General features: G+C 44.9%; 1 protein-coding gene across 8 annotated transcripts; it reads left to right on the top strand.

Moving 5' to 3' along the window:
- Window positions 1-220,636: 220,636 nt before the first annotated feature.
- Window positions 220,637-793,045, top strand: CADM1 (cell adhesion molecule 1). Of its 8 annotated transcripts, XM_069224940.1 has the most exons (12): window positions 220,637-220,751; window positions 645,739-645,780; window positions 679,968-680,111; window positions 683,954-684,106; window positions 689,757-689,894; window positions 698,257-698,415; window positions 723,590-723,686; window positions 731,283-731,455; window positions 737,247-737,324; window positions 754,600-754,632; window positions 778,913-779,041; window positions 786,154-793,045. In XM_069224940.1, the coding sequence occupies exons 1-12, from the start codon at window positions 220,682-220,684 to the stop codon at window positions 786,270-786,272; spliced, it is 1,335 nt and encodes a 444-aa protein (XP_069081041.1). In that variant the 5' UTR covers window positions 220,637-220,681; the 3' UTR covers window positions 786,273-793,045. The 8 variants fall into 8 exon arrangements, with proteins under 8 accessions (XP_069081041.1, XP_069081045.1, XP_069081042.1 ...); XM_069224944.1 differs by lacking the exon at window positions 737,247-737,324; XM_069224941.1 differs by lacking the exon at window positions 754,600-754,632.
- The last annotated feature ends 360,388 nt before the right edge of the window (window positions 793,046-1,153,433 follow it).

The following is a 1,153,433-nucleotide window of genomic DNA, read 5'->3' as shown; positions in this document are numbered from 1 at the left end:
AGTGCTACCCCAATCACACCGCCAGCCAAGCGGCACCCCAAGCACACCGCCAGCCAAGCACCACCCCAAGCACACAGCCAGCCAAGCCCCACCCCAAGCACCCCACGCACACCACCAGCCAAGCGCCACCCCACGCACACCGCCAGCCAAGCACCACCCACACACACCGCCAGCCAAGCGCCACCCCACGCACCCTGTTATCACGTGTCTTCCTTGATTCTAGTTTCTGTGGTTGTACTGCCTGGACAGTCCTTTTTAGTTGTAGTATTTTTCTGTTGTTACTTACCAGGGCCTGTGAATCTCCAAAAAGATTGTCTTTGTTCTGGTTATACTGTAGTTATGTTTTACTCTTTGCTTCTTCCTTTGCCAGAAGCCAGGATATTACCTTTACATACTTCTTTTAGCCTCCACGGCCTGCTTCTGAACTGACTGGGCTCTCTGTATAGAATGAGGTGGTGGGACTTTGAGGTCTCCCTGCTCCTAGTCAAGAATGGATGTACTCTTTCTCTGGCATGTGTGCTTGCCCATTTGCAGTTCTGGAGCAAGTTACTTTTTGTGTACCCTGCTACTGTCTGTGCAAGAATTCATGGTTTACTATGTTTGGGTGGTTGGAATCAGCTGCTTTTACCCTTCAATGTTATTAGGGTACAGGCGCATGGCAATAGTTGTTGCTATGGTGGTATTTTTCTTCTTTCTCAAGATTGGATGATTTACTTTTTTTATCTTTGCCAATATATGTAACGCACAACTGGTATTCGGTGTTACATTGATTCGGGAATGTGTTTTTACTCTTGGCTGCCTTGGCTAGAGAGAAATTTTGACCACTTTGGTTATCCTCATCTCATAGAATAAGGAATGGGACAAGGAAGTGGTTAACAAAAGAATAGTTGGATTCATTTTGGGTAATATCCCTTACTCATAAAACTTTATTTCGGCATCCAGTGCCATAAAAGTCACATAGCACCACATTAAATAATAAATTAAAGTTCATAAAATAAATTTGGCTAAAAGAAATAAAAAAATAATAATGGACAAAATGCTGTACAATAAAAGAGGAATATGGCAAAACATAGTTCCGAGGTACAGTATTGGGGCAGAAATATACATGTAAAACTGCGGGGACATAGAGCTAGGCAGTCTTAGTCAGTTTCCTTCTAATGTTCCACATTCCTCTGAGAAATTTGGCAACTGCAATGGCAATGGGAAGACTGGAGTCTAATTTTAAAATTCTCATGGCTGCAGCGTGAACTTGGGTCCCAAGCCGTTTGCAGGTTGCCGTGAGCCATTTCCTTTGTAGGGAAGCGTAGGATGGGCATGCAAAGAGGATGTGGGCAGTTGACTCCTGGGGCAGGTTGCAGCAGGGGCATAACTTGTTGCTAGGGGCCTTATTCTGCCATCTGCTGGTAAAGGTTTTGAGAGGAAGGGAACCAAATCTGAATTGCATATAGAGCTTCCTATCGGTCGGGTCTAGGATGCTGTCCAGGTAAGGTTCTAGCAACCAGGTAGACTTGAAGTCCAGAAACTCACTAGTTAGTTGCCCTAATGAGAGCAAGCGAGATGTAGACTGGGTTACTCACTCCCAGGAGCAGGACTTCACTCTTTCTTTGGTTGGTGGTGGCCCTTTGTGTGAAGAGTTCCATGAGTCTCCCATCCCAATGGCAATCAAAGCTGACTTAACTGAATGGATCCACTGGATCTTATTGGAGGTGTCCAAAGAACAAACTTCCCAAAATGCGCTGGAATAGGAGGAAAGTTCAGGAGTTGCCATGATTCTCCACCAAAACAACAGCGGTCTGAAACAGATTATAGCAGCTAGTGGTTTACGGGCCAGATTCAAGTGCAAAGGAAAAAGCGGGGTACTTGGGGGGCAGGGAGGTGAGCTTTCTCATGAACATGTTCTCAATACGGGTGAGCTCCTTTACAGCCTCAAAGCCCCAGAGTTCGGCCCTGTAAAGTGCTGCACTAACAGACTTCATGTTATAAATCTGGAGAGCAGCAGCTATTGGTTGTGTAGTTGATGTATGGTGCATCCTTAGAAGGACGCCCACTAGCTGGCTGAATTTTAGTGATGTGAAGTTGATTTGGGCTTTCCAGGACATTGAGCCTGATAGTTTGATCCCCCGGTATTCAAAGGTGTTAACTATTTCTAATTTAGACCCACCTAGGGAAAGGTTACCCCTATATAACCTGTGAGGGTTAATGACCATGAACTTGGTTTTAGAGATGTTTATTTCTAAGCCTCTCTTGGAGCAGAAATCATCAAATCGGTTCAGCGACGATTTCGAGGCCCATCAGGGTTTTGGATACTATCAGGGTGTCATCTGCGAACAAAATTGTTGCTATCTTTTTGTTGCCTAAGGCTGGTGCATCAGAGGGCTGCAAGGTTTAGGTGTTGGATGACCTGATTCAAATAAAGGGAGGAGAGAGTTGGAGCTAGTACACAGCCCTGCCGAATGCCCCTGTCTACTTTGATCGGATCGGTGAAATCGCCTTGGTTCCCCCAGTGTATTTTTGCATAGTTGGCCTTGTGTAGTCAAATTGTTGAGGTCAGGAGCCCTAGGAGCATACCCATCTCATGAGGACCTCCCAGAGTTTACATTAAGGGACCAAATCGAATGCAGATTTAAGGTCTATGAAGGCTATGTAGAGGCTCCCCTTCCCAATAACTACAACCTTCCAATACAAAAGCAGAAACCTGAACACCTGATGTATGGTGCTTGTTTTGGACCTGAAGCCAGCCTGGAATGGTGATAGGATGTCATTCTCAGAAATCCAATCTTGGATTTTCGATGTAGGGCACGACAGAATACCTTTTGCACTGTATCGATAAGGCTTATGGGCCTGTAGTTGGCGGGTGGGGACCTATTGCCTTTTTTGTAAATGGGTATTACCTCTGCACCCCTCCAGGACTCAGGAATGGGGGCTCCCCTAACAAATGCATTGGATAAGAGAAGGATGTACTCAGCCCATTTGTCAGTGTTATGAAGAAAAAGGTCACCAGGAATGCCATCAGGTCCAGCGGCTTTCAGTCGACCTATGTTTATTGCATCTCGCAAATCCCCCAAGATGAACAAACCATCCCCATGGGTAGTGTTCGGCTGGGGTGGAAGTAAAGGGACAGAGAGTGTTGTGAATTGGCTTTCGACATTATAAAGAGAGTTAAAGTGTTGGAACCAGTCTGAGGGCAGGATATTATTGCCAATTGCAGGGACTCCCTTTTGGCTTCTTTTGCTTACCATAAGCCAAAAGGATCTGGAATCCCTGTATTCACAAGCAACCTTCAAGAGTCTCCATCTTTCCTCCGCCAAGTCCTTCCTGGCCTTGTTCTGCATCTGAATGTACAGGTTCCGCAGAGTCCTAACTTGTGCGACATCCTTTTGTTTGATTGCACTGATTAGATTTGTTCGTACCATCCAGCAGTCTCAATTGTACCATTTATCTCCCTCACGGGGAGGACTACTACCGGTGTTGTGGGCAGCTGGCAAAGATAATAGGTGTTCCAATCTTTTGAAAAACTCGATGTGCACATCGATTAGAGAGGAACAGTTTCCCACTTATTCTCCCATTGTGGATATCAATGCTATGCAATGTGTCAGGTCTAAATCGATGAAAGAGAGAATGTCATCTCGCAGGATCACCTTGCTCCATCTAAGTCGCCATCTGCTGTTCTCAGCCTGGACCACCTTGGCTACTTTGGCAGTGGTTGTTGCAATGGGTGCCCTACCCCACAGTGGCTCTAAACTAAGACACAGTGGATTGTGGTCACTGTCCTTTTGGGTCCGGACTACCATGTCATCTACCAAGTGCCAGTATCTAAGGTCCATCAATATATAGTCGATGCGACTCGTTGAATTGTGGGCAGCATGCTTGTCAGATTTGGTTCTTCCATTTACAGCCCTCAGGCCTTGGCTGAGGGTCAAGGCATTTAGTTGCAGGGCGGCTGAGTGCCACTTCTTGCTGGGGGAGCGCCAGCCTAGGTATGTGTCATATGTTATCTTCTTCCTTGAAATTGCCCATGTGATCCAGAAGGAGGGGTTTGAAGGTGGTATTGAAGTCCCCTGCTACAAAGAGGGCATGATTGGAAGATCTTTCAGCCAATTGGGTCTCTAGAGACTGCAAGGTGACAGAGTGGTTGGGCCCCCTTGTCCCCCTGGCATAAATGTTGAAAATGTCAGTGACAGTGGCCCCTGTTCCCTTGAGACTGATACCAAGAACGTCAGGGCTGTCGGTGGGTATCAGTTTCACTATGCACTGTAGTGTGATTTTCACCCAATGGATGGCCCGCCTTGCTGGGAACGGCGGGTATGTGGTAGGTTGCGTAGCCAGGTTTGTGGGCAGGTTCGATTAGCCAGGTCTCCTGAAAGATACATATGTCGTAGTGGTCGATAAGGGTGTTCCAGTGAGGCAACTGTAGTTTGGATTTGATACCTGCCACATTCCAGGAGACAATCTTTACTTTCCAACCAGTGGTCATGAATTTGGATGATGGGAGCGGGTTTACCGGGAGATCTAGGGTGGCTAGTGCAACAACATTGAGGGAAGCGATGGGGACCATCCTATTTCTCTGGTCGGGGATGTCCGCTGGGTGGCTGACAGTGCGGAGACAATTGTTAGAGCTTGTACTGCTATCAGGTCTATCGTAGGCATCCTGCGTCTCGGGCTCTGTTGGTCAATCTATCTTTGAACAGACAGTGGCATTATCTAAAGCCACTTGGGAGGGTGGCGCACAAAATGGGGTGGGTGACACAAGCTTGAACTGTATAGTGAACCCGTCCAGGGGGTTAGTTATTTAGTCTAGGGCTACTAAGTCATAGGCTAGCTGCCCGTTTTCTAGAAGAAGCTTGATGCAGTCAGAAGGTGAGACCTGTGCCATCTGGCCCTAAGAATATCTTTCCTAATTACTGAGAGGCATCCACTACTGTGTCGAATCCAGTGGGTGACTTTGTTAATCAAGGAGTCTTCCCCTTCCCTATCCATTACTCAAACTCCCTCTTACTTTTCCAAGTACTTGCATTCCCACACTCCCACTTGAGAGTGGTTCATCTGCAATTCTGTGATATACATTGTATGGTGCAGGATGAGGCTTGGCCAGTCCTTCCCGTTAGTGAGTTACATTGATCGGCAGCCTGTGCAATTGATGAGGAGTAATGCACATGTTTTCAAAGTTTTAGGGAGCTTGCCAAGCAATGCCTGCCCTGAGGGAATGGACTATACTCTTCACGGGGAGAGAAAATCTAAGTAAGGAAGATTACCAGTAAGTAATTACCCTTTTGCCTGCTAAACAGCACCACATTTAATAGTACATGGTGTTCTTCAGAATCTGTGCCCTAAATACATCCCTAAGTGGCGTTTGCTGCATTTTCTTGAATCAATATGGGAGGGAGAAGACCCCTCCAGGTCACCGGGCAATCAGGAAGGCCCACTATTCTAAGTCTGTTACTGGCAATCACTGATCTTGAGAAAACCCGTTTTTAAACAAAGAAATGTCCCCTGCATGGCTCTGTAGCCTTGAATTCACTGTAGTGAGAACCTCTACCCCTGCACACCCGATGGTGATGGGTGTGCACTAGAGACTTTTTGTGGGATAGATACCCAGAGCCAGGCACCCTTTAAAGAGCCTGCCCGCTGTAAGCTCACTGGGCTGCAACGGACTGACGATTGTGTTACTGTTCACTCAGAACACACATCCCAAAAGGGGATCTTTCGTTATTCGACTTTCCATGCTTGAACTGGACTAAACTCTTGAGGGGCGTGGAAGGGGTAGACCTGTTTCCATGGGAAGGAGAGGGGAGAGCAATTTGAGGGCAAACCATTGTACCATCCCTCCATTAACTGTTCTTTAGGCAACCTCAGGGGCAGTGCCTTCCAGCGGCGCACCAGTAAACCAACGCAGAGTGCCTTTCTGAATGTTATCTATAGTATTGTTTTATGTATGTAGAAGTAAAGTACTTTTTCTTTTAAGCAATACCACTGACTGAATCTTGATTTATTTATTGCTGTTAGATTGTTTATTGAGTTTTGACTTCCTATCACCACACTACATCCCTGAGTAAGCCTCGGGCTGCTCCGCTCATCTACCCTGAGGATCTAGTGCAAACACTTGAGTTCTGGGTGCCCAGCTTTGGGTTCAATGATGAGGTTAAGCCACAGGTCATCAGTGGTAAAAGGCTCTGACTCTCACAACGTCAGCCCAGTAACCCCTGTCTGCCCATGCTCTGCTCCTTACAAATAATATTCCGCCTTCTGTGTGGCATGGCACCTGGGTAGCATTGACTTGAGAAGTATTTTTGCTGATTAATAAATAAATTACAGTAAGGCAGACAAATTGTGCGGGCAGGATACTAGAAACGGAAAGTGTCAGTGTTTTTTTCTTGATTATTAATAAACCCTGCCGACAAATCTTTTAAATAAATCGGGGACTCGCCAGAAGCTCGCTGAGTGATAATTCACTTTTAGCTTAAGTGAAAGACTTGCATCTCATCTGGGGCTTCATGTGTTCAAAGGAAAATGGGAAACAGCGTTAGCAACAGGAGCTTTAGTGTCCTGTTCAAGAATGATTGTGCGAAATACCTCCAACCTGTCCCGAGTCAACTACGATGCTGCTCGTTTGCCATCTTCCAGAGACCGACAGCAGCATGCATCTGAGATGAATTCAGAAGCAAAAGCAAATAAATAGATACAGCAAGAAACATAAAAATGTGCTGTCCGGGGCGAGAAAAGGAGGCAGAGAAAGAAAAAACAGATAAGTGTGGGGCCAGTGTTTCTCACAGCATTGCAAATCTGCTCTATGGCGTAACCACGATAATTTAACTAGCAAGGAATGTAATTTACTCAGAATACAAATCCTTATTCGGGCTTTCATCAGTGAGGTGTAGATTGAATTACAAAGACCTTGGTTTGTGCGATGTAGCGCAAATGTCTATATTGTCCTTCTTTTGTGTCAATAGGGGAGTTTTAACTCTGGTGTTCTGTGGCTACCTTATTAACGGACTCAAAAGCAATAGTCAAGTACATCCCTTAGCAGGCATTAAAATGCCAATCAAAATGAAGCAAAGAAATCTCTTTTGTTTATGCGATTTTTTCTGCTCCCCTAGAGCCAGAACGCCCCCTTGCATACATTATGCCTGGCACAGGCATAATGTGGCACAAGGGGTTACAAAGTGGCTCAGTGCAAGCAATGTGCCACTTTGTTAATATGTTTTGGCATTTTTTGGCCTTCCAATGCCACATTAGCATTAAAAAATTACGCTAATGTGGGGTTGAAATGGCGCTAGGCCCTCTTAAATCTGGGCCTAACAATTCACCAGAGGCAGTAACACTCACCCGTCCAACTATTGCTTTTACTGTGAAAAATAAAAAATGCTTTGTTCTCCACAAATCTAAATACTACACATGAAAATAGAAATGGACATAGAAATACAGTATGCAGACTTTGCACGTTAAACAGACCTCTTCCTATGGGCTTGGGTAAAGGGTTATTTATCAGAAGCATTAATTCAAGGCTTATAGGAGTGGTTTGAGTCAATACATTGGCCTTCGTCAGCAGGGCGACCTTGGAGACCTTAAACTGGGATACATTAGTGCGGTGTGGCAAAAGATCCTACACTCAGCCAGGTCAGTAAGGTGAAGCTGGAGTCCACTCACTGGACTCCATTTGAGAAGTGTAACTAGAGTCGCTCGATTCAGCGTACGTGGATAGCACATCTCCTATGCCGTTTCTAGTTATAGAGACCAAGAAACACAATGGTGATGGTCATTTTTAGGCACAAACCCCACTCGTGCTGCTACAGAGGACTTTGAAGTAACTTTTAATCGTCTTCAAGCTCTTTGCTCGAACATTGGCGGGTCACATTTCTGGTGGTGATGCAGCTTCAGTTGCATGTGCCAAAATCACCCACGTTACATGTGTTAGCAACCTTAGACTATAAGAGGTCCCAGAACTAGACGGGCAACCAAAATCAACCCCAGCAAAAATGGTCAGACAAGATCTACACTGAAGAATGCTGTGACTTGAAGAGGACCAAGTGGGCCTGGTGGGAGTCATGGCACTCAGTCCTCATGTCAATATAGCACTACGCCAGCAATGCACTTGGAAAATTCCAAAGTATCAGAATGGTTAGTCGCACCTTGAAAGGAATCCTTCACTACCTCCATCAGACCCTCAGATATTGCGAAAACAGACCAAAACACATATGGTCCATTGGTAAATATTAAGATGTGAAGTGTGAGGGATGCTTGCCAATTCACAAGACACTAGCATTGCACCAAGAAAAGGCAGCCACACACAGGGTCATGCAGGTAGAATTGCTACAAATCCACATCAGCGAATGCAGCAATTGCACCTACTGCAAACATTCATTCCACTCGGAGTCGTCTGGCTGATTCCCTCTCTAACCAGCACATCTATTTCATCTCTCCCTATCCCCTACAACCAGTAATTACTGTGAAGAACTTTTAATTTAATTTAGCATATGATGTTATTATTGAATTGTTTTTGCACCGGCGCATTCCACGCGCCTGTCTGTCTTTGGAGACTAGCTGGAAATTGCAGTGTTGGTTCGAGGAGATGTCATATGTACTTCAGCAATTTTAAATAAATGCCAACTGTGAACTGTCTCCGACGAGGGAATAAGACGCACAACTTGCCCAATTAAACACCCTCTTCTTCAAGATTCCATCATCTCTTTTATCTTTTCAACACGTACAGCGGAAGAGAACTTGAATGAAAATGAGAGCTATTGCTTGTGGGGCAAGTCAGCGTGGGCGGCATTGAGGAACCCCACAGGACAATGACTCGTGCTTTTCGTTGTAACACTGCTATATCATATGTTATGCCCACACAGGGTTAGAAGAACCAGTTTGCCAGTGCCTGGCACGGTTTGAATTTGTGAAGGCGGAAAACCTGTGTTTAAGGATAGCTGTGCATTGCTACATTGTTTTATGATCTGACGCATAATTCTTCAAACATTACTGTTCTGAGAATCTAAAAAAAAAAAATTACATTGTCCACGTGCTTTTATTCTCCCAACAGCAGAGGGCGATGGTGAAGGCTTAAGACCATAGAGCAGCGTGGTTATCATTAGTGCGTCACATGCAGTGACACGAGGGCATATGGTGTGAAGGCAGCTGCACTCCTTTCATATCTGTGTTTTACTACCCAACCGTAGTGTGAAGAGCCCAATTTCCTTCTTCCATTGGGGTCAATGGAGAGAACTTTGTTTCACTGCTCAGAAAGTGAGAGGCACTAGCATAAAACAAAGGCCGAACTAAGGGCCAGATGTATGAAATTTCTATTTACAAAAAGTGGTTGCAAATTTCCAAAAAAATGTTGAGAACTGACCTTTTGTAAGCCAACGATTCACAAAATTCTGAAAAGTAGTAGGTCACAATACGACATACCTTGTCAATATTCATGAGTTAGTTTGCGAATTTCAACTCAATACGATGTAATGTCATTACAGGGATGGTGGCCGGCTAGGGTCAACCAGGTCTGTGATCACAATTAAATTAAGTAAACCTTTTTTTCTAAATACAACACTATTTCCTTAAAGGAAACTGACATGCATTTAATAAGAAAATGTATCTATTTCAAAGTTTGTTTAAGAGTTGGAAGTGGTCCATTGGACCACTGCTTACATCCGAACTAACCTTTTCTTTATATTCGCAAAGGGCAAAGGGTCGCTTTAGGGCCGAGTTCCGTTTATGAATGTATTACCAGCCCAACGTTAACTTTTCAATGTTTTGCACCTTACTTTCAGTCCCCAAAAAAATGATACATACTGTAATGAATCACTGTTTGGAAAAGGAGACACAAAACACGCACTTTCCAAGCAGCGATTCTTTGTCTTTCTAAACACATTTTGCAATTCAATAACATGATAATGGAGCATAAAATGGGTGTGGCACATTAAAAAGCCATTTTGTGATTGCAGGGCTTATGATTGTGCAATTTTCAGGCTTTGTAACTGCGAATTGGCATTAAACATCGGGCCCTAGTTGTGTTTTAGTGATTAAAAAAAAGTCTTGGATTGCATTTATTGCAATAAACAATTGTCAGTTTGCCAACAGCTATCAAAAGTGTAATTTTAAAACATTCTCACTCAAAATATATATTTTTTAATTGCTAAGACAATGTTGTATACTCATGTTTCACAACAGCATCTCTATCCTCAATATACTAAATTACCCTTTGATTTTTCAAGGTCATATTTTGTAACTCTCACACCTAGTTCATCATTAGAAATGGACCAATAAACTTTAATAGAAGGCTTTCCTATTGTGCCACCAAGCCACCCATCTTGGAGATGAACCCAGGCAACTGGACAAGACGTTTACCCTGGTTGAGTCCTAACATCAGCCACCTCTTAATGACACTGAAGTACACAGCAAAAGTCTGGTACGTCTGCTGCCAACTGGCCCCTTGCACATGCAGCCTCTTGAGCCCACACCTTGGGGAAAATAATGCCAATATGTGTCACATATCATATGAAAGTGAGTCTAGACCAGGATCAATGCCACTAATGAGCCTACACATCAAAGGAAGTGCCACAGTTGGCAACAAGTGCTCAGATGTAGCTACATCTCTGTGAAAAAACTATTCATCCTGTTATGCAGTTCCTACTTTGATAAATGGACTACATGATCAGGATGGCAACACTGCAGAGGGTGGGAGACTGTGTGCAACCCACACCATTAGCAGCTGTTGGCCTAACTCCTGGATAGCTCGTAGTGCCACACCCAAACCTTCGAACCCACAGGTAAGTGGTGGTTATGGCAACATGAACATGACACTCTGACTCCAAAGTGAAGCAGTGATAACCGATTTGACCCCTTTCACTCAGTTACTCATGCATGCCAAGACGACACACAAAGATGTGAGATATGCTTTCAATACCGTTATTGAAACAAACACAATCTAGTATAAAAGGCACACGCTGATATAATTAGGCAGATTAAATAAAGCAAGGCAATCAACATTATGGTCAGGGTCACTGGAAATATGTTACAGGAGAGGGCCTAATTATGCAGCAGAGTTCATTAAATTATGCAGCAAGAAAAGGCAAATTATGCTGCTTATGCAGTACCTTTTGTATTAATATTACGTCGCTATTTTATAATTTTTAATCTTGGTAATACTCTATAGGTATTGGTTGCACCTGAGTAGTACCAGTTTAGCACTCAAGTATAGCAATAAGCAACAGAATATGACCAGTCCAGCTTTGCAAAGGGCCTTTCACAGCCAGGCATCACATGTTGTCACATTGTTTGTAACTTTAGAACCGTATAAACTACATACATTGTTTTGTGGTTCAAATCTGAAGATTATGCAGCAGATGATGAATTATGTGGCAAATGCGGCAAAACTATACTTATGCAAACAGTGCCTGGGCTGCACAATTCCATAATTCCAGTGGGCCTCATTATGATCAGGGTAAAGGGGATAAACAACCCCATTTAGAGATTTAGAGATTCTAGAGATTCCTACCTAACTTTATGTCTACGTCTGTGAGCATAGTATTTGTAACCCTTTACCTGGCATGATCTAAAGGATCCGCAATAGCCCAAACCTGCCATGTAGATGGCAATTCTCTTGTGAAGCTGGAAGCTCAGCACCAGTAAAACTGCCTGTCATGCAGTACACATCCCAGGATGGTCATGACCGGAATGCTCTCTGTCCACATTGGGTCAGTATGTAGTTTATATAACAACCCATGCCACGTTCGGACCACAGTTCCAATGAAATGCTGTGTCTTGAAGATAGAAGATGGCCCCAGTACTGACAACACTATTAGCAGATTGTGTGCCACATTTCACAGCCTTGAACAAAGAGTACTGATTATATGTAGTGCAAAGGCTGATTAAAGGAGCAGTATATTCCTTTCTTTCCTAAAGTAAAGAAACTGATAAAAATTGTAAAAGCCATCTCTAAAAAACAGTCTTGCTAACATGAAAAGAATGTGTATAAAAATGTGAATGAAACACTAGCCATAAAACTAAGTTTAAACAGGGATACCCAACCTGGGAATTGAAAGGGTCCTCACAACAGCCTCCACATGCCAGTAATGGAGTGCAGATGTTAAAAACTTCTAAGAAAGAGTAAAAGTAAAATATTCTAGAATGATTCTAAAAATGTCCATGCCAACAAACAAAGCATGCCGAAAAAAGGTGGCCAAATTAAGTTCACAATTTTTAAAACAGGACCAAATTAAAAGTCATCTGAGTATTGCATAAGGTCATGAAACACATCAGTCGAGGTGGAGACCCGAAAGGGCCCCACATATGCAGATGATATCATCACCAAAGCCTCATTCAAAAGGTCAAAGGAACAAAGGGCAAAGGAACAAATATGATCCAAGGTCTCAGCTGCAGCTGAGAAGGCAGCATTCCGTTTCTCTCCCAAATAAAAGACTTCTGGAGCCATAGGATCTTTATACATGTAAGGTGGCTCATAGAAGGCATCATAAAGAAACCATATTCTTGTAGGACAGCTCCTGGAAAACCCTCAACAGGAACATCAGCAGATTCATATCCCTAGAAAGTACCTGTCATGGAACAAGGCATACTTACAGTGCACTCTTGAAGGGCATTACATGCAACGAAAAGCAGGCTGCACACAACAAAATACTGGCTGAAAGGACAGTGACCAGTCTCTGTTCAGTTCCTCCAACAATAATAGTCCAAAATACTGCATCATGCAAACACAACACAGTTGAGTCGGTGGTAGCTCCATCACTCTTTGGCTTTGATATGGGCATCCACTGTGGAGCAAAGAGGAATAGCAAAATATCATCAATTAAAGCCAATACCAGCAATATGCCTCAAAAACACTCGGAAATAGAAAGTGGATGGCTGATGGTATGATTATAAAGACAGTGTGGAATGTACTTACAAAACCAGACCCTATTGCCTTAAACAAATGTACAACCTCTGCGGTGTTGGAAGCATTAAAACTGTGATTTACCAGTTCATCGAATTACCTTAGAAAGTTGTTTTTTTAGGAAGGATTGTATCTCTGCTGATAACCTTGCTAATTATGGGCCCTAGGTTTCTATGGTTTATGCAAGTGCCACGTGTTTTTGAAATAATGGTGCTTTCCTGATCGTTTGTTGAAGTTGACATTGAAAGTAACAATGCAAGGCCACAAATCTGCTACTTTAATCTCATGCACAGGAGGAAATAAGACAATTCCACAGCAGGTCACTATTTGAGAAACAGAAATCACGTATGGGACACCTGCTCTCAATCCCACAACAGCCTTGATCACTCAGAATCAAGTAACTTCCATTTGAAAGTAAGTGAAACACTAGGCAAATCAAAGGGGTAGGAATTCCCTTCAAGTAGCAGCCTAAGATAGCCGTCGACACATTACATATGCTGTGCAGTGCCGCATGTTTACAAATCATTGAATGGCTTACAGAAGTTTCCCAGTCACTACCAATAAGAAAAACATCCTTTTCTCCACTCATGCACTTGTAATCGAAAGGCAGTTTCCCCACTTCATGGATAAAGCTCTCCCCTAAACTTCCAAACCTATCCACTAGAAAATGTTTGAACCATGAAGTGAATTGAAAGGTCGATATCAGTGGGAATATCACTCCATGTACTAACCACACTGACAGTGTTTCAGACACTGTAAAAGGCAACTTTTCTAACTTCTCTCTGTTGAGCATGGTATATGTGGCATTTTTAGCCACCATTATCTGTCGTTTCCTTGTTAGGTTAAATGGTGCAAATAACTCTTTCAAGTTTACATGCTTCCAAAGAATGCAGTTCAATTTTAGAACCTGCAAAGTCCAACTCAACTGCATAATGGACACAAGCTGACTCTGTCCATGTTGTAAAAGTGACACACCATTTTATATAAATTCTGTTGCAGATGGCACAATGCTGTTTCATGTGTAAATGTGAGTGGACAATGTGTTCATACCATTATCAACAATGGTTAAAGCTTTCTCTATATTTGCCAGATCCCTTTGCCTAAAACGAGCATCAGCTTCCATTTGTGAAAGCTCCCATGTTTCATGATAGGTTGCATACAGGACTTTTTTTTAGCCTTGTTTCTAAGACCTAACAAGAAATCTTGAAAATCTATGCCCTCACAGAGGAGAGAGAGATGTTTTTTAACAGCTGTCAAAGTGAAGTGTTGCAACCATTGCTGACATAATTTACCCACGCTAAATATGGTGACTACACCTGCATGTTGTGTATTGACATAACAAGGGTCTGGTCTGCTCACTTTAAAACCCTATGTAGAATTAATAAAACATGCATAACAACAGTTTGTGTCCACTAGCCACAATAACCACCCGTTGGGACCTGAACACGTAGAATTAAATGTACCATTTCTTACCATACCATTGAGCTGATTTTCTGTAAAATTCGCACCACTCTGCCAATTTTCAAATGTTGCTTTCGAGGGAATACTGGGCACATACATATTTTTTACTTTTGCTTTACCAGGACAATTTGTTTGTTGAACAGTAGCATTCAGAAAAACCATTTGTAATGTTATTAAACATGCTTTAAATAATGCATGTATGCCCTGTACCTGCCAATCTTTCATTCCCCAGACTGATTGTAAATCATTGTTTTCTTCCAGTATTCATAGCCCTGAATAGGCAATTAGGAAACAAATGAATTCTAATGCTATTAACTTAGTGTTGGTCAGCAAAGTTTTCCTTGCTTTTGTTGCTAGCAATTTGAAATTATATAACTCCGGATCCATAGCATCATGCCCAGAAAAACTTGTGAATTTTGTATAACTATGTTTTGGAACTTCCCACAGGTGGAGTTGGACAATGTCCCCATTGTGAATAATTAAAAACTGTATGTAGGGTACTTTCTCTGTGTAGGTAATGGTGTCCATAATAATGTTAACAGAACATTTTGCCATAGTTTGCAGAGTTCATGTACATATCCTCAGTTTTAAATCAAGTATAATATTCACGTTCAGAGAACATTGAATAAACAGTTTTTATGTCCCAGTCATCAGACACAATACCAGTTATAATGATATAATTCATAGAAATGTTGGAAACATATGGAATTTGAATAGTTTCAAAAGAGCCAAAAATATCATGTAGAACGTAACCCAAACAATCCCACAAGGAACTTGAACAGCAGAAATGTTCACAAGTGACAAAGCCTGTTCTCACTTTGTGGGAAGACAAATAAGGCTTTGAATCCTCGTCTACCAGTTCAACAGCAGCACGCTCAGGAAGATATGCCTATATATAAGCAAAAGGAAGATAATGACATATCCAATCCACAGGAAGAAAGCAAGCAATGCTAGTGTATCCCACAGGTAAGACCATGGACAGATCAAATAAGTGTGATTAAGCAAGGTGAAAAACTTACATATACCCTGAACAGAAGGGGTAGTTGAAGTTGAAGAAAAGTCATCTATATCAACAAAGTATCCAGAAGCAGTCTGTGCAAACACAGGAGCCTGGGCAGACAAAAAAGAACTGGTAGACGTCTGTCATGATGGTGCATCATAAACAACTCTCTTGAGATGTAATGGACAACTGTAGGTTTATTTCTGGGATATTTCTTGTGTATGTAGCCAGAACTGGAATCAACAAAACTTCATTCTCTGCCCTCCCCAGCCTAGGTGAAACAATGTCAGTGTTATTTAATGCTTGAAGAGGTACCTCCTGTATGGAAGTGAGATGGGATATGAAACTACCCAGAAATCCTCTAGGTCTACTGTGCAGGATTGGCCACATGCTGAAATTTTACTTGATCAATATAAACAAAACATTTGTCTTTACAACTAGCAAGCGGTGGTAGAATCACAGTTCAGGTACCCTGTATCTCAAGAACTGGCACTGGTGCTCGGTATGATGGGCTGAACTCCCCTTTTCACAGCAAACATTTCATAAACCAGATCTCCAACTTTTGGAATCCAGCCTGTAGATGTTGGTGAATCTCTCATTCTCAAAGTGGCAGCGTATGTGGTAGAACGTTCATCCCAGAACTGCTGTAATTCCTCTAAGACAGGGAGACATTAATTTATGTCAAAGGAGTTTCTGCCACCACTGCACCAAGACCATCAAGATCGGGTGCGTCCATCAGAGTGCCAAACAGGACTTCATATGGGGTATGGTCTCCCAAACATCTGATAGGCAGATTATTAAAGCTCTCTGGACCGCAAATATGTGATGGGTCTAACTATGACCTGAGCCTAATACTCTAGCTGTTAAATATTGCCTTAAGTCTCAGTTTTTTCATTCCCATGGTATCCCTGTAAGCCATAGAGGCAAAAGTGGGGCCTTGATCCGAATGGAATGCAGCAACTGCATATGTACTGATAAAGACTTGCAAGTCTTTAATACCACTGCAAGTGTCAGCCGATCATTGCAGCCACACTGAATGGAATATGGAGCAAGACTCTACTGCTAGTACAATGTATTCACATGCACCATCAGAGTTTAAGGGACCACAATGGTCCAGGTACACACAGTGCATAGGCTTGTTGGACACTAACAGGGGTGTCTCTGGTGTGCGTTGATAGTGGAACCTTTCATTTGTTGGCAGATGGCCCAACTAAGGGCATACTGCTTCATCTATTTGCATACACCATGGTACCAGTAGCATTTTTGTAACAGTGAAATAGTAGCTGCCACACCAGCATGGGCAGAAGCAGCACCCTCATGAGCTGCTTAAATTAATTCTAGCCTACAATCTTGGTTGGGAATAACACGATTGCCCACTCCTGGAATTGTTACATAATGAATGTTTTGGGCACTTAACTGGTAGGAAAGTTTTCCTGGCAACTAATTTCTCATCATCCACCCTCATATGAGAACAAGTTATTGCAGCCACAGCTGCAGTAACAACATCTGATTTGGCCCCTTCATTCCCCAATGAATTCCCTACAATATGCAATCTGACACATTGATGGCCCAATATGTGTATTACATGAGCCTCTGGCAGTTTGTCTTTACACTCTGCCACCTTCCCCCAGGAGCATTTTATGCTTGATGGTGTTTCCTTTGGAGTCTCTGAATCCATTTGGGCACAAGTAATGCAAATTTTCATTTGAAGACTGGACAGAAGAATACAAATCACACATGGTCAGTGTGGGGATTTCAGGATTCATAAGTTCCAGCACTAAAATCAATATTTTCTGTTCAGCAAGTTCTGCGGTACAATTTCCAAGGGACTGTGTGAAGGATTGTTCTGGGTGGAATTCTCCATCCCTCATAACAGCTGTGCAAGCCATGGAGAATTGATGTTTGGGACCTACAGTAGATTGAGCTCAACCATCAGTGTAAATAATATATTTTTACTGATCTAGAGGCATGACCTTGGTAGGCATTGGCTCTCCACCCATGTGAGGATGCAAAGATACTGCTCGTAAATGCCCTGTGTGAATACCGAAAGTCATAAACTTAGACTTTTAATCTAAGTTTAGACCATAAGTCTAAGTTTACCTTTGTGAATCGGGCCCCTTGAGTTCGTGACATGGGGTCAAACACATAATCTACATCAGTGGCAGTCAAGGAAGTGGTCCATTGTATACATCGTGGATGTAAGGCTTTTGCATTTGAAATGCTAGCCTTCATGACTGACTCTAAGGCACCTCGGGCATATTTACACTCAATTTATGCCAAATTTGTGTCATTTTTTTAATGCAAATGTGGCGCAAAACTCCCTATTTATATTTTGATGCTAGACACGTCTAACGTCAAAATATTGGAGTTTGCACCATTTTTTAGATGCGTTAACCTACCTTGTGTCAATGAGATGCAAGGTAGGCGTTTCCATGTAAAAATGGTGCTAACCCCATAGTCGCATATTTATCCCCCGTGCTAAAATGACGCACGGGTGTGAGGAGGGGCCTAAATAATGGTGCAAAGCTTGTTTTGCACCATTATTTAACACCTGGGTCAGACCAGGTATTAGGGGACCTGTGGACCCATCTCCATGGTTAAACACCACCATGGAATGGGTCCACAGGTGCCCTCCTCAAGCCCCAGGAACACCCCCACCCACACCAGAGGGACACCAGTGGAAGGGGGCCCCATCCCAGGTAAGTAGGGTAAGTACAGGTAAGTATTTTCTTTTATTAAAGTGCATGGCACGGGGTGCAATGGCCATGCCCAGGAGACCCTTGCCCCCTGTGCTGGTCATTGGGATGGTGGGCATGACTCCTGTCTTTTCTAAGACAGGAGTCATGTGGTATGGATGGTTTTGCATCAGAAAATGACGCTAGGCAGGATAGAGGCATTTTTTTTGCCTCTAACCAGCCTAACGTCATTTTTTGGTGCATTACCCCCTTCTCCCATACTGCAACCCCTACCCGGCTATCATCATTTTCTTTTACACTATCCCACCCTTTGGGCCGGATTATGCCATTCCATAAATTTGGCGCCCGGCTGGCGTCCTGGAATTACATAAGCCGGCGCTATGCTTTTTGATGCAAAACGGCACAAACGCAGTTTTCCGTCAAAAGGTATAAATATGGGCCTTACTGTGGTTATGACAATGATTTGTTTCCCTGGGCCAGTGGTCTCTCCTTGATGAAAGCCATCTGACCTGCACTTAGTATTTTTTCAGTGGATGCAAAACGCATTTTAGCATTGGAATGTAAATGTGATTTATTTGCAATAGGGACTGTCATCCCCATTACATGTGACATAGGTAAAGCCAATAGCACCCGGAATTATCCGGATTACCACGTTTGTTTTGTTTTCACCTTTATAAGTGTTTTGCTTCATGCATGTCAGTCTGTAATGATCTGAGTATTTGTGTATGTTGTGTTGTCCAATGTTTGTTTCAAAAATCTGGATGTATTAAATCATAAAGTGGTTTTATGCACTGCAAATAAATGTGGTATTCATGTTCTGCCCAAGTTAAAGAATTCTAACAAGGATAGCAGTTTTTTAATGGTATTTGATGGTTGTATTTGTGCACACTACTCAAGGAAGTGTGTTGCCATACTCTTCCCCCCACTTAAAAGCTTATATCCAAAAAAACAGGACACTAAGGAATGCTGCTGCTTCCCCTTTTATATTTCTTAAAATGATTGAGAATACTGTGGCAAAGTAGCCCATTAATTTAATCTTGAAATCAAGGGCCGGGGCAGCCCTCTATTTATTTTTAATTTGTTTTAACACATCCAGTAAGACCGAAGGTAATGGTGTACAATGTGTTATGATGTAAACTGCACCAAAAACTGTGCACCAAGAAGCACAGTCATCTATTGAGCGTATCATCCCAAGTGGCAAGCACATTATGAGGACTGGATGTTTATCCTGGGGTCACGTATGGGGAAACACTGCTTCCAGCTGATTAATTTTTTAGGCAATCCAAAACAGGATTTCTTCCCGTTTGGTGGGAGCTTTACCCATAATTGCATTATTAGTCACTGGATCAATCCCCAGTGTAATCAATTGTTGTTGGATAGCTAGAGCAGCCATCGGTGTTACGGTATTCAATGTTTGCATTATAAACTGCATTAAACCTCTAAGTAGGCTTACTAAATTATTGTACAATGGGCGTAGATCTGCTGCCTGTACATGTCATACATTTGGATAAGGGATATAGACAGCTAGGACTGGCCATGTAAGGCCTTCATTGCTGGGGGGACCCAATCTAACGTGTGCAGTTACGTGTGGGAGGGCACCTTGAAACCAGTTTTGATGTTCTTGGTGTGATAATGAGATTTCTAGTTAATTGTATTCTCTGAATTGTGCTGGTGGGATAGCCACAGTGTATGTGTGAAATGTATTTGCATTGGCATTGACTGAAGGAAAGTTGACCCAAAAAAACAAAAATCAGATTTGTAACCACTGTGCGCCTCAACCACAAATGTTATATCTCCATCCCCACTGGGTAGCCAATTGACAAGTAAATGGTGTATGACCGCATGTCTACAATTTACTTGAATAACTACTGTAGGAAAGTACCATCTTGCCTGGCATGTTACCCCCTTATTTCACTGTATATATGTTGGTTTAGTCTATGTGTCACTGGGACCCTGCCAGGCAGGGCCCCAGTGCTCTTAAGTATGTGCCCTGTATGTGTTCCCTGTGTGATGCCTAACTGTCTCACTGAGGCTCTGCTAACCAGAACCTCAGTGGTTGTGCTCTCTCTGCTTTCAAAATTTGTCACTAACAGGCTAGTGACTAAATTTACCAATTCACATTGGCATACTGGTACACCCATATAATTCCCTTGTATATGGTACTGAGGTACCCAGGGTATCGGGGTTCCAGGAGATCCCTGTGGGCTGTAGCATTTCTTTTGCCACCAATAGGGAGCTCTGACAATTCTTACACAGGCCTACCACTGCAGCCTGAGTGAAATAATGCCCACATTATTTCACAGCCATTTTTCACTGCACATAAGTAACTTATAAGTCACCTATATGTCTAACCTTCACTTAGTGAAGGTTGGGTGCCAAGTTACTTAGTGTGTGGGCACCCTGGCACTAGCCAAGGTGCCCCCACATTGTTCAGGGAAAATTCCCCGGACGTTGTGAGTGCGGGGACACCATTACACACGTGCACTATACATAGGTCACTACCTATGTATAGCGTCACAATGGTAACTCCGAACATGGCCATGTAACATGTCTAAGATCATGGAATTGTCCCCCCACTACCATTCTGGTATTGGGGGGACAATTCCATGATGCCCCGGGTCTCTAGCACAGTACCCGGGTACTGCAAAACTGCCTTTCCGGGGTCTCAACTGCAGCTGCTGCTGCTGCCAACCCCTCAGACAGGATTCTGCCCTCCTGGGGTCCGGGCAGCCCTGACCCAGGAAGGCAGAACAAAGGATTTCCCCTGAGAGAGGGTGTTACACCCTCTCCCTTTGGAAATAGGTGTGAAGGGCTGAGGAGGAGGAGTCTCCCCCAGCCTCTGGAAATGCTTTGATGGGCACAGATGGTGCCCATCTCTGCATAAGCCAGTCTACACCGGTTCAGGGATCCCCCAGCCCTGCTCTGGCGCGAAACTGGACAAAGGAAAGTGGAGTGACCACTCCCCTGACCAGTACCTCCCAGGGGAGGTGCCCAGAGCTCCTCCAGTGTGTCCCAGACCTCTGCCATCTTGGAAACAGAGGTGTTGGGGGCACACTGGACTGCTCTGAGTGGCCAGTGCCAGCAGGTGACGTCAGAGGCTCCTTCTGATAGGCTCTTACCTCTCTTGGTAGCCAATCCTCCTTCCTTGGTAGCCAAACCTCCTTTTCTGGCTATTTAGGGTCTCTGCTTTGGGGAATTCTTCAGATAACGAATGTAAGAGCTCACCAGAGTTCCTCTGCATCTCCCTCTTCAACTTCTACCAAAGGATCGACCGCTGACTGCTCAGGACGCCTGCAAAACCACAACAAAGTAGCAAGACGACTACCAGCAACAGTGTAGCGCCTAATCCTGCCGGCTTTCCCGACTGTTTCCTGGTGGTGCATGCTCTGGGGGTAGCCTGCCTTCACCCTGCACCAGAAGCTCCGAAGAAATCTCCAGTGGGTCGATGGAATCTTCCCCCTGCTATCGCTGCCACCAATGTAGGAGGCTGGCCTGGCTTGTAGTGGGTACCAGAGGTACTTACACCTTGTGCCAGGTCCAGTTATCCCTTATTAGTGTAGAAGAGGTGTAAGTACCTTTGGTACCCACTAGAGGCCAGGCCAGCCTCCTACAACTACTGGATTCCACATTTGTAAAACAGAAATCAGAGATTTGAAACACCAAGTGGGCTATTATTTTAAGGGTTCAGGCTTGAACAACCACATTTTGTAAAACAGAAATCAGAGATCTGAAACACCAAGTGGGCTATCATTTTAAGGGTTCATGCTTGAACAACCTACACACTAATATAGGTGCTCCTTATCTAGCTGAGGAGGATTTTTCCCTAATATTGTGGACATCTCCTTATAAAGGTGAATATGGCATCTTAGGCATACAAGAGAGAACTACTCTGGAGATCCATTAAATAAGTTCCTGACCTTGATACATTGGTGACGCCATGTTATGGGGTTCCTGCTTTAGTAATAGGACTGTGTGTTTAGGACTGCAGCACTGCCAAGTGTGGGAGACTGAGTGCAACCCACACCCTTCGTAGCTGTCGGCCTAACACCTGGCTAGGTCACAGTGCCTCACAAAACCTCTGAATCCATAGGGGTAAGGGGTGATTATGTAAACCTTACCATGACACTCCAACTCCCCAGGAGAGGCATGGAAACAGATCTTGCCCTTTCGTTCAATTACTCAAGCATGCCTAGGCGAGACACAAAGATGTGAGATAAGTTTTAAATACATTTATTGAAACAATCACAATCTAGTATAAAAGGCATGTACTGTAATAATTAAGCAGATGAAACAAAGCAAGGTAATCAACATTACAATCAGAGTAAAGGAAATAAACAACCCCACCATGGTCTATGTGGTTCTAGATGGTCTAGAGATTCTAGAGATCCCTACCTAGCCCAATGTCTACATCTGAAAGTACAATGGTTGTAACCCTATGGCTGGCCCAATATAAGGGTTCAGTCCCAGTCCCATATCAGGAATTGACCTGTCGTGTAGATGGCAATCCTCTTGAGAAGCTGGAAGTTCAGCACCTGCAAAACCTGCAGTACTCATCCTAGGATGGCCGTAACCAGAATGCCCTCTAAACTCCTTGGATCAGTGTGCAGTTTACATAATAACCCATGCCACCCTGGGATCACAGTTCATATGAAACGCTGTGTCTTGCAGATAAAAACTGCCTCCTGGAATGCAAACACAAGTTAGCAGATTGTGTGCCTCATTTAACAGCCTTGGACAAAGAGTACCGATTATATGTAGTGCAAAGGCTGTTTTATGAGCAGCGTGTTCCTTGCTTTCGTAGAATAAAGCAACTAATAAAATGTGTAAAGCCATCGCTAAAAAGCAGTCTTGCTAACATGAATAAAATGTGTATAAACACGTGAATGAAACACAAATCATAAAGTTAAGCTAAAACAGGGGTGCCAAACCAGGTACTAAAAGTGTCCTCAGAACAATCCCTCAGGCAGCAGTGAAGAACACATCTCAACCACACTGCCCTCAGAAATTCAGCCATAAACATTTCTTATTTCTTCACAGAGTTGTTCAATGCCTTGTTAGAATGACTGTCTCTTCATACTCTGCTTGGGATAATCTTGGACCATGCTATAACTGTCCAAGCACCTTGAATGTTTGTCAAGAAATAACTTTCTTCAGTAATTCATTGAGGCCCCTGCATCCTAACTCCAACATGCATCTTCTTCCTATGTGTAAAATAATCAGTTCTGAAGACAAGTCTCCTGTTATTGAATCCAAGGGCCTAAATTAGAGTGTGGTGAACATGGCCCTGCCACAAATGTGGAGGTACCCAGTCTGTCACACCAACAGCATGCCCATTCTGTTTACGGTTGGGCAGACTGTCATGTTTCCATTATTGTTGTCTTCACTTGTGCTAACCAGAGGCAACCTCACACAAACGGTCCAATGTCTTAGGGCCATCCTTATAAGTACATCAGACTGTCCACCCTATTGGAGCAGACTGTCTGATGTCCTTTTTTACTTTGGGACTTCCAGGAAAAGCCTGGCAGTTCTGACAAGAATTTTCTTTTTTTTAAATGACCTACCGTAGCTTGAGAGAAAACTCCCAGGGTGTTTTTGTTTTACAAAACCAAACTTCCACGTTAGGAGTTAATTTTTATAAAATGTAACTATAATTAGCATGTACCAAATAAAAGGTAAACTGGTAAAAAAAATTCAAACACCACACAAACCAACTAATAAAATTAAACTTTAAACAAAGTAACCAATAGAAACAATTTACTAATTACATTACAACTATTAAAGAGCACAAAACAAGTTTGATTTCACAATACAATCCAATACATTTCTAAAGCACGCAGCCACCTAAAAAAAAAGTGTCCCGCGCTAGCGGAAAGGAATGTCACATTGTCAAGTATGTGGACGAGAATTAAGACTTTTATGGAACAGGAACAAAAAGAAACGTTTCTAAACCTTTTCTAAAACCATTTCAGAAGAACAACTTTTCAGGGCAAAAGGCAATTCATTCCAAAGACCGGCTGTCAGATATGCAAACAAACAGACTCCTCTTGTGGACTTATATATCGAGGAGTTTGGAACAGTTTGAAGTTGTTAGAACGCAGAAAATAGGCCTGCCAAGGACAACTTGAACCAGTGCCTAAGATAAAGGGGTCCCCTTTGATTTAAAATTCTAAAGGCAAAGATGAGGGCCTTGAACTGGATCCTATTGTTGATTGGGAGCCAATGAAGTTGTCGACGATGGCTTGATATTAAAACCCAAAGAGGAATTTTAAGGATCAAGTGGGCCGCCACATTTTGAATGGTATGAAGATGCTGGGTCAAAAGACTTGGAAGGCTGAGTTACAAACTGTTTGAGTAGTCAGTTTGGAACTAATTAAAGCATGCTCAATAGTTTTCGTATGCTCCACAGGAATAAGATAAAACATATGTCGCAAGGATCTCAAAATAAGGAAACAGGAGCTGGACAATGCTTTAAATTGTGACTCAAAGGTGAGCTCAGCGCCAAATTTGAACGCAAGACTCCTTACTTCCAGGGATGAACAAGGAGGAGGTCCCATCTCTGATGACCACCAAAGGCAAGGATCTGGATGGGATTTAGTACCAGAAAAAGAATCTCTGTTGTGTCTGAGTTCAGTTTTATAAAACTGGTATTCATCTAGTACATACAGGTTTAAGACATAACTTAAAGGAACTCAATGAGGAAGGGTCCTGTTCATGAAAGGCCATGAAAAGATGGGTATCATTGGCATATGAAACTAGATTCTCTCCAAGGGGCTCAACAACACTGGCCAAAGGTAACATATATATATTAAAAACAGCAGGGCTGAGATCCGAGCCCTGTGGAACTCTACAAACGAAAGGCTCACAGCGGAGGTAAATGCGGGGAGAAACACAGCCTGAGTTTGATTACAGATAAAAGATTTAAACCATAGCAAGATGTGACCAGTAATACCCAACCTTTCTAGTCTCTCAAGCAAAAGGTTACAGGAAGAATGCCAAATTCTCACAAGAAAGGCACTGTGCCGGATCCCAAACAGAATAAACTAAGATTCAAAGTACAAGAAAAATATAATCAACTTGAAAAAGTAAGTAATGTAAACACACATTACTAACTAATATCAAATGTTTAAATTTAAACTAAAAAGCATCCATTAATATAATATTCTTTGTTTATATTTCTCTAACATAGGAAACAGCAATAAAGAAAAGACACAGAAGAGAACACCAAAAGAAAAACACCACCTTTCCAAATTACAATGTTTGAACATTTTGTAAATATAATTAAGTATTAAACAACACAAAATCGTGTAAGTATTAAAAATAAAATTAATATAAATGTAGCTCTGAAATTAAACAAAACTATTTTTGAAACATTTAATCATAACAAACATTTTATTATTTTTTTCCTTATTTCTGGCTGATTTCTGTGAAAAGCTTCTCATTTCATCTGAATACAGTTTTGTGGGATATAAAAACCAATCGATCCATATTTTACAGGAGCTTTTATCAGCCTGCCTGAGATTGATCAATGGATGTGCCTCTCTCCTCCTCCCTCTAATTCAATAGTCTGCCCATTATTCCTTCACTTTCTTACTATTACGAGGGCTTATCTAACTTGAAGACTTCATCTACCAAGGTCAGACAATCATACTAGATGTTTCCAGCATATGCTTGCTGAGATCTCGAGCTGAGGGTCTGCAGCAAAGAGAACGAAATAAAAGCTTGCCTTCACTCTCGGCATCAGGATTTGGAAGATAGCATCACTAACTTACTTTCAATAACTTTGAAGCTCTGGACAGCTCACAAATGGATGGACATTTGTGCTGACCTCCCCACACTTCCAACATCTTGGAATGCTCTCCTAGGCCATTCGCCTCTGGTTTCACTGTGTCCACTAAATCCTGTGCAGAGTGTAGAAGTAGTTTCTGTTTGATAGTGTACATTTTACAGTCAAGTACAGAAAATTGAATGGTACTTGAGATAATTTGTTGTACCTCAGCTTTGAGGAATATTCATTCCACTCATGTTCTGGTATCACCTTGTGTAGATCCTCAGCATTCTTCAGTTCCCAATGCCAAACTGCCATTTCTTAAGGGAGGAGATTAGGATCCTGCAGTCTCTCCTCATACTCCCACTGACCTTTCCCCATCCACAATTAGTTCTCAACCATGATTATAACTGAAAATACTTGAATCTTGATATCCCATCCTCTGTCAGCGTTCAGACTGAATTCCATGAGATAAAGTAGACGCCATCTCAAACCTGTCCGAATGCAAACGTTTTATTTTTAATAGGCAAAAATCAATTGCCTATCCTTCAACATAGCAAAAATAAGGAAAACCTGAAGAAACAATGACCTAATATAAGATAAAAGGAAAGGATGTATGTATACTATGTAATACATTGTAATGCATGTTTAAATATTAATATTATTTACATTTTCTTTTAAAATTGATCAATACAGCCCTTTACAATTTACAGGTATAATGGCAGAAAGAGCCACTTACACCATCTCTCACAATAATCACAATAATAGAAATAGAGGTTAGGAATGTTTTGTAAGACCTTAGATAAGCAAGCATTAGTTTCCAAGACCCTACATAAACAATTTAAAACAATATGTTACCAAATGTTCCTGAGAACAGTACAGGACAACTCCTAGGTTTCCCAGATTTAAAAAGTCACTTAACATATACCAGAAAGTCTACAACTTAAATTCCTCCTGCTCCTAAAAGATTCCAAGTTAACTATTCTACATAATCTAACTACTACATAGTGAAGAACTATTACTCATGTGCAATAACACTAACAGTGACAGGAGAATAATACACTACACTACAGAAAATATCCTACTAAGACTAAGCCAAAGCCAGATGTGGATGATGGATGTAACATTTACATCATACCTCCCATGAGTCACACAAATGTATGCCATACATGATAAATATCACAAAACAAACATACTTTTAATGTACACACTTATTCCTAATAAGCTAAGTGCTACACATTATGAATCACTAACTCATATCAATCAAAAAACTAATAGCTACTTCCCAGAACACTATCACTCATTTCAAACAAGCAACAATAAGCACAATATTGACAATCTACCTCCAGATAGGCTGTTACTATAAATTTAGCCACAGTATTAAGAAACACCTCCAAAAATCTAATAAGTGTAAAGTACTCAACAAATGCCCAATTTGCCTACATAAAAAAATAGCCCTAGCATATGTGCCAGTCACAGCAGCAGCTATCCACTACAACCTTCTCATAGAGCCTACCTATTATCAAACACAGGAAGACAACCTAAGGCCGCTATTGGATTATTATGAAGATACTTGGATTTGCAGAGTCCACAGATCCACACATATGCCAACCCAAGAATAAAATACCCTGATAGAACGCATATGACAGCACCATGCCTCAACATGGCAAAACAAACAGCGGAGTAGAAGAATGGCACAATGCCTTCCAAGCCATATTAGGCTGAAGCCACCATACCCTCTATCAACTCCTAGAATTTATTTAAAAAAGAGGAAAGGAGCCACCAACATGATAATAAAGATCAATTTATTTTCCAAGTGAAACCTAAAATATCCAAACAAAGAAATTAAAGGTATGAAATTCTACAATAGCAAAGGTCTACCCTAACTAGAATCCTTAGCAAGAGCACTAACATAAATCATAATATTCCAACCACAAACAAAAAACAACTGCACATCCAAAACATACCAAGCACATTTATGTATAAATATTATTTAAAAAGTTTTACTATTCAGTTTTAACTACATATAATTTTATAAACAAAATATATTCTGACTTATAAGTAGAAATAAATTAAAAGTATGTTAATACATAAAATAATACATATTAAAAACCAACACATACCATCACATAAAAGCTAAACACCTACTACCAATTACCAAAAACACACAGAATGCATAACATTTAACTAATTACAATAAAATATACAAATGCATAACAAATAAACGTTTCCCATCCTTAAAAGTGACAGAAATATAAGTTACAGTGCTTTAGCTCATCTTCAATGAGTCCAAAACAACCATTTGCAAATAAAATTAAATTAAATGCAAAAACGCAAAAATTAAACATACAAAACATTTCCACACTGAAAAAGCATAGGGTCTTGTTACGAGTCTGGTAGATCAAGGACCACCAACCTCACGATGGTGATCAGATCGCCTCACTCAAGGCGGTCCGACCGCTGTTACCGCCAAGAACATGGTTCCCAATGGGCTGAGTTTGATCGGACATGGTTAGCCCAGCGGCGCTGAACTCAGCGTCGCAGTGCTGATCACGACTCTTGAGTCCTCCAACCTTTCCATGGCGGGGACCCAATGGAAATATATTATCTAATCACAGGATTTATTGGTATATTTTAGGTATAAGTGTGTTTACAAAACCTTTAACAACTTAATTACATGTATTTGTTAATTCAATATGGTTACAAAATATATTAAACAAACTACAGCATGTTGAAAAGTAGAAGGCATACATTAAATGTTCTGTTAAAAAAACAGTAAAATATGTATGAAAAGTGTAAAAGCAAGTGTATAAATGTGTGGTAAATGCACTATTTATTAAACAAATTGTCATTAAAATTCTACTGATAAAAAAGTATTCACAAAAAAAGTAAAGCTGTGTAAAAAAATAAAAATATGTAAACATAAAAATGATTCTAAAAAACAATGTGTATTTATTTATATGTCAAAATGTGCAACACCTACACCCCTTTCAATATTAAAGGACTTACACATGTAATCTAAAAGTATTTATTACTCCCATTCCAATTTATGCTACATTTCACAAAACAATCTAAGGTACACTGAGGAAGGTGCTCAACACTTAAGGGGTCAAATTCACTATTCCCACTCCAATCTAAACTACATTGGGAAAGATGTTGATGGACTTTGAAAGGGTTAGATTTAATATTCCCACTCCAATCTAAGCTACATTAGGGAAGGTGTTAAAAATTAGAATGGTTAGATTTTCTATTCCCAATCTAATGTAAACTACATTTGTGAAAACATCACACTTTAATGGTAACTATATATATACACACACACACACACACACACACACACACACACACATAGAAATATATGTATAGTCTTAAAATTTGTGGTCACTGTAAAGCTTGCATATATAGTGGCAACGTTGAGCAAATTATATTAGCCAATATACACAAACAGTGGGGGGTTATCAAGTATATCTCCTGCAATACTATAATGTGGTATATGCCATTGTCTGCCCTTATGAAAGTGGTATATATTAGATCTACCACTTTTCCCACAAAAAAGCATATCCTTGAGCACTGGTCATCAATAACGAATAATGACACTACCTATAGTAAGGCTAAACATTTTAATGAGCAACATGCTGGTGACTGAAAACTGGCAAAATATTTTGGTTTGGACACAACACCCAAAAGCCCAACTGGAAGCAATAGTTTAATGACTCTGAGGAGGTTGGAGTCCCGATTGATTTTAGAGACAGGCAGTATGACCCCTTCAGGTCTGAATACGGATGAGGAGTTATTTGTTGATTTATGATAGCAGGGGTTAATTAATCTGCCAAGGTTTCTCCCTAGTTGGGAGTTAGAATAGGGAATTGAATTGCTGTAGTTTGTTTTGCAGAAATCATTAGGTTTTTAGAATTTATTTTTATCAGTTTCAATGTTATTGTTTTCACTTTTCATTCCTCTTGTTTCAGATGAGTTTGGACTACATCTCTAGGAGGAATATAATCAAAGATAGGTCAAGCAACATGGTTTCTTATGAGATAATTGCAACACAGAAAAGTGTTTTCCTGCATATAGTGATGGTGAATATTTCTGTTATGGTTCTACTATTGCATATTTGTGATAGGGGATTACCTATGACAAAATGAAATATTGTGGAAAGTTGTTTGAACAAGGGGATAGTGAGTTATGGTCACTGACATTTTGATTGGCACCGCAAACATTGATGTACTATGTGAATCACTTATTATCATGCATATGCAATCTCAGCAATCTCAGTGCTGTATATGCAAGGACTCGGGCTATTGCAGAAACAATTGTTGGAGAATTAAACTGAGCAATCTCAGGACACAGGCTACTGCAGCCACAATTGATTGATGGAGGTTCACACTGAGGAACATCATGAAACATACTGATAAATTTCCAGGGCACTACTGCAACCTATAAATTACATCTGCCATGCTTAGGCAGTATCCTACTGTTTGTAGCCCTTGCTATGCAGTAAGATAATTTTCAGATTGGGCTATTTTAGCCAATAATCATGGTACATTTTGTTGTTTTAATCATACCAATGCAATATATCAGCAGCCAAATTGAGGGAATGCATAACATGTTTTGTCATATTGTAGCAACATATAAATCTTTTACTGAATCAAAGCTGTCCCTGAGTATATTGAAAGGAATGACCAAGTTCAGCATGACCTTTATGATCTAGGTACACATAATTAACGCACTAATGAATTAATGAATAACGATGTCAATTAGGAATGAAAAGTTATCTATTTTTTTTTATTAATGCACTATTGTTTTGAATTGCTCCTCACGATTTCTCCATTTTAATCATTTTGTGTTTGGGCACATCATTATTAATAATAGGCAAAAGCCTTTTGTTTCTGTCTCTCACTTTCGTAGTTCTTTAAATAATGACCAATAGATCCTACAGGTCATGTGATCAAGACTCAAGACCGGAGATCGTTCAACAGAAACTGTCAGTAAAAACTGATTAAGTGATCCCAACGGTGTGGCTCGTCTGTTCTAACTGGAGTGGAGTGCTGATTGGAGTGGAGTAAAATATAGTCACTTACAAAAATGAATGTTACAGGAACATTATAGTTAGGCTCACATTTTAATCGTCCAAAAACATAGAAATTCGCCTGTACAGTCAATGTTATCTCAAGTAACTATAACATGTGCGCTAAGGAAACTATAATTCTAGCCCCAGCCATGCACAGTTTTTTTGTCAAACATTTTACTGCAAATATTACATTGTCAATATCAATGATGTTATAAAAGATGCCACGAGTGCCATAATTTGTTGGGTAATTAGCAGAGCATGGCGAGGGTGCGAGTTATAGTTACCTTAAGGCCTGAGTTATAGTTACTTGAGATAACTCTAACTATAAAAGGTGAACTTCTATGGTTTTGTATGTTTAAAATGTGAGCCTAACTATAACATCCCTGCAATCTTTGTTTTTTCAGTGAATGTCTATGTTATTTTTAGCATAATTTTCATTGCTATATGTGAATCCACCCACTGCTGAGAATGTGAGAGGTTGCGAGAGAGAGTTCCTTAGTTTCTTGTAAACTATTGAACAGAATTACACCAAAAAAAACGAAAGTGCAATCTTTGTACCAAAGCCTAGCTTTCTGCCAAATTTGGTGTACTTCTGTCCAGTGGTTTAGACTGTAGCCTTGTTCATAAGACCTGCGGGAATTACCATGGGAAACACAATTTTTGACCCCTCCTTTTTCTCAGCCCCCACTTGATAAATCACCCCAAAACTTTCCAGCACAACAAGAATCACCGGAGCACTTTTTTTGGAAAGTTTTGTGACGATTCGCCAAACTGTGCCAACGATATACACAAGTCAAAAAATAACATGGTCCTAACTATAACTACCTAGTGGTGACCGACACTAGGTAATTAATATATATATATATATATATATATATATATATATATATATATATAGCTAGATAGATATATAAATGTATTTTTTTTCACAACTGGAGTGGAGTAATATATATATATAATAATATAATAATATATATATAATAATGTATATATATATATATATATATATATGTATATATATATATATATATATATATATATGTAAATAACACCCTGAACTGTTCAAAGCTGTAATACTGTGCCTGGAGTGGTGAAAGGCTTTTGTCATTTTACAGCTTGGCAGGGATGGCACTGGGCCAATCCTGTGCTTGAAGGTTTTGCTGTACAAATGGGAAAAGACTTTGGCCCTGATTTATACTTTTTGGTGCTAAACTGCACTAATGCAGTTTTGCACCAAAACGTTTAGCACCGGCTTGCACCATTTCTGTGCACCAGCCAGGCACCATATTTATGGAATGGTGCAAGCCGGTGCAAAGGGTAGGCTAGCGTAAAAAAACAATGACGTTAGTCGGGTGGAGCTGGCGGTATGGAAGAAGGGGGTTTTGCACCCAAAAAATGACGTTAGGCAGGTTAGAGTAAAAAAATAAATACTAACCTGCCTAGAGTCATTTTCTGATGCAAAACCATCCATACCACTTAGAAAAGACAGGAGTCATGACCACCACCCCAATGGCCAGCACAGGGGGCCAGGGTCCCCTGGGCATGGCCATTGCACCCAGTGCCATGTAGGGGGGCCCATTTCAGGGCCCCCAATGACACTTTAAAAAGTACCTGTACTTGCCTATACTTACCTGGAATGGTGTCCCCCATCCTCCGCTGTCCCTCTGGTGTAGGTGGGGGTGTCCCTGGGGCCTGGGGAGGGCACCAGTGGGCTTATTCGATGGTGTTCCACCATGGAAATAGGCCCACAGGTCCCCTAATGCCTGCCCTGACCCAGGTGTTAAACAATAGTGCAAACCAAGCTTTGCACCATTTTTTGACCCCTCCTTCCCCCGTGCATGGTATTTACACGGGAGGATAAATAAGGCACTAGGGGCCAGACGTAGCAAAAGGTTTTTCCCATTCTGTGTCAATGGGAAAATGTGTTCGTACATATGGCCCTAGGGCCTTAGAGTCATTTTTTGCATGGGAACGCCTACTTTGACGCAAAGTAGACTTCCACATCAAAAAATGACTTTAACTCCATAAATTTGGCACTAGACAGGTCTAGCGCCAAAGTATAAATATGGAGTTAGTTTTGCACCGAATTTGCTTAAAATAATGATGCAAATTCGGTGCAAAACATGTATAACTATGCCCCTTTGTTGCTTACTAGCTCGGTGTGTAGGGCTCTTTACCAATGCTATGCTTAAAAACTTTGCTAGAAAAACAGATATTTGAGGTAAGCAAATCTAGAGTGTTGCTGGTGTTGCAGGGTGTTCCTTACTGGAACTGCTCTCCACCTAAACCTGAGAACTCCCAGAGTTCTCTCTTCTGTTATATATATATATATATATATATATATATATATATATATATATATATATATATATATATATTCACTTAAAAAAACAAAGTTTACAGGGACGTTATAGTTAGGATTTCAATTTACTGGCACAAAACCATAGACATTCAGCAGTTACAGTTATGGTTAGCTCAATCAACTATAGCTCGTGCCATAAGATAACCATCACTCACACCCCTCCAGGCACAGTTTTCTTCTTAATAATTTTCCTTCACATGTTATATTGATATTATCGATGAGGTTATCAAAGATGTCAGGAGTGATGTAATATATGGGGGAATTAGCAGTTCATACCCAGGGCACTGTTTAAGTCCTCAGTAATACCAAATGGGCCATTTACATTGACTTTTACAAAACCTCAAACCTTTGCTTTTTCTGCCCCTTGATAGCATGACAATGTCTTTAATCATGCTTATTTAAACTTCAAAAGTGAGGATCCGCATCAACAAGTCAGAAATATTAGACAGATGCAACAATTGAAAATGGTCAATTTTTGACCTTCCTGTGGCGTTTCAGTAGTCCGCAAGTACTAGATTTTCATCAGTAATCTGATGTTTTTGATTGTATTCAAAATGACTCTAAAATGTTGTTTAAATTGTGCCCTCAGATACATATAACTAGCCAACCCACTATTACTACCCAACTCCGCGCCAGGCATGGCCTTTGGCCATGCACAGCGAGGGTTGGCTGCAGGACCTGCTGGTCTCTGAGTGGGTTTGTGAGTATGTGCATCAGTACCTCAGTGGGTTTGTCAGTGGCTGAATGGGTCTGTGAGTGGGTGCATGAGTCTCTGAGTGGATGTGTGAGTGGATGCATGACTCTTTGAGAAGATCTGTGAGTGGATGCATGACTGTCTTTGTGGATCCCTGAGTAGGTATGTGATTCCCTGAGTGTGTCATAATTGCTCTTGTGAGTGTCTGAGTGGGTCTGTGAATGGGTGCGTGAGGGCCTGAGTGGGTATGTGAGCGTCTGAGTGGGTCTGTGAGTGGGTCTTTGAGGGTCTGAGTGTGTCTGTGAGTTGGTGTGTGTGTCTGAGTGGGCCTGGGAGTGGGTGCATGAGTGTCTGAGTAGGTATGTGAGTGGGTACCTGAGTCTCTGAGTGAATCTGTGAGTGAGTCATAGGTTTCTGAGTGGGTCTGTGAGTGAGTGAGTGCATGAGTCTCTGAGTGGGTCTGTGAAGTGAGTGCATCAGCCTGAGTGGATTTATGAGTGGGTGCATGAATGTCTGAGAGGGTCTGTGAGTGGATGCGCAAATGTCTGATTGGGTCTGTGAGTGGGTACATGAGTGTCTGAGTACATCTATGAGTGAGTACATGAGGCTGTGAGTGGGTGCATGAGTTTCTAATTGAGTGTCTGAGTGTATCTGTGAGTAGGTATGTGAGCATCTGTGTGGGTGTGTCCGTAGCTGTCTGAGTGACTCGGCCACAAAGGAATCTCACTGGCCCTTTTAACGAACAACAGTCCACAGTTTTGCACAGAAAATCTACCCAAATGGAGTTCTTTCTGACTTGATGCCCCCCCTTAATTTGAATAAATTGTCCCTACGGAGGCAGCGGTCCCCAGGGCTGCGGGGGGAGGCGTGCGGGCCTCCCACATTAATTTCATATTTAACCCGGGTAGCTGGCGGTCCCCTAGGGCTGTGGGGGAGGACATACAGGCCTCCCACATTACAAAATACTGTTTTGCCCTGATGAGATGATGGTCCCCGGGGCTGTGGTGGAGGTCGTACTAGCCTCCCCCATTACAAATTACTGTTTTGCCCCAGGGAGGGGGTGGCCCCTGGGGCTGTGGGGAGACCTTATGGGTGTCCCCCATTACGAATGACTGTTTTGCTCCGGGGAGGTAGTGGTCACCACTAGGTGGTTCTAGTTAGGGCCATGTTTCCATAGAAAAGCTTTTTTTGACTTCCTTGTATCTTTGGCACAGTTTCACAAATCTTCATGAAATTTTCCAAAAAGTGTTGCAGTGATTCTTGTTGCGCACAGAACGTTTCGGGTTGATCCGTCAAGCGGGGGCCGGTAAAAAAGGGGCTAAAAAAAACTGCGCTTTTCCCATGTTAATTTCCATAGGATTCTTTAGACACATCTACAGCACGAACCACTGGACAGAATTACACAAAATTTGCCAGAAAGCTAGCTGTTACTATGTAGATTACGCTTTTTGAGAATTTTAGGGAAATTCAAATTTGTATATCTCTTGGCGCGAAGTATTTGTGAACAAAAATGAGCCTGTGCAGGGAAATGCACAGCCCTGATTGGCTGCCAACACTTCAAACCAGGAAGGGAAGTGTTGCCAGCAATCTTGGGCCTCGGCTTGAGCTGAGTCCCAGGAAAAAAAAAAAAGTAAATAAATAGAAAAGGGGCCAGGGTTGAGTCACCCTGACCCCTTAGCACCGGTGGGTGGGGGGGTCCCAGAGGGTCACCCCAAGATCAAAAAAACATTTTTTACATTGTTTTTGCTGCGAGTTCAGGATATTCGCAAACTTGCGGCAACATTTTATTTTTTCAAAAAACAAGCTTGGGCTCCCCGCCTTGGTGGGCCAGGTCCCTAGAGCATTAAAAATAGAGTGAGGGGAGGCTCTTGCCCCGCCCACAACTCCAGGGACCACCACCTCCCCAGAGCTTCCATTTTTTTATATGCATAAGGCCTGTGTCTCCTTCTCTGCCCTGGGAACCAGCACCTCCCCAGGGCTTTCATTTTTAAGTAAGCATGCCCCACCCCCAGAATTCAGGACCAACACCCTCGGGCATTAATAAAAGTATATGCGGGGCCACGGCCCCCCGCTGCCCTGGGGACTGTCACAGCACCAGGGCTTTCCTTTTAAAATATGCAAGGGAGCCCATGGTCCTCCGCTGCCCCGGGAACCACCAACTCCCAGGGCAAATATTTAAACTTTAGGAACCTCAAATCCTGGGATCCACCACCCCCAGGGACTATTCTCGTTGGAGGGTGGTCCTCTCATGGAGCCACTGATGGCCCTGGAGACCGCCACCCCCAGAGCCGGCACCTGCTATGTCCTGGGGTGCCCATCCCTGGGACATAGCTGTTCGCTGTGGCTTGGCTGCAGCCAAGCCCAGAAAACACTCAGCTGTTTCACAGTTGGACCTTTAAGCAGGTCCCACTGTCAAACAGCAGACCTTTCATCTCTGCCACAGGGGACAGAGATGAAATGCTTCAGCAAGCACAGAGCTGCTGTCAAAGCAGCTCTGTGCTTGCTGAAGCAATGGCACTGCAGGGGAAGCCTTAAGGCTTCCCCTGCAGTGGCACCTAGCCCATAATGCCATTTCATTATAAATATATATATATATATATATATTTTTATTTTTTTAATCAAACAAATATGTAGGGACCACTGGAGAGACCTTGAGGGCTCCCTCGGGATCCCAGAAAGACCATAAAGGGCTAAAAAAAAAAAAAAAAAAAAAAAAAGCTCAGTGTGAAGGTCTGTGACCTTCACACTGAGTTACGGGGGGGTTTGTTTAAAAAAAAACAAAAAATGTCGTTCACCTGAACTCATTGCCTTTTTTTTAAAATTACTTTTTTTTTATTTGTATAAAAAAATATGCAATTATTATTTTATATTGGATAAAAATATCTCATTCTAAGTATATCAGACATCAAAGCATAAATAGCTCTATCTCCCTCTCACTTTCTTTCTCTCTGTCTCTCTTTCAATCAATTATCCCACTCACATACCCACTCAGACCCTTATACACCCACTCACAGACCCACTCAGACATTCCTGCACCCACTCACAGACCCACTCTGATACTCTCAGATCCATTCAGACCTTCAGGCACTCATAAACAGCTCAGTCAGACCCTAAAGCACCCACTCAGTTACGCACCCACTCACAGACCCATTGATACCCTGATGCACCAACTCAAAACCCCATGTACATACTGATGCACCCACTAAAACACTGATGTATGGACTCTCACACCCACTCTTACCCCCGATTCAGCCTCTCACACCTATTCTTACACCCAGAGGGACCACATATAATTTCCACTGTGCATGCACAAAGGGCTGTGCACAGCATCACATTTGGTAGTTAGGGGGGGTAGGCCGCAGGGACTGGCTACAGGCCACCCCTTGTGGGCAACCCTTACTGCAGACAGGAGAAGGCTGTGCACGGTGCAAGTTGGGGTGCTTATAGGGGTTTGGCCTCAGGGCCTGGTCTGTGCCCAACCGCCACTGAACACAGTCAAAATCTGTGTGCTGAGGTGGTTTGATTCACGTATAGCAATGAAAATTACTATACGTTAAAAGACCATATAAATTCACTGAAAAAAAACAAAGGCTACTGGGACGTTATAGTTCGGTTCTGAATTTACTCGTACAAAACCATAGAAATTCAGCAGCTATAGTGAAAGCTCTTGCAAGTAACTAAAACTTGTGCCCTATGGTAACTATAACTCACGCCTTCGCCATGCACAGCTAATTACTCCACATGTTATATCATTGATGACATATTCTATGCCATCTTTCAAATTCCCACTGCAACATTTGCAATAAAATTATTGATGAGACAACTGTGCATGGCAAGGGTGCGAGTTATAGTTACCTTAGGGTGTGAGTTTTAGTTATAAAGCGCACATTAACTTGCATGTTCTGGAGTGCATGTGATATTTCCGTGGGACAAGAGGATTTGGTGTAACCAGTAATTACTCACAGGGTACCCGACCCGCACATGCATCACAATTGCTGAGGCCCAAGAGACGTAACATATAAATATATATGTGTATATGTCTGTAATTTACGTTAACCAAATATACTTTATGATAACTTTTAAAAACTCACTTCTTTATATGAAATATATATAAAAAATATATAAAATAAATATATATATAAAAATATATTTTATGTGAAGTAAAATATGCAAAAATGTATAAATTGTACAAAATCACTAGAATTTACATTTACACCTTTTTCATAAATAGAAACAAATTATAACATATTATATATATAACATATATAACAAAGAAACATAAAATGATTATTGGATAAACAAGGAAATACCTAATAGTATTTTCATTTCTTACCAATAAGAAGCAGAATTTAAATACAATTTCTATCCATTATAAAAGAATGTAAAAAATAACTGTTCAAGCATATCATTTTAATTCATTAAAATGTACTAAATTACATGTAAAAATATTAATAAAAAATGTACTTTTATTGTTTCTAGAATATATTATAACAAAAATATTTAAATATAATTATTTTATACATTAAGGAATACAAATTATTTTAAATAGAAGCAATATTATAATAAATCTAATCTTTTAAGAATAATATTTACATTATACTTAAAACCATTACATGTTTTTAAATCATACAATTCTTCAATATCATATTTTTAAAACTTCACAGCCTTTTTCCATATAAAACCCATATCCCACTACCAGAAGCAAATTAATACATTAAAAACACATTAACAACCTATATTAATATATACACATTTTAACTATATTAGACATTTTATTTATTCTACATTACTTACATCTACAAAAAAAACAAAAAAACTTTAAAAAAGTAAAACATTGTTTAAAAAACTACTCATACAATTCCCCAAGAAGACAAATATCCCACTCCAAAAGCATTAAAAACGCCTATTACACTTCAATTCCATTCAATTTAACTTTATTCGGCCAAGTTAAAAAGCCATAAAAGCAGTGACAGCATATTACGATAAATACCAATGAATATACATAATAAATAAACACATATGTTACAATACCAAAAATTACATATAAAATTCAGAATTGCAAATCTTCAAAAATCCGATACCAGATCTGATAACATATCTATTTCTCAATTTTAAAGTGTACATTTCCTTTTGATGCATAGAGCAACTAGCAAATAATTTAAAACCGCTGAACAGATTTTCTCGGATGACTATCGCTGTAGGTAGAACAACTCATCTGTATGAGATAAAAAACCTTTGTTCAAAAGATTAGGGTTCACAAATCTACATCTAGGTGAGTGCTATAAGGGACAAAACAACAGAAAATGCGTTGTTGATTGCTCTGTTACCCCATCACATAGACACAGTGGGAGAATTGCATGCCATGCTTTCACCACCTGGAAGGCAAACAAATGATGAACTAGGTTCAACTTTAAATGGGTAAGATAAAACTTATGTGGATGCTTCACTGCCCATGTTAGGTAGGGCTCTAGGATAGATAATGTGGTTACATGCGCATGTCTTATTACCGAATACTTGTCTAACACACTTACAATCCTAGGTTCTTCACGGTATGACAAGTAAGAATCAATCACCCCCACCTTACAACGTGATGTAACCAATTCTGAATTTTCAAATAGATGCCCACAACCAATTCTGTAGAACACCTTTTCTGTGTATGTGAGCCATGGGATTAATGCCCTATTGTCCAATCTGAGGCAATCTACCAGGACTTGTCTGGAGAAGGTAGTCTGCGGCGTGCTCCTGATTTTTACCCAAAGGAGCAAGGGGACCAATGCAACATGATCTTCGATGTGACCTTCTTGTAGTTCCATATGGGTAATAAAGCTAGAGGTGGTCCTGGGAATGGCTAAAAGCCTATAAAAAAAACTATTTTCGACAATCTGAAGATTCCTTACCCCAGAATAACCCCATACCCTCACACCATAGGTACCCATGGCTATGCATTTGCTCTTATACAACCGAAGTCCTGTATCAGCTTTTGCACTCATTTTCTAAAAAATCTAAATATGGCTTCACCTGTTATCCTCATTTGTGTGCTCTCAGTGCCACTAACTTGTCCCATTTCCCCTTTAGATCAAATAAAATGCCTAAATAATTAAACATCTGAGTTTTTTCAATTCGTATCCCCCACCCCAAGTTAAAAACCCCATGCTTGTGCTTCCCAGGACCATATGACATTACAAAGGACTTTTGATCATTTACCTTTAACTTGAGACCAGACATAAAATCAAAAAACCCATCCAAGAGTTTTTGGAAACCAACAGCTGTGCGTGCCAATAAAACCGCATATAACAATACTGGGACCAGCTGATTACCAACCCTAAGGACATTGGGACAGATGTATCAAAGATCGGTTTTGCATTTCTTAAATAGCGAATTTTAAGAAATCGCTATTTAAGAAATGCAAAATGGGATTTATGAAATTTGCGATTCTGTAATAGCGATTTCTTAAAATTCGCAATCGCTATTACTGAATGGCAATTAGAGAATGGGACTCCATTTATCCCTATGGGCCTACTGGCCCATAGGTGCAAATGGTTTTGCATTTCCCAATTTGCGAATTCCACTTAGGAATTCACAAATTAGGTAATGCAAACCCCAGGGTGCTGGGAGCCTAAGGCCCCCTCTGATGCACCCCAAAAAAATATTTGCGGACATGTGAAGCACACACATGCCCTAGGGGCATGTGTGTGCTAGATGTCATTTTTAAAAATGCATTTATAAAGCATTTTTTCAAATTGCGCATGATTACCACCGAATTGGATTTGGTGGTAATTGCATTTCCTAAATGCCCAATTCGCATTTAGGAAATGCTTGATACATGTGCTTTGGAAATCGCAAATAGGAATTCCCTATTTGCGATTTCCGATTTAGAGAATCGCAATTCGCGATTCTCTAAATGGGGTCACAATTTTAAGGAATCGATATTTTAGCGATTCTTTAAAATTGCACTGCGAATATCTTTCATACATCTTAAAAGGCATTTTTGCATTTGCAAACGGCCGAATTTTGAGATTCACACCGTTTGCAAATGCAAAAAAGTTTGGTACATGTGGCCCACTGTCTGTGCAGCCAATTAAAGCTTTATCTAGGGCATTTAAATAAAATAAAAAAAGAAAAGGTGCTAATATACAACTTTTTCTAACACCCCTAGCTACATTGGTCGGGGCGTACAGTCACCATTGTGGAAGTAACGCACTCTAGTGGTAATGTCCTGATGGATCCCATGTACTAGATCAAGTAATTTATTATCTATACCTGCTCGTTCCATCATATCCCATAGGGCCTCCCTGTCAACCATATCGAATATGCAGGAGAGGTCCATAAAGGCCAGATGTAAGCCCCGGTGTTTGGCCATCACATACTTCCCCAAAATAAGGGTAGGGTTAAGGGCTTGTTCCACCATCCCCAGTCTAAGGCAGACACCATATTGCAAGGGGCTAAAAAAACAATATTCCTTTGCCCAAACTTCTAATTTATCGCGTATTACCCTACCCAGGATCTTCAGCGAAGAATTGATTAATGAATTTGGGAGGTAGGACGTGGGCAAGTTTCAATCCCCTTTTTTGAAGATGGAGAGTATAATTGATAGTTTCTAAGAGGGAATTGGACCAGCCTTATTTGAAGCCCTCAGGACATTTGTAACCTGTGGGGGCCCAGAGGTCTATATCTGATTTAAACGTGTCAACTGGAAAACCGTCAGGGCCTGGTGCCTTGCCTGGGGTTGCCCCTTTTATCGCATCAGAGACTGAAGCTAAGTCCACGAGGTCTGCCACCCAACAGTCCTCCCATACTTGCTTCCGGATCTCCCTGATACCAAAATTCCCTGTTTTCTGAACTAAATACTCCTGTAATATGATCAATTCAGTCTGGTTCTGAAATATGACAAACAATCTCACTTGATTTACTGACTGCAAAAAGGGCTATTTACAGTATTCCAAAACAACCTGTTATCCTTTAACTCAACAACTTTGCATAAATCTTCCCATGCTCTTGTTCTGAGTTCTGCCTTAATCAGTGTGAGGACCTTTTTGTACCTAGCTCATGCTAATCTAACCCTTTCCATATCTCAGGGAGTGCTGTTAGTAGCTTCCTTTAATGCCAAGAATGAATGGGGCAACTAATTAGTTTTTTTTCATAGTTAGCCCAATCAACATTGCCTCCAAAAGTTCCTCTAAAATGTGAAGTGGGGAGGAATTAAAATAATTAAAGTACAAATTAACTAAAAAAACACTTGGCTGGGCTGATAAACATAGCTTTCAAATGTGATAACAGGGCCTCAACTCTAAAGCTTTCACTTTTAGTGAGCCAATAAAATTTGTTATAAAAACCGCTAATCCCCCCCTTAGGCCTCCCAGCAACACAGGGAATAGCACTTGAACAGTATAATCTAAATCCGTTTAAGGATATACTTTCCAAAGCCCATGTTTCCTGACAACAATAGATGTCATATTTCCCTATAGAAGACAGCCAATTCTCATCATTTAGCTTATCATGAATCCACACGATATTCCAAGATAAAAAGGTAAAACCCTGACTCCTCTTGCTTGGTATTGATATATTCAAGGTATCAGGGGAACAGTCGTGACCCTGGTTTCTCTTACCAGCTGTTAATAAGCTTGGATTGTCACTTGGACACATTTGAGGAGAAATGAGAAGGTCATATAAAACAATACCTGTATCTGGGTTGCTATTCAGCACAGCAGGGATATCAGATGAGCACATTAAGGGGGGGGTGCGGCCGAAACACATTGGCCCAACTCATTATCTTGTCTGTTATATGTCCCACACTTCCCCTCACAAAGGAGTCAATCATTGGCATCTAAGTCACTCAATAATGAAAAGCGATTTGTCAATAAAGGCCCAAAAACCTGCTGGCTGCCTTGGGGGCTAGAATATAGGCCGGTCCTCACTCTTACTCTGGGCGGAACTGGCTGCAGGTGTCTATAAAAAAAAACAGCTGGAGGATCAACGTACGCTCAGATTTTATCATACCTGGCCTTGCTCGTAACACAATTTCCCAAACTAACAAAGGTATGCAGAAATTTATTATCACCATGTCTCCTTGGTAGGTTTTCTTTAGCGGGCCAACTTCACCCACCCGCCTTACATATAAGATCTCATCAGCCATATTGCACTGGTGGTCTATCCTTTGCTTTAACCAAAAAACTACTTTTATTTTTTAAAGATGCCATTCACTCATCCTGGCCTGGTGATAATTGGGGAACGTTTGCCATTATAATAAGATGTGGACACGAGGCTGGGGGGAGATTAATAACAACAAGCTGGTTAACATTGCTGCTATTAGACTCCTTTCGGTCACTCTTATATTAACTCATAATAGTTAAATATTATTGGAAATTTTTTACTTACATCTATATTACTTACACCAATACATCTCACAACAATATTAACACCTGAAGACAGTGTTTTCGATGTCATTATTGGGTGATTGAATAAATCTTTATTTGATTATTTGACATAATCATAAAAGATATAGCAAAAACATAAAATCTCATTAAAAATTACAATAAAGAAGAATCACATGTTAACAATACATATATAAAAATGTAAAAGGCGCACACCAACATCTTCCACCAACAAAGATCCCACAAAAGGTTCAATACATAAAAAGCCACATAAACACAGGATGCACATTTAATAGTAACCCACTATCCATTTCCCAACTCAAGTACAATCCTACAAAGGTCGTAATGGGATACTAAGCATTCATAATCTTATTCCAGTATAGCGCTCCTTTCAAATATGAGGAAACAACAAATGTTGTGACTTGATCTAATAATAACTTTAGGTACAAAAAATGCTGGCTGCAATTGGTGAAAGCCTCTTGATTTAAAAAAAGGAATTAAATATTTATACTGTAAAGAAATCGTAAAATTTACAAAACATCATCAAGTGCTCCAGGGTCTGATAAGAACAACCATCACAGGGGCAAACCTCAAACTTTTTTGGATCAAACTGTCCAAGTGGAAAGCAATTCAATATGCAAATGGGCCCCGGCCTGCATTTAGTTAACAGTGATCCCTCTCATGGGTGACTCACAAAAAGAAGTTAAGGCTCGATCCTACGACTGTTTATATAGATAAAATAGACTTTGTGGTTGGTCTCAAAATTGCCTCTGTCTCCCTTCATTTATTAAAGTGCTTAAGTAACTGCTCCTTTACTGATTTTCTATCCCCTTTACTAAGGAGATGCAGTTTAAAAAATAGATCCGGACTGCCGAGGGCCCTCATCACTGTCTTGAAATATAATTCAGCCATGGTATTTTACGGCCATACGTACAATCCAGACAGTCCTCAATCACATCTCTAATAAACACTGTATGCTCTCCATACTAGATTGAAATCCAGAGTAATACTGGGGCTACCCTTACAGGGCCCCCTGCATAATCAAGGCCTCGTGAATAAATAAAGATGAGGAATTCGGGGGAAGCCCCAACAGCCATCTGCGAAAATTATCCTCCTCCAGTTGGATCGCCTTACAATTTCAGTACCTCCAGATAGTGGACCCATACAAAAGGATCAAGAAACATTTCTTTTTGAAGACTTGCAAAAGAGAGGCAATAGGCCTGTTTCCTATTCTCTTAGAGAATCAGAAATGTCTGCCACAAGCCAAGGGAAAACAGGAGCATCACTTAGGTATACAGGTCATCCAAATATTTAGGTGATCAAATGAGAGCCCAAAGTAAGGAATCTCCGGCACTCTTATGACCTTATTCCCTTTAACAGTGATAACTATGGTTTTGGAGAATTTCATGCCACACACCATATAGTGTGTTTTACTACTGTTCACCTCCAAGTACAGCTGATCCATATAATTTACAAAGAGGTCAACAAGTAGCTTAAACCCATTTGCCGTGCAGGCCGGGAGTACGGCATCATCCGCATAGAGCAAAGAAGGCAAACGGGTCAACTTTACGCTTGGTAGATCTTTCCCATGAGTGACCAGATAGCTATTCAGACCATTTATGTACTGTAGAAAAAGAAGTGGAGCTAACACACACCCCTGCCTAACTCCTAGTAGAAGAGCAAACAAATCGGTAAATTCACCACTTGAACATATCTTACTGAAGCATTCACATCCAAGTGCTGAGCCCTTAAAATATTAACCAGGGAATCAGATAATCCGAGCACCCTCAAATTATTCCATAGTTTCGACCTGTTCACCCAGTCAGAGGCACTGCTTAAGTCCATCAATGCATGAAACAAGGACCCCCTGCTTAGCAGTCACATATTTCCCAATTCAAATATTTAAGTTCAGGCACTGTTACATTGTGGCTTTACCCTCCCTAAACCCGTTTTCACCAGACACAAAATATTATGGGATTAGGCCCAAGTTTAGACATGCTCCAGGACAATACATCTCGCTACCTTCACAACTGAACTAAGCAGGGAAATTGGCCTATAGCATACTGGGTCTTGTCTATTTCCTTTTTTAAACACAAGAACTATTACTGCGGCTTTCCATGATGAGGTGATCGCTACCTGCACCGCAGCATTGAGTACATTTGTTAACATGGGGGCCCAGAAGTCAATATGTGTTTTATCGAGGTCCATAGGGATCCCATCCGGCGCAGCTTTATGGGAGGGACTTGACCGAATGGCCCTATGAGCCTCTTCTAGATTAAACCTGATCTCTAATGGAAACAGATAGCCCACCTCATTCTCTACCTGCGTAACATCAGGATCTAATTTGTAGACCTATTTAAAATAGGACACCCAATGGTCTGGCCTAATAGGGGAACCTATATCATCTGGGGCAGCCAAGGTAGGCTGTCTGCCATTCACAATGGCCCAAAGGCCTCTGGAATCCCGGGAGACACAAGTAGATAATAATCATTCCTAGGAAGCCTCCTTACGTTCAGCCTTTCGCTTCTTCACAGTTAATTTATCGGTCTTCCTTGCCTCAGTAATGGCCAGATATGACCATCTCCATCTACATGCTTTATCAAACCCGCCTTGCAGGATCACTGACCTCCGGCTTGATAGGTCTCTCAGAATACCATTGATCGACCCAGCCAATTGGGTATGGGCCTCCAACGTTACAGCAGGAAGTATGTTTTCCACAAATAAATCCTCAAAAAGATTACAATTCTTTTTAACAATAGACTCAAATAAAGTTGCGATTGAATGATTGTGCCACTTCACCCTTATCCCTTTGTCTTTAACCCTTAAGTCAGTTGACCCCAAAACATAATTCCTACTGCCTATAGTTGGAATAGTAGCTTTTATTTCTATGGGACCGTGATCACTAAAAACGAAATAGTGTACCACCCCCAGACTCATGAAGTTCACAAGCGTTCTGGAAATTAACGCATCATCAATTGCCATCCCTTTACCTCTCCCCACAAATGTATGCACTATCCTAGATCAATATACCCCACTACACATCACATTGTGAAGAGCAGCGCATCCAAAGGGTTTAGATAATTCCCACTCCCTTTGATCCATTTCTGGCCAGCAGGGTGGAGAATCCTCCATAATAAAGTGGTTGTGACCAATATCAGGCATACCCAACTTAGCATTAAAATCTCCAGCCAATATTGCATTAACAGTCTTAAAATAAGCAAGCAACCTAGGCTCCAAAATTGAAATAGCGTGTAACAGGACATCAGTCTGACACCCTAGTTCCCAGGCAGCATTATAAAAATTCACCACAAAAAAATGCATATCACGGGACGACACCACCCATAGCACTTAAATCCCTGTATGGTTAATAGGAATGGGTACAACCTTCAATTGTTTTGAAATACGTTTACAAAGGTTTTTGTAGCCATCCCATACTACTGGATCCTGTGTCCACGTCGCCTGCAATATTAAAACATCAAACTGAGTAGCGATGTTAAGCCATTCTGGGTCATTGATTTTATCCCTTATACCCGCCACATTTCAACTAAGCGTGCTAGGAGCTACTTTACTGCTGTATTCAATAGCAACTAGTTTTGCTCGCCCTACATTAGATTTGGAGCAGAGAGTCTAGCCTTGCTAATTCTTGAATAGAGGACATAGGGTTGAAGTCAATTGTTCTAGTCTAAACCTTCAAGTGGTGAAAACATATTAGCTGTAGATACTTCAAACTGAGTTAAAGCATTTGGTCTCACAGCAGCTGGACCTGTCAAATAAGCCTGCAAAAATTGATAAAAATACACAAGCGGGAAATTACAGATTCCCCAAAGGGTGTAGGGACAAAGCCTTGTAACACTCGCCAAATTAGGTGACCTGGAATTTATCACCACACAATCTCCAGAGAGATTTTTAGCCGCAGAACCAACCCAATCAACTCTTCTGACATACAGAACGTTGTTAAAATCTACGGTATTGAATTCAATATTATTGCATAGCCAATGGCAGACTTTGTTCTTCAGTTTTGAGGTTGATTCTTTCTCGCCTTCGATGAACTGAGGTATTCCCACCAAGGTGGTAACATAAGGGCAGCAAGCAGGGGGGAGGTTCAAAGCGGACTGCCCAATACTTGTTTTTGCCTCCTCCTCCTTGCTATACGACCATCCCCAACAGTGGCATTTATATTATTTTCCAGCCTTCCCGTTCCCATTGTGGCCTTTGGTGTTCGCTTCTCAGGAGGGCCTTGTGCCAGCCCCGGTGTATCCTTAGCTAAAGGCAATTGTTCATTCACTCTGGAGTGAAATCTTGAGGCAAGGAACTGCTATTGGGATAATTTTTCTGGTTCCTATGGTTAGGGCCCACACCTGTTCCAAAATTTGTAGCATTTTTAGGTCCTATTATCTTGAACAAGCCAGATATGACCATCTCCAATGAAGAGATCCTCTCCAGTATAGGGTTTAACACACTGCAGAATTGTATCTTTAAGCCTAATAAATATGTGATCCCAATCTACATTTTCCCCCAACCATTTTCTCAATAGTATAAGGTAGAACTTGGCTACTAGGAGAGCAAGTTTTGCGTTTTAAGACACCATGCGCCTGCTTGTTTTGGTGCTTCCTTTTGGCCACTGAGGTACAGGTACTGGTTTCAAAAGGCTCTTGTGCCCCTTTGCCTTCCTCCTTCAGGCAGTCCGGACTTCCCAATGGGGCGATATAGGCAGGAGGGTATCCTCCCCATCAGTTAGGCTTTGACAATCTGTGGGCAAATCTGAAGTATGCCAAAGTTTTATATGAGAACTCGGTTCCTCCCCTGCTTCCAGGGAAAGCCTCCACTCTGCTAAATCAATTTTCCTGGTTATTACCCCCACTGCCCGGGCCTGGAAAGACTCTAAAGTCGAACCTTAGAAGTACCACTTAGAGGTCCGACAGTGGAATATTTCTTACTTATTATCTTCCATGTGCCCATATTCCAAATACTTAATTTCCCAATCCCCAGTGATAATAATCAAAACACGCTGATTTTATTGACTGAACACAAACAAGTGCCAGTCATTCCAGCACGGTCCCGTCTTTCCCTGTTTCAAACTATATCAATCAATGGTTTGTCCACACTCCAAAAACAGCTAGTTACTTATTGCTTGAAGCAGATGTTAGGGCTACCTCTGGGCTCTGATGGGCACAGACAGGCCCACTCTTGGCCCGGTGTTCGCCCGGGCCACGCCCAGACACGTCCTGTGCATGTCCCGTGCTGCAGGGGGAGAGGCAGCACTATATAGTGCCATTTTAGGCACCTCCCCTTGTCAGTAGCTGCTGCCGCTTTGTGTGCAGCAAAGGGGCATGGGACACCCAGTCCCACCAGGGCTGGGCAGAAGAGCCGCTGTCCAGGTGATCCCGCACTGCAGTGGGAGAGGCAGCGCAATATAGAACGGGGTTAGGCACTTCAGCCTGTCAGCAGCTGTGGCCCTCTTGTGTGCAACAAAGGGATCTGGGACACCGAGTCTCACCAGGACAGGGCGGAAAAAAAGCAGTCCATGTGATCCCCTGTCACTATCTAAATGCAATGATGTAATGGTAAGATGATATTTTCAACTCAATATTTTGGTCATACACCCTCATGTGCATGCTCTAATTCAGGGGCAAGGGTGACGGGAACCAAAAACCTCTAACCTTTTTCTTTCTAGCATGTTTGTCTAGTTGGCACAAGAATAATTTTTGACTCATTCACACGAGAGATCATGAGACACGTGTCAGATTTCACTCTTCCAAGTAGTAAGTTGGTATAAGTACACTGCTTGGGGGCCCAAGATTGCTGTAACATTGCATGTGTGTGCAAGTTGCAATATAACTTTTCTATGCTACTTGAACTGAAAATGATTTTTCCATTTCTTTGCTGCTCTACATTAGCAGTAGCTGGAGCTACTAGGTGGAAATTTCCTCTAGAAAAATATTGCTACGGCTTTGTTTTCTGCATTAAAGGAGTTCTGAAAGTAATATGTTCTAATGCTTCTGAAAGCTCTATATGACAGCATTGTGTTTGGTTAGTTGTGACAGGGATCCCATCATTGCCATGAAAACTACGGAAAAAGGTAGATATGCTTGTTATAACCAGGGAACGGGTGCGAGAGAAACCAGATGTAGGAGGACTTGCAGTCTGTTACAGTTGTAACTGAGGACTCTCTGGTCCACAGCAGGTATATAGAGTGCTTGGCATGTCTTGGGCAATAGCTAGCATTGCATGAATCTTTTTATTGTTTATTAATAGTAACAGAACATAACATTACAGTAATGTCATTGCTTATAGCAGAATAGCCCAGTAGTCACATATCTTGTGAGGCACATGAGATTCACAATGGGTGGTATAGTGAACAGCAACTAGTACGAAGAACTGTTGTGTTGGCTACCAGAACATGTGGACTACATACTACAACCAGTAGTGTCTGTGGAGGCTTTAGCATTGATGACTTGTGCATTAATTGGTTAACTACATTAAAGTATCCAGTAACTATATTGCTCCGCTAGATGACAGTGAGGACTATGGATTTGTGTGTAAATGCAAATTCTAGGGCAATGTGAAGCAAAACAGTAAAATACAAAAACAGAAGAATTCAATGGAGTAAGGAGCCCAAAACAAGCAATTCAATGGCCCCGTATGCAAGGAGTTCCCCTGCAGGATTACAGGAATGTCCATACATAAAGTGATTAGCTCGTGTCTAAATGTACATTGCCACCACTGAACCAATCCGGATCCTTGTGTTACAGTGCAGTAAGTAAGCAAACTGCCAATGACACTTTCAACACATTGAAAGAAGACTATGGCTGCTGGGCTGCTGTGGGTTATTGAGTTGCCGCAATGAGGTCAGTGTCTGCCTCTGGATTACACAAAGATGTCAACATCGCCTCCCAGCCATCAGAGAGGGGATATTTACGTAGGCCAAGTGTGTCCTCTCGCCTCAGTGCCACTCCTTCAGCCTCTGCCCATGTCAGGAAGGAGTGTTTCCAGGCCATCACAGTTGGTGGTTCTGCAGCTTTCCATCTCCGGGTTATCAACCGTTTGGCTGTTAAAAGCCCAAGGTCTAGGAATCTGGCGGTAGCCTTGCAGTCTGTGCTTCTAGGAAATAGGCCTAACACGCAAGCTTCCCATGAGTGTGGGAGAGAGCGTGACGTGCATGTCGACAAACATGCCACGACAGCGTCCCAGTAATTATGTATGAGGGGGCTAGACCAAATCATGTAGAGGACATCCACATTTATGTGTTTGCAACCGGGGCCGGCTGCGTCAGTGTGGCAGAAATATCTGTTAATGCGGGCCGTGGTAAGATATGCTCTATGAATAATATAGAATTTGATGAGTCAGAATCTGAAGTTGCGAGGGATAGTTGTATGGCTGGACAGGACTGATCTCCACTGTGCATCTGTGAAGGGAATGCCAGAGTCCCCCTCCCATGCAGCACACTGTGATCATGTTGTGTGTGAGTTTGAAGCGAGTCTGTGAACCATCTAACCAGATGCCTGCCCTGCCCCATAACCTGCACATATTGTATTAGTAAATTAAATAAGTTGGAGGCACGATTGACAGGTCCCCCCACCTGCTTGATAATGACCTCAACAATGAATTATATAACAGGAACTGTCCCATCAGGAGACCCGTTTCAGCCACCAGTGTAGGAAATAATTCCTCAATATGCCATGGCCAGAGCTCAATGGCAGACGTGACTCCAGGGCCACGAGGTGTCCCCAGCAGCGGCAAAGCCGGGGCAAATGGGATGGCCCCTTTCGTGAGATGTAGGTACCTGCAGTAACATCGATGGGAGACATTAAGTAAGAGCTCCTCAGGTGGTGCCGAGTGTGTGAGTGGGTGGAAAAGGTGTGTTAGTTGCGCAAGTGTCCAGGGCTTGGAGGTGGTCGCCATATCGGAAAGATGAAGTTCAGCTAGCCATCGGGACACCCACTGAAGTTGCGAAGACAGATAGTAATGTTCCAGGTTCGGCGCTGAGAGGCCACCGTGCTCCAAAGGTAAGTAGAGTTTCTTCAATGCTACTCTGCAGCAACCCTTATTCCACATAAATTTGCATAATCTGGGCTCCAGTTCCCTAAAAAACTAACTGGGATATAGTATGGGAGATTAGAGAAATAGTATAATAATCGCAGTAGCACAATCATCTTCAGGAGGGCAACCCGGCCTGCAACCGAAAGCGGCAGCGATTGCCAGAAGGTCATTTGGGAGCGGATGGATGCCACTGCCCTTCCAAGATTTCCATCGTATAGATCCTCCTTCCAATGATATATTTGGATGCCTAAATATTGGAACGTCCGTGGCTGCCAAGGGACATCAACGCCAGAAAGGCACAGCTCCGGTTTCAGAAGCTCCGGGTCGAAGGGGAAAAGGCATGATCTCACCCAGTTGACACGCAGGCCCGAGGGAGAGTTGCAAAGCACTGCAGAATAATCTCAGTCACCAAAAGGATATTATCAATGTCTCTGAAGTACAACAGGAGGTCATCGGCATATAGTGATACGGTATGTAAACCGTCACCCAACGCAATACTCCAGTGCAGACCCCTGCTGCGAAGCTCCATGGCCAGTGGCTCCATTGCTAGGGAGAACAGCAACGGGGAAAGGGGGCAGCCCTGTCTCGTGCCCCTGTGCACTCCATCTGGGTCCGAGATGTTCCCACCTATGTTGATCCGAATCCTACGGCAGGTATATAAAAGTTTTACCATTTGCAAGAAATGTGGGCCAATGCCAAATTGCCGTAAAGATTCAAAAAGATACACCCACTCCAGTGAGTCAAAGGACTTTTCCAAGTCAAGGACCAGGCACCCCGCTCGCGGCATGTCTCGTGTTGAGTATCGCATGTTATGGAAATAGGCACCTGATATTATGAGAAGTATCTCGCGCGGGTACGAATCCATTTTGATCAGTGTGAACCAGGTTAAAAACCAGGGGTGCCAAGCGTGTCGCCAGAGCCTTTGCTAGAATTTTATAATAAATATTGAGCATCGCCAGTGGTCTATAAGAGCCAAGTTCTGATGGGTCCCTGCCAGGCTAAGGGAGCAATACCAACAGTGCCTCTCTTTGTGATACTGACAGAGGTGCCCCTTGTATAGATTCCTCGTATAAACGAAGGAGGTGAGGCAAAAGGGTGGCAGAGAAGGTTTTGTAGAAGTCAGCCGGGAGGCCATCCGGACCATGGGTTCTGCCTGTAGATAGGGCATGAATAATGCCTTGGATCTCAGAAAGCATCAGCGGCTCCTCCAGTTCCGGCGTCCGTTAAGCAGGGCAGGGTGATTGACGAGAAAAAATCTTCACAGGCTTGCTGGTTCAGCGGTCCAGTAGAGCTGTAGAGTGTGCTGTAGTATTGTGTAAACTCAGAATGGATCTCCGAGGGAGTGTGAAGTACACTCCCGGTCAGTGAGCGAAGCTCCACAACCGGACCCTGGTCCTACTCCCGCCAGGTCAGCCAGGCTAAAAGCCTGTCCGACTTCTCAGCAGAAGCATGTGTGCGCGCTGAGTGGGAAGCATAGTTTAAGCAGCGTAGCCTCTCTAAAAGGGATATATGCTCAACCCGGGCTGATGATAATTGCGCCATCCCTGTAGGGTTTTGAGTAGCATCCTGCTCAAGTTGCAACAAAGTCCGTTCCACCTTAGTGAGAGCACTTTCAATAGAGCGTTGCAGATTCCACTGCATACCCATGCAATGGCCCCTAACGAAGACCTTAAATGCATCCTACTCAATCAAACCGGAGGATGCCATGCCTGTGTTATGTTCAAAGTATTCGGGGATCGCTCCATCCAATGACGCTGTAAATGCTGTGTCCTCCAGGAGCTCAGGTCAGAGCCTCCAGGTAGGGATACTTGAGGGAGAGATGTCCCATCCCAGTCGCAGGAGTTGTGGGTTGTGATCTGAATGTGTGCAACCTAAATAGTCTGTATCCAACACTGCAGGATCGAAATTAGTTGTGCATAGAAGTCTATCAAGATGAACATGCAAGTGATGCAGGGCGGAGTAGTATGAGTAGACTCTGCCGGTAGCGTTACGGTGGTGCCAAATATCTAGCAGACACCAATTCTGGAGCCAGGCGTTCAGTGCACGTGCAGCAACCACAGTAGGTGCTGTGGGCAACAGAGGGAAGGATTGGTCTGAATCAGGATCCAGCACACTATTCACTTCCCCCCCCCAATAACCAAGGGTAGCCACTCCATCTCAGAAGCTGACTGGACAGGGAGTGGAGGAAGGAGGCTTGATCCGAGTTTGGTGCGTATATGAAGCCCAGCACCAGGGCTTGGCCCGCAAGTCGCCTCCGCACCAAGGCAGAGCACCCCTGCTCATCAACAATTTGATCCTCTGCCACAAAGGTGATGCCCGGCCTAATCCAAACTAAAGCACCTCTGGCGTAGTAAGAGTAACCTGTCACGTAGAGCTGTCCCCTCCATCGCCACTGCAAGCGAGGAACCTCGGGCCGTGCCAGATGTGTTTCTTGCAAGAAAGCTATGTGTATCGAGTGTCTTTTAAGATATGAGTATATGGAATATCGGCACACAGGTGTGTGTTTAATGCGCACATTCCATGTAAAAGCGGAGTAGGAGTTCATGGTGGGTCATGGTAATAATAGCGACTAAACAGCTGGGTGTCACGTATGTGATAAGTTGTATTGACAACAGCGGGGCTGCGGCAAATCGGCAGGCTGAGAAGTTCCAGACTCCATTCTAAAACTAACAAAAAAAATACCATTAGAGCAGAGGGACAACTGGTATCTGCCCAACCTGAGCAACCCGTAGAGTCAACAAAACAGGTATGAACAACAGGTCTCCACTATTAGGAGAGTGGGGTGGGCAAGGTAAGTTATAGGTGATCGTAAGATAGAGCAGGCTCCCCAGGTAATATGAATGTAGGGGGACCAATGGAGGTGAAACGAGTAAATGTATGAGGGGTACAGAAGTGCAAAGCACCCCACAGGGAGCCACCACTGGCGCCCTGGGATGTCAAGGACCGTTTCATAGCAGTCAGAGTCTCCGTCGGGTCATGGAGTTGGTAGCACAGGTACCACTCCCATCTATAGAAACTGCAGCAATTGAGGGGAGAACAATCTCCCAATGATACCGTCCGGGAGTGATAGCAGCAGGCAAAGGTCAATGTAAAGATGTTAGAGCAGATCATCTGCCATCTGGGGTGTCACCCCCAGGTGCGCCGGGGATCCCATCTAGGATGAGTTCTCAAGAAAGGAAGGTTCCTCACTGTTGGACTGTGAGAGTTCTGTCTCCGCTTCTGAAACAACTGGGAATACATTAATAGTCGCTGCCGACTGCAACGCGCATCGACGCTCCTGTATGATCTGCTCTAGATCGGGGACATGCTTCACCTTCCTCGGGGTGCCTGTTCGATTTCTGCTTTTTTGTCTCTTGCGGGAGCGTCGGTCCTGCGTTATTGATGGCTCAGTTTCTGGGTCCCGTCCGCTGATGCGACCAGTAGATTCTAGCCACTCCCATGCTGACTCTGGTGTGGTAAAAAAGTGGGACTTGTTCTCTGCTGTTATACGAAGTTTGGCTGGGAAGAGGAGGGAGGACGTGAGGTTAAGGGCTCAGAGCATACATTTTAAAGGCAGATATGAGGCGCCTTTCCTTTGTACAGCCAGCATATAATCGGGAAACAGCATGACTTGGGCATTGTCCACTCGGATTGGGGGCAACGACCTGACCACTCAGAGGATAATGTCTCTGTCTGCATAGAGAAATAGATGGAGCAGAAAGGGACGTGGTCCATTCCCAGTGGCCACGCCCTGATAGGGACCCTATGCGCACGCTCCACCGAGAAGAAAAACGTCAAAGATCCCTCCGGCACTAGCCCCCGAAGCCAGGATTCAGAGTAGGCGACCACATCCAGGCCCTCCATGCCCTCCGGGAGGCCTATGACCTGAATGTTGTTCCTCCTGGTGCGGCCCTCAGCATCCTCAACACGGTATTCCAGCTCGCCAATTCGGGTCAGAGCGTCCTGCAGCAAAGACTCCAGCCAAGATGTCGTGGGCGCCAGCTCACCAAGCCTGTCCTCGAGTGTGCATGTTCTGTCTGCCAGCTTGCGGTGGTCCGCATGCAGCAAGGTAAGGTCGCTGGTCACCTTATCTATTTTGCCCTCCAGAGGTGCGCAGGCCTGTTCCAAAGAAGCGCCTATGCGCTCCACTGCTGCCAACACAGCATCCAACTTCTGACTATCCTGATGTAGCACTTCCGATGAGGGCTTTACGCCAGTTCTGGAGAGGAGGCGGCCAGAGCCCGCCGTGCTTGTATCAAGAAAATTATGTGTGCTGTTACAGGGCGTCACTGTAGGCATGCGCCATGTTACAGCAAACACGGGCAGGGGGGCCGCCTGCACGCGCTGTCTGAAGGGAGGACGCGGCAGCAGCCCCCTCCTCTGCCTCGACCACGCCACAAGATAGGTCAAACCGCACACAGATCCGTAGGAGGCAGGCAAGGCGACCAGTCAACACAGCACATCTGGGTGACTCCAAGCAGAAGTAAATCGTCTGTTCTCTGATCCACGAAACAACAGTAGGCAGCCAGGAGATCAACCAGGAGCCCTGCCCATGCAGGGCACAGCCATCAACAGGGTCGGGCGCCGGTGCGTGGGCGACAAGCGCAGGAGCAAGACAGGCCCGCTTGCATGTGCATCAAAGACAATGAGGCGCAGCAGCATGAGCAGCCTGTCTGCTCAAAACGGCACTGTCCCAAAGGGCGTCTGCTCCAGGTGTCCGTGGCGCGAGACAGCTCCAGCACTCGCCGTCAGCACCACCGCCACCGCCGATGCCCACCTAAATACAGCCGCTTCCACAGGCCACGCGTGGCCGCGGCTCACTCCTCCAGCCGGGTCCGGTCCTCCTGTCTTCACCAGGGAGGCCGCCGCCGGCAGCCCCACACGCGGCGTGACAGCTCCGACAGGGCTCCCGGCCTCCCTCACTGTCACAGTTGGAGTCGCTGACGTGCCCGAGGTTCCGCTCAATGGGATGCATGGTGGGCGGCGGTCATCAGCCCCCCGTGCCGTTATTTGGGCGGCTAAACCAGGGATGAACTGCGCCTGCCATCTTGGCTCGCTAGCCACGCCCCACCTTGGCAATAGCTAGCATAACAATATATTCCAGCAACACTGGTGATGTTTCTAGATTTGATAATGAACGTATAATGACCAACGGTCAGGTGTCTATATTTTCTACAGTTTGACAGCGTTAATAATCGCCTACTTATCTATTATGGTGATATTTCAGATATTTATCATTTAAATTAGATTAGCACATACTAAACACTAACAATTATAAATACCAAAATTTGTGTGTGTACTGATTCTACGGTTTCAGGTAGGAGCCCCTTATCTATGCAATGCAAGAGTCAGACCTCGTATGTCAGGTCTGTTCGACTCTAAACACTGTCCTAAGCATAATATAAGGAAGGAGCAGAAAATACCTGTCCACAGTTTAAATGTTTGTACACTGAGGAGGCAACACAATGTCCTCCCTTTCATCGTCATCATTACTGTACACTTAGGCCCATATTTATACTTTTTGTGCGCCGCATTTGCGTAATTTTTTTACGTAAAAGCAGCGCAAACTTACAAACTACAATTATATTTTGTATGTTTGTGCCGCTTTTGCATCAAAAAATGACGCAAATGCAGAGCAAAAAAAGTATAAATGTGGGCCTTAGTACACCCAAAGTAACGTCAAAAGGAGGTTCAGTAAAATTTAACAAGGACCTCCTTATGAAGCTAAACCTCAAAATAAAAGCCACTGAAGTCGGATGGTATCTTGCTAATATTCAAAAGAAAAATCTGTGCACGTGGATGATAGGACTTGCTGTGTGACGTGATCAATGGGAGCCTAATTCACAAGAAGCAGGACAATAACTCTAAATAACGTTCTAAAATCCGTGTCCTCAAGGTACTGGACGCAACATTCAAGTATAAATATACGTGCATCATCTGTAATGAGATACCCTTGACAGTTCAACCAATCCTCACAATAGTGGCACAAAAAGCCATGAAAGGCCTTTAAGGCAATCTTCAACTGCACCAGGAAGTTTGTATGCAGCTAATGCAGATCAATTGAAAAGTAAGTTGTAGACTGAAAGAGAGGCACATATCTCCACAGTTGTGTAGCAGGGTTCTACACTAGCTTGAGTTTACAAGGCAACCACTACACATGAGGCATTCTCACAGTGAAGTCCTTCCACATTAAATACCGGTTGAGAAAGAGTTGTTTTCAGCATGGCTGCCTTTTTACTTTCCTGATAGCTCCTGGATTCTGTTCCTCCTTGATTGCCTACATCACTAACCTCTTGTGCTGGATGACCTCCAATGCCTTACTATGATGATTAATTTAATTGCGAGAAGTTATCTGCATAAAGCCCAAAAAAGAAGTTGAGTGCATTATTTATCTCAACACATTGATGATGAGTGGCATCTTCCAGAGATTTCAGCACTTTAACTAATTCGATGGCAACATTGTATTTTTGTTTTTTCGTTGCAGAACGGTTTCCCAGTCAAATGAATCCACTATAAGAATAGAAGAGTTTCTGTTTTTTTACATGACCTTCAGTGTGACATTTTATGCATAACGATAACTCATTCATATTCGGTTGAACAACCAGTCATTTGTTGTTGTTTTCAACATCCTTAGTTAAATTCTGGGCCAATGCATGTTTCACACTCACTATTCATCGGCAGCCTCTGCAAATGTCAATGGGGGGCTGAAGTGGGGCACAAAGGGGACAGGGGAAACAACTAATGAAAAAAGTAAAGAAAAAACACATACCTTTCCCACCAATCCCACCGCTGATGACTCCTGCTGCCTCGTTCATTGCTCCTCTTCTTCTAGTGTCCCAGCATTCACAGGGACACGAGCATAGGCTCCACAGCAATCCAGGTTCTGCTTTCATGCTAAACCTAACATGAAAGCAGGATTGGTCTGAGCATCTTGGACTGCCGCTCAGGCAAAACCCAGGGGTCTGTGCCATTTCTCCAGCCAGACTGTGTACACAGCCGGGTTGGAGAAACCTAAGTGCACGTGTGTGTATGGCCAGCCTAAGACTGCCGGCCAAACACACACGGGCACTTAGGTGCTCTCTCTCCTCATCCCCTTCCCACCTCCCAAGGCCCAGTCCCACCCCTCCCTGCACTGCTGGCTGAGCTATTGTTTTATTTTTCATCTCCTGGCTCTTGGCCAGGGCGGCGACGCCCCTCCGCCATTGTGGAGGAGGTGCCCCTGTCACTATTGGGAAACTCTTCTGAGAGCCTTTTCAAGGTCACATTGTTATATTATTAAACACATTTCATTTTGTTAAGCATTGTTGTTAGTGTGGAATGTTTTCTAATAGTGGGCATGAACGTGTATGCTCCTTGGTATAGGTAAGATGCTGGCCATTAGAGTCACTCAATGAGTACATGGACATGACTCTGAACATAGGTACATTTAGGAGGTCACTAGTATTTTCCGACTGAGATACTGAAGCCATGAGCTAACACAGCCCTGCGCATATCTGCCCCAGCTCATTCCACATCTACCATTCCCTCTTAACCTTTTATAAGTTCAGCACTGGTGAAGCCTAATGAAGAAAGTGTAATATGTATGAGTTGTGAAGCAATGCCTTTGCACTATTCTGAGGCTGAAATGTCCCACTTGGGAAGAAAGCCAAACAACTACTTCAAAGGAAATGAGGCCCACTAGCTTTGAGACCTACCCTCAGTGGTACATAGGACATTTCGCACACAGAAGCTGACAGTTAGAGGAGACTCAGAAGGTCCGATGTGCTATAAGGCTGTGGTAGCATCTAACTCCGATTATTAGTGCTACTGCTAAGACATTGTTTGTTGTGATCAACTGAACATTGTCAATCAATAACAGTATGGCAAAGATCCCTACCGATTCTCAGATATTCTGCTGAATTGTGTGTCGAACATGGCACAATGGCAAATTCAGCCTGCTGGTCCTTCTTTATTAAGCATCAAAGGTATCCCAGAAATCTAGATGTAATTGAAATGTGACAAATCAACCCCAAGTCTGTGTTCAAATGAAAGAGTTCTACTCTAATGATTAAGAATAACAACTGGTGTGTAAGAATCATGGGGGAGCTTGGTTAATGATAACTGCTATATATATGTATGATTCTCCAAATATATAAACTATGACCGATACCTGTTGGCATAATTCATACTTAGAGTGGAACATTTCATATTTTGGGTACAAAGGGGCTTATCTTGGAGGTAGGGTAGTCTTAGGGCCTCATTATGACTTTGGTGGTCTTTCCAGAAGACCGCCGCGATGGCAGCCACCAAAAGACCCCCATGTTGGCGGTAATACGACGACCTCATTATGACTCACACCGTGAAGATCGCCAAAAAAAAGCCACAAATCCGACACCACCAGCACTGCCAGCCTGACAAAATTCCACCCACCAAATTACAACCAACAAATCACCACATGGGATCTTTCTTGGCAAAAAATCATTGGTGGTGCGAAGCGTCGAGCTCCAAACCCACTACTTTCAGAACACAACACCACACCGGTTTGAATATCCCACACCGGACACACATACACACACCAGACACATCTACTCACTGCACTAAATAACAAACCCCAACACAACCCACAATCCTTTGCTACAAAATCGATTTTTACATCACAAGCAGGCAAATACACTCATGTAGCACCATTACACCATAGGCACAGATGCACATCTCACCCAGCACTAAGAATACAACTGCACTACCAACACAAAACACAAATAACAAGCACACACACACACACACACCACAAGTGCTTATCACTCACTATGCACCACCCACACCCCATCAATCACCCTACACTGCATCCTTACACACACAACATCCCCCCACCCTCAACACAACCACTACCATGTCCCCACAATAGCACCCACGGTTCACAGATGACGAGTTGAGGGTCATGGTAGATGAAATCATCAGGGTAGAGCCACAACTGTTTAGAGCACAGGTCCAGCAAACCTCTATAGCCAGAAAGATACAGTTGTGGCCGAGAATAGTCAACAGGTTCAACTCAGTAGGCAGTAGGCAGCCATCCAAGCACAAGGGAGGACATCAGGAAGAGGTGGAACGACCTTAGGAGGAAAATGCGTTCCATGGCATCACAACACCAGATCGCCGTGCACAAGTCTGGCGGGGGCCCCCATCTCCTCCCCCACAGATCACATCGTGGAGAAGGTCTTGGACGAACTGCATCCCGAGGGCCTGACTGGAATACCTGGTGGACTGGACTTTGGTAAGTACACACAACTTCCATGTCACACAATTGTCGTGTTCCACATGCTTCCTCACCACCCAAATACTTCCCAATGTACTGCATGTCTCACTACACATTCCACCTATCCACCCAATGTCTCTCTTGTGAATGCCACACCTCCACCCAGCCCAACTGCCCATGCAGCCCTTGGCAAAGGCACGGGTAGCATTGGCAAATACTTTTGCTACGACTCCCACAATGCACTAGCCCATCTACATGAATACCTTGTAGTGTAGCCATACTTATATTTCTTAGAACATTGGTGTGTTAGTTATAAAAACACTTCCTAGTCCTGATACACGAAAGAGGGAGATTCCGACCAGGAACCCACAACTAGAAGCTGACTGCCCTGTTGCAGATGCTGATCCCGATCGCAGGCCTTTGCTCAGGTATGAGGGTCGATGTCCTCCCGGGGGAACCTGAAAGACAGGCTTAGAGCTTAACATGCTGTGCTCAAAATAGAACTTAGGTGAGAGAACGTAATCTAGTTGCATTATGATAGCGTTATTCTTATGTTTCACTCTCCTCGTTACTATTTCAATCCTACTGTGTTGTATGGTTCTGGTTATTGCGGCTCAAGCCTTGTTATCTAAAATGCAGTCGTTTTATTAAACCAATCTTTAAAACTCAAACTGCCTTTGTCATTTATATATGAGACCACACTGTTTATGAGAGAACTGGTTGGGATCTGAGTGACCACGACTTCCCTGGGAAGCACTAAGATGTCATGCGCTCGGCTGCCCAATTGTCTCTTCCCTTTGGGAGAGATGAGGCACTGCTAGTTAGCCGGAGCTCAACCCGGATTTGGGGTGACAAGGGTCCTCCGCCGTGGGTTAGACTTAGTCCCCCACACTGCGAACGATCTTGTCGCCCAAAAATCCAGTAGTCTCATTAGGATAATGAGAGCCGAAGCGACATGGCACCGCCAACGTTTGGTCTGGCTCTAATTTTTGGGTCCACCAGTCTCTCTTGGTCTCATATATGATAATGATCCCTCAGTTCCATTAACGGAGACGTGCGTGGCACTGAGGACTTCCACCACCGCGATATAGGTAACCCTAGATATAGCGGATGGTTGTTCAAGCTTGAACCTTAAAAGGAAAGACCCCGTATTGGTGTGCCCTCTCTGAACCAGTGCTGTTTTTCTAATGGCGAATCCCCAGGTAATACAAATAGCTCTTAATATGAGACAGCTGCTCACAGCACATTTGCTTGCACATGGTCTTACGATCCAGGGTGGTCCAGTCATGTTTGTGGTGGCCGCCTATGCAGCCTATAGAACAGAACTTTTCTACTCCTGGGTCACATTCCCAGCAGTTGATGGGAATACAAATGCATTTCACACATATACGGTTGCGAACGCGCCTGGCCAGTACAGGGCGTACGCATACCTAGAGATACCTCTATCTTATCAAGAACATAATAATTGGCTTGATGGCGCCCTACCCCATACTATATTTCCAGTAAGGTTAGGTCCACTGAGTAATGATGGTCCGACCTGGCCTTTATTGGCCACATATACACCACATCCTGTGGTTGCAAATATGCCGGTGACTGAAGTTCGTCGTTTATATACAGACTTAACAGCTACATATAGACACTGTGGCAGGCGGTCTCACGAGCGTATCAAGCAGAGGCAAAAGACTAGGGTTCTTTATGTGTGATATTTTATTCTCTCTTTATTCACAGGTTATTCTCTTATTCATTGTTTGAAGGGGTTTGGGTAAGTCTTGGGGTTTCTGCTTTCCTCTCTTCCTTTCTTTTCTCTCCTGGGTTTCCTCGTTCCCTGGGCTCTTCCGGTCTGTGAGAGGATGTGGTCGTCTCCCTCGAATCCCGGCAGAAATGAAAATTAACAGAAAAGGAACAGATAAGTATTTCGGAGGTACTGGGTGGGGTCTTGTGCTCGTGAGGGGAGAAGGGAGCAAGCGGGAAAGTTCGTAAGGGAATGATCAGTGGTGGGGTTTAGGGTTCCTGGGATCCACAACGTGCCTGGTTCCCTTCGTGCCCCTTCCCTTGTCTCTTACTCACCCTCCCCGCCCTTCCTCCCACTTCCCTGGTGCCTTTCCCCGTGCCCGAGACTCCCCGTGACCCTTCCTGTCCCTAGGAGGGACCGTACCTTGTCAAGCCACGACCCTCCGGGGTTGTGGCGGCTTTCTCGTTTCTCCGACGTCGCTTGCTTCCCCGGTTCTCGCGTCTCGGCGCCTCTCCTGTGGACCTCCTCCTGGTTCCTCGCCGGGGCTGCCAAAGGTTCTGTCCTCTTCTCTCCTTCCTGGTTTCTGGTCGTGCTCCTCTCTTCTCTTCTCTGGTTGTCCGTCGCGCGCCTCTCTTGCGGATCCGCCCCCTTCTTCAATCCCCTTGACCGGAAGTCGTCAATGCTGTAACGACGTGGCGTCTCCCCGTTGCCAGGGGAACGCCGCGCCGTTTCCGTGGAGTCAGCCGAAAGATGGCGGATACGAGGTGAGTTAGACGCGGTCTCCGGGACCCGTCTACAATCCCCTACCCTTGATCGGGGCTGTTCGAGGTCCAAAGAAGGAGGAAACCGGGAGAGGTAGTCGGCAGGGCCTTGCAGGGAACCAGGGATATGGCGAACCTGGAACATAAAGGGTTGCAGTTCTAGGAACCATCTCAAGATTCTGGAGTTGGAGTCTTTGTGAGAGGCAAGCCAGGTGAGAGGGGCATGGTCAGTGAACAAAACGAAGGACCTACCCAAAAGATAATACTGTAAGGATTCCACAGCCCACTTAATGGCGAGACATTCTTTTTCGATCGTAGGGTAATGGGTCTCTCGTGGAAACAGCTTCCTACTTAGAAAAACTACCGGGTGGTCAAAACCCTCGTCGTCGGGCTGTGTGAGTACGGCTCCGAGACCTACGTCCGATGCATCAGTATACAAGTGAAAAGTGTTGAAGAAATCGGGGCACTTTAGAATCGGGTCTGAGATAAGGGACTGTTTCAATCGTTCAAAGCTACTCTGTTGGGAGTCGGTAAATGGAGCCAATTTTGTGGGGTTCCGTTTGGTCAGGAGGTCAGTCAGAGGGGCAGCAATGGTGGAATAATTGGGGATAAATAGGCGGTAGTATCCTACTAAGCCTAGGAATGACCGTTATTCTTTCTTTGTTTTAGGTTTAGCTGTTTGTAATATGGCTTCAACTTTATTTTGTTGTGGTTGTAGAGTGCCACTTCCTATGATATAACCCAGATAGGAGATTTCAGTGTTTCCTAGTAAACACTTCTTAGGGTTGGCAGTTAAACCGGCTTCCGTTAAGGCGGAGAAGACCGTATCTAGATGTTTTAAGTGATCTTGCCAGGTTTCGCTAAAAATGACTATGTCATCTAGGTAGGCGGCTGTAAAAGCCTGGAAGGGTTTTAAGATTCGATCCATCAGACGCTGGAAAGTCGCGGGAGCGCCGTGAAGACCAAAAGGTAAAACCGTAAATTGGTAAAGGCCGGAAGAGGTTGAAAAGGCTGTCTTTTCCTTGGCATCGGGGTGGAGGGGTATTTGCCAATATCCCTTGGTTAAGTCCAGGGTGGATAAATAACAAGCTTTTCCTAATTTCTCTAAGATGTCATCCACTCTGGGGATAGGGTATGTGTCAAAAAGGGAAACCTCATTAAGCTTGCGAAAGTCAATGCAAAATCTTATTGATCCGTCTGGTTTAGGAACCAACACTACGGGAGAATTCCAGGGACTATTGGAGGGTTCAATAACCCCTAAGTCTAACATAGCCTCGACTTCGGCTTCAATGATAGGTCTTCGTGCCTCAGGGATGCGATAAGGACGAAGACGTACTACGTGTCCTATAGGAGTGTTAATGTGATGATAGGTTAATGAAGTTCTTCCTGGTGTTTTGGAGAAAAAATGGGGATGTTGCTCGATTAGGGTGTCTAATTGTTTTTTTTTAGTATCAGTCAGCTTTTAATTAATACTGGGTTTTTCTTCTGGATGTGTTATCCTTATAGGACATATTTCTAGTTCTCGTTCTTTGGTATAAGAGACCAAACATCCGATACGCGTCTGGTCTTTAGTTTCTTCTGCAGACTTCCATTGTTTTAACAAGTTTATGTGGTAAATTTGGGTTTTCCTTGGGTTGGTACTCATCTCTAATAGATAGGTAACAGGGGAGACTGATCTAATGATCCTATAGGGTCCCTGCCATTTAGCAATCAGCTTATGGTCAGATGTAGGTCGCATAATGAGGACCTGTTCATTAGGGAGAAAGGAACGTATTTTGCTTCCCTTGTCATAGTGTGATTTTTGTTGATTCTGAGCCGTGACTAAATGACTATGAACGTCTTCCCAGAGGGTTTGTAACTGACTTCTAAGTTGATGGATATAGTCCATCAGGGGTTTCCCTTCTTCCTGTTCTTCCTCCCATGTCTCGGCAGCCATATCCAGGAGACTGCGAGGCTGCCTCCCGAAAACCAATTCAAAGGGACTATGTCCCGTAGAGGACTGTTCGTGGGTTCTTATCGCATATAGGACCAAGGGAAGCTTCTGATCCCAGTTGCGACCGGATTCATCCACGGTTTTCCTTAACAGTGTCTTTATTGTATGGTTATATCGTTCCACCAGCCCATCTGTCTGTGGGTGATAGACCGAGGTGCGTAGCTGGGTGATCCCCAATAATTGACATACCTGTTTCATGAGTTTTGACATAAAGGGTGTACCTTGATCAGTCAAGATTTCCTGGGGAAAACCTATTCGGGTAAAGATTGTTATCATGGCTTGGGCTATTGTTTTAGTGGTCATGCTGGAGAGGGGTATGGCTTCTGGGTATCTAGTCGCATAGTCAACCATGACTAAGATGTAGGTGTGTCCTTTAGAAGAGGGAAGGAGGGGTCCTACCAGGTCCATGCCCACCCGTTTAAAAGGGATATCAATGATGGGTAAAGGGTATAATGGTGCTTTCCTGGGCATTCCTGGTTCAGTTAATTGCATCTAGGGCATTGGGAACCGTACCTGCGTATCTGAGCATATACTCCTGGCCAGTAGAATTTTCGCATCAGATATTCTTCCGTTTTTTCCCGACCATAATGGCCTCCCCTGGGTTGATTATGGGCTAAAAACAGTACATGAGCTCGAAATGGTTCTGGAACTACTAATTGTTGCTTGGTTTCCCCGTTTACCGTTCTAGTTATTCGGTATAGGAGGTGTTTCTTGAAAATAAGGACCCACCTCATTAGTGATCTCTGTTTTTGCCGAGCTCCAGGCATGGGAAAGGGTGGGATCTTCTCTCTGGCTGTTTGGGAAGGAGATGGGCCTGCTACTAATCTCTGCTACTAGTTGGGGAATATCCTTTGTCTTTCGGGTTTCCTGATACTGTCTTTTCTCCTGTCTTTTCTCGTTTCGTGTAAGTTTCTTTCGGTGCGGTGGTATTTCTATGGGGACGTTGGAAAAAGGGGCTTCGGTCCACCACTCGGGAGTCTCAGCGGATCCACGGATTTGATCTAATAGGTCATAGAATCGGTTATAATCAGTCCCGATAATACAGTCCTCGATTAGTCGATCCATAACCCCTATCGGAACCATGTCCTGAAAGGGACCCCATCCTATCTGAACCGTGGTGAGGGGATAAGTTCCTTTGTCTCCATGTATACAACATATGGATACCCAGTGATTAGTGACTGAGGTATCCCCAGAGATTAGATCCTTCCGGATCACAGATTGGCTGCATCCTGAATCAATTAGTGCCGAAATGACCTGTCCATTTATGGTGATCAGTTATCTAAATTTCTCATTCCCTTTTCCTGTACATAGAACTCTACGTCGTGTGACCCCAATTTCCATGGGTTCCGGTCCTTCGGATTTCCGGGGACATATTCTGGCAATATGTCCCCATTCTCCACAGTGGAAACATTGTGGGGACTGTATAGGGTGATGTTCTGCGGGTTTAGGGAACCGCATTTCTTCGGGGAAATACCTGGGAACTGGTTTTGGTGGAGGGACGGGTTTTTTTTGGAAAGGTCTCGGGCCACGGGTTTAAGTTCTGTGGAGCGATGGAAAGCACAAGCCAAATCAATAGCAATCTCAGTGTCCACCTTTGGATGTTGTCGGATCCAATTCTTAGTACTCAGGGGCAGGGAATCCAAATACTGTTCTAAAGTAATTGTTTTGATGACATCCTCCCGGGTTGTTCCTATGGGTCCCAACCATTTTATAGCCAAGTCTTTCACCCTAAAGTAGAAGGAGTGAGGATCCTCATTCGTACTCCATTTTATTTTTCTAAATCGTAAACGATAATATTCCGTATCATGCCCGACTCGCCCCAGGATACTTTTTTTTATCTCTTTATAGGGGGTAGAACCATCAGGGTTTGCGGATTGGTAGGCAGCCTGCAGGAGTCCCGTAAGCAAGGGGGCCACATACTGACCCCAGCGGTCCTCTGGCCATTGAGCAGATGAGGCTACCCTCTCAAAATTCGTAAAAAATGAGTCTGGGTCCTCCCCTTGTTGGTACTTCTGGAGGACCGAACTGGGAACGTTTGGATGTACCTTACTGGTCGCGATCGTATCGGTTAACTTTTGGAATGCAGTCTCGTGTACTAGTTGGTTATTGGCTAGGATTGTAGCCTGACTTTTTAAAGCTGATTGTAAGGCCTCCCGGTCTTCCTTGGCCTCTCTTTGGTGTGCTTCCCACACCAACTGTAAATGCCTCTGTCCTTCTGCAAGTTGTTTTATCATATCCTCAAGGGATGGAGCTTCACTCATGATTGAACGCTCGTAAGACCACCTGAGGACTAGATCCCACTTCTGACACCACTGTGGCAGGCGGTCTCACGAGCGTATCAAGCAGAGGCAAAAGACTGGGGTTCTTTATGTGTGATATTTTATTCTCTCTTTATTCACAGGTTATTCTCTTAATCATTGTTTGAAGGGGTTTGGGTAAGTCTTGGGGTTTCTGCTTTCCTCTCTTCCTTTCTTTTCTCTCCTGGGTTTCCTCGTTCCCTGGGCTCTTCCGGTCTGTGAGAGGATGTGGTCGTCTCCCTCGAATCCCGGCAGAAATGAAAATTAACAGAAAAGGAACAGATATGTATTTCGGAGGTACTGGGTGGGGTCTTGTGCTCGTGAGGGGAGAAGGCAGCAAGCGGGAAAGTTCGTGAGGGAATGATCAGTGGTGGGGTTTAGGGTTCCTGGGGTCCACAACGTGCCTGGTTCCCTTCGTGCCCCTTCCCTTGTCTCTTACTCACCCTCCCCGCCCTTCCTCCCACTTCCCTGGTGCCTTTCCCCGTGCCTGAGACTCCCCGTGACCCTTCCTGTCCCTAGGAGGGACCGTACCTTGTCAAGCCACGACCCTCCGGGGTCGTGGCAGCTTTCTCGTTTCTCCGACGTCGCTTGCTTCCCCGGTTCTCGCGTCTCGGCGCCTCTCCTGTGGACCTCCTCCTGGTTCCTCGCCGGGGCTGCCAAAGGTTCTGTCCTCTTCTCTCCTTCCTGGTTTCTCATCATGCTCCTCTCTTCTCTTCTCTGGTTGTCTGTCGCGCGCCTCTCTTGCGGATCCGCCCCCTTCTTCAATCCCCTTGACCGGAAGTCGTCGATGCTGTAACGACGTGGCGTCTCCCCGTTGCCAGGGGAACGCCGCGCCGTTTCCGTGGAGTCAGCCGAAAGATGGCGGATACGAGGTGAGTTAGACGCGGTCTCCGGGACCCGTCTACAGACGCTTAGTACAATTTGTGATGCAGACACTAAATACAAACCCAGCGCGTTCTGCTCCAGCACAACAACATGCAGTAGCTCCAGGTATAAACCCGGCGACTGTACACTCTATCATGGGTAAAGTTCCAGCAAAACGGGAGGAGACTCCATTTTGGCTGGCACAGAAAATTAATACGCTGGAGGCGGTATTTCCCCATACGGGACCTCAGGACAAACATAGAATATTAACTATGTGTTTACCATTTGGCATGGTTCCCACAGTGGAACATTGTAATACATGGGGCACGGTGTTTGCCGCGCTCTACACAACGGCACAAGGTACACCGACATTAGCGAACTTACCGGAAGTGCTTAAACAAATTCAGGATGAATACGGGGCTGCCCCAGCCTTAGATTTAGGAATGCAACTGATGGGCAACTTTGCCACGGTTTCTTCAATAATACTAAGTAATCTTAAAGGGGAGGCAGTTGCACTTGCGGTGCGTATGCGTCTTCGTGATGTCCCACAACTAGATCAGGAGCGGGAACTGCCTAAAATAATAGCAGAAATATATTCCAGTATTGGTCGAGATAGCCTAGGGGCTAGACCGCAAAAAACACAGTTTCGGGAAAAGTTAGTAAAGACAATGCTAAACAACAACCTGAGGGTAATAAGAAGCGCTGTGAGAAAAAACAACAGACAGCTAAAAAAGAAAGGGGAGAATCTCCGCGTACGGAGACCCCGCAAACTAGGTATAATCTCAGAAATAGGGATAATTTAAAAACGCCTGATAGATATCAATACACTGATACAGCCCAATCTCGTTCCTTTCAGGACTCATCAGAAAAGAGAAATGAGAGAGGTGGGCGGTCAGAGCGGAGAACAGAGTACGTGAAACCAAGACAGGAATCACAACGCTCTTCGGAGGTTTCTCTCAAGAAGGAAGAGAAACCGATACAACAGAAACAACAGTTTAAAAAGAAAAAGGTGGCGGCAGTCTCAGTTAGACATGCCTCACAGGAAGAGAGTTCTCTTGAAGAACAAGACTTGGGCACTAGCACTGCTAGACAGCGCGGCAGAGGTCACAATAGTTCACCGGAATCTTCTAGAGCATCTGGAGGAGAAAGCAACTGATGACTTCATACAAGTTGAAACAGCAGATATGCGTGTCTCTGAACCCGATAGGGTGTATACATTGACTTTACAATTGGAAGGAGACATTGAACGCACTATAAACGCGATCTTTTGGGATCGTGTAGTCAAGATATATGACATTTTGCTGGCTGAGCAGGATTGGTCGCCTGACTTTGTTCGCACTTGCCCAGTTGGGGAGGAGGTTATTAAACCCTCGTTCTCACCACTTGTTCCAGGGGAACTCGCTGAGTCCTATTGCATCAAATGGGCTCTAGCACAAGCACCTGCCTTATATAGAAATCACGTAGGGTGGGATAGGGATTCTCCATATCATGTAATACCGATTAAAGGTGAACCTCAGCCACAACCGCAGTATCCCATAAAACATGAAGCAAGGGCACCGCTGAGGGAAATACTTACACAACTAGAATACCAGGGAGTAATTGAACCCTGTGTCTCACCGATGAATAATCCCTTATTTCCTGTAGCTAAACCGGACCATTCATATAGAATAGTCTTAGACTACGGACATTTGAACGGACATACACGTACATATGCTATACAAAATTCACATAGCACCGCATTGATGAATAACATTGTGCGGAAAAAATACAAAACAACTTTAGACATCTCGAATGGTTTCTTCTGCCAGAATATAGCACCCGAAAGCAGGGATTTGACAAGCTTTAGCGCGTTAGGCTACCAGAAAAACATTCTGTCGTTTACCTCAGGGGTATAAGAATAGCCCGGGACTGTTTGCGGCTCGTGTGACTGCAATTTTACACGAGTTGGACCCTGAAGCATTGTCATATGTAGATGATATATATCTCAGGGATGACCAGTTACTACAACATTTAAGACGGGTAGCCCTCATTGTTGTAGGGTTTTCCAAAATTGGCTACAATTGTAACTTCAAAAAATCTAAAATTGCCTTCCTTAGTGTCATATTCCTGGGATATGAGCTGTCGAATGAAGTTAAGAGCCAGGCGCCACAATTTTTAGAAAAATGTGCACAATTTCAACCACCTAATACGATTAAGAAACTCCAATCATTGTTGTGCTTTCTAAATGATGGCAGAACATACATTCCTGATTATGCTACACGCATAAAACCTTTCCACAAATTAATCCGTCCTGATTTTTCAAGCAAATTTTGGACGATTGAACATGCACATACTCTTCAGGAGTTACAGACAGACCTCCTTGCTGCAAAACATTTACATACACGGGACAATAAGACGCATTTGGTCATCAGGGTGATAGCTGGGGCCATTGGGTTTACGTATGTCACATTTAATGAAGGTGAGACAGTCCCGATTGGATACAAGTCCCACTTGTATTCGGCTGCTGAACAACGATTCGCACCAACAGAGAAAATTCTCACTGCAGTACAGATGGCTGTTATTAAGGAACGACCTCTTGCCCAGGGTAAACGCATAATAGTCGTTTCCATTATTCCGGCCCTGGAGGCCGTTACAAAAGCGAGCGTTCCTAACGCAAAGGCACTACACCCGCGATGGATACAATGGGCTACGTCTTTACCAGCCACTGATGTAGATTACATTTTTGACCCAAAATTACAAACTCAGGAATTTCTGCAATATGAAGTCGAATATCCAGTTCCCGCTGACACGTTGCCTATTGATCAATATCAAGTAGTCATGTACACCGATGGCTCCGCGCAACGGCGGTGGGGACAAAACACCAATATTCTGCTGCATGTGCTGTAGTGAGTGGCCATATGGAGGGGGAAGAATTCAGCCCCCAACATACTTATACACAAACATTAGGGGATTGTACAGCACAATTGGCTGAGCTGAAAGCTCTACTGATGGCATTAGAACATACGAATCCGACACAGTTCACACTGATTGTTTGTGATTCGTATTATTGTGTCCAGTCTTTTAATGAATACCTACATTACTGGCGCTTGAATGGGTTCAGAGATTCAAAGGGTAACACCATAAAACACAGACTGCTGTGGGGGAAGGTAGCGGACCTGAAGGAGACGCTACCCAAAGTCCATGTTGTACATACTCTTGGACACCAGCGCGTTGGAATACACGTTGCTGGGAATACTTTGGCTGATGAAGCCGCCAAGTCGGCAGTGGCAGTTGCCACTGTGGCCGCAGTGACTCGTTCGAGTTCCAAACCAGACACAGAGATTCTGGCTGCCATAAAAGCAACGGTTGACGGCACGCCTTTTCCTAAAGGATTTCCTAATAAATATCAATACTTCATGGGAAGTATGCTCAATGCTGAGGTTAAAATACCTAGTGTGGGCATATGCGAGATCCCCAATAAAGTTGTAAGACCACAATTGATTAATACAGCGCATGAGGGAGTGGCATCTGCACATGCTGGCGTGGCCGCCACAATTTCGCTATTACAGGCCCATTACTGGTGGCCCGGTCTTTATAAAGAGACTAAGCAGTATGTCCTTTGTTGTGACATCTGTCAACAAATCAAAGTTTCAACAGCTAAGCGCCCGCCGCAGACACCCCTCTTAATATCTAACAGACCATTACAATGTGTGTATTTGGATCATTGCGGTCCACTCACACCGGATAGTGCCTACAAATATATACTAGTCGCTGTTGATTCTTGCTCCAGATTTGTGTGGGTGTGGCCACAGCGCTCGCCTGATGCTCGAACTGTTATTAAAGATTTACGTATCTTTGTCGGTACATATGCGGTTGCGCCATTCCATTCGGACCGGGGCCCTGCTTTTCCCTCAAGGGCATTCAGGGACACCATGGCTTCGTTGGGGGTCCAGCTCCAGTTCCCGTCTCCATTTCATCCCGAGGGAAATTCTGTCGTGGAGCAATTAAATCGCGATTTAAAGCAATCCTTAACAGCCAGAGTATTAGGTACGGGTCGTAGTTGGCTAACCCACCTGTATGGAGTTCAGAGAGCACTGAATAACCTGCCTAGAAGGTCCCTGGGGGCTCGTGCTTCATATGAGTGCCTGTTCGGAACACGAATGTTTGTTCCGGATCTTGATGGTCCTGGTGTGGAGGCGGCGGAAACGCCCTTTGACATAAATGATTGTGTCACTGTTTTGCAGGAATTACAACAGTTCCGTGAAGATAACTCTTCTAAAAGTGCTGCCTCCACAGGAATTAAGGATGTGCCAGTAACACCTACTGGTTGGATTTACAGAGTCGGGGATCTTGTGCGTGAAAAGGTCGCAGTGAAAAAAGAATTTGGCCCTTCTTATCGAGCACCTGTCCCTGTGTTGGAAATACACGGGACGGGAACTGTTGTTTTACCACCGTTGCCGGGGGGCAAAGAAAATTGCTTTGTTTCTATTGATAATGTCAGGTTACAACATGTGGCCGATTCTGCACAGCAGACCAAGAGGAACGTCCAGTAGTTCCCGAATCCCTCTCACTACTGGGGAAGATGTTCCGCTTCAAGTTATCTATACCAACACTGCTGCCTCGCCAAGCTTCGGGAGGGTGGACGATGATCTCGCTTTAGTTCCACTGACAACAAATAACTTAGAAACATTTGATCGAGTCACCATGACTACTGATGTGGCGAGTGGTGCTACCTACAGTGTGCCACCGCGAGAAACACCAACTCCTCCATTGAATACGACGACACCTTTTGCACGAACTGTCTCTGGATACTTTGCCAACAACAACGATGGTCTATCGGACTCGTTTGCCTCTTCTACTACTGACCCAGGTCCACGTAAGCTGATGTCTTGACTTAAAGATACGTATTTTGTTTTCCGTTGAACTATCTGAGGCTCTTATTGACTATGTCAGCATTCTTTCTTTGGATAGGGTTTGTTATTACCTTTTTTCTGTTGATACATGGTCATTTTCTTCCTGAGAGATCAGCGGTTGAACAGGTGGAGGAGGTGTTGAAGCCACATTTTTCATCACATAAGGTTCGAAGGGACTTGTCCTTTGTGAACATTTCTGCGGTGCCAATTCCTGATGGAGTTTGAACGGCTAAGCGCCCGCCGCAGACACCCCTCTTAATATCTAACAGACCATTACAATGTGTGTATTTGGATCATTGCGGTCCACTCACACCGGATAGTGCATACAAATATATACTAGTCGCTATTGATTCTTGCTCAAGATTTGTGTGGGTGTGGCCACAGCGCTCGGCTGACGCTTGAACTGTTATTAAAGATTTACATATCTTTGTCGGTACATATGCAGTTGCGGCATTCCATTCGGACCGGGGCCCTGTTTTTCCCGCAAGGGCATTCAGGGACACCATGGCTTCGTTGGGGGTCCAGCTCCAGTTCTAGTCTCCATTTCATCCCGAGGGAAATTCTGTCGTGGAGAAATTAAATCGCGATTTAAAGCAATCCTTAACACCCAGAGTATTAGGTACGGGTCGTAGTTGGCTAACCCACCTGTATGGAGTTAAGAGAGCACTGAATAACCTGCCTAGAAGGTCCCTGGGGGGTCGTACTTCATATGAGTGCCTGTTCGGAACACAAATGTTTGTTCCGGATCTTGATGGTCCTGGTGTGGAGGCGGCGGAAACGCCCTTTGACATAAATGATCGTGTCACTGTTTTGCAGGAATTACAACAGTTCCGTGAAGATAACTCTTCTAAAAGTGCTGCCTCCACAGGAATTAAGGATGTGCCAGTAACACCTACTGGTTGGATTCCCAGAGTCGGGGATCTTGTGCGTGAAAAGGTTGCAGTGAAAAAAGAATTTGGCCCTTCTTATCGAGCACCTGTCCCTGTGTTGGGAATACACGGGACGAGAACTGTTGTTTTACCACCGTTGCCGGGGGGCAAAAAAATTGCTTTGTTTCTATTGATAATGTCAAGTTACAACATGTGGCCAATTCTGCACAGCAGACCAAGAGGAACGTCCAGTAGTTCCCGAATCCCTCTCACTACTGGGGAAGATGTTCCGCTTCAAGTTATCTATACCAACACTGTTGCCTCTCCAAGCTTGGGGAGGGTGGACGATGATCTCGCTTTAGTTCCACTGACAACAATTAACTTAGAAACATTTGATTGAGTCACCATGACTACTGATGTGGCGAGTGATGCTATCTACAGTGAGCCACCGCAAGAAACACCAACTCCTCCATTGAATACGACGACAGCTTTTGCACGAACTGTCTCTGGATACTTTGCCAACAACAACGATGGTCTATCGGACTTGTTTGCCTCTTCTACTACTGACCCAGGTCCACGTAAGCTGATATCTTGGCTTAAAGATACATATTTTGTTTTCCGTTGAACTATCTGTGGCTCTTATTGACTATGTCAGCATTCTTTCTTTGGATAGGGTTTGTTATTACCTTTTTTCTGTTGATACATGGTCATTTTCTTCCTGAGAGATCAGCGGTTGAACAGGTGGAGGAGGTGTTGAAGCCACATTTTTCATCACATAAGGTTCAAAGGGACTGGTCCTTTGTGAACATTTCTGCGGTGCCAATTCTTGATGGGATTGTGTGGGATAAAGTAATGTTTGATATATACGGTCCCATTGAGAGAATTCAAATACCGTATGTCCTAAAGTTATCTATGAATGATATTGTCATACCAGGCATTGTATCTGATGATTAGGATGTGAAGGCAGTTGATTCTATGATGACTGAATTACAATACTATACTGTCTATGAAAATGAAGATGTTTACCAGTTTAAAGAGAATTATGGTGACATGTTTTGTTATGATTATTATGGGCACCATTTTATACATAAAGCAAGTAGTCCAAAAACAATATTTGGCTATACGCAATGGGAGCATTGCCCAACTCCCCCGCAAGGGAGTTCCAAAACTTATTATGACAAATTTCTGTATTTTTCTGGGCATAATCAAATGAATGCTAAGTCATATTATTTTAAGTTAACTCCGTCTAAAGATCAGCAAATGTTGTTGACTACTACGAAATTCATATATTCAGATTCTTTTGTTTCCCGACTGTCGATTGAAGGTTATGAATATTGGTCAAATAATGTTGATTTGAAAAGTGTTTGGGGAACAAAACATTGGCAGACAAAGGGTAGAGAAACATTGTTTAGAGCATGTCTCATTCCCATCCAAATGATTTTCTTAAATGAAACAGTACAACAGACTAGCTGTTTGGGCTTAGCAACAATTAGAGAATTGAACGTGCCTAGAATACCAGTCCCGGCAAAAATTAATAACTGGCAGAAATACATAAATGCCACTTTTGGTGAACTTACAGACTGGGTCCAGAATGGTACATTTAACACTTCATTGACACGTCCGGGAGGGTGGTTATTGTGGCCTATAGACAGCAATAGATGTCATCAACATTTTGTCACCTCCTCAGGGGGTTTCAGGGCGAATCGGGCAGACCCTCGCTATATATCACCAGAACATGCTGAAATTATTACTACATATAGTGTGGGTAAATTGTGCCAACAGTGGTTAACATCATCCTCACTAGATGCAGTTAAGACACATCTCACTCTCCTGTCTAATAACACTGACTTGCAAGACTTTTTGTCAGGCCCGAAGACACCACGTAGGAAGCGTTTCTTGTACGAAGTGTACAATGAAATATGGAAACTTTCCCAGCAGGAGGCTGCAGCCCGGTTAAGGCAGATAGATCAGGAAAATTTGAAAAAGGCATTAGCTGTTGTGGATAATGGAATTCACACCTTGTCCGACCGAATATATACGATTAACAACATTGTTTCTTCTGCTATAGACATTATACGATCTGATATGTCTTCTTTATATCATGGACAAAGTCAGACCAGGTCCATTATGCAGTTGGGTTGGACGCTTCAGACATTGAAGGCGGGTCACGTTCCGTGGCAGCACATCAGTACCAGGGAGATTTTTTTTTCCTTTAATTTAACGCAACAACAACAACTAATGGCTAAGAAGGAGGCGACTTATGTCATGCTCAACATTGAAAAATTTGAAAGATTGCCTTTTACCGTGGCCGAAATACCGTCTGCAGAGTGGTTGATACACGGGGTTATTAATCTGCCTATTTCTACGTTACAATTCACATCTTGTTTGAAACATGCTCCGGGAGGCAGATATGAAAAGCTGGGAGATAGTTACATCCATGAGGTGTGGGAGCTTCCCTTCTTGTACAAATGCCTCAATGGCATGAAAGAAGTCTTTCTTAGCGGTAGTGAATGTGAGACTTCAGTCAGCCATTCGATGATTTGTAAGCAGCTGTCCTTGCATGGGGCATGTAATGCCTCGGTTGCAAATTTGGCTTGCTATCTGAAGGGAGTTCCAGTCCCCTTGAATAATCACACGTTCCAGGTGCTTTCAAACGGCAGCTACGTCCTCCTCAATAGTGAAGACTGTTGTGGTATGCGGGCCGGAATAGTTTACGTTGTTTCGGTCACTAAGGTCGTTACTTGCTGCTTGAATGTGTTGTTTCCCCCCACTAAATTAAGGGAGGTAGTGGATATTTGGCCTCATATTGCTACTTCCAAGGTCAATTTTGAAGAGTTAAGTAGACTAAAGGCTTTATTGTTTTAGAAGCATGTGGCCCTTACATCTGCACGCGAGACCTACGCACTTCAGGTGGCAAGGTCGTCAGCAGAAATACAGTCCCTGTTAAATACAAACTTTCCGAGCCACTTTGGTGAACTCGTGGGACGTATATTTAATGCGTCCAGCACAGCTGGATTAGCACATTTTTTCAAAGCCGTTGGTGTTGGTTTCGTTCATACCTTCTCTTCCATATTTAGTTTGATACCTTCGGCTATTCATTCGATTTTCGGAAGCATTTTTGGGGGATTTTCGATAACTTTGGCTTTATTAGCTGGCATTTTGCTGTTGCTGTTGTTTTTCCGCAATGGCTGTCCCGCCGCAACAAGGACGAATGTGGGTGCTCCCATCAGCGCAGCTGTGTCGTGAACGCATGATGCAGCACTTTGGAGCAACACTCCTGGAACATTTGGGGGGTGACTGGTCTCTGTCATTCCGACCAGTTTTGGATTGTGTGCAGCCCGTGTTTCGGTGCCGTTGGTGCTCTTTTGAACATGCACTAGTCGTCTGTTTCTCACAGCAACGCCCCCCAGTGGTTGATGCTGCCTCGTTGATGTTCCCAATGAGGGCTCATTCCTAGACATGCGCGCTGCGGCTGCGTTTGCTTCGTGAGGCTGATTACGAGTTACCCTTCCTGGAGGAAGTTGATATTAACTTGTTCACGGACTGTGTCCGGGATGCCGCCTTGGTTGATTCTGGGGCTTTGGAACACACCTGCTCCTTGATAGTCTTTGGCGTGGATTTTCTGGTTTTGTCATCTGCCGAAGTGGAGAATCTCCTGCTTTCCATGACCACTAATTGACTTGGATCATCTAAATTGACACTCTTACATGAATTTGGCTCTTGCCGCATGCTTATTTTTAAATTGAGGACTGGTGTACCTTGGTGTCCTCATAACTTGTTGAAATTCTATAGAGTTTTAATTATTTTTAGCTTAGGGCATTTTTAGCTCCGGCTTAAACCACTTTCTACCGACAAGGGGAGGGTGTAGTGTAGCCATATTTTAATGTAGCCTTTGCACGTTTGCTTAAAGTATTAGACCTCTGTGCACTTTGTCCTAGATGCATTTTACTTAGCCTCGCACTGTTATTTTACAAGAACCAGTTTCACAGTCTTGTTTTATTTTCTTCTATCACACTGTTTAGCTTACTTCAGCACTGAAGTTCTCAAACAATACATTCCTGCTCGCTCTGTGCTTCAGTCAAGGATACAGTCTGGTACATTGCCGATAGACGTGGTAGAAGTTTAGTCTCTAGGGTTCGTAGAAAGTACACATTCTTACGTAGGGACGTTTCTTAGAACATTGGTGTGTTAGTTATAAAAACACTTCCTAGTCCTGATACACGTAAGAGGGAGATTCCGACCAGGAACCCACAACTAGACGCTGACTGCCCTGTTGCAGATGCTGATCCCGATCGCAGGCCTTTGCTCTGGTATGAGGGTCGATGTCCTCCTCGGGGAACCTGAAAGGCAGGCTTAGAGCTTAACATGCTGTGCTCAAAATAGAACTTCAGAGAGAGAACCTAATCTAGTTGCATTATGATAGCGTTATTCTTATGTTTCACTCTCCTCGTTACTATTTCAATCCTACTGTGTTGTATGGTTCTAGTTATTGCGGCTCACGCCTTGTTATCTAAAATGCAGTTGTTTCATTAAACCAATCTTTAAAACTCAAACTGCCTTTGTCATTTAGATATGAGACCACACTGTGTATGAGAGAACTGGTTGGGATCTGAGTGACCACAACTTCCCTGGGAAGCACTAAGATGTCATGCGCTCGGCTGCCCAATTGTCTCTTCCCTTTGGGAGAGATGAGGCACTGCTAGTTAGCCGGAGCTCAACCCGGATTTGGGGTGACAAGGGTCCTCCGCCGTGGGTTAGACTTAGTCCCCCACACTGCAAACGATCTTGTCGCCCAAAAATCCAGTAGTCTCATTAGGATAATGAGAGCCTACGCGACAACCTGGAATGTGCACATCACATCCCTTGCATGTATGACTATTGGAATAGCTATACCAACTAGATGGTATGACTGAAGGCAGCTACATGGCAATGACAGCAATGCAATGGCATTGCACAGTGGCAAACAAGGCTAAACACAGCTACAGCACTGTGACTAATCCGATTGGCCCCTAATCAGGATCCACGACCCAGAAAGTGACCCGCCATGGTATGGGATGTAAGATGGCAGACTCCATGGACATGCACAACATGCACAGACAGGACAATTAACCTTGCATACTCACATACCCTCCTCACACTCGGAAACCATGCTGCAATGTCCAGCCATTTTCCCCTCACAACTACCAAGCCTGAATAGTCACTAGCTAACAGTGCAGAACAGTCATGTGAACTATCAAACAGTACCAGTACCCATCCACACAGCCAGAGTTACTAAACCTGAATGACACCAACCTAAAAGGAGTATGGAGACACATGTCACAGACCACTATCTGTAATTGTTGTTGCAGGAATTCATGTCAAGCCACTGTATGCATCTGATAAAGAGACAACCAAAAACACCTTCAAAATGTAACTCCCTCTCTCACTCCATTCACAGGTACCCCTGAAAGTGCCATCATGGAGAAGATACCAGAGACTGCCAGCCAACCTCAAGATGAAGGCCCCAGTGAGGACAACGCGCCCAAATGTCTGGACACTGATGACCTACCTAGCCCATCTGGGACACCTGGTCAGTCTACGACTCCCAGCCTCATCCTGCCCACATCAATCCCCCTCAACTCTGTGGCTTCTTTATCACAGCCAACCCCTCATCCCCAAACCTGGGTCCCAAGGACAGATCAAACTATTGTGTGCCCCACAGTACAGGGACCTGAGTCGACTCCTCACACTCTTGTCTTACAAACTCTGGGAGTGGGTACACTGTGCCAGGGGCACAGGCACAAGGGGCAGGGGGCCTGGGAGGGAAGCTGTGGGCCAGAGGATTGGGCCCTCAAGGTACTCAAAAGACCAGGAAACCATCTCCCAACTCCTGGGAGCATACCAACAATCCTAGGACAGGATTGGCCAGATTATCACCATACTAGGGGGAAACCAAAGACTGCAGAGGGAATACTACCATGAGGTCATACAGCAGTGGCAGGTCCACAATGCCACCATGGCCACCATTGCAGGGGTGCTGAGGGATATCACCACCACCCTACATGTTTCCTCCACCCAACAGCAGGCCCCATCCACTTGCAACCTAACATCTGAGCCACCTACATCAGCGGCAGCTAGTGGAATGGAGCCCCTGCCAGGAGAACCACAGCCCTCAGACAACCCTCCCTCTGTAGTTGAAGAACCCCCCGTAAACGTGGATGTCCATCCAGATATCCAGCTGGAGCAGATGCCAAGACAACACCCACTGCCAGGAAGTGACCCTCATCTGATTTGTCTCCCTGGTGTGCCACCGAGACACCCTGTTGACTGTTCAATAACATAACTCTATCTTACCATTGGCACATGGACACTGGACCTGTGCAACCAACATCTGTACCACCTACTCTGATGATTCCATCTACCATGACCTCACTCATCACATATTGGACAATGTATGCACCATTTGTTTTTTGTCACAAATTCATTATATGCACAATAAACACCCATGGAACATAGCTACGCTACATGTCTTTTCATTGCAACATCAACAAAAGTCATGATTGCTAAATGTGATATGGTTATGCACCGCTACATCCAACACTCACTAGAATGGACAGCAGAGGGAGTCATCCTCAGCAGGAGACAAAGTACACCAGATATGTCCCAGAACAGATGTCAGACAGTCTAAAATCTTGTGCCACACAAGAGTATAGTCCGTATTCCAACCTGCAAAGAGACAATTACAGAGAGCAGCATCAGGATGAAAGGCATGGAACCACACAAGGCTCACAGGCAGCACATAGATGTCATGCCCAGTGTAGAATACCTCCAAAGCAGGGGCCCCCAAAGATTACCTATACATTACCAGTCACAGAGTATTCATCATAAATCACTGTAGCTGCCATCTGTCATGTACAGCCCTCAATTTTTAAAATCAGTCAGCAACGGCCAGTGACTATGAATGCCTCAAGCCATAGCTAGCAGAGATACACATTTCATTACCACAGTCAGTGGGTGGAATGACTTGAGCAAAGGAGAATGCAGCTAACATAGTACAATACTGGTCTGGAAATTAGAGATGTGAATCTAGGAAACTTTAGTGAGAACACTTGTTAGACTTTAGACACTTTTACTGTATACCTTACATTCAATCAGTCTGCTCCTCCACCACACACATAGGGATTGGACCACATTACACCCCCACTGATGAGTCAACTCAGGAGGGCTATCGTCAGCAAATCATGTGGATATACAACAATTGCGATCCCACACTCACCATACTTGTATGTCACTGGAAGTACTGATTGACGAGCTCAGTCTTAGAGTCAGCTGCACCTTCCTCCTCTGCCTCCTCATCACTTGCCATGTCAGCATTACCAGCCACTGGTCCAGCTGCCTCACCCTTATCAGCTAGCAATGGTATCTGATGCCTCAGGGCTTGATTGTGGAGCATACAGTAGGCTACTATTATCTGGCATAACTTTTGTCGTGAGTAGAGAAGGGTACCTCCAGATAGGTCCAGGAACCTGAATCTGGCCTTCAGGAGACCAAATGTTCTTTTGATTACACACGTTGTCCTCCCGTTTGCCTCACTGAAACGGACTTCCCCATCCAGGGGCAGGGTACCACACTGGTGTCAACAGCCATGAAAGGTTAGGATATCAAGAGTCACACGTGTGAAGAAATGTTGGACCAGTGAAATTACAGATACAGCGACAGAGAAGAAAGTGATGACAGGTGCCATAACAGTGAAACACCTTCAGATGCATACATACCAAGGAGCCAGGCCCTCTCTGTGTGCAGTTGTGCCATCATGTGTGGGACATTGCTGTTCTTCAAAATGAATGAGTCATGCACAGATCCTGGAAACTTGCCTGTGATCTGTGAGATGTACTGGTCTGCCAGACACACAACCTGAACATTTATGGAGTGTTAGTTCTTCCTGTTCCTATACACCTGTTCATTGGCACTGGGAGGGGCCAGGGCTATATGGGTGCCATCAATGGCCCCTAGCACATGAGGGATGTGTGCCATATCATAAAGTTCTGCCTTCACATAGGCCACATCTGCATGTTGGGGGAGCCTGATGTAGCTGTCCAGGTGTTTCAACAATGCACACTGTATTTCCTTCAACACAAGACTGACCATAGGCTGTGACATCCCTGCTGTCAAGCCCACTGCATTCTTAAAGGAGCCTGTGGCAAGAAAGTGTAACACTGACAGGACTTGTACTGTGGGAGGGATGCAATAGGGATTGCGTATAGCTGGTAAGAGATCAGGCTCCAACTAGGTACATAGATCAATGATGGTCTGATGATTCACACAATAGGTCTGAATTATATGCCTGTCCTCCATGGTTGCAAGGTCAACTACTGGACGGTACACTGGTGGTTGTCTCAATCTCCTCATGGCAGGATATCTAGGTAGAGAGGAGAGAATTTACATTGGGAAAAGCACTTCACACATGTAAGCAAAACATGTCAAAATAGCACACACCTAACACTGTATGACATGGGTAGCATTGCTGACATATACCATAATGTGCATGCTGAAACACTTTGAACACCCGCCATGCAGCACAGTGGTGAACCTGTAAGTCGTATAGGACATATGTAACATGTCTAATTTATCATATGTGTCATACTAAGCTGTCCTGCACTGATCATTACAATAGTAATCGGATAGACCAATATCGTGGCACCACCTGTGTGCCTCTGAGTATCTAAGCAAGCCCATCAACAGATATACTGCCACATCACATCACTGTGTCATGCATGTCACATTTCTTTGCACTACCATAATGGCACAACATAGGGTAACTCCCCAATTTGGCTGAATATGTGTATGGCGCTCTTATATTGCCATATCAATCCATGATATGTGCATAAAATGGCAGCCGCCTGTCCTGCAGCACTGGACAGTTGGAAGTGACCTAAGTCCGCCGACATATGTCGCCAAGGCAGTAGGCGATCGCAACCGCGGTGCAACTTGTCATTGGTTAACATTGATGCCTATGGGTGACTGGGGCCAATGGCGATGACCACCGGCAGTGAGGGTGCAGTGAGCACCGGCAGCTTTACTCACTTGACTCCTGACACTGTTGCTAGCAAGCCCTCCATGAGCTGCTGTGTACTGTCTCTGGGAGCCATCATGCCACATCCTGCAGGTTATAAGGCCCCAGCCTTCACCCTAGAAAAGCTGGAGAAGCTTGTGGAAGGGGTCCTACCCCATATGGACAGCTATATGGGGCCCCAGAGGTGTAGGAGAGCTCAATGCCACAGTCACGTGTGATAGGGGTGTGTGTGACGGTGAATTGTGTAAATGTACCGGAGAGGGAGTATATGCAGAGGGCATTAAGTGAAGCTGTGTGGGCAGAGAGGACGGGTAGGTGTGGGCACTTGGTGAGTCAGATGTGTATAGGCCATTCCTGTTGATGTGGTGCCAGTGTACATGACTTTCTCCTTTTGCCTGTGTCATTGATGCAGGTGAACGTCCATCAGAAGAAAGGGATCTGGCCTGCCATCGCCAAGCAAGTGCGGACCCTGGGGGTACACATCTGGCGGAGCACCCATTGTCGCAAGCGGTGGGAGGACCTGAGACGATGGGCCCTGAAGACCGCGGAGGCCCTGCGGGGGCTGTCCTCTCGATGAAAGATGGGTGCCCGTCGGACCCTGATCCCCCTAATGGCCCGCATTTTGTCGGTGGCCACCCTGAGGTGGATGGACTTTTGAGGGCAGCACAACAGCCACAAGGGGGTGAGTACTGACTGTCTCCTGGGACTTGGCTCGGGTTGAATGGGATTAGTTGCCTCTCTGTAGCTTATGTGGCAATGTAGTCAATGCTACATTCATGTAGACTTGGGGGAAATGGGTAGTAACCACCCGGCCTGAGTATAAGTTGTAGACGTGTTTTGATGGTTTGCTGTCAGTGGATGTACATCTCCCATATCAAGACATCTCCATGTCTGCATTGTGGATATAGTCTAATTACATTGGCACATGTGTTACTTCATCCTGCCTTTACTATGGATGTGGGCTTGTGTATCACCCTACCACCTGAGTATGACCTGCTCCATCCATCAGCATTTGGGCATTTGTAGCTCCACGGTGTCAGTCCACTCCCATCTGTATAGCACACCTGTAGGTGCAACTGTTTGACTCATCTGTTATCACTGGGACTATATGCATCAAGTACTGGTAATGGTATTGACTCCATGTGAGGCAGCCATTTCATTTCCACCACAGATACGGCCTGCATAGGAATGGACTAATGGCTTCATAGTTGTATCCCCATATATTGGTCATCTGCCATCTATGGGGTATGTGAAGGTAGCTAAATTAGGATATATCGAAATGTATCTTTGATTTGGTTTGATTGCAATTAGCATGCATTTCTAAGTGCTAAACTTGTGAAGATGGGACCTTGAACCCAGTGGGATAGTACTAGAGGTGGTAAGAGCCTAAGCAGACCATGTCATTGTCAATACGTTGTGTACATGCCGTGTATGCCAATGCCGTAGTAATCGCAGTGCAACATAGCTGATTTGCTGCTTACATCATGTATCAATGGTTACTGGCCTAGCTGAAGTGGGTGATTAGGACAGGATTGGGTATTGTATGACTTATGAGATGTTGATGTGAATTTAATGTTGTGTTTCCTCTCCTGAGGCTGCCCTATATAGTAGTGGGATGTGCCGTCAGTGCAGAGACGGTGTTGTAGCTCCATGTGTCCATAAGGCTTACATGTATTTACTGTCTGAGATGTGTGTTGTCTGGATTTAGGTACAGGGATTCACAAATCTGGAATGGTGTGAGTGAGGGTGGTGTTATCATGTTGTGAAGTCCTACTGGTGAAACTGCATGTGTTGTAGTATTGTATGTGGACCATGATGTCATATGTGTGTTCCTGAGGTTCATCAGTTGTGTCACCGCACTTACTGATTGTGTATGGATGTGTAATATGTCCAATATGGGCCATTGTAGATGCACTTAGATGTATGATTAGTTGTGATATATATGTGTTTGGTGTATGCAGATCCTCCTCTGTGACTGGACCAGACTGATCACATGCCTGTACCCCAGACTTGTATTTTACACATCAGATGTCACCTGTATGGGTGTCTGACGTGTAGTGGCTTAATCAGTTCTTTGATCTATATTGGCATTACTGTGCAGAGTGTTAGGTCAGCCACGTAATATGACAGGCAGATGCAGTGTGGTGTGTGAGTGGAGTAGTATTCACTGTCATGGATATTTAACTAAGGACATGGACTGGCATGGACTGATCAGCTGCTGTAACTGTACAAGCCTGATGTGTTTGTTTCAGTCAACTGTACTTCCAATTGGTGATAGGAATATGGAGAGGTATGATGTGAAATCAGAGCAACATTTGTACTTTATCCAGGGCATGATGTTCATGCAGACATGACTATGGTGGTGATCATGTGGATGACTCCAGCTGGTCTGACTTACTTGGATGTAGATGTAGGTGTGATGGTTGGCATATAGGGGTGGGTAGTGGTGACATGTTGTGACATAATGTAGGATATGAATATTGAGACCTGAGATAGCCGAGCCAGAATATGTATTGTCACAGATGGGCATGTTTACATGTGTGTATGTGAGGTATATGTTAACCCTCTCCCTCCCTATCTCTCTCAATCCCTCCCTGTCTCTCTCTATTTGTGTGCATCAGCATCGGCACGCAGAGGAGAAGGGGCACAGGAGAGTGGGGATGCTGCAGGCCACGGGACCCAGAGTGCTGCTACCAGCGACAGCGAGGGACACAGTGGCACGGAGGGTGAGGGGAGTGCCTCGGGAGAGACCGGATCTTCCACCTCATCTTCAAAATCCTCCTTCAGTGGACACTCCCTGCTGGTGGCGGTCCCTTCTGGGACCACACCAGCACCGCCCCTTACTACTACCGCCCTCCCTGTAGCTTCCCACCCAGTTGCCCGTGCCCGCTCACCCAAGAGGGTGGGCCTCACCTTCGCCACAGGCACCTCTGCTCCTGCACCAGTCAATCCTGCTGCTCTCAGTGAGGAGGCTATTGACCTCTTGAGGGGATCTCTGTGGGTCAGTCGACCATCATGAATGCCAGCCAGGGACTGGCAGCTCAAGTCCATCAGAGCAATGCTCCACACTGATGGCAGCCAGTCACCCTTTGTCTACTGTCCCCCCTCCACCTATCTCTTCCCAATCCCAAACCCCTCTTTCCAAGCCCAGCCAAAGCAGAAAGACACACAAGCATGCACCCACCTCAACAGTCAAGGGTACCACAGACAAACACAAGCACCACAAGACCCCTCACTGGCATGCACACAAACAACACCCACCTGCAGACACACCAACATCCACTACCTGCACTGACTCCCCCACAACCCCCTCCTTCACAGATACTACACTAGAAGCAACCACACCAACATTCACTGATCCAGCCACAACTCCTATCTTACCCACAGTCACCAAAATATCAGACCAACAGACATCCACCCCAGTCCCCACATCCTCAGACACCACAACCACCGACACACCTACCTGCAGCACATCTTCTAAACCTGCAGACACCACCCCAACAGACGCTCGCCCATCCAGCATAGCATCTACCGGCACCTCCACCTCCTCCTTCCAAGACATATCAACACCCGCAATCACCCACCCTAAGACACCCAGCACCCACAAGCATTACTCACACGCACTTGCACCCAGGACATTCACACCAACACCTCCTACAACCACTCCCTCTACCTCCAATCCCAAACCCTTTTGCCATGACCAACCTGTGTGTCTAAGAAGCATTTCCTCTCTGTGTTCTCCCTGTCCCCTACTCCTCTCCTGCCCTGTGATACCCCTAAATGGTCTGTGTTCCTCCCCAAGTCCAGCTCTTCCACCTCCAAGACCTTCCCTGCCCCCTGCTAGTACCCATGCCCCTCCCCCTGCCAAGAGGTTGAGCCCACCCAAGTATTCCAAGCCCTCCCATAAGGCTCGCCCTAAGCCCCCCAAGTCCAAAAAAACCCTCCCAAACCCAAACCCAAACCCTCCCTTCACTCCCCGGCAATCCCTGAGGTGCCTGTCTTCCCCCTTGATGCCCCTACCCTGTGGAAGTCATAGAGCATATTTATATTTTATTATAACTGGCCCAACCTGTTGTTGGATTCAATGGTAACATACTTGTGCTGCCTTTCTTTCTACGCGGCTGTTTTGTATTTGGCGGCTTTGGTTTGCTTGTGTGTTACAAGTGTGTGTGTGTTGGTTGTTCTTGCTGTTGGTTGTTGCCCTGCCATTTCTTCCACTGTGATGGCTATGTATTGTGTGTAGGATATGTTTGTGTTTGGTACATGCATGTGTGTTAATAAAATGGGTATTGTTTGTGTTGACATGTGTAATAGTGGAGTTGTGTGCCCTTGTGTGGTTGTTGTGTGTGCGTCCACATGTGTGGTGATGAATATGTCAGATGTGTTGTGTTAGCATGGTTTGACCAATGCTTTGCTGTATGACTGTGTGATTGTGTATGTTGGTTGTCAGGTGTTGTTACGTGCTGTTGTATGTATGTAGTGTCATGTGGAGGTGTGTTATGAATTAGCTTGCCAAAGCATTGGTGTAGTTGCAGTTGTGGTGTTTCTGTGTGAATCGGTGCAGTTGTGTATTGTTGTGTTAGACTGTGCCGGTGCTGTGTGTTTGCGAGTTGGTATGTGTATAGCTTGTGTGTGTTGGCCGTTGTTAGAAATAGGGTTTCTGGTTGGCAGTCAGTTTGCACTCTGTCCAAGCAGGAACCCTCACTCTAGCCAGGGCAATAGAGATACACACTTATATAACTCCTGCTTACCCCCTTGGTAGGTTGGCACAAGCAGTCAGGCTTATCTCAAAGGCAATGTGTAAAGTATTTGTACCACCACACACACTAATACAGTGAAAACACTACAAAACTGACACCATACCAGTTTAGAAAAATAGGTATTATTTATCTAAATCAAACAAGACCAAAATGACAAAAACCAGAGTCTTACTCCATTGAAAACAATGGAAAAGTTGATTTTACACAAAGTACCTAGTTTGCATCAAAAATAAAGCCGCATGGGTGAGCATGCATCGGAAAAGTCAGCGATGCATCGATTCCTTACTCGCAATTGAGGCCGTGCGTTGTTTCTTCTCTGGTTGGGTAGGCGATGCGTAGTTTTTCTCCTTCACAAGAGAGCGATGCGTTGATTTCCGGTCAGGGCACCTCGGTTCCGAGCCGGTTCACGATAACTTTGACGTCCAGCGACGATGCTTGTGAAATCCGGTTGCACGATGTTGGAAAACCATGCTGTGTGGGGTTTGCCTCTTTCTCAGCAGTTGCAAGTGGGTGTTGCGTTGTTTCTCCAGCCACAATGCATCGATCTCCCTGCCACGATGCAGGTGGAGTGTCACTTTCAGCCACAAAGCTGATGGTGCGTCGTTTATCAGCCGTGTTGTAGATGGTGCATTGAAAAGTTCCCCAAACAGGGTTCTGTGCGTGGATTTCAGCTCTTGTTCTGCCAACTTCACCTTTCAAGGGCCCAGGAACTGGATAGGGCACCACTTAGCAGGGAAGGAGTCTCAACAGAGAGTCCAGGTGCTAGCAGGGGAAGTCTTTGATGGCCCTGAGACTTCAAAAAAGGAGGCAAGCTCAGTTCAGTCCCTTGACGATTCTTCTCAAGTAGGGATGCACAACAAAGTCCAGTCTTTGACCCCTTTCACTGGAAGAAGAAGCAGTGGGCAAACTTCAAAGGAAAGTCTCTGTTGTTCAAAAGATCCTGCTTTGCCCAGGCCTGGCCCCAGACACACACCAGGGGGTTGGAGACTGCATTGTGTGAGGTCAGGCACAGCCAATTCAGGTGTAGATAACCACTCCTCCCTCCACTCTAGCCCAGAAGGCTGATCAGGATATGCAGGCTACACCCCACCTCCCTTTGCAGCACTGTTTAGAGGGAATTCAAAACAGCCCAACTGTCATTCTGACCCAGACATGGAATGCACAAGCAGGCATAATCACAGAACAGTTTAAGCAAGAAAATGCCCACTTTCTACAATTGGCATTTTCAAACAAACAATCTAAAAATCAACTTTACCAAAAGTTGTATTTTTACATTGTGAGTCCAGAGACCCCAAACTCCAAATCCCTATCTGCTCTTAAAGCTAAACTGCACTCTAAGGTAAGTTAAAGGCAGCCCCCATGTTAACCTGTGAGAGAGATAGGCCTTCCAATAGTGAAAACCAAATTTAGCAGTATTTCACTGTTAGGATGTGTATAACACATCAGTACATGTCCCACCTTTAACATAGCAAAAACAACAAGTGATGGACGGAATGCTGAACATTGTCAAACATTCACCCCCAGTACAGTGATCTGGGCCTAAATCCATAGTTTTTTTGCTGCCCATGCCATTCCAGTTTGGACCCAGCCATATGCAAATCAGTCTTGACCCTGTTCCCCATGGGAACAGTCCAGCCCGAACTGCTAGGCCAGGTCTTCCCTGGACTGGAAACAAGCATCCTGGGACCAGTTTCGGGGTTTCACCCCTCATCAGCCAGGCTAGCTTGAATCCAGTTGCATGGGAAGCACGGGACCCACGTCTGGGCATACCCTTCCCACTTAGGGCGACAAAGCAAAAACAACAAGTGATGGACGGAATGCTGAACATTGTCAAACACTCACCCCCAGTCATAGATCTGGGTTTAATCCATCGTTCTTTTGCTCACCATGCCATTCCAGTTTGGACCCAGCCATATGCAAATCAGTCTTGACCCTGTTCCTCATGGGAACAGTCCAGACCGAACTGCCAAGCCAGGTCCTCACTGGACCGGAAACAAGCATCCTGGGACCGGTTTCGGGGTTTCACCCCTCATCAGCCAGGCTAGCTTGAATCCAGTGGCATGGGAAGCACGGGACCCACGTCTGGGCATACCCTTCCCACTTAGGGCGACAAAACAAAAACAACAAGTGATGGACGGAATGCTGAACATTGTCACACATTAACCCCTAGTACAGTGATCTGGCGTCTGGGCATACCCTTCCCACTTAGGGCGACAAAGCAAAAACAACAAGTGATGGACGGAACGCTGAACATTGTCAAACATTCACCCCCAGTACAGTGATCTGGGCCTAAATCCATCGTTTTTTTGCTGCCCATGCCATTCCAGTTTGGACCCAGCCATATGCAAATCAGTCTTGACCCTGTTCCCCATGGGAACAGTCCAGCCCGAACTGCTAGGCCAGGTCATCCCAGGACTGGAAACAAGCATCCTGGGACCGGTTTCGGGGTTTCACCCCTCATCAGCCAGGCTAGCCTGAATCCAGTGGCATGGGAAGCACGGGACCCACTTCTGGGCATACTCTTCCCACTTAGGGCGACAAAGCAAAAACAACAAGTGATGGACGGAATGCTGAACATTGTCAAACATTCACCCCCAGTACAGTGATCTGGGCCTAAATCCATTGTTTTTTTGCTGCCCATGCCATTCCAGTTTGGACCCAGCCATATGCAAATCAGTCTTGACCCTGTTCCCCATGGGAACAGTCCAGCCCGAACTGCTAGGCCAGGTCTTCCCTGGACTGGAAACAAGCATGCTGGGACCAGTTTCGGGGTTTGGCGGTGTGTAGCCTCATAATATATCCGGTGGAAACATAGGGGGTGATTCCGACCCTGGCGGTAAAAACCGCCAGGGCCGGGGTCCGCGGGAGCACCGCCAACAGGCTGGCGGTGCTCCTTTGGGCATTCTGACCGCGGCGGTACAGCCGCGGCCAGAAACGGAAAGTCGGCGGTGTACCGCCGACTTTCCGCTGCCCATGGGAATCCTCCATGGCGCGCAGCTTGCTGCGCCGCCATGGGGATTCCGACCCCCATACCGCCATCCTGTTCCTGGCGGTTTCGGCCGCCAGGAACAGGATGGCGGTATGGGGTGTCGTGGGGCCCCTGGGGGCCCCTGCAGTGCCCATGCCAATGGCATGGGCACTGCAGGGGCCCCCGTAACAGGGCCCCACTTTGAATTTCAGTGTCTGCTTAGCAGACACTGAAATTCGCGACGGGTGCTACTGCACCCGTCGCACCCCTTCCACTCCGCCGGCTCCATTCGGAGCCGGCTTCATCGTGGAAGGGTGTTTCCCACTGGGCTGGCGGGCGGCCTTTTGGCGGTCGCCCGCCAGCCCAGTGGGAAACCCAGAATGACCGCCGCGGTCTTTTGACTGCAGTACGGTCTTCTGGCGGTTCCCGCTTGGCGGGCAGCTCCCGCCGCCCGCCAATGCTGGAATGACCCCCATAGTGTCCGCCAGCCTAAAGGTAGCTACTGTCGACCGTGGCGGCATGACCACCCTGGCAGTACTGGCAGTAGTTTGGCTGTCTTCTGTTGGGAAGACCGCCATGGTCATAATTTGGTGGTCTTCTCTGCCGGCCCATTGGCGGTATGACCGCCCCCACCAACATGGTGGTCCTGGTAACGCCAAACTCATAACGACCCCCTTAGTCAATTAGGGATTAACTACTTCAATGTCATCTCTCTGTGTGCTACTGTTAGCTACAAATTGAATTTAGGAACAACACCATCAATTTGAATGTTATTTTGTCTTTAAGAGTTCAGTATCCAGACCAGATAGCAGTATCACAGATATACCTCACTCCTTCTTGAAAATATTGTTTGTAATCAGGTGCCAATTGTATTAGTCGAGCACTATGTCAATCTGAAAATGCCACATTGGTTTGTTGTTCACTACTAACCTGTCAGCTTAGAACTGCGTATACCCAACTATACCACACTTGTTTCTTAATTATCTGCAGACTGTTAGACCAGCACTATGTATACCTCATGATGCCATATTTACACTTCAGTCAACTCTAATTGTCAGCAGACCGCCATGTCTATCAAATTGATGTCACACTGATTTGCCATTAATTTCCAAACTATGAGTGTAGTGCCAATTTTACACAACATGCACATTAGTCAAGCACATACTCCCCCTTTGGGACATCTTGGTGATGTGTAACAGATGTATATTGTTACCCAACTTAATGATACTCATTTCATTAACTCCCAGAAGAATGAAATACTTATGGGAAAGTGGTGCAGTGCAGCTCATCAAGTCATCTTGCTGTGCCCGAGAAAGGGCACGGATGCACCGTATTTAACCCCTCGGGTGCCTCAGACGTAACGGTCCCGTCCTGAGCAGCACCGCTCGGGTGCCCAGGACGTAACCGTTACGTCCAAGTAGGGACCCTCGGGGGAAGCGCTAGCACTCCCCCGGGGGCCTCGCATTCCCCTCCCCTGGGCACGGATGGAAGGGGAATCGCTTCCCCTGCTACCCCCGACCCCCTCTGTGGCAATCGCGCACTGACCTCATGAGATACCTACCCCTCCCCGCTGGAAGCTGAGCTTCCAGCACGGACCGGAGGAGAAATGCATAAGTATTTCTCCTCCAATCACGTGGAGGGGCCAAGAGAGGCATCAAAGGAAAGGAAAGGCCTTTCCTTTCCTTTGATGTCTCAATCTGTATTTCTGCTGCCCGATCGCGATGCGATTGGGCAGCAGAAATGCCACTAGACACCAGGGAATTTTTTTTTTTACTAGGCCTGGCAGAAACCACTAGACACTAGTGATTTTTTTATTTTTATTTCTATTTATTCATAAGGAGAGCAAAATATTTTTAGGCCTTTTCCAACACCCCCCCCCCCCGGGGGCAGATTGGCCTATTATAATTATTAGACCAATCTGTCCCCGGGGGGGCAGAAACCCTAGACACCAGAGATATTTTTTTTTATGTTTACTTTATTTTGTTTATATATGGGAAGCGACCTCTTAGGCAAGGGTCACTCCCCTGGGGGTCAATTTTTATTTAAGCCATTTCTGCCCCCCCTTGGGGGCAGCTCGGCCTACTTTTATTATGCCAATCTGCCCCCAAGGGGGGCAGACACCACTAGACACCAGGGATTTTTTTTGTCAGTTTCACGTGAGAGGAGCGTCCTCTTAGGCAAGGGTCCCTCCCCTGGTGGGGCAAATTTGTTGTAGGCCATTTCTGCCTCCCTTGGGGGCATATCGGCTTTTTGTAATTAGGCCGATCTGCCCCCGGGGGGAGGACCCTAGACACCAGGGATTTTTTATTTTTATTTTATTTTAGTATATGTGGGAAGCGACCCCTTAGGCAAGGGTCGCTCTCCTGGGGGACAAACTGTCTTTAGGCCATTTCTGCCCCCCTTAGGGGCAGGTCAGACTATTTTTATTAGACCCCAAGGGGGGCAGAAACCACTAGACACCAGGGATTATTTTTTTTTTGCGTCAATTTCACGCAGGGGGAGCGACCCCTTAGGCAAGGGTCGTTCCCCGGGGGGGGGGGCAATTTATTTTAGGCCATTTCTGCTCCCCTTGGGGGCAGATCGGCCTATTTCTATTGGGGCGATCTCCCCCTGGGGGGGCAGAAATGATTTAGGCACCAGGGATTGGTGTGTGTGTATGTGTGTGTTTTGTTTGGGGGGGCAGACCCTTGGGCAAGGGTCGCTCCCCATAGGGGCACATTACTGTTGGCCATACCCCCACCCTCACCATGGGGGCACATTATCGTTGGCCATACCCCCACTGCCTATTTTTAGAAGGCCCATCCGAAAACCCACCAGAGGCCAGGGAATATTTTTTTTTTAAGTAAGAGGGTGGGGGTATGGCCATACCCTCACCCCAAATAAATAGGGCCAAAGTTGTTCTGCCCACCAGTGGGCAGATGGGGCAATTACCCCTGATCCACACCCCGGAGGGGCAGTAAGTCTACTATATGCCAGGGAATTTAAAAAAAAACAAATTGTGGGGTGGTGGCTACCAACCAGTATGGGCCTGGTTATCCCGCCACCCCAACTGAAGGGGGTAACAGTCTTTCAGCTCTACCCCTGCACATTAAAACATCTTTTACCACAGCAAGCAAGAGGACATTTGATTATTTTGGGTTTTGGTTTGACATTTGGGCCATGAGAGCTTGGCTCTCAAAATCGTCCCACTTGGAATGGTGAGGGCTGCACTTTTTGGACTTTGGGACGCTTCCATGTAGAAAAATCCACAAGACCTAGACACATCTGAAGACTAAACATCTGGGTGATTCCTGGGTGGTGTGCTTCACAGGTGCCCTGCACCATTTTCTTACCCACAATGCCCTGCAAACCCCCAACTTTGATGGAAATCACACATTTTTCCCAAATGTTTGTGATGGAACCTTCCGGAATCTGCAGGAATCCACAAAGTTCCTACCACCCAGCATTGTCTCATCTAAACTGATAAAAATTCTGCCACACTTGTCAGCCTAAAAATATTTTTTTTCAAACTGCCCTTTTGGACCTGCTTTGGTCCCCCCTCAATTTCGACATGTTTTTGGCTCTTCCCTGTCACAGGGACTTGGCCCACCTACACAAGTGAGGTATCATTTTTACCAGGAGACTGAGGGAAACATTGGGTGGTAGGAAATTTGTCCCGGTGTGGTGATCCCACACAGAAATGTGGGGAAAATGTGATTTTTTTTGCTAAATTTGAGGGTTTCTGAGGATTATGGGTAAGAAAACATTGGGGGATCCACGCAAGTCACACCTCTCTGGATTCCCTTGGGTGTCTAGTTTTCAGAAATGTTTGGGTTTGGTAGGTTTCCCTATATGGCTGCTGAGCCCAGGACCAAAAACGTAGGTCTCCACCCCGCAAAAACAAGTAGTTTAGTATTTGATAATTTTTATGTGTCCACATATTCCTGTCATGAACACTAGGCCTACCCACACAAGTGGGGTACCATTTTTATCAGGCGACTTTTGGGTGGAAGGAAATTTGTGGCTCCTCTCATATTACAGAACTTTCTGTCACCGAAATGTGAGGAAAATTTGATTTTTGGCCACATTTTGAGGTTTGCAAAGGATTCTGGGAAACAGAACCTGTTGACAGCCCCCCCAAGTCACCCCATCTTGGATTCCCCTAGGTGTCTAGTTTTCTAAAATGCACAGGTTTGGTAGGTTTTCCAGGGTGCCGGCTGAGCTAAAGGCCAAAATCCACAGATAGGCACTTTCCAAAAAACACATCAGTTTTCTTTGGGAAAATGTGATGTGTCCATGTTGCTTGTCCTGTCGTGGGCATTAGGCCTACCCACGCAAGTGAGGTACCATTTTTATCGGGAGACTTGGGGGAACACAGAATAGCAGAACAAGTGTTATTGCCCCTTCTGTTTCTCTACATTTGCTCCTTCCAAATGTAAGATAGTGTGCAAAAAAGACATCTATTTGAGAAATGCCCTGTAATTCACATGCTAGTATGGGGACCCCAGAATTCAAAGATGTGCAAATAACCACTGCTTCTAAACACCTTATCTTGTGCCCATTTTGGAAATACAAAGGTTTTCATGATACCTATTTTTCCACTCTTTATATTTCACCAAATGAATTGCTGTATACCTGGTATAGAATGAAAACCCATTGCAAGGTGCAGTTCATTTATTGGCTCTGGGTACCTAGGGTACTTGATGAACCTACAAGCCCTATATATCCCCACATTCAGAAGAGTCAAGCAGACGTAAAAGTATATTGTTTTCAAAAATCTGATATCGTAGTAAAAAGTTACAGAGTAAAACGTGAAGAAAAGCGCCTGTTTTTTTCACCTCATTTCAATATTTTTTTATTTCATCTGTTATTTTCTGTAGGAAACCCTTGTAGGATCTACACAAATGACCCCTTGCTGAATTCAGAATTTTGTCTACGTTTCAGAAATGTTTCGCTTTCCGGGATCCAGCACTGATTTTAGACCCATTTCTGTCACTAACTGGAAGGAGGCTAAAAGCACACAAAAAATAGTAAAAATGGGGTATGTGCCAGTAAAATGCCAAACTTGTGTTGAAAAATGCAGTTTTCTGATTCAAGTCTGCCTGTTCCTGAAAGCGGAGAAGCTGGTGATTTTAGCACCGCAAACCCTTTGTTGATGCCATTTTCAGGGGAAAAAAAACACAAGCCTTCTTCTGCAGCCCTCTATTCCCATTTTTTTTTCATGAAATTTTAGCTGTATTTTGGCTAATTTCTTGGTCTCCTTCAGGGGAACCCACACACTCTGGGTACCTCTAGAATCCCTGGTATTTTGGAGAAAAAAAAAGGACACAAATTTAGCGTGGGTAGCTTATGTGGACAAAAAGTTATGAGGGTCTAAGCGCGAACTGCTCCAAATTGCCCAAAAAAAGGCTTGGCACCTGAGGAGGAAAAGGCCTGGCAGTGAAGGGGTTAAGGCAATACAGTGCATTTCTGTTCTTTCCCCTTGCCTGCCGCACAATGGGCTGCCTAGTACCAACGCAGGCATCCTGGCACCATGCTGCAAGGGTGCCTGCCTTGCATGCAGAATTTTTTTTATGCTGAAAGGTGCACCTTCCTACACAAAAACAATCGTGGACTGCATATTCCTTTTTCTATGTGTGCTGCATAAAAAGAGGAAAAAACAAGGATAAATAAAGTTATTTCTCCTTGTTATGCCTCCCCTTGGAAGGCGTAAGATTATGGCGCATACCCACATTTACAAGTTTTTGTAAATCTAGGGATGGATCAAAATCCATGGGAGTCATGTGGGAACACCCATGCAACGCGTGAGTAACCCAACGCAGAGATTTGCGCTGTGCTGCATTACACCAGATCTTTGAAGTCACTCAGAGGGGCTTCAAAAATATGATTTAAGATTTGAATCGCTCTTTCACCACGTTGAGCGGTGCAAGAGCGACACAAACCGGGTTATAAATATTGTCCCACGTGTACCTGACGAAGTCACACTCGTTCCTCAATCACCACAAAACTATTAACATAGCACTGAAGTGACCTTGCTGTAACACACCAGAATCACCACCACCCTGCCAGCATAGCAGTATGCCTACTTGATGATGCCGCACTGGTCCTTCAAGCACCGTCAGCAAGGCACCGCGTCTATCTGTCGGTACCGCAATGGGTCTTGGGTCACCAAACAACTGCGAATGCTAATCGCTTCCTGTCTGCCCCTCATGAACATGTGCTGAATAACCCTTCTATATTCTGTTGCTATTTGTTGGTGGATAAGCTGCAGAAACGGCTCAGCAAGGAAGGTCTAATCACAGCTCCTCTTTGCATCACCCTCTTTTCAGACGACTGTCGCATGCCCCCCACCCCCACCGCACGCCTATTCTGCAAAAGTTGTGCCCTTTGCACCCTGTTTGACGGATCTGAAACATGAGGGTCCTTCAATTGGATTTATGGCAATTGAAAGGCAAGCAATTTTAATCTTAACGGGCTGCTGCCACATCCTTACTCTGGGAGAGCGGCATCAATTTAAATTTAAAGAAAATTAGATTACTGGGTCAAACCATTCCACAGCGGGTTGTGTCATCAGTGGGGTCCTATTTTTCACATTACATTTTGTTAAGTGCCAAATTAGCATTACATGTTTTATCGCTCCATGGTCCGGTGCTGGCAGAAAAAAAGGATGAATACATTGTTGCTTGGCTTTCAGTTCCAAAAAACCTTTAAATAAATACTTCTAGTATATGCACAAAGGGGGTTTCATTGTGACCCAGGGATTTCTATGCTACTAAAAGTCCTTGCATCATAGAGGCCTGCTTGCTACTGGTGCCGTTCACAATGAGCTGAAATAATTGAGTATATCAACCTTATTAAAAAGAAAAACCTCTTCGGTCCCTATGAATACATAAAAAAACATATCCACTATTTGGTCACTTTGAACGTAACCTATCTGGGCAAACCTTTTAGGGAAGCATGTGTTCATTTGCCTTCCAGGCTACTTGGAGATGCTTATAAAACCCTTGTCAGGGAGGGTTCAGGCAGCAGTGTTCGACAGACTATTTATAAAAGCTGGTGAGAATGTCTTTTTTATGCAATATATTGTATTGTGGTTGCATTTACGTAGCACCTCATAGGTATAACGAGGCACTGATGCGTTTTTGCAGTCTGGTACCACGCTATCTTGTGACAGTGCTATAAATGGAAGAGTGTCTGCCTGTGATATTTCCTATCTGTGTAGCGCTTTGATATCAAGTCTGAGGGCCAGAATAGTGCTATTATCATGTTTTGTAGCTACGTCTGTGGGTGAACTTGACGATAAAACGGAAAGAAAATGATTAAATATTAGATGGTGGTGTATGGATGTGTAGACAGTGTGTGCATGCAGAGGGCAGGCCTGTTTGGGGTGCGTTATGTTAGTGTGCTGTGTGCATGCACGGTTAAGAATGCCCAAGCCATACCGCTGCAACAGGTAGCTGCGCCTACTCATTGCTGTAGGAGAAAGGTAGGAGGGATGAGGTCACGCAGAGGCATACCTGGCATTTTTGCAGTCCTCTGTATTGTACAGTTTAAACAGTATTGACTATGGGCCTATGGGCATGCCACTAGGTGAATAGATGCTACCCTTGGGTTCAGCAGCGCATCAACTCTAACATATGCTCTGGAGTACACCCAGAAGCAGTAAAGGTGTAAACAAAATTTATGGACATTATGTAACCAGCCATACGTCCACTCAAAAGCCACAGGGAGAAACCCCTAGGAACGAGTATTATAAAAAAAATAGCCAGGGCATATGTTCAGATGTAAATCCCGTTACTGAAAGAGAGCAACCGGAAATGGGCATTACAAAGCCGAAAAAGCGCTTCAATGTCTCCCCAGGGGCTTTAAGCGCCATATAAATGCATTTACAATTAAAGTTATGAATTAGCCATGTTATATGCTTAGATGAATGGACACAGTGTTAGCAGATGAGAAGCCCACAGGAATGGATACTTCATAACCAATCCTGACATTTTTTTTCTGGAGTAAATCCAGGAGACGAAGTGAGCAGCCTGTGGCAATGGTCACTGTGCAGACATAATGTATGTGCTGAGGTGATGCCCAGGAGGGTGAGGAGCTATAGAAGGCAAGTTCGGACCCCACACATATTCTGATTTGCAGGTAAACCCAGGAGGGGTAAAAGTGTGTGCCAAGACAATCACATAAATCTATGTAACTATCCAACACTACATACGTGAATACTGATTCAGGGTCCAAGAACATCCAGGAATGCCTGACTCAATTGTGTCGAATAATGTACGTTTCTATTGATAACTTTAGCACACCCTTTTTGATGTCAGGGCAATGTAAGTCTCCCTCGTTGAGGTAATGTAGGTTGTAAACTAAAAAAGACTACAGGTCAGACCTTACCGGAACTAGTCCTCTGCAAGGGATTTGAAGTAGGTGATGTACTGCTCCTGCGTATCTGATTTGTCTCTCTTGAGAGACTTAAGGCGTAATAAATTCTCCCTGCCCTGGAACTGATCAAGGGAATGCGGGTGCCTGTGTGCTTTCACGTCAATTAGTTGGCACAGATACCCCGGTACCTTAGGGACACCTGTGCTGTTATATTCTTATTCACTAAGTCTCCACGATTTACCAAACAATTTGGTACACTTCACTCAGTAGAGCAGTGATTCCCAACCAGTGGTCTGAGGACCCCTGGGGGTCCAAGAAGCCTCCTCAGGGGGTCCGTGACTACTCAGAAAATTAAATAATATTAACAGATTAGGTCCACCAGCTTACAGTAAGAACTCAGTGTTGGGGTCGCCGGATTCCAATAATGATTCAGTGGGGTCCCCGGGTTGCAGTAATGATAAAGTGGGGGTCCACAGATGTCAAAAGGTTGGGAACCACTGCAGTAGAGGATTATTTTTCTAGAGGTCACACCAGATGGTTGATGTCCTGCATAGCTGAGATCTCCTTTTCTATACAGCATCCTCACACAGGGGTTTATTTCAGCACAGAGCTTACAGCAAGTTGACATCTTCCCTCAGGGCGTATGACGTACCTTAAGTAGTGATAGGAGCCAAGTCACTTGCACAGCTCCTTAGTCACCAGGCACCTGGTCTGATGACTGCAAGGGGTCAGGGCAGTAATCGCCTGGCAGCAGGTGGGTCCTCTTTTGTCAAGCAGTCTATAGCTGTCCATGTAGACATCATGCCAGGCTGCCCTCACCTTGGAAGGAAAGCAGTGGTTAGGGGCCCTGGCTCTGGAGCACAAGTGATTCTCGCCCACATGCCATGTCATTCCTGGTACTGATCAATGAGAATCCTCACACTCTGATCTCGGATTCCAGCGCAGATGTGGAGTCCAGTGAGCCATTCCTGCAGCTGGTTTTAGGCAGTTCCTGACAATTTGAATGAGATGAACTGATCAGGCTGGCTAAAGTATTTCTCAATGAAACTGACCAGGAAGAGGGGATGGAGATGAGTGTTCCCTGATAGGGGTATCTGAAGGAGAGTACCCGGTTAGTGGAACCAGATTAGGCTGGGGTGCCAGTGAATCCTTCCTATCTCCCATTTTCATGGTTTGAGTCCCATGGCTGGGTCATGATTACTGGAATACATACCCTTTAAAGGCTACCCAAAATGACTACAGCCTTTCTTCTCTGCACCTGACCCAGACATGATGAAGCAGAAAAATAAACTTTCCATTTGGTTTCACTGCATTGACCTCATGTTTAAGCCTATCTGGTCTCATCTCACCTGACTTGGTGTCATGACTTCGAGAGGTAGGTAGCCGCTGTCCTGTGTGGCCAGCATGCAGGGCTCTGTTGGCTCCATTGCCATAATCCATGTGATAGGAGCCACATTCCTATTGAGAAAGTCTGTTTCCTTGAGGGAAGGTGATGGATATTTAGCAACATTACTTGATCTACAAATACAGGTGAAGAGCGTAATGAGGCAGGGCAGGCAGGCGAACACATATGCTGAAAAAAAAAAATTGTTACATTTATCTGCTGGCCATGTTGGGAAGGGTTGAAAAGCTAAGATCCTGAGTGCACTCATTTGGGAGGAAGAGGAATGGTTGGGCAGAGCAACAATGGGTCTGATAGTGAAACAAGAATGAGGTTTCTAGGCACTCGTGGTACCCTGGGAAGGAACAGTAGATTGCTTCTGCACTGTATTTTTTATTGCAGAAAAAGCTGTCTCCAGGAAAGAGAAAGACAAAGGGAAGATAAAAGAGAAAGAGAAAGATAAAAGAGGAAGAGAAAGAGAAAAGAGAAAGAGAAGGGAAGGAAAACTTCACGACTCACACAAAAGGCCATACTTTAGACCTTTTTTTTAGTAATATCCCTAATCTTACCTTCTCCTCCTCTCTACCTCTACCCTGGACCGATCACTATTTAGTGTCACTTACGTTTCCCTATGATGCTCCTAGAGAGACACAGCCCAGGTGCACCACAATGGGTCGTGCTTGGTCGAAGTTGGTACCTAGCACTTGGCATATGGCACTCTGTGCTTCTCCCTTAGCCAGTGACCATGCCTCCATTAATACGGTGGACCTGTTTAACAAATGGATTTCTACCTCTTTAAACTCAGTTTTGCCTTGCAAACTGAGGGTGCAAAAACCTGCTCATAAGTCTAGTCCCTGGTTTTCGTCTTCACTATTGGACCTTAGAAAGAACTGTAAAAAATTGGAGAGAATTTGGAGAAAAGATTATAATCCTTCTGCTAAAGAAGCCTATAGATCAGCTATTAGATCTTACCATCATAATATTAAGACAACACAAGCTCTATATTACAGCAGTAGAATAGAGAACTCGTCCACTACTCAGAAAGAAATTTTTCAGATCTTTAAGGAGCTCACTATATCCCCTATACCGCCCTCCCCGGTGGAAGCTTCTTTTATGCATAGTAATGTATTAGCGGCTCACTTTCAAGACAAGATTAACAAGATATACTCCGGTTTTCCTCCATCTCCCTCTCAGAATAATCTCATGGGGCAGGAGATGAATTCTCCTACGGGTATGACCCAGTTAACCAATTTTTCCCCCCTCACAGGTACTCTGATTGGGAATTTTCTTGCTAATATCAAATCGGGTTCTCCCTTGGACCCGGCCCCTCCTTCTATTCTTTTGAAGGCAGCAGATATTGTTGTTGGTCCTTTGACAGAAATACTTAATAATTCCTTATCCGCTGGTATTCTTCCCAGTTCCCTCAAACATGCAATCATAAAGCCTCTCTTAAAAAAAACCTAAGCTGGATCCCTCTGTCTTGGATAATTATTGACCCATTGCCCTTCTTCCTATATTGGCAAAAATTCTGGAGAAGCACGTGAACCTGCAATTGACCAGGCATCTTGAGAGCCACGATCATTTACATCCTTCTCAAATGGGTTTCAGAACCCATCACAGTACAGAATCGGCACTCCTTACTGTAACTGAATCTGCTTGGCAACTTCTAGATCAAGGTGGTCATGCTGCTATTATCCTCCTTGATCTTAGTGCAGCATTTGACACTGTCGATCATACTCTTCTCCTTGATAGACTTTCCAAGATAGGGTTAGGAGGTCCAGCCCTTGCCTGGCTCTCCTCCTTCCTCACGGGAAGATCCTTTCAAGTCTTGGATCGCTCTTTTTTGTCTGACGTCAGGTCTCTATCTTGTGGAGTCCCGCAGGGTTCATCTTTAAGCCCCACCTTGTTTAACATCTATCTGTCATCCTTGGCCACAGTAGTCGCTCCTTATAACCTCTCTATGGTCACTTATGTTGATGACACGCAATTGGTGGTTTCCCTCTCTAGTAGTAGGGACTCCCACTCTGCCAACCTGGCCGACTTCATGAAAGATATTGGGGACTGGATGACCCTCTCGAAACTGAAATTTAATGACAGCAAATCAGAGATTAGGATTATAGGTAATGGCGCCCCTACCGCCCCTCTGGCTATGTACTCTGAGGCTTTTAACAGCCTGCCTCCTCCAATAACACAAGTAAAAAGCCTCGGCTTTCTGCTTGACCGACGCTTAACTATGGAGCCACAAGCTAAAAGAATCTCCTCAATCTGCTTCGGCTTAATTAGAAGTGTCAGGAAGATTCTTGGACTTCTGCCATTCGCTGCCAGAAGAATTCTTGTTCAAGCCCTAGTTCTCTCCCGCCTGGACTACGGGAACTCTCTATATCTTAGTTCTCCAGATTATGTAATAAAGAGGCTGCAGGTTACGCAGAACACGGCAGCTAGACTTCTCATGAATACCACAAGGCATCTTTCCGCTAAACCAGCACTTGCAGCTCTTCATTGGCTCCTGATTAAGCAGCACATTCAGTTTAAAGCTCTGTGTCTTGTTCACAGAGCCTTACACAATGAGGGTCCCCTTTCCCTTAGAAAACAGATCTTTCTTTACTCTCCCCTTAGACCTCTTAGATCTCATTCCTCTCGACAGGTTTACATCCCTTCGGTCAAGAGATCATGGGGAGGTCATTCGTTCTCCATCAGGGCTGCTCGGCTCTGGAATGCCCTGCCCTTTGAATGCCGTAAGGAATACTCTAAACTTCTCTTTAGGAGGAAGTTGAAAACCATTCTCTTTCCCAGTTAATCTGCTTCCCCTGGCTCTTCCCACATTCATGGTGTACTTTCACGCTGGGATGCCCCTGGGTAGCAATGCGCTCTACAAATCTATAAACTAAACCAAACTAAACTAAAAGGAGCGCAAAAATGGGGGCGGAGATGTCTCCTCTCATTATTCATGGATACAGCTCCCAATTTAGAGATTAATCTGATAGTATCCAGACAGGAGTTGGGGGGCATAAGGAATCAGATCACATAAGAGAAATTATGGGGAACAGGTTATGAATTAGATTATGTCAACGTCCAATGATCCAAAAATAGTAAGGTAGTTGAGACCCTAGTGAATATTGCAAAGATACTTCAGGTAATTTGCACCCAAGTAAGATAGAGAGAAAAGGGGCCTCCTTGATATTACAATTGATCCTGCTAATGATATACACACATTATAGGTCTCTGTTCAGAGAACCAGGTGTAGGAGCCTGAGGGTGAAGCAAGTGAAATGGTACAGGTGCAATCAATGGAATGCATTCATAATTCTGCCCTGAACATGTAAGCAGTGATCGTCACAGTAGCCACCTTATTATCCATAGCTGCAGGGACTTCAGCAATACTGTGGCTTGCAAATAGGTGGCTATTGTTTAGGGGGCATCAGGGTCAAAATAGCTCCTCACATCCTTTGAGGTCACAGCAGCAGCCAGTATTGAAATAAGTATTGGCTTCTCGAGTGGCTGATCCCTCACTAGTGCCCAACAGCAATGCAGTTCCAGCCAACGATGCAAAAGGCTCGTCTGAAGAATGTCGAAACACAGGGCAGATCATTGATAATGCTTGTATGAGTAAGGCTAGAGAAAGTAACAGGGAGCACAAGAGTAAGAAGGAAACTAGCCAAGATCGAGACAAGGGATGTAGGGAGTCAAGAGGTTTTTACACCAGAAATTAAAGAGGCAATCCAGAGGTTAACTTTGCTTTAGCCAGGTCCTAGAGTGGGGAAGTTGAATCTAAAGATAACAAAGGATAAAGATTCCAATACTGAGAAGAGGCCCACTGTATATGAGAACATTACCAACTATCTACTCAATTTTCATGTAGATCACGCTGTAATAGAGGAAAACCTGAGCTAGTTATAGAGCTGGTGTATTATGCTAATAAGATCTCAAAGTGCAAAACAGTTTGTGAGGGTGCCGTTTATTTTTATTTTGGTCATGATTTTAGATGGTCAAAGGTAGAAGTTCCGGAAATTAGATGTAATCAAACAGAGGTAACTGTTTTGTTGAAACAGTAATAAAGTTGAAATGCAAAACATTAAATATCCCAAACTGAATTAGTAAAAATAGAATAAAATAGATTAACCAAAAAGTCAACAGAATTACAAAAATCCAATAAGATAGCCAGACATATGAATTTTTAAACGTTTTGAGTGGGAATAACACCAAGAAGTACAAAGTGCCAATGATAGTAAATAATTACATTAGACAAGAACTTAAGCTCAATTTGATGCCATCCACGATGAAGCTCAGGGGAGATACACCAATCGGCTTCATCCTGCTCAAAGATTTTACCTTCTAACTTTAGACCTTTAAGTTCCAGTCCACCGCCGGTGTACATTCCTAAAGCCCCTGGGTCCTCAGGCCAGGCACAAGTTGTGATTAGAGGGCAAACATCAAGGTCCAGGTCCAGGTCCAGTTGTCTCTGGGCAGCTAGCATTTGCAGGTAAAGGAATCTTGTAGCTTGTTGTGGCCTGTAGCTTTAACAGGTCCACGGTATGACCTTTGGACCTTGCACTTCTTTGACCTGGGTAGATAAGAGAGGAAGTCCAGCCCTTAACAGGGGTTGTACGACGGAACACCGACTTTCAAAACAACTAGTGCCTTAACAACGAGGTCGGAACACCGACCTCGTTCTTACTACTAATGATTTTACCACAAATGCCTTAACAACGATATTTTGTTGTAAAGGCATTCCTGATAAAAGCATTACTAATAGGCACTATTCACCCTACATCCCTCACCCCACCCCCCCCAACCCCACGCCAAAACCTATAACCCCCTGACCCCCCACCCCCTCCCCAAACAACCTGATGACTGAAAAAAGTCAAAAAGTGTGCAATCCTTAAAGAGGGATTACACTGGTATGTACTAAATATTAAGAAAAGCTTTTAATTATTTAACAATAAAAGTACAAGTGGCAGATTTGTGCTGGCACCACAGACCCATGAGTATCCATCATCAGAGGAAGAAGCTAAAGGCCAGCTCAGCATGTACTGGCATCTCTCTGCTAAAGTTTGTTTGCTGGCCATTGAATTACAGTTCTGGAGATCATCTCTCAAGTAATACATGAGGTTGACCCGTCTCCCCAACCTGAATGAGGAATGAAACCTTAGGGAGAGTGCGGGTGTATAAAAGGCCAGCTTTTAGCATTCCCCAAAGTTGGACATTTCTAGGCATCATGTGAGGGGAACTGGAGGAAACGTGAACTATCAGCAAGAGGATCAAATAAGGAACTGTATTATATATGGACTCGCAACCCAAAAGCACAAACCTAGGGGCTTTCAAAAGAGGCAGCCCTTCATAAACACTGATAACCGGGAACGACTAAGGAGGAAGGAGGGGAAGGGAAGGTAGAACTGGCTACTATAGAAAGGGTTTGGCATAGCTCCCAGTGTGTTGCAAGCCTCCACGCACAGACCACGAAGGGAGCATGTCAGAATGAATGTGGGGTGTACACTACACAATAGAAACCTTGCTCCTGTGTCTGAGGCCAAAAAAGGACAGTAAGGGGCGCTATGAGCTGAAAACGTACCACAGGCAGCACAGTGCAACACAGTTCAACACAGCAGTAGGAGCCAAGGCCCGTCCTCTCACATTAATTATTCACAATGCTAGGCCTCCAGGAAGCCAAATTGTTTGTTGAACATGACTGCAAGCAAACTGCGGGAGCAGCACGTCTTCACAGCACACACCAGACACAGAAAGAAGCCAATCCAAGAGCCCATAAAATAAAATGGAACTTACAAGTACCGTATCCAGCTACAGGGCATCTTTCAGCGTCCATTACTGTGACTAACTAAAGAGCAGCACCAGCACTGCATCTCGATGCACAGCTACACTCTACTATATCTAGATTCAGAGCAGCTGCCAGCATCCGGTACTGTGTCTGAATAAAGAATACCAGCCAGGACAGGGTCAACATAAAGAGCAGCTGACACCATCCATCGCTCACCATCTTCAGGAAGAACCTCAAGACGTGGCTCTTCAGATGAGGCTCCACAGCTTTACAAAAAAAAACTGATTGATTAATCCAGTACCGGGTAAAACTACAAACGAGCGCTTAGTACGTATCTACCTACAAGGCACAGGTTAACATCCAGTACCTTTTCTAGATTCTGAGCTGCACCTTGTATAATGTCTTGATACAGAGTAGTAATCACCATCCAGTGCTGTATCTCGATAAAGAGTAGCCACCAATACTGCATGCTGGGTCAGACCGGGACAAAAAATAGTATGTGCTCAGCCCTGAGGGTGAGGTGTGTTGCATCCGGGTCAGGGATCAGGGGTATAATGGCCGGGTGGCTAACCACAATATGGGGCAGCATCCAGCAATGTGTCTAGATCCCGCGTAGCACTCGTTACTGTGTCTGCAGAGAGAGCACCAGGCCACCTTTGGTACTATGTCTGAATCAGAGAGAGGCAAAAACGATTTCTGGATGAAGTGGCGGTATGTTTTTTTTTCTCTCTCTGCATCTCTGCAAGGCTCGCAAAGCCTCGTGTTTTTCTACAGACGTAATCTCCCACATACAGTAAGGAGTAAGAGAGATGAATTTGATAAAAGCAGCCAAACGTCGTTTCTTAGTTTTCATTGCCCAGCTTTGAGTGAATATTTTCAGTTGCCACGTTGCTGCTGCCAGGCTGTTGTGCTGAACCTGGTAAAACCTCCACAAACGAGTAAAGAGAGAGCGCGTTGGAAAGCAGGTATTGCGCACACCACTCTCCACACATAAAATACTGAGACATAATTAACTAACAATGGCACTGGAGGTGCACGTGAGCGCGGGTGGGCTTGCTTGGAGGCGGCCCGTGAATATCCCACAGCTAAAACCTGACAGCGCTAAAGCTTTGATCAGCGCAGACGCGAGTCTGGAACCTGCTGAACTGAGATCAATGAGGGATGATTTGATGTGGTTGGAAGGTGTTATACAGCACCGAGCCTCCCCCGTGGCTCGTGTTTACACTCGTTACGCAAGACTTTTATACTGAGAGTTGGTCTCCCTCTGCGGTATCGAATCTCTCATTAGGTTTACTTTCATTTATTGTCATTTGTACAGAAAGAAGCCCCGTGTCTGGGGTAGCGTTGCGCACAGAGTAACGGGGAGGTAATGACGGGGCTCATCATTGTAAGTAGTTAATGGATGCTGCAATGGGAGTTACATACTTCCCACAGGCATTACGCGCCACTACCAGACCTGCGGTTACCACGACGCCTCGCCCAGGCCAGAGAAAAAAATCAACAATGGGGATTAACTCAATCCTGCTTCTAGAGGACCTATCGCTTAATGTCTGGGTTTTTACAGCAAAAAGAACAGTAGGCTTCTATTGTATGCTCCCAGCACCTAACTCTTTCAACAAACACATACTTTTATCTTTCAATTGCCTTGCTTTGTATTTGTATTATTCTGCAATGATGCTTCCTTTTTAGGTCGAGTGCTAAAGCGCTCTGACATGTAATCTATCTGTGGGCTTTTAAGCACGCCCATCAGTATCACTCGTTCAGGGCCTTGCTTTTCAAAAACCCTTTGTTATCCTTTGTAAATGCTTTACGTTTGGCCTTCCTTGGGGTAGTTTTGTTACCGCCTTGGCCATCAATCCTATTATATGGATAATTGCACAATTGCCAATACGTTTGACTGTGAGCAAACTTCTTTTTCTTTTTGTGTCTCTCCTTCGTGCTCATGGCGGCCGGGGCACTTGGAATCAGCTCACTTATGTCAACTGTTTTACTTTTCATCTTCAATTTATGTGGCAAGAAAAGTCCAATTAGGAATTTACAAAGCTAATCACTCTAACTCGAACAAACGCAAGACCCATTGCGTTGAAATTGCTTGTTGTATGTGTTTCCTCCACATCTCTATGCCTACAAGTGTTGCCTACAGTAATTATTCCACGTATCACATTGTTCCTTCTACCTCTCTCAAAGAACCAGGCACCCTGATTCTGTCACTTGGGACCTGATTTAGGTGTTGGCGGAGGGGAATACTCCGTCACTAACGTGACGCATTTCCCATCCACCTTATTATGATCCCCTGATATCCTATGACATCTTATGGAGTTCGTAATAAGGAGAACGGGATATCCATCACGTTTGTGATGGAGCATTCGCTCCGCCAAGATCTAAATCAGGCTCTTTGTCGAGTGTGTCAGCCAATTCCATTGAAGCTTTGCAGTCACTGCAGGGATGGTAGGAAAAGTGAGATCGTGACATGGGGTCTCACAACTCCAAACACTTAGCCACAGGGAAAATGTCTGTTATGTTACCTGAATTTGCATGCCACTTCTCTACCATTTCCATGGACCAGTAGTGCTTTCAAAATCTAGATATCGTCTATGGTCCTAGAATTCTTGTTGGTCAGAATAAAAGTGTCTGTGAAAATTGCACCTGGAAGTGTTTTTCACAATGCTTGGACATGAATCTCACTGAGAAGTGACTGGTAGGGAAAGAATAGGTTGCAGTACTGTTAAATGGCAGAATATACTCAATAACGATTTGCTACATCCTTGTATGGATGTGTGTACTGAAGGATGTTGTAATTTGTTTTGTTGTACTGTGGTGTGCTGTTGCTCAATTTAGGATGGGGGTTCAGTTGGAAGCATCTTCACTGCATCTCTGGCTTGCATGACATGACCATATGGTACATTTAAGCCAGTTCCTTCTGAATGGCTGATATGTAGATTGGTGAAAGAATGTGGATCTGCTAATGAGTTTGCAGCACATAACTGTATTATTTTAATGTTGTGTGAACATGAAGGGGGCAGGTGGTATGTTACATGTATTTGTTGGTAATTTGTGATGTATGTAAAGTAATATACATTTATTTTATGTGTCATCATGTAGGAAAGTACCATCTTGCCTGGCATGTTACCCCCATATTTCACTGTATATATGTTGTTTTAGTGTATGTGTCACTGGGACCCTGCCAGCCAGGGCCCCAGTGCTCATAAGAGTGCCCTGTATGTGTTCCCTGTGTGATGACTAACTGTCTCACTGAGGCTCTGCTAACCAGAACCTCAGTGGCTATGCTCTCTCTGCTTTCCAAATTGTCACTAACAGGCTAGTGACCAATTTCACCAATTCACATTGGCATACTGTGACACCCTCATAATTCCCTAGTACATGGTACTGAGGTACCCAGGGTATTGGGGTTCCAGGAGATCCCTATGGGCTGCAGCATTTCTTTTGCCACCCATAGGGAGCTCTAACAATTCTAACACAGGCCTGCCACTGCAGCCTGAGTGAAATAACGTCCACGTTATTTCACAGCCATTTACCACTGCACTTAAGTAACTTATAAGTCACCTATATGTCTAACCTTTACCTGGTAAACGTTGGGTGCTAAGTTACTTAGTGTGTGGGCACCCTGGCACTGGCCAAGGTGCCCCCACATCGTTCAGGGCAAATTCCCCGGACTTTGTGAGTGCGGGGACACCATTTCACACGTGCACTATACATAGGTCACTACCTATGTGTAGCTTCACAATGGTAACTCCGAACATGGCCATGTAACATGTCTAAGATCATGGAATTGTCACCCCAATGCCATTCTGGCATTGGGGAGACAATTCCATGATCCCCCGAGTCTCTAGCACAGACCCGGGTACTGCCAACCTACCTTTCCCGGGGTTTCACTGCAGCTGCTGCTGCTGCCAACCCCTCAGACAGGTTTCTGCCCTCCTGGGGTCCAGCCAGGCTTGGCCCAGGAAAGCAGAACAAAGGACTTCCTCAGAGAGAGGGTGTTACACCCTCTCCCTTTGGAAAAAGGTGTCAGGGCTGGGGAAGGAGTAGCCTCCCGAGCCTCTGGAAATGCTTTGATGGGCACAGATGGTGCCCATCTCTGCATAAGCCAGTCTACACTGGTTCAGGGATCCTCCAGCCCTGCTCTGGCGCGAAACTGGACAAAGGAAAGGGGAGTGACCACTCCCCTGACCTGCACCTCCCAGTGTGCTCCAGACCTCTGCCATCTTGGAAACAGAGGTGCTGCTGGCACACTGGACTGCTCTGAGTGGCCAGTGCCAGCAGGTGACGTCTGAGACTCCTTCTTATAGGCTCTTACCTGTGTTGCTAGCCTATCCTCCTTCCTAGGTAGCCAAACCTCCTTTTCTGGCTATTTAGGGTCTCTGCTTTGGGGAATTCTTTAGATACCGAATGCAAGAGCTCACCAGAGTTCCTCTGCATCTCTCTCTTCACCTTCTGCCAAAGGATCGACCGCTGACTGCTCAGGATGCCTGCAAAACCGCCACAAAGTAGCAAAGACGACTACTGCAACCTTGTATCGCTTCACCTGCCGCCTTCTTGACTGTTTCCTGGTGGTGCATGCTCTAGGGGTAGCCTGCCTCCTTCTTGCACCAGGAGCTCTGAAGAAATCTCCTGTGGGTCGACGGAATCTTCCCCCTGCAACCGCAGGCAACAAAAGACTGCATCACCGGTCCTCTGGGTCCCCTCTCAGCACGACGAGCGTGGTCCCTGGAACTCAGCGACTCTGTCCAAGTGACTACCACAGTCCAGTGACTCTTCAGTCCAAGTTTGGTGGAGGTAAGTCCTTGCCTCCCCACGCTAGACTGCATTGCTGGGTACCGCGTGATTTGCAGCTACTTCGGCTCCTGTGCACTCTTCCAGGATTTCCTTCGTGCACAGCCAAGCCTGGGTCCCCGACACTCTAACCTGTAGTGCACAACCTTCTGAGTTGTCCTCCGGTGTCGTGGGACTCCCTTTTGTGTCTTCGGGTGAGTACCGGTTCACTCCTCTTCCAAGTGCCTGTTCCAGTACTTCTGCGGGTGCTGCCTGCTTCTGTGAGGGCTCTCTGACTTGCTTGGCACCCCTTCTGTTTCCTCATCCAAGTGGCGACATCCTGGTCCCTCCTGGGCCACAGCAGCATCCAAAAACCCTAACCATGACCCTTGCAGCTAGCAAGGCTTGTTTGCGGTCTTTCTGCATGGGAACACCTCTGCAAGCTTCTTCACAACGTGGGACATCCATCCTCCAAAGAGGAAGTTTCTAGCCCTCTTCGTTCTTGCAGAATCTACAGCTTCTACCATCCGGTGGCAGCTTCTTTACACCCTCAGCTGGCATTTCCTGGGCATCTGCCCACTCTCGACATTGTTGCGACTCTTGGACTTGGTCCCCTTGTTTCACAGGTACTCAGGTCCGGAAATCCACTTTGGTTGCTTTGCTGGTGTTGGTTTTCCTTGCAGAAACCCCCTATCACGACTTCTGTGCTCTATGGGGGTTATAGGTGCACTTTACACCTACTTTTCAGGGTCTTGGGGTGGGCTATTTTTCTAACCCTCACTGTTTTCTTACAGTCCCAGCGACCCTCTACAAGCTCACATAGGTTTGGGGTCGATTCGTGGTTCGCATTCCACTTTTGGAGTATATGGTTTGTGTTGCCCCAATACCTATGTGCTCCTATTGCAATCTATTGTAACTTTACACTGCTTGCATTACTTCCTTTTGCTATTACTGCATAATTTTGGTATTGTGTACATATATCCTGTGTATATTTGGCATCCTCATACTGAGGGTACTCACTGAGATACTTTTGGCATATTTTCATAAAAATAAAGTACCTTTATTTTTAGTATATCTGTGTATTGTGTTTTCTTATGATATTGTGCATATGACACCAGTGGTATAGTAGGAGCTTTGCATGTCTCCTAGTTCAGCCTAAGCTGCTCTGCTATAGCTACCTTCTATCAGCCTAAGCTGCTAGAAACACCTCTTCTACACTAATAAGGGATAACTGGACCTGTTACAGAGTGTAAGTACCCCTTGGTACCCACTACAAGCCAGGCCAGCCTCCTACACATCACATATCCAGTTGCTTGGCTTAGAGCTGTGCTGTGTGCATGATAGTGCCAAGGGTTGTAGCTAATGTGTAGTGCTGGAGTAAGGTTGTATTATGAATGTAAGTTGAAATGGACGAATTGTTAAGGTGGCACTAGTTGTCCAGCGATGTGGCTTCCTTAAAGCCTTTCAGGGATGGTGCCTGATGTGTGCTGTTGGTAGAGGCATATATATAAGCAACGTTAGTTAGAGTCTCAGCTTCAATAGCAAAAGTCAGGTATGCATCCTTTATCGAGATATAAGCCACGGGGAGGCTAGGCCTAGAGCCTACTAACACTCCCTTGCATTACCACATTCTCTCAGCCACACTAGCCCTTTCAAGTACCAGGTCACTCTGGCAGGTTATTGAAACATGCAAAGCAGAACGTAGATTGGACAAGTTAGGGCCTAATTTAGAGTTTAGCAGATAGGGTACTCAGCCACAAAATAATGGAGTACCCTGTCTCTCAAACCCAAGGTCCACCAGTTCTGCTGTGAGTTGAGTGGACCATCATCTTTACAGTGACAGTGACCTTGTTGGCTCTGGAATAAGAAAGTTTATTCCAATGGACCAATGGAGTTGTCAAATGTCAGGCTATGACTTCTGACAAATTGCTGCTTATTCTTTTCACATGGGATTGGTGTCTACTTTTCTTTTTCTGACTGCAAAGTGAGAGGAGTTTTTAAAGTGAATTATGTAACAGTCTTGCTGGAGTACAGGGAAATTGAAAGGAAAGGCAGTATGATGTCTTTTGTGCAACACAAAACAAAATGTTTGTACCGGTAAACGGACTGATTTCATTCAGCAGTTAGGAAAGCAAAAATGAAGCTCATTTTATTGTAATTCTGAAGCGTGGTGGAAAAAGAGATTTTAATAGGCTCAGAACAAATCAAGATACTTTATTTGGTAATGCACAAATGATAAATATTCACATAAACCAGATTTCCACACATGTGTACTATATATCCTTTATTAGTGAAATGTTATGTCTCTGTAAATTTAGTAGCTATTTCACGGGAAAATGTGCTGTCTGTCAAGGACAATGCGCTACCACATGATGCTTTAGTTACATTCAGAAATCACACTTTGTCATATCCATTAAAGGTCAGTAGATAGGTCTTAAGCTCAAACCCCAGCAACATCAACTGTGCCTTCAGTCCTTCCTTGAGAAACTAAGTATCATTAATTTAGATAATAGTAACGCCTACTATTTATAATCCATAGAAACGACCAAAGAAGGATCTATAAAAATCGCATTACTTTTTTACAAATCATTCTAATATTTTCAAAAAATATTAGGAAACAAGCTAAAAATGTTCTTTTACATATGTGTGTATGCATGTGCGTGTATTTGTGTTTGTTAGCTATTGACATTGCACTATGCTTTCACCTTCATCCTAACCCAACAAGACTGTCATTAATTTCACGTCACACAAGACTATTGCTTTCTAGATAAATGTAAACATAGATCTGTGGTTCGAAGAATCAGCAGTAGCTTGTAGCTTTAGTCTGTAATGTGAAATTGTTCCCTATAATCTGCAAACTTGTCATGGTCTGAACAATTATACTAAGTGCTGCAAATATAATCTAGCCAAAATACCTCATAATTTCCTGTTGTCATACTGAACTCCCTCCAGATGACCGAGGGATGCCGCAGCACCTGCCTCACCCCTACTTCCAGCACCACCACTCTATTTGACTGTGGAATTTGAGTTCATGTTATTTGGGAGTCGTGGAAAGAGAATGCAAACAAAAAAAGACTTGAGAGGTGTATAGGAATAGTGAAGAAAGTAGAACATAGGTCAACAACCTTAAACCATGTGCAGAGGATGGGATATATGACAGGCTAGTAGCACAATGGGAAAACTTCAGCAGCATTAATGGCTCCCAGATCCTGTACAAAATGATTATTTATTTCTTGATGGGGACAAAGGAATATAGATGCTAACAATGGGGGCCAGAACCTTTTGCTTGAACAGAACAGCAACAAACTGGCGGATTCCTACATCTGCTTCAGTATTGGATATTGTGAGATGCAGTTACTCTTGTTCATTGGGTTTTCATTGGGCCAAACCTGATCTTGACAGGGTGGTGGATAAACAATAGTCTACATCACTAGCGTGCTAAGACCACAAAGAGCTGAGAACTTAGGCCTAAGCATTAGCCATGATTTTAGGTGAGACATGTACAGTTTCATGAACATCTACTATGTTCTCCTACTTGTCTTTGGTTTCTTCTGTAACATGATATCATTAGTCATTTGGACGAATAGGTGTGAGGGTGTGGTGTATTGGGGTGTACTTTTGTATTCTATCCTTCATTCAGCTAATGTGGTTTCTCAGTTTCTCTTGTGTGTTTGAGATCCCCGAATCTGAGATTCCTGGTGTTTGGAGGTTTTCACATTCCAGTTTAAGATGGCCAACGAGTACACTAGGGTTGGTGTATGTTTAGGATCCTTTAATCCTTTTTTAAAGTTATGTTAGCACTCCATTTCAAAGGTATCTTCATCTGGAAAGGACTTGTTTTTGATCCTATTAGTGCACCTTGCCTAGTTCTTTATAAATGGGAGTTCCTTTGGGAAGGGTCCTAATTTTGATTCTTCAGCTCATATTTTCCTTACGACACACTCACTCACATTGCAAGGAAAACATATCACTAGTTTATGCATTTTGTTACTGCTCATCTCCATGGAGAATCAGGGGGAGGAGAAAGAGAGGGGAAATGGGTGTCTGATAGCTCTTCCCTGCCAGCTACCTAGGAGGATGCACCCCTTGGATATTGTAAAATCTCAGATCACAGCCAGCTGAGGCTTGCAGATATTCAAGAGTGGCTGAACCAATTTACCTCTATCAACTCATGCATCTAGTAGGTCTGCACTAGAACATACGCAATCATTGCCATCTCTTCAGTCTTCCTGCTATAATAACCTGTGTAGCTTCTTCCCCAGCCGCCAATGACTACACCACACATTGAACTGTAAATCATACATTTTTATTCCTCTGCATGTACCTGTGAATTCCAGCATTCTAAAACAAGCTATCATTACATTTTAATTTAGCAATTACATCACACTGATACAGAGTCCCCTGGGAGCCAGAAAGGTGCCGTTCTAAATCATGAAAGACACACAACCTAGATTTCAGTCACATCTCTAAGGGGCTTCCTCATGGCTGCCCAACCATTAAATCCCATTGACACCTTCTAAAACAACTCTAATTGTACTTAAAGTAACATAAATAACCTAATGAGTAATCAGTAAATACAAGCTCACTTTTAAAATACATTTTGATAGACAGTCTGAACTGATTGATAAGATGAACACCAGGGACTGTATTACCTATTGCACCCACGTTTGCCCCTCCCAGGGCACCTTGGTATTACAGAAGGGGCCACAGACACTTGTGCAGCCCCTTCTGTAATACTGATAGTGCTGCCACACATGTAGCACCAGTGATGTCTTCAGAGGGAGTTCCCTCATAAGCATGGGGGTGTGGCCTCATGAAAATGAGGGACTTACTTTGTCTCTGTGACTGCACTGTATTATGGAAGCGGGCGCAGAGTTAAACATGACCCTATGTGGAGCAATGACAGTGCCCCAGAAAAAGGCGATTCACTATCAGTGAGCCTCCTTAAGGCACCCGTCTGCGGGGGTGAAAGAGGGTCCAATGAACCCCCCCAAGCATCGCTCAATAGGCAGGTGCAGTCATGCACCGCACCTGACTGCAGGGGGAAAGTGTAGGTGGCAAGGGAAATATGGTACGGTTTGAAAGCAGGCACTTCATATTTCAGTAAATGCGCTGTCACCAGGGCAATACGAATTTGCAGCTGCCCTGAGAGCAAGTGCATTTATCATCACACAGTGCCCTGCCCCGGTTTTCATCAGGGCGCACCTTTCGAACCATATGCCACAGCGCAAATAGGGACAGTGCACCTTATGTATAATACAGGCCTAGGTTGCCCTCCTCTCAAGCTCCCCACAGAATAATCTGCAATCTTATCTCAGTACTTGGAGTTGTCAATTGGAGGACCAGTCGAATTTCAGTCAGTGCAACTGCCCAGTGCAGGTGATTCCCGGCCGAGATTTCCATGGGAAAAAAGTTAGTCTCAAATTTCAGTTGTCTCTGAAAGTGTTTATCAATAAAAAATTAATAGTTTGTGAATCAGATAGATTGCAAGCAAGTACATCCCCCATGCATGCAATAGACCATGGCTCTGCAACATTCGGCAGAGCCCCAGTATATAACCTAAGACACACACAATTGTTACAAAAGTCCCACCAAGTGGGCAAGCAAGTGTCTAGTTGTGCTCCTGAGAATTAGTAGATGTGCTTCACCAGTACTAAAAATATAAACAGTTTCACTGAGTAAGCTAGTTAAAGTTTTGCATTTTGTGTGCCAGGACATGAATATGGGGTTATTTGTTAATACCAAGTTAGCATGAGCAAGAGAACATGGCGGAGACATTTACAATAGAAATATGCAAAAAGAAAGTGAATGGCTATTGTTCACAGCAATTAGGTTTTTTGCACTGTTTATTTTGGGCAAAATGAAGCCTGGCATTCCTCCTGAACAGGAGGATGCCTTCTGCACTAAAATAATGATTTATAAATTTTGGTGCAAAACTGCACTAACGTAGTTTTGCACCAAAAAGTTTAGCACCGGCTTGCACCATTTCTGTGTACCAGCCGGGCACCATCTTTATGGAATGGAGCGTTAAAAAAATTACGTTAGTTGGGTGGGGCTGGCTCTAACCTACCTAGAGTCATTTTCTGACGCAAAACCATCCATACCATATGACTCCTATTTTATAAAAGACAGGAGTCATGCCCACCACCCCAATGGCCATGCCCAGGGGACCATGGTCCCCTGGGCATGGCCATTGCACCAAGTGCCATGTAGGGGGCCCATTTCAGGGCCCCCAATGGCACTTCCCAAAAAAGATAATACTTACCTATACTTACCTGGGATGGGGTCCCCCATCCTCCGTTGTCCCTCTGTTGTGGGTGGGGGTGTCCCTGGGGCCTGGGGAGGGCACCTGTGGACTTATTCCATGGTGTTCCACCATGGAAATAGGCCCAGGGGTCCCCTAACGCTTGCTCTGACCCAGGCGTTAAAAAATGGTGCAAAGCAAGCTTTGCACCATTTTTTGACCCCTCTTTCCCCTGTGCGGGGTTTGTGCACGGGAGGATAACTAAGGCGCTAAGGCCTTAGAGTCATTTTTTGTACAAGAATGCCTACTTTGCATCTCATTGATGCAAAGTAGGTTTCTGCATCCAAAAATGACTTTAATTTGATACATTTGGTGCTAAACAGGTCTAGCACCAAAGTTTAAATATGGAGCTAGTTTTGCACCGAATTTGCATTAAAAAAATGACGCAAATTCAGGGCAAAACCAGTATAAATATGCCCTAAAATGCCAGATTTCCATTTTTCTTAATATTTCCGAAATTCCATGTAATAACGCCAAAGAAAATTACACGAATTTCTCACACCAATTCATACAAGTAGAAGATATCAGCACATGCCGTAACCCAAATGTCTTCCCTGACAAGGAAGCAGTCACGGATGTGGAGGTGTGTGTGAAACAAATGGCCTGCATTGTTATAATGCAGAACTTGCTGTCGGAGCCTGATCATAGATCGTGTCATGCCGGCTGTTTCCTAGATAAATTTGCACAGAAGCTTATGAATGCCCAGTCTAATATTAAAAGACATGGAGAAAGCATGAAAAAATGATTTCCATATTATATGAAATGCTTGGTTGAAAATACAATAAACGATTTCATAAATGTATGAGTCTAGTAGGACCTTTTGCTCCCCACGAGTCACACGGGGCTTTATCGTAGCCACCAGAAACGTGTGAAGCCATTTATCATATTTCATTTTGGCCATGTCACATCTGATTTCTACACCTCTCTGTCAATATGTCCCCTGTATACAACTCCATTAAGGAGGAAAACTATGGCATTAACCCTCATTTCGTGGTTCGCTGCAGCTGTTGTCATTCATTTTAATTTAATTTTTTGACTTTGAGTGCAGAAAGATTATGAGAAGTTGTAATTCTGAGTGGATGTACCAGTTTGGAGACAAAACATACACATTCCCTGTGCTGGAGAAGGTGGACAGTATTGAGATTCGAAGTCTGGGTGCAAATTAATGAAATAATGTCTGTTATAACTCGCTGTTGTTTACCGAGTATATCAGGAAAGATATTAGACAAAGGCATGTCACACAACCAAAGCCCACAGCACATACCTGATGATATTAGAGCCCATATTTGTGAAATAACGGACGACATCCCTAACGCCTCCTAGCACCAGAACCCACCACACACAAACAATGGCATCCATAAACCACAACACGTGTTAGAGGCAGAGTGCCATAGGGGTGATTTTAGCACCACAAAATGATGATGGACGGAGTGCCGAACAATGTAAACACTGACCCCCTGTCACAGATCTGGGTTTAATCCATCGTCCTTTTGCTCACCATGCCACCCCAGGTGGAATCCAACCATATGCAAATCAGTCTTGACCCTGTTCCTCATGGGAACAGTCCAGCCCAAACTGCCAAGCCAGGTCCTCCCTGGACGGGAAACAAGCATCCTGGGACCAGTTTCGGGGAATCATCCTTCATCAGCCAAGCTAGCTTGAATCCAGTGGCACAGTGAGCACGGGACCCACGTCTGGGCATACCCTTCCCACTTGGGGCAACTTTAGCAACACAAAAGGATGATGGACAGAGTACTTAACAATAAAAACACACACCCCAGTCACAGATCTAGATTTAATCCATCATTCTTTTGCTCACCATGCCACCCCAGTTTGAACACAGCCAAATGAAAATCAGTCTTGACCCTGTTCCTCATGGGAACAGTCCAGCCCGAACTGCCAGGCCAGGTTCTTCCTGGACCGGAAACAAGCATCCTGGGACTGGTTTCAGGGTATCACCCTTCATCAGCCAGGCTAGCTTGAATCCAGTGGCACAGTGAGCACGGGCCCATATCTGGATCTGGCTTGGCAGTTTGGGTTGGACTGCTCCCATAGGGAACAGGGTCAACACTGATTTGCATATAGCTGGGTCTGAACTGGGGTGACGTGGCAAGCAAAATAAAGATGAATTAAACCCAGATCTGTGACTGGGGGTGAGTGTTTGAAAAGTTTCAACACTCTGTTCATCATTTTATTTTGTGATATTGCTGTGTGTGCCCTGAGTGGCTAGGGTATGGCCAGAGATGTGTCCTTGGCTTGCTGCGCCACTGAATTCAAGTTAACCTGGATGATGGAGGGTGATGTTCTGAAACCGGTCCCAAGATGCTTTAATTCTGTCCAGGGATGACCTGGCTTGGCAGTTTGGGCTGGACTGTTTCCCATAGGGAACAGGGTCAAGACTGATTTGTATATAGCTGGTCTTAACTGGGATGATGTGGCAAGCAACATAATGATGGATTAAACCCAGATCTGTGACTGGGGGTGAGTGTTTGAAAAGTTTCAACACTTCGTCCATCATTTTATTTTGTGATATTGCCATAGGCAGGATGATGACATGATCAAACAGTCCCCCAGCCAGGAGAACCCTTTTGCTCAAGTAATTAAAACATTACTCCCCCCCTTTCCATAGCACATTATTACACACCTGGGGGAGGGAGTAATCAATACACAGCCTTTGCTGCAACACCCTTTTAAATAGACAATGACATCAAATGACGCTTGCCTGCCCATCATCCTTCTCTTCTGTAGAACTGATCACTCACCGTCATGCCTCAGCACCCAACAACACACAGATGTGAAAATCAACCCCAGTTTTAGAGAATAAGGCCCAGATTTAAAAGGGTCCAGTGCCTCCTTGTGCCACATTACTGTCATTTTTATGACTCTAATGTGGCCAAACGAGGCCATAGTCGCCGCCCATATTTACAAAGCGGCACAATGCAAGCATTGCGCCACTTTTTAACCACTTGCACCACATTAGGCCTGCACCAGGCATAATGTATGCATGGGGGGTGTTCCCCTGTGAGGGGCACCGCAAAAATGGCAGAGTGGAATCTAAAAGATTCCACTGCGCCATTTTTAGTGCCTACTTTTAACACCTGCACACAAAGCAGGCAATAAAAGGGGGCATATCATTGTTTTCAATTAGGCCCTATGTACTCTGCAGGATTAGCTCCAAACGTTTGGTGCTAATCCTGCACAGTACATCAATAGCGTTAAAACCTTTCACACTATTGACCCCACCCTGCTCCATGGTGCACCATATATTAAATACGGTGCACACATGGTGGCGGTAGAAGGGCGCTATGGAGCGCAAGAAAAGTGGCGCTGCATTAGACACAGCGCCACTTTTCTTAAATAAGTTTTCTCTGACTACACTTATAACCCCAAAACATTCACACAGGTCTGCAATCGTAACAAAACAGACACTTTCTACAACATGCCCTGCTGCACCCCTGATACCCCATAGTTTTGTTTTGATCACAGAGCAGCACCTCAGATCCACACCATTATTTCAATCCCACCTACACACAGTCATACTCATACAGAACAGAAGAGACAAAGGGCCTCATTCACAAGGAACTGGAGCATTGGCAGTTTCCTTGCATCACCCTGCGCCCCCTAATGACACCTTGGTAGCGCTGTATTTATAGTACAGTGCACCATGGTGCTCATTAAGAAAACTGTGTTTTTTCACACAGGTGTGGCACTTTGCTGTACTAGCGTTGAATATTTTGACACTGGTCCAGCAAAGCTCAGGGAGGCCCATTGAAATGAGCCTAGTGTCAGTTTAAAATGACACTAGAATGGCGCAGTGAAATCTTGTAGATTTCGCTGCACACTTTTTCTGGGCCTCCCTGCGGGAGAACAGATTCCATGCATACATTATACCTGGTGCAGGTACAATGTGGCGGAAAGGTTTACAAACTGACGCAGTGGTGATATTGCACCTGTTTGTAAATACGGCCCTGGGTGGGGGACTGGTTTGCACCTTTAGCCGCAAGGGGCTTGTAATTGAGCCCCAAACACTTTACACTATCAATTGCACAACACATCGCCACAGTCATACAACTGGCAAAGTGCTACCAAATCAACACCACAAACCATACTGACATAAAAAACACACACAATAAATCTAGAGTAGACATCCTGCACACAGGTTTATACAAAAGGGCATCATATGACCCTGTTTTGTATTGGATGCATACACAGAAAACATTATGTTGTGGCCAAGCAATGGACATCCACCCTCCCAATCCAGACAGAAAACAAAAAAACTTAGATGCGTATTCAGACAGATAAATAAACACAATGATCTTTCCTAGATCAGACTCATAATACTTTCAAACAAACCTAAACAACCCGTTCCTAAACTAACCTGTGAACAAACTCTGCTAACTAAACACGGTAACACACCAAGAAACAGCATTGATTGGCAAACAATGGCCTTCACAGTTCTACCCGAGATGGCGCCCAGACTAAAAAGCGCAACTGTACTAGAAAATGATCGAAATTGCTACTCACTTCAACAAAATAACATAAACAGGATCTATCACAGAGGACCAAACTAGAGTTCATGACATCCCTACATTGCACCCTTCATCAGAACATGCTGTACGGAAAATGATGACATCACCAATCTTATTCCTTATCCGAGAACAAATTACACAGGGGATGCCTTCTTTAAATCTACAATAAATTAGAGCATACATCGCATGGATGATGACATCATTGAACACCACTCTATTAAGAGCATACCTCATATACAAGATCACATCACTATGCCCATCAAAGTGCATATCACAAGATGATGACATCACTAAACTTGCAATGCATAAGGCCAGCCCATCAAACAAATCATGAAAGTGCCTTACAGGGGCAGCATTTATGCACGATTCCCCTGCAGATAATATTGTACAGCCCGGTTTTCAAGGAGCATGTATAACAAATGCAGCCATAGGAAAGGCTGGCTCAAGAGTGAGGGAATAAACAGCAGCTACTCAGGATGCTCCTAGCAGGGATTATCAGACTGCGCCTAGCAGCAGCAAAATGACGCTATGCCCATGGTGGCAAAAACATGGCACTAATCATGGAATAATCTAAGCTTCTTTTATTTCCTGGCGTCAATGCAAGCTACTCTGATGGTAATAAAGAGTAATAGCGTGAACACCAACTGTGTATTCTATTGCAGTGTAGCATTTATATAGTGATTTATATCCTTCCATGGGGTGCCGAAGTACATTATCGAACAGCTAGCATGCTGCACCGTGTGGAAGTGTGTGGTTGGCAGAGTGTTGCATTTGTTTCTTATGAGAAAATGTTTTGGTTTTGTGCAGGAACGACAAGAGAAGTGCTCTTACCTTGTGTTAGGGGGAAATGCTAGGGTTTTGGATGCAGGAAAAGGCGTGAGTGATAGATGCACAAAGGGACGAGGAAAGGGGAAACAGGTGAAAGAAGCATGGATCTACCAGGATGGTCTCTAGTATGAATAGTCTACTTTCCAGGTAGAAAGTCTCAACATGCGGCCTTCCATACAGCACTAACATAACCAGAGGTGCAGCAAGATGCTGTGTGCATGTACTAAAAAAAGAGGGTATTCGTAGAAGGCGCAGTAAACCATACAGCAACATGCGCAAGGCAGATATGCTGTCAAATGATTAAAGAGATTCTGGAAGGGCAAGAATGGAAGTTTGTGACATGAGCAGTTGCCAAGCAAATTCTTAGAGGTGGGAATAATGCATAGGGCTGTATAAATACTCCTCATGAATGATGAAGGAAAGCAGAGTAGCAAAAAAGGCTGAAAACTTGGTCAGAAACTACAGAATTCTCGATGTGACCAGATTTCATCTACTCCTAATAGGCAGAAGGATATCGAAATTTCAGGCAAGGGTGAGTGCCCTATGGTTCTCTGACTCTCCTGAAGGCTCCCAACACCATATGCACCATAAACAAGCGAGCCCCCAAAGTACTTGATATGTTGCTACCTGATAGCACAAGGATAGATAGGCCTGCTTCATGTTACACTTCTGTCCTCAGACCTCTGTGGTATCACCAAAACTCTTCTATGATCCCAGATACCATTGTTATTTCTGGTCTACATAGAGATACACCATCTTGACCTTCTAGAATTTCCTCCCAGACAAGTTCTACTATTTGATAGAGACTTCTAGTTGCAGATTCTTTACCTTAGAATTTCCCCAGGCGTCAGACTGCATCCGGAGATTTTTCTTTGAGCAGTACCCCTACGCCCAGTCAGGTGGCGTTGGTCAAAAACCCCGGGTGTCGTTGGCATCGTGGTTGTGGTGATGATGTTGTGGTTGAATAGGTGCCACCAGACCCAGTGATGTTAGTTCTTTTCTTTCTGTGACAGTCTACGTGCAGATCCGGAGACGAGCTACCTCTAGTCATTCTTTGACTAACTGCGACACTTTTGACAAATACTTTTTTGACGAGTTTTGGATGTGTCGAGGTGTGTCCCATGAGACCAGTTTTAAATCCTGTGACTCCTGTCACCGAATGATGTAGTTGGCGGATCCGCATCTTGTCTGCCTTTGGTGTCTGGAGCGCAACCACAACCTGAAGTCGTGCTCCAAGTGTTGGGCCATGAACCAAAGGCTTTCAGGCAGCGGCCCCTAAAGCTCATGACGACCTGGCACTCAACTCTGTGGTGCTCCCGGTCTCATTTGAGAGGAAGTTCAGGAGACCAACCTGAGAGTCAACACCACTCTTCTTCAGCCAAGGCATCGGGACGATTGAGTCACAAAAAAAAGAAGTTGAAGAAGGCCAAATGTCCTTCGCCTTCACTCCATCGCTCCAACGATGCGACACGGGAAGAGCATCAACACTCTGGTCCTCTGCCTTCGGGGCCTGCGTCTGGGTCAGCTCCGTGCCTCCCTGACTTTCCGGGAGCCAGTGCCACCCCTGCCAAGCTTAAAGAGTCCTATGAAGCCATGCGCCTCATCTTTGGGCAGACCGCCCCACCCTCGGCACCTTCGGGCCCAGGAGAGTTGGTGAAGGCCACCTCGGGTTCCAAGTCAGAGGCTTCGGCCCTGGCTCTGGGGAGCACCTCCTGATCCATTCTTGGATCCGTCCCGACGCCAGTTGTGCCAACATGACCTTCCCCAGCATCGGAATATCCCTTGATGCTCCGAATGTCAGTTGGGCATACAATCAACATCGATCCTATACTTATTCCAGGCGACCCGCAGCCGGATCGGTGTCACTTGACACCAATTCCATTTTCTATGGGCTCTCCTGGGCCCAGGGCAGATCCAGACCATTCTTTTTATGGGTATGGATATGGGCATAGTGTAGAGGGGTCGCTGACCCTTTAGAATACTAGCTTGACCCTTACATAGACTGGGTTCAGGATTTGGGCGATGCTCGCGGACTAGATACCTCTCCTGATGCTGGCATGCTTTCTCTCCCTACCGTGTCTATGGAGGAGGGAACTTCATACTCCATGGTGGTAAGAAGGGTTGCTGAGGTTTTGGACCTTGAGCTTCTTTCTGTGGAGGTCTGGACCAACCTCCTGACCGAGGTGCTTCAGCCTGGGGCTTCCAATTCAGAACCATTCTTTCCCTATAATAAAGCCCTTATGGACGTCCTGCTGGGTTCCTGGTCCAAGCCCAGCACAGCGGCTCCTGTGAATAGGACGGTTGACCACCGCCACTGACCTGCACCGACTGACCCAAAATTCCTAACCCAACATCCTACGCCTGATAGCCTTGTTAACCAGGCTTCTTCATTATCTGGCGTATTCTCTTCTGCTCTCCTGGATAGGGAATCAAAAAGGCTGGTTAACTTTCGGAGGAAAATGTTTTCTTCCGTCAGTCTAGCACTGCGGTCTGTGAGCACTGCATGCCTTTTGGGCCGATATTCCCATACTTTCTGGGATACGGTCACACAAGTGCTGCCTCAAGTCCCGGAGGAGGCCTGGGCAGTTCTCTCCCAAGCTGTGACGGACAGGAGAGAGGCAGCAAAGTTCATGATTCATTGTGGACTGGATACAACTGATTCACTAGGTAGAACGGTTGCATCGAAAGTGGCCTTGAGGTGCCATGTCTGGCTGAGGATGTCTGACCTTTCGGGGGATGTCCAGCAATCTTTAATGGACATGCCCTTTGACAGGACCCATCTCTTCAGAGACAAAGTGGAGTCAGTGCTCAAGCGCTTTAAGGATTGCCGGGCTACGACTCTGTCCCTTGGCCTCGTAGCTGCTCCTCGTCCCCCACAGTCTGCTTTTAGCCCCTTTCGTGGCTACGGACTGGGCACCCAAATGCATTCATTTCTACCCACCCACTGACCCGCGCATGCTTCACAGCCACTGCATGGCGCGGGATCCCACATGCTCATGGATCAGGGAGCCAGAGGTCCACCCAGTCCACCCCTGCCCCATACTCTTCCTCCAAGCCTCCGAGCCTTCCTAGTCCATTGCAACATCCGGGACCAGGTGGCAGCAGGATCCGCCATCACCTGCCCCACTGGGAATCCATCACCAAAGACAGGTGTGTGTTGCAAAACTTCCAAAAGAGCTATTCCCTCCCCTTCAAAACTTCCCCTCTGGCCATGCAACCATCATTCAGTCATCTGTCAGAGGATCATTTGGCACTTCTCTGCCAGGAAGTCACGGCTCTCTTGGCGAACGGAGCCATAGAGAGGGTCCCTGCACCAGAAGTAGGTTGTGGTTGTTATTCCCGCTACTTTCTGGTGCTTAAAAAGGACAAGGGCCTTCACCCTAACTTAGATCTCCGGTCCCGCAATCTCTTCCTTAAGAAGGAGAAGTTCAAAATGGTAACTCTAGCTCCGGTCCTTTCTGCCCTGGACCCTGGAGACTGGATGGTAGCGTTAAACTTGCAGGACACCTATCTCCATATTCCCATCCTGCCAGCCCACAGACGTTGCTTGCAATTCGTGGTTGGTCACAAGCACTTTCAGTTCATCGTGCTCCCCTTCAGCCTTACCAGCACCCCTCGGGTTTTTCACAAAAGTGATGGTAGTGGTTGCAGCTCATCTGTGCAGGTTAGGGGTTTCAGTCTTCCCCTACCTTGACCACTGGCTGTTGAAGGAGAACTTGCCCTAGGCTGTTGTCTCTCACCTCCAGACTACGGCGAACCTCCTGCATTTGCTGGGGTTCATTATAAACGTGCCACAGTCACTCCTGACTTCCTCTCAGATGCTCCCTTTCATCTGAGCTGTTCTGGACACAGTGCAGTTTCGGGCTTATCCTCCAAGAAAGCGAGTCCAGGATATTTGGACTATGATCCCGATGTTTCAGGCTCTATCCTGGATTTCAGTGAGAATGTCTCAGAGGCTGCCGGGCCTCATGCCTCCTTCATTCTGCTGATCCAACATGCCAGATGGCATATGCAAGCTCTGCAGTGGGACATGAAGTTCCACTCGGCGCAGCATCAGGGGAATCTCCCCAACATGGTCCATATCTCGTAGAGGACTGAACTAGATCTGCAGTGGTGGCTATCAAATCCAGATTGGGTCAACAGCAGATCTCTGTCTCCCTTCCCCAACCTGATCTTACAGTAGTGACAGATGCGTCACTCCTGCGACTGGGTGGCCACTTGGGAGAGGCGGAGATCAAAGGCCTCTGGTCCTTTTGGACCTCCGGATGATCCAGCTTGAATTGAAAGCATTTCTTCCCTCTCTCAAAGGGAAAGAGGTGCAGGTGTTCACGACAACACCACCATCATGTGGTACTGCAACAAGTAGGGCGGAGTGGGGTCGTAGACCCTTTGTCAAGAGGCTTTTTGCCTCTGGACATACCTGGAACGCCAGGGCATTTCAATGGTGGTTCAACATCTGGCAGGCTCTCTGATCGCCAGAGCAGACAAACTCTGCCATTGATGCATAGCTGATCATGAATGCCATCTCCATGTGGAGGTGGTGCAAGGTCTCTTCCAGCAGTGGGAGAGGCATGGTTAAATTTGTTCACTTCCGCAGAGAACATGCAATGTCAGCTGTTTTGCGCATTGGCGTTTCCAAAGCGGTACTCGCTTGGTGATGCTTTTCAGTGTGAGTGGAGCTCAGGCCTCCTTTACGCCTTCACGCCAATACAAATTCTGCACAGAGTTCTGAAGAAGATCAGGCAAGATTGGGCCTAAGTAACCTGGTGCTCCAGACTGGGCACAAAGAGTCTGGTATCCCGAGCTATTGAGCATGGCCGTCGATCCTCCGATCATACTCCCCCTTTGGGAGGATCTTCTGTCACAGCACCAGGCAACGGTCCTTTATCCGAACCTGTCCAGTGGCCCCCTACTTGTTTTGAGATTGAGCTGCGGCACTTGACAGTTTGCGACCTTCCGCCCGAAGTCTGTGATGTTATCTTGGCAGCCAGGCATCCTTCCACCAAAACAGAATACGCCTGTTGTTGGAACAAATTTGCGGCATGTTGTATCAACAAGTCTGTTGATCCCGTTTCTTCACCTCTCTGAGAGGTTCTCCTCTTCATTCTCGCTCTTGCCCTGCAGAGCTCTGCTCTTGGCACCCTCAAGGGGTATTGGTCTGCCATCTCTGCCTTTTTAAGGCTGCCAGACCAACCTTTCCTATTCAAGTCTCCCACTGTAAGGAGGTTTCTTAAAGGACTCACCCACATGTTTCCTCATACCGCATTCATAATGCCACAGTGAGATTTGAACGTGGTCCTCACATATCTCATGTGTGCTCCTTTTGAACCACTCCACAACTATCCTCTGTGGCTCTTGACTCTTAAAACTGCTTTCTTGATTGCCATCACCTCTGCTCACAGAGTGAGTGAGCTACAGGCTCTCTCTTCGAAGCCACCATTTCTGGTTGTCCACCCTGACAAAGTGGTGCTTCATACTAGGGCTTCCTTCCTTCCCAAAGTGGTGACACCTTTTTATGTAGGCCAATCAATCACCCTACCTACTTTTTACGCACCCCCCACATCCCTCTCATGAATAGGAGAGACTCAACTTCCTGGATCCAAAAAGAGCGTAGGCGTTCTACCTAGATCATACCAAAGATTTCCGGGTGGATGATCAACTCTTTGTGGGTTATGTGGGTGCGAAGAATTGAAGGGTGGTGCAGAAGAGACCATCTTGTGATGGGTAGTCCTCTGTATCAAATTGTGCTACAATTGGTGAAAAAGCAACCCCCTGAGGGATTGCAGGCTCATTGTACCAGAGCAACTGCTGCTACCACAGCGTTAGCACGCAGAATAACAGTCTTGGATATCTGCTAGGCAGCAACGTAGGCATCCTTGCACATGTTCACTAAACATTACTGCCAGGATATTTAGGTCAGCAGAGACAGCTACTTCAGCTGTTCGGTTCTGCGGGACTTCTTGGTGTGATCTTAGTTTGCAGCCCGCCACCAGGGATGGTATTGCTCAGGTATCTATTCTAAGGTAAGGAATTTGCAACTAGAAGTCTCTTTTAGATGTAAAAGTTACTTACCTTCGGTAACGATATATCTAGTGGAGACATATTCTAGTTGCAGATTCCTTACCGCCCCTCCCACCCTCCCCGCTCTGCAAACAGATTTCTAGGGACAGGAACTTCTCTTTAAGGGCCCTAGTTTTGGCACACTATTCTCAGTGTTCTTCATGGCTCTGCGCTACTGATGTGAAAATTTGTGAAAAGAAACTGATGTCAGCACACCAGGGTGGTGCCTATGTACGACCACAACATCATCACAGCGGCCACGACAGCCGCGGAGTCGACCGATGCCACCTGATGGCATGCAGAGGTACTACTCAAAGAAGAATCTCCGGATCCAGTCTGACACCTGTGGGAATTTCTATGGTAAGGAATCTGCAACTAGAATATGTCTCTACCAGATGTATCCTTACCGAAGGTAAGTAACTTGTACTTCATTACTAGAAGGGACTAACGTTTCAGGGTCAACGTAAGACAGTGTTGTGAAAGGGTTCTTAACCTGCTCCCATTGTCTCAGCTAGGTCAGCAGCATGCACAGCTTTGATGTGTTTTCTCCTTTTGTTATTTTTAGCCCAAGTATTCTCTGATATGTGAGTCTTACAAAATAAACTTTATATATATGTATTTCTATTCCAAACTCCTCTGCCAGGTTCTTCCAGTTCACTGTCCACCCCACTATCAACTATGCTCTCACCTTTAGCAAGAGGGATTTGATCCAAAATAATAGTGCCGAACACTAAAAAGTTCTAGAAAACTCCAATTCAGCCTCTTCAAATGGCAGCTCCTACCAGCAAAGTGTGTTTGTTGGACACTGCAGATCGTGCCTGGCCTTGGGGAGAAAAACGTCTTTCCTCACTTGTAGTACTGTATTTTATTGCAGCATTTATATAGTGTTTCATAGCTCAATCTTGGGGTTTCAAAATGTGTAACTGAATTATGCTACACCATAGGAAACAGTGTGGTTGCCAAAGTGTGGTCATTGATGATACACAGGTCTTGCAGGTAAAGTGTAAAGACAACAAAGCAATTTTTACTCAGGTCAAAGAGGTCTTTAGTTAGAGCGCAAAGACAGAAAAGCTTTAGCTCAGCTCACACATCTTGATCAGCAGCAACACAACAAACACAAAATCATCAAAGGCTAACAAGCAAACACACCAATAAACCAAGGGGCATATTTAGAAGCCCTGTTGCGCAGGGAAAGGGCAGAAAAGCACCGTATTTACAAGATATGCTGCATTTCTGTCCTTTCCCACTGCGCTGGCACACAAAATGCTTCCTAGCACTAATGCAGGCACCCTTGCACCATGGTGCAAGGGTGTCTGTGTTATCAGCAAGATTGTTTGTGTGCAGGAAGGAACACCATCCTGCACAAAAACAATTCAGAGAGGGATTTTCCTCTTTTGCACATGGAAAGAGGAAACAACGAGGAGAAATAGAGATATTGGCCCCTGGGGAGGTGCACAGTTTTGATGCGTTCACAGTTTTACAGATTCTTGTAAATCTGGGACTGCATCAAATCTCTTCGGTGTTGCATGGGAATACCCAACATGAAGCCCATGGTATGCCTCCCTGATGCAGTAAGGCAACACAGTGACTTGCTCTGTGCTACCCTACACCCTATGTACAAGGCCGTCAAAAGACATGTAAAGTGATAGTGTAGATATGGGTCTGCACTATTCACCGCCGGTGTGTCACAAAAAGTGATGCACTGGTGGTGGATAGGGCTTGTAAATAAGCCACCAACTGTCCCTCTCGCCGAACATGTGCTGTTTGAAATGCATCATTGCAAAATTCTCTTCCATACAGAGCACAGAAAGAGAACAGGCTGCCACAATGCAAGCTTCCTTCACTTACAGCAAGAAGCGCATAGATAGGAGGTATGCACATCTTCCACACCAGTTGCAACAATAGTACAAGATAGCGGTAAACAGGAAAACACAAAAAAGGTAAAAAGACAGCAGCAGGAATTCAATTGAAAGCTGCATTGGAAACAAAATGTATCTATTGCCTAGTGGTGGTTTCCACTAGGTAATATTTAGTATATGTATGTGTGTACTATTTATAGTATCATATATAAATATATATAAACATTATTATATATATATATATATATATATATATATATATGTGTGTGTGTATATATATCTATCTATATACACTATATATAGTATAATATGTAGAATATATATATATATAATATGTAGAATATATATATATATATATATATATTAGTACATAGGTATAGGTTTCCATAGAAAGAGTACTTTTTAGTTTGCTAATAATGTTGGCTTGGTTTGATGAATCTTCACAAAACTTTCCTGAAAAAAAAGTTAATCTACCTCAGCTTCTTCTTGGAATGTTTCGGGGTGATCCATCAAGTGTGGGCCAAGAAGAAATGAGGGTCCCAAAATGTAAAATCCCTATGCATTTTCCTGGACTTCTTTAGATGAGGCTACAGCCAAAACTGCTGAACGGAATTACACCACATTCGTCAGGCAGCTAGATTTTGGTTCGCAGATTGTACTTTTTGTGCTTGTGTGTTAATCCATCCAGTAGGCTTTGCGAAATTAAGGCATACAAATAATTGTATATCTGCCTTGTTGGGTCCGCGAGAGTCTTGAGAGACTCTTGTGAAAGCAGCAATTTAAAAATAGATCATTCTGATTGGCCCAGGGTGCTTTATTTTCCTTGGGCCATCTTGCTTTCACAGGGAGGCAGGTTCCCATGGGAGCAAGAGCTCTGATTGGATGCCAGCAACATGAGAAAAATTATAAGATGGATCAGAAAAAAATGGCATTTATATAGCTTTTGCCTCAGGGAACCCACCACTGGGGCTGAATTCATAAAGGGGTGGGTGGCTGCGTCGCCCCCTCCCCCAGCCTCCAAAGGCCCAGGGGAAATTACCCGGGAAGCTCGTCATTGGGGCTGAGATATGTTTATATAGGGAGGTGAAGACTTCAGGTCCCCCTCCCCAAGCCTCCAAAGGCCCTGGAGAGCCCACCTATGGGGCTGAAATTGTACAAAATGTGTCCGCTCCCTTTAATAAAAATAACAGCCCTGGGGGATGGGGGCCTCAGGAACTAATAAGGCTCAGGGAGAGGGGCCATGTGACCTCTCTCCACCTTATTTAAAAAGAAAGGTGCTGGGGGATGGTGTCCTCATGGAGGGGGGCCAAGTGACCCTCTTCCCCATAGTAAAAAAGGCATCTGGAATGGGGTTCCCAGGGCCTAATAAGGCTTGGGGCGGGAGACCACACAGTCCCCTTCCCCTTTACCCCTTTAAAATAAATAAAGCCCTGAGGGATGGAGTCTCCAGGGTCTAATGAAGTTCAGAGAGGGGACCATGCGCCGCCCCCCCCCCCTTTAAAAAAGGCACAGGGATGGGGTCCCCAGGGCCACGACCTGTGGCCAATCTCCAGCCAAACACAGTCAAAGTCCATGTGCAGTGTGGGGTTGGCTGCCTTTGGGGGATGAGGAAACATGGCCTGTCCCCTGGCCAGGCCTTATTGGCCAGCCACCCACCATGCACAACCAAAGGCTGTGCACAGCATGGGGTTGGCTGCATGTGGGGTGTTGGATGCATGGCCTGAGCACAGAACAGGCCCTGTAGCCAACCTCTATCTTGCATGACTGAAGGCCCTGCACAGTGTGGGGTTGGCTGCCTTTACGGGGTTGGCCACAGGTCCTGGCCGAAGACCAGTCCTTGTGGCCAACCCCCCATAGCACATGACAGAAGGCCTTGCGTAGGGTGGATTGGTTGCATATGAGATGTTGACAGCAGGGCCTGCCCACAGACCAGTCTCTACAGCCAACCCCCTGCCATGCACAGCCAAAGGCCATGCACAGCAGAGGGTTGTATTTACATATCATAATTAAAGATTACTTCACTTTTTTAAAAAAACATCAACCCCGGAACCCAGCTGAAGCCTTTAGTGTGTAGGGTTGTCTACCTTTATGAAGAGGCTGGGAAAAGGGCTTGGCAGCATGGCAGGCCTTGTTGCCAAACCCCTGTGCCCCCCACTGCACACAACCGAAGGCTGTGTGCAGCGTGTGGTTGGCTGCATGCAGGGGGCTGGCTGCAGAGCTGACCACAGGCCAGAACTTGCAGCCAACCCACTGACCATCATGGTCAAAGGCCTGTGCAGCAGGGGATTGTTTTTATGTATCATGATTAATCATTACTTTACGCAAAAACAAAAACCTAGAAATTTGCTGAAAAAAACAAAGATTAAAGTAACATTATAGTTGAGTAAATCTGTATGTGACAACATTAACATTCTGAACTAAAAAAATGCAGAAATTCACCAGTTATAGTTAGCTGAGCTAACTATGAATTGCACCAAGCACTGCTTGTGACCTCATATATAACATCACTCATCACATGTTCTATGGCATAATTTATGACATCACTCATGTCATCTCCAATGATATCATTTATGACATCACTGATGACATTATCCTATGAATGTGTTAGTTTGTTTCATAGTTGACAGTGGCGGTAACTAACGCATTACTTTTCTACCTAATTCTACTGTTCAAAATGTTAATGCTATCACTGACAAATTCACCTAACTATAACGTAACTTGAATCTTTGTTTTTCAGTGAATATATATAAAAACATAGGTTAAAGTGCTATTATGCTATTATGGTTAGCAGGCGCAGCTCCTCCGTTAGAGCGGAGAAGCATCACCCCCCCCTCCACCAGCAGTAGAAGCTGCAACCTTTCAGAATGAAAGGATAATAAACTATGTTTATTGTCCTTTCGTTCTGAAAGGGGAGGGCCATGGGGTGACTAGCAGTGAGGAGGGTGCACAGAACCCCGCCTCAGAGCGCATGTGTGTTTTTCCGGTCGTCTAAGGCCAGCCAAACCCACATGTGCAGTAGGCTGTGTTGCAGGGCTGGAGTGAGCCTGCACAGGCTACACACACCTGCTCTGAGAAGCGTCAAGATTGGTGCAGGGCAGGCTGGGAGGCTGTGTCTGCAGCGATGATGAAAAGGAGAGCAGTGCAGTGCATGTCGGCGGATAAGGTAAGTTTTAACATTTTTTTAATTTATTAAATGTACCCCCGCTCTCCCCCTCGCGCCACACCCGCCCTGCCCCTTTTTAGCGCTGCAAGCCACAACTGATAGTTAGGTGAATATCTCAGTGACAACATAAACATTTTGAACTCAAAATACAACAGGAATATACCAGTTACAGTTAGCAGAGTTAACTATAATTTGCGCCCCTGCCATGCACTGCTTATGACCTCACATATTACATCACTCCTGACATCTCAAAATACATCATTGATGGCATCCCTGATGACATCAGCTGATCTTCTTTTGGATACATTGTAGTATAAATGACTTTGGCATTAAAGGTCACAGAGTAAGAACAAAATAGATAATAATAATAGAAAACATCATTAATGTTATCATATGTACAAAACTAATGTGCTAATGATCATACTACGTTAATCCTTCATACTTTGGTGAAAACTCTACAGATGTGCCATCTTCTGAAGCAAATCAAGCACATGTACATAGGTTAGTTTTTGGTGCACACAGTCTTCTATATCATGTGGAAATTGTCATGCTGAGATGATTCTGTCTGATAACTCAAGGCTGCTTACAATACTTAGTATGTAGTATGTAGAATCCTTGTCCTGTGAGAAACTTTTTTCTGCAAAACCAAAAAACCTGTGTGGAACATACTGGACACAAGTTGTACACTGTCACCTGACACAGAGTTATATTCAATACAAAGGTGTATAATGTGTTAAGTGCTTCTATACACCAATGGTACATTAACAGCACATGCATTTTTTTAGCAATTGCACACATTAGCTGGATAAAGGATGTGCCACACATTAGCTGGAAAAAGGCTGTACAAAATTAGGTAGAGAAGTAATATGGTAGTTACCCACCACTATGTAAACTATAAAACAAACACACTCATTGGATGATGGCATGAGTGATGTAATTAATGATGTTATTTGAAGTGTTATCAGTGATGTCATATTTCATTTAATGAGTGATGTAATATGTGATGTCATAAGCAGTGTATGTCGGGGGAATAAGTGATAGTTAGCTTTGCTAACTATAACTGGTGTATTTCTGTGGTATTTTTTAGGTCAAAACATTATACCTGTCACTCATATAGTCACTTAACAACGTTACTTTAACCTTTGTCTTTTTCAGTTAATAAGCTACTGGTGGTCGGCAGTAGTTAGCTACAGTTAGGACCATGTTTCCATGGGGAAAGCGTTTTTTGACTTGCCTATATCTTTGGCACCTTTTGATGAATTCTCAAGCAATTTTCCCCCAAAAAATTGTTGTGGTGATTCTTGCTGTGCATAGAAAGTTTTGAGGTGATCCGTCAAGTGGAGGCCGAGAAAAAGGGGGCTCATAAAACGTTGCGTTTCCCATGTTAATTTCCATAGGATACTTCAACCAGGAAGTGTTGGCAGCTATCTTGGGACTCGGTTTGACCCAAGTCCCCGAAAAAAAAGTAATAATACAATAAAAGGGGCCAGGGTAGGGACACCCTAACTCCTTAGCATTGGTGGGGGGGGGGCACCAGAGGGACCCCCTCTCCCCCAGGCCAAAAATACATTTTTTAAATTATTTTTTTGCAGCAAATTCACGAGATACAAGGAAAAAAAATGAAGGAAAAAAAACCTACCCAGAGCTCTCAGTTTTTAATATGTGGGGGGGCCTGCGGCCCTCAACCGGCCCTGGGAACTGCCACCTCCCCAGGTCTTTCATTTTGTATATGCAGGGGTCTGCCCCCCTCGCTGCCCTGGGAACTGCCACCTCCCCAGGTCTTTCATCTTTGTATATGCAGGGGTCTGCCCCCCTCGCTGCCCTGGGGACAGCCAGCTCCCCAGGGCTTTCTTTTATAAAAATGCCAGTGGGCCCATGGCCCCTACGCTGCCCCTGGGACTGACACCTCCCCAGGGCTTTCCTTTTTATGTATGCGGGGGGCATGCCCCCGCACCCTGAAGACCACAGCCCTCTGGGGCAAATCTTTTTTTTTTTTTTAAAGGGGGTTCCTATGGGACCCCCTCACCCCGGAGACCGCCCCCCCCCAGGGCTTCTATATAGATATATGCGGGGGCCCATGGCCCCTCCACTCCCTGGGGACCACCACCTGCGGGGCAAATAGAAGACAATGGAAAAGGGGTCCGTTTCAGACCCCCTATCAGCCCAGGGGAACACCACCCCTGGGGCTATCTTCATGTTGGGGCCGCACAGAGTCACTGATGGCCCTGGGGACCGCTACCGCCAGAGCTGGCTCCTGCTATGTCCCGGGGGTGCCTACCCCAGGACACAGCTGTTTGCGGTGGCTTGGCTGCAGCTCTGCACCTGCAGCCAAACCACAGCAAGCACTTCGGGTTTTCACAGTGGGACTTTTATAGCAGGTCCTGCTGTGAAAACCCGAAGTTTCATCTCTCTCTCCTGTACGCATGCAGGGGGCAGAGATTAAATGCTTCAGCAAGCATGGAGCTGCTGCTCAAAGCAGCACAATGCTTGCTGAAGCAATGGAACTACAGGGGAAGTCTTAGGGGCTTCCCCTGCAGTGCAAGGTAGCCAGTATGGGCATATTATTATAATTAAAATAAAATGTTAAAATATGGAAGGATCGCAAAGGAGCCCTAAGTGCTACCTCGCAGTCCCAGAAAGTTCATAAAAGCTAAAAAAAAATAAAAAAATCCATCCCATATCTCGGTGTAAAGGTTGCAGACCTTCACACTGAGCTTTGGGGGTTTGAGTCCAGCAGAACTCATTTACATTTAAAAAAAACAACATTATTTTATTTAAATAAATAAATGTTTTTATTTTAAATTGAACACAAATATCGAATTCTAACTATATAAGATATTAAAGCGGGGCGTGAGTTATAGTTACCATAGGGCACGAGTTATAGTTACTTGAAGTAGCTCTAACTATAAGTGCTAAATTTCTATGGATTTGTACGCTTGAAATGTGAGCATAACTATAACGACCCTCTATACTTTGTTTTTTTCAGTGAATATATATATATAGATATATATATATATATCTATATATATATGTGTGTGTGTGTATATATATATGTGTGTGTGTATATATATCTATGTGTGTGTGTGTATATATATCTATATATATATATATATATATATAGATATATATATATATATATATATAGATATATATAGATATATTGCCTACTGGAGACCGACAGTAGGATGTTATAGTTAGGACCATCTTTCCATAGAAAAATATTTTTTTTACTTGCCTATATATTTGGCGTCGTTTCACAGATGTTCACAGATGTTCACAAAACTTTACAAAAAGAGTGTGCCCATGATTCTTGTTGTGCTTGCGAAGTTTCGGGGTGATCTGTCCAGCGGGTGCTGAGGAAAAGGGGAGTGGGTCAAAAAACGTGCATTTCCCATATTTATTCCCCTAGAAGTTTTGAACACGACTATAGCCCGGACCACTGGATGGAATTATACCAAATTTGGCAGAAAGCTAGATATTGTTCCACAGATTGTGCTTTTGGTTATTTGGTATATATTTTTTTCAGTAGTTTACAAGAAATTTAAGAAAATACTAATTTGTATATCTGTGCTCACCCATAATTCACAAATATTCAAAAATGCATGCATGAATAGAAACGCTGTAATTGGCTGGCTACAACCTGAACACAATGTTTCAGCCACCATTTTAAGGTCCCAGGACACGGATTCCGGGGTTAAAAACAAATTGAAAAGTAGCATAAGGGGTCAGAGTTGAGGTACCCTGACCCCAGGGGAGTTTCAGGGTCAAATAATGGGTTTAAAATTATTTTATTTTCACCATGTGTGATATTTGTGAATATTCACAAATATTAGTGAATAGCTGCGAATAAGCAAAAACATTTTAAAAAAACATTCACAGACTCATTCATACACAAATTAATTCAGTCATAAATGCACCCAAAGACTCATGCGCCCACTCACTAACCCACTCAGACACTCATGCACCCACTCAGACCCACTCATAGACTTACACACCCTCTTTCAGACCCACTAAGACACTCATGCAACCACTCACAGATCCACTCACAGAGACAGGCCCTGTGGCCAACTCTGGCCATGCACGGTGGTGGTTAGATTAACGTATAGTTATTAAAATGACTCTATGTTAAAACAAATCATAGAAATGTACTAAAAAAAACAAAGGTTACAAGGATGTTATAGTTAGGTTCTGAATTTACTTGTACAAAACCATAGAAATTCAGCGAGGGCACGAGTTGTAGCTACCGCACGGCCTCCCCCCAGGCCAAGGGACTGCCACTTTCCCGGGGCATTCATGTAATTGTATGCGGGGGCCACGCTGCCCCCCCCCCCCACAGCACCAGGGACCATTACCTCCCTGGGACAAACATTAAAAAAAGAAAAGGGGATTCATTTTGGACCCCCACAGCTCCAGGAACCACCACCTCCCTGGGATTATTTACTTTGGAGGGGGTCTGTGAGGTCCCCATTGAGAAGTTACAGGTGGCCCTGGTGATCACCACCCCCCAGGGCCAGCTCCTGATATGTTCCAGGGTGCCCACCTCATGGACATAGCTGTTTGCTGTGGCTTGGCAGCAGCTTTGACTGCTGCTGCCAAGTCAGAGCAAACACTCTGCTGGCAGTGAGGGAGAGCTGTCAAATAGCTCTCCCTCGTTGTGAGCAGTGGTTTCCTCTGTTTCCCTGCTTGCAGAGATGCAGGCAGAGAGACAGAGGAAACATTGTTCTCACAGAGAGGGAGCAATGCTGTCTCCCGCAGGAGGTGGGGAGCCAGCTGGGACTGTACGGATTTTCACGCCCCCCCTCACGGTTACCAGCATTGTGACTGGGTACCCTGGGGGGCACCCAGGTCACATGGTGAGGCCCTGGGGTTTAGGGTCCCCAGGGCCAAGATTAGCCCTGGGGATGGGGCCATACAGGTTAGAGCCCCTGGGGTTGAGATCAGCCCAGGAAGGGGGGACGTGCGGCCTACCTCCTCCCAAAAAATTTAATGTTGAGGCTGGACCCTGGGGAATGGGGTCGTGGGGCTGTGATCAGCCTGGGGTGGGGGTTTGGTTGTTATAGGTCTTGGTTGAAGGGCCTGGCCACAAGCCAGGCCCTGTGACCAACCCCCCACTCTGCATGGCTAAAGGCCGTGCGCAGCGCAGGTTTGGGGAGTTATAGGACCTGGCCGCAGGGACTAGCTGCATGCAGGGTAGGGTTGTTATAGGGGTTGGCCACACAGCCTGGGCACAGGCCAGGTTTTGCGGCCAACCACCACCATGCATAGTTTTCTTATAAATAATTTTATTGCACATTTTGCAGTGATATTATTGAAGATGCCAAAGGAGATGTCATTAATGATACAACATGTGAAGTAATTAGCTGTGCATGGCGAAGGCACGAGTTACAGTTACCTTAGGGCACGAGTTACAGTTACTTGAAATAACTGCTGAATTTCTGTGGTTCTGGACAAGTAAATTCAGAACCCAACTCTAACATCCTGGTAACCTTTGTCTTTTTCAGTGAATTTCTATGTTTTTTTTAACATAAAGTCCTTTTAATTGCTATATGTTAATCGAACCACCGCCGCACATGGCCTTTGGCTGTACCCAGTGGAGTTTGGCCACAGCGTCTGTCTCTGTCAGTGGATCTGTGAGTGAGTGCGTGAGTGTCTGACTAGGTCTGAAAGTGGGTGTGTGAGTTTATGAGTGGGCCTAAGTGGGTGCATGGGTGTCTGACTGGGTGGTGAGTCAGGGCATGAGTCTCTGAGTGCATGTATGAATGAATAAATTAGTGTATGAATGAGTCTGAATTTTTTTACACTTTTTTTGCATATCCTCAAATATCCTTGAATATTCTCAAATATTATAGGATATTCTCCAATATTCGTGAATATCATGCATGGTGAAGAAAAATCATTTTAAACCCATAACTTGACCCTCAAGCCAGTGACGGATGCCACTGAACGGGGGTGGCGGGGTGGGGTGTTAAAAAAATGTAATAAAAAAATGCCTTCTCCTTTGGGAGATGTGTTCATCTCTCCTCCATACTCGTCCTCTTCCCGGCAGCACACAGACTCCTGCACTCCCCTCAGCCAATCACAACGTTGCTGCCACTAGCATGACAGCAGCATTGTGATTTGTGTGAGCGGCCTGCTTCGATGCTCACACAGGGAGTTGGAGCCTGTGCACTTTTTCCTCCCGGTGTGCAGTACAGCTGGTGGAGAAATGTAAAGTGCCCATGTCTGTTTGGCCGGCCCAACACCGCTGGCCAAACAGACATGTGCACTTACGATGCACATTCCACTCCTCCTCCAGCACTCATCCAGACCAGCCCCACCCTGCTTTAACCTGGCTCCAAATGTAAAATAAACTAAAATGACATTGCGCTATTACCATTTTATTTGTCCTTTTACTGAATTCAGTGGGGCTATGCTACTCCGCCTTAACAGAGGAGCTGCTGCTGCCTCAAACACCCGTATACCACACCCCGGGGGTCAAGGTACCTCCACTCTGGTCCCTTATCATTTCCCTATAACATATCATTTCTATTTTAGCCCAGGGCACCCTCTCCCATAACATAAAATGGCAACCACAACTTTCTAGTCAGATTGTGGCCAGCCAATTCCAGCGCTTCCATTCATGGGTGCATTTGCGAGAATTTGCGAATTGCGAACATTTGGGATTTATTCTCGACCAGAGATATATATATTTGGACTTTCCTTAATTTCTCATACAATACTGAATGGATTTACCCAAAGCATAATCTGCATACCAACAATTAGCATTTTGCTAAATCTGGTGCAATTCCGTCCAGTGGTTCGGGCTGTAGTTGTGTCTAAAGGTCCTATGGGAATTAACATGGGAAACGCAATTTTTTTTACCCCCTCCCCTTTTTCTCATCCCTCAATTGACGGATCACCCTGAAACTTTCCATACACAACAAGAATCACAAGGGCACTTTTTTGGGAAAACTTCGTGAAGATTCGCCAATAGGGCCAAAGATATAGGCAAGTCAATATATCTATCTATCTATCTGTCTATCTATCTATATGTATATATATATATATCTATATATATAGATATATATATAGATATATATTCACTAAAAAACAAAGATGACAGGGAAGTTATAGATCAGATTTTACAAAACTAAAACCACAGAACTTCAGCAGTTATACTTACAGTTATCTCAAGTAACTATAACTCATGCTCTAAGTTAACTATTAACCGCGTCCCGCCATATATTTAAATGTGGAGGGGGGCATGCAACCACCATCCAGGCCGATTTCAGCCCCAGGGACACCATCTCTCAGGGCCCGACAATATTGTAAAGGAGGCATGCATCCAGCCCCCTTCCCAGGCCAATTTGACCCCAGGGAACCCATCCTCAGGGTCCTCTGCCTTTTTTAAATGTTGAGGGGGTATGCAGCCCTCTCCAAAGGCCAATTATGGCCCTGGGAACCCTATCTCTTGGGGCCTGGCCTTCTCCTTGGACCGAATTTGCCCCAGGTACCCTTTCCCTGGGGTAAAACCAATTACTTAAGAGGGAGGGGGGCCTGGCCAATAAAGGGCGGGTGCCCTGGAGCACATCCAGGGAACTCAGCATATTCTTGTTGAGGGCTGTGGGGACTGTGGACGGGAGTTCCAAGGCCCCTGCCTCAAAGAGGAGCCGACATTGCTCCTGCCCACAGGGAGCGGCTAACAATGCTGCACCCTCTGCTGGGAGCAATATTATCATCCGTTTACCTGTCCACTTCAGTGCAGATGAAAAGTCTGCTACAAGCAGTAGGAATATTTCGCATGCTCAGCTTTGAAATTGCTCCCACCAAGCAAGAGCAAACACAGGTTTCCTTGCCCACATAATTGTGGGTTTGGAAACCACAATGTCCCGGGGGAGGGCACCCCGGACACAGCGGGAGCTAAGCCTGGTTTATGGGGTCACCAGGACCAGTAATAGCTCCAGGAGGGGGCCGCTCAGCCTGCCTCTCCATTTAATGCATGACTGGGCCCTGTGGGATTGGGTCCCTGGCACAAAACAGGGCCCAGGGAGGGGGCCCCTCATCCCCTTTTTTATAAGGCTCAGGCCCCACGGGATGGGGTCCACAGGGCCAAAATCAGCCCTGCAGGCAGGTCTTGCGGCCCGCTCTTCATTTCCATAATTGCCTAGGACCCAGGGATGGAGTGCCCAGAGCTGATCAGCCTGTAGAGGGGGGCCATGTGCCCCACCCTCCCCTATAATATAGCAAAATCACTTGCCCCCCGGACCTGTTTCACCCGGGGGAGCCAAGAAAAAGAAAGTGCAGGTAACCACGCTTGTCTTTGTTTTTAAATACTGCGGACCATCTGCGGCAGGTCCTCTGCAAAATAAAAAAAAACATTTTTGGCCCCTGTTGGCAGCCAGTAAGATCTCAGCACCAGATCGGGAGGGTTCACGGATCCTTCACCTCCCTATATATACAAATTCGGATTTTCTTTAATTTCTCTAAAACTATTGAACAAATTTACACTATATCCCAAAAAGGTAGCTTTACTCACCAGGACCTAGATTTCTGCCAAATTTGGTGTAATTCCGTCTAGTGGTTTCTGTGCTATCACTGTTGAATGAATTGGGAGGAAGGGTTTGGGAGCCCCCCTTTTTCTTGGCCCAACCTTGACGAATCACCCTGAAACTTTCCAGACAGCAGCTCACATGAGCAACAGAGTTATTTAGAAATTTTTGTGAAGATTCGTCAACCCCCGCTAAAGAAAATGCTTTTTCTATAGCAACTAGGTCCTAACTACAACTGCCTACCACCATTAGGTAAACTACATGTGTATATATATATATCTATATATATATAGATATATATATCAAAACAAATCCCTTTCAGGGTTAGAGTGCCGCATAAATTATGCAAAAAAGAATAGAGAACTCTGGGTAGTTCCCAAGTTTAGGTGGAGAGCAGCTCTAGTAGGGAGCACCCTGCAACACCAGCGACACTCTAGATTTGCTCACCTCAAATGTCTGTTTATCTAGCAACGTTTTTAAGCATTGGATCAGCACAGTGCTATCCACGCCGAGCTAGATAGTGACAAAGTCTTTTGCCATTTGTACAGCAAAGTCTTTAAGCATAGGTTTGACACAGTGTCAACCTTGCCGAGCTGTAAAATAACAAAAGCCATTTACCACTCCAGGCACAGTATTACAGCTTTGGACTGGTAAAATACCATCCAAGCCAACCTGGAATGAGTAAAAGCAACCCCTGACACGTGTTTCGCTCTCATTAGAGCTCATCAGAGAGGTTTAGCTTTGTCCAGACACAAGGGAGCACCCAGTATAAGTCAAAACAAATCCCTTTCAGGGTTAGAGTGCCGCATAAATTATGCAAAAAAGAATAGAGAACTCTGGGTAGTTCCCAAGTTTAGGTGGAGAGCAGTTCTAGTAGGGAGCACCCTGCAACACCAGCGACACTCTAGATTTGCTCACCTCAAATGTCTGTTTATCTAGCAAAGTTTTTAAGCATTGGATCAGCACAGTGCTATCCACGCCGAGCTAGATAGTGACAAAGTCTTTTGCCATTTGTACAGCAAAGTCTTTAAGCATAGGTTTGACACAGTGTCAACCTTGCCGAGCTGTAAAATAACAAAAGCCATTTACCACTCCAGGCACAGTATTACAGCTTTGGACTGGTAAAATACCATCCAAGCCAACCTGGAATGAGTAAAAGCAACCCCTGACACGTGTTTCGCTCTCACTAGAGCTCATCAGAGAGGTTTAGCTTTGTCCAGACACAAGGGAGCACCCAGTATAAGTCAAAACAAATCCCTTTCAGGGTTAGAGTGCCGCGTAAATTATGCAAAAAAGAATAGAGAACTCTGGGTAGTTCCCAAGTTTTGTCGCGTGCTGCGGCGCGAGCCGAATGTTCGGCACAAGCCGGGCGTTCGGCTGGGGCCGCACAGCGCGTTTCTAAAACGCGGCGCCCCCCCAGCCTTTCATGCACTTTTCGAGGCCCCAGGCATTGCATGGGGCCTCGCTCTATCGTTTTCCACCGCCTTGCTGGGGTCTCCTGACCCCCCTTACCTGTTCTTCTTTCTTCCTTCTTGTCCTCTTTCTTTTCTTCTTTCTGGGGTCTTTTTGTTGTACTTTTTTTATGTCTTCTTCCCTTCCCAGGTTACCTTTCTCTTCCCAGCATTCATTGTTCCCTATTCTCTATGGTTTCTATTCTGTTTTGTTCTATGTACCTCTCCCTGTCTAATATGGTGTCCTTTTACTTCCTGTGGGTCACTTCCTGTCTTTTGGTATATAAGGGCTGTGTTTTCTTCATTTCCTTGCGCTGCAACACTTTCTGCTCAGTTAGTGTCTTCGCTCCTGATTTCCTCCCCTTTTGGTTCTGGATTTCAGCATTCTGTGTTTCCTGACCTTTGCTCCTTTTGGATTCCTGTTTGTTTGTTCTTGTTTTTTCCAGGAATCTTCCTTTTGGAGGTTTTTCCCCTTTTCCTAAGGGTTTTTTTCCCTCTGGCGCTATTTTCTGAAGGGCACGGTCTGTTCTTGGTGTCTCCATTGCCTACAGCACCGTGGCTACCAGAAAGAGTCGCCCCTTTTTGGGCCAAAGTCGAACATTGAAGATCCACGCCACCAGATCTGCAAATTCCAGGCGCAAGCAGCACGTGAGTCGTGACAGATTGTAGCGCCCAACCATTCCGACGTCCTCAAACACCATGGATGACTCAGTGGCGGCTGCTGCAGATCCGGAACAATCTCTTTTGACCACGATTCAGCAACAAGCTCAGGAATTGCAACAACTACGCAATTAAAATGCTGCGTTACGACAGGCTTTGGCTCTCCGCACCAGTGATGTTCCAACTATCTCCGCTTCCACCCCTTGTTTCTCTGGTGAACCAACCAAGCTTCGCGAGTTCCTGGATGCATTAACAGTGTACTTCGCCTTCCGACCTACCCAATTCTCCCACGACAGGACCAAGGTGGGTTATCTTATCAGTGCCTTATCTGGTCCAGCCTTGGCCTGGGCAACCCCGATGGTGTCCTCCAACGACCCGGTATTGTCGGACTATTCCACCTTTGTGAGTCGCTTCAAACAGATGTTTAGCCGTCCTGGATTGGAAGCCTCTGCTGAAGAAGCCCTATGTGACATCCAACAAGGCTCGCAAGACGTCCTGCAATATATAACCCATTTTTGTCAGCTGGCGGCAGAGACCACTTGGGTGGAACGTACTTTGGTAACTTTATTTCGTAGAGGACTCAAAGAAGAAATAAAGGATGAACTAGTACATTCTACCAGAGCAGAAGAGCTTCGTGGCCTGATGGATCAAGCACTGTCCATCGAATATCGTCTTCAGGAACGGAGATCGGAAAAGAAAAGGAGTAGAGGGTTTTCCCAGCCAAGTAGCTCACGAGCTTGCCTACAGCGTTCCGAGGAACCTCGCACTCCTGCTAGAGACATCGAAGGGGAACCCATGCAGGTGGATACTACCCGAGGTCCGCTCTCTGCTAGTGAACGAGAAGACAGACGCAAGAGAGGGTTGTGCCTGTACTGTGGTTCTGCTGGTCACATGCTTCGTACCTGTCCTGTACGTCCGCCCAGGCCTTCGGGAAACGCCACCTCCCGTCCTCTGTAAGAAGGGAGGGGACGGGATCTACAGCTCTACCTTCCATCAGCTCCTTTAATGACAATACAACCGCCTTGTTCATTTTTCCTGTCCTGTTACAACTTCCTGACGGTCGTCAAGAAAAGACTATGGCATTACTAGATTGTGGTGCTAGTGGTATATACATGGACAAGACGTGGGCTGCTGCTCACCAAGTTCCTACACAAGCAAAAGAAGTACCCGAACAGGTACACACCGTGGATGGATCCTTGATATCCTCGGGTCCTGTAGACACCACTACCCTGATGTTAAGTCTACAGGTGGGAAACCATCAAGAACACATTTCCTTCGATCTTATCACGTCCCCCAACCATACCATCATTCTTGGAATTCCGTGGTTCATCAGACATAACCCGTATATAAATTGGGTAACCCGGACAGTTTCTTTGTCTTCGCAATTTTGTCATGAGAACTGTTTTACTTCCGACAAGTATTGGTCTCCGAAAAGATCCTTAGATACTGAAGGTGCCACTGGTATGTCCATTAATACGGTCCAAGGGGTCCCAGACCACTATTTGGAGTTTCAGGATGTTTTCCAAAAACCGTCGAAACCTGTGCTACCTCCACATCGAGAATATGATTGTGCTATTCCATTTGAACCCGGCACAATTGTTCCTTTTGGGAGGGTGTACTCTCTCACGGAACCCGAAAGGGAAGTTCTAAAAGAGTATCTGGACGAAAATATACAGAGTGGTCTTATTGTTCCATCACCGTCTCCGGCTGGGGCTCCTCTCTTTTTTGTGCCCAAGAAGACAAAGGATCTTCGTCCTTGCCTGGATTTTCGAGGTCTGAATAAAATAACAATTAAAGATCGTTATCCTTTGCCTCTCATCAGGGACATACTAGAAGCTATCAGAGGGGCTCAACGTTTTACTAAATTAGATTTACGAGGAGCTTACCACCTTTTACGCATAAAAGAAGGCGACGAATGGAAGACAGCTTTCAGGACTCCATTTGGCCATTTTGAATATAGGGTTATGCCGTTTGGCCTCACTAACGCCCCCGCAATCTTCCAGAGATTTATGGACTCAGTGTTTTCAGACCTTCTGAATCAGACAGTCGTGATCTACCTAGATGATATTCTTATTTATTCTAGAAATCCTGAACTCCATTCTTCCCATGTGAAACAAGTTCTTCAAAGACTTCGTGCTCATCAACTATTTTGCGAACCAGAAAAATGTGAGTTCGACATGACGGAAGTCAAATATCTGGGCTATCATTTAAGTCCCACTGGCATAGCTATGGATCAAGAAAAGGTACAAGCTATCCTAGAGTGGCCTTCTCCTTCTTCCATAAAAGAAACACAATGTTTCCTAGGGTTAGCAAACTTCTATCGACAATTCATTCTAGACTTTGCCAGACTGACTAGCCACATAACTCACACCTTAAAAAAGGAAAATTTAAAGAAAGGGTTTGTCTGGACTGAGGCGGCTGAAGCAGCCTTTCAAGAATTAAAGAGAGTCTTCACCCAAGCCCCCATCTTGAGACATCCAGATACCACCAAACAATTTATAGTCGTTACTGATGCTTCTGAGAGAGCCATCGGAGCTGTCTTACTCCAACGACAAGAGGATGATGGTCTTGAACATCCTGTTTTCTACTTGTCTCATATCCTTTCCACAGCTGAACAACACTATTCTGTACTGGAAAGGGAATTATTGGCTCTGAAAACAGCCTGCCTTGAGTGGAGACAGTTTCTGATGGGTTCCAAGGAAGCATTTGAGGTGAGGACAGACCACCGTAACCTACAATGTTTACGAAATTTTGTATGCCAGAATAGTCGTCAGGCCCGCTGGGCCTTTTTCTTCAGTCAGTACGATTTTTTTATCACATATATTCCTGGATCTCAAAACATTCTGGCTGATGCTTTGTCTCGCCGATATCCAGAGTGTACTCCTTCCTCATCTCAGTATCTTCTGGAACCCCGTAAGATCATTGGAGTGGCTCAGTCTTTCCTGGAAGAAGTACAACTGGAATACGCCAACCTATCGGACCACGACATTGAAGAACTAAGACCATTAATACATAAGAAACAAGGATATTTTTATTATCAAAACCTGATATTCCTCCCCACTAACAAGGTGCAAGAAAAGGCATTACAAATGTGCCATGATTCACCTGTAGCTGGTCATAGAGGCATCAAGGCCACACAAGAACTTCTTTCACGATTTTTCTGGTGGCCTACCTGGAAGCTGGATGTGGAAAGATACGTTCAGGCCTGTCCCATATGTGCCCAAATCAAGATACCCCATACCAGACCGGCAGGATTACTACAGCCTTTGCCTGTTCCACCAGCCCCATGGCATACCATCTCTACTGATTTTATGTGTTCACTCCCACCATCAGCAGGAAACCGGGTCATCATGGTCACGGTGGATTCTTTCACGAAGACGGCTCATTTCACTGCCCTGAAAAGGCTACCCACTTCTCAAGAACTAAGTCAAATATTCATTGATCATATCTTCCGTCTCCATGGACTTCCACATACCATAATATCTGATAGAGGACCTCAGTACATTTCCCGATTTTGGAGGCATTTTTGTAAAACACTAAATATTAATAGAGCCCTGTCTTCAGGATTCCATCCTCAGACCAACGGCCAGACCGAGCGTCTGAACCAAGGACTAGAGCAATATCTTCGATGCTTTTGCAATTCTACCCAAAGTAACTGGAACACTTACCTCTCTATAGCAGAATTTTCCTACAATAACTCAGTCCATAGTGCCTCCAAGGTCACTCCCTTTTTCTGTTCATATGGTTTTCATCCTACCTCTTTTCCTACTTCTCCACAATCCAACTCTCCTCTACCCGCTATTACCTATTTCTCCAAACGCCTTCTCCAAATCCATAGACTAATTCGATCTAATTTGTTACATACCAAGAGATATATGAAGAAGGCTGCTGACAAGAGACGTGCTACCAATCCAGACTATCATCCGCAAGATAAAGTCTGGCTCTCCTCCAAATTCTTACCCTCACGTCTTTCTCAAAATAAGTTCACACCTCGTTACTATGGGCCTTTCCGCATTCTTCAGTTGGTCAATCCTGTCACTGTCCGTCTTCACTTACCTCATACATGGAAGATTCATACGGTCTTTCATGTTTCTCAGCTTAAACCTTATGTGCCTGACCCTTACTCACGTCAGTTTCCTTGTCCACCTCCTGTACTCGTGGATGATGTTCCTGAATATGAAGTACAGGAAATTTGTGACTCTCGTCTTTTTCACAAACGCCTTCAGTATCTGATTCATTGGAAGGGTTATCCTCTCAGTGAATGCTCTTGGGAAGATGCATCTTCTGTTCACGCTCCTCGCCTGATTCAACGCTTTCACCGTTTATTTCCTCTCAAACCTGGCCCTTCGGGAGGGGGACCTACTGTCGCGCCGCGTGGTGCGGCGTGAGCCGAATGTTCGGCACAAGCCGGGCGTTCGGCTGGGGCCGCACAGCGCATTTCTAAAACGCGGCGCCCCCCCAGCCTTTCATGCACTTTTTGAGGCCCCAGGCATTGCATGGGGCCTCGCTCTATCGTTTTCCACCGCCTTGCTGGGGTCTCCTGACCCCCCTTACCTGTTCTTCTTTCTTCCTTCTTGTCCTCTTTCTTTTCTTCTTTCTGGGGTCTTTTTGTTGTACTTTTTTTATGTCTTCTTCCCTTCCCAGGTTACCTTTCTCTTCCCAGCATTCATTGTTCCCTATTCTCTATGGTTTCTATTCTGTTTTGTTCTATGTACCTCTCCCTGTCTAATATGGTGTCCTTTTACTTCCTGTGGGTCACTTCCTGTCTTTTGGTATATAAAAGCTGTGTTTTCTTCATTTCCTTGCGCTGCAACACTTTCTGCTCAGTTAGTGTCTTCGCTCCTGATTTCCTCCCCTTTTGGTTCTGGATTTCAGCATTCTGTGTTTCCTGACCTTTGCTCCTTTTGGATTCCTGTTTGTTTGTTCTTGTTTTTTCCAGGAATCTTCCTTTTGGAGGTTTTTCCCCTTTTCCTAAGGGTTTTTTTCCCTCTGGCGCTATTTTCTGAAGGGCACGGTCTGTTCTTGGCGTCTCCAGTGGCTACCAGAAAGAGTCGCCCCTTTTTGGGCCAAAGTCGAACATTGAAGATCCACGCCACCAGATCTGCAAATTCCAGACGCAAGCAGCACGTGAGTCGTGACAAGTTTAGGTGGAGAGCAGCTCTAGTAGGGAGCACCCTGCAACACCAGCGACACTCTAGATTTGCTCACCTCAAATGTCTGTTTATCTAGCAAAGTTTTTAAGCATTGGATCAGCACAGTGCTATCCACGCCGAGCTAGATAGTGACAAAGTCTTTTGCCATTTGTACAGCAAAGTCTTTAAGCATAGGTTTGACACAGTGTCAACCTTGCCGAGCTGTAAAATAACAAAAGCCATTTACCACTCCAGGCACAGTATTACAGCTTTGGACTGGTAAAATACCATCCAAGCCAAACTGGAATGAGCAAAAAGCAACCCCTGACACGTGTTTCGCTCTCATTAGAGCTCATCAGAGAGGTTTAGCTTTGTCCAGACACAAGGGAGCACCCAGTATAAGTCAAAACAAATCCCTTTCAGGGTTAGAGTGCCGCATAAATTATGCAAAAAAGAATAGAGAACTCTGGGTAGTTCCCAAGTTTAGGTGGAGAGCAGCTCTAGTAGGGAGCACCCTGCAACACCAGCGACACTCTAGATTTGCTCACCTCAAATGTCTGTTTATCTAGCAAAGTTTTTAAGCATTGGATCAGCACAGTGCTATCCACGCCGAGCTAGATAGTGACAAAGTCTTTTGCCATTTGTACAGCAAAGTCTTTAAGCATAGGTTTGACACAGTGTCAACCTTGCCGAGCTGTAAAATAACAAAAGCCATTTACCACTCCAGGCACAGTATTACAGCTTTGGACTGGTAAAATACCATCCAAGCCAACCTGGAATGAGTAAAAGCAACCCCTGACACGTGTTTCGCTCTCATTAGAGCTCATCAGAGAGGTTTAGCTTTGTCCAGACACAAGGGAGCACCCAGTATAAGTCAAAACAAATCCCTTTCAGGGTTAGAGTGCCGCATAAATTATGCAAAAAAGAATAGAGAACTCTGGGTAGTTCCCAAGTTTAGGTGGAGAGCAGCTCTAGTAGGGAGCACCCTGCAACACCAGCGACACTCTAGATTTGCTCACCTCAAATGTCTGTTTATCTAGCAAAGTTTTTAAGCATTGGATCAGCACAGTGCTATCCACGCCGAGCTAGATAGTGACAAAGTCTTTAAGCATAGGTTTGACACAGTGTCAACCTTGCCGAGCTGTAAAATAACAAAAGCCATTTACCACTCCAGGCACAGTATTACAGCTTTGGACTGGTAAAATACCATCCAAGCCAACCTGGAATGAGTAAAAGCAACCCCTGACACGTGTTTCGCTCTCATTAGAGCTCATCAGAGAGGTTTAGTTTTGTCCAGACACAAGGGAGCACCCAGTATAAGTCAAAACAAATCCCTTTCAGGGTTAGAGTGCCGCATAAATTATGCAAAAAAGAATAGAGAACTCTGGGTAGTTCCCAAGTTTAGGTGGAGAGCAGCTCTAGTAGGGAGCACCCTGCTCCCTACTAGAGCTGCTTTCCACCTAAACTTGGGAACTACCCAGAGTTCTCTATTCTTTTTTGCATAGATATATATATATAGATATATATATATATTTACACAAAACCACAACACAGGCTTTTTCTGGACCAAGAGCTAGTTTTCTGCCATATTTGGTGTAAATCTGTCCAGTGGTTTTGTCGAAGTAAGCCTCAGCAAGGCCTACTAGTGCAAGGGGTTTTCCCTTCTCTGCACAAAGTCCACAGACCATATAGGAGGAAGTTGGCACAGAAACTGAAATAAAATACAAAGTTTATTAAACCTCATGAGGTGGTACTACAGTTCAAACAGCACTCTTCGGTAATGTTTGAAGTAGCACACTGAACTAAGAGAGCATGGTCCTTTTATACCCACGCAGGGGCTAAAAGAAAGTGGTACAATTATAGTAGCAAGACTTACATACATATAAGGTCATATGGAAATGCACAGTCAACAGGTAGGAGGGGCTAACAGTTTTCAAGGACTAGTTGACACATTACTGTCTGTTACTGATAACTAACAGCTGCAGATCTTACTGGGCATGTGCGAAAGTGGAAGATGCTAAATATAACTTGTCACTAGGCAGATTTTCAAGAGTACTTAACAGAAAGGTAGGACAGAGCACATGGCGAGCACATGGCAGAGAAAATGGCTGCCATGAATACAAAATGGATTCCGCGAAATGTTCACAATAGTTGCTAAATACAAGATGTCTTCTGCTAATGCTTAATCTAATCGCTACTGATTTACAACAGTTTGGCCGCTATTCCTGGTCAAAATCCCTCTGGAAATTAACGTTTTGGGACCTCCCTCTTTTCTCGGCTCCCGCACACGGATCACCCGAAACTTTCCATACTGCAGATGAATTTTTTTTTAAATACAAACTCAGTCCTAACTATAACTATCTAGTGGCGAGACCACTAGGTAATATATATATATATATATATATATATATATATATATATATATACACACACACACATATATATATTACCTGCTACTGGTGGTTGCCAGTAGGTAGTTACAGTTTTACAGTTAGGACCTAGTTTCTAGTTGCCTATATCTTTTGCACAGTTTGACAAATCTTCTCGAAATTTTACAAAATAAAATTTGCCCAAAGATTTTGTTGCTCATGGAAATTTTCGGGATGATTCGTCATGCGGGGGCCGAGAAAAAGGAGGGTGGGTTAAAAAAAGTGCTTTTCCCTTGTTAATTCCCATAGACTCTTTAGAAACAGCTGCAGCCCGAACCGCTGGACTGAATTACACTAAGTTTGATAAAAAGGTAGTTTTTGGTCTGCAGATGCTGCTTTTTTTAATTTGGTGTGAATCCGTTGAGACGTTTTTGAGATATTAAAGGAAAAATAAATTTGATTATCTAGAGCCACAGATCCAGGGAGATCTCCTGCTGAGATAGGCTGCAAACACTAAGTAAGAAGTGTTGGGATCCATTTTGGGACTCGGCTTGCTTCAGCTGAGTCCCAAACAAAAAGTTAAGAAAAAAGAAAAGGGGGCAGGACTTATTTGCCCTACCCCCTCAAGCCTTGGTCCAGGGCTTTCCCTTGGGCCCTCCCCCCCAAAGGATAAAAAGCATTTTTTTTTAAATACAGAAGAAATCTGTGGCTAGATTCGCTGTTTTTTAAAAAGATAAAATGCAGTCTCCTGACTGAATTCTTCTGCCCTTGGGTGGTCTAGGTCTTAGGAACCTTGCAGGCTCATAAAAGGAGAGGGTGCACAGGCCCCCCTACTAAGGATTTTAGTAGCCCTCAGGACCACCAGCAACACCTCAGAGCAAGATAATATTAAAATAATAGAGGTGGTCCTGTGGACCCCTCTGCATCCCAGGGATCACCATCTCCACAGGGAAATGAATATATGAAGTAAGCAGGGGGGCTGTGCAGGCCCCCCTGGCCCCTAGGGATAGCCACCACCCTGGGGCAAAACATCAAGTATGCTGGGGTGCCACAGGCGCTCCCCCACACCCTGGGGACCACCACTTCCCTGGGGCAACACATTTAAAAATTAATAGGGGGGGGGTTCTGTAGACCCCCCTGGGCCTGGGGACCACCACCTCCCTGGGCTACAAAATGAAATTAGGAGGAGGTCCGCAGTGGATCCCCATCCCCAGGAACCACCAACTCCCATGATGAAATTTAAAAGATGAAGGGGGGCCCTCATGGAGCCATAAATGGCCCTGGGGACCACAACCCCCAGGTTCAACTCCTTCTATCTCCTGTGGTGCCCACTCTCAGAAGGTAGCTGTTTGCTTTTGCTTGGAAGGAGCTGACAGCTCCCGCAAAGCTAAAGCAAACATAACTCCACTGTCAGCAAGCAGGAGCTTTAATAATGCTCTCACTTTCTGAAAGAAGAGTTTTCATCTCTTACTCTGCCCGCTAACATGCAGGCAGGGAAAGAGGTGATTACATTGCTCCCACAAGCAGGGAGCTGCTATGTAAAGCAGAGTCACCTCTGGCATACTGGAAAAGCTGTTCGACTGGCACTCAATAGGTTGATTGTTCAAATCCTGGGATCTCATGGCAGTGTGTCAGTTTATTTACTTGTGTTTTGAATGTTGAACACTCCTAGTGACAGAACATTTAAGTTGTTTTCCAATCACTATCTTTGGTTTGAATGACATAGAGATGTCTGGACAGTGCATAGTAGGGAGTCACATGTGACCTAGTTGTTAAGGTCTCATACCCTCACACATAGGGTTAAGGGTTCCAACCTAGGGCTGACAGTTGTTATTTCTCAGCTTTAAATTATTTTCAACGTCAAATATTTAAGGTACATACCGAAAGGTGATCTCACTCTTTGTACTTGTCAAATGCATTTTTTTCTGTTTGTCAGAATATTTCTCATTCTAAGTAGCACAGGGTTGGGTAGTTATAGCAGGTTAGCCGCAGGGCCGGCCAGAGGCCAGGCCCTACGGCCAATCCCCCCCGAGCACAGCCAAAGGCCATGCGCAGCGGTGGTTGGATTAATGTTACTTTATGTTACACAAAAAATACAAATACACTGAAAAAGACAAAGATTACAGGGACGTTGTAGTTAGGAAATAGAATTAAAACACATAGAAATTCACTTAAACAACCAAAGATCACAGGGATGTTATGGTTAGGCCACATTTTAATTGTACAAAACCATAGAAATTCACCTGTTACAGTTACAGGTACTTCAAGTTACTATAAATTAAGCCCTAAGGTAACTAGAAAAGAACTATAAAAAATAAATGTGTTCATCTGAGCCTAAGCACAGATCTTGTGGTGAGATCTGATTGTCTGTCAGTACTTCAACCAGAAAGTGATATGGCAGCCATCTTGGGACCAAAATGCATGGTAGCACCCCATTGAAATGCATTGTAGTGAATGGCAGGTTTTGGGGGTCACAAAAAGAAGAATGTATAAAGGGTAATGAGAGATTTTAGTTATAAAATATTAATCAATCGTTGCTAATGTGATTTTACCCTTCGAAAAAGCCATCTGCTGGGATTTCATGAAACAAGTTTCAGAGAAAACTGTTTTCTCATGATTTTCCCATAGAGGTTATGGAAGGTACTCCAGAAGCTAAAATGAGAGCATATTTTCTGTAAACTCAGATTATCTTTCTTAGCGATATGAGAATGAAGTCTGACATTCTCAGTAAAACATGCACTTCCAAAATGCGCAGCTTGTCAGTTTATTCCCTTGTCTTCTATTGCAGCCTCCCAGAGTGTTCTAAAAAACAACTAGAGGGCTAACTGTCTTACTTATGACAAAAGTGTGGCACACCTGAAGCCATATTGATTGAATAAAACTGGTAAAACCTAAAACATTTAATTTAGAAAGGAGCAAAATGAGGGGTTCCATATTGTCATAGAAATTATGGTTAGTGCTGTAGAAAGAAAAATTAGGACACATTTTAAGTGAATTTACAAATATCTTCTATTGCATTAAACCATTCTGACATTTAGACTGAAACATGCACTTTCATCAACAGCAGCAGACTGTCAGTTAACTCCCTGGTGATCAGCAGTTTACTGCAGTGTTCTAATGAGCAACTAGAATGCTAACATTCTGAATTTATGAAATCAAAGTGGAAAACTGAAAGCATTTTTTTACTGAGGATACTGCTGTAAATGAGGAGATTAGGGAGCTTCATAACAAATAAGTCTCCCAAGAAGGCCACCAGAGAAAAAAGAGCCCAACTGTAGCCCAAGTATTGCCCAACGACAAAAGAGTACAAAACAGTTAATTTTTTTTTTAATTTTTTTTTGCAGTTTTATATTGCACAGACTTTACCCAAAGGTACCGGAGTGCTTCACATTAGCATCAGTTACATGACACAAGGACAAACTCCTTTTCGGCTTTCTTGTCCAGATTCACAAGATGTTGAGCTGATGCCGAAACTCAAACCTGGTTCCCCAGCTGCAAAGTCTATAGCTCTGGCAGTAACACCACCTTCTCCCCCCTAGTGTAACACATAATTTAATGATCAACTGGATTTTAAAAAATCAAGGTAGCAAACCATTTAAAAGTACTTTGTCGCTATTTGGGAACTCAGAAAATATGTCCTCATTTTAGTTTTTTTTGGGGCACTAACCATAATTTCAATGGGAATAAGACCCTCTCATTTTTATAATTGTTAAAGAAAATGCTTTAGGTATTACAGTTTTGATTTTATCAGGTGTGCCATTCTTTTGTAATAAATATAGAATATTAGCAATCAAGTTGTTCAAGAGAATACTGTGGGGAGAGGCAGATGTCAGCGGACACGGAGTTGGATAATTGAGGGTGGGAAGGAGGATGCAGAGGCAACAAGTTGGCTACGCTGGGCAGGTGGGAGGGACAGTGGCAGCACAACTGACCATGGAGAGCAGGGGAAAGGGGGTCAGAAGCAACAAACCAACCATGCTGGACATGGCTGTGGCAAAATAACAGACCATTGAGGGCAGAAGGAAGTGGCAATGGCAGTACAACCATACATACCAAAAAACCTGATTGAGGCAGAAGACACCTGATGTTTTTGAGCCCAAAAGGGCTTTATCTGTCTCCTGACAAAAATCTCCTCTTTTTCAGTGTAAGTCAATGGGGAAAATCAATTCCCTGTATTTTTTTCAAACCTCCCCTCTTACCAAGTTCAAAATGTTGACAGGTATGGTACATTGGATCACTGAGGGCAGGAGGAATGGGAAGGGACAATGACTCGGATAACAGAGGGCAGGAGGGAAATGGGCAGGAGCACCAAACTGACCTAACAGGGCAGGTGTTGGGGTTGCAGCAGAATAATACACCATGCAGGGCAAGCAGGATGGCAGTGCAGCACAACGAACCATGGAAAGCAATAGGAAGGGGACAGGGCCATGCACATGGACAACAGAGAGCAGAGGGGAAAGAGGCCAGGGCAGCAAACTGACCATAGTGGACAGACAGGAGGGACAGTAGCAGCATAACGGACCATGCAGGGCAGTTGGGAGGGGGCAGGGGCATGGCAACGAACCAGGCAAGGCAGGAGGGAGGGAATAGGGGCCTGCACATGGAAAACTGAGGGCAGGGGGGCAGGGGGGCAAGGGTGCAGGGATGGAGCAGCTAGCTCACCATGGAGGGCAGGTGGGATGAGCACTAGAAGCACAACACACCATGGAGGGTAACAGTGAGACTATAACGGCATACAAACAGACAATGGTGGAAAGATGGGAGGGAGTCAGGGGCAGCATGCTGACCTCTCAGGGCAAGTGGGAGGGGCTGTGGCTGCACAGAAAGCCAGGCATGGCAAGCGAGAGGATTAGTGGCAGCACAATGCCCATGGTGGGTGTTGTAAAGTGTGCCCCTTTTTGTATGGTCACCCCCCACTTGTTGCTATCAGATGCTGTTGTTTTGACCTGTCAGTGTACTGAGGCCTGCTAACCAGGCCCCAGTGCCAATGCTCTTTCCCTTAAATTGTATGTTGAATTGCATAGGCCAGTTGGCAAGGACCTGACCACCCCTGTAAGTCCCTTGTAAATAGTACCCATGGCAAAGGTGGTAAAGGGGGTCACCAGGGATGCAGCACTGATTGTGCCACCCTGGATAACCACAGTAAAAAAAGAGACTGCTCAGCTGCCATGTCAGCCTGCAGAAGCAGCCTGCTGCTGGAGTGAGACACCAGGTGCAGCCAGAGTCCCTGTTACTGCCCCTGGACAGGTCAGTCTCTCCTAAGGCAGACCCTCTATTGCCCAGGAGACAGGGTGCGCTGTCCCATGAGTGAGGACATATGTGCAGGAGCACATATGCCCCTGTGCTGGCATTTAAAACGCAATGCTCGCCCGAGTAACCAACGGTACATTGGATAAAATGGGCTGGCATCTGACCACTCCTCAGATGTCCAGTTCTGCAATAGCCCAGCCGAATCCTGTAGTGTTTAGTATCAAACACTGTGCTTATTAACCCTGAACGTGATGCCCATCTTTAGAATTTAAAATCAAATGCCCAAGTGGCACCCTTAGAGGGTGCCCACCAAGTTATTGAGTCCTGAGCCTCTGCCACCACAGACAAGAGTCTGATCTCCTGCTAATGGTGCTAGCACATTAGCAGGACAAAAGACAAAGGCCTTGAGCAGGAAGGTGGTTACACCTCCTCCTTCTCAGACTGGCTAGTGAGAAAGACATCAGGGCGGTGAGCCTCAAAGGCTCCCCCCCGTTTGATGTGTAAGTACCTGTTCCCCCAGTGAAGGACAAAGCCCTCTCCTCCCTTCCCAGCGAGGCAGGCAGGACATTAGCTATGCAGGAGACGTGCATCTCCAAAAGACTAGCCCCACCTTTAAGATGGTCTAGGAGGTCTGCACAGCCGAGGGAAGGTTCTGACATCTTGTCAGTCCCTAAGAATAGTGGGTTCTGGGTGGAAAAGGGATGCACTCCCACAAGAAGTCATCACTTCATGGGCAGATTAGCCGCAGGGGCTACTAGCCCATTGGCCACTGTCCCTCACACCCTTAAATGTCCCCTAAACCAGGATTTAATGGGCTCCCCTAGCACCACAACACAGATCTTAACTGGAAAAGAAGGACAAAGAGACGTCTGCACCGACAACAGGGCCTGGACTCCAGCCCGAGCACGAAGAGAGGACACAAAGTGACCTCAGGGGACCGGTACTGGAACTGAGTGCCCGACGTGTGCCCTAGGTGAGACTCAGTGGTCCCAGCAAGAGGGATCCCTGTGGACACTGAGAATCGAAGGAAGGCTCCCCTGACTGGTGGTTCCAGTTCCCTGTAACTTGTAGGAGTAAAGGCAGGCTGAGATCAAAGAACTGTGACCCAACAGGCTCTGCGTGCTTCAGCCTAAAGAAACTTGGTGCCCTGCATCTAAAGTGTGGGAGTAAGGCCATGCCAAGTTTCAAGCCTCTACTCCCCGCCAAACGACCTCCAGGCACCAAAAAGCCCATGGAACATCCTTGCAGCTGCCAAGGCTTGTCTTTTGCCAGCCTGGAAACTGACAGACACACAACATTCACTGACTCCAGAGTACTCCCACAGCATAGAGCATAATGTAACCAGCGACTCCTCTCCTGTGGGTATGCAGCCTGAAGGAAGTGACTTTGACTGGAGCAGCAAAGCATCTTTGGCATGACCAGCCCCGTGATTGACGGCTAGAAGTGACCTCTGCACCCGGAGACACTGGACAAGGTGGTGAAGATACAACTGTCGATTCCTGTTCTTGGCCCCACTAAAACTTCTACATCCAAAGGGTAGAGGGGGTGTCCACGCCCAAGTCCAGTTTTGCAACAGAGTTACCTCTGCAACATGACTCCCTGAGCAAGGTAACCCAAATCAGACTGTTGAATCTAGGTCTAGATCCCCGCAGAACTTAAGTTATTTTCTGTGTTGGTATTGCGAAATGCTTTACACATGTTCCTCTAAATAGCCTGACTGCTCTGTGCCACACCACCAGGACTGAGCTATGGTTTACTGAGAGTTAATCTGAGGTCCATTACTGGGTATTGGGTTGGTATTCCTTGGTAAGGCTACCTAGTCATACCATATACTAACTTCACCTTGCTACCGTGGGCAAGAGGGAGTGGGCGGGGCATGCCCAAAGGACCACGAATGTCAGCAGGGATGGGTAGGGGCTGGACAGAGACAGGAGAGGGCAGGAGAAGGACCTTCACAACAGATCACGTGGGGTAGGCAGGGGGAGCTGTTACAGCACAACAGAGCACGGAGAGCACAAGGGGGTGTCAGCAAAATGGACCATGGAGGACAGGAGGGAGGTAAAAGGGGCATTGAACTCGGACAGACAGGGTGGAGGTGGCAGGGACAGGCTGAAGTCATCTGACCATGCTAGGTAGGTGGGAGGGGCAGTGGCAGCACAACAGCACAATCAGGGCCTCATTTACAAGGTCATTGCACCACCATTGCAGCATTTTTGTTTTTTTACACAGTGGTGGCACTAAGCAGTGCTTTTCACTGCTCAAAATTAACAAACTGACTAATTGGGTCCAATGCGTTTGTTTGTAAACCCTTGCATCTCATTACACCTGCACCAGGTATAATGTATGCAAGGTATGCATTCACATGCAAAAAACCAAGCAGAACTGACGCAGTGAAATTTACAGCATTCCACTGCGTCATTCTGCGACTTCACTACGTCACAATTTTAACACCTGCTCAGAGCAGGTGTTAAACTGACGCAGAGCTTTTGTCAATGGGAGTCTTCCTTGCATTACTGGAGTAACATCATTTTTTTTATGCTAGTTCAGCAACGCGTCAGTTTAGCGCCACATAATTTCTGACGCATTCGTGAAAACGTGCGCCATAGAGCTCTGTATAGTAAACACAGCAGATCCATGGCACCGTTAGGAAATCATTGGGCAGCTCAAGAAATCTGACTTATCGGGCCGATGAGTCAGTTTCTTGTAAATGAGGTCCTCAGAGTAGATAGGAGGGGCAGTGGCAGATCCATGGAACGTGGTGTGCAAAAAGGAGGGAGCAGGGGCAAGCACACAGACATCGGAGGAGAGGGGGAAGGTGGGTAGGGGCAGCAAGCTCAGCACAGAGACTAAGTAGGAGGACAATTATGGGGCATAGAATTGAGCAATGGAGGGAAGGAGTGGGCAGACACATAAAGCTTAATGTAGGGCAATGGAAGCACATCAGATCATGCAGGGCAGGAGGGAGGGGGCTGGTGCATGAACAGAGGGTGTGGAAAGAGGAGGATAGGACAGCAAGCTAACTGTTCAGGGCAGGCGTGAAGGGCAGTGGCAGAACAACAGCCACACAGGGCTGTAATGAGGAAGCAGGGGCATGGATTTGTACAATGGGTGTCAAGTATGTGAGGGAGCAGGAGAAGCAAGCTTGGGTGGGGGCAGCACAATGCCAGGCCAGGCCCTGGATCCAACTTCTCACCCCCTACTGTGCATTGTGATGGGCGTTTTACTTAATGTTAAATAAAACAAACTAAAAATTCACTGAAAAAACAAAGGTTACATAGATGTTATAGTTAGGAAATGGAAATTTTTTTAAACTTTGAAATTCACTAAAAAAACGAAAGTTACAGAGACATTATACTTAGGTTCAGATTTTACACCCACAAAACCATATAAATTCAGCTGTTCTAGTTAGAGTTATTTCAAGTAAACATAACTTATGCCCTAAGGTAAGTATAACTTGGGCTCTCACCATGCACTGCTAATTACACCATATGTTATACATCACTCATGACATATTCTATGACATCATTGATAATATCACTATGACATTTGCAGTAAAATTATTGATGAGAAAACTGTGCATTGCGAGGGTGCGAGTTATAGTTACCTTAGGGCATGAGTTATAATTACTTAAAGTAACTCTAGCTATAAGAGCTGAATTCTATGGTTTTGTGCATGTAAAATCTGAACCTAACTATAATGTTCCTGTAACCTTAGGTTCTTTTATTCCATATGTACATGGGAAACTTCATATGCATACCAAAGTTCTTGGGCACACATTTTTGGGAAAATGTTGTCAAAAGGTGCCAAAGATATGGGCAAGCAAAAAAATGATTTTTCCAATGGAAACTAGGTCCTAAATATATATATGTACTGGCAATGGTGAAAATCACAGCAGATCTGCAAATTTCGTTGTGATTTGTTTTTTTTAAAGTGCGGTCTCCCACACTTGCTTTTTGTTTGCACCCAGGTCGGCCAGGTCCTGTGAGCATTGCCAAAATATATCAGGAAGTGCAGGCTCTCCTCCTAGTGCTAATCAGAGCCCTGAGGACCACCACCTCTTCGGGGCACTGCGTATTATGTATGCAGGGGGCCCGCATGGCACAGCCGTGTCCGGGGACTGCCCCCTCCCTGTTGCCATCATTTGTTATGTATGCGCCCAGGGATGCCACCTCCCTGTTCAAATGGTCTTTAATGTATATGGCGGGGGCCATCCACCCCTCTATAGCCTGGGGACGGCCCCCTTGACAGGTCAATGAATATAATGTATGGGGTCTGTGCAGCCCCCCTGCCATGGGGACCCTCACCTCCCTGGGGCTCACATAACTTAAAGTCCAGGGATCCGTCACAGACTCCTGGTCCCAGAGACCACCACCTCCCCAGGGCAAACCTGTATGAAGGAGGGGGGCCGTGCGGCCTCCCTCACAGAACCATATATGGCCCTGGAGACTGCCACCACCTAGGGCTGGCTCCTGCTACCTCTCGAGTTGCCCAATCTCTGGAGGTAGCTGTTTGCTTTTGGTTGGCGGGAGCTAACAGTTCCCGCCAAGCAAAAGCAAACCTAACTCTGCTTTTAGCAAGCAAGAGCTCTCAAACAGCTCTCGCTTGCTGAAAGCGGAGTTTTCATCTTTTTCCCTGTACGCAAATATGCTTGCAAGGAAAGAGATTAAAACATTGCTCCCACAAGCAAGGACCTGCTACTTAAAGCAGACCCCTGCTTACGGGAGCCATGCCAGCTCGTGCAGAAGACAGGAGCCGACTGGGACTGTGAGGCCTTCAGGCTCCCCCTTAGTCCCCATCTAATGCAAGTGTGTTTTCTCTGGAGCTCCACCAAGTAAAGTTACCGGAAGAAGATGCACAAGGAAAAATCACATTGACAAAGTTACAGATTCCCAGGGTCACTGAAGACATTTCCTCTACGTTTTTTATAAAGCTGTAGTGAAGGAGATGCACTATACATTTAGCCAAAGAGGTAGCGCTTATGAATTAGCAAGTGCAAAGTATTCCAGCTGGGTACACTTTTTGCACAAAATGGTGGCTCTTCCTGGATAATCATGCATAGCAGTATTCATTCTGGCACAATACTAATTTCACAGAAATTAAATTTTAATGGGAAGCACTTAGAGATATAAACAAAGCAGGTACTCAAGTTGAAACACCTTTTCTGTAAAGTACTAATCATCCAACTTTCTTGCGCATGGTGAGGACAAAGAAAGTGTTTTCTCTCTGTATTTTTTCTCTGTACCTAGAAACGTTATCTGTAAACCTTGATGGAGGTGTTTTCATCCCTGCGTTTTTTGAGCGCAATATCTCATGCAGAGACTGTAACAAGTGGGTTCATTTTTGTCAACAACTGCTGAGACCCAAACCCTGTGGCTAACCCGTGCCACACATGGCCGAAGGCTGTGCATGGGTAGTTATAGGGGGTTGGATGTAAGGCCTGGCCGCAGGACATGTGCAGCGGTGGTTGGATTAACTCAGAGTAATCAGTTTAAAAAATCATAGAAATTCACTGAAAAAAACAAAGGCTACAGGGACGTTATAGTTAGGAAATAGAATTTAAAAAGCCATAGAAATTTACTTAAAAAACAAATGATTACAGGGACGTTATAATTAGTTTCTGAATTTACTCATACAAAAACATAGAAATTCACCAGTTATAGTTATAGTTACCTTAAGTAAATATAACTCGTGCCCTAAATTAACTATAATTCACGCCCTTGCCAAGCACTGCTAATTACCCCAAAATTACGGCACTCATGACATCTTTGATAACAGCATTAATAATATCAATGTAAAATCTGCAGTAAACTTTTTAAGGTAAAACTGTGCATGGCCGGGGCACAAGTTACAGTTACCTTAGTTCACAAGTTATAGTTACTTGAGATAACTATAGCTATAGCTGGTGAATTTCTATGTTTTGTATGATTAAATTCAGAACCATACTATAACGTCCCTATGGTTTTTTAAGTGAATTTATGTATATGTATATGTATATATATATATATGTATATATATATATATATATATAATACCTACTGGCAATAGGTAGTTATAGTTAGGACCTGCTTTCCAGAGGAAAAGCATTTATTGTTTCGCCTATAACTTTGGTGCAGTTTGACAAATCTTCATGAAATTTCCAAAACTAGTTATTCACATTATAGTTAGGTGTGATAAAAAGATCTGTTACCGTTTAAGAAAAACCTTAGAAATTAATTGAAAAAAACAAAGGTTAAAGTAATGCCCTCCTCTCCGAGCTTTAAAAAGCCATAGTGTCCCCATCCCCAAGAGACATATCTCTTTAAAAGGAGAGGAGGCCATGTGGCCCCTTCCCCGAACCGCATTAGACCCTGGGGACCCCATTGCCCAGGGGCTTATGAATTTTCAAGGGAAGGGAGGCCAACTTCCCCCTCTCTGACCCTCACCAGGCCCTGGGGACCCCATCTTCCAAGGACTTTTATTTAAGGGGAGAGCCGCGGGGTCCACCACCTCAAGCCATTATTGGCCCCAGGATCCAACCCAAGGCCAAAATTTACAAAAACGGGAAGGGGCTGCTTTCACCCCTTCGCAGGGTCTCTTAATGCCCTGGGGACCCCATCTCCAAGTGTCATATTTTTTATTTATTAAAGGGTAAGAAGTGGCTTCTTACCCCGAGCCTTATTAGGCTCCATGGGAACCCCATCCCACAGGGCCTTTTTTAATGGAAGGGGAGGAGACCACGTAACTCCCCTTTAATGAACCTTATTAGGCCCTGGGGAACCCATCCTGAGAGCCTTATTTTTTTCTTGAAGGGAAGGAGTGCCATGTGACCCACCTTCCCAAGCCTTTATTGGCCCTGTGAACCCTATTCCCCAGGGCCATTTTTTTTTAGTAAAGCGGAGGGAGGCCATGTGGTCCCCCAGCCTGGGACCTATTAGGCCCCAGGGACTCCATCAGCCAGGGCTGCTTTTTTAATGAAAGGTGGGGGGCTGTGTGGCCCTCTCCCCAAGCTTGTTAGGCCCTAGGAACCCTACCCGCCCAAGGCTATTACTAAAAATAAAGGACACACACACCCCCTCCTCAAGCCGTTATAAACCTTGGGGACCCCACCCCCTGGCCTATATTACTTAAAGGTGGGCGCACTGGTGCTCACCAAGGGCACCCACATATGTTGATTTTGGAGGCAGCAAGGGAGCCGCAAGGCCCAGCAGTCCCAGACAGTTCCCTGCATGCTGCAAGAGTGGCATTGCTCCCACCTCCAGAAAGCAATAACTTTTTTTGTTCTCTCCAGGCAGAAGAAATATTTGTATCTGTTTCCCTGGCCACACTGGTAGCAGGGGTGGTACAAAGCATTCTTTTTGGGCGAGGGGTGCATGTTCGCCCCCTTCTGAGCCTCTAAGAGACACCGGGGACCCCATCCACCTGGGCAGTCATGACAAGTAAGGGGATAGGGCTGCACGGCCCCCCTCCTGAACCTCAATAGGACAGGTACCCAATACACATCTAGCAAAGAAGTATCATGGGCAAATGCAATGCAAACTTCTTTCACAGAAACCTGGTACAGCATAAACAGACACATATCAAACTACACAGCAAAACATAAACAATGCAGTAAAGATGGCAATAGCACAATATATCCATACACAGAATGTTTATTGCTTGAACAGCAGCAGTGTACATTACACAGAAATGCATGAGATATACATACATTAATAGCATTAGATAACATTTATATGCACATATAAAATAAAAATGCCAACATGGAAACTTCCCTCACATTGAACCAGTACAGAAAAGGCAGCCGTAATACAAACCTTCCTCATATGCTATAGGTGGGATGTCAGCAGCACACGATGCACAGAAGAAAACACCAGAGTAGAAGAGCAGGGACAGTAATGCCAGCTTCCCTCACACAGAAGAAGCACAGCATGAACAGCAGCAGTGGAAGCTTCCGTCACACAGGACGGGTGAAGCTTGGACAGCAGCAGTGTAGGATACACACAAAGACCCAAGAGGAGCAGCAATGGCAGCAGTAGCTCAAACTTCCATCACTCAGAACAGGCACCGCTTTAACAGCAGCAGTGCAACATTCCTTCACACAGGATGTGTGAAGCGTGGGCAGTAGCAGGTCAAGCTTCCTTCACAAAAATATGGGTGAAGTGTGGGCAGCAGCAGTGCAGGAAAGACAAAGAGCAGCAGCACTGGCAGCAGTAGCTCAAGCTTCTGTCACTCCGAACAGATACATCTTGAACAGCAGCAGTGAAAGCTTCCTTCACACAGGACAGGTGAAGCTTGGACAGCAGCAGTGTAGGATACACAAAGACCCAAGAGGAGCAGCAATGGCAGCAGTAGCTCAAACTTCCATCACTCAGAACAGGCACCGCTTTAACAGCAGCAGTGCAAGCTTCCTTCACACAGGACAATTGAAGCATGGGTCGAAGCAGTGCAGGATACACAAAGACCCAAGAGGAGCAGCACAAGTAGCAGGAGCTCAAGTTTCTATCACTGAGAACAGACACAGCTTGAACAGCAGCAGTGCAAGCTTCCTTTACCCATCTTGTGTGACGTGTGAGCAGCAGTAGTACAAGCTTCCTTCACACAAGCCAGGTGAAGCGTAGGCAGCAGCAGTGCAAGCTTCCTTTACACAAGACAGATGAAGCGTGGACAGCAGCAGTGCAAGCTTCCTTCACACAAGCCAGGTGAAGCGTGGGCAGCAGCAGTGCAAGCTTCCTTCACACAAGACGGATGAAGCGTGGGCAGCAGCAGTGCAAGCTTCCTTCACACAGCACGGGTGAAGTGTGGGCAGCAGCAGTGCCAGCTTCCTGTCACACAAGACGGATGAAGCGTGGGTAGCAGCAGTGCAAGCTTTCTTCACACAGGACGGGTGACACTTAGGCAACAGCAGTGCAGGATACACAAAGCCCACGAGAAGCAGCCCTGGCAGCAGGAGCTCAAGCTTCCATCACTCAGTGGAGACACAGCTTGAAAAGCAGCAGTGCAAGCTTCATTCACACAGGACAATTGAAGCATGGGCAGAAGCAGTGCAAGATACACAAAGACCCAAGAGGAGCAGCACAAGTAGCAGGAGCTCAAGTTTCTATCACTGAGAACAGACACAGCTTGAACAGCAGCAGTGCAAGCTTCCTTTACCCATCTTGTGTGACGTGTGAGCAGCAGTAGTACAAGCTTCCTTCACACAAGCCAGGTGACGCGTGGGCAGCAGCAGAGCAGCAGAGCAAGCTTCCTTTACACAAGACAGATGAAGCGTGGGCAGCAGCAGTGCAAGCTTCCTTCACACAAGCCACGTGAAGCGTGGGCAGCAGCAGCGCAAGCTACCTTCACACAGGACGGGTGAAGCGTGGGCAGCAGCAGTGCCAGCTTCCTTCAAACAAGACGGATGAAGCGTGGGTAGCAGCAGTGCAAGCTTTCTTCACACAGGACGGGTGACACTTAGGCAACAGCAGTGCAGGATACACAAAGACCCACGAGAAGCAGCCCTGGCAGCAGGAGCCCAAGCTTCCAGCACTCAGTGGAGACCCAGCTTGAACAGCAGCAGTGCAAGCTTCCTTCACATAGGACAATTGAAGCATGGGCAGAAGCAGTGCAAGATACACAAAGACCCAAGAGGAGCAGCACAAGTAGCAGGAGCTTAAGTTTCTATCACTGAGAACAGACACAGCTTGAACAGCAGCAGTGCAAGCTTCCTTTACCCATCTTGTGTGACGTGTGAGCAGCAGTAGTACAAGCTTCCTTCACACAAGCCAGGTGAAGAGTGGGCAGCAGCAGTGCAAGCTTCCTTTACACAAGACGGATGAAGTGTGGGCAGCAGCAGTGCAAGCTTCCTTCACACAAGCCAGGTGAAGCGTGGGCAGCAGCAGTGCAAGCTTCCTTCACACAAGACGGGTGAAGCTTGGGCAGTAGTAGTGCAAGATTCCTTCACACAGGACAATTGAAGCATGGGCAGAAGCAGTGCAGGATACAAAAAGACCCGAGAGGAGCAGCTCAAGTAGCAGGAGCTCAAGTTTCTGTCACTGAGAATAGACACAGCTTGAACAGCAGCAGTGGAAGCTTCCTTTACCCATCCTGTGTGACGTGTGAGCAGCAGCAGTACAAGCTTCCTTCACACAAGCCAGGTGAAGCGTGGGCAGCAGCAGTGCAAGCTTCCTTCACACAAGCCAGGTGAAGCGTGGGCAGCAGCAGTGCAAGCTTCCTTTACACAAGACGGATGAAGCGTGGGCAGCAGCAGTGCAAGTTTCCTTCACACAAGACGGATAAAGCGTGGGTAGCAGCAGTGCAAGCTTTCTTCACACAGGACAGGTAACACTTGGGCAACAGCAGTGCAGGATACACAAAGACTCAACAGAAGCAGCCCTGGCTGCAGGAGCTCAAGCTTCCATCACTCAGTGGAGACACAGCTTGAATAGCAGCAGTGCAAACTACCTTCACACAAGACGGGTGAAGCTTGGGCAGTAGTAGTGCAAGATTCCTTCACACAGGCCAGGTGACGCATGGGCAGCAACAGTGCAAGCTACCTTCACACAGCTGGGTGAAGTGTGGGCGGTAGCAGCAGTGCAAGTATCCTTCATACAGGACTGGTGAAGCGTAGGCTACAGCAGTGCAAGCTTCCTTCACACAGGACAGGTGAAACATGGGCAGCATCAATGCAAGCTTCCTTCACACAAGACAGGTGAAGCATAGGCAGCAGCAGTGCAAGACCCAAGAGGAGCAGCACTGGCAACAGGAGCTCAGGCTTCCATCACTCAGAACAGATACAGCTTCAACAGCAGCAGTGCAAGCTTCCTTCACTCAGGACAGGTTAAGCATTGGCAGCACCAGTGCAGGATACACAGAAATACCCAAGAGGATCAGGAGTGGCAGCAGGAGATCAAACTTCCACCACTCAAAATGGGCACAACATGAAGAGAAACAGTGCAAGCTTCCTTCACTCAGGACAGGTTAAGCATTGCCAGCACCAGTGCAGGATACACAGAAATACCCAAAAGGATCAGGAGAGGCAGCAGGAGATCAAACTTCCACCACTCAAAATGGGCACAACATGACGAGAAACAGTGCAAGCTTCCTTCACAGAGGACAGGTGAAGCCTGGCCAGAAGCAATGCAAGCTTGCTTCACACAAGATGGGTGAAGCTTGGGCAGCAGCAGTTCAAGCGTCCTTCACAAAAGATGGGTAAAGTGTGGGCAGAAAAAGTGCAACTGTCCTTCACACAAGACAGGTGAAGCTTCTGCAGCAGAAGTGCAAGCTTCCTTCACACAGGATGGGTGATACATGGGCAGCAATAGTGCAGGCTTCCTTCTCACAGGACATACGCAGCTAATAAAGTAGCAAAAAAAGATGTACAGAAACATGTAAAATGCTCAGTCACTAAGGCAGCTGTGCAAGATACACAGAAACGCACAAGAGGTACAACTAGGACAGTACTACTGCTATCGTTCTGCGCACAGAAAAAAAGACCTCACAGACAGCTCGTGCAGAAGAACACGCTTTGCTCCCACAAAAGACGCACATTAAGGGCCAGAAGTTTCAGACCTGTTGTTCTTTGAAGTCGTTCCCTGCTTCTGTTTGTTTTACTCCTCAGTGGTTTTACTGCCCCTTATTTGAAATGAAAGCAAAAATCCCCAAAAGCTCAATTTATTTAGCGGTGAGGGAATACATTTTTTTTGTGTAAAATCAAGTGATTACCGTTGAAGTCTGGGAGGCCTGCTGCATATTTTACGCTTCTGTATATGGTTTCTGTATTTTTCATCTGGGTAGGATCAATTTATAAACTGCTTTCTCCCCAGAGCACCAGAACATATATAGTATTTCGCCACTCACTGTTCTTGCGCGCTCTCGAGACTCTTGTGACACTCCAGCTATGATTTTGCCACGAACTCCCATCATGCTCTCACCGAGATCTAGCCACTCTCTCACTGTGCTCTCACTGAGTCCTCGCATGCTTTGTCCACAGGTCCCCTCGTGGTTTTACCACCTTCTCACTGTGGTCTCACGTGTGACGTAACACCGGCCCCTACAGCCCCTGTAGCACAGCGTGGCCCCACAAACCTCCAGATGGCGCCATTTGGCCCAAGGCCAATGAATGCCTGTGAGATATGAGAGGGAGTTTCGAAGAAAGGGAGTGACAGGTAGAGAGTCAAAGCAGATGTGAGCGAAGACGGAGAGAAGGTAGACTGGAGGGGTGAAGGTGTGTTGTGGCTCTGGTGTGGGAAAGAATGATTCAAACTTCGTTCAAGCAGAGGAATTAATTAGAATGTAGAGTGAAAAAAAACAAGAAGAGAAAGGTTTTAATTACTTTACAGAAACCGTTTGAAACTTCATTTAAAAAATGAAGTAAGAAATGGGTGGTGCTTAATTTATGCTGGTGGTTGCAGGAAACGGCCTTTACTAAGCAGCTGGAGCCACACAGACCGTAACCATGCAAGCGATATAACGATTGCCCTGAACCACTTATGTGCCTGAACCATGAAAATGCGGGGTTAAGGCACCATGCATATGCCAGGTTGAAGCATACAGTGGGGAGAGGAACACAGCGGCCAGGTAAGTGGGGATGGGGGGACGTATTAACTACAGGGGGAGTTTTAACGACAGAGTGAGGTCAGAGGGGGGGAAGGGCCACTTTCTGGGGGGTCAAGGTTTTTTTATTTTTAAGGGGTCAGTGTTAGGGCTCAGGGTAGGAAGGGGCCAGGGTAGTTTTTAGGGCAGGGTGGGGCTGGAGGGCTGAGGGCGGTGGGAAGGGGCAGTTTTAGGTCTTAGGGCAGGTGGGGGGTCAGGGTACTTTAGGAGGGGAAGGTTTTCGGTCTCAGGGTGGCGAGGGTCTGTGGCCAGGTTTTGGGGGGGTTGACATTTTTCAGGGTGGGGTAATGTTTTAGGGATTAGGGCAGGTGGGGGGTGGAGGGGTCGTTTTTTTTAAGGCCCAGTGTATTGGGGGGGGGGGGGTCAGGGTATTTTTTGTTTTTTTTGTTTTTTGCAGGGGCAGGGTTTTAGGGCTTAGGGTGTGGAGGGGGTTAGGCTTTGGTCTGGGGGGATGGAGTTTTTTAGGGGTGGGGGTAGTTTTAGGCCTCAGGGCAGGTGGGGGTCAGGGGACTGTTTTAAGTTAATAGGGAGGGTTGTATGGTTAAACCACACATGTGTTTATCACACATACCTTTACTAGCCATGCTTTTACAACAAAAATCGTAGTAAAGGCATGCGTGGTAAAGACGCTGTCATAGTTCCAACCGTGTTGTTCAGCCATGCGTGGTTCAGTCATACAACCAGCAGTTGCAGGTGTTGGTCACTGGCACAAATAATTTGGGACCAGGACTTATTTCTAAATATTAGACGTTGGCAGTAAAGGGGGGAAAAGAGTGAAAAGAAAGATAGGCACACAGTAGTGAAGAGTGCATGGATTAAAAAATAACCTGTAAAATCGAGATAAAGATTCAGGAAGTGTGGAGTATTGGAAGAAAAGTGCATGAAATAGAGTCAAGACTAAGCAGCCTTGAAAATTGTCAGGAAAAAGATTCTGCAGCCCCGGTGACACTTTCCTTACAAAAGCTTTGGCCCAGGCATCTCTTTACGATATATAATGCAATCTTGATAGGATGATAGTGGAGGTCCTACTGGCGGCCTGTAGAGCAGCGATTCACGGACATTCACTGAGGAATGAGTCCTGTCTTGATAAAAATGAGCGACGCAGCATCCCTGAAAGCCACACAGTCCTGATGTGCAGCATCTGAAAAGGACTGGGAGTGCAGTGAAATCGATTATTTGGTCTGATCTGGCCATTCGGCTTCTCACAAGCACAGGCATCTCTTATGTTATCAACCACAAAGAGTGTGATGGGTGCTTTACAGCCAGAACTAAATAATATGGACTCTCAACTTGGCTCAGTTAAATTAAACCATTTGTATTGAATTAGTAGATTACAACAAATTGCAAAATAAAACTTTACAAAAGGAAGCATATCAGCCAGTGCAATGTAGATCTGTAACCTCCATGGGCAAAAAGTAGCCCAACACAGTGTGCAGCGTGTACACACAAATAATTTCGTGAGGTGCTCTCGGGTACAGAGATCTCTGGTTTCTTAAATTGGTTGTAAATAGCTCAATATGGTTTTGAATTTGTATTTGCTGTTTTGGGTACTATGGTTATAACAGGACTAACAAACCTACAATTACCAGAATATAGGGGTGTAGCTACCACTTGAGCTAAGGGGCCTATTGAAACCTAATAATTACTGTATTCTACTAGTTGTAATACCCCCCAACAGCATTCAAAAGTGTAATTTCCCTTGCTTGCACCAGGGGCCCTGGCATCCTTGATAGATACTGCCAGAATGCACAGAATTGGTTGGGACTACGTGAATAATCCATGCGAGGGTTTGCAAAACTTGACATTTTAAGAAGTAAAATACACAGTTTCCAACCCGCAGCATGTCAGGTATAATGCAGTCAGCCATTTTCGCTTTTTAATCAATTGCAATTTGCATTCTGGGACTTGTAGTTTTAATTAGCCAATTTACGTGTCTTGGAGTACCCAGTAGAGCGCTGGGTGAGCACTTCAGGAATCTTAAATTAAGTGAAACGGTACAAGAAGGATAGCTTCTTACTGACAATGAATCGCCAGCTTCGGAGCGAGAGCCTATGTGCTGCCCAAAGGCAAGTTTTATCCACTGTTTTCTACATATTGACTGAACACCTTTCTTTCTCTCTGCTCATTGAGCTGTGAAGGCCAAGTGGCCGCGAGGTCCCTTCAATACACCAACTCATTATTACAGTTTAAGAGATATGTTTATTTTCAGCCTGCTGCTTTGAGTGCACCTAGTGCTGGGAACTTCTCTTTGATTGACAGCCTTGAGGACCGCAGACCCTGGCAGCGCGCGCACAGAAGTGCAGCTAGAAGCTCAGTAATGGCAGCTCGGCGGTTCACGCGCCTCTGGCGTCCTATGAAGATGTCTCTTCAAGGTGTGAGGTGCTTGGTGGGGGCGCTGCTCGCACTGTCTTTCACCCGAACTCCGTTGATGTGCCTGTCGTCTTATGCGCCAATTAGTGCCTGGTTTATGGATCACTACACGGGAACTCCTGGAAATTGAAGGGGCCATCCATCTCCTCACAGAGGCGATCGAATGGACCAATGCCTGTGGACAGGGTGCGCAACTTCCGAAAAGTCTGCCGGGAACTAGCCCCCACTTTGATATTCACAAAGAGGTTACTCCGTGGACAAAGTACAGGCCTTGAATTTTACCAACTGAAGACACTATTTGCACCACTTTACAAATATCCAGAGTTTCTCCATATGTAAACAAATATATATTTATGAGAGGAAATAGACAACAATTTTGAATATGCTTTCCGTTAAAAGCCAGATGTAGTACAACAGTCCTCCCTCCTATTGTCAACTAAAGTGACGTCACGGTAGTTACAGCACTCCTCCACAGCTCACTGTGTTTCATGACACCCTCATGGCTAGTTCTCTCTGTTTTTTTTTAATGTTTTGATGCAACGATGTGAAAGAAAACATAGTCACTCTGGATAGCCCAAAGAAGTCTATTATGCGTTTTATGCAAAACTAACCAACAAACATTTAAGATCGTCCATTTGCCATTTTCATTCGACCAAAGCATCTGCTGCGATCAGTTGGAGGGTGTAATGCTAAAATCAATACATTTTGGTGCTACCTTTATACATTTTTACTAAACGCAAGTGAGTGTAAGTGAGATAAAAACGAAGATAACAGTTTTCTACAGCAAAGGTTTAGACTTCACAAATTTCTACAATCCTTGCTACACTTTGCAAGCTTCAGAACAAAGATGCAATTACTAGAATCATTCAGGTGAAATATGCAGTGTTGAACAATGGATGACAAAACAAAGCTTTATTTAAAATTTAGCTACTTGTGCAATAAGATGATGTTTTATTGGGCCTCAAGCAGGTAGAAACATGAATTGGTATATGATTAATGAAATGTGACAATACACGTTAAGGCACATATAGTAATTTTGGTGGACGGAGTATGAACTGTCGGCATAGAAGAATACTTTACTCCCCTCATGAGGAGAATACTCTGCCCATCAAATTCTGAGATGTCCACTGGCCTAGTGGACATCAATTGTATTTCTAGAAACCGCCATCAAGGCAGTTCCTGTAAATGATATAGCAGTTTGATGATGGCTCCATCAACATAACAGAGCTGTACGTCAAAGTTTCAACTTTTTTTTTCAAAAACAAAATACCAAAGCTGGAATGTCTAAATGAGGCCCTAAGTCGCATATGCAAGTAAATTGACTTTCTCAACCCCTTTGTTCCCCTAAGGCATAATCCCTGCAGCTACTCAATGGCATATAAACAGATTTTTTTCAGTTTTCATTTCTTCATTTTAATATTCTTTATCATCATGATAAAATGTACTAAAAGAATAATCACGGAAAATGCCTTTAGTACTGAAAGCACGTTGAGTGAGGCCCATAATCAATGTAATTAGCACATATAAAGCTAATATGACCAGAATAACCAAGATCACAACTTCGAACACCTGAATATCCCTGACAACCGAGATTGCATGTCACTCAAAGTAATTTTAGATCTCATAGTCATTTTAGATCTCATATAATTGCTTCACATTATCCTTAACGTGACCCATCTGCTTGTGTACTCTAAGGGTTGTGTTGGGAAAGTCTGAACAAAAATCAGAGCCTTTTATTTCATCAATCCCCCCCTTCCCTTTGGCTACTAGGAGTTATTATACGGCCATTCTGTTCTGCAACTGCATAGTCTTTTAGGGATCTAACTGATCTCATACCAAACCCATGGGAATAGCAGTGGCATTGGCTACTTCTAGTATGTGAACATTATGTTTAGCATCTATGGTGGCCTGTCCTACACTACAGTTGGGAAAAAGGATGGAGAAGAATTTATTCATTTTGGAGATCTCACAGGGCCTCCTAGCCCTGCCTTTACAGACAGTGAACTCTGGAATGTAAGGATTATGTAGCCAGAGAAAGAGACCTTAGCCCAGGCTTTTATCCTGCAGATGAAATGAGGACATTCTTCTTGAGGGTGACACTTGCAAAACACCACACCAGTGGAAACATGGTATTCATAGAGGAGGTGATTTGAAAAGTATAGTCGCCATAACAATATAACCTTCACTCTGGCTCACAAATACACTCTGGTTTCCTGCTTTGAGATGTTCACAAATCAACCTCCTTTCTGAAAGGGCAAGATAAATACAATCAAGGACAAAAGTAACGAGAAGCAGACAGTAAGTAACATTATTTAATATCCAGACAATCTGGCAGTGCAAAGGTGTTGGGTTTGGTAGTGAGAAGAAGAAAGGCAACAACAGCAGTGAGCAAAGCAACAACCAGCGTAGTGCTCAGTGCACTGTTTGATTGACAGAAGGGGGTTCAGAGGGGAGACATGACAGGAACCCAGCCACAACTCTGTTCCATGATGCTGAATAATCAGCAACAGGCTCCTTCTGATCCCCATGGTCTTGGAGAAGAACTCAGAGGCCAATATCATTGTGTTAAGGGCAATACAAAGCAAAGCATTTACCTTGATTGAGGAGCTCCAAAGCAGATGCTAATTCATGTTTTATTCGCACAAATGCATTTTATGCCTCCTCAGATCACAGCAAGGTTTCAGGGTGTCTTTTCTGGCATAGCCTTGCAGGGGATTCATCATAGTGGCATACACCGAGAATTATTGTCTGCAGTACCTGTCCATACCCAAGAAAGGTAATTCCATGGGAGATTGTCAATGGATGGGGCAACATATGAATAGCTTCAATAAGTTCAGGTGACAGGTGGCACTCACCGGCTAAGATTACATCACCAGGGTAGCACACTTGTGGGAGGGAAAAATATAGTTTCTCTTTCAAAATCAAAGGGCAAGATGAGCATTATCAGGTCCATAAACACCAAGGGGATTGATAAAGATGGCAAACACAGATCATCAACATACTGCACAAATCTGCAGAAAACCAAAGTGTCCAAATCTTTAGTTAAATCTTGAGAAAAGATTTACAGAGACTCTGTAAATCCTTGTGGGAGCCTCCACCACAAAGGTTGGGAACCTCCGGAGGAGAACGCAAGGGATAGCTGACTGTTTTTATATTCAGAGATGGAGAAAAAGGCAAAACAATGTTCCTCCAGAGTAAACCATTTTGCGCTTGTGGGGATGCAAGAAAGGATGCTGGCAATCTTGGACACCACATGGAATGTAAAGATAACCACATTACTGATGGCGAATACATATTGTTCAAACATAAACCCGTCGGTCTTTTACCTTCGTTAATAGGTAAGATCAGGGTATTGCATCTACTATAACTTGGTACCAGAACCCCCTGTCTAATGAGAGCTGCAATTACAGGACAAATCTCTGCTCCTACCACACGTCTGAGGGAATACCAAGGGATTTAAGGCAGCTTCTTTTATGAGTTTGTCTTGATCTTCAGAGGTTCCAGTGAGGCAATAAATCTCACATGATTGGCTCACATTCTCACTGAGCTATACCCTTGTCCCCCCGGAGAAATCTCTCCCTTCTTTAAACAATTTGTTTACTGGAGAAACATCTCCCTTAACTTCTGGCAGCTGAGTTTGTCATGTTAAGTCCAGTCCAGAATGTCCCTGTTCTCTTGCAAGATAATTCCTGGCACACAGTGCACACATTTCTATAAATAATACAAAAAGACTCAGGACAGTGCAAAAAAGTATACTGTGTGTTTAATGCAAAAATAGCCAGCAAGCATTCAAATTAAACAAATATTCTGTTGAGTTGTTGTCCTTTCAACAAACCAGAACCGGACCCTTGATGATTTGTAGGATGTAATGCTAAAATACATATACTGTGTTGCTATATTTATTCATTTTTACTCAATGCAAGTGAAAAGAAGCAGGAATACCTTATACAAAAGAAACCATCAGATAGGCACTAATGAGCAGGTGCCAGGCTCTTCTTGTAGGAATAGTGTGAGAAGATATTAGAAGATAGCAACAGTTTTCTCAAGCAAAAGGCTGACCACTAATTTCTATATTCCACTTTGTTGTGCCAACTTCAGAATAAGTCTCGGGTTACTACAATGATTCTGCTGAAATGTGCAGTGTACAACATGGAATAACAAAAGAGGCTTCCTTTAAAATACATGCAAGGGCCTCAACAGGTATAAATAAGTAATAGCATATGATTTACACATTAAGGAACATATGGACAGGGCATTTGTAGAGTATATGTGCAAGCATCAAGGCCCACGAGAAATTCACTTTTCTAATGATAATAGTGAGATATTCCTGACTATTGGGTTCCAATTATTATGCATAATGTTTTTTTTCCCTTTTATGCTTTATACATAGTAATTGCTTGTATAATATTTGTTTGTAAATAAAATGTTGCAGGGCAGATTTACTAACTTTTCACGCAGCTCAGCAAGCTGCTGTGCTGCATTGCATGACAGGGAGAGAGTACTAAGATACAGAGCTGCTTTCCTCTCTCCTAGTGTTGGCATACTTTAGGTTGCCATGCACTAGTGCCCACATCCTTGCACCATAATGCAGAGTGTGCATGATGTCAAGCAAAGGTTTCCTGGTGAAAAGGTAGCTTTCAGCAAAAAACACTGTGCTTAGACATTGTTTAACAGTTTATATATGTGTTGTATGGTGGAGCATGTATGCAGATTCAAAACGTTTTAAGAACTAAAAACATTTCTTGAAGTTATGGGCAGCTTCAAAGAGACATTCTATATTTTGTCACATAGCTCTGTTTGACAATGTTAGTAGATAGTGTTTTGCATGGATGGTTGCACAGGAATGCCCATGTACCAGCTATGGTACTTTCCCTTGCTGCAAAGCAGTGTGAGTGCAATGTTGCATTTCTTTATGGTTACTTTCCAGTGAAACGAAGGTTTTGCACTCAGAAAGTAAATCTCAATTAACCATATTTGCTCTGGTTTCCATAAATTTTCTGATGCAAACTAAGCACACATTGTTACTAAATATGCCCGGTTCTGTAAACTTGTCCAAGTGTATGTTGGCATTAGCTGTGTTCACTGATTGCATAAGAAACTGTGTAAAACACACATTGAACCAATATCTAGCTTGACATTTCTACGCAAGTGCACATCATGTGCAATTTTCACACGGGTGAGAGCCAGGAATTATTTTGTGATAATGTATGTAATTTTCACTAAAAGCATGCTGGTTATGAATGCGAATAATGAAGCCCGCACCGACTCATGAAGTGGCTTACCCCAATAGACATGGCCTGGGACACACGATTAGAACAATTTCAGACACATGGGAGTGACAGTGATTGATGCTACTTAAGCGAAGTGCTGATGATTTAACTTTTGAGTGTTGCTTAGATTTGTGTGTTGTCCCCTTTTACAAATTAGACAGTACAAGTAGACTGTGCAGTTGTGGCTCGCTGCACTCTGAAGGGGCAGTTGCAGCACGTGGGGGGGAAGGGGCATTGCGGGAACCTTTAATTAAAAAAAAAAAATAAACATACCTGCGCTGTTTCCGCGGCGCCACTCCTCTTTTCCTCATCATTCCATGCAGAGGCGCCCAGCCTGCCCTGAGGCCACTCCTGACGCTGCCCAGAGCAACATTACGATTGGCTGGGAGCTCCCAGCCAGACTGCTCCCAGCCAGACTGGGAGCCTGTGCCTGCTCCCTCCAGCCCACCAACACAGTGCCAGGCTGGAGAGAGCACAGTGCGCATGTGTATTTGGTCTGCCAGAGACGACCGGACAAACACACATGCACACTGAGGGGAGTGCAGAGTGCGCTCCCCTCATCTTTGTAATGGCCCTGCTTCTTTCACAATGAAAGGATAATAAACATAGTTTATTATCCTTTCGTTGTACAAGGTTTGCAGTGGCTGCTGCTGACGGGGGCAATGCTGCTCTGCCATAGTGAAGGAGCCGCCCCTGAGACTGTGTGATGAATTCTACTCTATTTAATATTACCCACCTCGTATATATTATGTACCTCTAATCATGGGTACGCCTTTATTCATCAGAGGTGTCAGGCTCAAACAGGGGGGTAGGGGTAACTTTCAATTTCATGGACATGTCGATCCTGAAATTATTGTATTCGTCGAGTAAGCTTATATGTTGTCCTGAAGTGATTTCTGTGGAACACATGAAGTCTTATCTACTTAAATATTGAAACAGATGGTTGTGTCCCTAGTGACACATGGAAGGACTATAGTATTGTAAATATCTGTCCATGTGCTATAGCAAAATTAATATAATACGTTTAATACAATGACACGTCTTACTTCTTGCTTTGCTTGTCCATGCAGTCAGCTCAGGAATGTGGGGTGACAGGAAGGCAGGGGCTGAAGGGACCACATACAATTTAAAAGTGAATATTGGTAAGAACCAGCAAGGGACTTTTTCACCATCGGTGCGCTAAGTGATATTACGGGCACCCAATCTTTGCACCCTTGCCTGCAAAGCAAGTCCATTGTAAATATTTGCCTGTGACATTGCAGCAAACGCCCTTGGGATAAAAAATGTGCTACTGACAAGATGATTGAAAATATTGGTTATTTGCTTTGATGCTATTTGCTTAAAAGCAGTTACATTTTATGACCTTTTTTCTTGAAGCTTTTTCTCCTGTAATTTTGAATAGTAAGTTACGACTCCTGTTACATTAAAAGGTCTTTCCACAGTAAAAGAAAGCACTGATTACTAACTTGGACAGTGTTGGGCAGATTCATTGTTTAGATTTATGAAAACAACCATTAAGCTTTCTATTTACGATTATGCTCAAAAACATGAATTTCTCTTAATATAAATGCAAGGTTCTCCGAGATTTGTCACACTTAGATAGTTTACTGTGTGTATGGCAGGAATAGACCTTGCATCGGAAAAATATGCATGACACAAAACTCACACATTTCTGTAAATTTCACAGATTCAAAATTTTGCACAATTCAGTGAGAGAGTGACTCAAAAAGAAAACATCTTGTGGGAAGTCCACTTGTAGTAATGAGGTTTGCCCTCATGTTTAAGTTCCAGATCAGATACAGTAAAACATGTTCGATAACATTTCTCTTAATTTTTGCATTGCCAAGTCTTGATCACTTGCCAGCCTTTTGTAGTTAACTGTCAGTTGCCCTAAATTGAGTCAGATGGGAAATACTATGGTCAAGGGATCTCAGACACTTACAGGCTTCCTCCTAGTTTTGACTCTAGGTTGGAGCAAATGTGCTTGCTATGGTTTGTCAAAAGGGTAGGAGTAGGATGAGACTGCTCCTTGGAAAGCAGTAAGAACAAGATGCTTTTTTATGTTAGACTAGGGATTGGAAATGTGAGGAGCTCATCATCTGGATAACCTAAACGTCTCTTGCCTAGGTCACAATGAAACAGAAAATAGGGTCTAACAGAGTTTCATATGAAAAGAACGAGAACGCTCCTGCCAATCCTCTACTCAAAGCAGACTGTGATCATCACAGCCTCACCACCTCAAACCCCTCTCTTGCCATTGCCACCTCTTCACATCAGTGCTGATGGTGGCATGCTCCTCATCCCCAACTCTTCAGGCTTGAGGAAAGTTTGGCAAAAAGTTGTTCCGGGGTACTGCACCACTTGTGGTTGATCATGTGCCAGTCAGGTCTAGGAAGCAGCTTTGTTCAGTTGAGTGCACACTACCATTATTTGCCGTACCTTCCTTCAGTACCCAAGGGTGCAACGTCCACACCAAGGCTCTACTGCATGTGTCTAGTAGCAGAGCGCACCCACATAACATGTGCAATACTCCTCCAGTAAGCCGGAAATGTGTGAACCACTCCTTTAAGGCGCCAGCTGCTGCTCAGGGTCCTGTAGTCCACCAAGCTCCCCAGGCTGCAGTAGATATCACTTTCACAACTGCCTTTGACCAGCGACTGATTCGATTTTTCCAAGACAGTTGAATACTTGTCTGAGTGATGGCCGAGGACATGCTCTGCTTCACAGTTGGGTATGCATACGTTCGCAGGCTCTTGACTTTAATAGTAGCCTCAAAAGATACCAGTAAAACTAGCCTTCCAACAGTAATCAATGGAGGCCATTCACCTGTGGAGGCTGTAAGCCGACTGCCACTAGGCTTTCAGTATATACAAAGAGCTTTCTTAGAAGTAGGTGGTGGATAGGGGGAGCTGTCAAAAACTAGCAACAGTCCTTCTGGCTACCACTTGAATTCCCCACCACATTTAGAGTGTAGGTGATGGTAGTTTCCATTGCTGACTCCACCATCAAAAAACTCCTAAGTGTGCCTGATGCACGAGAATGGTCTTAGAGAGGCCCCCCCTATTTAAGGCACAGCATCAGACACCATTCCCATCAGCTTTTCACCTCTCCGAGTCTTCTGTGTAACCCATTGTTGTCCAAGGCAAGAAAAATTCAAAATGTCACCCTTGTGCTAGCAGAAATCTTCCTTTGTTTGGGGAACCTTGGTTTTATTTTTTATGAAGACACACTCCAGTAGCTGGGTTCTGTCTTCATAAAAACCAAATGCTGATAGGCCCACTATGGCAGCACATTAGATGGACCTGTCATTACAATTGTTTTCAACCCAAAATGGCTCTTGCAATGAATCTGGAGTGGCTTTAGGGAGCAGGGCAGTTCTATCATCAGAAAAGTCCAAATGCAGTAGGCCGGCCATGACTGAGATGGCAACTGCACTCTTTCCCAGTTGGCTTACTGAAGTCCAAATATTTAAGACCTGCAGCCTTCGTGGCTGCCTCGCTCATACCTTCCTCTCTATTTCACGCGCAAGAAAGCGTTAAGGAGCCCCCCACAGCCTCCTGGGGTGCAGTTCAGAATTTGCAATTTGCATCTTGTAACCACTTGGTCATTCCGCTGCAAGATCATCCATCATGGTTTGTTTTAGCTGTTGTGATAGCCTATTTATTATGCAAATGGCTCTTCCTGGCTGGCATTATTCTACATTCTATGAATACGAAAATTATTATCAAGCTTCGTGGCTAATGGTGGCCGTTCCCCCCATCTGACGCCTGAGCAGCGGTGGGTCACTGCGCACAGTGTTTCACGAGGCAGAATAAAATCACTAATTAAAAGTAGACAAGCTTCGTCGTTCGGTAATAATCGCACACAGACAAACTGAGCTTGTGGTGACAGTTGTTAAGGCTGCAGTGGAGAAGGGAAGAGAAAAATGCAGCGGAGTCGGCGCTCGCATGCTGGTGTGTGGTGTGCAGTAATTACGAGGTTTGCACTTCTTTGAAGCAACGAGCTGCAATCACGACCTGCTCAGGGTGTGTTAACAGGCGACGATACGCAAACAAAACGACCTACAGCCGTGGCGATTAAGGTGCTATTGTTCTGTAGAGTCGCTCCTGTGTAATTTATTTGACTTCCTGTTCTTGTACCTGCTGCCTTAGACATTGAACAATCCCGTTAATCACTCAGTGCTTAATTTTTTTCTGAGCCTGGCATTTACAACGCGAAAAAGACACGTATGAAAGAGAAACACGGGAAGCGACACTAAGGGAGAAAGCAGAAAGCTGCAAGAGTGAGCTGAAGGGGCAGGGAGTGGCTGTAAACAGATTAAAGAGGCCGAGGTGGCTCTAGGCCTCAGTATTCTGTGCTCGCGCATTTAACTGCAGCAGCCCCATGTTTCAGAGGAGACCTTTGGGCACCGCCACTTTGAATTTACAATTTGCCAATACCCCTAAATCCCAAGTGTTCTAATGAGATTTCCAGTTTTATAATGATTTCTCCTGTGGCTAGCCTTCATTATCTCTCACCCACATCTTGAATACACGATGGGATCAAAACCTGATTCAGCATTGCTGGTTACCAGGGTCTGACTGGCTGGTTCTAACCAGTGCTTTAAATGGTCCGGTACTGAGTACCAGCACTTTTTTATTTTGAGCAGGAGAATACCGGCACATCTCAAGAAAAACGTAATACTTTTAATTGGAGAGTACCGGCACTTCTCAGAAACAAGCAGGTACTCTGGCACAGAGTACCTGCACTTTATTTTTTCCATTTCAAGCACTGGTTCTAACCAATGTTCCCTGTAAGGCGAGCGCGCACCTTTCCTTCCCCCGTCGCGCAGGCCCCTTTGGCAAGTGCGCACGGTGCAACGTTCTTGCAACGTCGCTCCCTGCATCATGCACAGCAAATGTGACAAGACAACAACAAGACGTAAAGGCACCTTCATTGCTCATTTACCGTCTGAATGGACAGAACACTTTTTTTTGTCCGCTTGCCAGAACGAGCCAGTAGGCCTAAAAATGTCTCACCCTTATTAATCCGATTAGTCATAGCGAGTGGCTGAGCAGATAACTTGAGGCCTCTACTTCAAGTTCCGATCTGTAACATCAACAGAGCACAAAACAGTGTAGAGGCTAATGCCAAAGATCTTGGCTAGTTATGCGCTGCGCGCGCGTGAATGGTCAATTTCTTGGCGCACGTATCCTTGGCTGCAGCGCACAGAGACCGCACACTGCCGCACACAGTGGAAAAAAATTAGAGGGAACATTGGTTCTAACCCTGCAGTAGGAGCTGAACGCATCTAGAGTGCCCTCTAAAAGGAGAGGCTGCTTTGTGGAGTTAAACATTCTAAACCAGCACAGAGGTTGTAGAGTTGTGGGCCTTTGAAAGATCTGTTCATATAGAGCCCTTGCTAAACTCCAGTTGTGACTACAAGGGACTGGGACACCTACCACAATCATCCTGGGTGACTGCAAAGAGACAGCATTGCACCACACACTGCCCTGCAGCAGGTTGGAATTTCCTTGAATAAATGTTGAAGAAGAGTGAAGGTAGGTGCCTTTAAGTAAAGCAGGACAGCTCCGAAAAAAACAGGGGAGAAACTTTTCACTAATGTTTTAAGAGTGCTTTGGGCTTCAGTAGAACCCGTTTGGTCTCTCTACACAGAGAATCCTAATTTTAAAGACAAAGGACCAGATGCATGACATTTTTTAGCTGTCCCAAACGGTCCGATTTGCAGATTTCGGCCGTTTACGACTGCTTAAAAGCATTTCTGTACATACAAAGTCCTTAAATGTGATTCAGTAACCTATTACCGAATCACAAATAAGCTTGCAAGTTGGTTTTAGGAAGGGGATGTTCAGGGCATCCCTTTCTAATACCGAATTCACTGGTATGTGTGAATGTTTTGCGACCAAAATGCGATCGCAAAACATTCACATTTTACTGACTCCTTAAAGGGGGTGGTGACCCATTTGCTAATGGAAAGGGGTGCCCAAAGGGCCCCTTCCGCTTTGTGAATGTGGGTGAAAAAGTTTTTTAGGAGTAGGTAGGGTCCTACATGGACCACTGCATACTCTTAAAAAATGAAAAGAAAACTTTTCAGTTTATTTTTTGAAACACATCCCATTTTCGTTTGAGGAAAACAAGCTGCATTAAAAAAATTGCTTTAGTGAAAAAGCAGTCATAGACATGGTGGTCTGCTGACCCCAGCAGGCCACCATTCCTGTGATTCTTGCGATTCACAATGGGTGGCAAAGCGAGACCTAATTCATGAATATTAATAAGGTAGATCTATTTGCAACCCAATAAGACTCACCCAGTGTGTCAAACACATATTGGTGCGTGGGTGTTTGCGATTTCCTAATTGCAAATCACAAAAATTCACACTTAGAAAATCGCAAACAGATTTGTTCATACATCTGGCTCATAGGGGGTCATTCTGACCCCGGCCGGGCCAGGGTCGGCGGGAGCACCGCCGACAGGCTGGCGGTGCCCCGCAGGGCATTCTGACCGCGGCGGTTCGGCCGCGGTCAGAAGAGGCAAACCGGCGGTCTCCAGCCGGTTTACCGCTGCCCTTAGAATCCCCCATGGCGGCGCAGCTTGCTGCGCCGCCATGGGGGATTCTGACACCCCCTACCGCCATCCTGTTCCTGGCGGTTCGCCCGCCAGGAACAGGATGGCGGTAGGGGGTGCCGCGGGGCCCCTGGGGGCCCCTGCCGTGCCCATGCCAATGGCATGGGCACGGCAGGGGCCCCCGTAAGAGGGCCCCGCAAAGTATTTCAGTGTCTTCTAAGCAGACACTGAAATACGCGACGGGTGCAACTGCACCCGTCGCACCCCTGCAACTCCGCCGGCTCAATTCTGAGCCGGCGTCCTCGTTGCAGGGGCATTTCCTCTGGGCCGGCGGGCGCTCTCTTGGAGAGCGCCCGCCGGCCCAGAGGAAATGTCTAAATGGCCGCCACGGTCTTTTGACCGCGGTGCGGTCATTCAGCGGTCAGGCCCATAGCCTCTAGGCTAAAAATCAATGATAGAAATGTTCTTGTCATAGAATCCGGAGACCGCCAGCAAGCCCTCACCCCAACACCAGCTATACGCAGACCGACAAACTTATTTGTTGGAAGAAGTTTTATTACAAATTTTTTCATGATATTTTACTACAAAACTAAATCATAAATCACTTCAAGTAAACTTCAGTCATATTTACAAAACATAGATCACATCCATGAGATACAATTCGGTAACCATAAATCATTTACTTATGACAGGATCCCTTCCTGTCCCGAACCACCATTGGACCACACAAGTGCACGGTACCTCACCTGTAACCCTAGGAGGGGCAGTTGCCTTGACTACACCGTTCCTTGTCCACACGCTCAGGGTTATGCCCCCTCCTCCAAACACCAATCTGCCTAGGGGTGTAACGGGGCGGCCAGGAGCGGGAGCCCCATGGCCCCCCAGCGATCTGGGCTCTCTTACCCCTTAATCTGGTGTGTACATCCGCAGGTTGGCTCAGGCCTTCAGGATCCTATCTCTAGTGTTCTCCCGGGGCCCCAGCCTTGGGGACCGCTCTGTTGCTTCTGGTTACTTTAATACCTCACTTTCTGCCACAAGGGCGACCAGGGCCCCAAAGGTCCTTCGCACTCCCCACCCGCAAAAAAGCTGTGAGCGAAAAACCACATGTTGGAAATGAACTGGTCATTACCGGCGTCAGACAAGTGCACCATATCCTTGTGAAACATGCTAGGGCCTTTCAAAAGTCCGTGCGGAATGTTCCATAAGCGCCCCGGGCCTGGGCATAGTTTGGCCATTTCTGCTTTGAGTCGATGCACCAAGACATTAATTGTTCTTGATTTAAATCCTGAGCCCTACTTGCGGTGAGGCACCATGTGAGACCAAGCAATGGCCTTGTTCGGGTATTGTTTTGCCAACTTCGTGATTTCCATAAATATAATTTCTCTCAGTGCCTTGCGGCCCATGCACACTAAATCTTTGCCTCCTAGGTGAATAATGATGAGATCCGGGAACTGGAGTCCCTCGAATCTTCTGACCAACGTGACGAGCTGTTGAAGTTGTGCAATTCCCATTCCGCCAACCCAGCACCATCGGAAAGCCACGCCTTGGCCCACCGCCGGATTCGGCTCACGGGGCTGTTGCACCCTGTAGGCCGCCCGTCAAACAAACAAATGCCCCAAGACCCATACTACATGTGGGGCCATTGAACTGAAATGAAAGAAAAATTGCATGAGGAGACCATACTTAAGTAACCAGCTTAACGAGGAATTATTGCCAGACCAATTCAGGCCTGATGTACCGTTTATAACAATTAGATGACCAGCGACCAATGCACTTCACCTCGGTCACTGGCAACCCAGCGCTGGCTGCTAACGTAGCTGCCCCAATCTGAAAAGAATGGGGGGAGTATCCCGGTGGGTCCATCCCCACTGCCCTAAGCGATACCTTGAAAACCTCAGAGAATTGGTAGCGCGAAAGACATTCCCTGTTAGTGTGAATAAACAATGCGGTAGACTCTGCCGGCCGCCGGACAGACAGGTAGGCTCTTACCAGTTTCACCGGGCAAAGGGGGGACCCATTAGCTGTGCTGAGTGTGATGTGAGCTCCTTCTTTAAGCTGGTCCGTTTTAGACTTACACAGCACTATTGTCAAAAACTCTGGACTGACCAGCACGTCTCCCCGCTGCAGCCCCCCTGCATGATCGCTCCTGGAAGAGCCCACTAGTTCCCCGATGCGAAATGCACCATAGAAGGCTACCGCGAATGCTGCCGCAAATAGAGCTAACTCAACCTGAGAGGAACACACCACGGGGGGACTGCGCAGAAGGTTCTCTAATAATACTGCTGTTATCTGGCGCCTTGAGTCTGTCTTAGCAATGTCCCCCTTTGCCCAACCGGCTACTGCCCGCTTAATGATAAGGGTGTTTAGCTGAGACTCCATGTTCCTGAGTCTAGCGAAAAAACGGATCACGGGCAGGTAAGCTTTTGCACAAGAAACTGGTCTACCCCGTCCCTCAAATGCTGAAAAAAGGCACATATAGCCGATTCTGAAAACAAGACTGACATTTTTTGTGCCTTCAAGAACAGCCTGTACTGGTGAAAAGCTTTCTCGTATGCCCCTTTGGTACGCGCTGCCAGAGATGTTGCTATTAAGACTGGGAGGGCGGGACACCAATCTCCCACAGAGATGCTGGGAACTCCATCATCTTCTCTGCTGCCTGAGGGTGATACCGCAGAAAGTCCTGCATCAACGAGTGAGATAGGGCATCAGCGGCATTGTTATATATCCCCAGGACATGCTTAACACAAAATGTAATGTTGCACTTTAAGCAGGTTAAAATCAAGTGTGTAAGGAGGCGGAGTACCAATCGGCATTTAGCCCTTTGTCTATTGATGGCCTCCACCACCACAGCCATGTTGTCGGACCAGAAGATTAATGACCTATCCTTAAATTTCTCAGCCCAGATGTGACCGCGACAATAATAGGGAAGAGTTCCAAAAAGGCTATATTCTTTGTAAAGCCCTTGTTAACCCAGTCCTTTGGCCAATCCGCCCTGCACCATGATGGCCCCAAAATTGCACCAAAACCCATGCTGCGTCCATATATATAACCCCAGAGTGGGGCTGGAAACCGCTGGGTGAGGCCAGATTACTGCCCGTTAAAGTCCTGCAAAAAAACCTCCCACAATTTTAAGTCATCCCTGACTTCAACAGACAACCGGGTGTGATGGTGCTTCTCGGACAACCCAGCCAATGATCTAGCAACGGACCTTAAGAAAGGGGGAGCCATGGGAATAATTCATAGAGCGAAATTCAGCTGCCCCACCAGAACCTGCAACTGTTGCAGGGTGACTTTTTTCTGAGATAACACAACTTTAATGGAATCCTTGAATACCCGCAGCTTATCCCTAGGCAGGCGACACTGCCCTGCCACAGAGTCAATCTCAATCCCTAGGAAAGTAATGCAAGTGGCGGTCCCTTCTGTTTTGTCAAGAGCCAGTGGAACCCCAAAGTCCTTCAACATCGCGGTCAAGGCCTGTAGAGCCCACCCGCATTTCCCCAATCTAGGCAGGCCCAATACCAAAAAATCATCCAAATAATGTATGGCATCCAGGTGCCCGGTGCGATTTGAGAAGATCCACTGCAGGAAGATGCTAAATGCTCAAAAAAGCTGCATGACACACTACAACCCATGGGCATGCACTTATCATGGAAGTACCCTCCCTGGAATTGGAAACCTAGTAGATGGTAATCTTCAGGATGAACCGGGAGAAGTCTGAAGGCTGATTCTATGTCAGTTTTTGCTAAGAAAGCACCCTGGCCCAAGGCCCTCAATTTTTCCAAGGCCTTGTCAACAGTCGCATAGCGGACCAAGCAAAGCTGGGGATTGATAGCCTCATTCACCGATGCTCCCCAAGGAGCAGACAAATTATGAATTAGTCTGAACTGTCCGGGTTCCTTTTTCGGCACAACCCCCAAAGGAGAACAAACAAAACCATTTAAAGGCGGGTAAGGGAAAGGGCCTGCCAATCTGCCCAAGGTACGTTCTTTTGATGACTTTCTTGGCACCACTCCTGGGTTCTGTAATGCGGATACCAAATTCCTGCAATGGTCAACTGGAGGTACATTAGTGGCAGGGATTCTAAAACCAAAGGAAATACCATGTGCTAGTAATTCTGAAGACCCTTTCACAGGATAAGCCTGTAACCATGGGAGCAGAGCGTCAATCTTAATGGGAGATGGCAAAGGTGATTCAATTACTGGGCTTATTTCCATCTCTGCCTTTCTCTTTGGATTTTTTGATGCACTTAAACTCTGGGTGAGAGAGATGCCCGCAAAAGGAACAGTTGTGTCTGAATTTGCAAGACCCAGCGGGGTCGCAAACATGTCTTCCTATTGAATGCCCAGCATGACCCTTTCTTCTCGCTTGAGTATTGTGAACAAAAGGTCTGTCTCCCAGGTAATTTGTTGTTTATGCATTCTAACCAGACGTTTACCTCCGTCTGGCCCCACCCAATAGATGGGTCTTCTACCTTTGCCCAACAGAAATCCCTGTCATATTCCAACCAGGAAGTACCTCCATAAATGTGGTGTGCCTTCAATATTTTGTTTGAATAGCAAATCATGGCAATACCCAAATCAGGTTTGTTTTCCAGCATCACTGACATAAATACATTAAACCGAACAACCAATTAGTAATGTTCTCCTCCATCCGGGGTTTTTTGTCCCCAGATGAAGACACTTTAACTTATTTGTCTTTGCTCTCTACCTCCCTCCTTTTTGCCCTGATCAGAGAAATAATGTTGACAAATTCCCCTTTCCAAATCTTTTCTTCTACTTCGGCACTTACATGTGCCGCAAGCTTACCTGGTCTTGACAGCAGTGCGTCGATGCCTGACCCCTCCGTTGATGAATTATCTTTTGCTGGAGCATTGTTAATCTCATTCAACCTATTTTTATCTAATGGGGTAGCACGAGTCACAGCGCCTGGTGCCGGAGTGACACTCAGGCTACCGGTTGCCGCCTGCAATGGAATAACACTACGTGCCGTTGACAACGCATCTAGCTGGCGTTTCAGCTCTGCTACTGAATTCTGCAAAGAATCATTCAAATTCCAAGGAGTTGTAGGCAGCGGAGGGTTACTAGCTGGGACATTAATAGTTGCTAGTAACCTAGAGACCTCCAACTAGACTTGCGTGGTTGGGTCCTGCGCCTGCGTGGCCTGTGTGGGTACCTGAGGTGTAGGGATACCAAGGGTAGTGCAGCTGACGCTGGAATCATTGGCAGGGGTGATGGTGGGACCACTGGCCCCACTGAAGGCGCAGACAGAGAGGCCAATGATTTACGTATATCGGCTAGGACACCAGCTACCCCTTGTCCTGGTGTCGTGATCGCACCCTCACCCCCCCACATGATGTTCAGACGCCGTGCTCGAGGAGTGAACCAAAGTCTTGGGCATAGAAGACTGCTCAGGGGGAGTAACCACTGTAGGAGAGGATTGTGGGGCTGGAGCCCTCCCTTTATTCCTGCGCTTTACTGGGGGAAACGCAGCGCGTGGAGCTACATGGGACAACCTAGGACCACTACTACTAGTCCCATTGACATCATTATCAGAAGCTGCATCGCTACTGTCTGAATCATCATTGCCTAATTTTCACGAGAACCATCTTCAAAAGCTGGAATAATTCTGGGTCCCTCCCCTTTCTTTTTCCTGCACTAGCCTTGTTGGACGGCATGGCTAAGAAAATTATAAACGCCTACACCACAGCGCAGATTAATATATATATATATATATTTTAACAACTAGTTATCCCAGGCTAGCACAGAAAGCCCTGCAAAAAAGTGTCCTTTATTACACACAAGCAGTTGGCGGAGACACTGAAGACACCTCACTAAACTATAACAACGTATACAAAAGTCATTAGTACTGTTCCTGTAATTAAAACAGTAACCTTTTACAAAGTTAATCATCCAACATTATGCACATGAGATCAAAACCCATGTAAAGGTTGCATTACAAAAGCAAGAAACCAGGATAAAATTAATGTGGCCCAACCTCTGAACAAATAATAGCAGCAACAACTAATGCACCAGTAGTGACACAGTTGTTATGATTGCACAACTTCTAAACCATTCATTTGTTATAACAAAATTGGAGCCCTTTAATTTGTTTGACTTAATATTATATTACCCAACCCAGCGCATCAAGGAAAGAAGGGGGAACAACAATTTAAATAAATCAGCACGCTACAATACGTAGCCTACGCTTGGTAAACTGGTGGCAAAATTACTTGAGGTGCTACTGCCCTCAGCAGAAAAGGAAATAAAGAAACTGTGATGTTCAATGGACTATCAAACCCGGCGCAAAGCTGGGTTAAGCAAGAACACGCACACAATAACTTAAAAAACAGAACCAAACCGGTATCCGCACTGAGCCACCAGCCCCTGCTCCCCACTTACGCGCAGCTACCAGCTAGAACCTGCTCTCTGGCTCCTCTGATGATGGGATCCAGGACACCAACTGCACGCCGCCACACAAAGACGGACGGAAACCTGCTCTCCGGCTAAAAAGTTTTGCTCTCCGACTCCACTGACGATGGGCTCCAGGACACCAACTGCGCGCCGCCGCACAAAGACCGCCGGGAACCTAGAACTGTGCCAGCCCAGCTGCTGCGCTACACGAAGAGAAGGCCGAGCCTTCCTGGAGGGGCGCTTAAGTAGCCCCCCACCAGCACGCATGGCTGGAACCGGCCGGCGGCTGACTCAGCCGCAACGTTCCAAAAACCTCTAGACTTCCGTCCCCACACCTCACAAGGCATGGGGGCGGAAGTTGCAGGCCAGCCCAAAGCACAACTAGTGCGAAGGGGTTCTTGGGCCTCGGCGGCCCCGTCTCCTAAGGGGCCGTACCCTCCCATCTTGGGGGGCGCTTTTCCCAAGGCAGTAGCCTTTGCTTGTATCTTGTGCAAATTCAGTCGTTGGCTTGTATCTCCAATGGGCCTCACAGTGTGTTATTTGCAGAAAGCCTTAAATATGTGGCAATAGGCCAGTATTAATTGCTAGTTCTGTACATTTAACCCCTCAGGTGCCTGGAACGAGGTGGTTACGTCCGCTGCTGTGGCGCTGAGGCACCAGGGACGTAACCACCTCGTCCTGCTATGGGCTCTCAGGGGGAGCGGCCTGGCACCCCCATCCCGTGGACAGGGATGAAAGGGGAATCACTTCACCTTCCACCCCCGACCCCAGCACCTCCCATGGCGTCTGATGATGTCAGCATGTGTCGAAAAATTTCGACACGTTTTTGGCTCTTCCATGTCACAGGCACTTGGCCCACTTACACAAGTGAGGTATAATTTTTACAGGAAAACTGAGGGGAATATTGGGTGGTAGGAAATTTGTCCCGGTGCGGTGATCTCACACAGAAATGTGGGAAACATTAGATTTTTTAGCTAAATGTGAGGTTTGCTGAGGATTCTGGGTAAGAAAACATTGGGGGATCCACGCAAGTCACACCTCCCTGGACTTCCTCAGGTATCTAGTTTTCAGAAATGTCTGGGTTTGGTAGGTTTCCCTAGATGGCTGCTGAGCCCAGGACAAAAAACGCAGGTGCCCCCCCCTTCAAAAAACAGGTCGTTTTGTATTTGATAATTTTGATGTGTCCAGATTGTGTTTTGGGGCATTCCCTTTCACGGGCACTAGGCCTACCCACACAAATGAGGTACCATTGTTATCAGGAGACTTGGGGGAACGCTGGGTGGAAGGAAATTCGTGGCTCCTCTCAGATTACAGAACTTTCTGTCACCAAAATGTGAGGAAAAAGTGTTTTTTTGGCCAAATTGTGAGGTTTGCAAAGTATTCTGGGTAACATAACCTACTGAGAGCCCCACAAGTCACCCCATCCTGGATTCCCCTAGGTGTCTAGTTTTAACAAATGCACAGGTTTGGTAGGTTTCCCTAGGTGCTGGCTGAGCTAGAGGCCAAAATCCACTTCTTGGCACTTTGCAAAAAACAGCTCTGTTTTCTTTGGGAAAATGTGAAGTGTCCATGTTGTGTTTTGGGGCATTTCCTGTCGCGAGCACTAGGCCTACCCACACAAGTAAGGTACCATCTTTATCAGGAGACTTGGGGGAACGCTGGGTGGAAGGACATTTGTGGCTCCTCTCAGATTCCAGAACTTTCTGTCACCAAAATGTAAGGAAAAAGTGTTTTTTTGGCCAAATTGTGAGGTTTGCAAAGGATTCTGGGTAACAGAACCAGGTGAGAGCCCCACAAGTCATCTTGGATTCCCCTAGGTGTCTAGTTTTAAAAAATGCACAGATTTAGTAGGTTTCCTTCGGTGCCGGCTGAGCTAGAGGCCAAAATCCACAGCTAGGCACTTTCTAAAAAAACAGCTCTGTTTTCCTTGGGAAAATGTGATGTGTCCATGTTCGGTTTTGGGGCATTTCCTGTCACGGGCGCTAGGCCTACCCACACAAGTGAGGTACCATTTTTATCAGGAGACTTGGGAGAACGCTGAGTGGAAGGATATTTGTGGCTCCTCTCAAATTCCAGAACTTTCTGTCACCAAAATGTGAGGAAAAGGTGTTTTTTTTGCCAAATTTTGAGGTTTACAAAGGATTCTGGGTAACAGAACCTGGTGAGAGCCCCACAAGTGACCCCATCTTGGATTCCCCTAGGTGTCTAGTTTTCACAAATGCACAGGTTTGGTAGGTTTCCTTAGGTGCCGGCTGAGCTAGAGGCCAAAATCCACAACTAGGCACTTTCCTGTCACAGGCGCTAGGCCTACCCATACATGTGAGATACCATTTTTTATCGGGAGACTAGGGGGAACGCTGGGTGGAAGGAAATTTGTTGCTCCTCTCAGATTCCAGATCTTTCTGTCACCAAAATGTGAGGAAAAAGTGTTTTTTGGGCCAAATTGTGAGGTTTACAAAGGATTCTGGGTAACAGACCGTGGTGAGAGCCCCACAAGTGACCCCATCTTGGATTCCCCTAGGTGTCTAGTTTTCACAAATGCACAGGTTTGGTAGGTTTCCTTAGGTGCCGGCTGAGCTAGAGGCCAAATCCCACAGCTAGGCACTTTCTAAAAAACACGTCAGATTTCAATCTAAAAATGTGATGTTGTTGCGCCGCGTGGTGCGGCGCGAGCCGAGCATTCGGCTCGCGCCGCGCAGCGCGTTCTCAGGACGCGGCGCGCCCCGAGTCTTCTTTGTACAGCGCGAGGCCCCAGATATTATTTTGGGCCTCGCTCTGCCTTCTGTGGTGTCCCTGTTCTCCCCTGACCCCTCCTTACCTGTTTCTTTTTCTTTCTTCTTCTTCTTTTTCTTCTTTACTTTTTCGAGGCATTTTCTGTCCTTTCTTTATGTCTTTCCCCCTTCCCATGTTACCTTTTTCTTCCCAGCATTCCTTGGTCCCTATTTTCTATGGTTCCTGTTCTATTCTATCCTATGTACTTTTTCCCTATCTAAAATGGTGTCTTTTTACTTCCTGTTGGTCACTTCCTGTTTCTTGGTATATAAGGGCTCTGTTTTCTCCCTTTCCTTGCGCTGCATCACTTTCTGCTCAGATTGTGTCTTCGCTCCTGATTCTTAGCCTTCGGTTCTGAATCTTTTCAATTTTGCATTTACCTGCATTTTGTTCCTGTTTGATTCCTGGTTTTGTTTTCGTTTCAGGAATCCATTTTTTGGAGGTTTTTTCCCCTTTATTGGGGTTTTTTCCCTCTGGCACTAATTCTAAAGGGCACGGTCTGTTCTTGGCGTTTCCACTGCCTGCAGCACCGTGGCTACTAGAAAGAGTCGCCCCTTTCTGGGCCAAAGCCGAACCCTCAAGACCTACGCCACTAGATCTGCGGTTTCCAGGCGCCAGCAGCACGTGAGTCGTGACAGAATGCAGCGCCAAACCATTCCGACATCTTCTGATACTATGGATGACACAGTGGCGGCGGCTGCAGATCCTGATTCATCTTTTTTGACTACTATTCAACAACAAGCTCAGGAATTGCAACAATTGCGCAACGAGAATGCGGTCTTACGACAGGCTTTGGCCCTCCGCAGTGGCGATGTTCCGACTATCTCCGCCTCAACGCCTCGCTTCTCTGGTGAACCAACTAAACTGCGTGAATTCCTGGATGCATTAACGGTTTACTTCGCCTTCAGACCTAGCCAATTCTCTCATGACAGGACAAAGGTGGGATATCTTATTAGTGCATTATCCGGTCCTGCCTTGGCCTGGGCAACCCCGATGGTGTCATCCAACGATCCAGTATTGTCGGACTATTCTGCCTCCGTGACCCGCTTCAAACAGATGTTTAGTCGCCCAGGATTGGAAGCCTCGGCAGAGGAAGCATTATGTGATATCCAGCAAGGTTCCCAGGATGTCCTCCGATATATTACACGTTTCCGTCAATTAGCGGCAGAGACCACTTGGGTGGAGCGTACCCTGGTAACTTTGTTTCGCAGAGGACTTAAGGAAGAAATTAAGGATGAATTAGTACATTCCACCAGAGTTGAAGATCTTCGTGGCCTCATGGATCAAGCACTTTCCATCGAGTATCGTCTCCAAGAACGACGAATGGAGAAGAGAAGGAGTAGAGGAGCGTCTCAGCCAAGCTCTTCACGGATGTATCCACCTCATCCTGAGGAATCTCGTCCTCCTGCTAAAGATATAGAAGGGGAACCCATGCAAGTGGATACTGCTCGAGGGCCACTCTCTGCTAGTGAGAAGGAAGACAGACGGAAGAAGGGATTGTGCCTCTACTGTGGTTCTGCTGGTCACCTGCTTCGTACATGTCCTGTACGTCCACCTAGACCCTTGGGAAACGCCACCTCCCGTCCTCTGTAAGAAGGGAGGGGACGGGATCATCGGCTATGCCTTCTATCAGCTCATTCAACGACAATACAACTTACTTGTTTGTGTTACCAGTCATATTACAACTACCTGATGGCCGCCAAGAAAGAACTATGGCATTATTGGATTGTGGTGCTAGTGGTATATACATGGATAAGACATGGGCCACTAATCTGCAAATTCCCACTCAACCCAAAGACATTCCTGAACAAGTACACACCGTGGATGGATCTTTAATATCCTCAGGTCCAGTCGATACTACGACCTTGATGTTAAATTTACAGTTTGGTAATCATCAAGAACACCTCTCTTTTGATCTCATTTCATCTCCCAACCATACCATTATTCTCGGAATTCCATGGTTTACTAGACATAACCCATATGTGAACTGGGTAACCCGGACAATTTCTTTATCCTCACAGTTTTGTCAAGAAAATTGCTTTGCTTCCGATAAATATTGGTCACCAAACAGATTAACACCTATGAAGAGTACTACGGAGTATTCCATCAACACTGTCCAAGGGGTTCCTGAACATTATTTAGAGTTCCAAGACGTGTTTCAAAAACCATCCAGACCTGTATTACCTCCACATCGAGAGTACGATTGTGCTATTCCTTTGGAACCTGGAACAGTCGTTCCCTTTGGGAGGATGTATTCTCTCACGGAACCTGAAAGGGAAGTTCTTAAGGAGTATCTGGAGGAAAATGTACAGGGTGGTCTCATTGTTCCATCATCTTCTCCAGCAGGGGCTCCTCTCTTTTTTGTACCTAAGAAGACCAAAGATCTTCGTCCTTGCATAGACTTTCGAGGCCTAAACAAGATAACTATAAAGGATCGTTATCCTTTGCCCCTCATTAAGGATATTTTAGAGGCAGTCAGAGGGGCTCAACGTTTTACCAAGTTGGATCTTCGGGGAGCTTACCACCTTTTACGTATAAAAGAAGGAGACGAGTGGAAAACAGCATTCAGGACACCGTTCGGTCATTTTGAATATAAAGTCATGCCCTTTGGTCTTACGAACGCTCCTGCTATATTTCAAAGGTTTATGGACTCAATATTTTCCGATCTCTTGAACCAGACACTCGTAATCTACTTGGACGACATCCTTATTTTTTCCAGACACCCCGAACTCCATTCTTCTCATGTGAAACAAGTCCTTCACAGACTCCGAGCACATCAACTATTCTGCAAACCCGAAAAGTGTGAGTTCGATAAGACGGAAGTCAAATATCTGGGTTATCATTTAAGTTCCACCGGCATAGCTATGGACCTAGAAAAGGTACAAGCAATTCTAGAGTGGCCTTCTCCCTCTTCTATCAAAGAAACACAATGTTTCCTAGGATTAGCAAATTTTTACCGACAGTTCATTCAAGACTTTGCTAAACAGACCAGCCATATAACCCATACCTTAAAGAAGGAAAATCTAAAACAGGGGTTTGTCTGGACCAAGGCGGCTGAAACAGCTTTTCAAGAATTAAAGAAGGCATTCACTCAAGCTCCCATCTTGAGACATCCAGATACCAATAAACAGTTTATCGTAGTTACCGATGCTTCCGAAAAAGCTATTGGAGCAGTCTTGCTTCAACTTCAAGAAGATGATGGTCTTGAACATCCTGTTTTCTATTTGCCCCATATTCTCTCTTCAGCTGAACAACATTACTCTGTACTAGAAAGAGAGTTGTTAGCTCTGAAGACAGCCTGCATCGAATGGAGACAGTTTCTGATGGGATCCAAGGAGCCTTTCGAGGCGAGAACAGATCACCGTAATCTGCAATGTCTACGTAATTTTGTATGCCAAAATAGTCGCCAGGCGCGTTGGGCCTTTTTCTTTAGTCAGTATGACTTTTACATCACCTATATTCCTGGATCTCAAAACATTCTGGCTGATGCTCTGTCTCGACGCTATCCAGATTGTACTCCTTCCCCATCTCAGTTTCTACTGGAGCCTAGTAAGATCATTGGAGTTGCTCAATCTTTTCTGGATGAGGTACAACTGGAGTATTCCAGCCTGTCTAATAGCGAAATAGAGAAATTAAGAACCTTTTTATGCAAGAAAGAAGGATTCTTTTTTCATCAGAAGCTGTTATTCCTCCCTACTAACAGAGTGCGAGACAAAGCATTACAGATGTGCCCTGATTCACCGGTTGCTGGACATAGAGGTATTAAGGCCACACAAGAACTTCTTTCGCGATCTTTCTGGTGGCCTACCTGGAAATCAGATGTCGAAAGATATGTTCAGGCTTGTCCCATATGTGCCCAAGTCAAGATTCCCCGTAGCAGACCTGCAGGATTACTACAGCCTTTGCCAGTTTGACCAACGCCATGGCATACTATTTCCACTGACTTTATGTGTTCACTTCCGCCATCAGCTGGAAACCAGGTTATCATGGTCACTGTTGATTCTTTCACTAAGATGGCCCACTTTACTGCTCTAAAGAAATTACCAACATCCCAAGAATTGAGCCAGATATTTATCGACCATATTTTCCGTCTCCATGGACTTCCACATACCATTGTGTCTGACAGGGGTCCCCAGTATATTTCCCGGTTTTGGAAAATTTTTTGCAAGACACTGAATATCAATATAGCACTATCATCCGGTTTCCATCCTCAGACCAATGGACAAACTGAGCGTTTGAATCAAGGACTAGAACAATACCTTCGTTGTTTTTGTAATTCCACCCAAAGCAACTGGAACACTTATCTTCCTATTGCTGAATATTCCTACAACAATTCTGTCCATAGTGCCTCCAAGGTCACTCCCTTTTTCTGTTCCTATGGCTATCATCCAACCTCTTTTCCTACTGCTCCTCAATCTACCTCTCCTCTGCCTGCCATTACATCTTTTTCCAAACGTCTCCTGCAACTCCATAAGCTCATTAGATCTAATTTATTGCACACTAAGAGGTATATGAAGAAGATCGCTGATAAGAAACGTGGACCCACTCCTGATTATCACCCTCAGGATAAAGTCTGGCTTTCTTCCAAATTCTTGCCCTCTCGTCTTTCTCTGAATAAGTTCACGCCTCGCTATTATGGGCCTTTTCGTATTCTTCAGTTGCTCAATCCTGTCACTGTTTGTCTTCGCTTGCCTCATACTTGGAAAATTCATCCGGTCTTTCATGTATCCCAACTCAAACCTTATGTCCCTGATCCTTTCTCTCGTCAGTTTCCTTGTCCTCCTCCTGTGTTGGTGAATGATGTCCCTGAATATGAGGTTCAAGAAATTTGTGACTCTCGCCTTTTTCACCGGCGTCTTCAGTATTTGATTCACTGGAAGGGTTATCCTCTTAGTGAATGCTCTTGGGAAGATGCTTCTTCTGTTCACGCCCCTCTTTTGATTTCTCGTTTTCATCGTTTGTTTCCCTTCAAACCTGGACCTTCGGGGGGGGGACCTACTGTTGCGCCGCGTGGTGCGGCGCGAGCCGAGCATTCGGCTCGCGCCGCGCAGCGCGTTCTCAGGACGCGGCGCGCCCCGAGTCTTCTTTGTACAGCGCGAGGCCCCAGATATTATTTTGGGCCTCGCTCTGCCTTCTGTGGTGTCCCTGTTCTCCCCTGACCCCTCCTTACCTGTTTCTTTTTCTTTCTTCTTCTTCTTTTTCTTCTTTACTTTTTCGAGGCATTTTCTGTCCTTTCTTTATGTCTTTCCCCCTTCCCATGTTACCTTTTTCTTCCCAGCATTCCTTGGTCCCTATTTTCTATGGTTCCTGTTCTATTCTATCCTATGTACTTTTTCCCTATCTAAAATGGTGTCTTTTTACTTCCTGTTGGTCACTTCCTGTTTCTTGGTATATAAGGGCTCTGTTTTCTCCCTTTCCTTGCGCTGCATCACTTTCTGCTCAGATTGTGTCTTCGCTCCTGATTCTTAGCCTTCGGTTCTGAATCTTTTCAATTTTGCATTTACCTGCATTTTGTTCCTGTTTGATTCCTGGTTTTGTTTTCGTTTCAGGAATCCATTTTTTGGAGGTTTTTTCCCCTTTATTGGGGTTTTTTCCCTCTGGCACTAATTCTAAAGGGCACGGTCTGTTCTTGGCGTTTCCACTGCCTGCAGCACCGTGGCTACTAGAAAGAGTCGCCCCTTTCTGGGCCAAAGCCGAACCCTCAAGACCTACGCCACTAGATCTGCGGTTTCCAGGCGCCAGCAGCACGTGAGTCGTGACAGATGTGTCCATGTTGAATTTCCTGTTGTGAGCATTAGGCCTACCCAGGAGACTTGGGGGAACACAGAATAGTAGAACAGGTTTTATTGCCCTTGTCTTTCTCTACATTTTGTCCTTCAAAATGTAAGACAGTGTGTAAAAAAGACTTCTATTTGAGAAATGCCCTGTAATTCACATGCTATATGGGCATCAGAGATGTGCATATAACCACTGCTTCTCAACATCTTATCTTGTGCCCATTTTGGAAATACAAAGGTTTTCTTGATACCTATTTTTCACTCTTTATATTTCAGCAAATGAATTGCTGTAAACCCGGTATAGAATGAAAACCCATTTATTGGCTTTGGGTACCTAGGGTTCTTGATGAACCTATAAGCCCTATATAGCCCCACAACCAGAAGAGTCCAGCAGACATAACGGTATATTGCTTTAAAAAATCTGACGTCGCAGGAAAAAGTTACAGAGTAAAACGTGGAGAAAAATGTCTGTTTATTTTCACCTAAATTTGAATATTTGTTTATTTCAGCGGTTATTTTCTGTTGGAAAACCTTCTAGGATCTACACAAATGACCCCTTTCTAAATTCAAAATGTTGTCTAATTTTCAGAAATGTTTTGCTTTCTGGGATCTAGCATTGGTTTCACAGCCATTTCTGTCACTAACTGGAAAGAGGCTAAAAGTACAAAAAATACTAAAAATGGGGTATGTCCAGGTAAAATTCCAAAATTGTGTTGAAAAGTGTGGTTTTCTGATTCAAGTCTGCCTGGTCCTGAAAGCTGGGAAGCTGGGGATTTCTTGCACTGCAAACCCTTTGTTGATGCCATTTTCAGGGAAAAAACACAAGCCTTCTTCTGCAGCCCTTTTTTCCAAAGAAACAATTAACACCATTTTTGCTTTATTTTGGCAAATTTCTTGGTCCCCTTCAGGGGAACCCACCAACTCTCAGTACCTCTAGAATCCCTAGGATGTTGGAAATAAAAGACGCAAATTTGGCGTGGGAAGCTTATATGGACAAAATGTTATGAGGGCCTAGGTGCAAACTGCTCCAAATAGCCAAAAAAAGGCCTGGCACCTTAGGGGGAAAAGGCCTGGCAGCAAAGGGGTTAAAAAACACACTACACTTGGCACTCAAAATTAAAGTGTTCTTGATGTATTTAAAACAAATATTATACCACCAAAGAAGAGGTATTTCAAACTTTCTTTACAATGAATAGAATTTAGAGCAGCACCACTTAGGAATAGATATATGCTTATCAGAATTCTAGTAATAGAAATAGGATGATATAAATAGCAACAAAACATACATTTTCTACTGCAAAGTGTTTATTGTGCAGATTTCCAATTTATATTTCATTCTAAACCGTGCCTGATGATAAATAATGCTAGTACATTGGAACTGACAGAAGCCATTTGAGATACATGTTTGACAGACAGTAGCTACAGTTGAAACTCATTTAATTGACATTTATTTAATATGAATGTTTATAATATAACCCTGTTCCTTAGTAACAATAATTTGACTTCTTATGCTTTCATAAAAATATGGAGTAAATGTTCTGTAATTTTTATTCCCTAACAAATGTACTGTAGCATGATGTTTTAATAAAAATAAGCAATGGTAAAGCCAATAGGTCTCAAGTAGGAGAGCTATTGACTTTGGCAATAAATTGTAGCTCTGTTGTGCAGCACTCGGATACTGAGGAGCAAGGATAACAAATATTTTTTTAAAGTGCTATGATGCAGTCTGCACTAATGTGCTTTTTTATCTGAAAAAAGTGAAAAACTGCATCATAGCGCTTTTTAAAATTGTTATTTGGTATGTGCTTCCCCATCCCCTCGACTTTCCTCTCCCTGCACGTGGATAATTATCTCCTGCCCCCCCTCCCTCCCATGGGGCAGTGGTTTGGGTGCAAGGAAACACGGTGGGAGAGAAGGGCATGGGTGGGAGGACAGGAAGAGGAACTGAGGAAGCAAACCAACAACAGAGAGTGGATTGGGAGTATTAGTGCAGGTAAGCAGACAATGGAAGGTCGATAGGAGAGGCCAGTGCAAGTAGATGGACAATGGATGATGAGTGGGAAGGTTTAGGGCAAACACACAGACAATGAATGGGCAGCTTGGACAAGCACAAAGACAACAGTGGGTGGGCAGGAAGGCCTAAGGCAAGCACACAGACAACAGTGGGTGGGAGGGGTCAGTTCTGGGGCAACCACATGGTCAATGGAGGGTGGTCTGGAGGAGCTGAGGCAGCCACATCCAGTGGAGGGTGGGCGGTAGTGGTTGGGGCAAGCACATGGACAATGGAGGGTAGGCAGGAGGGGATTAGGGGAGGTATGCAGAACACACAGGCTGGGCAGGAGATGAATGTTGGAGAAACACAGTGGAGAGATGTACATGAGGAGACAGCTGGAAAACACACTCACTCGCATAGATTGTTTAACTAAAAAGAAAAATGTAGCACCTGAAAAAGCAAGCAGTGGAAGGATACGGTGATGTGTCCATACTCCAGTGGAGGGACAGACTCAGGAAGAGGAAGGAAGGCATAAAGAAGCTCATGAACTCAAAACAAGCTAATGAAAGTGACAATTAAGCCAACCAATGGTAAATAATTGGCTGGCTGTAAGCCCACACTAGGGTAACAAACTGCTTTGCAACAGACAGCCAATGTTTTAGGGCAGTGCAATTCATTTTCAATTAAGGCTCAGTTATGAGTATATTTTAAGGACATGTCTAATAAGATTGCCCTGTTTGATTCTTCTAAGATTAACGGTATACATACGTGTAATTGTCAAAATGGTGCACGTTTTCTTGAAAGGCACTCGAGACTTGTTTTAACCATGGAGTTAGAGTTGTGAGGAGAACATCTGTTATCTTGAAGTGGCCTTCAGATATTTACTGACCTAAAAGTTAAAAGTGCTTGCTATTTAAAACCCGCAGTTTGTTGTGAATTGCTTGATATCCTGAAAAATGGAGGGCTATTGTATGCAAATGGTAAATTCTTGTGGGGATGATTTAGGACTTTTTAAAAATGTATATATCAGTATTTATCTCTTGTTGTTTTAAACTCTTTAAAATCTTTAAATAATACCAAATGTAACAGTGTACAGCCCCCCCCCCTCTGAATAAAAACTGGCACTGGGGTGGGTCTCGAGAGACTCTTTGAGGCTTGGGGAGGGAAGCTGCACACCCAACTCTCCAAAATTAAAAAATCAGCCCAGGTGAATATGTCCCTGTGGCCTTTCAATGCCTTGGGATGGGGGCGGGGTGCATGCCTCTATCCATTTTAAAATACATCTCAGTTTCAGGGGCTGGGTCTCTGGGGTATTAAAGTGCTTGGGGAGGGGACATGCCACCATACCCCCCAAAAATAAACTGAGGACCCAAGAGAGATGGGCCCCCCAAGGCCTAAAAATGATCTAGGGAGGAGGGCCGTATGCCCCCTCACCGTAAAAAAATGGTGGCTCTGAGATATGGGGTCTCCAGCAATTTAAAGAGGTTTCAGAGAGTGGCTGCATGCCCATCCCATTAATTATTTCATCAAACTCGGCGGATGAGGTCCCTTGAGGCCTTTAGGATGGTTCGGGGATGGGCACCGCTCACCCACCTGTAAAAAAAGGCAACCGTGACCAAAGTCATAAGCAAAACAAAAGATGCTTTTTCTGTGGTCCATTACCCTCGAAATTTGGGGTCTCAGTGGTTCTAGGGGTATGTTTTATAATCCAGGTTGGTCAAAGTCATTTAGGCCTCATTCTTTCCATTTGGGAGCATTGTCACAGTACAATTTCTTTCATGGAGAGCTCCGACGGGAGATCACTGTTAGCTGGGGCACACCCACCCTAACAGTGTGTTCCTGCATGGCCCAGTGAGCAGAGAGGGCTTTGTCTCTGCCCCAGCCCAATTAGTGTGGGTGCTCTTCTCACTAAGTGCTGGCCACAAGTACGTAGTGTGAGCAGCAGCATTAGTGAAGAGGATGCTACTGGGGCGTTGTGGTGCTTGAGGTATTGGCAGTCTTGTGGCTTCGATTCTCCCAAAGGTCCAGTTCCAAATATCTGTCTAGCAAGATAAGTGACCAACACAGGTAGTGGTGGTGATGCACTTGTGCTGGTGCAGTCCTTTTGTGATGTGATTTCTTGATCATTGCTCAACCTCAAACAATGATCAACTTTCCTAAGCCTCTCTTCTTCATGGCCTGAGATGCTTGGCAACAGAACTCACTCATTTTAGTTCCCCCATTCTCTCCAATTTGGTGCCTATGCTGAGGACATGCTGAGGCCCTCAGCACAGAAGGACAGGCTCCACAATGTCATAGAAGTGGCATCAATTCATTTTGCCTGTGCTACCTTACTCTTTCTTTTAAAAGAAGCATCTTCCTCAATCATGGGCATATTTAGCACTCCACCTTAGCCGTGGGTCTGCTCCTTCCTTCTAAGCAGAGTCCAGGCAGCCTCAGCTGGCAGATTCATATATTTCCCAGGTTACTAGTTGCAAACCAGGACGAAGGGGTTTGGCAGTAGTGTAAAAAACTCTGGCGGTTCAAGAATTCTCCTGGACTCCACATGTGTGGGACACCAGACTTCTGATCATAAAATCTTGGCACACCTACTGGATATTTCTGTCTGCTCTTTATACACAAGTTATTGACAGACTATATGTATCTCAGCAGTCCAGTCTTATGATTCGATGACTGAATGTGGGCGGTTCTGCGCTTTTATTACATTGAACGAAACTGATCCAGCCATGGTCTTTATCCAAAGTGCGAGCATGATGGTGAAGGGAGCTGGAGCAGGACACCTCCAGGCAGCAGAAATCAATAGGTCTGGGAAAATATATCTTAAATCCAAACAGAATCTGTGCTTCTCTCACAAAACTGTTCAGTCTGCCCCTATGCAGTGCCTTCTGGAAGGTCTGAGGAGAGGCTTTCAGTTCATATCTGCTGTCTGGGCTCTACCCACCTTTATATCTTAGGTACCACATGTATTTTGTATCACACAAAATAAGAAACAGTGTGGCTATTTTCATATCCACCACAGACACTCAGCTCATTGCTTCCATATGCTGGCAACACACACAAACACACACAGGGAGACACACACACACACAGCATCCATGGCCCACAATTTTATTTGTTTTTTTAGTTTTTGTATGCCATGGTCATACATGGGAGAGAAGAACAGAAACAAAAAATTGTATATTATAATCAAAACAGGAGAAACTGTATGAATTAATCCTAACAGGAAACAGATGCACACACAGGTGAAAAGGAGTAAACTCTTGTGATCAGTTATCCTTGTCTACACTATGTACTAAGAGATGAGATTCAATGGGACGTTCAGTTAAGCAGTAGCCAGTAAGTGGCTCTTGAGGCTGGATTTGAATAGTGTGAAGTAGGGGACAATGTGTAATTTAGTTTGTAAAGAGTTAAAGATCTGTGTTTCTGAATTGTATGTGATTAGCTTTGACAGACTGGGCAATCTGTTTTCAGAAATAAGCAAGAGACATTTGAGTATTGGTGAGTTAAGATACTGTGTATCAACAGGGATTCACCTACAGATGCACAGTAAAAGGTAAAAGGATGGGGCCAATGTGGAGCCCCGCATCGCACAAAAAGGTGTGGGAGTGACTTGGTGAAATAGGTTCAAGAGGTGGCTCCATAATCATCTCAGAACAATGTCTTGTATGCTCGTGCACTCAATAGAAGAGATTGAGGAGAATGTCATGTTTATTTGGTTAATTTGGTGAGGGTAGGTTAGTTAACAGTTGGAGGCATGCATTTCCCTTGTAAAAAGGGTTGACAGTAGTCATCCTCAATCTCGACTGGGCTTGGATTTGGTGCTGTGATGGGCTTTATATCCTGATTGAAAGGGCCCTAGAATTAGGTTGTCCTCGTTGTACTGATTGATTGTAATAACTACACATTTTTCAAGTAGTTTGGCATGTGATGTCTGTGAAATTGTCTCTTTAGTCAGGGTCAGAATCTTTCTTCTTTAAAAGACGTCACCCATGTCCAGTTTTAAAAGGGTCAAGAACAACGCCATTTGGCCAGAGGCATTAAGGTGTTTAGCCTAAGAGATCTGAGGACACTCATTGATCCTTGGTCATATATGTAGGTATCCAATTACTGGTGTATTGGCTTGCCTTATCTTAGGGGTGGATTTCTCAATGTTCACTTGAGTGATTGAATCAAAGATGTACCACGTGGCTAAAATGTTTCTGAGTGAGGATTGACAGTCTTTAATTTTTATTGGGGCTGGAGTCAATCTCTTTCGTTATTAGGGTAATTTTGTTGGAAACATTGTTCTTCATATCTGGACTCATCGAGCTGAAGGAGTAGAAGTCTGTAGTTTGAGTTTTTTAATGGCTATTTAGGACAATTCCTGGCAAAATTCACTTTGCTTCTAAGGAAAGTGCATGTAGCTTGAATCAGGATCTTTTTTCATATATGCATCTAGTGGCCTTAAGTTAATTGATGAGGATGACCTCCGATGGTTGTTTCTTCACTTTACGCTCAACTTATCACAAAGTATTCCTTCGAGTGTTTACTTTGCAGGAGTACCAGTGGGAGGTCGATCTAGCAGTGACAGTGAAGTCTAGAATACTTGTCAGATTCTGCTTGTGTCCTTCAATGAGTAGGTTGAGACATCTTCTGAGAGACGTAGTAGAATTTAAAGAAGCAGCCTTGTTCTTGAAAGCTCAAGATCTATGTTTCTAAGGTAACTAGAGTTTTTTATTTTTGTTCACTTGTTGTGAAGCAGTGGTTTTGAGGAGTGCACTGAAGAATGAATAAGAGAAGCATCGTGCTCCAGCGAGTCCACCGGGAGTTGGTCTGTTGTCTGTATGTTTCCCTTTCTGGCAATGATGAGATCAACGATTAATCTGTTAAAATGCCTATGAGACTTCCATTGATGGAAGGAACTGCTGACATATAGGAACGCTTTTGATTGAGTGCTGGTCTTGATGCCTGTAAGAGCACAGATTTTATATATCACAGTTTGCATTAACATTTACAGTCTGATTTTTATACCCGCTTAAAGAGCACTAAAACATACTGCACATTTATACAAATTTTAAATGCACTGTCATGTTCTGTTGTCCTGTGTTGTACATTGCACATGTTAGCTCGACTAGCCTACTAAGCATTCCCTCGTTCTGGATTTGGCACAATGAAGCAAAAACTGCAGAAATTAGTGAAATCCGCCATTTTACTCAAGAAAGTTGTACCTAACTCTCAAGGTTTACGAGCTTCTCCCCACTACAAGAGCTTGAAACCTGCGCCTTAGCACCTATCTACTGTTTCTATTCAACACGTTTTTGTTCCATAAGTTTCAATTGAACAAAAATGCATAAACGTGGCACATAAATTCATGGATTTAGGGCTGTATGCTCCAATTTAACAGAGGAACGAAACGGTGATAGGTTGATTTGGTGTTTTGGCCTTTGCTAGTTTGATGCTTGCAGCGTAACTTTGCATTTAACATGTGTTAGACGTTTAAGAGTGTGATTGAAGTCACCAATAAAAACGTAATTATGACAGGTTTCAGCCATCAATGTGATACATTATCAACAAGTGTATTTTTCTTCCCTGGAAGATGGGAGATGACGATCTTTCTATTCTGTAGGCCAGTATAGTGAGGATGCTGGAATTGAAGCATTTGATAAGGTGCAAATATTATGTTTTGATGATGCTACTGTTAATGTGATATTTGTATGTAAAAGGACAATCTATCCTTGTGTAGTGTGCAATGTCCATCATGGAGTAAGGTATCAATCATAGGTTGCGATTCTGAATTTAACCAAGATCTGATGAAAACAAGGTGGTCCAGATTTTTCCACCTTGTAATTTAGTTGAATAGTTGTGAGTGGTGTAAGAGAACCTTTGATTTCCACCGTGTAAATCCTGTGCATTTAAATAGTCATTGCTTGTCAATATTAAAGTTCTCTCATTGGTTTTAAGCTCAGTAGTTTGTGTGTACAGATCAGCAAAAAAACTATAGCGCATTCCCTTTCCTTGAGTCCCCCGCAGTCTTCTTCAGTTGCTGTGGTCGTTGTCTCGCTGGCAGCAGGAAAGAAACTAGAAACAATGGGGACAATATCTGCACCCTTACAGAGCATGAAGTGCATAAGTGCACAGGAGGTGAAGGCTCTGAGCAGAGTGCATGAGAGCCTGTCTTGTGTCGGGAAGCAACTGTTTGCGTATCATCCTACTGACACAGCTGACATGGACTGCCGTCCAGAAAGCCTAAAGAGCTATCATGATCCGAATTTGTTTATTCTACCCGGGTGAGCTGATCACTTACATATGAAAGTGCATCACAACTCTCACATTTCAGGTGGTACTCAATGTCCCTACTTTCGTCACCCTCTTTGGACACTGCTGAGTCCCAAAGACCTCCACCGCAATGCTAATTTCTGTGCCAGTTAAATTTCCAGCCAAGTTACTGATTAAGCAATAGGCAGTGGATGGCAGTTTTGGATTTGGGAAGTAATATTATAAATCCACCAGACAGCTAAATGGGTTTCACCTTTCATTATGAACACATTTGAAAACTGCACTGCCAAAATTAGCCGTGTATTAATCCTACTTAAAATGGCTGCTTGTGTGAATCATATGGCAGAGATGAGTATGAAAGACAGTGGTATACCTACGGATACTTGCACAGGTGCTGCACTTTGCAAAAGACAGAATTAGAATGCACATGGATGTAGAAACATAGAGTTGTTCTACAAAAAACAGAGACATAGATTACTAAGAATATAAAAGAATAGCCGTCCTTGGGATTTAACAAAAAGTGGCATCAGCTTAGCTTGCATTCTCACCACTAAGAATGATGAGGAAGATTTTGATGAGTTTTGGAAGAATTTCACAAATGTAGCAAGTGTGTCTATGCCAGCATGCAAGAGCGGTAGGCCAGGGACTGTGTAAACTGCCTTCCAGCTCAATTCAGAAAGTTGTGTATAAAGTGCTGTTGTCATTAGTAGTAGTAGGGGGGGGGAGAAGGAGGAGGAGGAGTATACACTGGCCACTTCACATTTCTTTTCACTCAACTATGGACATGATTTAGGTATTGGCGAAATTGGCGAAATTGATTACTCCATCACAAATGTGACAGATATCCCGTCCGCCGTACATCGATCCTATGATACCCTATGGAGCTCGTAATAGGGCAGAAAGGATATCCGTCACGTTTGTGATTAAGTATTCCCTCTGCCAAGACCAAAATCAGGTCCTGTGTTTTTTAACACATACTGCTTTTCCTAGCCTATTCATTCAAGTGTCTATAACCCATTACCTCTAGTCTTCAATATACCATCATAGCTCTGCCCAGACCCTTACATCTCTTCCCGCGCTCTTGACCTAGAGATACTCCACATCTCACCACCTCACTCAAAATCTGCCTGTACCTTATTGCCCTTGCCCATACCTTCACCCATGTACAGTGACCAATACCTAACACCATAAGATCTGTATCCTGCCTACTCATCCTCTAGCATGAGTACCTCTACCCCATCTACACCCTAGCATCTTCTAACCTATATTTTTGTACCTCAAACCTTGCTTATGGCCCAGGATGGGGGTCCCACTGCTTACACCTTGCCTATTCCATAATAACCATAACTCAGTACATCAACCACTGCCTGTAACCTTAACTCTGCCTGAACCCTTTTAGCACAACACCTGCCTATACTCTAATAATATAACTACCCGTACCCAGACCCAATTTCTGTTCCCTTGGCTATAGCCTAATATTCCGAGAATTGCCTATATCTTGGCACCATTGCCCTTACCTATGTCCCAGTCCTGTGATTCCTTCCTATGACCCAAACTATATTCATCGTACACATTTCGTTAATCCTGAATGCTTATCTCGTTGCTTGTTTTCCTGCCCCTTTTTGCTTTAATATGGGCTTCGTCAGAATCCAAGCCCACCCAGGCCCCTGCAGCATCCTCTTTATTGCTGGTCCTGCCACTACTTACCAGTGGCCACTACCAGGACTTGTGAGAAGTACACTCACACTGATTGGGCCGAGGCAACGCCCTCTCCACTTAGTGGACTGTGCAGGAATACACTGTCAGGGTGGGGGTGCCCCAACTTACGGTGATGCCAGCCCAGTGACCAGCCCCAGAACTCTCTATGAGAGAAAACGTACTGTGAGGTTGCCCCAGAATGGGAAGGGCAGGCCTTTATTTGTCTGTTTGTTTGTGGTTCATGCAAAGTGTTTTAATTACTTTGGAAATTCACCAAAATATAATGTCACCAGTTCGGGACAGTCGGGTGGGTGTTCTTCATTTTGAGTTTCTTTGAAGCGAGATACAGCGCTTTTGTTTTGTTTCTCACCACAGCTCACGATTCAGGCAATTTGGTTATACAATTTGGCACTCTTTTCCACTCTGCACATTTGCTCAAAAATCTGTCACACTGGTGCCCCTCAGTGAAGGAGAAGCTTGCTGCGAAAAATCTGGTGTACATTGTAACACCCACTGATAAGCCCTGGTGATACTTTTACACTCCCATTGACTTTAAACATTGAAAGAGACGATCTTTTGATTTAAAAAAAACATGCTGGCTAAGACGTTGTGGTGATACATTGAGGGACTCTGGTCGTACATCTGACTCAGAGTAGTGATACACTGTCACAGTTCACATTGTCCCAGCCAAAGATGGAGTGAAACAGTAATGCACCCTGGATTTACTAAGGAATTGGTTCATAAGATACATTGTCCAACGAACTCCGGGGTACACTGTCAAGAAGTAGGGATACACTGTCACACCTCAGACAATGCCTCAGAAGACACGCCTTTGCACTGACTGGTGGACAGTATTCATTCAGCTTTAGGGACTAAGGACCTTTTTCCGCTAAGCTATTTGTGGTTTAAGAGAAACTCAGGTGGGGAAATAGCACCTTTCACGATGCTAATAAGTAAAGACTCAGAAATGTAAGCGTAGGTGACTGTTTAAGACGTTTTTAAAACAACGTCACAACAGAAAACAGTCATAGACAGGAGTAAATCTGGGGTCACCGTGGGAAAGTTGATGGAGCACAGCCAAAACATAGTCGAGGGTAGACCATGGGGTTTCTACACTAGAAATAATAATTTATGCTCACAGAAACAAGATATAAACAAAGTGAATAAGTGCAAATGCGCCCACACGTTATATTTTAGCAAGTGTGAATGTAGACTTGCGGATGAGGTTTCCTCAACAGACAGCTTTTAATAGCTTACAGTGGGCCTAGAGTCAGCCTGCTGCTTACAGTTGGTTCGTTTTCTTGTTGCTCTCATTTGCTTGCTTCTTCTTCGCCAGGTTTCATACGTTTTCCTGTGTTTGGACTCCTGGAGGCATAGATTATTTGTCATTCTTTTGAGTAGCTGACTTGTATCTATCCACTATTCACATTCAGTGAACTACAGTGTTCTTTCTTCTTCAAGCACTCAATAAAAGAGCATATGCTCTCCCTCAAATGTTGCTTCTCCACCTCATATACCCTGCCTGCTCCCATAGCACATCCATCATTTCCCCCACCCAAGCTTTTTAATTTTTTTCTTATCTCCCCACCTCAACGCCCTCCGATTCTTCTCCACTCCTTTCCTCCGATCCACCCGCGTTGACCTCCCCCCTATACAGACCCCTCCCCCACATAGTCCTCTGTTGCTCCTCCATCCTTTCCATTCCGACACAAACATTTTTTTGTGCCAAATTTTTATGGGGGAATCCCTGAAGCTGCCATTTGTCATTAGTGGCTGGCCGAAGACTGCTTTCATGCAAGTATTTTTTTTTTATTTACTGCTCCAAATGGACTCCGCTATCTGGGAACAGTAAGTAAAAATATCTTTTTTTTTTTTAAATGGCACCCATCTCAGTTTGTGTGCTTGTCCATGAATGGTGATGCATGCGAGTGCATATGAGGCATGGGCAAGCATATGGAATGATGCAGCCTTCATGAGCATCCCGATGCGTATGCGTGCATACATGCTTTTGCATCATCACGGCTTTTTTTGTTGATGCTATACAGCATCTACAGAAAGCATTGGTAAACCTAACATGTCAAAACGGTGAGACGTGTTGGCTTTGTCAGTGTTCCTTTTTCATATATGCTTATGTGGATGATACCCCCAAAATATTATCGATCTTAAAAAGCTGCAGATTTCCGTAAGTATCCTTGGATTTTTTTTCCATTTTCGGAAAATTGAAATTCTTGGAAAGCATACCGTTAAACCTATTGATGTAAATTTCTAACTTTCTTTTGGAAGTTTAGGGATTCAGGTGAATAAATAAGATACTCGGTGTTAAACTGTGGCCATCCTCGAGAGGATGTGGTGATAACGAGGAAACGAAAACATAAGAAGACACCTTCCCTAGAATCAATTTAACATAACTTTAAAAGCAGAACAAAAGAAACAAACTAGTTGTTTCAAGAAGAAAATGATTTATAGCAAGTATTTAAACATTTTAGAATGAACAAGCTGCATATATTATATTGCCGTTTTTTCATAAAAGAGAGGCAACAGTAATCATGCTATTTGTAATGATAGTAGTGAAATGAGAGTGTAAACAGTCACCAAAAGAGTGACAAGATGGCTAGTGCTCATGTCCAAATGTATTGGGACAAAGTGCCTTGTGCCTAGACTTGCTTCCCTCCTCACTGTCAGGGGGCCCACACACATCACAAATGACAATGTCATCAAATGTAATCCCCAGCATCTCCTTGGGCTCAGTGATAGGGTTAATAGTCACATGACATTGTCACTTCAGGACTTCAACAGTCTTCTCCATTCTGCTTTTATCCACTTTCATTCATCCTATTTTCAAAGGTTCTAGATTGGGTTCTTGCAGCCAGAAGTTATCTACCTCTTCCAAGTCATATTGGTGTATCTTCTCAGCCATCCCTGATCGCCTCTTGGCCGGAGCAGAGGCAAGAGTAAAATATTTGCTTCTCTTTCTCAACCAATCCTGTCCTAAGCCTGAGGAATTTTTGGGGGGTGGCCTGGACCTGCACTCCCTTTTACCATTCTTGCTTCCATGAGTAAGCAAAGAGGTAATAGTCTTCTAGACTAACATAGTGGAGTCTAGAATGTTCACTGCACTAGTGAGGTCCTTCCAGAACATAGGTAGGCTTCTTAAGGTCCTTTGTTGCACTTTCGAATGTGTTCCTGTACTTTGAACAGCTGAAAAGGAAGTGGAAGAGCTTTAATTGTCTGAAGGGTCCCTGCTGCTAAGATTCTTGTGCTGTTTCGTTGTGAGTCATCCTTTGCCAATGTGCTACAGTTGTTGGTGCCCAGCACAGCATCAACGCAGTGAGCAGTGTCTTGGGAAGCATTGTCCCACAACTTCCAGGACCACACAGGTGTGTGGGGGGATAGATCACTCCCCAAGACCCTGACTGTGCTGGAATATGCATCAGTTCTCACCTCAGTCCTCAGTTTAACAGTGTTACCCTTCTCATTCACCACAGCCATTTGCTCAAAAGGTATAGTGATACTTGGTGATACAGAGTTGCATCACTCATTCATTTGATAGTGATTGACAAGCTCTGGTGATAGACAGTGAGATTACTAAATCACCTTAACAATTCTGTGCAGCGGGCATTTATCTGACCAGTGCTCCCTCGGTCATCATCAGTCCCAAAGGAGTAATCTCAGGCATGTATTTGGCATCCATCTGCCCTCCTCCCCCCCTACCCCCCTTTAATTCCACCTGCTTGTCTTTAGATATCAGTCTCTCTGGCATCCCTTAGCCCCTCCCAAAAAAAGTTAGGTTTTGACAGATTGTTTCAAGAGTTCACTGGGGTTATCTCTGTTTCTATCAGGTATGCCCTTTGATTCATGCAAACCACCTAATCCCCCATCACATTTCCTCAGATACAGCCTTCTTGAATTTTTCTTAAACTCCTCAATTTTTTGGTATAATTTTTAATCGACATTTTGGTATACATTGCAGAATGAAACCAGCAAACAGCTACATATCCATTACACCGTAGACTCTACCACGCCCCTCCTCCCTGGTTCTACTACAGCAGGTGTTTATGAATATTTATGGGGAAGAAACCAGGTGAAAGTAGGCAAAGTAGTGGGAGACACTCCACTGGGGCCCCAACCCAATATGGGCATCACAGTCACACACACACCCTAGGCACCTGCATCATGCATCCAGATAAATACCCTATGTCTCCTCCTACCCTCTAATAGAAGCAATAGAAGCAATGATCCCATCGACCACATGTCTACTTGCCTAAGGTGGCCTAGCATTAGGGGGCTCAAGTAGGTCTGCAAGCATGGCGGCCCAGACCTGTAAGTCATCCGCTAGTTTGTTATCTCTCTGACAATAGACTCCTCCACTTGGAAAAGACTTTTCCCCAATTCTGTCTATCTATCTGAAAACCTGAAGATCAAGCACATTCCCTTTAGCTCTCCACAACAGCCCTCTCCATCCACTGTGCATAACAGGTTATTCCCGGCCACCTTGGATTCTCATCTCACTCACGTATCCACTGGTTTCCCGAGGGATTAGGCTTTGTCGTTATCCTTTGGATTTAGTCATGTTCCTTCAGGTTCAGAACATATACCCAAGAATCAGGATTTTTCAAGTCTCCCTTAGCACATTCTGATTTTGTCACAATGTTTAAATTTCCTCATATTCGTATTTTACAGTTTGGTCTGTCCAATTTCACTCATGTTTCCACAACATTCCATTCTTTTTGTTTTGTCGGGGTCCTACTGTTTCACATCTGTCAAGTTTCCCGTATCCATGCAAGACTAGCTGTTCCAGGCTAGATTTTACATTGTATTCTGGGATGGATTTATAATGGAATCAATAAGACTAAAAATCCCAGAATGCAAAGAAAATACCTCTATCAACCTAGCTAGTCAAACATGAACTTAGGAATCATGACATGGTTGTGTATTTTCATTGACTCAGGAGCTCTAAGTCAGTCTTTGTATTTTCAAGGCTCTTCCTTTTTTAAGTTGTCTGAGGTCCATCAGATTGTATCTATTTTTTTTTTTTTTAGATACACAAGTGTTTTTGGATCCTATCTCCCATTCCGCTTCTTGTTTACTTGAGCCATTTTGGGCTTTTCCAAGCCTTCTGTGGCTTTCTTAGTGACCCCAAGATTTGAAAGGCTCGAGTTGGTGTGTCACCCAGCCTCTTTTGCTTTATCGGGTTTTCTCAAAACCACTTATAAACTTTCAGACTCCACTGAGCTTTCTGAGTCTCTCTTAATTTGTTAGGAATATGTTTAGGTTTTAAAAGCCATGCACATACTCCTAAGGATTCTACAGTACTGCATGGGATTTGCACAGGCCAGTTATGATTTGCTCTCTTTTCCTCAGACTTTCTCAGGTACTCTGCATCCTTTGTGACTGTTAGTGCCTACTAGCATGTTTTCAAGTCCTCCTGTTAGCACTACATCCTATGGCTTTGCTATTGGGCATCCATAGAATCTCGAGGGCTCCTCCTTTCAGTTCCTGAGTCAAAATGGCCACTGTTGGAATTGGTGCTTTCTGCAGGGTCATCCCCAGACTGTTTGCCTTTTTCCTCTTCTTTTAATGAATTTGTTTTTGCTGGCTCTAAGACTCTGGCCACTTTACCACTGCTAACCAGTACTAAAGTGCACATACTCTCTGTTTAAAACATGGTAACATTGGCTTATCCACAATTGTCATATTTAATTTACATGTATGCTCCTAGTAAAGTGCACTATGGGTGCCCAGGGCCCGTAAATTAATTCCTACTAGTGGGCCTGCAGCACTGATTGTGCCCTCCACTACAGTAGCATTTTAAACATGTCTCAGGCCTGCCACTGCAGAGCCTGAGTGTGAGGTTTTAAGCTACCATTTTGACCTGGCATATGCAACAACTTGCCAGGCCCAAACCTTCCTTTTTAGTTAGCCACAAGGGCAGGGTGCAGTGCATTTTAAAAAATTGGACATGTATATTTAAGTTTAACATGTCCAGGTAGTGAAAAACGGCTACATTTGTTTTTCACCATTGGAAGGCGTATCTCTCTTATAGGATAACTTTGTGATTATCTTAAAGCACCTTCTAGGTGTAACTACCAATTGGGAAATGATTGAAATGTGGAGTTTGGTGTCTCTGGACTCACAATTTTAAATCACAACTTATGGGGAAGTCGGATTTTAAATTATAAGACTGAAAATCCCGCTTTTAGAAAGTTGTCATTTTCTTATGGTAGCCATTCTGTGCCTCTGCCTGCCTCTGAATACATTTCTGGGTTGGTGACAACTGGGCTCTGCGCATTCTCTCTAGACAGCCACACACAATGAAAGATTAGGTGTGACATGATGGGTCTTAATAAGCCATTAACTGGCTTGACGGGGGGATCTTAGCACTGCCACACTTAAACATGAATAGACTTGTCCTGTCCACCCACAATAGGGATTAACAACTCTGTATTTTCACTCTAGCCAGCTTGGAGCCAGGACAGGGGAGGCAGGGCAAGGTACATTTCAAAGGCCTGCCTCTGGATACTTCTCCCATCTTTCAGAACCAGGGCACCAAAGTATAAATACTGGATGCCAAACCCCACCAAATCAGATTCTACTGGAACCAAGGACACTCTGCCTGGAGGAAGGACTGCTATGCTACCAGGAGGGACTGCCACTCTGCAGCTGCACTGCTGTGTTGGCCTACTGCTGTTGTAGGAGGGACTGCCACTTTGTTGTGTGCTCTTATGTGTTGACCTGCTGCCTGCTGCATCTGTCCTGCAGTGAGAAGGACTGGAGTTGTTTCTATATCCTTGCAGCCAAGAATCTCCAAGGGCTTGCTGGCTTGGCCCCTGTTCCTTTGCAGTCTCAGGGACATCAACCACTCCCTGCAACTCACCTGCTACAGTATGAGGTCTCTGCCATTGGTGAGTCAACCCTGCCAAGCGGTGCCACCCCAGTGCTGGACCCTTGGAAATGGACCTAATGTGCTCTGCCTTCGGTGGTTGTCATCAGAACCACTGCGAAGAAAAGAAAAGCGACACGAAGCCCCACAAAGATTGCCACTCAGCTTCTCTGAACTGATGCCGGATGGCGATTTAAGGTACTGTGTTCAGCGGGCCCAGGTGGGTGCCTGCTCTACATCGTGGTGCACCTGAATTTGTGACTTTAGCCCGGTCTAGAAAGACCAGATAATCACTGTTGGCAATTCGCACTTCCATGTGCTATTTTCACCTAAATCTTTACAATTGCATACCTCAGGAAGTACTAATTGGATTTTTGTTGCTAAATTCTTCTTTTAATCACATAAATATTCTCTATTTTTCTAAACTGGTGTACAGTCTTTTTGTGGTGTCTTTCACTGTGTTACTGTAGTTTATGTGTTGCACACATAATTTACACATTGCCTTTTAAGTTAAACCTGACTGCTCTGTGCCAAGCTACCAGGGGTGAGCACAGGTTAAGTTAGGGTGTGTATCTGACTTACCCTGAGTAGGACTGTGCTCCCTACTTGGATAGGGTGCAAACCTCTGCCAACTAGAGACCCAACTTTTAACAGCCACCAAGAAAGATGCATCTTTATGAGGCTCCTAAGGTCCAGGATGCAGACATGTGAATATCATTTAGCCTGCACAACCATTCACCCCTTTTTCATGCAGTTCTAAATGCCTTGCTGGCTGTACTTACCTTGGCCTCCCTCTTTACCACCCCAGGACAAACATCAACTGGATTCCTACCCTTCCACCTATCAATTGCTAGATAAGCTGGCCTCTCAGCATCCTCAGCCCTGGGGCAAGCCTGATGCCCTTAAGGACCTGTTTGTTCTGCTGAATGTGATGCGCACTAGTAGGTACAATTTGAAGCTGATGGCAGGTAACTCCCTACACATCAGTGCTGCAGGGTCTGAGGTGCCCCACAGAAAGACACACAGTGGTAGCTCCGAACATATGGGACCCTGCATGTGCTCTGACTGATAAGCATACAAGACCCTTCTCCTCAATATACTCTCCATCCTCTGTCTCCATAATAACTGAAGTGGGACTCTCTCGTCCATAAAGGAAAATATCTTGCCATTCTCTGTACATGGCAATGCAGAAAGGACTCGTGCAACTGGAGAAATTGTCATGTTTGCAGAATAACTTTTTACAAAACAAGTCTTAATAACCATGGAAACACCAAGGGACTTTATATCACTGTAGGTGGGTGCAATCTGCCTTACAACTACCCTTGTTTGGTGACTCAGCTCCCCCAAGTCTCTTTGACCAACCCACTAATGTGTTCCCTTTCAAAGTCTTCTATCAAAACTTCGAAGGTGACCCACTGAGATTTCATATCTCTCTTAAGCCACTTCTCCATATCAGGAATCAACAAATTTATGATCACAAACCTCCCGCCCTTGAAACTATCAAAATATGTGATGAAAAACTTAGAATACAAAAGTTCCAAAGAATCCCTGGAAAATCTTTTCACTGGCCAATACCACTGCACTTAGGAAGGAATGCTCAAATATGACCTCCCTTTCACTCATGACTACAACTTATGGGTAACCACCCTACAAAAGAAATTGGATATCACTTCAGAAACTAACATCCCCATCAATTGTAAGCCTAAATACACACCCTCTGATAACAAAAAAATCACAGTGGTTCTGGTTGCATTCTGACCCATTCTCAGAGACTGAGCTAATGGATACTATAACCAAAGTTCAACCGTAAGACCATCTTTTCAAATCTATTCTGGCTCTATCAGCAAAGATTTCACCAAACTGTGTCTATTGTAGTGGTCCACATTAATAATGTTTTTCCTTGAGCAAGGCGTTTTCCCAGATTGCATTAAAAAAAACAGTCAAATGTTTCCATGCTCAAACAAATATCACTGGATGCCAACGTCTTGAACAACTTCTTACCTGTCTCCACCCTTTCTTTCTTATGAAAGGTGAAAGAAACTGCATTGCTTCCCAACATTTGTTTCACATCCATGCAAACTATTTCAGAGACAACTTCCAATCAGACTTCAGACAGGGTTACACCATAGTGACTGCCCTTCTGCAAATCGATGCTGGCCCAATCAGCATCTTGGGGCCCGACAACTCCTGTCCACTTGTGCTTCTTCATCTCTCTGCTACCTTTGATACAGTTAGCCACTCCAGCCTCCATCAACACCACAAAAGAACCTATGGACAATGAGGTGGTAGTCATGAACTGGTTCACCTCCTATTTGTCAAACCAATCACAAATAGTGAAAATATTGAGCTCTTTTTCCAATAAAGTCAGTTTAAAAAAAGACTGGATCCTTTCATCATCTCTTGTGCAACTTATATCTAGAACAAGGTGAGATTCTCAGTAGCTCTGGGATTTTATTATCATGCGTATACTGATCATATCCAGATCTACCTGAAGATCTCATTCCCTGATGACATCCTTTCGTCCAGCACCTTTACTAGAAACCCAGTGGGTCAAGCTTAACTCTCCTAAAAACAGAATTCATTTTAATCTCTCTGCTTTCTGGTAACAAGTGGATTGAATCCTTCGCTACTGTGGTTTGCAAACTGGCCATTGCAGAGAAAGCCAAGTCTCTAGACTTTATCCTCATTAGTCAACTTAACCTTCAGAGAAAAACCTTTGCCTAGGCCAAGAGTGCACAATTCCTACTAAGGACAGTTCATCCCAGTGCAAGGCAGAATATAAAATATGTAGTCTAGGCACAGGTTGTTTCCACACTGGACTATGACAATTTGTATCTCTCCAGAATTTCAAAAACTTGTTCCATCCTCCTCAGAGCAGTTGTGCAAGCAACAGCTCATTTTGTTACGGTGCACAAGAAATGTTACCACATGAAACCCATCCTACTAACACTTCAGTGGCTCCAGAGGTGGCACCTCGACAACTGCGGAGGGGCGTCGCCCACCCAACCGGCTAAGAGCCAGAAGATGAAAAATAAAATGTTAGCTTGCTATTGTTTTATTTTCCATCTGCTGGCTCAGCCAGCAATGCAAGGAAGGGTGGGGCTGTGCCTAAGGCAGGTGGGGGGTGGGAGAGAGGAGGAGGAGAGAGTGCACCTAAGTGTGCATGTGTGTTTGGACAGCCATCTGATGCCACCCAAACACACATGCACACTTCTGTTTCGCCAGTGTAGCTGTGTTTAACATCCGGGCTGGAGAAAATGCACAGACCTTAGGGCTGTGTCTGACAGGAAGTCCAAGTCACTCAGACCAATCCTGACCCTGCGTTCATGCTAGATGTAGCATGAAAACAGCACCAGGATTGCTGGGGGAGCCTGTGCTGATATCTCCCAGTGAATGCTAGGACACCAGAATAGGAGTGAGGCAGCAGCGACAACAACAGTAAGTGTTTTTTTTTATTTTGTTTCTCCAGTCCCTGTTGCACTCCCCCCCCACTACACCAGACACAAACATGCATCCTTTGACATTTCCGGTGACCGACGCTAAATGGCTCCCCATTGAACTAGAGCTCAATTAAAACTGCATCTTTCACACAGTGCAATCACTGGTGCTCAGTGGAATTTGAGAAATGCAGAATCTCTTCCCCAGAGCCTGCCACAATCAAGCAAGATCATTATATGGACCAATCCTTTAATGAAAGTGCAACAAGGATTTAGAACTCCCTTCCTCCGACCCAATGTACGGCCCTCTGTCAGTCCGCCTTTAAAAAGCAACTCAAAATCGTACTTCTTGTAAGACACTCTTAGCAACCCTGTTATGTTTCTCAAGTCCAGGAATGATGTGCTGATCCATGTTTTTTTTTTTTTTTAAGTCTAGGAATTGTAGTCTTGTTTATGCCATTATAAAACAGGACGACAAGTTCCAGAATTCAAAGGGAAAAAACCTGGCCTAGAGAAGCACATCACGCATGGATCTAGGAAACTTGGCATCCACGATTAACGTTATAATGTCCCTTCCTGGTAAGTAAAACACTTGAGCTAAGTTTTAACACTTTTTTTATCGTTTCACTTAAATATATGTTCTTGAAAAACTGTTCCAATCCTGCCTCTCATAAATACCCCTGGGCCAAGCTAGTATCATAGAAACTTGCAAATAAGGTCAAGGCAGCTATCTAGTGGTTCTTCAATAACTCCCGCCAGCTTTCCAAGTCCATCATGTATTGTGGGGTCTGCAGTCCTGAATTTATGATGTGAGAAACAAGACTAAAATCCCCGTTCAAACATAGACGAGGGAATCACCACCACTGCCCCCTCCCTCCCCCCCAAAAAAGCGCTACTGCTGCCCTCTGATCAAAAACGGTTTCCCTCCTTACATTTGTGTACTCCGGTAGCATTAAGCACCTCCCAGTTCCCTCCTTACGTCACTAGCAGTGGCAGGTAAGGGAGCGCGGGCAGGTGGGCTTCCCTAAACGCATGCCCACCCGCTCCTCATTAAAACCCTCCCTTCGCTGCAGTGTTGCGAGAAGACGAGCCCCTAAGCCCCGCCCCCTTCAATCTCGGAAACGCTCCTCCCAGACGACCCCGCCCCCTCACTTCGTTTTACCCACCTCAGGCAACAGGCCACGCCCCTTCTCAACTGATTACCCTTCCGTCACTAGAATCCCCGCCCTCCGGCCGTCCCCGATCTGGACTCCTCGGGCCTCGCGACAGGGAGTGGGCGTAGTCCTTCACAGGTGGCTCCGCCCCATCATATGCCGACCATCAGCGCTGGCCCCGCCCACCACCGTCACAGTGTACACAGAGAGGCGCGCCCCTCGTGTCCTTCTCCTGCCAGCGGGCCCCGCCCCCTCATGCGTCCCTCGCGCCCCGCTGACCGCGCCCCGCCCCCTCCTGGCTCTGCCCGCCCCCTCGCATCTCATTACCCGCCGCTGGCTGGCTCCCTCCCCGCCGCCCTCAGTCTGCCTCTGGAGTCCGACATGGCGACACCGACGCCGCGCTCTGCCTCCCGCCTGCTGCTGCTCTGCTGCGCCGCCGTGCTCTCTCAAGGTAAGCGGGGCTGGGGAGAGGCGTCCCCGAGCCGTGGAAAGCCGCAGAACTGCAGGGAAACGGGAGCTGCCGACAGAAATCACGCGGGGGTAGCGGGGAGAGCTCCCGCTCTTCTGGAGATGAGGTGGGGAGCCCGATCCCTACAGGCTCCGTCCCGCAGCACATTCCTGCAGGGACACTTTACTTCTTCTTTAGGAGGACAGGGATGGTGGCGGTTTTGCCGGCTGTGACGATGCATGCTCTGCTGGGCGCCCCCACCCCGTGCCTGCAGTGCATACTTGTTCCAGTGCCTGCAGTGCGCTCAGCGTGCCTTCTGCTCCGGTACCCACCTCCCGTGTTTGTACGGGGAGCTCTATCCACCTGCCCTGATGTTTGCTGTCCGGTTTGTTTATATAGTGTGTGCCAGGTGCCTCCCTGCTTCCATTTCTGTGCCTGTTGTTGAGGCACAATCCTAACCCGGATCAGGCTCAGCCTGCCTACTTTTAGGGTGCCCATGTTCCCTCCTGCCCTGATTGACCCCCTGTGGTTGCTGTCCCATTGCCCATGTTAGAACCCCACTGTGTGTTCGGCACCTTCTTCACTGTTGTAGGCGCTCGCTACGCCTGTAGTAGTGATGCCTAGAGTAAGCTTGCTTCAAGCCCCCTCGCTGCTTGTGAGGCGGGTGTCTCCACATGCTTGCTGTGCCATCTTAATGCACGAGGGCTTATCCTATGCATCTTGTACTGACCCACCTCCCCTGTGGTGCTGTACCGAGACATCTGCCCCTCTGCATTGGACGATTCTCTTCTCACTGACTTAAGGACAGTGATGGGCCCCCTGAGTCTTCAATATCTCGCAGATATCTTTGGGCCTCTGAAGCACCCCCTACGACTTACATTCAATTCACTCTGCTAGAACGATCGTATGTTCTGAGCAGCTCTCCAGAATCGCCTTGCCCCGCAATGTGCCTGTCGCGATATCGCTCTCCCTGCTGCGCAGAAACTCTCTGTGTGTTCTGCTCGGAGACTCACCTCGTTTTAGGTGCCCTGGTCCTCCCTCGCATCGCAAACGATTCGTGCCGGACCTGCCCACTTCAAAATACAGATGAGTTGGTCCCCCTCCCCCCCACCCCCTCCCACTCCCTTTCCACTAGTGGTGCTGGGTGCCCCTTCAACTATGAACTAGATAATCTGAGCCTAGCCCCTGGGAACTACTTATGTGCACCCCATTGCGTAACCTACCGCCTTGTGTGCTCTGTGCCCCCCCCCCCCAATACTACTATTATACTAATATGCTAGGTCTTCGCCCCCTCCCTTCAAAAAAAAAAAACTACTGATGTATTATGGGGTGGTGCAAGCCGCCCAAGCCCTCCGAGTGACTGATATGATGGGTTACCGTTTTAAAACTACCGGTACCTCGATATTCCCCCTTGTTTACATTGCTCCTTCTCGTTACTGCTCTCCTGACGTCATCACGAATGTTGTCTCCTTAGGAGATTCGTTTCGGCTGCAAGCAGTTGTCTTTAACCCTCCTCTCTTATTGAATCATCATGTTTGGGCGGGGGTGCAGTGGGATGGACCTGATTCTGGTGGATTAAACCTGTCTGTGGGAGGAGGGGGGTGCTGTTTTTAGTCTGATGTACTTATTAACCCTTCACGTGTCATTGTTGACGTCAGTAGTATATTTGCCATTGCTTTTTTTATGGTGTGTTTTTTTGGGGGGATTGTCACTTGAGTCAGTTTAACTGTCTTTGGTCGAATGTACTCATTGCTCCGTTGGAGGTCCGTGCAGGCTACACTCCAGGGGTGAGGTGGTTACACAGGTCGTTGCGATGCACACTGCAGCTTTTAACCCTTCATGGTGCACATGGTATTTCACATTCGGTGTGGTTTTATGCTGGGACTCTTCCTCGGATCATGCCTCCGAGTAATGTTTTCCGGAAAGGGGACAGGGTCTGTGCCGCGATAATAGGCCCTATTTCTCTTCTTTCATGGAAGTCTTGAGAGACCAAGCTCTTAAATTGCCCCCTCCTCCTGTCCTGTCATTGCAGATGGTTTGACCCCGCTACCTCCCCCTGGCCTTGTATTGTGAGTCTGCTATCCATGTGTGTGTCATGGGGCCTCCGTGTATTGTCATTCAGCCCGCTCCAGCATCGCGACCCTCTTCTAAATGGAGAGGAGGATGGGGTCGGAAGAGGGGATTGACTACAAGTCCGAGAGTTGATTGAAGGGGGGCTTTTTTTCCTCCTTTGCTAAGAGCCATGATTCAACTTTGGTGAACGTTGGGGGGGGGGTCGTCTCCTTGTGGAAGACATTTGTTTCGTCTTACTGCGTGGTTTGCTCGGGTTATCATTCACTAATCGGGGAGGGGTAATCTATGACACAGTGTACCTGTGGTGTCCAACTGGAGGTCCAAGTAGAGCATGTTCAAATTGCAGAACACGTAGGTCGGTAGGAGAGGTTAGGTTTTCTTCCAAGATAAACGTGGACCATTGCTGTGGCTTCCACGGGCGACTGGAGCCCCGGTGCCACTGCACTTGCTACACCATTGTTTGCTACTTCCCTTAGGGGGACCTCCGTGTAGTGGGGTTACACATCTGCTTCTAGAAATGCATGCCTGGGGATGTGTCCGCGGAGTAAAGATCTCCGATAGATGACTGAGTTGGAAGGTGCGGGGTATATATCATTATCAAATGTCGAATATCGTTGGTTCCGAGTACCTACTGCTGTTTCAGATCTGTGTTCGGTTCTGCTGGGAAACTAGTGTATCAGATGTGTGTGTGCGCTGATGTTAGCTCTCTGTCCATGACTAAGTGACAGCTTTGAGAGTTAGCGCCCCCCTTCAACTCAGGACTACCCCTCCCACCTTCCCCCTTAACTAAGGACTGTTAACCAGGCGGAGTATACCCGTTATTGTCACGTGCGCCTGTTATTAGCAGAGGTTGCTGGGTGATTGTTTGATTCGATGCGGTTTGTTAAACCCCCTATCTTTCGACGATAACACTTGTACTTTTTCAAGTTTACACAGCATCCGACAAATACGCCACTTTCTCCCCGGGCCCCGCCTGGCCCTCACTGCCTTCAATGTGTAGCACCCACTCCATTTGAATCCTTCTGTCTTCCTGAGCGCCTCGGTGCTCATTTTGCTCTCACGGGGTTTCTCTGCACCCCCACCCCGTCCTCGTCACCGTGCTTCCTTATGCAAAGCATCCCTCAATCCTTGCTCGATGTTGCCTGTTCTCCGTGATGTACTTTCCATCCCCAGGTTCTCAGCTGCCCTCTTTTCGTTGTCCACTTGTTCTCTGGGCTGATCTCTCTGCCCCCTCCCCCTGTATCTCGGCCGCCGCCGTTCATGGGCGAGTTCAGGCTGCTCTCTCTCGCCCCAGGCTCCATGCTGTCCTCCTGTGCGCCTTAAAGTCTGCTCCCCCTCCACATGCACCAGCGGATCGTATGTGCTCCCTGGTCATCACTGCGCTCTTGTATCCCCCAAGACTGTCCCCACTCTCCGACCCCAGCCCCCACAAGGCACTCTCCGGTAAATCAGGATATAGATTATCAGTATTATCAAGGTTGAGTACTCCTCCCTGGGCCCCCAGCTGTCATACGCGTTCCTCCTAAATCACGGTCTCTCTGTGCCCACGCACTCCCCTCTGTTCTTGAATCAGGCATAGATAATGCCCGGGGGGGAGGGGGGGATGGGGGGGGCACCTCCCCTCTGCAATCTTTGAGCCACACATTCTCACTACTTAACGCCGTTATTCACCGGCTAATTGTCCTGCCTCAGCAGTACTGCCTGTTGCATGCCGTAGCAGAGGGGGCTGTTCAACGATGTAGAGTATCCCCCACTCCAAGCCTGTGCCACGGGACACGTTATCCCTGGACGCGTTCACAACCCGATTACATTGTGCATCCTGTATGTAATGGTTCTCGATCTACCGACTTGGGAAGGTTGGACGGCTGATTTGCCCATGCCAGGGTTCGAACTCGAGTCGGCTGAACAGAATACTGGTGTGCAGTTGTCAGGTCTACTTCCCCCGCGCCCTCCCCTCCAAAACATGTTACTCGCATTGTCGTGTGTGTGTGGAGGTTACAACGGGTTTGTTTTCTCGCTCTCACATTTCCCATTAGAGAGGGGTTTGGGCGAAGGGTGTCCAATGGCCCTTCCATGCCAGGGGTGATGCCCCGCTCCACCAGGCACTCGGCACTTACAGGTGGGCTCAGATTCCCTCTCCCAGGTTTGTCGTGATTCCGCCGAGCTGTCAGTGGGCCTCGGTTCTTCTCGTGTGCTGTGCCGATCCCTCCCACATTCAGGGCGGACACGCACTGCCCGGTGTGCCCCAGCTTATTCTTCGGTGACCACGGCCTGCGAGCCTCCATCCACGACGAGTCCGTTTAAATCGAAATCCGAGCCGGGGCGCGCCCTGAAACGTGCAGCATTCTGCGAGGTGCGCAAACCAGTGGGCGCCAAGCACACGAGCAAGCCTTAGCTAAGCCAGTCGTTCTGGCCTTTTTGTGTCGAAAAGCTTTTTCTAAGCGCTAGTAAGACACAAAGGCCTTGACAAAGCTGGCTGTTCCCCTGCGGGAACACGTAGTGGGCAGTACATGGAGTCTCCGCCCCTCGTGAAAGGGTATAGAGTGCAAGGTGTGTTGCCCCTTGCAGACAGCGCAGGCAGAAGTGATAAGAGCGTCCCTCACATGGAAGATGCAGAACAGGCTACGCTGTCATTTTAATGTTTCGCATTTTTATCAGCCTTTGTCGGCGTTAAGCGTTAACCACTTGTACCTGCAAAAAGAGGTTGTGGCAGTAAAGTGTATGCTCGGCTACAGCTCTGGAAGCAGCAGTGCAAGCTTCCCTCCCTCAGAGCAGACCGAGGTGGCAATTGTAGGAGCAGGCAGGGGCTTTACAGGGGAGACACCAAAAGGGGCGTGGCTTTCTGTTATTGCATCTAGATACATAACACAACTACTGACCTGCAGCTAAACATGCCAGGACCATTGGCTTTCTATGATAAACGAGTAACAATGATTTTGTTGTAAATAATATAGAAAATGTTTCGGTTCTCAAATCGTGAGACTGAACTGAAACATTGCTGAGGCCTGTGGAAAGAGTTGTGGTCTTAGGTGTCCTAATCACTCCAGTTTTGTTTACTCTTGTTAGACAAGCGTGCTTTTTTTTTTTCTTTATACACCTCCCCCATCTGCATCTCACACCTCATCTCTTTCAACTTCAGCACTCTCTCTTCACTCTCTCCATTTCCGTCACTTCGCCGCCCTCGCACAGGTACCTGTAAGCACGGCAGTTACTTTTACTTCCGACGCCTTGTCAATATTTTGACAACTGTGCACCTTCTTCACACACATTTGCATAGTTTCACAATTACAACTGGAATATCCGACCATTGCTCTGTGCGATCTGCAGAGAGGCCAAGGACTGGAGGAGCATGTGTTCGGAGCGCCTTTTTTCACACACTGACTGCCGCTGTGACAATGAAACTGACACCGTCCTAGCCACATTTCCACAGCAAGCATGGTCCCTTATAAACACTTGGAGGCGACTCGGTTCAGAGTGTGCACTAATCAATAGATGCATCACTGTTGGTGTACGGTGCTGCTGTTTAAGCGGTGTGTAGACCGGTTGTAGGCAGCTGCTGCGTGGAGTTGGACCCAGTGTAAGTCTATCACATAGCTGCAGCAGCGTTTGGGGTATTAATACTCGCGCATAAGTTGTCTTTGCGTGGCGAGGGTGCACATCGTGTATACACTCGGGTTTCATTTTCTTCCGCACGCTGGTGGGAGCGAGGGTTTCGCATGGTTTATAGACCCAGTGTGAGCTGCTTGTACAAAGTGTAGAGGGGCTGTATATGCTGTTCCCACCCTGGTGTGAAGCTGTGAATGCAGAGCCGCTTCGGTGCATGTTGTGCGTCCTCTGGTCCCACATTGTCACTGCACAGCCACGTATTCTGCTTTACTGGTTGCCATGGCAGCAGCTCGGGATTTTTTTTCCTCACCCTGGCAGTGGTTATTCATCACGAGTTAAGTTAACATAATCCATGATTTTGCTTTTTTTCCCGTTAGACTTCCTAGCTTTTTGCTGTTGCCTTTTCACAACTGTTTTTCATATATTTTTGTTATCCTACCTGACTGTTTCCTCTCCATGTGTATATTTTATCACCTAGCGGTGAACACTTAGTTAATTTTAATAGCCTACATTTTACTGCAGTGTGGCTTGAAAGTCTTTTCTGAAGATCTGTAAAGGAGCAACCCTTTGAAACTCCGAAGCACCGAGCGACCATCCATGAGCCTTGGATACTGATACCGATGGTGGTCTAGACTGGAGAATCAGAACCAGCACAGGACACCAATTCAACTAAGGCTTAGCTCTGGTTGTTCTTGTTTTGGGTCCCATCATGTTCTGGACTGACCTTGATTGTGGGTTCTCCTTGGTGCTGGCTGTGGCTCTAGTTTGGATTGTGGCTGGCCTCCAGTTGTAACATCTTTGCCGTGGCCCCTGCAGAGTTCTTTGTGGAGGTTCTGTTCAGGCATTACCGAGTCCTCAGTTTCCACTCTAGGTTTTGGTTCTGACATTAAGCTGTTACCTTGTTTGATCTAGGTTTGGTGTCTTGGATGTAGTTATGACGAGCTCTGGCTATGAATCCTGATAATCAGTAGCCCTGATTCACGGGGTGATATCTAGCCTAGCATCTTAATCTGACCTGGCCTAGAATGGTGCTTTTATGTATTCAGACAGGCTTCAGTTCTGACATGTTCAGGCTGTGGTCTCGGTTCGAATTCGATTAAATGTTTGAATTATGTTGCAGCATGTTTTGGTCGCTCGCAGTTTGTTGTTCTTTTTTTCGACTGTGGTTCCTGAGCTGGCTACTGGCCTGGCCTCCATTTCCAAGCCGTGGTCCCTGCTTCATGATTGCATTAGATCTCCGATTTAATGAGACCCGGACTTTGCTTCCTTTTTGGCTTGTGCCCTTACTTCTGCATCTACTTCCATACTGGATTGTGTGTTAACTGGTCTCTGGTGTTTATTTTTTCATAGCTCTCCATGTCTCGAGTTCTGCTTTGAGTTCTTCCTTTTGCTTGGTTATGATTGGCTTCAGTCTCTTGATGACTCAGTGTAGGTCTTTTACCTTGCCTTAAGTTGTGACGAAGGTTGGCTTTAGAGTCTGGTTGGCCCTCTATTTGATTCCAGTTACTTGCTTCATAACCAACCTTTGTTTAGATTTGTTCATGTGCCTTCTTACATGTCTTAGGCTGCATGCATACACCTTAGGCTTCAGTATGAGTTACAGGCTCACCCCCTGTCTTGACCTGTGTTACCTTTTGGAATTTCTTTGAGGGAAAAGCCAAGCACCAAAAGTAAACCTTGCTCTTAGGGCCCTGTTGACTACCTTCAGTTCCTGTACTTTGACACTCTGCAGCACAGCACACGCTTTAAGGGGCTGTGGATGGTGCAGGCTTTCGGAACTCCTCATTGACAATGTAACTAGCTCATTAGTGCTATTTGCTAATGACAGAAAAGTCTGGCTCTATTCCACACTCTGTCACAAAAACCTCAGCAGCACTGTTTTGATCTTGGCTCATGCAGGTGTTTTACACGGACCACGGATGCACTGATAAGTTGGGACACAAGTTCATGCTTGGGGCATTACAGGTTCCGCCATTACTTGTTGCATCTGTTCTTGCTGTTCCAAGAAGACAGAGGCAGTGGTGAGAGTGGATGGGACAGTGAGGAGAATGGCCTCATTGCGGTGCTGCACCAGGCATCCAAAACTAAACCTTTGCAGGGCTTCCTGAGAATCTTAGGCTATGCTGATGACCTGTGAACCAACACTGCTCATTTTCATATATATCTGAGCATTGTGAGGCTGTGCTTGACTTTTGAGGCAGTGCCTTTGTATTACAACTCTACACCGGGCACGTAACAATATTTTGGGCTTTCAAATAGTACCTGGCTATATGAAAGGTGGACCTGTGGATCTGAAGCTGCACTGGGGCATATAAACCTGTGCTTGGGCATGTGAAGACTGAGCCAAGGCATTTCATTGTATGCCTGATGATAACTGGCCTACCTAACTTGTTCAAAGACCAGGGTTTTGATTAGGCCTTGGCAAACTTTTAATTGTGCCGACCAAATTTTATGATATAGCAGAATGTCTTTCTCAAACCTTTTCTGTTTCACAACGTGGAGTCTCAGATATATATTTTTTTCTTTCAAAGCTGATGTGTCTTACACAAAGTTACTGGCGGGGAAAAAAACAAATGTCTCACCTTGAGGTACTAGTGGAACTGATATGGATCTGAAAATGAAACATCATCGAAATAATGCACAACAGAAATCACTTTACTTCTCTGTACCACATGATATTAGTACCCGATACAAAAAACGATAATCTGCTACTGTCCCAGTTATGTGTAGCACCTTCTTTATGTCAGATTTTGGCTTTGTGGTCTGTCAGTTAGGTCCCATACACATAATAGTGCAGTTTGCCCAATACCTCGTGTTTGAGAGAATTCTGCTGCAACAAAAACGTTCTCTGCAAAGATCTTGGTTGCTCCTAAGAGATGGGATTTATATTACAGCATATCTAAAATAACAAAAAAAAATGCATGGCTTTATGATGGCCGTGCTTGGGAGTAAGATTGCCTGGGCATACAGCAAGTGTGCCACTGGCTGGTTGCAGCAGCATCCCACCATATGGTGTATCACTCATTAATATAAGATGGACATGAACATAGAAGCAGTTTGCTGTGATAGGCCTGTGTAAAATTAAAACTATGTTCAGAAAGTTCCTGGAAGTTACTTGGTTTGAAATTCTCAACATTTATGCTTAAGTGATTTTGCATATATTTTTCCCACTGAAAAGTGATTTGTTCAGAAAATATTTCACTTATGTACATTTTGTGGTCTGGCCAGTCTTCTGCCGGAACCTTGGGTGGCTTTTTTGCACAATGTATGCCCTCAGGTGAAGAAAACCTAACAAAGTAAAGACAATATGAGTTTTGCTGTAACAGAATAATTTTGAGAAATGCCATGTTGAAAAATTCAGCAATTTTGCACATGCTTAGTTTTGTGTTATGTGAATAATATTGCTTTTCTAGTGTTGTGTTTTTTTTCTCAATAATATTTTTCTCTGTTATCGCATAGAATTACTGTCTGTCTGCTAGTGAAAATATGGTATGATGTCACTTTCACCTAAGTTGTTATAAAGTAGTAGGAGCATGTGGGTGATTTACCTTAATACCACTGACATCGTGGTGAATCAGAGCTATTTTCAACTTTTGGAACGGAGTATGTTCAGGTCAAATCTCGTGTTCTGTTCAACCGTTAGTATTATTCTGGTCTGGGCTAGTTGTGGTTTCTACCCAGTCCAGGCTCTGTTTCTCTTTAACCCTCTACTTACACCTCAGGTTCCCGTTCATACTTTCAGGAATAGGGCCATTTTTCTTTCTTGCATGATGGCGCAGGGCACCATGCTAGGCCAGTGGCTCACATCCACCAAATGTGGGATCTGCCTGTAGGATATCGTTTATTATGGACCTCCATTGACACCCAGACATTACTATGTTTAATATCAATTCTAGGACTCCTTTGGTTGGTCTTGGAGCATGGATGCAAAAGGAATATACGCTGTCGTGGCCCTTCATCCGAACACTCTGATGGAATAAGATTCTGCCCCTTTCCTTGTCCGTCAATGCTCTGTTGTCTACTTCTGTTCTGTTCTCTCTCCTCTTTTTAGTGTCTCTCAGTCACTAGTGTGGGGAGAACTGTTTGTCCAGAATCCCAGGATTCGTGTCGAGTAGAAGTTGCTCTGTATCCAAAGTAATTTTTGATAAGGTTTCTCTATTTTTGAGAGCTGAATTTCCTGATTATACGCCTTTTTTCTGATACTCAGATAATCCTCAAACCACGAGCTGCATATTTCAAGCCTTCAGCATATTGCAGCGCTTGGGCACAGCTTTTGAGGTCGATGCACCGTTAGCTTTCACAACCTAAAAAACCTGTCTTTTCTTCTAGTTGTTTTTCGTAGCACCTGTCCTGTAGTGTGTTGTTTCACGTCGTGGCAGTAGAGCCACAGGCACGGTGCCCCTCCCTCTATAAAATGCAAAACTTAAAACAAAAGTGATCCCCCAGCGCAGTGGTCCTGTGCCGCAGAGTGACCAGAAGGACTTTGAATGTGACTGTTAGCCTCATGTACTGGTGGATGCTCTAACTTCCTGAGATTCAGTTCTGGTACCCACCCTCCCCCTCCTGCCCATTGGTTGCAGTGCTCATGGTGAAATGGGTTGGGGTGGAGTCATTGGGGTCCCGTCACTCCTCTTACACGAGCCTCTTTATATTAGCAGGGAGTCCCTGCAAACACAGAGGGCTCACTTACTTCCACGGGACAGGCAGCCATTATCTCTTAGGGACCCCAGTGGAAGAATGTGCCCATTGAGGAGTACTCTCACAATTAACAATTCCAAATAAAAGAAGGGGGGGGACTCGTGGCCAGGGCCGGGCGCAGCTCCACAAGGCTTCATTCATGTGTGTGCTCTACGGGGCATGAGCAGTGCTGCTCCCGCCCTCTGGGCGAAAGGACAAGAGCTGTTGGCAAAGAAATAGTAGGACCCCACTGTGAACTGGAAATGTTACATTTAGTAGCTGCTTAGGATAGAGCTGTGTTTGCTCAAAGCAGTGCATCCTTTTATTGAATGCCTTAGTTCCATTGCCTGTCGTGTTCATGGCTTGCTATATGCGCTCACCGCTTGGCCATGTGTGTATATGCGCTCACCGCTTGGCCATGTGTGTTCTACTTACTTGGATGACGGATAGCAACATGGACCTGCCATTTTCTAGCCAAACACTGGACCACGTCTGCAGGAGTAGATACACAGTGGAGTATTCTTTGGGCCTTTGCTGGACCGCATCCTTTGTCGTGACGTGCTGTAGGTACGATTAGCAAGTATGGCTGCGGCGAGCTCTAGATACCGAGGTGCCCAAAACAGGCTTTCATGTGGCGTGCTGTACTTACATGCAGCTCGCACTGCAAGTGCGTACTCTGTGCACTGAAGCCTGGACTGCGGCCACAACAATGGACCATTGTACGTGTGCGCAGGATGCTTGACCACAAGTATGGCTCGTGCATGCTGTATGCACAAAGAAGCCATCAATATTGAACAGTTTAGTTCCATGCCATTTGAGTAATGTGATTCGGCTGTGTTATCCACATAATTATAGATTTGCAACATTTGCCATCTTATCCGTCATTTGCTGCCTAGTTTACAAACTTTCACGAAAAAATAGTTTCTAGCTCAAACGGATCAGAAGTTACCACAAACATCAATATGTGTTTCTGCGCAGTGGAAGGCCCCCACAAAGGTCGCCTTATAGGTCTGTTTGGGTGTGAAAGACATACTAATGAGGTGAGACCTTTTCTAAGACAGTGTTAGCATGAGTAAATAAAAATGACAAAGTAATGGAGTAGTATTATCACAAAATGTGCCAAATGACATTGTATAATTTCCCATCCTTGCAGCATAATATGTTCCTCTCCTGCCGCATGATTCCCGGGGCCCTGAATAGTTCAGATCGCGTGCAAGGCTAGTGTAAGCAATGGAAACGATATCCTGGACCCAATATGTCTGAGTTGTGCTGCTCTGGCATTGGAGTCCAGACCACATATAGCTGTTTCATGTTGAGCTCACACGAGCCTGGACTGCAGGTACGGCGTGGCCTCCTCTTCTTAAACTGAAGCCTTGCAAAGCGTGCGAGTCCTCCATTGCACACCTGTTATTTGGATTGATCTACCTGTACGCTCCAGTCCAGGAGTGTCAATTCATACATTTCAGACTAGCTGACCAGGTATCCCATTGCGTTAAGTACACTGCACAGATGAATGTTTGAATAACCCGATAGGGTCAGCTCATCATTTCACCGTTTGTCTTACAGAATGAGTGTTACTTAAGTGAGCGACAGGAGGTCCGTGTTTTGATATGTATTTGAACCGTGATTGCCGACAAAAGACCCGCTGTTCGTTGCTATGCACTTTTTTGAATGCCACCGTTGTCTACATTATCAGTACTTGAAGGACTTTGGGTTGGTACGTTGCTCATTATCGGTTGGCTGTCTTGTCAGTCTTGTTTGCTTTTTTCTTATTTGATAGTGTTTCCTACTCTTCTCGTGTTTGTCCCTTACATGGAACATAACTTTTTTTTTTGTACTATCCTTTTGGTTAGATGGCTTGTAGCATTTAACAGCTGTCATTCAGGACTCCATGGGAGTGCCTGTGTTTCCACGCACTCCCACATGTGTTGCTTCCCCCCCCCTCCCGCTGTCCATAGTATTTGGCCCATCTCTTCCCATCTAGCGTACATTTTTTGCTACTATAGTTTTTATTTTTTTGTTCAACGCCCCCAAACTCTTCCTTTGAACACACCGCTCTCTTCTTGTCCTTGTTGTTCTGGGACAGTGATGTGTAGCTGCTCAATGTTTCTTGCACGACTTTTAAAATGCCTAGTTTTTTAAAAACTTTACAATAGATCACAACCGCTACAATTTGCTGCTGTGCTTTACAATGCTTATACACCAGCTTGGAACAGTAAATCTGAATGCCAGTAGAAGCATTCTCGCTTATGTCATTGTGGCGGGGCAGTTTTTTTTTTTTAAGCCGCTGCTCTGTATTGTCAAAGCCAAAGGCTGGCAAATCTTACAAAGTGAAGGTGAGACATCTTGGCTTTGCCAATATTTGTTTGTGAAACATCAATTTAGTTTCCTGTGCAATCGCAAAATGGATGTTTTTATGTAGGCACATTTAAGTTAAAGTTTGAACTCGCTGCTTTTTGGGTATCACCTACCAGAGACCACATGCTGTCTGGTTGTGAAATCTTGTTGTGGGCTTACCAAAAGGTTAATAGTGGGCTTACAGCCTGGCCATTGCTTATCATTGTTTAGGTTTCTTTCAGCTTTCTTTTGCTTGCTTTGTTTTTTCAATGGCTTGTCTTGTCATTCTGCTTCAGTATAGCCTCTTTACCACCCTTTTGATTGGATGGCTTCTGCCTTCTCCTTGCTTGCAATAAAAGGATTACTTTTCCCTTTTGCTTTCAGCACTCCATGAAAGTGCATGAGTATTCTAGCTCTCTCCCACATGTGCTACTTTAATGCCTCCCCCTGTTTCTTTCCTCCTTGTGACGACCCCCTCCAACTCACTACTCTTTGCCCCCCACCACCCGCTATACTTTTGATCCTGCCCCATCCCTCATGGCACTGGACATTTCATTTTTTTGTATGATCCGATGCAAGTGGCATGCACTATCTTTGATCTGTCAACTAACTATAGAATAATGTGATTGGTAACTGGGGTCATGTCATTGCTTCTTTTTTGAAAAATGTTTTGCATATTCACTGAATTAACAAAAACGAGGACTATTTGCTTTGTCGGTACTTGATTAAATTGTGGGTTTTATTTTGTATATTGTGGTTGTAATATTTTAATGCTTGTTATGCTTTAGTGATGTCTTAGTTTGTGACTGCTGTTAAGACCTACAAATGTAGTTGTGTTTTTTTACCCTTTTGGATCTCAATCGTCACAGAGCTTCATATCACACTAGCACTTTATAGAAAGTCATTGATAACAGCACAAGTGGGCAGAGACTAAGTAGCAGCGTTCTAACGTTTACGGCCAGAATTGGGTAAAAAGGTTTAGAAAAAAACATTAATAAAAGTTATGGTGTTGCATGGTGGTGAGCTTGCAGTGGAAATGTTGTGCAAACTGGAATCCTTGAATTACAGTCAAGTTATATAAAACTAAGGGAAAGTCTAGAAAGATCGTAATCTATCTGTAAGAATATGGCTGACAAATTGTATAATGCAAATATATTCAGTAAATTGAACTGAGAGCTTAGAATGGAAGCCAAACGAGTGACCAGAGACTGGAATGATGTGGTCATTGTGCCCCAGGGTTAACACTTCACACAGTCTGCTTCCTGTTCGCCACCCTAGTTCCACACCTTAGAAGCTGCAGACTACAGTCAACAGGAGAGGCTATTGGTGGTTTGAAGAACTGTAGCTGTCAATACTAGAAAGGAGTGTTGCTGGGGCAAATGATTTTGTGGGTGCGGTGGGGGTTGGGGCGAGGGAGAGTGAGGATGTTTTGAAGCAGGCACAAGTGTCTGGAAGTACTTTTGGTAATGGTCTGTTTCCTTAGAAGTAAAGCAATGTAAATGAGCTTCAAAAGATTGATCAGAGGGCAGTCATTTTCCGAGAGTAGTTCTTTGTTGAACAATTGCTATTGGTTGATATGTATTTGAGTGACTTCATCCATCTGAGATCTTGATGTCAGGCTGTCAATGAATTAAAATCTTACAGCTTTCCGCAACTACATTACACTGCTAATATTTTTATTTTGTTAGCTATTTATGGGGCTGTCACCACTATCATGCCTCTATCCTTTAGTCCCATTGCCTCCAAGTGCCGCCCCCCAACTCGGCCGTGTCCATCTCTTCGGCACACCCTTTCCACTTCGTTTCATCCTTTTGTCACTCCTTTGCTCCTTATTTTCATCTTTTGGCAAGCCATTTTGCAGCTTTGTTCCTTCATGCCATGCCCCTCCATCCCCTTTCTTCAGGATCAGTCTTTACCCTGCCCCATCATCCGAGCTTCTCCGCCTACCACTAACCCTCAATCCTTGTTGCTCTTTCGTTCGGTTCCAACCCCCTTCCTGACTGATTCCTTTATATCATGCTTCATTCGCCCCAGCTGCTTCTCTCCCCAGCCCACATTGCTACTTTGTACTTGGCCTCATTCTTCTCTCTTTTTTTTTTTTTCCCCCTCCTGTCAGTACCTTTTTCTGACTCATTCATATATCTTATGCTTCACTCACTCTTCTTCCCACCTGCTTCTCTGCATCATCGTCATCTCCCTGGCCCCAGCGGCGCCTGACAGCACTGTGGCAGCTCTCGGCAGTGTAGCACCCTATTCTTGTTGGTTATGTAGTGGTTCTTTAGGAGCCCCACCCCAGCCAGTTAGGGCACCGCAACAGACACTCTTACATGAGGTGTGGAGTCCGACCCCGAGTGACGTGTCCCCCCCCCCCCCCCCTTTTTATTTTTGTATCCCTTGGTTGAGCCTGGCTCTCTGGTGAGTGTGACGCAACAGGGACAGCCTTAAGAGCCAAGTAGCTTGCTATAATTCAGACCATGTACTTGGCGTCACTCTTCACTTCTACCCCTCTTTGCTCATCTTGTCACCCCCCCCTCCTTTTTATTCTTATGCTTCATTAGCAGTCTTTCTCCACCCAGCCATTCATTCAACCACATACTTGGTATTGTGCGTTTCCTCCATACATTGTTATTCAGTTGATTATTATTATTATTATTATTATTATTTTTTCTGCCCCTGTCCCTCCATGGATTTCTGCTCCCCAGCATCAGGTTCTTCCAAGACCCACCCTCCCACTTTGTACTTGGACTCTCGTTCCTCCCCCCCCAGTTTAATTCTCTCTGCTCGTACATGCAATACGTCTAACATTCATGCTTCTCTAGTTCTTTCAAAAAGGAAAATTACAAACCCAACGATTAATTGTAAAGAGAAGGAAACGAAATAATCATAACTACTACAGACAACACTTTCTGAACAATATTTCACGCCTCATTTGCTACATACAATTGCCAATGCAAAACGGCTCCATTCCTTTCCTAATATGTTAAACCAAGCTTCTGGGGGAAATGCATTTGCAACATAAATAGAAATATATTAGCTTGATTTTCAAAAACATCTTCTGTGTAAATGGGATCCCCAGTGGGGAATTGGAGCACGTGATGTAGCTGTGCGTGCACTGAAAGAGCGCAAGTTGCTTGTTCTTGCCAAGACGAGGCCAAATATTCTGTTTCTTGTCACTGTTTGGGGGGATTAGTTGCACTTTCATGTAAAGCTGTTCTCTTTATTCAGTATGTTGTACTCTGCTCCATACAAACTGATGCTTCCGAATGAACCTAAATAGTAGGACATTTTGTCTCCTCTAACAATGTGATTGGTATAATAGAGTTCAAGGCTCTACTTTGAGTTGTGGGTGGTAATTTGCTTGTTTCTCTTTTGGGTTGGAAGTGCATTAAACCCAGTGAATTGGCTCGGCGGTTAATAAGACCATGAAGACAAAGTGTGGCGGAGGACTGGTGTAACTTCCTTTAGTAGGTCTCTGATTTGGGCTAGTCTTCCAATGTCCCTCTGGGGTTGACAGCTTGCTCTTGGTGACAGCAGGTCCGGTTTCTTTGTAGGGAATTGTCTGATTGTATTTGGAGTAGTTTATGGGAGGGGGCTCGTGTTAAATGTGACACGCCCTATTGGTTGGTTTTCTGTGAGGTGTGATGTCCTTAGAATCTTCTTGGGAGGGGTGATGTGCAGAAGGTGCTCTGAGCAGTCACTCGTTAGGCTGTTGTGAGGAGAATCTTCAGGGCATCTTTTGGGAGGAATATGATGTGTGGAGAATTTTGAAAGAGGCTCTGAGCGGGATTAGATGTGGCAAGACTCCTGTGAGATGTAGTCCTCCTGTTGTCTACCTCTACTTGTGTATCCTGGGAGTCCCTACCCCGCTGCATTATTGCAGTCACATATAGGTAATGGGAAATCCCTGCTGCATTGTGCGTCTGATCTGAGCACTTGCGGCACTTTCTGGGTCTGAAACTAGGAGTGACAGACTTATTTTGATTTTCAAGCTTCTGAGGCCTTTGTAGTAACCTGCTAGTGTTTTTTTTATAAAGTGGAGCAAAGCTGTCTTTTTCAGGTTAACCCTTCTGCTTCCAATTACTGTCCTGGAGCTCGGAGTAATTTTCTGATCATGTTAGGTGTGGCATTGTAATGAATGCTACTGTGTAGGAGGTGAGTGATGTGCATCTTCCTTTCACCTTGACCCCTCTCCTCCACAGACAAGTTTGCACCTTGGTTGTCCTGTGCATTTATATCTGCGATTGTGACGTGGCTTCTCCTTCTAAATGGAAATGTTCATTCCCATTCAGCCACTCCCCCAGTGACGTAGACACCGCTATCTGTGAAGCAATACATTTCAGCCAAATAAAGGCAGTTGCTCAAATGTCCTGATTACTGAAGAGGTAAGGTGGAGGGAGTGCCCCAGTAGAAAGGAGCAGAGCTCGAGGTTGTTAATGTCTCACATAAGGGTACTCTCACTGATTAGTAAAGGGAAACTTCAAACATGGCTGAAAGGAAAGTTCTGGGATTATTGATCTTAATAACGATACTCGACATTGCGGATACGTGTTCTGGCAGAGCGAGCAGCGTTAATATTATTGTGAATCCTGGACTGTGGAAATAGAAGAAGGCTTTAGGCAACTAGATATGTGCCAACTCATTTTTTGAATATAGCTTGGCAGCAGATCTGCATATTTTATTGTTGTCAATTGTTTAAAATTGACATGGAGTTGGCTTTGGCTGCACCCAGAGGAGCATTATTCTCCAATCTCATGCTATCGTCTATTTGGTGCATCATTCCACTTTTCAGAAAAGGCTTCCATTGGAATGCATGAGGGACTATTTTACAGTTGGAAATACATTTAATAATCTTACTTTTTTCTTTTCTTTGTTTCCTATGTGGATTCGGTGAAGAAAGTAGTAGTTCAGCTACTTTTCCCAGCATTGCAAATCCGGTGGGGATTGGATTAAAGTGCTACACATTTTGTTTGCCTGCAACGCATGCAAACAGCATTTGTAAGTGCCTGTGTGTCAAATGTTTTAAAGCCTGGCCTGTTGGCTTCCCAATGTTTGTTTAAAAAGTGAGATGCCTTACTTTACGTACTTTCCCCATCTTAAAGGGGAATTTGCACTGGTGAGGAAAATTCTATCTTCTAACTGCGAGGACACTTTTATTAGGAGGGGCATTTGATGCTACATCAGATTTTTCACACTGGTGAGAAACCGTTTATTAATCTGAATGTGATGAGCAACAGGGTGATCTACCACGTCAGAAATCTAATCAGATTAAAGCAAACATGTTCTAAATCAGGCAATGCTTTCTCGAAAAGATGAAAACTGATAATGCGTCAGACAAGTTTCGGTAGAGAAATGAATAAGGGACCTCATCCGCTCATGCTTATCACTGTGTAATCATATGTTGCATTATACCAGAAACACACAATAGACAGAACTAGTAGCATCATCAAGTGTGCAGCACATCTCTAGGCAGTCAGTAACTAATGATTGCTAGCACACTTTCAAGATCTGTAGGTATAAAGAAAGTGACCTTGAATCAAACTAGTGCACATTTGAAATGTAACCATGTTGAAAGTTGCAACAAGAGATCAATTGGTCAGGACGAGCTTCACTCCTACAAATGGGACTTTATCAAACATTATTACACAGTAATGTCATTTAAAAACCATATCCAGTTTCTGTCCTCTCTGAAAGATATCACTTGTGGTGCTTAATAGTCGATGTCTAGTAAATCAATTTCCAGTTCTATACTAGGTAATTTAATTGGTAAGTCGAGGTGGTTTGAAGTGTGTCCAGTAGTTATTAAAACATGTAACGTTAAAGATTTAGTTATGCCACTGGAATTATTCCCCTCAGTGGATTTAATTGAACGGTATCATAAGATGGGTAGTAGCGTGTAGTTTGCCCATGGTAAGACAATCTCCAAGCCGTATAGCTGACTAAGCGTTTCAAATCAATGCACACGGTGTGTTTACCACATAATGGCTACAATGCCTGCAATCATAAGGTACCAGAAGCTCCACCGTGTAAAACTGTACATCTATGCTGAATGCATCAAATGGCAATGCACTTTTGCACATACTGCTAAACATCTCTCCATAACAGAATATAGTCACTTCACCATGTTATTCATTGCTAAACAACGTTCTAATTCATTTTAACTTCTGGGTATACTAGCCAGCATTGTTTCCTACGAAACAATACAAAACACAACCAGATAAGGAGATCAACACAACTCCAATAAACCAAGATCCCAGACCTGCCAAAGGATACCCATGTTCTGAAAGTGCTTAGCATGTCAGACTTGCTAGAGTGTAGCTGTGACGATAACCCTCTAGACTAGTTGGGCCGCTGTATTCTGCCATTATTGAGGAGTTAGTGTAAGTGGTGATGTTTGTGTAGAATCTGAGGTGTAGTAGGAGATGCCTTGTTCGGCTATTGTCTAGCAGGTTCTTGCAGTCGTGGACTGAGCTTTATCCCTTCAAACACAGAGAAGCCTACTAACCCAAGATAAGGTCTGCTCGCTCTGGGTGATGATTGTTTGAACTTGTATCGCCCCCCCCCCCCCCTTTTGCTCGCCCAACTACCCCTGCAAAGAATGCAGGATAAAGAGCGAATATTGAATTGGAGACCTCTTAGTTTTAAAAGATGCAGGGGATTCGGCTTTAGGTGATTATTTCATTTTGTGCACTGTTGATGTTTTCATATAATTCGGAAAGAATGCAGTAAGGGAATGATGGAGGCTTCAATCCCAAAATGTTATGGTTTACTTAGAAGACATCTCAACCCTGAAGCGACCCCATCAAAGTTAGTAAGCCGTTGTTTGCCCTTAACTGTAGCCGCTTTATGTAAAGCAGCCTGGACATAGGTTATTTCTTAAAGTAAACGAGTGAACACATTTTCGAGTTAAAAGATGGTCATTCCACAGTCGGACACCAAGATAGGAAACTACTTCTGTCTCTCCCTCTAAATCAAATGTACCTAAAGCCGTCCATGATTGAAGGGTGTGCACAGAGCGACAGTCTTGGAATATAGGGCCATGGCTGGAAAGGTGTGCTCTGCGGAAACATACTGTACAACAGAGGCATTTGATATGGAGTGCTTGCAGCGAGTGAACATGTAGTGTCCATAAAGCTGCAGAGGGTGTTGCATCCTAGGTAATTTCAAAAGAATGCCATAGTCCACAGACTCCTCTGCAAGTGGCCTAATTGAGGAAATCATCCAGCAAGGCCTTACTGATTTAATCCAGTCTTGATCGACAAATGCTAGTATTTAATCTACTTTTTGGATGTAGATATTTGAGCAGCTGTCTAACTAATGGTTTGTGGACCAGCATGTCTAAACCTATGGTGCATTACCTAGGCACAATAACGGGTGGCTGTCCACTAGGACGGGAATTCCTTACCTTACCAAGAGTTGGGAAAGATTTCACTGGCCCCCTCCCCACCCATTAGACGGAAAAGGTAAGTAAACGAAGGAACTATGCTTAAAGCTGAAAGCCTTTGAACGGCGAACCAGACCTTCTATCGGAAGGTAACTGTATGCAGAAGTTCTGTGTTAGTTAAATGTTCCTTTTAAGTAGAATGGCGTTTGAGTAATAGAGCCTCGCTGCAGTGTACTCCTGCAACGAATAATCAATAACTGCGTGGATCTTGCATTATCGAATTAAAAGCAGTACTTTTGAGGAGGTATTTCTCAATGAGAGGCATCAATTACATGGAGAGGGAACGATTTCCCGCCAACCATTGGAAGCAGCACAAACTCAGTACTGTACAAATATGTAATTCCTTTCAGCAAGACCTTTAAAGGGTGTTAACCGCAGCTGTCCTCCTCGTTATAGTGCCACCATCTGAATGTGAGTAGGTGATTGCTTCTCCAAACCCAGTGGAAGAGGAAACTAAATCAGGTTTATTTTTCTTGATGTGGTCCTAGAACGGCCACAGTGGCTTACTGTATTATTGTTTTATGAATTTTTGCGGATATTGTGCTCGCTTTCAACGGTCAGCAAACAGCAGCATGGGTGGCCGCTCACTGAATAGCAGAGAGGCGATCAGAGGTAAGATCCCCACTGACCAGCGAACAGGAGAGCAGCGGTGGCCTTCACGACTAGCCGAGAGGACAGCAAAGGTGTCACCGATACCTCACTGAAAGGCAGACTAAGGTGGCAGCCCCCACTGACCAACAGTGGAGGAAGGGTATGGCCATCTGCTGACCACGAAGGACCCACATGCCGCCCCACCTTCCACTGTGCATCAGATGAGTAAAGTTGCCCCCCTCTGTTACCAAGCAAAGAAATAAGGCGCTCACCCCGCTATCTAGCTGAGGGCAAAACACTTAGAATGAAGTGCCCTTTCTGAGCAATGAGCCATAGATGAAAAACTCTCCCATCTACTCTGGTCTTGTGTGACTGCGCCCTTTCGTGGTGTTCTGAAGCTAAGCTGCTGAAGGAAGCACAAACGAGCAGTGCACAGGGGACAGTAAAGGAGGTGTTATGAGGCTTAAGCTGTGTGGCAAATCAGCACAGAGATGGCAGCATGACCAGAGGGGAACCCGGAGACCGCATAGGTGAACAAGTACATCTCGCTGTTAACGTGTGAGTCTTACACCGTGAATTGCAGTCTGTCTCACTGTCGGTTTCAATTCTTGAAGCACAGTCTCATTCATTTGGTGTAAATCCCTCACATCACAGCTTTACTCTTTTGCTACAAGTTCCACTTGCTGACTCGCATACTGCCCTTGAGTGTACAGATCATGCTTAGGAGCAGGGGCTCCCTCGTTGACTTTGATTTCTGCAGAGGCCTTGACTTCACCTGTTGACTAAAGTGGTGGAGCAACAGAAAGGTTAATAAACTTCAGCTTCGAGAGGGCAAGGCAAAACTGTGTAATTTTCTTTCAGTGAATATGTTCAACCACACCTTATAGCGACCTCTTTCAGAGATGAGATCCTGACTAGAGAGAGATTGGGTGTGGGGTGTTTCAGAGAGGTGGGGATATGTAGTCATCAAGTGCCAGCACAATATGGTAGGTGCCGAATGCAAGAAAGGACAGCCTGCAGAGGGCTGTAGTGTATTGAGGGAACAGATAGGTAGAGGCAGTGGAATAGAAAGGACTAAATAAATACAATTTAGCTGCTGACAGAACATGCACAAACGGGTGTGTTTTGAAAAAGGCATCCAAGTGGAATATGTGGGTTGTGGGGGGAGATGAAGTACAGGAATAGTGATCCAGATAAAAGAGTGTAATTTCTGTTAGTGTTGTAATCATTGTGCTGGCATCGTCAATAATAAGGATAACAAGCCTCCTGTTTCCTGGGTATAAAAATAACAAATGGTGCCAAAGAGTCCACCATGCTAGTTTCTTGGAACCATGAGACAACAAGAAGCGGAGTCACTGGCAAGCTGTGTAAGCAGGATGGTTGCCGATGCTTGTGAGGTACACGCTGATGCTAACAAAGTTGTTTTGGTCTTCCCACATAAAAATCAGACAAAATAATAAAAATAATATGCATCTTGTGGGTTAATTTGAGAATTTTAACAATTTTAGAAGGGTTTGTGCAACCCAAAGTCCTGCAAAATCCTCTTTACATCAAGGCTGTTTATTGGTTTTAATTAATGTCCAGCATCACCTCACTGCTTTCTAAACTCCACCTCTTCATTATTCAACACTGTTCTACCGCCGCAACTGGTAGTGATAACTTTAACTTCCTGGCCAAATGAGCTTGTCTATGGATTATGGGGTGGTTTACTCCGTTTCTGCTTTTTGAGATGTTTCTGGTACAGTAGTCGGCAGAGAGAAGAAAAACACAGTCATTAAGACATGACTGTGCCAGGTCATAGAGATTGTCAAAGATCTTCTACAGATAGGATTCACTGAGGACCTGCACAGGTCCTTTACTTGAACTTGAGGGTGGGAGTTGTGGACAAAGAACCTTCATTAGTGACCCAAATAAGGCTGATTTTGGTCTTTGCACCCCCTTAACTGTTTACAAGAGGTGACGCTCTACACACGAATTGCAGTCCTTTTTATTTTGATGTTTTTGTTGTGGCAGGTAGTTCCATTTTGGACTCTGTGGAGCATCAAATGATACAGTCCCACACAGTTTCAGGTTTTAGTGGATACAGATTTTGGCTGTGCCAGTCCTGAGTTCGACCGAGAAGGAAAATAGAGTTGTCTTTCACCAGAATAGAATCTGATGAAGGGGATCACTAAGTTAAGGTGATCGAGGCGTGATGTTCAGATCATGGGGGTTTTGTTCGCTCACTGCTGGAGTCCAGTCATCCATTGTTCCTCAATGCTCATTTTGGGAATTAGGGTCACAGTCCTAATTCTTAATCCTTATCTGAACCGTTTTCAGCCCTTTCCCTAACAGTAGGGCTGCTTGGTTGTAACACATCCCCAGCCACTTTTCTTTGAGCTGCAATTTAGCAGCAGACAGTCTTGCCTTTGCTCGAGTTAGAGCTATTCCCGTTTTAAACTCCCATCCAGACTTTTCTTGCCACATAAACTAATAAAAAGTAAAACAGTTTTGCATAAGCGAGTCCACAGCCCCAATTTAGCGTGACAGAGACAAACAGAAGGAAACAGAAGTTTGCTTGCAGTGAAACTATTGGGAAAAATGCAATGATCAATTTAACTGGCAAAAGTGCAATTAGCCTTGTAACAGGGTCATGTCATGCAAAGCGCATGACTACTGCCCAGTGAGATTGCGCTGCCTGCGGAATAAAGAGAAAAAGTAGTCCAGAAACCATACGGAAAACATGGAGCCTCGTATGTTTTCAGTAGTTGGTCGTTCCGCTCGAGGACTAAAAACCGGGAAAGGCATGGCGTGTGCATGCCTTTCACTAATGAAATCAAGCGAATTGTAAAATGCAAGCCCACGAACCAGCCAAACCAATGGGCATGGTGACATGGGTGTGGTTAAAAGCCACAGAGATTACACCAGGGACAGAGCACTTTGCGCTCGACCCTAAACATTATGTGTGTAAAGAAAAATGGAGCCAATAACCAGAAATCTGTCTCATACAAGTAAAATCTCCTGCAGAGGACAAAATGAGATGAAGGAAAATAATTTCAAGAAAATAGTGGCAGGTATAATTTTCTGAATTATGTACATGTGAGCACCCTATGTGTTTTAGGCCTACCTTGACAGTGCATGTGTCTGCAATACCCGTTTTTTTAAAACATATACATGGAGGGGGCATTTTTCCTCCTCCTCTAGTAGTATACCTTACACAGCTCACGCCTTTCGCGGTTTCTTGTAGAATGCTACTTTTCTATTGAGTGCTTGCATTGCAAAGCATAATGGACTATTTTACATCTCAAAGTACATTTACTTGTTGCATTCATTTCTTGATCTCATAGAAGCTTTGTAAACAGAAAGAAAACCGCTTTTCCCACAGCAGCCATCTTTTTAAATGTTTTAACTTGGACTCGAAATTCAAGCTAGACCTACTGACTGTCATTGCTCGTTTCGCTAAGTATATCGACACTGACCTGTTATGCAGCAGACAATTTCATGCAGAATATTTCCAGTAAGACCATTTGTGTGTTTTTTGTCAAATCATTTTTCATTGTGATTTATTTTCTTGAGTTTTTCCTCCGTCCAAAAATAAAGAAAAAGCACTGGGGACCCTTCCAAATGTGTTAATGTTCAGATGGAAGTGCTTTAAATAAGCAGAGTATTTCACTTTTGAGCCTGCTACATTAACTCGGTATTATCTCCTGACACTTTGACTGTCTTCCCCGTTCTGGAGGCCTGGCTGGATTGGTTGCTTGTAAATTTAACATGGCTGCCCACCCGCTTCAATTAATTGTGAATTTTTGAGCAGTGGCAAGTGAAGTCTCGGTGGGCGTGGGCTTCTTGAAAGGCCGCGGAGTGGGTGCGCCGAAGGCGGAAGGATTTGTGCCTCCGGGTGGCGCGTGCTCCCATTCAAAGAGGCAAAACCAGCCTTGACTCAGCAGGTAATGCTTCTAAAAGTAGGTCACAATCAATGCATCACACACTACAAAAAGCGCAGTTTGTTTCTGCTGTTGCGTTGTTTAATAGGCTATTAGACCTCCTGAGATAGCGGGAAGTGTTGCCTTAAAATGCATTAACCTATTTGCAGCGGGCTGAGTAATAGCAGTGTTTATAATAATAATAATAAAATGCTAAATAATGTTTTGGTAAAACTGGAAGGAAACGCATGAATGCTGGAAACCAGCAGCTGTTTAAGTAAATAAATCTTAGAATATAAGGGCTCAAAGGTGGAAGTGGTGACTTGCTTTTTATCTGTCCTTAATTTGCTTGCCTCGGTGACATTTGGGATTTATTTTATCTTGCCTCGGTAAAAGGGTCTGGCGGCCACAAATACAATTGTTGACATTATTTCTAATCTTAAGGAGTAGGTGGTGTTGTGTGGAGTTGATGGCTCTTTTTGGAGTGTTTTTGTCTTCATTTAGTCAAATTATTGATTGAGGAGAGCAGTACCTGCATTTCAAACACATTTGAAATATTCATAGTGAATGTATATAAAGGTCAAGTTTGATATAATTTCCAGAGTAGCAGATTAATGCTCCCCCAAAAAAGCTTCAAATCAGAGATGAGTAAAAAAAACATTTTGGGGTTGTATTTTTTTCGGTGCAAAGGGAGCAACTTCAAAATTCTCTACCCTTGAAACAAAAGTAAGCACTGCAAACCTAATAGATCTTTCCTTTGAACGGTTTAAGTCGACCTTTTGCCTTTGCTTATTCTTAACAAAATCTGGCTTTAGCATGATAATGTATGTAGCATGAGGCCATTTTGTTTTTTGACCGCAGCATGGGATAGACTGAAACACGTCTCACTACACATACATGTGTATTCAGCATAATGGGGCTTCAATTTGGGATTTTTTTTTTTTAAATACAGTAGTACAAGATTTAGATGCACAACTTGGAGCAGTCAATCAAATCAAAATTAAGCAGAAGGTAAGAAATCAGATGCACAGTTTGGGGGCAGCATGAGGGCAGCAATGGAGAGGCTCAATAGGTCACAAAAAAGGGTGAGGGAGAGGGGTGGGAGAAACACTATAACAGTGTGGGGCCAGTGATGTGAAAAAGAAAACATCACACATGAGAGAGCAGACAAACACTTGGTGTCAGTCCGCGTGCTGAAAGTAAAAGAAATAAAAGTATTTTCTGACTATAAGCAGTGGAAGGGTGCAAATCGTCCAGTCTGTAGGTTGGCAAAAAGGCTATGGGTCAGGGAAGTGGCAAACATGAAAAGAGGTAGGAAAGCAATTGAATAAAGAACGAGCAAATAAGATTGACTGAAAAGCGAGAAAAACAATGTACTGATCCACTGCACCTACTAGTATTGTACGTAATAAGTCTTTTATCAAACGATGGGTCAAGCTGTCTGTAGCAGAGACCTAAAAAGGCTTGGCAAATAAAGAGTGCATAAAAGAATATAGTGAGCACAGCTTATGTTGTTGAATCGAAGGCATTTCCTTAAGAAGTAATTAATTTATTCCAACAACTAAAAACTGTTGGTCCTTTTGGAGATTATTAACCTGACAGTCAAAGGATCTAATGGTGCTGTTACATCATGTTACAGGTTGATGGGCAAAGTTCAATAGAATACATATACTTATAGCTCCAGATTGATGATACTGGTCTGAAAGACACTGGTCATGGAAACACAATCTTTGCTCATTTTTTGTTTTGTGTGCCAGAGCCATTAGCAAATTCCCTCTGACATTTTTTTGATGCAATGCATTTTAATAATGGCTCTGAGTTAAGTAGATTGATAAAAAAAGCAATACAAACTTTGGTTTATTGTCCTTGTCGCTCACATTATAAACTGTGACTCCCATAGGAAATCGCATGACGCTGGGTTAGGTAATGAATTGTTAGAAGTGCTTTGTATACCTAGCCTCTTGAATATTCTTTGTAAAGTAGCATTGTAAAGATGCATAAATTGAGAGGTAATTCATACACTCTGTTGGCAGGATATCTATATCCTATAACTAGAATATCAGGGATCTTTTACCAAAAGTAATTGTGCAAAATGCTATTGCAAAGAGACTGAAATGCAGTTGGGGATGGGGCAGAGATAGACAGCTGGCCTGATATGCTAAGCTATCTTCTGAGGTCTACCTTCACTACAGAAATTCTAGCCGGTTCTATTTTTTCCCCTTCAATTTCCATAAAGGCCAGCATTAACATATCATACAAGTTTTGGCTCCAAGTGTCCACTAAGAGGGACAACGCATCACATAATGGAATTTAAAATAACCAAGTCACCTCTTTCCTCCTAGACAAACGCAGAGAATCCATCTGAACCCAAGACATCCTCTGCAGCTGTGCACCACCCCCCCAAGGATCATCCCTCAGCTCCACCCTGTTCAACACATACATGAATCCCACGCTGACATAGTCAGAATCCACAGACTCCACATCCTATCCTCCGCAGATAACACACAACTCATCCTTTCAGTCATTGAAGACTTCGCCAAAACTAGAGCAAACTTCAGCAACACCATGATCCTTTGCATCACCCTCAACCGCAAATTCACCATGAAGCACCAAATTAACAGAGTTGTCTTCTCTTGCTTCTACCCTCTCCGCATGCTCAGATGAATCTTTAGATGGTTTGCCGTCAGCACCATAAAGACTGTCACCCAGTCCCTCGTCACTAGCCAGCTACACTACAGCAATGCGCTCTACCTCCACCTCAAGAGACTCAAGACCATGCAGAATGCAGCAGCCAGGCTCATCGTCAAGCTTCCCAAACAAACCTACATCATCCCACCTCAAGAACCTCTACTGGCTCTGCATCCAGAGAAGATGCCACTTCAAGCTTCTGACAACCAACACATTCCTTCCCCTTAGAACCAATACTTTTTGAGTGCCAGAAACACCAAAATCATGTTTGAATATTTATATATGTTCAATGACGATTTTTTTTACCTGTGTGTCAAAAAGAATCTGTCAAATTTAATTCTGGAAATATTTTAAATTGAGTAATCCCAGACCTGAGCTCAGTTCTGGTTCATCACTGATGACACTGCGCAAGTAGTGCAGTTCCACTTATAACTTAATATTATGATAGTTAAGGCACATTTTGATATGGTATTTATCATTTAAGGACATCTTGAAAAGGTGCCCAAATTCTAACACTGTGGCAAACGTATTGTGGTGGTTTATTTTTTATTTTATTTTTTATAACTGTTATCGAGTTTTGTTCCATAAGGGATTAAACTGTGACAAGCTGAAGTAATAAAGAAACGTAAATATTTTAAGAGCCATCAATAATAGTGTTTTTTTTTTTTTTTTCTTCCCTAAACTTTGTTTGGATGCATTTAGATACTGTGGCTAAATGCACAGCCCAACATCGTATTAAGTGTTGCTTCACTCCCACCTATCTGGAAAAGGGCAATTGAACATAAGGACTTAAAATTGCTGGGTCCATTAGATTGGACTTTTGCATCACCTTGTTTGAGTGTACTTTGAGGGGAAAAAATAGGTTGATGTGGTTTGTGCCCTAGCAACTACTTGCAACTTGGTCAATAAGTTTTTCTATAATTGAGTAGCTAATTGGATACCCCTCGGTAAAAAAATTGTGTGTATATTTTTATATATATATATATATATATATATATATATATATATATATATATATTATACACACACATACATAGTGAATTTAACAGGGCTTTTTAAATATGTCCTCAAAATGTGGGTCTTGTGACGTCGCCCCGCTTTCTTGTGGCATAATAATGAATTTAGGGTGCTTTATTAGTGACTTTTTTCTTTTCTAGCACTGTGGTCTAATGTAAGACATATCTGATGGCTGACATGACGAGTGGTTTTCATGCCAATTCCTATTAACTTGGCATCTTATTTCTTTCTGTTCTCCTCTCTTCAAGTGAGCGCAATGGCAGAGAAGAATCACTCATCTTAAATAGTTTTGAGTGACAGGTTAATACGACTCTATAGCTCTACGTCCTGGGCTCTGTCCACACTAACTGCCTTAAACTTGATTTAAAGTTATTCAATATTCTGGAAATCTTTTCATAATCTGTTCTCAAAGAATAATATACGCATTTCCAGCTGGCGTTTTTTTGGTCCCTACCCAGTTTATGTATGCTTATTGATGTGCTAACATGGATTTATATCGTAGCTGGTTGGAGGGCTGGTTGGCAGGTTATCAGCCAGTCACAATGCTGGACTGGATGAACCAGCAGTTTTGCATTTTTCTCCACTGGAATTGTTTGAGTGGGCTGGAGGCATAAGGGGAAGATTATTATTTACTGCATAATCCGTTTAGGTTTCTAAAACTAGGGCTAGCTTTATCCTGTACAATGGGGGCTGTATGTGTCATATTTTGTTTCAGTAGGTTAAGTAACTCTTTAGGTGGACCTTGTCTTGCTACCCAGAACAATCAATTTTTTTTGTAAAGTATTCGATTGCAAATTGAGTGTTCTTGGTGTCGTTGTTTTTCAACTCGTTCTTATGCACCCAAATTGCTGAGTTAATTCACATGGTATTAATTTAACAGTTCTTCTGTCAATCTAAGTTTATTAGACACAAGGAAAACGAAAACTTCATGTAGGTTAATGACTGCCCTGCACTCCTCTGCTGCTGCCAAAAAAAAAAGAAAATAAATTATCTAGTTACCTAAGGCACTTTAATCGCTCTACAATGTTTTATTTGCCCCTGAAGATTCACACTCGGGTAGCTGGATAAATAACGAAAATGATCACAGCTGAGTGGAGGGCAAGCACTTTTTAAATGTGGAAGCCCTCAACATAGATATCTGTCGGTCTGTCCTTAGTTATATTTAGGATTAACTTTTCCCATAGACAAAGCGTTTTTTGTATTGCTAATAATTGTGGCGCCATTTGACAAACTTGACAATTTTCAAAACTAGTACGTTAGGCAGTTCAGCTGCTCTCTGGAAAGTTTTGGGGATGATTCCTCAAGCGAGAGCTGAGAGGGGGGGGGGGGGGGGGCAGGGGTCCCAAAACCCTTTTACCCCCTGCCATGTCTATGGGAATTTTGTATTTTTTTCAACACAACTACAGCCTGAATCACCGAACAAATTTGCACCAATTTTTGGCAGAAAGCTCGATCCAGAAAGATCTCTTTATTACTTGGTGCAAATCTGTTTACTAGTTTCAAAGTAATTAAATGAAAAAAATACATAGGCTTATAGAGATGCGGATCCTTCACGGATCCGATGCCCAGTGGGGAAAAAAACCTCACACACCATACCCCCAGCCCAGCTGTGCGTGGTGGTGATTGTATTAATATATGGTGTTTTATGTATTACTTTAAATAAAACAAGACATATATAAATTCACTGAAAAATACAAAGATTATAGGGACATTATAGTTGAGTTCTCTTTTAATCCACAAAAACATAGTCATTCAGTGGTTATACTTAGTTTCTTCAGTTAAGTATAATTAAAACTCATGCCATTAAGTAACTTTAGGACACTAGGTTTAGTTTGATAACATAAGCACAACTATAACTGCTTAATTTCTATAGTTTTGTGTGGGGAAAACGTGACCCTAACTATACCATCCCAGTAACCTTTGTTTTTTTCAGTAGGTAGAAAAAGTGACCATTCCCATTTTAATGCCCATGGGGTTAAAAAAAAAAATATATATATGTATGAACAGATTTACACCCTATTTGGCATGAAAGTAGAGTAGTATTCACAGAACTGCCTTTGCTTGGTTTGGTGTAAATTTGTTCAGGGTTTTTCGGGAAATTAGCATTATAAAATGGATGTGGTCGGGCTCAAAATGAGTCGAGCTGTGAATCAAGGTGGAGGTTTTTGGAGCTCTAGTCTGGCTCTGCTGAATATCTTGACAAAAACATGTTAAATATTCAAATTGGGTTGGATGAGGGAGCTGCGTAGATGCAGATGATGGGTTTGCCATCCACAGCATAGCTTTCAATGTTTGGGAACCCACAGCAATGAGTCTTAAATCCTTGTTAGACATCTCATGAGATTTGTGGACCCTGGGATGTGAACAGCTCAGGATATCCATCATGGGTACAAAAGTGTAATTGTTCGTGTACCCCTCCCCCCTCCCCCCCACCCCCTCCCTCTTTCCAAGACAGTGACTTTGAATCATTAACATTTATATTTTTTTAGGAGTGGTCCTGATCAAAGTCCAAGTTCTGAGACCCAACACTAGCTATGCACAGCAGGGGGTGGGTAGCCCACACAGGTGTGGGCATTGTGTAATTTTGCATATGATACATGGAGAAAAAAAAACTGAAAAGTGTGGGAAGGTTAAATCATGTTATTGTTAGTTTGGCATGTAGCACCTTAATGTGGGTTTAAAAAAAAATAAATTCTCACTTTAGAAACTGGAGTTAAAATGCAGTTCTAATTAAAATATAAAAACCAGTAAAGTTCACATGTTTTGGTTAGTCTAACTTGTTGCACAGCCATGCATATGTAAATCTTCATTATAACCAGGTATATGCTTCCTAAACTATGAATGTAAGATACATATAAGAAGTCAAGCATGAACGGTAATTGGCATTGCTGTGCACTGCATTTTGGGGGAGTTGCCAGTTTCCTATCACTTAGCTCCGTCATCATCTCAAAGGTTCTTTCCAACAGAGCAAGCAAAAAAGGGAATTTCCTTGAAGTATTATTCAACTGCTTCAGTCTTGTGGAGCTAGTCGGCAGAGTATCAACTTATTAAAGCTCTTTCAGAAAGAGTGCATCAAATTATTTTGTGTATTAAATCGTGAGGAACATTTTGAATCACTTTTTTTTTAGTAAAGCTTGCAGATGCATTGACCGAGCTACCAGGAATTTATATGCCGATTTAATGTTTTGCTCCATCTACAAACTGGCTGACTTTTTTTTTTTTGCCCCCTAATGAGCCTGGAAACTCCCTCCCTAGATCTTGGAAGTGAAACACATTCTGTACAAGCGACTAAATAGTGTATAAAATGTACACAGACATTTTTTATATTTATTTGTATTGGGTTTCAACATATAACAATACACAGAAAAGCAAATGACCCCGTACATCTTATTGAAGAGCATTGGGTGGGGTGAGAACTGACGAAAAGGAACGGTGAGAAGGGAGGGTAGCAGATTTACAGATCAATACTTGATACCATAGTAGCAATAAGGCACATCACACATATAGTGTGATTGGATCCTGGCAAACTTTTGTAGAACTTCGACCTCCTGGGAGGGGCAGTCTTTGGTTGGGTGTAGAGGTGGCAGGAATAGTAGGCCCATATGGCATCTGTCTTGTTGGCATACTCAGTATTCAGGTCGCTGGTGGCAAGGCAGTGTGGTAGAATCGGGGGGGAGGGGGGTGGGAAGAGTGTGGCCCTCCTCTGAGGGCTTGGGGGCATCCCTCTGGCACATGAACGATAAAAACTTCTCCCAGATGTCCCTAGGATGAGTGAACCAGCATATGTTCCCAATACGTGGATAGTTGGGCCTGTCGGTATGTGACGTCCGGTAGCCAGACCTCATATTGGGAAGCGGGCGCTGGCCCCAGTGCGTGACAACACGTAGTTTGGCCAAAAGTAGGAGCGTGGCAGTGAGTCGACGGTCCTGAGCAAGACCATCTTTAATTAACCCAGGAGGCCGATCAGGGGGGAGCTCAGCGATGCATGGTCTGTGATGGAGTGCATGTGGTAGAAGACCCCCCCCCCCCCCCCCCCCCCCTAAAACCTCACCACCCTGGGGCAAGTACACTGAAAATTTAACACAGTCAGGTCTGCCAGCTTCCACACTGCCGCCATGTGACACTATTTCATGGCTACACACTGAAGGGGCGCAAGCACACTGCGAGCTGGAAACCCTTGCATAGAAGGGGTTTCAGCTCTGATCTGAATATTCTAAACAGTTCTTTCTAACGAAACCCTCCTCAGGACATTTTAGGTGGTGCTAGATGATTATCTTGTTGCTGTGGGTCGTTGTGATAGTTGGGACTGTTTTGAATGATCAAGTTGTCCCAAGCCCCAACTACAATGCACCACCTGTTTGCCAAGCAAATGCCCCATTCTCCTTGTACCCCCAGACTTTGAAAATATTGTTAGAGTGGCTGGCCTACATTCTATAGGTGGAAGGTGTTAAACTAATAGATATGGTTTTTCAGTGAGCTACAATGAGAGCAAATGTTAATGAAAATAAAGAATATCCAAGATGGAATATACAAAAACAAGGGAATGGCTTCAGATTAACTAACCAAAGTCACAAGGGTTTAAAACAAAAACGTTTCGAATTAGGAAGCGTTTTAGCTCTAGGAGCGGGTAAATCCTGGGATATAGAACCATTACTTTGCCATCTAATGTACTAAGGTGATACGGTTCTGCGTGTTAATAAGCAGTTTTTGAGTTCTGAAGAGGCTTTATCATATTTTACACTTTTGCTGCAGGATGTCTTTAAAATGAGTGTTCCTGAAGTTAAGTGTTGCAGGACACCCTAGTCACTTTCATTCTTTACCTTCAAATTAAGCTTTAAAAACATGCTTACCTGTATATTTAGTTTTTTGTTAATTTTAGTGGTGAGCCAGTAAACAGGAGCCCAGTGCTGCTGTTGATCCGGGGACCAAATGCGGGCTGTGTTTTCAGTATCACTGGGTTAGAGTAAGCAAATAATTGTGTGTTTTACCTGGACTTATTATGAACTTACAGTGGGCTTACAGCCTGACCATTGCTTACCATTGGTCTTTCACTCTCATTTACTTGCCGATTTAAAGACTTGCCTTCCTCTTCCTTGTCCATTCTCTGTGGCGCAGTCTCTTTAAGATCAATTTGATTGCCTGACCTGTATCCTAACCTTGCTCCCATTTAAGGAACGAACTTTTTTTTAAATCATTTTCATTCAGCACTCCTTGAGAGTGCATGTATTTGTGTTTTTTCTCATTCTCTTACTTGTGTGCTGCTTCCTCACTTCAAACACTGTCCTACTGCTCCGTGTGCCCCTTTCACCTCCAGCTTATGTGTAAAAGCATAGCAACATGTTTGTTTCTACTTGAGTATGGCCAGTGCTTGATTTGTAAATGAATGAATACTGGTGTTTAAAGCTCTCCTCCGGTGGTGCTATTAAAAATGTGCTTGTAGTATACCAAGGTTGCATCTTTAATCCACTATGAAACACTGCTGCCCCTTCATCTCATGCTTGCGGGTCGGTGCTTTTAATTTTATCTGGTGCATTTTACATATATTTAATGTAAGCAGAAGCTGTGGAATACAAATGCTGGGGGAGGAAGGGCCATCTGTTGCACCCACTAAGCTGGTGCAGAAGTTGTAATTAGCATGTTAAACAATACTTTGCCCACAAACATAGACAAAGCCAACAGCAGGGCACTTGCTTTCTAAAGACACAACTTATTGGGTTTGCCAGTGCTTGTTTTTATTATGGTTCTGATTTGCTTTTCCGGTTTCTGGATTGCTTCAACCACATTCAAAGTAACAAAGAATTGAGAACATCATTGGGTCATGAAAAAGAAGCATGTGAAATATACTGATCTCAAAGTAACTTTTAATCCTGAATGTTCCTGGTAATTCTTTTCACTTGGAATGTGTTGTGAGCTGAAACTAGCTGTAGCTAGTTCTCGGTTTGACTAAAAATGCTGAATGATGTTAATTTATCCAAGGGAAAATTAATTGAAGTAAACCCCTAAATTTTGAAAGCCGCTAAGAAATGTTTGTGTTTTGTTAACAAAACCGCAATAAAAGAAAAATGTAAATCTGTCCGATGTGATTTATGCAAACGTGATTTGACATTTCCTAACCCCTGATGCTGGCCCTTCTCCACAGTTTTCGTTTAGCTTTTGTGAAGACCTTTTGTATACAAAAGTGGGATTTTGGTCAGCCATCTTGGTTGCTATTGGGTGACTTTATTGTCCATTTTGCTTATTATTTATTTATTATAATTATTTCATGGTATTCTTCCTTATCCTTGTTGGTGTTCCACCCGTGGATCATTACTCCTTTGCATTGTTTCTGATTGGATGACACGTATCCTTCCTTCGCTGACATGTGGGAACTACTTTATTAATTATTATTTTTTTAGCACTGCTTGGGAAGCATAATTTTCTTTACTCTCTCAACCACTATTCATTTATTTTAAATCATGGCAAGTGAAGCAATCAATAACAAAGCCAATAGTTTTGGAATTATCTTAAAAAGAGATACCTGCTGGCTTTATATTCTTCGCAGTAAGAACTCTGACCTGGCTAAGAATGATTAAATATAATGCCCCTTGGAATATTAGTTGGCCTTTCTAGCAGGTCAGTGATTGGTCATGTAACAAATTCGTTATCTCCCTTCCAGCATCAAAAATCTAAAACTTTACATATGTATGCATCCATATTTACTGTCCATGACATGTCCTGCCCTTTAGATTACTTTTAACAATTTCATGTAAATAATCTGTTAATCAAGTCATAGTCTATCCTTTTCCTTCAATTTGCCTAGAATTTAAGTGTACTTTTACAATTATTGATTGAGAGTAACAGTAAGATATGTTAAATCTGCATAACTGGTTCCTAGCCTTGTGATATCCTTTCCGTTTTGTATTTATTTATTAATTAATGTCATCCTACAAGTGTGGGTTTTCCTTGTCGAGACACTGTCATTGTTGACAAAAGTTTGCATATTACACTGTTGGTAGCCAGCACATTTGCATAAACCCAATTGGCACTCTCAACACTGTATTATTTACATATGCTCTTCTTGCTTTAAGCTGTACACCGTGGTGCAGGAGTTGGACTGTTACGTTTGTCTTTATAGGCATAAGCAAAAACCACTAAAGATATGTTGGTGTCTGTATATCTATGTAATAATATATAATGTTCAGTAACTCTAATACTTGAAAAGGTTAATTGATGCTTACATTGCAAAATTTAAATGTTTAAAGCCTCGTTTCGCCGCTACTGTGCAATCTTCCTACTTCCCAAACTGCATCTATTCTTTTAACCGCTCTGAAACTGTGTGGGTTTTTTTTTTTTTTTGTTTTTTTTTTTTAATAAATTGCTGTTCAAAGGATTATTTTACTTTTACTGTCTGTGAATTGTAAAAAAAAAAAAAAGTTTTTTTGTGAAGTGAGTATACTAATTGGCATTTAGATAACCTCTTGTTATGCCTGTGGTGACACTTTTCAATGACTTGATTCAAATCTCAGCTTTGCTCATTTGTTTCATATTTAAACTAATGCATAAGTATTCCTGGTCACGTTTAACAATACAAATACTTAAGTACTCTACAATGTGGGCATGTCTTTGTGAAAGGAAAAAAACGAATAAAATATGAATATTTATTGTAGTCTCACAAATGGTGGTTGGATGTGGGTCCTGGACCAATATTTCCTTTTGTACTGCTCTCAATGCAAGCTATCTGGTTGCAAGAGACCTATTACGTGTATACCAATAATTTATAACTGCATACTTGTCACCCATTGCTTACCATTGGTTGGCTTTTGGTCACTCATTAGCTTTCCTCTTATTCAATAGATTTCCTTCTTCCCACATTAGCCACCTTAAGGTTTGCCCTCCCTTTGTACATAGACTCTTTACAATCTCTTTGATTAGCTGTTTTGAATTTCCAGTGCTTCCCTTTTTAGATAACTTTTTTTTCTTTTTGGTTAAGTACTCCATGAGAGTGCACATGTTTTCGATCTCTCTCCCTTATGGGCTCCCTTCCCGTCCACCCCTGCCAAGTGCTGTATCTTGCGCACTCACACTTGCTGTTTGCTCTCCCTCAGCCCCCATGCTCTGTGTTCTTCTTGTCCTTGTATTTCTCCTTGCCCCTCTTTCTGCTCTCTTCATTGTGTGCTGCTTTTTCCCCTCCTCCCCACCTGCTCCGCTGGTTTTTTGTTTTTTTGTTTAAAGTTTTTGTGCATTCTTCGTTTTTGATTTACGGATATAAGTGTCATCGATCTTATTGGATTTACTTTTTTTCCCCAAAAATGGACAGCTTTGCTAACGGGTATTGGTAAAGTCAATAGCCCCCAAAGGTGTGACACTGGTTTTGACAATGCTTTTTTTCTGCATCTAGTGAGAGATGATCGGGCAGCGCAGCATTAACTTGCTTTCTCTTATCTAAGGATGTATTGAAGTATTAATCCTTTATCAGTGGCTGCTGGCAGCTTTATGAGGGAGGGAGGGAGGGGGCGGGCAGGAAGCACACACACACATTCTTTCACACACGCATGCACATTCTTTCACACACAGACACGCATGCACATCTATTAACACTCATACCATTCAAACATGCACGCACGCACCAAACATTCATTTTAAAACATCATACACACTCATTCTTTACATCCATTAACAACACTAATAACACTCAAACATGCACGCGCGCACCAAACATTCAATTTAAAACATCACACACACACACACACACACACACACACACACACACACACACACACACACACACACACACACACACACACACACACACACACACACACACACACACACACACACACACACACACACACACACACACACACACACACACACACACACACACACACACACACACACACACACACACACTTACCTTCAGCCTCCAGGTCCCAGTAGGGTTGGGACTGCTGCCTTCACTGGGCAGCCAATGAGGGAAGGCAGCAGTCCCAGCCTCGTCACAGAGTGGGATGGGGGTCAGTGAGACTGCTGACCCCACCCCGCTCTGTGACGAAGTGTCACTGATTTACACTCGCCCTGGGCGCTTCAGGGCTTAAACCTGAAGCACCCAGGGCGAGTGTCAATGGGTGACGTTTTCCTCGTCACCCAGGGGCGGGCCTCGAGGCACCTTTGCTGAGCCGAGGAAGTCACGCCCATAGGCGATGTGACCTCCTCATCCCAGCAAAGTTCAGCTCAGGCAGCCAGGAGTCTGCGCAAATCGCGCATGTCTGCTCCTGGCTGCCTGAGCAGAACATGAGTGTCTGTGAGGCTGACTTTTGTTCAGCCTGACAGACACTCTTCATGAAGAGCAAAAGGTGGGGGGGGCTCCGCCCTAAAGGACGGGCCGACACTGTCCTTTATTCTGAATCTATATCAAGTTTCAGTTTTGCTAGTTTGTCTTAAATCGGAGTCTTACATCTGGGGAGACATTTAGAAGTTTGGGACGACTGAGAGCCAAGAATTGAAGCTTTGTAGCGGCATTGCCCCCACTGGAAGAAGTATTAAACATACATTGGCAAATCCAGAAGATTTGGGCCGCATTTTGAGTCCTTACTAATCGGTTAAGGCCTGCTGCAGTGAAAAAAACACTGTAAAATGCATCTGTTACTGATTTAGTGTATTTTTAGAAGTAAATTGGTCTCCCCTGCTTTGTAATGCAAGCACTTCGTAGAAGGCGGAAGTATACAGAACGGAGCCTAAGCCAGCTTTCTTTATATTCAGTTTTCGTGGATTTAAAAAAATGGTAACAGTAGGCAGGCAGCTGCTATGTCTAGCCCGACCTAAATATTCCATGTCATGTTGGGGTCCTAGCCTGCTCAAATATGAAAACGTGGTTGATTACGAACTTATTGTTCGGTCTGAGACTAATGTGCTCTGGCTCATTTAAGAAGTGAGCTAAATTGAACCTAAATACTCTGTGTACCAGCGGAGGTGATTATCAGTCTATGCGCGCTCCAGTTCGTCACCGGCCCTGCGCAAAGATAGTTCACGAGCTGCTAAATGTGCTCATTGCCTGTTGGGACAAGTATCTGTACACACCCTCGTCGCATTCAGTATGTTTGTAAAGGGAAAAAGTCAAAGTTTTTAATGTATTAAGCAACAGTAGAGGTAAATCGCAGGTACAACAATTATTTGCAACTCTGTAATTTATATTTAAAACGAAATACGATCAGATGCTCCTAGAGTGGAGTTAAAAAGGATAGTGAAAAAACTTCTAACTAAAAATCTCATGACTTCAATGCAGTTTATCGCCCCCTCAAAAAAAGAAACAAGCATTTGTAAAGCTTAATATCTCACAACGTTTGTATTGCCACAGTCGTTTGGCTATGCTGTACATAACTGGCATAAAGCTATAATTTTACAGGTACATGCATGCCCCATTATGCAGGTGAGCTTACAAAATTGCGTGGGCACTTCTTAAAAAAGCTTCAGATGGGGGCAGGCAGCAGCAACAGGGAGCAGTAGGGTGAAGGGGGGAAAATCAGCACTTGGATATGCGCACATGCAAGAAAGCAACATAGAGAAGAACATAAAGGTGAGCACAACACAGAGCAGACGAGAAGCACACACACCAGAGAGTACCATGGAATGAGGCCGAAGGTGAGAGGAAAGCACATAAGGAAGACAGTTGGAAAGCACATACTCTTGAGTTCTTAACCGAGAAAGAAAAACAATTCCTTAAAAAGAAGCAGTGGAAGGACACAAGTAATGAGTCTTTGCTACATGGGAGGCACAAACACAAGAATAGGAATCAAAGCCCACAGAAGGTAACAAATATCAAGTGTTGACAAAGCCAGTAGGTTTTGCCTGTGCTACTTCTAATGGCTTTGTCAAAGTTTTTAGACGTATTGTTCAGCAGTGTGTCTGCTGTGCACCTTGGTTTAAAGTTAAAACAGAAAAGGCGACCTTGGCTTTTTAGGTTACAGCCTACTAGACAGCGCAGCTTTTTGGTTTGCTAAAGGCATCTTGGGGACTTTCAGAAAGTTGACCTAGGACTGTAACTCACACTTTCTGACTTTCCATTTGCTGGCTCTGTTTGTTTTAGGCTTGCTAGGTTCAATTCGCCCCTCCTGTTGCCTAAACCATGTTTTCTGTATCCTTCCACGAACTCCGTTTCTCTAAACAAGCCTTTAAATTGTGTTCTTATCTTGCCACATTTGCTGTGCATTTAAAGGGCGAGGTAAAGTGTCAGGTGCTGTCTTCCTTTGGCGCTTGTCTACTTTTCTTTCTCTAACTTCAAAGTGAAAGTATTTGTGACAGGTTTGCTGGATCGTACAGAACAACATGTAAATTAAATGTGTAAGTATTTCAGAATATATCAGAATTATGAATGTGCAAACGAAGCCCATTTTTTCGTTATTTCTGAAGTGTGTTGGACACACATACTTTAATATGATCAAAACAACTCATGCCACTAGGTGATGCAATGTCCACACATTTTAATTTGTGCACTGCATAGTTCTATCAGTAAAACGTGTATGTCTGTGCAAATGCAATGGTAATTTCAGTTGAAGACATGTTATGACAGTGTGCTACCACACCATAAACACTCCACGCCACACCACTTTACTCTGCACTACTGAATACCACTGCACTCTACACTGCACCACTCCACTTTATACCACTCTATGCCACTGCACTACATGCCACTTCAAGCTACACCTCTCTACTCTACCATGTCCCATTGTACTCTGTGCCAATACACTTTGTCACTTTACTCTACACAACTGCACACTTCACCACTTTACTCTACACCACTGTACTCTTCGTCACTGCACTCTGCACCATTCCAGTTTGGGTCACACCAATCCACTGTACGCACTGTACTCTATGCCACTGCACTGTATGCCAATACACTCTACGCCAATGTATTTACTCAGTAACATTCAACTCTGTATCCCTGCACTCTACACTAATCCTCTGTATGCCACTCTAATCTACACTGCATCACTGTACTCTATGCCACTGCTCTCTATGCCACTCTACACCACTGCACTCTGATACTCTACTCTGAAACACCACTCTCTGCCACTGCACTCACTGCCACTGCACTCATCCACTGAACTCTACTCTGCACTCTAAGCACCTGCACCCTGTGCCACGCAACTCTTTTTTGCTACTTCCCTCGGCATCATCCAACTCCGTGCCACTCTATGCCACTCTGCACTTGTGCACTCTGTGCGGCTGCATTCTATGATGCTATATTGTACACCACTGAACTCGGTGCCAGTGCACCCTGCAACACTCTATGCCAATGCAATCTACACCAGTCCATAGTGCGCAACTCCACACTATGCCACTCCAATGCACAACACTCTCTGCCACTCTACAGCACTCTACTCCACTCTCCGCCGTTCCACTCTACGACTTTCACCCCACTATCCTCTGTGCCACTATGGCCAAATAGGAGGTAGCAAAGAAGAGTGACAAGCCAATAAATGGTAAGCCGTGGGCGGGCTGCATGCCCCTTATTGTACACAATAGTGGCTCACAAGTGAGTGCATGTGCTAGTGCAGGCTCAACCTTAAACAAGTATTTGCAATGCCATAGGTCTCAGATTTACTTGAGTTGAAGCTCTGACGTTATAAATGCATAACTGGACTTTTTTGCCACATAAATTGATCAACCCTGTTGCAAATAGTCTGGTCCTTTTTTCTACATAATTCCAGTGGCCCTGCATATCACTAAAGGGCAATAGGCCTACTGAAATATTTTTTCAAACAAGGCCATTAATACACAAACTACTCCTGGGTTCAAAACAAAGGTTCTATCCATAAATGAGCTTAAAAATACACTGAATGGTGGGATGGGTTATTATTTTGGGGTACCCACTAACCTAGTGTGGGGACCCAGAGATGATCTAGACAGAACACGTTGTAGTGAATGTTCTGAAGGTGGTCACATTGTCCTAGGAACCCCACCATCTGAGTTATGAACAAAAATGTTTTATAAAAGGAATACCCTGGAAAGCATTATGGGGTGAGTTTCAAGTGCTACGACTATTGTAGTATGTTGACTGTAATGCTCACAACAGCCCGTAGAGGACACCACAATACAAATAGCATTTCCAAGACACATAGGCCCTCATTCTGAGTCTGGCGGGCGGCGGAGGCCGCCCGCCAGACTTCCCCCCTCCGAAATACCGCTCCGCGGTCGAAAGACCGCGGAGGGTATTCCGAGTTTTCCCCTGGGCTGGCGGGCGGTCTTCGCAAGACCGCCCGCCAGCCCAGGGGAAAACTCCCTTCCCACGATGACGCCGGCTCGTAATAGAGCCGGCGGAGTGGGAAGGTGCGACGGGTGCAGTTGCACCCGTCGCGTATTTCAGTGTCTGCTTTGCAGACACTGAAATACTTCTAGGGGCCCTCTTACGGGGGCCCCTGCCGTGCCCATGCCATAGGCATGGGCACGGCAGGGGCCCCCAGGGGCCCCGCGACTCCCCCTCCCGCCATCCGGTTCCCGGCGGGAGAACCGCCAGGAACTGGATGGCGGGAGGGGGAGTCGGAATCCTCCATGGCTGCGGAGCGCGCTCCGCAGCCATGGAGGATTCCTACGAGCGGCGGAAAGTCAGCGGGAGACCGCTGGCTTTCCGCGTCTGACCGCGGCTAAACCGCCGCGGTCAGAATGCTCGTAGGAGCACCGCCAGCCTGTTGGCGGTGCTCCCGTGGTCGGTGGCCCTGGCGGCCACCGACCGCCAGGGTCGGAATGACCCGCATAGTCATGTAACCATATAGTTAGCCCCCAGCGGGCAAAACCACATGAAAACAAAATGACAAAGTAATGCATAAAACCATGTATTTAGCCCCTGCAGGACATAATGAATTACACATTTTCAGGACTAGCAGGCCTACTGCAATGATATTACAAACAAGGCCTTTAAAACACAAACTACTTTCGGCTATAAAACAAAAGTTCCAACCATGAGAGGTTAAAAGGACACTGAATGGCTGGAGCGGTTCCCACTAACCTACCGTGGGGACCCAGAGATGATCTAGACAGTGTGTGTCGTGCTGAACGTTTTGGTGGAGGTCCCTTTGTCCTAGGACAACCACAGGCTGGGTTATGAATGAAAATGTTTTGAAAAATAATGCTTGCAAAGCATTATGGGGTGAGTTTCCCCCAAGTGCAGTGAATATTGTAATATTGGCTCTCCTGCTGTGCCAGGGTAACAGCTTTGATTTCGGTGTTTTTATTTAGGTTTTTTAAAAGCTATGGAGCATGAAGGGGAGAGGCAAAAGTAAAATTGAAATGACTCCGGTTAGGTAACCGTGTGAACAATGTGACAAGCGTTCCAATACTGCCCGTGGAGTTCGCACGGTTCCTACTCTAGTGCCATGGCTGCCACAGAGCATGAAGGAGGGAGACAAAAGCGTATTGGCAATTGTGCACTAATCCATGTAATAGGGTCAGTCTGTAAGGCATAACAAAAGATCCTCAAGGTGGGACAAATGTAAAGCATCTGTGTAATAAGGTCATTCTGCAAGACATAACAAGAGATCCTCAAGGCGGGGCAAACGTAAAATATTTACCAATGACATCAAGGGATTGTTGAATGGCAGGTCCAGAATAGATTACAAGAGGTCAAAAAGCAGCGCTTGTGCACTGCTATGCTCAACCCAAACAGGAAGCAAATGAGTGGCAATAGACAATAGTAAGCAACACCAAGCTGTAAAACTACTTCATGCTGACCATTGGTCCTTTTATAGGATAGACTTAATAAAGAATTTTGAGTTCTGGTGGAGTTAAGGATGGCTGCAGTATGGACAACTTTGTGATCTGCCATTGTTAGGTTTGGCATTAACCATAACCTTTGATTTTTCTAAAATTATACAATATCCTTATTTATAGTGGCTTTCAGCCAGCCCTCTTCACCCATAGGTTTGGTATTATGTCATTAACATCTCTCTTCTGCTCACTACAGCTTTGAACACAGGTCAGTGAATCCGCCCACTTCAGTTAGGGGCTCAAGTGACTGCATAATACTTTTTTACAAGGTGTTCATCAAACAACAAACTAGTTCCCTTAAATACCAGTGATTATTATGTCAATATGTGCTTTTTAGAACTTAATAAAAAAAAAAAAACATTTTATTTGTTTTGCTTTTAACCATTTTTAATGAGTTGAAGAATGCCTGGTAGCTCCCCTAACAGAGCTTTTTTTTTTTTTTTTTTTTTTTTTTTTTTTTTACACACTGAAGCCATGACGAAACACTACATGTTGACAATGCTAAAAAGTTGGCAGCCAGACCTATTGGCTTTGCCAGTGCTTTTTCCCCTACTGTTGCCACGTTTTTCTTTTTCTGTAGTGGATCTCTAGAAAAAAGACTATTTAAAACAATTTATGTATACTTTAAAATATAAAGATGGTCTTGGAGATTATTTAGGAGAGTAGCTACTTCTCTTTTCACCACTGGTTCGGAGTCATGTGGGTATCCAAGGCTTGAAGATGCTGACTGACTTAAGTAGTTTTCCCACCTTGCCCATCACCTGCTCCCTCAGCAGCAAATACAGGGCTGTTCAGAAGCTAAATTAGAAATAGGGATGTGGTAAGTGGGGATCTTCCTGTTATGCTATGGAGTCCAACACTGTGTGATGTCACTTAAAAAACTGTTGAGATTCTTGTGTCTCATCAAAGTTGTATTTCCACAAACCATGAGCGTTTCTTTGAAAATGTATCTTTTGGGTGCAGCTCCCAAGACGCATGAAGACTTGCCCCTGGACAGCACGAGCATCTTTTGGTAGAAGTTGAATTTTCACTTTGACACTGTGGCGCTCTGGCCTCGTCCTCTTTCCTTTTACACTTAACTTTTGGATGTTTCACTATTGTCTTTTTTTACTCCGCTGGACCAGGTGGTCCAACATAGTTGCTCAGCTTTTATGTGGCTGCCTCGAAGTCCGAACTATACACGTGTTTCATTGAGAGCAAACTTTCCGATTTTATCTTTAGTTAACAGCGTACATTAAGTATGTCTCGCCGTCGACGCCTCCGAGCTCCCCATATTCACAGAGCGAGGGGGGTCGGAGACCTCCTGTGTGTACATTGTTCCTCATTTGAGTTGTAAATAATTGTAATTCAATTTCAGTGCTGCTTTACTAATGAGTTTTGTGTGAACCCCAAAGGTGCCACATTCGGTAACTTGCTCTCCGGGTGGAAACGCTCCGTATTAATATTCATGCGATTCCAGCTCTGTGTAATAAAGATGACCCTGAGGGACCCTAATACGCAAATGAGGATTACTTAGCCAGACTCCGCCCCATCTTATTGATGTGCTTTCGACTTCCACTGTGCTGAAGGGCTAGCTGCACGTCTTCTCTCTCCCACATCCTGTTACCTCCCAAGGAAAAGATAACGCAGTTAATTGCTAAATTAATTTTAGTGCGTTCAAGGCCCCGAAGTTAGGTGAATTTGTAGAGAATGGTCTAAGCCATGTAGCCACTGCACTTGTTTGTCAACCAGAAATACAGCAATAGAGAATATATAGGCAAAGTTCGAGGTAAGCTTAGTATTTCCTATCGAATCTGGTTAGGTGATTTAAAAAAAAAAAAAAAGTTTTTATTGAATTAACCTTGTTTAATTAGTCGGATGATATTTGTGTTTCTAGAGGAGATGTGTGTGTGTGTTTTTTTTTTTTTTTTTTTTTTTTTTTTTTTTTTTTTTTTTTTTTAAACTTATTTTTATTTTTTTATATATATACGTTTTCTCTTTTATGGTTCCTAGTAGCATTCATGATTTGAATACTCTTATTCGTTGAAGTTTCTCTTTCAAGTGGGTAGGAGTAACTTGAATCTTTGTGAGTGGTGCATGGCATTATGAAGAGTATTATAGTTCTGGGAGGGAGACAGTGAGGTATTTAATTCTAGAGGGTCGTATGGTCTAATATCTTACAATCGTTGACAATCGGGTTAGTGCAGGGAGGATGGCATTGAAACTTGAGCACACGGTGTTTCACTAAGCATTTAATAGCCTGTGAACACTCTGAGGGATGCATAGTATTGAGCCTTTTCTCGAATTGATTGGAGGGGTGTACTGAAGCCTTCTGTTGTAGTTCTGGCCTTGCTGACCCAACCCCATCAAGAGAACTGTTGTCCAGTGTCCTAAACTGATGAAATAAGGGCTGTTTTGTACATTAAACTTAAACCAGAACTGAACTAAATATATCTCCTTATAGCTATGGTTGGTGAGCAGGTGAAACGGGAGGAGCTCACTACACCCCAGTTGTGCCTCTGGGTGTTTTTTTTTTTTTTTTTTAAACTGCTCATCTGTGAGTCAAAGGCACCATTCTTGTTACGCTTGCTTTGGGCCCATATCACCGCACGGTACCTCTCCACTGTCGATGTTTATAGAACATGGTGCAGAGAAGGGATTGATAAACACTGCCCTAACCCAGCCGTGACTATAAATTGCTCTAAAATAAATCCGGTTCACGGTCCTTCATGTGTGATAATCAAGTAGTCACAGGCCATTGGGATGTGATTTCTAGGATGTTGCCGACATCCTTGAACGCACGCGTGTTGTCCAGGATAGCTGCGCTGAGGGCCGTGTCTCAACTGGATAGCTGCGCTGAGGGCCGTGTCGCAACTGGACCGGTTATTCTGCCAATAGCTTGGTCTGCAGTTGAATCCTGTGATGGAGAAGGAGGGCACCGAAGCTTCTGACAATCGCTACCGCTTCTCGTAAATAGAAGTGCTGTATACTTGGTAAATTTTTTAGTAAGTTTTAAAGCTCTTACTTCGTTTAAACAATGTTTGTTTTTGTTCAATCACTGTATATTTCGTATGTGCTGGTCTGTGCAGGTTTTAGAAGCTATCCTTGTATTTGTCTCTGTTCCTGAAGGTCGTAGGTCTCATGGGAATAATTTTACTGTAGAGTAATCGACTCTTCCGTTCTAGAGGGCCACGGTGTGCAAGTTGAAGATGGGGATATTTATATAGACCCAAAGTCTGCCACAAAGGCTACTTCACCCTGTGAGGCATTTGTTTTAGTAGTTTTAAGGAATGAGTTGATTGTTCCTTCCTCCCTTAGTTTCTGGGTTTGACTCACTTAACATTTTCGAAAAATAATTTTATCTCTCATTAGGCTCAACACCATCTATTACTAAGTCCCCAGCCGAATAATTGATAGTCTTATGTTTTTTCTTTGTAAATACTGAGTTCTTTAATACCAGATTTGGGTCCTGGTGACTGATTTTGCTTAATACACAAGCACATCCCATTATTACCATACCCCACACCACAGTGATCTCAAGAACACCCTCCCCCATTAACCTTCACAAACATAGCATCATCCAACTTCATAAACACCCTATTTACAGATACCGCGGATTCAAATGACATATCTCCCTCACTAAACTCTGTGACCCTCCGACCCCCACCACACACCCCGCATGTCATTCTGGATCTCTCAAACCCCCCCCCCCCCCCACTACATGCCAATCTGACCCCCTTCACCAGCTAGCCTCTATGTATGGGACCTTTCTGCCAACTTGGTTAGCCAGTTACTTGCTGCTGGGTACCCCAACCTCGCTGGCACCAACTCGTTCATGCACTACCCTCCTCTGCATCTTGTTATGCAGTAGCCACTCCTTCCCTGTGTGATGACCCACAATCCTCTTCCCCAACACCTCTTCATACCGCATACTATTACTTCCATTCCCCATATTTCTTCACACCACCACCTTTGTAAAATACACTACACAATCTATGCCCCATCAGAGCCTTTGCATGCTCCCGGCCTCAACGTATCACCACCTATCCATATGACCACAAATGCTACACTGCACAAAATTACTGTCCACCGCACGGTTTAACTGTAAAGGCATCCTTGATAATGATTTGATCTATTCCTGCTGGAATACGGGCAATCATGATGGAGCTTCCTCTATTAGGTTAAATGTCCTTTTAAGATTTGTTCTACTTGTAAGCCTCAAAGGGTGGGTCATTTGACCTTGACTAACCCAGTTCCGGTCGTGCTCACCCAAAGCAAAGGCAACAGCACTTTGTAATGCTATTTTACTACGTCAATTCACTAGTGGAAGCTTTCATAATACAGCTGGTTTATCATTTTTTGTGTTTTTGTACCCTAACATGGTGCCATTGCGGCATGCTGTACATTTCTGCTTTGATTGCTTTGGCCATCGATGGGTTAAGCATTAGCCTAAAAGACTGTAGAAGGATTTCAAGTGCAAGATGCTCACCTCCCCTGGGACCAGTGTGGAGCTCCAAGCCAAGGGAACTGTAATAAAGCCACTCACGCTAAATGCTTCTGACAACAAAATCCATCAACGCAAGCGAACAATATTTACAGCAAAATCATGCAAATACGACAAGCTGTCCCTGTCTACGTGCTAATAAACTGTGGACAAGACGCGATTGGAGACGAAGGCTAGGGGAAGGAATCGATCTGCTCCACTTGCCTGTACTCCTGGGAGAAGCGGCCGGTGCACTGTGCGCAGTGCTGGTGCAATATTATAAATATTAAACATGCCTGCATATTGCATAACCTGCATCAGGAACAGCTGCCGAGCAGACCGATCGACACTGCAGACTCTGTATAATCGAAGCAACAATGCTATCCCCTTCTCTGGCGTTTTGATTTTTGTAGGTGTGATGGGGTGATTATCCCCATTCATAAGCCCAAAACAATGCTCGAATTGTTGTTTAAGCTGCAAGTAATAGATCTGTGCTAAGTTTACCCTTGTTCTTAGCGTTGTGCTGTTCCCAGCACAGCTGATGTTTTCGTTTCCCAGTTCTTCTGTCTTCTGTTATGGAGTCTATACTAGAGTTCACCTGCTTTGGCATCGATTGTTGAAGGTTTGGGTCCGAAACCACTGCTTTAGACCAGAAACATGGTTGGCCCGTTGGGGGCATGTTGCACCGTGGTCTTTGCTTTGCAGACATTTAAAAGAGATTGCCTGTCTACCTTACGGTATATTGATAGTGCAGTCCATGCCTGCTGTCCAGTTGGGTGCCAGTGTTGGGCTTTAGACATGGCTGGAACGTAATTAGTTTGACTTTCATGTTAGTGCCTCGTTTGGCTTTCCAGCAAATTATGTGCTTTGCGCCACCATCCTTTGTTCAGGACATGGCTTTAAATATAAGAGTTGAAATATAACGAAGATCTCATGGCAGGTAACACAGCCATCTCATGGAATGATGACAATTTGAAGCGGAGACCACATGAGTCAACTCTGCACTTATGTCTGCACTCTGCTAACAATATTTTACAAGCATATTCTGCATAAATTCTGTTAACCTGCAGATCTTGTTCTTTGCTGGTGACTTGTAAAAAAAAAAAAAAGAAAGTCCTGTCACTGAAAGTCTCTCTTGTTTGAATTATTCGTCTTTCCTTGTGTTCTCAATATCCACTTTGAGTTCCACCTTATTGTTTTCAGTCTTTGGTCATTGTCAGCACGTCAGGAAGCACCGGATAACCAAACTATTCATTGTAGGAGAGTTTGAGAGTGAGGGTTCAACTTCCATAATCTTCAGACACTGAAGAGTGCGTATGGCCTTTAGCCTGATTAAGTGACCTCTAGAACTACACATCTACTAAATAAACATTTCACACAGGACACACTTGCTGTGCCTGACCTTGCGAAGTGTGTATAAAAACAATGAGGGTCGGCATCAGGGAAGACTGTACAGCTGAGGGGAGACTCAACCGAAACATATTCGAGGGCACGTGGATCGAAGTTGTTGGGACCTCGGAGCACATCGACAAAGCAACTTGGGGGTCATAGTCTAAGGACCTGGAAGCACATGTGCACAAGCTGTAAGGAACTGGTGAGCACCTGGATGGACAGTGAGGAACGTGAGGCTAGTGAATGCAGTGTGGAGCGCAGGTGGCACATGAATGGACTGTATGAAGAGCTTGGAGCACCACAACACGTAACATGAAGAGTTGGCAGGGCATGTAGTGAAGAGGCTCGAACACATGGCTGGAGCTGGCAGTATGGGGACTGCCAATCTTGGGGAGGTGGTGTACCAAGCATGGCAATCATGGACTGTGAATCGAAGCTCCTCAGTCGCCACTCCAAAGAGCCTAGCTCAGCACTTCCTGTCCACATACCTCTACTAATAACCCATCTTCCTTGAGCTCTGAAAACTCCTTTTCTTCTCAGATTCCCTTGTTCCACCTCTTCCCACCATGTTTCCTTCCAGTGCTGTTTTTGCTGCAACTTTGGTGCAGTTGTACCTCTGATCTGTTAATATTAATCGGATACTTGTTTGCTGGGGCGTACCAGTATGGGTGCTCAAAAAGCCCTATTAGGTGAACCCCAAAGCTTGGCTTCAAAGGCTGCATAGTTGCTGTTAAAGAATCGACTGACTCCCTGCAGCCATAATTCCACAACTTATGACATATGGCATCAGCCTCTAGGAAATCAACAGTAATTCTGGACATTAAAACATAATTGTTGTTTGATAAAGGAATAACCTTCCATGTACCCCGACTTATTTGAGTGTATGATTTACTAGATTTACTATGAGGTACAGCAGTGTTCTGTTCTGATTACACAGCAATTGTTTGTGGTTTTTGTAAAGCTTAAACCTTTCTTCTGAGTTGATCCTTAAATGAAATACGTGCCATCGGTCTACATCAAATTTGTTGTTTCAAGTCTGTTCCTTTTAAACACGCTATGCCAGTTCTGCTTCTCTGACAACACTACTTGCTGCTTCCTGCTTACAAGATGCTAGCTGTGAATTAAACAATGTTCACCTGACATAGTTATTGGTCCAAAGTTTTGGTTACTCCTGTCTAATCTGCCGCCCATACGTAAATCTTGTGAGCCCTGTCAATGGATAGGACAGGAGGGTGATTGTCTACCTCATGTCAGCTTGAAACTTGTGTTCTTGCAGAGTAACTACAAAGGTACTCTGTGAGGGTGGAGCTGCATCTGAATACAACCTGGCATCCTTGCCACTACCTTGCAGAGCTGGTGCATGGGTAAATTGTGAGCAATGTAGTGCGTCTGACAGCCTTCTGCAGTTGGTATCCCTGCATTGCAAAGTAGATGAGCAACAAAACTCTTCCCACAAAAGACCAGAACAAATGGGGTAAGCATTTTCCAACCACCCGCTTCCATGCAAGGTAACGCTATCCTCATCTGAAATTGCACGACGCCCCTCATCAGGCCATGAAGTGCGATAGAGAGGCTCCAATACAACACGGTATCTGGGCAGTCAAGTACCTGATGACTTCCTGACAAAATAGCTTCACCCCTGCAGAGTTGGTTCATTTTTGTTTTAATTGTGTTACCCTGGGGTCAGAAAAGTAGAACACTATCCATTGTGTAGAATGGTAACATGGTTCCAATTAATGCACGCTCAACTTTGTATGGGCACACGGCGTGCAGAAGAGAATACCATGTGTAAAACCAACCACCAGTCGCACGCCAAAATATTATTAACTAATGTCCGTGGTCGTCCTTGTAGTAATGTGTACGTGTTTTTAAACTGTCGTATTTTCAGTTACCTCCCTTTTACCTCTAGGACATCGCCCTTATTGTGCTTTTGTCTGAGCCTGGCTTTGTGCTGTAAACTTAATAACAAGGTGTCACTTTTATATGCGATATCTCACTCAGTTTAATCTTCTAATGTGTCATACTATTTTTGTCTGTGTCTTTGAGAGCGTGGTGCTCAAAGCTTTTAAGTGAATGTTGGACAAGAAAAGCAACAAATAAGCAGGATTCTCTTTTCTTAATAAATAAAAAAAATAGTTTCAAAGCAATTCTCAATGGCTTTTGCTCTGCGTAACTGGTGTTCCACTTAAACGTTCCCCAAGGACGACCCTTTTGACCCTGCATCTTGGTCCTTGCCTGTGAACAGGCATCCCATAAATGCTGGTGCTCTGCCAGGACGACTCATCATTGTGAAGGAAGCTGTTGTTAGGTCGAGTGTAAGCATTTGACCTCTTGTATATGTTTTAAGTATACTTATACTGTGAGTTCAAAGCAATTTCATTTGTTGGTTCCAGTGTCATTTAAAAGTCTGTGCTTGCTAGTGGTCATTTCTGCCTCTTTGTCCTGCCTTTTTCTCTTTGGGAGCAGGGACCCACTACTGTATAATTATGCTATGTCCTGTTTATCTCTTCTGTAGGGGACTTTTTTTTAGTTTTTGCCTGTTCATCGTACGCTGTGGGTGTGTTCCAGAGCAGCCACGCTTCCTCAGGCAAGCCCCCTCCCCTGTCCACCCCCCTGAACCCTTCCCCCCCCCCCCCCCCCAGCTCTCTCTGCAAACATTAAACCAAAAGCAGAGGGGGGCTTTTCCAGGGCCAGCTCACCCTCATTTATCTTGCCTCCCACACTTGGCTTGGCATGATAAAGAGGTAATGTTCCTGAAAAAGTCAACAGAATTGCAGCTAGTGAAAGGAGATTAAATCTCAACCTTTGACATTGGGGATCTGTAAACATGGTGTCCACCTTACCCATCCACAGGGTAGTAATGCCATGCAGCACAACCAGGGCCCCAACAAGGCCACCCTGGGAAAGGACGGACCCCTGCATCGCATCAGCCCCCTGGGATGTCTCTGAAGTCCTGATATGATCAGCATTTATGCAGAGTGCCTGGAAGTGCCGAAGGGCGTGTTGTGAGAGTGAGACATGTGTGCCTCTGAGCATCCTGACTTATCTCCCCAGGAATGCATGCTTTGTCAGGAGGCAGCACCCAGATTGTCTCTAATCCACATAGCTGCTACTTGAGTCTGTGTAGACCAAAGAGAGAGTGCTCTTTGCAAAGAGCAGGCCCTCCTCTTGTGAGATGACCACAAGGGCTGCTGCTCCATATGTCCATATACAGACATAAAGTGAGGCCAAGACCAAAATAAAATCAGGTGAGAACAACTGAGCAGATTTGTCAGGTAGTTGGCCAACTTGACTTACGAGATGGGGCATTGCATAGCTTTAAGATGCTTATAAACATGTATTTAAAATTCAGATAATACATATTTATCCTTCTTAATATTTGAGAAGTTCTGTAAGAAAGTAAATACATATATTTTCCTACTCTTGGCCAAGCTTCCCCATTACCACATTTACCTCATAGAAATCCAATACTTTACTGCTATTAAAAAACTGATTCTGTCCTCTGGGGCACTTATGGCCGGAGTCCAGAGTTGAATCCTAACGGACACAGACCTGAAGCACGGGGGCTGTCTGCTTTCCATACGGTGAAGATAAACCAGTCTTCAAACAAACTAGTACAGTTTGCGAGTAAAAAAAAATGGATGAACTTTTATTAATGTGATATTTTAATCCCCTTCCCCGAGGCATAGATTCACACTTGCCTCACACTCCAGGCGGCCTCGTTTCAGTGTAGACTTTGCCACAGTGAAGCTTGTACTGTGAAGGGGACATGGTCAGAAGAATGCTTAATTTGTGCTTGTTGTTTCTGGTGTGGAGCACCAGCACTTATTTTTGATTACCGTCATTTATTTTTCTGCCTCAAGCATTTCCTGCGAGCAAAAGACACAAATGGGAAAGACGGAGGTAGAGAAAAATGAAATGGGGTCACAATAGGAGAAAGGAGAAAGTGGAAAGAGTGAACTGAAGGGGCAGGTAGTGACTGTAAATGGATTGAAGATGCTCGAGATGGCTTCAGGATTACGCTGCCTCAGTATTCTGTGTTCGCACATTTGATTACAGCAACCGCATGTTTAAGAGGAGGGCTTTGGGCACGGCACATTTTTATTTACAAATTAAGCACTGCGTCGGAGTCCTCTTACACTAGCAGAGCCCTTCAGACTGTTGCCACTTTATATCTGATGGAATTGATTGACATGTGCATTCTTCCTCTACGCTTTAAGTCCCAACAGCTCTGTGAGTATTGTGACTCTTTTGTCTTGGAAGAAACCGTGCAGGATTTCTTTTCTTTACTGTTTGGGTCAGTGTTTCGTTTTGTTTCCTTTGTTTGTTTGTGATCGTGGTGAGTGTGTGTTTTTTTTTTTTATATATATATTTTTTTTATAAACCTTGTTATGGTTTGTTTTAGACCAGAATGCGCGATCATTACATGGAAAATATGAGACTTAAGATGTCAGACTCCAATCCCTTGTCAGACTCAAATCCCTTACCAACACCATATGGTTGCAGGCGTCCCAGAGTAGAAGCCAGAATAACAGCTTAAAAACAATACCTATTTCCAAACCAGTGAGATAGGCGAGGAGGACGGGTGCGATTCAATGAAATACTTGCTAGATCTCAACTGATGGGTTCATAAAATTGCTGTGCACGAGGTTCTACCACTGACTACCAGCACATGTACCTGATACACTGACTGATGGTGGAAATAAAACCATGACAAGGCACTGACCTCTCACTGTTCATTTTCAGATAGCTGGAAGAGCCAGGATGGGATTACATGTTTGGCTCTGCTGCCTGAACTGTCGGGGATATTCTCTGAGAATGCCTGGGTTTGTGAGGAGGGATGGGATGGGATGGGATGTGGAGAGCTCTGAACAGTGAGAGGCCACTTATTATTCCCGGGCCGGCTCATGTTTGAGTCATACAGCTTTGATTCCCTGTTTTAACTTTGTGTGCCAGTGATTATTCTCCTCTGTCCAAGAGGAAGTTACCTGAAATGTTGGTATTTGAATAGAAGAATATAGCTTTTGCAGCACAGACCTTCATGTGGAGTAAAAGATGACATTAAACGCGTTTTAATTTTATTGCACTTAATTGTGTTTAGAAGGCATTAACCTTAAACCGTAAAGGAATCCTATGTCCGGCAAGCAACACTTATTTAGTTACATCCAGTATCTTGTAATTCATCTAGTCTCTCCCTCTCCCTCTTCCTCTTCCTCTCCTCGCCGGCCCTCACAACATCCACACACCTGCATAACTTATCTCCTTTACCGGGGCCATAAATCTTTTCAGGCTGTTGTTGAAATAGGAGACAAGAACACTTGCAAAACTTTTCATTCTGTTGGCCTTGTCTTTCAGCATCAGGTTTTGTATGCCTAACAATCATGGGCACAGCTTGCATATTTGAACAGCATTGAATAGGGACACAAAGAAATCTGCTTTTCACTCATCCCTCAACAGGACAGCATGTTTTCGGTTTGAAAGCTACTCTTCTGCTTATTTCAGCCTCACACTTTCCATCTTTTTGCAGCATGTATTTACTGCTTCTGCCTTTGCTGTATCTGCTTTATGTAGGGGAAGCTTGCACTGCTGCCTGTAATGTATGTGAGGGAAGCTTGCATTATACCTTCTGTGTGAGGGAGCATGCACTGCTTCCTGTACTGTATCGGCTGTCTGTGAGGTAAGCATGCACTGCAGGTGTCTGTGCTGTATCTGCTGTCTGTGAGGGAAGCTGCATTATACCTTCTGTGTAAGGGAAGCTTGCATTGTGCCTTCTCTGTGAGGGGAGCTAGCATTGTGCCTTCTCTGTGAGGGGAGCTAGCATTGTGCCTTATCTGTGAGGGAAGCTTGCGCTGCTGCTTTGTTGTATCTGTTCCTTGTGTAAGGGAAGTTTGCATTGTACATTCTCTGATAGGGAAGCTTGCATTGCTGTTGTGCATTATCTGCTGTGTGTGAAGGAAGCTTGCATTGCACCTTCTGTGTGAGGGAAGCGTCCACTAGTTCCTAAATAAATTACCTATCCCTCTTTCTTTTTCAAGTTTATTTAAATGCATAGTTAATTAAAACCATTACATCATACGTGCTCACACCAATTATTGAATTTAAACATATAAATTCCATAAAACTATCAGTTCTTCAATTTTCATTTAATACTATAAATTATTATTAGTTGTCATCACTAGTTGTTGAACGTTGTGGTGATATCTGCATAAGTATTTCAGTTGTGTGCATTGCGTTCCCACTTCTCTCATCTTGTATTAAAACTCTGCGTGTCTTGTAAGATAACTTTAAATTAAAAAAAAAAACGTTTTTTATTTCGTTCTTCCTTAAAAAAAAAAAAAAAAAAAATGCTTGCATATTAAAGTTGTAAAAATATACATAAATAAGTTGGTACTCGGAAAATGAAAATACCTCCATGGATTCTGAACAGAGGAAACTTTAGGATTGCATCATCTTCATCTTATAGGCCAGCCACATATGTTATGTTTAAAATGATTGGTGGATATATGATCATTTTTTAACTATCAAATGCATAAACTTTATAAATCTGGCCTTTGGGGTATAGTCAGAAGGTTTAAAACAAGCTATCACCGCTTCTCTGCAGGAGTGTATTCCCCTCTGATTTAAAAGCTGTTTTTAGTAAAGTCTTTTGCTCATTCAGCAGACCATTACATATACAGATCAAATGGTTAATGTCTTCCACTCCACACCTGCAGTCTCTACACTGGACGTTTGCTGCCATACATTCCCATGGGGGTAAGTGTGCCCCTTCAGGAATAAGTCCAAAGTGGTGTTTGATGAAAAGATCCTTATTTGCTTTTGACCTCCCAGCCTCCAGGTACGGCTGGCATTTCAAAATTTTGCACTCATTGATAACCATCCATGAGTGCGACCTAGTTGCTAACAGGCTCTTATCCATAAGTACTGATCTTTTTTTTTCTTCTATTTGGTTTAGGATCTTTTTAAAGGTGCTGTAGGAAAGATTTGAATCCCATAGTTCCCGTACCCCCAAGTCTTCTAGAGCCTGAACTGAATACTGTTGAGATTTGGCTGTTGGATTCTAGCTAATCTCCTTCCAGAGAGCCTGGCAAAGATGATTTCCCTTTGTTAATTGTAGATGTTTCCATGTTTTAATGTAGTTGCATTTCCTAGCTATATTTTGGTTTAAGTACCCAAACTCCAGCCTAATTTGAGCATGCAAAGCGTATCTTGGTAGTTGGAATAGAGACCTAAATACTCTTCCAATTATTCCATTTAGAATGGCTGCATCTTGTCCTCGCAGTGCTTCACTACCGTACCCTATAGATGAATTTAGTTTTTCCGCCATAACTGGTAATAGGGGGCGATGGCTAGGACCATTTAGAGACTTTTTTTCAAAGCGCCAAAAGCAAACAGTAGTGCGTTTCCTTTCCTATGTAAATCCTGCTTCTGAGGGAGAAAGGAACCCCGTTTATCAAATAGTACACCCAGGTATCTATAATGGTTTACTTGTTCTAATACTCCCACTTGTGTTACCATTTATCAGCTCTAGAAGTTTTTTTTACTGACTTCCATCACTTTGTTTTTTTTCCAATTGATTTCCATTCCATTCTGCTCAGTGTATTCAATTACATTTGCAATAAGCAGATATAAACCTACTTTAGTTTGGCTTAATAGTACTACATCATCAGCATAAACAGATTGGAAATTGACATATCTCCAGCCTTAGGCGAATGCGCATTTACCTTATTGAGCTTAAGGGTTAATTCTGATTTTTAAAAAAAGATTAAGAAGGTACGGGGCCAATACGCACCCCTTTCTCAGTCCTTGTTTTGTTTTAATTTTTCTTTAAAGGAAAGAACCATCCCCTATTTTAACTCTAATCCATGTATCTGTATGTAGCTGCTAATTAGCCTTTAATAATTTCTCTGGTATGCCCCAGGCAGCTAGCTTTTCCCATAGAAGACTTCACTGTACCAAATCAAATGCTGATTTGAAGTCTACAAAACACTGATGCACAGGTTGAATTTTTTTTTTTTTTGCATTTGCCAATGACAATGGAAAGAGTTAAGATTTTTGTAGACGTTCAGGGGCCCTTTGCAAAGCCAGTATGATTAGGGGGAATTATATTGTTTTCAGTAGCCCAGGTGCAGAGATGCTCCAATAATATACCAGCATAGTATTTTGCCTCTACGTCCGTTAGCGTAATCAGTCGATAATTTTCAGGATGAAATTTGCTACCTCCTTTAATTATTGGATGAATTATGGCACCCCTCCAAGAGTTTGAAATACTTCCCACTTCTATACAATCGTTATATATCGAAACCAATTTTTCTCCCCAAAAGTCTGGGTTTATTTTAAATTTGGGATCCCATTTGGGCCCGGGGCCCCTGAACTTCTACTGCTCTTTCAGTTGACTACCTCAGACATCGAGAAGACTAAATATGCAGATTCATTTTTGCCAGTTGGGGGAATTAGTGTTCTTTCTGAGCATTGTTTGCTTGTCCTCACATCTTCATTTTTTTCATCATGTCCACCGAAATTCAGCCCATAAAGACTCTGAGATATTAGAACTGGTTATAGTCGTTGGGGCCTTATTCAATTTATTAACCATTCTCTAGAAATCCTGTGAATTTGATTTTTTTACTGAGGAATAGTGCCTTTGCCCAAAAGTCATGAGTTCTCCATGTTGTGGTTCAATATTTATTTTTGATATGAATTGTTGATGTTTTTTAGGTCATCCTTAATATGACAATCCGTTGGTTTTTTCTTATATAGCCTTAGAAGACTTTTCCGTTGCCCTCATAATTTGATCATGTATGCTGACATTTTTATCAGCTTTTTTTTATTTTTCCTCGCCCCTGATCTTGGTGGGTTTTTTGTCGTGTCTATAAGAAGACCAACTGCGAATTTATCCAGAAAAGTTGACCATATGATTAATGGGTCACAAAATATATCATTATGGCATTGTTCAAATATCGCAGTTGAGATGTTACCAATCGACTCCATTGATTCGTCATTCCATCGAAGTTTCTTATAGTTCGAGGTAGTAACATCACTAGGTGCAGTAGGAGCAGGATTAAATCTAGGAAAGCCACAACCAATCTCGAGACATTGTTGACCATGGTCACTCTTTTCTGTCTTTATAATGTAATACTTAGTGATTAAAGGAAATGGGGACAAGGAGGCCACGGTGTAATAGTGTTGCTTGGGTTCCAGTGGCATAACGTTTGACTGGCGGCGGAGTGTCTTGTGGAAACTTCCAATTTAGGAGTCTAAGTCCGAGGCTCTCAAGGACTTTTACTAAGCTTAGTGCCTTTGTATCCGGTTTAGCTAGCTCTAAGTCCCCCAGGGACTGTTGCGGCACTGCCGCTCTTGCAGCATAATGTGGGCATACCTCTTTCTTTCTATTTATTCTATGCAGCTCTCGCCCATATATAATCACTATGCCACATAGATCCACTAAACAAATACACTCAGTAACACACAATTCCACACTGCACAAGTAACAATTAAAATACAAACTATGAATTTCCACTCCACAACACATACAACCCACTGCACTCCAAACCAAATCACATAAATAAAAGATCTTGTCATTTACAATGCCAATAGCAATAACTCTTACAAATGCGAGACCTATGGCATTGCAAATGCTTGTTTTTTTTTAGGCGGCACCGGCATCCACATGGTGTACGCTGAAGCAGGCGGGAATGTGTCCCTCGCCAGCTCCTGGACCAGAATATTTACAGTCCAGTTTGTGTCTTGAAAGTTCCTCTATTGAACCAGGGCTGCCATTCTGTTCTCAACCACCGAAGGGGACTCTATGTCCCTCCCCAGCCCGGCTGCTTTTGATGTGGAAGGAACTCGTCCTGCTGGGAAATGCCAAGGCTGTCTTTTGTGTTTGTGGATATCTTGGCAGCGACTGGCAGTATAATACCAAGACAGCCTGGGGCGGTGTGGTTGTGCTTGAATATTCAAAGATTGTCGTTCTTGTTCCAAAAAGAGTGTTCAAGCCGAAGTAAAACAATAGCGTGTCAGACTTTTTTTTTCAGCCACTCTTCAATGGAGCTCCTGGTCTGAAGGCCACTTACCAAAAACGCTAAGTGGAGAAATACTTCCTACCCTCAGAGTGAACTCAAAAGGAAGCCTTTCCCACTTGCCAGCGCATATGCTCCATCATTTTGTAATTATTTTCTCCCACACGGGATCACACCCATAAAGGCTGTTGGGAGGGGCAGTGTAGATGTCGATTACTTTCAAGAGTGACCCAGCATCCTCAAGGGTTGATCTGCACAGGAGAAAACCCTGAGGCACCCACCAGGAGGAGGAGCGGGGTACATTTACAATCCTAGTTTGAGAGTTTCTGCTGCACACTGTTTTAATGTCACTTGAATGGTTCTCTTTCTATAAAATGTGTGGCAAGTATTCGTAAAACTTATTTTACTAGTAATATTGCACATAAATGCACAGATGTTTAACATAACTTTACAGGAGTTATGTAGATTATCCACCAAAGAGAATTTGTGATTAATAAGTTGCATGTGCTGTACTATATGGAAAAAGAGGGAGAGCAGATGGGTGAATGGGAAGAGTGCATGAGAATAAAAGTTTCTTCCACAGACCTTCTTGGGTATATGCAGGCATCCCTGGCCCTACCACCCTAATCCAGACTTCTGCTCTGCTGAATTGGAATTCATAATAGTAACACACTGCACGTTATAACATCCATCTTGTGCCAAATAAGACGACAGCCTCAAAAATCCATATGTCTGTCATTACAACAGTTAGGCTGACCTCTACTATCTGAGGAATGGATGCAGCACATGAAATTTGTGTGAGCTGTGTATCCAGGAGAGAAATTAAGGTACTGAAACAAAGTATGTCTGTTTCATGGAAATAGGATGGCCATTTGTGTGCATGAAAATGATTCTTTCAACACACACTTTGTTTGTACTTTAGTGACATGGCCAGACACACAATACTTTGTGTGCACTTTGTTTTAGGTGACAATTTTAATGCAGCATGTCTTGATGCAGTTCATTTGTACGAGTAAGGCCATAATTTAGGTCTACAATGGCCGGTGGGTAGGCTGAAATCCAGCTCTAGCATCTTGGAGTGTATGGTGGTCTCATCAATTAGGTGATTAATGTAATTAATTCTCTCTAGTAATACATGGAAGACTTTCTGAATGGATCGAAATGTAACTCTGCACCTGTTTTCTTTGCGTGCTCTGAAATTATACGTAAATTTAGGTCAGAGTGGAATAGGCTAATCTAGGTTTCTAGATCTGTGGCGAGCTCCTGGTTGGATGACACCAATTAAGCATTCTGGGGCCCTAGGATTGAAGTCGTGGTTGGATGACACTAATTCAGGTGCCTGTATGTTTGAAAATGGCCCTCTCTCAAGGGTCACAAAGCAAAAACAACAAGTGATGGACGGAATGCTGAACATTGTCAAACATTCACCCCCAGTACAGTGATCTGGGCCTAAATCCATCGTTTTTTTGCTGCCCATGCCATTCCAGTTTGGACCCAGCCATATGCAAATCAGTCTTGACCCTGTTCCCCATGGGAACAGTCCAGCCCGAACTGCTAGGCCAGGTCTTCCCTGGACTGGAAACAAGCATCCTGGGACCGGTTTCGGGGTTTCACCCCTCATCAGCCAGGCTAGCTTGAATCCAGTGGCATGGGAAGCACGGGACCCACGTCTGGGCATACCCTTCCCACTTAGGGTGACAAAGCAAAAACAACAAGTGATGGACGGAATGCTGAACATTGTCAAACATTCACCCCCAGTACAGTGATCTGGGCCTAAATCCATCGTTTTTTTGCTGCCCATGCCATTCCAGTTTGGACCCAGCCATATGCTCAAGGGTCACCCCAAACCTTTTGCCTTCCTCAATTTCTGACCTCGTTGTTGCTGGCTTTAGGACTCAGTGTACATTACCAATGCTAAACAGTGCTAAAGTGCTCTCTTCCCTAAAACATAGTAGCATTGGCTCATGCCCAATTGACATAATTCATTTGCTTATAACTCCCTAGTAAAGTTCACTACATGTGACCAGGACTTGTAAATTGAAGGCTACTAGCGGGTCTGCAGCACTTATTGTGCCCCCCACAGCAGTAGTCCCTTAACCATGTCTCAATCCTGTCATTGCAGACCATGTCTGAAGTTTATCCTGCCGCTTCGACCTAGCAAGATAAACCTCTGGCCAAACCTAAACCTTCCCTTTTTTATGCAGATGTCAGCCCTAAGGTAGGCCCTATGTGACACAGTGGACAAGGTGCAATGTATTTACAAGGTAGGGCATGTACCTTTTAAGTTTTACATGTCCTTGTAGTGAAAAACTCCCAAATTCATTTTTCACTATGACCAGGCCTATCTCTCCCATTAGGATATCATTGGGACTTCCTTATTAGACCTTATGGGAATTAAACTTAATCAGCAAGAGAGGTGTGTGTCAAGTTTGGTGTCTCTGGGCCCCTAACTTACTGTGAAGTCTGCTTTTAAATTGCAGTTCTGAAAAAGCCACTTTCAGAAAGTTGGTGTTTTCTTACTTTAGCCATTTGGTGCCTACTGGCTGTCTCCATTACATCCTTGGGTGGGGTGACAGCAGGGCTTGTGCAATCTCTCTGGACTGCAGCACACAAAGGGAGCTTAGGTGTGACTGATAAGCCATCAACATCCCGATTGGCCATTCTGGGCAGGATGGGTTGGGGGGGGGGGGGAGGGGGGGCGGGTAGGGACTGACACACCTGAAATGGCAGTGTCCTGCCCCAGACAAGGAGTTGCATACTCCCCTTTAGTGCAGGGCATCTGTGCACTTCAAAGACTACTTTGAAGTCTCCCTCACTTTAAAGGCACAGCTGAGTATAAGTACTGGACTTCTGACACCACCAACTCCGTACACTTCTGGGCCTGTGGATTCTCTGCCAGGAAGAAGGACTGCGGTGCTGCTGAAAGGACTGTCACTCTGCTGGACTTCTACTTTGCTGTGCCTGCCCTGCTGCTCTTCTTGCCTGGGAGTGTGGACGACTGGACCTGCATCTCTACACCCCTGAATCAGAGAGACTTAGGCTTGCTGGCTTGCCTCCTGTTCTGAAATCTCAGAGACATCGGACTTCCCTCAACCATGCTACAGCTTCTGGACTCTGCCAACTGTGAGTCCTGCCCTGCCAAGTGGTGCCAAACTTATCCTGGGCCTTTTGGCAGTGGGTTCTTCATCTGTTTCTGCAAAAATCAAGGCATTGCTGTCATTGCACCAGCCAGAACTGTTGCTTTAACCCTCGATGCCGACGCATCGCCACTACTTGTTGAGGACAAATGTATTTCATTGCTTGATGTGCGGCTCAATGAAGATGCTTCGCCTTCATCACAAAGGGGTTCGCCGACTGTTTCTTGGGGACATTGCATCATCGGCTGCACAGCTTGATCATGACACATCTCCGTGGATCAAAATCAATGCATGTCCTTCATCCGTAGGTATCGGTCCAATGCGTAGCCGCCTCTTCTTGCATCAGATCCTCTACGTCCAAGCATTCCTCCATCCAAGGTACTTTTTCAGCAGGACAATTTTGGACCTTGTTTCTGACCTGCGCTCCATTGCGCTCGGTCTGACTTTTCAGATCGCACCAGTCAGGTGTGACCAGATAAGCCCGGATTGGCGTGGCTACTGCTTTATACTTCTAAGCACTATTTTGCATTTTAATCTTTAGAAATTCATAGATCAACTTCTACTAATTGGATTTGTGTTTGTTTTTGTCTTGTTTTATTCATTAAATTAAGTTCTGTTTTTGTAAGCTGGTGTAAATTGTTTTTGTGAGACGTTTGCACTGTTTTAATGTTTGAGGTGTTGCACAAGTACTTTACACATCACATCTTAAGCCAGACTGCTCTGTGCTAAGCTACTAGAGTGAGCAGAGGTTAACCTTTAGTGTGCACCTGACTTACCCAGACTAGGATTGTGATTCCTGCTTGGACATGTTGCATACCTATTCCAATCAGAAGCCCAATTTCTAGCAATGTAGAACTGATATCTAGTTTATGGATGGATCTAACCCAGGTTCCTGGTTTATATAAGTGTGGGTTCCTGGTTGGGTTAAAGTGATTAAAAATTGCAGGGTATATGCTCCTGGTTTGATGAAGTAGCCCTTTCTAGATGTGACCTCCTGGATGATGTAATCCATATTTTTTCTGTCCTATACTTTTGAGCTCTTTTCTGTATGAATCAAATCCTAGGTATTGATCGAGGATCTCCTGGATGAATGAAACTAACCCAGGTACCTGTGTTCTAGATTTGTCATCATTGACTGAGTGGAGCTAATACGGGTTCCAGGGCTTTATATATGCAGTCATTGTACGGATGCAACTAATCCATTTTGCTGCATTCTTGATCTGTGATCTCCTGAAAGTGGATGATGCTAATGCAGAATCCTGAGTGGCCTCCCCATATGAGAATATTCTCGGTTTGAACAACTAGGTCAGTATTTAGAAACATATCTTCTAGGTTCTAGCTATCTGTACTCGAGTGGTGCTTTATCGTCTTGCTGCTCTCTTAGCCTTCAAACTGCGGTTCGTTGACCCCCGAGATATGGTATGGACCATGTGTGTGGGTGGTCTGTGCTCCCTCTGAGCAACCCCAGTTCCACTGCTGCCAGCTGGCATGTTTCTTCATTTAAATATTGGGGTGATGTGCAACTGCTTTCCTCGTTTTTTTGGTATGAAGAGATTTTTAAGTCTACACTATTTTAAATATATTTTACAAGAGGGGCAGCTGTTTAATGAGCACTTGTTAATTGAGGGCTTGGTTGCAGGACTCGTCTCCCTGCGCCCGCGCGCTCTGCCAGTCAGTGGGCAGACATGCTTCTCACGCTCAGCATCATTAGTCATGTTTTTTCCATTCTTCGTGAGGTTCTGCTGCAGTGCGCTGAGAGAGGGTGCTTATGAATAAGAAAAAACAGGCGAAGCCGTGAGTGGAACTGTTCTCATCTTCCGTGTCTTGGAGTTTTGCCAGCCCTGAGGTCCCGATCATCGGCTGTCCTTTGATAAGAGATGTGAATTGTTTTATGTAATGGACTGGGTGTCTGTAAGGTCACAGAGGGGTAGTACTGCTGTTCCTAGCCTGCTAGGCCCGATCGCTACTGTAGGTTACATGATATGTAAAATCTTAGGAAGCTCGGCTCCCCGAGCTTTGAATTTGGAGATTTGTAAACCAGTTATCCAATTATTGCATGATTATGTGCAACGTTATACTGCTATGAAGCCTTTGACTGTTAAACATCTGTGAAACCAAAGTGAATGTTTTGCAGATGGCAGCCCGAGGTTCAGTTTTGTTGCGATATCTTAGTAGCCTAAGGGGGTAGTTCTGTTGTTCTATAGAATGCTTCATTCCTGCGATATTTTAGTAGCCATAAGAGCATTTCTGCAGTCCTACACTAAGATCTTTGTAACTTGAAGGGTAGCTCTGCTATCATAAAGCAAAATATTGGTTACCAGAGGGTTAATTCCCCCGTTATGCAGTAAGAATTCCATAAACCGAAGGGTGGTTCTGCTCTTCTATAATAAAATCTGCACTATATTAAATCGAGGTTTGGTAACCCGAAGGGTGTTGCTGCTGTTATAGCGTAAAATGATGACCCTAGCAATAATTTTGTTGAAATGCAATCGGAGGTCTATAACTCGAAGGGTAGATCTGCCTTTCTACAGTGCAAATTCCACAATCTAAGGGGTAGCTCTGCTGTCCTCCAGTAGGAGTTCTGTAACACGAGGAGTTGTTCTGCAAGAAGACCTGTAAACCGAGGCATAGTGCTGCTGTCTGGCTAATGATTCTCATGTGAAATGACTGCCCTGGATGATCTGGTCAACTCGAGTATGACATTCTAGTTTTCATAACTTATTTTTAAGTTTGGCGTGCTACTACGCATCGTACACCGTATGTAACAGTGATCAAGTTACCAAGTTATAAGAGTGACTTGCTCTGGTGTGTTTTACCCCAATCCAAACCCCATAATGAGACTGGAGTCTTGTGGTTGGCTCATCACCCGTCCTGCAGCCGGGCTATGAAGAGAAGCGTAAGCTTTGCCCTAACCTAGGCATGGATGCTCAATAGTAGTGACCATCCTTGATAAACGGAAAGACCTGTTCTCTGCAGCCAGGCTGATGTGCAAAGATGAGGATGCCAATTGACTTAGCCAGTTTGGCTTTTAAGGGTTTCTGCCCATAGCTGAGTCTGAGTGGTTCAATTTCAAGTGTGGTCAGATTCCATTGAAAGACCAGCATCAAGAGTCACCTCTTGACTTATAAAAAAGGATTTAACAGTTGCATGTTTGAAAAGGTATTAACCCCATGAACTCTGCCCTCTCTAGACACATAAACCATTTTAATGTTGCTCTATACAGTATTTTTTTTTTTTTTTTTTTTTTTTTTTTTTTTTTTTATATAACCTTGGGCCGATTCGAGGGGAAAATGTCTCTACAGTTCAAAGGCAATCCATTCTACTTTCTTTGTTGGTATGTCATAAAACGTTTGGATGTAAGTTGCTCTCCGATGTTCAGTTTTCAGAAGAAATGCTAGAAAGTGAATTTCATAAGCTTTTGGTGAAATTTACGAAATAAAGCTTAGCCATTGACCCTGGCAAGCAAGACCATGTTTAAAACGTGCTACAAAATAAAACTGACCCTGCTGGTCCTGTGTCTTCTTACTAATGTCCTGTTTTCATTAAAAATCTCTTCCTCTCAGGATGGGCTGATGGCCTCTGCCTACCTAGTGTACATTGTTTGGCAAGAATTGTGGGTGATGACTACCAGAGGCACATCAAATTAGGGCAGCGACCCCACAGTTTCTTTAAAAAATACATAAATAAATAATCCTTATTTTTTTAACGTTTCCTCTCGTCCAACTCCACCGGCAATGTATTATTGCTCTTGGGCAGAGCCTTCTTTATGCCTAAACTTAGTTAAATCTGCCCCTTGCATACATTTGTAGCTCATTATTGGGAAACATCTTGCATGCAGAGTTATCGTCTCTTTATCCCTGGGCCTCTAATATTAATTGTATGTAGCAGAACTACTAGGAATTTGTAAGGTGTTCAGAAAATATGATTTTTGTTATTTAGGGTTTCAGAGATCCCTTCACCCGTGTGTCGTTTGTTATGTTCATTGCAGGGTAATTTTTATTCTAATTAAACACGTCAAAAATAAAAAGGGTGTGCAGATATTGTTCTCTGCAGGTTTCGTATAATTATTTCAGAATTAATGATTTTCATGCAAATATGGCACGATAAAACGTGCGTAGGTCGCAAAAAACCAAACGTCTTCAGACCCTCCCAATATTAAAGTCTCCTCTGGCCTTCACACACTGACGTTCAGAGCAAACTGTTAAGTCATTTGTCCTTCAAAAAGCTCCTCTCCTAGCAGCCATAAATGCCCTCCTTATATCCAAAGGAATCGTGAGGGGCTGGGAATCAGTCTCAGAAGTTGGCCTTTATGCGTCTCCCTCTGAAAAGCAAATGGCTTCCTGCTCGTGCCCCAGGCAGAACTTGTTCGCAACATTTGCCTCGTTAATCTTCAGTATAGTGTGAGCTCCTTTCCAACATGATCTTTGATTCTTACTTCCAGTTCCCCAGACATAGCAAGGTTTATTTTTTTCTCTGTACGTTTCTGGAATTTGTTTGACGCATAAGTGTCTTCTCTGAGTCAAATGCCTTTTGAAAGAAGCTGTTCCTATCTCATTAAAATATATTGAGGTGATCAGCTCGTTCGATGAGTAAAAGTATACAATAAAACAAGCACTGAGAAAGCCATAAGGTCTTGCCTATGGGAGTTATTGACTTTGCCAATGGTTTGCAGCGGTAATGAACTTTTTAAAATGGAAAAACAGGGTAGTGTGGGTTGGGGGAAGACGCAACACAGAGGGAGGCAGAATGGGTTGGTGATGCAAGATGAAAATTGAGGGCAAGCAGTAGGGGCTAGAGAAAGCAAGATGACACCGGAGGTGAGGGGGAGGGGCTGGGGAAGCAAGAACAGCAAGGGAAAAAGGATTGGTAAGCAGTGGGGGGGGGAGCTCTAAGTCATTGTAATATAACATTCTGTCTCACAACAGACACAGGATGTGTGCTGTGGTAGGCAAGACCTAAAAACATGGCTTGACGCAAAATAAACTTGCTCAAAATGCATCCTGGCCACGGTCTTGCACATTCCACCACTGCTAATATCAGGGATGTTTACCTTAAACTGCCTGATAACCCCAAAATATTCGTCATCGTGTAGAGTATTGGGATAGGTTAGCTTATTTACAGAGTAAACATGTGCAGTCTGGACTAGGCTCCTTCCAGAAATCCTCCACTTCTTCTCTTCCGCTATTAAGTAGGATCTGTTCGAAATTGACAGTGGCAGGTAAAAAGGCTTTGCTTGCCAAGAAAACAGTGACTCATTTCTGTCGTGTTATTTGTCAACAGAAGCAATATGGCTGGTCAAAATCCTTTTTAAGCCTCGGTGCCCATCTCCTGCCATGGTAGCTGGACACCCTCGCAGGCCTAACTTTCATTTTACAAGTACACACACACACCACACACACACACTCCAGTGTGGTTTGAGCTGGGACACCCCCCCCTAATCGCAGTTTTCGTGGGATACCGTGTAGTGATGCCAATGGTTCCCTCTGAAGTTAACCAGGCTAGTATTAGTGTTTTGAAAGCCAGATATGTTCAGATGTCGGCTGCTTTAGTGGAGAATGGGAAGAGAAAGAGTGTCATCGCTGGCACAGGCCTTAGACCTATGCCCAATACTTCCCAATTGGACATGGTTGCTACTGCGGAGCTCTACATGTATATTAAGTGAAGGTCCCTAAATCAGCTGCTTACGAAATAGGATGCTCTAGCGCTCCTTTTGTTTTATTTCAACAGTAGGAGTAATGTGGCTGCGAGAGCTCGGCATCATTATCTGCATGGCCCATGCCTTGAAAAACAGCGGGTATTGTGCAGCAGATGCCCAGCCATGGCAGCAAATCCTCCTTCTACCTCAGTCAACTTAAGGCTTGAGAACAGGAAAGTGTGCGTGCGTGCTTGCACCATTATGGTTTCTCACGTAGTCTGGTCTTTTTAGGCAATATATTTAAATATGCTCCAAGCCACGTATCATTCATATTCACGTCCTGTGCAAAATAAATATTAATTGCATGCTGTTTGGTCCTAAGTATGTACCACAAGGTTTCTTAGGGTTGATAGTCTGGGTGCACATTTGACTCTTTATTTAACGTTCTGCCTTCACTTTAACTTGTTTAAGGATATTTTCGATGCGCTGTAACTTTATATATATATGCACAATGGAGAAGTGTAGTAAATCGATCACACTACTGCAGGATGAAAAGAGACAATCTGCAGTTCCACAGGTTAATTTTCTGATCGCTCACATTTTGAGAGCTGATATCAGGGAGCCGTACCTGGAGCCAAACACCATGCACCCAATATGAGGAATCTGCAGGCCTATATAGATCAATTACAGAAACCCAAGCCTCGTCTTTTCCAGATGGTAAATTCGGATCGGTACTAATAACGTGGTTAAACTATGCCTTGAAGTGGAGTGCAGATCCTACGCTGCGGCTTTAAATGTTAATAGAATACCAGGTTTCTCATGGAGAGATTGAGGTACAAAACAGTTGTCTGGGTTTAATGTTTGTGTGAGCTTTCTTCATATTTCCTGCGTGTGTTTCTTTTTTTTGTTGTAGCCAAATGCCTCATCTCGAGTTAACCTTTTTTTCCTTCCTACTTATTTCAGCTGGACTCCCCGTTGCATGAGCTCGTTAACAAAGCCATCCCACCCCTAGTATTTGCCCTTATGTTTGCGCAGTTCTGGGTTCCAGTCTGTCTTCGCCCTACTTTATCCTGTCCATCATTTCCAAGCTGGCAAGTAAGCTGAAAAAAGACTGACTTGGACTTGCCATTGGATTGGCTAAACCAATCATGAAAGTTTTTTTCCATATGAAAGCAACCCTTCCCTGTCAACACATTTCTTTGTACACAACACTGAGTCCATCCCTACAGCCCATCTTATCCCAAAGAAGGTCTGGATCAAAGTCCAACTTTGCTCCATATTTTCTGCTCTTCTTTAGAACATGGCCTGGGCTCTCACCCTTCTGTGGAGCATCCTTGTACACTAGCACAGATGTCACTAAATGGTCTGTTGTAATTTCGTATTGAAAATGTAGTGATCTCTATATAAATTAGCAATAATCATTTTTGATGTGGTTGTCTTTAATAGCCCGCTCAACATCAGCAATTTCGTGTGAGGGCGTGTTTGGACATCCGATGGAACCACACCATTAACCTACTGCTGCTCTGGATAGCTGAAACATTCTTGTTTGGCACATATCTGTTAAGACGAGGCTGCAAGGAGTAAATTGCCAAGCTGGCAGCCACATTGTGATATGTCAACCCATCAAATTGTTTGCTGCCATGTGCACTTCCACCAACATAGACATCTTGGCACTATGGAGCTATAGAGTGGAACAAGCATTTACAATGCAGTAGGTCTCACATTTGCACGAGTTACAGCTATTGGCATTGTATAGTCATAACTGGATTTTTCTTGCCCCATAACCCTGCCTCATAATTTCATCTTGTCCTGCCATATAATTCCAGTGGCCCTGCATATAACTAACGCACTTCCATTTACCTTCTGCTTATATCTGCAGCAAAAAGGCAAAATGTTGCCATTTAGCATTCTAATTTAAATCTGCCATGCTAATTCCAATAGAATACCACTTTCACCACCCCACCATCAGAGTTGCTGGCTGGCTACCGCAGTTCCTGCAAAAAAGACACAAGACAGCCACACAGGAGAAATAAACTAGAAGGGTCACAAACGTATCAGGAGTGTTCAAACAGTCAGTGTACTAAGGATTTTAAGTTGGTCTGTATTATGGTCATAAGTGTAATAAGGAGAGATTATTTGAAACATATACAATCGTCATATAAACCTTTCTCAGAAAAGAACTTTTGGCATTAGACTGTAGTGCTCTAAACAGCCCCTAGAGGGCACCATAAGAAAAATATAATTTGTAAGAAACATGGTCATGTAATCATATTGTTAGCCCCTAGAGGACATAACTCCATGAAAAAAAAACAGAGAAGGTAATGCAATGTAATTATATACTTAGCCCCTAAAGGACATTTTCAGGGCTAGCAAGCTTACTGCAATAATATTTCAAACAAGGCCTTTAAAATAAAACTAATCCTAGCTGTAAAACAAATGTTCTAGCCATGAAAAAGCTTAAAAGACATTGAATGGTGGAGAGGGTTATTATGTTGTACTCCCCACTAACATAGTGTAGAGACCCAGTGATGATGTAGACAGAAAGAGCACATTGTGGTCAATGTTTTGAAGGTGGTCCCATTGTCCTAGGACCACCACAGGCTGAGTAATGAGCAAAAATGTTTTGTAAATGAAATGCCCTGCAAAGCATTATGGGACAAGTTTGCGTGCCACAAATATTTTAAAGTGTTGCTATGACTTTAATGCTTAGAACTGCCCCTAGAGGACACCAGAAAGAAAATAGCATTTGTGAAAAACATGGTCCTGTAACTATATAGTTAGTCCCTATGGGGCATGACCACACATAAAGAAAATGGCAATAAATAATGCAGAGAAACCATATGTGTAGCCCCTACAGAGCACAGTGCATTACATATTTTCGGGGGCAACAGGCCTATAGCAATTACATTACAAACTAGGCCCTTAAAATACAAACTATTACCAGCTGGAAAACAAAAGTTCCAGCTATGAGAATGCTTAAAAAGACTTTAAATAGTGGGAGAAGTTATTATTTTGGGGTCCCCTCTAAAATAGTGTGGGGACCCAGAGATGACTTAGACTGAAAGACTGTGTCGTGCTGAACGTTTTGGTGGTGTTTCCATTGACCTAGGACCATTACAGGTTGAGTTATGGGCAAAAATGTTATGAAAAAGAATACTTGCAAAGAATTATTGGTTGAGTTTTCCTGAGTGCAGTGAATATTATAGTATTGGCTCTCCTGCTGTGCCCGGAGAGCTGCTTTTGCTTTGAAGATTTCTGCTTTACATGAAGCATTTACCAATTTCAAGTGTTTTAAGGGGAGAGCCACAAGAAATTACTTTGATTGGGTAACTGTGAACAATATAACTAGCGCTTCAATACTGACGATTGAGTTCATGCTGTTGTGCCTGTTTGTGATGTGAGCGCTATGGCTGCCATGCAGCACAAAGGGAAGAGACAAAAAAAACAAAAAACGTTTGTCCAAGCTGAAGTATATTGGCAATCGTGCAATAATCCATGTAACAGGGGCAGTCTGCAAGGCAGGACAAGAACAGCCTCAAGGCGGGACAAACATAAAGAAATGACCAGTGACAAAGTGATTTTTGAAAGGCAAGCCCACGAACGAGTGAAAGTGAAAGTGAGGGGGGTGACATGGACATGCTTAAAGTCGCAATACTTACAACCGGTCCGAGTGCTTGTGCGCTCGACCTAAAAAGGAATAACAGTACAAGACCAATAAATAAAGCCTAGTCAAAAAAAGGTTTTTTTTTTTTTTGTTTGTTTTTTTTAAATACTTTTATTACAAGAATGTTGTATGGGTGTCACAGATAGCCTGTGAATAATGTGCTAGACATTTAACTTCTACATAGTCTGATACTCAACCACATTTCATGAATTTGTGGACACAAGTAGGCCATGCTTTTGTGGATCCTATTTCAGTATCAAAACTGTGCACCAATGCTCGCGCAGACTAGTTTAGAGTGTCAGCCTGATTTGACCTTGACCGGATGCACCATGCTTTCTTTGGTGGTTAATTTGTAAAAACAAAAATAAGTGCTATGGCCCAACTGTTCTCTCAGAAAGACAATTGGCTCAAGCTGCCAGCTCCAGTGCTTACTACTCACAATTACACTGATACAAGTTTGACATTTTGCCCTATTCCAGGTCAACTCCAGTTCTAAGATTGGACTAAAAACTAGTTTGTGTTTAAGTATATGAAACTGTGGAACACTTTGTTGGTCTTGAACAGTCAGACAGCGCCACCATGCAGTAGATGGTCATAATGCCTTTCCTGTGCCTGTAAATAAGTGCTGGTGCCAAGCACTGGTAAACACAGGCACAAATTAAGCACTGCTATGCTTGGGTCTCTTGTTGCCTCCTTGTATTTTTCTTATATTCAGAATACAATCAAATTTTTTAAAATGCAGCATAACCTGAAGGAATAGGGCCTCCTGAGCCACACATTGACTAATCCTGTGAACCCAAACCCTGGCAAATGAGCAACAAATGTTAAACAGGCCTAATGTACGTGTATTTTTTTTATATTATTATTATTATTATTATTATTATTGATGTTGTTGTGTATTATTATTTTTTTTTTTTTTACAGGACCATTCTAGTTAGGCTTGCATTTTAAACATACAAAACCTTAGAATTTCACCTGTTATGGTTATAGTTATCTCAAATAACTATCACTCGTATCCTAAGGTAACTATAACTGTAACTCGCACCCCCGCCATACACAGTTTTTATATGAATAATTTCACAGTGAATATTGCAGTGATATAATCAATTATGTTATAAAAGATGTTTTGAGTGCTGTAATATCGGTGGTAATTAGTGCATGGTGAGGGTACGCGTTAGAATTCCCTCAGGGCACGAGCTATGGTTCCTTGAAATAACTAACAGGCGAATTTCTATAGGTTTGTACGTTTAAAATGTGAGAGTAACTATAATGTCCCTGTTACCTTTGTTGTTTTCAGCAAATTTCTATGGTTTGTGATTTTCTTTTCTTTTTTTATTATTTTTCTTCTTTTTTAACGTACTTTTAGTTACTATATGTTAGCCAACCACTGCCGCACACCCTCTGGCCGTGCACAGTAGGGGTTGGACGCAGGGCCTGGCCTACTGCCAGCCCACTAAAACAATCTAATCCCGTGCCATGCACAGCACAGAAGGGTTGGCCGCAGGGCCTGTGGCCAGCCCCCTATAACCACCCACCCCACGTCACGCATGGTTTTTGGCTGTGCACTACTGGAGTTGGCCACTGGGTCTGCCTTTTGCAGTCTGCTACAGGGTTTGGCTATAGGGTCTGGCCTGCTTTTTTGTTTCATGGAGATGTGATCATATTCCTGTTCATGAAGTACGCGTCTCCAAAAATGGTGGGAAACGTGTTTGGGAGGTCCTTTTAGTAAGCTGTCCATCTTCCCTGGAAAAAGGTTAAAACAATACAGGTCTCAGCAGCAGGTGACGAGAGAACACACACACATCAGTTACCACATAAGATTTTGCTCTAAAAAAAAAAAAACAAGGATGCAAACACTTCCCTCAAGGTTTACTCATAACTTTTAAAAGTGGAAATGCAGATAAAACCCACTTGCTTTGCCATGCGAACAAAGATAGGATGATTAGCACTTTACAGAGGTGGAGCTTCATCTTGGGCACCTGCTTTTTTTCTATTTGTAAATGTTTCCCATTGAGGCTTATTTTCTGTGAAATGAACTTCATGACTGAATGAATCCAGCCCTGATATTTATTTAAGAAGAGGCTAGCGTTTTCAGCAGAATGACTATCCCACTGGAGTACTTTCTGCTGGCTAATTAGTAAATGCTATCTCATGGGTAAGTGTATAGTGCATTGCCTGTACTACAGCTGCCTAAAGGACGCCAGAGTGATGTCTCCAGTTTCCTTGTGTGTTTTTAACTTTTGCCAATGTGGTTGTTTATCATGCATCTCCATCGGATAACTTTACAAGGTGGAACTGCAGAGAAAACGCTCTTGTGTGATTTGTGCTTTACAGAAATAAGTACTTCTTTGTACATAGAAGGGACCGCAGGGGGGGTCTCAAGCCCCCCCCAGCTGGCTCCCAGGCACAGTTGAAGTGTTGGCAGCCAATAAGATCTCTCCACGAGATCAGGAGGATTTACGCAGTGTTCTCCCCCTCTAGATATACAAATTTGGTGTTCCTCTTTATCTTCAAAACTACTGAATGGATTTACACCACATATTAAAAAAGGGTGATCTCCTGACCAAAATCTCCCATTCTGCCAAATCTGGAATTATTCCGCCTAGCGATTCGGGCTGCAGGCGTGTCTAAAGAGTCTATAGGAATTAATATGAGAAGCGCACTTTTTTAGATCCCCCTCCCTCCTTTTCTTGGTCTCTTCTCGGTGGATAGCTCCAAAACTTTTGATGCATAACAAACCCTTGGGCACACTTTTTTGTGGAAAATTTCAAGAACATTCATCAAACGTTGCCAGAGATATAGCCAAGTCAAAAAATGTCCTTTTCAATGGAAGCTAGGTTCTAACTATAATTACCTACTGGTGACCGCCAGTAAGGGGGGGGGGAGAAGAGAGAGAATGTGTGTGTGTGTGTGTGTGTGTGTGTGTGTGTGTATATGTGTGTGTGTGTATGTGTATATATATATATATATATATATATATATATATATATATGTGTGTGTGTGTGTGTATGTATATATATATAATTACAGAATATTATTTAGAATTTGCTGCAGTAGTCTGGCATGTGAACCTTGCCTATAATTTCATAAAGCTTCATCTGTAAATTATGGATTCCGGGGTGTTAAGAATTTTATATACCCGTAAATACACCATACATTGAAGCAGTAAACAATTAAATCACGGGTTGCCCTATTTTGATTACATCTGTACCTTTCTAAAAAAAAAGTCTGTTTTGACTAGTTAAAACGTTTAATTTGGGTTGAGATGGCCCATGCGTCCCTCTGAGTTAAAATATATCAGCTGTCACTCGTACGAAGCCTAGCTCCTTTAATTCCATGCATCACATTACACATGGAATGAATGATTCCCAGGCCGAGAGGAATCCCAAGTCAGAGTTTAAGACTGAAGTAACTATTCTAATGTCTGTATAGTGTTTGTGGTTGCAGTGTTGCATTTCCAAACGCTGTAAATAGGAGATGCTGTTGGTTTCCATGTATCTTGTACTCGCTGTATCAACCTTGGCGGAATGAAAGGCTGAGTCGACTTATGTTTTAGAACATGTTATTTGCGTGTTTCCATATATCACAGGTCTCATCAGCTGAATTTTGATGGATCGGGGAGAAGTGGGTGCAGTGTTTAAGGTGCTGTTTGGAATGCAGCATTCTTGGATTCTAATCACAGTTTTTCCAAACGACAAACTGACAATATCATGAACAAGTCATGTTATCTCCCTGTGTGTTAATTCTAATATTTTTTTTAAAAGAAATCTGAGTACTTAAGATGTGTGAGAAGAGCTATAGTAAATGTGGGCATTTGGACTGAACATACTTGGCAGGAGGGTCTACTAGTTTGGAACGTTGTAGCACTCTTTTCGTACTTCTAGAGTTAAGAGGGTAAACAACAGGGGGTGGGGTAGATTACCCGCTTCCACCCGCTTTAATTGAGAAAACTGTTAATTGTTCTCGATCTGGTAAACAACTTTTACTGCTATCTTACTAAACCTAATTGCCTTTTCCTAAGGAAAACAAAGATTACAAATACTGCTTTTAAAATGGTGATATGTAATGATTCTCAAATGCTAGTCCTTATTTGTACAGATCGATTTTATACATGATTATTTTAAAAACAGTTTCTTCGTGTAATAATGACGTAAAAAGCCAATTACAGATATTTTTGCCACGCTACTCCTGATTTGCATGCATCAGTCACACCTCTTAAACTTCAGATTACTTAAAGCAGGCTAAATGGCTATGTTGGTTTCAAAGAAGGGAAGCACACTGCCTACACTCCAGCAACAAAGTATGACCCCAATGCATCATGGTAAATGCAGTCGAATTCATAGTCCATTCAAAAAGTAATAGTCTTTCACCTCCGTAGGTGCAACAAGTGCTGTATATCCCTGTACACGTGTTTCTGGGTAAAGCCCATCATCAGCAGGTAGCAGCATGGTATAGGGGCTTGCTTGAAATGGCTGTGTTGGTTAAACAGTCACTCTTGGCATCTGCTGTGGTCTGTAAGTCATGATCCTGAATTCTTTTAGGATGCTTTCAGACTTATCATTCTGTGGTCACTAAATCGAGGACCATTGAAATGGCTGATGGCAACACCTTACTAACCAGTGATATTTGGTGCAGCACTCTTGAGTTTGCAACTACTCATCATTTTATAGCGTTCATCTGCCTTAACAACTTTGCTCGGTTGTAATTTTGCTGTACACTTCTAACGGAAGGCCACTAAGTAAATTTGCAAACATAAAACAAATACACTTGTATCAAAAACAAGGTGGGTAGAATATTTTTATTTTCCCATATCCCTTTTTTACTAGAAGATGTCTGCTAGCCTGGTTCTGCCTCGCTAACTTATGCTGGTTCCGCCTATTTTTGGATTCCATCTTAATCCGGAATCCTACATTACGAGGCTGCTGGGTCACTGTTGCATTCTTGCAGTTGGCTGCAGGTATGGTGGGATGGCAGAGCATGAGCACAGCACCAGCTTCATGATCATTATTTTTTCCGCTTTTGGTTGTAATTAGAAGGAATGTTCAAGTACATCTTTTATCTGTCAAGGTTTCTTACTGTTTCCCAAACAGTTGGCTTTACCCTTTATTGGTGCTTAATTTGAGCCGATGTTTGTAATTGCTCAGCATTGGTCCTTAGTTCTCTACACTTGCACTTACGCAACTCCACCACATGGTGGCGCTGCTTGCTTAGCTGGGAGGTGAGCCACTCAAGAGTATTTAATGCTTCATTATGCAATAAAAATGTGTAATATCAGCCATCGAAGCTAGTCTTACAGCTTTGGGAGGCCTGTAAAAGACTGAGTTGTCATGCTTGTAGGGGTGGAATGTTAGATGTGTTGGTATGGTCATTGGTAGTACTGGCGGGGGTGATGATTGGTGCAAGCTGCAGCGGCCTCCTGGGCAGGGCCCTGGCTCCCATTTTTTCACAAACTAAGCACTGCGCTTATTATTTTGTACACCGTGCTAGTCTAACTGCCAGAGGAGTTTGGTGCTCCACACAGTTAAAACAAGACCACCGTGTCTAATATGGCTTCATATATTACATGTTTAAGTGAACACTGAAAGATGGCTGCCGGCTGACAGCAGCCTCAATGTATTTCTAGGTCCCTAATTTGCTGCCCTCTCCTATTTCTATTCCGTTATGTGGTGCTGCTTGGGGGGAGTTGTCAGCAACAGTAGCAAAGTAAGATTGTGACCAGTTTCTAATAAATATCTGGGTGTGAATTAGTTTAAAAAAATGTTCCCAGTAATTACATTTTAAATCCATTTTAGAGTTACATGGAGGAAGTTTTGTTTTAACTTCCATTTCGTCACTCGCAATGAATGTAGACTTTAAGAGCAGAGCCTCGTTCAGACTTTAATTTAGTTGCCATATTTTTCAAAGCAAGAGCCAAATAAGGTAAACGTATTGCTCAACTGTTTTCTATTTTTTTTTTTTTTTTTTTTTTTGGCCTAAGCAGTTCTCCCCACAGCAAATGTTTGCAGAAGCATTGGCACTGTGCAAATCACTTTTGAAATCTTTTGGGTGAAGGTTCCATACTCATTCTGACAAAGCCAGTGCCAGGACACTGACTAAATCAATGCCTGAAGAAAGGTTTATTTCACTTTGCTCCACACACTTTCTCGCCTCCTGTCCAAGGACCAATAGAATCCTTCAAGTCCCTTCCTAGGAAAGGGGACACTTTACAGTGAGGGGCTTGACACTGTGGCTCGCCTTTACCTCATGCACCAAGTACCAATCCCAGTTGCCTCTACCAACAGGAAGTGCCAATCTTGCCCTTCGGAGAAGTTTGTAAAGCAGGGCAGGAAGAGCAAGGGATGCCCTGAAGAACACCATATAGATCGCCGTATTCTAGCCGGCCATCCGCTGCCAAAGCACGGCTAGGGTGTGAGCTCCTTATTCCAAATGACTAAATTACAGCTCATCTCCGCTATTATTCATGGCTTTCTCGCAATGAAATATGCCCCTCTTGTTTTGTAAAATGTGAACATTCTTAAACATTAAGATGAAAAGCAGATTTCAATTGCAAGTCCTGTTCTGTGTGTATTAAACCCAATTTGTTTTCACTCTGTCCCATTCCTTCTCCCCTAGAATAAAAACATTATACCCCGTATTGCCCACCACAATTTCTATTTCTTCACTCCATGTACCATTTGCCCCCTCCTATCTTTCTTTACCATTAACCTCTACTTGTTTCTCACTTGTCTCTCTATTGATTTCACAGGTCTCATAATGAGGTTTTGTTTTATTTTTCTTCTTTGCAGAGGCTGACATTTAAATGCTATCTCTTTGCCACCCTTCTGTGTCCCCTCGAACCTGGCACATCCAACATGTCCCAGACCCTTCAGACGTCTCATTTAAGGTGACATAATTTGAATGGTCATGGAGTCCGAGCGTAGAGATGAACTTGGCTGCAAATGTTGTTCAGCATATGTCTAGGTCACCACTCTATTAAAACTCTTTCCCCGGATGATGTTGAGCTGGGCAAAATGGCATCTGATTTGTTAAACTCTTGAACTTCCGAGGGAGATGTGATAATGGAGAATAAACAGGAACCTTACACTGAGGTTTAACCTACAGCTCTGTCCTTTACCTGCAATGGCTGGAGAAGCAGGGACATGCTGAGTGAGGCTTTCATTCTGACATGGAGGAGTTTGGTCAGCTCTCAGCTGTGGCACCTTCCGCGAGCTCCAAATTTAGACATATGCCCATGGGCTTTCCATCCTTGAAGTGCAGTGAATACTGAGTCATGACAACATATGCTGTGCTTCATCACTATCATCGCATGTAGGATAAAATGTCATGGGAAGCACGAGTGTTTGGTTTGTGGGTGTTAGGGTTTTGTGCATACTCATTAACTGGTATACACTTTTGCAGGCTACATCTTCATGACATACCAGGTGTGGTGTATAGAATGCACTAATGCCTTCTGTGTTAAGTGGTTCTTCCCACCACTTGATTCTCAGTTTGCAAAGGGTTTCAGAAACATGTTCCAGTGCACACTATCAGGGCCATATCCAAGGCTAGAGTCTTGTGGTGACTGGGACTGGAGGTCAGGCCAGGTCAGCGGAGTGGCCTTTGAGTACTGTTGATGGAATTGGATACTTGGGATTATTCATCAAGGTAAACCTATCACTGGCTTGGATTGAGCCTATGATACCACAAGGTTCGTATAATATTATTCAATAGCTGGATCTAGACAAAGGCACTCATCAGTGATTGGAGCTGCAAAAATGACGTACACATCCACACCGCACTTGCTAGGTTGCTTTGCCTTGTATAGTTTCTGTCACACATTTTGTGCCATAAACAGCTGCAGTCCCGGTATGTAGGTGACCGACCAGTGTTTTGATTTATTTGGGAGTAGGTCTATTGACAGTTAAAAAAGAGCCCCTAATAAGCTACTTGACGTCCATTTATATTGGTGTTTAAAGTTAACTTTTGCGTTCTGTTATTGCCTAATCTTGACACTCTTAATACCACGGGCAACATTGTCCACTTTGTGAGTAGCCAGGTTTGGGTGCCTTACTCACATTGCTTGTGTAATTAAATGTTTCTACTCCCCCAGGCCTCACATGTTGCCTCTTTTAACATGTATAGTAGCGCCGTCAAAATATTTGTGCTTTCAGCCAGTTTGTATTTTTAATGACGGCGAGTGCTTACCAGCTGCCCAACAATAACGATTTACAAAGACTATTGTAAAAGAAAACAAGCTATGAAAAAGCCAAAAGTCTGAGAGCCAACACCAGACATCTTGGTTTTGCCAAAACTTGGTATTTTTTGGTTTATGATTCATAATGCTGCACTAATGGGCTGGCACTTTAGTGTTTGTTTTGTCCCCCACACTGTGGCATATACAGGGAGTGCAGAATTATTAGGCAAGTTGTATTTTTGAGGATTAATTTTATTATTGAACAACCATGTTCTCAATGAACCCAAAAAACTCATTAATATCAAAGCTGAAATTTTTGGAAGTAGTTTTTAGTTTGTTTTTAGTTTTAGCTATGTTAGGGGGATATCTGTGTGTGCAGGTGACTATTACTGTGCATAATTATTAGGCAACTTAACAAAAAAAAATATATACCCATTTCAATTATTTATTATTACCAGTGAAACCAATATAACATCTCAACATTCACAAATATACATTTCTGACATTCAAAAACAAAACAAAAACAAATCAGTGACCAATATAGCCACCTTTCTTTGCAAGGACACTCAAAAGCCTGCCATCCATGGATTCTGTCAGTGTTTTGATCTGTTCACCATCAACATTGCGTGCAGCAGCAACCACAGCCTCCCAGACACTGTTCAGAGAGGTGTACTGTTTCCCTCCTTGTAAATCTCACATTTGATGATGGACCACAGGTTCTCAATGGGGTTCAGATCAGGTGAACAAGGAGGCCATGTCATTAGATTTCCTTCTTTTATACCCTTTCTTGCCAACCACGCTGTGGAGTACTTGGACGCGTGTGATGGAGCATTGTCCTGCATGAAAATCATGTTTTCTTGAAGGATGCAGACTTCTTCCTGTACCACTGCTTGAAGAAGGTGTCTTCCAGGAACTGGCAGTAGGACTGGGAGTTGAGCTTGACTCCATCCTCAACCCGAAAAGGCCCCACAAGCTCATCTTTGATGATACCAGCCCAAACCAGTACTCCACCTCCACCTTGCTGGCGTCTGAGTCGGACTGGAGCTCTCTGCCCTTTACCAATCCAGCCACGGGCCCATCCATCTGGCCCATCAAGACTCACTCATTTCATCAGTCCATAAAACCTTAGAAAAATCAGTCTTGAGATATTTCTTGGCCCAGTCTTGACGTTTCAGCTTGTGTGTCTTGTTCAGTGGTGGTCGTCTTTCAGCCTTTCTTACCTTGGCCATGTCTCTGAGTATTGCACACCTTGTGCTTTTGGGCACTCCAGTGATGTTGCAGCTCTGAAATATGGCCAAACTGGTGGCAAGTGGCATCGTGGCAGCTGCACGCTTGACTTTTCTCAGTTCATGGGCAGTTATTTTGCGCCTTGGTTTTTCCACACGCTTCTTGCGACCCTGTTGACTATTTTGAATGAACCGCTTGATTGTTCGATGATCACGCTTCAGAAGCTTTGCAATTTTAAGAGTGCTGCATCCCTCTGCAAGATATCTCACTATTTTTGACTTTTCTGAGCCTGTCAAGTCCTTCTTTTGACCCATTTTGCCAAAGGAAAGGAAGTTGCCTAATAATTATGCACACCTGATATAGGGTGTTGATGTCATTAGACCACACCCCTTCTCATTACAGAGATGCACATCACCTAATATGCTTAATTGGTAGTAGGCTTTCGAGCCTATACAGCTTGGAGTAAGACAACATGCATAAAGAGGATGATGTGGTCAAAATACTCATTTGCCTAATAATTCTGCACTCCCTGTAGATATACTGTCTTTCTCTCTCTGCCTTTGTAATGTTCACTCTGGTCACTTGGCTCTTACGCAGTGTTGCTTCTTTTGTTTGTGGTGCAGTTTCACAATTGATCAACCGGACTCATTTAAGCAGCTCAATAGGTTTGTGTAATGTAGAGTGCCCCCTTTGTATCCGTCCCTTGTTTCATGCGAGACGTCAAGCTGACGTAGCCCGAGGTCTCCGTAAGGTGAAGGCAGAGCTGGCCTGCGTTAACGCATCTGGCTGCCTGTGCTTCTTTCGTTCAGGTTGCCACATGAAGTTCAGCACGGTGGGGCACTCGCACGGCCACGGCCTGCTGGAGCCTGCCGCGCAGGAGCGAAGGCTTGGTTTGTTTGACGTTGTATTGGGTGCGTGACCTTTTGTGCTGTGAGCCTTCAGTAAATACCAGCGAGCTGCTGGCGCTCGCCTCTCCGGAGTACAGTCTCTGCGCGCCGGTGTCAGCCGAGCACAGCTGGGATTCTGTTGCAAGGAAAAGCTTAAACCGATTTTTAACAGGAAGAGAAGGCTGCCTGGCGATACCTGTCCAGGCCTATGTCATTCTTGAAATTGAGAAGCCGACATTACGAATGTTCGGCATGTTTGCCATCCCAGGGTACTTTAGGCGGGATGTACGTCTGGATGCGCAGGCTGTCTGAAGTCTGCTCTTCTCCCCAGTGGCATTGCTTTGTTTATAGGTTCTGATGCAGGTTTCCAAGCGATAGTCCCTCCTGTGCCGGCAGAATGTGTTCACAAGTGCATGTTTGACACCTCTGAGCAATGCCGCAAGCATACACTCCCATTCGAGCGCCGAGGTGGCGGATAACTAGTCAGATGTTTTAAAATGAGGGTTGTCATGTTTGCGGCATCCCCTGGTTCTGTCGCAAACAGCTCATCCATGAAACGCATAGCTGACTGCAGGGATGCATTCTGATGTAGTTTAGAATACACGCAGTGTTGTCCCTCTGGATATACTAAGCTTGGCCAGGTCAGAATGGACACTGCACAGCCCTTTACACTGCAACCAGTCAGTCCTAGCATGGTCCAAAACATGCACTCTGCACATCCGTTTGTATCGCAAACACTAGTTGTGGTCTTGATTGACTACATGTTAACTAAGTGGACTAGCACCTGCGAATTCATCTTTTTAAGGAAATCCCAGATCTTGGTCGGTATTCCTACTGACATTGCCTGGTCTAGCAAGCCCTGTCTCCTATGTACAAGGTGTATGGGTGCCTGCTGATGCAACAGCTATGCATCGATTTCTGTCTCATTGGGGTGTAAATGTAGATATGTATAATTTACCTGCTTTTGATATGTGATGGTCATGAAATCGTGTGTTCATTCAGTATTTGCCAGATCTGTTTTATTAGATTTTTTAAAATGTATTAGATGGCAAACCATTTTCAGACATGAAAGGGTCCTGTGGTTACTATTGTGCTTGCAAAATGGTGATATTGTGTAAGAACACCTAAAACCTCCCACCTATCTGCAGATGTTGTCTTCATGGAACACTTGGGTTGGTCCGTGGGGAATGACCTCTGTGATACTGAAGCACTGTGGTACCCTAAAGAGTGCTAATGGTCTGGAAGTGTCATTTGCAAGTGGCAGATTTCAGACCCTTGTTTCTTTATTTTGTAACGTATGTTTAGATTGCAGAATTCTGGGATATAATGTTTTTTTCAATCACTTGCACTTGTGAAAAGGCCTAATGCACGTGAAGTCTACATCCAGTTCAGCATTGTAGAACTTCATCCAATCTGTTGAACAACCAATTTAACTTTGGAAGGATTTACCGAACTTGAGTTTTAATACTGGTTCCTGGTTTCAGTTCGATTGGCTCCATATTTTAGATCTGCTTATGGCCCTGTGATTCTTGCTTCTGTGTATGGTCACTAGTTTCTGCCTCACCTGCCTGTGTTCTTCACTAGCTGCTAGTGCGCACACTGCCACTATAGTTTATAGTCCAGTTGACTAACCGTTGTATCACACTTGTAAGTCCTTATACATGTTCCCTTTCCTTGCTTTAATGCGGATAATCTGGAAATACAGAAAAACACAAACCATAACTGGCTTGCCGAAGGATAGGCACAGTCTCCTCAAACGGGCCCTTATGGGATGCAAGTAGTATCGGGAGCTGGGGAGGGGCAGGTTGTATGCCCCTGTGTGTGGCTCTGAATACCACATTATAATTCTGTTTTTGTGTGAAAATGTTTCAGAGGGAGCCCTGTGTTGCGCATGTGTGTCCCTGCAGGGGTCTGTATGCCTACACGAATCTGTGTCTGCGAAAATTGTGCAGGGCAAACACTATTTTATTTTACAGAAGAGTGCTGATTTTTGTATTTTCTTGCTGTATGTTTGCATGTTTTTTTTTTTTTTTTTTTTTTTTTTTTTTTTTGTTACAATTATGGCATTTGTATGTCATCTTCAAGGATGTGAAGCCACTTAGCACAAGGAGGTGAACCCGAGTCATGGTTTGCACCTCCAATAAGTGGTAAATTTCAGCATAATATGGTGGCTCGCCCAGAAAGAAGCTTAAATAGCAAAGAAATTCATAAGTGTTGACCCTTTAACGCCCATCTGACTACTTTTAAAACATGAATATCTTATGGATTATTGGACATGTTTACATCAAACCTTCAAAAGCATAATTTCTGAGTAAAGTATAGCTATCCAGCATTGTGAAGTACATCTGTTAAAATTCGGCTGTAGGTGCAAGTAAAGTTTCCAATATGAGCTAAAATGCTAAAACCTAACCTTTTTAACCCCACTCTCCTCACAGCCCCATTTATAGCTCCACTCCTCCCCCCCCCCCCCCCCACCCAAAAAAAAGGAACGGAAATCATTAAATGAGGTAACAGACCTGACTAAGCTGGAGATTTGCCACATTACACTCCAATCCGCCCTCAAGGTCAGAGGAGTTGTAGGCATATCAAAGAGTCCTTTTCAATTGAAAGTACTCATGAACTATAACTGAACGCTTTTTTGTTCCACTGTGTAACATATATCTGATTGTAATGTGCAGTCCACTAGTTTCTCTCGTTTTCCTTGGGGAATCGTATGCTTCTGTATGCAAAGGACCTGGTCTGAGTGAGTGAAGATTTCACGTCTGCATGTGTATACCTGCTCTGATTGATGAAAGCATACACTTTTTACGTGTCCTTGACATGTTAGTGGCTCTACGTCACTGTGCCTTTAACTCCATTGTTGTCTCCCTGGTGTATGAAGCTTGCACATCTGCATCTGTTTCTGAGCGAGGGAAGCTTGCATTTTTGCTCATGTTGGAGCTGTTCTCAGTGAGGAAACTAAGAGAAGTGTACACCTTTTCATATATATTACCTGTACTGAGTGAAGTGAAGCTTGCACTTTGGCATGTCCAGGATAAGTTCTGAGCTTGTCTACGCACTATACCGTTGACTCCATTGGTGTGTCGAGCTTGCATACTGCATGTTTTTAGTCAGTGAAGGAAGCTTACACCTATTATTTATATGCTAGATCAGTTCAGAGTGAGTGACGCATGCACGTCTATACTTGGTTTGAGGTTGGAAGGTTTCCACTGCTGAATGTGTTACATGTTTCTGAGTGATAGAGGTTTGCACCTCTGCATGTCCGGGGTATGATCTTAGTGTGGGAAGCTTGACGTTTGCATGTGCAGGATCTGTTGAGTGAGGGAAGCATTCTACTCCGACACAGTAGGAGTAAGTGAAGCTTGCACTTCTGCACGTATGATCTGAAGGAAACTTGTGCTTCTGCATGTCATGGATATGTTCTGAGTAAGGGAACTTTTACTATTGGGTCTGAAAGGCCTTTTCTTAATAAGGGGAGCTTGTGCCTTTGCATGTGATAGACCTGTTCTGTTTGAGTGACGGTTGCTCTTCTGTTTGTGTGTACCTGGGCACAGTCTGGAAAACGTGCATTTCTGAATGTTTTCGACCCGTTCTGAGTGATGGAAACTTTAATGTTTGCATGTCTTTAATATTTTCAAAGTTCTTTGTGCCTCTGGCGATATTGGCGTGTCAGACTCGTTGATGGTGCACATGTTCAGATCACTCAGTGTGTGTCAGAGCGAGTCAGTGTGGACAGATGCTTGTGTCTGGGTGTGACTGACTACATCCCTTTGGCTTCCACGGTCATCAAGTCAATGAATGGGGACATGTTCATGTCCCTCAGTATGTCCCTGAGTGTGCGTTTTTGTGGCCGTTTACAAACACGTCCCTTAATGTGACACTGTATCTTTAACTCCATTGGTGTATAACTGAGTCAATTGTACTGAGCCATATACAGATCCTTTGGCGAGTCCCTATTTGGTGTCAGTGTAAAATTACCGGTTATGTTTGAAGATACTCCTGTCCGAATGGAGGGCATTTCTGCCATTCAATATAGCGTCCTTTCCAGCTAGTCACATTTGAGAAAAACATTCAAATCCGATTTATGGAAGACTAAATGCTAGATAAATACAAAACTGTTAACTCTTTCAAGCCTGAATGGCATATTTTTTTAAACACCAGCACCTCTTAAACTACTGAAATGAATTTTGTGCATATCTGCTCAGTTTGTGCTCTGGACACAAGCAAAATTTTCTCTGGTAACTAAAATGGTATATCACTTCTTTCTTTACCCACCCTCAACCTCTTAACGTTTATTTTTCCCCCGTGCCGATCTGCATCAAAATAAGAAAGCTGAACCTTAGCTGCCTAAGCTAACTGTTGGCCATATTTTGTGAAAGTTGTGTGCAAAAACCTTTACAGTAGAAAGTGTGTTTGAACCATAGATACCGTGTGGTACCATGCACTGTGTAATATTTATATTAAAATGTGTATTTTATTTCCTATCTGCTTAACTTTATATCACATTGATTCAGCATCACTTTGGTGGGCCTACTGTCTCTAACCTTGGCCTATATCATCATCTCTGTAGCAATGTTGCTTTATTTTTTTATTTTTTTATCTCTGTGCAGGTGGTTCTGATTGCCTGTTGCCATAGTGGTGGTCCTCATTGCCTGGCTTCCGATCAGTTTTCCCCTTTGTCAGCCCCTGTATGAATAGTCTTAATTGGCCATCTCTGTGACAGTGATTCAAGTTGCCTGACTCTCTACTGATGGTCCTTGTCTTCCCTCTCTGTATTAATTTCCTTTGTTGCCCTTTTTAGGTGTTGCCTACTAGACATAGCATGCATTGTTTTGTTGTGAGGCCTATTGTGGTCTTACCAGGAACATACAGATGCTTAGAGTCCGTTGATTGCTTACCTTGGTTGGCTTGCCACTGTCATTTCCCTGCTCATCAATCTTGTGTTTATCCCTCCCAGGCAGCTTAGGGCCATATGTATGAACGCATTTTCCCATAGACACAAAATGGGTAAAACCCTTTGATACATCTGGCCCTTCGCCTCTCTACCATCATCTTTGATTGGCTGGCTGCTAAGCTTTTGTTGCTTACTTTTCAAGTATTACTTATTTCTTTTGAGTAAAGCACTCCATGGGGAGTGCGTGTATTTCCAGCTGTCTACCTTGTGTACCTCTCTCCCTCTTCACTGTTTGTTGTTCTTTGTCTCCCATTTGCTTCTCACTACCCCCTCCATTTTACTCTTGCCCTCATGTACTTCCCTCTCCAGTTGCTTTCTTGGCTTGCCCATTTCACTTTGCTCGCTTTCACCTGTTTGCTCCCCCCACACTCCACATTGCTTTCTATCTACGTCATCTGAGTCCCCCACGTTGCTTACTATTCTCTACCCACTCCTTTCTATATTCCTTCTGCCCCCTTTTTGCTTCATTCCCACATGTTGCTTCTTATCTTGTCTTGCTTGTGTGTTGCTTACAGCATCCATGTTGCTTGTGTGCATAGATACAAAATGATGCAGCCATCTCATCAAAGACTTCTCTTTTTCTTTAGCCATGCTCCACAGCATCCCAGATGCTGTGCACCATTGCCAGTGTTTTGTTTGTTGGGTTTTTTTGTTTGTTTTTTTAAGCAAAGCCACTGGGTCCCAAAGTCAAAATCTATTAGCTTTGCCAATGCTTTTTGTATTTGTAATCCTCATTGCACTTCTCTTTGTTGGCGGTGTTCATTGCCCTTCTCTGTAGAAGTGGCCCTGGCCCTCGATTGTAGTCTTAATTTTGGTGGTGATTGTTGCCCACCGCTCTATTAATGGTCTTCATTCCTCCTCTTTTATTGGTAGTCCTCTTAGCACTTTAATGGTCCATTGTTGCAAGTTCCTGAGCTGACAACTTTGTTGTCAGTATCTCTATCAGTGGTCCTCTTTTCATGTCTGTTTACTGGTTGGTGTAATGCGTTTGGAGAGTTGTAGGGGTGTACAATTGATTGTCATTGGTGGATCTGGTCTAATACAATCACTTCTCACCATTATGAGGTCTCACCTGCAGACTACCTCGAGTTGTCTACTTACAGTGAGTATGTCAGCCCATTTACTTTACACTGGTTAGCTTCCTTGTCAATTTCCCTTGCTTAATTCTTAATCAATTACTTTTCTCTTCTTGTGTTGTCCCTCACCTGGGTAGCTGCTGTATATTCTTCCACATCTCCATATTGAGAACGACTTTTTTTTTCTTTCTTGCAGCACTCCATGCAAGTGCATGTTTTCTTGCTGCTTCCTGACTGCTGGCACCATTTCCTGCCGTCTGTGTTGCCCTACTCTTCCCCCAGCTCATCTATTGCTTCACCCGTCCCTCCCATTCAGATTGCTGTTTATTTTTTGTTTGTTAGGTTAAGCACAGCAACGCACAAGTGCTGCTCTTCTCAACGTGTTAAAATCTATTCTGTGGTCTTTAACCACGGCCATCTCGCGCCCATCACTTTCATTCGTTCGTGGTCCTGCCTTTCAAAAACCCTTGATGTCGTTGGTAAATGCTTTACATCAGTGTTGTCCAACCTTTTTACCGCCGCGGACCGGTAAATGTTTGATAATTTTTCCGTGGCCCGCTTGTCCCATTGTGTGACGAGCGGGCCACGGAAAAAGTATCAAACATTTACCACCCGCCACAGTGGGGCGGCCCGGTGCCGATTGATCCACGGACCGGTCCGCGGCCCTGGGGTTGGGGAACACTGCTTTACATTACGCCTTGGAAACTGACCGTGTTACATGAACTATTGCATAATCTGGACAGTACCTTAGTGTGGCACATTACTTTTTCTTTTGCCTTTCCTCTTCGCTCATGGCAGTATTTTGTTTCTTTGTCTTCCTTGATTTCGGGTATCTTGCTGCTTATATTTGCGATGTCTGTTGGGGTTTTAATACTTTTTTTGCTGTTTTATGTAGAGCGAACTCGACACAAAGGTATTGGAGCGCTTTTTTTATTTTTTATTTTAATTGCAGTTTTATATAACACAAACTTTATACAAAGGTATTACAGGGCTTTACCTGAGAAGCAGTTACATTACACAAGAAGACATTCATTTTTGGAAGCAAGGAGGAGATTAAGTGATTTGCCCAGAATCACTGGATGGTGAGCTGGCGCTGAGATTCAACCATGTTCCCCAGCTCTAAAGTCTGCAGCTCTGGCCCTTACGCCACATCCTCTCCCCTAGCGTTGTTTGTCTGGTGCGTGTTGAGGCAGTTTGGCAATAGCTCGTTTTTGTTTTGTTTAGCACTTGGTAATGCAGGTTCTGCCATTTCATGGTGCTGCAGAGCAGGTACCATACTTAACTAAATCACTATAATTAATTTGCATTGACCTTGCAGAGTTAGAGTTGAAAAGCTATGTCAGGATTGTAATCTGTGACATTCTCGTTTTGTCAAAACCTCTGCAGTAGGTGCATTAATCAACTGACTTGATTAGAGCTTAACACTAGGCAGTAGCATGTGCTCTTGATAACCTCTGGAGGGTCACAAACCAAGCACATAGGTTTCCAAAATGGTGGAAAAGGAGTTGAAACTCCAGACCCAAGCACTTCATGGCCTCGAGCTTGATCGCAAAAAATATCTAGCCTTTGGATATAAATTGTCTCTTCAAATAAAGTTCAGTTAGTGGGAACTTGATACAAAGGTATTACAGTGCTTAACGTGAGCACCAGTTATGTTACACAAAAACACATTTTTGGTAGCAAGGGGAGAAAAAGTGATTTGCCCGGAATTATAGGATGTTGAGCCGGTGCAGAGACTCAAACTGTTCCCCAGCTCAGAGGTTGGCAGCTCTGGCCCTTGTGCCACATCGTCTCTCCTGGGGTTCTTTGTTTGGTGCATGTTGGGGCAGTCTGGGAATAGCTAGTTTAAAAAAAAAATATATATATATATATATTTTTTTTTTTATATAGAGCTTGGTAATACAGGTTTTGCCATTTCATAGTTCTACAAAGCAGGTGTCATTCTTAACAAAATAGCTATAATTGATTTGCAATTAAGCTGCCTCTTCTGTCTTTTTCCCTGCTTACAGTCAATATTTTTAAAATTTAGGCTGGTATTGCCAATGGACAGGAATAATGTCTTTAAATGTTTAATACACAGAAATATATGGCTGTCCCCTTTTTTTTTTTTTTGCTCCTTACTGCTTTGACACCCTCATTTTCCTGGTAAAATGCCATGAAGGTGCCTCTTTGTGGCTTTTTTGGTGCTATAAAAGTACAAATGCACCATCAGTTTTCATATCGCTCTCTGTGTGTGTGTGTGTGTGTGTGTGTGTGTATATATGTGTGTGTGTGTATATATATATATATATATATATATATATATATATAGTTGTGCATGTGATGTTTAGCATTGGCAGGCAATGCATATAGGTCGAACTTGCATGACATACTGCCTTTGTTGCTACTTGAATTAGCATTCTTACTGAAGGTGAAATTCCATCCTGATCTTGCTCAGTTTTGAACCTGGACGCTCGCAGGTTTAAGTACATCCATTTGATATATCTTTATGTTATTAAGCAGAGCTATCTGTCCTGTTCATCACATTCTGATCACCAAACAGAATTTTAAACCTAATTACTAGAGCTTATGTTTGTCTCATGTCCGTCCTCTCCGGATCCTTACCGGATCTCGTTAATGTAATCGCGTTAGGGTTTGTAACATCTCCAGTAAGCGGATGCTGAGACCGGTTGTAGCTTTTATCTTTGTTTTTCTCAGTTACCTAATTAAGGGGACACTGGCTGTGTTTGTGATAGTATCTGCGGTGAATTGTTTGCTTATTGTGGTGGTAGCAATGTTATTTAATATGTCTGCATAAATTCCACACGCAGCAACTTAATGGGGTTTAATTATTGCTGAAACTGACAGCATGGAAGGTTGTGGTGTTTGGAAGCGGGCTATGCTGATAGTAGTGTGCCGGGCTCCGAGGCAGGAGCATACCACCTTCACCCTTACTCCACCGCAAGGCACCTTTTAGAACCGGAATCGGCAAAATTCAACATAAAACTTCGAAATATTGTACAAGGCGATGAAAAGGGTACTTCCATCCTACCCAGCTCTCGCTGGTTTGTTGCCATGAATGCCTTGCATTCGTAGAAGGGCTAGCAGATTATTCTGTTTTTTATGTGTCCTCACCCAAGAGAAACCACTTGTGACACCGGAATATCAAGTTTCACGGAAGTCGGGCACCCTACCCGATCAGCCTCCCCTATCCTTTCTATAAAATCATTGGTATGGGAGCTGCAAAGCAGAGCAAATGTCACTCCCAAAAATCATAGTTTTCTGAAACTTTATGTAACACCCAGAGTAAGTCTGGAGGGATCATTAAGGGGTGATCAATGGATGTGCCCACCTTTTCCTCCAAGAGCGTAAATTATGGGTCACTGCTGCAACCTTGGGTCCGGCCTTGTTGGGGGGAGCCTGCACTGCCCCCACCTCACATTGGCCCTTGTATACACTAGGCACTGCAGGAGAGGAGCGGCAGCAGCACACAAGCTCGGAAGCCGGTTCTCTTCTAAAATTGTGAAGATTAATCAGAGAAGGGCTATGACAGTGGCGTTAAAGCATATGAAGGTAGGTGTGAAAAGCAGATGTTGTACTCTTTGGAAGCTATTTTCTCAGGAACACAGCACCTGTAAGCGAGTAGGGACATTGTAACAACGTGCCAAAAAATCTTTTTTTTATTAAATTGAAACAAAAGTTTTATAATAGCGTAATCTTGGCCCAAATACATCTGAGCACTTCACATGAGCACCAGATAACATTACACAAGGTATGGGAAGTCTGGTCCTGAGATTTTAGTTTGGGTGAAGATACAATAGTGAAGTGGATGCAGAATTGCAGTGCTTGGCTTAAAGCTGCATTCAGTACTTGTCGTAGGTGCCAGTACTACTTATCCCCCATCAAGGTTGTTAATTTACAAGTTTGTTTGAATGCAGATCCTTCTCATTGTCGGAATTGATTGACGTTTTTTGGGGACAAACTGCACGGGTTATACTGACTTTCAGGAGCGTCTGTTCTCGATTGCGCTAACTGTTTCATTGCTTATTCCCTTTCATTGAGACTATTTCATATACATATATAATTTCAAGATTTCTCCAAGCTTCCTCTGTGCCACGGAGAGACAGCGTCTGGATTAAACGGCTTGAGTGAAACCTTGTCATGACTGGGAAATCTCCTTTGGGGTCTATGGACTGGGTTCCATGCGTGCCTCCCGCTCAAGGTCCATCAAAGGCCAGGGCCTCAGTGTTTTTCTCTCAGGAGTATGTGAACTCTCCCTTCGCTTAGTTTGCAGTAGAGGTTCCACGGGTGATTGTATAATTTGATTGACTGTCCACAGGAGATTAACTATTTTTTTGATGGGCCAGTTCCATTGTACTAGAGGTCCTACAGAGAACTTTGGCACAGTACCCACTGGGCTCTTTACCCAGACTCTGCTGCTTCCCATCCTTATTGTTTGATTATTTGAGTCATGCATGTGTACCATACCGTAGTTTATGGACTTTGACCTCATTATCATTTAATACCACTAACAACTTGTTATACTGTTAAAACCAACCATTTGAAGGGTTTCTTTGATTTTAAATCAAGAACAGTCCAAAATGGTCTATAAAACATAACCGTAAAACACAAGGGTATCTAGTAGTGTTAATCCCTTCCATCTCCTTGGCTTTCAGCAACGCAACAAACAAATTCTCTGGGCTGTTGCATGAAGATTTGGCCAAGCTCTATAAGTTTGTATTATGTACGTTTGTAAACCACATTTCCACCATTTGTCTGATCTCACTGCACTTTCAGAATCACGCTGAGGTTTCTGGTGACAGCGGGAAAGGGGTTGGTTGGCAGTGTGGTTGGTTGTGTTTCAAATTTTTCAAAGGGAAGACAAGTTGAACAGTGTCAAGCAAGGTTGGAGTTGGATTGTCGAGTTTGTGTTGATTTTACTGAATAGTGACAGACAACCTCATAATTTGCATTTGTGCTGTAACATTTAAAATAATGTAATGCTTCTGGGAAGCTCTGTCTCGGTGGCTTGAACAACTCCCCTTAAGAGACCAATCTAGGGAAATACTTTCACTGTTGTCTGTATGGGTGGTTTATGTAGCTTTCAACAATTTCATGGAGAAAAAGCAACACGAACACCACTGCAAAATCATTACTATGTATTTTAAAGTTTTGTTTTCAGTGGCATTAGCGCTGCCCCAAGATAGAATAAAATACTAATCGCCACATGAATGGAGCATAAAAATGTAAATTGTTAATAGATAGAAGTGCAGTTGAAAGCTAAAAAGCAAAGACCCCAAAAGACAGGGAAAGACGCATTTTCTGAAACAGTGTAGATTTGTTGAAACCATTAACTGCTATCTGAAGCTTGATGAGTTTTGTGTGGTCATCAGAAGTTCCCTTTTTTGGGGGGGATGAGAGTTGCCCACAAATGAGGTGGAGGGGGAAGGTCACTTCACTGGTGTGTTTGTTCTTTTCCCCCACCCCCTGAATGAGTGGCTTGTCACTTACAAACTAAAATAGACTTTGTGTTGAGTGGTATTTTCATGCAGTGTTTTGTTTCTTTGTTTCTCGATTGTGTGAACTGCCCCCTATTTACTTTCATTCTTGAAGATTAATGTGTTACATTGGTGGTTACAACGCTGGCCTGTTGCTTGGGGCGAGAGGAATACAGACTTGCCATTCTTTATCTGAGCTGTACCCTAGACTAGAAAACCTTTCATTCACTTGTGTTGGTAAACCTAGTCGCCTTAAAAACACCCATGCTCACCGTTTGGTAGTATGGCTTTAAAGTTTGTGAAGGTTGTGGAAGGAGGTTGCAGGACTTTGGAATGAAGGAGCTACCGTTGAAAGGAGGATTGCTTATTGAGGACCTGAGCATTTTAATACTATAATTACTTCTAAAAATACAGTAATTTGTGCGGTATCAAAAAGTCTACTGGTCTTCAAAAGAATACTTAAGTTTTACAATAAGTTACACATGTAGCTGTTAAAGATTGTCTGCTGTGAAAGCCTTTCAGTGGGGCAATGTGGATGTTCTTGGAACACAGCTTTTTACTGGTACAGTTACCCCGTAAACAAGTCATCCATGGCAAATCCAGATTTGCATACACGTTGGCACCTGGTTGGTTTTAGGCACGGTTTTCTGGTCTGAGAGTGGGCTGGTGGCACCCGGTTCCAGCACTAATGGGGCTTTCATGCTGGGTCCTGTTGTGTCTCCTAGTCCTGTTTTAACCTGTGGACTTGAATCTTGAGAGGGCTTCCTGTGCCTGGAGAGAAAGTTCCAACTTGAAGTGGTGTTTTCTCATAGTTATTGAAAGTTGTGCCAGAAGTAGGGAAAAGTTAAAATGACAACTTTTTTGTTTACTTGGTTTTGGTGTCTCAGAGGCTGTACTGTGGGATGGAAACCTGGGGTGCCCCTGGTAATCTGTGCCTTTGGTGTATATAGTCAGCTTTTGCATGCCACTAGCTCTTCACGTTTTGAACCTCTCCATACAAGAGGGGCAAAATAATAGGCAGATGTCCCTCAACTCTGAAGCGGTCTGAATCCTAACACTGCTGGACTGAGCCTGCTAGTAGAAGGGTAAGCTACTGTTAAAGCAACTGACCACAGTGTTAGCTTGGAGGACAGGCTGCCAGGCCACTTGCCCTTGATACACCAGAGGGTGGGGAGATGTGCACTGGAGACACGAGGGATTACCCAGTCGCCCCTATTTCTCAAGGTGGGTTGTTTTGACCTGGTTTAATCTTACAGCCCTTTGCCCATTGGTTAGTTTTTCAGGACTGTTTGCAAATATTCTTAGTTCCAAAAAGGACATGTTATTCCCCATTGGATTTAAAAAGGTTGTTGGATAGTTCAATTTAAAACGAATCCAATCCAGAGTTTCTCAGAAATGGACACACTACTTTAGAGAAGCTGGTGGCCAAAACGGGAACTACACTCACCCCTGGTTCTTAATCTCCACTGTTTCTCTTTTAAACTTTGTCTTGGAATCTGATGCCTGTAAATACTCTTTCACAAATAGTTATTTCACTTGAGAGTCAAATTTCAGCAGATATGGGTTACACCTCAGTTGAGGGTAAGTATCTTTTCAAATCTTCCCCTGCAATATCTGCTGGGAAAACAGAATGCACACCATAGGATTCAAATCAGAAACAAATGCACATTGCAAGCTCTCCTTAGTACTTTCTGCTGCCTTTTTTGTGGAGCCCCATTATATTTGCAAAATGAGTGCATTTGTTCTGAATTAAAACACTCCGCTATGTTTTTCAGGATTTTCGCAAAAAAGACTAAATGCTATATATATAGTCAAACTGCAATTTTATTTTCTTGTACAAGTCAAAATAGTCCTCACGTACTGTACCACACAATAGATTGAGTCTTTTTCCATCAAAGAAGGGGTACATATGCAATTCTCTAAAGCTATTGCCACACTTAAAAACACATGTCCTCCAGAATTGTGAGCGACAATAAAAATTCAGGGTTGCTGAATGTCGCATATCTTATATTTAACTCAAATTCCAGAATTAGTTGTATTTATAAACAGTACCTAGGTAAAGTTGACCATTGCAACAGTGATCCCTTTTGAGCACTATCGCCATGTTGAATGCTCACTTCATTTAATCTCAGGACGTATTTCAGTATTCGTAGTTGGAACAGATTTCTTACCATTTCATTATTCTAAGCGTTTGAGTTTGGTTGTGGAGTGAGAATCTTATAATAAGCTTGATAAGTTCACTGTGTCTCTGGAGTGTTAGAAGGTGCTGTGTCAATTGTATTGTCTATTTTACTTCACCCTATAGTTAATTTCATGTAGGTAGGATTGCAATGGCCTATTGAGCAATCTGACAGCACCAAGAGGTCTGGTCTCCCAGATGAGTGTATGGTCTGTTTTTGCCTGTTTGGGGGGCAGTTTGATAGTCTGCTGTGCTTGTCATACTGTTAATTTCTCTGATTTTACCACAAAAATTGCCTGCAGCAACCACAACTGCATGATGTCTACCATACCTTGGAAAATACCGATACAGCGTGTGTTTACGTTTAAAACTGCCCTGTTTTGTAAATGTGGGGCCACTTTTTTAGCTCTTTGATTAGCTAACTGAGGACACTTTTAATTTGGTGCCCATACCTCTTCTCTGCTCCAGTCCGACCCTGCATGTAGGATTATCAACCATTTTGTAAAATGGAAACTCCTCGGCCTCTGAGAACGTGGCTGTGCACCAAAAGGTGAAATACGGTCAGGCAACCATGAAGATCGCTTTTGAAGATGCAAATGTGTGAAATGGCCCCTGGGAACACCAGCCAACCTGGCATCCATGCTGCTGCTGTTTTCACCGATGCCTTTGCGGGCTCGGCTGAGGCGGCCTTGCAGGGGTCATTTCCGATTATGACTGTGCTACAAAAACAGTTTTGCAGGCCTGACCTTCAGTGCAAGATGGAAAGTAATTTCGCGTCCGGTAGGGGGCCGTGGAGATAACTGCGCCTTATTGTCTTTGGCACCGGGGAAGCTGACCAGCGTGGGCAGACAAGCCTTTCCATCAGGAGATACAGAACAGCCGAGAAGCGTGCATTGCTTGCAAGACCGATTATTACCTTCTGGTGCCCAAATGCTTTGCTGACCGTGTTAGGCAGGCCAGCCATGTCATAGAAACTGCTGCTTCCAATCATCGCGCTCCTCTGGGCATCGCCCGCTTAAACTTTTGTCCTCTCCTCCTATTCAGGGTCTCGCGATTTCAGATGCTTCTCCACCACGCGTGGCTGGGAGCTAGTCTGTGACTCAACCTGTGCTTGGCTCTTCAGTAAGCCCTCTTTACCTGAAAAACATGCAGCTTCTGTTTGACACCGCTCGGCAGTGCTCACCCCACACCCCAGTTAAATGTGGTAAAAACCTACTTTAAATAATGTTTTTTTTTAATCTATTTTTTTGGTATGCCCGAACATCCGGTTCCATGTTTTAGGCGTGTAATGCTGTAGCTTACTGACTCTTGGTATCTGGTTGAGGCTTACTGATCTGTTATCCCCCCCACAACACCACAGTTAAATGTGGTAAAAACCTACTTTAAATGAGGCTAACTTCGATCGAGTGTAGAGAGGGCTAATGGGCCTTTTTATGAATACATTGGTCTTATGGCAATCTTGAATAAAGTAGCATCTGTAGAAGGTTCTTTGATCGAGAAAGTACATACGGGGTTGTATGTTTATTCACCAAACATTTGAGCTGTGGATTTGTCGACCAACATGTCCTCTCATACTGACTCATACTGCGACTCCCACCAGTTATGTAAAACTCTGGATGAAACCGGATCTGGTGCTGTTTCTGTGTTCATCGCTCTGTATATATGTTTACCAGCATCATTTTTGAAGATATATACCTAGTAATTTCGTGGTGTGCTCCTAAAGTACCATCTTCAAGTGCCCTGCTATATGAGGAAGACCGAGGCTGTAGCGAAACGTAATGCATGTTAATCTATACTTTTTTGTGTGCATTTAACAAAAGATCAGTGCTTTCCAGCTTTCCATGGTTGACATATTTGTTTCACGGAATGCCACACAGAGTCCAGTGGCTTATTAATGTGACCAGTATGCAATGATTTCCTCAAGATATCGTTTGGCTGAACCTTTGAACACAACGGCAAACACCTTTCAGGTCTTGAAGACCGCTTAAGCAATGTCGCATGCCTCATGTTTAGAGAGTAACATTTAATAAATAGCATTACATCAAAGTGACAAATTCAGTAAGGGGAACCGGAATGAATAGCGCCAAGAAGCACAAGTAGTCGATGGTTGCAGTAAACCGGCACATAGGGTGCAGTTTGATGCTGGATCACATAGTGGATATCCCAACCTGGTCTGTCCTGGTCAAATATTTGCCCTTTTGACTTTAATCCTTTAATTCCCAATCCACAACAGAAGTACACTTCTAAAGCCCCCAGGATCTCAAAGGTGGTATTTAGAGACTCGCAGGTTGTCGGGCAGGGGCCAACAGTAATGTAAAGTCCAGATCTAGTTGCCACTGGTCCAAAGGACAGTTGCAGGAAAGGCTTCTTGTAGCTTATTGCATCCCTGTAGCTTGAACTGTCCTCTTTGTCCTGTGTTTTAAAGAGAGGACATCCAAACCTTCAGGGCTCCTCTTAGATCACAGACCCGAGGTTGAGTGATCTTCTGTTTTTCTGCAAGTCCAGGAAGTGTTCTGAAGGGGGTGCCTGGAGGTGCCTCATTTATGCCTGACACTGGCTACTGGGTGGAAATAACTTCTGGACACACCCTTACCAAAGACATACAAGTTCCTGGGGCCACACCATCCTCTTTGGGCATTTTCAAGCTAGCAAAAGTGTTTGGCCACACTACACTTGTGCACAGAGGGTGGAGGGTGTGTTTGGGACGTGCACTATGGTAATCCTAGTGTCCTCCCACATCTAACACTATATTCGAGTTTGAGGCAGGCAGAGTAACAACAGTAAAGCCAGAGACATAAGTCTGGTAGGACAAAAGCAGAGTCCTTCACCAACCAGTCTGTGGATCTGCAAGAACTGCCTTGGCATTCTGTACTCTCCCTCCAAGTGTGCTCCAATGGTTATATGCTGACTAGAAGGCAGGGCTCAGGTAGGTCAGAAGCAGAGTCCTTCATCAAACAGACAGGGGATTCACAAAAATTGTCCTGGCATCCTGTTCTTGTGCCTTTGAAGTGTGCCCCAAATTTTTCCTTCAAACCAACAAGACCGGTCAAGCAGGATTTAACACCCAGGAAGGATTTGACACTATTGTCAAAAAGGATGCCCACAGCTCCCACCATGCATATTCTGTGGGCTTCAGATGCAACATCTGTCCCTTCAGGTCAGCCCATTTTTTTTAATGCGGTTTGGCATTTCACAGATTCATGGCTAATTACTGTCTGGGCAAAGCTGGAGAGCAAATGCAAATTACCCTCCATGAACTTCAGGCAACAAAAATGTAACATTCTAAAAGTTACTTTTCCTGGGCATTTATAAATAGACTTACACTGAATTGGATTTTTATTAACTTTTAAAAATAGTTGTTTCATAATTTTTTTTTTTCTAGCTGGGGCCATTGTTGAGGTACAGTATCCGCATTTTAACATATACTCTGGTTTTCTACATAAGACTGCACAGTGCAAAATAGATCTTGGGTGCTAGACACTGCAAGGACATTTTAACATTAAATGTGAGCATGCTCTACTTTTAAATATCAGTCACATTGCCTTCTGGATTGCAAGACCTACAAAAAGATGACTAAACCATATTGTATTGAAAAGGGAGTTTTTAACCTGTCAAATAGGTTTACTTTGACGGGTTGAGCTGCAGTTTTTACACTGCTAGGATAGTAGGCCTGAAGCCATGTTTGCTCTGCCAGTGTAGTGGGTGTCACAGTAGGTGCTGCTAACTACTATTGAAATGTAACTTACAGGCCCTGGGTACATATTGTACCATATACTAGGGACTAATAGAGAGGTAAAGTATGCCAATAAGGATTATTCCAATTCAACAAAGTTTGAGATAGGGAGCACAGGCACTTTACTACTCATTAGCTGGGATGAAGTGCACAGAGTTTTACAGCCAGGAAAAGGCTACAAATCCAAGGTGACCATGCAGACTACTATCAGACCACTATGCAGTGGCTGCTCAACTCTTTGCTATTCAGAGGAAGATATTGAGATCCTATGTGTTCCGAGCAGTTTCATGTGCAAATTCTCTCAATCAAGCCTCAGAAAGTGATTCCCAAAAATGTGTCTTGGAGGTAGGGTGTCTTTCACACTTTGAGAACACCATAAAGAGTGTGAGACAAAGGCAGAGAATTGAAGATTTAAAGAAAGTATTCCCTGATACTAATCGCTTATATCAAAATCTGTCTCCTTGAGTTTACGCTCTCTGGGTCTTGTAGGACACTACAGCTGTGTTGCATTTCAGACTGGTGCTCAATCTCAAGAGGGAGGACCTATATAGCACACTGGCAGAAAGGGATGACTTTCGCATTATTACTATTTTCAATGTATTTCTGAATGAACATTGAGTGCTAGCATGTCAAGGATGCATTTGAGCACTACGTGGACAGTACAGGAATAAGAAGTGTCTTGTTTTGACAGGGTCCCATATGACACACAATACAGCCTTCTCTGAATGTCTATTTTGGGCTAACTAGGGGGAGTCTTATCCTGGATGGCTTATGTTCCTGGTGAGGAAGGACCTGGCCTGCAAGTTTGGGCTCAACTGTCCCAGTTGGAGCAGTATCAAGACTGATTGTCAAATGACTGAGTCCCAACTTAGGTGAAATGGTGTGAAAAATATCAGTGGACTGGAATTCGGCCCCAAGTGATTACTAGTGGTTAAGATTAATCAACCAATATATCCATCACTATTTGTATACTTCAGTTTAATCTTTTAGAGAAGTCTGTACTTTTGGTAGGAATAAACCATGCATTTTTGAGAGGGGCTTGGTACCTTCTACAGCAGGTTCCTGGCAAGGAATATATATAGTAGGGTGGCGAAATAGTTATTGTTCTAACAATGTGAGTTCAGATTTTGAAGATTGGCTTTGGATGATGATTTCTGCTTCCAGAAAGAGCTGCAACTATTTGGATTAGGTACCCACGATGGTTCTTTAATATTTCTGTCTGGTCCGCCCAGAACTAGGGTTTTGCAGATTTATTGTACAAGCATCCTCCAATGGAAATCCTGAGTGTCAGGACACAAGTTAATTTCTGTTTTTGTTTGCCATATTGCATATTTTTTTATTTATTTTTACATGAGATTTGGTTGTATCACAAAATGTGCCATGGGAACTGTGAAAGTGAACCTACCATAGATGCATGCTCAGCATTAGCATTCATTGCATGACTTTAGAAATTGTATGGACATGGTGTCTTGCATACCTATTTGTACACCAGGGCATATCATGTAATCTAGTTCATGCAGACCATTATCTGAAAAACATACATATAATGCCAATAATTCTCACAAGAATTATGCATGTTATGAACAAACAAATCCATAATTACATGCACCCTAGCCCAGAACCGCAAGGGACCAATCTGTGAATTTCATCCCATCACACTTAGGCTAAATTTCTATCTTCTGTTGTGAAAACCTGCTCCTATGCACTTATATTTCTGGATCTTTGAACTGAAATGAGGTCTGAGATGTGGAATAAGTGTTTCGGACCACAAACTTCCAGTTCATGCAAGGCCTTTTGGGGTCCATTAAGGAATATTTCCTGCAGAGAATTCCTTGAAAATCCACCTCTTATTCATGAATCTTTGTGCTTTTAATTGTCATGCTCCTTCATTTTCGGAGCTTGGGTGGGACAGGATGCCCATTAGAGAGGCATTTGAGCGATATAAGTTGCAGTGCGTTCAACCGCTAATCGATTACCTCCAAGCACAGGTGCATCTCTATGGTAAGGACTTGTGCTCATAGGAGACGGGGATGTTTGCATTTAAGTTGTAACTCTTCACAATATTGTTGTCAGGTACGATTTGCAAACAATCCGTTTTAGCTTTTCTGGACTCCTTCATTGGCACCACTTGACTGCTGTTCCATGAGCTGAAGTTATCGCAGGTCATAAGAGAACAACCAAAAGGAATGTACTAAAAATGTGCTTTTCCAAATGGGTATTATGCAGTAGTCTCTTGACTGGGGTTAGCCCCCTGAACCAGTTACCTATCCCTGGGTTCTCCCATGGCATGATCTGCACTGCCTTCCTAAACCTCTCCTGGCCAATTTTAACAGGAGATGTAATGCAATGCCCCTTGCCACTCTGCCACACAGTGCTCACTGCCCCCCCCCCCCTCCGGTTTTTTCCTCCTGTTCGAGACTGGTTGTCAAACTACTCTGACAAAGGACAGGTTAGCTGATTCACACTCCACAATAGATCTTTTTGCATGTGTTCTTAGGACCCATCCTGACTGCCTGCAAACGTGCTGTAGACCACTGGTGGATTTCTCACATCATTCAGCCCTGAAAAGAGGATCCTCTGATTCTGGACTCTGTTTTAGAGTGAATTCTCAAGAGCTTATTAGAGAGGAAATGTTGATACCCCTTGTATCTTAGCACCTTCTGACTACTTATAGGAAAATCCAGTGTTGGTTTGCAATTTCACTATGTACGGCAATAATGACAATTTTCTGTGTGTGGTCGTGTATTGGGGGAGCAAGATCCTTGCTTCAGGGTACTAGCAGATTGCAGTTTCTAGGTGCTCTTCTTTTTTAAATTTTTCATTAACCACTTTTTTTATGAATTGGGTGGTCTCTGTAAATCAGCTCTCCCACACCTTAATTTTGAATTAATTGGAAGAGGCCATCATATTCTCTGATTTCATTGATCCGTGTTGAAAAAATACTTCAACTCCCAAACCCATTTTAACTTTTCTAGAATTTTACTTGGAGACCAGACTGTACCTGATGCTGCTGGGACGGTGATGTCATTGTCCAAAATACAAGTTCATGTTACCTTCGGCCATGTCTTGAATAAACTTTATTTAATTACCTCCTGAGAGGGCAGCTGTCTGTCGTTATCTAGGGTGACTCAAAGTTGACTGCAGTTGGGTCATCAGTATTTCAGCAGCTGGTCAGCAAATTAGATCTTGCCGCCCACCAGAGTGTACAGGCATGACCTCTTTTGTGATGCTCTCTTACAATGTCTGTATTAAACCCCCCACCCCGAACTCTTTTGCCACAGTACATCTTATTCTGGAGCTAGTTTGCCTTGTTGAATGCTAATGAGTAACCCGCGAGCTTCTTTGATGACAAATCGTGTCCCTTTCTTGGGTTAATGAGTGTGGCCTGATGGAAATGGTGTCGTTGGCAGGGTCGAATGGATTCTCTTCGTAGGTTGTGGCGGTCTCTTCTGGGCACTGATGCGGGAAGTGGCTTGTAGGCCCCAAGTAAAAGAGGGCGATTGTTCCATGGCTGAGAAGGGAGTTGCTAATGAGAACCTGGCACCATGCATGCGGCGAGGAGCCACCAGAAATCTTAAGAGTTGAACAGTCTGTCACACTCCATCCTACGCTTGTAGACAAATGGGAAATCTCACTTGTGCTCGAAACCTAAAAATGTAAAACTTGATATACATGGTCTGCCTTTGAATTGGCACCCCATGTTTTTTAGTCTGGCCTCGCCAGCCAAAGAATGTGTGAATTAAAGATATACATGTAATTCTAATTCAAACCCTACTTAGCTTAATGCTGCTGTGTCACTCAGTACAGGCAGGCCTTGATGTTGCATTGGAACAATACTGCACAGCGGTGCCTCGCATTACGATCAGCTTCCATTGATTGTGCCTATTTCCCATAGCAGCCCTGGCTGACCACACATTGAACTGACTTCTTCTGAAACCCAAGGAGCAGCACCTGCCCTGTGCGGATGCCAAAATTACTTTGTAGTACTATTCACTACATAAAGAGCCCTTCCTTCAAAAATGTTCATTTTTTCTTTTTGTTGCAGATTACTGTTTATTTTTAAAGCAGTTGTCTGTTCTATTTCAGCAGCTCACTATAAACAGCAGCACGTTACAAACACTAGTATTTGCAAAAGACCGTCTAGGTACCTGCTGTCTACATCAGTCTTCAGCCTTTCTGAACTTGAGTCTGTTCAGGTTCAATGGCCGTTTTTTCAAGAACGGTGATAGTTGAGTAAGTTGTGGTCCGTGTGTGAATGAATGAGATGTGTGGGAGTCCACATCAAACTTAAGCTATGTCTGTTTTTTGGAATTTGCACCAAATCTCGTATGAGAGCTCCGATCAACAGACCCTAAACATAGGACCTATTAACCCAACAGAAGCCTTAATCCAACTACTTGTGTTAAAAATGCAAAGTACCAATTTTATGGTGCATGTTACATGGAAATAAAATGGCAAAGTGTGGGAAATGTGAATGTAGCTGAAATTGGTATAGTGTAAAATGAAAATTAATGGTTGGGCTGGTGGAGGGGAAAATATTTTCTTGACAGCTGTGAGTAAGCAGGGGTGACCTATGGAAGGGCTAGCACCTGGTGCTTGAAGAAATGCCCGTTTGCTGGTGGTAATGCTGGAGACAAACTCTGTTTTAAGTGATTAAAACAGGATCTGTTGTTCAGTGTTTAGCCCAGAGGTTTCTGGGACTGTAAATTTGTCTCTTATTTGGTGCTAACGCTGCACTGTCAAGGGCCTACTTGTTTCATTGCGCAGAACCTGTATTTTTTGTGTTGGAGCACTTTAAAGATTTAATAAGTGAAGCAATGCCATAGCAAGATCCTATGTTTGTGTGTTGGGTTCCTTCGCCTTCTGTTTGACTCTTGCATTGAGTGAAATTGTGAGATGTGAAGGCAGTTTTGACATCCTTTTGTTGGAACAAGAATCTTTTATATGTAGCCAAGTAATAGGATCAAGGACCTGGAAGCCAGTAACCTTAGTGTGGATGAGGATGAGCACCAAATCTTCTGTCCAAGCAGGGTCTCTTGAGAGGTAGAATTTCATTTGACAAATGATACCCTGTGCAAGAAACCCTTTGTCCACGCGAGACTACAGATTCCTGCCACAGATTCTCAAAAATGAATACTTTGTTTAGAAAACCTTCTAAAAGTCCATGAGCTTGAACTGCACAGATGTTAAGAAGCTCTACTGCCTGTGTTCTAATCCTCTTTGTTGAGAATGCAGGTGTAGACCCATAACCCCCTTGGGGAACCAGGGTCAGATACGCTTATCAAATACTTGTTCTAGAAAGGTATCAATTAAGCCGATTCGGTGAATCCTGGTACATTTAATAAAACATAATTAATAAAACCGCAAATGGCAAATCTTGAAAAATGTTCCTAATGAGCACTGTAGACTACAAATACATTGAGTCAGCTTTAAAGAATCAGTTGATTAAAAATGTTAACTGTTTAGTGTCAAACAAGAGAACCATGGTGCAAAGGAGGAAAGAACAAGCTGAAAGTGATAAAGCAAAAAGAGAATGAGAACAGAGTTTTAAAAAATATACAAAGTTCATGATGGCCAAGAAAATGTATTTTTGGAGATTCTGTACAAACAATCTCCTTATAGAACTTAAAGCCATATTTGCCGACAAGGTTCCCGCCTGTAGTCATTTCAAGGTCATCATCAGGCCAAAGTGAGTAAGGTATGAGCACAAACTATATTAGTATTTTCAACAGAATGAATAAAACGAAGACGATTGAATCTCGAATCGAAAAGCTAAATCACAAGGGACATGTAAGCACCTACATATATGGGTTGGAAAAAATCCAAGTGCAAGGTCTGGGACAAATTAAGTGGTGACCTTAGGAGTTGGCATGAGCCAGAGAAACAGCAATGTGCTCTATTTATTTGGCTGAATTGTAACTCCTGCATATGGCATAAAGGGGCATCTCTCTGGTTGTTAACTAAGATGATTGAATCTCGCAATGGGCATAAGAGCCTCAGATTAATACTGTAGTCATCAAGGACCCTCTATTCCTCATTACCTCATCACTCTTTTTAGGTGGATGTTTTCTGGGCCCTGGCTGATGGAAGTATGTTGTTAGGTTGTTTCCATCTTTGATTTCCCCCTTCTGACCTATCAAAGCAAAAATACATCCGTTGGAATACTGGTATCTTTTTGTGGGGTTCTGCAGTGATTGAAACCAAGGTTATATATGTTTAATGCGTTTCCCTATAGCCTTGACTAGAGTGGTGTGCTTTTTTTCCCTTCAGTGCCCCATCATGCCTGCAGTCTTGCGTATCTTCACCTTTTGCTTTACATACCAAACCAAAGATGAAGTTGCACATTTGCTCCTGGTCTTCGGCTGAGTACTAAGTGCCTATCCCTTTAAAATTGCTTTGACTAAACCTATATATCAATCAAACTATACTGACTGCAGTGTTTCATTTTCATAGACAGAAAATGCTTTTCTTGAGTGAAAAGTCTATTTTACACATTGCAAGCCTTTGCTTCTAGCTCCTATTGACTCTTTGCATGTGTATACCCATGTTCTCTTGACCCATTGCCAGGGCCACTGCAATTAGGATTGCTGCATTTTCCCCATAATTATAGATTTGCTGTATTTGCCACATAATCCATCATCAGATGCATAACTCACAGATTTAACAAATAAATTGTTTCCAGCTCAAACCGTTCAAAAGTTAAAAAAAAAAAAAAATGTAGCAACAGGTGCCTGTAGAATAATTACACCATCATGCCCCTCGTGGCTCTTTTTCCACAAGAGGACTATTAACCCTTTTACATGTTGTTCCTCAAACATTCCTGATGCGCTGCTGTTGTGTGATCTTGAGCATGGTATAAAATATGGGATTCTTGCATGAAGTACAGGGGCAAGACGCGGGCCTAGTCCGACATCTGTTGTGCCAATGTTAGCACCTCCCTGCACTCTAGGAGATCTCGTGCAGTCATTTCCAGGACCTTTCAACACCACGTCTGGCAAACTCTGTCCTGCTGATGGTTGAGATCTGTCTCGGGGCTTACAGCTTTATTTGGTCTCTCAGTTCTTGCGGTTGAGGTCTGACCTTCCTGCTACTTAAGTAGTTTAGTTTTGGGCCAGAAGTCGAGAGAGAATAGTGAGCCTGGAAATGTCCCCGACTTGCTGCACGAGTAATATTCGAAAGACGCACCCACTTTGTAATCTGTGGCGTTTAATGGAAGTTTTTGCTCTTTAGCTTTTTCCTGATGGCAAAGTCTGTTAATTACCTTCTAGCTCGTGTGAAACAACGAATTAGCTGCAAATGCATAAGCTTTCCCGACGCAGAGACACAGATATGTTGCTCTACTAGTCTTCTTCCCGGCTGTACCTCCCCACTTCCGGCCTGGTGTCGTTTAATGGAGGTTCACACTGCACACTTTCTTTAAGTGATTGTGTGCTACGCCTTCTGTGAGGTAATTGTCTGTTGTTACAGCCCATCAGTGAGTGCAGTGTGCCAAGAAGGTTCTTGTATGTATACGTTGATGCACACGCGGAGAGACATGGAAACTTCTGAGGCGGTGCTTGTGAGTGAGTCCAGGCGACACTCGCCTGCCACCTCTTGTAACCGGTCGAGCATCACGTGCAACGCAGGCACTCACGGCCCCCTTGTTCTCGCGGGGTCTGGGTCTCGGGGGGCGAGCACGTGGACTTCTGTGCAGCCCGCATTCGATGTTCTGGCCTATGAGAAGCCTTCACGTTTTTCCTCCTTAATTTCATGCAAATGTAAACATTCAGAACAGTGTGTGTGATCGTATTTATGACCTAGCCGTGTTGAGGCTTCTTGTTACATTTATAGGCATGTTGTTGGCACTGGAAGCCTTGGTGCCCTCCGGGTAGGCCGCCTGAAGATTTCGGTATAAGGCCTAGCGGGCCCAGTGCCTAGCGGGTGGGGGGGGGTGCTTCTCCAAGCCCTGCGGGGGTCTCCCAGGAATCATACATGGCCCGGTGTGATTACAGTATCACTCTTCCTCTGAACCCTTCCCCGAACAGTGCCGCACTGGCCTTGCGGGCAGTCTGGCACTGCCAGTTAGACCAGATTGAGTGTGTGGGCTTTTTTTTTTTTTTTTTTTTTTTTTTTCCCTCTTTCTCATTACGCCCCACGAGATCATGAAAAAAACAACATAGCCCACAAACCGGTCCTTTCAAGCCGGCTGTGCCAGACTGCCCGAAACACTAGTTCAACACTCTTCTCAAATTAATGTAAGTGTGAAAATCCCCGCATACAAAGCAACACAGCACCAATATTTTTTTATCGCCCTGGTTACTGTTTTATGGTACACTGTCCTTTGGTATGTCTACTTTTTTATCTTCTGTTTGAACCCCTCCGTGTTTACAGATAGTCTCATTTTCTGTACAATTATGTGAAGTCGAAAAGACACTGCTGGAATTCACGATTAAAAGCAATGTATTTGGTATTTTTTCCCAGTTAATTAGCTAAGGGCACAAGGTAAGTTATGAAGAGACCAAGGCCTGTTTTAAAATGTGTCCATCTGTCATGAGAGATATAATATATTATGTTTCTGGAAACTCCCCAATCCTCTTGTGGGAACATGCTGCAAATATATTGTGTAATCTTGTCTGCCAAAGCGAGGCGAAAGGTGAAAGTGTTTTCTACTATACACTTGCAGTAACATTCCTTTCTCATTTGAGGGGACTTTTTATTTTGATCCTTGTAGCCTTGTTCAGGTACTTTTTAGTTGCAAAGCTTCTATTTGATTAGATAGCTTGCGCGGTCATGGCATGGCTTGTTTGACAAAGCTCTCCGTGTGTGAAGCAAGCTCATTGATTTGGTTCAGTCTGAATCCTGATTCCTGGCGCCCGACACAGAATTGAAGTGAAGGACCGAAGCCTTGTAATTCTTGGCACTTCTGCTGTAGGCCATGCAGGGACACCCTTGAAAGAATTGAGGTTAGAAATGGACGGTCCTCCACATGGTACTAGCGGGGAAGGGGTGGGCAGGGCTGGACAAGTCTTATTTCACTGGGCATTTTCCATGGTGGGCTGGAGCCCTTGGGCCTGGTTCTGTAAGCCCGGGGCCACCCCTGGTGATGCTGCCATTTCCCCAAGCTGCAGAGGATAGTTGCATCAGCCTGGCGAAGGTGTAGATAGTGAGAGAGTGGGAGAAAGAGAAAGAAAATGAATGAAAAGATAGGGCAAGTAGACTCAGGGAGCGGGGCTGGTTTAAATGTTTTCCCGAGGGCTGCTCTTGGTTCCCTAGTCAGGACCTGGGGGTGGAGTTGGAAGCCTAATTGTGATGCTGTGATTGTGTTTGGGATTTATACCCACATTGGCCCATCATCTGGTGGCGGTCGACTGTGCTCTTCTGAAGGCTTTGCCAAAGAGCTGTGCCTTGAAAATTATTTTTCATCTTCGCATGTCTCTGGCGGCCATTAATCAGAGCTTGAAAAGCGCAGTTCAAATGTTGCAGTTTTTAGCTTGTGGGATGCGCAAGCTGAGTTTTTTTTCTTGCGGTGCAGTAGATTGAAGAACCCTGGAGCTGACTAGCCCTTTTGGCTTTCATGGTATTATTGGAAACCCAAATCTAGCACTTTTCATCACCTTCGCCTCATATCCACCCCGCTTCAAGTACTTTAAGGTATTTTATTGGGTGTACTACAGACTATGTACATTTCCACTTGGGATGAATTTACACACAATCTATGCAATCAGGATAACTTTAAAATATAACTTGGATTCGATCCTCATTGACCTACTTTACACACCTGCACTAAGCACATAAGCACCATCACCAAATGTCTGTTCATGGTTTGATCGAGGGCTGTGGACACATGTTAAATCCAAAAGTATAAGCTGGGCTTCACAATTGTCCAACCCCTCGTTATGTTTTTTTAAACCCTAGGAATCGGCAATCTAATGCAGTTCTGCCCGCTGTGACTATGCTTTTGTGCATAGTTCTCGAGGTTCATTGTACAAATGGCTAAAGGCGAATGTTAGCTGTGTGTATCTAGACCCTTGCAAAGAGTACCAGTGCTAAAGCGCTCACTCCACTTCAGCTGACTGTCCCTGATGGTAGTGGGTGATGTTCTATGATAGTTGCATCTGGTTAGTGGAGCCCTTTCTGGTGATGTGTTTAATGTCTGGGTTGAATATAGTGTTGCTCTGCAGGTGCACTGATTCCCACCCCAGCAGAGTGTGTAGAAACTTGCCGACCCATACCTTGGGAGAAAATGGCGTTTTGCTGGGATTATCTGCTTCCTGGTGATAACCTTTTCGTTTCAGAAAGATCATAAGACGGAGAAGACAGTTTCTTTGTTCCTTGTTTAAACTGCATCTGTAATTTGCTTCATGACCTGCCTTTCACTTTGGCTGCTGGCTTTGGCAGCAGGCATTGTGACATCAGAACTCTACTGTAATAACCTATTACAGTTGAGCAAATACATAATTTCATTATTACAGGAGATTAGAGACTTCACAACTCACCTGCAATATTGAAATGGGGCACGAACTTCTATACAGGGATTGCAGGCTCCAATGCATTAGAAATACACTGTGCAAAAGGGCTTCACCCATCTACGGATCCAAAATGCATCCAGGATCTGGCATAACAAATCATGCTAGGATTGCACAGCAAACATAGATACTCAAAATCAATTTAGGAGTGTTACAGCTGCAGACTAAATGCTAATCTGCGTGCCCAGACTTGTAATAAAACTGTGTTTTGTTTGGTAGAAAGCTTGTAATTGATCAGCCATGGAGCATGCAGAAGGATGCCGATAGAAAACAGAGTTTAGAAGTCTTCCCCTCTGCTCTGCGATGGTCTGTCAAACCCCTTTCAGGGGGCATACCACAGACTGGGGCAGAGGGCTACTGGGCCTCTACCCTGGTGCTTGTGGTCTTAAGATATTGGTGTCTAGGGATCCACTCTGTGGCTCTGCAAACTGAGCCAAATACAATCCTTTACACACGTTACTCCTAGGATAGCAATGGTGAGCAGTCACAGGCTTCTCAGGAAAGTGTTCAGAATTCAACGGCCTGTCAAAATACACACAAAACACAATGCCCAGCCCGCTTTTGTTTTTGTAATGAAAATGAAAGCACTTTAATCCCACAACAGAACTAAACACTACAAAATCCAAATAAACGTTTTACAGGGTGTGGTTGTAAGTTGTTCTTCAGCAGTGAGGCATTACACACTTCTTCCTGGTTACTGCACACCCTGCTGCTATGGTTGTGATACCATTATTAATATTGCCAGTACGCTATGGGTTGAGGCAACGATTGGGCTGTCATTCAGATAAAACTTTTCTTGTGAGTTAAATGAGCAAATAAATGTAAACAACATTTTCTGTTAGTTTTTAAAAAGCCTTAAGGGGGGGCAGCAGATTTGCTTGCATACTTCACGCTGTCCTCTCTAGGTGCAGGCTACGGCCAGCAGTTTACCTGCTGGTTGTCTGTTTGCTCAGCCATCACAAGAAAGTGCAGTGGCTTCCTTGCTCTGTGGCTTCTCAGGACAGATTTTGAGAGATGGGCCTGTGCAGCATAAGTCGAAGTGCTGCAACCCTCTGGGGTTGGTTGCAGACTGATGCTCAGCTTATGACAGGTCCGGTGCTGGGGTGGATCAAGGCTTCCCACTTTGGTAGTGACCCGATCTTTTGCTCATCAGCATTTACAGAACTGGTCATTCGAGCATGTAGCAGGTTGCTGGCACAAAGGATGAAACACTCTGGTACAGTCTTGTTACAGCTAAAGTAGGAACTGCATAAAGAAAACGTGAGGGACTCCTTCACCACATGGGTCACCCCAGGATCTCTGTTTTAAGGTCGGCTGCATCCACAGTTGATTCCGACACACAAACAAGATGGTCTCTCCTTCTGTGCAGTATCTCCTCCTACAGTGCCCTCCTTCCCTCTCACACCAGGCAAACAGGCTTCCAGCTTTTTAGGCACATCTCATCTCTTCCAGCAGAATGTCTTGACTTCAGGTGATATCCCCTCACCTAGGGAACTGGGTATTAGGCGAACACCAACCCTAGGTGCACAGCAGCTTCTTAAATACTCAGTGGAGTACTCCAATCCTTGATCAAATGGAACATGGGACTGGAACAAAGTGTAGTGGTTTGAATCCCACTTTTGTTATAAATCTGTTAGTTTTTCACTGATAAAAGAACATTAGCAAATGAGATTGAGAAGTGTTCCAGGCCATTGCTAAATGTAATATCAGTCCCAAAAATAGGTAAATAAATGCAAGTGATATCTCTGGCCTCGTTTTATCAGCCAAAAGGGGAAGTAGAATAAATGGGTTCAACACCAACAGGGGACCACAGAAGAAAGCGCGGGGGCGGTCCCTGCTTTAGTGTTAATGTGCTAGAGGTTTTGGTTTGCAAGCAGTGATGGAGTGGAACTTTTCTATTACTTTGATGAGGGGAAAAAGAGGGTCTTGGTTAGTGCTGTGTGATGCTGGCGGGTATGAATGGGAATGCTTCACATGCTGTCATTCTGCCTTCATATTCGTTAGGGCAAGCATTGCCCCCCCCCCTTTCTTCCCTGTGCAAGAGAAGGGTTCCAGTAATGTTCTGTGAGTGACTGACAAAGAGGAAAACTCAGCCTCCATCCCCAAAGAGCTGCAGGGTACGGAGCTATTGAGTCATGAAGCAACACAATTCAAGCCTCGCCATGCAGTCTGAGCGGTTGCTGTGCCTGTAAATTTACGTTCTGAGAAGATTATTGTGTAAGTCATCTTTTCCATGGCAAGCACTTGCCACATTTTGTTGAACCATAGAGCTGCAACAGGGCTCTTTCTTTTTCTAGAAGAGTGAGATAAGTTATTAATCCTTTTGAGGCTAAGTATGTTTTGTCCTACCAGGCCTTCAAACGTCATCCGTTGGCGTACGGCCTCCTGGGCATTTGTGAAGTGCAGTGTGCAGTGTTGCAGTTGACCGCATTGAAGTCTGGAATTTTCGTGGATATGATGTTCCTGTTCGCACTGCTCAAAATGTGTAGTGGAGCCATCTTCGGCAAGATCTTGCAGTGCTAGACAGCCTCGGTCAGTCCAGCTGGTGAAGGACCTTGAGGTCAAGGCCCTGAGTAAATTTAGGATTTTGAGCAATCTGTGCGTTTGGGGTTGGAAAGGTCATAAGGTCGTTTTTTTTTTTTTTTTTTAGTGACGAGGTTGTCCCATATGCCCTGGATCGGTCTTGTGGATGCGCTGAGTAGGGAAGCCAAGTGAGATCCCATAGTGGGTGGCATGTGACCTATCGGTACCTATGGAACCAGTGTCTCACTTGCTTTCACTGTCCCCTTTGAGATGAATTGCAGGGGAGCCACCAAGTATTCCGGGAGTTTCGGACATGCTAGGCTCACCCTCGGGCCCTGTGAAGAATGAGAAGGTTGTGCGATGTGTGCAGTTGTTTCCCATTCCACGCAAGCTTTCATTTTCATTTGTAGATTAGTAATGTCTGTGATGGGAATGGGTATAGGGGGTGATTGGAAGAGGTACAATGGTCTGGGTAGGATGTTCATTTTAATGACATTAATCCTTCCCAGCAATGATAGAAATATCGGTCTCCATCTCCTCATCATTTAGGCTTTATGATATGAAGCCCGATCTAACCGAGACAAATCTTCTAAGTGGACATTAATCTGGAGGCCTAGGTGCCCTATCAATTCTGAAGCCCATTGCAATTCCGCATGTGCTCTGAGTTCTGGTATGTCCCATGGGCTAACTGAGATTGAGCACGCACAATTTCTTTCTTTATTTTAAATCCAGATGTTTTCAAATTGGTCTAGTGCCGTCATTAGTGATGGTAGGGAGTCAGGGGGATTGGTAAGCATGAAAAGAATATAGTCTGCTTTCCCTGGAGCTGGGGTGATTCTGGCCCACATGAAGAATTATTACAATTCCCTTAATGCCATCTTTGGGCCCCAACCTACCCCTGGTGCGCTTCCTAGCCCCAAGGAGGTGAGAGGTATCCTACCTGACTCCACGTTAGCGGGTTTGCCCTCTGTATCCAGTAGACCCTCTGGATATGTACTTGAATCCGTACCGGCTCTGGTACACAGGGTTCCCACCTGCGATGCTGGAGTTCGATCAATTTGATGCCGAGCCGACTACCCTATCCAGTGCGTCGGATGCGGCACTGATTATGGTGCCCGACTCCGATACTGTCCCTCCTCCTTCTCATCATTTACTTCCCATGTTTCCTTTGGGGGAACAGGCTTTTGTCTGTGAAGGAGAGGAGCTGGTGTTTGGTAATCCTGCGGGCGAGACTCTGCAGGCTCATCTGGAGGGTACTTGGCTGACGGAATTGGGGAGGCTAGTGGCCTTGAGACCTCGCTGGCTTCACACCTCCTTTCCCCTCCCCAGGCCTTCGACTGAGGTGAGCTCTTCTTTTGCCGACGTGTTGAAGAGGGCAGCTGTAGTCCTTGACTTTCCTGTCCTTGACTTTCCTGTCCTTGACTTTCCTGTCCTTGACTTTCCTGTCCTTGACTTTCCTGTCCTTGACTTTCCTGTCCTTGACTTTCCTGTCCTTGACTTTCCTGTCCTTGACTTTCGACGGAGGTGAGCTCTTCTGTTGCCAAGGTGTTGAAGAGGGTAGCTGTGGTCCTAGACCTGCAGCTCCCCTCTGTAGAGTGACTACTGGCCACCTCGGTAACAGTACTTCACCAGGGCCAAATGTGCATAGAGCATGTGCTTCCATAAAGTGTGGCTGAATTTGTTCTTTTATTAGGGGCCTGGGCTAAGCCTGCTTCGACGGCCCCTGTGGACCGATCCATGGCCCATAGACACTGGTGTACCCCTCGAGAGCCGGCTTGTCTTTTCTGGCCCCTGACTCTGCCATAGCCTCTTCTGACCTCTGTGTCTTCCCAAATGTTCCTCTGGAAGGGAAGTCCAGATGGCTGGAAACTTGTGGGCGATATATTTTATCCTCAACCAGCTCGGCCCTGCGGTCAATAAACCCCTCTTGTATTCTGGGCTGTCTTTCCCATGCATTGTGGGATTCAGTGGCACGCCTGCTACCTTCGCTTCTGGAGGAGACCCAGAGCGAACTCGCGCAGATAATCCAGGATGGGCAAGAGGCAGCTAGGTTTGTCATAAGGTGTGTATGGATACCACATACTCAGTTGGCTGAGCCATGGCTCAATCTGTAGTGCTGCGCAGTCATGCCTGGCTATGCCAAACTGGGTTTTTGGAGACTTTCCAATCCACCTTGGTACACATGTCCTTTGATGGCACTTGCTTGTTCGGCACTCATGTCGATTCTGGGTAACAGGGACAGCCAGGGTGGAAAAGATTCTGAATAAGTCTTTTCTATGACATTACAGATGGACCCATTCCAGTGGATTCCTATACTTTCTGTTTTGCCAACTTTCAGCTCCCTTTTTTCATTCAATCTGAACCATCCACCTTCTGGTGGCACCTGGTGTGGTGTTCCTGCCTCCGCAGGTATTCTATTTTTCTCTGTTACTGACAGCTTTTTGTTGTATGCGGTGTGGGTGATGTATATCCTATGTGACTCTAGGTGGGTTTAACACCGGTTGACAATGGGGTTTTTCTTTTTCTCAGAAGACTGGCTTCATGCTCAAGAGATGGTACTGGTATCATGTGTACCCTGCTCTGTGTAGGGCATTTTCTGTATGCTTCATATGAGTTAATAAATATCTTGTGTTAATCTTCATATCCCTTATAGGGAACTTCTCTTTTGTCTCCCTGAGAACTTTTGTGCATGGCCTTTAAAGTGCACATTTGACTTTTTATAGCATTGGCAAAGTCTTATGCCTCTGGTTGGGCGGGATTTCCAGGACAAGGCTTCGAATCCTGCCTAGGCTGATAGATTCACCTGTGGTGGCAAAATAGCTACCATTTTGATTGTGTTGTTTATCTCTGCTATTAATAGTGAAGCATTCTTTATGCTTCCCTTTCTAGTTTTGTTCTTCTCATGTGAGACCCTTCTTTTTCCTATGTGGAATACTGGGGCAAGTGATACCGCCATTCCACATACGTTCATCTTGCTTTTATTTTTTTAGAGAGCGCTTTCTTGCTATGCTCCAGCATAATGGGCTCTTGCTGCTGGTATATTCGTCACCAGTAGTTCATGGCCTTCTTCTGTCTGTGCAAGTCATGCTCACAGCCTTTTTCTCTTATGCTGCTGGGTCCTGCTATCATTACACTACTTCTTCACAAGGAGGTGTGTAGTACTTTCTTATCGCTTAGAGGTAAGGTGATGTCCTTTAGCTGCTACAGGCTCTTCTAAGGCAAGAGGCCTCACTCATCCAGGGCCTCCTGATTTTTAAATTTTATTCTTAAGACACTGCTATGTGGTCATGTTCTGTAATGATTGCTGTTTTCCATCTATGGTGGATACCTGGTTGTTTTTGCATGTTCTTTGAACATTATGGTTCCATCTTGTGCTGGGATTGTTGTGAGGGGATTGGTTTCTCCTTTCGGACACAGTCTTCCTCTGCGGTTCCTTTCACTCTATCCCCTGGGAGTCCTAATATTATACCCCTTGGGGGGTAGTTATAGTTCTTCTGCATTATTATTAAGGTTCCTCAATTCATGAGGGTATATTCTCTTTTGTTGTGTTTCTCACTCCCTTTGGGAGATACCTATGTACTTTGGGATACTGAAGGCAGTAGACGTGCTTTGACTTTGACTTCCGGTGGTTTAATGTTCTCAATTTCCTGTAGGGACCTTATTTCCTATAGTGAGCAATTGCTGTTTTCGTTTTATAGGTTGCAACTCCTTTTGTTCGTAGCTAAGCTAGGTTTCTCACCTGCTGTCTTCTTTTAAGCTTTTTGTTATCAGTGACCTGATAGACTTGTCAGTCTCTTTGCATTAGTGTACATGCTATGATAGTCTTCTTTGACTGAGGTGTGTGTTATGTCCTCCACACTTATCTTTCTCTTGTAACAGTTATGTCTTGCTGATTGCTCAGCTTGGACTTCATGCATTTCTAAGACACCTTTGTAGTGTTGGCTTCTGTCTTGGCCTCCATCTAATTATATCTATTTTCCTTTGCTGTTACATTGACAATTTATTTTCGTTCCTCCTGCATGCATTCTACTTTTTAGATATCCTAAAGGCCTCTCTGGCAGTTATTCCTTGGGACAATTGTCTATTCCAATAGTTGTGTTGTGATCTTCGCCATATTCTATTGCAGCATTGTTCATTGCTTCTTCTTCGTAAATGGGTTCTTGGTTTCCCCTCTATGCTTTTAGAGAGCAGCTTGGCTAATATGTTTCTATGGCAAACAGCCATAGCTCAGTGGCTTTTCCTGTTGACTGTACCTCCCCCCCCACCCCCCTATATGTTCTGGTTGAACATGAGTATCATCCCACCTTTGGGGAAGGTGTTTTTGTGTTTATATTGTCTGTTGTCTACGGACACATTTTGTCCTGCTGTCACTAACTATCCCAATGATTTTCAGTGCCTTTAATTTTAACTGCCTGTGGTCCCTTCTACAGTTCTTATGGTGGAGTATGTTTTTACTTACCTCTTCTTTCGAGTCAAGCTTGATCTAGTCAATGACTTTTCACAGGATTTGTCACTTGCAATAAAATCTGCTGCTTCTTGCCCAAGGAGCAACTCTCGAGGGTTTGTGTGTTCATTCTAGTAGCGTTAGATCCTCGACCACTGCATTAGAATGCAGCTTACTGGTCTTGGATATATACCTGGCAGCAACGTGAGTTTTCGTGCACACGTCTACCTACATTGCTGTCTACTCAGTCAGGTATTTGCCCTTTTGGACCTTTAAGGACTTACTTGTCTGAAACCGGTCCGCAGACCCTCCTCCAGGGATAGTATTGCTGTGGTATTTAATTCTAAATTAAGTAATCTGCGACTAGATATCTCTATCAGATGAACAATTACTTGCCTTCTGTAACGCCTTGTTTTGTAGAGACAAGTTCTAGCTGCAGATTACTTACTTACCTACCTACCTACTCAACCATCCTCCCCTCTCTGCCGACTGATTTCTAGAAACAGGGAGGTCATTTTCAGGGGAAGCTCTACAAACTAATTTCTCTTTTTATCTCAAAGATCCCTTCTTGGCATCAAGGTGCCTTTATTAGGGCTCATAATTGATTGAGACCTATTTCTTTTTGGCGCACTGTTTCTATAGGAGGTTTCTATAAGTGGCTCTACGTTTTGGCACGGAAAACGGTCACTGATGTCAGTGCGATGGGCAGGGGAATTGATGGACTCTGTCGACATCACATCCGGAGGACAATGTTGCTATGGAGTTGTACAGTGCCCTCTACCAACGCAAAGAGCTACTGCTGGAAAAAAATTCCAGATGAAGTCTGGTGTCTGGGGAAGAATTCTTAGGTAAGAAATCTGCGGCTAGACCCTGTCTCTTCCAGATAAGGAGCTACCAAAGGTAAGTCACTTGTTCTTCTGTCTTTGAGTCACTGCTAGGGGCTCTACCACTAGGGCAAACAGGACTGGGAGAACAGGCATCCATGCCGTTCTCCCCCTGAGTCTAATTAGGTCGGTGCATCTCCCATTAACCCAGACAACCATTGTTGGGGTAGGGTACGCTGCCATGAATTTATTGAGCATTGAACATTTATATGAACATTTATCTTTCATGTTTGGACCTTTCTGGATCTTTGTAAGAACTGCTTCCAAAAAAGTCTAACTAACTCAGTTGAACACTTCTTCAGCATCCAGGGATATCAGCAGGGGTGGGATGTTGGTTTTGTGTGCCTTCTCTGAGATTGGTAAGTCACCTGATATGGTCTATTTCTTGCTGGGGATTTTCCATTTGAGAGTAGTTTGAGCACATGTCTAATTTTCATCTCCTTTTTAAGGACTTCAATTCTTTCCTGATGAAAGCGATCAATTGGGGACCGGTCACATGCCTCTATATATGCTAGTATCTCTTCCTGTTTGTCAGGGCCATGCTGTATATGGGGTCTGGTAGAAGGTGTCAAAGACTACTCTTTTCCACAACTCCTCCTTCGTGTAGGTGCTCTCCGAGCTTTGTATTTGTGGGTTGTGTCTTAAACCTGGGTAGTCTGATAATAAGAGCTTGGACGGACATACTGGATCTCCCCTGTCATACAACCTCTGAACCATGGCCAGGAGTGCTCACTCTGTGTGGTTGATTGTGTGTTTTTAATTGGCGTTGAAGGATAGCGACCTTATGTTTGGAGAGTCTGGAAGGAGTTTTCTCATCTAACCTTTCAAGTTCCTTGATTTTTTTTTTTTTTTTTATGAGTGTGTTTCGACAATGTGTGCCTCCCTGGCTTGGTCAATCTCTAGAGTAATCAGGGCAGCCAACTGTGTCTTGGCTATTATTCGTAAAGTATTATGTTATGAATCTCACTTTTATGTGCTTTCACCGGACAGGTGATTTCCATCCTGTTCTGGTTGTTTCTCTTTCAAATTTAATTTCTTGGCTGCTCTCCTGACAAAGCCTTTGTGAAAGTAATGTCTCCAACAGCAGGAAGCAGTTGGGCTGGCTCCAAACAGGGCTATCCTAAACACTGGGGACAACAGATTGCTAGCTGTCATCAGCTTTCCTGAAGCAGTAATCCAAGACCTACAAAGGGGAAGGCCTTGTCTAGAAACGTCTTCATCTTTCACAAAAGAAAACTACCATCACATCCCTCACCTCTTCCATTCACCAGATAACTAGTCACCAGTCCTTGGCTAAAAAGACCCTTGTGGAATTTTTAAAGGTAACCCTGTCCCCATTCGCCTCACTCCTTTTGAGTCTCCTCCAACTTTCCGCATGAATGCAAGCAATGCACATTCTCTGCCTGGGGAAGGTATATTTACCTTCCATTTTTATGCCATGCTAAATCAAAGGGTATTCTAAGTAGATTGCATGGGCCCCAATACTAACTCGTACAGTCTTACTACAGTAATTGTGCTAAACATACACTGCACACTCAAACACAGCATACACATGGAATATAAATGCAAGGTTCTGTGTTTCATATAAAAGTGGAACTTCACATACTAGTGGTTGGTGGCAGTCTGGGCCTCTACATATGTAAAATAGCATGACACCAGTGCCACGATAAGGCAGGATACCAGTTGCCCATGCAGTCTGGCACGCGGGGCAGGGATGCACCCCGGTTTATCTGGTAGAGGACTTTCATGTCCCAACAGTCTGCTTCACAGTTGTCTCTGGAGTTGGAGTGTTCCAATCACTTTGATCCTATCTACACTCTTATAGCTCAGTTTGTACAACCCTCTCCTTTATCCATCACCCCAATTTTTCAAGTGAAGCTTGTGCCCCTGTATCCTCTTTAGAATCCTAGCTCAGACACTCATCGGTTTTACCTTTGGAAGATGATGCACTGACTTATAGTTGAGCAGTTGACTACTCATTGGAAGAAACAATGAAGCCTGTGTTGCATTTTGCGATAGAAGTGGACTCCAAGTACAGCTTGAAAGGTATAGCATGAAGTTTATCATGGTTTGTAGCTTGAAGTGTGTGTTTGTGGTGGAAGCTGCGAGACTTTGTGATGTTCTACCACTCACAACATCTGAGTCTGTTTACAAAAAGGCAGATTTTCTAGTCCAGTTACACAGCATTTAGTCCACAGTTCCTGCACATGGGGGACGTGGTTGTTCCTCCCTTTGAATTTGAAACCTACAGACCCCAGGACATCAGTAGGGATCAAAGGAAGCTTGGCTCTGAATTCCAAGGGTGGGGTGGTGAAAGCATATGGTGAGAAAGCTACCTACCGCGGGCACTCTGATCCTGGCCCCGTTGTTATTAGGAGGGGCTTTGGGCAACCTGCCTCTATGTAATCTTTCAGCTAGCCTCCAACTTGTAGTTTTGTAAAGTCAGCTGAAAAACCACTCCGGCAAATGCGGATTTTGAGGTGCCATTTACAGCAGTTGGTGAAATTTACATATCGATTGTTCCTAGCTTTAGTCTGCAAATCAACTCACTCTAATCTTTCTAGATCCCAGTATTCACATTCTGTAGAACTGCGGCATAAAATATGTAGAAAAGGAAGAAAGCTTGTGGTTTGTTTCTAAATGTTGGTGCTTCAGGTTTTCTTAGTGTGCTTTCTGTGCCTTCAACTTTAAAATAACGGAACATACATACTATACTAACTCCATGTTGCTTTTCTTGTGGATAGTTTATATGATCTGACTTGAAGTAAGCGCCTCAGTTAGTGCTTCTTAATTGGTGCCGTAGTTGTACTGAGCGGTCCACTATGCATTGAACGTAGCACATGCGTCTCTAAACTTGATGACCGGCAATGTGCAGTTTAAAAAAAAAAAAAAAAAAACACTAAGGGCTTATTTTACAGCACTTTCTGCCAGCAGTTCAGTTGTGTGTAGCTGGTAGTGGTGGCTGTTGCACATCATAAAAGTGACTATATAGTTCGAAACATTCATGTGTAATCCACATTGCCCCGCTGTACTCCTGATCAGCTTGGCTTTTCTTCAGACTGTGATATTTCCAGTAGACTAATTTCTAGATTCCACATGCAGTGAAGATCTCTTCTACCTTGTCACCATGGCAGTCAAACCCCAAATCATTGGTTCATTTACACACGTTCTTCATCTGCACTGGGTGCTGACCTGCTCACTGTGGGACATGCATGCTTTTTGGACTATTGGTTATCTTTGGGACCACAGTGTTCTCTAAGATGGATAACACACCAACACAGCATTGACATGCCTTATTAAATCCTGTGTCTACAGTGGGATGAGTGATGGATATATGTCCATAGTAGGTCCAACTTCATAAAGTATGTCCTAAACTGAGACTTGGCCCAATCTGGTCTGCAGTAGGTAATACTGGACATACATGACTATTTTGTAGCCATTGGATTTTCTCCCAGCGTATCTACTTCTTCCCCATTGTAGCTAGTCTATGACCACCAAAGGTTCCTATTATTTTTGGGTTCTAGAACAGGAGCAATGACATGGCCGTAGGAAGTCCATGAACGGTTGCATAGGCAGCTTGGCTGGCCTCCGACTGAATTTTTTTTTAAGGAGAAGAAAATCCCTTTGATCTTGGTGACTTGTGTTGCGTTCAAGGTTCCACAAAGCATCAAGCCACAGTCACCTTAAGCTGTGTAGAACTTGACATCTTTTTATTTCCAGTGATGATATTTTAAAAAGTCTGTTCTTTTTCCTGCTTCGCATCCTTTTAACTGCTCTTTCCATTCCCTCCTGACACTCTGGTGTCTCTCTCCATTGCTGTTCCTTTCAGTATAGTGTTCAGACACATGAAGGAAGAATAGGATTGCAGCTGATCTTTTGTTCTCACAGTTGGAGTAGCCTTGTGATCTGAACTGTCCCCCTTTGATGATGAGCAGTGCCTTTTCTTGGTGTTGGCAATTCCTTCATGCAGTGACTGCAACCAACACCTAGGTTCCATCAGTGCCTGCATGCACTCCATTTTGGTCCTTTTGACAACTAAAGGTGTTGTGTTACGTTTTGCACTTCTACCAGTACTTTTTTCACATTGCAGTTACAAATTGTGGTAATAGCACTAAATAAAAAACTATGAAAAGTGACTTTTTGATTATTGCAGACACTCTCTCCTTTGAACGCCAGAATCTGGCGTGGTAGCAAACTTGGTGGCTGATGGAGTAGACCTTCAAAGCAAACCTGCTACATTTCTATAAGTGAAAATGTCTTTAATCTACTCCCGATATGTAGCACCACCTGCAACCTGAATGTTTGGTAGCCTTAGTCGCTGCTCTTGATGAGTTTGATCTTTAACCATGTTTGTAGCTGATGGGTCCTTTGGTTTAAATTCCTTTTGGCTGCAGTGAAGACCTGAAGTTTAAGAACTCATTACAATGCAAAAGCACAATAAGGTGGCTTTAAATACTGTGAAGTGTTCTAAAAGGTGTATCTAAAATGTAAAAAAAAAATCACTACAGTACGGTTTAGGATGCTGTGGGTAAAGACCAGTGTAGTACTGATGAAGACTGAATTCAGTTATCCAAAATTTCCGACTTCTGCTTCTGATGAATCCCTTCTGGTTTTAGGATGTACACGCTGCACGACCGGTCTCTGCCTGAGGTATTGTTTTCCAGAACTGGGTATAAACTCCTACTGTAGAACTACTGTATATCTGTCTACCCTATACATAAGAACTTCTGAATTTTCGTCTGGTCTCTGGAGGAAAGCAAAGTGATGTCTACACTGTTAATATGTTGATATTTAGCCACTGCATGCTGTAACTCTATATTATTCATGCCGTGTAGGAACCCTTCAATATAGTCCATTCTGTTGACATGGTAATTTCTATTTACCTGAAAATGACTGGTTAAGGAAACCTACACGATGCATAGAACTACAGTTGTTTCTTGATTTTCTCGAAGTGATGTTTTTAACTGCAAGTAATTAAATTGATGAAATACAAATGGTAATTTCTGAGCTAGAGTGATGGATGCAAAATGGACAAGAGCATCAGGGGCCCCCGTGCTCTGTTCCTAGTGCTCTCCTCGACTCCAGTGTTTGATGTAGAATGAAAAGTGGCCTCTCTTCATGCATGCTTGGCTTCACATGGGGGATTAGACCGGTGGGGGATGATGTGCTTACAATGTCTAGGGATTTGGGCTCCAGCAATAAGACAGTGATAGAGTGTACCCATGTGTAGTACAACGAACACAAAAAAAAATTGCATAGAATGAATGTGGAAGTGAGTGGCTGGAGCACAATAAACACAACTCTGAAGTCAAATTAATAAAGGAGTAATAAATAAGGAAACTACAGAAAATGTTGAAGGGTTTTGACTGTGTAAAGAAAAATCACTTTAAAATATTGCATGTGGTAATTGTTCATTGTATGGTTAAAATATGTGAATAATCAGACACTGTATTCAGTATCATTAATTGCAGTGCTTTATTTTTAACTTTTGATTTCAGAATTGTTTATACATTAAGGATTAGAACCACAGTTTATGGAAAGAAAACTTATTCAGGTTGTTAGAAATCGGGTTTCTGGTTGGCTAGGGTATGCACCTAAGCCAGGCAGAACCTTCCCACTCTAGTTGGGGCAAGGGAGTTACATATCTAACATAACCCCTGCTCACCCCCTTTGTAGCTTGGCACAAGTAGTCAGGCCAACACATGTGACGCACTATCCCCACCACAAAGGAAACACAACACCAAGTTATATAAAAATAAACTGTATTGTACACAACATTGTTTATCAACTTCAAAGGCAGAACAGGGTATAAGAAGAAGACCCAAAACCCCAGACTTTTGGAATCTTTCTGGAATCAAGAGGAACAGCTGCCAAGGTGAAGAGCTGGAGGAGGAGTACTGTCCCTTTTCTATGTTGCTTTGCTGGATTGGCCTGCAGTTGCTGCTTCTGCCTTAAAAGAGTCCAAAGGGTGAACTTTGCTGTGTGTCCTGCTTTAGAAAGTTCTCCAAGGGCTTGGAGTAGAGCTTGCCTCCTGTTAGAACCCTCGACCTACAGCATGGAGAACTGTGTGTTTTGCGCTGGCCTGCACCGTGACCTGTGGGCCCTGCATTCTGGCATCGCCTGCTTACACCTCAGCCTGGGCATCCCTGACGATGCCGCTGCTGCCCGCACCATGGCCTGTGTACACCGCTTATGAGGAGCACGAAGCACCGTCCCGCCCCACACCGCAGGCCCGTTCCACCGATGCCAGCACCATCAACTCTAGTGTCGTCTGCACTGCTGACCCACACCGCTGACTTGGGCCTACTGACGACTGCGCTTCAGCAACGACGACGCTGCCTGTATCGTGACCTGGTGACGCCGCATGTCGCACCGCCCTGCTTCACACTGCAGCCCTGGTCTCACTGATGCCGCTGGATGACCGTCACTGAACCGCTGCCTGCGCCGTGACCTGTGGGCCTTGCACATCGCACCGCAGCCCCAACGCCGTCCACACCAGTGCACCGGACTTCATCAGCCCGGAGTTCGATTCGCAATGCAGGTGACTTCCAGGGCCCGACGACTCCCACACCGACTCCGGAACCGACACCGTGACTCCAGGCACACTGCTCTACGGAACTCACCACGAGGATCATGACGGCCTTAAAATCCAAGGTACTGTTTGCAGGTCTTCACGACACTGAATCTGAGCTGCGATGCCACAGCCTGGCATGAACGGTTTGTTGAACATGATGCCGTGATAGCCCCAGGTGGAGCTATTGACTCCAAGGAACTGTATTTTTAAGTTAAATCTTCTAAAACTCATATCTTTAGCATTGTATGTCAGATTTTTATCGTTTTGGTCTTCTTTTACACAGATAAATATTGGCTGTTTTTCTCAAACTGGTGTGGTGTCCTTTTCTAGTGTATTTATTGTGTGTTATGTGCAAATGCTTTACACATTGCTTCTGAGATAAGCCTGACTGCTCGTGCCAAGCTACCAAGGGGGTGATCAGGAGTTATCCTGACTAGAGTGAGGGTCCCTACTTGGACAAGGTACAAACCGTCTGCCAACTAGAGACCCCATTGTTGACTTTACGCTGACCTTGAGTAAGACAACCTTTAGTGGCTTCATAAGGTGTCCAAGATGGAATGGGGTTTTGACTGGGGAACCAGGGATACAGGAAAACCCAAATAAGAGCTAAGATATTTTATTTCTTTTTTTTGTGTGCAAGCGCCTTGTTAGTGGTGCTGATACTAGCAGTTGGCTTCACAGTCCACATCTGGAAAGAACACTGGGTCTTCCAAAATGATTTTGAAACTTTAGTACGCAATTTGGATAAGAATGTATCTCAATGATGGTCTTTAGCTCTGTAGCAGCGCATTGGCCACTTGCAGTTCTCCTCTGCTCAGCCCTATAGATTCAGAATGTTGGTTTCTGGCCAATGTCAGCAGACAGTGGAGAACAGACTGCTGTAGAACACATTTTTCTTGGCACCTTGGTGTGCCAGACATAAACTGCATTAAACTCTGGCTTCTGATATTCCACTGATCTTCCATCCATCTTACCGAGTGAGGTAACTCTGATAAACTTGTTCTCACGTTTGAAGAGGGCTGTGATTCTCAGATGCTTTAATAGGCAATTCCTTGTTAGTGATTTTCTTTGATTTCCTATTAAAATATCTTTATTGTGATTGGCCAAGCAGAAAGTGCATGACATTTTCACAAGATGTGCTTCAGGGTTGTATACAGCCAGAGCAACTAACAGCAATCTGCTCCGGCCAGAAGAAGTGGGTATGAGCTTGGAAACCCACGGTCGGCAATCTCCTTACCAAGAAAAAAATATATATACTTTTCATCAGGGGGGGGGGGGGGGGGGAGAGACACACACACACACACACACACACACACACACACACACACACACACACACACACACACACACACACACACACACACACACACACACACACACACACACACACACACACACACACACACACACACACACACACACACACACACACACACACACACACACACACACACACACACACACACACACACACACACACACACACACACACACACACACACACACACACACACACACACACACACACACACACACACACACACACACACACACACACACACACACACACACACACACACACACACACACACACACACACACACACACACACACACACACACACACACACACACACACACACACACACACACTTTTCTTGGCAGCAAGCACACTGCTTCATGTGACCAGTGTCCTGCAAGCCACCTCTTGCATCAAATACATACAACTTTCTGGGCTTTTATGGATTTGTTTTGCGGAGACCTAGCTAGAGAGCAATGTGGTGTTACACAAATGAGAACCTAGCAACTGGAGACAGGATCGGTTGCAACGAGGCAGAATTTTCGAGGTTTCAGATTCCTGTTGTATAGAGATGCCGTGCCCTCAGAAGGGGAGAGGAGTCAGAATGTTCAAAACTGCAGGAGGTTTCACATGGTTCTGTTGATATGTGTTTGAGAACCTGGGAGCATAGATGGGAACAGGTGTGTCTTCTGTTTTTCTATTTTATCTGTTTCTTGTGCGGTGACTCGGGATTTTATTGTGGTGCTGGTCTCTGGTGGGAATTACTTATTTGGCAAGGTATTGTAGGTTTCTGCCTCTAAAGGCCATCAGTTTTGGAGGAATATTGTCTTTGATGTGGCTTCCGGTCCAGCCATGTTAAGGACCTAGGTCCCCTAGTTTACCCACTGCAACTGCAGAACCCTCATTTGGCATCTTTTAATAAGATGTATTAGTAAACGTAAACAAGGAGCTGTACCAGGCCTAGCTGCACTGCAGCAGCACGCGGCTTTGGGCCTGGCCGCGCGCCAAGAACGCTTTACGCACTTCCAGCACGCGATCCATCCTGGGTGAAAGCGAAATATACATCTGTTAAGGGCGCACGGGTTGTTCTGACTGCGGCAGGGATATGTTTGCGCAAAACCTCGTCAATTTGTCCTAGTTATCAATTTCACAAATGTATATGTGTTGAGACCCCTGTTCATTTATTTCCCGAGTAACGATTGCCTGCAGCAAGATTTGCAAGTTAATTACGCAGATGTGTATTGCGAGTAAATTGAAGCATTACACGAAGATGGATTCTGACAAATGGGGAGCGAGGATGGCCCGAGGGCAGCCGCATGTGTATGCAAAAAAAGCATTGGCTGGAAACAACTCCTAGATTCTTGTGCAATTCTGGTTACTTATTAACTCGTGTTTTTCTTGTTTTGCATAAGCAGTAAGGATTGCCGTGGCTGAGAAACTTGAAATTATTAGCATACATTTCCAGCGCTTTAAACATTCCATCTAGGGTATCCAGGCTTTTAGGACAAATAAATGATAAATTAAATGGTCGACAGACTGTGTGTCCCCCCCCCCCCCCCCCCCGAATTATTATTCTCTGTCCTTTAACTTTAAATATGGTTAATGCCTTTGCAGAAGGACACACAGGCGTTTTGGCGATACCGGATTTCATGGCAAATGTTTGATGTTAATGCAATGCTGCATGGCCTGTCCCTCTTCTGGTACTATCTGGTGTGCCACATAATGGCAAACCAAGTGAGATGTCCTTTCCAGTATCTAAACAACATTTGCAATTTTCTCCTCCATGATTAATGAGCCAAACCTTTAGTATGTCAGGACAGGCTTAATATAGTTACAATATAGTGTGCTGTGATTGTATACAAACAGAAACGTAGACTTGTTAATTCATAACCCCAGTTTTTTTTTTGTACTTTGGGACTTGTAGTCCCGATTTACAAGTGAGTTAAATAAGACTACAGGTCTCCGATTTCTAATAAGAAAAATATGGGACTGGATTAACTAGTCATACAGGAACCTAGGATTCTTTGTAGCTGTGGCTGATGCAGCTCAGTTAGTATTGGTAAAAAGCCTCGTGGTCGGAACCGGAGACCTCCCCAGTTAGGTTGTCTTTCTCATCGTAGAACGGCAAAGGGTTGCTCAGTGGCCCTGCTTATTCAGTCCTTGTCCCCTCTGTTAAATCTGTCATAACCAGCAGCAGATTTCACATTGGTAACTGGTAACTTTGCTTTTGGTGGCATGGATATCTACTCCGACGGAACTGGATTGACATCTGGTCGTGGTGCGCCTTAACCCCTTGAACATGCCTGCTATTTGAGCTGAAGATTGATCATTGGAGACCGGTTTCTGGTTGTAACCGATTACGGCGTCCAGCCTATTTCAGGCAGTTAAAATACATTTTCTGTCTGTCCTTTCCTGTGTAAATGACACTGGGTAGAACTTTGCTTCTCACACATTGTTCTGCCCCTGCTTCTAGGACCCTGCCCTCGCATCTCCAATTGCACTTGGGTGCCGGAGTAAACCAGGATACAGAGTCCTGCTGCAGCTCGTGCCTCTCTTATCCGTGCTCATCCTGCTGTGACTTCGCTCTTTCATTTTTTTTCTCTCCATCGCACATCTCTGAGTGGGCCACTACTGCCTCCATTCCCAATTGTTGCCCCCTGTGGCTGGCTTCATTGTTCCTGCCTGGAATCAGGGACATTTTGTAAATTTTCCCATATTCCACCTGCTAGTAAGGCCCACTACCCCTCTTCTGTTTTTGTTAATTTGTCCTGCTCATTTCTTGTATTTTCCAACACATGCCTACTTGGAAGCAGAGCAAGCTTGTACATCTTCTGGAGGCAGGCGCTAGCTTGCTACACCCTCTTCTCCCTCTGCTGCCCTCCCCATCCATTCCCCTCATGCAGCTGTCTAGCCACACCAGTGTCCAGCTCAGTAATTGTTGGAGATGACTGTAAGAGCCAGTGTTGTAGCCCAAGTTACATATTCTGAAGCAGCTGGGTTTTCTAGGTTCAGTGTGCACTACAAACACTGCCTCCCCATCCCTAACCATAGGGCCTGCAGCCATACCAGCAGTGCCTGTGTATCCAATGCAGTGTCATGGTGGGCCCTAATGGAAGCAAGAAAAAAAGACCCCCATCATCTAGTTTGGTAGTAAAAAAAAAAAAGAAACTAACCTACAACTATATTTGTGGCGCTCTAAGCCCCTCTAACTCCTGGGTCCGTGTGCCACCGCACCTGCTGCATGATTGATAGCTTGGCCTATGTTGACCTGCTCCCAGAAGCTTTCACACTGATTGGCTCTATCGTCTAGTTCGTGCGTTCGTCACTTACTAATTATTATTAATTATTGCCCTCTGCTAAGCTTAGGTGTCCTGCCCTGAGTCAAAGGTAAGCATTGGTCTTTATGTAATGCAGCATATGTGCTGCAAAGCTGTTTTGTCAGTAAGCACGCATTTGCCTCAGAAGTGAACACATTCCCATGGCCTAGCTCTTAATTTCTCTTTATCACATTTTTGTTGAACACAAAAGTAGTCCAAAACGGTAGCTTATGCCCCAATTAGAAGTCTTGCTTGGCTGTAGAACCCGGGCATTCGAGAGGGTGTAAATAATGTTATGTCTCTTTTAATAATTTGTGTTCAGCACCTTGGGGTGTCATGGGGCCGACTAGCAGATGTTCATTGTTCTATTTTACTCATACCGACGGCTGTGCATGGTGAATCTTCAACAAGGAGCCAAAAACTCCTCCTAAAGGCTCTGTATGTTCATTGCATTACCATGCCAGTTGCTTGTGCAACACTTGCTGGATTATCATGTGAAGCAGAGATGAGTTGGAGTAAGGGAATGGTTGTTGCATGGCCAGGCTTGTGCACAAGGAAAGGAGAAATTGAGTATTTGTGCTGAAGATTCTGTGCTAGGGGATGAAGTCAACCTATAGTTAGATTTCACCAATCCACCACTCTGGCAATCAATGTCCTGTTGGAAGCTGTCAACTATGTGGCACATGAGGGTGCTTTCAGGCAAGTGCTTAACACCACTCCACCATTAGCGCCACAAGGCTCTACCATTTTTGGTCAGTCACTATACAAGCCCAAAAAAACATGCTTGTGGAATTTGTTATCACTGCCTCTTCTTTTATGGTGGATCCACGCACATCTGAGGTGTGGAACTGGGTGGAGCTTTGTTAGGAGCTTTTTGAAAAAATGTCTTTTAAAGCTTCCAGGTGAAATGTTGATTTTGAAGCACTTTCTCAGAAGGTTGTGGTGGACACACACCAGCTCTTGTTAATGTTTTCTAGATGCTTGCACCAAAATATTTTGAGTTAGAAAGTGACCTTTTGCCAAAAATCACTCGCTATTTCACTATGGGAAAACATATTAGATAACAAGGCATGACTTACCCTCAGTCGGCTTGCTTGAGGTGGCTGTATTGACATGTTTGTTGGTATCTCATGAACAATTTTGCTATAATTTTCAGGGTGCACAAGGACAGCTTCTCACTTTGTTTCAAGTGGGCACTTCTGACACCGACTTATGTGTTGAATCCTTGAACCATTGCCCTTTTTGCTGCAGAATGCCCAAATTCTAAAATAATTTTTTCAGTGTTAATTCCATTTAACATACTCCCATAGAATTACAGGAAGTTTGAGAGCTAATTAAATTTGGCAGCACCTAAACCACCTTGAACTTTGTAATCCACCAATCTTAGTCATTAAAACCCCTGTTGTAATCAACAGAGCTATTACAATAACTAACGTGTTGCTTGTCTGCTAAAATCCTCGAAATATGGTGACAGTCCCCAGTTTGCTGTGGGGCAATGCCAGTAGCAGAAGGTGCACCACATAAATATTCATACCAAAACTTTTTTGTTTTAATGTTTTTCCAGACTCTCCCACTATTTCTTCTCCTGTGCTACAGTAACTTGGGTTTCATCCTTTTCTCTTACATACCTGAACTTGCGCTCTCCGTGGCCAGACACATTCTTATTTGTAATATGGATCACATTCAGACATTACTCAGTATACTAAAATGGGCTTCTATGGGCTTAGGACCAGCAATTTTCTCACTGCATGAAATTGCAGCTTTTTCAGTGATTTTTCAAGCTTTCATGCCCCCAGGCACTCTAAACAAAGGCCTCTTCGGTTTCTAAGTCCCTGTTACTTCTCCGTTCTGCAGGCAGTATTTGTGCCTGTTCCACACTCTTTAGTCTGTAGTAATATTGTGGACCTGAAACGAGTGCCTGCTCAGGACTCTAGTTTGAATTACGGATAATATTAGAAGGAACATCTTCTAAGAAGGGTATGAAAGAGATGTTATGGTATGTGAATTGTGTGTAGCGTTTAATACTTCTTGTATGGCCCTGTAGCTTTTTCAAAATCTGAGTGCCCTTTAATTTCTTGTGGACTGGTGATGGTGATAGCTTGACATGGTATCTGGTTGTGTTTCGTAATGTTTGGTTGTGATTCATATTGGATAGTGGACGATATTGTTGGGCTGGACTAGTTATTTGCTTACTGAAAGATTGTATCAGATGGTGGCTGAGAAGTTCTTATTGTGGGTAGAACATTTTGTTCAATGTCCTCTTGGCATAATCCTTCTACCAGTCGTGCATGCAAATCATGCCATCTCTGCAGCAAAATGCCCCTGATCCTTCATACAGGACCATTTGGCCCTGCTCCATGGACATAATTACTTCACTGGCCACCGTGATAATCCCCTTCTGTAGGTCAGTGAGTGGAGATCGACTGTCCTGGTGGGTGCAAGTATTGTTGGGTCACTTAAAGTGATCTGAACCTACATTGTGAGGCTAAAATGAACTGTTGGTTGCACCTGCTGCCATCGTCCTTGAAGATGTGTGGTGATGTCCTTTTTAATGGCAGGAGATCAAGGGTAAAAACCTCCCTTGTAGAACCTTTATGTTGAATTTGTGTTTTTCCTATATTGCCTGAAGGTGCTTTTTATGGCTTAGGTTTCAGCCTCATTGCTTTGGATGCTGGATTCCTTTAGGTGCTGCTCAAGAAGAGCAACGGGGAGAGAAGACCTCCCATATTAAGTTAATGAAATCATGCTTAGATGCTGAACTGACAAGCTGATTTTCTAAAAAATGTTGCATTAGCAATAAGTTCTATAAAGAGACGGTTTCAATCAAGGGCATTGGGCATTTTCCATCAACTAGTCCTGCAGCATGCAAGCGGCTAGAGACTGTCGTGCTGTATCAAGGCTCTGTACGGATGTGATAGATCTACTTATGTTGTCTATGAAGAACTGATGTGCTTCTTGCACGTGTCCTGCTGGCCTATTGTGCTTAGCTAGCACTTGTCTTGCCAATTGTGTGTGCCTTAATGGCGTGATTTCCAGAGCTGTAGTTCTGTTGAAGATATGCTTGTCTTATGGTTGTCATTTTATGTAAATCTGCGGGTCCATTTCATAAGTGTATTAAATGAAAGGACGTTAATAGCCGAGGTTGTCGATAGGCACTACGTGGTTCTATTTGGTTGCGTTTCATGGCTCCAGGGCTGGAGGCCTCATCCCTTGGATCTGGGTGCCACGTTTCCTCCTTTGTAAAAGTCCGAAGCTCACCCTTCCCAGAATCTGGGAAACATATTCCCTGCGAGTGCCGGTCCAGTGCCGCAGCCCGCCCGTCCGCCCAGGGCGTGGTTACGACGTTGCTTCTTGGCTCTCAGTCTAACGCCTCAGGTCGTCGCCTCTGAATGCGGTTGCCACGTTCGCCATTCCTAGCCGCAGCTTTTATGCTTCTGGAGTCGCGGACTCCATCGATTGGCGACTGTGCTTGGCGCCTGCGCGGCCCCTGCCTCGTGCTCTGCGGTCTGAGGGGATCTCGGCACAGATGTCCGCTCCGAGGAATGAATATTGTGCATCCAATCTGGCCTCCCCCGGCTCCCGCCTCTTGCCGATGGATTGCGCTGTTCGAAAAGCTTCCTGAACTGCTTAGTAAACACGGCAGCTCGTGCAGCTGGAGCTGGACACGCGCCAGCATCGAATGCATCGCCTCCTGGCCAGGCCTGCCTGCAAGCACTCCTGGAAATGAGAAGGGCGGTCCATGTTTGTCAGAAAGGCACGCATTTGTGGCGCTCACTGGGCAGCTGGGGTCTGACGTGTGCGACGTGTGCACTGTCTGCCAGGCTGCAGGCACTGCAACCTCCGGGGCAGATTTGGCAAAGCCGATAGAAGGCGGGATGGAAATTATGAGTAGGGAGCACCCAGGATGGTCTTAGATGTGAAAAACGTGCATTTGGTGGGTAAAGGCTGATATGACCAATGTTTGAACTGTTTTACTGATTGCCGCTGTGAAAACCTGGTCTGATCACTATTAGTAGTGTGACCTATGGACAGAACTACTCGAATTGAAGGGGAATGGGTACATTGTGCTTAAGGTTGAGCTAAATCATTTCCAAAGAAAAGACAAATAATGGTGTACATTGTATGGCCGTTTTACCTTACTCTGCCATTTTAACATGGCTGACGAGGAGCTTTTCCAGCTCGATACACATTACAAGGGTTTCTTAAAACGTTTTTTCATATACTTAACCTGATCACATTGAAAATATTATTCCCTGTGAATAGCATTTTTGTCTTGAAATGAAGCACAAGAACATTAATTCATTAAGCGTGTCAGTTTTTAAATTCCAGAATAGAATAGTTTGTGCAAAGCCTTCAGAGCTGCACTGGAAAGAAAACCGGTCTTTATGTGCTCATTTCCTGCAGCAGAAGGCAAGCCAGTTTAATTCTGTGTATTCCATTAGCGTTTTAGCAATGGGTAGGGGTCCTGCTCCGTGTCTTCCCAGTGGACGCCCAGAAGCTCCGCTTTCAAAACATCCTTGCAGAACACTTCGATGACAAATAAGCAATTATTATGCCCATCCTGCTTGAATTATTAAAACATAGAGAATGTTCATGCTGCAGACAAGCCATTCCCCATGTGGGCAGTTGGGGGCGTAAGCACTAAATGGGCAAATGCTTAATTAGCATTAGTTTAATGCTTGAATACAACAGTCAGCAGCTGAAAGACAGCCAGCTAACCTTTGTGAAATGTTAGTCACTTTTTTAGTAAGATTTCATTTCCTTGAGTGACAGGTGAATGCTTTTATAATCCGCGAATGATGCAGTATCGGTGTTAATATGTGGCCAGGGTGGTAACTGTCACAGCTGTGCACGTTTTTCCAGTTCACCTCTCTCTGGGTCTTCCACATCTCTCCACTAGATACATTAACCACTGAGGTATCTCACATTGGAGCCACTGCACTAGAGATTACTCATCTCATTAACACTGAGCTTTCTGCTCCGAATTGTTAACTGTGACATGGAAGTTACACAAAAATCTCCAACAGATGCATCGCGTTCACCGAGTCATTTTCTACAAATGACTTGCATATCATATGCAGATCTCTGAAGCAGCTGTTAAATTGATCTCTCAGATAATTTGTATATTTGTATATTTGATTATTTCTTACATTTTTCTTATTTCCTTTGTTTTCAGGACCTAGATGCTTTCTATGCTTGCTTTCTTTATTACTACCTCGTTTTTATCCTTTTTCTGCCTCTTTTTAATTTTTCTACTATTATCCCTCTCTTTTGCGGTTTCAGCTTGTTTTTCTTATTTTCTTTTTTTCTCGTTCTCCACCTCTGTGTCCCCAGTGTGTCCTGTCAGTCACAATTAAGCAACACTTCTGTGGGTCCTTTGTAGTCGAGCTCACAATCGCCTTCTGATCTGTTATCTTTCTGTAAGCTTTAAACCACACCCATCTCTTTTACTCGTTCCTGGGCTTGCCTTTCAAAAATCCCTTGATATCATTGGTAAATGCTTTACGTTTGTCCTGCGTTGGGGCGGTTTTGTAACCGCCTTGCAGACTGACCCTGTAATATGGATTATTGTCCGATTGGCAATATGTTTTACTTTGGGCAAACTCTTTTTTTTTTTTTGTTTTTTTTTTGTCTGTCCTTAATGCTTCAAAGCAGCATGGCCGCCACAGAGCATGAAGGAGAGACAAAAGAAACAATGCGAGGTTACTGGTAGTCATACGAAGTGCTCAAATACTGCTGATCGAGATTGCGCTGTCTAAAACTTCAAAGTGCCATGACACTTTGAAGTTTTAGACAGCGCAAACTCGATCAGCAGTATTTGAGCACTTCGTATGACTACCAGTAACCTCGCATTGTTTCTTTTGTCTCTCCTTCATGCTCTGTGGCGGCCATGCTGCTTTGTAGATTCATAGAGTGCAAACTTGATTCTAGATTTACCTGTGAATGATAGATACTAGTCTGAGGTTTGGAAGCATGAAAAGCTGAGTCTGCTCCACTCGTGACCTCTGCTTTGCACACACTTTTCAGCAAGTGCTCTCTAGCTTGCCCGCTGTAATGTTTGTGCTCACAGCTTGTGTGGATTTGTGTGTTTTTTTTTTTTTTGTTTTGTTTCTGTGTTTATAGATGAAGTAGTTGGGGCAGAGAGCATGAGCTTCAATAAGTTGATTGTACGGATGGGTGATATATTTGAGTCGGTTTGGTTTATTTGTATGCTATATTTGCTATCCTTGTGTCTGTAGGTGTTAGTCTACCAGCACCAGTTAACACCAACTGCTAAATTGCATGGGTTGTGAATTAAATTGTAATATAGGAAAATTACATTGGGTCTTTTAGGATAAGAAGCTGAAAGTACCATGTATCTTGAATCAGTGTGTGCCTTCACATGTCAGATGTGGCACGAATTGTGAACCGACCTAGGCTACTCAGCAGTTAGGTGCATTATATGATGTTCTTTGTAACCTGTACCTCGGATTATAGTGACAATTTGAGTGGCTAGTGGTCGCCCATGCTGTGTGGCCCAGTGTACAGAGAAGAGAGATGGTTTTGTTGTTAGCTAAGGCCTGGACTGTCCTCTGAGGTTCTTTGGCTGTGTTCCGCATGGTGGGCACCTCGCTCTGATCACATTGCTTCAAGGCGCACACTGACATGCTAGTAAGATTCATCCTGGCTATAGCGGCGGATCAGTGTAAAGGGCTGTGACTAATGTCACGCTGTCTGATGTTTGGCTTTAACTCAGTGCAACCTCCGACCACTTCCTCCACATGGTTCTGGAAAGCCACATCCACCATGTCTTGGCTCCTGATTGTATGTTGTAATTGGCAATATTGCATTACCGACCTCCTGAGTACATAGTACATAATGGTTGCAAGAAAGTACTTGAAAGTCACATATGAGTGCCCTCACGGAATGCATGCACGGGAAGGAGGCCAGTAGGCTGATGTTGTTAATTATCTCTTTAGCTCATGATTTTACCCTGTATTGCATGTAACCCACCCCCGAATTCCTTTTTTGCCTCGTTGGTATCACCCGGTTTGGTTTCAGGATGTTGGTGGGAGACAGAGGGTTCCAGAATGTTTGTAACTGTGGGTGTGCCCTTCACAGAGGCCTCTGCCTGTATTTTGTTTAGTACAGACCTTTGACTTGAATGTTAACCCCTCCGGTCATAGATATTTGCTTTAATTGCTTGGTAGCTTTTTGATGGGAAAGGAGCCTAAATAACTGTTAATAATTTGTATATGTGTGGATTTATACATATACATATTTATGGATGGTAGTGAAAATAAGCGTGGCCAGATGACGATGTTTAGCGCATCTGTACTAATAAACCTTATATTCCCATATTTATTACCAGGCGCGGCCCGTCCTTTAGGGTGGAGGGGCCATGCCCCCCCCCTCCTTTTGCCCGTCATGAAGAGTGTCTATTAGGCTGAACAAAGGTCAGCCTGAATGACACTCTTCATGTTCAGGTTAGGCAGCCAGGAGCAGACGTGTGATTTGCGCAGACTCCTGGCTGCCTGAGCTGAACCTTGCTGGGCAGAGGAGGTCACAGCTCCTATGGGCGTGACCTCAGCAAAGGTGCCTCGAGGCCCTCACCTAGGTGACTAGGAAAGCGTCGCCCATTGACTTCGACCTGGGTGCTCCAGGTTTAAGCCCTGAAGCACCCAGGGCGAGTGTCAATAAATGACACTTCATCACAGAATGGGGTGGGTTCAGCAATCTCACTGACCCCATGCCACTCTGTGATGAGGCTGGGACTGCTGCCCTCACTCATTGGCTGACCTAAGGTCAGCCAGCGAGTGTAGGCAGCAGTCCCAACCCTCCTGGGACCTCCCGAGTTTGAAGGTAAGTGTGTGTGTGTGTGTGTGTGTGTGATCTTTTAAAATTAATGTTTGGTGCATGTGTGCATGTTTGAATGTTATGAGTGCTGTTAATGGATGTGTGTGTAAGAATGTGTGCTTCCCGCCCCCCTCCCTCCTAAAGCTGCCGTCCGCACTGTTTATTACCACAGCGCAACCGTCGCTTCCCAGTTTCACTACAGGACAGCGACATTGAGATGAGGTAACACTGTCTGCAGCCTCTCAAGTTCACTGTTGTGATTACAATTGTTAAAGGAGGGAAGGGGCATCGTCAACTCCCGAGGCTTCACCACTCTTGTGTCGTGGCCTCTCCTCACTCTCAACAATAGTAATAAATAGCATATTCCACTTTGCATGCCTGCACATACACCTCAGGGTATACGTAACAGGTTACAGTGTAATATTATCATCAAGGGGTTGTGGAGACACCATAAATCACACTGCCTTCGGCCATGTGGTTTGTAAATGTCACCAGAACCTGGAGCTGGGACTATAGGGCCATACCACACGTTATTAGTTTTGTATGTACTTTATATTCGATGTTTATTTTGGGGTAGTTTTTTCTAAGCACTTTTTTTTCCAATTGCAGCTTTAACTTACTGCTATTAGATTACTTAACTTTACTTTTCATGATTACAATTTTTTGAGAAAATAAAGGAAAAATGGTGTGGCCTAAAGCATGTATGCACTTCTGTTGCTGCAGATTTTACCTCATAATTATGGATTTGCTGTTCCACATATTTTGGCCTTCCATGCTGCACAAGCCTAGTAGGCCTTACGTTGGTAAAGCTCTCCAGAGTGTTTGGGGACTGTCACGACATAATAACAAAAATACCTCTAAAGCAGAAGTTCACCAAAGTCTTGGGTCGCATGATGCTAAAATAACAGGCGTTTGTTTTATCGACATCAGAAGCATGAATGGCTGAGTGGACCCACCAGGGCTCCACAGTGATGAAACACAGATCCCTGAAATGGATATATTAGTTCAGTGAGCCTCTGACTCAGTGACGACTATGTCATATTTCAAAGGCAATTGTGAAACTTTTTCGATATTTCACAGTTCCATGTTGTTAGAAATGGGGCCTATAGTTGGCAGTCGGTTTGCACCCTGTCCAATTAGGGACCCTCACTCTAGTCAGGAAAAGGGAGATACCCTCTAAGATAACCCCTGCTCACCCCCTTGGTAGCTTGGCACAAGCAGTTCGGCTTTTCTCAGAAACAATGTGTAAAGCATACACCGTAATAAGTGAAAACACTACAAATGGACACCACACCAGTTTTAGAAAAATAGCCAATATTTATCTATACAAAACAAGACCAAATATGATAAAAATCCAGCATACAGTAATAAAAATATGAATTCTGCAAGTTTTACTCAAAAAATACAGTTCCTTAAGGTTGATGGCTCCAACCGGGGCTATAATGGCGTTGTGATCAACAGAACCAACAGTACAGGCCGGAGTCGGTGCAGGAGTCGTCTGGCCCTTGAGGTCACACTCATTGCGGTTCGAACTTCAGGCTGATGAAGTCGGGTGCGCCAGCATGGGTGGTGTTGGGGCTGCGGTGCGAATCGGGACGATGCGATGTGCGGTGCCCATAGGTCACGGTGCAGGCAGCGGCTTGGTGACGGCATCCAGCGGCGTCTGTGAGACCAGGGCTGTGGTCTGAAGTGGGGTGGTGTGACGTGCGGTGTCCACAGTGCAGGCAGCGGCGTCATCGTTGCTGAGGTGCTGTCGTCGGTAGGCACAAGCCAGCGGTGCGGGACGGTGCTTCGTGACCCTCAGGAGCGGTGTCCACAGGCCATGCTGCAGACTGGATGCCTGTTGACGACACAGGAGTCGATGGTGCTGGTGTCGGTGGACCGGGGCTGCGGTGCGGGATGGTGCTTTGTGTACCTCACAAGCCGTGTCCACAGGCCACGGTGCAGGCAGCGGCACCAGTGTCAGCAGGAGCGGTGGCGTCGGGGATGCCCGGGCTGCGGTGTGAGCAGGTGATGCCACTGTGCGGGGCCCACAGGTCGCGGTGCAAGCGGAGGTTTGGTGAAGTCATCCGATGATGGCGTCTGGGAGAGCAGGGTCACGGTGCGAAGCGGGGCAATGCGACTGTGTGGCGTCGGCAGGTCACGTGCAGGCCAGCAGCGTCGTTGGCGGCGTCGCAGTGGTTTCTCCTCTTGAACAGCACAAAACACACTGTTCTCCGTGTTGCAGGTCAAGGAAACTAAAGTCTTTGGTGTCTCTGAGACTTATAACAAGAGGCAAGCTCTACTCCAAGGCCTTGGAGAATTTTCTCTAGCAAGACACACATCAAAGTTCACCCTTTGCACTCTTTTCAGGCAGAAGTAGCAAGTGCAGGCCAGTCCAGCAAAGCAGCACAGCAAAGGGACAGTACTCCTCCTTCAGCTCTTCTCCTTGCAGGGGTTCCTCTTGATTCCAGAAAGACTCTAAAAGTCATGGGTTTTGGTCTTATTACACCCAGTTCTGCCTTTGAAGTTGGCAAACTGCATAGCAAAGTCTGAAGTGTTTGCAAGATCCTTCCTTGGCCAGGCCGTCCCCAGACACTCGCCAGGGGGTCAGAGATGGCATTGTGTGAGGGCAGGCACAGTCCTTTCAGGTGTGAGTGACCACTTCTCCCCTCCAGCACAGATGGCTAATCAAGATATGCAAGCTACACCCCAGCCCCCTTTTTGTTACTGTCTAGAGGAGAGGTGTGAACAGCCCAAAGGTCAAACTGACCCAGACAGGGAATCCACAAACAGGCAGAGTCACAGAATGGATTAAGCAAGAAAATGCCTACTTTCTAAAAGTGGCATTTTCAAACTAACAATCTAAAAACCAACTTCACTAAAATATGTATTTTTAAATTGTGAGCCCCAAGACCATAAACTCCACATTTTTATCTGCTCTCAAAGAGAATCTGCGATTTAAGGATATTTAAAGACAGCCCCCATGTTAACCTATGAGAGCGAGAGGCATTGCAGAGTGAAAACTGAATTTGGCAGTATTTCACTATTAGGACATATAAAACACACTAGTATATGTCCTACCTTAGGCATACACTGCACCCTGCCCATGGGGCTACCTAGGGCCTAACTTGTAGTAAAAGGGGAAGGTTGAGGCCTGGCAAGTGGGTACAATTGCCAAGTAAAATTGGCAGTTTAAAACTGCACACACAGACACTGCAATGGCAGTTCTGAGTCATGTTTACAGGCTACTAATGTGGATCGCACAACCAGTGCTGCTGGCCCACTAGTAGCATTTGATTCACAGGCCGTGGCACCTCTAGGGCACATTACTAGGGACTTACTAGTAAATCAAATATGCCAATTATGGATAAACCAATCCACAGTACAATTTATATGGGGAGCACTTGCACTTTAACACTGATTAACAGTGGTAAAGTGCACAGAGAAAATAAACCAGCAAAAACAGAGTCCAAAACCAGGAGGTCAGAAGTCAAAAAGACAGGGGAGACACGCTAAAAAGCTGCCAGGTCTAACACATACGAAATATAGGTTTTCATGCCACTGCAGTTTGTGCAATTAAAACGCCCTATCATATAAAAATTCCATGTATATTTAGACATGTACAGTGCTTACTGACAGAATTTTTCTGCTTCATTGTGTTTTGAGCGCCAGTTTTACTTTACATCAATATTCAGCTTGCCTTTTAGTTATATGCAGGGCCACTGGAATTATGTGGCAAGAAAAGTCCAGTTATGTATTTACAACGCCAGTAGCTCTAGCTCAAGCAAATGTGAAACCTATTGCATTACAAATGATTGTTGCTGTCTAGAAGACATTAGTTTAAACATATCAACTTCCGGAAGATTCAACTTCAAAATCACGTTTGTAACTTCAAAAAAATCAAGTTTAACTCCATTTAATTACGTTAGACTCCCCAGTTTAGTTTGGAATTTTCATATACCATGAAAGGGGATGGGAGTCGCAGGATATACCCATGCCAACTCTTCTGCCTTTGGAAAGGATATGTTCCAGTCCAAAAGTGCTTGATGTCATGTTAAAGTATGGCTTTTTCTATTGACTACAATTAATGTGTTTGTGAAAATTGAGTTTAAAAAAAAAAAAAAACATAATTCCATGTTCGTGTGTTTTTATTTTTATTTTTTCAATTTTTTTTATTAACAATAACCGTCTCCTAGTTGCAAAGCACCCGAGATCCAGTGTGCACGGTATGCAAAATGAATTCATTCATTGAGGTGCCTGTACTTATGGTCTGTGGTTATCAGTCAGGCCCGAGGTGCAGTTAAGTCAGTGTGTGCATGCTGAGAGTGTTTTCGCTAGTCCTTGGTACTTGTTGGGGTCACAACAGTAAATCGTCTTTGGTATCCAGTTAGTGCTAAAGTACAGTGGGCTTCCTTGTGTGTTATGTCGCTTCCTGTCAGACCCTCTTATCACTAATATGGGGACTTTGTTGCTGCTAAGACCTGAAGCTCTGAGGTCCACGTATAAGTAATTGGGTCTAGTCAGTAAGTGTACTGTAACAAGGTCGCTGTGTTTAATGTAGTTTCAAGGCAGACCGTGACCTCGGGAGAGGCAGCTTCAAAGCAGTGGGCTTTAAGTCTTGCTTAACACAGTGCCTGTGCTGTTTTTTGCAAGACCTCTGTTGCCTGCTAGTGGGCTTAAAGGACGCCCATTGCTTATTTCTAGTTGGCTTCAACGTCATTCATTTGCTTGCTTTTAATTGTCAGTTTACTTAGTCTATCCTTTCTCTTGTGTTTGTCTCTCCTCTGGAGCGTGGACTCATAACTGTTGTATTAATACATTTTTAAGATACACTTTTTTCTTTTGTTTAAGCACTCCACAAGGATGCATGTCTGTTCTGGCTGTCTCCCACATGTACTTCTTCTCACTCTGTTTTCACAGATTAACTTTCAGCCCACCTTCCAATGTCCATTTGCTTCCCCATAACTCTCCCGCCCACCCTCCATTGTCAGTGTGCTTCCCTCATTCACCTTCCACCCAGCCTCCATTGCCTGTGTGCTTCTCCAGCCCCTTCCGACCCGTCTCGTAGCTATGCATTTCCACAGCCCCTGCTGCTCTCCTTGCATGGTCTGTGTGCTTGCTACAGACCTTCACACTGACCCTCTGTTGTCCATATGACCTGCATCCCCTCTTGCCTGGCCTCTCGCCTGGCCTCTCGCCCCATTCCTCTCCCTCTGTTGCCTCATTGCCCAACCCACTTACCTGGTTTATTTTAGGTTTTTTTTAAAGCACATTAGCGTTGTCCAAGTCATTACGCTTTTTATAAATTAGTTTCAGACAATCTGCACAGCAGCCGTGCTGCACTACAGCATGGCTACAAATAATTACCAAAGCCAGTATTTCACATAGGCAGCCATTGTTAGCTTTGCCAACGCTTGTTTCAGCTTTGAAAAATCTTGCAATTCTCTTGTTTGCATTTGATTATTGCTACTTATCGTCACTTCTGTGACCACAAGTTATTGTGGCTTTGCATAACCCTTGCGTCTTAGAGCATGTATCAGAAATATCCATTATTTTACCCGCTCTTCTATTGTCTCATTCAGTTTTATATCTCATGTTTACATTTATATGCACGACTTGCAGTGGTGTGTGAAGTCTTGCCATTGGGGGTTCTGTGGTGCTGATTCCTTAGTTTCATGCTTACCTGGGTATGGTGGGTTGTTTCAAGGCGCTGAGTTGCCAATAAGACTGCTGGAATCTTATTACCAAGTTGCTGCCTCTGATTGTGGAGCTTCATGTCAAGTATTCTGCTTAATTGTGTGCACATTGCCATTTTTTCTGGTAAATACCATGTATTGGTTTACATGGCATGCAGTGCATGCCTTGCACTGCATGTTCAGTGCTTGGAATGCTGGAAAATTACGCCTGGAGTGCCGGTTACTAAAGGGAGTGTGAGCCATCTGCCTCATTTGTATTCAGTTTTAGAACTTATTCTTGAAACTATTGTTTGATGTTGTCCTAACTGGATTTCTCTCCTTTCTTGTTTTAGGTAAGTGGACCTTTTCATTTGAAATGTCTGGTTTTGGAGAGTATTTTATCGTGACCCACAGAATGAGGAATGCTATGAATGGCAACAACTAAGAATGGTAACATCTGAATTATTTACTGTTTCGGCACTCCCTTAAATTTAATTAACATGTATAGTTAACATGGGTGTTTGTAGGCATCCATGACTGTCAAAGACCCAAAAGTAACCGGTCCTACCAAGGATCCCCTTTGCTATTCAGGTCGTTTGTCTCAGTGTCCTTTAAAAATCCATTCATGCTAGTGGTCCGTCCTTCTTTGGGAGCAGGGATACTGTATAAATAAGCTTTGTCGTAATTTTTCCTGCTCCGGTGAGTCAATGTGCTTACAATGCTGTGCTCGGGGCACTGCACATGCACCCTACTGCTTCATCCATAGCACCTAAAACAAACGCACTTCCCCATGCCAAATTCTTGCTTGTCCCGCCACCCAATCAACCTCCTCCCGCTTTCTCTTGTTAACTCCTGTGCCACTGTGGTCTCTTGCTGATACCCCCTTGTTTTGCTTCACCTCTTCACTCTCATGATGGTGTATTTCTCCCTCTTCCTTGTTTTCGGGCATCTTGTTGTTTATTTGCAATGGTTGCGTTTTTTTTTTTTTTTTTTGCAGTTTTATGTAGCGCATACTCGACACAAAGGTATTGGAGTGCTTATTATTTTTGTGCAGTTTTATGTAGCGCAAACTCAACACAAAGGAGTTAGAGCACTTTACGTGAACACCGGTTACATTACACAAGATCATTCATTTTTGGTAGCAGGGGGAGATTAAGTGATTTTCCCAGAATCACAGAATGTTGAGCTGGCGCCGAGATTTGAACTGTGTTCCCCAGCTCGAACGTTGGCAGGTCTGGCCCTCGCGCCACATTCTCTCCCCTAGGCTCTTTGTCTGGTATGTGTTGGCAGTCTGGGAAGGACTTTTTTTTATTTTTATTTTTCTATGTATGTATAGCACTTGGTAATACAGGTTCTGCCATTTCATAGCGCTGCAAAGCAGGTGCCATTCTTAAAATCTCTATAATTCATTTGCATCGACCTTGCAGAGATAAAGAGGCAAAAAATCTGTCAGGATTGTATTGTGACCCTATTACTCTGTCACTACCTCTGCAGTGGTTGCATTAACCAACTGACTAAAGCAGAGTTTAATACTAGGCAATAGCACATGCTCTTGATAACCTCCAGAGGGTCACCAACCAAGCAGATCTGTTAGTTCTAGGCAAGATGATGGCAAAAGGTGTTGTCTCCAAAATGGTGGGAAAGGAGTTGTGACTCCAGACCCAAGCACTTTACGGCCTCAAGCTTGATTACAAAAAAGATCTAGCCCTTGGATGTAATTTAGGGCTTTTCAAATAGAGTTCAGGTAGTAGAAGCAGCCATTTTCCTAACCCTGTAGAACAAAGAAGTTGACACAAGGGTGCCACAGTGAGAGGAGCAACGTATCATATGACACAAAAGTGGAGCAAACTCCATCACTTCCTCCCAGAATTTACTGGTGTCATGGCTTTGACAGTCCCCTCACAGCTTTTGCGACTGTGCAGATGTCACCTCTGGAAGAGCTGCCTGAAACAGCGCTCAAATAGCACTCCTTCCTGTTTGAAGATGCACCACCCTGAATACCCACCCCCCTGCAGTCGCTGTCAGACACATATCGCTTCCCCGTCGCCCTCTGGACCCCTGTGTATAATAATCCATGCATTGTCTGTCACGGTCCAGTAATGTTTAACCTGCTTTCCTTACTTCCAGCCTCAGGCTTCATGTAACCACTCCACTAAGTTCCTATGCATCATTTGATGTAAACGCTATGCATTATTTCCGATTGCTGTGGTTACCAAGAACATGGGAAATCAATGTCCAGAAAATATCTTTTCGACCTTATCAAGTGGCCCTTTTCTCACTCCTGCTTCCACTGGTGTTCCCCTCAGTGCTTCACAATTCCTCCCCTTGTCTATAAAAATATATGTGTTTGTGTTGTATGGGTACACACACCAAGGACTACATCTCAAGGTCAGTCCTGGACAGTAACAGTTAAGACTCCATGGGCAGGAAATGTTTATGCAGGAGAACTGTAATTTCACAAACTGTGGCCACTGGGACCAGCCACTGCTTGCACTTATGTAACCCAAATGTGACGCTGTGACTGAAGTCTTTTTTTTTGTATAAGACATCAAACTGGCAGGATCCATGCCAGGCTTTCAGGGTAACCACTGTGTAAATAAGTTCCATATATCTTATGGATCTGTAATTTATCTTATGTGGGTATCAAGAAACTCTGACATGGTTTTGAACCTACCTTGGATTCCCAAAACAAACATACATTTGAATACTTTTCGTACCCTAAAAAAAGCAAATTAATGACTCCTGTAGGAGCTATCGTCCAAACCCAGGCTTTCCACTCTGCTCCAAGTGGTCCAGATGACAAGGCCAATACTTCATATTTTGAGTAGACACCCCAACAGAGATAATTCTGACTTCCAAACCATCAGCCAGTGCACAATTCTATGCACTGGAAAGGCACCGTCGAGGCCCAGGAGGTTCAGATACACTTATCTGTTCTATAGAGTCTAGTCCTGAGCCGAAGGCTGTCATAAGACTGCTAAGCCAAGGCAATGCTTTAAATGAATACTGAGTACCAGCCCTTCTGTATTTCCATTTGAAACACTGACACGAGTTCACAGATGTTGCACCTCTGAAATCTATCCTGTCAGCCCATCTACCACTGAAGCTGTGTTTCATCAATCTGCACACATTCGAAGCCTTCTGTTCAGTTAAGTTGCCTCTTCTGTTATTCTCTTTGTATGCAGTCAATGATTTCATACGTTAGGCTGGTATTGCCAATGTAGAGGAATAATTCCTTTTAAGTATCCTACACAGAAATATATGGCTGCCCCCTTTTCTTTGCTCCTAACTCATTTGACCCCTCCATTCTCCAGGTTTAATGCCACAAAGGTGCCTCTTTGTGGCTTGTTTGGCATTACAAAAGTTTAGGTAAATACACCACTAGAAAGGGTTGCATCTGTAGGGTATCGCAGCCAGTCTGTAGGAATGAGGCAAAAACACTCCCAAGGTGGCTGCCTTGTTGTGTCCTCTTTCGTGCAGCGACAGGACTGGGAGGGTTGCTGTGGCACCTGGCATACATCTACTACACTTCACACTAAAACACATAGGTAACAGACATTGTCATTTACAATGGCAATAGATCTAACTCTCACAAATCTGAGACCTATTGCATTGCAAATGCTTGTTGAAATAGTTATCCCTGATGTGGTCACATCCTGATCCACAGCATTTTGAAGTATGGAATACCTAGGAAAAGCAATCTGATTAAACCATAGACTTTATGTTCTGTAATATGTCCTTGTGACTATCTGAATAGGCAGACCATATGTTCATGTGTTTTGTAGTGTACAGTGGTGATTTGGTAACTTACAGGTGGGGGCACACAATCATTTTCAGCAATCCATAGGCGTGCACACAAGACATCCATTCACAAGCACACACTGGGGAACAAGCTCATACCCATCCATTCATGAGCAGAAATGCATACAACACTCACACCTGCCGATTCCCAAGCTCATACATGCACACACTTGGGCTCTCCCATTCATATCAGACATGCAAAATACACATCTATTCATACATGCATACACCCAAATATTCAATAGGGCATTTACTGGGCCGCAGGGTGGGAGAAGATGCCTGAAAGCCCATGAGAAGCTGGAGCGTTTGGGAGGGAAAGCAGGAAATGGAAGAATCTGCCACCTCCTCTCATTGGCTAACCTTGTCATGGGCTAGTAAATGAAAGAAGGGTCTTCAGTTACTTGTCACAGTCTACGGTGAAGTCAGGGAGACCTATGATCTCACTGCACTGTGACGAGGAAAGGAAAGTGATGAGACATCACTGATAGATAGCCAGCCCTGGGCACTTCAGGGCTTAAACCTGAAGTGCCCCGTGTTGACTCTAATTAGTGACACTCCACCTCGTCATGAGGGGGAGGATCCTCGCAGGGCTTTGCTGGGCTGATGTTACTTCCCTCAGGGCTGTGAAGTTTTCAGCCCCACAAAACTTGTCTGAGGCTGAGAGGCACCTGTTCATTAGCAAATGTAAAGTGCCAGCTGTCTGATCCTGACATGGTGAGTGTCTGTCAGGCTGACCATTTCTTGAATTTAACACACACATCATGCTTTGAAAAGAGGGTTGGGGGCAGCATCCCAGCGCAGTAGTGGTAGACCACTTCTGGTAGGGTGGTCCTCTAAATCATCATTTGATCAGAAAAAATAATTCTATTGTAGTCCTGAGAGTACTTGTGTGGTCACACATTGGATTTGGTGTATTGCAGGGTGGGATACCAGTGAAAATCTGCCTGCTCAAACCTTTGATTTACTGTATTACATTTGGACTTCATATTAAAAATTAAAAAACAAAAAAAACTGAGTTTTTTCAGCACAGTGCTCGCAGGAATAAAATTATTGGACAGATATTATATGATCTGTGCTTTACGAAACTAGGGGGTTCTGAATGCCGCAGCTTTGTTGGAACTTGGATTCATTGTATTGCACAATGGGGCTCCAGCAAGTAGTGTTCAGGTCAGGCTATGTATTGTGTTTCACATCCGGACCCACCTCACAGCAGTTCCGTGGCGGGACCTTGTATTCCCTGCATGTTAGAAGGGTGCTTCTGTGACTAGCTGTCTGGTCAGACATTGTTTTTCCCCTGTTTTGCAGTAAGGTGGTCTAGTAAGTAGCCCTCCAATCAGACCTTGGATTTCCTGAGTTGCAGTAAGGTGTTCCTGTCAGTAGCCGTCTGGTCAAAGCTTGGTTCATCTATATTGCTATAGTGCCGTAGCAGCATCTAATACCCAGTCCCTGAATTTTCCTGAACTACTCTTATGTGCGCTTTTCTGTACAGTGACAAACACTAGCCTTATTATAAATAGGACGATATGCACTAAATTAACCCCAGCTTAATGCTCGGTCTTGGAGATATTCTCTGCATAGGTGAATGACCTGCCTGGAGCACAAACATCTTCCTCCACAGAGCCTTACCAGAACGGTTCCTGTGACTGCGATGATAAACTGTGCGACGAATATATGGATTTTGATGTGATTCCATACAAGTAACTATATTCTGTCCCTTTTTTTCCAGCCTGTTTGCTTGTGTTTACCAACAATGGTGTGTTGGAATAAAATACATCTTGATATATTTGTAGTTATGAGTTTGAGGGCTACCGCTGTGAGAGGACTAAAGGTGTCATGTTACCCAATGTCATATTTAGTTTGTAGATGTGCACCCGGAGGCATGGGCCTGCTTGCTACTTCTGTGCTGTTTACTTGTCTGTACCCAAGAGAGAACAGTCCAACACCATTGCATGGAAAGAACATTGTCACCCATCAGGTCTTTATTTGTTGCCTTGTCCCCGATATACAGGTGCGTTATTCACTAAAGCGAAGATCCTCCACATGGGGAGCTGTAGTCTGGTACGTAAGCGTCATTGACACCAAACATCCCTTAGGCATGACGACCTACATGGGCAGCATCTAAAGCTCTAGAAATGTATATTCGCATCATCCACGTAATAAACGTGTTATTCTGAGTTCCTCAAGAGAATCTCATCACACAAAGCTGCATTTTACAGCTAAGAGAACAATACTTGAAGCTAACCCTTGTGACTGGCTGTAGGCCTGTGCACATGCAATTCATTGTAATGCTTGAGTGAAGGCAAACCATTTATATTCATAGTGTTGCCACTAGCTACAGGTAATTTTTGTGTGTGTGATCTATAGTTACCCCAAAAAAGGGTGTGATTTCAGACATTTTTTTATTACTTTCAAGAAGGCCTTGGGTTTTACCATGCACAGCAACGAATTTTACAAAATGAGGCCTTGGACATAACCAGATTAGTCTCCCTTAACTTTAAGAAGTTGGTATGGGCTTCTTTTTCCAGATCGCAGCAAAACTTTTTTTTGTCTCGTAATAAATAGCTAGTGCATAGGTGGTGAACAGTTACAAATAATGCAACCGAGTTTGAGACTGTATATTGTAGATATAAGCTCGCCGCATCTAAGATGGTGGTCTGCCTGTACTGATTATAGTTTTAAGCAGGGGCGTAGAAGACAATACATTTCTTGGGTAGACAGTAACAGCCTTGAAGACTTGTCAATTGACCCTATACAAATCTCCCATTGTTTGCGAAATGCAGGCTCTAATAAATGTATAAAATCATAGAGTTTGGACGTGAAATGGGGAGAGAAAGGAAGGCATGTTACCACAGTTTGAAATAATGTTATTTTTATTTACATTCACAATGTATTTAAGCCAAATATGAAACAACATGTTGATTAAACTTGCATCTTCATGCACTAAGCAAATATAGTTAGGAGTGAAAAAAGGAACAACAAACCCCTTGTGTCCCGCACTGTTCATGACCCTCGCCTCATGCAAATAGAAACCGCACTGGCGATATCAAAGCGTTCAATAAAATAATTGTAAACATTAGTTCTAATAACACTTATACTCCTCTGTGCGCTCTTGGGCAGCTCAGCTCCACATCAGTAAAAACCGGGATCATTTACAATGAAGCTCTTGCTGTTACAAGCTATATAGTACATGGGATTCTGTGATCCCTCTATAAACGTCAGTCATTCATTTCTATATAATCGGCTACTTTGCTGCATCAAGTCACCCATCATAAAGAAAATACATCAGAACTAGATTATTTTAAAGTTATTACAGACAAGTTCTGACATCACAAAGCCTTCTGCCAGAGCCAATAGCCAAGTTGAAGGGAAGGGCAGGGCAGGTCAGGTCATGGAACATAATTAATGCAGTTTAACGAATTGAATATTGTTTTTTTTTTCTTCTGCTCTATTTTAATAGCTTACAATGACAGAAGCTAGGCACTAAGGTTTTAAATGGTTTGTGGGAAAGTTGATGGTGTGACCATGTATTATAGGCAGTAACCCCTGGCATAGATAAGGATATTGCAAGTTATCTCAGAATTCTATACTTTATAAACAATCATTGGCAAAGCCAATAGGTCTCCCCTATGCAGAGCTATTGGCTTTGCCAATGTTTTAACCATGTTGTAAAGTGGCATGGCTACTGTTCAGTATGACTAAGTTAAAGCTGTAAAAGAAATGATATGTCATAGAGAATCATTGATTGGTGTTGCATAGAGTGCCATGGACAGAGTAGAGTGTGGTAGCATGGAGTAGAGTGTCATAGAGTGGATATGCATAAAGAAGAGTAGAGTGGCTTAGAGTAAAGTAACGTGGCGTAGAGAGTTGAATAGTGGTGTTGAACACAGTACATTGTCGTTAAGTGGAGTGGCGTAGAGTGGAGTATACAAGATTGAAGTGACCTAGAGTGCTGTAGAGTGGCATAGAGTGGAGTAGTGTATCATAGAGTAGAGTAAAATGTCATGACGTGGTGGAGTAAAGTGTCCTAGAGTGGCACAGAGTGGTCTAGAGTTTAACGGAGTAGAGTGTCAGAGTGGAGTATCATGGAGCGTGAAGTTGTAGAGTGAAGTGTCATAGAGTGGTCTGGAGTGAAGTGGCACACACAACAGTGCTGCAGAGTAGATTGGCATAGATTGCATTTGCTTTTAGTAAAGTGGTGTAGAGTGCACTGGTTTAGATTCAGGTGCCCTAGCAAAGAGTAGCGAGTTTGCAGAGTGGAGTGTCAAACCATAGATTGCAGTTGCGCAGAGTGCTGTCATAGGGTGATGTACATGATAGAGTGGAGTGGTGCAAGATAGAGTGGCATACAGTGCAGTAGAGTGGAATAGAATTGAGCAGTGCAGAGTGGTGCGGCGTTGCATAATGTGAAGTTGCAGTAGCATAGAGTAGATGATTTCAGAGTAGAGTGAAGTCCCCTAGACTGGAGTGGTTTAGAGAAGATTACCGTGACAAAGGGTTTAGTGGTGCAGAGTAGAGTGCAGTGAGTCAAAGTACAGTGGCAAAGAGTGCAGAGTAGAGTGGCATAGAGTTCAGTGGTAGAGAGGGCCATATAATAGAGTTGTGTAGAGGACATTGGCGTAGACTGCAGTGGTGCAGAGTAAAGTGGCATAATGAGCAGTGACAGAGTGCATTGGTTTTGAGTAAAGTGGTTAAGAGTGCATTGGTATAGAGTTCAATGGTGTAATGTGCATTGGTTAGATTAGCGTAGAGTGCAGTGGCATAGCCTAGAGTGGCAAGGAGTGGGGTGGTACAGTGTAGATTGCAATGGTGTAGAGTGCAGTGCTGTAGAGTAGATTTTTTCAGAGTTGAGGGAAGTGGTGTGGAGTGATGCAGAGTAGAATGGAGTGGCATAGAGTAGACTGCTGCAGATTAGAGTATCATAGAGTTCATCGGCATAGAGTGAACTGGCGTGGAGTGGTATAGAGTAGAGTACATTAACGCAGAGTACAGTGGCAGAGAGTGCAGTGTTGTGAATTGGAGGTGGCGTAGAGTGGAGTGGTGCAGGGTGGGGTGGCCTAGACTGGCGTGGGTAGAGTACATTGGTATAGAGTAGAGTAAAGAGGTGCAGATCGAAGTGGTGCAGAGTAGATTACAGTGGCATGGAGTGGTGCAGAGTGGAGTGACGTAAAGTGGAGTATGCATAATGTGGTAGAACACTGCCATTACACAACACAACTTCAGTGAAAATGGCCAATACATTTGCACAGACATGCAGCTTTACTGTTAAAAGTATAAAGCACACAAATGTTAATGTGTGGGAATGTAATTACCTAGTATATTGATTTGTTTTGATCACATTAAAATATTAGTTTCCACCACACTTATATTCATTAATATCTGCACATTCCATTTACAGACATTTGACATTTACATTTTGTTGTGTGATAGAAAAAACAGCATCCTAAAGCCTTCCTTCAGCACACCTCCAGTAGCCAGCATGATTTTCATATAAGTCCTCTCACTTTGAAGCCAGAGAAAGAAAGATAGGCTCTATCTCCCCATGGAGCTTGGTGTCTATCATTTGAACGTGGTCTTTGAATGCACAGTAAGTGAGACAAGATAACTCCATTTAAAGGCCTGTTTACAGAAATTGAACACTGGTAGAAGGATACAGTAAACAAGATACTCCATGGGAGGGACAAACTCAAGCTAGGCATCCTAAAACAAATACAGCTAGCAAATAGAAGTCAAGCAAATGTGAGTTACAAACCACAATGCCAAAGGTAAGTAATGAGAGGAATACATTCCCAGGGAAGCTTTCCAAATGTCTCCTAAATGTCTTTACAAAGCAGACAGATGCGCTGTCAGGTAGGCTTAGACATAATGAACTCAGCCTTGTTTCTCTATATGGTTATGGAACTCCTCTGTGACTTGCAATAACCTTATAATGTATGGCAGGAGTACTTTATCCCTTATATTAAGAACGGTGTACTGAAAGCTGTAACCTCATGCAAAACTGGGTGAACCTGCACACTGAATCTCCATACCCCCATCTATAACCCGGACCTGTGCACTGTGCCACCCCTACTTCATTTGGAGGGGTGCTGTGAAATGGCACATTAATGATGAGCAAATTATGATACATGTCAGAAGATTAGCTAAGAGATCTTGTCCTCTGTAGCACTGATACAAATATCTGTGGAATTCCCACTTCCTTTTTTGAGACATAAAGATATATGAGGTCTGCTATGTACCTTTTTATTTCACATAGGTGAAGATGAGGATGTTAAACCATCGACCTCCTCTGGCCTAACCCACTCATCAGAGCAAGGATTATATGCCCATGAAATAAATGCTGCCACAACTCTGAAATCTGACAGACTGGAGTGTAATTGTCCATCTAACCACTGCAACAGCCAAACTGTCTTGCTATTTAGGGCCTTTTACACAAGCTTTTATGGGCATGGACTGCACTCCCTGTATATTCCTGTAATAATATGAAATGTGTGCAGATTTATGCAAATGCATTGATACAAACACTATATTGCTCATGCCTTGGTTGGCTTTCACCAGGGTCACTGGAATTATGTGATTGTGTGCTGCACTATTTTTTGCATAATTATGGATTTGCCGCGTTTGCCACAAAATGCATCAGCTGCTGCATAATCTGCAGACTTAACCAAAAAAATTGTTTCTAGCACAAACGGTTCTAAAGTTAATAAAAGTGCACCAACACATGTTGGTGCACAGTGAAAGGCCCCTTTGCAAACGTTGACTGCTAACCTTTCTTATGATTGTATATTTAGGTGTTAAACTTATACTAATGAGGTGCAGCCTAAGCCCAGGGAGTGTTAACAAATGTAACAAGCATTTGCAATGCAATGGGTCTTGTGTTTGCGTGAGTTAGAGCTAATAGCGTTGTAAACTCCTAACTGGACTTTTCCTGCCACATAAACTGAACATGAAAAGTAAAACAGTTTCATGTAAGCGTGCCCACGGTCGCCATTAGTGTGGATACACAGAAAAGGAAACAGAAGTTTGCTCGCAGTCAAACCTATCGGCAAAAGTGCAATTATCTATGTAACTGGCAAAATTGCAATTATCTATGTAATAGGGTCGATGTAATTCAAAGCGCTCGACTAGTGCGAAGCGAGATCACGCTGACTACGAAATAAATGGAAAAAGTAGTCCAGAAACCAAACGGATAACACTGAGCCTCATATGTTTTCAGTAGTTGGCCGGAGCGCTCGACAAGAGCTAAACACTGGAAAAGGCATGACCTATGCATACCTTTCACTAATCAAGTCAAACAAATTTTAAAAGGCAAGCCTATGAACCAACCAAACTGATGGGCGTGGTTACAGGCCCTTTAGAGAGATAACAGGGACCGATCACTTTGGGTGCTCGACCCTAAAAATGACAAAATAATGGAATACCTTTACAAAATGTGTTCCATTATGCCACATAATTTTCCTCTCCTTGCTGCATACTGTAGCCAACTCAGGGCACAAGTCCTAAAAAAAAAAAAAAAAAAGGAAGGGGGGGGGAGGGGGGGACTTACCAAGTTAGGGAGTATGCAAGTGACATCACATCACAGCACATGACATCATGGCATATGACACTGTACTTGGCATCACAACCCATGACTTCACAGGAAGTGGCATCACCTCAGACATATATTTAGAATTTCTGTCACAGCTACATTTGAGTGTACTGTGAGATTTGACAAGTGAGATTTTGCTTTGGGATTGTGCCAAAGAAGTTATGCAACCCTGACACAAAATCTGGGCCTCGATTTATACATTCATTTTTTAGAAGCTCTGCCACAAAGAAATTGGCATAAACGTGAAATCTGACAGTAAATCAGTTCTGCTTAATCAGTTACAAAATCTGCATTTCAAAGTGTCTTGTGGGTTCAAGGCACCTGCTGAAGAGATCTTTGTGTCCCCAGTATATCTTAGGGAATAATAATAATGTTGATGTAAAGTGCTTGGGCACCCTACATTGGGATGAGTAGCTCTATAAAAGCAAAATAGTGGTATTTAAATTATTTGTGTAAATACTGAGGCAGACCAACACATCAGATATTATTACAATGCATGCACATCTCTTATAGGCAGGGCCTGAACACAGTGAAAGACATGTCTCTCTTAGGTACCTGTGAAGTGATAGCAAGCTGTATGCCTTTGTTTCCTCCTTTGCAGCTAGGCATGAGGCTCCAGAAAGCTTCTAGCTAGAATAATCAAACAAAAGGAGGCCTGATGGGCCCTTAAGTTCAGGCTTTGTCCTGGGCCAGCAGGAAAATAAAATCAGAAAGCCCCCTCCCCCTCTCTAGTGCTGGTCAGAACGAATGAAAGCGCTTCTTAAAGTGTCCAGATACAATGGGACAAATTTGCCATATTTTACTGTGGTCCAACTTCTTGGCAGGATTAACAGCGTGTACCCCTGACTTGTGCCCTGCAAATACTGTATTTGATATAGTCTCTTTTCTATTCTGCAGGCGTCAGGCTGAGTGAGTCTCCGTTCACTCTTTAGATCTAACTCATTGTCCTGCAGGGCTCATCTTCAAGGCGGCAGGTGGGGGTGGGGCTGAGGATGGCAAAATGCAGAAAGCAATCAACACAATTTTCTCCTCCTCTCTCCCTTTGTTCTCAACGGTACATAATGGGGGTGGCTGTAAACAGGGCAAGCAAAAGGGCAGAGGGTGCAGGTGGCCCTCTGTCTCACCTTCATTCCGTGACCATCAGATTGGTGACTGATAACTGGAGGCAGGTCAGTGGTTGAAGTGCAGGGCCATTATAAGTAGTGTTATTGCGCGCTCAGGGCCCTGCAAATCATTCTTTTCTCCCTTTGCTTCCCCCCCCTCCACTGTGTCCCTTACACTACAAAATCTGGGGTGGATAGATCTCCTGTGTCCCCCACACTTCCTTCACCCATGGTTTTAAGTTGTGATGTAGGGGAATGAGTTTGAAGCATGAAGTTCATTGCAGCTTGGGGGATAGAAATGCAGGGACTGTAGGCACGCAGGTAGGATGTGATGGTTGACTGGGCGCGGTGTTGCTCCCCTAGATGGCATGATATTCAGAGATTCTTACCAGTTGACCCTCAAGTGGATGTGTGCTCATTGGCTGAAAGCGTTCATTGAAGAAATTGTATTTTAACGTTAAGGCTTTTCCATACATGGCCCGTAACGAGTTATCGCCGGGTAAAATGCTGTGACTAACTGTAGAGTTGTCTTCCTAGGCAAAGTGCATATTTGCCCCCAATTTCAGTAGCTGATTGATTTAGTTTGTAGAGTGGGAGAGTGGGATGAACTCCATTTAAAAGCAGTGAAGCCTGTGCCCATTAGCAGTTTAATGTCCACGCTTGCAGATCCCTAAATGACCCCCTCCTCCCCCACCCCACGGTACTAATGAAGTTGCCAATTTGCATTTTAGCCATTTTCGCACGGTATCTGAAAACATGTAAACAAGGGTTGGCAGCTCACTTCCTCACTAATTGTTGCCTTCACTTCCGTCCTGCGGGTGGAGGGTTTGCAGCCGGGGCCAATTGCCCTGTGGCCTAATACTTTGGCTCACAGCAGTAGATGAGCTGAACACTTGAGGCTCACAATACAACTAGCAAAACCAGCCCTGGAATATGGTACGATTCCTTTCATAGGAAAGGCCTGGCAAAGCAGCTTTGAAGCCTCTGCCTCCTCCGTGCAGTTTTTTAATCAAGTGTATCACTTTCACTATTTTGCATAAATGTATACTATAGATGCAGAGTTTAATATGCTACTTATTGGGTCATGGTGCTCCACACTCAACAGTGGTAATAAATAGCCAACTTCAGTTTGTGTCTGCATATATGGTTTTATGTCTTAGTATTATTTCACGTGCATTCGTTTTGTGTAAAGGGCCTTATCCAAAACCAGGTTGCAAGCGGTTACAGTTGCAACAAAATAATATTAAAGATGCCTTTATTAGAGATGAGTTGTTTCCATGTCTAAAATAATTGTAACATCTGATGTTGCAACCAGCAAACAAGATCTTTCACAGGGGAAAATCTCTGCACTACAGCAATAAACTGGAATTTGATCTTTGCACTGTAGTAATAAATCTGATTGTGTGTTTATTAGTTAGGGTTACACTAAATAACATGTTATTGGGAAACATTTATTTTAAGTGCCATAGAATGCATGGGGGGGGGTAATAATACAATTACATTTTTATTTTTTTTAAACTTGCCTGCACGCAGGCCGCGCCGCTCCTCTGTCTCTGCTAGAGCCGGCTGCAGGCACAGGCTACCAGCCTGCCCTGAGGCCAATCTTTACGCTGGTCAGAGCAGCATCAGGATTGGCTGGGAGCGCCCAGCCAGGGCGCTCTCAAGCAGATTGGGTGCCTGTTCAGGCTCTCTCCAGCCTGGCAAGAAGGCCGGGCAAACACACATGCGCTTTGAGGGGCAGTGCTGAGCACTCCTCCTCACACTCCGGACCCCCGTGGCCCCTCCCCTTTAGAAGAAAACAATAATAAACTAAGTTTATTATCGATTCCTTTTAGAGGTTTTGCAATTGCTGCTGCTGGCGGGGTGTGATGCTACTCTGCCCTAACGGATGAGCCGCCCCTGCCTAGAAGCCCTGACAGTATCCGTGCTCTCCAGAGCGATTTGGGGGCAGTCAATATGATACAGTCCATATTCCATAAGAAACTGTGGTATAAAAACCCAAATGTAACTAGAAATGTAGGAACTTTGCAACTGCCGTTAGTGCAATAAAAGCGCCAAAACATTTCATGTATATATTTATGCTATGGCACTGACCATAAATATGGCCCATTATGACATGGTTTAGAGCAACTATACTAATAAATGCACTCCACACTTTTATTACTACAGTGCAAAGGTCATAGTCAAGGTTATCACCACACTTCAGAAAGGAGCATGAGAAAAACACCATTTACTGCCTCCCAAAGTACATGTGGCAATTACTTTACGCTCCTACTCTCCTAATAGTCCGGAGGTTTCTTTAATGTGATCTTTAGTATGCTGCACAAATGTAACTCCTTCCATTCTGGTTATGGCTAAATACATTTTTGTTAAAACAGATACACTTGAGGAAATACCATGGTAAACACTAAATAGGCAGATTTGCAAAGTATAATGCACTATTTTCAGTTGTTGAAGGAAAGGTTGGCATTATCACTCACTCGAGGCTTCACCTCTTGATTCCTGCCCCTTGTCTCACCACTCATGATAATAAATAGCATAGTGCACTCTACACTCTACACATGTGCATATCAACTACACATCACATGCACACATTTGCTGTGGCATGCTGCACAAATTGTTTTGTTTACTTACTCAATCAATCAATCAATCAATAGACAAAGGCGAGACCATCGCGCTCATCCTCCTAGACCTCTCCGCAGCCTTTGACACCGTCTGCCACCACACACGCCTCCACAACATAGGAATTCGCCACAAAGCCTTAGACTGGCTCACCTCCTTCCTCATCGACCGGACCCAGAGAGTCCGCCTTCCACCCTTCCACTCCAACACTACCAAGATCACCTGTGGAGTCTCCCAAGTGTCCTCCCTCAGCCCCACACTCTTAAACATCTACATGATCCCCCTAGCCAACATCCTCCGAGCACATGTAATCACTATCCTCTACTATGCAGATGACACCCAACTCATCTTCTCCCTCACCCGCAACCCCACCACCGCCAAAACCAACCTACACGTCGCTCTCCTCGACACCGCCAACTGGATGACCACTAACCACCTCAAGCTCAACTCAAACAAAACCGAGATCATCATCTTCGGCCCCAACAAAACCACATGGGACGACTCCTGGTGGCCCACCGCCCTAGGCCCCGCAAACCACGTACGCAACCTCGGCATCATCCTTGACCCCTCCCTCTCCATGACACAACAAATCAATGCTCTAACCTCCTCCTGCTTCCACACACTACGCACTATAAAAAAATAAAATAAAAAAAAATCCTTCAAATGGATTCCCCCAGAAACCAGAAAGACAGTCACCCACGCACTCATCAGCAGCAGACTGGACTACGGTAAAGCCCTCTATGCCGGCACCACACTCAAACGCAAACTCCAGAGAATCCAGAACACAGCCGCATGCCTCGTCCTTGGCCTCCCCCGCCATCTCACCACACCTCAAATCCCTTCATTGGCTCCCCATAGAAAAGAGAATCACATTCAAGATCCTCACCCACGCACACAAATCCCTCCACAACACCGGCCCAACCTACCTCAACGAAAGAGTTAACTTTCGCACTCCCACACGCAACCTCCGATCAGCCGACCTCGCCCTAGCCACAGTTCCCCGCATCCAACGCACCACCACAGGAGGCAGGTCTTTCTCCTACCTCGCCCCCAAAACCTGGAACTCCCTCCCCACCGACCTTCGCAAAACCAAAGACCTCCTGGTCTTCAGAAAGAACCTCAAGACATGGTTGTTCGATCAGTGACCCCCCCCCCCCCCCCCCGAGCCCCCCAAGCGCCTTGAGACCCTTACAGGTGAGTAGCACAGTCTACACATTTTTTTGATTGATTGATTGAAACTTGAATAGTAATGGATGATGTAAATTGGGTCTAATGGGAACTGGATGTCTGTCTGTGTGTGTGTGTGTGTGTGTGTGTGTGTCTGTGTCCGTGTGTGTCCGTGTGTGTCCGTGTGTCAATAAATATTAAAATGACTTGGGGCCAAATGTACCAACGAATTTTCCCATTGACACAGAATGGGTAAAACCCTTTGCTACATCTGGCCCTAGACCACTCAAGACTTATTTATGGCATTTTCTGTTTGAAAATGCAATAAATAAAAAATATAATTTCTAGAGATGATGGAGGTGAATGAGCTCAGTTGTCGTTATGGTCCAAGGTGTGATTTTTCTTCCACTGAAGGTGGGGTATATCATTGGTGCTACCAGTTGGGATGTGTGGGCCTACTTGTTACTGGGGAGAGTGGGCCAGTGTGGACAATGCACTACTTCCATTATATTCACTTACCTTTATGGTGCCACCATACAAGGCAATAAGAGGTCAACAGATTGTGATAAACAGGTAGCATAACCTTGTCGGGGGAAGGGGAGCACTCAAAGTCAAACCCTCATTTTACTTGGTATGCTTCAAAACCTTGCTCTGGGGCTCCTCTAGCAAATATTACATTCCAGCCTGGATAGGACACTTAGTTTAGTGTTGGGGAGCAGGTGCTGGAAAAGTGCCCCCCCAACATGGGGGGAGCGCGACCCCTTAGGGGTCGGGGATGCCGGGCCAATCCCTCGCACTAGTTGTGCGCAGGCTGGCCGAGGCTTCTGCTCTCACGCCTCGCGAGACGTGGGAGCGGAAATACCTCTTAGGAGGAATGTCGGGCCGACCTGCGGGCCGAACCGGTCTGGGGCGCTGCAAGCCAGTGGGGGGCTTAAAAGCACCCCCCACTGAAGGCTCGACCTTCTTCTTGTTGGCACGGCGGCCTGGACGTTCGGGCATCATCTTGACCCACCCACCCTCACCTTAGATTAGGCGGAAGAAGAGAGACTAAAGTAACCTGAAGCAACAGAGGGGACCCCAAGGGTGGGGCCCCGGTATAACAGAGATAGGATCCTGAAGTCCTGGACTCAACCTGCGGATGGACACACCAGATTGGGGGTAGGGAGCCCAGATTACTGGGGTGGTCACGGGGCTCATGCCCTGGGCCGCCCCGGTACACCCCTTGGCTGATTGGTGTTTGGAGAGGGGGCGGAACCCTGAACATGGGTGCAAGGAACAGAGGAAGCAGGGGTACCGCCCCCCTATGGATACAGGTGACGACCAGTCCCTGTGTGGTCCAAAGGAGGTTCAGGACAGGAAGGGATCCTGTCAAAAATTGTATGGTTACAAAAATGTAAAATATATATATATCCGTGTAGATTTTGGATGTGCAGTGATAAGGATTAATAGAGTAATTTGCATAAGATGTTTTGCATGATTTTAATGTTGATTAATGATATTTTGATCTTAAACAAAAGTATTTAAATAAATACTTCTTCCAACGAATTAATTGTCTTGTCGGTGGTGTATGACCTGTGTTGGGGGAAAAGGCCTGCTGGCGCCTTCCGAGTCCTATTGGGAGTTGGCCTATGACATATGAATGCTGCAGCGGAGAGCCAAGAGGTAAAGATTGCAGTGGAAAAGTGAAGGGACAGAAATAAATGTGTAAGGAAGAGCAATAGATGCTGAGACGATAGACTGACATTTAAATGTAAGAGATGCAGAAAAGACCGATGTAGGGGAGAGATGCGTGTGATGGAAAGAAAGAGCATGAGAATGGCGGTGGCATGCTTTAGTGGTATGATGCGGAAAAGAAAAACTTGAAGGATAACATAATTGAAAATATTGAAGAACCTGCTCTATAGCCTGCACAAGATTGATCGTGCAGGCCCCACTAAATATTTGTTTTCCACCGGCCCCGCGAAAGTCTGTGACCGCACCGCGCATGGTGGCCCTATTGAATTGTCTGTAACATGGCTTCCTTGTAGTTTGCTGGGTTTATTTTAAAAGCTGAGAGTCCGTGCCTCTCCAAGCCCCAGTGGATCAGTAAAAGGGGCAGTTCATTTGTGTTTTTCCTCACGTCGCATGTTTCCAGGGGAGTCTGCTGGAGCTAAATTTATTTTCATCATAAAATCGAGCGTCTCGGCAATAAAAATTCAGGGCTAGAACATCTTAAAGCAGTTACTTTTGTTTCTTTTTGATGCCTTTTCTCCGCACCTCACCTGCTTCCGCAGAGTACATTTTCCCCTCTGGAGCTGCCTTGGAAGTGAGGCTGTTGCCGGAGAGCGCTGCTATCAAAGCGTCTTAGTTTTTCCTGTTTAGCCTCCAGAAATGCATAGGAGATGGAACGGAACAGCAGTACGCCGCGTGCTGATTGGGCGTACTGTTGTGCAGGCGTCTCTGGAGTTACTTGCAGAAGTGACTGCTGTGGCACAGCCCTCTGTAGTAGCTTCAGGGGAAGGTTTACCTTGAACGACTCCGAGGTACTCGGCGGTAGCTTGCATTACCCATGTGCAGTGATCATTCCTGCCAGGGTACTTCCCGAGAGACCATCTTCAAGGACCACAGTGACCCCAAAGCATTAACATGCAGTGAGTTTTTAATATCCCTGGACCTTTATGGCATAGTGACAGAGTGGAGCCCCTCGTCGCGGTTTCCACTGTATTCTTTGACCTTCTGGAAACGCCTGCACTTGCATAGTTTTCACTCTCCTCCAGTTCTTCAACTCTGCAGCTTTCCTTCCATTTATTGCTTGTTCAATTGACTCGATTTCCTACAACTTTCTTGTCTCTTCCTCAGTACCATTCTTTTCCTCTGTTAACCAACCTATTCTTATTAAGCAATATCTGTGGATTACTGCAGAAAAAGTAGGTTTTCTCCCATTGCCACATTTGAAAAAGAGAACCTCGAAAGGTTTTTTTTGTGGAAATCAACCAACCTTGTGACACAACAGAAGAGTTTTGGAGTGGTTCTGTGTGCTGCTCCCAAACACTTGCACAGAGAAAGATGCAAGTTGCATGGAACTGAATCTGTCACCCTGTTGGATCATGTTGGAACGTAGTTGTTTTTAGATCATGTGCCTCTGGCACTTCATGGCAGTCGTTTTCTCAACAAGAACTTCTTTGCAGCTTCCCAAGTAGACGATCAAGAAGCTGAATGCAAGATGTGTATCAGTCTTATCTTCCAGAAGTTTGCTTGGATGTTGTTGTTTTTTTTTTTTTTTTTATGTATTTATTTATTTTAAACTGGCTTCTGCTTTTAATTTGATAAATGGTGTTTCGTCTAATTCATAGAATCTCTTTTCCATTGAGTCAATTAAGGGCATGCCCCCCCTTCATTAGTTATGTTGCTGTTGAGCTTTTGACTGGGGTATATATTGTTTGGATGAAGGATTGTATTAAAGAAGGCATTTCGACATAGTTCAACTTCAAAAGTCATTGGATTCTATTGGTGTTGCTCAATGCTGGGCACATACATTGGCTGTAACACAAACTAAACAGTCTTGGCTCCCTTCAGAATACCTTGCTATGCTCCATGCTGCCCTAAAAGAGTGCATCCTAAAATGCTTCTCTGGTTAGCTCAAATTCTCCACCTTGACCACCACCTTGACAGGTGTTCTTCCCTGGGGCATAGAAGATAAACATGCTCCCTGGGCTGTATCTACTTGTGACTTCATGTGTGAGCTAACTGACTGCTCTGTTGGAGAAGACAATAACCGCTGCCTGCATCTTTGAAGCCCTAATAAAGTCACTGGGCCGTGCATGAGGTGGAGTTTTGTCTCGAACAGTGACAGCTCTCAGCATCACCAGGTGATCTCTAACTTGGAAGGAGAGACATTGGCTCTGGTGCCCCTGGACTTGGAAGAATTTGGCCCTACTCCAGAAACCCCTATTTAAGTGATCATTAAGCCTTTTGATAGAGGCGGAAACTTTCTGATTTGAGGCCAGACTCCCCTCTAGGAAACATTCCAGATGAATCCCTAAGAGTTGCAGGAGATTTTAAGAATGCTGGCTTTTTCTCCATTTCTGGCGCTCTTTATTGTGATTCTGTATCAACTTTATTCTTTAGAACTGTAGGCAAGTGATGAAATAAAACTGGCTTACCCATTTCCAGAACTCAAGAGTGCATGGATCTTATTCATGCGGCATGAGGCAAAGAATTGCCTGGAACCCTCCCTGGTGGAGGTGTACCTGCATTAAGGATCTCTAGCGGCTTCGCACAGCATATAATACCCTGCGGCAAATTCTGAGACCAATATTTGCATTTATCGTTCATAAAACAGGCAGATCTACATCCAGGTACTGACAGTGTTTACATCAATTGGTCTAAGAGGACTGTAGCGGTGGAAAAAATGTCACACATGATACATCGGTAGCAACCGCTTCTGATAACCAGGTCTGATGGTCCAGAGGACTCCGAAGTCACATCCTAGTGCTGGATCGAATAGCAATGATGGATATCGGCTTTGCTTTTTCGTTCAGAGTCAGGGCCTTGTATCACATATGTTAATTATTTAAAACATAACGATATATGCCAAATCTGATTTTGCATTTTTTAGTATTTGTAGATACCCTAAAAATGTCATTGAATTTAAGAAGGGTTTTCACTTGAAGATGAAAATCAAGTCCTGGTAATTATTTAAGAATGGAATAATTGATTTAATCTGTGTATTCAGGCTGACCTGCCCTCCTAACATGCCATTTTCTATTTTAAAACAGTAGTTCTCCTGCTGCAGACCCTCGTGGGAGAAGTCCCACGGAAATCAGTGTTTATTTGGCTATGCAGCAAGAAAATTGGGCCACACTGTATTAACGGTGTAGAGACGTCTAGAGGATTTATAGACCAGCCTGGTTATGATCCCCATTAAGCTACTTAGTTGATTTCATTTCTAATTTTCTGTTGGACAGTGTCACCTGTCGATTAATTGGTTCTAGGCCCAGCTGCAAAGCCCATTTGTTTGGTTCACTGACTTGGTCACCCAATCAAGAGATACACATAACAATATTTATTTTAAGATGCTTGTGGTTTCAACATTGTCTTTCTTTAGAAATGATGTGTGCACTTTTCTAAAAGGCTTCAACTTGCACTTGTCCTCAACCAGCACAGTGTCTCCCCTCTAGCACCTCCCCATGTCCCTGTGGGTTTCTTCGTTTAATCCCTAAATGCAAGCTCCTTTGAACTTAAGAGGTAAACAATTTGTAATCAATTAAGTCAACTTGCTTTCATGTTCTTGTTCCTTATTTTTAGTCTCATTAATTCACTGTATTCATAGTGAAAATATCTAAAGGTGCATCCGGATCCTGGTGCGACATCAGGTGGTGCTAGAGGGAAGACTCCTAGGATCAGAAGGTGACACTCCACACGCACACCATCGATATTTGAAACAGGCCTACCAAATGTTAATGAATAGCAGTGCATGGATACCTTTATTTAAACATATACCCAAAAGTGACACCGAACTTTTGTCGTGGTCTCATATGAGCATGTTTATTTTTTCTTAGAAATGTTATTTAATTCTGGCAAATCGTGCTTCTAAATTACTGTTAATTGGCTCAGTAGTGTGCAAACGCTACTGTATGACAATTTGGAAAACTACATTTTGGGCTTCCAGTTTTTTTCCGTTTTGTCCCGTGGTTAGAGAAACAGCTTGTAATAGACTGGCATCGTATAACTTCAAAAGCCTTTATTTGAAAGGAACATTTTAGGGTTTTCATGTCCAGTTTTTGTAGAGCATTAGCCTCGCTAGGGTTTCATGATGAAAAGGAGTGATTGGAAGGAAAGTGGGGACTGTTGGAGCCCTGAATGTGGAGACGTGTTGAAGGTAGTCACATGCGTTTGGTTGATTATGAGCAGGAAGGGCAGTTTTTCTCAGAACTTCCTTGGTCTTCAAATGGTCCTGCACCATGGTGGAGATGACCGCTCATATTTTGACATGTTACTCTATGAAGACATTTGCTGATGAGGTCAGTAATGGGTCATTTCACAATGCTGTCCCTTGACACCCTCTTCAAATTCTTTAGCTAATGTAACAAGGTCTATTGACCCTCTCCTGTCCATCCCAGTCTTTTTTTTCCTCATATCAAGCTGCTTCCTTTTCCAGATTGCTTTCAAACACTTTATTTCTCCATTTACTAGTTCAAGACAGGCATTTGCCATCTTGAAACAATAAATTAAAATGAAAAAACACTGCAATATTATGACACATGTATTGCTGTTTGTATATGCCTGTTATGTATCCGCACCAAACATTTTTTCTTCTTTTTTGTTGACTGTTAAACAAAATAAAAATGCCGCTGCAGCATCATGACGCATAAGAGCACGCACATGCATATACATCATCACACTGGGACCAGCAAATTAAATGTTGCTGATGTTCAGTATTCGTTACAAGCATTAACAAAGCACAATGGTCAGCTAACACCTTGTAAAGGCAAGACCTCATGGCTTTGCTGATGCTTGTTTTGTGTAGTGGGCTTCATACCACAATCCTGCTGTCAGCTGCTGCAAATAAAAAGTTAAAAGTCAATTTAATGGTACTCTGTAAAGCAGCTTTGGAAGGATGATAGGCTGATTTTGCTTTGCCAGAATTTGAATGTAGTCAGTGAGCACATATGTCACTGAGTGAGAATCTATACCGAGCCACCTTGCCAGCGGGTAGACATGATATTGTTAACCGTGCTGCTGTTTTTATTTTTATATTCAACTTTTTTTTTAATCCTGTCAAAAAACATTAGTATGGAGGACGAGGGACAACTGTGGAGTTTTTTTAGACTGTGATGAGGTTCCAGCTGCCTACAAGATCCGGGTCAGAGCGACAGATGGCCGACTGTGTGCAAGTGCGGCGAAGTACTGCATAGAATGAAGGGACAAATCAACCAGTCTCATATGATGCCAAAAATCATTGTCTCCATGACAACTAGGTGGTCTAAATCTCAAACTAATCGGGTGAGGCGACCAGTAGATTGATTGAGGCCCACAAGACGATGTTAGCTCTGCGGACGTAGCAGGCATGTAGTGTAAGTGACTGTGGAATTGAAGCACGCCTATGCACATTACTTGTACGAAGGTTTTGTTGTCTGTCTGGTCCACATTTAGTGTTCAGCTTGATCGTTCCTTAAGGATGTTCCTAATGTGAGTTGAAATTTTAGATTTACTTATTTAGCCGACCATATTTTCTACTGTATGGACTGTTACTCAGTCATACTGAGCAGGATGTTTTTTGGTAGATGTATTTCTTGGAGGAATGGTTGAAAGTCTTGGATTAGGGATCCAGAGTTTTCTCTTGGTTTTTACTACTGTGACTGCTTAATATAGCGGTAGGATGCTTTCACCTGTGTCTTGGTTGTGGTAGGGTAGATCTGACCTCTGGGGCTTACTGGGGGTAGCTGAATAGAAAGCACATGGGTAATTCCCTCCTGAGTGTGGTTCGGTAGTGTGGGACTCGGTGATGTTTTGATTGAGCTCCCTTTGGATGCACCTAGGTGTGCCTCTCCTAGGTGTTGTATAAAAGACTGAACCTCTTGACTCGCCTGTGTTTGTTAGTGTTGAATGCATGTCCGTTGCTTTCTCCTGAGTTCACTGGAGTGGAATGGTCCTCTTTGATGCTGCCTTAAGTGTGGTGGTATATAATGGCTTTCATGAGTACCCTAGGTGTTAAGGTCTAGAATTGGCCTCATAAAGCCAGCCAGATGTGCTTCGGTAGGATTATAGGCTTTTAACGCTTGTAGGTGAAGTAAGAAGTGATGGGACTCTTCCGTGTCCAGAGTATGTGTTAGTGGAATGGGCCAACATGACTATTTGTGGGATGGTAGAGGGATGGGCCTTGACATGTCTCTTCCACATGAACCAGAGTGAGATGGGCCTCTTGGCATTCTCCTGTATACAAGAGAGTAGAATGTACCTCTGACTCCTGTGTGTGCTAGAATACGCCGTTGTGTCTGTTTGCTGTGTTAAGAAGCTCATTTGTCTTCCCTGGCTGTGGTGAATAGAATGGGCCCCTGACTGTGGACTCATGGGTATGCTGGAGTTGGATAGCGTCTGACTCTCCTGGGTGTGGTAGAGCACATATGTCCTTTGTGACCCTGGGTATGCTAGGCTTGGACGGGCCTCTGTGACTCTTGGGGATCTGCTAGAGTTAGCGGGCACCTGTTCTTCCACGTGTGGTCAGACATTGGCCTCTCTAGCTGTTCTTACAGTAAGATCAGCTTCCATCAGTCCTTTCTTTCTAACTGCAAGAATGTCTTGCCCAGCACAATAAATTCTGCAATTGCTTGTATCAGGAATGAGTATGGGGGGTGGACAAATGTTTAGTCTCTAGAGGTGAACGAGTTTTTCAGGGCACAATGGAAAGGTGTCTAGAAATTAATGTCAAGTGCATCTGTAGGTCATCCAGGAGGCTGCACCACACCAGCCTGCCTTCTTAATCTTAGGAGCCATCAGAAGGGTCTGGTGTGCTGGCAGTAGACCTGGTAATGGCAAGTAGTGTTGCCGCTAGTTGTACAAGCTGAGCTGATGCTTTTGATAGCATGGTGAGACAAGCGCAGAGCTTTGAAATAAATCAGCACTCACTGGGTGGCAGGGTAAAACTCCAGTGCCAGTGTGTCATGTGACACGTTGAGTGGCTATGTGGGAATGCGTGTTTTGAGTCGCAGTGTTACTTCCAATGGGCATTTCACTGCCTGTGCCCGTCAGCAGGTTGGAATGGGGCAGCAGAGGTTTCGGGGGCTGGAGGGGACGTTACCACCCCTGTACAAAAAAGAAATGCAATCACGGCAATCAGTGTTGAGAGTGAGAGCCGGTGTTCGCTACACGGTGAACTGCATGCACATCAGCTATGTGTATTTGTGCCCTTCAGTGCTGTATAGCACCGATTATCACTATAGTGCTATGCGGAAGAGCGCTAAATCTTCGTATTGAGCACACTCAGTTTGGCAGGACTTAAATACTCCGTCCAGAATCCTCAGCCACTCCCTCTACCACAGATGACCCTTATGCTGACTTTGCGGAGCAGGGTGGTGCGCCCCCGCACCCTCTCTGACTGACAACCCCCCGTACCCCCAGCATTACACTTCCCTATTCAGACCCATGAGGGCTTTGCCGTGGGAGGGTAACAATGCTCCCGCCGAGGTAGCCTCTGCCGTGTAGCTCCCTGAAGGTGAGATGTTCCATAGATAGTGACTTTGCAGACCAGGGTCACCCACCTGCCCCCCCCCCTTTATCTTCCTACAGGTGATATTTGCTTCCTTGCAGATCACGGTCTCGCTTTCCCACCCCATGAGAAGCCCCATGCTGCGCAGGGCAGCTGCCATACCTCATTTGTAAATGTAGGGCTTCGTTTCAGCTATCCTCCGCTCCCTTGGGATTTTACTGCGTTCCTGTGACACTGAAACACAGCGGATGACAGCAATGTTCCTTCACGCCTCGTTTCACTCATTTTTGCTGATGAACGCGACTCGGGCAGAAAAATGGCTGAGCGCTAGCCTGCAGTCAAAGTTACGTCCCTCTCTTTGTGCGGAACACAATTGGGAGCAGAACAGTGTTTTATTTGTGTGCGTTCTTTCTCGTAAGCCATGCGCCTAATTGTCCTCCATCATTGCAGGCCGGTGCCAGTAGGTTAATGGCTTCGGGACACTGATGGTCATTGATTGCTCGCTCCCGTTTGCAGACCGCAGTCGGTTCGTGAAGCCCTCGAGTAGAACTTTGTGCTGGTTGTTGTTGCCTTTGCTTGGCCCCTGCTTCCCACCGATGGTCACGCCATGGAGTTTGTGCGTGCAGGCGAAGCCTCACATAGCAGAATATTGTCCGGCTCCGGTAGAGTGACACGGGGGAGGGGGAGGGCCTGATTTGGGTTTAGTGAAGGGCAGGCACGGGGGGCGAGGGGGTCCTATGAGCACCTCGCCCCCATCACCAAAATCCTAATCGCATTATATGCTAACTCATCTACCAGATAAGTGCCCTCCTCTGAGACACCTGCCTGATATAACCATTCAGTTTGTACCCAATACCCCTTTGTAATCGACTCTTCTTTTATGTCTCTTTCTCACCCTTGGCTACAACCATATTGCAGCCCCGCCCAGCAGCCACCTCGTGATATTTTATTGCAAAGTGCTCCCGGGCATGTTATTTCCTCATTGTGTCCTTCTACAAAGGCCGCATTCAGTCTTTCTCTCCGGAAATCCTGCGAAGGAAACCTCAAGCACTGATGGTATTTCTGTCTTATTAAAAATATATATTCTCAGGAAATCTGATCCTTTTTTCAGAAAACCTTTGAATATTTGCAAATTATTCTCACACTATCATTCCTGGAAAGGGTGGGGGGGGGGGGGGGGTTCAAAAGCCAAAAGTTGGTAAAAAAATGGTAGTGTTACAGCCTTGTGATGATCAGTACAAAATTCCTTTGAGAAAAAGTTGTGCTCAACCCAGGGCCTGGAGGTGCAACCGGTGCAGCTGCACCTGGCGCTGACTTTGAGAGGCACTATTTAAAAATAATTACTGGTACTTCCTTGCGCAGCAGTTTCAGGCAACAAATAATAATGTAAAAACTCCGGTGTTTAATCTTACTTAATTTCATAACATTCAAATTGCAGTTGCTTCCCGATCATTTTTAAGCCCATTCTCCTTGCCGTTTTTCATCTTCCCAACCTCGTTTACCATATCCGATTTCTGCTCCAGTGAAGCTCTTGAAATTAATATTTTAACTCTGTCTCAAATTTGTAAAATTTTAGTAGCCAGGTGGTGAGATCATTTTCTTCTCTGGTATACAGTATTTAGGTTTCTGGCTTTATATAAACATTGATTAGGTATATCGTTCAACACTTTTAGGATTTGTTACACACATTTGTTATGTTTCATGTCTTTCAGATTATAAACACACATCTCAGGCATAGTTCCCCATTTTACAGTTTGTTCAGTCAGTTCTTATTAAATGCTTCACATTTTCTTCACAGTGTAATGTGACATGATTTTTTTCTCGATTTCCTCAGACTGCAAGTCTTTCTAGGGACATTTGAGTAAGGAGTGTATATTCTGCTCTGCCTCAGGAGTTAAAGCATCTGGCTTTTTTTGGAAATGCCTAGAGCTTTTGTGTTTTAAGCAAGCTCGCTCATGTTCATTTTCCTAGTTGCTTTTTATTTTGATAAAAGTAGCCTGACTAAGGCCCTCATTATGAGTTTGGTGGTCATGAGACCGGCAAACTCACGGTGGCGGTCCAACCGCCGTGGTCCCGGTGGTAAAGACCACCGTATTAGGAGTTGTGCAGTTTGGCCGAAGCCAAACTGCTAGAACACCGCCAGTCACACCAATCTGGTCGGACCGCCGCGGCCTGCAGTGAGCTCCTCCGGGTTGGCGGCTGGCCTAAGCCTGCCAGCCGTATTAGGAGGCAGCACACCGCCAGGATTTTCGCAGCAGTAACTCTGCCACAAAAACCCTGGTGGTAACGCACCTGGTGACAGGAATCCCCGTTCCAGTTGCCGGCACGTGCATGCACCCCCACTCACTTGCAAACCCCCCTCCACCCAACCGTACATATTGTTACAAACAACCCCACCCGCTCTCACATTGACATACACTCCTCCACTCACACATACGCACCCTCGCAATCGTGCACAACCCTGCCCCCTTTGCACTCATGCACATCCCCACCCCTCCACGCATGCGTATATTCACACACTCCTCCCTCCGCATACATGAACACTCCCCCCTCATCCGCACACTTGCACACATACACCCCCACTCGCATGCATCCCAATACACACACCTACTCACTCGCACCCCAACGCCCCCCTCTGCATGCATGCAGACACACACCCTCAACCATACACATTTCCAGACAACCCCCCTCGCTCGCTTACAAACATGCACTCAGACACCCGCACTCAGACAGACACCCCCATCCCTCTGCATACAAACACACTTGCACCCCGACACCCCCCTCCACCCCCCTCCCCTCTGCTTCCATTTGGTCACACACACCCATCTACCATGCACATATACACACGCACTCATGCACACCCATACTGCCACACATACACTCACACACCATGCACACAACACCCTCTACCCACTTTTGGACGGTCCACCTACCTGCCTCGGCGAGGCGGTCGTCCAGGAGGGGATGGATCACTGCACTGCCGGTCAGGAAACCACAGCGGAAATCCGACTTGAATCGTAATATGGCAATCTTCGGACCACCAACACTGGCAGTCTTCTGGCACCCGTGGCTTCTGCAGTTTTGTGAAAAGACCGCTGAAGTTGCAATGAGGGCATAATTGTTGTTGTGTATCATCTATTATTTCCTCGTTTATTTCCAATATGTACTTGTAGAATGTAATAGTAACCTTTGATTCATATTAGTGATTTGATGGTGATTTTACTCCGAGGGTTCCATGTGGTCACACTCCTAAACATCTTCCAGCCTCGGTATTCCCATCTGGCCCCATCCCAGGATTACCTTGAGCTGTGCCACTTGGTCCAACCATCTACCCATCCAAAGAGTGTTTTCAAGTGTTACTCTGAGATCCCACCTTGTCCAGCATAGTGCTGCCCATTAAGCCTGGAATACTAGTCTGGTGATCTCCACGAGTTCCGGACAGTGCTTAATTTCAGCAGGTGGTTTCCTGTGCTCAGCACCCACATGTAATTGTCAGCATCGGCATTGACGAAAGTCTGCCACATGATGCCAATGTTTGTCTTATTTAGAGATGAGCACAACAACAGATGTTTATTAAGACAATATCCATTAAAATTGACTAAAACGTGCAGCCCAAATCATTCCTATTCATTTGGGGGCCCAGAATAGTCTGTCTGAATGGTCACGCTTTTGTGAGTGTGATGGTTAGTAGTTGTTTTGCTGCTGTCATTAGCAGTGATGGAAGGGAAGTGGGTGGTGCAAGCTACAGTGGCCTCCTGACGATGGCACTGGCACTTGTTTGTTTATTTTTTTTTAAATACATATTAAGTTCTGGATCCTTGGGGACAGGTGTCCCATATAGTAAGCCCAGAATGCTATCCAGACCAATCAGCGAGACCACCCTGAAAGCGGGGACTCCATCCTCCATGCAGCCATTCATTCATCTCTAAGTTATGTGTAGTCCAGGGTGATATTAGCCATTGCCAGACCGCCGTTGAATGCGGACATCACACATTTGCTAAATAATATTTTGGGGGCACTTATTAGCCTGTTTTAACTTATATGCTTTGGTAGTAAGGGTTGGGAACCAATGATGTGGGATAGAAAAGGGGTAATGTCTGGAGGATGTACAACATGTGTGGGAGAGCCATCATCCTAAATAGAGCTGCTCTACCCATCAAGTCAAGTGGTAATTTGGTCTACCTGTCCAAGTCCTCCTAACTCTATTAGTTTAAGTCTTATCACACTTTGATCATCTTAATTTAGGTCAGGGTTTGACAGTGCATTTGTCAAACAGACCTATTGCTTACAATCTACATGGAGGGGACTTTGAGTCTGTCCCTTCCTTGGCTTTCTCCAGACTACCACTTTCAAAAATGCTGAAACAAAAACACACTTGAATTGACTGATTTGTGTTCCGTTCCATATCCCAGAAGTTGGGAGCTGCTTTCTGAAGGTTATGTTCAATGTTCTTCCTACAGGCTTTTGGATTGAGATGTCAGAAGGTGAGGGGGGTGTCTAGATCATATTTTGAAAACCAGTCAGAAATGTTTATTTCCGATGGGACTCCATAAAACATAGAAAAAATAAATCTAAGAATACAATTAATACAGCATAATAGAAATTGGTATACATCAATCCTTTGAAACAAAGTAAAAAAGCAAAATCATCAACATTAGAATACATTTCATAGTTAAAACAATATAATGAAAACCGGAATTTAAAAGTCGACCCTCAAGCGTTTCCTACATGCACACACAACAAAATAACCTATTAGACAAAAGACCAGAAGAGTGATAATGTCTGAGTAGAAAACTCTCATGGCAAGCAGCAATTGGCAAAAGCCTAAACTAAGGCCTATGCGTCAGATCTGTTTGTCTGTTGACGGTAGCTTGGGCAGAAGAATAGAGCATGCTCAATATTTTCAGTGGCAGATTGATGACACATCACAGATGTTAATTTAGACAGGAGCATGTTCCCATCTAGCTGTGGCGCTTTTTATTCTCAGCATGCCAAATCGAAATTTCATGGACAGTATTTTGCATATCATGGTTGTGTTTCATCCATGTATTCTTCAAAGGCAGGCAACAACTTCTATTCTAGAAATGTATTAATTAAGATCCCATTTGCAGAGTGGTTGTGCCAGCGCCCACAGTGTAGTTCCAGAATACATTTTTATGAAGGCCCATCATAACCAAGGCAATGGAGTGGGGATCTGACCACATATTGTTGAAACCTAATGCGCCCAACCAGAAGCAAACATTTCACAACCAAGGCAGGGAAGCCACTTTGTTTTGGGTTACAATCTCCTGCAAGCCCTCCCTGTACTTGACAGGTTCCTCTGTTGAATGCAATTTCGTCCACAGCAGAAGCATCCTTAAAGCTGCAAGATGTTAGTTCTTTTGAGTGGGGTCTCGAGGAGCAGGGGCAGCAATGGTATACTACATGGTAGGTTAAATGGAAAGAGTACAAAGTCATTTTCATGTACTAAAAAGGCATTTACTTTGCTATGACCCCATATCTGGGCTCTGCAAAAGGCAGCAGATGGTGCCTTGGCTTTATAAACCTCTAGTGCTGGTCAGACTGCCTAGAGGTTGCTGTTTGATTTTTTTAATTTTTTTTTTTAATTGCAGCATCCCTGTAGGAAAGAATTGCTCTGCTTTTCTAGATGTGAGAATTTAACTGCAGTCTGAAATTAATCTTAATAGCAAGGTAATCGGCTTTGTCAAGAAGAGTATCCCCCCCCGCCCACTCTTTCCCTTTAAGGATCTATGTGGTCTAATTGCCATATATTGGTCTTTTCCGGGTTAATGTCAAGCCCCTTGTGTTCACAGCACATTTAAAATGTGGCCTGCAGGTTCTCAAATCCCTTTGGGGTTCTCGATAGTAACAATGTGTCATCAGCGAAGAGTAGGGCAAGACCAGGAATGGCATTTAATTAAGGTGAATCATGAATACAGTTGTTAAGAACATCAGCGGCATTATTGATGAAAAGAGAGCAGGTTGCAGAACGCATCCCTTATGCGCTGCTCTGCGAACAGAGATACGGCCTGTAAGCTCTGTCTGCCCCACTGCACTTGTGCATAGATGTTAGGTATCCTGATTATGATTGGGAACAGAGGGCAGGACACCATGGACCTGAGAGATTCTTAAAGGTGACATCTTGAGACAAGGTTGAATGCTGCTCTTTGCAATATATAAATGATCTGTCATCAGCCTATTATATATCCAAAGGATTAAAGATAACCTAAACGCTTGCTCAACTATACTGACTTTGGCAGCAAAGGCAGCCTGAAAGGTGATAGTACCCTACACTCTTGCATCCATTCCTCAAGCTTATTCAATATCTGTATACAGAACATCTTTTAAAGGTTATCCAACAAAATAATAGATCTGTATTAAGAAGGCAGACCCCCTGACCCCCTTTTTATAAATTTGGATAATTTTGTCCCCTTGGCCAGTGGCTAGAATATCTGCTTCTGCAGATGTGGCGTTGGAGAGAAGATTAATATAAGGAATCTTTACTGCAGCATCGGAGAGGTACAGTCCTCTGGGATCTTATCAGGAGCTATCCTAACCTATTTTTACAGAGTCAATAGCCACCTGGGGGGTCAATAAGAGTAAAATGGATGTTATCTGTTACAGGGAATATCCAAAAGGGAGCATTAGTAGCCAAGTCGCTATGCAACATGTTCTTAAATGAATCTGAGCAAGTGTATAGGTTCTTAAATTGTTTGACCCATGTAGATGGTTGAGTATAATGATCAGTGTTAGTGTACCCGCTGCGCAACCGTGAGCCATTACATGCCAGATTGTAGACCTATATCTTTGTTTTGAATTGATGCCTCATGAGATCAGTCCAGTTGGCCTCATCCGTGTTCTGTTTACTTAGATGGAGGATTTTAGTGTAATAATCCCTTGCAGTGCATTTTGCAGTTGGAATTCGGTATTTTATTGCTGAAATCAGCCAATTTATCTTTACGGCAGTCCCTTGAAAACCAAGGGAGATTGCCCAATGTTTTTTGGGGCCTAAGGTCTTGAAGTCCATTTAAAAAAATAAATGAATAACTAAGTAAAAAATCTTTCATCAACTGAACAATGAGCAATGATTCTCAGTGTTTGGAATTTCATGGGACAAAAGATGAATATAGGGAACGAACACTCAACATAAAGAATTATGAATTTTGCCAGGGTCTCGTTATTTGCTGATAATCTAGACCATTTAATAGACCTACGAATATTTTCTACTTGGGTTCATCGTTATGTGGGCCGCTATGTGAAAAGGAAAATGCAATTAAAGATTTACTTATACTAAGATGTACTGCATTATGGTCCCTGTCCGTTCTGGGTTCTGCTGCACAATCAACCCCTTTATCCCATAATGCTATATTTAGCATAAAATAATCAATTCTGCTTTTGCGAGTTCCTCTCAAAGGCGCACAATCTGACTTTATCAGAGTGTGATCTATCATAGCTGCTACATAATCCATGAGTCAATGTTAACGAGGCAAGCTGAACAGCACTCACTGTATAAGGTGATATCCAGTCCCGTTCACACCATACTTCTTTTTGGACTAAATTGTTGGAACCATTTTTTTATGCAAAGTATATTTTGGGATTGAAGGCTAGTTGCTAATTGGGCAACTCTAATCTGTGAATTACAAGCAAATCACTCTCTGGAAAGTGCTATAAATCAGGGGATTTTGTGGATGTGTCACTATATGACTGTTACGGTTAAGAGTATGATGTGGTTCATGCATGATTACGTTTTATGAAAATGTGGGATTTTGCAAAGCCAAATTTGTGAGGAGAAAGTAGGTTTTGTGTTTATTTTATTTATAATGATCAATTAACAGATTTTTGCAGTTTACCTATAAGCAACGTTTAACAATGACATCACGAATATGCAAAATAAAAGGAAGACCTCGATGTTTTAGGTGCCAGTGTCACCAGTTCCCTTTTAGTGCCCCCAGAAACATTGCCCACTGCGATCCTCTCCTGTCATCACTGGGTACAGAAAGAAACATTTATTTCCAGAGTACTGTTAGCACCTTCTCTGGACACTGGATACACCAGCTCTAAAGTAGGTTTTATCTGTTGTCAATCGGCTTTCAAGGTACTTTAAATTTATGCTGGTTTGTTGATTTGTTTAGTGTGTTTAACCTTAAAACGTTAATTTCCCTTCTTCTGTGCGCTTAAGAATGGGGATTTAGTGTCTAGAATTTGGAGCGGCCTAAAAATCTTGGCAGAAGAAGGAAATTAGTAAGGTGGAAGCTGTGTTCTTCAAAATCTGCATACTGAATATATATTGTGTGATGTCTCTTCCTTGGGAGGCCTGGGACCTGTCTCTCCAATTGTAGTCAGTCCCACTTATTTTACCTGTGGTCTGTTATGCCTGGAGTTCAGTGATGTGGCCTGTTCATAGTCGCCTGAAGTTACACTTCTTTGCATTTTGCAGGAGCATGTGGTCGGATTAGGACTGCATACGGTGTTTAACACCAGTGTGAGCTGATTGGAAATATAGCAGCTGGTTGACTTCAGCAAAATCTGTTTTAACAGCGTATGAGCGAATGCTTGCATGGGATAGTCCATGAGCATAAGGCCTGTTTAGGGGAGTTGTGATACCCACAGATTGATGATAGAATAGTGTGTTGAGTAGGCTTGTCCGTTGATTGCATTCATGGCAAGGACTGAGAACCGACTCACCACCTATTTACATTTGCCACTCAGGTTATCAAAATGCTTTGCTAGTCATCTTCTGGGATAGGCATATGTGTGAGATGGCATGAAGGTTAGTAGTGTTCCAGGCTTTATGTGAAACCTTGGAAAGTAATAAATGTACACAGCGGGGAATATATTAGATGAAGCAGGTGTGCTAATACTTTATTGCAGCCATGGTTTAAGGTCCGTTTCAGAGTCTTTGGCACTTCAGTAGGGATCCTTGTAAATTAGCCACCATCGTTTTTTGCCCATCAAGAGGGCGTAGACTTGATCCGGGGATCTATAGATATGCTTTCAACACTACAGAAAGGGGGAGGCATTTGTACTGAGGTGAGCGTATTCAACTGGTAATCCTGACACCACAGGGAGGGACAGTAGAGCACAGACAAACGTAGACTGTGAGTGGGTGGAGAATAGAGAAACATAGTTGGGGAAACAGTGACACAGGGAAGGTGCAGCAACACGAACAGTGTTGGTGTGGAAGACAGACAAACTTATACAAAGGGCAGCAGAAAACGGTGGCTATGAGTGATTAAGTGTGAGGGAGTACAGACAATGGTGGCGAGCTGACAAACATGGACATCTCAGTGGTATGATATGCACACTGAGGGAAAGACATGCACGAGGATGGGAGGGACAAAGTTGACAATGAAGGCTGGAGAAATGTGGTTGCCAGGGGACAGGACAATGGTGGATATTTAGAGAGCTGTGGACAGTGGGCTCTGGAACTCTTAGCGGAGTGTGAGGGAAAACTTGTGAGTTTGTGTTTGTCCTCACATACTATGCTCCCAGTCCTGAGTACCAAGGGGTACTTGCACCTTGCACCAGGCCCAGTTATCCCTTATTAGTGTATAGGGTGTCTAGCAGCTTAGGCTGATAGATAATGGTAGCTTAGCAGAGCAGCTTAGGCTGAACTAGGAGACGTGTGAAGCTACTACAGTACCACTTAGTGTCATATGCACAATATCATAAGAAAACACAATACACAGTTATACTAAAAATAAAGGTACTTTATTTTTATGACAATATGCCAAAGTATCTTAGAGTGTACCCTCAGTGAGAGGATAGGAAATATACACAAGATATATATACACAATAGCAAAAATATGCAGTATAGTCTTAGAAAACAGTGCAAACAATGTATAGTTACAATAGGATGTAATGGGGAAACATAGGGATAGGGGCAACACAAACCATATACTCCAGAAGTGGAATGCGAACCACGAATGGACCCCAAACCTATGTGACCTTGTAGAGGGTCGCTGGGACTATTAGAAAATAGTGAGAGTTAGAAAAATAACCCTCCCCAAGACCCTGAAAAGTGAGTGCAAAGTGCACTAAAGTTCCCCTAAGGACAAAATAGTCGTGTTAGAGGGAGAATGCAAGGAAAACACAAATCAGCAATGCAACAACGATGGATTCCTGTCTGAAGGTACCTGTGGAACAAGGGGACCAAGTCCAAAAGTCACAAGCAGCTCGGAGATGGGCAGATGCCCAAGAAATGCCAGCGGTTGGTGCAAAGAAGCTCTTACTAGGCTGAAGAACTGTGAGTACTGCAGGAACGACAAGGGCTAGAGACTTCCCCTTTGGAGGATGGATCCCCCACGCCTTGGAGAGTCGTGCAGAAGTGTTTTCCCGCCGGATGGACGCCAACAAGCCTTGCTACACGCAAATCGTGCGTTTGGCGTTTTTGGACGCTGCTGGGGCCCAGGAGGGACCAGGAGGTCGCAAATTGGACCTGCAGAGAGAGGGGACGTCGAGCAAGACAAAGAGCCCTCACTGAAGCAGGTAGCACCCGGAGAAGTGCCAGAAACAGGCACTACGAGGATGCGTGAAACGGTGCTCGCCGAAGTTGCACAAAGGAGTCCCACGTCGCCGGAGACCAACTTAGAAAGTCGTGCAATGCAGGTTAGAGTGCCGTGGACCCAGGCTTGGCTGTGCACACAGGATTTCCGCCGGAAGTGCACAGGGGCCGGAGAAGCTTGCAAAGTCGCGGTTCCCAGCAATGCAGCCCAGCGAGGTGAGGCAAGGACTTACCTCCACCAAACTTGGGCTGAAGAGTCACTGGACTGTGGGGGTCACTTGGACGGTGTCGCTGGATTCGAGGGACCTCGCTCGTCGTGCTGAGAGGAGACCCAAGGGACCGGAGATGCAGCTTTTTGGTGCCTGCGGTTGCAGGGGGAAGATTCCGTCGACCCACGGGAGATTTCTTCGGAGCTTCTGGTGCAGAGAGGAGGCAGGCTACCCCCACAGCATGCACAAGCAGGAAAACAGTCGAGAAGGCGGCAGGATCAGCGTTACAGAGTTGCAGTAGTCGTCTTTGCTACTATGTTGCAGGTTTGCAGGCTTCCAGCGCGGTCAGCGGTCGATTCCTTATCAGAAGGTGAAGAGGGAGATGCAGAGGAACTCGGCTGAGCTCATGCATTCGTTATCTAAAGTTTCCCCAGAGACAGAGACCCTAAATAGCCAGAAAAGAGGGTTTGGCTACCTAGGAGAGAGGAAAGGCTACTAACACCTGAAGGAGCCTATCACAAGGAGTCTCTGACGTCACCTGGTGGCACTGGCCACTCAGAGCAGTCCAGTGTGCCAGCAGCACCTCTGTTTCCAAGATGGCAGAGGTCTGGAGCACACTGGAGGAGCTCTGGACACCTCCCAGGGGAGGTGCAGGTCAGGGGAGTGGTCACTCCCCTTTCCTTTGACCAGTTTCGCGCCAGAGCAGGGGCTAAGGGGTCCCTGAACCGGTGTAGACTGGCTTATGCAGAATTGGGCACCTCTGTGCCCAACAAAGCATTTCCAGAGGCTGGGGGAGGCTACTCCTCCCCTGCCTTCACACCATTTTCCAAAGGGAGAGGGTGTTACACCCTCTCTCAGAGGAAGTTCTTTGTTCTGCCATCCTGGGCCAGGCCTGGCTGGACCCCAGGAGGGCAGATGCCTGTCTGAGGGGTTGGCAGCAGCAGCAGCTGCAGAGAAACCCCAGGAAGGGCAGTTTGGCAGTACCAGGGTCTGTGCTACAGACCACTGGGATCATGGAATTGTACCAACAATGCCAGGATGGCATAGAGGGGGCAATTCCATGATCATAGACATGTTACATGGCCATATTCGGAGTTACCATGGTGAAGCTACATATAGGTAGTGACCTATATGTAGTGCACGCGTGTAATGGTGTCCCCGCACTCACAAAGTTCAGTGAATTGGCTCTGAACAATGTGGGGGCACCTTGGCTAGTGCCAGGGTGCCCTCACACTAAGTAACTTTGCACCTAACCTTTACCAGGTAAAGGTTAGACATATAGGTGACTTATAAGTTACTTAAGTGCAGTGTAAAATGGCTGTGAAATAACGTGGACGTTATTTCACTCAGGCTGCAGTGGCAGGCCTGTGTAAGAATTGTCAGAGCTCCCTATGGGTGGCAAAAGAAATGCTGCAGCCCATAGGGATCTCCTGGAACCCCAATACCCTGGGTACCTCAGTACCATATACTAGGGGATTATAAGGGTGTTCCAGTAAGCCAATGTAAATTGGTAAAAATGGTCACTAGCCTGTCAGTGACAATTTGGAAAGAAATGAGAGAGCATAACCACTGAGGTTCTGATCAGCAGAGCCTCAGTGAGACAGTTAGTCACTACACAGGTAACACATACAGGCACACTTATGAGCACTGGGGCCCTGGGTTACCAGGGTCCCAGTGACACATACAACTAAAACAACATATATACAGTGAAAAATGGGGGTAACATGCCAGGCAAGATGGTACTTTCCTACAACTGGGTAAATGGACCAACTGGGAGGGCTGGTGGGATCATTTGTGGGATCTCGTGTCACCATCACCTGGGTCTGGAGTACTGTCTATCTGGTAAATCTGAGCTACATGTAGACTAAACATTGCTATAAATGATTTCTGGCATTTTTTTAAAACCACATGCTATGCGTAAGCATAACTTTACTGAATTGCTACTATCTTCCTCCCGTAGATGGGTCGAGTGATGGAATGTAGTTTTCGGCACAAGCTTTTTTTGATTTGAAAGGTGATTTGTGTTGGTGTGCAGAGTTACAAATGCTGCTTCCGTCCTGGCCACTGAAGAAACTGATAAAGGATAAATTGCACAAAAGACCCCAAGCGGAATTCAATCTTGTCTATAGAATCATAATTTCTTTAAAGAAGTACATAGTAACGTAGTTCGGTGTATTAAGGGTCTGCTGCAGAGAAATGTGTACATTAGTTTTTAAATGATTATTATAACAAAGCTTCCTCCAAAACGAGGTCATAATCTAGACTTCTAGAGCATATGCAACGGACACCATAAAGAAAGCAATGTTGTTGGTACGTCCCTTGTTTCCTCTGGGTCATTTGTTTTATAATTTAATAATTATTTAAAGGGTTAGTGAATGATTTACCTGATCTTGCTCGTGTGCACATTAACATTTGCCCTAAATCACTGAAATGTCTATCGATAACTTCAATAGTAATTCATCTGCTTGTGAACCTCTCATCTGAAATCTTAAACACAAACGATGAATGAAACAATCTAATGTTTTACAAGGCCTGCACATTTAAAGAATAATATTTTTGAACTAATAACAACAATCTGTATTAAAGTGTATGATCTTTGTTGGATGTGTTCAAGGAGTTCGTTTCTGTCGATTAATCTGTACGTGAATATCTTCATCTGACTTCATTCTTTTAAAGCTGCTTTCTTGCATTTGCTCCTTCATTTTGTTTCTGGTTAATACTCCGTATATTGTAGGTGGTAGTCAGTGGATTTCAGGTATATGTCAAGTTGAAACTCATGTAAAGAGTATTTTAATGTTTACACTTAATCTTGAATAAATATTCGCTATATGTCTCGGCTGTTTGTAAGGTATTGGGTATTTGTCGGCTGTAGGTCAGTGTTGAAGCTCACTTGAAGTGTATATTGATGTCTGCATTTATTGGATATATTTCAGGTTTATAGAACTCTAGTATATTTCACATGTAAGGTGACATGTATATTCATTATTGGGTGTGTTTCAAGTGTCTGTTAATGTTTAGGCACTCCTTTAATTGAGGTGTGTGTTGATATGCTGAATAATGTGTATTTTTCATACACTAGTGGATGTGTTTCAGATGTATGTTGTTTGTGCACACTACCCGGTATGTTTCATGGGGAGTGTAATGCTGATATTCACTAGTGGTAATGGTTTAAATATATGTTAATGTTTAGACACGAAGATATATTTTAAGTTGATGTGTAAACTGTGTTTTAATATATTTCAGGCGTTGGTTTATGTTTACAATTTCTCACGGTATATTTCCGTTATATGAGAATATTCAGCCTTTCTATTGGCTACATTTCATTACTAATTTGAAGCTTAATAATGAGTCTATTTCAGTTGTTTTGCTCGTGCATATTGGGGTATGAAGGAACATTAATGCTTTCTCTCACAATTCGGATGACTTTCTAGTTATATTGAATACTTGCACTAGCTTATACCCAATCCAATGCTTGTTTTATTTCAGCTTTGCACAGTAACAAGAATATTCCTTTTAAACATGTCATTTTTATTAGGTATGAAAACACCCGTACACTGCCATACTCAGTAACTGCTCATACATTCACCAAAATCTGTGGTTCTGAGTAATATACGTCACTTCCAATTTCTTTCTATTTTATCCCCCAAAATTTCCTTCCATCTCCCCGACCCCCACTCACCTTGGTGAGTGAACTCATTGCATACATAGTACGATAAAGGTAACCAAAAATAGAATCCTCTCATTGAAATACAAGCAAGACCCTCAGAAATCATCACGCGCCTGGGGGTCTGCTACCGTCTTCTGTTGGCGAGGGTTTGAATCTATGCTGTATAAATAAACTTCATTGGTAAAGGGATAAATTCAGATTTCTGGACTACAGGGACAGTATGCCACAAGTATGCCTGGTCTTTGTAAATACTTTGTTATCGAATACACTGTTTAGGGTACAGTATCATCTGTACTAAGTATATTTAAGCAACTATTTAAGATGTTTGTGTCGTCTTTGGATATGTGCAAGTGTATGTTCATCGTTTCTTACTATTAGCGCTTGCTGAGGTATTGCAACGCACCAAGAGCTCCAAAACAAAACTTTGGAGAACAATGTGCAGTTCAAAAATTAAGAGAGACTGTAAAGCATTCAAGGGCCTGGGGAGCCTGAACCTGCCTCTTAAACAGATATTTAAGTTTGTCTGAGATTAAAATTACATTAACTTCCATGTGGTGGTTACAGTTTCCATGGTCTTGCCTTCCTTCATAGACCTTAAATCGTTGCTGGATGTTTGTATACCCTGTGCGCCATTTCTCCTGTATATTCTCTACATTGGTTTTTATTATTACTCTTCGGTGTACAACCAAAAAACAACTGGATGGACATTTTCGCCCCTTCCAGGGCAAGAAGAACTTTACTGTTTGTGTGGTAGATTGTGGCCCTCGGAAGTTGCAGGGACTGCGGGCGAGTGGTTAGACTATTTAGAAGTGCGTTTCTGCTCAGTCAGTTAGTGGGGTATATGTGCCACACTAGTTTCTGAATATCTATCTTCTCAGGTCATAGTAATTACAGGGTAAAACTGTAGAATGCTGGGCTACTGGTGTGTGGTTAAATAATGGCTCCTTTTAAGTCAGTGTGTTGGCATGGTAGACCTTCGCTTTCGAACACAACTGAACACATTTCTGCCATATCAGCGGGTTTGCCTGGTTCCCTTTACTTGTAGCCAGCTGGTACGCTCTCAGTGGGACCGGAGATGGATGACCTTTCTTGGCTTTCTGTTCTCATGATTCACCAACTTTATTTAACCACTGCTCTAAACAATGTTGAGAATGCAGGGTACACCTGTGTGCTATAAGCGCACTCCTGGGCTCCCCCCACAAGCACTTACGTCTCCCACCACATAAGCTGATTGTGGGTGCTCTGCTAATCCTTGCTCCAAAACATTGACTGTTTACCACTTGTCATAATTACTATCGAAAATACGCTGGTTCAAGTAACTATTAAGAGTGTTTTCTGTGGTTTTTATTAAAATGAACGTATTAAGTGAGATTTTTTTTTTATGAGCTACTGTTCCCAATGCCATTATTAGTACCTAAACCAAAGAGTTTGTTGTGGAAGCATGAGACAAGACTCTGTGTGCACCTAGAGGCGTTACACACTAATAAATAATAATGGGAGTAAATTCTACAAAAATAGATATTTGGATCGATTAACGACTTTCAACTAGTGCTTTTAGCCCGAATCAGTGCCCTTGCTGCCTTTTGGGCAGTTGAAAAGTTGTGGTGTTGGTGAAAAAGGAATGCCTTGCAACACCAAGCATTTCTTGTGCTGGGCGGTAATGGTAGTCTCTGATCCTGCACAAAGGTGGCTCCCAATCCATCACCACAAGCCTAGGTCTGCGGTGCGTTACCTGGTTTACACCCGCAAAGAAAGATGGATGATTCCTCCCCGGTCTACCCACCGCCTTGTCCGCCACATTCACCACCAGAGAGAAAGTTTCAATTACGTCTGCAGCAACGACCCTTCTGGCCAATCGATCTTTGTTTATCAGGGCCAAACTCCATAGCTGTCTAACCTGCGCGAGGGGCTCAGGTATTTTTTTTCCCTTTGCAGTTTTAGAAGTATTGAGTTTTATCCAGGAGTTTTCCACAGCACCTCGCAGTTCTCTCAAGAATAGTTTACCAAGTGACACGTTGATGAATATCTTTCCAAGTATTGGAGCTGCCTTAGAGGAAACCAATATGTGTGTGCTTGAGAGACACTAATGAAATGTCCCTGGATGCTAATGGGGCATTGCCTCCAGTTGTTAAGGCATATAGGTTCCAGTTACTTTTGAGATTGTCTTTACTTTTGGGAGTGAATACTTTGGCCTTCTCTCAGGATGTGCAAAACTGTAGTATTTTGTTGTGAAATTTCTCAAAATGTCATGAAAATTATACATTTATAGAAAAATTGTGGCTTGCCAGTATATATCTTACCTTTTTCCCCAGAAGCATACACCTCTCTTTAAAAAAAAATCTTGTATGATACTGGCAGGAGACCGGAGCAAAACAGCCCCTTGCTGGTTGTCTCCTGAGGCCTTGTTTTATCTATGTGAGAAACTTTACTAACCCAGACAGTTAGTCTGCAACAACTGTGTTGGAATTTATGAACGATGTAAACTTGTTTTTAGAACAATATTTTCATTTAAGGTAGTTAGCCCCATAGCTTTCTCTGATAATCCTGTCTGTTAAAGCAGTATTTGGTGAAGTGGGATTTTTGGATTCCCAGAATGAGTTTCCCTTTATCTGAATATTTAAATTCGCTGGTGTTTCTGCTCAACTCTTCGTACATTCAGATTGCACTCTTAGATTCTGATTTAACTACTTGCACTGAAGACATTTTCTTCTGTAACCGGTTCTGACGCAGCCATTCTAGTCACCTGAAAGACAGCTGCGGCCACTGCAAATCTCAAGGGGAGGGGCAGGTGGGGGAATAAATAAATTACAAAAAAGGAAAACGTACCTGTTCTTGCTGCTGCCTCGGTCCTCTCCTGATAGTGTTGGTGTCCCAACAGTCCCTGGGACACCAGCACAGGCTTTCTATGCAATCCTGACACTGCTCTCATGCTATCCCTAGCAAGAGAGCAGTGCCAGGATTGGTCTTAGCAACCTGGTCTGCCACTCACAGTGCACTGGGGTCTGTGCAGTTTCTCCGACCGGGCTGTGCAACACAGCTGGGTTGGAGAAACCTAACTGCGCATGTCTGATTGGCCAGCCTAAGACGGCCGGCCAAACTAACTAGCACATTTGAGTGCAACCACTCCACTCCTCCTCCCCCCACTCCCATGGCCCAGCCCCTTCTCCTGCAAATGCTGGCTGAGCCGGCGGCTGGAAAATAAAACCGTAAAATATTGTTTTTTTTTCAGCTGCTGGCGCAGCCAGTGAGGCGACACTCATTCATGGCAAAGGAGCCGCCCCTGCTGAAAGTGTTGGAGTGGGCGAGTATGGCTTCTGAGCGGAAGGCCCCTGAAGGGAGTTCTTGGACATCTAGCTACATTGTTAGGGCAGCGAGTCAAGCTGACTGCTCTGGGAAAGGCTGAGGTGAGGTCAGTCCACGGACTTTTTGGGTGAAGTGGTGCTAGTGTTTACAGCATTCCTTAAATAAATGTTCCCCTCTGTTGTTGACAACCACTCTGGGAGCACATTTTTCTCCCACGCATTTCTGGCTCGGCATGGGGGTTCGTGGGGGTGCTGCTTGGACTGGCGCCCGGTCCTAGTCTGTAACAAACTATGAATCCCACTTGCCAAAGTTCTGTGACCTAAACAAGTAGGATTTTACAAGTTTGAAAAACATTAATTAGCATTATTTTGACATCAATTGAATAACGTCGCATGACTTTTGGCCTGAAAAAGAAATTAGATCTCTTTACAAGAGCCCCCGATGATGGCAGTTGTTGCTTTTGTCACAGATGACATAAAAAGAAATGTCAAGGCATAAATAAGTCACCTTTGAGCAAAGCATCTCATCAGACAAGTGTAGTGTGGTGATGTTAGTTCCAGAACACATTTATGAAAGATGGCTCGATCTGTGAGTGCACTCTGCAAGGTTCTCTTTGTAATCAGCCAGTGAAAGTGCACTTAGAAAATGTATTAAAAGTGGGGAAAAATGCCAGGATGGACCAAGGTTTTGACATAAGCACATCTATGTTTGAAAAAAAAAAATGCAAGATTTGTTTCCCATTTTTAAAGAATCAACCCATTCTCCAGGCTAACTTCATAGTGCACTTATCGTAAGTCAGCACCTTACAATTAATGCCCTGGATAGAGGTTGTTTAAGCATTATTGCCCTCTACTTAGTTTTTAATAGGGATTATTTAGTAAGCATACTCACTCCAGGTTTGTACCTTCTACACTTGTGTTGGCAAAGAATGTTTTTGATGCACTCTGCGTGCAAGGTGCTGACTTCTGGTGCACTCTTCCTGGTGCCCTTACTCTGGCTAGATACCACTTTCACAAGTTTTTCAGTTCAAGAAAAATAATTTGCACCTGGAGTGTTTATTGCATTGGCTCAAAAATAGACTTTAATTCCCGGAAGTGAAATCCTGACTGCGGAATAGTGGCAGGAGCTGTGAAGAGAAATAAATGCGTTCTCTTAATCTGTAGTATTTTATCCAGCTCCCTAAAACAGTTCCATAATGTTAAAGTTACTCCACGCTGCTATGTTTTTTTCTTTTTTTTGTGTAGTTGTTTATTTTTATTAATGACTCCTCTCTGATGCAGTTATGAAGTGTGTGCACTTTAGTGGTACTCTTAGTAGGAAAGGGCTCCCCGAATACGCGCTTAATTGGAAGAGGTATGATTCGTGCGTGAATTTGACTGCGACAGTTATTCTCTCAGCTACAAAAGGTGCGCAATATACCAGCTCCTCCATGCAGTTTCTATGCTCGCGCGCTAAATATTCCCAGCGCAGTGGATGTGGCGCACATCCACTTTCACAGTTCCCGGACATTTTCTGTTTCCAGCAAGCCACACCTGATAAAAAAAAAAAGTCAAATAGCATAAGCAGACGGATATTATGTGAAACCTACAAACTGGACTTTTCACACGATTATGCATCATTTAATAACGCTAGCACAGCCCTGTTAAGGGCCATTTAGTATCTCCTCCTTACCTTTAGCATCACATGCTCCTATCAACCCTTTGACCTTCTCGTGCTTTCTCCAGAGTGCGTTGAGAAGCTGTTGCAGGCACCGCCGCAGCCTCCTATTGGCTGAGACCTTTGCACAGTCTCCGTTCTGGTATTCCAGGTGACTCAATAACCGGAGGAGTTCCTTTTAGTAGCCCTAACCCCGTTGCTAGGCTCCTCTGTTTCTCTCCTGTACTGTCCATCCACATGAATGCTAATGGAGGTAAGTCTTGCTAGGAGCGCCTCCCCCAAAGCTATGTTGACTGGGTGAGCGCACACTGTGCAATCCGTGCACCATTTTTCCTGATTAATTTGAGTGTCTGAGGAGCAAGCTCCTGTCTATGGTTGAATTCATATCATAAAATGTCCTTAATATGCCATCATGACCTGCCACAACCCCCTATAACTTGATTTCATGAACCTTCTTATCGGTCGGTGCTTTGTCATTTCTGGTCACTTAAAACGTCTGAAATTTGCATCGGTATCTTTCTGTAGATAACTATGCTGTGCACATTCAAACCCCGGTCTATTGCAAGGATGCGTTCCGCCTAGGTGCGCATATGTGCCCGTAAGGCATTTTTTCTTGGTTTTTTTTCACTTTGTGACTCATCTGCTGTCTGGGCTTTCATCGCTTGCTTTAGAACATGGAAACTGGCAGTGCAGATGAGTAGGTAAATACTTGAACAGGGATGGAGGAAATGCTGGGGATGCAATGAATAGGATAGGGACCATGACTTCTCGCTAGAAGCCTTAGGATTCTACGATTAAAAACAGTGTCTAACCTCCCAGCTGCTTAGAGCTGCTAGCAGCTGTTTCTACAACGTCCCCAGGAGAAGGCATGAGCGTGCCGTGGAAGGATTGCATATTAGTGGTTTATATTGGGGAGTATGTAATTCAGAGGTGGCTAGTAGGTATTACTTAACAGTGTCCGGTCACTGGAGACCACATAGCTTGACAGTGGTGGCTCATGACTGTTGAACATGGCTTGGAAGTCCTGGCCTATGGCCAACGTGAAGACCTTCACATGGTGAAACCAATCCGGTCTAGATTTCAAAGTTGTCCTAGAAGTCTATGTTGACAGGGATGGCTTAAGAATGAGCTGGAGCTTTGCGACCTACGCTTATGAAAAGTGAAATGGCGGATTAAAGCCAGGATAGCTAGTGACCACTGCATGTGGCTGAACACTGGTGCGCGATACCTGGGGAATAAGGCTTGTGGGTGTGGTGCGTCATCAGTCACATGTCTCAATGGCTGACGAGGGAGCATGGCTTGTCAGTAGTGAATAATGACCAGTTAGCATCATCTGGTGGCTGATGACAGGGGCTGTATGGCATGCCAGTCGTGGCGTCTTGCCAGGCGGTATAGCATGTCTGTGGCGACTCATGACCATGGGAGTATGCCATGGCAGTGGTGGCTTATGATAGGGTGGGTGGTGGGACGAGGCAATGATGGACTTTGCTCAGAGGGTAGCCAGTGGACGTCCCCGCTCCACCCCAGTAAAAGAACCTGCATTGAAATGAACATGCACTTTTGGCGAAAGTTGTCTGGCAGCGGATTGCTTTGCCCAAGTATTATCACCGAGCTCCAAAATCGATGGCTATCTGACAGGCAGAATTAATGCCAATAAGACAAACTGTTTCTATAATGCACCCAAGCTTCGTTCATTGCTTTTCGAGAAACCTTATCCAGGCCCCTCAATTGTCTGTTATTGCGCTTTCGCCTCACGTGGTGCTAGAGCACGGTGGCGCAGCTTGGGGCTGCCGGGGGATGCTGTGCCTAGTTATTTTGTTACGCTATTTGCACTTGCTGTGTTTAATTCCGTATTAAGGCTCGCCCTCGTGCGCTAGTGCCCGGGACGGACACGCCCCTATAATGGCAGGGCCGCTTTCTTAAATTACAGGTGTCGTTGGTGGCGGTTTCTGCTCGTCTAAACCTGCACAAAACATGTATTATGATGCACTTTAATTGGAGAAAACTCTCGTGTTTCAGACATTTTGACTTTTTGCCCGAGGGGTGGGGGTGGTTAGCGGGGAATTCAGTCTCGTATGTACGGGAGGACGGAGGTATGCTGGCAGCGCATAGACTGAACCTTGCATTTTTTTCGCATGCTAAGATCAAAATATAATTACTGCTTTCAAATAATGCAATGTAGCTGAGCTGGAGTGATTTCAAAAGAATGGCCTGCAGCCTGTGGCCCCAGCACTACCATTGGTGGAGTGTGGGAAGCGAGGGGGGTGGGGTGTTGGGGTCGCCACTGATTTACAACGGTGCTTGAGCACAAACTAGATTCCCTTGGCAACGAATCCAGGCCTTGTTTGCACCACCCCGGGCCTACTTTGGAAAGTGGTTTGTGCTCAAACTTTGCCACAATGAAATGTCGATCACCTCAAATTTGAGCTGCTGGACGGAGGGCATCAAAGTTACAATCGAGGATTCACTTGCTTTTTTTTTGTTTTTGTTTTTTTTAATTAGAAAATCTAAGTATACTCACAAGATTTCATATTTCTAACCAGAAATAATACAAAATAAAATAAAACGGTACTATCCACCTAGAAACGTGAACACAGAACTAACACGGAAAAATAGCTCAATCAGCAAACTACACATTCCTGATGTTTGAAAAACCTAAAAACATATTCTCGCAAAAACCTGCCAAAAACAGTTGGTTTCAATAATTAAATATGACAACACAATCTTGGTACACATTCCTGCCAGCCACCTTGCGCCCATCAAAGCAGTATTCCATGCAGCGGCACGATTAATCTTGGACATAAATAAATGTAACCACATTACTCCAAATCTACACAGCCTCCATTGACTTTCACTGGAGCTCCGCATATAGTTCAAAATAGACTGATTAACTCACAAAACCATCCACCAGAGAAGACGACTATCTAGAGATTCGGTGGTGGATACAGACCACAAACACAGTACCATAAATTGCACCCACATTTCAAAACCAGGCAGAACATATACTTCACTAGAGCAGTACCAAGATCATGGAACTCTCTACCATCCTACCTGTGATGAATACTAGACCTGCTTTCTTTCAGAAGGGGCTTAGCGATATTCCTGTTCGGAAGAGTATGCTGAAACAACCTCTCCCGCATGTTCTCTCCCTTAATTAATATTTGGTGTCTCCCACTTTTTGCCCTCAACATAAGTATTAGCTCGACCCCTCTCCTGAGCACGACGATATCACTGCTGTTCATGTTTAGTTCACAGATCTTTTGTATGGTTTGGTAATATTGTAAAGGACACTAACGCTGAGAGGTGCAGTTACCCTATGTAATGATTCCAAAGTAAATAAATGGGCATCTAATGGTGGCTAAGCCAAGCTAGAAGGTCATTAAAAGCTCTGTTCAGTAGACGCCACCTCATTGGCACATTTCCGTAACCGCTGCATGGTCTTTAGCACTCCCTGAGGAGCAAAAGCTTGAGGGTTGGCCCCCACAACCTCTTTCCCATTCACAAGCAAACTAAAAAGGGAGTAATGTTGTTACTACATAAATACTAATACAATAACTACTCACCCAGGACTCCATCCACTGAAACCACATCCCACTCCATCTCGAGCCGAGACAGTATTCCTGAAGTCCTGTCCTGGCCAGACCGTAGCATAAACCTATGGACTGCTGATACCTTGTCCACTAAACTCTACTGTGGCCCCCGTCCATTCTCCGCGTCCTGGTGCTAACTGCAAGCAGACAGCATCCTTCTCGGCACCGCCCTTTCCTGTGGTCAGCAGTACCCCTGGAATTTACGGACGGAAGACCGAGAGAGTTGCAGTGACTGACTTCCTTACTAACGCAGCCCCGTACCTCTGCATCCCTCCGAAGAGGATGAGCAGCTGCATAACACACTTTATAAAACATGTGAAATTGTGACCGTTTAACCAGAAACAGCTGAAAGACCTTGCAAATCAAGCCTGGAAGGCTTTATTGAAGGCACGTGCCAATGCAAGCGCGAGACCGAAAGAACTGCGTACCTTGCATTCCACCACACATGTACTTCACCTGGCAGGAATGTGGTCGACTGTCTGTGCAGACATCTCACTCCAGAAAGTGTAAAAGCCGTTCTAACGAAATATGCTGCGAAACACCTCTGCTTTGGTAAATGCAGACGGGGTTACTCAATACTTTATTCAGTGAAACATTTGGTGCCGGCTAGTTCCCCACACTGCAATTTCTTCACTACAGTACACCCCTAAAGGGCCGCTAGCGTGAAGTACAGCTCTGGGCATTGTCGGAGGGTGGCCGTGGTCAAGGCCGTAGATGGACAGAACTGGAACCGTGGCATTTTTCGGAGGAACGGAAGGAACGGAATGGAATGAAAATGATGTGAGGTCAGTTAGGTACGTTTTTTCAGAAAAAAATAAATAAATCTGAACTGTTTTAAAGAAGGGGCTGACAGGAAGTTGGAATTGATTGTGAGGGGAGGAAAAAAAAGCGTAAGCACATTTGCTAGGACTGACTGAGAGCTAATTCAACTAAGAAAACTTCAGTGATTGTGCAGTTATGGCCGCGGGTCTATAGAATTCCAGCTTTAGTGAAACCAAGGAGTTGTAAAGGTATGTTGGGTGCCATAGATCACGGAATGGACAGATGTATGACTAAATGGGGCGTGGCTTGTGCTTGTGTTGGGGTGGTTGGTTGCTTTTGTGTTGTATGTACAGGTGCTCGGTTTTATGTTGTGGGTGTGTGAGGGTGGGTGCACGTGTCTGTGTTAGTGTGTGGTGGGTGCTTTGCTGTGGGTATGTATGGGTGGGTGCTGGCTCATGTGTGTTGTATGGGTGCTTGCTTGTGTATGTAGTTGCATGCTTCTATGTGTTGTCTATGTGTGGGTGGATACTTGCTTCTGTGTGGGCGTGTGCTCTAATCTGCATGGTGGGTATGTGGATGGAAGCTTGTTGCTTGTGGGTATGTATGGGTGGGTGCTGGCTCATGTTTGTTGTATGGGTGCTTGCTTGTGTATGTAGTTGCTTGCTTGTGTATGTAGTTGCTTGCTTCTGTGTGTTGTGTATGTGTGGGTGGATACTTCTGTGTGGGCATGTGCTCTAATCTGCATGGTGGATATGTGGATGGGAGCTTGTTCATGTGTGTTGTGGCCATGTGTTTTTTTCTTTAAATGCTCACTTCTGATTGTTTTTACTTTTGTGTTGTGTGTGGATGAGTGTTCATTTGTGTGTTGCAGGTATGTGTGGTTGGGTCCTCACTTCTGTGTTTTGTGTGGGTGCTTGCTTGTGTGTGCACAGTTCTAAGTGTTGTGAGTGAATGATCACATTGTCATGTTTGGGTGGGTGCTTGTGTGTGGTTGGGTGTGTTCTCACCTCTACGTATTGTGGTTATGTAGGTGGGTGCTCACTTATTTGTTGTGGGGTATTTGTGGTGTGTCAGTGCTTGCAGATGTAAGTGTGCATTTGTGTGTGCAGGTGGGTGCTGGCTTCTGTCTTATTAGTGTGTTTGTGCTCGCAATTGGTTGCTAGTTTCTGAGAGTGCATGCAGAGCTTCTGGATTTTACACTTTTATCTGCATATCCATAGGCCTTGACCCTAGTAAATTACAGGCATTATTTGGGTTGTACTATTAAAACCTCACTGCTACTCATTGATGTGAGTCACGCCCAATGTACAAAAAAATGGTATTTTGCCTTGCATTGAGGTCCCTGACAAGTCAGGGCAGATTTTCAGTAAATATTGCAGAGACCAAGTGCAGGCATTGGACTCTATAACAAGTCTGATAACCAGAGTGTCCGTCAGCCTTCCATCTAAGTATAGGGCCACAAAGGCTGCGTTTTCCCTATCTTTTCGTTATTATAACCAGCTTTGTGTGTAGCATCAGTAGCGCGAAATACAAACTCATGTAAGTGTAGTTAGTCTATTGAAGTTTTATATAACCCAAGGATCTGGTCAGGGGAAGAATTTAGCACTGAGGTGACTGATCAGTTGTGTAGAGGTAAAGAGAGGATGGGGGTACACGACTCATGATGTCTTGATATGGTGGAGGTACTACTTTTAATCAATCGTAGGAAGGTATTGCTGGCTTTCATAGAGCACCCACTTGCAATAGTATCCGGTTGGTATTCCTTTTTTTACAAAAGCTCGTAAATCCTGCTCCAAATAACACTGGATGTCTCACTGTAAACAAGCTTTAGTGATCAAATTTTGCCACAAGGAAGATCCCAAAAATATCACATACGTGTCAACTATACAGAATTATGTGGTACACTGCAGCTTTTCAGACAGTCCTGCTGACGGTGGATTTAAGTGCCTCAGTCTACCGCTTGCCTGTACTGCAGGAGAGCAGGGTTTAAGAAATATCAACATGCCCTTGGTTACAGCAAACAATAAAGCATTGAATTGAGAAACCAAACATGCGCTGTCCCAGCTAATAATCCATCACCAGCAAACGTACAGGAGGGCCTGTGGAGTGTTTCATTGTCAGTGACCTCTTGTCAGGCACTCTACGGTGTAACATCACAGCCATTGGCGTTATGCAGGAGGATGGGCCCTTCCTGCAAAACATAGTTAGGGGCCCATGAGACTCCATAAATCTAATATCCTTAGGATTTAGATTAAATGCCCCTCCCGAAAGGCGGTGTCTTCCTGCTGGCTTCTTTAGAAGAAATAAAAATATATCTTTATTTTTACACCCCCTCCAAATCCTAACCACCATCCCCCGTGTCCCTTATGGTGGGATTCCAGAGGGACCACCTAAGGGCCAAAATAGAAATAAATCGCACTGCAGTACTTCCACGAGGCTGCCCCGTATTGCTCTGCACAGCTCTTCTGTGTGGTCCTGCAAAGTACTGCTGGACTGTGCAAGTGCTAAGAAATGAACCTTACACTGTCCTTCAGAAGTAGGGCAGTACCGCAGATAAATATATATTTTTTAAAAGAATACAAAAATGGAGACTGTGGAGTGGGCTGATGGTGGGAGTTTGGCCAGCTATGAGAGGTAGGCGGCCCATGGGGATTTCGACTCTATAGTGTAGAATTTAGAGGTAAATTCCCACTTAGATGTACTTTTTCTCACTGGTGTTGTAAGCATGGCCCTAAGGTTGTATGCAACTGTACTTCTCTCAGAAAAGTATGTAGGGTATCTTACTAAACTACTGAGTGTTTGCAGTCTATTGGGCCTAGAAGAGAGAGTCTCTAGATGCTGAACTGTCATTTCCTGTGATCGATCAGGTTTTAGACCTGAAAACTCCCACCTCTTTTTGGCGATAGACTGTGGGCAAGCATATCACCTGTTTCCATGAGTAATGAGCGAGTACCTAAAACCACTACTGCTCTGATGGATGGTAGTCCGGAACCGTGACCTTGAGTTGGCAGAGGTGGTTCTGCTGAGTTAATTTTTCTATCCAGCCGCAGTCGTAAACTATCATTTTATTAAAGCGCCCTGCCGCTTGCAGCGTCAGCACTATCCGTTTATGAGATTCATCTTATAGCAGCTCGGTGAAGTAGTCTGCTGACCCCGTCACGGTTTCGAGGAATTATTTGTGAGCCGTGATTTACTCTAGTGCGCTGCCTTTCGCTATTTTACTGGAATCATTTATGTGCCTCTTGCACGGGTCATACCTCAATGTTGCCCAATTCTTGTGACAAGCCACGTGTAGGGGGGCCTCTTCACGAATCTGGAACGATCCTTTGGTGCATTGAAATTTACATGCAGATGTTTAGTTCGTATGAGCGCATTTTTCCCTTTTAGGTGAACGTTAAAATCGATTACTTTGTTCTCGATCAGTCCTGTCTTATCGCGGGAGAGTTTTGAATGGATGAATGAAAGAAAGGCAGGCGCATAATGAGGCCTATTCCCTACAAAAGACAAAATGCGTGTTTCTCATTGAAAACCATGGGTGGCCCCATACAAGCCTTCACGGTTTACACAGATTTTTAACTCTAACTTTGAACAACCACCAACTGGAAGAGGTCATTGGTCTATTCTTGAAAAATGAGCAGCTGCCTTTACGAAGATAGCTCCTTTACTTCACTGCCCTACAGAGAGTGGGTGGGAGTAGGGTATTGCTTCCTTTTTGCTTTCTCTATAACTTGCCTCTAATTTAAAGTCTGGTTCGATTTCCCAATCCTGGATGATTTAAGTTTGTTTGTAACCCAATTCTGACACGTTTGTTTCCTCTCTTTTAAGCATTAGTAACAAATTGTGCCGACTTTTTGCAGCTCCAGTGAAATTTTGTGAACCGATCTATAAACTATCAAGTCAGTTTGCAAAATCACTATTTGGAGTGGGTTGCAGTTCGACTTGCATCATAACTGTTCATGGTGTAGTTCAGAGATTAGATGTCGTCATATGGAAGGTGTCCTCCTAGGTTCAGCAGATTACCATGTCTGTAATCTGCTGACCCCTTCCCCTTTGCGACTGGGTCACCACCTTCTTTGAGTAGTTTGTAACCTATTAGTGCTTTGTGACAGAAATTGTAGTTGCAAACTATTGATACAGCACAGCGAACTGCAATTTGGAAACAACGCCCTTCCACGTTGCAACTCATTTTACAGTTGGGTAACCTCTTACTGAATCACAAAATGAGTTTTTAATACATTTTAAAAGAATTATTTAGCAATTGCAAACCCTTGATTTAAGAAATCTCAAGCTTTGTGACCGAGAAATGGTTGTGAATATCTGTCCCTAAGTTATTTGTGGCAGTCTTCCACCACCAGATAAGCCATCCAGTGGGAATTTGGAGATTTTGGTCATGTGTACACTTGGGAGCAGAAAACATTTACCCTAGTGCTGGATGTTGATTTCGTGCTTGTCACTTGTTCTAGAAAAGCAAAGTTTTTGTAATGGTTAGTTCTTTTTTCTGGTATGAGTAAACTGCACCGAGTTAAAATAACGTAACCAGCTGATTTGAGTAGGTGGCATTGTTTTTTTGTTTATTTTTATTGAGGAATAAATGGAGGATCATTTTCAAGGGAGTCAGCTATTTGGTAACCCAAGTTAATACCTTACCAAAGCGATGTGAGGAGGTCAAGACTGGATGGTATACGCATGAGCCCATATAGAGGTGTGTGGAGGTCTTGCCATAACAAAAGAATAATTCAGATTTTTCTCTGTAAAAAGCCCCTCTTGATGAACATCTGTGTCCATATCTCTAATACTGCAAAACACAGGCTTACAGCCACAAAAATGATGGCTATGATTGCACCAGTAGGAAAGGAGACTGCCTTTTTCTGATAGGCACATCAAGTATTATCGAACTGCAGCATTCACCTAAAAGTGACTCGCAAACAGGGACTCGTTGTAGCACATTGGGTTAGAATTGTAAACAAATCATATGGTGATTTAAACATAATGATCAGCACAATCTGTATCAAAGCTTAATTAACTAGGTAATAATAGCCACGTTCTTTTAACAATCTCTTTAGTTTTTCTGATCGCAGATCAACAGAGCGATCAGTGGGTAAGTTAATTCAGAGAGATAAAAGGATGGCCAGAGAAGAGTCTCTCATATCGACCTGAATAGATGCGATCAAGACTTGGTCTCCGTGATCGAACACAGCTAAGTAAATTCCAACAACAAGTTTAGCAGACAGTGGTACTGTCCAAAACATTCAAGACTGTTCACAGTGAAGATTCCGAGTCTTTCTAAATGACCTTCACATGTCACACAGTACATCCCAACAAGTCTGTAGTGTAGAATCCATACCAGAATCTCGCCAGTGATACAATTATAATTTTATTCTCATTCATCAGTCTGGATGCAATATTTCACATTTTGCTTAACAGATGGTCACATTGGACGTTAATATATTTGCATCTCTGCAGCACTGAACAAACGTGCAGTTGCTGAACTTGAATTTTTTTAGATGGGAACTAAAGTTCTTGCAAATAAATCAAGATATTTGTAGAAAATGTACATTGCCTAAAGTAGGTCTTCCTTCTTAGATAACTTGACTAATGTTTAGGTCAGGTGTATGAAAGACATATTATTATGGGTTTAACAAGAACATTCAGGGGCTTACAGCCAGTCTGTTGTTTACTATTTGTTGGATTCACTATCATTTGCCTGCTGTTTATTCGTGTCCAAGCTTGTCAGTTTTGTGTTTTTACCTCCCATGGAGCATAGCATCCTGACCTTCCCTTTCATTGGCTGACTTCTATGCTTCAATTGCTTACTTTTAGAGAACTACGTTCTCCTTTTTGTTTAAGCACCCTGAGTCTTCATGTGTTTCCCAGCGATTCCCCCCCCTGCTGAATATTGAGGGCAGTATATCGTTGGACTCTAAATATTGTAAAGAGAATAATAAAAGACAAAATATCATAAGTATATATGGATTTATCTAATCCCATATAAATGTACTATGAAAGTATATACTTGTGTACATATGTGTTTGTGTGTGTGTGTGTATATATGTATGTTCAATGGCATGTGTAGCTGCAGATACACATGCTATGCATATCCCGCCATCTAGTGTTGGGCTCGGAGTGTTACAGGTTGTTTTTCTTCGAAGAAGTCTTTTCGAGTCACAAGATCGAGGGACTCCTCCCCTTTCGGCTCCATTGCGCATGGGCGTCAACTCCATCTTAGATTGTTTTCTTTCCACCATCTGGTTCGGACGTGTTCCTCTTCGCTCCGTGTTTCGGTTCGGAAACTTAGTTAGATATCGGAAAATTTGATGGTATTGTTTGCGTTCGGTATCGGGTTAGTCAACGCAGATCTACACCGAATCAAGAAAAAGCGCCGGTGGCCCTTCGGGGCTTCGATTCCCCAGCGGGGCCTGGTCGGCCCGACCACGTGCGTCTTCAAGGCTAATGGAACGGACCCCATTCCGCTTCTGCCCCGAATGCCATAACAAGTATCCTTACACAGATCAACATTTGGTCTGTAATTTGTGTTTGTCTCCCGAACACAAGGAGGATACGTGCGAGGCCTGTCGGGCGTTTCGGTCGAAGAAAACGCTAAGGGACCGGAGAGCAAGAAGGTTTCAAATGGCGTCGGCGCAGTCAGGACACCACGACATCGAGGAAGAAGAGACTTTCTCCATTGCTGACTCGGAAGAGGCCGAAACAGAGCAGACGCCGAAAACCGTGAGTAAAACAGCCCCGGCCAAAACTCACGTAAAAATCATGAAGGCCCAGGGGACGCCACCGCTGGCAGGCCATGGCTTAACCCGTAAAATCGGTGACCGTCCATCGGCACCGAAAAAGGGCACACATGTGTTTTGAAGTCATCCAACTCCGGTCGAGATATGGGCACAGAACATACTCGGCACCGGGACCCTAGTTCCAAGCAGTCTCGACATCGAGATACCGGCACCGAGATGAGTCGGCACCGAGAGATCGGAACACCGAAACTCAAAAAAGTGGCTTCGGAGCTGAAAAAGACTGCTGAAAAGGTTTCGATACTGAAACATTCGGCTTCGGAGCCGAAAACAAGCTCCTACACCGAGGAACAAGGCCTTTCAGCACAAATGCAAGGCCATAAATTCGGGCAAGAGCTAGAAGCAGGGGAGCCAGATTATACACAGAGAAGGCTCCATATTCAAAAGGATACAGGGAAAATTAGAACTCTCCCTCCTATAAGGATGAAAAGGAAACTTGCTTTCCAAGATAAAGATAAACAACCACAGGCAAAGGTGGCAAAACAAGTAACTCTGCCACCATCACCACAACACTCACCGCAACCATCACCAATTGCAACCCCACCTATGATGCAGCCTCCAACGCACACAGGGATGAGCCAAGATGACCCGGATGCATGGTATCTTTATGATGCGCCTGTATCAGATAATAGTCCCGACTGTTACCCAGCAAGACCATCACCACCTGAAGACAGTACTGCTTACACACAGGTGGTGTCCAGAGCAACTGCTTTTCACAATGTGACACTGCACGCTGAACCGATTGAAGATGACTTTTTATTTAATACTCTGGTGTCAACACATAGTCAGTACCAGAGTTTACCAATGTTACCAGGAATGTTGAAACACGCAAAGCAAGTATTTCAAGAGCCTGTAAAAGGCAGGGCCATCACACCTAGGGTGGAGAAAAAGTACAAGCCTCCCCCTACAGACCCTGTGTACATCACGCAGCAACTGACACCTGACTCAGTAGTAGTAGGCGCAGCACGTAAAAGGGCGAATTCACACACACCTGGAAATGCACCACCACCACCCGACAAGGAAAGCCGAAAGTTCGATGCAGCGGGGAAAAGAGTTGCAGCACAAGCAGCCAATTCACAGGCTTTGCTATCAAGAAATGACAGAGCTCATTGGGATGAAATGCAACACTTTATAGAACATCTGCCCAAAGAGTTCCAAAAGCGTGCACAACAAGTGGTGGAAGAAGGCCAAAGTATCTCGAATAACCAGACACGATTGGCAGTGGATGCAGCAGACACAGCTGCAAGGACTGTAAATACAGCGGTCACTATTCGGAGACACGCATGGCTACGCACCTCAGGATTCAAGCCCGAAATCCAACAGGCTGTGCTTAATATGCCTTTTAATGGACAGCAGTTATTTGGGCTGGAAGTGGACACTGCTATCGAGAAGCTAAAAAAGGACACAGATACGGCCAAGGCCATGGGCGCGCTCTACTCCCCACAGAGCAGAGGCACGTTTAGGAAGACACAATTTAGAGGGGGGTTTTGGGGCCAACCCACAGAACCCTCAACCTCACAAACCAGACCCACATACCAGAGCCAGTATCAGAGAGGAGGCTTTCGGGGACAATACAGAGGTGGACAGTTCCCTAAAACTAGAGTAAAGTTCCAAAGTCCTAAGACCCCTCAAAATAAACAGTGACTTCAGTGTCACAAATCCCCAGCACATAACACCAGTGGGGGGGAAGACTAACAGATTTTTACCAAAACTGGGAGGAAATAACAGACTTGTGGGTCCTAGCCATTATCCAACATGGTTATTGCATAGAATTCCTACAATTACCACCAAATGTGCCTCCAAGAACACACAACATGTCCAAACAACACATGGATCTATTACAGCTAGAGGTCCAAGCGTTGTTGCAAAAAGATGCAATAGAACTAGTACCCAATCAGCAGAAAGGAAAGGGTGTTTACTCCCTGTACTTTCTCATACCCCAAAAAGACAAAACTCTAAGACCCATCTTAGATCTCAGAACACTAAATCTTTACATCAAATCAGATCACTTTCACATGGTGACACTTCAAGACGTAATCCCCTTGCTCAAACAACAAGACTACATGACAACATTTGATCTCAAGGATGCGTATTTCCATATACCCATACATCCTTCGCACAGAAAATACTTAAGGTTTGTAATCCAAGGGGTACATTACCAATTCAAAGTGTTGCCATTCGGGGTAACAACAGCGCCAAGAGTCTTTACAAAATGCCTTGCTGTAGTGGCAGCCCATATCAGAAGACAGCACATACATATATTCCCGTATCTGGACGATTGGTTAATCAAAACCAATACGCAAGAACGGTGTTCTCAACACACAAAATACGTCATAGAAACCCTTCACAATCTAGGGTTCTCACTGAACTACCAAAAATCACACTTACAGCCGTGTCAAATACAACAGTACTTGGGAGCAACAATCAACACAAAAAAAGGAATTGCCACTCCAAGTCCACAAAGGGTACAAACATTCCAAAACGTAATGCAGGGCATGCACCCAAACCAAAGGGTCCAGGTAAAATTAGTGATGAAACTACTAGGCATGATGTCCTCATGCATAGCCATTGTCCCAAACGCAAGATTACACATGCAGCCCTTACAACGGTGCCTAGCAACACAATGGTCACAAGCACAGGGTCAACTTCAAGATCTAGTGTTGATAGACCGCCAAACATACACCTCGCTTCAATGGTGGAATACTATAAATTTAAACCAAGGGCGGCCTTTCCAAGACCCAGTGCCTCAATACGGGATCACAACAGATGCTTCCCTGGTAGGGTGGGGAGCACACCTCAACCAACACAGCATCCAGGGACAATGGGACACTCAACAGAACAACGTCATATAAATCAGTTAGAACTACTAGCAGTGTTTCTAGCGTTGAAAGCATTTCAACCAATAATAGCCCACAAACACATTCTTGTCAAAACAGACAACATGACAACAATGTATTACCTCAACAAACAGGGAGGGACGCACTCAACACAGTTGTGTCTCTTAGCACAGAGGATTTGGCATTGGGCGATTCGCAACCACATTCGCCTAATAGCGCAATACATACCAGGAATTCAAAACCAGTTAGCCGACAATCTCAGTCGGGATCACCAACAGATCCACGAATGAGAAATTCATCCCCAGATACTACAAACTTACTTCCAAAGATGGGGAACACCGCAAATAGACCTATTCGCAACAGAAGAAAACGCAAAATGCCAAAACTTCGCATCCAGGTACCCACAGCCTCACTCCCAAGGTAATGTGTTATGGATGAGTTGGTCAGGGATATTTGCATACGCTTTTCCACCTCTCCTACTCCTTCCGTATCTGGTAAACAAACTGAGTCAAAACAAACTCAAACTAATACTAATAGCACCAACTTGGGCACGACAACCTTGGTACACAACACTACTAGACCTGTCAGTAGTGCCTCCTATCAAACTGCCAAACAGACCAGATCTGTTAACTCAACACAAACAACAGATCAGACACCCAAATCCAGCATCGCTCAGTCTAGCAATTTGGCTCCTGAAATCTTAGAATTCGGACATCTAGACCTTACACAAGAATGCATGAAGGTCATCAAACAGGCTAGGAAACCTACTACAAGACATTGCTACACGCGTCTGCAAAAAACATTGTAAGCTACCTACTACACTTACAGAAGTCCAAGTTCGCTATCTCATCCATTAAAATACATCTCACAGCAATTTCGGCTTATCTGCAAATTACACATTCTACTTCACTATTCAGAATCCCAGTCATAAAAGCATTTATGGAGGGTCTGAAAAGGATTATTCCACCAAGAACACCACCAGTTCCTTCGTGGAACCTCAATATCGTATTAACACGACTCTTGGGTCCACCATTTGAACCCATGCACTCTTGTGAGATACAATACTTAACGTGGAAAGTAGCCTTCCTAATAGCTATCACATCTCCCAGAAGAGTAAGTGAAATACAAGCCTTTACCATACAAGAACCTTTTATACAGATACACAAACATAAAGTAGTTCTATGCGCAAATCCCAAATTCCTGCCAAAAGTCATATCGCCGTTCCACTTAAATCAAACAGTGGAACTCCCACTGTTCTTCCCAGAACCAGATTCTGTAGCTGAGAGAGCATTACATACATTAGACATAAAAAGAGCACTAATGTACTACATTCATAGAACCAAATAAATTCTCAAAACAAAACAATTGTTTGTAGCTTTCCAAAAACCTCATACAGGGAATCCAATATCAAAACAAGGCATTGCCAGATGGATAGTTAAATGTATTCAAACCTGTTATATGAAAGCGAAAAGAGAACTGCCTATTACACCAAAGGCACATTCCACTAGAAAGAAAGGTGCCACCATGGCCTTTCTAGGAAACATACCAATGACAGAAATCTGTAAGGCAGCCACATGGTCTATGCCTCATACATTTACTAAACATTACTGCGTGGATGTGTTAACAACACAACAAGCCACAGTAGGACAAGCAGTATTAAGAACATTATTTCAAACAACTTCAACTCCTACAGGCTATACCACCGCTTTTGGGGAGATAACTGCTTACTAGTCTATGCACAGCATGTGTATCTGCAGCTACAGATGCCATTGAACGGAAAATTTCACTTACCCAGTGTACATCTGTTCGTGGCATGAGACGCTGCAGATTCACATGCGCCCTCCCACCTCCCCGGGAGCCTGTAGCCATTTGAGTTGATAAAAATAAACTTGTACATTTGTAAACTTGTAAATATAACACTTTTTATCACATTATGTACATACATACTTACTCCATTGCATGGACACTATTACCATATACACAACTCCTACCTCACCCTCTACGGGGAAAACAATCTAAGATGGAGTCGACGCCCTTGCGCAATGGAGCCGAAAGGGGAGGAGTCCCTCGATCTCGTGACTCGAAAAGACTTCTTAGAAGAAAAACAACTTGTAACACTCTGAGCCCAACACTAGATGGCGGGATATGCATAGCATGTGAATCTGCAGCGTCTCATGCCACGAACAGATGTACACTGGGTAAGTGACATTTTCCATATAAATATATGTGTGTGTGTAGATTTGAGAATAGCAACTCTATACTCTGTGATAGGCACTTACGTTTTGATAGTTTGTCCATAATATGAGTGCTGTACCATATTCATGTGCTCTGTATTCCAAGTACAATCACCTGTCACTTTTTTTCCCCCTCCTCCCAGGGTTCATGTCTCTTTCTGTCATGTTGGTTTGTTGCTTCTCCCCTGTCTGCCGTATTGCCTTTCCCAAACTGCTCTAGCAAACCGGTTTTGCACTGTTTTATTAAAACAGTGCATTTGCCCTCCTTGCTTGTATTTACTGATCCACCTCAGAATAGTAAATTAAAAGAACAAAAATAATTTTGTATGCACACATATGTGTAGTGAATGCATTCATGTCTATAAAATGACGAGACTGCCTGCCATATTTTTGTGCTTTTTGTTAAAAAATTGTTTTTAATAGCAATGCTACACTGGGACTGCGATACTGTACGACATCTTCACAAAGATTGGTCTTATGGGCGAGACCTTTGACTTTTGACTTTGCCAATGCTTGTTAAACAGCTGCATTCAACTGGCAGCTATTTGCTATTTAGGATCTTTCCCTCTATTCACACGTATACAAGAGGTTATTCTGCTTATATATTCCGGCTCTGATATTACAAGGTGAAAAAAAATTCCTAATTCTGGATTGTTTTTTCTGAATCACATGTTTATCATTGTGGTGCTGGTGTTGCTTGCAGGAATATGCCGCTCTTTTATGGGTAGAAAGTATGAGCAAAACGTTTGGTAGTGTAGGTAAGGGTATCCAGAACTAGAATTTCATTGTGAGATTCTTGTTCGGGCCTTTTGAGTCAAGCATTAGACATGGTAACATGACTTAGAATTTGGACTAGGGGCCCTGTCACAAAGCTGATGGGCCACTGGAGACAGTTGTGAGCCGGTTTGGACCAGTCCAGGGTAGCGGCCAACGGTGGCCGCATTGCTTGGATTTTCATGGGCTTTACCCGCAGGTGGCAGCTCTTAGTTGCCTGAGTGGCAAACAGGGTCACCAGGGCAGTCGGTGGGGGTGACCCCGCAAGTTTAAAAAGGGGCAATCTCACCTTTTTGTCACCTTACTTCCTGGCTGCCCTCGACAACCTTCGACTTGCTCCTTCCTTGACTCCAACCTAAGAGCTTCAGGCACATGACTACAGCCAGTGTGTGTATCATCGGTCATTCCTTTCCGAGGCAGGCAAAATCAACGTTCACCCAGAGTCAGTTTTGCAGGCAAGCAGCAGACGTGGGTCTTCATTCTCGGTGGACAGGTACTGGAGAATCTCCCCTTGGATTGTTTATACGCCTGCTAGTTGAGCCGCCTCCACATCGGTGGCAATGATTTGGTAACCTTTGGCAGAAGGACCCTATTTGAGAGCTTAGTGGTTGAAATCTCTTGATCTGCTAGGAGATGTCCAAGCTCTGTCATTACAGGATCCCTCATTATTCCGAGAGTAGTTTGGAAAGTGTGCCTCCCTTCATAAGGCCTCAATGAATCTGTCAGATGTTGGAGTAGCTGGATGAAATTGTTCCTTAACATGTCATGGTTGATAATTTCCCATGGTTGCCTCCTGGGGGCAGGGAGGCATGCTTCTAAAAGTGTAGGGTTCATTTGTCAGCCTGGGGCCACAAGTTATTGGTAAAGAACGTGGTGGCCTTCGGCATGCAGCATTTCTCTCAACACTAGGCAGTGGAGCAAGGTGGAGTCCAGGTCAGTTGGGGAGCCGACGAGGCTTGTGGCAGAGGAAGAGCCATGTTTGGCCACAAAACAGGTGGAAAGCCTTGTCATCCGGAATATAAGAGCAGGCAATTTCAAGCTGGAATTGTTTTTTAAGACGTTGGCCCAAGTAGGGGCAGGGGTACTGTGGTCTCTAGTGAAGGGCTGGTGGCATCCGCTACAGTGATTGTCATAGCCTTACAGAGAACTCCATCACATGTCCCTGGAAATACTGGGGGGGATGGTGGTTGTGTCAGGGGACCAAGGAATGGCCTGGTTGCCCAGACAAATCTCCCCTTGGGTTCCAGGGGGATCACTCTGTTGGGTTGGCTCTGGCATGGTTGTTTTAGGGGACCGGCTTTCATGCTGGCCCAAGCTTCCTCTATTTTGAGGAAGCAGGTGGATTCGCCTTGTAAAGGGCAACTTATGGGGGGACCCATGGGAAGTTTTCTCTCAGTCGATTGAATTGACTGACCCCAAAAGGGACCTGAGGCGTGGCCAGTCAAGACTCTGACATCTTTGAGAAATGTGAGAATGTGGTAGGAGATTATCATGTATTAGTTCTGTCCAAGCCATCTTACACAATGCTGTACATATTGTAAAATAATACAGTTTTTTTTTGTTATGTCGTGTTTATGATGTGTAATAAATATGGCCAGAGAATTATAGACATCCTTTAGCGCAAGCATAGCAGTGACTGCTGGGTCATTTTTGCCGGATCAGCTTTATGGTTTATCAAGGGTAATGGCTGTTTGGATTGGGATATGACTGGTCTCAATTCGGTCCCTCATCTGTAATGCTGGACTCCACTCTGAGACAACAAAGTTGCTTTATTCATTTTTTTATTAGCATCTCATTCAGCCTGCAAGTGAAACAAGCCTACAATACTTTTTCAGAATTTTATAGATTTTTATTTTTTATTTCACTGCAGGGCATTGGCTAACTCTATTAGATTAGCTTATTTGGATCCATGTTAATCTTGTTGACATTGCATTTAGTGTGGCACAGTACATTTAGCGTCAAATTGTATTAAATCTAATAAAGTGTAAGGCACAATGAAGGTGTACTGGATAAGTAACCACCTCTTTGAGGCCTATTTAACTTATTATGTCATGTAGGTTTTGTTCCAGGCAGTTATGGCTGCAGTTTTGATCGCTTTAACTTTTGCCTTCTCCACAGCTTGCAGGAAACACTGTTCATATATTTTATGTTGGTTGGAAAATATTGATAGTGTTATGTCACAGAAAGGGAAGATCTTGCCATGTAGTCACCCCTACGGGGAGGGGATGGCTACAAGTGGTTGTCTCTTTTTTAAGGTGTGGAGGACATGGCTTGTTATTCCACCACTCTAGTGTTTGGTCACTCTGTATGTCTGTTAGTATCAAAACCTCTGCACATGAGCTATTGACAGCAATGTCCATGATGCACCCTGGGTAATTCTCAATGTTTCCAGGCTTCTTGAGAGCATAGACTTTTTCTAAAGCAATTAACCAATAGTCAGTTTTCTGTACTATTCTGCCCTTCTGTGCCCAAAAGTACAATTTTTATTTTCAGCAATATGGATTTGGTTCTTTGCGACATCTGCCAGCAGGCTTCTAGGCGTCATGTGCTGCAGATGCCTGAAGCAACACACTGGAAAGTTGGCAGAATCTATGGCAGGAGCTTTGCTGGAACCCGGTCGGCATTTATATTAAAGAACTGGCAAGTGTTGAATGCAGAAGTAAATTGAAGGCTATAATCTTGGAAATGCTCTTGAATCTTAGCAATTAGGCTTTCCCATATATTACTTGGGTGATCACAGACTGCAGCACTGCTTTGTGGTCTGTAGATAGTCATGGAACAATATATTCCTGACCTACGCTTTGAAACATGATGGTCCAGCAGCATTTAGTAAGATGCAGACTTGGGCGAGATGATCCCAGAGATGGTTGGCCTGCCTGCCTGCCTGCCCTACTGCAGAAGCACAGATGAGCCAAGCCTCAGAGTGTGCATTCTGCTGACTCTGCCAAGCGCCGCGTTCAAGTCAAGGCAAATAAGATGCTCACTTCATTGTGCGTCTGAATTATATAGTTTGCCTCTATTGTCTTAACTCCAGCTCTTTTGCTGCTGAATCTCTTCTACTGAGTCAACTGAGCTTCGGTGCTGCTTACTTGAATGAAATCCAGCGCGGCCAGCCAGACACAGACATACGTCGTTTTTAATAAGAATATTACATATTCTATTGTATGGTACATGTGCATATCCAAGCCAGAATAGCGCCAGTCATTTCAGGGAGCCAGATATATAATTACCTTGCCGCGGAAAAGAAAGGAGTTAATCCACCGTTCTGCTGCGTTGTCTCGCCGATTATATTTTAAGTTTCATGGTTAGCTGTGAGATCGGCGTAATAGCATCTCTCCATGCGCTCAGATGAGAATATAATTAACATATGATGCTTACCTTTTAGTGTGTGGCGTTGAGGGAAGGACTGCAGTAAGGCGTTAGTTTCATCTAAGAGAGCAGCTCATGTCATCACTGGTGGAAGGGCTATGTGAAGAGAATGGTGTATCTTGGCTCAGAGGTTATACGCTTTCTTCAGAAGATCACAAGCTTTAAGGTTGGACATATCTATTAAAACTGGAAAGGTAAAGCATGGCTCGTAGCGTTGAGAGGCACATTATGCAAGGGCTTGTCATGGCTAACGCAGAATGACCGAATGGCCATCTTGTAGATTTGCAATTGGGCTGTGTGCATACCTGTGTGATGGGTTTTATGACCGGATGTTTTTGTCAACTTGAATGCAGAGTGACACTGTCTTCCTGCTCTCCCTTTAGGATGTCCCGGTGTGCGCGCGCGCTCTCTCACTCTCTCTCTCTCTCTCTCAATCTCTCTCTCGCTCTCCTGGTTTGGCCACTCCACTGCCAGTGGAGTCAAGTGGCAGCTGAAGTCTGGTGCCTGAGAAATCCTTTTCAAATGGCACTGGAGATCAGGATCCCTTTCAGAGTTTCAATTGCACTTTCTGTGATGAAGTAAAGTAGTTGAGAGCTGTACTAGTCATCCACCACCCCCTCAAACTTTGTGTTTGTTTTCTAGATTTGCGCATGTAGAACCTTTGCCAGGTTTCTTGGTTCTTTCCTGAAGCACCTTGAGAGTCTCACCTCACGCCCTAGGAGCCTCTAGGTTGAAGTTGAGGCAGCAGCCATTGGTTGCATGCATTGATGCCACCCACAGCTGCAGCAGAATGTCCATTCATTGATCCCGCAGAAGGGCTGCATAGGTAACGCATAAAACATGGGTTCAATTTTTTATTCCACTGAAAGTTGCTGAGGCACTTAGGTGATTCATTCTTTTGTTTCAGGGTCTGGGTGACTGTTGGAGGCCTGCATCTGCTTTCAGCTTTTTGTCACAGTGGCGACCTAGCTCCACGTTCTTCACGTTTTCTACATATCTGAGCAAGTGGCAATTTCAATCTGAGGAATGTCACTCAAATAAGCAGGGGCGGCTCCTCCGTTGGGGCAGAGGAGCGTCACCCTCCCGACAGCAGCGGCAACTGCAAAAACTTTACCAGAAAATAATAATAATATGAGTTTATTATCATTTTCTGGCAAAGGGGCAGGGCCACAGGGGTGATGAGCAGTGAGGGGGAGTGCACAGCACTCCCTCTCACTGGGCATGCATGTATGGCCCGCTGTCTCAGGCCAGCCAAACACACATGTGCAGTAGGCTCTCGCCAGCTCAGCAACACAGTTGCCGGGCTGGAGAGATCCTGCACAGGCTCCCAGTCTGCCTGTAAGCGCCTGGGCTGGGCTCTCCAAGCCAATCCTGACGCTGCTGTGAGCAGCATCAAGATTGGCCACAGAGCAGGCTGGGGGGGGAGCCTGTGCCTGCAGCCTGCGACGGAGGAGAGAAGCAGTAGCAGGTGAAGGTGAGTGGTTGGTTTAAAAAAAAAAAAAAAAAATGTAAATGAATGTTTATTCTCCCTTCCCTTTCCTCGCCCCGTGAGCCGCTACTGCAAATAAGTGGCATTATCTACGGATAACCCCAGCAGACTGCTTGTACAACTCCACCTTTATTTATGTTCTAGTCCTCGGCCTTTCATGACACCCACCTTGCTCACCCCGACCTCGTGGCACTCCCAAGTTTCCTGTCCGCTCCACCACAGTCACACGCAAAGTTCTGCAGGTCAGCCAAGGATCGTAAAAATGAAAATTGACTTGAAAGGACAATTCTGACATGGTCAATTAATAATTAAAGCGGTTTTCTAATGAGCTGTGCAATTACCTGTGTGTCCCAGGAGCTGGTGGTTTATGGTATTATTGCAGCGTGCCCTTTCTCTTCACGGCGTGTGGCATTTGTAATTTAAAGACGGCCAGACATTATAAAGTGACAGCACTTGCATTAACCTTGTCAAAAGTTTACTAATGACACACGGCTGTTAAGGACTCGGTTGTCAAATGTAAGATGAGACTGAGGCGGGGGCTACCTCCGCCTCTACAGACAGTTATGTCTGCCATTGTGCTCCACTGCGGTGTGCCTGGTCACGGCTAGACTAATGCCCACAACATCCAAATGGAATCTTAGCTACTGCTGAAGTACGTCTCGGAATATAATGAGACCTGATTCCTGCATTATTATCTACTTATCTCAAGTCCCATGTGTAGTCCTTTTTTATGACTGGGATTAATTTCATGGTTATTAGTTTAGGAAATCCAGGCCACGGCCAGAAAATGTCTCGCCACCTAAACATAGGGGTAACGAGAATGACATAGCATACCCTTTGGCTCATGATGACATCACAGGACGTGCAACCTTTCACTCGCGTGGCACAGAATTTTGTGTTTCTTTTATACAACATCTGTGGAAAACTTGGAAATCCATTGTGTTAATAATCCAATTGTTCCAAGACACAGGAGATTATTCACGAAATAAAAGCTAAAGGCATATTTACTTCTAAAAGGGCAGTGTTCAGATTAGTTATCACATGGGTTGCAAATAGTAAAGCAGTAACAACCCATAACTTATGCGGGTGTTGTTTAGGGCATTCGTCTCTATCCTGGTCCGTGGTATGCATGGCACTGCTTGACTTGCCTAGGTGGCTGTGTCACTCTCAGGCCAGCATTAGACTTTTGTAGGACTTGGTCTCAAACTTGGTGGTTTTCCTCAAAAATGTAGGTTTAAACCGGAGCAATTCTTGTTTGCCTCTTTGACTGTAGTCACCACTGAATTGCAGTTACAATTGAGCTTGCTGCATCTCCCTGACCCCGTCACCAGCATTGAGTTAAAATGGAGCAAGGCCCCTTCTGCCTCTTTTAGCCAAGCCCTTTTAATTTTACTAAAACAATATAAATGATGCTCTTGCAGGGGCTTTCAGCCAGTCGTCTTTATTATCCATTGGTGCGTTGCTGTCAGTCATATGTTTGTGCCCTCTACAGCATGGATCTTTGGTCCAGCCTACTTCAGACATCCGCTAATTTCACTATGAGTGAATCTGCTCTTTCGGAAGGAGCACATCTGCACCCAGAGTAACTTCTTTTGTGTCCGAGACTGATGTACCATTGTGCAGTTTTTGAGGCTTTGGTGTGTTTGCCTTGAGCCAGTGTTTTAAGGCTGGTCAGGCTTCACAACAATATTACGGTACAAAAACGACAAAACAAGCATTGCCAAAGCCAAAAGACAATGCCAGTCCCATTAACATGGACAATGCTTGTTGCTTTTTTGTTGCCCCACTAATATGCACTGATCTGGAAATGCATAGATAAGAATACCCTCCCCCACCCACCCCTGTCAAGATTTTCTGCCGAGATATTGCTGCTGCAGTAGTGGGCTGCTTAAGGTTTCAACAAACCTCCCAACGCCAGTAATCCACCACGTGAAGTTCCAGTAGAATGACAGTAGCACATTGTTAGCAAAGGTGCAGAACAAAAGGCAGACCCATAACATTATTCAAATGCACCCTGGACAAAGTGGTTGACCCTTAAATAAAAATCCTCCTGCTATCCAGTAGACGTACCAAAATCCTGCCTAACTCAGAGTTCTTTTGTTCGCACATGAATCACGAAGCCGAGAAAAGGAAGAAATTGCATGCAGTGCATGACGGGACGGGAAGGGGATGGAGGAGCCAGCGGAAAATAAACCTGCCTGGGATCGTAATTCACATGGTCCAACTTTGATTCTTAAGCCTCATTGATTGGGATGGGAAAGTAAATTAAATCAGAAACTAATGCGAATATAATCTAATATTGTAACGGCGAATGTTCCTCTGCAGGGCTGCGGCGCAGTTTTACGTGTCCCCCAGCTTTGCACTTGGGCTAGTCGCTCTCTCCAGCTGTTGATGATTGAAAGGCACTTTGTAAATTACTCTTTTTAATTTGCCTTCAGATCTGTGTTTCTTTCCCACTAATAACGCGTGTTTCTGAAGTTTTGCTGTACTGATAGACTAGTCTGTGGCTCACTAGTCCCAACACACTGCTTGCACAGTTAGGGTCGCTCCTCATATAAAAACCACCCCTTGATTGGCCGTTTTATTCTTTAAAAAATAGGCGTGCTATTCCCTGTATTTCCAGTTAAAATATCCTCACGTTCAAATTTCCAGCTATCCGACCTATACAATGTTTCACGGTCACCAACTCCCTTCGAACCCAGTGTACAAATTGTAATGTACCGAACAAGACACCTTGACTCATCTGCCGTGCTCTGATTTTCATTTCTGGTCATCAGGTAACTTCAAACCCTTCACTGCAAACATCTCATGTGAAATAGATTTGCATTTTGTATTCTGTTCATTTGTAGCCATTTGCCAGAGGTCACCTTGGTGCTGCAGAGTCAATTCATCTTAGATGTCTAATATTTGAGCTAAAAGGAGCTTTTCACAACTTTACCAAAAGCCAGATGGTTTTCGTCTCGTCTTCAGGTGCTAGGAAGTAAATAACATAAGGACGTGGTCAGCACCAAAAAGTCACTTGCAGTTTATATTTTGGGGCAAACCATAAATAAGAGGCATTCAGAAGGAAACCAGATTGGCTCAATAAGAGCAAAAGCGTAAAGCTCACCTGCTCTGAAGAAGAGGAATGGGGTGGAGGGATGGCCGCGCAAAGAGCAAAATACATAATTCCAACATATACTAAAGTTACTGTCAACCAGAGTAGGCAACGGTGGGCTCAAGAACTGCGGTCAAGGTTTGCATCCATGCGTCAATAACACTGCAGCATTTTCAACATGCTCCACACTTTATCGGGCAGTTGTGGTGCATCGAAATAACTTTAGGTGGCAGAAACAAAGGTATGAACCAAATGAGCATGGAAGGGGAGTGGAATGGAAGAGAATATCTAATTCCATGGCCACTGGATGCGGGCACTTGTACTTTGAGGCCAAAGGTCTATATTGAAATTCTGTGGCATTTCATTCGGGTTTGGGATCCTTGTCCATATGTCTGATCTAAATTGCTAGATCTTTCTCATGTTAATCTGGTGATGTGCGCTTTTTACCCCTACAAAGAATAATTTTATTAAAAAAAGAGAATATCTTTCTAACCTGTATCAGTTGGAAAAACTCAATTTTAATACTGAGTTAAAAAAAAATATATATATTCTGTTAGGGGACTATGTAAATCATGAGCCTATTCCCGAGGGCAACAGTGCTTTAGATAGCAATAGGATACGTAATCAGTCCATAAGGATACACAGATATATGCTGTAGGGCTACAATGAGAATTCGGGGCAATAAATGTGTACCGATATAGAAGGTGTCCGATACAGCATCACAATGAGGTGAATTGAGTTAATTGATACTCTAGGATGGCAGCAAGTGAGTTTCATGAATTGCACCAATAAAGGAGCAATCCTGAGATACAAATGGAAGTTGTTCCACAGCCTAGGCCCATCGGGAGAGGGCTTGGTTTGGATAGGTTGTTGTACCCAGTTTGTTTTATTACTTTCAAGGTGGTACAGCCAGATTGATGTGTCCAAGACGTCCACCAACCAATGATTACCAAAGCTTCACATGTGTGCTCAGTTTTAAGAAGTTTATCTGCTGAGTAAAAGTCTATGGTCACTGGCTTCGGCCTACTCTTTCTCCAGAATATGATTTCACCAGCATGACGGAAACACTAAAAGGAGACCCTGCTCTTTACAGCTCATGGCTTTTGAAGCTCCACCTTAGCGCAATAGTCAAAGCAGCCCTACTGATTACTCAGGCATCACTTTTATGAACTGCTGGTCAGTGACCGTCTCTTAAAGTATGCTCATCTGTATGGTTTCACATAGTTACTGCTTCTCCTGTACGTGCAGAAAACCACTCATGCATAGATAAGCGTGTGCTTTGGATCTGGTTCCCACTGGATAAATGGATAATTACACAGCCACATTTGGCACAGAGTGCAGAGGAAGTCCAGGTATGCCAATCAGGAAACCCCAGTGCCAGCTCGAGGGGCACCAGGGATGGGAAAAGAACATTGTGACTCATGTTCGTCATTGTTCCCATAGGGTGGACAGCGCACGACTGAAGAGGCAGTGGAGCAGAGCCAACCCACAACAAATTAGCATGTGAAATTGTAGTTCTCCTGATTTGGGCTGCTTCTTAATTGTGTTAATTGGACCCTAATTAGCTGAAGGAAGGGTGATGCCAAGGTTCAATTTGGCAACCAGTCTGAATTCCCTTGCCTCCTAGAGGTTGGTCGTCCCAGCACAGGGTGGTGACATTGGTATAGAAAACTTTTCTCATGCAGTATTTGGGCTTCTGCTGCCTTTAAGAACTTGTGTGGATTTTACTTTGAGGCTTAAGGAAAAAAGATTGCCATATACTTTTCAGAGTCTGGAAATAGCTTACTATTTGCTATTGTTTCCCCATTCTCCCTAATGTCATATACCTCCCGTCAGTGCAGTATTCATGATATTCACCAGTGGCACATACTTTCTATCAACACCATCAACAAGGTATCTATAAACATTGTTCCTTAGTTGATGATCAGGCCTACCACCTTTTCTGTACACGTTCTACTGATTGCACATGCCTTCCAAGGGCACCATTGGTATAGTCTTCAATGGCATATACCTTCCATTTGCGCCAATTTCATGGTCAACTTTATGATGGTATACTTATCTTTGCCACATGACTTTGAACTGCACCATGTATAGGATATTCTAATTGATGGTGCATGCCTTCTGTTGGCACCAGGCACATGGTATACACTTTAATCGATGAGCCGAGCTGCTGGCTGACTACGGATCTGTGCTAGAGATTTTGGTCCTAACCCTGCCAGAGGAAATGCAGCTACCTTTAAGAAAGAGGCCAAATTACTGTGCAGGGTGCTGGAAGAGGATGCAGTCCATAAAAAGAAAATCACATCTGTGCAGGAAGGACATAAAATTGAGAACACCCAAGTCTTGGGGGCCAGGAAGACCACTAGAAGGTGATCTGGTGGCTGGAGGCAACAGCAGAGAAGACAAATGAGGGCACCAGCTTCAAAAATTACTTGTCAGGGCCTTGTTACTTTGGCACTTGGAGTGTTTGACTGCGTTTACGAGTTGATGAAAATTGTTTGGCAACCAGTGTCAGACCAAGTATGATCCAGCAACATTTTGTTGCTCAGTTGTGACTTGTTGATAATGTTTAAATGTATTAAGGCGACCTGAAGGTTGGTTTAGGCAGGACCTTAGATTAAAGTTTCATTAGTTTAAAGAAAAATAAAAAAATATAAAATATATATATACACATACACACTAAGGAAGCATCGTTTTGACTCTTCTCTTGCTGATTTCGTCCACCACGCTAAGCATCCTGTCTCTTGTAGGTTCTTTTATACAGTATTTCTCCCTTTCTCACTATGTTCCAATCCTTCTCTTCTTTCCTCTATTTTCTGCTTTTCTGTCTCTTGCTCACTGTCAAAGTCTGATGCCTAAACATACATCTCGGTCCCCAAAAATGAGTGAGGAGGCCCTGCGCCTGCAATCACCAGCAGAAAGCAAGCACTCATTCCAACTGATCTAATGTGTGCACCTTAAATGCAATTGTTAGAAGAGATGACTACTCTTGAGAAGGAGGGGTAAATTCCAGAACTGAAACTTGTCAGCATAAGTCACTTGGGGTCAGTATGTTAGGTTCTTTTTCCCTCGTGTCTCACTTCTCGCTTTTCCAAATTATGGAGAAATAAAATGTAATGTCCTTGTTGCTCAAGACACTGCATGGGCTTATTTTATTTGTACGATCCTATTCTGTGAAAGTTTAACCGCCGCTGGTCGCGAGAGGCCCCTGTGTACTGCTGGTACATTGACAGTGCTTTTAGGGAGGTAGTTTAGGGAATGCATGCGTCTTGAAGGTCTTACTCCTGCTTTTGCTGTTGACTACCTGCCGCCATTCTTTGAAATATGGTCTCCCCACGTAGTTGCAGTTTACTGCCTTATTTATCTACTTTACCCTGGGACTGATGCACGCAAGTATTCTCTCCTGGCCGTCGAAGCGGCGCCTTTATGGCAGGAGAGTAGTAATAACATTCGGGAGCGTTTGCGAGAGCCAAGAGCATTCATTTCACTTCTCTTTCCTGTAAAACTTCATGTCGTGGGACATAACTGCTATTAATATCATGGCCTCGTGTTTGCAAGTTATTTCTGTGAAGCTGTTTGAGAAGCGTGCCTCGGCCTGTGCTTCTCTTCTTTGTGAAGTAATTGTACGCCATACCACCATGAAGCGTAAAAGGCCATTTTTTTTAGGATAGGGTTGCAGAACATTTAGTCAACCTGAAACATTAACACAGCGTCAAAACCTGCGGGGGAGCGTCGCCCCCCAGCCCCCCACACTGATGTGCAGTAAGCATCACAAATAAAATGTTAATACTATTATTTTATTAACATTTTATTTTTGACACTTTGTGCCAGCAAACAGAGGGCAGGGCTGGGTCAGTGCGTCACGGCAGCCAATGTCTGGCAGCAGTGAGGAGTGGCCCCTTCATTTTGAAGTTCACATGTAGGTTTGGCCGGCTCTGTAGCTTCGGCCAAACAGGCATGCGCGATTCAAACATTTCTAACCCGGCTGTCTTGGACAGCTGGGTTGGAGAGCAGGCACAGGTGTACAGTGCCTTTTGGAGCGTGGAGCCAGCCCACTCCAGCCAACCAGGATGCTTTTTTCATGCTGCTTAATAGCATGAAAACAGCGCCTTGATTGGATGTGAGAATTGGCTGTGGGCTTCACGCTCAGGGGACGTGCTGCAGAACACAGAGTAAGGTAAGTGTTTTTTTATATTTATATTGTTCTGTATGTTATCTGTACATTGTGTGTGTTTTGTGTATGTTGTGTGTAGTTTTGTGTGTGTTTTTTTTTTTTAGCTCCTCCAGTTTAATTTGCTACCAACTGGCTCTGGTCAAAACATCTTAATACCTCATCCCGTTCGTCATGCAACAGTTCTCACTTAGTACCACACTTTCATCCCAATGGCCCTCTACCTTACCTCATTCTTTCCCCCCTTCACTCACTGACCTCTTTCCTTCCCCAATCTCTCTCTCTCTTCCCGTACTAAACATCCTCTAGTGAATCCTCCTTGACCTATTCCAAGAATCCATCACATCATCTTCCTTGGCCTGTGTTCCCCTCATCTCCCCTTGCAGGATTGATATGCCTGCATCTGACTCTACACTCCCCCCCCCCCCCCGCGACTCTCCACTCCCCCACACCCTCTACTACTGCCATTGAGGAAACCCCCATAGGGCATTTCATTCCCTCTCTGCTGCATTGCCCGGAAGCTTCAAAGGTACACTCCTTTGCATCAAATTCTCTCATTCCCTAGTTAGCTGATCACATCCCTAATTTCCATCATATCATGTGTTTCCAAACTGTGAAAGCTGTACTCCATCATTCCTAAATAGAAACTGCTCCTCCTCCCTGATTTCCCCCATAAACTATCACCTTAATGTCCTCGAACATGCAAAATACCCTCATCCCTCTGTTGAGCTTCCTCCTGGCTGTGTCAATGGCTGCATGTTTAATTGCTCCTCTCCACTGTTGCCTGGGCACAAACGCAGTCCATAGCAGACATGTCTCCGCAAAATTCCTTTTGATCAACTGCAGGTCCTGTTGCATGTGTTGCAACAATGTAAGCCCAGACAAATACACCAGATCATTTTCTCCCAAGTGCACCAGAAGCATGTCTGGGGAACGCCTCTGCAGAACCAATTTTGCTAGAAAATTAAACAAATTACTCCAGAGCATCACACCCCTACCCCCACAATAGCACCTCAGGCCTGCAATTGGGCAATCCCAGGCTCAGTCTATAAATCTCCTGATCTGCATACTTAACCATCCAATGCGCAAAAGAGTGTCCAACTATCCAAGTCCCCACCTTACTCCTCACAGCACCGCTCACACACCCTACGGGAAAAATGAATGTGTTAGTAACAGACATGCTCCCCACCCACCTTCTTGACAAATCCCCTATTTCTGCATTTAGCGCTCACAAAACTCAGATCTCCACCTGCCGATTCTCCTAATCTGGTTCAAGTCCCACCCCAGGCATGCCTCTGCTGTTGCTTCCCCAATCCTAAAAGACTAAGTCCCAAAGGCAGCTGGATCTTGTCCCAGTTTGCCCAGTGCTCCACACAGCACTGACAGCAGTTGAAAAGAAGTAACCTTGTCCCGCCTTTGTGACACAAAATTGCCTCCCCCCTGTGCCATGGCCAGATTTGGAATATGCTCCACTCAGCTCTAGGGTATACCTCCCACTTATCACTCCCTGCCTGGTCAGTCTTGGATCTCCTCAGCCGTATCCCGAATCGGCCCTGCACCAAACGTATTTCACTATGCCGTGCAGACCCTAGAAATTCAGACACCCTGAATGTACCAAAGAACATCCATATCATGCACACATTAAAGATAGTCTCTTCAAACTTGTCACAGTCTGGCAAAATGGCCATGATATCATGCAACAAATCATATTTTATGGCCTACCGTAAAGTTTATCGCACCTCCACTCCTCCTCCCTACCCCACCCTTTCAGAATATTTGCCAAAATTCAAAGTTCTTGCTGGGTCAACACCCCAGAACAACCTCCCATAGAAAGAAACTCCAGCCAACTTGCCCGCAGTAGTAGTGGGTGATAAATATTTGTCAATTAATGTAAAAACTAAACATATCACTCTACCTTTCCTGTCACTGTGATCCTGTGTCCTCAGCCTCTGTGTCCTTCCTTAAAACTCTCAAATTCGGTTCAGGCCAGCTGGTAGCATCTCCACGTGGATTTTGCTAAAGGCCTCTGTACCAGCCCAATCACTCTCAGCCCCCTGCCCCTCCCCCCAGCCCAAATGCCTGCAGGTACTAGTGTCTTGTCTTCCGATTCCAGTGCCAGGCTGCAGAAACAATGCCACTGTGGACAAGATAATGAATCTTATGTGTCCCTGTTCACCCCTGGCATGTGCTTTGCCCTGAAAACAATGTCAATCTCAGACAGCCTAGTGTAAACCGTCTCAACAAATGCAGCGCTCTCACATCCTGAGCCTTCTGTCGGTTTATTAAGTCCACTACTGTCATGTTATCAACATTGAACATCACTGTCCTGTTAGCCAGTTCACTACCTCACACTAATAGGGTCACCAACAGTGGAAAAAAATCCAAAAAGACAATGCTCTTCCCTTGCTGCAGCCGATGCGTTGGCCACTATTCTGCCCACCACATCCCATTCCATCCTATAACAGGCCAAAATCATGTGCAACTTCCAAATCAGAGACAATCTGCACCTGCCACACAGTGTTATCCCTCAGAAACAACATTGGTACACTATTGAAATCTGCCAGAAAAGTCCTCCAGGTACAAAGATCCGCATGCACAGTCGAAGAAACTCACTCTCTCTGATTGGGGGGGGTAACACCGCCCCAGATATCACCATGCCCAACCTCCTGCAAAAAGTCCTTTCACACTTCACGACCATGCATGTGAAATTCAAAACCCCCAGCAACTTATACGAATTTCTCAACTCCAGTCTAATTTTTCCAATCACCTTTTTAAAAAAACTGCTGTATCTCCCGCACTTTCTCATAGGGCAATCTCGCTACCAATGATTCTTTGTCCAGTTCAGTACCCAGAAACGTAAACACCATGCTGGGGCCTTCCATCTTTTCTGGAGCTAGAGGCACTCCAGTTTTTTCTATCAAGAGTACAAAATATCGCAGAGCCCTGTGACACTCCTCTACCCCTGCCTGCCTGCAAATAGAAAAACACCCAGATAAAGCAACACCTTCTGGTGCCCACTTCTCTTTGTAAAGACACACTGCAGAAAGTACTGAAAGCACATGGGATGACTCATCCCATTGGCATAACTGTCCTCACAGATGATGCCTCCTAATTGCATGCCCAATAATGGAAAGTCATTCAGATGTATGGGCAACAACCGAAAAGCTGACTTGATATTGCATTTTGCGAGCTGTGCACCTCTGCCACACAACCTCACCACATTAATTGCATTATCCACTGATGTGTACAACAGTTTTGTATCTTCCATGGCAATGGAATTGTTCATCAAGACCTCTGGCCATGACAAGTGAGCCATGGGAGCACAGCCTCAACCCTGACAGATGTAGGAGCCCTTTGACCCAACCAGACCCTGATTTCCCCTCCCTCTGGATACTGCCCACTGTTTTGCAGGGCTGGCCATGTGAAGCACTGCTTAATAGGGTGCTCCTCCCCCCCCCCCCCCCCCCCCCCCCCTCGGAACACTCATGCTTAAAGTTCCTACATGCTACCACATTAGGCCCTGTACTTTTTGGCACATATCCCACCCCCTATGGGAAGTAGGACATAATCGAAAAAGCAGGTACGTGACTGGAATGCTACTAGTTGTATTAGTGGCTGTTGGCCGCATCAGTGACATCTACTGTACTCCTAAGTCCGAATCCAACGCCCCCATGCCACCTAACACCTCAGTGGCTTGACTGGGTTAATACTGACTCTATCCCTGAAATCCTCGTCATAGCTCGGCCACATGTAGCTCCCAAAATACCTTCCTAATAACATCCATATATTTTAATAGCGCAGTGCTCTTTCTTTGTTTCTCGCAATAAATGGTGGCATAAGTTAAAAAGGCCAACGTCCAATTTTCCACGTCAGTGGGCACCCTGGTTTGCCTTGCCAGCTCCCACTCTTCTTCCTTAAACCCTCTTCTAAACCTGAATGTCCCTGTGTAATAACTGGAAAACATCCATATACTCATGTTCCCAAAACCTGTTCTTTCTCTTCTCAGATATGTGCAACCCCACTGGCATTGCCAAGCCCACGTATGGGAGTCTCTTTATGTGCCTTCTCCATGCTCTCATCCCTCCCATACCACCTGTCTCTATGTCCTCCGTCTTGTCCCTCAACTTGTCCCCCTGTATATTTTTGTCTTTACCGCTGTCCGGTACCTTGAGCGCAGCCTGCACCGGCTGTGTTTCCTTTGCCTTCTCCCCTGCTCCCTCAATTACATCCTCCCAAACCCCCAGTGACTTGCAGGCCTTTGAACCTGACCCCATTTCTGTGGCTTCCCATACTGACCACCATTCTTTATTATGCGTCAAGCGGCTCATGTCACACCAGGCCTGGTCCAAAAAGCCAGACCTGAGAAGATCGGAATGCCCTGTTGCACCAATAGTACCCAGGGCCACCTGTGCTGCATCATGATCCTCCATATCAAATACCTGCAGCGTGCTCTTCTTTGTTTTACTCCTCCCCCCCCGGTGGTGAACAGAGTCAGAAAGAGGCTGCCAAGCCCTTCCTGATTCCTTAAATACTAGACCTAACTCCTTCCTCTTCCCCTTAATCCCGCCTATCCCGAGTCCTGGCATAACCCATTCACAAATATCCACGGGGAGACTGTCTGCACCTGTCATTCCCCCTCAGGGCCCTTCATTACACGCAATACCTCCCATTCTTTACGTGCAGCGCCTCCATCCAAGTGTAAAGACTGGAGAAAGATGTATGTAATGAGAGTGCTCTAATGGGAATAATGTACGGCCATGAGCAGACCACCCATAAGCCTCATCTCATCCATCTCTACTAATGTTAGCTGTATCCAGTGCTTAATTTGAGCCGTGTTGCAGGTGGGGCCCACTGGCACTCACTTTTGGGGATCTTTACTTATAGTACCTAAGCAGACTTTTGTCCCAGATCACTAGACCGAAAATCAGATAAGTGGGAAAGGAGAAAAAAGAGAAATACAGGAAACAGTGACAAAGGGAGGACACAGGGATGACAAAAAACCTGCAGGAGTGAGATAAAGGGGCAGCAGGAAATTGTCCTGTGGTGGACTAAAGAGGCATGACGTGGAGTCAAGACCTCGCCACCGTATGTGTCGGAGCACAATTTCTTGCTCCTGCACTTCTTGTATAACTAATGAAACACTGGCTATATTGGGGGGGACATGTTAAATAAATGGAGGAATGGAATGCTTCTGAGGAAAGCTTTTAATTTTAGTTTGTTGATATTTGAGAATCTTCTGCTATGACCTTTGAACAACAAGATTAGTTAGGAGTTGTTAAAGCTATATTTTGAGCCACACAACTATTCTTCAGGTGCCTTAACATTGGCAGTAGGCTTCCAAACCCTGGATGCATCACATGGGCAAGACAGTGCTTATACCTTTCAGAGTCTTCTGTGTTCCACTTCTGAACTATGATTTTCTGTCCATGGAAAACTGTCACCACTCATGGCAGGAAAGAAAAGGTTTGTCGGAAAGGAACCTCATACATTGGGCTTCTTGCCTATGGAGCCGGAGGGTCTTCCCAGTTGTCCCATTAATTTGGCTTCACAATTTTTTTATGAATGGCTGGTAGACTCTGGGTTTATTTTGTGGCCTATGTGGGAAGGATTTTGGTTTTGTGCCTGAGGTTTATAGAGGCAACTTACAAGTTTTGAGGGAAACTTGTTGCTGTGCATGAGCAAGGAATAGAGCAAAGCAAATTAAAGAAGCTGTGATTACAGATATGTATCATTGTTTAGGCGGTTGAGTTAAATGGTTACCCTGATTGGTGTAAAGTGTGGCTTGACAGTCAGACCTTTGTGGGACAAGGGTGTCATCGTGAGTGAGAGTCTACCATTGTTGAACAGAGATCTTGCTATCTCATTTGGTTCTGAGTGTTGCATGCTTTAGTTGTTTGGTTTTGTTAAACATAGTTTTTTAAGATGAACATAATCTCTCCCAAAGCTCGGCATGTGCTGACTTTTAACTTAGAAAGAAAAGTCTGACTAGACTCTCCAGCCTCAAAAAAGCGAGTGAACAATTGGTGGAAAATAGGCGCACTGTTTTTAATTTATGCCACTAACTTTTTACAACGACCATCTTAATTACTAGGCCCATTACACAGATTAAAAACATTGAATAGCCAACGTTTTAAGACATTGAAGATGGCATCAGTCATCAAGAGCCCTTTCTGATTTTGACTAAAGTATTGTTGAAACGCCTATCCTGATGGTGCTGTTGTCACTGTTTTTGGGTCTGACATGATTAGTGTCCTTCCACCTTCCCTCTTCTGTTCAAACGAGCCCTCAAAGCCCACCTCCTTTCTCTTAAAACAGTTACTAGACGTTCCATTTCCCCTGCTTCTGTTTTTCCTCACCTTGCAGGCTTCCAACTATGAGCCCCACATGGCTTGTCATGCCTAGCCTCATTTGCCACTGTCCCGTTAGCATCTAAATCTCTGTAAATGTGGAATACATGTATGTGAAAAACTAAGTCTTCTCTCACATACGAACCTTCACATACATCTACTCATTAGTTTGTAACCACCCTATCTGTCAATGTCTTTCAACAGTCTGGATGATGTGTTTAGCACATGGATGGTAGATAAAAACGAAGTTTATTAGGACACTAAAACATTCTAAAACATTAAAAAAATACAACTGTTACTTTAAAATATCAACTTAAAACCCACTGAATGTAGTTCTTTAACCTAGGGTCAGGTAACTGGGCCTGGCAGGGAAAGACCATGTCCTGGCTCAAAATATTTAATCAAGCTGATGGAAGGCTTCTCCCTCAAATAAGCCCGGTCCTGAGAACCATCAACCTTTCCACAGATTCTCTCAGAGATGGTTTACTGGGAAAAGGGGGTGGGGGGGGGGGGGGGAGGGAGGGGAGGGAGGGGGGTGGAACCAGGTTCCAGTTGTACCACAAGGAGAATGCATTTTTATAAAAATCTGTTATCCTGTTTCTTGCTTCCTTTACCCCCCCCCCTTCTTTCACTGCCAAAGATTTCTTCCCAACATAATCTAGACACCTCTGAGGCTTCACTATTAATTGATTACATATTGAAAAATCTCAGTACACTGGAGTTCACCAACAGGTTCCAGGAAACCAGATTAATTTATCTCCTTATGCCGTAAGCCATGGTTCCAGGTGACAGCGATAACAGGCTCCAGAGGCAGACCCTTCCATTGGATCCAATCAAAAGAGCGGTCCATTGCAAGTACCTCTGATCCGTACAATCCCAGAGGGGGTGTTTTACCTTCATAACCCTTCATTTGGGTTATAAGGGCCAAGCCCCCATACCTAGTGTTGCAGCTGACCAGACAACCAGCTTGCAGCATGGAACTCTGCTTGACGCTCCCCATATGGGCCTTCCATTTTATGTTCTGTTGAAGGACAGCCCTAGAAACTTACAATTTATCACTGCCACCGCCTGAGAGGAGAGGTACCATTTTACGTTATTCGCTTTTTCCTCCAAAGATCAGCACCTTGATTTTTGTTCCAGATTCATTTTCAATGAATTCTGCTTACTATACACCTTGAGGGAGTCCAATTTTCTTTGCAGAAAGGAGTGCAATCCAGCAGACCCAAATCATCTGCATATACCAGACAAGGGTCATGCTTTTTCCCAACCCTGGAGGAAAATTAGTTTGCTAGATCTATGGCTGAATTGGGATCCTTTTTGATAATCTACCAGACTTATCAAGCTCAAACTGTGCCCAGTCATCCATATGGAATACTTCTAATGTAATAAGAGGTCAATCCGGAGCTCCCATGAGTCGAGTTATCCCCCTAGGAGTTCCTTGTCTAATGTGTCAAAGGCTGTACAGAAATCAATAGAACAACAAAATAGCCTTTGATTCACTTCCAGGGCTTTTCAAATGATGGCCCAGAGAGCATAACAATGGTCTATGGTTGAGTGACCCTCCCGAAATCCTCCTTGCTCAGTTAGTATGATCTTATGCACATGTATGAGTAAGGTTCGAAATGTCAGCAAGTCAACCACAATGACTTCTCATGTTTAGGAGATATTATTGTGAATTGTGGTCCTGTTTAAATCTATTTTTACAAAGTAATAAATCTCAACTGGGAGTATGCTACAGTGTAAATGAAGAAAAGGACCATTAATATCCATCTACATGCCTACGGCCCATTGTGGATCCCTTCCCATAGTAGGTAAACACTTTCTTAACATGAATAGCAATCCTGTCATGTAAGTAATTGATTTTCATGACAAAACCTAAGCAAAATCACAGAATAATATATAACCTGAAGGCCGCTGTGCTTGACGTGGGTCTTTTGGCAGCCTAAGTCATACCTCTCAGATATACTGAGGCATAACAATCCTGCTTAACTCTTTGTGAGGGTCTCTGTGGTGACGATGAACTGTTTTTTGTTTGTTTTTAGGAGTACTTCACCACATCAACTGTAGTCAAAACCTTTTAATAATGCTAATAGTGCATGCAAAAAAAGCAAATTATGACTGATGATTGGCAGGCATAGTAAGCTGTTGCTTATTGCTAGGAATGTCATGGAACTGAAAATAATTAGATCTGTTGATTGTTGAGGGATAGCTATACCTTTGCAGCTTGGCATGTAGATGATGAGCTTCAGGACATCTTTTAATCAATCAAAGAAAGCTTTATTTCGGCAAAGTGCCTTAAAAGCACAGCGCACACACAAAGTAAATACATACAACACACAAATAAACATTAGTAAAAATTCTGAAACGTTAAAATCGTCCTTACGGTAGTAAACACTAGGTCGTCTACATCATGTGTCATAAGATCGAATAGAAAATCGCTGAAAACACGCATGATAATTTACAATAGCAGTAAACACAACCGGTAATGGGAAAAGTGAAGATTAGCAAAAGTAGCAAGCAGATTCATTCAAAGCAATATAGACTATTAATGCTAAAAGCAATGGCAGCATGCACAAGCCATGATAGGCAACGTAGGGAGTTATGGTATTGTGCAAAAACAGCGAGCGAACACATTAAAAACAAAATAAATTTTGGATACTAACAACGACTCGGCCATAGTCTGACAACTTAGTTCATTCCACTCACGTTGAAACAGTCAACAGTAATGGGAGCCACATATTCCCTGACAGGAGCATGCTGACCAACAGAGGGAGAACAAAAATCTACTCCCAGAGGCCACAGTTGTTTTGTAAAACAGCAATGCCATACATTCCACTCCCATTGCCTAATAACCCACATCTTTCCTGAATTTTGCAACATAGTAAGCAAGGAAAGGGCTAGGCAGGGGTCTTCAAACTGGGGGGGGGGGGACCTTGGGGGGCCTCAAGTGAAGGGGGGTCACCAAACTCTGGCCAAAAGAAATATTATACAGATAACATGCATTTGTTTTAAGCAGAAGCCTGTTGTTACAGTTTTAAAAAGGTAACAGTACTTAACTGCAATGTTTAAATAGGTTTAGACCTATTTAAACATTGCCATCTTTCTAAAATAATTGTTAAAAATTCTGAGGGGGGGCCCAATGATTTTTATTTTTCAACTAGGGGGGCATGGCATTAAAAAGTTTGAAGACCACTGGGCTAGAGTCTGTTCACAAATTCCTCTGCGCAGACAGGTTTAATCCACCTTAAACGAGGGCTTTCATATGCACAGCAGGCAAATAGTACATGGGCAACAGATTCTTTGGCAGACTTGCAGCCTGGGCATAAGGTCTATGTAATGGGGTTTGAAGCCTAACTGGCCATAAAGGACCTCAAGAGGAGATTGCCATGTCTGAACTGAAAACACAGCTTACTGTCTCTTGGTTTGGAAATAGTCTAGATAGGGTCCCAGAGCACTAACAGACTTATAATCTAAAAACGAGTTCACCAGACGCCTTCTGTCACAGGAGGCTATTTTATTTAGTGCAACACATAACCAGTAATATTTCTTCAATTTCGCCCTTGATGGAGTTGATTCCAACGAATCTGTATTCCATACAGCTTGCAGGCCAAAGAAGTGAGCAACTTCTTAATATTACTAAACCACAATACCTCGTGAGAGGTGTCCCTTATGACTACCTCCTGAAATGCTTCAGCATACATGGCTACTTCTCATGTGGACATCAGCCTCCTCCAATAAAGCAAGGGACAATGCCTGGCCTTATCCCGAATAGATTGCCAACCTGTGTCAAATTTCAAGGGTGAAAGTGGGGTACTAGCTGGCGGACAAGGTTTCTTAGAAATGTATGCTCTAACCTTGTCAGTTCATTAATACATGAAAGCCCCCAAAGCTCTGCCCCATATAGTACTGACCCCACGGCCTTCAAATTGTAAATCTGCATAGAGACTGCTACTTGTTTACTTATAACAGCTTTATGCTCATGCAGCAAAGCACCAGCAATTTGCCTGTGCTTAATTCCTATTTTATCGACATGGGGTTGCCATGACCTATTTTCTGCCAGCTTAATACCAACGTTGTCAAAGGTGTCAACTCTATCAAGAATATCACCTCCAAGAAGAAGCCTCCCCCTAAAGGACTTGTGCAGGTTAGTGGCCATGAAGTTCGTCCTAGTGGCATTAATCACTAGCTCACTTAGGTTACAAAAGTCCTGAAATCTATTCAGTAGGAGCCGGATGCCTACAGGTGTTTTGGCTACCAATAAAGTATTGTCCCCAAAAAGAAGTTTTGATATTTTGTGCTTGCCAATTGATGGAGCGCCTGCTAGGGGTATAGAAAGAAAATTGACTACATCATTTGAAAACCATGAAAATAGAGTGTGGGATAACACACATCCCTGCCTGACACCTTTATCTGTTTTTATTGGGTCAGCTTATAGGCCCTGCTCACCCTACCAAATAACTGCCTGATTTCCTTCATGCAAACAAATGATTGCAGAAAGGATAATGCCCTTCATTCCCATGTCTTGTAATACGTAACAAAATTTATGGCACAAGACCAGGTCTGAGGCGGATAATAAACACCACATATAAGCTACCCTTTCCTAATAGCACAGTTTTCCAATATAAAAGCATAAACCTGAAGACCTGATCTATGGCACTTGTCCTAGACCTTTATCCTGCCTGGTAGGGTGTTCAAATATTATAATCTTCAATCCACTCTTGGACCTTGGCCAACACAGCCAGGCTAAATACTTTATGTACCACATTGATTGAACTCCTCGTCCTGTAGTTACAGGGGGAGTCACTTGCCCCTTTCTTATAAATAGGTACTACCTCCGTAAGCTTCCAGGAGGCTGGAATAGGCTCGCCTTTGGTAATACAGTTTGCCAGCACTAAGATGCATTTTGCCCATTTCTCTGTATCATATTGAAATAAATCTCTGGGACACCATTTGGACCCGTGGCTTTACTGTCCATAATATTGTCAATGGAAGAGTTAATCTCACTCAAGGCAAACATATCCTGATGACTGGAGGGGAGATTGGTAGTTGTAGAGCAGAAGGCTCTATCAATGAGTAATCTGAATAAAGAGTTTTAAAGTGGTTAACCCACATAGCTGGACAGATTGCCTTATCCGGATGGGGTGCTACCTCACAGCCCCCTCTGCTGACCAAAGCCCAGAATTTAAGAGTCATTCTTTATATAGGCATCTTTTAGGTCTTGCCACCTCTTTTCCTCCCATGTTCTCCTAGTCTGTATATGGACTTGCTTATAGGCTGCCCTAAGTTTGCTTATACTGCCCAAATACTTTAAGATTAATAGTCTTTACCAACTCGGTCCAGTCTTCCTACAACTCTTATTGTACCAGTTGGCATGGTTATGTGGCTGCTTTTTCAAGCTCACTACCGGGACCATGAAGTGCTGCCTAATGTGCTCAGAAAGAGCTGAATGAATACTAGTAACCACAGACAATCTACAGCGCTGAGCGCCAACCCACCCATCTCACAAGTAGCAGTTATCAACTCACCATTTAACCTTGCAAGTAGGTCAATTTTTGGGGCTACCTGATGCCATTTTAGGCAGCTCCTGTTATTCGTATGAAAAACTTTTTAACTGGAGCTATGTTTAGCTGTGGGATAAACCATATTTCCTCTTCCTCTGCCGTGAGGTTGGTATCCACACTATCTAAAGGCTTAAAGGTAGGGTTGAAGTCCCCAGTCTATACTCTACTTTTGACTCTAATGCTTAGAATGTCTTGGCTATATAACAGCAGTAATTTGGCGGTACAATTGAGTAAAGTTTCAAACCAAATCAACAAGAAACCCCCTGCTGGCCTCCCTTTAGAACTGGAAATAGCAGGACTAAAGAAAGTTAGATAGCCAGCACGATAAATAGGTTCAATAGACCAAGTTTGAACCGGCTGGTGGCCTGCCCGTGGCTGGAGGTGAGGAGGCCTAATTGATGGCTTAATGGATGGCATTGATTTGTAAAAGAAGCCCAAAGGCAGGGGGATAATCCAGACCCCCTCCCCGTATCTGCATGTCATCACTGAGTAGCTTATGAACTATCGGTGGGTTTTTAAAGTTAACAATTATGCAGTACCCCAGGCAATCTACTCGACCTGGACCAATCCACCCTACCCTCTGCATAAATAGTGTGCTGTGGGCTAATTTTGTCTGTTAATTTTTTTTTTTCTACCAAGTGAGTGCAGGCATTTGTTAACAAGTTCCTTGTGAGTTTCTTTCTGGCCTACCTGCAACTTTGGGACTCCCGACAAAACAACATAGAGGCATGTAGCTGGGGGCACATTTATAACGGGGGGACTTGTTGATTTGGGCAGTACCAACAAACTTGCTTGCCCCATTACGACCTCCCTTCAGGGATACTTGGTTCCCTCTGGAGCCTCCTTCTGCTGGAATGGACAGATCGGCCATAGGTAATGATGGGGGAGCAACCAGAGGGGGCCTTTGATTAGCCTTGATGTGGGCAGGGTGCTCAAGAAATGATATGGGGAGACTGGCTACAGCTCCTGAATCAGCACCTTGTGCAGCCTGACGAGACTGAGGTTGTGTATCTGTAGTAGTTTTAAGCACTTGTTCAATCTTGGCAAGATGTTCCGATAGTGGAGCGAGTTACTGAGGATCTCCCTGACTCTGTGCACTACCTAATTCACTAGATAAACCATCCAGCCTGGTTGAGGCCCAAGATCTTTCCCAACAGGGTCGAACAGCTCCACATCCACTATAGGCTTTGATTTAATTAGGTCCTTACCATTAGTTTGCTGGGGTTTATTCCGCTGTACCCTCCTCTGCCTTTTCACATTTTGTTTGCCCTCTCGAGGGAGAAGCCTCGTGTATAGGGTTAAAAGTTGAATCCGGAACTCCATTTAACACGCTGGATGAAGCCTCAGGAATGTTGTTGACAGCCGGTGGATCGAGCTGGCTAGCAAATCTGGCTTCGTGGCCACTGCAGCTTCCAAGGACAGCCTCCTCTCAGATAGTTATATCTCAGTTGAGACAACCCCTAACACTTGTTGCAACATCCAATCTATTGAAGTTGGGTTGGGGGCGGGGTAGCTACCTGAGGTCCACCTGTGCACTTCAGTTTGCCCAAGAGTTCTTCACTAGGCCCTGTGCCAGGCATTGGAAACAAGGCAAATGGCAGTTCATAAACACGCCAGTGGAATACTTGCAAAATGGATAAAACACAACTCAAGAATATACACACACTCGCCTTTGCTCTGGCAACGTTAGAGGGGTGCCCCAGACTCGTCTGCTCACGGATGGGTGGAGTCATGCCCACCCTTGGCCCGCACTGCGGGAGTGCCAGTGCGCACTTCAGCGCGGTATTACGGATTGGCCCCACCACCTTGCAGGTCGATTGAGTGCCCCCTGGCACGAATGACCGTACTACTTAGAGTCCTAAGTTGACAGTGCTAGTAGTGCTGCAGTTGTTGAAACCCCCCCCCACCACCACCACCACCACCGGAGCTCTGGTGCACTTTTAATGTTCAGAGAGTGGGGGTAGATTTTATGTTGGTCGGGCATGTAGTCCAGTGAAATTCAAGGGGGCTCACTGCTAAATCACTCTGCAAGCCATGCTGGCTGCAGAAATGTTCAGCTTGTAACCTGTAGATCGCGCATTCTGAAAAGGTGTGCAGTGCAGCAGGCAGTCATTCAGGTAGATGAAAGACGTATACTGGTCAACCCCTTGCCTCTCGACCACGATTGCTCGGCATGCGAAAGCTCTTACATGAAAACAAATGATCTTTCAGATCATTTGTTTTCATGTAAAAGCTGTGATATTACGTTACAAGCAGAAGAGGGCACCACCAGATGTATTGTGCACGTGTGAGCTGAGGGCTGTTGCAGACCGGCTCTCCCAAACACAATACATATCTGACATGCTGCACTAGTGTCAGGCAGTGGAGTTGTAGGGCTTGTTAATCGCACACCATCTTGCCCTGTCAGAAGCTGGAATAGAGAAAAAAGGTCTAACTTAGTGCTGCAGCCTTGTTCCGGCTTCTGATTGGGTGGAAGCTCGTATCCCTGCCTCTAGTATGCTGCAGATGGACGAGAGAGTCCGGAATCATGGGATTGTCCTACAGACACAGAGCGTGTATGCTCACATCAAAGACTGCCCCAGATACGTTTTTGTGTTTAGTACCGCGTGTGTGTGTTTATCTGTGTGATGGGGCGTGCATTTGTATGGCGGACAGTGCCTGCGAATGGGTGTATGTATGTTTGGTTGTGTGCCTGAGCATGTGTTTAAGTGTATGCGTGTCCCTGTGGTTTGTAAGTTTGTGATTTCAAGTTTGTGAAATAAAGTCAAGGCCCGAGCCTGGGTGCTGTTGAGGGCCTTTGGGCTTCTAGGCATTTGTTGGTGCAAGCCCTGCCCCACTACTCCAAAATCCCAACAGCCACCACTGCTGTGAACATCCTGCTGATTAATGCCACTGTCCGAATTAAAGTCTAATTATAAGGACTTGAACCCCGCTTTCCACATTGGATTCAAACCTAATAATTGTTACTCCAAATGATACATTTGCTGAAATTGGTTGTGCGTGTAAATTGACAGGTCTGTGAACAACTGTTACTTTTCTCAAACGTTTGGCAGTTGGAGTAATGTCATTCTGTGCCTGTTGAATGGACTTTCATATCACATGAAATGAACTTTGACTTCCAGAGGATCAGTGTGGGAAAATATTTAGGCGTCCTGGGCTCAGGCTGTATGAATCAATACTCTTCACTGCTGTTGCCTGGAAAGTTACCCTTGCTGTGGGACCTAAAACTGAGCACCAAGTACACCCCCTTTTAACACTGGCTCTTCATTTCCTCAGGAAGTGAAGCCACTACTTCAGTTTACAAAAAGAAAGAACGTTATTGCCATTCCTAAAAAGAATGTAATCAGTCTGTGTAATCTAAATAGATTATTCTTCTGGGATACTGATGGAGAACATTACTGATGATACTCTGTGGGACAGTGTGTAGCCATAAAATTAAATTGTCCATGGCTGTGCAAGGGGGGGTCCAAGTGCCACTGTTTGGGTAAGCTATTGCAGTTCAGGTTATTCTCAATTTTATTCTGTGCAGTGTTGCACTACTTTTATGTCCTTGATTAAATAAAGAGTTTGTGTTGGCCTTGCTGGTGGCTCTTTTTCGTTTGCTGGCCCTGCTGCTCTGGGTGCCTGTTGTGAATGACCCCCTAAGCAAGGCTTTCTTTCTCTCGTCTTAGCCTGCCCGTCTTCAGTTACAGACCAGGGTATATGCATGCTTTCAGCAAGGTGACCATCAACAGTGTTGGTACCACCAGATGAACTACTGTGCAAGTCACACTGGTCAGGATCTAATGAGTCTTGTTCCTGGGGATTCTTCATCTGGCCCTCCCACAAGACTCTCACCCAAAAGAGCTAGGATCCCGCGCACAGTTGAGAAGTTTTTGACCTCATTCTTAGCTCAGTTCAGTTCTGATGCAGCTGTATACAGTTGTCTTTGAGTGGCCCACGCCTCTAGGCACTAAATTTCAATAGTAGGGAGGGGGGGGGGGGGGTTGTCCTCTTCTGAAAGACTCCTTGACAGAGAATGCCTCCTTGGGACAACCCATACTGATGGTGCTGTCTGGTCACCTGGTTCTCGCTTGTCTTGAGTTATGAAGGTCCTTCCCTGGTTGCAGCATCCACCACCCTAGCCACCTTCAATGTTCTTGCCCCGCCATCCCAAGGTCAGCTCTTCTACAGTCGGTTGGCTCAGCTGCAGTTTTTCCAGGCAGGTAATTAAGTCTTCCCAGGTTTTAGTCCTGAACCTGGCAACAGGAGTTGGTGATAGATACCCCAACTATGGATCATAGTTTCTGATCACCACTATTGTGGAGACCCTGGGATCCTGGTAGGAAAGTAACCTTGGCACCCTCACTGATAGCTCCTGCCCCATCTTTATATTCATGTTGAAGCGAGTCAGTGTGTTGTCCAACAGTTCAGGTCTGTTATTGCTTCTGAGTAGCCCGATCTTTTGCTGTTTCCACTGCCCCGCTATTGTCTTTGTCCCATGTGTGAGTAGGAAGGTGTGGGGAGCAGGAAGGCTCCTCTGAAGGGCTTCCCAATATTAGAGGTCCAAGGTAGGCTGCCCAGCTTAACTTCGAGAGGATGGGGGTATCCCATCTAGCAAACAATGTGGGGATGGAGGTATCCCATTCAGAGAACAATTGCCCAGGGAAGGGTGGATTGAAACCCCTAGCTTCAAGAGACCCTCTTTCTCCTTTCTTTAATAATTCTTTGTCTGACCCACTAGAAATGAAGCTCAGAATGTCCTGGAAGAGTCCTTGACTTCATATTTGGGGCCTCTTCAACACTTCATCTTAGTAATCACTGGACTGTAGTACACAAATGGAACCTAGTGTGGCAACCTCCACATGTCATCATGCTCCACATGAAACCTTTATTCACAAGTAATGTCCATGCTCACACCACCAATGTCCCTCAAGAAGGAGGGAAAGGACTCCGTTAAAGAGGACTGGAAGAACACATGTATAAACATTGGAGAGGCCTGTAAGCTGTTCTAGCAGGTGACAGGAAAAAAGGCCTGCCCTGCCACTGCCATCTGTACTACTGCCGCTGTCAGTGAGCTGATACTAGTGAAGCTCATCCTAAGCAGGGCACACAGCATGTGCTCTTCTGACCAGATCCCTGATCTGGGTCTCGATCCAGGTTGAAGAAATATACCTCAAGTTCAAATGCATGACTGTCCTGTGTACTTGTGCATGGGCCGAAAAACTACAGCTAGCCAAGATGAATCTGATGCGAGGGTGCATACTCTCCAGAACCATGAAGGGGACCTTTCTCTAGCCCAACAATGTGCCATTGTACCCTTATTTTAAGTTATGGCTGAAGAAAACCTGTGGCACTACATATCTCAAATATGTTTTGATCATAGGAGATGTTTTTTCGTTTCTGGAATGAAGTTATGCATTTTTTCCTTAAGTTCTTTTTCTATTAGTGATTGTCCAGGCCACGAGGATGTACACTTTTTAAACATTTTTTTGCGATTTATAACACCCCTTGTAGGCAATATTCTCAGTACTTTAGCCTTTTCAGTACGATGCACTTTCTAATTCACATTCGTAATACTTCAGGAGTTGTCTATGCATGATAACCGTGCAACATGTTGTATGTCTGCGGGCCTTGCGGTTCTCTGGGTTTTAAGGACAAATATCATATTGCCTCTTAAATACAGTGTTAGAATCTATTGTTTGTGTGGTGTGTGACTACTGCTGATGCAGTCTGGTATCATGGCTCTGTTTTCCCGTTGTGTAAAAGTTCTACAATTGGTAGATGCCTAGATGGAGATATTCCTGTTAGTTTGGTGTCGCGCAAAAGGGACAGATGAGTGCTCGAATTGCATTGTGGTGGGCTTTACACTGTGTAAATGTGTGGTTGTCACGTAAGTGTGTTAACTTGTTTAGATATTCTTCTTATCACCTTAATGAAGGCAAGAGAATGGACATGCAAGTACTTTAATTGTGCATCTGTTTTTTTTTTCTCCATTCATACAGTAGCAACTTATGGGCTTAAATGTGCTCCCTTCGCTGGACAACACAACAAGCCGCAGTCAACTGTGGACATCTTTAGGACAATAAACCCTTCCACTTAAACCACACTAGAAACCCTCGCTGTCCCATAAAACACACACGAGCAGTGTGCTGTCTGGTAACAAATGTGCTACAGCACCACCTCGAGTATAAATGCAGCCAGGACACAATGCATTGGTCAGTGACTGCACCCTATGGATCTTAAAACATCCAAAATCATGTTTATGTAGGGAATCCCATGGGAGGGGCTGTGGTTCCGCTGAGGTAAAACTCTTGTCTTCTGCACCCATCAGTTATTCTAGGTTTTGCCTAGAACATTTCAGTGGGACAATTAGGAAGATAGGCCTGTGACGTAAAGTGATAGGTGGTGGGGTAGATGTACCTGAGAGTGAAAAAGGACTCTTAATTTGTCCATTACTAAATTTGTAAAAAAAAAAAAAAAATGCTAATGCCTAAGGTATTGCACCTTGCACTTGCATCTGGACCTGTCACTGCTGCCAAATGCCAGAATTAATTGTGTCCTGCTTAACAGCACACTTATCTAAATTTGACAATTTGGGCAATTCCAGAGTACCTAAAACCGATAAGAATGGCCTGAAGGTATTGTTAATTGTTTATGGACTCTGCTCAAAAATAGACCGCTCCACAGTATGGTAGACTGTCTTAAATAAGTACCCGTGTTAAGAGTTGAGTGCCAGTCCTAAACACTGGCAGAAATTAAGCACTGGCTTTGTCATGATGTGATGTTCGTAAAGGAGATGCATGTTTAGCCCTTTTTTAAATGAGAGCAGGGTTGGATGATTGCAACAGAATTGGGGTGTTGTGCCTTACCCTGAGTGCACAAATGGAGAACGCCTGTTGCCTACTTTTTTTTCGTGTGAACTTGATCTCCAGCCTATTGGTGTCCTAGCTGCAGGTGTACGGAGAGCTACCATGGGTTGTAATCTTGTCAGACAGAGGGTGTGATAGCGTTTAAGCTTCACAAGCCCCAGGCATACAGCATCTGATTCTGCTCAGCCCAGCACGAAGAACTCCTTTTCAGGTACCGGGCTGTGGAGAGCCCGGAAGGGAATGTGCCATGCCACCAGATTTTCAGGATTTTTCGTTAACAAAACACGCTTTATAAACCTGCGCATGTTTAATCCTTAGCAAATCACAAAGCGTGGCTGTTACTTCCCTGGATGCTGGTGAATTACATTTTAGCTGCAGTTTGTTCAAGCCTAGGGCTGAGATTACTGCGTAGGTAGAAATACCGCAGACCGTTGCCTAGTGATATCCAGTAGGACGCTTGGGGCCTCCGCGCACGAGCAGAGAATGATCCCCTGTCAGCGGCAGCTTTCCACTGTGATTGTGGCACAAACTCTCATGTATCCTTCTTTTTGTTGAGCTTCAGAGCTTATATCTTCCTCGTACATTGATGACGAGAGAAGTCCCACCTTTGATGTGCCACTTGGTGAAAGATGGGTGAGGAGACTTTAGGGCCCACGAATCCCCGTGCAAGAGCTATGGCTGGACTACTACTCAGTTAATACGGACTTGTTATTGCTTAATTGCAATCTTGTGGCGAGTTTGGGACTCAGGCACTAGACATTGTTTGCAGTGAGGAGCAGGAGTACTTGTTCTTTTGTGTTTCTGTTGCTGTAGATTGTACCTTTTTTAGTTAGACAAATTTAACGTTAAAAGTGTTTTACCATTGGTCATTTTGTTTTATGTAGTTGAATACTTTCCACTCACTAAGCTGAGGGCTCGATCTGAAGGAGAAGAGAACTACATCATGCTGATAAACCATAAATAAGTTCCATAATATATGGAAATGTTGAACCTCGCCCTTAAATCTGTCTTTAGACCAAAATATTGATTTCATGTACACCTGGCCTTGGATCTGCACCTTTCACTGGTGGCATTTAAGTATCACGGTGGATACTCCAAAATGGAAGTGGAGTAAGACATAAAAGATAGACTGGGAGCAGTTGATTTATTATAATAATTACGCAATGGAAAAAAATGGTAAACATTGCAGCATTGGCCTCAACGGGAGAGTGATTCTTAAAAGCACTGGGAGGGTTTGCCGGTCAGCCACCCTGCACAAACTCTGTGAGGTACAGAAGTTACACTTTGTGGCAGCAATCCCTTGCTGTGCTCTGGAGGGCGTTGACTGTAGGATCAAAGATTTTGACTTGTCAAGTCCCAGATACCCGTGAAGAGCTGAAGATAAATGTGTTGCTGCTGCTTTTGGATGTTGTTCAGTAAGTGCTAGATGAGGCCAGGTTTGATGCACTTTACTTTATTTTGACCCCTGAAGAGGAGGAAAACTTCCCTTTGAAATATCTAGGATGGTTGTATGATTCAACCACGCATGCCGGAACCACGACTGCGTCATTTCTAGGGATGCCTTTAGGATGCATGCCTTTACCACATATGCCTTTACAACAAATTTTGTTGTAAAAGCATGCTTAGTATAGGCATATTTGGAAGCAGCATGTGTGGTTGTGTCATACAGCCCCCCGCACTTTACCTAAAAAAAAAAAAAAAAAAAAAAAACTACCCCTTCCCACCTGCCCTGAGGCCCAAAGCTACCCTTACCAGTGAAATGCCCTTCCCCTCAAAACCCTAGCTCCTGTTTCAATTAAAAACGTCCCTGACCCCTGCGCCCTAAAACCTCCCCCACCCCAAAAAACTAAACACCCCCACCTGCTCTGAGCTCTAAACCCCTCCATCACCCCTAATAACTAAACTAGCCTGACCCCACCACCCGCCCTAAGCCCTAAAAAGTAAACTCCCCGACCCCCCACCTGGCCCCTAAAAAATTTACTACCCTGACAACCCCCCACCCATCCGAAGCCCTAAAAACTTCCCCACCCCTAATAACTAAACTGCCCCAACCCCCACCCACCCTAAGCCCTAAAAAGCACTACCCTGATGCCTCACTTCTTTAAAAAAAAAAATAGACATTACCCTATCTCTCCCCACCTGTCCTGAGCCCTAAAACCTTCCTAACCCCTAATAAGTAAACAACCTGACCCTCCCACACACCAAAAGCCCTAAAAAAAAACCACCCTGACTCTCCCCACCCCCACCCCGCCGCTAACAAACTACCCCCACCGACCCTAAATCCGCCCCACCACTACAAACCACTCCGATACCATGCCCCAGCTCACTTACCCCACCGCGTCCTCTCCCGATCCTCCTTTCCTCTGTGCCCTTCTCCTGCCCTTCCTTACATCTTCCCCACCCCTAAAAAATAAACAACCCACCCCTAAAAAGTAAACTACCCTGACCCCACCACCTTAAGCCCTAAACAATAAACTTCCCCAACCCCTTCACCCAACCTAAGTCCTAAATCCACCCCTACCCTTAAAAACTACCCCCAAACCCTTCCCAGTCCCACTTACCTCACTGTAAGGTAAGACCATTCTCTGCCTTTTTCTTTTCCTTAACCATGCATGCGTCGTTAAGGCAGTCATTTAGCCAAGCGTTGTTCCTCTTACGTGTGAAACATCTGCGTTGAGGACGTTTCTTGTCTAGGACTCTCGTATGTGGAATATTCCAAAGTTGAACAACTTTTTAACAGGCTGTTGCATGTTCTAAATGAAAAAATGCCTCAAGTTATTGGGCATAATAAGAAATTGACATGGCAGGCATGATTATGTGTTTGTTGATAATATTTTCTGGGACTTAACCAATTGTATCTTCTTCTTCTCAAAATGATAACCCATGTGCCACCTTCGATGGTTTAGGTCTAAAGTATGCCACTGGAAGGCATCATCTGTGAAAGAAGAGTAAACTGATACATCCCGGTTAGAGTATACACAAGGCTTGCAATACACAAGGCCCACAACTGTATCCTCTTCCACATCCTAATGTGTCTGAGAACCTGATAGTTGGGGCTGTTTAGTCTGTCTGTCTCTTCTTAGAAGGTTTTGCCCAGCTGGTGTTTTTGTAGTTTTCTTTTCTTGGCTGATTGTTAAAGGAATACATTTGTTGATGGGGAGCATGAACGTCCGCTTCACCTACTAGATCCCTGTAGGCGTTTACAAGCCGAAACAAGAGGGAGTATTCAGGTGTATCCTTTGGCAGCGCGTTTGGTAGTAACCACATTTCTCTTTTTGAACGTGGCTATCCATTTGTTTCCAGATTCCATGGTCTACTGTTTGCTGCTGATACTTCTTTTCCCTTGGACTGCAGCTAGTTTTTGAAACAGACTAGTGGGCTAATCTATGTCCATGTGAAAAATGGAAGCAAGATTACTTCCTTTGAAAGAGGTGATCGTTTTGGGATGCCCGTGAAGATGCTATGATTATCTCCCCCACTTTCCTGCTTTGGAAATGGGACGGTCGGTTATTAGGTTTGAGGTAATAGTTTCTATTTATCTTTGAGATTCCCTTGAAGGGGGCCGGTTTAATCGCTGGCTTATAACAGATAGTGTTGTCTATAAGGTGTGAAAGGTCTATTCTGTGGTATTGGAGTGGGTAATACCTTCCTTCTGTACTTAAAGTAGGAGCTTGATTTGTATACCTAGAAAACTGGAAAAGTGGGATTCAAGTTCAGTAAAAAGAAAATCACTCTAAAAAGACTACTTAATTATATTAAAACACATCAAATGAGCACAGTCTGCCCTTGGCTTATCCCTCGCTGCTCTAGTTAGTTTGGCAGTAATGAGTTTATCTACGTCATACCAGTGAATTACCAGATTTAGAATCTGCTGTAAACAATAGAGGCTTCCTAAGTAAGCCATGCATTAAAGCATCTTAATGTGCATGAATAACTGTCTTTGAAAAGAAAATCGGTATTAATTGTCAACATCTGTGCTCCATAAAAACTCACTTGAGGGTATTAATGCTTTTCTCCCTTAAAAACCAGATTAAATATTTCTAAGACCCCAAACTAAAGTAGAATCTTTCGGCATCATCTCATGAAGAGGCTTTTGGAGTCTGGGCTATATCAGACTGCGGGCCCCCTTCTATTGAGGTGTGAGCTGCAGAACACCTAGAACCCTGGTGCACCAGCCTTCTGGCAGCAACTTTCAAACATAAGTTTCAAACAACTTGGACTTGGGAACATACAGCCGTAGGCTGCGAACAGATTGTTGGCATGCATGCCTAATGAGATGCAAATGAAAAGCTTGTGTGACTCCTGGCAGTCACCAGAAGAGATTACTACCTGGAATTGAAAACGAGGAGATTAAATGCTGCTCTGTTAATATGTTCAACAACACTGTGCTTGACACGAACTACACTCTTCACGACTCTATCCCCAGTGCCCCGCCTGCTCATCGCACCCCCTCACCCCCCCCAAAAAGAGTCTTGGCGTATTCCCACCTTACCATAAAAACGCTAGCTTGCGGCAGACGCAGGCAGTGTTTACTGCTGTTGCAAATCTTCGATAACGATTTCATAAAATTGGGATATGATTTTGAATGTTGCATTTTAATGAAATGAGTCCATTTTGGAAGACGTTGCGGCGTCCCATAAAAAGCACTGACGCACTGGGGTCTCCCCCACGCTAGTGTGACACTGTTTGCGTGCCATGGAGAGAAATGACGTTGAGGTTGGGGATGGCGATGGAGGAATATGGGGCATCCGTCACGGTGTAAACCCTGCTCTTGACTCGGTAAAGTCTTGAGGATGAGTAGACCATCGTCTTCATGAGTCTGAGGTCATCCGATTCACTAACTTCATTGTAAACTGCCTTGACGTTACATGTATGTGGGGCAACACTTGCTGCTGCAGGTCCACTTCCTATTTCATTTACTCGTCTTGTGTTTCTTGCAGGCTGGACTGCTTTGTAACCCTCTTCCCCCCCCTTTCCTGTTTCCCAGTCAATGATAGAAGGGCTTTGGGGTCCCTCACCGGCAATGATACTGTGCCTACCCATTTGGAAGTGGGACCTCTTTCTGTGCAGGCAGTAGTGGTGATGCTCAGATTACGGTCCGGTCCCTTGCTTTTAGAATGTGTTTGGCTTGTGAGAATGCTCAATATCATCTGTGAGATTAAGTCAAAGCTGCAGGGAGTGATGTAATGAAAAATGATGGGATTCCCTGTAGAATGTGATGTGATGTCCCATATCTCCTGGATATTTATTGGCCTTCGCCTGAATAGAGCCCTCCCTGAAGGCTTCGGGACCCCCTTGTGGCACATGAGATTCAGTGGCCTGCATCAGCCCCCCCAGCTGCTGCAGCTACATGTGGACACATGGTTGGTATTCACGTTAGTTCCTATTGGTTTCCATCCGGGCACGTCTAGGTGCCAAGAATTAGCCACATTGTGTTACTGGCCCTGATGCCTCAGTTTGTGCTATGTCTCTTGGTACCTGCTTGGGGTTTTTTGTGGAAGGGGGAGACACTTGTTGCCTGCTTCCCGCCCGTCTGCTTCGTGCCCCTTCACTCTTTGGTGCCTACTGTATGTGTCCTCTGCTGAATGGCATAGGCCCACCTCATATTAGACTTCGCTCTTGGCACCTGCTGTGTACCCTGTTGTTCTTGCTAGGTGCTTTTTTACCTTTCCTGCTGATATCTAGAGTGCATGCACCTTGGCATCTGCGGGATCCCCACCTTGTACCTTCCAGGCCCGGCTTGCTAGCCGCCACCCGAATTCCGCATCTGCCAAAATGCCCGGTTATTGTAATGGCCTTGCGGCTACAACTGCTGACTCTGGGTCTGGGAAATAGGCGTCGGCTCAACATCCTGTGATTCTGGGCAAATTACTTACTTTCCCCGAACCTTAAAGAAATATGAAACACATCCGGTGCTCAGATAAACCGCTTTAGTGACCTCTGGTGCAGTTCAGGCTATTTAAAACCGCAAAAATAAATACAAAATCCCAGTCTCACACTAAGCTGAAAGGGCAGCAAAATTACCTAAAATACCAACGATTGAAATGTTGCAGGCAGGGAAACCCCACACGTCTATTTACTACCGGTCTTGAAAACAATGTTATTGCCTCACCCATCAAGTCGGTGAGCCAGGAAGCGCATGGAGGGGCTTCAAATTGCGACCCTCCTGGTGAAGTACTCGAAACCATATAATGAGATTAAAATGCGGCACAGAGTAGGGATGCACAACAAATGCCATTTGGGGCACTCGGACCCCTGTTCCTGAACGAGGTCACACCCATCTCTGTTTTACGTGGTCCATCAGTGTGTTAGTGCTTCGTGCCCGCGATGGCACTGCCAACCGAGAGGACGTGAGCTCCTTTATAGAGCGGCGTACTGCAGATGTGGAGTGAGAGTTCACTCTGTGTGGCTTCGTTTTCAGTGCACAGTGTTATATTGTTTTTTCCCTTCTTTTTTTGCTAGAGTTTTTACTGTGAAATTGAGTTGGTTTCCCAAGTTTCTCACTAGTGAAACTTTAGACGAAGTGCTCCTTTAATGCTCAGGGGTGTGGAATTGATTAAAATATCTACTTGTCCACGGGACAGGTTGCTTCTCAAATCTACTTGTCCTGTAAAAAGATCTACTTGTCCCTTTGGTGCCATGTAGTGTGGCGCCAAATTATGGCAGCAATCTCATTATGTAAGAGCTCTGATAATAGCCTCTCTGATTATGCCAGGGCTACTACCATAGTAGGGCTTGAATACTTGCAATTTCAATCCCTACTGTAGCAATTTCCTTATTTTTCCACCTTTGTACAGATCTGCATACTGGGGCTGGAGGAAGCAGTAAGCAATAGTTCCAGGGCCGGAATGCCTTTGAGTCTGCATACCTTCTAACCTGCATGTTTTAAAGATCTTCACCAGCTTCTCTCTAATATTTTCCCATAATAAGAAAGGTTGGACATTTACTCCTGACAATGGCAGAATTGGAACTTCTTCCAGGGTTGGGAAGAAAGTGGCTGGAGGGAAAATGAACTTGCAAATGCTCAATAGATTTTCACATGAGCAAATCTACACATGCGTATTTACCCATGCTAAAATACAGTTCACAAATATTTTATAGGGGTACGACATATACCATGGGTGCACTTTTGTGACTTTCTTTAAGAATTTGGGGCCACATGTAGGTAGGTTCATATTTGCGACCTGCAAATTGCGAGTCGCAAATCCGAATGTAGGATGGTGTCCCTGACACAATCTGTGATTCGCAAGGGCTTCGCAAATGCACACCTCATAAATAATCATGAGGTGGGTCGCAATTTGCGACCCCCTTGCGAATGGCGGCCTCACAGGGATGGTGGCCTGCTGGAGACAGCAGACCACCATGTCTGTGACTGCTTTTCAATAAAGCAGTTTTTTTTTTTTTTTTGTAATGCAGCCCGTTTTCCTTAAAGGAAAACGAGATGCATTACAAAAACGAAAAATTAAACGTTTTCGTTTCATTTTTTCAGAGCAGGCAGTGGTCCTGCGGACCACTGCCTGCTCTGAAAAAATGTTTACAGTGACATTCACAATGGTGAAAGTGTTAGCACCCATTTGAAATGGGTTCAAACTGCCATTGGTTTGCGCCCGCGTTCGCAAAACAATCCTACATTGCACTGCGAGTCGCAATTAGGAAGGGAACACCCCTTCCAAATTGAGAGTCGCAAACCCGTTTTGCGATTCGGTAACCAGGTTACCGAATCGCAAAACTAGGTTTGTGCATCGCAATTTGCTTTTTGCACGTCGCAAACAGCGAAAGTCGCTGTTTGCGACATGCAAAAAGCTACCTACATGTGGGTCTTGGTCCCTAATTAGGTCTGGTATTAAAGACATTTTGTTTTTATTAAACTTCTATTTCTCTCTCTTTCGGCTGGCTTTACTGTGAGTGATCGCATTCTTCTCTTCCACAAGGAGCATATTGGCACACAAAGTAGTTGTGTTCAGTGTCAGGAACTACAGTGGCAATCAGTGACTTAACGAAACTGGAGGGTGCCCCTTTGCAAAGAACATGGAGGAGCCCCCTCTCCAGACTCACTCAGGGCAGGTGCTGTGCTGAAGGGGCCCCCTGGAGGGCGGCTGCGGGGCCTTTGTTATGCCACTGGTGGCAACGTGTGCTTTTAGAGTTCAAAAATGTTTTTTTTTTTTTTTTTTGCCAGTGTTTGTTACAATGTTGAGGGCCTGGTAGCTCCCACAACAATAAAGTGTTACAAAAGCCATGTCAAAACAAGACACGCATTGATGAAACTAAAAGACTTATAAAAATATGTCAGATCAGTTGGCTTTGTCAGTGTTTGTTTATTTTCATGCTTCCCATAATCGTGTTGAAAATGGTTACACTGATTTTCCATTAGAAATAGTTTGGGGAAATACTAGCATGCATCAAAACATTTTACTAAATGACACCTCATTTGCATCTAATCAGAGAGCATTCTGGGAGCATTATACTTAGCCTCATAGCCTAAAAGGTGCGGCTCAATGCTGCAAATATCGATGGGGCCAGAAAGGCCTTCATCTTTCTGAGGCTGACAACGTGAGCCCCCAGAGTCGGATACTAGTCGTGCCCATTCTTTAGAGCTGCTTTAAGCACTACCTGTCGTTTTCTCTTTGATTAAGCACTACCTCTGGCACAAAACAGGTCATACTAAAAACATTTTATCCGGTATAATATGTCGGTGTATGAGCACCTGATATCAAATATAGAGCAGCTGAACTGGACTTGTTTATCCACAGATTCTGATGGTTTTGAATGTTATGTATGTTGTGTTGGTGATTTAAGTGGCCAGGTTGATGTTATTTACCTCTTTCTTTGGTAGCTAAGTGTTTTTTAAAACCTACTCCTCGCTGCCGATATGAATTCCTGGATGTGCAAGGTATTGTGGCCTCTTCCCTAGTGGAGACTGTGGGGTTACAGCAACCGTTCAGTTCGGTGTGTTGGGGGTACGATTTTAGAGAATATCAAAGTATCTTGGCAGGAACAATCACGGAGAACAGTCGACGAACAATAATGATTTAGTTGCATTTCTCGGTCCATGAAGACCGGTCACTGAGCACCAAACAGACCACAGTTTGGGTGCAGGAGATTGTACCCATGCTCAACACAGCAAGCGCAGAATAATAATCACGCACGTTTTTATTTAAATATGGGGTTATTATGGTACATCAATTACTGACCTCGAGGGTGGATGGATGAGTTGGCCTCTGCAGGGTCAAAACGTGCGGCCAACGCATCACAGAGAATGACGGCTGTTTTAACTCGCTGAGCCATCTTGCTGGCTGTGATGAAGAAGTGGTTAGTGAGTTTATAGTAAAGGTTCCATCACTGCAACTCTTTCGATCTCTGGCCTTTATTTCATTGAGAACTACCTAAAGTGTAAACATGTTCCTCCCTCTGTAGCGACTCCCAGGAGGAGAACCAACTGTTTTCATGTGGTGTTACCTAGGAAACCAGAAGGGATAATGTTGGCTGCAGCATCCGTTCAGCACAGTCATCCTACTTGTAATCTTCTATCTACATATAATAGTATTGTGAAAAAACAAGGGCATAAAGGTATTCTGAATTTCTCACAAAACGTTCGGGCTTTGAATTCTAGTAGCAGGATCGCCCATGAATCAGTTGTGATTAGGGGCCGGGTGGGGGGCACCCCCCCGTGCGTTTGACACATCTCCGCACTGCTGATTGTGTATGAAACTTGAAGACTTTAGGCACAATTAATCTGAAACCAGATTTAACAACGCATACTTGAAGATCCATTGTTTGTCTGTGTATAAACCGTTCAATCTGGTTCACTTTACGTGCATACTATTGTAGACTAAATGTTTATTGGGAAGGAGTAAAGTAAGTGGTTGTGTCATATTTCACGCCTGTTGAATTCATATTCATTATAAATGTATCTTTATTGATTGGAATGTATTCACGCTGGTAATCGCCACTTGTGCTTGTTGATACCTCTCTGGCTCCCATTTAATGGACTGTCTTGTCACATAACCTTCGCTCAAACCTCAGACCTGTTGAGGGGTTCAGTGCGTAATGGTGGCGTCCCCTGGGTCCCAGTGGTTGACTGAAGGTGACGCCCTGGTTGAGGGAGGCGTGTGGACTGTGGTTGGTTCAGTTTGGACGTGGGTCTCCGGAGTTCCAAAGTGGTGGACTGTTCTTTGTAACCTTATCAGTGCACTTTACCCCCCATGCACTTCCCTGTGGTGTCTGATCTTTGGGGCCATGGAGTCAGTGATGGGAGAAAATCGTTAGCAAAGCCTTAAGAGACAGGTTTGCATCCCCGGCTTCGTCCTAGCACAGGTAGCGAATAAGCTGATGTGCGACTAGAGGGTGGAAGGAGTCCGTGCAAAATTGACTTTTAACCTGCTCTTCTGTGCTTTAATTTTTTCAATCTTCTTCCATACGTAAATAGAGGATTGAAGGTTTCTCTGTCAGCTCAGATCTACAGGGGTGTCTCTCTGTTCCCTGAATAGAAGCGTAACGATGTTATTTCAAGTAGTCCGGGCACCTTACACGTAGATCCCTCGAGCCTTTGAGTTCTAAGGACGCTTCCCAGCACATGAACGCACCGCTTTGCTTATTTTCTGTTGTCTGCCCCACAGCGCCTAGGTAACTGTCAAAGATGCAAATTAAAAACATACACAGTCTCTGGAGCGATTGTATAAATGCTCGACATCCTCCTTTGGGAGTTAACACATTTTTGGTTGTTTAGTTAGGTTTAAAAAAAATATATATATACCAATGTCTTGAGTACATATGCAGAGACCTTGCAGGGGCTTGTGGGCCATGGGCTGTTAACCACGTGGGACTGTGCGGCGAACAAACAGAATCCAAGTGAAGGCAAAGGCACTTGCGTGCTGTTCTATCCTCCCGCCGGTAATAGCCTTCCTTGTCCTGGAGTTTCTGACATTTTGCTGCACTTTGCTTGGCCGCCTGCTTGTCCTGCTCTACAGCCTCCGAGCTGTTGACTTCCTTACATTGGGTCCTTTCAGTGAAGGAGGAGACTTAAGGTGGAAGTTGGGTGGATGGATGTGGGGAGAAGCATGGTGAAGGTTAAGGGAGAGGGGTGGGAGATACTGAATGCGGGGTGTGGGATGGTGGAAAAGGGTGAGGTGAGGTAAAGGAGGGATGGAAGAGTGAGTGAAGGGTGAAAGAGGAGTGGGGTATAGAAGACGATAGGAAGGACAGAAGAGGCAGTAGGTTGCGAGCACCATGTTGGAGCATAGAAGAGGGAGGATGCAGGATGCAGGAGGTATGGAAGAGATGCTACAGCTAGAGAGAATTCACTGCTACGGGACTCTACTGCAGTAGAGTAGCCCCTGCCTCAGGAGTCTTCTATTAGAGAGTATTCACTACCATACGAGTCTATAGCTAAAGAATGTACGCTGCTAGGTGAGTGTACAGCTAGAGAGTATTCACTGCCTCAGGAGTCTACAGATAGAAAGTATTTACTGCCTCAGAAATCTACAGCTAGATAGTATTCACTGCCTAAGGGCCTAAAGCTACAGAGCATTCACTGCCTCAGGGGTCTACAGGTAGAGAGTATTCACTGCCTTGGGACTCTACAGGTAGAGAGTATTGACTGCCTCTGGATGCTACAGCTAGAGTATTCACTGCTTCTGGAGTGTACAGCTAGAGACTATTCACTGCCTCAAGAGTCTAGAGCTAGTGAGTATTCACTGATCCAGGAATCTGACTAGGGAGTATTTAGTGCTGCAGGAGTCTACAGCTGGAGAGTATTCACTGCTAGAGAAGTCTGCTACTAGAGTGTACACTGCCACAGGCATCTACAGCTAGAGAGCATTCACTGTCTCGGGACTTTTCAAACAGAGAGCATTGACTGCTGCAGGAGTCTACAGCTAGAGAGTATTCACTGCCTCCGTGTCTACAGCTAGAGAGCATTCACTGCCTCTGGAATCTACAGTTAGAAAGTGTTCACTGCCTCGGGAGTATACACCTAGAAAATATTCACTGCCTAAGGATCTACAGCTAGAATGTATTCAATTCCATAGGAGCATACAGCTAGAGAGTATTTACTGTCTCAGGTGTCTACAGCTAGAGAGTATTCACTGCTATGGGAGTCTGCAGCTGGACAGTGTGCACAGCCTTAGGAGTCTACAGCTAGATAGTACTCACTGCCTCAGGAGCCTACAGCCAGAGAGTATTCACTGCCTCAGGAGCTTACAGCCAGAGATTATTCACTGCCTCAGGAGCCTACAGCTAGAGAGTATTCACTGCCTCAGGAGCCTACAGCTAGAGAGTATTCACTGCTATGGGAGTCTGCTGCTACAGAGTATTCACTCCTACGGGAGTCTACAGCTGGAGAGCATTCACGGCCTGAGAAGTTTACAGCTAGATAGTTTTCACTGCTGCATGACCATACAGCTAGAACGTATTTACTGTCACAGTAGTCTACGGATAGAGAGTATTTACTGCCTCAGGAGTCTACAGCCAGAGAGCTTTCAACTCCACAGGAGTCTATAGCTAGAGTATTCACTGCTATGGGTGTGTACAGCTGGAGAGCATTCACTGCTTCCGGAGTCTACAGCTGGAGAGTATTCACTGCTATGGAAGTGTACAGCTAGAGGGCATTCAATTCCACTGTGTCCTACAGCTAGAGATTATTCACTGCTGAGGGACTCTACAGCTAGAGATAATTCAGTGCCACAGGAGTCTACAGCTAGATAGTAGTCACTGCTGCACAAGCCTACAAATAGAGAGTATACACTGCCTAAGGACTTTACAGCTAGCGAGTATTCACAGCCTCAAGGACTACAGCTAGAGAACATTCACTTCTACAAGAGTCTACAGCTAGAGAGTATTCACTGCTATGGGAGTCTACAGCTGGAGAGTATTTAGTGCTGCTGGATTCTACAGCTAGAGTATTTACTGCCTCAGGAGTCTACAGATCGAGAGTATTCAATGGCAGAGGAGTCTACAGCTGGAGAGTATTCACTTTTGTGGGAGTCTGCTGATAGAGTGTTCACTCCTATGGGAGTCTACAGCTGGAGAGTAATTCACTGCCTGAGAAGTTTACAGCTAGATACTATTTACTGCTGCATGACCATACAGCTAGAACATATTCACTGCCACAGTAGTCGACGGATAGAGAGTATTTACTGCCTCAGAATCTACAGCCAGAGAGCATTCATTGACACAGGAGTCTACAGCTAGAGTATTCATTGCTAAGGGAGTCTACAGATGGAGAGTATTTAGTGCCTCAGGAGCCTACAGCTAGAGAGTATTCACTGCCTTAGTGTCTAAAGCTAGAGGGTGTTCACTGCCTCTGGAATCTACAGGAGAGTATTGACTACCTCGGGATGCTACAGCTAGTGAGTATTCACTGATACAGGAATCTGCGGCTAGATAGTATTTAGTACTGCAGGAGTTTACAGCTAGAGAGTATTCGCTGCCTCAGGAGTCTACAGCTACAACATATTCACTGCCTCAGGAAAATACAGCTAGAGAGCATTCACTGCCACAGAAGTCTACAACTAGAGAGTGTTCACTGCTCTGGGAGTCCGCAGCTAGCAAGTATTCACTGCTATGGGAGTCTGCAGCTAGATAGTATTCAGTGCCATGGGGGTCTATAGCTAGAGAGTATTCACTGCCTTGTTAGTCTCCTGCTAGGCTATTCGATGTCTCTGGATTCTACAGCTGGAGAGTATTCACTGCTATGGGAGTCTGCAGCTAGATAGTATTCAATGCCATGAGAGTCTACAGCTAGAGAGTATTTACGGTCTTGAGAGTGTACAGCTAGAGTATTTATTTCCTCAGTAGTCTCCAGCTATGTTATTCATTGCCTCTGGAGTCTACAGCTAGAGAGTATTTGGTTGTGCAGGAGTCTAGAGCTAGAGAGTGTTCACTGCCACGGGAGTCTACAGCTAGAGAGTATTCAATGCCACAGTAGTCTGCAGCTACAGAGCATTCACTGTCTCGGGAGCCTACAACTAAAGAGTATTCATTGCTATGAGAGTGTACAGCTAGAGAGTATTTACTGCCTCAGGACTCTACAGCTAGAGAGCTTTCAGTGCCTCATGAGTCTACAGCTAGAGAATATTCACTGTCTCGTATACATCGAGAAAATATTCAATGCCACTGGAGTCTACAGCTAGAGTATTCACTGTCTCGTATACATCGAGAAAATATTCAATGTCACAGGAGTCTACAGCTAGAGAGTATTCACTGCCCCGGGAGTCTACAGCTAGAGAGTATTCACTGCCCCGGGAGTCTACAGCTAGAGAGTATTCACTGCCCCGGGAGTCTACAGCTAGAGAGTATTCACTGCCCCGGGAGTCTAGAGCTGGAGAGTATTCACTGCCTCGGGAGTCTAGAGCTGGAGAGTATTCACTGCCTCGGGAGTCTAGAGCTGGAGAGTATTCACTGCCTCGGGAGTCCACAGCTGGAGAGTATTCACTGCCTCGGGAGTCCAGAGCTGGAGAGTATTCACTGCCTCGGGAGTCCACAGCTGGAGAGTATTCACTGCCTCGGGAGTCCAGAGCTGGAGAGTATTCACTGCCTCGGGAGTCCAGAGCTGGAGAGTATTCACTGCCTCGGGAGTCCAGAGCTGGAGAGTATTCACTGCCTCGGGAGTCCAGAGCTGGAGAGTATTCACTGCCTCGGGAGTCCAGAGCTGGAGAGTATTCACTGCCTCGGGAGTCCAGAGCTGGAGAGTATTCACTGCCTCGGGAGTCCAGAGCTGGAGAGTATTCACTGCCTCGGGAGTATGGCTGGTTAGTAGTCCGTACCAGAGAAGTCCACAAGTATAGAGTATTGAATGCCCCTGAAGTGTATCTGGAGCACACTCTATTTTAAAATCAATGTAACCAGTTTATGAAGGTTAATCACAGGACGCCTACACAACAAAAGTCTGCTATGAAGCTTGCTGTCTGTGCCAGATTTATTCGGCTAGGAGAGGGGCTAATAATGATGCCCATATCCTGGAAACAAAGCAAAAGGTGTTGAGTCCCTCATGAAGTAATAACGCAGCAAGATGCATTGCTCTCAACCAGAGTGAACACTTGGAAGTGTACCAGACTTCACAAAACCCGAATCGCATGGTGTGAGATCCTTAAATATTAATGAAAATGCTGGCCTCGAAGAGGCAGTTTGTGACAATTTTGGAAATCTCTCAGACGATTGGCAGCTTATGACTCTGTCTTCTAACTCCCTGCATACATATTCATTTTTTTTCCCCTCCCTGACTGGTTCGTTCAGAAGATGTGCCTCGGTCAGCCAACTGGATTTTTTCTTCTTTTTTTAAATTGTCCTGTATGATGTGGTGCTCCACATTGGCCAGTGAATGCCTACTGGGTGCAACAGTGCCAAGTGCTGAGACCACGAGCCTGGCCTGGACATAAATTAACAATCTGTTTTTGTAGACTTATCGAACTGTGCAACCCGCCTCAGCTGCAGATGGCACCTACAGTCAAGAAGCTGGTTAGGAGGCCCGTGTCCTAGGAAGGGAGAGCCCGACAATGGCTATTCCTTGTTCCACATACTGACCGATCTTGATGTGGTTTGAAGTGCGGGGTGGGGGGTCGGGGGGTGGGGGGGGGTGAGCGAAGAGACGAAGTGCCTATAAATACAGTGTGCTATTTTGGGAAATTGTGGTGGCAGAAGACTCGATGACCTCTCTGGTGTTGCTACACCCAGGCCTTCAAATTGAAATAGTCTAGTTTGTGCACACAGGATAATTAGATTGTATTTGTTGTCTCTCCCTCTCTCCTGGGCTTAAGCGTCATTTTCAGCTCAGTTCTAGTGTCTGTGCTATAAAGGGAAATGCTATTTCAAGTTCGCGTTTTCACACCTGACACGGAAGGAGAAAACTGCTTACAATTTTCGAGTTGAGTTGCTGATTAACAGCCCAGTCTATCCTGTGAAAAACAGGGGGTCGTCTTCCCTCTCATTTGCACCTTCACTGCATGCCGTCTTTGCAGAAGCTGCAGGGGCAACAGTCTACCTGTGCTTTTTCTGTTACTGGAAACAGTTGCAGATGAACAGAATAGGTTGTAAATAAAAATATTTACTGGTTGTGTAGAGCTGTGCAGTCCTTTAATATGTATCAGAGCATTTGAATGTTGGGATCTCCATTGAAAACACTGGAAGGCTCCTGGCTTCCAATGGCCGGTAGAAGCCTGGAGCTCTGACATTACAATGTTGTCCTCAGGGAGCCCGCGGCGATTTTAATCCTCCTTGTTTTATTTATATCATTGTTTTATTTATTAGAACATTCTGCCCCCTAGTGGTGGAATTTTCTAGTTGCCTTATAGCCCTGAGTAGGGGGCTATACCTGCATTAAAGTCTCACTTCCTTGCTAAAGTTAACGCTGGAGCGGGCCTTTAATGGCCGGTATAGCTGCCTACGAGGAATGAGGAAAGTAAGTGCCAGTCCCTAAAATTGAGTGCTGATGGTCCCCTCCTGCAATCACCAGCTCAAAATTAAGCACTGGCATAGATATCAAAAGGCTTATCATTTGAAACCTCAAAAATATGTTTTATACATTTTTGATTGATTAGGTAATTCTACTACTATGATCTTCAGTATAACACTTTCTAGACTCGTCCCTCTTCTATTCCTCCTTGGCTCACCCAAACCTCATTTTACCACTATGATCTCCCAAATAACCCTTTCTAAATTCTTCCCTCATGTATCCCTCCTTTGACCCATCCAAGATCTCTTTTTACTACTATGATTTCCATAATCCCTTTCTAGAATCTACCCCTCCATCTTTCCTTCTAATTATCCCGAACCTCTTGTTACCATTATGATCACTCATATAACACTTTCTATACTTGTCCTTCATCTATCCATCCATTAGCCCATTCAATCCAACTAACTGACTTGCATATCAAACACTCAAATTAACTCACCACTAATCCTCATTGGGTTCTGGAGTAGCGCGCTACTCACTGAAAAGTGCTTGAACACCTCATCAGGGGTAGTCTGTGCTATAGAAATACAATTGCAACTTTGTGGAATGAAAGTCTCTGTTCTGCTGTGATTTAAAGCTGACATACCGGGGTTTATGGTCAAGTTTCTGACTGAATTCACTACTGAGTCTACTGTGGTTGTCTCCATAGTTGCATATACAACTCCATGTGGGTCCACTCAATTTTTAATTTCTGAGGTTCATCAAGGTGGGTCCATTGGTTAGAGTAAGAACTATTTATAAATATCAGATAGATCTTCTAAGACACCCCTCAGGGTGACCATCTGCTCTCCTAATACTCGCATTGCGTTGTGTAACACACAGATACCTGCAGCTGGTGGCCAATGCCTTCGGGCAATCTTACTTTCTGTTCATCCTGAAATGGTAGTTTGGCAGTTGACCACTAGACTATATGTTTTGCGCAAGCAGATACTGAGAATACTTGTGTAGCGTGCATACAGCCCCTCAAGTCACTTCCAGGTTGTGTAGAGTGGGTTCAAAGGGAATTAAAAGTAGCTGGAGTTTCTTGAAGGACAGTTGGTTGGCTTTGTTCGAGATGGTTACCTCTGGTGCCCATGATCACACAAATAGCATATTCCACACTTCTCGGCGCACCATGCTCTTTTGGTTGTTCTTATTTCAGAGGGATTTGGGGTTCCACTGTGGATTCCTGCCAAGGGAGTGTTCGGGATAGTGCTGTGTCCTGAAGGTATTTTGGGGAAGGTATGGCATGTTTTAGTCTGTAGTTTTTTACCTTTACAGGGGCCTCAAGTTGCGAATGTGGCTTTCTGAGAAAAAAACAGAGTTTTCCACAGCAGATGGAGAATTGGTATAGAGGCCTGCCAAATTGAATTTAGAGCCCATATCAAATTTCAATCCGTGGCTGAGTGTGGCTGTGTCTTTGTAAACTAATTGAGTAGTGACTTTGGGCCTACGACTGTGACCATTTTTTCTGTATCAGCCTGACCCTCGGTTTGATGTTGCTTGAGTCGTACACAATTTAGTGCCTGGCAAGGAGGAGAGAACGGATGGCTTTAGCCCAGATGTGCTCATTTGTCTTACCCCTCCTGCCCATTTTGACCTTCAGGTGGACCTCAGATAGAAAAGATAAAGGATGTCTTTCTTCTCTGGGCTTGAAAGAAGGCCTAGTACCCGAGTCCCATTTCAGCCCAGTTTCCTTTGTTCTGTGCCATATTCTCATCCCTTCCTTATCAAACTGCACCTTTCACAGGCTCACTCACCAACTCATCCTCTCCTCTACCTCATTACTCATTTCAGTCATGTTCTCCTCTGCTACGCTTTGATGTGCTTCTCAGAGGATAAACTGCGGCTTGTTCTACAATGCCCATTTCTATGCCTTGTTCCTTGCCACCCCGGTGAACTCCACAGAGCATATACCATGTCTGTGTGCATTATGTGAAGTGCTATAGATTACCCCTCTGCCACTCTTGACAGGACTCCGGAGAACATGCTAAAATTGACTGGACAGCACCTTCCTGGGTAGCACTCTCCACCTTATGGAGCTTTGCGTGCTTTTTTCAATACTGGACAGCTGTATGGTACTGACCACTGCAAAGATGGCACAGATCCACATGTGCGATTGTGTATTTTCCCACTTTTCTTCCACATTGTCCATCGCTACATGCTTGCTCTGACGTGATCTGAGCAATCTTTGCCATGTACGCCCTGCACCAAAACTCTTCTAGGGTATGCGCCACTGTACCCATAGATGACTATCTTCATGTCAGCATCTAACATTAGTGCTTAGGCCTTGGGTCTTTCCCTCCTCATTCCTTCAGTATAAAGGCGCAGCAGCAAATCGGGGTAAGCCCACAGTTGTTCCTCGTGCATAAGATCAACTCACTATCCTAGTCTTATAAGGCACCCCTAGCCACCTTAACTTGGTCTTCACATGTTCCCTAAAGTTGCACAGAATTTTCCAAACCAAGTGGAAGGCTCTGTCAAACCTGATGTCCCTCCACAAGCCTCGAGCAGAGTTGGTCTCGAGAGAAAATGCCAATCCAAAAACCAAGAGGTTACCTTGAGTGACTTAAACGGAGGTTGTTTATGGGTTTCTCTAGAGAAAAGAGGAGCCGCCATTCACCTGCTGAGAACCTGTGGGTGACAGTAATAGTTCTACTTTCTAGGGCCAGCGGCATTCGCCTGATGCTGAAGCAATTCTCATAGTGAGGTCAAATGAAGCAACTTTATCATTTATTGTATGTATTTCTGTGCTGTATAGCGTGAGTGAGACCCAGTAAGTATCAGAGTGCATCATACGAGAACAGTTTTGTACATAAGAACATTCGTTTTACATGTCCATTTATATTTCATAGCATACAATAAATAGTTGTTTGTTTCTGTTACAAATAAAAATGTCCACCTTTGTCTCAAACACCGTGTGAAGCACGCGATGCTGTAAAAAGTATGTTTATGAAGATTGCACTGCAGCTGCCGTACTTTACCAGTTCTGTGTGTGAGGAAAGGTGGCAATGGCGCTGCCCTTCTTTAGAAGTGCGTGAAATTGGCACTGTTCAGCTGTCCCAGTTTTGAGGTAGGGAAGCTTGCAGAGCGGCTCATCTGCTGTGGGCAGGAGATTTTTTTTTTTTTTCGTTTTTTGTTGTAATACAGGGCGAATTGTGCCTGAAGCGTGTACTGCTGCTGCTCGGCTGCGCCGGTCCAGTATGTGAAGCTTGCACGGCTGATATACATGTGCGTGCGGAGAGCGGGAAGCTTGCACGGCTGATGTACGTGCGCGTGCGGAGAGGGGAAGCTTGCACTGCTGACGTACTGTGCCCGCGGAGAGCGGGAAATTTCCACGGCCGATGTACATGTGCGTGCAGAGAGGGAAGCTTGCACTAAGGCGCGTGCGGGGGAAAGCTCCTACGACTGACGTGCGCGTGCCCCGGGAAGGAGGGGGGCGGTTTCACGGCGGACGTACGTGTGCGTGGGGTGAGCGGGAAGCTTGCACTGATGTGCGTGCGGAGAGGGAATCTTGCACGGATGTGCGTGCGGGGGGGGGGGGGGGGGGAGGTGGAGGGGAGGACTTCCGCAGCTGACGTACGTGTGCGTGGGGTGAGAGGAAAGCTTTGCACTGCAGATCTGCCCTTTCGCCGGGTCCGCGTGGAGCTTGCGCTGTTTTGTTGGGGCGAAGCTACCACTGCTCTTTGCAAACAACCACTTTTCAGGTGCTAAAAATTTGCGCAAAACAGCAAATGTCGAACTCGTCCAAAAGCAACAACTTACAATCAAGACGGGCTCCTTTCATGGAAGTTTTAGATGAACACTCTCCTCTGCTTTCCTGCTGCCTTTGCTCCAAACCATTCGTGTCTGTCAGCGCTCCTGAAATGTCATGATGTAATTATATTAACAGACGCTGCGTGCATTTTATTTTGGGCGATATTAACCTTTTTCAACAAAGGGAATGTTAATGAAGACTCGCGGCACCGCTAATGGGCTCTAATTTTTCTTGTTAGAAAAGCGGCTTGATTTACTTAACATTTTTGTGTTTTTTTTTTCGCCTCGCGACTAATTGCCAAGAGAATGCAGCTTTCCACAGCCTCCGATGAATCATTTAAAGTTTTAAAATACAAACATGCAGGTGCCTTTGGCGAGGATAGGGGGTGAAAGGTGTTTCCCTTGTTTTGCTGCCTTCAACAAGCATTTTAAAGGCCAGTGTGCATTAATTGACTGAAAGGTGTTGCTAAATGAATCCATTATTCAGTTTTTGAAATTGTGATTTTTTTTTTTTTCCGACCCCCCCCCCCCCCCCCCCCACCCCCCCCCTCTCTCTAGTGGTGGACTGTAGACCCATACCCTGCCTCTCCACTTCTTTTGGACCGAGCACGCGATACATATGTTACTGATCTGAAAACACAGAGCAGTCTCTTGGGTTTGTCCCTTGACGTATTTCTCCGACAGCCTTCCACCCCATTGTTCTGGTGACCAGGCTATAAGAATACAATCAAGCTTTGGCAAAACCAATAGTTCTAGCCTTTAGAACCTATCAGCCTTGCCTTTTGCTAATGCTGTACAGCATGACCACAAAGGAAAAAAGAAAAAAAAATTAGATGACCCTACCGCCAGAGCCATATCTTTTTGTGGACATGTGCATGCATGATGACGCGCAAGTGATGTAAGCACATTATTTTTTATTTACAGATCTGAGAGGGATAGGTAACTAAAAAAAAAAATGAAGCACAAGAGCTTTTTATTAATTAGGAGGTACCTGCAGCAAAAGGGCAACATATTAGAATAAATAATTTGGACTGTGTGGGTTAAGGGGGAAAGAGGAGCTGGTCGGAGGAGAGGATGGGGTTGTTAAAGTTAATTATAATACGTGTGGGTGAGAAGGTAAAAAAACCGCACACAAGAAAGGGAACACCACGGGCACAGGAGAAACCAACAACCGAGAAGAGGGACTAACACAAGATGCACAAGCTGGGCCAGGAAAGCCATGTGAAATAAGAAGAAAGCAAATGAGTGACAAAGACAAGGAGTGGTAAGCAATGGTCCGGCTGTGAGCTCTTGTATGGTTCATAGTAAACCTAAAATAGGTGTTTCACAACCAGACTGCTTGTTCTTGCAGGTGGGCTCAATCTAAAAGTGGAGACATCCTCAAGCCTGCTCAGATGCATGAGCAAAGGTCTGTCTCATATCCAGACATGCGGCCCTAACTCATACTGCCTAGATGAGACTAGAACTATTAGAACAAATGACCAACGGAACTTAGCTGAATCAAGAAATTGTTTTTATTGAAAACAATCTTTAAAGTAAGCCCTGATAAATCTAAAGTTTCTGCATTCACACTGAGGTAAACATATACCGACTAAGTATGGTTTATGGATTTTAACCAAGGATTAAAAACAAAGTATGAGCTACCCTTGCTTTCATAATTTCCTCAACCCGAGTGATAGGATTTAATTAATGAGTTGAACCAGTTGTTCAACTTGGTAACGGTTTTCCTGTTACATAGTACACCAGTCAATGACTAGGGCAACAGTTCTTACATTCCAGATCACACTCAAGCAAATAGGCAATGAGGAACAGACCTAAGGATTGGTGAGGAGCAAACTGCTTATAAAAGTCTAAAGGCATAAAGAGCATGGTGTTAATTGTTATCTTAGTTTGTAGAAGGACTGAGAATGAATAGGCAGAGCCGAATTTGTTCAGTATGTGCACGTTTAGCTTGAAATGGTACTTTTACAACCTGGAAAATAAGTGTGTGGGTTTTGTGCTCCAATAGTCTAGGCCAGTCTTATCACCTGACCTGTCCTGCTGACAGTTATTTCACGCTCTCTCCCACATGAGTTTGTTACAGCCAGTACAGGTTGACACGGACTAATAGCGGGGAAATGTCTTTGAATGCATCTTGTCTGTGTGCTTGTATGTTAGTGATAATGTGTTTAAAGGTATCTTTGAAATCCCTCAATTATTATCAGTGGTTTTTACTAAAATGGTCTAGAAATACAGCATTTGCTGCTCAGTTCCACTAAGATGTCTTAAACTCCCAAGCATAATTGAATTTTTTTAAATTAAATTTTAATCTTATTTACCGACCAGAGGGGCTTCCTGAACACCATTTGACAAACATTTGTTGAAAATTCCCATGTTCTTGGCTCACTGTTCTTTAGAAGTTGCAGATTTCTACTAGTTATCAAAGTAGTTGCAAAGTTAGAATAATACTTTAAAAAATACTGCTCAATTTGTTACAGTGTTTTACATCTAGGTATATTGTGACATACATTATAAGGTATGAGGTCCCGGGACAAGAAAACACCTCTTTCTAATTTCGATACACCCTTTTTATGCTATGGTTGTTCATTAAGGCCATGCCACCCCAAAACACCTACTCTTGGCTATAAGCTTTGTGATAGGGTATCATGACGGGACCTCACTTGTTGGAGTAGTAGACTACTTCGCCTATGGTTGGTGTATGACAATAATACCTAATTTTTTTAGTTATCATTTTTCCAGACACAACCACTAGATGGTAGAATAATGCATATCACGTGAATCCAGGGTAGCCTCTAGATGTAAAACTGTTACAGGTAAGTAACTAGTTTCTGAGTGCAAGGAAACATAGAGCTACTGGACCGACCTCTCGGAAATGCGTCACGGGGAGCCAGCATCTCGTGTGCGTGGTGATTCTCTTCTTTTTATTTTTTTTAAGCACAGTAACCTACTCCTTGTGAAGAAATGGCATTTTTATCCTCAAATTGAGCGAATTAAGTTATTGCCCTTTCACGGAATTGTCTTGCTTGAATGGCACTCCCATTGCTGTAAATATCATCCGTACATTTTAAATTGGCCCGTAATGGGGCTGAAAGGTGCTCGCGCACTCAAAGATGGGCAGCGGTCTTGCACTCGACCCTGGACGCCTGGCATTTCCTTGAGTTGTCAGGCCTCTCGAGCGCCTCTGATGTGAGTTTTCTCTTCAGCCTTAACTGCGCTTGCGACCCATAGACTTTTTTTTAATAGTCCTCTTAGTTCCATTCATACTGCGAACAAAAGCTCTGCGCGCGGCGGCTAAGAATACCCCTTTTGGTAGTTCTGTGCCCCGGGGACCTTTCAGCGGCTGATAGCAGGATTTGAGCTGCTATTGTGCACACGCTGCGCAGATGAAGGTTAATGGGACACTGTCGGCCCCCTATCGGCCGTCGTTGGATGCTGAAGTGGAAGGCTGACAGAGCTCCCGACCGAGAAGCCACTTCTGTTGGACATTTTAAGAGCACGATATCATCTCTCTTTAAATATGGACTTTATACGTGGCACGGTGCTGTGTTTCCACTCCAGTGACGCCTTCGGTGTCTACCAGTGGGGGGTTTAGAGTCTGGATGTAGTGTTGGAGAGAAAAAAAAAAAACTTCTATTTTAGTGAAGATAAAGTAAGCAATCAGGGTGCAGGTGATAAGTCCTCCTCGGTCGACGCGTCAAACTTTTCGTTGATTAGCCCTTGAGGACTCTGGTTCCGGCGCGCGTCTATCCCCTTCAGATAGCTCAGCTGTGATTGAGGCAAATGATTTTTGTACATGCAAAAAAGCTAGGTCATTATGTTGATTCGAGCCATATGTAATGTCATTCCACATCTATTTTTAAAGACCGCTCGGTAACCTTGATTAGCTAAACGGCTTCTTCCAGCAGAACCCTGCGCCGTGGCGCGCTACGAGTTTATCAGCAGTGATGAGGCGGGACTGGGGTGCCTGCTTTCCGCCCTCGCTGAGTGGGTTGGTTAAAAAGTTGGACTGCTTGAGTTTTGTGCCTATGTTCTCTGCTGCGGTTATGCCTAGCCCTTGTAGATTAGTAGTGTGAAGTCATGGACGTCATTTAGGGGTCGTGAGGGGGTCGCAGCTGGCACTGTCTTTGCGACCCCTGGCTTCAGAGGTGGTAAACGCAGTGCCAGAAACACAGTGACAGCAGGTCGTTATGGACGTTGGTTTAAATATTCACTGTTAGTGTAATATAAAATGGAGTACAATTAGCTGGATTAGATCCTCCCTCACAGCTGAGGTAAGCAAAAAAATGCTTTTAAATGTATGTTGTGTACATGCTTGAGTGAGAGTTTGTTTAGATGAGCGAGTGTGTAAGTGTGAATGTGTGTGCCAAGACCTGGAACGCACTCCCAACCTCACTACGCCAGACCCAGGACCTCCTCACCTTCAGGAGACTCCTCAAGACATGGCTCTTCGAACGATAGCAGCACCCCCCCCCCCCCCCTAGCGCCTCGAAACCCTAACGGGTACATAGCAGGCTTTATAAATTATTGATTGATTGATTGTGAGTGGAATTAAAGGTCAAAATGGGCACCTGACGTCACTTCCTCTACACCTGGCATTTTCTCTATGGAAAAGTGGGTGGGAAGCAGCAGTGAATTCTGAAAATGGTTTTTGATGAGTTAGGCGAGATGATCTTTCACACCAGAAATGTAGTACCAGCTCAGCTAAGATGGACAGAAAGCAGCATGAAAATCCAGCTGCTGAAAAATGGTAAATCGGTTGTGATTTAGTGCAAAACCTTCCAGAAAGTGAGCAAAATTGGGATAGCAAAGAAATGGTAATGGTTAGTCATGAAATACTTATGGATAAAGGACACTTCTGCAAACATTACAGGCAGTGCTTAATTTGTGCTTGTTATTTCCGGTGCGGAGCACCAGCACTTATTTTTCAGGGTCGGTGCTTATTCTTCTGCCTCAAGCATTTACTGCGAGCAAAAGACACATATGGGAAGGACGGAGGAAGGAAAAACGAAAAAGTGTCACAAAGGGAGCGAGCAGAAAGCTGAAAGAGTGAGCTGAAGGGGCAGGGAGTGGCTGTAAATGGATTGATGAGGATTACGCTGCCTCAGTATCCGTGTTCCCACATTTAATTGCAGCAGCCGCATGCTTAAGAGGAGGGCTTTGGGCACCGGCACGTTTTTATTTACAAATTAAGCAGTGGTCACAGGTCACCAGTAGAGTCTCGAAACATGGGCAGTCCAAAAACCACCTGGAACCAGGGGCAATCAGACACGCTTAAAATAGTGGTTCCTTGTGGGGTAATCAGTTATATACACATCCATGGCAATTATTCAGAAGAAAATAAGAAATTACAGCAATTGTAAAGATTTCTTTATCGTACTCTTCGTTTGTATAAATGCTTCTGACTGAAGCAGTGCAAGCAGCAGCAGAACACTTTTATTCCATTGCCTGCTTTGTACTACACACAATACATTTGTTCATGTTTAATTGTGTGTTCACTTGAGCACTGACCTGAAGTTATATATGCTGTTGTAAATCTCCAGTGTCTTATGTCATCACTGATTGCCTTTGAATAACTGCCATTCATGTTATTTTTATATTTGATTACCAGACACAGAACCATTGTTACATTTGGGTCGGAGGTGGCCAGGCACGTTTTTGGTAGGAGGAAGCAGCAAACTGGCTGCCATGCACAGACCCATAATGATCAGAGTCAACCAGGTGCCAAATGGCAATTGACTTGATATTCTTTTTTTACTTGTCCCTCGTTGAGGTGTTCCTAGAACTATCCTTGTGGGTGGGCAAAAACATAAGACTGACACTATTTAAACAATCAAATTTTCTAAGCATATGCAATACAAATTAAGTTCAAAACCAGCCAGTGGCTTACGTGTGCTTATCCATTGCCCATGCTGTGTGCAGTGGCGGCAGAAGCAAAATACCAATCACAATTTACCAGACCAAATAATGATGAGGAATGATTCAGAAACCTCTCTCTATGCATGTATTTTTCCATTCATTTTTATTGACTAAATGAGGTTTACTATACAGCTAAATTGCATGCAGAAAAGTAAAAAAACAACAACAAAAAAACAGTACCTGTTGGCGCCTGCAGCTAGTGGAAGGAGACTGGCTACATACGGGAAGCTGCACTTAGTCCATGCTCCACAGCAGGGACACAGACCGAGCCCCAGGATGAACCCGGAAGTGAAGGGGAGGCGATAACCAATAAGAACCAAACAAACACAAATGGCATGGAAGCCAGCCAATGGCGAGTAATGTCTTTAGTTTAATAAAAAAAAAAATTGCAAGCACAGCCCTTCTGTGCAGGTAGAAACAAAAAATGGCAGGAGCCAAGAGACCTCATCCTAGCAAGACTGTCTTATCTTCCACCTAGATTTGCTAGCTCCAAACATGAGGTAATTCCACATTTTGGGGAAACCCAGATTGAAACTTCTTGTAATTATAGTTGTATTTATATAGCATGTACTACTACTGATGAGGCGTTGAAGTGCCTTTCGGTGAGTAGCCTGTATTCCAGAACTCAAAGGATTAGTGGTGGATTAATATAGGGCATTATAAGTTGTGTATTTGAAGGGTGGACATGTGAATGCTAGTTGGATTGAATAGGATAAAGTAGGAAAAGAGGAGGGAGTTCGCATTAGATGAGGTTTGGGATGAGTCAAAGGAGGGATATAGGAGGGAAAAGTCTTCTAACAGTTATTTTCGGGGACATAGTAGTAAAATATTAAGTTTTGGGTGAGGCAGGGAGGGGTAGAGCAGGGAAGATCTAGAAAGGATTATATGAAATATCATAGTAGGAGAATGAGGTTTGGGGTGAGTGAAGATACTTTTTTGGTGGTAGTAGTCTTACTACAATAGCCACAAACAGTTAGGAGCGCACCTGCCTGACATCCCAGCAATTAATCTGCCCCATTGCATCATGGTAGATGTAGTATCTTCAAAAAACGAACTCCATTAATTTTTAAATATTTCACCTTTAAGTAGGTACAGCCTTTACTGTGCATCTCTGGACACATGTGTTTCTGGGTTAGTCCCTTCTTCAGCAGAGAACATATTTGCGGGGTGCTGGGAATGCTGCCATAAATCACCCGGTTTCAGTACCTCTTCCCTGGCCTGCTGGTGCCTGCTCCAGAGCTCGTCAGCCCAATGGCTCAAGGGAGCCTTTAAAGTCACAAACAGTTAGGAGCGCACCTGCCTGACATCCCAGCAATTAATCTGCCCCATTGCATCATGGTAGATGTAGTATCTTCAAAAAACGAACTCCATTAATTTTTAAATATTTCACCTTTAAGTAGGTACAGCCTTTACTGTGCATCTCTGGACACATGTGTTTCTGGGTTAGTCCCTTCTTCAGCAGAGAACATATTTGCGGGGTGCTGGGAATGCTGCCATAAATCACCCGGTTTCAGTACCTCTTCCCTGGCCTGCTGGTGCCTTCCCAGCACCCCACAAATATGTTCTCTGCTGAAGAAGGGACTAACCCAGAAACACATGTGTCCAGAGATGCACAGTAAAGGCTGTACCTACTTAAAGGTGAAATATTTAAAAATTAATGGAGTTCGTTTTTTGAAGATACTACATCTACCATGATGCAATGGGGCAGATTAATTGCTGGGATGTCAGGCAGGTGCGCTCCTAACTGTTTGTGACTTTAAAGGCTCCCTTGAGCTACTGGGCTGACGAGCTCTGGAGCAGGCACCAGCATGCCAGGAAAGAGGTACTGAAACCGGGTGATTTATGGCAGCATTCCCAGCACCCCACAAATATTTTCTCTGCTGAAGAAGGGACTAACCCAGAAACACATGTGTCCAGAGATGCACAGTAAAGGCTGTACCTACTTAAAGGTGAAATATTTAAACATTAATGGAGTTCGTTTTTTGAAGATACTACATCTACCATGATGCAATGGGGCAGATTAATTGCTGGGATGTCAGGCAGGTGCGCTCCTAACTGTTTGTGACTTTAAAGGCTCCCTTGAGCTACTGGGCTGACGAGCTCTGGAGCAGGCACCAGCATGCCAGGAAAGAGGTACTGAAACCGGGTGATTTATGGCAGCATTCCCAGCACCCCACAAATATGTTCTCTGCTGAAGAAGGGACTAACCCAGAAACACATGTGTCCAGAGATGCACAGTAAAGGCTGTACCTACTTAACCCCTTCGCTGCCAGGCCTTTTCCCCCTCCTGTGCCGAGCCTTTTTTTGGCTATTTGGAGCAGTTCGCGCTTAGGCCCTCATAACTTTTTGTTCACATAAGCTACCCATGCCAAATTTGCGTCCTTTTTTTCCAACATCCTAGGGATTCTAGAGGTACCCAGACTTTGTGGGTTCCCCAGAAGGAGGCCAAGAAATTAGCCAAAAAACAGTGAAAATTTCATTTTTTTAAAAAAATTTGGAAAAATGGGCTGCAGAAGAAGGCTTGTGGTTTTTTCCCTGAAAAGGGCATCAACAAAGGGTTTGCGGTGATAAAATCACCAGCTTCCCAGCTTTCAGGAACAGGCAGACTTGAATCAGAAAACCCAATTTTTCAACCCAATTTTGGCATTTTACTGGGACATACCCCATTTTTACGATTTTTTTGTGCTTTCAGCCTCCTTCCAGTCAGTGACAGAAATGGGCATGAAACCAACGCTGGATCCCATAAACCGCAACATTTCTGAAAAGTAGACAAAATTCTGAATTCAGCAAGGGGTAATTTGTGTAGATCCTACAAGGGTTTCCTACAGAAAATAGCAACTGAAAAAGAAAAATATTGAAATTGAGGTGAAAAAAACATCAATTTTTCTCTAAGTTTTACTCTGTAACTTTTTCCTGCAATGTCAGATTTTCGAAAGCAATATACCGTTACGTCTGCTGGACTCTTCTGGTTGCGGGGATATATAGGGCTTGTAGGTTCATCAAGAACTCTAGGTACCCAGAGCCAATAAATGACCTGCACCCTGCAGTGGGTTTTCATTCTATGCCGGGTATACAGCAATTCATTTGCTGAAATATAAAGAGTAAAAAATAGCTATCAAGAAAACCTTTGTATTTCCAAAATGGGCACAAGATAAGGTGTTGAGAAGCAGTGGTTATTTGCACATCTCTGAATTCCGGGCTGCCCATACTAGCATGTGAATTACCGGGCATTTCTCAAATAGACGTCTTTTTTACACACTGTCTTACATTTGGAAGGGAAAAATGTAGAGAAAGACAAGGGGCAATAACACTTGTTTTGCTATTCTATGTTCCCCCAAGTCTCCCGATAAAAATGATACCTCACTTGTGTGGGTAGGCCTAGCGCCCGCGACAGGAAACGCACCAAAGCGCAACGTGGACACATCACAGAAAACAGACCTGTTTTTAGCAAAGTGCCTACCTGTAGATTTTGGCCTCTAGCTCAGCCGCCACCTAGGGAAACCTACCAAACCTGTGCATTTCTGAAAACTAGAGACCTAGGGGAATCCAAGATGGGGTGATTTGTGTGGCTCGGACCAGGTTCTGTTACCCAGAATCCTTTGCAAACCTCAAAATTTGGCTAAAAAAAACACATGTTCCTCACATTTCTGTGGCAGAAAGTTCTGGAATCTGAGAGGAGCCACAAATTTCCTTCCACCCAGCGTTCCCCCACGTCTCCCGATAAAAATGATACCTCACTTGTGTGGGTAGGCCTAGCGCCCGCGACTGGAAACACCCCAAAGCGCAATGTGGACACATCACAGAAAACAGACCTGTTTTTAGCAAAGTGCCTACCTGTAGATTTTGGCCTCTAGCTCAGCCGCCACCTAGGGAAACCTACCAAACCTGTGCATTTCTGAAAACTAGAGACCTAGGGGAATCCAAGATGGGGTGATTTGTGTGGCTCGGACCAGGTTCTGTTACCCAGAATCCTTTGCAAAGCTCAAAAATTGGCTAAAAAAACACATGTTCCTCACATTTCTGTGGCAGAAAGTGCTGGAATCTGAGAGGAGCCACAAATGTCCTTCCACCCAGCGTTCCCCCACGTCTCCCGATAAAAATGATACCTCACATGTGTGGGTAGGCCTAGCGCCCGCGACAGGAAACGCCCCAAAGCGCAACGTGGACACATCACAGAAAACAGACCTGTTTTTAGCAAAGTGCCTACCTGTAGATTTTGGCCTCTAGCTCAGCCGCCACCTAGGGAAACCTACCAAACCTGTGCATTTCTGAAAACTAGAGACCTAGGGGAATCCAAGATGGGGTGATTTGTGTGGCTCGGACCAGGTTCTGTTACCCAGAATCCTTTGCAAAGCTCAAAAATTGGCTAAAAAAACACATGTTCCTCACATTTCTGTGGCAGAAAGTTCTGGAATCTGAGAGGAGCCACAAATTTCCTTCCACCCAGCGTTCCCCCACGTCTCCCGATAAAAATGATACCTCACTTGTGTGGGTAGGCCTAGCGCCCGCGACTGGAAACACCCCAAAGCGCAATGTGGACACATCACAGAAAACAGACCTGTTTTTAGCAAAGTGCCTACCTGTAGATTTTGGCCTCTAGCTCAGCCGCCACCTAGGGAAACCTACCAAACCTGTGCATTTCTGAAAACTAGAGACCTAGGGGAATCCAAGATGGGGTGATTTGTGTGGCTCGGACCAGGTTCTGTTACCCAGAATCCTTTGCAAAGCTCAAAAATTGGCTAAAAAAACACATGTTCCTCACATTTCTGTGGCAGAAAGTGCTGGAATCTGAGAGGAGCCACAAATGTCCTTCCACCCAGCGTTCCCCCACGTCTCCCGATAAAAATGATACCTCACATGTGTGGGTAGGCCTAGCGCCCGCGACAGGAAACGCCCCAAAGCGCAACGTGGACACATCACAGAAAACAGACCTGTTTTTAGCAAAGTGCCTACCTGTAGATTTTGGCCTCTAGCTCAGCCGCCACCTAGGGAAACCTACCAAACCTGTGCATTTCTGAAAACTAGAGACCTAGGGGAATCCAAGATGGGGTGATTTGTGTGGCTCGGACCAGGTTCTGTTACCCAGAATCCTTTGCAAAGCTCAAAAATTGGCTAAAAAAACACATGTTCCTCACATTTCTGTGGCAGAAAGTTCTGGAATCTGAGAGGAGCCACAAATTTCCTTCCACCCAGCGTTCCCCCACGTCTCCCGATAAAAATGATACCTCACTTGTGTGGGTAGGCCTAGCGCCCGCGACAGGAAACGCCCCAAAGCGCAACGTGGACACATCACAGAAAACAGATCTGTTTTTAGCAAAGTGCCTACCTGTAGATTTTGGCCTCTAGCTCAGCCGCCACCTAGGGAAACCTACCAAACCTGTGCATTTCTGAAAACTAGAGACCTAGGGGAATCCAAGGAGGGGTGACTGGCGGGGCTCGGACCAGGTTCTGTTACCCAGAATCCTTTGCAAACCTCATATTTTGGCTAAAAAAACGCATTTTCCTCACATTTGAGTGACAGAAAGTTCTGGAATCTGAGAGGAGCCACAAATTTCCTTCCACCCAGCGTTCCCCCAAGTCTCCCGATAAAAATGATACCTCACTTGCGTGGGTAGGCCTAGCGCCCGCGACAGGAAACGCCCCAAAGCGCAACGTGGACACCACCAAAATTTTGGAATAAAACAGAGGTGTTTTTTGCGAAGTGACTACCTGCAGATTTTGGCCTCTAGCTCAGCCGGCACCTAGGGAAACCTACCAAACCTGTACATTTCTGAAAACTAGAGACCTAGGGGAATCCAAGGAGGGGTGACTGGCGGGGCTCGGACCAGGTTCTGTTACCCAGAATCCTTAGCAAAGCTCAAAAATTGGCTAAAAAAACACATGTTCCTCACATTTCTGTGGCAGAAAGTTCTGGAATCTGAGAGGAGCCACAAATTTCCTTCCACCCAGCGTTCCCCCACGTCTCCCGATAAAAATGATACCTCACTTGTGTGGGTAGGCCTAGCGCCCGCGACAGGAAACGCCCCAAAGCGCAACGTGGACACATCACAGAAAACAGACCTGTTTTTAGCAAAGTGCCTACCTGTAGATTTTGGCCTCTAGCTCAGCCGCCACCTAGGGAAACCTACCAAACCTGTGCATTTCTGAAAACTAGAGACCTAGGGGAATCCAAGGAGGGGTGACTGGCGGGGCTCGGACCAGGTTCTGTTACCCAGAATCCTTTGCAAAGCTCAAAAATTGGCTAAAAAAACACATGTTCCTCACATTTCTGTGGCAGAAAGTTCTGGAATCTGGGAGGAGCCACAAATTTCCTTCCACCCAGCGTTCCCCCAAGTCTCCCGATAAAAATGATACCTCACTTGCGTGGGTAGGCCTAGCGCCCGCGACAGGAAACGCCCCAAAGCGCAACGTGGACACCACCAAAATTTTGGAAGAAAACAGACCTGTTTTTAGCGAAGTGCCTACCTGTAGATTTTGGCCTGTAGCTCAGCCGCCACCTAGGGAAACCTACCAAACCTGTGCATTTCTGAAAACTAGAGACCTAGGGGAATCCAAGGAGGGGTGACTGGCGGGGCTCGGACCAGGTTCTGTTACCCAGAATCCTTTGCAAAGCTCAAAAATTGGCTAAAAAAACACATGTTCCTCACATTTCTGTGGCAGAAAGTTCTGGAATCTGAGAGGAGCCACAAATTTCCTTCCACCCAGCGTTCCCCCACGTCTCCCGATAAAAATGATACCTCACTTGTGTGGGTAGGCCTAGCGCCCGCGACAGGAAACGCCCCAAAGCGCAACGTGGACACATCACAGAAAACAGACCTGTTTTTAGCAAAGTGCCTACCTGTAGATTTTGGCCTGTAGCTCAGCCGCCACCTAGGGAAACCTACCAAACCTGTGCATTTCTGAAAACTAGAGACCTAGGGGAATCCAAGGAGGGGTGACTGGCGGGGCTCGGACCAGGTTCTGTTACCCAGAATCCTTTGCAAAGCTCAAAAATTGGCTAAAAAAACACATGTTCCTCACATTTCTGTGGCAGAAAGTTCTGGAATCTGGGAGGAGCCACAAATTTCCTTCCACCCAGCGTTCCCCCAAGTCTCCCGATAAAAATGATACCTCACTTGCGTGGGTAGGCCTAGCGCCCGCGACAGGAAACGCCCCAAAGCGCAACGTGGACACCACCAAAATTTTGGAAGAAAACAGACCTGTTTTTAGCGAAGTGCCTACCTGTAGATTTTGGCCTGTAGCTCAGCCGCCACCTAGGGAAACCTACCAAACCTGTGCATTTCTGAAAACTAGAGACCTAGGGGAATCCAAGGAGGGGTGACTGGCGGGGCTCGGACCAGGTTCTGTTACCCAGAATCCTTTGCAAAGCTCAAAAATTGGCCAAAAAAACACATGTTCCTCACATTTCTGTGGCAGAAAGTTCTGGAATCTGAGAGGAGCCACAAATTTCCTTCCCCCAGCGTTCCCCCACGTCTCCCGATAAAAATGATACCTCACTTGTGTGGGTAGGCCTAGCGCCCGCGACAGGAAACGCCCCAAAGCGCAACGTGGACACATCACAGAAAACAGACCTGTTTTTAGCAAAGTGCCTACCTGTAGATTTTGGCCTGTAGCTCAGCCGCCACCTAGGGAAACCTACCAAACCTGTGCATTTCTGAAAACTAGAGACCTAGGGGAATCCAAGGAGGGGTGACTGGCGGGGCTCGGACCAGGTTCTGTTACCCAGAATCCTTTGCAAAGCTCAAAAATTGGCTAAAAAAACACATGTTCCTCACATTTCTGTGGCAGAAAGTTCTGGAATCTGGGAGGAGCCACAAATTTCCTTCCACCCAGCGTTCCCCCAAGTCTCCCGATAAAAATGATACCTCACTTGCGTGGGTAGGCCTAGCGCCCGCGACAGGAAACGCCCCAAAGCGCAACGTGGACACCACCAAAATTTTGGAAGAAAACAGACCTGTTTTTAGCGAAGTGCCTACCTGTAGATTTTGGCCTGTAGCTCAGCCGCCACCTAGGGAAACCTACCAAACCTGTGCATTTCTGAAAACTAGAGACCTAGGGGAATCCAAGGAGGGGTGACTGGCGGGGCTCGGACCAGGTTCTGTTACCCAGAATCCTTTGCAAAGCTCAAAAATTGGCTAAAAAAACACATGTTCCTCACATTTCTGTGGCAGAAAGTTCTGGAATCTGAGAGGAGCCACAAATTTCCTTCCACCCAGCGTTCCCCCACGTCTCCCGATAAAAATGATACCTCACTTGTGTGGGTAGGCCTAGCGCCCGCGACAGGAAACGCCCCAAAGCGCAACGTGGACACATCACAGAAAACAGACCTGTTTTTAGCAAAGTGCCTACCTGTAGATTTTGGCCTGTAGCTCAGCCGCCACCTAGGGAAACCTACCAAACCTGTGCATTTCTGAAAACTAGAGACCTAGGGGAATCCAAGGAGGGGTGACTGGCGGGGCTCGGACCAGGTTCTGTTACCCAGAATCCTTTGCAAAGCTCAAAAATTGGCTAAAAAAACACATGTTCCTCACATTTCTGTGGCAGAAAGTTCTGGAATCTGGGAGGAGCCACAAATTTCCTTCCACCCAGCGTTCCCCCAAGTCTCCCGATAAAAATGATACCTCACTTGCGTGGGTAGGCCTAGCGCCCGCGACAGGAAACGCCCCAAAGCGCAACGTGGACACCACCAAAATTTTGGAAGAAAACAGACCTGTTTTTAGCGAAGTGCCTACCTGTAGATTTTGGCCTGTAGCTCAGCCGCCACCTAGGGAAACCTACCAAACCTGTGCATTTCTGAAAACTAGAGACCTAGGGGAATCCAAGCAGGGGTGACTGGCGGGGCTCGGACCAGGTTCTGTTACCCAGAATCCTTTGCAAAGCTCAAAAATTGGCTAAAAAAACACATGTTCCTCACATTTCTGTGGCAGAAAGTTCTGGAATCTGAGAGGAGCCACAAATTTGATTCCACCCAGCGTTCCCCCACGTCTCCCGATAAAAATGATACCTCACTTGTGTGGGTAGGCCTAGCGCCCGCGACAGGAAACGCCCCAAAGCGCAACGTGGACACATCACAGAAAACAGACCTGTTTTTAGCAAAGTGCCTACCTGTAGATTTTGGCCTGTAGCTCAGCCGCCACCTAGGGAAACCTACCAAACCTGTGCATTTCTGAAAACTAGAGACCTAGGGGAATCCAAGGAGGGGTGACTGGCGGGGCTCGGACCAGGTTCTGTTACCCAGAATCCTTTGCAAAGCTCAAAAATTGGCTAAAAAAACACATGTTCCTCACATTTCTGTGGCAGAAAGTTCTGGAATCTGGGAGGAGCCACAAATTTCCTTCCACCCAGCGTTCCCCCAAGTCTCCCGATAAAAATGATACCTCACTTGCGTGGGTAGGCCTAGCGCCCACGACAGGAAACGCCCCAAAGCGCAACGTGGACACCACCAAAATTTTGGAAGAAAACAGACCTGTTTTTAGCGAAGTGCCTACCTGTAGATTTTGGCCTGTAGCTCAGCCGCCACCTAGGGAAACCTACCAAACCTGTGCATTTCTGAAAACTAGAGACCTAGGGGAATCCAAGGAGGGGTGACTGGCGGGGCTCGGACCAGGTTCTGTTACCCAGAATCCTTTGCAAAGCTCAAAAATTGGCTAAAAAAACACATGTTCCTCACATTTCTGTGGCAGAAAGTTCTGGAATCTGAGAGGAGCCACAAATTTCCTTCCACCCAGCGTTCCCCCACGTCTCCTGATAAAAATGATACCTCACTTGTGTGGGTAGGCCTAGCGCCCGCGACAGGAAACGCCCCAAAGCGCAACGTGGACACATCACAGAAAACAGACCTGTTTTTAGCAAAGTGCCTACCTGTAGATTTTGGCCTGTAGCTCAGCCGCCACCTAGGGAAACCTACCAAACCTGTGCATTTCTGAAAACTAGAGACCTAGGGGAATCCAAGGAGGGGTGACTGGCGGGGCTCGGACCAGGTTCTGTTACCCAGAATCCTTTGCAAAGCTCAAAAATTGGCTAAAAAAACACATGTTCCTCACATTTCTGTGGCAGAAAGTTCTGGAATCTGAGAGGAGCCACAAATTTGATTCCACCCAGCGTTCCCCCACGTCTCCCGATAAAAATGATACCTCACTTGTGTGGGTAGGCCTAGCGCCCGCGACAGGAAACGCCCCAAAGCGCAACGTGGACACATCACATTTTTTCATTGAAAACAGTGCCTACCTGTAGTTTTTGGCCTGTAGCTCAGCCAGCACCTAGGGAAACCTACCAAACCTGTGCATTTCTGAAAACTAGAGACCTAGGGGAATCCAAGATGGGGTGACTTGAGGGGCTCTGACCAGGTTCTGTTACCCAGAATCCTTTCCAAACCTCAAATATTGGCTAAAAAAACGCATTTTTCACACATTTCGGTGACAGAAAGTTCTGGAATCTGAGTGGAGCCACAAATTTCCTTCCACCCAGCGTTCCCCCAAGTCTCCCGATAAAAATGATACCTCAGTTGTGTGGGTGGGCCAGGTGCCTCCAACAGAATAAGGCCCAAAACTTGTAGAGATACAGGGGATAGTACTGCGAGTTTATAAGGACATATTCTTTTATACATCTTTAGACTGACTCTGCTTTGGGGACCCACATACGTGAGGTGTCATTTTATTTGGGAGACTGAGGGGAACACTGGGGAGTAGGAATTTTGTGCTGGAGTGGTGATCGTACGAAGAAAAGTCCGGAAAATATGCTTTTTTTAAGCACATTTTGAGGTTTACAGAGGAGTCTGGGTAAGAAAATGTTGGGGGATCCACGCAAGCCACTCCTCCCTAGACTCCTTGGGGTGTCTAGTTTAAAAAAATGTCTGGGTTTGGTAGGTTTCCCTAGATGAAGGCCGCACACAGGACCAAAAACATAGGTGCCCTCTCCCCCCCCAAACACAGGTAGTTTTGTAATATATCGTTTTGATGTGCCCACATACGTCCGTGATGTGCCAAACACTAAAATTTTGAAAAGAAACACACTTAGGTTATGTGAAAAAGACCCCTCACCCACCAACCAAGTTGGTGGCATGCTTCATCATCGGGGTCCCACCTGAGGCACCTAGCGTGTCATAGGTGTGCTGCGACGCCTGATTACAGCGGAGCAGGTTTGGTCATTTTTACCACACATACTGGTTGGATTTGGCACGAGGGTGAGTGATGGTTCAGTGGATCAAATTTTACTAACAAGAGCTTTCACAAAAATGAAAAGCACTGTTAGTAACTGAAAGGCAAAAAACTGAACCAATGACTCACAGCTCGTGAGCTGTAAAGCCGCGACAAGGCACCAACCGCTTTACAGTCCATTCACACAACTTTCATACATGACACACACAAGGCCATTCACACCGCCAGCCACGGGCCCAGCACATTACAACACTCACATTGACAGACAGCGCCACTCAAGGGCCCATCACTTACATACGCCCACATGCCTGATACAACAATCACACCAGCTGATGGGAGTGTGTGGACTGGTGTTTGGCTTGCAGTGTGTTGCAGTAGCCAACATCAAGTCAATATGTACAGTCTCAGCCAAGCCCCACTCCACACACAATGGCATCATATTTTTTTTTTTTTTTAACAGAGGAACCCCTAACTAAGTAGAAAGAATTACAAAACAACAAACACAAAAGCTCTAACTAACAACATGACAGAAATGCTAACCATGAAACTAAACACATGAAAATACAAAACAGACATGAGTTTACACTCATGGTTGTTCCCAGAAATTCTTCTGGGTGTGGTAATTCTTAAAACAAGCACCGACACACAGCCCAGGCTTTGAAGGACAATCTGGGCAGTACATTCGAGACTCCCTCCGGATACCTCTTCGAAAACACACTCTACATTTCTTAGCTGGAAAGTCTTTTTTGGGTGTGGGAGGAATGTGCTCAGCAAAGTGGCGATCTTTCAATCTAGCCACATCCTCCACCACTGCTTCTCTAGGAACTCTGGCCTGTTCCACCACAATAAGGCTCTCTATCACTGACTCCTGAAATTTCACAAATGTCATCTTTGAGTCTGGAGACCTATCCCTAAACACAATAAAAGCATTGAAGGTTGCTAAGTGGAAGAGGTGAAGTGCTAACTTCTTATACCAAACATAAGACTTACGAATAGCAGTATAAGGTTCCAACCTCTGGTCAACTCTATCTACACCTCCCATGTGCTTATTATAATCTAAAATGCACACAGGTTTGCGCACTTCAGCAACCTGGCCCCAAACAGTCACAGGGGAAGTACTCTCATCATGGATGGTACTTAGCATGTAGACATCCCTCTTGTCTGAAAATTTCAAAGCTAGCAGCTCCTCGTTCTGCAAGGCACAGCACTGTCCCCTCTCAAGTTTTTTACAGACAAGCTCCCTTGGATAGCCTTTCCGGTTAGAACGGATTGTGCCACAAGCAACTGTGTCCACTCTAAACAATTCCTTGAACAACTGCACACCAGTGTAGAAGTTATCTACATACAAATGGTGACCTTTGTTGAACAGTCGTCTACCAAGATCCCACACTATTTTCTCAGTAACTCCAAAAGTGGGAGGACAACCAGGGGGGTCAATATTGGAATCCCTACCAGTGTACACACGGAAACTATACACATATCCTGTCCTACTTTCAGACAGCATATACAATTTAATTCCATATCGTGCCCTTTTGCTAGGAATGTACTGCCTAAAAACCAAACGACCCTTGAAGAGGACCAAAGACTCGTCCACACTTATCTCTTTGCCTGGAACATAGACCTCCGAAAACCGATCTACAAAATGATCAAGGACAGGCCTAATCTTAAAAAGACGGTCAGAATCTGGGTGATCTCGTGGCAAGGCTAATGCATTGTCAACAAAATGCAGCATCCTAAGAAGAAGCAAATACCGATTACGACTCATGGTAGCTGGAAATATAGCTGTTGCCATCAAGGGACTAGTAGACCAATAAGAAGCCAGTGACGGCTTCCTTATCAACCCCATCAAAAAAGTCAAACCCAAAAACTTTTTTAGCTCCTCCAAATTTGTGGGAATCCACTGGGCAGCTCTAGAGTGTGGCCTAAGTCTAGCAGCGTTGTCCCTCAAATGCTGCTCCGCATACAAATTAGTCTGCTCAACAATCTCTTCCAAAAACACATCATCCATGAATAACTCAAAGAAATTGATAGGCATAAAGTTCTCTGTATTGGCGTTACACCCCGGGAGACCAGTAAAGGCAGGCAACTCTGGCTGCTCCATGTTTGGGGCAACCCAGACATCAGGTCTTCTAACGGGAAACCTTTCAGCCCCAGGTTGCTGCACTATTGGCACATCAATGTCCTCCTCTAAAACAGAACCTTCATCTGCACTGAGTGTGGCTTCATCATCAGAAGATTCCCCTCCAACAGAAACATCACTGCCAGAATCTCTGACTTCCTCCTCTGCCTCAGATGCAGAGTCCGTCTCATAGTCATGATCAGACTGTGACTCAAAAAGCATACCAACCACCTGCTGAGCGGTCATCCTGCGGCTAGCCATGATCTCTCCTGCTAAAATTAACTGGACAAATTCACCACCAACAACCAGCACTGTGTAAGACAAGTAACAAAGTGTAGCTTTGTTAGTAAGAGTTACAAACTCAAAAACTATACCGCTCACTTGCCTGAAAAAGCTTGATTCACCAGCAACTACACAGCAATCACCAATGATATCCCACTAAAAAGAAAGAAAGAAAGGCAAATTAGAAATAAGACACAACAAATATCATTGTGCACAAACCTAAGGACAATTTCACACACAATCCTGCATTTAGTACACCCCCTACAAACATGTCATTCATGCATGGCAACAATACTCCTTTGGAGTAAATTGTTTTTACTTACCTAAAACATGCAACTGTGCAAACTGCAGGTCAACCACCGCCAAAACCGCAAGGAGCCACAGCAAATAAAGCAAAAGCTTTGAACTAGAACAAAAAGGAGGAAATTTTTTTTTATCACAAATGCAAAGACTTCTTCAGTTGACAAACACCCCACCATCAAACATTTTAGAAATTGGTGCCTAAGTGGATTCTGTCATAGGGGCAGATGGGCCTACTAAAAAAATAGGCCTGTCTGCCCCAAGGAAGCCAGAAAATACCTTTAGTACTGTGTCCCCATGGAGAGCGACCCTTGCCAAAGGGGACAGCCCTCAAACAAAAAAAAACAAAAAAAACACACACAACACTATCCCTGGTGCCTAAGTGGCTTCTGCCCCCTTGGGGGCAGGTGGGCCTAAGAAAATAGGCCCATCTGCCCCCAGGGGGTGTAGAAATGGCCAACAGGTCAATGCCCCCCTTGGGGGGGCGCCCCGTGACCAAGGGGACGCCCCCCCACAAAAATAAACACATAAAAAAAAATCCCTGGCGTTCTAGTGGTTTCTGCCCCCCTTGGGGGCAGATCAGCCTAAAAATAATAGGCTGATCTGTCTCCAAGGGGTGCAGAAATGGCCTGGGTACATGTGCCCCCAAAGTGGGGGGCGACCCTTGCCCAAGCCCCCCCCCCATCCACTAACACACACACACACACACACACTATCCCTGGTGTCTACGTGGCTTCTGCCCCCCTTGGGGGCAGGTGGGTCTAGAAAAATAGGCCCATCTGCCCCCAGGGGGGGCAGAAATGGCCAACAGGTCAATGCCCCCCTTGGGGGGGCGCCCCGTGCCCAAGGGGACGCCCCCCCACAAAAATAAACACATAAAAAAAAATCCCTGGTGTTCTAGTGGTTTCTGCCCCCCTTGGGGGCAGATCAGCCTAAAAATAATAGGCTGATCTGTCTCCAAGGGGTGCAGAAATGGCCTGGGTACATGTGCCCCCAAAGTGGGGGGCGACCCTTGCCCAAACCCCCCCCCATCCACTAACACACACACACACACACACTATCCCTGGTGTCTACGTGGCTTCTGCCCCCCTTGGGGGCAGGTGGGTCTAGAAAAATAGGCCCATCTGCCCCCAGGGGGGGCAGAAATGGCCAACAGGTCAATGCCCCCCTTGGGGGGGCGCCCCGTGCCCGAGGGGACGCCCCCCCACAAAAATAAACACATAAAAAAAAATCCCTGGCGTTCTAGTGGTTTCTGCCCCCCTTGGGGGCAGATCAGCCTAAAAATAATAGGCTGATCTGTCTCCAAGGGGTGCAGAAATGGCCTGGGTACATGTGCCCCCAAAGTGGGGGGCGACCCTTGCCCAAGCCCCCCCCCATCCACTAACACACACACACACACACACTATCCCTGGTGTCTACGTGGCTTCTGCCCCCCTTGGGGGCAGGTGGGTCTAGAAAAATAGGCCCATCTGCCCCCAGGGGGGGCAGAAATGGCCAACAGGTCAATGCCCCCCTTGGGGGGGCGCCCCGTGCCCAAGGGGACGCCCCCCCACAAAAATAAACACATAAAAAAAAAACCCTGGCGTTCTAGTGGTTTCTGCCCCCCTTGGGGGCAGATCAGCCTAAAAATAATAGGCTGATCTGTCTCCAAGGGGTGCAGAAATGGCCTGGGTACATGTGCCCCCAAAGTGGGGGGCGACCCTTGCCCAAGCCCCCCCCCATCCACTAACACACACACACACACACACACTATCCCTGGTGTCTACGTGGCTTCTGCCCCCCTTGGGGGCAGGTGGGTCTAGAAAAATAGGCCCATCTGCCCCCAGGGGGGGCAGAAATGGCCAACAGGTCAATGCCCCCCTTGGGGGGGCGCCCCGTGCCCGAGCGGACGCCCCCCCACAAAAATAAACACATAAAAAAAAATCCCTGGCGTTCTAGTGGTTTCTGCCCCCCTTGGGGGCAGATCAGCCTAAAAATAATAGGCTGATCTGTCTCCAAGGGGTGCAGAAATGGCCTGGGTACATGTGCCCCCAAAGTGGGGGGCGACCCTTGCCCAAGCCCCCCCCCATCCACTAACACACACACACACACACACTATCCCTGGTGTCTACGTGGCTTCTGCCCCCCTTGGGGGCAGGTGGGTCTAGAAAAATAGGCCCATCTGCCCCCAGGGGGGGCAGAAATGGCCAACAGGTCAATGCCCCCCTTGGGGGGGCGCCCCGTGCCCAAGGGGACGCCCCCCCACAAAAATAAACACATAAAAAAAAAACCCTGGCGTTCTAGTGGTTTCTGCCCCCCTTGGGGGCAGATCAGCCTAAAAATAATAGGCTGATCTGTCTCCAAGGGGTGCAGAAATGGCCTGGGTACATGTGCCCCCAAAGTGGGGGGCGACCCTTGCCCAAGCCCCCCCCCCATCCACTAACACACACACACACACACACTATCCCTGGTGTCTACGTGGCTTCTGCCCCCCTTGGGGGCAGGTGGGTCTAGAAAAATAGGCCCATCTGCCCCCAGGGGGGGCAGAAATGGCCAACAGGTCAATGCCCCCCTTGGGGGGGCGCCCCGTGCCCAAGGGGACACCCCCCCACAAAAATAAACACATAAAAAAAAATCCCTGGCGTTCTAGTGGTTTCTGCCCCCCTTGGGGGCAGATCAGCCTAAAAATAATAGGCTGATCTGTCTCCAAGGGGTGCAGAAATGGCCTGGGTACATGTGCCCCCAAAGTGGGGGGCGACCCTTGCCCAAGCCCCCCCCCCATCCACTAACACACACACACACTATCCCTGGTGTCTACGTGGCTTCTGCCCCCCTTGGGGGCAGGTGGGTCTAGAAAAATAGGCCCATCTGCCCCCAGGGGGGGCAGAAATGGCCAACAGGTCAATGCCCCCCTTGGGGGGGCGCCCCGTGCCCATGGGGACGCCCCCCCACAAAAATAAACACATAAAAAAACATCCCTGGCGTTCTAGTGGTTTCTGCCCCCCTTGGGGCAGATCAACCTAAAAATAATAGGCTGATCTGCCCTCAAGGGGGGCAGAAATGGCCCTAAAAGACATGCCCCCCAAAGGGGAGCGACCCTTGCCCAAGGGGGCGCCCCCCCATCCACTACACACACAATCCCTGGTGCCTAAGTGGCTTCTGCCCCCCTTGGGGGCAGATGGACCTAAAAAAAATAGGCCGATCTGCCCCCAAGGGGGGCAGAAATGGCCAACAGTTCTCTGCCCCCTTGGGGGGGGCGCCCCTTGCCCAAGGGGGCACCCCCTCCCAACATACCTGCACAGAAAATATAATTCCCTGGTGATCCAGTGGTTTCTGCCCCCCTTGGGGGCAGATCCGCCTAAAAAGTAGGCCAATCTGCCCCCAAGGGGGGCAGAAATGGCCGTAACTAATTGCCCCCACAAGGGGAGCGACCCTTGCCCAAGGGGCCGCTCCCCGCCAGCAAGAAACACGAGCAAACAACAACAAAAAAAAATCCCTGGTGTCTAGTGGGCATTCCTGCTGCCCGATCGCAATGCGATCGGGCAGCAGGAATGCTCAAAGAGACACCGGGGGAAAGGAAAAGCCTTTCCTTTCCCCCGGTGCCTCTTTAGCCCAAACCCCCCACCCACCGGGAAGAGGAACTCACCTCTTTCCTCGTCGCCGCACAGGAAGCAAATGGCTTCCTGTGCTGCGAAATCCCCATAATGAAGTCAGCGCGCGATCGCGCGCTGACGTCATTATGGGGGGGTGGGGGGGTCGGGGGTGGAAGGGGAAGGGCTTCCCCTTCCATCCCTGACTTTGGGGGGGTGGGGGGAAGCACACAGAGGGAGCGAGAGCGCTCCCTCTGGGCTGTGTGCCGAGGACGTAGTGGTTACGTCCTCGGCACAGCAGCACTGTGCCGCGGGACGTAACCACTACGTCCGCGGCACAGAAGGGGTTAAAGGTGAAATATTTAAAAATTAATGGAGTTCGTTTTTTGAAGATACTACATCTACCATGATGCAATGGGGCAGATTAATTGCTGGGATGTCAGGCAGGTGCGCTCCTAACTGTTTGTTACTACAATAGCATTTTATAGATCTTTTCAAAGCATCTGTGGCAAACAGTGCAGCCAGTGGAAATAAATCGAGGCAGCATCCCAGTTACAGAAATTCGAAAACTTGATTTATTTAGGGAACACTGGTTTAAAAGAGAAGAAACAGCCATTGTCCTCTGCTACAGTTGCAAAGCAAGTTTTATCCTGTGTGGTTGTTTCCCATGCTCATCACAAAAGATGCATTTGGCTAGTTTGCAAGCTAGAAGTGAATACCATATCCCAACGTGTATATTCCCTAAGCAAGTGCATTTCTTGATCTCTGTAGTCAAGCTTGGAAACAGGTACAAAATATGCAACAGAGGGCAACCTTAAATAGACCCCTGTCTATCTGCATTAATATTAATATTAATTACGAAAGTTTTGCCTTCTTCCCCATGTTTTTCCAAATCTGTGTTGTTCGTGTGCATATTGCACCATCCAGCACTGCGTACATCATTTGTTTTTAAAGTAATATATAGTCCAGTGATGTCCAACGTAGTTCCAGGAGGGCCAGATCCGTACCAGTTTTTCAGAACATCCACAGAAGATAAACCTAACTTAATTGATTTAAGTGGGTATAAAATACACTGCTTATTCAGTAAGTTGGGCATGTATCCAGCACCCTGATCCCTAGCCATTCCGCGAAGTGTGTCCCACTGTTATGAACATAGGCGATGTGGCAAGCAGTAGTCTTGTTTGCAGGAAAGGCAGTCTGGCACCATTTGCCTCACCTCAGTGTACCTGGGCAGAGTGCAAAAGAGGCGACAGATTAAATACTGCAAAAGATAGAAGACCTCGGATCGGAGGCTGTTCAGACTGCCTTCTGATTCTGTTGTGCAAGTGGAACCAGGTCCTTGGCTGTTCAGCCATTTCTGCTGCCTCGTCTTCTCTCCAGTCTTCGAGTCCCCCTGGGGTGTTTTGTAGTTTTATTCTTTTGCACTGGCCCGTGAAGATGTTTTCCCCAGTTCAGGCTCATGAGTGATGTTTTTGTCAGTCGGCTGCACGGCTCATCAGTTGTTTGTGGTAGAACAGGCCGTGCCATCCGCCTGATGGATTCGCGCAATGGAGATTCATTAGGAGGCTGTGCTTGGCACTGGCGGCTCTTAATTGAAGCAACAATGAGTAATGGGCTCGCTGCTTATACCTTTAATTTGATTGTACATTGGGTTGATTGTGACTTACTGGAGAGGCGGCAAATTGCTTGCCCTGTGCTGGAGGGTCCGTATCCCACTAATGTTTTCTTGGGGAGAGGGAGGTGCTGGGCTTGCCGTTTCTGTGTAACTGTGGTGAAGCAGGTGGGTACTTAAGTGCTTAATGCTGTACTGGTGGGGCATTCAGAGGATGTCAATATGGGGATTTAGGTGGTTAATGCTCTGCAGGTGGAACCACAGGTGCTGTACTTCTTTTGGGCGGGGTCCTCTGGCGGCTGGTCCCCTTTGCAGGCGGGGTCCTCTGGCGGCTGGTCCCCTTTGCAGGCGGGGTCCTCTGGCGGCTGGTCCCCTTTGCAGGCGGGGTCCTCTGGCGGCTGGCCCTCTTTGCAGGCGGGGTCCTCTGGCGGCTGGCCCCCTTTGCAGGCGGGGTCCTCTGGCGGCTGGCCCCCTTTGCAGGCGGGGTCCTCTGGCGGCTGGCCCCCTTTGCAGGCGGGGTCCTCTGGCGGCTGGCCCCCTTTGCAGGCGGGGTCCTCTGGCGGCTGGCCCCCTTTGCAGGCGGGGTCCTCTGGCGGCTGGCCCCCCTTGCAGGCGGGGTCCTCTGGCGGCTGGCCCCCCTTGCAGGCGGGGTCCTCTGGCGGCTGGCCCCCCTTGCAGGCGGGGTCCTCTGGCGGCTGGCCCCCCTTGCAGGCGGGGTCCTCTGGCGGCTGGCCCCCCTTGCAGGCGGGGTCCTCTGGCGGCTGGCCCCCCTTGCAGGCGGGGTCCTCTGGCGGTTGTCCCCCTTGCAGGCGGGGTCCTCTGGCGGCTGGCCCCCTTGCAGGTGGGGTCCTCGGGGTGGCTGGCCCCTGGCAGGTGGGGGCCACCAGCACCATGCTGGTAGGTTCCTTGTACAGGATAAGGAAGCTCGGGCGCCATGCACCTCGGTGGAAATAAAGGCAATTTATTACTGGATTAACCACCCTGGGACCACATGTACCAGAATAAGTAGGCGTGCTGTCAGTGCAGTAATTTATAGCGCTAGACATATCCAGTGATAAGTTTACAAACTACTGTGACAATTAACCCACAAAAGTTAAGTGGCTGCTATCCTAGCCAGGACATTCGTCTAACTGGTACTTGTTTAAGGCTCTGCCCTGGGTGATTTTTTTTATTTTTTTTATTTGTTCTTCATGTTCTGCTCAAGTTCGGCTGTTGCTTTACTGTTGGGTTCTGGTGCATTTATAGTTTTCTTATTCCTGTGTCTGTTTTCACTTTTCACTAGACTATCAGAGTAAATCTCTTTAAATTAAATACGTCGGGACATTGAATACCAAGCTCACCCAGTATATCAATTTGCCAGCTGCATTATTCTAAATCAGTGGCTCTTAACCTCTTACTTCAGTGGAATCCCACTTAATCATTACGGGAATCGGGGGACCCTTACTAAATCATTATTGGAATCCAGGGAACCTCCGCCCCCCCCCCCTCCACACTGGAAACTTGGGACCTCGGTTTAAGCAATTTGAATAATTTAATCTCAAAACAATACAAACAAATAGAGAAATACACATTCATCAAACAAATCCACCAATACACAAATTATTAAATATTTTACTAATTCATAAATATGAAAAACAACATTTTCAATTTAATGTGAAGGTTGGAGCTTTTGTAACTAACCGAGGTCACTCATTGTCCATACTACTTTGTTTGATGCATTCCCACTGCTCCTATAAATCAATCGGAGTAAAACAACTCACATTTACCTAACTGTTTTTTTTTATTTAAACTGTATATGTTGCTTCTTTATTTGCATACACTTTATTATTCTGTTAATCTTATTTAGTTTTCTGAGCAGTCATGGACCACCTGAGTAGGTGTCCATGGAGCACATGTTAAGAACCACTGGACTAAAGATCTCTGGATGTATTTATCGCTGAGAGACAGCCGCCCTCCCCCCAGTACAGTGTTTTATCCTGTCACTCCATCAGCGCTGCAGCTCTGTAACACTTACAAATCCCACAGGGGGCCTAAGTAATCAACACTGTTGAGGGATGACCACTACTAAAGAGTATTTTTTTATTCTCTTTGCTAACCAAAGTGAGTGAGCAGAGATTCACGCTCAGGACCACAACTTCACAGTCTCAGATCTGAAAACCCAGTGCAGTAACCAGCTATGCAGAACATAATCATAAGAAATACTATAAAGGAACCTGTTCAAAGCCACCAGCATACCGAATACCATAAAAGTTTGGGTCTATCTCTCACACTTCATCCACCACACTGCTGCGTCCCATAACACGATAACTGTGCCTGGTGGTCCTCACTCGTGTCATGGAAACACTTCCCACTAACGATCAAAAGAAAGACAACATTGCACCACTACATACCTACACGGTGTAGCATGCTATCGATATAGGCAAGCTCTTCCGCAACCCATATAGAGGTGACAAGCGCTACATAAATGCTGCAGTACGGTACAATACAAAGATGTGAAGTTACTAGAGGGGCCTGGTAGCACAACAAGGAATAGGCCACCAACCCCATATTTAGCAGTGAGTTGTAACCAGAATAAACTGTCCTTTGGCAGTAGGACATACACTCGAGCTGGATACAAGCAAATGTTCTGCTTGGCTGAGCGTTTGGGAGCAAAGGCATCAGTAAGGTGCAACAGTACCAGGCCCACTGCAACCGTGTCAGTAGTTCAGTACCGAAGAAACAAGCAGCATCATTTCCTTGCATGGATCAGAGCACTTGACACCCTTGCTCACTGCTTAATATAATAAGCTGTAAAATAATAAGTGCAGCGCCCACAGCTTTTCTTAGAAGCCAACCACCTGTACTGCCAGAGGACGGGGAGCCGAAGGCAAAGTCAACGTAGACTTGATTCCATCTTATTCCTTTTTAATCTACCACCAGACGCTTCCTACCTCGATTTTGCACTTGAGGGTTCTTTTTCAACACGGTTTCTCCCCCTTTCACTATTTTTCAGTCTTACTCTTCCTCCTCCTTTCCTGTTCCCCCTTCTTTCCTTGGTCTTGTGTGTTTCTTATCTTGCTGTGGATCACGATCTGCTGAGGAAAAATGAGGGGAAATGAGCAGCAGTCTCTATGCTAGGTGGGCCCTACCAGCAACCACTGGCTAAAATGTAGTACTGACTTAACTACATCACTGCAAGCGCTGCCGCTTTGGTCACGTGACATAACAAGCCTGGCCTACTGCTGAGCATCCTGATCCACCCCACTGCCTATTCATATGCATTTCACAACTTCACTCTGCATTTCATGGGTTTTACAGGCAGTTGCACCTGTTCGTGGCAAGTTTAGCAAATCTTGGTACTATGGTTCACAAACCCTTCTCAAACGGTTCCAGTCTTTGTCAAATTCACATTAACCATAACATATTTTTCTTTTTTTATGGCTAGCCTTGTCTCGGACTGACTTCCTTTTAAACCTATCAATCGGAAAGTCTAATTTCCTATTATGCATTCTGACCTTTAGCAGTACATTCTGGCTGTCTTTGTTTTTTTTCACTCGTCCAAGCCTCACTTACATAGAGGGTCCTTCCGCTACCAGACTGTACAGATATAATTAGCTTTGGCTTAACAGCAGAGTTCTCTGCATGACACATGGTTACAGTTTTTTTTCATTTACATATAGGATCGACCCAGAGGTGTATTACTCTCCTACTTCATGCTTTTGGCTGTTTTGTGACTCAATCCACCTTCAAAGAAATGCTCACAATAAAAAGCATGTGGAACTATCTTCTGAAAAGAAAACTCGTTCTTCTATGAAAAAGCATTTTTTTTGGTGACGTCCTCCCCACACCCACACAATTGGCAAAGCCAGTAGGGGAGGCCTTCATGTCATAAACAGCAAGTGTGAACGAAGAAACAGAATTATGGATTCTTGGTTTATGTGCGTTGGCACATTGGTCATCGGCGACCCATCCATCTGCTAAAGTTGTTACTAAGAATACAGTTCTGTATTCTTGTTGGTAACTTATGCCACTAAAATGCTTGTGCTCGACTTGTTAGAGTAGGTGGGAGCTAAAAGTAATTGCTATAAAGAAACCAGGCCTAATGGCCGTATTTTCATGCTCTGTTGGAGTTTGCTCGTATCGCTTTTAATGCCTTTAAATCCTGTTCGCGCAGTGCGGCTGCATCCCACACCGCACGGGCAGGGGCCACAGCCTTTTAGCGCAGGCAGGCCCCCCTTTCAATAACCATCATTCGTGAGTGCCGCCAAACTGACAGGCAGCACTAAATGTGCCCATTTACTTACCAGGCGAAAGAGAGCTGCAGAGCGCGCTCACTAATTTGTATTCTGGATGCAAATCCAAAATGAGTTACCAAGATTTTGCAAATGGATTTTTAAATGCGCAGAAGATCACTGCTTGACACCAGCGTTAATATTTATAAGCTGCTCCAAAAAAACAGATTTAATGCAATATTTGTATAATTAAATGGTATATGGAATTTAGGATTTAATGGAGAGTTTTGGTTCTATGTATGTGATTTGTACAGCCGCATCAAATACTTTTTGTTTTGCTTTTAATATCCGAACCTAGTTAAGCCGACATGGCTTGTCTTGAAAACTTGTTCAGGAACATGCTCCTGTTATCCCAGCACGAAGATACCCCGAGGGCCAAAATGTCATTGTGCTGGTTGGGTAAATTCTTCTCGACAGCGATGGAAGATGCAGTTTTTTCCTTCAGTAGGTGTTATTTAGTTATTTATACATGCTTGGCGCTGGGCCTCTCACGCAGCCTTTCACATCATATTAAGAAAAACACAAATTCCGATTGATAGGAATTGTCAGCGGCTGCTGCCTTCTTCCTAGAGTGTGTATTTCTAGACTTACCTTCACCCTGGATCTTGGCAAGTGAAATTCATGGGAAATCTTCACAGCGTCGAGGAAGAGGATCATCTCTACTCTAAGAGCAGTAGTTTTCTAAGAGGGCTGGGTATTGAGGCAGGTGATTGGTTTGAAGCGCCTGTTACATATCGCTGCCAATAGGAGGCGAGCATGCTTCCAAGGTGTGTAAATCTGTCCTTCATTACTATAAATAACGCATTGACAACAATGTCTACAGAGGATGAGCAGTTCCCTATGTTCCAATTTATGGATGTTATATTGAATAGTTGACATTTGCTTTTAAATATTTGCAGAGGGCATTTTCTAATTAATACTCACTGAACTGATCAAATGCACTGTTCTGCCAATAGTGAATGAATAAGAAATACAATCTTAATACTGGTGAATACGTGAAAAATGTTCTCAAGTCTCATTAGTGTAAGGACAGCTGGATACATTTATACTTGATATATTAGTGATTTTTAGGTCGAGCTTTCAAGCGCTTTGTCCGGTTGAAAGTAATGTGAGCTTTTAACCACGCCCATCACTTTCATTCATTCCTGGGTTTGCCTTTCAAAAATCACTTTGTTATTGGGTAAATGCTTTGTTTGTCATGCCTTCCCTGTTACATGAATTTTTGCACAATTGCAGATATACATCGGCGAAAACATTTTTTTTCCCTTTACCCTTCGTGCTGCATAGCGGCCATGGCACTCACAGCACGAACCGGCACAACAGCGTGAACTCGATCAGCGATATTGGATCACTGGTAATATTGTTGACAGTTACCTAACCAGAGTCATCTCTTGTGGCTATCTGCTTAAAACAGAAATCCTCAAAGTGGAAGTAGCTCTCCGGGCACAGCAGGAGAGCTGATACTACAATGTTCACTGCACTGGGGAAACCCTCCCCGTAATTCTTTGCAGGCCATTACTTTTACAAAACATTTTTGCTCCTAATTCAGCCTGTGGTGATCACACAACTGCCTGTGGTTCCTTGACCTAGGTGCACAGCTATGAGATGACGTCCTTTGCCCAGGTTAGCAGTGAGTTGTATGGTCCTTTGCCAGGGGTGGCAGGGACACTGGCAAGCAATGTTGAACTGTATGTAAACTCTGGCTCCCACCCCAGACATAAGATACTTCGCCATAGCTGGATATTTAAAAAATTTTCCCCTCTTTTCAGCTGGCATTCTGGGGCATCTGGTTATATTTTCTAAGTTGCTAGTGCTGACCTCCACATACTAAAATGCAGAGGTAAGCGGGATAATGAGGAGCAGCTCTAGCCACAACAGATGTGACAACTGGAGTATTCTGCTGACAGTGTAATCAGATACCCGTCTGCGCCCGTCCGCGCCTGGACCGCGCCCAGCGCCACACCCCCTGGCCCTTGCGCCCCCCGCATCCGCTACTCGATCAACGAACTCCGCGCCTTCAACCCCGGCCCCTCCACTGAATGCTACCGGGCATCCCCGAAGCACACTAAAGGACCTTTTTCCTGCCGTACCTGCAACTTCTCCTGCATCAGAACGACCAATCCAACTACGAAAACATCCAACCCCAACCACCTGAACTGCATCCTCATCGACACCCGCTCCGCACGGAAACACGCCATCGAGCTCTGGGATTTGCTCGACACCACTGCTCCTGACGTGGCTTTCCTGACCGAAACCTGGTGGAACGACTCCTCGTCTCCGGACATCGCCATCGCCATACCGGACGGATACAAAATCACCAGACGAGATCGAACCAACGGAATCGGCGGCGGAATAGCCATCGCTCACAAAGCTACCCTCAAAATCCACACCCACTCGGACGACACCCTCAGGACAGCCGAACACCTCCACTTCCAGATCCACACGGACCCCAACACGACCCTCAGAGGAACCCTCATTTACCGCCCTCCAGGACCAAGACCCCCCTTCAACGACACCATCGCCGACCTTGCAAGCACCCACGCCCTCGCTTCCCCGGATTACATCCTCCTGGGAGATCTGAACTACCATCTGGAAAATGCCAACGACGTCAACACCGCGTCACTGACCTCCAACCTCCTCAACCTCGGTCTCCGCCAGCTAGTCAACACACCTACCCACATCGCCGGACACACCCTTGACCCCCTCTTCACCTCTAGCAACCACATTTCCTTCAGCCACACCTCCGAACTCCACTGGACTGACCATCACTGTGTCCATTTCACCTATAAGAAAACCACAGAGCAACACCGCATCCAGCTACCTCCCCACCGCCGCTGGGGCAAAATCACCCAAGAACAACTGACCAACACCCTCGTCAACAACCTTCCACTCGACGCAATCGACCCGAGCACAGCCGCCATCAACCTCCATCAATGGATCCTCGACTGCGCCAACACCCTTGCCCCTCTCAAGAAACCCACCACCACCCAAGGAAAGAGAAAACCAGCCTGGTTCACAGACGATCTCACCACCTCCAAAAGCAACTGCCAGAAACTCAAAAAGAAATGGATCCAAGAACGCACACCCGACAACCTCGCCGCCCTCAAAAACGCCAACCGCGAACACCACCAACGGATCCGCACCGCCAAGCGCGCCCACTTCACCGAACGCATCAACAACAACGCCCACGACTGCAAAGAACTATTCGGCATCGTGAAGGAACTCTCCAATCCGAAAGCCAACTCCAACGACATCCCGCCCTCCCAGAAACTCTGCGACGACCTCTCCACCTTCTTCCACCAGAAAATCACCACCATCCACGACAGCTTCATCACCGGTCCACCGCCAGACCCCACCCCCGACGTCTCCTCCCGCGACTGCCGCCTCACCACCTGGACCCACGTGGACGAGGCAGAAACCATAACAACCATGAACACCATCCACTCAGGCTCCCCCACGGACCCCTGCCCCCACCATGTTTTCAACTCAGCAAACGCCACCATCGCCCCCGAACTCCGCAAGATCAACCTCTCCTTCACTTCTGCCACCTTCCCGGACAGCTGGAAACACGCAGAAATCCAACCCCTCCTCAAAAAACCCAAGGCTGACCCCAACGACCTCAAAAACTTCCGTCCGATCTCTCTCCTCCCTTTTCCAGCGAAAGTCATCGAGAAGATCGTCAACACTCGGCTCACCCACTTCCTCGAAGACAATTCCATCCTGGACCCCTCACAATCCGGATTCAGACGAAACCACAGCACTGAGACCGCCCTCCTCGCCGCCACAGATGACATCAGACATCAAATGGACAACGGCGAAACCTCAGCCCTCATCCTCCTCGACCTATCAGCCGCTTTTGACACCGTCTGCCACCGCACCCTACTGACCCGCCTCCAGGAAGCCGGCATCCAAGATAAAGCCCTCCACTGGATCTCATCCTTCCTCTCCGACAGAACGCAGAGAGTCCGTCTCTCCCCTTTCCGCTCCAAAGCCACCAACCTCATCTGCGGCGTCCCCCAAGGATCCTCCCTCAGCCCCACGTTGTTCAACATCTACATGGCCCCCCTCGCTCAACTGGCCCGCCAACATCATCTCAGCATCATCTCCTACGCCGACGATACCCAGCTCGTCCTCTCCCTGACCAAAGACCCGCTCACCGCCAAAACAAACCTCCACGAGGGACTAAAATCTATCGCCGATTGGATGAACAACAGTCGCCTGAAACTCAACTCCGACAAGACGGAAGTCCTCATCCTCGGACGCACTCCCTCGGCCTGGAACGACTCATGGTGGCCCTCCGTCCTCGGACCCCCACCCACCCCTGCCAGCCACGCAAGAAACCTCGGCTTCATCCTGGACTCCGCCCTCACCATGTCCAAACAGGTCAGCGCCGTCTCCTCCTCCTGTTTCAACACCCTCCGAATGCTCCGCAGAATTTTCAAGTGGATTCCAACAAACCAGAAAGACGGTGACCCAGGCCCTCGTCAGCAGCAGACTTGACTACGGCAACGCACTCTACACAGGCATCCCAACCAAAGACATCAAACGCCTCCAACGTATCCAAAATGCCTCCGCCCGACTGATCCTCAACATACCCCGCCGAAGTCACATCTCCCCTCACCTAAAGGAACTCCACTGGCTCCCGGTAGACAAGAGGATCACCTTCAAACTCCTGACCCACGCTCACAAGGCACTTCACAACACCGGACCCTCCTACCTCAACACCAGACTTCACTTCTACACCCCAACATGTCAACTCCGATCCGCCAACCTCGCCCTCGCCATCGTACCCCGAATCCAGCGCAAGACATCCGGCGGCAGATCCTTCTCCTTCCTCGCCGCCAAGACCTGGAACTCCCTCCCCACATCCCTTCGCCAGACCCAGGACCTCCTCGCATTCAGAAGGCTCCTCAAGACCTGGCTCTTCGACCGATAAACCAGCAGCGCCCCCCTCCCTCCTCCCCCCCCCCCCCCCCCCCCCCCTCAGCGCCTCGAAACCCTGACGGGTACATAGCGCGCTTTATAAATACTATGATTGATTGATTGATTGATTGATTGATTGATTGATTGGGAAATTGTTGTATTTTGGCGAACTATGACCAAGCCTTGAAGTGGGTGTTATCGCTGTAAACTGTGTACAGTAGTGGCCTCCACACTGAACACCTAGCTATATTCATATGTGCTGTGTGGGTTTCCTGTTTCGAACCACAAAAGCGGGGGCTGGGGGTGGTGGACCACAGACCACAGCAGGACTAACAAATGTGAGAAGTTAGATTGTGTTAGTAAGAGTATGGGGCCAGCTAAAGGTATTTTCTTTGATTTACAGGGGGAATTTAACTCAGTACCTGTCTTGTTCAATTAGGTCTTCCGCCGAAGGGCGAGGCCTGACAACGCCACTTATTGTTCACCAAGCATTGGCATATCAAATAGGGCTGGCCCATACATATTGTTTTGTAACATTTCTGTAGCACTTTTCTACTGTTCGATGGGTTCCCAAAGCACTTTGCAGTAGACTGAGGAAGAAGCTACTCCATTTGTTGTATATGATTGAGAGAAGGTGTTGGGTGAGGAGTTAATTGTGTGGTGTTTTGACATCATGTGTTGTGACCCAGAGATGTGCTCCAAAAGTAATGCATCAGCATCATACGTATGACGCCAACAGAATTTTAGGTATAGATTTACATTCAGAAAGGTGTTCAGTAGTCTTTAACTTGGTGAAACAATATTCTGGGGAAAGACCGGCCTTTATTTTCAGCATTCTAGATGTTTGCTTATGAGAATTCTTTGTTGTAGTTTTTTTGTTGCAGATCAGAAAGGTGAATACAAATAGAGAGCTGCCAGCACAGCCATATTGGTTTTCAAATTCGTTAATCCAGCCCTGTGGATCACCCAATGTGCGATAGAGCTATTTGTAACATATTCTTCTTGCACCTGGTAACAAGTGTAGTACTTTAGGAGCAGGGATTATAGTCTGCCTACTAAAACTAATTCTTTTTCAGATTGCTGCGTTCTGAACTTGTCGAAGTTTGCCGAAGCTTGCCTATTCGTTTTTTGGTATACCAATGTAACAGGCATTTGCATAGCAAAGGCTAGAGGATAGAAGTGCTACTGATCCCCGTATTATGTGCGATTATCGAAGGTTGGGGATGGCACGTTGAAGTGTTCTCATTGTAAAGAAAGCATCGGTTTCCTTTTAAACTTGGTTTTCAAATGAAAGGTGGGATCCAGGATTGCTCCATTGTTTGACCTCCTTGCAAGTAGTTTTTGGCAGACCTGGTTCTGGGTGCCAGGATCATAGAGGGTGTAGAGCTGCCAAGCTCCGCAGGTGACAATTTCAATTTGTATTGAGAGCAGTTTGAGATGGTCCTTTAACATCCATTTGTGTACTAACAAATATAAGATCCACGGATAACTATCTTGCCTTCAGATGACTACTCAAGAGGTGGCTCTTTCCTTCATAACTACCATATTCAAGCAGCAATGGACTGCATATGCCTGTGTTGATATACATTTGTATTCTGATTGTGTATACTATGTATAGTTCTTTAAAAATATATCATTACTATTTCATCATAATAAATAATACACATACTCTTTAAGCCGGTTTAACAAATGTATATTTACTCCTGTGTGTGTGTGTATATATATATATATATATATATATATATATATATATATATATATATATATATATATATATATATATAAATAAATAAATATTTATACACATGTATGTGTGTATACATATATATGTGTATATTATTCTATGCTTAACATGTTCATAGGTCATTGCATAGTTTTTAGATAAGTTGTTATATTAGATACTTATGAATACCTGCTTTCGTTTTTATATCACAATGATCAAATGTTTTATTATCATAAGCATTTTGCTATTAAAAAATTTAGAAAGATAAATGAATTTTGGAAAAGTACACTTCAAATATTAAAATCTTGAAAGTCTGTGTTTATACAATACTACTTTTCTTCTCATATTATACCCATTATTATATTCCTTGCACATATATTCCCTTAGTATGTATTTACATTTCTATTACTCTACCCCTACCGTACTAGAGAAAAATTAAATAAAAATAAATAAAATATATAAATAAAATTCAAATTATAATAAAAAATAATTATAAAGAAATATAAATATATATATGTATAATAAAATACAAATATAAATGTACAATCTTCTAGCTTTACTGTCTCCCCGTCACCCTATGTCTCTATCAATCTATACTCCATCTCACTTTGCTCATCCCAAACCCATTCTACTGCTTTCTAATCCAAAATAACCCTGCCTAAGCTTGTCCCTCCTCTACCGCATCTAGCTCACGCCAAACCTCAGTTTACTACCATGATCTCCCAAAGAACCTTTCTAAATTCTCCCACATTTATCTCACCTTTGACTCATCCAAAACCCCTCATGCTACTATCGTCTCCCTAACACTTCCGCAGACTCTTCCCTCCTCTTACCTCTTCATTACTCATCCCAAGCCTCATCCTATTACTATAAACTCCCAATTAACACTTCTGGATTCTTCCCTCCTCTATCCCTACATTACTCTAATCAATCTAACAAACTAGCATAACCTCTGCTCAAATTAACTCCTAATAATACTAATTTTGTACTCCTATTTGCCTAAACTAATCCACCACTAATTCCGCTGGGGTTCCGGAGTAGTGTGCTACTCGCCAAAAAGCGATTCAACGCCTCGCCAACTTGTTACAACTACAATTACTGCCACAAGGCAGTTGACAGTTTGAGAGATTGGTAAGTTCAACAGTTATCCATGTTTTAGCATGGGTTGGGGTATCATTTGCAGAGGTGTAATGGGTGAGTTTAAATGTTTTTGACAGTCTGACAGTGGTGCCCGATTATGTTAAAAAGGCAGTGGTGCAGCCCTAAGAAATGCCTATGTTACGAATGAATGGTGCACATTTGTAGGGTGTTAATCTGATTGTAAGTACTCTGTGCAATTTTGTATTTTATATAGCTGATTATGGTTCCTTGAATTTGTCCTGTGTCTTTTAAACTCTGCAAAAACAATTTCTGGTCCAATGTGTCAAATAGTGCTAACTGGTCTATATGGATTTATGCTGCAACTCCATTCCAGTCTTTGGTATTCTTAAGGGTGTCTGAATCTTGTCTGTCTGTCAGAGAGGAGTTTGTTGTGTTCAGTTCTATGAAGGTGCAGATCTGAGAAAAGTCTGCATTTTCAGTTAGTTTCCCTAGGAAGGGATAGTTGTTTGTAGTTTGTGGGTCAGAGTTACCAACTCCCTGCTTCTGTAATATGGATTTAATGTTGGATGTTATCACTTGAGTTGAGCTCTCCCATAGATTGAGATGTGCTGATGATAGCTCCAGCTGGTGTGGTAGAGGTTTCTTCAAAAATGCTCTTACATATGTTTGGAAGAGAACGGTCTACTGGAGATTCTGGTATGCCTATAGTTTTAGTAGGCAATTGGTTTGTCTGAATTTTGTGATAAAGTTTCTACCATGGAGTTTTGGAGGTCCCTGGTGTGTACCTCACCAGAATAAGGTACATGCTGGGTTAGGGAAGTATTTGAGAATTTTAAGGAGTTGTTTCCTTGAGCATGACACTCCTGAAATTTGATGCAAGAAATTATATCAGAAGTTTGGTAGATTGTGTACTATCATTCTGGCTGCATGTTGTCTCTGTTTTCTCTCAAGACTTCTAGTTCTCTTGCCATACCTTTACATCTATATCTAGCCATTCTGTTTCTGTAGATGTGTGGGATTCTGTGGGTAAATAACAGGTAATTTATTTTGTCTACTGTATGTTTAGTTCACACTTCTTCCATTTCCTGTTCATCGCATAGACAGCAGTACCAGTTGATGATGATTTTGATTTGAAGAAACTAAGGATAAAGTGGATGACATGGCGATAGCTTAAGCTTATTGGTTGTTACCCATGACTGACTTTTTAGTGAAAATGGCATTGGCAGTATGGGCTACTTAAATATGTGGGTCCTGTGAGCAGCTTATGCAGGTCCAATGGTTCACGATTAGCATTGATCCTTGTTATATGATGAAGTGCTGTTGACATTCACACCAGCACATATGAGTTCATATGTACAATCGCTGATATTGCTTCAGTTATACAAAGAGAAACAAAAGTGAGGGGTGGGGATTGCTTGAATTAATCTCGCCCACTGATAATCTGAGCTGCAATCCAGTACATTGTTTATGCCCACCATGCCACTTTAGATAGCAACGAGGCATATGCAAATCAGCCTTGGTCCTGCTACAGTAGGAACAGTTCACTGAGAACTGGCAGGTCAGGTCCCCGCTGAACAGGACTATAAGCAACCCCCAGGGTAATTCCGGTCTTTTTGGGACTCATCCATAAGGTACAGCTGAGTCCTATGTCACAGTAAGCAGGGAACTCTTGTCTGGGCACACACACGTGTGATGTAGTGCCCTAACTGGCCAAGGTTATGCCTATTATATTCTAAATGAGGGACAGGGAGATTAATGGTCCAGTGCACAGCCTCCCATATATGATCCTCACAAATATAAATACACTGTTCCAAAAAGAAAGAAAAAATAGAAGAACACAGGGCAATCCTATTGCTAGAAGCAAAAGCCCTCACACATCCTATTGGATGTCACGCTTCATCATCGGGCATGCTCCTCGTCAGACCAGCGCTGTAATGTCTGACGGGCACCCCATCAAGGGGGCTCTTTGCCGGAGATCTTTTCTCAATGTCTCTGTGCCGTGGTAAGAGGACAATGCCCACCTACAGGCACACTAAGGATAGGAGAGCAGAAAAAGGATAAAATTGGCTCAAAACCTAATACACCACCAGAAATGTATTGATCGAGGAAGGGTTAAGGCCAAAGTTCTAAAAAAAAGGAGAGGGGTCTCAGGGGTCCGTGTGGATCCAATGATGCATTAATGCAAGAACACTGCCCCGGGTAGGTCCTGTGTGGGGAACTGGCAGCACAGATTGATTGCTCCTATCTCCCGGCATGTGGATTCCTATGGAGGTGGATCCAGAATGTGGGACGGTCGATCTTTGCAGTAGACTAGCCTGTTGTGCAGTTTATCTTAGTGAGTGACCAGTAGATTGACAGTTCAAGACATATTGAGGTCTATATGTGTAGTTAAGGAGAAGTGTTCAATGTTATGGTCCTGGAAGCATTATTGGATCCACACGGACCCCTGAGACGCGAAACATGTTGACCCATTTAATAGGGGTGTAAGGTAGCTTCCTACTCCCTTAATTGAGAGAGTGAATGAGCATTATCTCAATTCTCACTCTCCTTTTTGTTTGAACTTTGCCCTTAACCCTTCCTCAATCAATATATTTGTTGTGGTGTTAGGTTTTGAGCCAATTTTATCCTTTTTCTGCTCTCCTATCCTTAATGTGCCTGTGGGTGGGCATTGTCCTCTTACCACGGCACAGAGACATTGAGAAAAGATCTCCGGCAAAGAGCCCCCTCGATGGGGTGCCCGTCAGACATTGCAGCGCCGGTCTGACGTGGAGTACGCCCGATGATGAATCATGACCTCCATAGGATGTGTGAGGGCTTTTGCTTCTATCAATAGGATTGCCCTGTGTCCTTCTATTTTTTCTTTCTTTTTGGAACAGTATATTTATATTTGCAAGGTTATGCCTAGACATGGGCCCCTTGCTCCCTGAGCCACAGAATCAAGGCTATACCTCACTTATAAGGCCTATCAGGGCAGAAACCATTATGGGGTTGAGTGGTCCTTTCTACAGATGACCTCATGTGGCAGTTCAGGCCTAATTGTTCCAATGAGGAGCAGTGTCCGTACTGATCTGCATGAAGTTGGTGAAAATCGATGTGCTGCAATGCCACCTCTGGCCTTCTACTTTTGTTTTTAGAGAATGTTTATCTACTGAGCCAGGTACTCATGAGGAATCGCTTTATGCAATATGGATGCTGGATCAACAAGCCGGTGATGAAGAGCAGCTCAGGACTGGGATCAGCTGGAAGGTCCTACATATGTTTTCATATTTTATGTGATCTGGCATTAAGTAGCATGCCTCATAGTTGGATGGTGAAGGGCCGGTTCCATGATCTTTTGGCTTATGTTGACGGCTGCTCATGTTGATGAGATAGACATAGTTGAGGTTGTGATTTATCTGCCCATTAGCTTTGCCAGTGTGGTCAGTAGCAGGTGACCGTGTACATGGTGAACAGCGGGGCATAGCAAAGGCAGGATCACACACGGCCTGTGAGCACTCTGATGGGTTGATCTGCTTGGAAGCTGAGGCAAGGGCTGCAGAAGAAGGGAGGGGGCCATCGGGCACACTCAGTCCAGTGGCTTCTCTCAACTGGTGCTGAGACAGTGTCAGTGTCTGAGGACCAGCCACGTACTGGAGCAAGGACAAAAAGACCTGAAAAAAACTCGGATTGCACGTGAACAGCATGAAAATACGTCATAAAATATTAAATATCTGATGACTGACGGTTTTACGCCTAAAGTATGGTCAGCCGTGCATCCCAGTGTAAGTTTAAATTCTCGTTAAACTGCCGAGTGACCAAAACGTAATTGGTTTTGTCAGGGCTATACATACATTACCATATGGAGCCTAAATCAACCTTGCCCTCAATCCCGAAGGTAAATCCGAATTTGTTGTGGGCTGGAACCATTTGATTGTTTTTTTTTCTAAGACTCGAGGCCTCTGCGGATGCCGGCAGCTCTTTCCAGCTCAGCGGGTGTACTACAGAACGCTCAGCAGGGCCATCAGCAGAAGTGGCGGGATGGAAAGAGTGTGAAGAAAAGAGAGAGGAAGGACACGGGACGGAGAGAGATCAGTGAGAGGGCAAAGAGGAGAAAGAGGCGAGAGAAAAATCGATGGAGAGAAAAGGAAAGAGAGGGGTGGAAAGGAACGCTGCAGGTTTGGGAGTTTTTGCCGTGGCTGCGTTTGGGTGACATTCGGCCCTGGTGCGTCCCAGGACTGCACTCTTGAACCACCGGACTCGTCAGCCCAAGCTGCCACCCCTAGTGCACACAGTGGCCGCCCATTACTATGGTTGCCACCTTACTCAGAGTAAAATATCTGCTCTTTACATTGCTTTAAGGCTCTGGAAGGACGAGAACACGGTAATTAACGTTTACGTTTCTATAAAGTCCCCTGATTATTATTTTTTCTAAAGGCCTTCCTGCCTCTACTTTCCGTAAATGTAGTTTAGTAATCCTTTTTAGACAACTGTAAAATACCTGCAATTCATTTTCAGCTTGTGTATATTGCTTCAAATGTACCTAAACTTTGGGGGAGAGGGGGTAAAAAAGGAGTTGTTTATTTTAAGCGGTTTTAGCACGAAATTACATTTAGGCCGGTAAAGAGCCTGGTCAGGTGGCAGCCACGTTCATTAGTGGTTCCCTGTGGAGTGGACACTCCAGGAAGGGACTCACCCGGCGCCATCATGAAAGAGTCCTTGTAAGCTTGTCAGCAACGGGTGGTCGCTCTAAACCAGACGAGTGAAGTTGTATAGTAAACATGTTAATAGTAGCAATATAGTTGACTATTATAATATTTAATGTATAATCAGTATTGTAACATTATTTGAGCCCATCAGAAATGGCAGGTATAGACCAGGGTTCTCAAGAGTGTAGCTTGTGAACTACTGGTAGCTTTCCAGCTACCTGTAAGTAGCTCACTTGGGTGCAGTCCTCTTAAGCTAAACCGCCTTTGCCTGGCTGAATTAACATGTACGTACCAAAATTGAAAAGCGTCAATTTGGTACGAATATGTAGGTATTTTCAGAATTCATAAGCTGATGTTTGGAGAAACATGGTTGAGTTTCCAAAATATATTTAAAGCTGATATTAGTGATAACATTCAAAAGGTGTTGAGAAGACTAAAATGAACTTGGTGCTAGGAGCCTGCAGCTATGGCTTTGCAGAGGCATGCGCATTAACAAGGCATTTTTAAGTTACTGCTGGGCAGGTGTCTGGTGCACTGGGGCCATGACTTTTAGTAGTCTTGCAAATGGTGGTTACTAATAAAATGTTTGATGTGGCTTCTACTACAGCTCTAAAATTAACAATAGCTCTTATTACAGAAAAGGTGGGGGCCTGCTTATAGACTGTCGCTTGTCTTGAAACCCTTTGCGAAGGCAAGGGTGTGCAGGGCGTTTACAGGGCAGTAACTGGTACTATTGACTGACTGCAGCGTCAGTAGAACAATTATTAGTACATGAGCACCAGCAGGCTCACCCCAGTGGCCCTGATCGTGTCATCTTTCTGTTGTAAGTCCCATCAAGCTCTGTGCCTATAATCATATTTCGGTATTTAGTTTTACCCATGAGAATCGGAATACTGACAGCGTTGCTCTTTCACATCTCGCCACACACCCACTCTTTCCTCAAAATTGCACTGGGTTCTGCAGTGTAAATAATATTTTATCTGATTGCCAGAAAGCGCCGCAAGAGCTTTGACACTTTTTTCCAGCTTTAGATCCAATTTTCTTTCAGCGAGATACTTGCTATTAGTTTGGCAGTTACTTTTAGTATCCTGCAGCAATATCATCCCTTCCCTGGAAAACCCTTCATGCTCATGATTTGTCCACTTGTGCACTGAAACGTTCTGTGTGGTCTCAGCAGTTGCTGTTCCTGGGCCCAGGCATAACAAGGAGCCCATTTACCTATTGAGTCGGCCAATGGGTGCTCAGCGCTGCGTGCTGGACACTTTCAAAGGAAATTTGTTGTTCTAACAAGTCTTCTCCTGGCTATGGCACATGGCGTTTCTCTGATCCTTGTGCAATCGCTCTGTCTCCTGCGGAGAGATAATATAAATTTGCACCAGTGCATGACATTTGTACACTGACACTTGATTAGTGTGAACAATGTTGCACAAATTGACCAGTGCAAACAGCGCATTCTGTTGTTGCAGGTGCACTTTCAGCACTGTGAATGATTTACAATGAATGGCCGAGGCACTTGAAGAACAAGCCACTCCTATCACTATTGTCAAAGTAAAGTTATCTAGATTGCGTCAGACCTAGGAAAGCAGCCATGGCACATCCTCCTTACGAGAAAAATACTTTTCTTTCAACACTCTATATAATCTGGTCCAGCACTATTGGAATGTATCACGTTATACTTATGTATTCAGTTATACTGATTGAGGAACACAAGTTATCATGTTTCCTTAATGTAGTCTTCAGAAAAGAGTGTCCCAGGGAACCAAAGGTCTCTTCATAAATTGTCCCTTATTGATCGATTCATTTCCAAGCCTGTTTCTCTGTAGCTTTTAGCACTGGCCCATTGGTGCATTTATTGCCTTCCAATGATGCTGGCGTGTCTAATCCGACCAGTCTGTGTCTGGGTAACATGACTGTAATAAAAAGTGCACAGAGCATCCGTTTAGAGGATTAATGGCTTACTAAGTTAACATTGCTGGGAAAACTCACGGTGATGGTTTTCCGTTTTCACGTATCGTCCTAGACCTGTACCTTCACAGGTACTGAGCATGTATGACCTTGTTATACCTTGCTGGGTGCTCTACCAGAAAGACCAGGCATGAACAGAAGCTGTTTGTGTGTGCTCTTTTGTGAAGCATCCGCAGGTTCCTGCATTCCAGATCAGCTCACCTCTTATTTACTTTCCTGATGTTTGTCTGTTCATGTATAGAAAACAGCTGTCGGGTGCTTGCCTAGCAGCAAACTACAGTGATCTTGTGGAGGACTGACTCCCTTGAGATGATGGTGGGATTTGGAGGAGGAATGAGGGCATTAGCAGTAATAGGGTGCACATTAGGAGTTGGATGAAGCAGTCATTCAGGGCAGTGTGTCTTGGGCACCAAATTGGGTTCTGATTTAGTACCATGCAACCAAGACACCATGTTTCTAACTCTGGATTTACATTCGACAATCAACTGTATTCTGGGAGTTGTAGTCCCGATTGGTTCTGCTTTCAGTAAATCAGTTAGTCTAATGCACCCGAGGACAATGGGGTCTTGCAGAAAAGCCGATGACTGGAAACGTCCGTGTTCTGACAATATAAAACAATGTGATGACTCAAGCTCTTTGATTTGGCCCTGACAGAATAGTCTGTGTATTTTGTTAATTCTCTGCTTTTCCCAGAAAATACTGCTACCAAGGCTGAATTGATGTGGTTGCATTCAGTGGTCCGTTACAGCGGAGGAGCGTCGCCCTACTGCTGGAGCCAGCAGATGCAATTGCAAGCATGAAAAATAATATGATGATAAATCAATTTTATGATCATTTTACTTTTCATCATGGAGTCCGAGCCGAGTCATGAGGGCGGGCCCTCCTGATGACAGCAGCAAGTATGGAGTAAGAGTGGTGGGCACTGCAAGTGTGCATGCTGGTTTGGTCGGCTGTATTATGACAGCCAAACTGACATGCACGTTTGGTCGGCTGTATTATGACAGCCAAACTGACATGCACACTGCGATTTCTGCAGACTCCAACACCAGCTGTGTTGCACAGCTGGGTGGAGAAAGGCAGGCACAGGCTCCCAGTCCCTGTGAGAGGGCAAAACCAACCCGCTCAGACCAATCCCTGGTGCTTCGCTCATGCTGGGTAATACTATTACCAGCATGACAGCAGTGTTTGGATTGGCACAGGGGAGTCTGGAAACCTGTGCCACCACATTTCGCTAGCAGCAGCCGCCACTGGTTGCGTTATCACACAGCTTCCTGTAATGTGCTCCACTTACTTATTTCCAGGAAAGAGCGACCTTACACTCTTCACTCAGCTTTTGCATAGCAGATGGTGCATTGGCACACCTTCTTACAGTCTTCCCTACTGTCAGCCGTTGAGTAGATGAGTTGTATGAGTTGAGTAGATTGAGATACTTTTCAGCCTCGCCTTGGTGATGTGGCTTGTAGCTTGGCCGGATTGCCTTGGGATATCTGTCAGTGGCTTCCAGTTGGACTGTGAGAGATGGATGACCAGGTCTGCCCCTTCGGTTCCTCTGTTCCTTTGAGGTGCAGCTGGCCAATTATGAGAAGCTACAAGAAGGACTGACAGTGCATGATCCTGACCTTACCCCCACGTTCACCAAACCTGTGACTATCTGTGATGGATCTAATAGAAGAAATATGGCTTGTTGTCTGGCTGGTATTTGAAGGTGTCCTAGACTGTGACTAGGTACGAATTTGCACTCATTAAAGGCACTGCCAAAATTGTATGTTATGCACCCATCTACTGGCTAGCAAATAGGCGCTAGGGCAGTGCCTAATAGGGCACACAAGTCTAATTATTTTCAGTGTTATATGCATTGATATACAAGTAAGGTCTAGGTCACAATTGAAAACTAGTCCTCTCACCTTTGGGTCAAAAGCTTCTAGGGCTAGGGGAATGTTCAACTTTGGGTACACTTACTCAGGTGTTCTAGATGATTTGCATGTACGTTTTTTCAGGAGAGCCTTTGTGATGCCTAGAAGCATTCCACCACATATGTCTGTGCACGACCATTGGCCAGCTGTTACCATGGATATATTTTGCTCATAGAACCAAATGCTTTTGATAGTGCTAATGTTCATTCAGTTTGTTTTCCTGAACTTGCATTCCTATACCATTATACCTATCTCGATCTGGTCAACTGTAATCGTTGTTGACTTGTGCTAGCAATGGGTTAGTGTGTTAATGCTTCATCAGTGTCAGACAGTGTGCTGTGAAAAGGGCACTCTGTATCCCTGACTGACTCCTTTGTTAGATTTTTACCACATCACCGTGGCTGCTTGAGCCCTGGTCATGCTGGAAAGGTTTTTATGTGGTAATAAGACACGTGGATGAATTTGAGAAGGTTTGAGTCACTAGCCTTTGTGTGTCCTCTCCAGTCTACAAAATACTCAAATTGACTCATTGTACAGAAAATATCTGCACCCGTGGACTGCTCGGATGCAGTGTGTTGAAGCAGTGCATCACCCGAATACCTCCATATTGGTGGTGTTAGTAGGTCAAGGTAGTCTAGTACCTACTCACTTTGAAAGCACCAGACCATCCATTTTGATCCAAGCGATTTGTCAAAGATCTACAAACTTTCAGTTGTACTACAGGCTATTCTGGTGATTTCTATGGCACTTTCTATAGTTGACGGGGGAAGAGAGGCATCCTTAGTGTTTTGAATGTTCACCTGATTTAAAACATTCATTCTTTTCATTTTCAGTGTGGTGCTTCTTAGTAAATTCGATGCATAGACATTTTGATGCTATTTCTTCTCTAGTATAGACAGCTCTACCACTCATGAGGCGAAAAGCCCATCATCTGGGTGGGACACACCTCTGAGAGTGGCACTTTTTCCTTACTCTGCCCCGAAGGTGGAAATTCAGCTTAACACTGGGTGTCTTCATGGTCCTCTTGGGCTGTGGATTCACGTGGGAGTGTTCATCTCTCTCCACCCAACCTTCCAAAAGCCACTCCCTCCCAAGCTTATGTGCCTGTGTGCTGATCTCACCCTTCTGTGATAGGCAAGGATGCTTCACCTTGACCTCTGGGGAAGGTCAGAAACCACATTGGGCATTGGTGGGGGGCAGGGGCAGCGGAGCGGGGGGTAGGGTGGGGGCGTGACCTCTGAGGTGTTGAGGCACCAGCCCCTGTGTGGGCACCATTATGTACTTGGTGTGCGTCCACTGTGCCTGCTACTTATTACAGGCTGCTGTATTTGGTAGACGTTGTCTGAAGGCCATCGTACGTTCTTCAGAGGCATACCATTTCTCCAATCTCTTCTCTGTCCGTTTATTCTGACTGCAACACGAAGCTCCATCAATTGAGTTGTACCTGCCCACCTCAAGGTAAATTCGGATTGCAGGAGGTTGTTTGCTGACACCTGGTAAAAAAAAAATATTGTGCTCACAGACATGGAGTGCATCTTGCTGCTCCTCTGTAGGTCGAGAGGGACCCAATTAGAGGTTTAACATGGAATATGAGTGTAGCTCATGTATTCATTAGGCAGCGGTTGCCTCTTCCTCTTCCCTTGGGTCGTGCCACTGGCACAGTCACCTTTTATGCTCTTAAAATAGACCTGTGGCCCAAGGGACACGAGAGGCCGTGTCTTGATTCGATGAATAATGTCCACTACTTTTCTTGCTGCAATTTGATTGATTCAGAGAACTTGAGCAAGGAAATCTTTGACAGACAAGGTCAGGGAATTACACTTCTCTCGACAACATGTATAAAGCTTTCGCCCTCTTTCTCATTTTAACCAGTCCACTATTTTTATTTTTATTAATGTCAACCCCACCCTTTCTTTAGCAAAAGAGCTTCATGTGTCTACTTGAGTTGTCATGGAAATGTCACCTGCATGGTTCTGGAGAGAGTGCACCTGTACTCTGTTATACTGTGAGGAAAATCATAGTATGTCTTTGCAAGTTTTTGACTTTTGCTTCAGTGAACACATATGCGTAGCTGGCCGCCATGTATTGGTGTGAGACCCTAAATTGGTTGTACTGAGGTTTGGAGTGATGCACTAAGAGCACGCAATTTTAATGACTACTGACCTCTCACTGAACGGAGAAACAATAACAGCATGTGGTTACAGCAGAAGGGACAGGTCCCTTTTGCCTGTCACCTTTAAGGGCAAGATGCTTACTGGTCTATGCTACTAAAATGTCTCAGAAGACCCCTGACTGGGGTCCTTCACTCCAGCCGAGTATGAAGAGTGTTCTCCATACATGAAGTAGGGTGACAAGGGAGCATGTGCTGTGATTTTCTGCTGGGGGGGGGGGAATCCATTTTGGGTTTTGTGTGTGTGGGTGGTAGACAAAGTGGAGATTAAAGATGAGCCTATTCAGAGAGATGTGATTTGGAGGCTGGCCTTGGAACCTTTGAATTGAGCCACGGTCTAGGGAATGGATGATGTAATACAGTTAATCTGAAGTGTAGAAGTACTCCCTGGCCATTTCGTCCTCATTCCTCAGGGGCTGCTGTAGACATTGTTTCTGTACTTCTGTAGTGAGAATGTATTTTCCTCATTTGTGTCTTTGTTTCCACCTCCCAGACTCTCCAATCCCAGCAACTGTGCCTTCCGATTATGCTAGAAAAAGGACAATGGCTGTGATGGCCTCAGTAAAACAGCCCATCACCTCGAAAACTGAAAGTACCGTAAAAGCAAGTGGGTCTTCACAGTCCATATATGCATCAGTTAGCCTTTGATAAAATACTGGGTAGAAACCTGAATCAGTCTTCGAGGGAGTTCACAGTAACAACTATACAGTACTCTTTCGTGGCTGGAACAAATGTTGAGGCAAGAACATGCTAAAAGCACCGTAGCTTTCCTGGTGAAGGAACTGATGGGTTGGCTGAATCACTCAGAGGGTCATCTGTCTTGTAGATTCAGCAGCCTGGGAACCTAGCTAGTGACTTGGGCAAAGCAAGGTACTTGGCTGAACTCTGTTGGAAATGCAGCCCGATTCTGGCTTGATGGAGAAAGCCAGTTAATGTGCAAGTGGGTGCAAGGAGTATATCTCTGCAGGAGGAAGGAACAGATCGCAGCTCAGGGGCTGTCTGAGGAAGCAGTGCAGAGGGACTAAGGTAGCATCTCTACATAACGGAGGTTCAAGACAATCATCACCATCTTTATGAAGAACTGTGATGAAAATCCTGTATGCCTCTGTTAGAAATGGAGTCTTTAGTTGGCAGTAGTTTGCACCCTAAGTAGGGACCCTCGCACTAGTCAGAGTAAATGAGTCCTACAGCTGAAATAAGCCCTGCTCACCCCTTGGTAGCTTGGCTCAAGCAGTCAGGCTCATCTTGGAAGCAATGTGTAAAGCATTTGTATACCCACACACAATAATGCAGTGAAAACACTCCAACAGGACTCCACACCAGTTTAGAAAAATAGTCAATATTTATCTGAGTAAAACAAGACCAAAACGACAAAAAATCCAACATGCAGAAGTCAAAATATTGATTTTTAAAAGTTTAAGCAAGCCTTAATCCATTGGAATCAATGGATGTAGCTCTTTAGCACAATCTACCTGGGCTGCATCAAATACAGACGATGCAGGCCACAGGGCAGGTCAGGTGCTGGAACAGCAAAGTAGTGCGTTGATTCTTTCCTAACAGGTGAGACGATCCATCGGTTGCTTACTGACAGGGAGGGTGATGCGTCGATTCTTTCCTCACAGGAAAGGCGATGCATCTATTTTTGGACATGCAGCCTCGGCTCCTTACTGATGTGTGGGGTCAATTGAAAAAATTGGTGACCCAGGGATGATGCACTGAAAATCCACACACGCTGTTGGTCCTAAGTTGTGAAGGAGGCATTGCGGCAGTTCTGCAGCAGCAGAGCATGCACTGCATATATTTTGCAGTAGTGAAGTAGGTGGTGTGATGGACCCTTCCAGCGATAAATCGATTTTCAGCAGCGCTGGGAGTCAATGCATGGATTTTCTCTTTAAGAATACCAGAACACACTTCCAAGGACCCAGGAACTGGATTTGGCACCACTTGACAAGTCAGGACTCTCAGCAAAAGAGCCCCGGGCGCTGGCAGGTGAAGTCTTTGGTCCTGAGACTTCTTAACAGGAGGCAAGCTCAGTTCAAGCCCTTGGAGAACCTTGAAAAGCAGCATGTAGAAAGCAAAGTCCAGTCCAGGACAGAAGCAGCAGCCCAGCACAACATAGCAACAGGTAGAGTGGCAGTCCCTCCTACAACATCCAGCTCTTCTACCTGGCAAAATGTCCTCAGCCCAGAAGTGTTCTAACTATGTGATTTCAGAGGTCCAGTATTTATACCCATTTCTGTCTTTGAAGTAGGCAAACTTCAAAAAGAAGTGTTTGTAGTGAACAAGACCTTGCTCTCAGACACACTTCTTTGTAGGAGGATGGGTACAGCCCTATTCAAGTGCAAGTGTCAGCTCCTTCCTACCACTCTAGTTCAGGAAGACCCATCAGCCTGGTGATGGGCCATCAGGATATGCAGGGCACACCACAGCTCCCTTTGTGTGACTCTCTAGAGTGATTCTACAAACAGCCCAACTGTCATCCTGACCCAGACGGGTATTCAGCAGACAGGCAGAGGTACAGAATGGTTAAGCAAGAAAATGCCCATTTTCTAAAAGTGGCATTTTCAAACTTACAATTCGAAAACCAACTTCACCTAAACATGTATTTTTAAATTGTCAATTCAGAGACCCCAAACTCCATATCTCTATCTGCTCCCAATGGGAAATTACACTTAAAAGATATTTCAAGGCAATTCCCATGTTACTCTATGGGAGAGCGACGTCTTGCAATAGTGAAAGACAAAATTAGCAGTATTTCACTATTAGGACATGTACTACACACCAGTACATGTCCTACCTTTTACATACACTGCACCCTGCCCATGGGAGGTGCCTTTGGCCTATTTTAGGGGTGACTTACATGTAGTAAAATGGAAGGTTTGGGCCTGTGAAGTGGGTATACCCGCCAGGTCGAAATGGCAGCTTAAAACTGCCCACACGGACACTGCAGTGCTGGGTCTGAGGTATTTTTACAGGGCTACTTCTGTGGGTGGCACAATCAGTGCTGCAGGCTCACTAGTAGCATTTGATTTACAGGCCCTGGGTGCACATAGTGCTCTTTAATAGGGACTTAATAGTAAATCAGATGTGTCAATCATGGAGAAACCACTCACCAATACCATTAAGAAAGACGGCATATGCACTTAATCACTGATTAGCAGTGATAGTCACCAGGGTCCTAAGTCCAGCAAAACAGGTTGGAAAAATAGGAGTAAGGTGCCAAAATGTTTGGGGATAACCACACAAAAAGGGCCAGGTCAACAGCCTCCGTTACTCCCTACAGTGTCCTGACCTTTATCAGTAATCCTTCCTGTTCTGAGGATAATCTTTGGGTTGCCAGTGAAGGGGTAAGTTTTGAAACTCTGCATACAGCATCCAGAACTTCGAAGGATGGCAGACTTATTTTGACTTAAACTTCCACGTCACTGGAAACCTGGTGTTTCTGCTTCTCAGTTCTTCAGGAAGAAAACACTTACATCTTCGTTGTTACTTTGTCAACGCCCATAGGAAGTGGTTTAGTGCTTGTGAAGCCTCCTCCATCAAAGTCTATAGGCTAGTGTGATTAATTGTGGAAACCTTGGATCAAAGCCGATATCAAGTTGCTTATTTATTGTGACAACCTGCTCTTAAAACCAAGAGTCAGTGGGTACTTACTAAAATAATTTGTGAATTCCATTGGGTAGTGATCTGTCCATTCCGTAAATCACGTTCTACATTGCTTGTTGTTCCTCCATATTTTTATCTAATGCCATGCATAGGGTTCAAGTTTGTGTAGAATTAAGGACTTATTTTTAAAGGAGAAGATTGAGATGGCCACCGTTCTCAAAGAATGGACAGAGGATGGGAAGAGAGAGGATTCTGTATGTATAACGATTCTTCAAATATGGGTCTGTGAGGGACTTCGCAGTGGACGATAGGTACTTCTAGAGAGTGGAGCCTAGCTTAAAAAACATATTTTCAATGACTGGGGTGGAGCTGGTGCACAGGTGATGCCTCTACTCGTCTGAGTACGAAATTGGCATAAGGGATGCTTACAAGTTCTTCCATTAGCCAGTTCCTGCACTTTGACCCCCGACTTCCATTCCTCTGTTATCACAATTTCTTCTTCCATGGCATTTAAACACATAATGTAGGCAGTTTTTACAAGTAAGTCGCGACCCCATTAAGATTGACCTATGGGGTATCTTTCGCAGGGTATTTTGATGCCAAGGGAGATGCTGGATTTGTGTTTTGGGATTTACAAGTTCACCCTTTTCAAATCTCACTTTGAGCTGAAATATATCAACAGATCATCAGCCCAACATATATATCGTCTCTTCACCAAAATATCATTAAAGGGGCAATCACATTACCGTTTGACGTAAACGGATTGTGTAGGGTTGTCTCACTTTACTCCTCGTTATCCCCACCTTGCAGCCTTGTGTTTGTTGCTGTGGGACTAGGTAACGTGAAAGGAGTGTCAAAAGAAAGAAAATGTGGCTATTCCAGGCTTGTTTACTAGCTGTTCTGCTCCCACCTTGACTAAAGGAAGCCAGGGTAGTGCCAGAGATCATATGGAAAAGCTCCTACTCATGGAACCCCCAAATTAACCTCCCTTGGGCGCAAAATGGCTGGCCAGCACATGTGCCTGGATCAACAGAATCAAGACAGTTATGATGGATGGCTCTATCTTGACCTTCTGCGACAGCCGACGAGCCCAGAAAGCTTCTCTGCTGGCCGTGACCTTGGGTTAGCACACTGCCAATGGGCTGCGGCCCTAACACAGGATAAACGAGCAGGAACTGTCTGAGGTATCAATTAGAGAATGTATCCGCTCCGTTAAATTGTCCTAATAGACGGTCCTGATGAAGCATCCATCTTGCTTTGCTTGTCAGGTGTGGGTGGCGGGGACACAGGTGGCAGCTCGTCAGGATGTTGTGGTGAAGTCACTACACTCGAGTGTGTGGTGCCCTCCCGGAATAAGTACCTCTAATTTTACAGCACTGCGCCTTGCATCCCGTTGTCAAGGAGCTGAGTGCGTCTTAAAGGAGGCGCCTTGGAGAACGTCCTCCCTCGAGGGCTGCTAATTAAGAGCGATGTCAGAAATCCTGATGCTGAAGGGAAAAGCTATTCCGACGAGCTGTTTATGCCTCAAATATTATTATTATATATATATGTCGGTTTCTTTTAAAATTAAACCTGCCTCTTCTTTTGCGTGCACCCGAGATGTTTTCATCAAAGCGGAGTGTTCTTTCAGATCCCAAATTAAATAGCTTTGAGCGGTGCTAGACTCACAGAATAGGCGTGCTCGCTGTAGTGATTGCATAATGCTGTTGTCGCTGCGCGAGGATTTGGCTGCGGGCCAGGCTCGTTCGCATCTGTACTGCCTCGTGTGATCCATTGCAGCCAGGTCTGCAGGAAGGCGAGGTTGCGCGCGTGCGCAGTGGTGGCCCCACGAAAGATGATCCGCCTATCCTGAGACCTTATAGCGCGTTTGCGCGAGAGTCTACGCAGCTGTGTTTTAAGCACCACCGAAAGGGGACAGAGTATGAATGGGTACATCACTGGGGTCTGGCGTCTTAAGTTTTCAGAAGGGTCTGCAATGCATACTTGCCTGGTAGCAAAAGGATCAAACAGGAATTGTTGAGTACACCTTTCCGTACTATGAGGAAAGAGTTGTGCCCTTACGCCATATACTCTATTTAGAGATAATAGGCATGGTATCTCTGGTAAACTCGTTGAAGCTAGGTTGTATAACTGAATAAGGATCTGCAGGTCTGTGCCGAGATCCCAGCGTAGGCACGGTACTGCTCAGAATATCCTCCTGTAGGTCATTTTGTACATCTACATTCAAGGGTCTCCCCATTTGTGTCCCAATCTTAGAATGAACGACGGCCTATAAACGGACGCCACTTTGGGACATCGTCTGTCTGTGCACGTGTGATGACAGTTAAGAGGTGTCCGAAGTCTGTATGTCCGTCTACAGACTTTTCTTATATTTATGGAAGAGTTTGTGTGATAATCTGTGTTATTAAACGGGTTAACCGGAATTATGCGGCAAGAGAGTTCAACCTTATGCGGCAGGATTGACTAAATTATGCAGTAAGGAAAGGCAATTTAAGCAGCATAGTGCGCCTCATTTATTTATCTGATAATACTGTCTTACCAAAGATCACCTCATTAGAACCAGTTTAACAACCAAGTAAAGAAAAAAGCAACTGAACAATGACCAGCATTTTTAGTAGCTTTTGATCCGTTTGAGCTAGAAACAATTTTGTCCTGTTAATCTTCAGATAATGGAGCAGATGGTTATGTAGCAAATCCACATATATGCGTAAAAAAAGCTGTGACTTTAGAAACAAATAATTCCAGTGGTTCTGCTTATAAATAAGGCTCCCAGTTTTCAGTTTTTACTGATTGTTACAGATAAATACAGACCTCAAACAATGCATTTCTGCCTGCATTTGTTTTTAAAAGTGGAAAAATACTGAAAAATGTACTTCTAATGAGTGACTTTCCATGCTGTCTTTTGTGAATTCCAAGACCCCATATGAGCAAATAGACAATACGAAGAGTTAAAAAAAAAATAGGTTAAGCTATCTTTAGATACAGGTATATGTCAAAATATATTCGTAGTAAATTGCTAATATTTATCTGTGGGTGTAGTATTTGGCTGGTGAATTTGTTAACACACAACAGGCATCAAAGTGAGCGTGCATCGATATCAGTTGAATAAATGTTAAAATGAACCATCTTTAACTTCACTTTTTTGCAAACCACAAAATATGGATAAATACTAATAAGACGGCCCAAAAATAAATATGAATAAACAAAGATGAAAATAAAAAAAAAAACATAAAACTGGGAGCCCTACTTATAAAGGACATTGTGTGAGTAAGTTCATCGTTGCTCACATTAGTCACATCATACCATAAGTATGTGCTCTCCCCTCTGAACTTGTTATGATTGACTTACACCTGATTGGCACATTTAATTTACCTGTGAGTCTCTTGTACAGTGGTATCCCCTATACCCAGCACCTGTATATTAAAGGCTACTAGTGGGCTTGCAGCGGAGCTTGAGTCACCCACAGAGGTAGCCTTTCAGACCTGTCTCGGGCTTGCCACTGCAGGTCCTGCATGCTCAGTTTACTGCCACATTGACTTGGCATCTAAAGTTACTTGCCAAACCTGGAACTCGCTCATTACTACACATAGACCATCCCTAAGATAAACCCTAGGTAGCCCTATGGATAGGGTGTTATGTAGGTGAAGGGTAGAACATGTGCCTTCATTGGGAGGCATGTCCTGATAGTGACAAACAGCTTATTTGGTTTCTCACTGCTGTGAGTGCTGCTACTCTCCTAGGTTTGCATTGGGAATTCCCTTATATATGTCTAAGTGGTAATTTTTGATCTGTGAGGAATAGTGTAGGTATGTTTGGAATGGTAGTGAGGAATCCTGCTTACTGGTGTAGATGAAGTTTTTTATTACTATTGTGGAAATGCCACTTATAGAAAGTGGGAATTTCACTGTGCTTATGACTCTTGGGCTTTGCAGCCTGACTCCAATCCACGTCTAGGGTAGAGTGACAGCTGGGCTTTGTGCATACCTTCCAGACAGCCACCACAGAGGGAGGGTGGAGGTGTAACTGTATTACATCTGCTTATTTAATGGCCTTCCTGGGTAGGGAGAAAGTGGTGATGAACACTTAGATTTGTATAGGCTATGTTCTTACCTCAAAGAAAGGGCCCATATACCCCTTACTGATGTCTGAAGCTATGGCTGGGATTGAACGTGGTTGTTGTACACTTCTGAGGCTCTTTTGAAGTTCCCCTTGATATAAGGAGTTTGAGCATAAGTAGCGGGGCTGTAAAACTGTGTTCTTAGACACTGCTTGGACTTGTAACCAGATGCTGCTGGCTCCACACACTGCAAGAAGGAACTGTAACGCTGCCAGTTGGAACTGCCATTAAGACTTACTTGCTTATTGTGGTGACCTGTGACCTGCCTGACCACAGGAAGGACTGCCTGCTGCCTACATTCCTGCTTGTGTACCCCAGTGATCTCTCAGGGTACAGCATAGGATTTCTGTTGTTTCGTTGCTGCCCCTAGGCACTGCAGCTATAGCGCCTGGGGAGTGTTGTATTTTGTACTGGAGCCTTCTGAGAAACAGTGCTTGTGAGCACTACTGTGTTCTCCCGAGGCTTTGTTTCTTTCTAGGGCGACACTGAGAGTGCTGCATTGTTCTCCCCTGTAAGAAGCGCAGATGAATCGCACACTACCTAGTACCCCCAGGGCAACAGCAGGCACCCACTCCTGGTGTAGGAGCCCTGAGTAAGACAGTGCCCCACTCATCTGTTTTGGCTCTCAGCGCAGCGGCCCGAGTAGACTTTCCAGGGCCCCGTCAGGACGTCATTGTCCACGAAGGGCAGAGGAGTGTTGTGACCCTCCAGTGGCCTGCGGGAGGCTGTCTCCGGAGCCCTGAGAAGAGAAAGTCTTGTGGAAGGTAGTGTACTGTTGGAGCTGTGCTACGCATTGAGCTGTATGCATACTTTCCTCCTGCAGCACTGAGCTGGGCCTGGGGGGGGGGGTTACTCCGCATTGAAGTAGTGGATCACCTCTGTGACTGCCCCACTGAGTACCATATTGACCCTCATAGAAGCGGAAGTATGCTGGGTCAAAGCTGGTACTGTCATTGGAAGAAATTGGAGACGTGCCATGCTACGTGGTGATTTCTCCTGCTTTTGTTACTGTTAGCAGCATTTGGAGATTGGTGCGCCTTCTCCTGTTTACTGCTGCATTTTCATGCTCTAAGTTTGTCACAGTGGTTGTTGATAACCAGGAGCAGTGTGTAATATTGCAGTGGCAATATGGTATGTACAATGTTTATGAAATCAAGGCATTGTTATTAATGCTTCATGCACAGTAATGTTTCCTTTTTGATGTTTTGGTAACCCTATGTGTTCTGCATCTTATGCTGCATGCTAGGCCCTGATGTGATGATGTATGTCGGGACTGTTCTGATACTGACAGGATAATGAGTACTCTTCCAGGTATTATTGTATAGGTGCAGTAAGGGTGTTTTAATGACAAGTGCAACATAGAAATATTTCTATTATTGCACTTATTGTGATGCTGGGACAATTGCCTGGTTGGCAAATTAATTATTGGTCTATGTTTTATATACAATACAGTTTATTTTCATATAATAGTGTGTGGAGTCTCTTTTGTGGTGTATTTATTGTGTCACTGGTGTGTGTGTTGAGCAAACGCTTTGCACCTTGCCTTTGGGATAAGCCTGACAGCTCTGGTGAAGCTACTGAGGGGGTGAGCAGTGGTTATCCTGGGTGTGTAGCTCCTTTATTTTGACTAGTGGTGAGTTTTGCCTGGCTTAACTGCGTACCATAGCCAACCAGAAGCCCCATTTCTAACATCCACTATAAGAATATCGATTCGGCCCCTGTGACCTAATGTCATCTAAGATGTCAGAACAAACTAGTTATATAAATAGTAAATCATTGTGAATGATTGCCATACCGCAAGCAGAAGGTACTTGAGAACATCTTACAGAAGGCCATCCTAGAGGGCCTCTTCTCGATAACAGTGCCGTTCAGAAATAAAACATAACTTGCAACAAAAATGATAAGCAGCAGTTAATGAACACAATTATGTGATATCCATTTTGGACAAGACTTAGTTATAATTAGTATAAGCCAGGAAAACCCACTTTAACATGTCACAGCAAATTTGTTTCAAAGGTGTAAGCTCCATGTCAGCATACTTCTTTAAATTTAAGTGTTGATTATTTGCTAGGCATACTATTCATAATAATCATTTTGGTTAAACTAAATAATGGGTCATATGTATAACACTACATTGCAGATATGCATGCCAGAGAGCTAGCATGATGAATCAACTGACTCTTTGCCAGGTGAAATCAAGTGACTAGCGATGGCAGCACCTCAGATGTTAGTTATCCTGAGGCACACTGTGTGATTATGCAGAGCCATGCTGACTTCACGCTGAGCAATGACGATCTCCTGGACTAGTGTGGTCAGTAAGATATGCTCTAGGGTTTGTTTTGCATTCTCTCTAGGTTCAGGGCCTGTTGGTGGGTATTTCTGTAGTAATCAACTGCTGTCCTAATGCCTTGGACACTGCTGAACTCCTTCACAGCGCTAGAATTTCTTGTCTGTCTTAATTCTCTGGAAGTAGCAAGACTCAGAAACCAAGACTCTTTCTCTGACATGGTGATGCGCTAGAAAGTCATAGCAGTGACTCAATCAAGTAATACTCAAAAACAAATTCCATGCAGGAACTATATTTCATTTTCAGGTCACATTTCACATGCTAGATGAATAAAATAGTAAAACGAAGATTCAAGCAAAGATGATGTGAAGGTGCTAGAGAACAGTCACTGCTCTGATAATTAGCTTAGAGATCTCACTGCAGATGGGTGAAACAGAACTTTGCGGATATGCCTCTGCCAAGACATGGATTCTAAGCTAATATGTTGATCAATCAAAAAATGATGAATGCACCTTGGGGCGGCATATTTCAAAATGTGTAGTAACAACGATGTGGAGACAAGGAATTTATGACGCTTATGTGTAGAGTGTTGTGTTCATGAAAATTGAGAAGAAATATTGGGAAAATATTTTAGCTCAGCGTGTCCTCTGCATTGTTTGAAGTGCTTCTGAATTTAAACAAAAACGTTCTCTGAAACACTACAGTTTACTGAGACACAGTCCCTCAAAACTGTTCAGAAGCACATGCATCTCAGGGTGAAGAGACTTTAATGGGTAGTTATCCTATTCAGTGGATTTTGTATGAAGAAGTTGGTTTAGTGAGCCCACTTCCCAACCAAAATAGTTCCAAATGTTTGTTTTTCAGTCAGTCATTCTAGGTAGCTGACCTCAATGTGTGGAACCTGGTGTTTATGAAATTCCAAATTCTACAAACAAGTTCTCCACCTAGCAATCATCGAAGCGTCCCTGCTTATGTCTGTCTTTGGATGCTGGGATTTGGAATATCTAAGCTATTGTGAAAAATTAGATGTTTCTAAATATCTGTAACTTTTCAGATGTCTCGAAAGTGGCAGTCATGCTCAAGATTGTTGAGTCTAGAAGATCAGCTGGTACCAGTTGGGCACTTGGCTGCTGCATGATACTGAGGTGGAGTGGAACGTAGGGGTATTCAGCCTCACAACCAGTAAATTTAATGACAGTGACGTCATTGGAGCTAGGCAGCTGAAAAGAGTGCCCCTAAAGTCTGTGTCACAGAACCAAAACATGTCAGACACCTTCCCTCAGTTGTAACCGAGGGTTACAGCGATGTTCCTGAAGATAAGGCAGTACAGTTTTTTTATTCATTTTTTTTTTTTTTAGATCAAAGTCTTGAACTCCTGCATCAAAGATACTGAGTTGGGGCTCGGTAGGGAAACCTGCACACTCTAGTCCATGCTCACGCATAACTTAGGACAGGGGTTTAGTTTGCCAAATGCTGGCTGCCAGTGATGTCTCTACATGCGGACTGACCAAGGGAGGCTCCTTCAAGCAGCCAACATTCTCTGGTGAAGTAAGAAGGAAGATGTGAACCCTGGATTATTTGCTGCCTCATGTGCCAAACCACTGCTGGCCAAGGGCAGACATGGAAGTCTCTCTTGTTGCAACATTACCACCCAAGTTCAAGAAAGAAAGGACATACACACAGTTATTCACGGAAAATACACCCAGATTCTGGAACTCACTTCTCATGGAGATAAGATCAAACCCTTTGACAACACACTTCAAAAAAGCCGTGAAATCACTGCTGCTTGAGACCCTTAAGCCTTAAAGAGAAATAACTACCTTACTTACATTGACTATAATGGGAAGCTTCCTCAATTTCCACCATAGCTGTTCAAAACTCCACAGAAAAGCAGACCTATACACAACATGCTGCCTTTAAGCTCTTAACTACATGTAAACCTTAGAACCATGCAACCGATGGCAAACAGTGGGCCAAATGTCAAGAAAACATGTAGAAAGCCAAATTATAAAGGCTTAGTTCAATACATGTAAATAGACAAAAAAAATGTGTAACTTTTAGCTAACCCTGTGGTCCGGTCAAAGACCATTGACATGGGATGGATAGAATATGTACTACAATGTACATATTATAACATATATACTAGAAACAATGCAACTTATAATTGACACTGAAAACTACAGAGACCATGTAGCCATCAGTGTAGAGGTGGGTAAATTGTTCATTATGTAAAGCAGTTTCTACCCTAGGGTCATGTTCATGCTATATTAAACTTTCAAATAAATAAGTACCCAGGGGCACTAATGCCGCCTCCAGCTTTATAATGGCGAAGAGTCCATACACCAGTGTGAGTCATTCAACGTTTGAGGGTCCTCAGTGCTATCATGAAGGGATGACTCTGATCTCTTGAGTCACCTGTGGATTTCAGATTAAAAAAAAATGGCCTGCATACCTTAAGCCAGCCATGGTCTTAATTTATCTGGAATTCACATAATTGAGTACTGCCCACTACCGATGTATTGTATTTTATTCTAGTGACATTTATATTGTGCTTCCTATCACTGCTGAGGCGCCAAATGGGTTTTCCAAGGAGTAGCACGCTTCTAATGTGTATTCATCAATATTTACTAATTCTTTACAAACAGATTTGTGGTACCTCAGTTTAGAGACATGCTTTTTAAACAGATTTCTTATGCAAGTTTGTACAGTTAGTGTCATTTCTATATGGTAGTCGGTTTAGTGTACATGCAGGTTAAATCCAGTGTTGGCGACATTGTTGTACTCTTGTTGTGGGTACCCTTTCTGGACAAACAACCTGCTGCCCACAGCTAAAAACAGTGCTGGATGCATTGGATGCTGGTTAGATAAAGAAAGTCTAGCAGATGGCTTCATGCACTGCTAGCTCTCTTTGGTGTAGGGCATCATACACAATATAACAACCATGATGGAAATCGCAAAAAGAGGTGCAGAGTTATGGCAGTAGTGTTACAAAACTAGGGTCTAGAGTTTTGGAGAGAAGTCATTACACCAACAAGAGTTTAAAAATTGCACTATCTGGAGTTTAATTCATGTAGGGTCCATGTCAGAGCACCTGGATAATGCTGCAGGAGGCTCCAAAGTTAAGTTTTGAAGGGTGCCCTGCTGTCATCAGAGGAGTCAATATTCATAATTAAATTCAACAGCAAGTGGGTGTACTGGGGGATGGATCGCATGTGAAGAAGAAAGCCATCAGTCCTACTTGGTTACCAATCAGAGGGCCAAAATTTAGAACTACAGTATCAGGGTATTATAAGAGCAGAACTGAAGAATCGCTGGCAGAGAAAAGATAAATTGCAACCGCAGAGCACCCAAACACCTAAAAAACGAAACTCTAAATCCTAGTGTCGCACAGCGGTATCTATGGGCAGCTTCTGTTGCGTTGTTAACTTTGCTCAAAGGCTGACGATGGAAGGAAGGAATGAAGTCGACAAACTTTCCAATGTGTGGGTGAAATGTACAGAATCTTTCACAGTCTGAGTCCTTGAGACTTTTGACCAGTGTTTATAAACTGTGGTGGTGGTGGTTGCAGGTGGGGGTGTACCAGCATTCCATTTTGGGACTCGGAACTATTTCTTATCTGTCTTGGAGTCAGAGCTGAAGAGAAAATGCAGAAAAGGGAGAACGAACAAGAAAGCGAAAATGGGGGAAAAAGTGAAATGAAAAACACTTGTCAGACAAAGACAGGACGTTTTGGGAGTTGGGAGAAGGAGCATTGATTCAATGCAAGGCAGTGAAGGTATTCCACCTTGGCATCTTCACCACAGGTGGCAGACTCCTAAGGACATTTTGGACTCTGTGTGTGTATATGTATCTAACTTGTGGCCTAAAGATACTTAAAGGCACAAGTTATAGATTCTTCAGATAAGTATAACTATAACTGATGAATGTCTATGGTTTTCTGTGGATAAAACATAAAACATGAAACTAACTATAACGTCCCTGCAGCCTATGCTTTTTTTCTGTGATTATTTTTTTTTTTTAGTGTAAAGTAATATATAATTACTGTACATTAATTCAACTAACCCCCATGGCACAGCCCTTTGTTGTGCACTGTGGGGTTTGTCCTCAGGGCCTTGCCTGTGGCCAGTTATTGTGGCCAAGCCCCTGCAGGCACCCAACGACACACTGTGCACAGCCTTTGGTTGTGAGTGGGTTATTTTTTCTTTCTTTCATTATGCTTAAAATCTGTAGATCCCTCATGAAGTTACACTACCCCTCTAATGAGCCCAATCACATGTTTTGATATCCAGCAACCAAGTTTTATATGGAGACGATGGTGAGAAAGTGTGCAGAGGCAAGATCCAGTGGTGGTGGAAAAAAACTAAGTGCCACACAAAAAAGTGTAAGAAATGAGCTCACACATTCTGCACGAGAGTGATAAGGATGTAGTATGTAGCCTCTGGTGTGGTAGTGGACTGTCACATACAGACAATACATTTTCTGTTGAAATGGTCACTGAATTAGCAGAGGTATACAGTTTTACTGATAAAACTATACAGTGCACAAACAAAAATATGTGGAAATTGGGTTTCAGCAAAAACGTATCCTTTGCTCATCACCAAATAGTATGTTAACATCACACTTTAGAATTAAAAAAAAAAGTGCTTCATTTCTTATTTTCCAGTTTCTGATATATTTAGAAATATCGGTATAATTAATTTACAGGTAGTTAAATGTGTTAAAAAACTGAACAGACGTCCTACAGCCTTTCATTTCTCTTCCTGTAAGCCAGCAAGATTAACTAGGTCCTGTCTTTACAGTCAGAGAAATAAAAATAAAAACTAGTTTCCAAATAAGGAGCAATTTGTCATAAGATATAGCTTGACATTTGACCTTTGTCTTTCAACGCAGATCAAATGGAACAAGATAAACATAAAAGTTAAAGGCATCTTGCTCATTCACCTTGCGTCCTCCTACATATTTATTTTGGTGGTGCTGCAGCACCCCTACTTCCAGCGCCCATAGCAGATTCTGCTAGTATACCGAAATTCCTTGAAGTGACATCCTGCTGGGAAGGTAGGGTGTTGTGGGACGCTCCTTGTGGGCGACGGCAGAGACTCTGACCTCCTCTCTTTTCAGACTTTGCCTCTGTCTTTCCACGTATGATAATATATTTCAATGAAATTACACTTAGGACCAGATACAGTGCTCTCCTGCTATAATTTAGTCATGAAAAAGTAGTGCCCTGTTTATTTTTGTGCCGCACACTGCTTTCACTATGGCCAAATATAGTTTGTGCCAATTTTCCCACCATGTCCTCCTCAGTAGAACCGCGTGGTATTTTCCTTGGTGGAAAATGGCTCTGCACATTGCTTCGTACTCTGTTCCTATGTTTGAAGATAAGTGGGTAGCTAGTGCTTGGAGGTGATCTCAGATGTTTATGCTATTTTCTCAGGAGAAAGCATTAATGGTTTACTTACGCTGCCATGATGAAACGTGATTTGAGATGATGCTCTAACTTAGTTGGGCTGTCGTGCACCATAAGAAGCAGCCATCCTTTCGGCAGAGCACTTAGGGCACGGAGCAGTGGCGCTGAGTCGGCATACAACGCATTAATCATGGCCATTGCTTTTTCTCCGGCTCGTTCCCTGCTGGAGTGACTAATGAAACCATGAAGCTTGGCAGCTAAGGGGTTCTAATGACTCTCCCAGGCACATTGTCTCAGAAAAGGAGCAACTGCAGCTCCTTTCCTTATTGGAGGGCGGCGAGTGGGCTGCATGCTAGATTGCGTTCTGGCAGCATCTGTAACATTCTAAGGCTGTGTCATCATAGTGGCCGCTCTGGGTGTTTTTAGTCAAATACAGGGTCACACTGACCTCCAGGGAAATCTGAAAATTCGGTGGGGGTTGCCGGGGGCTTGGAACAGCTACTCTCCTTCAGAGTGCTTCAGTATATTCTGCCATTTTCACCCTAGGTAGGTTTGCTTCCAGCCAACATCTTTGCCTTAGCAGTTCTTTTCCAAGTATCAAGCCAGTATCAAGTATCAAGCCAGGAGGAGTCTGGATCTTGGGCCTGTGTAAGATACCTATGGTCTATTCCTAGTTGTACAGCTTAGACAGCTGTTTGATCTTGTGCATTGCTGTTTCTGTCGCTTAAATTGCATGACCAAATGTGCATTTATAGGAGTGAGACTCAATACAAGCCAGTATCAACCCTATGATTTTGTTCATGTGGAAAGTAAGTTGTAGCTCTAGTCCTCTCAAATCACTTTCTGATCCCGGCTGGTCATGGTTGTGGGCAAACCTGCTGATTGACTTTCCTTCTTCAGTAGCTTGGAACTTCTCTGTGTACGATCATGCGCACATGCTGCTAGGGTAAGGTGTATTATGCGTCCATGACACTCAGAACACACCTCTTCTAGTTTTTTTTTTTTCCTCTTTGAACGTAATTTTCCCCATCATTCATTAAAATTAACATTTCCTGTTTTGGAGACTGACATTATACTGTAAGACCCAATGATTGGTAAAGTGAGACTTAATCATAGTGTTAATAAACTATATGTATAGCCTGTACATATTTTTAGGTTATATTTTAAGATTCTTGGAAGCTGAGCATGTATTAAGTTTAAGAGATCTGGAGGAGGACAATCGTATCTTTAAATCAGCAGTGAGATTTTGAGATTGGTTGCATGTATGAGTTTTCGGATGTGCATTTGCAGACATTTGTGTACATATATTGTGCATACATTTACCTTGGATGGCTGTTTTGTGGTGTTCGTTATATGATCACTTGTAGGTGTTTGGGACCTTCTTCTATTTCAATACATTTGTATGCCGCACTGAGACAGATAGTGGTATTTCTGGCTTACAATGTGTGCTCCTAATGGGGACTTCTTGATTGGAGCCTCGGTTGTGTAGTCTTGGATTTATATCTGCATTGACCAGTGGAGCAACTTCAGGGGTGCCCAACAATCTCCCCTTTATTTTTAGAAGCAGTACATCTACACACTATTTTGGAGCTGGTGCACTAGAGCTGGTAATTCCATTGCAGCGTTTGCTTTTATGCACCCTCTTAAAGTCTTTGAACTTTTCCTGTGTTCTCTCATTCATTGTCTCCACCTTTTACTGGGGATATGCCATCCTCCTATTTTTTGTGGGATCAAACAAGTTTTTCCCTGATAATCACTTTGAAATGATAAATTCTTCCTTGATTAAAAAAAAAAAAAAAAAAAAAAAAATGTATTCACTTTACTGCATAATCTGTTCTGTATGCCCACCCACAGGCCTCTTCAGTACACCAAGTCCCTAATTTCGAAGGCCATCAAAATATAAGCCCTCACGCCTGCCAAGAATATTGAATGGCGTCCTGAAAGACTAAGGGAGGAATTCATATACTGCTGGGTAGCCATTTGTTATTTCAAGAACATATGGAGATTTGTGCTGCTTTCTGCTACATTTTTACGTTGATTTTGGTGAAATTATACATTCTTCTATTAAATCATATTTATGCAACCGTTATAAGTCTTGCAAATTTCAACACTAGACTATAATGTGAACTTTCTTTCATAGAAAAATCAGTTGTCGGACTTTAGCTGGTATTTTAGGCTAGCTATGCGAGTATTGTACTTTGTGTTAGTAGAAAATACTTTTAAAAAAAACAAAACAAAAAAAAAGCAAGTATTTGACTGGACAATCTTTTTTTGTGGTGGCTGGATGTATTTTGAGTTATGAGCATGTGCCCACTTACACCTACCACCTCTCTGAGTAGCTTTGGACTGCTCGACTCATGCTACAACTGAGTTAAGTGCTGAAGGGAAACCTTTCCCAGTTGCTTACAGCCCTGAGGAAGCCTGGCTCTGGGACATCAGTAGTAAAAGCCGTCAACCACCGTAGTAGGGCCCAGACGTCCCTACTTACCTCATGGCCCTCTGAAAGAGGTCTTGAGAGTCCTGTAGTATGAAATGTAAGAATTCTCTGTTCATCTTTGCTCGTGTCACAACTTTGAAAACTTTCCGATATTACGATCGTGCATTATACAGTGAAAAGGATGGTTCTACTTTTTAGAAGTCTTGAGGACTTTCTGCCACCGTTGGTAATATAGCCAGGTGAATTCCAACATGTTTTACAAGAAAGGTGGAAAACTACTACAAATTTGACAATGCAGTATTCACAAACGTGGATTTGTACTTGTTTATATACTTTCTACTAGGGGTGGTTGAGCTCTCCTTTTTTCTATAGAAAGAAATCAGTGAGTGGATGGAATGCTTGCATTCACTATTTGGAGATCCAGACCATGTGATCTAGTCCGACGGATTAAGACTTTAATATAGCAAAACTTGTTCACTAGGAATGTGGAGGCCGATTTGTGTTTTTTTTTTTTTTTTTTTTTTTTTTTTAAGAGGCATATGTTCCTGCGACTAAAGCTGCACACTTTTTATGATAAACACCTGGTTTGTGTGTTCCGCCATAATGTTTTTATGAATGCCCTCCATGCCTGAGGGAAAGGAATAGTTTTGTTCGTATTCCTGAGTTGCACCTCCTCAGCCCCCTCCCTTTCAGGATTACTTTTACTGAGAATTGGAAGACTTGAAAGGATGTATTTACCACTTACTTCCATCCTAAATGAAGACCATGGCTGTGGGCCTTTCTTAACGCACCCCAGCATTTTCATACAACTCAATTTTTTCACACGAATGCATGCAGTCCTCATCTATTACTTTGACTCCTTACCTGCATAAAACTCAAGGTCACAATTGTGATTTACAAGAACTGAACCTATTTTGCTCACTGGCCTGGTTCCATGTTGTGAAATCGTGGCTCACACTGTGTGCAGCATTTCCCTTTATTATTAGCGATTACAGGGTGGACAATTTGTTTTGCTCTAATTGGGGCCCAGGGGCCAATTTGTACGTTTCCCATTGCTGTGACTGGGCTGGGGCACTAGTTGTCTCTGGAGCCTCTGTTTTCCCTGGTTGAGCTCAGAGTGCTCATTAGGTCAATGAGCGATAGTCTGTGGTGAGTGAATGTCTCATTGCAAACTGGATCCCTCATGTTGCCATTGAAGAGGTCCCAGTGGAGTGGAAGTTATACTCTTCCTTGTTGTTCTTTCCGTCCCTCTTCTCCTTGATCCTCCAAGGCATGCCAACGCTCATAATGCGACTACCACAGTGGGTCATGATCGAGGTAAAGTGAAACTAGATACAGAATTTTCGAGAAGTTTGAATCTTGGTTAGCTGATCACGTGTGATTGGAACTGTCTTTTCCACAGGTGATCCCCGTAGCATTTTTTGCCACGTTACACAGTCTGGTCTTTGTTAATGTAACGGCTAGATATTTCCTTTGTCTAAAGTTGGCAATTGTTCCCCGTTCTTTAAAAAAAAAAAAAAAACTTTTTCATTAGATTGTGTCTTAACTACAGGAAGGGAAGAGTTTAAGAGCGGAAGCAAGAGCCTGGCGGCTTGCACAGAAGTGATCATTTTGATAATGGCTTCAATTTGCATTTGTTAATCAGGACTCGGAAGTCCATTTACAAATCCATTATCAGGATCAAGAAAATCTGCAAAAGGAAGAGGAAAAAAGCCTTCTCTTGAAGGTGGAGTTCGCTTTCTGTGGAGTAGTGACTTTACCCAAGTGATAGCCGCTTATGATCTGGCTTGTTGGCAAGTGTGACGATGAAGTCAGTTGGATATTGTGAACACAATGTTAGGGAGAAGCTTTATGTGCCCTTTTCCTTAATGCTAATTTTTGCTTCCCCTTGTGCCAGTTTCCAGCTTTCCCAACTGTTCTATCTAAAGGGTATTATTGGTGAACCATGATCAGACTCCTCCAATCTGGCCCATTTCAGGGTTGAGTGTTATGGTGATGCGACTTCAAACTTGCTTAATTAGGTTTTACATTTAAAAGTAACTCTCCATTAGCAATTCAAATTTTTCAGGTGTCACTCTTTCGCTGTAATGTTTGTGCAAAGAAACTGTGAAAAGGGATCCGGCCCAACATGTTAGAAGTTAATAACATACCTCAAGCTGCTTCATGGCCAGCAATGATCAATGTCACCCAGGACAAGAGAACTGCTTGTTTGTGCACCGAAGTGGGCTAAGGCCCTTCTCAATTTTCCGAAAAAGCTCCGAGATATATAAACTTCTAGGCATACAGTCCTAAATCATTATTTAAATAGAGGCCATTTCTTCTGCATCTCTGATGAAAGATGTGACCAGTAGACTGAATAGTCATGAATCATTGCCTACTAGAAAAGAACAGTTCACAAAATGCTTTAAAACCAGTGTCTTTTTTCAAAACTTATTGTCCTTTTTTGCTCTGACACATGCTGGAAAATGTCTTTCCTCATTACTCATTCATGCTCTTGATTCTCACAATGTATATCTCCTCAACATTCTGATCGCCTTTCTTTGACATTGGCCCACAGTCTAGCATACGTGCATCCCAAATGGGAAGTGAGAATCTGTATTTTGAGGCCAAATAAATGTCATACGTTTTTGGGTTAACCAAAAATAGCATTGTACTTTCTGAAAATGTCTGTGTGAGCTCCTCGTTTACTCCCAATACTTGTGGGGACCTACACTTCTAAACCAAGCAGCTTGTGCAACTAGTAGAGCTGGAGACCTACGTGGGTAACCACCACCGGAGCTGGTGCGGTGTGGAGAAAAAAAAATACAAACTCAAACCTAGGTGGATCTGCACTAAAAGTCACACGTGGATGACTCATTTATCTCAGCTCAATATATCTGGCCATGTGTATGTGTGTGATATACTGCTTTACTTGTCTGTAGCAAACTCAGAACTTGACTGCAAAAATGTATCATTTTTTAACTCTATTATTTAAAATGAGGGCTGCATCAATCACCTGCAGTGACAAAGGTACCACAGCTCTGATGAAAGTGAGAGACCTGAACTCCACTTCAATGTCCTCCTCTAGCACCAGGGCAAGGAGCTGCTGCGCCTTCACACTTACCAGTGCACTTTACGCTTGAGTGCCAACCTGTGTGCTCCGGCATGAAGAGACAACTTTGGTCGCTTGGCTCTCTGAGGTGTCTGGAGCTGTTGCTAATAGGTGAATATTGTTAGTGTGTCCCTCTTTCCTTTAGCCCATCTGCTACTTCGTCTAGGCATCAGTATTTGTTTTGAATGATAATTGAATTTTACCATGTGTCAAATCTTGGTGATTTGGGTTTTCTACCTTGAGGACTGTCTGAAACAGAAGCTTTGACAATTGAGACGTTTAACAGCAGCCCTGCCCCCCTTGAATACAAAATGTTGTTTATGTTGATGTCTACAAAAATATCGGAGACAAATACATTTTTCTGTGATACAATGGTAAAATAATAATAATAATGCTCATGAAATTAACTTACACATCATACAATTATAGTTAATGAACAAACGTATTCATGGTCCTCGTTCGTCGTACTTAAATTTTTCTTTGCAGCATCATGGCACATACGAACTAGAGCTTTTTTTTTTTTTTTTTTTTTTTTTTTTTTTTTTTTTTTTTTTTAAATTATACCCCAAAAAAGTAATGATCTTGAAGCATTATGAGCCACAGGTAAGCTGGTCCACTTTGTTGTACATTTGCCTTTTGCCAATGTTGATCTTGAAGAGTGATGTGAAACTAAATAAAATTCACCAAGCAGAACACATTGCATGCCTGTATAAACGTATCACATCAGCATGTATTTATTTCATCAGTTGTGTCCGGCCTCTGGAGAGCTTAGAAAATGTCCTTCAACTCTAAATCAAAACCCGCTCAAACTTACTTTGTATCTATTTGTGACCCATATTAAACAGTGTTACTGATCCAATATAGTTTTGGAGCTACAAGCTCTAACTGTTGGTTTCTTCAACTTGTGACCTTCTTGTTCAACCATTTGAAACAGCAGAAACATCTCTTCACCCAGTTGTTGTCTTGCTGTCTCAAACTTTCAGGTACAGTAGACCAGAATGGATGTGACAAGTACTCAAACGTTCTCCTAAAGAGACGAGCAGGGGTGGTGCTTCAATTAGCCACTCATAAATTGCAGCCTGTCGCTTTACACTTTAGGGAAGATGGAAGGTTTGACCAAATTACCTAAAAAAGAAACAGTTAAATAATGTTTTCCAAATATACTAGTGAGCAGCCCTGATATATTGGTAAAGTAAGGGTAGCCGGTAAGAGAGTCGACACTCATCACTTTAGCTTTCTGGTAATATTTGTTAAGATTCCTTGGGTATCTTCTAAATAGGTGTGAAAGATTCCACTATTTCTGGAATCCTCGATATTTTCAACAAACCAGTCGCCATTCTTTATTAGAGAGCTGTGGATGGGAGGAGAAAAAGCTCACAGTGTGTGTTTTGAGTGAACACTCCGGATGCAGCACTGCGGGAACTGCAGTCATCACCATAAGAGGCTGGAGCAAGAAATGAAAGTTCAAGTGTGACGAAGAGGTTGGTGCAAATGAAGGAGCGGTGCAGAGTGCCCCTACCTGAATGGTGCACTATGTGAAAAAGGACACCGCAGTCTTGAAGAAAGAATAAACTGAAATGCATTGTAGTTTTTAGTTATATGTGCTAAAATACTGGTGATTGACCAGTAGTAGATAATAGGAGGGAGTTTCACAATTCCAGTTCTGATACGAGATCTCTGGTTGCTTGACTCTGGTTATGATGGAGGGGAAGTGTTTGTGAATAGAGGTGAGCCCATCATATGTCACAACCCAATACTGGTGAGAGCAATAGTTCATTGCAACACCCTTTAGTACCTTATGGTATAGTGTTGTTGGTTTTGCTCATCAGGCTGATAAATACCAAATAGTTATGCTGGTGGTACAATTTGCAGGTTTGGTAAATTGGTGATGCCGTGTCTATACAACAGAGTAAATACTGATAACATTTGACATTTTGGGAACCTTCTAGCAGCACTCCTGAGATATGAAGGAGTAAGTAACAGTTTGATTTTTCAAAAGAATCAGAACGTCTTATCTTCAGCCACAAGAGTGAGTGGCCACCACACCGCATCTCCTGCTTGAACAGTGCAGCACCAGTATCAAATAAAATGAGAAGATTCAAGTTACTTTGATGCTGTCTGTTAGGAGATACACTTTGCTCCGGAGTAGACATTTACAGGGAAGGAACCTTTGTAGCAACAATAACAAATGCATTTCTCCTTGCATCAAAAGAAGGGCGAAAGGTATCCCTTTTCCCTAGTCCTCCCATTTAATTACAGACACACACACAACAGAAAGGTAATAGGCAATTTATGAAGTAGTCCTTCTATCATTTTTTATATTGGACCCCAAATAGGTGGTTAAAATTGCCCTCACCCTCTAAATAGTGGCATGCTTCAATACTGTGGTGCAGACCAGTACTCGGAGTGGAGCACCCAATGGGTGCTGGGGGGATCCCTGTATTGGGTTGGCTCTGGCACACTTGTTCGAGGGACCAGCTGTTATGCTGGCCCAAGCTCCCTCTGTCTGGGTTTGCCTTGTAGAAAACAACTTACGGAGGGACCACCAGGGATTTGTCCTGGGTCCAAGTCAATTGAATCAGTCGATGTCGCAAGGGTCTGAGGGATGTTCAACCATGACTCCTTGACTCCTTTGGAGTATTTTCTAGGAAATTAATTAATAAATTAGGTAATAAATATTTGTTATGGAGAACTGGCTTTGAAATTTAATATCAGTTATGTCCATGTGATAACCACAATGCTGTTTCTGTACATATTGTAACTTTATATGGAAACTGAAAATTTGTCGTGTTTGAGGTGTATAAAATACGTCCAGAGAATGGTATATTTTCTAACGCAGGAATGGTGGCTTGCATTGGGTCCTTTTCTAAGAATCGGCTATATGTTTATTGGTGTATTGGTGTATAATGTCTGTCTGGTTTGATACATGACTGGTCTCGCTGCGGTCCCTCACCTGAGGGCAGAATGCCATCACTCACAGTGGAGTTCCCATTAGTTGAAGCTGGTTGACTCATTGCCACATTCTGTTTGCTGCAGTAGAAACAAGAAAAATGTGAATAACTCGTTAACAGACCAAATGATGAAAAGTGCTGGCTGTAAGCCTCTGTAGGTATATTATACATGCAATTTTAGTAAAATCAAAAGGTCTTGGTGTAAGTCTGACCTAAATGGCTAGTGTTTGCGCTAGTGAAAAGCAAACAGTTGCTTCCTGTATACTAAGCATCTATGAGTAATGATTTACTGTGTTGTTATTCACTGTTATTTTGAGGTATAAAATAGCAACCCATTACCTCCATTAGCGGTGGAATAGTAAACCAAATAACCAGTAGCATAAGGTCAGAAACTTCACCCTCTGATCAAAGCCCCCTCTGTGTATAGTTTAAAGCATTTGTAACAATTGATATGACATTCAGTTGCGTCGGGCGGCCAGAGCTAACAAGCATTTGCAATGCAATGGCTCTTGTGTTTGCTCGAGTTAGAGCTATTAGCGTTGTAAATTCCTAACTGATCTTTTCTTGCCCCATAAATTTCTAATGTAAAGTAAAACAGTTGACATTAGCAAAGCAATTCAAAGAGCCAAGGCTGCCATGAGTGTGAGCGACACAAAAGGAGAAAGAAGTTTGTTCGCAGTCAAATGTGCAATTATCCATGTAACAGGATCAATCCCCAAGGCAGAACCTAAACCGCCCCAAGGCGGGACAAAGGTAAAGCAGTTACCAATGTCATCAAAGGATTTTTGAAAGGCAAGCCCATGAACGAGCGAAAGTGATGGGCATAAGGTGGGAGTGGTTAAAAGCACCGAAAGATACCAACACATCAGAAAAGCAGCGCTTTCCCGCTTCTATGCTGGACCTAAAAATAGTTGTCCTTTTAATCCGCAGGTGGCTGGGCTACTTTCAGGAGCTGCAGCCTCTGCAAAAGTAAAAACAAACAAAAAAATACCAGATATCCACATCTATATAAAAAATAAAAAAAAGCAAGGGCAAAACTTTGGATTTCCCCACACTGCTTATCTTTGCTTTATCTTATTGCTACTTCCAGTTTCAAACTTGGTAACAGATTTCCCTGAGTGCTTTGTACATCCTGCTAAACGATGTTGATATTACGGGAGGAATGTGTAGATAACACCTAAACCTTGTCTCCCCCAACCCCCCCCATTTTAATAATTTAATTACTGGCATTAGCATACATTGCATGGTTCATAGTTTCTTGTGCACAATGGCTGTGCGAACGAAGGCCTTGGGGTGTGTGCTTCTGGTTTAAATGAGTATTAGCAGGCATGTCCCACTGCTTCCGCCTGTACGATAAACTTTGCTGGTGTGCTCCCTTTCAGCATGCTGAGTGGCTGCTCAAAGGGTTTGACGGACAGGCCAGTGTGTCGCGTTGGACTGCTGCCTACTGGAGTCTTTTGATGCAAGCGACGTCTTCGTTGCTGTCAGAAGCCTCCTGTACTTGAAATGCTCCCATAATTAGTAGGAAAAGATGAACCCCAGCAGGGCGTCATTAAAAGCGGCAACGCCTCGCTGCAGAAAGAGCGTCTCCAGATGCGGCCCTTTGATTTGCAGATATCGAGAGCTCGCTAGTGATCCTTGGAGGGGCGCCTGAAGCAAAATGTCACCCTGGCTGGCAGCTTGCGGCTCCAACTCTAACGCTGTCAGTTTGCAAATGTCAGCTGAATCTAGGTGCGTGCGCGCGGCGGCCTGGAACAGGCTCGCTCAGTCATCCTGGGTGCAGCTTGCATTGCGCCTTCCTGTGGGACACCGCTGGTCTTTCTTTGCTTGGGCACCTCATATGGTGGCACCGACTAGAAGGCCATGTGCTTCGCGGAGAAACAGTAAATTAATGGAAAATAGACTAGTGGCGTAACCAGTGCTTGAAATGGAAAAATTAAAGTGCAGGTACTCTGTGCCAGAGTACCTGCTTGTTTCCGAGAAGTGCCGGTACTCTCCAATTAAAAGTATTACGTTTTTCTTGAGATGTGCCGGTACTCTCCCTATCAAAATAAAAAAGTGCCGGTACTCAGTACCGGACAGTACCGGCCCATTGAAAGCACTGTGCGTAACACAAAAAGATGAACCCCCCTGCAGAATGTGAAGAGGGACCCTTGAGTGTCCCATATCTCACAAATTGTCCTTGACTTTGAGCTTAAAGGCGCTCCCTGAAGTGTTGGGGGATCCCCTCTGCCACAGGGGTTGAACGGGCCAGGGTTACGCTCCTCATACACCCCAGGTACTCTTGCTCTCCAAGATGTGGAAAGGAATTTGGAGGGCTTGGTGTTATGTAGAGCCCAGCTCAGAGTGGCATGGATGTCTGTTTTCACTATTAATATGCAGAAGCACCCAATACACAGTGTCAATCTTACTGTTTGAATGATTGCAGTTCACGTATTAATGCTTCTGATCAAGTCACAGCCTTCATGTCTTTCAGTAAATAAAGTTATGCTCGTGTCGCCCACTGTCAATAGTGGCGTAGATGATACAGGGCCCAACCTCCATCTAACATTACTTTTTCCCAGATCTAAACTTCCCCATTATTTACTCGTTGCCATTTGTCTGCCTCTCCCCACGCTCCACCTGTTCTTTATCTACACACACTTGATGTGTAGACCCAGTCAGTATACCGTACTGTGGGCGGGCCCCTGGTCACAGGGGGTGTTCCGCGATCCACAGGGGTTGCGGAGCTAATGTTAACCCGCTGCAGTGGGGGGCGGTGCACTTTGAAAATGTTGCGGTAAAAATAATTAATTCTGGATCATCATGCTACACTACCTGTGGGTGGAGAGGGTTGTACTGCGATGTTTGTCACTCCATTTGTGAGTCTTAAGGCAACTGTTCTGCTTTATTGCAAGATAGAGCATGCTTCGGAATGTCACTCACTAGTGAGCTGGCCATCGAGAAGTCACTGTTGGACTTTTTGGCCTTCTCTCCCTCTGGTGCAGCTTCTCCTCGATCGGTGCTCTGCTCTTTGCTATCCAATGGTTTTGTACAGAGTGACACTGACAGGTGTGGACTCCAGTTCCTAAGTGGTGAGACGATCCCTCCAGTCTTCCATGTGTCCCATCTACGTACACCCCGGTCACTCAGTTTAAGCCAAGCCCTGTCCTCCTTCAAAGCATGGCCTCACAGAAGAACCCATCCCGCCTGCCGACCAGGCAGTCGAGGGACGACTTTCCACTCACCCTAGGGATCTGTTGAATGCTCTAGCTGCTGAATGAGCTTCATCCTCTTATCCTCTGGCTTAGCAGCACAGCCTCTCCTGCCAACCTCCTTCCATTCATTCTAATCCTCCCACTTCAAGTCCAAGTCTTCACTGTAAAAGGTGCTGCCCTGAGTTCTAATCCTTAACTCCATGCGGAGGGCCCTGATGCGGGAGCCACTCTTACAGCCCTGCCCTTTTGAGTTTCCCTCATCACTCTTGATCCAGTGAGCAGCAGCCTGCTATTGGCACGCGCCACTCCTGCATCTGTAGAAGGCAAAGTCAATTATTTAGTGACGATCCTCGGTTTTGGAATTGATAGCATTGAGATGCCTCCGGAGTGTTACTAATTCTTCACTGGATAAACTATGGTTGGGTGGAGGCCAGCTTTTGCTATTTCATCCTGTTCATGCGGCCAGGATCCTTTTCTCTCTTGCTTCCTTGGGTTTCTCTCTCTAATAGTCCTAAAGTAGCTGCTATTTGGTGGTTTGTGTTGTGCTTGCCTTACCCGCTGGTTTGACATCGGATCTCTCTGATTCGCACAGATACCTTACTTCCCATAGCAGTCTTCGTTTGAGGGACAAGCACATTATTGTTTGTCTTTACTTAAAAACAAAAAAAATTAGAGCACATGGGCATTTACACCTACTGAAAAACGGAACCAATTATGTGTAAAGAGTGTGAAACGTTCCTGCAGTCCTTCCTAACTTGCTTTAGGGAACCCTTTCTCCTGGTCTCGTCAAGTGTGTCGTGATCACGCTGTCCCAGTGGGACTGCTTACCAGGACCAGGGGTTGCACATAAAGTACCTTCCACTGCTCATTATACCGACACAATCCCATTTGAAGTATCTAAGATGTTAGATAACTTTGGAACTCATTTTATGGACCTTGGAATGATGGAAGGCTAAGTGGGCCATGCCTGTCTGCTGCTGTCACGTGTAGATAATGAAAGGGCTTATGTAAAAGCTGTATTAAGCCTCTCGACGTCTTGCTGAGAATAACTGAAAAACATTTCTGAACCATCAGACAAACCAACACTACATCCATAAAGCATGCTAACTAGTGTAAACTATAACATGTGATAAGAAACTTGCTGACTGGTGCAAACAATATATATGAAAGGAAAATAGGTCTATTGCCAATCTTAGAATAAAATGCATGATGGCTGGCATACATTTCAAAATATGAAATGAAAAGCACGATGATTGTTCAAACCTAACATTATGGAATGACAAACATACTGACAAGCGCTGACATCGGCTGCTGGCTGGTGAAAACAATTCAAATATAAAATAAATAAATAGCTTGCTATCTGACACAAACCACAAAGTATGAAATGTCAGGCATACTGGCTGGCTCAAACTACACAATAGGAAGGGCAAAGTATGATTAATAGCTTTCGCCTACTCAGTTACTGATGTGCCCATGTTTTCTGGTCTATCAAGAGTCTGGGTTTTTAATGAGGCATGGAAATGCATGAGTTTTTAGGGTTTTTTCAAGAAAAGGTTTGTAATAGTTCCCAATTTTTGGGGAGGGAGTTTGATAGTTTTGGGGGCATGCATGGTAGGTTTTCATGACCAGGCTCGTTTTGAACTTAGGTGATTTCATAAGGAGAGAGTGGTTATTCCTTGAGCCTCTTACGCCTCCAGAGAAAAGTCAACAAATCTGATAGTTATGGGTTCTGGGTTCTTCAGGCAAATGGCTTTGGATGTCAATTTCAATCAAGCGTTTAATGGTGGCAAGTAAAGGTCTTAGTGTAGATATTATGTGGTTAACTTTTTTTCCTTGTGGAGATCAGCTCAACAGTTAAGTGATATATTGCTTTTGATGGTGCAGTGATTGTTTGAGATGCTCTTGTGATGAGGACTTTTGTATCCAGTAGCAAGACCACTAGTGCTTGAGCTGCAGATTTCAGTTGTTGTATAAGGTAGTACTTTATTTTTCGAAGGGATTGTTTTGCTGATGCGTTGGTTTCTCCCACCCTCCTCTCAACTATTGTTAACCCTCCACCTCGATCCCATTGCTGCTGCACTGCCATGCCATTATTTGAGATTTGTTCCACTCCCTTGTTTGCTATGTATCCTCCAGACTCCCCATTATCTTCTGCGTCGTTGCTTCTGTGCCCAGTTCTCTGTTGGAAACACCTGCTCTTGTACCGTAGCTTCATGGCTTAGGTTTTACTATGTACATCTCGTGTGGGAATTTTCCTTGGCAGAAGCGCAAGTAGCCTCCCTGATCTGAGATATCTTTCTTTTGGATGAAGGAGTTAAAATAGTCAAACCTAAGTGTGGAGTCCCTCAAGGCTGAACCACCCCATCCATTGATTGACATCACTTCTGATTATTAGTTCATTTGCAAGCTTTATTCCTGCACTGTAAAGCATCTATTTGTTTAATTGAACATCTGATTCTTAGGTTTTTTCTTGTCCATTCACATATACACGTCATTGGACCTTATAAGCATATGTTAGGCACATTTTAAAAGTCTCCAGCTGGAAGGTCACAAAAGAGCTCGTTCTGTTAGTGTCTCAGTGCCTGTCATAACGAAACTCATTTTTCTTCAGCCCATCCTTTTAGAAAGAAATGATTCTACTGTCTGAGATGTAAAACCTTAAAGTGTATTTTAATGCCAAGGTATCAACATTCAAGATTTGGTAGCATGAGAAAACGAATTTGTACTGAGAATGCGTAGGACGATCTTGGATAATTTCAAAGACCAAAAACATTGTTTTATTCTAGTCAGTTTTGAGAGTTTAGTCTTTCAAGGGCAATTGTTTTGTTCTGTACACTTTAGTTAAAGTCAGAATCAGTTTTGTATATCAGTATCCAACATCCTCACGCACAGATACTTGACTGAAAACGGTGCTCTTTCAGCCACTGCACTTAAACCATCCTGTTCTGATTAGTCGACCATAGATTCTGTCACCAAATGTGGGTTTAGACTCTCCATTTTAAGACTTGCATTTCCCTTTACTTATTTGCCAAGAGCTGGTCATGATTGCCACGCATACCCGAGATCCTGCCTTTTCCTCCGTTTCTCTTGTGCCTCTCTATTAAGAAGTGGCCACGCTTCAGTCAAGCAGAGACCATCTGTTAAGTGCTCTCCGGATGTGTGCCTCACTCACTGTCCCTTCCCACTGTCTTTGTTAGGTTGGAGAATTAGTGCTTTGTTAAAGTTTTGTGTTGCTTCATTGCAGTGAGTGTGCAGCCTAAAGTGTTGAGGAGTTCTGATTGAATTACTCCCGTACAGTGTCTCCAGCTCCATTCTGTAGTCTGTTATATACTTCTATTTGTTCACTGCTAGTAATCTTCCCTAAATATGAAGATTAGTAATCTTGAGAAAGCTGTACCATGAGCAGCAGAATGGAAACTTCTTTAATTTTCCAGAACCTTGAACTCATTGCCTCCAGTTGATGCCAGATGCTGCAGCCTTACAGAAGCCAGTCACCAAAGATGGTCACACATCATAAGGAGAAGTTCTTAAGTGTGGCGGGTGTGCCCAGACACGAGTCACATGCACACTGTGCCACTCGATCCAAGATATTCCTGACTGATTAGCCCTAACAAGGGCAAAACTGGTCTAGAGCTGTTTGCCTTCTGGTTTAGGGAGGACCTGGCGTGGCAGTTCAGACTAGATTGTCCTATTGAGCAGGATCAAGACTGATTTACATATGGCTGGGTCCAAAATGAGGTGGCTTGTTGTGCAAAATATCAATGGACCAGGATGCGGTACAAAGTGATCACTAGTTTCTATGATTAGTTCAGGCAGCCACCCATAATTTTTCTTTTTTGTGTATTGAAGTTCTTGGTCAGCAGGCAGGAATCAGCCTGCTTCTCAGAATGTCCTTCAATCCATGTTCAGATTTCTGTTTCACTTATAGTAGCATGAAGAGTGTTGTGACTTTGGTAGGACAGGAAGTTCTCTGTGTGAGATAGGTAGAGGGCACACCCAAGAGTGCTTTGGGGTGCATCTAGGTACATAGAGAAGTGTGGCAGTATCAAATGAATGTAGGTGCATGGCTGAAGCCTGTGCAGACAAAAACCGCCATGTATGAAGAGACACAGAGCTACAGATCTGTACAAAATGAAGAACACAGATTGACAGGAAATGAAGTAAACACTGGAGAAAGAGTAGACGTAAAAGGACAGTAGCAAAATATGCTTCTCATTCGAAGCACGTGCTCTAGGTGAGAAGCCACCCATATCTGCTGGTCGATGAAGATGCAAGAGTCTGATGAAAAACACATCGGTATACAATACTAAATATTGGACTCACATAAGTTAGCATCACAGGAGAGAATCCAGAAGTTCATGGGTTAAGGTATGTGAGGCCAATCACCTGTGCAGGGTCCACAGTTGAGCAGCCCTGCAATATTTAATCCATACATGTGCAAACATCAGTTGAAGCCAGGTGGTGGCGTAGCTCATGCCACACAAAGAACTAACTTAGGTTGACCATGCACAAATGCCCTAGTTTGGACAGACAAGCCTGCAAAGGGTGATGCAGAGATCCCTCTGGTTCAACTGAGCTTTTGCTTTCAGAGTCCAAAAGACTTCCAAGTTTTTACTTTGTTTTGTTTAATATTTGGTGTTAGACTCATGCATATGTGCATTAGGGGCAGCTGAGAGCTATAACTCTAGGCCAATCACCCGAACTCTTTGATGAAGCACAGACATAGCGATTATTCATTACCCATGTTCAGCAGTACAATCCGTACTTAACAAAGTTTGTGCTGCCATTGGATTTGGCGGATGGCAGATGATCTCGCTGCCCGGTGCTCCCTTCGCATACCACATTCACAATGCCCACCATCCGAGCAGAATAATTGCAGCAATAAAATAATACTGCAATCATTACTGTAATTAAGCTTATTTATTAATGAAAGTGGCTTGTGTGTAATGGCTATGGACCTGGTCGACAGCTCCAAGCTGGTTGATTAGCTATGTGGCATGAGGGGTTTTGGAGTAGCAGTAGATTATTCATGCTCTGCTGCTTTTTTAATGAAGAGGCGTCGAGCGCCTCCAAGCCCTCAAAGAGGTGAGTTTGTGAAGACCCTTGTACTGTTAATCCATGGGGAATGCATGCCAGGTACAGGGCTGAATATTGTGGCAGCAGCTCACACAACCTTCGTCAGTGGTAGGGATGCAGAAGATTTGCTTCTGCATTGAAGTTTCCCTGGAGTTCATTAATAAAACTCCCTCATTTGTTAATGACGAAAGTCCAAGATTGATTCAGCATGAGCTGTTGCTTGAGCTTATGCACTGTCCTTTGTGTGGGATGCAGATTTGTTCCAACCTAGATTTGTGCTGGTGGAAGCTTCTGGTCTAAGTAAAGATGTAGGGTAATTTGTTTAAGTATTATAAAGCCTGCCACAGTGCAAGAGTCCATTACTCAGGGTAAAGCAGTGCAAGATTCCTTCACACAGGCTGGCACAGTGCACAACACCTTCTCACACAGGCTGCTGCAGTGGAAGCTTCTTTCACACAGTGTGAAGCTTCATTCATAGCAGAGGCAAGCTTCATTCGCACACAGGCTGCTGCTCTGCAAGCTTCCTTCACACACAGGCTGCTGCTCTTCAGGCTTCCTTCACACACCGGCTGCTGCTCTTCAGGCTTCCTTCACACACCGGCTGCTGCTCTGCAGGCTTCCTTCACACACAGGCTGCCGCTCTGCAGGCTTCCTTCTCACACAGGCTGCCGCTCTGCAGGCTTCCTTCTCACACAGGCTGCCGCTCTGCAGGCTTCCTTCTCACACAGGCTGCCGCTCTGCAAGCTTCCTTCTCACACAGGCTGCCGCTCTGCAAGCTTCCTTCTCACACAGGCTGCCGCTCTGCAGGCTTCCTTCTCACACAGGCTGCCGCTCTGCAGGCTTCCTTCTCACACAGGCTGCCGCTCTGCAGGCTTCCTTCTCACACAGGCTGCCGCTCTGCAGGCTTCCTTCTCTCACTGGCTGCCGCTCTGCAGGCTTCCTTCTCACACTGGCTGCCGCTCTGCAGGCTTCCTTCTCACACTGGCTGCCGCTCTGCAGGCTTCCTTCTCACACTGGCTGCCGCTCTGCAGGCTTCCTTCTCACACAGGCTGCCGCAGTGCAGGCTTCCTTCTCACACAGGCTGCCGCAGTGCAGGCTTCCTTCTCACACAGGCTGCCGCAGTGCAGGCTTCCTTCTCACACAGGCTGCCGCAGTGCAGGCTTGCTTCCTTCTCACACAGGCTGCCGCAGTGCAGGCTTGCTTCCTTCTCACACAGGCTGCCGCAGTGCAGGCTTGCTTCCTTCTCACACAGGCTGCCGCAGTGCAGGCTTGCTTCCTTCTCACACAGGCTGCCGCAGTGCAGGCTTGCTTCCTTCTCACACAGGCTGCCGCAGTGCAGGCTTGCTTCCTTCTCACACAGGCTGCCGCAGTGCAGGCTTGCTTCCTTCTCACACAGGCTGCCGCAGTGCAGGCTTGCTTCCTTCTCACACAGGCTGCCGCAGTGCAGGCTTCCTTCACACAGGCTGCCGCAGTGCAAGCTTTTTTTTCACACAGGCTGCCGCAGTGCAAGCTTTTTTTTCACACAGGCTGCCGCAGTGCAAGCTTTTTTTTCACACAGGCTGCCGCAGTGCAAGCTTCCTTCGGGATGTCTGCCACTGTGCAAGCTTCTCTTTCTCTGTGCAGTCTCCCCTCACACAAACTCACCAGGAGCAGCAGTATAAACTTTACACATATCTGGTACCTCAGAGATCAAAAGTACCATCTTCTCTTGGGCAAATGAGGTCAGCATAGGCAGTAGTCCAAGCTGCCTTCACAGGAAGCCTTAGTGGAAGCTTCCCTGACACTCAAGACTGATACAAAGAGAATGCTTCCCCGTCATAAATGAGGTGTCGCACAGGCATCAGCAGCGCAAACTTCCCGCAACACCAACCATGAACCAGCAAAGCAAGTACACCCTGAACACACTGGGTACTGGTAGGCAGCTGAACTCGAATTTTTTGTCACATGTAAGAGTGTTGAGCTTTCGTTGCAGACACAACTGCTAAAGCACAGGCACCTGCAGTGAGAGCTTCCCCGTCACAAAAGATGCCACACATGCCGCAGCAGTGCATGGTCCCATCAGAACTGATACACTGCAGGCAGCATTACAGATGTCTCTCACATGATCTCTATACAACAGTGGTAGCAGTAGGAGCTTCCATCAACCACAGATAAATGGTACAACATGGCCAGTAATAGCTTAAGTGCCACTCGGGTGTACTCATCGTTATCGGATTGCACCTTGCCATTCTTTCTTACTTTTGAGCAATGAAGCAGGTGCTGCTTCACTTGAGCACAAGTGAACTGGGTCAAGTAGCCGTAGCTCAACCGAAGAAGTATCAGTCTCCGGCATTCGAGAAGACTGAATTGTGTTGGAATTGGATGGCTAATGCCTTGTCACTGCATTGAAAGGCGAGCTCCTTTGAAGAACAGTAGTAGAACTTTAGAGAGAAGTAGAATGAGGGAGGGAGGGGTGAATGGATGGATGCATGCCTATGCGTTAGCACCAGGAAGACGAGATAATGGGATGAATAGCTATGTGGGTTAGAGCCAGTGTTTGGTGGTGATGGATGCACATAGGTAAGAAGCCGATTGAGTGAACTCTGAGGGGCAATGTGAGGTCGTGGTGGATGGATTTGGATTGCTAGATCTATGGAAGTTTCTATGGACTGATAGATGTGTGGATGGCTTCGTGTATGGATGAATGAGAGCTCTTGATCAATGTATCTCTTAAAATGACATGCACTCATTCTATTGACTGTGTGCATCCAAACACTGAATGACTGGTGTGCAAGAGAAACATATGGAAAGTGACAGTCCAGGCTAAAGAAAGCCTGAAAAATATACAAGAGCTAGTACAGTAAAGATGGAAAGATAAGGGAGAGAAGGGAAGAAGAATGTCTGGAGAGTTTGGATTCTGATGGATTGTTCAGTCGAGGAGGGTTTAGGTGGGCTATGAAGCATGGTTGAAGGTTGGTGGGTTGGAAGGTGTGGCTGAATTAATTAGGAGACAATGGAGAATAAAGGTGTCAAAAGGAGGGTGGGTGGAGAGTTGTAGGACCTCTTTGAGGGATAGAATGGTAACTCGATGGTTAGGATATCAGATGAGAGGAGAGTAACTTCTATAGAGGGTTAAGAGTCAAGGTGAAAGAAGAGATGCATTTATTTTATACCCGACTATGAATGCACTGCCTGTTGCATAGCATATTACCTTAAACATACAGATCTTGAAGTCTGCCCATTGCTTACCAGTGGTTGGTTTTCTTTGTCACTCTTATTTGACTGCCTCTTATTCATGTCCCAGGTTCTTAACATTGTGTTTTTCTGTTCCATAGAGCATTGCCTCTTTACCATGTATGTGTTTGTGGTGTCTGTGCTTCATGTTAGGGAACGCGTTTTTCTTTTCAAGTGCTCAGCGTGCATGTGTTTTTGAGCCGTCTCCCTTGTGTACTTTGCTACTGTCTTGTGCTAACTGATGCCTGTCCTTGTGTGTTTCTCCCAGCCCTCTTCCTTGTTGCGCTTGCTTGTGAGGTTCTCAGTGTTACATTCGCCTCCCTCGAGTTGCTTGTGTCCCCTGGCTCCTTTCCCCTTGCTACTTTTGTGTCCTCCCCCACCCACCTTGTGTTGTTTCTGTCTCCCCGGCCTTCCCTCCTGTTGCTTCTTTTTACTCCGCTGTCCCCTTATTGCTTCCGCTTGGCCCCACGCCAAAAAAAATAATAATAATTAAAAGCTTTTGCTTGTTTCCCTCTTAGTGACTTATCTTTCTTTGACTGGTACTGAAAACAAACTAAAAATCAACTGCTTCAGTATGTAGGCATGCACATTTACATAATGAGGTGTGTATGCAGTGGGGTAGATTTTTTTTCCCTATTATATATATATATATATATATATATATATATATATATATATATATATATATATATATATATATATATATATATATATTTTTTTTTTTACTTTAGCAAGGCTGCACGAAATCTAGTTTGCTGAGCAGCGTGGCATAAAACCATTGGCAAAGCCACTAGGTCATAAAGGGGAGAATGTATGGCTTTGCTAGTGCTTGTTTTCTAGTAATCACGTTTCTGTTTTATGCTTATTCGGTCGTCTTCATCTTATCAGCCGCATACGCCCTGGAGGTGGCCTAGACATATGTAATACTACAGAACTGCCATATTCTTTCTCGTCATTGATAGCTTAGAACATTTTAAAACTCATTTTTAATAAACTATTTTTTTGTGTGAGCAATAGACTAACGGTAGGGCCCTACATGATGAGCATGTCCTCCTCTCACCCCGTTACATCTTAATTTAGTGAACATTCCGGGCTCTTCCAACAGCCAGTGCTTCATAAATCTGCAAAGACACGGCCGTTAACTGCAGTTCCATAAGAGGACCATCCTAAAAACCAGCTATCTCGCCTTGCCTTCAAGTTAAGTAACATTTCCCTCCGCGAGGCCTGCTGCCAACCACACTTGCAAAGCCACTGCGGCTGTGGTCTCCACTGGGGTTCCCCGTGGCACTGTTTACACCGTGTCCTAGACATATGCCCTAAAGTAGTTTTCTGAGTCTTTACATTTTAGTCTCTGGGATACAGTGTAAAAAAAAAAATGCTGTGAAAGAAAATGAAATTATTCAACGAAGGAGAAGGAAGTCAAGCGCTATAACCTTACCAGTAAAATATTGCAGCACATATCTAAATCACGTTGGTAAGGGACCTTTTTTGCACATTAATACACATTGTACAGCTGAAAATCTGTTTGCAAGAGAAATTGGAAGCAATTCTGAGTATTTCAAGTATTTTCAAGTTAGCAGTCTTGTAAACTGAATTTAAAACATTTATACAAAACAATTTTTGAAGTCTGTATAGACACTTGATGATGAACAGACGTTGTGTATATTGTGATCTTGTTTATTTTTAAACAGTTACCTAATGTCCCTTTCCAGTTTGAACATAGTCTTAGACACGTGACGGGATATTAACCTGTCTTTGTTTTCTCTCTTTTCTCCAGGTAAGAACTGTTGTGATTGTGCCACGGTCTCCACTACTTGTCCTGGATTATGTGTCCATCGCTAGGCTACTGGTTGAGAATTGTCCAATTTGCACATCAAGATTCAGGTTTGGATGTTGGATACCTTCACATTTTTCTCGATTTGGATAAAACCCGGCAAGAGTTGGGTAGCTGAAGAGTTTGGCAAATTACAGGGAATATTGAAATGTTCATTTGATGGTGTTATCTTGGGGAATATTGCTTATCCTGCTAATCGAATGGGACCCTTGCCTAACGGGTGTTCATAAGTTGCTGTGTGTGTATCTTTTTTTTGTATGTCTTGAAGAGGTTTGTCGCACAACTTTATGCACAAAATTCAAAATAAGTTTATTTGGGATACTTGAGGGGTGCCTCGGGGGTGGAGTTGCTTCAAAGAAATAGTACCCATAACAGCTACAAAGATGATGTTTTAATTATGTTGTATATTGATTGATTAAGGGACTAGTGATAAATGTGTGGAAGTGACTAGTGGTGGTGTGTGGTTATTGGTAGATATGAGTGACCTAATTGTTGGTAGAGTGTCTTGTGAATTGTGTCTTGATTATTCTGGTGTACATGTGTATTGATTATTGTAAAGAAAGAATGGATCTCATTGGGATATTGTGCAGGAACACGTGGTTTGAAAATACCTCCCAGTAAAAATGATAGTGTGATTGGCAGCAGAAGTGGCACTAATTCCACATAGGTTTTAACTGAGGAAATCTGGTGTTGAGTCGTGTGCATCTTAGGAATTCCATTTTCAATAACACATTTTTGAGGTAACTGTTTGCACAGTGTTTTCTATAAACCGATTACAGGCCATTAATATTTTCAGTTTGGATTCCTTTGTGAGAACATATTGGTCCCTGTGGTACAATAACTAGGATGTACCTGGGTGCTTTGCATTCCTTCTTTGGAGTTACTTCAGCTGGTTCCTCCTCTTTGTGGTTCCAGTCCTGACCACTATTTGATATCCTCGTTTGTTATCCTTGTAAGAACTGGACATTGGTCTTGGCTGTGGGGTGATAGTCATTTACTTTGGTTCTCTGCCTAGAGTAGACAATGAAAATAAAAACTCATCTGCTGGACATGACCCAATCCCAGGGGTGGTTCAAAGATTTGTATTGTGAGGGTGATGACTAGACATGCTCTGTTAACAACCCCAAGATGAATTCAGTGGTATGTTCAACTGCTAGATCTGTTTCAGTCAAGACCTAGGACCAGTACTGATGACGACTCAATGTCTTCTATAGTATTTCTAAACCAATGGATCGCTCAGTTTGTTATTGGGTGAGAGATTGGACATATCTGGTGGTTTCAAGAGCTGCTGTTGAAGTATGATGCCTGTATAGAGCATGTCATTTGCTACCTACCGTATCTTTTGGTGCTGACTGTGGAGAATCGAATAGGAGCTTGTTTTCTTTTTGTCAATATGTCCAAGCATTTATGACTTTCCTGAATAAAAGGTGATTGTCCTGCAGTTCCCACCAGGAGGCTCTGCCAAGGACTGCTGCCTGCACTGAACGTGACATGCTGAGCATGGCTTCTGTGATACAGTACTTGGTGTACTCATCTGCAGAGCTTAATGGTCTTTCTGAAGCACGATGGAGAATAGATGGGCTCCTCTTACAAGAGGGCTCTGTGTAATGCACATGCCTTCAACTGAATGTGGTTACCTACTAATAGCCACAGCACAGAACCCTGAGCTGGGCCTACGTGCTTTGTTTGCTGAATGCACTAGAGTGTGCTCTATTATTCTTTGCATGCTTTGGGTAATGTGGCTTTAGGTGATCCCTGGGAGTCTGTTGAAGTCTGATTCTAAGAGTTCAAGGTGCTCATCAAAGTTGCTAGGTTTAAAAGGAATATATGACAGAACAACGTGGCTTGTTTGGCTTTAGGTAAGTGGGATAATAATGCTTTTCCACCCGCTTTGATCTGTGGTGCATGGGAATTTTGACTACTAGGTTTCTGACGTGCTCTGTAGGTGTTGGGAACGGATCTTAGGTTGGTGTCCATAGACGTTTGAGCCAGCTAATGTTTGTTGAAGAAAATAACCTCTAATATAACTACTTTAAGTTAGAGCAATAGTGTGCTATCCACAATTGGACAGCTTTGAGAGGCAAATGCAAAGTGTTTGGGGGGGGTGGGTAGAGGGATTTGCCAAGGTGGATCAGGTTTTGTGAATTGTGTATGATCAAGTCATGGTTTGGATCTAATAAATGACAAGCATATATGACTAACTTTTCAGAAATAAGGGTGGAGGAGCTGGGCTCGCTGAGATACCACACAAGAGGCTGTGAATTGGAGATGGAATTGGGAGGGGTGGTTAACCTTGCTTACATTCTAAGAGAAGAAGGAGGTCATTCTTTTCAATGCCAGCTCATTCACTCTATTTTTTGAAGACACAAATAATGTTTCCTTTTTGACAATACTCATTTGGCAAAGGTATAATGGAGGAGTCTGTACAATTTACAAAGACGCTACCTAGAAACAAGACCAAAGCAGACTTCTTGCCTTTGTTTGGGCAGAAACTTGCATGATCTTTTCTTTAATAAAACTTGAAGAGAAGGAGTAGATAAGAGACAAGCGCTTGACTCTGCTCTCTGGGGTATCTATTCTCTGTAGCATCTGTGTTAAGAATAGGCTTCTAGGCTTCTTAAGGAGGAGTGATTACTCTTTTTGAATGGTGTTTTGTTGGGCCCTCGCCTTTGGCTCTTTAATCTCTGTGGTTGTGTAAGATGTGGAATGATTAGAGGGGCCAGTGCAAGCATCAGATGCAATAAATGAGAATTCTAATGAAACCAGCGTGGCAAAATACAAAAGATTGACCTAAAATTCAGCCCTTCCCTCTTTTTTCACCCCACAACATTAGTCCTGTTTCCGTGTTACTGTCAGTCTGGACCTTGTAACAGTGACTCATTGGTGTCAGCCTGCAAGCATGTGTTGTGTCTTAACTCTAGTGACTTGGGGTCTAGAATTGCCTACACTTTGCTTGTCATTGAGTGAAGTGAAGAGGTAGGGAGGATGTGCAGTTGGCCAGTGGCATTTTGAACACTGCATTAAGTGCTAGATTGATTGCTGGGTCACTGGACTAAGTAGATTAGTTGTACTGGTTTTTGGTTTTAGACAGGATGTAAGGAATCGGTTTGAAAATTGGCATAGCTACCTCATGCTTCCTCTGCATTATGAGAACCTCTTACGTACACCCACTGCTGTCTGCTTTTGCCTGCTTTTTGAAGTCCTCCAAACTTGGAAGAAAACTGAACATTTTGTTATAATCTTTTCTTGTTGAGTAATGAATGTGTCATTCAGGCTTCCCCAAAGCATCAATAGTAACGAGGACAGGGTGATGTAATAGGCCAAAGTAGAGGAAAGCATATACCATTAAGTCACTCTTCTTTTAACCAACTTGATTCTTAAACCATGAACCATTTTCTGAAAGTGGCCGAAAGCCTTACTCACCAAATTCCAAAGCCACATTCTAAATGTTTCATGGTGTGACAAACCCCCAACTGGCTGAATGAGGAAACCCTTCAATGAAGGATCCAAACATTGCAACATCCATTCATGTCTGACGCGCTTCATCCTGGTTCTTTCTTGTCGATGCTGGATCCCAATGCTGGGCAATGTATTCATGTATAACCCCTGTGGCGTCCTGGTTCACAGACTTCAAAATTGGATTGCTACAGTGGAGCATGCACCTATATCAGATCTTCTGCAGCCGGGTTCACTCCTCTCCAAACTGCCTTGCCATAATGGAAGGTTGCTTCCTCCACATTCAATTCTCTGGACTGTAGAACAGTGTAACGGTAAATAACGTCTCTACTGGGGAAAAACACACTAATTTAGTTAGCTACAGCACAGGATAAAAATTCCTGAATATTAGTCCCATCACTGTGTTACTCTGATGTGTAATTAAAAGTCTAGGCTACACTTGCGTTATTTGGACAGCCTTGTGGATGACAAGAGCGTGTTATGTTTAAACTGATCTGAAGAGCACTGGCTATCAGGCATTTTTCTGATTTCAATGGTAGAACATGTTCTTAATCACCTAGAGCAGACTCTTTGGTGGGCTCCGCTCAGAGCCGGGCTGTTGTAGGTGCATCAATAGCAGATTGTTATGGTAACTGCGGCTGTCCAACCATTGGAATAGCGAAAGACTGCATTGATGACCAGTTCCCCAGGTATGGACTGTTCGGAAGTGACTGGGTATGATCTGTCCAATAATGGCTGAGAGTTTGAGACTAGGTGTAGGCAATTTTACAACGTTTGGGTACAGGCAGTGTGGTAGTGACGTGGTATAGACTGTACAGTGTGGTTATCAGGTGTGCGCTGTATGGTAGGGTCTAGGTGTGGGTAGTGTTCGGTCGCAGGCCAAGTGGCAGTGAGATTACGAGCATTGTGGTGTGGTCGAGAAGTGGGCTGTGCAGTGGGGTGTAGGTGTGTGGGGGCTGTGCAGTAGATTTTAGGTGTGGGCTGTGTGGCTGTGTCAGGGTGCAGCAATGAGCAAGTGATCACTGGTGTTGCTGCTGCTGGAAGCCATTTGTGTCTCTTGCATGTTAGAAAATTCATAGACTCCATTTTCTCTCAAAGGTCAATGCTTCTGTTCTCCATAGAGCCTCTAAGGTCAGTTATCCGAAGGTGACAGGAGCCAGCATCGCTTCCCGCTGCACGCCTCTCTTGAATGGTCCTGTTAAGACTCCTAGCATCTCTTTCAGAGCTTCTTAATTGCCTTGTTTCTGCCTCGTTGTTCATTGCTGTCTTGTTTTCATGTACTCACCTTTGATTCCCTGGCCTTTATTGTTGAGCTTGGCATCTCATTCCCCCATCCTCCCCTGCCACCTCGCCTGTTTGTTTGATTAATTGGATTGCAGTATCTAAAACTCCGGGTTTTGTCGTAGGATGCTGGGGTGAGCAGCGATGCCTGACGTTTGGCTTTCCAGACATATATTAAAACACCATAGACGATTGGCGTAATGAGGTGTATCCCAAGGCCTTGTCTCTCTGCGGACTATTTTCAGTCTCGGATTGTCCAGGGATATTAAGTATTAAAATTAGTTATTGAATTCCCACCCCCGTTCTGGCCCCATCCTCCCCTATCTGCCAAGTCCCCCCACCTTGTACTGCCTTGTAACCTCACTGCTCTACTGGTATTCCAGTTGAAGTTGGCTACAGATGTAGCCATCTAGGAGTTCTGGGGTATGAGCGATGGTGCACGCTTGGTTCAGGGGAGGGGAAAACTGACAGCAGTCCACTGAAAGGAATTCGAGGTTCTCTTTGGGGCAAGGGAATGAATCTAGGTTTTTGGGGATGGGGGTTATGCAGGGTAAGCTCGCCATACATAAATGACACCCAGACTCTGAAGGCACTGCAGGAGCTCTAAAGTAGTAGTAATCACTATCCAATTGCACACAGCCCTGTATTGGTGGAGGAATATGCATTAGAGGCTCAACAATAGGTGGGTCCATGGCACAAACAATGGTTTAGGGTCATGGGTCTTTGTACTCGAGAGGCGAGGCTGGTGGGTGAGAGAGGAGGTGCCCTCTCATGGTGAGGAGGAGAGAGTCTTGGAGAAGAGAGGGAAGCTCCTGAGGAGAAGAAAAAGCCTTTGCGCAAAGAAACCGCGTATGATGGCACATATATTTTAAAGTAAAGTGAGAAAGAGGACCCGTAGACTGATATGAATGCAAATGTGACATCAAGCAAAGGAGTGTCACCAGCACTGGGGAGGGGGTCGCTTTAGCTGCAGTGTTCTCGAGTGGACGATGAACTCCATTAACACAGCAGAAGAGAGAGCATCTCCAGTGATTGCAAACACGTGGGAACGAATCGAACCTACGCTGAGCGTGAATTGCTTTTCAGTGAATACTTATGGCTGAGAAGATGGCCTTTGACGCCAGGGAAGGTGCTAGGGTGTATGGAATACATAATGGGAGGATGAAGAATAGCTAACAAGTTGCTGCCCAGCTTGGATGGAGATGTTAACAAATGTACCATTGCTGAAAACGGTAATACTTAAACTCGAGGGATTGATGTCACTGTATGTGAAGCTTTGTGGAGCAGGGATTAGGGCGGCCACTTGTCTTCCTACTTACATTGTTGTGGAGGGTTGCACACAGTGTGTTCAGCGAAGCTGCTAGTTGTGTGTTGGGAGGTGAGCGCTTCAATGCATGACGGGTTCTACCAGTTCTTTTCAAGCTCGTCGAGGAACTCACTGGAAGTCAAAGCCAAACAAAGTGTGAAACTCTCAAAAATCCTATCTTCACTCAGCCCAGCTTCTTGCTCTTTGAAAATGAAGGGAGCGGCGCCAAACAATCTGAAAAGTAGATTAGAAAAACTGTGCAGCTTCTGGAGTGGGGTTCCTGCTGTTTCCCGAAGATGTTAGTGGCTACCGAAATATGTATCTGGGTTCAAACTGATCTGACCGCTTCAGAAGAAGTATGGTTTTCAAGTGGCTGTCCGCATACAGGGCAATAGAGTGCCTTACATGCAAATAAGATCTAGACCACAGTTTAGATCTCGCATACCAAACAACTCCAGTGCTGTGGTTGGTAAAGACCTGATGATACTGTACCAAGAATTTTCAGTGGGTTTACAGATCACCAATTTTTCATAATTGTCTGGCTTTCTTGTCGCTCATTTAATTTCTTCTTATTCAATGGCTTTTCTTGTCCAGCTTGTGCTTGTCTGTTCCCGAGAGCATATCCTCTTCATTATTGTTTGGTCTGACTGGCCTTTATTCTTCCACTTCTCACTTTTCGGGAGCAAGTTTTTGTCTGTACTTTCGATTGCGTTACAAATGGTAAAATACCTCATCACACTCTGTTGCTGTCTCCCTCGTGCTGCAAGCTCTTTTGTGTGCTGCCAAATGTCACCCACCCCTCTCAGTGTTGCTTTCCCACTTTTGTGCTTCTCCGCCGACCCCCAGTGTTGCTCCTCATCGGATGCTGCTTTTCTCTCACCCATCAGCTCCTTAGTTGTTCCACTCCCATTGTCTTTGTTTTTTTCAAAATTGTTAATATTTTTGTTATATTTTGGGGGGACTACTAAGCACCAAATTGCTGGTAGGCCCACCGACTTAAAAGAACACTTTTGTGCCACGTCTGTTTCCTGTTTTTTGTCATTTGCCAAACAAATTCGGATTGGTTAGTAAAAACAAAACAAAAATCAGGCATCTCTATCCACATGTAGGAGGGGTAACCCTAATAATACATGTATGTGCACATATCATCACGTTTGCACTCTCCTGTGCCTGCAAACTTACGCAGCTGCTACAGCTGAGTCGTCATATCCCAAAAGCATGCCCTTTAGCATTACCAATGCTTTTTATTTCAAGCAGGTCTTTGGGCTGTGTTTACATTGCAACCCTTAGATCAGACAAGGGCGCAACTCCGAAGGGGTTTGAGGTGCTTGCCCCATGGGCGGCTCCCAGAGGCAGAGAATCCATCTTAAACCTGTTTCAGGAAATGACAGTGCACCTTGAACTGTAACCTTGCAAATGTCACAATCTGGAGGTAGACCCCACAATCATAATAACATAACAACCAAAACACTCAAAGTTTAAGTGAAGGATCCCAGATGTGGGAGATTGCTAATGGGATGAAGTCACAGGAGCCCTAATCTTAGAGTACATTCCCCAATATATGTGCAGTATTTTAAGATGTTCGAATGGGGAGAATGTACATTTTTTGAAAACGGAACAACAGACTTCCTATTATTTTCTGTTCCTATTTATTTTTCCAACACCGGTGCTTTGAATGGGCAGGTAATGCCCGGTACTGAGGGCCTGCACTTTTATAATTTGAAGGCGAGAGTACCAGCACTGCTGCAAGACTTGTCATGGTAGAGTACAAGCACTACTCGGGATCAAACGGGTACTCGGACTAGTGAGTACTTGTCCATCTACAGTTCCATTTGGAGCACTGCCCCTGACCTTTTGAACTGTTGGATGTGGGCAGCAAATAAAAAAAACATTTTGTCAGCATTACAACTGCGCTCTGTTTTTGGGAATCGAAACTTTCTTCTACATGTCCGAAGATCTTTTGTTTAGAAGACAAGCCTGTGAGCGTTTAAATCGGTGGTGCGTGGAGTTTCACGTTTTGGTCAGCATCTGCTGCATTGAGCAAGTTCTTTTACAATCTCCTCTGTTTTCCCGGAATATGTAGTTGTTTAATTCAATGTCTGCGGTCAAAGAGGTGCGTACCTATTTGTTTTATTTATTTTTGTATTTTAAAGAATAGCCCTGGTGCTGCTCAATTGCAGATTTACTGAGTACCAAGGCTAACTAATCTTTATTTTACTCCACATGTCTTTCTTTTCCCACCCTGCACCACTGCCCCTTTATCTAACTGTAGCAGGTTATTTTTCATTATTGCTGAATGCTCCCTCTGTTACGGTTTTCCTGTATTTCACATTCTTCCTTTCTAATGCTCTGCCTTCCTGTCTATTGCTGTTGGCCAAAGTCTGATAATGGAAAATAAGTTCCCAAGTCAAAAACATGCCTGGCCTACCACTTGCAGCCAGCTGTGCACTGGGTGAAACCAATAGAAACTCAGATCACTCTCGGGGCCAGTCTGGGGCAAAGAGCACCAACAGTAGAAATATTGCATTTACTAACCCATTAATTGTACGTAACGTCACCTCCTCGATGGCCTCATTTACCCACGAGCAAAATGTGTTCATCAGACCAAGCAAACTTTTCTTGTGGTTTTAAAGGTCCTTGAATAGTGTGCATAAGTATGATGTTTATCAACCTAAGCGCGTTTTGTGCAAACAAAATATCACAAGCTGAATAGGTGTTGATGGTGCAAACTGGTATTTAATGGCTTCTGAGTGAGTCTATAAAACACGTGCATGAATGGCTGCGGGGCTGCAATGAGCTGCGTTTTCTACATGAAGTCGGAGAAAGGGGGAGTATGTTACAGCAGCACAGGTCACTTCGCCGTGATTGGTAGATAAGATGGCACCGATGTGTCGTTAAAACTGATTGGACGATGAGTGCACGAGGATCTCCTTAAAAGTAAAAATATATTTTATTGGATAAACCCCATTTTATCTGAGCATGGGTGTCCGTGCTATAGGACTCCAAAGCTTGTAACATGCCGTAGATGCATGCCGATTGACATGACAACTTGTACTTTCTAGAACTCCCAAATCCTTTACTAGCTGATCAGAGGAAACTAATCTATTGTAAAAGGAAATTTAATAAAAACCTAAGTTGGACTGAAAAGGGAAAAAAAACATGAAACCTATAAATTGATATTATTAGTTCTGTGTTTGGCAACATTGATATTTAAACTAACATATTGATTCCAATATACATACAGTGGGCTTTGGGTCCTCCTCTTTCAAACATAGTTTTTTTTGTTTTTTACAGGCACGTTTCAGCCATTAGCTTGAGAATTACCCTATTACTTATGGCGTCAACGAGGAGGAGTATTCAGATCTCAACTAATGTTACTGTCTGTTAGCACGTATTCTACTCCCTCCAATGGAGTGCATGCATTGCTATTCATGAGGAGCTAATTTACAATCTCCCCACCTCTCCCCCTTTTGGCTTCTGCTTGCTAATATAAGCACAAACACACACTTGTGCGAGTCTGTCTTCACATGTGTTACTACATGAAAATCAGATGTAACTTGCCAATCTGCTTTTGTAGGGTCTCGCTTGCAAGACTCTGTTGTGTCCCATAAAGGCCTGGGAGCCCGCCTGTCGCTCACCATTTGTTGTTTTGCGTGGTACTCTTCTTTGCAGCCTCCTAATTTTTCAAGGCATGCCTGGCATCGCTTCTGTTTCTCTGAGTGGAGCAGGGATCATGCACTAATTGATGCAACTTAGTGCCCATCCGCTGCTCCCAATGTGATCGAGGTACTATTTGTTGTTTTTAACTTTTAGTGCCCTGTGACTGGCAAAAACGTGCCCAGCAGTTTCTGTTATTTTGCTGCCAAGTCGTCTATTCTCAATTTATTTTAGTTTTCTTTTGTTTATGCTCGTGGGCACTGTTGTCAAAAGATGAGAATTAACTGGTTCAAAATAAGCGAGACCTATTGCATTGCAAATGCTTGTTTGTTCCTCCTCTCTATCCCCCTATAAAACACTCCTAATAAAGACGTCCCTTGCCAGGGAGGTCCCTGACTGTGTAAGGCTGCAAAGGAACTGAACTTGAAACAGCGTCAAGGAGACGGACCCTCCACAAAAGCTTTTGTTTCCCCTCGCCTTTCCCCACCAAGGTCTGATGGCTCCTAGCTCAGCGGCCTTGTATCCGATTTACTCCCACCAGACCCATCCCTAAAACCCTGCTCTCTCCTCTTTAAGAAAGGAGGAAAGGGACAGTTAAATTGTTCTTTTTCTTCAGTACAGACAACTTTAGGGTTCTCCCTTTCCTGTTTTCTTTGTAAATGTTATGCACAATAACTAGGCATGCACAGGCCAATTGGAAATCTAATCTGACTTTATCAAATGGACTACCGTACCACCCATTAACTATTGAAACCTTGGACGAGACCACAATTTCCTGTGACAGTCTAAAAATCCTTGTAGTTAGAATACTGGACTTTGTCTGAAATAACAAAATGTCGGTCTTGGCTGTCCTGCCTAAAATGTGAATGCCCCTGTCCCCCTGCATACCCCAAACCACCACTGTTAACTGGCATAGACTCGTAGTGGGTGACTTTATCAGCAAACACCTTTAGCAGCCTTATAAAACATGAGATGGGCAACCCTGTAGAAAAGTGGAAAGTCCTCTGCTGAGCAAATGGTAAAAGTTCAATTTTACCCACGATGCAGAGAGTAAAGCTGCCAGAAGCCGCACCAGACTTCTTGGATCAGGTGCTAAAGTCTATGTCACCATGATTTTTTTTTTTTTTTTTTTGCGCAGAACCTAATTAAAGGCACTAAAGCACCCCTTGGGAATTAGCTGAATGTCCAGGATTGGCCAATTCCCTATCTGGGTGACTGTCACACAGGCAAAACTAACTCAAACTTTGCCCTTGTGGCATGGTATTAGATATTATACTTTGCTTTATTTTGAATATTATCTGGCTTTAAAAAGAGCCGTTGCTGCCCCCTTAGCTTCACCCTATGTGTTCTTGTGCACTTCACTGATGCTTAATAATACTTTAGGGCCAGAGGTCTAAAGCATTTTTCAGTTGCAAACGGCCTGATTATTTGCGACTGCAAAAAATGTTTTTTGTGATATACAAAGCCCAAATTGCGATTCGGTGATGTTACCAAATCACAATTTGTTTTTTGCGATTTGGTATTTGGAAGGGGCATGTTGAGGGTGTCCCTTCCTAATACCGAATCTGAATGAAACGTACAAATATTTTGGGACTGAAATGCAGTTTAAAAATATTCACACTTAACCCCCAACCCAAAGTCGGTGGTAACCCATACATATAAAGGGAAGGAGTCCTTTTGGAATGGTTGTTAAAAATGATTTTTAACAGCTACTCTTATTTATTTTTTCTTTAAATCTCATGCCATTGTCCTTCAGCAAGAAAACAGGCTGCATAAAAAAACGCTTTATTCAAAAACAGTCACAGGCATGGTGGTCTGTTGACCCCAGCAGGCCACCACCCCTGTGAATTTTGCCATTCCCAGTGGGTCGCAAACTGAGACCTCCCTCATTCATATTCATGAGGTAGGTCTAAATGCGACACACTGGGAATCACAGAGTATAAACACACTTTAGTACGTTTGTGTTTGCAATTACCAAATAGCGACTCGTAAACATTTGCTATTGGGTAATCGGACACTAATGTTAGTACGTTTCGCCCTCAGTCTTTCCCCTGCAGTTGAAATGTGATTTTTTTTTTTTGTGAATTACAAAAAAAAGAACCCTAGAGTTTGTCAATCGAAGCTTCATGTATTTGGCACAGTTCCTCACTTCCTGTCGCAGTAGACCTGAATTAACAATTTTCTTTTGTTAAACTGTTGATTTCAGAAAAACATGCATATTTCAAACTGTTTAATCTTTACTTATGACATTACTGTGAAGTGTTTTCACTGAGCACTGCAAGCAAATCCGTTTAGGGAAAGGCTTTGAACATGGAAATAATGCTCATTTGATGGAAGCAAAAGCTGGCGAGTCGGGGATGGGCCGTGATCCCTGTTGAATTACCAAGGTGGCATCTTGTCTAGGTGTAAAGGGTAGCAAGCGCTATATAATGCAGTTTAAACTAAGGGAAAAATACAGAGCCTGGTCTGGAAATGTGCAAACCTGCATGGCGTGGGAAACCTCCCAGTGCAGGTTCTTAGTTTGGCTTACTCTGCGGATACAGGGACGAGCTCTGCATTTGTGGCAAGTAGTTTCGGTTGCCAGGCTAGACTTAACTGATAAAACCGGAGTTAATCGGAATATTGCACTCAGCAAATTCTGTCTGGGTTGGAAATGTATTTAATTTCGTAGTCGTGCGGACTTCAGCAAGCTCTGTTTGCATTGCATGTTTTGCTGCATTTAATCATCACTGCCTTCTATTTCTGCAATGTCTATAATTGTGCACTGCCTCTCGAAAGAGTGGGTGTGGTAATAATCGGTTGAGAACGAGCCACCCATGAAGAAAATGTGACAGTTTGCTAAGCTGTAACTGCTGCAGATTTGGTTTCAGGCCACAGTGGATGTTGGCTGTGATCTGCGGCGCAGTGCAGATCCTGCTACCACTAGATGTGCGTTGCCCTGTCAGGACCGTAAGTATCACTGGCACAGCTCCTGCTGCCTGGTTGGCGGTTTAGGGCACTGATGCACCACACAAGACGTATACATGTCTTTGCCCTTATGGTCACAGATTTGAATCCCTGAGGATTCAATAAGCCTTTTCTCCTTCGGCAGTAGAGAAAGTGCGTACCATTGAGTAACAGTATTATTTTTTTTACTTCTAAGATGCCCAATGTGGGACTGTTCACTTTACAGTACATGCTATGTTACAGGTTATAAAATAAAGCAGTTTTATCTGGCTTTGGCTTATGCTGGCAAGCAATTGGTCTTTCAGCGGGCTCTGTAGCACTCCTGCTGCCTGAGTGTGGTACTGCAGTGATTGCTCAGTTTCTGTACAAAGAGGGTCGGGAGTATTGAAGATCGTGCCGCACTGGCTCTCTAGATCAGGGATCTCCAACCTTTTATGTAATAAGAGCTACGTATGTTCAATAAAAATCCTCTGGAGCTACTAATATTATTAGAGCTATACTAGTAAATTTTATCATACAAGGTAATGTTAGTGGCTACCATATGCAAGATCACTAACAGTAATCACCTTCATGTATCGGTTGCAGTTGGCAGCAGTTACGTTAAAAATGCTTTGTTAATCTAGAGTGCCTGTATATGAATAATACATAAATTCTAACTGCAGTGCCCCTAGCAGTGAGTTAATATTATGAATAGTCTCCCCAACAGTGTTTGACTTTTTGACTTTGTCGTTATAAGCTTTAAATATTTCAAAAATTCAATCATTTTTCTCCAAACAACAGCTAATGAATTCTGAAAATGCAATTTTTTTTTATTCAAATACATACTTTGTTTTGCTATTCATATATGTTAATTTAGCAAAGCAAAAGCTTCTAATTTTGTTCACTGGTGTGCACACAGGAGAGCTACTTATAGGTAGCTGGAGAGCTACCAGTAGCTCACGAGCTGCTTGTTGGAGAAGCCTGTTCTAGACTGACAGTTTGCAGGCTGTACCCAAAAGGGGGAATATACATGTTTTTGCCTTGCTTCCTACTTCGCTCATTTGGTAAGGAAGATAAATAAAAAGTTCAAATTCCTTCAGCGATAAATCTCCTGTGAGGCCACTGCAGACAAGTCAACTTAAGAATGTTTTCTACCATGTAAGTGTATAGGGAGAATGGGGTAGGGACATGGCCAGTGGTACTTCGTACTTCTTCTCTGCCTAAACAGACACAGTATTGATCCTCTAAGCCCTCCCGCACATCAATAGGGAACTCATCTGACGCTACTTCCTGTGCCCTGGGGGTGTATTAATTGGAGATCAGCTGTTTAGAGGATTCGTAACTATGCTGGAAACCTCTTCTGCACAAGGGTTTCCAGCTCAGCTGTGGTTTTGCTTTGTAGCTGTGTCATAAGGCATGAAGCGTGTGTCATGCGCAGGCACCGATTGAGTTAACTAATCTGATGCTGGGTCTTCAACTCTAATTTAGATTATAGTTTCAGGTCTGAATCCCTGAATGCATGGACCTCATTAATGTCCCTACCTCTCATCCCTAAGTGAAGTGGAAATATCAGAAATATGAAAAGGGTATTATCTTTGGTGTCACTCTAGTAATATTTTGGTATTTTTGCTTCTTTCTTCTGAAGTGGCAGCTCTCCTGTGAGCCTGAGTATCCCCTGGGTACCAGCAGCTTCGCTTGTTTCTGGGATGAGAGTTTGGTGGATGTCGGCGGTTAAATGAAGTTTGCCATTTTCTTCGTCGACATAACCTTTTTAACAATAGCCCCTTAAGCAGCTTCTGTATTGTTTGCAAGATCTGACGAGTGCACTTTTAAAATCAATATTCATCATGGTTTTTTACTTGAAAAACCTTTTATCGCCTCATTTGATTTAATATCGTTTTTTTAACTTTCAGATATGAAATGTAAATACATTTTCAATGATATGCATGCTTTTAGGGGTATGCACTTCTTCGAGGTTTTAATAGCACAGTGCGATCCATGCGATCTAGAGAATGAAAAAGCCTTTAAGTATTTAAGCACAGGATTAGTGAGTGCCATTCACGTTGAGCTGAAAAGTGACAATAGCCTTTTACCACTCCAGGCACAGCATCACAGCTTTGGATTGGTGAAATACCATCCAAACCAACCTAAGAATTATTAAAGGCAGTCTTGGACACAGGTTAAGCTCTAGTTGGAGCTCATCAGAGGCATACCTCTGTCCAGACACACGAGGGAACCCAGAATAATTTCTGCTTGAGAAACAAAAATTTGAGGTGAGAAGATTCAAAGTGTTGGTGGTGTTGTAGGGTGCTCCATATAAAGGAGCTGTTCTTTGCCTTAACTTGAGTAACAGTATTTTTCCCTGCGTGTGTGTTTTTTTTTTTTTTTTTTTTTAAACTACAAAAAACAAAGATTACAGGGATGTTATAGTTAGGATCAGATTTTACATGCACAAAACCATAGAAACTCAGCAGTAATCTTTGGGTTTTTTCAACCTATGGTTTTTAATGCTATTTCTTAACTTAATCCACAGATTGCTGTGGATTCATATTGTGGGGGGGAGGGTCATGCTCAGCATCATGGTGGGTGTATGGCTCTTCGCGTGTTCTCCCCCCCGTCCCGTCCCCCCCCCCAAAAAAAAGAAAAACACCTTTTTGAGAGGACCCCTCATGGGAAAGAAATTCCTCAAAAGTTCAGAACATCAATATGTAAGAGGCAGGTCTATTGGCTTTGTCAGGGGTATCCACAGTGACATATTTAAAGCAGACCTATTGCTTTTGCCAAAAGATCAGTAATAAATCAGTAATACACAGCTAAAACACATTTAATCAATAATCATAAATCAATACATTCATTATGGATTCCCACATTCCAGCTGATGAAGAGCATAGACATCCAGCTTAGAGTGCTTTAAACATGTTGACAAGCCGTCCTTGAAGTATCTATTCAGTGATCCAGGAGACTTACTGCACACTATCCTAGCATGTTTCTGAGGGTGCTGCTTTGCTCCTTACTGACCACCACAACATTAAAATAAATTGTTGCTTGTGTTCCTGCCTCTAATTGTGCCACAACAACAAACCCAAAAATGGAAATATAAAGCCCTCGCAGGGCATTATGGGGTATGACTCTCTAGTGCATTGAATATTTTGTGTGGCTGAGCCACCCTTCTGCATTTATGCAAGCTAGTACCACGTGTTTTATTTATTTTATTTTGGTGTCTGTCCCTGCTCAATTGGGACACTCACAACTGAGCTTTTGTTTGGGGGCTAGGAAGGGAGGCCCAAGGCCCCCACTAGTTTCCCAGCTAGCTCCCAGTCTTGGTGCAGCCGGGAATCTGGCCATTCCTTTTTTGTTTTCCTTGTATGGAAGCTCTGCTCCAGCAGGGGCACCTGACACTTTTCTACATGTTGAGGGATGCAGGGGACACCCAAGGTTCCCATAGCACTGCCAGCTCTAAGCCTTCACCTACTCCGGATGATGGTGGGAGCTGGAAACAGTGAATGTGCTCCCGCTCTGAAGGAACAGCCTTAACTTTGGCACTTGCAGCTGGAGCAATGCATTGTCCCCAGCCAGCACTCTAGCAGGCAGTGATGCAGATTTCTGCCCTGACCCGAGGTGGGACCCATAATGCTTGCTGGCCTCTGGGTATGCGGTCTCTTGGGCCCTACTTAGCTCAGGGAGAGAAGCCCTCCTGTCCAATACATTTAGTTGTTTTTTGTTTTTTTTTAAAACTCTTTGGACAGGCCCAAGGATGAGGTCCTCAGGCTAGTATGTGGCTTGTAGAAGGGGATAGGGGAGGCTTTGAACATCCCCTCCCCATATAAAATCTATATATGTATATTAACGCTCTTGGGCCATGGCCCTACCTGGTGGGGATTATAATGGAAAAGGACAGTTTGTCCTTAATTTAGTTTTGTTAATAACTTTGGCATAGTTTGATGAATCCTCACAAAACTTTCTTTAAAATGTTTTTTTTTTTTTAAAGTTAATCCACCTCCGCTCCTTTTTGTAAAGTTTCGGGATGATCCATCATGCGAGGGCTGAGAAGGAGGCAGATCCCAAAACACACCCACCCTCTAATTTTTCATAAGAAAAATTAGACCCCGATAAAGCCAGAACAGCTGCACAGAATTACAAGAAATTTGTCAAAAAGCTAGATCTTTTCCCATAAAGTGTGCTTTTTAGGGTCGAGCCTGTGTTGCATGCGCTCGCGCATGCGTTTCTCAGCGAGACTCTTTTGTACTCAGAAAAGGGCTCGGAGCCCTGTCAGCTTCACGTCAGTGTTTTTTATTGGTTCGTGGGCTTCCCTAATAAAATCTGCTTGCTTTCATTAGTCGAAGGCACGCATACGTCATGCCTTTTCCGGTGGCTAGCCCTCCTCCAGCGCAGCGACCAAGTACAGAAAACATGCGAGGCTCGCTGTTTTCCATCGGGCTCGTGGACCTTTTTTCTGTAATTTACGAGCCCGATCTCGCTTGGCAGAAGTCGAGCGCTTTACATACTTGATTTCACTTTTTCGGGTTAAGTACATAAATGCACTTTTGCCCGATAGGTGAAAAGTCGGGTTAGGAGTTAACGCGATCAGCTCTAACATGAGCAAACGCGAGACCCGTTGCATTGTAAATGCTTGTTTATTATTTGGCGTAAATCTGCTCATCAGTTTTTGAGAAATTCGAATTATCTGACCTAACTATAATTTTATTTCTTTGTGTTTTTTTTTCTTTTTCTTGTGTGTTTGAATAACATATATAATCATATGTTTTTTTATGTGGCCAAGTTCGTATTGCTGTCCAACATTCGAGGTGACTGCTAATTCTCAGATTTTTGGAGGAGTATTGTTCTAGAGCTTGGTCCTTTAGACAGATAATATGCTTGCATCACTTTACGACTTTTAGATGTTAGTATAGCCAAGAGAGGCCAGTCTAGTTTGGTGATAGGTGTGGACTTTATGTTGAAGTAAGAGATTTCCAGTGTGGCAAACAGGTAGATTATTTAAGGTGTATTGCTGTGAATGGCATCCAGTGTGAGGGTTCAATGCCTGTTGTGATGTGAGTCTAGATAAATAGGTTGAAGAGATGTCGGTCAGCTGCTTTCTGAACTGTTTGCAGTTTTTAAAGACCAGTAAATGCAGAAAGGGAGAACGGCAGACAGCAGCTCGCCCTTCGACACGCTGCAGACATCATGCTTTGGTTTCTCACTGTGGTTCTGGGTGAACTGGTGCCTGGGGCGGTCCTGGTGGTGTATAGAGTCTCTGTGAGCTGACCCTGCAATGCCTTGTACGCCTCATCTGTGAAGGTTTCTAATGAACCTCATTCAGGATTAGGTGGTTCCTTTTACTTTACCTCTGTTATGTAAATACTTCTTTTCTGTAGCAGAATTTTAAGTTGGTTTTATTATGCACCAGAATTCACATTTACTGTCTGGTACAGTTGATCTTCATTATTAGCTGAATGAATCTATGAAGCGAACGGAGATGTTTTTGCAAAATTGTTATGTTTCGTAATTTAACAAGTAAAACATCCGAGGTTGTGGCCTCTGTAAGTCTCACATCCGCCCTGGTTTACGACCTTGCTGTGGCAACTGCTGTAACTTTTTCAGATTGAATGAATTGTCTGTACTTGCTCTGTTTTCGGTGCATTGGAGCGGACTTTCATTGTTTAGGAATGTCTCTGTTAGTAGTTACACTGAGAAGCACGGAAGTCATCTTTGAGCGTCCTCCCCAAATGTGTCTAAACCGTTCCGAGGTCGTTGATGTCTCAGCTGCCAGGGCCATCCCGGAACTGATGTTAGCGGCCTGTGAGCCTTGGTCCCCTCAATAACAGTTCCTTTATTCACTGTAGGGCAGGGCGGACCTGGAGTTATTAAGCAAGGGCGTGGGCCTGCATGCAGGGTTCGACCTAAATATCTTCCGAATGAAGCCAGTGCCTCCTTTTCCCTGAACAGCTTTTATTTATTTTCAAACTAGAGTTGATGCATTGTTACCTGCTTTGATAGGTATCAAAGTGTCGAGCATCCGTGTAGTCAGAATGTCATGGATTATACAAATGCTTCCCATCACAGCCCTGTGTCCGAAGAATCACATATGTAAACTCGAGCTTGCAACAAATAGTCACGACAGTCATTAAGGCAAGGCCTGGCTTGCTCCCAAGGGCACCTCGCATGCAAGCCCGGCTTGCACTGTACCCGATAGGGTAACCAACCATTTAGGTTATCCAAGCCTTGCTCTTAATTCAGACACGGCTACTCAGTGCTACAGAACCGCACAACTAACATCATTGCATTACTGAAATAAACACAGAAAAAATACCTAACTTCACCAGCGCTATAGGAAAAAACGAAAATTCTTCATCCCAGCAGGTAAAAAAGAAAGTTCTTGGGTGGGGTTGGGGGGGTTGCATTGTTGGATTACTTTTTCACCTCCATTTGTTCTCGCTTATATGCCTCACTGTGGATCTGTGCGCGCTATAGATTCCTTTCTGTATTATACCCGAGCCTCCAATCTTTAAGAGAAATAAAATGAGTAAGAAGCAGGCCTTGTTTTGACTGTTGTGTAAGAGATGGGGGGAGTGTTACCACATAGGCGGTACCTATTCTCCTTAAATTGGGGAGATGGGCAATAATGTGACTGTATGCAGGCCTTGCTTCTCGGCTTCCTGGAAGGGTTCGACCTGTATACCTGTGTCTGAGCTCACAAAACCCCGTAATTCCCACCAGACCTGTAGGATAACCAGCGATGAAGGATTAAGGTAGATTGCTTTGGAAGATTTAAATCTTCATCGTGAGCCACACATCAAGCACGATTACTGGATCACAGAGGCAAACCACAGATCAAGCAGGATGGATCACAGAGGCAAAGAGCCAGAGAGTGGCTTACTGAATTAAGCTCTTGCTGCCCAACTCAGTCTTTTGACCTCCCAGGATTCATCAATGAGGAGGTTGCGGGTGGCAGAATGGTAACAAACGTTGTTCACATTTCCACAAAATACGAAACTGCGTTGATAAGCTCCATATAAAGCCAGGCTTTTTGTCATCTTGATGCTCACAGTTCCAGGAGTTTGCCATTTTTCCTAATTGAGTGTCAACCTCGTGCTTCTGTATTCTGCTCACCAGTGTTTCGATGTTTCTAGATAATGGTTCAGAATGACTCATGCTAAATTGCAATTGAACGTCGCCTTGCTCCGGACACCAAGACGATTCTGAAAATCTAGGCTGTTAGAAAAGATTTCTCCAGCTGCTATATGCCGAGACTTGCTGTCCATTATAAGGGAATGGCAAGTCACTGTTGAGTTCTGTGATCGAGAAATAAGGCCAAAGGCACATTTCCTTGCCTAGCTCCTGGAACTGAGGTGACTTGCATTATTCTATTAACCCCTTCGCTGCCAGGCCTTTCCCCCTTCCTGTGCTGAGCCTTTTTTGGGCTATTTGGGGCAGTTTGCGCTTAAGCCCTCATAACTATTTGTTCACATAAGCTACCCACGCCAAATTTGCGTCCTTTTTTCCAACATCCTAGGGATTCTAGAGGTACCCAGACTTTGTGGGTTCCCCTGAAGGAGACCAGGAAATTAGCCAAAATACAGTGAAAATGGTTTTTATTTTTCAAAAAAATGTGAAAAAAGGGCTGAAGAAGAATGCTTGTGGTTATTTCCCCTGAAAGTGGCATCAACAAAGGGTTTGCAGTAGCAAGATCACCATCTTCCCAGCTTTCAGGAACAGGCAGACTTGAATTAGAAAACCCAATTTTTCAATACAATTTTGACATTTTACTGGGACGTACCCCATTTTTACTATTTTTTTGTGCTTTCAACCCCCTTCCAGTTAGTGACCGAAATGGGTGAGAAACCAATACTGGATCCCAAAAAGCTAACATTTCTGAAAAGTAGACACAAATCTGAATTCAGCAAGGGGTCATTTGTGTAGATCCTACAAGGGTTTCCTACAGAAAATAACAGCTGAATTAAAAAAAAATATTGAAATTGATGTGAAAAAAACAGCCATTTTTCTCCACGTTTTAGTCTAACTTTTTCCTGCGATGTTAGATTTTTTAAAGCAATATACCGTTACGTCAGCTGGACTCTTCTGTTTGCGGGGATATATAGGGCTGTAGGTTCATCAAGAACCCTAGGTACCCAGAGCCAATAAATGAGCTGCACCTTGCAATGGGTTTTTATTCTATACCGGGTATACAGCAATTCATTTGCTGAAATATAAAAAGTGAAAAATGAGTATCAAGACAACCTTTGTATTTCTAAAATGGCTACAAGATAGGGTGTTGAGAAGCAGTGGTTATTTGCACATCTCTGAATTCCGGGGTGCCCATACTAGCATGTGAATTACAGGGCATTTCTCAAATAGACGTCTTTCTTACACACTCTCTACATTTTTTCCTTCCAAATGTAAGACAAAGACAAGGGGCAATAACACTTGTTTTGATATTCTGTGTTCCCCCCACATCTCCCAATAAAAATGGTACCTCACTTGCGTGGATAGGCATAGCACCCGCGACAGGAAATGCCCCAAAACACAACGTGGACACATCTCATTTTCACAAAGAAAACAGAGCTGTTTTTTGGAAAATGCCAGCTGTGGATTTTGGCCTCTAGCTCAGCCGGCACCTGGGGAAACGTAGCAAACCAGCACATTTTTGAAAACTAGACACCTAGGGGAATCCAAGATGGGGTGACTTGTGGGGCTCTGATCAGGTTCTGTTACCCAGAATCCTTTGCAAACCTCCATATTTGGCCAAAAAAACACTTTTTCCTCTCATTTCGGTGACAGAAAGTTCTGGAATCTGAGAAGAGCCACAAATTTCCTTCCACCCAGCGTTCCCCCAAGTCTCCTGATAAAAATGGTACCACACTTGTGTAGGTAGGTCTAGTGCCCACGAAAGGAACTGTCCCAAAACACCATCTGGGCACATCAAAATAATCAAATACAAAACTACCTGTTTTTGCGGGGGCACCTGCGTTTTTGGTCCTGGGCTCAGCAGCCTTCTAGGGAAACCTACCAAACTCAGACATTTCTGAAAACTAGACACCCGAGGGAGTCCAGTGAGATGTGACTTACGTGGATCCCCCAATGTTTTCTTACCCAGAATCCTCAGCAAACCTCAAATTTAGCTAAAAAATCAAATTTTTCCCACATTTCTGTGTGGGATCACTGCACTGGGACACATTTCATACCACTCAATGGTCCCCTCATTCTCCTGGTAAAAATGATACCTCATTTGTGTAGGTGGGCCAAGTTTGTGAAAGGGAAGAGCCAAAAACATGTCGCTATTGAGGGGGAACCAAAGGGGGTCCAAAAGGGCAGTTTGCAAAAAAACATATTTAGGCTGACAAGTGCAGCAGAATTGTTATTGGTATAGATGGGACAATGCTGGTTGGTAGGGATTTTGTGGATTCCTGCAGATTCCGGAAGGTTCCATCACAAAACGTGGGACAAATGTGTGATTTCCAGCAAAGTTTGAGGTTTGCAGGGGATTGTGGGTACAAAAATGGTGCAGGTGCATGTGAAACACAGCACCCTGGAATCACCCAGATGTTTAGTTTTCAGATGTGTCTAGGTCTTGTGGATTTTTCTACATGGCAGCGTCCCACAGTCCATAAAGTGCAGCCCTCACCATTCCAAGTGGGATGATTTTGAGAGTAAGCCAAGCTCTCATGGCCCAAATGTAAAACTAAAACCCAAAATAATCAAATGTCTTCTTGCTTGCTGTGGAATAAGATGTTTTAGAGTGCTGGGGAGAGCTGAAAGACTGTTACCCCCTTCAGTTGAGGTGGGGGCGTAACCAGGCCCATACTGGTTGGTAGCCACCACCGCAATATGTTTTGTTTTTTTAAATTCCCTGGCATCTAGTAGACTTTCTGCCCCCCCCCCCCCCACCCCCCAGGGTGTGGATCAGGGGTAATTCCCCATCTGCCCACTGGTGGGCAGAACAACTTTGGCCCCATTATTTGGGGTGGGGGTATGGCCATACCCCCACCCTCTTATTTTTGGAAAAAAAACTTCCCTGGCCTCTGGTGGGCTTTCTCCCCATCCCCCCTTTGGGGGCAGATGGGCCTTCCAAAAATAAGCCCATCAGCCCCCAATGGGGGGCAGATATGGCCAACTGTAATGTGCCCCCATGGGGAGCGACCCTTACCCAAGGGGCTGCACCCCTAAAGAAAACACATTCATACACACACACCAATCCCTGGTGCCTAAGTGGTTTCTGCCCCCATGGGAGCAGATTGGCCTAACAAAAATCGGCCAATCTGCCCCCAAATGGTCTAAATATAATTTGCCCCCCAGGGGAGCGACCCTTGCCTAAGGGGTCGCTCCCCACCTCTAAAAAAAACAAAACAAAAAAAAAAATCCCCCTAAAATTAGCCCTGGCGCCTAGAGGCTTCTGCCCCCGTGTGCACATCGGCCTAATAACAATGGGCCGATCTGCCCTGGGGGGGGGCAGAAATGACCTAAAATATATTTGCCACCCTGCCCCCTAACCCCCTCGGGGAGCGACCCTTGCGTAATGGGTCGCTCCCCATCTCTAAAAAAAAATTAAAAAAAAAACAGACAGAAAAAAAAACACAAAAAATAAATTTGCCCTGGTGCCTAGAGGTTTCTGCCCCCCGCGGGCAGATCGGCCTAATAAAAATAGGCCGATCTGCCCACGGAGGGGGGTGGCAGAAATGGCCTAAAATACATTTTCCCCCTCCAACTCCTCGGGGAGCGACCCTTGCCTAAGGGGTCGCTCCTCTTGTGTGACATTGGCGCAAAAAAAAAAATCCCTGGTGCCTAGTGGTTTCTGCCCCCAGGGGGGGGGGGGAGATAGAGTGACCTAAAATCGGACGATCTGCCCCTAATGGGTCTCTCCTCATCTCTAAAAAAAAAAAAAAAAAAAAAAAAAAAAAAAAACTAACAAAACAAAAACACAAACAAAAAAATTTGCCCTGGCGCCTAGAGGTTTCTGCCCCCAGGGGGGGGCAGAAATGGCCTAAAATAAATTTGCCACCCCCACCCCCCTGGGGATCAACCGTTGACTACGGGGTCGCTCCCCTTGTGTGACATTGGCGCATAAAAAAAATAAATCCCCGGTGCCTAGTGGTTTCTTTCGCCCTTGGGGGCAGATTGACCTAAAATCGGCCGATGAATTGGCCTAAATACAATTTGCCCCTCCAGGGGGGTGAGCCTTGGCTAAGGGATCGCTCCCCAGCTGTAAAACAACAACAACAAAAAATCCCCAGTGCCTAGTGGTTTCTGCCCCCCTTGGCAGATCTTCCTTATTAAAATAGGCTGATCTGCCCCCCCCGGGGGCGGGGCAAAATGGCCTAAGATTAATTTGCCCCCCTGGGGAGCGACCCTTGCCTAAGGGGTCACTCCCCTTGCATGAAATTCACGAAAAAAACTAACTCCCTGGTGTCCAGTGGTTTCTTTCCCCCTTGGGTGCAGATTGGCCTCATAAAAATAGGAAATGGCCTAAATATAATTTACCCCCTAGGGGAGCGACCCTTGCTTAAGGGGTTGCTCCCCACCTCCAAAAAAAAAATGATCCCTGGGCCCTAGAGGTTTCTGCCCCCCTTAATAATAGGCCGATCTGACGCCGGGGGGGGGGGGGGGGGGGGGGGGGGCAGAAAAGGCCTTAAAAAAAAAAATTCCCCCCTGAGGAGCAACCCATGCCCAAGGGGTGGGTCGCTCCACTTATGCCAATTTCAGCCTAAAAATAAATCCCTGGTGTCTAGTGGGCATTTTAGCAGCTGGATTGCTTTGCAATCCGGCTGCTAAAATGCTCAGAGACTTCAAAGGGAAGGAAATTCCTTTCCTTCCCTTCGAAGCCTCTCAGGCCTCCTCCACATGATCGGAAGAGAAATGCTGAGCATTTCTCTTCCGATCGTGCTGGGAGCTGAGCTGCTAGCGCGATAGGAGGAGGCCTCTGTGATGGTCAGCGTGCGATCGCACGCTGACGTCACAGGGGTGGCGGGGGAGGTCAGGGGGCTATCTGGGGTGGAAGGGGAAGGGCTTCCCCTTCCATCCCTGACTTGGATGTCCGCGGCACAGAACAGGTTAATGTACAGCAGAGGTTATCTTTCTCCTTATAGTAGATGGTCACACCATCATTACCCTTGCCAAAAACTGCTTGCATCTTTGGTGTCTTGCTCTTTCATGTTCATTGCAGACATTATAAAAATAGAAGCAGAATCTGTACTCCAAAATTAAACACACCAAAAAGCAGTTAGTCATTTTTACAAAAGATAAATTGAGTTAACAATATTGTGACTAAGATTATGTAGAAACATGCAGAGATTGCAAAGGAATGTGCTGGGAGGGCATCATAAGACCTTTGACCCTTAATATTTCCCTGGAAATTATTGCATTAGTATAGCACTGATGATATCATTATAATATACATCACAAAAGTTCCATAATGACTGTATGATTAATACAACAACACAAAACAGACTGTCGGTTTTATACCTCCTATATTAGGGTGCTGACATGATCTTTGAAAATGCTGGGACAGAAGACTGCTTTAGATTGACGCTAGGGAGTGACATGAGTGAGCCAGACCTCTTATTGATGTGGTTGGTTCAGGAGACTCTCTCCCTCTGTTTATTTTTTTTAATAAATTGGGTCAAATTGTGTTTTTTCAAGTACAGTATTCACATAACTTTGCTAAAACGCAGCAAAGTCTACTCGAGGTGTGACTGGCCAATGAAACCTGTTCCGTGAACCTCCCCAGAAGTTGACTCCACGTTTTTCAAAATATTTTTTGGATGCCAATATATGGCAAAAATAATCTCCATTATGTTTGAGCTAGCAGTTTGTCATGGATGCCCCCACATGCCACAGGTGCCACATTATGGCAAAAATCACCTCTGTATTTCAGGGCCAGCATTTCGCCGTGGGTGCCCTCAATGCTGAGAATTCCCTCTGGTATGCTATTATCCAAATCATTTCACCCCAAAACAATATTAAACACAACCAAACAGTCAACAGAAGAGCGAGAATCCCTAGGCCAAGAAGCTCTTTGGAACAATGTATATGGAGAGAGAGCGCTCTACAAATGCGCTTAACATCGGAATAGAGGGAGCAGCCCATAGTGTTGCCCTGAAGCGTTCCAAGGAACTCCATGTGATCCGCCATCGGGACAGCCTTAAACCTGGTAGGCCTCATGGTCACTTCGAACCTGTCATAGGAGTGTGTCCCTCTTACAGTTACTCCCCAAGTTGCACCCTTCTGCCTTTTTTTGGACCTGACTGCTCAGGTCAAGTCTTGAGGGGATCCCTCTCCAAACTTTGCATTGTCTTGCGCTGTGTCTGTGCAGTGAACCCCCTCCCATGGCACAGTGAAAAAGCCCCCGGAGGTCACGTAGAGACATTGTGCATCAAGACAGTCATACTAGAAATACCCCTCGATAGCTGTTTTCCGCGAACTGCCAAGGAATGACTTAGACCCCCTGAAGTCACGCCAACATTAATCAAAACAGGAAAAACCTAGGCAGGGAGTCAACCCATCAACTGGCAACGCAATGCAGCGGTGAGTGAACAAAACCTGTGCTTCAGGAGCCTGCAAGTCTAACAATGGCGTAAGCAAGACTTCGATCACAGGGCCTAATGTAGCCTCCTCGCTGCTTCTATGTCAGCAGCTCAACACTAACAGGTTGGCATGCCCGCTATTGAATACTCGTGCGATCGATGCCGCTGCCAGTGGGTGACTTAAATACTACTCATTTAAAGATGTGAAGAACGGATAATTGGGCCCTGCTCTGCACAGACACCTGTCTCGCTCTACTTTGTTAATGCATAATTCTACCGGCACAGCCGGCCATCTTATGTGTTAATGGAAGCGCGGTCTGTTTCATGTTCGACGGAAACGCAAGTTATTACTTGGTCTCTGAATAGCTCTTTCTAATAGACTTTTACCATTTCGTAGCACTGAAAAGGTGTAAAAGTATAATTTCCATTACCTCTTTATTAGTAACGGCCAACCCCTGTATTAACTTGTAACGACCCCATCTGTGGCCTGTGGGTGCTGCTTTGGTTCCGCCCAGTGGAAAGGCCATTTTATCCCTTTCAACACAAATGGGACTCGGCTCCCTCTCGGCCCTTTTTCCCATGATGGCGAGAGCTCAGATCCTGCAGCCTCATCGAAAGGCATGCTGGGACATTAATGTTATGTTGTTTCGAACCGCAGGTGCCGACACTTATTAACTAAGGGATATTCCAGTATCTGTTCTAATGGTGACGTTATTTAGTAGCTGACCTGTAGCACACACCTGTATCTGTAATGTAGCCCATGTTATTCAGGGGGCTCCATGCATTGATCCGAAATGGGCTCCTCTTCAGACCGGCCTGGTCCTGCACAGAGGGCAGTCACTCTCCTCTTTTGGCCCCGGAGGACACCCATCTACCATCTTTTTGTGCAGGTGGGCAGCTCCTTTTTGTTAGAGCTCAGTAGGTTGTGACTTTCCTGCTCTGGCGTTCTGTCGAGGGAGCAAATGGGCTGTAAATTGTAAAGTGGCATCAATGTTTTATCCTCTTCGATAACTTGGCTTGTTACACAGAACACTGGGCTGCCTAATATGTCTGGTGGTTAAAAGCAGCAGAAGTGTGCTGTATGTCAAAACAAGCATTGACAAAACCAATACATCTTGCCTTTAGGAACTACTGGCTTTGACATTGTTTAGCGATACTATACAGCTTCCCCAAATGGTAAACAAAAAAAGACGCTATGTTGTGCATGTCTTCCACATATTATAGGTGTGCACAATATGCATGCATTTAAAACATTGCACTGGTGTTTTTTATTTTCTTTTTATTTATTGATCAGAGTTGGATTGGGAAATTAAAAAAAAAAAAAGTGTAGCCCAAAATAATGTTTTTCTTTTTTGGATGTGTGGGTGAGACTAAGCACCGGGAGGGGGCTAAGTAACACAGGGGCAGAAGCAACACTGATAGATGCTTAGAGCTGGCAATAACAAAGGACACAGGTGGGAGAAGCAATACAGATAGTGAGGGTAAGCAATACAGATAGTGAGGGTAAGCAATACAGACAGTGAGGGTAAGCAATGCTGCTGAGACAGAGCAATATGGAGGGAGGTAAGAGAAGACCATGGGCTAGGTAAAAGAATTTGGACCTGCTGCGGGTATGGAAGCAGCACATGGGAGAAAAAGCAACGTGGAGGAGAACACACAAAGGGAAAGTCATCACAGAGGAGTAAGAAGCACATGAGTGAAAGAGAGCAAGATGGAGCACGGCGAAGGGAGGAAGAGCAGTGCATGAGGGAGGCAGCTGGAAAACACTTCCAGTCTTAAGGAGTGCTTAACGAAAAAGAAAAAAGTAGTGCTTCTAAAGTAAGTCCCGGACACACAGAAGTATTGCACCTATGCCCTGGGAGAGGAACAAACACAAGAAGAGAAAGTAAAGGCTACGCAAGCTAACAAATAAAAAGCATGGCAGTAAGTGTCAATAAAGCCAACCAATGGTAAGCAGTGGGCGGGCTCTAATTTGACAGTAAACAGCCAATAGGTCTTTTTTTGCTAACAGACTTCTTGTCCTATCTGGGGGGTAGACCTAAAAAATAAAGGTTAACTTAAAGCACCTATTTAAGTTCATATTGAAAGCACTACACACCTTGTATAATATCCACTTAATGCAGATCCCAATTTGTATTTTGTAAACTGATTAGGTTTTTCAAATTCATGCATTAAAACACCAAAAAAGGCAGGGTAATTTGGATTTGCTTAAGTTGTGTACTAGAGGCTATATCCTGGTAATTCAGTTACCCTTTCCAATGGAATGAGTAATTGAAACTCAAGCACTTAAGAATAGACATTATATTCATTTCTAGAGTCTCTGCACAACTTTTTTTTTTTTTTTACTTAATATGTTGTGCCAGATTCACATGGAAATTATTTTGTAACCTTGGCTAGTAATTTGGCAGATATGGCCATGCCTGACGCCATGATAGGCTCTGGCTTGGCTCTCCTTGTGAATTAGCTGGCTTACCCACCTCTGGTTTCATCTATGTGAACCACTTCATTGAATAGCTGTTGCTGTTGAAGTTGTGGGGATGACATTATGGTCTGCTCTGTATATACTCCTTTAAAGCGGAGAAGAACGTATACTATTGACTTGTGTCTCTATCCAGAATAGATGCAAACGAGGTCCTTATGAGCTGGACATTCTGCCAGGCTGCACGGTATGCGTGATATTGCACCACCAGTGTGGCCAGCTGCACAGTGTGCCACTTGTACTGTTCCACCCTGTGTGGCTTGCCTTTTATGTGCATTGTTGTGCTGACTATACAATGCGTGGCTTTCAGTGCTTTCATTGTAACCAAATACCCTATGTAGTATCGGTAGTTGGTACTCTCAATGCGGCCTACATATCACATCCACTCTTAGTGAGACAGCTCTGTACAGTGTGTTTGTTAGTAAAGCTAGGGTGCTCCACTGCACAGTGTTTGCAGTGCCATGTTATGCGTGTGGCCTGCTGCAGTGAGAGCTGTGTACCCTCTGGTGCTGTTGGTGTGGCATGCATAATATGTGATGTTGCACTTCAAGTGATTAGCTGCAAAGTAAATACGTCAGTATGACCCGCTGACATGAGCTGCGTTTATACTGTGGTACGGTTTGCGGGGCCTATATGCCGGACCACTAGAATTATGCGATACTAAGACTTTCCCCGCATAATTATCAATATGCTGCATTTGCCACATAATTAATCATCTGCAACATAATCATCAGATGTTAACAAAAATAATTGTTTCTATCGCAAACGGATCAAGAGTTACTAAAATAGTCGTGACCCCATGCTGCCCCGTGGTGGAAGGTCCTATGCAAATGTTGACTGGTCATCTTTCAGTTTATTTTTACTGTTGTTGGGCGTTAAACTGGTACTAATGTACTAAGTTGAAGCATTTGCCCATACAATGTTAATATCTAAAAAATAAAAATAAGACTATGAAGTAATTCTATCATATGCCGTAGTGGGCCGCACAATGTTTAATTTCTTGTTGCATAATTTAATCAAACCTGCCGCATAATTTAGTCAAACCTGCCGCATAATTTAGTCAAACCTGCCGCATGATTTGGCCCTCCCACGCTGCATAATTCCACTGGGTTGGATGCATGTTACTCGCTCAGTTGCAGCTAGTGTTGCCGCCTAGCCCGACTCTACATGTTAGCGCCGCCAGCATGGTTCACCGCACTGCGTGGTATGTGTACCTTACAATATTGTACGTACTGTCATAAGCTATGAATAAATGTATTTTCCATGCTGTTCGGAATGTATTTATCTTCCTCTGCAGATTAGATTTGCTAACTTTTTTTTCACTTCTGATGTTAACTGTCCAGAAGCCGTTCATGCCTAAAGCCGGCTTCTGCCGCTCGCTTAGCAACAGTCTCCGCGATCGCATCCTAAACCCGCCTTTGAATTAGCTGCGCGTAGCCTGTTTCTATTAAAGCATTTGATCCTTGTTTCTGCAGCTAATCCTGAGAACTTTTCCTTTTTTATTCCCAAGATTAAGAGACCCTGATGGATTTAATTCATAAAGGGATGCTGCCGCGCGGAATGTAAATGCGTGAACCCGATAAGGACGGATTTCCGAGTTGCTATGGCAACTCGCAGGTCAGGAGCATTGCCAAAACTGAGAGCCTGCCCCGAAGCTGCGCAGATGATTATACAATGTGACGGAGGTGTTTCGTTGAGAGTTCACATTGTTCGTGAAAGTTTCTTTCTGCAGATCAGGCCCGCCCACGTCCTGGGGTCTCACCTGTGCAGGCTCTAAGGAGGCGTGCTGCTGCGTTGTCATCGGGTACCATGTCAACCAGGCCCCCTCACAGGTGCGAAGAGAATGGTATGCGCAGTTTGTGGAGGGGAGTGAATTCTACTGGTTCAGGGTCTTGTTTTGTAGTGAGTTCCAGAAGATGCTTCGCGGCAGATGCCTCACTCGACAGGTGCCTAACTAGGGTGACTACCTGGCAAGAAGGCACATTCTGTACAGTGACAGTAAAATTACAGGACAAAAGGTCAAAATTCAGGACAAAAATTCAGGACAAAATGTATTTTTTTTATGGACACATCTGAGGAGGCCGCAGCAACCATTCACATATAGCAGGATATAGTTAACAATGATAAAACTAGGAAACGTATACACCGCAAGCAGAATTTGACCGCTGACATGAATGACAATGCCAAAAGGTGCACTGGGTAACTGAGTGTAGACTTACAGTTTATAGGCTGTTGCACTATTAGAGTGTGTGAAACAGAGAAAGATGATGGTGAGAAAGGAGGACAGAGGGATGCAGAGACAGAATGTTAGAACAGTGAGAGAAGGTCAAAACAATCAAGGGTCGGCCAGCAGAGAGAGACAAAGATCAGATGGTGAAAGAGACAAGAATAAGGTTGGCCAGAGAAAGGAGTGAAAAAGAGATACATACATTTGCTGACGGTGGCAGAGAGAAGGCTGAAAAGCTAAAAAAGGTAGAGGGGGTAATAAAGGCGAGGTAGAGGGAACAGAGAGAAAGCTTGTGGGAGGGAGAGAGAAGCAGAGACAGAGGCAAGGTAGGGGAGAGGAGTGAACAGATGCAGAAAAGGGCAAAAAGAGAGGAGGAGGTTGACTAGGGAGCGAACAGAATGCGATGATTCACTTTGTAACTTGCATGTCGGACCTTTCACTCCCAGTATTATACTTAACTAGGGTAGCAGAGAGGGTTAATGTGCAAGTTGCTGATATCTGCAGAACTCTGCTTGAGGCGCCTGCGCAGAGGTCAAAGAGGACAAAATCCCCTGGGAACAACATTCCCAAGCTTTCTTAAGTTTACCAGAGCAGATCCCACAATTTTGGTTAAAGAAAAGAAGAAAAAAAAAACCGCTTCTCAATGGTTAACGCTGGTCTTGAGTTGTGAAGCTGAAAAGGAAAGAGGGGGTCTCCTGTGCTGTGAAGCGAGAGAAGGGACAGACAGTTAAAGAAGAAACAAGCCTTCTCTCCAGGATGCCTGTTCCCTGAAAAATGTAAATGTATGCAACAAGTTAATCAGCGAGTCCGAAAGCTGCCGGGGAACCTGTTTTATATTGTGTGAAGTATATTTGTAAGTCATGCTTACCAAACAGTTCAAGAACTTACAGGGGGTCACACTCAGCCGTTGGTTGTCTTTAGTTGCCTTTACTGTCAATCTCATTTGCTTGCTTCTTTTACAATGGCTTTCCTTGTCCCTGGTTGTCCATCTTGTGTCTGTCCCTCACTTGGAACATAGCCTGCTTACCACCTCTCTTATTAGCTGGCTTCGTTTCTTCTACTGCTCACTTTTAGGGAACCTTTTTTTCTTTTGGGTTAAGTGATTCATAAGAGTGAATGTCTTCTCAACTCTTTACTTCTGACCTTTGTGTTCTCACCTGAAAGGCCCACTATTGTGCGGTTTCTCTCTTCTGTACTTATAGCCCACTCTCCGCGTGCTCAGTGTTCTTAACCTGATGTGGTTCTCTGCCCCTGCTTGTGATGCTATCACTTTTGAGTGCTTCTCCCTTATTTGTTTCCCCTCCCTGTGTTCCATTTTCTTCTCGTCCCACCCATTCCTGTGTGTTGTGTTTTTCACTCCTTGTGTGCGTCTTCCCCGGCTCTGTGTTGCTAACTCCTATATGCAGTGCTTCCATTCCCTTACCTCTATTCTCCCCTCTGTTCCCCAAACACCCTAAAAAAAGTGGCTCACATTTGTGGATTGCAACCTTTCGTGAAGGATTGCTTGGTTTGTAACAGGTAATTAATTTTGGCTATCTTTGTGGTAAATAAAGCCTTTTATAACCTGTATGCTATTAATATTGGATTGGACTGAAAGCTCCATTTTCCGCTCCATCTCACCCGCTGGCCAACTGACAATGATTTGCAGGACCATGAACCTCACTTTTCCCTTGCTCATCCTCAAATCCCTGTCCTTATCTCCGTTCTTAGGTCCTGAAGCTCCTGTTTATTCATGGGGAATCCCCATTGTCCACAAACCTACAGGTTTCCAGAGGGCCATGTTCACTCATAGGTCTGAATTCTATGCGCTTTGTAAGACCTAAGACAGTGAGGCTCATCATCAATTGGTCCTAAAACTACAGACTTATCTTCAGGACCCTAAACTCATTCCACTCTCGGGTCCTCTGAGACTCCTGCTCAGAGAGACATCCCTGAGGATCCTGCTCACACAAAGGACCTAAGAGACTTCTGCTCACGTTTAGGTGTCATTGGAATCCTGCTCACTCCCTGGTGTCTTGGAGTCCTGCTCAACATTACTTTCTCTTTTATCTGTGTTAAACATTAAGCCCTGTATCTCCTGCTCACTCTTACCTGCAAGCTCCCGCCTACTCTCAGGTCAGTGAAGACCACGTCACCACGAGCTTCCCCGATGCTTCTGTTAATTTCAAGCTCTCCTGGGGCTCTACACTCACAAAGGCCCTGAGGTTCCCACTCACCAGTAGATTTCCAAAGCTCCTGTTGACCTTTAAGCCCCCAAAACTCATTCTTAAGTTTCCAGCTAATGTTATAATCAATATAGGTCCTCAAGGCACCTGCTTATGGAGGCCTCTTAAGTGTGGCATCAATCTTAGCTGTCAGAGGTGCCTGATAACCCTTACAGGGATTATAATAAAATGAAATCCCTCCATTCATCGGTTGTGCCTTCCTACTAGTCCATTTCACAATCAACTCCTGACGTGCTTTTATGTTAGGACCTGGTGCCCTGCAAGGCTACAGGAATGACAGCAATACTCCTGGCTGGGCTGGCTCCTTTACTGCTTGCTGCACCCGGGATGATAATCTTTGTTGCCCCCTCCTCCCAAGACCTCCTTCATTAAAGATTCCCTCAGTACCACCATTCAACAGTGCCCCTCATATCTTTCTATAGACCAGGTGTCTTCAAACTGGGGGGGGGAGGTCCCCACTAGGAGGCCTCAAGTGATACGGGGAGGGGCAGAATCTGGCCACTGGTGGGGTGCGGCATCAAAAAGTTTGAAAGCCACAGGTATTGACCCTCTCCCACATGTATATATTTTCTTATATAGTGCTACTCATCCCAACGTAGGGTGTTGAGCGCTTCACATTACACAAACACATAATTCAATGACATTGACTCACATAAGTGTGCAAGTCAATGTGTAGGAAATGTTACTTCAGACAATGAAGGCTGCAAGGTGTAGAATTTACATGTCATTCATACTGGTAGGCATTATATGCAGGGCCACTGGAATTGTGTGGCTTTAGACACCAGGGATCCTTTTTTTTTTTTTTATTGTTTACACGCAAGACTCCTTAGGCAAGGGCAAATTGTTTTTAGGCCATTTCTGCCCCCCTTTGGTGCAGACCGGCCTATTTTTACTAGCCCAATCTGCCCCCAAAGGGGGCAGAAACCACTAGACACCAGGGATCATTTTTTTTAAATGTCAGTCACACACAAGGGGAGTGACCCCTTAGGCAAGGGTTGCTCCCCTGGGGGACAAATTTATTGTAGGCCAAAACTACTAGGTACAAGGGATTTTTCTTTTTTTTACTGACGGGAAGCGACCCCTTAGCCAGAGGTCGCTTCCCTGGGAGGCAATTTTATTTTAGACCATTTCTACCCTCCTTGGGGGCAGATCGGCCTATTTTTATTGGCCAATCTGTCCCCGGGGGGGGGGGGGTTTAGAAACCATTTAGGCACCAGGGATTGGTGAGTGTGTGTTTTTATTTGGGGGGCAGCCCCTTGAGCAAAGGTCGTTCCCCAAGGGGGCACATTACTTTTGGTCATTTCTGCCCTCCCCGCCCTTGGGAGCAGATAGGCCTATTTTTGGAAGGCCTGTCTGTCCCCGGGGCGGTGGGGGCAGAAAGGCCAGGAGAGACCAGGGAAGATTTTTTTTCTTGAAAAAATAGGGTAGGGGTATGGCCATACCCCTCACCCCAAATCACCGGTGGGGAGTTGGGGCAATTACCCCCGATCCATTCCCCAGGGGGTAGAAATCCTACTAGATGCCCCCCCACACACAAACACACAAGAACAGGTAGTATTGTATTAGATAATTTTGATGTGTCCACGTAGTATTTTGGGACATTTCCTGTTGCGGGCACTAGGCTACCCACACAAGTGAGGTACCATTTTTATCGGGAGATGTGGGGGGATGCTGGATATAAGAAAATTTGTGCCCCATCATCCTATTCCAGAACAATGGAGGACCGAAATGTGAGGAAAAAGTGTTATTTTTGCCAAATTTTGAGGTTTGCAAAGGATGCTAGGTAACCGAACCTGATAACAGCGCCACAAGTTGCCCCGTCCTGGGTTCCCCTAGGTGTCTAGTTTTCAGAAATTTCCAGGTTTAGTAGGTTTCCCTAGGTACCTGCTGAGCTAGAGGCCTAAATCCACAGCTAGGCACTTTGCAAAAAACAAATCAGTTTTCTTTTGGAAATGTGATGTGTCCACATTGTGTTTTGGGACATTTCCTGTTGCGGGCACTGGGCCTACCCACACAAGTGAGGTACCATCTTTATTGGGAGACTTGGGGGAATGCTAGGTGGAAGGAAATCTGTGGCTCCTCTCAGATTTCAGAACTTTCTATCACCGAAATGTGAGGAGAAATCTTCTTTTTTTTTTTTTTTTTTTTTTTTGCCAAATCTTGAGGTTTGGAAAGGATTCTGGGTAACAGAACTTGGTGATACCCCAACAAGTCACCCCATTCTGAGTTCCTCTAGGTGTCTAGTTTTCAGAAATGCACAGGTTTGGTAGGGTTCTCTAGGTAAGAGCCGGCTGAGCTATAGGCCAAAATCCACAGCTAAGCAATTTTCATAAAACATGTTGGATTTCAAAGTAAAAATGTGATGTGTCCATGTTGCGTTTCCTGTTGGGGGCATTAGGACTACCCACACAAGTGAGGTACCATGTTTATTGGGAGACTTCGAGGAACACAGAATAGCAGAACGTGTTATCCCCCTTGTCTTTCTCTACATAATTTCCTTCCAAATGTAAGACAGTTTGTAAAAAAAAAAAAAAAAAAGACATTTATTTGAGAAATGCCCTGCAAATTCACATGTTAGTATGGGGACCCTGGAATTTAAAGATGTGCAAATAACCACTGCTTCTCAGCACCTTGTCTTATGCCCATTTTGGAAATACAAAGGTTTCCTTGATATCTATTTTTCATTCTTTATATTTCAACAAATGAATTGTATAACCGGTATACAATGAAAACCCATTGCAAGGTGCAGCTCCTTTATTGGCTCTGGCTACCTAGGATTCTTGGTGACTGTACAAGCCCTATATATCCCCACAACCATAAGAGTCCAGCAGACGTAACTGAATATTGCTTTTGAAATATGACATCACAGGAAAAAGTTAGCGAGTAAAATGTGGAGAGAAATGGCTGTTTTTTTCACCTCAATTTCACTATTTTATTATTTCAGCTGTTATTTTCTGTAGGAAAACCTTGTAGGATCTACACGAATGACCCCTTGCTGAATTCAGAATTTTGTCTGCTTCACAGAAATGTTTAGCTCTCTGGGATCCAGCATTGGTTTCACACATGTCTGTCACTAACTGGAAGGGGGCTAAAAGCACAACAAATAGTTAAAATAGGGTATGTCCCGGTAAAAAGGCCAAAATTGTGTTGAAAAATGTGGTATTCTGATTCAAGTCTGCCTGTCTCTGAAAGCTGGAAAGATGGTGATTTTCGCACCACAAATCCTTTGGTGCTGCCATTTTCAGGGGAAAAACCACAAGCTTTCTTCTGCAGCCCTTTTTTCCCATTTAAAAAATAAATAAAAAATAAACAATTTGCTGCATTTTGGCTAATTTAGTAGTCCCCTCCAGGGGAACCCGCAAACTGTGAGTACCTCTAGAATCCCTAGAATGTTGGAAAAAAAGGACGCAAATTTGGCGTGGGAAGCTCATGTGGACAAAAAGTTGTGAGGGCGTAAGCGCGAACTGCCCCAAATAGCCAAAAAAAGGCTTACCACCTGAGGGGGAAAAGGCCTGGCAGCGAAGGGGTTAAAGCATAACATAGTGGTTGGGGATGTTTATTAACCAAAGGAATCCACTCAACTATCTACATAAAGCAATTCTTGTTCGTGCCTGTGACACTTTGTGCTTTGCAAGAGGCACATTATCCCCCTGCCTTACATTATGGTAAGTAAAAACTGGAATTAGTCAAAGCTCAGGTATCTCTCAAAGAAATATGTTTATTGCCAGAGTTAAACTGACATTTTTATGATGCCTGATAATTGCAGGCAGAAAAGGAACTCGGAGGACTTTGTCTTTAGCCCTCTTGAATATTTCAAAATTCTTCAAAATGCTGTTTCAGTGACAGGAACCCAAGCAGAAGTACCACATGCTGTAATTACAGGATTACCCGTTGTTATTCTGTATGCGAGAATCGGCCACACACAGAATGCCATTGGGCCAGTCCGCACTCTGTGACGTCAGGGAGGGGTCCCTAACACTAAGTGCTTTAAAACTCTTGAAGATTTCTATGGGGGGGCATCACAGATTAATGCAGTCCCCAGAATTACTGACAAAAGGCGTCCTTAAAGACAGTTATCATGGACAGTGAACTCGACAGTGACACTGAAGCATAGGGTGACCACCCGTCTGTAAATATCATGGACCGTTGTTATTTCACTCTCCCCCCACTCCTTACTAGACGTTTTGGATTACTAGTGTACTTTAGGTTGGTAGAGGACCACGGTGCATGAAAAAGTAGGGCAGTTGGGATCCTGGGTACATTAGGGGCAGGATCAGTCGGTGGGGGAAGAGAAGGAGGCACATTTCTTTCAGGTAACAGGCTCCATGGAGCGAAGGCTTGTTTCTTTAACTGCCTGGGCCTTTATCTCCATCATGGTGCAGAAGAGCGCCAGGCACATGGAGATGAACGGTTGTTTTGTTTATTTTAAAAATGAACCTGTTTTAGAAAACTAATAAAAACAAGCTGTTGTACCATAGAGATCCTCCTCACGCCAACCTCTGTTAGAGAAGCGTTGGAAGACTTTGGATGTTTAAGGTTAGGGGAGGTGTTCCAAATGTGCTACAGTAAACTTGTCACTGGATTTTATGAAGTAGGGAGATGTAAGAGTCTTGTTTTGTGTAGACTGTGTTATCTTTGTGAAGGTTACACTGTTTGTTGTGAATAGTTGGTATTGTTGATTTATAGAGTGCCTGAGAAGAGTTTTGGCTCGAAGTGTGCAAAATCAAATACTTTTTTCATTGCAAAATTTTAGAAAAAATACTTTAAAATATCGCAATATTATGAGAAATTATATCTTTACAAAATGTGCTCTGTTTGCTATCACTTGACTTTTTTAAGCAACCATGCACCTCATGCAAAAGGTTTTATAAAATAATGATTTGATCAGAAATTACATCACGCTGGTACCTTGTGAAACTTTTTTGTGCTGGTTGCACACTCGGTTTTGAAAAAAAAAAAAAAATCAAAATTATATAATGCTAAATATAAATATTTTTTATGAATTTCTTGTTCCACGGCCAGTTTTTGGTGCCACGCACGATATTTTCGTTCTTAATCGGACTCAACAAATGTTTTTATCTTGATGCTTAAATAAGTCACTTTTAAATCTCAAAGGCTAAACCAAGCAACCTCGGATTAAAACCATTGAACAGCAAAAAAGGTCACGTTTGGCTTATGCTGCTTGGGTTTTTTAATAAGTAGTCATTGCTGTTTTTGGGAATGTCCTTTGAATAATACACATCCGACAAGACCTTTAATTTTGTGGTTCATGGTAAGTCGAGCTGATCCAAAAAAAAAAAAAAATTGTCCTTCAGCAAGATGCCAGAGTCAGACATTGCTATTGTACCCTGTAAAGACCCTGCAGTCCATCTGCTGCTGGAATGTCATGGCACAGCATTTAGGGCTGAAGCCACCCACTCTTCAACAATGATGCTGTTTAGTTGGGTTCTGACTTTTGACTCCCAATGACGTAGTCAGAGACCCTGTGAAGTCTTCTCACGCCCCAGCTTAGATGAGCGACTGTTCGAAGCCTGCACTGGCTATTGTGCCATCTGTATACACATTTCTCTCTTCCACTTACATCTGGCATTACTGTAGTTTAACATGTAAAAGTGTCTTCAGTTTCTTTCTGAAAAACAAGTGCTTCAACACTGTACAGATCTCTGCAAGGAACCTATTGTAGAATTTGCGCCCATTAAAAGTAAAAGGTTGTCCCTCTCTGGGGCTGTGGATGGTATGTGCTAGCAGGTCTTTCCTCTGCATCCAGAGTGTTGTAGAGAATACTGGACAGTATCCGAGATGCAAGTCTGTCTTCGCTGTCCTCTGCTCATGGATACTGGTAGTTGCAGGACTGTAAGTGGGTTGGCAAAACTGGGTGTCTCTTAAATGGGCGTGGTCTCTGTAATTAAGCATGTGGCTTAGGTACCCAGTATTTTGCTACATCTATCTGTTATTCCAGATATATAATACAACAACTGACATTACATGTAAAACAAGCCAGGCCTACTGGCTTTGTCAGTGGTTGTTAGCTGCATAAGATACATTAGTAACAATAATGACTTTGTTGTAAACAATATTGAAAATGCTTCAATCGTGAGATGGTGAAATAACTAACACTCCTTTAAAAATGTTAAATTAAACTCTAAAAAAAAATACTTAGTTTTATTTATTGTGGGTCTGAAAAATGTCTAGAAACTGCTAATACTTGGCAGCAGCAGCCCATACGGCGGCTTTAATGCTGTAGACCTCCTAAGTTTAGAGCTGGACTCTGCCTTTTGCGGATTCCATTTCGCTTTCAGATCACTACCAGGTGAGCATATGTTCTGATTAGCCACTTCCGGTCGTGGCAGCCTACATAACATACCAGTCTCTTTGAAGTTTTAACAAAGTTCTGTCATGGGTGGTGCTGCTGCCTGAGTTAAGATTGTTTTTTTCATGCTGTGGGTTAAAACGGAGAGCCCGACAGAGCTCGGTCTCAGCATCTGTTTCTTGGAGCTGATGGTGTTGATCACCGAAAGAACCCGGCCCATTTAAATCCCTGGGTAGTTGTGAAGGTTATCTAAGGTTCCTTTGGTTCTCTTAGCTCTCCAGTGGTAACAGTGATCAAGCAGTCAAGGCTGACTTTGAGGTATGGATGTGAAGGTTAGAACCACACAGAAATGTGGCTGGTAGGATACAGTAATAGATAATGGACATAGGCAGATGCCTTACTCAAGGAATGTATTTTAATGGAGTTACAACAGTGAAAAATTGACGTTTTTGGAACATCTGATTCTAGTGATATAACACAAAATAGATTTTAGATGGCGTAATGCGACGTAAAAAATTGTAAACACTACTTCATATGCTAAGTATTCTTGACTGTTTCTCTGTAGGTTAGCTTTGCAATCACTTGAAGCATTTTTGGAATTAGAAACTCCAATAGAGTTATTGGAAGACTACAAAGCACGTCTTGGTGTTTGAGGTATTGTGCACGAGTGTTGGAATGTCTGGTCTGGTTTCAAGTCCACTCAGTGGATTTTGCTGAAGTGGTGGTGTTTTGGGTCAAATGTCCTTGATAAATCAAAGAAACTGAATAGGAGAGTTTGGTAACTGGGTCATTTTTGACTTTGTGGTTACAAGATTGTGAATGTCCGTTGATTCCCTGAACCGTACTTGGCTTGTACCTTCAGCTGTGGGCGAAGTACGCAGTATCTTATAACAGGCTCATTGTGCTTGTTGTTTTTTTTTTTTGCCCTTAGGGTGGGGTCGTGCGCACGCCCAAATAAGCCTGAATTTCAGATCTTAATGGCTTTGAGGAGGTTAAGAGGGCTTCTGGAGTCCAGGAAGCCCCATATTTCGTGGTAGGACTCTTTCTTGTGAAGGGAAAATGTACTGTTATGTAGGACTATATGGAATTTAATTAGGCTAGACCTGTCGTCTAGGGCACATAGAACAGGTTCTCCCTCTACTTGTAAACTAAGTCCAACTACAGAGATGCTGGCTGTCTAGTACCTTACTGGGGCAGAGCTAGAATAGCTAATGGATTTATCAGATCAAGGAAAATAACTTTAAAGTGGTGAAATACTGGATCTAAATCAGTGAAACTCCCATGTGCGGCGGGGTGGGAGATGGCGAGATTGGGGTTGTCGCTGACCCAGGCTGTATTTTAAACCAGCCGGACTATCTTGCCTTCAGTCTGGCCACATTAGAGCTCCCACCCCCTCATCCCAACTCAGCCTTACTTCTTTTCGTTGTTGACCCACGTTTAATAAACATTGGTGTTAGATCAGTTCATTACTCTATTTTCCGACTGGTGCTGGTACAAATATGTTGCATATGATGCGTCATCATACAGTACATCTTCCCTTATTGTGTGTCTGACACGTACAGGGGATTCTTGGGGGGGTGTTATTACGTGGGCCCTTGCTGTGTGTAATATTTGACCTCGAGAAGTTCAGCAATTGCAGGAGATGCATACCCCAGGCTCGAACTCATAGTACTGGACATCATGATGTTAGGACTCCTCACAGAGAGAATTTCAGGACCTCTTGTTGATTAGTAGCATAACCGTGACAGGTGCATTAAGTTACCAAGCATTACTAGTATTGAGGGTGAGCGTATTTATACGAATATTTTGTACTTTTGAGAACTTAGAAAAAATACGTTCACTAAATACTTTGCAGCTAATCAATTCCGTTTCTCACGTAAATTGCTCTGCTGACAGATTTTTGAGTTCATGAAGAAGCCAATATTCTGAGCTAACGCTGCCAATTATTTCTGCCCTTTGAAGCATTTTTAATTGTTTCTGAGACAACTCTGTTGAAAATAAAATCATACATATTCAGTGTACAGAAAGTCTTCCGGTTAGCTGTCTTCATCCACCGGTCAATTACATTCTTTTACATTTTGCTACCACTCCCTGCAGGTTACAGTGGGTCAGCCCACTTCTCACATTGGCTTTGTTCACTGAGTGAATGCATTTTACACATGCACATCTATTAACTAGTCCGCTAAAATACTAGGGCTAAAAAGCCAATCTCTGCTCTCGTTTATTTATTTTTTCATTTTTGTGACGGACCATTGTTAGAGGTGGCGCATTGTGGTTGGCTGAGGCAAGACCCTAGCCAGGCAGAACCCACCACTCCCATCAAGGGTGGGTAATTACACTTACTGTATAACCTGTGCTCACTCTTGGATAGGTTGACACAGAGCAGTCAGTCTTATCACAGAGGCAATGTGTAAAGCAAAGACACAGCACTTAACCACCACAACCATGCTGCGTGGCACAAAGGAGACTTCACACACAGTGTCTGTATAAAGATTGTACTCAACACACACCTTGTCAACAAAGTATGGTTGTAATGTAACTCTGGGCCTATGCCCCAATTTGTAATGGCAGTCACGATAGGAGGCCTATCTGTGTTAAACACTACTACTGTATGTACACCTGAGGAAAATGGTACATTCCCTCTCTGCACCCACATTAGGTGCTAAACATTGTCAGCACAAGACCCGACCCTACCCCCCCCCCCAAGAGTTCCCCACAATCAGTGTAACACATAAATTCAGAGTGTGCCCTGGTTCTCAACATTAGCAGCAAAATGTACAAACAAGGTTCACAACACTTTTGCATAGCACTGCAGCCGAAGCCACACTAGTATGACGTACTGCCAACTGTAAGAACTCCCTGCCAACCGTAAGAATTCCCTGACTAGAAGAAACACGGTACTGCCTTCACATTCACCTGCACTCTTTCCCTCACAGTCCCTCTGCACTGCCATGTGGTGCCGCGGGTATCAGTCGGCACATGAACACATCCACTCACTCCTGGCACCCTAATGCAGTGCCCTGATATCTGGATAGTGGGTGCCACTGTGTTTGCAAGCACCCTGGGGCTCAAACCGCCCCTCACTCACCAACCAGCCTCAGCTCCCCTACCCCTCCACAAACCAAAGATTTCATCAACCTTTCCCTGGTTTCTGGGCCGCTCACGGCCAAGTCACAATTCTCAGGGTTCCGGGGTCAAGGTGAGGGAAAGGAAACATAACGGTCGGTAAACAAATGAGACATTCGGGCTCCCCACAGGAGGCTCACCCAGAGGTCTGCAAAACAGAGGAGGAGAGTTACTGGGGCTGCCGTTAGCCACTGAGGTGCCCAGCCAAACAGTTCAACGTTACCAAATTACTAATTTCAGCACTTCCAGAACAGAGGCACCATCGGGGCTCATTGGTGTAATTCACCCTCAACACTTCAGTTGAACATGGCAGGTTACTTGGCCCACATCTCCTGTACCAGGAGATTCCGCGTCTGGGGCACGAAGACTCAAGTTACCTCAGACGGTTACTATCCCAAGTGAAAAGTGGTCAGTGCTCTGCCTCCACAAAAGAAGGCACAACATCAGGGGTCCACTGATCTGAGTTGCCCTGACCGTATGTTTACTCACAAGCCAATTCCCAAGCTGGCCCCTCTTCAGATTGAGGCATCAGTCTGCTGTGTGATGACTTGAACCGCACCAGACACTCTTGGACTCTCCCACAAACCACGCAAATTCTGCACCCCTCTGGGAGGCACAATGTGTAGCACACAATGACTTGAGTTGCACTAGACCATCTAGTCACACTCCGAACTTGGGGGCATATTTATACTCTGTTTGCACCAAATTAGTGTCATTTTTTTTAACTCTAATTCGGTGCAAAACTAACTCCATATTTATACTTTGGTGCTAGACCCCTCTAGCACCAAATTTATGGAGTTAAAGTCATTTTTTGAAAGTGGAGTCCTACTTTGCCTTAATGAGATGCAAGGTAGGCGTTCCCGTGCAAAAAATGACTCTATGGCCTTAACACCATATTTAGGGGCATATTTATACTCTGCGGCGTATTTATACTCTGTTTGCACCGAATTAGTGTCATTTTTTTTTACTCTAATTCGGTGCAAAACTAACTCCATATTTATACTTTGGTGCTAGACCCATCAAGCACCAAGGCCCTGATTTAAACTTTTTTTGCACCGCATTAACGTCATTTTATGACACAAAAGTGGCGCAAACTTACAAAATATTGGCCCTTATTTATACTTTTTGCTGCAAAACTGCACTAACTCAGTTTTGCACCAAAAAGTTGAGCACCGGCTTGCACCATTTCTGTGCACCAGCCGGGCACCATATTTATGGAATGGTGCAAGCCGGTGCAAAGGGTAGGCTAGAGTTTAAAAAAATGACTTTAGTCGTGTGGGGCTGGCAGTATAGAAGAAGAGGGTTTAGCACCAAAAAATGGCTTTAGGCAGGTTAGAGTAAAAATAAATGACTCTAACCAGATTAGCGTCATTTTATGGTGCTAAACCTACCATGCCACATGACTCCTGCCTTAGGAAAGGCAGGAGTCATGCCCACCACCCCAGTGGCCAGCACAGAGGACAGGGGTCCCCTGGGCATTGCCATTGCACCCGGTGCCATATCTGGGGGCCCATTTCAGGGCCCCCTATGGCACTTTCAAAAATAAAATGCACTTACCTGTACTTACCTGGGATGGGGTCCCCCATCCTCGCAGTCCCTCTAGTGTGGGTGGGGGTGCCCCTAGGGCCTAGGGAGGGCACCTCTGAGCTTATTCCATGGTGTTCCACCATGGAAATAGGGCCACAGGTCCCCTAAGACCTGCCCTGACCCAGGTCTTAAAAAATGGGGCAAAGCAAGCTTTGCCCCATTTTTTGACCCTTCCTCCCTCCCTTGCACCATTTTTACATGGGAGTATAAATATGGTGTTAAGGCCATAGAGTCATTTTTTTGCACGGGAACGCCTACCTTGCATCTCATTAAGGCAAGGTAGGTTTCCACTTCCAAAAAATGACTTTAACTCCATAAATTTGGTGCTAGACGGGTCTAGCACCAAAGTATAAATATGGAGTTAGTTTTGCACTGAATTAGAGTTAAAAAAAAATGACGCTAATTCATTGCAAACAGAGTATAAATACGCCCCTTAGTGTCAAAAAATGATGCTAATCTGGTCAGAATCATTTATTTTGACTCAAAACTGCCTAACGTAATTTTTTTTTTAACCTAGCCTACCCTTTGCACCGGCTTGCACCATTCCATAAATATGGTGCCCAGCTGGTGCTAAAAAATGGTGCAAGCCGGTGCAAAACTTTTTGGGGCAAAACTGCCTTAGTGCAGTTTTGCACCAAAAAGTATAAATAAGGCCCTTGGTTTCCATACCTCTCTGGAATGAGGCACACTGTGTAGTACACAATGAATCGTAGTCACACCAGACTCGGTCACTCACGTCAATGTAAGTTCAGCCGTGCCATTATGAGGCAAAGTACTGCACAACTCAGGTTGCACACCCAACTCCGAGAGTTGCTGTAGGAAAGTACCATCTTGCCTGGCATGTTACCCCCATATTTCACTGTATGTATGTTTTAGTCCTTGTGTCACTGGGACCCTGCCAGGCAGGGCCCCAGTGCTCATAGTATGTGGCCTGTATGTGTTCCCTGTGTGGTGACTAACTGTCTCACTGAGGCTCTGCTAACCAGAACCTCAGTGGTTATGCTCTCTCTGCTTTCCAAATTTGTCTCTGCAGGCTAGTGACTAAATTCACCAATTCACATTGGCATACTGGTACACCCATATAATTCCCTTGTATTTGGTACTGAGGCACCCAGGGTATTGGGGTTCCAGGAGATCCCTATGGGCTGCAGCATTTCTTTTGCCACCCATAGGGAGCTCTGACAATTCTTACACAGGCCTCCCACTGCAGCCTGCGTGAAATAACGTCCACGTTATTTCACAGCCATTTACCACTGCACATAAGTAACTTATAAGTCACCTATATGTCTAACCTTCACTTAGTGAAGATTGGGTGCAAAGTTACTTAGTGTGTGGGCACCCTGGCACTAGCCAAGGTGCCCCCACTTCGTTCAGGGCAAATTCCCCAGACTTTGTGAGTACGGGGACACCATTACACACATGCACTATACATAGGTCACAACCTATGTATAGCGTCACAATGGTAACTCCGAACATGGCCATGTAACATGTGTAAGATCATGGAATTGACACCCCCAATACCATTCTGGTATTGGGGGGACAATTCCATGATCCCACGGGTCTCTAGCACAGAACCCGGGTACTGCCAAACTGCCTTTCCGGGGTCTCCACTGCAGCTGCTGCCAACCCCTCAGACAGGTTTCTCCCCTCCTGGGGTCCAGGCAGCCCTGGCCCAGGAAGGCACAACAAAGGATTTCCTCTGAGAGAGGGTGTCACATCCTCTCCCTTTGGAAATAGGTGTGAATGGCTGGGGAGGAGTAGCCTCCCCCAGCCTCTGGAAATGCTTTGATGGGCACAGATGGTGCATATCTCAGCATAAGCCAGTGTACACCGGTTCAGGGATCCCCCAGCCCTGCTCTGGCGTGAAACTGGACAAAGGAAAGGGGAGTGACCACTCCCCTGACCAGTACCTCCCAGGGGAGGTGCCCAGAGCTCCTCCAGTGTGTCCCAGACCTCTGCCATCTTGGAAACAGGTGTGTTGGGGGCACACTGGACTGCTCTGAGTGGCCAGTGCCTGCATGTGACGTCAGAGGCTTCTTCTGATAGGCTCTTACCTCTCTTGGTAGCTAATCCTCCTATCTTGGTAGCCAAACCTCCTTTTCTGGCTATTTAGTGTCTCTGCTTTGGGGAATTCTTCAGGATAACAAATGCAAGAGCTCACCAGAGTTCCTCTGCATCTCCCTCTTCACCTTCTACCAAGGATCGAACGCTGACTGCTCCAGGACGCCTGCAAAACTGCAACAAAGTAGCAAGACGACTACCAGCAACATTGTAGCGCCTAATCCTGCCTGCTTTCTCGACTGTTTCCAGGTGGTGCATGCTCTGGGGGTAGCCTGCCTTCACCCTGCACCAGAAGCTCCGAAGAAATCTCCTGTGGGTCGACGGAATCTTCCCCCTGCTAACGTTGACACCAAAAGACTGCATCACTGGTCCGCTGGGTCCCCTCTCATCCTGACGAGCATGGTCCCTGGAACACAGCAACTCTGTCCAAGTGACTCCCACAGTCCAGTGACTCTTCAGTCCAAGTTTGGTGGAGGTAAGTTCTTGCCTCCCCACGCTAGACTGCAAAGCTGTGTACCACGTGATTTGCAGCTGCTCCGGCTCCTGTGCACTCTTCCAGGATCTCCTTCGTGCACAGCCAAGCCTGGGTCCCCTGCACTCCGTCCAGTAGTGCACAACCTTCTGAGTTGTCCTCCGATGTCGTGGGACCCCCTTTTGTAACTTCGCGTGGACTCCACTTCACTCTTCTTCTAAGTGCCTGTTGGGGTACTTCTGCGGGTGCTGCCTGCTTCTGTGAGGGCTCTCTCAGTTGCTGAGCGCCCCCTCTGTCTCCTCTTCCAAAAGGCGACATCCCGGTCCTTCCTGGTCCTCAGCAGCACCCAAAAACCTCTACTGTGACCTTTGCAGCTAGCAAGGCTTGTTTGCAGTATTTCTGTGTGGGAACACCCCTGCAAGCTTCATCGCGACGTGGGACATCTGTCTTCCAAAGGAGAAGTTCCTAGTCCTCTTCTTTCTTGCAGAACTCCAAGCTTCTTCCATCCGGAGGCAGCTTCCTTGCACCTTCATCCGAGGTTTCCTGGGCTCCTGCCCCCCCGGACACTGTCTCGACTATTGGACTTTGTCCCCTTGCGTTGCAGGTCCTCAGGTCCGGAAATCCGTTGTCAGTGCACTGCTGGTGTTTGTTGTTCTTGCAGAATCCAACTATCACGACTATTGTGCTCTTTTGGGGTAGTAGGTGCACATTACTCCTACTTTTCAGGGTCTTGGGGTGGGGTATCTTGGACACCCTCACTGTTTTCTTACAGTCCCAGCGACGCTCTTCAAGCTCACATAGGTCTGGGGTCCAATCGTGATTTGCATTCCACTTTTGGAGTATATGGTTTGTGTTGCCCCTATACCTATGCTTGTCTATTGCAACCTATTGTAATTCTACACTGTTTGCATTACTTTTCTTACTCACCTAATTTTGGTTTGTGTACATATAACTTGTGTATAGTACTTTCCTTCTTACTGAGGGTACTCACTGAGATACTTGTGGCATATTGTCATAAAAATAAAGTACCTTTATTTTTAGTAACTCTGTGTATTGTGTTTTCTCATGATATTGTGCATATGATATAAGTGGTATAGTAGGAGCTTTGCATGTCTCCTAGTTCAGCCTAAGCTGCTTTGCCATAGCTACCTTCTATCAACCTAAGCTGCTAGAAACACCTCTTCTCTACTAATAAGGGATAACTGGACCTGGCACAAGGTGTAAGTACCTTTGGTACCCATTACAAGCCAGGCCAGCCTCCTACAGTTGCTACCAATGAGCATGGTAGCTCACAAAATAAGCATGCAGCCGAGGCTCACACGAGAGAAATGCGACACACTTGACAATAGCAGGCCCCATGCCAAGTGATCCTGTTCACAACAACAGGACGTTTCAGCATGCAGTGGTCCCCACAATGAATGCACCGCTCGTCTGAAGTGCAGCCAGTCTGTGGCAAGCTCTGCACCAAGCAATTCCTGTCTCCTGACACAATACTGCAGCTGCTGCAAGGTAAAGTTCAGCATACAATGTAGACGCAACAGAGGGTACCCCTCACCCGATGTAACCGATCATCGATGTAAGTCCCTCTCAGGAGGTCTTCTGGTGTCCCTGAGACCTCCTCAGAGAACAGGGGGCAAGCTTACCTGCCCTTGGGGAGTTACCGTTCGGGCTGCTACACAGCAGCAGGCAATCATTTTCAGGCCAGTCTCTAAACAGGAAGGGGAGTGTGGATTCCCTCTTCGGACAGTTATCCTCCTGGGCACAACAGATTCCTCCGGAAGTGTGCCCATGTTATCCAGCAGCACTAGTCCCGCTTCGCCATAAAGGTTACTCTCCCTTGCAGAGGTTGAGTACCCCGGATTATACTAAATGGTTCCTTTTGAAGTTGGGGGTGTTGCAAAGGGTTCTCCTTTGAACCACAGATGTCTCCTCTAAATGTTCTCCCTGTCCACCTGAGGCTCTGGAATGCAGATCTTTTTCTTTAGTGCGGCCATGCTCTGGCACCGAGGCGGAGTATCAAAAACCTACCCCCTCCCCCACCCCAATCTATCTATCCAGGCCCCAAATGGCAGGGATCTGTCATTCGTGATGCCCAGGTTTTATAGCGGTCACCTGGGGAATGCACAGATGTGCTCTACCCCCATGACCCATAGAATGAAGCCTAATTATGTAACGTCAGAACCTAGAAATGCCCACTTACCAGAAGTGGCATTTCTAGGACTTTGATGACAAAACCACCTTTACTGTCAGAAGGTGTTTGCCAGCCTGACTCCAACAATAATAAATATCATGAGACTGCTCCCCTGAAATCCACTATTAAAGCCAGACTTAAGACTCATTCTCCCATTTGACCTTAACGATAGAGCAGAGCTGATAGGTAGCACAATTATGCATGGGTATTCGGCACACCCTGGGCACATATGTCCTGACGCACACCCATGCCCGCCGGGGCATGTGGGCACTTTTGTTAAGGCCACTGCAAAGGTGCATGTGTGCCAATACCAGTCTCCTCTGTCAGACTCAATTCCTATGTTAGGGTACCTGTGCGCAAATGTGCACATTTCGGCAAGTGATGCCAGCTCCCCTACCTACATACGAAAACCATCAAGATGCAAGTCGCACACCAAGGTGATAGATACTAGTTGCCACTCACACTTGGCAAACACCCGTGAGCAAGTAGGCACCCACTGGCAAGTTGTGCTAGTCTCATTTAATCGTATGATGCTCTGTTGCAAGTAGGCACCTCAAAGCCAGCTATGTCAAATGCCCCATATATATATATATATATATATATATATATATATATATATATATATATATATGAACTTGCACATGGGGGTGGAGAGCCCCCCTGGGCCTGGCTCACTATATGATCTAGCACCGCTTGACAAGGGTGCCCCTATTGGCAAGCTGTGCCAGGCGCAACATACATGAAATCCCCCATTGTATAAGTAAATTAAATCCCCCATCGTATTAGTGTGCATCTGCTGGCCTGGTATGCCAGGTTCAGTACCTTTTGAAGGCTCTATGGCCTCAGTGCACACCCTAGGCCCTGCCATGGCTGGACCCACACATGTTGGTCAGCGCCACCCTCCCTTCAGGGGAGGACATGCACGTGCACTTTCCCATACCCATACAGGGGGACAGTGCCCATGGCCACTAATAGGACCAGTCCACCTTTATGGATGTGGCCAACCCCACTTTAGGTAGGGGACATCCACATGGGGGTACGCCGCTGCCTGGGTCATGGTACACCTTTGTGTACCCATCTTGCCCTCCGCCTACCCCCAGCCCCGCCTGTGTGACCCTCCGAAGAAGGTGTAAGGCTGTTCAGAGTTGGGCCCCATATCCGGACTGCCACCCACAGCTCAAACACACTATCACCCCTTCCATAGGCCTAGGACATGGCTAGCAAAGGTCTTCTGGGGGTGGCATTCCCAGTGCATGTCCCCCTTGTAGTCAGTGCCGTACCAGCTCCAAGTATGTGCTATACCTGTTTCACAGGGCCCTCCTGGGTACAGCACCTCATCCATATCCCTACCTGCCCCTTCTTTTTGATAGGTAGGACGGGTGCGCCCACTTTCCTACCTCCACGCATTACGGAAGTGCCCAGAGTTCAAGGTGACGCACAGTCAGCAAAGACTGGGAAGATAAAAAGCAAAAGGTTTCCGGAAAATTCCCTCCACAGAGCCATGGCTAACAACCACTTTTTATTTAGTATTTCTTTTGTAAATATAAGAACAGCACACATCAACCTTAGTTCAACATTTTTACTTTATATTACTACCATATTATGTTTACACTTTTATTGTCCATTGTATATGTTTGCAAAAAAGAAAGAAAAAAAGCATGCTTACCGAAGCTAGATCTATTCACTTTGCCAGTGTTTGTTTTGTGATGCACGCTCGTGTCTATCCACCGCTTCGCCACGTTGCCACTGTAGTTACCCTCTCATCTTCCCTGTACTCTACAGTAGTTTGCCACAGTTCTCAGGCTCGGCCTAGTTGACAAGAGATTGGTTTGTACTATTCTGTACTTCCTTTGGCAGTCTCCATCAGCCGTGTAATAAGTCTTTGCGATGGAGGTGATATGGGGCACTGACCTACTGGCTGCTGCCTTGCAGGAGACCTGCATATTGATATCTTGAGAGGAGATGTGCAGAGCACAAGCACTTAGGAATGCACAGTAAACTCATGGTGGGCCAATGCGGCTGCCAGTGAGTGACTAGCAGACTTAGGCTATTAGCCAGTGACGTCAGTGTGTAAGTGAACTGCAGGCTTGGAGTATCTCCCTGAGGCAAAAGTAATCATTTGTGGGCCAGTGCCCAAATTAACACCCATGGACATCAGGTGGTAGCATGTATGTGTTTAGCTAGGATAACATGCAGCACTAGCTAGAGTTATAGTTTACTAACGGATAATTCCAACCCTGCGGCTAATGATGCCTGAACCATCAAACTCCCACTGGGCACTGCCTACTGGTCCAGGGAAATAAATCAGCAGTGCTGGAATTACCCGTGGTGGATGGCAGCGTGATTCCCATGAATCAGTTGGTATTTGTGTTGAAAAGACATCTTCCTGGTAGCTTGCTGTGTGTTTGGGTCCCCGACCTGACCTGAAGAAATATGTTTTGGAGCTGAAGCACAACTTAGTGGTTTGAAAAATCTTGCAGAGAAAGGAGAATGGGCTGGTCATAAAAATGAAGATGAAGGCTGTAATAGGAATGTAAGGCTCTACTGCTTTGTGGATGTAAACAAGGCTATCCACGTCCAGTCTCCTCTCCTTTGAGAGGGTTATGTTAGAATATTCATTCATATTGAGTGTGTGTGTATTAGGGTGTAGTGAATCTACTGCGGGGTTTAAGCACAGCATAGAAAAAAGAAGACACAAAATGGCATGAACACATAAACAGCAAACATTCTGCATCAGACGCAAGTAAATACTCCAGCAAAATTAGACCTGCGGGAAAATGCTCGCACCCTAAACTTTTCAGCAAATGTCGAACGTGTCTGTTTCGAGTAGATAAAATGTGCTGCCACTGACTCCTTTAATATTTAACATTGAGGTGGTGGCGGCGTAGGGGGAAAGGTGGTGTTACTGTAGAGCCGCTGACCCCAGGACATGGAGAGAAGAGCAATACCTTATCTGTGATGCGTTGCAGGTACTTTTAGAAAGGCGGGATCAGGCCTTACCCTACCCCATCAAGGAAAGCCCGGTCAGTATCGACCACAACTCAATGCCTCTCCTGATGCTCAACTTGAGCCTTCTCACTTGGAAAGCGCAGGTAGTGGGTGCCTGAGGCCAGGTATGCTTGACTTACCGGCTTCTCTTTTCCATCTCTGATTGACAGTTGCTAAGGAATCTGGCTCTGTATCACGTATAAATTAGCCTGCTCATGACTTGATTGAAACTCTTCTCCCTGGCCAGAGTTTGCAGATATTAACTTGGACAATGTTTTACTCTTAGAGGCCTAGACACGTCCATTGTGTTGCAGTTCTTGGAAAGCTGCTTAGAAGGATATTATGGTGCTAATGCAGCTCCATCAACTGGACAGTTAAAGGACATCTCTCAATACGATTCATGCTCCTGTCGGCTGAACAACCTCCCTCTCATGCTCCTCCATTGTTTAGAAGGTGTATCAATGCTCTCACTGAGGTTTGGCCAGGTGTTTGCTTCCCATGATGAGTCTTACACTGGAGGTTTGCGACTACTTTGACTTTTGGTAGGAAGGTATCAGGTCATATTGATGTTTAGTAAGCGGATATGGGTTTCCACTGATGTCTTTCAGTAGGTGAGACACTGCCTCGAAGATGTGGCTAGCAGAGAGCATGCTCGCTCTGATGTGTTGGTACAAGTGCACATTTGCTCTTGTTGATGGGCAGGGCGTATGCTTGTTTGAAGGTATTTGGTGAAGAAAGTGCTGCAGCCTTGCCAGATGCAGGTATGTGCTTGCACTGCTCATAGACAGGAGGGCATGACGTTACACTGAAGGAGCATCTCTGTTCCGGAAGGCGCATAGGAGGCTGGCCCAGGTCTGGGAGGAAGTGTCTGTTCCTCTGCTGTAGAAAGGTCATCTGGCCGCAGTGCCGCTGGCGTCTTTGAAACGAGTTCCTCCTTCAAGACGACTTACAATGAGGATCTGATTTTTTTTCCTCACTTGTGACCTTTCCATAAGCAGCTCTAGACTGATGAGCAGTTCTGTGCTTCATGTAACACAGTTCCAAAGTGTGTTTTCATATGAAGACTATATTTCAAACCCCTTTGATATCCCTCCTACAATATGATTTCCTCAAACCCTCCAAGGGCAGAGACGGTTGCAGTGATTATATCGCTGCCCACATTTGAAATCTCCCTTAATGAAGCGTTCTGGAAGCTTGCTGCTGAGCAAGGTCTGTTTGTCGAGGTCACACCATTCATCATCTTTCATGTGGAAAGTATTGCCGTAAATGTCTCTGCTTGCCCTTAGGTGCTCTTCCCTCGCATTCCTCTCACCTGTCAAACCATCTTAGGTGACTTGAGCTAAAGAAGCACTGTTGGGTCTGTAAAACAACCATGGGTGTTTAATTAAAGTATCCAAGAATGGATTCAATTGGACAACCCATGAGGGTGAAATAATCCATTTTATTTCTACGTTGGGTAGCACTAATGTTAAAATGACTATGATGAGTGACTTGTAAGAGCTTATAGATTGCATTTCTTCACTCTTGAGTGGGCAACTTGGTGCTGTAGAGATTTTTTTTTTTAAATGGCATCCAATGAAGCTTTGTCACTGAATGGTTACCTTCCGTTGCACTGTTCCTGATGTCCCAGTGTTAGTCAAAGAGTTCAGCACCACAGGTGACTACAGAGCTGTGCAGAGTGCAAAAAAGCCATTAACATTGAAGTCAACGAAAGTGGATTAATACATCAATGCTGAAGGCACCCCCGGGGGACTCGCCCCTGAATCTCTCTATCAAATCACTACTCCGTATGGATGGTATGAGAAAAATAGGCTTAAGCTCATGAAGCTAAATCAAGGTTGTCTCAAAGTTGATAAACTAAGGTTTCTAGTACCTACTATCTTTTCTTTGGCACCAATATCTTGCGGTTGAGGTTAAAGGGTGACTGTATTCTACAGCGACTGTATATTGCTATAATAGTCCTTGTCAAAATATTCCAGTGACCGTAGTCTCATGACAAAACAGCATATTATATCAAAAGGTTTAGATGAGCATTAAGCTTTAAATTATCTAAATCTGAACCCACTTGTAGTGTTACAAACATTCTATCAGATTTGTGCATTTTAAAGACCAAGCTGTCCCCCTTTCTGAATAAGGGATTTCCTAGATTTTTACGTTATGTAGCACAAGCCCGGATTGTTTGAGCAGCACTTTGTGAACGGTATTGGCTTGATGGGCAGGGGACTTTAGGAATAGCCAGAGATTGGACTGGCTCCATCTCCAGTCAGTGAAGTGTAAACCTGCACGGATGGGCCAGATGTTCCTGATGGTCAGGGAACTTAAGGGCAAGATGGTGGTAGGTGTTTGCTGGACTTCTGTCCAGCAGGGTATGGGGGACCCATGTCTGGGTGAAGGATGTGGATCCAGGCCGAAGGCCGCTGGCAGCCTCGCTCAGATCACCTTGACCTAGCCTGGCAGGTGCCTGCCCCGAAGAAATCCTCACAGGGTGAATGTGACCAGGTAACCACAGGCACTGATTAAATTTCAGGATTACATTTCAGTGCGGAGTTTGGATTTGAGAGTTGAGGGATGAGACCACACATGAACTGATAACGTTTCACATGAGAGGTTAGACACAACGTCTAGGACCAGAGCCCAACCTTAAGAAGCCAGGCCTGTGCTGCTTCTCTTAAAGTATATAAACCAATGATATGAAAAGATGTTAATATCCTACCTGCTTATACATGTACACAACATTCACCGAACAGGATTTGTGCATGGTGAAAGAAAGTTGCTCACTTTTAAAACTCTGTACTGATCACAATGTCTTCTGACCACAAGCCCATCCCTCACCTGTCCTATCTCTTTCTACTCCCCACCCTTCCATCCGCTGTCATTGATTATTTCTGATCGCCAACCTGATTTGTATGCAGTAGTTTTATGATCGCTTTTTCTATATGAATGTGGAATGAATTATTGAATTGTGATTTTCACCATAATCTGCGAGAGATCGTAAAACATATTGATGATCTGCATTTTGCTATAGACATTATCAAATATACACTACAGAGATTATTTTTAGCTAGTCTAGAGCTCTGCTACTGTGGCACTGGTCACAGTCACCACAGAGGTCATGCTTTCTCCAGTTCCTGTTGGTTATAATGTGGTCTGAGATGATGGTGGAAATCTGGCAGCCCCGAAAGATAGGAGGGGAGGGTAGCGGAATTCGAAGTTGCATAGCTCTTTGGGAGGAGGAGCAGGAGGAGGAGGAGGTCTGAGCTATGAAGGGAAGGTTGTGTTCATTGGGGCCTGGGTAGATGGCTGTCTCTCTGTATGCTGGAAAAGTGTGTGGGGAGGGTCCCAGGTGTGATGAGGATGAGAGTTGACAGGAAGACAGTCACTAAGCTGCAATAGGGCCACGGTGGGAATGTCCATTGTTCGAGAGAGGTGTCCGAATGAGAACAGGAGCTTGTTGAAAAGAAGCCAGTTATATTCCGTAATTGTGGGAGGATTTTGTGGACTGGTGAACGGTTTGATGAGTAAGAGGGGGAACGTGCTGGTTGTTGGTGTCTAGAGATTTTGTAGCTGGAGGGGGATATAGGAGCCCACTGTGGGGATGAAACAGGGGGGGTGCTGGCAGCTGGAGTGAGAGAGAATAGTTTGTGGAAGGTTGGAGAGAAACAGTGCAGAGATCGTTTGTGAGAGGGATGTTAAATGTCTGGACTTGGCAGTGAGCTAGGGGTTGTGGGGAGTATTACTGACTGTAGGAGAGTCTGGGATGAGACAAGTCGAGATATATATAATATTTATATATTTATTTGTTTCCAGGATTGTCGTTGGCTTGGAACATGATCTTCCCATTGTTGAAAATGGACATAGAAAGTTTGACCGAGAGGCTAAAGGGGGTGCAGCATTAAAATTTGCATCCAAAGGGGATGTTAGAGAGAAGAGGATGGGAGAAAACTGCTTAAAGATCTAATCCATAGGTCAGTGTTGTGTGTGTGTGTGTGAAGAGGAGGTCAGTCTTAAGAGAGCCTTTGCGTTGGCAATGGTATTGGTCTGCAAAGTTGGTTCCTGTGAAGTCTCAGGTTCCTGTGTTTCAAGTTTTTCATTGTGTGTTTGGAAAGATTTGGGGGGGTATTTGATCTTGAAAGCATTTGTGCTGGATTTAGAAAGGGGTATGGGGGTGAAGGGGTGGTGGGAGCTGGTGTCCACGACATATTGGGGCAGATGCCACAAACCAACTTAGTACAAATAGTTCTCTTGGGGCTTGTCAAGGAGAAGTGTGTAAGGATCCAACTTCTAACAGACTGATCCCAATTGGGATTGTGTTTGGGGTTAGTTGAGGAGAGATGTCGGAGTAATGGGTTCTGAAGAGTGTAGTAGTAAGCAGAGACTTGTGTGCCCACGAGTTTTTTTTTTTTATTCCCCGCACTAGGATCACCTCCTTGCGAGGTTATAGAGCTGACCATTTCACAGGAAGATCATGTTCATGCCAGGACACTGCTGTTCAACGAAAACAAATCCAGATAGAATTTACAATCCTAACACAGTGTAAATCAGTTACAGAATGACTGGCTGTCTGTCCTTCCTGTTCAGAGACCCTCTCAGGCTCCTCCTTTTCCATCTTCATGCGATGCCAGAAAGCATTACCGTCTGATACATGGGTCATATTTTGGGTAACAGTAACAAACCAGGGCTCCCTTCTAAGATGGCTGCCTCCTTAGTAATTTCTAGCTGAAGGTTCTCAGCAGAGGGGAGTCCTCTTTCTGAATGGCATCTCTGGGCTCCATATGGCAAGTAATCTTCAAACTCCCAAGTGTTTGGGAGTACTATTCATGTGGGTCCAAGGGGGAAAGAACAGGCAGAAAGAATGCAGCACACTGTCTGGGAGCTTACTCGGGTGACCAGGGGATCACCTTAGCAAAGCCAGGGTCGGAGCAATGTCAGAACCAGGTTTGAGCACATTGTATCCATCATTAAGTGGTAAGGTCTTTAAGAGCAACCTTATTGCTCATGCAGGCAAGTGAAGAGAGGTATCATATGGTCAGTCGGCGGATGATGGTTTTCACTGTGCCAGGACATGTAAATACAGTATCAGTGAAAGGCCACAGAGACAGCAGCGGCTCCTATTATATGTGACAGGATGTATAAACGGGCCGGGGGCTTTTAAATCTGGAGCCATAAGCTCCACCAAATCTTGGGCATGTGAACGTTGGTTTGGCGCAACGCAGCAGAGACTGCAGTGTCCCCTCCAGCTGTGGCGCACAGGGGCAGAAGCAGATTGACGGGCTCCACAGGCCTGCAAAGACGATCCACACCATAAGCAATGCAGGCAAATGGGGGAGCAGCATGGCGAAGACAGGCCACAATAGCTCCAGTCAGAAGAGGAGCATTGTTGGCAGAACTGGCTAGAAGGCCCTCCCGCAAATTAGGAGCTGCCACTGGAGGTCAAGGATCACCACAGACATAGGTGTCCCCGTTCCTCCAGCAATCAGGGCACCATCAGGGTCAGGGGAATGGGTGGCAGGACTCCGTCAATGGCCACCCCAAAATGGTGGGCTCAGGACACTGCAGAAAATTCTCTCCCCTGGCAGGCAGCAGAGAACCACAGAATCTCCATTTAGATTAAGAGCGTTGGGGTCCAAAACAGGTGGAGGGACCTTCAGCAGTAAGGGGACCTTCCCGGATGCTCAAAAACTCACCCTGCCTAGGCAGTGCTCATCACGATGATCACAATAACCAGGCAGGTAAGATACCGGTCTAGGTGGCAGTACAGTCGAAGTGTGCAAAGTTGAGGATGGGGCTTCCAATGGACAGTGTAAAACGGGGACATTCTCTCATTGATCCCAAGCCAGGAGCTTCTTGAAGGCACAACTCTCCAACAGCCATCTTCTTGCACATTGTTGCATCTTGTCTGAAGAGGAGGGACCATGAGCATGTTGATGGACTGGAATGTGACCCAGAATAACTATCAGTGGCTGCAGATAATTAAATCAATTTACACATCACTTTTTCTGTTTTTCGGCAGTGGCTTGGCTCTAGCCACTTGTGTTCAGCTTTGTTCTGTCTTCAATGGGTTCTCAAGCCTTAGTGGCTTAACACAGCTTAAGAGGACGCAGTCCACAAGGACCCTAGTTGTTCACAATGTTTCCTGTTTTTCATAGAAGTACTAGAAGATGCTGATCTGGAACTCTGCCCAGAGGATTTCAAAGGGGACTCTAACTTTGTCTCAGCATAATAACAGTGCACATGTGGAGGAGATTGCTGATGTGTGCTTTGAAAGTGGAGGATGAAAACCCAGGTCACTGCTGCAGGATAAATACTGCTGCAAGGTTATGTCACTATCCTGACTGTGTATCTGTGATCGGTTATCTTGGTCAACCTGGTTACTTCACCCAAGGCAGAGTGGCCAGGAAGGTATGTTCTGGGTTGGATCAGAGATCCTGATATTTTCGGCAGATACACATTCAAGGCAGCTACTTTGACAACAGTCCAAGAGAGGAATGGATCTGGCTTGGTCCAGAGTGGAGAGAATTGAAGGAATCCTCACAAAGGTAGGTCATTACCAGGTCAAATTATATAATGGTCAGCATGTTCTAGTACTCGTACGTTTCTGATGAGTTGAACACAGTATTTCTGCAGGCTGTATCAAAGCTCCTATATAGTGATCATGCTTGGTAAGATGTCTATTTATTCCAGGCCAATCCAGACAATGGCAAACAGTCCAGCAGTGGGCAAACTCTGCACATGGGACTACCACCAACCAAGTACCTGTCTAAGAAGTATGGATACTTCCCTCTGTAAATAACAAATTAAGGTCTAAGTTTAGTGTGAGTGAACTATCAGTTACCTAGAGTTCTGCAGAAAACTTAGACCTGTAACCTGAATGGTGTCACATGTGGAGATTGTGAACAATTTCCAGGAAAAAGCTGAACAAGATTTGAGGGTATAAATTGCAAGTTTGGGCTCATACATTCTGTTGCTGCAGCTATGCATCCATATTCATATACCAGAGAAGTCTTCTCACAGTTCTCCAGTATTCCTAATGTGATTTACAAAGATAGACAGAGCATGTTATTCGTAGAAATGTATTTTCACTCAGAATGATCTAACTTAATATTTTTGGGGAATTTTGATGACTTACAAAGCTTCATATCAAAGGGACGTTCGGTCCTCTAGTATTTCTAGTCAATGTGAGTCTTACATTACTTAATGGGTCAAGTAAAAAGAAATTGTAATGATTAATTATTCTAATTTTCCTAATTACTCCAGAGTGTAGATCTTGATGTGGTTCATTATGGTTTCTATAATATCCAGCTCCGTTTACCCCACACCTTTCTTCAGTTACCAAAGTTTGAGTCGAGCTGAAAGCTTGGAAATTAAAAGACTGCATTTCTTGTGTTGCTGTAGACTTCCTGACCTTACTCCATTAGGCTCAACTAATGCCGATTAACTGGGCCTCAAGGAAAGCAAAGCCTTCATTGTAAGGACAGCTCCTAACTGAGGACAATGGTGCTTTTCTGTGCAATGGAGAATCGAGGTTGATTGCCCCACTCTCCTACATGGATTCTTCTGCCTTACGCATGAGAAACAGTTGACCACATACTGATCCCTGAGTGCGAGTTTACTGGCCACATTGTGTGTTGGAGCAACCACATTCAAAAGCTGCTTATCCTCTGTAGGGGGCATACCTGACGGAGCCTGTTGCTGTCATCTGACTCCATGACTCTAGCTGCTTAATAGCTCATTTTTAAGTGGCACCTCCAGTCAACCCTTACTGTTTCATCCAACTTTATACATGGTTGGATTTGTAGCTTTGACCCCATTATTAATGTGGGATTTATATTAATAGCATGCAAAGTGCTGCTGGCTGCAAAGCCAGGATTAGCTAAAGGTATTGAACATGACCTAGTTCCACCTTGTCACCTGTGGAGGACTCTCCCAGGCTTTGTAATCACTCGGACTATGCCTTCTATCCCGCTGTAGTCCCCCCCCCCCTTCCCATCCTACAAATCTCGCACATGGATCCAAAACTTTATGAATGTGTAAAACATTCTGTGAGAGCTTTCATTTTCAGTCGTCTGCAGACTGTTGCAAAGTCTCCAAGCCCCAGTAGGTGCAAGCGGGGGATGCTAAGAGAAATGTAGCCAAATTGAAGTGACCCAGAATTGTCGGACGTATTCACTCCCTTAGTTGCCCTTGGAAACGGACAGCCTTGTCCAGCATTTCCCGAATGTCTCAGATAGTGTGTTTTCTGCTCTTGATTGCCTTGGGAATTTGGTGTTTCACTTTCTTACCTACAAATGCTTCTTTGTTGTCCCTGATATTGACAAACAAGTACCCCATTAACAGGGTACCACTTCCTACTGTGCCCAGATAGGGAGCTGCTCCCTAATCCAGATAAGATGGATTCATACCCAGTTACGACCTAGAGAAGTGTGGGTCACAAACTCGCCGTATATAAAGAGGCATCCTCCAATGCTCCCTGTGACATCTGGTAGGTCTGGAGAGGGCAGCGTCGGAGGGTTTTAAGGAGCTTTTGCTCAGAGTTGTGCTGTTCACAGCAGAGGAACGGTGGATGGCTCTTGGCTAGGGAACTCTCTGCGGAGTGGTGGTGTTTTCTCTAACCTTCCCTTCCAGGGGTTGCCCTATATCACTCAAAATGAAAACGGGTGGCTGTTGTAAGAGCAGCCTCCTACCATGCTTGAGTTGGATTGCAGTGTCGGGTCTCCAGGACCTCATCAAGGGTAGTTTACCTGACGCAGAAGAATGACGTGGCTCTTACTATGAGAAATCTCTTCCTGTGCTGGAACTCTGAGCCATGTGCGTGATGTGTCCGCTTCGGGAACCGCCTGAGGCAGAGGGAAGAGTTGACTCTTACTAAGGGAAGTCTCTAAAAATGTTTTAATGTAATTGAAGGTTCATTACAGGGCACTAAACATGGTCGAGAACCTTAATGGCACCAAGGACAGCGAGTGATTAAGGAGCTATGCTTTGCCAAGTTCATTTCCGTATTGATTTTGAAAAATGATCCTGCGTTGTGTTGCATAAACATATCGTCTCTGGGCATCTTTCCGAGAGCGTGGGCTGTACTCTGCACGTAGCACCTTTTTTGTATTTTGTATTTTTATTTTTTATTTTAATCACATCGGTGGGCGACGGATGGCCAGGAGACCTATGGGAAGGACCACCGCCCACACTTCTTGATTCAAACTGGGCCCTCGTTGACTTAAATGCTGGTTTCTTTAAAAGGTGAATTGAGGGTAACATCTGAGGGTGATTTCATTTAAAAAGCAGTCATGATGTATGCGTTGTGGTAGTGGAATGAACGGACAGCATTCTCACACTGTTGTACGCAGCGGGTGCTTCACTCCAAGGAGCGGCAGGGATCCACGAACCTATGTTGACCGATGCTCGATAAAGTGGCTTGGTAATGAGTCACAGTTAGATATATAGGTTGTACTTTGTTAAACTTCTTTATGGGGGACTGTGGAATGTTGCCAAACTAATGAGGTAGGAGGTTCATGGGCACAAGTGTCCTCCCTGGACTGTATATCACTTTAAAAGATGGGAAACTGTCACAGTGCTGTGTATGCACCACACAACACAACGATTGACTCCAAATGTTTATTCTAAGAGAGATTAACGAAGATGGGTCCGAATAGCTCCTCTGTCTGCAGTTTTGAGAGCTCCCACAGAGCACTCAATGCATCATTGGAATTCCATTCGCTAGAAACATCCCATTACACCAAGGACAACTCGTAACACACAGTAGTGCAGTCTCCTTTGAAAAATATAAGGGAAGTTAGTGTCAATAGAAACACTTTCTGGATAATTTAGGGTAGCAGCAGACTATTTTCGTACAGTTTTTGACGAAATTGGCGGTGAAATCCGCGAGACACATAATCCGTCAGGGAGAGAGAGCCCTTCAAAGTGTTGGTTGAATTGTGGCGGAGTGGGGAGGTATCGTAAACTCAGCTTGTGGGCAGGTTTTGGTGCAGTTGCTTTCTGAAAATGTCTTAGTAACACCTAGTCTCCATGCAGGCGCGTAGCTGATAAATAGTTGGGTGCAGGTGCTTTCAGTCGGGTATGTTAAGGTGTCTGTCGGATTTCACCAGAAATCTTTTACACGGCACAAAAACGCACACACACACTCCCTCTCTCTGCTTGGAAAGATTTGAGAAATGTTGGTTGTTTCACAAAATAATTAGTTTTCTGTCACTTAGTACACCTACCAATCGGCCTTCCTCTCTCTTTCCACTGCCTCTTGAGTGCGCCTTGTATGATTGTTGGAAATCTGAGGCCACCCCTTCCACCCCCAATCATACTGACCAAGCTACGACCCTGTCTGTGTATAGTTTGCGCTAGTAAATCGGCGCGGGTGCAGTAGGGTTGGGAGGTCTGTAGCTGGAATATGTCATTGAACGGAAACTGGTGTAGTTTCTATTTTGTTCAGTACTGAGGTGTTGGCTGATAGGGCTGGCTGAAGAATTTCAGTTCTTTAAGCTAGAACCGCTTTAACTTGGAATTGAGTGAATTGAATTATTTTAAGTTTGTATCGTTTTTAGCATGCCGGGTTTGACAGTTGTGTTGTGTCGGGGGAGGCGTTTCTTTAAAGGGTTTCTTTTAAAAGTTTGTGAAATTATTTGCAAGGAACATTTGTTTGCATTGCACTTTTAAGTTGAAATCGAACGAAGCAGGTGTGGCACTACCGGTCGGTGGGTCTCCCACCTGAGCAGCTTCTGCAACGCGGTCATCCGCTACTGACTCTCTACGGTCTCCTCTCCATACAGGTTTTAGGATACCCATTCGGATACATTTAAGTAATATGAGTCTCGGTGAAAAACATGTATGTAGGCTTTTGTAATCCTCAAAACCATACCGTTGTAGACTTCTTAGCATTGCTCTGTTCTTGGTCTCCAGCTCGGTTAGCATGTTAGCTTGTTAAGTTGTACACCTGCGCCATCTCGTGGCTTGTTGTTACACTGCATTGTTAATTACTTTACGCCACGTCTCTTTGACCCCATGCAAATGGTAAAGTCTACAACAGTGCTGTTTACCAGCAACGCTTCATTTCTCCAGCTACGCGGCCTTTCTCCCTACAATGCAAATACAATTGCTCATACACATGGTCTCATAGAATTATATAAACTCTCTCGGCAGGGCACCATTGTGCATAACTACTACTCAGTTTTACGAACGTCGCATACTTGATTTTGTGTCGACGCGCGTTTTTTCACTGTGAACACAAAGTGAGAACTCCTGGCTTTATCCTTGATTGATTGAAGTATATAATATCGTGTTTAATATCCCTATGGGGAATATTTCTGAAACAAAGCGGTCTGTGTGGTTCCCGGTTGGACGAAGTCTGTCCTCTCCGTGAATCTGTGGAAAGCGCTTCCGTTTCGCGCTTGTGACCTGGTCGGAACTCGTTTGTTATATTGTCCCCGAAAGCTGCAGAATGCGCCTTTATTTTTGTTAATTGTGGCTAGTTTGTTGACGTTTCCTTCATCAGTGGCTCGCACCACACGCTCTGCCAGAGAGTGTTGACTGGACGCTGCTGACAGACTTACTAGCTCATCACCGATAACTTTTCCGGGTAGAAGCCCTTTGTTGTAGTGAAAGGCCACGGTTGACCGACAGCGAGTTGGGAAACTTTTAACCTCGGGTGACGCAGGCGGGGCAGTGCCCGACGCCCAGGACCAGGGCTGAAAGATGCCTCCAGTGTGCCGAGGAGGGCCGGAGCCGCGCCGCAACCTTTAGCATCGAAGCCATGTAGATTGGGACGGCGACCGAACAAAGACTTTCTGTCCGCGGCCCGACCTTTCCGCTTCATCCACTGAGAGCCCCATTGTTGGCTTTGTCTTCCTCTCACCGCCGCGAGGAAAGTGGGGTTTCGTCGGGCTTTATCTCGTCGCCGAAACGAAATGAGCTTTTCCGTCTTTTTTTGTCCTCTATGAACAGCGCTCGTTGTGCAGTCGTGACTCTCAGGCGTGCTGAGCGCGGGGCTGATTGCATGTGTTTCACGATCTTTTTGTGCCTTTCAGCCCTTTAAAAAATCAGCCGCGTGCTGGACACGGAACGGTACAAACGTGGCTCAACCCCTCCTCGGCTCTCTAGCTGTACTTGTAAGACATTTTACTCCAAATTTAGGATCTTCTTTTTTAATAGGTTTAGTGTGAAACTGGAAGGAACCTCCTCATCCACTTTTTTTTTTTTTTTTCGGGGGAGGTGGGGTGGAGGGTCGGGGGAGGGGGTGGCAGAACAAGTCCATGTTACGAAAAATAGATCATGTCCCGTGACATTTTCACTGCTCATTGTATTTTGTGAAACTTCGGAACCTGTGAATAGAAAGAGCAGGTATGGCGCATCGGTCCTGACCTTCAGAGATAAGAAACACGGAGGATACTTTTATTTCTGAAGACTTTAACCAAGAGGAGTAGCCAGAGAATCAGAATCACCCCCATCCCAACTTGAGCATACCACTAATCACACAGAACCTGTGAAGTGAGCGAACCGAACCCCTAGGAACGTACGCATTCATTCTCCTTCTATGCACCTTTCCTCCTATCTGTTCATCCCCGTTCACTGTCCACCCTTTCACCTTTCCATTCACCATCTGCCCATCACTTTTCCATCTTTTCACCCTTTCATACATACAGCCACTCTTCCACACATACAGCCACCCTTCCACACACCTACCTATAAATACCTCTATGTATCAATCTATCGTCCTTTCATCCATTTATTCTTTCACTCTTCCGTCTCTGCCTCTTCATCCTTTCCTCACCCTTTACACTATCGATCATTTCACTCTTCCATTCATTCTCCTCATTCTCTTGATATATCCATGCTGCCCTTTTTATTAATTCCTTTCATATTTCTTTTTTTAAACCTCATTTCGTCTCATGTATTCCTGTTTTTGTCCGCTCATCTATTGTCTTTTCCCCTTTCTTTCCTTTCTCTCATGTTTTCCCCATTTGTCCCTCTCTTTGTCTTTCTGTTTATTTTCCTGTGCACACAAGCTCACCTTCCAAACTCCTGGTATTCTCTAACAATGCTGCTTATGAGCACTTGTCTGCAGCCCTACAGGCAGAAAAGGCCCATAAACAACTAGTTATGGTTTTAGTGGGGTCTAGTTATCCAGCCCATGGGGCCACAGGACAGTCCCACTAAAGCTGCTTAAGTGGTGGCTTCACCATGCCATTTCTTGAACCTTCTGTTCACCAACCTACGATCCGGTTACGTGCCCTGTGTTACATTTAGATTGAGTTTGGCAATACGTCTAGCTCAGACTGGGACTTGTTCTTGTTGACACCACAATAAGCTGAGAACAAATTGCATGATGGTTACAGCTGCACATAATGCACCATGTGTGCTGTAACGTGTCAACATTGCATGTCATTTGCAAAAAATGATCCAATGCCTCCAGTCGTGGTCATTGAACTAGATGGCAATGAGTCAGTCAGACGTGAGTATGAGATGGACAGAATTCTATCACTAGCTCTGAAGTAGACCGTGATGTGATCACAATCTGGCGTTGGTTGTGAGACTGCATGCAGAAATTGTACTTCAAGTAATGAGACCAGTTCTACACTTCTAAAGACATCAAGGAACCAAGGTGTAACCGATGTGCACAAATGGCCTAGATGGGTGATGCCTATAATCATAACTCCCCTTTATCGGGGACACAGGGCCATGACCTAATGATGCCTGGTATAAGTGTAGAGGGGTATGTCACGCTTGCAATGCCATGCAGCTTGTACCTCAGCATCAGGTATCCAAGACGTCTCCGTGATATGAATGCAGAGCTTTGTGGAGTCTTCTCATAGCGGATAAATCCTGGAGTGTAAGAGAAGCCATCCTTTACCAAAGATAACATCAAGTCAGTTGGAGGGGGTTCTCGTTGGTTAACGTTTCATAAAAGCCTAGAGCAAATGGTTGAATCACCATCTTCGTACACACCTTATTTATTTACATTATTTTTCTTTGATTTTCATTGACAAAGTAATTAGTTGTGTGGTACATATTGCAAAGTCCATCGTCTTCCTAAATGAATATATGCTCTGTCATCTCAGTCTCGACCCTGATTTCTATGGCCACAAAAGTCATGCTGAACCCTGCAAGTCCCTCAAGGCTGAAGAAGATGATGTCGAAGTAAGGCAAGCCAAAAAGTGCTGTCTGTACATCTAAACAATGTCTGGGTCAGGACAGACTGACTGTTGGGCGATTGCTGGTGCCGGATCTAGCATGCAGTCACTCTTGCTTGTGTGATTACAGGGGAGCTGCTTTATTAGGTAGGGTTGGCATGTAGGTGAGCGATGCCACTTGATCACTTATTTCAGCATCCTGCATTTAGTCAGGAAAACAGTGGTTAAGAAGAGAACTGTGTGGAGTTGGAAAGCGTGTAGCTTCCAACTCATTATAAAAAATGCACACACTGCTAAGGTGGTGAACTTAAAAAAATAAAACTGCCTGCTTGTCCTGAAACCAACCTTACTGTTGCACAGGACCGGAAGCAGTAACCTTGTGTTCGGTGGCATGTGTAGCTGCAGATACACATGCTGTGCACATCCTGCCATCTGGTGTTGGGCTCGGAGTGTTACAAGTTGTTTTTCTTCGAAGAAGTCTTTTCGAGTCACGAGATCGAGGGACTCCTCCCATTTCGGCTCCATTGCACATGGGCGTCGACTCCGACTAATGCCACGAACAGATGTACACTGGGTAAGTGACATTTTCCTTTTGTTGCAAATCCTCATTCCTCCTTCCCTTGCTCCTGTCATTCCCAGGGTGGAAATTTTAGAGAAGGAAAGAAGGTATTGTGGTTGAGAAGTGCCACCCTAGTGCCACACTCACATTCAATTAACAGCAGAGAAACACTAGTCCATGTCTACCCATGACATCAGGCTAGAACCAGGCATCAAGCATACCTAACCTTGCCGGCCTCTGGTAAATTTGGGAAACTGCTTTTTTTATTCTTTATGGAGTACGAAATTCTTCAGTTTAATCTATTTCATGGGCGTAAATAAAAATTCACCCATCCGAGTGAAGATTAGAGCAGTGGGGAGCAAGTCTCTAGCCAGAACACTTATTAATGGTCTGGACTCTGGTTTGCAAACAGTTCAATCCCAGTTTGCAGTTAAGACGCAACCTTTAAACGATTGCATATCAAGGGTGCTGTGGGTCCGAACCCACGGAAACAAGACGGATCCTTTGGTTGGATAGTTCTACACTGGCCATAAATGGGATTCAGTGGAGATACCACACCCTGGGTCCCAACAGGGCTTAATTTGAGAAAAGAAAAAAAAAAGCCAAGGTCCTTGTCAGGAGGACCCTTAGCTTGCACCACAACTTGCCACTATCAGCGCTGCCAATGACAGTGTTTACACAACTACTAACCACCACACTGCTACAAGTGTGACAATTCAGACTGTTTGAGGCCCCAAAGCTGTAAGAGTGGCTTGGGTGGCAGGCATTAGCTGTTTAGCTGTTTTTAATTTATATTATATTGTTCTGTTCATCTTTATATTTCACAAACAGTGCCACCATGTGATAGCTGTCATAAGTGCCCGTGTTGGCAAATAAGTGCCGGTGCTGAGTACCGGAAACCTCTGGCTCAAATTAAGCATTGGGGCCTGGTGACATTGTACTTTCTGCAGTGATTCTATCTAGTCGCTGGCTCAACAAAGTTCAGTTGGAAGGAAAGTTCTCCATAATGTTGGACAGCTTTCCTTTCAATATAAGTGATCTTAGTGTTCTTTCCACCCTCTTAGTTTTCCAAAATTTTCATATCTGTGCTAAAAACACATTTGATTTCCGAACAGTGTGTATTATTTGGGGGGGGAAGATGGTATCCATGGTGTTAGCTTTTTTTTAGGTGAGTGGAGGAGAGCATGGCCAGCTTGTAGTGTCTCTGATTTTCCGACATTAAACTGAAGACCCCTTCTGCTCTTCGACTCCATCTGTAAACTCCAAGGCCCACAGACATGAAAATATGCTGTTGCCTCGAGTGGAGCAAATGCCTCAAGATCCTACAGTGAGCCGATTAGGTGTCAGGCACACATCAAAGACCTCAGGCTAGGGCACACCCGAAGACACACCATAGTCTAATTTTGTGGCTATGGAGTTGAGTTGACATTGCCTTCCTGCCTGAAGTGACCATAGATTACTATTAGCATTGCTGAGACGTCATACTTAGGCAGCAGTATGGAACGAGTGGCATCCCCTTAAATACAGTTATAGCCAAGATCATTGAGGTATGATTCTGGTACCCAGTTGTCCTTGATCAGGTGGTGTCGATGGGGATATCCAAAAAAGATGTGAGTCACTATTCCCATTGTTGGTTACTGTGGCAACCAGTCTGTGCCCCTTCTGCTTCATCATGAGACTAGAAAGCGCTCAGGGTGCCAGCTTGTGGTGCCAGGTTCTCCATCATAGATATGCCGGGCAGGTTCCAGTTTCCAGCCCACGGCTTTTGCACGAAGTGGCTTCTGGCATTTTCATTCTGTTGAGAGACACATTTCCTTCAGTCTGTCACAGCACGGAACACAATGTAGATAAACAAATACATTCGTTAATTCCCATGTTTAATGATCAAGTGCTCTGCCAGTCTCTATCTTTCTGTGCTCCCCACTGCTGCCAACACTTCCAACCCACAGAAGGGAAAGAGTCACCATCACTCAATGCCAACTTAAGAGCAAAGGTCGGTTGCGTGGGTTGGACTCTGTTCAGGAAATTATGAAACCCCAGAGCCGTGATTTCAAATGATGCACGATCACATGTTTTCACTTTGTATCTCAGAAAAGACAACAACATGACTTTCTCATTATAATGTCATCTCGCCCACAATGAGCACAGTTGTAAGTAATGGACACTGTTGGCAAGTACTTGCTTTTGTAATTTTTGTTATTTTTATGGTTAGCAAAGTTATTTTAATTGTGAATTTGGTCAGTGTGAAAACTTAGATTTAATCTTTTTTCGCTTCTTGGCTGCTATTCACACTTAGTTCTTTACAATGCTTTAAAAACTATGTCTATTGGGTAAAAAACAAGGTTCGCAGTTGATCATATCCAGTCTACAGAGGATGTATTTTTTTTTTTACTCATGTTTTTTACCTTTGAACGATGGAGATTGCTTACGGCAGTCAGTGTTTTTGTTTTATTGAAAAATCTGTTATTTATCTCCTGTTGTGCCCAGTCATTCACCACCAACCTTCCTATCCCAGCAACTCATGTCAGTATGCACAGAATCCAGGCACATGTGTAGTTCGACACCTTTTCAAGCATTTCCACTTCAGAATTGTTTGAATAGCCAATAATTTGTCTGGATGGTGGCTCCACAGGGATGGCCATTCAGTCCCTTGCTTATCTCCAGAACAGTACCCTCTGGAATAGACTTTAGGTTCAGTGAAGTTTCTAATAATCGAGTTGTTTCTGGAAGAGCATCTTCAGAGCGCACTGAATATCACTATAGCAGTAAACCTCTAAAGGATTGGGGACATGAACAGTTTTCTTCATTTACTGAATGGTCTTACATTAAGAGGTGTCACCTTTGGCATACTACGTTAGTTCTACTTTGTTCCATGTCCCCTGATATCTGACTTTACTGTTTCTATGGGTTTAATAATTTTTGTTCTCCACACCGTGGTGGGTGCATTTGAGTGATTGACCTGTAGTCTTGATGGTACTGGAAGGGGAACTCTGACGCACAGTCTTTCAGCTCCTGGCTGCCGAGACCACTTTCCTATGGGCAGGGTTGGCTCTTTCTTTACTCATTTTTTCTAGGTCCCTCTTGGAGCCACAAATCTTAGAAGCCAGAGGTTCTGTTCATCCCAAACCGAGGATACACTGAGCTGGGCAGCACCTGCGGACATCTGACATCACCTTGAGGTGATGAATTCTGGTGCTTCTTTTCATTGAAGGACCAGAGATGCAAGAACCTTGTTAATAAAAAGCTATCATTTGGCAGATCTGCTAATCAGCTGTTGGGACTTATGTACTTCTTAATGTACTTCTTACAAGAGGTACAGCAGCTTTGACTCACGCCTGGCATAGTCCAGGCAGGAACGATGTATGAAAATGGCGAATTGGAATTGGGCAACAGTGTTTTTTCCCTTTCCTCCTGCTAACTAATAGGGTGTATGTAAATACCATGCTCCCTACCTCATTCCTTCTTCACTCACAAATCTCCGTCACTCCTGGAGAAATTGAAGTGTGGTGGTGCACAGGTCTCTGGCTCCACCATTAGCCAGTTTTGAAGATTGTACATGCGCACCAAGTTTTCAACACTGGCCTACGTGACCAATATTGAACTGGATTTCTGATCTCCAGCCTTCCCACTTGGGATGCAAATACGACTTTCGAACAAAAGTGTTACTGAGATTTCTGTGTGCAAACTGTAAACACTACTTTACATTGATACAATTTTAGTATACAAACTGTAAACGCTACTTTAAATTGATACAGTTTTACTATACAACGTGTAAACACTACTTTAAATTGGTGCAATTTTAGTATGCAAACTGTACACACTACTTTAACTTGATACAGTATTAGTATGCAAACTGTAAGCACTAAATTGATACAATTTTAGTATACAACGTTTAAACACTACTTTAAATTGATATAATTTTGGTATGCAAACTGTAAACTACTTTAAATTGATACAATTTCAGTACACAAACGGTAATCACTAAATTGATACAATTTTAGGATGCAAACACTAAACAATACTTTAAATTGATACAGTTTTAGCATACAAACTGTAAACAATACTTAAAAATGGTACAATTTTAGTATACAAACTGTAAACACTACATTACATTGATACAGTAAACTGTCAGCACTACTTCGGAGTCGTACAATATTAGTATGCAAACTGTAAAGACTGCTCTCAGTTGATCGTGGCTTCATTTTTGCTGGTGACTGCAAGTGAAGAGTACCAGGGTGTTTGTCGAGTCCTGTGGTTATTTGAAATCATCTAACCTCGACTCATGCAAGAAAGAGATAGAAAGAGAAAGACAGAAGAACATTGGCAAAGTTAAGAGCAAGGATTAGAAAGAACTAGTAAGATTGGTATATAGAGACAGGAAGTCAATGCGGTGTAAGTAAGAGGCACATGCTAGAATCAAGCCCATCCCGCCTTGGTGTTCAGCAGTCTCCAGAATTTGTCAGCACTGGATGTGGGGTACTCAGAAAAGCTTTGGGCCTTTGCGCGAACGTAATTTTTTTTGTTTTTTTTTACTTTTTCCAAAATAAGTACTGCTAAAAGTACATTCGTTTTTTTTGTTTTTTTTTTAACATAGACTGAAAACACTTCTCCAAACTGGCATTTTGTTTTACTGTAGGAGGTAAACCTATGCCATTAATCACTGTTTCTAAATGGTCATACCATAGATGGCCCATAAGTAATACTCTTTCTTTGCTACATAAACCATGTTTTGGACTGATCTTTTTAGCATGTAGCATACAAACGTTGTGTTTAAGTTTTTAAATGGGCTTTGTTAGTGCGCTACATATTAACACTGTTGTACATATTGCCTTTCTGAATTTTTTGTTTTGGCAGTAAAGGTAAACACATGGCATTGTAATCTGCATGTGTGGTTGAAATCAGTTTGTGAAACACACAAAAGCTACTGGGAGAAATACTTGCAAATTGTGTGGCCACTATCCGTCGCTCAGAGTAGCATTTCAACACATTTTTTTTTAGCTACCATGTCACCTCAGTTTGGACCTGTGCCATCTGCAAATCCGTCCTGACCCTGTTCTAGTCGGAACAGTGAGTCCTAAAGAGTCATGCCAGGTCCCCCTTAAACCAAAAAATAAAGCAACCACAGACTACTTTTGCCCTGATTGGAGCTCATCGGTCAGGTGTAAATTGGTACCAGTAGTACAGTGCACTTGGGACCTACATGTGGTAGTACTCTTGTCACTTACAGTTGTACATCAAACTCACAAAAGGTGATGAGAGGAATGCTTGCAGTTTGTCTAGTGGCAATTGATCGGGATAGGATTCCAAACCATCGCTCTTTTGCCCACAGTGCCACCTCAGTTTGAACCTAGACAAATGCAAATCAGCCTTGACCCTGCTCCAATATGAACAGTTCAGACCAATCTGCTAGTCCCTCCCTGAACTGGAACACCATCAACCCAAGAGCAATTTCAGCCTGATTGCGGCTCATCATTCTTGTGTTGCATGGTTTTGTTTATGCCCAATGTGTAAATGCAATTCTTACGAGCTTTGTGTGGTACTTGTGCATGCCAGCACATCAGTGTAACTCAGAATGTGTGATAATTCTGTATTTCGTAGGATATTACCTTTGGGGATTTGTGTATTTTTACACAACACTCTAGTCTCTTATTTGTGTAAATAGCAGTAGATTTGTGTCTCAGTATAGCTCCTGCTGGAAAAGGACTCATAATTTTATGGGTTCTTGCATGAAAGATATGCAGTGTGGTGGTTATTTCTTTTTATTATTTTTCATATGGGGGTAGTCATATAATGTGGACCTAGTCAAGTGCAGCAGAGTTCTGTAAAGAGAACACACTTGTGTTTAATCCTGTACAGGTTGAAAAAGTCCTGAAAGGGGGCTTACCAGCGTGTCATAAGAGATGGTCACAGAAACACTACTTAGCAAGGAACAAAGGAGTACAGTTCTTCTGCAGTATACCCCCATTTGCATAGTTTTACAAGAACAGAGGATTAAAGTGATTATACAGCACCGTGTCTAATATTCTCATTCAAGGGCTATAATGCTTGAGTCCTAGATTCTAATCTTGGCATCACCACTGAACTGAACGAAATAGTTGTGCAGCTCTCCTACTGACAAATCTCCCACGGACTAAATCTGCAAGTATGTCAAAGGCAAAACAAATAGTGTATGTGTCCTAGTTCTATAGCATTTAAATGTATCGGCCTGTCTCCCCATCATTTCTCTGTAACTTGTCACCCATATACCTTACTGTTCTGTGTAGAGCAGCTCATGCTTCACAAGGTCCTGTAACAGCGTTCTCTAATTTGCACAACTGCACCTAGGGCAAGAGAATCAAGCATATGTTTATTTGGCTTTAACCTTGCCTCACCATCTTCATGCATCTTCTGCTCTGCTTTCTAGTTTGAACATGCTGCTGGTGATGACTCTTAATTAATTGGAGGCCTTAATCTTGGCTTCTAGCTACACAGGGGTCCTGGAACTCAGTCTTGTAGATGACCACACATCTTTAATGTAATGCCCTGGTGTCAGAAGCCAGTGGAGATCTGATTAGAGTGGCAACAATTCTATTTTACTTCTAGTGACTTGATCAGGCGAAATTCAGCTTGCTTTTCCGGTGTTTCTCAGTGATTTCTGCCCAACAGGATGTTGCCTCGGTCAGTACGGGGTAGTACCAATTCTTTGATAATGCTTCTGAAGAACTTTTACAAAAGGGATACTTTCACTTTGCTGATCAGAGTGAATTGGTGCTAGGTTTCTTGTTCTTGTTTACTGTGAGTTTTGAAGAGAATGCGGGTGTCTGTGTGGAAACCATGGTATCTAGTAGTTGTAGAAGGAAGCAGACTGTCTATTTATTACAAGGAGCCAGATTGTTTTTTTTTTGCGGTTTACTTCGCACAAATTCCATCTTAGTGAGGTTGAACGCGGGGTTTGTCATTTTACATCCATGATCTAATTCTTACCACTCAGCCATTTAGGCCATCAAACCTGCATTCAGAAGAGTCTCTCAGGTAGCTCTGATACCTGACCACGGGCTGGTGGGCTTGAATGTTGTTGTTGAAGGGCAGAACTCCCAGGGACTCATTGTTAAGGTTGAAGATCTCGGGCAAGAAGCCTGATCTATTGCGAATAACCGCAGGACATGGAGATGAGCATAAATCATAACACAATCATCTGAGAGAGCTTTGACTCTGCTTCTCGAGTAGTAAGTGAGCCTTTGCATAGGGTTTGGTTTTATTTGAGCCCTTTCTGGCTGTAGTGGTTGTGGACCCTGCTTTGCCAAGTGATTGAGCAAGCTGAGCGGACATGATTCATGCTTGCTTAATATCTGTACGACTGGTTACCCATCTCTGTACAGCTTTGTGGCCTGAACCTCCACTTGATTCCAAGATGAGGACATTGCTCCTGATACTCTCCTGCAGCTACATGGCAGCTGCTTTGTCTGGGAGTTTCCCCTGCAAAGGTAGGTGGGTGACTGATGGTAATTTGCAAGGTCAGTAATTACTCTTATCCCCTGCCCCTAACAGTCCTACACCCGTGAACTTGGACCTTTTTAGATGCTGTTTGAAGCCATCAAATGAGTTGTTGCGGTGGATGGGATGAAGTTTAGAGAAACTGAGATGAAATTGACTTGGGGGAAGAAATATACTTAATATTTCTCCCTCTGGAGGGGGGGTGATTTTTTTGCTGCTCGCACTCGCAGTATATTTGAAGTCCTTCTTCGGTACTTTGTCTTGCGGCGCTGACTTGATGAATGTTGATGAGTTTGTAACTGTAAACCGGGTGACATTTACACTGCAAGGCACGCTTCGGCCCTTTGCATAATCCTGTTTAATGGCGGTGCGTGCTCGGGCGAACAAGCCGGCATTTACCATTTACTTTTGCTGAGAAGGAGCGGAGCGACCACTCCTCCCCCCTCGTCCCCCTCCCCCCCAGGGTGAATGTGACACTTCTGAAATACGCTTAATCAAGAACTAAATGCGGCATGGATATGCGGCCGGCCCAGCGCTCCTGCGGCCACATTTGATTGCAGGTTGGGAGTTGGCTCTTTCTACTTAATTCACCAATACTGCAGTCGGAGGCCGAACTTGCATTTTCATTTAGAAAATTAATTTGTTTTTCTTGGGGGACAGCCAGATACTGCTTACAACTGAAGTTTGAAGTTGGGCCAAAGCAGCTGAAAGATCTAGCGCCAGGCGAGTGTGTTGCGGTGCGATGGGAAGGGGTTTTGTGGTGGTGGTGTGCTAGTTGGCTGTCCCACTGGTCATGCCTTAACAAAGTGGTCTAGTGTGCAAACCTGTAGCCATGAAATGGGTGAACTTTTCTTACCATGCTACCATAATATTCATGTTGTCTGGGTAGTTGAATGTTGTCCTTCTTTGAAGATCTGTATTCAGAGTACGTAGAAAGGTGCCACCATGAGCTACTTTTTTTGTATCCTGGGAAGCTAATTGCTAGAGCTACCATTACTGCGCAGGCCTGTCTGCACTTGCCATCCATCTTGATCCAGCCCCTCTGCCCCTAGAGAAGAGAGGGGGTGATCTAAAAAGACACCTTTGCCCACTTCGGTATTCCTCTTCCCCCACCATTTTTGTGCACATCCACTACAACCTGTTCAGAAAAATGTGTTTTGAGAGAGAGAGAGAGCACAGGAGCAATATGCAGAGGGCTATGGCAGTGGAACAAACAGCTTCTTTCCCTGCTCTCTCTGTTCCTTGTCCTGATACCCTCATGTGGAGTCCATAGCGCTGTCCCTCCTTGAAAAGCGCCATGTTTCAAAGTGTGCAAAGCAACCAGCAAGGAGCAGCCTTTTCCCTCCTTGCCTGGTCTGTAGGGCTTTACTGAAAATTGACCTTCAGTGTGCCGAGGTGCTCTAGGCTAGAACGAGCACCACTACGGAACCAAATAAACAGCAGTCTATATTTTAGGTTCAGTGCTATGGGAAAGATGCTGGTAGAGTCCAAGGTTTTTGAAGATAGATTACCTGTGTGCCGAGCAGCAAATATGGTGACTGGGATCAGATGCAGTATAAAAAAAAAAATTATGATGAATTAACAGGAGTTGGGAAATTTTATCTGTTGACTATGGACCCCTGTAAGAACAGAGAATTGTCCGACAATCGCAGACTGCTAGGCAACCCTAAGTTATGGGAATACTACCTCAAAAGAAAAGAAACAACCAATACCAAGGTGACAGGATGCATTTCAGCATAGTGGAATAGGTGATGAGAGGGAACAGTGTCTTCCTGAATAAACGAAATGGCGTTGCTAGAGTGTTCGTTAAGAGAAATGTGGGCTCCTTGCTCGTCGATTAACCCTTTGATCATTATCATGAAAATGATGGATTAGCTGAATTTTTACCTTAAACTACTGTACTGAGTAAGGTCTATTCTGCTGTAATGGTCAACAGTGGGATGCCACCGAGGTCTTCGTCTTTGGGTTGTCAAACTTTATGCATTTATGCGATACTGAAATGTGAAGACCTTCATAAGGGTAATGGATAATCGGGCAATCTGCCATGGCAAAAGGTTTATTGTATGGGATGCAAATGATCACTCCAAATTATATAATTTCTGATAAAATGATTTAGCCTGTGATAGTTCAGGTTAATGTCTGCCTCTTGCTAAATCATCTATTTAGGACAAAAAGCCGTCGGTTGCAGAACCGTAGTGGGATTGAAAATATCACCAAAGCAGTGTGATATCCCGGGGCACATTGATTACCTGGAAGTTGAAATGTGTTAAGAGCAAAAAAAATATTGAGTTCAAGAGACCAATGTATACCCCAAGACTTAATATGTTTGTGCTACCAGTGCACATGTGACTTCTGGAAGGTTGGGTCAAGTTTTGAACATCTCATGCTTAGAAGTATAGAAAGATGGGAAACACTTGGAGTTGAGCTACTAGGAGTGCGCATGATTGGTTCAGTCTGAAGGTGGGCATGCTGAGGACTTGGATTTCTCTCCATGCACAGTATTCTGAAGGATCCTTCAACAGGCACAACATTGATGGACAGCCTGTTTAGCCCTGTCTTTCTCAGACTGCATATCTCCGACTGATTATAGTGTATTTTTCTAATGTCGCTGTATTTGCAGAAATATTGTCGCTACTGTCCACTGATGCTTCTCCCTATGGAAAAGTAATCTGAGCTGCTAATATGTTGACTTAGTTTACATACCGAGCCATACCACCTCAGCGAGAAAGGCATGAAAAAGATGGGCATCAGTGAACTGCTGGTCACTAACTACCTAAGTTGTGGAGCTGTTCATATGATAGTGTAGAGTTCTGTGTGAGGGCGCAACTCATAGCACAGTACTCTCCTGGTTAATATCGGCCTGCTTATAATCCTCATCTAAATGACTTCAGCTATCCGTCCTCTTCATGCTAACATTGGCGTGACTGGAAATAAGTCATCAACTCGCCTCTAAAGGAACCAAATAAATAACTCTTTTAAAACATGGCAAACTTTTTCCCAATATTTAAGCCGTACTCCAAAATCAGTGGCCGTTTTACATAATCCCTGGAGACCCAAATACTCACACTGCACATCCTGAATAAGAAGGTTCCGGTAGAGCATTCTTCATGGGATAATGGTGACCTTTGTTTTCTTTCAACTTGGACAGAAGCCAAAAACACTTTTGGAAGGGGCGAATGTGGATTCCAGCCTGCACTTAGCTCAGGGACTTGATTTATTTTTTTTGGTTTTGCATTTGCCCCGACCATTTGATTTAGTAACATTATATACACAATATATTTACTAACCGGGCTTTCAGCAACCTTTCGGCCTCGTTTGTTTCTTGTCATTCACATTTTTCTTCCACTCACCAGAGCATGAGGCAAAGGGTCAGCTCATTTCGTGATTGACTTACCTCTCCACCAGCGCCGGCATTCTGCTGTTGCACAGTGTGCAGTTATATACAAAAAGTAGTCCCTTGTACAAAAAGCATTCACAAGTAACAAACACTGGCAAATCCAACAGTAGGCAGCCAATGCCAGACAGTTGGCTTTGCTATGGAAGCCTAAAAGCCTAGACTCTAAACTAGCAATGTGAGGTGCTGGTAATTGAATCATCTCTGAATTATCTCTTCACTTCGTATGTTCTAGATTTTTTTTTTTAATACATTCGTCCAAAGAAGTTAACTTTATTCAGTTGCATCACAATGCAAATGGCAGCCGCATTTTAAATAAGGTTAAGGTTTAGGTTTTGGCAATCATAAACTCTAGGCAGTTTAGTTTAAAGTTATTTCAGAGTATGATCTTTCAGGAATTGTGGTCTATTCCTGCAAATTGACAGTGCAGCTTCATTTATGTGAAATATGTTATGAGAATGGTTTGTGGAACAAAGAATCAATGGGGTTTCTGTGCTGATGTATTTTCTCTTAGTTGGAGCGCCTTGACCATGGATTCGTTTTGTCCAAACATTTAGTGGATCCTGCACTTGAATGACTAGAGAAAATCTGTTTCTGTGCTCATAGTTTTGAGATGGGAGAGTCGGTCAGTTTGGAATGAGTCTAAAGCAGGACTCATTGTGTTGGGTTTTCGAGTCCACTTGCTATGGGATTGGTGGGAGCATTTGTTGTTGGACGCTACTTGCCATGGCATTTGTGGGACTTGGATGCTACTTACTGTGGCATTTGTTGGGAGTTGGACACTATTTTCCGTGACTTTTAATGGGAGTTGGACGCTACTTGCCATGGCATTTTTGGGAATCGGACGATTTTTATTCGAAGCAATTTTCTATGTATTTAGCACTATCATATTTTATTGTTTACGCATGTTGATTTTTACCTTAACTGCAAGTTGAGACTCTTATCCCTTAGTGAGCACCATGAGCAATAGGATTTTATTCCAACTTCCATCTCATTGCTTCGCTCGGGTTGTCCGTAAGACAGCGAGAAGCCTGCCCTTCCCGTTTTGTCTACACTGGTTGATGCCACATAGCAAGATCTGATGGAAACCGCATTAGGAGAAAAAATACATTGTACAAAGGGCAAAGAGAGGGAGAGCAGCAGGAAAAAAAATTGCAGGAAAGTTGAAGAGAACAGATTAATATTTATAGACCCGAACCACGGTCTTTTAGCCGCATTTATAACTCTGATAGTGGCGGCTGAGGGCTGAATCAACATTTTTCTCTACCTGGGAAATAATAAATATGGAAAAGCAGCCCTCCGAACTGCCTTTATCATAAGAATAAATCAGGAGAGTTTGTGTTGCAGGAGCGACTTAAAACTTATAAATATGTTGCCCTTTAAGGTTGCAATTCATCACGCTGTCCGAGGAGCCTTTCTCATAATGCAGCTTTTTCATGTATTTTGGGGCAGTTCGTTTGCTCCCTCCATCACCATAGATGATCCCAGGCTGGCAGTCTTTTTACCTGAGTCAAGGTCTGCATGGGAGAGGGTGTGTTATTGCTCAACCCTGCCCTCCCTTTAGCTGCATCATTCTAGATTCTGTAGGAATTTCCTAAAGTTGTTGCATGTTCACGCCAAGGTCATCTTGAGCATTGGTGGCGCCTGGTGCAACAATGCTTGTTCCCTTGCCCAACACCCATGACCAGCTCCTCCACGGATTCCCTCACTATCACCCTTCAATGATGCCCTTCACCTGTTCATAAGCCTCTAAGGTATTAAATCGCTATACATCACACACATTGTACAGATGCCATGAATCATGCAAGTGCTTAAAGCAGTGGGTTTCAAACTTTTAAATGCCCCGGGGAAAAAAGTATCCTCACCCAGCTCAGAACTTTTGACTATTATTCTAGTAAGTTGGTAATGTTTAAATATGTCTAGAGTTATTTAACAGCTAAGTTCTGTTACCTTTTTTTAAAAAGCAATACTTTTTGTTCTGCTTAAAACAAGGCAATGTTATCTGCATAGCACTTTCTTTGGCCAAAGCCTGGCACCCCCGGGATCTCCTGAGGCCCCCTAAGGGTGCCTGCACCGCAGTTTGAAGACCCTGAGTTTAAAGCAATGCATAGGAAATGTTACATGAGACAGTCCAACCTTAGAATAACAAAAGATTAAGATACAATCAATAAGGTTCTAAACCTATGCCTTGCAGATTGCATTCAGTTTTTCATGCCCGTTCAGAGCTTAATGTGCTATATTAGTAGGATTGTATCTTAGAAACTGCAAGTAGCAAAGGATGGCTGTGAGAAAAGCAGTAATCCACTGAGCTAGTAACATAAAATGCAGAGCTTTGATCTGCACGGTAGCTGCTGTGCTCTTCAGCAGACTCACAAACTCTGTGCTACTTTACAGCCAGTCAAACCTGTGACAAGTCAAAATACAGATCTCTCCAGCAAGTACATTAACCGCCAGAGTAATCTTGATATTATTATTATTATCCCATGAAAAATCCTAGGCAAAGGAACCTCTCTGCAGGCTGCCCTTGTCACCCCTCCTGGGCAGCCTGTTCACTCTGTGGGTCCCTTAGAGCCTGGCGGCCGGTGCAGCACCACTAGTCACACAGCCCTGAAGCCAGCACTGTGTTCACGGAAAAAATCACAGAATTGAAATCTGCAGAGTAAGGCTGCACCCCACCACCATTTCCAGCCCCTCCATTTAAAATGCTTTATTACATAATATTGTATGTATCACCATAATTGTAACATCTATGTCTGTCTTCCTCTAGCCGGGTAAACATGTTATGCCCGTGGCTTCAACCTTTTTACATTTTTAGAATCTAAATACCCTGCAACCTGTATTATTTGTGATCACCTCAACGTGGTCCAGTCACTACAGCATAGAACATGGCCACTAGGTCATCCTACCTCAGCCACTGGTTAACTTCACTATGAGTAACACCCTGCTCTTTCACAAAGATCACAGTCACGCAAACTAGTTCACTTCAGTAGCAGGGTCTGCTGTGGCAAAGTGTGCTTCATAAGGCCAACAAATATTTTTTTCTTTAGCTAATCTTTATTCTTTATAATGCGACGGCCTAGCAGCTCCTCAAAAACGAAGTGCTTACAAAACCATGACAAAATAAGCATTGACGAATCTTGCAGCCAACACCAGACCTACAGTCTTTGCCAATGCTTGTTTCAAATCATGCCTGGCATGCAATTACCTGGATCCATGCTCATAATTTCTTGACCTTATTTTCGGCAGAATTAAAAACATTCAGTTCTAAAATATTTGTAAGTATTTACATTTTTAATAGCCTAAAAGATCCCATTCTTAAAATGTTGAGACCTAGTGAGTGTAATAGCACATAGATATCATTTATTTATAGTGTTTTATATGCAGCGTTAAACACGCAGTGCTGGAAGTGCACGCGCTGCACAGCAGGTTAAATATTGCATGGCTCAATAATACAGAAAAAATATATTTTTTAAGTTTGTTTAAAGTCGAGGCAAAGTGGCCAGAGGTATTTGCAATCAGCATGGCCTCTGGCTAGGGAGCTGAAGTTGATAACTCTGCATAGAGTTTAAGATAAAAAAAAATGGCATCTGCAGTTAAACGAACAATTTTTAGGCCCCTCAGCTGGAAGCTGTGGTTTAAACACTCTCCGTGGGAGTCTTGGAACTCCCTGAATTGAATTTGAATCTGTGATTAATGTTGATGCCTGAGACATCCAGAAGACAACCAATTGAAGTACTTTTCAAGCTAAGGAGTTGTGTTCAACAAATGGTGAGAGTTTATTTGTGGGCCTTCCTCTGAAATGCTTCTGCTCGCCTTTGTCTTTTGTGGTGTATACCGTGCATAGTGCAGCAATACACTGGAATCCCATGCATCAGCGGAGGGCCTCTGCCTGTTCAGCCATTGACCTCCTCAGTTCCTGCTCCATTCAAGGCCTTTTCTGTTTGTTTTTCATCTGAACTAGACCTGTAGTTAGAGTAGAAGCTTATTTAACTCAGGGAAACAGGTACAGACCAGATTTTATTTCTATACCACTATCAACTTTCAATGTCTTTTTTCCTTTTTCCTTTTTTCATCATAATTTTTTTTTCCTTACTGTTTTGGTACTTTGTTGTGTAATATTCTGGGCAGGACTGGGAAACAAAAGCAGAAAGGGTGGGGGTGGGAAGGAGTAAAGGACTTAGGGCCTCAACGAGAAGATTTTTTTTCTCAAATGTGAATATAGTGTATATGGCGTGTTTTATGACACATTTCATGACGTAACCTTTCCCAGTCATCTAATGGACGGATGGCGATTGGAGATATGGCTGCATGGCTCAATGAATGAATGAATAGTTGGATGTCTACGGAGTGGACGAATCAATTAACTCAAAAATGGGTGGTAATAAATAAGTACTTTTAAGCTAATGGTATGGAGCAAATGGTCTCAAGGGAGTGACCAAGGGTGTATGCTCTGGTTTTCACTTTAGCTGCAGCATCAAAACATCGTCCTTCCCAAATACTCATTTCACCAATGCTTCTGAAACACCCATGGCCCTGGCAAAGTGCATAGATTTAGCACCTTAAAGAATTAAACACAAAGCATCAAGCTTTGATCTAAAATGGGAGAGAGAAAATGATAACCATGTAGTAACTGAATTGCACGTTGTGAAACCAGGAAACCTAGCATCAGTCTCTGCTTTTACTTGACCACATTATGTGATCCTAGGCAGTTAATGTTTTCACTGTGCCTTCTTTTCCTTCATCATGTGAGAGCACCTTTAAGTATATCAGTTTGTGGTGTTCACTGCACAAAAACAAGACTTTAATGTTACTTCACCTATATTTACAACCTAGGCCACATATATGGGGCAAAAGACAACTGACTTCCCTTTTGGTTGACTAATAGCAGTGTTGTCTGGGTATTCATGTTTAGAATCACTGCTAACATTAGCCATTCAATACAATGGTCTAGTTTAGCATACTAAATTGAAACACATTGCCTTGGTCACTTTATAAAGAGATACACTGTTTTTTGTTTTGAAGGGTCTATCCTGTATATCATGGATACTCAAAGTACGGCCCGCGGGCCTCATGTGGCCCCTTGGGCAATAGGAGCACTGGCAGCTGTTTGCTCGATTCTGCACTAACAACACAAATATTAAATACACACACATTCATTTATTTCAAACTTAATTGGTGTTAAAGAAAGGAAGTAACTAGGGACTCCTGCACTTAACTTTAGAAATGTGCTGCAAGATGTCTTTAAAAATGAAGACAAGTGTAAAACTAAGACAGTCTCTTTAAAATTAAAAAGTGTATTTAGTTAACATGCAGAACCTTTTTGCCTGAGTACAATTTATTTTATCAGTGCACTGAGATGTATTCCTTTAAAAGTGATAGTTTTCAAACATACATTTGAAAACATAAATTTTGAAACATAAATTATTTCACTTATCCTGAGAACACGGCCAATAGTAAATTGAAGAGGGCAGTCACTTGGTATGTGCACTTTATGGGTGGCCTGGGTTCCTATCATACATTAACAACATTATAGTTTATTAAATCAAACATAGAAGCACGTTTTGTGCAGCGCACACCATGAATCATGTATTTCGAGGTCATCTTAAATGTGATAATGCAGAAAAAGGAGTGAAGTGAGACTAAACAATTGCCTAGGATCACACAGTTTGGAAAAGTGGGTAAGCCGGGATTCATTCCAGGTTTTCTGGTTTTACATTGTTTATTTCAGCCACTAGATGTATATCAGTTGCTTCTCCTACACTTACCTTGACCCCAGTTCACCCAGCCACCCCACTTGACCCCCACGGCCCTGGCATCAATGCGGCCCCCAGGCACGTCACAGACCAAACTTTTTGGCCCCTTGGAAAATGTTTGTGAATACCCATGATATATATGATATTCAGTTAACATTAATCCTGGACTAGGGTCTTTCCACAAGCATCAGAGTTGACAGTACTTCTCTATTAGAATAAAACGGATTCCACTATACAGCAATCAGGCTAACTTGTGCATTGTTCTCGTGCTCCAAAGCCCGTGTGAGATTCCTATAACACGTTATTTTAGTTAGCAGCTAAATGTCTCCTCTTTAAGAGTGATGTCAGACAGTAGGGGTAGCAAGTTCTTCTTCCACATTGAACCATAAGGGTCTTTATGCCCAATTCAATTACATGCCAGCAACCTGCAATATAGTAAAATCTGTTTTCTTTTTTTCTTTTAATGGAGATGTACTGTTAAACTGTTGCATGCAGAATGACCTTAATTGAGGATGTTTTATATGAGGTATGTATTTATGAATAAAAAAGCATCAAACATTGGCTGACTGGAGCAGTACTTGGCAGCATAGGAATGGAGAATACTACAGAAGCACGACACATAGCTACTCCCTCAATTCTTAAGTGATCACAATAACATTGACAGTATACATAAACAGACGTGATGAGGCATCTTACGTTAGGACAGAGAGGAACTACTTGAGGTACATGAGCTGTGGTTTGGTCTTGGGTCACAGTGTGACAATATGGTAATCACCATTAAACTGTGAGAGTGATAACCACCTCTCTTCCTATTACCGTAAGAGGCAATAGATATGTATTCTTTCCCCCTTCACGGGACAAATACCGGGAGGCAGTGCTTAATTTCCATGTACGATTAAGTTAACCCAAAAGTCTCGGGTTAGTGATCACACTTAATGAGGGTATGGAGACACAATAATTTTAATTTATTTAGGATGTTTGAGGACATGCACATGAACAACCAACAATTCATTTGACTTTAACCATTTCAAGATGTTAAAACCGGTCAATAGAATGTGCCCTTTGGGCGCTTCACTGGGTGTTTTTCTGTTCTGATAAATGTCTATTATTTATGTTCACATAAGGATGTGAGGATTATTGATCTGCATAATCTTTCACGAAAATAATCCTTGCAGTACATTGTCAAGGGGTTTGGATGATATTTAACGCTCTCATGGAGCCATTTCCCCTACTGCCACCAGCACAAACAGGGAGCCAAGCTGCTAAAAAGTCATAGGAGACTGGGATATATATATATATATATATATATATATATATATATATATATATACACATACACATACACATATATATACATACATATGCCTCATCCTACCCTTTTGGCAAATAACCTGGTCTCTGAGTGTCATTGCTTATGCTACTTGTTGTGTCGTATCTTGTCCAAAAAGCAAAAACTTTACCATCTATGTTCCTTTCTGTTCCTTGTCAGTGTCCAGTAGTTTTACTCACATAACCCGCCATTTTGTGTTGCTTAAATTAAAACTTGTGTTAAAAACACTGTTAACCTGTGGTCACCTTTTACAAAAAAAAAGTTGAAAATTCAGCATTAACAAACCTACACATTTCATGCTGAACACCTCTGAATGACTATCCATGTACTGTGCGTGGAGCTATCATAGGGAGCGGGAGACGAGGATTACGGGTGGTGGGGGAGGGCCGCAAACATTATGAAAATTGTTGCCATTTAAATGTGCAGTCAGAGGTCACCAAAGTTCTCCCTTCAATCAATTTATGCTCCAACTTGCTAACTTATGGCCATCCTATATTTCTAGATAGTGAGGTAATCCTTCACTTGTGAGATATTGTAGTTCAGACCTCATAATCTACCATAATACTGAAGAGCTTGTTTTTAATGTTATAGTAAACTGTGGTCTGTGAAAATTTAAAGTATGTGTTCTCTTAGGTGGAAGCGGCAGCCTGCAAGGATTTCCGGACTACAGTTTCAGTAAGTTTCACGCACATCTTGATTTAAAGAGAAAAGTAACAAGGATGGCTCTGCTGGGTGGGATGGTGTGTGAGTGGGGTAGTCATTGATATGCATTGCTTTACTACCTATTTCTTGTGTGATGTGAAATCTTAATAAATTGGGTTTTTCGTGGAATTCTTTTGGAGTCTGATTGGAGAAAGTGCCCCAAGGGTGCAGTAGGTGTGTCTGCCTCTTGTTCCCTCTGGGCACCTTGGTATTATAGAAGGGGCTGGAGGTGCCTGTGTGGCCCACTTTTTAACATGGACTGTGCCAGCACACATTGTGTGCCAGCACGATGACTAGAGACATTGACGTATTTGCTTGGGGCCATGGCCCTTGCAATTGTAAGACTGCTTTGCTTGCATCCGAGTGCCATATTACATACATGGGTGCAGTCGTAAGAAAACTGTGTGAAGGCTCACTGGCCATGCGCTAATTAAGAAGGCACACATTAAGTCTCGTTTCCTTCAGCCTTAAGGAGTGGAGAACTGGGGCCAGAGGGACTTTCCCCATCCATGAATCCTCTCTCTCAAGCAGAGGCTGGTGCGCCTCCATTGAAACACGGAGTAGTGATTTTTCGGAGTCTGCTCCATTCTTCACTAATGTGCGCTCCATAGCATAGGCATCAACTATCAGGATTTTCACTTCCGGTGAGGACAGTACATTCTGTTTTATAATCGCTTGCAGTGTTTTGGGTTAAGGGTGAGTTTCAACACAAACAAACTGTAAACCCTGTAATTTGTACCCTGCTGTAACTATTTTTGAGTTGTTACTGATAAGTGTCTGAAAGACCCTCAGATTGTGACTTCTGGTACTATCAGTGTGATCATTATGGCATTTTGAGCACTGAGTTCATAGATGTCAATTAGAGAAGCAGGTAGTTGCCTTAGTTTGTCCTGTGCTGCCCTTGGTGCATTGGCTGCTACAGTTGGCACAGGGGTGGGGATTTCATGAAGGCAACAAAAAGAATAAAGTAAATTGATATCCATAAGCATTTGTTTAAGTTTTAGTTCAGAAATCTTGTCCTTCCTCCGCCCCCCAGCAGTAAGTAGGAGGCTTATGAGTGGCACAGGTAAGTCATGTTGTGAGACATTCAAAGGTTGTGTAGTCTTACTTTGCCACCGCTGATGTTTGTCTTGAATTCACTCCCATGTATGTGTGTGGCTGAAATTGACCCACCGAAGGCATAGATAATCCCTTAATACTGCCCTGAAGTTTATGGCCAGGCTGTGTTTGACGTGAGAGGATGTTGGAAGATTTCTTAGCCTTTGGCCTTTCCCATCAATATCCTTATGGGTATGGGTGGGACTTCCCTTGCTAGGGGCTTCTATGGTGCACCAGAGGGTTCGGGAAGGATACACATAGATCACGGAATGGAGGGATCATTTAAGAGTGTGTGCTGTATTGTAGGATGGGGAACACAGGATTTATAAAGTGTAACCTTAAATGAAGGCAACGGACCGATGTACAAAAGTCAGAATTACAAAGGAAGGGGATGTAAGGGAGGTGATGGAGGGAAGACTGTGGGATTACCTGCAGAGAACCATGGATCAATTCAGGCTCCGGTACATTCTGCAGTGGTGCCGACCCTTTCACTACCTTCCATAGAACCTTCAGGTGTGCTTACCTGTAAAAGATATCCTTGTTACCATGGCAATTCAGACACAGGTGAACTTCACTGAGCATGATTTATATGTATTCACTGTGGACCGACAGTACAGTACAGATGAACTTGTTGACTCTGAAAACATTAAATGGACTGTTAGATCATCTGATTTATGCAATGACTGCATTCTCCTGATTCCAAGTATTTCAGTGAGAGTTGACGCTGTACCTGGTCCAGTCCTAAACTGACCCCAGTTACTCTACTTAGAATATGTGGACTTGATGAATTTGTCTCACTTGCAAATGTATCACCACAGTCTTCTGCACTGAATGAGGTTCTAAACATAGGAGTACATATTCTCTGCTCTCTGTTACAAGTTACTGCTGACCAATTTTATTTTTACTTCCCATGAATGAAAGACTGAGGTATGAACATGTCGGTATTGGACTGCACTGGACGCCATGACCTACTAAGCTATCAAATCAGCTTTTGAACAAAGCATTATGGTTGACATTGTACTGCATGTCTTCCACTTAACCCGTTCTGCCGCATCTACTGATGGATCGGGCACACTCCAAAACCGCATCACCCATTGTGCCATGAGCATTCCAAACATTTATAATTAAAATAAAATAGTTCTTGTTAAATTGAACTCCTCATCAACAAGTGATAGCCTTCACACTGCACCATCTTACAGGTGGCCCAATTGTTTGTCATCCTTTTTAGGTCTGAGTTTTGACAGTGCAGCTATTAACCTCTTGCTTACCATATACATAGAATGGGCCTTGTGTCTGCCCCTTTCAGCCTTTGGCTTTCTTCAGCCAGTGTCTTTCAGCCATTAGTTTGACCCTTTGTCAATTATGCCTTGCCTCGGCCCAGTAGAGTATTCGTATCTCAACTAGTGCTACGGATGTATCCTTCCACCTCTACTTGAATCCTTCCGTTGAAATGTAGAAGGAAGCAGTTTGTACCTCAAACCTTTTCTGTCAACTCCTGTTGGCTGTTTCCCAAGTGTCTCGCTCTCATGTGGAAAGTGTAGGCAAATTCAATTTAGACGTCTTTGGCTTTGTCAGTGCTTGTTTTCTTGCAGCAGTTTCCATTCCATCGTAAGGCCGCCATTTCATGAGACCTGCAAATGTTACACAGTGATTACAATGGCAGATTATTTTATTTCAACCCAGTGCACAGACCTTTGTGGCTTGAGTCTCGCGCCACATTATGCACGCGCACCGGATACAGCTTTGTTCTCAAAAGGTCGGAGTAATTAAAAGCCCGCTGTAGTTCAATTCCTTAAAAAAATATCAGGTGACAGGAACTGATTGTTGCTACAAAATGCTAATGTTGACTTCCCTTTAGAAGGGAAAATGATAGAAAAAAACCTACTCTGGACGTCTTGAAATATGCTAAAAAAGCTTTAAGATCATGCAGGCCTACGCTTTGGCAGTTTAGATAAATTACTGTATCCTGCTTTGCTTGTCCAATTAAAGACTGATAAAAATGCTTTCAACCATATTTTAACCAGATAATGTGGCTTATTAAGCTCCCATGCAAAGGAGAATGGTAATTGAGTAGCTTATGCCAAATAGTCCCACAACGTGTTCTTGCATGTTTGGTTGCGGGCTCCTCACCACTTTAATAGGCTCAGCAAAGTCTTGGCATTTATGCCTAGGGTCCTTGTGGCTTAGATAGTTCATGTACTGTTTTGGAAACGGTTGCCTAACCCTTCCTATTAAATCAACTGCTTAACTACTTTGAATACGGTTTCCAGTCGTGTACCTTCACTCTAGCCTCAAAGCATCAGTGTTCTGGGTTGCCCTGACGCGGTCACCACACAAATGTCGTGCTAACTTTCAGCTAGTCCTTGCAGGGAGGCCTACCACTAATATGTGCATTTTGTTGTCCCACTTGTGACCACCCTCAGCATCATGTCTCATCCCAACGACACTTCCAAACTTACAGGATGTCATGTCCCCACAGTTGTACTTGCATAGAGCTCCACCCCACGTCAGTGGTTACTGATGACCACTCCGCAGATCGTTATGTGCCCCTTCATTAAGGTGAACACCCCTGCCTGATGCAGCCAGCATGAATGGCCTATGTTGAAAAAGCATGCTTTAACGCTTCTCCTGCCTTCCTGGCTTATTTTTTATTCATATGTCTTGCTGTGCCCTAGAACCTGAACACTGTCCCCCACAAACTCCATGATCTAAGCTTACATTTCTGTCAACTTATGAAATAGAAATGCTCGCAGTGTAGGCCCCCGTGTGGGATTACTGGAAGCAGCATAGACTGTTGCACACATTAGGACTCCTGTATGGTGACACTGTGGTTTAATGTGTGCTTGTTTTTTTTTGTCTTCTCTTCTCCAAGGTTCTCCTGTGCATACTTTTGATTGTGCCCTGGGTGCCTCTCATGCTATTGACATTTCTATAGATAGCCTTCTTTAGGAGCTTAAAATTGTACACACAGCTGTTTTTCAAATTTTTTTTTTATTTGAGTGAGATCATTGATGTAAAAGTTGGGCAAACACTGGGAAAGCTCCGCATACCCAATCTCTTCCTTTTTATGGGCTCCGTCCATTCTGGAATCTCTTTGGGCGTGAAACCACGCCCATGCCACGCCAGTCACTTACATTGGTTTGTGGGCTTGCCTTTTAAAATCCGCTTGCTTTCATTTGTGAAAGGCATGCATACGTCATGCCTTTTCCGGTGTTTATCCCACCTACTCAGCACCGGTAAAGTACCAAAAACATACGAGGCTCGGTGTTTTCCGCCTGGAGTCCGGACTACTTTATCTGTTTATTTTCCACGCAGCACGATTGCGCTGCATTTTACATAGCGCGATGGCGCTGGGTTTTTTTTTTTTTTGCTTTACAACGCTAATAGCTATAACTCGAACAAATGCGAGATCCTTGGCATTGAAAATGCTTGTTATTGTTGAAGCCCACACCTGCCTCAGCCAGTCTGTAGAAGCCCATTGGAACTAATGTTTTCCCCCGTACACATTCTTAGGGACCACTGATTTGTAAAGCTTTCTCACCAACATGACAGTCTGCCTTCACTTGACTTATTTACCACCAAAATAATGTGCCATTCTATGTATTTTACTCGTGCGGGTGTTTTTCGAAAGTTTAATATTAGTTAATAATGTTTAATCTTTGTAAAACCCCTGGTTAGATAAATCCTTACATCGTGAAAAGCCCAAGTCTCGATCACTTGTGCAGGGAACAGTGAGTTTTCATGAGGAGCTCTGGTACGAATGAGGAATTGGAGTACTCCTCAAGCAAAAATAACCGCTTCCCAGTTATCTCCCAAGGACACATTTCAATGTATTCGCACATATCAGTGGGTGGAATGCCTGTTTAAAGACAATTGTGTGATCAGCAGGTCCTGGTACAGATCCCGTGCGGCCCTCCTTAATCTTCTTGTATCTTGAGGTTGGGGACTAACACCTATCACAGTGCCACAACACAGTGAAGTTTGTGGTGGCCCTTACAAATAGTCACTATTATAACCTATTAAATATGCAATGGTGAAGGGCAGACTGGGGTTTTAAGGCGTTTGCTGCAGGGAAAATGATTTGTGCTGCAAAACTTAATTCGCAAACAGGTTACCCTAAGGGCAGCCAAAATCATGATTTTATTAGATTGAGAGAAGTGAATTTGAGAGTTTAATTTGCTAGCCACTCATTTCTGTTCAATAAGTCCAGATAATGACTGACTCTGTCAATATGATTGCCTGTATCCAGCATCAAGTTTTGGATCCTTCAGATTGATTGGATAACTTCAAGTTGTACGCACTGCCACTACCAATCTGCAGGGCCGCAGCTATTAGTGCAGCAGGTTCGGTGGCACTGGGCCGTGAGTGGTCCATTTCACAAGCATTACAGACAACGAGGCCCCTTATTCCTAGCTTGCATTAAGGCCCGTGGCACCCTTGCTGCGCCTCTTCCACCCTTGGCCAGACACAAAAAGAAAATTGATTCTATGTAGGTATTTAGACAGTGCAGACCGGTACCAGTTGAGCTTCCACATTGTCTTTTTTTCCGACCACTCCTCTTGCTCATCTCCTTACCCTAACCTGGCGTGAGAATCCATCTCTGCCCCAGATTGTTTTGTGGTTGACAGACAGTGCCTAGGTTCTGTTAGTACAGTGAGGAATGGGCCCCGGGCTGTGTTTAATGAACATGTTTTCTAAGTCTACTACTTAATATGTAGATGGCCGTGTCCAGAAGCAATACATGGAAAATGTAAAAATTGCCCTTTTGGAGGCAAAAAATGGAGATACCGAACACATTTGGACCCCTTGCATTTCCATTCCCGGGACCACGTGTGCAGATACCCGACTAATGCAAGACAATATTTCGTAAACCTTAATACAGGGTGGGCTCCCTCTGCCTGCGGAAGCCAAACGATCAAAGGAAGAAAATTTCAATGGGGCACTTGCCTGTCAGTCTGGCTAGCTGCCTCCTGTGGCTGAACCCCACCATTGACCTCAGTCCTGCCCGCATGTCTCTACAGTAACATTTATTCCCCCCCCCCGAACTTGAATTAACCAAGCATCCTACAGGGTATTGCACCAATAGTAGCTAAATATACATTTTCGGGCTATTTTTGACGTTTAAGGTTTTCTAACATTTCATTTTTGGTTGCAGCATGGTTTCTTTACTTTGTTCGGCTGTGTTAATTCGGTAATTGTTTCCCTTACCAATACCTTGATATCAAATGAGGTGTTTTGTACACGGTCTAAAATCAGAGGGGGAATTTTATCCAGTTTCTTCTTTTTTATGTTAGGACAGGTTTGCTTCAGCGTAGTCCTGGTTAAAAACCTCCCATTTGTTGCATGCTCACTTTAAACCCTACCCACCAGGCTGCCTCCTCACTGGTTCCTACCTCATGACCTAGCACAGTTAAAAGCAGTCTAAAGCCATGGTTCCTTTGTGAACCTCACACAGCTATCTTTCATGGCTTATTATTGAACTTCTCTACCATCCAAGAAGTATTTGTTTAGTCTCCTTTTTGTAAATACCATCGTTTCCCTGACCCTCGTGGCCACCTCTTGCCCGCTGGTTGTGACAGATCAGCGCTCTATTGATTCCGGTGTTCCACCAGCAGTAACCTTTGGAAGGGCAGGCCATGCATCACTAGAGCTTTTTATCTATCAATATCCACACTAATAGAAGGACGAGGTTGACATGTAATAACCCCAGAGAGAGGTCGTAAATCTGAGCCAACCTGGCTATGGTAATGACCATGAGGATGAAGGGTGCTGGCATCACTACGGGAGGCCAGGAGTGAGTATTACCAAACTGGATAGCGGTGGGAAGGAGAATTAATTGATCCAGCAAAATGCCAGGTAATGGATTATCAAAAGCATGTCTCGCATCAGGCAGTGCTTGAGGAACCCAAATGCATCACCATCAAGGCCCGGAAAGGCACAGAGAAAAAGGGAGCAATTTGCACCACCTCTCCCTCCATTGCACATAGGATGTGGTCATCACTGGGGCATTGCTCGCCACCAGTGGTGTAGGGTGGCCTGCAGAGGTCTTAGGAGGGGACTGGGCGAGTTCAAGTAATCAGAGCTAAGTGCTTCCTCCTTGTAGCTGGGACAGTTGTATGCTGCTACAATTGCATTAATTCTGGACTTGAATCTACCTGTGAGCCATGTAACGTATGGTGTGATGGCTATAAGCCACCATCAGTTAAGACTGTGCGGCATTATGTTGCTGATAGTCACAGTGGTTTGTGGTTGTGCTAAATGGCAAAGGTTTGCTTGATTCGTCCGGCTTTGCAACTGTGATCCAGCACTTAATACTGACTCATATCATAATACTACCATGTCAGTTGCATTACAGCGTGGGACCTTGAGTATGAAACTTAACACATCCTTCTGTAGTTTTACCTGCAAAGGTGTATATACATTTGGTCCTGATGCAGAATCTGGCACCCGACACCTACCTGTACCCCAGTCCCAGTGCCCCACATTGAATTGTGCTTTATGTGCCTGATGGAAAGTACAGCTGGGGCTGGCGCCACTCTTGCAAAACACTATTTGAAGAGCTTTGAAAGAGGATAACTACTTGTGTACTGTTCGATGTTTTTTTTTTTTTTAGCTAATTCATTATTATTTGAGATCGTAAAATGTCTACCTCACAAGCCACACACAAGTTCCTCCAACTAATTGTTTCTAAATCTTTGGTCATTGATCATTTAGTTTGTTGGATTTTGTGGCCCCTTGGAGTGAGTAGAGTATGGCACTTTTAGTTCTTATGTTTTAATGGGATAAACAGGACTACAAGTACCAGAATGCAAAGCAAAAGTTTGGACTGGAAAAGCTACTCATGCATGGACTGGATTATCGTGAGAGATCTTTTAAACGGAATACATTATAAGTCACGTGTCTTAAGAGATAAACATCTTACAAGGAGTCTAAAAATGAATGCATATAAATGCACATTCCAACAGTGTTTAGTAGGATGGCACAGCAATGTGACCTAGACCAATCATTATTGTCAGGATTACACAAAGGAAAATCTATGCCAATTTTTCATCATAAGAGAGATTCCGCACTTGCTCAACCTTTGCCAATTACAAATCGGTGTGACCATGCATGCCTTCCGCAATATAGAAGTCTGTGTCTGTTTGGAAGAAGTATGTGCAGGAACATGATTTGGGGCCCCCTTCTTGGAACAACTACATATTTATTATCCATTTCAGCTCACTCACCCCTCAGCAACCATGGTTGTATGATTGACAACCCTCTTCGTTGGCCAGCCTACATCTGGGGCAACCCTGGAAAAAGTCACTTTCGCTGGTTGGCACCAGAGAAGCAGAAAAACAATCTGCTGCAGGTGGTGCTGTTGACTGGTGCCTCACCTTTTGAGCCTGTGCATATGCCTGTCTGAATGGGACTGGTATTCAGAGTCGGGTGGCAGCAGGCTCCAATTGCACCGGTCTCGCAGCAGCTCCACAAGGACGATGCAGTCTCTATGGAAGCACACAATGCCAATCCGTACTGCACAGCAAGAGGTATATGCTGCACAGAGACAAGGACCTGTTTAGTTGGGTTGGTCCTCTGCACTTATCCAACCAGAATGTAGTGTGAGCTGTCCCACGAGCTTTATAATGGAGCCCCTAGAAAGTGGGGGCCCTAGATCAGAGCCCATTTTGCTTTTGCCTTACAACGTCTCTGCGAAAGTGGCTTGCATGTGTGTGTAAGCCTCAGTGAATTGGAAGGTTGTGAGTGGAAAGGAGGCTTGTGAGATGGTGTGAAAAGGAATATGAGCTTTGAAAAATGAGTAGATTGGGGGCGGGGGAGAAAGGAGTTGAGCAGGATATTTGTCAGAACATTGAAAATGTGGGATGGAGGAAAGGCTGACCTTACGGTGTGTGGTAGAGTTAGGAAGAGGAGTGGCTGGAGGGGTGCTTCTATAAACAGTTAATAGTAAATAATGCTCCTGTGCGGTTTTTAAGCCAGCAGGCCCTTTTCGTGCAATGATACTTTCTGTGGAAATGAAATGGATTCGTAACGCACACCAGAGTATGCCTCTTCTTTTGTTGTCTTCACAGATTGTAATGAGGTTTTCTGTTTTAACGCATTCTAGAATAACCCGCACTCATGTGAATAATCACTCCTATTTTGTAGCTGCCATGTTTCCCAGGTTCATGCATAATGTGCTGCTCCTGTCCAGGTTTTAACTTTGAATTTTGGGCTTGCAATATTGTGTTATAATAGAATAAGTTAGACTACAAGCAACACATCCAATATGGGCTAGGGTAACTCAACAGGCTGCTGTTTAGATACTATGCAGGGGAACTGGGCCCAGGAGAAGTAATCCCTTTAATATCCGCACTATTTTAGCTGTCTGGGCTGGCAAGAGACCAAAGTTCCATACGGAGTTGGGCTTGAGCAGTACCTATTTAAATACCAGGTGCTTGAGGTCGACAGCATAGACACCATTGACTCCATCCACTACCAGGCCATGGCACCCAGACACGCCCGGATGTTACCAAGATGCATTCTGCTGCTCAGCATTAAAATGCTGCTCAGAAATCCTTGCTTCTCCTTCCCGGCGTGCTTGATCAGTGGCATGAATAGCCTCGGACTCGGCCAGTGAAAATGAGTGGCTGAGTCTGTGAAGTCAAGTTCACAAACGATTTGCTAATGTACTGCTTTCAGTGTGGATACAGTCAAATCTCTAATGCTAAATACGGTTGTTGCAAACATGGCGTCCATCTTGGAACTGCCAAAAGTGTGTGTGTTTTCCCTTTTTTCCCTCATCAGCTGCACAGATCCAGCTGGTGGGTGAACCTGTTGAAATTGCGGGTTAGCAGAAAGAACTGGCGAGTAACAGCTACCTAATGCGGGTTAGTTCAGCATTACATTTTTATTATTGTTAATTGGCTCTGGAAGAGAAGCAAGACATTCTAGAGATATTCGCTGGTACACCTGAGGTTTACCTTCCTTACATTCTGGGTACCATGCGTGCGATCACCAATAAGCTGGAGCAGTAACCTCTTAATTGCAAACCTATAAATGACAAAAGATTAAAACAATTTCAAAATGTTTTAAAGCTAAGTCTACAAGGTTGTTATCTTATTTATTTGGTGGCATATTTGATGGTGGTGGTGATGCAAGCTTGTCCACCCTAGAAGGAACCTGTTTCAGGATAGTTTCACTTCAACAGTGAATGACCCTAAATCCCAGTGCATTGTTCAATCAATCAAGGATTTATAGAGCGCACTAATCACCCGTTAGGGTCTCAAGGCGCTGGTGGGGGGGGGGTGCTACTGGTCGTAGAGCCATGTCTAGAGGCGTTTCCTGAATGTCAAGAGGTCTTGGGTCTGGCGAAGGTGGAGCTGTAGGGAGTTCCAGGTCTTGGCGGCTAAGTGAGAAAGGATGTTCCTCCGGCGGTGGTGCGGCGGATGCGGGGGATGAAGGCGAGGGCGAGGCTGGCGGAGCGAAGATTGCGGGTGGGGGTGTGGAAGGTGAGTCTTTCGTTGAGGTAGGCTGGGCCTGTGTTGTGGAGGGCCTTGTGTGCGTGGATGAGGAGTTTGAAGGTGATCCTCTTTGATACTGGTAGCCAAGGAAGGTCTCTGAGGTGGGGGGAAATGTGGTCACGGTGTGGGATGTCCAGAATGAGGCGGGCGGATGCGTTCTGGATTCTTTGCAGTCTTGTTAGGAGTTTGGTTGTTATTCCTGCATATAGGGCGTTTCCGTAGTCCAATCAGCTGCTGACCAGGGCGTGGGTGACAGTTTTCCTGGTTTCGAAGGGAATCCACTTGAAGATTTTGCAGAGCATGCGGAGAGTGTTGTAGCAGGAAGAGGAGATGGCATTGACCTGCTGAGTCATGCTGAGTGTGGAGTCCAAGATGAAGCCTAGGTTGCGTGCCTGGGTGGTGGGTGAGGGTGCGGTTCCTAGGGAGGTGGGCCACCAGGAGTCATTCCAAGTTGAGGGGTTGGTGCCAAAGATGAGGATTTCTGTCTTGTCTGTGTTTAACTTGAGGTGGCTTGATTCCATCCAGCTGGCGATGGCGTGAAGTCCGTTGTGGAGGTTGTTCTTTGCAGTTGTAGGGTCTTTCGTGAGGGAGAGGATGAGCTGAGTGTCGTCTGTGTAGGAAACTATGTTGATGTGGTGGGTTCGTGCGATGTTGGCGAGGGGGGCCATGTGAACGTTGAAGAGCGTGGGGCTGAGCGAAGATCCTTGGGGAACGCCACAGATGATTCTGGAGGCTTCTGACAGGAACGGTGGGAGGCGGACTCTCTGGGTTCTGCCTGAGAGAAATTACCAAATCCAGTTGAGTGGCTTGTCGCGGATTCCCGCGTTGTGGAGGCGTGTGCGGAGAGTGTGATGACATACCGTCTCGAAAGCTGCAGAGAGGTCCAGGAGGATGAGTGCTGCTGTTTCTCCTTCGTCGTGCATGGTCCTAATGTCGTCCGTGGCAGCAATGAGTGCAGTCTCAGTGCTGTGGTTTCCTCGGAATCCGGATTGGGAGGTGTCGAGTACCTTGCTGTCTTACAGGAACTGGGATAGTTGGCTGTTTATAATTTTTTCGATGACCTTGGCTGGGAAGGGGAGGAGGGTGATCGGTTGGTAGTTCTTGGGGTCGTCTTGGTCTGCCTTTGGTTTCTTTAGGAGGGTGTTGATTTCTGCGTGCTTCCATCTTTCTGGGAAGGTGGCTGAGTCAAAGGAGCTGTTGATGGTTTTGCAGAGGTGGGGGGCGATGATGATGTTTGCCTTATTGAAGATATGGTGTGGGCAGGGGTCCGATGGTGATCCGGAGTGGATGGAGGCCATGGTGGTGGCGGTGTCCTCTATGTTGACGGGGGTCCAGTTGTGGAGGAGGTGGGTGTTGCTTGGAGCGTTGGGTTCTTGGGTGTTTGTAGTCTGCTGGTGGGTCTAGGGTTTGAAGCTATTGTGGATTTCTTCTATCTTTCGACAGAAGTGGGTTGACAGTGAGTTGCAGAACTTCTGTGATGGCGGGGGTTCGTTGGAGCCGGTCCAGTGGGTGGAGAGCTCATTGACGATGCCGAAGAGCTCTTTACTTTTGTGAGCGTTGGCCTCAATGCGGTTATTGAAGTGGGTCCTTTTGGTGGTGCGGATCAGTTGGTGATGTTTGCGTAGGGCATCCTTGAAAGCGATGTGGTTGGAGTTGGTAGGGTCAAGGTGCCAGTTTTTTTTTCCAATGTGCGACATATCCGTTTGGGTTCCTGTAGTTCTGGGGTGAACCAGCTGGCCTTGATTCTGTGGGAGGTGTTTGGGGATTTTTTGAGTGGTGCGAGGGTGTTGGCGCAATCTTATATCCAGCGATGCAGGTTGGTGGTGGCTATGTTGTGGTCCAGGGTTCCAGGGGGTAGGGCCCTGGCGAGAGTGGAGATCAGTTGATCCGTTGATATTTTGCTCCAGTTGCGTCGGGGGGGTTGTGTGCGGTGGTGGTGAGTGACTGGTTTTTGGTAGGAGAAGTGGATGCAGTGGTGGTCTGTCCAACTGAGTTCGGTGGTGTGGCTGAAAGACGTGGTTGCTGGCTGAGAAGATGGGGTCGAGTGTGTGGCCTGCGAAGTGGGTGGGTGTAATGACTAGCTGCTTGAGGCCGAAGTTGGCGAGGTTGTCGATTAGGTTGGTGGTGTTGATATCGTTGTTATTTTCTAGGTGGAAGTTTAGGTCACCAAGGAGGATGTAGTCTGTTGAGGCGAGGGCTTGGGAGCTGATGGCGTCGGCGATGTCGTCACAGAATTGCGGTCTGGGTCCAGGGGGGTCTGTAGACCGGTGTTCCTCTGAGTGTGTTGTTGGCGTTGATGTGGATTTTAAAGTGGAGGTGCTCAGTGGAGTTGATGGTGTTGTGGGAGTTGGTGGAGACTCTTATGGTGTTTTTGTGGACTATGTTGATTCCTCCTCCTGGTCTGTTGATTCGGTCTCTTCTGGTGATCTTGTAGTTTTCTGGTATGGCTATGGCTACGTCTGGTTCTGAGGCCGAATTAATCCAGGTTTCGGTGAGGAATGCGATGTCGGGCGAGTATGTGGTCAGGAGGTCCCAGAGTTCAATTGCATGTTTGTGGACGGAGCGGGTGTTAAGTAGGATGCATCTTATGCAGTTGTATGTTTTGATTTGGAGTTTGGAGGTTAGGTTGCAGGTGAAATTGCAGGCTTTGGAAGAGAAGGGTCCTTTGGTGCGCTTCGGTGTGGACTGGAAGCAGATGGAGCATCCTGGATTAAGGGCGTGGATTTTGTTGGCAGTGTAAAGGTGTTTGGTGGCGTGGGAGGCGTGTTGGCCAGGGGGTCTGGCGCTGGGCGTGGTCTTGGCGCAGACGGGCTTGCCTTTGGCACGCCTTCGGTGCGCAAGCGGCGTGTCTGCGCTGCGGCCGGCATAAGAGGGGAGGTGGGAGGGAGTGGCAGCTCGGAGGAGGGAGGGAAACCTCCAATGGGAATGCAGGAGGCGGGGGCAGCAGGAAGTGCTCGGAGGAGGAGGAGGGAGGGAGGGAGGGGTGCGGGCCTTCCAGGAGAGGAGAAGCCAAGAAGCCCAAACAAGCCCAAAACAATGGCAGCACTTACCGGAGCAGTGGTGAGGAAGAAGCGACCTGCCTGCAAGGATGGAGGGTCAGAGGTCGCTTCTAACCTCGTGCTGCGGCCGGCATAAGAGGAGAGGTGGGAGGGAGTGGCAGCTGGGAGGAGGGAGGGAAACCTCCAATGGGAGTGCGGGGCGGGGCAGCAGCAGTCAGGAGCGGGAAGAGCTCCGTGTAGGAGGGAGCGGTGCGGGGCCTTCTGGGAGAGGAGAAGCCAAGAAGCCCAAACCAGCCCAGAGAAGCCCAGACAAGCCCAAACAAGCCCAAAACAATGGCAGTACTTACCGGAGCAGTGGTGAGGAGGAAGCGACCTGCCTGCAAGGATGCAGGGTCAGAGGTCGCTTCTAACCTCGCGCTGCGGCTGTCATAAGAGGGGAGGTGGGAGGGAGTGGCAGCTGCGAGGAGGGAGGGAAGCCTCCAATGGGAGTGCGGGGGGCGGGGACAGCTGTTGACAGATCACACATTCTCAATGCTGTCTTAGAAGGGTGGTCACACTCACTTTGCAGCTAATTGTATATTGATTTTCTCGCTGCACCCCCCTCGCATGTGAGTTCGTTTGGGAGAAGGCAGCCAGGGCTGCCCCATTTTGCTCCAGGACTGCATGTTTTTCTGTTAGGTTTCCTGTGATTGCACAGGAATTGTGGTTTTTGTAGGCTTTTACCTGGGAGATGTAAAGTGAGAACAGACATAAGTGTCACTCCATTGTCTTCTCATCACAAGAAGAGAAAATAGAGATGGGTGAATCAATCTGGAGAAAAGCCATTGTCGGTAGAGGTATCCTTGGAAGCTTCAGAATGAATAGTCTTTCTTGCATTTGGCTGCTCACGACTGAAGAATGGTTCTAGCTGTGTTTTGTCTAAATGGTGAAGATCTGTTTGGAGGTATCTGGCTTAAAATTGAAGGTTTCTTTACGAGAATCCTGAAGGGTGACTAAGTCCCCAGAAAGGGGATGATCTGGTCCTAAAGTGCAGGGAGATGTATTGAAATTAGAAACAAGTGAGGCTAAGAGTCAATCCTAGGCTTACGAAAAGATAACCCAAGAGAAAAAAAACATTACGTATTGGAGCCAGGTGATCCAAAAGAAAACAATTGCAAGAGTGAGATTAGGGTGTTTTTTGTAGTGCAAGGGTCATATTTAGGCCAATATGGCTTTGTTTACAAAGTTTGCTGCTATCTTGGAACCCGTGTAAAATCTTTGTGTGTTTGATGTCATTAAAAACTCTTACACCCTGGTGCCACCTTGAGGTGTGGAGTATGCATCCTTTAAGTGTAGGGGATGAGATGAGTGAGGATTTGGGGAAGCGGACTCCCTCGTGATTGGAAGGGATGCCCACTACAGCACAGAAACAATATTGCCTGTAAGTACATTCCCTTTATTTGATTGTACAGGATATAGACAGTTTGATTCTGCGTTGAAGCCTAGATTTGGCTGAATGATTTTCATTAATTGAAGGCCAGAAGTTGGGCATTTAATAGGATTTAATTTGGTAGAAAATATAGATTGATTTTTATTATTTAGGGTGTTAAGGAAATTTAGAGGATACAAGAGTGAGCACCATGGCTGATTATGCCCCATGATGATCATGTCCATCCTACAACATGAAGAGACATTTTTAAATAAACTGGTCTAATCCCTGTACTACTTGATCCCGAAGCATACCTTTGACCCGCAAGAAGGAATGTTCTAGTTGTCTTTTGAGCCTAAATGAAGGACCAGCTGCCAGTTATTCCTACCCCCCCGCCCAACACACACACACACACACACACAATGTAGAGAACGCACATCCTTGGTTCCTTCACACTCTGCAGGCAGCAAGCTGTACTCATTCCGTCCTATAAAGGGAATTGGAAAGTTAATATTTTCCCCATAAAAAGGAGAGTGATGTTGTGGATGGCGTGAGTTTTCCATTAACGTTCTTGGTTGAGTGGCCATATGTACTTCGGCACCATTAGAAATCTCAACTCATTGCTGTGTCTCCCCCCCCGCCCTTCCTCCCCCAAACTCTTTCGGAAATTATACTTACGATGCAGAACTGTAGGGATTTAGTTGTTTCCTTCCGCCTATAATTCATACTCTGGATGCAGCAAATGTGGCTGCCCATAAAGGCCGCTTCTCAGACATTCAAGATCATATCCTCAGCAAAACAGCAGCGGTCTAATTCTGCAAAAAAAGCCATTTACCGCTGAACTTGGCCTGTTTCCCTTTAGCGAGCGCCCTGTAAAGTAGGCTTTTATTACCCTATTGGGCACATTCACCAAGAGGGATGCTTTCATTGTGGCGCCCATACTCATTAATGTGCGCAATGAGGAGCCTTTGGAATGGCTGGGCATGGTGGCAAGAGATGCTATAAACATGCCATACAATAATAAAAAGGAGAATAAAGTATGGCGCATGTGCTTGGCAGTCTCGGTCCACCCCATTGGCTTTGGGTATTCGCGAGTGCCAGAGGTGGCTTGATCAGTTTCTGTCTTGGTGTCCCTTCTCTGCTGGATGACTCAGAGCTCAGCCATTGGCTTGTTCAGTCAACAGATGCTTCATATACCATCCTTGCAACTTCTAGCTTCTTTGCAGCACTTGACAGTGGTATGAGCAAACGGACAAAAAGACAACAGTTTATCCTGTGAGTGTATCCTTCCCAAGGACCTCAGCAGGGTGGTGTTCCGATGAGCTGCAGATTCACACAGATCTGCTGTTGGTGAAGACTGAAAGCGTTCCATGGCTTTCTCTTCTTTATATTTCTTCAATGAGTGCCATGTCCGGACCCTCCCCTTTACTTATTCTCTTACGTTGCCCCTCAATTTCTTATGAGAGTTGCCGACTTTTGACACAGATTGCCTACTGCCCTCCCCTTTGAGATATATAACATGTCAACTCAAAGCATTCTGCCAGAATAAATGCCTGCCTTGCATTAAAATATGCCCCTTGTCTCCTCTTTGTACTTTATGCCTATTTCATCCTCATTTCCCATATGTTTGTATTATTCTTTTCATCGTCTCGCTATTTGAACAGTAGTCACTGGATCTCTTGTTCACATAATGAGGTTTTGTATCCACTTTGTTTCTCATTTTAGTCTTTACTGCTGTTGTGCAACTGGATGGCCATCGTTTTTTTTTCAACGTGGCTCTGATGCTCATTTGGTTATACCTGTGTGTTTAGCAGGTATTGTGTTAATGTTATAATCTCTTAATTCCCAAAGTGGACGTTTCTTAGTTGATGCCAGCATGCCTCTCTTTATCCTTACACATGACTTTGAGTGGCATTACGTGGGTGATTTTGGCCCAGGCAAAGTTATCATTTGCAACCCGTTTCCTTAACAGAGAATTTACTATTATGTCTTACCACTGTTCTCTGGGAACTGTGGGATCAGCACATGTACAACTTCTAGGTGTATTTATCCCTCTGTGCAGTTCCATGCGGTAACATTGAAACCTTAGCAACATGCCTATCTGTCTCTACTGAGCTTGTACTCTTGTGATTGCATTTCTAAATGGCTAGGTTATTCTTAAACCTAATTCATATGGTTGCAAGAAATTCCGTATCTAAGTCAGAGAAGAACTAGATGAATCAAGAAAGACTTGCATTGAAATTTGGGGTTTCTAACAAGAGGTTAGAGGTGTTTCCTGATGAAAAATTGATTTTAGCGTGGTGGAAGGGAATCCCCACACAATAAACCAGATACTCCAAAGGAAATGGCAGGTTCCTCATATTACAGGGCTTTGCTCTCTCTCCCATCTGTAATCCTGACATCTTCTCATTGTGACACCACACAAGGTTATGGATTTTAACTCATTAGCCTTCCTAATCCCACTGATGCTATGGGCTGCTTTGCTTGTTCAAGAACCTCTCAAAACTGCCGAGAGAAACCCCCAGTCATGGAGCCCCTATGCCAATCTCACTTTAAGAGCATCTGTTAACTCAAACATGCCTAAGAACTGGAGGTGCTGATGATGGGTTGAACATAAGGCAGCAAGAGCCTCAGAAGTAAGTGCATTACTTTCCTTCAAATTAAAGTAGACGTCCGGATTCCCTGACCATGTGTTCAAGTGAAGATGGCGTGCTGGTGGGGATGGAAAGGGTCAATCCAATCTCTGATTCGGCAAATGCACAGACTTCGATTTTACAACTAGTTGGAATGCGTGGAGCTATCAGTGTCACACTTCAGGCTGGGAGAGCAGCAGTTGTAAGTTTAGTTCCCGTTGATAATCTCATCACTGATCGCAGGCATGCTGATATTTGTGATCTGCCCACCACTGAGAAGGCGCAGTAACCTGTCCTTTTTTCATTGGTTGGTAGTTCTTTGAATCTTTGATCTGATCTTCATGGCAGTGGCTCAAATGGAGAGATCTGAGGTTTCAAATTTTTGTTTAGCACAAGTGTCCAGTCTGACAAAGAAAACACCTGCTAGCTTTAAGATTACCTTCACAGGAATACCTTGCTTGTAAGCATGTGGATGAATCTGTAAATGGCTTCTATCTGAATTGGGGGACAGTGGTGGCTGAGTGATCCCCATTGTTAAATCTCTCCTAAGCGGGCTTGCACCAGGGCTCACTGGAGGTGTCCTTATGCTTAATCCGTGTGAGATGCATGCCTTTTCTTGAAAGAAGTTGTATTCTCTTTTCAAATAAGAAGGCAGCCAACTTCCTTCCTCCAATCGCTAGAGATGCTGCATGCTTTCATCCCGGGTTGCCATGATGTAATAGATGATAAGGGAAAGCCACTCTTTGTCCTGCTGCATAAACCACTCTAGTTGAGCTCGAATCCTTGTAGCACGGTTCTGCCTTTGTGTAATTGGCGATGGTGCCCAGTTTCGGTATGTTTGCTATTAAGCCCAAGGTTTGGGCAAATGCTCTGAGAACCCTGAAATCCTGCCTTATGTCACAGGCGTTGATTGTACTCAACTCTCTCTTCATGAAGCAGGTTCGACTGCCTGGTCTGCAAGAGAGGAATGTAGAAAAGGTGGATGCCAGTCGCTGTTGACGTGCTGCTCAATGACTACAACCTTGTTTTTCCAGCATAAGCTGATGCACTCTATTACCATACACCCTCAGAAGCATTTGTGCTACTGTGGGCACCAGACCACTCCAAGACTCTAGTGTATATCTCTGTAGGCCTTCCTTGATAGAACAGCAGTTTCCACATGTGGGTCAGTGAGTTTTTTTGCATTTTCCCTGGTTCACCTACAGTCTGCTCCACTACAGGTTCTATACTGCACCTCTGAATCATACCAGTTTATTTTTTTTAATGTTTAGCATTACTTCGAAGCTCCTTGGCCACACCCCCTTCCTCCAGAAAGAACCTATACCCTCTAAATCTCTGCCCTCCCATAAAAGCCCATATACACTCACACACCTGTGCCAGATAACTGTGTAATGTGGTCCACTATTGCTGTCTAGAGTTAAACATGAAGCTGAATGCTGAATGTTTTGTAAATGGCATAACACTCCGATGTCAAAATACGACAATATTACCAGTTACTTGTTAAGTATTTTTTTTATATTGCATATTTATTTTGGGGTAGTTAGCTTGAAAAAGCTAATTTGCGTCAGAGCACAGCTAACAATGGGCACTGATAGGAATTAACATGTTTTCTGAAGAAATCATTGGCAAACACAATGGGCAATTGTGAGGGGCAGTGGATTATGTTATTCTGGCTGCAGATTTCACTGTATATTTATTCATGTAACCTATTTAACAAATACATTTCTAGCTAAACTGCAAGAAAATTGTGCTGCCACAGAATGTGAAATATAATTTGTATTGGTGATGCATATGTGTATTAAAGATTGCTGCTTAATTTGGCCCCCAGTGCCTCATAATTCTAGTAGTAGTTTGAGATTTTGCATAGTAATTTAAGGGTCTGTCATTATGATGAGCAGCCCCCGATTTCATTAGGAGCCAAGAAATACTTTTCCCTGTTACATGGCTACCTGTGAAATATGGGTTTTTATTCCAATGTTTATTCAAACGAAGCAGTGAAACATATTTAATATTTATTACGAGGGGCACATTTAAGAAAAGGTATATTGGATGACGTGTTAAACCTAATATTCAGAAGAGTACAACTGGAAAGCATGGTTTTAATAGGTGTACACGTTTCCAAATTTAGCGTTTGTTGGTGAAGAAAATCAGTGGCTGCAAGTTCTGTTGCTTACTTTTCCTTTCATTAACCCAAAAAACCTAGGTTAAAATCCTGGCTTTGCTATTTGACCATTAGTGTTTGATCTCTGCAATTGATCATAATTGTCACTGCTTTAATTCCCTTGCTTGACAAAATTGGAAGGGATTTAAATGTACTAAATATCACTGTTGTGTACTATTGGTCTGTTCAATTGGGAATTATCCTGGGGTGTTTACCATTGGAGCGGGGTTGATTTTGCTGCAATCCCAAACGTCCCAGCTTTAACCCATATGTACTCATAACTTTTCATATAATGTGTGCTTGAACTTCATTAATGTAAAGTGATGCACTCAAATTAATTAAGTGCATTCACTGTAGTGTTAAGAATAAAATATATTGTGTGCCTTAAACTTATTAAGTAAAATATGATATTCAAATTGAATTTCATTACGATCTTCATGACATTTGAACATACTTGTATTAGAAACTAAAATGTGATGTGTGTACTAATGTTTACAGTTTAATGATGAGAATTGTAGTTCCAAACCACATCTAAGTTCATGTATTAATTGTATTCCATTTATTTTAACTGTAGCATGAAGTCCATTAGAAACTATTTTCCATTATCTGGTAATGTGTTATTTCATTGCAGGTGCATTCAAACAAAATGTTAGTTTGAAAATAGATGTGCTATTGTTTTACTAACAGAGAGTCTGAGAAAATTCCTTTATAGAAATACATGAAGAGATCGAGCATGAGTTGACTGTCCCGTATTCATACATTTTGCAAACGTTGTCCAGAGAACCAATGCCAAAAATGTTCTCAGGACTGGTATGAGAAAAGGAGCTAATGTTGCAAGTTACACCATAGGACAGGAGAGTACAATAAAGGTAGTGGTGGCGTGCTTGGAGGGTGTTACCTAATGCAGTTGTGTGTTGCTATCTAGGGCTTTCACTGATCTGGTTTTAGGCAGACTTTCCACATGACTTTGAGAGGTACAAACCTCTGACATTCCCCTTTGTCCCCCATGCTTTGCCGAGTGTGGCTTAGGCTTACACTTAACTCTGAAAGATGTCTCTTGACCGAGCTTCTGAAATGCTGACCCCTTCCCCTACATTTCCTTTTTTATTTTCCTCATTCATTTTTGCTTTATTTTTGATTCTCACTTTTTATGCCTTTTTCTAGATAGTTTCCTTTTTTGAAAAGCTTAGACTCTTAGAGAATTTCCCTAACTCTCCATATCTTTACTTAGTTAAGTGCTATTAAACTTGCACTCATGTGTAAGAGAGAAGACTTAATATTGTTTTCTGAGCACTGAATCCTGTTATTGATATTCCGTATTGCAGTTACTGAGTTACTTCTTTTCCTCTCATAATTTTGTATTTCTATAGTATGTTTTAAGGTTAATATACATTAGACTGAGTGTTAATTTGTAATAAACATTTTTAACTTTATTTCCAATTTTGGTTTTCATTGTGTCTCCAAAATGGTTACAGTGTAAACTATTGATGACTAATTGTGATCCAATGCCCTTGGTAATCCCTAGCAGGGAATAAAAGATCATCGACCTCAATAAAAGGCATACAAATGTTCCATCGGCATTGTCGTGCTAGGCCTTTCAGTTTTAATTTCAATCAACGTACACACACACACACACACACACAGGTCTACAAGTTTTAACACGTGGAATTGTGTGCCGACTGAATATTCATCTTGTACATTGGATAGATTTACATAGAAGTAACAACACCACAAAGTGAGGCTTACAATTTATTGATAGTAGAAGAGAAGATGCCAATATGTAAATGTCTGCTATTTAACAAGGGCCTTTAATTATAGTGAAAACATTGCAGCTTAATGGAATGAGCAAAACCACAAAACGTGTTGCTAGATGAAAAAATCTACAGTGCGGTGGAGGTGTGTAAAAGTAAAATAGAAGGCATTAGCAGTGTACAGCAGCATTCAGAGATAACAATACATGACTATTCAGTAGGAGAAGAATAATCGAGGACAAAAGAAGTGACTGGGAGCTAAACTAGAGAATAGGTAGTAAGAACCACACAAGAAGCAAATGACGAGCAGGCTGGATAAATGCATGATAATAGTCCCTAAATGCATCCAGATAATAAATCTGTCCTTTGTTCCAAATAAAGCTGATCGTAGTACTCAGTGACGGCTAAATGAGGATTTAAACTTAATGCATTTACTGAAAGCGAAGAAAGTGTTTAGGAGGAGGGCTCTGACATATTTACGAGCCCCATTGCCCCTCTTGCACCACACAAAGTGGTGCAAGAATGTCACAAACCCAAAATTAAATTTATGAGGCCGTGCAAGGCCACCTTGTGTTGTCCTGAGTGATTTCTTAAATCTTAAGTAACACAATGCAGTGCAAATGGTTGTGTTGCCTTACTCTGCCCCAGGGAGGTGAACCATGGTGTTGCAATGGTGTTCCCACACAACATCCATGGATTTTGACACATTCACAGATTTACCAGAAGTGGTAGACCTAGGAGTGAGACAAAAACTTATGCCTCTTGAGGTGAGGCGTAAGGGGGGAAAAATATCTTTTTCTCCTCATTTTTTTCTCTTTGAGGAAAAAGTCTCAGGAGATTGTTTTTTATGCAGGATCGTGCCCCTTCCTACACAAAAACAATCCTACACGCAACTGAGGCATCCTTGCACCATGTTGCAAGTGTGCCTTTTTTGGTGCCAGCAGACTATTGTACACTGCAAAGGAGAAAGGTCAGGGATGTGCTGTATTGGGATAAATATGGAGCATTTCTGCCCTTTTCCTGGGACACGGCACAGCTCAGCAAGGTGACTTGTTCTGCTGTGCTGCACCAGTGTCCAGGATGAATACTAGGAAATACTTTTTTTTCAAACAAAAATTTCTGTTTCCCAGTGACCAGCCATGTCCTCCGTACTGTAAGTGTTGCGTTAAATCATGTTCTGAAATAATGTGTCGAACACAAACAATTGAATAGCTGAACAGTTTGCCTGTGTAATGTCCCATTCAGACTTTTTGGCTTTGTGTGAAAATTAGGCAGAGCACAAAGCAGCTGAACATTGATCACACTATGCTCTGAAAGAGTTAGGGATAGAGATGACACCTTTATCAGAAATGCTGTTTTAAAATAATTTTAACATGAGCTTTGCAGACTAAAATCACCCATTCATCCTGAAGAAGGCCATATTAATTACTAAGAGTCTGAAACCATTTTGACACAAGATTCAATAACTTGGAAGCATTAAAACCGCTGAGATTCGTTGTGAAAATCCTTAATTTGCATTGTTCCTCATAGCACATGATTTTTGCCATTAAATCGTTTTAATGAGTGTATCACAGAATTGCACTTCCACTACTTCCAATCTAGCATTTGATCTTCACATTTCTCCTAATTTGTGTCTGAAATTATTGTTTATAATTAAAATCCCAAAAAAGCTAATGTTGAATTAAAAAACACAAAACGACTGAATTTTTATTCTATTAAAAAGTAAATAAGTGTATATTCCATAAAGCAACAGCCATGGCTTCATGCGGTCTCCTACATGCTCTCAACACTTCAGAAAATTAAACTTCTTTTTGAATTGGCCTCACAACTTTGTGTGGATTTTGAAAAATGTTCCACAATGTTGAAGAGTAAATGTGAGCATCCCTTTACTCTTTTACTCTCCCGCAGGGGTGTACAAGAAGGGTCGAAGACAGCCAGACCTATGGCACATATTTGACATCTACATAAACTATTTTATATACATTTAATCACATTTGAGGTCGTATATATGGTCAGTTATCCTCAAAACCTAGCTTAGATCTGCCTCTTATGGACCTACATTAGAGACGTTCGCTCTGAAGTTACTGAGCTACTCTTTCCCATGTATGCTTTCAAAGCTTTAGGCCAGATGAGAACACAAATGTAGAAGTGCTTTGTTCCTAGTGTAGGATCACGTGACACGGTTGGAAGTTTTCTGTAGATATTCTGTTGTGAAGTGTTGAACGTTGCAATGTCCTTCTTGTTGCAGTGTTTTTGTATAGGGCCTTTGAATTCCATAACCTGCCTTGAACTGTACCGTGCTTTGAGTTGAGAGGTAAACAGTTGGGGAGTAGGGCTTGGGCTCTAGCGATTCAGCCTTCTTGGAGAGGGTATACCAGCTCAAGTAGCAATTTCCCATCTTAAAATCTAAGGTTTGTTCAAAGCTATAATTATCTTTAATGCAGAAAATATGCTGGCGCTCCAGCTTTCAACTGTCCAGAAATAATGAATGCTCAAACTTAAACTGACTTGATTCAAATTAATAGATTTCATTTGTAGACAGGGGTGCTTAGGGAGTAATGCGTTGAGAGCTGGTGTCGGGAAGTACGCAGGTTGAACCCAGAGTAATGGATTTGTCACCTTCATGGAGGCAGGCACACCCAACCCCCTAATAGAGCAAGGGCGCCACTTACTCACTGGTTTCATAGAATACAGGAAATGAGTCTGAGTTACGTCTGAAGATAAAACAAGCATTGGCAAAGCCAATAGGTCCTACCTACAAGAGCAATTGGATTTTCCAATGCTTTTTTTTGTTTTTTTTTTGTTGCCCTTGTCAAGCAGCAGGACTGTTGTGCAGCAAGGTAGAACATTAAAACACTTTGATGCAGCCAGCACCAGTGGGGTCAAAGTGCTTTTGTTGGGGAGGGAGGGTGGGATGGACGTCAACACAAATAAAGCGCTGACGCAGCCAGTGGTGTCCATGCCATACCATGTTTTTTTTTTGTTTTTGTTTTTTACGGTGGCTGAGAGTGGGCGGACAACAGAGGGAGGGTAACTTGTTAAAGGGTAACATGGACAGTGGGAGAGAGGGTAGGATCGGGGCAACACAGCGACAAAAAAAAGGAAGGTGGATGGAAAAGCAACATGGTGGGCAGTGGAAGGGAGTGTGAGGGCAAGGCAGTATGGTGGACAGTGGGAGGGTGCATGAAGATGGTAACATTGTGGACAAGAGGGGTAAGGGCAGGGGCAAAAAGCAACGTGGCAGGCAACATGGGGCAAAAGGCAACGTGGTGGGGGAGTGAAGCAGCACTGTGAGCAACTGGAGAGGATGGGGCTAGCCATCTGGACAGGGCAGGATCCCAGAGGACAGGGACACGAGAGAGCCGGCTTAAAAAGATACTCTGGTAGAGTGTTTAAACGCAAAGGAAAAAAGCAGCACCTAAAAAACATAGCAGTGTGAGGATACAAGCAATGTACTAATATTCCAGGGAACTGATAAACATACAAAGAGGAGGGACACTTAAAGCAGATGATCAATACGAAGCAAACAGATGTGTGACAATAGATTCAACCAATAGTAAGCAATGGGCGGTCGCTAAGCCCATTGATATAAACAAGAGGTCTTGACGAGACCGTGCATCCCCCTCCTGGTCGAGACCAGAAGAGAATCATGCAGAATGTTCTGTTAGACGAGTTACATAACAACAACAAAAAACTCGAGCACGTCTGTGACGTACAGGGAAGCCACTAAATCAAAGCCGTCACTGTTTTGTTATGGTTGTCAGATATAAATCTGCACCCTTAGTGCGATGCATTTCAAACAGGTCTTCGAAGTGCATCCTGATTGGTTTGTCTCTCTCCATGGCAACGTGTGACCTCTCCCGACACTGTAATAACCAGATTGGCAAAACTAATGAGAGATGAAAGGGTTGTTCATCTGAACTCTAATCCCATATTCTGCATGATGTCCGCTGATGAGCTGTGTGTTTTGTCTGCATTGCACAAGGACAATGCAAGCAGAGGCAGCCCCCGAAAGGCCCCAGCCGCCGGTTCAACGGGAGCGGTCATAGTCACGATATGGCCTTTGTCGCCGTGGAGCTTCGGGGACGGCAGACGGTGTGTTTATTTTGTCTGTTTGCTTTAAAGAGGGGAGTGGTTTGTGCCCACTGTCAGCCTGATATACAAACCCAAAGTGAATCCCACAGGTACCCACTATTTGAAAAGGTCGCTAATGTAGCTTCTGTCTCCCCCAAGAGACGACGACCTGTTTGTTGAAGGAGCCAGCGGGGCTGTTCATTGGAACAAACCCCCAGTCATCACAGGCCCGGTGCCTTGAACTCGGCAGTCATTCCCCCTCCAAATTGCTTTTTACTGTAATTCTTATTAATTCAAATGGGTTTCTGATTTGACATGGAGCTGGCTAACTGCGCCGCCTGGGCTTAATGAATTGAGAGATAGGAAGCAACCTTTTCGAGGAAATGCCGAAAGTCGGCTGGTTTTTGACTGTGCGGATTACAAATCACACCCTAATGGCTTTGTTAATGGTTCATATTGAACATTGTGTTTACACGGAAGTATCGAGAACATACGCGGCGGAGCTTTTTCCAGAAATATTTCACTTTGGGCTGTAATTGCATTAGCGGCCCCGCCTCCTCCTCTCCCGCGCCGCATACAGTGCTCCCGCCTCAGACTGCTGACAAGGGACTGCCGCCTGCAGACGGGGTGACATCGCTGGGTGCGCCAAGGCGCAGTCTCGAGCCTGGCAGATGACCGCGCGCCAGCCTGCTCGGCCTGCTAATTGGAAAATGTGTTCACTGCACCGAGCCAAGCCTGGGGCAAACTGTCTCCGGGCTCTTACTTTTTAGAGAGATGCCAGTTCATGCTCTCTGGTGGCCTTGCCTGACCTCAATCGTCCAACCCCAAATGTATTGAGAAATACATTTGCCACCCGTTTTGTTGTTTTGTTGTGTTGTTGATTGTGATGTTTAAGATTTTCTGCCGTTTTCTCAGATGTAAACCCGTAGCAGCGCGGGCAACCCCGTGGGGCAGCCACCCATCCTTTTCCAAATCTTCCCACTTGTACCCTTGAGGGGCTGTGTTGGTTGATGGTCCAGTACCGTCCAAGCTGTCATATCTCATGGACTTGTCTAAGTAAGGTGAGATGATCATGGTGGCACCTGCCCCCTGTTGATAAAACTAACACCAGTCCCTGGGGCATACCACCTGTTGCAAAGGCCACAAGCCTCGGTTTCAGTCCACGGTGCTATAACGTGTGCAGATAACGAAGTGTTCAACAGGAAGACAACTGATGTGTGCGTGGAATGCGCCATTCGTGTACCAAAAACTACTGTAAGTGCACAGTGAAATATGAAAACTCCGGTCAATTCTAATGTGTAGGAAAGGTTCCTTAGGACAAAGCCCTCACCCACCAAGAGGTGGCATGCTCCATTTGTAGGTGTAAGTTCTCGTGTGAGCTGATTCCTATATCAGGAGTGGAGCGGGTCCTCCATGAGGGCAAAGGAGCGTCGCACACCCCCGTCCCCTCGGCAGCAGCGACAGCTGCAAAACCTTTACAAGGAAACATTAACAGTGTTTATCATTTCCCTGTAAAGGGGAGGGACCACGGAGGTGACGTGCTCTGAGGGGGAGTGCTCAGCACTCCCCCTCAGAGCGCATGTGTGTTTGGCCAGCGTCTCAGGCCGGCCAAACGCATTGGCTCTCTCCAGCCCAGCAACACTGTTGGGCTGGAGAGAGCCTGCACAGGCTCCCAGTCTGTCTGGCGCTCTCAGCCAATCCTGACGCTGCTTTAAGCAGCGTCTGGATTGGCCGAAGGGCAGGCTGGGAGCCTGTGCCTGCCTCCAGCCAGCAGAGGAGTAAAGGTTAACTTTTTTTTATTTTATTTTATTTATTTTAATACTATCCCCCGCCACTCTCGTGCCCTCCCCCCCCCACCCGTGCACGCCACCCTCCCCCCTTCAACACCCACCAGCTGCGACTGCCCTATATGTGTTTTATGTAATGCAAGTGTCCTTAATTGTAGCGACAGAGAGGGATAGAAAATGACAAAACCATCTTCTGGTAAACTGTGAACTTTTTCTGTCCTCAGTATGTAGACTAAAAGTGCAGGGAAATCATTTCTCCATGTAAAGAGGTTGGCATGTTTCTGTCTGAAAGACTGCCACAACGTAGTAACTGGGCATTCGTCTGGACCATGTCCCTTTCCAGATGGCCTTTCCTGGGCAGGAGCTAAAAATTGTCAGACCAGGGGCGGCTCCTCCATAAAGGGTGGAGGAGCGTCGCCCCACCCCTCTTACCCCCCCCCCCCCCCCCCCCCATGAGCAGCATCAGCTGCAATCCTTTTCCACAAGAACAATTCTAAACTTTATTATCGTTTTTGTGGAAAAGGGACAGGGCCCCGGGGGTGACGAGTGTGAGGGGGAGTGCTCAGCACTCCCCCTCGGAGCGCATGTATGTTTGGCCGGCTGCCTCAGGCTGGCCAAAGACACATGCGCACAGGGCTCTCCCCAGCCCAGCAACACAGTTGCTGGGCTGGAGAGACCCTGCACAGACTCCCAGTCTGCTTGGGAGCGCCCTGGCTGGGCGCTCTCAGCTAATCCTGATGCTTCTCTGAGCAATGTCAGGCTTGGCGCAGGGCAGGTTGGGAGCCTGTGCCTGCAGGGAGAGAAGAGAAGAGGAGAGAAGCAGTGCGGTGGTGAAGGCGGCGGCACAGGTGTTTTTTTTATTTTTATTTATTCTCCCCTTTCCCCTTGTTAATCCCCCCCTCCACCTGTGCGTCCCCTCTTCAGTGTCACACGCGCCACAACTGTCAGACTGTGGTCCCAATCAATGAATTAAAGCATTTCTAAAGCACACTACTCACCCGTGAGGGTCTCGAGGCGCTGAGGTGGAGGGGGGCTGCTACTGCTCGAACTGCCCCAAGTCTTGAGGTGTCTCCTGAAGGTAAATAAGTCCTGTGTCTGTCGCAGGTGGGTAGGAAGAGTGTTCCACGTCTTGGCGGCGAGGTGGGAGAGCGAGCCGCCACCGGCGGTCGTTCTGTGGATGCGTGGGATGGTGGCGAAGGCAAGGTCAGTCGAGCGAAGCTGTCTTGTTGGGCGTAGAAGGAGAGCCATCTGTTGAGGTATTCTGGTCTGGTGTTGTGCAGTGCTTTGTCAGCATGGGTGAGGAGTTTGAAAGTGATTCTCTTGTTGACGGGGAGCCAGTGCAGGTCTCTCAGGTGGGCTGTGATGTGGCTGTGGCGGGGGATGTCTCATGGCCACATTTATTCTCATTGCTCAGTTTTGCTATTCTGAGATGCTGCACAGTCAAAAGTGTATATTGGCATGAAGGAAAGAGAACTGAGCATCATAATTACTAGGATCTGTGCTAGGGATTGATCTTGCAGAAGTTTGTTAGGTCTGGGAGGTTCCCTTCCTCAACATCGCCCATCCTCCTATGCGAGCACCTTGTGGATGTCATACCACATTTTCATTCAGGCTGCCTCATACCCTGCTGAAGGCTACTTTCATCTTCCCACTTATGTGTATTTGTAAAGCACACTATAACTAGGCCTGGGAGAAACTTGTGGTGTTTTACTGCATGGAATTCTGTGGAGTTACACAAAAACGGTGCAAGATTCCGTAGAGTTCCGGGAGGAGCCAGAAATGGGCATATTGCACTGCATATTCTTAGCACTGAAAGCTTTTTCCACACTATAAAATCAACATGAATAGCACAACACTGCACACCAGAGGGTGCTGCTTCTTTCTGCTGCTTAAGTACATTTTCTGTTCGACCAGCAGCTTTCTCAGTGCGAACAATGGTGACCTGCTTGCATTGAAAATCTCACTGGGAAGTGTTCTAGCGCATGATAAGTGCTTTACAGAATGCAAATTCTCCCTCGCCAACTTAACGTTGCAGAGCCGCGCATGAGAAAATCTCCACTATGCAGCAGTTAGGAGAGTTTTGCCAGAACTGGGCAAAAGAGCGGAGTTTTTAGCACATCCCCAACTGTAACTCAGGAGGGTATCCTGGTGCTGAGCAAAGGGTGTGTGCAAGCCCTCCCTTTGGCCAGTTGGTTAATCTAAGACAGGTCGGCCACTTCTTGAGGAATTCAAGAAGAGTCGAGGAGGCTCAAGTGAAGGGCTGTACCACGTTTCAAGAGCGATGTAAGCGAACATCTGTCCCCCTGATCTGGCTCTGTGTATGCATGAGATGAGTGCTAAAAGGAGTCTTGTAGATTGGAGATGGTTGACAGAAGGAGATGTGACCGTTGAAGTAGGGGGGGCCTATGTTGTGTAGTGCCTTGAATGTATGAGGAATTTTAAATTAGTGAGTTTGTGTATCGGTAGCCACTGGAGCTTCCTGAGGTGTGGTATGATAAGAAATCTGTGTAGGAGGTAGATGATGATTCTGGCTGCTGAGTTCTAGATGGTTTTTAGTCTTTTAACTAGTTGCTTAGTGATCCTAGAGTAGAGGATGGGCCTGTAGTCCAACTTGCTGGTGACTAGGGAGTGAGACAGTTTTTCTAGTGCTGCTTAGGAGCCATTTGAAGATCTTTCTCTTGAGGGTGTGGAAGCAGGATGTAGTGACTGCCTTGACTTGTGCGGTTATGTTCAGTTTGCTGTTGATGAATATTCTGAGGTTCCTGGTGTGGATCAGACTTGGGCCAACCACCAGGTGGAGCCTCAGGATGAAATGTACTTGCCGAAGATCACTACTTCTGTCTTTTTGGTGTTGAGCTTGCGACAGTTAGCTTTCACTCAGTTAGTCACGTAATTCATTCAATGGAGTGACCTTGTTTCTTGTGTAGGGGGGATCTCATCTGAGGGGGACAGTGTGAGTTACTCTCCTCTGGTTTAAGAGATGATGTTGTTATCTGTGTGGATGACATTGGCCAGAGAGATCATGCATATGTTGAAGGGGGCGGGAGGTGGCAGAGTGATAAACAGTAAGGCATTCAACAGATGAGTTTGCAGGCTTCCGGAAAGGAAGGTACCAGGCTGACAGCTTGCCTTTTATCCAATAAGAAGGAGTAGATCCAGCAGAGTGCAGGTTCTTGGATGCCAATTTCATTTTAGTGCCTGATGAGGATATGGGGTGAGACTGTCAGACCCTGTGCAGAGAGATCCAGGAGAATGAGGACCCTGTCTTCTCTTTCAAGGATCATGTGGATATGCTCTGTGGCAGCGATGCACACTGCTAATGTGATCCACTTCATATGCACCCATGGACAAACCATCACCCTTTCATGATTCATTGATGATTCATTCCATTCATGATACACATACCTGTAGTTACATTGCCACTGGACCACCATGCACACATTGTGGCTTGACTGTCCACTTTTGGTCTTTTTTTGTATGTACCTTACAACTCTGCACCTTGTCCCTCCACTTGTGGACAGACCAACACCATGCATACCTTGTGGATATAAACCTCACTGGACACTCTGGATGAATTATTTCTCCTTGTTATTACTCTCCCAGTGCACCTTATGGGAGGCCAGTGGAGTGCATATGTTGTGGATTAACACACTCCACCATACGTACACTGACATATCCTTGTCCCTCAATCCATATGCACATTATAGTCCATTCCCCTACTGACTGAAATTTCAACCAGTCCGCTGACACCTTTTGGTTAACCACATCCACCATTATAAGCACCTTGTTAAGGGCATCTTGCATCCCTTTGTGTCCTGTTGATGAAAATTCCCTTGAGCATGTTATGAAACAATCTCATTCTTCCCCCTCTTCTGAAGAAGCCCTTCTTGTGTGGACATTATTTACAGATGCAAGGAGCGAACAGACTGCTAGCAGTGTGTTTGCTGACACCCCAATGATACGAGCAGGGAAAGTACTGTATCATTAAAAGCACGGGGAGGGGTGCCTTTTAACTTAAGTAGCTTCCCTGTGGGGATGGCGGCCACAAGGCACCCTTCCCCTTAAAAAAACACTTTGGGCCACAGTTGGCATGGGGTCCCTGGTGCTGAATACAGCTCAGGGAGTGTGGGCTGCGTGCCACCTTCCCCATAATAATTAATTTTAGCCCCTGCGGATGGTGTCCCTGGGGCAAAGAATGACTCATAGAAGAGGCTGCATGCCCCTCCTCATAATTATTAAATTGGGTCCTGGGGAATGGGATCCTTGGGGCTGAAACAGCTCGTGAGGGGGGTTGCGTGTCCCCTCTTCATAATTATAAATTGGGCTCTAGGCCGCCATTTTTTGTTGTTGCTGCAATTCTGCAGGAATTTTGTAGGATTGCTTAAAAAATAAGTTTTGTTTTTTAAATAATTTTGGCACTGAGCAGGGTCCCTATAACCACCCCCCACCAATTCTCCCACAGTGGGGCCTGGGGGGTCTGTTTTCTCATTTTGCTGGCAGCCAATCAGAGCGCTTGCTCCTGTGTGTGTCTGACTCATGCAGATGCGAGACAGCCCAAGGGGAAAGATGCTCCTGGAGCCAGTCGGAAGGCTCCATTTTAAAATTGGCTCTCCAGCGAGACGCGTGAGCCTCTTGAGGACCCATCCATCCAGATATACAAATATTTTCAACCTTTGTTTTTCAAAAACTTCCAAACTGATTTTCACCAGCTCCCAAAAGCACAATCTGAGGACCAAGATCTAGCTTCCTAAAAAATTTGGTGTAATTCTGTTCACCCGTTTTTGTTGTAGTCTTGCTTTAATACCTCTGTGGAAAATACATGAGGAATTTTTCTGTTTTGGAACAACCCTTTTTTTTCTCGGCCCGCTTGATGGATCACCCCAACACTTTCCATGCGCAAACTAGTCAAAAAGTAGCACCTTTTGAGCACGTTTTTTGGAGGTTGTGTAAACTGGGCCACAGTTATTAGCAGCACAAAACACACATTTGCTGACCTAACTATAGCTACCCATTGGCGACCTCCACTGGGTAATATTTATAATTATATACACTTTTTGTTTGCTTTAATTAATACATAAAGCCTTTTTCTCCTTTAGAGATTATTTGCCATTAGTTTAAATATCAATATAAACATCTGGAGCATTTGCAGTTGTATACTAGGCATTTTCAGCTTGCCATGATAGAGTACTTTTTCATACATTTATAGGATGTCTCATTCTGATAGACTGATATAAGTTTGTCGGTAACATCTTGGTAGTTGTGAAGCTGAAACTCCCTTTACAATGCAAAGGTGAATTCTAAGAAATTCTGTGTTTATATTGTCTTGTAGTATTCAACAGGATTATGTGGTGGTGGTTCCTAAAAACCATTTTGCCAAATGTTTGGGTGGGAGGCACACAGAAGGAAATGAGCTGATTGCATACACCTGCACACAACTAGGAAATAATTTAGCATTTTGGGTGCAACTTGATGTTTCTCCAACTTGAAATCGTTGGCACGCTGGCTGATGCAGGACCAAAACACTGGTTTATTTCACCAACTCTTCTAGGCCTTTTATATATTTATTTATATTTCTCCACCAAGTGACACAAAGTCATACACGGCACACACAGGAATCCTAGTGTTTAAAATGTATTCTTCCAACAGAAGTGATCACCGTGATCAAGACCTTGGTGGTTGAAACGTGTTGGTGGTGTTTGGATACTCACTTCTGTTGGAAGTATACATTTCAAACACTAGGATTCCTGTGTGTGCCGTGTATGACTTTGTGTCACTTGGTGGAGAAGTTTCTACAGGGGTGGCCCGTCCCTGACACGAGCACCGACTTAATGGAGCACGCCCTGAGCGGGCCATTTGGGGAAAAATATTTATTTTTATATATATATATATATATATCTCCATTGACTCGGCTAATAAAAAAAACAAGAAACATCAGAGTTTTACTTTGCTTAGGCAAAAACCTTAGGGGCTGATTTAACTGTATTCCAGATTCAGGGATGTCTGATGCCCCAGCCAACATCTCTTATATTGCCAAGAAAAGCTGTCCCGATGGTTCTGGTAAATGCATTGAAGGTGTTGCGTGCTGCTCTGTCAACATGACAATGTTGCACAGCACACTATCAATTACTGTTTTTCTCCAAAAACAAAATCTGTAAGCAAAATTTACTTTCTGAGAATAAGAAAATCAGTTATCCCCTTACCATGGGAGTTTTTTCCCATGGCTTGGAGGTCATAAAAATGTTTTTACTTTCTCTAACTGCCAGGTTTTGGATGGGGTTCTGTGAAAGTACACTGGCCATTTTCTCACCCACTCTAAATATGACGTGTGGACAAATGGTCAAATCTCTGACATCCCTTAGTCTGCTGGGTTGTCAGAGTTGTATGTCAGCATCACAAATGGAGAAGTCGCTCTCATTAATATTCTTAAGTTTAGGCAGACTCTAAATTAGGCAGGCAAAACTTCATTTTGGCGTAGAGGGTATTACTTTGCAACAGAGTACCCTCCCTACTAAACTCTAAAATTGAACCCACAATTTCTAACCAAAGAATTACAAGAGGTAACATTTTGTCACCTTATTTTTTGTAACTGTTTTGTTTTATCGGCTATGATTTATTTTAACCAAATCCTTACCAGAATCCCTTGTATGAAAATGCTTTCATTGATTTGTGTGAATGACATTGGAAGTATTCATGTAGAGCCTTTCTGATGATGGCAAAAGTTAAATTACATGTGCTCTTTTGTTTTGGAGGTGAGCCGAGTTTGATGATGGACAATGTGAGTGTCGTTGAAGGTGAAGTGGCAACAATCAGTTGTCGAGTTGTCAACAACGATGGCTCTGTGATCCAATTGCTGAACCCCAACCGACAAACCATCTACTTCCGAGACTACAGACGTAAGTCGAACATGGCTTTTACACTGCACTACTGTGATGAAGCGCGTTTGTCGCCAGTTTAGGCCACAGCCCTAAAGTCCGGGCCACGGGTGTTGTGGAATTCTGAGGCCACAGCCTTTTCTGCATAATTGTCGACGTGGCACATTTGTAGCATAATCCTTCATGGGCAGCACAATTTTTTAAGATTTTAACAAAAAAGTTTTTAGCTCAAGTTGAACGAAAGTAACTGAAACACAGCCACGTGTTGACAGGCTGTGAAAGGGCATTTGTAAATGTTAGCTGGCCACTTTTCAGAAACCGAGTGCTGTGGTTGGATATTAAAATGATCCTAACGAGGTGAATCCTTTACCCAGGTAGTTTTAATGTGTGAAAATAACAGAATGAATGCCACAAAATGTGTCGCCTTATGTCGCATAATTTGCCTTTTCTTGCCCCATCATTTTTTCAGGCCTGACACATAATTTGGACCGCCTGCTGCATAGCACTAAGTCCCTGTCTGGGGTATACATGTCTTTTAAAGCCCCCACTACATCCGTATTCTGACGAATCGTCAATCCTGATAGACACAGAACTGAAGTGGAGAGCAGAGAGTGGTGCAGCAGTCGTTGGGATAGTTTGTGCTCGGTGTAAATTAAGTGACAAGTCTCACTACAGAGCAAGGACCCAGGCATCTATTGAAGAAACCACAGCAAAGAGCAACCGTGAAACTTAAATTAGTCATAACTGTAACGGAGAAGCCAAACAGTTGGAGGAGTTACATGCAATAAACCAGTATCAAAGCTAGACGGGCGATTTAACTGCAAATTTAGAATTGTCCAACGTGGGGTTTCCGAGATCTAACTGTACTTAAGAGAATACTTTACATGAAACAAAGTGCTCAAAGTTTTGGCTCAAATGAGAAAAAAAACAGGAAATCTGAACTAAACTGGAGACCCAAGCAAACGCTAACAGTAAATGACTGAAGAGCAATAAATCAGCAGAGGAGAGTTGCATTGCTTGTAAAAGGATAAACTGAATGAAAAGGTGCAGTATCTAGGGAGGGGAAGCTGCAGTGTCTGCAGAAGTGACTTAAGCAAAGGCTGAGATGGAGGAAGCAGACTTCAACTGCAAAACCTGCACAATAAAACTGAGTTCACTGAGTGGGGAACGAAAACCTAAACTGCGTGTACTCCGTCTTTTTTTCTGGTACCACCAGTGCACCAAACAGCGGTAGGAACTACAGCCCTTGCACTCCAATAACAAGCATTTGCAATGCAATGGGTCACGCATTTGCTCAGATTAGAGCAATTTGTGTTGTAAATTACTAACTGGACTTTTCTTGTCCCACAAACTAAAATAAAAAGTAAAACAGTTTCACATAAGCAAGCTGATTCAATTCGCCGCCATGAGCATGATGGAGACACACAAAAGAAAAAGCGCTCGACTTCTGCCAAGTGAGATCGCTCTGCGAAAAAAGAGAAAAAGTAGTCCACAAACCGGACGGAAAACAGCGAGCCTCGTATGTTTTCAGTACTCAGCGCTCGAGGAGGGCCAACCACCGGAAAAGGCATGACTTATGCATTCCTTCCTCGAATGAAAGCAAGCAGATTTTAAAAGGCAAGCCCACGAACCAATGAAAAACACTGTCGTGACATGGGCGTGGCTCCGAGCCCTTTTCTAAGTACTACAGTGTCTCGCAAGCGATATGCATGCGCTAGCGCATGCTATCACAGGCTTGACCCTAAAATCATTGCAATCGTAAAGTTGGCCACGTTTAGAAAATGCTACTGAAAAATGGTAGGTCTAAACGAAGGTCCTGATATAGCTGAAATGATACCACCAAACTGTAGTCTGAAATTGTGCATATTCATAGGAAAAACGCTGGGACATATTAGGCTTTAACTTTGAAAGACGCATCGTAATACAGCAAACTGGGGAGCTCCAGCTTTACTGCGTAATCAGACACACTCTTCCTTCCTATATTGCAATGGACGGTGCTGATCCACTCTTGTAACCTGGACAGATCTGGTTTATGCCAGTATTGCTTGTGATACCCACACTTTGTGGAAACAGGAAATGGTTCCCTTCGTTAACCACACTGCACCATTTGGCTGCGTATATCTAGTGACCCAGATTTAGGAAAGTGTCTGAGTACAGCGTTTTCTGCATAATTATGGACTCACCAAACGTGTCCTGTAACCCATCATCTGGCTCATAATTTGCAGCTATCAGCAATAATGTTTATAATTTAAATGGATTAAAAGTTATTAACATTTACTAAAGAGCAAAAGTGGCATACCGTTTGTAAAAGTTTAGGCAGCTTTCAGTTGCTTGTTACCTTAGTCAACCGTCAAACTGGTGCTAATGAGGTGAAATGATTGCTTAGACAGTAGTATAACTAAATAGTAAAATTATACTACCGCATAATTTGGCCCTCCAGTGTCACATTACTCCAGAGCTCCTGTCTATAGCGCCTCTTGGAAAGCAAGTCTGCCGACTCTTAATCCTAGAAGATGGTCATCGTTGCTGTTACTGGCAGCAGGAGGCACTGGCGAACAACTGTTACACGTAGGGTTGCCACCTTTCCCATCATGATTTTAACTATTAAATGTGCCAAAATCTTTGGCTTAAAAAGCAGATTCTGATATCTGTTAAGTCAAAACAACCAGATCCTTGAAAAGGCCAAACGATATACCCTGCGTTGGTTCAGGAAAGTCGGAATTGCTAGTACACCGCGTTCTGCTCCGTCAAACTCATGCCTTTTAAGCACGCCGTGTTTAGTAACAGAGTTCACAAAAGACACCAAGTGTCTCGCCCATAACTTAGCACTCGTTTGAAATAGTTTACAGAGAATCGCGAGATTCTATTCCATGATTCCTGAAGGAGGAATGTAAGAGTCCTGGGCACGGCTGAAAAGGTACCTACTCAGACTTTCACTGAGCGGGGAAACTGCTTGTCGGAACAAAAGGGCAAAATGCCAGCCAGTGTTACCAGTATTTAGCATCAGAACCAGCTTCAGGGTTGAAATTACCAGTGGTGCCAATATAAAACCAGCCAAGTGGCAACCCTAGTTAAGCTGCAGGTGCCAGTAAACATTCTTTAGGTTATTGCATGAATATTTACTCTGGAACCCTCCACATCTGAACATAAGGTCTTCATTCCTTACAGCACTGTCTGCCCAGTGCAGTAGTGTGCACATCTGTGAAAGTGCCAGTGTGAGAAACGGAAGGGAAAGACCCCCACCGAGCAGTGCTTGGTTCAACAAGACCCAGTTGCAGACTATGTCTTATGCACAGCTGGAAAGATTGAAGTGAGCACGTTGCTAATTGGTGGAATATTGTGCTATGCCAGTTGCCTAGCATACGTCGAGCCTTGCCAGCAGCTTTTGTGAATAAAAGACATCCCAGTGTAAGTAGAAGGCAGATCCTGCAGATAGACCACTGGAAACAAGAAAGTGGAATCCCTACAAGGTTGGTTCCTCTGACATACATCTGGTGCTTGGAAAGAGTGTGTTTATAGCCACATATTTCTTCATGGTTTATTCAGTCCTTCTGCACCTTCGCAAACACAAGTCTGGTGGGAAGTCTCCTGAATGCCACACTGAGCAGTCTGTTGGTATTTCACAGCCCCTTCTTGTGGCTTCACCGATTGTTCCATAAAAAGGTTTGAGCTACCTTAATGGGCACCCACCCTCTTTCCCGACACACACCATCACTACTTTTCTCATTGCATCTGCTTGCCTTCCATGGCGCCTCTTCACCTACGGTGTTGTCCATCACCCATTTATTTCCCCAGGAATTATGCCCCCGCCCAGGTATTCAAGGTGACTCACCTGCTTCCCTTGTGTTTTTCTTATGCTTCAGCTTTAAAGGACAATCGGTTTCAGTTGGTGAACTTCTCCAGCAGTGAACTGCGGGTGTCCCTTTCAAACGTGTCGCTGAACGATGAGGGAAATTACTTCTGTCAGCTCTACACGGACCCCCCATTGGAAGAGATCATCACAGTCACAGTGCTAGGTAAGGATCAGTTATGCATGTGCTAGTCGGCCATCGAGGCCCAGTCCTGGCTGGATTATGGGGCTCCTCACCCTGATGAAGGGAACAGTATGATTTGTAATTTGAGGATCTCTATTATCATATTTAATGATTGAAAGTACTACTATCTTCCTCGCACTTAGTTGTATCACACGTCTGGAAACACGTTCTCGTCCCTGTTTGCACCATTTATCTTCTGTCTTTTACAGTTTTACACCATCGTTCCACTGTGCTCCATGTGTTTTGTAAGACGATATTCCTACACTCCAACTCCACGTGCCTCATGACCGACCAAAGTGTCCACTTACCTCTCCACATATTGGCTTGACATTGTAAATGCCTCTTGTTTGATATGTCAACAAAGCATATCTTCTCTTGGCCTAACCTACTTGGATTTCTACAAAGCCCTTTACTCCAAAACGATCTACTTTGCCAGTTGCTGCATGTTTTGCATACTTATGATGTGTATCATTGATCCATAGTGAAAACTCTTGCAAGATGTGCGTCAATGGGAGCTGTTTGTTGTGAATCTGATGAATGCACATAGACATCCTGGGATGGAGCGCACGATCGAAGGCTGATGTTTATCCGTGCTTCTCATTGCCAGCGGTTTTTCATGCTCTGCTCATTCTTGAAGAATCTTCTTGGCCTGTGCTTTAACTGGATGGAACTAATTAAGCCTCACTGTGATAGTGTCACATTTTGACACTCAAAATTGAGTGCTGCACTTGTAGTTGTTGCAATCAAAACAAGTTGGCGTCCTTTATTGAACATGTGCCGGGTCCATTGGATATGCCACCATTGCCAGTTGAAAGACAGTTTGACACTTAGTTCGATGGTCTCTGCTGGTTTGAGACCCTGATGGCCATCTAGAATCTGGTCTTGCCACAGAGGGAATAGGATCCCTTATACCTCTGCACTATTTCTTTACTTGTCTGTGCCAAAACCCCTGTGTTCATTTAAAATATATATATTTTTATTACCAATCAAACAACAAATTAATTAATCATTTGTAGAGCGAAGCACTGTCACCCCTAAGAGTATCTGGGCACTGGGGTGCGGGGTCGCTGTAGAAAATTAAGGTCTTGAGTTTTCTCTGAAGTCCACCAATGAGGGTGCTGTTCTAGGTGAAGGGGCAGGTCGCTCCAGGTCTTGGCAGTGATGTAGGAGAAGGAGCAGCCTTTGCTGAGGTTATGACCGATGCAGGGGTTGTGGACCAGGACTAGTGAGGAGGACAGCAGGTGTCTTGAGGATAGATGGAATTTGAGTTGGTGGTTTAGGTAGGCTGGTCCTTGATCGTGTAGGGCTTTGTAGGCGTGCATGAGGATCTTGAACTGACATCTCTTCTAGGATGGGGAGCCAGTGGAGGTTTCTGAGGAAGGGGTTATGTGGATCAGTTTGGGGAGGTCCTGGATGAGTCTGACTGCAGCGTTCTGTATGGTCTTGAGCCTCCTGAGAAGCTGGGAGGAAATTTCAGTGTAGTGAGTTTCTGTAGTTGAGGCGGCTGGTGACGAGGTCCTGAGCAAAGGTCTTTCCAGTGTTGACTGGGATCCATCTGAAGATTCTGCAGAGCTTGTGGAGGGTGTGGAAGAAAGAGGAGGTGACTGTTGACTTATCGCTTCATGTTTCGTTTGATGTCGAGGAATGTGCCTAGGTTGCATGCGTGGTCGATTGGCACAGGTGTAGGTCCAAGTTATGTTGGCTACCAGCTGTGGTCACATATGGAGGTTTTTGTTTCAGAAGATGAGTACTTCTGTCTTGTCTGAGTGGAGGTTAAGGCAGTTGGCTCTAATCCAGTTGGCTACTTTGGTCATGGCATTGCAGAAGTTTTTTCTTCTGGTGGAGGGGTCTTTGGTGAGCGAGAGGATACGTTGAGTGATTTCTGCATATGAAATTTTGTTGGGGCCGTGGGACCTGACGATGTCTGCGAGGTGGGTCATGTAGGTGTTGAACAAGGTGGGGCTGAGGGATGATCCTTGAGGTACCCTGCATATGACGTTCTTGGGTTCTGAGGTAAAGGATGTGTGTGTCCTGTTAGGAAGGAGACTTGAGGGCGAATTGCTGTATGCAGATGTTGTGGAGTCTGTTGATGTGGGTATTGTGGGAAATGGTGTTGAATGCCACAGAGAGGTTGAGGAGGATCAGGGCTACAGTCTCCCTGTGGATGCGGAGTGTTCTGATGTCGGCTGTGGGAGCAGTCAGCGATGTCTGCGCTGTGGCTGGCATGCAGTTCTGATTGGGAGGTGTCCAGCAGGTAGTTTGTTCCTGGTATTCAATGAGCTTTTGATTGATGGCCTTCTCGAGTACTTTGGTAGGGCAAGGGAGCAAGGAGATTGGGCGATAATGTTTTAGTTCACTGGCATCAGAGGTGGGCATCTTTAGGAGGGGTCTGACCTCTGCGTGCTCTCAACTGTCTGAAAAGGGTGCTGTGGTGATTGAGGTGTTGATGATGCTTGTGATTTCCATGCTGATTTTGTTGGTTCAGAGATTGAAAAGATGGTGGGGGATGGGGGCAGCGGTTGGGTGATGCTCCGGATTGGATGGATGATATGGTGGCCGTGGTGTTCTGTGTGTTGAGTGGAGACCATGTGGCGATCATTTGGCTGGTGTGGGCTGGTTGGCCAAGGCTGTTGAAGTTGAGAGCATTGGGTTGGGATTGAAGTTGTTGTAGATGGTGGCAGTCTTGATGTGGAAGTAATCCGAGAGTGTGTCAGAGTTCCTGAGAGGGGTGGATTGTGTCCTCAGTGGCTGCTGGGTTCGAGAATTCCTGGACTATTTTTAATAGTTCTTTCATGTGGTTGGCTGCTGTATTGATGCAGGCTGTGATGGCTTCTCACTTGGCTTCCTTGATGCTCAGGTGGTAATTGCTGAGGGCTGCTTTGAGTGGCTCTGTTGGAGGAGTTTCTTGTGGAGCGCCATCATTTCTCGAGTCTGTAGCAGTTGCACTTCTGATCTCTGGGGTGTACCAACTGGCGTGTTTTAAGTTTTTTGTTGGTTTTTGCCAGTTTTATCAGGGCAACTCTGCGCATTTGGTGACCCATGCAGAGAAGTTCTGGATGGCCTGTTCTACATCTGGGTGGTGCTGAGTGCATTAGTCCACTGAGTCTGTTACCTTGCCCCAGCTGCGGTGGGAGTAGCTGTGATGTTTGTTGATGGTATGCTGCGCGCCGGAGATGGTGAAGTGAAAGATGGCACGGTTGGGCCACATGAGTGCTGTGACATGGCTGAATTTGACTCTTGCTGGAGGTGAAAAGTACGGTCAAGTGTGTGTCTGGCTTTGTGTGTGGGTTTGCTGACCATTTGGGTGAGAGAATGATGATATTTGGGTTCTCCAGAAGGGTGATAGAGTTGGCGTTTTTGGGGTCGTCGATGTGTAAATTGAGGTCTCAGAGTACAACATAGTGGTAGGAGTTGATGGCTAGGTGGACAATGAGTTTGTAGATGATGTTGCATAAAGTCTGTTGAGGTCCGGGGTCTGTATACGAAGGTGCCTCTTATCAATTGTCAGTCTGTAGTTGGAAGTTGAGGTGTTCCATGAGGGATGTGTGGTTGTCATTGACTGAGATGCAATGGATGGTTTTCTTAAAGATGATGGCGATGCCCCTGCCATGTTTGTTCATGCAGTCTTGGTGTATCATCTTGTAGTCGATGGGTGTTGTGGTGGCTATATCAGGGTTCAAGGAGGGATTGAGACAAGTTTTGGCGATGAAGGTGAAAGGGTTGGTGATGGTGTCCCAGATTTCCCTGACATTTCGCGGAGGGATCCTGCATTGAGCAAGATGCATTGGAGCGGTCCCAGGTTGTTTGTGGTCTTCCAGGGGGGATGTGGTGTGGTATCCTGTGTGGACTGGCAGTCCTGAATTGCAGGAGAAACAGCATTGATGGCAGGTGAAGGGTCCTTGGGTTGCTCATGGAAAGGAAGTGCAGCAGTTGTTGTTTTGGTGTCTAGGGTCAGGAACTCCTTAGTGGTGTGGTGGGGGGGGGGGGGGGCAGGGTTCCTGGCACTGGGCATAGTCCAGGCGCAGAGAGTTGCAGATGGGCTTGCCTTTGGCATGCCTGAGGCACACCTGCTGCACAGCTGCTCTGCGGCCTCCATTAAATAGGTCCTGGGAGAGGTGCTGGGAATGCGGGAAGTGCAGGGAAAAATAGCACAAGAGGAGCAGAAAAATGGCGAGGCACTGTTCTTGGGGCCTAGGGCACAAGAGGAGCAGAAAAATGGCGAGGCACTGTTCTTGGGGCCTAGGGCACAGGAATCTTGGGGCAGGAAGGCTGGCAGGGGAGGCTAACTTCATGCAGGAGCAGCCAGGCAGTCGCAGAAGTAGACTGGTGGCAGGGAGAGCTAGTGTGGATCTGCTCAATGGGGCCACACTGCGGCCTCCATTTAGTAGGGTCTGAGAGGGAGGAATGACACTATGGAGGTGGGAAGTGCAGGGAAAGGGGAATGGGAGGAGCAGGAAAATGGCGAGGAACTGGTCCTGGGGCCTAGGGCACAGGAACTTGGGCAGGCAGGCTAAGGAGGCGGGTAGGAGAGGCTGACTTCAGGCAGGAGCAGCCTGGCAATCGCAGGAGTAGACAGACAGCAGGAGAGCAGGTGAGGCCCTGCTCAATGGGGCCACACTGCGGCCCCCATTTAGTAGGTCCTGGAGGGGGGGGTGCTCGGGAGGTGGGAAGAGCAGGGAAAACTGCTCAGTTGGAGCCAGAAAAAGGTGAGGCAGTGGTCCTGGAACCTAGGGCACAGGAACATTGGGACTGAGCCTGTGGCACAGGAACCTGGGCAGAGAGGCTGGCAGAAGAGACTGACTTTGAGCAGGAGCAGTCTGACAGTTACAGGAGTTGACTGGCATCAGGGAGAGCTGGTAAGGACCTGCTCAAAGGGATGGCACTGCAGACTCCATTAAGTAGGTCCTGGCAGGGGCGCTGGGGAGGCAGGAAGCTGTAAGAGTGGGAAAAACAGCACAGGAGGAGCGGGAAAATGGTGAGGCACTGGTCCTGGGGCCTAAGGCACAGGAACTTTGGGGCTGAGCATAGGGCACAGTACCTAGTCAGGCAAGCTGGCAGGAGAGGCTGACTTCAGGCAGTTGCAGTTTGGCAGTCGCTGAAGTAAATTGACGGCAGGGAGAGCTGGTGAGGAGTACATTAACATAACATCTTATAACCTTACCCAGAAATATGGGCCATTTACTTTAAATTCTAAAAAAAAAAAAAAACTAAACTTGCACAAGCATTTGTAGTCGTTTTGGCCACTGGGAGTAAAGGGGGCGGGGGTAAATTCCAGACACTCAATAACTGCACCTTGTCGCATAGAGGATTTCACACCACCAGAAATAAATGATTTCCCTTCTTCAGATCCTTGGATACAGTTCTAGACGGACGATTTGTACCACTTAACAATGTACCTGGTGGTCCCAAACCAAGTCTTACACTTGGTGCATTCATTGTGCTTGGGGTGACTAATAAGGGAAATATCTCTCATGTGCCAAGAGTTCCACGTTGTTTTCTGCTGCATCTGCATGGTCCAACCAAGATGGGTTAATGGCGGACTGTGACGTTCTCTTACTTTATATGCTGTATTCTCTGCTTCCTTGACTTACAGTATCTTGCCATCTTGTCCTTATTTTTATTTTGACTTCAGTTCCTCCGCAGACCTTGGTGATCGACACGCAGAAGGACACTGCCACAGAGGGTGAGGAGATCGAGTTGAACTGCACGGCGATGGGTGGCAAGCCTGCTGCGGACATTAGATGGCTGAAGGGCAACAAAGAGTTGAAGGGTAGGTTTGTCTCTTCATAGGCCTCTCCAGAACCTGCTGGATTGATGCTTAGTGTCCCTGTGTCAAAAAAAGAAGCAGTTACTGCTTTCATCAATAGTTCCTTGTGCTCCATGTCATATGATTTTTTTTCCTTCGCCTTCTCCCATCTGTTTTTCCACCAGACTGTATCTATACATTTCTAATAGTTAGATCTGTAGTAAAAGATTCTCTACTTTGCTAATTTTCGTTAAGCAATTTCTTTTACTTTCTTTCCCACGTTTATCTGCCAGTTAACCAGTTGGTCCAAGCAGACCTACTTCATCTTTTAGTTTCACATGCTCGAGTTATTTAGTCAGGTTCTGGTCGTCTGGCTGGTCAAAGGGTATATTCGGACGAACTTCTGCCGTATAGTCATAACTTGTAAATGTGGCTTGGATCTCCTACTGATTGAGTTTGGTTTCCTCTGTGAGCAGGTAGTTAGTGCTTGTGAAGACCCTGACTTCTAATTTAAGATGTTGTATTGCATCCCCTTTTGAGACTGGACAGTAGTACCAGGAATCCGGTGTAGAGTGGACACAGTTGAGGACAGATTAATTCATTTTCTGCAATTTACATAAACTCTTGGCATTCTGCTATAGTGCTGTTAAGGTTAATTGACATGAGTCTGTGTTTGTTTGATGTTTTGGGACCGAGTAACAGCTGCATGTTGTTAGTTGTACGCATTGTGATAGTGTTGGTTTGTTAATCCCTTAGTGAAATATAAAAGGAAAACTGGCTTGCAAGATCTTCTAACCTATTCCGAGACACAAGGGCATTTCTGCTAAGAGGGAGCGAGGCCTGATAGTCTTTGCTACTCTGGTGTAAATTTCGTTGGCAGCTTTCCCTCTGCGGCTCTCTTTAGATGCCACTATTCACCTTCTCGCTAAGGTCTCTCTAGTGTCTTCCGTTCTCACACGAGTTCCCTTGTTTTTGAGTTTGACTTAGTGCACCCAGTTGTTATTGACTGAAAAGATGGGCCCCTTTCCATGAAAGTCACTCGGTTAGTTATTTGTGATTAGTTCTAGTGTTTGGCAATCCATGCTTCTATTTTTCTAAGGGGGTTACAGTTGAAAAGCCTGGTTCTCAAAGAGGAGTCGCCTTGAACTGAAATGTTACTGATTTGAGATTACCTTTGAGAACATTGTTTTCAAAGGACATTTACCTCTTCGTCTTTTGAGGCTGTCCCCGTGGATTTAATCCTATATCACTGATGGCACAACGGTGCATTTGCTTGTTCTTTGTATTGAAATGTGAGTGTGTATAAACGTTTTTTTGCTGATTGAATTATCTTTCTCTATAGAGTGGCAGCATTCCTCAGTAGTTTGGTAACAAGCGCCATTCTGTAGTTGCTGGGTGGCGTTGCTTTTGAACCTGGCAGCTTGGCTGGGGGCAAAGGTTAGAGCTTGCTGCAATGGAGCTAAACAGTGTTTGATATTTTATGATTGTCATGGCTTTTATCTTGATGTTGGCGCCTACTGTCTTTTTTTCCTCTCCCTTCAAATTGCACAATATGAACACAATGGGTCGTTCATGTTTTACCGTGAACGCCTAGACTGGCCATTCTGCAACAATTCATGCCACGCATCAAATTGATTTGTATGTTTGTGGTCTCTTCTTAAGTTCATTCATCAACTCGCAGGAATACATCGAGGCCTGGGGTGCGCTGGCGTTTCTCCACCACCAGACTAGCTGTGCCAGCCTTCTTGCCTCTCCGGATAGAGTCTGCCTGCTGATTACTGACCACACAAGACCTGTCTACAATAAACGTTTTGTTCCTGGATGTGTAACAGCAGTACCTGAAGGGTGATTTGTGTATGACTTTGGTTATCATGAGAAGCTTTGCTGGATCTATGTTTTCAATCACCTTGAGAGAAGGTTATTAGGGCACTTCCAGAAGGGCTATAATGTTGGCAGCTGCATTTTGTTTGGCTTGTTTTGTCCTGCACAGGATGCCCAATAATGGATTTAGGCCTCCCCCGTCACAACTAAGCGCAAACATGAATAAATGCACAAGAACGAGTTTGCCAGTCTTTTAGGACTCTTTCTGATCTGTTTTGCATTGCGAAGTCAATCACTGAAGATACTGCCTGCGATCTCAGGGGGATGTGTTTGCCAAGGTGTGTGAATGTAATAGTTTTAGATGAAATGGTTCCAAGAGGCAACACTGAGTGAAGAAAAGAGAGTTGACAAGAGTCACCACAAGGCAAAAGAAAGGTGCAGTGGTATTGTTACACAGAGAGCATAAACGGGCATCTAATGGGAGTGAAGAATAAGTTAGTTACAGCCTATCTATGTGGTAAACATCATGCAGAACATGGGAGTATTTACACGTCCTGGCGTTCTTCCATTCTCAACCTGTGGTTGCCAGGGCAACCCTGCGGCCAGCACAAAACTAGGCGAGTAGCTGTTTAATAGGGCTTATATGCACATGGATGTATATCATACTATGGCACAGTGCTGTCCACTCTGTAGATATACACTCGCTGGTTATTTTTTTTCTTTTCATAGATTGGCATCGGAACCTGCATCAAAAGTGCTCAGAATTTCATTGTGGCAGGCGTGGCCCTCGTGGCCTCGTTTTTTTCACGATTTGTTGTTTTATCCTTCTCTATTCCTATCTTCCTTCGTCTGTTTGTTTAAGCCAAAACGTGCTGTTTTTAACCTAGGAGCGTCATGCCTATGGCTTCATGACGGCCAGTGTATGCCCGCGCTCTCCATTAGTATATCTTTCTGATCTGGCTGGTGTGCATGTTGAGTGAGGGTCGCAATATCCTGCTAGAACTTGCATTTTATAATGTGGGGAATGAGTCAATAACATTTTGTTTTGGTGTGAGGAGCTCGCACTGGCCATGACACAGAGCACTTTTTCAGAAACTGAGGCAATGAGGCACCCCACCACAGTCCTGCTTCCCCTCATTGACCCTGCACGAGTGGCGAGTGCAATCCAAGTGCTGTTATCTGTACACACCACCACAGAACTCTAATGCTTCCCTGGTCAGAGCATGAGTAGCTCGTTCAGTGCCGTTTTTGTTTTGTATTGTATGTAAGCAAAAACGTGGACTGGACGAGCAGTTCATGCATGAACCTGAGAAACATAAGTGCTCTGTAAGCAGTACTGACTGTCTGATGTGATGGTTAAGGCACAAAAGGAAAGGTAGGCCCTCTGGATGGCAGTCTGTTCTAGAGATGCTCTTGCACAGTCAGACTGCATCCCACCCCAAGTCTTCACATGGAGGTCCCTACCCGCTATTGTATATCATAGAAAGCTTGTCTCTTCTTCTGGGCTGGATGCTGAAGAATCATTGCAAAGTCATGGTGAGCATAGCCTCTGAGGATTTATTCGCTAGCTACCGGAGTGAGGTAGAGTATTGGACCAGTAAATGCAGCCTACCTTCCTGTGGGCATATTTTGAGCTAATCTAACTCCTTATATGCAGTTCATCTTGCAACACCACATGGTGTCGGAGGCTGCTGAGAAGGCAGCCAACAGGCCGATAAGTGACTTCATTCATCTCACGCAGAAGTGAAAGGGCTGCGCTGCCTCCTACTTACAGTGCTTGAAAATGATTTCTGTCCCCAGCCCCGAGGCCAAGCATGTAAGATTACAGGTTCTGGCCTCTCTGGGTGACCATCAGGACAAGTCTTTTTGTGAGGTTGCTGCAGCATCATATCAGGAGCATGGTACTCCATCCTCCTCTCACCCTTAGTAGAATAGTAGTACATACAGGAATACCTAACAAAGTCCAAGGCTCTAGAGTCTACAGGACCAGAGTCTGAGTGGATGGTCCCTTTCATTACTTCTGAATTACATTTTAGCTGTGCACCTTTCTGGGAAAGTGGCATGCATGGTTGAGGGATCTGCCAGTTCCAATCTGCAGTATTAAGAGAAGTTGGCTCTGTCTGTTTCACGTGCATTACACTTAAATATGTTACTCATAAGAATGCTGACACCTGTTTTCAGTTTCCTCACTTTGTAAGCCTTACATGACCGGGCAAAAGCCATAGACTGCCCTAGATCTCTTACCACTGGCTCTACCCCAGCATCTAGTGTTCTTAGTCCTTGGGTCCTTAGTACATCTTTTGGAACCAGAATGAAATTCATTTCCAACATGGGCCTCCCTGTCAAGTCTAGCTTTTCTCTAACTGCCTCCATCAGTTGCTCTCCTAAGGACTCTAGCTTACCACCAGGTATGGGTGCTTTTTGAGCAGATCACTGCAAGGCCTTCTACAAGCAAGTGGTCAAGATGGTTACCCGGACACCGAAGTTGAAGCCTGTTGTGGCGAGGACGTGCACGCAACTAAGTGGAACTGCTTTGTGCGCTACCTTAGGCCCTTGTCATTGTCCATTCTGCACAGCGATGCCCCTTTGACCCCAGTGACACCCCTCCCACTCCCTGGTGATATGTACTGGGAGTCAACGCACTAATAGTAGCCTTGGCAGTACCATCAAAGCTAGCATTCATGATCGACTCCCAGGTCATCTAACACACTGAGGAAGTCTGGAAAAAGCTAGACTCCAAGCCAACTATCTCAGGGTCTCTTGAACATAAATACTGGACACTAAAACAAAGCCTTGGCTTTGTAAGCTCTTCCTTTCCTCCCTCTCCCGGTCCCAATTGAGTGTTACGGTGATGGCAGCTTCCTTGCAATACAAGACTCAGTTCTCCCACAAGAAGAAGAAGGTAATGGGTCTGTAGTCTTATGCAAAACTATACAAAACTCTGGCGGATGTTGTTCATACATCATGGTGAGCTGCCTGCTGCAAGAGTGGTACAAGTCCAGCAACCACTTGTCCTATGACCCAGACTCTACCCTATAGACTTCTGTATTCTTGCTTTACTTGTACTAAAGCTTCTCCCCTATTGGGAAACTCTAAGAATGAAACACTAACCGTATCAAGAGCTGCTCTTTTAATAATAGTTATGGAGGAAGCTTAGCAAAAAGTTATCAACCTCCTATTTTTTGAGGAAAATGTACCAAAACCTGTTTGCTTGCAAGGTTTCACAGCAGTGCAACACTGACGCTGTCACAACCAAATCGTTGAGTGTTAACCATGAGCTTCTGGATATACCACGGTCGTCTTTGCTAAGAGCATAGGTATTTCATCATTTCAAGGCAAGACTCTCCTTTTTCCCCAAACCTCTAACAACCATTTGCCCTTTTGGTTGGTCTCTTCAGAAGAGAAAGAAACCTTTCTCCGGGCCTCAACAGTCGCAATTACTTCAGTAGGTTCTGACACCCTGCTCCATCTCTGACAACTGCCTCCAGGCCAGCAAGGAGTAGATGTCCCCTTTATTAGCACCCCTGTCCCAAACTCACCGGTGATACCCAAGTCTTTTTTAGTGTCGCACAGACTGAGTCCGTTTCAGACACACTTCCCCTACTTGGTTTCTCAGCAATATCTGCAGCAGGTTGAGAGGCTTCTCATTTTGAATGCAATAGATCTGTTCCTGCCTGTGAGAAGGGGTCGGTACTAGTTATTCCATTATTTCCTTTAAGGAAAAATTGGCTCCCCACTCCCGTTTCCTGTAGATTTACAATCCCAACTAGTTCTCTTCACTAGAAAAGCTCAAGATGCGGCTTTAAGCCGAGGTCATGGCCGCTGCCCAGAATGCCTACTTACATTCGGTGGGGCCTACTGGGCACTTGCCTTCCCCTTCAGGGCCTTGTTTTGCGGTAACATACAATACCTCTGCTTCATTGTGTAGAATGGACTCTATTAATGAGGTACGATTCCTTTCACCTAAAATGCATCCCTGCAGAATTTCACCAAGAAACTGCTTCACGGCTGCCTTGCTGCAGATGTCAACTCCCATCCAGAACACTTGCAGATCGTAGCTGAGGGGGTTAGCGCAGTGCAACCTGAGAGGGACCTTTACAACCTGAGCCAATCTAATGTTATTAGTGGTAGCCTCAAACCCTCGGCGTGCTCTTTGGGGTGCTAGTTTATTCTGGGATCTGCACCCTCTTAGTCTTTCACTTTCGCCAGGAGTTTTAGCCATCAATCCAAATGTGGGCCACATTTTAGAGCACACATACTCCTAATAGGGACAATGTATTCTCCTTAAGGGTGCTGTTGCCCGCCAAGGCAGAGGAATTCTATTATTTGTCAAGTATCCGGTCCAAGCATGATTCATGAGGTCTCCTGCACCCGTCTATAGCACTGTTGAAATGGGTTGCTTATTTCCTAATGAAATACCTTTTGCACATATCTGCCTCTATTTAAGGAGCTTAATTGACCTTCAAACGTCACATCACTCATACTACTTGAGCAAATGGGGGAAAGCTTTCGTTTCTTTATGTTTTCTTTTATATGAGCCTTGCAAAATAAATAGTAAACTGCTCATTTGTTCCGTGGGCACCTCCCTGTCCTTTTCTAGACACCTTTCCAAGGCAGGAGACCTGGAGTAATCTACAGGAACCAGGTTACCTGGAGGACCCAAAGAAAACACAGTAAACCCTCCGTTACTGCTAGTGACATCATCAAACATCTGGTCGGACTAATGCATCTGCTCCCCTGCTCGTGCGGCCTCTTTACACCTGTAGCTATTTTTGGTCCGGTTGAAGTGCATTTCCTTAGAAACCGATGCCACTTTCACCTTAAGCTCCTTTCTTGGAAAGCTATGTTCTTAGTTGCCTTAACTTTATCTGTTTGTACTGATGAACATCAGGTCCCCCTTGCCCTTGAAAGGGCAACTGTGTGCCTCTGAGCAATACACGGTTCTGAGTGACAAAATGGTCCCGAGGAAAATTCAGTTTTAGACCTCAAAATGTGGTTTAACCTGAGTAGGGGTATTTTCTTCCTCCACATTTTATGCACACCCATGTCTCTTCAGGAAATGCTACATAACTTTTATAACATGGTAATTACATTTTTCATGTACTAAAATAAGAACTCCATTCTACCAACCAACTGTATGACTCTAGTTGGGATTGGTGCGGGCAGCGCAAAAGCATGACGTCCATCGCCAGGTGTATTAAATACTCAATCTCCCACTAATGTTTTCTTCTTAAACCATCCAATCCGGTGCCTTAATTCACTGGTATTCACCAGACATTTACTTGTGATAGAAGGCAGTAGGGTGGCTATTTGATCAAATCCATGCATTTTGCATGCACTACACTCCCGAGGCTTCCTCCTGGAGCATTGTGAAATATGACAGGCATGTTCTGCTGAAAGTTTGCTTAGTCGTAAACAGTCCAGTGCCAACTTCTCTCCTGACTCCATTCTCTTGCCATGGAACCTACTCACAAGATGAAAGTGAGCCAGTCTTGATATGGATAAGAGATATTTACCTTTATGGTAACTGCCACTCAGAGTCTGAATCGTGTTGTATTTTACTACAGCATTTATACCGCAGTGTCTACCCACTTGTGGGTAACTGTAGTGCGTACCTACGTGTGTAGCAAGCTGTGCCATGTAGGGTATGGGTAGAAGGGTGTTGTCTTTGTTTTCTGATTCTATGTAGGATGTGTTTGAGCTGCTGTTTTTTCTGTTATGGGACACAACATGCAGCAGTTTGATGGATGCCAAGATGAGAGACAGACCCTGAACTTTATGGTTTTCAATGTTATGGCGGCTTTGAAAGTCTGCTGTCTCTTAACCGTTCTCTCTACCCTTCCCCCAGTCTCTGATACTGAATGAAAAGGTTTGTCTTATTTTTTTAAACATAACTGATGATGCTGTGTGCACATGAATGTAGGACGCAGCAGCTATGGCCAGGTATGTTGTACACCTAAATGAATATTAACACTTATGCACAATTGTATTAAACAGCTATAGAACTCCTTCACTGTGTGTTGCTCGTACTTGCTGGCTGATTATGGGATTGATTCTTTGTATTAGGAATAGCAGAGCCAATTTACGTTCTTTGTTTTCCATGCAGATATCGAAAACCTTTTAAAGCAGTGTGCCTTCAACTTTTGTGCCAGAGTATGCTCTTTTAGCACTTTGTGCCAATGAGGCTGCCTTGTCTTCCAAAATGGCCACCACTGATAGTCTAGGATTCATGTCGGGGGTTCAGTGTATCCTCAGTGGGATAACTAAGAGGGCGGAGGCGGGCCTATGCATATCAACTGTCTTTGTGTCATGACCAGTATCTCTAATGCCAGAAAAGCCATTGTTTTTAGATAGGATATTCACCTGATATGTTTAGCCCAGCCCTGACACTCTTCGGTACACTGGCCCATCCGTAAGTCTTCACATTTTACATTATGCCAAAAGGTCAGGTTTAGCTCCGATCTACAACCTTGTGCTTTGTGCATGAAATTGCGTGGCCCCAACTTAATTCCCCGTGGTGTTTTGGAGGGCGTTGGTCACGTCTGGATCTTTTTTCTACCTATAGGGGAGTCATTCGTAAAGCCAATGGAGGAGAAGATGTCCCTGGTGACGAGTCGGGTATCACTGACAGTCAGCCGCGAAGACGATGGGGTGCCCGTGGTCTGCTTAGTGGACCATCCAGCAGTGCAAGACCTACAGATACAGCAGAAACTCAGTGTGCAGTGTGAGTACTGAAAATGAAGTGCTTTTACGTGCCGTGCGTAATCTGCCATGCTACTCTGCTTGTTATGAGCTCAGCAGCAGTCATTGAGCCCTGCCAGGTGCCGTCTTATCGTGGAGGGAGCAGTGCACTACTCATTTGTTTACACGTGAGTATGAATTACTATATTGACTTTAATTACGGTAATGTGGTTCAGATTTCAAATCTAGTTCCTGTCCTGACTGGGTGCAGGACCCATGAGCATGCTGGACAGCTGCAGGACTTACCAGTCGTGGCCCAAATTGGGGACATTAAAGATATGACCATATTAGGCGTAATGTGATAGCTGCCACCATGATCATCAGTAAACTGAACAACCATACCATCTGCTATTTGTAGACCTTGGAGGTGGCAGAAGTGTGGTATTAAGTGCCATATTAAGTAATTATCAGTGAAAGAGCCAAGGTGACATAACATGCAGGTGAAAAACTTAAAGCATATTGTCATGTATTAACCCAAGACTTTTTCCCTTCCTTTCTATCACGGTTTGTGCCCAGCAAGTGCCTTGTACCGAATCCCAAAGTTATAAACTGTGCCCTTGTTCTTAGACACCAACATTATGTATAAAGCAGCACTGTACAGCCAGTCATAATTGTGTTACTGCTGGTGGCGCCTACATTCGCTTACGCTTTCCAGCGGGACATGCGGGTAGACCCAGGTGATAACCGTGTCACACAAAAAACTAAGACACAACTAAGACACAGAAAATATTAACCATAAATTTAACAAGTCACTTTATGAGGACACTCTATATTAGTTACTTTTGTTTTATTGAATATATTTGAACTAATTTGGACTGTTTGCCGGCAAACACGCTGAGCTGGATTCGAATTTATTTCCGGACTTTGAAGGGATGTTGTTCTAGGCTGCCTGGTGTCTCTGCAGTCTGCGTTGCTTTGTAATACAGCTGACACTGTAGGGCAGCTGGCCTCACAAGTTGTAAGTCACCAGGGTCCTCTGAAGTGACAAGCAAAATAATTTTCTCACAATTAATCTACAAAATATTAAATGCTGTAAGCACGTCCAATCAGTTTGAGTCTGACGGTACACTCTAACGAATAAACAAAATTGATAGTGTTTTCAATTTGTCACACTAGATACAAGCAGGGTAAAAGAAACTAAGCTTAACACTTAAAAGGAACATGTTAAAATAAACTTTTGTCTTAACATTACAATAATTCACAAATGTGAAATTGAAAAAGAAACACTGTCAGGAAATGGGCCAAAATGCGTAAAGTTCTTGGGAATGTGTAAAATATTTCTAAAAATTGATGTTCATTCTCCCCTTTTATTTTATTTCACAAAAGTAACCCCAGCTGACTACTGAGTACGTTCTGCAACACCCCCAGCCAGTCCTAGCTTTGTAGCCAAAACGTGTTGCTTGCTGCTGGTTTGAGCCTTTATTTACAATTTTAAATACAACACCACAGGCCCCAAAGTGCAGTGTGCTCTTGGCTAAACTTTTAGTACTGGATAAATGCTTCTCACTATAAATGGGTTCACTTTCCAGATCTGAACATATTTATCAATTCCACATTTCAGTTAAAGTATTCCTTATAAAATCCAACGTGTAGTTGACAGAATTGTCAGCATAAAAGGTTCAACAGTGTGATAATGAAATGAGGGGCTAAGACGCCAGGGGTTATTTGAGGGGGCCAGTTTGATACATTCTGCCAGCCCTAGCGTGACTGACAAAAAATGTACCTCGTGCCCATTACAGGGAAGGGTATAGCTTCTTCTTTCTCTAAAACAACACTGTGTTCCAGCATGATGCTGGTCTGTGTTTTCCAGGAGCCATCGAAATGCTTCTTTTAGTCAGACTGGCAGGCTCCAGGACACCTTCCACGGGGTATGTCTCAAGGTTTACAGCCCATGTTTGAAGGCAAAAACCCTGTGTTGGGACAGCGCTACAATCTTCCTGTTGTTCACCTTTGAGTTAGAATGTTTTCCAATATATTTCAACAATACACAAGTGCTGTGACTGAGGCTCAAGAAGGAAGTTAGACTGGTGAGAGCACAAACTCGGTTCTCCCGATTTCACCCAACACTGCATATTGTTGTTATCCTTGATTGGCTGTCACCAGAACTTTTCGGCCTAGCATACACTTCCTGCTTGGAGTTGGGCCCATTTCCAGACACCTCAAAACAGTGTTTCCAGAGGAACCCATAACTCAGTACTTCTCTTGAGTCTGATTTACACACACCAGCCACCACATGCCCCCACACCCTCTATTGGTTGCTTCTGGTCACTTTCCTTACCTCATCCAGCTATGGCTTAACTTTCTCATCACTATTCAGACTTGGATGTATTGATCACTGTTTTGCGAGGTTAATTCCTTGCCCTGGCTGTGCTATTCTTCGCAAAGAGACACTCTTGGCCATAGTAGTGGTTAGCAACACAACAAGATGCTGAACTTTTCAAACGCTCACCTCTAGCCACAGATCTGGGTTAAATCTATTGTTCTTTTGGTCACCATGCCACCCCAGTTTGGACCCAGGCATTTGCAAATCAGTCTTGACCCTGCTCCTCATGGGAACAGTCGGGCCCGAACTGCCAGGCTAGGTCCTCCCTGGATTGGAGACAAGCATTCTGGAACCACTTTGGGGTATCACCACTCATCTTGTTTTCAGTCCAGGGAGAACCTGGCTTAGCTGTTCGGGCCGGACTGTTCCCATGGGGAGGAGGATCAATACTGTTTTGCATATGACTGGGTCCAAACTGGGGTGATGTGGCAAGCAAAATAACGATGGACTGGTGGTGAGTGTTTGAAAAGTTTCCACACTCTCCATCCATCATTTTATTTTGGTTTTGCTATGTGGTCCCTAAGTGGTAAGGGTATTCCCAGATGTGGTTCCCTTGCTTGCTACACCACTGGATTCAGGCTAGCCTGGTTGAGGGGTGATACCCCCAAATCAATCCCAGAATGCTTGTTTCCGGCACAGGGAGGACCTGGCTTGAGAGTTCGGGCTGGACTGTTCACATGGGGAGCAGGGGCAAGATTGATTTGCATATGGCTGGTTCCTAACTGGGGTGAAGTGGCAAGCAAAATAACGATGGATTAAACCCAGATCTGTGACTGGGGATGAGTGTTTGAAAAGTTTCAACATTCCATCCGTCATTTGTTTTTGGTTTTGCTTGATAGTGGTTATTCTTTGCCACAACAAGAAGGTGTTATTCTTAATCAACTTTTATAACCCATTACCGTAGATATTTCTGCTTAACTGTCCTGCTCTGATCTTACAGTAATTTATCTACAGATTGTCCACTTTCCGCCTAGAAGTAATCATCAGGTTTTTTTGCCTTGCGCCTATAATGTTTTTACATATGTGTGGCCTTCTTCTTTTATGCACTTGTTGGCCTTTTCTACCCCACTTTCCTCCTGACAAACGGATTACTCTGCTCTTGTCTCTTTTTACCTCCATTATTTTGCAGGCACTTTCGTCATAGAATAACTGATAACTATAAATTATTTACTTGGAGACCATACAATAATTATTTTCTTTGTATAATGACATAGGATCTATTCAATGCCTCTTCTATTCATCTGTCTCGATGCTGTCCCCGGTGACTCTTTGGAGTCTAAATCGACACTTAGAAGTGAGTTTGACCAGATGAAGTCTTTGCACCACTAAGGAGTTTATGAACTGTTAATTTGTCTAAAACTTTCAGAGGAGGGTCTTTTGTCGATTGCCAAAACTTTTATACCACTTTGTCTGTTGTCATTGTTTCTCAATTGATCTCTTATGCGACTTTTTTTTGGCCTTTTCTCACTAGCACCGTGTGACCTCTTTAATTATTGAGCACTTTCTAAATGTACTTTTATTATACTGTATCTAAGTATCATGTTATGGAATATTTTGTTATACATTAAATATTCTTGTGATAGACATGGTCTCACTGGTGTATCATTTTGCACATATTCATTGAATGTTCGGATGGATTGTTTGTTCCTCTGTCTTCCAATTCTTTGTATTGATACCTTGTGGGGCGCGATTTATATTTATAATACCCTGGCCCTCCCCTGGTCTACGGGTAGCACCCTTGGTTTTAAAAAATATATATATTGTGCACTTAAAGGGCAGCAAACAGCTCATCTCCACCAGTTATACCTCTGTAATAGTTACCTCTTGGCACCCCTGTGAAGTCCCGTCTACGGGGTGACTTTGGGTCACTGATTCATTCTTCTATGGCTGCCCACATAACTACAAATTGCCATAGCTACCCAGAATGTGTGAAAACAGACTGAAATATCCTTAATTCATTTCATCTGCTTCATTATTTCGCTCCGTTACGCTCCTATTTTTTCCTCTTGCAATTTTCATAAAATGGAAAGTATTGTGAAGTAATGTCCCTGTAATTGGAAAACAGAAAAGATCAGATATTGCCTAAATTGGCAGGTGGCAGACTACTGTGTCTCTGCTAATGTGTAATTCATTTATGCAAACTTAATAGACATTAACATTTCTTGTAGGGCATCATTAGCTTCAATAATGCATTGGTACCTTTGCGAGCCCGGATTTGCATAAAATAGTGTGTGGGGGCAGGGGAGAGTAACACTAATGCAAATGAGCTACAGTAAAAGTCCAGCGGGGGGCAGTTGAGGGTGTTGATAGTCTATTGCATTGTGGCTTCTCGGATGACGTTCAACGTAGGATACTGGTGTGTGCTTTCTCGGAAGATGACAACTTGGGATGTCGTGATGCATTTTCTGGGATCCCCATATTAATATACAGAACTGCATTATGCCTGTTCCTTAAAGTCTTATGCTAGGAGATGGATCGCCATTGTTATCCCCTGAGATGCATATGTTACTCTACTGCATTGAGCCTTCAGATGAAACCACAGACTTAAGATGCTGTAGTGGCCAGAGACCCCCGTGCCAGGGTATTAAGTATAATATACTGCAGTGTGCGCCCCAGAAAGCCTATCGAAGTCTGGATACTGTATCCGGGTCTACCCTTAAATGACCTCCATCAGTGGTATAAGGAACAGCTGTGTTCCCAATGGTTGGGTATACTACTGCCTTCTATATAAGGCCCATAGTAAGATACTGTACTGGAGTGTGTCTTCACTGGAGACCCCATTTCTATCAAGGACCCTGCTAGGATACTTAATACAGGGCACCTTCAGCTCATGCTGCATATTCCCAGATACTGCACTGCAGTATGCACCAGTGATGTAAAGAAACTTGAGCCCCCACCCCCCCCCTGCAAAGTAAATGGAGGACCACACTTCCGCATTGGACCCAATCAGGGGCTTGCCACCTATGCAGAGTGTACTGTGGTGAGGGGGGGCCCTGGAGCTCGGACCCCCCTCACTGCGATGGCTGTGGGGGCCTTTGTTACGCCACTGGTATGCACTCCTGCCCTTCCCAGAGAACATCCCACTCTTAAGCTCCTGTAGTGCAGGGTGCTCTACGTAGAACCCCCATGTTAGGGTCCCGTACAGCACTGCTTGTCCCTGATCCCAATAATAAGACCGTACAGCAGGGTGGCCTCATGGGAGAAGCCCGTGTTAGTCTGCTATATTGTCTCATAGCTTCCACCCAGAGCCTCGTGGTCAGATGCATTGTTCCTCTTGGACACCTACTTCTGCCAGTGTTCTGTAGTGTAGCTTCCTAGAGAAATATATGCATGGCACTGTATTGAAATGTTTTCTAAGATCTCATGTTATACACTAAACTGCAATGCGTAGTTGCTTTATTTCACATTTTTGGCTTACTCCGGTACGATCCGGTGCCTGTGATCCACACTTTGTATAGTTTCCCAACAGTGGAGAGAAGATGCACTTTATCAGTGTCCCCAGAGAGCCTCATGTCGCTTTACTGCAGTTTTTCCACATGGCCTGTGTTAGGACACACAACAGTGTCTTTCCCAGACACGTTTTTGTTACTTTGTTGTACAGTAATTGCCTTTACATGAGATCACCATATTGTGTACTGTGAGGCAGCTTGTTTTGCCAGGCTGCTGGTATACCCAGCTATAACCCCTGGAACTGCAATGTGCCTTCCCTGTACCCAGCTGTATTAATATATTCTACAGCAATGTAGTTGTGTTACAATACCGCCCGCAGCGTGGCTTCCCTTGAGGCCCATGTTAAGAAATTGCCCTTCAGAGTTTCCTCCTGTATTTACTGTACTATGGTGTCACTCCCGGGGGTGCCTTATGATGAGGCACTGTGCTGCTGTGTGGTTCCACTAGGGCCCCCATCATGTTGGGATACTGTGGCATGGTCTCTCCCCCCCACAGTCCCATTCTAGAACGCTGCAGTGCACAGCTTGTCCCAGAAACATTCCATGCCAGTGTACTGGAAAGCACATTTTTGTGGTGGGATACACGACTGCGTTAAACCCCCAGCCCCTCCTGCTTAGGTTAGGACACTGTTCCGCAAATCTTCCACATATCCCCAATTCGAATACTAATCTGCAGCATCTCAGAGACTCGCCATTCTAGGATACTGTACTGTAAGGTACCTCCTCAGCCAGAGATCCTTGGTTACTGTACTATACGGATAACCCACGCCATCCAGAATGCCGGATGTTTTGGTATTGTGCTTCCCCTGCAAACCTCACCTTTCCCAAAGTTGGGATTCCGACCTGTGCTGCCTCTTCCGAGGCCCCCATGGCAGTACTCTATGCAGTGCCTCCCGCGTGCCCATTAACTCGAGGTACTGCACCCTAGGATACCCCCAGAGCACCCTTGTTAGAATGCTGTTCTGCCGTACCTCTCCCAGAGCTTCGCTATACTAGGATAGTGTAGTGTCTCCCCAAGTGACCCTAGGTTGTTTTATAGTATGCGTCTGACCCCCTTTCTCTGGTGTTAAGTGGGTGTACTGGGCCTAGTCCTAGTATCCCCGTAAGTAGCTCTTACACTGCAGTCTCTCTCCCTAACCCCTTTCATGGGATGCTGCAGTGTGCCCCAGCGCATCTTACAGAGCGCCCCCAAATCTACACTGGGATAGTGCAGTGTCTCCCCAGAAACTACATGTTGGGGGACTGCTCTGCTGTGTTTCTCTCCACATGCCACATGTTCGGACGCTGTACTGAAGAGTCCCTCCACATAAGCTCCCATGTGCGGAGATTCTGCAGTCTCCAAACCCACTGTTTTGTAGTACTGAGCTACAGGCCCTCTAAGGGGACCTCCAGTTGGACCAGTACTTCCTCACTATATTGCATGTTACATCATGTGACAAATATTGTGTCCGCTACACTGATCTAACCAGTACATTACATGGTAAGTAAAGAGTCGCTAAAATAGTAATTCCCTCTGTTTTGATGATGTGGGGGGTGGAATATGTTTGTAGGTCGATATTAATGACCTCGATATAGCACTATATGCCCATCGGGATATTTTATAGAGTCTCTCCACAAAAACCCCTATAGTCGAATATTGTAGTGCAGTTTCAATCTGCAGGGACCTTTTGAGAAGGTATTCCAGTGCAGTGTCCCTTACCAGAGTACCCATGCTCAAATACTGAGCCTCGGTGCGACTCCCCTTTAAAATCTCATGTTCGTTTACGGCAAAGCACAAATAGCTACGTTCCTCAACTCCTGCCACTGAATCCGTGTAGCCAAGACTTGCCTATGGCGCGCTCCGTGTTTGAAGATTCTGTTGTCACAACTTCATCTAGTGCACTGCCGCACCAGTGCAAAGGGGAAGAACTGCAGTGGCAGCAAACAAAGTGTACTCACCCGCTTAGGCTTCTTGTCAGCACCACTTGTTAGATCCGGTCTTTAGACTTGCTAGCTTTCACAGATGTTGAAAAGTCAGTCCATTCTTTGCTTTTCAGAAATACTTGTTTCCACGGGGGTTAAAATCTCTCTAGTCTCGGGCTTTCCGATAACATCAGCTTTCACCAGTACTGAAAGCCACACCGTTTGTCTGGCTGCTGGAGGGTTAAGGTCACCTCATTCTTTGATCTTCAGGCATGAGTGCTTTCATCGATGGGAACGCCGCCTCAGTCTCCAGATATGCCGCTTTCACTGATACTTGCACCATTTTGGGGCCTCAAGGCATGCATGCTTTCACCAAGGCTGAAACTCACACCATTCTTGAGTCTTCAAACATGTTTACTTTCAGCTATGCTGGAAGCCTCAACTTTCTAAGGTCTTCAGACACATCAGCTTTGACAATTGCTGAAAGTCACACAATTCTATAACCATCAGAATGATCGATTCTAGGGCTGACTTGGCAGTCTGCTACTGTTGCATTTTCCCAAAAGTATTCAGGCTAGAGCCATTGTTTCAAAGCAGGATGGTCTGTCGTGAGCCAACCTTGAAAGCCAAAGTTAGAAAACAGGTTCCAAAACGGCGCTACCAATGTCAGCCAACTTTATTGAAAATCATTATATTGTCGTAACCAGCGTGCTATCCAGGCACGCCTCGGTCAGAGGATGTTTGAATGCATCTACCTTGTTAGCTATCCATTATCTAGCACAGTCACCAAGATGCACCAGTGCGTGTTTCCAATAAAGTGCTTCAAATAACTACACCAAAAAAAATCTTTTATTTATCATAATGCTTACTCTCCTTGTTTCAAAACCCATTATTTACGTAATTGTAATTCAAAAAGGACATATTTTGCCCTCCATACTGCATTGATCAACTGCAGTAGTCGTAATTTGCTGATGAACTAAATCCCCAATACATTTTGGTTTAAACAGTCATCGGGGGCGGCGGAAGGCGGGGGGGGGGGGGGGGGGGGGCACACTAGTTCATGTCACAGTTACTGGTTACTGCATCAAAGGAAACGGAGAGTATACATGAGACAGAAGGACAATACACGGCTCCGGAACCGTCCATAAACACCTGATCAATTATCCATAGTGGTTAAAATGGCCAACCACGTTAAGCTCATCACATCAGCTTATTAGGCACAGCTCTGTCAAACGATGTAAAAAATGTCATGTGTCAATATTTCACACAAGCACCCATGAATCCACGTACTGGGAAAATACGATTGTTTGCCAACAGGTACCAAAACTACAAAGCTCCTCGAAGTGCATTGCCACAGGATAGCAATAGCTGTACGTAGTAAAAATAAACCTGAAAGCCCCCATGCTCCTGCAGTGTGGGCTTGCTTTGAACATTTGTGCCAGAGCTGATTTTGGTTTCCGGCCCTGCTCGCTTCCTCTATAAGGTGAGGGCTGTTCCACGTTCAGGTTTCCCCAGGCCCGGCAGCCATGCCGCCCCGCGCTCCAGACCAAGGCGCGCGCCTGCGGCCGCCGATGCTGCACCGCTCCGTTCCCCGGCTCTGGACACGCCTGCTCTGCTGCCGCGCGCGCCTGTACGTTCAGGTTTGCTTTCACAGTTAGGGTGATGGGGAAAGGTGGTGAACTGGAATATACAGCCTGTCAGTCTTCATTCGCTCGCCTGGCACTGCTAGAAATGGAAAATGGAAATAGCATTTCTGTTGACCGCGCTCCCTGATGCAGGCCGGCCGTCCTCACAATCACTTACAGCCGCTTGAACGGACGGCTGATGTGTGTGGGTGGAGAATGCAGTCAGGAGACAGAGCTGGGCACTGGAGGGGAGTGCGCTGGATGTTAACGGGGATATTGCCCTTTAGAAATATATTTGAACATGTGCAGATGGAGCAGCTTTTTTCATTTCTCATTCTCAATATTCTGTCACAGTGGCATGCTCGCCTCTTGAGCTGCCTTCCGGCTATTTCTGGTCACTGGTTTCTTCTTGTGAGTGAAAGGTAAGAATTTTGTGATGAGCCCCCAGGCCCACTTGATGTGGTGTCCAATGTACATTGTTTTAGAAATGCACAGCTGTCCCCTCTTCGTACACTGACTTTTGATTAGGTATATAAAAAAATCAAATTCTGCAGTCAAGCTTGCTGTTGGTGTCATTTTTCCTGTGGTTCATTGTGGTGATGTATTGTTTTTTTGGGTGTTGTGAGGCTATCAGATCCCCCCCAGAAATGCCCTAGCGAAAAGAAATAGTCCTGCTCACAACTCTGTCCACTGGTGGAACCACAAAAGGAAGTTCATAGGAGGGGTGCAGCAACTCAATTTCTCAGGTTAAGAATGTATTAGCTCAATCGATTTGACGAGAAGCAATGACCTTGGAACCTATCGGAGATAACAGTTTAGTATAGATACCTATGTGGGATGACCTTGTCCAGAGTATGTGCCTTCCCCACTCATCCCTGAGGGTCGCACTCATTGAATGTGACAAGTTGCCCCTGCAGTGGCCATATGCTCCTTGGATTTCTACTGCATAGTCAGTTGTAGAATCCATGCTTCCCACTGGCGGGAAGCCAGTGTTAAGGTAATATTTTTCATATGTAAAAAATTTGCAACTCATCAAAATGACTTGTCCAATAATATTTGGCATTCTTTCATATGGTTTACTTTTCTAAATTAGTGAAAGATTACCATTCACCAAATGATGACCTTCCACCACAGCCCCATTCCAACATGGCTGCCGCTTCTACATAAAACCAGGAAGACTAACAGGCACCACTCTTGCCATGTGTATCTAACAATTGTTGGTTCCTGACTAACTACACTTAACTCTACTTCAGCCACATATTCGATGCATCATTTTTAGAGAATTCGAGCATGCTATGCCCACCTGGCACTTACGAAGGCGGCACTGTTGTATCACAAAGGCCCCATTCTACACCATTTTGCCAGTTACTGTCCTTATTGCTTGCTTAACAAGGCAATTTATCTTTGCCTTGCTAATGCGCTTTTACTTGCGCTGATGCAACGTCCACCTGCGCGTACAGTGTGATCTTTGGAGAGGAAAGTGGCCTCCAGGTAACCGCTGTGCACCTCCCCTGAGCTGGGAAGTCGTGTAACACTTCGTTGCTGCTCAGCCATGTGCGCACACTGCCCTTCTCTTAATGAGCGCAGTGTTTCTGGTCGAATGATCACATTAATTGCACGGTGTGCACCCGAGTGATTAACGCTGAGGTAATTCATCGCCAGGAGATTTTGCACATAAATGGGTAAGTTGTTTGATGCGGCGTGAGGTCGACCCCTTTCAACGTCACCGAATTACTCCTTTATCCCACTTTACATATTGTATATGAGAGAAGCAGCGGATTCAGCAAAGTGTTTCGTGATTTGATTTTCTGGGGCATTAACCGCTCCCCTTTGCCACGTTTCATAGCAGGATGCTCATTTTAGGTCCGTTAAGATGCTTTCCACGCAGTGGAGGATGGATAGATGGTTGCGTCTAAGTATTTGCACCTGCTGCCCTAATTCACAGCTAACTTCTAAGGCACTGACATGCTGACTCTGACCCCAGGCACGGTTTTCCTGCAAAGCCCGGTGCTTGCTTTGTTGGTGTTTATTCCATTTCAAGCAAATGTTTCTGCTGCGATGTTCATGTACGCAAATCTATTGTCTAGACCTGACCTAGCTCCAATATCCAATCCAGTCTATAGTAATGCTGTCCAAAGTTCTCAAAGCGTCACATGAACCCTGCATGTTTTTTTTGTAGACCTGATCAATGTAGACCTCGGAACCCAGGTTGATGTCACGTCGATACAATCTGAAACAGATAAATTAAGAGGTTCCTCACTAAACCTTACAACTCTCATATAGTTATTTCACAGGAATCCCTGTATCTTTCTCTGGCACCACCACATGGTCATGTTAAGAGTTCCTGAACACACAAACAAAAAAGCCCTAACGCAAACTCCTTAGTACAGATGTCTGGACCCAGCATAGTCCACAGTGGCAGCTCTTCGGTACTGAACACTGAAAGCAGTGTAAGGTCATGACCAGAGAGCCATGGTATAGGATGCTGTGCTCCACAGTATCATGGCCCCCAACACCATGCTGGGTATACTATACTTGAATTTCTTTCTTTCTTTCTTTCTCTCTTTCTTTCTCTCTTTCTTTCTCTCTTTCTTTCTCTCTTTCTTTCTCTCTTTCTTTCTCTCTTTCTTTCTCTTTCTTTCTCTCTTTCTCTTTCTTTCTCTTTCCTCCTTTCTTTCTTTCTTTCTTTCTTTCTTTTTCTTTCTCTTTCCTTTCTTTCTTTCTTTCTTTCTTTCTTTCTTTCTTTCTTTTTCTTTCTCTTTCCTCCTTTCTTTCTTTTTCTTGCCTCCTTTCTTTCTTTCTTTTTCTTGCCTCCTTTCTTTCTTTCTTTTTCTTGCCTCCTTTCTTTCTTTCTTTCTTTTTCTTGCCTCCTTTCTTTCTTTCTTCCCAGCAATTATTGGATTTCCCTTGAGCCTCTCAGTAGGTGACGTTATTGTAATTTCTGTTTTGTTTTAATGGAGCTGGCATCTGGATAATTCAGTATGTGGGGTATGGCCCTTATTCCGGGTGAAGAGTGACTGCTGATTGCGTCAGTCTGTGCAGTTTTGTCATGGAATTGTACAGGCTTTTGAATCATTGGGTTCAACCTTTATGTAGAATTGACCACAAAAACATCCCCCTCATATACTTAAAAAACAAAAGGTTTGGGGGATAATGTTGCCTGGAAGAGACTGGATTGAACAGGAAGTGATTCTCTCTGAATAAAAATGTTCACCATTAATAGGCACTTATTAAGTCAGGTCTTTGGTTTTGTACAATTAAAAATACCCTGATTTGTTTGACTTCCAATTGCCAACAAGAAAGTTGAGTAATTCCTCAGAACTGCATCTCCCCAGTCTTGTTGGTGCCAACATCTTTGTTAATTGTAACTTTAGTTTACGCAACCTGCTGTCAAATCAGCCCATTGTGTGACCTTCCTGGACTCCTAAGGGAAGCTCCAGGCTAGCTAGTGACATTAAACTTAAACACCATTTCTTTCAGCAGACTACAGCTCATCGCAATACATCCTCACGCGGTGATCGGCTTGTCCAATGTCAGGTCTGAAATGCTACCCTGGTGCTGATGTTTAGCTCGCATTCGTTTCTGGTCCATGTCCGATTACTGTTGAATTTTAAATGGCTGCAAATGCCCGAGTACAAAATGATATGAACTAACAAACCAGCTCTGGCTGAACATCTTGCACTTAATGTAGGAAATCATTTGTGCTCTGTTCTTGCCCTTGGGGTGTGCTGACTCGTCTAGGAAACTTTAGTGTGACTGGAAGGGGTGGTGCCCGAAGCACAGACTCATAGCTCTGAACCCCTACACACAGTGTAGGTCCGTCCATAGCTCGCATTTGTTTCTATAGCTTTTATCTGCCAGTCCCCTTTAGGTACTACCTTTAAGAGGACATGCACATAAGCAAGCAGTATAGACCGAGAAGCAAGACTAGAAGACCGTGGAGAAAATGGATTACTGTGACGCCTGCCTTAGGAAGGACCAATCTCCGCTCTCTTCCTGTGCTCTGAACAGCTTGCGTGTGGGGCTGATGACTCAGTGTATTCAGTCTATAGAAGGAGCTGAAACTAACGTCCACCATGTGACAAATGAGAAACCAGTGAGGTTCTGGGTTTCACACCAAGGTCACTGACCAACCATGATTGTTGTCCCCGTTCAGCTGATGTTCAGGGTGGTTGCTCTTGTTCTCTTGCCTGGTGCATGCACGGCTCAAGTGGGGGGTGCACACAGGTACACGGTGCCACCCACTATTTTCACTGGTTGGACGGCGTCCACCCTGCAAGAAGTGGGCCCGCTGAAATATGCTGAACTTGTCCCGGTGTCATTTTGAGATACTGGGACACATTCAGCAGCGCCTGCACCTTGTCTGCTTTCTTTTTCCAGCAGCAACGTGCAGGTGGGGAGAGGACTTTCATATTACAGACTCCAGCTGAGCCCATAACAAAGTCCAAATTTAAGGGGCTATTAGGCCTCCCTTTGTTTCACTATGGCGATTGGGAGCTATCTGAGCCTCACACCTAGATGCAAGGGAGCTGCAACAAGTCACACAGCTTGTTGTTATCACTTCACAAAGAGTTGAGAGGTATGCTTTTTACTTGTTCAGTTCCCGTTTGTAAGAGAGTTTCATGCACTGTAACAATGTCAGATTTGTTGGACTGTTCCAGTATTTGCACAAATAATAATTTAAATACAACAAATTTGTTTTATTACTTTTATAGAGCTACTGATCTTATTGCAGGATGTCAGAGCACTTACACACACACATTGTTCATTGAAAATAAATCCTATAACCATCAATGTACAAAATGTTACATAAGGCAACGAGGGTTACAAGGCGTAGGAGTCCTTCATAGTTACTTAGCTTGCTGTGATAGATTAGAAGGATTACAATTTATGAATTGTGAGTAACAAAATGATCTGTGTTAAAAGCAGTAACTCAGCTAGCTACATAAAATCAAAATATATATTTTGCTTGTTACATGACGTGCTTTGCAAAATACATATTAACCCTCTAGTTAGATTCAAAACTGGGGCTAGGTAAAACACAGATCTTTCCAACAAATGGGTTACCTTCCAAAGTTATTTTACCATTTTTTTATTCGCTGAGATTTACTGCGCACACAAATATCTCTGCAACAAGTGCCTTAACACCATAAGATTTTTTTTTAAATTCAGAATTTGCGACTAATTGAGCAGAACAGATTCATTGCCACCTTTCTCCTTATTGCCATTTTATTCGTGGCAGGGTTTAAAAAAATGTACAAGTTGAGGCACAGATTTTGCATCAGGGTTGCATCACTTTTTTTGGCACAAGCCAGGCACAAATTCTCATTTGTTAAATATTGAAATGCACTCAAATGTAATCATGGCAGGTCTTCTAAACCTTTATTCTTGTGATGTCAATTCTTGGCAGGTCATAGGTTGTAATGCCACTTCCTGTGATCAGTGGCCTAACAAAACCTGAGGGGGCCCATTGCAAAGTACATGGAAGGCTCTCCCTCTGGACTCACTCAGGAGCTCTTAGGCCAGGGTACTGTGCTCAGGTGGGTTAGAGGGATCTAGCTCGGTGGCCCCCCACACTACTGCGCCCCAGGGGCCCTTTGTTACGCCACTGCCTGTGATGCTACATGTGATTCCACGTGCTGTGATTTCACATTGTGATGTCATGTTCCATGATGTTGCTTGCATACTGCCTAACTTGGTTAGTCCCCCACTTCTGCTTTTTAGAACTTGTGTCCTGGCCATATGACTTAATGGCCTGGCTTCCTTTCCAGAAGAACGGAGCTATACAAAGTTAGTGTTACTATCCGACTCCGTACAGGTACGCAAAAGTTTCTAAAACGGTCTGCTCACCCCAGAAGCTACAATTCTTCTGTAAAACTGAGGCAAACGGCACTGAAGGGAGCGACTGAGAAGGATTAGTTTATTAAAATGCGCGGTGTGCAGTTTGCTGTCCCGGGAGAGGATTTACCACTGCATCTGAAATTAGAGCAGTCTAAATTGCTTAAGACGATTTTATAGATTTCTGAGCGTCGTGTTATTCGAGGAAAGGCAGTAATGCATGGCGGGCTGTTAATAATGTGCAGCCGAGCAGAGAGCGGGGTGGGGGGGATTGCTGTTCCTCGGGGAAATACAAAATCTAATATGATTTAAATGATTCAACCTTTGTGTTTGTGTGCATTCGCGTGCCCTGCCTTCCTCTCACTTAATCCCTCCCCCAACCAATCACACCCCCCACAAAAAGACTTTGCTGTTTTAATATGATTGGTCTGAAAACAAGATTTGACTGTTTCGTTGTCCAGATGTTGCCAAGAGCTGTTCTGTCACTGACAATATTAAAACAAAATGTTTACTTCTATAGGTTCACACCTCCAGGCATTTTGTTTTCGTGAAATTATCAGTGGCGCCTCTAGAAGTGATTTTCGGGTGGGGTGGCAGACAATGGGCAACAGATAAGTGATGGCCACCTTTTGTTTTATATCTATTTTATATCTCTATAGATAGATCTAATCACACAAGCAAAGTCATGTATACATTTAAGCAGACTATGGATTAAACATTACTAAGGTCAGGTTTAGGGGTAGTGGTCTTCGGAGTGTCTCAATCACTCTTGTTCTTTCCTCACACCTCTTTTTTTTCTGCAGTCTCTCAGATGGACCCTTCTGTCACTGCCCATCTGCCGATCTTGCGCCTCATCTTTTTCCTCATCACCCTCTGTTCACTCTCTGCCACACATTTCCATGCATCTCCTTCGTCTCATACAACATACCCACTTGCTTGTAAGCACTATAGTTTCTTTAACTTTCACCAGGTCAACATTTTGACAGCTGTTTATCCCCTTCACACACTTTCACATTTAATCATGTTTACAATTGCACACCTCTGTGTTTTATACACTGCTGGGAGGCCAATAATTCGATGATAAGGGGCTCTCAGATGGGCACTGTGCGAAATTCACATTGGATTAGCCCTGAACTCCAATGCTTTCAAGTCTTGCCAGTTATAAGCCCCCACGCACAACCTGAACTCACACAAGCATATAGAAGTGACTTTTTCACAGAGTACATTTTACGTGAGTAATATGTTGCATAAAAACAACTGCAGATACACATCCCGGAAGAAGAATTGTCAAAGGCCAACAGTCTTGCTTGTATTGGCTTTGTCAATGTCTTTTAGCCATATTGTACAGCAGCATGGCTAAAAGTTGTGGGGGGGGGGGGGGGAGTGCTATTATGCACCCAGCACTGGCCGTGTCATAGCAGACTTTATCTTGGGGCAAGTAGGAGGTGGATAACATGGACAACAGAAGGGAGGTGGAATGGACAACAGGAGGGGAGGCAGTGGTCCTTCATCCCAGATGGACGAACCTGGTTTTGGACACCAGATGGACCGGGTGACCCTGGTCAACAGAGGGAGTATACTTCAGCCCTGAAAGCCCCCAATAAAAGTATGGGCTTATATCCCAGCATGCAAAGAGTTGTTCACTGGATAGCCAGGCCTGAATGTAGCAGAAAATGCATAGGGACACATGGCAGCAAGGGAGCCTATGCTCTTTTCTAGAGAGCTGAATACAGCATTCAATTAATCACTTGTTAAAGCATGCTACTCACCTGTTAGGGTCTCAAGGCGCTAGGGGGGGGGTCACTGCAGCTCGAATAGCCAGGTCTTGAGTCGTTTCCTGAAGGTCAGGACGTCCTGGGTCAGACACAGGTTGACGGGGAGGGAGTTCCAGGTTTTGGCAGCGAGGTGGGAGAAGGATCTGCCGCCGGTTGTGGTATGGTGGATGCGGGGGACGGTGGTGAGGGTGAGGTTTGTGGAGCGGAGCTGGCGGGTGGGAACGTGGAAGCTGAGATGCTCGTTAAGGTAGACACAGGGCCTGCATCGTGCAGAGCCTTGTGAGCGTGGATGAGGAGTTTGAAGGTGATCCTCTTGTTGATGGGGAGCCAGTGAAGGTCTCTGAGGTGGGCTGAGATGGGTTTGTGGCATGGGAGGTCGAGGATGAGGCGTGCAGAGGCGTTATGAATGCACTGAAGTTTCCTTTGGAGCTTGGCCGTTGTTCCCGCATAGAGTGCGTTGCTGTAGTCCATTCTGCTGCTGACGAGGACGTGGGTGACCGTTCTTCTGGTTTCGATGGGGATCCATCCGAAGGTCTTGCTAAGCATGCAGAGGGTGTTGAAACATGAGGATGAGACGGCGTGACTTGCTGGTCATGGTGAGCGATGAATCTAGTTTGAAGCCGAGGTTGTGTGCATGGGTGGTGGGAGTTGGTGCGCTTCTAATGCGGCAGGCCACCAGGAGTCGTCCCACGCTGAGCGGTTGGAGCCGAGGATGAGGATCTCAGTCTTATCCGAGTTCAGTTTGAGGCAGCTTATCTCCATCCAGTTGGCGATGGCATGAAGTCCATTGTGGAGATTGATCTTGGCGGTGGCGAGGTCCTTAGCGAGTGAGAGGATCAGATGGGTGTCGTCCGCGTAGGAGACGATGTTGAGGCTGTGGGATCGGACGATGTTGGCGAGCTGCGCCAAGTAGACATTAAAAAAGGTTGGGCTGAGAGAGGATCCTTGGGGGACTCCGCAGATGATCTTGGTGGCTTTCGACAGGAACAGAGGGAGGTGGACTCTGAGTTCTACCGGAGAGGAAGGATGTGATCCAGTCCAGGGCCTTGTGGCGGATCCCGGCGTCATGAAGGCGTGTGTGGTGACACTGTATCGAAGGCTGGCGAGAGGTCAAGGAGAATGAGGGCCATGGTTTCACCTTTGTCGAGTATGATCCTGATGTCGTCGGTTGCGGCGATGAGAGCGGTCTTGGTGCTGTGGTCCTTGCCGAAGCCGGATTGGGAGATGTTGAGCGAGCTGTTGTCGTCCAGGAAGCGGGATAGTTGGCTGTTGACTATCTTCTCGATGACCTTCGCTGGGAAGGGGAGGAAGGAGATGGACCGGTAGTTCTTGAGGTCTTCGGGGTCTGCCTTGGGTTTTTTGAGCAGGGCATTGACATCGGCGTGTTTCCAGCTCTCCAGGAAGGTGGCGGTCTCAAAGTAGCTGTTGATGATTGCATGGGTGTCCCACATCTGGTTGCTTGGCAGCCCCCCTGTGGCTAGCTAGCTAGTGTCTGTCATTTAGCACCTTCATCCAGTCTTTTTTTTCCAATGTTAAAAACTAAACTACTAGTACCAGAATTCAACGTGATGTTGGCTAAAAAGCCACGATTGGTTCAAGAGGTCACTTATGGCATGGGCCACCTGGCATCTATGCCACCCTTGTCTGCTCCCTTCCGGATAGGTGGTTTGTAAAGCAGGCAGCAATGTGGCAAGCATGTCTCATGGTGTTAAACAGCTAACAGGAAATTGTGCAACAAGATATGTACCTGTTGATGCAACAGCTAATGTTCTGAAATTAGTATGATCATGACCTTTCTGCCGCTCAAATCACCCGGGAGACATAATGTCCCTTCACTGCAGCAAGCGAAGGGAGATGCATCCATAGTCATGTTTCTTTCCCAACTATATAATCTGTTTACTTTGAAAGGCCACTTGGACAGCTGTCCAGCTTTGTCCTTTAGGCAGATGTGGCTGAACACAAGGCTGGTCCAGTGCAGTTCCCGCTGAAGCAAGCATTTACTCTCGTATGTTTTGGAACTAGCGTGCCCCAGAGCACTCTGGTAAATGGAGTCATCAAATAAGCATTTGCATCTGGTCATCGCACTCAATATAAATCCAGAAGGCGGCGAGCCCTGGGAGGATATCTAATTAATACGCCTTTACAACAACAAAGGAATCTATTCCCGTAGGAGCAACACAATGACAAATGGCCAGCAACAAGAAGCATTGTCAGGCCCAGCAGTGCAGATGCACTATCCTGGGATGAAATTAAAATGGCAGAGAATGGGGCTTGGATGCAACACGAAGGATGGCGCTTGAGGATAAGCAACACCTCGGATGGTGAGAGGAGATGGGGAGGGGTATTGGAAAAGGTGCAGGGAAAGAGGACACGACTGAGCAAGGAACACCATGACAGAGAAAGCACAAGGCAAGTTTAAAAGACACAGGCCATGGATAGTAAGCTGTACTCGGTCCATGCTCCATGGAATGGACCAACAAAGGAAGATAAATTTAAACCAGAGGCACACACCAATTAGAAGCCAGAAAAAGGTTGCTCTTGATGCCAACTAATGATAAGTAACCCATGGCTCTAACTATTTTATGAGCTTTGTCTTGTTTTTTTTTGTTTTTTTATTGAAGGAAAACAACTTGCGCATGTGCTCTCCATGCGATACTTTAAATCAAATAGTCTTAAGGAATTCAACGGTAAGTAAAATGTGAAATGCAAACAGTAACATCACTCTTCCAAGGTTGGGAGGCCAGTTTCCATTTCTGCTGGCAGCAGTTGTCACCCGCTAGTGAAGGACAAGGGAGAGGTGGGGGTGCAGGACAATAATAGATGGGGCACTGGTCTTGCTAGCACCACCCCTTACAGTGACACCACTAAAAAAAAAAGCAGCACAGCTACTTAGTGAATGGCATCCTGGCATGCTTGATTGACTTCAAGAGAATGAAGCATGCCTTCTGTAAGACCAACTAATGAAGCACGGTCAACTTAAGCGAAGGGCTGCTTGGTGTGCCCATTTGACTGGTGAATAAGGTACCGTTGCTAGTATTGGGCAGGCACCCGACATGCCTGATTAAATGATGGTGACTGAAGCATGGCTGTCTTAACATAATGACCACGTGGCATGTTTGGATTGTTTAAGTGAGATAACTATGGTTATCTCGAGTTTATAGCTGCAGTTGCATGGCCAACTGGTTGGCCTCGCTGGAAGTTTTGTTTTATGTTATCAGGATGAAATGGTCAGCTGGGGAAGATAGAAGTGTCTTTCAGGGAACATTCCCAGAGGTGGAGTGGAAGAGACATGAAGCATAAGAGTTTGTATGTAGAGCACAAAGTGCACCCATGGCAGATCACTTGTGAGTCAAATGAGCCGATACACCGACCTTTATGCTTCTGAACAAACAAGTGTTGTCTCTATTATTGGGTCTTCCTGGGTGACTGGGTGACTGGGTTGGGTGTAATGCTGCTGTGCCTGTAGTTTTTCAGCATGAAGGCAAATGAATGTCCGATAGGTTGACGGGCATGAAAGATAAACACAAATGGAGGACAATGCATCACTGCAAAGAAAGCTAGTCTCTGACTATTTGCACACAGGCCTCTGTTCGTGGCATTGTGTTTTAATCTCTGCAGTGGATGCTGGGGTCAACTAGTAAATGACACCAATGAAATAATACCTCTGCATTAATGAAGTTACAATAAGGTATCCCTGTTTTGTGAAATACCCCTCTAGATCCACACCATGGCTGGGTTTGAAACCAAACCCATTCACAGTTTATTTCCACAGCAGCATCCTAAGTTGGAAGAGCTAGTTACACTACCTTTAAGTCCACTCAATAAAAATCAATTACTATTTGTTTTGGTTGCAACACGTGCAGATGTTGCCTAGGAGCAGTCAAAGATATCCTGATCCTGGAAGGTCTGGAAAAGCCATGAGATCAATTATCCTGCAGCAGTCCTTATAGTCCAGTGTAATTGGCTAAATGTTAAGCATTCAGATGGCCCAAGCTAATCCCCATGTGTACTGCAACAAGTGGAATATGGACAGTCATTTTGGAAGTCGAGGAGGGATGGTTGGAAGGATTTGTTTTGCAGTCACTATGTTCTGCTGGTAAACTTCAGGTTTTGCTTTCAAAGGAAATACAGTCCACCCTAATAACTTACTAGTCTCTCCTGCATTGTTGACGATTGGTGAACATAGTCTTTCTGTCACCGCGGGGGCAAAAACATTCTTGAAGGCCAAGTCGAATCTAAATCCACAGAAGGGTGCTTCTGTTTCTTTCAGCTTCTGTGTTTAATAATTGTATTCAGTGGTTTCCTAGAAGGTGATAAAAATGTCAGATTAAACATATGTAAGCTAAACACATTCAGTTAATTGTTTTTTTATTTTCCTTTGTGGAACAGTAAAGGGAAAATCTTTAGTCTGGCCTTTATATTAGCCAAGGTTGTCAGACCCTCCCCCACCTTCCACCAAGGGTTGCTGTGGCAAGGTATCAGCTTGGGTCCAAGATAATGGCAGACCCCCTGTAGGAAAATGCCACTGTTGGCATGGTTACCCCCTAACTTTTTGATTTTTGTTGATGCCAGCTTTTATTGAAAGTGTGCTGGGGCCCTGCTAACCAGGCCCCAGCACCAGTGTATTTTCCCTAAAACTGTACCTTTGTCTCCACAATTGGCACAGCCCTGGCACACAGATAAGCCCCTTATAAAACGTACCCTTGGTACCAAGGGCCCTGTGGCCAGGAAAGGTATCTAAGGGCTGCAGCATGTATTATGCCACCCTTGGGACCCCTCACTCAGCACATGCACACTGCCTCACAGCTTGTGTGTGCTGGTGGGGTGAAAAAGACTAAGTCGACATGGCACTCCCCTCAGAGTGCCATGCCCACAACCCACTGCCTGTGGCATAGGTAAGTCACCTCTCCAGCAGGCCTTCCAGCCCTAAGGCAGAGTGCACTATACCACAGGTGAGGGCATAGCTGCATGAGCACTATGCCCCTACAGTGTCTAAGCCAATTCATAAACATTGTAAGTGCAGGGTAGCCATAAATAGTATATGGTCTGGAAGTTTGTCAAACACAAACTCCGCAGTCCCATAATGGCTACACTGAATGCTGGGAAGTTTGGTATCAAACTCCTTAGCACAATAAATCCACACTGATGCCAGCGTGGGATTTGTTGAGAAATGCACACAGAGGGAATTTTAGAGATGCCCCCTGCATGCTAGCCCAACTTCTGGTGCTAGGCTGACCGGTCTCTGTCAGCCTCCCACTTCCAGACTAGTTTCTGGCCACATGGGGTGAGTGCCTTTGTGCACTCTGTGACCAGGAACACAGCCTGTCCTGGGTGGAGGTGCACCCAGGACACCTGGTGGTGAGCCTCAAAGTCTCAAGCCTGGTGTTATAACACCCCAGGGCACTCTAGCTAGTGGAGATACCCACAGCCCCCACGTTTGGCGACAAGTCCGGGGAGTTAGTGAGAAAAACAAGAAGTCACCCCCTCAGCCAGGTCCACTCCTAAGGTGACCAGAGCTGATGTGACCACCACCTTAGAAAATCCTCCATCTTGCTTTGGAGGATTTAGCTTAATAGGATTAGGGATGTGCCCCCCTCCCCAAAGAGAGGAGGCAAAAGGAGGGTGTAGCCACCCTCAGGGACAATAGCCATTGGCTAGTGCCCTGCAGCCCTAAACACACCCCTAAATCTAGCGACCCTGAACCCAGGAATTCAGATTCTTGATGACCTAACAAGGACTGCTGACCTGAAAACCCCACAGAGAAGGAGACGACAACTGCTTTGGTCCCGGCCCTACTGTCCTGCCTCCTGATTCAAAGAACCTGCAACAGCAACACATCCTGCGGGCCAGCGACCTCTGCCGACTCAGAGGACTGCCCTGCAACTACAAAGGACCCAGAAACTCCTGTGGACAGCGGCCCTGTCCAAAGCAACAAGAAGAAACCATCTTTAAAGGGACTCTCACCTCACTCCAGAAGCGCGAGTACCCACCAATCTGCACCCGACGCCCTTCGCCCGTGTCCAGAGAAACCAACGCAGCAGAGAGGACCCCCCAGGTGTCTCAAATGATGTGTCCACCCTGAGCCGACCTTTCTGCACCCCCCTGACCACGACTTCCCGGTAACAAAGAAACCCAATGCCTGGATGAAGCACTGCACCTGCAGCCCCCAGGCTTGTGAAGAACCAAACACCAGTGCAGCAGTGACCAGCAGGTGGCCGTCAACCTTGCCAAGTCGGTGGCTGGCCCGAGAAGCCTCCCTATGCCCTGCCTGCATCGTCTGAGTGACCCCTGCGTCCCTCCGTTGATTTCTATACAAAATTCAACAACTTGTTTGCACACTGCACCCTGCCGCCCCTGTGCCGCTGAGGGTGTATTTTGTGTGCCTGCTTGGGACCCCCCTGCCCCACCCCTCACCAAATAAATGCTCTACAAAACCCCTGTGGTCTGCTCCATGAGGACACAGGTACTTACCTACTAGCAGACTGGAACCGGAGCACCCCAGTCTCCACAGGCGCCTATGTTATTTGGGCCCCTCTCTGACCTCTGCACCTGACCAGCCCTGTGTTGCTGGTGCTGGGTGTTTTTGGGGTTGACTTGAACCCCCAACAGTGGGCTACCTGTGCCCCAGAGACTGAACATGTAAGTGCTTTACTTACCTAAAAAAATAACCTGTACTTACCTCCCCCAGGAACTGTTGAATTTTGCAGTGTCCACTTTTAAAATAGCTTGTTGCCATTTTATGCCAAACTATGTACGTTACTGTTTTGATTCAAATTTCTATCTATACCTAGGCAAAGTACCTTAATTTTAATGTACGTACCTGCAATTTGAATCTTGTGGTTCTAAAATAAATTAAGAAAATAATATGTTTCTATATAGAAACCTATTGGCTTGGAGTTTAGTCATTGAGTGTGTGTTCTCATTTATTGCCTGTGTGTGTACAACAAATGCTTAACACTATCCTCTGATAAGCCTAACTGCTCGACCACACTACCACAAATAGAGCATTAGTATTATCTCTTATTGCCCCTGTCAAACCTCTTGGGGAACCCCTGGACTCTGTGCACACTATCTCTCACTTTGAGATAGTATATACAGAGCAGGCTTCCGACACCTCCCCCCATTAGAGTCCCGGTGGAATCACTGAGATACAAAAAGGTGTCTGGCATAATCTCTATTCCCTCACAAGCAAGCTGCTAGACCTCCTGCTCATGGGAGATGGTGATGGTTGTATCCTCAGTTTCGAAAGAAAAAGGGATACATCTCTACCCTCAGTTGTGATTGTTTGGCAACAACTTTGGGTAGCATTGCGAGGTTGCCACACAATCCCACAGCAAGTGTAGTGTGGTGGCCCATTGAATCTAGAATTTAAAACCAGTCTGAGGACTATTGGCAAGGATCTCTGTAATAATAAAGAAAACATTTACGAAGAGATACATTCATGACTGAATGAACACATGATGAAAAGCTGCAGAATGAGCTCTAGCATTTTATTAATTTTTGCTTTTAGGCATCTCTTGATAAGCATGTGATATTACTTACGATGGAGAACAGCTTTCATCCATCACTGTATACTTATTACAGTTATACTGGGCCTAAGGCACTACACCTAGCAGGGGCCAAATTGAATTGCCTATCGGGCAAATACACTTTAGACTCGATGCGGATAAATGTCAGAGTTGGTGTTATTTCTTGCACCACTGGCAGTCATGCTGTGTGCCATTTTGAGTGGTTCCTGTTTGATCACGTTGGGAAGCGTTCAGGGTCACTTTTGAGCCCCTTATAGTCAAAGTGGCTAATTCTCAGGCAGTTCACTATCCTACATTTATTTTTTGGAAAGGTGATCTCCTGGCAGGTATGGCTTGGATGTAACCGAAGCCACGTACTTGTGCAAAGCTTCCTCTACAGGAGACTGGACTTCTAGGTGCTCTTGTTTCTAGAAATTTCCTATGTGGCTCCAACCTGAACTCCCCGGCTGCAGCCCACCCCAGAGCACCTGCATCTTCAGAGCTCCTCGAGCCTTTCACCCCTTTTAGGCTAGAAAGCGCTGTATTTCATATTTGAGTGATTTCATAAACCTCATGCTCAGCATTGCAGGTTGTTCAAACGGATGTTTCTTCGCCTTCAGAAATATTTGTCCTTTGGATTTATGTGATGTTTGGCTGGTGCAAGAGTTGGTTCTTGGTCTCCAAAACATAGCAGGACGACCCACTAACATGTTCATGTTGCTTTTTCGTTCCCACAGATAAGCCCAGAGTGTTGCTGTCGGTGTCCTACCCACAGGGACTTACGAGGGAAGGGGAGTTCCTACAGCTGACGTGCACGGTGATGGGGAAGCCCATGTAAGTGTGTGTTGCTTGACTGCAGCACGGCATCAGGTTGTGTTATTATAACTTCAGTGACCAGATATCCCTGCCCACCCTCTTCCTTTCCTCTTGCTTTGTTTCCATACTGTGGCATCCTGAGTATCTGCCCTACGACTTCCTCACCATTTTCTTTTCATATATTCGTGAGGCCTCTCTTAGCAATTTAGTTCTAATAACCACCACTTTCTCCCCCTACACTTTTCTCTCTCTCCCCTAGCTATGACCTGCTTTAACGCGAAGAATTGTCTTTAGAATCTGTGACGAAAACTGCAGCGTGAACCAGCCTTTGCATGGCGAATGATCAAGTGCATGTTTCTAAATTGTAGCCTAAGGGGTGGTGTTGGGTCTGTAACTCCGAGATTCTCTTCTCAACTATGTAACTTTACCGTAACATGTAATAAACTAGAAAGATTACTCCATCTACTAGTGTTTTCAAGTCACTCGTTAGATTTGAAGCAGAAAACTGTGAAGCGCTGGTAATCTTTCTAAGGAAAATTACGTTTCTATAAAAAAACAAGCATTTAACTTCTAAATTCAGAATAACTATACTTTGGAACACATTTATATGATGCTTCATACAGCACCCTGATCATTCCAAAGTGCTGTAAATAACAGAAGTAACTATTACCCAACTTTTGCTACTCGGTTTACAAGTCTGTGCATTGATGGAAAGGTGATTTTGCTGGGTTTTGGGACTGGAATGTTCCCTGCATGGTAAAAGATGTGCACTGTAGACCTGAGCGACCTAAATGCATACAATCTGGTATCCTGACTTTGTTTTGGCCCTGCACACGACAGTCCAACACGTGCACTGCGGCCTAGGCTTTTTGCATCCGATCGGAGACCCTAAGTTGTACTCTGGTCTGGAGGCATGCACCAAGTCTGTCTTTGTCCTGGGTCGTGTACATTAAGCCACGGTGGCAGCTTTTTGTTTTTATGGTCAGGCTTGACAGAGCAGCTGTAGCCAGGCAGTTTATGTGAGCATCACCTGAGAGGGGCTTTCACTCTACCCATATATTGGGAGTCAGGATTAACTGTTTTGTTTGGGCAGAAGGTTGTGTACGACCACATAAAACGTGCTTGCCTTCCACACAGCTGTGATAATTGTATTTAATCAGCTGTCTTGTCCTGATCTTTTAGGTGCAAACATGTCACTGCAATGCTATTAATGTCTCTTAGATGACTAGATAATGTATGGTGTTTCTCCCTGGCAGCAGCACAGATGGGAAGAGGGCAGTCATTAACATACACTGATTTTTAGGTCTGACTTGACAGTGCGTTTATAAGCAGCCCTGTTGACATTGACAATGATTTTTGTAGTTGATATAGGTGATCAGGCCTTTTCCCCACTTGAGTATAATCCCACTTTAATGTAGTTCCCAGAACCCGCTTTCCCCACTTATGTTATAAACAACAGTGTGACTGCAGAGCCCAGAGGAATTAATTTTGGGTTCCACCTGGTAATATCGAGCACAAGCTGCAAGTTGTGATGAGCATCTGTGGACTGTAAAGGTATTGCAAGCACTCCTCAGCTGAAGGATGTAGGCCATACACGGAGTAGTGGGAGGATGTAGACAGAGGGGTCGTATAAATGCAACTGTCACCTTTTGGAAAAGAAGTGCAGATTAGCTCACTCATGAGCACAGCCATTTGGGTAGATTGTGAGACAGCAGATATTGTACTATTGCTAAGGGTATCCTTTAGGTGAGACCCCCCTGCCTCTCCCCCCCTCTGTCAGAGCTGCTACTCCCAAACATGATTACATTCAGGTGCAGAGCTTCACACATTATTGTTCCCCGTGTTTAGTGCTTGGACAGCCCACAGGAAGTGACAGAAAACATTAAGTGGGCCATGGCTGGCCAGTGTATTAGAGTGGTTCCCCTGGCCTTCCTAGAACTAAGTGTGACTGATCAATGGGAGATGGTCTCACTCTAAAAAGAATAGCATTGAGACCGGGACCAATGTGCTGCCTGATAAGTAGACTGACGAACCCCTTGTCAATTTGTGTCCGAGGCTCTTGGTCATACAGGTTGTAGACATTCCCCCTTTTTAATGCCAGCCTTCATACAAGGAGCAGTTAGAAGGCCATCAACCCAGATGAATACCAGGATGTACTATTGATCTCTGGGCAGTCTCCCTGACTGAAGTAAAGAGTAATAAAGTCAGTATTGGCTTGACTGAGACTTGAAGGGTGTACTCAGTGAGTGGTGACGATGGGACATTCACTGCTGAAACATACGGATGGCCTTTTGTGACCATTCTGGGACCCTGTGCTGTGCTCTGTGATCTAGAGTCATGCACCAACTGTGTACCAAGACCACTGCCTGTGACCTGGGTCACATACATTAAGACATGGTGGCAGCATAATGTTTCGTAGTTGATACAGCTGTCCACTCGAGATCAGGTTCCCCATATTTTTATCAGCTTTGAATGGATGTTTTCTCCATTATTTAATACATGAACTCTTGCAGGTGCCTAGTCCTAGGGGTTTAAGCTTACACCTGAGGATTGTCTCAAGAAAGAGCTCCGCTCATGCTGAGTATTGCCATCAATGCAGAGCCCCCAAAGACTGCTGTGATACGATTCGGACTCACCAACCCTCGGCCCCTATGAGGATTACAGTTTACACAAGGGATAGCTTGCATATGACTGGAGCTTGAATCTCTTCAGGAAGAATGATCTGTTGTCCGAAGTGAACACTGTCAAGTTCCAGCTTAATCTTGTGGTCCACCCTGTAAGTTAGAGATTTATTCTCCACAAAGCTCCTGAATAGGCAGAATGGTGGACTGTGAGAATTTCCACATCTCGGAGCCCACCCAGTAACTTGTTAGCTTTAGTGTGTTCCCCAAGGAAGGCTAAAGATCTTTGTCAATTTGTTAGTCTGTCTAGTATATTATAGACTCCCCTCCTCCACCCCCAAGATCAAGAGGTTCCACAAATACACATTCCTGCAAACACAACAGGTATCTACGTTGGGCTAAGGCTGCAGAGATGAAGACCTGTTAAAGACAAATACCATGTCAATAACCAGAATTTGCATTTTTGCAATGTCCTATTACTCATTCCTCTCAATATCGTGTTAAAAAGTTAGAAAACTGTTTACATGGATTCATCACTTTTTCAGTCTTTCCCGTTGTGTTCTAATAGTTTCATATCCCAAAATGCCCCACCTTCCCTGTACCCCAGTATCGTTTGTACCAACACCTAGTCTGAGTTCATGCGCCTCCTTTAGCATTTGTCCACCTTCAGCACTTGCCCACCTTTTGAGTTGCAATGTTGAGGGGCGCCTGGGTTAGTCTTTTGCGTGTCTGTTCTTGCTGAAGGGCCCTTCGACGCCATCACTTCTCGCTGTGCTGCGAGACTCCTAAGAAGCCAGAGGCCCCACGCACCGGACCTGCGGGCCTACTTTGTACCCACCAAAGCTTACGTTTCAACTTTCCAGTTGTATTTAACCTGCTGTCTACCGATGTTTGGGCCAACGCTGCTGGTATCGACCCTTTCTGACAGTGGGTGAAATACAGCAGAGGGATGCCTTCTCCCTGCTTTGTAAATGCGCATGTGTGCAGGAGGGTGTATATGGCTAGAGACAGTAAGAAAAGGTTTCGATTATTCCTATTGGATGGAAACATCCTTGGGGGAAGAGGTGCTTATTGATTGACAGGAGGGAACGGATGCACCTCTGAATGCCCCTAAGGCCACGTGTGAAGCTGATGGCGATTCTTGTTGCACACACAGCACGTTTTCTGAACACTGCGCCTCTTCCAGGCACAGGTGAACGCTTTGCAGCTCGTGCCAGATTGCGCCCCGGAGATCGTGGGGTTCCAAGGTTACTTTCTGAGCCTCTTGTAGCAGTTTCGCCTCAGTTTCCGCCGCTTCTGGCTTCACAATTAGAATCCGAAAAGGCGAAAAATAAATATTTTGAATTGTGTGTTAACAAGATCTCGCAGTGGGTTTGCAAAAGCGCGCGTGCCTTGCTTGGACCCCCGAGCCACCGCTTGAAAGGCAGGTGACCCCGCTTCGGATTCACCTTCAGCGCGGCTTCCTCCGCGTAGTCCATTTATCATGCGCGCCCAGCAGCCCGCCTTTGTTCCCCCCGTCCTCTCCCCTAAATTAATGAGGCGACTAACTGTGGGTGAGCACCGACCTGCCCGCACCGGTGGGAAACTGCACAGCGGGGCAGAAAAATTAATCAGACGGGTTTTTAGCGGAGTGTTTGTACGGGCCTTCATGGTAAATAATGAGGGGGCGCTTTTTTGCTGTGCACACAGGAGGCTGCGAAAACGCGCTGCAGGACTCTTGTTTATTCCATGTTTTTGACAAAAAAATGCAACCCATTAATGAGAATTGCACCACTGACCAGAGCCTAGAGGATTTTCTCGAGGTCGGGCACAGGAAATGGCGAGAAAAGGTTTATGCGATGTTCCTCACATGTGTAGCTTGTTTGCAACCATTGTTATGGCGGTCTTTGCCTGGCCCTTTCACTGCTGCCAAACAGCTGTCTGTCTACTGGAGTTTGGTTCGTAGAGTTTGTTCACTTTATAACGTATAACCGTTTTGTATAGGTTAACGTGAAGGGACAATTAGTTAAATGTTGGAAGAATATTATGATGTGTGTAGATTGGTGAACTGAATGACATTTTCCTTTTTTCTTTTGATTTGTTTTTTTGTTTGCCCTTTGCTCAGCTGGTGTAATTTGCGTTCTATAAATGTGCATCAGTCGAAATAGGTAATTGTGATGCAGTGACCTGTACTTGACAGTCTAGGATCATTATGCTCGTTCTATTGGACTAGATGCAGGATTTGTAATTTCGCAGTGCTTCAGTGCTATTGATTTGGCAGTGCTTTACCAACAGCATGTTCTTGGTCCTTTGTTGTGCACATGACAGCATAAGGGTTCTGTGTAGCATGCGTTGTCCGAGGATGGCCAATAATTGGTGTATCTGGAAAAATTGAGAATTATGGTTGCACTGAACGGAGAGTATCTTCCGATATCCAGTGAAATTCAGATTGTGGGGATGCTGGAATTGTTTTGACCGCTTTTGATAAGGACTGGCTAGATTTACCAACATGGAGGTTGTGTAGTGATTCTCTCCTTAGGGGGCAACTGTATTTCACAAAATAACTGTTCTTGCAATCGAAGCTTCTGCATCAATACGTGCTATGCAAAGGGTAAGGAATAAGCCTTGTAGAAGAGAAGCAAGGTGAGTTTGACAGGTAACTAAAGTGCAAACTCCTTGTTATAGTATAGGTAGACCAATTGAGACGAATAGTGTTGAATGACATATTCAGCAGCATGAGCAGATGCCATGTACTTGAGTGGCCGCCATGCAGTGGATACCCCCATTCTGAACAACTCCTTTGTGCTTCTGGTAGGTATTTGCATGTAATTAAGCAGATGCAAAGTGTGTGACGTGGCCTTCTTCACTTGATTAGTTGGAAGGCAAAAAAGGTGACTTAAACACGAAGATCATATTGACGTCTGAAGCTGGCTTGTATAGGATGTTCCAAAAAAAAGCAATGGTCTGTTGTCAGACCTGTACTGATAAGATTTTACCAGTTACTAAAATGTAACCAAATATAGGCTAGCTTGGCATTGTGTATGGAAAACGTAACTGGTTAGTTGAGTCTTCAGGAGTGAGGTTCTTTGCTGGATGCTCAAAATCACGTACTTGTATTGTTGTTTGTTTATTCTCACCTTTTGTAGAGTCCTGAGGCACATCAGTTAAGTATCTACAGATGCTTGCTGTTGAAATCTGGTTCAGAGAGTTGTCGATCTGTGTTCTACACAAGACAGAAATGACAGTTCTCATTAGTGCGATGACTCAACAATTCTGCCCTGTTGAAAACAGCCAGTACTTGAAGATACATATTGCTACCAGTGAGATGGGCTTAGTACAAATAAGAGGTAGGCATGCCTCTAAAGTCTTGATTCAGCCAAGATGCCTGGCTCGACTCGAGGCCCTCTTTGGACACTTGTGCCAAAAAGGAGCTACGTTTCCTATGGCTTTTGCCCCTCACCTTCTAACCTCAACTAACCATCACTCCAGCAGAGGAGATGCTGCCCTATCCCATGTTTGGTTTGCAGATGGGGTGAACAGGAAACCACCTGAAGAGTGATGTGAAAGTTGCAAGACAAGGATGTTATCCTAATGATGTCTCCAAACAAATTCACAGCACTCCCCAGGATCTTGTTGACCATCCCATCTGAAATGCCACCTCCAACCCATGGGGTAATGAAATATTCATAGAGCCTGCAGTGAAGTTCTTGAGGCATTGTGAAATCGTGTTTTGTTACAACAGCGAAAGCCGGTGAATGCAGTGAAAGAGTAGTTTCCCTTTTTTAGATTTTTTTTTTCTTGAAAGATTTCAACTTGATTTAACATCGAAAATACGTATTTACTTAAAACAGTTTTTTGTGTCCCATGTCTAAGTTTGTTTAGCATCGTTCGGTCTTCAGCTAGCAAAAAAATGAGTGATAACATTCATAGTTGTTAATAACTGGGGCTCCCAAAATAATTCTTGGCCGAGGCCCCAAAAATGCTTGACTTTGCGGCTGTGTAGACTCCAAGCCGATGCCTGCGCACGCGTCTTCCCTGCCCATACAGCTGAAGGGCTGCAGGTCCCTCTCCAGGGTGCTGAAACCCGCCGGCTCTTGTCCGTGGCCGCGTGATCCTGCCGCACAGCTGGCTGGTGCTGCTCAGGTCCCTCACCATGGTGCTGAAAGGCGGGCAGCTGCTGTCCCAGAAACCGTGTGAGCGATAATGCGCGCGCAGCTGCCGGGGCGCTCTGTTGGCCCCTCCTCCATGGCGCTGAAAGGCCTCCAGCTCCTGCTTCAGGCCTCGTGTGGCTCATGACGCACTCGCGCTGCCCGGAGCTATACGTCGCAGTCTTCGTGGTGCTGGACATCCGGTGGCTGATAGCCGATCGTGCTGTAGTTGCAGTACGTGCAGGTCGCTTTGTCCTTTATCACTATTCTAGGGTGGCTTAGGGTTGTAGATGCACACGCACTGCCATATGGCTAGCACGCAGAAAACATTCCAGTTGATGGACAGTTTGTACGGTAAAGGAGACCAGTCCCGGTGAATTCAAAAATCTTAAGACTTGGGAGAGTAGTATGTGGTGATAGGCTAGTGGACAATTATACAAGTGTAACGTGCTAACTAGAAAAATGCTTAAATGGTATTTGCACCTATTTTCTAAGAGCATAGGAAGCAATGACGTATGCACACAAGAGCTGGCCTTATGGTAATGCTATCTGTCTTGTTCTACTTATTCCACCTCGATTTTCTGTCTTCATTTTATTCTCTTCTCTGCTCACTCTCCACCGTATTATATTCAATTATTTTTTCCAACTACTTCAATGCCCTTTTTTAAATCTTTTTCATGTTCTACTTTTTTCTTACCCCCGTCCTTTCACTCTAATTTTCATTGTAATTGTATTTTTTATGCTCTTTTATTTTTTATCCGTCCCTGGTTCTGTTGTTATTTCTTGGGTCTTCCGCCCCCTTACCTGTGTTGCTTGCCCCTTATCTTTACGTCACAACAAACGTGCTCTCCTTCTCCCCTCTTCAGACCTGAGAAGATCCGATGGCTGCGACTCGAGGATAGTATCCCGGAAAATGCCATTTTGTCGGGAGCCAACCTCCTTATTAACAACCTCAGCAAAACCGACAACGGGACGTATCGCTGCGAGGCCTCCAACTCGGTGGGGACGTCGTGGGCGGACTATGTGCTGTATGTGTACGGTACGTGACGCAGGCTACTGCACTGACCTACACCTGCATCTCGTGGTGGAGAACAGCAGCTGGTGCAAGCAACCATTTCTCTGCGACGTGTGGGGTTTTAGATTCAAAATGGCAAATGTTCATATGGAGAAGTTGTTTTTCAAGGGACTTCCCAAAGCTTCTAACTCGTCACAGCAATCAGAACACATCTCGTGCAAAGGAGCTATGTATATTTGGCTGACCGTTTACAGACTAGTGCGAGATTAAGCTGTGTATGTCGGTTACGTTACCTTAAGGGGTGATCACTGGAACCAAGCTGTACTTTGCTGAAAAGACCTAAACAGGCCAAATCCGGCCTTGGGCTGCTTGTGTTACGGTTCAGAGAGGACCAGGCTTGGCAGATAGGGCTAGACTGTTACAATTCGAGCAGGAAAAAGGCTTATTTGCATACGGCTGAGGTGACATGGGTGAAATAAAAAGAAATGTGGAGTCCAGCGGCTGAACTTAATCAAGTCATTTAATCCATCACTTGTTTATATTTGGCCGGGTTTGTGTGGCATGTGATGGGTTAAGGCCTCAGACATCATGTGACGTCTTTGGGGGAGGGTGGTCTGCGTGACAGGTTACACCTTGAGTGGTCTATCTATCACTTGAACACTAAGGTGTGGTGTATGAAATTGGACTTGTGGTGGAGTGAGGTAAGGGGCCTTTACAGCAAGTGACTGCTGGAAATATTGTGTGTATTTGATGGTTGAGGGTCAAGGTGAGACCTTAGACGACATGACACAGCTGGATGTCTTTATGGTATGTGACAGCTGAGGTTTTGTGCTCTCTGCCTTGCGGTGGATGGAGGTATTTGTGGCCCGCAGTGTCTCAAGTTCTGTGTGACAGCTATGGTTTCCTGCTGTTGTGGTGGTGACCGAGGTGTTTGTAGCCGTCTTGTTGGAATATGTGTGCAAGTAATGTGTGTAGGTGGGAGCGCATACAGGCAGGGTTGATGTCGTGGGGGGGTTCTGTTCGGGTCTCTACTGGGCTGTGAGCGCGATCCCTATGTAACCACTTTATCCACCAAATCCCTACACTTGTAAAAAGTGCGCCCTGCTGCCAGAAAAGAGAAATTGTAGGACAAAAGTCCGCCGACCGGGGTTCAGCTTCTCAAAACATCTTCTGCCTCTCTAAAGATGACACGTGAGTCAATGCACCTGCTACACGCAAATCACACATAGCTAATAAAACCGCATCTTGCTTCGAGGTCGATAATACGTGGGCTATTGGGTTGGGTAGTCAGAACCCCTGCTGAACACAGCGATATGAAACTGCAGTTTGTTATAGAAAGCACTGTACAGAAATATGTTTTTAATAATTTCGTACAATACGGAGAAGGAGTTGGGTGAGATGGTCACATTGTTTGTTTCTTACTGACAGGAGAAAAAAAACAGATCTGCTGTCTGCATTTGAGTCTAAAAACGGAACATATCCATCAATTTGAGCATGACATTTGCCTTGTAAAGATTATTTTTAAGGCAGCCCTATTCTGCGGCGTGTTCCAGCTTCTGCGCACATTTTTTTCCTCTCTGCACTTGCAGCTCTCCGCGGGGGATGCAGGCTCCATCTCCCGGCCCCCTCGGTGCTTTTAATCATGTCTGACATAATTGCTTCACGGAAATGGACCAGTGCTATCTCGCGCTCTCCCGGATCCCTGTTGGCGGGCGGAGTCCCGGGGTTGGGGGCGGCCAAGCGGTGCACATAGTGCACTGGTAACCTTTTCTATGTTAATTTAAATGCCCATGGATGTCTGCAGAAATCCAAATATGTGCCAGGAGGGTAATGTATGTGCCTCGTCTTCAGCGTGCCCCCCCTCAACCAAGCATGGTTCGTCTACTGTCCCTGCCTGTCCCACCCTTACATGGGCCAAGGGATGGTCCTCCTATCCAGAGCTGCTTCACCTCGGCTGGTGCAGGTCTTCTGCTCTACACATCCTAAACGAGATACCCATCCTTTGTAGCTGCAGTCACATAAAGAAAAATGATGGGCTCACCCACTGCAGAATGTGATGAGGGAATGTCCCACAGATATCCATTGGCTTTGGGCTGAATTGGGAGTCCCCTGAGGGTTGCCCCTCCCTGCACGGCAGGGGCTTCTCTCCTTTTTGAGGTACCCTTCTGAGTCTGGCTCTTGCCCCCATCCCCAAAACCCCCAAGATCATTTATCTGCATCTCCCCACCTTCTTTTAGGTATCCTGCCCTTTCATCGCGCCGAGTTTGGCATTCTGCACTCTCTCCTGTTTGTCTTTGAGCACCCATGCCCAGGGCCGATCTCATGCAGTCCCCCATAAGACTGATCGCCTGCACCTCTGTGTCAGTAGATTTACACTAACCCCCCGCCTGTGCTGATCATCTGAAGATGCCCCCACACCAAGGCTGCCAATCTGTACCATCTTAGTTTGGCCTTCTGTAGCTTCTGTCCCAAGGTTCATGCCCTGTAGCTCTCCCAAGACTAGTTGTTTGCACATCACCCCAATAGGTTCTGCACTGCCACTCCCTTATTTAAATATTTTCTACAGATTCCCACAACCCAGTGATGTTCCCTAGTGAAGAAAGGCTATTGGCATCCAGAACCCAGAATCTTTTAGTTGGTAACATTCAAAGCTCTACCTCTACACTCGTGCATGTGAAATGCCACCCAAAAAGGCTGTCCCTTGCACTCATCCTTTTCACCCCCTCCTGTGATGACTTATCACTGGTAGACTTTTGATACATGCGCTTCTGATAACACCAGTTGCAGAGATTGCTTCTCCGTGGTCTGGCTAACAGAAAATGTTATTTGATATTTGGGGGCTATCATGGTGGGATGATATGTCTTGTTCAGGCATTGCTTCTTTCTCCACCAGAAGGAAGTCTTAAAAATGAGTTGGTTGGGAACTTACTGAAGTTACACCTCCTTAGTCTGTTACAGTATTACTGCTGTGTTTCAAGCGTCCCAGAATTTAACAGAAGAATATTTGCGAGTTCCCTTAGTAAAGACCATGCATTTATCAAATTCAGTTTGAACCATCTTACGTTAGCGACGAGTGACCATCTAGACTTCCTTAGGCTGCTACACACCAGTATTGGCTATGGGCATCTCAATGCATAAAGCAAGAGTTGCACGAGATTTACTCTTCCTCGGTGGTGCCTCATTCATCACCATAATATGACTTCAGTTGCTAGAGGAACCTGGCTACAGCAACCAAAGTCTTCAAGGCTCACTCCTATACAGAGTGCCTAATTTGTTCGTAATTGAGCAGTTGTCTTTGTTGCCTCCAGTGCACTTCAGAGTGCCTCACTTAGAAAAATGCTTTGTGACTCCAGAGGAGTATTGAACCCAGGTCTCCCCTTCCACAGATGTTTTTATTCATAGCAAGACTTGATAAACTGCCTGTGAATGGCACATTTCTGTCTTGTTTTTTTTTTTTTTTTCCACAGGCTTCATAGTGGCGGATAAATGCCTGTCCGGGTGCTTCATTGGCTGGCCAGACACAACTATCATAATTGCCTCCCATACACAAAGGGGGAGTATGACATAATGCAAATATTCATAACCGCATAGGCTTCAATATAATCTTTAGCCACCAGTATCAATGTCCTTGTCTTCAGAGGTTCACTGGATCCTCACACGGAATTTAGTGAGAGTGCACTCATTGCCGCCTTGTAATCCAATTAGGATTTCCTCTGACTTTTCCTCGTGCCTCTTGTGCTTATAAATTCCTCTATGGATGTTTCTGAATGGTTATGTAATGGCCTATAAAATTTATGTTCGGTCTCCTAATATAAGCCCCATTTACCCCACCATAAACATTAGTGATCTCACTCATGGTGCTTGTGTCTGTAGACTTCCTGAAGATATGCATCTTGTTCAGTCTTCCAATTAATTTAAAGGGAGTTTTGTTCAAATTAGACTTAATTTCTTAAAAGTCGGTTTAAGTCAAAACCTCACGGGCCAGACTGTGGGCCACTTAGTACTGATTTAAGAAATCTTTAATGGGAATAACTCCATCTTGATTTTGAATCTATCTATATAAATTAATACATTTACAAAAAGACAAAGCATTTTATTTCATTTAGGGTCATTTATGGCGTAGAAAATTCAAGGTGCCCGATAATTACTCAGTTCAGCTAACCCCTTGTCACAATTAATCGCAATCTTAGAACTGACACATTTTTAATATTTCCAATGACTCCCAGTGCCTTGGTTTAAATGTGTGCATTTCACTTCATTTCTCTTATGGGTTAACAGCTTGCTTAAATACAAAAATGTCTTTAGTACATCAGTATTCCTGCATTTAGTAGACCTACTGGAGGCAAACTGTCCATTTCATGGTTTTTGTGATGTGGATTCACCAGTTTGCAATGTGTGTTTGATGTTTATTTCCCATCATTGCAGTTTTTTATTTCCTGCATTTGAATTAGTCATCTAAAAGTGCCTGATTGACAAATTTGTGCACTTTTTTTGTTAAGTTGTCGCACCTGTTATTGTGACAGTGGGAAGTTTGTTTTTAACTTCGTGCTACATTTGGCCGCTGTTTGTATGCAATTACATTTGTTAACGGTGATTAGCGGCTTCGATTCTTAATCTTTGCTGAGCATTGCCTGTAGGTCTTAATTGTTTTTATTATGTTACACTACTGATAGTGGTGTGTATGGTGGTGAGCGGTAAGTAGTAGGGATATGCTTCTGTTACTTTGGATTTCTTTACATGTTCCGTTATAAATCTTTTTGTATTTAAAATGCATGTTTGAAGTATGCTTATTTCTCTTTGCCATTGGAGTGTGGTAAGTTTTTTTCTGTTAATCATGAGATCAGTGGTTGGGATGGATTAAAGCCATATATAGGTGTCTGGAACTTTTGTAATTTTACTCAATTTTTTAAACTGTTAAGTGTTGGTTGTACACTATGAAATATTGATTGGAGGAAATCACCAAGAGCAGAGAAGTGTTACCCCCTTCAAACCCGTGCTCACTCATTCTCTCTTGTTTTAATGTATTGTTGCAAATACTGGAGTGCAGCACACGTCTTGAGCACACACGTCCCAGATCTCCTCAACACTATAGCTGAATACGCGAGTTAGATGACCCCGCTCACAAAACAGGAATATAAAAGCAGTCAACAGATGAATGTCTACTCCATTAAATCTGTTAGTAGAATGCCAGGGTCATGGCCCCCTACTTTATTCAAATTAGAAAGCAAATCTATAGGAACTGTGCAAGTGCTACAAAAAGAATCGTTTCTGAAAGGAAGGGTGACGAAGAAACAGGCATGTAATAGTTCTAGCCTTCTTTCATTGAGGTGCCAGCATGGAAGTAGCTGTGCTCATTTGCAAGGTGTTGCTTATTCAGTTTATAATTGAGTGTTGCGATGGATCAAGGATAAGAAATCATTAAATAATACAGCGGCAAGAAGAATCAAGGTTTCCCTGGAGCAGAACTGTTCGCCATATGAATGAAGTCAATGTCGACACCAGGCGTTAATGCTTTCTTGAGGAACCTTATTCTCAGTTGTCGTGTTCTAGAGAGAGTTGCATTTCTGGGAAAAGGGTTTTGTGCACATCTGTCTTTGGATATGGTGCCATAACTACACCCTGTTTCCCCCACAGTTCAATCTGAACGCTTCAACTGATTTCCTTTAGAACAAAGACAAACACTGCATTGTTCCTTCCCTTCGCTCCCTTTTTATTTCTCATTGTGACTCATTGTTGTGTTCAGCATGCTGGCATTTTTTTAATTTCATTTTTAATTTGGCTTTTTGTTCTCCTTTTTGTTTTGTTTTTCATCCAGATCCCCTCACAACTCTCCCACCTCCCACAACAACCACCACCACCTCCACTACCAACACCATCCTCATGATCATCACAGGTACGGTAGACGTCATGACCATTTACCGCTGCTTTAATGTTTCTCATTGCTTTAATACCAGGCTGAAGTCAAGAGATATTGTGTTGCCTATGCCCCAGTACCTATAACCACAGAAACCAAGTCTCTTTTAGGTGTGGAATTAGTTGTTGGAAGCATGTAAGCACCCATGTTCCTTTCATTGCTTGCTGCATTCAAAGCGTGCATTAAACCCCCCCCTCCCCAAGTATTGTTTAGAGTAACCCACTGGTTCACCTTGAATTCCTCGCATTAAATCCTGACTGATTGGTCATCTAAGGATTTCAGTTAGTCTGGGGGGAACAGACTTAGGTGCAATGGAAATCGACACGAGTCCACTTTTAGTTAATTATTATAAATTTTTTTTTAAAATTTGATTTATTGAAGCATATAGTTGAGCTGTGAAAACCTAAAGATTGGAAGAATGCACTTGGGAGATGCAAGCAAGGCGAAGTGGGTTGAATGTTTAAGCTAGTAATCACCCATCAAGTTATTGTGCACCACAGGTAAACACTTCAGTCTGGTGGAAACTTTTTAAAATTCGAATTCTTCATTCCGAAAGCTGACCACTGATAATGTGATCCAAATCAAGAGCATTAATACAATTAACAGTATGAACTTGCATTCTGAATAGCTTCTCTGCTAGTTGTACCTTGAATAATGTTTCAAATGTTGCCCTTTGAGAAACTGGTATGTGCATCTATTTACACTTCTTCAGTACTGTTTTATCTTAGTGCCATTTTAAAGTGTTTCCACACCGACTAGCTCGTTTTCATTACCCAGGAAGATTGCCGACAATCGAGCAGGGTGGAAACACTAGCCCTGTATCCATTATTATATTATATGTGTGGGTTTATGCAGTTTAAAACATCATCTTCTCCATGTTGTGTTGATTTTATAACAGTCAAGCCCTCCTGATTAATGGCCCCAAAACGAATCCCATAAAATATGTGCTCGTGTTTCACCCCAATAAAATAGACAGTTTCACACTATGTGGAATTCTGTCACTTCCATTACACATATTTACTGCTTTGTAATGTTTGAGGATTTCACTTTCGCAATTTCTGATCTGCGAGTTCACTTTCATTCTGTTGGATTGTGAATTTAGCCAATCTATAGTTTCATTTAAAAAAAATAGTGAACGCCTCTTTCTCTACCTCAAACATTTTTTTATACTTTGCAGTAAGAATGTTACTCTCCTAGCCCATTTCCGCGCTGAAATAATGAAACATGAAATTATGGTCAAATACAAGTTAAAAACCCATAATATTCTACAACATCATTCATTTTAGATTGCATAATTTACAGACCCTTGGAAATGCAAGAGTGTGAGCTGCGCAGACCTCTCCCCACGGGGCAGGTTACCAGTTAAGGCTCTGCTAACTGCAAAATTTAGTTTGTACTAACTACACATGAGCTCAGCATGTAAGTAAATCTGCATTCTTATTATCCCCAATGTTCATTATATATATATATATATATATATATATATATATATATATATATATATATATATATATATATATATATATATATACAGGGAGTGCAGAATTATTAGGCAAATGAGTATTTTGACCACATCATCCTCTTTATGCATGTTGTCTTACTCCAAGCTGTATAGGCTCGAAAGCCTACTACCAATTAAGCATATTAGGTGATGTGCATCTCTGTAATGAGAAGGGGTGTGGTCTAATGACATCAACACCCTATATCAGGTGTGCATAATTATTAGGCAACTTCCTTTCCTTTGGCAAAATGGGTCAAAAGAAGGACTTGACAGGCTCAGAAAAGTCAAAAATAGTGAGATATCTTGCAGAGGGATGCAGCACTCTTAAAATTGCAAAGCTTCTGAAGCGTGATCATCGAACAATCAAGCGTTTCATTCAAAATAGTCAACAGGGTCGCAAGAATCATGTGGAAAAACCAAGGCGCAAAATAACTGCCCATGAACTGAGAAAAGTCAAGCGTGCAGCTGCCACGATGCCACTTGCCACCAGTTTGGCCATATTTCAGAGCTGCAACATCACTGGAGTGCCCAAAAGCACAAGGTGTGCAATACTCAGAGACATGGCCAAGGTAAGAAAGGCTGAAAGACGACCACCACTGAACAAGACACACAAGCTGAAACGTCAAGACTGGGCCAAGAAATATCTCAAGACTGATTTTTCTAAGGTTTTATGGACTGATGAAATGAGAGTGAGTCTTGATGGGCCAGATGGATGGGCCCGTGGCTGGATTGGTAAAGGGCAGAGAGCTCCAGTCCGACTCAGACGCCAGCAAGGTGGAGGTGGAGTACTGGTTTGGGCTGGTATCATCAAAGATGAGCTTGTGGGGCCTTTTCGGGTTGAGGATGGAGTCAAGCTCAACTCCCAGTCCTACTGCCAGTTCCTGGAAGACACCTTCTTCAAGCAGTGGTACAGGAAGAAGTCTGCATCCTTCAAGAAAAACATGATTTTCATGCAGGACAATGCTCCATCACACGCGTCCAAGTACTCCACAGCGTGGCTGGCAAGAAAGGGTATAAAAGAAGGAAATCTAATGACATGGCCTCCTTGTTCACCTGATCTGAACCCCATTGAGAACCTGTGGTCCATCATCAAATGTGAGATTTACAAGGAGGGAAAACAGTACACCTCTCTGAACAGTGTCTGGGAGGCTGTGGTTGCTGCTGCACGCAATGTTGATGGTGAACAGATCAAAACACTGACAGAATCCATGGATGGCAGGCTTTTGAGTGTCCTTGCAAAGAAAGGTGGCTATATTGGTCACTGATTTGTTTTTGTTTTGTTTTTGAATGTCAGAAATGTATATTTGTGAATGTTGAGATGTTATATTGGTTTCACTGGTAATAATAAATAATTGAAATGGGTATATATTTTTTTTTGTTAAGTTGCCTAATAATTATGCACAGTGATAGTCACCTGCACACACAGATATCCCCCTAACATAGCTAAAACTAAAAACAAACTACAAACTACTTCAAAAAATATTCAGCTTTGATATTAATGAGTTTTTTGGGTTCATTGAGAACATGGTTGTTCAATAATAAAATTAATCCTCAAAAATACTACTTGCCTAATAATTCTGCACTCCCTGTATATACATATATATATGTTCGATGGCATGTGTAGCTGCAGATACACATGCTGTGCATATCCTGCCATCTAGTGTTGGGCTCGGAGTGTTACAAGTTGTTTTTCTTCGAAGAAGTCTTTTCGAGTCACGAGATCGAGGGACTCCTCCTGTTTCGGCTCCATTGCGCATGGGTGTCGACTCCATCTTAGATTGTTTTCTTTCCGCCATCGGGTTCGGACGTGTTCCTCTTCGCTCCGTGTTTCGGTTCGGAAAGTTAGTTACATATCGGAAAATTCGACTATTGTTTGCGTTCGGTATCGGGTTAGTTAACGCAGATCGACACCAAATTTTGAAGAGCTCCGGTGGCCCTTCGGGGTTTCGATTCCCCGACGGGGCCTGGTCGGCCCGACCACAAGCGTCTACAAGACTAATGGAATGGACCCCATTCCGCTTCTGCCACGAATGCCACAACAAGTATCCTTACACAGATCAACATTTGGTCTGTAATTTGTGTTTGTCTCCTGAACACAAAGAGGATACCTGTGAGGCCTGTCGAGCGTTTCGGTTGAGGAAAACACTGAGGGACCGGAGAGCAAGAAGGCTTCAAATGGTGTCAGCGCCATCAGGACACCACGACTTGGAGGAAGAAGAAACCTTCTCCATTGCTGACTCGGACGAGGCCGAAACAGAACAGACGCTGAAAACCGTGAGTAAAACAGCCCCGGCCAAAACTCACGTAAAAATCATCAAAGCCCAGGGGACGCCACCGCCGGCAGGCCATGGCTTAACCCAAAAAATCGGTGACCGTCCATCGGCACCGAAAAAGGGCACACATGTGTCGAAGTCATCCGACTCCTGTCGAGATACCGGCACAGAACAGACTCGGCCCGAGACACTGGTTCAGAACAATCTCGACATCGAGATACCGGCACCGAGATGAGTCGGCACCGAGAGATCGGAGCACCGAAACTCAAAAAAGTGGCTTCGGAGCCGAAAAAGACTGTTGAAAAGGTTTCGATACCGAAACATCCGGCTTCGGAGCCGAAAACAAGTTCCTACACCGAGGAACAAGGGCTTTCCACACAAATGCAAAGCCATAAATTCGGACAAGAGCTAGAAGCAGGTTAGCCAGATTATACACAGAGAAGGCTCCATATCCAAAAGGAGACGGGGATGTAAGAACTCTCCCTCCTATAAGGATGAAAAGGAAACTTGCTTTCCAAGATAAATATAAACAACCACAGGCAAAGGTGGCAAAACAAGTAACTCCGCCACCATCACCACAGCGCTCACCGCAACCATCACCAATTGCTAGCCCACCTATGATGCAGTCTCCAACGACACAGGGATGAGCCAAGATGACCCAGATGCATGGGATCTTTATGATGCGCCTGTGTCAGATAATAGTCCAGACTGTTATCAGCAAGACCATCACCACCTGAAGACAGTACTGCTTACACACAGGTGGTGTCCAGAGCAGCTGCTTTTCACAGCGTGACACTGCACGCTGAACCGATTGAAGACGACTTTTTATTTAATACTCTGTCGTCTACACATAGTCCGTACCAGAGTCTTCCGATATTACCGGGAATGTTGAAACACGCAAAGCAAGTATTTCAAGAACCCGTAAAAGGCAGAGCCATCACTCCTAGGGTGGAGAAAAAGTACAAGCCTCCCTCACCAGACCCTATGTACATCACGTAGCAACTGACACCTGACTCAGTAGTAGGCGCAGCACGTAAAAGGGCGAATTCACACACCTCCGGAGATGCACCACCACCTGACAAAGAAAGTCGCAAGTTCGACGCAGCGGGAAAAAGAGTGGCAGCACAAGCAGCCAATCAATGGCGCATTGCCAATTCACAGGCTTTGCTGTCAATATATGACAGAGCCCACTGGGATGAAATGCAGCACTTTATTGAACATCTGCCCAAAGAATTCCAAAAGCGTGCACAACAAGTGGTGCAAGAGGGCCAAAGTATCTCGAATAACCAGATACGATCGCTAATGGACGCAGCAGACACAGCTGCAAGAACTGTAAATACAGCGGTCACAATTTGGAGACACGCATGGCTACGCACCTCAGGATTCAAGCCCGAAATCCAACAAGCTGTGCTTAATATGCCTTTTAATGGACATCAGTTGTTTGGGCCGGAAGTGGACACAGCAATCGAGAAGCTGAAAAAGGATACAGATACGGCCAAGGCCATGGGCGCGCTCTATTCCCCACAGAGCAGAGGCACTTTTAGGCAGACACAATTTAGAGGGGGGTTTCGGGGCCAAACCACAGAACCCTCAACCTCACAAACCAGGCCCACATACCAGAGCCAGTATCAGAGAGGAGGCTTTCGGGGACAATACAGAGGTGGACAGTTCCCTAAAACTAGAGGGAAGTTCCAAAGACCCCTCAAAACAAACAGTGACATCAGTGTCACAAATCCCCAACACATAACACCAGTGGGGGGGAGACTAACAGATTTTTTACCAAAATTGGGAGGAAATAACAACAGACTCGTGGGTCCTAGCCATCATCCAACATGGTTATTGCATAGAATTCCTACAATTACCACCAAATGTGCCTCCAAGAACAAACAACATGTCCAAACAACACATGGATCTATTACAGGTAGAGGTCCAAGCGTTGTTACAAAAAGATGCAATAGAACTAGTACCCAATCATCAGAAAGGAACAGGGGTTTACTCCCTGTACTTTCTCATACCCAAAAAGGACAAAACTCTAAGACCCATATTAGATCTCAGTACACTAAATCTTTACATCAAATCAGATCACTTTCACATGGTGACACTTCAAGACGTAATCCCCTTGCTCAAACAACAAGACGACATTAGATCTCAAGGATGCGTACTTCCATATACCCATACATCCTTCACACAGGAAATACTTAAGGTTTGTAATCCAAGGAGTACATTACCAGTTCAAAGTGTTACCATTCGGGATAACAACAGCACCAAGGGTATTTACAAAATGCCTTGCAGTAGTAGCAGCACATATCAGAAGACAGCACATACACGTATTTCCGTATCTAGACGATTGGTTAATCAAAACCAACACACAAGAACAGTGTTTTCAACACACAAAATACGTCATAGAAACCCTTCACAAACTAGGTTTCTCACTAAACTACCAAAAATCACACCTACAGCTGTGTCAAATACAACAATACTTAGGAGCAACAATCAACACAAAAAAAGGGATTGCCACTCCAAGTCCACAAAGGGTACAAGCATTCCAAAACGTAATACAAAACATGCACCCAAACCAGAGGTATCAGGTAAAATTAGTGATGAAACTACTAGGCATGATGTCCTCATGCATAGCCATTGTCCCAAACGCAAGATTACACATGCGGACCTTGCAACAGTGCCTAGCAACACAATGGACACAAGCACAGGGTCAACTAAAGATCTAGTGTTGATAGACCGCAAAACACACACCTCGCTACAATGGTGGAATCATATAAATTTAAATCAAGGGCGGACTTTCCAGGACCCAGTGCCTCCATACGTGATCACAACAGATGCTTCCATGGTAGGGTGGGGAGCACACCTCAACCAACACAGCATCCAGGGACAATGGGACACTCAGCAGAAACAACTTCACATAAATCAGCTAGAACTACTAGCAGTGTTTCTAGCGTTGAAAGCATTTCAACCGCTAATAGCCCACAAACACATTCTTGTCAAAACAGACAACATGACAACAATGTATTACTTAAATAAACAGGGAGGCACACACTCATCACAACTGTGTCTCTTAGCACAGAAAATTTGGCGAATCACAATCACATTCACCTAATAGCGCAATACATCCCAGGAATTCAAAACCAGTTGGCAGACAATCTCATTCGAGATCACCAACAGATCCACGAATGGGAACTTCATCCCCAGATACTACAAACCTACTTCAAAAACTGGGGAACACCGCAAATAGACCTATTCGCAACAAAAGAAAACGCAAAATGCCAAAACTTCGCATCCAGGTACCCACAGCCTCACTCCAAGGGCAATGTGTAATGGATGAGTTGGTCAGGGATATTTGCTTATACTTTTCCCCCTCTCCCACTCATTCCATATCTAGTAAACAAACTGAGTCAAAACAAACTCAAACTAATACTAATAGCACCAACTTGGGCACGACAAACTTGGTACACAACACTACTAGACCTGTCAGTAGTGCCTCTTATCAAACTACCAAACAGACCAGATCTGTTAACTCAACACAAACAGCAGATCAGACACCCGAATCCAGCATCGCTCAATCTAGCAATCTGGCTCCTGAAGTCTTAGAATTAGGACATCTAAACCTCACACAGGAATGTATGGAGGTCATCAAACAGGCTAGAAAACCTACTACAAGACACTGCTACGCAAATAAATGGAAACAATTTGTTTATTACTGTCATAATAATCAAATTCAACCATTACACACGTCCTCTACACACATTGTAAGCTACTTACTACACTTACAAAAATCTAAGTTAGCTTTTTCATCCATTAAAATACATCTCACAGCAATTTCAGCTTATCTGCAAATTACACATTCAACTTCACTATTTAGGATCCTAGTCATAAAAGCTTTTATGGAGGGTCTAAAAAGGATCATTCCACCGAGAACACCATCAGTTCCTTCGTGGAACCTCAATATTGTATTAACAAGACTCATGGGTCCACCATTCGAACTCATGCACTCTTATGAAATGCAATACTTAACTTGGAAAGTAGCCTTCCTAATAGCTATCACATGTCTCAGAAGAGTAAGTGAAATACAAGCCTTTACCATAAAGGAACCCTTTATACAAATACACAAACAAAGTGGTTCTACGTACAAATCCCAAATTTTTGCCAAAAGTTATATCACCGTTCCACTTAAACCAAACTGTGGAACTCCCAGTGTTTTTTCCACAACCAGACTCTGTAGCTGAAAGAGCATTACATACATTAGACATAAAAAGAGCTCTTATGTACTACATTGATAGACCCAAACAGTTTCACAAAACAATTGTTAGTAGCTTACCAAAAACCTCATACAGGAAATCCAGTATCCAAACAAGGCATTGCCAGATGGATAGTTAAATGTATTCAAACCTGTTATGTTAAAGCTAAGAGAGAACTGCCTATTACACCAAAGGCACACTCCACTAGAAAGAAAGGCGCCACAATGGCCTTTCTAGGAAATATACCAATGACAGAAATCTGTAAGGCAGCCGCATGGTCTACGCCTCATACATTCACTAAACATTACTGCGTGGATGTGTTAACAACACAACAAGCCACAGTAGGACAAGCAGTACTAAGAACTTTAATTCAAACAACTTCAACTCCTACAGGCTAAACCGCCGCTTTTGGGGAGATAACTGCTTAATAGTCTATGCACAGCATGTGTATCTGCAGCTACACATGCCATAGAACGGAAAATGTCACTTACCCAGTGTACATCTGTTCGTGGCATGAGACGCAGATTCACATGCGCCCTCCCACCTCCCCGGGAGCCTGTAGCCGGTGTAAGTTTATTAAAATTAAATACATTTGTAAATATAATACTTTTAGTCACATTATGTACATGCATACTTACTCCATTGCATGGGCATTATTACTATATACACAACTCCTACCTCACCCTCTGCGTGGAAAACAATCTAAGATGGAGTCGACGCCCATGCGCAATGGAGCCGAAATGGGAGGAGTCCCTCGATCTCGTGACTCGAAAAGACTTCTTCGAAGAAAAACAACTTGTAACACTCCGAGCCCAACACTAGACGGCGGGATATGCACAGCATGTGAATCTGCAGCGTCTCATGCCACAAACAGATGTACACTGGGTAAGTGACATTTTCCATATATATATATATATATATATATGTATATATATATTGATTGGAATATGTTAACGTACTATGCTCTCAAGCACTAATCTAAACTGGTAACCAGTTTGCCCACAAAACGACTTCATTGACATCTTAAAATTATTTGTGAGTGAGCGTATCGCATTCCTGTGCCTTATTCATCATTCTCTTCTTGTGTGGTGTTTAGCTCATTACCCCTTGAAGTCAAGGCAGTGACTTGTTTAAGGCTGAATAAAAGCAGATCTCTTCCATGGGCTTGCTGTTTGTTGTGTCGTGACGACACACCATTTTAAGAGTTTATACTTGACCCTGTGGAAACACTGGCCATTAGTCTTTTCAGCTACGTATAAAACCCAAGCCCTTTTCGCTTTGCAAAAGCTTGCTTAGTCGTATTGGACTTGCCCTGTCCCCTCCTTGCTATGCATCTGTGCTTGGTGCCGGTGTCCATGTCATCACTTCAGCTCTCTTGAGTAGATAGGGAAACGGCTGATTAAAGAATGTTGCTGTAAGCCCATTCAGGTTTAGTGTTTTCTACATCTGGGAGACGGGAACCCCTGCATGAAAACCCTCACTCCAAACTCGTAGGAATCGTGCACAAATCCCTTGTCCTACAAAACCCCACAACTACTGTTGACTGGCTGATAATCACAGCAGAATGGAAATTGAAGTATGTGTTCTTATAATCTAATCAATTTTGGATGATAATGCTCAGGTTGTTAAAAGTAGGGACTTGTTTAGTACCACATATTTTTCCTGGTTTTATTGTTCACATAAAAACTTTAGGACCTTTGTGTTCCTAACCTAGAACAGTGATCTCCCCTTCCATCTCCCATATAAAAATAGCACCATTTAGAGAAGGCAAACATTTTATCCCTGCCACCCTGGTATGGCAGTACAGCAAACAAGCCTAAATCTTTATGAAAACCATGTATTACCTGGAGAAGACTATCAGTTGAACCTTTCCTGTGTAAGGCTCTGCCTTATCTAACAGAAGCGAAACACAACGTGATTATCCAGTGTAGGGACTGGCCCTACCTGGAGAAGGGTAACTGTGAAAACCTCACACATGGCATGACAGTGGAACACTCAAACCTTCCTTTCATCCATGCAATGAAAACCTGGATATCGCAACCACCTCAAAACTTTAATGTGTGAAAATGACACCTATTACGAGAGTATTTATTTATACACATATATATATATAATATAGTCTTTCTCTTTTAGATCTTTCAGAAATAAGCACAGCTCAGAGCTTTTCTTGTGTACAGAAAAAACATAAATAAGTGAAGACCACCACCTCAAAGCTTTCTGTGGTAGGGAACAATTATTGTGAACAATTATTGAGAGAAAGAACAGCCAATCAAGTCCTCAATGGGGAAAGTGCCATAATCACTCACTGTCCACTGTGGGGTAACCGTATTAACAAAGCAGGGTTCTTAGACTTGTGACTTATATGAAGAATGAATCACTCTCAAAGCACAGTAAGATTCTGAGGTTAAAGGCTTTTTATCTAATTATATTGATTTTAACTTTTTAATTTGATTGATTTCAAATCTTGATATATTATCTTCCTTATACATGTATACCCTGTCTATGTATTTATCTATATAGTTATTACTTTACTCCTACTGTAGAACAAGAAAAAAACCTTTGACTGTCTCCAATGCACTACTCTGCCTCATCCTAAACTTGTCACAATATATCCTCTACTTCCACTCTTTGACTTGGCCCAAATCTTATTCTGCTACTATGATCTCCAAGATTACCCCTTTTAGCCTCTTCCCTCCTCTATCTCTCCTTCGTTTACCCCAAACCTCTTTTACTACTATGATTTCCCAAATAATTTTCTAGATTATCACCTCACGTATCCCTCCTTTGACTCATCCCAAACCTCATTTTACTATTATGAGCTCCCTAATCCCTCTCTAGACTCTTCTCCATCCCTCCATGAGCCTGTTCAGTACAACTAACTGACTTGCATGTCCACTTCTCAAATTAACAAATCCTATTTCTCTTTACTATTCCACCACAAATACTTTGTGGGTTCCGCAGTAGCATGCTACACTCCAAAAAATGCGTCAACACCTTATCAGGGTCAGTAAGCAGTATATAAATACAATTACAATTTTTGGTTGAAAGATGCACATACTTTTTAAGTTAATTGTTTTCTATACTATTGTCTGAACACCATACTAAGGGCCTGATTTAGAGTTTGGCGGACGGGTTACTCCATGACAGTGGTGGCGTATATCCCAGCCACCAAAATCTAAACCACAAAGGATAGAATGGGACTAAGATTTTGGCAGACAGGATTTCCATCACTGGTATAACGGAGCAACCTGTCTGCAGAGTTATAAATCAGGCCCTATGTTATTTTTTTTAGTTTTTTTTAGAAAGAAAGCTTGCTTCTTGTGGTGCCAAACAATGATCATGATAGAAGTGTCTTTTAAGGACAATATAATCTGCTGCAAGCTTTCACTGGTCTTTCAATACAGTGGAGATAGGCTACAACCCTAAACCAGTCCCTTCCCATGCCTCGAACAGAAGCAGAGCTGTCACTAAATAGTGAACCATTACTTCTTGAATCAGGCACATTGAGTAATCTTCCATGATTTTCTGAGTCTTAAATTCAAGGATGAGTGAAAAACAGATGTATTTCCTTAGGTGTGTCTCAAACATTACATACATAAGGCTTTGCCAACACCAGGTGCTACGTATGTCAGACTATACTTTGACTTCACAAACAAAATCACTCCATAACTTTGACAAAATGTTCAGGACATTGGAATAATAAAGATCTGAAGTTTCAAACATGTTTATCGCCTCTGAGTCAGGAGCAGAGTTGTGCAGACATTTGCCAGACTCGGAGTCTTTACTTCAAGAATAACATGCAGTACACATTTTTGTGGAAAAACCGCAGTTGATGTCTTAGACACAAATGTTAGGTGGCAGGCTAAACTGTCTGCAACCTGGGGGCAGGCCTGCGTTCATTGTGCTCACAAGGTGTAAACGTGCCATCTCATTGCACGAACAAGCATGACATTATCTAGGTAAAACATGGGATAACAATTGGATTTGGACGAACATTATCCGCCAAAAAGGTACGCCTGTCTTGGAATTCTTTCAGATTTCACAGTCATTAAGCACTCCGATCTGACTAGTCTTTTTCATTGTGCACCACCACTTCGAAGAAGATTGGGGTGGCCACATTTCAGGTTTCTGCAGACAGGAGTAGAATTCAAATGAAGATATTTGGGTTTGGTGTCCTTCATCTCGAACCATCTGAGATACTAAAGCCACCTATGGTTTGTGGACCATACACCTACTGGTGGCCCTGGGTGAATAGATCACAGTAAAGGAAATTAAAAGAGCCAGTCGTGGTTGAGGCCATAAGAGGCATCACGTGAATTAAGAGGTAACAACATGGCTTGAATGGTATTAGGGAACAGTGTATTCAACCAGCTTTACTGTGAAAGGTTGTGCAGTCCCTTTCTTCCTGCACACTTTGAGGCAATGCTCCTGTGCATGTACTTGCATATTTATGAGCTGTTGTGACCGCACTTGAAGAAGCCTCAGTGAATCAGTCATCAGAGCTCCTACCTGCCTTTTACAATATTGACTTTGGGGGGAGAAATGAACTGAAAGGATTACATTGAGCAGCGTGTCCATGCTGCTTGGCTTGTTGAGAAGACTACTGTTAGTCCCCGAGTCTAACTGCTTTGTATGCATCCCTTGACCCCAGTGCACATGAGGTTCCTCTGCATGCTGAGGAGACCATGCATGACTGGCATCTAAAAAGAGACCGAAGGACCTGGGGACATTCTGAGTATCTGAGTGCAGTATAACCGCAGACTTCTCTAAGCCGTCATTAACATATTTTATCCAAATGCCATTGGTGCAAGAAAGTGTAGAAGTAAGTTTGAGTAGAACAATACCGATATAAATCATAGGTGTATCTAGTAGGCAACAGCTAGTATTTTTATTAATGCAAATTCTCTGAAGATCGTCCAATGTTTACATTATGTCCACTTAATGAAGCTAAGCAACTATCGTTCCTGCCTTCCTTACCTTAACTTAGGAGTCCTGTTAGTCCAAGATCTTTCTTTCCACGCACCTCTGCTCTCAATGAGTAGGACCCCTACTTTAAACTGCACAGTAAGTGTTATTCCAGGCTTACTTTTTCCACTCCCTGTCATTATTTTTGTATAAGTAAGCTGCCTAGTTAGTCGTTGCTTTCTGCTCACTTTGGTGGGTGAAGAGCCCTTTCTGTGTAATCCATCCATGTTATTTGTTATGATTCACTGAGGAGCCGGCAGTTTTCATGTGTTTTCCATTGGATGGTGTTCCTCATGGAGGTAATGTGACGGTAAGTGCTGTGTGCTTGCAACTTTAAGCTTGAACACCCGTCTTTGCAGGGAGGAAGGCTTTTGCACATCCACAGCCTTTGATCATACAGAAATGGCAATAATTCCTATTAGGTTCCACTGATAACTTGAATTATTACTACATTGTTACTTTGAAATCACAATTTCCATAGTTCACTGCATTCCGCAGAATTATTGTAAACCTAGGCACGTATGGTCCATGGCACATGTCATAAGTTCTTCCATCGCAGAACCAAGCAGTGTTTTCGTGTTCCAGACTATGGTTGTTATTTGGCATCCTCCTGTTTGTTCCATCTGTTCCGACACATGATTTGGCCTGGTAACAAGTCTTGCTCTGTGGTGCAGTATTTGGACTTCCTTTGCAAAGTAGCTAGTGGTGATGCAGAAGCACAAACTTCTTATGACACTTGTGTCACACTAATGGTGTTTACTGCTTTTGTCACCAATGACGTATAAAAACTTGGGCTGAAGAGGCAATTTGTCTTTAGAAGCAAGTAGGATTTGCCCTTGTGCTCCAGAACCCAAGGAGAACATTGTGAACCGATGTGACGTGTTGATAATCGGTGTCCACTGCTTTTTCTTTTGTTTCAACGTGAGCCTATTCGGCTCCTTCCTGTTTCACAAATAATTCTTACAGGTTGATGACATCACAGCTGATTTTGGTTTTGGGAGGTGTGACCCTTTGGTTCCCATTCAAAATGATGACCCGTTATGTTCTGTGTTTCGTCCCCCAGTTCCTCCTCAGATCCGTCTGTTTAGGAATGCTGGGATTTATGGGGGAAGAGTTGAGGTGTAAATAACATGCACTAGCTTCACATACTAAGTAAACAAATGCTTTTGTTTTGAATTGTTTTGCTTTTTTGTGGCATGTAAGCTTTGAATTGTATACAGTAATGTGCGTCTTCTGCTATGTTGTGAATTGTCATCCTAATTTGCAGTAACACAGTTTTTTGTTAGTGGTCTAACTCCCCATCCTTCCCATTGGCCACATGTCCATAAATTTTGTGGGTTTGTGGGGCTGATAAAACGGACAGTGGTGAGCAATGTATATGCAGAATGCGGTGTTGACACTTTCTGAAGCTTGTGGAGATATCATCCAATCCGAGGGGGAGACTTTCAGGCCAATATTCCTACTTCTGAAATTGTAGGTTATGAAATTGTTACAGTGACTTGGGGGGGGGGGGGGGGGGTTAACATATTTAATCTCTGATGCCAAGAAATTAAAAATCCTAGGTTAATTATCGATTTATGGGACTGTATTTGAAGGGCAGTGTGATTTATTTTCTTTTTCTCCATGGCACCCACCATGTTTTCTTGATGACACCATCACTAGTGTTGTATGTATTTGTGGTCCATGCAGGGATTATGGGTATCCAGGGTGGCGATATGCAATTGCACCCCGTGAGGAAGTATTAAGTACAGAGTAGATTCAAGCGTTTGAGTTGGAAGGGTGGTAATAAGATCCGCGAGGAAGATATGAATGCCACCTCCCATACGTAACTGAAGTGGGATTTGTTAATTTTCAGAAATGTATCCACTCCACATCCTTCACTTTTATCTCCACACACTGAAAGTTCTTATATAACCTATGAAACGAGAAAATGTTTCTAAAAAAATATTAATTTGTTCACAAAGCCTTATGTGACTTTTAGAAATGTCTTAGTTCAGAATACTTTATTTGGTTATTTTGGAAAAAAACATAAAAGCAGCAAAAACATCCAAATGACAGATAAATAAAAACATAAATACAATAAATATGCTCAACAAAAAAGGGGCAGATATCAAACGGTCATTACATTTTATTTACGTACAGCTGACTTAAAACAGCATCCAACATGAAAGCAGACCTAGGGATTCACAAGCAAATGCAGGAAATAAAGAGCTTGGCCTGTACTAACGAAACCTATATAACTTAAGAACAGGTTTTCAGAAACTAGTTTGGACTTTGTAATATTTAGTAAAAAGACAAAATTATCCAAAGTTTGTATTGAGGACTCGTCATGGGGACACATTAAAATTGATGCTTTATCATACTGGGGTGAGGAAAAACTGAGCAGAGATATAATAGTTCCTAGCCAAAATGTGCCTAGAAGAGCTCTTTCCTAAGGCCCTGTAACCCATGTCATACATGGTTCAAGGTGATGTGATATTTGGACCATGACATAGTCCAGCAGTAAAGGTTTCCTGAATTGCGGTACTTCCCTTGATGCCACCCCGTGTTTTATGAAAAACATTTTGATGCTGGGAATGTCCGTTTTGGTCAAAGAATGGGGCATGTAAACCGTTACTGTCAACCTGTGGCTGCAGAAATAGATTGTACCTAATTTAACCAGGGAATAGAAATGTCCTTCTCACAGTTCACGCAGACTGAGATGATCTCTCATTTAAGGGTTGTATTTCTGTTAGACCAGATAGAGACCCAGAACAGTAAAGGTGTCACATTAATCGAGTCAGATACGTAGTTTAACCCTCATTCCTCGTGTAAAAAGAGGTGTGGTGTCGAAGGGGGTGGGGGAGACCAAGCAGATGCTGGCAGAATCGATTTTCCTCCACCTCAGCCTTAGTGGCGTCCCAGGACCCCCTATTCCAGAGCCCTATGATAAAACAAGTAAGCACTTCTGCATGTAAACCACTGAGAGGTTTAATTGGCCTGCCACCTAATTGTTTCGTGAAAGCAAATAAGACCCCCACAGAATGGGTAAAGCACAAACAACGGTTCTCTATACATGGTAGCCAGGATCTTTTGGGATCAAACAAAATTTCAAGATAGGGAATGTAAGTGACATATTCGATGTGCTTACCCTTGGTCCCGAAGAAATCTGTCTTAGTCAAAACCTCCACTCTTTGAAAGCAAAGTATTTGACCCTCCCACAGGTAGGGCCTTCTGAATCCGACTGCAATGAAGAAAGGACATTATACAGATTTGCGCAAGCATCATGGAAAATAATTTGCAGAATGCATTAGGCAGAGATTTAGCTGTGGTCAAGATTTTTGTTTAGTTTTTAGTATTGAGGAAAATCTAGTTCTTGGCCTGTAAAAGGAAATATGACTTACCACCCTAACCAGAATAGGCGTGTTAGATTGTTCTTCACTAAATATTACAGCCCTAGGTTACACTGGAAGTGCAGCAACAATGGGATTTAATTACATTTGCTACCTACTTGCATCATCTCAGCAAATGCAATGATTCTCCAAGCCATTAACAAAACCTGTTCTTTTTGGCGGACGTTCGAAGTCCTGCTCAGAAAACAGATTCATTGCCTTCAGAGTTACCCAGGAAAGGTTTTGTCAGTGGGTATAATGTGGGGTCTCTTGCCTAAAACAGGATGCTTTATTAAATATGAAGGATTAGGGGAAAGTCTAACTGTAATTTGCATGTGAGATAATTTAGCTTGAACAAAATCAAAGACCCAGATTCGTAAGACCGATCCCCTTACAAAGACTGAAGTCCTTCACCCTGCTTCTCTTGGCATTAAGCTGCATTACTACCTAGTATAGGAGTATCTGACAAAGGCCCTGGAGGGACAGATCCTTGCCAGTTATGCTGGAGATAGGGCTCATTCACTTAATGGTAATTATGAAAATCGGACATGGACATCCTGACCTAGGCAAATTGAGCACAGCAGTTCTCCCCCTCGGTTTGTTACCCTTCACACGGTGATAAGTGTCCCTGATACACCGTTTGAGTGGCAGGATAGCAGCCTATCCTTGTCTGCTACATCTGCTCTCACAGATGTTGGCTTGGGGCATGCCTTTTTTCGCAATGCAACTCACTCTCAGATGCTTTGTGCCTTCCATTTATGATTGCTTGTCACGCAATGTTCTCTGAAAAGCTTGCTCATTATATTATCTGTTTCCATTTTTTCCATGTTCCCTTTTTTGCATGCTGTTCCTCCTGTTTCCTCCCTTCCTCCACTCCTCTGTGCCTGTGTGTAGACTCCACTGCGACGACAGAGCCAGCAGTTCACGGTTGGTACCACGTTCCTGTTTATTTACCTTCTCGCCTCTGCTACTGAACAAGGCACGCCCGTGTAGACAGCGTGCAAGAGGTCTTCTAGGCATGCAGTCTTCTAAATGGGCTGATCCTTCCGTAGCATCAAATCTCAGAGGATTTACAAGGTCACTTTTACCATCTCTTCGAAAAGGGTCCTGGAAGCATTCATAAACTCCAGTCCTTGAAATATGTGAAAAGTGAAGGAAACAAGCATCCTCACTGTTACTAAACCAGTCCTACCTTACAAATGTCTGGCCATTCAAAGCACTCAAACTATATAGTGCTTTGATGGGTTGTGAATTTTGTAGTCTGAAAGCGATGGTTCCTAGTGATGGTTCCTAGCGATGGTTCCTTCTGCTGGCACACCCATCAAGGGTGTACCAGCAGAAGAGTTCCTCATCACGGTTGGATGGCTTTTTTTTTGTAATCAAAGCTGGAATGCGTGCAACTGATGATGATCTTATGATACCCCTGAGCTCTCCTCAAGCTGGTTCCTCCTCTGTAGTCAAAAAATTCCGGGCCAGAGACCACCTATCCATGTTCTCCATGCATCTGAAGCAATTGGTTAAGTCTTCCATGTTGTTTGTAATCTGGATCTTCCTGTTAAAATTTCATCCATACAGCTCTTTCCTTGGAAACTGAGATTAGCGAGAAATTACCCTAATTTGAAGCAGTCAGTGACGAAGGATCACTTCCTACTGGTTTTTACCACACTCCCTCTCCAGACAACCTACTAGTAATAGCCACCTTTTTGAAGACTTCTTGCCATGCTCTCCACCGGTCTTGCCTTGTTCAATTGCGCTGAGAGTATCCCAGGATTTTATCTGTCCCATTAGTTGTTGCTTGACGAGCGCCTGCCCAGTCTTGGCATGTGTGTGAAGCACTCAAATGCATGTGCATGTTTCTCTAGTGGCACAATCTTCCCTCACCTAAGACAAGGAATCCAAGTGGATTAAGTAGATGCAGTTACACTGGGGGTGTTGAGCGTAAAGAATGCCAGGGTGAAAAGTGAAACAACATGCATTTTTGGTACCAGGCGCTCGCTTCTGTGAAGTGCTCAGTCTTGAGGGCCTTGGTGGACAATGGGCAATGTGCATGTGTTGGGATGGGGGAAACTGCGCGTAGTGACTTAGCAAGTCTGCGACTGCATGAGTGCTGTAACTTCATAGAGAGATGCTAAATGTTGGCGAGTACTGCTTTGTTCATTTATTCCAGTAGCGCGTGGTCAGGGCTGTATGCACTCCTGGCTACCCAGTTTTCCCTCTTAGCTTTGGAGGCTTTGGCAGAGGGGCTGGATTTCCTCCCCCATCCAAACAATTTTCTTCGGTAAAGGCCCTTTGTCTAAATTGGTTATAGAAAACTGCATTATGCCAACGTACATGTTTCAAAAGAAAACCCAAGTGTCATATACTGGTGAGTTCTGTCATAATCATGATTACATTGTTGTCCACGTATTGTATACAGCTAAGGCCCAGTTACAGTTGTCACAATGCGGGGACAGAGCAGGACGGCATTGCCAGGAAATATTTTTGGGAATACTCCATGACATACTTATTGAGTTCCTGATATTTCCGCTGATGCCACAGAGTTGAAGGACTGGTCTTGAAGCATAATGAACAGAGTTCTGCAAATCTGTAGAAGCCAGGGCCCCTGAAAGCTGATTTGGGAACATTGCTGAAGTCTGGAATTGAGGAAAATCACCCTTTTAGAGCAGTACCTGCAAAAGGAGGGCTATCCCGTTGTGCCCTCAGACACACACAATCCTATCCTGTGACTGGCTGTTTTTTTTTTTCAGGTCTATTTTAGATTTTTCTTTCACTCAATTTTAGTGAAAGAGAAAGGCAGATCACCAACTGCTGTTCTGAAATCAGTGTACTTTAGGGTACCTGCGCCAAGAGCAGTGTGACATTGATTTTGTCTTGGGATGTTGCTGGGGATCCTGGCATTACTAATAGTTTGTGTTTTTACCTTTCACCAACTCACGACCCCTGGTACGTCTGCAGGTGTCATCTGTATCTCTTTTTTGAGCTGTGAGCAGTTGACTGTTTTTCTCAAGGTAGGGGTAAATGTGAAATGCCTTGGAGTTGCCAGTACATTACATTTCTGCACGCCTTTAACTGCGGCATGCATTTCAGATGAATTTTTAAAGACTGACCCGACCAGCCAGGTAAGTGCTTACTGCCGTTTGTTAATAATGTGACCTGTATGCACCCCTCTTTGGCAAGGCGAGTGGTGCTGACCGGCGCAGTGTGCAGTCTGTGCCTTTATCCCCTCCTCCCTCTTTGTGATTGGGTCTGTGAGACAATGTCTGTCTCTAGACCTACCGAGTGTTGACCCTGAAGTTTCAATCAAAGGATCTAATCAGGCTAGAGCTGGTGGATGGCGGGCCACCATTGGAGCGGAGTCTGCTCTGTATTCCCATAGAACAGACAGAGTCCTAAAGTATGTATCACCATGAGAAGTACCACACTCAAAAGTATCCCGGAAGAGAGCAGAAGCTCATTTTGTGTGTCTGAGGGCACAAGTGCTCAGATCTATCTGAGGAGAAAACGGAAACCTATATTTCACAGAAGAGAATAGAGACTCAGTTGTATGAGGAGAGAATAGAGACTTGCATGTATCTGACGAGAGACCGGGTATGTAGAAGTTCTGAAAGAATAGAGGCTCCGGTATATACATAAGAAAATCGAAGGTCCTGTCGGGGGCAGCTTTTGCTACACGTGAGCTGCGTCATTGCTCATGGAACCAACCTTCAGTGGGGTGCACAGCGCTGTCTACATTAAGGTCATGCAAACCGCAGCAGGCTGCAACGTTGGTTCCTCCTTTCGGGCGCCCCTCTGCCTAAAATGCCCTCTGGGGAATGAAAAATAAAATGGTAATAAAGTTAATTTATTACCATTTCATTTTCATCCTCCCATCCTGATCCCAGTTTCAGGGTGGGGCCATTGCTGCTGATTGGCAGCAATGAGCTGTGCACTTGTTTTGTTTTCCTTTTGGTCGCCTCTCTTGCGACAGCCAGCCAGACAAGCACACTTTAAACTTCCCTAACCCAGCTGTCTTAAGACAGCTCAGGGAGAGACAGCACAGGCCTCCAGTGCTCTTAACAGTACTGAGAGTGGCTGCTCCCTCCTCTCCTGATGCTTCTTTCATGCTGGTTATCAGCATGAAAGCAGCGCCAGGATTGGTTACGTGAATTTGCTGGAGCTCGAGGAGACCAGAGCGAGGAGGACGTCAGATGTCGCGCAGCGAGCAAGGTAAGGGTTTATTTACACACAACACTCACATTGCATGCATACATGCATGCACCAACACAATATTTGCCCGGCCCTCGACTCTGCCTACATACCAACCGCTGCTGGCAGGGTGCCCTGCTCCAGTGGTTCAGTTTAAACAGCTTTTAATCATTTTAATTATATGCCGTAAGAAGCATTTTTAACACAAAATCCACTCCTCCCTTCCTCACCTGTCTACTTCTGACCTTCTGCCGACCACCATACACCAACAACCTCTCTCTGACCCAACAAGTTGACACCAACCTGACAGGAGCTATGCTGGGGGCAATGTAGAAGGGTTGGAGGAGGAGGAGAGATCTCTTTCGAATACAGTCACTTCTCTGCAAACACAAAAGGGGCTGGTGTGTGCTCTAATATTAGCGAATACAATGGATCTGCGGAAAGACCAGGTACGTATAGGCAGACAATGAAGGCTCAGGTTTGTGAGGTGAGAATAGTGGCTCTGACATCTTTCAGGTGAGAAAATATGCTCGAATAGATCTGAAGGGACTGGTAATTCAGAATATTGGAAGAGAGAACAGAAACTCCGATATATACGATGAGAAAGTAGAAACTACAGTGTTGTGATGAGAGAAGAGGCTCAGATGGGTCATGAAACAGAGGCTCAGATGTGTGTGTGCGATATGAAAATAGAGGCTCTGAATTAACTGATCTTATGATAGGGGCTCCAGCGTAACTGAGGTCAGGCCCAGATGCATGTGATCAAATAGTGGAGGCTCAGGTGTTTTTAAGACCAGAATAGAGCCTCGGGTGTATCCCAGGTGGCTATAGAGGCTCAAATCTATTTGATGCGAGAACAGAGGAGAAAGGGCAGGTCTGAGGGAGCTAAAAAGGGCTCACTGTTTGAATCTGGTGGTGAGACTCAGTAGATTTAGTATATATCTAGATAAATCCAAATACATGTTTTGTTAAGCAATCTACAATCACAAATGTTGCCACGATAAACACCTGCTTGTCCATTCGCACCTCCCTACTTGACATATTCTCTGGCACACACAAAAACCACGGCAACTACAAACATTGCAGAATTTTCAAATCCAAAATGAGTTCATTTCCCAACATCCAATCTAATTCTTAGAAAATATCCTGAGTTTACAGTGGTAATTTAGAAATATTTATATATTGTCCAGTGATGGCGGCTGAATCAATTTAGAATGAAAACTGACCCACTCTATAGGTAAAGAAATGTCTCTAGGTGTCATATGGCTCAGGGCTATTGAAACACTTTTCTGCTTCTGCTACAGTTGGAGAGCTGCTGTTCTCTTAAGATAAAACCTGAATCTGTATTTCTGTAGTCGAGGTACATATATTGTGCCACTATTTTCTTTCATTCAAGTGTCTCCTATTTTATCATTCAGCCTCTTTTCTCTTTCTGATGCATTTGCTTGAGCCTTATGCTTTGTTCTCTCATTCTTAACATAAAATGATCTGTTAGCGGACTATAAATACCAAACCAAAGGTTAAAGGGATATTGTAGTGAGTTGAAAATGACAGTGACAACATTAAGGTTTTGAACTAAAAAAAAACAAATCACAGAAATTAACTAGTTAGAGCTAGCAGAGGTAATGATAACTTGTGCCCCTACCATGCACTGATTATGACCTCACATATTGCATCACTGTTGAAGGGGGTGCCAGTTGTAGTTTAGTTAACTGTTACTGGTGAATTTCTGTGTTTTTTTTTTTTTCTTTTCTTCAGTTCAAAACAATAATAATGCCACGGACATTCACCTATGATGTTACTTTATATTTGTTTTTTTCCTCTGAGCTTCTACATTTTTTTTTTAACGTAAAGCAATATTTTCTTATCAAACGTAAAGCCCACCAACGGGGTTTGGAAGCTGGACCTGGCTAGAACCTGGGTGGACACTTCCAAGGCAGCCAACCCCACACTGTGCGCAGTCTTTGGCCCTATGCAGCAGGGGGTTTGGCAACAGGGCTTTGCCTGCCGCCAGGCCTTGTGACCAAACCCCCAGCAGGCTGCCAACCCCACGCTGTGCACAGCCTTTGCCGTGCGTGGCATAGTGTTGCCCTTCGGGCTCCGAGGACCCAATCCACCAGGGCTAGACATATAAAGGGGAAGGGACGTCCAGCTCCAGCGACCCTATACTTGGGGCCAGTTCCAGTAGAAAGAGGAGGGATGCTGTGTGGCTCAAATCCTCGAGCCTTAAAAGGCCCCCAGGGGGGCATGTAGCCCTCCTTCCTGAGCCATTTTGGGCCCCCAGAAGCCACCCAGGGGACCAATATTATACAGAATGGGACGGGGCGGAGCAGCACCCGTCTCTGGACCTTATTATGCACTGGGGAGCCCATCCAATTGGGCCAAAGCCAATAAAAAAAGGGGAGGGGACCACGTAACCCCATTCGTTGAGCCTTCTTGGGCCCAGTAGACCCCCGTTCCTCGAGGTAAAAAAAAATGGGGTAATGTAGCCCCTCCTCCCTGAGCCCTAATACGCCTCAGGGACCTCAACCCCAAGGACCAATTACTATAAAAAAGGGGAGGGGGGCCGTACACACCCCGAGCCTTAATTGACCCCATACTCCCCTATCCCCCAGTTTTTATTTTATTTTCTTCAAAAGGCGGGGGATGCTGTGACACTGATCCCCATGCCTGCTCATGCCCCGGGTACCCTATCCACTGGCATCATCCTTTTTATTAAAAAAAAAAAAAGGGGAAGGGGGCATGTGACCCCCCCTTCTAGAGCCTTATTAGGCCCTGGGGACCTAGCGTCTTGTTGGTCATCGGCAGAAAGTGCAGTAGACAGAATGGCAAGCTTGCTTCCTTGAACCAGGGAAGTCTCTGTTCCACAGTCCGTAATTGAATGCTAACATGTAAGGTAACTTGTTCAGCTCTTTCTGTGTCTCTGGTAGTTCACCTGGTCTTGGTGGCTGGGACAGGTTGCTCTAGCAAACGATTATTCAGGTTTTCGAGCTTGACGCCTTTGTGTGGAACAGTTATCACTAGTGTGGTTTCCTGTGGTGAACGGATGACACTTTCATCTTTCTCTTCCTCTATTACTCTATTTAAGCAACAGCAGGAAATGATTGTGCATTTTAAAGTATTCATGTACAAGCACGCCAATTACACTTGCTAATACCTTAAGACGTCTTCTAGCTATTGCTAAGGTGACAGCCTACACGTAACACTTGCTTTCTTGTTGGCTGTGTTGTTCCGTGTGTTAGACAACAGTGAGGACGATGTAGTTGTTGCCAAGCCTTTCTGATAATTAGTTGAGTGCTGCTGCGGGGTCCTAGCACTGCACGAGCCTGCCTTCATCAGCAGGTGGCGCATCACATGGCTTCGACTGCTGAAAAGCCACTGGCATGTGACGTTTCATTCCACTTACATACAATATTCCAGTGCAGAGTAATTAGTGGCATTGTATGTGGCTTTCCTCTTCAGGCTTCACCCGGGACTGTGTGGGATTATAAAGCCGAGTAGACTGTGAGTCTCCACAAGAAAAAAAGGGTACAAGGCTCCTCTCTCCGGCTGCACAGGGAGGTCCAGGATGGCGCATCTAATACACCGGAGGACAGGTGTGGCTGTATAATGAGGAGGCATCTCGGCACAATTGTGTTCTACCCAGTCGGCGCACATCTTTTCTGATGCCCACTTATGCGGAATGTCCGGAAAGTACCAGCATTCCATACCTAATTAAATGATCGTTGTCGATACTTCCGGACTTTGCTGCCCCTGCTGTGGAGGTGAACAACTGCACGACCCTGCCTTTCGGAAGAAAGTGGCTGCCTTTGATTGATAGCTGGCAGCAGTATTTGCTTTGAGTCCATACTCTTCTTTGAAGGGCTCCACAGCCCCTGCCCTGCCTCTTTTATAATCATCTTCAGCAGAAGCGGAGCGATGCTAGGGAGATGTGTACGTTCCATTTTACACACCAGGCTCCCCGCTGACAATGTAAAATGTAATCTCCGTTTGCAAATTGCTCGGCGGGTTTGCCGCGTGCGCCTGCAGATTGGTGGCTGCAGGTACAATGTGTCACCTGTCAGAGCTGTCAGGGGACGCTGCCTTCTGATAGAGTTGGGAATAAAATATGCGCAGGTTGTACCAATGATCTGAAGGGGTGCTACCCTGAGGCCCGTCCTCTTAAGACAGCCAGCGAACCTGCCCTGAATCCACGACAGAGTCGTTTAATCAGAGAATGAGGGGAGGGGGTAGCAGATAGTGAAATGGCTCCATTCTTGGCAGGTAAACTGCCAGTTTTGTTACAGTGCAGATCATTAACGTGCCTGCTGCAGCAGAGGTGTATGCATCCTCGAGGCCACACACTTTTAATCTTTGTGGGGTCGATCCACAAGTGTATCTTTCTGAATTCAACAAATAAATTTGTTTAAAGTGTGTAGTAGTGTAATTGATTCAAAAGGTTGAGACTACAGGTCTGTGGTACCCTGCACTATATTTTTTGCCAACAGTTTAGGACCAAAAACAGGTAGGATTTTTCAAGTTGTGAACCCACGTAGGAGCATTTTTATGACCCCACTGGAAACACCCATATGCCCCCTGGGAGATGGGCCTCGCACAAAAGCAAGATTTAACTGACAGTTCTTACTAGTTCTTACTAGGATACACTTTGAGAACTGCGGCTATAGTAGTCTTGCTTGCTTTCTCGTCCTCACATAAATCTCATTTCTTTCTAGTTTTCTTTCCTGGCTGCCTTTCACTTGTTCTTTTTCTTTTTTACCTTTACTCTGTTCTTCTACTTTTTGCTCTCCTTTTTTTATCTCTTCTTTTAACTCATTAGCTTGTCTTTTTTAATTTTCTTGCTGCCTTCTCTGCTTTTCTTCCCTTTCTTTCCCACTTATTCCTCCAAAAGCAGTCATGGGACTCGGATCTCTGCTTTAAGGCTGCAGCCTTTCTGCATGTTTCTAGTTGCCCTGGAGGCCAAGGCCTTCTAGTCTCCCATACTCACCCTTTACCCTGCGAAGAGCTAACAGAAAGCCAGGTTTATATCGAACTATAGCGTCCTTTTAACATTTGTTTTTTTAAAGGAATTTCTAAGTTTTAATGTAAACTAATATAGTATTACAAATCCTAACAATGTCACTTTAACCCTTCCTTTTCTGTGAATTTCTGTTTTTTTGGAATGTGAAGTAAGATGTCCATCTCCTTGTGCAGTGGGGTGTTGGGCAACCAGCCCTACACTGCCTACAGCCCTGTGTCCAACTCCAGCCACACATGGCCTTTGTCTTTGCTTTGTGTGAAGTTGGGCACAGGGCCTGGCCGCAGACCAGGCCTTGAGCCTATGCCTCCCGTTGGCTTTACTAAGTGGTCAGCACATAACGAAATACGGCTGAACGAAATGACACCAAATTTGGCCTTAGTTAGAACTTTACTCAGACAGCTTTCATTTTGTTATTTGGAGTAAATCCATTCAGCTGTTTTTGAGAAAATTGTTTTTAAAGAGGTGGTCATGCAAGGATTAAAAAGTTAAGATGTTTTTTAACAGCTGGTCCTGTGAGGGTTGGTTGCAACTCTTCATAGAATGCTGTGGCACTGAGGTCCCACTGGACCTCAGCGCCATTTGAAGGGGTGGGGTGGGGCCTTTTTGGGCTCCTCCTTTTAATAAAAACATTAAAATAAATTTCAGGTGACGAGACCTATAGTGCAAAACATCTGTTACCTTGTTACCTACATCTTTTAACGCAGTATCCAGTGCGGACTTTGCAGGTCTGCACTACCAGTATTTGTACTGCAAATACTATAAATCTCTTACCCCTGCAAACTTATGCAGGGATAAGAGAGAACATTGCTTCTGCAAGCAGGCAGCTTCTATTTAAATCAGCTCCCTGCTTGTGGGAGCAATGCGGCTCCCACAGGAGACAGGAGCTGGTGGGACCCTCAGGTCCTTGAGGCTCCCCAGTGGTCCTGTCCCTTTCTCTCTCTCTTCCATCTCATACTGGGATGGAAGAGACAGATTGTTATTGCAATAGTCTCTCCATACAGTGGGTCAAACGCCATTACATTACAGCGCTTAGTGACACTTTATGGAGTAGGTGTCACACTAGCAAGATGTTTGCTATGAATGTTGTAGTTACATTTTGATGCACAGCAGAACAGTCACCTCCAGCTTATAGGTCGAATTCTTCGACTGTCACTTGGTAGTCTGAAGGTTCAAATCCTGGTATCTCATGCCAGTGTGTTTGTTTATTTACTTGTGTTTTGAATGTAAACCATCCTCATGATGGAACATTTACATCTTTTTCCCCTCACCACCTTTGGATTGAATGTCATAGAGATGACTGGACACTACACAGTAAGGAGTTACCTGCGGACAAGGGTTAAGGTCTCCGATCCTCACATAGAAGATTGAGGTTTCCACTCTAGGCATGTCACTTGTGATTTCTCAGCGTTAAATTCTTTTAAACTTCAAATATTTAAGGTAGATACAGATAGGTGATCTCGCTATTTGTACTCCTCAAATATATATTTTTTCAGTTTGTCAGAACATTTCTCTTTCTAAGTGGTGCGGGGTTGGGTAGTTATAGGGGGCTGGCCCTCTGCCAAAATCTGCCACACACAGCTGAAGACCGTGCATGACGCAGGGTTGGGTGGTTATAGGGGGTTTGCTGCAGGGCCTGCAGCCAACTGCCACCATTCAAGGACAAAGGCCATGGGGGTTGGTGGCTGGATTAACGTATAGTAATAAAAATCATTTTACGTTAAAAAAAACATAGAAATTCACTGAAAAAAACAAAGGTTACTGGGACGTTATAGTTAATAAATACAATTTTTAAAAAACATTGAATTTAATTTAAAAAGACAAAAGTGACAGGGATGTTATAGTTAGGCTCAAATTTTAAACATCCCCTAAGGTAACAGTAACTCGCGCCCCCACCATGCACAGTTTTCTCATCAATAATTTCACTGCAACTGTTGTAGTCATATTATCAATGACGTTAACAAAGATGTCATGAGCGATGTAATATGTGGGGTAGTTAGCAGTGCATTGTGAGGGCACGAGTTATGGTGACTTGAGATAACTATATTGAGAATGGCTATATTGTGAGTGGATGTGTTGGGTGTGCGAGTGGTTTTATGGGTCTGTGAGTGGCTGTATGAGTGTGTAAGTAGTTGTGTGAGTGGGTAAGAGTGCTGTGTGGGTGTGTGAATGGTTTTGTTAGTGTGAGTGGCTGTATGGGTGTGTGAGTTGGGGCGGGAGTGAGTAGGTTTGAGGGTCTGAGAGTATCCAGGTGGACCCTCGGATCCTCACACGCTCAAAAAACAAAACAAAAAAAACATTTTTGGACAATTTCTTTCCCATGAGGTGTTACTCACAGACCCCACCATCAGTCCCATGGGATCAAGGTACCTCTACCCTGACACCCTTCTATCACTCTTAAGTTTTAGTTTCCACACTAGCAACAGAGTCCCTATGAACAAAATGGCAGTCTCTACTTTTCTCTCTGGTTGCGGCAGCCAATGACACTATAGCTGTTGGTACACGAATCTGCAAATCCACACTCAAATCAGTGGCACATCCGTGTGTCTAGATATACATAATTTTTTACCTAAATAACTCAAAACTACTTTACAGGTTTACACCAAATTATAAAGACATATCTTTTTGGACCACGATCTATCTTTCTGCCAAATTTGTCGTAATTCTGTTCAGCAGTTCAGGCAGTAGTTGTGTCAAAAATCCCTATGGTAAAATTGCATTGGGGAAATGTGTTTTGGGCCACCTTTTCTTCTCGGCCCAGCCTAACTAATCACCCTGAAACTTTCCATACAGCAGCTGAAGTGAGCAGCAAACTTGTTTGGAAACACTTACGAAGATTCGTTATACGGCACCAAAGTTATTAGCAAAACAAAAAACGTTTTCCTATGGAAACTAGGTTCTAACTATACATACTGGTGACCGCCAGTAGTGGGTAATCTATATTTGGCCTGGTTGAACGCATTTGTCAAAACATGTTGGCTTACTGTGGTTTATGGTGCCTTGTGAGCGGATGGTATGTGCGGTAAGACACGTAGGGAAAAAAATGACACCAAGAAGGAATAGTTTTATATGTACTATGTATTAGTGTGTTGAATGTGGGGGGAGGGTCATGAATCATTAGAGGAGAAGCCCCAATTGGATCATGATGCCAGTTTGTTTAACTGTGGAATGTGTGAGTGGTCACTCATTAGTCAACAGCCAGTGACACTATTAACCAGCAACATTAGAAGCTTAAAGTAGTTTGGATCATATGGATAAGCTTGGAATAGACTACTTGTTTTCTGGTTGCATAACCTACACCAAGTCCTAAAGTACATCACCACATGCCATTTCCTCTTCAAGATGCTTATCAAGCCAACTGTCAGAATGCTTCTTCTGTCCCATATGCCCTACATCCGTCCACATTAAAGTCATTAGTTTTGATCAAATATTTCATCTACCAGAAAAGGAAATTCAGAGTGTTACGGGTAGGTGTCCTGTTTACCTGAGCTTTGACAATAATAGCTGCGTTAAAATCGAGGGCATATACCAAAAACATAGAACTCTTTGAAGATTTCTAGGGCCTTAGATAGAAGCAGTATGGCTTTTTTGCCCTAGTTCAAATAATTATTCTGTTTTTGAATGCCCCTTTTGGGGCATAGAATGATATCCTAAATGGCTGTGTAGAGTGTGTACCCCTGCCTCAAGTTCATCTTAGGACACTGTCGTTTTTGACCACCACCTCAGCAGAGATGGCCACAATGCATGTGTGCTGGTGTTACTGTGAATGATACATACAGAGAGACTTTTGAGTGTGGAGGGAAAGTGACAGAGGGGCCCTTTGAAGGTTAAGAGTTTCACCTGCTCTTTCTAGCTCATTGTTAAATGGAAGGGCTGCTCCTACAGGTTAACATGTATTTAGAAGGGGTTTCATCTTTCCTTTTTTTTTATCCTCGTTCTGATGGGACTCCCAGTCCACTACAGATTCCTGATGGCACTTTGAAGTAAAGAATGTAGCTTGACCAGTCTAAATGGAATAAGGAAAAGGGACAAAACTACTCAGATCCAGTGGCAGAGCTAAATGCTGGAATACACACCGCTGCCTGAAACTTTGGTATGAACATGTGATAGAAACCTCTGTCCAGTGCGACATGACGACAAACACCCAATGTCTAAATGTCAGTTGCGACTGAAAAACCATCTGTGCACCAGGGTTGGGTTTTGCAACCAGATCTCCTTGTCAGGTTTCGTAACAGAAATTGGGGAATGTCAACAAAAACTGCTAGAGTCTGCATGGACAATGATTTGATTCAGAGGGCCGACCATCTGCTCAAGCTTTGAAGATCCCTGGCATAACCAACATATTGGTGTAAAGGAAAGAGGCTTAGAAGGAGCAGAGGTGATCCTGGAGCACCAAGAAATTATTTGTACCAGTCTGCAAGGATGAGGCCCAGGAGTGGTCAAGTGTCCCACTGTGTAAGCAGACTATCAACCCGCATGCCTGGGGGGTTCTTATGAACTCAAGCTGGACTGAGTTACATTGTGACCCAGGCACCAAGAAGCTATGGAGTGCTAAGAGAAACCATAGTCACAGTATGTAATCCCCATGAGTGTTGGAGAACACCTTTGTCCTAAAGGCCTGTACCAGGACCGAAGTACCTACTGTCATAAAAGTGGGGGGAACACAGCTCGTTTGGGAGTGGAGTTTTGTGTATGGACTAAGGCAAAACCCAGACATCAGTATTTACTAAGCCATGAGCACTGGGAGTTCGCCACAGCCTACGCAACTGGTGCTGGCTCTGCTTACCTGTTACACCCGGCTATAACCACTTCTCAGAGGGCTGGGCTTCCTGGACTATGTTGGCCTTGAAGTGCCCTCCATGTAGAGTTGCTGAACACAAGAACACAGGCGCTGCTTGTACTTCCATGAACAAATGGATATCAAAAGTACTGTGAATCCCAATAGAAACCAGGGTGCGGGGAAAGCGTCACCTTGTGTAGGGAAGGAAATAGTTATAAGTGCTGGCGCACAGCCAGGTCAACCTACCCCAGAGACATTTTGTCAGAAAGGGGAAACTACCAAACTGTTTTGCAAGGAGTACTACAGAGCATGCCACATGCGGGCAGTTTAAGCTGTCTTTCTATGCTCATTGCAGATTTTCAGTGATCCCTAAGTATAGTTTACTGCTTTATTTATTATGTACAGTGTTATGTTGTGTGTTTGAGTATCTAACCCTACACCACTGCCATGTCTAAGGCTTGGGCTGCTCTGCTACTCTAAGGACCAAGTCCTTAAGGGCTGTATTTCGTGCTCAGTTCTGGTTTCAACGTTGAGGTTAAGTTCCTGGACACCCATTGGTAAAGGCTCTCATTGTCCCAGCCTACACCCAGTAACCTCTGTCTGCCCTGGGGCTCCTCAGAGACTTCCCACATCAACTACGTTTTTCAATCTCTCCTTGCTCTCAGAGCACAGTGGTTAGTCATTGCCATGTCCAAGACCTGACAAAATAGTCCACCATCCGCCACTGCAATGGTCACTGCATGCCCACCTCTGCTTCCGAAACTGAGGAACTGGGAAATCCATTGATTAGCCTGCAGAAACGTTCAAGAGCAGTTTATCAGTTAGGCGGTCCTGTTGTCATCTGGGGGACGCAGTGGTTTTATGTTATTGAAAATGTATGCAAGAGTGACCTTGTGAATGATAAGCAGACATTTGAATCAATTTTTTGAGCTATTCCTGCGCCCTTTTACTGATACTCCTGCCTCTTTGTGAAGCTTGGTACCCGCACGCCGTTGCTTGCTAGAATGAGGGTCTAGATTATTCATGAAGCTGCTTTTGAGGTAGCATTTCCGGCCTTCGTCCTACTTTTGACCAAGATGTAAAAATCTTTAACGCCTCACAAGTGTGGTGGCAAAGCCTTGCATCTGGTCTGATTAACTAATCAAAAGCTGATTAGCACCTTTGTTCAGTGAGGAGGCTGATTAATCAGCTCCTATTGACCGTTCAGCGTGGTCTTTATTTCACGCTGCCAAGCAGGCCTCAGGAGCGGCCAATGGAAATTGAGCAGCTGTCATTGTGATTACATTTATTAAAACAAAATGCATTTTTTTTATGAAGCTGTCTTTGAAGTAGGTCACGGATGGGTAGAGTGGAGGGGTGGTATTGATTGAGCGAAAATGAACTTCGTGCTTTTCTGTAGCTCAAATTAGAAATTACATTCTATTACAGTCCAAGACAAATAGGTTAACAGAGGACTAAAGCAGCCTATCAATAAATTAGTGCAGCATTTTTACCCAGAATTCTAAACCTTCTACCTTCCCTTCTGATGTGCATAGGAATATTGGTGTATATTCTTTCACAGGATCAGTTCCTGGTAAGCCTGTAGGCCAGTCGACTGTATCCTGTTATGATAAACACTATTTTATTAGTACAGTGTTCTCCAGTTTGCTGGTCTCATTCCATTGGTTTTTCTAGAAGTTAATTTGATCAGGTTGGCATATAGTGGACCAGAGCTAAAACTGGAAAACCAGTGTGGTCAACTACAAAGTGTATATGTGTGTGTGTATATAAACAAATGTGTGCACACACACACACCTTACACAGCGATGGTCATCTGTGTCATTAGTTAGATCAGAATTTCCGTAGAAATAGTGTATTTTGTGTCCCTTGCTATTTGAAACTTTCCACAGTAAAGTTCATCCACATCAGCTCTTTCCTTGCCGGTGTCATGGTGTTCTGTCATAGGGGGTCCAAGACCATGGGGAAGGGGGAATCAAAGCATCATTTTACCATTGTAACTCCCGTAGACACTTTTGGGTAGAGAAAAAAATAGGTAAACAAAAATGCACCAAATTTGGCAAAAAGTTAGAACTTTACTCAAACGGCATGCTTTCTGTGATTTATGTTTTTGTGTGTACATCTGTTGAATCATTTTTTAGAAATCTGCTTTTAGGGTAGTGCTTAAGGTGTGCTTGAAAGGATTAAAAAAATAGGTAGGTCTATACAGTTAGGCCTGCAGTACCATAAATTTAGGAAATAAGGGTTTCTGTTTAGCAGAGTTTTTTTCTCCTGTCTGCTTTTTAGGTCTCAAAGGAGGTGTACTGGTCTGTGGGACTAAAAGATATGATTGTCTGGGGGTAATTTCAAGAAAAATGTTGCGGCTGCCATTACAAGGCACAAGGACTCAGTCACGGTGTCATCAAGTAGTTTTTAAAAAAAAATCATTTAACTCGACTCCCTGGCAATCATGGGTGGACCCAAAGGGACCCCTCGACCTGAAAAATAAAAAACTGTTCATGTGGGACCTAGCGTGGTCCTCCCTTGAGGCACTGCAGTAATCCTGCGATACTAAAGATGTGAGGCTTGATCGCGTTGCCCCAAGAGAAAATAAGTGTTTACAAAATAATAAATTTACTTGTCAGTGGGGATCTGAGGGGTGATTGGCAACCACAAGGGACTGGGTGCACAGCCTGGCCACAGGCCAGGCTCTACAGGCAACCCCATGCTGAGCACAGCCAAACAGCATGCGTGCATGGGCGAAAGTTGGCCACCCGTGGAAGCTGCTTGCAGGTCCTGCTGGTAAACCATCACTGTGCACAACCAAAAGCTGTAATCACAGGGGGATTGGATATGATTAAGTAAAAAAAAAACTAGACATTCACAGAACACAATTAAAAATTAAATTGACCTGATAGTTATCTAAGGTAATATGATTTTAGCTTGTTTAAAAAAAATATTTAAAAAAAGACTCCCAAAATTCACTGAAAAAAAATAAACAAACGTTAAAGTGACACTACATTTAGTGATGAAATGATAGAAACACTAACATTTAAAAACAAAAAAATTCACCAGTTGCAGTCTCATGAGTTATCTATAATTTACACTCCCATCCTCTGGCACTTCTTATGGCTTGCATATTACATCACTAATAACATATTAAATGACATCATGGATGACATCACACAATCACTGTAACCCCCTCCTATAGGATTTGTAGACTTGCATTCAACACACTGCACCTGTGGAAAATTTGGTAGTCACCTTATTGTGAGTACCTTCATCTAGACTCCACATGATCAGAAATATTAAGTCCAGAGGATGACAGGTATACATTTGCCTCTGTCAAGCCCTATGATCAACAGTCCGCAGTTTAGGGAAATACATTACACACATTCTTGAGATAGGCCAAATGGCATACAACCTTAGACCGTCCATGCTCATAACACCAGTATGAGATAAACCATGTTGAAGTGGGACACCCAAACATTCTACATTATTCAATAATCTGTAATGCTCAATCTTTAATGAAGTTATCGAAATAAACATGCATGAGTTAAAGCATGTGCATTACAGCTATTTAACATGGGCAACCACATAGCTCTCCACTGGTATTTAATATTTTGTTACTGTGCACATGTGTACGTTTTGCTTACAATTTTTAAATCTGTCTTAATATGTATGTATGTATAGAAATTTGTATTCCCTAGTAAGAGGATTTAGGGCACCAGACTTCACTTGCTCGGTAACTGCTTTGCTTTTCATGTAACATAAGGGTGCCTAACAGAGTGTTTCAACAAGCTTTCATCTTTTTAGTTAGTGTGAGGTCATTTCAAGGTTCGACCTGTGATGGAAACGCTTTTTCTATCTAAGGATGTTTGGGATATGAGTATAACAAATGGGTTTTTGGATAGGACTCTACTAATGAATGTGTACATCGTAATGTTTCTGCTCACTAGGGTCACTTCCTGCTCAGGGTGACTATGGGGTCAAGCCGATGGCCTTGTGCCTCTAAATGTTAGTGCTGCAGTTACCAGAGTTGTTTCAAGTTCCCACTAATTTTCAGTGGGCCTGTGTACTTTGAGAGCCACTTGTGGCAATCTTTGAATCCTCTACTTGGTAATATATTTATTTTTATTTAATAGTTTAATTTAGTACAACTACACCACCGGATACCAGTACACTTTATATAAAGCAGTGAATGACCATAAACTACTGCAACTGCTGTTATGTAGCTTAATAAACAAGTGGATAGAAGAAATGAAAGGAGGGATAGAGGGATAGAGTCAATAGAAAATAACCCTTGTCAATAAGGGGAACTTTGTAGCGCTACTTAATTTGTGTAAATAAATAAACAATACTGGTCCCCCCAACGTTATTGGTGGTCTCAGCGAGGAATGTCTCCTATCCTGTGGTCCTGCTGTGATGTAGATAGGTGAAATGCTAATGGCAGCAAGACCATGTGCTCCTTCATCTATCCTTTTGGCCAGTTCCTGAGACCAGGCATGCATCCTTGATTATCGTAGAGAACAGTGTTTCCTTAAAGTGCCACATACTTCCCCCAACTCAGAAAAACACTAGAAAATATATTTAGCTGTTACCATTGAAGTCTTCTAACGAGAGGAGCCCTCTGACAAAAAAAAAAGGTGGTACGATTCCTCGCTTAGTGAGCGTCGTGCGTGTTCCCATTTACCGTTCTCCCACTGCAGGGAATTAAATGTCAGAAGGATTTGTAGCATCTATAATTGAATTGGTGCTGAGAAAAGCAAATCTTTTAGGGAAAAATAACATTTTTAGGATTAGCAAATAATGTGTCGGTTTGTCAGCACCGGCTGTCACCACGTCCCTCCCTACGCAGTAATAAAACTGTGGTGTTGTCGTTTATCACCAATCGGGAGCTGCTTATTCTCAGTGAGCACGAGGATGGCTGCTTGAACCAAAGCAAATGGTGCATCTTTTAAGCACTGATTGTCAAAAATGTGTATATTCAAACAAGCATTTGCAATACAACTGATCTCGCACTACGTGGAGTTAGAACTGTTAGCGTTGTAAACTCCTAACTGGGCTTTTCTTGCCACATTAAAAGAGAAAAAAAAAAAAAACGATCTCACTGTGTAAAACACAGCACGATCGTGCTGCGAAATAAAGAGAAAAAGTAGTCCAGAAACCATATTGAAAACATGGAGCCTCGTATGTTTCCAGTAGTTTACCGGTGCTCTCGAGGAGGGCTAAGCACCGGAAAAGTCCTGACTTATGCATGCCATTCACTAATGAAAACAAGCTGATTTTAAAAGGCAAGCCCACAAACCAATGAAAGTGACTGACCATGGGTATGGTTAGAATCCCCCTAAAGAGAGATTAGAAGAGGGACGGAGTGCTTTGCGCTCGCCCCTAAAAAGTGCCAGTGCCCTCATCAAGGGGCTACCCCAGCTTGCACTGCCTATTGCCAGCACTGCCAAAGACTGGAGGTACACACACTGCCTAATTTGTAAAGAAAACGTGCCCCAAACCTCTCCTCTGAAACACACGGCTGCTGCAATTAAATGTGCGAGCACGGAGTACTGAGGCAACTTAATCCTGAAGCCATCTCGGACCTCTTTAATCCAGTTACAGCCACTCCCTGCCCCTTCAGCTCACTCTTGCAGCTGTCTACCTTTGTAACTTTCATTTTAATATTCTTCCGTCTTTCCCATATGTATCTTTTGTTAGCAGTAAATGCTTGAGGCAGAAAAATAAGTGCCAGCCCTCAAAAATACGTACCGGTGCCCTGCAACTGAAACCACCGGCTCAAATTAAGCACTGCATACACAACTACTAACCATCACACTGGTACAAGTGTTACAGTTCAGACTGTCCGAGGCCCCCAAAATGTATACTGAATTAATAAACAACTATTCTACTTGTATCTAAATTACACAAACAGGTTCACCATGTGGCAGCTGTCGTAAGTGCCGGTGTTGACAGTTAAGTGCCCATGCTGAGCACTGAAAACCATTGATTCAAATTAATCACTGCATGTGTGATCTTCAATATGTGCATTTTATTCACCGTGCCTTGTTGAATCTGAGCTGTTTTTGTAACGTGCATTTTTAAGTGCAAACTAGGCTAAACAAGAAATTCTCCAGAAATTCGAATTCCTTGTTCCACGTTACGTTACGTTTAAAACAATTCGGACAGCAAACAACCAGTTGCATTTGTTTTAAAAAGGAACATGGAAGTTGGACGTTCTGAACGTGAAGGTATCATTAACAACACAAAACTTTACTGGGATCAAGTTTCTAATTGATGGGTACTGTAAGTTTTACGCAGGTGCTGTTTAAAACCTAAACGGGTGGGTGGCCATGGATGTGCCTCGTCTGTCATTTTTAGGCATCCCCATCCTTATGGAGGGTTTTTTTCTCATAAAATGTTTACATCAACATGGGGGCACACTTTCTGCGAAAACTCACAATCACGGCCACTTCTAGAAAAATCTTGGTGAACATGGCATCTGAAGCCCTCTCTTAAATAGGGCGGGCCATCCTGTGCCTTGCCTGTCGGCACCTGTGTGGTGCGGTGGGTGCTTCTGATGGCAGGCCTGTCTTCTCATAGATCAAAGCACTTACTGCCTAGTACAGCAGAGCAGACCCCGTATAAAATAAATTGTTTGAACATTATTTCACTGTTTCCCTTGATAGTAAGTCTTCTGGCTGGCATGCCATTGTTCTTTTCCAGATTAGAGTTTAGGGCTTCTATGTTAACCTTAGGCCAATGGTTCCCAACCTGTGGTCCAGGGACCCCTGGGGGTCCGAGAAGCCTCTTCAGGGGGTCCGCAACTGCTTAGAAAATGTAATAATTTTAACAGATTAGGTTCCAGCTTTGAGTAATGACTCAGTGGGAGATTCCCACAACCCAATAATTAATTGGGGGGTCCCTGGGTTCCAGTATTTATAAAGTAGGGGTCCACAGAAGTCAAAAGGTTGGGAACCACTGCCTTAGGCTACATAAGATTTTAACTCCTGACTAACCTATGTGCCCTGATGCTTATCCAAGCAATTCCAAGGGTATTCACACGACTCCCCGGGCTGTCAGATGCCCTGTAGCTTCTCTTAGAGGCCGAAACACCTTGCTTATATGCCATTGAGCTTTTCAAAGTAGTGGCATATCCTTCTACACCCCATGATTTACACTGGAATACAAGGCATGTAAGTTAGCAATCTTTAATCATTCTGTATTAACTGCCCACGTTTCTGCATCTTGCATGTCTCAAAATGGCCACCATGCCCCCAGATATTTTTTTTTAAGTCAGTAGAATGATTGACTGCACACATTAGTTAGGCGGGCCCTTGTTACTACATCCCAGCCGGGGAGGCATAGCATTCATTATCTTCAATTTTGGTAGGGGGCAGTGGAAGTGTATTGTTGTGGTATAACTTTGTATGCTTCTGTGCTCGACAGTGCCCTTGGAGTAGAGAAACCAATCACAGATGCTCTGTTTACCAGCCGACAGGCAGCGCACGCCTCGGGCACTGACTGCCAAAGAAAGATCACAATAGAGAGCACCAGTCTCAGATCCAGAGTTGGCGCTGCTTCCACCTTGCACATTGTGCACGTCCTGCTCCAGTGACCAACCTGTTTCTACAAAAACAGTCCTACTCCAACATGAAGAACCTCAATCTAGGGCTCTCCTACCCCCTGGAGCACTCCTGAGACGCGGGAGTGTAGCATGCATCTGCCACCTTCTTTTGTATTTTAATTAATGTGCAGGCTTGTTAGATGTTCTGTAAAATCTGGTGCCCTTTGTACCGTCTTCCTCTGTCACCGATCCATCCCAACAGTCCCAGGCGCTCATAATGGTGCGATATGAGTTAACGTTAATATCCATTGATTGGATTCCAGGAAGAACAGTTGGTGAGGCAGGGAAGGGTGCAATGCTGGTTTCTGCCAAAAGGTAAATAGCCCCTGTTCAAGCCATACTGCTGTGGGTACGGTTCAAAGTAGCAAAGTTTGTGTAGCTACCGATTCTACAAATATTGTCAGGTAGCTTCTAACAATCTTACTGTCACTTTCACTAAATGACAGAAATATTTACTTTAGTGCATCCTGCATGATAGGAGATCAACTCTATAAGAAGACATACTCATGGACTCTAGTGGCAAGGCTTCTGCTATAGGTTACAGACATTTCATTCAGCCACAGATGGAGATACTGAAACCAATGGTTAAAGACACAATGTGAGCCACTCCCCCAGTCTGTTTTTTTTTATCTGAATTGTAGTTGTCAGAACCTTTTCAGAGAGCCATATAGGGCAAGCAGCCATTTCTGGGCCCAACCATGGGGTAGGACGAGGCCTTTTAGTCCTGATGTCCCGGAGCTTGGCCTACTTTGGGGTCTGAGCAACTCAACAAAGTACTCTTTTAGCTCTTGACTCTCAGTGGTAGTGTGGATCGAGCAGCCCAAGGCTTCTCGGGGAGGAAGTACATGTAGGTTGACTACAAGCTCACAGCTCAGAACAAACCCAGCAATCCCAATACATGGTTGTTCATTGGGCAGGTGTTCACTTCTAGCACCATTAATTACTTTTCTGTCCCCACAGTAGTCCTGATATTATAATGACCGAAACAAGATCACAAGTCCTACCTAGTATGGAAAGACCACAGTGGCTGGGTGAGATACTCATGATTGTATCAGAATGTTTTATGCTTTGGCCTGGGCTATATGTTGAGAAAAGCTGCTTTCTCCAGCTTTGCCTTAGTCCTCGTTCTAGGCTACTTTAAATTGCCACCACTCGAAGTCAGTGATGGTACGAGATCCATCCCCACCGCTCTCTACTGTCAAATAGAAAGCTGAATGCTGGGCTTTTAGACTCCTTCTATTGTTCTGTTAAACACTGTCACTATGACATCCTTATATTCGGGGCTGGCTCTTGGGGGGTGCAACTGGTACGCATGCGCTGACCTGGGGGTGGGCGGTGGGGAGGAGGGCGATGACGTTGATGACCTCTGGGGAGGGGGCGCTGTGTTTAGCAATAATGTATAATATGAAGTACCCAAATTAAAGCAAAATTCCATGTGTGCCAGCTGTCAGGCAAGGATTAAAATGTCAAGCTAACTTTTGTGATTAATGTTCCTTTCCGAGAGATCAGAGTTTTGGTCAGTGGCTCTTTTGACTCGCCATAAAGTAGGAGGGTTAATAAGCCTGCTGCAAAGAACAGATCTGTATTTTATGTAGATAGCTGAGTGAATGAGTAAAGCCAGCCTTTGCCAGGGTGTTAAAACAAATTAAATGTATGTGAGAGAGGGGCTATGGAGAGATGGGCACTTTTGCCCGATGGTAGTGCGGGAATCTGAAGAGGTGGTCATGAGGGGGCAAAAAAAGATTGTCGCACAGGGCTTCACCAGTGCTAAAGCCAGCCCTGATTATATTTGCCTTTTACAATATGACTACGTAATGTGAAAAAAAACACCCTTGCACATCTCAGCAAATAAAATCAATATAATATGTAATACTGCAAATTGATTAAAACCGAAAGAATGATTCAGCTTTCTATCTCGGAATATTTTAATGGAGATATAATATTTAAATATGACCCCAACTAATTGGAAAGACTTACTCCACAGCTCGGTAACGCATTATGTACTCCTTTGCCTCCCCTCTCTCGTCCCACCGACCCCTTACCGCTTAATACCTGGAGAGAATTGCGAATATTGACAGAGTGCGTAAATCAGCTCCTTCTGCTGAACGCAGCGTATTGGCTTTCGGCTCACAGAGCCCCCATTACCTTTGGTTGTCATGGACCCGCACACCTGATCGATAAACTTCAGATAATGTTAGGTGGGGAGACGTCGTGGCCTGGCTCCGTCCTTCTGAGGGCGAGGTGTAAATCCTTGATGGAAATCGACTTGCGGTCGCGTTGCGTCACGACCACGCGCAGCGCCATCTTCCCCGCGCTCTGCCAGCTGCAGGGGGTGGATTTATGGCGCCCCCGCTTCTAACACTGAAAGATCTGACTGCTAAATCCGTCAGATATGACTTCACAAATCATGCAAAGTTAAAAGATTTTTTACCGTTTCCCTCGCCGCCATTGCTTAAATTGTGCGGCGCGGCCTGTAAATCTCTTTAATGGAAGTGCCGCGCTTGACACAATAATATAGAAAAAAGGACAATGGTTTAGATTCCATTTTGGAATGTTAATGTATTAATCAAGGGGGAATGGATTGTCTCCCAGCTGGGTTGCAATAAATCCTGGCCGCCATTAGCCTCCCCGCTACGGGCTTTGGTGTCACTGCGCACTTCGATTAAAATTGTTTACAGCGCTTTCAGTGCACTTTCTGATGCTGTATCCACAAGGGGTTTTCTTGCTCTGCCAATGGCAGCCCGCCTGGCCAGAAGGAAGCATAGGCCATTGTTTCTGTTCTTTTTAGTTAATTAAAACTTGTCTCAACAGCAATTACTCATCGGTAATTAATGTTTGTTTTTAAGGGATCGACTTCTGTTAATTAAGCACTGTTTTTGTCGGCCTCTAAAGTATATTTGAAGCCTCAATGTGACTGTGTTCCTTCCCCGCCATCTCAACTTCACGACCTGTGCAGATCTGATTCTCTCGGTGTGATTGGCTAGCTACTCAAACCTACACTACATTAGGTCGAAATCACTGAGTGGGGGGCATGAATGCTTGACAAGCGTTTATATGTAAAATAAGCCGTCCAGCCATATGCAATGCTCAAGATGTATAACATACTATTGACATCTACACAATCATGTGAAAAGGCAATGCTACCAGGCGTCTGATTTGCTACAGTCTCGGTGGCACCCACAAATGTATTAATGTGTTACCCATCCCATATTACGCAACCGTGCTCACCTGCCAATGATGCCAACGTGTCCATGTTTTAAATAGACTATATGTTTTCGACTTCTGGCCTTCAGCTTCTTATTGGAACAAAGTTACGCCATCTTGCTTCTGTGAAAGGATCATGTCTGGATCGGTACTGAATGTACTACAGAAGTTTCTGTCTAGAAACAACTGTTTATACAATATCTACTCTACTTAAGAGCAGGAAAAGTGATTGTGTAATTGTCATTGGTTATTGATTCACCATAAAAATACATTGATCACTTTCAAATAATTTTCTGTAACCCAGGCACCCCCTCCCTTATTTTCCTGACAGAAGGCCACTCACTCCTTGCTGTTCTCATGCCTTGGCAATGGCACGCACAGCGTTGTTGGTTTATGTCAAGTCTTCTCACTTTAACCTTTTCACTTCCGGCAGATTCCCAGGCAGCAGAGGAGGTGCCCATGACCGTGGACCATGCGGTCATCGGAGGTGTGGTGGCCGTTGTGGTGTTTGCAATGCTGTGTCTGCTCATCATTTTGGGGCGCTACTTTGCAAGACATAAAGGTGAGGCCTAGTTTTCATTTACTTGGAACAATATTTTTTGGCTAAGTTTATTGTACGCGGTTATCATCTAGTGCCATCAGGAGTTACTTAGGTTGATGGACACGAAGTGCTGCGTCCTGTGGAGAAGTTTACCTAAGAAAGCAACTGAAGTGAATATTGCTCAAGCTGGTAGGAGGATTTATCCATAATCAGAACATTGGAATATTGGGAGCTCCATTGAAGACACTGGAGTGCTCTTGGGTTCTAATGGCTAGAATTCCAGTGTTTGTCTCACAGCAACAGCTGTGAACAAAGGCCTCATGGAGCCCTGGGGGATTCCAATTCCCTAGGTTTTGTGGCCTTTGTTTTCTTTACTAGAAAATTCTGCCTTCTAGGTGCGGAATGTTTTAATAGCCTTATAGTGTGCTGTAGTTTGGCTAAACCAGCCATCAATCCCTCGCTGAACACTGGAGCGGGCCTTTAATGTCCGGAACGGCCCGCTATGGTGAGCTATAAGTCTATAATAATACCCCCTCTAACATTAAATTAGTAAAGAAAAAAATCAAAAATAAAAAGGAAAATGGGGCAAGATCACAAGAAAAAGGGGCAAATTATTTTAAGTTGATTTAGAGTAACTAAGTCTTAAAGACTTTTTTGACAAATGAAAAGCATCTTAAAAGTATATGTTGATCTCATTCTTAATATTAGACCCATTATTGGATCGAGTTAGCAAAAGAAGGCAGTTTGGAGAGTAATTCAAAACGAAAATCCTTTGTTTCGAGGATTATTTTAATCAACTCTGAGTTAGTTTCTTACACTTAAATACCTTTCTACCTCACCTTCCACTGCAACCTGCCAGTGTTGCATAAAAGTAGATTACAAGGTGCTCATTTTGATGGTTTGAATCGAGCATGTTTTTCTACTAGGTGGACACAGTCACTGACCCATGACTACCCTTCCCAAAGAAGGGTACCTGGCTTATATGGAATTCTGCTACAGGATCCGCTGACATAAAAATAGTGCCCTGTTCACCAGAGGGTACACCACTTGTAATGCATCAGGGGTTCTGCCCTATGTAGGGTGGTTATCCAATACATATTTTCTCTGCCTGAGTGTGATGCTCCTCGTGTGGCAAACCTGGGTCAGGAAAAAAAAGCACCCTGCCCAGGGATAAATCTTGGGTGCAAGACCTTTGTTTCTCCTTTTGAGAAATAACACACACTTTGAAGGTTTGTCTCTGAAAACCAAAAAAGTAAATAATCCCAGGAAGACCAAAAATATCGTACCATATACGGCATTTATGTTTGTCAAAATGTGTCCGACAAAGCACTGTACTCACTTTGGACAAAGAGCTCACCACCAGGCAACGGGAATATCTCATAGCGGGGGTGGGGTTGTTCTTCGACCTGATCGGTGGAGGCCTTACTTGGTGGTGGGCTGTCTCTCAGGGTCAAAGTGATCCAGCAAGATTGGGGAGGATACGTAAGGCAGTGACATTTCTCTGATGTTTGTGTTTAGTTTGCTTTTCCTGCATTCCCTTGTCTTGGATTTTTTGACTGAATGTATGTGAGCGGCACATCAGGAACTGTTTTCTTACGTTCTAGTGCGAAATTGATGGGAACATGGCATGAAAGGACACAAATAAGGAATACATCTTAAAGAATATGAGCGCTGTTTGGGTGGTTTCAGAGAAGGGGATTAAGGTGCATATTTGGGATTTTAGTTTACTGACTGGATCCTCCTGATGGGCAGCGGTCTCTTATCACTAAAGGCAGCCAGATAGTCTCTGGTGGTCAAAGAAAACCACTTTGACCCAGATAAGCTCGCAGACTACAGCCACGTCATCCATCTCCCAATCATGGAAAGTGTTTTTTTAATTAAATTTTTTATTTATTTATTTATTAAATATTTGGGTGTTCACCTTAACCAGATTGACAATCTGCAAGTGCTTCAGAAACGCAGATCATGGGGACTGCTGTCAGCAGACATCGGCTCACTAAGACAAATGCCTTGAATTATAAAGCACTTCACTCTGCTCCTGCCTGGATAGCACCCAAGCAGTGCTAGGCACCCAAAGGGCAATCCAGTATCTTTTAATTGTATCTTCAGTGGCTGTTTCATAAGCTAAGTGTCACTCCTGATTGGGCATGTTGTGTAATACTCACGAGTTAGATACGAAAAAGGCTTTCTTGAATAGAGTTTTTAGTTAAACCAGAGCCTCAAGTCTAAGCAGATATCCAGGAGACCACCAATTCAATATGTGAGGTCCCAAGGGAAACCTCCCCTGAAAGCCAGAAAAATTATGGAGATCGGGAACAGGGTGTTTGATGAATTGGGCATGACGACTCCTTGCTCCACCCAAGCCGATGGTTGCATTGTGAAAGCATGCCATTGTGTTAATATAACTGAAAGCAGATTATCTAGGTCTGTGCATAACCACTCCAACAATGTGCTTGAGCTTATTCCGTCTCCCGGGGTAAGCAGTGACACCCTTAGACTAAAGTGAAGCTGGGAGAAAACCAGGCAAGGACAGCCAGCATGGGCACTGCATCAACCCATGAACAACAAAAGTACCGCAAGACGTGCTGCACCAGGGCTATAAATCACAATTAATCTCTATGAAAGATTACCTGGAAACATTGCTGTTGCAAAGAAAAAATTGGGTCATGCAGTGCAACGCGACAAAGCATGTGCCCGCTTCACCTGTACGCCAGCATTGCTGCGACATATGAGAACAACTACTTGTGTTCTCTTTTTGAGTCCTTGTCTTTTAGGGCTTCTATTTATGAAACAGACGCTGTGCAGTGTCTTTGCAGGTTGCAGTTCAGGTGCCTTAACCTGCATGTATTCCCATTAGATGGCGTCTGTTTTCCTCCAAGGAACACCCTCTAAATCAGTGGTCTTCAAACTTTTTAATGTCGCGCCCCCCAGTTGAAAAATAAAAATCATTGGGCCCCCCCTCAGAATTTTTCACAATTATTTTTTAAAGATGGCAATGTTTAAATAGGTCTAAACCTATTTAAACATTGCAGTTATGTACTGTTACCTTCTTAAAACTGCAATAACATGCTTCTGCTTAAAACAAAGGCATGTTATCTGTATAATATTTCTTTTGGCCAGAGTTTGGCGCCCCCCCTGGGATCACTTGAGGCCCCCCAAGGGGGGCCCGCCCCCCAGTTTGAAGACCTCTGCTCTAAATCAATGAGTGTTATTTTTCTCACAGTCAATGAAACATTCAGTCCACTGCTGTTATAACATTGATTTATGGACTGTTTTTTGGGCTAGTCACCCCCTTGGTTTATATGACCATAGCACGTGAACAAGATGGGACACATTGATTTGATATATTGGGAGTGTGTGGGAATTTTCTGCACACCGTAGGACTATAGAGTCTGACTTCATCAACGTTGCACCATACCATCCAGTTGTGCCAGGAGCCGTCCTTTATTTATTTTCTCACGTGTAGCTGCCGGTGGAGGCAGGCATGCTGCCCGCATGGTAGCCATTGTTCCTCCAGTGGGTGAAAAGCTCCAGTGGTGTTGATGCCTTTGATTAGTGAAGGAACTCGGGGTTGATACATCAAAATGGTCCAAGCATAAGAGCATTCTTCTGTGTCGGTAGATGACAGTCTCGTCATCGGTAAGAAGTTGGTGACTGGAGAAAGGAGAGAATAGAATAAAACCACAGTAAGTCCGTAGAGAAAGCAAGTGAAAGCTGTTTCACTTAACCCGAGGAACTCATTACTACTCTGAGTGTACAGTCCTAAAGCACTGGAAGGTAGCTAAAGAAGAAGCAAGAACTGGTCTGAAGATGGTGAGTCACCAGTCGCGTAGCGAGCTAGCTGCATGGTCCCATGGCTGCAGATGTGAGCATCTCACACCTGTGTTCTGAACCCTTGGTGTGTGTGGCCAAGGTATGCTGGTGTTCCAAGAGTTAATTAGCACAGTCCACACACGAGTATAAGGGCTGCAATGGTACCTGGCTTTGGAACAGAGAGGAGGAATATGTAGAGTTCTGATAGTTCATGCAATGCCGGTGGTAGTAGGCATACTTGTAACAGCAGTACTACTCTTATATAAGCAAGAGAGTCTGTAGTAGCGGTACAGGTAGTAGTGTGATAACAGTAGTACGAAAAGTATTAACAGTTGAGAACCAGTAACTGAAGGAGTATTTGGTGAGGTGCTCCTAGAGAAAGATGATGTAATACTAGGTGTAGTAGTAGCCGTAATAAGATTTTTATTAATATCAGTAGTTTATTACTACTAGTAATACTAGTATCAGTAGTATTACTAATAGTATTGATAATCCTTGTCTTGATTACAGTATGCATCACACTGCTAGTGATAGTAGTACTAAAGGCAAGTATTGATCACTGGTAAAATAACCCATTCCCTTTGTATTTATTTATCCCACTTTCTCCTCTATATCGAATTAAATACTGTTAGTTCCTTGTTTCTTTTAAAAGATTAGATGAATGCACTTTTTTAGTTCAAAATGAAGTAGGAAAAACTGACTCTCCTGCACTCATTCCAATTAGCACCATTGCTCACCTTCACGGTATTAAAAATACATCCAAGCTGTAGTACACAGAGGGGCTAGACACAGTAAAGGAAACACAGGAACATAAATAATGAATGAGCAAAAAACGACATCAGAACATCTTATCACCAGTGGTGGCTGCTGTCAGTCTAAAGTGGTGGGGCAGGGGGTGGTGTTACGGGAATAATAGAAAAAAAAATGACATGCTCCTCTCAATCCCGCTGCTGGCAGCCTCCGTTGCTCCTCTCTTCTGGAAAGTCAGTGGGGCACTGGCTCCCAAACCAGATGCTGCTCTCATACTATACCAAGCATGAGAGCAGTATCTGGATTGGCCCGAGCGGGCTGGTCTGATGCTCGCCCAGGCACAAGGGAGCCTGCGCCATTATTCCACTTGGCTGTGTAACACAGCTGGGTTGAAGAAATGTAAGTGCACATGTCGGTTTGGCAGGCCTAAAATGGCCGGCCAAACCGACATCCACACTTTACAGTGCCCACACTCCTCCTCTCTGCCATGGCCCAGCCCGCCCCGCCCCGCCCTAGATTCATGTGGCTCAGTCGGAATGAAAAATAAAATGATAATAACATATTTTATTATCATTTTATTTTTCATTTGCTGGTGCTGAGTGGGGTGGTGACGCTCCTCCGCTATTACAGAGGTGCTGCCCCTGCATATGACTCGCACTACTTTGCACAGCACCAAAAGAGGAGCTAAGCAAAGACTTATCTGTTGTCTTTGTCAGTGCTGTATGATCTAGGCCAGCATTTCACCCAACCTCTTCCACCGCTCACCACCTATAAAACGATAGTGAGTTAACAACTACTATTGACCCCTCTCACGCTATGCTTTCACAGCCGTCCACAACTTCGGTGCCTCACTCCTGATGGGCAGCGGTCTCTTATCACTAAAGGCAGCCAGATAGTCTCTGGTGGTCAAAGAAAACCACTTTGACCCAGATAAGCTCGCAGACTACAGCCACGTCATCCATCTCCCAATCATGGAAAGTGGTTTTTTTATTGAATTTTTTATTTATTTATTTATTAAATATTTGGGTGTTCACCTTAACCAGATTCACAATCTGCAAGTGCTTCAGAAACGCAGATCATGGGGACTGCTGTCAGCAGACATCGGCTCACTAAGACAAATGCCTTGAATTATAAAGCACTTCACTCTGCTCCTGCCTGGATAGCACCCAAGCAGTGCTAGGCACCCAAAGGGCAATCCAGTATCTTTTAATTCAATGGCTGTGTACTCACTTTACTACTTTAGGCTCCCATTTTGCTCGATCCGTAGACTATATACTGTATGAGTCATAAGAGCGGACAATGGAGCAGAATGGGCGTGCACAAACACCAGGTAAGTAAATCGACAGTTACCAGGCTGCTAGCAAAAAAATGCATTGCTCACCCAGTCGTCTCACAGAAGGTCTGTTTCAACATAGTGAACTCCTCTTAAAGGTCTCCCAAGCTGACAGGCATCAGTGATTTTCTTTAGGTTGACTAGTCAGGTCTGTTGGTGGACTTGGGCACTCAAAAACTCTGATTACAGGTAAAGCAATCCGTTGCACTTTGGACTAGGTCTGCACTGTACACAATCCACAAGAAATAAACTTTGCAGAAACTCTGAATGTGTGTTAAGAATCCAGAGTGGAGGTCATTAAAGCAAAGAGGGTGACTTTAAGAAGCCTACTTCAAGACTTTGGTAAGATGACGAATTTACTGATTCGGAAAAAGGATAATTCATTGTTCTGTCCAGAGGAATCATGGAAACACAAGTAGGAACAGAAGATGGGTTGGCTAGGGAAAAAGCAACATATTGGTAAAGGCAAAGCACCTTAACATTTTATGGACAGCTCCACCAAAGAGAAACTTCACAACAGTGCCTTTAAAAGACCAGTGCTGTATCCCCGCCAATAGCTAGGAAGCAGCTCCTAGATATAACCATTTTATGAATGAAGAACGGTGCTATGTGGCCTAGATATTGGTATTTAAAAGCTATGTTAGTGAAAGACCTAATTAAAAGAGTAATAGGAGTTTCATATTAATGTAACCACCTACCCAGATAAAGAGGAGAAGAATAAAGATGGATGCAGGATGTATATTAACACGTCTGTGCGTGAGCAGGAGTTTGGGTGTACTTAACAAAAGCGGGTTATTTGCTGCGTTTAGCAATAGCAGGTAAATTGATTGGCAAGGGTGCTCGCACACAAGCGAATGAACTGGCTTAAGCATTGGTGATTTGAAATTAAAGCACATGCATTGTTACAATTGACAAGATCAGGTATTTGATTGGAATGAACAAGAGTTGGTGGTTGATTGAATTGGGCTAGAGCTCATGATTGGGTAAACTGAACCAGGACTTGTGGTTGGATGAACGGTACAAACGAAAAAGAACTGTGCTCATGGAATTTATGTCACTGGAAAGGGTCGCCTTTCCCAGTTGAGTACAGGACCTGTTGATGTGTCTGGGCGCACACGGTTCGGTTTCATTGGGTTTGAAGTTTCACAGTCCTTTGAATAATTGCTGAAAATGTCAACTTGTGTCGATACCTGCGTTCTCCTTGCACAGTGTGCTGACTTATCACGCTTCTTTACAGGGACTTATTTCACTCATGAAGCCAAAGGTGCAGATGACGCAGCAGACGCGGATACGGCCATTATCAATGCAGAGGGCGGACAGAACAACTCAGAAGAGAAGAAGGAATACTTCATCTAATTCTGCCTTGCTTTCCTGTCTTTGGATGAGGCGTTCGAGCGCGGGCAGCTACTGGCCCCAGTGTTAGAGGCTAAACAGACAGTTATCTTGGAGCTTGCGAGCATCTTCTTGTTTTTTTCTTTTTAATGAATGGTTAGAGAGAGGCCTGAGATCAGGTGGTCTGGTATTTGTGTATAAAAAAAGAAAACGAAAAAAACCCTGGTAAAGTGCACTCTGCTGTGACACCTCGATTTATTTTTCAATTTGTAACTTTGTTTTCAGAGACAAATGTTATTTTTTTCCCCCAAGTCAAACTTGGGTTTTAGTTCAGTAAGTCATTTGCAGAAAATTCTGTGCCTTGTTTAATTTTCCACCACCCTCCCCGCCTTTCGGTATTTTTTTTTTTTATTGGATGCTGGGGTTTGTATACTATTTTCTTCAACTCTGTTGTCTCCAAATCCACACATTAACAACGTAGAACCAGCATAGCTTAGTTTGTGTCATTTTTCAAAATCTCAGCACATCGCTAGTCGCTCTTCAAAGTTGCCAAAGGCTAAAAAGGAACAAACTGCCCAGCTTCCTGTTTTGGAGATGCCTCTGGCACAGAGACTAAAATCAAGAAAGTAGATTGTTATTTTGAGCATGTCAATGTTCTGATGGTGAGTTATTTTTGCGCAGAGCGGTGTCAATATGGCAAGAATAGCATGCCACCCTTTGTGTCTACAGACCTCACCTGTAAGGCTCTCAAGCTTTGTGCGTTTTCGCCCACTTTCTGCATCTATGTGGGATTCTTTTAAAGAAACACATTGAAGGTACACACAAGTTCTAGACTGGGTAACGTTTGGGAGCATTTGGGAAAGGTCCACAAGTTACTCGTTTGCAGCTATGAGTATCGAGTGTTCCAATATGCTCTACCAGGCGTTGTATAAAGGTGCATCAATTAAGGGACACTTAATTGTCAATCCCTCTACATACCTGGCAGCAAGCAAATGCACATTCAAGTACATAGGATTACAGATGAGTTCCAAAAGAAACATAAATTGCCAGAGGAGGTTGGGGATTCCTTCTGAATAACCCAGCCAACAATTTTATTGCTGGCTGGTCACTACGTTAGGGGGCAGAAAAGGATAGAATGAAGGAGACCCGGTGCTGTAAGCTTAAATCAGTGTGTTTATTTTTGAATGCTTGTATATTTTTCGTATGTTCGTAGGGGTACGGAGACCTTGCAGCAGTCTGCACAAGTGTACTGCCACTGTTTGAAAATTTGAGAATTGTAATGTTTTTTTTATTTTGCTGCTTGAGTAAGAAGTATATAGACTAGGTGCCACTGAACCCCCATTACCTGTTCTCACTTGGTCTCCCCTTTGACCCACACTAAGGTGTACAGTACCTTGGTCATTGTAGAAACAAGTTTGCTTTTAGTGTTGGCAGAGGTTCCACCCTAGAGTTGAAATTTTTAACGGTATGCAGGGTTGTAGGTTTGGGGACACAGTTGCATTGCCACATCCTTGAAACAGGACTCAGTCAGTTTCCTTTGCCTTATCCCCCACTTCTCACCAATGTTAGCTTTTGTCCATTTCCCCCTACGTTTGTTTCATTGTGCAGAGGTATTCAGTAAGCCTCCAGGAATACTGAAATATAAATATTGGTGGAAGATACTGGGTAAATCCAGCAATGTAGTTTACAGGAATCTGAATCTTGGTGGCCATTGTTTTCATGGGTGATGCCCCTCTCCACCCCCACCTCCCCTCTCCCCCACCTCCCCCTCCCCCCATCAACCATCTCCCTTTTGTATGTGGTGCTTGGTGGACGGAGTAATTTAGATGTATATGATATTAGCTACTTACCTAAGCCTCTGTGCATCTCATAAGTGTTTGTTTGTGACTGACCCCCCAGAGATGTAAATTGACAAGTAAGTGGCACACAATGTCACTGTGCCTGCAAATTAAGTAACTTCAGGGGGTTAATATGAAAGCAGTTGGCTACAGATTGGTGCCATTAGCTTCAGTGGGAATAAGGGTGCAAAGTAACTGCCTGTCACGATTGTCCACGAATTGACCAAAGTGTGCCTGCTCTATTAGATTGGCTCTACACACTCCGATTTCCCATATCCTTGAATTGAGAGCAGGAATTCCGTGCACGTCTAAGTTTATCACTGAACAACTCTCTGACCACTCAACAGGAATTTCCTTTGTCTTTTGTTAAAGACGCTTAGAGTATTCACAAGCCTACTATTATATATAGAGATACTTTGAACCCCTAAAGTTTAGTTTGAGTCTTATCCTGGGGTGGAATAGGATTCCAAATTATATAACTGTAGAAAAGAAAGATTAGCAGTTTGGATTTAGAAGCTGATATTTTTGTTAAAAAAAAAGAGTAATTGTGAAAAATAAGAAAAAACGGTCTGCAGAAAAAAACATTTCTGGTTATAATGAACCTTTTGGGCAGAAAAATGGCAATTAAATGGAACTGTATTGACCAAGAGAACATGCTACATTTCGACACTCGTGTTTTATTGAAGGTGGAACAAATTCTTGTCATGTTATGTCATTTGCAATTTTAAAGGTACGTTTCTACTACTGTAAAATTGTGTGCACATCCTGTATTGGTTTTATTTAAAAGAGCATAATGATGGAGTTTAAACTCTGTTTTCTTTTTTAATAAAGAACATTTGTTTTTATTTATCAAACCTAATTTGGGACATCCAGAACAAATGCGGGATGTTTAATCTTGTAGGCAACAAAAGAGTTGTTCAAACTGATAATTCATGCTTCTTTTTAGATTTAATTTACAATGAAAGGCAAAACATCGATTTTAATAAGGCTGCAAACATGCTTGCTCATTTTACACTTTAACCTGAGAAAACCTGGAGTATCTGTTTAAATTATAGACACACAATTCCTTGATTCTGGACTTATTCGGTGAAGATAGTTGTGTTTTACTTCAAAATAATGGTGAAACTGTGTTTTCGAGATGTTATCAAGAAATCGGAGATGTCAAGAGGTCCACAGATCAAATTTTGCAATGGGCCACGGGGGCAACAATGCTTTCGAGCTCTCGATTTTAGTAATATTAAAATTGTATTGCATAAAACCATATAATCTCAATACTGAAGACAATTGTTTGACATATTGACCAGGAAGGACCATGATCTCAGTATAGGACACTGGATCTTATTACCGTGAAAGCATATTGGTGTGCTTTTATTGATAAGATCAAGCATAATAATACTATCCCTTAAGTACTTACTAGAGGATAAACAACTCTAACTGACTCTAAGAAATGTCAAGAGTTCTATTCATATAAGCTTGTCCAACCAGACTGAATTGTGGACCTGGCATTGTCTGCAGTTAGGATCCCTCCAGCACTGGGCATTGCATGGCAGCTTCTCAGACACATTTCTTAGTTTGTAAAATATCACCAGAATGTCAATGTGAAAAGAGAAGTGATTGTCCTATCTACTCCTTAGGCCACATCATGAATATATAATATACAGGTATATTTCTCCATTTTTTTTTTTTTAATCCGATAGAAAGTTGTGTGATAGCGGGACATAGTAAGGCTAAACACATGGGTTGTTCATACCAAGTAGCCCCATGCCTTCAAGAGTATTTCCATTCTGGTATTGAAGGTGTTTCCTGACAGCTGTCAACATGCACTAAAATGGGGATGATTGCGGTTTGAAGGTGCATGCTATTTTACAGCAGACTGAAACTACACAGTATTCACTTGATCATAGGAGGGATCTAGGACTTCCTTGTGTGGTTGGCAATGGCGATGCCACCAATTCTAGAAAAGTAGCATCACAGGTTATTTTAGTAGTAATCTCAGATCTTGTAAAACGGGGCAGCTAATCTCCGATTGCCCTTCAATCTGATGGTGATGCCTACATTGGTGGCTAAATAAGGGTAAGCGGTACTGCATGAAATGGTTTCTCTTTGATTAGTTACTAGACGAGTGAGTTTGTTGCTGAATACTTTCATAAAGTACATCTAATGGCAAGTGTACATTTCTGATGAATCTTTCAACCTTCATGTCCCATCTGGAATTGAAGTGCTGAGCACAATGTGGAAACACTATATGTAAGGATGGCTGGTGATTGGAAAAAAATCCATAACTCGTAACATTTACGTTAAACAGCCTGCCAAGGACAGTAAGAGTTGGACAGCTACTCTGTCCCATACATTGAAGGCCTTTCAGAATTGACACTTCATGTTTCCCTGATTGCGTAAAGATAGTTTTGCAGTCTGTTGCGTAGAGCGCATGTTGTAACTTTAGACTATTTAACCAAGCATGCTTTCCACTTGCAAAGTCGGAGCTAGTACAGATAACCTCTTCCATCAAGAGATGAACCACAGAGCAGAGTAATATTTCAGTCCTTTACATGCATGTGTTTTGCAAAGGAATCTTTGTATTAAAAAAAAGTGTCCGTCAGCTTAATCTTTCTAGTTCCTCTTGCTGTGCACACTCCTGAAACAGGAGCTGCTCCCCCTTGGGCTGCAGGACTTGCCTACGGGAGGATCTTTATTAATATCAAATCTGTATATTTTATACAACTATTTTAATTCGTTAGACACCGATTGAGTGAAGAGTCAAAGGGAGATCAGCATTGATACAGCAAGCAACGACTGGCAGTGTGGCGGCAGTGCTGTAAGTGGACAAAAGGCCATTTTTTCATGTTGACAGAGTATTGGGAGCTTCTATGCTCTGGTACTAGAGACAGACCCTTTTTTAATTTATTGGTGCAGTTTCACTCTCGGAGACCTTGCTAAAAAGCAAGAGATCTGTTGTTGGCAGATGTAGATCTGTCCTCAGTATCATTTTACAAATCCAAAGTAAGCCTGTATTCACCAGAAAATACTCCTGTTTTGTGGATGGGTTCTATATTTGTGATCATAAAGTAAATTTCCTGGATGAAGTTTTTCTCTTTTTTTTTCCCTAACTTGTTTTTTAAAGTACACTGGTCAGTAAATGCATGCCAGTTTCCGAACATGAATGTAAAAGCGGCCTCTGCTTGGGTCTTTTGCCACCTAGCAAAAATATGTCCTCATTTTTTAGTGCTTTGGGGTTCCCTTACAGGGATGTTTTTGTACCCTGATATTATAATGTACCCTGTCTTTTCCTGTTTTGGTATCACTGCTCCTCTTGTTTGATCTCTATGGATTCATTTGTAATGGCTCACAATAGACTGGTTTTATATATTGGGTTTTTCATGTGACACGCTCCAGAAAGAAGAAACCAGCACCACTCTTTGTTTGTCTCAAGAGTCCTGAATAGGTATGATCTGTTATTTTATTTAGCATCTGATATTCAAATGGTGTGTCCCACTAGATTAGCTATTGTATGCCTCTCCTTACATAAGGAACTTCCAGAATCCGGATGAACTTCTTGTGACTTTGTCTGCAATTGAAGCCTTAAGTTCCCTGTGCCGTCAATACCGCATTCTGCAATTTGTGGTGTTTAAAATAATTTGGTTAATGGCAGAGCTCAATATTTTATAGTTTAATTTTCTTTAACTCGTCACTTTTTCTGTCCCTTTTCTGTGTTCTGTTTTGGAAAAGTGCACCATAGATCAGTGTGACTGATGTAAACGTATTCTCACCATGTTGGAAATGTCTCAGGTTCCTGTGCTTTCATCGGTGTCTTGCCTCTCTGGTAGAATGCAGAAGTTTAGGCCCCACTTATTGGAAAATGAAAAGTACTAACAAAAAAAGTGCAAAATTTAGTTTTTAAAATCTATTTTTGTCGTTTATGTATGTTTCTTAAAATATACAGTGCACTGTTGAAATGTATTGAGTATTATTTTGTAAAAAATTCGTTTATTTTACTTTTATAGTTTATTTTTCACAGGTGAAGAAAGAACAAATTTGTTTAGGAAACAGTAAATGTAGGTGGTGCTGAAGGCAGTGATCATCTTTATTAAACAGGCCACAAGAACATCCTATGGATAGAGATGCTCAGCTCTTGTGTAGGGTTGGAATTTGGTGAGGGCGGAAGTTAAACAGGAAGTATTCTCAGATTTCTTTGGAACATTTCCTTGGAAATTCTTTTTTAGAGTAGATGAGTGAGGAAGTGAATGATAGCTATATCAGGAATACTTTGAGGCACATAAAGAAACACCTGTGCATTGTCAGGGCAACCCTGTTGTAAACTGGATCTAACTGAGATTTTCCTTCAGACTGCTCCGTCATGAGATAGCTGTGTCCCTTAAGCTGGGTATCTCCCAAACCATTCAAGTGACTCCTCCAGGCAAAATGGAAACGTTTGACTTACTAACATCTAGTTGGCACCGAGGGGAGTTTGGTGTGTCTAAACGCCAATACAGCTAGGAAGAAAATTAAAACTCAGGAAAGTGATCCTCATCCTTTGACCACGCTTCTTCTCAGAAATTGTCTCACGTTTCCTTATGGTAGCTCTTTAATCCACACCTGCAAACCACGACCTGGCCACTCATGTCTGTTGCAAGCCCTCTTGTGTCAGCGAGAAGGTAGAGTACTCTGCCCTTCAAACAAGGAGGTCCCGGCTCAGTTGAATTAAGTCTTTTATAACATTTTCTAAAATTCAAGCACTGGGAAGCCACACCAAATGAACTTGTTCTTTTGTCATACTAGCAGAAATGTTATTTCATTTCCCTTTCGGCTGGTTCTGTTTAAGGTGTACATGGACAACGTTACAGTGTACAATTTACATACCCATGTGTTCCCATTCACATTTTGTATTGGTTCATGTATACCATTTTTACAAAAAGAAGTACTATTAAAAATGTCTTCTTAATAAAAAAAATGTTAATGTCATTTTGGTGTCATGCTTTTATTATTTGAGTTTACTCTTTGCAATCTTTTCAAATGATCCCACTGAGAAGGGTCTACGGTTGATGTTGTTCACTGTTGGGCCTGGAGGCAGCGTGAGAGGAGAATTTTTTGAGAGAAGTGCAGTTTCTTTCCCAGGTACATCATCAGAAAGCACATCATCGCTCTTTAATTGATGTGGTAATTTCACTAAAGGAGGCATAGGCTCTAACAGACATCTCTAACAGACATCAGTCGGAATAGAGAAAATATTTTTTCTAGCCAGTCCAAGGGCAAATCTTGTTTTTTGAGGGATCTGCATCTGTGAATAGAGTAATAACTCAGAACACTGGGTGTTATCATCCAATTAAATGTAAGCCCTGCAAGTTTTTTCATAATTGCATACATTCAGGCAGGATCATTGCAAGGAAGGCAGCTTTCCAAGCTCCCGCCACCCTGCAGCGACCTCTATAGATTTTTAAACAAATGCAAGCCTCCTGTCTTAGAAATGGGGCCGCTTACGTGGCCATACCACTAAATAATGTAAAAGTCCCTTTTTATATTTGCCTGGAGTACACTTTCTTAATGCATACAAACGTGCATATGACACCTGGCAGATAGAAAATACTTACCCAGAGATCCTCGAATTAAGTTTTTGACCAAGGAGTAACAAAAATGACCCACAGTTATCAATGAATTACAAAAGTAAATGAAGCAAGCTGAATTATGAATATATAGTATGAAACAACATGAAATTGTGTTGAACACTTGCAAATGAAGTTTCAATGAAGTAACTATGACAAGTGTAACTAAATTGCTTTGAAGTGTTATTTTTCAGAATCCGGGAAGGTTCTCCTAAAAGTCAGTCTCAGCGTGGTGCTGCTCCAGGACCACAAACCGCTGTGAGATTCGCATCTAAGAGGCCATGTTATGATGGAATCTGGCCCAGTCACATTGCTCTGAAGAGAGAAGTGTTGTCCTTATCTGATAGAGACGTCTAGTTACAGATTCTTTACCTTTGAACTCTTCCCAGGTGTCACACTGGATCTGGAAGATTTTCGTGAGCAGTATCCTTCCGCACCATATGGTAACATCGAACGGCTCCACGTCCGTCGTCGGCATTGTCTGCACCACATATGACAGCGTGGGTCCTATATAGGAACCACCATGGCGTGCTGATGTCAATTCTTTTCTTTCCGTGCCAGCAAGCACTGGTCTGAAGAGTGCTACCCCTCAGTCAATTTTTGACTGGCTTTTTTTTTCCACATTTTGCTGAAACTTTTTCGAGTTTCTATACTCCTGGTACATTGAGGATGTCATCTAGGAAGACCGAATTCAAGCCCTGCGGCTTCTGTCATTGGGCTATGTCTGTGATGGATCCGTACCCCGTGTGATTTTGGTGTTTGGAATGTGATCACAGCGCAAAGTTGTGCTCTAAGTGCCCGGCCATGAATCTGAAGGCTTTGAGGGAGTGGTCCCTAAAGCTGATAGTGGGCCAATGGTCAGCTCCGTGCAGGTCGAAGTCCGTCACGTGGAAGGTCCTGGGATCAGTCACGAAGCCCAAAGTTGTCATCGTCCCACTCTAAGTTCTCAAGACGTTCAGTTAAGCACAAGAAAAAGAATTCATCGAAGCGTGCTTTACCTTCTCCTTGTCTATTTGCCAACAAGACTAGGAAGCATTGGCGCTCTCGTTTCTCATGCCGAGGAAACTGCACCTGGGCCAGCTCTGCAACTCCCCAAGTTTCCAGGAGCTGGAGTGACCCCTGCCCAACTTCAGGAATTTTAGAAGACCATGAGCCTAATTTTTGGGCAGGCCGGGTCCACTAGAGAGCATATTGGCCTGCAGGGCCAGAAGGGGCCCCTTTGGGTTCCACACCTGCAGCTTCAGCCAGACACCGATGGGCACCCAAAGATCTCTTCCTAGATCCAGATCAATGCCAGTCGAGACACTTAAACCTTCCCTGGCACCAGCCAAGACACTGATGCTTCTGGTGCTGTTCGCTTCCCTAGGCGACGCCAACCCCACGGCGGCGCTGACCCCATTGTATTTCCTGACTCTGATGTGGAGCTGGAATGGGTGTCATACGAAGCAGATTCTAACACCGGTGGAAGCTGTGCCTCCCAGGTCAGATCCTGGGATTTTTGCTTATGGCATAGGCCTTGGGGATGAATGGGAGGGGATATTGGACCCTTTAGAATACCACCACCCTGAAGAATATGTGGAATGCTATTCAGACTTGTGTGAAGCGAGCGGACTGGATACCGCTTCAGATACTGGCATGCTTTCACCCCCTGCAAAGGTTATGGAGGAGGGAGCTTCTTACACTATGGTGGTGAGAAGGGTGTCTGAGGTCTTGGACCTTGAGTTGTCCTCCGTGGCAGTCAAGACTAATCTCCCAACATAGGTGCTACAACCGGGAACTTCCACCTCAAAACCCTTACTCCCATTTGATGAGGTCCTTACGGACGTCCTTCTGGGTGCCTGGTCCAAACCCAACACAGGGGCTACTGTGAACATGATGGTTGGCAGTCACCAGACCTCCACCCCCCTCCCCCCACTCTTGAGAGCTTGGTGATCCAAGCATCCACCTCCCAGGGTGTGTTCCCTTCTGCTCCCCCAGATAGGAAATCCAAAAGGCTGGACTCACTTGGGAAGAAGATGTTTTGTTACATCAACCTTGCATTGCGGTCTGTGAACACCACATGCCTTTTGGGGTGTTATTGCTAAACTCTGTGGGACACGGTTGCGCAAGTGCCGCCACAGGTCCTGGAGGAGGCTCAGGCTGTACTCTTTCAGGCTGTTGCCAATGGGAGAGATGCAGCAAAGTTCACAATTCCTTGCGGACTGGATGAGACAGTCGCTAAGCAGAGTGGTTTTGTCGACAGTGGCCTTGAGGCGACACACTTGGCTGAGGACATCTGGCCTTTCAGGGGATGTCCCAGCATCTTTGATGGATATGCCCTTTGATGGCACCCATCTCTTCGGAGACAAGGTAGACTCGGCGATCGAGTGCTTCAAGGATTCTCAGGCTATGGCCAGGTCTTTGGGCCATGCAATATCTCCACGTTCCCCCAGTCTGTCTTTCACCCCTTTCCTGACTACCGAAGAGGTCTCCACATCTGTTCCCATCCAGCCACCATGCCATGCATCATGCTGCCCAGCCTCTGCATGGCCAAGGATGTGGGATCCACTGACCTCGTGGAACAGGGAGCGAGCAGTCTGCCCAGTCTGTGGCCCCTGCTTCTGCAGTAGCCTCTAAACTTTCCTAGCCTAACTCTCCCTCATCAGGGACCAGTTGAAGGCACGATCTGCCATCACCTGCTCAACTGGCAAGCCATCACAACAGACAGGTGGGGTTTGCAGATAGTCTGAAGGGGTTACTCCCTCCCCTTCAAGAGTAACCCTCCATCCATGCCACCATCATATGATTGGATGGCAAAGCATCACTTGTCTCTTCTCCACAAGGAACTGGAGGCCAGTTACAACTCTTCTCTTGGCCAAGGGAGCCATAGGGAGGGTTCCAGTGCCAGAAGTCGATTGGGGCTGTTATACCCAATACCTTCTGGTTCCCAAAATTGACAAGGTTCTTATCCCTATGCTAGACCTTTGATCCCTCAATCTCTTCCTCAAGGAGAAGTTCAAGATGCTTACTGTGCCTCAGGTTCTATCTGCCCTAGACCCAGAGACTGTATGATAGTGTTGGACTTACATGATGCTTATTTCCATACCCCCAACCTGCCTGCCCACAGAAGTTACCTGCGGTTTATGGTAGGCCACAGGCACTTTCAGTTCACCGTACTCCCCTCCGGCCTTACCAGCGCCCCTCAGGTGTTCACCAAGATGATGGTGGCGGTCGCCGCTCATCCGCGCAGATCAGGGGTCTCAGTCTTCCCCGATCTCAACAGCTGGCTCTTGAAGGCAGGCTTCCCACAGGCTGTAGTCTCCCACCTCCAGACTACGGTGGACCTCCAACATTCCCTGGGTTTCACTATAAACATGCAGATGTCCCACCTGACTCCTTGTCTGACCCTTCCTTTCATCAGAGCTGTTCTGGACAGAGTAGAGTTTCTGGCTTATCCTCCTGAGTGGCACGTCCAGGATATTCAGCCTATGTTACCAATGTTTCACCCTCCATCCAGGATTTTGGTGAGAATGAGTCTGAGGCTGCTGGGACTCCTAGTCTCCTGTATCCTGCTGATGACACGTCAAATGGCATATGCAGGCTCTGCAGTGGGACCTGAAGTTCCTGTGGGCGCAGCAACAGAGCAATCTCTCCAATAAGGTTCAGATCTCAGAGGATGGCACAAGATCTGCAGTGGTGGCTCATGAACCATGATTGTTTAGAGGAAGATCCCGTTTTCTTCTCCAACCAGATCTGACAGTAGTGAGAGATGCGTCATTCTTGGGATGAGGCAGCCATCTGGAAGAGGTGGAGATCAGTGGCATCTGCTCTCTGGCTTAATCCAGACTCCACATCAACCTCTTGAAGCTGTTTGCGATCCAGCTGGAAAATCAAGTATTTCTTCCATCTGTCAAAGTAAAAACAGTGCAGGTATTCATGGACAACACCACTGACGTGGTACTGCAACAAGCAGGTTGGGGTCGTGGACCATTTGTCAAGAGGCTCTGTGCCTCTGGACATGGGAGGGCATATCTGTGGTGGTTCAACATCTGGCGGGCTCTCTGAACGCGAGAGCAGACAAACTCAGCCAAAAATGAATGCCGCAAGTTCTCTTTCAGCAGTGAAGAGACTTGGTTAGATCTGTTTGCCTCTGCAGAGAAAGCACTATATCAGCAGTATTACACATTGCAGTTTTTTTGTCTCGAGTGGAACTCTGCCCTCTTGTATGCATTTCTGCCCAGAGTTCTGAAGAAGATCAAGAATGACTGGGCCCAAGTAATCCTTGTGGCTCGGGACAGAACAAAGAGATTCTGATATCCCGAGCTGTTGAGCATGTCCATCAATCCTCCGATCAGACGGCCCCTTTGGTATGATATTCCGAAGCAGCAGCAGGGGAAGGTTCTGCACTCAGGGGGTTATTACAACTTTGGAGGAGGTGTTAATCCGTCCCAAAAGTGACGGATATACCACCAGCCGTATTACGAGTTCCATAGGATATAATGGACTCTTAATACGGCTGGTGGTATATCAGTCACTTTACCGTCACTTTTGGGACGGATTAACACCTCCTCCAAAGTTGTAATAACTCCCTCAGACCTGCCCACTCTCTGCCTTCTTGCATTGAGGTTTGAAGACAGTTGACAGCTTCTGACCTTCCACCCGACGTCTGTAACGTTATCTTGGCAGCCGAGCATCCCTCCACCAAAACGCTATACGCCTGTCATTGGAAGAAATTTGTGGCATGGTGCACAGGCAAGGCTGTTAACCCCCTTTCTGCCCCTCTCTCTGAGGTTCTGCTGCCTACATTTTCTTTGGCCGGTCAGGGCCCTGCTATGGGCACTCTCAAAGGATACTTATCTGAAATGTCTGCGTTTTTGAGGTTGCCTGATCAACCTTCTTTGCTTAAGTCTCCTATTGTCCATAGATTCCCTAAAGGTCTTACACATACGTTTCCTCCATCCCCTTTTGTTATGCCCCAATGGGATTTGCATTCGGTTTTGACTTTTTGTGGTGTGCACTCCTTTCAAGCCTCGCCACAATTTACCTCTCAGGCTTCTTACTTTGAAGACTGCCTTCCTTGTGGCTATTACCTCTGCCCACAGAGCGATTGAGGTGCAGGCTTTGTCATCCAAGCCTCCATACCTTTAGGCCTTTCTTGACAAAGTGGTGCTTCACACTATGGCCTCCTTTCAGCCAAAAGGGGTTACACCCTTTCGTATAAGCCAATTCATCACCTTGCCTACTTTTTACGCACCCCCACATCCCTCTAAGGAAGAGACTACTGCCTGGACCAAAAAAGAGCTTCCGCGTTCTACCTTGTTCATACAAAAGAGTTCCAGGTGGACGATTTAACTATTTTTTAAATATGTGGTTGCGAAGTAAGGTTGGGCAGTGCAGAAGCAGACCATCTCCAGATAGGTGGTAATCTGTAAGAAGATCTACTACACATTGGCCAAGAATCAAATCCCTGAAGGTTTGCGTGCTCATTCTAACAGAGCCAAAGCAGCGACCACTGCCTTAGCACGTGGAGTTTCTGTCCTTGATTTCTTCCAGGTAGCCACGTAGGCATCCCTCCACTTGTTTACCAAACACTACTGACTGGATAGTCAGGTCCAGAGGGAGGTTTTGATGCAGAGTTGTGAAAAGAAACTGACGTCAGCGCACCGGGGTGGCACCTATATAGGACCCACAAGATTATATCCAGCACAGATGACTCCAACGACCGACGCAGAGCCGATCAACGCCACCTAACAGCAAACAGAGGTACTGCTCATGAAAGTTTTACGGGTCCAGTCTGATGCCCGGGGAGAAGTCAAAGGTAAGGACTCTGCAATTAGAACATGTCTTTACCAAAAAAAGGCATTGCAGAAGGTAAGTAATCCTTTTAAATTTGATGAAGCGTGGCCAATCATGATTGGTGAAAGAACAAATTAAACATTTTGGCTCCTGAGCTGAGATAGCATGATCCTGTATAGATAAGTCTTGCTGCCCCTTGAGTCAGGCATACCCTGAAGTCAAGCACTTTTCTGCATTGGGGCATCAGAATCTACCTTTTATTTAATGATGCTCCTCCTGTAGAGCTGATTTAGTGATTTAACCAAATCGTTACCCCTTTTCCCCCACAATCATAACATGAAGCAGCGTTGTCTCTATGGGTTGCAGTCACTCCAGGCATATGATCAGACCTTCTTACAGGAAACATTACCCTAGGTCTTTGATAATAGTCAAGCAAAATCTGAGTGCTCATACATGCCTACTGCAAGCAAAGCCGGGCCCTGTCATGCACACCTCTAATAGGCCAGACAGAAATTGACAAAGTTCCCCTCCGAGTGATAGACAAGGAGGGACTGATACTAGACCCAGGCATCAATATAAAAGTGGTCTCCATCAGCAAACCGAATAACATTAAAAAAGTGGTCCACGTTTGTAAATCAGACCAGTTTTGAACTTGCAAAGACACACTGAATGTGTGTTTTGCAGAGTATGGGAGACTGCTTGCATTTGTGTTTGCTGCAGGCAATGTTTGTGTCGATATCAGGGAAATAAACTGTAACAAAACGTCCTATCTGGTTATAAAACAGGCCCATAAACTGCCAAAAAAACAGCCAACACATTGCTCTGCCACACCAGCCCATTGGGCCCTGCCCGACTGCCCTATGGGGCAGTCCGACCTGTGACAGAACAGTTACCGTAAATACTGTGACAATGAATGTTGATTCATAAAAATGCCATGGACAGTGGAAGTCACTCTTGTGACATCACAGAAAGTGGTATCACTTATGATCATCACCAACCCTTTGACCCTGAACTTCACACACCACTGAGAAACCACCATTTTGGTCACACCAAAAGACCCCCAAAACACTTTCCATACAATCCACATTGCAAATGACAACTGTTCCAACTGAATAGCCCCACACTATATAACATGCCAGACATTTACTAGTGTGCTTCAGCTCCTCAACAAGTATACAAAACACTATGCAATTACAATAAGATACTGTTGAAGGTTTTCAGATGCTTATTTGAACCCGCAATAAAAGGCTACTTAAACAAGTCATGCATACCCTGAAAGCACTTTTCTGCGTCGGGGCATCAGAATCTACCGTTCATTTAATATTGTTCCTCCTTTTGAGCTGAAATGGTGATTTAAAAAAAATATATTTTCCCCTCATTCGCCCCCCCCCGCAATCATAATATGAAGCAGCGTTGTCTCTACGGCTTGCAGTCTCTCCAGGCAGATGATCGGACGCTCTTACAGGGAATATTACCCCAGGTCTTTGATAGTAGGAAAATCTGGGTGCTCACACATGCCTGCTGCAAGCAAAGCTGGGCCCTGTCACGCACACCTTCAATAAGACGTAATCAAATCTTCTTATGAGGACTTAAAAATAAGTATTAGGGTTGGTGAGACATTGCAAGAATTTGTGGCTATCAAGAGCGTTTTACTCACTGAGGCTCAGACTTATTGTTACCTCTTTGAGAAACAAGAAATATTGTTCTGCTTCTGCCTTCAGAGAATTAGAATATCTGGCAGCAGAGGCCTGCTCACAGCCCTTCGAAAGTTTGTTGTAGAGTACGTTGTTTTCTTCCCATTTTACTGTTTAAAAAAAACTTGCCAGCATACCAATTTATAAATATAGCTTTGTTTTTAAAAATAGTCCAGTGAAGTGTTTCAGAGCTTCTCGCACTACTAGTGATAAAGTGCTACTTAAAGTGCAACATAGAAGCAGAGTCACTGGAACTGTGTGATTCTGTGGATGATGCATTTTCCACACAGATATGGTGTACAACACTTGCCACACAATCTACAATCTGCTGATAATTTGTTGATTAAAAAAATAGTTCCTATGTCAATTGATCAAAATAAATGAAAATGTGCCACGCATTTTGGCATACAGTGCCATACTTTTTTGCGGGTTAGTCAACTTACACACTTGTATTTGTAGTTTGCTATATTCAGGTGTCAATTGCAGTGCTGACATACATTACAATTTCAAAATGGAGTAATTACGTTATCATAAAACGTGCACACACGATGATGCCTTTTCTCGCCTTATAATTTAGGTAATGGCATTGTATAACATGGTCTTCAATTTCCATATAATGTTTCTGACTTAGTTTAGAAGGCATTAAAACCTAACACACAAACAAATGGAAAACATGAAAATGTTACAAATGAGCAAAGAGAATACTTGGTTTATCTAATGCTGCAGAAGCAACATAAAGAACACTGGGGTAAATGGAAAAGATAAAACAGAAGCACTTACCGTTAATATCTTCAGAGCTGTAACAGTTTTCAGGCTGAAAAAAGATACAATCTTAAACTTTTGGCAGCACAGCTTACATGCTCACAATTGCAGATAGGGCCCACCTGAAAGGGAAAACCATGAACGCCTGCTGAAGGTGTAACTCTTTATGTCTTCCTTTTTCTAAAGAAAGGTCAAGAACATATCAGAATCTCTAGCCTGTGAGGCAAGCATTATACAGTGCTTAGGGAAGACTGTGGTCTGCAAGGCCAAGGAGGACGTGTTGCTAGGCGACGTGTTGTTGCCCCGTATCCTGTCCCGAACCGTCAGAAGTTAGTTTTAATGTATTTGCTGCTACCAAAATGTCAAGGGTCTCTGTTATTCATACTGATGTTGCGACCCCCTAGGAGGGGGATCGCAAGAGCAGTAGTAAGGGGAAAGCCATGGGTCGTAGTTGCGACCCTCAAATGGCGTCCATAACGGTGACTGTTTCATCTTGGCACAGTCATACACTGTGGGTGTCATTCTTACTTTGGCGGGCGGCGGAGGCCGCCCGCCAAAGTAACCCCGTCAGAACACCGCACCGCGGTCGAAAGACTGCGGCGGTGATTCTGAGATTTGCCCTGGGCTGGCGGGCGGCCGCCAAAAGGCCGCCTGCCAGCCCAGGGCAAATCAACCTTCCCACGAGGACGCCGGCTCAGAATTGAGCCGGCGTAGTGGGAAGGTGCGACTGGTGCAGTGGCACCCGTCGCGTATTTCAGTGTCTGCATAGCAGACACTGAAATACTTTGCGGGGCCCACTTACGGGGGCCCCTGCAGTGCCCATGCCATTGGCATGGGCACTGCAGGGGCCCCCAGGGGCCCCGCGGCACCCCCTACCGCCATCCTGTTCATGGCGGGTTTCCCGCCATGAACAGGATGGCGGTAGGGGGTGTCTGAATCCCCATGGCGGCGGAGCGCGCTCCGCCGCCATGGAGGATTCAGAAGGGCAGCGGTAAACCGGCGGGAGACCGCCGGTTTACCCTTTCTGACCGCGGCTGAACCGCCGCGGTCAGAATGCCCTTCGGAGCACCGCCGGTCTGTCGGCGGTGCTCCCGTGGCCGGTGACCCTGGCGGTCACCGGCCGCCAGGGTCAGAATCAGGCCCTGTGTGTTTCAAGGATGGCTCCTCTAACAAATACCGCTAGACCTCGACTGACCTTGACGTGCCCATGGACACCGGTTTTGCTGTACTGCATAAAAACTTTAATTTCTGCTGTATGTAAAAATATCCCACATAGAAATGTATAGTATAACAAATGTAGAATTAGGAAGTGTTCTTTTGTCATAGTTTCACTATGTATGATTGCAAATTACTATAATGGTGTCTCCATTGTTTTGTGGCTACGTTTAATGTCTCTTAATGGGGAGAACTCCCACTCACAACTCGCTCAACCCCCCCTTTAAAAAAAAATAAAAAATGTGTTTCAATACTTTCCGTTTTGTCTGTCTGGGGGAAACATGTTACCAGTAATTTTCCTATGTAAAATGTAGTACAGAGAAGACTTCAGGTCAGTCCCTTTCAACTATTGAAACTCATGTGCTATTAATAGTTACCATGGTTTCAGTGTGACTGTTCAGTAAGGCGTTGCTTTTTGTGAAAATTGTATTATCTTTGTTATTAGGTATTGGCTTCATAAGGAAATCCTGCACACCCTGCTCCCCTTTTCTCTGTATTTTGCAGCCCTGAAAAGTGCCACATATCTGTGGTTAGTGGAATGTGTGTGCCTTGTGAAGAGGTCTTTGTCAAGGTTGAACACTTTAGTACAATAATAATGAAGAACGCAATGAAAGAGTTAAAAGCAATAAGCTCAGATAACGAATAATACATTTAGATATAATAATCCATGGATCACAGTCTAATAATTAAACTAATTAAGGAGCCAAATAACATATTGCCTTTAATATTAGCTTCAAAGAGTGGGATTAACAATTCAAAAGTAAAATAAGGGGAAGGTGTAAAAGAGAAAGAATGCATTGTAGGATCTAGAAAGCGATAAATGCAATCAAGCAAATTAAAAGTAATCATGCTAGCTATTAGCATAAAAAACAATGTGAAGACCTAACTAAAGTTTCTTTAACAACTTAAAGGATGCAATGTTTTGACAGAGCGTAGTATAATTAAGATGGTGTAAATACTGCATCTACTTTTATTTGCATACATGTAGATACAGATCATGCATGAAGAAATACAGCCAAAGGAGCCCATAATGAGATGCTTTTTTGAGCAAGTGATATAGGTTTTATGCTCTATCTAACCTAAGGGTAGAGCAAACAGCTAAAATTCTCAAAAACGGGTATGATTACAAATCTGTTGCTGAAAATTATACATTTGCAGACAAAGAAACAGCATGCAATTTAAAACACTATACATTCAGTTACTAGACCAGTAGGTACTAGTTGCATGTTTAGTAATCTTTTTAATGAAACAAGTCATTCATAATTTATTGTATAGGTAAAACACAGTTTGAATAGTAATTTCATGTGAACATTTAGATATTTCAACTAAATACTGTTCCACATCTCTACAGACTAACACACATTAGATCACTTTTTCAAGTAATTCAGCTTTTTAACTTCCTTCTAACTTCAAGATAATTACTCAGATATTTTTATAAAAACAAAGCATTTGAGCTATCAAAGTACGTGAATGCATTTTTCATTTCTGCTGCGATTCATATCATAAGTAGAAAAACTAAGATAAAACTCTATCATATTTAGCTAGGCTTAATATATTTTTTCATAGGATTTTGGAAAATGTAATTTAAAGATCAGAAACAGAGGCCTTCCAAAGAAATTATTCTGTGAATAATTTAAGGCATTTATTATTATACTAAGTAGATGAATTCATAAACGCATCCTGTTCCAAAGAAATAGAATAGAACCTTTTGGTATTTGCACCTACATGCATTATTTTAAAAATGGAAGTGATCAGAAGGTCTCCTGGAAAAATAAACTAATTACATTACTTATAAAGAATTTGTTTCTATTTCCAGGAGACCACCTTATCACTTCCATTTTAAAGCCATGCATGTAGGTGCTAGTACCAAAAGGTTCTAGTCTGATTCAAAAGACTGAATTTTTTTTTTTTTTTAAACATATTAAATGTGGGGATATGTATCTGTATTTAGTATATTAAAAACAGTAGGAACCAGCATCTTTTAATTCTATTTTAATTGTCTCCAACAACAAATGGAAGTATTTCTTTGAGATACGCATACATCTAATTAATGAAAAGCTTCATTCGAGTAAATTTTCTTTTGTTAAAGTTGTAAACCAAATACCTTAATGTTTTAATTTTGTTGAGTTCCAGGTAAAACCATAAGAATCAAAGATTTGTAGAGTATTTCTGGTAATATTTCAGTGTCGGAAGCTGGCTCTTTTATATAGTATATCAAAATTCAATATAATTTGCGAAGAGTCCAGGGGTTCCCTTACTAGGGGACAGGGGCTTGCCCTAGCAATCCCAAGGTGCTCTCTTATGGGATAGTGTGGCCGAGCAGCCTTAGAGTCATCAAAGAGGAGTGTTAGACATTTACTATACACAATCAATGAATGGGACACGACTCAAGGAGATCCACACCAATTTTCAAAAATAACAAGTATCTTTGATTATGCACCAGAATCAATCCGATCAGGTGAGTATGTTTTGCTACAGAAATTATTCAGTTTTGAAAAGTCGACACAGGGCAATTTTCTGAAGCTGCAATGTTGCCCTAAGCAGAAAAAACAAAGCAGTGACTTACAGGACCAATCCTCCAGTCTTAAGGTAAGTATGGGGGAGGATTCTATGCCACACCAACAGGTCACCTCGGGTGGCACTGGGGCATCCTGGTGCAGCAGTGTAGTTCACCGTTGGGTGTCCCATAGAAGTCAGTGAGGATTGCTTCAGTCAGAAAGGCACTGAAGGCAGAGACTGGGGGTCCAGTCGGGTGAACCAAGAAGTAGGTTCAAGTCCCTCTGGGATGTGGGGCCATCTTCATTCCTCTTCTGGGGCCAGGTTGGCTGGGTGCAAGAGTGTCCTTAGGTGTCGGGTTTCTGTCACTGGAGCAGTCGCAGTAGAGCGGGACCTGCCAAAAGAGACTGCAAATGTGGAATGGAGGCCCAGTTTGACGAAGCCAGCAAGTGGGCTCAGGTTTCAAGAGATGGGGAGACGCGAGGACATCCTCGGATCTCTCCTCCCCTGTCCGGGGCAGGTGGGTGCAGAGGTGTCCTGAGGCATCGGGTCTTTGTCTCCGGGTAACTTATGGTAGAGGGGGTCAGTCTAAGAGGCTGCAGGCATTGGTTTGAACGTCACAGGGGCGAAACCCACAGTGGAGTTTTATTTCTGGAGAAGCTGGGGACCACGATGGAACAGTTTGCCAACTTCAACTCAGGCTAGGGGGCATGATGCAGCAGTGCTGTCTGGCATCTGGTTTTGGTGGTCTGCAGTCCTCTTCAGTGTTTCCTGAGTGCTTCCAAGGATGCAGGGAAGGAACTCCGCTACACCACAGAAGTTCCTTGTTCTGGGGTGAAAGCTGGCAGTCTTCCCAGGCTCTTGGAGGTTTCAGCAGCTGGAGTAGAAGGCATCTTTCACGCAATTGTCGAAGTCAGCAGGATTGGTGCTGAGTCAGTCCTTGGTCCACAGTTCTTGTCTTTTGCATCTCTAGAGTGTCCTTCAGCTCAGCATGATCTGATTTCCTGGTGCCAGGGGCTCCACTAAACACTAAAATTAGGGGCATTTAGGTGACTGTATTGTAGTAACCAATGGGCTACTGTTAGAAATGGGGTTGCTAGTTGGCAGTGGGTTTGCACCCTGTCCAAGTAGGAACCCTCAATCTAGTCAAGATAAAGGAGATACTTGCTCAGATAACCCCTCCTCACCCCCTTGGTAGCTTGGCACGAGCAGTCAGGCTTATCTCAGAAGCTATGTGTGAAGCATTTGCACTTAACACACAGTAACACAGTGAAAACGCTACCAAAGAACACTACACCAGTTTTAGAAGAATAACCAATATTTATCTATATAAAACAAGACCAAATATGATAAAAATCCACCATACAGTAATAAATATATGAGTTCTGCAAGATTTTCTCAACAATACAGTTCCTTGAAGTCGATAGCTCCACCTGGGGCTATCATGGCACTGCAATCAACAAAACCAACAGTTCAGGCCAGCTGCAGCGTTGCAGGCCAGCTACAGTGTCGAGAAGACCCACAAACAGTACCTTTGGAATTGCAGGGCTTCGTGATCCTCATGTAGAGCTCTGGAGAGCAGTGTCACTGGGGCTGCGGTGTCGGTTCCGGAGTGGTGCTGGAGTTGTCGGGCCCTTGAAGTCACACGCCTTGCAGATCGAACTCTGGGCTGATGAAGTCAGGAGCGCTGGCATGGATGGCGTTGGGGCTGTGGTGCGAAGCGGGACAATGTGACATGCTGTGCCCACAGGTCACAGTGCATGCAGCGACTCGGTGACAGTGTCCAGCGGCATCGGTGAGACCAGGGCTGTGGTGTGAAGTGGGGTAGTGCGACGCGTGGTGTCACCAGGTCACGATGCATGCAGCAACGGCATTGCTGTTGTCTGTAGGCCCAAGCCAGCCGTGCGGGGTGGGACAGTGCTTCATGACGCTAACAAGTGGTGTTCAAAGGCCACGGTGCAGGCAGGATGCCTGGTGATCGCACTGGAGTCGGTGGTGCTGGCGTTGGTGGACTGGGGCTGCGGTGCAGGACAGGACGGTGCTTCATGTACCTCACGAGCAGTGTCCACAGACCATGGTGCAGACAGCGGTGCCAGTGTCAGCAGGAGTGTCGTTGGGGAGGCCCAGGCTGCGGGGTGAGCAGGCGATGCCAGAGGGCGGGGCCCACAGGTTGCTGTGCGAAGAAGGGCAGTGCGACTCCGTGCGGTGTCAGCAGGTCACGGTGCAGACCAGTGGCATCGTTGGCGGCATCGCAGTGGTTTCTCCTCTTGAACAGCACAAAACACCTAGTTCCCAGTGCTGTAGGTTGAGGAAACTTAAGTCTTTGGTGTCCATGAGACTTACAACAGGAGGCAAGCTCTACTCCAAGCCCTTGGAGAACTCTCTCAAGCAGGACACACAGAAAAGTTCACCCTTTGCACTCTTTTCAGGCAGAAGCAGCAGCTGCAGGCCAGTCCAGCAAAGCAATACAGCAAAGGGACAGTACTCCTCCCCAGCTCTTCAGCTCTTCTCCTTGGCAGACGTTCCTCTTGATACCAGAAAGATTCTAAAAGTCTGGGATTTTGGGTTCTCTTCTTATACACTTTTCTGCCCTGGAAGTTGGCAACTTCAAAGCAAAGTCTCAAGTGTTTCCAAGATCCTCCTTTGTCCAGGCTAGGCCCCAGACACACATCAGGGGGTTGGAGTCTGCATTGTGTGAAGGCAGGCACAGTCCTTTCAGGTGCGAGCGACCAATCCTCCCTCCACTCTAGGCCAGATGGCTCATCAGGATATGTAGGCTTTACCCCAGCTCCCTTCGTGTCACTGTCTAGAGGGGAGGTGTAAACAGCCCAATTGACAAACTGACTCAGATGGGGAATTCACAAACAGGCAGAGTCACAGAATGGTTTAAGCAAGAAAATGTCTACTTTCTAAAAGTGGCACTTTCAAACTCACAATCCAAAAACCAACTCTACTGAAACATGTATTTTTAAATTGTGAGTTCTGAGACCCTAAACTCCATATTCCCGTCTGCACTCAAAGGGAATCTATGCTTTAAAGTTATTTAAAGGCAGCCCCCATGTTAACCTATGAGGGGAAAAAACGAATTTGGCAGTATTTCACTGTTGGGACATGTAAAACACCAGTACATGTCCTACCTTATAAAAACACTGCACCCTGCCCATGGGGCTATCTAGGGCCTACCTTAGGGGTGCTTTATGTGTATAAAAAGGGAAGGTTTAGGGTGAGGGGAGGGGGTCAGAAACCTGTCTGTTGGTGGCAGGCTAGTTAAGACTAGTCAGCTACCACAGAGGTACATGGTAGGTTTTTTCCGTGGTCATCTCTAAGGGCATATGTAATAATAAATCCTCCCATCAGCAAGGGTTTATTAGTATGAGAAGTTTGATACCAAACATCCTATTTTCAGTGAAGCCATCACTCATACTGACCAGTGTTCTGCACATGTACTTAAAACATCTACCCTGTTCATTCAAGGTGTCTGAGAATTGACAAAGACATAGCAGGGGTATATTTGCTCTTGCAGATATGACCTCCACGATGCACCCTGACTTATGGCTATAAGGCCTGCTTGTAGTGTTGACTTAAATATATTGCATGCAGTGGTAGGGGACATGGTACACAGGCTATGTGCCATGTTGTGTTTTCACTTTTAGCTGCACCAAGACTAATAGCCTGCAATGGCAGTCTGCATGTGCTAGGTGAGGGGTCCCTGAGGGTGGCACATTTCATGCTGCAAGCCTTTGAGACCATCTTTGATACTCATACCCTAGATACCAGGGGTACCATCTACTAGGGACTTACAGGGGTGACAAAGGTGTTGCCAGTTGGAGAACAGGTCTCAATTGTACCATTTTAGGGAAAGAGATCTGGCACAGGGGACCCGGATACCAGGACCCCAGTGCACTTAGTCATAATTGCATCATATATCAGGCAAAAAGTGTGGGTGACTACGTCCAAAAGGGGCACTTTCTTACATTCAGGTTTCCAATTTTATAACCAGCAGAGCATAATGCCAACTCTCCAACAAAAGCTGTTAAATTATCTGTTTACACTTATGATATTTTTCTTTAAATATCTAATTCCAAACTATCTTTAAGATGATCTGCTCCAAATTTTATACAGTTTTAGCTGACCTATGCTGAGTTTGAGATAGGAAAAGTTCCAGAAATAAATAAAATGAAAGGGGAGAACCTTGTCTCCTACCTCAAAGTAGGAGTCTGAAATCTGCATTCACCTTTGCAACATCTTGTGTGGAATTTTTTTATTTTTATTTCACAGCATTGATGACCTTAAGTGAGTCTGTATAGTTCCGAAACCATATATTTACACGCCTTCATTTTGTGGATAGTAAATTTAGCTTTGTTCTGTGACCCAAAGTGCATACCCTCTATTTTTAATGTACAATATTAACATCCAGACATTATAGCAGCGGGCATGTCCAGAAGTTTGAATATAAAGTATTTGAAGAAAGATATGATATCCCTTCCCTCATTATCATTTGGAAGACCATTGGTTTTCAAATTGTTTCTTTGTTCCTATTCTCTAGATCATACACCTGCTCTTTGAGAGGAATGGTTTCAATTTGCAAAAAGCTGATCTTTCTCCCAGCATCTTGTAAGTCACTGACTCTTTGTTCAACTGTTTTCCATATAGAAAAAAATGTCAGCCACACTCTGGCATCTTTTGTCATCTTCTCAATAGAAGGGTGTAAAGCCCTATTTTCATCAAAGAGAATTGCTGGTGGAAAAAGGTTGTATAGCTTTAACTGGAGAAGGATGACCATGTTTCAGTTCCTTTGTGGTTTTGGTGGAACCAGATAGTTTGATAGAAGATACAGCCGTGGGTATAGCTCAGGACATCATATCCTGCTTCATCCATTCTCAACAAAATACTGTTATGGCTCTGACAAAAATGGCCTTGGTGTAGAATAATTTTAGAGAGATTTGTTATTCAGCTTTAATATCCTTGTTATTCACATATATTTGAAAGAGAATAGTCTCTAAGGGCTCAAGTTATTCAGAACAGAGAGGTGAAGCCACATTGAAAACATCTATCAAGATAAAGAAAATCTCCTGAAATATTCTGCAAGATCCAAACTGTGTGACATATGCAACATGCATATGTCACAACAAGTCTATTTTTGAACCTCAGGAAAATACATATGCAATAATACTAGAATGCAAATAATTAATTAGAACAATTCTTTTTGGTGAAACTGAGGAGCCAGTAAACAGTGCTGTTATCCATTCATACAAGTGATGATATAAAATGTTGGCTACAACTGCAGTATGTAATAATAAAAAATGCTTGCTTGCATTAAAGAATATATTTAAAGGACATTCATTCAAACCAGAAAGGAGGCTCGAAAAACAAGTTTATGCTTCCTAAAAATGAAATTCATTTTTTATGCATTGTCCCAATTTGTGCTTACTGTTAAGTGGCCAATGGAGACACAAAATGGTCGCTGTGTCCCGAGGGGAAAAGAAATGCATAAATAAGTTAACAAAAATAACTTTCAATTCCACTTTACCTGACCATGACCATACCAGTGCTCCACATCCACTGCTGCACTTTGATCTCATTCTACACGGTCAGTGAAGACACTGCTGGGTTGATTTGCAGTTTTATAAAGAAGCAACTATCCTTACCAGTGTATAAATCACACTCCACATTGTAGGGTTGATTTGAAGTGTTCAAAGAAGCAACCATCCTTAACAGTGTCTAAATCGCACCCACATTGTAAAATTGTTTAATCTCTGCCCTAGACTTCTACAGAGCTTTAACCCAGACACCCCTCCCTTCTCTTGGCGTTCCGCTGTGCTGGTGTTTTCTGCGGAGAGCACCAAATGAGCATTGCAAACCTGTCCCTGGTCACTCTGTGCCTCTGCTGATGTTTTTGCTGCCACCACCCATTTTCTCTCAAAGCTCCACTGTGTTTCCCCGTTTCCAAGTAGACCCCCACTGAGCCTTGCAAAGCCCCTCTTCTCACCCCACCCTTGCTCTGGAATGTAATACATGAGTCTCAGCAGCTACACATGGCTAAATGAGTGACAGCTACACCAGTGTGCACAACATAGGTGTCTGAGACCTGAATGCCTTAACATTAAGAACTCCCACAGTTCAAAGCAACCCACAACCTACCAATTGTCCTGGTACCTATAGAAAGGAACAGTGCAATTTCTGCACCAAAGTGAATAATCTGGCTGACTACAAGTGCAGTCTCCAGCATTTTAGCACTGAAGTATTCTTCAAGGACAACTACTGAAAGCAGTGAATCCATGGAACGGCAGTACCAAGTATCCTGTAGAGACATGCTTTACCCAATGCTCCCTTCAAAGACATTCCTGCTTTTGACTGTCCCCAATTCCATTGTTCTCTTATATACCTCTTCCTCCTCCTTTTTTAATGATTTCCTTGCACCCACTCAGGTTGGAAATCAAAGAAAAGTCTCTGGGATTCAATAACTTTGGAGTCAAAGGGTGGAATCAGAAAAGGGGGGAAAAGATCTGGGGGGCAGAGTCATGAGGAGCAGAGCGTGACAGTCCACTCTCATTTATCTTTAAAAACTCAGCACCAAATAAACTGGCAACTAGGACAAATGGAATAGTAAATATGATCTGGCTTACTTAATTGATCACAAAAGACTGTTTTTTAAAATATCTTATTGGTTAAGGCAACTTTTAAAGAGACCAGCAATTCCCAGGCTATAACAGAAATAAGATTATCTGTGTGTAGGTGACTGACACTAGCCCCCCCCCCCCCTCCACACACACACTTGGTCTGGGTCATTCCATGACTATGCAGCCCATGGTGACTGTCCTCAGAAGTACCCCCAGGTTACCTGGGAGTGCAAGGCAAAGCATTTTGCCATCTTGTCCCCCTATTCTAGCATAATTAATTTGAATGTATTACCCTCTACGTCCCCTGTTGAAACAGACGTCTGGGTGTAGAGTGATCTCATCCATTAGTCTTGAGCTCTGATCTGTGAACACTTCCTGTCGTTTGGGATGTTACTGCCGTGCCCTGTGGGAATCCGTAACCCAAGTCCTGCCCATGGATTTGGAGAAAGCCCAGGGCTATTCAGTCCCAGGACATTCCGGTTGGCCATAATGTGGATAGGTTTTTGATCTTTTGTCGGCAGATTCTTTAGGCTGGGTCTTTGCCACCAGCATGGCCCTCTGTTCACATGCTTAGAAGCACTCCCTGGGGTTCTCTGGGGTTGTCTAATGTAGCCTTATGAACATGCCCTTTAAAAGCTTCAGACTTACTGCGAATAAGGCGGGGTTGATATTGAAGTGATTTAAAGAGAGTAGAGCTATGGGGAAGTCTTTGTGATTGTCAACAAACATGTGGGTCAATTTTACCCCCCACAGGGGATAGGATTTGGGTTTCAGCCTTGTTACCATGTGCCACCTGCCCAGCAATGACCTCAACCCTTTCGGGGTTATAGTCACATGGGCAACAAGGACAGCGTTTAAGCAAGTCCACCACCCTTTCAGCTGCTATGCCACCAAAGACTTTGATGGGTTCTTACCGCTGCACAGCCACCCTGTTGGCCGCAGGCTTTGGTACTTCCTGCCAGGGTAGCAATATCACCTCAGACAAGTAGGTGCTACAGATAGTTCAGTGGACTGCAATTGGGTCAGGTGCAGACCTTTCTCCTTTTCCCTCCCAGAGCTGACAGTGGTGGCTGGTGGGTCCCTTCTGGGATGGGGCGGCCTTCTGAGAGGAGTGAAAACCAGGGGTCTGGTGGAGGATCAGCTCCACATCAATTTCCTGGAGCTCAGAGCCATCCATTTAGCATTGAAAGCCTCCCTCTCTTCCTTTCAAGGAAGGTTGGTTCACATGTTCATGGGCAACACCTCTGCCATGTGGTATTGCAACATGCAGGGCGGATGGGGTTTGTGGACTTTGTGCTGGGAGAATCTGCACCTCTGGATGTGACTGGAGCGCCAGGGGATTTTCCTGTTGGTTCAGCACCTGGTGGGATCTTTGAATGCCAGGGCAGATGAAGTCAGCCCTCAACACCGAATGGTTCTCTAATGGCGGTTGCACCCGGAAGTGGCACAAGGTCTCTTCTGTGAATGGGGAGAACCATGGCTCTATTGATTCGCCACTGCTGAAAACATGCATGAGAACATGCAATGTCAGCACTTAGGCATGTTGAAATTCCCAAGGCGGCTCTCCCTTGGAGGCATATTCTGTGTAGAGTGGAACTCTGGACCCCTGTGTGCTTTTGCTGCAAGAAAAACAGGACAGATGAAGCCCTTGTAATCTTAGTGGCCACAGATTAGGCAAGAAGAATATGCCCAACTCCTGAGCTTGGACATCTGTCCTCTGATCAGCTGCCTTTTTCAGAGGCTCTCCTGTTTCAGCAGCAGGACAAAGTCCTGCACCAGACTCTGCACCTTCCACCATCTCCATGCATTGAGATTGAACAGGAGCAGTTGAGTGCCTTTGGCCTTCCCCCGAAGTTATGGATGTTAATTTGGCAACCATTCATCTCTCCAATAAATCCGTATATGCTTGAGATTTTGACAAATTTGTGCCTTGGTGAGTGACCAGCCTGATCAACCCACTTTATTGGTTTAGTTGTTCCTTTTTTCTTTGGCCCAGCAAGGCCTTGCTTTGGGCCCCATTGAAGGTTATCTGTTTGCTATCTCGCCTTAAGGTTGCCAGACCAGCCTTCCTGTTTAAACCGTGTTTTGTGTTGCAGTTCGTTATGGGGCTTCAACATTTGTTCTCCTCTTCACCTTTCATTATGCCCCAGTGGGATTTTAATTTTGTTTTGACCTTCCTTATGTATTCACCATTTGAGCCCATGGGTAGCTGTCTTCTAATATTGCTCCCACTGAAAACAGTCTCCTTAGTTTCCATAACATTGGTCTCAGAGGGTGAGAATGCTTTAGGTTCTCTCTGTGAATCCTTTGTACACTTCCATTGACCTGGAAAAATTACTTCTCTGAATTTATGCCTCTTTTGCCTAAGGTTGTAACTTCCTTTCATATTTTTAAAGCTATCACCCTCCCAATGTTCTACACTTTACCCTACCCCTCTGAGGAGGAGTAACAAGTTCATCACCTGGATTCAAAGAAAGTTCTTTGTTTTTATATCAATCATACCCGACAGCACTGTGTGTATGATCAGCCCTTTATCAGGTTCACTGTAGAAAAGAAAGTAAAGGCAGTGCAGAAAAGAACCATTTCCTGCTGAATCATACTCTGCATAAAGATCTGATGTTTACTTGAGAAGCAGCAGCATCCAGGTGGTTTACGGGCTCATTCAGCCAGAGTCAATACTGCTACCAATGCATTCACACTTGAAGTGTGTATTCTGGACATCTGTCAGGCTACTACATTGGCAGCTCTCCATACATTAACAAAGCACTACTATTAGCACCGCTAGGTCCTATGGAGCGGCCATTTTGCCCATTCGACCTAGCGGGACATTTTGGTTTGTGCCAGTTCACAGACATGCCACTTACTAGGTGCTGCTCTGGTATCTTTTCCATGGTCAGCAAACTGATGTTTGAAGTCCCCGTCAGAAGAATAACTTACCTTTTGGTGTCACCTTTTGTGGTAGCGACTTTATCTAACCGCAGATTCCTCTCTGACCCTCCCATGCGACCCATTCTATGAACTGACCTCTTTGTCCCAAGAGATCCCAATCTAGGAATCTGTGCACTGGTCACAACCAATTTAATTTTTGACTCTGTGTCTACAGATGTAGAAGAGTCAAGAAGGCAACTGATGTCAGCTCGTATGGCTGGTGCATATATGGGCCTGCACATAGCACACTGGCATAGATCACATTGGCATGGAGCTGCCTGCAACATTTCCCAGCATGCTAAGGTACTGTATCAAAGTTTTCCAGATCCAGTCTAAATTCTGGTGAAATATTCTAGGGTAAGGAATCTGCAGTTAGTGCCTACCAGAAAAGACATTAACAAAGTTAACTTGTTCATTAGTAACTCTTCCATGATCTGCAATCTACCCCACTTTTAGAAAACTATCTCCTTGTCTCACCTCACAACAAATAAATGCAGCTTTAATATGCTGAAATGTAAACTCTGCCACGTCTTGAATCTGCACATATGAAAACTTCCAAATGAATAAGCCCTCCCACACCTACTTTCAACATAGTTTCTTCACAAATCCATGTGTTATGCTTTTGGTGAGGCGGTATGTGTCCAGCAATTGTGGATCCTTGCTCACAGATTAATAGAGGGGTCAGAAAGATTTCGGGCTGTCTAAAATCTAACCCAAACAGCAAACATTTTACAGAGTCACGACACCTTTCAATTACCTAGGGGTTTAATGCTTGCACAGGTATAATGTTGGTTATTGTGTATACGTAGCTGGCTTTCTCAAACCTGATGTAGTGGCTGCTAGTGCTTCTTTTCTTGGCATTTTTCTTAAATGAATTGGGAGTGGTCATCTTCAGTGACCACACGGTTTTATTTTTGTATAATTCTCTTTACTGTTTGTCCTTTTTTTTTTTTTTTTTTACATAAATAAGAAAAAATGTTAGTTGCCTTGTGGTGCACTGTCACAGCTGCTCACCTAAACTCTGCTGTCTTGCATCTCACCCACCTCATTCTATTCTACATGTTTTAGAAATGTACCCACCCTCAAAACTCTCATACTGCTAGAAATATGTTGTGATAACCTAATCCAAGAGCAGTAACCTGTTATTTCCCTCTGGAGAGTGTCTGACCCTGTAGAGAATGCCCTGTTCTCCATAACCACTCTAAAGCATATCTAGCAAAGATTAATTAAGATCAATAATTAATAAACATCTAGCGAATGCTAAATATGAGGTCTTCAAGGCATGGATATAGCTGGGCAGCAAGCACTGGCTGCAGAGACTGGGCATGGTCGGACCCTCTACCAACTTTCAGACGGCATGGGAGGTGAACAGCAGCAAGCAAGCTGGACCAGCAGAAGGTCTGCAGGCTACGCTCATGCTTTAATCACTGGTGGCACATAGTGAGTGAGGGCCCAAAGCCTGGGACGAGCCAATATAGCCACCAGCGTCTGCAAAGATGATATTTCCGCAGGATGAACCCAGAGCTGTAAATCACCGCCACATCCCCTCTTTCTGGCAATAAAAGCAGCCAGCATGTCAGTGATGGGTGCTTGACTAATGGATTTTTTGTTCTCAGAGAGCTACTACCCACATCATGTTGATGTCACTTAACTACTGCATGAGTGTCCTCCTTGGCTCCTCATACCATGTTCTAAATGGCTGCCTGGCCATTTGTTATGTGTTTGTCTGCAGTGTGAAGGGTCTCAGAAATTGACTCAAGACCACAATGGTGCCAAATGTATATCTGCACCCCTTTATGCTGCTGTGGAAACTGTCTGGTTGACTGCGGTCTGGACATAGATTGCCTGAGCCCACCAGTAGCCAGTGAGAGATAGCAACAAGTATTGTTCTTATCCATGCTTTCCTGCTTTTGCTTACCCATAGCCAGATGAGATTGTCACAGGGATGGCAGTAGGTTTGTACACTTTTGGTGCCAGAAGGAAAATAATGGTGGCTTGGCAGTGCCACATCAGGATGCGACCTCGTAAGGGGCCAGCCTCCCCTCTCAGCAAAGCTTAAAAAGGGTTTTTAAGCTTATTTTTTAGTAGTCCGTTTCACCAGACAAGAGATACTGAGTATAAGAAAATTTTGGAACTTGACCAAGGTTTCTCAAGTTAGTAGTGTAAGAGATGCTGGGATTAAAATTGTCTACAGTTGATAATATTTACCCTAGTCCAAGGACTCCAAAGAAAGAGAAACTGTTTAAGTAAAAGTATGGAAACATGATTTTTATGGTCTTATATTGTAAAGATGATTTAAAATTGTAAAATTCTGAGATAAAGTATGAAGCTGTTCCAAGTTATCTTAGGTTGATTATCGGTACAGCACTGTGAGAAATTGGGTTGTTGGTTGGGGGTGGTGTGAACCCTTCTCACGCAACAGCAATAATCAGGTTGTCAGGTTGAACCACAAAAGTCACTAAATTAACCCATGCTTAACCCTCAGGTAGGTTGGCACAAAAGCAGTCGGGCTTAATGTTGAGAAAATATGTAAAGTATTTTGCAGCACACAAACAGTAATAAAGTTAAAAACAAGAAAAAAAACACTCCAATTTAATAGAATAGAGGAAAATTTACACCCAAATTATGAAAATTCAATTAGTAAAATTGGAGACCTGTGGTTTCACAGATTCAAAGTAAGTATAGTTCCTAAAAGCACTAAGAACCACTGCAGTTATCTGGTCATGCAAGCCCAAGTGGATTTCAGAAGTTTAGGTTGACCACAATGGAGTATGGAATAGATATAGGGACAAGGTTAGCCCTGCTGAAAAAGTTACCATCTAAAGTCCAGTGCAAAGAGTTCCATTGGCGGTAAAGGAGGTCATGAGGAGAAGGGAGACCATTCTAGATGGTTGTCGCTGTAGCATGAAGAGCTGGCTGGGTTATGCAGACAGTTTCACTGTAGAATGAATATCCCATCAGGTGTCATAGATGGTCATTGTTGGAGATTCATGACGGCAGTCACTGGGGAACTGGTGTGTTAGGGTACCACGGGACCCGAATCATGGTTGTCATTTGCCTCCAAACTGTTTGTAGGGGTTTTATGAGGGTAATTTTCCTTGCTTTCATTAGGGCCCATTATACCCTTCCTACGTTGCTAAGCCTCTCTATGGGTCCCAGCAGCATGCAATGCAAAGTGTGGGTAGCTTCTGAACTGTAGTGATTTGAAAACACACTAGCATTTAAACTTCCTGTGTTGTCCTTGTGCTGTGAATCCCTGATCATATGAAGGTGGACAGACCTCTTGCGGAAAATATCCACTTCATTAGAGTATTGGTATATTGCTCCTAAAATTAAATACTTTTTAAACTAATTTGGCACTGAGAAGTTTATTATCTTACATGAAGGGAATTACTGCTGCAAAGATATTTATAGATTCCTAGAAACAATTGAACTGGGTGGGTTACCCTGACATGTCTGTACAGGACAGGGGCCTTCAGACAGTTTAATACCAGCCCCCCCCCCCCACCACCACCCCCCAAGTAAAAAATAAATAAAAAATCATTGAGGCCCCAATAATTAGATCTTTTTTTTTTATTTTTACAGCTACTCTCTAAAATTGGCAGGTTTAAACATATTTAAAAATCCAAACATTGCCATATTCAGCTATCCCTTTTACAAATGCAATCATAAACACGATTACCAACATATTAGGCGTGCCCTAGACTTCTTAAATGACAAAAGTCTCATCAGTGCGATCCCTTACCAGAAATGGGGAAGGGGGAATGTGATGGTTAATTGGAGCCCATCACCCTGTGCCACCAGCTCCCTGGCAGGATGTGAGTAACAAAAGAGGTTACTGTCGGGCCGTTGGCAGAGCAACACACTGACGCTCTGATTTTAGTGATTTTTCGCTGAAAACACAGATATTTTCAGCAAGATGCTGCTCTTGGCTAATGACTACCTTACCCCAAACTAAGTATAGGACCCCCCTGAGGGACCTGCCCGCCAGTTTGAATACTGTAGGAGGATAAGCAGTGAGGGAGCTCGCCCACGGTCATCAGTATTATTTGTTTTTATTTTTAAAGTACCGTGAAAAACTGCAACGTCCTCCTATACACAGAAGGATTAAAGGATTGTATTTGAACCTACTTCGTTTAGTTTTAACATTCATAAACAAAACCATCAGTAAATTAGGCTTTTAATAAACAAAATCTATGCTAGGCATACAGTCGTAGTCAAATAAGCCTCAAATGCACAATAATTATAGGGTAACCCAGAAGGCTAGGATGAGAGAGTACAGTGTTGCATTACCATACTTATGGTAGATGACTGTATGCCAGTACTCACAACGTAAAATAACCAAGGCCACCGGAATTATGTAGCAGTGGAGGGCCACATTCTGTGGCTGGATTGACTACATTATGAGACGAGAAAAAAACAAATTATGCAGCAAACCTTTACTTTCATTAAACAGTTCCATAAAACAGCACAAATAATTCATGATGTATGTGTCTCCCTAGGAGGTACTTTAGCATTCAAGACAGAGGACTTAAAAAAATTATGCACCATATTTGTGATTATTCTAAATTTTTAGTGTCCTATCGAAATAATTGCAGCTTCGAGAACATTGCCTTTGATATGCACATGAATTTGCGTTAATTGTAAAATAAAAAAAAATGACAAAAGATATCCTTCCGACTCTTTATGAATTCCTTTTACGTTTTTAATGTTTTGGTTCTTGAAGCAGTAAAAACGCTCTCCTACAAGTCCATCAAATGGAGATGGTTACACGATCTGAGAGGGAATTGTGCCTCTTCAAAGGCTGATTACCAAATTTAACTGCAGAAATTGCAGGCTTCTGGCCTCCGAAACCCGTCTCAAGGACTGGAGGCTGTTCCATAAGTACATTTAGTTTTCAATACTATTCCACTTGTTGATGTTTGGAAAGTACAGTGTGGGTAGAGGATAAACATGAGATAGTGTCTGGTTGTGTAATCGGACATGAATTGTCCCCACCCTTAGAAGCCATCCATAATCGAGGTTTATCAATATTTTATATCCATTTTTGGACAAAAGCCTACTTACTTTTCAGACTGTTGTCTTTTACCCCACTGGAAATGAGCCATGTGCTTTTGTTACTGGGTAGCAGAGCACAAGGCGTTGCTTAAGTGGGGCTGCACCCAAAGTGTGTTCTTACCCGTAGCCATAATGCTTCTGCACCCTCACCATGCCGCCAAGGGACTGATGTGTAGTGGTAGCTAAGATTTTAATGAGGATCAAAAATCTTTTGAAATATAATATCCACTGTCTACCCTGACCATGGTGCTTCTTTATCCTCGCATCGCATTATGTGTTTGCGCTGACGTCCATGTGCATGGATAGCTTGTGCTGCGTGATGGTGTTCTCTGTGAGGATGCAAGATGCTGGCTCCCATCATGGGGTATGGCCGTCTCAACCTCCCTGTTATTTCAGTAGCCTATGGGACTGTGTACCTTTTTGTCCTCCATCTTTATGCAGTACCAAGAAAAGTCAGGAAAAGATACAGAGGCCAATATTATGCATGGACCCTTCATTGCCTTCACACACAGCGGCCCCTTTAAAGCTCCGGAACATGGAATTCAGAATCATTCCATAATAACAAAATCCAGCATGAGCAACGCTCTTCCTTCCTTTATCGCTGCTGCTCACCCAGATGGGTAGCGTTGATCTCTTTGTCCATTGCCTGTTGTAATTATGGAAATTGCTGGAGTGTTTCATCTCAGAGTGATACTGTGAAGCTGAGGATTGTGTCTTGTGCTGACTGGTTTGGGGATAACGTTAACATTTGTATTTAGAAGCACTTTGTGTGTTTTGCAGGCATTTTGGTTCATACTTGAGTGAATTTGTGAGGTTTCATGGTAAGATTGGGACATTATTTGTTGTTTTGGAATTTGTAGGCAGAAGGAGCGAGTGGTATAATAGCTGCTGGTACTGGCGGTTGGTCTCATGCATGCGTGGTGTAAAACCTACCAGCATTTGCTCAGGTGTAGAAAAACTAGAGCGAGTCACCTTCATGCTCACAGTTGGTTTTTCCTCGCGTGCCGTAGTTGGATGGCCGTTTTAGTGAGCCTAAGTTTTTTTTTTTTTTTTTTTTTTTTACATTACTTATGCTTTTATGGTGTCCATTTTGGATTGGGAATGTTTTGTTAGGTGGTTTGGGTTTACCGTAGACATTTTAAGAGATATCTTCTGACTTTTTGTTGTTAATTGCCCATTTGGTTCCGTGAGGATGTGGTCGGTTTTCAACACTGAAGGATTTACTGGATGTTTAAGGTGAGTTTTTGGAACAATGTTTATTTTCGTCATATTTAATCTTCAGAAGGAGGATGGCTGAAGAGGCTTTACAAAAGGGTTGATGTTCGGGAATTACATCAGTGGGTGGGTTCCACGGGCAGTGTGCGTGTTGCGAAAAGCTACCACCAAATTGTCTATTGAGTGTCGGAGCAGCACAACGGTGATAGATGACCAGCAATGGCGCTCTAGAAATGACTGCTTTCCCCCGTTTGAGATCAATGCTGTGGCTCTGGAGGAAGATTGTGACTTCAAGCGTGCAGTACGCTTGAAGGTGAGGAAGATGCACTGCTCTGTTTAAAGGGAGTTGAGCCTTGGCCAGGAGGGCAAGCAGAAAAACCCAGCAAACTCATGTCAGTTTAGAAGTGGCCTTAAGAAAGGGAGACCCTCCTCAGGAGTGATAGGGACATTGCATTGATGGTGGGGGGCATAAAGCAAACATTGCTGGACACTGAAGAGACACATACCAATCCTGACTATAATGGAGCCCATTTTCCAAGTGTTTCCCCTTTTACTCTGCGTGTTCCAGAGTGCCTTAATGTTTGAGCTTCAGTGCCTAATTTGTTAAAACAAAGTGCTGGTGCTTAAAATCAGAAGCCCACGACAGGTGCAATGAAATGTCAGCATGCAGAATACCAAGTCTGGTGGTATTAAAACTGCTGCATACCTCTTCATTCCACTTCCAGATTCTACCTTCCCCCTATCTCACTCCTGCAGGTTCCTGTTTTCACCTTTTATTACGGTTTTGCTCTCTTTGTCTTACTCCGTCTTTCCCATCTGTATAACTTTAATGATGCAGACAAATAAGTACTGTTCCCAAAATACAAGTGTCCGGCACCTTGTTGGCAACCAGCTGCTCAAATTAAGCACTGTTGAGCTTGTTATCCTAATTCCAGACCATACTGCGATCTTTTAAGGAAATAATGGCTCTAAACGTCCGTGTCTTCAGGATGTAGCAGGACTGTAACTTTACATCCAGATTTCCTAATTTCTGCAGGTAACCCGTGGCTGCCTTAGGTCTTGTGGTTTCCACCTAATCTTCAGCATTTTAGTTGTGACCAGTTGTTTGAGGTATGAGCTCTTTAAGTGTGGTATCAGGAGGCACCTGCTGTTTGTGCTGACCTATTGTAGGAGGCTGGCCTGGCTTGTAGTGGGTACCAGAGGTACTTACACCTTGTGCCAGGTCCAGTTATCCCTTATTAGTGTAGAAGAGGTGTTTCTAGCAGCTTAGGCTGATAGAAGGTAGCTATAGCAGAGCAGCTAAGGCTGAACTAGGAGACATGCAAAGCTCCTACTATACCACTGGTGTCATATGCACAATATCATAAGAAAACACAATACACAGATATACTAAAAATAATGGTACTTTATTTTTATGACAATATGCCAAAAGTATCTCAGTGAGTACCCTCAGTATGAGGATGCCAAATATACACAAGATATATGTACACAATACCAAAAATATGCAGTAATAGCAAAAGGAAGTAATGCAAGCAGTGTAAAGTTACAGTAGATTGCAATAGGAACACATAGGTATAGGGGCAACACAAACCATATACTCCAAAAGTGGAATGCAAACTACGAATGGACCCCAAACCTATGTGAGCTTGTAGAGGGTCGCTTGGACTGTAAGAAAACAGTGAGGGTTAGAAAAATAGCCCACCCCAAGACCCTGTAAGGTAGGTGTAAAGTGCACCTACAACCCCCAGAGAGCACAGAAGTCGTGATAGGGGGATTCTGCAAGGAAGACCAACACCAGCAAAGCAACAACAGTGGATTTCCGGACCTGAGTACCTGTGAAACAAGGGGACCAAGTCCAAGAGTTGCTACAATGTCGAGAGAGGGCAGATGCCCAGGAAATACCAGCTGAGGGTGCAAGGAAGCTGCCACCAGATGGAAGAAGCTTTGGTTTCTGCAAGAACAAAGAGGACTAGGAACTTCCCCTTTGGAGGATGGATGTCCCACGTCGTGAAGAAGCTTGCAGAGGTGTTTCCACGCAGAAAGACCGCAAACAAGCTTTGCTAGCTGCAAGGGTCGCGGTTAGGGCTTTTGGGTGCTGCTGTGGCCCAGGAGGGACCAGGATGTCGCCACTTGGATGAGGAGACAGAGGGGGCGCCCAGCAAGTCAGGGAGCCCTCACAGAAGCAGGCAGCACCTGCAGAAGTATCGGAAAAGGCACTTGGAAGAAGAGTAAACCGGAGTCCACCCGAAGTCAGAAAAGGGAGTCCCACGACGCCGGAGGACAACTCAGAAGGTTGTGCACTGCAGGTTAGAGTGTCGGGGACCCAGGCTTTGGATGTGCACGAAGGAAATCCTGGAAGAGTGCACAGGAGCTGGAGAAGTTGCAAATCACGCGGTACCCAGCAGTGCAGTCTAGCATGGGGAGGCAAGGACTTACCTCCACCAAACTTGGACTGAAGAGTCACTGGACTGTGGGAGTCACTTGGACAGAGTTGCTGAGTTCCAGGGACCACGCTCGTCGTGCTGAGAGGGGACCCAGAGGACAAGTGATGCAGTCTTTTGTTGCCTGCGGTTGCAGGGGGAAGATTCTGTCGACCCACAGGAGATTTCTTCAGAGCTCCTGGTGCAAGAAGGAGGCAGGCTACCCCCATAGCATGCACCACCAGGAAACAGTCGAGAAGGCGGCAGGATGAGCGATACAAGGTTGCAGTAGTCGTCTTTGCTACTTTGTTGCGGTTTTGCAGGTGTCCTGAGCAGTCAGCGGTCGATCCTTTGGCAGAAGGTGAAGAGAGAGATGCAGAGGAACTCTGGTGAGCTCTTGCATTCGTTATCTGAAGAATTCCCCAAAGCAGAGACCGTAAATAGCCAGAAAAGGAGGTTTGGCTACCTAGGAAGGAGGATAGGCTAGTAACACAGGTAAGAGCCTATCAGAAGGAGTCTCTGAAGTCACCTGGTGGCCCTGGCCAGTCAGAGCAGTGCAGTGTGCCAGCACACCTCTGAATCCAAGATGGCAGAGGTCTGGGGCACGCTGGAGGAGCTCTGGGCACCTCCCCTGGGAGGTGCAGGTCAGGGGAGTGGTCACTCCCCTTTCCTTTGTCCAGTTTCGCGCCAGAGCAGGGCAGGGGGATCCCTGAACCGGTGTAGACTGGCTTATGCAGAGATGGGCACCATCTGTGCCCATCAAAGCATTTCCAGAGGCTGGGGGAGGCTACTCCTCCCCAGCCCTGACACCTTTTTCCAAAGGGAGAGGGTGTAACACCCTCTCTCTGAGGAAGTCCTTTGTTCTGCCTTCCTGGGCCAAGCCTGGCTGGAACCCAGGAGGGCAGAAACCTGTCTGAGGGGTTGGCAGCAGCAGCAGCTGCAGTGAAACCCCGGGAAAGGCAGTTTGGCAGTACCCGGGTCTGTGCTAGAGACTCGGGGGATCATGGAATTGTCTCCCCAATGCCAGGGGTGACAATTCCATGATCTTAGACATGTTACATGGCCATGTTCGGAGTTACCATTGTGACGCTATACATAGGTAGTGACCTATGTATAGTGCACGCGTGAAATGGTGGCCCCGCATTCACAAAGTCCGGGGAATTTGCCCTGAACGATGTGGAGGCACCTTGGCTAGTGCCACGGTGCCCACACACTAAGTAACTTTGCACCCAACCTTCACCAGGTGAAGGTTAGACATATAGGTGACTTATAAGTTACTTAAGTGCAGCGGTAAATGGCTGTGAAATAACGTGGACGTTATTTCACTCAGGCTGCAGTGGCAGGCCTGTGTAAGAATTGTCAGAGCTCCCCATGGGTGGCAAAAGAAATGCTGCAGCCCATAGGGATCTCCTGGAACCCCAATACCCTGGGTACCTCAGTACCATATACTAGGGAATTATAAGGGTGTTCCAGTGTGCCAATGTGAATTGATGAAATTGGTCACTAGCCTGTTAGTGACAATTTGGAAAGCAGAGAGAGCATAGCCACTGAGGTTCTGGTTAGCAGAGCCTCAGTGAGACAGTTAGTCATCACATAGGGAACACATACAGGGCACACTTATGAGCACTGGGGCCCTGGCTGACAGGGTCCCAGTGACACATACACTAAAACAACATATATACAGTGAAATATGGGGGTAACATGCCAGGCAAGATGGTACTTTCCTACACCTATTTGCAGCACAATCAGTATCTGTTTTGCAAAAAATATTTTCAGAGTAAAAGTACCACAAATTAGCAGTAAAAGTGAAAATACCACTCAGTTCAGGAAACACTGAACACTGGGAGCAGAAATATTGCCAAAGGCCCTAAAAAGGCAAATGGGAAAAGAAGGATGTGCATTCAACCTAGAATGCTTAAAATGGATGCGTATGAAGTGAAAACATTATTTTATGCCTCGGCTTGATTATATCACGACTTCCCAAAGTATGTCAGGAACTAACATCATTAAGCTTGGGCCTACATGTTCCTGGAGTTGGGAATCCTCTTGCTTTGCATGCCCACAACATGTCATCAATTGTCACCAAAATCCAGGGGCAGGCATTACAGCAAGTGTAGGAAAAACCAACGTTCTGCAGAGTAACCATCATGCCAGGTTTGGAAACCTTTGCACCATGGATGCCACTGTATATAGCAAGGACCAGCATTGTGCCAGAACCCCTCTGATGCCATTTTAAAGGACTAGTCGAAGTCTCTCAAGTAATGTTTACTCCATAAATTTAGAGTCATGTTACTAGATTCTTTATTTTCACAATAGTTCATGGATGGAGTGAAAAAATAGCCAGAACACTTTGCCTCACATTAAAATATTATATTATATTTGGCAAAAAACATATTTATTTTAAATCTTAATAATATATATTAATTACTTAATATAAAACCAGTCCTGTTGCCATAGAGTTTGGTCACTGCCGATAAGCATGTCACAGATTCAAAATGACGGTCGTTATTTAAAGTATGCCACAATTGTGACGACGCTTACATTGTTAAACTGAAAACATTACAGCTGTTAGGTTACCAACCCTATTATGACGTGGTAAATAACTTTGTCTACTCAAGTATATGAAAACAGTTTATGGTACAAACCATTTTAAAGAATAATACCGTAATTAAGGTTAACCCGTTTTTCTTAACCTACAGAAATTGCATTTAGTAAGACAGGGCCTATTTGGCAAAATCCCGCTCATAATACACTATAATAGATCTTTCTAAACTGAAGGTGATAAAATCAAATAGATTTTTGCTTTACGTTTGTACAACACAAGAATTACTCCACAATTATAAAGTTCCTTCTTTCTTATTATTGTATTTTCCAATTTGGATGCTAAACATCATATTTGTAACACGATGCCCGAATTCTGTTTTCCATTTTGAAAGAAAATAATTGTGGGTAATGAATGTTCAATTAGCCATATTACCTTTATTCTTTTGTGGGGTCATGTGAAACATGGAACTGAGGACTGATTGCAAATAGAATAATCTGAAAACTAATTAATGGAGTACCCATCAGTTTATATTCTCTCGGTGGGAGACTGACGAGTTTCTGAGCTTTTATAATGTTGTTTATAATAACTGTCCCCCAGGTAAAATTAGATTGGCAATACCCACATCTAATAACTTAAATTGATGCATCATACTACCGACTGGGTCTTGAAAATACGGTCACAAACAATAAATATGTCTCCTTAAATTTAGAAAATCTCCTTGACAACTTTTTTTTTTTAATTTGCAACGATTGCAATACTCAGATTAAATATTTACACACGAGCATTGCAAATATCACTGCACCTTAAAGAAAGATACAGAGCGGACAAACCTAACTTTCACTACATTCCCACATTGACCACTCCTTTGGAAGCCATAAAATTTGTTTGATGAAATATTGCCCACACTTTAAACCATAACTTACATTTACCATGAAGGACAGTGAAATCATAAAAAAGTTGTAATGAAAAGATGACTGTTGGCTTGAAGAAAATAATTTATAATTGTTGTGTAAAAATGACGCATGTTTTGAAATTTTTAATTAAAAAACTTTGTCTTGTTTCTTCTTTCTTTTTCTGCCCTTGGTCACGTCACCTTTCTCTTTCTGAATAAGACAGTTGTTTTACACTAATTATATTTTTTTTGACAAACCCATGTCTTTGTCAATGGGTACTTCATGCCCTGAAGAAGTGACTACATTTGTTACCTGAAACACTTGTCTATTTTTGTCTGCCTCCCGGATTAAATGTTCGTGTATCCATGAAATTAAGGAAAACCCATATTTTACTATGTTTTCTGACTGTAAGTGAACTATGCTTGCCTATTGTGAAAATAAATAATTAACATAATCTCTAATACCATGGAGTAAAGGTCAGCGAGCCACAACTGACAACACTATAAACTGGATGAGCACAATATGCCACAAATGACCACCATTCTTTCAGGACTAGCATTGTACCACTGATAGGCATCAATATGAAACGTATGCCCAAAATATTATAGGAATTACTACCACAGGAGTTCCAGGGTGACTAAGTTATTGCCAAGTTTCAGGATCCATCCGTTGTGGGTGATTTCCTGTTCAAGGTTAGGATATGTCCATTCAAGCCAGGAGAGACCACACCCGGCCTGTGGGCTTTTCTAGAGGCATTTAACCCCTGGGCCCCCATGGTGCTTTAGAGCCCAACCCAACAGCAAACCCAGAGCCAAATTCTGACTAGGAATAGATATGCAGCACTTGCAAGCATTGAGGATATTGATTGACAAAGAGAGACAATTAGTGCTTCTTATGTCACAGTCATTTTGACTGTCCCACACATGACACCTCTCCCCCGGTATCTGTGCCCACTACACCTTTTATCCCACTCCTTCAGTCTCCTCTCCTTGTGGAGACTCCATTGGGACTATACATGTTCCATCTGTGTCCTCCCCGTGCCCTACTGCCCACAGGAATCCTTGGCCCAAAATCCAGGGGGCACCCAGGCTCTGATTGACCATCAACTTTCATTTAGAATACCTCTGTCTGATAGTAAGGTCCAACCTTCTTTGCAATTAGTAGTGTCAGGCTCACTCGATCTGAGTGCCATCTCTCCCCGTCCCCTCAACACCACAGAGTTAATTTCTTGGAATGTTGCTGGATTAGTATCAAAGCTTGCATATCCCGACTGGGCCATGTTCATAGACACATTCAATATTTGTATATTCTAGGAGACATGGGCACTAGCCCCGCATTATCGTGCTGGGTTTGTCAATTTTTCTGTGGCTGCTATTACATCAGGGAAGGGAAGGCCCTCAGGGGGAATTATCAAATGGGGGTAAAAACCCCTTTATGTTGCACACAAAAGGAAATCGATATTGGTACTCCTGATAATCAATGTGTTTCGCTATCACTCCTGGGTGGTGGGGTTTATCACCTCTTTAACGTCTGCTGTAGCCAGGGGGCAGTAATGCTGAACTGAAAGCTATTAACTTGATTAGTGGACATTTAGCTGGTCTAAATAAGGATTTTTTTTAAAATAGTGGCAGGAGATTTTAAATGTAAATTTGAACCGCTGTCCATTTATGAAGAGGATATTAGTAATGATGACCACAATATGTGGGGCGTTCCTGGCGTCAGTCTTTCTCCTGCGAAAGGTGGTCCGTTGCTATATTGCAGTTGAATGCATTCACTCTTAATAATGGGTTGCAGGCTTGTAATTGAAGAACCAATTCAGAAAGGAGGGGAGACATACTTATCATTGTCCACAATGCACAAATCTAATTGATTACTTCATCATGGACATTAGGTTGTGGCCACTCCTGCTGGATATGACAGCAATTCCACAGCAGAACAGCGATAATAATGCCTTGAGTCTAACATTGGTATCTTTGGGGGATTTTCTTTGAAAACCCCCAAATGAGGTGTTAGGCCAAAGGTTGACCCGTTCTAAAACAGTTGGCTCAGATTAAAATGGGGTGTAGTGGTTGAGTCGTCAGAAACTCTGGTGAATGTGCTAAATGATGTGACCACTCGTTTGGAAGCCTTGGTAACTGAAAAAGTGATGTGAATGGCCAGACTCATTGATGAATTTGTGTACAGTTCTATGTTCAACTCCCTTATGCAGTTACTCACAAAAGACACTAAAGGCACCAAGAGAAGATGTAAGGTGGCTTCCTGGTATACTAAGCCATGCGAGGACGCTAGGTGAGCTCTGTCAAGGGCCTTTAAAGTAGTTTATAGAGATGCCATTACAGCTCTGTCAAGGGCCTTTAAAGTACTTTATAGAGATGGCATTACAGCAGTAATGTTGCTCTACAAAGCAACCATCCTGAAAACAAAAACGAGATCTAGAGTGTGCCAAATTGGCGACTATGCTACATGCATCAAAGGCAAAGATTATCGAACCTTTTGGGGGATAAGTACTCACGCGCTACTCAACAAAAAATATTGTATCTCCCTTGTGCCTCCGCTATGGAGGTGTAGGCTTTTGATGTATTCCCATGTTGACAAAATCTTGTAAATCTGGGAATGTGTCAAATGATATGGGTGTAACAATGGAACACCCACCATAACGCTCATGGCATGCCTCCCCGTTGCAGGGTAAATCAACATAGCAACTTGCACTGCTTTAACTCTGTCCATATTTACAAGGCCATGAAAAGCCATGCAGGGTGGCTTTACGTGGCCTTGCAAATAGAACTCTGCAGTTTGCTCCACCGGACGCCACTAAAAGTGACTTTCTGGTGACATAAAGGAGTTTGTAAATATGCCCCATAGTCCCAAAGTTGCCTATGATTCATGTGGTAGATGTGGCCCAGCATTTGACACAGGCCCAGTCTGTTGATCAGGGAACTAGAGACAAGAATGGTACCGCTCCCCATGCAGATTCTATTGCGCCCCCCACCAGGTGAGGTGACCTCTCAGACCGTTACTTGTGGTCAGGAGACCATATGGATGGGTGGTGGACACCATGGCATGGCCCCTGTCGAGCTCCGTATCAAACCAGCACTCCAGCAGGCCCCCAAGATAACTAGCTTAGAGATTCTCAAAGATCTGGAATAGATTGCACCTAATAAAACACCAGGGCTTGATAAAGTGCTGTGAGACTTTTTAAGCAGTTTAAGGATATATGGTGTCCCTACTTTGTCCTGTTTTTAAATGCTCTCATGGCCAGTGTGCCCATGCCCCATACTTTGACAAGGGATTAGATTATCCCTATTTTTCAGAAGGGTTGCAGGTCTTCACCCACTTATTGTAGACAAATTAGCCTCATTGTTAGCACCCAAAAACTATTGAGATGCATACTTTTGAACAGGTTGAGTGAGTAGATGTCTGATTCAGCTATTTTGAACCAGTTCCAAACAGACTTTACAGATGGCATTGGAACAATTGATCAGGTATTTCGCCTACAGCTGTTATACTGGAATTATGTTTTTTGAGGGGATGTAAACTCTATGTAATATTTGTGGATCCTCAATAAGCGTTCTACCTGTTCTCCAGAGGGTCTCTATGGAGGGTGATGTTGCGAATAGGAGCTCCTTGAAGTTATTGTCACACCAGAATTACGCCCCTGTTAGATGTTGGCACCAGGGTAAAAATCCCCATAAATAGCGGAGTGAGGCAAGTTTGTGTGTTGGCCCCTACCTTATTCCTTCTTTATATTAATGGACTTATATATGAATTGGGGAAATGTAAGGATGATGTTCCATGTCTAGCTGGAGTTAAGGTTCCGGACTTATTGTTTGCGGATGGTACCATTCGGTTTTCCAAATCCCCTTTGTAAATAAAAAAGCTTTTGAACTCTTTTGGAGCCACCTGCAGGCAGCAGACACTGTTGTATTGGCGGCGATTATGGGCTCATGCCCTTTCATATGGCCCTAAAAGATGTAATTGGGTAGGCCGGAGCTACTAAAATCCCTTTGCTCAGGACAATTAAGGATTGACTGAGGCAGATTGGGTTCAGGAATCTGTGGTCGGCTCCAACAGATGCTGTAGTAGTCCCGAAGCAGGAATTAAAGGGCGCGCATTGCCATTTTATCGACCACCTTACTCTAGGTTCTCGTAGGCTGGGTCTTGCTACTATCTCATTCTTGGAATTTTAAAATGAATATAGATTGGAACCGTTTTTAGACGAGGTTGAACCTCCTTATGGGAAGCCCTTATATATAAAATTTTGTATAGGAATTCTACCTATCGGTTCCTACACAGTTACATGGAATCATGGCAACCCTGACCCCATTAGTACCTGTCCCTTCTGCCCTCAAGAAATACAACTTTATGCCACTTACACTGGGTCCAAATTACAGAGCCCTGTGCATAGTTCACCATGCGGTTATCTCTTCTCTTTACTTTCTTGCACAGAATTTCACGTTGGTCTGCAGCCTTTGTCCTCGTTGGGGTTTTATTATTGCAGCTCTCATAAGTCCTTTGGAACCAAAGAGTTATATCGCGTGATGGAGCTTTCGAGCTGTGGCTACAAAAACCGGGAATGCTCTACCTAGTTTTGTCTTAAGCAATCTAAGCAAACATCTACACTCACACACAACTTTTAGTGAGTATGTGCTTGATATATACAAAACTGGGATGGCGTGGAGGAGGGCTTAATTCCGTGTGTGGGCAGTAGGCACACGACTCTCCTCAAACATGCACACACAACTGTCACTGATTCTTCTGTGTGGTGAAGCTTTAGTTCTCACTGGTGTTAAAACTTCGGTCTCAGCTAGCAGCTTCCCTCTTTGATAAACAACGACATCGTGGTTTTAATCACCCTTTGCAGTACATGTGAAAGATTTCATACATGTTCAGAGCAACAAGGTGCTTTGTTTTCCACGGCCACGTGCCAATAACTCCTCACCTTGGAGTGCTGATGCGCTGGGACATTGAGGCAAAACTTAAATAGGAAAGAGTCCTGGTGGACACCCCCTGGGTCTAGAGAGCGAAGTGTTACAAATCAGGTATTTTGTTCGCCCTGGATGTAAAATTTCTACTTAGGTGTCTGGAAGTCACCCAAGGATCTGCTGTTGGGGTCTTCGATCCCGGAGGCCAGGTTGCAGTTCCCAGTGGATTGCCCGGAGCAGGAGCACCCCTGGAAATGAGAAGTAGGAAAGAGATTGGAGAAAACTGTTGCTGGGAGCTTGGTGAATAGTTTTCTTCAAGGGACAATTGCAATGATTGGTAGTGTTCAGAATGGAAAGTTGCATGCCAGAATGTAACAGGAGAAGGGTTAAAGGCTAGACGAGATAGAATCATTCTTTTTTTAGGATAATGTTTGGAAAGAAAAGCAGCAGTGCAGAGGGAGAACTTTGAGGAGGTTGGGCGATAACAGACCAGAAGAAGAGAAATGGAAGTGATGGGAACAAAAATGATGATATAAGCTGGATGAAGGATAATGGCTGTGACAGCTTATTCTCAGTGACAGGAAATATGGTGATGGTATCGGCTGGGCAAAGAATAAAAGTAACTAATGCCCGAGACTAGACTGTGGACGGAGTTGGACGAGGGTGGTTGGAGCATGAGATTTAAAGCAAATTGCAGAAACGTTTATGGGTGCTTGAGAGAGAGATCTGTAGAGAGGAAGAGGGCTGGAAGAGGTAATGTCCAGTCAAAGTGATGAGGGTGGTTAGAAGAGAGGGGATGGAGGAAACTGGTTGAAGGGGGTGGAGGGTAAAAAAAACACACATCACAGATATGAGTCATTGAGGGGATAGAGAGGACGAAAGACAGAAACGAGGAGAACAGATAGATTCTATGGAGAAATCATCTCTGGGGATGTGATGAAGAGACATCGGAAGTGAAATCGAACCAACTAACACACTCACTTGGAATTTAAACACTTAAGACTGTATTTTGAGGTTATGCTAAAGGAGAGTTAGATGCACTGAAGGAATCTGACAGTAAAGGGGATGCTCAGTGAGGGCCATGAGGGTGTGGGAGGTGTACACCAAGACCTAGGGTGTACAAGTGCCCACTGATAACTGTTAGGAGCAGATTTGGGCACCAGGAGCAAAGAACACACAGGTACACTCAGCACAAAAGGGGCGCAGAATGTATTTTGCGCTCACACATAAAGCTGCACATTGACACTTTGGGACATTCATTCATGCAGCACCCCAATAGGTAATGTTTGAAGTGAATTTGTGATCACATGCAAGAGAAAGGAGTTTTGAAATTATTTTTCATTTCATGTTTGATAACAAAGCATTCTTTTGAATACTTTTAACCAAAAATCCATATCTACCTCGGAACTGTTGCTGCTAGCACATAGTATTCTCAAATCACAAGTTTTCTTGACCTGTATTCATTATTGAAAGCGAAAGCCACTAAATACTGTAGAATTCCTCACTGTGGACCCCAAAAGGCTGCCCTTGGCATCACACAGGCATGCTGGTACATGAACGAACACAGAGCTATGTTTTCAAAACACTTTCAGTTTCAAGAATTTCTCAAACATTCCAAGCTAGAGGCTCAGCAAACTCAGATATCTCAAAGTGGCAAAGATTGCGACTGGAGCAACTAAGGGGAGTTGCCAGTGTTGGCACAGTAGGAGGCTGGGTGGAAACTAGGCCTTTCCTCACCACCAAACTCAATTGCAGCTCTGGAAAAAATGGTCTGCACTCTGAGGTCCAACTCCTCTTCCATCATAAATATACCTAGACAAAATAAACCTCGTAGTGAAAACAAACACCGTCTGGTATCAGCCCTCGCAGACATTGTCATCCTGTCTAGCTCTTGTGCCACAGAACAAAGCTGGACACAAACACAGCTCTCGTTTCTGTAATGGAAAAGATGTATATGACATAACAACGAGGTCTTGAACCTTGATCCTGCAAAGTACGTCAAAATTCACTCATTCCAATATCACGCAATTCATTTCTTTGGTGCTTACTCTTGACATTTAACTCATCAAATAAATCTAACCATGCTTCCTGACCATTCCAATCATAGCAAAATAAAAAAGAGCTCAAATTAAATTCGCCTGTCTCAATAAGTAATCACCCATGAGTGGGAAATGTATGGCTGATTGGTGGAAATGATAGCATGTGCTGTAATCTGTATCCATTGTTATAAAATTGCCGTACAGCTTCAAAAGAACAATGTATTGCTGCTTAAAGACTGCTCTTCCAACAAAAACAAATGCCTATAGTGGCCAATAATCTTATTTGTGGTGACTTTAGCTATTCCACCTCTCAATAGCTTCATTACAGAACAAGCAAATTCTCCTAATTCAAGGTTCCCAATGTGTTTTCCAAAGCCAGCCCATATTTACTGAAACATTCATATGGAGCTTCCACTCACTGTGCCTCCTTGCAGAGTACTTTACTTCCAAAGGGCACCATCCTCACACTAAGGAAAGCCAACATCATGTTCCTCCTAAAAACTCTATCAAATTGTGCATGCCTCTACCAAGGAATTTCACTGCAATTCTAGTAATTCTGCAATCCTCTAGCAAAGAATTTCACCAGTACCCACCAATTTCTGATCTGCTACCATGGAAATGCCCGAATTCCCAACAGATTCTGTAAACGCCCGTCCAGTCTGTTGTATCTCCTTTGTGGTTGAGCATTTAGCAAAGGGTTGACCAGCAAATGCCATTCTTCTTGAAATACCTTAACTATGGATTCTCGCATTCTAGCATCACTGGGTCATCTCTATTAAGTCTTCTCTACCAGGCATTGGGAAAGGCCTGTTCTAGAACAATGATCAACAGGCCTTTCTCTCTAATTTTGGCCTTTTCAACTTTACAAGACATTTTTTCTATTTCTACAGACTGACCAAGGAAGGTTAGAGCAGATAGCAGGTTAACCTTTTTCTCTACAACTGAGAGCCACAAGCCTCCATGGCAGATGTTACACAGTCCGACAACCTTGCTGTCTCTCACAGTACTTAGTCCTATATCCTCCCTCCTCTTAAGCATTTATGTTATACATCTTGACCAGCTCACCAGTTTACAGGGGAGTCCTAATTTAAATTAATAGTGTGCAGTGCTGACAGGCAGAGGTGCCTTTCAATAGTTTGTCCTTAGGCATGAGCTTTGCCCCCCAAGTGCTTACTGGTAATGCCCCATGAACTCCTGAGGATTGATCGCCTTGATACTAAGAAGAAAGAGGTGATGCCAGAAGGAAACACCACTCATGTTCCTCTTCTGACCAGGTAGCCCACTAATGTTCCCAGAAGCTGTGTGTTAAAGAGATCACTCATGCCTTCTCTTTGGCCAAGACCTCTCAAGTAATCTCATTTCAACAAAATAGCAAAATTTGCACTATTAAAACTCCTCTTTTCCACATACAATATAGAGTCTTAGCAACTGTGATCCATACTTCTCCTTACCCAACAATTTCATATCCGAGTACCTTTGCCTACTGACTGGCTGATCCTCTAAGAATAGCTGGACCAAAGCTTTCTAGTGCAATTCCTCCACTGTGTTCGAAGCATTCATAGCACCACTAATTTTAATGGATTCGTTATTGAACAGAATCTTCAATTCAAGGCCTTCTATAACCCGAAAACCCCTTCAGCCGGTAGATCCTTCTTCACTTATCAAACTGTTCTGAAGCTGCAGACTGGTGTTGCTAGAGGTCTGTACAGTGTCAGGGAGAAGTGTTGGAGGATATCTCACCGTGCAACATTCACCCTTCCACATTTACACCGTGTTTGTTGCAGGGTGAGTTTCCTGACAAAAATGTTTTTTTTTCTATACCCTACATCCCCTTTTTTTTTCCTGCGCAGCTCTGACTCATTTCTCGGTTTAGGGCTAGAGTGGGATGATGATTGCCACAATGCTGTGGGAGGGGGCAGGCTATCATTCAGATGGTTTTGCCTCAGTGGTGACCTCCTTCCAGATTTTAAAAGGCTTTATGTATGGGCGTTCCCCCTTATGATACACCTACTCTTTGTTTTTATTTTATTTTGTTTTACTTTACAGGGGTTGGGGTGCCCTTTTACACTCACTGCTGATTTACTAAACATTTCAGCACCGGCCTCCAAGCCGTGCAATGTTGTGGTTGTGTTCGTACAGTAACATATTCTACACAGAATAGGACACAGCAGGAAGGCGGCATAGCATGGACAGGATGTGGTGAGCTTTGTGTAGCTGGTTGATGACAGTACAAACTCACTTCAGCAATGCATTAGGAGAGACCGGCTACAGCAGAGGTGTCCAATGTTGGACCAGGAGAGTTCGAATCCAAACCTGATTGTGAGATGCCCTCTATATAAATGCATTTAATGTGGAATGTCTGATAATTTGGCATGGGGATGCCATTGAACTACCCTGGATTACAGATTTGACATAGTTTGTCTTGTGTGGATGTCCTCTCAAACATGCTCACATACTAGGGAAAGCTGCACTCACATTACAGGAGGAAGCAGCACGGTTTAAAAGGAATCTCATGATTTTTGTATGGCTGAGAGTTCCAGTAAATTATTTTTAAAGGTCTTTCTACGTTTTTAATTTGAAACTACTACGACATTTGGTCCACCACTGTTACGTTTCTGTGAAACAACTTAGTGTTTCCATTCATCACCTAGTGAAAAGCACTTTTTAAAGTCTGACATATTGAAAATATTGAAAATATGAAACCCCTGGCAACATTTGTTATGATCGTTCAAAAGAGTGACATGAGGAGCTAAAGTGAAAAAAAGCTAAAGTGGTCACAGGTTAGCTTTTGGGTGAGGTACGAAACAAAAGGGGTGTTTCAGAAGTAGCAAATGTTACTTTTATTCATAAATTACTTAGCCGAGTTGGAAATCGGTTCTTGAAACCACCAAATAGCCAAATAAAAGGTATGAACTTAGAAAAGGTTATTTAACAAAGTATATTTGAAACTTGCAATAGTCTAATTGTTGGCAAGTTTTTTTCTTAAGAAATGAAATTAGCAAAACTGCGTTGGAAATGTGTGATTGCGTGATGCAGTTGGAGAAAACTTCAAATTTAACTAAATTTGCCCACTTGTACCTTCAGCAAATCTTGATTTCACTCTCAACTGGAGCACTGGGCAACATGTGGTTGCTACTTTAAAGTATGGCATCAGGGCTCTGGTTTCCCTCCTGGTTTTGGTTCACAACTAAACAGTTGTAGTCTTAGTCTTAATCTGTTCCCATTGAATCCATTAGAGTAATGTGCCTGACTGATGATAATGAGTTACAACAGATAAGTCCATTGCTTCAAAAAATAGAACCTGCCAACATATTACAATGGACTAACTAGTTCTAAAATCGGTAGGTATTCCCAGGTCAATAGGGGAAGAAGTGGGAGGCACATAAGAACAAGTTTATATAATGAGGTCAGAGTGCATTTAAAGTCACTGATCAATAATTTTTAATGCCATTGAAAATTCATTTAAAAATACCATACTTTTCAATACCGTTGGAAATTCCTTAAAAAATACTGCAAGAGCTTATGGCTCTTTTATACTTCCGCTTTCCGAAGGTGATGCTGCAAAGCGAGCACAGCAAAAATTCCAAGGCAAGCTCAATATTATTGCATTTTTCCAGTGACCTCACAGATGGTTTGTTGAATCTGAATGGAACAGGTAGGAAGGAGCATTGCTGCATTTTCAGGCAGATGTGGATTGTTGCAGTCCCTCTCTACGACATTCATGTGCATATTTTAGGTAACTTGACTCCTTTGATTTAATCAGTGTTCCATCATCTCTTGCCCTCATTGAGAAACTCTTGCAGTATTGCAAGGTTCCACTAGAGTTGAACGCCCACCCATTGATCTGCAGAGGCAACACGTATAGAAAAGGCCAGACTGAGAAGTTAGAAGTGACAGCTCTGCTCAAGCGGTCTCTGTCCCCTGGGCTTTACCCTATTACTTTTAACGCATCAGGCTCTTTCATATTGATCAAACGTCTGCACGTTCCTCGGGGAGGCGAGTGGGGGGTGATTCCCTGGCTGCCTAATCAATCCACTGTCCAGTCGGTATAGTGATGGAGCCCCTGGACCCTAGAGACATTCTGCTCCGAGTTCAGCCTGAGCGTAGTGATTGCAGGCGGCAGGCAACGGAGGGAGCGACGTCGAGTGCCGAGCCAGCAGATCTTCTCATGCTGATGGATGGGCGAGGCTGCAGCTTCCCGCCTTTTTCACCACTGCGCAGGCGCCGGGGAGCTTCAGCCCACCATGACAAAGTGGCCGATGGCGGCTGCTTGAAAACCAGTGGAGAGTGAACCTCTTATATCACGAGTCCCTCACCGGACAGCTTTCAAAATAAGTTAAATCCATCAGACGATTAAAGCAGTCATTTCTGCAAGCCCAAAATCGCTGTGGTGAAACACGTCTCTAAAATCTCATAACAGCTTAGTGCAACACAGAGTTTTACTTCTCCTACTGTTTGTCTTTAAAACGTCCGACATCTGAGCGTTGAAATGAAAAGGCAACTCAAAAAATGAGTTCTCTAACCAACCGGATGGGAATTATTTTATGACAAATGACGAAGCAGTATTTGGAAAGGCATCACTAATTGTCAGTCAACACAGTATCTGCCAGTGCAAGCAGAGGAGATAACTTCTAACGCAGCAGTGGAGTTTGAGCTTGTTGTTTGCTTGTACACAGTACAGTACTACATGGAAGCTTGCACTAATTTATACAATACGTGATGCAACTAACTATGAATACATCTGTATATGCTCCTAATTTGCAAGTCTCAATTTCAATAATAATTGCAGAGGACATATATTCGCTCTTCTTTTATGTTTTATTAAGTAGTCATGTATCGCTGGATAAACAATAAAACAATAATTATGTAAAACGGAATCAATTTACAATGTACTATCAATAGTACTAGGTTATAATACAAATCTTCAATTTATACATTTACACATTATATGACTGTATCTATCGACATACACACATGCACACACACATATATGTATTACACAGTGAGTATCACCAGTGTGTATTTATAGTTAGGTCATAGTTTTCATAGGAAGAGTGTTTTTTGTTTCACTAATAACTGCGGTGCCATTTGACAAATCTTCATGAAACTGAAAAAAAAACACCTCACCTCCTTCCTGAAAGTTTTGATCCATCAAGCAGGGGCCAAGAAAAGCAGAGAGCCTAAAATAGTGATTTCCCATGTTAATTCTCTTTAGAAGGAAAGTGGCACACAAAAAAGGCTGAACGGATTCATATCAAATTTGGCAGACAGAACTTTACTCAGAAAGTGTGCTTCTCATTATTTTATGTTATTCTGTTCAGCTGTTTTTGAGAAATTGATGTTTAAAAATGTGCTCATGATGGTCATGGAGGGGTTCACATTTAGGTGTGTCTCTATTGTCCAGATATGCTCTCATTGGCTAGTATAAAGGGGACTAGTCAATCCTGATTGGCTGGACATAACCTGAACAATATGTTGTGGCAGCCAGTACTTAATTTGAGCAGGTGGTTTCTGACGCAGGGCACCAGCACTTATTTTTGAGTGCTGACACTTATTTTTCTGCCTCAAGCATTTACTGCAAGCAAAAGACACATGTGGGAAAGATGGAGGTAGAAAAAAACCGAAAAAGTGTCACAAATGGAGAAAGCAGAAAACTGTAAGAGTGAGCTGAAGGGGAAGGGAGTGCTGGAAATGGATTAAAGAGGCCAGAGATGGCTTCAGAATTACGCTGCCTCAGTATTCTATGCTCGCACATTTAACTACAGCAGCCGCATGTTTCAGAGGAAAGCTTTGGGCACTGGTATATTTTTATTTACAAATTAGGTGCTGGTGGCAGCCATTAAAGGACTAAGAGACAGATCCTGTGACCTAAAAATTAAAGAAAAAAAATATAAGTGGACAAGGTGATCACACCCAAAGGGACCCCCTGCCTGGCCACAATATGGACAAATTCTTCTGGCAGCCATTATAGTACTCAGGGACACTGTTCTCATTGAAATGTACTGTAGAGAATGTCAAGTTTTTATATATATGTTGCCTACTGGCGGTCACCAGTAGGTAGTTATATTTAGGACTCAGGTCCTCATCACGAGTGTGGCAGTCTTAAGACTACCACACTTGCGGTGGTGGTCAGACCGCTGCCATAGTGGCAGTTCGACCATCACATTACCACCGTGGCGGAGCTGCCACAGTCCGACAACCAGGTTGTCCCCAGTCGACAGCCTGGCGGTCTCAGGGGTCATAATCCGCAAGGGCAGCATTACGAGTCTCCTTTCCGCTAGACCTTGCATGGTGGTTGGACTGCCATGCAAAGGCTAGCGTAAAGGGGGTGTCCGGGGCCCCATTGGGGCCCCTGCACTGCCTATGAACTAGGCATGGGCAGTGCAGGGGCCCCCTTTGACAGCCTTGTTGCATTTTTCACTTACTGAATTACGGGCAGTGAAATGCGCAACGGGTACTATTGCACTCGATGCACCACAACATTGCTGCCGGCTCAATTACGAGCCAGCGTCAATGTTGTGGTAAGTTTCCCACTAGGCCGGCGGGAAACTTGTAATAGGGCCCAAGGAGGTATGGTCGCATAGGTGGTTATCCTGGCAAAGTCGTAATGAGCCACTTAGTTTACATAGAAAAATAGTTTTTTGACTTGCCTACATCTTTGACTCAGTTTGATGACTCTTCACAAACTTTTTACCAAAAAAGTGTCAAGTTGGGTCTTGCTGTGCCAGGAAAATTTTGGGGTGATCCATCAAGCAGAGGCAGAGAAAAAGAGAGGGTAAAAAAAGTGTTTGTCATGGAAATTCCCATAGACTCTTAAGACACGCCTGCAGCCCGAACCACTGAACGGAATTACATCAAATTTGGCAAAAAGTAGCTTTTGGTCCGCAGATCATCATTTTTGTTTTTGGTGTAAAACCATTGAGTAGTTTTTGAGAAATTAAAGGGAAAGGAAATTTGTATATCTAGGGCTGTGGATCCAGATTGATCGCCTGCTGAGATCTAATTGGCTGGCAACAATTCAAACAAGAAGTGTTGACAGCCATTTTGGGACTCTACTTTAGCCGAGTCCCAATAAAAAACATATAAAAAAGAAAAGGGGGAAGGGTATACACCCTAACCCCTTAGCCTTGGTCCAGGGGTCCCCTGGAATCCTAGGGACCCCCCAAATCTTAAAATTGTTTTTTAATAAACAAATCACTGCAAAATGTGCAGCTGGATCTGAGGATTTTTCTGAGATTTAAAAATAAAACACAGTCTTCTGCGTTTCCTTGTTATGTTGTCCCCAGATGGGCAGGTCCCGGGGACAAATTAGGCTAGAGTGGGGCGGCACATGAGACCACCCCTCCTAAGGCTTTCAGAAGCCCAGGGGACCACCACCTCCCTGGGACAATGCTTATTTAAGTATGCAGGGAGGGCGCACAGCCAGCCACGCCCCAGGGACCATCACATCCCCGGGGCTACAATAAAAAATTAATAGGCGTGTCATGTGGATCCCCCCATGCCCCAGAGACCACCACCTCCCCGGGGCTACATGCAAACTATATGTTGGGAAACATGCACTCCCCACGCCCTGGAGACCACCTTACCGGGGGAATATATTTTTAAAGTAATTGGGGGTGTCCTCTGGGCCCTGGGGACTGCCACATAGGTGGGGCTACAAAATGATTTTAGGAGAGAGTCTGTCACAGACCCCCTGGGACCACCAACTCCCTGGGGCAAAATGAAAAAATGGAGGGGGGGCATCCATCTCCCCTAATGGAGGCATAGATGGCCCTGGGCACTGCCACCTCTCAGGGCAGACTCCTGCTCCCTCCCAAGGTGCACACTCTTGGGAGGTAGCTGTTTGCTTTTGCTTGGCAGGAAAAGTAAAAGCAAACACTCCACTTTCAGCAAGCAAGAGCTTTAAAAATGCTCCTGCTTGCTGAAAGTGGAGTTTTCATCTCTTTCGCCACCTGGTAACATGCAGGCAGGAAAAGAGATGAAAACATTGTTATCGCGTGCCGGGAACTGCTATTTGCAGCAGCTCACTGCGTGCAAGAGCAATGCCGGCTTCTGCGGGTGCCGGTGGGACCGCAGTGACATTGAGGCTCCACCCTGCAATCCCCATAAATCTATACTGTCTACCCTAGGCGTCCAGGTACATGTGACTGGGCCCTGTGGGATGGGGTCTGAGGTTCCTTGTGCCCCCCATAAATGATAAAAAACAGCCCAGAGGTGATGGTCCCCTTGGCGTGGGGGTGGGTCCGTGCCGTCCCCCCAGTATACTATGTTAATGTTGTCTCGGGGAGGTGGTAGCTCGAGGGACCCGGGGAGCTCTGCGTGGCCCCTCCTAAATTTTTATATTATGTAGCCCTGGGGAGGTGGTGGTCCCCGGGGTGGTCCGGGAGGGGGTCTGTGCGACCCCCAATATCTATTTTTTAATGCTGTCCCAAGGAGGTGGTAGTCCCCAGGACCCTGGGAGGTCTGTGTGCCTCCCTTGCCCAAGTTTTTTTTATTATGTAGGCTCGGGGAAATGGTGCCCCCGGGGCTTGGGGGACTCTATGTCTCCATGCAGTCCCCCAATATTGTTCTAAAAATTAACTCCGGGGAGTTGGTGGTCCCCCAGGCCCAGGGAGATCCATTCGCTCTCCCCCCATGTTTTTTAATATGTAGCCCCATGGAGGTGGTGATCCCCACATCCCAGGGGGAGGGCATGCAGCCTCCCCATATATATTTTTAATGTTGTCCAAGGGAGCTCGGGGTCCCTGGGATCTGGAAAAGGAGGGTCTGTCGACCCGCTAAGTTTTTTTTTTTATTACGTTGCCCCAAGGAGATGGAGATCCCTAGGGGACCATGCAACCCCCTCATATATTTATTTAATGTTTCCCTGGAGAGGTGGTGGCCCATGGGGGTCCGTGCACCCTCCTCCCTAAATATACATATTTAATGTTGCCAATTTTAAGCTCCAAGCCCTTTGGCCGTGCTTGGAGCAGGGTTTGGAGCTTAAAGGGGGTTGACCGCACGGTCTGGCAGCACACCAAAGGTCGTGTATGGTATAGGGTTGGGTGGCTATAGGGGGTTGGCAGCATGTGACAAGGTCCTATGGCCAACTCCTGCAGCACACGGCCAAAGGCCTGGGGTTGGGTAGTTATAGGGGGTTGACCAAAGGCCATGCGCAACAGTGGTTGGATTAACGTATAGTAATGAGAATTACTTTTTGCTAAAAAAAAAAAAAAAAAGAAATTCACTGACAAAAACAAAGGTAACGGGGTAGTGAGTGCATCATAGTGTCAGTGGCTGTGTGAGTGACTGCGTAACTGTCTGAATGGGTCTGAGTGGGTACATGAGGGTCTGACTGAGGCTGTGAGTGAGTGCATAAGGGCCTGAGTGGGTGTCTGAGTGGGTCTATGAGTGGGTGTGTGAGTGTCTGAGTGGGTGTGTGAGTGGGAGAATTGATTGAAAGAGAGACAGAGAGAGAGAGAAAGAAAGTGAGAGGGAGAGAGAGAGTTTTTTAGGCTTTGATGTCTGATATACTTATAATTAGTTATTTGTCTTCAATTTAAAATAAAAAAATGTATTTGTTTAAAAAATGTATTTTTTTTTAAATTAATAAAACACAAAATGAGTCCTGCTGGAGTCAAACCCCATGGCTCAGTGTGGAGGTATGGGGGTTTATTTTTTTCTCTAGCCCTTTAAGGGCTTTTATGTTATTTATTTAAAATTTAATATATATGTATTTATACATACATATATATATGTCAACCTTCTTCACAAGAAATGACGGGCACTCACGGGCCTTCAATACGCAAAAAGTACTTTATTCCCCATGAGGTACAGACGTGTTTCGGCACTAAGCTTTTCTCATTGACAGTGATACAAAGATAAACATGGCTTTTTCATATGGACGCCTATTCTCACATGGTTCAGCAGTGCAAAGATAACAATGATGGACTAGCAATTCTGACATAAAGTTCAAAATGCTAGTATAAGGCTGAGTGTAGCGGCCATCTTAGATCATGTTACTCACTAAACTGAAACCCTCGGAACAAATACACAATATGTTGCAATGCCTAATGTCATAAAATTATTTACATATATATTGATGTCCTATTCTTAAGGAAGCAATAAGCAATTCATTAGTCCTACCAGAGGGTCCAATTATGAGATATATCATTGTCATACAAACAAAATAATTCACACATAAGCAATTTGAGTGTGGCGGCCATCTAAAAACTCCCCATCTTGAAGCCCTTACAACAAAAAAACAATATATTGCAGTGTCTTATATCATAAAATGAATTGTGCATATATCATTTCTTAAAACTGCCAATTAACAATTCATTCATCTCGTCTGAGTGTCATGATAAGGAAAATATAATTCTCCTACATACTCAGTTATTTGGTCATAATAGATTAATAACATAAAATTCAGATGGACTCGGTCCCACAGTGGAAACTACCCCTAATTTGCCAATTGCATCTTGACTGGGCTAATATTGGGATGTATGTATGGTAAGTGGATCATATGCAGGTAACACCGGGAGAACCAACTAGAAACAGTTCCCTATTATTTCCAAATTCTATCTCTCATAAGCTGGTACACAGTCCTACAGGTATTGTATTGTATTGTAATAGTATTTATACAGCGCTTATTACCCCTGTCGAGGCGTCAAAGCGCTTTTCGGTGAGTAGCACGCTACTCTGGAACCCAACAAGAATTAGTGATGGATTAGTATCGGGAAATATGAGTACAGTTTTAGTATTATTATGAGTTAATTTGAGCCGCGGATATGAGCGTTTGTTATTTAGATTGAATGGAGTAATGGAGGGGTGGAGCAGGAATGAAATCCAGAACTGTTAATTGGGAGTATATCCTTCATTTACTCAACCCAAAGGCTTGGGATGAGCAAAGGGGGATGGAGGAGGGAAGAGTCTGTGGAAGGGTTAGGGAGCGCATAGTAGCAGGGTCATAGAAATGAGGGATAATTTAGTAGGGTTGTGTGGGAGGTCATGGTAGTAGAGTGAGGTTTGGTGAGTTAGATGTGGAAGCGGAGGGAAGAGCTTAGGCAGAGTTATTTAGGAGATGAAAGTAGTAGAAAGGATTTGGGATGAGCCAGAGTGAGAATGGAGGATAGTTTGATAGAGACATGACATATGATGATGGGTAGATAAGTGTGATAAGATGAGAGCAGGAATTCATAGATATCTAGTATAACAACCCACCCAGGAGCCATGCAATGACCCACGAACATGCCAAGCACAGAAACAACATATACACATAGATAGATACATACATATATATATACATATACACATACACACACACACACACACACACACACACACACACACACACACACACACACACACACACACACACACACACACACATATGAATACACACACATATGCACATACAATACATAATTAGAACCATGGGTAAATATACTTAGTCAAACAGTAGAATCTCTCCAGAGTGCCCAGTTACACCCTTTACTGTCTAACATTAGGAAATATTGGGCCTCAGACTCTAGCTCGGATACCCCAGGGGTAATTGCTTCAAATCAACAGTATTCCTATTTAATCCTATCATGGGTGGTACCGTGGTAAGAAACAAGCAAGGAACTCTGGTTAGTTAAAGTTTAGGTGGAGAGCAGCTCTTTTATGTGAAGCCCAGTACAACACCACAAATACCCTGACTGTTCTCACCTCAAATGCTGTTTCTCTAGCAGAGTTGTCAAGCATAGGATAAGCACAGTGCCACACACACACACACATATATATATATATATATATAACTGGCAATAGCCTGTAGGTAGTTATAGTTAAGACTTGGGGCCAGACGTAGCAAAGGTTAGCGACTCGCAAACGGGCAGAATCGCAATTTGCGACAGTGCAAAATCGGAAATGGGATGCAAAAAGCCCATTTCCGACTCGCAAAAAGCGATGGGACCCGTTTGTGAGTCGCATCCGTTGCGACCCCATTTTGCGACCCGCAAATAGCAAGTCGCAATTTGTGAGTCGCAAACCATATGCAATTGCAACTCGCAAATTGCGACTAGTCGCAAAAAGCCCAGTTTGCATGTCCCATTTACCACTAATTCAGAGCAGGTGGTAACCATTACCAAAGTATAAAAGGGGACCCAGAAGCCATCTGGGTTACTCAAGATGGCGGAGATATACCTGATAGCAGTGAGGAGGAGAGTCTACGCAGCCCAGCAGAGGAGGAGGAGGAGGGGCCACAGACAGGAGAAGATATATAGAACCAGGCAGACTCTTTTTCAGCAAACTGAAGAGGAGATCTATGACAAATACCGCCTTAGCAGCGCAGCCATACTAGAATTAATAGATTTACTGAAACCACAGCTAGAACACCAGACTCTGCGTGGCTGCGCCATTCCTACGCATGTGCAAGTACTATGCTCCCTGCACCTCTTGGCCTCAGGGAGCTATCAGGGGGTCATTGCTGTGGCAGGTGGGGTATCCCAAAGTGCAGTGTCAAGGTTCCTCAGGGCCTTCCTAGATGCCTTAGTCACGCACATGTCTCACTTCATATACTTACCAAGGAATGAGGCAGAAATGAACAGCACCAAGCTGGACTTTTACCGCATTGCCCACTTTCCCCATGTCATAGGGTGTGTAGATGGGACACACATTCAAATATGCCCCCCTGCAAATCTTGAACACATTTTCCGCAACAGAAAGTGTACCCACTCACTCAATATACAGGTTGTTTGTGATGCCCATTATGTCATCACCGACATTGTAGCTAAGTTTCCAGGCAGTACCCATGACTCATACATTTTTAGGCATAGTGGGATACATCAACGCCTGGAACGTGGGGAATTCGGAGACGGTTACCTCCTAGGTAGAGCCACAGACACTTGCAGACATACACACAGGTCACTGTGCATGACAATCTGGACTTCCTAACCGTGTACTTTTGTGCCCAACAGGTGACAGTGCATATGATCTCAGGCCTTTGATCATGACTCCGTTTTTAACACCCAGCACTGAATCAGAGAGGCAATACAACAGTGCACATAAGAGGACCAGGAACCTGATAGAGCGCACCTTCGGACTCCTGAAGGCAAGATTCAGATGCCTCCACCCCAGTGGAGGTGCCCTCCAATACACCCCCATTACCGCATTCAAAATTGTGGTCGCATGCGCCATCCTCCACAACATAGCCACCCGACGTGGGCTACCTCTCACCCCTGCAGACCCAGATCCGGATGATGAAGAGCAAGAACAACCACATCGCCATCATGGGGATCGGAGTATAGCTAATCAAGGCAGACTGAGACGGGACCACATTGGAACACAATATTTTGGACGGTACGTGCCAACTCCCACCATACTCACCTATTAACCAAAAACTCCATTTGTTAAGTGGAACAAAAATAACTGTTTTATTAGTGTAATTAAGAAACTATATACAAGTCGAAATTGTCCATGGGCAGGAAAATGGCAACCAGTCATGTGGCACATTAACGCCATGTGCCACATTTAGTGGTCCTGGGTGTTCTCTACGATCTTCTGCCCCTCCTGCCAGCCTGGCTGGTCCCTGCTGCTTCCGTGGTGCTCTGCCTACCACTCCTGAGCACCCTGCTGTCAGTGGCAGAGACACTGCTCACTGTTGAGCCCTCCTCACTGTCTTGGGGTGTTTCCCCTGTGGGCCTCGACATTTCCCGTGTCTCCATCAGTTCGATGATGTGGGTGAGACGTCCCAGGCCCCTAGCAACATCCCCAGCGAAATGGCCCATCTCTACTTGCAGCCCAACTGTCCTCCTCGACAGGCCTGTGGTATTCATGGCGAGCCTGCCGATGGATGTGGCCATCCTGTCCAGTCTGTGCATTATCTGCCGATCTCTGCGCCGCCCAGCCTCTGCCTGGGCCAGCAGTCCTCCCGCCAGTTCCCTAATGGCAAGGGCAAGGTCCCCAGTGTTCTGGCACATCATGTCCATACGTCTGTTGAGGTGCTGCATGCTGGCATGGTTGTTTCGCACAAAGCGGTGCAGCACACCACTAATTCTGCCCAAAATTCTGTTCTGCAGGCGCTGACCACGCAGCAGATGTGCCTCACTGGTGGTTGGAGGAAGTATCCCGGATGCAGACTGCAGCCCAGATGGACTTGACCTGCGACGCCTGCGCAGCGGTGGCTGCCCTGTGCTCCCACCTGTGTCCTCCCTGCCTGTTGCTGGGGCAGCCTCTTGCGTAATTGTTGCAGCAGGTGTGGCTACTGCAGGGATGCTGCTGACCGTGCAGGTGGGGGTGCTGGCGGGTCCTTGGGTGTCCTCCTGGGCCTGGGTGCTTAGGGTGTTGGGGGTGTCTTGCTGGAGACCTGTGGGACATGGGGAACAGACTGTCAGTGTCTACTATCTATTGCACACTTCCTAATAAAGATTTGCCTATGAACTGCCTACTTGACTACATTTCCCATAATGCATCATTCTGGCATTTTCTACCCTGAAATGGAGCTATTTTGGTTGTGCATGCACCTGTGTACATGGTGGGTGGGGGTATGGCATTGATAGGGGTACAGGCATATCACATGGTACTCACCGGTTGATGTGCTGGGCTCTGAGGTGTCCAGGTCCCCAAATCCACACACTGCCTCCTGCTCCAATGTTTCTTCCACCCTTTCTTCCAGGGGTGTGGGTGGTGGCACAGACGATGGTCCCCCTCCTGTGCCTCTCATCTCCTGGAGCCTTTCAGCCACCCTCTCCTTGGTCTGGGAGCGGAGGTCATACCACCTCTTCTTGATGTCCTCGATTGTCCTGTGGCTCACCACCAGGGAATTGGTCTTATCCTGAATGTCCTGCCAGAGTTGTTTTTTTGTGGCCTCAGGAACATTGAGGGCTGCTCTCCCAAATAGCTCATCATAGTTCTGACAGCATTCCTCTGTCAGCACCTCCAGCTCCCTCTCAGAAAATTTGAGCTTCCTCTTTCTTGGGGTTCCCTCCATGGCAGCTGCTGTTTGTTCTGTGTGAAAACCGGCAGTTATAAAAGGGTGTGGTCCTCCCTCCTCCCAGGTGTATTTGTAAACTTCCTGGCTGTGATGTCATCATCATGTGCCAGGAAGTGTTTCCAGAGTGTTCTGGTGTGGTTTCTGGAGTGTTCTGCTGCACCTGTAAGCAATTTTCAAGGTAATCGCAATTTGCGATACCTATTCGCTAATTGTGAGTTCGTTTTTTGCACACTCGCAAAAAGCGACCTCGCAATCTGCGGACTCGCACACTGCGTTGCAAGTCCGGCTGCGAGTCGCAAATCCGGATAGTTTTTTTTTCTGGCATTACATATTGCGACTCGCATTTTGCGAGTCGCATCAACTCGCAAAATGCGAGTCGCAATTTTTATTTTTGCTACATCTGGCCCCTAATTCATATAGACAAAGTGTTTTTTGTTTTGTCAGTAACTTGGGTGCTGTTTGACAAATCTTCACAAACGTAGTGTACAACTCTTATCAGCTGCTGTGTCCAAAGTTTCGGGGTGATTCATCAAGCGGGGAATGTGGAAAAGTGGGGGGGGGGCATGTAATTTCCCATAGACATTTTAAACATGACTACAGCCCGAACCGCTGGATGGAATTACACCAAATTTGTAAGAAAGCTAGATCTTGGTCCAGAAAGCATGCTTTTTGTTATTTAGTGTTAATCAGTTCAGTAGCATTGGAGTTATTAAGGAAAAGGAAATATAGATATCTGTGGGGTAGATGCTTCGTGGATCCACTTGTGGGGGCATCTGTGGACCCTGGGGAAAAGCAAGGCTCTGATTGGCTGGTCGCAACCTGACAAGAAAGTTGTGGTCACCTTTTTTTTTCTTGCTTGGGCAGGGGAGGGGAAAAAAGGGGCACAACACACAAGGGATCAGGATTCATGTTTCCTAACCCCATATGGGTCCCTCAGGGACAAATGGCAAAAAATTGTCAATTTTTTCTTAGCCAAATAGCGGATCCACCGAGGGGCTCAGCGCAACCCCCAGTGTAAATTCTCGATGGATCCACAGATCCAAAGCAGACTTAGAAAAAACCTTGCAAACAAAATCCCTGCTCCCCATGGCCAAAGGCCATGCACAGCATGTGATTGGATGCATGCAGAGGGTTTGGCCAGGCCTTTTGGCCAGCCCCCACCGTGCACAGCTGAAGGCTATGCACGGGGGTGGTTGTATCAACATAGAGTAATTATACATTACTTTACGTTAAAGAAACATAGAAATTCACTAAGAAAACCAAAAGTTACAGGGATGTTACAGTTAGGTTGACTTTTTATTCATAAAAAAACATAGAAATTCAGCACTTATAGGTATACTTATAATTATACTTATCTGAAGAAACTATAACTTGTGCAGTTAAGTAACTTTAGGCCATGAATTATAGTTTATTAACAAAGTATAAGTATTACTGTAACTTCAGAATTTCTGTTGTTTTGTATAGGTAAAACATCAAACTAACTATAACGTCCCTGTAACCTTTGTTTTTCTTATTGAATATATATGTATATAATCTTTGGGTGGTCACTAGTAGGTAATTATAGACAGGACCTAGTATACATAGAAGAAGAGCTTTTTGTTTTGCTAATAAAATTTGAGCCGTTTGTTGAATCTCCACAAATTTTTCAAAACTAATGTGCCAATCACTTCAGCTGCTGTCTGGGGCGTTTCAGGGTGATTAGTCAAGCGGGGGCTTAGAAAAAGGGAAGGTTCCCAAAACACCTTTTCCCCATGCAATTTCCCATAGGGACTTTAGACACAACTACATCCTTAACCGCTGGACGGAATTACACCAAATTTGTCAGAAAGCTAGGACTTGGTCCTGAAATATCTCTTTTTTTAATTTGGTGTAAATCTGCTCAGTAGTTTTGGAGTTATTAAAGAAACAAGATTTATATATGTCTACAGACACAGATCCACTGCAAATCTACTGCGGTGGATCTGCTGATCCATGCACCAAGACCAATGCTGTGAATGTCTGGCTACAACCTGACAGGAAAGTTGTGGCTGTCATTTTGTCTATCGACACTCCGTCTGGAGGTGGGGGTGGATTAAGATGAAATAGTATATAAGGGTCAGGATAACGGTATCCCAAACCCATAGGACTAATGGAGGGGTCTCTGAGGGAGCCCCAAATCGGCAAGAATATGACAAATAATTCCTTTTTTGGGGGCATGAATATCTGTGGATCCTCCGCGGAGCTCAGCATTGCTCCCCAATATGAAAATCCATCAGATTCACAGATCAAGGGCCCAATTAAAAGAAAATGCACCCACTCACTCACACACCCACAAAACAACTACCACACACACACACACCTAGTCCATTCACACACCTACTCACACACTCATTCAAACACTCACTCACACAGCCACAAAACCACTACACACCCACTCACACACCTACAGTCACACCCATTCACACACCCAAAACCACTACCACACCCACTCATAGACCCACACAGCCACTCACACACCCACTCACAGACACACAGAGCCACTAACACATCTACTTAGACACCTATTCATACTCACACACCTATTCACAGACCCACAAATCCCTACCACGCCTACTCAGAGATCCACAGCCACTCACACACCCACAGCCACTCACACACCCACTCAGACTCACAAAACAAACCACTACCACACCCACTAACTAACCAAAATAGCCACTTATGCACCCATTCACACACTCACACTCCCACTCACATCCAGAAAACCACTACCACACCCCCTCACAGACACACACTCATTCACAGACTCACGCACCCATTCACAGACCCACAAAGCCACTACCTCACCACATCACAGACACACACAGCCAGTTACAGACCCACTCACAGACCCCCAAAGGCACACCCACTCACATACTCATACAGGAACATTAGATCCACAGATCTGTCACAGATCCTCCCACAAACTAACAGGCAAACACCTTTTTTTGCTTGGGATCTGCAGTAGATTTGCAGATCTGGGTGAGAAATTAAAAGAAGGATTTGAAAACAAAAAGCACCAGTGTTTGGGGAGATGGATGGCTCTGAAAAGAGCCTTTGTGTTTATGATGTGTTGATTATAATAACACATAGAACAGGATGCAGTCTTTTAAGTTGTTGAGAAATGCCGTGTGGTCTCCATCTGTGAAAGAGACTCCATCTCTTCAATATATTCCGTCCCTATGGAAGGGTAAGTTGCTATGGTATATAGAGCCCCTGTCGTGGTCTCGTAGAAATGCAGAAACTGTTTTATTGACATGTTTCCTGGATTTCTTTGTTTGCAGACAAAATTTAATTGAAACCCCTGCCACTTCTGTCTTTGGCAAATGTTGGAGAACACCAAGGCAGTAGGTTGGAAAAGTTTCATTAAATTACGAAAGGCATCCTTCATTAGGATTTCCAGTCCTACCCCAGTATTTGTGTCTGGGCCATTGCCACCACAATGCACAATCATGAGGTCTGGATGTTGGTAATCCGCAATGCTTTCAACCAGGGGCAGCAACTGATGCCACTTTATCCCTCTCTGGCCAACGCAAGTAATGTCTACATTAGCTACACCTAGGTCCCTGTCAATGCCACTCTTTCTAGCACGCTCTCTGGCCCAAAACAAAAACCTATTGCCCACAATCCAGACTCTGACCATTTTGGAGACAAGCAGGAGTACCACAAGGGAAAAAGCTGGGGCAGAATGAGACAGTTTTGAAGATGCAAGGCAATTAAAATGGAGGACAGCAAGTAAAATATAAAAGAGCATATTTTGGTTGGATGGTAGAGATGTGCAGGTAACTAAAATTTGGTAGTCACTTTATGAGAGAAAGTATCTAACTCCGTGATTGTCTTTGGAAAAATAAAAATAAATTATGTTGTTCGGGACATGCTTGGAAATGCGAACAGTCAATCACACCTGCTACAGGTAATATGAAGCTAATATGCCTTTAAGAGAAACTCTTGTAAACGTTTGACCTATTGGTAGGCAGACACGATTGGAAACCTGGTTACTATGGAACAGAGCTAAAAGATTGTCAGGGGAAGGGAACAAAAGAGACTGCAGTGTGAAACTGAAAAGTAGACTGGTGTACAAACTTTGCTCAGTAGGGAGTGTACGTCTTGTACTTGACAATATTTTACAAATTAAAATACAAATGAAAATCATTGACTGCAGATTAGTGAATGCTTGTAGGGGCTGTTGTGTGGATCCACCCCGGACCGCATGGGGGAGTGGGAGGTGTGCTAAGCCCCGTGGTGCATGCATGGATCTGCCAAAAAACTATGGTATTGGGCTTCTTTATAAGAAACATGGAATGGGTTAACAAATGGTGACCATTTAGAAGTGGTATAACAAAAATAAAAGAGGAAAACAAGTCTGTGATTTGCTAAGTATAGCACTATGAGTGAGAGCACAGTGGGAAGTGTAGCCAGTATTGCTACTTTTCTACTGAGAGTGGAGGCAGATTTCCAAATTTCTGACTTAAGATTTACAGTGGAAACAGATATTAACATAAAAGTTGCACAACAGCAAAGAGATTTTACAGTATATGAATTAGGGTGTACTATAAAAAAGTATATTTAAAAACACTATGAGCGTATATTAGCTGAAAGAAAATGTGTAGCTTCTAGACACTACAGTAAAAGACAAAATAGAAGGGAGGTTAGATGAGAACATTAAGTAAACAAAAGTGAGCAGCAAGGGAGGAAGAGGAATTGTGATACTGAAGATATACTTGTTTTATTAAGCTAGTATTAATGAATGTGTCTGAAATTAGATGTGGATGTTTGGTTATAGTGTGTAATTTAATAGTCTGTAATTTGCACCCACTCACAATCTCAGACAGGCACTTACACACCCAGTTACACCTCTACAAAAGCACTTATGTACCCACTAGTCATATACACAGATAGTAACTGACACAATCACATGCGCATAAAACCATTCACACACCCATTAACTTACCCATACATCCACTAACATAGTAATTCATACACCCACACAGGCACTATCACACCCAGGTCTGCACTTTCCCAGCTATTCATGTACCCAGAACTCAGACAGTCAGTTACATATGCACTTACACATCAAAACACCCAGTTATATGCCCAGTCACCCACCCATACAGCTACTCGTCTACCTATTTACACAAGCATTGAGCTACTCCCACTCCCACTCAGACAGCGACAGAGGCACTTACATATCCACTCAGACACCCACACAGCATTTGTGTATCCACCACTAACAGAACCACTTGCACATGTTACACCCAAACACCCACTAACACAGCCAGTTACTAATCCATACAGCAACCTACCCATTTAGACACCCATACAGTAACTAACACACCCAATCACACCCCCCACAACTAGTTACAAATCCAGTGACACAACCATAGAGGCACTGATACACTAATTCAAATATCCACTCAACCACTGACACACCAAGTCACCAACTTGCACAGCCACTCATATATCCATTTATGCACCCATTCTCAGACACTTACACAGCCTGTTACACACTGACATAACTTGTGTAGCTTTTCATTTGCTTATAGTATGTGAAGAAATATGAAGGTAAATGTATTCTGTATTTGCTTTTAGACATCTAATTGTTTTTAAAGAGGAATGGAAGATGGAATGGTGAGGTGAAAAAAAGTAAGCATTTTGCTTCTTGACAGCATTCACAAACTGGCCAACAGACTACATTTTTAGTGCAACTGGCATATGGATTTTGCTGCAGTGAGTGACCTTGTCTTCCAGTTTTGGTGAAACAGTGGGCATGGTAACCATCTGGTCAAGAGGTAAGGGTCCCACAGATGGTCCAGCAGCTGATGATGATCCACCACCCTCCCTCTCTCTTATCATGTTGTGGTATGTGCTTCTATGTGTGGTTTTCAGGTGTTTCCAAATAGAGTATTTGGCATGTGAATACTTCTTCATCATACCTCTTGACAGTTTTTTTCCATATATATTGCATTGGACAAATCTTAGGAAGAACTTTCTTTTCTCTGGAAGGGATGGGGAAATATTTTCAAACTTTGGAGGTGGTAAGTCTTCTTCTTCATCCCGCTCTTCCCATTCTCTTCTTTCATGAGCAGAAGACATCCTAACTTTGGAAACTCTCTTCTTTTGAAGGAAAGGCAGAAAAACAATAGAGCTGTGATTTTGAGTCTGTACCGAAAGGGATGTGAAACCCAAATAACTGATTTAGGGTGTGGTTTGTAATGTGGATGTGTGGAGACTTCGTGTATACAATGATAATATTGTGTTTAAGTATATTCTTGGAGTTGCTGCAGATTCGTGGTGGCATTGCAGCAGATCTCTGGATCCATAAATTGAATACAAAAAGAGAAAGACTTGCTATATTGCATTTATATAAAATTTTCAGAGGTTACCTTACATTGTTTTGTTAACTGTTTCTTTTAAAATGTATAATAAGAATAAGTGTATTAATAAAAATGTATTTAAAAAACTGTGAAAATGTATGTTACCGAATTGAATGTATGAGTGAAATTGTAGTACAATTTGTATAAAAAAAAACTTTGGAATTCACTGATAAAAACAAAGCTTACAGGGGTGTTGTATTTAGGAAATAGAATTTAAAAAACGTAGAAATTCACCGAAAAAAAACAAAGGTTACAGGAATGTTATATTTAGGAAACAGTATTTTGAAAATCCTTGGAAATTCACAGAAAAAACAAAGGTTTCCGGGACATTATAGTTAGGAAATAGAATTTTAAAAAACAAACTCACTGAAAAAACAGCAACATAGTTAGGCTCTGATTATGCACACACAAAACCATAGAAATTCAGAAGTTATAGTTATCTGAGCTAACTATAACTTAAGCTCCCGTAATGCACTGCTGATGACCTTTCATATTACATCACTCATGACATTACTGATGACATCTCAAATGACATAACTGTAAAATTTCGGGTTGATCTGTCAAGCGGGACCAAGAAAAAGGGGCGGTCCCAAAACGCTTTTTCCCCATGCAATTTAACAAGATTTTCAGACACAACTACAGCCCGAACCGCTGAATGGAATTACACCAAATTTGGCAGAAAGCTTGGTCTTGGTCCAGAAAGAGTGCTTTTTGTAATTTGGTTTTAATCTGTTGAGTAGTTTTGGAGATATTGAAGTAAAAATATTTATGTGTATCTAGAGACGCAGATAGATTGCGGATCCTCTACGGAAGATTCACATGCCAACAGCAGTGCCGTGATTGACTGGCCACAACCTCAGAGGAAAGTTGCCACCATCATTTTGTTCATCAGGACTTGTTGGGGAAAATCACATTTAAAAGTGATAGAAGGAGGTTAAGGTAGATGCACCCTGAACCCATCGGACTGAAGGAGGGGATCTGTGAGGGACCTCTCATGGGCAAGACATTGTCCAAAACTGCTTTTTAAGCATGCAAGTATCTTCAGATCCACCAGGATCCTCACACATCCTGGTGGATTCCGGTGGATCCATGGATCCAGACCCCGTTAAAAAAATACGCCCTCTCACAGACCCACACACCTACCTACACACTCACTCACTCATCCACTTACACATCACACAGTCACACACCCACCACATACTCACACACCTATTTACAAACCCACACAACAACTTGCACACCCACACAGCCACTCACACACAACCTCATGCACCCCCTCACACACCCAAGTTACAGGGACGTTGTAGTTAGGAAATAGCAATAAAAAAACTTAGAAATTTACTGCGGCCCCCTGCATCACATTTCATTAAAGCCCCGGGGAGGTGGTGGTCCCCGGGCTGTGGGGGGCAGCATGGCTCTATGATTACATTTCATTTGAGCCCTTGGGAGGTGGTGGTCCCCGGGCTGATCAACCCTCGTATTACATTACGTTTGAGCCCCAGGAGGTGGCGGTTCCCGGGGCTGCAATGGGGGCTCCCACATAGCATTTCATTAAGGCCCTGGGGAGGAGTTGGTCCCAGGGCTGCAGTGGGAGAGGGGGGGCGGTCAGCCCCCCGATTACTTTTCATTAGAGCCCTGAGGAGGTGGTGGTCCCGGGCAACGGTGAGTCGGGCGGGGCGCCCCCTCCTTATTTTTTTTACATGCTCCCAGGACCTGGCCCACTCAGGGCTTAAAAAAAACAAGTGCGGACGCCCACTCCTGTTTTTTTTGTTTGCCATGGGTTTGCTGTAAATTAGCAGCATTTTGTTTTTTTAAAGTGCTTTTTGCTCTGATGGGGTCCAACACCTTAGCGACGGGGTCAGGGTGCACCTACCCTGGCTCCTTTTCCTTTTTTTCCTTTTTTTTGTTGGGACACGGCTGAAGTTCCAAGATGGCTGCCAACACTTCCTGATGTGTTGGCAGCCAATCAGAGCTTAGCATTTACCTGCACAAGTTTGTCATTATTCACAAAATCATTACAGCCAGAGATATACAAATTTGGATTTCCTTTAATGTCTCAAAAACTACTGAACTAATTTACACCAAATAACAAAAAGCACAATCTGTGCACCGACAACTAGCTTTCTGCCAAATTTGGCGTAATTCCATTCAGTGATTCTGGCTGTAGTTGTGTTCAAATTGCCTATGGGAATTAACATGGGAAACACACGTTTTTGACTTCCCCCTCCCTTTTTCTCAGAAAAATTTGTGATGATTCGTCAAACGGTGCCAAGGATATAGGCCTTTCCTATGGCAGCATGGTCCTAACTATAACTACCTGTTGGCAACCACCTGTAGGTAATATATATATATATATATATATATATATATATATATATATCCAGAGAAAACCTATTTTGTGGTTCTGGTTAAACCGTGACAAAATCACTGAAAATGACCAATTAAGGTTTCTGATGCACACAATACATGCCACGTAGGCTAGAATGTACTGGGAGGTCTACTGAGTTTCATTTACCAGAAACTCACAGCTGAAGGCTATTAGTATTAGATGCTTGCCAGTCCACTTTTAATATGACCACATGGAGGCTGTTCTAATATATTATATTACCAGCAATCCTTTTAATGACATCTAAAATTATATGATTGATGACATCACTGGTGACATCAGTATGAACACTATACAGCATAGTGTTAATACAGCACAGTGTTAATGAATGTATGCATGTGGGTTGATGGTGTAAGCCCTGGAAACAAGTGTAATTGTGCATTTATAAAGTTAGATGGTGCACAGCTGACAAATCTCTAAACATTAAGGTGGAGTCCTCTAGGTTAAACAAGGTAAAGGCTGAGCTTACCTGATGTGGGTTGCAGAGCTATGTTTGAAAGCAAGTTGTGGTTAAAGTCAAAGCATTTTCCAAAAACAATCTGTGTGAAAGGCAAAATCTGCTGTTGACAATACATGCATTGGGTTGCTTACTCTGACTACAATGCACTGAAAGGGCCACTTAGTCGCGTTTTACCTGAAACTTACAGCTGTGGGGTATGAATTAGTTCCAGTACTCTTTTGAGTGAAGGTTGCTATAATATGCTATATGACTATCCATTCTTGTAATATCTCGGATAAGCAATACATCTTTTCATTAGTTTTAATACCTAAGCCAGCTCCTTTTGTTGCATGATCTCTCATTGCTTTCTGACTGTAAGTCCTGGGTGATGCGTCATATGATCTTATGAACTCTGTTCTCATTGTTAAAAGTCTTAAAACACTAACCCGCTCACCGTTTGTATGTGTATGGCAGAGTACCATGCTGGTGGGACAGCATATGGTTGCCTCTCAGTGGTTGATGGCTGACACAGAGACCCGAAAGATACTACAAAACAAGTAGACTCTGGAAAGACTAGCAAAAGGCACAAAACTCCATAGACAGACTTGGGGAAAAGAAGCAAGAAAGGTAGAGCAAAAAGTGGATGGGCAAGAGTTTAAGAGGCAAAAGAGGGAACAGAAGAGATCTAGAGGAGGATAACAGGACACTCTCATTCTGAAAGTAGACAGGAAGAACACCGGAGCTGGTGTGACAGTAAGGTGGTTCTTTGGTGGCCCAGCAAGGATCGAGAACACAGTGGAATCTGCTAGAATGGACTGTGCTTTAAGAGAGGGGTGCAGGACAGGGTGTGCTAATGGCACACAAGATCCAAAAGAGAGTACTAAAGCCGAAAAGGATCCCTGAGGATCAGGAGACTCTGACCACGGAGAAGTTACCTTGAAGAGACATAGGGGTAAACATTTTAATAAGATGAAAAACAGTATTTTGCACAATTTGCGGTTGCAAAATATGATAGTGAGCTATGGCACAATGAAGAAAGATGGCATAATCTAAGCAAGAGAATATGACAGGTTGAACAACAGTTTTCCTAAATTCTACAAGAGGGAGAAAATTATATTTCTCAAAGTCACATTTGTGAAAAAGACAGCAGAGACTTTGGAAAATACAGGGACAAAGGACAAAACAGAATCAAATATGACTTTCAGGTTATGTACCAAGTCCAAGTTCAGGGGACCACTAGGCCTAAGACCAAATGGAGGACAGCCAAACCAAAATCAGGACCTCAGTTTTAACCAATTGGATTTCTTCCAAGAAGTGACATTTGAAACGCAAGTATTGAGACTGATTTGTCCTATAAGAAGAGCATTATCAAGTATTTTTATTTTAGGTTTCCTTCAGCAAATCCACACAGCACAACTGAATGAAAAGAAAAAGATAAATGGCACTACACTTGCGACATTCTGCAGGCTCATTTGCAAAGATAGTAACAGTACACGTATCCACCTCAAAAGATGAGATACATATGCATATTTGGTTAATGATATACAAATAATTCGGAGAGTGAGCTTGATAAAACATTAGGAGAGTATGTACCTAGTACCATACAGCTACATAGAATCCAAATCCAAATCCGAGGGGTCAGTTCATTTCAGATATCTATGTCAGCCGCCTCCCATTAACTCCGATGGCTAATCTACCAATCTTCCTGCAGCCATTTTCTTCTAGTGGTCCAGAGTAAAGAATTATGCAAGTAATGTATGTATGTAACTATTGCTTCAGAGGACTCCAAGTGTCTCTGGGTCATGTCACATCTGGGACGAGAGTTTGTGTTAGAAATGTCAATACTGAAACTTAAGTCTTTCCCCCATTTGCAATATTACAAAGAGGTTCCCTATCCCAGCACATTATCATTCTAGGCTTGGCCAGCAATAGAGCAAAAGCTATAAATCAGTTCACCAGAAGCGCAAACTTCTTCATATATTTCAGTAATGCAGTCAGTGGTGAGGGGTCAAGCTTGTGTTCCGTCATCTTACATAGTTAAGGGAATATGAGGGTCATTCTGACCCTGGCGGCCGGTGGCCGCCAGGGCCACCGACCACGGGAGCACCGCCGACAGGCTGGCGGTGCTCCAATGAGCATTCTGACCGCGGCGGTTCAGCCGCGGTCAGAAGCGGAAAGTCAGCGGTCTCCCGCTGACTTTCCGCTGCTCATTGGAATCCTCCATGGCTGCGGAGCGCGCTCCGCAGCCATGGGGATTCTGACCCCCCCTACCGCCATCCAGTTCATGGCGGGAAAGCCGCCATGAACAGGATGGCGGTAGGGGGGGTCGCGGGGCCCCTGGGGGCCCCTGCCGTGCCCATGCCAATGGCATGGGCACGGCAGGGGCCCCCGTAAGAGGGCCCCAAAATGTATTTCACTGTCTGCCTTGCAGACAGTGAAATACGCGACGGGTGCAGTAGCACCCGTCGCACCTTCCCACTCCGCCGGCTCGATTACGAGCCGGCATCCTCGTGGGAAGGTCGTTTTCCCCTGGGCTGGCGGGCGGTTTAACTGGAACCGCCCGCCAGCCCAGGGGAAAACTCGTAATACCCGCCGCGGTCTTTTGACCGCGGCGCGGTAATTTGGAGGGCGGGATCCTGGCGGGCGGCCTCCGCCGCCTGCCAGGGTCATAATGAGGCCCTATGTCTTAGTATGCCACTACCTCTGGACAGTCCCAGGCCACATGTACAAGTGTTGCTTTGGGATGCAAAGAGCTGCTGCATGCTACATCTGCCAGTAGAACAATTGTATGTAGTCGTGTCAGTGTGTAGTAGAATCGCTGAGTAGAATCAAAGCGCAGGGTTCTGTGTTTACAATTCAGAGATGCTCCTTGTATTTTTGCACATCAAACAGCCCACTGTCCATGTGTTAACTTCTGCCCCAAGTTGGCCCCCATAGCCTGCCAGCTCCACCTGTCCCAAAACATGGCAGAAGTATTGCTCCTCTGTATTCTGGTAATAATATGCTGCAAGTTCACATTCACTTGCATCTCCTTGAGTATTGTTGGAGGGAGCAGCTCATGTAGGAACTGCTGGAGCTGTGCCCACAAGCTATTACATAGTCTGCAACTTAGGGACATAAGAGAGGATTTGTCAAACTTTAATCTCCAACAAACTGTTCCAGGCTCTTAAAAGTTCTATTTAAGAAGAGAGCACCAGGACAAATTGCCCCCAAATGAACAAATTGCTGTTTAGCTTTCGGCTCTTGAGTGAAGAGGATCCATTGGATATCTTTAATTGATATGTGTGGGAAACAGAGGTGCTGTAACTTCTGTCTTCGTGCAATACTCTGTTACATACCAATCAAGCGTTTTACAGAATCCATATGCTTAGTAACCATGCTAGGTGAGGAAGCACCTCTGTTGCCGATGGGTATGGCGAAGCTTCTACTCTTCCACCACCAAATGTGAAAAGTTCTGTGGGCCATGGCACCAGACGTTCACAAACGGTGTATGTGCTGTATATAAATACAGTTCTAAGTCAAAGAGTGAACCTCTCTCAAATAAAGGAAAGCAGAGAGAGAATTAAGGAAAAGGAGGAACCCAAAAGATTTTTTTCACTTTTCACCAATTAATGAAAGCCCCATCGATAGAACTTCACTGTATGGGGACTAGCCAGTGTAGTCCTCTAGTTAAAAAAAAGAGACCGGCTTGTTATAGCCACAAAATTAATGTCTAACTAGTTACATACTTTTCAGCTACGTAACATAAAATAAAATAGGAGTTACCTCACGTAAGCTGCCACCATGAGCCATTCAGTAACTATCCCGCTAGCTCCTGCTTCTCATCATTGGCAGTGCTCCTATTTGCAGGGAAGGCACCCCAAAATCATGCCAAAAACAACACTGTGACACTCATCAGTGTCTTCATCTGACCTCGGGGAAGATAATAAATAACCAACAATATCCCTGCATAAAAAACACCTTGCTAGTGGTGTATAAGACAGGCCCTCTGATAAACATAGAGTTAACACCTTACACTCAACAAAAAAACGAAAAATATTTAGGGAACCGTGACATTCATGTATTTAAGCGTCAAGACCCTGGCACATAGGTTAAAACACAAACTCATGTTCGGACCACAAATTATGAAAGACCAACATGTTTCATTGCCACCGTATCTTTAGGCAGGTTCATCAGGGCCAGAGGACCAGGCAAACACCCATTTTACACTGCACCTAGAAAAAAAAAGAGAAAGAGAGAGAGAGAGAGAGAGAGATATATATATATATATATATATATATATATATATATATATATATATATATCAATCAGAAAATAGTATAAAAATATAAGGAACACCAAAAACAAAATGACAAGTTATTTCCTGAATGTCCCCAAGAGGACACCAAGTAACACAACTTCAAATAATTATTGGGTTTACTGCTGCAACCTGCAACATACTTCATTAAAAAGAAGAAACTATTTCTTGTAATTAGAAGGACATTGGGAGGAAAGACTTTCCACCCCAACCTTGTTGTTTAACTCAGCGGACAGGCAACACACAACAGACATCACAGAGTGCACTAATACTCAGCATCTCATTTCTCTTGGTGAATGAGGCCCTCACTTCACGAAGGCGCCCATGAAATAACGTTTCAAAAATGGTTATCAATCAGGGGGCATTGTGTAGAGTTCACGCGACCCAGAAACGGACAAAAGAGGGAAAACCCTTCTCACCATGTTCTCAACATACTTCCTAACACACGGTCACAATATAAATTAAAAGCAAACATAGTTTCCAACTACAGAGTAAGGAATAAGCTAAAGGACAATGGTCCATAAAGCCCCAGAGAGCTACACAGTCAGCCTAATTGATTTTGCAATTCTGTTTTAACAATCTCTGTAGATCAAAAAACCCCTGTTCAAAATGCCTCTTCCTCCCACACATCTTTCCTGCTGCGCCGAAGGCTCCGCTCTATAGACAAAGTCCTGCTACTGCTCTCAAACGCCACTTCTTAAAATGGAAGCAATGCACTTCCTATAGCCCAAGACTCAGCCTTCACAGACAACTAGAGCAGCTCGCGAGAAGAACCATCTTGGAAGGAGGAACTTCGTAAAAAACGGGTGCCATTACAGCTAAAGAACACCTGGTTATAACTAGAGGAGAACACCCTGTGCCTGAAGGGTGCTAAAATGAATTGTGTATATTGACCACCTACATTAAAATATTGTATTAGATTCTGACTCAATCCTGTTAGCATGTCAGACCTTAATAAGTAAACTTACAAGGGGACCCGAATGGGTCGATGAACCTTTTGACTCGTTTAAAATGTTCTCGCCATAGCTCCAGTAGATGAACAAATAATCAATTCACAATAGTCAACAATCATTAGTAATCAATAAATCAATAATCAATGGAGTCAGAAAAATATCACTCACCATGGCCTTTCAGCCATGAAGAACCACACCTTTAGTAAAAGTTTAGTACTTTTATTTCCCTTATATTAACAATACTAAGGTCGTGTAGATTAATCTCAAAATCAAATGAAACACAGATAAGAACAATATTGGTTGTCCAAAGCGGCGGAAGAAACGCAATCTAATCAAAGCTTGAATCACAACACATTCTGAGGTTACGGTACAGATCAATAGCAGAATCAGCTGCAATAAAGATATATGATACATAGAATTCAGCAAGATAACTCGTCAATCATTGTTCCTGTATTCGTCAGTTAAGTCTGAATGCCCTCAACTAACGTCAGATTAGCATCAGCATGTTGGGCTTCACGCAAAACAATTTAGAACACACATTTAGGAAAAACATCTAGCTAGGGGTGTATCAAGACAGCGCAGTTGGTACCTAGAAAGAAAACCCGTAAAATGCATAACAGTCACATTGTCATATCTACATATCCACAGTATGGGCCAGCAAGCAGAATCAGGCTTTGTCCTCAGGTCATCAATCGATCAGCAAAGCATCAGGTTCTCAGTCAGAGAGTATGAGCCTAATGAAACAATCCCCTAATTCCCTATTGGTCAGTTAATCGTACGGTTATACTCTACCCAATAATATATCTATACCAAATCTATGAACTCTAATATTTTGCTCTTCACACAAAGTTGATTGGTCCACTTATGATGTCCTCATCATCCGGCTCGTGAGGTAACAATTTTTTTGCATCTTCCTCTCCAGTCATTGTCTTCTTTGTTCGCGTCCTGGGAAAGTACATCTCACACACATTACACACGATTTGTTACATTAGCAGGAACATCATCTACTGTTAGTCGGTTCTCATGGAAAGCTTCTGTTAAGCACTTTTAACAATACAATGGACATTTCACAGTTTAGTTCACTTTGTCAGCATTTTTATTGAATGCTAAGAAATACAGCTTTCTACATGAGGCCTGGCAAAACTAGGCCAAGACACTCGCTAAGCTAAGGCCCATAATTAATAAACTAGAGCATACTTCATAAACCTAAATATGACCTACTATTACATTAGTCTACTACATTTTCAATATTTCATAAGTATTAATCATCAATTAGTACAGTTCGTGAACCCTGGTGGCCATCCTCTGAGGTCACATTTTCAAACGTGTGCATTATTTTTCTCTACGTTATTCATTTTCTACAAAATTCATTATTCAAATTACATAAACACTCATCAATTATTTCTTAGTAAAGACACCTGTTTCAGCAATCCCTATTATGACAGTTGGGGTAGCAGGACCACAGAACAAATACTTTTAAGCTGAAACCGGTTCCAGAAAATAATCCTGAGGCAATGAGTAAAATGGGACTGTAAACTGAGGTAAAAAGAGAGGGGCAAGGGGCAAAAAAGATGATGTTCTGCAATTATAATTGATGTCCTTATTAGCAAGAAACAACAAACCAAGAATCCCTGTAAAAACAAAAGCTTTACTCTCCAGTATATAATGGGGCCTCCGAATCACTATCTGATCCTATACCACTCAATAAGGTTATTTAGACCTTATTTATCAGTATTTTCTGAGAAAATCCAACAAAACCCTCTGTTTGCCAGAGCCACCTCTGCTCCGCTTAGCCCCTGACCTAATTTTTCCAGAACTGTTCATTCAAAATCCATTGGCCTATGTTCCAAATATCTGAACTGTTTGTTCAATTTTGTAGTGAGCCTTCATCTCTGGTCTTGGGCTAAGATGAGGCGCTGCTAGCTTGCCAGAAATGGATTAGGCCAACAGTTGTCACATAGTGTGGGATTGGACTTAGTTACCCACAATTCAAGTGATGCTGCCACTCAAATCCAGCAGCCTCTGTAGTACAGGTGCTGATATGTTCCTGCATTTGCATCTTCACCTTCCTCATGGTCAGACTAACATAGGAGAGGATGCATGGCCATTTCAACCTATAAATGATGAATGGGGAGTCACAATTAGTTATTTTGTTCTGATACCAGAATGTACTGTTGAGTAGTGTTATTTCTTTTGTGTGCTTGGTAAGTTTACAGACATTGCATCCTCCACAAGGGAAATGACCTCAACTGGAAACAAATGCTCATCAGATTTCCTAGGCAACACCGAGGACGTAGTATGGATCAGCTTATTCTTCAAATTAGGTGAACACTGGAAAGCAAAATATGGTCTTGGAACTTCGGTGAAGCCTATATTTAGAATGTTCCAGTATTTCTGATCTGAATTATATTCCGTGTTTGAGTAGATAATGAATCATATGGCAACACCAATGTGAAACACTAATTTTGTAGTTTTGCAGCTTTCTCCTCAGAGAAGCTCTTGGGTTATTCAATGTCCTTTTCCTTGCCTGGTTCACAACCTTCCGAGGGCAAGCTCGTCAGGCCAAACATTCTTTTAGGGCCTGAGACTGTTCTATGAAGATGCTTTGCTCTGTACGGTTACAATGGTAACAGATGAATTAGTCCACAGGGACATTATCCCTTAGTGCCCATGGATGAAATAAAGTATAGTACAACAACAAATTTCTATCAGTGGGCCTCTGATGTTCTGATGTAACAAGACTGAAGACTGCCCCCTCGATGTCTAGATCTAAATATGCAATTGAGTGATGACTTGCTGTCCAAGTGAAATGTTAATGTGAATCCCACCTACCCCACCTCTTAGTGTAGGGTAAGGATATCCCATGTGACTCTGGGCTGTTTGTCACCCAATGCCAATTTAACCACATGGGACATAAAGGAATATAGAAAGGGTCACCATTTTCATAATGGCTATACACCATTGCACGGAGAGGGAGTACTTACTCCATTGAGCAATCTATCCTGTCAATGATTCAACTTGTAGCCCCTAGTTGGCCGTAAACACCAGCGAGGGATCTAAATGCAACCTCACATCCAAATGTGCTACATGTGCTCCCTGTGCTACATCTACCATGGGGAAAGGTCAAGCACCTGGTGATTAGTCCACTTTGTCAGCAGGAAGATAAGAAACTTAGCCCAGTTAATGTTCTGCCCTGATACCCTGCACAAGATATTGACTTTGGTGGGATGAGGGAGTGGTATTCCAAGGGGCTGCCTACATATACCAGAACTTCACGTACATAGAAGAAGATTGTGATATGGTCCCTGTAAATCTAATACCCATGGGGAAATAATGCCCCTGTACCGCACAGACAAGTGGCCATTATCAACATTAAGCAATATCTTGATGTCAACAGCATATGACATAAGCTTAAGACAGAAGGAATTAATAATATTGCCCAGGATAGATGAAAAATGTTGAACATTGTGGGGTTCCACGAGCAACTCTGTGGAACTGAACAGAATAGTGGTTGAAATCTGGTTAGAAAGGAGACAAATAAACTGGCTTCTTACAGAAGGGAGAAATGATGAGAAATAACCAAAAGCTTAATTTGGGTGTCAAACTCAGAGAGGCAAGAAAGTAGACGGGGCTGTGACATGGTAACATTGTAGAAAAACTCCAAAAGGGAAAAGGTGGCAGAACCACACTGGTCAGTAATCATTGAAAGGTCTACTGCATGTAAAAAGGGAGAGTTTTGAGCTGCGAAGATGGTGGAAAACTGATTGAGAGGGCTCAAACATATGGGGTGCCTCAAGGGAAATAGAGTTAGAGAGTGATGTGTTTTTCCAACATTTAAGAAGGGTAGGGCAAAAGCATAATCATGTGATAATTACCAAAGGTGGTAGGGTGGGCAGAGGGTTTTTGAGAAGGGGAATTACAAGAGCAGGGACACTGTGGAAATATAATCGAAGAATAAGAGAAATCCATAGCAATTGGATAAAATCTCTGGGTTTCACAATGTACAAGCCCATTTCTACTCAAGCAAACAAGCAAGCAAGCAAATATTCCTTCTTCAGTCAGCATAAGCCATATAAGAAACAAACATCCAAAAATCATATTGAATACATTGAACTTCATATTAATAAGATAGCATGCAGGAGCCAATTATATAAGTTAATGTCAACTAGAAGTAGATAATAACCTACATCAAAATTTCTGGTTCTCATAAATTTAAGACCACACACCTTTTAAATATAATGTGCATTAGTTGCCACTGGTTAGCAACAACAACCAATCCCACTTTCTTTCTCAATGTGATTGAATGCTGAATGTAATTAATCAGTCCTGAACAAATATAAATTGAAGGTGGCGATTGAACGTACAAAAAAACCTTAGCTAGAATGTCAAATGTTTGCTTCCCTCCTGATTGGTAGTAGAACCATGTTAGAAATGGGGTCTTTGGTTGGCAGTCAGTTTACCCCCTGTCCAAGCAAGGACCCTCACTCTAGTCAGAGTAAGTCACACACAATCCAAATTATCCTGTGCCTACCCTCTGGTAGCTTGGCACTGAGCAGTCAGGCTTAACTTAGAAGGCAATGTGTAAAGTATTTGTGCAGTAAATCATGCAATAACACAGTGGGAACACTACAAAAAGACACCACACAAGTTTAGAAAAATATAAGATATTTATTTGAGTAGATTAAGGTAGGTGTGCGTCGGATTCCTGGGTGCACACAGACGATGCGTCAATTCTGTTCCACGCGGCAAGGGCTTTGCGTCAAATTCCGATGTGTAGGCTTGAATTCCCTTTGTGTTGTGGGGTATTTGGACGCCCCGGGGACGATGCAGAGAAATCCTGCATGTGCAGGGAGAAGTCACAGGAGCTGCTTCGATCCGGTGGGCGTTGCAGGGAAATTTCTGTCACATGGCAGCCGCTACATCGATTCCTCTCACAGGAAGTCAGGCTGCGTCATTCTGGCTCGGCGATGCGGCAATCCTGTGGGCCGTGCATCAAAGTTTCAGTCGCAATGCTGTCACTGCATCGATCTCCACTCAGGGAGCCAGGCTGCATTGTTCCGGTTCGGCGTGCAGTGATTTTCTCACCGTGGGGCAGGCTGTGCGTCGATTTCTGTAGGCTGTGCATCGATTTTCACCACACAAGGAGTTCTTTGCAGAGATGAAGTCTTTTTGGCCCTGAGACTTCAGGAAACAGAAGGCAAGCTCAATCCTTGCAAGAGCAAGGCAGAAGTCCTTTACAGCAAAGCAGTCGAGGTGAGTCTTTTGGGCAGCCAGGCAGCTCCTTTTTCCAGGTTGGAGGATCTGGTTCAGAGTTTCTGTCCCAGGAGATGTCTTGGTCCAGAAGTGTCTGAGCTGGTAGGGTCAGGGACCCAGTTTATATACCCAAATGTGCCTTTGCAGTGCAGGAGACTTCAAAGAGTGGCTTAGAAATGCACAAGGTCACCTGTGAGTTCCATCCTGTCTGCCAGGGCCCCAGTAGGGAGTTTAGCAGTCCATTAGATGAGGGCAGGCCACTGTCCTTTGACATGTAAGTGTCAAGCCCTCCACCGTCCCAGCCTAGTAAGACCCATTCAGTATGCAGATGTGTGCAGGTGTGACTGAGCATCCTGTGTTTGGGGTTGTCTGAGTGAAATGCACAAGAGAGCTAGCAACCTAACCCAGCCAGACGTGGATTGTAAGGCACAGAAGGATTTAAGTGCAGAGAAATGCTCACTTTCTAAACGTGGCATTTCTAAAACAGTGATATTAAATCCAACTTCAGCAGTCAGCAGGATTTTGTATTTCCATTCTGGCCATACTGAATATGACCTTCCTACTCCTTTCAGATCAGAATCTACCACTCAAACAGTATATAAAGGTAGCCCTAATGCTAGCCTATGAAAGGAGTCTTACACTACCAGGACACATAAGCTACACAAATACATGTCCTGCCTACCTTAGGGGTGCCTTATTTGTAGAAAAGGGGGAGTTTAACGCTTGGCAAGTACTTTTTTAACTACCAAGTCGAAGTGGCAGTGAAACTGCACACAAAAGCCTTGCAGTGCACGCCTGAGGCGTGGTTCAGTAGCTACTTATGTGGGTGGCACAATCAGTGCTGCAGGCCCACTAGTAGCATTAATCTACAGCCCCTGGGCACATCTAGTGAACTTTACTGGGGACTCACAAGTAAATTAAATAAGCCAATTGGGTATGAGCCAATGTCACCATGTTTTAAGGGATAGAGCATATGCACTTTATCACTTGTAAGCAGTGGTAAAGTGTGCAGAGTCCTAAAACCAGCAAAAACATGGTCTAAAAGTGGCGGGAGGCAGGCAAAACGTTAGGGGTGACCACCCTAAGGATGTCTTTTCTAACAAACACTTTTCTTTACCAAGGAAAAAAATAAATAAAAGAACATAAAATGTAAATTAGTCTGGAAGCATCGGGCACACGGGCAGTGGCAGAATGAAGAACCGATTATGGGAAAGCAACTATAAAATGTATTGTATTAAGCCTCAACCTGGTAAGTAGTTATTTGTGATGACTTTTGGGAACCCCAAAACCGTATGATTCCATACTGGGTCATCATTTTGTTGACCCATTATGCAATATTGTAAACTTAGAGTTTTTAGTGTGGTCCCTGCCATTTTCAGTACATTGTTAAAAAAAATGTGGCCTTTAATGAATGTTTACAGGAAGGTGAGAGGTCCTCATGGCTGCTAAACAATTCTGGAATATCCGGACTGTGGCTGACATTTTTCTCTAGGCTAATCATAGGATCTTCATTCATTGCGTTGTCTAGTTTCATACAGTCAAGACGTAACACATGGTTAAAATCAGTTTCCGGCTTGCGCCCAATGGACAGCAAATAAAAAAGTGGTTAAAGTCTATTAAGATCACAAATATACCAGAGTCCTAATTCAGCAACATATATATGCTGAGGCGCTATAAGGGACTGCCAAAAGATTTCTCGGGAACCCATTCTTAATCCTTTGGCTAGTTTGGTATTCCTGGAATCTCTATAGCCCAGCCCCCTAGGTAACAATCAATAAACATTTTGCTTTATATATTTTCTCCATATTCTCTGAGGGAGCTAGAGACTTAATTTAGAGGCAAACTTAAAAAGTGACCATAAGCTCCTCACAAAATTGGCTGTATCACCACATCTGCACAGGGTCCAGGTGCAGTCATCTTCAAATAGAATACATAAATAGGGAAAGTAGAGACAGGTGTAATTTTGGAGTTATTTACCCTGTAGGACCTATTTTTGGTCTTCTTTGTGACATAAACCATTACATGGGTCTTAGACTGGTTTACCAATAATTCTAGGTCCACCTTGAAAAGGATGACTTGACTGAGTAATTTCTACAGCCCATGTGGGGTCCTAGCTATAAACACTGCATCATCTGCATTGAGCAACACGGGAATTGGGCAAATGCTGCCGTGGGGAAAGTCCCCATTCACATTCAGATTCACTAAATATCTCTCAAAACAACCTCTGTAAAGCATAAACAAAAAAGTTACCTATATACAGTACTGCCATATTCCCTGGGCAATCTTACAGTCTTGTGGCCTCGACATTTCTACCATATCTCACACTTGAAATTACCTCATTATGGAGCGGGCAAAGAAAGCTAACTATAATGAGCTCCACGTCCCGCCTATCATTACGTCTCAAAGCTTTGAGTGATTCACATGACAGAATGCTAAGCTAGGCTCCACGAAGGCCAGGTAAATACTTCTCTCTTTAGCTGTTGAGTATTTGTTTATTAAGGGGTAAATATTAAATCTTACACCCAAACTTCAAGCTGTTCTAATAAAATCCTGCCCAAAACTGTTGCTGTAAAGTTGACCAAATAAATGGGACAATAGCATTTAGGACTGCCTTTACTCCCCCTTTTAGGTCGCGCCTAGACAGCACGCATGAGCTGTCTGCAATACGTATTGGATGGAGAATAGGACTTTGTTACCGCCTGCCGCTGCCTGCATGCATACCATAGGCTGAAGGCAGTGTCGCTTTTGTTTTGCTGACTCCTAACAAATTTGGCAGCAGATATGTCACTTCCTCCACTTGGCTGTGGCGCACCGGCCAAGTACAGTTTAATTACACCTGGAATGTTTTTCTGTGGCTTGGACGGACTATTTTTCTTTGTTTCCTGCCTCTTGTGTTTGTCAGTAAGCACTTGTGTTCACGCGCAGTTCGTTTTCCGTGTTTGCCCTTCACTAGGTCCTTACTTTACATAATCAGTAATTACTAGTAGGTGTGTCATGCGTGTGCTTTGTAAAAAAAAATTGTGGATTTATATAGCAAGAAATTGATACAGGAATGAATCTTCAACAGCGGCTCTCCCCGCACAGTGGGAGAGCCAATACTACAATATTCACTGTACTTGGGGAAACTCACCCCGCAATGCTTTGCAGGCATTGTTTTTACATCACATTTTTGTGGGTCACACAAGGTTAGAGGGGGGGCAAAAATCATAAACTTTTCCTCATTAATTGCATATTTAAACTCTCTTATAGCTGGAACGTTTGTTTTTACAGCAGAGAGTTGATTGTGTTTTAAGGGCCTTGTTTGTAATTATATTCTGACAGCCTTGCTTGGCCTGTAAATGTGTAATGCATTATGCTCTCCAAGGGCTGAAGGATGATAATTTCCCCAAGGCACTACTAACTCAGTAGGCTCCACAAGGGCATCTAGCCATGTCCAGTGGTATTGCACCTTCTGTTAATACACATAATTCATTTCTGCTAAAGGCTTAATGTGTGCATGGAAACTCACCCCATAATGTTGTGCAGGCATTCCTTTTACAACACAGTTTTGCCCCTAACTCAGTCTGTGATGGTCCTAGGGCAATGGATCACCACCAAAACATTCAGAACGATGTGCTCTTTTTGTCCAAGCCATTGTGTCCGTCACACTGGGTTAGAGGGTGGGCAAAAATCATAACTTCTTCCAACTTTCAATGCATATTTGAATTCTCCTATAGCTGGATCTTTTGTTTTCACAGATGAGATGAGTTTGTGTTACAATGGCCTAGTTTGTAATAATATTCTGACAGCCTTGCTCTGTCTACAATTGGGGCCGAAGGATGATAATTGCCCCAAGGCACTACAAAGTCAGTTTGGTTCACAGGGACCTCTAGCCATGACCAGTGGTATTGCATCTTCTGCTAATGCACAAACACAGTTTTTTTCTCATAAAGGTTTAATGTATGCACAAACACAGTATATTTCTGATAGAGGTTTAATATACAGGATGGCTAAATATTTCAACCATTTCACTGAGGACCTGGTACTTCTCCAGTCATTTCTGGGTTTGGGGGACATTCTGTGCTTCTGACATCAGAAGAAGTTCTAGCAGTGTTCTGTGACACTGTACTGTATTTGAAACAAACGTAAACTTGTGTGATATGGTATTACAATTCAAATAATATTCGTAGCTCTGGATGATTTTCATTGAACATTAAAACAGAAAAGGTTGGAGGCCCCTCCTACTCTGAGTGCTTTTGGCTCCACAGGGACATCTAGTCACAACCAGGGGTACTGCACCTTCTGCTGTTGACTCTACAGGGACATCTAGCCATGACCAGTGGTACTGCCCCATCTATTATTATTATTATTTTGGGCCCCTTCCCGAGCCCAGTGTGGGGACATGGAGATGACCTAGACAGAAAGAGCATTTTGTGCGGTGAGTTAGGGGCAAAAATGTTTGTATAAGGAATTCACCGCAAAACAATTTGGGGCAAGTTTCAGAGTCCTGTGAATAATTTAGTAGCTTGTAATACTCAGAGCAGCCCCTAGAAGGCACCTTCATAAAAATAACATTTGTAAGAAACATGGTCATGTAATCATATAGTATCCAGAATGAGAGTGCTTAAAACGACATTGAATGGTAGGAGAGGTAACTATTTTGGGGTTCCCCAACCTAGTGTGGGGACCCAGAGATCACCTAGACAGAAAGAGTGCATCGTGCTGAACATTTTGATGGTGGTCCCACTATCGTGGGACCACCACATGCTGAGTTATGAGCAAACAATTTTTTTTAAAGAAATGCCCTGAAAACCATTTTGGAGCGAGTTTCCTGAGTGCAGTGAATATTGTAGTATCTGCTCTCCCTCTGTGCCGGAAGAGTTGGGTTGAGGATGTCTGTGTTTTTTTTGTTTTAAATGCTCCCGTTTGTGTATTATTTAGATCGAGGTCGCGCTACATGATACTTCATGTGGTCACGCAAAGCGCTCCTCTCATCAAGTTTGCGCTATATGAACCTTTAAAAAAATATATTAAATAAATGAAAAAGACTCCCCCTCCAGCTTGCCGCCTTTGTGCGCAGACACCACAAGGAACAGTGGCATGCCCAAACAAGGACGAGGAAGAAACAGCATATGGCCATGTAGCATGAGGCAAAAGTATAAAGTAGTGTGCCACACTGAAGTGTATGGTCGATCGTGCAATATCCATGTAACAGTGTCAGTCTCCAAGGCGGTAACAAAGCAACCCCAAGGAGGGACAAACATAAAGCATTTACCTAGGAAATCAAAGGAATTTTGAAAGACAGGCCAGCGAACGAATTAAAGTGATGGGCGGGAGACAGGTGTGGTGCAAGCCCACAGATGTAGATTACAACATGTCGAGAGACAGTGCTTGGGCACTGCCTAGGCTCACCCCAAAAATACCCCGGAGGACATCTTCTGTTCTGCTATGGTCCCTGCTGGTGGATTTAACCCTGGTGAGAATAATTCTCACAATGGCTTTGTGCCTGAAGTTAACAACAATACAATCATTGGGATCTATTTAGGGGTTATTTCCTACTCTCCAGACCATGGTTATCTCTTTATGTACAGTGTTTTGTCGTCTAATCTTCCTCTGATCCAATGATTAACTTTGTTACCAGTTGATGGTAGCTTTCCAACTGCCCTGGTCTAAGGTTTGGAACCTCCTTTCGTGTATGGTGTAGATTCGAGCAGAAGCTGAAGATCACACAAGTTTGCTCCTTCGGTGGTCCAAAAGATTTATCGCTACATCTTTCCTGGGGTGTTAACTTGATGTCTGGATTAGAGTTATGGCAAGACAGAGTTGTTTGCTTGTGAAAAGGTGCTGCTGGGACAGAGGGGCCAGGATTGACAGTTAGACATTCTTTCGGGTTGATGTTCCCACTTCTTTTTTAATATGAGCCATGTGATGTCCCATGCTTACATTTAGTCCATCCATGAGCTTTTCAATAGCACTCAGTCTCGTTATTACGAAGTGCATAAAGGTTGCCATACGTTCATCACAGATGGTGGTGAATTCGACGGGCCTCTTCTCACCGCTAGTTTGGGTGAGACAGCTGTGGGGAGCCCGATTCTGAAAATGGCTAAATCCTGTTTTCTTTCTCCGCCCTTTTGCACATTTAGCTCCCGTTTTCTTTTTGTCCGGGGGTGGAGTGCACAGCGAATCAGAATTTGACTGTAGGATCAGGTTTTCCATTTGCTCTATTCGCAATGGGACTTCAGATACACAGGGATCAGTCCTGTTTATTTTGTCTGGAAATTTTCCCACCAGTAGTTCTGAGGAGGGAGCATGCTATTGGAGTTGGACTTATTACCGATAGATCCTTGTTTTGTCCCTTTAGTGTTACTTAGCTCCTCTGCCACAGTGTCAGTCTTGTGATCGATTGCCCCCATTGTATTCATTAGGAAGCTGGTGATGGTGTTAGCCATAAGACATCTCTTACCAGGGAGATGTGTGAACTGTCGTTTCACCATAACTCTGGCAGGTTGGTTCTACACATTGGGACTGAAAGTGAGAGAAGTGTAGGGCCAAGAGGGTTAGCCCAGCCTCCTCCGAGCTCTGACAGGCACAGATGGACCCATTCTTTCCCTGACTTGGCCCGGGCGCAGGAAGCAGCCTTAAGCTTTGTAGTGCTTCCCATGGCTCCTCCTTCTCCTTGGTGTGTGGGCGGCAGTTGTAGCCAATTGGGCCCAGCCCTGACCATCAACACAGTATCCCGCGATGTGGGAGGCAGCCTTGCACTTTGTAGCACTCCCCCATGGCCCCTTCTCAGTGTGCGGATGGTGGTATTGTGGGCAATCGAGTCCAGCCCTGGCCGTCAACTGAGTATCCTCATTTCTACTTAACAATCAAATTTGCCTAATTAAGTTCCTCATTTAGAATGTATTGTACGGTTATTAACTGAAAATTCCAAAGGGTTGTTGTAATTTTAGTTTTTTTAATCCTCAGCTCCTTCCTTCATTTTCAATTGCTGTATAATGCAGCACTTTAAATCATCCCCAGAGAGGTTTTCTTAGTGATAGATATGTGATCTATGTCAAATGAATTTACAGCAATCCGATCTCCTTGTTCATTCTACCTATTGTGGCCCACAAGAGAATGTCAGAAAACGTTCCAGAAGTTAGAGCTGTTGTGCTCCGATAGAATAATGTGGACATCTCTGATACATAGTTCAATTGTATGATTGGTCAATTTACATAAACTGCAAATTCTTCAAAGGAAAGTGCTCATGCATATTTGCCATGTTCTGTCCTTTAATTGTATGGTATAATATGAATACTTGAAAGACTTGCATGAACCCCAATGCCTCTTATGAGTATGTTTCTTTTGGTTGTGTAATTATGAGTGGTTCCGAGGTTTCTCACTTTCCAGCGTTCGGGACAGGCCAATTGCATCTTATCAATAACCAGGTTGGCTGGGTTCAAAGTAGAAACAAAACATCTATGGTGCTCATCCTTCTTTTTGTCACTACGGAGCAAGATGGGTTCATGGTAATAATATTTTGCCCTACTATACTTTTCAAATAACCTCTGCTATAGGTTTCTATTCCAGGTCTTGTGCATTCCTGTTTTAATCACTTATTTGATTAAGTACCACAATTTAGGGGTGTCTATTACATGATTGACTAATGTGTCTTCACATTTTTTGGCTATTTAACAGTTTCAGCTAGACAGGTGTTATGAATTAAATTTGTATAAAAGTAAATGTCTAGAGATCATGTATGGCATCACATTTTGTATAGTATATAGTTTTGCATGTCTGGGGCTGTTCTTCTGGAAAAAGTTGGATGTATTACATAGATCAATGCTCAAGATGGAGGTGCTATATGCTTTCTTGCAGGTATCAGATGTGCTGAAAGGACCCACGTCATAGCTGATGTGATGTTCTTTAAACAAGAATGCTATAAATGAAACTGTTGACTTTGTTTCGACATGCTGTGAGTGCTATTGTAAGCTGCGGAGAAGTATTCTCTTCTTGAACACTATTTTAAGGACCGCAGCTAGTTTGAATAGACAGTGTTAACATCATATTATTGATAGGCAATGTTTGAGTGTTAGCATGTATGAGTGTGTGTCCTTCACCGCCAAAGATTTTGAGTGAAAAGGTTGCAGTTGAAGTTCACCATACTAAGGCCCATATTTATACTTTTTGATGCTGAACTGCGCTAACGCCATTCAGCGTCACAAAAGCAGTTCAGCGTCAAAACGTTTACCATTGGCTAGCGCCATACCAAGGCGCCGGCCGGGTGTCATATTTCTGGTATGGCGTCATAGAAAAGATCGCTAGCTGGGTGGGGGAGGCGTAGGGGGAATAAGGGGTTTAGCGTCAGAGAATGATGCTAGTACGGGCAGAGGCAAAAAAATGCCTCTGCCCATACTAGCGTTATTTTGTGACGTTAAGACCCCATGGACATGACTCCTGTCTCAGTTAAGACATGGCCATTGGGCACAATGCCATGTAGGGGGGGCCAAGTTAGGCCCCCCTATGGCACTTAAAAAAAAAGATACTCACCTCTACCTACCTGGGATGTCCCCCCCATCCTTAGGTATCTTCCTGGTGTGGGTGAGGGTGTCCCTGGGGCCAGGGAAGGGCACCTGTGGGCTCCTTCCATGGTCTCTGACCATAGAAAAAGGCCCACAGGTCCCCTAACACCTGCCCTGACCCAGGTGTTAAAGAATTGTTATTATTATAATTATTCAAGGCCCTTGTGCTAGATTTTAGCACGGGGGAGAGATATGGCTCAAGGGCCATACGATCATTTTCTAGATGGGAACGCCTACCTTGCATCTCATTGACATAAGGTGGGTTTTCACGTCTAGAAAATTACGTTAACTCCATAACTTTGGCGCTAGACGTGTCTAGCACCAAAGTATAAATATGGAGTTAAGTTTGAGCTGAATTAGCGTTAAAAAAATGGAGCTAATTCAGCACAAACAGGGTATAAATATGGGCCTAACTGCCTCGAATGTGTCTATAGTCCATTGAATTTAGTGCCTCAGTTGCATTAGCTTAAACAGTGCTATTTTTGCATTTTAAGATTTGAAAAGATGGGTACCATTTAAAAGCCCAATTAAGCAATACATAAAAAGGAGGCAGAATAATCTGACCAATGCCTGTGTCTGTCCTTGACCTCTGTGCACCATCAGTTGCAATTGATGCTAAGAGGATCAGGAGTACCCTACATTCTTCAGGTCCCTAAAACTGTTCACCAGCAAGGTTGTCAACAAATAGAAGGCATCTCTACTGGGCCCACTGCTTTCGTTTGTAGTATCTGGCTATCGGTCCAGTATCCACTCCTTGTTTGTCAGTTAGAATGTTGCCCATGGGAATAACACAGTCTTATATAATGCAAGGATTATGCAGTGGTGCTGATAACCTAATACCAGCTACAAGCATTCACTGTATGCTCTGGTGGTGTACAGGAAAGCCTCAGCATGTGACTGGTCCTGAAATAACCTGGCTATCTGAAGTGAACTCAGATGTAGTGTTAGACCAAATGCCTAGGATGGCGACAGAGGGGATGCCCAAATGTTTTTTTTTTTTTTTTTGCTTGGGGTTGCACAGCATTCAAATGTTTGAAGGCCACTGCTTTAAAGAGTTAAGGAGGCCCGCCTTCTCACGGGGATTTAGCCCCCTGATCACAAGGAACTAAATCCACAGCCTGTGCTTGAATTGAAAATGCACACATTGGAAACACAATTTTTTCAATGCACTTGTGGGCAATTGTGCATGGCCATACTAGCATTAGTGCTGTTCAGAACGCAGCGGTAGTCAGTCCAAGGTCAGAACTTTAGGAGATTCCGTGTGTGGGTGGAGGGCAGTATGAGGGGAATAAAGGGAGGAGTGGGAAGTGACTGAAGAAAGTTGTGCTCCAGGTTGATTGCCTGTGGAGGAATGAGGAGTTTTTTACACAGTCTTGTCCACCTGAAAGACAGGCGGAGAATAAGAATCACTCATTCAAAATCTACCTCTCCCCTCAGGGAGTTCTGATGTGTTTGGGTGTGAGATTATGCCATCTGCTGATGACACTCAAATCATCCTGATCTCTGACAACTCTTCCGACACTGGAGACAAGTTTCGCTCCTGTCTGACCTGCATCACTAACTCTATGAAGGACAACTGCCTTAAGCTTAAGAGCACCAAAATCATTTTATTTTATTTTCGGAAAGCAGCCTCACATATGCTTTTCTCTTTTCTGGCCATCAAATCTAGGCCCCGCTCGTGTGGAATCGGCGAGAAATCTGTGGTTTCTTATTGACCGCAACCTAGAATAGTACCCTAAAGAAGGTCAAGTTTCTGCCACCCATTTTATGTCATTAGAATGTTGCGGAAAGTCTATCGTTCCTTCCTGTATCTGCACAGAAGACTGTTGTTATTCAAACATTCATTAATTTCCACTTGGACAATGGTAACTCTCCATGTCTTGGAGTCTCATCCTGTCTTTTTCATTGCCTGCACATTATTCAAAACTCACAGCCCACTTGATCTTCAGCCCTGCTTCGGATGCATCTATCTTTCCTCTTCTTAAGGATCTTCACTGGCTCCCAGTCCGGCCATGGTTAGGGTTCAAAACACTTTGCTTTGTTCACAAAGGTGTCAATAATGCCAGTCTACCCTATCATCCTCTCCGTTCTCTTTAGTCTCTTTCCATTTGTATTCAGCAGAACTCCTGCCAAAGCCAGTTTAAGAAGAAGACAGAAACTTAGCTCTTTATCATGTGCGAATTTGCCCCTGAAGCTGCTCTCTCCCTCAGTGCTAGGACGCCTGATTGAGTATCAGTCACGCTATATAAAATCTATACCATAACAGAAAAAACATAATGCCACTGAATGAGATCAGGGTTGCAGTAGAGGAAGCAACATACCAGAGACGTCTAGTATGTATCCTTGACAACCACGTAGATGCTGGCGTTCCCTTATCTTAATTTTGGGATTCCCCAGGACATTACATTTATCCTGGGGCTGGCACAAACAACAACCAGAGTCCGTTTTTCTTGTGGCTAAAACGTCGTGGGTTGTATTTATTTCATGTACTTTGAAGGTAAAACACAACTTCCCCATAATTACCGCATGAAAAACATGTGACATCTATATTTGATGATTTTCTTGTATCCCATAGATAGTTAGAATTGCTGCTCAGATTCAATTTTTCAATTTTTTGTATTTACACACTCTCCTTCACACTTCTGACAGATAATTGTCCAAAATAGTAAGAACTGTGCCAGGGTGTATTTCCATAATTCACACTGCTCCTGTACAAGAGAAAGGACTGATTGTATATGTATTGGTGGTTCTACACAAGAGTGGCAAAACTGTCCTCAAGCACTTAATCTGGGAGTGAGTCCTGGGCAATCAAACCAAAGCCAGGACCCCTGACCCAAACTCATCTTTCTCAACCTGTGGGCTGTAGCTGGAATACCCCCAAAGGGCATAAATAAGCTGTGTAAGTGACCTCCACCTTGAGACCAATTCACACAAAATTATGTATTATCTTGGCTGGTATCCAATGATAAGATGCTTGAATCATCTGAACCATGAGTGTACCTTTCTAATGATGACCATAATCTACCGGGCATACAACCTTCCATCCCCATTGCAACGATTCACTGTGAAAGCCACCATGTATTAAAAAAAAAAATACTTAAGTCCACAGAGGATACACTGTTGGGTCCCTAAGGTAGGAAAACATTTACCCTCCCCTCAAGCCACTAGGAAGGCATGACTTTCAATAACCAATCCGTAGAAGCTTTTGGCAAGAAATTTCAGTATAGGAAGTACGGGCAAGCCCATGCAACTATTCAAGTTACCGTAATCTTCATTAAGGGCAACTGATCCACCAGCCCGTGAGCTAAGGCATGCAACTGCTCCTGGGTCAAAAGACCCTACACTGCCAAGCCTTCAATATTGATATCATTTGATGTGCAGATTTGGAGGTTAACACCACACATGACCACAGTTTGCAAAAGAAGTACCCGAAATGTGATTTGAACCACTGTACTTGTGCTATTTCCCAAGGGTGCCTGTATGGAAAAGTCTACTGGATGCATCTGTGCATCAAACTAGACCCGTGGCCACTGGGGTCCTGAAACAGGGAAAGTGGGATAGAAACCTCAGATTCCTCTCAAGGCTGTTGAAGGAGAAACAATGCACTGCAATCTGCTGGCATGTATAGTAGTAAATGATGCCGACGCTAGGCAACCTTTATGAATTATGGCCACAGGAACAAGGAGGCAAAAATACCCAGCTGCCCACTCCCCGCAATGCCACATACCAGGCCAGAGATTTAGCAGATGAAAGATCTATCAGTGCAATGGAAGCCTCCTTCCTGAAGTGGAGTTATATCACGCCATTACCAACCTCTGGCTGTCCAAATTGTGTTGCCCTAATGCTGTGGGGCGTGTTTTAACTTGAATCAGTTTTAACCTCTTGAGAGAACCATATCAAATCGGTCTTGAAAGCAACCTAATAAAAGTGACCAACCTGGAGTGTATGTCTTGCTGGAAAAAGGAACAAAGGCAAAGCTTGAATTTGGGACCCACGCGGGGAACTATATTGAACTGTAGCTGTAATTGTATAGCGTTTCATACACTGTTAGGGGCTCTGGATGGGTTGTACACTACGCTATTTGGGAAGAGTGTTGTGTTCGTTGGGATCCCACATTGAAACCATTTGGTATGGATGAGTGACTAGAGCGATGATCATATATTGTCTTCGAGTGCAGCACCCATCAATATGATGGAAGAGGAGGTATGATATAAATGTTCAAATTATAATCGTAATTAGGACTAATGCTATAACCAGCTGCACATTACCAACCTAGGTCGAGGGGCAGTGGGGTGCTGTGTGCCTGTACACTAATTACAAATGAGTAAACAGAGAAGACCAAGTATTTCATAAGCAACATGCTTAATGCAGAGATGCTATAAAATGTACAAAATAATGCCAAATGTGCAAGATTGGGAGTTGATGGCATTATCAGTAGAGCGACTTACTAAAAGGCAGGGATACTGCCTAATTCTGTAAAATAGACCTCATGAAGGAATAAGGAAGTTGAGTGCTATTAAGGCTGGCAACCCGTGCAGAAACTAAGCAACCTTTACAAAGCCCAGACTTCACCAGCTTCTGTTATGCCAAAGGAGGCCACAGTTTTGTGCCTGAGTTTGTCCCAACCTCCTAAAAGGCTAAGGGTAGCTCCCAAAGACAGATGAATATAATTTGGGTGAGCCATATTAGCTTTTTACCCGAGAACCTAGCCAGACTGGCACCCTGCATTCAAGAGGGGCAGAGATGAGAAGCTTGATGACTGTTGTCGTGACAGCACAATAATGAATTGGTCTGCCGGATGTTACCCTCCTGTCTACATCCCTCCATGTCAGCCCAAGGTTTTTCTTAGATCACAAAGTTCCTCGTTCTCTTCAGTTTCTTTAATGTATGTAATTGATCCATATTTTGCACACTTGAAAGTCATTGTGTCTAAAACAAAATCTTCCAATCAAAGGCAAGAAAGAAAAAAGTTACGAAAAAAACAGTTGTGATGGTGGAGTCCGACAAGGATTTTTTTATAGAATCTTCGAGCACTCAAAAGTAAGTCCACGCTGTATATCTGTATAGGTTTTATTCTCTTCTAATCAAAACTCCATAGCCCATGCCAACACGTGTTTTGTCAATGCTGCCTCTATTACAGCTGGCCTCTTCAGGGCAATGACAAAATTACAGATATAATCAAGGTTTTTCAAAAAGGCATTCTCTTGTAATATCTGGTTCCATCACCAAAGTGTTTTCGGGTCACTCTTGCTCATTGTGGAATTAGTGAAAGACATTAGTGAACATTGTGTAGAGAAAAAAGTGTTCACCCATTCCACATCTATGCCAAAGTTAGATAAATAATCACCCAAGTGGAAACTAGACGATCTGGAGTCCTGCCCAGACGTTGCGAAGATGGCCGTCTGCTCAGGTCACGCAGTCATGCTCAGGCATCACAGTGGCCACTGCAGCTGTGCCGCCACGTAATACATTTCTTAGTTAAGCACACAGAGACCTCCCTCAAGCAAAGATCGCTCAAGAATGGTAAGAGCCACTCTTCTGTGGCCCGCACCTCATATTAATTCCAGCAGGAGGGCATGTAGTTCTCAAAAGAAACACCTGGGAAGTATGAGCTGGAGTGTTACGAAGAAGTATAATTAGCAGGGCAGGATGAGCATTTTGGTGATCACCACAGCTGGGGAGGGGCAGCAAGCACCAGAGGGGAGGGTTCCATGTATTGACCTCAGTGCCCTATCCACATTGCCTTCTTTAAGATCTTTGTCTGTGTGGTACATATAGACACCTAAGTATTTGAATATATTTTGGCATCATCTGAGCTGATGCACTCCTGTCCGGCTCTGGGGTTGGAGTCGCAGGGAACAAACACAACTTGGGCCAGTTCATTTTGAGTCCAGCGATGACCCTGACTTCATTAAGCAGGAGCATCAGACCCAAGAGGGAGGCCCCCACCTCACAAAAGAAGATCAGAGCATCATCCATATAAAGTGAGACAATGTGATGGATAGCTAGCTCTGGGACTCCCCAGCCCTGCACTCATAAATGCAAGTGGCAAGCCAGTGGCTCTATCGCTAGTCCAAAAATTATCAGGGATAATGTGTACCCCTGCCTGGTGCCCCTATGTATAGAGAAACTGTCCAAGATCAGCTGGCCCATCCAGACTCCTGCTGTTGGATTCTTATATAATGTGCAAATCCAATCTATATACCCTGTCCTAAAGCCCATGTTCTCCAATGTCAGCAATAAGAAGCCCCACCTAAGGGTATTGAAAACCTTTTCTATGTCAAGAGACACTGCCATCTGGCCATGGGCCTCAGGTGCTGTGCTGTGAATGAGCCGCAAGAGCTTCCAGATGTTGAGTAAGGTACTGCGCTCAGGTATAAATCCTGATTGATCGTCATGCGCTAAGGTGCCAATTACCGTGAGCAGTCTGTTTGTGAGCACCCTCTTTAGGATTTTACAATCTAGGTTCAGAAGACATAACAGGGGTAAGAGCAAATGTCTAAATGGTCCTGTCTTGCCTGGGGAGGACTATGATCAATGCCTCGAGGAGCAAGTCTGAGAACAGACCATTCAGTTTGGCTTCATTAGATGTTGGGTGATCTGGGCCCAGAATGTAGCATAATATTCGACCTGGAGCCTGTGCTTCCTTGGCATCTTATTCTGGGAAATTTGGGCAATGGCTGTCTGTATCTCCTCTAGCTGGTGTGGCCTATACAAGTCAGCCGCTGATGCAAGGACGAGAATGGTAACGGTAGCCCACACAAGAAAGTATGTATTTGTTTTGGAGGGAGAGTCCTCGGCCCTGTACAAAGTTTGGTAATAATCGCAAAAAGCAGCCTTAATAACATCCTGCGTGGCTACCAACAAGCCATCCTCCCGTCTGAGGGCTCCTATGGGGATGCATTGTTGGTCCTCCTTGACCAGCCATGCCAACAGCCTTGAAGACTGGTCCCCCTTGACATGCAACAGGGTCAAATGACACTTGTAGTCATGCTTCCCCAGGTGCATTTCCGCCTCCCTATGCTGTTTACACAGCTGCTGCAGCCACTCAACATCCATAGTTCAGTTAGCCACCTCCTTCTCAAGAGGGTGCAGTTCTTGTTAGAGGACCAACAGTTCCCCCTACAGGAGTCAGCAAACCCCCCCATGTGGTAGCCATACAATGACCCCACATGACCACTTTGTGTGCCACCTGTTCCAGTGCCAGGGAGGGTGAGGACCCTATATTAAGGTCAAAGTATTGGCTGATACACTTTGACAGGTCTTCCCTAAATTGAGGGTCTAACAGAGCCTTAGTCTGCACATGAAAGGTGGGTATCCTCAGACATGGTCTGCCCCACTGCAGCGCTAATTGCATGGGCAGTGGTCCAAAATGGTGTGGGCCTGGTACTCTGATCGAATGACCTGTGCACCCAGTCACTTGTTGCATAAGATGAGATCCAGTCTGGTGTGAATATCATTGACAGGGGAGTAAAACGAATACTCACAGTCTATCAGATGCCCCAGTCACTACTCCTTGTGTAGTCTTTGAGGCAGTCAATTTTGGAAGTGTTGTGCTGTCCGGACACATGCAGCAATATGCGGGGCGAGGAGAACAGTCACAGTTCATGCCCAGCCCACAGTTGAAATCCCCACTCCATGTAGCCAGAGATTGATGGTCCCTGAATATTGTGGGGTGAGTGTGTCAAGCGACCATACCCACCACTTGAGATTGCACTGGGATCTCCCAGCACCTTGAAAAGGCTCCATGAAAACAATCATAAAACAACAGAGACAAAACAACTGTTCCCTTCCCAGATCACTTGACATTTGTGTCTCAGCCATACACGCCCACAAATAACCAATAACTGAACAAAATTATCAGTGGGTACAACATAACCTCTTTGGACTCTGTTTTGAGCTTGGATTATCGTAAGTTCAGCATTTCCTCCACGTAGGCCAGACTCAAATGCACTCCACCCTTGTAGAGATGTAACTGTGGGCCCAAGCAAACATTCATAACAAGTCATCTGCTGTCCCTGGTGTATGTTTTGGGCCCTGGTAGCTGCTAACAGCCGGGGTTCCAGAGGCTCCTGTATTCAAACCAGAGTCCTAGGTGTGCCTGGACTGCAGGAGAGCAAAGTGGTTCGCACTGTGCTGAGAGGGCTCTGTCACCACCCGGGCCAACTCTGTGACTACCTGGTCCTGAGTAGGGTGGGTTTAAAGGTTCTTGAGCCTTTTGCGTCTAGGCCGGGGCACAAACCATCCACCATCAGGCTGGTTCTCCAAAGAGGTCTGAGCCAGTCCCGTGGCGCAGCGCCAGGTCCACACGTTCTTGGGAGAACAGAAGATATGTGCTGTCTGACATTTGAACACTTTGGGCTTTGCATGGAATAAGAGTGCTCATTTAGCTTGCAGCTCCCAGAAGTGTTGCTTAAATTTCACGTATGATCCACAAAGATGCTGTACCTCTGCAGTGAAGTTGGGATATACTGTGATCACTACGTTCTCATATTGCCAGAGACCCTTTGCTCAAAACTGTTGCATAACCAGGCGACGGTCCTGGTAATTAAGGAGATGAGCAATGATTGGCCCTGATGAGCTCCCGTGGCGGCGACCTGCCAGGTATGTGGTGTGCTCCCTTCACAGAGAAAAGTTGTGGCACTTTATTTGCTGGCACCATGTCCATTAGCCAGTTTTTGATGAAGAGTGGTGTAGTATATATGTGTTAGCTTATTCATATTTCATCCTACTTTATTTTGTATTTAAGCCAATAATTCCTGTGTAGTATATATTGCACTTGGTATGTTCTGCTCTCCCCTCCTGCAACAGCTCTTGGGTGATCTGGAATGCTCCAAGGTTCTGGTCAGTTGGAGCTGGAGGAACTGCCTGCAGGTGTAGCTGGAATTTCTGTTATCCTCATCTTTGTAAGTAAAGGAAGATCATCACCTCATCTTCTGGAGTAACTCTTCTTTCATCTCTAAGGATTATACTACAAGCTCCACACTGGGGCCTTCCGATTGCTTGGGGAAGCCCAGCAGGTGGACGTTGTTGCTCCTCCAGCGCCCTCTGGCATCTTTTGCTATGCAATGCAGTAAGGCCACCTCCTTGCTCATGACCATCAGTTGCACCTGTAGGTCTTGCACAGTAGGTCTCATAGTAGTCAAGGCAGATTCTGCATCATCCACTCAATTTGCTAGCTTTCGGTGGTCTGCTCTCAGGTAGGTTCACATCTAGGGAGACAGCATTGATGTTAGCCTCCAATGAAGTTATAGTGCCCAAAATAGTGTTTTAGTGTCCAGAATGGCCTGAAGCACGTTCTCAAATTTGGCTGAGTGTGTGTTGAGAGTGGCCTCTAAGTGACTCGGGACCTCCATGGCCTAGTCCACAGAGGTAGAAGGCAGCCCGAGGCCACTGGGGTGTGGGGCCGCATTCTTGTGTTTTTTTGGGCTTTACCATCATGATTTTGCTGAGTACGGGTCCTGCTAGGTGGTTCACATGGGTCTGCAGGTGCATTTGGCTCCCTACTCCCTCAGGCAGTGCGCAGTCACAGCTCGTGGGCAAGGGAGTGAGGATTGGGCCCTAACTCCAGTCATGGAGTCTCAGATCAGTGATGTTACGCTCCCAGCCAGTGCCCACGTCGTGTTGCCATGTGGCATGGGCCAGCCATCCACTCCAGAAGACTCCAGATGTCAGTGACCCGCCCTGCCTCAGGCAAATGTTTCCCAGTCCAGTGGTGAAAATGAAAGGAGAGGGGACACCCAGGAAGGGCCACATTGAGGCAGTTTGCCTCCCTGAGATGCAGGCATGATAGTTAGTGCCTCAGAGGCCCCGTGTGCTTACCTCGTGTCCTCTGTCCCACTCTTAGCAGATGGGGCCCATCAGGCAGAGGAGGTTTTAGGCCCTGGAAAAACAGTGACAGAAGGCTCCAGTATCACCAGGTCTCCCACAAATGAGTGCCAGGGTAGCACGTGCCCAGAGTTGAGCACTCTTCCAGACTCCAGGTGTAATGATCAGGGCCACATGGGTACCCAAGGCCCACCTCCCATGCGCCGGCCCACTCTCAGCCTCTCCAGCCCATTCCAGCTTGCCAGTGCAGGTAGTAGTCCCCAAGAAGGCTGCAACTGGAGGACTTGGAGGCTTATTTGCAAACCCCTCGTACCACTGGTGCGTCACTTTTTCCCCATATAAAAAGTGATGCACCGATGGCGCAAGGCGCCTGGTGCCACTGTATCTGCTGCATCATAATACCTGCTGGAATCTTATTGGCTCTACTCCTCACCCCCCGGGTTGCCTTTTGGAGCCATTTGTTAATGGCTAAATTCCTCAGTTACCCAATAAGACTGGTCTGCTTCTGTTTCTAGTCTCTTGGAAAAGTTGTAGGCTTTGCTGATGTTTTGGGGGTTGGTAAGTCGTGTGCAGGTGGATCACATCGTTAAATATACAGATGTACATGCAAGGCCAAGGGGGATCGGTCCGAATCTTAATATGGGCACTATAAAGAGATGTAAAATAGAAGAAAACAAGGCTTGGCAGTGCAAAGAGTTTTGTATCTGTAAAATGGTGAATAACTTTCCCTTTACAGTCGCCAGCTTCCTCGAGGGGCTTCACAAATCCGTGACCTCTCCTTGGGCTCCACGTTTCCCTGAGGACCTGCGCTTTTCTCTCACTCACATCAAATGGCTCTGCATGGCAGATGAGCGGATATCAGAACGAAAAGGAATATTTGATCACAGATCGGTCTCCCCTGCCTCTTCTGCTCTCTGGGGGGAAGCAGTAAACCTGGCGCAGCAGCGCGAGCCCAGCTGCCATGTGTCGCTCACAGCCGTGACTGCATGCACCGGCCCACGCGCTCGCGTGCGAGGGTACCCGTCTGTGGCATTTAGAGGGCATCTTTTGGGATGTCCGTTTTATCGCAATCTCGTTCTCACTGATTTTGGAAGTGTTGGGTAAATGCCAGCACCCCCCGGTTTCCGGAAGAACGACCTGCAGCATTGTGTTCAAGAGCTGTGTGATGCCAATATGCGTCAAAAGGAGAAAATGACGTGTAAAATAATATCACCGCTTTATGTCCACTCTTCTCTGATTACCCATCTATTCGTGGCTTATTTTGGCCGTTGCCTACACAGTTGTTGTCAATTCTGCCTTTCATTGTCCTCGGCTTTTTACATTATTTTGTGCCCACCAGCGACATAGCTCGTCGCCATGTGGTGAAAACGAAAAAGGGTTTCTTGGCTGTGGGCATCAGATACTGCCTGTGCTTGAATGTATTAAATGTGTTACCAATAGCTTCCATGACTCCTGACAAAATTACTTCTCAAAATCGTGGGTTGAACCCGACCCCTCCAACCAAGTGGGTGACGACGCTTCCTGCCACACGGTGACTGACAACACCCCACCTCCCACGAATCTGGATCCATACATCCTACCAGGCCACTGACGTTCCACGAACCGACCAGATTACCGACAACAGCTTTCTAAAACTGTGACTTGAACACTTCACCTCCACACGGGACACTGGCAGAACCGGTCTGGGAACGAAAAAAGCAGCCGGCTAAAAATTCTCAAACCAGCCCGCTTCATGTCTGCTTTTATTGTATTGCACCATTTATATAGCGCTTACTAACCCTATGTAGGGTGCTGAAGCGCTCGCCTACATGGGTACTCTCTCTTTCCATCCAACCATATTCTCTCTCTCTCCTTCTCTCCTCTTCCTCTCTACCTACCCCATTCCCTCCCTCTCTCTCTTTAGCCCTCCCTGTGTCTGCAGTAATGAACATTAGGGAGATGGGGAAGTGATAAAGGCACCAGGAACGGCAAAGGTCTTTCAAAACCTGACTCCAAGAGTTCCAGCCCACCAGGGAAGTGCCTGGGGGAAGTAAAGGCATGTCTGGCCCTAGTCACTCTCTCCCCTTCTCCATCTATGTCACTGACATTAACTTACTGAGCTGGTGAGATCATTCTAAGTGGCTCCCTCCATCTGCCTACAGCACCTACACCACCACACTACTCAGTGACCTCTCAATCCACCAACCCAAGCCACTGGTACTTGCACTTAGTAGTGGCTTCTATCGCTTCTACACCCATGTCACTCATTAGCTGTCCATCCAGGTGAAATTATCACTCTGAGCAGCTCCAATCCCTTCACCCACAGCATCAACACCACCACACTACCCGGTGTCATCTCTCCCCCCACAACGAAGTCACTGGCAGTAACACAAAGATGTGGGTTGTACAAGATCTACATCCTTGTCACTGACCTTTATTTCTTACCTGCTAACATCACTATGCTTGAGCAGCTCCTCCCCCTCTACCTACACCGCCCACTAACAAGTGGCCTGCCTCCAGCAACCGAATCAAAACGCTGGTACCTGCACCCAGATGTAGGACTTCTACCAAATTTATATGCATGCCCATGACAGTAATTCCCCAACCTGGAAATAGTAATACTCTATCTCAGTGGATGGCACCCTCCTCCAACCACAAGCTTAGCCACCAAACAGTGACTGCCACCAAAACTCTAGCACTTCTAGGAACGGAGTGTGTGAAGTGGTTTAATTGTTTACCTTGCCACCTGGTAACTTAGGCCCAGATTTATGTAAAAGTGGCGCAGCACTGTGCTGCGCCCAAAATAGTGCAGCGCTGTGCCACATTAGAAACACAGAGGTGCACCATATTTAGAGGAATACTGCACATCCCTGCGTTTCCCCCTGCGCTATTATTAACGTGGAGAAATCTTAGCTATATTTTAGACTGAATAGTGGATTTCACACACTAGGTCGATAAACCGAACCAAATCTGTTTTGCGAAAATGTAATTCGGAAAACTTCATAAACATCACATATATCATATGGATATCGGTTGAACCTCAAAAACAACACCAGTTTATTAAGAAGCTAATAACTTATTTCCCTATATCAACAACGCTAAGGTCATGAAAATAATTCTCAAACACAAATGATACATATAGAGAAACAACAAAGGCTGGCTTGAACGCCATATATATCTGAGTTTGATTGACGCAAAAAGTCAAATTATCTCAATGGTTATAACACAAAACCATAGCAATAGAATCTGAGCAAGGGAAATTAAGTACATCTGAATCATAATAAGACAAAATAATATCAAAGACAAATCATGAGCATGTGAGTAACGCCTCACCAACCACTAATTAGCATTGACATGTTGGGCTCCATGTAAAAAGTTTTAGTAACATAGATTTAGAAAACTTCTAACTAAGGTACTATCAAAAATATGCAGCAGTAAATAAGCAATTGCAGCCAGTACCTGAAAAACAAAAGACATATAACAATTCACGATTATACATTACCATAATACTACAGTTATCAGCAACTTCTCAGTGGGGACACCAACATCAGGCACCAACATCAAGATAGGAACAGGAATAAGGACAGGGAAATGGTTTAGAATTTTGGACTATAAGATGAACTAAACCATCTAGCATAAGTTCTTCATAAACAATAGAATCTCTAGGTCTCAGGATACACGAGAATCCCGAAGAAGAATGACCCACCCACAACGGTGACTGAACATTAAATTAAACTTGTTAAATGAAAATGATTGGATAAAGCATAAGTTCAGAAAGTTATGACCAATCAGAACATTAACTGATATAAAAATTATACAATTAGTTTACTCAAGCTCTTCTATTTCCTTTATTCCATTGACAAGATCTAAACTAATACATTTTATATTCTAGACTTCCTCTTCTTCCACCTAATCTGTGGATCCTTTGTTTCCACTCCACCGAAAATACGAAGTTACAGGAAGAACGATTACAAAATATGTTACTTCACCATTTCTTTACCCTAGAGGAAAGACTTCCAAGCTAGAAAGATATCTTCAAACAATGAAGTCAGTCAAGCTACGGAACACATTAGAAACATTTCATTCAGCTTGCATTACACAATGACTTTGTGTAAGGAAATGCCTCCTTGGCATGGTTACCCCCTGACTTTTTGCATTTGCTGATGCTAAGTGATTTGAAAGTGTGCTGAGGCCTGCTAACCAGGCCCCAGCACCAGTGTTCTTTCCCTAACCTGTACTTTTGTTTCCACAATTGGCACACCCTGGCATCCAGGTAAGTCCCTTGTAACTGGTACCCCTGTTACCAAGGGCCCTGATGCCAGGGAAGGTCTCTAAGGGCTGCAGCATGTCTTATGCCACCCTGGGGACCCCTCACTCAGCAAAGACACACTGCTTGCCAGCTTGTGTGTGCTAGTGGGGATAAAATGACTAAGTCGACATGGCACTCTCCTCAGGGTGCCATGCCAACCTCACACTGCCTATGAAGTATAGATAAGTCACCCCTCTAGCAGGCCTTACAGCCCTAAGGCAGGGTGCACTATACCATAGGTGAGGGCATAAGTGCATGAGCACTGTGCCCCTACAGTGTCTAAGCAAAACCTTAGACATTGTAAGTGCAGGGTAGCCACAAGAGTATATGGTCTGGGAGTCTGTCATGCACGAACTCCACAGCACCATAATGGCTACACTGAAAACTGTGAAGTTTGGTATCAAACTTCTCAGCACAATAAATGCACACTGATGCCAGTGTACACTTTATTGTAACATACACCCCAGAGGGCACCATAGAGGTGCCCCCTGAAACCTTCACCGACTATCCGTGTAGGCTGACTAGTTTTAGCAGCCTGCCACACACCAGACATGTTGCTGACCACATGGGGAGAGTGCCTTTGTCGCTCTGTGGCTAGTAACAAAGCCTGTACTGGGTGGAGATGCTTATCACCTCCCCCTGCAGGAACTGTAACACCTGGCGGTGAGCCTCAAAGGCTCACCCCCTTTGTTACAGCACCCCAGGGCACTCCAGCTAGTGGAGTTGCCCGCCCCCTCCGGCCACGGCCCCACTTTTGGCGGCAAGGCCGGAGGAGATAATGAGAAAAACAAGGAGGAGTCACTGGCCAGTCAGGACAGCCCCTAAGGTGTCCTGAGCTGAGGTGACTCTGACTTTTAGAAATCCTCCATCTTGCAGATGGAGGATTCCCCAATAGGATTAGGGATGTGCCCCCCTCCCCTCAGGGAGGAGGCACAAAGAGGGTGTAGCCACCGTCAGGGCTAGTAGCCATTGTCTACTAACCCCCCAGACCTAAACACACCCCTAAATTCAGTATTTAGGGGCTCCCCAGAACCTAGGAACTCAGATTCCTGTAACCTAAGAAGAAGAGGACTTCTGAACTGAAAACCTGCAGAGAAGACGGAGACACCAGCTGCTTTGGCCCCAGCTCTACCGGCCTGTCTCCCCACTTCTAAAGACACTGCTCCAGCGACGCGTTCCACAGGGACCAGCGACCTCTGAAGCCTCAGAGGACTGCCCTGCATCTAGAAGGACCAAGAACTCCCGAGGACAGCGGCTCTGTTCAACAAAGACTGCAACTTTGCAACAAAGAAGCAACTTTGAACCAACACACGTTTCCCGCCGGAAGCGTGAGACTTTGCACTCTGCACCCGACGCCCCCGGCTCGACTTGTGGAGAACAAACACCACAGGGAGGACTCCCCGGTGACTACGAGACCATGAGTAGCCAGTGTTGACCCCCCTGAGCCCTCACAGCGATGACTGCAGAGGGAATCCCGAGGCTCCCCCTGACCGCGACTGCCTGCTTCAAAGACCCGACACCTGGTAAAGACTCTGCACCCGCAGCCCCCAGGACCTGAAGGATCCGACCTCCAGTGCAGGAGCGACCGTCAGGTGGCCCTCTCCCTTGCCCAAGTGGTGGCTACCCCGAGGAGCCCCCCCCTTGCCTGCCTGCATCGCTGAAGAGACCCCTTGTTCTCCCATTGCTTTCTATTGAAAACCCAACGCTTGTTTACACACTGCATCCGGCCGCCCCCGTGCCGCTGAGGGTGTACTTTCTGTGTGGACTTGTGTCCCCCCCGGTGCCCTACAAAACCCCCCTCGTCTGCCCTCCGAAGACGCGGGTACTTACCTGCTAGCAGACTGGAACCGGGGCACCCCCTTCTCCATTGAAGCCTATGCGTTTTGGGCACCACTTTGACCTCTGCACCTGACCTGCCCTGAGCTGCTGGTGTGGTAACTTTGGGGTTGCTCTGAACCCCCAACGGTGGGCTACCTTGGACCCAAACTTGAACCCCGTAGGTGGTTTACTTACCTGCAAAAACTAACAAACACTTACCTCCCCCAGGAACTGTTGAAAATTGCACTGTGTCTAGTTTTAAAATAGCTATATGTAATTTATGTGAAAAATGTATATGCTATTTTGCTAATTCAAAGTTCCTAAAGTACCTACATGAAATACCTTTCATTTGAAGTATTACTTGTAAATCTTGAACCTGTGGTTCTTAAAATAAACTAAGAAAATATATTTTTCTATACAAAAACCTATTGGCCTGGAATTGTCTCTGAGTGTGTGTTCCTCATTTATTGCCTGTGTGTGTACAACAAATGCTTAACACTACCCTCTGATAAGCCTACTGCTCGACCACACTACCACAAAATAGAGCATTGGAATTATCTCTTTTTGCCACTATCTTACCTCTAAGGGGAACCCTTGGACTCTGTGCATACTATTCCTTACTTTGAAATAGTGCATACAGAGCCAACTCCCTACACTTTGCATCTGCTTCTACGTCAGTCCATAAGAGGCCACTAAATACACATTTATTTCTACTATTTGTTCTGGTTAAGAAACACACTCTCTTACAAAGACAGAATAATTCCATCAGCTTAAGTTAGCATGGACAAAATATAGGCCTTACATAAGGTGGCCATTCCGTTAGTCTCATTTTCGTAAACATAACATTTTTATCTAATTAATTCACACATTAATCTGTAAGTATAATTATATAAAAACTCAACAATTTTATCAATACAATTTCTGCTCTCACAATCCCTCCTGTGATGACTATATATCTCATCACACAAATACTCATAATACATTTATTTATTTCATTTAAACATTTAGAATCTTGATTCTTTCACCTTTTTATATATTTTCTTTCTCCTTGAATTTCTCCATTAAAATCCTTCCATTTGAACATTTACCCTCCTCTGATTCTTTTCAAATCTTATTTTAATTATTCGAAATATTTTACATAGTCCCTAAATCCCAATTAGACAAAACACAATAATACAAATCCATTTGACTAATTTTAATATAATACCTTCTCCCAAGTTGCCAAGCCAATTTCCCACTGAAGCAATTCATTTGCCAGCCGTAGACAACTTCTGTATTTTTATTGAATTCAGAACAACTCCCACTGAACAAATTATTGCACCAGATATGTCTCCCACAATGCCAGAAATTGATTCTTGCTTGTGTCTCATTTCAATTTCAGTAAATTTGGGAAACTTACTTAAGTCTTCCAACTGGTACATTTTCGGAAAGACTATTCCCAAATAACATGTGCCATACCATCCTCTAGGAAGGCGATCATAAGCATTTTTCCACAAATATAGTACACACCAGGCACTGGAGGATCCTGACCATGCAGCATAAAATTCCATTTACTCTGAAAAAAAAGCACGTCTACATTCACTCGCTCCCACATATACTCTATCAAAGTAACTCTGCTGCCTATATATACAAAGCTTACATACATGTTGTGCATCTGACGCTGACTTCCCCTTGTTTAGTGATGTCAGTGTAAGCAGGATCAATCCCAAGTCTACAGTGAACTACTCCCTTATCTATCTTAGCTTTGATTGCTTTTCTCCTGTCTTCTGTGTTATCTAAAAATGTATTTTCTACTGGTGAAAGCAAACAGGTGAGATTGTTCCTGTAAGCAAAGGTTAATGTAGGTTCAAAGAAACCCCTTATTAAAGCCATATCATTTTCCTTAGCTATTCTACTTAAAAATCTGTTTATAGATACATAGAAAAACACTATGTCAAAATTAGAAAAGAAAAATTGAATTTACTCCTGGTCATAGAATCATGTTAGTAAAAGACTACAAGTTATAGCATAAGTAAGCAGTAAACTATGATAAACAATTCCCTCCTCAACAGAGGCTGGAATCTGCATACAGACATAACAATATTTCGCATCCATTACATCAATAAACTCACGCAATAAGCGATAGAAGACATTAGAAGAAAGTTCTTTCTCTTTGTGTAAGTATTTATCATCTATTTTAAACCTATCTGTTGCTGAAAGAGTAGTGGTTGACTCTGAAGGACTAAAAATTGTGAGTGTCTCTACAGTATGGTTGGCTTTATTTGTTTTTAAAAAATCACACTTACAATCAATAACAAACATACTATCACACAAACAATTGCCAAACCAATACCTATACATCTACAGTGACTGTTTTTAGTGTGTTGGTTGCTAAAGTTTCCCATGGTTTGTAAAGAACCAAAAAGTAGAAGTAAACAAAAAAAGTCTATGCAGTAAAAATCAAAACAAAACAAAAAAACAAAAGACAAAAAATAAAAAATAAAAATCTTAAACTTTCAACTTCAATCGTCAATCCCTCCTATTATATATTTTTAAAGTTCATTCACACTATCATGATTCTCCTTTTCAAAATTCGGCATATATTTTGTCAAATCAATTTAGCAGCTTGTCAAGTCAGGTTATCAAAGTCTCTTTTAGGTACGACCTCATCAAAGTCTTTTCATTTACTTTCTTAAAAACTCAGCATCAGTTTTCCCTCTTCCTCTTCATGTACCAAAATATAAACTCAGAACATCTCTATCAAAACAAAAATTCAAAAACTCTTCTTGCCATTCATTTGTAGTTACACATGCCCATTCTGGACCAGAATATTTCAGATTTGCAACTTTCTTCCTTTTCAGTCTTTGACTGCTATCAACTTCTTCTTCTCTGAGATCTTCTCTTTCGTTCAACTCGTTTTCTTCCTGAATTGGTGGAACCATGTTTATCTTCCCTGCTTCTAAGCTCTTCTCTGGCCAGTTGTCACCTTTCAAAGGCCTTCCTGTTAACAGTCTTTTCAGAATTGAACTCAAACTCTTCTCCTTTGATGTTCCCGCAACTGATTCAGGAGGAGTCAAACACTCTTGGCTTGATTCAGTCTCAACTCCCTTTCCATTGGGGTCAGTCACTTGTTCAGTCTGGTTAGTCTGGTCACCTGCTTCTGAGGACACCCTCTTCAGAGCAGTGTTTCTCTCGACCAGTATTCTCTCTTGTTCTCCTTGAACCGGTTCCTTTACCACTCTATTCGTGGGTGATTCAACCTCCTCTTCTAGGATATGCTCCACTTCATCTGACACAGGAGTAGGTAAATCAATTGGAATGCTTCTGGATGCAACCTACAGCTCTCCTCTTTCTCTCTCTTGTCCTGGAATACCCGTAGCTGTTGGTAATCTCAACAGCTCTTCTTCTTTCTCTGTTGGATTGTTCACCTTCCTAGTGTGGCTTGCATGCACCCAGTATGCAAGTCCTGCACACTTCACATCTGTTCTTGTTATTAATATCACCTGGCAGGGTCCTTTCCACCTTGGCTCCAAGCACGACTTCCTTACGTGCTTACAAATGATGACCCAATCACCAGCTTTCAGGTTGCGTCCTTGGCTTTGAGATTGTTGAAGTGTCGTTGCTTCCACCTGATGAGAAAAAGATCGAACGATATCAGCTAGTCCTTTGCAATAGTCTAGTACCATGTAATCTGTAATATTTATAAGAGCATTTGCAGGTACTGCTGTTAGTCTCATAGCTCTACCCATGAGGATTTCATGGGCCGATAATCCTGTTTTCTTGTCAGGAGCACTTCTCATTGACATTAGAACCAATGACAACGCATCTGGCCATTTCGAGTTTGTGGATGCACACATCTTTGCCAGTCTGGACTTTGGAGTTCCATTCATCTGCTCTACGAGTCCTGAAGCTTCTGGGTGGTAAGTACAATTGAGTTTCTGCTCAAAGTTTAAAGCTGAACATAGCAACTTTATCACTTTACTGTTGAAGTGGCTCCCTCTATTTGATTCCAAAGAGCCCGGGAAACCGAAACGTGGAATTAACTCTCTAAGCAGTAATTTAGCTACTGTGAGACTATCTCCTTGTAGGGTAAGCATCAATCCAGTGACTACAAATGCACACAATCACCAACACTTAATTCAAACCAGCACATGCAGGTATCTCAATGAAATCCATTTGCATTCTGCTAAATGTTCCTCCTGCCATGCCAATGTGTCCCATCTTGAACAACGTCCCTTTGTCAACATTCATCTGCTGGCAGACAATGCATCTATGGCAAACTGCTTCGGCAACCTATTGAAAATTTCAGATTAAACCAGTGTTGCTTAAAATGCTGAACCATTGCATCTCTCCCTATGTGTGCTTGACCATGATAGTATCTAGCCATTTGAGTCAGTAGACTGTCAAAATTATCTTCCCTTCTGCTGTCACTCAGACATCATCTTCCCTCTGGACACATTTAAGTTTGATCCAAGCCCTGCGTTCTTCTTTAGAAACATTGGCCCTCATTCTGACCTTGGCGGGCGGCGGAGGCCGCCCGCCAAAGTCCCGCCGTCAGCTTACCGTTCCGCGGTCGAAAGACCGCGGCGGTAATTCTGACTTTCCCGCTGGGCTGGCGGGCGGTCGCCTTCAGGCCGCCCGCCAGCCCAGCGGGAAAGAGGCTTCCACGATGAAGCCGGCTCGGAATCGAGCCGGCGGAGTGGAAGCTGTGCGACGGGTGCAGTTGCACCCGTCGCGTATTTCACTGTCTGCACAGCAGACAGTGAAATACATTTAGGGGCCCTCTTACGGGGGCCCCTGCAATGCCCATGCCAGTGGCATGGGCACTGCAGGGGCCCCCAGGGGCCCCGCGACCCCCCCTACCGCCATCCGGATCCCGGCGGTCGGACCGCCGGGATCTGGATAGCGGTAGGGGGGGTCGGAATCCCCTCGGCGGCGCAGCAAGCTGCGCCGCCGTGGAGGATTCAATGGGGCGGCGGTACACTGGCGGGAGCCCGCCAGTGGTGCCGGTCCGACCGCGGCTTTACCGCCGCGGTCGGAATCCCCATTGGAGCACCGCCGGCCTGTCGGCGGTGCTCCCGCGGTCCTCCGCCCTGGCGGTCTTTGACCGCCAGGGTCAGAATGACCGCCATTGTCTTGTAGAGCCATCAGCTCTTCCAAAGTATCAATAATTTGCATAGCAAAATTCGTATACACTTCATCATTTTCAGGTAACAATTCCCAATTTCCTTTGAATGATATGCCATTCAGGGCACAACATTTTGCAACCTGATCTGCATATGCATTTCCTAACGACACGTAATCTTGCGACCTCTGATGTTCACTGCATTTCACCACAGCAATTTTCTCTGGCTTCTGAACAGCTTGTAATAACTGAAGAATTTTCTCACCATTCCTCACTGGTGAACCAGAAGAAGTTACAAAACCTCTCTGTGACCATAGCGGGCCAAAGTGATGCACAATGCGAAATCCATATTGACTCAAAATTTGGCATGCTCTAGTGAGAGCCACCAATTTTGCTACTTGTGAAGAAAACACTCCTCGAAACCATGAAGCCTCCAGTATGCCAGTGATAGTACATACTGCATGTCCTTCTCTCAAAGTGCCCACATTATCTCTTAAGCAGGAACCATCAACAATGATAATTTGATCATTGTCTTCCAGGCAGGTATCTCTGATATCTGCTCAGGATTTTTTGCATAAGTCTGTAATCTCCAAACAATCATGTTCAGTAACATCCAATTTATCTGAACCAATATTTTCAATCGGAAGTAAAGTTGCTGGGTTAAGCACTGTACATCTCTTGATCATCACATTAGGAGACCCTAGGATTGGGGTCTCATATCTAGTCAGTCTACCACTGGTCAGATACTGTGTCTTTGAATGAGTCAACAGAATTTCTATTGAATGGGGAACCATCACAGTAAGAGGGTATCCTATAACAATATTCTCACTTTGGGCAATAGTCTGCTCTACTACTGCAAAGGACAGTAAGCACCCTGGTAAAGTTGCTGCGACCGGATCCAAAGTAGCTGAAAAATATGCTACTGGACGATTGACACCACCATGTGTCCGAGTCAAAACAGACAAAGAACATGCATCACTTTCATGACAAAACAACAGAAAACTCTTGGTGTAATCAGGCATACTAAAGCTGGAGCTTGACACAAACTCTCTTTCAGATCAGTGAGCACTTTCATACACTCTGCATCCATTACTATAGGATCAGAAACATCTTTATGAGTCAGTCTCTGCAAAGGCTTTGAAATAACTGAGAAATTTGGAATCCACTGGCGACAATAACCAACCATTGGCAGAAACATCCTCACATCATTTTGTGTACTTGGTACTTTCACCTGCAAAATTGTTACAACTTTCTCTCTTGGAATTCTCCTAGTTCCTTTCTCAATCAGATGACCCAAATATTTCACCTCTTGCTGACAATACTGCAATTTAGTAGGGGACACTTTACTGTATGACCACTGTCTCCCCGGAAATTCAACAATGCAATCGTATCATATTTACATCCTTCTTTTGTCTGTGATGCATTTAATAAATCATCTTTGTATTGCACCAACTTCGATTGGTAAGGCATCACCAATGACTCTAGATTATTTTTCAAGATCTGGTTGAAAATAGATGGTGACTCTGAAAACCCCTGTAGAATTCTACACCAAAAGTAGACTTTGCCCAAAAATGTAAAACAAAAAATATATCTACTGTCCTCATGAAGAGGCACAGAGATAAATGCTTGACACAGGTCTAACACAGTAAACCACTCAGCATCAGATGGGATCTGAAACATAATCACAGCTGGATTTGGCACAAATAGACAACACTTAATCACAATGTCATTTATTTTCCTCAGATCCTGTTCAAGACAAATTTTCCCGCATGGTTTTCTCAAACCCATTATTGGTGAATTGTATGGGTTACTCAGTACCTCTCTCAAAATTCCTTTCTCCACAAACTGTTCTATTAACCCCTTCACTGCCAGGCCCTTTCCCCCTCAGGTGCCAAGCCTTTTTTTGGCTATTTGGGGCAGTTTGTGCGGAGGCCCTCATAACGTTTTGTCCACATAAGCTAGCCACACCAAATTTGCGTCCTTTTTTTCCAACGTCCTAGGGATTCTAGAGGTACCCAGATTTTGTGGGTTCCCCTGAAGGAGACCAAGAAATTAGCCAACATACAGTGAAAATGTAGTTTTTTTAAAACAAATGGGGGAAAAGGGCTGCAGAAGAGGGCTTGTGGTTTTTCCCCTGAAAATGACATCAACAAAGGGTTTGTGGTGCTAAAATCACCAGTTTCCCAGCTTTCAGGAACAGGCAGACTTGTATCAGAAAACTCACTCTTTCAACACAATTTTGACATTTTACTGGGACATACCCCATTTTTTCTATTTTTTGTGCTTTCAGTGTCCTTCCAGTTAGTGACAGAAATGGGTAAGAAACCAATGGTGGGTCCCAGACAGCTAAACATTTCTGAAAAGTAGACAAAATTCTGAATTCAGCAAGGGGTCATTCGTGTAGATCCTACAAGTGTTTCCTACAGAAAATAACAGCTGAAATGAAGGAATATTGAGGTAAAAAAATGCAATTTTTCTCCACATTTCACTCTGTAACTTTTTCCTTCGATGTCAGAGTTTTGAAAGCAATATACTGTTACATTGACTGGACTCTTCTGGTTGTGGGGATATATAGGGCTTTTAGGTTCATCAAGAACCCTAGGTACTCAAAGCCAATAAATGAGCTGCACCTTGCAATGGGTTTTCATTCTATACCAGGTATACACCAATTAATTTGCTGAAATATAAAAAGTGAAAAATAGGTATCACGAAAACCTTTATATTTCCAAAATGGGCACAAGATAAGGTGTTGAGAAGCAGTGGTTATTTGCTCATCTCCGAATACCGGGGTGCCCATACTACCATGTGAATTGCAGGGCATTTCTCAAATAGAAGTATTTTTTACACATTGTCTTACATTTGAAAGGAAAAAATGTAGAGAAAAACAAACGGCAACAACACTTGTTTTGCTATTCTGTGTTCCCCCAAGTCTCCCCATAAAAATGGTACCTCACTTGTGTGGTTAGGCCTAATGCTCACGTCAGGAAACACAAAATGGACACATCCCATTTTTACATTGAAATCTGACATGTTTTTTGGAAAGTGCCTAGCTGTAGATTTTGGCCGCCAGCTCAGCCGGCACCTAGGGAACCCTACCAAACCTGCACATTTTCAAAAACTAGACACCTAGGGGAATCCAAGATGGGGGGACTTGTGGGGCTCTGACCAGGTTCTGTTACCTAGAAACCTTTGCAAACCTCATAATTTGGCCCAAAAAAACACGTTTCCTCTCATTTAGGTGACAGAAAGTTCTGGAATCTGAGAGGAGCCACAAATTACCTTCCACCCAGCGTTCCCCCAAGTCTCTGATAAAAATGGTACCTCACTTTTGTGGGTAGGCCTAGCACCCAAAAGGAAATGCCCCAAAACACAACATGGACATATCACATTTTCACAAAGAAAACAGAGCTGTTTTTTACAAAGTGCCTAGCTGTCGATTTTGGCCTCTAGCTCAGCCGGCACCTGGGGAAACCTAGCAAACCAGTGCATTTTGAAAAACTAGACACCTAGGGGAATCCAAATGGGGTGAAAAACAAACGGCAACAACACTTGTTTTGCTATTCGGTGTTCCCCCAAGTCTCCCCATAAAAATGGTACCTCACTTGTGTGGTTAGGCCTAATGCTCACGTCAGGAAACACAAAATGGACACATCCCATTTTTACATTGAAATCTGACATGTTTTTTGGAAAGTGCCTAGCTGTCGATTTTGGCCTCTAGCTCAGCCGGCACCTGGGGAAACCTAGCAAACCAGTGCATTTTGAAAAACTAGACACCTAGGGGAATCCAAATGGGGTGTCTTGTGGGGCTCTGACCAGGTTCTGTTACCCAGAATCCTTTGCAAACCTCAAAATGTGGCCCAAAAAACAATTTTTCCTCTCATTTCGGTGACAGAAAGTTCTGTAATCTGAGAGGAGCAACAATTTCCTTCCAGCCAGCATTCCCCCAAGTCTCCTGATAAAAATGCTACCTCACTTTTGTGGGTAGGCCTAGCACCCAAAAGGAAATGCCCCAAAACACAACATGGACATATCACATTTTCACAAAGAAAACAGAGCTGTTTTTTACAAAGTGCCTAGCTGTGGATTTTGGCCTCTAGCTCAGCCACCACCTGGGGAAACCTAGCAAACCAGCACATTTTTGAAAACTAGAAACCTAGAGGAATCCAAGATGGTGTGACTTGTGGGGCTCTGTCCAGGGTCTGTTACCCAGTATCCTTTGCAAACCTCAAAATGTGGCCAAAAAACACTTTTTCTTTTCATTTCGGTGACAGAAAGTTCTGGAGTCTGAGCGGAGCCACAAATTTCCTTCCACCCAGCGTTCCCCCAAGTCTCCCGATAGAAATGGTACCTCATTTGTGTGGGTAGGCCTAGCGGCCGCGAAAGAGAATGCCCCAAAACACAAAGTGGACACAAACCTGAGCATTTTTGAAAACTAGACACCTAGGGGATTCCAAGTTGGGGTGACTTGTGGGACTCTGACCAGGTTCTGTTACCCAGAATCCTTTGCAAACCTCAAAATTTGGCCAAAAAACCACATTTCCCTCTCATTGTGGTGACAGAAAGTTCTGGAATCTGAGACGAGCCACTATGTCCTTCCACCATGCATTCCCCCAAGTCTCCCGATAAAAATGGTAAATTCATTGGTGTGGGTGGCACAGGTGACTGCAACAGAAAAATGCCAAAAACCTGTAGAGATTGAGGGGATAGCACAGCGACTTGATAAGCACATATTTCTCTTTTATGCATCTTTTAGGCTAACTGCTTTGAGGACCCACACAAGTGAGGTATCATTTTACTTGGGAGACTGAGGGGAACTCTGGGTGGTAGGAAATGTGTACTGCAGTGGTGATCCTACAAAGAAAAGTGAGGAAAATATGCTTTTTTAAGCAAATGTTGAGGTTTGCGGAGGAGTCTGGGTAAGAAAGTGTTGGAGGATCCAGACAAGCTACACCTCCTTGGCCTCCTTGGGGTGTCTATTTTTATAACATGTCTGGGTTTGGTAGGTTTCCCTAGATGAAGGCCGCACCCGGGACCAAAAACATAGGTGCCCCCCCCAAACACAGGTAGTTTTGCAATAGATACATTTGATGTGCCCACCAACTTCTGTGTTGTTCCAAACACTAAAATTGTGAAAAGAAACACACTTTGGTTATGTTAAAAAGACGCCCCACCCACCAACCAAGTTGGTGGCATGCTTCATCATCGGGGTCCCACCTGATACACCTAGGGTGTCCCAGGTGTGCTGCGACGCCTGATTACAGCAGAGCAGGTTTTGTCATTTTTACCACACATACTGGTTGGATTTGGCACAAGGGTGAGTGATGGTTCAGTGGATCAAATTTTATTAAAAAGAGGTTTCACAAAAATGAAATGCACTGTTAATAACTGAAAGGCCAAAAAACTGAACCAATGACACAGCTCGTGAGCTGTAAAGCCACAATAAGGCACCAACTGCTTTACAGTCCATTCTCACACCTTCCATACATGACATGCACAAGGCCATTCACGCCGCCAGCCACAGGCCCAGCACATTAGAACACTCGCATCGACAGACAGCGCCACTCAAGGGCTCATCACTTTCATACGCCCACATGCTACGCCCACATGCCTGATACAGCAATCACACCAGCTGATGAGTGTGTGGACTGGCGTTTGGCTGGCACCACCAGCCAAGAGCCACCCCACATACACCGCCAGCCAAGCTCCACCCCACTCACACAACCAGCCAAGCGCCACCCCACTCACAGTGCCAGCCAAGCGCCACCCCACTCACACCGCCAGCCAAGCACCACGCACACCGCCAGCCAAGCGCCACCCCACGCACACCACCATCACTTTTTGTTTTCAAACAACAAAGAAACCACTAATTATAAATAAGTACAAAACTACAAACACAAAAGCTCTAACTGAATACATGACAGTAATGCCAACTGTGAAACTGAAAATATAAAAATATAAAACAGCAGTTTACGCTCACGGAATTTCCCAATAATTCTTCTCTGTGTGGTAGCTCCTGAAACAGCCACCCACACACAGCCCGGGCTTTGAAGGACAATAGGGCAGTACATCCAAGTCTCCTTCCTGATACCTCTTCGAGCACAGACTCTACACCTCTTAGCAGGAAAGTTTTGTTTGGCAGTGGGAGGAATGTGTTCAGCAAAGTGATGATCTTTCAATCTAGCCATATTCTCCACCACTGCTTCTCTGGGAACTCTTGCCTGTTCCAGCACAACAAGGCTCACTATGATAGACTCCTGAAATTTCACAAATGTCATCCTTGACTCTGGAGAACTATCCTTGAACACAACAAAAGTATTAAAAGTTGCCATGTGGAACAAGTGAACCGCTAATTTCTTATCCCAAACATACGACTTACGAGCAGCAGTGTAAGGTTCCAACCACTGATCTACTCTATCAACACCACCCACGTACTTATTATAGTCTAAAATGCACACAGGTTTGCGCACTTGGGCAACCTGACCCCAAACAGCCACAGGTGAAGTACTGTCATCATGGATGGTACTTAGCATTTACACATCCCTCTTGTCTACAAATTTCAGAGCTAGCAGCTCATCATTCCGCAAGGCACTGCACTGTTCCTTCTCAAGTTTTTTACAGACAAGCTCTCTTGGATAGCCTTTCCGATTAGAGCTGATTGTTCCGCAAGCAACAGTGTCCACTCTGAACAACTCCTTGAACAACTGAACTCCATTGTAGAAGTTATCTACATATAAATGGTGACCTTTGTTAAACAGTCGTCTACCAAGTCCCCACACAATTTTCTCACTAACTCCAAAAGTGGGTGGATAACCAGGGGGTCAATATTGGAATCCCTACCAGTGTAGACCTGGAAATTGTAAACATATCCTGCACTACTTTCAGGCAGCATATACATCTTAATTCCATACCGTGCCCTCTTGCTAGGAATGTACTGCCTAAAAACCAAACGACCCTTGAACAGGACCAAAGACTCATCCACAGATATTTCTTTGCCTGGAACATAGATCTCTGAAATCCGATCTACCAAATGATCAAGGACAGGTCTAATCTTAAAAAGACGATCAGAATCAGGGTGATCTTGTGGCAAGGCTAAAGCATTATCTTCAAAATGCAACATCCGAAGAAGAAGATCATACCGGTTACGACTCATGATAGCACGAAATATAGCAGTTGCCATCAAGGGACTAGTAGACCAATATGAAGACAGTGATGGCTTCCTTATCAGCCCCATTAAAAAAGTTAAAACCAAGAACTTTTTCAACTCTTCCAGATTTGTGGGAATCCACCGGCTAGCTCTAGAGTGCGGCCTAAGTCTGGCAGTGTTGTCCCTCAAAAACTGCTCTGCATACAAATTAGTCTGCTCAACAATCTCTTCCAAAAATATATTGTCCATAAACAACTCAAAAAAGTTGACGGGCAAAAAGTTTTCCCTATTAACTCGACACCGTGGGAAACCACTAAACGCAGGCAACTGTGGCTGCTCCATGTTTAGTGCAACCCATATGTCAGGTCTTCCAATGGGAAGCCTTTCAGCCGCTGGCTCCTGCACCATCAGCACATCAGTGTCCTCCTCTAAAACAGGCCTTTCATCAGCACTGAGAGTGGCTTCATCATCAGATGATTCCTCTCTGACAGAAAATTCACTTCCAGAATCTTGCACTTCCTCCTCTGCCACACCAACAACCTGCTGGGCAGTCATCCTACGGCTAGCCATGATCCTTCCTACAAAAATTAACTGGACAAATGCACCACCAACAACCAGCACTGTGTAAGATAAGTAACAAACATTGCAACTCTGACTGATTCTACTCCTTTGATCAACCCAATATCATTTCCTGAAAGATCCCAAACTCTAGACTTAACAGTCTTCTGCAAATTAACCGCAAGATCATTTATTTAAAAACTGGCAAGAAATTAATCAAAGGTGTTTCCTCAACCTCTGGCTCATCAAAACGAATCAAAGGAAACTCCCCAGACACGACTCACTGTTTACAGTAAGTGTTGAGTCTTCATCATGATTGTTTGTCTGAATCTCAATTCCCTCATCCTGTACAATTAATTGAACATCTTCTTTTATGCACTAGATCTCTACCCAGAAGTGACACTGGACTTGAGTCACAAACCACAAACATATGCAACCCTTAAAATTAGCAATTGTAACAATAACTGGTTCTGTAACAGGATTTGTCAAATGTGTGTTTGCACTCCCACAGTCTCAACTATCCTCCCTGACAGAGGTAAATCTGGAACCTCTACAGATCTCACTGTTGAGCGTGTAGCTCCATTATCAACCAGAAATGAAACTTCAGGACCATGCACCCTTTCCTTCACATAAGGACCTTTCTGATCCACTTTTAATGATGTAGCCATCACATTCTCCTCCTCATCTGAACTATCTGACAACTATACATGGTTTATTTCATTCTCACTATGTAAAGGAAATTGATTTATTGTATTGTCACTCTAATTTGATTTCTGATTTGTGACCACCTAAGAAAGCATCACCTATTGCTGATCCATAGAACTCTGCGACACTTGCAATTGTCTAGGTATCTGAATTTGTTGTGCAGGCACCATCTGTACTTGCGGCTGTAACTGCTGTACCTGGGGCATTTGTACTTGTTCTACCTGCGGTTGTACATTTTGCACATGCTGCATTTGGCTGTAAGGGTTGAAAACCCTGCATCGGATTTCCATCATTCTGGAAAGTTTGAATTTAACCTCTCATTCGTGGTCCTCTCATGCTCTGAAAAGTATGGATGCCATTTGTTTGTTGAACAACACCCCCTTGATTTAGTATTGGGCACTGCCGTTTCCAATGTCCAATTGTCACACAAACATGACAAGGTAACATTCCCTTTCCCTGCTGCTCTCCTTACATCATCACAGGATTCAAATCCACACTAACATTAACAACCCGAAGTGCCATTCCACCATGTCCTCTCCCTCTGCCTTGATTCTGAAACATACCACTTCCCTGCGGCTGCTGCTGAAAATTCCCTTGAATCCCTGTCGTTTAGCTTTAATCTGCTTCACCGTTCTCTTACAACTTTCGCTGCTTCAATTCTATCTCATCACTACAGTATTTTGTATACAGTAACACCTCATCAATCAGTTTTGCTTGCCAACACATCAAATGACTCTTAATCATCTGGCCAATTTCTGGTCTCAATCCTTTGACAAACCTGAACACAAAATGAATCGTGTTTCGGCCCAATTGTTTCTGTACCACTGTAATGTTGAAATGCTTTTAACAACCTTTCATTGTACGCATGGATCGACTCTTTCCCTTCCTTAGCTGTTCTATCTATGTGTTGCCAATCAATGTTTTTTGGCAAAATTCTCGTCTTCAGGAACTCAATTACCTTATGGTAATATTTCATTACTTCAGGAGATGCTGCACCTGTTTTCTGATCTCTTTGTGGTCACTTGTAGGCCAATCTACACTCCTGTTACACTCAGTCCACAAATCTGCTGGAACAACAATTTCAAAGAGAGTATTTAAGTCCTCCCACGGGCATTTTGCACGTTTCACAAACTATGGCCCATATTTATACTTTTTGACGCAAAACTGCGCCAATGCAGTTTTGCGTCAAAAAAATTAGCGCCGGCTAACGCCATTCTGAAGCGCCATGCGGGCGCCGTATTTATTGAATGACGTTAGCCGGCGTTAGCCGCCGGCGCTGTCTGGTGTGCGTTAAAAAAATCGACGTACACCAGGCAGCGCCGGCGTAGGGGGAAAATGGCGTATGGGCGTCCAGAAATGGTGCAAGTCAGGCTGAGGCAAAAAAATCGCCACAACCCGATTTGCGCCATTTTTTTACGACGCCCATCCCCCATTGAAATGACTCCTGTCTTAGCAAAGAGAGGAGTCATGCCCCCTTGCCCAATGGCCATGCCCAGGGGACTTCTGTCCCCTGGGCATGGTCATTGGGCATAGTGGCATGTAGGGGGGCACAAATCAGGCCCCCCTATGCCACAAAAAAAAAAAAAAAATACTTACCTGGACTTACCTTAATGTCCCTGGGGAAGGTCCCTCCATCCTTGGGTGTCCTCCTGGGGTGGGCAAGCGTAGCAGGGGGTGTCCCTGGGGGCAGGGGAGGGCACCTCTGGGCTCATTCTGAGCCCACAGGTCCCTTAACGCGTGCCCTGACCCAGGCGCTAAAATCCGGCGCAAATGCGGGTTTTTTAGTCCCGCCCACTCCCGGGCGTCATTTTTGCCTGGGAGTATAAATACGACGCATATGCATCGCAGTCATTTTTTAAGACGGGAACGTCTACCTTGCATATCATTAACGCAAGGAAGGTGTTCACGCAAAAAAATGACGCTAACTCCATGAACTTTGGCGCTAGACGCATCTAACGCCAAAGTATAAATATGGAGTTAGTTTTGCGGTGAATTTGCATCGAAAAAAACTACGCAAATTCGGCGCAAACGGAGTATAAATATGCCCCTATATGTCTGCTGATACCATTCCACTGGTTTTTCTCTCAACCTAGGGTAATCAGTTGTAAAACTCAAAATATCACTCCTGCTCCAAGGTACATGTACAAAATTCCCTCCTGGAGTTTCTCTCATCAGCAACATTTTCACTGGTTCTCTTGTCTGCGTTATGTCTACAAGAGCAGTACCTAGATCTTTCTTCGGCCTTTCTCTTTTCTTGACCCATTTGCCTTCCCATTTTTCCAATGCTCTCCAAATTTGTACTCTCTTAAGTAATTCTCAAAGGTGTGTTTTCATCCATGCAGACCTCATGTGTTCGAAATCTTCAGTATCACAATGTAATCTATAACTTCTCTTCAGGTTCTTCATTTTTGTAAGATCTATTTCGTATTTGTCTGCTAATTCCTTTAATTGCTGATGTACTTCAGCTGCTCCCTCTGTAATTAACCTACACAAGTATTTCAATTGGGCTTCAGTTTATGATTCATGTCTATTTACTCCCATTGTCCCGACAAGAAGTTCACCTGCTTCCATTGATAATCTTGTTTTATTTATAACTTCATCTCCCTCATTTGATTCTCTGGAACTTTTGAAACACTCAAATCTTCTAACCATTTTGTTATTTCTTGTGCAGTCAGACCCTTCAATCAAACATTGTCAGGATGAACACTTGGTAATTGCAGCTGCACTGAACTCACACATTGGGGAGTCAATAATCTCCTCTCCTGGCCACTGCATGAACCAATTATTTCAGAATTTCTAACAGGAGACAGATCTATTAAAGACCTTGACTTGTTTAGGGTCTGTCCTATAGATGACATCAGCCCAAAGTTTCCATTTTGACTTTGAACTCCTTGATTCACTACACCCCTGTTGCCCTGGACATATAAAGGCATAGATGGACCAAATGTAATTGATACTGAAATCACATCTGGGCTTCTGGTTTCTCCATTCTGAGGCTGCATTATTCCCGTACTCTGTATCTGTGTCAATATACAATATAAATAAATGCAAACATTTGAATTTTGATTCAAAGGTTAGAGTACTTATCTTGACTGCGAGCAGCAAGAAAAGAGGACTTGTTGTTCGCAGTTAATATACTAGTAGCTGTACTCAACATCCTACTGGTTGCTTCCCCATTGTGATGTCACCTTGTAGTTTTTTACTTTTCTTGGGAAATGTAGTTTCTTCTTGGCTGCTGTTAAAATTAAAGCAAGAAAAGACTGCATAATATGAGCCTCCGGTCTTGTAATAAAATCAGAGTGTCATGCTCCAACCTACTATATACTGGCACAGGATCGCAGATGAGTTGGGATCCTGTACAGCATCTAAGGTCTCTGATTTGTGAGAAGATCTCCTGGTTTGTCTACATCAAATTCATACTCTATGACAGTGATACTCAAAGTATAGCTCGGGAGCTGCATGCAGCCCCACTGACCTTTACATGCGGCCTGTGGTCAACAGCAGCACTGGGCTGCTGTTTTCTCCACTCAGCACTAACATAAAACATTTGTCAAATAAACAGCCATGTATTTATTTAAAAGTTAATTGAAGTTAAAGAAGGAAGTAACTATGATGTCCTGGACCGCTTAACTTTAGGAACACCTTAAGATTTAAAGACATCTTGCGGCATGTAAAAATATGATAAAAACTTTTCAGAATTCAAAAAGTGTTTTTCATTAACATGGAGAACTGTTTCACTTTAATCCATCAGATCATGCATGGAGGGAGTATGTTTTTAAAAGTGATAGTTTTTAAACATGAATAAACATGAATTTAGAAACATTCTCTCTTTCCCAACCCTGACAACAATGCCAATAGTGAACTAAGAGGCAAGTCAGTTGTTATGTTCACTGTGTGGGTGGCTTGGGTTCTTCTTATACACAAACAACATTATAGTTCATTAAATCAAACACAGGAGAAGGTTTTGTACAGTGCACACCTTGAGGCCATTTATTTCGAAATCCTCTTATATGCAATAGTGAAGAAAAAGAAGGGAAAGTGAACTAGAGCAATTGCCTAGGACTAAACAATTTGAATAAGTGGGGAAACTGGGATTCATCTGAGGTTTTCTGGTTTCACATTGTGCAATTCAGCCATTAGATGTATATGCTTTGCTTGCCCTACACCCACCTTACCGCCACCCTGCCTCCCTAAACCGATGACCCTGCTCTATGAGAATGGTTTGCCCTCCGTTTGGGACACTCCAGAAGCAGCTTAGTTAGTTTCTTTCTCCTTGGCCAAAGACCATTTAAAGGAGCATCTGTGATTTAGAGATGTGAAGTGTGCAAAGGCTGTGAGTCTGACAAACTTGTTTTTAGATCTTAAGATTATCCCTGCATATAAACTGTGCATGCACAACCAAAATAGTTCCATTTCAGAGTAGCGAACACCAGAATGGTGCATTATGGGAAATGTAGTCAAGTAGGCAGTTCATAGGCAACAGTTTATTAGGAAGTTGATAACAGATAGTAGATACTGACAGTGTGTTCCCTATGTCCCACAGGTCTCCCACAAGACACCCCCACCAGCCCAAGCAGCCAGGGGCCACTGGTCAGCCAGCAGACACACGAGGGAACAGGGCCAGCCACCACTGCGACCTGCACCACCGACACCATGTCCTCTCACGAAACACCTGTTGCAGTAGTGGTGTGTGAGCCTGCACCAGGTACCAGCCAAAGTGCCACAGGAGACGTCACAGGGCCTCCACCGCGTCGCAGGCGACGTGGAACTCCATCCTCACAGCGGCAGGCAGAGTCAGGGGATGCCTCCATTTCACAAACTGAGGCCGCACTTCTACGGGGTCAGCGCCTGCAGACACAGGAAATCAGGAGGATTACCGGGGCATTGCGGCGCATGGAGCACAATCATGGAAACAGCATGCAGCAAGTACATTCAGAGTTGCAACTGATCAGTTCACACATGGGCGACCTTGCACTCTCCATGCGTCAACTAGTGGCAGGACTGCTAACGCAGACAGAGGGTGCACGGCGTTGGGACCGCCAGCTGCTGAACCGCCTAGACAGGATGTCATCCTCAATTGTAAGGCTGGCCGTGAACACAACAGGTCTGTCTAGGCGCACGGTCAGCCTCCAGGTGGACATGGGCCACTTTGCCAGTGATGTGGCACGTGGACTGGGCCATCTCAGCCACGCTGTAGACTTAATGGAGGCACAGCAGGTGGCCAGGGGCACAGGCGACATGCCACAGGATAGTGAGGAGGGCTCCACTGTCAGCAGTGTCTCTGCCGGTGACACCAGGGTGCTTCGCAGTGGAAGCACAAGGCAGGGCACTGCTGACCCCCCTAGTACCAGCCATGCTGGCCGAGCCCACCGTAGGGTTTGAGCTCCACACAGTCCTGGGGTTGGGGCACATGACGTTAATGTGTCCCATGCCAGGTGGACTATTGAAGCCCCTGAACTGTTCCAATTGTAAATAGTTTTTTTGTTTGCACTTATTAAATCACTTGTTCTTTCCACTTAACACATGGACTCCTTGTGTGTGACATTGGTGAGTATGGGAAAAGTTAGCACGTACCTTCCAAAGTATTGGTTTGCAATGTGTTCCCGTCTCAGTCTGCCTTGATATGCGATGCTCCTATCCCCATGATGGCGATGTGGTGGCTCTTGCTGTTCATCCTCAGAATCATGGTCTTCAGGGGTGAGAGCTAGCCCACGTCTTGTGGCAATGTTGTGCAGTATAGCGCATGCGACAACGATTTTGAAAGCTGTTATTGGGGTATACTAGAGGGCACCTCCACTTCTGTGGAGGCATCTGAACCTTGCTTTCAGCAGTCCAAAGGTACGTTCAATGATATTCCTGGTCGTCTTATGTGCACTGTTGTATCGCCTCTCTGTCTCATTGCTGGGTGTTAAGTACAGGGTAAGGATCCATGGTCGTAGTGCATATGCACTGTCACCTGTTTGGCACAAAAAGTACAATGTTAGCTGGGCATGGGTGGTTTCCACATTGACCTGTGTGTATGTCTGCAAGGTGTTTTCAGCTCTACCTAGGAGGTATCCGCCTCCAACCTCCCCACGTTCTAGGCGTTGGTGTATCCCACTGTGCCTGAAAATGTAGGAGTCATGAGTACTGCCTGGAAATTTAGCAACCATGTCAGTGATGACATAATGGGCGTCACATACCACCTGAATATTGAGTGAGTGGGTACACTTCCGATTGCGGAACAGATATTCCAGGTTTGCTGGAGGGCATATTTGTATATTTGTCCCGTCTACACACCCTATGACTTGGGGGAAGTTGGCAATCCTGTAGAATTCCAACTTGGTGCTGTTGATTTCTGCCTCATTCCTGGGTAGGTATATGTAACTGGACATGTGTGTGAGTAAGGCGTTTAGCAATGCCCTAAAGAACCGTGAGACTGCACTTTGGGATACCCAACCTGCCACAGCAATGACCCTCTGATAGCTACCCGAGGCCAAGAGGTGCAGTGAGCGTAGCACTTGCACATGCGTAGGGATGGCGCAGCCGCGCACAGTCTGGCGTTGTAGCTGCGGTTTGAGTAATTCTATTAAATCTAGTATAGCTGTGCTGCTGAGTCTATATTTATCATAAATCTCCTCCTCTGTTTGTTGGAAAAGTGTCTGCCTTGTTCTGTATATCTTCTCATGTCTCTGGCTCCTCCTCCTCCTCTGCTGGGCGGCATGGGCTCTCCTCCTCACTGCTATCAGGTATATCTCCGCCATCTTGAGTAACCCAGATGCCTTCTGGGTCTCCTTTTATACTTTGGTAACGGTTACCACCTGCTCTGAGTTAGTGGTAAATTGGAAGTGCAAAATGGGCTTTTTGCGACTAGTCGCAATTTGCAAGTTGCTATTGCATATGGTTTGCGACTCGCAAATTGCGACTTCCAATTTGCGGGTCGCAAACTGGGGTCGCAAATTTTGCGAGTCGGTAATGGCTTGCGTCGCATTTTGCGAGTCAGAAATGGGATTTTTGCATCCCGTTTCCAATTTTGCGGGGTCGCAAATTGCGAATCGGACCATTTGCGACTCGCAAATGTTTGCTACATGTCACGCATGGTGCAGATATTGTTCTGTATGATTTCATATAGTACTTGCTACTGCATTCATGCAGGTTCAAAGATTGGTAAACAAGAGATGTCATTACTTTTATCCCTGGCTGACATATTGGGCAGCCTCACAGGGGTTGGAACCTGTGATCTGCATATTACAATATTTGGAACTGAAGGAAACAAGAGAAACAAATACTATGAATTTGAGGCTGTGTAATTAACCTTTCTAGGAGCTTAGACCTTCAAGATAAGGTCTCGATTGCCTGGCTTCCTACTCTGGTGATCAAACTTTAGTTCCAGCCATGGTACTGAGGCCCATATTTATTCTTTTTTTGTGCCGCATTGGCGTCATTTTTTTACGCAAATGCGGCGCAAACTTACAAAATACACTTGTATTTTGTAAATTTGCTCTGCTTTTGTGTCAAAAAGCGGCGCAAATGCGGCTCTAAAAAAGTATAAATATGGGCCTGAATGCTTGGCCTTCAGCCTGAGGATGAGTGCCAGCATTTGAAGTGATTGCATGGACCTCAGTGGTAGAGATCAATGCCTTTCCCTCAGCCATAGTGGTGAGTGTCTGACCTTTTAGCTATTGTGACATTTATTCCTCTCAGCCATGGTGGTAAATTGTTGCACTCTCAGCCCTAGTGTTAGATGCTTGGCGTCCTGCCATGCTGTTGAGTGTCTGGATCTAGCCATGGAATGAGTGGCTGACCTCCCAGTTACGGTGATGAGTGTCTGGCCTTTCAGTCATGGGTGTGATGCCATTGCCCATTCAGTTATACTTGGGAAAGCTTAAAATACAGCCTTGATGGTGAAGCCCTCATACATGGTGGTGATTGCCTGCCCTCCGATCATGCTGACCGGTCTCCCAGCTATGGTGGTGAGTATGTGATCTACTAGCTGGACATCTGGTGACTATTTGGCGGTGAATATTCTTTACTCAAGGGAAATAGAGCACTTCTGGTGGGAGAGTTGCAGGACCAAGGCTGGGATTGTACAGAGCCCTGATGCATGTGCATTCAAAGCCTTTTGGTAAAAGTTGGCTACTTGTGTGCCTGTCTAGAGCATAGTTACTTGGCTGTTGCAAGGCTGTTCCGAATAATAATGACCTAGTAGGCAACAGCTATTTCCCAATATGTGGAACACCAAAGAATCAACACAAACAGCAGGTTTCCAAGTGACAACAACAGGACTTTCAGGATGCTCACATGGAATATCACCTAATCAAGAATGGTGTGAGAACTTGAGTGTTCATTTAACTGTTAATAGATTCTTCTCAGTAAATTAAACTACCACTTCAGAGATCTGTCTGTAATCTACATGTCACTCATGTCTTAACTGTACATGTTTTGTGAGTGGTCAAACCTTATTGTAGTCTTCCCTGCTGGATCTGCTCTATGGGAAGTGGAAAATTGCACTTTTTGCCTTCTGTGAGGAAGTAAACCTTGCACTGCTGTCCATTTGTAACTGTATTACGATGGGAAAAGCTTGTGCTTATGCTATCCTAGCTATAACTGTCCTCTGAAGGAGGAATGCTTCCACTGTTTCTGCCAAGGTATACCTGTTCTATGAAGGTCGGAGATTCCACTGCAGGATATTTGAAATTCACTTACATAACATGCCCCAGCCAGATAGAGTATTTTTGTTAGACTCAGTACAAAAAGTAATTGTGGAGTCCTGGCCCTGTGACCCTGGTTTAAATCACAGATTCCCAGCTTCCCCAAACTGAGTGACTGCAGGCAAAAACTTTTCTTCCCTCTGCCTCCTTTTGAATGAGCCTAACAATTGAGAGCTGCTTGAAATAATTCACTTTAGGATGTTCTCTATACAAATATTCCCTTATGTATTGTTTAGTAGATCATAATGTTGCTCCATCTTTAAAAACAACAAAAACCTTGTATTGAAGGCACAAGACACCTGTCTTGCCTTTTGGGTCACTAATACAATTATCTTCAAGGCAGAAGTGGGAAAGAATGTGATACCACAGCAGGATCTGATTTTCACAATGTCTAATCAGGAAACCTAGGCCCATATTTATACTTTTTAACGCAAAACTGCACCAACGCAGTTTTGTGTCAAAACGTTTTTTTTACTCAAACCATTGTGCCACGTCATAAAGAAAAACGACGTTAACGTGGCGAAAATGACTTTAATCTGGTTTACGCCATCGCAAACCGGATACATGCCTTTTTTCCCTGTAATAGCGTCAACAAGTGGCTCAAACACAGCAAAACGTGGAAAGGAGCCCCAAAATGGATCCCAGAAGCCATGAGAGACCTCAGGAAGACTACAACCGACCAGGAACCAGTCAGGAGGACCCAGACAAGACCCAGGAGAGGGAGAAGAAGAAAAGGAAGTGCTGGTTCAGTGCTGAGGAGCATGAAATACTGGTGAAAGAGGTAACGGAACACCAGCATCAACTTTTTGTCACATCAAAATTGCCAATTGGGAGGAGAGAGGCAATTTGGCAACAAATTGTCGACAAGATAAACAGTGTGGCTGAAGTACAGAGAACAGTCACTGAGTGCAAGAAACGCTGGCATGACTGCAAGCACAGGACCTAGAAAAAAATGGCAAGGAACAGGAAGGAGGGCACTGCAGACTGGAGGTGGGAGTCCAGCACCGCAGGAGGCCCTGGACCACATGGAGGAGATGGTGGCAGCTGCCATCCCAGAGGAGATCGTCACAGGGATTCAAGGACAGGACAGTGCAGACTACCAAGAAACCACACAGATGCAGAGTAAGTTGCATGGGGGCCAAACATGGCTAAATGTTAACTGTAAGAAGGGGGGGCATACCTACTAAACAATGCATGTCAGCCATGATAATCAGATAGTGGAAAGGGCAAAGGGGCACGGCACGGGTGTATGGGCTGTGCAGGGGAAACCTGGGGCACAGCACAACACTACACCAACAACCTTTGCATCGGGGTACTCTGCCATGCCAAGGCTGTTGGAAAGGCAAAGGCAGTCCAGGAGGATAGAGTACAACGTAAAACTGGCCTGTTGTCACTCGACAGCTGGTATTGTCGGTACATGAACTAGGGCTCAATTACCAGTCTCAGGCCATATCCGCAAGTGGTATTTACCATTGACAACAGTTGCCACTACCACCTGTGCTGTGTCTGCAGGTCAAGTAGCTTATGGCAGTTACGTGCCCATGGATCAAACACACCCAAAGTAGAGGGTTCAGGATGACGGCATTATCAATCCCCTGTAATTCCTAACAAAGTGCAAATATTGTCAAATGCTCATGTCTATAGGTGCAATAAACATCAGGTATTGTTACTTACATTATGAAGTACACAGCAGTAATGTCAAACCCATGCTGCACATTTCAGGGTCTACCCCGTGCCTGTGTTACAATAGCTGCAATGGTACCTTGCAACATCCCAGCTGTCATACTGCTAACACAACAGCATTGAGGGGGAGGACATATGTGTCTAACTAGTTAAACACACCCGCATAGTCATAAGAGGAAATGGAACACTGCCAGGACCATCACTGCAATCCATTGTAGCACACATTCCCCACCATCAACATTACACACTACCAATGCTGACACCTGTATCGTGCCACGCCACTGCTATCCATAGTATATGCTAGGTCTCAGCAACATATAGGTGGATGTGAAATATCAGAGACTGGGTCAGTTCCAGATAGTTAAGTGTGGTGCAGGTGGCATCAGAACACCCACAGCCATTGCAAGACCTCACCATGATAATGGAAGTAGATGGAGAGTTGAGTAGGACAATAAGGTAGCAACATACAATTTGGACAGAACCTACACCTAGAGGATGTGACGCAGACAAGTCCCCAAACTGGCCACACTACATGTGACATGCAGGTGGGGCATAGGCCTGGGAGAATGCTAATATTAATGTCAGGAACAATGAACAGGAACCAAGATTACAATGTTCCACTAATAGGAAGTCAGGAACATCACATTACAAATGCCACAACACAGACACACTAATTGTACCATATCTCATTGCAGAGGACGATGACTCTCCTGGGGATATGCATGTCCTGGACATCCTTGATGACATGGATGACGAGCTGACAAACATTAGCCAGCAGACCCTCCAAGATGTCCTTGGAACCCTCCAGACCCCAACTTCAGTCGCAAGGAGGAGCACAGAAGTAGCAGCCATCACAGAGGGCCCACCCACCAACCCAATAGTATGACCTGCCAGCTCCAACCCAGCTGAGGAACTCTGAGGATACTGGTACCACCTTTGAGAGGACTGTAGTTGGAGTACAGCGGGAGCTGGCCAGGGAGGTCCGGTGGGGATTCAAAATATGGCAGCCAGCCTTGAGGGGATGCGCATGTGCATGATATCATCTGCAGAACAGGCAGCAGCCATGCATGCAAGCGCTACCATCCATCCTGCAAGGACTACAGCAATGTGTAAGGGAATTCACCACAGCAGTAAGGGAGTTGCCACAACACCTGGCACCCCAACACTTTCACTGCATGCACGAATGCAATCATGACCTCCTCAGGGCCGACCTGGTTGCCTACCACAGTGATGTAGCTGCTATACTCAAGAACCAGCAGCTCCTCCTTGCTGCAGTAATGCCCTTAATAGCCCCACAGTTGGCAGCTACGGGGAATTCTGACTCCACGTCTTCAAACACTGAAGTGTGTGTTGCCTCTCCAAACCCACCACCACCAAGGGCAGAGGAGACAACACACACATCAGAAGATGAAGACGTGGAACAGATCACCTTCACCCGTAGGAGTACCCAGTAGCACCAGTCCATGCCACATGGGTACTGATATCCTAGGTCCTGTGCTTGTTGACATGCCAGTCTTGTACAGTTGGTCACATGCACTGTTCTCCAGCACACTGTTTACCTTGACACTATGCTCTGTGAATGTCTCTCACTACCTCATTGGTAATTCATGTTCCTCTGCACTGTATGACACTTCACCCCAGTTTATCCAATGACTATGTAATTATTGCACTACAGCACTTTAAAATAAATAGCACTTACTCAACCACTTTGTCTCTGTGTAATGTGACACATCAACTGTGTAGGAGATTAGTGATGTATGTCACATGTCAATGGCCATAGAATGTCAATACAACTGTGTTGAAAGATTGTGGGCTGATAACTATGGACTGGGGTCTGGATTGTATCATAATCTCTGCTTCCTGAGGCTTATTTCTGAAGTAAATTGAAAACAAACAGTATAAAGCTGTGTAGGACTGAAGAAGTCTGCTTCAAGGTATGTATAAGCTGAAACTCAATGTGGCCAACATTCCCTTCAAGACAATCTTTATGTATGTGACATCCGACTTTAAACTTTCATCACAAACACACACCATACAGCAGGAATGGATGTGTACGAATGTATGGACAAATATGAAACCTGGGAGTACAATGTAAGAAATGATAGGTGTGATTTGTGTATACAATATTACATAAAATTATAACATCACTCAGCTTATCAGGGTTCACATGAACATCAGGCTGCAGGCAGACGTACCACAGTGCCCACGATTCCAATTCAGGACTCAAACGATGACAGATTACGAAACGTATCCAAACTTCACAACACATTAGGAACCATAGTAACCTTGAGTGCTTGGTGCAATGGATGGCAGATGCATAGAGAAGTAGCTTTGGTGTAGCTGCCAATGTGACAGTGCATTAGGAATTGGGAATAACCATGTCAATAATGGGATTCGGATGCAGGATGGAACACAAATGCAAATACTAAATTGACTCTGTTCAATCATGCCAAGGCCCTGATCCCCAAGCATATGACGCATACTGTAAAGGGGTACCTAAAACTTTATTTCACAGTAATAAAGGATTCTAAAACTAGGGGAAACACCTTAACTAACCTAACATATCATAACTACACTTTACCCACAACTGGCCCTAACTACCCTAAGATAAACTTACCTATCACATTTAACTAAACATTCTAAATATCAACCCCCCACCCCCTTTATATGATGGGGCATATGTAGGACAACATATACTAACCTAAACACATACTAACCTATCCTAAACAAAAATATATATATATATATATTTTTTAAAATATTTTATTTTTTATTTTTATTACACATAAACCACAACATCATCCATCACCCACCCACCCACAAAAAACATGTAATAATATAACCCCTTCCACTCCCAACCCACTTATACTAACTAAACTAACATCCTACTCTAACCTAACACTAAGCCACTAAACACACTGAAGATAAGAACCAGGAAAGAGGAGGGACGGGAGAGAACCATGGGTGAGGATCCAAAAGTCACAAATTGGCCCTCCGCAGGATCTTCTTAATACCCCACAGTGTCCTGCTATTGTGGGACACCTCCTGCTGCAGCCTGTTCTGGGGTTGCCTGTGTTCTACTTGTTGATGGTACTGCTGGTTCTGGTGCCGTGCTAGGAGGGGGAGGTGCAGGAGCTGCTGCCTGTGTGCCTGTGACAGATGAGGTTGAGGGACCTGCAACAGTGGCTGTCATCCTTTGGGTGACTGTGGTCTGAGCTGTAGTGGTGGTGGCGGCTGTTGTGGGTAAAGCTGGCCACCCTTGGGCAAATGCCCTCCAGAGCTCTGTGGTTCTCTCATGGCGATACCGGCGTGCCATATTGCGGAACCCAGACTCCACAACTAGTATGTGGCGGTAACGCAATGCCCGCCTCTGGAATTCCCTGATCTCATGGGCATTCATGTTGGCATCTGTAAAAATAGAGAAAGCCAAACATTAGTGACATCATTATGTTATACATCTACAGATGATATTGTAACACTTCCTCAAAAATAGCTGATACTGTCCAAATCACAGTACAGATCATAGAATGTCTCTGAGGAATGACAGGCCAATGCAGCCTACACATCTACTATCTAACAGCACAGCAATGCACAAAAAGGTGTGCACCTACTTAAATGATCTGTGAATCTTTATACTTCTATTAGTCACATGCCAAATGCTGCAAGTACTCCACATGTGTCAGGCCAACTATCTTCTGGAAGACAACCAAGGCCCACAAGACCTGTGATTTGTAAATGGAATTGCCTGGACGGTATGCAGTTGCTAATCATGAGTGGGCATCCTAGATGGAAACAAATGAATGTTTGAATTACATGTCTGTCTTCTACACTGGGATCCTCACACCTAGGTACACATATTTCCTAACCCTAGTGAAAGGAGTCGCTTGCTTCACAGTTGAATATAAATAGGTTGCTTCTTTATTGAGTTTCCACTAATAAGACAGCTCCTCGCTTCCGTCCGCCCTCCACCGATCTTCACACCAACTGCCCCAGCATTACACAATACCTATTCCATCATTCTACATTCTCGATTTCTCTCGCTCGTCGGTTCCATAGCGCGAGGGACCAGAAGAGCGAGAGAACCTACACCCCACACATAGCCCTGTGCCTCAGGGGGGATGGACATGCAACACATACTTTCAAACATCAAGGACAGCCAGGAAGCTTTGGACAGCTGTCCATGGGTTTCGTCAGTCCACCACATGTAAGGAGGGCTGCCAACTAGGATTGACTCAAACATTGGACAATCACATCCACATTTATGTTTCTTATTACAGACAAATGTCAACATCATTAGATCTCACTGATACCTTTCCAAACACAAGCACATAGATGCAAACACCCATCTGGGCTTGAGCTGCATGCACACCTATGACATGTCACTCAAGTGCCACATAAACGGAGCACAACATGTGGAGCTAGATGCTGCAAGGAAGTCAAACATACAGTCCTACATGTTCATTAGTTAACAGGGATGCTCAAGTGTGTGGGTAATACTTCAGCATCACTGGTCTGTGTGAATCATGGTATGACTTGCTGACTAAATCATGAAACTGGCCACCTCCAAATTATTCATTGGCATACATATAGCAAAAAATCACCCTATCACCCTGTTCACCTGCCCATGCCTATAGCGCATCACTCTACTCCCAGTATATGAGTCTCCGCCACAGAATGTCTAACTCAAACATGGAACAAAATGTCTACCTCCAGTCAAGTCACATATCAGATCATGTGCCAGGACATCATACCTTGCAATGAGTCCAACACACAGGAGTCAATCACACAACAGCTGCAAACACAACACAGGACAAACATATCAACACTTACTGGAGACATCTGGGTCCGCAAATCAAGCCACTTCACCAATTGTGTAGGGGGCTGGTCCACCTGTAAAAAATGGAAGGATGAAATGTCTGCTCCCTGTACATAACTTGGATAAACAAATTACTGTGTGTGACATTTTATATGATAGAGCAGCACATCAGGCATGTAGACTCCCCAACAGACATACTACTGCAAACATGCATTGACACTGTCACTCCAGTGAGTGATAGACACACATATGCACACATGCACTGGCCCTAACAATCATGTGGTGCCAAACATGATTGCTCAGTTTAGTGCAGAATTGTTTCTAGAGGGTACTCAATTTCATAATTTGTTATTATGAGAGACATGCAAAGCCACATTCCTGGTGCACTGCAATACCAGTGACTCAGGTATTGTGGCTTGTACATCACTGGACAATGAGTTACTGTGTGATGCTCATGTGGGTTGAGTTTAGTTCTAGAATAATTGTGCTTTCAGTGGTCCATTATATGTGTGCTTGTGTTGTATGTAGGTTACATATGCCACATTGGCAGTGTACCCAGAGCCGTATATGCCCCCTATGACACCATCACGGCAGGGATCCTGTGTGTTACTTGATGACAATGTTACGCTAAACATGGGTTGGCCATTTATATAAATCAAAACAACTAACAAATATATGCTGACAGTGTCTATTTTGATCATATGTGACAGAACGCAAGGGCACAGATGTGTTCATAGCGCCTTAAATGTGTTACTCTGGGCCCTGTGTACCTATACCAGGTTTTGTAGATCACAGTTTGCCACATTCATTAGCTTACATTTGCCAAGATGGGTGATATGTGGGTATATAACTGAACTGACACTGTCCCCTAATTGAAACATGGGTTAGCAAATGACCTACTTCTGTAATCTTGATGACATGGGTCTCTACTTGTAAGCACCTTGGGAATGGCGGCACTCACAGGAATGCTGGCCTACTGATCTTAGCATACAACTATATCTGTGATACCCTTCAACCTGAGAAGTCAACAGTTGTACATATGCTGCCTATATCAGCAGGGGTGTACCACACGTAAACTAGCAAACTATTTTGTGACTTTAAATGTATGATCGAAGCAGTCAGTGGTCCCTTGAACAACATCATGCAAATAAATATTTTCTGGCAATGCATTCACAAAGTTCAGGGATCCCATGATGACCCATTAACTTTAGAAAAATGTTTGGCTATAAAGTGACACAGATGTTAAATGCACCAGCTCTGTACCAGCAATTGTGCCCAAGACAAAAATGTTGTTGGGCTATGCTACTCAATGATAGGAATTCTAAGCCTACTCCGAAAAGCCACAAGAGGAACCTGTGTACTGCTACTACAATCTGGTAGAATCCGGGCACAATTACATTTGGCCACGTGAAAGATTATCTGTCCAGGCGTAAACTTACAGAAACAATGAACTTAGGGCCAGATGTTATTGTATTTTTATGTGTGGCATTTATTTCATTTGTTTATGCTACAGCTTTCGAAAGTAGCATAAACAAATTAGATATTATCAAGTGTGCATTACATTGGCATCCGTAATTAATTTAAATGCTGCACAAACCAAGTTGAAGTATCAGCCTAAGACATTAACTGAGGTTAGGAAGATATGTGTACGTAGGGCCATGAATACTGTGCAGACATGTATTAAAAGACTTGGGAACGACTTTGGTTACTAGCATTAGCATGTGAAATACATCTCATTCCTAGTACACTCACAGGCCCTGAATAATACTTTTGTTTGTGCCGCATTACCATCATCTCTTGACGTAAAAGCAGCACTTATTAACATGATAAAGTTGTCTTATGTAAGTTTGTGCAGCTTTTGCGTCAACAAATGACGGTAATGCGTAGCAAAAATAGTATTCATCAGGGCCACAGTTTGTTTAACTTGCATTCCACATGTCCACAAACATTGCATGCAGCATGTCACAAAATCTGCTACTGTCACTACAGAGCATTTGACTGTACACATTAATCTAATTTGTACTCACCAACAGGGCCACCAATCACCACACCCGGGTGGTCCTGCAGGTCTCGCTCTCTGGCCACCAGGTCAGCCCAGCGATGTTTCAGTTGGTAGTCGCTGCACTGGCTGTTGAACAGTCTTTTTAGGTGGAACAGCACCTTTGACCACCTGAGCCTCCTAGCCTTGGTGTCACACCAGCCAAATAAAACCCCCAGCTCCTCCTCACCCATTCTCCCCAGACGTGGCTTTCCCAACATATCAGAAATAATTGGGATAGGAAAGGGTAAAGAGGGAAATACAGGGGAAGGAGGTATGAAAAGGAAACTGAAAGAACCCATAAACAGCCCAACAATACCCCAACTAACAATACCCACTAACACACTCCCAACAGTACAAAGACAAACCTAATCTAAAAAAATGACAAAAACACACTTACACTGATTTACACAGACAATTACAAAAACAACAGATGACAATGGAACTGGCACACAGGAGACAAAAGCACAATATTGACAGACACAACTCTCTACACAGCCACGCAGTCTAGAAGAATCACAGACTGCAAAGTGAAAGTGAAAGTACACCACTGTACCATTTCTGTAAACAGGACATCCTATTACATCACTTCCTGTCTCAAATGCGGTGCGTTTTTATTATGATGCGTGAAATTTTATGACGCTTACGGGCTTTGCGTCAATACTTTTTGACACATATGCTTGAAAATACCCCTGCATTCAAGGATCAATATTTTTTTAATAGATAACCAATTTCAAGGGGTGCAGTGTATGGAATTAACACTAGGGACCAATCGCTGTATAATGGGTGTGAGTGGCATTTTTTAACGCATATGCGTCATATTTTGACACATATGCATCTTTTTTTATGCATTTGCGTAAAAATATCTGTCTATAACTGTGTTTGTGTCATTTTTCTTTTTTGAACATTCATGAAGGCTGTAACTATACAAAGATAGGACGTTATGACCTGCTGTGTGTGTTCTAGTGTTTGGGCACATGTGGCAGACCACATCACTGCAGACCATTATACTTGTGTTGTTGTGCCGGATTTGCGCTCTTAACTGACGCAACAGCAACACAAACTTTTGGAATAAAATTGGTATTTCCTAGTTTGAGCAGGTGTTGCATCAATAGAGGATAGCAAGGCTACGCAACTTAAAAAATTCACTCATGGCCTGTGTGTTTATGTCTGTGAATTGCCTATTGCAATTGTTGTTATGCCTCTATGTGAAAGTCACAAGAAGTGTTTGCATAATGTGCTTGTATGAATGTGTTGTGATTGTGGATAACCATCAGATGCCATTCATTGAGGTACATCAGTCATGATATGTGATTGTTATATCTGTTGCGTCTTATGCTGTGTGAACTTCCCTGACAGTGGGGACAAAACATTTCCCATGACAAACTATACACAGGATAGATAGAGGACGGTTGATAATGGCAATGTCAGAAATGTAACCCATCACATGTAATGAAATGTTGGATACCACTTCATGGTCACTTGTGTGTATACTACCCATTAGTCAGGCTTGTGAACATGCTAGGTAGGTACAGTGTTTGTGACACAGAGTCACAAATCCAATCCAAAAATGTTTTGGTACACCACAATTTTACTGTAAATGACCTATGTTTCTCCTGTGGCTGTGGAGGACCAGCAGACCATGCTGCATGTGTTCACATATTTCCAGTGGTTCATTGCACAAAGGTGTCCAGTTCAAGTGTGTGGCCATGTGTACCCTGTGTCAGTATTGGCCTCCATGTTGTCATAGTTACGTGCAGGTCTAGTCATGAGTCTGTGGAGCCATTCCCTCAATTAACAGAGTATCCTTCAAAGCAGATTTGCCCTAAAGCCAAAAATCAACTAACGACACACATGGTGATAGCCCAGCTATGGCACTGCAGAACTTTATTAAGGCTGACGACAGGGCAACCTTGGTGTGCTCAAAAACTTAATGGATGATCAATAGGTGACAGTCAGCTTTCATCACAACATGTGTACACAGGGTGGTCTGGAAAATTCCCACTGCAACAGGGAACATCAGTGCCTCTGTGCTAATTAATCTTACAGCTAATCACCATGCAAGCACCATCAAAAGGTGGCGGTAGAAGTGATTCTGTGTGTGGACCATCAGGGCACAAACATGTTTCGTCCTCACATACACATTGGCAAGCCTTGTTTGTTGTGCTGTAGGCACCTTATTGAATCCATGCATTCAGCCATAGCACACTGTCATTGTTTGGCAAAGATAATTACAGGCAATACCAGACAAGGGATGGGGGCTGGATTATGCCATTTGAATAAATGTCCCAGAACTGATTACGATGAGTAACATGATTAAAGTATACTATCTATTTGAGGATTCATTGTAGACCTACCACACACAATAACCCATGAGGCAAGAGAGGGCATGGAAAGCAACTATGAGACAAATGTAACCACAGGGAACCTCTATGTTGAACACAAAGCCTGGAACCAGTCTGGCTACCAGGATGCAGGCTCTATCAGGAACAAACATGAACAAGAAAAATACACAGTGAGCAGACTCAGACTGGGACAAGCAGGAACAACACTGTGGGAACTAAAAACAGTTTGTGCTGTGGTCTGCAATGTTACACAATCCCCAAGGGCTCTGGTACACAAGTGATTTGTATGCCAATGCACAACAAGGAAATTCTGAAACTGGCAGCTTCTAAGCAGTTCCAGGCAGAAGAAAGGGCAGGGCAGGTTCAAATGGCTGGTCTGCATGGTAGTGCTCACAGGTGTGTGCAGCTTCAGTCTCTCACACGTCGTGGAGTTGAGAATCAAGTTCAAAGGGCCAAGTGGACCTTTCACATGGGAAGCAATGGACAGCTGATTACAGGTCTTACCGACTACCAGGCAGTGCATTATTTGACCTGAAGTACATGCAGACTGATGAACTATGACTATGGCATGCCATCCTGAAGTAGGAAGCACACAGGAGTCAGAATGGGAGTCAGGGTGTGTGTAGCTGAGGAATCTCAGGGAACAGATAGTCCATTTACAGGGCCCCCTAGAGAAGGGTGGGGAGAGACTTAAAATATGTCAGTGGCAGGACTTATTACCTGGTATGGACTGCGCATGGCATGTTTTGTGAGCAATGCTTGTCATACTTGAGGCACTCATGCTATCCATTTTCAACATAGATGGACTTTTTGTCACACATGCTACTTGCAGAGATAGCTGATGTCACACTTACTGCTGTCAAGGGTCTGGTCATACATTCCTGTTACCAATGCAATGGCACATCCACTGCCTCATGTATGAGACACGTTTTTTCATTATGATTGATGGTGTCTTAGTTGTGTGTCATGTGCTGCAATGGACCATGTTGGCAACATGGATGTGACTCATAGCTGTGGTCCTCTGATATTGCCCTTCACATGTGAAATAGACAGGATCTATGTCATTTATACTGTGTGTGATGTTGGCTGTACATTCATACCCATCAAATGTGATGTGGCGTTTTCAGTATCCAAATCTGTATTTCTGCAATGTTCCATGAGGCTAAACTCTGATTATGATTCCTAGAGATCATGTGATGCATAAAAAATTACCCAGAGCATGATTGAATGATGAAGGTAGGTGTTTAATGACATATGATAACAAAGTGGTGATGGTAACTATAGTTAGACGTTTTGTACGATGTGTTGTCTGCGACGCAATCCTGCAGCAGTGTTTGTATGTTCCTCCTCATTTTCATGGACAGCATCCTCCTCTTCAGGCATTTGTGGGTCTGGTTCATAGAGGGGAATGTTCCTCCTTAGACAAATGTTGTGCAGGATGGCACATGTCAAAATGATCTTGCAGACCATTTCAGGTGAATATAGGAGGCTGCCTCCGGCGATGTCGAGGCACCTGAATCTGGACTTCAGGATGCCAAAGTCCTCTCAACTATGGTGCGTGTCCTACGATGTCCCTCATTATAGGCATGCTTTGCTGCTGTGCTTGGGTTGGCAAATGGGGTCATGATCCATGGCTGGATCCCGTAACCCTGATCAGCTGAAAGAGAAAATGAGGGTAAATATTTGGTTGTTGGTTGCACCTTGATTATCACTTTAAATGGCAGTTGTTATCTTGTGTCGTCTGTGACTCATCTGTGTTTGTGCTATTGTGTGGGATTCTAGGCGTCTAAGATGTTCTTTCTGTATTGGGTTGTTTAACTATCAAAACTGGGGTTTGGCTGATTGACCTGATATCAGCGGTATATTTCTAGACTTGCAGTTTATTGTGTATCTCCCATGCATTATGTCATGTGAAAGAAGTGTCCATGTGCCTTCACTGGAGGTTACATGATACTTTCACACACACAATTGATTCCACTGTGGTGGTAACACAGTTGCACTATATTGGCTGAACATCCTATCCAATTAGACATAGTTAATTGCATGTGAAATGCAACAGTGAGACCCCATGATTTTGGTAGGTGACAATGTACAACTCATTTCCATAAGTTGGCAGCACTGTAGTTTTCATAATTGACAATGCACAATTATCCTATGTGTGACCTATTTTTGTGCACTCACCGAGTTGGCTCATGTGCAAACTTGTACCTACACTACTGAACCTGCTCCTGGTAAGCTGGCTAACGTGGTTGTGGGGGTGAAGGTTTTAGTGTCAAAAGGTCCATGTGCCTGCACATCTGTTATGTATATGTGCAATAGTTTCAATCCTTATTTGTAGCAGTGTGCACTTTGCATTAGTATCACATCAATATGTGTTCATAGCACAGTCCACTTCCTTATTGCTAGCGGGCAATGTCACACCAGGAGTGATGTGAGATGTTGGTACTGCCTCAATGATTCCATGTCACCTTCATTAGAGTCAGCATCATCATGCTATGTGTCTCATGGTGTTTGACCTGCAGCGAAATACATTACACACCCCTTACACAGTACGTATTGCTTGTAAGGGTGTGTGATTGAGTGTTATTGATGTGATATTGGAAGATTCATATTCCAAGTTGTACTGACAGTTAAGGCTATGTCATTGTCACTTTGTGGTTTTAAATTGGACCTTTGTGGCTCTGGAGTGGGATCAGTTGTTATTTGCACCTGTCGTTTGTCAATAGGTGTGTATCCCATTGGCTCAGGATATCAAACATGGCTAGCAGTGTCACAACCTCAGGGTCTTCCTGGCCATGTGTCAATGTAGTGGTGTATGTGTTGTGTGTCCTACAGGGTGGCTGTGCTGTGTGTATATTACTAGGTTTCTGTACTTACCAACAAGTAGGCCATTGCCATATCGTCCATCCTGGAACTGTGGATTGATGGTGCTGTGGCGGAAGATTAATGAATCATGAACACTCCCAGGATACTTTGCCACGATGTTGGTGATCAATCCATGGTGATTCACAATGGCCTGCACATTGATGGAGTGTGTGTGCTTCATGTTGCGGTATAGATGCTCCGTTGCAGCAGGTGGCACAATCCGTACATGTGTGCAGTCAATGGCGCCGAGCACATGTGGGAAGCCATTGATTTCATACAAGCCCTGTTTGGTCTCCTGCTGCTTCTGCTGTGTGTTTGGGAAGCTGATGTGAGGGTGTGAGGGAGATGTTGGCATCCAGTACTTTGGGAAGGAAGGCAGAGAATGAGGGCTGTGAAATCCCGGCAACCAGGGCACCAGTGGTTTGAAAAGAGCCACTTGCCAACATGTGCAGGATAGCTAGCAGCTTCGTCTCTGGTGGAATGATGTGGGGTGTCTGCAAGCTGGGTGCCAACTGTGGCTCAGTGTGGTGCAGAATCTACTGTATGGCTTGCCAGTTTAGTCTGTTCCTCTGGATGATGTCATGTTCCCTGAGGTCCTGAAGGGTTGTCCTGGTCCTGAATATCCTCTCCTGTCTTCGGCGTTGCCTTTGGGGTCCCTGTTGGTGTGGTGGAGCTGCTGCTGTTTCTCCTGTGCTCTGTGTCTTCATGCATGCTGGATGATTAGCACCTCCATGTCTTCCTTTTTGAGCTCTGATGTTGCTTCTGTGTGTTTTCTTTAAGTACTGGTGTGTTTGCCCCATTTTAACACCTGCCCTGACCTAGGCGTTAAATTTTGGCACAAATCAAGATTTGCGTCATTTTCTGGCTCCGCCTCCCAGCCGTGCACCAGTTTTTGCGCGGTTGGATAAATATGGCGTACGGGTGTTTAAGTAATTTTTGGGACGAGAACGCCTACCTAGCATCTCTACCTTCAGAAGCTGGTGAACAAGTCCTGAGAAGTGCAGTTCATGTCATAATACTTGATGTGACAAACCTATATTGCTGTGGAAGACAACTATTACTACTGTGGCAATATTTGATTACCGAACCATGTCGACGAAAAAGAGAAGTAAGATCGTTCCCGTGCCCCCCTGTTTTTAATCTTTTGGCAGTCGACACCAGTAGAAAACTGTTTTAGCTCAACCAGTTTAACAAAGGGAGAACATAGATGTCTACTTAAAGGACACCCAAAGTAAGAAGCCCATAACTCGGAGACTGTACAAGCAGTGAACAGCAGTACTCTTGAATGCTTTCCAGTGCAAAATATGGAACCCACTGATAAAACATACCACACTAGGATGAGGGTTCATCATCCTAAGAGAGTGCATGATTGTCTGCTAATTAGAGATTTGGCTGTTTCTTTCGGTACTTCAGGTATGTTTATGTTTGTCTATGGAAATAATAGAAATGTCCTTTAATGCCTGTCATTCGCACTGATTTGTGTAGCCACGTGTTTTTACCTGGCTTCTGATGTGTGAGAACATTGTGCGATGCTCGTTCTGCTACTGCCACCTGCCCCTTTCCTATTCTTTGTGTTAGGGAAGGTTGTGCTGCAGTTCATGTTGCACCTTTATTGTGTTGTGAAGTTCGGGATAAAACTTTCCACTATATATCATAAAAAAGATTCTCATTGCCAATGTTTAGTTTGGTGCATGACGGGAGTGAGAGTGAAGCCTCACAAAAAATTTGAGCAAAGTTAGTTTTTGTTTTTATGTGTGAAAGAAATTTTTTGTTGTAATTAAATACAAGCCTTTGTAAAATGTAAACACATAGATGACAATTGGCTCCATGTCACGCAAAATACCTCCAGCCAATTATTTGCATGCTGGAGTTTTGAGCCCATAATAAAACTAAGGTAGGAGCCTCACTTGGAAAAATGTTTTTTACTGAAAAGCCAGGCTACATGATGGCATCCTATGTCGTAGTGCTGAAGGCAGGGTTGTGAAATGCAAAATAAGATTATGTTCCTGTTTTTATTCCTTTTTCTTATAAGTAATCACAGGTTGGATAGCCTGGTGCGTGAGTGGGCAGAGATAGCCTTTCAAATGAATTTGCAAGCATTTCACTGCTTAGTATGGGCTAAATAGTTACCACTCCTTGGAAAACATACTGAAAACACTATTTACCAGAACAATTCGAGCAGCAGTAGTTAGGCATGGGCAGTTGCAACGGCATTTATTACAGTGGAATGGATCGATCCTTTTTGTCTGACACCTTCATGGGAGAGATCACTATAGACCTAACCTAGTAAAAGGTCTATTATTCTCCATCTCATTGGACATAGGTGTAGCGCCTGAGTTCACCGTACATGTACGAGGTAGAGTGAGCATGGAGTTTTTGTGTGTACTGTCTGTGCACAGGCATCCTCCATTGGATTTTTTTATGTGGGTGGCTACATATGATGAAGGGCTTAATAGAGGCTAGCCTGGTCTTATTGTTTGTCACGAGGAGCCAGCCCCACAAGAGTCCCGACCCTTCCTTCAGAAGAGTTTGCTATGGCTAGACTTTTCAGGATGGAGGGTGACATACTTTTTTTGTCTCACTTCGGAGTCATCCATGGATCCTTCCGCAGAACTGATAATGTAGTCCCACGTTAGAAGCTGTGGGTTGGGAGCCTTTTCCTTCAATTGAAATCTACTCTTCTACTTCTTGTCAGGGCATGGGTGTAGGAAAGTACCATCTTGCCTGGCATGTTACCCCCATATTTCACTGTATATATGTTGTTTTAGTCTATGTGTCACTGGGTCCCTGCCAGCCAGGGCCCCAGTGCTCATAAGTGTCCCCTGTATATGTTCCCTGTGTGATGACTAACTGTCTCACTGAGGCTCTGCTAACCAGAACCTCAGTGGTTATGCTCTCTCTGCTTTTTAAATTGTCACTAACAGGCTAGTGACCAATTTCACCAATTCACATTGGCATACTGGAACACCCTTATAATTCCCTAGTATATGGTACTGAGGTACCCAGGGTATTGGGGTTCCAGGAGATCCCTATGGGCTGCAGCATTTCTTTTGCCACCCATGGGGAGCTCTGACAATTCTTACACAGGCCTGCCACTGCAGCCTGAGTGAAATAACGTACACGTTATTTCACAGCCATTTACCTCTGCACTTAAGTAACTTATAAGTCACCTATATGTCTAACCTTCACCTGGTAAAGTTTGGGTGCTAAGTTACTTAGTGTGTGGGCACTCTGGCACTAGCCAAGGTGCCCCCACATTGTTCAGGGCAAATTCCCCGGACTTTGTGAGTGCGGGGACACCATTTCACGCGTGCACTATACATAGGTCACTACCTATGTATAGCGTCACAATGGTAACTCCAAACATGGCCATGTAACATGTCTAAGATCATGGAATTGTCACCCCAATGCCATTCTGGCATTGGGGAGACAATTCCGTGATCCCCGAGTCTCTAGCACAGACCCGGGTACTGCCAAACTGCCTTTCCCGGGGTTTCACTGCAGCTGTTGCTGCTGCCAACCCCTCAGACAGGTTTCTGCCCTCCTGGGGTCCAGCCAGGCCTGGCCCAGGAAGGCAGAACAAAGGACTTCCTCAGAGAGAGGGTGTTACACCCTCTCCCTTTGGAATAAGGTGTCAGGGCTGGGGAGGAGTAGCCTCCCCCAGCCTCTGGAAATGCTTTGATGGGCACAGATGGTGCCCATCTCTGCATAAGCCAGTCTACACCGGTTCAGGGATCCCCCAGCCCTGCTCTGGTGTGAAACTGGACAAAGGAAAGGGGAGTGACCACTCCCCTGACCTGCACCTCCCAGGGGAGGTGCCCAGAGCTCCTCCAGTGTGCCCCAGACCTCTGCCATCTTGGATTCAGAGGTGTGCTGGCACACTGGACTGCTCTGAGTGGCCAGGGCCAGCAGGTGACGTCAGAGACTCCTTCTGATAGGCTCTTATCTGTGTTACTAGCCTTTCCTCCTTCCTAGGTAGCCAAACCTCCTTTTCTGGCTATTTAGGGTCTCTGCTTTGGGGAATTCTTCAGATACCGAATGCAAAAGCTCACCAGAGTTCCTCTGCACTTCTCTCTTCCCCTTCTGCCAAAGGATCGACCGCTGACTGCTCAGGACGCCTGCAAAACAGCAACAAAGTAGCAAAGACGACTACTGCAAACTTGTATCGCTCATCCTGCCACCTTCTCAACTGTTTCCTGGTGGTGCATGCTCTGGGGGTAGCCTGCCTCCTTTCTGCACCAGGAGCTCTGAAGAAATCTCCCGTGGGACGACGGAACCCTCCCCCTGCAACCGCAGGCAACAAAAGACTGCATCACCGGTCCTCTGGGTCCCCTCTCAGCACGACGAGCGTGGTACCTGGAACTCAGCACCTCTGTCCAAGTGACTCCCACAGTCCAGTGACTCTTCAGTCCAAGTTTGGTGGAGGTAAGTCCTTGCCTCCCCACGCTAGACTGCATTGCTGGGTCCCGCGTGATTTGCAGCTGCTCTGGCTCCTGTGCACTCTTCCAGGATTTCCTTCATACAAAGGCAAGCCTGGGTCCCCGACACTCTAACCTGCAGTGCACAACCTTCTGAGTGGTCCTCCGGCGTCGTGGGACTCCCTTTTCTGACTACGGGTGGACTCCAGTTCACTCCTCTTCCAAGTGCCTGTTCTGGTACTTCTGCGGGTGCTGCCTGCTTCTGTGAGGGCTCCCTGACTTGCTGGGTGCCCCCTCTGTCTCCTCATCCAAGTGGCGACATCCTGGTCCCTACTGGGCCACAGCAGCATCCAAAAACGCTAACCGCGACTCTTGCAGCTAGCAAGGCTTGTTTGGGGTCTTTCTGTGTGGGAACACCTCTGCCAGCTTCTTCACGACGTGGGACATCCATCCTCCAAAGGGGAAGTTCCTTGTCTTCTTCGTTCTTGCAGAAACCAAAGCTTCTTCCATCCGGTGGCAGCTTCATTGCACCCTAAGCTGGGATTTCCTGGGCATCTGCCCACTCTCGACATTGTCGCGACTCTGGGACTTGGTTCCCTTGTTTCACAGGTACTCAGGTCCGGAAATCCACTGTTGTTGCTTTGCTGGTGTTGGTCTTCCTTGCAGAAACCCCCTATCACGACTTCTGTACTCTCTGGGGGTTATAGGTGCACTTTACACCTACTTTTCAGGGTCTTGGGGTGGGCTCTTTTTCTAACCCTCACTGTTTTCTTACAGTCCCAGCGACCCTCGACAAGCTCACATAGGTTTGGGGTCCATTTGTGGTTCGCATTCCACTTTTGGAGTATATGGTTTGTGTTGCCCCTATACCTATGTGCTCCTTTTGCAATCTACTGTAACTTTACATTGCTTGCATTACTTCCTTTAGCTATTAATGCATATTTTTGGTATTGTGTACATATATCTTGTGTATATTTGGCATCCTCATACTGAGGGTACTCACTGAGATACTTTTGGCATATTGTCATAAAAATAAAGTACCTTTATTTTTAGTATATCTGTGTATTGTGTTTTCTTATGATATTGTGCATATGACACCAGTGGTATAGTAGCAGCTTTGCATGGCTCCTTGTTCAGCCTAAGCTGCTCTGCTATAGCTACCTTCTATCAGCCTAAGCTGCTAGAAACACCTCTTCTACACTAATGAGGGAAAACTGGACCTGGTGCAGAGTGTAAGTACCCCTTGGTACCCACTACAAGCCAGGCCAGCCTCCTACAATGGGCAGCCCCCCCTCCCTTCCTGGTGCATGTAGGTGACAATGTCTGTGGCTGGACCATTCTGGGGCAAACCAAAAAGACAGGAATCTTGTGGTAGAGTCCCTGTGGAAGTTACCTCCGTCATGCTTAGTCATTTGCTGATCATTCAAGGGGCATGCAATGTCTGATTGAAGAAGTCTCACAAATTATTGCATTGCAAAGAACGGATTGGTCAAATGGAGAATAAATACTTAGCTGATACTCTACACAATGTGCCAGGATTTCCATTGGTCAGTGTGTGCTCTTCACATTAGTGCATGTGGGAATTAAGTGATTTTCAGGCCTGGTATCTTTAGTAGTGCCTCTGTCAGGTTGGTGCAAACCTGAGCCAAGACAATTCTGTAAAAGGATAGCTGCAAATTGCCTGGAGAGGGGGGAGCTACATTCAAGAGAAAGTTGATTGTGGGTATACATCCCCTAGAGGAGAGTGCCTTGAAAAGTCATCTGGCCATGTTTCTGTACCTTGGAGCTGTGAAACCGATTTGTTTCCTTAAACCTGCTGAGGTGCTGCATCTGCCTTGAGTGACAAAGCAAACTTCCTGTTGCATAGATTACTTGATGTGTTCGCTGCCGGAGAAAGAAGTGAAAACCACGGCTGTGCAGGAGGGGTAAAGGTCAATGATCTGTGGGGAAACGGGTGAATAAGCTTTGCAGAAATCCTTGGTAGAGATCCCCCTCTGACCATGACACTTAGGCCCATATTTATACTTTTTGACGCAAAACAGAGGAAACACAGTTTTGCATAAAAAAGTATAGCGCCTGCTTGCATCATTCCAGAGCGCCAGCCAGGTGTCAAATTTATGGAATGCCGCAAGCCAGTGCATAGGGGGGGCTAGTGTAAAAAAATAAAATACGTTAGCCGAGTGGGGGCGGCGGTATGGGAGAAGGAGGTTTTGAACCAAAAAATTACATTAGGCTGGTTAGAGGCAACAAAAACAAAGCCTCTAACCAGCATAGCATCATTTTCCGACGCAAAACCATCCATACCACATGACTCCTGTCATAGATAAGACAGGAGTCATGCCCACTACCCCAATGGCCAGCACAGGGGACCAGTGTCCCCTGGGCATGGTCATTGCACCCTGTGCCTTGCAGGGAGCCCCAAGTTGGGCCCCAATGGCACTTTAATTTAAAATACTTACCTATACTTACCCTACTTACCAGGGATGGGGTCCCCCATCCTCCGGTGCCCCTCTATTGTGGGTGTGGGTGTTCTTGGGGCTTCAGGAGAGCACCTGTGGACCCATTCCATGGTTTCAACTATGGAATGGGTCCAAAGGTCCCCTAATGCCTCTCCTGACCCAGGCGTTACATAATGGTGCAAAGCAAGCTTTGCACCATTATTTAGCCCCTCCTCCCACCCGGGCGTCATTTTAGCACAGGGGTTAAATATCTTATTGCCGAAAGGTAGATTAACGTATCTAAAAAATGGTGCAAACTCCAATATTTTGACATTAGACAGGTCTGTCAAAATATTAAAAATATTGAGTTAGTTTTGCACCAAATTTGCGTTAAAAAAATGACACAACTTTGGCGCAAATGGAGTATAACTATGCCCCTTGATGTGCCCAAGTATCCCCCAAATTACTCTGAATATGATTGGTACTGGTCCGTCTTCCTGGCTTAGAAGTTTTCAGTGGGGTTTGCCAAGTGAGGCAAACTGAACAAATCCCTACACACGGTTTGAAAATCCAATACGTGGTTTTGGAGATACCTGCCGATAAAGCCTCACTTCGTGGAACTTTGTTGGGGTCGTCCCTCTCACAAAGGCTCTGTGTTGGAGCTGCTTAAAAGAAGAGTTAACCTCGTTTGGTGGACTTTAAATTAAGGCTCTAAATAGTGTGCCAGACTGGAAAACCTCAACTGCATTCACAGATTTATATATAGACTTTTGAAGTATGGCAGCTTTAAAATATCTTCACCACAGTGAGCAGTTACAAAAATATCACACTTCAAAGACAGGGCCCCTTTTAACGTGCGTGGCACTGGAAATTCCGAAAACGCATTCAGTAGTTTCAGAAGCAAGAGGGCTGACTGCCCCTTTATTCCATCGGGCATTTCCCGTGGGCAGGAGGAATTGTGGTCCAGTTTCTGAAGGCAGGGGGCCGCTGATGGCTTCTCGGCCTCTTTCTCCAGCTCCCCCAGGTAATTACAGTCGGCACAAGTGAGATGAGAGAGGAGAGAGAGAGATAAAAGGAGGAAAGAGACACAAGAAAGGAGGACGGGAACATTTTTGCCTGGGCTGCACTTGGTTGCCAGTCCGGCCTTGAGAAGTAGTGCACGCTTATTTTACGAGTTGTCCCATTTCCACCTTCGACCCCTAGGGATTCCAGTGCACATGCACTGGGCACAGCTTTAGGCCCCTCACTTGACTGCAGCTGTTTCCCATGTGAGCTGTCCCTCCTTTTGTCCTTGAGGATAGTGACTATTTGTATGCAACAGGGCAACCTTTTGTTTAGAAGGATGTTGTCAGCAGGCCCGAGACAGGCGGACAAGTGCCACCACAGGGCAGCCTGACCAGGTAGGCATGACATCCCTCCCAGAAGGGCAACAGCTTCAGATCATCGTCCTGTCTCCAGCTATAGCCACTGTGTTGATGTACATTGGGTGACGATGGGCCAGCGTACTTGCATCCAAGGGCTTAGCTTTCACTGGTGCAGCTGGTGCAGTGGCACAGAGGCCCAGAGGCCTTAGGGGCCCACCAAACCTGGAATGCTTTTGTGATTTGTAGTTAGGTGCAGCCAGGTGGCCCATTTCCTTCCTTGCACTAGGCCACAGGTCTTCAAACTGGAGGGCGGGCCACCCCTAGGGGAGCCTCAAGTGATCCCAGGGCGGGCGCCAGGCTCTGGCCAAAAGAAGCATTATACAGATAACAGAGCTTTGTTTTAAGCAGAAGCATGTTATTGCATTTTTAAAAAGGTAACAATACTTAACTGCAATGTTTGAGTAGGTCTAGACATATTTAAACATTGCCATCTTTATAAAATAATTGTGAAAAATTCTGAGGGGGCCCAATGATTTTTATTTTTCAACTGGGGGGGAGCGGCATTTAAATGCTTGGAGACCTCTGCTCTAGGCCCATGAAATACTGGCTATGCTACTGCTGCCATCAGGAAGGTTGCACTGATTGCTGGCTCCTTTTCAAGCTACAAATGAATATTGTATCATCAAGAAGAGACTAGAGTTGGGTCTCTTTGGTCCTTTTTTACAACACTCTCAAGGGATCTTTTAGAAGGCCTGGTAGCTTAGTAAAACCATTTCCAAAGCCAATACGTGGAGTTTGTTTTAGTGACTTTCCTGTGACAGACACATTAGGCATGGTCTGTTGATGGTGAAGGCACTTCTGCTAAAGCTAATAGGTGTGGGTCTGCTTATGGTGAGAAGCGGTTTGATAAATGTGTTAAGATGACAACACACCAGAAGAAGTTTCTAGAGTTTATTTCACATCAAATACAGCCGCAACTGAAAACACGTAGTGCACCTCTGTGCGCCAACACTCTCTCACTTCTCAAACACCCAACTCGAACGTTCCTACCACTACATTCTAACTACACTTTTGTACTGTGTAGTGAAAAGGACAAGCTACCAACTAACATTCTACCCGACACTGTATATGCTTATAATAAATTATCACAACACATCCCCCCTTTATATACGTATATATTTTCCAAATTACATATAAGAAAATAACTTCAGTATTAATGCTAAAAGAACTCACTTGTTACTAGGTTAAATATATTTGGAACTTACTTATAACTATAAGTATTAATTTTCTAATACAGAAATTTAAATAGATTCAAGTTTTTCAACCATTACACTCACAGTCATTTAACTTCCCTGGTCTAGTGATCTTCCTTCCACGCCTACTAAATTTATCATCAGCATTCACTATTTCTCTGTTTTTGCTACTAACTTCAATTCCTTTCTGTGACCCTTGTGTGGATTTCTTATTGTTGCCAAAAGAAAGTCTGTCATCATCAAATATTTGCATATTTTCTTTTGGTGGATTATTTTTCTCATTTTCCACTCCCTGCATATCCTTATCCTCCTTTTTTACCTCCTCTATCAACCAGATAACCTTGCTCGCAGCTATATTTTTCCTCCCCTTGAATGGTGAGACACGGCTCAAGTGCCATACTTTTCCATCATCAAGCAAAACACTGCATTGCATAACACTTTCACCACTTTTAAAGGTGGCTAAAACTTTCCTTTTCAGTTTTTTTGAAAACCTGGTGCTTTCACCTTTACTAAACCTCTTTATGGCATCATAATAACTCTTTGACCGTGTTTGTGTGTCCGTAATGTTCTTTTTGACTGCTTCAGCAGTCCACATACTCTTCCTCCCTTTGAACATCCAACCTTTGTTGTCTTTTCTCAAAGGAATCCTGCCTCTCATTATTTCAAAAGGACTGTAACCTGTGGAATTACAAGGTGTTGTTTTATACGACCATACTGTTCTCCACATTTCTTTCTTCGAAAACAGTTTTGCGCTTTCTGCTAATTGTATGCTGTGATAAATTGATGTGGTAGCATGTTTTATTCCACATCTTATCACAAATGTTTTAATTTTTTCAGATAACAACTGAGGCCTATTATATGTAACAATGACCTTCGGTAAACCTTCTCTTTAAAAAAATGTGTCCAAATAATTAACAATGGCTTGAGAATCAACTTTACTCATAACTTCTATTTCAGGCCATTTGGAACAATGGTCTATCATTACCACAATGTATTTGGGTCCTTCTTCTGCATGTATGGGACCAGTTATGTCTAGACCTGTTTTCTCCCACGGCATATCAGGGCACTTAATAGGGCACAATGAAGGTTTAAATGTTGACAAGGTAAGAGTTTTTTATATTAAGAGTTTTTTATATTATTTTGATATTTTTATATTAAGTATATATTATTCTCATTATCCAACATTGAAGATTCCGAATCAGTAGCACTTTCTAATAATTTAATGGCACTCTCTTTTTGTTTCCTGCAGACTTTAAGAAAATGCCCCATGATTCCACATCCAGAACACTTCTGGTACCAAGCAGTGCATTTCCTAATATTTGCATAATGACCTGTAATTCTGCACCTGAAGCACTTCACCATGGTCATATGATCTTCTTCTTTTTTAAGTCTTGGTTTGTAAGAACCTTGTTTTTAGATTTATTTTCCATCGTATCCATAGTATATTTCCCTTTTTTAATCTTGTTGACTAGATCTTTGGACTCAAGTCTATGTTCCTCCTCTTTTTTGTTTCCCATTAACACCACTTTTGCACAGCTTCCAGTCAGTTCTGATTTTTTGACAACCTCTATCACTTCTTGAAAAGGTGCCTCCCCTTTTTCCCATAAACAATCTTGTATATTTTGGTTTGCAGAATGCATAACAATTTGATCTCTTATCATCTCATCATGTAAAATGCCGAACCTACATGATAATGTCACATTTTTTAATGCCGATACGTAATCTTCAATTGATTTCTCCTTTTCCTGTTTCCTGTAAAAAAAATGTACAACGATCAACTACTACACATACAATGGGTGTGTAATATCTGTCCAAATCCTCTAAAGCTTTCGTAAACACATTGCCTTGATCTTGTTCTACATGTTTATTTTCAATGCGATTATATATCTTTTTAATCCTTGAGGACCTAAACAGTGCAACAGTATCTTTTTCATTTTTTCTGCAGTGAAATCATTGTCCTCATCACATGTCGATTTATAATTCAGAAAGTATTCTTGCCATTCCTGCCATTTCATTGATGAATCCCCTGTATCTGGCATACATGGTTGTGGTGGGGGTACATTTAATGTGTTTGAGGCCATATTGTTTTTTTTAATTTTTAATCACTGTTACTGAAAATATGGAAAAAGGAGAAGGCCCTCTTTTGCTCATGCATGAACAAGGAGGAAAATGTGCAGAATCGTACATGGTCAGAGAAGAATACAGGCCTAAAATGTTAATGATGTCCAAATACAGAGCCAAGGCTAGAGAGGATGCTGGGGTGCAAGGACAGGGGCGAGCAGAAATATTTATTCATAATGCAGCTGGAAGTAGAATGCTACAACATATTAACAGTTTCCTTAGTTTGTAAAAAATGTCATTCGTAAAGGTACGTGCATAATTTTGAAAAGATGTGAAGCTTGCTAGTATTACAACGTGGATACAACACGGTAATCATTGAACATGCACGCGCTGCATCTTGGACGCGTGTGTTGACATCAGCAGTGGAGACCATTTCCAACAGCAGAAAATCAAGCAACACACGTTCTCTCAGCTCTTCAGCTTGCACGTGCTGCATCGTGGATGTGCACCTTGCCAGCGGCACGAGCCGTGCAGGCAGTTTTCAGTAGCACAACTTCAAGGAGGCAGTAGCACAAGGTATGCTTGCGCTTAAGAATTGAAGTTCAACTGTAATATTAAAAGGAAATAAATGTATGATCCAGTCACTCACTGTTCAATCAGTTATATAAGCTTAAAAGAATATTTCTTCACTGTGATGTCAATGTCCCACGTAATGCTGTCAGTGATCCGTAGATGCATGGAAAGGTTGTCGGGGCTGTCATGCGCTCGTTGCTGGTTTTGTGAAGATGACACCATGCCAGCAGAAGTTTTTAGAGTTTATTTCACATCAAATACAGCCCCAGCTGAAAACACGCAGTGTGCCTCCGTGTTCCAATGCATTCTCACTTCTCAAACACCCAACTCGAATGTACCTACCACTACATTCTAACTAGACTCTTGTGCAGTGTAGTGAAAAGGACAAGCCACCAACTAAAATTCTACCCAGCGCTGTATATGCTTATAATATATCATCCCAGCACAATGTAGTAGGAAGAAATGTCATTTAAAGCAAAGCCTATTTCAACATTGTTTGCAGTTTCTCTACCACACTTGCATTGTCATATAAAGAACTGAGCAGCGTGCAGAATAAAGTACTTTTTTCTCTCTGTAAAATAAAAGTCGTGGTTGAGCCTTTAGTGTTATTGAGTGTTATTGTTATGCCTGAGGTGTTCTGAGCTTTCATCCCACGCCACCTCCCTGAGTATGTCTTGCATTGCTCTCTCTCACTATCTTGAGGGTCAGGTGCTAAAAGGGTGTAGTTAGTGCTCAGTTTTGGGTTAAATAATAAGATGTGTCCAGAACACTACAGCTAAAAGAATCCGGTTGACACAATGGGCACCTAGAAACCCCTGGTTGTCCTGGGACCCCCTTAGAACTCCGTACCAAGTCCCACAGTGTATCACCACTATGTCTTGAGATGTAGTCTACCATGATTACAACAAGGCTTGCACTTGTTGCTCCTTTAATGTATCATTAAAGTACTGACTGTGATGAGGTAGTGCCCAGATTTATCCTCTCCCTCATCAGTCTCTGCATTCCTCCCATCCTCCAAAGCAATATGTATCTTTCACTGATTGAGATGCTCTTTAAGTACTTTATGTATGTTTTTATGAATGAAGGGTATGAACAGGAATTCTGTTAACTGGCTAAAATGACAATTATTTTAGAACACCTGCAAGGTCTCCTGATTTCTAAGCAAGATTTCAACATGCTAGACTGAGGACTTTGATAAGTAGAATTATGACTCAGAATAATGATGATCATATGTGAGGGATTTCTACGCCTACCATAGTCATACACCCACAAACATAGCCAAAATGGCACTCCATCATACTTCAATTAGCACATAATCATCTTGTATCGTTTATTTTCGTTGTTGGAATGTACACTCAACACCAAATTTGGCAGGAGTTACAGGAAAATTGTACCAATACATACAAAATATTTATGTTTGAACAGTACCACAACCTCTTTTTCAGGTTTGGTGTTTGCCAAGACCTATTGCTATTACTAAAATTGCATTTATAATATACGTACTTAGAGGGTCTTTCAGACATCCTTCTACATCCATTGGTCTTTACTCTGTCATTTACACTTTTCTTCAGCCCACTATACCATGAGGCATTGGGCCAGCCCATATCAACCATTAGCTAATTTCACTATGGGTGACGTTTTATAGTCTGGCTGGCTGTTTTTTATGGTTGAATTATCTGATATTACCACAAATATTGCTTGCAGTAAGCACACATCCATGTATTCTCCCATACTTTGCAAAACACTTCTACAGATGATCTTTGCAAGTTACTGCCCCACAAGGATGAATGGGGTCATCAGCAATTCCTCCATTTTGGGTAGAGGAGCATCACCCCACTGCTGCAAGAGCAGCCGAGCTGGAGAATAATATGGTAATATAATTACCTTATTACCATTTTATTTTTCGCTGCTGCTCAGAGCGGGGCCATTGCTGCTGATTCACAGCGGGGGAGGAGTGGTGCCCACTCCTGCTTAAAGTGCTCATGTCACTTTGGCAGACTGTTTTGCGAAGGCCAGTCTGACACAGACACTTTAAACCTCTCCAACCTGAGCTGTCTTAGACAGCTGTGTAGAGAGAAGGCACGGGTCCCCAGTGCCTAATGGAGCATTGAGCCAGCTCGGTCCAACCAATCCTGGTGCTTTTCTCATGCTACTAATATTAGCAACAGTATGAGAAAAGCATCTGGTGTGGTACAGGGGAGTTGGCTGAGGATTTAAGACTCATGCTGGAACTACAGAAGAGAACACTGAGGAAGAGAGCACGTGGGTAAGTAAAGATTTTTATTAGTCTTTACTTTTCTGACGCATTGACGGGCCCTGTGAGAGACATGCACTGCCTTCAGCCTCAAATTCAGAACTCTCAATCATGGCTCGCTATAAATAAAACCATATTAACGAGCCATGATTGAGAGCTTTGGCATTAAGACTAAAGGCATTTATCCCTGTGTCTGTCACTGGGTTAAAACATCTACTTCCCTCTGATGCCCCTCCACTTCTAATTATCATAGGTAAACCATGAAAGATTCAGTTCCAATGAAGGGAAATTCAGTAATGCTAAGCTAAGGTTTGAAATCAGGTCAAGGAAGTTTAAGCAGCATGTGTTAGCAAGTAAAGTCCCTAAGGCAGAACCAAAAAAATGTTTCAGTCAGACAAGGAGGAATTGATGAGCAGCAATACAATAAGAAATAAGAACAGGGTCTCAAGAGAGTGGAAAGAAGCATCTGCTCTTTAAAGGTGTATCTGAATTAAAAGGCGGACAGGGCAATCTGAATCTTACTAACTCAGAAAAGCTTAGTTAAATGTACAATTTCTAAAGTGAAGTACCATTCCCTACAGGTTCAATGAGGCAGGAGGCAATCGAAATCTAGCATTTGAGAATAAGCTGTCTGCAGTATCCTTCCCAGGCATCTCACAAAGGAAGTTCACAGCTGCTTGGCCTTCAGAAGATGTCTGGCACTGACTTGAACATCACAGTCAGACCGATGTAGGCACAGTAGCACAAAAAACAATTATTATGTTACAGTAAAACTACGAAAAATGCATTTTCTCAAACAGATTAAAACAACTGAAATCATAGATTATTCAAACTATTGCTGTTAGCTTTGCTACTGAAATGAGAATAAAAAGTGATATAATGCACAAAATCCTACAGCACAGTTTTGATGTTAGCTAGAATTTTCACACTGAGGTCTACATTAACTATGGCTAACTTAACGTTAACACATTTTAACTGTAATCACTTATAATACGAAGATAACATATGATGATCAGTCTTAATGTAAAATCACACTTATCTAAAAGCATTAAACATACACACACATATATATATATATATGTGTATATATATATATATATATATATATATATATATATATATATATATATATATATATATACATATATATATATATATATATGTTCAACGTGTCCTCAGGCTGGCTCATCCAGGGTTGCAAAATGCCAGTATTTTATTTTATTCATACTACCTTGGCATATCCAAAGAGTTTTGGTTGCACCTGCAGCCTTTCTCATGGATAGTTTGTTCACCATTTTGTGATTGTATTTACAATCATGACAGCGTGACATCAGCGTGATCATAGAAAACATATTTCAAAACCTTCTTCTTGAAGAATAAAATCACATTGCCTTTACTTTGTTAATTATCATGGTCAAGATTGCAAAAATTACACACATTTCTCCACATAGCAATGATTATTAAAACATTCATTTCCTACTTTATCATGGCCAATTAAATATCACAATAATTCATCATACTAATGTATTGGAACACTACGAGATGCATAATACTCAAATAACATAATCTTATGACATTGTGTCTGAGTGGCGGTGTCATGCGCTTGCTTTTCTTTTCCTCTCGGGAGGGTCAGGACCTGAGGGCAAGGTCTGGTATAAAAATAAGGAGGTAGGGCCCTCTTGGGGCTCTAAAAAGTATTGGGCTACATTTTATAAATATGCTGGGGGGCCAGGTGAACCCCTCAGGGCCCCGAGCACCTCCACCTCCAGGGGCTATGCAATTAAAAAAATAATAGATGGGGCCATGTGGACCCACCCAAGCCGCACGGACCCCTCACGCCACAGGGACCACCACCTCACTGGGGCCTTTTCAATTTTTAGAGAAAGAATGGGGCAGCACAGCTTCCCTCCTGGTCCATATACTGCCCCAGGGACCACCACCTCCCTGGGGGCCCACCCATGCAGAACAAAGGAAGGGGGGCATGCGGTCCCCCTCCTGGAGCCATTTATGGCCCTGGGGACCACCACCCCCCAGGGGCCAGCTCTTGCTATCTCCCGAGGTGCCCAGCCTCTGGAGATAGCTGTTTGCTTTTGCTTAGCGCAGGTTTGGGTGTTTATAGAGGGTTGACCACAGGATCTGGTCTTAGGTCAGGCCCTGTGGCCAACCCTAAACACACATTGCCAAAGGCCGTGCATGGCCGCAGGGCTGGATTAACAGAAAGTAATTAAAATTACTTTACATTAAAAATTATATAAATTTACTGAAAAAAGTGACAGTGAGGTTATAGTAAGTAAATAGAATTTAAAAACAGAAATTCACTTAAAAAAACAAAGATTACAGTGATGTTATAGTTAGGCTCACATTTCAAATGTACAAAAGCATAGAAATTCAGCTTTTATAGTTAGTTATTTCAACTAACTACAACATGTGCACTAAAGTAACTTAAATCATGCCCTTGCGAAACCTTTGGTTTGGTAAGTCGATATATATATATATTTAAATATATATACATATTAAGAAATTGGATATCCCTGACCTGTTGGAGATCCGTGATTTAGCAATGGAAGTAGATGAGAAGGAAGTATGATTAAGTACTGAGGAAATGACACCAACTCTGGATGGAGGAAGTACTGAAATAGATGGTTTAATCACTCCAAAGTGTGATTTAAAAGATATTGGATTTAGTTTGGGAAATCAAGTGTCGAGTGGGATGAAGCCAAAAAGTTAATTTTGTCCTCAGTTATCAGCTGGAAATCACATTGATTTATTTCAGGAATTGGTGGTTGAACAACTTAACAACTTCAAAAAGGAATAGCACAATAGGGAAGGAAAGAGCAACTTTTCAAGTAAGGACTGGAAAGACATTCTCGAACTCAGGAACAACTCTTCCCTTATCATTAATCCCTCTGATAAAGGGGACAACATTGTATTGATGGACTTCAGTTCATATCAATTGGAAGCAGGGAGACAGTTAAGTAATACCACACACTATAGCTGCCTTCCAGGAAATCCGATGAAGCATATGGAGGAGGAATATCATATAAAACTAAAAGCCTGGTTTGATCACTGATTGTTAGATTGGGAGGAGTATCAATACCTAAAGGTTGAGCATACAACTATGGCAACCATCTACTTTCTCCTGAAGATTCACGAAAATAGAGAAGTCCCCCCTGGTAGGCCAATAGTAAGTTCAAAAGGGTCCTTGTTGGAGGACACATCGAGGCACTTAGATGTATTCTTACCAGAGTAGTTTATAAATCTTCCATCATACCTAAAAGACTCTATTGATTTTCTGAAATAATTGGATGGTATACCATGGAAAGATGAATTTATCATAGTAACACTTGATGTCACATCATTGTATACTTCTATTGACCACAACCAGGGGATACAGGCCTGTGAATATTTTCTAAGAGCTAGACCCATAGAGTTATTTGAACATACACAGATGTTAATGGATATGCTCAGGTATTGCCTCACACATAATGTATTTCTCTTTGAAAATAAATATTATCTACAGGAACAGAGTACAGCAATGGGTACCTCCTTCATCCCCCCGTATGCAAACTTGTTCATGGGGTGATGGGAGAAGGAGGTAGCCTGGACTGAAGAGAATGAAAAGCATAATCAGAATGTTGCAATGTGGGCATGTTTTATTGATGACCTCTTTATTCTCTGGGAGGGTGACGAAGCAGAATTGTGCTCCTTTATTGAGAAGTTAAGCCAAAATGAGAATAATTTACAATTCACAAGCTCATATAGTAGAACGAGTTGTGAATTACTGGATGTTGAATTGTTGGATCTCAATAATCAGTTAGTGACCAAGATATACAGGAAACCAACCGGCACTAATGCACTCTTACATGTCAATAGTGGTCATCCAGAAGCTTTGGCATTGAGTATTCCATATGGTCTATTGTTGAGAGCCAAGATTATTTTCTTTACTAATGATGAGTATAATAAAGAAGCATTGGACATGATGAATAGATTTTTAGAGTGAGGATATCCTATGAGTATGCTTAAGGATGCAAAACGAAGAGTGGACATGAAATCAAGAGTGCGGTTATATTGACGAGAGGGAAGCTCAAATTAACATAGAGGCAAACTGAAAAGATTGTTTCTTATGTATGATTTAGCATAGTCTAGTGTTAAGAAAATATTACACAGGAATTATCATGTATTGAATAGAGATGAGCATTTGAGAGCAATAGTCCAAGCAGGACCACAGATAACATTTAAGAGGTCTAAATCGTGAGGGGATATTTTACCATCTATCTTCCTGGATATGAATATGATGGGTGAAAACTAGTTGACCAAAAAAACTTGGAGTTTCATGGATGCAACTCTTGCAAAGCATGCCAATATGGCTTAGGTTGTAAAAGTTATCAGACTTTTGAGGGGGGGACTATACTCATTCAGGAAAATATTACCTGTAGTACTGACTACGTGGTATATGCTTTAAAATGTGGATGTGACAAATTGCATGTAGGCAGCACCACCAAGAATTTAAAGCTGAGGATCCTCCAACATATGAGAGCAATTGTGAACGGTAATAGAAGTTAGCCCCTGGCAGTTCACTTTGAGAAGTATCATGCTCGATCTTTCAATACCTTTGGGCATTTTGGTATAAACCATATTAGGATACATCCAAGGGGAGGGGACAGGGAGAAAACACTACGGAGGGAGGAATTCAGGTTAATATTAGTGTTGGGAACTGAAGCTCCATATGATATGGGCATAATTTGGATGCTGAACTACATGTACATTTGCGATGACACATATAGTTGGACTTTATTGCTCTACTTGTAATGTTCAAGCCATTTCACTGTGGAGTTTTTAAATTCTTGGCACCACACTGCTTGACTTGGATCTCCTAGACCACCCCATTTAAGGTGTATCTGGATTTTGGCACTATATTGCTCAATCTGCACCATCTAACCCACTTTGGCATTGGTGTACCTGATCCTCTGCACTTTATTACATGATTTGCACTGTTATAGACGCTTGAGTATTGATGCACTTGACTCTGTGATTTACACTGTCTTAGTCACTTTTACATTGATGCACTTAATTCTGGACATTTTATTGTGTGATTTGCACTATTTTGGTCATTCAAGGATCGATGTACCCGTTTCCTCGCACTTTACTGCCCGATTGCACTTTCTGGAGCACTCTAGTTCAAATGTATTTAATTGCTGGTACAAATATATTGACTTACAACTCCAGGAAATAGAGCCATATTGGGATGTATTGAATAATACATGATATATTGGATATTGATTTAATACATGATACTGATGTGCTTTTAATGATGAGATATGCATGCACTTATTGTATTAGGTTTTCGTTTTTAGTCATTACAACCTATGGCACTGGCAGGAAATTTTATGTAGTATTTATATTTGTATATTAATCATCTCACACTAGCACATTAGCACTTTAGTTTGCTCTACTGACACTAGCATTTTATTTCATGTTTGCATTAGTATTTTCATACCTACATAGATACAAGGTTGTTGTAATTTGAATTTTCAACATCACTGACTTGGACTTCAATATGTAATAATGTGTTGATGGATATTATATTTTTGTATTACTTGGGATTTTATTCCGCTTTCATTTTAAATTGTTCATTGAGATTTGTATTAGTGTTTAAAACCTTGGACTATTATCGGTTTTATTAGATGAGTACTATGAGTAACAATGCAGAATCTATTTACCCAATGAATAAAATGAATACAATGAACATAAAGCGTAAAAAGGACAATGATACTAATGTAGATTAAATTTTAAATGACTTTATGTTGCTATGTGTCAACACCAGGAGTAAAAATGGCGGATATATGGTTACGGGAATGCAATTGACGGTTACAGCTCTAGTTTTAGGGCTAGGGAAATGGATGAAGGACTTCATAAATGAAGCCTATTGAGATTTTCTGTGAGGCCCAGTTGAAGGTGTAGCTGAAACGCATAGGCCGCTCATTTACTTTTTAAATGTGATTTACGCTTTGTTTAACCGAATATTATGATGCCCAAAGAAGAAGAAGAAGAAAAAATTGCCTGATGTTTTTAACTGGACTGAGAGCCGTCTGTTCTCGTGCCACTGTGTAACTGGACCAGGGGAGTGGTTGAGAAGAGACCTGTTTATTCTGAATATGCATATATTAGTGGAGAAGTGTGGCACAATGGTTAGAGCGGCAGATCCTGATGCAGAGATTTGGCCCAGGACCAGGGCTCAATTCCCTTGGACCAGATAATTCTCGCGTTGGTGCCTAATCTAATTATTGGGTCCCACTCTGGGCAATAGCTTACTTAATCTCCACAACAGCCCTGACAGCGCTTGGATGCCTGGCTTCACCCTGGGGGTTGCCCACGAGTGGGCACCTCACAGGGAAAAGCCAGGAGGGGTTCCACAACGGTATGCATACAGCGCCTTGAGACCCTAACCGGTGCGTAGTGCGCTATGCAAGTGCAAAGTTTACATATATTGCATTAGCATGTTGTTAAGCAAAAAATTACAAATAGTGACACTCCATCACCACCATCAAATGAACCATTGAAACAGGATCACACTGAGGATGTTATTATACCAACTATATCGAGCAATGAGTCAAATAAAACTGCAAACAGGTTTTTCTAAATTTGTATTTATTTCAAAGCGCACTCTTGCTGTGTTCTTTCACTTCTCTTATTTTAAAAATGCATAGAAGCTTTACAATGGCCATTTTGCTGTTTCCGGTGGTGGCCCATGTCCAGAAAAATATTATCTTCCTCTTATGCCATTCCTGTCTGTTATAAACTGTCTATCATAATAATGATGCACTCTTGGTGCTGGGCTGGCAATTACTATTAAAAGCTGAGCGTTCCCGTGAGAACACGGAGCTTCAGTCGGTCCCTCGCCCTGGAGACATCTGTCTGCTGTCGCACGAGGGTATTGCGGCTGCGCCCTTATGTAAAGCTCTCCTATTCGCAGGGAGAGAGAGAGACTAAAAAGAATGAGTTTTGACACTGCGCTAAAGAAATGTGATGAATATTTCATAGCAAAATGTAATCTTATCGTTGACAGAGCAAGTTTCGCCTTTCACAAGTCAGGGAAATCAGTAATAACATTTATCAGGAATCTGTCTTGGAGCCGGTGGAGAAACGAGAAGCTAATCCGGGAGCTGGTAGAGGAGAAGGACGCGGCAGCAATGGAGTCGCCTGGGAGGTTCCAATACGGATCAATCACTCTGATTACCGAGACCAGTTTACCGCCTGCGTACTAGTCGAGGAGGCTTCTGGGAGCGCAGGTGTCGGCAGACAGGTGCAGGGCTGGCTTTACCGTTTGTTGCACCTGGTACGGCAATACTTGTAGGCGCCACCCAATGACCTGCTTCTTCTCATTTGTCCTCACTGCCTCCCTCCAAGGGTGCCCCTTATCCCTCAATACCCCCTCACATGGATTCAAATTCGGTTACAGCGCCATGCATCCCACTGCAGGGTGTGAGAGTGATCTAAGTCGCACATACATTATACAGTCATATAATTGTGTAAAAAACATTTATGAAATATGACAAAAGATATGGTGTGGCAGTGACGTCCTCCTTACTGGTGGGCTTATAAGAATGCCTGGTCTGGAGAAACGCAGACTGGTGATATAAAAGGTAACAAAGAATGCATTCCTTCACAAAGGAACCCTTCTCAGCAACCTTAGAGTAAAGAAGATTGTAAAAAAATCGTTTTAACCTCATTCCTTGCAGTTCTTTGATGGCAGTTCGTAGGACACTGTGCTATATTAGGACTGTAACGTATGAACTTCAAGTAACCGAAGGAGCTCTGCGACAAACACAGTAACCCACTGAGCTATCCACATAAAATACAAATCTGCGATCTGCGTGTTTTCAGCAGCTCCATTAACCCAGTGTGCTACTTCTGATGAGTGCAAACTGTGACTAGACACGGCGCAGGTCTCTCGAGCAATCATTGAGGAGAGAGTGTGTAGTGGTGTGCTGTATGCAATGGAATGCTCGCCCCACCCGTTTCTCTTCCCGGAGTCCTAGTAGGAAAATGTACCACTGGCTGTCAGCTGGAGCGGTTCCTCTGAGGACCGCAGTGGTTGCTTCTGTAAGGGGGTACCTGAAGATAAAACCGTCATGAACCTACCTGGTGTCCGTCACTACTACATAGTGCCCGAAAAAGAATGACACCAAAGAAAGGGTGGGGTTTGGAGAAGCAGCGAGGAAGGTGGATGCATAAGTACTTCAGGGACACATTATAAGCACTGTCCTTTGTATTTATAGGAAAATACTAGCGTATCTTTGGAGTCCGAACAGACGACTCTCGGACAACAATCAAGGGCTTTCATGCTCTGTTAGGTGACAGCTGAGTTTCTGTGACTGTTTCACAATCGTTTAAAAAAATGAATACTAACACGCTTTCGTTATTTTTCTTACAGTTCTAAGTGCACTCACAAAACCTTTGAAAATGCAATTTGTGCTTGGTTCTAAATAAGTAATAGTGAAAAAATGTGCAAAATTCCCCTGTGCCCCTATTGAACACCTCCAGTATGGTTACTTATGGGGTGGTGATGCCAACCGCATGAAGCTGCTCACACCCTGTGGGTCCATCGACTACACCATTGAGGCAGTCATGGAGCAGTTCACCTCCAGCCTGGTGAAAGGGCGAGTATGGGCATGGGAGTAGGAGCGAACAGCAATGTGGCAGCATGCACTGAGCTACCACCTGTGGTACTATAGCCTGGTGGTGGGATAGTTCAGCACATGGGTAAATGTTAGACCCAGGTGAAATTTCCATTTGAAAGCATAATCTTGTGTAATTCTAATAATTTTGTTACAATTGCCAAGTTAAATTTCTAAACTTATGCTATTATGCCACACTGCATAATTACATGCCGTTCAGACAAAAAAACAGCACAAGCACACAGGAAGAACGTGAACAATTAGAACACAAGTGAAGACTGGTGTCAGCATTTGTGTTTGGGCTCTCAGTCCTTTGTTGGCTGGTACAAGCAAGGGAGAGAGTAGAGCTGCACAGAAGCCGGCCTTGTTCCTCCATTGCCCTGGACTGCTGCAGGTCATTCTAGGGAAAGACAAGGAATGAAAAAAGGCAAATAGTGTAGCGACTCCTGTGTTGTAGGCCAGAGTAAATGAGGCAAACAGCACTACACACAGTGGACTTTTCAAGGGAATTCGATTTGATTCCAGTTGCAGCCTGAAGATGCTTATCGTGGAATTAATTATAGGTTATGACTGTTGGTTGTTGTTGATTGATTTTTCATCGCTTGATGTCACCAGGGCCGGGGCTTAAATAGTTTGTCCACTGTTCGTACATATTCTGATGCCTAAAAATCTTCTCATCTGGGCCAAGTTCAATTGATATGGTTGCCACTTAACTGCTACTTTCACCTGGTGAACCTCAATCAAGGTGCTGCAGCCTGGTGATAGCCACCTTAGGGGTCATGGGATGTAAATTCAATTCTACAAAACTGTGGTCACACCATTCTAAGGCCCACATTTATACTTTTTTGGCGCCGCACTTGCGGCATTACAAAATATAATTGTATTTTGTAAGGCTGTGCCACTTTTGTATCAAAAAATGACGCAAATGCGGCTCTTAAAAAAATATAAATATGGGCCTAAACGTCTCTGAGGCCTGAAAAGGGCACTCCCTACATGACGTAGTAAGGTCCCCGCACCAAATTTTACTAGGAGGGTCCCATTATTTTTCATTTTGCCACTGGACTACAACGAAGAGGGTGAATGATTGACTGACATAGGCCCATATTTATACTTTTTTAGCGCCGCATTTGCAACGCTTTTTGACACAAAAATGGTGCAAACTTACAAAATACAATTGTATTTTGCAAGTTTGCACCACTTTTGCGTAAACAAAATGACACAAATTCGGCTCTAAAAAAGTATAAATATTGGCCCTAGTGCCTTCACAATGTTATGGTAGAAAAAATGATTGCCTTAGGCCTCACATTTGCAGTTTTGTACCCATAAAATATATTAATTATTTGAAAATCTTGTGAATGCTGAGAAGATCTGCCTCAAAGTACAAAACTATGGCCCATATTTATACTTTTTGACGCAGACCAGCGCCAGCGCTGGTTTGCGTCAAGAAATGTACCGCCAGGTAACGCCATTCCTACACACCAGGCGGGCGCCTTATTTAAGGATTGACGTTAGCCGGTGCTGCGGGCTGGTCAGAGTAAAAAAAAATTACTCTAACCAGGTAGCGCCGGTGTAGGGCCATTTTTTGATGCACAACCCCCATTGAAATGACTCCTGTCTTAACAAAGACAAGAGTCATGCCCCCTTGCCCAATGGCCATGTCCAGGGGACTTCTGCCCCCTGGGCATGGCCATTGTGCACAGTGGCATGTAGGGAGGCCCATGTTAGGCCCCCCTATGCCACTAATTTTTTTTTAAAAAAAATACTTACCTCAGCTTACCTGTACTTACCTGGGATGGGTCCCCCCATCCATGGGTGTCCTCCAGGGGTGGGCGAGGGTGGCAAGGGGTGTCCCTGGGGACAGGGAAGGGCACCTGTGGACTGCTTCCATGGTCGCCTGCCCTCACCCAGGCGTTAAAAAAAGGCGCACATCAGGCTGGGTGCCGTTTTTTAAGACCCGCCCCCTCCTGTGCATCAAAATGACGTGAGAGTATAAATAAGGCGCACAGGCCTTAATGTCATTTTTTGGAAGGGAACGCCTACCTTGCATGTCATTAACGCAAGGTGGTTTCCCACATCCAGAAAATGGCGCACCTGGAGGAATTTTGACGTATGCGGGGTCGGGCGTCATAGTATAAATATGGTGCAAGGTTTGCGCCGAATGTGCGTCAAAAATTTTGACGCACAATCGGCGCAAACAGAATATAAATATGCCCCTATATGTGTGTCCATGTGTAGTGCATATTGTAATGAGAGAGTCTATGATTAGAGGAAGACTTCTGGAAGCAATGTGAAGGAGTGCTCCACATCCACATAGCATCAGGTCTGTGAGGGTGGCTTCTCCTACTTGTGGTTATTGTCTGTACTTTGACATGTCTTATGAGGTACATATATGGTCATTCTTGAGTGAAACAATGGAAGCGGGAAGGCAGTTGTGTTTGGCTTACAGAGTTACCTCCAGCACAGTGCACTGCTTCCTCCAGCCAGGCAGCTTGGATAAAAGGAGCAGGCTTTGCTTCACTTTCACAAGATGTTTTGTTTTATGTGGCTCTGCTGCCTATAGCATGTATGTATCTATGCATATGGTATTTGTATATTGTGAACTGGGCTGAAAAATCTGCAGAGCACTGCACAGGGCCAGGTGGAAACGTTGTAAATTTGCTAAGTGTGTGGAACTTACTTCTAAGTTCAGCTATTGCGTATTCTGAAAATGTTATTTATGGATGTTGGAGGTTTAGGCAAGACGTTTTTCCCACCAAAAGGTACTCAAGGCTATGTAGTGAAGTGGAGAATCGATATTCACATATTTAGAGTTATTAGAAATGTGAAAAACAAGCTCTGGTTATGAACACAATGCTTTGCATGATTTTGATGCCTTGACTTTTCTTTAGCTTTTTGATATGTTTAAATTAGAAAGCCTCATTGCCTACCATGTTCATGATTGAACCCTGCATTTAGCACTCATTCTTAGACAATGGCAGGGAAGTGTTGGTTATAAAAACACAAATATCTTGGTTCGCGTTACAAGTGCATCCACTGTCTCATGCTGCAGAACTGGTTTGGGGTGTTACTCATTTCAAATTTCCTTCCCAGGCTGATCTCCAGACACAGTCTTTGTGTAAAATGATGCTCTCATAGGAGGGTAGTCTTTGGCCTGCAGCATCCGCAAGAGAGGCACAAAGAGGTGTAAGGTTTCTGCACTTGGCTGTTTTCAGCTCTCCTGAATTCACATTGGCAATCAACACAGACTGTCAATGTTGTAGTGCAAAGTGAAGATTTCACGTTACTGGTGGTCACTTGTTTTCACTCTAGTGAGGAAAGTCATGTTTACCATTGCTTTACTGGTGCTGTGCTTTGGTGGTTGACAAGATCTGGGCATGAAAGGTCCTGTTCATTGCTGTGAAGAGCCCAATACCTTAGAACTGCTTCTTTTTTGAGTCAGATGAGGACCTCTGATGCCAGCTAAGGGTCGGTCCAGAACCTGGGAAGGTACCTCTTGGGGATCAGGAACTCAGTCTTGCAGAGGCCAGCAGGCCTCAAGCAGTTCCAAATTCAGGTCCAGTTGCAAGTCTAGGCAGCCTGTCAGCTGGGCATATGCAGGGAAGCCTCTGGAGCTTGTTATGTCCCTGTAGCTCAGAACAGGAGGTTGGTCAGCTGACTCTTTGAGTCACTTGGATGAAAAGAGCAGGTCCAGTCTTCCTTCTCAACAAGCAGGTCAGGCCTCAAGCTACAGGGCACCAGGGTGTCCTTTTTCTGTAGTATCCACAGATCCAGGAGTATAGTGAAAAATGTGTTACAGGGTCCACCCTTCATACCTGATGCCCGCTTGTGAAGTGGAGAAGCTTCTGGAGTTCCCCCCTACAGATGTGTCTGGAATTTCCTGCCTCCCTGCCTTGCTCCCAGTCTGTCTGTGAGCTCAATAGGTAAGTGTGAAGTCCTTTATACGTGAGCTGAGTCAGTGCCTTTGATGTGCAAGTGTAGTAGGTGGCAGTTCTGCCCTCCTATCAAGTAAGAGATGGCCTATCCTGCCAACACACAGACCCTTCCTTTTGATACTGTCCAGGAGGAGTGCCCAAAGGCTAACTACCATCTACACCTAGTCATGTGTCCCAGGAACAGGCCACAGACATCAAATTGTTAGGATGAGAAAATGCCAACTTTCTAAAAGTGGTATTTTGAGAATTGTGGCTTAAAATTTGGCTTTACCATTAAAGGGGTTTTAAATTACAATTCACCAGACACCAAACCCGACTTTCCGACTGCTCCCAATCAAACGTTTTCACTTATGAATAGCAATAAGGTAACCTAGTATAATTCTATGGGAAAGCTAGGCCTCACAGTAGTGAGAAACAAATTTAGGAGTTCATCACTACTAGGACATGTAAAACTTAAAATTACATTTCCAACCTTTTAAAATATATTGCACCTTTTCCTATCGGCTGTTTAGGGCCTATCTTAGTGGTGACTATATGTATTAAAAAGGGAAGTTCAGCCCTGGCAAAAGGTTCATTTTGCCAGGTCGAATTGGCAGTTTACACAAAGGCTGCATTGGCAGACCTGGGACATGTTTTAAAAGGCTACGTAAGTGGGTGTCCTAATTAATGCTGCAGGCCCAGTACTAACATTTATTTACAGGCCCTGCATACCCGTAATACTACTTTACTAGGAACTTACAAGTCATTTAAATGTACCAATTGGATGTGAGCCAATTTCACCATGTTTAAAGGTGAGAGCACAAGCATGTAAGCAGTGCACATAGTCCTAAAAGCCAACATATATGGGTTCAAAAAACAGGAGAGATGAATGCAGAAAGGCTAGGGGTGACCCTGCAGAGATGGCCAAGTCCAACATAGACCCAACAAACCAACCTGGTTGTGATAAACACAAGCATATACCATCGAAGTTCATATAATACCCTGACTTGGACTCCCCTTCCACTGTAGCTTTCCCATCCTAAACAATTAAACATGCTAAAGAAGTAAATAAGCAGTTTCCCATAGATAAGAAGAGAAACTCAATATGGAGGTTTTTCTTTTGCGGCAAATGAATGGGGGTGGGTTTGTGGGAATACTGCATTGCTAAGGCACCTTATGTGGCCTAAAATGGGAATATATTTGAAAACAATGAATTAATACGTAGTTGATGGCTTGAATATCGCTAATGCCAACAATACCACAGATTCACTAGACATAACTAAGAAGTTCCACAGATGGTAGGTATTCCCTAGTAACTCCATAGCACAGTTGCTAATCTTTGCGTAGCAAGTGATGAAGTGGCAGGATACACTGTTGGATGTGGATGGAATCCGAGATCACGTGGAATCAACCAAATGTGTGATGCTGAAGTTCTAAGAGGCCCAAGCAAGCCATGGGAAATCATCACAGTTATACAGAGAAGGTGTAACTGAAAACTAGGGAGATGCTGCAGTGTTAGTATAGGCTGAAAGAAGTTCATGTTAGATTATCCTGCCTTTCAGTATATCTATCTATTAATGCATGGATCCCGTCTCTGCTCATTAGGAGTTGGGACACCATCAGTAACCTTATTCAGCAAGCATCAACAAAGCTGATGGAATATGTGCAATATGGGGCAAAGCAGTGGATCAAATAGCAATGTGCATTTGATGAGCACTAATGATGCACCTCAGGCAATCACTTGTTGATGTGTCTCAGGATCACTGGGTAATGTGCCTCAAGGGAGCATCAAAATATGTGCCTCGTGGGAACACTGATTGATACATCTCAGAGAAGCACTGAAAGATATGTCTCAGAAGACTGGACGTTAGGGGAACAAAGTAAAATGTCTAGATCAGGTTCACAGGGCTGTGTGCATTATGGGGGTACCGGTGATCTTCAGCTAGGTATACAAAATGAGGTACGGTAGCACATCATTGGTACAGCTGGGGAAAAGGGTTAATGTGTCCCTTTTCCTTTTTGGCATCTTCATTCCTGTGATTTTTTAAAGGTAGCGTTTTAAGCCGATCAAAATTAAAGATAATGATCTCAGTAAACTCTGAATCGTTTTAAAAAATGCTGCTCGACTCATACTTGGCCTAAGGCACTATGAAAATGTAATAAGGTAGGTACAATCCCAGTATAAAAGCATGTCTCCAGTTTTCTATTACAGGTTATGTGATATCTCTAGACACCCGTCACAAAGAAATGATGTAGATGTTCATGTGTAATATGTTATTACAGTTGAGTTCTGACTCCATATTGTCTGATGCCAGAAGCCAGAGAGAAAGACAGGTCCAGCGCATAGTTAAAACCGTGGTTTAACCAAGAACAACGAGAAGTGGCTTTTCCTTCTGCTTTGATTCTTCTAGAGGAAAAATGATCAGTACAAAGAGATATTCATGAAACATGTTTATTTTTTGCATGTGTTAGATAACAATAGGAAAGAAAGAATATGTCTGCATGTTTCTACACCTTTTGAATTACATCATTTTTAAAAATCTGAGCATCCTTCCTCTTTCATATGATAGAGCAACATTTTGAAAATTCAACCATTTTTCTACAAATATCAGCTTATGAGTTCTGAAAATACACACGTTTTTGTCTCAAAGACATTTTTTAATTGTGGGTTGCATATATTGATTCAACAATTAAAAACGCTTTAAATTTAGTAGGTGGAGCTTCACACAGGAGAGCTGTGTACAGAACCTGGGAGAGCTACCAGTAGCTCACAAGCTTCTTGTAGGAGAAGCTTGTTCTAACCTTTCCCTCCAATTAAACTCTTGGCCATACTCCTTCAGAGGATTAAAGGATTTGTTAACAGATTCCTCCACATTCAGAGTTCTGCCCTTTGGAACACTTGTGCCCCGGAGCTAAAAGTTGAGGTATATTTCCTAAAGTTATAGATGTGTTTGAAGACAGTTTTTACTCAGCTGGTTTTACATAAACATACTAATTACAAAAATATTATGTGACATAAATATCATGACCTAAATACATGAACGTCAATTCACCAAAACGTCAGGGGTAGCGGAAGTGACATCATGCGCCATTTAACTTTCACTTTCTCTCACGCTAGCATGTTCACGCATACAAACATTTACACGCACTCTCTCTCACTTAAACACACTCTCAACCCCAGGCATGCACACAACATACATTTAAAAGCATTGTTTATTTGCCTCAGCTGCCTGGGAGGGTCATTGTCCAGCAAACTGCAATTCGTTGTTTTAAATTAATAGCGAATAATAAAATATTATTCACTCTTAGTGTAATTCAAAATGACAGAAAACAAGGAAAGTGGAGCTGTCATTGTGTACCTGACACTGATTTTGTGTCTCTGAGGCCAGGGGTCGCATAGGCAGTGCCAAGGGTCACAAGGAGCAAGCCAAGGGTTGCAGCTGCGACCCCTAAATGACGTCCATGCCTAAATATCATTTACAAAAATAAAGCCCCATTGTGAGTATATTTGGTATTATTAACCCGAATGGAGAAATATTTTTGTAAACAATATTTAGACAGCATAATTTAGTCGCTCAGTATTCTGGCACGTCTTTCTTAAGTACTGTCTCTACAGGCATTAAACAATCAACTGTAGCCTCTAAGTCACTACAAATTTAGCAGCAACACCCAACTATCATTAGTCAAATGCATAAGACTGACCTCTACATCTTTAGTTAAACTAATGCAAGTTTTCTCTATCTCATGAGATTACAAAGTTGAATTCGGAGATCATGCTCTGAACACCACTGTTGCCTCAAGCTAAATGTGCGTCAGGGTCCTGCATTACTACGAGACCGAACAGCATTCTGTGGTGCCCCTTCCCCTCGTTGCTCTAGAAAAGGCAATACTGCAGTATGAATGCCCCCAACGAGACTCCTAACTAAATAAAAGCACAACCTCCAGTAAATTGAATGAAAGGTTCTACTGGCTAAAATGTGTCACATTCTAGTTGGCTGCTATGGCCATGTGTGTGTTGTTGGCTGCTTTTAAGGTTTCTCTGGTTTTTTGTTGTTCTGACCGTGCTCCTCAAAACTATTTCCTAGCTAGTTTTTACAAAATACTCCAGGTACAAATAGGCCCATGCACCAAATGATTGCGAAGGGATGTGTGAAGGCTAAGACGTGTGCCAAGGCAGAATCGAACTAGAATGTCTGCATATTTGCATGCAGATTAGTGGTATTTATGAACAGTGATTATGTTAACCACCAGCCCCCCAAACCAATGAAAACTGCAAATAACAAATACTCCATTTTGGAACATTGACCTTTGCCTCTCAAGCAGTTGCAAAGCCAGCGTTTCCACTTCTTGCTCCTCAGCCACCATAACCTCCATTATGTTTTGTCATATATAAATGTTGTGTGACAGTATTCTTAAATTGAAACCAAAGAAGGCCATTGTCAGATACAGAACTGGTTGCATTCACCCTAGAGCCAGGTCGTGAAAGAGCTGTGATTCCGATATTAGGTTATGAGTCATCTTAGAACGTTTAGCTGGTTCTTAGGTTAACTCGGTGATCTTAGACATCCAGGCAACAGACAGTCTATCCTTTAGAAAATACAAATCATGGAAGGCCAGAAGCCAAGCAGCAGAACTATTGTTCAATTTAATGTATGGGCTCTGGGTTTAGACTGAGTTATCTCTTGGGATATTCAGACCCTGGAGGTCTGTACTCAGACAGGAGAGCTGTCCTGTGGGTTACACCGATATTACTTCCCAAACTAGAGGTCGATCCCAGAGGTTATACAGATATTGTCGGCTCAGGATTCATCAGAGCAATCCTTTATCTTATATAGGTTAGGAGCACTGAATTTCTGTTTCTGCTTGGGATAATTTCTAACTGAACAATGTTTATTTAATAATATGTCTTTTGCACATCAGCAATCTAGAAAGAGACTCTAAAAAAAAACAATCTTTTACACTCCTCAGTCGTACGAGACAGCTTTTATTGCACACACTTTTTGACCAAGCTAGCGCGATACAAGACATCATTTAAAGTCACAAACTGCAGGGTCAGGGAGGAAAAAGAAATATACCCTGCTGCCTTTTGATTTTGTCAAAATGGTGGGGTTTGTTTGGGCCTTACACAAAAATACTCCTAGTGTGGCAGGCATCACCATAAACACGAGCCTCATATAGTTCCCAAAAGAGAAATGCTATATTTTCATTGGGTAGGAGTAGGGAGGCAAATTTATAGTGGCTATGAGCTGAAAGCTCTCCAGGTCAACTGTTCTTATTTAGCAATTAATTATAGCAGTGTATAATGGAAAAAGTCATTTTAATGTAGTCCTTCAGTGCTTTGTATCTTAAGAGAAATCGCAGGATACCACCTCTGCAAGGTCTTTAGTTTCCTCATTTTAATTGCCAGCTATCTGTCCTATATTAGCACACAGTGCTTAATTTGTAAATAAAGAGGTGCCGGTGCTCAAAGCCCTTCTCTTAAACACGAGACTGCTGTAATTAAATCTGCCAGCAATGAATACTGAGGCAGCATAATCCTGAAGCCATCTCTGGCCACTTCAATCCATTTACGGCCACCCCTGCCCCTTCAGCTCATCCTGCAAATTTCTACTTTCTCCCTTTATGACGCTTTTTAGTTTTTTCTTCTTCCGTCTTTCCCATATGTGTCTTTTGCTCGCAGCAAATGCTTGAGGCAGGAGAACAAGCCCCGGCCCTCACAAATAAGTGCCGGTACTCAGCACCGGAAACAACAAGCACAAATTAAGCACTGTTAGCACAGGTACGGCTTTATGCAGCTTTGAAAATCAACATGTACATTTTTCACAGGGACACAGGGCTGGAATGCTTGGAGTAGAGAGCAGTCCTGTTTCTCAATACAGATTTTCCTTTCTTGGTCAAGGAGAGAGAACATCTCAAGGAGCCAAGGATTACTAATTAGGAAAGATATATCCACTGACGTTACTAGGGTACAAAGTTGTTTTGGGCTTATTTTGTTGAGATGGCAAGCACGCACACACGATGAAATAAGTGCTTCTAACAGGGGCCTGAACGTTCACGTGAGAGGACTAACTCTCTACATGTTTAGGTCACCTGGAACTCTCCTCAAAGAGTGTAAATCCGAGGCGACTGGAACAAAGAGCACTAATAATTTATTAACCCCTTTGAATGTCTTTCCAACAAACGTAGCAAGCATTCAGAACTGGACAGCAGTCCATTGTCCATATTATGAAGATTTAAAACAGAGCCAGTCTTCATTTTTAGGTAAGGCATTGCGAGTGCTTGGTTTGTAAAAAGATAAGTGCCATGGCCCAAAGTTTTTCACAGAAACCCGTGGCCGGCACTACTGTATTTTGGCGCGCCATATGCCAAGGTTGTGTAGTCACAAATGAATGAATGAAGTAACTTGGAAAGTGCACAGCTACTCATGGAGTGTCCTAGCACCACAGTAACTAAGAGCGGACAGAAAATAAATTACTGACTGAAGAGATGCAGTTTTAATAATTTGCAAAAGGCAGTCTCATTGCTGGACTCCTGAGTTGCACAGGAAGGAAGTTCCCAAGTTTAGCCACACAGAACAGGAAAGATGCAGCATCTTGACCGTTTTTTTTAAGTAGGGGACCATAATCATGTGAACATTGCTAAATCGCCGGTCCCTATGTGGCTAATATTTCTGAACTATTTTCTTCAGGTTATGAGAGTGCGGTGAGCCAGCATTAACGCTTGTCCTCTTGCAGGCTGGTAGCCAGTTCAGTAGATTAGGATAAGGTGGTGTTAGAGTGATCTTCAAAAGACTGAACAGCAGATGAGCTGCCGTGTTCTGGATTACCTGTAGTCAATGGCTCAAGAAAGTAGGTAGATCTGACTCAAGTACAAAACATTAGCGTAATCTAATATAGATAAAATAGCACCTCTGACGACCATTTTATGTGCATCCCATTGCAGAAGATGTAATAGTGTTCTAAGTGCCCTTGAAATCCAAAAACAGTCTTTGACTACCGAAAGAACCTGAGCCTTAAAAGAAAGTTTATCATCAAAGATTATTCCCGTATTTGTTGGCCACTTGTTCAGACAAGGGGGGGGCTGTAGTTGGACCATCAGTAAGCCAAATCCATACCAATCTGGACAAGGATTGAGCCCGAAGAGAAGAATTTCGGTCTTGCCTTAGTTGTATTGCAGAAGATTGCCTCTAGGCCAGCAAAGAACTGCCCTCATTCAACCTAGAAAAAAATCCTATGCAGTATCTCTGGCACCCCCATAGGAGAACATTAGTGGCGTATCATCAGCATGAGATGATGCTGATGCTGAATGATTCCACCAGGGCTGCAAGGGGGGACATATAGATATTGAACAATGTAGGACTCAGTGCGGATCCCTAGGGTACTCAGCATTTTAGGGGTTTGGCCTCGGAGAAATGTGACTTTGTTCACACTGACTATTCTCTGACTGTTATAAAAGAAGTAAGCCATTTCAAGGTCATTCCCCCAAGCCAAAAATGAGTCAGACGGTGCAGCAGAATGGCATGAGAGATGGTATCATATGCCGCCGATAGGTCTAATAGGACAATGGTAGAGTTGTGGCCCTGATCCAAAGACAACTTCAAGGACTCAGTAATTTCCAGCAAGGCAGTTGCAGCACTGTGGCGTGCATGGAAACCAGATTGGGGTGGGTGGAGAAGATGGCTAGATTCTACAAACTCCGAGGGCTGCCTATTAGCAATAGATTCCAGAACCATGGTGCCAGCAGAAAGGAGAAATGGGTGTGAAAATGGACAGAGGCATACAGTCGGCAGTAGGCTTTTTCAGGAAGGGGACAACACTAGCTTTTTCCATATATCAGGTAAAATCCCTGTCTTTAAGACAGAGTTAAATATCTTTCTGTGCACTGGCCCAGAAACATCATAAATATGCCTCAAGATGTCTGAGTGCATAGATCAAGGGGGGATGTGGATTTGCAAGACAGAAAAAGCACTTTTAGTTTTCCCTCAATCTCAGGTGGAAAGGAGAGAAGCATGTTGTCCGGAATGGGAGCAAGAGTCAAAGAGGCACTAGCCAGGAGGAGGGAAGAATAAGACACCAGTATTTTAGCCTGTATGTTAACAATTTTATCATCAAAGAAATCACTTGATTTCTGACCTAACATTAGTTTCTAGTGGAAGCGCATTAGGGCCCATAAATTGGACTCAATAAAAAAAAAAACATCTTTGGCTATTGTTGGCTTGTGTGATTTAAAGTGTAAAACTTGCACCATGCTAATTTAATATTATTTTGATAATTTCCCAGGGCCTGTTTACATATTATTTTATCTGCATCATGATAATGTCTTCTCCAAAAACCTTTGAACTTTTTCCTTTCTAAACTGAGTTCTGAGGAGAACCAAGGTGATGTAGGCATGGCTTTCTGTTTTGCTTTAGTATAAAGTCTATTAGGCGGCTATAATGTCCGCCACCTCACAGAGTCATTGGTAGTCTCTGAAGGTATCCTTGTTGGCATTACCCAATGACTTGGGTGTTGAGAGCACCAGAGTCTCCTGTGATTTTGGAATCAGTACCTTATTCCATGGTTTCGCCATGGCAAGACCACTATTATAATTGCTCTCCCTTGTCCTAAGGGGAGACCAGGCAAACCTCAATAGGTAGTGATCAGACCAGGTTACATCCAATGGGGTCTCCATAGCAATAGGCATGTTAGACAGAATCAGGCCATTGGTTTGATCAGCCCTGTGGGTGGAACCAGTAGGACAACGAGAGAAGCAGTAGTTTCTAGAAACACTCTAGTGATTTTATCCTCAGTATTATCCATATGCAGGTTGAAATCTCCAAAGATGATACATTATAGTAAAAGGCACCAAGGCTGCATCTAGGGAGTTAAATTGCCCATCGAATTGTAGACGGTGATATATTAGAATGCTTATTGGGTAGAAGTAGATATGCACAAACCAAGAGCTTCAGCCCCTTTCACTTTCTCAATAGAAAATGTAGAATGCCATTGGTTATTTCTAAAAGTAATGGTCAGGCCCCATCCAGTTTTTCCCACCCGGTCCCAGTGTAGACAGATATAATTTTCTGCGAAGGCAAGTGGAAGATCGGGGGATGATTCATCCTCATGTCTCTTTAATCCACTACCAGACACTACCCACTGCTAAGTTCCTGTTGTCTCCCTTTGACATAACTTTCTATCTTGCCCTTCTTCCTTCTTTCCCCTTAGTGTGTTTTTCCCTCTCATGCTCTGGGTCAAATTCTCATGATGAACATTAAGTCCACAAAAATGAGTGCAGTTGTGCCCTCTTTGCAACTATGGGCCCAAATTAAACAATGAAAATAGCGCCACTGTCTTGTTGAAAAGGAGTGATTGGCAGTTTACCAAAAATGTATAGTTGTTCATTGCTCATCATTGGTTAGCTTTTTTGTCACTCTCATTTTCTTGCTTCTTATTCAGTGGCTTACCTTGTCCATCTTGTGTTCGGCCGTCATGAGAATCATAGCCTCTATACTTGTGACCTTACACTGCTCCATTTTAGGGAATTACTGTTTTCTTTTTAGTTAAACAATTCTTAAGAGTGCATGATTTCCATTTGTCTCTATAATTTGCTTCTCTACCCTCATATCCATGTTGTTCTTTTTAGGGTCGAGCCTGCGTTGCATGCGCTCGCGCATGCGTATCGCAGCAAGACTCTTTTGTATTTAGAAAAGGGCTCGGAGCCCTGTCAACTTCACGTCAGTGTTTTTTATTGGTTCGTGGGCTTCCCTAATAAAATCTGCTTGCTTTCATTAGTCGAAGGCACGCATACGTCATGCCTTTTCCGGTGGCTAGCCCTCCTCGAGCGCAGCGACCAAGTACAGAAAACATGCGAGGTTCGCTGTTTTTCATCGGGCTCGTGGACTTCTTTTTCTCTAATTTATGAGCGCGATCTCGCTTGGCAGAAGTCGAGCGCTTTACATAGTTGATTTCACTTTTTCGGGTTATGTACATAAATGCACTTTTGCCCGATAGGTGAAAAGTCGGGTTAGGAGTTTACAACGCGATCAGCTCTAACATGAGCAAACGCGAGACCCGTTGCATTGTAAATGCTTGTTTATCTTTCTGTTTTCTTCCCCCGGTGTTGCTCTCTCTTGCCTTTGTGCTTCTCTCGCTTCCCCTTGCTCCCCATGTTGTTGTATTTCGCTTCTGGGCTTTTCCCCATCCTCTTTGCTGCCCATTGTGTACTACAATTTCCCTCCCTACACCCACCCCCCTTTGCTTCTCGCCTCACCCGCTCCTCCATTGTCCCCACCCTGCAGTTCTATATGATTTTTATTTTAACTTTTTTTTCCCACTTTCTAAATAAAAGAGCTTTTGTGTTTTTTCATTTTGATATTTTTTACTGATACTTCTTTGACCATTACATTTTAAAAATGGCACCTTCGTCAATGCATACATACATAATGACGCATGTGCACGAGTAATTACACTTTTTTAAAAACTTGTATTCATGCTGTGCAGTCAATGCTGCACACCATGAACAAAAGGCCTCGGTAGAGCCGTATGGACTCAAAGGCGAGACCTATTGGCATTGCTATTGCATGTTTTTTTTGCTGTATTCTTCACTATGTTGTTTTCTGTTTCTACAAACAGATATTTTAGGATTTCAGAGAGCAGGTCCTGCCATAAAGTCACCGACTGGGTACAAATTAAACTCCTCCTCCACACCTCCACTATTGTTTCCTCTCCTTAAAGAGAGATACACGCTACTCTGTGAGCACGCATGCATGCATATAAATATACATGATGGTTGCTCTGCATTTGCCATGCATCGCCTCCACTGAGGATTTCTGCTGTCCGGATTGCACATGCGTAACATGTGAGTGAAAGCTGCACTGTCGCTGATAATACTGTACATGCCCTAAAGTGTGTGACGTCATTGGTGGCTCTCAACATTTTAAACAGCGGTAGTACCATAGACAGGCCCTCATTCTGACCTTGGCGGAGGCCGCCCGCCAAAGTCCCGCCGTCAGGTTACCGTTCCGCGGTCGAAAGACCGCGGCGGTAATTCTGACTTTCCCGCTGGGCTGGCGGGCGGTCGCCTTCAGACCGCCAGCCAGCCCAGCGGGAAAGAGGCTTCCACGATGAAGCCGGCTCGGAATCGAGCCGGCGGAGTGGAAGCTGTGCGACGGGTGCAGTTGCACCCGTCGCGTATTTCACTGTCTGCGCGGCAGACAGTGAAATACATGTAGGGGCCCTCTTACGGGGGCACCTGCAATGCCCATGCCAGTGGCATGGGCACTGCAGGGGCCCCCAGGGGCCCCGCGACCCCCCCTACCGCCATCCGGATCCCGGCGGTCCGACCGCCGGGATCTGGATGGCGGTAGGGGGGGTCGGAATCCCCGCGGCGGTGCAGCAAGCTGCGCCACCGCGGAGGATTCAATGGGGCGGCGGTACACTGGCGGGACCCCGCCAGTGGTGCCGGTCCGACCGCGGCTTTACCGCCGCGGTCGGAATCCCCATTGGAGCACCGCCGGCCTGTCGGCGGTGCTCCCGCGGTCCTCCGCCCTGGCGGTCAAAGACCGCCAGGGTCAGAATGACCACCACAGTGTCTTGTGGCATGGGTGCGTATGTTCAAAATGCAGAGAGGTGAGGGCTTTGGTATTTTGAGTGATGACATGGGGAATACCGGTCACATACAGTAGCCCAGGAGGTTAGTGCACGTATTGCAGAGATCTGTGTGTAATCTGCTAGACACAGGTTTGAATCATCATAAAACGGCTATAGGATTCTTGCTGCAGAGCTTTGTGTGAATGCTGCAGATCAGAAGCACATATCATAGTAAGATTTCCGAGTGGGTGTTGCACAGATATGTGTGCAGTCTACAGACTGCAAATGAAAGCCCACGTAAAATAGCTCGTCGGGTTAGCATATGCTGGAAATATATGCATGTAACCTTCAAGGCACATGGTTGAATGCACGTAGATTGTAAATCCAGCCTATATTCAATTAACCTTTTTTCGCACAATTAAACACATCAATCTGTATCAGCACATTACATATAAGCGTGCACTGAATAGACAATATTTTCCCGGATATGTTAAACAGGATCTACCATAAGTGGCTGGCTTTCGAAGCTCTATGGGTATCATTGCCAGTGCTTAATTTGTGCTTGTTGTTGCCGTTGCTGAGCACCGGCACTTATTTGTGAGGGCCGGGGCTTATTCTTATGCCTCAAGCATTTGCTGCGAGCAAAAGACACATATGGGAAAGACTGAAGAAGAAAAAACTAAAAAGCGTCATAAAGGGAGAAATTAGAAAGTTGCAGGATGAGCTGAAGGGGCAGGGGTGGCCATAAATGGACTGAAGAGGCCCGAGATGGCTTCAGGATTACCCCGCCTCAGTATTCAGTGCTGGCAGATTTAATTACTGCAGCCTCGTGTTTAAGAGAAGGGCTTTAAGCACCGTCACCTCTTTATTTACAAATTAAGCACTGATCATTGCACGCATTCTCTCAATATTTTGGTTGGAAGTATTTTAGTATTATAAGTAAAATAACAAGTTACATACCACCTGTAACACTCTTTCTGTTGGATGACCTACATAACTGCGGATGTCACCTTCACATTATTCCCTGGTGCCATATTAGAATATCTCCAGGCACAGATTCCTCACCTTTTGAATATCCACAAGTACCAAACTGGATCAGAGTACTCTTCAGCAATGCTTCCGTGTGCTGGTAGGTTGTTCATTGTGGCTTTGCAGTGACTCTGTACCTCTCCAGAAGTGATGGAGTGGAGCTGTGAAGGTGAGTTTCTTGTATCTTTTTCCACTTGCGCCTGCAGATGGGAAAAGTAGAAAAACATTCTGAGAGACACGGTGCTGATCTTCCAACTTTGGGCCTTTTTAGATGGTAAAGAGACGACTCCACATTATGGGGAGATGAGAGTTCAGTGAGGAATCTCCAGTTAGACAGAGTATTCACCGAAAGAGCGTTATCAAAGGAAAGTAACTTGTTATTCTGATGGATACTTTCTGTAACGTTCGATCAGAACCTCGGCTGTGCAATCTTGAGGGAGCGAGACATGAATGCCAAAAGCAGATTCCCTGGATCTCGTAACCATTTGAAGGGTAAGACAACTTCCAGGTGAGAACAGTGTCCTAGGGGAAGTGGAGATAACAAAAGATGAGGTCCTCAAGATGACCTCCTGAGTTCTCCTGGCTGCCGATACCTTCAGTCTTCTGTGTTCGCAGTATATCTAATAAATACACGGTATGATTTTTGATACTCATCATATAAATGGATATATGAATAGGGTGAACAGTAAGTATATGTTCTTACCTGAAACCTCACAATTTCCAACTAGAATGTATCAGCTGGGACCTTGCGTATAAAGTGTGCTCCTAAGGGAAGCGAATACAAAAATGTAGGTAAATGTATATACTAACCAAGGGCTTACTAAAGCAAGAAGTTATGTTGATAATTACCTCATACAAAAGAAAAGTGAGGTTCAAAATTAGGAGAGGGTGATAAATTCCGCTCCACCGGTGGAACTGGCAGAATTTTGACCACTACACGTTACATTTGTAAAGCAGAGTTCTGGCCAAATTCTGACAACTGCCACATGGTGGAGTTTTTTCTTGCACATGGCTCGTCAATGGTAAGCTGGCGAGTGTGAGCGAGAATTGTCTTCCCTTAGCACATTTGGCAGGTGCTAGGAGGGCACCCAGCCAGATTTACCCAACACAGCAGTCGTGGGCAGTCACGACAGTTCGCAGTGAGACACTGCTGCTCAGGTAGAAAATCAACTCAAGCACCAGCAAAATCAAGTAGATCAGCAGCGCCCACTGTCGGGCCATGTGGTGCAGCTCACGCTGTTTTTCAGTGTGGAATGAGCTCCTGGCACTAAAATTGGCATGATCAGCGGGATGTGCCGATTTTCACCCAGTTGAGGAAAACCGCAGAATCTCGTTGAGTTTTCATGGACTCCACGGAATTCTGCAGAGTGAAACTCCACAAGTTATGTCCATCCCTATACAAAACCAACCCAGAAAGATACAGTTGAATTAAATAATTTCCTACTACAAGATGCAAATAATTCAAATGAATATATGTATGTCTATCAGATGAGTAATGTTCTCAAGGTTCACCAAAAAAATATTACCAAGGGAAAATGATGATCATTACTTTTCCATCGCTTTGGAAGAACATGTGCTAGAAGTCCTTTTCCTTCTTTTTTTGAAGAAAAAATAATTACTAGAAATAAGTTTAATCAAGTTAAATCACAAGAACAGTGAGTCTAGATGTCCAAAAATATATATTTGTGGGCCAACCCCCGCATGCACTAAACCCCAAACCACACATGGCCTTCAGCTGTGCACAGCAGGGGTTAGTAACAGGACTGTGGCCAGGCCTGTGGCCAACCCCCCAAAAGGCCGCCAACCCAGGAGGGGGCATGCAACTTCCCTCCCCAGGCCGATGTTGGCCCCTAGAGACCCCATCCCCCACGTCTTGCCACAATTTCTCAGGGGAGCGGGTATGTGGCCCCCTTCCCCGGTCTGTTTTTGGCCAAAGGGACCCCATCCCTGGGACCCACCAGTGGATTTATGGGGAAGGGGTTCATGCCGCCCCCCCTCCCCAGGCCACTTTCTGTTCTTGGGACCCCATCTCCCAGGGCTGAGTCATATTATAAATGGGACAGGGGGCATGTAGCCCCGTCCCCAGGCCAATTTCTGGCTCCAGGGACCCAATTTCCCAGGGACCGGGAGAGGGGCACACAGCCTCCTCCCCAAGCCAATATGGCCCTGGGGATCCCATCCCCTGAGGCCCTGCACCTTTTCAAATGGGGAGGGAAACATGCAGCACCCTCCCCAGGCCAATATCAGCACCAGAGACCCCATCCCTCGGGGCCAGGTCAATTGAAAATGGGGGACGAGGGCCACGCAGCCTTCCGTCTTGGGCCGATTTTGCATCTGGGAACCCCATTCCCTGGGGCCCAGTCTTTGGAATGATGGATGCCCTGGCGCCCACTGCATCATTGTTGAGGGCCACAGGGGGAGCCCAAATGCCCCTGCTGTCCTAGCCAGCACCCTGCCTCCAGTGGGAGACAGCACCCTGCGGGTGGGAGCAATATTTACATCTGTGTTCCAGCGCACCTCAGTGAGGGCAGAGAAACACATGAAAAGTCCACTCTCAGCAGTTGGGAGCCTTTTTTATGCTCCCGCCCACTGGGAGTAAACTTAATATTTGCTCTCGCTTGAAAGAAGCTTTGAAATTGCTCCTGCCAAGTGGGTGCAAACACAGGTTTACCTGTCTGCACCAGTGTGGGCAGGGAGACTGCTATGTCCTGGGGTGGGCACCCCGGGACATAACTGGAGCCGTCTCTGGGGGGATGGGGTCCCCAGGTCATTAATGGCTCCAGGAGGAGGAGGTCACATGGCCCCCCTCCCGTTTGCCTGCATGGCCAGGCCCTGGACATTGGGGTCCCTGGGGCCTAAATCAGCCAGGATGGCTGCGTGCCTCCTCCCATTGCTAAATAAGGCTGGACTTGGAGGATGGAGTCCCCAGGCGCAAACTCGGCCCATGGAGGGGAGCCACATGGCCCCCAACACCTTCTAAATATCAGCCGTGTGTCAGGGGTTGGCAGTCCTGGGGCCCTAATCAGCTCATAGAGAGGGGCCACATGTGCCCTCTCCCCCCTAAAATACCCGGGGACCTGGCCCACCAAAGGGACCAATAAAATCAAACATGGGTAACAGCATTTTTTCCCCCAAAATGTGGATTCTTCATGGATTTGCAGCAAAATAAAAAAAAAAGGTGGTTATGACTCAGGCGGGGTCCCTGTGGGATCCCTCCACCACGCCTTAGGGGTTGAGTATCCCTGACCCTTTGCCTTTAAAAAAAATAAATAATCTTAGGACTCAGCTGAGTCGGAGTCCCAAGATGGCTGCCACCACTTCCTGGCTGAAGTGGTGGCAGGCAATCAGATATTTGAGATCGGTTGGATTTGAGGACCCTCCACATCTCTAGATAAACATAAATATGTTTTTATAATAACTTCAAAACTACCAAACACATTTTGCTAAATAACAAAAAGCACTCTTTGTGGACGAGATCTAGTTTTCTGCCTAATATGGTGTAATTCCGTTCAGCTGACGAGCTGTAGTCATGTTCAAAATCCATAGGGGAAATTACATTGGGAAAATATGTTTTGGGATCCCTCTGTTTTCTATGGCCATTGCTTCACTAATCACCATAACATTTTGAAGAGAGCAGCTGATGTGAGTGGCAAACTAGGTTTGAAAATTATGTGAAGTTTCATCAAATCAAAACAAAGTTATTAGCAAGGCTGTGCGAAACATGGGGGTTGGTGCCTGGGGGAAAGGGTTTGCCTGCAGGGCCTGGTCGCAGGCAAGACCCTGAAGCCAACCACCACTGCACACAACCAAAGGCCATGCATGGCTGGGTGCCTATTGGGTGTGGCCGCAGGGCCTGTGGCCAAGCCCCGTCCTGCACAGCCAAAGGCCATGTGGGGTGCAGGGTTGGGTGCCTACAGGGCGTTGGCTGCAAGACCCTATCATGCACAGGTGAAGGCCATGCACAGGGAAGTTTGGATGAACATAAGGTAATTAAATATTACTTAACATTGAAAAAAAAACAAATATTCCCTGAAAATATCACAGATTACGGTATAGTTAGAAGTTACAGGCGGCCATGTGAGGCAGGGGTTGGATTAACATAAGCTAACTAAATATTACAGAACGTTAAAAACCCTAGAACTCACTGAAAAAACCTAAGGTCACTGGGACTTTATAGTTAGAAAAAATAATTTACAAAACATAGAAATTCACTAAACACCAAAGGTTAGAGGAGGGACATTATAGTTAGGTTTAGATTTTACACAGAGAAATTCAAGAGAAGGTTATAGTTATCTCATGAAACTGTAACACATGCCCTAAGGTAACTATAACATGTGCCCTCACCATGCACTGCTACTATGTCACTAGTGTCATCTTCTAAGACATTATTTATAATATAACTGCAATATTTGCAATTAAATTAGTGATGAGAAAACTGTGCATGGCTAGGGCACTATAACTATAGTGTTCTTCTAACCTTTGCTTTTTTTAGTGAAATATATATATATTTATATATATATATATTCGCTTAAAAAACATAGGTTACAGGGACATTATAGTCAGGCTCAGATTCTAATGATAACAAACCATAGAAATTCACCAGTTATAGAAAGAGTTACCTTAAGTAACTATAACTCGTGCCGTAAGGTAACTATAATTCACGCCCTCTCCAACCTTGCACTGTGCACAACCTTCACCCGTGCACAGGGGAGGTTGCCTGCAAGACCTGGCCTGCAACCAGACCCTGAGGCCAACTCCCCCTAACCACCCAAAACCAGGATGTGCACAGCCCTTTGGCCATGCGCTGCGGGAGTTGGCTGCAGCTTCTCTGGGTGTGAGAGGGATATCTGGGGTGAGAGTGGCTGTCAGATTGTCTGGGTGTGAGAGTGTGTACATCAGTGTTTTACTGGGTGCGTCAGTGTGTGCACGGGTCTGTGAGTGGGTGCATCAGGGTGTGAGTGGGTCTGTCAGTGTGTTTGTGATGTGCGAGAGGGTGTGTGAGTGGGTGTATAACTGTCTGAGTGGGTCTGAGTGGGTGTGTGAGGGTCTGACTGGGGCTGTGAGTGAGTGCACGAGGGTTGGAGTTGGTCTGTGAGTGGGTGCGTGAGTTTCTGAGTGGGTCTGTGAGTGGGTGCATGAGTGTCTGAATGGGACTGTGAGTGGCTTCATAAGTGTCTGAGTGGGTGTGTGAATGGGAAAATCAATTGAAAGAAAGACAGAGTGAGCGAAAGAAAGTGGGGAGAGAGATAGTTTTTTAGTCTTTGATGTCTGATATACTTAGAAAGAGTTATTTGTTTCCAATTTAAAATCACAAATGTATTTTTTTAATAAAATATTTTTTATTAAAAAACAAAAATTGAAAGGAGTCCAGTTGGACTCCAATCCCTAAAGCTCAGTTTGAAGGTTTGTGACCTACTGACTGAGCTACAGTGTTTATTTTAAACAAAATTGTATTTAGCCCTTTATGGGCTATCTGGGACCATAAGGGAGACCTTACCGGCTCCCCCGCGGTCCCTGCTGGCTCCCACCTCCTGCGTGAGCCAGCACTCCTCCAGCAACCAGGTAGCTGCTTTTCATTGCAGCTACCTACTTGCTGGAGCAATATTTTCATCTGTCTTCAGGGCATTCCTGACCCCTTATCTGCTTGCAGGGAAGACAGATGAAAACTCTGCTTTCTGACTGCGGGACCTGCAACCAAGCCACAGCAAACAATTATGTCCTGGGGGTGGGCACCCTGGGACATAGCAGGAACCAGCTCTGGAGGGTGGCTGTCCCAAGGGCCATCAGTGGTTCCTCAAGGGGGGCCGTGTGGCCCCCTCCAATGAGCTTAGCCCTAGGGAGGTGGTGGTCGCTAGACCCTGGGTGTCTGAAACAGACCCCCTTAACTTTTTTATTATAGACCTGGGAAGATGGTGGTTCCCAGGGCTGTGGGGGGGGCTTCGCTGTCCCCTGCATCCCATAAGCTTGATGCTGCGGGGAGGTGTGGTCCCTGTGGCTGTGGGGGAGGCCAACGAGTCTCTCCCACACAAATACAACATTTTGCCCCAGGGAGGTGGGGGTCCCCCGTAGTGCGGGGGTGTGCAGCCTCCCGCACATTTTTCATGCATCATCCCGGGAAGGTGTCATTCACCTGGGCTAAGCCCCCAGGACTTGGCCATCTGGGGGCTTAAAGAAGATGAAGCGTGGGCGCCTGCGCTCAGTTTTTTAATTTTTTTTCCAGATCACAAATGGTGCCAAAAATTAAAAAATGCTTTTTATCCGTGAGGGGATCCTTTTGGGACCCCAGCACCAGAGCTAGGGGGTCAGGTTGTTTGCACCCTGGACTCTTTTTTCTTTTCTGGGATTCAGCTTCAGCCAAGTCCAAAAATGGCAGCCAACACTTCCTTACTGAAGTGGTGGCAACCAATCAGAGCTCAGCAGAAGATCATGAGGGGTCGCAAACCCTTCCCGTCCCTCTATAGACAAACTTGGATTTCCTTAAATTTCTCAAAAACTACTGAACGGATTTACACCAAAAAACAAAAAGGGCTCTTTCTGGACCAAGAGCTAACGTTCTGCCAAATTTAGTGTAATTCCGTCCAGTACTTTTGGCGTTATTGCTGTTCAAAATCCCTATAGAAAAATGAATGGGGAAAACATGTTTTGAGACCCCGTTTTTCTCAGCCCCCGCTTGGCGGATCACCCAAAAGCTTTACAGACAGCAACTGAAGTGAGTATCGTATTTTCTTGGAAAACGTCCTGAAGATTTATCAATCTGCACCCATATATATATATATATATATGTATATATAAACAAAAAAGAAATAAATAATTAGGTGGGTCCCGGAGGATGGGGCACCCGGGGCCGATATCGGCCTTGGGAGGGGGGCACCCAGTCTCCCTCCCCAGAAAAAAGTAATACTTAGGTTGGTCCCCTGGGGAAGAAGTACTTGGGCCGAGATCCACCTGGACCTGGGGAAGTGTGGGGGGGGGGGGTGCGGCCCCACTCCTCAACATAAAAACTAATGTTTAAGCAAGGTCCTGGGGGATGGGGTCCATGGAACCAAGATCGTGCCTAGGGAGGGAAGCCACGCGGCCCTCTTCCCCCAAAAAAGTAATAATTAGGCTGGACCACAGCGGATAGGGTCCCTGGGACAGAGATCGGCCTGGGGAGGGGGGCTGCACAGCCTCCAACCCTAAAAAAATTAAAGGGCTGATTTAAGAGCCACATTAGTGACATTTTCTTATGTTAATGTGGCCCTATGAGGCCAAAATCACTGTGCCAGATTTACAAAGTGGTGCAATGCATGCATTGCACCACTTTGTAACCCTTTGAGCTACATTATGCCTGTGTCAGGCATAATGTATGCAAAGAGGGCATTCCACTATTAGGGGGGGGCAAAAAAATGGTGCAAATAAATCTAAGAGATTTCTTTACGTCATTTTTTTCTGCACTTTTAACGCCTGCTCAGAACAGATGTTAAAAGGAGGCACACCATTGTTTTCAACGTGCCTCAATGGGCTTTGCAGGATTAGCTTCAACATTTGTGACACTAGTCCAGCAAAGCTGTGACCTAGCGTCAAAAATGTTGACACTAGTTTCTCTAACTACAACTATGGTGTGCTGTATCTTAAATATGGCACACACATGGTGGCCCTATCAGGGTTCTAAAGGGCGCTAGGAAAGTGGGGCTGCACTGGGTGCAGCACCACTTTCTCTAAATCAGGCCCTAAATGTTTGGGCTGGGCCCTGGGGGATGGGGTCCCCAGAGCCGAGACAGGCCTGGGGAGGAGGGGCCTTGCAGGATTTGGTTGGTATAGGGTTTGCCACAGGGACTGACCTCAGGCCAGGCCCTGCGGTTAACACCCGCTGTGCAAGGCCGAAGGCTGTGAGCTGCGTAAGGTTGGGTGGTTATAGGTGTTGGCCATAGGGCCTGGCTGCAGGTAGTGCGCGGAGGGGGTTGAATTAATGTATAGTAATGAAAATTTCTTTACATTAGAAAAAACATTGAAATTCACTGAAGAAACCGAAGGTTACAGGGACAGAATAGTTAGGAAATAGAATTAAAAATAAAACATAGAAATTCACTTAAAAAAACAAAGGTTAAAAGGGATATTATAGTTAGGCTCTCATTTTAAACACACAAAACGATAGAAATTCACCAGTTATAGCTAGAGTTGTCTCAAGTAACTATTGTGCCCCAAGGTAACTACAATTCATGCCTTTGCAGGGCTGGTTGTAATCAGCAAGGGAGGCGCTGAACTCAGCACTGCCCTCATGATTACAACCTTGTTCTCAGCCAGCCTTTTCATAGCGGTTTCACCACAATGAAAAGGGGAACAAGAGCAGGGGGCCTCAGCGGGGCCCCTGTATTGCCAATGGGTCCCCCTGCCCAGCACCCTTGAAATGCGCACCCTTGAAAGGCAGATGTCAGGGACACAATTTTGGAGTATTGAGGGCAGGGAAGAGGGTGCAGTTGGGACAAGTTGATCATGCTGGGCAGAAGGAGAGGCAGCACAATGGATCATTAAGGGCAGACGAAAAAAGAAAGTGGCAATCCAACCATACATGCCAACAGACCCTATTATGGTAGGAGACTCCCAATATTTTTTAAGCACAAAAGGGCTTTAGTTTATCTGTCTTCTGCCTAAAATCTCCTCTCTTCAAAAGTAGGAAAATAGGGAAAATCAGTTCTTCAGTTTTTTTTTCAAAATGTCCCTCTTGCCTATTTCAAAATGTTAGGAAGTATGGTGCATGGGATCACAGAGAGGAGGAGGAATGAGGTAGGGGCATGGGCTCGGATAACAAAGGGCAGGAGGGACATGGGCAGGTGCACAAAACTGACCTTATGGGCAGGCATGAGGGGTTGCAGCAGCACAATACACCACACAGGGTAGGCTGGACAGCAGTGCCGCACAATGGACCATGGAAAGCAAAAGGTAGGGGACAGGGTGATGCACATGAACAATAGAAAGCAGAGAGGAAGAGGCAAGGGCAGCAAGTTGACCATACTGGACAGACAGGAGGGACAGTTGCAGCAGAACAGACCATAAAGGGTTTGAGGGAGGAGGCATGGACACAACGAACAAGACAAGGGAGGCGTAAGGGGATATGGGCCTGCACATGGAAAACAGAGGGCAGGGGACAAGGGGGTAAGGCAGGAGCAGCAAGCTGACAATGAAGGGCAGGCGGCATGGGCACTGGAAGCACAACACACCATGGAGGGCAACAGTGAGACTATACTGGCATACACATAAACAACGGGTGGAAGATGGGAGAAGGACAGAGGCAGCAAGCTGACCACAATGGGCAGGCGGGAGGGACTGTGGCAATGCAGAAAACCATGCATGGCAAGCGGGAGAGCTACGCGCAGCACAACCACCATGCTGGGCAAGAGGAAGGGGGCAGGGACATGCATAAATGATCATGAAGGACAGAAGGGAGGGGTAGGGGCTGGACATAGACAAGAGAGGGCAATGGAAGGGGCTTCACAACAGGCCATGCAGGGCAGGCAGGAGGAGCTATTGCAAGACAACAGAGCATGGATGGCAGAAGAGAGTGGCAGCAAAAAGGGCCAAGGAGGGCAGGAGGGGATAGGGGCATGGAACTCAGACAGGCAGGGTAGAGGTGGCAGGGACAGGCAGCAGCCATTTGACCATGCTAGGAGGGTCGAAGGGGCAGGGGCAGTTCAACAGAACACTCAGAGTAGATAGGATGGGAAGTGGCAGGTCCACGAAACACGGTGAGTAAAAAGAAGGGAGCAGGGACCTACACACAGACATCGGAGGGCAGAGGAAAGGAGAGTAGGACCAGCAAGCTAAGCACGGAAGCTAAGCAGGAGGGCAGTGATGAGGCATAGACTTGGGCAATGGAGGGCATTAGGAGTGGGCAGGGGCATCAAGGTAAATGGAGGACTAGGGGCACATAGGTTCACATATAACTTTTACACAGTTTTCTCCTCAATAGTTTTAATGCAAATATTCCATTCATATTTTCAATGATTTTATCAAAGTTGTCATGAGTGTTGAAATACGTGAAGTAATTAGCAGTGCATGTTGAGAGCACGAGATATAGTTACCTTAGGGCGCGAGTTATAGTTACTTAAAGTAACTCTAACTATAACTGCTGAATTTCTATGGTTTTGTAAGTTTTAAATTTAACTGTAACTATAACGTCCCTGTAACCTTTGTTTTTTATGTGAATTTCTATGTTTAAAAAAAAATCTATTTCCTACCTATGACGTCCCTGTAACCTTTTGTAGGAAGTTGGCTCTGTATATACTATTTCAAAGTAAGAAATAGTGTGCACAGAGTCCAAGGGTTCCCCTTAGAGGTAAGATAGTGGCAAAAGTAGATAATTCTAATGCTCTATTTTGTGGTAGTGTGGTCGAGCAGTAGTCTTATCAGAGGGTAGTGTTAAGCATTTGTTGAACACACACAGGTAATAAATGAGGAACACACACTCAAAGACTTACTCTAGGCCAATAGGTTTTTATATTGAAAAATATATTTTCTTAGTTTATTTTAAGAACCACAGGTTCAAGATTTTCAATTAATACTTTAAATGTAAGGTACTTCACTTAGATATTTAGGAACTTTTGGCTGCCGGGGCCTGCTGGAGGAAAGCGCCTGGGGGGCTATTGATCTTTTAGGAGTGAAGCGGAGTCTGGGGAGCCTTAAGGTGCGCGGCGGCGGGGGCTGGCCTCCTGGACAAGGCGCTACAGCGCTGTTGGGGAGAGCCGGGCCTGCCGGCCGGGTGGCCTGCTTCGCGCTTCCTGCCACGGGCTAGTGAGTCTGCCTGAGTCGTCTGGGGGCCTGAAATCACCAATCTGTGGCCCAGAGGTGGGCGGAAGGAAGAAATTTGCGGGGCGGCTGTTGGTTGGGCTGCTCGTGCCGCTGCTCGCCGCCGTTCTGAGGGGGCAGACAGGTGGGCCTGGCCTTTGGCGAGCTGGTGAGGTGCTGATCAAGTGGACACCAGAAATGACCTTGAGGCGGCATTGTCATTGGATTTGGAGCTGGTGGCCAAGAATTGGTCCCCACCGGCTTGCGTTGCTGAGAGATCAGGCCACCGAACTGGCTGACTGAGTGGGGCCGGGGGCTGACCTGAAGGGTCCGTTCTGCCGAAAGATTGCCACACTTGATGAGCCGCTCTTCTGGACTGGGTCTCCTGTTCTGGCTGGGTGCACCGGTGGGCTCTTGGGTAACGACACTGGTGGGCGTGTCGGCTGGTTGGTGGAGTGGCGCCAGTCGGAGTCTGCCTGGACTTTGGACATGGTGGGGATGGGTCGCCTTCGCTCTGACGCTGGAGCTGGGAAGTCACAGGACGCCAGGAGCTGGATGCTGTGCTGGCCACAGTGGAGCGCATCGGCGACTCGCTGGAGCAGGCTCGCACATCCCTGGAAACCAAGATAGACAAGGTAGCCAGTGATCTTGTCCTGCTGCACGCTGACCACCACAACCTGGTGGACAAGACAGGTATGATAGAGGCGCGAGTGGATGAGCTGACCCCGGCGACGTCTCGCCTGGAGACCAAAATGGGGGATGCACTAACACGTATAGGTGAACTGGAGCGCCGAGTCGAAGATGCGGAGGGCCGCACCAGGCGAAATAACATACGGGTGTTGGATTACCGGAAGGGGCGGAGGGCCGTGATGCGGTGGCCTACTCTGAGAACTGGCTTAGGGGACTAGTGCTGGTTGGTACACTGACCCCATTTTTTTCAGTGGAGCGGGCTCATCGATCCCCACACGACCCAGGCCCCTTTATAATTTGCTTGCTCCACTATGCGGACAGAGATATCATTCTCAAAACTGTGAGATCCTCCCCGCCGCCTCGGGTGGACGATGCGCAAATAATGCTGTTCCACTCTGGCGGTGCAAAGGGATCGGGGCTCTTACCTAACCTTGAAGCGTAGACTCCGGGTACTGCACCTGGAGTACTCTCTCTTATTCCCAGCCAAGCTACGCATTATAGCTGAGAACAAATCTCATTTCTTCACCACGCCGGAAGCGGCGTGGGAATGGCTGGAGTCAACAGGCCGTGTTTCGGGCCGCGAGAGGGAGATGAACCCGCCGGCGTCGAAGAGCAGGCGCAGCTGGGGGAGGCGCGCCTATGGGAGGAGCGGTGTGACCGTTGAGGCTGCGACACACGGTCCTGGCTCGGAACAGCTCATACAGGAGCGGCGTGAGGTGCTACAGTCATCGGCGGCTATCAGTGCTTCTCTGGCGGCATCGGAAACGGAAACGGAAATTTCACAGACTCCCAGCGACTGCCCTGCCACCCCGGACTGACTCTCAGAGTTGGGTTTTCTGGAGTGCCCGACTGGGACCCCGGCACTGTGGACGACCTTTTCTAGGCCCTGTGGGGGCCTATCTGAACGGCCCAGAAATGATGTAACTCTCTGCTTGTGTGAACGGGGTGCCTGGTCTATAGAGATGATATGCTACTCAATATATGCTGACTGAGGGCGCAATTACCAAGCATGGGATACTTTGTGGGTAGACTGTGCAGCTTTCCCTGGTATTGTAATTGTCCCAGTTCACTGTTCAAAAGCATAGCTTGCCGCCGGCCCCACCCCACTCTGTTATCCATTCTAGCTGGGATGACTGGCTTAGTACGCGCCTATTTTTTGTGTGATCTGCCCTACCCCACTCTCCTACAATCGGAGAATTAGTATGTGTGATTATTTTGTTGAATGTAAAAGTTGTTGGGTTTGGGCGGGAACCGGTTGTTTATCCGCTCTGATGGTATTGGTTTTGTTTTGGTTGTATTGGAGGCTATACTCGAGAGGTCTGATTGGGTGCTGGGAATCTGCAATTGTGCGAGCCGTATTACGCTTGAGGGTGGGACGGGCAGTATGTGGGCACACTGAACTGTCACTGTCATGAATCCATGTATTGCGACCACTTGAAACGTGCGCGGCATACACACGCCTAGGCGTAGGTACTCCATATATTCATATCTTAAAAGGCACTCAGTTCCCATTTCCTTTCTGCAGGAGACCCATTTGTCGCTCTTGGAGCTCCTTTGCTTGCAGCGGCGCTGGAGAGGGCAACTATATGCCACAGGCCACTCCACTTATGCTAGGGGAGCCCTGATCTGGATTAAACCGGGCGTCCACTTCGTAGCAGAGGACCAGATCATAGATGCGCAAGGGAGATTCGCCCTGGTCTGTGGGCGGCTTGCGGGTCGGGCCATAGTGCTTGGCTCTATATACGCCCCAAATGTGGATCAGACTTCTTTCCTGCACATTCTGTCCCATCAATTATCGGGTTGGAGTGAATACCCCTGGGAGGGGACTTCAATAGTGTGCTAGATACTGACTTAGATCGTTCCTTCCCCCCCGCCTACATCGTCTACTGTGGCAGCTGTGCGTGGACTGGTCACCTGGACTCAACATTGGCACCTGATAGATATATGGCGGCAGCGGAATGCTGCAGACAGAGTTTACTCCTACTACTCTGCCCCGCACTCACTGCATGTGCGACTTGATAGAATACTCTGCACACAAAACTTGACCTCTGCGGTTGTGGACGCAGACTATTTGGGGTGCACGCACTCAGATCACAACCCACAGATTGTGCGCTTGGGCTGGGATGTTTCCCCTTCAGCTGTCCCTACCTGGAAACTTAGATATGAGCTCCTGGAGTAGCCTTTAAAGCATCGCTCGATGCAGCGATCTCTGAATTTTCCGGGCATAATGGCGGCACTGCCTCTACGGGCCTGTTAGAATTGGACGCTTTTAAGGTCTTCATCCGTGGTCACTGTATGGGGACCCAGTGGAATTTGTGCGCTCGATCGGACTTGACCTTGCTCATATAGAGCGAGACTTGCTGCGCCCTGAGAGAGAGGCTGCTCAAAACCCCACAGAGGTGGCTTTGTTATCCAGGGCCCGCGCTGAACGCTTTTCCCTACTTGAATGGTTGCGTCGTTTGAATTATGCTGAGCATTCGGCAAGAACGCACTCCTCAGCAAACAAGTCGGGTAGACTTCTGGCCTGGTTGATTAGACGTGATCGCGACCACGGCCCAATTATGGAAGTTCGCTCAGAGTCTGGTCGTTTACTTCATACACCTGTGGAAATACACTCCGCGTTTACACAGCATTATAGGACACTGCACACCTAGGCTGTGGCTCCCTCTGAAAGGTCCTGCGTCGAGTTTCTCTCTGGGGTGGAGGTCCCATGTATGACGGCTGACCAGAGGAGCTCGCTGGAGGACCCTCTTGATCTCACTGAGATACAGGCCAGTATTCGTGAGCTGACGGCTGGCAAGACTCCGGGCTCGGATGGTCTGCCGGCCGACTTTTGTAAGGCATTTACTTCAATTCTTGCGCCCAAGCTGCTCCGTGTGTATGAGGAGGCGGTGCAGAGGGGATGCTTGTCGACATCTCAGAGTGAGGCGATGCTTGTGTCCCTCCCCAAGCCTGGCTAAGATCCGAGAGATGGGCTTGTATCGACCGTTGGCAATGCTCAACACAGATTATAAAATACTGGCCAAGGCCCTAGCAATGCGACTAGCGCCTATGACGCCGGGCCTGGTGCACCAGGATCAAAACGGGTTTGTGCCAGCGAGAGATACGTCGCACAACATCAGGCGGTTGTTCCGTGTCATGCACTACGCGAGGCGGGACTGGCCACGAGCGGGATGTCTTGTCCTCGACCTGGAGAAGGCATTTGATTCCTTGGAATGGCTTTATCTTTTCGGAGTCTTGCAGCGGTTCTGCATTGGGCCCCTCTTTATTTATATGGTTAAGCTACTATACACTAATCCTCAGGTCCGGGTCAAGCTGGGGGGCATTATATCAGAGTCAGTCAATGTGTGCAGAGGTACAAGGCAGGGTTGCCCCCTTTCCCCATTGCTGTTTTCCCTTGCCATGGAGCCGTTGGCAGCGGTTCTGCGTGACAGGGGTTCCGGTTGGGGTATCGCTCTGGGAGATGGCCTGCACGTGGCATTGCTGTATGCCAATGACCTTTTGTTGTATTTTAAGGATATTTCGCGAATCCCCTCAGAGGTTATGACCCTGCTGCAGCAGTTTGCCCTGTTGTCTGGCCTCAAGGTTAATTGGTCTAAATCATGCCTCTTCCCCTTTGACCCTGCACTTTCGAACCCAGGGCTTTGTCTCTCCTGGAGTCCTGTTCCTTGGCAACCCCACCCTTTCAGGTACTTAGGCATCCGTATTTACCACCATGGGGAAGACCTAATTGATGGGAACCTTAAGAGAACGGTGTCCTCTATCAAATCCCAGATGGCTTTCTGGCAGACGCTGCCGCTGTCGGTGGCGGGTAGGATAGCGCTCCTAAAGATGATCATCTTGCCATGCCTATTATATTACTTTTACAATCTCCCACACTTTATCCCTAACAGTTTCTTCAGGAGCCAGGAATCTACGCTGAGGGAATTTATTTGGAATAGGGGATGCTGCAGAGTTGCGCTGAGGAAAATGTATCTGCCACTGGAGAGGGGCGGCCTGTCAGTCCCTAATCTGGAGCACTACTACTTGGCCTCTCAACTCCAGTGGGTGTCCAAATGGCTGGTGGGCCTTCACCTTGCACACACGGTTACCACGGAGGGCACTTGGTCCCTCATGCAAGTGACACATCTATTTCACTCACTCAGGCATGCGGTGTTGCCGGGACAAATATTCCTTAAGGTGGCCTATAGTTGTTATCGTAGGTCCCTGCGCCTTACCGGGGGGACATTCCCATTTTCGCCAGCCTTGGCATTGCTGGGTACTCCCGAGGCCCCAAGATTACGTCAGGTCCCGAGTTGCGTGCATGGCATGCGGCAGAGCTGTATACGCTGGGTGACCTCAATGATGATGGTAAGGTGATCTCGTTCCCCGAACTGGTTCAGGAGTCGGGCCTACCTGCAGGACAGTTTCTGCTATATAATACACTATTGAGGTCTTTAACATCTAAGTGGGGCGACCTGTCAACTGCACTTCCCACGCATCTGTTGGTACAGTACATACAGGTGATGGGGCAGGGACGACACCTGATTAGATGGTTCACTGTCGCATTGCGCATGCACACAACCTGAGAGTGCGAAACACTGGGTGCGGCGTGGAACATGGATGCAACCGTCTCGCTTACAGATGTGCAATGGAATTCTGCTCTCTGCGGCCACGTGAATGTACCTCGTAACTCGAGATTCGCTTGATCCAATTTTATATCATTCATAGGGCATACCTTACTCCAGCCTGAGTGAACAGATATTTTGCTCGTCGCGATGCAGCTTGCCCCCGTTGTTCCCACATAAATGCAGACATGATTCACATGCTATGGTCCTGTCCATCCTTGCACAGCTTCTGGAGGGCGGTGATAGGTTGCTTATCGGAGTGCACATCGCGCTCGGTTCCGTTCACCTGGGAGGTTTGTGTGCTGGGCCTCTTTCCTAGGGACACGCGGCATAGAGCTGCTGTGAGATTTCTAGATCTAGGCTTTATAACAGCTAAGCGGCTGATAACCCGCAGGTGGAAATCGGCTGACCCACCAGCCGTGCGGGCCTGGAAATACTCATTTGAGACTTGGGCAAGTGCGGAGGGAGTGGCGTTAAGACGGGAGGATGCACTGGGGTTACGCAAGTATCCGTTATCGGACAGCTGGGAGGCGATGATGGCATGTTTACAAGGTTCGGGATCGGGCAAAGACGTGGAGGGATTGGTCTAGCAGCTGAGATGGATGCGCGCCTGCTCTGGACGCAGGAGAGCGGGGCAGAGGGAGCTGGAGCTTGAGTAGCCGGCCTGGCCTCTGTTTTTGGGGGTGCGACGGGGCCATATCTAGGCAGCCGGTGCTGTGGTTTGCATGTGTTACCGTCCTAAATTGATATTGATATTGATACGAATGGATAGATCACGGGGTTCCCGCACGCATGATGACGCAATTCAATCAAAGTTTGCTGACTGCAGGAATAGTACTCCAAAGTTTGTTACTGTTCTTATTGTTATCTGTGGTTTGCTCAAGATGAATATCTGCATGCACAATTCTGTCCGAACACAATGATCTTTGTGTGCGAATTACAGGGACACTGGGGTATTTATCGTCCTTCAGGTCATCCGTGGGTTGAAACAATCTAGTGTACGGACCCTTTCTTTTGAATTCGTATGTCAATTAATCCTAATCTATGTAAGTGCTGGCAGAGTGTAGTTGAGTACTTCGATTGGAGGTATAGCAGTCCACTGTTTTGATGCCTACTTTCTTCTGATGTGCTTATACAGTCGACTAGTAATTGCACAAATGTGTTATCCTAGTGCTGATGTATGTCAAAATGTTACAATATGCTAAAATAAATAATAAACAGATTTCTGAAAAAAAAATCATGTGCAGTCTTTGTAAAAATGGCAATAAGCTATTTTCAAAGTGGACACAGTGCAAAAATCAACAGTTCCTGGGGGAGGTAAGTAAAGATTAGGTTTGAAGGTAAGTACAACACTTACAAGTCTCAAAATTGGGGCATAGGTAGCCCACCTTTGGGTGTTCAAAGCAACCCCAAAGTTACCACACCAGCAGCTCAGGGCCAGTCAGGTGCAGAGGTCAAAGAGGTGCCCAAAACACATAGGCTTCAATGGAGAACAGGGGTGCTCCGTTTCCAGTCTGTCAGCAGGTAAGTACCCGCGTCCTCGGGGGCAGACCAGGGTTTTTTTTTAGGGCACCGGGGGGGACACAAGAAGGCACAGAAAGTACACCCTCAACGGCACGGGGGCGGCCAGGTGCAGTGTGCAAAACAGGCGTCAGGTTTTAGATAGGAAGTAATGGAGGGACCCAGGGGTCACTTCAACAATGCAGGCAGGCACAGGGGCGGGGCTCCTTGGGGCAGCCACCACCTGGTCTAGGCAGAGGGTTGCCTGGGGGTCGCTCCTGCACTGGAGTTCGGTTCCTTCAGGTCCTGGGCACTGCGGGTGCAGTGTTGGTTCCAGGCGTCGGGTCCCTTGTTACAGGCAGTTGCGGTCAGGGGTAGCCTCTGGATTCTCTCTGCAGGCGTCGCTGTAGGGGCTCAGGGGGGTCGTCTCTGGTTACTCACGGGCTCGCAGGCACCGGTGAGTCCTCCCTGAGGTGTTGGTTTTCTGCAGGTCGAGCCGGGGGCGTCGGGTGCAGAGTGGGAAGTCTCATGCTTCCGGCAGGAAACGTGAAGTCTTTAAAGTTGCTTCTTTGTTGCAAAGAAGTTGCAGGTTTTTGAACAGAGCCGCTGTTCACGGGAGTTTCTTGGTCCTTGGGTGCAGGGTAGTCCTCTGAGGCTTCAGAGGTCGCTGGTCCCTGTTGGATGCGTTGTTGTTGCAGTTTTCTTCAAAGTTGGGAGACAGGCCGTTAGGGGCCAAAGCAGTTGTCGTCTCCGTCTTCTCTACAGGGCTTCAGGTCAGCAGTCCTTCTTCTTGTTAAAGTTGCAGGAATCTAGTTTCCTAGGTTCTGGGGTGCCCCTAAATACTGAATTTAGGGGTGTGTTTAGGTCTGGGAGGGCAGTAGCCAATGGCTACTGTCCTGGAGGGTGGCTACACCCTATTTGTGCCTCCTCCCTGTGGGGAGGGGGGCACATCCCTAATCCTATTGGGGGAATCCTCCAAACTCAACATGGAGGATTTCTCAAGGCAGGGGTCACCTCAGCTCAGGACACCTTAGGGGCTGTCCTGACTGGTGGGAGACTCCTCCTTGTTTTTCTCATTATCTCCCCCAGCCTTGCCGCCGAAAATGGGGGCAGTGGCCGGAGGGGCGGGCATCTCCACTAGCTGGGATGCCCTGGGGTGTTGTAACAAACGGGGTGAGCCTTTGAGGCTCACCACCAGGTGTTACAGTTCCTGCAGGGGGAGGTGATAAGCACCTCCACCCAGTACAGGCTTTGCTCCTGGCCACAGAGTGACAAAGGCACTCTCCCCATGTGGCCAGCAAACATCTCTGGTGTGTGGCAGGCTGGCAGAAACTGGTCAGCCTTCACTGGAAGTGGGGTATGTTTTCAGGGGGTATCTCTAAGATGCCCTCTGGGTGTATTTTACAATAAATTGTAAACTGGCATCAGTGTGCATTTATTGTGCTGAGAAGTTTGATACCAAACTTCCCAGTTTTCAGTGTAGCCATTATGGTACTGTGGAGTTCGTGTTTGACAAACTCCCAGATCATTTACTCTTATGGCCACCCTGCACTCACAATGTCTATGGTTTTGCTTAGACACTGCAGGGGCATAGTGCTCATGCACATATGCCCTCACCTGTGGTGTAGTTCACCCTGCCTTTGGGCTGTAAGGCCTGCTAGAAGGGGGACTTACCTATGCCACAGGCAGTGTGAGGTTGGCATGGCACTCTGAGGTGAGTGCCATGTCCACTTAGTCATTTTCTCCCCACCAGCACACACAAGCTGAGAGGCAGTGTGCATGTGCTGAGTGAGGGGTCCCTAGGGTGGCATGCTGCAGCCCTTAGAGACCTTCCCTGGCATCAGGGCTCTTGGTACAAGGGGTACCAGTTACAAGGGACTTACCTGAGTGCCAGGGTTGTGCCAATTGTGGAGACAAAGGTACAGTTTAGGGAAAGAACACTGGTGCTGGGGCCTGGTTAGCAGGGTCCCAGCCCACTTTCAAATCATAACTTAGCATCAGCAAAGGCAAACAGTCAGGGGGTAACCATGCCAAGGAGGCATTTCCTTACACATTTGTTTTTTTTCAGTGAATTTCTGTGGTAGTTTTAACATAAAGTAATTTTAATTACTATACGTTAATCCAGCCGCCTGCAGCCAGGCCCTGCAGCCCACCCCCGATAAGCACCCAACCCTGCTTTGGGCATCACAGGGGTTGGCTGTCAGCAGCAGTTGATGAAAAAGAACTCACTCATCACAGTCACTACATGAGCTATTGCAATAAAAAAAGCAAGGATTCAAACATCTATCAAGGTTTACAGAAAACTTTTCAAGGCGAAAATGCAGAGAAAAAACACTTGCTTTACCTGGACCATGTTGTAGAAATTAGTCCAGGACACAGCTGGGTATATGATGGTTCTTTATTCAGAGTATCCCATCCACTCTCACACAGCATCAGCTATGCCAAACTCCAGCCTGGGGAATAGAATCCCCCTTACATCCTACATTCCAAAAACGATGTAATACTTCTCATAGAACACACACCTTCCCAACAATACATTTGAACATTTGGAAATAAATAATATAAAATGCAAAGGAAGAATAATAACATAACACAGAACACCAAATATGAAGAAAACCTTAGTAAAGAGGAACAAACAAAAGAAAATTAGGATGACAATTTCATGAAACTCTTTTTGATATCACAACAGGGTTGAGGTTCCATATCCTCCCATCCTTAATTTTGACAGCATTTCTGAAAAGTTTAATGACTTCGAATGGACCCATGAACTTACTTCCACTCTTACATCAAGAAGGTTTCTTCACCAAAATTTCGTCCCCCACTCTTATACCAGCATTTACTACACTCTTCTTTTCATCATAATATTCTTTCCACACATTTCCTCTCACATTTGTTACCACCTTTCATATTGGACCAGAGAACACTGTCATTTTTACCCCATGATACCCAACCAGGAGCCAACTGAGTGTTACCCTTGCAACCTCTGAACACTTCAAAGGGAACCTCACCAGTCGTTGAATGTGGTGTAAACCTGTAAGCATGTCAACATTATTTTAGACACACTCTGCATTCCGTTGCTGTAACACATATCCGTTTCGCCATTCATAAAGTTGCAACATCACTGGTAAGGGACACCACAGCACTTAGTAAAAAAGTCTCCCAGAAACAATGCAGGAAACCCAATTGCAGAATAGGAAATATACCACAGAGTCACTGGAAATTTTGCCAGATTAGCTGGATTCTGGAGGTGATGTCTTCCCCCTCTTCTTCTTCATCACTCACATCCATCCTCTGAGGTGGCAGGGGTGGTTGGACAGCAACCTCCTCTTCCAGAAGTGGGATAGCTTTCCTCACAGCCAAGTTGTGTAGGATGACGCAGGCCACCACTATCTGACACACCTTGGCAGGGTCATATCACAGGGATCATCCAGAGAGATGCAGGCAATGAAATCTTGCCTTCAGGAGTGCTATGGTTTACTCTATCACCCTCCTAGTGCGACCATGTGCTTCATTATAATGGAGTTCAGCATCTGACCTGGGATTTCTCACAGGTGTCAGGAGCCATTGCATGGTTGCGTAGCCAGAATCCCATGGAAAAGTGGGTGAAAGAGGGTTAATATACATGCTTACTACTTCCATGCAGCCTGTCTGTCAGGTATGTCACTAGTACAGTGTCACACACACTCACCTATGAGCCAAGCTCTATCCCCCTGTAGTTGTCCCATCATGTGTGGCACACTGCTGTTTCTCAGGACATAGGAATCATGGACTGATCCTGGAAACCTTGCATTGATATGAGAAATGTACTGATCAGCAGAGCACACCAATTGGACATTCAGGGAGTGAAAGGTTTTACGATTTCTGAACACCTGCTCATTTATGCTTGGGGGTATGAGGGCTATATGGGTATCATCAATGGTATCTGTCACATGGGGGATAATTGCAAAAGCATTGAATCCTGATTTGATGGTACTGAGATCAGTCTTTTGGGGGACATAATGTTGCAGGTGTTGCACAAATGCATTAAAAAATTTGGACAAGATGTGGCTAAACATTGGCTGAGAAACACCAGCTGCCATGCCCACTGTCACTTGGAATGAGTCTGTGGCTAAAAAATGTAGAACAGATAGTACCTTCACAGTTGTAGGCATGGCATGGGGATTCCTATCTTCTGGCATCAGAACAGGCTCCATTTGTGCTCAAAGTTCCAGGATTGTGGCTCGATTCAGGCAGTAAGCCATGATGATGTGATGTTCCTGTATGGTGGCCAGATCTACCAGGGGTCTGTAAACAGATAGGGCCCTCCCTCACCACATGGGTCTGTACCTATGGTGGAGGAAGAGAGACAAAATGAGTTGGGACAAACACTTCCAGAAAAAGGTCTCACTATTCATGTTGTACATGCTACACAATTGTCCCTCACAGATACAAAGAAAATGTTAATCGTGTCAGGGCAATGTGTGGTGAGGTGTGTATGTTTTATTGCATCACAGTGTAGGCACAATTCCCAACATGATTCCATGAGAAGGACCAGTCATCATGACAGTACTCGATGAAGGGGAGATGGAATGGAGCCATGGACTAGGACCCCGGGAAGACTATGAATTGTTGTATATCAGTTTCTTTTTCTGAAATCTTGTAATATCAGTATATATATTTTGTATAAATAAACCACTGATGTGCGGATATTGGGTCTAGTTACAATATTGAATACTATATGGAATAAATAGGAGAGATGTGTGATTTCTACTTTCTCCACCGCCGCGGTATATATCGCCATTTTGCCATGCCCTTGCCACTTGACTCCTGCACCTCGAGTAGGGAAGAACACCAATGCGTGTGCTGCTGTGTCCTGACTCTGGTCCTTAAGATGGCACGTGCTACAGGGGAACGGGCCCCTGTCTTCATCACGGAGGAGCTGGAGAAGCTACTGGATGAGGTCCTACCGCTGTATGCAAAGCTGTATGGGTGACCAGAGGAACAGGTGACTTACTATATGACCTCCTTGAAACTGTGTGAATGAGACGGATGCTTGTAGGTGTTTTTGTTGGCTGTGTAAATGCTTACCAGTTGCGTGTCTGGCAGTTTTGGACTTGCCGATTGTCTATATGTATGTCTCCAATAGCTATAACAGGTTGGACTGGCATGGCATTTGTGTATGGGGCACCCACACTGACATCTGTTTCTTTACTCTGTGTGTCCCATGCAGGTCAGCACCCATCAGAAGAAAGGATTGTGGCAAGCCATTGCCACAGAAGTGCGGACCCTGGGGGTCTACAACCAGCAGAGCACCCACTGCAGGAAGCAGTGGGAGGACCTGCGGCGCTGGGCCCGGAAAACCGGAGAGTCACAACATGGGAGCGCTGCCCGTCAGACCCTGACCCCCCTAATGGCCCGCATCCTGACGGTGGCCTATCTGGATTTGGATGGGCGCTTGAAGGCAGCACAGCAACCACAAGGGAGTGAGTAATAACACTGTTGTGATGCTACTATGATGAGTGTAGTTAGGTGCTATAGAGTGCATGCATTGTAATGCCAGGGCCACAGACAGGTGTGTCCCTGCTGTCCTGCCCCCTCTACGTCCGTGGGATAGTGTCCTTAGGTAGATATGGCTGGGAATGTAGGCCTGTGAGGGGTCTCCTGTTTGGGCTATTGGTTTAATGTCCTCATGGGTTTGCAAATTTGTTGTCTTGGCATCGTCTCTCATTGTTTCCCATTGCAAAGTGTAGCAGAATAGAGGGCCAGGATGGTAATGTAGTGTACTACAGGATCATGCCTACCATTCAGGGGCACATTCCTATCATATATTGTGTCTGCTGAGGCTTGTTGCCTGAGATGGGTGGGAGTGTATGTGCTCAAACATGAATATTTTTCCTAAAATTGACATAGTTCTTTTTTCTTTTGTCACCCAGCGTGCTCTTGTGTCCTTCTGTGCTTTAGCATCTTCTGGTGAGGGAGCTGAGGTACCATCGAGTGAGGATGATGAAGCCCACGGGACCCAGGAGGCAGAATCCACCAACGCCAAAGGGACCAGTGCGTTGGAGGGTGAGGGAAGTACCATGGGGGAGGTGACTAACACTGAAGATAGTAACTCTGACACCTCCTCCGATGGCAGCTACCTGGTGGTGGCGGACCCTACTGAGTCCACCCATTCTTTGCCATTTTCCACCACCCCATACCATCACCATCCTCCCAGTAGCTCCCCACAGAGTGGCCCATGCCCGCTCACCCAGGAGGGTGGGCATCTCCTTCGCCCCAGGCACCTCTTCTCCTGCCCCAGTCAGCCTGCTGCACTCACTGAGGAGGCCATTGACCTCTTGAGAACCATCTCTGTAGGGCAGACAACCATCGTGAATGCCATCCGGGGGCTGGCATCCCTGATGCAACAATGCAATGCATTCCTGGAAGGCATTCATGTTGCCATACTGACCTACATAGATCTTTTCAGGCTCTGGCCTCCTCTTTGAGGGCAGCCAGTGTCCCTGGTCCTTCTGTCCCCCCTCCCACTACCTCTACCCCTTCCAGCACCCCATTCCCTTCACCGATCCCAAGCACACATATAGACAGCCATGCACCCAAATCAACACACATGAAGTATACAGAGAAACACAAGCACCACACGTCCCACCACATGAAGGCACACACCCAACATGCCAAAGCAGACACACCAAATCCACCTCCTCCACTGTGTCTACCCACCCTCCTTCCAAAACACACAAACGCTCACACTCATTCACTCCACATACATCCACCACACATACGTATACTAAACAGGCACCTGCATCCACATCCAGTACACCTACACCTCGTACCCCCACTCCCTCTACCTCCACTCCCAAACCTGTCTCCAAAACCCCTCCTGCTGCACCTAGAAAGCTTTTCCTCCCCCCCTGTTGACTTGTTTGAACCCACTGGCCCACCCCGTCTTATTCCTAAACATTCCCTTTGCCTCACCAAGTTTACTCCTTCCTCTTCATAGTCCTCCCCAGTCCACCCTTCCCATTCCCCTGCCCCTTCCCCAGGGAGGAAGAAGTCCTGTGTTGCCCCTGGTCCCTCTGCCATTTCCCGGTCCAAGCCCACTCCTCCTCCTTCCCAGGGAAAGCCCAAACCCTCTCCACCTCCAGAAGATTCCCCCTTCTAAACATGAGTCCCAACCCCTACCACCCCCTGCCCCTAATCCCTGAGGAGCCTGGCTGCCCCATTTATGCCCCTTTCTCAGTGGAGGATTTTTCCATTGTAGGAGTCAAGTGTGGCCTATATTTGCCCTTCTAGGATATGAATTTGGACTGGCCTACAGCCTTGTTTGGACAGAAATGTTTGTTTATATACATACATTTTTAGGGCCCAGCAGACCTGTTGGTGCAATATTGTCCTGTTGTGCAGCGTTTCACTGTGGGGGAGTGGTGTACACAGGTGTGTGCACTGGTTCTGATTTATGTTTGCATGTGTCTGGTAAGTACATTTTGGTAGGGTATGTATGGCGTGGGGCTGTGGGAGGGGGTGGCAGTGCGTTGCGGTGTGGGTGGGTGTGTAATTGTGCCCTTTCCTTCCATGTGTGCTAGGCTGCGGTACTTACCCTTGGCGTCTTCGTTGGCGGTCCCGGTCCTGGAGAAATATGGCAAGGAGAAGCACTGGCATTATTTCCAACTCTCGCTCCATGTCGGCATCGCCGTGTTCTGTGGGCCTCTGGTGAGTGTTTCCCTTTATAGGGGTCATTTCCGGAAGGCTTTACGGGGCGGTAGTTCCCAACCCGGAACTGATGGCAGTGTAGTGGTTCATAATATGGTGGCCGTATAGGGCCTTTCTGCCGGCCTAAAGATGGCCTCCGACGTCGTCGGCAGTGCTCACAAAATGGCGGTGAGTGGATGAGCCGCTAGCTGATTCTCATGTGCTTCATTATGTGGTCTGGACCGCCATCCTGTTGGCGGTAGTTACTGCGGCCGCTGGGGGTGCTGTCTTTACTGCCAGGTTAAAATTGACCACCAAAGTCTTTGACAAGCAATCAGCAATTTAGTTGTTCAGTTCTGGAACACAGAAAATGTTAAAACAAAAATCTTGAAGACAAACAATCCATCTGCTAATCCAACCAGAGATTATGTCTAGTCCCTTTCTCGTAAAAACCTCCACAAGTGGCTCCTGGTCTGTGAAAATAGAAAATTCTCTTCCCCACACAAAATTCTTGAACTTGTTGGTTGCCCAAAACACACTCACAGCCTCCCTTTCAATTGTTGAATAATTAATCTCTGCTCCTTGCAAAGTTCTGGAGCTATACACCACAGGCCTGAGATCATTACCACTTCCAAAATCCTGCAACAGTACCACCCCCAGACAAGGATCGAAGGAATTCAAACAATCAGCTGCTGACAATTCCATTTTATACATTCAAACTCCCTCTTACACTCCTCATCCCACATGAATTCAATTACCTTTCTTAAGCAGTCTCCACATGTGCACTGTTTTGGAGGCTAAATTAGGCGAAACTTTGCATGAAATTCTACCATCCCAAGAAAGGACAACAGCTCATCTTTCTATTCACGATTAGGCAACTTTAAAATGTTCGTAACAAGAGCACCATTTGGATATAGACCCTGGGAAGTAATTTTGTGACCTAGAAAGAAAATTTTTTCAGTTTGAGAGTCAAACCATGATCCCTCAATATGGTTAAAACTCTTTTCACCCTCACTTCATGCTCTATTTTAGTCTGCCCATGAATCAATATGTCATCTTGAAAATATTTAACTCCTGGTTCTGATCCTAATAAACTATACATCATGCGCTGGAAAAAGGCAGAAGCTGACACTAATCCAAACGGCATCCTTATGAACTGAAAAGTCCCAAACGGGGTGATAAATGTGGTATAATCTCTTGAGTCAGGATGTAACATGACTTGATGATATGCAGAGGTTAAATCTAGGGTACTGAAAAACTTTGACCCATGTAGAAGCAAGACAATCTCAGTTATGTTGGGAAGTGGAAATTGATCACTGACTACGCATTTATTGAGACCCCTCAAATCAATGCATAACCTGATGTCGCCAGATTGTTTGCGTGCAGTGACAATTGGCGAAATCTATTCAGAACATTCTACCGGCTCAATCAATCCATCTTTGCATGGCCTCTTTATCTCATTTTCAACATCATCCTTCATAGATATTGGAATAGGACGTTCTTTAGCAACGACAGGAATAGCCCCTTTCTTGATTCTTATGCAATGTGCATACCCCTTTAAACATCCTAATTTGTCACTAAATACTTCCTTAACCTTGTTAACGAATTCAGGTATTGATACAATCTTCTCACTTTGCACTGAAAGTTCATGCACATTATTTACCCGTAACAGCTCAACAAACCGACTATTAATCATAACGGGTGTAGGAGAATTTGGGTCTAGAATAACATTTAACTCCTTTGGTGCTGCAAACTCAGAACACTGTCCCCTTTCACAGGAACATATACCTTTCCAAAAATGGTGTTAGGTTTGAAAGAAATATCAGATTCAAAATATCCTCCGAGTTATATAACCTGTCCACAAGAAGCACCATGAATCACATCTGGTTCCTTCAAATTCACTTTGTGACTTAATTGTTTATCAAACAAATCATTTGATATTAAGGTCAACCATGCTCCAGAGCCAACCAAAACTTCGCTCATAACCCCAACATAGTAACTTTATCTCTTGGGTGTCTTTTTTGTTCAGGTTGGGCAAAAACAGATAAAATACAATCTTCAACTACCTTTACTGGTGTTTGACTGGGGCATTTGCCCGACTTACAACATTTGATAAAATGACCTTTTTTGTTACATATTTTGCAAGATACATTGAAAGCTGGACACTTCTTATATGAAGCGTAATGGGCAACATTACCATATCTAAAACATTTGTTATCCCTGTTTTTAGCTCACTGCCATTGAGCAATTTTCCCTTCATCTTTATCTCCATCTTTACATTTACTTTGCTCAATCTTGGAATAAATTTTATTCACTGCCGGATTTTTTTTTCAACTCCTCAACACACACTAAAGTGTGTTCCACACTTTTGGCCAAAGTGATTCCTTCATGGAGAGAAGGATCGTCCTTACCCGAAAGTTCCTGTCTTATTTTGTCACTGCAACATCTTAACATAAATTGATCTCTTATATGCTCTTCTATTGTAAACCCAAATCTGCACGATGAAGTTAATTTCCTCAGAGCTGTTACATAGTCTTCAACACTTTTATTGGGTTTTTGTTCTCATTCTGAAGTGATAACGTTCCAAGATTGTACTAATTTTAGCTGAGTAATGTAAGTCTAATTTTTTTAAACATATCTCAAACTCATTTAAATCAGTACCATCATCACCTGGGTCAGGTAATGTTTCAAAAACGTCCTGAACTTCACTCCCCAGGCAGTCCAAATCATTTTCCTCAACTCATCGCCAGTGTAGCAATTAGTCCAGGACAAAACTGGGTATATGTTGGTTCTTTATTCAGAGTATCCCATTCACTCTCACACAGAAATAGCTATGTCAAACTCCAGCCTGGGGAATAGAATCCCCCTTACATTCTACATTTCAAAAGCGATGTAATACATATAATATATCACACATGTGCTAGAAATTTGGATGATTTGTACTTTACAGAGGTGGGGCTTCAACCTGAGCACATGCTTTGCTTACATCTGTAAGTGCTTCCTGTTAAGGTTTAATTTCTGTGAAATTAGCATTGTGCCTGAATGAATCCTGCCATGCATATTTGTTCAAGAAGAGCCACCGTTTTCTGCATGATGTCTACCCAAATAGAGTACTTTCTATTGGCTAATTAGTAGGTGCTACCTTATTAGGTAAATGTATTGAGCATCTCCCGCTTAAAGCACACCATGGTAATGTCCCCAGTGACCTTGTGTGTCTGTAACTTTGCCAATGTTTTTATTGCTCTATTGTCTTCATCAGATAACTGTTCAAGGTGTAACTTCAGATCTGCAGATCCACCTTGAAAATATATATATTTTAATCCTGGGGGCTGCTGGGGGAGCCTCAAGGCCCCTGTGGTCCCAGCCTTCTCCCATCTTCGGCAGGAACCAGCATTGCTCTTGAATTCAGGGAGCTTCTTTAAATAGCAGCTCCCTGCTTGCAAAAGCAATGTTTTCACCTCTTTTCCTGCACGCATGTTTGTGTGCAGGGAAAGAGTTGAAAACTCAACTTTCGGCAAGTGAGAGCTATTTGACAGCTCCAGCTTGCTGAGAGCGGAGTTATGTTTGCTTTTAGTTGGTGGGAGCTGTCAGCTGGTCCCCAGGGTCATATATGGCTCCACGACGGGGGCTGCATGGCCCACATCCTTGTTTTCAATTTGGTCCCAGGAATGTGGTGGTCCGCGGAGCCTGGGGTCCGCGACAGACCCCCTTCTTAAATGTATATGTAGCCCCTAGGAGGTGTTTTTTTTTTAAAACACTGCTCCCTGGTGGGGAGGTGGTCCCCAGGGCCAGGGGTGGTCTGCAGAACCCCTCCTAATAAATGTTTATGTTGTCCTGGGAAGGTGGTAGTCCCCGGGGCTGCATATTTTGTAATCATAGTGCTGGGGAGGTGGCAGTCCCTGAGGCCTGGGGGTCCACAGGACCCTCCCATTATTTAAATATAATACTGCCTTGGAAAGGTGATGGTACCTGGGTGCGGGAGGCCAGGCAGCCCCACCCCCTCAGACCTACAAAATATAGCCATAGGGAAGTGGTGGTCTCCTGAGCTCCTGAAAGCCCTAGAACGGGGGGCCTTGCACTCCCCTCTGTATTTTTCACACAAAATGCCCCCTGGACCTGGCCCACCGACTGGCAATAAAACTGAGAAACACAGGAGACCACTTTTTTTTAAATCACAGTGAAATTTGTGGATCAGCTGCAAATTTCACCATAATTTAAAAAAAATACTTTTAAGCCTTGGGTGGTCTCAGGGGAACCTCTGCACCAAGGCTAGGGGGTTAGGGTAAACATACTCTCCCCCCTTTTTTTATTTTTGTTTTGTGACTCAGCTGAAGCTGAGTCTCAAAATGGCTGACAACACTTCTTGGTTGAAATGTTGGCAGCCAATTAGATCTCTGTATGAGACCGGGATTATTTGCGAAGCCTTTGCACCTACAGATATACATTTTTTTTTATTTAAAAAACTACTGCATTGATTTAAACCAAATAACAAAAAGCACTTTTTTTGGACCACTTACTGCCTTCCTGCTAAATTTGGTGTAATTCCCTCCAGAAGTTCGGGCTGTAGTCGTGTTCAAAATCCCTATCAGAATTAAAAGGGGAAACACACTTTTCTTGAACCTCCCCCCCCTTTTTCTTGGCTCCGGCTTGACGGATCACCCTGAAATTTTACATGCACAACATTACCCTTGAGCACACATTTTTTTTAAAATGTCATGAGTATTTGTCAAGCAACGCCAAAGATACAGTGAAGACAAAAAAAGCTTTTTTAATGGATACTAGGTCCTAAGTATAACGACCACCAGTAGGTAATATATACATGCACCCTTACCAACATCGAGGAACAGTCAGCTGTTGGTAATTCTTTCTGTTCCCTTTTTTTGTTATGTAGGTCCCAGAGGAGAAGTACACCCAAAAAGTTATCAACTCGTGGTGCAGGAAATGAAATAGAAACCGGAGAATTCACAGCGGCCACCAGTGAAAAAGCAAGGAGACTGTCAGGGAAATTAGGTAAGTTCAAATTTTTTGAACGCTAAGCACAATTACAGCCAGCCAATGTCTTCTGGGTGCAGCCTTTATGCTGCTGCACCTGAGGCATACTGCCATGACTAATGCAGACTTCTTGAAGGGGTGTCGATGCAGGGTAGCACATAAAAAATAGATTGCGTCTACTGCTTCATCCTCCGCCTGAACTTCTGGATTATCAGCCATTTAGAGATACTCAGCCTTTGCAGTGACACTTCTAATTGCAGATCTCTTACCTTCAGAATGGATACCATAGGAGTCTCTCTCTAAGGGGGAGGGGCTGGAGAGTGGACACCGACCAAAATGTCCTGCAGAGCCAAGCAGATTAGGTGATCTTCACATAGGAATGGACTGTGAAGGCAGTAGTGTTTTGCGAACCTGTGGATAAACACCCATGTCCTAAGGTGGCAGATGTATAGAAAGATATTTCTCTTGCCAAAGCCATTGTAGAGTCCTCGGCCCTGGTAAAATTGCACTATCTTTTCAGTGGGCTGGTTCTTGGCCAGTGCATAACAGATTTTGATGTAAAAAACTAGCCAACTTGACTGTCCATTTTTGCACCAGTGGCCTTTCTTTGCAGTAGAAAACCCTATAATGAGATGATCATCCACACTGTGGTTCCCTTGTGCGGTCCTTCTGAAGTCACCCACACTGTGATCCCTTCTGCAACTGAGATAATGGAATGTTGCTTCCTCTTTTGAGAGGTGAGGCAGGTAAAAAATTGTTTGCATCATGAGCGATTGGTCAACTTGAGCCACAATTTGTCTGCATATAAGATGATGTAGGCTGATAGCTACTAAAAACCTGCAGTTCACTTGTGTGTAGCGCTGACATGAAAAAAATGAGGAAGGCAGATGTAAGTGTCAAAAGTCTTGAAGAACAGCTTTGAATAAGCTTGAATGATGTGCAGAGGAGAAATGTCAAGAGAAAGTTCAAATCTTAATGGGGCATAACAGATGGTTTGAGGGGAAACATGTAGTAGTGTGTCCCCTCCTCCCCCCCCCAGTACCCACTAAAGACTACACCACACATGGAGCTATGTTTTTGTTGTACATGTCTTTTTTCTCCTGTGTGTGCCCGAGAACTCAACATTCTAAACCTGCATTCACCTCATTACACTCTAACACTTATGTCACAGCTCTATAGAGCCCATCAGGAGACAAAAGGTTTGCATCAGTCATAACTAACACAACACTTCATCTCCCCCTCTGTAAATTGTACATTTACATTTTTTACAAACATATATATAAATAAAATATTTCAAAGAGCCTTCACTGTGCTCGTCCCAATCTTGTCGACGGAAACTTCGAACCGGCAATCGAAGTGTCCATGATCTGCATTGCCGGTGCAGGAGTAACAGCAGTCAGGGGTTTTTCACTTGGCATTTCAGAACCAGTCTCTACATTAACATCAGCATCTGATGAGTGGTGAGCTATATGCTAGAAGTGTGAGAAATCACACGTAATGGATTTACGAAGAGGTTTGGCAGTCACCATGTGTCCCTTGCTGGTCATGACATGGAATCGCTCACCTTCAAATGGAGCATCAGACTTCCGTCTTCTTGACTAATGGACAAGCACTTTATCTCCTCTACTGAAACCCAAACACAATGCCTTTTGCATGTCATTGCTTGTTGGCATATGCCTTCATATTCTTCTTATGATACAAGTCCTTAGTATGGGTTTCCTCCTCAGTATGTGATCTTTTGTTGGTCCATTAAGGGAACTTGGTCATTGTGACTCTCCGGATAATAAAAGCTGCAGGGCTTTCTAATCTCTCAATGACTCTCTTTTGAGTGATAGAGGAGAGATCTTTTGTCAACGGAAAACAGGAGTATTCATTAACAATCTCCATCAGATAATGTCCATTGCCAAGAGGACCGAAAAAGATGACAGCAATTATTTACCATACATGCTTTGGCAACCCTGGTGTACTTAAGGTGTGTTGAGTGGTTTTCGATCACAGACAGTTGCGTAGATGATAGGCCTTCAGCTCTCTTTCAACTCTTTCATCGAGATGAGGAAACTAGACTCTGTCTCGAAGAGCTTGTTTTGTGGCAACAATCCCACGATATCCTTCATAGGCCACTTCAATTATTTGTTTTAGATTAGAATATGCCATTTCAGTAGCATTCTCAATAGCTTGTTTGATTCTCTTAAAGCTTTTCCCACATTCATGTGACCAATGATATGAAACATTCTTTTTTGTTAAGTCTCTCAATGGAGCACTCACAATGGCAAAGTCTCATATGTATTTGGAACAGAACTGGCCATGCCAAGGAATGAACGCAACATAGAAACATTTTGCAGGAGACTGGCAGATGACAGTGCTTGCACTTTAGCTGGATCTGGTGTCATACCCACCTCAGAAAAGATATGGCCAAAGAACTTTAGCTTTGTCTTATTGAATTGACATTTCTCAGCATTTAAAGTTAAGCCTGAATCCATAAGTAAACATCACACTTGCTTTATAGCTTTGTGGTGCTCTTACTGTGTAGCTCTGAAAACAAAAAATGTCATCATTATAGTTAAAAGCATTCATAACAGTCTGTATGATACGTTGAATGACATCTTGAAAAACTCTGCAGCTGATGAAACACCAAACTTGGGGCCTGATTAGGACCTTGGCGGATGGGATACTCCATCACAAATGTGGAGGATATCCCGTCCGCCGTATTACAAGATCCATTGTATCCTGGGATACAATGGAACTTGTAAAACGGCAGGCGGGATATCTGTCACGTTTGTGACAGAGTATCCCATCCACCAAGGTTGTAATCATGCCTTTAGTCTCTTATATTAAAACAGACCAATATGTGTAGAAATGTTTGTAATGTACCTACAATTCTCTTTGATTTCCAACTGACAATAACCTTTATTTAATTCAAGGCGAGAGAAGACCTTCTCACATTTCAATTTTATTATGTTGTCAGCAATGTGCGGACTTTGATGTTCCCTTGTTCGCTTGATGTATATCCACACAGATGCATACAGCTTCTTCACTGTCCTTTTTGGGTACTCCCACTATGGGAGAAACCCATGGTGTTGGACCAGTAGAACGTTATCATGTTTAACTAATGTTTGAGTTCTTTCTCAACAGCTTCTTGTAAATGAAATGCAGTTCATATGAGTCTTTGAGCAACAGGACAGACGTCCTCATTTATATGGAATTGTACTTTCGTAGTTTTAAGTTTTCCCAGCCCTTGAAATAATGAAGGGAACTGGCTCACTATTTCATGATGAGCATTCATATTTTGGTTCACTGAGATCAGTCCTATATCAGCAGCTGTACTAAAACGTAAACAGGCACTTGGTGATGTACCTTTAAGCATATGAAAGGGTGCTTGCACTTTTGTCTTCCTGTGTTATATCATCACTACAAATGAACCTTGACTTTTCAATGGTTTAGATGCAGCCCATGCATATACTTTTGTTTTAGATGGCATCAGTCGTGGCACTGGAGATAGTTCATTGTATTTCTCTTCAGGCATAATGTTTATTGATGAACCAAATTTCATTGTAATCTTCTGACAATGTTCGAATGACTTGGGTGCTTTTTCATGTCGACCTTTCTTTGACGGGTATTTTTCTTCACATGCGGCCAGTCCAACATGCACACATTTTTCCGAGGTGAACATCAACATAGCAAAATCATCTTCACTTTCACTTGTTATTGCTACTGAAGAACTTTTTAATGATTATTTAGATGACAATCTACTTAGTTTGGTGTCTATTTGTCTCAACTGATGTTGTCATTTAGCATTATGGGTGTGCGTCAAACGTCACTTCTGGAATGTTTGAACGGCCATTTTGTCTTCTCACTGTGATTCACTTACTTTTTCCTTCAACTTGCAAACCATTACAAAATGGTTCTCTTTTCCACAGCATTAACATATCTATCAGATAAAGGGACATTTACCTTAGTGTGGAAACGGAAATCCACACCTGAAACACAACTTCTCTTTACGTGGTGACATTATCCTTCAGCCTTGTGCTATTGCTTACTTTTCATGTTCATGACTGAATAACATTGGGCACTCACACCTTCCATGTCAGCAGCTTGTTGATCAGCATGCTCTTCAGTTCTAGGTGCCATGAGGACTCACTCCGGATTAAGAGTTTCTCTCAGCATTCCTCTCCGGAATTAATCTAACAGGCATCCTTCAATAGCTCTGAGACATATTGCTTCATCATCATTAAATAAATTGAACTTACAGTGTTTCATGAGTGGATCCTGTCTCGCAAAAAATTTGCCTATGGTTTCACCAACTCTCTTTTGCGCTTGACTGAAGCTGCACCTTTTGTAATATACATTTGGCATAAGATTGAACTTGAGATTTAAGGCCTTCTTTATTTGATGGTATGTCATTTCGTCAGCCTGCAGCATTTTCTTTATGGCATTCTTAAGGTATTTGATAATATTCCTGTTATTGAATTCTTCTAGTGCATCAATGAAATCATCAAATGTCTCTATCCAAGAAGCCCATCTATCTCCTATATTTTATTTTTTGGTGGTATTGAATGGTTGTGGTGTTTTCAGGAAGGTGGTGACCTTATAACTGTTTCCATGATTGGCTGAAACTGAGAATGGAGTTCTCTCTGATACTGTCTGCTGTCCACTAGGATCTATTTCATCCGTACCATTTCTAAGGTCGAAGTGCTGGCCTCTGAGTCATCTTAGACAGTCTGGAATGGTGACCTCTGTCTTGATCTCCACTGGAGTTCTTCATCTAGAGGGGACCTCAGGAATTGTTCTGAGCTGCCACCCAACAGGTTAGATGGTGTGCCACTTCTGGATAGCTCAGTAAGCACACCCCTGTGCTGCTTCTTAGGTTTCCCCGCCTGGTGCTAAGGTCATAGAGCTCTTCTTGTTGAGGCTCTGGTAAGTGCGATGACATTACGATTTATTGTCAGTTATTCTGTCAGCTACCAGTTATGTCCATCTGACTATGGTAGTTTTCCGCGTTTCTTTTCTGTGCCTGTTTATGTCTGCCTTTAGCGTTTTCACTCCATATGATGTATAGTTTTATGTTGTGTCGTGGGGGTGTATCTCTCTTTACAACCTCGGAGTAGGTTCTAGGCCAATGATGTGTGACCGTCTCTGTGAAGCTTTTGTTTTCTTCAGGTGCTTCACAACATCTGGAATTGTGCTTTGACTCCACATATGCCAAATGTTGATTCCACCCTTAAACGAAGGCACGCCAAGCAGTTTCCTTGGACCATGACAAACTCTCTGGGAGAGCACTGTCAATATTTAAGCTACTTATCCCCTATCTCGTCGCTAGTTGTAGGTTCTTCCCTAGCCTGGGTCCCTGTCAATGACAACGCCCCACACACAGAGCTATGTTTTACACATCTTTATTCGTCTGTGTGTAACCGTGAACTCAACATTCTAAACCTGCATTAACTTCATTACACTCTAACACTTATGTCACAGTTCTGTGGAGTCCATCAGGGACCAAAAGGGTTCCATCATTCATAACTCGCATGACACTACACATGTGAGTTAAACCTTTTATAAAACACATCACATCTACTGACTTATACAAAGACGGTTGGTCAGGTTAACACAGAAACATTGAAGGGGCCAACAGATGAACTTTGACTGTGCCCACAGCAAGTCCTTGCTGGGCTAGCAAAATAACAAACAAAAGAAGTTCAAAAAGTGTGGCTTGTATGGGGATGATGTTTTCGGCACCATGCCAGGCCACAGATTTTTCACAGCACACAGTGTAGAATGATTTCATGGATGGGATTCTGGTAGCAAGCATGATATCAATTACCTTGATCAGCAAAGCAAGTGTATTTAGCTGCTGCAGCTTAATCTCCAAGGTTGAAGATGTACGTTATGGAGACCCGGATGCATGACCCTCCCTATTGCTGAGACAGGAGGTCCTCCCAAAATGAAAGTCTGATTGGCCCACACTCTCCTTACCCAACCCAGGGTGATAAGAATGCTTTGGGCCAAGTGTGTTTTGGTCTTTCTCAGAGCTCAAGGCAGGTGAGGCAGCAGTGGAATTGTGTACAGGAGTGCTTTCTTTCAGGTCAGCCAGAATGTGTCTCCTAATGAGTGCATCTGCGGAAACTGTAGTGCACAGAATTTTAGACACTATACGTTCTCTGCTGTGGTAAACAGTTCTAACCAGGGAGTACCCCGCTGCTCGAAAATGCCTTACACCACCTAGGGATGAAGACACCTTTCATGTTTCAGAAATGATACCTGCTCACTTCATCACTCTGGCATTTAGAGACCAGATCAGGTGGTTGAAAACCAGGAAGATGTTCTGCTGGATCCAGAACCCTGCTCTGCTGTACTTTTTGCAGTACCACATTGTGATTGTGTTGATCAGGAGGACCTACACCAGCCGCCCTTTCGTGGATGAGGGAGGATCACTTGAGGCTCCAAAAGATTTATAAGTAGCTGACTCTCCACCAGAGACAAGAGACCTTACATATCTACCTCCCCAGGTATCCCCTCAGTGACGTGTCTGTCATCAGAATGAACTACTGTTGGTGGGAGATGCCTGCACAGTTGACATTAGGAATCTATAAGCGATTTCCCTCGAAACCTGAATGGAGTTGGTTAAGCATCTGTTATGCTGGCCCCACCAGGATCTGAAGTCTCACTCAAGGGTCTGTATTTGCTATCTGCCATTTTGGATGAGGAGGAGAAGGAATACAGTCAGAAGACCATGAAGGCTCAATGCCATTCATACCAAAACACAAGACTTATTCCAAAACATCCGAGTCATATCCTGACTCGCTGCAATGGAGAAAAGGCCCTGAATGCCACAATTTTCAAAGTTGCCCCAACGAATGGAAGCTTCTGCTTGTCTCTCAATGATAGTGAAACCCAACAATGTCAGTGGGATGGACATCATCCTAACGTGGTCCATCAATGACAGAAGCAAGCCCGCCTTTAGCAGTCAGTCATCAAAGTATGGGTATGTGTGTGCTCCCAAAATGTAAACATGATCAGCGACCAACACCATCACTTTTGTTAACCTCTGAGGGGTGGAGGCAAGGTTGAAGGTGAGCATGGTAAATTGAATGTGTTCTTGGCCCATTTTGAACTGTAAGTAATGCCTTTGGGACTACAGGACTGACATCTCGAAATATGTATCCTGAAAGTCCAAGGTTGACATTCAGTTTCCTGGGTCCAACGCTGACAGAATCTGAGCTAGAGGGAGCATTTTAAATCTTTTCTTCCTCAGAAAGGCACACAGAAGGTAGCGGTCCAAAATGGGCCTCAGGCCTTTGTGTTTCTTTGAGACAAGAAAGTAATTTTAGTATCATCCTTCTCACTTCACGAAATCCAGAAGCCATTTAATGGCACTCTTAGATAACAGTAGGTTGTCTTCCTACATCAGCCTACATCAGAATTGAGGAGAGCTACTCTGAAAGTTGCTCCAGTGTTGGAGGAAGGTGGGGTGAAAATTAAATGAAGAGCAGAGCAAATCTCCTTTGAACAATTTGTAATACTCACCTGTCCAACTTGACGGATTTCCAGCAGGAAGCAAATTCTGCATTCAGCCATTCGTGAACCTGAGAGGGCAAGTAGCTTGTTAACGGCTGCAACGGGAAAGAAAGATTTGGAGAATTGCTTTCTCTGTTGATTTGAACAGTTTCTGGTAATTGTATGTCCAAACCCTTGAAAGGACTGGGTTGGTTGTTGCAGCACAGCCTGGTTGGGCTGGGGATGTCTGTAAGTTAGTCCCCTGACTTAGCGTCTGAATTTCTGTATTGGTGGAAAAATGTCTTGGCTGCCCTCAGTAGCCCTAAAGATTGTGTCATGGGGAGAATATCCATGTGACATTCTAGCGTTGAATCAGCTTTTTCTCCAAATAGCCTGCATTAATCAAAGGGCATGCCCATTAAGTACTCTTGCATATCTCTAGAAATCCCAGTTGATCACTTCCAATTGCCCCCTATGAGCAAACACTGGTCCTGATAGGTATGCCAATGCAGTCTTTAGGTTCCAGGTCAGCTAGAAGGACTTACTTGGCTGTGCCCAGACCATCAAGTATAGTTTGGGTTAGTGACACCCTGAGGTCCTCCAGGAGAGCTGATAAGATATTGCTGGCTATTTCCATAGTGCATGAGTGTACCTTCCAAAATGGCAAACTGCATTAGTAAATCTGGATGCTAGACTAGCCAAAGCTAAATCCTATTTCTTAAAGCATCGATTCTTTTTTATTACCTATCCAGATAGTTGACCAGAAAGAAATCTTGAAGAACATTACTTGTAAACCCTTGAACAATCAGGCTTTCTGGTGTAGAGGGTTTAGTTATGAAGAAGCAGAAGCTGCCTAGCAACAGGTCAACTGACAGCCTGGCGTGAGCATGGGTTCAACCATGTACCCTAAAGTGCATCAGTAACGGCATCCTTAAATTACAGTAATGGCTCGAACTTGAATAATCTCATTCAATACATTTGTTTTTGTCCCCATAGTGGGTGACTTCAGTTCTAGTGCTTCAGATGCCATCTGAACTGACATTGATGGCCTAGCTGCCAAGCCTATCTCTGTTTCAGGAGATGTTTCTAGCCCATTGCTATTGTGTAAGTTTGCATACAACGAATTCTCAGTATGATGAAGTAGGGGCAACCTGCCACCTTCCTCATGATCAGCTGTGACTTGAGCGTAAATGGGTACTTCTTGCACTGGGTCGGAAAAAGTATCAAATATAGAGCAAATACTCTGCTGGTATCAGCATCAGGTCCGAGGTACTGGTTTGGAATCTGGCTGCATAACCATTGGAAGCGCTTTTGTGATTTCTTAGCATGACACAGGCCTGGATCAGGACAACGCCGGTTAAGGTTCAGGGATTCGCAGTGGGATCTGATCATCAATAGGTCTTAGCGGAGGTAGTGTTGGTGCTAGTATAGAAGGAACAAGCATGAATCCTGGTGCAAGGGTATATGTTACTGCAAGAGTCAGTAGGGTTCCAGTTGCAGGTCCTGCAGGGGCAGATGGCAGGGGTGGACCTGTGGCAGAAGTAGGACTGGATACCCCTGTGGCTCTGTGTGGCCTGAAAGTGCTCCAGACAGAACTGAAATTGCACCTAAAATCATCAGTATACCCTCTTTGAAGGCTATTTGCTAGGGGAGGTCAATGGCCTAGGGACCTATTGCGGGACCAGTTCAGACTCAGGAGACATTGGAGGAGTAGGATTATTGTCTTGATGCCCTTATACTTTTTCACTTGACATCAAATGATGGCGTGAAGTTGAGTTCCTCTTTGCTGTCTTCTGCTTGTGTTTGGACTTTGATTTGGACTTACTGGATGATGATGACCAAGAAGTTGATTTTTCACAGGAGCAGCTTCAAGACCTGGACTGGTCCAGTAACTTGAAGCAGGAGCTGGGCTTACGCTTCGATCACAACCTCTTCTTGTGTTCGCTGATGTAGTTTAACCTCCTGGTCTACTATACCTTTAGGGTTCATGATGATACACTTCTTGCATGACTTAGAATCATTCACAGAGCCCAAGCACCACAGACACACTGCATGCACCTGCTGACACATCTGCTTGCAGCTTGAATCCTATCATTTTTGGTAGGTACATCATACCCTGAAACACAAAAAAAGTTTTAAGAGTTATTGGAAGACCAACAAAGTTGTGAGTGGAACTCTTGATCTACTTCAAAGGATGCAGAAAGGAAGGAACTGAAATCACCATGCTAGAGTGGCACTTATACACAGCTTCACTGTGTCACTTCTGGAGCAGTAGACAGTCACTGTGAAACTACATGGTGCCACTTACCAGTATACAAGAGCATTGCTAAAAAGTTCCCTGTGATCCTGTCAAGATTCTCACCTGGATTATCTGAGTCAGTGGAGGCCACGATGAAGGGGCCCAACCTCCCAATCAAACAAGATGGGCCAACCCGGTCAAAGCAAATTCTGCCCAATGGGGAAGAGGGGAAGGAAGGAGAAACTGATGACTTCTAAGGATGACTGCTCTGCAGGGTATATGTCTGTCAAACCCATCCTTCACTGTCTATTCCTCAAACCAAACGTAAACAACATTATGATCAGATCAACACATGTATAATTCCCCCAGCTCCTCCCAAAGTATGTAAAGAGCAATGTTTGCTATATGTACCTGATGATCCCCCTCTCCCTTCTTAATGCGAAGGAAGGAGATACAGCAACACTGCCACAATATCTAAGGGCGAAAGAAGAATAATTTGTGGTTTGAGTGAATGACATCATGTGTTATATGAAACAAGCCTGGCTCATGACCTCAGTCATGCAATATGCATAATATACATTCTGTTGTTAGGTTAAACACAATGTTCTTGGAATAAATACTTAATGCCAAGTCATTTGACAAAACATTACTAACATATTTCATTTTGTGTCCCCACAGGTACATGAATACAAGATGTTGTCCAAAAGCATAAGAGAACTGTAGAAGTAGCACAGAAAGTCAGATAAGTATAAATGTCTTTTATTTTTAAGTGTGAACAGCATGTTAACCAGTAGAGTTCAGATTCAGCTTTTCTTTCTTCTTCTTTTGTTGGCAGCCGACCAGAGAAATCCCCAGGACAGAAGGAAGCGCAGCCACGCAACCGATCCCGGATGAGACCAAAACAATCCACGGAAGGGGTCCGATCCGACGATAATGCCGATAGAAGACCAGGAGAGCCCGAGGATGCCAGAGAAGCAGGTATGTATATGCTACAACAGGAAGTTGTAGGCGGATAAAGACTAGAATGGAAAGCAACTTCCTGTGATGTGGGTGTAGCTTTATAGGCTACGCACTCCACCCCTTGCTGGAGCACACGATTCCAGGCCAGGCACCAGGCAAGCCTGACAGATCCAGTCTAGTGTCTGGGAATATTTTAAATGTGAGGAATCTGCAGTTAGAAGGTATTTTTAATTGGTACGAGCCTTAGCTTGGGCCAAGTGATTTCTCCCAGGTGCATCAAAAATGTGATCTGGTTGCAGCCATTAGTCCCTCAATTTCCATAATATATGCATCAACTGTCCCCATTACATGCACCCCAGAATGCTACATTGATACAATCAATCTCCAGCTGTTGCCCATTGCAATTGCATGGTTTCCTCCCTACTTAAATGAACAGTAACTTCACATCCATACAGCTTAGGACCTGACAGACAAAAAATCTTCAAGCCCCATACTACGAGCTCTCATCTCCTGGGCACACATATCTGCACATGTAATCACTCTTCCGTCACCCAATAGACATACATGCTCCTTAATTCAACCTGAACTCGTAAGCTTCGATGGTGGCTTCATCCTGAATGTGTATGACAAATCTGCATCCCAAACATCCTTCTCCAATCACAATCACAATCACAATCACAATCACAACACACCCAATCCCTTCTGTCTCTCATCTTCCTTCCATTCTCATGTAAAAACAAAACAGGTGTTCACCACACCGCTCAATCTTGTCCATCCTTTACTTGCCCTTACTGGAGATTTTGGTAGACCGAATCGACATCCCTGGGCCCATTGTACTTTGATCATTCTTACTCTTCTGCAGCCATAGTTTCATCTTACTACCCTCTTCACCATGTCCTCTTTCATCAGCCCACCATCTTACTTGTTTCTGTCCACCTGTGGCACACTCAAAATGCCCTAAAGAAAATATCTGAATAAAATTGGTCCAAGCAGTTTAAATTCCCAGGCCAAGGGGTGTACTGATCTTGTCTGATTGATGGTGTATTACAGAATATTGCTGTAATTGGCAACCTTGAATCACCTCCCTTTACTGTTTTACTGGCACAGACTTCCAAAATCGTCCCACCAAACTCACTCTTGCTCAGTTTGTAATATGTGAGGAATTTCCCATAAAAATCAGTCCCTGCCATTGTCCCTGCTTTGGCATTTAATCCTTCTCAGTGTGGCTCGCCAAAGATAAAAATATCTCTCTCCCTGTGTTCTAATCCTCCACCACGATTACCTATTTTCTTTTCACCAGAGACCAAGAACTTCTTCCTAGAAGTAGATATTCCTTGATTAGGCTGTCACTGACTATTCAGCTAGCTGCCCTACCCTCACAGCCTAATCATCCATGGCCTTTCAGCACTGCAATTTCTGCCAGATCCACCTCAGGGACAAAACTAATGAACCTCATCCACTGTGAATCAGATAATCTGTCAGTCACTAAATAGTCAAGTCCAAGAATTTTCTTATCTCAGTAAAAAATATTCCAGTGCAAGCACAGCACCACTAGGTCCCACAGCAAAAGCAACACATTCTGATGTTCTCAGACCATGTCTTCACTATGTGCACTACTTAATCATTACCCACCACAAGCTTCACATTCCCGTAGTTCCTCGCCACACAGTTTCATAGTCAATCCTAGCAAAAAACTTCCAATAATGTAATAAAATTCGACTTCTCTTTCCAGTCCTCCAACCACTATTTAGCACAACTCTTTCCAGTACAACCCAATGCCACTGCTCCTCACAAGTAACAAAAGCATTCTACCACTGAAGGCTCTGGGTCCTCCATTAACCACAAAGGCACGCCATTACAACTGCTTAGGTATACCAAGTGCTCTGAAGTCTGTCTGTACTCAATTCTGTTGTGGGTTTTTGACACCTCTCTCGTTGTAAATGCCACCTACCTGCAGGAAGACCCGCTGTGGTCACTGCCATACATGTACTATTCACATGGCAGAATATATGCTGCCTAAGCACTAATTCACATTTCTCATTACTCACTGCTTCCAACAATGCTTTTGGTTTCATCAGTTTCTTGGCTTGCAGGGGTGAAACCATTGCATCTGAGTCCACTTTAGTCACTAGGAAAGTCAGGTGTTTACAGGGTCCATCCACCATTTTGGATGCTAATGGGATATCAAAGGCAGAAGTCACTTCCTTGAATGTCAACATTACTCTTCTATGATCTTTATTTACTCCTGCCCAACTTCAAGAAACCATCAATTATAGCAGCACTTGCTCTGACCTTAATTTTACTGTCTACTCCAGTAAAAGTACTGAGGCCCATATTTATACTTTTTGACGCAAAACTGCGCCGGCGCAGTTTTGCGTAAAAAATATTACTGCCGGCTAACGCCATTTTGGTGCGGCGTGCGGGCGTCAGATTTATACTTTGACGCACGGCGGCATAAACAACAGGTGGGAGTCATTATTTTTGACGCACACTGCGGCGTCAAGTCGTAAAGGAAAATGACGTTAACGCGGCGGAAATGACTGTGGGTCGATTTACGACACCGCAAACCGGATATGCGTCGTTTTTTTGATGCAATAGCGTCACAAAACACAGCGAACACAGCCATTTCACCAGAGGAGAGCCAAAATGGATCCCAGAAGCCACTACAGACCCCAGGAAGATGACAGCAGACCAGGAACCAGCCAGGAGGACCCACACAAGAACCAGGACACCTTTAAGAAGAAAAGAAAGTGTCGCTTTAGTGCAGAGGAGCAGGAAATTCTGGTTAAAGAGGTGACGGAACACCAGCACCAACTGTTTGTCACATCAAAGTTGCCAATCAGTAGGAGAGAGGCTATATGGCCACAAATTGTCGACAAGATTAACAGTGTGGCTGAAGTACGCAGAACAGTCATCGAGTGCAAGAAATGCTGGCATGACTGCAAGCGCAGGACCAAGGAAAAGATGGCCAGGAACAGGAAGGCAGCACTGCAGACTGGAGGGGGGAGTCCAGCACACCAGGAGACCCTGGACCACATGGAGGAGATGGTCGCAGCCGTCATCCCTGAGGAGATCGTCACGGGGATTCAAGGACAGGACAGCTCAGACTACCAGGAAACAACGCACATGCAGGGTAAGTTGCATGGGGAATTAAAATGCACAAGTGTTAAATGCAAGCGGGGGGATACCGACCACAAAATGCATGGAAGTCATGATATACATGGAGTGGCATGGGTAAAGGGGCACGGCATTGGGGCATAGCCTGCACAGACAGAAGCTGGGGCACACCATTACACTACACCAACAACAGTCCCATGGGGCCATGCTGTCATGCCAACAACGGAGCAAAGGGAAAGCCACGCCAGGAGGGAAGGCCACTACGTCAAACTGACATCCTGGCACTCGTAAGCCAACATACCCCCTACATTAACTAGGGCCCTATTAGCAATCCTCAAGCCAAACTGACAACTGCAATGTAACTGCGACAACAGTTGCCACTACCACCTCTGCTCTGTGTGCAGCTCAAGTAGCCAATGGCAGTAACCTCCCCATGGATCATACACACCTAAATTAGGGGGTGAGGATGACAACTGCAACAATCCCCAGAAACAAGACAAAGGCGCCAGTACTCTCAAATGTCAATGCCCATAGTTGTCACAAACATCAGCCAAAGTAAACAACAATAGGAGCGACACACCCACGCTGCATATGTCAGGGTCCATCCTGTGCCTGGGTAACAAGGCAACATCCCAAATGTCATACTGCTCAGACAACAGCATTGAGAAGGGGACACATGTAAATTGTCACTGAAATACACCTGCACAGTCAGAGGATGAAATAGGACACTGATACGACTATCAGGGCAATCCAATGTAACACACATTACCCAACATCAGCAGGACACATTAACAAAGTCAACATCCATATCGGATCATAACATTGCCATGCATAGGATATGCCACATGTCAATTACATTTAAGTGGATGTGAACGATCAGGGATTGGGGCAGGTCCAGATTGTTAAGTGTGCTGCCAGGGCCATCAGAACATCCACAGCCAGTGAAAGGTCTCACCATGAGAATGGATGTACACAGAGGGTCGAGTAGGAAAAGAAGGTGGCAATTCTCTATATGGCTAAAATCAACACCTAGAGGCGATGAGGCTGGCAAGTCTGATAACTCAATAACATACATGTGACACGCAGGTGGGCCATAGGCCTGAAACAATGCCCATCTGAAGGACTGGAGAAATTAACACAAAACAAGATCACAAAGTGAATTCATCAAAAGGCAGACACGTCACATCAAAATTGCCACAATACAGACACACTAATTGTACCCTGTTTCATTGCAGGGGAAGATGGATCTCCTGCCGAAATGCCTGTCCCAGATTTCCCTGATGACATGGATGACGAGCCAATAAACATTCCCCAGGAAATTATCCAAAAGGTCCTTGAAACCCTGCAGACCCTGCCTTCTGTCACAAGGAGGGGCACAGAACAAGCAGCCATCGCAGATGAACCACCCACCACCCCAATTGTAAGACCTGCCAGCTCCAATACAGCTGAGGACTCCGACGACGCTGGCACCAGCTTTGAGAGAATTGTAGTGGGAGTACAGCGGGAACTGGCCAAGGAGGTGCGGGTGGGGATGCAAAATATGGCAGCCAGCCTAGAGGGGGTGTGTTCGTGCATGATGTTATCTGCGGATCAGGCAGCAGCTATGCAAGCCCTAACATCTATCTTGCAGAAACTGCAGAAAACTCAGAAGGAAATCAGCACAGATGTAATACAGTTGACCCAACACCTACAACAGCAATCCTGTCAACGCGTGCACAAATGCAACATTGAACCCCTCAGGGCCGACCTGCCTGCCTACCATTGTGATGTGGCTGCTATTCTCAAGAACCAGCAGGCCCTCCTTGCAGCAGTACTGCCCTTAAGACCTTCACAGGGAGCAGCGACCGGGATGTCTGACTCCACGTCTTTGAACACTGAGGTGTGTGTTGCCCCTTCACAACCAACAACAACAAGGACAAAGCAGACAACACACACATCAGAAGAAGAAGACATGGAACAGATCACATTCACAAGGAAAAGTACCCGGAAGCACTAGTCCCTGCAACATGGCCAACTATTACCAAGGTCCTGCGCTTTGTTACTTGCCAGTCTTGCAACAACTGTACTCAAGCACTGTTCTGCAAACCACTGTATATCTTGTCACCCAGCCCAGTGATTGTCTCTCTCCTACTCATTGGCTAAGTCTGTCCCTCTGCACTGTCTGAAACAGCAACCCCAGCATGACAAAAGCATTTTGGTAAACCCTTGTGTTGGATCACAATGGAAGATATCAGTATAATGGGCTCACAATCATGGACAATGTACAGATAGCACTACAGCACTTTTCAATAAATAGCACTTACACAACAAATCTGTCTCTGGGTAATGTGACATATCAACTGTGCAGTAGATAACTGAAATGTGCCTACTGTCAAATTACATAGCTTGTCAATACAACTGTCCTGATAATATGTAGTTAGAGAAATCTGCACAGTGCCCATGATTGCATCATACTCTCCCCATCCTGAGGGACAAATCTGATGAAGTGAGAAACCATACACCACCATGCTGTGTAGGACAGAAGAATGCTTCCTCAGGGGATAACTAAGTCATCAAATAGTGGCCGCAAAATGTTTTCACCATGCAAAAATAACACAATAAACATGCCACACTAATCTAAGTAAATACTAAAAAAACTGCACAAATGAAGGTGTCTGAGTTAACATACAAATAGGTAATCATGCCGAACTGTGTCACAAATGATGTATGAGGGTCATGAAGACAAGAATACAAGATTGCCAATGAGAACTCATCTTATAAGGGTGTGTATGATCATCACACTGCAGTCAGACCTAAAACTGTTTCCCCAATATCAAGTCTGGAAGCACTGTTAGTGACTTTGAAAAAACACTTATCAACAGAAACACATTGGGGTCGATATTTACTGTAAATGGTGGTTGCAACAAAGGGTAGACACTTTGCAAGGTAGCTCTGGGCTAGCTGCCAATCGTACAGCTCAGTTGGGATTTGTTTGTAGCATAGGACACAGATGTTATAGTACAAAATTGATGTACACTGAATCCAAACCCACGATCAAGTACCATTCAACACATACTATCAAGGGGTAACCAAATATTTATTAAAAGCTAACCATAGATGAGGAAACTGAAGGAAAAATCTTACCTACCCTAATCTACCCTGACTACTTATTACCCACAACTGTCCCTAACTAACCTAAGCTACACTTACTTATCACATGTAACGAAACGTTCTAAACATCTACCTACCACCTTATGAGACGGGACACATTGAGGACAACACATACTAAACTAAACACATACTATACTATCCTAAACAAATATATATTTTTTTGTATTTTTTTTTTTTTACACACAAGAACCCCAACATAGCCCCCCACCCACCCACCCACACATGTAATAAGTCAAAAAAGAAACAAGCAGGACCCTCCACCCCACACCCATTAACACTAACTAAACTAACAGCCTATACTAACCTAACACTAAGCCCACTAACTATAAGAACTAGGAAAGAGGAGGGAGGGGAGGGTATCATGTCCATCAAATCAAGTGTCTAGAGGTTGGCCCTCTTAATATCCTTGACCCGCCGTTTAATGTGCTGCACGTCCCGGCTCAGGTGGGTCACCTTCAAGTCTGTTGAAGGCTGCAGGGTCAACAGATGGAGCAGTGGCAGTCTGGGTACCGGTGGAGGAGGTCTGTGTGGGCTGTCCTGCACCGGTGGCAATGCTGGGGCCAGGAAGTCCAGCAGATGTTGGATCAACAGTGGCAGCTGTGGGTGGGGCCACCTGGCTCTGATTGTTGGTTGTTTCTGTGGTGGCTGTGGTGGGCAAAGTAGGCCCACCCTGTGGGAAGGCTCGCCATGCCCCGGAGGCACGTTCATGGGGATATCGCTGGGCCAGCCTCCGGAACCCCGACTCCACCAGCAGGATGTGCTGGTATCGCATGGCCCGGCGCTGAAATTCATGGACCTGGTCTGGAGTCATGTTAGCTGTTGTGAAGACAAATGCAGATATGCTACATTAGTAACTGCATTGTGTGAAACGGCAGAGCAAGTTAATCAGACATTACATCTACTGTTCTTGTAACAGCTCATATCACGATACAGAGCATTGAATGTCCCTGAGGAAGTATATGGCAGGCCAGACAACAAAGGTCACATCACACAAAGCACATCCATAACCTACAAGATGGGTAACAACTGGCTTTGACTTGCTATCTGACTTCTGACAGTTATCATCTAAGAATCATGCTGCATATCCTCCACCAAGAGCTGGGCTACAAATGTCAGTGTACGGAAAGCAAAACTAAAGCCACATGGTCTGCAAGTTGTAACTGGACTTTCCAGTATGGTACCAAGTGCCAAACCTGAGTTTGTATACTAGTATGCAACCAAACCGTCACTTATTCACAGGTATGTGTAACATACTGTTAGCATCAGTACTAGGTACCCCATTCACAAACCCATGGCCGGGGATACACAACTATAATTTGCCAACAACATGTACACCGAGGAGTGTATAGGCAACTCCACACATGTTTGTCTCTACAGACACACCACAGGTAAGGTCTATCTACAATTAGGAGTCAGCAAACCCTAGAGCACTCATAGGGTCAGACATGTCAGGAAATGCAGAACTTAGTGCACAACATATACTTCCAGTGAGGCCTGACTTACATCAGACACAGAGTTGCTAGAACACCCATGATCATGAATTGCATGCACACCTAGGCCATTACACTCAGGTTCCACAGACTTGATGCACTACATGTGGAAGTACATGCTGCTAGGAGGTTCTACCTACTATTTCAAACTTACGTAGGTAAATAGGGAAGCAGATGTCTATTGGAAAGCTATTAGCTCTACCAATCTTAGAGAATGTGGGTCTGACAGGCTGACTAAATAGGGGCTGACTTCCATTGCGACTCTTGGTGATACAAGTGTCATACACATGACTATCCCCTGTACTCACAGTGGGGCCTACAGGGATGTCCTACAATCCCTACATGATACCACTGGATACGCATTGGCAAACTCAAAACATGTGAGAACTGCATTCCCACTCATGGAACAAGTGAAAAGCTTGCCCAACGCATCACACCTTGCTATGCGTCCAACGCACACGAGTCCATAACTAGCAAACACAACACATAACAGACATATCAACACTTACTGGAGTGGTCAGGGTCCTCAAATGTCGCCACCTCTCCCACAGTGTAGGGTGCCGGTCCACCTGTAAGGTATGAAAGGAAGAAATGTGCTCAAAATCTGTGCACAGTGCAACAATTTCATAAACATATACAATGTGTAGGCTGAAGAAGGAAATGGCAGCTATTCTGAAATGATGGTACTGCATCTGATATTTCACAACTTGTACATAGCATGGGTCTCCTGTGACAGTTACACACATTTCAGCACACATACATTGGCCCTAACTATAATGTGGTTGCAAACATGCCCCATAATTGGTGAGCACTAAAAAATATGGAGTGTAATCGTCTCATCATGTGCATCCAAGAGAAACATCCAACGCCTGGTAACTTGAGGACTGCATTACCAGTCAAACATGCCTTGTGGCCATGACACATTTATTGCACATAGGCCCAATGTACAGAGGGAGGGGCAGGGACTCCTGTAAGCCATCCTGTTGTTACAGTATAGTCATCTGATGTGGCCCAGCTATGGTGATTTGCACCAACCATGGAGATGTGAAGCCATGCGCATACACTTGGACTGCCATCCATATTTGGATTGTGGCTCAACTAATTCCAACAAACATCTTAAGATGTTTGCTGAGGGCACCTTACACCTTTTCACAATGTTTTCAAATCATGAACTGACGTGTATCCAAAAAGATCAAGAAACACAATAATCCCACACATTCATAGTACTTCTGTGAACGCTTTCCGTCCACACTCACCAGACTAACATGAGACCAATGTCTGAGACACTTTGCTATTATCAACTGACGTGAAGGCAGCACTCATTGTCAGCATCATGTAGTGATTCTAAAGTCAGTCTAGCAATTGCGTCAACATAGTTGGCCTCAATGTTGGTACATCTGTACTTCTCTGTCAATAGTACCCTATATAGACATGATTGGCTCCTATTTTGTTAGCTGTGCTGACAAAAAGGCCGCACCAATTTCCTTCATGGTAAAGTAACCTGTAAGTTTGCTGAGCATGTGCTACCTGACAGCTATCAATTGTGATCCTTGCCATAGTGCATCAATGATCCCCTTATATTTCCCCAGCATTACACACAGTCATCAAGTTAGTCATCAAATTAGCTGGCAGACATTGCACTAATCCCCTGATGTCACTACAGAGCATTTAATCGTGCATATTAACAATAGTCGCACTCACCAACAGTGCCACCAATCATGATTCCCAGGTGGTCCAAGAGATCCTGCTCCCTGGTGATGAGGTCAGCCCACCGGTGCTTCAGCTGGTGGTCACTTCTCTGGCTGGCATACACACGCTGCAGGTGATGCAGCACCTTTCCCCGCCGGATTCTGCGCGCCTGTCGGATACCCCTGTATGACCCTGTCCCCTGCCTGGATCATGAGCGGCAAGAAATGTGCCACCAGCCAGATGAAGCCCCCCAACTCCTCTTCCCCCATCCTGCCAAGATGTGGCCTACCAGACATACTTATAGATGATGATAAGGAATAGGGGTAAAAGAAATAGACAGGGGAAAAGGGTGAAAGTAGGGGTAAAAAGACAGAAGAAAAGTAAACCTAAACACTAAAAGAGCCCAACTATCCCTAAACTAACACTACCCACAACAGACTCCCACAAACAAGGAATACACAAGATAAATGGACAAATGTAGACAAAACACAGTACTACAGTATACACAAACAATATTTATTTCCCCCAAAGGACTTTACAGATAGCACACAGGACAAATACAGCACAAAATCTCTGGACAACACTCTCTACACAGCCACACAGTCTAGAAGGATCATAGACTGCAAAGTGAAAGTGAAAGTACACCCACTGTACATGATTTGTAAACAGGATATCCTATTACATCACTTCCTGCATGAAAAGTCCCGCTTTTTTCGCGTTATGCGTCATTTTTTGTTGCACAAAACTGTATTTGCCTAATTTTTTTTTACGCACAGGCCGGAATATTAACCCGCATCCACATAATGATACATGGACTGCACAAATATCTGGATGCGGGCTAAATTTCACTCCTGTGTGTCAAAAAAAATGACGCAAATACAGTGTTGGTAAACAAAAAATGACACACACCGCTAGGGATGTCAAAATTACAGTGCATTAACTGGTTTGGAGCATTTTTACTTGTTTTTTGGTTATTTTACATTTGGAACACATCAGAGATTGGCTAATTGAAGACAGTATGGTGTTCATGGTGTATGTTCACATGTGTGACATCATACTGCAGCGGAACATCATCCATTACACCCTTCACAGTATTTTTACAGTTGGCTGACGCAATAGATGGTCGTAAGTGTGGCCTACATATATGTGTGGCACAAATTTGTGCATGTTTGTCATAAGGAGAGGAGAGCATTGTGACACATATATGTACAATACCTAAATTCCTTTGGCTCAAAGTGTGTGCTTTGACAACTAATGTGTTGGTTGACCAAGTGTGTGTGTTTCACATGAAGCATAATTGTACATATGCTTGTATGAATGTGACGTCCATGTGTCCAATCCTAAGATGCAAGTCAAATTGAAAATGAGCAAGGGCATGTGTTAGTCATACATGTAACAACACCCGTAAAGTATACTTCCAAGTTTTAGGGTCACGTAGACACCACATGTGACATAGCATGCACCAGGTGGATGGCAGACGCATGTTCATGTTAATGGTCCACATTTTCTACATCCTATGTCCTAGAGTATTGGTAAGAGCTTCCTAGGCACTAGTTGATGAATCCCACAGTGAGTCATACACATGCATTGAGGAAGTGGGTACCATGTTGTTTGCACATACAGACAAGGGTCAATCTCATATGTCTGATGACACCACAGTTGAGGCCATAGAAGTGAGCCCCAACTATCAAGTGGCTGTGGTGGACCAGCATACAAGACAGCACATGTCCACATATTTCCAGTGATCAATTGCACATAGATGCCTTGTTCATGTGTGTGGTCCAATGATGATCCTGTAGATTGTTTGGGGTGTAATTTGTCACATTTCAGACCAGGACTCATCATGAGTCAGTGGCAGCTATTCCTGTAACTACTGAGTATCCTTTGTTGATCAATGTTAGTAAAGTAGATGTGGACATGTGAACCAACATGTGGATGGTCCCACCCTGTCACTAAAGACGTGTAATGAGACAGTCAACAGGGCAACCTTGGTGTGCTGAGTGAGATAATGTCTCAATTATCATGTTCCGGCAGGTGTCATTACAACATTTGTACACAGGTTGGCCTCTGCACTTCCCATTGCATCTGGGAACATCATAACCTCTGTGCTGTTTATTCTCGCAGCTATTCACCACACACGGCCCATCACTATGTTGTGAGCACTGTGATGCTGTATGTGAACTGTCATGGTCCTGACATTTGTGTATTATTCATGGACATTATCAGAGGTTGCTGGTTGTGCTGAAAGCCCCGTACCCAATCCCTGCCTATGACCCTGGAACACTGTCACACTTTGTCATTCATGCATATGCAACCCAGACAAGGGATGGGCTATGAATTTTGCTTTTCCAAGAGGATGTAACTCAAATGGTACAGTTAAAAGGCAGAGGATGCTATACAATGTGGGTATGCATGGAAGAAGCCCATGCCCAATGCCCCCTGATGAATGGGAGGTTTGGCACATATGTTGACACAGGGATACTTTAGTGTGACGCACAGACAGTTGCCAGTCAGGCTGACAGAATGCAAGGTGATTCAGGATCCAGTTACTTGACAAGTTACGTAATCAGTGGTATGACTGAGACTGTATTGAGGACAAAGTTGACAGTTGACATGTCAAACTGTGTACGTCCTGTGTTTTTGAAGGTGACAAATTAACCCAAGGGCTGTGTTACACGGCTTAATTAGTATCAATGGTTGATGGTGTATTTGACATAATGGCAACTCCTATGCTGTTCCAGGCATCATCAGGGGCAGTGCTTTTTTAAATGGGTGGTGTGCATGGAGGTGATCACAGGTGTGGGCTGCATCTGTTTCTCACCAGTCCTGTAGGTGAGACTTGCATTCTAAGGGCCAACAGACATTTTCACAAGGGGAAGCAATCTACACGTGCTAACAGGGCTTTGAAACTAGAAGACAGTGTATAAATTGACCTGACGTCCTTGCAGTCAGATATTATATGACAATGGCATACCTTAGGAAAGGGTGTAGCACACTGGTTTGCTAATGTTGGTCTGTGTGTGTAGAGGAGGTATTATCAGGGTACACATCTTAGTATTCCAGGGACCTCTTCCGACAGGTGGGTTGTGACCAGGTGCATGGGTGTGTCAGGAGTTAGGAAATGGGCTGACATGTACATGGAATGTCATGTGCGCAATGCATGTCATATGTGTGGCACTTGTGCTGTCTATGTTCTGCTTATATGGAACTCTAGTCACAGGTATTCCTTGCAAATATTGGATGCAATTGGACTAACTGCTGTCAAGGGTCTGGTCAGGCATTCCTGTTAGTGATGCCAAAGCACATTGACTGCCTCATGTATGAGGCTTGTTTTCCCCTTATTGAGTGATGGTGTCATAGTTGTGTGCCATATGCTGCGTTGGACCTTGCTTTTAACATGTATGTGTGAAATAGTTGTGGTCCTCTGCTTTTGGCCTTCAAAGGAGATATGTACATGATATATGTCATTAAGAGTGTGTGTGTGTATGTGACCATAGTATGTTAGGCATCACATTAGCTCTGTGATGTTCCGTGTCCTACTCAGTATCTCAGCAATGATCCATGAGTAGAGATGAAGGTGTGTAAAAAGGAATAGCCAGACCATGATATGGTGATTAGAATAGGTGTTTATTTAAATTTGTTAACTAAAGTGGTGAAGGTGATCATATTCAGAAGAAATTATTTACAATCTGTTGCCGTCTGCGTATACCAGCAGCTGTGTTCTGTAGTTCCCCCTCCTGTTGCAGGCCAGCATCCTCCTCTTCCACCTCTTCAGGCATGTGTGGCTTTGGTACCAGGAGGGGAATATTTCTTTTGATACAAATGTTGTGCAATTTTGTACATGTGAGGATGATCCTACAGACCATCTCGGGGGAATATAGGAGGCTACCACCAGTGATGTCGAGGCAGCGAAACCTTGACTTGAGGATGCCGAAGGTCTGCTCGACAATGCTGCGTGTCCTCCTATGGGCCTCGTTGTATGCACGCTCTGCAGCAGTATTTGGGTTGCCAAATGGTGTCATAATCCATGGCTGGATGCCATACCCCTGATCAGCTGCAAGAGAAAATGAATGGGATCATGTTGATGTAGCTGGCACTATTGAAAAGACCTTTCATGGCAGTAGTTGTCTTGTGTTGTCTGTGACTCTTTTGTGTACTAATGTGGCATCCTATGCTTGTAGGCTGTACCATCTGCATTTTGTTGTTTCCTTGGCTGAACGAGTGTTTGTCTGCTAACGGTTTGTCAGCAGTATGTTTTGGGATTTGCAGTACAGTGTGCCCTCCCTAGCATTGTGACTTGTGATACAGGTGTCCGTGTGTCTTCACTGGGGGTGAAATGATAGTTCCATGCACAGTTAAAATTGAAAGTATTGTTAACACGTTCATATCAAAGTACCCTGGACATCCCATACCTTGAAACTTATGCAATGTATTAATGTAAAGGTCATTGGGACACTTACAATTTGCAAGGTGACATTTAGGCAACCACACTCATTAATGTCTTAACATTAGGCTGTACAGTAATTTCCGATGTGTGATAGGTTCAATGGTGACTTCAGAAACAAGGCTAGCGATGTCACAGCCTCAGTATGTTCCTGTTGACATGTTGCTGTTGTGGTGTATGTGTTGTGTGTCCTAGAGGGTTGCTATGCAGTGTGTATATAAGTAGGTTTTTGTACTTACCAACAAGTAGTCCATTGCCATACCGTCCATCCTGGAAGTGTTCATTGATGGTGCACTGACGGAAGATGTATGAGTCATGTACACTCCCAGGATATTTAGCCACGATGTTGGTGATCAATCCCTGGTGATCGACTATGGCCTGCAAGTTGATGGAATGTGTGTGCTTCCTGTTGCGGTAGAGGTGTTCAGTTGCAGCAGGTGGCAAAAGGCGTACATGTGTGCAGTCGATTGCACCAAGGACGTGTGGGAAGCCACTGATGAGGTAGAACCCCTGTTTTGTTTCCTGCTGCTTCTGCAGTGTGTTAGGGAAGCAGATGTGGCGGGGTGTCAGTCGAATGATGGCATCCAGTACTTTGGGCAAAAAGGCGGAGAATGATGGTTGTGATATTCCGCCAACCAGGGCACCAGTTGTTTGGAAAGAGCCACTTGCCAGCATATGAAGTACGGCAAGCAGCTTTGTTTCTGTTGGGATGGTGCGGGGTGTCACCAAAGTGGGTGCCAACTGCTGTTCAATGTTGCGCAGCAGCTGCTGAATGGCCTGCCAGTTCAACCGGTACCTCTGTATGATGTTGTGTTCCCTGAGGCCCTGCAGGGTGGTTCTTGGGCGGAATATCCTCTCCTGCCTTCTGCGCTGCCTTTGGGGTCCCTGCTGATGTTGTTGTAGCTGCTGTTGTTGCTGCTGGGCTCTGCGTCTGCGTGCACGCTGGATTTGAATCACCTCCATGGCTCCCTGTTGCTGCTCTGCTGCTCTGCTGTTTGTTCCGTGTGTTCTGATTAAATACAGGTGTGTTTGCCCCATTTTAACGCCTGCCCTGACCCAGGCGTTAAATTTTGAGGCAAATCGGGCTGTGCGTCATTTTTTGGCTCCGCCTCCCGGCCGTGCGTCATTTTTGCCCGAAAGCATAAATACGACGCACGGCCCTTTAAGCCTTGCATATAATTAACGCAAGGCGGGTTGCCGCATCCCAATAATGACGCACACGGCCGAATTTTGACGTCCGCAGGCTCGGGCGTCAAAGTTTAAATACGGGGCAATGTTTGCGCTGATTGTGCGTCAACATTTTTGACGCACAATCGGCGCAGATGGAGTATAAATATGCCCCTGAGTATTTTAAAAATGGACCAAAGCATGGACTAACCCGTAGGCGTTGCCTTGTATATCAGGATGTGTCACTGAAAATGTATGCCTATTAAATGTCAAACTTCTGTGTCTAGAATGTCGACTTTGTGTTAGCTGTTCCTGCTGCACCTGGCCCTTTTTGCAGGGTAATTCCAAATCTTTTTGCCTCTTTCCTCCTTTTTTTCTGACCAGTTTTTGTTGGCTTTAGGACTCGGGCAGTTTGGGCCATATGTATGAACACATTTTTCCTTAGATAGAGAATGGACAAAATCCTTTGATGCATCTGCCCCTTCACCACTGCTAAAACAGTGCTAAAGTGAATATGCTCTCTGTATAAATTGTACTGTTGATTTGGTTATTCATGATTGGCATAGTTGATTTACTGGTAAGTCCCTAGTAAAGTGCACTAGAGGTGCCCAGGGCCTGTAAATCAAATGCTACTAGTGGGCCTGCACCACTGGTCGTGCCACCCACATTAGTAGCCCTGTAAACATGCCTCAGACCTGCCACTGCGATGTCTGTGTGTGCAGTTCTAAACTGCCAATTCGGCTTGGCAAGTGTACCCACTTGCCAGGCCTCAACCTTCACTTGTACTACATGTAAGGCACCCCTAAGGTAAGCCATAGGTAGCCCCATTGGCAGGGTGCATTGTATGTTTAAGGTAGGACATATACTAGGGTGTTTTATATGTCCTGAGAGTGAAATACTGCCAAATTCGGTTTTCACAGTGCCACGCCTATCTCTCTCATAGATTAACATGGGGGCTGCCTTTAAATATTCTTAAATCACAGATTCCTTTTGAGAGAAGATACAAAATGTGGAGTTTAGGGTCTCTGAACTCACAGTTTAAAAATACATCTTTTAGTGAAGTTGGTTTTTTAAATTGTCTGTTTGAAAATGGCACTTTTAGAAAGTAGGCATTTTCTTGCTTAAACCATTCTGGGACTCTTGCTGTTTGTGGATTGTCTGTCTGGGTCAGTTTGACAGTTGGGCTATTTTGCAGCTCTCTCTAGACAGTGACACAAAGGGGGCTTCGCACCACGACCCTGGTCTCACCGACGCCGTCATTGGATGACATCACTGAGCCGCTGCTCGCACTGTGAATTGTGAGCCCCGCACTCTGGCATCGCCTGCTCACACTGCAGACTAGGCATCCAGACAGTGCCGCTCTTGCTGACACCAGCGCCAATGCCTGCACCGAGGCCTGTGGACACCGCTCGTGAGGAGCCCGTAGCATTGTCCCGTCCCGCACTGAAGCTTCGGTCCACCGACGCCAGCACCATCGACTTCAGTGTCGTCATCAGGCATCCCTGCCTGCACCGTGGCCTGTGGACACCGCTCATAAGGCTCATGAAACACCATCCTGTCCCGCACCACTGACTTGGGCCTGCAGACGACAGCGCTTCAGCAATGACGAAGCTGCTGCCTGCACCGTGACCTGTGGACACCACACATCGCACCGCCCCACTTCACACCGCAGCCCTGGTCTCACCAATGCTGCTGGACAACCGTCACTAAGCCGCAGACTGCACCGTGACCTGTGGGCACCACACGTCGCATCGTCCTTCTTCGCACCGCAGCCCCGACGCCATCTACACCGGCACATCTGACTTCATCAGCCCGGAGTTTGATCCGAAAAGCGTGTGAACTTCAAGGCCCGATGACTCCTGCACCGATTCCGGAACCTACACCACTGACACCGCTCTCCGGAGCTCACCACAAAGATCACAACACCCTGCAAATCCAAGGTACTGTTTGCGGGTCTTCCCGACACCGTAACTGGCCTGCAATGCCGCTGCCGGCCTGAACTGTTGGTTTTGTTGATCACAACACCGTGATAGCCACAGTTGGAGCTATCGACTTCAAGGAACTGTATTTTTGAGTAAATCTTGCAGAAAGCATATATTTAGCACTGTATGTTGGATTTTTCTTGTTTTAGTCTTGTTTTACACAGATAAATATTGGCTATTTTTCTAAAACTGGCGTGATGTCCTTTCGTAGTGTTTTCACTTATTGCTGTGTGTTATGTGCAAACGCTTGACACATTGCTTCTGAGATAAGCCTGAGTGCTCGTGGCAAGCTACCAAGGGGGTGAGCCGGGATAGTCTGAGTGGGTATCTCCCTTATCCTCACTAGAGTGAGGGTCCCTACTTGGATAGGGTGCAAACCCACTGCCAACTAGAAACCTGGGCCCATATTAATACTTTTTTAGCGCCGCATTTGCGCCGCTTTTTGACGCAAAAACGGTGCAAACTTACAAAATACAATTGTATTTTGTACGTTTGCACCGTTTTTGTGTCAAAAAACGGCGCAAACGAGGCTCTAAAAAAATATAAATAAGGGCCCTGATTTCTAAGAGTTCCCAATTAAACACTTTTTCCAGACTTCCTCACCAACTGAGTTGGCTTGTTGATACTGGAATTTGAAACATAACATTTGATCTGATAAAAACAAACATTCATGGAATTGTTCTGGCTATGACAATTAGCGAATCAAATAAAATTCACTCTAAACTTTCTTTTGCACAATTCCTAGTGCTGAAATGATCAAATCCTCTATAAGTGGGTGACAAATGGACCTGCCGTAAGTCAGCACTTTACTTCCTTTACCAATGTGTCCTGCGCTACCTACTCTTTTCTTATTGGAAACCTCATATTATTGGCCCACTTACTTACACAGTAGACTGAATATCAAATCATGACACCCTCTGTAAAAATGCATCTCAAGTAGTGAGCCGCTGCTTTGTCAGGACAATGATGAAGCCAACCCTCTATCTTGTATACCATAATTGGAGTACCTCTGCCTTTATTACCTGTTGTTGCTATCCAAATCAATAGATAACCAGACTCTTCTCTTCTGTTGAGCCATCTCGCATGAATTTACAAGAGCGTCTATAGCAACATCCCTATAATAAAATTCCAAGATGCTCCAATGCTACTCAGTCAGCCAGCATTCCCCAACCTATCTGGGTTTTACATCCTGTAAAAGGTGAAGCCACTAACAGTAACCATCTTACTGTGCACAACATAGGCATAAGTGATAGGGAAGCCATGAACCACAATTCATTATCCAGATTGCTTCATGACTTCTTTGTGTTCAGATTACTTCTAGTGATGCTTCCTATCCCTATCATGTCTAGGTAGGTCAAAACGGCACACTACAGTCCAGCATCTTCTCGCAAATAATATTGCCATTACTCACGAATGTCACAATCCACATGCTTATGTTAGTTGGGAACTTGAGACGTTTATCCAGCTCTTTTTCTTGAGCCTTCGATCTCTCCTAGCACATAGTCTTTGTATAATCTTTTGAATATATCAATATATTTGTTTACCTAAATCTTTTCTTTAACATTTAAAACCAAATCCCCTCCTAATCAGTTTGCCAGCCCCATGTACGGAAGCTTCACTACTCCATTCATGTCGTTCCCTTCTTCCTTTTCTGTTATTTCATCTCCTTTCCCCCTCAGTGCTTTATTCTCACTGCTGGATGTCCTAAAAATCTACCTCCTTACACACTTACTGCCCCTCCAATTGGTACCTTCATTTTCATCCATCGGGACCTTGTGCCCATGTTTGCTCACTTCCACTCCCTTTGTCCCCTCCCAGCTGGGGTATTGTGGTAGAAACCCGCCACACTGAACTGAACTTTTTTCTTAACTCAACGATAGTACAATTACTGCCAACATTGTGGCACATCACCAAAATTCTTTAACATTAGCATTAATGAACATATTAGAGACAACTAAAATTGTGTATTTAGATATTAGGAAAGAGACCATTGTCTTATTATCACTTAAGTCTTCTCCATAAAGTGTTGGGAAGGGACATTTCTACACAGGGCTTGATTACTTGGGATACATGTGCATCCAGAGAATGGTCTGAGTTGATAATAATACAAGATTCTGAATTTCATATATTTAGAGAGGGGTGGTCCAATGGATTTTGGTTTATTTTTTTCTAAATTCAGTGGCTGAGTTTGTTGTTTACCACTACTATTTCTGTTGCAATCAGATGTAATTGTAAGTAGCTGGAATGCATCCATGTTTGGACCTTCTGTAGATCATGTGTAACATTTCTATGACCTTATATATATATATATATTTTATCTATATAGGAAGAGTCGAAGGTATCAAAAGCTATGCCTACATCCAACATAACGGAATAATAGAATAATAGATGGGATCAACCCTATAACTCTCAGAACCTGGGAAGTGTAGATATATCTAATAATGGGTTCACTTGGGGGAGGCAATTAACAAAGAACAAAGCAAACTAAAATAGTGTAAGCCTAGATCTAGTAAAGGTGACTTTTTGAAGCACACAACATAAAAGGTAAATCGATAATAATGATTTATCATATAATCACAAAGGCGGAACAATCAATTGCCTTTTAAATCACAATTACAATGAATATCAAACAGCGCACTGCAAATAGTGAGATGACGCCGTGAATAATCAGTGAAACATAAGTGCAATACAAAAATACAAAAAATAAAATCAATCATGATAACAGACAGCAATAGAAAAACAGTGTATAAAAGAAACACAATCAGCTGAAACTTTTCAAATCTGGAGAATAGTGATACAATCAACTTGGACAGTAGGCCAGTAGGGAAATTCAGAAATGGAAGAAGGTCAGTGGTGGCTCCTCCGCAGCATCGCCCCCTTGCCATAGGCAGAAGCTGCAAAGCTTTCACAATGAAGGGATAATAAACTATGCTTATTATCCCTTTGTTGTCAAAGGGGTGGGCCATGGGGTGACAAGCACCGAGGGGAGTGCACTGTGCACTCCCCTCAGAGCGCATGTGGGTTTCGTCTGCCGTCTCAGCACTGTGTTGCCGGGATGGAGACAGACTGCACAGGCTCCCAGTCTGCCTGGGAGTGCCCAGCCAATCCTGATGCTGCTCTGAACACCGTCAGGATTGGCCACAGGGCAGGCTGAGAGCCTGTGCCTGCATTGCAAGACTGAGGAGCGGCGGCATAGGAGAAGCAGGGCGGAGCAGAGGTAAGTTTATTTCTTTTTTAAAAACTTTATTTAAATTCTGTCACTCCCCCCTGCTCCTGCGTGCGCCACCCTGCCCCCCTACACGGAGGACTTGCGGTGGACCCTTACCTCCTACCCCACAGCTCACATCATGGGAGGAGCAAGTCTTGGCATTACAGCATCCTGAGGGACTCACTGGAGTTGCCAGAGGACTGGACACTGGACACTGGTGAGTCAACATTTACTACTTATCAACCCCCATACCTGCATGCCATCTCACACCCTGACCCTCACTCCCATCATTCCACTCCATCCCACACACTGCACCTACACATATGACCAACCCCAATGCCAAGCCCTGCATGCTATACCAATGCATGGAGAGCCCTCCCAGCCCTGCATGGACATCCATCACCAAAGCATGCACAGCATAGGGGAACTAACAATCCCAAAATACATCACTATACACAATGAAAGGTGGCAGGGCAACAGCAACGATAGAGGGGAACCTAAGGATGTTCAATATGTCACAGGCATGATACATAATACATCACTTCCATCCCCGCAGGTGGCTCAGCCAATTTCAGCGAAGAGGAGGTGCCATGACTATCCAGTCCCACAACAGAAGATGCCCCCAGTGATGACAGTAACTCTGGACTTCAGGATCTGGATCAACAACCTGGCCCATCAGGGACCACTGGACAGTCGGTCACCCCAGCATACTCCCGGTCCACCACAGAGCCTCCCACATCAGTATTCAACACCACAGCACCCACCCAGCGTCCCCACACCTCTGTCCCCAGGACACGTCATTCAGCAGTGTGCCCACATGTACAGGGACCCCAGTCCACACCTCATCCCCTAGGCGATCAGGGACCTAGGGTCAGTGGCAGTGGGCACACCGTTCAGGTGACAGGGGCACAGGGGAACAGGGACACTGGGAGGACCACTGTGCACCAGTGGGAGGACAGGCCCAGGGCATCGACTCTCCAGGAGGCACTCACAAAGATCCTGGGGGCCTACCAACAATCCCAGGACACAGTGGGCCAGATCCTTGACAACATGCAGGGGAACAAGCAGCTGTAGGAGGAACACCATCAGGAAATTAGGGAGGACTTGCAGGCCCTCAACACCACAATGATCTCCATAGCAGGGGTGCTGGCAGATATGGCCAACATCATGATGGAATCAACAGCACAGCTGCGGGCCCCTACCGCTAGCCAGTCTATTGACCAGCCCTCCACTTCTGCTGCAGCTAGTGGACAGGAGGCCCCACCACAGGACCCACAGGACCCACAGGCCACCAGCACCCTTCCCCCTGCAGAGGGTGAACCACCCCACAAATGTTCCCTGCGTCCCAGACAGAAGCCAGAGACATTTGCCAGGACCAAGACCACTGCCAGGAAATGAGACTCTCAGGCTGGTGATAATTACTGCCAAATTAAGACCATGGTGGTGATAACTCCCATAGACAGCCAATGTACCACACCATCCGCCACGGCTTTAACACCACGAACCACGGCCGTAGCCATCAACAGCCAGGCGGAAGACAAGGTACCGCCCACCATATCATGACACTGCAAACCAACACGATTTCCGGGGCAGAACAACGCCATCAAAAGCCTGGCAGAAACACATCACAGAAGACCAAAGACTCACCAACAGAGACACAGAGAAGATCAATGTCGCCATGGAACCGGAACTGCAAGTGTTCCCGATGCTCTTCTATGCCTTGCTCCACCTGGAACACTAATGACGACGAAGACGACGACGGTGAGTACAGCCGCCTAGCACACAAGGGAGGGAGGGAGGAAAAGGAGAGTGACACACATGCACAACACACACCATTCAAAAACACACACACCATACACCCAATCAGCTGCAGACTTAACCCAATGGCACAGGACACACTGCACAATTATACAAGGACTAGAGGTCGAAATTGTAATTGTAAGGCAAAAGCCACCATATGAACCAATTTTAGAACAGAGATACATAAGCAATTTTCCAGAAAGGGCCAATGCCCAGTCCAAAGTCCATAAGGCCCACATGAACACAGTCCAAGCCCCAACTTGATCCTGACTAACTACGCACTAAAGTGTGGAGGAGCAACATCACGGAAGTGGACATGCACCTCAGGGGGAAGAGGGTGGGGGGCACCTCAGCTGAAGTCGGGTACTTGCCCACTGGTTCTGGAGGGGGCTCCATACCCAAATCCCAATGCTGGAGAGTGCAAGGTCACAGTCTCTGTGGTGGGAAACTTGCCTACTGATCCTGGAGGGGGATCCGTGCCCATTTCCCAATGCTGAGGACTGCAAGATCACAGTCTCTGAGGTGGGGAACTTGCCCACTGATCCTGGAGGGGCTTCTTGTACAAAAGTCCCTGGAGGGTGGCCTACATACCCTCTGCTAGAGGTGAGGGCTGCTGCGTCTCAGCTGGAGGTGAGGGTTCCGTGACCACTGGAGGAGGGGCTGGTGGTGGTACCCTGCCAGCCTCTTCTGGAGGGGAGGGCTGCTGTGTCTCAGCTGGGGAAGGTGCCTCCTGGGCAGCCTTTGCTGGAGGTGAGGGCTGCATTGTCTCTGCTGGGGGAGGTGTCTCCTGGGCAGCCTCTGCTGGATGGGAGGGCTGCATTGTCTCTGCTGGGGGAGGTGTCTCCTGGGCAGCCTCTGCTGGAGGGGAGGGCTGCTGTGTCCCAGCTGGAGGTGAAGGCTTCTTGCCTGTCATTGGTGGTTGAGTGGGAACCTCATCTGTCATTTGTGGTTGAGTGGAAACCTCTTCTGTCATTGGTGGTAGAGTGGGAACCTTTTCTGTCATTGGTGGTCGAGTGGAACCTTTTCTGTCATTGGTGGTTGAGTGGGAACCTTTTCTGTCATTGGTGGTTGAGTGGGAACCTTATCCCTCCTAGCTGGTGGAGTGGGATCCTTCCCTTTCCTGGCTGGTGGAGTGGGATCCTTCCCTTTCCTGGCTGGTGGAGTGGGATCCTTCACTTTCCTGGCTGGTGGAGTGGGATTCTTCCCTTTCCTGGGTGGTGGAGTGAGATCCTTCACTTCCCTGGCTGGTGGAGTGGAATCCTTCCCTTTCCTGGCTGGTTGAGTGGGCTCCTTCACTGTCTTGCTCCCGCGACTAGGATGTGCCTCCACTGTCCCTGTAGACTGTTTGGCTGAGGTGCTGGGCTGGGTCATTGGGACCCTACTCTTACGGGCAGGACAGGGTAGGAGGGGGAGGGAAGAGGTCAAGTTGGGCAAGGAAAGGCTTCTTAGGGACTGTGGGGCCGGATGAGGGAGGAGGGATGGGAGTGGAGTTTGAGGGAGTGGTTGTTGGAGGGGTACGTCTGCTGGACTTGGGTGCAGGCGCATGGGCAGTGTGCTGATGTGAGGTGGATGGATGTTGGGTGTCTGAGTGCCTGATGTTGTGGAGGTGTCTGCTAGTGAGGTATGTGTGCTGCTTGGTGTGGCAATGCTGGTGGTGGCTGTTGAAGCAGGTGTGAGTATGGATGTGACTGTGAGGGAGGTGAAGGAGGAGGGGAGACAGTGGAGGCAGTGGAGGCAGTGGATGTGGATGAGTGTGCAACTGTCTGGTGTTTGTGTGAGTGCTTGTGGTCTGAAGAGTGGTGCCTGTGTTTGACTGTGCCACTCTTGTGTGATGTCTTGTGTGCATGCTTATCTGTATGTGTGCATGAGATAGGTTGGGGTTGAGGAGACTGGGACTGGGAAGTGGTAGTTGGAGGGGGATGGTAGAAACAGGGACAATGGCTACCATCAGAGAGGAGACCAGAGCCTGAATTGATCTCTGTTGGGCCGCAAATCCACTGTGGATGCCCTCAAGGAATGCATTGCATTGCTGCATCTGGAATGCCAGCCCCTGGATGTCATTCACAATGGTTGACTGCCCTACAGAGATGATTCTCAGGAGGTCAGTATCCTTCTCACTCAGGGCAGCAGGGCTCACTGGGACAGGGCCTGAGGTGCCTGGGACGAAGGAGATGCCCACCCTCCTGGGTGAGCGGGCACAGGCAACTCTGTGAGGGGCTACTGGGAGGGAGGTGCTGGTACAGGGGGTGGTGGCTGTACCTGCAGCTGGGGTGGTCACAGATGTGTCCACCACCACCAGGGAGCTTCCATCAGAGGAGGAATTGGACTCTGTGTTGGCAACTCCTGCCTCTGCCGTGGTGCTCCCCTTGTCCTCCGTCCCACTGGTTCCCTCAGCATCGGTGGACTCTGCCTCCTGGGTCCTATGGGATGCAGCTCCCTCTGTCGCTGGTGCTCCTGCCCCTCCGCCAGATGATGCTAATGCATACATGAACAGGATGACAGAAGATGAAAGGGGGAGGGAGAGAAAGGGAGCACTGGGTCAATTACAGCACCAACACCACAGTTGGAATACACAGTACTGTCACACACAGGGATTAGGAATAAGCACTATGCATTGCACTGGCATTCAATTGGCTAGATGCCACAGCAAGATGAGGGCCAACCACGCCAACTGCACTCCTCCTGGGGCCCACACAGCCCTGACTGACATGGAATGCAACCAAGCTAGGTTACTTGAATTTGCTAGACGCCCATTACCCTGGAGCTGGATCACGCTGCAATCTCTGACCTGGCATTAAGGGGCACCCACTAACTCACACCCGCCACCCGGATACCCTGCCACCTACAAGTTACTGTAGTAATGCCCACTGTACTCACCCCCTTGTGGCTGCTGTTATGCCCTCAAGCGCCCATTCAGTTCTGGGTAAGCCACTGCCAGTATGCGGGCCATCAGTGGGGGTCAGGTTCCGATGGGCACCCCTTCCTCGTTGGGAGGCAATCCCCAGCTGGGCCTTCGCGGTCTTCCGTGCCCAGCGTCTCAGGTCCTCCCACCGTTTCCTGCAGTGGGAGCTCTGCCTGCTGTAGACCCACAGGGTCCGCACATCCTTACAGATGGCACGCCACAATCCCTTCTTTTGATGGGCGCTGACTATGTACACTACCAACAGACATCCCCCCCCAAATGACACAATGCCTGCACACACATCTCCATGCAACCTTCCCACATTCATCGTGCCCAAGGTGTACTTACCTGTTGGTCCGGAGGCCCAAACAGCTGTCCATACTGGGGTAGGACCCCATCCGCCAAGCGCTCCAACTCCTCTGAAGTGAGGGCAGGGACCCTTGCCCCAGTCATACGGGCCATGGTAGGTTCCAGAGACAGGTCACAGCAGCGCACGCAGTGTAGGTGTTTTCCTATGGAAAGTCAGAAATCAAGTGAGGTTATAGACAGAAAATGGCGGTCACATCCGCGACGGTATACACCGTCACCGCCGCCGCTGATCCCTATTGGCCACTGTACTCCATAGAGCCCCATATTAGCCAATGAAGAATTGCACGGTGGTGCAAGACCGCCTTCTGCCACGATGCCCAACATCGGCAGAGTTACCTCACTTCCACCTGTCCCTAGATACAGGACAGGCACTCGCCATTTCATAGTGGTGGACTACCTACAGGTCTTCCATGAATGCGTCATTGACAAAAATTGCACATACATTGCCATTCCCACTGTCCCATCACATTAATGCTGTATGCACACTGAGGTGGTGGTTCCATTGTCCAAATTGTGATGGCCTTCTCACTCTTGTGTCCCTTAGATACCTACCACTGTGGATGAATAGGAGGAGGAGACAAACCCCGTGAACATACCTCTTGTGGACTTAGCTACACTGGAGGGCAGGCACATTCTACTCACCTATAGACTGGACAGGGCCACATTAACAGAGCTATGTGCACAATTGGAGCCTGACCTGATATCAGCTATCCGTCATCCCACTGGGATCCCCCCTCTGGTGAAGGTTTTATCAGTGCTCCATTTCCTGGCAACTGGTTCTTTCCACGTGACAGTGGGCTTGGCAGCAAGAATGTCACCGCCAATGTTCTCAATCGTGCTGGCAAGAGTATTGTCTGCCTTGGTGAAACACATGTGCAGCTACATTTCTTTTCCCCAGGTGGAGATTTGGCCATTGTGAAGGTCGTATTCTATGCAATGGGATATATACCCAATATTATTGGGGCCATTGACAGTACACACATTGCGTTCGTCCCCCCGCCAGAAAGAACAGGTGTTCAGGAATCGGAAGAGTTTCCACATCACTGAATGTGCAAATGGTGTGCCTGGCGGACCAGTACATCTCCCATGTCACTGTCAAGTATCCAGGGTAAGTGCATGATGCCTTTGTTCTGAAGTATAGCAGCATCCCAAATGTGATGGCCTAACTACAGAAGCAAAGGGTGCGGCTAATAGGTGAGCCAGAGTCCCCACCCACTGTATGTCAGTGAATGCCTTCAAGTGTTATCCCCATCAGATTGTGTAAGACTACATTTGGTCCCTCAATATTTGCAGGTGGCTTTGGCTACCCGAACCTATTGTGGCTCCTGACCCCTGTGAGGAATGCCAGGACATCGGCTGAGAACTGTTATAAATTGGCGAACCAGGAGAATAATTGCGAGGACCATTCGGACTCCTGAAGGCCAGGTTTAGATGCCTGCATCTGATGGGTGGATCCCTGTGCAACTCACCCTAAAGTACTGCCAGATAGTAGTGGCATGCTGCATGTTGCACAACCTGGCCCCCAGGCGATATGTGCCTTTGCTGCAGGAGGAGGGGACTGGAGATGACCCTGTGGCAGCAGCGGACCTTTCGGACATTGAGGATGAGGAGGCAGAGGATGAGGATGAGGACAACAGAACATCCATTGTAAGTCAATACTTCCAATGACACACAGGTGAGACAGTGCAACTGACCATTACTCTGATTATTGATGTTTTCTGTGTGGCTGTAGCATGAAGGCATTCACGTCCTTTGCAACTCAACTTACTGTCACCTATGGCTTGTCCTTTTACAGATGTTGGTGATATGACAACAGTGTCCTGATGTGTTTACTGCAGACAGCTACAGGTCATTGTTTGGCTGCCATCACAGTGTTCAGATCATTTGCACTAGATGTGACTGTTCCCATAAATGCAAATTTTCAACACATAAAACGGTGTCACTCAAATAGTGTTCAAAGGCGTTTTTTGTAGTACAAATAATTGACCGAAAAATGCAGTGGAATGGGGTCATGGGAGTGGAAAGTCCAGGGTATTCTTCCAGTCTCTTTGTAGCACAGATCCAGTGTCCAACAGGCCATAGGAAAGGGAACAAAGGCAGTTCAAAGTGGACAAGGTGACAGGGTGGGACACAAGGGAGACAATCAAGAGAGTCTCATTTCCTGGCGGTGGTCTTGGTCTTGGCAAGTCTATCTGGCTTCTGTCTCGGTCACAGGGAACGTTTGCTGGGTGGTTCACTTTCTTAAGGGGAAGGGGTACTGGTGGCCTGTGGGTCCTGTGACAGGGCCTCCTGCCCACTAGCTGCAGCGTAAGTGGAGGGCTGGTCAATAGACTGGCTAGTGGTAGTGGCCCGCAGGTGTGCTGTCCATTCGCTCATGATGTTGGTCATGTCTGCCAGCACCCCTGCTATGGAGATAATGGTGGTGTTGAGAGCCTGCAAGCCCTCCCTGATCTCTTGATGGTGTTCCTCCTGCAGCCGCTTGTTCTCTTGCATGTTGTTAAGGATCTGGCCCTTCGTGTCCTGGGATTGTTGGTAGGCCCCTAGGACATTGGTGAGTGCATCCTGGAGAGTCGGTTCCCTGGGCCTGTCCTACTCCTGGTGCACAGCGGTCCTCCCAGTGTTCCTGTTGCCCTGTGCCTGTGTGCCCTGAACGGTGTGCCCACTGCCACTGACCCATGGTCCCTGAATGTCTTCGATGTGAGGTGTGGACTAGGGGCCCTGTACAGGTGGGCACACTGCTGATTGACGTGTTCTGGGGACAAAGGTGTGGGGACGCTGGGTGTGTGCTGTGGTGTTGGATACTGATGGGGGAGGCTCTGTGGTTGACCAGGAGTGGTCTGGGGTGACCGACTGACCAGTGGTCCCTGATGGGCCAGGTAGTTCACCCAGATCCTGAAGTCCAGAGTTACTGTCTTCACTGGGGGCATCTTCTGTTGGGGGACTGGTTAGTGGTGGCACCTCCTCACCGCTGAGATTGGCTGGGGCACCTGTGGGGATGTAAGTGATGTATTATGCTTCATGTCTGTGACACATTGTACATCCCTAGCTTCCTATCATTGCTGTTAGCCTGCCACCCTTGTTTGTGTATGGTGCTGTATTGTGGGATTGTTAGTTCTGCATGCTGTGCATGCTTTTGTAATGGATGTACATGCAGGGCTGGGAGGGCTGTCCATGCATTGGTATCACATACAGGGCTTGGCATTGGGGTTAGTCATATGTGTAGGTGTAGTGGGTGGGATGGAATGTAGTGATGGGAGTGAGGGTGAGGGTGGGTGTGAGATGGCATGCAGGAATGGGGTGTGATAAGTAGTAAATGTTGAATCACCAGTGTCCAGTCCTCTGGCAACTCCAGTGAGTCCCTCAGGATGCAGTATTGCTAAGACTTGCTCCTCCCATGCTGTGAGCTGTGGGAGAGGAAAAGGTGGTCCACTGCCAGTCCTCTGTATGGCTAACTGGTGCCTTGCTGTTATGGAACACACCTTCCCCTGTAGGTCGTTCCACCTCTTCCTGATGCCGACAGTTGTTCTTTGATGCTTTCCCATGGCATTCACCCTCTCCATGATTCTCCACCACAGCTTCATCTTCCTGGCAATGGATATTTGCTGTACGTGTGCTCCAAACAGCTGTGGCTCTACCCTATTTCCTCCACCATGACCCGCAACTCCTCATCTGTGAAACAGGGGTGCTTTTGTGGGGACATGGGTGTTGTGTGGTGTGTGTAAGTATGTGGGTGTTGGGTACTGTGGTTGGGTGTGTGAAGTGGGGTGCGTGAGGGATGTATGGGTGTATGTGGTGTGTGTGTCAAGTTGTTGCAGTGGTCTTGGTGTCAGTGTGGTGGCAATAATTTGTATTCATAAAGGGTTGTGGGTAATGTGGGTATGTGTTTTATAGTGCTGTTTGTACGAAGGAACACCGACTTCCAAAACAACTAGTGCCTTAACAACGAGGTCGGAACACCGACCTCATCATTACTACTAATGATTTTACCACGAATGCCTTAACAACGATTTTCGTTGTAAAGGCATTCCTGATAAAAGCATTACTAATAGGCACCATTGACCCTACATCCCTCACCCCACCCGCCCAACCCAACCCCACCCCAAAACCTAAAACCCCCTGACCCCTCACCCCCTCCCCAAAACCAAAAACACCCCACCCCCCCAAACCCACCCCAAAACCTAAAACCCCCTGACCCCCGCCCCCTCCCCAAAACCAAAAACACCCCACTCCCCAACCCCGCCCCAAAACCTAAAACCCCCTGACCCTCCACCCCCTCCCCAAAACCAAAAACGCCCCACCCCCCCAACCCCGCCCCAAAATCTAAAACCCCCTGACCCCCCACCCCGTCCCCAAAGCCAAAAACGCCCCACCCCCCAACCCCACCCCAAAACCTAAAACCCCCTGATCCCCACCCCCTCCCCAAAACCAAAAACGCCCCACCCCCCAACCCCACCTCAAAACTTAAAACTCCCTGACCCCCTCCCCAAAACCAAAAACGCCCCACCCCCCCAACCCCACCCCAAAACCTAAAACCCCCTGACCCCCCACCCCCTCCCCAAAACCAAAAACGCCCCACCCCCCCAACCCCGCCCCAAAACCTAAAACCCCCTGACCCCCACCCCCTCCCCAAACCAAAGACGCCCCACCCCAAAACCTGAAACCCCCTGATACCCCACCCCCTCCCCAAAACCAAAAACGCCCCACCCCCTCCCCAAAACCTAAAACCCCCCACTTACCTTAGTCGACCCCTTGTCACCTGCGTCGTCCTCCTTCGCCAACTCCCTTCTTTGTACCTTAACCACGCATGTTCGTAGTTCATAACATACGTAGTTAAGGCACAAAATAATGGAGTCGTGGTTAAAAAAAGCGTTGTTGCGCTTTCGTTAACCACGACTTTGTTAATAAGACGTCGTAATAAAGGATGTTTCCCGGGTGTGTGTGGTGTGTGTATCAGTGTCAGGTGTGTGCTTTTGGTATTGGCCAATGTTGTGTAGTTTAGTATTTGGGTGTCCATTCTGAGCTAGCCTGTGAGTACCGCCAATGGTTTGGCGCCATTGAATGTCTGCAGTGGTGATTCGTGGGTCATGCTTTAGTGGGCGTTGTTGTGTTGGCGTCACAGTAAGGGTGCTGGTACATGCACTTTAACACTGACTTTTGGTCTGGTGGATTTGTTTATGTGGCAGTATTCTGTCGGATTGGTGTGTGTGTGTCATAATATGGAGAACGGATATTCGACACCGCAGCGGTATGTTGGCAGCCATCACTGCAGCGGTACATTTAGGCCCTCATCATGTAACTGGCGGTAACCGGGATTTACTGCCAGTTACATGATGAGGGCCTAAATGTGCATTTCGAATACACGATTATTTATGCACACACATATACTTACCAAAATAAATGCTGAACATGAATAAGAATACATGTTTACTTCTGCACATACAACTGAATGTGTAAATATAAAAAGTGAATACAGAATGCTGTGAACATTTAAAATGAACATTAATATGAACGTTTGTAAAGCTTCGGTCTTTCAGTGGTTACATTTCATTAATGTATTTATTCATCTATTTTAAAAATATTACGGCATACAGTAAATATAATGTCAAATGTAAATACCTAATTTGCACAGTAACGACGTATAAAGGATGGGACCTAAATTTGTGCTGCTCCTGGAGTAATTTAGAACATTTCAATTTCATATTTCTGTCATGTATTTGCTAGAGCAGATAACCAACGTCGTTCCGGAGGTTTTTCTAGTCCATTATTTTAATGGTATATTCAGTAGAGAATATAATATTGCAGTATTAGGGTGTGATTACGTGTTAAGTCTATTGTTTGAGACCTCTTTCCTTGATTTGAATTCCTTCTAAATGTTCTTGATTTTCAATCCTGGTAGCCCTTAAGCTGTTGTTGATTTTTAAACATTTCTCTGTCGGCATTAAACGCAGCCTGAATTTCAGGTGAATAAAACTTTGTTTCTACTACTCTTAACAGATTAATATACTGTATTTTCTCATTTGTCTGATATGTAAGACTTTATCTTGCTCTCTGTTGTTTGTTTTATCCAAGAGCACTGTAGAGTTCCTAGGAATTTATTTTTTTGAGTTCGTTTTTCGGGATCCAATTATAAAATGGATAATTGTCCTCAATTTGCATGGATTCAATTGGTGGCAATTCAACAAGGACTTAACTTAGAATAATATTTAAGTTGTCCAAATTAACATTCACTTATATAGACACTTGTTTGTTAGTATCTAATTTAAATTTATCAACCTTTTGGAAGAGCAATTCTGCTTTGATATTCTTCCAGGAATGGTTTTTGAATTTTTGGCTTTCTGGACTTTAAGACACTGGCCTTAGATCTGAAACATAATGAAGTAGTTAACTGACCAAACAGTTGAGACTGGAGTCTAAATAATGTCAATATTAGGTGCACTGAAAATGAGGTCTAGCTTGTATGTATTTCTGTGTGCAGGGTGTAGTCCCCCTTTATGTAGCTTAAATGAGCTGTTTCTGATTGTATCACATACTGCTTTCAATGCCCACTTTCATAGCTTGGCACTAACAGCTCTTCCTTATACCTTCACCATTTCCTCTTCAGAACTTTGGGCACTTTTCCTCTGGGCTCATGTTTCAATCTTAGGCCCATATTTATACTTTTTTAGCGCCGCCGCATATGCGTCATTTTTGGACGCTAAAAACAGCGCAAACTTACAAAATACAATGTATTTTGTAAGTTTACGCCGCTTTTGCGTCCAAAAATGATGCAAATGCGGTGCTACAAAAGTATAAATATGGGCCTAGATGCCTCCATATGCCTGTGGCTTATGATACCGACTCTCCTTTCAAAGCTCACATCACACCTTTGTCTGGGCTAACTAGCTCTTCCTTATCTGGCTTCTGTGGTCATCCCTATTTAGGGTCGAGGCTGTAAGTGCACGTGCTAGTACATGCGTCTTGCTTCTGAGACTCTGTTGTGTACAGTAAATGGCTCACTTACCATTTCTTTGCTTGTGTGGCACTCTTCTTTATAGCCTTGTAATTCGTCACTGCAGGCCGGATATAATTTCTGTTCCTCTGTGTGGAGCAGAGACCAGGAACTGATTGACTTAACTTAATCAGTGGCTGTCCACTGCTCCCGACTTGATTGAGGTATTTTTACACCTTTTCTAACTTTAGTGCCCTGCAAATGGAAGGCTTGTGACTGTCAAAACTTTGCCCAGCAGGACCAACAAAATTTCATTTTTTTTTTTTATAGCTAACTTTCTTTTATTTTGACAAGTTGTTTTTTTTCCACACTTTGCACTCATGTTTTCTTTTGTTTTTGCTCGTGGGCACCATTCTCAAAAGATGTTCTAAATAATGCATAGCAACATTGTTTCTTTCTTATGTGTAATTTCTGAAATGATGCTTTAACACATAGGCGGTGATTACAACATTGGCGGTAAAAGCCGCTTACCGCCGTGCAGAAGACCGCCAACACACCGCCGCGCCTGCGGAAATCCGCCACTGCTATTATGACCCACAGCACAGAATCTGCAAAAATTCAGACACCCACACAAGTCCGCCACACCAAAGGTCAGTGATAAACTGGCGATAACAAAACCTCCACCGTCACGCCAACAGAAATACGCCCACACTATCACGACCCACGAATCCACACAGCGGTCTTTCAACCGCGGTATTCTATAGGCGGTACACACCGCTGCGCTCAAAATACACACGCACTTACAAAACACAGCCACATTGGACAATTCCAAATACACACACCTGATACACATACACACACCACTCCCACACATCCAATACAATATAAAACACACACCCACATCACCCACAAACCCTTACGACCACAAATCACGAACGAAAGCCAGAGAGAGACACCACCAGCAACAACACTAACATCCACAGGCACACAACACCATCACCCACATAACTTCCACGCACCTCACACAACACCCCACTACAGATCAGCACACTTATCACCACACACAGCACCCCACACATCACATACACCACCCCATGGCATGGCAAAGACAGTCCAGGTTCTCGGAGGAGGAGCTCAGGGTCATGGTGGAGGAAATCGTCTGGGTAGAGCCACAGCTATTCGGATCACAGGTGCAGCACACCTCCATTGCAAGGAAGATGGAGCTATGGAAAAGAATAGTGGACAGGGTCAACGCATTGGGACAACACCCAAGAAATTGGGAGGACATCAGGAAGAGGTGGAATGACCTACGGGGGAAGGTTCGTTCCGTGGTCTCCAGACCCCACCTGGCGGTTCAGCGGACTGGCGGCGGACCCCCACCTCCTCCCCCACAACTAACAACATGGGAGGAGCAGGTCTTGGCGATTCTGCATCCTGAGGGCCTCGCAGGAGTAGGTGGAGGAATGGACTCTGGTAAGTCAAAGCTTTACTATTACATCCCCCACCCTACCTGCATGCTATCACATACCCCCACCCTCGCCCTCACCCCCATCACCCCTACTACTCACAAATGTCCCAACATCACAAACCACACATCCCAACACCAAGCCCTGCATCCAACAACAAAGCATGGACACCCATCACTAAAGCATGCCCACTGCACATACCCATACACCCCAATAAACCATCATCACACAAGGTCCCACACAGGAATGCAAGCACTGGGGTACACGGTCACCCACCCATTGCACACCTTGACACACACAGATGCAATAATCATGCCTTTATACCCCTGCAGGGCCCCTACCCAACGTCACTGGACAGAAGGGTCCACACATGTCCACACCACCAACAGAAGAGGCCCACAGTGATGACAGCACCTCTGTCCAACTGGATCTAGATGACCAGCCCGGCCCACCGGGGACCTCAGGATAGTCGGTTCCCCACACCCAGTCACAATCCACTACAGAGCTTCCTCCCTCTGGAAACACCAGCACGCACCCACCCAGCGGGCCCATACCTCCGTCTCCAGGACACATCAATCAGCAGTGTGTCCACCACTAAAAGGGAACCCAGGCTAACCCACCACCCCAACAACAACAGGGACCTGGGGCCAGTGGCAGTGGGCACACGGTCCAGGGGACGGAGGCCCAGGAACACAGGGGAACTGGGAGGGCTGCTGTGCGACATGGGGCAGACAGGCCCAGGGAACCCACTCTCCACGAGGCCGTCTCAAACATCATGGGAGCCTACCACCACTCCCAGGAGACAATGGCAACGGTACTGGCCAAGTTTCAGGAGACCCAGCGCCTGTAGGAGGAACAGTATATGGGCTTCAGGGAGGGACTCAGAACCATCAATTCCACCCTGGGCACCATTGTAGGGGTGCTGAAGGAAGTACTCAACACCAGGAGGGACAGTGTGGCACAACAAGGGGCCCCTGACACTAGCCTGGACGATAAACTGCCCACTACCTCCGCCGGCGCTAGTGGACAGGACGCATCGCCACAGGACCACCACACCAGAACACCACCTCCTGCAGAGGGAGAACCACCTTGCAAACGGTCCCTGAGATCCAGGAACAAGACAGAGAACGATTCCAAGACCCCCGCCAAGAAATGAGACCACCCTGATTGTCATCCTACTGTCCCACTTTGTCACCCAGTCCATACTTAAACTGCCCCAGCTCCACTTCCTATACCCATATGGGCAATGCACCTGTGAGACTAATAGACTGGACTCTGCCATGGACATTCCTCCGCCATCACCCCTCACCATTTTGCTACCCCCGCCAATTTTGAGCACTAAAATAAACACCATTAAAGCACAAAACAATCTGGAGTCTGTCTGTGATTTCGGAATACTGTATAAGCAATAACTATGGCAAAAAGCTCTTTCATTTGTAATGTCAACATACCTATGTCACACAGCTCTAGTCCATGAGAAATCAAAGCAGATGTCACACTGTGGGACCCAGATCTGTGAAATCGTAAGGGAAAGTGACAACTCAGTGACCATACACTGGGTGAAAAAGACAGACAGTAGAGAGGCAGTAGTGTTTAAGTACATGTAGTAGGCAGGTTTGTATCCTTATCTGTGTTTCACTGGAAATATTGCTGGATCACTGAGTGCCTGTTCTCCATGTCTTCTTCCTCTGCTTCCTCGTCTTCACTGTCCACAGGCTCCACAGCTGCAACAACACCGCCATCTGGACCATCCTCCTGCAGAAAGGGCACCTGTCGTCGCAAAGCCAAGTTGTGAAGCATACAGCAGGCCACGATGATCTGGCACACCTTCTTTGGTGAGTAGAATAGGGATCCACCTGTCATATGGAGGCACCTGAACATGGCCTTCAGGAGGCCGAAGGTCCGCTCGATCACCCTCCTAGTTTGCCCATGGGCCTCATTGTAGCGTTCCTCTGCCCTTATCATGGGATTCCTCACTGGGGTCAGTAGCCATGAAAGGTTGGGGTAACCAGAGTCACCTGCAAATGGCGAGGGACAACTGTTAGACACACACTAACCTGGAGGGATATCCCCAGACCCAGACAACCATTCCCACTGACTAGCTTCCGGGTGCTCACCTAATAGCCACACACGGTGCCTCTGGAGTTGCCCCATCACATAAGGGATGCTGCTATTCTGCAGGATGTAAGCGTTATGCACTGAGCCAGGGAACATGGCATTCACATGGGAGATGTACTGGTCTGCCAAACATACCATCTGTACATTCATCGAATGATAACTCTGCCGGTTTCTGTACACTTGTTCACTCCTGTTGGGGTGGGGACCAAAGCCCCATGGGTCCTATCAATGGCACCTATGATGTTGGGGGTATGTCCCAGGGCATAGAAATCACCTTTCACTGTAGGCAAATCCTCCACCTGAGGGAAAACAATGTAGCTCCGCATGTGTTTCAGCAGGGCAGACAACACTCTGGACAACACGTTGGAAAACATAGGCTGGGACATCCCTGATGCTATGGCCACTGTTGTTTGAAATGACCCACTTGCAAGGAAATGGAGCACTGACAGAACCTGCACTTGAAGGGGGATTCCTGTGGGATGGCAGATAGCTGACATCAGGTCTGGCTCCAGCTGGGTACACAGTTCTTGGATTGTGGCACGGTCATGCCTGTATGTGATTATAACATGTCTTTCCTCCATTGTCGACAGGTCCACCAATGGTCGGTACACCAGAGGATGCCGCCATCTCCTCACATGTCCCAGCGGACGGTGCCTATGAAGGACAACAGCGAGCACAGAGTCAAACAACTCCGTACCCACAGCTTACACAGAACACCATTCATACTCAAAAAGTGGCCTGTGTGTGTGTTGAGTCTAGACCTAGGTATGTGTGACGCAGTTGAAAATGAAGCCATGTGGGCCCCTGAAATGGCGGCTGCCTGTCCTTGAAAGTGGGACAATGGGATGTGAGGTAACTGCGCTGGCGTTGTACACCGTCGCGGTAGGTGGTCGAAGACCACGTCGCAATGCTGCATTGGTCAACATTGGATCCTATGGGTCCCAGGAGCCAATGATAATGTACGCCAGCGGTGACGGTACGCACCGCCGCGGACATGACCACCATTTTCTATCTGTTCAATCACTTGATACCTGATCTTCGACAGGAGAGGACCTACACTGCAAGTGCTGCTGCGACCTCGGTTTGGAAGAGACAATGGCTTGAGTGTCTGGGGAAAGGGCTTCTGCCTTCACATCGGAGGAGTCGGAGAAACTCATGGACGGGGTCCTCCCCCAGTTCATGCTACTCTACTGTCCTCCAGACAAACAGGTAAGTACACTGGGAGCATGATGTGTGGGCTATGCCTGTGTGGAGAGGGGTGGATGTAAGTAGGAAGGGGGAGAGTGCAGCGTGCAGGAAACTATGGCGAGTGTATGCGCCACATGACAAGGGTAGGGATGGGGACCAATCACTTTGACGGTGCAGTTGGTAATTACTTTCTCTTTCCCCTGTACAAATCATGTAGGTCAGCGCCCACCAGAAAAAACATATTTGGCGTACCATCGCCAAAGACGTCCGGACCCTGGGGGTTTATCACAGACGGAGCACCCACTGCCAGAAAAGATGGGAGGACCTTCACCGCTGGAGCAAGAAGACGGCGGAGGCTCAGCTGAGGAAGGCCTCCCAACGTGGGAGGGGTGCCCATCGCACCATGACCCCCCTGATGTTCAGGATCCTGGCGGTGGCATACTCGGAGTTGGATGGGCGCTTGAGGGCATCACAGCAGCCACAAGGTGGTGAGTACACTCGCATTCTGCTGACTTTGCGCGCAGTGGAGGGGTCTGGGCGGGGGAGGTGGGCTGTGGGTTTCCCTAGGCCAGGATGAGCTCCGTAGGCAAGATCCCTCCGTAAGGCAGGCCATGTGGCACCCCACCTCTGTAGAGTGACAACTACACCCAGTCATGCCCCTGTGTCATCTATGTGTGCAGATGTCGTCCATAGCCTAGTAGGCCATTTCCCAGGGATTGAACAGTGGAGCCCAAGAGCGCAGCATAGTGCAGGGGGCTTCTGTGTCTGTCGTGTCCGCCAATGGTAGCGGTAATGCATGCACTCAACATGTCTTTCTTCTGTCGTCCCCCCCCTTTTTGTGGTCTCCCTGTTCTTGTGTGCATTAGCATCATCAGGCGGAGGAGCAGTGGCACCGGAGCACCAGGGGGCTGCATCCCACATGGCCATGGAGGGCCGCACTACGGAATCGGACTTCACCAGTGGGACGGAGGGCGAGAGGAGCTCCACAGCGGGGACAGGAGCTGAGACCAGTGACACAGACTCGTCCTCTGATGGGAGCTCCCTTGTGGTGGCGGCAACATCTGTGCCACCCCATCTACAGGTACAGCCGCCATCCCCCCCTTCCAGCACTGCCCTCCCAGCAGCCCCTCAGTCTTCGCCCCGTGCCCGCTCACCCGGGAGGGTGGGCATCACCTTCGCCCAAGGCACCTCAGGCCCTGCCCCAGTCACCCCTGCTGCCCTAAGTGAGGAGGCCAGTGACCTCCTCAGGTCCCTTACTGTTGGGCAGTCTACCATTTTGAATGCCATCCAGAGTGTAGAAAGGCAGTTGCAACAAACAAATGCTTTCCTGGAGGGCATTAATTCTGGTCAGGCGGCCCTTCAGCGAGCTTTTCAGACTCTGGCCTCAGCACTGATGGCAGCCATTGTCCCTGTGTCTAGCCTCCCCCCTCCAACTTCCTCCACCCCAACCTAATCCCCTGTACCTCAGCCTATCCCAAGCACACCTACAGACCAGCATGCACACACGTCAACACACAAGGGAAGCTCATGCAAACATAAGCACCACACATCCCACAGGCACTCACGCAAGCATCACACACATGCAGACACACCAACCTCCACTGCCTCCACTGTGTACCCCTCCTCCTCGTCTCCCTCCTCCCTGCCTGTCTCGTCTACACTCACACCTGCATGCAGTACCTCTTCAGCCACTACGTCCCTCTCCAGCACACCCACCACCACACCCCGCTCACGTGCAGTCACCACCCCCACCACCATTCACACGTCCCCTGTATCCTCTCCCAGTGTGTCTGTGACGCCCCCTCCCAAGATACACAAACGCAGGCACACACCCACCCAACAGCGATCCACCTCACGACAGCCTCCATCCCATGCACCTTCACCCAAAGTCAGCAAACGAACACCTCCTACAACCACCACATCTTCCTCCACTCCCAAACCCCCTCCAGCTACCCGTCCCAGTGTGTCAAAAAACCTTTTCCTGTCCAACCTTGAACGCTTTCCCACACCTCCCCCACCCCGTCTGTCTCATAGGTCCTGAACTAGCACCTCAGCCACAACATCTCCGGGACCAGTGGTGCCTGTAGTCACCGGAATCTGTAGTGCACCGGCCACCAGGGCAGGCAGTGTGGCACGGAGCCACAGCACAGACAGTCCCCCACCTGTGAAGCATCAGAAGTTGGCCAGTGCCCGGTGGGAGAGGGGGAAGACTCCAGCCAACAAAGCCGCTCCCAGGGGTCCTGGAGGGAGTGTGGAGTCAGCTGTGATGCCTTCCAAGGTGGGTAAGGGCCACAAGAAACCCGGCAAGTCTGGGAAAAGCAGCACGGCGGAGAAGACCGCCAGCACCAGCCCAGCTGCCCAGGAGGCCACCGCCAGCACCAGCTGCCCAGGAGGCCAGCACCAGCCCAGCTGCCCAGGAGGCCACCGCCAGCACCAGCCCAGCTGTCCAGGAAGCCACCGCCAGCACCAGCCCAGCTGCCCAGGAGGCCACCGCCAGCACCAGCCCCGCTGGGCCAAGAAGGACTGCCAGCAAAAGCCCCGCTGGGCCATAAAGGACGGCCAGCAAAAGCCCTGCTGGGCCATGAAGGACCGCCAGCAAAAGCCCTGCAGTGCCATGAAGGACCGCCAGCAAAAGCCCCGCTGGGCCATTAAGGACCGCCAGCAAAAGCCACGCTGGGCCATGAAGGACCGCCAGCAAAAGCCCCGCTGGGCCATGAAGGACCGCCAGCAAAAGCCACACTTGGCCATGAAGGTCCGCCAGCAGCTGAGTCCCTGCAATGGAGACCGCCGCCTCAAGCACCGCTGAACAGGGCACCGCCGTCTCAAGCACCGCTGAACAGGGCACCGCCGTCTCAAGCACCGCTGAACAGGGCACCACCGTCTCAAGCACCGTTGAACAGGGCACCGCCGTCTCAAGCACCGCTGAACAGGGCACCGTCGTCTCAAGCACCGCTGAACAGGACACCGCCATCTCAAGCACCGCTGAACGGGGCACCGCCGCCTCAAGCACCGCTGGCCCATGAGCGCCAAGGGCACTGACGCTACTGAGTCCATCACGGGGTGAATGAAGCACTCTGGGCACCATGCCCCCTCCAGAACCAGTGGAGAGATACATCCATTACCTCTGTCCTTAGTAGGATGAAGCACTCTGGGCTCCATGCCCCCTCCAGAACCAGTGGAGAGATCCATCCACTACCTCTGTCCTTAGCAGGTGAAGCACTCTGGGCACCATGCCCCCTCCAGAACCAGTGGAGACTGTTATCCACTTGAGAGACTGTGGCTTTGCACTCCCCAGGATGGAACAGTGGGCATGTGGCCCCCTTGTGGATTTGGCGTTGTGCACTCAACCAGCTGAGGTGCCCCACCTTTCCCTCCCCCTGAGGTGCCCGTTTAGTTGCTCTCTGATGTCCCTGCAGTGTTCTCTCCGTCATGGTCGGGGATCTTGTGTGGGCCTCGTCCATACCGTGTGGTCCCAGTGTTCCACGGACTTAATTGGAGCACTACCTGGACTACTATGCTTGGTATATATTTTGTAAATGGTGTATATATATATTTCTGTCTACTTGATTTTAATATATTACAATGGTTACACTCATTTTCTATTGTCTTTGCATTATTCCGGGGGGGTTGGGGGATGTAACTGTGATGTATCAATATGCATTAGTGTGTGTGTTGTAGTGGGTGAGGGTGGGGGTGTTGCGTGTCTGTTTTTTACCTCCACTCCCCTGTGTTGTGGGTGCAGTACTCACCGTGGTCTTCGCCGCCGGCATTCGTGCTCCTGGTAGAGGAGCAGGAAGACTATCGCAAGTAGAATTTGGAGTTCCGGGTCCATGGTGTCCTCGTTCCTCGTGGAGTGTGTAGAGGTGAGCGTTTTCCCTTTGGAATTCCAGTTTCCGCCGTGTTTTTATCCGCGGTGAATCCGCCCCGGAAAGGTGGCGGATTGGCCTGTCATAATAGTGTGGGCGGTACCCATTGTCTCCCGCCTGTCTGTTGGCGGTGACCGCCGTGCTGTTTGTTTGTACCGCCGTGGTGGTCGGAGTGTTAAAGTGGCTGTCTTTGTTGGCGGTTTCCGCCACGGTTGTAATTGCTAATTTTTTCCGCCGGCCTGTTGGCGGTCTTACCGCCCGCTTTAACACCGTCCGCCAGGGTTGTAATGACCACCATAATCTTGCAGAAGACCCAAATCCACCCCACTCCAATTCGCCAACTGAAATCCACCCCACCTCACCCAACACCAATCCACCCCACCCCAATCCACTCCAACCTACCCTACTCCAATCATCCCAACCCACCCCAAACTAATCTGCCGCACTCCAGTTCGCCCCACTCCAATCCAAAACAATCTACACCACTCTATAACAATCTGCCCCAATCCAAAACAATCTTTCCCACTCCAATCTGCCCCACTCCAATCAAAACATTAAGCACCACTCTAATCCAAAGCAATCTGCCCCACTCCAATTTGCCCTACTCCAATCCAAAACAATCTGCCTCACTCTATAACAATCTGCCCCACTCCAATCCAAAACAATCTTCCCCACTCCAATCCAAAACAATCTTCCCCACTCCAATCCAATGCAAGCTGCCCCACTCCAATTTGCCCCACTCCAATCCAAAACAATCTGCCTCACTCCAATCTTCCCCACTCCATTTGAAAACAGTCTGTCCTACTCCAATCTGCCCCACTTTAATCCAAAACAATCCACTCAACTCAAATCTGCCCCACTCCAATCCAAAACAATATGTCCCTCTCGAATGTGCCCCACTCCAGTTTGCCCTATTCCAATCCAAAACAATCTGCCTCACTCCAATCTGCCCCAATGCAGTCTGCCCCACTTCAATCCAAAACAAACTGTTGCACTCCAATCCAAAACAATCCACCCCACTCCAATCCAATTCCTCACCCTAATCCAATCCACCCCACTCCATCTCAATTCTCCCCACTCTAATCCACCCCACTCCCATCCAATCCACCCCACTCCCATCCCACCCAGTCCACCCAACACCAACCCAATCCACCTCACTCCAATTCAATCCACCCCAATACAATCCACCTCACTCAATCCACCCAAATACAATATATCCCACTTGAATCTGCCCCGCTCCAATCTGCCCCATTCCAATCCAAAACAATCTGCATCACTCCAAACCATCCCGCTCCAATCAATTTCAATCTGCCCCACTCCAAACTGCCCCACTCCAATCTGCCTCACTTTCATCCAAAACAGTCTACCCACTCCAACCTGCCTCACTCCATCCTGCCCAACTCCAGTCCCAAACAGACCACTCCAGTCCAAAGTAATCTGCCCAACTCCAATGAGCCCCACCCCACTCCAATCCAATCCACACCACTCTATCCCAATTGACCGCACTCCAATCCACCGCAATCCCCCACTACAATCCAGTCCACCCCACCACAATCCACCCCACCCCACCCCACCCCACCCCACACCAATCCAATCCACCCCAACCCAGCTCAGTCCAATCTACTTCACTCCAATCCAATACACCTCACCCCATTCTAATCCACCACACCTCAATCCACTCCAGTCCAATCCACCCCACCCCACCCCACTCCAGGCAATCAATCAATCATTCAGTAATTGTAGAGCACTACTTACCACCCGTGAGGGTATCCAGGTGCTTTTCTGCAGGGTTAGCCGAAGAGCCAGGTCCTGAGTCCTTCCTGAAGTAGGTCAGCAAGAAAGAGGTGCGGAGGTGGAGGGTTAATACTTCAGTTTTGTCCATTATGAGCTTTAGGCATTTGTTATTCATCAATGCTGAGACGTTCTTCATACAGTTGTAGAGGTTGGTCTTCATCCTGGTAGGGGTCAACTGAGAGCGAGAAGATGAGTTGTGTGTTATCAGCATTGGAGATGATGTTGATGTTGTGGGCTGGTTGTCTGCGAGTGGTGTTGTAGGTGTTGAGAAAGGTTGGACTGAGTCTAATCCAACCCCACCAACTCAAGTCTGATCCCCCACACTTCAGTCCAACCAACTCCAATCCAGCCCACCACTCCAGTCCATCCCACTCCACTCCAATCCAACCCAACCACTCCAATCAAGTCCACTGCTACCCAATTCACCTCACTCCAATGAAATCCATCCACACCGCCCCAATCCATCCCATTCCAATACAATTCACTTTAATGCACCCCACTCCAGTCCAATCCAGATTTTATTAATCCACTGTACTCCTGTCCAATCCACCCACCCCTCCAAACCACCTTAATCTACCCCACTCCAATCCAGTCCACCCCTCTCCAATTAATCCACCCCTCCCCACACAATCCAATCCACCCCACACCAATCCACCCCACTTCATGCCCCTCCATTCCAATCCAGTCCAATCCACCAAAATTCACTCCACTCCAATCCACCTCCACCCCAATCCATCCTACCCCAATTCAATCCACCCACCCCTATCCAATCCACCCAAATCCAATCAACCCTATCCTATTCCACCGCACCCTACCCTAATTCACCTCACTCCACCCCACTCAGTCCAGTCCACCCCACTCCACTCTGATGCACTCCGATCCAATCCACACCAATCTGATCAACTCCACTATGATCCACCTCACCCCAATCCACACACTCTGGTCCACCTCACTTCTGTTCACCCACTCCATTCCACCCAAACCAATCCAATTCACCCCACACACCCCAATCCAACCTCCCCTACCCTACACCACTCCAATCTAATCCACCCGCTCTAGCCCGCCCCACCCCAATCCACTCCACCCATTTCAATCCACTTCACCCCACTCCAACCCACCCCACCCCATCCCAGTTTAGTACACTGCACTCCAATCCAATCCATCCAGCTTATTCCACCCCACCCCATCCCAGTTCAGTCCACTGCACTCCAACCCACCCCATCCATCCACCCCACTCCAATCCACCCGACCTCAATGTAATCCACCCCAATCCAGTACACCCCACTTCAATCCAACATACCCCACTCCAATCCACCCCACCCACTGCAATCCAACCCATTCCCACTGCAGCCCACCACACCCCAATCCAATCCACGCCACCCCTTTCAATCCACCCTACTCCAATCCAACCCACCCCACTCAACCCTACCCCACTTCAATCCACCCCTCACTCAAATCTACCACACTCTACTCCAATCCACCCCACTCTATCCCAATCAAATCCATCCACCCCACCCCAATCCAATCCATCTCACTCCAATTCAATCCGCCCACTCCTATTCAATCCATCCACTCCAATCCAAACCACCTCACTCCAATCCACTCCAGTCCAATCCACTCCACTCCAGTCCAATCCACCCCACCCCACCCAGTCCATCCACCCGACATCAGTCCAGTGAATTCAATTCAATCCCGCCATTCCAGTCCACTCTAATCTAATATAATCTACCCTACTCCAATCCAATCCACCCATCCCAGCCCCATTGCTCCAATCTAAGATACACACCCAATCCAATCTAATCCACCCCACTTGAATCCACCCCAATTCAACGCAATTCACGCCATTTCAAACCACCCTAGTGAAGTCCAAATCACCCCACCAATTGGCCCCAACGCACTCAATCCACCCCACTCTACCCCTGTCCAATCCAACCCACGCTACTCAAATCCACCCACTACTGCAATCCACTCCAACCCACTCCATCCTACTCCATCCGATTCCACCCCACTCCACTCTCTGACACTTTCTATCACTGAACTCAACAGTACTCGAATTTATGACACTCTGCTCCCCCTGCTCCACTCTGACACCCCATGCCTCTAACTTTTAGACATGCTGGACAGCTTCCACACTAGTGTACAACATGGCAAAGCATATTGCCAAAGCTAATAGCTCTATTATAGGCGAACCCTATTGGCTTTGCCAATGCTTGATTAATCTAATAGTCCTGCAGGCCCCATCCTCATGATCTGTTTTGTGCACTACCACTACTGTCAGGTTCAAGGCAGCACTTTGTCCTACTTCACTTATGACAATGTTCATCACCCATAACAGCAAGCTCGTAGTAATTGATGTCTCTCTTCTGTCTACTTTCACCCTCTACACCTTGTGCAAGCCACCCAGAGCTTTGGGGGGTACATGCCCAAAACATTCTACCCCTTCGGATTGAGAATAGGGACTGACATCTTTGACCACTAACATTTTGTGTGTCTGGTGCTGCTAAATTTAACTCTATCACCAGATCCTGCAGCAACCCAACTTCATTTTGGGGCATAAGACCACTCACTTCGTGCTTCGCTCCTTTAGACTAAAAATATTCTTCCCAGGCTTGATGATCTCACTGCCCCGCCTAATACACTGTGAAAAGGCTAGCTGGTCCAATGCCTCCTGACAGACTTTTAAGTACCAAAAGGGTAGATGGCTACCGCCCTTAGTTTTCTGGGCTGCTGGCTGCTCTTGGCTCCTTTGCCCTTCTTTTTTTGTTCATGTGAGCCTCTTGGCCCTCTAGGCCCCGCAAAGACCTCTGGGACTCAATTTAATGTTGACTGCTCCTTCCTTGCCCTGGAGCCCCTTTATGTGCTGTGGCTATTCCCCCATTAATGTTCCCTGCACCTCCTTCTCTAAGGGGTAGGGTCCTTGTCTTTTCCATCGGCTTCCTTCACTTCCTGCAGTGAAGTCTGGCCCCAGTGCTCCAGAAGTATGAGACAATATTCCTCATTCTCCCTCACCCTTCACTATGGGTTGGGTTCGACTCCTAGCCCACCCATGCTCCATAGGAGTTCCAGTCCCCAACAATCGCCCTGGTCTACTCCTTCTGTTCTGGGGTGGGTCTGCATGAAAACGTTGCTGCTGGAATCTCTCCTGACGCTGCCCTTCCAGGCCTACCTGAGGGTGTTGTGTGGGACCCTCTGTAGTTATCAGTACTCTCTAACTATCATACTCAAAACAGTCAGAGCTGCTTTTCGTCCGTGAACAGAGCTCGACGCACAGGCGGACATCTTCTTTTCAATCAATGCTGTGGTGAAGGTAGCCCAAGGTACTGTGACGCAGCCATAGTGCCTGGACAACTGCTATATCACCCCACGAGTCCATTCCTTTCCACCCACAAGGGCCATGATCGAGAAGGCATACCAGGGTAAGGCTTGGCTCTTGTATGTGTATAGAAGCTAGCACGAACACTGTTGCTTGCAGTGCGACTTTAGTGTGTATAAATAAGCCTTCATTTCTGTTACTCATCCCGTTTCGTTCTTTGTGTGAGAGAAACTTGCATTTCTGTCGTCCTTACTGTAACTGCAGGAGAAGTCCGACAATGTGTGTCTACTATGCAAAAGGCGAACTACCCTCAGAGGGTAGGTTTGAAATGTTGATGTCACCTTACTTCATTTGGGTTTCTATGTTAGTCAGAGCCATTGTTCCAGTGCATAATGTCGTGGTTTCTAGGCCCGCATGGTGAACAACAGGATGACAAGAACAGTGCCTTTTAGTATTTAACTGGTCATGGGCTCGAGCTCCCAGGCCTTTTTATTGACAGGGTCACCTGGCTGATGACAGCTGTTGTGAACAGATGTGGAGTTAGTGTGAGGACAGTCTCCCAAAGAGGAGCTGCCTAGTGACATGTCTTCCAGGACACTACATACCTCCCGAACATCAAAAGAATGTACGAGGGCAAACAGTGGAAACATAACAAAACAAACTGGATGCCACCCAGTCTATCAGCCTGCAGAGTCAACCAGCAGGGCGGCAGTGGACACATGGACAAACGAGACTGTCTGCAACAGGGCACAGTCGTCAGCATTCATAACTTAATCTGAGTGAGCCAGGGCACAAATACCAGAGCTAGGAAGTCTGAGATCTCCCGACAGCATACTTTCTGGAGTCATATCCAAAGAGTATAGATTTGGTATACCTTGCTGTATGCTCACCATAGCTTGTGGTTTGTGTCAGCAATTCAAAAGGGTGCATCAATAGCGTTGTTGGAATCCATTGCAAAGCTTGCTTTCATTGTGTTGTGGCTAGACCCGAGTATACTAACACTTTCTCCTTCCTTTGCAAACTGAAAGCTGATGCATTACCCCTGCTCACGTGTGAGGCAGTAACATGACTAGCAGTGACTTCTTTTGTAAGGCCACGCCCTTCACTTGCTCATCAAAGACGGATTATTTGCTGGTCCTGAAGGGTTGCTACAGAGGCAAATGGCCTCATCCATTTTCTCCGGTGTCAGCTGGCAGCCACTAGGTGGTGAGCAGTGCTCTCCAACGGCCGTCATGGCCTCTCTGCCCTGCAGCCTCAGTCCAGGCCACAAGGACGGAGCTGTTCCCACTGGGTCTTAAGCCCTGTTCAGGGGCAGTGGGGCCCACTCCGGCTCTTTTCTTCGCTTCTGGTGCGTTCTGTCGCCGGGTAGGGCTGAAGCACTGGACAGCTTCCCACAGCGGCCTCTGCGGCTCCTGCTACACGTTTCGGCAGAGCTCTCCTGCAGCTGGTGGTGCTGGAGCAGGGGCGAGGAAAGGTGTTGGGGTACGGTGTAGCAACCGTCCTCCTCCCCAAGTGTTATGTCACGGGCTCTACTAGGCCTGCATGCTGAATGGAAGGACGGCACGGACACTTACATTACATTTCTCAGTCTTCACCTTGTCAGGAGGGGCTGCCCGCTCTTTTGGGAGCTTGAAATGCAATTTATTTCCAAAATTATTTCATGTTTTCCGCATTCCTAATGTTCTGCGTACCCAAACTGATTGACGGGCAGAACGAATGTGTGCTGTGTGTTTCCTGCAAGTGAGTGTGTGTTATGCATGCTCTCTGTGTTGTGTGTGCGGAGGGAATGTGTATGTTTGTGACATGCATGCCTGGTGTTTGCGTGAGTTATACGCCTTTCTCTTCAGTGTGTGTTTCATGTGTGGTCTTTGTATCTATAGTTTGTTGGTTTGTGTCACATGAAGGAGGAGGTGAGTGTGTGAGTGTATCTGTTTCATCGCGTGCTGTCCTTGCCATATCTATGGTTTGCGCAGTGTGCTTGGTGTGTGTGGTGTGTGTTTGTGGGCTAGAAGTGTGCATGCCTCTAGTGTCTTAGAGATGTGTACCTGTGTGTGCGTGTGTATGTGGTGTGTCGATGGTGTAGGTGTGTTTGCATGTGAGTGCATGAGTTTGGGTCCGTGTAACTGGAGTGAGAGCGCAGGCAATACTACAAGTTAGGATTCAGTTACGTTGGCAGAGGTATGCGTCCCAGCATTGCAGACTGCAGTACCATGGGGTGCTGTAGAGCAGGACTGGGGCGCAGGAGGTGTATGGGCCACTACTGGAACAGCCGGGGATGCTGCCCTTCAAGATCAAGTGACTGACAGGTCTTTATGTGGAGATTGAGTGCAGAAATGCTGCACAGGATTGAGGTGCATGCAGTGTGCTGACGGGCACGTCTCTAGGCCTCCCCTCCCTGGGGAGGCTGTTCCCACAGCCACCCACCACAGGCATCATCAGTCAGGTTACTCCGGCAATAAAAAGTCTCGGGGACAAAAGCCAAGGAGCAGTTACATATTTATAGACATCGTGTTTTCCAATCAAGCGACGGTGCAGGCACGGCGTGTGTCCCAGCCACTTCTGAGCCTCCGGCGCGGCAGAGAAGGATAATAATAACGCAATCGATTTAATTCAAAGGTTAAACGTGCCCTGCGCCCATCGCAAGGCACCGCAAGGCCCCGCGCGACCCCGATCAGCGCTTGGGCGCCACTCGCAGGGCATAAGGTGGATTCTTACAAACAAGCCCGACAGATGAGTGAGGCACATAACCCAGGGTGGAAACTGCAGAGCGTCTCACAGTCACGCTGCCATCCGCCAGAGGCATTCATCAGGACGCAGTGAACGAAAGCACGCCACCAACAGCCACGTACAACCACACAGACATCTTCATGCTGCCAAAGGACTGAGCCAGATACCACCTCGACCTCTCAATACCACGGGAGGAGAGAGACAAACATCATTTAGACTGCCAGCAGAGTACCTGCGAGCAGCTAAATATTACCACTCGGTCTGGTAAATATTGACAGCAGTGTTAAATATCACCAGCAAAACCCAACACTAACAATGAGCCTACCTCCATCACAGCTCAATACTGCTAAAGGAAGCAATCAAATGAAACCACCAAATGACCATCCCATACTACTAGTACGGCGAATTCAATAACATGAGCCAAATACCTCAGTGCTACCAGGTAAAGTAGCCAAATACTACCATCCAGACATATAAATATCACTAGATGGCAAAGTCAGCTCCACAACCAGACCGGTTAGTGCTACAAGGGAGAGCCAAATACCATCACCTATTGCCCTTAATGTCATGAATGGAGGAATTCAAATACCACAACCTACAGCAGTCATTGCTTACGGCTAGAAGACAAATGTAACTATCTGGACCAGCTAATGTTGCCAGCAAAGCATATGATTCTACCACTCAGATTAGAAAAAGCTGCAAGCAAATTGTCACATACCAGCACCAAGCCCCATCAGATCTACCAACAAAGAATAAAATTCTAGCACTTAAGTAAATCCTGTCAGAGGAGAGAGGCAAAGAAAAACGGCCAATACTAGTCATTGCTGTTGTCAAAAAGCTAAATACCACCAACCAAGGCAGGTTATTGTTGCCAGCAAATAGCCAAATACTGCACATCAGACCAGACCATACCACCAGCAGTGTCGAACAGCACCACAGATGTAGTCAATACAACCATAAAAGAGTCAAAGACCAACACCTGCACCAGTCAGTACTGTGAGCGAAGAGCCAAAAACCACCACGCAAGTCCAGTTTGCTGTCAGGAAAGAATCAAACACCATGACTTAAACCACACTATTTTAGCAGCAGTGTTCAATGCCACAACAAAGGCAGTCAATGTTGCTGGAAAAGAGGCACTTATCACACTTCTGACTAGTCCATGCTGTCATCAAAGTGTCAGATTTCACTACCCAGATCTTGCAGTCAGTTGTGTTCAATAGCACAACAATTGCTATTAGGTTTATTAATGGGGCCAAAATAATCAAAGGTGCCAGCATAGAGTCTAATTCTACCATACAAACCAGTGCATGTCAAATACCACAATCCAGGAAAATACTGGTCAGACAGTTTAATACAGGCTTCATCAAGCCAAATACCACCACCCAGAATGACGTGGTACAAATACCACCATCCATATCAGAGGGAGTCAATTTACATGACACATACCAGATCAGGTCAAGTACCATGACACAGACAAGAGAGGGTTAACATCACCACCCAGACAAAATTGGATCAAATAAGTCAGACTAGAGCAGGTCAGATAACACTACAAAGACCAGAGTGGATTAAATGCAATTACACACACACCAGTTGTTTTTATGCCATTACCCTGTCCAAAGAAAATCAAATCAATTGACTGAGGACAGTCAATGCTACGAACATAAGTTCAGTGCAGTTATTACTGTCACCAAAAAGTCCTACACCAAGTGGCTCACCAGATTATAAAAGTAAAGACCGAAATACAACTATCAAGACCAGACAGCGATCCTAGCAAAGTAACTCTACAAAAATAAACACGCACTGCTGCGAGCAAAAAAGTTAAATACCTCCAATCAGAAACGTCAATCTTTTTTATTATTCTTTCTACCCAAGTGAGTCAAATGCATGTGTAAACTTCTAAGGCTGGTGGCCACTATTCAATATGGTTCTCCTCAGAGGAATTGTCAAACGCAACTAAATATAAAGACAAAGGGGCATATTTATACTCTGTTTGCGCCGAATGTGTGTCAACATTTTTGACGCACAATGGGCGCAAACCCTGCCCCATATTTATACTTTGACGTCTCACCCCGCGCGCGTCAAAGTTCCACCATGTGCGTCATTTTTTGGAAGGGGAAACCAGCCTTGCGTTAATTATATGCAAGGTAGGCGTTCCCTTCCAAAAAATGACTTTAAGTCCTGTGCCCCATATTTATACTCTGACGTCATTTTGACGCACAGGAGGGGGCAGGCCTTAAAAAATGGCGCCCAGCCTGATGTGCGCCGTTTTTTAACGCCTGGGTCAGGGCAGGCGTTAAGGGACCTGTGGGCTCAGAAGGAGCCCAGAGGTGCCCTCCCATGCCCCCAGGGACACCCCCTGCCACCCTTGCCCACCCCAGGAGGACCCCCAAGGATGGAGGGACCCATTCCAGGGAAGTTGAGGTAAGTTGGGGTAAGTATTTTTTTTTGTTTTTTTTTTGTGGCATAGGGGGGCCTGATTTGGGCCACCCTACATGCTACTATGCCCAATGACCATGCCCAGGGGACATAAGTCCCCTGGGCATGGCCATTGGGCAAGGGGGCATGACTCCTGTCTTTGCTAAGACAGGAGTCATGTCAATGGAGGTTGGGCGTAAAAAACAATGGCGCAAATCGGGTTGAGGCCTGAATTTTGCCTCAGACCTGACTTGCCCCATTTTTTGACGCCCAACCTCCATTTTCCCCTACGCCGGCGATGCCTGGTGTGAGTCATTTTTTTTGACGCACACCAGTCCGCAGCGCCGGCTAACGTCATTCAATAAATAAGGCGCCCGCATGGTGCTTTGGAATGGCATTATCCGGCGGTAACATTTTTGACGCACAACTGCGTTGGCGCAGTTGTGCGTCAAAAAGTATAAATATGGCCCAAAATGTCACATTGATTCCAGTTATCTAGAATCCTGGGAATCGTAAAGGACGCCAAGATTCTGAAAGCACTCTGGGACCACCAAATGGTAAGAAAGCGCTATACAAATGCATGCCAGGCAGCCTAAATTCTACCACCCAGGACTTTCGATTCTTTGATTTAAAAAAGGTCAAAAAACAGGAACCCTATCGTCTGAGCCAGTAAAGACTACCGCAAATAAACTCTAATATCAAAGCAGACATCAACACTGGGATTTTTACAGTTTTTGAATGGGCGCGTCATCCAGCTCCAAACCATACCCGGGCTATTTTTTGTTACCGTCTGGCCAAGTTTCAGGTTTATTTGCCAGGGAGTTGGAGCACTCATTATAATGAAGCGCAGCGCTACACGTGGAGACATAACTCATATTTTTGTTAGTTTCTTAGTGACATTCTATTACACTCTTTATGAATTTACATGCCATAAAGCTCCTTCCTATAACACATTTTTCTGTGGCCCCGTATAAATGTCCAGAAGCAAACCAAGCTTGTTTTTATCAACTTCTGTGCACCTTCGTAATTGTGAGCACGTAATTATCTTTATGTACATTAAACACATAATAAAAATGCTCGTTCCGGTTATTTATGGTACCTGGTTTCTTCTAACGGTTAAGTTTAATGAAATAATTAGAAAACTTTATTTTGCATTCTTCAATAAGAGGAATTTCGAAATGGAAAACTTTTTTTCTCTAAAAATAATTGGGGAAGTACTGGCTTCCTCTTTGTTCATAACCGTTCACCTTGGCATATTTTTACTCATGACTAGGTAAGCAGACATCTGCTTGTTGTGGGGACACCTGAGAACTCCAGAAAGTGAAGTGACTGTGCGTGTCCCCTCATCAGATCTAATGGTAGCTGTGCAACTGAGGATTCAGTGTTAGCATGAGAATATGACCCTAAGGAGGTGAAAATAACTGAATGTATACAAAGGCATGTTTTTAATAAAAATGAGGCGCCTCATTGCAGACATTCCGCCCCGAGTGTGGAGATTTCCCCACAACTGCGGGGCCTCAACCACGAGTGCAAAAGCCCTTTGTGAATCAGACCCATATGTCTCTACCCTCAAGTAAAGGTTGGGGGATTCTGAAAGATTTTTTTGTGTAAGGTTTCTTCTGGCAGTGGTATAGCTTTGTGTGCTATTCCAAAACAATGTCATTCATTTTACCATGGCTCAGTAAGAGCTATAATCCTATTTATCAAGGTCGAACTCCTACGTATTGTATTGTCGCTCAGTGTGAAACCAGCTATGTTCTCTTATGCGGTGTTAGTAGTGGTGCAATATCCTAGGACCCAGCTTATCTGAGGTACTTGACTAACCTTTATGCTCCTAGTAGATAATGATTGGATTCTACAGTTTTTTCCTTGGAGGACTGTTCTTCTCCACAAGGGTATGAATCGAGACACTATTCTTCCTTGATCTGTATGGACGTTGATGATCTTAGGAGCTGATTTATCGGCGGGAGTCGGAGTAAATAACTCCATCCCCTTGGTGGAGGGACCGCCCAACAAATTTATAAAGAACGCCAAGCTGGCAGTCATTTATAAAGCATTAGCAGGAACTGTCTTCACTGCAGTTCCTGTCAATGCATATTGCTGTTTGGAGCAGAGTTGTGTCAGGATTTTCTTTTTCAAAATAAAAAAAATAATGCTCCGCCTGATAGGGTAGTTATTTCCACTGGCTGGGGAAGCATTGTGTACATTTTAATGTCTGTCACCATCAGGGTTTGCCTGGTGGTGACTGACAGTAAAAAAACTGGCTAGAAGTCCCACATCCTGATTGGGCAGGCGGACATGCAGCCATTTCTTCAGTGGTCCTTACTCAGCTGGGCCGTTGTGAGAAAGCAGCCTCTTTCTAGCATGGTTACTGCCATTTGTGGCCTGTTTCTTAGTGTGTTTTTACTGTCTCACTGGGATCCTGCTAGCCAGGACCCCAGTACTCATAGTTTGTGGCCTACATGTCAATATGTTTTACTGTTTTGTCAGTATGCTTGACTGTGTCACTGGAGTCCTGCTAACCAGAATTCCAGTGCTTATGCTCGCTCTGATTCCAAATTTGTACTTACACAATGTAACCCAGTGTTCCACTCCAAATTGGCATATTGGACCAGCCTTCTAAGAACCTAGTACATGGTACCTAGGTACCAAGGGCATTGGAGTTCCAGGAGATCCTCATTGGCTGCAGCATTTCGTTTGCTACCCTTAAGGAGCTCATACAAACATTTCTTCAGAATTGCCATTGCAGCCTGAGTGAGATAGAGCAAGCACTATTTCAAAGCCATTTTCACTGCAACAGGTAACTTAAAAGTCACCTATATGTCTAACCTTCAGTTCCTGAAGACTAGGTGCATTGCTAATGTGTGTGAGGGCACCCCCTGCACTAGCAGAGGTGCCCCCACATTGTCCAGGACCTATAACCCAGACTTCGTGAGTGTGGGGACGCAATTATAAGTGTGCACTACATATGGGTCAATACATATATGTAGCTTCACAATGGTAACTCCAAATACGGCCATGTGAGGTGTCTAGGATTGAGAAATTGTACCCCCAATCTGATTCTGATATTGGGGGGGCAATTCCATGCACCCCGGGGGCTCCACCATGGACCCCCGTACTGCCATACCAGCCTTCTGAGGTTTTCACTGCAGCCCAAGCTGCTGCCACCCCACAGACAGGCTTCTGCCCTCCTGGGGATTGAGGAGCTCAATTCCAGGAAGGCAGAACAATGCATATCCTTTAGGAGAGGGGTGTTACACCCTCTCCCTTTGGAAATAGGTGTTACCGGCATGGGAGGTGTATCCTCCAAGAGACTCTGGAAGTGCTTTGAAGGGCACATATGGTGCCCTCCTTGCATAATCCAGTTTACAACGGTTCAGGGACCCCCAGTCCCTGCTCTGGCATGAAACTGGACAAAGGTAAGGGGAGTGAGAACTCCCCTGTCCATCACCACCCCAGGGGAGGTGCCCAGAGCTCCTCCAGAGTGTCCCTTGGTCCTGCCATCTTGTTTTCAGGCTAGTCAGGAAACTCTGGGAGCATCTGAGTAGTCAGTGCCAGCAGGTGACGTTAGAGACCCCTCCTGATAGGTCCTTACCTGGTTAGGTGACCAATCCCCTCTCAGGGCTATTTAGGGTCTCTCCTGTAGGTGTTTCCTCAGATTTGGTTTGCAAGACACCACCAGAACTCCTCTGCATCCTCTGCTTCAGCTTCTGACCGTCGGATCAACCACAGACTGCTCTAGGAACAGTGTAACTGCAACAAAGTATCCAAGAAGGCTACTGCAACTCTGTAGCTTCAGCTCCTGCCAGCAACTGCAACAGTTTCCAGGTTGCGCATGCTATGAGGACTGCCTGACTTCATTATGCACCAGAAGGACCAAAGGTATCTCCCGTGGAGTGACAGAGTCACTTCCCTGCTTCAGCAGGCAGCTCTCTGCAACGACAACTGGTACTCTGGGACTCTTCTCCTGTCGACGAGCATGATCCCTGGAACACAGGGATCCTGACTGTCCAAAGGTCCAGCTGTCCAAAGTTGGTGGGAGTAAGGGCTTGCCTCCCCATGCCAGACAGTACCCCTGTGCACCACGTGTTCTGCAGCTCCTTGGGCTTCTTTGCACTTCTTCCAGAAATCCTTCATGCACAGCATAGCCCAGGTCCCCAGCACTCTATCCTGCGATGCTCAGCTCCCTGAGTTGTTCTCCGACGGCGAGGGATCCCTTTGTGTAGTGCTGCGACTACCGCATTTTGCAACTCCTTTGTCCCTATGTTCTGGGACTCCTGTGGGTGCTGCTTCATTTTCTGAGGGCTCTCTAAAGTGCTGAGACCTCCCTCTGTCTCCTCAGTCCAAGTTGAGACACCCAAGTCCCCCCTGGGCCCAGGTAGCGCCTTTTCCCGCCAACCGCAACATTTACATGAGCCAAGGCTTGTTGGTGGAATCTAACAACAAAAACCAGCCTGCATCCAATGACTCGACATGGGACATCTCTTGCACCACAGAGGAACCCGCATCTGTATTCTCTGGTGCATTTCTGACTTTTTCTTCCAACCGGAGAATCCACTTTTGCTCCTTTATCCGGGTTAGCAGGAGCTCCTGCTCTTCCTGGACTCTTTATCGACTTCTGGAGTTGGTCTCCTCTCTCCACAGGACTTCAGGTCCAAGAATCCATTGTTGGTGTCTTGCAGTCTTGCTTGGTTTTTACATAATCCTTTACCATGCCTTCTAGTGTGTTCTGAGGAAACTTGCAATACTCTACTCCTGTTTTCCTGGGCTCTGGGTTAGGGTATTTTACTTACCTTTGATGTTTTCTTACACTCCCAGAGCCCCTCTACACACTACACTTGCCTAAGGGGGAAATCGACATTCGCATTCCACTAATTTAGTATATGGTTTATGTTACCCCTAGGCCCATTGCAACCTATTGTGTTTTTCACTGTTTGCACTATTTTCTGAATGTTTACTTACCTGATTTTGGTTATAAGTGTATACATTGTGTATAATACTTACCTCCAGAGGGAGTATGGCCTTTAAGATATTTCTGGCCTTGTGTCACTAAAATAAAGTACCTATATTTTTAGTAACACCAAGTATTGTCTTTCTTGTGTATACGTACTGTGTGACTATAGTGGTATTGCAAGAGCTTTGCATGTCTCCTAGTTGAGCCTTGGCTGCTCTGCTACAGCTACCTCTAGACAGCATAAGCTGCTAGACACTGCTTACATTTCCCTAAGGTGGATCACTGGACCTGGTATAAGGTGTAAGTACCTCTGGTACCCAATACAAAGCAGGCCAGCTTCTCATAGCTGTCTGAGAGGTTTGGCTATGGCAGTGACAGAGCCAAGCCTATTGTCCACCACTGTTATATTGGATGGGCAGTCCATTATGTTGGAAGTGTATATGTAGACTTTGTCACATTTGCGATGCACTAGACACACTGCCAACATATAAATCAGACCCTTAATCTCTTCAGTATTTTGCTATGTACCAACCAAAGGTCTGGCACTTGAATTAGGCCTTGTAAATGCTCGATCCAGGATCAGTATACTTGTATCATTTTATTCAAGTAGGTTTTTTTCTTCATTTGTTTATATAGCTTTAATTTTCTGCTTTTCAGACTCTTCATATCGATGACACTATAAACATGTAAGGCCCTACATAATCAGAGAATTCTTTAGTTTTAAGTAAACGGCCACAGCATCAGAAAACAAGCATTGGCAAAGCCAAAAGGTCCTGCCGTTTTGATCTATTGGCTTTGCTATTTTTTTTACCCATGCCATTCAGCATCACCGCTGCTTTGTTGCATGACTTAAAAAAAATACATGATGATGTAGCAGGTGCATCATTTTGTATTCATGCACTTCAGTTAAACACACATGCGCATGTCTACAAAATAATATTTTTTTTCATTTAACGGTCCAAGATGGATCAATAATTTGAAAAAGTAGCTTGAGCGCTTTTTTAATATAAATAAATAATGGAGTAGATACAATATGTCTGGTATGCACAAGAGAAGCAACAAAAAGGTGGCACACAGGTGAGAGGGCGTATCAGGGTGAGTGGGGGTGCAGAAGCACATGGGTAAGAGAGAGGTCTGGGTAGGGAGACAGAAGCATGTAGTTGAGGGGAGGCAGAAAAGCACACTATGGAGAAAGCTTGAAAACATACTCGCTCATGGGTTGCTTAAACAAAATGAAAAAAGTAGTTCTCTAAAAGTGAGCAGAAGAAGCATAGAAGCCAGCCTATCAAAGAAATGCTAACAAGACTATGCTCTATGGGAGGGACAAACACACTATTTACAAAATAAGTACCAAATAAGAAACAGCCAAGTGAGAGTGACAGGTAAAAACAACCAATTTAAAGCAGTGGGCGGGTTCACACCCGAGTATGTACTTAATAAACCCACAATATGTCTTTCACATACAGACAGCTTGTGCTGCAAGTTGACTCCACCTGAGAAAGTAAAACATGGATGAAAGGCAATCTTTTTATATGTAATTATACATTGCTCAATGTAGCAGCATGTTTGTCAGGGATCAGTGCACCTGACCTGCTTATTATGTTCACTGTACTGCGATAAATTATATTACACCCCAACTGACGTATTTTCTACAAAAGTGAGTGATATGCTACCACCAGATTATTCAAATATGAAGGTGTCATGCCATTTTGAGTCTACCAAAACGAGTGTATTACTTTTAACTGAGTTTCTTTGTGCACCACAAGCCGTTCCAATTGTATACTCTCTTCAGTATGGTACAGCCCTTAAGGGTATATACTACCAAAATATTTCCCTTTTCTGGACCGTCTAATAACATATGCCATTCTTTATTTAAAGTCGTGTAGAACAGTTTGTTACTAATGCAGTTGTGACCTTTCAGTGGTTTGTATTAGATGAGTTAATTTGTGTTATTGTCCTGGTACTTTTCGGCACTCTCCTTCAATGTGTTTGATCTGGCTGCTCGAAATTTCTTCTAGCTCTATCGCAAAAGGGATCAGATCATATCAACTATACGAGATTTGGACATATAGGACTAGCAGTAATGTATCCCTGACAGAATGTTTCGATAACAGTTGGCTCTGCTAGTGAGCTGTCTTTAATTCATTGTATGAAGATGTAACCTGGGCATCTGGGCTTGGTGCATAGGACCTATCCCTCTGCCAATCAGAATTTGATAAATGTTCCAGCAGGAAAAGATCAACAAGCTAAGAGTACATAGTACTATTCAGGCTACATAAAGCTGGAGGGCAGACGGATTGGATATTTCACAGGATTAACATAGCACACCTACGTCTATAATATAGACCATTGCTACAATGGGCAGCTGGTCAGCATCAGCAACATCCCAGAGGCTGAGACAAGTAGGAAGAACATTTGCAGATGCTGGCGTTGAAGCGAGGAACAGTTTGGTATTTGATCTGTTTTGTGAACGAAAACATGGAATTTTTCAAGTCCCACGTAAATCACTACTGTTGAACCACAAAACGCTTTCTGTGGATAATAACTGGTGCTGACAGACTGTGCTTCCTTTGTGTTATTTACGTGTATTCACAGGGCTATAATTTGTCTGTATTGTGTGTGATTGTGGTGGCGACTGTAAGACGAGGCAGCTGATGGACCAGGCTCAGCGCTCTATAAAGTACAATCTAAAATACAAACGTTGTTTTGGAAGTCTGCTCGTACACAGAACAATCATCACATTGTTGTTAGCTAATTTAAATTCTCTCCCGAGCGCACCTTAGGGGCGAAGCAATGACGTTGCACATGTAGCCTTGGTTTAATGCTGCCTGCAGTGTATCACCTGAAGGTCGCTGTTTCACAAAAGAGCTTCTCTGTCCCGCATCTCTTTGTTGCCATTGGCAACAGTCAACAAAGACTGGCATGGCTTCTTGAACATTATGCGCACCTTGATGAGAAATCACTACTCGGACCAGAAAATCAAGATTTTGTTTGACACAGAGGCGAGTAGAAAGTAAAGTCTTGTTGCTTCACTTTTATTCAGCAGAATAATCTGCCACAATGGATTACATCTGAAGCTTTGATCTCGTAGTTTGGAACTCTGAATTATACTAATCATCTTGGGTTTTAGAACCCACCGTCTTTTTCATCTGTTCTCTCTATTCAGGAGATTTTTAGAGCTACAGACAATGAGCTACATTTCTGTACAACACAGCCAGTTTACAGTGCACTTCAATTCACACATAGCTTTATTCGGTTACTTTCAACCATAAAAGCAAACAACCAACAATAAAAAAGAAAAAGAAGTTTAGTTAAAAATGGGATAAGAATAAAATAGAATAGCATATGTTCAGCCTTAAAACACATAAAATTACATTCCATCAAAAATGCACCTGACCCCCTAATATCTATCATTTAAATTAAACATAGGGTTTTGATTCAGTCTTAGGTGCATAGTTAAAATTTAGCAGCTAAAACACTTTCCTTTTTTCTTTTTTTTTTTTTTTTCCCTTTTAAAATTTATTCCTCATCGTCGTTTTTCCCCAGGGAACTGATACGTTTATGCCAAGCAGCTACAATATACTTGCTAACTGCACAGGATAAAGAGAGGGAAGTATCCCTCATCGTGATCCTCAAGGCGGCCATACAGTGTCTTATCCCCATATTCCTACACACAGGTCGTAACCACTTCCGTCGCGCAATCATATATGCAGGGCATATAAACATAAAATGTACAATAGATTCTGAAGTGTAATTACAACTAGGACAGGGATCAGATCTTGTAGTGAGACTCCGTGTACTACCATAGGATTTAAGAGGCAGGCAACCATATCTGAACTGAATGTATAAACTCTTACTTAATGGATCAAGAATTGTATCCATAAATGGTTCCAGATATGGATACCATTTGAAATAAAAAAATTGTGAGGTCAATCTGCCGTGTGTTGAGCACATCAGGTAGTTTTCCCTGACATATATCCAGTAAACAGTTTTCAGATGGTTCTTCTGATCCTTCCTTATACTTTCTGGATGGCTCCAAAACTCACTAAGACCCAATCTATAAAACCATTTTGAGATGTGATTGAACCAAGGAATGGTAAGAACATTTGGTCTATCTAGAATGTCTTGAATGGATTCCTTATATGTGGATAGTTCAGGGGTAGTCCATACACGGACCCAGAAAAGCAATGGTCGTAGGGCAATTACATCTGAGATGCATGACAGGCCAAGGTCCCAGAACATTGGCAGCAGTGGGGTATTACGAGGACAAGCCAAAGTTGACCTTACAAAGTTGTTTTCCCCCACTGCCAACTTGCCAGTGTTCGAGGACCCCCAGATTTCTGCCCCATAGACCGCAGCACTCTGTGCCTTAGCTCGGTAGATTTTAATGGTTGGAGTAATCACTCTCTCAGAGGTAGACTTGTGGAAGCGTATAATAGCCCCAGATCTCTGGGCCAAAAGAGCTAAACTTTTATCGATTTGGGCCCCCCAATGCAGATTGTTGCTAATTCTCACCCCCAAATAATCTATGGAGTTTACCATGCCTAGGGGGGTTCCATTATAGAAAATTGAATATCTCTTAGTGGGGCCACAGCCCAGGGTCATAAGTTTAGTTTTGCTATGATTAAGTTCAAGTCCATAGTCATCACAAAACGAACTAAACTTATCCACAAGTACCTGGAGACCCATAGGAGTTCTGGAGATCAGGAGGGAATCGTCAGCAAATAGCAAAATTGGAATTTTGTGGTTATTCAAGGATGGAGCATCATTTTGGCAGTTAGTAATGACTTGCACCACCTCGTTAATAAACAATGTGAATAGAGTTGGGGCAAGAACACAGCCCTGGCGCACTCCTCTCCTAATATCTATTTTGTCGGTGAGTTCCCCCCGATTGCCCCATCTGACTTGTGCAAATGTATTTTCATGTAACCTTTGAATTAAATGCACTAAGGGGCATATTTATACTCCGTTTGCGCCGAATTTGCGTTGTTTTTTTCGACGCAAAACTAACTCCATATTTATACTTTGGCGTTAGACGCGTCTAGCGCCAAAGTTCATGGAGTTAGCGTCATTTTTTGGCGTGAACACCTTCCTTGCGTTAATGAGATGCAAGGTAGGCGTTCCCGTCTTAAAAAATGACTCCCAGGCATGTGCGTGGTATTTATACTCCCGGGCAAAAATGACGCCCGGGAGTGGGCGGGGCAAAAAACCCCGCATTTGCGCCTCTTTTTAACGCCTGGGTCAGGGCAGGCGTTAAGGGACCTGTGGGCTCAGAATGAGCCCAGAGGTGCCCTCCCCTGCCCCCAGGGACACTCCCTGCCACCCTTGCTCACCCCAGGAGGACACCCAAGGATGGAGGGACCCATCCCAGGGAAGAAAAGGTAAATTGTGGTAAGTATTTTTTTTAATTTTTTTTTGTGGCATAGGGGGGCCTGATTTGTGCCCCCCTACATGCCACTATGCCCAATGACCATGCCCAGGGGACAGAAGTCCCCTGGGCATGGCCATTGGGCAAGGGGGCATGACTCCTGTCTTTGCTAAGACAGGAGTCATGTTAATGGCGTCTGGGCGCCAAAAAAAAATGGCGCAAATCGGGTTAAGACGATTTTTTTGCCTCAGCCTGACTTGCCCCATTTTTGGACGCCCAAACGCCATTTTTCCCTACACCGGCGCTGCCTGGTGTACGTGGTTTTTTTTCACGCACACCAGGCAGCGCCGGTCGGCTAATGCCGGCTAACGCCATTCAATAAATACGGCGCCCGCATGGCGCTTCAGAATGGCGTTAGCCGGCGCTATTTTTTTTGGCGCAAAACTGCGTTAGCGCAGTTTTGCGTCAAAAAGTATAAATATGGCCCTAAATTTCCTGGGATACCGATTTTCTTTAGTACTCCCCATAGTTTCTCTCTTGGGACAAAGTCGAACGCAGATCTTAGATCTAAAAAAGCAACATAGAGTTTTTGCTTAGATAGGGTGACATACTTCCAAAATAGTAATGACAGCCTGAAGACTTGGTCCATGGTGTTAGTTTTAGGCCGAAAGCCGGCCTGTAAAGGGGATAGAATTTGATTATCCTAAATCCAATCAGTAAGCCTATCTAAGACTTGCTTAGCAAACGTCTTCTGAATGATATCGATAAGGCTGATTGGTCGATAATTTGCAGGTGAACCTACATCACCCTTTTTGTGAATCGGAATTATTTCTGCACCACACCAAGAATCTGGAATAGGGCTACCAGCTGCTATGGCATTAGACAATAAGTTAAATGTACCATGCCCATATCTTTGGTTCTGATTTAAACAGGTCCCCTGGAATCTTATCTGGACCAGGGGCTTTAGCTGGCCTCAGAGAATTAATTGCAGCTGTTGTTTCAGCTAAGGTAAAAACAATGCTCTCAGTTGAAGTCTTGGTAACAGCCCAACACTCATCATATCCAGGGACCTCCAGAGCTTGCGGTGCAGGCAGAGCATAAATTCCAGAAAAATAGGACACCCATCTTTCGGGCTGAATATACATGCCAATGTCATCATTACTCCTTTTCGAACTGGAGGTCAACAGCCGCCAAAAGGAACTATCATCTTGATGTTTAACTGCTTCAAGCAGCTTCTGCCATATCTCATTATCCCAGTCTTTTTTTGCTTGTTTCAGGACATTGACATACCTACATCGGGCCTCTTTAATAACCTCTTGGGTAGAGTTTTTTACAGCCTCGTTTAAATTAGATCTTGCTCGCACACAATCCTGATTGTACCAATCCCTATGAGGGATGCCAACAGGTCTCGGTTTAGAAGGGATTTCCCTATAGAAGATACCCTGTAGGGAATCCACCAATTTGTTGTGGATAGCCATAATAGGAATATCAGAGACTTCTTGTTCCTCGTAATCTACAAAAAACTTTAAAAATGATGAATATATTTCCCTAATCAAGTACGGGTTGGATTCGACCTTCGGCCAGCGGACCCGAGAACATCTATGATTCAGATAAGGGAGTGGGACGTTAGTAATCGTTGTGTGCTGGACTCTTAAAAATGCATGGTTGGTCAGTACAAGGCACAAGGGATTATGATCACTGTCCAGGCGAGGTAATATTTCTATATCCAGTGAACTTGACCATAGCCTAATGTCCACCAGAATATAATCAATAGTACTGAAGGAAAGCCCTCGCTTGAAAGTAATAGCTCGCTCAGGATCTGATTTAGTGCGGCCATTACATTCTCTCAGGCCATATTTCAGACAAAGGGAAGACAATTGAGATGCAACACGGGAAGCTGGCAGAGACGCCATTTCCTTGGATTGGGGAATACCCCAATATTCGTCCTCCTCAGTAGTCAGATTGCTGATGGTATTGTCCAACACAAAAGAGCAATTAAAGTCACCAGCTATAATCAGAAAATCTGAAGAGTCCAAAAGCTCTATATAATCCATCAGCTGGGTGAGAACAATTGATTCTGACCCACGGGGAACGGATCTTGCATAAGTATTCAGAACTGTCATCCTGAATCCAGGTCGGAATGTGAGTTGCACACCCAGCAGATCATAGGAATTAAACTTTATCATAGAGTGGTCCCATTCTAGCTTGTTGTTCAATAAAATCATTAACCCTCCTATCTGTCTTCCAAAGCCACCAGAAGCAGGTTGGGCAGCAGAAAAATAGGTTGTGAAGCCTTGAATGGATATCTGTTCTGCAGTCCAAGCTTCCTGAAAAAGGCAGATATCTTGTTTATTAACAAGGCTTACCCATTCCGGGTCCCCCAACTTTAACTTAATTCCTGCAACATTCCAAGATATAATATTGATTTTGGGAGGCGTAGATATTAACTTAGTTCTCAATAGAGAGGCAGTAGATGGAGTCCCTGTAAGTTGACAGTCATAGTTTACTGTTTTAGGAAGTACTGTGCAGGGGGCAATCAGTCAGTCCAGTTCAGAAAGTAAAGGGGAAGGGTTCTCAGATTTAGATGTTAAAGAGTTGTCTGAAGAAGGAATAACCCCAGCTACAATAGTTCCAGATGTACAGCATCCTCTGCATGACAAGACCCCAGGCGGCTGACTACTAAGTCTAAGGTTCGATTTCCTGCCTGAGCTTAATGTACCTGTCCGTGTGTCGAAGGCCAGGAGATCATTGACTAGACTACTATCATTGAAAAGAATTGAAATATAATCAAATTCCGACCCTAACTGATTATATCTATGGACCTCGCATATATCAGACCTAATAACAGAGAGACAGTTCCTCTGGGAGCGTATCCAATGAATGACTTTATTAGTTAGAGAGTCACTCGACTCTCTATTGCCCTGTGGTAGCTTTGGCCCCCTAGTCAAATATATAATGGCATCTTCCCTCCTCCTTCTTGACCTTCCCTTGAAGTCACGGGTCTGTAGAAATGTCAAATTGTCAGGGTGTGTAGCTGAACGGGGACTAGCACGACAGCTTGCTGCAGAAGGCATTCCACCTGAGTTTAACTGAGAAATTTTAAAACAGGGATACCTTTGTCCCCCCTTCCAGAGGTGGATCCACACTTGTTTGCGCCCAATTTTGGAACTCGCTCATTGATGGTAGACATGGTCTGACAGACAGACCTGCCATGCCTTGGAGAGCTACCATTACTTCCCCTAACGATATTGTGTGTAGAAAGAGATGTCGATTTGTCACCTAAAGTAAAGAAACTAGGTTTTTTGGTTTCCGGCAGTGAATCAGAGGAAGAAACAGACTCAAACGGCATAATGCAGTTACAACCAGACTTTTGATCATAAAGTCCAGAAATTTTGTTCATCAAAGACACCAGCAGACACTTAACATCATCTAATTTCTGAGAAATGTTAGCTAACTGAGAAGCTTCGATGTTGCCCATCGTCCTATCCAGGGAGTCTTTATCAGTTCCTTCTGCGAGTAAGGTTTGTAAATATCCCGGACTTAGAATTAGAGGATAAAACCGAGAACCTGTTAGAACAAGGAATGGTAGTAAGAGGCGGAGACATGCACCTCGAAAGAGGTGCACCTTCTGCAGGTAAACATCCATTTGTTTCCACCAAAGATGGTGAAGTCTCCAAAAGTGAAGGAATTACACCCTGGGAGTGAGGTGGAGGGTGTAGATCCGCCTTGACCTCTACTCTATGCATCTGTTTTTTTTTTCTTAAAGAGATCAGGAATCTTTTTTGAGGGAATGGTGTCCAGTATAGAAGGGCCAACAACAGAGGGACTCCTCAGTATTGACTCAACCTCTTCAAACAATGAATCCATTGTTTTGAATTGCTGTAGGTTTGTGGTAGAACATCCCTCCACTTTCCCAGCAGAACGTTTTTTGGGTTTTTTAACCCGAGAGTGGGATACTGATACATCATCGGCCTTCCTCTTCCCCATATCGTCTTTCCGATGGCGAAGCTAAAAAAATTCAAACACTTCTGGAAAAATGGCCCAGCCCTGGTTCCTACTGTCGAGTGCGAATGATATCAGGGGGAAAAGAAGCCCCTAGGAACAAAGGGCCATATTTATACTTTGTGACGCAAAACTGCGCTAACGCAGTTTCGCGTCAAAAAAATTAGCGCCGGCTAACGCCATTCTGAAGCACCATGCGGGCGCCGTATTTAATCAATGACGTTAGCCGGCGTTAGCTGGCGGCACTGCCTGGTGTGCGTGAAAAAAAACGACGTACACCAGGCAGCGCCGGCGTAGGGGGATATGGAGCTTGGGCGCCAAAAAATGGGGCAAGTCAGGCTGAGGCAAATTTTTCACCTCAACCAGATTTGCGCCATTTTTTCCGACTCCCAACCCCCATAGAAATGACTCCTGTCTTAGCAAAGACAGGAGTCATGCCCCCTTGCCCAATGGCCATGCCCAGGGGACTTCTGTCCCCTGGGCATAGTGGCATGTAGGGGGGCACATATCAGGCCCCCCTATGCCACAACATTTTTTACAAAAAAGTACTTACCGGAACTTACCTTAATGTCCCTGGGGTGGGTCCCTCCAGCCTTGGGTGTCCTCCTGGGGTGGGCAAGGGTGACAGGGAGTGTCCCTGGGGGCATGGGCGGTCACCTCTGGGCTCCTTCCGAGCCCACAGGTCCCTTAACGCCTGCCTTGTCCAGGCGCTAAAAAACGGCGCAAAAGCGGCCGTACGCCATTTTTTTGACCCGCCCACTCCCGGGCGTGAATTTTGCCCGGGAGTGTAAATACGGCGCACATGCCTCGGAGTCAATTTTTTAGACGGGAACACCTACCTTGCATCTCATTAACGCAAAGTAGGTGTCCACGCTAAAATATGACGCAAACTGCATGGACTTTGGCGCTAGACGTGCCTAACGCCAAAGTATAAATATGGAGTTAGTTTTGCGTCTGAATTGCGTAAAAAAAAACAACGCAATTCCGGCGCAAACGGAGTATAAATATGCCCCAAAGGGTAATAAAGACTTGCTCCACTAGCCCCTTTAATGCCGGATAAAACTTGTGATCAAATAAAACTAGTCAGACTTAACAGACAAGATTCCTGAAACCTCTAGACCAAGTCCAAATAGCAGAACAAACAAAACTTTAGGGGGGTGGCCCAGCCCAGGCTCCTCTTGGCGATGACGGGCGCAAGACGGGCCCGCCCTTGGCCCAGGCTTCGCCCGCGCGCGTCCCGCGGGCGGGAACGCGGTAGTTCAAATTTAAAGGGCTCCTGCCCTTGGGATCGAATGAAAGGGCTCCTGCACCTTCAAAAATGCCGCCGCTGCCTTCCTTCTCAGTGCCGCGCTTCCCGCAGGGCGGGAACGCAGTAGTTCAAATTTAAAGGGCTCCTGCCCTTGGGATCGAATGAAAGGGCTCCTGCCCCTTCAAAAATGCCGCCGCTGCCTCCCTTCTCAGTGCCGCGCTTCCCACAGGGCGGGAACGCGGTAGTTCAAATTTAAAGGGCTCCTGCCCTTGGGATCGAATGAAAGGGCTCCTGCCCCTTCAAAAATGCCGCCGCTGCCTCCCTTCTCAGTGCCGCGCTTACAGTGCACTTATTTTTGGCACAGAGAGATTAACTAATTTCCCCAGAGTCACATGATGTTGAGTAAACCTTGTTCCGCAGGACACAAAGGTGGTCATTACAACCCTGGCGGTCGGTGTTAAAGCGGCAGTAAAACCGCCAACAGGCCGGTGAAAAAAAAAATGGAATCACGACTGTGGCGGAAACCACCAACATAGACAGCCACTTTAACACTCCGACCGCCATGGCGGTACAAACAAACAGCATGGCGGTCACCGCCAACAGACAGGCGGAGAACAATGTACCGCCCAAAGTATCACAACCTACCAATCCGCCACCTTTTCTGGGGCGGATTCACCGCGAACAAAAACACAGCGGAAACAGGACTTCGAAGGGAAAACGCTCACCTCTACACACCCCACGAGGAATCAGGACGCCATGGAACCCGAGCTCCAGATCCTGCCAGCCCTTATCTTCTTGCTCCTCTACCAGGAGCACGAACGCCACCGGCGAAGACGACAGTGAGTACTGCACCTACGACACAGGCGAGGGGGGAGGGAAAAAACAGGGACACACACACACACACAACACCCCCACCTCCACTCTCACCCACTACAACACAAACACTAATACAGCATGATACATTATAGTTACACCCCCCGGAAGAATGCAAAGGCAAAAGGAAATGAGAGTAACCATTGTAATATATTAAAATCCAGTACGCAAAAAATATATATACACCATAAACAAATATATACACCAAGAATAGTAGTCCAGGTAGTGCTCCATTGAAGTCCGTGGAACACTGGGCCCACACGGCATGGGAGAGTCCCACACTCAATCCCCAAACATGACGGAGAGAACACTGCAGGGGCAACGGATAGCAATAAAACAGGCACCTCAGGGGGAAAGGAAAATGGGGGCACCTCTTCCGGTTGAGTGCACAACGCCAAATCCACGAGGGGGCCACATGCCCACTGTTCAATCCTGGGGAGTGCAAAGCCACAGTCTCTCAAGTCTCCACAGTGGGTGGGTTGCCCACTGTTCCATCCTGGGGAGTGCAAAGCCACAGTCTCACAAGTCTCTACAGTGGGTGGGTTGCCCACTGTTCCATCCTGGGGAGTGCAAAGCCACAGTCACTCAAGTCTCTACAGTGGGTGGGTTGCCCACTGTTCCATCGTGGGGAGTGCAAAGTCACAGTCTCTCAAGTCTCTACAGTGGGTGCGTTGCCCACTGTTCCATCGTGGGGAGTGCAAAGCCACAGTCTCACAAGTCTCTACAGTGGGTGGGTTGCCCACTGTTCAATCCTGGGGAGTGCAAAGCCACAGTCTCTCAAGTGGATAACAGTCTCCATTGGTTCTGGAGGGGGCATTGTGCCCAGAGTGCTTCATCCTGCCAAGGACTAAGGTAGTGGATGTCATTCTCCACTGGTTCTGGAGCGGGCCTTGTCCCCATAGTGCTTCATCCTGCTTGTGACGGACTCAGTAGCATCAGTGCCCTTGGCGCTCATGGGCCAGCGGTGCTTGTTGCAGCGGTGTCCTTGGCAGTGGTGCTTGTGGCGTCAGTGTCCTGTTCAGCGGTGCTTGTGGCGGCAGTGTCATGTTCAGCGGTGCTTGTGGTGGTGGGGTCCTTGGCAGTGACTCAGCTGCTGGCGGTCCTTTAAGTCCCAGCGGGGCTGGTGCTGGCGGTCCTGTCCTGGGCAGCTGGGCTGGTGCTGGCGGTCCTGTCCTGGGCAGCTGGGCAGGGTTGGTGCTGGCGGTCCTGTCCTGGGCAGCTGGGCTGGTGCTGGCGTTCCTGTCCTGGGCAGCAGGGCTGGTGCTGGCGGTGTTCTCCTGGGCAGCAGGGCTGGTGCTGGCGGTGGCCTCCTCGGCAGCGGGGATGTTGGCCGGGGCCTCCTGGGCAGCGGGAAGGATGGCGGTCTTCTCCGCCGTGCTGCTCTTCCCAGACTTGCTGAGTTTCTTGTGCCCCTTCCCCACCTTAGAAGGTGTCGCAGCTGACTCCACACTCCCACCTGTACCCCTGGGAGCAGCTTTGGTGGCTGGAGTCTTCCCCCTCTCCCCCTGGGCACAGGCCAACTTTTGATGCTTGACAGTTGGGGGACTGTCCGTGCTGTGGCTCTGTGCCACACTGCCTGCCCTGCTGCCCGTTGCACTCCAGATTCCAGTGACTACAGGCACCACTGGTCCCGGAGATGTTGTGGCTGAGGTGCTAGGTTGGGACCTGGAGAGTCAGGCCCTAGGAGACTGACGGGGTGGGGGAGGTGAGGGAAAGAGGTCAAGGGTGGACAGGAAAAGTTTCTTGGGAACACTGGGACGGGTAGCTGGAGGGGGTTTGGGAGTGGAGGAAGAGGTTGTGGTTTTAGGTGTTCGTTTGGTGACTTTGGGTGAAGGTGCATGCGCTGTAGGCTGTCGTGAGGTGGATGGCTGCTGGGTGGGTGTGTGGCTGCGTTTGTGTATCTTGGGAGGTGGCATCACAGACACACTGGGAGAGGACACAGGGGACGAGTGAATGGTAGTGGGGGTGGTGACTGCATGTGAGCGGGGTGTGGTGGTCGGTGTGCTGGTGATGGAAGTAGTGGCTATAGATGTAGTGCATGCAGGTGTGAGTGTAGACGAGCCTGGGAGAGAGGAGGGAGACGAGGAGGAGGGGGACACAGTGGAGGCAGTGGATGTTGGTGTGTCTGCATGTGTGTGATGCTTGCGTGAGAGCCTGTGGGATGTGTGGTGCTTATGTTTGCCAGAGCTTCCCTTGTGTGTTGAAATGTGTGCATGCTGGTCTGAAGGTGTGTTTGGGATAGGCTGAGGTAGAGGGGATTAGGTCTGGGTGGAGGAAGTTGGAGGGGGGAGGCTAAAGACAGGGACAATAGCTGCCATCAGTGCTGAGGCCAGAGTCTGAAAAGCTTGCTGAAGGGCCGCCTGACCAGAATGAATGCCCTCCAGGAATGCATTTGTTTGTTGCAACTGCCTTTCTACTCCCTGGATGGCATTCAAAATGGTAGACTGCCCAACAGTGAGGGACCTGAGGAGGTCAATAGCCTCCTCACTGAGGGCAGCAGGGGTGACTGGGGCAGGGCCTGAGGTTCCTGGGGCGAAGGTGATGCCCACCCTCCTGGGTGAGCAGGCATAGGGCAAAGGCTGAGGGGCTGCTGGGAGGGCAGTGCTGGTAGGGGGGGTGGCAGCTGTACCTGTAGATGCGGGGGGCACAGATGTGGCCGCCACCACAAGGGAGCTCCCATCAGAAGACGAGTCCGTATCACTGGTGTCAGCTCCTCTCCCCGCCGTGGAGCTCCCCTCGCCCTCCGTCCCACTGGTGAATTCCGAGTCCGTAGTCTCACCCTCCAGGGCCATGTGGGATGCAGCTCCCTCCTGCTTCGGTGCCACTGCTCCTCCGCCTCATGATGCTAATGCACACAAGAACAGGGAGACCACAAAAAGGGGGGGAACGACAGAAGAAAGACATGTTGAGTGCATGCCTTACCGCTACTGTTGGCGGACACGACAGACACAGAAGCCCCCTGCACTACACCGCGCACTTGGGGTACACTGTTCAATCCCTGTGACATGGCCTACAAGGCTATGGCCGGCATCTGCACACATGGATGTCACAGGAGCCTAACTAGGTGTACTTGGCACTGTACACAGGTGGGGTGGGGTGCCACAGGGTCAGCCAGAACAAGGGGACCTAACTAGCACACTCGCCTTGGGCTAGGGAAACCCACAGCCCACCTCCCCCACCCAGACACCTCCAAAGCGCGCAAAATCAGCAGAATGAGAGTGTACTCACCCCCTTGTGGCTGCTGTGATGCCCTCATGCGCTCATCCAACTCCGGGTAGGCCACCACCAGGATCCTGAACATCAGGGGGGTCATGGTGCGACGGGCACCCCTCCCACGTTGGGAGGCTATCCTCAGCTGGGCCTCCGCCGTCTTCTTGCTCCAGCAGCGAATGTCCTCCCATCTTTTCCGGCAGTGGGTTCTCCGTCTGTGGTGGACCCACAGGGTCTGGACTTTCTTGGCGATGGCACGCCAAATATCCTTCTTCTGGTGGGCGCTGACCTACAGGAATAGTACAGGGGAAAAGGAGAAGATATAACCGTCCACACCGTCACTGTCATTGGCCCCCTTCCCTACCCTTGCCTTGTGGCACATGCACTCACCATCGCTTCAAGCACGCCTCAATCTCCCCCCTCCATCTTTCAACTACTCCACTCCTCACAGGCATAGCCCATACAGCATGCTCACAGTGTACTTACCTGTTTGTCTTGAGAACAGTAGAGTAGCGTGTACTGGGGGAGGACCCCATCCACTAGTTTCTCCAACTCCTCTGATGTGAAGGCAGGGGCCCTTTGCCCAGACGCACAAGCCATTGTCTCTTCCAGACCGAGGTCACAGCAGCACTTGCAATGTAGGTCCTCTCCTGTCAAAGATCAGGTATTGAGTGATTGAACAGATAGAAAATGGCGGTCACGTCCGTGGCAGTGCGTACCGTCACCGCCAGCGTACATCGTCATTGGCTCCTGGGACCCATAGGGTCCAATGTTAACCAATGCAGAATTGCGCCGCGGTCTTCGACCACCTACCGCGACGGTGTACAATGCCAGCGCAGTTACCTCAATACTCAGACAGGCCAAATTTCGGATTATGATTCGTGTTCTGTGTAAGCTGTGGGTACGTACCTCTGAGTTGGTTGACTCTGTGCTCGCTGTTGTCCTTCATAGGCACCGTCCGCTGGGACATGTGAGGAGATGGCGGCATCCTCTGGTGTACAGACCTCTGCTGGACCTGTCGACAATGGAGGAAAGACATGTGATCATCACCTACAGGCTTGATCGTGCCACAATCCTGGAACTGTGTGCCCAGCTGGAGCCAGACCTGATGTCAGCTATCCGCCATCCCACAGGAATCCCCCCTCTAGTGCAGATGCTGTCAGTACTCCATTTCCTTGCAAGTGGGTCATTTCAAACAACAGTGGCCATAGCATCAGGGATGTCCCAGCCTATGTTTTCCAACGTGTTGTCCAGAGTGTTGTCTGCCCTGCTGAAATACATGCGGAACTACATCGTTTTGCTTCAGGTGGAGGATTTGCCTACAGTGAAAGGTGACTTCTATGCCCTGGGACATATCCCCAACATCATAGGTGCCATTGATAGGACACATGTGGCTTTGGTACCCCCCGCAGGAGTGAACAGGTGTACAGAAACCAGAAGTGTTATCATTCCATGAATGTGCAGATGGTGTGATTGGCAGACCAGTACATCTCCCACCCACCCAGCGGACCCATACCTCCCTACCCAGGACAGGTCAATCAGCGGTGTGTCCACCACTACAGGGCACCCAGGCTAACCCACCACCCCAACAACAACAGGGACCTGGGGGCAGTGGTAGTGGGCACACAGACCAGGGGACGGAGGCACAGGAACACAGGGGAACTGGGAGGGCTGATGTGCGACAGAGGGAGGACAGGCCAAGGGAACCCACTCTCCACGAGGCCCTATCCTCCATCATGGGAGCATACCACCACTCCCAGGAGACGATGGCAACGGTCCTGGACAAGTTGCAGGAGACCCAACGCCTGCAGGAGGAGCAGTATTTGGGGTTCAGGGAGGAGCTCAGGACCATCGGCTCCACCCTGGGCACCATCGTAGGGGTGCTGACGGACATTCAAAAGACTTTGAGGGACACCGTGGCACTCCAAGGGGCCCATAACACTAGCCAGGACGACGAACTGCCCACCACCTCCGCCGGCGCTAGTGGACAGGACGCCCCGCCACAGGACCACAACACCAGCACCCCACCACCTGCAGACGGACAACCACCACGCAAGCGGGCCCTGAGATCCAGGAACAGGACACAGCAAGATGGCAAGACCCCTGCCAGGAAATAAGACTACCTTGATTGTCCCCTCACTGTCCCACTTTGTTACCCTGTCCAGATTGGAACTGCCCCAGCTCCACTTCCAATGGCCAGATGTACAATGTACCTGTGAGACTAATAGACTGGACTCTGCCATGGACATTATTCCACCATGACCTCTCCCCATTTCACAACCCCCCCTACATTTCTATGCACTTCAATAAACACCCTTGAAACCTCAATAATATTGGAGTCAGTCAATGATTGTGAACTTTGTATTGTCAATTACAGTGTTAAAAAAGGTTAGCCATTGGAAGGTCAACATACCTATGTCACACATCACAAGCCTTTCAAGGGTGCAAGCAGTTGACACGTAGGTCAACACATTAGTGAAACTAAAATGGAAGGGGACAACTCAGTTAACAAATAGGGAGTGAAATGTAGGTACAGGATAGAGGTAGACGTGTGAGATGTAATATAATATGAAACATGAAATTGTACTCACCTGTGTCTCATTGAAAATATTGCTGTATGACTGACTCCCTGTTGTCGTTTTCATCTTCATGAGCTTCATCCTCATCACTGTCCACAGGCTCCCCAGACTCCCCCGCTGAAACAACACCGTCATCTGGATCATCCTCCTTCAGAAAAGGCACCTGGCGTCGCAACGCCAAGTTATGGAGCATGGAGCAGGCGATGATGATGTCGCACACCTTCTTCGGTGCGTAGAATAGGGACCTACCTGAAATATGTAGGCACCTGAACCTGGCCTTCAGGAGGCCGAAGGTCTGCTCGATTACCCTCCTAGTCCGCCCATGGGCCTCATTGTAGCGTTCCTCGGCACTGGTCCTGGGATTCCTCACTGGGGTCAGTAGCCAGGACAGGTTGGGGTAACCAGAGTCCCCCAATAGCCAAACACAGTGCCTCTGGAGTTCACCCATCATATCAGGGATGCTGCTATTCCGCAGGATGTAGGCGTCATGCACTGAGCCAGGGAACATAGCATTTACCCGCGAGATGTACTGGTCTGCCAAACAGACCATCTGGACATTCATCGAATGATAACTCTTCCGGTTCCGGTACACCTGTTCATTCCTGTGGGGGGGACCAGAGCTACATGGGTCCCATCAATGGCACCTATGACGTTGGGGATATGTCCGAGGGCATAGAAGTCACCTTTCACTGTAGGCAAATCCGCCACCTCAGGGAAAATGATGTATCTCCTTACGTGTTTCAGCAGGGCAGCCAACACTCTGGACAAGACGTTGGAAAACATAGGCTGGGACATCCCTGATGCCATGGCCACTGTTGTCTGAAAAGACCCACTTGCTAAGAAATGGAGCACTGACAGCACCTGCACGTCAGGGGGGATTCCAGTCGGATGGCGGATTGGTGACATCAGGTCAGACTCCAACTGGGTACATAGTTCCCGGATTGTGGCACGGTCAAACCGGTAGGTCACGATGACATGTCTCTCTTCCATTGTCAACAGGTCCACCAGCGGTCGGTACACCGGCGGATTCCGTCATCTTCCAATATGTCCCAACTGACGGTGCCTGAAAAGGACAACAGCGAAAAAACTGTCAGCATTCCTCCAGGTATGTACCCACAGTCATACACAAGACTACACCAGACAATTAACCCATCCGGGAAAGGTTTTGAGTGTAGGCCTCGGTATGTGTGACGCAATAGTAAATTAAGCCATGTGGGACCCTGAAATGGCGGCTGCCTGACCTCTGAAATGGGACAATGGAATTGTGGGGTAACTGCGCTGGCGTTGCACACCGTCGCGGTAGGCGGTCATAGAGCGCAGTGCAATGCTGCATTGGTTAACATTGGACCCTATGGGTCCCAGGAGCCAATGAACAAGTGCGCTGGTGGTGATGATGCGCACCGCTGCGGACGTCACCGCCGCGGACGTCACCACCATTTTCTATTTGTTCAATCACTAGATACCTGACCTTCGACAGGAGAGGACCTACACTGCTAGTGCTGCTGTGACCTTGGTCTGGAAGCGACGATGGCTGCTGCGTATGGGGAAAGGGCCCATGCCTTCACTGCACAGGAGTTGGAGAAACTTGTGGATGGGGTCCTCCCCCAGTACACGCTACTCTACGGTCCTCCAAACCAACAGGTTAGTACACAGGGAGCACGTTGTATGGGCTAGGCCTGGGTGGAGAGGGCTGGGTGGATGAGGGAAGGGGGCAGAGTACATAGAACAGTCATGCATGGGGATGAATGGGCCACAGGGATAGAGTTGGGAGGGGGCCAACTACAACGACGGTGCAGTAGGTAATGACTGTTCCTCTTTCCTTGTGCATGTCATGTAGGTCAGCGCCCACCAGAAGAGGGACATTTGGCATGCCATCGCCAAGGAGGTCCGGACCCTGGGGGCCCACCAGAGACGGGGCAGCCACTGCCGTAAGAGATGGGAGGACATTTGCCGCTGCAGCAAGAAGACGGCGGAGGCTCAGCTGGGGATGGCCTCCCAATGTGGGAGAGGTGCCCGTCGCACCATGACCCCCCTGATGTTCCGGATCCTGGCGGTGGCCTACCCGGAGTTGGATGGGCGCTTAAGGACATCACAGCAGACACAAGGGGGTGAGTTCAACCTCATGCAATGGACTTTGCGTGCTGTGAAGCTGTCTGGGTGGGGGTGGTGGGCTGTGGGTGTCCCTAGGCCAGGGCGAGTTAGGTAGGCAAGGCCCCTCCGTTATGTAGGCCATGTGGCACTCAACCCCAGCTCAGAAAAAAGGCAAATTGATGTATAGTTGCCCCTTTGCCATCCATGTGGGCAGATGTCTACCATTGCCTTGTAGGCCATTTCCCAGGAATTGCATGTGCAGAGGGCAGGAGCACGGCGTAATGCAGGGGGCTGCTGCGTTTGTCTTGTCCGCCAACGGTAGCGGTATGCCATGCACTAAAACTCTCTTTCTTCTGTCTCCACCCTTTTCCTGCTCTCCCTGTCCTTCTGTACATCAGCATCATCAGGCGGAGGTACAGTGGCACCGGAGCACGAGGGAGCTGCATCCCACATGGCCATGGAGGGCCACACCACAGACTCTGATTTCACCAGTGGGACGGAGGGCAAGGGGAGCTTCACGTCGGCCACAGGATCACCAAACAGCGATACGGACTCGTCCCCCGATGGGAGCTCCCCTGTGGTGGTGGCACCATCTGTGCGCCCCACTTCTACAGGTACAGCTGCCACCTCCCCTACCAGCACCGCCCTCCCAGCAGCCCCTCAGCGTTCGCCCCGTGCCCGCTCACCCAGGAGGGTGGGCATCACCTTCGCCCCAGGCACCTCAGGCCCTGCCCCTGTCACCCCTGCTGCCCTCAGTGAGGAGGCCATTGACCTCCTCAGGTCACTCACTGTTGGGCAGTCTACCATTGTGAATGCCATCCAGGGTGTAGAACGAGAGTTGAAACACGGTAATGCATTCCTGGAAGGCATTCATTCTGGTCAGGCTGTCCTTCAGTGAACCCTGCAATCTCTGGCCTCAGCACTGATGGCAGCCATTGTCCCTGTGTCCAGCCTCCCCCCCTCCAACTTCCTCCACCCAGACCCAATCCCCTGTACCCCAGCCCATCCCAAGCACACCTACAGACCAGCATGCACACAAGTCAACACCCAAAAGTAGCTCAAGCAAACATAGGCACCACACTCACCACAAGCACTCACACAAGCATCAGACCCATACAGACACAGCAACATCCACTGTCTCCACTGTGTCCCCCTCCTCCTCTTCTCCCTCCTCCCTCCCAGTCTCGTCTACACACACACCTGCATGCACCACATCTACAGGCACTAGGACTCGCACCAGGACACCCAGCACCACAAGCCGCTCACCTGCAGTCACCACCTCCACTGCCATATACACGTCCCCTGTGTCCTCTCCCAGTGTGTCTGTGACTCCCCTTCCCTAAGTACACAAACACCGGCAATCACTCACCCAACATCCATCCACCTCACGACAGCCTCCAGTACCTGCACCTGCACCCAAAACACCTAAAGTGACTCCTCCTACAACCCACTCCTCTTCCTCCACTCCCAGAGCCCCTCCAACTACCCATCCCAGTGTACGTCAGAAACTGTCCCTATGTCAAATTGACCTTTTTGCCCCCTCCAATTCATCAGTCCCGTTGTAGCGCCTCAGCCAAAATGCCTCCAGTACCAGTGGTGCGTATTCCAGGTTTTTGGAGTGCCCCGTCCACCAGGGCAGGCAGTAGGACCCGGAGCCAAGGCACTGTCAGCCCACCCCCTGTGAAGGCTCCGAAATTGGAGATTGGACGACGGGACCGTGTCAAAACTCCTGGTGGTACAAACAGTGAAATGGGATCCAAGGCGATTGGTGAGTCATCTGTAACTCAAAAGAAGGTGGGGAAGGTCCCGAGGAAGTCTCCCCAACCTGTTGGGAGTGTCACGGCGGAGAAGTGCGCCATCATTTCCGGCGTTCCAGACACAACCGCCAGCACCGTCGTTACTGGTCAGGAGACCACCGCCAGAGTCATAGCCCAGGAGGGCTCAAGTATTGTTACTGGTCAGGAGACCACCGCCAGTGTCATAGCCCAGGAGGGCTCAAGTATCGTTACTGGTCAGGAGACCACCGCCAGAGTCATAGCCCAGGAGGGCTCAAGTATCGTTACTGGTCAGGAGACCACCGCCAGAGTCATAGCCCAGGAGGGCTCAAGTATCGTTACTGGTCAGGAGACCACCGCCAGAGTCATAGCCCAGGAGGGCTCAAGTATCGTTACTGGTCAGGAGACCACCGCCAGTGTCATAGCCCAGGAGGGCTCAAGTATCGTTACTGGTCAGGAGACCACCGCCAGAGTCATAGCCCAGGAGGGCTCAAGTATCGTTACTGGTCAGGAGACCACCGCAACCGCCGGAGTCACAGCCCAGGAGGGTCCAGAATCTCACAGCCCCACTGGGCAATGATGGAACGTCATGCCACTCAGCAATGTCAGTATCTGAACCGCCATCTTAGGCTACCGCTGAACAGGGCAAAGACCGCCATGGCAAAGCACCGCTGAACAGTCCATAGGCAGCCATGGCAAAGCACCGCTGAACAAGGCCAAGACCGCCATGGTGAAGACCGCTGAACAGGGCAAAGACCGCCATGGCAAAGCACCGCTGAACAGTCCATAGGCAGCCATGGCAAAGCACCGCTGAACAAGGCCAAGACCGCCATGGTGAAGACCGTAGAACAGGGCAAAGACCGCCATGGCAAAGCACCGCTGAACAGTCCATAGGCAACCATGGCAAGGCACCGCTGAACAAGGCCAAGACCGCCATGGTGAAGACCGCAGAACAGGGCAAAGACCGCCATGGCAAAGCACCGCTGAACAGTCCATAGGCAGCCATGGCAAGGCACCGCTGAACAAGGCCAAGACCGACATGGTGAAGACCGCTGAACAGGGCAAAGACCGCCATGGCAAAGCACCGCTGAACAGTCCATAGGCAACCATGGCAAGGCACCGCTGAACAAGGCCAAGACCGCCATGGTGAAGACCGCAGAACAGGGCAAAGACCGCCATGGCAAAGCACCGCTGAACCGTCCATAGGCAGCCATGGCAAGGCACCGCTGAACAAGGCCAAGACCGCCATGGTGAAGACCGCTGAACAGGGCAAAGACCGCCATGGCAAAGCACCGCTGAACAGTCCATAGGCAGCCATGGCAAGGCACCGCTGAACAAGGCCAAGACCGCCATGGTGAAGACCGCTGAACAGGGCAAAGACCGCCATGGCAAAGCACCGCTGAACAGTCCATAGGCAGCCATGGCAAAGCGCCGCTGAACAAGGCCAAGACCGCCATGGTGAAGACCGCAGAACAGGGCAAAGACCGCCATGGCAAAGCACCGCTGAACAGTCCATAGGCAGCCATGGCAAAGCGCCGCTGAACAAGGCCAAGACCGCCATGGTGAAGACCGCAGAACAGGGCAAAGACCGCCATGGCAAAGCACCGCTGAACAGTCCATAGGCAGCCATGGCAAAGCGCCGCTGAACAAGGCCAAGACCGCCATGGTGAAGACCGCAGAACAGGGCAAAGACCGCCATGGCAAAGCACCGCTGAACAGTCCATAGGCAGCCATGGCAAGGCACCGCTGAACAAGGCCAAGACCGCCATGGTGAAGACCGCAGAACAGGGCAAAGACCGCCATGGCAAAGCACCGCTGAACAGTCCATAGGCAGCCATGGCAAGGCACTGCTGAACAAGGCCAAGACCGCCATGGTGAAGACCGCTGAACAGGGCAAAGACCGCCATGGCAAAGCACCGCTGAACAGTCCATAGGCAGCCATGGCAAAGCACCGCTGAACAAGGCCAAGACTGTGTGGGTATGAATAGTCCGGCACATCAGGCATCGTTCTCCCATGTGCAGCTGGGACAGTGATAGGACAGGTACTTTCACGGGGAGACTCATCCAGTCTGGGCACCAGTCCCCCTCCAGAATCAGTGGAGACCTGCATCTACCTGAGAGACTGTGGCTTTGCACTCCCCAGGATATGGCAGTGGGCAATCCACCCACTGTAGAGACTTGAGAGACTGTGGCTTTGCACTCCCCAGGATATGGCAGTGGGCAATCCACCCACTGTAGAGACTTGAGAGACTGTGGCTTTGCACTCCCCAGGATGGCACAGTGGGCAACCCACCCACTGTAGACACTTGAGAGACTGTTGCTTTGCACTCCCCAGGATGGCACAGTGGGCAACCCATCCACTGTAGAGACTTGAGAGACTGTGGCTTTGCACTCCCCAGGATACATCAATGGGCATGGAGCCCCGTCGTGGATCTGGCTTCGCATTCATGTGGCTGAGGTGCCCCCCCTTCCCTTCCCCCTGAGGTGCCTGTAGTGTTTCTATCTGATGCCCCGGCAGTGTTCTCTCGGATTTTGGTCAGGTATCTATTGTGGGCGTCGCCCATGCATTTTTGTACTGTTGGTGCACGGACATTGTTGTGTACATATCTGCACTACTTCTTGTTTTGTATATTTATTTTAGACAGATTTCGTGATATATATCCGTATATTTTTTAATGAGTTGTATATTGGCTAAATACAAAGTTTGGGCGCTATTCGCTTTGTCATTGCATTCTTCCGGGGGGGTTGTGGGTTGTTACTGTGATTTTTGTGACTACATTGGTGTGTATGTTGTAATATGTGAGGGTGGGGGTGGGGGTGTTTGGTGGGTGTCCCCGTAACTTTTGCCTCCCCCCTCCCCCATGTCGTAGGTGCAGTACTCACCGGTATGTTCTGCGCCTACGTCGCTGTTGGTCGTAGATGAGCAGGAATGCAAGGGCAGGTAAGATTTGTAGTTCCGGGTCCATGGAGTCCTCGTTCCTCGTGGGATGTGTTGAGGTGAGCGTTTTCCCATTGCAAAAGCTGTTTCCGCCGTGTTTTTATCCACGGTGAATCCGCCCCGGAAAAGGTGGCGGATTGGTGTGTTGTGATAGTGTGGGCGGTACATTGTCTTCCGCCTGTCTGTTGGCGGTGACCGCCGCGCTGTTTGTCTGTACCGCCCTGGCGGGCGATGTGTTAAAGTGGCTGTCTTTGTTGGCGGTTTCCGCCAGGGTCGTAATTCCATTTTTTTGTCCGCCGGCCTGTTTGCGGTATTACCGCAGCTTTAACACCGTCCGCCAGGGTTATAATGACCACCTATGTCTCTTTGTTTTACGCAAATGTGGTGTTAGAAGGCCAAAATCGCCATGGCATATTTACAAAGAGGTACAATGCATGCATTGCACCACTTTGTAACCCTTTGTGCTACATTATGCCTGCATCAGGCATAATGTATGCAAAGATGGCTTTCCCCCCATTAAGGGGGTGGGGTGGGGGGGTAAAAAAATAGCGCAAAGAAATCTGACAGATTTCTTTGCTTCATTTTTTTCCAGCACTTTTAACGCCTGCTCACAGCAGGCGTTAAAAGGAGGCTTTTGTTAGTTACAATGGGCCTCTGGGTCCTTCCAGGGTTAGCACAACATTTTTTATGGTAATCCTGCAAAGCGCTGGACCAGCGTAAAAATTTCAGATGCTAGTCCCATAACTACCGCCATGGTGCTCCGTATTTTAAATATGATGCACACTTGGTGGTGTTAGGGGGCGCTAAGAGGTGCAAGAAAACTGGCTCTGCACTATGTGCAGTGCCACTTTTCTTAAATATGCCCCATAGTTCTGTTTTTTGGAGCAGGCATATTAACCCTCTATGCTACTTTATGGTGAGGCAAAGCTGCTGCTAGACAAAACTTTCATCTCTCTCCCTAGCAGGAACATTAATCACAAGAGTTATATTGACATTTTAATTGTTCCCTGAAGGCTGGACGCACAAGGAACTTTTCAGCAGGTGCTTTTAAATCTCAAGTTTCGGAAGCTATTGCTTAACACAGCGCCCCCCCCCCACCCCGAGGTCAGCGCCCGGTGTGGCTGCACCGCTCGCACCGCACAAAAGCCAGCCCCGCTTGGTATAATAGAAAGGTCAGCCTCCTTCTGCTCCCCAGCAGTCTGTCTGATGGCTGGTGCAGTCGCACGATGGCGCATGCACCAGTCTCAGAGAGAGATCACCAGAGCTGGAGGAATTCCACCCCTGCCTTTAGGGCTCTGGCACGCCTCTGTGATGTGCTAGGCATCACAGATAAAATTAGACATAGACACTTCAGGCTTAATTCCTGCAGTGCCTGTAGCTCCACAACAATCAGCTTGTTATCCCTCCCTTTTCCAACTCTTCCGAGTTGCTAAAGAGTGAAGTGAAAGAGCGGGGACTAAAACCTCAAATCTGCAACTTTGCAGGTTCGAGGTTTCAGTTTCATGCTCCAGCGCTGGAGGCTCAAAGAAGCAATCTTCTAAAGGAGACCTGCAGCAAGGTAAGTAAACAGCTTTGTAGCTTTTGAATGTTGTGTGCTGTGCATTTGGGTAAGTGTGTGTGTTTGTGTGAAAGAGAGTGCATGTACATGTTGGGCTTTTGGGTGTGTAAGTGAAAGTGAGAGAATCAGTGAAGGGAGTTAGTTGCAGGGGCGGCTCCTCAACGAGACTGGAGGTGAGCCACCATGCTTTAAAAATGCCACAAAGCTGAAAAATAAAATGATAATAAACTTTCTTTATAACCATTTTATATTTCCGTACCTCGTCCTGAACTGAGTTTCAGGACGGGGCAATAGCTTCTGAGTGACAGAAGTGGGGAGTTGTGCACTTGTTTAAAATGGGCATGTCCCTTTGGTCGGCCATCTTGCGGCAGTCAGCCTGACATGTGCACTTTAAACATCTCTAATCCAGCTATCTTAGGTCAGCTGGGTTAGAGAAAACACAAGCCTCCAGCGCTCTGGTGAGCACTGAGAGAGCCCACTCCCACCAATCCTGATGCTGGTTTCATGCTGGTTACGTGAGTGGAGCTGGGTGAGAGTGAGTAGGGCTGAATGAGAATGCATGAGATCGAGTGAGACTGAGTGAGACTAACTGAGAATGAGTGAGCCCAAGTGAGTGGGTCATAGTGAGAATGACACCAAGTGTGAGTGACAGTGAGTGGGTTCAAAGTGGGACTGAGTGAGCCCCTTTGAACCCACTGAGAAGCCAGTCTTGCTTACTAGAATTCGAGTCAAAGATTATGCCAGACCACTTCTAAAGTTTAGTGGCTGTCACTATTTCTAAAGTAGCACAGTAAGCTATGAATCAGCCCCATGGAGCCCCATGTGAACTGCATACCAGAGGTTTAGCAGCTTATTATTTTTGTCTCAATCTTTCATTATTCTAAGATTGCTAAAAAAGGGTGGCTTTGGATAACAATAAAGTTTATTACTACAGACAATCCTAATCACTGTGTTTCTCCAGACCAAATACTCTTAACATAAAATGCCTTCCAGTATGGATGACATGTGACTCTTACACCTTGCATTGTCTTATGTAGCAGTTCCTGTACATCGATTCACATACTTGCATGATTCATTGTCTTTGTATAATATGCAAGTCTGATGTAAAGTGCTCTGACAAATAAATTAAGTAAAAATAAATAAATTAGTAAGTGCCATTTAATTAGCTATTACTACACTTATTCCGAAACCCCTGACATTCTTAAAGCACATGCATATCTTTTACTTGCAGGGGTTGAAAGAAGTAAAAAATCATAGCTTCTCTTAAGCACTTGGGAAGAGATAAGCTGAGTGCCTATGTTTCCCTCCATTGCATTAGCATCAAGATGTTATGCTCCAGATAGCTCCCAGTCCAGATGACTCCAACAAAAGGAGGACTAATGGCCCTTTAAATGAGAAGTGGAAGTGAAAAGATGAAACCGCCTTCACCCTAGCAGGCTGCTGCTCCGAAAGGAAGGCAGACAACATATTAGCATTGCTAAATGTGTCCCGGTCTCCACAAATTACATTGGAGGACCCCATGGAGAGATGGACGCAGCCCAGTCTTTCCACGGGAAGCTTCGGGCCGGAATGAGACAGCCTGGGGCAGGATAGGTGGGATCTTGGATCGGCTTCTTCCGCAGCTTGTCGCGCTGCAATAAGGTTGGAGCCGATCCCCGGGGGGCAATTATTTGGAGGTAAGGGATGACCACGACGCATGACGCGGCTGCCGTACGAGCCGCGCTTTGCGTGCTAGGCGAAGCCGGCCATAGCGACCTCTTCAGGCCTGGTGTACTCGACCAGGCCTGGGTGGAGATGCAGTGTGTGACGCGCGCTGCCACACACAGCATCGTGGCTGTGGTTGCCTCCTGCTGCTCGCCAGCCAGGTGGGGAAGAAAGAAGACCTGCATGTCCGCCCCCCGGGACCCAAAATAGTTAATAGGGCACAGGGGGAGCCTGAAACCCGGCAGGAGCAAGTGGGGGCAGGGCAGCCAGAGGAGGCAGCTGGGGAAGCACCTGCGCCCAGTGCACAGGGCCTGCCTGTAGGCCATAGCAGCTGTGATGATGTGCAGAGGTCCGGAGGGCCTGGGGGCATGGAGCTGCCCCTGGACCTTTTAGTGGCCAGCCAGCCTAGCAACGCTGGCAGGAAAGGAACACCTGGGGGGGCAAAGTCCAGAGCCAAGAAAGCACAGGTGGCAGAGTGGGGGGGCCCAGGTGGGTGTAATTGAGAGCAGGGTGAGGCAGCGCGACAAGCGCACATGGTGCATACGGCCAGGTGAGGCGCGGGGAGTCAACGCCAGCAACCGAGGTTGACAGAAAGGTGGCAAATCCAACAGAGCGCATCACGGCCCCTGGACGTTGGCCCGAAGCAATAGAGGGGTCTTCTGTGGCCTTCTCTACACCGGGGGACTGCACAGAGTACGCAGATGACAGACGCTATGGGGGCCACGGGACGGTCTGCGAGCGTGATGCGGTGGATGATGAGGCTGAGAATGATGAATGGGGTATGGACGAGGAAGATGTAGTTGAGTTGGACTGTGATGAAGAGCTGGAGGAATGGGAAAAAGGGGAGATACACGACAAGGAGGTGAGCGGGAACAAGGGGAGGGGAACCGGGTGCAGGAGGGGCACAACCCCCTCTTCTTTTCCTGTTTTGCAGGCATCAAAGACTGGCACTGGCGTGTGGGAGGTGTTGCGCACAAGAGGCGGCATGCCCAATGCCTTGCTGGAGGAGAGTACTTGGGCTCACAGCGTACAAGGTAAGGGAGACTGGTGGTCACCGCGGGGTGAGTGGAGGGGCAAGGCTGGTGCAGCCCAATATAAGTCTATTGGAGTGGGGGATGATTCAGTACATGGCCCACCTGGTACCAGTGCGGTATCTGTGAGTGATAAAGAGCAAGAGGCAGAGAAGGTTGTGACACTACAGGGAGTGGTGGGGGACACTGTGGTGAGTAAGGACAAAGAAAGTGATGTTAAGGAGGGGGATAGACATAAGAAGTGGCTCCCCTACATGGGTTTAGCGATGCCACTGGGGTCTCACGAGATGGAGAAGACGAAGGCTCGGATCTGGAAGCATGAATATGTTGACGTATTTCGGCTCCTACATAGAGACATTCAGGCAAAAGAAGGCTCTAAAGAGGAAGAGTGGGAACTGGCGCGTAGGCCTAGGGTACCTATCACTATGAATAATTGGACCTTGGGATTCCTGATATATGCTAGTATTTAAAAAAACACGCAGACAGAGCCATTGCCATGTTTAAGTACATGGCCAAGTGTGACATCAAGGCAGTTTTCCGGCTGCTCCCTATTCACCCTGAGGATTTCTCTTTGCTGGGGATGCAGTTAGGAGGGGCTATTTACGTGGACAGAGTTCTGCCCATAGGGTGCGCAATTTCTTGTGCATTGTTTCAAACTTTCAGTACCTTCTTGCAGTGGGTTTTTGTGCAGGTGAGTGGGCATCGGATGGTGTCACACTATCTGGATGACTTCCTTTTTATGGGGGCACCACATTTGGAGCGTGTGGGAAGGCCTTGCAGTGTTTTGAGAGTTTGGGGTGCCCCTGCCCCCTGAAAAGACAGAGGGACGTAGTTGCGTGTTGACATTTTTGGGCATTGAGCTGGACACGGTGGCATTCATGGCACGTTTGCCTGCAGACAAGGTTGCTGAAATCCTGCAATTTTTGCAACAGATCAGGTTGAGATGGATGATGGAACTGCGTGTGGCACAACAGCTCCTAGGCTTCCTTAACTTTGCATGTAGGGTGGTTCAGGGAGGTAGGACCTTTTGTAGGCGCGTGGGGCTGATGATATCTGGTGCATCTCTTCATTATCACAGGATTCGGCTGACGGTAGGTTTGAGGGAGGACATCAGGGTGTGGGAGCTTTTCCTGACACAGTTTAATGGGGTTTCCATGGCTTTTTGAGAAGAGGACACTGTGTGGAAGGTGCAGATTTTTTCGGACACAACAGGGGCCTCTGGTTTTGGCCTTTTTTGGGATGGACGGTGGGGTGCGGAACCTTGGCCAGCACACTGGTTAAACCAGGGGAGGAGCATTGCGTTTCTGGAATTCTTTCCACTATTGCTGGATTTGGTAGTGTGGGGTGATGAGCTGGCAAACTGGACCATAATGTTTCACGTTGACAACTTGACAGTTGTTGAGCTGGTGAATAGACAGAGGGCAAGGGATCTTAGGGTGCTGCTCCTTTTGCGAAGATTCATGCTGAGCTGTTTGTCTTTGAACATCACATTTAAGGCTGCACACATTCCTGGGGTCAACAATTCTATTGCAGATTCCCTGTCTCGTTTGCAGTGGCAGCGTTTCGGTGCATTGGCACCGGGTACAGAAGAGCACAAGACTGCAGTCCCAGCAAACATTTGGGAGTTGGGGACGTGATGGTCATGAAAATGGTGGAGATGTCGCTAGCTGAATCCACTCTGAGGAGTTACCACCGAGCATGGTTGGAATTTCAGGATTTTGAGGCAGATGGAGAGCGCTTCTGGTGCAAGGGATGGGTGTGCTTGAAGCGTGAGTGGTACGTTTTGGGCTATTCCTGATTCACAAGGGTTTGTCACCAGCCACGGCTGGGGGCAAGCTGGGGGTGTGTCTTTTTATGGAAAGTTGTTTTTTGGCAGCGACCATGCAAAGGATGACATTTTGGCAAAACTTTTGAAAGGGTGGGCCAGGGCACGATCAGGGTCAGGTGGGGTGGTGCGTGAGGCTATGACGTTGGACATGTTGGTATAACTGTTACCTGTGTTGCCGGTTTGTTGTGTGGATGCGTATGAAGTAGCACTTTTTAGTTTGTGTATGAAATCAAGGTTTTTTGGGGCTTTCAAACTGTCTGAGTTGGTAGGCGTGGATAAAGATTGTAGAATACGGAAGGAGGATGTGCAGAGGCAGGGTGTGCGTTTGGGCATCTGGTTGAGGTGCTCAAAAACGGACCAGTTGGGGAAAGGGAAGTGGATATGGTTGGATAAAGGGGGGAGGGGGAAGCATGTCCGATTCAAGAATGGGACTCTTTACAGACGCACATTACTGAGCAGGGAGGGGGTGTGTTCTGTCATAAAAAAAGCTTAAGGCTTTCCAGTTGTTGGCTGTGGTGAGAATGGCTTTGAGGTGTATCAGACGGCAGCCGGGTAATTTTGGAACTTATTCATTCCGGATTTGTGCGGCTACTGAGGTGGCTTGTTTAGGTTGGGACTGGGACTGAATCTGACGCATTGGGAGATGGCGGTTGAAGTGTTGCGAGAGATATGTCAGGGCTTGAGAGGGAGTATTTTCCAGGGACAGGACATTTTATGCCATGGGGGAGGGGGGATTTCTGTCCTACACTGACATATGTTTATCCTTTCAGGTTGTGTGTGCGTCCGGAGAAAGCAAAAGCGGTGACATTGCAGGTTAGACAGTCGTTTATTCACTGGGCAGCAAAATATGCCGAAAAGCTAGTCTATGGACGATCACTGGGACTTCTGAGTAGCAGACGTGAGGTGTTGTGGTGGGGGAAGCGTGGCATGAGGTGGGGCAAGTTGCTTCCTTTTATAACTGCAATGTTGCCGACATGGGGTTGTCCTGATGTTTTGGTATTGCACCTAGGGGAAATTGATCTGGTTTGATTATCGGGGCTCACCCTACTGCAACGCATGCAGAGGGATCTGGCATTACTGAAGCACAATATGCATGGGACTTGTGTGGTATGGACAGAGTTTGTGCCCAGAAGGAAATGGAGAGGAGCCTTGAAGCACGGGGCCATTGAACAGGCCAGGAGAAAGCTCAATCAGGCTATGCAATTGTTCTGTGGGACGCAGGACATCAAAGTGTTGACGCACGAAGGGATTAAAGAAAGTGAACAGGTGCTTTTAGGGATGATGGGATACATTTGTCGGAAATGGGGAATGCGCAGTACGTAATGGAATTGCATTTTTTGCTGACTAATTTGGCGGGAAAGAAGCTGTGGAGTAGTGAGCCTGTGATTTTCGAGTTGCAGTGGGTTCACTGATGGGGCAGCAAAACGCTTAAAGGGTTTATGCTGGTTGGCAGTAGATGGGGAGGGAGGAGGGTCAGATGCGGGCCTGGCCACCCTTCCACTGGGAAAAAGAAGCAGGTGAAGGATGACAGAGTGGGGATGCCTGTTTTCAGGCAGGAGACTAATGCAAAAGGGTGATGCGTGTGAGAATGAAAGTGGATGCTGTGTGAACAGAGAAAAGTGAGGAAGGAAGTGAGATTGGAAGACAGAGGCGTTCAAAAGATAAAAGAAGAAAGTGTTCAATCAAGTTCCAGTTATGTTAATGTTATGTTATGAAGCAAGCCTGTCCTAATAAATGGCCTTTTACACTATTGAGAAGGGTGTTGAGTGTTTATGTCCTGATGGAGGGCCCCGTGGAAAGAGGGACGCAATCCAGTCTCTCCACAGGAAGCTTCGGGCCGGAACAAGATGGCCTGGGGCAGGATAGGCTGGGGGAGAGAGGAAGGGGAGGGGGCTAAGGGATAGTCATCAGGAGGGGCGGGAACGGGGATCGGCCTTTTCTGCAGCTTGTTGTGCTGCAGTAAGGTTGGCCGCCCACCCACCCTACAGGATGACAACGAGGGTGGTAAGTGTTGAGTGATAAGGAGGAACTGGGGATGGGGGTTAGTGGGGAGGGGTATATACTGTTTTTATGCCAGGGTTAGGGCAGCTTGCTAGTGCAGGCAGTAGCTGGGGAGGGTGCGGGGTCAAATGCTGGCCTGGCCACCTTTCCACCAGGGAAAAAGAAGAAGGTAAAGGATGACAGAGTGGGGATGCCTGTTTTCAGGCAGGAGGCGGATGCCAAAGGGTGATGCGTGTGAGAATGGAAGGGGATGCTGGGTGAACCGAGAAAAGTGGGGAAGGAAGTGAGATTGGAAGACAGGGGAGTTCAAAAGATAAAAGAAGAAAGTGTTCAATCAAGTTCCAGTTATGTTAATGTTATGTTATGAAGCAAGCCTGTCCTAATAAATGACCTTTTACACTATTGAGAATGGTGTCAAGTGTTTATGTCCCGAAAGGATAAATTCAGTATATGGCCGTCTACAAAATACATAAGGGTAAATTCAGTATATATCAGTTGGCCTGGCCCAGATCTTGCTCTGTAGTAGCTGCCGGATACAACTGCATACTCCTCATTCCCTGCACTGACTATGTATAAATAGTTTTGGAAGTAAGTTTTGCCACTATTAAGACTTCTTCTTAAATGAACTCATTCCTTATAATTCACCTAAGGCTGAAACTAGACCCACTGAAAGTCCAGTCTACTTACAGATCCACCAGCATGTAGTACTCATATCTAATCTTCATGATGTTCCACTCATTAATAATCTAATCAGTGAGGTAAGTTCTGTTTTAACCTCTTAGCTGCTGGGCCTTTCCCCCCCCAGTGCTGAGCCCTTTTTTGGCTATTTGGGGTAGTTCGCGCTTAGGGCTTCATAACTTTTTGTCCACATAAGCTAACCACGCCAAATTTGCGTCCTTTTTTTCCAACATCCTAGGGATTCTAATGGTACCCAGAGTTGGTGGTTTCCCCTGGAGGAGACCAAGAAAATAGCCAAAATACAGTGAAAATTTTGTTTTTTCCAAAAAAATGGGAAAAAAGGGCTGCCGAAGAAGGCTTGTGGTTTTTTCCCTGAAAATGCCATCAACCAAGGGTTTCTGGTGCTGAAATCACTATCTTCCCACCTTTCAGGAACGGGCAGACTTGAATCAGAAAACCGAATTTTTCAACACAAATTTGGCATTTTACTGGGACATACCCCATTTCTACTATATTTGGTGCTTTCAGCCTCCTTCCAGTTAGTGACAGGAATGGGTGTGAAACCAATGCTGGATCCCGGAATGCTAAACATTTCTGAAAACTAGACAAAATTCTGAATTCAGCAAGGGGTCATTTGTGTAGATCCTACAAGGTTTTCCTACAGAAAATAACAGCTGAAATAAAAAAATATTGAAATTGAGCTGAAAACAACAGCCATTTTTCTTTATGTTTTACTCTGTAACTTTTTCCTGCGATGTCAGATTTCTGAAAGCAATATACCGTTTTGTCTGCTGGACTCTTCTGGTTGCGGGGATATAAAGGGCTTGTAGGTTCATCAAGAACCCTAGGTACCCAGAGCCAATAAATAAGCTGCACCCTGCAGTTGGTTTTCATTCTATACTGGGTATACAGCAATTCATTTGCTGAAATATGAAGAGTGAAAAAGAGGTATCAAGAAAACCTTTGCATTTCCAAAATGGGATCAAGATAAGGTTTTGAGGAGCAGTGGTTATTTGCACATCGCTGAATTCCGAGGTGCCCATACTAGCATGTGAATTGCAGGGCATTTCTCAAATAGACGTCTTTTTTACACACTCTCTTATATTTGGAAGGAAAAAATGTAGAGAAAGATAAGGGGCAATAACACTTGTTTTGCTATTCTGTGTTCCCCCAAGTCTCCCGATAAAAATGATACCTCACTTGTGTGGGTAGGCCTAGTGCCCGCGACAGGAAATGCCCCAAAACACAACATGGACACATCCTATTTTTTTTATAGAAAACACAGCTGTTTTTTCCAAAGTGCCTACCTGTAGATTTTGGCCTCTAGCTCAGCCGGCACATAGGGAAACCTACCAAACCTGTGCATTTCTGAAAACTAGAGACCTAGGGGAATCCAAGGAGGGGTGACTTGCGGGGCTCGGACCAGGTTCTGTTACCCAGAATCCTTTGCAAACCTCAAAAAGTGGCTAAAAAAACAAGTTTTCCTCACATTTCGGTGACAGAAAGTTCTGGAATCTGAGAGGAGCCACAAATTTCCTTCCACCCGGCGTTCCCCCAAGTCTCCCGATAAAAATGATACCTCACTTGTGTGGGTAGGCCTAGCGCCCGCGACAGGAAACGCCCCAAAGCGCAACGTGGACACATCAAAATTTTTGGAAGAAAACAGAGGTGTTTTTTGAGAAGTGCCTACCTGTAGGTTTTGGCCTGTAGCTCAGCCGGCACCTAGGGAAACCTACCAAACCTGTGCATTTCTGAAAACTAGAGACCTAGGGCAATCCAAGGAGGGGTGACTCGCGGGGCTCGGACCAGGTTCTGTTACCCAGAATCCTTTGCAAACCTCAAAAAGTGGCTAAAAAAACAAGTTTTCCTCAGATTTCGGTGACAGAAAGTTCTGGAATCTGAGAGGAGCCACAAATTTCCTTCCACCCGGCGTTCCCCCAAGTCTCCCGATAAAAATGATACCTCACTTGTGTGGGTAGGCCTAGCGCCCGCGACAGGAAACGCCCCAAAGCGCAACGTGGACACATCAAAATTTTTGGAAGAAAACAGAGGTGTTTTTTGAGAAGTGCCTACCTGTAGATTTTGGCCTCTAGCTCAGCCGGCACCTAGGGAAACCTACCAAACCTGTGCATTTCTGAAAACTAGAGACCTAGGGCAATCCAAGGAGGGGTGACTTGCGGGGCTCGGACAAGGTTCTGTTACCCAGAATCCTTTGCAAACCTCAAAAAGTGGCTAAAAAAACAAGTTTTCCTCAGATTTCGGTGACAGAAAGTTCTGGAATCTGAGAGGAGCCACAAATTTCCTTCCACCCGGCGTTCCCCCAAGTCTCCTGATAAAAATGATACCTCACTTGTGTGGGTAGGCCTAGCGCCCGCGACAGGAAACGCCCCAAAGCGCAACGTGGACACATCAAAATTTTTGGAAGAAAACAGAGGTGTTTTTTGAGAAGTGCCTACCTGTAGATTTTGGCTTCTAGCTCAGCCGGCACCTAGGGAAACCTACCAAACCTGTGCATTTCTGAAAACTAGAGACCTAGGGCAATCCAAGGAGGGGTGACTCGCGGGGCTCGGACCAGGTTCTGTTACCCAGAATCCTTTGCAAACTTCAAAAAGTGGCTAAAAAAACAAGTTTTCCTCAGATTTCGGTGACAGAAAGTTCTGGAATCTGAGAGGAGCCACAAATTTCCTTCCACCCGGCGTTCCCCCAAGTCTCCCGATAAAAATGATACCTCACTTGTGTGGGTAGGCCTAGCGCCCGCGATAGGAAACGCCCCAAAGCGCAACGTGGACACATCAAAATTTTTGGAAGAAAACAGAGGTGTTTTTTGAGAAGTGCCTACCTGTAGATTTTGGCCTGTAGCTCAGCCGGCACCTAGGGAAACCTACCAAACCTGTGCATTTCTGAAAACTAGAGACCTAGGGCAATCCAAGGAGGGGTGACTCGCGGGGCTCGGACCAGGTTCTCTTACCCAGAATCCTTTGCAAACCTCAAAAAGTGGCTAAAAAAACAAGTTTTCCTCAGATTTCGGTGACAGAAAGTTCTGGAATCTGAGAGGAGCCACAAATTTCCTTCCACCCGGCGTTCCCCCAAGTCTCCCGATAAAAATGATACCTCACTTGTGTGGGTAGGCCTAGAGCCCGCGACAGGAAACGCCCCAAAGCGCAACGTGGACACATCAAAATTTTTGGAAGAAAACAGAGGTGTTTTTTGAGAAGTGCCTACCTGTAGATTTTGGCCTCTAGCTCAGCCGGCACCTAGGGAAACCTACCAAACCTGTGCATTTCTGAAAACTAGAGACCTAGGGCAATACAAGGAGGGGTGACTCGCGGGGCTCGGACCAGGTTCTGTTACCCACAATCCTTTGCAAACCTCAAAAAGTGGCTAAAAAAACAAGTTTTCCTCACATTTCGGTGACAGAAAGTTCTGGAATCTGAGAGGAGCCACAAATTTCCTTCCACCCGGCGTTCCCCTAAGTCTCCCGATAAAAATGATACCTCACTTGTGTGGGTAGGCCTAGCGCCCGCGACAGGAAATGCCCCAAAACAGAACGTGGACACATCACATTTTTTCATAGAAAACAGTGCCTACCTGTGGATTTTGGCCTCTAGCTCAGCCGGCACCTGGGGAAACCTAGCAAACCAGCACATTTTTGTAAACTAGAAACCCAGGAGAATCCAAGATGAGGTGACTTGTGGGGCTCGGACCAGGTTCTGTTACCCAGAATCCTTTGCAAACCTCAAAATGTGGCTAAAATACCACGTTTTCCACACATTTCGGTGACAGAAAGTTCTGGAATCTGAGGGGAGCCACAAATTTCCTTCCACCCAGCGTTCCCCCAAGTCTCCCGATAAATATGATACCTCACTTGTGTGGTTAGGCCTGGTGCCTGCGACAGGAATAGATCACACAACGGTCAATGTTGGTCCTTACGTGAGGCAGCTGTTGACCCTGGGGTGATCCATTCCTGACACAGGCACTAGGTGTAGGCACTCAAGTGGGGTAGTGTTTTTATCAGGACAGGTGAGGAGTCACTGGGTGGTAGGAATGTTGTGGATCCCAGCATATTCCTGTAGTTTGTGTGACAGAAATGCGAGAAAAATAGAGTTTTTTCTCAACATTTCAGCTTTGCAGGGTATTCTGGGTAAGAAAACTTTGGGGAATCCACACAAGTCACACCTCTGTGGACTCCCCCGAATGTCTAGTTTCCAGAAATGTTTGGGTTTAGTGTGTTTCTCTATATGGCCGCCGAATCCAGGACCAAAAACACAGGTGCCTGCCTTACAAAACCAGTTTGTTTTGCCATAGACAATTTTGATGTCTCCACAATATGATTTGGGTGGTGGAATTTGGGGCTGAACTAAATTGGTGAGCTCCCAAGAGAGCACTCTCTCTCTGCTTGCCGCCGCATTCACCTGCTCTCTGGGTTGGCCTAACCCACTATTACCCAGTTGCACGAACAGCTTGCGAAGGGACAGCAGGACTGTCCTCATCACCTCCCTCATAATGTACTGGAAGAGGAGTTTTCGAATGGGACTCCTCTGACTGAAAAATCACTCCCAGAGTCTGCGCCATTGTCCTATCCCTCAGATGCTGTCTCAGTATCTGATGTCTCAGTCTCTGATCCTATGTCAGAGCGGTCCTCTATAACCCGAGTGCAGGCAGCAGTCATCCATCAAGATGCCATCTCTGCTATTGGCTAAACTGTTGCTCTAAAACACTAGCCTACGTAGACAGTCACAAAATCGATGGTGTGTGTGAGATACGTGCAACAGTAGAGGCCACCTTACCTGCGCTTCTTCCCTCAATCAGCATGTACTTTCAAGACACTCAAAAAACACCTTGTCACATACCATTCGTCACAGTCTTTAGCACCTCCTGCGCCCAGTCCAACAATCATTATTGGTGCTCCCACTCCCTCCTCCTCGGATTCCCTCATTACCACCCAGCAAAAGTGCCCTTCATCTCTCCATAGACTTTACTAATGTACTCAGCTATTTACATAAAATACAGATGTGCTCTTTGCAGTAGGCATATAAACCTTCTGCGCTTCTTTATGGCACTAAAACTGCCACTAGACAAGTCGGACCCTTTTCCCCCCAGGGAAACCACACACATATTGACAAAAGTGATGTATATATGACAGCCAACCACCTGAAACTCAACTCAAGCAAAACCGAAATAATCCTCTTTGGCCCTCACCAAAAAAACCTGGGACCCCCCATGGTGGCCCACCACGCTAGGCCCTGCACCCACCCCCGCCAACTACGCACGCAACCTCAGCATCATCCTAGACTCCTCCCTCTCTATGACCCAACAAATCAACGCTCTTACCTCCTCATGCTTCAACAAACTCCGTATACTGAAAAACATTAAAATGGATCCCCACAGAGACCAGAAAAACTGTCACTCACGCACTCATCAGCAGCAGGCTTGATTACAGAAACGCCCTCTACACCGGCACCACTCTAAAACTCAAGTGCAAACTACACGCATCCAGAACTCAGCAGCACGACTCATCCTCGACCTCCACCGACACGAACACATCTCTCCACACCTCAAATCCCTCCACTGGCTCCCCATTGACAAAAGGATCACCTTCAAGATCCTCATCCTCACACACAAATCACTCCACAACACAGGCCCTGCCTACCTCAACGAGAGTCACCTTCCACACCCCCACACGAAACGTCCGTTCAGCTGACCTCTCTCTCGCCTCTGACCCCCGCATCAAACACACCACCACCGGGGGCAGATCCTTCTCCTACATTGCACCCAAAACATGGAACGCACTCACAACCCACATTCGCAAGACCCAAAACCTACTTCTTTTCAGGAAGGGCCTCAAAACCTGGCTTTTTGAACAGTGAACCTCCTAGCCCCTTTCCCTCCCCCCCGTCCCCCCCCCCAGCGCCTTGAGACCCTCACAGGTGAGTAGTGCGCTTTATAAATCTCTTTGATACAGATCTACCTATATATATATATATAAATATATATCTACATAGATATATCTATAGATATATCCATGTACCTAGATATATCTATCTACATAGATATATATATATAGATATATACATATATTTTTTTTTAGTTGTTGTATGGTTTCCTTGGGGGCCAAAATGCCCCCCAGGGAAACCCTACAACATCTAAAAAAAAAAATGCCCCCACAGGGGGTCACCCTGCCCACGGGCGACCCCCTGTCATTTCATTTTTTTTTTTTTTTTTTTTTAAAAAAAAAATCCCCTGGGGGGGGGGGGGGGCGCGATCGCCCCCCCCCCCCCTCCCCAGGGGGCACCTACCTTTTTATTTTTTTAGGAAAATTATCCGGGGGGGGCGGCCCGTTTTCCGGGGGGGGGCTGCCCCCCAAAAGTGAAATCCCTGGTGTCTAGTGGGGTTTCCTGGCCCCCGATCGCAGCTGTGCTGCGATCGGGGGCCAGGAAACCGTTTCAGAAGGCCTCATAAGAAAGGGGAGACTCTCCCCTTTCTTACGAGGCCTTCTGAAACTGTTTCTGGCCCCCGATCGCAGCACAGCTGCGATCGGGGGCCAGAAACAGTTTCAGAAGGCCTCGTAAGAAAGGGGAGAGTCTCCCCTTTCTTACGAGGCCTTTTCAAAATGTTTCCTGACCCCCCCGATCGCAGCTGTGCTGCGATCGGGGGAGCCAGGAAACCTGAAAGTGTTTCCTGGCCCCCGATCGCAGCACAGCTGCGACCGGGGGCCAGGAAACACTTTCAGGAAGGCCTCGTAAGAAAGGGGAGTGTCTCCCCTTTCTTACGAGGCCTTCCTGAAAGTGTTTCCTGGCCCCCGATCGCAGCTGTGCTGCGATCGTGGGCCAGGAAACACTTTCAGGAAGGCCTCGTAAGAAAGGGAGACTCTCCCCTTTCTTACGAGGCCTTCCCGAACGTGAAAAAGGCCGTTTTCCCCATGAAAGCAGGAAGCGGCCGCAAGGCTGCTTCCTGCTTTCATGGGGAAAACACCTTTGCAACGTCAGCGCGCCTCGCGGCGCGCTGACGTCACAAAGGGGCGGGTGGGGGGCGGGGGGAGACACGGTAGCTTCCGTGTCTCCCGGGGGGGGAAAAAAAATAAAAAATAAATCCTCGGGTGCGACGCACCCGAGGATTTATTAATGCCCTTCCTGTGTCGGCCACTGGTCGTGACCCGCACCAGGGAGGGTGTGTGGGCGTCGGCCAGTGGCCGACGCCCGCATTTAAGAGGTTAAGTGTACTGGTGGATGTTAGACTTTTCATCCTTGGCGTGGTCTCCCTTAACTTTTTGCCTCTGTTCCCCAGGTTGTTGATGTGTGCTGGACTCTGATTTTGCTGTTTTTATTACTCTGGGCACTTTACCACCGCTAACCAGTGCTAAAGTGCAAGTGCTCCTGTTTAAAATGTGTACGTAATTGGTTTTCCATGATTGGCATATTTGTTTTACTGTTAAGTCCCTAGTAAAGTGCACTAGAGGTGCCCAGGGCCTGTAAATCAAATGTTAATAGTGGGCCTGCAGCACTGGTTGTGCCACCCACACAAGTAACCCTGTAATCATGTCTCAGACCTGTCACTGCAGTGTCTGTGTGTGTATTTTTACACTGTAAATTCGACTTGGCAAGTGTACCCACTTGCCAGGCCTAAACCTTCCCTTTTCTTACATGTAAGGCACCCCTAAGCTAGGCCCTAGGTAGCCCCAAGGGCAGGGTGCAGTGTATGGATAAGGTAGGACATATAGTAATGTGGTTTATATGTCCTAACAGTGAAATACTGCCAACTTCGTTTTTTACTGTTGCAAGGCCTGTCTCTCTCATAGGATAATATGGGGGCTACCTTTAAATATGATTAAAGTGTAGATTCCCCTAGAGAGTAGATGGACATGTGGAGTTTGGGGTTCTTGAACTCACAATTTAAAAATACATCTTTTACTAAAGTTGATTTTAAGATTGTGCTTTTGAAAATGCCACTTTTAGAAAGTGAGCATTTTCTTGCTTAAACCATTCTGTGACTCTGCCGTGTTTGTGGATTCCCTGTCTGGGTCAGTTTGACAGTTGGGTTGTTTTTCACCTCACACTAGACAGTGACACAAAGGGAGCTGGGGTGTAACCTGCATTTCCTGATTATCCATCTCTGCTAGGAAGGAGGGGTGGAGTGGTCACTCTTATCTGAAAGGACTGTGCCTGCCTCTGACAATGCAGACTCCAACCCCCTGGTGTGTGTCTGAGGCGTTGCCTGGGCAAGGCAGGATTTCACAAGTAGGTGTGAGTCCCCTTTGAAGAAAGGTGACTTCAAAGACTAAAATGGGTATAAGAAGGGCACCCAAATCTACAGACTTTAGAAACACTTCTGGAACCAAGAGGAACCTCTGCCTGGAGAAGAGCTGATAGCTGAGGAAGAAGTGCTGCCCTGCCTGTGACTGTGCTTTCTGGAGCTTTCCTGCAGTGCTGCTTCTGCCAGAGTAAGAGGGCAAAGACTGGACTTTGTGTGCCTTCCATCTTGTGACAAAATCTCCAAGGGCTTGAGTTAGAGCTTGCCTCCTATTGTTTGAAGTCTCAGGGACAGCAAAGACTTCTCTCTGCCAGCACCTGGAGTCTCTGGAGAGTCTCCTGCTCTGACAAGTGGTGCCCTATCCAGTCCCTGGGCCCTTGAAAGGAAAGCTGGTGGAAATCCAAGGAACTTGACTTCGGACGACTCCGGACCGACGCCTCTGCTGAATCCGGTGACGCCGCCTGCACCCGACGCTGCGACCTTCACTGGAACACGACGCTCTTCACAGGCCCGACGCCGCTGCAGCCCCGCTGAAGTCCGCGACTCCATAGAAGTCGTCGCACCACGTCGTGACCGACGCAGCTCGAAGTGCGTGGATTCAACGTTTCGCACAGACGCTGCGATCCACGACTTCGCGCATCGGCTTGTTTTCACTCTTCACCAAAGGTACTGTACTTGGGGGTCTACACGACCCAGTGTCTGGCGCCGCTGGTGTCGGCTTGTTGGGAACGACTCTGTCATGACGCCGTGTTAACATCTCATCGAAGCATTTTTGTTTCTAAGCGCTATTTTTTTAGTTTAATCTCTAAAAATTCATAACTTGACTTATGTATGTCGGATTTTTGTCGTTTTGGTCTTGTTTTGTTTAGATAAATATTTCCTATTTTTCTAAACTGGTGTTGTGTCATTTTATAGTGTTTTCATTGAGTCACTGTGTGTGTTGGTACAAATACTTTACACCTAGCACTCTGAAGTTAAGCCTACTGCTCTGCCAAGCTACCAAGGGGGTAATCAGGGGTTAGCTGAGGGTGATTCTCTTTTACCCTAACTAGAGTGAGGGTCCTTGCTTGAACAGGGGGTAACCTGACTGTCAACCAAAGACCCCATTTCTAACATTGGTGATCAGCGGTTGGGATTTGGACTTGTATTTGTACTTGACATACAGTGATTAAGTGTACACTATTATTTTGAGTGCAGACCACTACGTGACCACATACTGCTTGTCTTCAGATTTTTGCTTTTTCTCTTTTTGTGGATTTTTCCCTATGTCCACTTTGTTTTTCTTCGCTGATCTTTGATTGACTTTGAACTTCATTTGGGAACTTGTTTCTGCATTTGGAACTTTGCACTCTTTTAACCTTTCATCATGTCTCTACTTGGAGATGCACCAGTTGAAGCTGTTTGTGACCTGAAGCAATTGGATAGTTATAACAAGGCTCAGCTAAAGCAGTTTTGTAAAAATTGTGGTTGTCCCATTAAGGGCTCTTCCAAGAAGGATGAGCTGAAAAAGGCGCTGATGGCCTGGGTAACAACCAGAAGCACTGGAGGGCACACTGAGGATGAGGAGGAGGATGAGGAGGGAGAGCAATCAGTACATAATGGTATAGTGGGGGGACCTGTTATTCCCAGGGAAAGAGTCTCTAGGGCAAGTAGCAGTGTATCCTCCAAAGGTCTTACACCTGAAGAATTGCAGGACAGACAGGCAGAGAGGGCATACCAATTGGAGCTGCAGAAGCTCAATCTGGAGAAAGAAAGAGATGAGAGAAGAGCAGTCCTTGAGGAAAGGAAGATGCAGCTGGCTCATGAGCTTAACTTAAAGGAGTTAGATCAGAGGAGCCAGTCCAGTAGGGATGGTGGCAGCAATCCTACAGTGCAGCCTGAGAGAAGGGTACACATCCCAAAAGACCTTGTGAGGGTTTATAAGAGGGAGGATGATATCTACTTGTGGTTCAAGGGTTATGAGTCAGCTCTCCACATGAACCTGGTCCCTGAAGCTCATTGGGGGGCAGCCCTGTGGAAGCATTTTGAGGCAGAGGGGAGGGACAACTGACAGCCTTAGGGGATGCTCAGAGTCTCACCTACCCTGTCATGAAGGAGGCCTTACTCACCAGGTATGGTCTCACCCCTGAGCAGTACAAGGATAAGTGTAGATCCTACAAAAGAAAGGAATCCCAAACATGGTTGGAATGTGTTGATTCTTTTTGCAGGTCACTGGATGGCTGGGTGAAGGGCAGTAAGGTGAACACGTATGAGGGGCTTTACAATTTAATTGCTTGGGAGCACTTGTACAGTTTATGTTTTCCAGAGCTGCGCCAGCACCTCATTGACAGCAATCTGACTGACCCCAGGAAGCTTGCGCAGGAAGCGGACCACTGGGAGAGCACCAGGGTCCAAAAGAGGTATGGGGGAGACCACGCCAAGGGTGGGCAGGGTCCCTCTCAGAAGAAAGGGGGGGTAAGGGCAAACAGGGGGAGTTCCCTAAAGGGCCCTAGACTGATTCCCAGGGTAGGATTCCCAACCTCCCAGTGAAAAGAAGCCATGGTTGTCCAAAGGGAAGCCAGTGGCAGGTGGTCCCCCACGTAAGTGCTATGCATGTGACCAGGTAGTTCATGTGAGGGGAGACCCCAAATGCCCCAAAAGTACACCGGCACCCACTGGTGCACCGTCCCAGGGTTTGGCCAGTGTAGCGCTTGGAGAGGAGTTGGTTTCAGGTGGGTGGGAACCAGCAGAAATGACCCTTGTCTCACTAGGGGACAGTGAGATGGTCCAGAGAAACCTAGTGCCTGATAACACTAAGAAGTACAGGCAATGGGTGACCATCAATGGACAGAGGGTGGAGGCTCTGAGAGACACAGGAGCCAGTGTGACTACAGTGATGAGTCACCTGATGTCTGAAGAGCAGATTGATCCCTGGGTACTTCACCAAGTAGTTGCGGTAGACAACTCTGAGCGCCTCTGCAGAGTGGCGCAGGTTCCCTTTGAATGGGGGGGGGGTCTCAGGTTCCTGGAAAGTAGCTGTGAGTCCAACCATGCCTGTTGATTGTTTGCTAGGTAACGACCTGGAGGATTCCCCTAGGAAGGAGGTGGAACACAGGTCTCACTTGGAGATGTTGGGTCTGCCTGGGTGGGTATGCGTATCCACCCGGTCTATGGCAGCCAATCAGGGTAGTCAAGAGCCCCTGGAGGCTGAAACAGTGGCCCAGGGGACCGCCAAGAAGAGGAAGGGCAGGGGGTGTGGGAAACTGGCCCCCGAGGGTCCCACGGTCCGGGAGGAGGTGGAGCCTGAGGGTGACGCCCCGGAACCTACAGGGGAGCAGGTGGCTGAACTGGGGGAGGTCCCTGAGCTGTCACAGTGGCAGCAGGAAGGGGGACCCACCAGGGAAGCATTCTGCACAGCGCAGAAGGAGTGCCCTACTCTTGAGGGGCTGCAGCAGCAGGCTGCAGCCCAGGCGGCTGGCGAGGCACCAGGTACTCACCTGATATATTAGGAGGATGGCCTCCTGTATAGTGAGCCTAAGGTTCCTGAGCCTGGGTCAGCTCGTATGCTGGTGGTACCCCAGTGCTTCAGGGCCTTCCTACTGGGTTTGGCTCATGATGTGCCTTTGGCAGGAAATCTAGGGCAGGACAAGACCTATAAGAGGCTTGTCTCCCACTTTTACTGGCCCTTGATGCACAAGCAGTCAGCTGCTTACTGTAGGTCTTGTCAGACTTGTCAGGCAAGTGGCAAGAGTGGGGGGAAATGCCAAGCTCCCCTCCAACCTTTACCTGTAGTCAGTACTCCCTTTGAAAGGGTAGGAATTGACATTGTGGGGCCTCTGGATCCCAAGACAGCCATGGGCAACAGGTTCATCCTGGTCTTGGTGGAACATGCCACACGGTACCCAGAAGCCATTCCTCTAAGGACGGTCACTGCCCCCGTGGTGGGACGTGCCTTGATGGGAGTTTCGACCCGCATAGGGTTCCCCAAGGAAGTGGTATCTGATAGAGGTACAAACTTCATATCCACTTATATGAAGTCTCTGTGGAAGGTGTGTGGGGTAACCTACAAGTTCACCACCCCTTACCACCCCCAAAGTAATGGTCTGGTTGAGAGATTCAACCGCACCTTGAAAGGCATGATTCAGGGCCTGTCAGAGTCCTTGAGGCGTAAGTGGGACGTCCTCTTGCCATGCCTTCTGTTTTCTTACAGGGAGGTGCCTCAAAGGGGCTTGGCTTTAGCCCCTTTGAGCTCATCTATGGCCACCCTGTGAGGGGACCGCTCAGTCTGGTGAAGGAGGCTTTGGAGAAAGCTCCTAGTAAACCACCCCAGGATGTATTTAGCTACATGCTGGCACTAAGAAACCAGACTGCCCGCTTCAGGAGTCTCGCTCAGGAGAACCTGGAAGCAAGCCAGGAGGATATGAAACGGTGGTACGACCAGAATGCCACTCTGGTTGAGTTTCAGCCTGGACAAAAAGTGTGGGTGATGGCACCAGTGGAGCCTAGGGCTTGCCAAGATAAGTGGACTGGGCCTTTTGAGGTGGTGGAAAGAAAGAGTGAGGTCACCTATCTGGTAGACTTGCAATCCCCCATGAACCCTTTGAGGGTCCTACATGTCAACCGCCTCAAACCACACTTTGAGCGAACTGAGCTATCCATGCTCCTAGCGACAGATGACAGGGTGGAGGAAGAGAGTGAGCCTCTTCCTGACCTCCTGTCTGCAGGAGAGAAAGATGGGTCTGTGGAGGGAGTGATCCTCTCCCCCTCCTTGACTGAGGAACAGCAGAGGGACTGTCGCCACGTGTTGGGACAGTTCGCCTCGCTGTTTTCCCTGATCCCAGGAGTCACACCTATGCACACATGATGTGGACACTGGGGACAGTACACCTGTTAAACATAAGGTTTACAGGGTGACTGACAGGGTCAGGGCTTGCATTAAGGAGGAAGTCTCCAAAATGTTAACCCTAGGGGTCATTGAGCACTCCAGCAGTCCTTGGGCCAGCCCAGTGGTATTGGTTCCAAAGGCTGCTGCTCCTGGTGCCACTCCGGAACTTAGGTTCTGTGTGGATTACCGGGGTCTCAATGCGGTCAGCAAGACTGACGCACACCCCATACCCCGAGCTGATGAGCTCATTGATCGGTTAGGAGCTGCCAAGTACCTCAGTACGTTTGATTTAACATCTGGGTACTGGCAGATTGCCTTAACTGAGGGGGCAAAGGAGAGGTCAGCATTCTCTACCCCAGATGGGCACTTCCACTTCAACGTGATGCCCTTTGGGATGAATAATGCCCCTGCCACCTTTCAGAGGTTGGTCAACCAGGTGTTGGCAGGACTGGATGAGTTCAGTGCCGCCTACCTGGATGACATTGCTGTGTTTAGTTCCACATGGGAGGAACACCTGCAACACCTCTGGAGAGTGTTAGAGGCCCTGCAGAAGGCAGGCCTCACTATTAAGGCGAGCAAGTGCCAAATAGGGCAGGGTTCTGTGGTGTACTTAGGACACCAGGTGGGGAGTGGCCAGGTGGCACCCCTACAGCCTAATATTGACACGATTCTGGCTTGGGAGCCTCCCAAGACCCAGACTGAAGTGAGAGCCTTTTTAGGTCTCACAGGATATTACAGGAGGTTTGTTAAGGGATATGGTACCATTGTTACTACCTTAACTGAGTTGACTTCTAAGAAGCAACCCAAGAAGGTGATCTGGACAGAGTCTTGCCAGAACGCTTTTGATGCCATGAAGGCTGCCATGTGCACAGCACCTGTGCTGAAGGCACCTGACTACTCCAAGGAATTTGTTGTGCAAACAGACGCCTCAGAGCATGGTATTGGAGCAGTACTCTCACAGCTGAATGAAGAGGGCCTAGATCAACCCGTAGCCTTCATTAGCCGGATGTTACTACCCAGGGAACGTAGGTGGAGTGGAATAGAACGCGAAGCTTTTGCTGTGGTCTGGGCACTGAAGAAGCTGAGACCCTACTTGTTTGGGACTCACTTCCGAGTTCAGACCGACCACAGGCCCCTCAGATGGTTAATGCAGATGAGGGGTGAGAATCCAAAACTGTTGAGGTGGTCCATTTCCCTACAGGGGATGGACTTTACGGTGGAACATCGTCCTGGTACAGAACACGCCAATGCGGATGGTCTGTCCAGATTCTTCCGCCTTAGTGATGAGAACTCCCAGGAGGTTGGGTAGTTGCTCCCCACTTTTAGCTGGGGGGGACACGTGTTAGACTTTTCATCCTTGGCGTGGTCTCCCTTAACTTTTTGCCTCTGTTCCCCAGGTTGTTGATGTGTGCTGGACTCTGATTTTGCTGTTTTTATTACTCTGGGCACTTTACCACCGCTAACCAGTGCTAAAGTGCAAGTGCTCCTGTTTAAAATGTGTACGTAATTGGTTCTCCATGATTGGCATATTTGTTTTACTATTAAGTCCCTAGTAAAGTGCACTAGAGGTGCCCAGGGCCTGTAAATCAAATGTTACTAGTGGGCCTGCAGCACTGGTTGTGGCATGGGCAGTGCAGGGGCCCCCTAACAGGGCCCCATTAAGATTTTCACTGTCTGCTATGTAGACAGTGAAAATCGCGACGGGTGCCACTGCACCCGTCGCACCCTTGCAACTCCGCCGGCTCCATTCGGAGCTGGCTTCCTTGTTGCAGGGTCTTTCCCGCTGGGCCGGCGGGCATCCTTTTGGCGGTTGCCCGCCGGCCCAGCGGGAAAGTCGGAATGACCCTCGCGGTCTTCCGACGGGGTTACTTTGAGAATGACCCCCATAGTAATGTGGTTTATATGTCCTAACAGTGAAATACTGCCAACTTCGTTTTTCACTGTTGCAAGGCCTGTCTCTCTCATAGGATAATATGGGGGCTACCTTTAAATATGATTAAAGTGTAGATTCCCCTAGAGAGTAGATGGACATGTGGAGTTTGGGGTTCTTGAACTCACAATTTAAAAATACATCTTTTACTAAAGTTGATTTTAAGATTGTGCGTTTGAAAATGCCACTTTTAGAAAGTGAGCATTTTCTTGCTTAAACCATTCTGTGACTCTGCCGTGTTTGTGGATTCCCTGTCTGGGTCAGTTTGACAGTGGGGTTGTTTTTCACCTCAGACTAGACAGTGACACAAAGGGAGCTGAGGTGTAACCTGCATTTCCTGATTAGCCATCTCTGCTAGGAGGGAGGGGTGGAGTGGTCACTCTCATCTGAAAGGACTGTGCCTGCCTCTGACAATGCAGACTCCAACCCCCTGGTGTGTGTCTGAGGCCTAGCCTGGGCAAGGCAGGATTTCACAAGTAGGTGTGAGTCCCCTTTGAAGAAAGGTGACTTCAAAGACTAAAATGGGTATAAGAAGGGCACCCAAATCTACAGACTTTAGAAACACTTCTGGAACCAAGAGGAACCTCTGCCTGGAGAAGAGCTGATAGCTGAGGAAGAAGTGCTGCCCTGCCTGTGACTGTGCTTTGTGGAGCTTTCCTGCAGTGCTGCTTCTGCCAGAGTAAGAGGGCAAAGACTGGACTTTGTGTGCCTTCCATCTTGTGAAGAAATCTCCAAGGGCTTGAGTTAGAGCTTGCCTCCTGTTGTTTGAAGTCTCAGGGACAGCAAAGACTTCTCTCTGCCAGCACCTGGAGTCTCTGGAGAGACTCCTGCTCTGACGAGTGGTGCCCTATCCAGTCCCTGGGCCCTTGAAAGGAAAGCTGGTGGAAATCCAAGGAACTCGACTTCGGACGACTCCGGACCGATGCCTCTGCTGAATCCGGTGACGCCGCCTGCACCCGACGCCGTGACCTTCGCTGGAACGCGACACTCTTCGCAGGCCCGACGCCGCTGCAGCCCCGGTGAAGTCCGCGACTCCGTAGAAGTCGCCGCACCACGTCGTGACCGACGCCGCTCGAAGTGCGTGGATTCAACGTTTCGCACAGACGCCGCGATCCCTGACTTCGCGCATCGGCTTGTTTCACTCTTCACCAAAGGTACTGTACTTGGGGGTCTACACGACCCCGTGTCCGGCGCCGCTGGTGTCGGCTTGTTGGGAACGACTCCATCACGACACCGTGTTAACATCTCATCGAAGCATTTTTGTTTTTAAGTGCTATTTTTTTTGTTTAATCTCTAAAAATTCATAACTTGACTTGTGTATATCGGATTTTTGTCGTTTTGGTCTTGTTTTGTTTAAATATTTCCTATTTTTCTAAACTGGTGTTGTGTCATTTTATAGTGTTTTCATTGAGTCACTATGTGTGTTGGTACAAATACTTTACACCTAGCACTCTGAAGTTAAGCCTACTGCTCTGCCAAGCTACCAAGGGGGTAAGCAGGGGTTGGCTGAGGGTGATTCTCTTTTACCCTGACTAGAGTGAGGGTCCTTGCTTGAACAGGGGGTAACCTGACTGTCAACCAAAGACCCCATTTCTAACAGTGGACTAACCAGTGAGCAGAGAAAGGGCCATATAGACTTAACATATATAAGAAAAATTAGAATATTGTAGGTTTTTGTGTGAAGAAATGGCTGAAATGGCTGCGGATGAGAAAAGATATGGAAACTGGGTGAAATCTTTGTCCTCTTGAAGGGTAACTGCCTTGCAGTTCCTTTTCTGACTTTCCTGATGCGGTGCTGTTCTTCTATGAGAAGTGCTGGTGAATCACAATGTAGTGGCACTTGCGAACTTGGCACCGTATGCCACGCAGCCTCAGAGAAGAGCCTCTGTATTTTGCATCTGTTAACGTTTGGCAAAATTAATTAACTAAAGCTGTGGAATAATATGAGCTGGTAATGTGCTCCCTAAAGTCTCATTAATGAACTACTTTCGAAATTTAGACTAAAGTAAAACTGTTTGTTTGGATGTTTCCAATGATATTTTACACATTGTGTGTAATGTAAAGCAAGTTTGCGTGGTGGTCCCTCCCGTAATCAGTATCGCTGATTATGAAATGCCACGTTCCACGCAGTTCATGCAGTAATTCGTGATTATACATATATGTGTGAGGAATTATTTTTATGCTAACTATTGGGGGAGTAACTGGAATACAACTCATATAATAATGTCTGGTGGGAAAAGAATAGGAAGTGTGGTGGTGACTGGCTGAAACTAGTTTGTAAGTTTAAAAAATATTTATGTAAAACACTTTAAGTGAAATAATGTATAATTTAAATATGAAATACAATAAGTTTGAAAACAGTTAGGGGCAGATTTAAGAAAAGTGGCGCAGCTCCACTTTTCTTGCGCCCCCTACAGCCACCATATGTGCGTCGTATTTAAAATATTGAACACTGTGGTGCAGGGTAGAGGACAATAGGGCTAACAGTTTTGACACTATTGATATTCTGCTCGGGGCTAGCACCAAAATATCGGCACTAACCCTGAACAGTACAGAGGGGCCCATTATAAATAGAGGTGTGCCCACTTTTAGCACCTGTTCTGAGCAGCCATTAAAAGTGCCGCAAAAAATGGCGCAAAGAAATCTTTTTGGTTTCTTTGCACCATTTTTCAGCTCCCCTGATGGGGGCAACGCCCCCTTGCATACATTATGCCTGGCGAAAACATAATGTTGTGCAAAGGGTTACAGAGTGGCACAATGCAAGCATTGCACCACTTTGTAAATGTGGCGTGGCGAATTTGGCCTCGTTGGGCCACATTAACGTAAAGAAATTGACACTAATTTGGTGCACAGAGAGGTTAGGTCCTCTTAAATCTGGGCGTTAGTTAGAACTGTTTCATCCATTTAAATGAAGTTTATAGTTCCTCCCTTAAAAATAACCATACACCTTTAATCTAACATTAACTACTTTGCTACATCTAACACCTTACTGAGACACCCTAACCGTACCACTAAGGCGCTCATGCTTTGTGTGATGCAGCCAGGACATGGGCAGTAGTCTATGAGGGCATGAATGGTGCATCCCTCCAGAAAACAAGCAAAGACCTCTCAACACACACTAGTTTAGCTTGATGGCAGGGCCAAAATAAAAAGCAGGATATCAGTTTCACAGACCGTTGGGCACTCAGGACAGTTTTACACATTCTTTCACCATGCAGAGATGCTACTTTCCCAACACTTAGCAGCCACACTTACTTCAATAGACAAAAATCATTTACACCACAAAGCAAACACTATCTATCACATACCTAAAAACATCTCACATTAAAATTGTAAGGTTCTTTCAAATATCAGAAAATGACTCTAGGCAGGTTGAGTCATTTTTTTTTTAACTGTAACCAGCCTAAAGTCATTTTTTGGTGCAAAACCTCATTCTTCCATACCGCCAGCCCCACCTGCCTAATGTCATTTTTTTTTTTTTTTTACACTGGCCTACCTTTTTCACCGACTTGCACCATTCCATAACTATGGGGACCGGCTGGGGCACAGAAATGGTGCAAGCCGTTGCTAAACTTTTTGGTGTAAAACTGCATTAGTGCAGTTTTGCCCCGGAAAGTATAAATCAGGGCCTGAGTTTGTAAGTTAGCATCCACCCTGTAGAGTAATGAAAGTTAAGGGGGGGAGCTGCAAAGTACCTTACAAGGCCCTGTGGCCCCAGTCAGGGGCCTGCTGCCCGTGCACAGTATACTGTGCTGAGGAGGCCCCCTGGACCCCCCCCCAATCGCCTTTGTTACGCCACTACATCCTCAGTTATCTTGATTTCCCTTAGGGGCAGTGCTTAATTTGTAAATAAAAAGGTGCTGTGCCCAAAGCCCTCCTCTTAAACACGGGTCTGCTGCAATTAAATGTGTCAACACGGAATACTGAGGCAGCGTAATCTTAAAGCCATCTCGGGCTCTTTAATCCATATAAAGCCACTCCCTGCCACTTCAGCTCACTCTAGCAGCTTTCCCCTTTCTCCCTTTGTGACGCTTTTTCGATTTTCCCTTTCTCCGTCTGTCCCTTATCTGTCTTTTGCTCGCAGCAAATGCTTGAAGCAGAAGCATAACCCCCGGCCCTCAAAAATAAGTGCCGGTGCTCAGCACCGGAAACAAACACAAATTAAGCACTGCTTAGAGGTATCAGGACATTTTTGTAAATGACACAATCTAGTCCTTTATCTGTGATAAAAAGTGACATATAATTTAAACAACAATTGCACTTTCTGAGACGAGGAGGAGTCCGTGGGTGAAAGACATCAACAATATTAGGTATTTCACTTCAGATGGATATTAGGTTTCAGTGGTAAACCTCAGCTCCTGACGGGCTCGTGAGAGCAGTAGACAGAGAGGAGGGGCAAAATACATTACTGAATACACACGCCTCCCTCAGAATGTCATTAGATCAGTAACACACATACACACACTCGTTCTCCAGGACTTATATTTTTTCATTAAACTGAGAGCAGTTTTGTATTTCTGTTTATCTCTGTTTGAATAGCAACAATCTCTCCCCAGCTGCTAAAATGTACTGCTGCCAGTCAGAACAAACACAAGCTTATGAATGCCAGAGAAATATATAAATAAATATATATTGTGTGTGAGAGAGATTAGCCATTCATCTCCCCTTAAACAAGTCGAAGCTGCGCCATGGGATCTCCCTTCAGAGCACGATAGCGGCGCAGGCTTCGAGGGATGGCACTTTAATTTTGACTATCTATTTTTTAATACACGTTTTTGACAGTGCTCGTTCATCACAGTTCCCATCCGTTCAGATCCACAAAAAGCGAAACAAATCACATTTTTGTGTCGACGTAAGATTTCAAGAAACGTCCGGATGATTTGCCGAGTCCTGCTGAAGAGCCTGCTCTGCCCTGCACGTCTGTCTCGGCAGGCAAGCCGTGCTCTCCCTTCAGGCCCATGGAAGGAGCCAGAGTGGAGTGGGTAGTTTGTTCCAGAGTGTAGGAGCCGGCATGGAGAAACCTGGGTGTATTTATTTTTCCTTTAGTATACTCATGGATCTCTAGTCTTGCTGGGATTGTGTGGGCTAAACCCAAGATGGATAATGAATTTTGGCTGCTGATTACCAAGATTGTATGGGCTTCAGTCCATCTCATGCTTCTTTAATCTACCACAAAACACTTATTTCCCCTTTATCTCACTCTTGGGGTTCTTTCCCATCCATATGTACTCCTTTGTAATTATTTATCATATTTCTCTTACTTCTTCGTTTTGCACTCTATTGCTCAAAGTGAAAGTCTAATGAAAAAGCATAAGTGCTGCAAAATGAATCCTGGTGAGTACCACCTGCAACCACCGGCTCAAATTACACACTGGCCATAATACCATAGCACTTTTAAAATAGTATTTTCTAAGCACTTTTGATGTCTACTGTGCCATTTTCAAAATCAGGTCTGGTTTCTGCCCATTTAGCACTAACAGTGGGGAGCTTAGAGATAGGATGGAAGAGCAGGCTTTGAATGACAGAGATCTCATCTGATTTCCCTCAGAACACTTAAGGGCTTCAGTGTATCAACAGATTTTGAATTTGAATTTTAAAAGACAGGTTGGTATCTCGGCATCAGTCACGTTCATATTGTTCTGCAGGGTGGTAGAGGGATGTGGCACGTCACTGGTATAGCATTGATGCCATAAAGCCCTTACACTGCACCTCAGGACATATCCCATACTTTTGGAAACTGGGTGCCTACCCTTAGAAAACAAAGAATTTGGTCTTGAAGTTAATCTGTTGTCTTGTTGGCAACCAATGCAGATATTTCATACCCATGATGATGTCATCAGCTGTCTTCCCACGGAGGCAGCAGATGAGCATTTGGCTTCTTTCTATTTGATCAATGTGTTGGCGTGCAAACTTTTGCAGTAAGCACTGCAATAATCCTGCTGGAATATGACGATGAGTGCAAGGATCTGCAATTTTCTTTGGGGAATCCTTAGGAAGGAAGAAACACATCTAATGCTAGAAGTCACCTGTTCAACCACATTCACTTGAACTAAGAAGTTGAGGTCAGAGTTTCAGATGTTTAAGATCTACATAGGTCCTTGAGCTTCCTCGCTTTCATGTCCAAACAATACTGATCATCAAACTACCATCTTTGGACACAAACATTTCCTCGGACCTACCCTTCTAGAACTCTTGCACTGCAAGAAAGCTCTCTATGGGCAAATCTTCCAAACATATCTCTATGACACCAACACCCCAATTCTCCTCTCATCAGTCTTTCATTTCTTGATACACACATTAAGTTGTGCCTCCTCTACTTGACCTCACACCACCATTGACACCAAAATGTGCTTGTTCCACCAGTTCAGATACCCTGAATGATCTGAAGAACAGTAATATTAGTATGCTCCTAAACACCTTATATTCCCAGGTGCATCCAAATGCATTTCTCCTCTGAAGCACTGTATCGCACAGTGTCGGAACTGTGATAGGGTTGCTGATGTCAGTATTGTATCTGACTCTCTCACCGTTCCAGTATTCTCTTCCCAATGTACACTCTGCAGAACTCACACATGCCAAAATCATGTTTTGTAAAAGTCAATCCTGGGCACTTTCTCGCAATTTTAGCTAAGTCACACACCTTTAATGCAAACTCACCATGTAGGTGATGATATCCCCTCCTCACTTTTTAAGACCCATTGGCATTTTCCACCTCCTTGAAGCCCTGGAACACAAACATTCAGACTGCGCTGGCTAATATGTTGCCCTTGTAATTGTTGCCATGGATCCTTCAGGAACTGCAGAGATCCTTCAGGGGTTACAGATTCAACACAACCCTACTGTTCTTGCATCGATCTCTGAAACTTGTGCCAACCCATGGTACCCCTCCACTGTAACGACTCAAGGAGTGAGACACTTCGTTTTTCATGACCAATTTGTTAATAATATTGGGGAGTACTGATAACAGGAGAAAGGCAGACTTAATATCACTCTTTTCCATTTCCACACCAACTACTCAACTTTGGAACCAGATGTTTCAACACTGCCTTTACCATGCAAAGCCTTTACTACACAGGCTTTACAACACAGCTACGTTTCTGTGCCTTTAACATACATGCCTTTACAATGCATGGTAAGTATTGCTATGGTTCGTGTATATATATATATATATATATATATATATATTCACACAAAAAAACAAAGGTTACAGGGACATTATATTTAGGTTCACATTTTACACACACAAAACCATAGAAATTCAGCAGTTACAGTTATACTTATCTCAAGAAACTATAACGTATGCCCTAAGTCAACTATAACTCATGCCCCCACCATGCACAGTTTTCTCATTATTAATTTTATTGAGGATTTTACTGTGATATTATCAGTGATATCACAGAAAATGTCATGACTGTTTTGGGATAATAAGCAGAGCATGATGAGTCCCCGAGTTATAGTTACTTATTGCCAGCAACGTGCATTCCAGCACGCTGGTGTCCAAGTGTATGCACAACATGGACCTTAGGAAGCGTTTCCTTCAGATCCACAACCTTCCACCACAGTAACCTGTGTTTTATGGTGTTGCCCTTGGAATCTCTGAACCCATTTAACCTCCAGTAATGCAAATATTCATTGAAAGACTGAACACTGTAATAGGAATCACAAACAAGCAGTGTAAACTGGGCCTGATCCGCATGTTCGAAGGCTAATAACAGAGCTTTCAGCTCAGCCAACTGTGCAGTACAGTCTCCCAAGGTCTGTGTATAAGTATGTTGGGGGCAGAACTTCTCCCCCTCCATATAACCGCTCACCACCGCACAACCAGCAGAATACTGTTGTCTAGTCCCAACCGCAGGTTGCGCAGAGCCATTGGTGTACCATGACCACCTGATATTGATCAATAGGCAACGTGCCAGCGGGAACTGGGTATTCCATTTCATATTGAAGAAATTCCTGTGTCTGCAGTTTTGGGTCAAAAATGTAAAGACGTAGCCCATTGTATCCATCGCGGATGTAGGGCTTTCGCATTAGGAACACTCGCTTTTGTAACAGCCTCCAAGGCTGGAATCGGGGAAACAACAATGATGTGTTGGCCCTGGGCAAGAGGTCTTTCTTTAATCACAGCCATCTGTACAGCAGTGAGAATTTTCTCAGTTTGTGCAAAACGTTGTTCTGCAGTAGAATACAAGTGAGACTTGTATCCTATCGGGACTGTCTCACCCTCATTAAAGGTGACATACGTAAACCCAACGGCCCCAGCTATAACCCTGATGACCAGATGTGTCTTATTGTCCCGTGTGTTTAAATGCTTTGCAGCTAAGAGATCAGTTTGCAAATCTCGAAGAATATGTGTATGCACAATCGTCCAAAATCTACTCGAAAAACTTTGGCTTTATACGTGTAGCATAATCAGGAATGTAAGTTCTGCCCAAATTTAGAAATCACAACAACAACTGGAGTTCCTTTATCGTATTAGGAAGTTGCAACTGTGCACATTTTTAAAAAAAGTGTGGCGCTAAGCTCTTGCCCTCATTCGACAGCTCATATCCCAGGAAAATGACGCTGAGGAAGGCAATTCTTGGCTTTTTTAAGTTAAATTTGTAGCCAATTTCGGCAAATCCCACAACAATGCGGGCTACCCGCCTTAAATGTTGTAGTAACTCGTCATCTGTCAGATATATATCATCGACATATGACAAAGCTTCAGGGTCCAACTCGTGCAAAATTTCAGTCACACGAGCCGAAAACAGTCCAGGGCTATTCTTATACCCCTGAGGCAAACGACAAAAAAATTTCTGAGAGCCAAACGAACTAAAGCTAGTAAAATCTCTACTTTCGGGCGCTATATTCTGGCAGAAGAAACCATTCGAGATATCTAAAGTGGTTTTGTATTTTTTACGCACAATATTATTCATGAGTGCTGCGCTATGTGAATTCTGTATAGCATATGTGCGTGCATGTCCATTAAATGTCTGTAATCCACCACTATCCTATAAGAATGGTCCGGTTTAGCTACAGGAAATAAGGGATTATTCATCGGCGAGACACAGGGTTCAAGTATCCCCTGGTACTCCAATTGAGTAAGTATGTCCCTTACCGATGCCCTTTCTTCACAGTTTATAGGATATTGCGGTTGTGGCTGAGGTTCGCCCTTAATCGGAATTACATGATAAGGTGAATCCCTATCCCATCCCACATTATTTCTATATAAGGTGGGTGCTTGTGCCAGAGCCCATTTAATGCTATAGGACTCTGCGAGTTCTCCCGGAACAAGTGGTGAGAACGAAGGTGTAATAACCTCTTCCCCAACTGGACAGTCGCAAACAAAGTCTGGGGGCCAATCCTGTTCAGCCAGCAGAATGTCTTACAGTTTGACTACACAATCCCAAAAGATGGCGTTTATAGTGTGCTCAATGTCCCCTTCTAATTGTAAAGTTACTGTATAAACTCTATCGGGATCAGAGACATGCATATCTGCTGTTTCGACTTGTATGAAGTCATCAGTTGCTTTCACCTCCAGAAGCTCTAGAAGATTCCGGCGAACTATTGTGACCTCTGCCGCGCTGTCTAACAGTGCCAGTGCCCATGTCTTGTTCTTCAAGAGAACTCTCTTCTTGTGTGGCATGTCTAACTGAGACCGCCGCCACTTTTTTCTTTTTAAACTGCTGTTTTTGTTGGATCAGTTTCTCTTCCTTCTTTACAGAAACCTCCGATGAGCGTTGTGATTCCTGTCTCGGTTTCACGTACTCAGCTCTCCGCTCTGACCGCCCACCTCTCTCACTTCTCTTTTCCAATGAGTCCTGAAAGGAACGAGATGGGCGTGTATCAGTATATTGATACCTATCAGGCGTCTTCAAATTATCCCTATTTCTGAGATTATACCTATTCTGAGGGGTCTCCGTTCTCGGAGATTCTCCCCTTTCTTTCTTAGGTGTTTGTTGTTTTTTTCTCCCAGCGCTTTTTCGTACCCTCAGGTTGCTGTTCTTTAGTAGCATCTTTACTACCTTTACCCTGAAACTGTGGTTTCTGTGGTCTAGCCCCCCGGCTATCACGACCAATACTGGAATATGTTTCCGCTATAATTCTCGGCAGTTCCCGCTCCTGATCGAGTTGCGGGACGTCACGAAGACGCATACGCACCGCTAGTGCTACTGCCTCCCCTTTTAGATTACTCAAGATGATGGAAGAAACCGTGGCAAAATTGCCCATCAGTTGCATCCCTAAATCTAAGGCAGGGGCAGCCCCATATTCATCTTGAATTTGTTTGAGCACCTCCGGTAAATTAGCCAATGTCGGTGTACCGTGTGCTGTAGTGTAGAGAGTGGCAAACACCGTGCCCCATGTATTACAATGGTCCACTGTAGGAACCATACCAAACGGCAAAAACATCGTCAATATTCTATGTTTGTCCTGAGGTCCCGTATGGGGAAATACTGCTTCCAGCGTATTAATTTTTTGCGCCAGCCAAAATGGAGTCTCCTCTCGTTTAGCCGGTACATTACCCATAACTGAGTGCACAGTGGCCGGATTGATACCCGGAACCACTGCATGTGGTTGTGCCAGAGCAGCACGCGCTGGGTTTGTGTTGAGTGTCTGCATCACAAATTGAACTAATCGTCTATATGTAGCTGTTAACTCTGTACATAAACGACGAACTTCAGCCACCGCCAATTGAGCAACCGCTGGATGTGGTGTATATGTAGCCAATAAAGGCCAGGTAGGACCATCATTACTTAGTGGACCTAGCCTAACTGATGCTATGGTGTGGGGTACGGCGCCATCAAGCCAATTATTATGTTCTTGATAAGATAGAGGTATTTCTAAATATGCATATGCCCTGTATTGTCCAGGGACATTTGCAAGAGTGTAATCGTGAAATGTGTGTGAATTCCCATCAACTGCTGGAAATATGACCCAAGAATAAAAAGGTTCTGTTCTATAGGCTGCATGGGCGTCCACCACAAACGTGACTGGACTCCCCTGGTTCGTTAGACCATGTGCTAACAGATGTACTGTGAGCGGGTGTTGCATATTAACTGCAATGTTCATTACTTGGGGATTCGCCATTATGAAAACAGCACTAGTTCAGAGAAGGCACACCAATATCGGGTTTTTCCTTTCAGAGTTCAAGCTTGAACAACCAACCACAAAAGAATAGGATCTACCTATATTGCGTTGGCAGAAATCCTCAGCGCCACGGACGTCTCCGTTAACGGAACCGAGGAGTCAATATATATATGAGACCGAGAGAGTCAGCCGGACCCGGAAATTAGAGCCAGACCAAACGTTGGCAGCGCCATGTCGCGTGGGCTCTCATTATCCTAAATGAGACTATAGGATTTCTAGTTAACAGTGTCGTTCCTGGTGTGGGGGACTGAGTCTGACCCACTTAGAAGGACCTCTGTCACCTTCAGTCCGGTTTTGCTCCGGCTAACTAGCAGTGCCTCATCTCTCCCAAGGTGGAGGGATGATTGGGCAGCCGAGCGCATGACATCTTTAGAACTTCTCAGGGAAGTCGTGGTCACTCAGGTCCCAATCAGCTCTCTCATTTACAGTATGATCTCATATACAAATGACAAAGGCAGTTTAAGTTTTATAGATTGTTTTTAATAAAACGACTGCATTTTAGATAATAAGGCGTGAGCCGCAATAACCAGAACCATACAACACAGTAGGATTGAAATAGTCACGATGAGAGTGAAACATAAAAACAACGCTATCATGGTGTTAATAGATTCTATTCTTTTTCAGTAAGTTATATTTCGAGCACAGGATGTTAAGCTACTAACTGGCCTTTCAGATTCCCCGGGAAGACATCAACCCTCATACCTGAGCAAAGGCCTGCGATCTGGTTCAGCATCTGCAACAGGGCAGTCAGCGTCTAGTTGTGGTTCCCTGGTCGGAATCTCCCTCTTCCATGTATTAGGACAAGGAAGTGTTTTTATAACTAACATGTCAGTGTGATCACAAAATGTCCCTACGCAAGAATGTATATCTGCAATCCAAAGACTAAACTCCTACCACGTCTATCGGCAATGTACCAGACTGTATCCTTGACTGAAGCACAGAGTGGGCAAGAATGTGTTATTGAACTCCAGTGCTGAAGTAGGCTAAACAGTGTGATATAAAAAATAAAACAAGACCGTAGAACTGGCTATTCGAAAAATAACAGTACGAAGATTAATAAAAATGCATTTAGAGCAAAGTGCACATAGGCTCTATACTGCAAGCAAAGGAATAAAATACATCCAGGGCAAAGTGCACAAAGGCCTAACGCCTGAAGCAAATGCGCAAAGAATACATAAAAATGACCACACTACAAGCTGAGTGCCACTGTTCTGCACCACTTGCAGCTTTGCCAAGAGAGCCATTTTGGCCCCCAGTAAAGCAGTCCCATAGTCAATACGACTGACTATGAGAGCTTGGACATGGCTTTTCCTGGACATGGAAGGCAGACAGGGAGAGTTTCTTTAGGAGCCTCTTGGTGGCGAAACCCATGCCACAAGCAAGATTATCTTGGTCTGTCATGGACAGTTTGTGGTCGATCTTTACTCCCAGGTTTTTCACAACTAGCATAGGCAAAGGGGCTGGACCAGGTTCAGAAGACCACCACTCTGCTGACCTAAGTTCTTGGGCTCTGCCAAATTGTACGATTTCAGACCAGTGTAGTGTGGTAATCAATCAAACTAGTCAAGTAAAGTTACCCAAGACTACAACTCCCATAACGCATTAGGGCGGTATATGAAGCTACAGGGATCAGTCCGTAGTTCCATGAATTTAGCAGTTAACCGCCTTAAATTACTATATGCTATGCTTAAAGTTGCACACACCTCGCCTAAGTTTGCTCTGATACCTGGGTGGGGGTGGGGTAGAGAGACAGATGAAACATAGGGTACAACATCTCAAAGAACATGATATAAACAATGGATTTCAAACTATAAGCAGCAGATGTTTGCATGCGGCTCACCGAGTATGTAGTTTGCAGGTCAGAACATGATTCCAATCTACGCTGAAAATTTGCATTCACTACATTTTCTTCAGATAATCCAATAGGTTGTTCACAAGCAGCAGAAATCTGCCATTTCGTGTAAGCCAGGGGTCTGGCTAGCAGCAGGGCTCCCCCGCTTTTCTTCCTTCTCCTAGTATAATTCCAGGACATGTGCTACAAGCTCTTAGATGCAATAGATAATGCAACCACCTCGTAGATGTGGATTTATGGTTTAACTAGTGTAGATAACCACATGATTCTTAAATAAGGAGAGTCACGAAGGACCATTTTTACATGTTGTTTTGCAGAGTAAGATTGTGATTTTATATATGTTTCTTATTGTCCTGTTTGCTGGAGAAAAAGAATGAGTTAACAACTGTGTAATTAAATTACATTTCCAATGATTGATTTATAGTTTGATTGAATGTGAATTAGAATTAGATTTTTCCCTACTATTTGACCAATTGTGTTTACATACTGTTCTTCATATGTAAAGCCCCTGCCAAAGAACGGGCTACACTAAAACAGATCAAAGGTCTATGCAGCAACTGTAAGTAAATTAAGGCAGGCTTGACCTGAACAAAACCTTCCCCTCGCAGCAAGGGAAATATAGAACTCTGTCTCAGGGCAACATAATGATCACAAAAAAAGGAAATGCAAAGTATCCTGGTTTGAAAAGTTATCGCAAGAACAGGGAGGGAGAGTAACCTCTTCATAGCCTTTCACTGAGCCAGCTAAAAGATTTGGCAAAAGACTTAGGCCCTCATTTTGAATTTGGCAGTCTATTCGCCAGACCGCAAAAGCCAAATCCGCCACTAGACCGCCGTAATACGTCTGCTGGCAGCCATCCGCCATCCTTGAGGTTGAAAGTTGCCAGCACTTGTGCTGGCGGTCTGTGACGCAGAGGCTATTGTCCTTTGTCTATGGTATTTAAATTTGTAATGGAATTCCAACTCCATCTGTGAGCAGTGCTACGGCTGAAACACGTTGGAGGGAAACTGTTTCCCGTAAACAAGATTTAACCCCTTCGCTGCCAGGCCTTTTCCCCCTCAGGTGCCAAGCCTTTTTTTGGCTATTTGGGGCAGTTTGCGCTTAGGCCCTCATAACTTTTTGTTCACATAAGCTACCCACACCAAATTTGCGTCCTTTTTTTCCAACATCCTAGGGATTCTAGAGGTACCCAGACTTTGTGGGTTCCCCAGAAGGAGGCCAAGAAATTAGCCAAAATACAGTGAAAAGTTCGTTTTTTTAAAAAAGATGGGAAAAAGGGGCTGCAGAAGAAGGCTTGTGGTTTTTTCCCTGAAAATGGCATCAACAAAGGTTTTGCGGTGCTAAAATCACCAGCTTTCCAGCTTTCAGGAACAGGCAGACTTGAATCAGAAAACCCAATTTCTCAACACAATTTTGGCATTTTACTGGGACATACCCCATTTTTACGATTTTTTGTGCTTTCAGCCTCCTTCCAGTCAGTGACAGAAATGGGCATGAAACCAATGCTGGATCCCAGGAACCGCAACATTTCTGAAAAGTAGACAAAATTCTGAATTCAGCAAGGGGTAATTGTGTAGATCCTACAAGGGTTTCCTACAGAAAATAACAACTGAAAAAACAAAATATTGAAATTGAGGTGAAAAAATCTGCAATTTTTCTCTATGTTTTACTCTGTAACTTTTTCCTGCAATGTCAGATTTTTTAAAGCAATATACCGTTACGTCTGCTGGACTCCTCTGGTTGCGGGGATATATAGGGCTTGTAGGTTCATCAAGAACTCTAGGTACCCAGAGCCAATAAATGACCTGCACCCTGCAGTGGGTTTTCATTATATATGGGTAAACAGCAATTAATTTGCTGAAATATAAAGAATAAAAAATAGCTATCAAGATAACCTTTGTATTTCCTAAATGGGCACAAGATAAGGTGTTGAGGAGCAGTGGTTATTGGCACATCTCTGAATTCCGGGGTGCCCATACTAGCATGTGAATTACAGGGCATTTCTTAAATAGGCGTCTTTTTTACACACTCTCTTATGTTTGGAAGGAAAAAATGCAGAGAAAGACAAGGGGCAATAACACTTGTTTTGCTATTCTATGTTCCCCCAAGTCTCCTGATAACAATGATACCTCACTTGTGTGGGTAGGCCTAGCGCCCGCGACAGGAAATGCCCCAAAACACAACGTGGATACATCCTATTTTTTGACAGAAAACAGAGGTGTTTTTTGCCAAGTGCCTACCTGAAGATTTTGGCCCCTAGCTCAGCCGGCACCTAGGGAAACCTACCAAACCTGTGCATTTTTTAAAACTAGAGACCTAGGGGAATCCAAGATGGGGTGACTTGTGGGGCTCTGTCCAGGTTCTGTTACCCAGAATCCTTTGCAAACCTTGCAAACCTCAAATTTGGCTAAATAAAACACATTTTCCCCACATTTTGGTGACAGAAAGTTCTGGAATCAGAGAGGAGCCACAAATTTCCTTCCACCCAGCGTTCCCCCAAGTCTCCTGATAAAAATGATGTCTCACTTGTGTGGGTAGGCCTAGCGCCCGCGACAGGAAATGCCCCAAAACGCAACGTGGACACATTACATTTTTTTAAAGAAAACAGAGGTGTTTTTTCCAAAGTGCTTACCTGTAGATTTTGGCCTCTAGCTCAGCCGGCACCTAGGGAAACCTACCAAACCTGTGTATTTTTGAAAATTAGAGACCTAGGGGAATCCAAGATGGGGTGACTTGTGGGGTTTTGACCAGGTTCTGTTACCCAGAATCCTTTGCAAACCTCAAACTTTGGCTAAAAAAAACACATTTTCCTCACATTTCGGTGACAGAAAGTTCTGGAATCTGAGAGGAGCCACAAATGTCCTTCCACCCAGCGTTCCCCCAAGTCTCCCGATAAAAATGGTACCTCACTTGTGCGGGTAGGCCTAGAGCCCACTAAAGGAAATGGCCCAAAACAAAACTTGGACACATCCCATTTTTTTAACTGAAAACAGAGGTGTTTTTTGCAAAGTGCCTACCTGTAGTTTTTGGCCCCTAGCTCAGCCGGCACCTAGGGAAACCTACCAAACCTGTGCATTTTTTAAAACTAGAGCCCTAGGGGAATCCAAGATGGGGTGACTTGTGGGGCTCTGACCAGGTTCTGTTACCCAGAATCCTTTGCAAACCTCAAAATGTGGCTAAAAAAACACATTTTCCTCACATTTCGGTGACAGAAAGTTCTGGAATCTGAGAGGAGCCACAAATTTCCTTCCACCCAGCGTTCCCCCAAGTCTCCCGATACAAATGATACCTCACTTGTGGGGGTAGGCCTAGCGCCCGCGACGGGAAATGCCCCAAAAACGCAAAGTGGACCCGTCACATTTTTCTAAAGAAAACAGAGGTGTTTTTTGCAAAGTGCCTACCTGTAGATTTTGGCCTCTAGCTCAGCCGGCACCTAGGGAAACCTACCAAACATGTGTATTTTTTAAAACTAGAGACCTAGGGGAATCCAAGATGGGGTGACTTGTGGGGCTCTGACCAGGTTCTGTTACCCAGAATCCTTTGCAAACCTCAAACTTTGGCTAAAAAAACACATTTTCCTCACATTTCGGTGACAGAAAGTTCTGGAATCTGAGAGGAGCCACAAATTTCCTTCCACCCAGCGTTCCCCCAAGTCTCCCGATAAAAATGGTACCTCACTTGTGCGGGTAGGCCTAGCGCCCACTAAAGGAAATGGCCCAAAACACAACTAGGACACATCCCATTTTTTTACAGAAAACAGAGGTGTTTTTTGCAAAGTGCCTACCTGTAGGTTTTGGCCCCTAGCTCAGCCGGCACCTAGGGAAACCTACCAAACCTGTGCATTTTTGAAAACTAGAGACCTAGGGGAATCCAAGATGGGGTGACTTGTGGGGCTCTGACCAGGTTCTGTTACCCAGAATCCTTTGCAAACCTCAAAATTTGGCCAAAAAAACACTTTTTCCTCTCATTTCGGTGACAGAAAGTTCTGGAATCTGAGAGGAGCCACAAATGTCCTTCCACCCAGCGTTCCCCCAAGTCTCCCGATAAAAATGGTACCTCACTTGTGTGGGTGGGCCTAGCGCCCACGAAAGGAAAGCGCCCAAAACACAACATGGACACATCACATTTTTTCACAGAAAACAGAGGTGTTTTTTGCAAAGTGCCTACCTGTGGATTTTGGCTTCCAGCTCATCCGGCCCCAGGGGGGGCAGAAATGGCCTAAAATAAATTTCCCCCCCAACTCCCCCCCCCCGGGGAGCGACCCTTGCCTACGGGCAAAAAAAAAGATCCCTGGTGCCTAGTGGTTTCTGCCCCCCTTGGGGGCAGATTGACCTAAAATCAGCCGATCTGCCCCCAAAGCAGGCAGAAATGGCCTAAATACAATTTGCCCCTCCAGGGGAGCGACCCTTGCCTAAGGGGTCGCTCCCCATCTCTAAAAAAAAAAAAAAAAAAAAAAAAAAAAAAAATTGCCCTGGCGCCTAGAGGTTTCTGCCCCCCCTGGGGGCAGATCGGCCTAGTAACAATAGGCTGATCTGCCCCCGGGGGGGGCAGAAATGGCTTAAAATAAATTTGCCCACCCCCCCGGGGAGCGACCTTTGCCTACAAGGTCGCTCCCCTTGCGTGACAGCGCAAAAAAAAGATCCCTGGTGCCTAGTGGTTTCTGCCCCCCTTGGGGGCAGATTGACCTATAATCGGCCGATCTGCCCCCAAAGCGGGCAGAAATGGCCTAAATACAATTGGCCCTCCAGGGGAGCGACCCTTGCCTAAGGGGTGGCTCCCCACACCTAAAACAAAAAACAAAAAAAAACAACAAAAAAAAAATTAGCCCTGGTGCCTAGAGGTTTCTGCCCCCGGGGGGAACGAAAAGGCCTTACAAAAAAATTCCTACCCTTGGAGCGACCCTTATGACAATTTAAAAAAAAAGAAAACATCCCTGGTGTCTAGGTTTCAAAAGCCGGATTGCAACCAATCCGGCTTTTGAAACGCTTGGAGAGACTTCAAAGGGAAGGAAATACATTTCCTTCCCTTTGAAGCCTCTCCGGGCCTCCCCCACGTGATCGAAAGAGAAATGCAAAGCATTTCTCTTTCGATCGCACTGGAAGCTGAGCTTCCAGGGTGATGGGGGAGGCTCTGTGATTCTCAGCGCGCGCTCGCGTGCTGACGTCACAGGGGGGTGGGGAGGGGGCCGGGGTGGAAGGGGAAGGGATTCCCCTTTCAGCCCTGGCCTGGGGGGGTGGGGGGGGGTGGCCCTCGGGGGAGCGCTAGTGCTTCCCCCGAGGACCGGTCACAGGACATAATGGTTACGTCCATGGCGCCACACGGCCGCTGCCATGGACGTAACCATTACGTCCATGGCGGGGAAGGGGTTAATAAATACACAGCAGCATGATAGCGTCCGGATTTTCCTTGAACAAAAAGGATTTGGTATATATGTATATATATATATATATATATATATATATATATATATATATATATATATATATATATATATAGATATAGATATATATATAGATATATATATAAATAGGAAACTAGGTCCTAACTAACTACCTACTGTATATGTGCATGTATATATTTACATACAGATATATCACAAAAAACTCAAAGAAGAACCTTCCTTTTTTACTTTAGTGAAGGAAAGATGAACTGCAGTCCAAGGTTACTCAATCCAATCCATAATTTATTTCAGAAACTCATTCTGGCAGAAAACATCTTTATACATTTCAGTCACCCGGACCTTGTTCACAAGCATACTTGCGCAGTTCATCACCAACGTTTATATACTACTCCTTAAACAAACAAAACTTAACAAACAAAAAAGTGAATTATAACACCAATTTGTGCACTAAATAAAGTTAAAAAACAGTGTTAACATCAAAGTATTAGGTATTTCAATTTCAACTCTTTCCAATATGATGTTTTAATTCTAAAACTCCTCTCTCTCCCCATGTTGGCAATACTCTCAATGGTGCATTGTGGGCAATTAGTGCTGCAATGAAAAACATGCTATTAAAGAGACAGAAACACTCACATTTCATGACCGCATGATGAAAATTATCGGCACCAGTGCCAATCCACATTTTATAATCACATAATGGTAGCTGCGGAGGGGGGATGGTGAAAAGATGCTTTGACAAAAGGAATCCAAACACATAATAGAGATGCAGACTCATGTGCCTCGTGGGTTGAACGCGAATGAAGAGTTGCATGTACATTAGTAAGCAGACTATTTAGACAGTTGGAATTATTTGGGTTTAGTACCCAGGCTTGTAGCAGATTAGTTCATTTCAAGAAGGACTCAGTCAAGTATATGAAAAACATGGCTTGGTTTTCACTTGATTTTGCAGTCATTACGTTTTTAACTTGATTTTATATTCACATATTATCAGTGAGCCCTGCCAAAGAATCAGCACCACCATTAAAGGTTGAAGAGCGCCGTAAGACACCGAGACGGGGCCAGCTGCTTATATATATTTTGTAGGTAGTTACAGTTAGGACTTAGTTTCCTGAATCATATGTATATGATTGAGGGATGGGTAGGGTAGTGGTGAAGGATGGGAAGGGTAGAGTTTTGGGGTGGCAATAGTACATTTAGGGTTTAGGGGTGCGTGGTGGGAAAGGGTGGTAATTTTAGGTTTTAGGGGCTCATAGTGGTAAAGGGTGATACAAGTGATTTTAATATTATTAAATGTATTTACATACTTGGCAAAGGCACAGGTTTTATTGACATACATCCCTCAACTTTGCACTAACTTCACATATCACGGCTGAGTTTTTTTGTCACTTCACGAAGTTTTGCATAGCAGAACTCAGCGTACTCCACCCAGGCCTAGTCATCACCCTCTGCTTCACAGCTCATATGCTGTCATCTGCCAGTCATCACCGTCTCAGATCTATGACCCTTACCATGCTATCATCCTCACACAGAGGTTGAAGTGGGTGGGATCTGAGCAGCACAATGTTCTCATACGCATTTAGTTTGCCAAAAACAGTACCTCTACTTTATGTTAAACCACAACTGTCTTGAATGGTTATTTCCGATCTTTGAAATGCCTCAAAAGAAGTGTGGGTGTGGAGTCTCCTGTACTGTGAAGGCATGGCATGGACTGACACCTGACAAGAAACAGGCCTTCTTGTCAAGGTGTCTACTGCCTGAAAGAAATGTACATGTGCACATTTAGTTAATCTGCAAATGTAAAGGGTGCTCGGAAGCAAGTAGTGGCTGTAGTTGATGGAGTCACTTCAAGAATATTATTTTTGGGAGGAACTGTAAGGTGACCTGAGTGTGCTCCTATTGAACAGAAATAAAAAATGTTGGGACAAGGTACAGTCTGCACACTTTTTTATCTTCAATCTATATATTTTTTTGCACTTTGTGGCAGCCTATCTTATACTGGGCATAATGCAAGTTTAAAATAAGGACGCACATATTGAAGATGCTTTCTGTCACGGGCTGGGATCTCTTAACACTAAAAAAAGACAAGTCACTATTCCCCACTTCACTGATCAAAATTTAGTTCTGAGAGTCTCTGGTTACACACCCAGGTATATGCAGTGACTGCATTAACTTGCAATTGTTTTTTCATTTAAGGTGTGTGTTATTTTATATGCAGTTACTTTAAGGTGAAAGGCCAACAAAATAGATACAGACTATTTTGTTCTTTTTAGTCACATTTTTGATTCCACCCCACCCCCGGCACTCGCTGACCCCACCCCAATTGGACTCAGGATCACAATTCCTGTACTTTTTTAATGCACTTCAAACACTGTAGTCATGCATGTTTGCCAGTTCCCTCAGTTCCGTGCAGCTTGGCCCCGGAGCCTCATCATCCTCCTCTCAATGGCTGACCCTCAGTTGGAACTTCAGTCTTCTGTGCCATGTTAACCAATCTTCTCTAGGCAGGGGCCTCCCACGTACTCTGACCAGTCTGCCTGCACACTCTGTCTGCTGCCTTCATGCAGAGTGCTGGTGATTTGTGCCCTAGGCTTTGTGCTCCTCATTTCGGAGTATCCCACAGATCACCCTCAGATCCCAGGACAGCCCATGAAAGGGTCCCTGCATCAGTTTCCACCACTCTAGTGTCATGTGTCATGATTGGGTCTGTGGCCGTGTCTGGTCCTCAAACCCCTTGCTCTGTTTCATTTTACAACAGACCCTTCTTTTTTATTTTTTCTTCTACTTCTGTCACAATACTAATTTTCCCATGGCTGTCCAAGGTCAGGGTTCCCAGCTGTTTTGTATCTTGCACCAATGATACTGCCCCTTGCTTTGCGCATGAGCACTGGGGTCTGACTGAGCTGCTCTTTCTGTAGGTGTCCACACACTGTGAATGTCTGTAACAACTGGGCCTGCCCTAACCCACACACCACTAGGCTGGAACCTGCTGCCCAACCCCAACTCATATTTCCCCTCACTCAAGCCCTGCTCGAGGGGGAAGCGCAAGCCAGAACTGTTGTCACGACTCCGGCTGATATCACCCTCTTTTTCCCTGACACTTCGGGGTTCCAGCATCCCTGACTGGCATCCAGCAGTTAGAAGTGTTCACGGTTCCATCCATATCTCGTTGTCAGTTGCAGTGACCTTTCTGAACTACCCTCTCCTCGCTGTGCACAAAGTAGTTAATTCTTAGTCTGCAAATGCCTGCAATGCCTCACAACATACGCACGACACAGTTTCTGTTTTCTCCCCCTCTCTCGGTAGAACCATGTCATTACGGCGTATTTTCTTCATCTAGTAACATAACAGGTTTTAATATAGTTTTCACGCCGTGCTCTATGGCAATTTTACCTCTGAGCAAAGATGGTTTATGTATAATGGCAAGGCAAGTCTAGCTGTTTGTTTTTTTAGCCAAAAGGAGACATTTTATTGAAAACAGCATTTACTAAACAAGGTCATTCATAGTCTCAACATAACATCAAAACAAGAGTAAAATTATTTGAAAAATCTGCACTGAACCCATAGCAAACCCAGTCTGGCTGTTGAAGGCACAAATTCTCTCTACTTCCTCCCACTCTGTGCACAGCTCTCAAATGCTGTTGTCCTGGATTTCCAGAGGTCTTACTTAAAAGATGGATGTTGACCATGTCACATCTACTTATTTTGTCACTATGCATTTCAATGGGGTAGAACCTGCTTAAGAAGTAAACTTGAGTTTAAGTAAATTATCCAATGAATGGTGACTATAACATCGATAAGTATAACACAGTCTGCATTTTACTACTTCAACAGATTATTTGGGAATTAAATACCTATTGACAACCACCAAATTCACACACCTCTTACTCAACTTGCCATGATTTCTACCTATTAGATTTACTATCTTAACTCCAGTCCTTTAAATTTAGGCCTGTGGTGCCTGGTCATTCTCAAGGTAGAATGACGTGTGTCAAGTCCACATCATGGTCGGGAATGTGATGCTTTGTGTTCTGATGGGGTGCACCATATCAAGTACTTTTCAATATGTAGTGTTCATGTGTACATCATAGAGAATTCGCATATCTAAATAAACTTTATAACGTAACATTAGAGAATCCAACGTGCCTTGAAATATAAGAGATTTCTGCTCTGCCATCCTACTTATTTGTCCATTACTCCCTCACGTCGACTTCGCCACCTCTGTCACTTCATTGATTTAGACTGCCTATCTTCCTGACCTTTTCAATCACTCCGTCTCAGTGACACAGCCCTGTTACTGACACACCACTCTCATTGAGAGACCCTTCCAATCCACTGATTCTGACAATCTATCACTTCTTAGGGAGATTCTGACAACTGACTGAATCTTAGCGCCCATCACTCCATTCAGGCACTTCTGCTAATAGACTGATTCTGACTGCCCATCACTACCTTAGGGTGCCCCTTCCATCTGACTCTTACTGCCCATCACTCCTTTAGGGCGTCCCTTCCATCTCACTGATTCTGACTGTCCATCACTCTCAAAAGGTGCCCCTTCCATCACACTGATTCTGACTGACCATCTCTCTCTTTGGGTAACTCTGCTATTTCAGTGATTCAGACTACCCTTCACACCCAAGTTCGGATCAGGCCATTTCTTTAATTTCCCCACATAGCTCCCTTAGCATGCCCCTCTATGTCTGTCTGAGGCCAGTACAGTTGTTCACAGTATCAACTTATAGCAGCCCCTCTCTGTAATATTCATGATGGTCTCTGTGGCAGAATACACCCTTCGTGAAACAGTGTGGCTAATTTACAGACAGGTTGAGTTGGGAGGGTATTTATGATCAGAATATTGCCTTATATCACTTTCATTGCACCAGATACACCATTAATTTGTCAGTAAACGACTTGATCTGATCATTTGAGTCTTCAACAATTTAGAGAAATTGCAGGGCGACAGAATAAGTTCTCAATCTAGGCCTGTGGATTCACAAAAATGGTAGCAAGAGTTGAACAAAAAACTTGGCGTTGAAGGCGGTCACTGTTTTTAAATGATTTTTGCAAACATATGCAATATGAAAACAATGGCAATAATAGAGCAAATATAACCCCAAAAGAATGGCCCAATAGTCCGGAACCGGCAGCCATTACGTAGAAGTGCACTTCTTTTTACACGTCTCTCAGACCCTTCTAAGACAACAAAATGACCATAAGAGCGCTATTTCAGACCAGACATAAAACATGAATCAGTGTGGGAAGGTTTGGAGGCTGGATTGCTCCAGGAGACAATGATTCCCTCCACTGAGTCAATGTCTCCCCGCCATAAATCTAGTAACGGTGCTTTCGCGGCCTCAGAGGACGACTCTTCCTTGAAGTGAAAAGAACACCAGCAGAGCGCCACGGCTGGAGGTCGCATCGTTGTGCGCAGTTTATGTTCTGGATCAGACGCCTATGGAAAAGCACGGCCTGTTCCGGAGACGGAATGGCGCTGGAAGAAGAGGAGGGTCCTTGGAGTGACGGATGGGCATGACGGGCTGAAATGGCATCCGTAATAAAGAGTTATTTGGAGGTGGTGCGCTGTCGCGGCGACACAAGGCCGAGGAGCCTCCTTGGTAATTGACTGGAGAGGTCAGGGCTAATAACCCGCTGAGAGACATGACTGGCTGGGCCGTGACGGCTTGAGCTGCATTGCGACCGCCGGACGGCCCTGCGCAATGGTGACCGCGTGAAAGGGATAAAGAAGGGCCTCGTTTGTCAGACTGTATCCTTCCTCTCACCTCCGCGATCAACATCAGTGACAAACTATTCCACTCTTCGATAAGAAGTTGGGGTTGGAAGAGTAGCGGGTAGAATGGAGATTTCCACACATTAAATGGAGAATCTTTAAAAGGTTTAAATTAAAGGTTAATATTTGAAAGCTAATGAATTGTTGATTACCAGGCTGCACGATATCACTAGGTAGCTGTCAGGTGATCCTTGGGCCGGTCCTGTATGCAGTGGACGCATTCCTGCCGTTGTCTATGTCGTGCCTTTCTCTGTTTGGTGAAACCTTGCAATGCTGCTACTTTTGAAGCACCTGCACTTAGGACTTTAAGTGGAATAAAAAAAAAGTAGAGTGTCTCTAGGTGGCCTAAGAAGTGTAACTAGGAATCCCTTCCAAGGGATGTGGCCTCTATAATTAAGGGTGTGACTTAAAACTCGGAAACTAAGGCCCATATTTATACTTTTATAGCGCTGCATCGCAAACTGCCGCTTTTGCGTCAAAAAATGGCACAAAAAGGTATAAATATGGGCCTAAATCCTGTGCTTTCCATAGTGTGTCACCCGACCAGTAGTTTAGTACCTTTCTGGACGGAATGCTGAACATTGTCAAACACTCACCCCCAGTCATAGACCTGGGTTTAATCGATCGTTTTTTGTGGACCGGAAACAAGCATCCTAGGACCGGTTTCGGGGTTTCACCCCTCATCAGCCAGGCTAGCTTGCCTTCCCACTTAGGGCGACAAAGCAAAAACAACAAGTGATGGACGGAATGCTGAACATTGTCAAACACTCACCCCCAGTCATAGATCTGGGTTTAATCCATCGTTTTTTTGCTCACCATGTCACCCCAGTTTGGACCCAGCCATATGCAAATCAGTCTTGACCCTGTTCCTCATGGGAACAGTCCAGACCAAACTGCCAAGCCAGGTCCTCACTGGACCGGAAACAAGCATCCTGGGACCGGTTTCACCCCTCATCAGCCAGGCTAGCTTGAATCCAGTGGCATGGGAAGCACGGGACCCACGTCTGGGCATACCCTTCCCACTTAGGGTGACAAAGCAAAAACAACAAGTGATGGACGGAATGCTGAACATTGTCAAACACTCACCCCCAGTCATAGATCTGGGTTTAATCCATCGTTTTTTTGCTCACCATGCCACCCCAGTTTGGACCCAGCCATATGCAAATCAGTCTTGACCCTGTTCCTCATGGGAACAGTCCAGACCAAACTGCCAAGCCAGGTCCTCACTGGACCGGAAACAAGCATCCTGGGACCGGTTTTGGGGTTTCACCCCTCATCAGCCAGGCTAGCTTGAATCCAGTGGCATGGGAAGCACGGGACCCACGTCTGGGCATACCCTTCCCACTTAGGGCGACAAAGCAAAAACAACAAGTGATGGACGGAATGCTGAACATTGTCAAACACTCACCCCCAGTCATAGATCTGGGTTTAATCCATCGTTTTTTTGCTCACCATGCCACCCCAGTTTCATCATTTTGTTTTGCTAATGTCACCCTAAGTGGGAAAGGTATGCCCAGACGTGGGTCCCGTGCTTCCCATGCCACTGGATTCAAGCTAGCCTGGCTGATGAGGGGTGAAACCCCGAAACCGGTCCCAGGATGCTTGTTTCCAGTCCGGGGAAGACCTGGCCTGGCAGTTCGGGCTGGACTGTTCCCATAGGGAACAGGGTCAAGACTGATTTGCATATGGGTTTTCATATATTAGCGCTTAAACGTAGTGTTGAAATAATCATGTGTGACTTTAACCGAACTAATAAAGATTGTACGGGGACAAAATGTGCCCTTAGAGTAGTTTGCCAACATTTATAAGTGTGCTTTATATAACGTGATGTATTAGAATTGCACTAATCCGACATAATCATAAACGTATGCTACGATTTGCTTGTTTGAAATGCTTTAGCTTAGCATTACTTTAGTAGAGGCTTTGGCCTAGTTGCCTGGTCTCACGGTTTAGATGCTCGTATTTTTCCAATGTGCTAATAAACGTGTATTTTTGCTTGAAGCTGTACTTTTCCACTGAGATCGTTCACATGCTTATCTTAAGGTTTCGTGCCAGCCTGGCATATTTCTCTCCTTACTCCAAGGTCAATCTGCAGGTGCGGACAATGGAGGCTCTGAAAGTGAGTTAATTGGTATAAAATGTTGCAACTTGCGTACCCATCTCCAAGGATAATGTATGCTTAAGTAAAAGCTTGAGAACTGTTGTTTTTGATTGGACAATTTGAAGATAACCTATGAACCCTCCAATGGAAGACCCTACTGGATTCGAACTGTTGTCTATAAAAACCAGGTGCACGAGAAGAAGGTAGCCATTGCTGCCATTGCCGCCATTACCAGCTCGATACCCGCCATTTTGCAGACTTCGTAGCTATTATGGCCCACTTTGCTGCGACGCCATTTTGAAAGATACTCCGATGCTTTCTCTAATCGAGAGAAAGAGACTTTAATGATTCTTGCCCTAGAGACTTTAACTTTGATCCCTTTGCATGAAGTAGTAGTTTTATTTTGCCGCCGTGAGGCAATTGCCCCGTCCACCCCTGCCCCTTTGCCCCGACCCATGCTGATCGAGAAACGGTACCTGTGAGACGAAGACTTCCTTGTATGCTGATCGTAATTGGTAAATATGAAAGGAAAATTGTAAAATTGCATTGTGTTTCTTTTAGGTAACCAACTGCTGATTTTTGACAAGATCCCTAGTTAGGAGTTTTTCTAAATTAATGTTGCTAAATTGTTTTTGCATGAAGCCCCACATGCCGATGCTAATTTGAGGTTAGATGAGGATTCCTTTTGTTGCACGATGCAATTTGAGACCTTGTTATGCTGACTAAATGTATGCAATTAGCTCATTGCAGATTATCGTATTAGTGATTTGCATTGCTATTATCGAATGTCTTGTGATTCAAATGCTACATAGATTGCACTTGTTTCGCCGTTATGGACAGCTATTAATGTTCATTTATGTTTATCATTTGGTGTTGAGACACATCTATATTGTGCTAGCTTTGTTAATATAGGGAAATAAATTTACTAACTTTGCAATAAACTGGTGTGGTTATTCCTGACTGAAAGGTCAGGGTTCGCCGAAATGTATTCTGGATTAATTGTCAAGTGTTATGTTGATCAGGGTATTGCTTATGTTCGTTATTGATTATTGATTTTGATGAAATTAATCGATATAGAGTACGGAGAGTTCCACTTAGTCAAAAGATTCATCGGCCTAAAGAGCGTCCAAATACAGGTAAAATTACTAGTACGGACCGCTCTATCAGTAGATGGTAGCAGAGGACGGTTACGTCTTTTGGGACCCTGTACTCTTAAAGTACATGGTGTTGAATTAACGCTTACGCCCTTTCAGACCCTATTCGAGAAGTTGAATTAGATTTTTCTTGGGTAAAATAGATTGACAGAATGATGATGGGCTAGGTCCACCGCGACTTTACCGGGATCTCGGAGCTTGCGAATGGAGAGAACGGAGGTGTGGAATCAGCGTTGGCGGTACTAGTGATGGTATGAGTGAAGATAGGGTTTTGCGCTTGCACAGCTTATTGCCGCAGATTGGGTGAAAAGGTTGCGAGGATTTTTTTTCTTTTTAGAGGATAGCGGAGGTGCGACTCCGAGTGTAGAAGTAGAGAAGTCGTCGAACTTCATAGAAATAGCGGAGGTGCGACTCCGAGTGTGAGAGTAGGGAAGTCGTCGAACTTCATGTGCGTGTGGCGCTTTGTGCATAAAAAGGTCCACGTGGTTGTTGTTGTTGAGACGGGCCCTGCGAGGTCAAGAGACTCCGGAGTATGTTGATCTATGTTGTGGTCTGGGCGGTTTAGTAGGTTGATCGGGCGTGGTCAACGAGTCGGTACGTGTGTTAAGGGAGTGAAAGAAACTTCGACTTCGGGCTTTGACAAGATTCTAAGTGCACTAGAATAGATCATTGACAAGTTGAGAGTAGGTCTGCGGGTCAGATTTGCTTGCGAACGTGGGGACCGAGAAAGATGGAATAACTGCCGAGGCTAGTGAAAAATCCCTAAGGTCCTGAAGCGATTGTGTTACCCTTCCTGTAGTAAACCGACAGATCTGTTTTATTTTTTGGTAGCTCGCGATACATGCAAGAAGTTGTTACGAGAGGAGCTGAGTGAAGGAGGACTAGCCGCGAGGCTTTGTCAGCCGCAGTGTGTGTGAGTGTGACGTCACTAGGAGCCGCGCTGGGATAGGTTGGTTGGAGAGAAGGGTCGCGCACGGATTGGACGCAGTCCGTGGGGCTCGATTGGAAGGGGAAAGGCAAGCGAAGAGTATTCCGGGAATTAAAGTCACCTATTGATTACAAATTTTGTGAAATAAAAGACGAGAAAATGAAATTTTTTAAAGCATTAAGGAGTGCGATGAAGGGGGAGTCTTACATTAAAGCGAGCGTAGGAGAGGAGACGCCGCCCGAAGGTACACCAGCTTACATTGTAATGGAGGAAAAAGGGGTAGCTCCGTGCCTTTGGCTAAAGCAATGGCACAAGCTGACAGAGAAACATGGGAGCGTAGCATTCCCGATTCATGGGACATTCAATATAAGGATCCTAGAGAATTTGAGATTCACGATGTACGACATGAAGGTACCTCCAAGGCCAGCACAGTTTGAGGCTCTAGCGATTTGGGAACTGATGGCCAGACAGCAACAACAAAATAAGTTCGAGAACAGGATAAGGAAGGTAGAAAAGACACTAGCGGACGCTAGGTGGGATAATGCACAGAAGGTGTGGAGGTCAGATGTATTACAGGGGATAAAATTGTTTCCCGCAATTACTAAGGAAGAAGAGGAGACAGGTAAGAAAGCTACCTGTAAGACAAACAGGAGGTGTTCCAAGGATAGAGAGGACGAGGAAAAGTTGAGAAGAGAAGAGGAGTTAGAGGATGAGGAGTTAATCATGCAATTGCTGAACGACCGTCCACCACCTTATGCAGAGAGTGGACAAGGTCCAAGTACCAGTTCTGCCCCTCCGGCATCGGTACAGAACAATGAAACTCAGAGTTCAGGAGCATCATCGGGATCTAAAGACCCGAGTCTACTGTTCACCCCGCAGATACCGCAGGTTAGGAGAATATATCCAGATGTGCCCATGTTGAAACCAGCAGAAAATTATCAGCCGCAGATTCCAGGATATTATATCAGTGACAACTGTGCAGGAATGATTCTAGATCCAACCGTAAGGGGAGTACAGAATGGTCACAACCCGACATTGGCACAAGTTGAATCAACTCAGTTTTTGATGCCTCAAAAGCAGATGCAAGGGGGAAATGCACATGCTCAGATGACGGGGAGTCAGATGGGCATGCCGGCAATGATGACCCGTAGTGTGGGAATGAACATGCCTCAGAACATGGGAAATGGACAAAACCCAGATGCGATATCGCTACCCATTACTGTAGGTCCACCGGTACCTTTGTACAGTCAGCCTAATTTAGGTATGAGCGGTCAGGGATCAATGCTGCAGAATGGGACAGAGAGGAGGTGCATAGAAATCACTCCAGGGATAACTCCGATAGCGGCTCAGCCAGCTGGATCTGGGACCTTGATGGAGTTTAGTCCCATATGTGCTCAGTCAACACTGGTGAGGTGGAGTCCACCACTGGTGATACCGCTGTCATCGAATACTGAAAAGTTGCCGCAACCATCAATGGCAGTCGATGTGAATGCTACACTGATGGGGTTGAATGTGCAACAGCTGACACAGTGGTTCAACAGTCTAAATTCCACACAAAGTTCAGCCAGTGAGAAGGGAGAAGATTATCTGAATAGGGTCAGGTTGAACATGGAAGCACAAGAATTGGTGGAAGGGACTATGGGTGTGAATAGGTTAGAGTCCTATTCGGAAGAAGAGCTGAGGTATCTATGTCCCAGGATTACGAAAGAAGTGAACAAGGTACACAAAAGCTTGCAAGAAGTAGCCGACAAAAACGGGGTTGATATAGACAAGACAAAACACTTGAGCAGAAGCTATAGGTTGGATTTTGGGACCACAGATTTTGAACACATGAGGTCAGCAGGCATGAAGGCGCACCTTAGAGAATTGCTGCAGAGTGCACAAGTGTGGAGGTGCTTAGACAAGTGGGAAAGCAGATGGGTAAAGAGAAAGGAAAAGAGGAGGGACAGTGCTACAGAGCTCAACGAGAAAAGACCACAGAGTAGCGAGGCAGTAACCATGTTACCAATGAGGGAGACAGCAGGGGGAAAATTAATACATGTATCATGGCACAGAAGCGACATTCAGTCATTTACGGATGATTTTCCCAAACTGAGAGAGAAGCCGATTGAATGGTATCAACAGACTGACAGGTTTGTGAAGCTTGCAAAGTGTCTCTGGGAAGACCTGAACACCCTCTTTGAGATTGTGGTTCCGGCAGATTTGTGGGAGGATTGCAAAAGAGCTGTAGGTTGGCCGACAAGTGAACCAGAGAGAGACAGGGAGACGGGTGCACCATCACCTATGGTGATGAGCTTGTACTACAAGGTGATTGAGCATTTGAAGACGAAGGTTGCCGCGAAAAATGTGGATTGGCAGAAGATCGATCGAACTGCCCAAGAGGCTAAAGAGTCGATTCATAGTTACTATGAGAGATTGTTGAAGGCGTTTAAGAACTACAGTGGCACAGAGACAATAGAGGCGAAGGACATGCTTCATTTTGTGTTTAGATTTGTGGAAGGGCTGAGACCAGAGATAAGTCAGATGATAAAGTCGCATTTGATTTGTTGGCAGTCGAAACCGATCGATGAGGTGTTGAATTATGCGAAATACTGTAGCGACGAAATTGAAGTGAAACAGAAAAGGCTGAAAGAGAAGGTGATGATGATGCAACTTAAAGCAGCTCAGACAGGTCTGCAAGGTTTGCAAGGGATGCAAGGGTTCCAACAGCAGGTACCGCAACCGCAGCCGCAGTTGCAGGGAAATATGATGTTTCAGCCACAGGCCAGAGGCAGAGGCAGAGGAGGTTTTGTGAATAATGGTCCGGATTTGAACACTGTTGTGACTGGTGTGCAGGCAATGAAGAAGGTGATGCCGTGTCACGTGTGCGGAATTGTCGGTCATTGGAAACGCGAGTGCCCGATGGTGGTGCAGGAAGGTGCAGGTGCAGGTGTTGGTCAGCAAAACAATGATGTCAATGCATTTCAGACAATGAGGGGACTGAAAATGAGAGGCCCAAACCCAAATTTTCAGACCGTAAATCAGTTGCAGGGATTACAACCTATGCAGCCGCAGCAGATGCAGATGCCCCGTATGCAGATGACGCAAATGCAGCCAATGCAACAGCAGTTACCCATGGTACCTAATCAGCAAATGCAAATACCTTTGGCACCAATGAGTCAGCAGCAAGTGATGGTTCCTCCACAGGTCTCGGGTCAGGTAATGAGTACAAATGGCACAGTACAACAGTTCCCACTACACAGTGAGAGTGGAATAAACAATGTATGGGAGAGTGAAAGTTCAGAAGAAGAAGGAGATTGTGTGCTTGCATCATCCTTGGAAGTTGATCAAAAGGGTCCGTACGTAGAGGGAAGAGTAATGGGTCATCGTGTTTCATTCTGACACAGGAGCCACACGTTCGACTGTTAAGAGCAGTGAAGTACCAAATTTGCCACTCTCAGGGAGGACAGTTCAAGTGGTGGGAGTAGCAAACAGGCACCTGACAAACCCAATAACAGATCCGGTACCAGTCAGCATCGGTAACTATCAAGGGGTGCATCAGTTTGTGGTATGTGACTCAAGCCCGATAGCACTGTTAGGGAGAGACCTATTGTGCAAATTGGGTTGTTCGATCATGTGTTCGAACGAGGGAATAACAATCCAAACGAGCAGTGATGGGGAAGAAGAGGACAGTGTAGAGGGGGATGAGATGGAAACTGTCGATGAAGAATATCCTCTGATTTGTCTTTTCCCGATGATAACTGAAGAAGATATTCCAGCCGAATTACGGGAAACAGTCGGAAAGGAAGTGTGGGATATGACAGGGAAAGAGGTGGGATTGATGAAAGGAGTGGAACCAGTGAAAGTGACTGTAAAGCCCAATGCAATCTTTCCCCAGACCCCACAATACCACATGGCACAAGATACCCTCATGAAAGTTGCCCAACTTATTGACGAATTTGTAAAACAGGGGGTGCTGAAAGAAGTGTTAAGCAGTCCATGTAATTCACCAATAATGGGACTAATAAAGCCAAGTGGAAAGGTCCGACTTGTGCAGGACTTGAGGAAAATAAATGACATCATAGTCAAGTGTTGCCCTGTCGTACCAAATCCAGCTGTGATAATGTTTCAAGTCCCTTGCGATGCCGAATGGTTCTCAGTCATCGACTTGTCACGAGCATTCTTTTCTGTGCCTCTTCATGAGGACAGCCAATTCCTCTTTTGTTTCAAATTCCTAGACAGAGTGTACAGTTGGTGTTGAATTCCTCAAGGGTTTTCTGAGTCACCGTCAATCTTCAATCAGATTCTAAAGAAAGATTTGGAAGCATTAGAATTGCCATTCGAGTCAACCCTAGTACAGTACATTGATGACTTACTGGTTGCATCAAAGACAGAAAGTGGCTGCACAGCCGATACCATTGCCCTACTGAACCATTTGGGAAGGAATGGACACAAGGTGTCTCCTTCCAAATTGCAGTTTTGTCAGAAGAAAGTGAAATACTTGGGTCACCAAATAGAGAAAGGGTCACGGAGAATAATGAAGGAAAGAATAACAAGTGTACTTCAAATGAGTCCACCAAAGACAAGGAGGGAGGTGAGGAAGTTTTTGGGAATGGTGGGCTACTGTCGCCAGTGGATTCCCAACTTCTCGACTCTAGCAAAGCCCTTATTGAAACTGACCCAGAAGGATGCCTTGGATCAAATTGAACTGAAAGGAGATGAGATGGATGCTTTTGTTGAATTGAAAGAGTGCATGTGCAGGGCTCCAGCTTTAGGTATGCCTGATTACACAAAGCCTTTCACATTGTTTTGTCATGAACGTGATGCATGTTCTTTGTCTGTCTTGACTCAAGCCCATGGTGGCATAAACAGACCAGTAGCGTATTTTTCAGCTACTTTGGATCCGGTCGCAGCAGCACTCCCAGGGTGTTTGCGCGCCGTAGCAGCAGTTATCAGCCTCACTCAGAGTGAAGGAATAGTGATGGGACACCCAGTAACAGTCATGGTCCCACACTCAGTTGAGATACTTTTGACCCGCTCCCGAACGCAACACATGACCGGAGCAAGACTCACAAGGTATGAAACGATAATTCTGGGCTCACCGAATGTGCAGCTGAAAAGGTGCACTACGTTGAATCCAGCAACCTTGCTTCCTGGTGAAAATGCTGAAATTGAGAACGCTGAAGACGTCGAGCATGACTGCCTTCCGGTGACTGAATTTTGCACAAAACCTCGACCTGACATTAAGGATACTAAGCTTGATGAAAATGACCAAATTGTTTTTGTTGATGGTTCATGTCTAAGAGATGGGATGGGAATTTTGAAAGCAGGATATGCTGTATGTACTGTAACAGGTGTCTTGGAAGCGGCCTGGCTTCAAGGAGTCTATTCTGCACAAGTAGCAGAACTTGTAGCCCTTACAAGAGCATGTCAACTGTCTGCATTGATGAAAGTCACCATTTACACTGATAGTCAGTACGGGTTCGGAATTGTGCATGACTTTGGACAACTATGGTCACAGAGAGGTTTCCTGACTTCTTCAGGATCCCCAGTGAAAAACGGGGAGAGAATAAGGGAATTGTTACACGCCATTCAAATGCCAGCTGAAGTTGCAGTGGTAAAGTGCAGTGCTCATACAAAAGGACAGGACTATGTTTCTCTGGGAAATGCATATGCGGATCAAGTTGCAAGATTTTGTGCCTTGAACTGTATATTACTCAGGGATGAATGGAATTCGATAAGTGAGCCAGAACTCGAACCAGCTGAAGCATTTGCCTTAAAGGTCGTAGATACAATAGATGAACTAAAAGCATTGCAGAATAACGTCAGGGAGGATGAGAGAGATTCCTGGATTAAATCACAATGTATAAAGAGACCAGATGAGTTATGGGTTTCAAATGAGGGAAAATTTGTTTTGCCAAACAGTCTCCTATCACAGCTTGTGCGGTTCTATCATGGGCAAGCTCACCTAGGGAGAGATGCCATGATAAGATTGTTCAAAACTGATTGGTTTAACCCCAGATTTCGTCAAGCTGCAGAAGCAGTTTGCCATCGATGTGTCACTTGCCAGCAGATGAACCCAGGAAAGGGAACAGTTGTGAACGCGAGCCACATTGGCAGGGCCAGTGGCCCGTTTAGTCGTATGCAGATAGATTTCATTGAGATGCCTGTGCATGGAGGTCTAAAGTATGTGTTGGTGATTGTGTGCATTTTTAGTCACTGGATTGAGGCATACCCCACACGTAGAAATGACAGCCTTACAGTTGCAAAGCTACTGTTGAGAGAGTTGATACCACGTTTCGGATTCCCGATCTCTTTAGAATCAGATAGGGGAAGTCACTTCAATAACGAGGTGATAAAGTTACTTTGCGAAGCGCTGAACATTGAGCAAAAACTGCATTGTAGCTATCGCCCTGAAGCATCAGGATTGGTGGAGCAGATGAATGGTACACTGAAATCAAGAATGGCGAAAATATGTGCATCGACAAATTTGAAATGGCCTGACGCATTGCCCTTGGTGCTAATGTCAATGAGAAACACCCCTGATAGAAAGACTGGATTGTCTCCGCACGAAATTCTCATGGGCAGGGCTATGAGACTTCCTGCAGTTCCCGCAAACGCGCTTTTGAATATTACAGATGATATGGTGTTAGACTACTGCAAGGGTCTGGCTGACGTGGTTCGCTCTTTCTCTCACCAGGTGGAAGCAACCACCTTACCACCGATCCAAGGTCCAGGACACGCACTGAAAGCAGATGACTGGGTCGTGGTAAAGAAGCACGTGAGGAAGTCGTGTCTGGAACCCCGTTGGAAAGGCCCTTTCCAAGTGATCCTGACGACAACTACCGCCGTGAAGTGTGCGGGGGTTCCCAACTGGATCCACGCCAGTCACACAAAGAAGGTGTTGTGTCCCACAGATGAGGAAGTTGAAGCGCTGAAACTAGCAGTGCCTGATAAAACAGTGCTGAGTGCTGAGACAGAACAAAACCGAACTGAAAGCAAACAGGCAGAAGCAGGAGAGAGAGGGATATTATTGGAGGACGAAGAGACCGACTCACTTGGGGAAGACCAAGGAGAAAGCTCAGACAGCGACGAAGCAGCTGAAGGTGACAAAGAACCTGAAGCAGCTGAGGGTAGCAAAGAGCCTGAAGCAGCTGAGGGTGACAAGGAACCTGAAGCAGCTGAAAGTGATACAGAGCCTGACGAAAGTAACGGTGACGAAGGGCTCGAAAAAGGTGAAAAGGCAGGAGAGCCTGATCAGAGGAGGGCTTTCCCAGAAGCAGACGATACAGAAAAAGAAAAAGAGAACGTGATTGATTCCCCAGAAGGAGGAGACAAGGCAGAACAGAACGAAACAGTTCAAACTTCTACAGAAAAGGTTGCAGGTCCAACAAATGGACATGGTGCAAAGAGGAGACTAAGTATATCACCAGTAAAACAAAGGACTGAAGACAGTTTGAACGACGGAGGAAGGCCAAAAGTGAAAGAGAAAAGAAAGGAAGTGTCTGTCGTGGTACCATCCCCGAGTGAAGAAAAAGACTTGACAAAAGTGGAAAGTACCAGCGAGGCAGAATCGAAAAGAGAAGCAAAATTGAAAAGGAAAAGGATACCCAACAGGAGATATTCCGGTCCAGAATGGGCATATGCAGTCAATGACGATTGGACTGATGAGTTTGTATCTCTAAGCATCGAGAACGAAGAAGAAGAGATACCAATAGAAAAGAAAAGTTTTATGGACAGTGTTGATTGAAAGGGTGATAAATGACATTGCCTGCTACAATCTAAAGTGATAAAACCAGCTGAGACATTGCTAAACCGGATGAGACATTTGCTAAACCGATAAAGACTGAGTTATTGCCGAATTGAGACAAATGCTGCTAACCGATAAGTGACTGGCCTCTTGAAGAAAACTGTGTGAACATAGCGCTCGTTCAGCTTTGTAACTGAATTGCTAAATAGTTTTTAGGTGCTTCTAGCTCTCTGATTCTATACAGATCATGACGCAAAACAGTAGAAAGAAATATTGTAAATATGTGTGTATAGGCTTGATAATTGCATGTGTACTAATAATAATGGCAATAGTGCTTGCAATGCATGGAAAGGGTAAGAATGAGAAAATTGACGCTTCTACTTTTGCTCCTGTTACTGTCACTGAACTAACCGCATTGAAAAGACTAGAAATAGATGAGAGACTCTTGCATGATAAGAAAGAGCTTTCGTATAATGTTTTCTATCGCTTGCTAACAGAATATGTTGAGACTATGGATGCGAAAGATTGTTATGTGTGTACACAGATACCGACATAAGTAAAGGAAGGGGTGACATATCACCACATGCCTCTTACATACGGGATTACATGTAGTATAGTAATGTCTAGATTTTATGGTCAAACTAACATACAGTATTTTTACTCGAATTATGATGTTACCTTTGCATATGTTCCTATAATAGCGCAGCTAAGCCAGATTGCTAAAGATTGGGATGCTAAAATAATGAGGGAATTTTTCGAGCCAATGCTACCTTTTGAAACGGCTCACGCTCATAGGGAAAACCTTACCTGCTCGCTCTCTGCAGTAGAAATAAGCTTTTTAGATCGCACAGATGATAGAAGGGCACAAATGAATGCGAAATTAGAAAAAGAGCTACATAAGAGGACTTCAGTAGATCATTATGATTTTGCTGCAATAAAGACACAAGGGAGAATAGCTTTAGATGCTTGGCATGTAGGGAAATTTTGTATATATCGAGGTGAATCTTATTATGACAACATTTTTGTAGGAGCGAGTGAGTGTAAACATACGTTTATCTTTAAGGCCAAATGGACATTCATGATGAACGGACTTGACCCTGTCATTCCAGGTGTATATTACATTTGTGGGTATAATGCCTATTATCGTCTTCCAAAGGGATGGTGGGGGAGATGTTATTTGGGTATAGTGTTCCCAAAGGTTTATCAACTGGATGACTTATCGATGATTCAAAAGACATCTGGATCCCATCGTATCCAGAAAAGAGAGACCGCAGCTGCTGTGGTAGGAGATATATTTGGAGCCATGATTCCTTCATTGGGAGTTGTGCTGAATTCCATCAAAATAAGAAAGTTGTCTACTATAGTGGATAACATGTTGACAAAGTTTTCAGGTGCTATAATCCTGATAGATGCTGAACTTGCAGCGGAAAGAGCTATGACTCTTCAAAATAGGCTTGCTTTAGACATTCTTTTAGCAAAGGATGGTGGTGTTTGCAAAATGCTTGGTGTGCGCCACTGTTGTACGTATATTCCCGACAATAGTGTGAAAATTAAAACTATGCTTGCTAATCTAACAAAAGAAAGTGCAGATTTGAAGGAATTGAAAGAACCGGGAGTGTGGGAGAAGGTTGGAAAAGGACTTGCTTCAGTGGGACATTGGATTGGGGGAATTTGGAATGGAATATTGTTAAAAATAATAGAGGGAATTTTAATAGTTATAATTTGCATATTTGGAATTTGGGGAATAAAAAGGGGAATAATAATGATTATGGAAAGAATTAAAAGAAGAAAGGAAGAGAAAATAATGAAAAGAATGGCGGAAGAATACAAAGCGAAAACTAGGGGAATTAAAAGGAAAAGAGAACTGACAGAATTTTTATGGAATAAAATTTGTGGGTATGGTTTGGTGTGATGACTAGTAGTCATCAGAGGAGGGATTGATGAAGCAGAAAATGAAGGTTTTCATATATTAGCGCTTAAACGTAGTGTTGAAATAATCATGTGTGACTTTAACCGAACTAATAAAGATTGTACGGGGACAAAATGTGCCCTTAGAGTAGTTTGCCAACATTTATAAGCGTGCTTTATATAACGTGATGTATTAGAATTGCACTAATCCGACATAATCATAAACGTATGCTACAATTTGCTTGTTTGAAATGCTTTAGCTTAGCATTACTTTAGTAGAGGCTTTGGCCTAGTTGCCTGGTCTCACGGTTTAGATGCTCGTATTTTTCCAATGTGCTAATAAACGTGTATTTTTGCTTGAAGCTGTACTTTTCCACTGAGATCGTTCACATGCTTATCTTAAGGTTTCGTGCCAGCCTGGCATATTTCTCTCCTTACTCCAAGGTCAATCTGCAGGTGCGGACAATGGAGGCTCTGAAAGTGAGTTAATTGGTATAAAATGTTGCAACTTGCATACCCATCTCCAAGGATAATGTATGCTTAAGTAAAAGCTTGAGAACTGTTGTTTTTGATTGGACAATTTGAAGCTAACCTATGAACCCTCCAATGGAAGACCCTACTGGATTCGAACTGTTGTCTATAAAAACCAGGTGCACGAGAAGAAGGTAGCCATTGCTGCCATTGCCGCCATTACCAGCTCGATACCCGCCATTTTGCAGACTTCGTAGCTATTATGGCCCACTTTGCTGCGACGCCATTTTGAAAGATACTCTGATGCTTTCTCTAATCGAGAGAAAGAGACTTTAATGATTCTTGCCCTAGAGACTTTAACTTTGATCCCTTTGCATGAAGTAGTAGTTTTATTTTGCCGCCGTGAGGCAATTGCCCCGTCCACCCCTGCCCCTTTGCCCCGACCCATGCTGATCGAGAAACGGTACCTGTGAGACGAAGACTTCCTTGTATGCTGATCGTAATTGGTAAATATGAAAGGAAAATTGTAAAATTGCATTGTGTTTCTTTTAGGTAACCAACTGCTGATTTTTGACAAGATCCCTAGTTAGGAGTTTTTCTAAATTAATGTTGCTAAATTGTTTTTGCATGAAGCCCCACATGCCGATGCTAATTTGAGGTTAGATGAGGATTCCTTTTGTTGCACGATGCAATTTGAGACCTTGTTATGCTGACTAAATGTATGCAATTAGCTCATTGCAGATTATCGTATTAGTGATTTGCATTGCTATTATCGAATGTCTTGTGATTCAAATGCTACATAGATTGCACTTGTTTCGCCGTTATGGACAGCTATTAATGTTCATTTATGTTTATCATTTGGTGTTGAGACACATCTATATTGTGCTAGCTTTGTTAATATAGGGAAATAAATTTACTAACTTTGCAATAAACTGGTGTGGTTATTCCTGACTGAAAGGTCAGGGTTCGCCGAAATGTATTCTGGATTAATTGTCAAATGTTATGTTGATCAGGGTATTGCTTATGTTCGTTATTGATTATTGATTTTGATGAAATTAATCGATATAGAGTACGGAGAGTTCCACTTAGTCAAAAGATTCATCGGCCTAAAGAGCGTCCAAATACAGGTAAAATTACTAGTACGGACCGCTCTATC

Source organism: Pleurodeles waltl, chromosome 3_1, assembly GCF_031143425.1.
Source record: "Pleurodeles waltl isolate 20211129_DDA chromosome 3_1, aPleWal1.hap1.20221129, whole genome shotgun sequence".
Lineage (NCBI taxonomy): Eukaryota > Metazoa > Chordata > Amphibia > Caudata > Salamandridae > Pleurodeles > Pleurodeles waltl.
The sequence above is the reverse complement of the archived record's forward strand: the minus strand, read 5'-3'. Positions and strand labels throughout refer to the sequence as shown.

Bases quoted from the DNA above. Each gene is read 5' to 3' on its own strand.
- CADM1 (XM_069224940.1), top strand. From the start codon at position 220,682: ATGGCGACACCGACGCCGCGCTCTGCCTCCCGCCTGCTGCTGCTCTGC. The intron at 684,107-689,756 runs GTAAGGATCAGT...TTTTGACTTCAG, and splicing joins CATCACAGTCACAGTGCTAG to TTCCTCCGCAGACCTTGGTG. The intron at 754,633-778,912 runs GTTGGTACCACG...CACTTCCGGCAG, and splicing joins GACAGAGCCAGCAGTTCACG to ATTCCCAGGCAGCAGAGGAG.